General features: G+C 33.4%; 1 protein-coding gene and 1 non-coding gene across 3 annotated transcripts; one reads left to right on the top strand and one right to left on the bottom strand.

The window, feature by feature from the left end:
- Window positions 1-398,061: 398,061 nt before the first annotated feature.
- On the bottom strand, window positions 398,062-398,134 carry TRNAR-CCU (transfer RNA arginine (anticodon CCU)). Its single transcript has one exon. It is a non-coding gene; the product is annotated as a tRNA-Arg (tRNA).
- Window positions 398,135-573,472: 175,338 nt separating this feature from the next.
- On the top strand, window positions 573,473-1,055,625 carry LOC118197433 (glutamate receptor ionotropic, kainate 2-like). 2 transcript variants are annotated; one of them, XM_085810529.1, is made up of 15 exons: window positions 573,473-574,085; window positions 958,929-959,084; window positions 970,527-970,778; window positions 976,225-976,424; window positions 984,025-984,078; window positions 984,170-984,334; window positions 991,279-991,431; window positions 994,435-994,539; window positions 1,011,290-1,011,403; window positions 1,015,785-1,015,985; window positions 1,023,949-1,024,310; window positions 1,032,136-1,032,334; window positions 1,038,319-1,038,544; window positions 1,040,252-1,040,499; window positions 1,052,314-1,055,625. In XM_085810529.1, exons 1-15 carry the CDS (start codon window positions 573,983-573,985, stop codon window positions 1,052,464-1,052,466), a joined length of 2,691 nt encoding a protein of 896 aa, XP_085666655.1. In that variant the 5' UTR covers window positions 573,473-573,982; the 3' UTR covers window positions 1,052,467-1,055,625. The 2 variants fall into 2 exon arrangements, with proteins under 2 accessions (XP_085666655.1, XP_085666656.1); XM_085810530.1 differs by lacking the exons at window positions 573,473-574,085; window positions 958,929-959,084 and adding an exon at window positions 967,893-968,008.
- The last annotated feature ends 97,808 nt before the right edge of the window (window positions 1,055,626-1,153,433 follow it).

Raw genomic sequence — 1,153,433 nt, 5'->3', positions numbered from 1 at the left:
GAAAATCATGAAAACACCCATGCAACCAGCCTGCTCGCCGGGATTCATAAGTTGGAGCGAACTACCAGTGTTCAGCTTTCTTGCGCGGGCTGCGGCCGCTTTATTCATTTATGTATCTAGAAGACACTGCATACACGATAGAGATGTGTAAAATCACAAAAACACCCGTGTAACCTGCCTGCTCGCCGGGATTCGAAAGTTTCACCGAACTACCAGTGTTCAGCGGTTTTTAGCGGGCTGCGCCCTCTTTATTCATGTATGCATCCAGAAGATACTAAATATACTATATATGTGGAAAATCACGAAAGCACACATGCAGCCAGCCCGTTCGCCGGGATTCGAAAGTCGGACCGAACTACCAGTGTTCAGTGACTTTACGGTGCCGCTAATGGGCCGTTGTAGAAAGAGAAATCGCGAAAATTTTCGGGTTTGTTATTCAAACAATAGATTCGTTATTAAAATTCCTTTATTTTTTATAATCTTCAACATAATCACACACAAAATTGTATCAATATATATATTTTAATGCGATTATTAATTCATAATTATTTATAATAAAAAAAGTTCTCATATACCGTCTCCAAGGGTCACATGTTCAATTTAAAACCCAAACGAAAAAAAAAATGTTTAAATTTACAGAATCCGGACAAAGTTTCAACAAAGTTGTTTCACAAGAATATAGTTAAGTTAAATTAAATTTAAATAATTCTTTTGCGTCGTTGCTGCAAGGAAAAGCTCATATTCAATTAAAATTTAATTAAGAAATTTGAATCGTAAAAAAAAGTTAATAATTATTATTGTTGCGAACTAATTTACGATATCATTTAAATTCAAAAAGCATATGTAAATTAAGTAGACGTATCCAAAACCATGAAAAAATATATTATTCAAAAAGATTAAATTTATTATTCCAAAAAAATTACATATTTTAAAAAAATAGCGCTTTCAGATTTTTTAATTAATATCTCAGCTGATTAAAATTGTACAACTTCAAGAACGCCATCATTTAAATTTAATGTAATATAACAACTTTTACTCAATAGTAATAAAAGAATTAACGTGGCAATAACATATCGTGGCAATTATAAAAACCTGAAATTAAAAGAATGTTAGTTTAAAATGCTGACATTAACGAAATATTTTCAATACACCGTGAGGTAACATGAAATCGCGTGTTTTATTAAAACTACAGAATATAACCTTGATTTTTATCTCTAGCGGTTCAAGAAACTGTAGCCACTCGGAAAGATGAGCGGGAAAATTAGCATTTTCACAGTTTTTAATTAATATCTCAGCTGATTAAAGTCGTACGAAGATGAGAATGACATGAATGGATTCCGAGAATTTTTTGCAATCCGGCGATACCTCTCTCGAATTCCAACTCGACCCGGTCCCATAAATATTTGGAAAAAAAAAGAAATTGACACGTGACCTTTCGCCAGCACAAATCTGAAACGGAAGCAATTCCCCCCCCCCCCCCGGCGCTTTGGAAAAAGCAATTTTATCTCAGCTAATTCCGAGACAGTTGCCACTCCGAAAAATGAAATAACGTTGTACCAGTTTTTAATTAATAACTCCGCCGATTATTGTCGTACGAAGATGGGACCGGTATCGATGGATTCGTTGATTTTTTTCGAATACGGGGATATGCGTTTCGAATCGCAACTCGGAGCCGTTCCGCAGATATTCGAGAAAAACGAATTTGGCACGTAGCCAAATCCCTAAAATAGGGGAAACCCGTGAAAGAAAGTGCAAAACGTAGGGAAATGTAGGGAGAAAATCAGTTTTTAATTAATATCTCGGCTAATTAAAGTCGCACGAAGATGCCGATGGTCAATCCGGCGAGCCACGGGCATTCTCAATCCAACGGTACCTTCCGCTAAGCTTTGCACCCAGCCGTTCCCGAGGAGATGATGTTACAAACACACAAACAGACAGAGGCACACAGATTTTAATAGTATAGACTAGCGGGCAAGCCCGCCAGCTGAGCGGGCTGAAGCCAATTACTTCAGGGGATGGATGCCTTCGTGGTATTCGAAAGTTGGACCTAACTACCAGTGTACAGCGATTTTACATTTGCTGCGCCCGCTTTGTTAACGTATGCATGCAGAAGATACTGCATGCGGAAAACCACGAAAACACACATGCAGCCAGCCCGCTCGCCGGGATTAGAAAGTTGGACCGAACTACCAGTATTCAGAGATTTTACCGCTCAGCTGCTTGTACGAAGTGTAATCGCGAAAATTTTCGGGTGTGATATTCCAACAGTATACTCGTTGTTAAAATTCCTTTATTTAAATTCTTTTTGGTAAACTCCAACTGCTGTCTATATATTTTATACTTAACATCTCTTTTGTAATTATGTTTCATAACAGTAAATATATACTGGCATTTAAATGCCTTTAAAATAGTAGAAAACATTTAAAAGCATTATGTTACAATTTTTTCATGCTCGGAAGTAATACTTTTAACTGCGAGCAAACCTTTGATCTTAGTCGTAACTGTAACTGCTTTCGGCGGCGTTTGTTTACATTTTTCAAGCGTGGGTTTTCGAGCTGATCAGTTTTCGTCAGTTATCTTTGTTTACCTTCTAAAAATGTTCTTCGAAGGGTCTTCTAAGACTCTTGATAATGTTTTAGTCGTGAATTTGTTCTATTTTGATTATACTGGTAAATTTTTTTTTTTTACTTATGCTATCATAATGCATACTATTAGCAAGTAGTATCATAAACCCAAAGCATCAGCGGTTCTAAAATAAAACTCGTGCATGTGTGAAGAATATTCATGGCAGATGGTCATTTGTAGATCCTGTTACCGCAGAAAAAATTGCTGACACTTAAAATTTAGCGGATATGACAAATGATAAAAGTCCAGCGTGAAAATCAATTGTGAATACAACTGCGAGTGTAAAGGCAGCTGAGTTGAAAACAACTTTTCAATCTACATCAAATTCTAATCAAAATTTGATTGAAAAGTGTTCCTATATTTTAATGAACAGCGAAATGTTTGTTGCATAATGCTACAACAGTTCTTCAGATGTAATATGAAAGGGAATGTTTGGCTATTGAACTCGTTTGCAAATTGTGTAAGAAGGTGTTAATTTTAAAAAATCAAAAATTGTAAAACCAAAACTTGTACATTATAAAATTGCTGGTAAATAACAGAATGTTAAATAATAATATGTGCAATGCTATGGAAATTCTAAGAACAGATAACAATTATCAAAATATTTTGAATAATTAGGCAACGACCACAGGAAGTGTCATTTTTACTTCCGTGTGTAATGTAGTGGTGTAGCGTATTCAGCTACGGCAAAGCACTCGAGTGCAATCTGCCTAAGGGGAGGGATGCCTTCTTGTCAGCTTTTTAAAGGAAAGTGGCTCGTATACGCATGGCGAAAATAACAAAAACACCCATGCAGCCACACCGTTCACTGGGATTCGAATGTTGGGTGTTTGTAAAAGACGCAACTTTGTGGAACAAACTCATTTGCTCATTACAGTCCTATCCCTCGAGTATATCAAATATCATGTGAATCATGCCCATGTCTTGCATCTGCTGCACACCTTGTTCCATCATTGTGTGGATATAGCTCATATTGTGTCAATAGTGTTTTATGTGTCCAATATCCCCTGTATATACACTTGAAAATATATATGTACATACATATAAACCAAATTAGTTAGTCGCCTGTTTTTATCGCATTCAAAATAAATAAATAACAGAAAATAATTTTTAAAATCTACCGAGTAAGTATTGCAGATGGGTGGGCTGCACCCACTCAATTCTTTGCTGGTGTCTAAAATAGTTTCTGTGTGAAATTTGTGGAAATATTTTGTATTTAAATCAAAAACAGAAAAATAATTTTAAATCTATGATTAAAATTGTTTTTCTCACTTTCATTATTATTAACACGAAACCGAAGGGACTGAAGAATTTTTTCGTGTTAAAGGATATTGGAAAAAAAAAAAAAAAAAAAAAACATATTTTCAACAAAATTAAGTTTATTAGAGTACATTTTATTTGCACAGATATGCATATAGGCATGTATTTAATAAAAAATCAATGAAACAAAATCATCCACAAGAACTGCATTATTCATTTCGTTTTCTTTGTCGGAATCTGCATCAATTATATTTTTTTAGCTTTGAACAAACTCCAAAATATCCTTGTCTCCAATTATTTGGGGCTGTACACACATTATCATCAACTACTGCAACTGTTGTTCTTTGGATAACACAGTAGGGCAGCACACAGAAACTTTTCCAAACGTTTCATAAAATGTCAGTCGTGTGAACCCGTAAAATATTTTACTGTACCTACGTCTATAAAAGACACAACTTTGGGAAAGACATTACAGGCCTATCCCTTGAGTATATTAAATATCATGCAAAACAAAATATTTTATATGAATGAAATCAGTTATTGCGTCAATAGTTCAAAGAAAAACAGAAAATAATTTTTAAAATCTACCGAGTAAGTACGCCAGATGGGCGAGCTACAATCCGTATTTATCTGAAAAGAAATAATAATAATAATAATAATTTCTTAGTTATAAGTTTATATTAAACACAAAAACTTGAACAGAAAAAAAAAATGTAAACAGAAAAAATTGGTGGGCTTTTGACGGCATAAACTGCCTGACACCTGGGGTCTCCTCTGCAACCTCATCGACCAGGGCGTTATTTTTTCTCCCAGGTATCAGCCCCTTCCCTGGTCTGCTGTTACAGAATCATAGACAAAATTGCATCACTATATATAAATATGTATATATATTGATGCAATTGTATATACATATATACACACACGCACAATTAAGATATATATATATTTGTATGTGTTTACAAAAATGCAAGCAATGAATAAGAAAAATTATTTACAAAAATTTACATGTTCTATGTACACCTGAAAAGAAAAACATTTTAATTTGAATGAAATCATTTCTATATACACCTGAAAAAAAGTATTTACAAGTTCTATGTACATCTGAAAAGAAATGTATAAAAACATTTTAATTTGAATCAAATCATTTCTATATACACCTGAAAAAGAAATATTTTTATGTGATTGAAATCACTTCCATACATACCTAAAAAAGAAAAATACATAAAATGTTTTAAAATTAATTAACGCAATTGTATGTAGACCTGAAAAGGAAAATTTATAAAAAATATTTACAACATTGAAAAAATAATACAGCTTCCGATTGCCTAACTACTCCAAAATTCCACTTTGTAACAACAGACATAAAAGCCGACTAATGCATCATTCTCAAACTGTTTCAGCTTCATCTTGACTTGCTTCAATTTATCCCAGTCATCCAAAAACCTCAAATCTTTTTCATTTTTGCTTTGGCTTGATTAACTTCATTTTGTGTTGCAAAAATCTCACTGTTTCAATGTCTCGAGTAACTTTTTTACTGCAGAACCTCCCTGTAAACAATATTTCTTGTGAATACTTTAGAACATGCGGGTATCAAACGGCCTTGCTTCTTGGTGTCTTTCACTAAAACACGAACATTCCTCATAGACGAACATCTTGAAAAAGCTACATAAAGCATTCCGTGACTGAAAACTGGTTGCGGTAAATAAATTCCAACTTTCTTAAGCGTCTGTCCCTGTGACTTATTAATAGTCATACAAAATGCAAGCCTGATGGGAAACTGTCTTCGCTTGAGCTGAAAGGGGAGGTTTGAATCTGATGGTGAAAGTTCAACACGTGGAATGAAAACTCTCGATCCAGCATTCTGTCCAGAGATGACTTCACAATCTAAAACGTTTGGCATAATTCTCTTCACAATGAGCCTTGTTCCGTTGCAGAGTCCAACCGATGGATGTAGATTTCGTAGAAGCATAACTATAACTCCAACTTTCAAATTCAGACGATGAGGTGGCATTCCAGAAGGCGTCAGGCTGTGGATGAAATCCAGCTGATACGTTTCTCTTTCTTCTTCGTCATCGCAAATAACCGAGTCTGCACTGTAGTGCGTGAAAACTTGACCTGGAAACGTGGAAAGAATTTCTTCATTAAGCTTCAGAGCTTCCTCTTTCTTTGGACATAAAATCGCTTTACTGGCCAAGTCTTGTAAGTCGAATTCATTACCGCAGCCAAACATTTCTTCTACTATCGATCTGTTGACCACACACAAAGATGGAATTTCGATAACGTCTTCGTCCAAGCCACTGTCATTTCTAAGACGACCGTCTCCCAACTGCAGAAGCCATTCTGAAAATTCTTGTTCTTCCGGATTCAATCGCATATTGGTGGAAAGCGTGCATTGTTTGAAATGTGGCCACAAAAAGGAATTCCTGAGGCAGCTCTCGATCGCAGAAGTTCGGTTTCCGTGTGGGACAACAGGTAATGTTTGTCTCCAGTCACCTCCTAAAACTAAGGTTTTACCGCCAAAAGGAACATCCAGTCCGGTCAAGTCTCTCAGCAATCTGTCGACAGCTTCCAAAGCGTAATGAGGCGTCATGGTGCATTCATCCCATATGAAAAGTTTCGCAGTCTTCAAGTACCTTCCTTCAGCGCTATCTTGTCTCACACGGCACGAAGAAGTTTCCAGAAGTGGAACGGGAAACTTGAAAGTAGAGTGTACAGTTCTTCCACCGGTCAACAGCACAGCAGCAATACCTGTCCACGCAACGGGAATGGCAACGTGGCCCATTCCTCGAACAGCATGAAGGATCGTCCTAAAAAGGAAAGTTTTTCCAGCTCCGGCAAACGCATTAACACAAAATGTCTTCGGTGTGTTAGGATTCTCATCTCGTACAGCTTCCAAAACCGAGTCGTAAACTAATTTCTGTTCAGGATTCAACATCCCGTTCAACACTTCGGCTTGTTCGTTTTCATATTGGACATCGAACTGCGGGACTTCGAGAGAAACAGCATCAGTCAATGTTGGTTGCGGGAGACCAAGAGAACATAGCGAAACATTGTGCACTTCTAACTGGTCTTCTATACTTCTCAGTGCAAGGCTGAAACTGTCTTCTAAGGAGTAAGATCTCGCAAAATCTTCAGAAAGGGACTCTTTGAATTCATTCCACAAAGCGACGGGTTCCGCAGGGTTGCAGAAAACACAGATGAAGCAAAAAAGCTGTCTTAGCTGCGGTGGCATTTGAAAAGCTGATGCTTCTGCCAGAGTATTTTTCCATTCTTCGTCGTCTTGCAGCAGATGCCTTGCACGGCAGGCTTCCTTGAACGTTGAATACTCCACACCTTCGTAAGTTCTTAAGTCGGCAAAACTCTTCGCTCCTTTAACGTGACACAGCAGCAACCTCAGATGGAAACGCTCAACATCTTTCGGGCTAACAGAATACATTCTTGAAATGATGTAATCTCCAAGTCTAACTCGTGTCTGCCAGGCGTGATTCCTCCAGGTGAAATGTTTAGGAATTTCGGCATACAGGTAACCATTCGCTTCGGGAACTGTCCTGTTCAGTTCAAACCATCCGGTGAGCATGGTATTTTTCTCGGCAGCTCTCTGGAAAGCATTCCTTTCTTCGGATTCGGCAAAATAGACGTTCTCTTTAGTTTCTGCCTGAAACGGTTTCGGAAATCCTTTCGAACATACACCATCACTTATGCAGGGAGAGTTTCTATTCAGTTCACCGCAGGGTCCGTGAATCATCGATGACTTAACAATGTTGTGTAGCTCCGGATGTCGAGTAGCATCTGGAAGTTCAGCACACACCAGCGAATCGATGCACTCTGCATCTCTTATTTTGTCTTCTTCCGCTAAAAACAACAAAAGGTGCATATGAGGCAATCCTCTCTTCTGAAATTCGATGACGTGTATATCTGCAATGGTCGCACCTAAGATGTGATTCTTTGTCAAATCTTGCATCAAAGCCGTTTTCGTCAGGTCAAATACCCTCGAAACGATGGCCGGGCGATCGTGAGCCTTCTGTCCTGGGAATAAGTGTTCTGTTATTTCCGGCCATTTAGGGTTGCACGTGAAAGTCAAAAACAGATCCGGTTTACCAAAGTCGCGCACAATGGCCATCGAGTCCTGATAGTTTTGCTGCATACAGCGAGGGCTTCCTATAAACGTTGACGGAAGTATAACCGGTATTCCAGGGCGGACGCCCGTCTCTTGACCAACTCTGTAAATGTGATCGGCAAGACCCATGTAAGTTTCCACTCTCACATTCGTCTGATGGCTCCGGAGGTACGCAATCCTGTTGCCTTCAACTTTTAGGTATGCATCCACGAGATACTGCTGAAACAATTTCCGGCCATACAAAATCGGGTTGTAGCAATCTCGTCGTACGGACACCCTGTGACTGTAAAACTGTAACTCTGTGTATTGCTGTCCGACTCTGAATCCTTGCTCGCCGTGAGGAAAGAAAAGTACGTACGTCATGGGTTCCAAGTTGGGATTTAAGGTACTCATGTTGATGAGACCGCCACCTCTCGGATGGATCGCGATGTCTCGGTTCGATGGAGGAGCGCCGTCCGTACTCTTGAAGACGACTGCAACTTCATTTTCTTTCGGAGCATTGTAACGTCCCCTGTGCTCGCCTGCAGCAACACTTTCACCCTTGATGTACATGCGGATATCCGCAGCAGTTTCGGCACCTTGCTCTCGTACAGTTTCTTCTTCGAATTCCTTCAGCATCTTGTAGGCTTCCGCATATGGATTAACGTTCCTTAAAACTGTGTCCAACTGTCTCAGGAGTTCGGCGTTCAGGGCAACATTTCCAAATATGTTCATTCTCTGCCTGAGGGCTTGATCCGAATCTAAAATGTACAGCTGAGCTTACTGTTCTTGACCGGGATGAGGCGGATGAAGGTGGCTCGTTCGATGATATATGGCACCGTGAATCCTGAAGCAGTAGGGACCCGAACCCGAAGGCATTTCTATATTGGCACCCAATGAAGCAAAACTGAGCAGGCAGTTGTAAGTACGTATGTTGGCAAAAAACTCTTCAGAAAACGGGTGGTTCCCATTCATTAAATTGTGCCATTCTTCTGGATATCTTCTTTCAGCTTTGACAATTTTCCCATTGTTACAGCAGTGCATGTATCTTCCTCTTGCATTCCTTTCTCCCGTAAAGAACAATCCGTTGCAGAGATCGCAGGAAGCTTCCATTGAACCGGCGCTGTGTTGCTCAACATAAACTTCGAGTCCACATCTTCCTGCATTGTGAAGAGTGCTGCGTGAACGTTGTGCTGCATTCATGCGTAGCCTGTCTTCTCGTACGGACATTGTTTCTTCGGATAGGACTTGTCTGTGGCGTGCAGCGTCTCGCGTTCTTCGTGTAGCAGCGTCCTCTTCCGACTCTTCCGCTCGAACTTGACGATGACGATGAGAGTCCAGTCTGTGCCTCCTACTGGTTTCTTCTTCACTTTCTTGAGCACGCAAATTTTCTTGACATTGGGATTGCCTGCTGAGTCTCCTAATGGTTTCTTGTTCCGTTTCTGCAGCACGTAAATTTTCTTGATGTTGAGCTTTCCTGCCGAGTCTCGTAGCGGTTTCTTCTTCCGTGTCTTGAGCGCGTAGGTTTGCTTGCCGACGCGCTTGCGTGCTCAGTCTCGCAGCAGTTTCTTCTTCATTTTCTGCAGCTCGCCGTAAACTCTGTGCTTCAGCTCTTCGTCTTCTTGATGCATCTCCTGTAATGCCTCTTTTCCGTTTCGGCATTTCAGTACGTTAAAAAAAGCACTACTAAAATATTAACTCGACTCAAAAAATTGACTACGCAGATGAAAGAAAAAAATTGCTCATTAAACCAATACTGCTGGAAAAAAAATTAATGCATTCTATATGTATACAACACAAATTTTAAAATAATCCTAGACTAAATGAAAAATTTTCCACTTAAGAGCAAATTAAGTTTAAAAAATCAAAAATGTAAAACAAAAACTTCCCTGTTAAAAAATTGCTGGCAAATAAGAAATAATATGGGTAATATTATGAAAAATTCCAAGCACAGATAAAAATTATGAAAATATTTCTAATAATTAGGTCAATCTGAGAACAATGCACATAAACAGAAAATGAAAACCTAAACACAAAATAAATAAAAGGTATAAATACAAATATAAATTAGGAACTTCTGAAATCAATTCTGAAATTCAAATAACAAACCTAACAAAATAACAAATCTAATAAAATATAGAACATTCGATCGCCTTAAAACGATAATTGTTATCGCACACAGGAAAATGTCAAAAATATAAAATGTAAATGCAATTTATCGAGCAACAATAACAGAAATATAAAACACGAATGAATAGATCTTTAAAAAAATACAAAATAATACATTAAATATATAAAAAGAGTCACCAAGTTAATGTTCCGAAGAATTCTCAAGTTCTAAACTAACAGGAGCATATAAAAGTCTAAAATACTACTTTAAATTACTAAAACTACAAATATAAATGTAAAAAACAATCAAATATCCTGTAAAAAGAAATAAAGATTAAGTGCAATGAGTAATAATAAGAATATTTACGAAATTTGAAATGCTGGAAAAAATTGCGACGGTCTCCTTCCAAATCCAAAATTCGTAAATAAATTTTTTGTTGCCAAACCAGGAAACTAAACTTTTGATTCTATTTGATCTGTTGCCAGACCGGGAAACAAAACTTTTTATTTTATCTATGACGTCATTTACTCGACTTATCAAGGGCATAAACCAATCTACATTCAACTAACGACAACTAAATGAAGAGAATGTTTCTATTTTTAGTTTTATTTTAGCTTTTCAGTTTATTCCTTTAAGTTATTTTAATTTTTTATTCTTAGTTTGTTAGTGGCGAACGGCCTTGGCGTTCCCATAGCATTTTTATCTCCGACGACTGCCGAGACTGTTGCCACTCGGAAGACTGAGTGCCGAAATTATTGTTTTCGCAGTTTTTAATTAATAACTCCGCGGATTATTGTCGTACGAAGATGGGACCGGTATCGATGGATTTCTTGATTTTTTTCGAATACGGGGATATGCGTTTCGAATCGCAACTCGGAGCCGTTCCGCAGATATTCGAGAAAAACGAATTTGGCACTCGGCCAAATCCCTAAAACAGGGAAAACGGGTGAAAGAAAGTGCAAAACGTAGGGAAACGTAGGGGAAATAGCAGTTTTTAATTAATATCTCGGCTAATTAAAGTCGCACGAAGATGCCGATGGTCAATATGGCGAGCCACGGGAATTCTGAATCCAACGGTACCTTCCGCTAAGCTCTACACCCAGCCGTTCTTGAGAAGATGATGTTACAAACACACAAACAGACAGAGGCACACAGATTTTAATAGTATAGACTAGCGGGCAAGCCCGCCAGCTGAGCGGGCTGAAGCCAATTACTTCAGGGGATGGATGCCTTCGTGGTATTCGAAAGTTGGACCTAACTACCAGTGTACAGCGATTTTACATTTGCTGCGCCCGCTTTGTTAACGTATGCATGCAGAAGATACTGCATGCGGAAAACCACGAAAACACACATGCAGCCAGCCCGCTCGCCGGGATTAGAAAGTTGGACCGAACTACCAGTATTCAGAGATTTTACCGCTCAGCTGCTTGTACGAAGTGTAATCGCGAAAATTTTCGGGTGTGATATTCCAACAGTATACTCGTTGTTAAAATTCCTTTATTTAAATTCTTTTTGGTAAACTCCAACTGCTGTCTATATATTTTATACTTAACATCTCTTTTGTAATTATGTTTCATAACAGTAAATATATACTGGCATTTAAATGCCTTTAAAATAGTAGAAAACATTTAAAAGCATTATGTTACAATTTTTTCATGCTCGGAAGTAATACTTTTAACTGCGAGCAAACCTTTGATCTTAGTCGTAACTGTAACTGCTTTCGGCGGCGTTTGTTTACATTTTTCAAGCGTGGGTTTTCGAGCTGATCAGTTTTCGTCAGTTATCTTTGTTTACCTTCTAAAAATGTTCTTCGAAGGGTCTTCTAAGACTCTTGATAATATTTTAGTCGTGAATTTGTTCTATTTTGATTATACTGGTAAATTTTTTTTTTACTTATGCTATCATAATGCATACTATTAGCAAGTAGTATCATAAACCCAAAGCATCAGCGGTTCTAAAATAAAACTCGTGCATGTGTGAAGAATATTCATGGCAGATGGTCATTTGTAGATCCTGTTACCGCAGAAAAAATTGCTGACACTTAAAATTTAGCGGATATGACAAATGATAAAAGTCCAGCGTGAAAATCAATTGTGAATACAACTGCGAGTGTAAAGGCAGCTGAGTTGAAAACAACTTTTCAATCTACATCAAATTCTAATCAAAATTTGATTGAAAAGTGTTCCTATATTTTAATGAACAGCGAAATGTTTGTTGCATAATGCTACAACAGTTCTTCAGATGTAATATGAAAGGGAATGTTTGGCTATTGAACTCGTTTGCAAATTGTGTAAGAAGGTGTTAATTTTAAAAAATCAAAAATTGTAAAACCAAAACTTGCAGATTATAAAATTGCTGGTAAATAACAGAATGTTAAATAATAATATGTGCAATGCTATGGAAATTCTAAGAACAGATAACAATTATCAAAATATTTTGAATAATTAGGCAACGACCACAGGAAGTGTCATTTTTACTTCCGTGTGTAATGTAGTGGTGTAGCGTATTCAGCTACGGCAAAGCACTCGAGTGCAATCTGCCTAAGGGGAGGGATGCCTTCTTGTCAGCTTTTTAAAGGAAAGTGGCTCGTATACGCATGGCGAAAATAACAAAAACACCCATGCAGCCACACCGTTCACTGGGATTCGAATGTTGGGTGTTTGTAAAAGACGCAACTTTGTGGAACAAACTCATTTGCTCATTACAGTCCTATCCCTCGAGTATATCAAATATCATGTGAATCATGCCCATGTCTTGCATCTGCTGCACACCTTGTTCCATCATTGTGTGGATATAGCTCATATTGTGTCAATAGTGTTTTATGTGTCCAATATCCCCTGTATATACACTTGAAAATATATATGTACATACATATAAACCAAATTAGTTAGTCGCCTGTTTTTATCGCATTCAAAATAAATAAATAACAGAAAATAATTTTTAAAATCTACCGAGTAAGTATTGCAGATGGGTGGGCTGCACCCACTCAATTCTTTGCTGGTGTCTAAAATAGTTTCTGTGTGAAATTTGTGGAAATATTTTGTATTTAAATCAAAAACAGAAAAATAATTTTAAATCTATGATTAAAATTGTTTTTCTCACTTTCATTATTATTAACACGAAACCGAAGGGACTGAAGAATTTTTTCGTGTTAAAGGATATTGGAAAAAAAAAAAAAAACATATTTTCAACAAAATTAAGTTTATTAGAGTACATTTTATTTGCACAGATATGCATATAGGCATGTATTTAATAAAAAATCAATGAAACAAAATCATCCACAAGAACTGCATTATTCATTTCGTTTTCTTTGTCGGAATCTGCATCAATTATATTTTTTTAGCTTTGAACAAACTCCAAAATATCCTTGTCTCCAATTATTTGGGGCTGTACACACATTATCATCAACTACTGCAACTGTTGTTCTTTGGATAACACAGTAGGGCAGCACACAGAAACTTTTCCAAACGTTTCATAAAATGTCAGTCGTGTGAACCCGTAAAATATTTTACTGTACCTACGTCTGTAAAAGACACAACTTTGGGAAAGACATTACAGGCCTATCCCTTGAGTATATTAAATATCATGCAAAACAAAATATTTTATATGAATGAAATCAGTTATTGCGTCAATAGTTCAAAGAAAAACAGAAAATAATTTTTAAAATCTACCGAGTAAGTACGCCAGATGGGCGAGCTACAATCCGTATTTATCTGAAAAGAAATAATAATAATAATAATAATTTCTTAGTTATAAGTTTATATTAAACACAAAAACTTGAACAGAAAAAAAAAAAATGTAAACAGAAAAAATTGGTGGGCTTTTGACGGCATAAACTGCCTGACACCTGGGGTCTCCTCTGCAACCTCATCGACCAGGGCGTTATTTTTTCTCCCAGGTATCAGCCCCTTCCCTGGTCTGCTGTTACAGAATCATAGACAAAATTGCATCACTATATATAAATATGTATATATATTGATGCAATTGTATATACATATATACACACACGCACAATTAAGATATATATATATTTGTATGTGTTTACAAAAATGCAAGCAATGAATAAGAAAAATTATTTACAAAAATTTACATGTTCTATGTACACCTGAAAAGAAAAACATTTTAATTTGAATGAAATCATTTCTATATACACCTGAAAAAAAGTATTTACAAGTTCTATGTACATCTGAAAAGAAATGTATAAAAACATTTTAATTTGAATCAAATCATTTCTATATACACCTGAAAAAGAAATATTTTTATGTGATTGAAATCACTTCCATACATACCTAAAAAAGAAAAATACATAAAATGTTTTAAAATTAATTAACGCAATTGTATGTAGACCTGAAAAGGAAAATTTATAAAAAATATTTACAACATTGAAAAAATAATACAGCTTCCGATTGCCTAACTACTCCAAAATTCCACTTTGTAACAACAGACATAAAAGCCGACTAATGCATCATTCTCAAACTGTTTCAGCTTCATCTTGACTTGCTTCAATTTATCCCAGTCATCCAAAAACCTCAAATCTTTTTCATTTTTGCTTTGGCTTGATTAACTTCATTTTGTGTTGCAAAAATCTCACTGTTTCAATGTCTCGAGTAACTTTTTTACTGCAGAACCTCCCTGTAAACAATATTTCTTGTGAATACTTTAGAACATGCGGGTATCAAACGGCCTTGCTTCTTGGTGTCTTTCACTAAAACACGAACATTCCTCATAGACGAACATCTTGAAAAAGCTACATAAAGCATTCCGTGACTGAAAACTGGTTGCGGTAAATAAATTCCAACTTTCTTAAGCGTCTGTCCCTGTGACTTATTAATAGTCATACAAAATGCAAGCCTGATGGGAAACTGTCTTCGCTTGAGCTGAAAGGGGAGGTTTGAATCTGATGGTGAAAGTTCAACACGTGGAATGAAAACTCTCGATCCAGCATTCTGTCCAGAGATGACTTCACAATCTAAAACGTTTGGCATAATTCTCTTCACAATGAGCCTTGTTCCGTTGCAGAGTCCAACCGATGGATGTAGATTTCGTAGAAGCATAACTATAACTCCAACTTTCAAATTCAGACGATGAGGTGGCATTCCAGAAGGCGTCAGGCTGTGGATGAAATCCAGCTGATACGTTTCTCTTTCTTCTTCGTCATCGCAAATAACCGAGTCTGCACTGTAGTGCGTGAAAACTTGACCTGGAAACGTGGAAAGAATTTCTTCATTAAGCTTCAGAGCTTCCTCTTTCTTTGGACATAAAATCGCTTTACTGGCCAAGTCTTGTAAGTCGAATTCATTACCGCAGCCAAACATTTCTTCTACTATCGATCTGTTGACCACACACAAAGATGGAATTTCGATAACGTCTTCGTCCAAGCCACTGTCATTTCTAAGACGACCGTCTCCCAACTGCAGAAGCCATTCTGAAAATTCTTGTTCTTCCGGATTCAATCGCATATTGGTGGAAAGCGTGCATTGTTTGAAATGTGGCCACAAAAAGGAATTCCTGAGGCAGCTCTCGATCGCAGAAGTTCGGTTTCCGTGTGGGACAACAGGTAATGTTTGTCTCCAGTCACCTCCTAAAACTAAGGTTTTACCGCCAAAAGGAACATCCAGTCCGGTCAAGTCTCTCAGCAATCTGTCGACAGCTTCCAAAGCGTAATGAGGCGTCATGGTGCATTCATCCCATATGAAAAGTTTCGCAGTCTTCAAGTACCTTCCTTCAGCGCTATCTTGTCTCACACGGCACGAAGAAGTTTCCAGAAGTGGAACGGGAAACTTGAAAGTAGAGTGTACAGTTCTTCCACCGGTCAACAGCACAGCAGCAATACCTGTCCACGCAACGGGAATGGCAACGTGGCCCATTCCTCGAACAGCATGAAGGATCGTCCTAAAAAGGAAAGTTTTTCCAGCTCCGGCAAACGCATTAACACAAAATGTCTTCGGTGTGTTAGGATTCTCATCTCGTACAGCTTCCAAAACCGAGTCGTAAACTAATTTCTGTTCAGGATTCAACATCCCGTTCAACACTTCGGCTTGTTCGTTTTCATATTGGACATCGAACTGCGGGACTTCGAGAGAAACAGCATCAGTCAATGTTGGTTGCGGGAGACCAAGAGAACATAGCGAAACATTGTGCACTTCTAACTGGTCTTCTATACTTCTCAGTGCAAGGCTGAAACTGTCTTCTAAGGAGTAAGATCTCGCAAAATCTTCAGAAAGGGACTCTTTGAATTCATTCCACAAAGCGACGGGTTCCGCAGGGTTGCAGAAAACACAGATGAAGCAAAAAAGCTGTCTTAGCTGCGGTGGCATTTGAAAAGCTGATGCTTCTGCCAGAGTATTTTTCCATTCTTCGTCGTCTTGCAGCAGATGCCTTGCACGGCAGGCTTCCTTGAACGTTGAATACTCCACACCTTCGTAAGTTCTTAAGTCGGCAAAACTCTTCGCTCCTTTAACGTGACACAGCAGCAACCTCAGATGGAAACGCTCAACATCTTTCGGGCTAACAGAATACATTCTTGAAATGATGTAATCTCCAAGTCTAACTCGTGTCTGCCAGGCGTGATTCCTCCAGGTGAAATGTTTAGGAATTTCGGCATACAGGTAACCATTCGCTTCGGGAACTGTCCTGTTCAGTTCAAACCATCCGGTGAGCATGGTATTTTTCTCGGCAGCTCTCTGGAAAGCATTCCTTTCTTCGGATTCGGCAAAATAGACGTTCTCTTTAGTTTCTGCCTGAAACGGTTTCGGAAATCCTTTCGAACATACACCATCACTTATGCAGGGAGAGTTTCTATTCAGTTCACCGCAGGGTCCGTGAATCATCGATGACTTAACAATGTTGTGTAGCTCCGGATGTCGAGTAGCATCTGGAAGTTCAGCACACACCAGCGAATCGATGCACTCTGCATCTCTTATTTTGTCTTCTTCCGCTAAAAACAACAAAAGGTGCATATGAGGCAATCCTCTCTTCTGAAATTCGATGACGTGTATATCTGCAATGGTCGCACCTAAGATGTGATTCTTTGTCAAATCTTGCATCAAAGCCGTTTTCGTCAGGTCAAATACCCTCGAAACGATGGCCGGGCGATCGTGAGCCTTCTGTCCTGGGAATAAGTGTTCTGTTATTTCCGGCCATTTAGGGTTGCACGTGAAAGTCAAAAACAGATCCGGTTTACCAAAGTCGCGCACAATGGCCATCGAGTCCTGATAGTTTTGCTGCATACAGCGAGGGCTTCCTATAAACGTTGACGGAAGTATAACCGGTATTCCAGGGCGGACGCCCGTCTCTTGACCAACTCTGTAAATGTGATCGGCAAGACCCATGTAAGTTTCCACTCTCACATTCGTCTGATGGCTCCGGAGGTACGCAATCCTGTTGCCTTCAACTTTTAGGTATGCATCCACGAGATACTGCTGAAACAATTTCCGGCCATACAAAATCGGGTTGTAGCAATCTCGTCGTACGGACACCCTGTGACTGTAAAACTGTAACTCTGTGTATTGCTGTCCGACTCTGAATCCTTGCTCGCCGTGAGGAAAGAAAAGTACGTACGTCATGGGTTCCAAGTTGGGATTTAAGGTACTCATGTTGATGAGACCGCCACCTCTCGGATGGATCGCGATGTCTCGGTTCGATGGAGGAGCGCCGTCCGTACTCTTGAAGACGACTGCAACTTCATTTTCTTTCGGAGCATTGTAACGTCCCCTGTGCTCGCCTGCAGCAACACTTTCACCCTTGATGTACATGCGGATATCCGCAGCAGTTTCGGCACCTTGCTCTCGTACAGTTTCTTCTTCGAATTCCTTCAGCATCTTGTAGGCTTCCGCATATGGATTAACGTTCCTTAAAACTGTGTCCAACTGTCTCAGGAGTTCGGCGTTCAGGGCAACATTTCCAAATATGTTCATTCTCTGCCTGAGGGCTTGATCCGAATCTAAAATGTACAGCTGAGCTTACTGTTCTTGACCGGGATGAGGCGGATGAAGGTGGCTCGTTCGATGATATATGGCACCGTGAATCCTGAAGCAGTAGGGACCCGAACCCGAAGGCATTTCTATATTGGCACCCAATGAAGCAAAACTGAGCAGGCAGTTGTAAGTACGTATGTTGGCAAAAAACTCTTCAGAAAACGGGTGGTTCCCATTCATTAAATTGTGCCATTCTTCTGGATATCTTCTTTCAGCTTTGACAATTTTCCCATTGTTACAGCAGTGCATGTATCTTCCTCTTGCATTCCTTTCTCCCGTAAAGAACAATCCGTTGCAGAGATCGCAGGAAGCTTCCATTGAACCGGCGCTGTGTTGCTCAACATAAACTTCGAGTCCACATCTTCCTGCATTGTGAAGAGTGCTGCGTGAACGTTGTGCTGCATTCATGCGTAGCCTGTCTTCTCGTACGGACATTGTTTCTTCGGATAGGACTTGTCTGTGGCGTGCAGCGTCTCGCGTTCTTCGTGTAGCAGCGTCCTCTTCCGACTCTTCCGCTCGAACTTGACGATGACGATGAGAGTCCAGTCTGTGCCTCCTACTGGTTTCTTCTTCACTTTCTTGAGCACGCAAATTTTCTTGACATTGGGATTGCCTGCTGAGTCTCCTAATGGTTTCTTGTTCCGTTTCTGCAGCACGTAAATTTTCTTGATGTTGAGCTTTCCTGCCGAGTCTCGTAGCGGTTTCTTCTTCCGTGTCTTGAGCGCGTAGGTTTGCTTGCCGACGCGCTTGCGTGCTCAGTCTCGCAGCAGTTTCTTCTTCATTTTCTGCAGCTCGCCGTAAACTCTGTGCTTCAGCTCTTCGTCTTCTTGATGCATCTCCTGTAATGCCTCTTTTCCGTTTCGGCATTTCAGTACGTTAAAAAAAGCACTACTAAAATATTAACTCGACTCAAAAAATTGACTACGCAGATGAAAGAAAAAAATTGCTCATTAAACCAATACTGCTGGAAAAAAAATTAATGCATTCTATATGTATACAACACAAATTTTAAAATAATCCTAGACTAAATGAAAAATTTTCCACTTAAGAGCAAATTAAGTTTAAAAAATCAAAAATGTAAAACAAAAACTTCCCTGTTAAAAAATTGCTGGCAAATAAGAAATAATATGGGTAATATTATGAAAAATTCCAAGCACAGATAAAAATTATGAAAATATTTCTAATAATTAGGTCAATCTGAGAACAATGCACATAAACAGAAAATGAAAACCTAAACACAAAATAAATAAAAGGTATAAATACAAATATAAATTAGGAACTTCTGAAATCAATTCTGAAATTCAAATAACAAACCTAACAAAATAACAAATCTAATAAAATATAGAACATTCGATCGCCTTAAAACGATAATTGTTATCGCACACAGGAAAATGTCAAAAATATAAAATGTAAATGCAATTTATCGAGCAACAATAACAGAAATATAAAACACGAATGAATAGATCTTTAAAAAAATACAAAATAATACATTAAATATATAAAAAGAGTCACCAAGTTAATGTTCCGAAGAATTCTCAAGTTCTAAACTAACAGGAGCATATAAAAGTCTAAAATACTACTTTAAATTACTAAAACTACAAATATAAATGTAAAAAACAATCAAATATCCTGTAAAAAGAAATAAAGATTAAGTGCAATGAGTAATAATAAGAATATTTACGAAATTTGAAATGCTGGAAAAAATTGCGACGGTCTCCTTCCAAATCCAAAATTCGTAAATAAATTTTTTGTTGCCAAACCAGGAAACTAAACTTTTGATTCTATTTGATCTGTTGCCAGACCGGGAAACAAAACTTTTTATTTTATCTATGACGTCATTTACTCGACTTATCAAGGGCATAAACCAATCTACATTCAACTAACGACAACTAAATGAAGAGAATGTTTCTATTTTTAGTTTTATTTTAGCTTTTCAGTTTATTCCTTTAAGTTATTTTAATTTTTTATTCTTAGTTTGTTAGTGGCGAACGGCCTTGGCGTTCCCATAGCATTTTTATCTCCGACGACTGCCGAGACTGTTGCCACTCGGAAGACTGAGTGCCGAAATTATTGTTTTCGCAGTTTTTAATTAATAACTCCGCGGATTATTGTCGTACGAAGATGGGACCGGTATCGATGGATTTCTTGATTTTTTTCGAATACGGGGATATGCGTTTCGAATCGCAACTCGGAGCCGTTCCGCAGATATTCGAGAAAAACGAATTTGGCACTCGGCCAAATCCCTAAAACAGGGAAAACGGGTGAAAGAAAGTGCAAAACGTAGGGAAACGTAGGGGAAATAGCAGTTTTTAATTAATATCTCGGCTAATTAAAGTCGCACGAAGATGCCGATGGTCAATATGGCGAGCCACGGGAATTCTGAATCCAACGGTACCTTCCGCTAAGCTCTACACCCAGCCGTTCTTGAGAAGATGATGTTACAAACACACAAACAGACAGAGGCACACAGATTTTAATAGTATAGACTAGCGGGCAAGCCCGCCAGCTGAGCGGGCTGAAGCCAATTACTTCAGGGGATGGATGCCTTCGTGGTATTCGAAAGTTGGACCTAACTACAATTTTTCAGCGATTTTGCGCGTGCTGTGCCCGCTTTATTCACGTATGCATGCTGAAGATGGTGCATAAAAGATACACATGCGTAAAATCACGAAAACAAACATGGAGCCTGCCTGTTCGCCGGTATTCGAAAGTTGGACCGAATTACCAGTGTTATGTGGCTTTGCGCGGGCTCTGCCCGCTTTATTCACATATACACCCAGAAGATACTCCATACACTATACACATGCGTAAAATCACGAAAACACCCATGGAGCCAGCCAGTTCGTCGGGATTCGAAATTACCGCATTACCAGAACCGCATTACCAGTATTCTGTGCCCGCTTTATTCACGTATGCATCCATGAGATACTTTATAAACGATACACATGCGAACAATCACGAAAACACCCATGCAGCCAGCCCGCTCGCCGAGATTCGAAAGTTTGAGCAAACTACCAGTGTTCAGCGGTTTTACCCGGTATCCGCGCGCTGTATTCACGTATGCATCCAAATTTTATATACAGTACCCCGGAATTCGAAAGTAGGACCGAAATACCAGTGTTCAGCGATTTTGTGGACCGGGCTGCGCCCGCTTTATACACATAAGCATGGAGAGGATACTGCATAAACGATACACATGAGTTAAAGCAAGAAAACACCCGGGGAGCCAGCTCGTTCGCCGACACCGAAAGTTGGATCGAACTACCAGCGTTAAGAGGTTTTGAGCAGGCTGCGCCCATTTTTATCACATATGCATCCAGAAATCACTTTATACACTATACACATGCGAAAAATCAGGAAAACACCCATGCAGCCAGCCCGCTCGCAGAGATTCGAATGTTTGACCGAACTACCAGTGTTCAGCGGTTTTACCCGGTATCCGCGCGCTGTATTCACGTATGCGACCAAATTTTATGTACAGTACTCCGGAATTCCAAAGTTGGACCGAACTACCAGTGTTCTGTAGTTTTGCGCGGGCTGCTCCCGCTTTATTCAAGTATGCATGCAGAAGATACCGCATACACGTTACACATGCGAAAAATCCCGAAAACACACATTGAGCCAACACGGTCGCTTGGATTCGAAAGTTGGACCGAACTACCAGTAATCAGAGGTTTTGAGCGAATTTCGGCCGCTTTATTCACTTATGCATCCAGAAGATGCTGCGTACACGAGGCACATGCGTAAAATCACGCAAACACCCATGGACCCAGCCCGTTCGCCGGGATTCGAAATTAGGACCGAACTACCAGAGTTCAGCTTTATTCATTTATGCATCCAGAAGACACTGCATACACAACAGATATGCGTAAAATCACAAAAAACATGAGTGTAGCCTGCCTGCTCACCGGGATTTGAAAGTTACCGTATACCATCTCAAAGGAGCAAAGAAAAATCTTTAATCTAAAAAAAAAAAAGAAGTGTGAATTTAATTTTTATTGGTGCGAACTTATTTAAAATATCATTTGCATTAAAAGATAATATCTAAATTAAGTGCACGTATCTAATAACATAAAAAAATATATTATTCCAAAAAATCAAATTTATTATTAAAAAAATAACAACATATTTTTAAAAAATAGCTTTTTCAGATTTTTTAATTAATATCCCAGCTGATTAAAGTTGTACAACTTCAAGAACGTCATCATTTAAATTTAATGTAATATAATAACTTTTATTCAATATCAATAAAAGAATTAACGTGACAATCATCCTAACCTGAAATTAAAAAAAAATTGTGAAAAGCAGCTGTTTATTTAAAATGCCTACATTAACGAAATATTTTTAAAATACAGTTAGGTAACATGCAATCGCGTGCTTTATTCAACTTTAGAATATAACCTTGATTTGTATCTGCGGCGATTCAAGAAACTGTTTGCAATCGGAAAAATGAGCCCGAAAATTAGCGTTTTCACAGTTTTTAATTAATATCTCAGCTGATTAACGTCCTACGAAGATGAGAATGGTATCATTGGATTCGTAGAATTTTTTGGAATCCGCAGACACCTGCCTCGAATTCCAACTCAGCGCGGTTCCATAGATATTTGGAAAAAGATGAAATTGACACGTGACCTTTTGCAGCATAAATCTCCAGCGGAAGCAATCCCCTCCCCCGGCGCTTCCGAAAAAGCAATTTTAACTCAGCTAATTCCGAGACAGTTGCCACTCCGAAAAATGAAATAATGCTTTCGCAGTTTTTAATTAATAACTCCGCCGATTATTGTCGCACGAAGATGAGGCCGGTATCGATGGATTTGTTGATTTTTTTCGAATACGGTGATATGCGTTTCGAATTCCAACTCCTCTCCGTTCCTGAGATATTCCAGAAAAACGTATTTGGCACTCAGCCAAATCCCTAAAATAGGGGAAACCCGTGAAAGAAAGTGCAAAACGTAGGGAAATGTAGGGAGAAAATCAGTTTTTAATTAATATCTCGGCTAATTAAAGTCGCACGAAGATGCCGATGGTCAATCCGGCGAGCCACGGGAATTCTGAATCCAACGGTACCTTCCGCCAAGCTCTACACCCAGCCGTTCCCGAGGAGATGATGTTACAAACACACAAACAGACAGAGGCACACAGATTTTAATAGTATAGACTAGCGGGCAAGCCCGCCAGCTGAGCGGGCTGAAGCCCGCTTATCATTGTTCGTTTTTAAAAGATATCCTATGTTAAATTTGGCCGGTATTGAAAAGTTGAACCGAACTACCATTTTTTAGCGGCATTCCGCGGGCTTCCCCCGCTTTTTTCACCTATGCATCCAGAAGTTACCGCATGCACTATACATATGCGGAAAATCACGAAAACACCCATGCTTCCAGCCCTTTCGCGGGTATTCGAAATTTGGACCGAAATACCAGTGTTCAGCGCTTTTGGGCGAGAGCCCGCCCAAAACAGTGTTCACGTGTGCATGCAAAAGATACTGCGTACACCGTACACATGCGTAAAATCACGAAAACACCCCTCCAGCCAGCCCGCTGCCGATTCGAAAGTTGGACCGAAATACAATTTTTCAGCGATTTTGCGCGTCCTGTGCCCGCTTTATTCACGTATGCATGCTGAAGATGGTGCATAAACGATACACATGCGTAAAATCACGAAAACAAACATGGAGCCTGCCTGTTCGCCGGTATTCGAAAGTTGGACCGAATTACCAGTGTTATGTGGCTTTGCGCGGGCTCTGCCCGCTTTATTCACATATACACCCAGAAGATACTCCATACACTATACACATGCGTAAAATCACGAAAACACCCATGGAGCCAGCCAGTTCGTCGGGATTCGAAATTACCGCATTACCAGAACCGCATTACCAGTATTCTGTGCCCGCTTTATTCACGTATGCATCCATGAGATACTTTATAAACGATACACATGCGAACAATCACGAAAACACCCATGCAGCCAGCCCGCTCGCCGAGATTCGAAAGTTTGAGCGAACTACCAGCGTTCAGCGGTTTTACCCGGTATCCGCGCGCTGTATTCACGTATGCATCCAAATTTTATATACAGTACCCCGGAATTCGAAAGTAGGACCGAAATACCAGTGTTCAGCGATTTTGTGGACCGGGCTGCGCCCGCTTTATACACATAAGCATGGAGAGGATACTGCATAAACGATACACATGAGTTAAAGCAAGAAAACACCCGGGGAGCCAGCTGGTTCGCCGACACCGAAAGTTGGATCGAACTACCAGCGTTAAGAGGTTTTGAGCAGGCTGCGCCCACTTTTATCACATATGCATCCAGAAATCACTTTATACACTATACACATGCGGAAAATCAGGAAAACACCCATGCAGCCAGCCCGCTCGCAGAGATTCGAATGTTTGACCGAACTACCAGTGTTCAGCGGTTTTACCCGGTTTCCGCGCGCTGTATTCACGTATGCGACCAAATTTTATGTACAGTACCCCGGAATTCGAAAGTTGGACCGAACTACCAGTGTTCTGTAGTTTTGCGCGGGCTGCTCCCGCCTTATTCAAGTATGCATGCAGAAGATACCGCATACACGTTACACATGCGAAAAATCCCGAAAACACACATTGAGCCAACACGGTCGCTTGGATTCGAAAGTTGGACCGAACTACCAGTAATCAGAGGTTTTGAGCGAATTTCGGCCGCTTTATTCACTTATGCATCCAGAAGATGCTGCGTACACGAGGCACATGCGTAAAATCACGCAAACACCCATGGACCCAGCCCGTTCGCCGGGATTCGAAATTAGGACCGAACTACCAGAGTTCAGCTTTATTCATTTATGCATCCAGAAGACACTGCATACACAACAGATATGCGTAAAATCACAAAAAACATGAGTGTAGCCTGCCTGCTCACCGGGATTCGAAAGTTACCGTATACCATCTCAAAGGAGCAAAGAAAAATCTTTAATCTAAAAAAAAAAAAAAAAAAGTGTGAATTTAATTTTTATTGGTGCGAACTTATTTAAAATATCATTTGCATTAAAAGATAATATCTAAATTAAGTGCACGTATCTAATAACATAAAAAAAATATATTATTCCAAAAAATCAAATTTATTATTAAAAAAATAACAACATATTTTTAAAAAATAGCTTTTTCAGATTTTTTAATTAATATCCCAGCTGATTAAAGTTGTACAACTTCAAGAACGTCATCATTTAAATTTAATGTAATATAATAACTTTTATTCAATATCAATAAAAGAATTAACGTGACAATCATCCTAACCTGAAATTAAAAAAAAATTGTGAAAAGCAGCTGTTTATTTAAAATGCCTACATTAACGAAATATTTTTAAAATACAGTTAGGTAACATGCAATCGCGTGCTTTATTCAACTTTAGAATATAACCTTGATTTGTACCTGCGGCGATTCAAGAAACTGTTGCAATCGGAAAAATGAGCCCGAAAATTAGCGTTTTCACAGTTTTTAATTAATATCTCAGCTGATGAACGTCCTACGAAGATGAGAATGGTATCGTTGGATTCGTAGAATTTTTTGGAATCCGCAGACACCTGCCTCGAATTCCAACTCAGCGCCGTTCCATAGATATTTTAGAAAAAAGAAATTGACACGTGACCTTTCGCCAGCACAAATCTCGAGCGGAAGCAATTGTCATCCCCCCGGCGCTTTCGAAAAAGCAATTTTATCTCAGCTAATTCCGAGACGGTTGCCACTCCGAAAAATGAAATAACGTTTTCGCAGTTTTTAATTAATAACTCCGCCGATTATTGTCGTACGAAGATGGGACCGGTATCGATGGATTCGTTGATTTTTTTTCGAATACGGGGATATGCGTTTCGAATCGCAACTCGGAGCCGTTCCGCAGATATTCGAGAAAAACGAATTTGGCACTCGGCCAAATCCCTAAAATAGGGGAAACCCGTGAAAGAAAGTGCAAAACGTAGGGAAATGTAGGGAGAAAATCAGTTTTTAATTAATATCTCGGCTAATTAAAGTCGCACGAAGATGCCGATGGTCAATCCGGCGAGCCACGGGCATTCTGAATCCAACGGTACCTTCCGCTAAGCTCTACACCCAGCCGTTCCCGAGGAGATGATGTTACAAACACACAAACAGACAGAGGCACACAGATTTTAATAGTATAGATAAAATTTTCGGGTTTCGCGAAAACAATAGATTCGTTATTAAAATTCGTAAAAAAAAATTTTATAAACTTCAACATAATCACACACAAAATTGTATCAATATATATATATTAATGCGATTAATAATTCATAATTCTTTGTAATAAGAAAAGTTTCTGTATACTATCTCCAAGGAACACATATTCAAACAAAAACCCTGAGCGAAAAAAATTTTTAATCAATATTTAAATTAGTATTTTCAACAGTAATTTAATATTCTTGTTTAAATATCTGCATAGAAAAATCTTTAATCCAAAAAAAAAAAAAAAAAAAAAAAAAAAAAAAATCAAAAGTAAATTCTAAATATTGAAAAAAAAAAGTGGCTATTATCATTCATAGCAGTTTAATGCACTTATCAACGGGATAAACCAATCTGCAATCAATTAATTAAAAACAACTAAATGAAGAGAGTGTTTCTATTTATTGTTTTATTTTATTACACACAAAATTCAAAATGTATAAAATGTGAAGGCAATTTTTAACAATAACAGAAATAGATACATCACGAATGAATAGCTGCTTAAGAAAATAGGAAGCAAAACATTAAATATATCGCAATAATCTAAAAATTGATACTTGTTTCAAATCGGTAAGTTAATTAGAAGCAAAGATATTAATTTTTAAATAATTCTCCACGTGGTAATCCTTGAACTTTGACCTTTCCGCCAACAAAACGCTTGAGCGGATGGCAGCTGTTTCTCCCCTCCCCCGTCGATTCCGAAAAGCAATTTTATCTCATCTAATTCCGAGGCAGTTGCCACTCCGAAAAATGAAATAACGTTGTCCCAGTTTTTAATTAATAACTCCGCCGATTATTGTCGTACGAAGATGGGACCGGTATCGATGGATTCGTTGATTTTTTTCGAATACGGGGATATGCGTTTCGAATCGCAACTCGGAGCCGTTCCGCAGATATTCGAGAAAAACGAATTTGGCACTCGGCCAAATCCCTAAAATAGGGGAAACCCGTGAAAGAAAGTGCAAAACGTAGGGAAATGTAGGGAGAAAATCAGTTTTTAATTAATATCTCGGCTAATTAAAGTCGCACGAAGATGCCGATGGTCAATCCGGCGAGCCACGGGCATTCTCAATCCAACGGTACCTTCCGCTAAGCTCTACACCCAGCCGTTCTTGAGAAGATGATGTTACAAACACACAAACAGACAGAGGCACACAGATTTTAATAGTATAGACTAGCGGGCAAGCCCGCCAGCTGAGCGGGCTGAAGCCCGCTTATCATTGTTCGTTTTTAAAAGATATCCTATGTTAAATTTGGCGGGTATTGAAAAGTTGAACCGAACTACCATTTTTTAGCGGCATTCCGCGGGCTTCCCCCGCTTTTTTCACCTATGCATCCAGAAGTTACCGCATACACTATACATATGCGGAAAATCACGAAAACACCCATGCTTCCAGCCCTTTCGCGGGTATTCGAAATTTGGACCGAAATACCAGTGTTCAGCGCTTTTGGGCGGGAGCCCGCCCAAAACAGTGTTCACGTGTGCATGCAAAAGATACTGCGTACACCGTACACATGCGTAAAATCACGAAAACACCCCTCCAGCCAGCCTGCTGCCGATTCGAAAGTTGGACCGAAATACAATTTTTCAGCGATTTTGCGCGTGCTGTGCCCGCTTTATTCACGTATGCATGCTGAAGATGGTGCATAAACGATACACATGCGTAAAATCACGAAAACAAACATGGAGCCTGCCTGTTCGCCGGTATTCGAAAGTTGGACCGAATTACCAGTGTTATGTGGCTTTGCGCGGGCTCTGCCCGCTTTATTCACATATACACCCAGAAGATACTCCATACACTATACACATGCGTAAAATCACGAAAACACCCATGGAGCCAGCCATTTCGTCGGGATTCGAAATTACCGCATTACCAGTATTCTGTGCCCGCTTTATTCACGTATGCATCCATGAGATACTTTATAAACGATACACATGCGAACAATCACGAAAACACCCATGCAGCCAGCCCGCTCGCCGAGATTCGAAAGTTTGAGCGAACTACCAGTGTTCAGCGGTTTCACCCGGTAACCGCGCGCTGTATTCACGTATGCATCCAAATTTTATATACAGTACCCCGGAATTCGAAAGTAGGACCAAAATACCAGTGTTCAGCGATTTTGTGGAGCGGGCTGCGCCCGCTTTATACACATAAGCATGGAGAGGATACTGCATAAACGATACACATGAGTTAAAGCAAGAAAACACCCGGGGAGCCAGCTCGTTCGCTGACACCGAAAGTTGGATCGAACTACCAGCGTTAAGAGGTTTTGAGCAGGCTGCGCCCACTTTTATCACATATGCATCCAGAAATCACTTTATACACTATACACATGCGGAAAATCAGGAAAACACCCATGCAGCCAGCCCGCTCGCAGAGATTCGAATGTTTGACCGAACTACCAGTGTTCAGCGGTTTTACCCGGTATCCGCGCGCTGTATTCACGTATGCGACCAAATTTTATGTACAGTACCCCGGAATTCGAAAGTTGGACCGAACTACCAGTGTTCTGTAGTTTCGCGCGGGCTGCTCCCGCTTTATTCAAGTATGCATGCAGAAGATACCGCATACACGTTACACATGCGAAAAATCCCGAAAACACACATTGAGCCAACACGGTCGCTTGGATTCGAAAGTTGGACCGAACTACCAGTAATCAGAGGTTTTGAGCGAATTTCGGCCGCTTTATTCACTTATGCATCCAGAAGATGCTGCGTACACGAGGCACATGCGTAAAATCACGCAAACACCCATGGACCCAGCCCGTTCGCCGGGATTCGAAATTAGGACCGAACTACCAGAGTTCAGCTTTATTCATTTATGCATCCAGAAGACACTGCATACACAACAGATATGCGTAAAATCACAAAAAACATGAGTGTAGCCTGCCTGCTCACCGGGATTCGAAAGTTACCGTATACCATCTCAAAGGAGCAAAGAAAAATCTTTAATCTAAAAAAAAAAAAAAAAATAGTGTGAATTTAATTTTTATTGGTGCGAACTTATTTAAAATATCATTTGCATTAAAAGATAATATCTAAATTAAGTGCACGTATCTAATAACATAAAAAAATATATTATTCCAAAAAATCAAATTTATTATTAAAAAAATAACAACATATTTTTAAAAAATAGCTTTTTCAGATTTTTTAATTAATATCCCAGCTGATTAAAGTTGTACAACTTCAAGAACGTCATCATTTAAATTTAATGTAATATAATAACTTTTATTCAATATCAATAAAAGAATTAACGTGACAATCATCCTAACCTGAAATTAAAAAAAAATTGTGAAAAGCAGCTGTTTATTTAAAATGCCTACATTAACGAAATATTTTTAAAATACAGTTAGGTAACATGCAATCGCGTGCTTTATTCAACTTTAGAATATAACCTTGATTTGTATCTGCGGCGATTCAAGAAACTGTTGCAATCGGAAAAATGAGCCCGAAAATTAGCGTTTAATTAATATCTCAGCTGATTAACGTCCTACGAAGATGAGAATGGTATCATTGGATTCGTAGAATTTTTTGGAATCCGCAGACACCTGCCTCGAATTCCAACTCAGCGCCGTTCCATAGATATTTAAGAAAAAAGAAATTGACACGTGACCTTTCGCCAGCACAAATCTCGAGCGGAAGCAATTGTCATCCCCCCGGCGCTTTCGAAAACGCAATTTTATCTCAGCTAATTCCGAGACGGTTGCCACTCCGAAAAATGAAATAACGTTTTCGCAGTTTTTAATTAATAACTCCGCCGATTATTGTCGTACGAAGATGGGACCGGTATCGATGGATTCGTTGATTTTTTTCGAATACGGGGATATGCGTTTCGAATCGCAACTCGGAGCCGTTCCGCAGATATTCGAGAAAAACGAATTTGGCACTCGGCCAAATCCCTAAAATAGGGGAAACCCGTGAAAGAAAGTGCAAAACGTAGGGAAATGTAGGGAGAAAATCAGTTTTTAATTAATATCTCGGCTAATTAAAGTCGCACGAAGATGCCGATGGTCAATATGGCGAGCCACGGGCATTCTGAATCCAACGGTACCTTCCGCTAAGCTCTACACCCAGCCGTTCTTGAGAAGATGATGTTACAAACACACAAACAGACAGAGGCACACAGATTTTAATAGTATAGACTAGCGGGCAAGCCCGCCAGCTGAGCGGGCTGAAGCCAATTACTTCAGGGGATGGATGCCTTCGTGGTATTCGAAAGTTGGACCTAACTACCAGTGTACAGCGATTTTACATTTGCTGCGCCCGCTTTGTTAACGTATGCATGCAGAAGATACTGCATGCGGAAAACCACGAAAACACACATGCAGCCAGCCCGCTCGCCGGGATTAGAAAGTTGGACCGAACTACCAGTATTCAGAGATTTTACCGCTCAGCTGCTTGTACGAAGTGTAATCGCGAAAATTTTCGGGTGTGATATTCCAACAGTATACTCGTTGTTAAAATTCCTTTATTTAAATTCTTTTTGGTAAACTCCAACTGCTGTCTATATATTTTATACTTAACATCTCTTTTGTAATTATGTTTCATAACAGTAAATATATACTGGCATTTAAATGCCTTTAAAATAGTAGAAAACATTTAAAAGCATTATGTTACAATTTTTTCATGCTCGGAAGTAATACTTTTAACTGCGAGCAAACCTTTGATCTTAGTCGTAACTGTAACTGCTTTCGGCGGCGTTTGTTTACATTTTTCAAGCGTGGGTTTTCGAGCTGATCAGTTTTCGTCAGTTATCTTTGTTTACCTTCTAAAAATGTTCTTCGAAGGGTCTTCTAAGACTCTTGATAATGTTTTAGTCGTGAATTTGTTCTATTTTGATTATACTGGTAATTTTTTTTTTTTACTTATGCTATCATAATGCATACTATTAGCAAGTAGTATCATAAACCCAAAGCATCAGCGGTTCTAAAATAAAACTCGTGCATGTGTGAAGAATATTCATGGCAGATGGTCATTTGTAGATCCTGTTACCGCAGAAAAAATTGCTGACACTTAAAATTTAGCGGATATGACAAATGATAAAAGTCCAGCGTGAAAATCAATTGTGAATACAACTGCGAGTGTAAAGGCAGCTGAGTTGAAAACAACTTTTCAATCTACATCAAATTCTAATCAAAATTTGATTGAAAAGTGTTCCTATATTTTAATGAACAGCGAAATGTTTGTTGCATAATGCTACAACAGTTCTTCAGATGTAATATGAAAGGGAATGTTTGGCTATTGAACTCGTTTGCAAATTGTGTAAGAAGGTGTTAATTTTAAAAAATCAAAAATTGTAAAACCAAAACTTGTACATTATAAAATTGCTGGTAAATAACAGAATGTTAAATAATAATATGTGCAATGCTATGGAAATTCTAAGAACAGATAACAATTATCAAAATATTTTGAATAATTAGGCAACGACCACAGGAAGTGTCATTTTTACTTCCGTGTGTAATGTAGTGGTGTAGCGTATTCAGCTACGGCAAAGCACTCGAGTGCAATCTGCCTAAGGGGAGGGATGCCTTCTTGTCAGCTTTTTAAAGGAAAGTGGCTCGTATACGCATGGCGAAAATAACAAAAACACCCATGCAGCCACACCGTTCACTGGGATTCGAATGTTGGGTGTTTGTAAAAGACGCAACTTTGTGGAACAAACTCATTTGCTCATTACAGTCCTATCCCTCGAGTATATCAAATATCATGTGAATCATGCCCATGTCTTGCATCTGCTGCACACCTTGTTCCATCATTGTGTGGATATAGCTCATATTGTGTCAATAGTGTTTTATGTGTCCAATATCCCCTGTATATACACTTGAAAATATATATGTACATACATATAAACCAAATTAGTTAGTCGCCTGTTTTTATCGCATTCAAAATAAATAAATAACAGAAAATAATTTTTAAAATCTACCGAGTAAGTATTGCAGATGGGTGGGCTGCACCCACTCAATTCTTTGCTGGTGTCTAAAATAGTTTCTGTGTGAAATTTGTGGAAATATTTTGTATTTAAATCAAAAACAGAAAAATAATTTTAAATCTATGATTAAAATTGTTTTTCTCACTTTCATTATTATTAACACGAAACCGAAGGGACTGAAGAATTTTTTCGTGTTAAAGGATATTGGAAAAAAAAAAAAAAAAAAAAAAAAAACATATTTTCAACAAAATTAAGTTTATTAGAGTACATTTTATTTGCACAGATATGCATATAGGCATGTATTTAATAAAAAATCAATGAAACAAAATCATCCACAAGAACTGCATTATTCATTTCGTTTTCTTTGTCGGAATCTGCATCAATTATATTTTTTTAGCTTTGAACAAACTCCAAAATATCCTTGTCTCCAATTATTTGGGGCTGTACACACATTATCATCAACTACTGCAACTGTTGTTCTTTGGATAACACAGTAGGGCAGCACACAGAAACTTTTCCAAACGTTTCATAAAATGTCAGTCGTGTGAACCCGTAAAATATTTTACTGTACCTACGTCTATAAAAGACACAACTTTGGGAAAGACATTACAGGCCTATCCCTTGAGTATATTAAATATCATGCAAAACAAAATATTTTATATGAATGAAATCAGTTATTGCGTCAATAGTTCAAAGAAAAACAGAAAATAATTTTTAAAATCTACCGAGTAAGTACGCCAGATGGGCGAGCTACAATCCGTATTTATCTGAAAAGAAATAATAATAATAATAATAATTTCTTAGTTATAAGTTTATATTAAACACAAAAACTTGAACAGAAAAAAAAAAAATGTAAACAGAAAAAATTGGTGGGCTTTTGACGGCATAAACTGCCTGACACCTGGGGTCTCCTCTGCAACCTCATCGACCAGGGCGTTATTTTTTCTCCCAGGTATCAGCCCCTTCCCTGGTCTGCTGTTACAGAATCATAGACAAAATTGCATCACTATATATAAATATGTATATATATATATATATATATATATTGATGCAATTGTATATACATATATACACACACGCACAATTAAGATATATATATATTTGTATGTGTTTACAAAAATGCAAGCAATGAATAAGAAAAATTATTTACAAAAATTTACATGTTCTATGTACACCTGAAAAGAAAAACATTTTAATTTTAATGAAATCATTTCTATATACACCTGAAAAAAAGTATTTACAAGTTCTATGTACATCTGAAAAGAAATGTATAAAAACATTTTAATTTGAATCAAATCATTTCTATATACACCTGAAAAAGAAATATTTTTATGTGATTGAAATCACTTCCATACATACCTAAAAAAGAAAAATACATAAAATGTTTTAAAATTAATTAACGCAATTGTATGTAGACCTGAAAAGGAAAATTTATAAAAAATATTTACAACATTGAAAAAATAATACAGCTTCCGATTGCCTAACTACTCCAAAATTCCACTTTGTAACAACAGACATAAAAGCCGACTAATGCATCATTCTCAAACTGTTTCAGCTTCATCTTGACTTGCTTCAATTTATCCCAGTCATCCAAAAACCTCAAATCTTTTTCATTTTTGCTTTGGCTTGATTAACTTCATTTTGTGTTGCAAAAATCTCACTGTTTCAATGTCTCGAGTAACTTTTTTACTGCAGAACCTCCCTGTAAACAATATTTCTTGTGAATACTTTAGAACATGCGGGTATCAAACGGCCTTGCTTCTTGGTGTCTTTCACTAAAACACGAACATTCCTCATAGACGAACATCTTGAAAAAGCTACATAAAGCATTCCGTGACTGAAAACTGGTTGCGGTAAATAAATTCCAACTTTCTTAAGCGTCTGTCCCTGTGACTTATTAATAGTCATACAAAATGCAAGCCTGATGGGAAACTGTCTTCGCTTGAGCTGAAAGGGGAGGTTTGAATCTGATGGTGAAAGTTCAACACGTGGAATGAAAACTCTCGATCCAGCATTCTGTCCAGAGATGACTTCACAATCTAAAGCGTTTGGCATAATTCTCTTCACAATGAGCCTTGTTCCGTTGCAGAGTCCAACCGATGGATGTAGATTTCGTAGAAGCATAACTATAACTCCAACTTTCAAATTCAGACGATGAGGTGGCATTCCAGAAGGCGTCAGGCTGTGGATGAAATCCAGCTGATACGTTTCTCTTTCTTCTTCGTCATCGCAAATAACCGAGTCTGCACTGTAGTGCGTGAAAACTTGACCTGGAAACGTGGAAAGAATTTCTTCATTAAGCTTCAGAGCTTCCTCGTTCTTTGGACATAAAATCGCTTTACTGGCCAAGTCTTGTAAGTCGAATTCATTACCGCAGCCAAACATTTCTTCTACTATCGATCTGTTGACCACACACAAAGATGGAATTTCGATAACGTCTTCGTCCAAGCCACTGTCATTTCTAAGACGACCGTCTCCCAACTGCAGAAGCCATTCTGAAAATTCTTGTTCTTCCGGATTCAATCGCATATTGGTGGAAAGCGTGCATTGTTTGAAATGTGGCCACAAAAAGGAATTCCTGAGGCAGCTCTCGATCGCAGAAGTTCGGTTTCCGTGTGGGACAACAGGTAATGTTTGTCTCCAGTCACCTCCTAAAACTAAGGTTTTACCGCCAAAAGGAACATCCAGTCCGGTCAAGTCTCTCAGCAATCTGTCGACAGCTTCCAAAGCGTAATGAGGCGTCATGGTGCATTCATCCCATATGAAAAGTTTCGCAGTCTTCAAGTACCTTCCTTCAGCGCTATCTTGTCTCACACGGCACGAAGAAGTTTCCAGAAGTGGAACGGGAAACTTGAAAGTAGAGTGTACAGTTCTTCCACCGGTCAACAGCACAGCAGCAATACCTGTCCACGCAACGGGAATGGCAACGTGGCCCATTCCTCGAACAGCATGAAGGATCGTCCTAAAAAGGAAAGTTTTTCCAGCTCCGGCAAACGCATTAACACAAAATGTCTTCGGTGTGTTAGGATTCTCATCTCGTACAGCTTCCAAAACCGAGTCGTAAACTAATTTCTGTTCAGGATTCAACATCCCGTTCAATACTTCGGCTTGTTCGTTTTCATATTGGACATCGAACTGCGGGACTTCGAGAGAAACAGCATCAGTCAATGTTGGTTGCGGGAGACCAAGAGAACATAGCGAAACATTGTGCACTTCTAACTGGTCTTCTATACTTCTCAGTGCAAGGCTGAAACTGTCTTCTAAGGAGTAAGATCTCGCAAAATCTTCAGAAAGGGACTCTTTGAATTCATTCCACAAAGCGACGGGTTCCGCAGGGTTGCAGAAAACACAGATGAAGCAAAAAAGCTGTCTTAGCTGCGGTGGCATTTGAAAAGCTGATGCTTCTGCCAGAGTATTTTTCCATTCTTCGTCGTCTTGCAGCAGATGCCTTGCACGGCAGGCTTCCTTGAACGTTGAATACTCCACACCTTCGTAAGTTCTTAAGTCGGCAAAACTCTTCGCTCCTTTAACGTGACACAGCAGCAACCTCAGATGGAAACGCTCAACATCTTTCGGGCTAACAGAATACATTCTTGAAATGATGTAATCTCCAAGTCTAACTCGTGTCTGCCAGGCGTGATTCCTCCAGGTGAAATGTTTAGGAATTTCGGCATACAGGTAACCATTCGCTTCGGGAACTGTCCTGTTCAGTTCAAACCATCCGGTGAGCATGGTATTTTTCTCGGCAGCTCTCTGGAAAGCATTCCTTTCTTCGGATTCGGCAAAATAGACGTTCTCTTTAGTTTCTGCCTGAAACGGTTTCGGAAATCCTTTCGAACATACACCATCACTCATGCAGGGAGAGTTTCTATTCAGTTCACCGCAGGGTCCGTGAATCATCGATGACTTAACAATGTTGTGTAGCTCCGGATGTCGAGTAGCATCTGGAAGTTCAGCACACACCAGCGAATCGATGCACTCTGCATCTCTTATTTTGTCTTCTTCCGCTAAAAACAACAAAAGGTGCATATGAGGCAATCCTCTCTTCTGAAATTCGATGACGTGTATATCTGCAATGGTCGCACCTAAGATGTGATTCTTTGTCAAATCTTGCATCAAAGCCGTTTTCTTCAGGTCAAATACCCTCGAAACGATGGCCGGGCGATCGTGAGCCTTCTGTCCTGGGAATAAGTGTTCTGTTATTTCCGGCCATTTAGGGTTGCACGTGAAAGTCAAAAACAGATCCGGTTTACCAAAGTCGCGCACAATGGCCATCGAGTCCTGATAGTTTTGCTGCATACAGCGAGGGCTTCCTATAAACGTTGACGGAAGTATAACCGGTATTCCAGGGCGGACGCCCGTCTCTTGACCAACTCTGTAAATGTGATCGGCAAGACCCATGTAAGTTTCCACTCTCACATTCGTCTGATGGCTCCGGAGGTACGCAATCCTGTTGCCTTCAACTTTTAGGTATGCATCCACGAGATACTGCTGAAACAATTTCCGGCCATACAAAATCGGGTTGTAGCAATCTCGTCGTACGGACACCCTGTGACTGTAAAACTGTAACTCTGTGTATTGCTGTCCGACTCTGAATCCTTGCTCGCCGTGAGGAAAGAAAAGTACGTACGTCATGGGTTCCAAGTTGGGATTTAAGGTACTCATGTTGATGAGACCGCCACCTCTCGGATGGATCGCGATGTCTCGGTTCGATGGAGGAGCGCCGTCCGTACTCTTGAAGACGACTGCAACTTCATTTTCTTTCGGAGCATTGTAACGTCCCCTGTGCTCGCCTGCAGCAACACTTTCACCCTTGATGTACATGCGGATATCCGCAGCAGTTTCGGCACCTTGCTCTCGTACAGTTTCTTCTTCGAATTCCTTCAGCATCTTGTAGGCTTCCGCATATGGATTAACGTTCCTTAAAACTGTGTCCAACTGTCTCAGGAGTTCGGCGTTCAGGGCAACATTTCCAAATATGTTCATTCTCTGCCTGAGGGCTTGATCCGAATCTAAAATGTACAGCTGAGCTTACTGTTCTTGACCGGGATGAGGCGGATGAAGGTGGCTCGTTCGATGATATATGGCACCGTGAATCCTGAAGCAGTAGGGACCCGAACCCGAAGGCATTTCTATATTGGCACCCAATGAAGCAAAACTGAGCAGGCAGTTGTAAGTACGTATGTTGGCAAAAAACTCTTCAGAAAACGGGTGGTTCCCATTCATTAAATTGTGCCATTCTTCTGGATATCTTCTTTCAGCTTTGACAATTTTCCCATTGTTACAGCAGTGCATGTATCTTCCTCTTGCATTCCTTTCTCCCGTAAAGAACAATCCGTTGCAGAGATCGCAGGAAGCTTCCATTGAACCGGCGCTGTGTTGCTCAACATAAACTTCGAGTCCACATCTTCCTGCATTGTGAAGAGTGCTGCGTGAACGTTGTGCTGCATTCATGCGTAGCCTGTCTTCTCGTACGGACATTGTTTCTTCGGATAGGACTTGTCTGTGGCGTGCAGCGTCTCGCGTTCTTCGTGTAGCAGCGTCCTCTTCCGACTCTTCCGCTCGAACTTGACGATGACGATGAGAGTCCAGTCTGTGCCTCCTACTGGTTTCTTCTTCACTTTCTTGAGCACGCAAATTTTCTTGACATTGGGATTGCCTGCTGAGTCTCCTAATGGTTTCTTGTTCCGTTTCTGCAGCACGTAAATTTTCTTGATGTTGAGCTTTCCTGCCGAGTCTCGTAGCGGTTTCTTCTTCCGTGTCTTGAGCGCGTAGGTTTGCTTGCCGACGCGCTTGCGTGCTCAGTCTCGCAGCAGTTTCTTCTTCATTTTCTGCAGCTCGCCGTAAACTCTGTGCTTCAGCTCTTCGTCTTCTTGATGCATCTCCTGTAATGCCTCTTTTCCGTTTCGGCATTTCAGTACGTTAAAAAAAGCACTACTAAAATATTAACTCGACTCAAAAAATTGACTACGCAGATGAAAGAAAAAAATTGCTCATTAAACCAATACTGCTGGAAAAAAAATTAATGCATTCTATATGTATACAACACAAATTTTAAAATAATCCTAGACTAAATGAAAAATTTTCCACTTAAGAGCAAATTAAGTTTAAAAAATCAAAAATGTAAAACAAAAACTTCCCTGTTAAAAAATTGCTGGCAAATAAGAAATAATATGGGTAATATTATGAAAAATTCCAAGCACAGATAAAAATTATGAAAATATTTCTAATAATTAGGTCAATCTGAGAACAATGCACATAAACAGAAAATGAAAACCTAAACACAAAATAAATAAAAGGTATAAATACAAATATAAATTAGGAACTTCTGAAATCAATTCTGAAATTCAAATAACAAACCTAACAAAATAACAAATCTAATAAAATATAGAACATTCGATCGCCTTAAAACGATAATTGTTATCGCACACAGGAAAATGTCAAAAATATAAAATGTAAATGCAATTTATCGAGCAACAATAACAGAAATATAAAACACGAATGAATAGATCTTTAAAAAAATACAAAATAATACATTAAATATATAAAAAGAGTCACCAAGTTAATGTTCCGAAGAATTCTCAAGTTCTAAACTAACAGGAGCATATAAAAGTCTAAAATACTACTTTAAATTACTAAAACTACAAATATAAATGTAAAAAACAATCAAATATCCTGTAAAAAGAAATAAAGATTAAGTGCAATGAGTAATAATAAGAATATTTACGAAATTTGAAATGCTGGAAAAAATTGCGACGGTCTCCTTCCAAATCCAAAATTCGTAAATAAATTTTTTGTTGCCAAACCAGGAAACTAAACTTTTGATTCTATTTGATCTGTTGCCAGACCGGGAAACAAAACTTTTTATTTTATCTATGACGTCATTTACTCGACTTATCAAGGGCATAAACCAATCTACATTCAACTAACGACAACTAAATGAAGAGAATGTTTCTATTTTTAGTTTTATTTTAGCTTTTCAGTTTATTCCTTTAAGTTATTTTAATTTTTTATTCTTAGTTTGTTAGTGGCGAACGGCCTTGGCGTTCCCATAGCATTTTTATCTCCGACGACTGCCGAGACTGTTGCCACTCGGAAGACTGAGTGCCGAAATTATTGTTTTCGCAGTTTTTAATTAATAACTCCGCGGATTATTGTCGTACGAAGATGGGACCGGTATCGATGGATTTCTTGATTTTTTTCGAATACGGGGATATGCGTTTCGAATCGCAACTCGGAGCCGTTCCGCAGATATTCGAGAAAAACGAATTTGGCACTCGGCCAAATCCCTAAAACAGGGAAAACGGGTGAAAGAAAGTGCAAAACGTAGGGAAACGTAGGGGAAATAGCAGTTTTTAATTAATATCTCGGCTAATTAAAGTCGCACGAAGATGCCGATGGTCAATATGGCGAGCCACGGGAATTCTGAATCCAACGGTACCTTCCGCTAAGCTCTACACCCAGCCGTTCTTGAGAAGATGATGTTACAAACACACAAACAGACAGAGGCACACAGATTTTAATAGTATATAGATAATTATACAGCGATTGCATGCAAGTTAAATAAAGGCATAAAACCTTAACCGGAAGATAAGAACAACATAACTCGATCATTTTTATTAAGCAAATATGAGCAATTTGCCAACATGTAAGGATAAATTAAAGTGATCTCACGGAGCCAAGTAACAGAATGGGTATAGTATATATATATATACTTTTGGTGCGGTGGATTGCAACAAAAATGGGAAGTGCACAACTACATATTAAATCAGTCGTATATAGAAAACTTCAACGTTCTAAGGCTATTCATTTTTGAGGTATCCGAGATTGCATACATGCATACGTACATGTACGTGTACGTAACGATACTGCGAAAAAAGCTCTTCTGAAAACAGTTTAAATAAATTTTATGATTCGTTTGGGAAAAAAGTGTCCTTTATTCTGTCCTCAAATACAGATATCACGCAAAAACATCGTTAAATTGCATTCGACAGCGGTCAAAATTGATATTTTCTTTGAAATATGATACCCGGAAATTTTCGCAATTACAATACTTCCTTTATTCGTACAAGGAAATAAAAATGAAGTAAGAACTGTATTTAAATATGTAAGATAGAAATGTAGATATATTTTATACTTATTAATGTAGACAGAAGTTTAGATATTTTTATACTTATTAATGTAGACAGAAATGTAAATATATTTTATATTTATTAATGTAGATATATCTTATACGTATTAATGTAGACACAAATGTAGCTATATTTTATACTCAGTCTTTAATCAGAAAATTATCTCTTTCAATTTATATTTACTTTAACATATTATGATATCTGCTTCACCCGAAATAAAATTTCAACGAATCAGCATTTTACTGCATTCGCTTTAAAAAACTAGTTAAATTAAACATTCTGTAAATGCAGCATTTTCCGAAGAATTCACTAATATTTATTAGTTTTTAATTTGAAAATTTACCATCAGCATCTGGGTCATAAAACCGCTAACACCTGATGATTCGACTTCGGTTTACCACGTGCAGTGTAAACAAAAGATGGTTTTCCTTTAAAAGATCCTCCATGAATACTTCATATTTCCTCTAGCAGATAGCTCCCGACTGCTTTGAGGAAAGGAAAATAAGAAATCTATTATCTGGTTCAAAACTACGCGAACCCGGGAGATCAGACATATGCTATGAGTGATGAGTGATCCCATCAGTGATGTCCGTTGGTATTTATATACTTGTGGGATTAAAAATAATTTCATTTCTATTAACAAAACAAATGAACATTTATTTATAACATAATTTAATATTCTAACACAAGTAGTAGAAGATTTTTCTGAATTTTAATAGCGAATAAAACGTTGGATATTTATCGTACAAGAGTTCTTGTAATTTAAAAAATTTTCTCCTTTCAAAAATAATTGAAACACCGCCAGATGTGTGGTACGCGTTAAGGATACTTAGCCTCAACAATGAAACTTTTTTTTTTTTTTTTTTAAATTTGCTCTAAGTAAATTCTCACCGAAAAATTTTTATCTTCCTTTTGAATCAACACATTATGCAAAATAGCTCTTTCAATACAAGTACATAGATGGGAAGTTTTAAGGAACGCCATAGTTGTAGCTATAAAGGCTGGATAAATTTTAAAGCTAAGCTTCAAAATAATTTGGCATGGTCGTTTATTTTAAAGGACCGTGTTAAAAAATATAAATGGAAGAGGCACAACGGTGTTTATTTTAGGAAAGTAACATAACTCAAAAGAATAGTTAACTTGGAATTTTATATTACAACATAGATAAACCAACAATTACTAAAACTGAGCTTCAAGCTAACAATTGAATCTGATTCTTTAGATGCTCGTCACACAACTCTAATTGAAATTCGCGCTTTTAAACGTCTTTTATATTTTTGTGACACAAGTCATCTCACGTAAACGTGGGGATCTGTGGGCAACAGACGGAACTAGCTTAGAAAATTTCCACAAAATTATTCCTACACACGTTTTCTTTTTTTATCAAGATGTTTGCGTTTTGATGACATAGGAACTCGCGTCTTCAAGAAAGCATCAGATAAACTTACTCTTGTAAGAGAGTTTTTTGAAGATTTTGTGAATAACCGCCAGAAATATTACACTCTCGGTGAGTTCATAACAATTGACAAAAATCTTGAAGCTTTCCGAGGAAGATATTGTTTCAGGAAATCTATTTCAAATTAAACTGAATAATAATTCCTGAATAACCTGAATAATAATGTAATGAATTCCTAAAAAATTCTATATTAATATAATACCGCTTTCTATTCCTTTAAAATATCTTATTTCATAAAATATACTGTAGAAATTAAAATTAAAGTTTTAGTTTTTATAATTTGCATATTTTTAAAGTTTGATCATAAAATTTTTGCATAAATGTTATAACGTTGCGCGCCTCCAACTTGCACGCAACCAAGAGGTGACTGTGAAAACTTGTATAAAAGATAGAACCTTGTGAAGGGTTTAAGTCCCTTTTTATTCAACGTAATAAATTACAATTGCGTTCTCTTGACGCTTACAGACTGTGCCAACTTAACAGTCAAAAAAAAAAAAAAAATAATAACCTGAAAAGAAAATAAAGACAAGATTCTAACTACGAAGTTCTCTAAAATAACTAACTCACCGCGTTTTACAATAGCGCTGCTAATTCAGCAGACTTGAAGCTCACTGGAACAATTACCACTACTTCCCGCCAAGCACATAGGCCGCAACGCGGGGTTCTTCAATTCTCGCTAACTACCTCCGCGCTCGCTAAGTAAGAATATCACACACCGAACTCGTTTCCTTGCTATTTAACTCATACTACTTCCGCTGATAATTTGAATCCTTGCGCGTTCTACTCAAAATTTACATATTCTGGCATTGGCAGTTCCAGGGGAAAGTAAGGCTTGACAGGAAAGATAGTTTAAGCTTAAAATAAATGTTAGTTAAAATAAATATAAACCCTACATTTGCCGCTGCCAGAATTTGGAAAACTTGAAAGAGGTCCTACAAACGACCTGTTGTAAGTTTCTCTAATTCTGAACTAACTGGCGAGAACCTCGTTTACACACAAAAAAAAAAAAAAAAAAAAAAATCTTATGTAACAATTATACTAAAATTCTGTTGCTCGTTACAAAGCTTTCTTCTTACAGCAACTTTTCCTGGACTTCATCAATCAATCTTGGTGTTTCCTTCCAGCATCTGGAAGGAATAAGTATCAGTATCTTTCTACATATATTATAATTTACACGTTCTTGACACAATAAATTTTTGTTTTTAAACGATTCGTTTTTCTTAGTTATTGCTTACTTCACATTCATTCAATTTTTCAAGCATTAATTTAACTTTACCCTGGCTCTCCACCGTGTGTGGTGTCAAACGGGAATATTCGTGTTTTAGTCTTACAACACTTCCCCTAACCACCATGATTTGTTAGAATTCAACGACCAAATAGACACACCTTACTCGACATTCTACAACTCAATGAGCTACTTTAATATTCTTAAAAATTCAAATGTAGGTGGAGAACCCTACAAAACACATTCATTCTAACTTCCCCCTCATTCATCTTTAAACATGCAGGCTTTCGCTCTAAAGCATGACTTTACAGTTTAATACTTAAATTTTGACTTCATTGCTTTTAGGCATTCACTTTTAGCATCTACAATTTTATGCTTCTAGACTAAATTCTACTTTTACATAACCTTCAAGTATTTACATACATTTACAAAATTTTAATACATATGCTTTTTACAATTTACCATAAAATGAATAAGAGAAAATAAATTTTTACTTTACTCATTCTTCGCCAAGCTGGCGGCACTGAAAGTAAAATTCTTATTAATACAAGAATACGAAGTTATTTTTATCTCCGGCCAAATTTTGGCTTTAACATAACAGAATTAGTCTTTCGACCAACAGAAAATGCTTGTTTTCAGCTTTTACACTTAAAGAAAATAATACTTTTGCCTTAGCTAAATAAAGTAAAACAAAACTAAGTCTCAACCGAGACATATTGACTTTCGTCAAAACATAGAACTTCGTACTTATGCATAACATTTCGGAACAAAAGAGAAAAATATTTATAGAAGGTTTTAACTTATCTTTGAGTTTTCGATGCTTGAAACTCCGTCATCCGTTTTTGGCAAAATTGATCCCAAGTTAGAGGTTTCATGGATGTCAATCTTCTCCTTATTGATCTCCGAGTGTCGTCCACGTTGCTCTTTCTTTTGCGTCCTCTACATGCTGGCCTCTTGACGGAGTAATCGTCTGGTTGTTGGCCTTTGCGTTTCTGCCTCGGACGGCTGGTCTTGACGTCCTCCGGTCTGGAGTCCTTCTTGAATTTCTTCTGTTCCTCGTATTTTTGTGCCTCCTGCTGGCGTTTCAGTTTCCGGAACGGCGGCCTTGTTGGCACCTGACTCTGTGGCCGTGTGCGCGTTCTCCTTGATGTGTAATTTCTCCTGCTATCCTTTGTAGGTGGTATTTTTCTCTTTACCACGGTTTCTTTACCCGGTTCATCTGTATTTTTGTTTTTCTTAAACGCCGGAGTTTGAAAATCATTTTTTCTTTTTGATACCGACGTCCGGGTTGTAGAAGTGCTAGGTCTCTCTTCAGTTCTCTGTTTCTTGGGTGGTGGAATAGTTGTTGTAGTCTCTGATTCTTCTACTTCGTTTAGACTTGAGTCCTGCAAGAAACTTTTAAGGATTTCAAAATCATTTGGATTATAGTATTTTTTCACCTGGTCGGGATTTGCTTTACAGATTTTCCCTCTGTCGTTCTTAAGATATAATACTACCCCTTTGATTTCCTGAATTACATAGGGGCCTTCAAACTTTGGAGCTAGCTTTGCCATAAAATTGTCTGGGGCACTTGATAAAGAAAATTTCCGCTTCAATACTTTATCCCCAACTTTAAAATCTGCTTCACGGCGTTTTCTATCATAATAAAGTTTCTGCCTATTTCTTGCCGTATCCGAGGTTTTAAGCGCCTGATCAATCAACTTTTGCACATCTTGTTGTTTAAACTCCTGCTCTCTTTGTTGCACAAAGAATAATTTATCTAAAGGCGTAATTAACTTTCTGCCTAAAAATAATTCTGCTGGAGTTTTTCCCGTAGTATCATGATGTGCCGTTCTTAAAGCATAAGCTAATTCATTTATGTAGCCATCCCAGCGCTTGTGATGTGTGCTCACGTAACTGCGAATTATTTTTACTATGTTTTTATTAACTCTTTCTGCTATGTTAGCCTGTGGTCTATACGGAACCATTTTGATATGGCGTATGCCAAGTCCATTGTATATGTTTTCAAATATTTGACTAATGAATTGTTTTCCGTTATCGCTAATGACTTTTATCGGTGCACCGTATTTTAAAATGTATCTGTGTAAGAATGCATCTGCGACTGTTTTGGCTGACGCGCGTTTAAGAGGAACAATTTCTATCCATTTTGAAAAATGATCTACTATTACTAAAAGAAAACGATTTTTATTTAACTCGCTCTGGGGGAAGGGACCAAGGAGATCTATGCCTAAAATTTCATTCGGAAATGTAGCGCGAATGCTATTTAAGTACCCGGCCGGGCTGTAATTAATATCATTTATTAACTGACATTGATTGCAGGACCTGACATACGCCGTTACTATTTTGTATAATTGCGGGAAATATACCGCCTCGCGTACCCTTTTTAAAGTCTTTCTGACCCCTAGGTGGCCCGCTGTTTTTTTTCGTGCAACTCCTTCAAAATGCTTAATCGAAGCGAGGCTGGGAAGACTGGCTTATACTCAAGATTTTCGTTTGTTGTTTTCGTATAGAATAATAAATTATCTATTATTTCATAGTTTTTTGCTCTATTTCTTATCGCATCGATATCTGTATGCTCAAAGCTTTCGGGGTCTTTCAAATAAGCATAGATATTTCCAAATTCAGGATCAGCTTTCAGTTCAGTAATAACCGTATCTCTAGAATCTAAAATTTTTGAAGTCAACACAGCGCATTTAATTTCATTTCCTTCATCGTCCAGTTTTATACGAGAAAGTGCGTCAGCTACATTGTTTTCCTTACCCGGTTTATATTTTATTGTGATATTATATTCTTGGAGTTTTAAAGCCCATCTTATTAACCTGGGCGTTAGGTTTTTTCCCGAGTAAAGTCTACCAACAGCCGCATGATCCGAAAAGACTGTTACTGGCGATTTCCCGAAATAAACTCGAAATTTGTGTACAGCCATTAATACGGCTAATGTTTCTCTTTCTGTAGCTGTATAATTCCTTTGTGTCTGATTCAATGTTTTACTAAAAAATGCCAGCGGATGGTTATTTTGCATAAGAACCGCCCCACCGCATAGTCTGACGCATCTGCTGCAATTTCCAGGTTTTCGTCCCCCTCCGGGAATTTTAAAACAGGGGCATTAATAAGCGCTTCTTTTAATCTTTCAAAAGCTGTGTTAGCTTCCGCTGTCCACGTAAATTTACTCTTTTTTCTTTTGATTACTAAGAGTGGTTCAACAATATTAGCGAAATCTTTTATGAAAGATCGATAGTAAGAACATAATCCAAGGAAAGATGAAAGTTTCTTGGCGGTTTTGGGCGGTGGGAAATTCTTAATAGCTTATATTTTTGAATCTTGCGTTTCTATACCATTTTGCGAAATTTTATAACCGAGATATTTAAGTTCTTTAGTTGCGAACTTGCATTTTGAGGCGTTAATTTTAAGACCGGCCTCTTTTAATAATTTAAAAACTTGTTCGAGGTCATTAATGTGTTGTTCCAACGTACTACTCGTTATAATTATATCATCTAGATAAATTAAAGTTGATTTTCCTAGGACAGGCTTTAGAACAATGTCCATAGCTCTCTGGAATGTTGATGGGGCCCCACACAACCCAAAGGGCATGCGTAAAAATGCATAAGTGCCCGATTTTGTTATAAACGCGGTTTTGTGTATATCTTCGGGTCTCATAGCTATTTGATAGTAGCCAGACGTTAAGTCCAAAGTAGACATATATCTTGTCGATTTGATCTGTCTAATGATCTCGTCTATAACCGGCAAAGGGTAAACTGGAAATTTAGTAATGCTATTTAGTTTTCTGTAATCGATAGCAAACCTCCAAGCCCTTTTATCCGAAGGAGGAAACTCGTTCTTTTTCCTACATAGTACGACTGGACTCGCGTACTCACTATTTATGGGCGTTATTATTTTATTCTTTAACATCTCCTGAATATGTTCTTCGATGATTAGGTCTTTTTGTTTATCATAACGATACGGTTTAGTCCTACAACGTTTTTCGGCATTTAATTGAATCTTGTGAGTCACGATCTGGCAGTTTCCTGGTTTTTCTGAAAACAAATGAGAAAAATTACTCACCACTTGCTGTATTGCTTTACTTTCCTGGTCATTCAGATGGCTAAGGTCCAATTCAGGTGTCTCCACAGGTTCCACCACCCTCTGGTCCATGTCCAACACCACGGAACTATCTTGAAAATTTAATTTGGCCCTCGCGGCCCTTAAAAAGTCCATACCTAAAATAAGAGAGTGTTGTAGGTCTTTCACCACAAAAATTAATACTTTGAGATTTTCCTCTTTTACCTGTAAGTTTAATGATAATTTCCCGTTGCAGTGACATGTTTTTCCTTGCGCCGCTATAATTTCCGTATTTCTGGTTTTAAATAGTCGTATCCTATAAAAATTCTTTTTGAAGAACTTTTTACTCATAAAATTTCCTTCTGCTCCTGTATCGATGAGGGCTTCTACTGGTACATCGCCAACCAGGACTTGTATAATTGGTAGCTGTGAGTTTTTTACGATGACCGTGTTTAAATGTCTATTTGAGGGTTTTTTTAAAACTTCCGGGGTCTGGACCCTCCCTTTCACAGGCCCGTCTAGTCGTTTAAAGCTTTCCTTTCAATCTGTGTCTTCTGGGTACGCGGATGTTTATTTTCAAATTTTCTTTTTGGGCCTTGACCTTCGAGTTTCGATGCGTTAGCTTGATAGTTCTTTCCCCCATACGAGCGATTTCCATTTCTGGTTTCCTCCTTCCTTCGGGTACTTTGAGAATATATTTCCCCTCTCGCTTTTTCCGCTATTCTGCGATTTTGAAACTTCACCGCCAATTCGAAAAGTTCCTGCAATGTGCTTGGGTTTCTAATTTCAAAGTAGTCTTGGACAGTGGGTAACAATCTTGGTAATATTATTTCAATAATCTCAGCGTCGGGTTTCTTCCCATACAGCATATCCATCAGATTAATTTTTCGCAGAATAAAGTCCGTCAACTCTTCTATATCCCGTTGATAGAAACTATATAGTTCGGCTTCTAGCCTTGCTCGATCTTTCACTATGGGGAAGGCCTTTACTAACGAGTTTTTGAAATTTTCAAATATATATGTCGGGCTTCCAAATTCACCTAGTAGAAATTTTCCTATGTTTTTCCACCATAGCGCGGCCTGTCCTCTTAGTGCTGATGTGGCGATGGCAACTTTTTGTCTTTCAGGCACAGGGTAGAGCTGAAAGTGGTTTTCTAGGCATGGTCGTTTATTTTAAAGGACCGTGTTAAAAAATATAAATGGAAGAGGCACAACGGTGTTTATTTTAGGAAAGTAACATAACTCAAAAGAATAGTTAACTTGGAATTTTATATTACAACATAGATAAACCAACAATTACTAAAACTGAGCTTCAAGCTAACAATTGAATCTGTTTCTTTAGATGCTCGTCACACAACTCTAATTGAAATTCGCGCTTTTAAACGTCTTTTATATTTTTGTGACACAAGTCATCTCACGTAAACGTGGGGATCTGTGGGCAACAGACGGAACTAGCTTAGAAATTTTCCACAAAATTATTCCTACACACGTTTTCTTTTTTTATCAAGATGTTTGCGTTTTGATGACATAGGAACTCGCGTCTTCAAGAAAGCATCAGACAAACTTACTCATGTAAGAGAGTTTTTTGAAGATTTTGTGAATAACTGCCAGAAATATTACACTCTCGGTGAGTTCATAACAACTGACAAGAAACTTGAAGCTTTCCGAGGAAGATATTGTTTCAGGAAATCTATTTCAAATTAAACTGAATAATAATTCCTGAATAACCTGAATAATAATGTAATGAATTCCTAAAAAATTCTATATTAATATAATACCGCTTTCTATTCCTTTAAAATATCTTATTTCATAAAATATACTGTAGAAATTAAAATTAAAGTTTTAGTTTTTATAATTTGCATATTTTTAAAGTTTGATCATAAAATTTTTGCATAAATGTTATAACGTTGCGCGCCTCCAACTTGCACGCAACCAAGAGGTGACTGTGAAAACTTGTATAAAAGATAGAACCTTGTGAAGGGTTTAAGTCCCTTTTTATTCAACGTAATAAATTACAATTGCGTTCTCTTAATGCTTACAGACTGTGCCAACTTGGCAGTCAAAAAAAAAAAATAATAACCTGAAAAGAAAATAAAGACAAGATTCTAACTACGAAGTTCTCTAAAATAACTAACTCACCGCGTTTTACAATACCGCTGCTAATTCAGCAGACTTGAAGCTCACTGGAACAATTACCACTACTTCCCGCCAAGCACATAGGCCGCAACGCGATGTTCTTCAATTCTCGCTAACTACCTCCGCGCTCGCTAAGTAAGAATATCACACACCGAACTCGTTTCCTTGCTATTTAACTCGTACTACTTCCGCTGATAATTTGAATCCTTGCGCGTTCTACTCAAAATTTACATATTCTGGCATTGGCAGTTCCAGGGGAAAGTAAGGCTTGACAAGAAAGATAGTTTAAACTTAAAATAAATGTTAGTTAAAATAAATATAAACCCTACAATGTAACAATTTCACCTGAAGTGTAACACTGCTTTTTTCAAAAAACAAAAGCTGGGTGCACCCGTGTAACTCAAAAGAGCACGCGCCCTCTAGGGTTAAGCGTCAGCTACATTAGGTATATGTGCCAAGCTTTGGCTATGTCTATATAGTTTAGCATTTGATTAGTTTTTTTATTTTCTTATCCTGATTTAAAATCCCAAGTGGAGGCTTTCTTGTAAGCTCGAGAAAGGGGCCATCTGTTAAGATTTCTTTGAGTGAATAAAAGGGTATCTTAGTCTTTCTCGAGACTCCGTCGTAACTACTTGAACTCAGGGATAATTGACTACTTAGTTCACTAGCTTCCTCGACATTTATCATAGACAGAGTGCTAAGGAATATTACAGAACTTTTGACATATTTTTAGCTTCAAAGCGAATAAAATTAAGTTAATTCAGAAGTTTATGCAAATAATTTACAGGTAATTAGGTGTTTTATTAGACGCATGAAATGGAAGGTAGATATTAGAAAAATCTGGATATTTCTGGTGAAATCTAACATACTTTAGTTCATTTAAACGGAAGAAAAGTATACCAGTGTAAAATATAAAAACATGAGAATAAGCTTATATTAAGAAACATAATTCTGATGTTTCATCTAATTTCATATACTTTTTTTTTTTTTTTTTTTTTTTTTTTTACGCTAGAGACATTTATTTAAGTTCTTATTCTCGGAATAATACCCTTAGGCTGCAGGCCAGGTATCTACAAAATCCACAAACAGCAAGAAGTTAATTTTATTCAATTTTGCTACTTTACCTAAACAACGCCTGTCTCCGTAAAATATTTATTTTGCTCTCAATTGAGACTTTCTTTTAAAAAAATTGCTTTCCTTAAACATGAAAGGTATTATTAAAAAAGCATTCCATCCTCATTTCCTTACGTCGAGGGAATTAGTGGGTTGTCTACAGTAAGTGATAGTATGGTGACATTTGGAAGAGCAGCAGGAAAGAAATTATCTACTTCATATCAATAAAATGCATTTTATCCTCACTGTAATCTTAGTCTGGTTAGAAAGGAAATTTTGTTTGACAATTTGTTAGTGAAACTCCAGTACTGCGTAATGGTTTTATGTTTTGACATCACTAGGAAAAAACAAAACCTTATTTATGCAAATTAAAATTTGTACATGTATATCAGTTAAAACTTTTGCATAATGTATATCGTTTTGTGGTTTTGGAGCAGTTTTGGATAATGCAAATGAATTGTCAATGTTGAACTGAAATATATGCAGTTTTGCATGATGGGTTTCCTGGACCCAATAAGGAAATACGTTTTACTATCACATCATTTAGTATATTCTTACAAAGAATATTCCAATTGCATAGTTTTATTGACTGAGTTCCTTTGATAATTTTCTGCGTAGCAGGAAAATTTTGTTTTCCATTGGAAATTATAATCCGTATGTTCACGAATATCACTCGCAGGTTCTTTGATAATTTTAATCGCAAAAATCGAGGTGCGCGGTTTACGCTAAACAAAGCAATATAGGCCAGGCAGAAATGATGTTAAATTATGTTAACTGATTTATTCCATCCCATTGAAATGTTACTGGGCGTGTGTTGCTTTGTATTTAGACAGGTCTTGCAAAAGCTGCAGGTGATAGCTCAGATTTCTTTTCCGATAACCGTCGATCGGTATCATATTTCTTTGTTTCTGGATGTTCGTAATATAGAAAAAAGATTTTTCTGTAAATTAAGCTTTCAGTGGGTTTGATGAAAATATGCGCGCCATATTTGCGAACATGTTTTTCTTTTTCTTTTTTGGTGTATCGAAAATTCGGGTGCGCGACTTATTCGCCAGCGCATGGTATTCATGAACGTTCGGTACTTTCAGAGTGATCAGTTGGGCAATAAGCATTAACAGTTATAATTGCAGTTGTTTAACCCTATAAGCGGCAAAACCGTATATATACGGCCTAGAATATTTTTTGTGATATCTGTAAGGATGTATATATACGTGCATATTAAAATATATCAAAGAAATTAAGGCATTATATCTAACGAAAAAAATCCAGGTATGAAATACCAGGAGAGTTTTTACATTAAAATAAAGAAAAATGTTCTAATAGTAGTTTGTGCTTTCTTAGCGAAAACCCTGGCCGCTCAGATAGTTTTAAACTTGTATCGATAATGAAGTGAATGAGACTGATGGAACTATAATGAAAATTTCTTTTCATCCAATGCATAATTCATTTCCTCTTTTATCGACTTACATTTTATGACAATTACTTTTTGTTAAATGCAAGTAGAAAAAAAAATAGGAATATTTGAAATCTAGATAAAATGTTGATAAGCCTCTAAAGTATTTTGATTGGGGGGTGCTGCAATGTGTTCAATTTTAATTTTATTCGTCTTCCTGAAGCTGCAGGCGTATATTTTCTAGAAAATGAGCAAGTTTATTTAAAACTGACAGCGTGGGTTTGAGTTAATAAGTATAGGCAAAATAAAAATAATTTCGACCTTTCTAAAAATTTGTTTTATTTTTTAAATCTCAAATTTTAAATAAGAAAAAAATTTCTTTCAGTAAACTGACGTGGCATTTTAATTATTAGTCTTCAAATAAAAAGCAACAGACTGGATATTAAGCGATACATTTCCGTCAGTACAGTTACATCTAAGGTCTTCGTAGAAGACGCATCAGCTATGTGCAAAAGTTGTATCTCATTATTACTAGGGAAGGAAAGTCGCAGACTGAACGCGGCCTGAGATAACCACTGACCTGACTTTGTTGTAAAAGTCTTACAGTGTTAATAGTCATCTTGGCAGAAGGGATTATTTCTTCCGTATAAAAATATAAATATTGTATGGACATACAAGGCTTGTGTATAAGCATAGATACGTTAATTACAGACATTGTCTTGTACAAGTTATATGTGATAGTTAGATATAAGCATGACAATTATGTGCACATTTGAACATTATCTGAATTCATATTTACGATACATTTACCGAAATAATCAAAGTAAACTTGCAATTCATTTACACATTGGCTGAATTCTCTATGCCATTTTAACTGCTTTACAACAAAATGCATGCATACAAAATGGATAGCAATAAGCTTACATTACAATAGTTGTTGCTCTTACAGCACTGTTACTATTCTACGGAGTGAGCTATTTTTCTAGTGTTGATTTTCAGTTTCTGTAGTACAATATGGCTTAAACGGGGTAGGGAATTAGTTACGTGACTCAATTAGCTGGTACCTTAGCTGAATTGCTTGGAAAAGTTGAAACTGCTATTAAAGTCGTATTCTGGAAAAGATAAAGCAATCAGACTTTCACGCAATGGCTAACATTGTGCATGGCATCTTATTTTCTACAAGACTGGCATGACACGTGCTATATAAGTTCTTTGCTGCAATGCCACTCTACCATAAAAATTTTTGCTTATCTCACCTAATACTGATCATCACGGATAGAGGCCTGATCTGCATTGTTATCAATCTGTTCGCTTAAAATCACATCTTGCCAGCAGAATTTATTTCTGCCTTATTTCCACGCGTTTGCGCCATTGACCAAAGAGACTATTAATCAATAATAGCTTTACTATCCCCTTTTTTGCTTTAGTGTTGCACTGTGTATAAAAAAAAAATATTAAAATTTGAAAGGTTTCAGATTTTAATTATGCCCAAATTGGTGTTTTTTAATGTTTAGTGGGTTACCTTTATTTATTAAATATCATGTTCTTTGCAGTTAAACCATAAAACTCAGTTCAACAGCGATATTGCAGAACAATTGTAAAATGAGCATATCTTTAGAATTGCATACATACAATTCAATGCAGATTCTTCATTATTTGGTTTCTTTAAATATAATACAGGGCAATAATATTTGGTGTCAACAATTTAAAAAATGAATCGCCGTTTACAGTGAATCAACGCAAAATGCCAAAACGAAATTAATAGCCCTTCTATCAAACTGCCCTCTTAAAAAAAAAAAAAAAAAAAAAAAAAAAAAAAAAAAAAAAAAAAACTTTCAGATTTTATATTACGCTTCGAAAAGCAGTTTCTTAACGTCATGTGCCTTACCGCAAAATCTGAAAATAATTTTAAAAGGAACATATCTTTAGAATTTCCACTACACAGTCTCGCGCGCTGGAGAATTTTTTTTTCCCGTACAGTATTGCCATTGCTAGATTTGAAATCTTTAAGTTTGTTAAACAAAAATTCGTGAAAGCCGTTCAAAATATTAAATAGATAATAAAACAATTTCCAAATTCCAAATTTGGGCTTCCAGATGCCCATATTCGGATAGAAACGTATGATATTCAAAATTTGACTGCCCTAGGTACCGTTCTTTTATCACAATGCGAGAAACATTCATACATTTATGCAGATTCTTCATTTTTTAATTTCTTTAAAATACAATATAAGGCTGTAATATTTGGTGGCAACAATTTAAAAAGTGAACTGGCATTTAAAGTTTTCAACGGAAAATGTCAAAACGAAACGAATAGCCCTTCTTTGTTAAAGCCCTTTGGGTTAGGGAAAAAATACATTTGTGCAGAATCTTTATTATTTAATTTCCTTACATATAAAGGGTGCTCTAATATTTGGTAACAACAATTTGAAAACTGAACCGACATTTCAAAGTAAAATGCCAAAACGAAATTAATAGTCCGTCTGGGAAAATTGCCCCTTTGGACTAAAAATATGAACACATGTTTTAAAATAAAATCAACACTTCAAAGATTTCAAAGATTTTCCCTATATCTAATCTTTCTCGAGGCACGTGGTTTCCTCTAGCGATTTCTTTTAAACTACTTTTATGTAAATTTCCTATTTCTGCTTTCTATGTAGTATATTCAGATGTGTAGGTAAATGGTTTCGAACCATAGGTATTCTTTAAAACATAATCCTTGGTTTAGCTTTCTTTGTTTACCGCTCTTCCTTCTCTTCTGCTTCACTGTAGCAACATGCTGCCTTCAAAAAGTATATTTTTGAAGTTTATCCGATGTAAAATGTTCTTTAAGAACAAGACGCTATAACTCCGATTTGAATTTCTGAATTACGTTGGATTAAATAGAAATGTGTTGCCATCTATGAATAAAAAGGAAACAGTTGAATTTGTCCATGTTTGCAAATCTACGCCAAGTTATTACAATGTGCTTTTTTCAAGTTATTACATGTCTAAAATTATGCCTTAAATACCAGTCATTTTAAAATTCTACGTCCTGTGCGTTAGCGTAATTAAGAAGAGTCAATAAATCTTGCCTTAGAAGTAATAATGTTTCAGCAAGATAAAATAACAGGACATTTATATGCAGCCGACATTCTCAATCCACAGTTACATTGTTTCCAGAACCAGAGTTTGACTGTCATATTTCTTGATGATCATATTCCAAACTTTAGAAAATATTAAGAGAGAAATTAAAAATTTCATTGCAATGACATTTCTTTGAAATTTTAATTTTACTGCAACGGTATACCTTCAGTATCAATAATTGCTTTCTACAAACAATTTCTTCAAGTTTTCAAGCTTCAAACAAGCAAGTTCAGTTTCTGCATGTATACTCTTGAGCTCAGCTTAAGTTGCTAAATGTGCTTAATCAATTTCAGTATTTCTCTAAGTGTTAATATTTTTATTTTGGTAAAAAGATGTTGTTTATTAATTACAACAAATTCAATTCAATGAAGTAATTAATTAAAAGTTTTATTAGCGCAAACTTCGCAATGAATGCAATTATTTGTAAATGCATTTGAATATTTCCTTATTATTTCTGATTTCTAAAATAAAAGAATTATTATTTACATTAAAGACATAAACATCAGTAAAGACCAATTACTCACATAAATAATTTTGTTCTTATTTCTAAGAATTTGTTAAGATGGATGTAGTAATTTTTTATGCTTAATGGTATCCTATCAAACAGATATTTAAAAAAAGATTATAAATGAATTTAGTTAAATGCATAATTTGCAATCAGTATTGTTCCAAAAAATCAACTTGTGAAATTTTAGCCTATTCTCTATTCTTAATTTATCAATAATTTATTAATAGGGTATAAAAAATTACAAGGAACCAATAAAGTATGTCTTTGCTTATCATACTTCAAGAAATAGAGGAATAATTTACCAATCTCTGACCCTCGGAACTGAATATTTAAGAATACAACACAAAGAGTTTAAAGCAGTGAAAATCAAAGGGATATCTACTTTAACTACCCGTTTTAGTAGGCAAGCTTTCTTAGCTCCTTTGAATTAAAAAAAGAAACTTTTTCCACTTAGTAGGAACAGTGGTTCCCTGTGTCCTCTGGTTTCTTTTGCTCACTGATGCGTTAGATGGGCTTTAGAAGACTTAGAGCAGATTCTATGACGTGGAATAAACCTGGATCTAAAACTGGTCACTTCTTGGTAATGATGCCCTTATAGAAGATTAGTAAGAACAATACATGGTTAACTGATAGCAACTGTATAATACTTCTACTTTTACTGTTCCCGAATATTCTTAAGGCAAGTAAAATTCTTCAAACATACGCAGAGCTTACTGTAGCACGGCATTACGTACTACTCGATACTTTAATTCTTTGTCTTCAGCTACAAATACAGGGTGACTACTAATTTATGGTACAGACTTTGAGGGTTGGTACAGGACACTGTAACAATCATATTTTGTATAGGAAAGTGTGGTCAAAAGTGAAACGTCGAAGCATAAACACAGGAAAGAACAAATGATAGGGAAAATGTTTATTTTCATAACCTCGTTTACAAGTGGAAATTAATTTACAAATTGTGATTAACTTTAAAAAATTACAAAATTAGTTTAATATAAAAAATAATTAAAATTAATTAAAAATTAAATTAATTAGAATTAATTTACAAAATGTTATTGTTATAGTGTCCTGTACCAGCCCTCAAAGTATATACAATGAATTAGCAGTCACCCTGTATCCGTCCTACATTTTGTCAAGTACCTGAAATATTTACTGTAGAATGAAGTTTAAATATTAAAAATGTATATTAATTTGATCTATAAAGGCCACTAAGCATTTTATTTTGGAACAGATACGTAAAAAATGTACAAAACCCTCGATGGGATTCGTTATCTGGAGTTCCTGATGGTAGCCCGGTGTGCTTTGCAGTTACTCCGAAGATATGCACTACAAAGAGAGAGGATACCTTACATATTTAACATCAAGTAAACCAATGAGAGAATAAAAAGTTACATTTGCTTAGCAGTTAGTGTTCGATTAAAATTTCCATTAATAATGTTTATTTTTTCATTTATTTTCTAAAAAGAATATTATTACGTTTTATATTTCTTTAGTCTCAGTTTTTTTTTTTTAATCGTGACTGTCATTGTAACATGAGCAACTACTCAATCAGCCTTAAATTTTTCTTTAAAGAATTTTGGCATAACATTTTCTGTCTTCAGTTCTGCAAAGCTGTTTTGTAAATCGAATAAAAGAACCTAAAAATGCTTTTTCTTCCAAAGGTTTTCTTGGTGATTGGAATAGCAGCTGTTGCTTGAAATACCCTTTTTCTTCTTAAAAATAAAATGAAATAAAGAACTCTAAAAGGAATTAAATAAAGAAATATTTCGTAGTTTAAAACATTTTTTGTCAATTTGTTACATTTTTTGGAAAACATAGAGTATGACCAACAGAATGTGGAAAAGTACAGGAATGTAAATTTGTCGCAAAACTTCTGATATTTGAAGCTTTTTTGACGGCCTTCGTTATCAATGCTGTTGAAAGTTTTGGAAAATATCTTGAGCAACTTTGTGGTGAGACTAGGAGTGACATAAATTTAAAATTAAAATCACTAATGCTTAAGTATTTCATCTTTAAATATGTGCTACTGAAACTCTGAAAAGAATGGGGAAAAGAAAAAAAAAAGTTTTCCATGAAACTTTTGAAAAATCGTTTTTTTTTTTCGGGGGGGGGGGAGAGCATGAAGTTTGATTCTCATGGTTGGAAACAATTTCCCATCCGTAAAAAATTCTTCGGTTTGTTTCCTTTTAATTTTCAGTCTTGCAGGAGTATAAACTTTATTTTTTAGTTCAATCGTCTAGATAACGAGATTGAAAGAAAAACGTGCATAACTTTATTATCATAAAATGTAAGATTTCGATTAACGATATTTTTATCAATTTGATTATATTGTAGGTTTTCCAGGTTTAAATTAATTTTTCTTATCGGTATTCAAAAGGAAAATACTGCAAAGGCTTTATCTGATGATTGATATAGCAAATCGAGAAGATTTTAAAAAGATAATCCCTTATAAAAGTATATCATTAAAATCATTGAAAAATTAAACAAAAGTGAAAGAAAGGCTATTTCTTCATTATATTAGCTGATTGAAATGCTTATGGAACGCAAATCGGTTCAAATATCTTTCTAGATTTAAAGATAATGCGTAAATGCTGTCACTATATAAGTTACAATCATTCTTTTATAAGAATAATTAATAATAAGAATAAACAAGGTTTTAATAAACCGTGTTTCAGCTACCTAATTTGAAACGAGTAAATGATGCCGATGCATTGACTCAGTATTTTTACGAAAGTTACAGGTACGATAAGAAAGCTTCCCTGCAAAGCAGATTTAGGGTTGCCAGAAAATTGCAAAAGAACGCAGGGTTGCCAGATTTGGCGAGAAATCGCCCATTTGGCGACAAAATTGACGATATGCCATAAACGGATGGAGAACCTTCTGGAAAGAATTCTTACTGGTTTAGTCCAGAATGTTATCGAACACAAACCAAAAGCTATATAAACATTACTGGTATTTACTCTGTGGATAACTGCAAAAAAATACGGACACACATCATTAGGTTTGTAACTGATAAGAACATGAAGTTATGACGTATTGAAGAAAACATATGTTTAAAAACTGGTTAATATATAAGTTCCACTCTCCACAACATAGATCTTATCCATGACAATGTAATTATTAATTGATCGTATATTTATTTTCATACGGATTATTATGTAACAATTATTGTATAGATGACATTGACAATTTAGCATTGTAATATTACTATCATTGATTCAGTGAATGCCGCTGGCGGTGGATGGTAGATTCTTTACCGTCGCGTGGACATATAACTCTGATTGGTGTAGAACCTTAGGTCGGAGGTCCGTGCGACTGCGTTTAAGTCAGTTAGTATCTCGCCTAGCGAGTTGATAGTCAGTCATTGAGCGAGTGTTTCGAAGTCTAGCGCCAAGTTGGTCGTCGAGTGCATAGAGAAAGTCTTTTAGTGTATCGCGAGTTAGTGCATCGTCGATTTTTGTCTTAGAGTGTGCTGAGTCGAGAGCTGTACTCTTGTGTATCGTCGAGTGCATCACGAGTTGTAGCGTAGAGAGTCTCGAGAGTACGTGGAGTTCCGAGAACGACCGGGTAGAGTCGGGAGCTATACTCCGGTGCTTAGCCGTGAAGCTGTCTTCACCGTTATAGCCTGATTGCCTGAAGGCTGTGTCGCTGATTGTTGCAGCGTGTGTATAGTAGTTCTTCGACGACTGTAAACATGATTTTGGTGCTGTCCTGATTAATATTGGCTCAATAAAGTGTGTTTCGATACTTCGTCAAGTGTCGTCGTTATTCACTCCAAATCTACGAACCCCGTACAAACGTGAAGGAAGAAAATAACGTAACAATATGAACTATACACTGTATCATGCTAGAGTCATTATTACCCAGGTCAGCAGCCGTACACTAGAAGCCCACGAAATAAAAATTTACGAAAAATGCAAATGCATTTTTCGTAAATTAGATATCATTATTATGATACTCATTATTGTGAGAAGAATTTGGACAATTTGTAATGATTTTGAGTCCAATTTTACACTATTTTCATTACCACTGGAAAATAACGTGACTATCACTCTAGAAACCCTACAAATGGTGCTAGTTAATTAACACTGATTTAAAATTCTTATTCAAAGATTTTTGAACCTTTTAATTAACCTTTTCCCATACGCGTGGAAACATAAAATGTATCAGATGCGAGTTAGGTTGCCAGTTACGTAATTTTCAACTAGTTCTAATCAGTTACGTAACTGGTTGCAATTTACGTAAACTGGTTTGTGATCAGCTGCGAATACAGTGGTTAGAATAGAAGTGAGAGTTTGCAGTGTCGTCCACTAGCTGAAAAAGAAACCCTACTTATCAAGCGGCGGTCATATTTGTAAATTCGAAACATTGCTTTACGTATTATATATTAAATTAAAAATATATTAATTTGTTCTGAAATGTCTCCCTGTTGTTAATTTTTTGTTTTAAACTAATAAAGTCTACTATGTATGGGAAATTATCAAGAAATATTTCGAAATCTAAATGCATGCATATAACATTAAAGAGTTTAAAAATGCTGTTCCTGCACAGTTCAAGAATTTGTTTAGGTTAGCTACCAGACGGGTATACTTTTCAATTTTTACTTTGAAAAGAGATATATCTAATTTATTCACAATATCATCCTAATTTATTAAAGAATCATTTCCTATACAAATATTTAAGAAATAGGAAAGAAAATTATTTTATTTCAGTATGCTTAATAGTTCAGCTTTAAGTTGTAATACACTCAAATCAAAAATTCACATATTTTACTTATTTTTATTGTTATATTGCCTAGAAATTTATAAGTTTATGCAAACGATTTTTAACAACAGAACAGTTTATCTTTTCAAATGCACAAAATCTATTCAGATCAGTTCACAAAACTTAAAAATAAGTAATAATTAATACATAAGAAAATCATTACTTTATTTAACACCTTTACAATTCATAAAAATAGTAACAAATGTTCTCTTAATTTTCATGGAAATTATAAAGCGAATTACTTAAAATATTCAAATTATATAGTTAAAATCCAGGGTATATCATTGAACATTAAGAAAACAAAGAAAACAAAAATACCAGTTATAAACAGAAAAATTAAAATGTGTTAAACATATTCTGATTATTACTAAGTCCTTTTCTTCACATCTGGAAAGAAAATACATGACATTGTTATATTTTTCAGCATAATTTTCAAATAACATTAAGAAAAATCAGTACTTACTCCTGAAAAGTTATTCCAGGAATCGTTTTAGAAATCTGCTCATACATTCATATGCAACACAAGATCCTCTACTTAAGAAATATATATATATATATATATATATATTCCAGTGACAAGTCTTTCTTGCACGAGTCACAGTGGCCGGGGTAATATGGCCGCTGACGATTTCATCGTTTAAACTGTCTCCCTCTTCCTATTCCAACCTCTTTGGTTGCGAATTACGTTAGCAGTTACATCAGTTACGAATTTTTACAATAAGAATAATTGCTTTGTTTAGGAAAACATTGATATGTGGAAAGTGTTTTTCTTTCGCAGTTTTTAAAGAAAATATTTAAACCGACTGTTAAGCTTCTGCAATTTGTGTAACATTAGTTTCTAATAATTTTTTTAAAGGTTGCAAATTCTATCAAAATCGAAATATCGTGAAATATTGTACCAGAAAATTTCAGTGAGAAATATAGAAGCTCATAACTACTGACATGCAAATTTATATAATTTTTCTGTATATTTCCCAGAAAAATTTAACAAATAAAAAATAGATAATAGGTTGCCATTACATATTCTCGAGTTTTGTTCCGTAGGAAAGTTTGTCGTAATTTCTTTATTTTTAATTTAATTAAATAATTTAGTCATTAACTCAACACATTAGAAATATTTTAAACAAATTTCATTCTTAGAATTTAGCTATGAATAGATAAAAATTACAAAGAGTAAATCAATAAATTTCTTGCAGGTACCATCCTTTTAGAGTTCAGAGAGAAAATATACATAAAATGAAGTTTTTCCTTTTTGCGTCATCAATATTGCTGTTTATGTATATTTCATGTAAATCTGAAATTTAAAGAAAACAAATTCCTCCTATCAGATGCTTGCATATTGTGCATTTGATCGCCATGATATTTGAGTTTGAGACAACGGACCTAGAAAACAAGTGTTTGCTTTAGTAAAAAGGAAATATCATGTATATAATATTTAGCCTGCTTTTTCTATTTCTTTTGATTCTAAATTATCTGAAATATCAGGAGGGTAATAAGTTTTTGAATTAGAAAGGCAGTAATTGGAAAACTTGCATCCCATTAAATTTATGCTTTATTCATGCGTTGCTAAATTTATATAAACAACTTTTAACGACATTTATTTTTTTCTGAAATGCAAGAATATATCTTTATTCTTCAGATGTTTTTTATTTAGTATTTTCTTACACTCTCAGTGACTCCATGTTTAGAACGCAGACCTCAAGTATAATTATAAATTACCTGCTCTGCAAACTTATTAATTGCTCTGGACTGAAACTTTTATGTTCACAATCGATATACATTTGCCTTGACAATAATTAAATTATATGACTAAACAGCACTTTCTGCTATTTTATATGCGTATAATAAATTAAATTATAACATAAAATGCTATTAACGTAATTATAAACAACAAAAAACTCGTTTGTTTGTATTCTAGGTGTTTAGCAATATCTGAATTTATGTTCTATGTTTCTTAATTGAATATTAATGTGTCTGTTCCTAGATTAATACTGTCTTTTATTATTAAAATATTACAGATTCTTATGCAGTCAAAGTGTTCTTAATTTGTACGGGACGCATAGTCTAAGAAACTTCTTTTGCGAGTTAAACTATGGGAAATTTGCAAAATATTTCTTATGCAACTAAAAATAATAGAAAAGACAGATTCCGCATAGTATAGAAAGTAGTACGATATGGTTTTCACAATGCATAGATATGCCTTTTTTTAATAATGAATTTTTGTTGGCAGAATAATCACATTTTATACCGTTAGGTGGCGCTTTGGCTTTTCCAAAGAAACATCAGTTCGCACAGGACTGTGTGATGGTCGCTCACATTCATCATCAAGATATATCCCTAAAAAATCCAGCACACACAGACTCTGAAACCAACCGATTTTGAGAGATGTCATGGATTTGCAAACTGCGCTTTTCAACAGACGTACATTCTTCCGAACTGGCTGTTTCGTAGACTGAAGAGGCGCTGTTTTCGCTTAATGGAGGTGTCAGAAGCACACACCTATCATATCTGAGCGTCAAAGAATCTACAAGTGATTCTAGAAACAGCTTTGGATCAGCGGACGAGTATAGCTCGGAAAGGGTTCACATTGTCTTTCATAATAGGCTTCTTTTATTTGAGGAAAACTGCAGCAATGCATTTCGAAATACTTCTATCACATTCGAGTGTTAGGCATCTCTTTTAAGGAACAATATTATTTCCTTTCAGTAAAGAAAGATAAGTACACAATGAATGCCATCACATTATAGATTTGTAATCTTAGCAGCATCTTAAAGTGGGTTGAATAAATGTACGCATTTCTCTAATTGGTATACTAGCTAGCGATACAGGCTGCCGTATCGGTTGCGTCATGTTCTAGTCACGGAGAAGAAATGAATGTTTGTAATTATAACTTATTCTTGCAGTATGAGAACACTTAAGATAATGGTGAGTCTAAAATCATTGCGTGGGATTTGACTGTAACAGAGCAGAGGTAGTAGACCCTTTGGATCCGTTTCTCTGGGTATTTTTCAATATAACTGGGCGGAGATGCACTGTCAGTGCTGTGGATTGTACCTGTACAATCAATGAAAATTAATTCTGCTGTCCCGCTTGGCTTTTCTCGTATTGTTCTGTTCTGTATTAATTTCTGATGCAAAACTGAAGAATTAATTGTTGATATATAATTCGACTGTTCTGCCAATAAAATGTTCCGTTTCGTAGAAAAAATGCAAAAAAGAATTGAGAACCTTTTTCTGTGCATTTCTGTGGAAATCGCATCATAGTACTATTTAAAATTTTCGAATTTTGGAGAATTTGCTTTTCTTGTTACTTTTGGAACACTTGTAATTAATTAAAAATATTATTCTGTAAGAGTAGCCAAGAAGTATAAAAATGCATTCTTCTAGATTAATGGATGCCAAGTTTCCAGTAATGTAGCATTTTTAAGTGTTAAACACATGTAGCTTAAAACTAGAAGAACTGTGACTCGAAAGCTGTAGAGAACACAATACTCCCTGTCAAAAAATCTAACAATACCTGATGTGCAGCCCGGACTAAAAGGTGGGAGCAGGAAAATCAACAATTGATTTTGGATGAAAGGATATCTTCTCTTTTCCTTGCCTCCTTTTAATTAGTGGAAAATTTGATTGTAGCTTCGTGCTTTGTTTTGTAATCCGTGATTAAATGCAGATTAGGGCCATAGTTGATTACTTATTTTCTCCTTTTAAAGACCTAAAACTCTTTTCAGGTTCTGACCACTTAACGTAATAAAAATATCCCATTCTGAAGCATTATTAACTTTCTCTATTACTAAATTATGCCAAATTCTGTTAATATATATTTTAACTAGAAAGCCCGACGGTCATACGAAATGACCGCTGTTCTAGATATTATAAATTTTATTTAAAATGAATTGTGCAAAAGTGTCTGCTAATTTAAAATGAATTACCCAGGGCAGGCGGCGATGACGCTGCTTTGCTTACTGCCCCACGGGGTTTCCCCTTCTACTTGCTTAATTGTTTAAAGTAGAGTGCAATGAAAGAAACCATTGGCGGTACATTTCTTAAGAACCACATCTAGCTCAATAAATAAAGCTGATTTAAATAATAAAATGTTAATTCAGATGTCAAAGATCTCTTTGTAACAACATTTCTTGTGTAGATCTTTCCATCATTTTTAAGCTCGCCTTGCAGAGGATCATAAATTATTTTTAATTTTACGTCTGTTCTTTCAAGAACGCTTGAACAGGCAACATAAAGTTGATCGTGTCCAAATGCAGGCTGAGGGTAAAAAAATGCCAACACGCTTAAGCGTTTGACCCTGAGACTAATTGATGGTCATAGCAAAAGCAAGTTTTACAGGAAATTGTCTACGTCTCAACTGAAACGGCAACCGTGTGTCGTGGCAACTTCACACCATTGATACTTAAGCCGCATATATATATGGGGTGAAGTAATATCATCTCCTCCAAAACGGCTGGCTGCCGGGCTTAGCGAATCGCACGGTTGGATTCCGCAGGTCCGTGCACGCCATATTGACCATTCGCGTCTTCTTGGGACTTTAATTAGCCGAGATATTAATTAAAAACTCATTTTCCCTACGTTTTCCCTACATTTTCCACTTTCGTTCTTGGGTTTTCCCTATTAGAGGGATTTGGATACGTGCCAAATTCTTTTTTCTCGAACATCTACGGAACGGGGCCGAGTTGAAATTCGAGACGCGTATTCTCGGATTCCAAAAATATTCTGCGAATCTATCGATACCATTTACATCTTCGTATGACTTTAATTAAATTATTATAATTAAATATTAATTTAATTAAATATTAATTAAAAACTGCGGAAACGTTAATTTCAACGCTCATTTTTCTGAGTGGCAACAATAAACTATCGGCGAAACATACTTTAGCCGCTTATATATATATAAAGAAGTCTATATTTATAAGTAAAAGTAATATCATTTCTCTTAATTGAATTTTCAGATCATCTTTCAGAAAATAAGTTACCTCCTAATAATTTAAAATTTATGTTAATTCATTTCTCTACATATATTCCATAGTGCGCATAATAGAGTTTTTTTAATAACTCTTTGTCTGTGCTTACATTAGGCTAGAAATCTTGGGAGGTCTTTGCTTCCTCTTTACTGATATTAATATATATGATATAGTTATATTAAACAGGTATTATTAATTGAATCTCTAAACTTAATTCAATTGATGTCAACATCTCTTTATGTATAGCCTTGCTGAGAAGAATATTTTTATAAAAATTTATTTTGTATAATGTTAATTATTTTGCATATTTATTATTCCAAAAAATTCAAACATAATGATTTCGAAATATTATTCAATATCATATATACATATGCTTTTTATGAAAATTTTCCAAAATAGCGTTTATTTCTGTTAAAAATTATGGAAATGAAAAATTGTTATTTAAAGATTGTAATAAGAATTTAAATAGGGCTTTATCAAAAGGATACGAGAAACTATTTAAGGATATAGAAAACATCAACAAGAGATAACACCGGGTATAAGCAAAAGAGACTGTGTGTATTTTGAACCTGCTTTTTGATATAAAAATTAAGCAGGAAACAAAAATTTATAACAAATAATGTCAAATAAAAATATTAATAAAGCAAAACTTATTGAGTAGTAATTGTCAAGTATAAACACAATACCATTTCCAAATTTTAAAAAAAATGCAGTGGTTAAAACTTTATGCCCTTTTCTCTGTAAATGTAGCTCTTAATAAACAACATAAAAATTTAATGTGATGTTTCGAAAGCAATTCAAGGCTTTGTTGCATTTTAGGTTATTTTATATTCCGATAACAATTCTCTGAGATTACAATAAACAGAGCACGAGACGAGAGAGCACAGAAAATGCCAATTTCCAAAATAGTACACTACAATTCATGTCAAACCTCACAATAGCCATCTTCGAATTTTTCCCTCCTTTCTCATTTACATATTTTTCGCGTTCTTCTGGAGAAAATGTTAAGTGCCACTGAGGACGTGAACGGAAATGTTAGTTAAAATGAAAATTGCTTAAGAAAAGTAAAATTTGTTAATGTGCTTTAAAAACCCTGGTGTCCACATGTTCTCATGTGCTCATTGTTAATGAGAAAGTGAGTAATAACGTTGTCCATAGAATCAAAATATTCTTAAAATGTCCAAAAATATATCTGAATATAAGTGTTCAACACACTTCATATGTACGCCAATATTACCTTTACATGACCTGTTTTCAATATATGAAGTGACGTATTCACAAAAATTAGTTATTAAAATACATTGGAAATCAGAAAAAATATGCTAATCATCACTAGCTCTAATTATAGAAAATATATTTCACTTTATTTTCTCATGCTGAATATTTCAAGTCAAATTGTTAAAATAATTTTCCTCTTTTGTTTAAAGATTCACTTTGGGACTCAAGTTCTAACTGAAATTCTAAAAATATGAACTTCATAATTTTGTAATTTTTCTATACCTGTGTATTTTTAATACCTACGGCAGAATACAAAGAATACAAATCTGATTCAAAAGTCCGATTCAGGCAAAAAGGCTTTTTTAACCTTACACAAAAATATTCTAGGAGTTTAACATACGTGGCGTTCTTTCCTTAATTATTCTTAAGATATCTGAGCAAATTCATAGTTAGTGTCTTGAAACTATTTGAGATATCGGACATTACCTTTCTGAAATTTTTCTTGCCTGTCTTGCCTTGCTTTATAGTTCATAAGAATAAACTAAACAGTGATTCACATAAGTTACTACTTGTAGAGGTCATTGCAGTTAGCATGCAATATATGTGCGATCAAACCATTCTGTACTCCTGCTTATATAAGGTGTCATCAGGCTTTGCTTTCGCGATGGATACGGTCACTATCTTAAACATCGTGATTAAAAGCCGTTGAATAATAGTCACATGAATAGTGTCGCATTAGACATAAATTATTATACTTGTATAAAAGGAAATGTCAGCTATAGAGGGGCGTTAGAATTTGTATTTCATGGAAGATACTATTTGAATTTCATTGGCGATGACAATTTTTTTTTTTTTTACTAGTGCAAAATGACATTCAGTTGGTCTTCAGCTGTACTATACGATGCTGTACGTTTTCCAGTCAAGTTAGGATGAGCCACTTTCGAGCACTGTTTGGCAGTAAAGCTCTGCTTCCATTGTTTCGTTGCACACTACTGTTAAACGTTTCCAACATCAGTCTGAGGAAAGTTCTATGCCATTATAAAAAGGCGTGATGTTTGAACTGCAGTTTCCTGCAAAAGTTATTAAGTAACTTTCAGAAATACAGAAAAACTTCCCATTTTCATTCTTGATCGACGTTTTAATTTATAATGTTTCAGTTACTTAGTTTACTTTTATTAAATTTTGGACTTGAGTCTTACTTATTCTCTACCTTTCATCCTTGATAATTTACTAGTATCTCACTTGGAATCTAAAATTTTGTAAAACACATGAAAACTTTAGTTAAAGTGAAGGCTCAAAAGCTTTAGTTCGTTAATGAAACAAACTTGATCGTAGACATTTAACATAATCTTGGGAAATTCAACAAAACATCTTAGGTGGATCATTCATGGTACAGTTCCTGACTTCCTGACACACTCAATATTCGGCCATTCTGGGATGAACTCCGCTCGGCTATTTGGGGACACTATCACTCCAGAGTATACTCTACTCAGTTTCTCTCTTTCTCTGCTCTACAACCGCCTGAGGACAACATTATCTGTTATTGCATGCCGTCTGGAGGAAAAGCTATTATCTGTACACCATGGCCAAGGCCCGGGAGGATATTACGCGGCATGATGTCCCTTGAAGGAAATACATCGGAGTTTTGTGCTGCTACACGTAAACGATATACTATATGCTTAAAGGTGCACTACATAAACTCCGAAATAAGGCCACTCTGTCGTAGAGTCTGCTAGAATACTTTAGATTGGACCCAAATCGTCGCAAAGATTCACCCTTCCCCGGCACCGCTGCTGGCAGCCTCTCTGCTCTACTTAGTTCGACTCTGCTCGAATCTGAATTGTACTGTCATAGCTGAAATCTCAAGCTTTTGTACAGCTTATAGTTATCGCAAGCTGACTTAAATATGACAACCAAGTGGGAATGACACTTATTAGTCTTCTTAAGCCCACCAATGATTCTATATTCTATCACACGTCGAAAAAGACGTCTCCTATCGGCAGTGAAGTCAGCTACACGGCTAAAATATTCTTTTAGGGATGTTCAGATAAAAGAAGAAAAAATTGGACAATCCTGATGCTATTGTTTAGAGAAATCAGAAGAGAAAATTCAGAGAAATTAGTGGATCGGTCACATTCAGCGTTAAGGATTTTTTCACAATTTTTTGGGGTAGACATATACATTCTTACATGTACATCGTTACGGTACTGTCACAAACACACTGATGCATATCATATGAAAATCGATATATATGTCAAATAATTAATACACATAATAGACCTTCAGCAAGCATTCGTTTCATGTCTTTCATGACATGATTGGAGAGATTTATTTCTCTATAAGGATCATAGTAATAATATGCCGAGTCAATGAAATTTGATTTCCAATGAATTACCTCTTTGTGTCAGAAAAGCCTTAATTTACCATTATCACTGGTTGAAAAATATTTAGTGTTGTTCTTTGGCCATACTGAAAGACAGGAACATGGTACATCAAATTTAAGCTGATATTTGTCAAGGGTTTCATAGCATGATTAATTTCAACTTTCTTAACACGGTATGTATAAAGTTACTTTTGTCACAATTGAGAAATTTTCGCTGAAGTTAATGGAAAAGAATAATTTTAACTGAATTGTCATTAAACAAGGAGTAATTTACGAACACACAAAACTATGCTATTAAAATCATGGAATAGTTTTATGTAAGATATTTATTAATATAATTCATCTAAATACAGCAAACAAACTATGCAGATATCATGTTATTTTGAATCGAGAGACATGAAGAAGGGAAAACATGGAGAAGCGAGGGCAAATATGCATTGCCTTCGCCGGGTCTCGAAAATGAATCTCTAGGAAATGCACCGAGTGTGCTAACCATTACATCATTTAGGCATTATGGAAGGAGGAAGAAAACATGTTATATACTCCTTGACTCTTTTGTAATCTCTCTCGAATGCCGTTGTGTGTTGTCCGTTTAGGCGGCAATCCTAACCTTATATTCTACCTCTTTTAAAGGGCAACTGAGGATTAGGCAACACAGGCGCCAAATTCTGGTGGTGAAGAATCATTATCCACCCCTCTTTTACTTCCTTGTACGAAGTTAAAAGGAAGTATTGTAATCGCGAAAAGTTTCAGGCAGAATATTTCAACGAAAATATCCATTTTGACGGCTATCGAATGAAATTTAACGATGTTTTTACGTGATATCTGTACGTAAGGACAGAATAAAATACTCTTTTCCTCCAAGAAAATTATAAAAATGATTGAATTATGTTGTACTTATCTTCCCGTTAAGGGTTTTAGCCTTTCGTAATTCTGGAAGCAATATTTGTACAATTATCAACAATTTAAAAGCTGTTTAAGTGCAGTTAAGTTTCAAATAACATGGCGGACATATTTGTTTACATTTGAAACAGCAGAATTGTAGATTTGTTGCCAATCTAGAGAGACTAAGCTTCGCAACACAAAAATAACGCCTTCATTTATTATTGCGAATTAAATCATGCTTAAGCCTTTCTGGAATTTTTTCAAGGAAATAAGTGTTTAAGATTTACTTCGTAATTTTTAATACGGATATTTTGAGTTTTTATGTATTTTTGCCTTGTCGCGAAGTGAGAACTGAATTGAATGAGAAATACTAAATCGTCTGCGAAAAACTGTTTCTTTTCTGTTTTGTTTGCTTAATGTCTTTCATACATCGTTCTATCTTTATTATAGTATTTGAATAGAACATGTGGCAACGATAAGATAATTCTTCAAATGATATAAATTTTGTGCATTCAGAGTGTCGTTATAGTAAACAAATATAGTGAATTTTAAAGAATGCATTTATTCTATAATGGTTTATGCGCTGTAGACGAAGCAGATTTAATTCAATCCATTCAATTTAAATGAAATTCAAGAAATAAATGCGTATAATTTAATATTCCGTACAAGGAAGTCATGTGGTGTCCACATCAGATTTTTTTTTTGTTTGTTGAACCATTAGGCTATTTTGAAGCGGGATATGTGAAAAATGAACAAGGCTCTCGCCGAGACGCGAACGTTGACCTCTCGAGTACGCGCGAATATGCTACCGTTACACCACAAAGGTAAGAGGGAAGGAGGCATAAATACCTTATAAAACAATTAATTAGCTAACAAAATCATAAATCATGCCAATAAGTATTGTAGCTTTTATATATTTATTCGTCGTTCAAAAGAAAAATTTAAATTAAAATTAATTAATTATGGCAGTATACTGAAAGTCATATCTTTGAAAGCAAGCAAACGCTTGCTTTCAAATTCCAATGCTTTTAGTTTTCAGGACATTGATGGACTTGAGTGTGACGTGATGTAAATAAAGTAAGAAATATTTTTTCATTATTTTGCCTCGAAACATAGGCATTAGATATCTGCAAAAATCGTACATAAAATACAAACACGATAAACAAGCAACCAAAAATACAACTTTTAAGTAACTAACTTGTTCTTGCTGCCATAAAGATAAAGCGCAGCAAAAAGATTTGTAGATGTGCAAAGCTTCAACCTGAATACATATCGTTTTGATTCCATAAAAATGATTTTCTTCGCTCTCGGATTCAGTCCATCGCATTTTTTGATAAAAACGCGTACGATAACAGAAGCTTCTCTACTATTTATGCACTTCGAAGCTTCTTTTTATTCTCGAAGATGCTTAATGCTGGCAATTTTTTCTCTCCGCCTCTGGCAAAGATCCAATCCAATTTGAACCTCTCTAGCACTTTAAAACAACAAGAATAAGGAAAGGAAATGTCATCAAAAACTGTAGAAACCAAACCTGTCGAATGCTGCTGAAAAACGAGGCCCCGAGGAATTATTCCAATGCATGTTTGGTGTTGTGCAGCATCTGCATCCCAAACAGTTATCGCGATTTGAATAGGTTTCTGCTATCGTTTATTCAGTTCCCAACTATCGGTTGCTGAGTGCTTGCAAAGGAGTTTCTCTTGATGGTATATGTGCACTATTTCCGGGATGGATCTATCAATCATTATTTTAAATAGGCACCTAAATCGTTATAAAGAGAAAACTGATGTTACAACACAGTTTTTGCGCTTAATATCCCGATTTATGGCAAAGAAAGTAAATTATGTGCGAAATTTTCAGAGATCCATTGCTTTATGAAACTACAGATTGCGATTTTTATCGAGTATATTGGATGATGTTATGAAAGAAAAAGATCTCCAAATCACGCATATTTATTATCAGCTTCAAAAATGTGCATTTAAAGGAACACGTGCTGAAAATAATGTGCAGGTATCCAATGTATATTTACATTACAGCATTAGGTTGAAATATAAGTAATGGCCGTTTATGCTGTGTTTAAAATTTACGCGGTAAAAATAAAATGTATTGGTATGATGTCAGAGATGGGATTTGTATATGAAATGAAAGAGGTACATACAAAATGTGGCAACACAGCAGCGTGTATTTAATGCGAGTATGTGTTGAATATTAATGTACTGAGTGTTCAATCCGTTGTTATTCAGTGAACGTCTCATAGGACTGCGTAAGTTTTAATTGTGGTTGCAAGCCTGGTGAAATAACTGCTACCAGCGATAATTGTACTGTAGGTAACTACTCTAGTTATAACCGACAGTTTTCTATGCATAAGAGATGCTAAGTACAGAAACATGATCCTTTTGTCAGATATTAAAAAAATTATCTCAGTGGGTATTAAGTACTATTTTCATCTTAGCAGCTCTCAGACCTTCAAAACGGGGAATACATATATCTAATGTTGTCTACTAGATAGGCTATGCAATGTATTTTTTTTTTTTTTTAATTTTTCATTTTGAGGTAAGAATTAAGGGCGGGTCTTATACACGAATGGCGTCTTATACACTACGTCTTATACACTACGGAGAATACGGTATATTCTGAAAGGATTCCATATTTTGACGAAAGGAATGACAACTTCTGTCGAAACGCATGGTATATCATTTCAGGAGAAACAGCAATGCTCTGACAGCTTGATGCAACGGCACAATAAAAATGGAAGGACTACACATTTTGTACATCAAATTAATATCTCCTAGTAATAATTAGAGAATTTATTAACACTCAATTAATGCGAATACAGAAAATTCTTTTTTAAAAGCACCATAGCGCATCTAACTTCTTTCAGAAATAAAAGATAAAAATTTTCTTTATTTCTCTGAAACTCATTTATGACTGCTGCATGACATTCTTTTTTCGGTATTCCTTCTTTATTATATATGAAGTCAATGATCTAATAACGTCCTTTTCGGCAATCCTTTCTTACCATTTTCAGTGATATCTCACCTAATGAATATACTACGGAGTACCTTGCTCTAGCCGAGATTTTAATTTTCTTCTTATCCTTCTGACATCGGATCCCCATTTAGAAAGGTCATTAGACTAAAAAGGAAATTGCAGTAAGTGGAAGCGATTACACTGATGGCCTTTATTAAACTAATAGGATTAGTAAAGCTCGATATAGATAAATGGCTCCAAAATGCAACAGCTGGCGAGTACTCCATTTTATGTCCTATTACAGATTAAGCATTTGTCGTTAAGATCGATATTTTTGAATAAACGTTCTTTGAAAAGATGAGGAAGAATTCATGTAGATTATTAACCTTTCTGCTCATCATCTTCAATTGCGTAAATTAATTGAGACGAGTTGTAAATTTCTCAAATTCAGATCTGAACCGGAAAATGTTTTCGAAGTCTTCGAATCAGGAATCGCTCGAATTCCTATAAAAAATTAAGAATAGTAAGAATGAGGGGGGAAAATACTTCTGCTTTGCGCTACAGGCAAAATTTAAAATTTTGATTTAATAAAGAACTTTACTTAAGGCAGTTCTTAAAAACACACATATATGTATTAAGATGATACAAATGAAATTTAACAAATAAGCTCATATCTAAATATAATTTGTAAGTACATAGTTCAATAATATTTCAAATTTTTAATTTTAAAGAGACATTTTTAACCAAAGAAAGAAAGTTTCAAGAGTAAATATAGATTAATATGAAACCTGAAAGTCTCTCTAAAATGTTAAGAGTAAGACAATCTGGCTGGGATGGCCTGGTTTATGTGATTACGGAAAACCCTCGAGGTCTATCTGCTTAAGGGGAGGAATGTCTGCATGGAGGACGTTCTAAGGGAAACTTCGTACACATGGGCCGCCCAGACGATAGAGCTTTTTTAGGAGAGACTACTACGATAACAAAAGGCCCAGGATCGCATGCCGCATGAATATAAACTGTCAGTCCCTTCATAGGAGGTAACGATGGCCGCATAATAGGTGCCTCCATAATAAAATGACCACCTCTTCTGGTTTTTATAGTGGTGAAAATCTAAAAATGGCTAGTGCCCGTCGTAAAAATTAAGTTATACATGGGGAAAATCATGAAAAGCCCATCCCTTTCGCTGCGATGGAACCTCGGGCAAAACTACCAGTGTTCAGCGACATTAATCACCTGGCCCCGTCAGGCTGGGAATCAAGTAATATTGGTAATACGTGTACAAAGAAACTGCAGCAATCTTTTTTTTATAACGCTTCTGCGAAATGAAATCAAAAAACGAAGTTTTGAATTAAGATTTATAGCGATTTGTAGGTTAAAATTTAAATGATTTGACAGATTAAAAAATAGCGAAGATTTCTGTTTTTGAACCTATGTTCTTTCTCAGGATTCGTACTATTTGAGGATTCTAATGTCCCATCCTAATATAAACAATGCTTACAAACATCAAATTTAAAGTAAATTAAAACTTCTAAATATGCTATATAAGGAAGGTGAAAAAATATTGTGTTAAAATGTTTAAAACTTGAATGAATAACTGATATTTATATTTTATGTAATATTAAGGACCGTATTCCTTTCGTAAGAATAAAATTAACAGCATTCGTAATTTCTTCCAGTTCTCAAAAAACTTTTTTCTTTTGTTTTGATCCATTTGCAATATTTTTTAAAAGTTTACTAAAATGTCGCACTTAGGAATGGTTCATGTTACAGAAATATTACCCCAGCGTGCAGATTGTTTTACCTGTTTACTCGTTATTTTATATACATAATAGCTTACGTTCACTCTGTACCATAATAATAGTCGCAAGTGACTATTTAAACGGGAATTATTGGCGAAAGCAACTATAAGTTATGTTGTAGAGGAAAATTACGGAAATCCAAATCAATATTGCACGACATCCATTATTTGTTTTAACACATCTTGAAATTTTTAGATTAACCTAATTATTGCTATTTTTCTAATTTCATGCACATGCATCAAAAGAAAAATGAAATGTTTCGAAAAGGCGCAGTTACGTTAGCTGCAAAATAATTTAAGTGCAACAAAATCACCTCATCGAGAATTTCGGAAGAAGTGCTTCCGAAAATAACTGGGAAGGTGAATCTTATGCTAATGTTGATTCTTCGAAAAAAAAAAAAACTTCAGACGTAAATGCAGAGAAATGGTAAATGGAGAAAAACGCGAAATACTTAGACATATTACTTTTAGCAGAAGAGGCACCCTTCAGTAAGCATATATTTTGTAAGCCTTCAGTAAGCTATAAGCATATGTTTTGGTAATATATCTTTCGAATTACTGGACAATATGTTGCTGTCAGTCGAACAACTTATGCTGGTAGTAATGAAGAACGATGGCTCCAATAATTCTAAGCTGGCACATACAGACAAAAAAAAAAAAAAAAAAAAAAAGCTTGTCAGCCAAGGGATCCGACGAATATGTTTAAAATGCAGGGACAAAATTATTGAAAAATCCATAAACTATCTCTCCACCCAAACTAAAATTTAGAAGTACTATTTCTAATTTATTGTTTCATTTAATATAGTTTTTTGATAATAAATGCTGCGTTCTATATTTATTATCATCTTCTGACACAAATTAAATTCATCAACTGTTACCATTATCATGAGACAAAGGCAGTATTTTCTTTAATTACTCATCATAACTTAAATAGATAACAAGTATATACTTATATATTTTTAAGTAAGCATTTGCAATTACGTATCATTAGCGTTCAACATTTATCTAAGCAGATATTGAAAGCAAATATAATATATCTTTAAAATTATCTAAAAGATATTTATTTTTGCATACATTTTGAATGAAACTACATCGACTTCAAAGGCGATCAAATTTAAGTCCTTTTCCTGCAACAGTTTTTTAGTAAAATGCATTTTTAGCAAAAGCAATGATTGGTGCTAAGCGCCATCTATCAAACGAAATAGTGAGGAAATGTCAAAAACTAAAATATTTCAATTATGAAAGTATTAGGAAGCACAGGATTCGAATTATTCTTATTAGCTAAAGAAGACAAATGTTTGTGAATGTGAAAAGCTTCAAGGACATCCATTTTATCAGCTGAATAAGCCACGTGGATAATTTTTGCAGAATTAAAATCAAAAACTTTGATCAAAGAAAAAAATTCTACCAGTAATTATCCAACGAAATTTGTTAATGTTCCTTTTTGGAACATAAGATGCGCGTTTCTTGATACTAAATTTATCTTCTAGTTTTGCAGATGCATGAAATACACATTAACACGATAGGCTGTTAGTTCTCCAGAGCTGAAATCAGATATTGGATTTTTAAAAATCGAACAATGGGTTAAATTAGACTATTCTGAATATGTTAAATCACACTAGAGCAGTGAGAAAAAATGACCTGAAAGTTAACCTTCTAAATAATCCGAGATACTTTATAACTGATAGAAATTTGATATTTTGATAACAGAATTTCTTTCTTCACTGACAAGACGAAAATACGTGGTTAAGGGCTTTATCAACAACTGTCAAAAGAAAATACTCTGTGAATAGGAACTGATCTCAAATAATTGAGTTCACTCAAAAAGATTCGAAAGACAAACTTTGAAAGCTCAGCATACATAAGAGTAAGAAGTATTACTGTTTAGCAGTATGAAATATTTTTGCATGGAGAGACAAACAGACCCGGATGGTTTAGAATAGTGGTTTCAAACTGAAATTTCATGCAGGCCGCTTGCACGATCTCAAAGAAATAAATTTAGTTTAATAAATATTTATCAAATTATGTATGAGATATAATAATAGCAACACAAAGCAAATATTTAAATTTATTTTAATTTTTATCTGACATCTAAAGGATAGTAGAATATAACCTAACTAGTAAACAACCTTTATAAAAATACCTTATGTAATCTTGAATATAGTATATATTATATGAATTAAAATATTATAAAGTACTGTAATGAATTTTGTATGCATGTCAATAATTTTAGTGAAATTATATGTGAAATGTATAATCTAACATTATGTGCTTGAGAATTCGAAGCTCTGCTACTGGGCAAGGTCTATTTTGCTAAACTGTCAAGATATCGCAAAGCTGGCAATGGTTTTGGCAACTGATTCTTGTCAACAAATTTGCCGAGAATCTGACAAATGTCAGCATACTTAGCGAGTATTTGGCGACATTTTGGTCGGATCCCTGAACAACAGGAATTGATGCCTATGTGTAACTGTAACAATATCCGGCCGTTATGTATAAATATAACCGCATATGCCTTCCAGTACTTTCGAGAAATGGAAGGTAGTAGAGATTTCTCGGGCTAGGGAAAGAACTACATAAGACCGAAGTGAGCATCAGCTCTCAGTTTATAGGTTAAAATCGACTTAGCACTATTGAGAAATTTCCATTCCAGCCTCCGTATTTAGATGCTTTTTCCATTGCATTGTGTTTAACGTTCTTAGCAGTTTGATGTGGTAACTACTCATTGTGCTCTGGCCTACTGAAAAGAGCTGTACGAGTATTTTGTGGAAGATTCCAGAACTGTAGAGTGTTTCTTTTGGTCAAATTAATTTTGCCAAGCTATCATCGGTTCTCTATGCATTCAATCCATTACGAACCCATATGAACACAACGATACATTTCTCTGACATACTTGAAAACGAAAATCGAATTTTTGCATTATAGGAAAATACTCGTCAGACAACGTGACAGAAAAATGTTATATATCACCGTTATTCTTATCTAAATCAATAAATATTAATGTCAGTAAAAGGTTTCTAAAAGAGCGTTATTGCACTTTTATATTTGCATATTGAAATATTATTTTTTTAACTAATTATCCTAATAAATAGCATTCTTGTGCTTCGAAAATGTTTAACAAATCAAAAATAAGCTATTGATCAAAGCATGTTTTCTTGCTGGAAGTATCAATTTGCCGCATATGTTCTTCGAGACAAAACTGTTTCACGTGAGCTATCCAGTTATGGAAAAGATTAAAATAATTAAATTAGATTTGTTGTTTACATTATTGTTACTTGGTAAATATTTTGCTAATAAACAAAACTTGTTGAGATGCCTGCAAAACTGGGAAGGTAATCTAATTTATTGATTAGAGAACAAATATTACACCATGAATATTCCCACATTAATTCGACTGTTGAAACTATTTATTAATATTATTTTATTTCTGAAATTCAGTAACCGGTTTATATGTACCGCATAACGACTCTCTCACTTTAAAGCTTGATTCCTTTTCTTCCAAAATACATCCAACTCGAAAGCGAATACATTAATATCTGGCAGAAATTTTCATGTTTAATAAACACGAAAGCCTCCCTTCTGTACAGAATTTTCCGTCTATAACGCTGTCAGGGTTTTAAACTGAATCACAATGTAAAACTAAATTTAACTCTTTCATCTAGCATCATTTTATTCCATCACCACTGAAGATATGTTTTTTTTTCTCTTTTTAACACATACAATGAAATTTGACTTATTTGATTGATTTACTAATTCTCCCGCCGCCCAACCGACATAGTGCTTTGCGTTGCTGTCTACCGTGCCGAAGGTCCCGGGCTCAAATCTCGGCGAAGGCATAGATGTTTGTAAATGCATAGTGTCGGTGCAGCATGGCGGCACTCCAAATATGCTGAGAGCCGAAAGTACTTTCGTATGATTTCGTGAAAGGGAAGAGGGGTGTGAGACCCTCGGAGTTGTAACCCCCCGGAGTGCTGCTCATCAAAATTGTGACCGGAACTAAGCTGAAACCCACTATCACCTGAATGGCGCTTAAAGCTGTTGCCAATGGCAGGCTTAGTCTATCCCTCCTTGTTAAGAGGAGTTTCGTGGGCTTGGGTTTACTAAGTCAGACAAGTGAGCATAAGCAACAAGAATAACTGTTGCTGTCCAAACTGTATAGTGGTTACGAGGGCCTAGTGTGGTAATGAAGTGCTCGGGTTCGAGACCTGGGGAATGCATTGATGTTTGTAAATCTATAGTGTCTTTGCGGCATGGGACACTCTAAATATCGGGCTAGCCGTTCCTCTCAACTGGTCTGGTAGTATGGGAGAAGAAGTGGGAGACACTTGGATCCCCTGGTGTGCGTTCTCGAAAAATTAGGGTGGAAATCCAAACCCCTTGAGATTCTGGCAACCATTCTTCCATGAAAATAATGGACAACCACAACATTAGTGTATTGTGCCCAAAGACAGAAAAATTCTTTCATATGATTCAATAAGGAATGTTTTTCATGAAGGCAAAAGAAAAACTATCTAGTTTTCAGTTGCCTAGTTAGGTAAAGAAAATTTTTCTAATGTTTCATTACAAAGCATGCAGCCTTTTATGCAAGTAAACAAATATTTGCTTTTCTATATGTTCGTTATTTTTATAAATTATTGTGTGTTAAGACATATTATTAAAAGATGAATCAAAATTAGTGATGGGAGGCGATACAAAATTTTTCTCGAACACGAATCATAAAAATTTTTTTAATCTATCGCGTCTTTCGGGTCGTTAATTTCTTGAATACTTCATATAATAATGAGAAGAAGGGAAAGGTATTTTTTCAGTGTTCAGAATTTTAACTGAGATTTGAAACCTGCATTTGATACAAAAGTATTTAAAAAATAATTCTTATTTCTTATAAAGACACAGATGCAATTTAGCAAGTGAAGTACATTAATAAGAGTTCTCAGTCTTCAGGACAAACTTCGGGTACGTATATTCAACGTAATGCTGCCAAAATATTTGATTACATACAGTAAATCTGTAAATCCATATCTGAAGAATTAAGCATACATATTAACGACAACTCTATTATTTTCGACGGTTTTGGAAGCATTTACTTTCAGGCAACCTGCCGCGAGGTACTCCTGAAATACTAGATGCTCTGTGGAATTTTCTCATTTAATTGAAATTAAATTTTAATTGCGCAAGGGAGAAAACAGTATTTAGATCGCTGTTGAGAACAAAAAATTCATCAAAATATATTTCATACAAAAATTTTAAACCTAATAAAATATTTCTCTTGCATCTTATTGCTAAATGAATGTGAAAATATTATTGTAAATTCTTTCCATTTCATAAATTCTATTTTAAAATGTCAAAAGTAAGCCTAAAACAAGAAGCTGAAATAAATGACAAATCAACAAACAACAGTTTCATTTCTTCTCACAATATACAATTCTTTACAAATTTGTCCAAACGTCTATTTTTATTTCTTATATATTCAAATTTTTACTTTATGCTCGAGCACAAAAACGCCCCATGGTCTTGGTTCAGCTTTTCAAAAACTAAATCGTAAATTTGATATCTAAAACTGTGGTGTTTTGAATAAAAATATGTAAATTTCGAAATTTTTTCAAAAAAAATTAAGAAAATAATGTATACGATGTCAGTTACTTCAGTTCTTTTTCCAACCAATTTTGGAATCGGACCCAGGCAGAACCTGTAATGCTCAACGATCTTAACTTCTCAGCCATCACTGGAGCTGTATGAACATGAAGCTGAGCCAATAACTGAAGACTTATATGAAGAAGGTATTGAAACACATATTGTGAAGAAGTGGAAGTATAAATGTATAAAAGGGGATTATGAAATAAAATAGAACTGGTTAGTATTTACTTAATTGTACAATTTTATATCAGTTAACCAGTTATTATGATTTGAACTTTACTTTGATTTCTTCTTTTCGTTATCCTCATTTGAATGCAAATAAATTGTTTTGTATTTAAGTAGAGGGTTTGTATATTTTTAAGGTTAGATCTTCCTGCAACCTCGCCTTTCAGTTACGTATGTAACTGCCAAACTAATTTCAGCATTTTGCATCTTGCTAGTCAATGCTTGAATTACACACTATTAATTACCTTAAGTCGCCACCCAGACAGCACAGTGGTGGCCGACTGCCGTACTAAAGGCTCTGGTTTCGAATAGTATAGAAGATATGGCTGTAATTGTCCATCCCTTCATAGGAGGTAACGGTGGACCATCTATTAGGTTTTCCCACAATAAAGTGCTCACCACTTCTGGCCTTAGTGGTGGCCAGTCCTAAGTCTGCTAAACGCCCGCCAATAGGTAAAGAGTCAGCCAGCTTAAGCAATCTGCTGTTTTCTGTGTTCTCAGGCTACGTTACCAACGTTTTAATTTAGATTTATCTTATGTTAATTTAAATATCCGCATGTAACATGATATTAGGCAGGCTGATCGCTCAGAATATTGATGGAAAGATAGTAAGCTTACTATATGAGAAACGTTTACTGTCTCTCCCTCTTCCACAGACTATGTTTGATGCCCTATTCAGTTTATGGGAAAAGAAATGGAAATTTTTACGGTATTGGATGGATACGATTGGAACAACTTAGTATGCTTTACACACAGTAACACTCCGTTATGATATGTCGAACACTCTACGTATATACCTCTCCCATATTATCTATACTCTTTTGTTTACATTCTCAGAATGTGCAGCATCAGTTACTGCGCATTTAAAAATATATGTAAAATATTTTTTTTTAGTCAATCCATCAAATTGCGCTAAGCATAGCATTCTTTCTTCCTTGTGAATATTTGAATAGCCTATTATGTATTCTATTCTTTCAAATAGATATTACAACGTTGTATAACACATCTTTGAAAATATTTCATGGTGCATGATTATTTGTACACCGCTTCCAAATCTGAACAATATTTTACCACATGAAAAAAAAATCGTGTCATTTCATGTAACCTTTTTACAAGTCACAATTACGGTGGTTCGCAGTTTCTTTTTCTAACAATATACATACCTTATAACAGTTTCTGCGCATTCGATTAAGGAAACACATATATTGATGCAGTTTGCTTTAGACATATATCTAGGATGGGATACAATGACAAGAACATCAAAGTTTAACGATCATAAAGCAATTATTATAAAGATACTGAGGTTTAAAATGTGTTAAAATAATAGCATATTTTAATATTTTAAAGGATATGATCCACAGAATCGCACAGAGTGTTGACAGATAATTAGTGGATTATGAAAAAATTATTTAACCCGTAACAGCTGAGTTGAAAAAGTTGAACATAACAGGGAAAGTGCGGTCTCAGAGACCGCGCATTATAATAAATTTTTAAAAATCGTCTAATTAAAATATCATCATGATATTTCACTTAGATGTTCTTTGAACATTTTACTCTGGAAAGAAAATATGTTTTTACACTTTAAAGTGAAATTAAATTTTCCCCAGAAAATTTCCCCATAGCCTTAAATTTTTCGATGAAAATCATATGCTGCGCTAAATTCTATAAAACTAAAAATAATAATGCATCTATTTTGAATTAACTATTTTATCTATATTATTTAATATTTAAAGCAAATTTTAACCGGAGAAAATTGCATGTAGCACAATACAGAAAAATTTTGACAGAACTTGAAATATCAGTATCTCACTGATTATCTGATAGTAAACAATTTAGTTTTCGTCTTCTTTAGCACATTCATTGCATAACTTTTGCGTGAATTCCAAACAAACAGGGTCTTGGCAAGATAAACATAAATATGCTGTCTTTTTTTTCTTGCTTGGGGGGCTCATACGACATGTTTTCTTTGATTTTAATTTTGCTTCTTTTCTACACTGCTCCACATCCTTAGACTCAGCTTCTTTTCCTAAAATCCACTTTATCGTCAAGCGCAATTCTCGATTTATTCTTGGATTTTTCACTCTCTTGTGTAGTAGTGGTTCGACTAATTCTCTCGCTAATTCTTTCAAAAACACCATTCTGGTCATAACAGGGTTTTGGTTATAACCTTGGTGTAAAATGTATGCGTTTACTCTACTCACATCTACTAACCAGTAGAAAAGAGCCGTAGGCCAACGCGTTGTTCTCCTACTACAGGAATGGACAGAACATTTTTCATCTAAAGCATCAACACCACCTTTGGTTCTGTTATAAAAATCAATTATTTCAGGTTTCTGTGTTTCCGAGTCTTTTTCTATCGAATGATGCAATGATGACATCAAAACCACTGCTCGCGTTTTCTTTGGAACAAATGAAATCAAGGTTATGTTCTTAGTAAATCCATACAATGTTGAATTCCCTTTTCTTGACTTAGTACATGGAAGGAAATCTCTCAGAATTTCTTTTTTATTTTTTTTTAGCAGTTCCAACGTATGTCAGCCCATTTTTCAACAATTCTGTGGTAAGTTCTATGGAAGAAAACCAATTGTCTGGTATTACATTCCAGTTCGTATTAAAAATTGGTTTGCTCAAACGCAGAACAGCTTGACTTGGTTTGCTGAATTTTTCCAACTCTCTTTCCAACTCTAATTTCATCAGAGTCTTTTCCACAATAAAGATAAGCATTGTAAGAATAATTATTCCGGGCATCAGTCAAACACATAACTTTTAATCCATATTTCACAGGCTTTTGGGGCATATACATTTTAAAGCGACACTTTCCTCTGAATCCAACAAGCATTTATCAATGCAGACGCAAGTGCCTAATGTGTACACTTTCTGGGAGTTGTAAATGAATAAATTCATCACTTCAGAAATAAGTGCTGCCGGATCAGATTTCTTTCGTTCATCCCTATCATCTGGGTTATCAAATCGCAAATTTAAAACGTTTCATTGAATTAACTGCACAAAAATTTTTGAGGCCAGTTCCATCCGTGGCAAATAAACATTCAATATCTTCATGATTGGATTTGAAGAATGATGTGTAAATAAGTATACCCAAAAGAGCTCTCAGTTCATCATCACAGGTATAGTCAATTTCACCTTTAATCGGACCACATATATTTTTTATTTTTCTTTCAATTTTTAGATTTGTCCATTTCACAATTATGTTTAAAATTTCGTCAGTAAAATGTAGTCATTTTTTGGATCTGAATTATCAATTTTTCCGTAAGGTCTTAGTCCAGGAAGTCTTACGATATAGTGAGCTGGCCTTCTAACTTTTCGATTTGGTTCAACGGATGACCATTTGAACCGATTTTTTCCATAGTAGTATTTTACGGAATTAGTTGTTTCTAGATCAGAGAAATCATTGCTGTCTGCAGAAAATTCAGAGTCTGTTGATAGGGCACTTTCGAAGAAATTTTCTTCATAGTCATCTTCTTCTCTAAAATCACTTCCAACTTCGTCTAGAATTTTTTTCAGTTCTTCTGCATAACGCGGATCAGAAGGATAAATGAATCTCCGCGATTAGGTTTTGACTTAAGAGGTTTAGGTTTCTAACTTCAGAGCCATGTGTTCACTGCTGCCGAAAATTGTAACACTGAGAGGGAGGTGAGGTCTCACAGACCGCTCTGGAAGAATTTCAACAGATACACTTGCCAAAGCATTACGATAAGAAGGGGTCAGAAAGAAGGTCACGAAACGTGAAGCTAGGGGAAGAATCCATTCAATTGGACAAAGCATGCAATAGGGGTGATGGGAGGAACATGTGGCGCGGTCCGTCAGACCGCACGTCCCCTGTTACGGGTTAAACATTATGTCCACTAACGCTTCAGTGTACCACATGTCATATTTTCACAAAACGTAAATGAAATATCAGTCTTGATACAAGGTTATTTCTAATTCCTTTAAATACAACTACGTAACTGATGCCAAATTTAAATACTCTGAAACAGACAGCACAAAGGGCGTTAGCCCAGAAGGGCTATTAGTTTCGTTTTGGCATTTTGTTGCATTTCACTATAAACGGTGTCTCACTTTTCAAATTGTTGCCACCAAATAAAAAAGCTTTGCGGTGTATTTAAAGAAATTAAATAACGAAGAATCTGCATAAATGCTTATGTCTTTCGCACTGTGATTAAACAATGGTACCTAGAGCCATCAAATGTTGAATAACGTACGTCTCCCCGCGACTATGGGCATTTGGAAGCCCAAACTAGGAATTTGGAATTTGTTTTATTATCTATTTCATATTTTGTAAAATTTCGTATTTTCTATTTCGTATTTTGATTAATAAACTGAGCGATTTCAAAGCGAGCAATGGCAACACTGTAACAAAAGAAGCATTTTTATCTCCAGCGCGCGAGTCTGGGTATCGGAAATTCTAAAGGTATGTTCTTTTTAAATTATTTTGCGATATTGCTGTTAAATTGAATTTTATGGTTTAAGTGCGAAGAATATGACATTTAATAGATTAAATGTAACTCACAAAACGTTAAAAAAGCCACTTTGGGCGTAATACGAAATCTGCGAACTTTCAGATTTGTTTTAATTTATTATTATTATTATATAGTTAATAATGATAATATTAATAATAATAATAGCAATAACAATAATAATAGCAATAATAATAATAATAATAGCAATAATAATAACAATTTTCACATGGTTTACAAACGTTAATTGCCAGCATACGGATTCGTAACTATAAAGTTATACTCGCATTTGCTCTTATTGTAGATATCTGTGCATTTCTGTAGGATATACGTGGTTATACTAGACCATTGGCTGATCTCCAGTTAATTAAAGCTGTACTGATTACTTCTTTCAACAAGACAGGTATCCGCTTCAAAATTGTTTCCGGAATACAACTTAGCCCTTTCTGTCCCAATGGGATATATAAGTGCCAGTAGATGTTTAAAGAAGCCCAGAGGGAATTACATGCATATGGGAGATAACTGTAAACCTTCTCTGAAAATTATCGCGCGCATCTTCTTATATAGGCTCAGGGAATATGTTTATTATAAAGCGAGCACGTGCTACGTCATGTGCTACGCCTTTACATTTAAACAAATAAATTCGGGCTGAAAGGGTTAAGTTTTTCATAAAAGTAAATAGATCGTTCAAAATAAGTAAAAGATGGATTCGTGTGGTTGCCCTCTTACTCTCAGTTTTTACTTCTTATGATTTATTTATGTGGAGGTTTATGTTATTGTCTTAACTAATGTCCAGCACCTTTTGGATCATACCATTCTTCATGTGACTGTGACAAACGGTATAATACTGGCAAGCCTTTGGGCTGTAACGGGATTATTTCAAAGAGTTGGGCCGTCTTTGAAAAAGGCTGGCACTGAAAGCATAATGTGTTTAAATTTTAAATCATTGATTGAACAATATATTCTTATGTTATTGCAGATTAATAAGAATATATAGAAATATGAAAACCGCTGAGTTTTAAGCTTTCGCATTGGAAAAGAAGCTACCATCGGAATTTAAAAGAAAAAGATTTATTTAGAAATTTAAATTTAAAAAAAAATATAAAGTGTACAAAATGAAGTTTTATTCACTGCTTCTTAATAGAGCCTCGAAATGGTATAGAAGTTGCAAAAATTTTATCATGTTAAGTATTTGATGTAAGACATCATATTTATATTTTACTAATTTACTTTCGTTTTTACCTCGAAATTTAGTATGACGATTTTTTTCCCGTGTAACTTTCACACCACAGTTTTTTTAAAGAACAACGTTTTGAAATTTTCAGATTGCGGAGCATCGTTGCTGTATAATTTTCTCTGAATCGTTTTTTTTTTTGTAATAAATAAAATTTTTGAATATGTAAATCTCTAAAGTTATGCTGGCGTGCAAGTTTTCTTGCAATGACATTTTATATAATGCATGGTTTTGAAATTTTAGAATTTTTGTCTTTTCCATCTACATGTACCTGAAAATATGCCTTGCGATATTTTTTCGACAATACAGTTTTTCGCCATTTTTTCAAACGCGGCTTTCCGATTTGAAAACTGAAAGCCCCTCATTAGTAATTTAGTAAGAATTCATTTCAAATATTTACTTTCTGTGAATAAAAAATAATCTCGTCAAACAAATCAATAAAAGTGCAAAAAGCTTTCAGGAAATCGAATATTCTCTTAACTTTTCAAGAGTCTTTTATGAAAAACCGAGAAATTATTTTCATGTGACTCTCTTTTGGTTAAAAAATACAGACTTTTAAGAAACTAGGTTATATATATATATATATAAATGAATCCCTCTTGCTTGTCACACAAGGGTTTCAAAAAGTAATTTTCCACTCAAATGGCAACAGAGAAAAAGTTAAGAAACTATCTAACCATACAATGTACAAACTGAAAACTTCCATCATCAAAGTAATTCAAGTAGATATGTGAGCAAAACCATGTGACACGGTTATTCGTCTTAAAATAAGCTACAAAATATGAAGAACTGTTTTTTGTAACATAAAAAAAATAAAAAAAATGCAAAGAAATTTTTAATACGTCTTGCTGTCACGAAAATTTACAGCCGTTTTCCAACATTACAGTCTTAAAGCCATCTTTACTGTCTCTAATACTGTGAATGATTATAACTAATGCTAATAGTTTTCATAATATAGCAATTTTTTATGTTAATGGATTCAAATGGAATAAAAACTTACTTTTTATGAATGTTTACATTTAAATTCGAGCTTTTAACACGAGCTGAATGAATGAAATATTAAATCAAGTTATAAGTCTCCTTTTTGTTAATTAACCAGTTATTTTGTGTTTTGAATATTTACTGTCATTTCCTCCTTTCGTTTTCTCGCCTGAATGCAGATTAGTTTGCATGCATTTAAGGTTAGGGTTTTGGATTGTAAGACAGGGCGTGTTCTGCCTCTCGATGCTAAGTTACTAGGTTGGTAGATAAAATAAGTTTTACAGTCTTCGGCGTTGCATTATAATTGCCGATAGTGAATATCCACGCTGGTTAAATTTTGAGCCAATTTCGCGTTAATTTATCTGTGGAGGATTTGTTACTTCAAATTTACCGATAACTTGGCTGACGTCTGTCAAGAGTCTAAACACATTGGATGATTGCGAAAAACACCAAATGCTGCACAGTTACAAAACTTAATGAAACGTTTTGGTTATCATGAACGTATTTTAATCAGCTTTATTACATAAAAGAGTATCCTCTAGTATCTAATTTTCACACCCCTGTTCTGCCTTCTATTTATAGGATTAGATACTTACAAATGCTCCAAAATTCATTATTCCACTAAACAAATTGCTTAATGAGATTCAGTAGCTGCTGCTATTAGTATTCATCAGCAGAAACTGGTTCACTCGTATAAATTATCCGAATGAACAAATATAACTTACTGGTAGCCCTTACCATTGTCCACCAGAAACAGACATGATAAATTACATCCTAACAAGATTCAGTATCGCAACTATTTTCATAAACTACGAATGATAAATAGCCGACTAGAAAGGATTAATTAATAATTCATCTGTTTTTTGTTTCATTTATGTTTGTGGCATTTATACTCTTTGTTACTAATTATTCATAGAACGCTAAGTAATATTAAAATGTTTGGAGAGTCTGTTGTCCAGAGAAAAACGAAAGCAGCATGTTAATGGTAGTAGGCAACATAATTCATCAGGAATATTTAAAATGTATTAATAATAGCTATAGAAATAAAAAAAATTAAGTTTGGTGAATGGTGAAAAACAATAAACTAAGTTACCAAAACTTGAAATTGTTTTCTATTAATTATTGTATATTTGAAATGAAAAATATTTTATTTAACATGTAGATGGTAAATATTCTGAGCCTTTAAAATAAAATAATTTTAACTTGTAAAACTATGAAATTTCATTTTTAGAAGATAATAAACTTAATAAGGAAAATTTATAATTCTGAATGAATAGTTTGAAATCGTTTTTGCAGCTTTATGTTTTTATTATGAAGTTAATTCCTGTCTTTTATTTTCTATTTTTCAACACTTATTCAAGAATTAGTGACATACTCAGATTCCTCGATTTCAGTTATTCTTAAATTTAAAGTTGATTTTCGTAGTATTCATAGGTTTCATTTTGCTTTTATAACTAATCATAAATAACTTGTTTAATAAATATATTACATTTTATTTAACATATTACATTTCTTTCTTTTCATAAAAATTCAAAATTGATTTGTGCTTGTCCTATTACCAATTAAGATCCCTTTCACCAATTAAGTTATAGTTCTTCGATTAATAGATGTATTGGTTTAGTCTCTAAAATTTCTCCATTATATTAGGATTTTTAAGAAATGTATAGGAATTATGAGTATTGCCTTTCTAACTGATTTACATGGAATTTATGCTTCTACTTCGCATCTAGTTGGATATTTTGAAGTATTCATCGCTTTACGATTTTTAGCTTTTAAGAAAGATCTGAATATTAGCAAAACAACTTTATCTACACAGCAATCAACTTTATCTACACATTTTTGGCAAAACAACTTTATCTACACAGCAGTTTAACTTTTATGAGGAAAGGGGAAAAAAGAAGTATAGTTTAGAGTATATTTATTCAATGATTGCAAAAATGTTTGACTAGTTATATGGCCTTTTACATTAAGGTATATTTTGCAGAATATTTTGACTGACTATTGATCAACTTGTAAAGTGATTAAGTTTTGTTTTGGGGAAGGGCAGGAGACAAGGTTAATTGCAGTAATCTCGCCAGGACTCGAACCTGGATCTTTCGAACACTTGCCGAATGCACTACCATTACACCACGAAGACATGCAGAAGGGAGGAAGAAAATACTTTATACACTCCCCCTTTTAAAGGGCGACGAGTTGCCAAATCATCTTGCTGAAGAATCATCATCCACCACCTGTATTTAGTTCTTGGGCTACTATAGGGTCATTAGCTTATTTTGAAGCAAGACTAGATGAAAAATGAGCAACGTGTTCTCCGGGACTCGAACCTGGACTTCTCGAATACGCGTCGCATGTTATACCGTTATACTGGTGTCCGCCGATAACATCGCGGCAAAATCATCGCGGATGAAAACGTCGCGGAGAAAATAACGCAAGGCGAAAACGTCGTGCTACAAAACATCGTGGGAGAAAACATCGCAAAGAGAAAACATCGCAGTTCTAAAAAATCGTGGCACAAAACATCGTCGTCGAAAATAAAGCGGTTCAAAAACTTCGCAGTTTAAAAACATCATCGTCGAAAATGTCGTGGTAAAAAATAAAGTATCTACAAATCATCGCATGACGATAACATCGCAGACATGCTTTTTTCAGATTTTAATAATTATAAATGGATATTCCCATAATGATTTGGGAGCGCAAGATGTAAAGAAGGATAATTTTTACCTTCACATTTTTTATTAACTAATAAATTTTTGCTGAAAAAGTAAGAAGGAAACTTAAGCATAGAAAATTAAATGCACTTATAGATTATACTTCTCATGAAACATTACCAGTAAAAACTTTATAAAAAATGATTTGCTAATGGTCTTTGTTAGTTAACTATGTCAGTTTAAAATTCCAGTAAGTGCTATAAGTTGCATTAATTTTCTATGCTTAAGTTTCCTTCTTATTTTCTGAGAAAAAAAAATTTATTAGTTTATAAAAAATATGAAAGTAAAAATGCCATGCTAAAGCCTGAATAAAGCATGTCTGCGATGTTATCGTCATGCGATGATTTGTAGGTACTTTATTTTCTACCACGATATTTTCGGCGAAGATGTTTTTAAACTGCGAAGTTTTTGAACCACTTTATTTTCGACGACGATGATTTGTACCACGATGTTTTAGAACTGCGATGCGTTCTCTTTGCGATGTTTTCTCCCACGATGTTTTGTAGCACGGCGTTTTCGCCTTGCGTTGTTTTCTCCGCGACGTTTTCGCCCGCGATGTTTATGCCGCGATGTTTTTGCCGCGATGTTTTCGGCTGTAACCCGTTATACCACAAAGGCATGCTGGAAGGAGGAAGAAAATACCTTATAAGCTAGGCATCAAAAGTTAGATCAATTACTCATACGAATGGCGAAAATACATTATTAGGTAATTATAGACCTTAAAGCTGATCATTAATGCCATCTTTCCTACATATATTATCCTATTCTTACATCTCACATTATGGTATTTCCAGCCACTAGATGTCTTTGTCATCCAGATTAAATTTTCCAGTTTCTCTCTCTCTCTCTCTCCAGTCTTGATGATTTATGCCGTTTGGCTCATATGTTATTCCATTTGTATGTATATTATACTTTGTTAAGATATTAATTCTTTAGGTATTATTTGAGATTCTAAAAACAGTCTATATATATGATTCAAGAGGTTTCTTTGAATGCCTAGGAACGCTCAAAGATTTCTTTCATGCATTTTAATAATAACTGCTGCTACGCGTTTCGCCAATTTGTTTTGCAAGATGTTTCGAAGAGGTGCTCTACTTTCGCGCATAGAAGAAACTTAAACACAAATCTTGTAGTCCGTGATATTTTACTATTTACAGGTGGGGAAACGTTAGTGCTGCAACCAAAAATATCTTCCTGTTTAAATATTATTTTGGATTATACATCGATTTATATGGTTTGGGAATATACAGAGAGGAAAAGAAGGAGATTTCACATAGGAACGTAGGATGTACACGAACGCATGGTGGTGTAGAGGGCGCTGTGTGTGCACAACTTCCATACATAAGCATAGATGTTTGACGTGTGATGTCAGTCGTCATTCGACTAGGTGACTTTGCAGAAGTAACATGAACCGGTATACGTGGAATGAACTTGCAGATGTGCTTGTAAATGCCAGGCATATTCCAGAATGTCCGGTTGTCCATGCAACGCCGTTGTAAGTTATGCTTTCTAGCACATGGTCAGCAGTTCGAGCACCTCTTGTAAGTCTGTAAAACCGATGCAAAGAAATGTTACATGTAAGATAATTTTTTTTTCCTTACTACTTCTTTCTTATGTGTTCTTTCCATCATTCAACTGGGGTCATTTTGCCCTACTACATGGCACATGCGCCCATGCATTCCTATGTGAAATCAACTTCTTTTCCTATTTCCTACCTCCCCACCAAATGTTGATGATGAATTCTGATTCACCCTGTATTCAGGATATAAAGTTGCTATAATTATATTTATCATAATTTTCCTTTTTTACTTTTACGCAAATAGGAGTATACATGTTTACATATAAAATCATTTATTAGACTCGCAATAACAGTTTATTCTCCCACTTTGTGTCCGAATATTTTATCCTCAGATTACATTTTACTTTTCATAATTTATATATGTGAATGATCATCTAAAAACTAAATTACATCAAAAAGTTAGCTGATCCTTATTCAATGGATTGTCACTACCACCACGGTATTGCTGCTTGCCCTGTTTTATTAATGTGAGATACATTATCCTTCATAGCGAACTAGTTTGATAATTTTATCACAGGAAGTACGTTTACATCGTACTAAAATTCAAAACATATCAAAACTCATTGATCACTAGTTTTAGAAACTAGTGAGAAATTGCCAATATATGATTATATATTGCGAAATGTAATAAAAGAAATACGATACATTTCTTATGCTGCTCAGAGTTTTAGGACATTTAAATGAGGGATATATTGTAAGGAATTTTCGAAAGACATGGAAATGAAAATGGTGTTGAACAAGAAAAATTAACTTAATGTTCACAGAAACTAGGTATATACTATGATATGCTATTTGTTACAGTAGTTCTTCATTTCAGCATTTCGTTTTATGTATCTTTCGTGAAATCATGTATAACTGATGTTTCCTTTCAGTCAGGAATTTTGTATTTAGATTTACTCAAAATCAAGACTAAACTGTAGCTGAAATTCGCCTCAAGTTGCGTAATGCTCAAGAATCCATGAGTAACGTTGAGTTTAAATGGCACCATATTTTGAAGGTGAACGATTAGATAACCATGCTGTGAAAAATCAGAATGAAAGTCTCTGGGTGAGTGAAAATTTTCTTCGTATTATACGTTGTTGCTGTTGACTCAATGGTTGTTGAAGCTGAGTTGTTGGTTGACTCAATTGCTATGTTGTTGGCTCAATGGCGGAGAGGTTGTTGACTCAATGCTCAAGAAACTCTTATATTGTTAGAGCAATCGAGTCGCCAACAAGCTAAGAGGAGTTTGTTGACTCAATGGCTAAGAGGTAAGCTTTTCTAATAAATGCATTTCAGCAATAGTTTCAAGCAATTGCATACAGCAACTATCTGCAAAACGTTTTGATTAAGTACCCCTAAGAGGAAAATAATTATATATTGTACATAATATAACGTAATATATTGTATTGTAATGCAATGTAATATACAAGTAATGTAATATAAAATAGCACCATGTAATATAATGCAATGTAATGTAATATAATGTGCATGCGCTTTTACAATGCGATTATAATGTTGAACTTCTCAGACTCTGATGAAACCATACTCAAAGATAAATGATCATTCGTATGATACACGATCATGCACTTGCAAGTGATCGTGAGTTTAGTTCATTGACGTACCTCCAGGTGTCCTTTAGCATACCTCCATTTTGAAAACCGTTGTCCCAGAGAATCAACACTAGTGAATATCTTATATCTATTAAAACCATTTCTTCGGCTCAAGTTTTCTTTTCAGCTGTTTGAAAGGTAATTATAAAAGAAGCCATCACAGAAGAATTAATGAATAAAACTTCGGCGCTTGATTTTTTTTACAATACATATTTAGCAGTATAAAGATCAAAGCAGAAAAAAAAATTCCAACTGGTAGCACTATATTGATGATAAAGGCACTGACAGCATACATTTTTTAACAGCAAATGGGAGCGTATTTACCATTTGTTTTTTACACGGAAAAGGGGGACCCCTATCATCTCTCCTCTTGACTACAAATTTTATCAAAAGATGTTAGTGTTCCAGAACTCACTTCCCTGTGAAAGCAAAATATATTTTGCTATCTGTCGATATAAAAAACAGCTTTACTAGTTTTCAGACTCTCTCTCTCTCACCACAGATGCTTCTGCCGCAGCAGTTTGTAAAGATTCTCCTTCACTGTCAGTTCGATTTATCTTAAATGCTTACGGTCTCGTCGACTTGAGGGCTTTTTATTTGAACTATCCATCAGCTCCAAACAGTTCATGGATCACAGTTCAATGCTGCTAGGCATTTTTATTTCCTCACTATTGATCTCAAGTTAGAAAAGCAGCGGTATGTGCTGAGAACTTCTCTTTATTAAATGGCTGTTTATGGCCAGCCAATGAGCATATCGAAATAAACGTTCCTTTATTCAGCTAAAAATCAATAGCACGAAACTTACTCTCTTTATTTTATATTTAGCATTTCTTGTAAGCTGAGTGCGCAAAAGTGTTTCAAGTAATTTCACAGAACACGAGGAAACATTTTATTGTTACTGTTGAAAGTGAATACACGTGAAATGATTGAAATATGTAAATAAGAAAAAACGAATAAATTAAAACATAATATTTTATTTGGATTTTAAAAATCAAATAAAGCTGTTGAAAATCTAAAATAATAAAACGATTACGGAAGTAAAGTATTATTAATTAATTCATAATAATAATTGTAATAAAAATAAATATTTAAATTTGTCGAACAAATGAAAGCTTCATTCTAAAACCACGGCCCACCAGCGGCCGAGCGGTAAAGTCGCTGAACACTGGTAGTTCGGTCCGAGGTTTGAATCCCGCGAACGGGCTGGCTGCATGGCCGTTTTCGTGGTTTTCCCGATGTGTAACGTGTATACGAGCCAGTTTCCCTTAGAAAGTCCTCCACTTAGGCAGATAGCCCTAGTGTGCTTTGCCGTTATAAAATAAACCAAACCATTCTAAAACCACTAAGAAAAGATAGATTTTTAATTTAAAATAAAGCTGTTTTCTTTCGATTATTCACTGAAAATTAAGCTACTTAGTATCTTTTACAATCCTCTTTTTTTAATAAATGTTTATATATTAATTAACTATAGAAGGCTTTCAATTCCTTTTTGTAAGCTCTCTAATTTTCTTAAAGGAAGTTATACTATTGCATGATTTTATTAAAACAAGTATAATATTATATACCGTTCATAAAATAAAAAAAAATATATTTCGAGGTTTTCATTAAGATTTCATTAAGTTAATAACCGGTTTTTCTTCCTCTCTTCGTCATACCTTCGTGGTGTACTTCGAATCATATTCGACGCATATTCGAAAGATCCAGTGCTCGTGTCCCGGCGAGGACACTGCACAATTTTCGCGTCTCCTACTTTGAAATAAACTAATGACTCTGAAATGGCCCCTGAACTAAAAGATGGTGGACGATAATTCGTCACCCCCAGGATTTAGCCAATGGGTTCCTTAATCCCCAGTCACCCTTTAAAGGGGGAAGCATGTAAGGTATTTTCTTTCACCTTTCCAGATGCCTTCGTGGTGTAATTGGAAACATACTCGATGCGTATTCGAGATGTCGGCTTCGAGACCGGGCGGCATATTTCACAAGTGTACATCTGTGTAGCCACCGTGGGAGTGGCTCCTAGGATGGACCAATGAGTATCCAGTAAAATTTCTGTCATGTCACATGACCTTTCGCGTGGTTTAATGTGGTTGAAAACATTTTGCTACGCAATTATCTGTACAAAATATTTAAAGCATCGTCAATTTGTTCTGAAAATTTTCATTGCGAAGTTATATCAAATACAAGCAGTTGTGAAAATTTCATTACCTGGTTGAAAGAATTTGAAATAAATGTTGGACACCATGCAAAAATATACATGTGAAGTATTACTTAATAAGTGGTAAATAACACAAAGAAAGAAATATGTGATAAACATCTGAGCCTAAATGCTATCTTTACATATAACTATGCATAGGAGAAAATTATTTGCACCAATTATATATATAAATAGAAGTCAGCCCTTTTTATTGCAGTCTGTAAGAAAAAGATGTTCTATAATAATAGCCAAGGCAGAGTTTTATTCAAAGTAAACTTTACTAATTTGCATTCATATTTAGTGTGTTAAATTTCCCATTTAATAACTGCTCACTCTTAAATGTACTGTCTACACAAGCAATGCTCATCAAACAGAATGAATTTATCTTATTCACAACGTATAAATTCAATTTATTCATATATAACATTTAATGCTAACAACGGATATAATCGTGTTATACACAATGTGTATTCTGCATCTTACACTTTAAAAAACAAAAGAATGCAAGCACTGAAATAAGAAAACACTAGATTCATTGTAACACTTCCAGTCCTTCTCAGCTCAGTTAAAAAGAAACAAAAAGACTATACATATGAATTCTCTTAATCCACAGCTGTTAGTAAAGGTGTCCGCCGATAACATCGCGGCAAAAACATCGCGGAGAAAACAACGCAAGGCGAAAACGTCGTGCTACAAAACATCGTGGGAGAAAACATCGCAGTTTTAAAATATCGTGGTACAAAACATCGTCGTCGAAAATAAAGCGGTTCAAAAACTTCGCAGTTTAAAAACATCGCCGTCGAAAATATCGTGGTAAAAAGTAAAGTATCTACAAATCATCGCATGACGATAACATCGCAGGCATGCTTTTTTCAGGCTTTAATAACTGTAAATGGATATTCCCATAATGATTTGTGAGCGCAAGATGTAAAGAAGGATAATTTTTACTTTCATATTTTTTATTAAATATTAAATTTTTGCTGAGAAAATAAGAAGAAAACTTAAGCATAGAAAATTAATGCAACTTATAGCACTTAATAGAATTTTAAATCGACATAGTTAACTAACAAAGACCATTAATAAATAATTTTTTATAAAGATTTTACAGGTGATTTTTCATAAAAATTATAATCTATTAAGTTGCATTTAATTTTCTATGCTTAAGTTTCCTTCTTACTTTTTCAGCAAAAATTTATTAGTTAATAAAAAAATGTGAAAGTAAAAATTATCCTTCCTTACATCACTTGCGGTCACAAATCATTATGGGAATATCCATTTACAGTTATTAAAGCCTGAAAAAAGCATGTCTGCGATGTTATCGTCATGCGATGACTTGTAGATACTTTATTTTTTACCACGATATTTTCGACGGCGATGTTTTTAAACTGCGAAGTTTTTGAACCGCTTTATTTTCGACGACGATGTTTTGTACCACGATGTTTTAGAACTGCGATGTTTTCTCTTTGCGATGTTTTCTCCCACGATGTTTTGTAGCACGACGTTTTCGCCTTGCGTTGTTTTCTCCGCGACGTTTTCGTCCGCGATGTTTTTGCCGCGATGTTTTCGGCTGTAACCGTTAGTAAATGCATAATATTCTAGTCTAATTTTAGTTTAAGTCATTTTCTCGATGTAAAGACCGATAATATGCCCTGAACATCAATCCAAATATTAATGCCTGATAAAAATCGCGAAAGTGAAATGTCAGCGATTATTTAAAATCATAAAACGAAAAACACTACGGGATTTTCTACCATTACGCTATGCATTTATAACTACGAAATAAATGCAAATAGAGGCGTAAACAGCATACGTTCATATGCACAAAGATTTAGCATCACAAGACCAGTAGAAGCTCATTGGTCCATTTTCGAAACCCGTCCCTCGGTGGCTACGCTGATGTGCACTTGTGAAGTATGCGACCCGGCGAGGGCACTGCACATTGTTCAAGTGCTTCAAAATAACCCAATTAATATTCAAGTTTTTATGAAGGAAGGTCACATTTTTTCATGTTGTTGTTTTTTAGAAAATGATTTATATGAAATATAGCTTAAAATTTAAACAAATTTTTGTTCTGATTTTGATTAAATATTATCTCCTTAAAGTGATTAAATATTATCTCCTTAAAGTGATAATTGAAATTTTAACAATTTAATGCGTGAACTGTTTTGTTTTGGTGCTCGGCAATTATTACTTTTTATAAGAGTAATTCGTAAACAATCGTAGGTGAAAATATTAGCTTATGTTAGGAACAGATCAGAAACATCGCTGAAATAAAAGCGTTCTTTAGAATTAAAAGGAATCTAATGATGGTAATTTTCTTCATTCATGAACATTCATTTGAGACTAAATATGTAATTTGAAAAAAAAAATCATTCATATTTGTTTAATTCTGATTCATTCCGTCAATTACCAAAAATGACCAGTGTTCATTTTTGAAATATGTTTTCAAATAGAGCTTATTAAGCGTAAATATTTTCGGATATTAAATGAATAATTTGAAATGATTCATCCATTTTTCTTTTATTATAGACTCATTTTGTTTTTCACAAATGCTTTCAAAGTAAATTATTGAAATTTAAAGGGAAACAGAATGCGCTAAATATTAAACACTCTCATATGTTTCAAACAAATGCGAAAAGGGTGGGGGGAAAAAAACTAAAATTTCTACAAGTCGCAATCAAAGCATATAAAAATACATTTACTCTTGATAAATAAATTCGAAACATAAGAAAGATAAAGAAAAATGCAAGGAAAAAAAAATGTGAAAATTCAGACTGTAAAACTTTAATTTACGGTTCTAAAAAGTAAAAACAGAAACTGGGATAAATAAATTTACTCACAAAGAAATATAAAATGTTAAAAAAGTAGAAATATAAAAAATGATAAAAATAAATTTTGCGTTATTGAGAAATGAATGAATAAATGAATAAATATAAAAAGGGAATCTGAAATGGCTTTTAAAATAAAAGAAAGTACTTTAGAAGAAAATTGTTAAAACTCCGTTTACTTACAGTTTGTTTACAAACCTGAAAATCTGCGAATCATTTTAATAGATTTGCTTGATGAAAACGATCGAAAGATTTTGAGTAATTGATAAGATCCCATTATCTCTCGGATGCGAAAATTATTGCAATTTGCAGTTTCACTTACCAATGGCAAAAGTGTTACCGTTCCGTTTCCGCTGATACCTTTTCATATCAAAATGGCTGCAAATAAATGGATTAAGTATTTCTATTGCGTGAAATTAATTCAAAATTATTTAAATTTCATTATAATAATGAAAAAAAATCATAATATAAATTCTTATTTAGTCAAATTCACACGAGAGGGTAAACCGAAAGAAATTGTAACAAACGTAACCAATACAAAAATAAAAAGAGAACATGTAAACAAATGGGTAAATTTTGTTTACATTTAAAATTATATATATTTATATAAAATAATAAAAAATTATAAATTAAAAATTTGTTTGCACATGCATTTCCAGAAACACATTTGCATAAAATAACCTTTATTTTTCTCCCTCCTTACCATGAGTTTCGTGGTACAGCAGGAGGCGCGTCCGGTTAGCAGAAGGAGTTCCGGCATTCGAATCCCGGTGACAACGTTGTACATTTTCGCGTTTCTTTGCTTCGAAATATCTAATTATCCTACAAGTGGCTGAAAATAAGATCTAAAATGTGCTGGATGTCAGTTCGTCGCCCCCCTGCAATTGGAGACTGAGTATTGCAGTTGCTCTTGATGTGGAGAAAAATGAAAGGAATGTTTTTGTTACCTAACCTTTACGTTTATGGTGAAATTATAAGCTCTTTAGCTCTTTTGGCTAGTAAACGGATGGTCCAGTGTTCGTATCCTGGTAAGAGAGTAAATCCTTTTACATGTTTACATGTAAACAACACCAAACGACGATGCATCTTATCAACTCTTCAGTAAAGGAACATGAACTTTTGTTCCCATTTTTAATATAAAATGCGGTCGCGAAGTAACATAGCGAAACTGAATTTGACATCATTAGAACGGTGCACGTGATATGGCATCAGTTCCTTCCCGCATAATATATGCATTTCTACTATCGTGATTTAGTTTTCCCAAATTCAGCATCCAATTATCTACAAATTTACTCAACCAAATATTTACAAAACAAAAGATTGCAAATTAAAACAATTAATCGAGTATTAGTCATAAAATATGCACCAAGGAGAGCAGGTAGAATGTAGTACAGCACTTTTGTTGCAACAAAGTTGATTGTGAAATATTTCTGAAATTAGATAACTGCTAAGCTTTGTCCCCTCTTTTGATGGAGAAGATCCTGGGGAGGGTTAACAGAGGTTTTTCCACACCCCATTCCCTGCCAACAACTACTCGAGAGAACTTTCGATCTCGCCGCGTATTTTTAGTGCACAATTGCCGCTCAGACATTATAAGCTTACAAACATATATGTCTCCTCCGAGATTGGGGTCTGGGCATATTGGTATGGCAGACATCAATGTCACAAACCACTGTACCGACCAGGTTGTATTTTTGTGGCCATCTCAATCGACAGTAAAAATGCATATGTGATTTCTGATAGATTTCACGAAGAGCATGATTTTTATCGTTTTGTCATTCCTCAAAACAATACAAGATATATTACGGGATATATGTGATATTTCTTGATTGCTCTCGTGTGTTTGAAGATTTTGCTACAATTATCGGAATCTCTCAGTTTCTCACATGTGCGGAAATGTACTGCATTGCATTTAATAATTGTTATTATCTTCTAATGCATAATTCATCTACTAAAACATTTAGATATGTGAAGTGAATATGGATTTATACAAGAGATATTAAAAAAATAAACCTCCGTAGGCTGCTATACACATTGCCTTATTTAAAAGCAAATAATAAACTACGAGCATGAAAACGGCTTAATTCATTTTTCAGTATAATCACTAAAGATATTAATGCATTTGACACAACAATTAATAATGATTAGAAAGCCGTTGTAAAATTATGTGTTTTGAATACGGATGACTGCTTCTCTTCTAGTGGCACTCTGCCACTTCTAGTTCCACTCGCAGCCTTCTTGATTCGCAGAAAAACATGGCATTTTTGTGTCATTTGAAAATGTACGCCGAATGTACAAGGAGTTCCCATCAAAATTTGACGATATGGTTGACCATTGTCACCATAACATGTCGTCTTGCATTATAATTCAGCAGACGCTCGCTGGATATAAAGGGCCCAGGGTATTAGGCCAGGCGAATAGTAGTCTTCAATCTTACCAGTGTGTGACATTACTACACAGCATTTATTCCATCCTCCAAAATATCTAGCAACAAAATGCTGCAGATGTCGTAGAAAATGTTCAAGAACAACTTGCATACAAAATAAATCGTCTTGAACATTTTCTGACAACTGATAAAATGATAAAGTTTGTTTCCATAGTATTTAGGTGCGGCTATTGACTATGGCGAGATATTGGAAGCCATTTTTCGTTTACCTTCATCTTCCAGAAAAAAATCCCATTTCCTCCGTGATGCTCTGTTCGCTCGCTGGCGTATGGAATTATGAATTCATTGCCGGGAAACCCACTGCGCAGTAGTTTCCGATGTCATTGATCATGAATGATGGCATGAGCTGAAGCATGATCAATTTCGAGTCTTAGTCGAATTCATTGATTGTCATAACGTCTTTCTTTATTAATCATTTATTTCACACACCTGATATTCTTTTCTTCAGTAGCTGTTGTTATGATTATGGAACTCACTATTTCCAGTATATAATGATTTCCTTTGCTAAACCTTCCACCATTTGTTTCGACATAATACCTGTACTATATATTTTCACGAGCGTTTTTTATTTCAGCCACTGACTTGACACATGCCCATTATAACACACACAGCTCTCACTTTATCCACGAGTGTAGAACACGTCTGCTCCATTTCTATCAGCCACAGAATGATTCCGAATGAAAGTGGAATGTTCTAAACAAAGAAGGCAAGTTCTGCTCAGTCATGAACACAAGTGTGCAAAGCCCAAGCAACTTTTCTGATTTCGGTCGTAATTCCGCAAAACCTCATCTGAGAGGACATGAAATTCATACTACAGAAGTAGAATGCAGCACCTAAGGATGAGGAAAGCACAGTAGCAATAACATAGATAGGACACATACAGTTTGGAACGAACATAAGAAAGTTTTATTCACACAATCGTGTTGTTACAAAAAACTGTTTGGTCAAGAGGGGAAAAAAACAGAGATCCTTAGTAACGGATATGACTTCCCATATCTGTAATGGTTCCGTTGCACTGCCTGTGGGTACTCAACACCAGATAATCTAACAATTCTTGTATTAAGAGTTCCCATTTCTCAAGCAGCATATGTTTCGGTTGTCTGGCGTTCTCCGGAGGGTAAGATCTAGCAACCAGAGCGCAAGAAAGCCTGTCGTTGACAGCAGTCTTGAGCATCTTACAGATAACAGTGAGATTTAGCTCAGTTCTGGTCCCAGTTTTGATGGAGAACACTCCGCGGGAACGGGTCCGAAGGTTTTCCACCATTCTTCTCCAACCACCGACTTCTCGAAAGGACTTTTGGCTCGCCGCATATTTAAAGTGCCCACATGAAGCACTTACACTATACTTTTACAATCATTCGTGCCTTATCCGGGATTTGAACCCAGGCGCTTCGGCACGGCAGTCAGCGACGTTAACAACTATACCTGTTGAGCGGCACAATGCAAGTACTATTTATAAATATAATTATGTATAACTTCTAAAAATAAACAATTTATAATTTAGGCTTAGTAAAAACCCTGTACTTTTAAAAATTTCATGGATCCACACGCTTCAAAAAATTCATTCACTATTAAATTTCACGAATTTAGCAAAATATTCAAAATTATGTACACTTGAAATTTGAAAATGCAGCCTGAATTTCAGGTAATAATCTGAGCTTAGTGCCTAAGAGAAATTCGAGCTAAGCAACTATGATAAGGTTTTAAATTTCAAATTACTACTTTAAGATTAATTTTCCATGAACCCCCCCCCCCAAAAAAAAAAAATAAATAAAGTTATATAGACACCTTACGACTTCCTAGTGCGACTTATTGAATTGTACACAATTTTTGTTGGATCTCATTTAAACCGTTTTCCTAAAATATCATCAGAAATATATTTTTCATTCAATTAATTCAGTTCTCATTATTTCTCATTTCGCAGCAAGCAAAAATACATAAAAATTCAAAACACATTCATTAAAAATTGTAAAATACAGAAAAACATAAAACACCAAATACAGTTAAAACATTTTACAATAAAAATTAGAGTTTCTATGCAAAACAAACAATTTGGACAACGGACACAAGGGCATATTTTTCATTGCCCAAAATTAAAGCTTACTTTTGGTCTCAGTCGACAAAAACACTGATGCACAAACTGACTTAATTCAGTATTCTGCTAACAGTTTCAAATGTAAACAAAAGACAGTGTCGTTCGTATTAGTGCCACTTAAACAAGTTTATAATTGTTGATACTTGTATAAGTATTGCATGCAGATTAACTAAAGGCATAACTTTAAAATTTTAAACTTTAACCGGGAAAAATGCGAAAAATGCCCAATTTACAAACATATAAAGAGTTATATATATATAAAAAAAAAAAAAAAAAAAGACTGGGCTTAGCTAGCCGAGTAACAAAGTGGGTATGCATATGTTTCATGCAACCGAAAAGGGAGGCGTACAACTACATGTTATAGTAGCCCTAATATACACAATTTAAACGTTGTTAGGCAAATCGTTTTTGAGTTATGCGAGGTACATACATACGTACTTATGTACGTGTAGATGTAACCAAAAATTTCTCTTGTGTATCCCTTTCAAATCGATTTCAAAATCCGTTTTGAAAAGAAGAGTCCTTTATTCTCTTCGTACGTACAGATGTCAGGCAAAAATATCGTTTGAAAGGATTTGAGAGAAATTAAAATTGATGTTTTCGTAGAAATATGATACGAGAAATTTTTCTCGAATATAAAAACTCCTTTACTTTGCATAAATAAATAAAATTGTAACATAACGTAGTTAAAAGAAACAAGAAAGAGACAATTCTATAGCATTATTTCATGCTTAGTTACTGCAACGAGGAGAATGATGTGATATTTTAATAGAAAAAATATCTTAATTATTCAAGACATTGCTGTGAATTTGTTTTACTGAATTATTTGAGCGCATAGCTTACGATATATATTTTCCTCAAGTGACAATACTTTTTGTTTTGTCTGAAATAAAAAGTATTATTTCATATAGAATTTCAGATTTTATATAACATTCTCGAAAAGAAGGCAATATATAAATATTTTTTATTTGTTCAAAGTAAATTACTCAGTCAATTGAAAGTGAGGAAGGATGGAATTCCTTACAAATTGGACTAAAATTCTGAACATTTAATAATTATGCAAGAAGTGAGAATATCAAATTTTATACAGAACTTGGTCCTTCTGCAGAATTTGGAAAAAAAGATGGGACCTTGAAAGAATAAAATCACTTATTTATTATTTAAAAACTGTGAAATTAGTGCAAAAGTATATAGTGAAATAAATTTTGCTTATATGTGATTGCAACAGACGTTGAAGCTACAGAAAACCCTGAGTTATGTGTTTAAAACTGATTATATTCATTAACTATCAGTCTTATTAGCTAAAACCTTTAGGAATAACAATACCAATTTTATTGTTGGCTGGACGGAAACTGCAATTTTTGTGTTGAAAGTAAAAGATTATTATAGGCTTATTTTCATTACAGTTTTGAAAAAGATAGCAAAAATAGAAACGGCACTTCAAGGAAACCCTTTTAATGTCCCCAGTTCGCTGATTCGCCTTTTCCCTCTAAATAAGTGTCTTTTGTGCGGGACCCTATAAGCTACTCTAGAATCTTTCCCAATCGCAAATCAATGAACAAGTCTGTGTAACAAGATTACTGTCATTGTCTTCTATCGGTCGGAGGAGATCACATAACAGAATCGGGCAACGGGAAAGAAGGAACATTACACCGTATATCGATATCTATTTTAGAAAACATTTTCCATCAGTGACAATAAATCGAGCTCCGTTTTTCTCAACTCTCGCTTTCTCTTTCTTCCTATTCCAAGACACGGCTAACGAATCGATAGACCCCATTCGTATCTCTCAGTCATATGAATGGACTTCGTCTGGAACACTTCATTGAGGCGAGTGTCCATAACTTTTTTCCCCAATAGTACGGATACATTAACTTTTGACAGGTCTCCAATGTATTAGGAATGACGTAACTGCTATAGTTTTACTCTTTCTGGTTTAAACAATCGAAATATGCGACACTTTCAGTCTAGTTCACCTGAGTTTAAAGCTGATTGTTTTCAAAATATATATTTATCCCATAATCCCTTTATAAACATATATTATCTAATTTAATACAAAGAAGGTATAGTATTAGAGAATGCACCTTAACGAAAGCCTTAGCAGTCATTTATTTGCATTTCAATCTAAAACCATTCTGGCAGTTCCTAGAGTTTGATAAAGTTATAAGGTATTTCTCCCGCTTTTCCAGCATGTCTTCGTGGTGTAGTGGTTCTGCACAATGGGCCGGTATTCCACAAGTCCGCGGTTCAATTCCCGGGGAAGGTAATTGCTCATTTTTCATCATACCTGCTTCCGAAAAATACCCGATGTCTCTACAAAATAATTTAATATAATAATTAGTGCCTGCGTTTTGGTTTGATTATGCCTTGGATGAACATCATTTGAATCATTCTGAACAGACCTTCATTTCATTACTTCAAATCGATAAAGGTCACATGCTCCCACTTAAATGTATATTATAAAAATTTAATTTATTTTGTTAACTCAAAAATATGAATTTGATGCGGCAAGTGATTTTCAGAAATTAAACCGAAGAAGAAGATTTAATCAGAGATTTAAGAAAATCTCTGATTAAATTTCAAATCCGAGTAAATTTATTGTATTAAATATTTAAGAACGATATTTCATTAAATCTGCATGAAATTTGCTTCTTGAATTTTTTTTAATTCACTGTATAAAGATACTTTCAGTATTATTTAACCAGTTATTTATGCTAATTTTTTATTGCATTTCTCGCTTCCCGTTTTCCAGGCAAAATGCTAAATTTCTAGTTCGCGGTTATTCAAATGAGGTAGAAGGGTGATAAAATTTAAAGAGATGTTATATAAGGTACAATTAGAGTAGGTTCCGCCTACTGAAGGCCATGTACTGCTCTTGAGAACAGTATTCTTCGGTGGGCCTGCCACACGGACTTTAGTTCAAAGCCAACTTGCTTCTTTTGTGACTGAGTAGCCTTTCTGCTCACTTAGCATAATTTAAAATTGATTGCTTAATTTAAAATGGATTGCTTTTTAAATTAATTGATTGCTTAATTTAAAATTGATTGCTTTTTAAATTAATTGATTGCTTAATTTAAAATTGATTACTTTTTAAATTAATTGATTGCTTAATTTAAAATTGATTGCTTTAAGATAAATGCTGGCTGTTCTGTAAGCACGAGTAGCGCCTTTTTTTAACTTTGATTTGAGTTAAATAAAAGGATCTTTTACACTCTTTCTCAGTGTCTGTGTTACTCTACAAGACATAGTGATAATTCACTTTATGTCTTAGAATTATCGACTATGCCACCAAAGGAGACAAAACTTCATAAATACTTATTTGAATATATCCGAATACATGAAGGATATGTGCTTAAGAGGAGGCATGCCTTCTCGGAAAATTTCTGAGTCAAACTGGATCGTATTCACGGCACTGGCTCAGCCTGGATTACACAATTATCAATTCAACAATCTTAAACCGGCTTGGTCATTTAGTTTCTTGAAGTTATTAAGTATTTTATTATTTTAATTTAATGATTTGAACATTTTACTACAACATGAAATTATGATGTTTTGATGATAATAACTATTAATCCATTACATTTACAAACTTTCCTATTTTCAATAGAATAGCTTTATAAACGGACTCCTTATTGCTTGAATATAATATGTTGAATATTCTTAAATGATCATGTATTACAATGAAAGTTCCTGAAATTTTTCAACGTTATTTTTGAGTATTTTAATGGATATTCTTAAAAGGAAATATGTGGTTGAATAAGTATTGAATACCTAGAGCAGATTTAAACAAACATTATGGCAAAAGATGGCCGTATACTGAAAATTAAATCAATACATTTATAAGGTTTGATTTGTTTATTTAATTATGGCAAAGTATCTGAAGGCTATCTGCCAAGGAAATTAATGCCTTCCTGGAGGACTTTCTAAAGGAAACTGCCTCGTTATCCTCATTATACGTGAGAAAAACTACAAAGACGCCCATACAGCCAACCTGTTCACAGGGAATCCCGGACGGAGCTATCCGTGTTCAACGAATCTACTACTCGGTCACTGGTGGACAACATTTACAAGGATTTACTTCAATTTATGTCAATTATAAAGTTGTAGAGACATTAGGTATTTTTGGAAACAGGCAAGATGTAAAATTAGCCACCGTCTTCGACGCGAATCGAACAACGGATCTCTGGAATACCGGCCGAGCGTGCAGAACCACTACACGACGAAGGCACGCTAGGAAGGCGGGAGAAATACCTTATATATTCCCCCTTCTTAAAGGGCGACTGGGGCTTTTAGGTTACCCAATCGCCAAATCCTGGGTGACGAGAAATCATCATCCACCACCCTTTTAGTTTAAGCACCACTGTAGAGACATTAGGATTTTTTTGGAAGCACAAGAGATGAAAATTATATTATTTAATATTGCGATCTAGTTTAATGGATGTCGCCATATTTTATGATTGAAACTTCTCATTTTATGTAAAATAAGCTTCAATATTAAGAAGGACTATAGTTTGTAAGTTACAGATCCCTGTATGACAAACTAAAGTTGGCATCTAGGAATATAACGACACATTAAAGCAAGTGTTTCAGTTTAAGCGTTAAAGCACGCGAAAGTGAGAGTCAGTTAATCAATTAATAGCATAGTCAAAATAATGAAAACTAAATTGATAAGTAAACTAATTGCATAATTCAGCAATGAGATTCAGGAAAGGGAATCAGATTATAGAACAGGTTGCTTGCTGCAAAGCAAGCGTTCATTATCTATTACCATAAATAGCGACAAATTGCCTCGGTCATTGAATTGTGACGACGATTTCAACGAACTGAAAAAGACTTTTGAAATGGTTCTACGAAACCTACTAAACGCCAGCAATCAGTCTGTTTGTTATGAAGATAGGTAGCATGAGGGATTGTGGTTAAAAAATTCAAAAATGTATTTAATTCAATCAAAATAATTCAAAAATGTATTTAATTCAATCAAAATAATTCAAAAATGTATTTGATTTTATCAATGAATACATCAAGTTTCACAGTCATTTTTCATTTTTGCAAATGGATAATTTTTCTTTAAATTTTGTAACCGCTAATTGAAAAATCACAGCTCATTTCCAATTCCTGACCGGTACAGGTAGAAGTTGACAGAATACCTAACATTCACCATTGGTCCTACAGGTATAATCCTCCTTCACTAACTGTGCAGTTTCGACCAATTTTGAAGCAGTACACCCAAGACAGCGGTTCCAGGTTCTCTCATCCCTCTTCCTTACAACCAACCCAGCGAAAGAATTTTCAGTTTCAAAGTGCCCCCTTGACTCATAGATACTATACGCATACAAACATCAATGCCTTTTCCAGGATTCCAATCAGCCCCCATCAGTACGGCAGTCAGCGACGCTAACCATGATACCGGCTGCACGGCTTCAATTCCTGACAGAATCCCTTTCAGAGTTAGTGAAATAAGAAAGTTAGGGTCAATCCTGTACGTTTGATTACTATGCCTAATCCCCTTTCGAATCCCACTGTGATATCTGGCGACTGTTTGGCGATCAACAGAGCATGCTTGGCGCAGGTAGCTCTTCTTCGAGAAGGGTTAATGTATTTATTAGGAGTTGCATGTTAGCCTCGGAAGAGGAAGGTAGTAGATTGTACTATGCGGTAGGAGCGACGTACTGCTCTGAGTAACTATTATATTATGCTTTGAATTATATATTTAATAAATGTTTAAACATTTATTAAATATATAATTCGTCTTGCTAAATTTCGTCTTGCTAAATGGTGCCTTATTAAACCACGAAGTCATCACAACACGCTCTCTTTCGAGAAAACCAGAGAGGTTAGAAGCTTAGAGCGTTGAAAACGGAAGAGGCGTAAAGTAAAGCCTAACTAACGAAAGAAGTGTTCATTTGCAAAAGAGAGTAAAAACGTGAGAATTATTTAATCGAGAGTTTGAAAGGCTTGATTCTAAAGGAAAATAGAAGAAAATGTTCAAAAACCCAAAGAAAGAGGATTTAGTAACAGTTCTATTGGAAATTGGCGAAGAAGCATCCCCAGATTTGAAGCTGGTAGAACTGAAACACAAACTCCAGAATAGCAAGGAATACATCGAAGATGCTGATTTCGTGAAAGAAATTCTGATTACTACAGTGGAGAATAGAAAAAGAAAAGAAGAAATGGAAAGAATGCAAATGGAAGAAGAAAGAATAAGAACAGAAAGAGAACACGAAATAGAACTAGCGAAGATTCGAGCAACTCAAAATGAAGGAAGTAGAAGTCCAACACCTTTAATCCAAAACACAGAACGAGAAACCGAAATTTCACTGGACAAGCTGATCAAAGGAGTAGAAACACTGACTATACCAGTACCGAAGAGAGCAGAAGAATGGAATATATTTTTCGATTCTATCGAAAGAGCATTTAAGCACAAGAAGGTTCCTGAAGAATACAAATCAGAAATATTATTGAAATTAATTGGAGAAAAAGCTTCAAATGTTCTTGTTTATATAAAGGAGGAAGATCTGCAAAATTACGAAAAAGTGAAAACTCTTGTTCTGAAGGAATATCAACCTACTCCTCAAACCTGTTTAGAAAACTTCAGAAAAACTAAACGTTATTCCGGCGAAACGCATATCCAGTTCGCTTCAAGACTAACAGCTACATGGGACTATTACTGCAAGTCAAGAGAAGTAAAGGATTTCGAAACACTCAAGGAGTTAATTATTTCCGATAAATTATTCCAAGCATTAGATGAAGAAACAGCTGCACACGTCGCAATACGCCAAGGAAATAAATGGCTGAAGCCTCAAGAATTAGCTACAGAATGTGATATTTATTTCACGGCCAAAGGAAAATCTTTCGACGAAGTTCGAAATGGAATTAAGCGATCACCGAGATTCCTGGATACAACATGTGCACACGACAAATATATTCCACCACCCATGAGAAAAGAATATCCAAAACACGAAAGATTTCACGCGAGAAGAAAAGAATGTTATATTTGTGGAAATTATCAACACATCGCGAGAGATTGCCCAGACAAAAGAAGAAAGAACGAAACTGCAGTAAATAAGAAGGGAAAGGATGATTCCAAAACTCAAAAAAATTCAAAAAGAACATCAAAAGAAGAAGCCATCGTAGCTAAAGTAGACTCATCCCATCTACGATCTGAATTCGCAGAACGCATCGTTCAACCACTGCAAAAAGTAGATATTTTTATTAACTCTGAGAAAATCGAAGCTATCGTAGACTCTGGAACGCAGATAACGATCGTACATTCATCGCTCATTCCAAATTTAGAGGAGAGAGAAGGAGGTAAAATATTGCTAACACCTGCTTTCGGACAACCAATTGAAGCAAAAGTTTGCCGTGTACCTATTTACCATAAAGATCATGGAAGCAATACATTTAATTTTGTGGATACATTAATTGCAGTGACTGATAAGCTAAATGTGCCTTGCCTAATAACTCCAGAAATATACGAACTGTTGATTAATCCTGCGGCAGAAGAACCAAACGCAGAAAGAAATAATTACGGAAGCGAAAACTTACAAACTTTTTTCGCCAATGCACAGTCAAACGACAGCGTCGATTCCCCCCCACCGCTAATGCTTATGGAGGAGAAAACGAAGAGGAGGAAGGGAAGAAGGCGAGTGTTTACGTAAACACAGACTTATCGTCTGCTGAACGCCTACGGGAAGAGCAAGTTAACTGTCCCTCGCTGAGAGAAGCATGGAAGCTAGCAATAGAAAAAAAAAGGAAATTATTTATTTATTGATCATCTTTTACATCACCAAGAAAAAATATTAGGACAGAATGTTTTTCAGTTAGTGCTTCCACTTAGTAGAAGAGCACAAGTGTTGGAATTAGCACATAGTTCCATTTTCGGTGCACATCTTGGGATAAGAAAAACAAAGGAGCGAATACGATATTCATTTTATTGGCCTGGATTAGCACAAGATGTTGAAACCTTTTGTAAAACGTGCAAAGATTGTCAGTTGAAAAGTCCAGAAAAGCGATCTGACAAGATTCCCATCACACCGGTCAGAAGGCCAGGATTACCTTTCGAAACAGTTAACATCGACATTATTGGACCTATTGAACCTTCCTCTGCTAGGAAACATAAATATGTGTTATGTCTGGTAGATCAACATTCCCGATGGCCAGAAGCCATTCCACTGAGAAGCTTGACAGCAAAAGCCACTTGCGACGCGCTTTTGGAGATTTTCATGAGAACAGGAATCCCTAATACAATAGCTAGTGACAACGGAAGTAACTTCGTTTCAAAATTAACTAAAGAATTCCAGAAAAGACTAGGTTCTCACCCTAGGTTCTCTACACCTGCTTACAGTGCTTCAAATGGATTAGTAGAAAGATGGAACAAGTCCTTCAAGCAAATGTTACATCATGTCATCAGGACTGATCCTTCGAATTGGGATAAGCACATCCCATACCTGCTCTTTGCATACAGAGAAGTACCAAACTGCACCACGGGTGTCTCACCATTTCAGCTGATGTATGGAAGACAACCAAGAGGTCCTTTAGCAGTACTGAAGTCTTCATGGTCAGGAGAAATACCTATACCACCTAATCTAAGTGAATCGGCAGTGGATTACTTACAACTTTTAAAAATAAGGTTAGAACAAGCAGCCGAACAAGCCAATTTAATTGCAAGTGATAAACAACAAAAATATGCTGAGTACTTTAATCGGAGATCAATACCAAAAAATTTCAAAATCGGAGAACAAGTTTATTTACTCATACCAGATTCAAATAACAAACTCTATGCACGATGGACTGGTCCAGGAGAAATCGTGAATCATTGCCCACCTCATTCCTATAAAGTAAAACTACCTGATGGAAAGATCAAACATGTTCATGCAAATAAAATTAGAAAATTCCAAGCTAGTGTCAATGCAGTTGGAGTGATATTTGAAAATGAAGAAGAATTTGGAGAAATTATAAATTTACCAGGAAAAGATCTCTCGACCCCCCTGGAAGATTTTAAAATAGATGCAAATCTGAATTTAGAAAATTTGAATCCGCAGCAGAGAAGAAAATTGATAGCTCTTATCAACAAACACCGAGCACTATTCACCGGAAAGCTGAAAATAGCTAAAGTTGAAGCTCATAAAATTAGATTAATACCCAATATGGAGAGGAAGAAACCTTACATTTATAGGATTCCTGAAGCATTGAAACCCAAGGTCGATGAAGAAGTAGAAGAATTATTGAAATCGGGACTAATAGAAGAAAGTAATGCAGAAATAGCTCATCCAGTAGTTTGTGTAAGCAAAAAAAATGGAGATATCAGATTGTGCTTAGATTATCGAGCTTTGAATGCAGTGACGAAGCCAGATGACTTTCCTATGCAAAATGCCATTGATTTAATGTACAGTATAGGAAGAGCCAACGTCATAACAACTTTAGATTTGCTGAAAGGATATTGGGCAATTCCCATGGAGGAACAAAGTAAAGAGTACACATCGTTCAAAACTCATCGAGGTCAATATCAGTTTAAAGTGCTACCCTTTGGATTAAGGAACGCAGCAGCAACTTTTCAGAGAGTAATGAATAACGCGCTGAAAGAATTTCAACAATTTTCAAGAGCCTATATTGATGACATAGCTATATTTTCCACGGATTTCGACACTCATCTCCGACATCTGGATAAAGTTTTTACCAAACTAGAGTCACTTGGATTTACTATCAGTTCGAAGAAATGTTCGTTTGCAAAACCTCAAATTAAATATTTAGGACACATCATTGGATCAGGAAAACATCAACCAGATCCCGAGAAAATAGAGGCAATCAAGAAGCTGGAAACGCCGAAAACGAAAAGAGATCTTAAAAGTCTGTTAGGACTATGTAATTATTATCGCGATTATATCCCAGGGTATGCAGAGATCGCCTACCCACTCACAGAAACGAAAAATAAACAACCGGAAATACTCGAATGGAAAGAAATTCATGAGTCAACATTTCAACAACTGAAGGAACGATTAGCGATGTCAACGGAGCTGATCACCCCAACACTGCAGGATCCGTTTGTCATTCATTCTGATGCATCCCAAATCGGAATAGGTGCATGTTTGTCACAGCAAAGGGGAGAGAAGCAATTTCCCATCTGCTACGCGAGCAAGAAATTATCGAAACCTCAACAGAGCTGGCCGACTATAGAGCGTGAAGCTTATGCTATAGTATGGGCATTGAAGAAGTTTGAACCTTGGATATTCGGTTCATCGGTGAAAATTGTGACTGATCATAATCCTCTAGCCTTTATAGTGAGAAATGCTCCGCAATCGTCCAAATTACAACGATGGGCCATAGCTTTGCAGAAATATAATCTCGAAATAGAACATTGCCCTGGAAAAAAACTGTCAAACGCGGATGCATTATCCAGACTTCCCACTTGTGAACTTTGAACATTAATTTACTGTTCATCTTCACGAACATTTTGTATAGTTAATAATTAGATAGTTTCTTTGCTTTTCATAATCATTTTACAATTTTGTGCAAATAAGATGTTTATGTAATTTGAAATAGATAGAGAAATTATTGGATAACAAATATTCGAGGTAAGTGGTAAATTTAGATATTTGTCTCCCAAGGATTTAAATTATGCTGCAGTATCATTAATTAAAAGGAATGCTAAGAATATAATTTTATATATATATAAGAAACCTAATAATTTTACTGTCATCATTGGAATAATACTAGGGTATATTTTAACATGTTTATAAAAGAAAATATCAACTTGGTTTCTTTGAATTAAGAATTGATAAATTGTTACAATAATAATAAGGTTCGGAACAAGTGAAGTTAAAAATGATTTATCTATGTTTATATATAAAAATGTGTTATCTATGTTTATGTAGTAAATTGAGGTATGTCTATAGTAATTGAGATTTGAAAATTAGGATAGAATGTATAAAAGTATATGTAGTTTTTTTTTCTTTTTCACGTTGATCGCAAACAGTTGCTAGATTTTAGTTTCCAGATTGCTGATTGATTTGTAAATAATATCAACAACAATCTTACGACGGGGGTGTGATATCTGGCGACTGTTTGGCGATCAACAGAGCATGCTTGGCGCAGGTAGCTCTTCTTCGAGAAGGGTTAATGTATTTATTAGGAGTTGCATGTTAGCCTCGGAAGAGGAAGGTAGTAGATTGTACTATGCGGTAGGAGCGACGTACTGCTCTGAGTAACTATTATATTATGCTTTGAATTATATATTTAATAAATGTTTGTTTCGTCTTGCTAAATGGTGCCTTATTAAACCACGAAGTCATCACACCCACCTTCTCCGTACCGACTTTAGAAGCATCTAATACGGAATTTCCCGTATTAGATGCTTTTACAGCCTAAAACAGGCATTTAACAAATGGGGTTTTTATCTTCAAACTGGATTTTGCGTTAAAGTTAGCAGGAGTGAGTGCAATAGCAGACTGCGAGTTCAGCGAGAGCATAAAAAGCCTTAACAAACCCTTTCGGGTGACCATTAAAATCTGAAACCTTCCATAATTTTTTCCGTATTTATTTAATTTGATTTTCTGCATTCTGGTGGAATTTAACAAGTGTCTCAGTGGCGTGGAACAACGCAACTTGAAATAGAAAAAAGAAGGCTAAACTGTTCAAAAAATATCTGGTGATTTATTATGATGTTCTGGCGTTCCCCTTACTTTTACTTCTACCTCTACATCATATAGAAGAGCACTTTGCTGTGTCGAACTACATTTGGGAGGAAGAGTATGCTTCCTTGAGCATTGTCATGCATTTGCTATTTAAATTTTTTTAATATTTCGAAATAACCATACTATGAAAAATGAAACATGATAAAATATAGAATTGAAAAATCTACTGATCCTCTTTTGATTGAATATATCTTTGCTACTTGATTAACTTTATCCTTAACATATTTTGTCTGTCCATGGAAAGAATTTTTGAATGAGTTTTCATTGTGCTCTATAAAAACTCTCGAAAGAAGATGTTCAGAGTAATCACATTTTCCTTTTTCGTCTTGATGTATGGTGAGCGTAACTCCAGTTTTTTCGTGTTTCAGAATTGCTTTTAGCATGTATTTTATATTGGCATATTTTATTGGATGCTGTATGTTTAGACGTACTTATTCTTCTTACCAAATTGGAATTTTTCTTCGGTTACTTCGCTGTCTCAAGCGACGTAAAGAATTTTCTGACAGTCACTTGTATTGATAAAAATGTTTCACCCTACAAAGTGTAATGTAATATAACAGTTGTCAAATACGCTGTCTTTATTCTATATTTTAGATCTGTGAAATTATTACGTCAGTACGTAACTCTTAGTTCTAAGCTTGTAAAAATTTCTGCCCCGCAAAATACAATTATACAGCAGTTGGAATTAATTATTTTATTAGACGCAGCACATTTTACAAAATATAAAAATAACTTTAATAGGCAATTACTTTTCATAAACAAAATGTTTTCATCGTTTCACTTGAAACGAGATATACTATTAACTGTTGTTGTTGTCCTAATTACTTGTGCTCATTTGTCTGACGTAGTCAGCCCAAGCCTACGAAATTCCTTGTGGCAAGGAGCGCTAGAGCCTTGAGCACCTTACAGGTGGTATTGCGATTTAGCTCAGTTCCGCCCTCAATGTTGATGGAGAGCACCGCGAGGGTCTCCCACCCCTTCTACCAAACCACACGAAAGAACTTTCGGCTCGCCGTATATTTAGAGTGCCGCCATGAATCCGCACTGACACACACAAACATCTATGCATCCTCCGGTATTCGAACCCAGGCCCTTCGGCACAGCAGTAAGAGACGCTAACCACTATACCGGTTGGGCTAGCATGCTTTTAACTATTCCACGCAAGCAAAACATTGTAAACATAAATGCCTATAAAGCATATGAACATATAATTTAGATACGAAGTACATGTTACACAAACTGTATTTAATCTATTATATTAAGCATTCTATAAAAGCAAAATAATATTTAAAGTATTTTATTATTCATTTTCTGTATGCATTATGTGCAGTCGCTTATATTTTGAGGACAGTGATCCAAAACAATCATAGGAAATTTTAATTAGACTTAGTAGAAAATAATGGTATCGTTTTAATAAACACATTTTTAAAGATGGTTATACATATATTTATTGTTATTGGAAAATAATTATTAAAAGATAGCAGTCACATACAGTTGCATCGACTTATCTCTGCCGAAAATTGTAAAATATTTTACTCCGACTGCAAATCTAAAACATTTACAAAATTTACATAATTCATTTGATGAAGAATTAGAATAATTAAATAAAATGCATTTCTTAAACGTTTATGTAATCTAAGTAATTTTATTGTTAAAACATCATAATTACTACAAAATTTGAGTTTATATTATAACGTATTTCTCCAGCTTTCCTAGCGTGCCTTCGTGGTGTAGTAGTTCTGCCCGCTGGGCCGGTATTCCAGAGGTCTGTGGTTCGATTTCCGGCGAAGGCGATTGCTCATTTTTCAATCTCTCTTGCTTCTAAAAATCCTAATGTCTCTACAATTTATTATATTATTTTAAATACAGTATTTTAAGAATAAATGAACATTATCTTGCTTCGCCTTTTTCCATAGGTTATTTATTTCCAAGACATCAGTAAATTTATAAGTTTCCAAAGGCGATAAAGAACATGGTCTCATTAGATTTAAATTATAGTTAGAGCACAGTTATGCAATATCACAAATGCAAAAGTAAAAGCAGCAAAATGAAATGTAACAAAAAATGTGTATAATTTAATACTGCGTACAAAGGAGTCTTGTATATAGTGTCCTCATCAGATTTCTTTAACAGATAATATCAGCTTCTTCAGTTCTCGATATACCAAATAATTTTCGCTTTCTTTTATCAAAATAGAAAGAATGAAATCTGTTCTCATGATGAGAATATTATGAGCTATTTGATGATGCTTTGCATATGGCGATTTATCTATAACTTTTGTGCCATTTCCAAAACGGGGCTCATTTTAATAAAGAACTATCAAATAAATTTCTTCACGTTCAAAACATTGCAATCATTGTTTTGAAAACTGTATGAACAGGTATTGATTAACTAACTTTTATTCAGATTTAATTAAATTTGAAGCCTATTGCGATTAATCTATATTGGTATTATACGAAAGAAAGTAAAGAATTTTAAATGAGATAATGAGGGGGAAAAATTTATCAAAATACCGTAATAAGGAAAAATGGTAAATTTTTGAGGAAGCTTTTAATCTCTAACATATATATAATTAACTTCTAGGCCTCTGGAGGAAAAAATGATTTAGTGATCTGTTTTCATTTAGATAACTGGCATTTATAAAATGAAAATTGCTTTTCTACACACTTTAATACTCTCACGTAAGGAATAAAATATCTATTGATCTTACTAATAACATTAGTGTCAAAAGAAGGTTGACGGCTAGACAATTTTGAGATACATTGAAGTAGGCGCTCCTCCCTTTTATTATTATATTACTGTATGCCATTTTTCTTGTTAATAATTACTGTTGTAATTTATATAAAAAATAGAACATATGACGATTTTTTAAATCTTATAAGATCAAAATATAACAGGTATATATTTTAATTCTGAAATATAAAATGTTTTAATAGCTTCAAGAAAGTTTTCAAGAGTTATACATGCAGACTAAAGCCAAAATGCTCTTTTCAGTTATAAAGACCACGGCTACAAGCAACAAATATGATGTAACTCAGTCTAATATCGGCAAATTAAGTAATAAGGACGTCAGTTTCATAAAAATTACGGATTAAGTCAAAATTGTTTTACAAAGATGAATCAATAGGAATAAAAACTTTTATAAGTTCGCCATAATCGAATTTCCATTTTGAATAAAAGTATTCGAGGCTACAAACATAAGGAGAAATCATTAATTATTTAATAAAAATGAATTTGCCTTTTCATTGACGTTAACCTTCCAGCACGCGCGCTTGGCAATTTTACATGAGCACGCGCACGTCGTATTTTTTACGACATCCGCTTTTTTACCGTTTTTGGCACGAATAACGACAGAAATGTATAAATATTGATAACAAATTTGTTAAGAAATAAAATATTTATCTTATTATTGCAAAATAGAAAAGATATCACATTTAAATATAAGTAAATTATTTTTTTTAAGTTCTTATGTTAATGAGAAGGAAATGCAATGATGTATTTAATTATAGAACATTTTAAATTTATAATTTAATAATTATATTTTAAAATCGAAGTTAATTTTAATATTAATCAAAGACAAATATAGACAATAAAAATGGAAAACACCTTTTCAGGAAAAAAAGAAAGTTTAGCATCACTCACTTCTGCAAGGAAATTTACTTCTTATTGGTTACAAAAACGCACTTTAAACTAACTTTAATGCTTTTATTTATTTCTGCGAAACAGAAATAAAAGAAAATAAGGAATGGAAATCGCTATTGTTCTCCCATCCAAAGGTTTCCTTGTCTTCTTTTTCTTCATCAGATAATTCTTGAAAAATTCGAGCAAAATCAGCTGGTTGCACATATTTTTTTTACCATGAAAACCGATATAAAATTTACAGAGCCAAATGTATAGAAATTAAAATAATACACGGCAATTAACAACACAAAATTACAAAATATTTGAGAAAAATATTTTCCGAACTTTAAAACACGACCACCGCGCATGTCGTGACTTTTATGAAAAAGCTGCCACGTAGCACAAAAACCCAGTTAAAAAAAAACGTCAAAGGCCTTCCTGTTGGCCCACTTCATGATGTGGGGAAGGGTAGAAAGGAGGAATAGAAATGGACTTCTGACGTCTTAGCTTCGATATACGAAACATGTGCATTAAAAACTGAATTTGTCGTAAATTTTGCTCATACGCGCGTGCTGGAAGGTTAGCGTAGCAGGTCTCCTCATTAGTTTCAGAAATACCAAGTACATTTTCCTTTACGCTAATTTATTTTTTTTAACTAAGCTATGCTATATAGAGTGATTCTAAATTCTTTTTACAAATTAAGAGGGTGATAGTATCCATCCAGAGAAACAATAATTACCTTAGAACGTAGAGTCGCATTCCACGTTAAGAGGCAGAAATGAGGAAATTAGAAATGCATCGAGGAAGAATAAGGAGACGATCTCATAGGGACTATCAAGAATTAACCGTATTTAAATTTGCACTGTGAAGAAGCAGCTTTTTGCTCTTAACTGGTACCGGAAAAAGCCAATCAGAGCAAACGGTGTTCTTGAAAAAACGTCACATCATCATCGCTTCACGTTATTACCTTAGTAACATCGTCCGAAACTTTTCCTGAATGCTATGGCGGAGTACACATATGAATAATTGGCAGATATTCACCTCACGTACGGTGAAGCAAAAGGGAATGGACGCGAAGCACGAAGATTGTAAAAAATTGTAAGAAAAGTTGTTTCCTCTCGTAGGATTCCAAATCATTCAACCTTTTGCAGTGTTGATCGAAGAATGCGAGAAACCGATTCTTTTGCCATTTCAAAAAATAATGCAGGACTTTCGCGAAATGTACGAACAACCAGAAATGGAAGAGCGAGTTGTCGGCATTTTGAGAACTTTAAGTTTTTTCACAAAATAATAAATCTGATTGCGCAACTTTTGGTTTCGTTCATTCAGCCTTCCCAGCACTATTGTAAGTTCAGGTGTGAATTCTAATATTCCTCTTTTCTGCCTCTCAGAGTGGAATGCGATCCTATGTTATATGGTAGTTATTGCTCGTCTGGATGGATACTATCACCCCTCTTAATTTGTAAAAACAATTCAGAATCACCCTGTATTTTGAGATAAGTTTGAGTACTTACATACTATACCATCGACCGTAATAATCCTATCGTATAATGATAGATGTCGCCAGGCATCTATAATTATGGGTGACTTAACTGCACATTCATAACCTGCACGGTTTCGTTTGATGTAAACCTGACGGGTTCTCGATAAATCACCTTTTATCTTTTATAACAGGAATGTAAAATAACTGTTATTGTTTTGTTTTTCTAGCATTTTGAAAAAATATATGTGACCTGTCTTCTACACAGTGTAAATAGTGGATTTTTTTTAACAACGTTATGAAATCCTACCACCCAAAACAATTGTATATTAATGGACAGGTTACGGTGAGCTGAATATGACATACAAAACAGTAATACATTGGAACAATTAAACCTTTACTTTTAACTTCCCAAAATAGAGCAAAACCGGAGACGTTAATAATATAGTAAAAATCAACGAAGGGCTTTTTATAAAGCACAAAAAACGAATCGGATCGAATACTGATTGTTTATTAAATAAAGAGGATCTAGTCCCTTATGATTGGTGCAACTTTCAGGGATCTTCGCCAACTTTCATGGTCAAATAGTAGCCAGCCAAATTTTAAGGTCAACTGGATAATAGGTAAGTGTTTAAATTTCCACTAGTACAGAAAAAATTATTTCCGAGAGTGTTAAAGGAACTATGCCTTCCTTTATATGCCAATGCACAATGGCGAGCCATTAGCATTTTGGAGCAAAATCATGGTATACATAATATTTACATACACAGCAAAACATTGTGTAACTCTATATAGAACTTATAGCGTTTGACTGCACACTTACAAAGGCGAGTACGCCACAAGTCCTTTAAATAAATTTATAAATGATAGTAAAACCCACAGTGTTTAGCGTTCTGCTCGAAATATTTTCTTTACTCCAAAACATTATATTATCTTGCAAGATTATATAAATATCAAAAGAAAATGTACGATGAATCAAATAAAAAGAATAACAAACTTTCTCACGTATAAAAGAACTACATAACAGAATTCTTCTGAGAAATGTGGCTTCAGGTTACTGAAGATGCTATTATTACGTGTAAAATAGTAAAATACGAAGTAAATAATAATACATGATATAATTTATAATATATAAATAAAAATAAATAAATAAAAAATAAATAAATAAAAAAATAAATGTAAGTAAATAATAATCCTTAATATAATTTACAAAACGCATACAACCCATTGCATTTCATACCGTGCATGTTAATCACTGCGAGAAATTAAGGCTACCGGCTAATTTTAATAAGCATAAAATCTGTATACCAGATGGAATCAGTTCTACGAAACGTTTATCTACTTTCACGTTTTTGTAATTCATATTCCGATACCTGGGAGCAACATATATTAAGAAATAATTCTTTCACACATTCTTTAATGCTGCAATTAATGAATAATTAAGCTCGGTACAGATACTTTTATGTAATCTTTCTACCTTTGAATCAGGTATTTATTGCCATTAACGCTCAGTATCAAGGCTCACATCACGTTCAGTATCAAGGATTGGGAAGTTACATATTCAACAGAAACATGAACTCCTTAAACCCCGTATTGCTTGGATCTAAAAATTAGTGGGCTTGGTCAGGGACGCCATTTGCCTGCAAGATAACCTACAATGCCCAACTGATCGGTTTTGCAACATATTGGTTTTCAGTACAGGAAGAAGAAAATGTTAATAGTTATCCCACAGTTTCTTGATAAATCCTATTGAAGATTCTCGCGTTCCATGGCATCTTAAGCCAGATGAATTGTTACCAATGAAACAAACGGATAAATATTTCAGCTGATATATCATGCCAATCGGAGAAGATAATATGTGTCAAATGTTTCAACATTAAGTATCGTAACGATTTTTGTTTTCCTGGACAATATGCCTGACTGTTAAGAGTGAATTATATATTCTGTTTCACTCAACTCTTTCAGAGAATTTACATCATAGGCTATTCATAAACATATTCAAACCATGACAGACACTGAATTGAAATAAGAATAAAACACTTGCTTGGTTAGTTATTTGCTTTACTGTGACTCATAGTTTCATAAAATACAAAAATGAATCAGAATACAAGAAGAAACAAAGTTAACAGCCGTTTCGAAGTATTTATTCTGCCATAAATATTCAAAAGTAATTTGAGAATCAAAAAGATAATTTGAAAGTAACAATGTGCCATTGACACTAAGACACAATTTAAAATTTAAGCAAATATTCATTTTTATTTAAAAACTAACATTCTCAAATGCATATGATATGCAAAGAAAATAATTTAATACTGTCAAAAACAATCACACTTTGTAAAAATCACAAACAAAAATGATTCAACTCTGGGATAATAAACAGGAGAAAATGGCAGTTAATATCTCATTAGACAATTCTATCAGGAATTCATGGACATTAAGGAAAAGTGAGCGAAATAGAAATAGAATGATTTTGATAAATCACATTATTTTTCTTTCTTGACAATGCGAGCTTCATTTCGAGCTTTTGTTATTCAAACATTTAAAATGCGTCTTTAATTGAAAGAAGGAAAACACTTAATCATTCCAAACGTGTACCAAATAAGTATATAAAAGATCTGAGAAATAAGAAGGAAAAAATAGTATTAAACTGAATTTTGATTTTGTTTTAGAATACTGCATTTATCTTTAATTATATTTAGAGACATCAGTTGCACGTGAAAACAAGAAGTAATTTTAAAATGTTTAATGTACTTCTTTCCCCTTCAATGTATTAAGACATTCGATTCTTCTGCAACATAATCTCCTAAAGATAATAAATATTTAAAAATTATGAATTTTACATAAACAAAAGGATCTTGTTTTTTTTCAACTTACTCGTGCATAAGAAGAAAGAGGAAGAAATTTCCGTGAATTTAATTCCAGAATAATTGCTAAAATGTGTATGTTCTTTTGTATTAAGCCTTTGCGGCACCTAAAAATTTCCCTCTGTACGCACAGAAAAACTGAATGAAAAAGGATTTATATATTACTATAGGTTAATCTGAACCTTCTTTATTTACAGTAGATGGCAGCTCAACACAAACTAGTCCATATATTTTAGCCATGTTTAGTTTTTTAAGACCCTCAGTTTTCAAAGAAATCTTCCAGAATTTTTTAGGGTATAAAAGGAATTGTTTGAAAATAAATCTATATGTTATTTTTTGGCTGTATGCTAATCTCCTTATTCTATATTAGTTTTAAGTTTTTTACCTCGAAATCTTGCCTAAAATCAAACGGTGAACCCTAGGTGTGCCCAGACCAGGCTCACCGATAATCTAGGACAACTGATAGTCTGTATTCTTTGTTTCTCCGCATCTCATCGGTCAGTTCATTGACAACACAATGCTCGTTTCAGCACACTTTTGGAAGCTCTATTCAATTAGTGAGCCCACTTTGGGCACACCTACAGAATTAAAACTCTAACTGCTATCTTCACAAAATTTTACTTGTGTACTCCTCTAGGCCTAGTTAGACTGTCTACCGTTTTTTCATCAAAATTCGAACTTTAAAAGGTAGCGTGCCGGAAAGGGTTAAATTTATACAGTACTCGTTAATAGCAGATTAGTTAGATCAATAAGACTTTTTTCTGTATAAATTGTATTGGTTTTCTGTACAAATTGTATTTTCTGTATAAATTGTATTGTATTGGTTCTTTCTGTGGCACGAACAAACGGAAAGTTGAATTCTTCCTTACATTATGTACATGACATTGTAAGGATCTTAAGTTTTACTAACGTTTATTTTGTTTTAAATCTTTACTATCACTTCTTATTTTCTACTTCCGGCCAGAATTATAAGCGTGAAGGAGTTTATGCAAAGTTGTCTGGCGAACGCCAAGTATTTAAGTGTGGCCTTTTTGCCAAGCAGAAGAGAGGAAGCCGTGAGTTCGAAGCAGGCCGCTTACCTTAGAAGTTACGCAGTTGCTACTTTGCCTTCCAGGCCAGAGGTTTTAATCCTCTTGATAAATTAAACGTATTGTAGTGTTCACAACATTATCAATGGTTATGATAATGTTATCAATGGGAAGATTTTTATAGTATAACGGTTCTATACTTTCACTATTTGCTTACATAGTAGGCTTGCCTAAATCTCGCTTTTCCTGTAAATCATTGTTCTGTTATAGACTGAATTCGAAACATTATTTTCCATAGCTGTAGGCTGAAAGAAGAGCGAAAAGTACAATGCTATTATATGCAGTGATATTTATCGAATTTTAGTAATAATTCATAATTTAACAACGCATACTGTAAAATCTTTTAAATGAAAAAAGCGAGAGTGGAAGATAAGCGTTTATCAGCTGGAGATTTTTGCCAATTTCATTTGGAAACTGTCTTCTTTGACTACCACCAGTTACCGTTTTATTTAAGTCAATAGCAAGCTTGTATATTGCCTTCTATTCACTACAGCTAGTCAAGCAATGAAAGTTATTAACTTTCACGTTTTTTTCTTCGATCACGTAACAGTATTAGTATTCTAAACCTGTTTTAAGTTTTCATAATCCTTTTATCAAGATTTTCACATGTTTTAGGGATTTTGCCATTCTTTACGCCATTGAAATTTACTGTAAGTTTGGTTAAAAGTTTTTAGACACAAAATATAATGCACTATCCAGATTTAAAAAAATTCCACGGTTTGTAACCAAATCACCCTCACATATATCCTTCTCTACGCATGACAATCTTTTAGAGCAAATAGGAAGTCTTTTAATGTAACACATCACTGCTTCTTTTGGCTATAAGCATTAAAATATGAGTTATTTACTTAGATCACTTAAAAAGAAATAAAACAGTACTTTCTTAAATGTAAGCTCAAATCAATAGTTTTCTGTGCAGTTGTGATGCTTCGAAACAATGGCGTCTCAATACTTCGGAAGATTTACGTTTATGATGCATTAAATTTGGAATGCTTATGCTTTTAGATGAGTTGGGTGCAGCTGCAGATATTTTTACAGGAGATGGAACGTGATAACTGAACATTACTTGCGAAACGTCCTAGGTGAAATGGGATTTGTCAAAATGTTGGGAATCTCTACCGTATTTGTGACGAGTAAAATGTCAATCTCAATGAGCGATCATTGATAATGCATCGTCACGATACCAACATCCGTAATTTAAAAAAAAAAAAAAAAAAAACGTGTCTATAGTAAACAATATCTGATCTGGAACTAATAAAATCTTATGCATCTTCAGGTACATATATATATGCAACTGAAAGGTTTCAGATTTTAAAGTACATTCAAAAGGTATTTCTTTAACATTTTGTGTGTTACCTTTATTTTTCAAACATTATTTTCTTCGCACGTAAACCATAAAATTCAGTTCAAGAGCAATAACGCAAAATAATTTTAAATTGAGCATATCTTTAGAATTCCCGATACACAGTCTCACGCGCAGGAGATAAAAATGTTTGTTCTGTAGAACGTTGACATTACTCACTTTGAAATCCTTGAGCTTTTTAATCAAAAATTCCTTATAATTTTACAAAGTATGAAATCGATAATAAAACAAATTCCAAACTTCAAATTTGTGATTCCGCATGCCCGTATTATATAGAAGATTACGTGATTCAAATTTTGATGGCTCTAGGTAATATTGTTTTATTACAATGTTAGAAACATACATACACTCATATAGATTCTTCATTATTTAATTACTTTAAATATAATTATTATATATTTGGGGCAACAATTTGAAAGTGAAACAACGCTTATCGTCAAGCGATGCAAAATGCCAAAACGAAATTAATAGTCCTTATGAGCAAATTGCTCCTTTGGACTAAAAAAAATAATAATAATTCTGGAGTTACATCAAGCTATGTATGGAGTACGCCATCTTCCTATATTTCGTGCAATGAAGCCATGAAACGTCACAGTATGACGTCTCTGCTTATCATGGCCGCTGCCATAAGCTAACTTCTGGTTAGTTTTGTGTTTGCATCGCCTAAATGTTAGCTGTTCATAACTTAACTTCTCCTTTCGACTTTTAATACTTAACCTAAATATTTTCTTCTTAGCGTACAGAAAAGTCACAAAAACTGCAAATAGTTCTTTCAAATTTACTAAGATGTAGGTACACCTTGCACAATAAAAAAATGGGAAAGTTCTATATCTCCCGTTCTATTGGGACGATTGCCGAGATTTAACTTGCATTTTCCATGTCTCGAAAGCACGACTTAGGACATATATTAAATGTATATATAGAAATGTTCTAACATAGGTATTTTGACACAAAATCGCACTCTTTCTGAAATAACATACCATTTTTTTTCTATACTTCAATATTAGGACTCAAATTATGCCTAGATATTAAATTTTGTAATTTTTGGTGAGAAATTTACGGAGAAATTAAAAAAAATTATCTTGGTGCATGTTTGTCAGTTTGCGACAAGAATAATGTACTTGGCGAATATCTTAATTTATAGCAACCGATTTTCCTTTCCCTTTTTTTCATTGTGCACAAACTGAAAAAGTCATTGTTCATTATTTCAAATGCTTTTAACAAAGTGCGTAAATCATAATTGGCGTTATCATCGCTTATAACAAATATGCCAAATTTCCAAAAGCGCCAATATGTAAATTCACGTATATTTTACGAAACTTTGAATAAAACACTTTAATCGTTTGCAGGTATCCTCAGAAATACATCTACTTTAGGATGATGGTAAAACTTTTATAGGTTATAATTCAAAATATTTTTCAAAAAATTATAAAAATTATTTCAAAATACAAATTTGAAAAATAAATCATAAAAAATGGGCGAATGTTATTTGGAATGAACTTAAATTTCGAAATATGAGAGGAAGAATAAAGTAAGTGTAATAAAAAATAGATATTAATAAATATATACCAAATTGAATTAATTAATATGGGTAATCTAAAATTTTGAGAACTAATTTTTTAAAAACTACTCGTTCCATTTTTACAAAACTTGGCAGTTTGGCATAATTTGAGCCGTAGAATCGAAATATGGGAAAAACTTGGTGTGTTGCTTCAGAAAAATTTTGTGTCAAAATACACATGTTAGAACAATGCTATATATAAATCTAATATATATCCTATATTAGATTTGCAAATTCGTTTCAATTTGCAAATTGTTGCTACCAAATATTATCGCCTTGTATTATATTTAAAGAAATTTAATAATGAATAATCTACATGAATACATGTATGTTTCTCGCAGTGTGAAAAAACGACGGTATCTAGAGCCATCAAATTTTGAATAACGTAATCCTCCACCCGAAAGGCCGAATTTCGAATTTGTTTTAATACATTTCATATTTTGTAAAATTTTAACGAATTTTTGATTAAGAAAGTCAACGAGTTCAAAGCGAGCAATGGCAACACTGTACGGCAAATAGCATTTTCATCTACAGCGCGGAAATTCTAAAGATATGCGCTGTTTTCAAATATTTTGTTGTAAAGATCGTGACTTGTAAAGAACATGACTTGTAAAGATCGTGATTTAAAGAGAACGTGAAATATAAATAATAGGACAAGAAATTGCATATTACGGTGTGGCAACAAGAAGCAGATTCGGAAGATTTTTATATATTTTGTTTAGAGAGTTTAAGATTTTAATATAATAACAGTTGTAAGAGTTTTAACTGTAGTAGTTAAGAGGTTAAAATTTTGATAGTTAAGAGCTGCAGCATTTATTTTTTTGGTTCTGTTTTAAAATTCAAATAAAAGTATTTTGTTCATACTGAAAATTTAAGCTTTGTTCTTCCTACAAGGTTCAATATCCATTATATTGAAATAAGGAAAGGATTTTTACTGGCGCAGTCAACAGGATCGGGGTTTCCCCGCATATAACTACGAACCAAAATAACTCAGGTGAGATCTCAATTTACCTTGTAAACGTAAAATAATTAATTAAGATTACGAAAAGTTAATTATTGTTTCCGTCATGGAATCTTAGTTTATTTACTTGTCAAAGTAATGAATACGCCAGTATTCAAATGTAATTTCGTTTTACTCGCCAGAGTAGGTGAACAACACATTAAGTATTGATTCCACTGATTGACTTTCGTGCCGAATAAAATTAAATTCATTGTGAATTATATTTAAATAGAAAAAGAAAAAAAAAGAGAAAGGGAAAAAAAATGCTTTTTATAAAACTAAGAGTCTATTGACTGAATAAAATCGAGACATGGGTTTTATGGGACGTGGGAAAAAAGAGGATTTGCTGGTTTTAGCTGCTGAATTAGAAATTCAAGTAGATCCAAGTATGAAAATCGTGGCGATAAAAATTGAAATAATTCAAAGTGATACATATGATGAAGCATTTGCTAAAGAAATGTTTTTAACGATTATTGAAGAGAGGAAAAGAAAAGAAGAGGAACAGCGAAGAAAGGAGAAAGAAGAGATTGAGGAACAGCGAAGGAAAGAAGAGATTGAGGAACAACGAAGGAAAGAAGAATTAGAAGCACAGCAGAAAAGAGAGCAAATGGAGTTTGAATTGAGGAAGCTCGAAATTGAATCTCGTGTTCGACTAACACAAACTCCACCAACAAATGAAAATGGACATCATAATTTTGATTTAATTAAGCTTATTCCCAAATTCAATTTAAGACAGGATGATATTGTGATTTATTTATCTTTATTTGAAAGACAAGCTAAAAGGACAAAGATTGATCCTAAAGATTGGGTTTCATGTTTATTGACTTTAATGCCATCTGAAATCATTCAATTAATTGGTAGGGAATCTGAAGAAAATTTTGAAGATTATGAGTACATTAAGACCATTTTATTGAAGAGATTTAAATTAAATCCTGAAAGCTTTAGAAAAAAAATTGTAATGCACCAAAAGAGCGCTGAAAAATCATGAGAGATTTTTGCTACGAAATTACAAGTTATTTTGAAGAATGGATCAATGGTCTTGAAATCACAAATTTTGCCGCGTTAAAAGACTTGATTATTACTGACCAAATTAAGAAAAGAGTATCCTATGAAGTAAGAGACCATCTTCTTAACGACTGGGCGAAGTTCGTTTCTCCAACCAAATTAGCTGATAAACTTGACGAATATGACTGTGTTCGTAATATCTCAAAACGGACTGGTGGTAATCCATCAACAGACAGAATTAATAAAAAATGGCAACCTCGTTCTCCACTTCCAGAAAGAGCTTTCAGAAATAAATCGCTGTCCGCTGAAAACACGCCAAGAGTGTACCCATTCCATAAGAGTGACGAACCACAAAAGCCTAGTTTCAAACTAACTTGCTATAATTGTGGAAAAGAAGGTCAAACATCTGTTATGTACCAAAAATCGGATACCAAGAAGTGCTTCTGCAACAGCACAAAACAACTTAATACAAACACAAACACCCCTTGTGGAAAACGAAAAACCAGAAGTGCTAACTGCCAAGATTCCTGTCTCAAAATCAGTGGACGTGTCTAGAAACATAGATGAATTAAAACTTGTCAAAGTTAAATGTGGAGATATTATTCTAAATGGAATCGTAGACACGGGAGCACAAATTTCAGTAGTCCGTGAGAAATTGGTTGACAACATACCTTGCGAAGGAGAAAGTAAAATAGAGATATCTTCTGCTTTTGATGAAAACGAAATTACTCCACTAAAGATTTTCCAGATGAAAATTGACGATGATTTTCACGGTAGAGTGTCCATTACGTGTGCTGTTTCAAAAAAGCTAGTTACCGACTTGCTATTGAGTTCTTCAGCTTATGAAACACTCTGTGGAAATATCGAACTGTGGAACTGTGATCGTCATTGGGATACATCCCCCTTAGAGTACAAAGAGACAGATGATAAACCCTCACCAGTTGAAAACAATACTACAAATTTGGCTGTTGTTAATCAGCTTTCCCAAGAAAACATAGAGTCTCTGAAAAGAACGAACAGAGTAAGACAAAATTCAAGACACATCAAGAACAAGACGAAACTCTGAAAAAATGCTTTGAATGGGCAATTCATATACTTTCGATGATGGCATATTACTTCATTCCGAATATATCTGTGGTGAAAACATTAAGCAAGTTGTGTTACCTTTAGAAAAAAAAAAGGAAGTCCTAAAAATGGCACATGGAATCCCTTTTGCCGGCCACCTCGGTGAGAAAAAGACAATTCAACGAATCAAGTACTCATTTTTTTGGCCTAATATTAAGCAAGATGTTAAAAAATTCTGTGAAAGTTGTAAAGAATGCCAATTGAGGAGAACAGTTACATACAAAGATCGAATCCCAATTCAACCTATTGTTAGACCGGAAACACCCTTTGAAGTACGGAGCGTGGATTGTATCGGGCCATTAGAACCTCCATCCAGGATAGGTAATCGGTTTGTGATATGTGCAGTTGACCTATGCACCAGATGGGCAGAAGCCACCCCCGTCAAAGACATAAGTGCGAAAACAGCATGCAACGTTTTGATGAGACTTTTTACTCAAACTGGATTTCCAAAAGTGATTTGTTCCAACCAGGGAACTAATTTCACAGCCAAACTCTTCACAGCCAAACTCACCCGAGCCTTTGAGAACTTACTTGGTGTGTCTCCACGATTCTCCACTCCAGGACACCCCGAGAGTATGGGTGCTGTCGAGCGTTGGAATAGAACCTTAAAAGAGATGATGAACAAAAATATCCAAGAACATGGCAGAAACTGGGATTTGAATCTTCCCTATCTCCTGTTTGCCTACAGAGAAGTGCCACATAGCACCACTGGTTTGTCTCCCTTCCAGATGGTATATGGAAAAATACCACCAGGACCATTATCTTTGCTGAAAGAGATATGGACAGGTGAACGTAGCATTCCAGTTACAGCTGCCCGTTCAATTGAAAATTATCTACAAGACCTTTTAGAAAAATTAAGAAAAGCTCATGACATTGCATTAGCAAATTCCAAAATATCTCAAGAAGAGTACACTTCAAGATACAATTTACGTTCTCAAGAAAAGACTTTCAATGTTGGGGACAAAGTCCTCGTGTTAATGCCATCATCATCACATAAATTGCTCAACACGTGGCAAGGACCAGCTACCGTGATCAAACTTACCAGGCCACACTCTGCCAAAATCGAAATGGAAAAAGGAAGTATTAGAGAACTCCATATAAATAAGTTAAGGCCTTATATTGCTCGTGTAGATCACGTTGGTATCATTTTTGACCAAGATGAAGAGTTTGGAGATATCCACTATGCACCATGTGATGCTTCTTTGGCGAAATGAAGCAACTCCAATGATGGAACACAGCAATAACTTTTATTTAACACTAAAAAAATGGCGACATACAAACAAGAAGAGAAAACATATTCTATCATTTAAAAATAAATTACATTCTTCGTGTGAGAGTCGCACGAGGCACTCGAGTCTGGTTTCAAATATTGCAATTCACAAATACCTTAATGTTCATCTATTTAAATTATTTAAACTACAAGATTTTAATATTATTTAAAGCTGTTACAACCTCTCCCCCAACGGAGAGACTTTTGCCGAAGGGAAAAGTTCTGTAAAATTCGAAAGTTTATAAGCTCGGCTTGCTAAATTGCTTAAAGAGAGAAGATAACTTGTCTCATAAGTTTCCAAATTTTCAGGCCGAAAATTTTAAGTTTTAAACAAGTATTTTTACACCACATTTAAATAGGAAGAAAATGGACCAGTTTTCAAATTAATCCTCCTTTTTTTTCTTGACGGCGCCTAGATCTCTTCCATGGCGGACCAGTTCCTCGGCTGTAATTCTCAGCAAAGCCTTTCCTCAGTTCACCTGTGCTTTTCGGATAATATTCATTTGTCATTTGCTTTCGACAATTGTTTTCTTCGTCTATTAGTAGCGGCTTTGATATTAAATCAAAAGCCGAAAGATGATGATAACACTGCATTGCAAAATGATTCTCAATATTAATTTCTTTATCGTTTTTCAAATTTTCATGAAAATCTTCCACGTTTAATTCCAGTGATTTAACTTCTTCAAAGATATCTCTGGATGCTTTATTTTCTTCTTTCATCGGTTCCAAGATCTTCTCTTCAGCTATTTTTCTTTTCCTTTGAACTCTAGTAGAGACGGCATTAACCTTGTGAGGATGACTATCAGGTTCCTTTCGTTGTTTATTCAACAGTGCAAAAGTTCGATTGCCTAATAAATACCTTCCTTTGTCGAGTTCATTTCTAATAATGGCAGCCTTAGTTATTACTCGCCCAAGATCGCAATTTAGTTCGATCTCGGCCAATGGTAAACAGGTTGGATTTAAGTCTAATGGCTGTTGCACCCACACATTTTCACCTGTCAGCATTTCCGGCATGATGTATTTGCGACAAACTATATCAATACTAGCACCTGAATTCCTTAATATAGAAATTTTATGACCACTTACGTAACCCATACTAGTATAAGGTAATAGAAATTTATCCTCTGGTTTTTCACTAATTCTGTTAAGATTAGCAGGAGATTCAGTACTATTCTTAAGCTTTGGACATTGGGGCCTTAAATGTTGATAGGACCCACACTGATAGCATTGTGGCGTCTTACGTTTTTCATAGTTATCATCTGGACGTGGACTTCTAGGTCTATGAAACCAGCTTTGCGAATTAAATCCTGATGACAATTTTTTTTCAGTTTTATTTTTATTATCTGAACTCAATTTACCTTGAGTTAGTGCATTGTATCTTTCTTTCTGCCGATCCACTACAGGCTTTTTTTGAAAGTTTCCGCAAACGTTTTCATAGGCATCAAGTTTTTCAGCTAATTTTTTAGATGCAATCATCTCTACCCATTCATCAAGAAATTGATCTCGAATTTCAGGAGGAACTCGACGCTTAAGTTGGTCAATCACCATCAAATCTAGCAACTGATCAAAAGTCTTAATTCCTAGACCAGTCACCCATTCTTTGCAATAATTTTCTATTTCATAATTGAAATCCACCCATGTGGATTCGGTACTCTTTTGATGTTTCATAAATTTCTGCCTAAACTTTTCCGGGCTTAATTTAAACCGTCTTAACAATAAATTTTTCACGTGTTCATAGTCTTTAGCTTTATCGCAGGGTTCTCTAACTATTAACTGGGTTACTTCGTAAGAAAGTAGTCCTAGTAAATGAGATACAAATTCTTCTTTATCAATTTTAGCCCATTCTGCTTGCCTTTCAAACAATAGCAAATATAGACTGATATCTCCTTTCTTGTCATCGAATTTCTGCATAAGGTGACGCAGCTCCGTTTTCGGCCGGATCTGTCCGGTATTTTAAGACTTTGTCTCTGCTTCAAGTCTTAATCTCTCTAATTCATATTGTTCGTTCCTTCTCCGCTCTTCTGCTTCTTCCTGTCTCCTACGTTCTTCTCTTTCCCTTTCCTCCCTCTCTTTCCGTTCTTCTATTATTGTGTCTAAGACTCCTTTGACGAAGAATTCATCATAATCTCTACTTTCAACAATTTTTTGTTTTAAATCAACTATTTTAAAATCTGCAGTCACGTGAACTCCCAGTTCAGCCGCGAGATTTTGCAAATCTTCCTTACGAGCTCTTCCTAAGTAAGACGTTTCTGTGTTTAAAATTAACGAACACTGTGTTCCTTATATTTCCTCAAAATAGCTCATATTAATTACTTTAATTAATTAATGCAGTCAGGAGTCACGAAATTAAATGCACTCTGTTAAATACGTATACCTCAAAAATGAAATATTTAAATTATATGAAGTTCATTTTCTCTACCACATTAATGGTGACTAAAATAAGAATAACAACATAGAGCAATATATATATCTACTGTCTGGACAACTAAAATGAATATTAAAAATAATATCCAAAACGGTAATAAAATAAAACAATTCAATATTAACAGGAAGTAATAATCTGGTATCGCTAATATTGCGTTCAGTGATGAACTAATAAAATAAAGCAATTCGATATTAACAGGAAGCAATAATCTGATATCGCTAATATTATGTTCAGTGATGAACTAATAAAATAAAAATACGCACGATTATTCGATCTCTGTCGGTGCCTCCAAAATAATTAAGACTGTGATGCTTCTTTGGCGAAATGAAGCAACTCCAATGATGGAACACAGCAATAACTTTTATTTAACACTCAAAAAATGGCGACATACAAACAAGAAGAGAAAACATATTCTATCATTTAAAAATAAATTACATTCTTCGTGCGAGAGTCGCACGAGGCACTCGAGTCTGGTTTCAAATATTGCCATTCACAAATACCTTAATGTTCATCTATTTAAATTATTTAAACTACAAGATTTTAATATTATTTAAAGCTGTTACAACCAGCAGATCTTATGAATAAATCTGCTGATGATATCTGGACCCATTTACAAAATTTGAAAGGCGACTTAAAATATTACCAACGGGAAGGACTATTTAAAGTACTAAAATCTTATGTAGATGTTTTCAGTAGCAAACCTGGTCAAGCCAATGTTGATGGTCATGACATCAAGGTTACAGAAGAATGTAATCCAAAAATATTGAGGCCCTACCGTGTTGCTATTTCACTTCAAGAGGAAGTCGATCGTCAAGTTAAAGAACTGTTAGAATGGGATCTTATAGAACCCAGTGACAGTGACTGGGCATATCCTATAGTATGTGTTGCAAAAAAGAATGGCGGCGTTAGACTGTGCATAGACTTCAGGCTTTTAAATAGCTTCACAATGTCGGACGCCTATCCGGTGAAGATTGCTAAAGATCTACTATTCGAAATAGGGAAAGCCAAATTCATAACAGTTCTCGATTTAACCAAGGGATATTGGCAAATTCCTATGAAAGAAGAAGCTAAACCCTACACAGCATTTATCACTCATTCCGGCCTTTACCAATGGAAAGTTCTCCCTTTCGGTTTGAAAAATGCTGGAAGTACCTTCCAAAAATCGATGGATAAGGTGCTTGCAAACCATAAGAACTACTGCCGTTCATATATTGATGATGTGGCAATATTTTCTGAAACTTGGGATGGCCACCTCTATCACATCGACCAAGTGTTTCAGACACTTAGAAACGCAGGTCTAACCGCAAATCTAGAAAAGTGTGATTTCGGAAAGCGTCACGTGAAGTTTCTAGGACATGTAATAGGTTCTGGCACTCACTCTCCAGATTCTGAGAAGGTAGAAGTCATCAAAAATCTGTCTAAGCCTACCACTAAAAAAGAAGTCAGAAGTCTTTTAGGGCTAGCAAGCTACTATAGGGATTATATCCCAAATTTTTCTGAGATTGTTTTACCTCTAACAAACCTTACAAAGAAGAGTGTTCCAAATAATATTCCATTGGACTCTGAAAAAGAAGCAGCTTTCAACAAACTTAAAGAAGAGTTGACTAAAATGCCATCTCTGCATACTCCGGACATCAGCAAGCCCTTTCAACTCTATACGGATGCATCTGCTTTCGCAATTGGAGCGTGTTTAGCTCAAAACGACGAACATGGCAAAGAAATGCCCATAGCATTTCTCAGCAAGAAATTAACGCCCTGTCAACAACGATGGTCAACCATCGAACGAGAAGCATTTTGTGTCATCGAAGCCTTGAAAAAAATTTGACACATGGATTTTCGGTGCCAAAGTACAGATTGTGTCTGATCACAATCCCCTCACCTACTTGACCCAAAGCGCCCCTCATGGTGCTAAACTGTCTCGTTGGGCCTTAGCGTTACAACGGTATAACATGACTGTGACATACCGCAAAGGAAGTTCACATGGGAATGCTGATACTTTGTCAAGGTTAGCTGTTAACTCTTTCTCTCTCAATGAACTCTGAGCAGCATTGTCTCTACGGTGACGAATGTGCTTCTTGTGGGGGGACTTGTAAAGATCGTGATAATAACAGTTGTAAGAGTTTTAACTGTAGTAGTTAAGAGTTTAAAATTTTGATAGTTAAGAGCTGCAGCATTTATTTTTTTGGTTATGTTTTAAAATTCAAATAAAAGTATTTATTTTGTTCATACTGAAAATTTAGCTTTGTTCTTCTACAAGGTTCTACAAGGTTCAATATCCATTATATTGAAATAAGGAAAGGATTTTTACTTTTGTGATACTGCTGTTGAATTGAAAGTGTGGTTTACGTGCTAAGAACATGATATTCAATAAATAGACGTAACACACAAAGCGTTAAAAGCGTCCCTTTGAGCGTAACATAAAATCTGAGTGCTTCCAGATTTTATTTATTTATTTTCATTACACTAAGAAAATTTTATGCTCCGAATTTTATGAATTATTAAAATAAATATTCATCTTATGATGCTAATAATTAATGATCTAGGATCAATAAATGAACTTCTTGTAATGTTATAATAATTTTAAAAACCACTGCCTGAAAATGCTCATAAAATTTAAAATATATATTCGATTTTCTTTAATTTTGCTTTATTTGTTTCAAAGCTTCATGTTCTATCATTCTTATTTAATTTTACTTTATTGGTACTCAAAAGTAAATTCATAAATTTTGTGTTTAGAGTTTTTACTGTTTTACCAAAGTAAAGATGTTTAGACAAGAATTACGTGTGAAAAGAATGCCCAAAATGCAGTAAAAAGTGCTTCAAAGAGATATATTAAATCTTATTTGAAAAAACTGTGACTTTCATAATCTCATCACTTATACAATGTATCACATTTAATAATTAAAAACAATTATGTAATTCAAACGCCATAGGTTTCAGTGTTAAAATAAACCAGATCGTCCCTACTCTTTCTCGCAGACATGGGTGTGACGCGCGCCCCGCCCATTGGGTTAGTCTATGTCTTCTAAGGTTCAAGGCTTGACATCACGTTGCTAACATTTCCTTGGTTTCAATTTTGTGAATTTAGGGTTAGTCCATTTATTGTAGCCTCCATGTATAAAACGTACTTTGACACTGCCACATTATGAAACAAGTTTGGAATTATCCTTATGCTTTAGTATCTTGCATATTATAAAAATTAATTTCAATTATTCAATATTCAAATACGGAGAGACTAATGTTTAATAGGGTGAAATATTAAACACACAATAAGAAGAGAATTTAGTGATCGTTTTAATTTATTCAAAGAACAGTTTCAACATATCTCTATCATAAGTGACAAAAAAATTTGATTCATAGAAAGATTTAGAAATCAAACAACAAAAATCAGCGTTATATTTTGAAATTTTCAGAGGACTAGTTTCGATGGTTTTACCGAACCATCATCCTTAGCTGCAAAAGGGCAAATGAACGAGATAAGATATAATGATTAGATAAGATACGAAAGCTTGAGCAGTCGCCATCTGTTGGTGAAACCAGAACTAAAACATAATTTCTTTAAAGTTGGAAGGCAACGATGGATTGGAATTAGGATCGTTAACTAGAACAGAAAGTTTTTTTAATGTGAAATGCCGCTAGAAAATCCAGTTCACCAATGGAAGATGTTTTTTGAATCATTTTGGCAGCAGAAAAATTGAGAGATTTTTGGACCAACAATATTGGGCAATAGAAAACTTCTGTGTTTCTTTTTTTCTAACATATGCCTCATGTTCCTTAACGCGATTTTTTTGTCTTTGAAAATATAACACTGATTTTTGTTTTTTGGCTTCTAAATTAATATTTGTTCGGCGTGTTATTGTATCTTAATTATAGAAGCTACAAACAGGCTTATTTTGTGATTCCTTTTTTTTTTCCACGTGGTTTTCGTTACGTATGTGTTTCGGAGCCGCAAACGGCTTATTTTTCGCTTCCTTTTTTGCACGAGGTCTAACCGCCATTTTGTGATTGCATGAGTTTCTGTTTTGAAAATATAACCCTGATTTTTGTTGTTTGACTTCTACATTAATATTTGTTCGGCGTGTTATTGTACCTTAATCACAGAAAGGTATTTGTGTTAAAAATGGCGAAGAAAAAATTTGGAAACCTAATGAAAAGTCCTGCAGACGAAATGAAGGAAACGGATTGTAATAAGAGAATTGTGTGGCTCATTACTTAAAAAGGATAAATAATTAAAACAAACAACGAATTTGAAGAAATATAGATGCGTGTGACTTAAACCAGAATCACAAATAATACGCATCCGGATTCAGTTTCACACTATGAAATGAAAAGGAATACTTACCGAAACTTAATTACAAGTCTTCCAGTAATTGAATATATGTTTGCAGTCCGTTAGCACATCTGTCGAAGGCATCTGTTATTAAAAGCTGAAACATATTGCACTTCAATAGTCACTAATGCCTCACATTATTATAAAGTATACAATGCATTTCAGCTTTCATATAAAATTAAATGCAAATTTGCTAGAAGTAACTTACATTGCAAATATTTGAGTATAACTGCACTCTCGAGGATAGTATTGTAAAATTACCGCAATACATCACTGTAATAATGAAATAATCTTAAAATTGCTTTTCATTAAGATTAGAGTTATTGCTTTCGAAGGTTAAATCCTTAATTTAGATCCTTAACTGCTCTCAGATTATTAAAGTAATATCTTAGCGCTCTTCATAAATTATTATATTGAATCGATGTTATTCGGAAATGCCAGGAAGCCATTTGCGTAATAAAATTTTCTATAGATTCAAAATGAAATATTTTTGTTTTTCCTAAAATATTCAAAAGGTGCTTATGATATTTCTACATATTTTCTGAAAACATTTCATGCTTTTCTGAAGTAACATAAGTTGCCCATAAGTTACATATGCGATTTTAAAATCAACATTAGGTTATCCACAGCAACAAACCCCAAAACTGATGATAATGATGATTAACGAAAATTAATAATTGAGGATATTATATCAAGTTGGGAATATTTACTTGAAATTCATTTAATGCTGAAATTTCAAAACATCAGTTCTGGGGAATGAGTGAAATGGACGCGAATCTAATATTGTGAATGGCAACAATTTGAGAATTCATCTGTTAGCTCTGATTAAATTTCCGTTAATTATGTTCTAAATGCTTTTAAATTAATACAAATATTAATGGTTTCATTTATTTAATTTATAGAAAAGCACTTGAGGGCTATTTGCCTAAAAGGAGCGGTATCTTCGTGGAGGAATTTTTAAGGAAAATGTGCTTTCATACACGTTACACATGAGGAAAACCACGAAAACGCTCGTGAAGTAACTCTTTCGCAGGCATTCGGAACTCGGACCAAACTATCCGTGTTTAGCGACTTCACCGTTCGACCGATGGTGGCAAACATTAGTGTTTAAAATATTATTAAATAAGTAATCAAAATAATAAATTCTTTATTTGTTATCTAAACTTTATTCATCTAAAAACGCTACTCAGCAGAACCAGTAGACATCTACATTCTATTAGTAACATCATTTACGGGAATTTGATAGCTTTACTTCAAGATTTAGTTTTTGATATTGGCCTAAATTTCAGTAATCATTATCGAATAGTTACTGAAAGGTGGAAAACTTTTTTGCCTCTTTCCGCTATTAAAAGGATTATGTAACAATAACATAAAAAAGAACTTGTATACTAAATAAAACTCTTTCTACTCTTTCTTATATTCTGCTTCAAATACGTTTTTCGTTCGTAGCAGTTTTATTCAAATTTTTTGTTTCTCTTATGCGCCATTTCTAAATGCACAGTGTATGCATATCTAATCATCTAAATAGTTTGAAGTTATTACTTTCAATAAATTACACCTATTTTTAATGTGGGTAGTTGTATTCTGTAAAAGGTTTTGCTGTAGTTCTGCAACGTTTTTCTTGTTGCATTTCGAATAATTTCTACATTACCTGCTTTGTTTGCCGCACTTTGGCTTTGTTCCCGCATTAAAATTAACTGAAATTACACAATTAGACAATTAAAGGCAACATAGAAAATATATTAGGAGCATTATAATTCACTGCTAATAATATTTTTAGTAATATTCATACTGTTGTCAAAAACACATTTCATACAACATATAATACCCGAAATGTTTTATAATTATTGTAACAAGATCAAGGAAAAAACATTCCGAACATTAGCGCTTTTTCCATATCAAGGAAGAAATGTTGTTTTTCCTACTGCATTTTTACCTTTAGCTATTAAGAGCCAAATTGTGAAAATTTAAAAAATATTCGCGTAATTTTGCCCTTCCCTGTTGCATTCAGAGAAAGAACTTCTCTAAGTTATATAATGGATTTGTATCCACAGAGCCTCGCAAACTACTGGCGAAGGTCGCACCGAACCTTTCCCTTCTAACTCGCGAACTTTAGACCAGCATAATACAAGAACCGATCAGTCATAGCGAAACAAACAAAAATTACCATTTAGTTAATGATTTTGCTAAATGAGTTGCACATTCACCTTCTCTAATTATTTATTATTACTTTGGGGCCTAAGGAGTTGAAGAATTAACAATAAGAACGGGCGTGGTTTAAGTTATAAGGAAGTTGGGATGAAAATAACTTATTAGATATTGTAATGTTAATATTAGTATGTATTCTTGTAGGATCATCAGATTCTTTTAAAGAAATAACATTGCGATAATTACTTGTAGTCTATCCATGACTACTTTTTATTTCTTATGTTCTTACTGTGACCGCATCCTTCGAAAGTTAAATTATTCACGTCATTCTTCCCAGTTGGTTTTCCTATAGTAAAAGTAATAAAAAATAGAGTAAAATACTTGAGGAGATAACGGTAATTGTCTCCGTCTAGCATAGGAAATTCCTGATATGTCAAAATGTTTTTTCTATGAAAAAGTAAAATTTGAAAATTTAATATCTGTCTTACGCTTCGTTATTAGGAACGTGCAGATTTTAAGAAACGTTACTACAGAAACTAAAATGTTCAAAAAAATTAAACTCAGAAGATTAAGCCAATGAACTGTTCAGATGTGTAATTTCAAAAACGAATTTAATAATTAGTAGGTACGTTGGTAAATGAATTGAATAAAAATATGATGCAGATCTAATTCAAGGAAATTTTAAGAAACTAACTTTAACTATTTAATTTGTGCTTAATTTTTCAGTAATTTTTAACTCCAGAAACCGTTCTATTTTTCCATTATCATAATTCTTTACGAAAAGGTAAAATTATTGCTTATGAAAACATAAAGATCTTCATTCTGGCACCAATATTGAGATCGTATTTTCTAAAAGTTTCTAAACTTCTGGAAAGAATTGACGCTAGTTTTCTGGGAAAGCTTCTAACAAATAATTAAAAGGACTTGAAAGACATATTTTTATAGTTGTAAAAAAAAAGACATCGTAATGGTTTAAAAGTTGTTCCTATTCTCTCAAGATCTTGTTTTAATCCTTTAATGTTCGCAGGAAAAATTTCTAAACATTCTTTCTGTTCATTTAAAAAAATAACTAACAAAGTATATAACAGCAGAAATTTCTTCCATTGCTATTTTTTCCACTTTACAACTTGAAAAATGTAATTGGGAAAAATAATGGGCGAGTTTCTGAGTGCTGGTCTGTAAGAAGTTCAAAAGAAGTAACAACATTGCAGTTAAAATTCTTAAACTCTTTCTTAAATTTCGTTCAATATAAATTATTTTTATTACGTAATGGTGAAATAAGAAGAAATATTGTATGCCAAAATTACTATATTCCGATATTTATAAATACTGCTTTAAAGATCAACGTTAGTACTAACGATAGTAATAAAGATAACTGAATAAACATTTATATTCTAGTTCCATTAATAGAAATTAGTAAACATTATTTTATAATTTTAAATTCATCAATGATGTATAAGAGAGAACCAGAAACAACAAAAAGCTTTCTAAAAGTGGAATACGCATATGTATATATGAGTTTCTGTCGAATTAATGTACCATAAGAAATAAATAAAGTACTAATACATTCAAAGCATAATTGATTCCAAACTATAATACCAATGAATTAATTTATCTAGAATATGTTATTTCAGGTTTTGTTCAATTATGTATTATAATAAATGGAACATCGCATAATTCTAAAATACCCCACATTTGAATTTGACTTTTTATATTTGGTTAAATAAATAATTTAATTCTGTAATTTCTTGAGATAATACCCTCAGTCTGTAATATAAAAATATATAATCAATTTTTGTAAACGTTCTTGTGAAATTACATATCATTCACAACTACAACCTTAGAGAAGGGTGTAGAGTTTACTCGCTGTTCGTCTTACAACTATAAAAAATCTGATGTGTATACCACATGACTTCCTTGTACGGAATAACAAATTATACGCATTTCTTCCTGCATTTCATTTAAACATATTCGATTGAGTTAAATTTATTTCGTCATTAGCGCATAAACCACAATAGAATAAATGCACTCTTTGAAATTCACTATATTTGTTTACCATAGCGATACTCTGGCGCTAGGTTCAATTAATAGCGTTACATTTCGTTCATATTATAACTCAGAATGCACAAGATTTATGTAATTTGAAGAAATATCTAATCGCTGCCACAAGTTCTATTCAAATACTATAATAAATCTAGAGCAATGTATAAAAGAAATGAAGCAAATAAAACAAAAAAGAAGCAATTTTTCACAGACGATTTAGTATTTCGCATTCAATTAATTCAGTTCTCACTTCGCGACGAGGCAAAAATACATAAAAACGCAAAATACCTGTATTACAAATTATGAAGTAAATCTTAAACACTTATTTCCTCGAAAAAATTCCAGAAAGCATTAAGCGCGATTTAATTTGCAATAATAAATGAAGGTGTTATCTTTGTTGTTCCGAAGCTTAGTCTCTCTAGATTGGCAACAAATCTACTATTCTGCTATTACAAATGTAAACAAATATGTCCGCCATGTTATTTAAAAGTTAGGTTTAAACGCACTTAACAGCTTTTAAATTAATGATAATTGTACAAATATTGTTTGCAGATTTACTAAAGGCACGAACACTTTAACCGGAATATCAGAACAACATAATTCAATCATTTTTAAAGCGAAAAATGCACAATTTACAAACATATAAGAGTAAAGAAATTGAGATCACTGAGACGGGTAACAGAGTGAATATATATATAAAAATATTTATATACGTTTGGCGCGACCGATTGCAACCAAAGTACGAGGTGCGCATCTACATGTTATAGCAGTCCTATATACAAAATTTCAACGTTCTGAGGCTACTCGTTTTTGAGTTATGCGAGATACGTACGTACAGACGCCACGAAAAATTCTCTTCAGAATTCATTCTAAAGCATTTTAAATTTTTTTTGGAGGGGGGGGGGGAAGTGTTTTATTCTGACCTTACGTACAAATGTCACGCAGAAACATCGTTAAATTGCATTCGAAAGCGGTCAAAATGGATATTTTCGTTGAAATGTGAAACTTTTCGCAATTACAATACTTTCTTTTTACTTCGTACAAGGAAGTAAAAAACAATGTCCAGAGAAGGGTTAAAATATCCTTTTATTCCACTTTAAAAATAATACAGATGGCCCCTCTCGGGCTTACGGGAAAGCCTCCACTTGGGCTTAAGATAGAAAATAAGAAACTAACTTAATTGTAACTAATAAAATCTTAGCCTAAACTGTACGGCAGTAAGTAACGCAGTTGGCCCGTAATTATACCTCAACTGCGGTTTTTAACAGACAAGTCAGCCAACGGCCGCACGTATAGGCTTAAAGCAACGACATGGTCAGAAAGCAGAACACGCTTTATTGAGAAATCTGAGCTCTTCTACGCAAGTGACTAAACTTCCCATTAAATATTGGTTCTACCTTATTTACATAAACCGCGATACTGAAAACTCTTTCTAACAGAAAGTCTAACAGAAACAATTTAAAAGCTGTTTAAGTGCGGTTAAGCTTAATATTTAAATAAATGGCGGACATGTTTGTTTACGTTTGAAACAGCAGAATAGCAGATTTGTTGCCTATCTAGACAGACAAATCTTCGCAACAACAAAGATAACGCCTTCATTTATTATTGCGAATTAAATCATGCTTAATCCTTTCCGAAATGTTTTCGAGGAAATAAGTGTTTAGAATTTGCTTTGTAATTTTTAATATAGATATTTTAGATTTTATGTATTTTTGCCTTGTCGCGAAGTGAGAACTGACTTAATGGAATGAGAAATACTGAATCGCCTGTGAAAAACTGTTTCATTTTTGTCTTGTTTGCTTAATTTCTTTTATAGATCGTTCTAGATTTATTATAGTAATTGAATAGAACATGTGGCAACGATTAGATAATTCTTCAAATGATATAGAGTTTATGCATTCTGAGCTCTTATATGAACGAAATATAACCCTGTTAAGTGATCCTAACGCCAGAATGTCGCTATAGTACACAAATATAGTGAATTTTAAAGAGTGCATTTATTCGGTTCTGGTTTATGCGCTATCGACGAAGTATATTTATTTCAATCCAATAAGTTTAAATGAAATGCAAGAAAAAATACGTATAATTTAATATTCTGTACAAGGAACTCATATGGTGCACACATCAGATATTTTTAGTTTACTCTAATTCCATTTTTTCGTGCACAAAATATATAATGATGCTTACACATGTACGTTGCAAGTTGTAGCACTAATTACAATCCATCTTTAACCTCAGCTTTTAAGGACATTTTTTGTATAGTTCCTTTCATTTTTCATCGATAAATGAGGCCAAGAGCTCGATTATTTTGTTCTTCTCATTCTTGTCTCCATATAACATCTTATTATTAACTTCTCCTTCGTCATTTGCAGTTCTGCAGTTGAAGAAGAAGGTTCTATACTTTATCCTTTGAAACTCGTCCTGTAAACGTATGGATATTACGTTGATTTTTGTTGCTTTAATTCCACCAATAATCGTTATATGTCGTGTTATTTTAATTCAAATACGAGCAAGAATTTACAGCTTCCTTTCTCAATGGCTTAAAATTACATTTTTTCAACATTTAGCCCTTTGCGAAGTGCAGGAAGATTTCGAAAATAAATAGTGGCTTGCCTAATTTTTAGCAAATTGTTAGAAATTAGTTGTTAAGTAGTTATTAGTAATTAGTTATTAATTGCCTATTTGTTAGTAAAATTTGAAGTTCTTGCATGCAAACGAATGAACCTTTTATTTTTGTTAGAAAGAATAAAAGTTGTATTAAAAGTATTTCGACACTTAAGGAAATAAAACAACCAGTACAGTTTTCAACAGTCATTTACTTCCGAGAGGTATTTTAGTTTTTCTTTGTAAAGAATTTTCAATACGGTACATAAACATTAAAATCTCTTACGATTTTCTAACGACTGCTTTTTCCTCAGATGTGGAACACATTATAAATATAAATATGTTCTGGTTTTACCATTCATTATGAGTGATGCCTTGCAGTCGAACATATTCTTAAAATAGTAAATTGGTAGTTAATTTTCTGCTCATTGCGAAGAAGAAAAGTTATAATCTATACCAATGAAGCATGGCATTTGAAATGAATAGAGAAAAAAATGAGAAACTGCTTAACAGTTTGCATATTCTTTACTCGCTTTTCTAAACACAAAAATAATAGTTTCGGCTATCATTGTGTCAGGACATGAAAAGTTACTAAACGAGCGAAAAAGAAGAAAGATATATTTCTATTTACCGCAACACGTTTTGTTATTCGGTATATTGTGAAATAATGATTTTTACTCAAAGCATATTAGAACGAAAACTCACAAGAAAGAAAGGTATGGCTCTATTATTTATAAAAATGTCTCGTCTACACACGATTTACGAGTCTGTTGCTTTGTAATGTCAATCAAAAATTTTAGTAATCTTAGACACGAAAATTTTATAACATGTCTTTTATTTTTTTATTTAATTTCATGCTCTCTGATGTAGCATAGTCTCATATCTCTATTCTCATATCTGTTAATCAGAATAGTAATGCGTTACTTTCAGGAAATAAATAACCTATAAATACCTAAAATAAAACTGACCTAAAAATAATAAGATAATACCAAAGAACTTCAGATACGACGAATGCAGAAAAAAAATTATTAAAATAATACTTGATTTGGGATAACACTGCACAGTCAAGTATGCTTTTATTTTTTCTTATTTTAATTTTTTAAAAAAGCACTTACAATTAACTGTACTGTGAAAGTACCTTCCTGTCACGTTCGAGGAAAGCTTCCCTCTTGCAACTTTTAACTAACATTAGATCCTAAGCCGCATGACTTGGCCAGGTAGTATGGTAAGCCAAGGTAATGGAACTTGTACGGTTGCCACATGTTTACAGGCAAATTCATAACTGCCCATTTGGTAAAAATTAAATATTCACAGGGGTGGTCGAAATACATGTGTGTCTTTCTTCTTCATAAAAAAGCAGTACAATTTTCTATCTTTAAAATTACTTGAGATATGATAACTCAAGAAACTTATTACCAATTTATTTTCATATTTATCTGCTTTAGATTGAGAGTGAATTAACCTAAATACGGAAGTTTGTTTCTAGCCAGTTCTGCATACGCACCTTTTATCATTAATAAAGGAAAAATCACAAAAATAATGATTACTCAAAATTTACATGTAGAATTTAATGAAATTGCCTCACAGTACACAACACATTGTAAGCTATAAAATAGCAGGAAAAGAAATTTCCAGACAATTATGGTGCTATAGAAATTTGAATATTTATACATCATGAACAAATTTTGAATGTGTCCGTTTGTCATAGGAAAATTACCTTCGGTATGGAGTATGACCTACCCTAAAAGCAATATAACACGTACAGCGATGTGGGATGCTGTCAGTTATACAGTTTATCAGTTCCGTAAGAACTGATAGACTGCATAACTGAAACGGGTCTTGCAAAGCACTGCTCTTTCAAAGTAGTTACAAGCGTGGTAAGGGTCTGCAGACCAGGATTGAGAGCAGATATTAGTCGTCCTAAAGCATCCTAAACACGCACGACACGATTAGTTCCGGTGATCTATCTGGCCACACCCAGCATTGAATTGTTTACTGCTGAAGATAATCAGCCACGATGGCAGCCCTAGGCGCTCTAGCATTGTTGTCCAGTAGCAGGACATTATCACCTATTGGCCCAACATAAGAGCACACATAAGTGTCAAGGATGGCATTTCTATAGGTCTCAGCATTAAGGTTCCAAGTGGAAAGGCATGGAGGTTTGTACGTCTACACAAGCACATACTGCCCAAATACAGACACTGCCTCTTGCGTATGCATCTCTTTCACGGAAGTTTGGAGGATAACGAGTTCCGGGTTCTTGCCTAATCAAATAAAGCCTACGCATGGAGGTATGTGCGTCCACCCAAAGACAAACCGCCCCAAATTCAGAAATTGTTTGATTAATAATATTAATGACATTATTAATCAATCAGTTAAAAATTTCTCATCTCAACACACCCAAAGACAAACTCTTCCTTTAGGAGATTATAAAAATTCTGTTGTTATTCCTTTCTTTCCAACAGTTAGCTATAAGATTGCCCGTATTTTACAGAAATTTAACTTCCGGGACGTTTATTCCCTTATCTATAAAATTCCGAGTTCAGTAATCAAGTACCCCATTCCGGATATGAATTCCTGGGGGTATTTACAAGATTTCTTGCAAGTGTGGTTTAATTTATATTGGTCAAACTAAGAGAGCCTTAAAATTTCGCATTAAAAAACATGAGGCATATGTTAGGAAATAGGAAACATAGAAATCCTCTGTTGGCCAGCATTGTTCGTTCGAAAATCACACTTTCAATTTTTCTGCAACAAAAGTCATTCAAAAAGAAAATTCTATTGGTGAATTGGATTTCCTAGAAGCATTTAACATTCAAAAAAAGTCTTTCTGTTCTAGTTAATGACCCTAATTCCAATCCATCTTTGCCTTCAGTCTTTAAGGAAATTATGTTTTAGTTCTCATTTCATCAATAGATGGCACCTGTCTAGCCATCCTTACCTTATCACTATATTTTATATTAGTTCACTTATCTAATTACTACATTTTATCTCGTTCATTTGCGCTTTGGCATTTGAGGATGATGGTTCAGTAAAAAGCGTCGAGACTAATCCTGTGAAAATATGCAAATATAACGCTGAAATTTGTTGTTTGACTTCTAAATTAATATTTGGTCAACGTGTTATTTTATCTTAAATAATAATATTCCGATTTTCACTAATAATACAATTATTCTATGCATGTATAAATTAAAAATTTTATCAAATATATAGGGAAACCAAAAACATCTATACAAAAATTAAATCAGATTGCAAAATTATTGAAATAAATAATGTGAATTCGACATAGCGATTAAGAAAACGAAATCCATATTATGTTTTTTTATTTTTGGACATTGTAGTTTCTGTTTGCAAACATAAACATAAAACGCTTAAAAGAAATAGTACAGAGGATTTAATTTTTATATGCATAATTCTGTATAAAGACAGAGGGAGAAAAAGAGAGGTCTGCAAGTCAGTGACAGAAATTTCGTGATGCTTTAAATGCATTAATGTAATCTTTAACATATGCTAATAACTAAACTGATACATAACAAATATGAGACACGTACAGCTGTTGTTACTAGTAGCAGAAGCACTATAAAAATGGATGCGATGAAAGCAGTCTTGGTCAAGGCAAGATTACGGAAAAAATAACCACCATTTACTTGCCAGCTGCAGAGATTATGAGGAAGGCCACTGGATTGCAGAATATTTTTCTCCGATCAATATTGACAAAGGATACAAGCACATGCAGTAAACGATAGAGGAAAGAAAAGTTAAAGAAAGGCGAATAAGAACGTTCCCAGCAATGTCACTGCATTTTAATTCTATATTCTACTGAAATTATAAATGTTATCGTGATTTTATAAAATGTGTTTATAATGAAAAATAAAGTAATAAAAATCATCAAATCAGTTGATTTTACCAAATGGGTAATAAAAATATCAAATCAGTTGATTTTACCAAATGGGTAATAAAAATATCAAATCAGTTGATTTTACCAAATGGGTAATAAAAATATCAAATCAGTTGCTTGGTTTGTAAATGTATGACATTTATTATTGATTATATATATCTAATCATACTCTGAAGTTGCTGAATGTGGCTACGTTTTGTCAAATGTCGCCGGCAGATATATATAGGTTACATTTTCGGTACTGATTGTAAAGTTTATAAATTTCACTTATGATATACAAAAAAATTAATCGATTAAAAATGCAGCAAAGTTATGCACATCTGAAATGCTAGAAATACCCTTACGTGAACCCAAAAATGTATACATAAATTTTTGACAATACAAAACTCAAATAAATTTACGTAATTAATGAATAACAAAAATATAGACAAGTAAAATACACTCATTTCCATAAATTAAGGATAATGCAAAATCAGGCAAAGGAAGAGTTAGAAGGAAAACAAATTTGACTTATTTGTAAAGCTTATTTATTAAACAAAAGGTAAAGAGCAAAAAAAGATGCTATATGTTTGATATTATAAAAAAAAAAAAAAAAAAAAAAAATAGCAATTTTTTCTCCCTGGAGCAAATTACAAAAAAAAAAAATATTTACAAAAAACCAATATTACATGGTTGGTATGATTGTTTTGTATGTCTCCCAGACGATGCAATACAGTCCCTACAACGCCTAGGCAAGCTGAGTATCAAATTATCGATCTGATCACCACTCAAAAAGCAATGCTCTCCGAAGTTCCGCTAGACATGTAGGAGGAGGTTGACGTGCTGCAACTCGTCGGCCAAGTATGTCCCACACGTGCTCTACTGGATTCAAGTCCGGTGAGAATGCTGGCCAGTCCATACGGGTGATATCCTCCGATTGAAGGCATTCGCTTACGATGTTCGCACGGTGAGGACGGGCGTTGTCATTCATAAACACAAATTGTGCGCCCACGGCGCCCTGAAACAAACGTACATGTTGTTCCAGAATGACGTTCCGAGAGATCTGGCTTGTCATGGTACCAATTTGAACATGCAGGTCAGTTCTGGAACCGAGAATAATTCCAACCCAAACGAGCACTCCTGCACCACCGTAACGGTGTCTTCAATGATGTTTTCTTAGTGGTAACGGGTACGTGGAGCTCTCTATATGAAAGTCCGGCGAGAATCAGACTGCAAGCTAAACCTGGACTCGTCGGAAAACATCACACAAGCCCACTGTTCCGGTGTCCACAATGCATGCTCTCTACTGCAGGCTAACCGCAGGCGACAGTGAGTTACAGTAAGTGGAACGCAACTGACAGGTCTACGAGCATATAGACCAATCTGCCCTAAGCGTCTGTACACGGTATGCCTTGAAATTGTCGTACCAGTGGCTGAAGAGAGCTGACGAGACAGGTCTGAGGCTGTGCTCCGCCTATTTCTTTTGGCAGTAACTGCCAAATACCGGTCCTCATTGGGCGTTGTAACTCTGGGACGACCTGTGCTGTAACGTCTACTCACATTAGCATTATCTTGGAATCGTTGCCAAAGCCTGGAGATGACTCTGGGCAATTCCAAGTTCGTCTGATACTTCCAGTTGGGTACGCCCACATTCCAGACGGCCGATACTTCTACCACGTAAAAAATCATCCAAATGCGTCCTTTGTGTCATAACTATTCGGTTATTGCACTGAAATGCTTATAAAGCGCCTGCGAACAATTTTACTTCTTTGCCTCTATTTTTTATATATCACTCTCTTACACTCTCGTCATTGTGACGTACCATAGGTGTCATCTGGTTACTTTCTGAAATATGCATATGATTCTATTCAAAACTACTTAGCAAAATACTTAGCATAATTTAATCGTGATTAAATTATGTTAAGTACTTTTCTAAGTAGCTTATAAGTATTTATAGAATAATTCGATTAATAGATAAAATATTTATATGTATTTACATTTGGAAAATTTCCGCTCCTTTATCTATAATTAAAAAAAAAAAAAAAAAAAAAAAAAAAACTACTAATAAGGATTTTTTATGACTTTGCACGAAGTTATAAATTAGCATGAAAATACATGCTTATAACTGAAAGTACATTTTCTTTAAGAAAGAAAAAGATCTTCTGTAATGGGATGCTGTTAGCAGTTCTCTCTTCGTAAATTATTCATCGAGTTTCATAAACACTGCAGTATATTGTTTATCATTGCAACAAGGTATGTCGTTTGAACGTCATCAAAAAGTATTAATATTCCTAAACTTAAATTCTCTAAATTGTTATACTTTTAAAATAAAATACTTAAAAGAAAGATTTAAATGTTTTGACATTATTAAACGGCAATAATTTTTATTAAGATTTATATTCCTCGTGTCATTAATAGAATACCTCTCTAACACCGCACATATAATAACTAACCTAATATCTACGTAATATTATAATACCTTTCTTTCAAGAGGCCCGCCAGCAGTCGTGCGGTAAAGTCACTGAACACCAGCAGATCGAGCTGGGCTCGATTCTAGGCGGACGAACTGGCTGCATGGGCAATTTTAAAGTTTTTCTCCTGCATTAAGCGGATAAAAGCCAATTTCTCTTAGAAAGATCTCCACAAAGGCATCCGTTTTGTTAGGCAAATAGCCCTCATGTACGTTGCCGTACATGAGGGCTATTTGCCTAACAAAATGAATTGATTACCTAAATTTTTCTCTTCATACATTCCATACATACGAAAAATAATCGCAGTAGATAAAACAGTCACAATACATTAACAATCGTAACAATAAATAGCAGGAATAATAACAGCAAAATAATCATAGTAATAAGAAGTGAAATTTTACCATTTCAAATTAAACCTGAAATATTAATTTTCTCCGTTATAAGTTATTCGTATTTAAGGTAAAGGTAAGATTAAGAGAAGAAGAGAGACGGAGAACAGAAGAGACGAATAATGAATTTTAAGGGGTTATCAGAAACCTCTATACCAGCGGTTCTCAAACTGTTGTCTAACGCATAAACCATCTAAACAAAATTGAAAACCGTTAGTACCACCATCAATCTTGAACAGAGCTCAAATCACATAAATTTACGAGTGTTAGAGAAAAAACTCAATCAAGATGTTGGGGTTTTAATTTTTGAATTTAATAGTAAAAATAGTTTGCTTCTTTGCGTACCACCTATTTTTCTCTTGCGTACCACCGGTTGAGGACCCCTGCCCTATACCAACCATGTTAAATTGGCCCTATTTTTGATGTATCGTTTCTCAAAATCTGCTGTAGATACACGCTTGAAATGTTTTGTGTAATTAAAGTATACCTATCTGATTATACTGAAATGAGCTTTTGAAACCTTTTGAATTTTAGAGTAATTTACAAAATATTTTGTTACACATAGTAAAATTTAGCACTTTACTCACTCAAGCTCATTTCAGTGAATATTAGGAAACCTAATAAATAAGTCATAAAAAGTTTAGATACCTTTGAGTATTAGTTCCTGAGCAAAGGTACATCGAGTATAGAAAAATCACGCTTGGAGAAAAACGCGTTTTTACGTAAAAATCCTCATTCATCAAAGCTCATTATGGCAAATTAAAACAAGATTTTTTAGTGTTCTAATTTTCATAGAGATTAAAGAATGGTATTTTTAGAAAAATAAAAGTATAGAGAATTTGAAAATATAAAAATCCGAAATCACCATTTTTGAAGATTTTTGGGTTCTAACACACCTTAAATAATGAATTTTCTGTTGTATTTAGAAGTTTTAAGCATCAAATATCCGTTATGAAATAACCATTACTTTGCTATGAAACCCAATCTTCACTACATTCTGAAATTCATACACGAATATGTGTAACAGCGGAAGATTAAAAGAAGCATATAAAAAGGCACTTGAACTCTCTACGAAGAAGTACTATAGTTTTCAGCGATTGAAGATTTTTGTGAAATATATTCACCGATCCCGGCTATCATACGAAGCTCGTTTCAAATTAAAATATTTTAAGTTTCAACTAAACGTTTTGCTTCTACACCGAAAACAAACATACATTAATCTTGCTTTGATTTCCCTATAAAATGCTTTGTCGTGATTAATAAATTTAAATTATAATATGCAAAACTCTATTTGTCGTCACTTTGGATGTCATCTTTGTCATCAGTTCATATTTCAGTGGCCTGATTTGACTTTAACAGGAAAAGACATTCAGTTTTGTCATTCAAGTTTTAATATGTGCCTTTAGTAAGGAAGATATTAATCATGGAAGGCGAGCGGAGTTGCGCGTTGGATAAAATTTCAAGTAATTACGGTCATAAATCGTAAAAGACCTATGCCAGAATCTCCAGAAATGCATCGAATAAGTTCTCTGAATTGACTGAAATTTAAGATTTAATTTTGCTTACTTTTAAATGTAAAGAACATTAGACATTTTTGTTATTTTTCAAGTGATTGTCAAATGTTGAATGCTAACACATCGTGGAACGTGATAGTTTAATCTCAGAAACTTGGAAATCTGTGATGGAAATCACATTTTATAACATAGTGGATGAATGTATTCATAATTTCATTTCTACTATTCTTACTTTTTTATTCGATCTTCATTGCATTTAAAAAAACAGCTTTCTTTCTTTAAAACTTTATATAATTCTTTCTGTCGCTCAAACATTTTTGGAACTTTACTGTTTTTTATGATTACTAAAACTGAATAATAAATAGTTGTAATTTTTTTTGATATCAGATGTTTCAGAAGTCATAACTAATGTTTTAACAAAATTAAACAAATTCAATCTATACCGGGGATACGATTTTGAATCAATACGAAGTTTGTGTGTCAATATATTAATATGTCTACATGACAGAAAGACATGACAATATTTGTAAACAGTCATAGTAATAATAATCATAGTAATAAGAAGTGAAATTTTACCATTTCAAATTAAACCTGAAATATTAATTTTCTCCGTTATAAGTTATTCGTATTTAAGGTAAAGGTAAGATTAAGAGAAGAAGAGAGACGGAGAACAGAAGAGACGAATAATGAATTTTAAGGGGTTATCAGAAACCTCTATACCAGCGGTTCTCAAACTGTTGTCTAACGCATAAACCATCTAAACAAAACTGAAAACCGTTAGTATCACCATCAATCTTGAACAGAGCTCAAATCACATAAATTTACGAGTGTTAGAGAAAAAACTCAATCAAGATGTTGGGGTTTTAATTTTTGAATTTAATAGTAAAAATAGTTTGCTTCTTTGCGTACCACCTATTTTTCTCTTGCGTACCACCGGTTGAGGACCCCTGCCCTATACCAACCATGTTAAATTGGCCCTATTTTTGATGTATCGTTTCTCAAAATCTGCTGTAGATACACGCTTGAAATGTTTTGTGTAATTAAAGTATACCTATCTGATTATACTGAAATGAGCTTTTGAAACCTTTTGAATTTTAGAGTAATTTACAAAATATTTTGTTACACATAGTAAAATTTAGCACTTTTCTCACTCAAGCTCATTTCAGTGAATATTAGGAAACCTAATAAATAAGTCATAAAAAGTTTAGATACCTTTGAGTATTAGTTCCTGAGCAAAGGTACATCGAGTATAGAAAAATCACGCTTGGAGAAAAACGCGTTTTTACGTAAAAATCCTCATTCATCAAAGCTCATTATGGCAAATTAAAACAAGATTTTTTACGGTTCTAATTTTCATAGAGATTAAAGAATGGTATTTTTAGAAAAATAAAAGTATAGAGAATTTGAAAATATAAAAATCCGAAATCACCATTTTTGAAGATTTTTGGGTTCTAACACACCTTAAATAATGAATTTTCTGTTGTATTTAGAAGTTTTAAGCATCAAATATCCGTTATGAAATAACCATTACTTTGCTATGAAACCCAATCTTCACTACATTCTGAAATTCATACACGAATATGTGTAACAGCGGAAGATTAAAAGAAGCATATAAAAAGGCACTTGAACTCTCTACGAAGAAGTACTATAGTTTTCAGCGATTGAAGATTAGTACCACAGTAGATACTTATCGCCGTTTTCTAGCTTTAGTTTCGTTTGAATGCGAATAAAGTTTCACATGGTTTTCTTTTACTGCTGTAATTACCCTAGATTAAATTCTGTTAAAAACCGATTACCTAATATTAAACAGTGCTAACTAATCAGTTAAATAAAATATGGTAAACAATAAATTAAAAATTAAATTTTGCAACTTAATTCAGAAGGTCCGTTTTTGCTAACGCTGTGGAGACATTAGGTACTTTTTGGAAGCAGGCAATATGAAAAATAAGCAATTATTTCGCCGGGAATCGAACCACGGACCTTTGAAATACCGGCCCAGTGTGCAGAACCACTACACCACGAAGGCACGCTAGGAAGGCGGGAGAAATACCTTATAACGCAAGGATTCTCAATCATTTTTGCCCCAATCATCCCTTTCACGATTCACAGAATATATTTCTCCCCCTCCTTTTCAAAAATTGAAAAATAAATTTACATATTTATTTGGATTTAGATGATTTTTCAGCCTGTTCTATAAATTAAAGATCAGAAACTGTAGAAAATATTGATAAATACCCTTAACTTGAACAAAACTAATTTGATATTCATGAACTAAATGCTTAGGAAAGGGATGGAAGAATGACCACATTGACCCCGAAACTATGAAATCCAACCCGAAGCAGAATTCCCCATGGTTGAAATCCCTGTTATAACTAATCTGAGCACAACTTCCTGAACTTATTTTTTATTTCTTAAATCAGATATAATTGACTACTGTTTCAATCACTGGACTAAAAACAAAGCGATTATATTATTCAGAACTGTATTATGTTTTCAGATGTTTTTTTTTTTCATATACACAGACTAGGAAAAGACAAAGGAATAATTATTTTTGCAAAACTGTGATTCATCTATTCATAAAAAGACTGCAGCAATATATTGATGATCGATGACTTTGTCACGTGTGACTAGAATGGTCATCTGAAATTCAAGAAGGGTTAGTTAAGACTTTGAATCTTTATTGATGGAATTAAAATCGACTCGAGAACTCTGTGCTTATTTATCTATTCATGTATGACTGCTACAATTCATTGGTGCTCGAAAGCTCTGTCACGCGCTCGAAAGCTCTGTCACTGGAATCTGAAAACTCAAGAAAAGGTATCTACGATTTTAACTTTCGATTAAAGAATTTACAATTGACTCGCGTACTACGTGCTTGATTTATCTATTCATGTACAACTGCAATAATACATTGGCGCACGAAAACTTTGTCACGTGTCTCTAGAATGGGAATCTAGAAACTCCTGAAGAGGTATCTAAGACTTTGAATCTTTGTTGAAGAATTTAAGATTAACTCCAGTACTGCGTGCTTGATTTATCTATTCATGTACAACTACAACAATACATCGTACTCGAAAGCTTCATTACGTATTACTAGAATGGAAATCTGAAACGTCCTGAAGAGATATCGAAGACTTTGAATCTTTGTTGAAGAATTTTCGATTGACTGCGTGCTTGATTTATCTATTCATGTACGAATTGCAATAATATATTGGTGTTCTAAAGCTCTGTCACGTGTCACGTGACCCTAAAATGGGAATCTGAAACTCAAGAAAAGATATCTAAAAAGTTATTTAGATTCCAGTAGAACAAAGAACGCACAAAAGACGAACAAAGACGCAGATTCCAGATTTTGGAAACTGCGTCTTTGCTGATGAATTTTACGTGTGCTTAGAATGAGAATCTGGAAACTCAAGAAGAGATATCTAAGAATCTTTGTTGATGAATCTGAAGTCAACTCTAGCACTGCGTGCTTAAATATAAAACCAATATTATAAAAATTTTTGAACCATCGAGTGGTATACTGCAATCATAAGCTGTACATTTTTGGAGTTTTATTTTTTTTTTTTTTAAATTTTTTTTTAATTTTTTCTGAAATTGAAGACTGCAGTACAACTCTTTCCTGCAGTACAACTTTGAAATTCAAAATGCTCTATACAAGCATTATATATGATAATGAATTATAGTAGATGAAACAATATCATAAGGTACTAATAATTTAAGAAAATGAACTTTTATTAAAATGCATAAAACTAAAAAGGATATGCATGAGAATAATTTCTGCTGCTGTGCATAGTTTGGGGCAATAGTAAATTTCAAAATAAATTTTTGCCTGAAACAGACAACAAATTGTATAATGTAGATTTAAGGTAATGATTACCTAAAAAATTTAGATATATTAAAAATATCGGAATAGTTCTTTAAATTAACTAGCAGAAGAGCTTTAAAAAATAACATGATTCCAAAAAGTTCAGGAACTCATTATCAGAAACTAAGTAAGTAAAAGTTTTTAGTTGTAATTTCTTACAACTTATAGCTGCTTAACTGCGAACAAGAATATAATTCGATACAAAACTCTCTCCTAGCTAAATACTTATCGAAACTTTCATATCTTCTCAAACTTACATCTCACTCAACAGTTTTTGGTTACGTTAGTAATGAACTATGCCACCCATTCCTAAACACTACCAACGCGAGATAACAGCTAATCAGTTACAACAATATTAAAGGGAATAAACGATCATAAAAATTCAATACAGAATTTCTATGTTTTTTCTTTAACTCATATTATGCTGAAATCGGATTCTGAAACGAATGGAAATCTCGCTGTGTAATAAGAGAGCAACACAAAGGAAATAACACCATTTTTTACTGAAATGATTATAATCCACACTAAAAATAGCATCACTGATTTTATTAGGGTTACATTAACTCATTCCTTGAATAAATTCCTTGAATAAACTACATTTTAACACTATGAAAAGGAATTTCGTTTTGGAAATTAAAATCTAACTAGCACACTTAAAGTACAACAGGACTTTAAGACACGTAAGGAAACAGGATTAAGTTCAGATTTGTTTAACTATTTTGTCCTACAATTTTTTCCAATACTTTCTATACTGATACTAGAAATATATTATTCATTATAGTCATAAAATAACACAAATAAACGAAAACTAAGAAAATGTTCATATTTTCCAAAAAATAAAAATGAACTATAAATCAGTCTAAAAGAAGACACGTGGATAACATGGATTGTTTTGATCATTGATTCTTTTACTCTTTTCAGCTTATCACATTAGGTTTGTCACATTAAAAAGATGAATTTATAAAGATAAATTAAGCCATTGTGTCCTACATTCTTTTCAAACTTTTCGTACTTATATCAGTATTATATTATTCATTATAATATTACATTACAATTATATTATAATATTATATAAATATTCTCAAAGCCGTACAACTGAGAAATAGTGATGTCTTTCATAAAAAAAAATTAAATAGAAACCGACCATAAAATAACATAAATAAACGAAAACTAACAACATTTTCGTATTAGCCAAAAAGTAAATTTGAACTACTATAAATGCGTGTAAAAGAAGAAACGCAGATAACATGAAATGTTTTAAATAAAGAGAAACTGATAGTAAATATAAAATATTTATAAATTTTAATATTCTTCATGATGATATTAAAGGATACCAATTTACATTACGTTTCTACCACAGTATTATGCTTCGGAAAATCGTAATTTTCAGTTTTTAAAGACGATTTGTCTGTTATTCCTCAAAAAGATAAAATAATAAATTAGTTTTCTTCTACAACTCTGTTTGCAGTGTTCTAAATAAAGCAAAAATATTCTATTCTACGGCTCTGTGTAAACCGTTCATAGTGTATTTAAAAACATATGCATTATAAAATAATCGACGTGTGGCAAACAGATTTCGCCTCTGGGGATTTTAAGAGTTCGCACTGAGGTTATGAATGGACTATAATGAACGTGTTACTTTTTGAAAAGAAATTACATGTCATAGAATTATTACTAAGACAAAAAGAGGCTTCTTAGGGGAATGCTATTGATGTTGTTCTTTTCTAGTTACAAACAAAGAAAATGCATTTAAATGTAGTTCATTCTTTTTTTTTTTTTTACATAAATTGAATTTAAAGTAAATAAAAGCTTAATTTACTTTAGTCATCAGAGTTTTAGAATATTTTTATTACCTGTTTCCTTCTCTTGTTGCCATTCCTTTTGTTTATAATTCATTTACAGCTTTTTCTATTGAAACCAACTGAATATTCCTTTTATGTATTTTCATAAGGCAAAGCTGTTGTGATTATTCAAGATTAAATTAAAAACTGTGAACATATTTATCGAAAAATGGATTTTGAAAGCATTTGTTCTAAATATGCGAAGTGCACAGGGAAAAATAATCAGTTTCAATTTTTTATACAAATAAATGGATACGTGAGTCGCTATTGTTTATATTTAATTCTGATGTTAATTAAATAATTCCAGTTTTTTAACTTTATTAAAAAGAAGGACAAATGAATTAAAAAAGTGTTATGTTTATGGCAGCTACAAAATTCTTTAATATTCTTTTTCCAAACTGAAGCAAGTTTTTCAGTTAATATGATTAAAAACGAAAATTAATAAAATCTAACCTATTACTAAATCCTTCCCTCATTTAAAAATTTCTTGTATTGTATGAATATTTCTGCATATTTCATGTAAAGAAAAAAAAAAAAAAAAACAGATAAAAGCAACTGAGATGTTTGTTTGACATCTCAGTGAGATGTTTGTTCATCTCAGTTTGTCATCTCAACTGAGATGTTTGTTTGATGAGAACAAAAAGTTTGTTTTATATGAGATTCTGTTATGAATATCGACGGTGATATTTTTTTTGTTATTTCTCCAAAGCTAAATTATAGTAGTAAAAATAATAACTGTACACTAATGAATAATTTCGAAAAGCAGGTGTTTGTGAATAAAAACTAGAAGTTTTAGCAAATTATATGTTGTTTCTTAAAAGACAGAATTCTAATTGAAAAAAAAAATATGAAACGTATTTTAATTGAAATATACTTCCTTGTGTGCAACTAGCGATTTTATAAGAGTTTACTGGAAAAAAATATTCTATATCCTGCGATTCATCCCTTGTGAGTTATGTAGATTTTGCAAAACAATATGAAGTGTCAACACAAAAGGAAAAGAAAGGAAAAACATCGTTGTAATAAATAAATTAATATAGAATACATTGATACAATGTATTAAAACACTAAGGCTTTAAAATGAATGTGAATATTGTTCTTTTAACTTTTGAAATGAGTTATAAAATCTGAGTTATTCCATTTCTAAACAAAATTCCATTGTATACTTATTTTTTCAGAGGGTCTGCTTCGCAAGTTGCAAAGTAATTAAAAATGCTGATATCTGGTAGTTCCATAGACTTTCTTTTCCCTTTCATTTTTAAAACCAAATGGTTAAAGTTATACGAAACTATATGCACCACAGTATATAAAAATTTCGGAGATCCTTCAGTGAAAAAAGGTGTGCGGTTATGGCTTGATAAGGGAAATTTTTTAATCTAATAAACAATCACTATGCAATGTGAACTATTGTAATAAGCAAATATTTTAAATTTAAAGCAGTCTATAACCTACGAACTCCTTTGTCTTTTATGTTCGAAATTCACTTTCTCCTGAATCTTACATTATTTTATTCAATTTGATAACAAATAAGATAACTGTTCTTATAATTTTAGAACAGAAAATCGCCTTTCATTCATTTGACTCTTCTAACACAAATTAAACTTTTTATTCGATTAGCATTCGGAATTTTTATTTTACCGACATTTAGCATTTATAGATTGTTGAGCTTACACTGTATCGAATTTTGTTCATAATTTACACACCTTCGTAAGATCTGAGAATCCATGCGGAGATTATCTCTCAGAATTCTCTTTTGTTCCTTGAATAAAATTGGTGTAATACTTTCCACATTAAAGTACTAAATAATTAAAATCTATCTCGTATGTGCTCTGATTTTCAGTTTGTTACACTCAGTTTGAAAAAATGCCTCTTTTGTAAAACCGTTTCATAGTTTTGTTTCTCCTTTCATGAATATTTTAGTCTTCTTAGTTTAGTCTATTTTAAAAATTTTTAACAATTAGACTGCGTAAAAATATAAAATGATTCTAAGACAATTGTCTCTATAAATAACAACTAATAACTTGAAATGCAGAAACAATTTTTTTTTATGAAAAACATAACATGTTATATTACAAGACAGCATAATAAGTAAGATAACAAAATATTTTGCCGTTGATGTTACTCTTTTTTATATGCATAAGTACAGAAAGTAGCGAGCTATAACTTCGATATATTATATTATAACTAGTCAAGTTATTTTTAAGAGGGCAAAAACAGTTTTGAACTAAAGCAACAGCACACACTCGTAGGTGTTAAATGTGGCCTGAATCGTTACTCCCTAGAGAAGCTCGTCGCTTGAGGTTATCTAAACGCTCAAAACACAGTGAAAATGAAAAGAGGTAACTTAAAGCAGGAGTGATGAAAAATTAGCAAACGCCTTTGCCGGGAATCGAAACATGGACCTCAGGAATATCGGCTCAGCGTGCAGAATCACTACGTTGTGTTATTCTTCAAGCGCCAAACCAATAGATTGCGTAGTGCAGCAACAGTTTGTTTCTTAGTTATTCCTCAGCTATTAATCTAAATGATTTTTTCAACATTCTTGAACCGAGAATGGAGCACGAGGAAATGCAGTTCTTTTCTGCCAAAGAAAAACTAAATACGAAAAAGAATAATCCATTATTTCACACCTACAGTACTCTGTATGCCTTTTGTTCCTAGAACTAATCGAGTGAAGACAGAAGCATTTGCAATAAGAACTTAACGGAACATTACACAGATCTGGAAAAATACTCGACAAATTTATTTCTAACCAGAATGGCTCGCAAGTTAAACGTTTTAATCATCACACGTAATCACACGCAGTACTAATAAGGAAAATCTAACTTAATAGTATATATATAATAAACTGTTCATAATTATAAAAAATAACTACATTTGCCGATTCAGGACTATTTGACGGTTTTACGTATATTCAAAAATTCAGTTATGAAGATGTGAAAAGTCGGTAAATTGATCGATTATTGCAACACAAGTATAAAAAGTCTGGATATGTACACCACATGGCTTCCTTGTATGCAATATTAAATTATAAGCAGTTAATGCTACAGTTCATTTCAACATATTTCCCCGAATTTCAGTAGAGATATAATTCTCATTCAATTAATTCTGTTCTCAGTTCGCGGCAAGGCAAAAACATATAAATCTTCAAAATATCTTCACTAAATATTTACATACCAACATTTACTAACATTAAGAATAAACAATGAGCTCACTGTGCCGAGTAATGGAGTGGGTATATATATGTATATATATATATATGCTTTTGGTAAACCGATTGTAACCAAAAAGGAAGATGCACAACTACATATTACATTCAGTCTTATATGCAAAATTCTATATAAAAGCCCTATATACAAGCCCTATATACCTACTCGCTTTTGAGTTATGCGAGATACATACATATATACATATATACTCACGTACGTACGTACAGACGCCACGAAAAAATTTCTTCTGAATTCATTTTAAATCAGTTTTATAATTCACTTGGGGAAAAAGAGTCCTTTATTCTGTCCTTATGTACACGCAAAAACATCGTTAAATTGCATTCGATAGCGAACAAAATGGATATTTTCGTTGAAATATGATACCCTAAATTTTTCGCGACTACTTTGTACAAGGAAGTACTAATGAACCAAGACATTGCAAGCGAATGATATACAACTTGAGTTAGTGAGACTCAATCACTTAAAACATAAAGTTAAATAGAACAGATGAAAATTTAATCTTTGAAAAAATTAGATTAGAATACAAGAAATTCTGTAAAATAAATTTACCATGGAAAGTGTCTTAAGCTGGAGTTTTTTTAACACAATACATAAGGTAGACATTTTACGCGATTAACTGTGGACTAAATGTATTATAGCAGAGACGAAATGTAATAAAAAATGATCGCAGCATTGACTTTCCACCAGCTGGAATTAGTGAAATAACGAATTAGAAAGTTCAGAAGTCGAGTGATAAAGAATGGTAAAACCACTCACAGCATATAGTCGTATACCGAAGTGTATTTAAATCACGACGAAGGGACTGGCTGCAAAGCAGTTTTCGTACTGTGGCCAAACCCCCAGATGCGGTAAGATAGCTTCCCCAAAGTAGCAGAGAAACGCAGAGTTGCCAGATTTGGCACGAAATCGCACATTTGGTAACAAACCTCTTGCTATGCCATAGGTCAAACAAAAACATTCTAGAATGTATTCTTAACGGTTTTCTTGAGAATATTCTCGAAGGTAAATTAAAGCTACATATATCCTACCTGTACGCGGGGTAAGAGTATATTGAATTTAACAGTGTAGTATGTCTTGTGTTCAGAGATTAGCTTTGAAGTGATAGACCGAGTCGGGAGTTGTACTTTAGTGCTATGCTGTGAAGCTGTCTTCACCGCAGCTGAGCGTTTTGCAACAGTATATTCCTCTTGAGTAAGTGTAATTAACTAAAAAGGACATCTGTATTTTTTAATTTTTCTCTCGTGACAAGACATTTGAAATTCTTTCTCGTAATATTAAAAATTTTGCAAATTTCCACCTGCCTAAATTTATTTTGGACACATTGCAAGCTAAATCTCATTTTTTATACTTGTACTAGGCCATAAGTTTACCCATCTTTTCCTTTAGTACTGTAATATGTATTTACCCATTATTTGTCAAAATATCTGAGAATTCTCTTTATGATGCATGATCTAATTTACTTTCAGCATTGATGAGAATTTTTGCCATTAATTAATTAATATTTTCCCTTGAACTTTCATATTCTTTTAAATTTCAGAAGTCTGAATTTTCTGTTAAATAGCTTCTTATGTAAAATCTGTTGATTTCAAAAGTTCCGATTTATAATTTCGAAAAACAGCGAGGCCACATTTTGTTAGATTTTCTTGAACGCATATTTCAAAGTAAGGGTATGTTTGAAAAATTAAAAGTCTAATTCAATGTCTTTTCAGTTTTGAGACTCCAGCAATCAACTTGACTGCACGATAAAATGAAGTTGTTTTGCAGCTTGCAATGAAATGGAGAAAGAAAAAAAAATATGTACAAAAGAGTGATAATAATTTCCATTAAGAACTTAAAGAATTTATAAGAATATAATTAGCTTAAAGAATAAATTGATTTATTTCACAAAGGTAAGAGTTGGTGCGATAGTTGGTTCCTGATAGAAAATTATCTGAAAAAAATCATATCTTGAAATTAGGCAAATTCAGATCGAAAATGTGCAAGTGGTAACTAAAACATATTGTTTATTAAAATGCCTCAACTTAAAATGGGCGTTTGTGTCATCTACTGGAATTTAGCTGTTAACCATTACTCAACAGCTTCATTTTTGAAGGTGTAGAATTTACTGTGATCTTTTCTCCAAATCCGTTTAAAGATCGCATAATTGTAGATCGCAGTTTCATGAAAAGATGACGAAACATTTTTCTATAAAACATTGAAAATTTTGTAAATGGAGTAGCACATAAATTGCTACATATTGGCGTTTTCTCATATACAGGTACAAAATGTTAACAAATTTAGATGCTAAGGCAATGCGTAAAGGAAATTGAAAATTTACAAATACAAGTATGTTTTGTGATGCAACGTTTGTTGAAGACTTTACAAAATGTAAAAATTTCATTGGAAAGTTCGTAATTTGAGATCAAAAATCCTGTACTAACAGTGCTGTGGAAGAGGGGCTATTCTGTGGAATATTAGCAGCTCCTTCATTTACTATTATATATAACTTAATGAGTAGATTCATACGTACTTTTGATTTAGAAAAAAATGAGAGTTTAAGCTTGAAAGCTCCCTAGGAACTGCCGTGCAAAGGTAAATGCAAAATACAGTATAGCACGTTTTATAGTATTATAGTTCACAGCTTTATTTCGAAGTACAGGAATCTCATGCAACACTAAATTTCATTTGCAACACCAGGTTGAGATTTCGAGCCTAAAATAATAAAACTTCTATTCTCTAGAAGGAAGGGCAAGTGAACGTTCTTAAAATTTAAAAGCAAACATAAGTTTAGCTAACTATTTTAAGAACTAAGCAATAAGAAAAATATACTAGGTTAAAAATAGTGACAATTAGCAGAGTTATATAGAAGTGCCATTATCAAGATGCATATAAACTGTTATTAGTAACTCTGCGAAAAATGAGTACTATAAACAAATAACATGAAAAGGAACATTTCAAGAAAAGAAATATTAACATCGAAAGGAACATTAACATCAAAAGTAACATTTTTACTTTCTTTCTATTCTTTGAGATCTTATAAGTATCTAATCTGCAGGTCTTCGTGTTAAACAAAATGTGCTCTTCTCTTTATTTTACATACAATGTAGCAAATTTTCATCATAAGAATTATATGATTATCAGACTTTTACACGAAAACACTAAATATTCACCTAAATATACCTGTATAGAGGTCACGTGATTAGTTAACAGAACAATGGATAATGTTATAAAAGTGTGACTTTAATATCAATAGCGTAACAGGTACTATCGCAGTATAACACTATATTACAATAGTACATATCAGATACTATGGAACTACTGTTGATTATTATGATTTCAAATGCTACAAATTAGATAATGGTCTGAAGATTATTTTACATGCAGCATATTGTAATCTGAGGCCCGGTGGCGCAGTGGCTAGCGCATCGAGCAGCAGCCCCACAGGTCCGGGGTTTCATTCCCGGGCTAAGCAAGGTCGACTCAGCCTTTCATCCCTTGATTTTCATCACTTGGGTCGATAAAATGAGTACCAAGTTCGCTTCGTGACTAAACACTGGGGGTTCTGCGACAAGCTTACCACTTGTTCAGGGCATATGCTTACGCACCCCGGGGCCCACGGTCAAGAAAGCAGATTTTCGAGCACTGCAGGCCTTGGCCCATTACGGCTGTTATGCCACTGAGTTTAGTTTTACAGGATACTTTATTTAAACGAAGTTGAAAAAGTTTCCTTTTATTTCTGTTTTGCATAAAACAAGTGATGATTTCATTTAAAGATGCGATTTCATCTTTCGTACTATTAAATAATCTCTCGATATCACATTTTATGTTTATCGCAAGCTCTTTTCCTCAGATTTATGAGAATTATTAAGTCCGTCCCCTGCATTCGAAACTGTTAATGTTGCGATAAAACCATAACGGCTATACTACTCTACGCATTTATTTCGATAAAATTATCTGAAATAATTTACAACCCACCAGTTAACAGTCCTGGCAATAAAACACAACTTTAGCGCATAAATTCTGAGAGCGAAGAAAAGTATGGTATTAGCTGAACTTTGTAAAAACTGGAAATGGATTCCAGTGTTCCGAAAAGGGAAAATATGAGAGAAATTTGCTTAAGTAAGAGTTAATTCTTACTTCACTGCGTCGACGGAAATTTAAAACAGCTGTGAAACATATGAAAGACTTTTAAATATTCTGAGATAATGGTTTGGAGTTTGTAGCTAAGTAGAGAGAGGGCATTAACGCTGTTGGGGGGTCAATACACATCTTGCTGGATTGGAAAGAGGCTCTTCTTTTTTATTTCTTCAATCCTTGACTAAGTATCCTGAAAATTACGCAATAAATGCAAAGCGATATTAGTTTTCTTTCTCCTACCTTAGGTATCAGGCATAATGTTTATTTATTCATTCATGCATTTACTTCGTAACTTTGAAAGTAATTAATTTTTTCGTACCTAATCAGCATGTAATAGCTCGAATTACAAGCACTATCGCAAAATAATTACTCTCTATTACAGAATAATAGATTTTTATCATGAGATAAACAATTAACCTAACAAATTTACAGACTGTTGCGGTTGGACTAAATGTCCCATAAAAGCTTTTTAAACCTTCTGGCGTTTAACAAATATTTTATGTATTATTTTGTTAGAATTCAGTTTAATGTTAGAACATTCTTTAAGCTGCTTATTGCTGTAAATAGGTATTTACGCAGCAAATAGTGAGACCATTTATGTGCTCATGTTCTTAATGCTAACCTAGAGAAGTGAGAAATAAAAAAGATCGTGTACATTTCTAACATCAGAAGAGATTTTTGATAAATGAAAGCTATAAATGTAATTAATTTTAGAACTGAATTTGTACAAGTCCCAAAACGATGTTTTATGCCCGCATCTTTAGCGTACTGCGATCAAGATTAATTGGGAAGAAGAAATTCACTGCAGTAAACTGAACTGTTTTTGAAAAAAACTCGAAAACTTCTTGAAAAATTCGAAAGTTTTTTCTTATATCTACTTAAGGCATGGGAGAAACCTTAAACCCTTGTACCATTGAGCTCATTATTATCCTAGAAGTCGTCCGCACTATACGAGTTTGTCTCTAATTAAAAAATGCTGATATATGTTGCTTAAATGTCTCAAAACCACTAGTAATCCAGTTTAGGAGTTTAATATGTAACACAACAAACAGTTGGTAGATGGTACAGTTACATTGTATAGACTGATGCACATTTCATGCATATTAAGCTGAAATAAAAAATCTAGCAGTTCTCTGTAAATGTTAAAGGAAAACCTTATATACACAGCACTTACGTATATGAAAATATATTGTATATCTATGAAACATTTTTCCTTACAGAACAGCTGAAAGAAAGTCAGTAGCTGTCACCAAAGTCTATACATATTAAAAATTAAAATAAATAAATAAATAAATATATGTAATTATTGTACAAGCTTCGGCTCTATTTAGTTTAGAATTTTAAATTCTCTAAAGAGGTTACTAAAACCTTTGTTTATGAAATATTTAAATTCTTATATAGGCGACTGTAATATTTTATACTAATTACACATAGATTTCTGATTCGTTTCCTTGTATGCTCACATTCACTAAATCCCACCAGAATGCAAATTATAGTTACAGTATAAATAAGAGGAGAGTTCTTGAGTTTGAGACAGCGAACTTTAGCAGCTAATGCTAGCCGTTTCTCTGTAGCATTTTCAGCTTGAATTGAATATATTTGTTTTAGCTTCAGCAGTCCGCGAATACTGACACCCCACCTCCTTGGACAAGGCTTAGCGAGTCTCATCTTACTTTGTATTTCCTATTCAATTTGACCAACAGATGCAAACAGATGAGATTGTTGTTGTTGAATTTCTGAATTTTATGCAACCTTCCGCTTGACACGTCAAGAATAGTTTATTTTAAATCTCATTTTGAATTGTGATTAGAGTAATTAGAATATAAGACGGAACTTAATGGTTCCAGTAGTTGACATTTTGGAGTAATATAGAATTGTGCTCAAAAAGTAAAAATAAATCTTTAGTTGGTATACATATTTCTAGGTTTTCTGAAAATCAGTGCCTACCTTTTCATTTTTTAATTATGGTACTACTTCTCAGCAATAAAATGTTTGACAATGTGAAGAAGATAAATGAACAAAATGTCTATAAGGCCGATACTTGCCTTCTGTCTAGCAAACATAGAAGTTGCATTGTTAAGTGAAAAATCTATAGATGTACATACATTTATTATTGACAAACGCAGCTGAAGCAGATTGATTATAAAAATGTTTAATATCTGTGCTATAAGAAAGTTACTAGTTTTTCGAACAACTGGATTTGCTGGATTAGGACAAAATTATCTACCTCTTTCTTCTTAAGGGAAGAGATGCCTTAGTGGAAAATTTATTAGAGAAAATTCCCTTGTATTCACGTTATATAGGGTGTTCATAAATGTTTAACCTGATTACAAATTAGGATTAACTCAAGAATGTGCACGAATAGTAAAACATGTTGTTGTTGTTGTTGTTGCTAATGCTCACTTGTCTGACCTATAGTCAGCCCAAGCACACGAAATTTCTCGTGGCAAGGAGCTCAAATTTATGCCTACCGTAGTCAACAGCCTTGAGCACCTTACATGTGACGGTGATATTAAACTCAGATCTGCCCCTAATTTTGATGGAGAGCACCCCCGGGGGGACGGTTCCGAAAGTCTCAAACCACAAACCTCTCGAGAGGACTTTCGGCTGGCCGCATATTTAGAGTTCCCCCATGCCTCACGGACACTATACATTTACAAATATCCATCAGTTCTCCGTGATTCGAACCCGGGCTCTTCAGCACAGCAGTCAGCGACGCTAACCACTATACCGGTTGGGCGGCATGGCAAAACATGTAATAAACATCAAAAGCAGTAGCTCTTAAAGTTTATAATCATATTAAAAAATAATTAATTAACTTCCACATGGCAGCCCTGGTAGCACGAAAATTATCCAACGAGTACTCAGTCTGTCCCCTACACATCTCCTGACATAAACCAATAGGATGTTTATGTCATATTTATGGATGAGTTCTTTCTTTGTGGGTATGTTAAAGGCATTGTGTGTCACACAACACGTTCTGATATTGTGACATTGCAGCAGCGCGCCACAGACGCCATTTACAATTTGACCCGAGAAAGGTTCAAAAACGTGTGGTATGAAACTGAGTACTCGTTGAATACCTTGCGTGATACTAGGAGTGAACATCTCGAAATTTATTGTTTTCAATTATCAATATAAATTTGAGAATTTATGTAGTTTGCATTTATGCATTGTATGTTTTGTTAGCTCTGCCTAACCATTAGTTATGTTTCGTAAGCAGTTGACAGCAAAACAATTTGACTCATGAAAGAGTTAGTGTCCTTCATCCAATTTTCAGCACTGATACCTTTTACTTCGTAATACCTTCCGGAAGAAGATGAAAACTTAAAGCACCAAATACGAATTCTAGCAAATTCGTTTCACATTTTCATCTACATAAACTCGAAGAATAATAAGTTGAACCATTGTTGTCATTTGTATTTCAAAAATTTAGTTTACGTTTATTTGAATTAGTAGTTTACTAGAACTTTTACACTGAAAATATCGTCTGCGCAAACAGTTCGCGTTGCCGGGTTTCGTTACGTTTTGTCGAATGATTTTTAGCATTTGAAAGAAAGAGACTTGTTTTATAACGCTGTATTGTGATATTTGTAAAAATATATCCTTGTCATTAAGTACAATGTGTCTGAAATGGAACTATCACGCTATCAGATTAGAAATTCCAGTTCTTTTGCAAAACGCCGGCCACAGAATGTCAACAATTCATGTGTACAGCTTTAGGTACAAATATTGTATCATATGACACTGTGAAGGTTTGGTAGCGAAAGTTCAAAAGCAAAGACTACGACTTTCGTGAAGCAAAGCCCTCTAGCCGGCCTACTGACGTTGGTGAAGCTCACCTGTGAGAACCTTTGGACGAAGATCAGTATGCAACCACTCCTGAGCTTTCTAAGGAGTTAGACGTTAGTGCCATGCCCATTAGTCGCTTTATGTAGGGCAGAATCTTGACGTGCAAGTTCAATTGTTGGGCGCCGTGTGAGCTGACTCAAGCTGATGAGGGCCGACGTGTTCGGTCCTTCACTAATCTTCTCGAATATCAAGGCAAGGACAAAACTCTTTTCCAGATCGTCACTAGAGATGAACAGTGGATTTAGTTCAACAACACAGGCATAAACGTGGGTTGGCCTGCACCTGCTGTGCCCGTTGGCAGCGCTGCAAAGCGCAGTTTGATTAACATAAAGATCATGCTTTGTATCTGGTGGGATTGCCATTGTAATATTAACAAAGCATACCTAGAAAAAGGTAAAAGCCTGGGCAGTCAGATGTACAGAACGTACTTGTCCGCGTTGATGCTGCTATCAAGGAAAAACCCCGGACTGAGTTCTGGCGCAAAAGGGTAATACTTCATCAAGATAATGCAAGACCACATGTGCGCATTCACGGTTGGATTCTGTAGGGACTCGATTGGGATCTTTTGCCCAAACCACCCTATGTTCTAAAATGTCCATAAAAAGAGAAGTATATATTCTTCTTCCTTTTCATTTCGAATATGTAATATATCAGACCAATTGAAAAGGATATCCTTAATGTTTAAGAGACGGATGATAAAGAAAGCCAATTCTCCTCCAGTAACATCATTAACACACTTTTGAAGAAACATCCGATGTTTTTTCTATTGAGAAATTCATGAACCTCTGCAACAGACATCTTCAAATAAAAATGATTTTTATTAATTTATAATAGTCATATCGCCGTGCATCTCTAGCACCGATAAAACAGTCATAAATTATCATATATATTAAAAATAAAAAAAATATTGTAATAGCCCCAAAACTGAATTAAGCGTTAGTTAAAATTATCATAAGCGTGCAGAAGTTATCTATTCAAACTGTTTTACCTAATATAGGAAAATTTTCTTGTACTGAAAATCAAACCACCAGATCTATACAATTTTTTATACATGACAAATGCATTTCTCTTTTACCTTTACCAATTACTATATATTAATGCCTTCTTCCCATTCTTAAGTACCAAATGCATAATAAAAGATTTTTCCTAGGCTCAGTCACTTGTCTGAAATAAATTGCCAATGGTTTCAATTTTCCAGACAGACCATAGCAATTTATGTTACTGCATATATCGTTGCATAACTGGGTTGCTTTCTTTCCTTTTCTTCATCATATTATCAATCAGGAAGACACCGAGAAACTACAAATGAACCTAATCATCTCCATCTGACACTAATCGTCGTCATTCTCATTTGTCAGATAATGTAGCATTTATCGTTAAAGTGCCTTACATTGTTGTTTTATTCAATGGACAATGTTTCTTCATAATTGAGTACGAGAAATAATTTAGTATCATTACGTTATCCTGAATTGTCCCAAAAAATAAATTAAGATGCTTATGGGGTTCTGATCATCGCTAATGTCCCTAATCATATTTTTTTTCCAATCAACTTCGGATGTTTTAATAATAAAGTATATTTATTAGTAAACAAATATGCAACCAAATCCTATAGCTGAATGGTTAATAAATCTGCTAGGCATACAAAGCCTTTTTAAAGAATTCATAATCAGAACCTGGCTTGCACTTATGAAAAATGCAATATTGAATTTGCATTTAGCTTTATTTCAAGAGTTTATTTAACCCTTATAAATGTAATTTGTTATTCTCAGTGATACAGCAATTTTAGATACCAAATTTTCAGAAGGTTTGGGTTATCTCATATACGTTTTACGAAAGTCTCTTTAGAGATTCAATTAATGTATCACCTTTCAATTTATCAATTTGAGCCAAAATGTAGTATGTTGTTGTTTCCATTGATATAAAGCCCTGAAATACTAAAACTGAAGAGGTTTGGATTATATTTTAATTAATATATATCTTCATTAAAAACTGTTATAGGAAACCATTAAAACTGTTAGTTGTTATCGTGGACAAATAATCATGATACAGATAGACATCATAGTAAAACTGTGTTGCCGGCCCTAATTCGTGCATATTCACTCAACTCAATTCAGCAGGAGAACTTCTGACCTAAGTTGTCAAACCTCATCCTACGGCAAAAAAATCTACTGTCTACCATCACCACAGTAACGTTGAGGCTAGCACATCAGTTGACATCTATTTTCAAAGATAAAGTTACTTTCATTGTGGTGAGGGTTTTAAAACTATGATATTATGTAAGAGAGCGCTAGATAAGGATTTTAGTGTTCTCGATAAGATTTTAAAATGATCCTAGCCCTAAAGTTGCGAGATGCCTTAAATTATGTCCAATGGTTCAAAGGTACAGACAGCTCCCTGCTCGGTTCGGTCGTTCTAGGAGCTCAGCACACTCTAAGATGAAATTTGACGATGCACTAACTCGACACACCAAGAGACTCTCTCGATGCACTCGACGACCAACACAGCACTAGACTACGAGACACTCGCTCAATAACTCTTAACTGACTCAACTAAGCACTGACTGTACGCGTACCAACAAAATTTATATAGCTTTTGACTTGCGTTCGAGAACATTCAGGGCTAAACCAGTAAGAATTCGTTTCAGAAGGTTCTCCATCCGTCTATGGCATATCGTCGATTTCGTCGCCAAGTGGGCGATTTCACGCCAAATATGGCAACCTTGCTTTCCTTTGTCATTCTCTGGCAACCCTAAACCTGCTTTGCGGGGAAGCTATCTTACCTCGGCTAGACATTTCGTAACAATATAAACAGATAAAATGAATTAAGAACCAAATTAATATGCATATAAATATGAAAAATTGTAATTACCTAGAAGTAAGAACGTAGATAATGCTGCGTAAAATATGGAGGAATACAGTCACATCAAGAAACATATTAATGCTTAAGTATGAGCTAAAAATTGCGAATTTGAAAAGGAGTAATATCGTTTTCTTTATTTTCGTTTCTTTCTTTTAACATTGTTTTAGATACCTTATATTAGCGGCTCATATATTGCCTGGTATAGTTATCTTATTACATTTTGTACATATATATTGTTTGTATTTAGATAAGTAATTTTAGTAGAATTATAATTAAAATTGTTGTATTTCCCCAAGCAATGCAGCTGGGGACAAATTTTAAGAGAAAGCTATGCCATAAAAGTAAGAAAAAGCGGACACGTGCATTTAACATTGAATAAATGGTTATTTCCGTAATTTGTGTATAAATTGAATAAGCGTAATTGGCTGAAACCGTAATTCCACACTTTTTTGCTTTTCAGAACTCTCGAGATTCAGCAGAGCCAACACCAGAGCGCACCAGACGTAGAACGGGAAGGAGGCGAGTAGGCTTGCGGATCCTGCAAGACTTGGGAAGCAGACGGTTTCCTTCGACGGTTCCAGTTCCTTGTAAGCCAAGCTGATGACGATGTTTTATAGCTAGCCATGGATGAGACAAGACGTGCCCTGTCTGGTTTATATCGAAGAAAGTCAAGGGAATTTAAGATTTTCATTTATAGCGTCGTAATTGACAGTTTTGTAAGACTTAATCATTATGTGAACTGTGACTGTTCGTCGGAATCAATTCCATCCATCACCAGCTATGTTAAATTCATCTTTCATCTTATTGATCTTATAACAAAGTTACTTAGTTCTTCTTAACTCGTGCTCTAGTACGTTCTTAATAAGTGGTAACCTTACATATACATATTTAAATTTCGTATTACACACTGAAAAAGTCTTCGCAGGTTTAGAAAATATTTTTCCTTTAAAATATAAAGCCCAGAATAACCTTTTTGCAGAGCATCAGTGAAATATTCAGAATATATTTCTTTCTTGAATAAGTGGAACGATAAAATAAGAAACGACAGTCTCACAAACCTTTTTTATGAATCCACCTTTACATGACGTTTTGCATTTATTTATTCATCTCCTCTCGCACAAGCCTTCGTGTGAACTAAAAAGTCACATCCTCACTAAATTGGCAAAGACATCTCTTCAGTTTGGAATTGCGTGCTAAAGTCTCCAGCTTGATACAGATAGAACTCTAATCCATTCTAGAGAAATCATAAATAATTCTTACATTACTCGCCTGATAAATATTTCTCTCCGTTTGTCAAAACTGTATGCATAGTGCAAGCAAGGACTCAAAACATCTCTTACTGTTTCCAGCATGATCTTTCAGTGCTCCTTTCTTCGAACATGATGGATGAACTTACTACGTAAATCGATGGAAAAATAAATCGGCAAGCCTGTTTTTAGTACACTTGGCCATATAACATCCATCATTGTTACTCTAGGCGGATGAAATACGTCGCGAGTTTTGTGAAACTAGGTGCGCCCTAATAGATCTTTCGCTAATTTTAATTCTATAGTTTTACTGTTAATTTTACTTGCTTAGTTTCATTGTTTACTGAAATATAGTGATCTTGTATTACTCGCTCAATGATTTGAGCTTAAAGCAGACAGACAAATATCTTATGCATGTAAAGAAACATTCAGTCTTAAATTCATCATAAAATTTAGAGTTTAAAATATATAACTAACCTATATTAAAAACTAATTATTCTGGTTTAAGCAATGCAAAAAATTCTAAAACTTCAGCCTATGCAAATAATAAATCTGATGCTAATAAATGTAACAAAGAATCTGGGCATTGACACTACACGAAATGCATTTACACTACTCGCGTTTAGTCCAAAATTTGTAAGTTTAAGAAAATATAAAATAAAAATAACATTGCTACACATTAAACATATTATTATTTTCTAAAGTCATATTCGATCGTTAAAGAAAGCAGCCGATTTCATGTGACATCATTGTATGTCGAAAATGTTTAGTTAATGTCAGCATAACTTTTTTGTTTTAGAGTAGGCTAATTGACACGGTATATTATTCTCACGTTGTTATATTGATATTGAGAAAAAGCTGCTATATTACATTAAATATAATCCATGACCAATACGTATACGTATTAACCTTACGTGTCGAAGATTTTTGTTTCCTGGTTTGGCACTAAAAACAAATTACGAATTGGCTGTTGTTTGGAAAGAATTCATTTATTTCATTCAATTTAAAACGTTTTAATACATTTCTTTCTTTTTTACGCATGATTTATAAATTTTGCTTTGTTCGCAACTCGCTAGTTCTTTATAAAAAAAATTAATCTTTAGGAATCTACTTGAAATGAATTTAGATTTTAATTCTTAAATATAAATCGAGAAGTGTACATTGAAACGCTGTTTTCATTTAAATTACTTAAAATGATTGCTATAAATAAACTACAAACATAATAATTCATAATTAATGTGAAAATAGCTTATCAAAAGCTTAAAGAAATGTTTAGATGAAAAAAACTAATGACTATAAAACATACTTAATATAAAGGTTTTATTATTTTTCACTCTGTTACTTTTCATAAGGTATTCAAAACAACATGGTATGCAATCAATAAAAATGTATGTTATTATTCCAGATATAGATAGCACTGCACATTGAAGTGGTACGATAAATGCAGATAAGTGTTGTCCATTGTGACTCAAAATAATCTGTAAACATCTAAAACACGTAGGTATTTTTTTAAGAATTTTAACAGAACAAGATTTTTCTTGGAGTTCTCCATTTTTCATTTTGAAATATTGCCAACGTTTTCACACACGTTTGAAATGTGTGTGAAAAGAATGAAGAATATTCACTTATATATTTGCTTTTTTATTGTAGCGGTCCCAAACTATATTTGGCGATTTTAGATATGCGCCAAGAACTCAGTTATAATTTCGCCAAGCTCGGGAGGTGCAAATACAAAAATAAACAACAAAATAGTAATAGCAATAATACTAATTTCATTTCCTAAGAATATTTTTAAAAATCCTTACCTTTATTAGTTTCATTTTATCGCATGCAGTTGTTACAGTTAACTTTAGTACTTTCACACATATTAAGCTGTTTGTTACACCATTTCATAGACGCTAGCTCCTCTACCCAATAATACATAAATGTTATAGCAGTGACGAGTGCTAATATGGAAATTTTGAACCAATTTACACACTTAGGCCCTTCTTCTTTTTGCAGTTCTGACAATGCACATCCAAATGGTTTCGTTGTTAACATACAGTTTTAGAATGTGGCCGTTTTCACATAGTCGTTTGCCAGGTAAAAGATCTCTTCCTTTAAAAAGTGATACGACATTCACCTGAATACTTGGCAAATTAAAGATTATTAACGTCATATTCACAAAAAAATTATCGAGTATATTAAAAAAAACAATGCGAATTCGAAAACTTCATAAAAAATTAATAATATAAGAATAATCGGCGAAATACAAAATGTAACCTCGTGCTAATATAAGATTACGTGGCGAGGTACAAGAACACTCAGCCAGGTTTTGCCGAAATATCTTGTTGATTGGCAATACAATCTGGGGAGGGGCGCGCTATAACAAAGGAGTACAGAATGGTTTTTATGGGTGCAAATTACTTAGAATGTAATTTGGCGTCACATAAATGAATCCGAATTATATTTTGTTCGAATTCTATAGGAATGTGTGTGTGTATTTAATTATGACAAAGCTCACGAGGGCTATCTGCCTAAGGGTAGGCATGTCTTCGTGAAGGACTTTCTAAGGGAAACTGACTCGTATACACTTTACACATGGGGAAAACTACGAAAACGCCCATGCAGGCAGCCCGTTCGCGGGATTCGAACCTCGGACCGAACTACCAGCGTTCAGCGACTTTACCGCTCGGCCGCTCTACAGGAATGACTGAATGAATAACTTTATTTATGAACATATCTTTATTCACATCGATTTAACTGGATTTTAGTTTCTGTACAGATTATTTTTTTAAGGCAAATTCTGGCAAGGGCTTGAAGTGATTGATTTTTCATGCGTTCTGCTTGGAAGCTTAATAGCTGCTGACATACCTAGAGATGTCAGAACTATCAAATCTATAACTAAATCCCTAGTCACTTCTTTATGAATCTTGGTAATTTTAATTAGATGGAAAAATTACTTCTTCAGTCAAATAATTATATGAAATACGTAACAAATATTATGCAAAACTCTCAGGAATAATCTTTGAAGGATTGAAACAAGAACTTGAGAAAGGAACTGCATTATTTGAATTGCTAATATTGTTTTAATATATCTATCTAATCTCTCTCTCTCTATATATATATCCATTTTGTTTTTCAAAATTGTGATTCAATATGCATATAATTTCCTGCTTTAAAGCTCATATATATATATTTATATATATGTCTAATAAACACGAGAAAATCTCCTAAACCAATCTTCAAATTGGTGGCAATACTAATAATATAGATTTAACGATTTCAAACCAATATTATATTTGACCTGGTATAAAGAACTGACAATAAATAAATCATTTCACAAAAGCAGTATACCATTTTGAATAATTAATATTGAGGTATGAATACATTGTGTGCAAAATGCAAAATATAGGGTGTTAAAATGAACAACGATTGTTAACGATTGTGAATAACGATTTTACATGTCATGGCATTTCGCCTCTAGCAGGCTGGTGTTTCTCAAGAAGTAAATGGATCAGCTTGTTTTTGAACTGATTATAATTAATTCAAGTTAAAACTTCAATAAATTACAAAATAAAGTAACTTAAATATTTTATTAATATTACAAAATACGAACACTAATACCAAGCAAAAAAATCTAAAAACTTTCGGATTTTATATTACTTCCAAAGGAGTCTTTTTTAAGGTTTTGTGCGTTACCTTTATTTACTGAATATCATGTTCTTCGCGTTTGAATTATATAAAATTTAATTCATATCATGTCCTTCGCGTTTAAATTATATAAAATTTAATTCGAAAGCAGTATCACGAAATATTTAAAAACGGCATATCTTAAGAAATTTCGATAGACTGTCTCGTGCGCTGGAGATAAAAATGTTTTTTCCGTACAGTGTTGTCATTGCTCGCTTTGAAATCATAGAGTTTGTTAATAATTTTTGATTAATTTACAGTTTTACAAAATATGTAACAGATAATGAAACAAATTCGAAATTCAAACTTCGAGCATTCCGGTGCCGATGTTCGAGGGAATGATTACATTATTCCAAATTTGATGGTTATAGGTACCGTCGTTTTTCACAGTGCGAGAAACCTACATACATTCATGCAGATTCTTCATTACTTAATTATTTAAATGTAACACGGGAATATAATATTGGGGGGGAAAGCAATTTCAAAAATGATTCGTCGTTTATAGTGAAAGGCTCAGAATGCGGTATTGAAAACAATAACTCTTCTAATGCTATCGCCCCTTAAGATTAATAATTTGTTTCTTCATCAGTCCAATATCTACAGGCTAGAATAAGTAATTAAAGTTTCCCAAATTCAACCAAACTACACTCTGTCGCGATCAAATGTCAGAAAAGGTATCAACGTCATTCATTTGAATTAAATAAATGTAATACGATACAAATCAAATCAAGCAGAATAATTTTAAAATAAATATTAAATATACATTAAAAATAGTAAAACAGTAAAATGAGCCAATATGTATTTCGTAACAATTCAGTTATTTGTAATAAAACAAGCGTTTAGACCCCTTAAAGACGATCTAATCAAGATTAATAACTGAATCAAGTATTGTTCCAAAAATTGATAAATCGAAGAATTTAAGTAAGGTATCTAAATAAACTAAAGAATCATCAATGAAATCATGCTCATTCCAAAAGCTAGAAAAATCCAACTCTAGCTTTAAATAGAGCTGTAAATAAATAATTATTTAGCCAAAATAGCCTTCTTAATCTCAAATAATCTTTAATAGCGTATGGTAAGTAAACATGATACCTTAAAAAGGAAAAGTGCGCTTACCTCTAGTTTACAAACAGGTTAAAAGTTTTAGAATTAATTCTAGTTCGAAAAACTCGAAAAGCGATTCATGTGATTAGGAAATTTGAAATGGAAGTAGTTTTGAATGCAAAAAATAGTGATTTTTTTGTTTTTTGGTTTTAAAGAATAAAAGGCAAGAAAACGAAATGAACAGTTTTTATAGAAAATTATATGTTTTAAGAAGAGGATTGAATTGAGTTTGAGAAGCTGAAGTTGCTCCAGTTTGTTAACGAAAGTTAAAGAAAAATTATAAAACAATCGGTTCAAAATTATTAGGAATTGTAATACTTTGGACTAGAATTTCTAATTGAACTTTGTACATATATCCAGTATGTAACCCTATAGGTTTAGATGAAAAACAACAGTCTGAATATACAAATGAGATTGGCAGTCCCAATTTAACAAACTGCACTTAAATGAAATCATGCGGAATTTGTTACTTTTTTATATTTTAATTAATAATTTAAATTAATTTGAAAAATCTTAACTTTCACTGCAGATATTGTAAATTCTTTTGGTTTGATTCATAATTAACTATGATTTTCTTGAAAATATGTGACCTTCAATTAATTAGTTTTATGATATTGAACTTAAAAGGTCTTCTTTTGCAACTTTTTTCTTTTGTTAAAGTTATATAATTTGTGGGTATAAAGAGTTTGTCTTAGTATCATTAGTTTTAGTCTCCTTTAATTTTAGTCATTTAGGATAGATGTCTTTTTTTTTCCTATTTTATTGTCATTTTAATGGTAGTTATGTTATATATATATATCTGAAAATAAATTTAGATGTTCAGGTTTTTGATAGCTGTTGATAAAATTTAATTCTTTAACTAAGAGGAAAAGATTATGAAATGGTAAGAGAATAGTTGGTACCCATTGAAAAGCCATTAATTTGTAGACAAATTGTTTTCTGAGTATTTAATACAGTTGTTAAAAAGAATGCATTTTAAATAAGTCTCCTATTATTGGAAAGCAATAAATTCTTTAATTGTTTTCGAAATTATCGTAATGCTTAATAAGAGGATGTTGTTTAGATTTATGTGTTGGTGCTCAATCAAACTACTGTAATGCTATCGATCAGTTGGTGTATCAATTTTCAAAATCATAGCAGGCTAAAATTACAAATTTTATTAATTGGAATCAATATCTAATCTTTTATGTAATTATTAATACCATTAACTCTACACCGTAATTTGATATAATTTTACGAAATTTCAATAGGAACATTATGGAAAATTTGTTGTATTGTGGCCTACTTCCAATTTTAAGTACATTGTGAAAGGCTTTTATTTTAAGAATTAGCATGCTTTCTTAATTATTAGCTATTTTATAAGTAAATATAAAATGCTGTTTAATTCATTGCTAATAATTTCGAAAGAGAATTTTTTTACAGATTATGCTAAAGTTATCGCTAGCTTTGTCTGTAACAGTAATCATAAATTAGAGCTTTAGCTCTTTATAATTCTTATTAAATTTATTTTGGTTATAACTGGTGTTACTGTTATTAAAGTAATGAAATTTTATTAATATTCTTTAGAATGCTACAGTACACATGGTGTTTACCTCTTTGAAAGAAATTGCGTATGAAACGGAGTTTGCAGGTAGCTCTGAAAATAAATTACTTAAGTTTTTAATTGATAGTTCTAAGACATGCTGGGATTGTAATTAATTCTGATTTTAGCTCTGATATCCATGAATTATTTAAGCTGCTTTTTTTTCAGTTTTATTCAAGTCTTCGGTAATAATATGTTTGGGTCGCTGGGGTACTGTTTTGTTATCGGGACCGAATTCAGATATCGTCGAAAGCGGACGATCTGGCGAAAGATTCGAAGCATAAAAAAAATCGGCAACATTTTTATGAAACGGTTTAGTTAAAAAAAATGTGCAAGGAAAAATATAACATATTAAATATTCATACATTTACAAATTAAAAATACTTACTATTCCGTTTTGAGGACCGTAAAAATTTTCCAAACTATTGTTGATCCAGTGCTGCCAAAAATAATTGCGGAAACCCTAACGTAAGAAAGGAACTATAATAGTAAATAACTATCTAAGATTATTCTTTTAATTTAGATGAAAGGTTAATTTCATATAATACTTTTTTATTATTATAACGTATATAAAAAGGGCTAAACATAGCTGAAGGGAAGCATAAGAGTAAATAACTATTTCAAATTATTATAATTTATATTAAAAAAGCTAAACGTAACTGAATGGATGCCTGCATCGCTATTTCGCTATCAAGTTATCGCTAAAGCATAATTTCATCTCGTTGGTTGTTCAAGCATAATCTTCTATAATAGAATGATGCCTTTTTGTTTGAAAACATCCATAGGATCTATTTGGTAAATCCATAGGATATCAAAAAATGATTTAGAGTGGCGTCTTAAGATATATAAAACTATCTAAACTTACGCAATTTGAAATCAGCGCATACGCTAGACTTGGCACGCTATTAAATGGGCACGTTTACTACATATGGCACTTTTTCGCATACATTTTCGCTGCAATTTTTTTACGGTCCTCAAAGCGAAATAGTACCGAATTTTTTAATGTAAATCAAGTAACTTAACAAAGAAATTAGAAAAAAAATCTGTTAGAGAATTTAGTGAAATGAGATTAATGCGAAAACATGAAACTACGGATATGATTTAAAATGTCTGAAAAGATTTGCGTCTTAGAACGCTGCTGCCGCCACAGTTACTCAAATAAGAATCTAATTAGTTACGTTCAGTGCTGCGTTGAAGTCTGCTTTGCAGAGTCCCGCAACGTTTCAGAAGTTTGTGTATGATGACTAGTATCGGTATCGATAAAATTATAGAAACGGAAGAAATGTTCAAATTCGGATCCTCACATCTACATTCAAATGCTTCTTTCGAATTGAATTAAAACCTCATTTTATGGTTTTTCGTGCATTTCCATCCAGTGTGAACGATTCCTCGTTCCTGAAGAAATTATATGGAATTATTTCATCATTAGGTAAGTCCAAAATTTTCAACTCCATGGTAAATATAAGAAAAATAAAAACAAAAATCACCGATACAACTTTAGAATTTGCTTTCTCGTTACCAATTTTGAAATGCATTCGGTTAATCTTCGTATTAGGGTAACTTGGCGATTTTTTGGCGACCAACCCTGCTACAGCAACCTGCTAGTCTTTTCTTTTTCTTTTTCTTTTTTTTTTTTTTGGACGTCATTTTGTTTTCACGAAGTAAAGGCATTTTGTTTTACTCAACCCTTTTCTTCCAACAATCCGCTAGCCGAATTGCGCTTATGCTAGAACTTTTATGGAACAAAAGTGCTTAATCATGACGAAGATTAGGCGCGAAATTGGGAGAGAGTGCAGAATTGAGCACTGCTTGCCGCGTTTTTAAGAATTGCACATACACGGTATCATCCATGTACACGTCGACCTATTTTCACTTAAAAAAACATCTCAGAATTGCACAAAAATGGCATTGCGCACACTCTTGACTTTATCCATGTACACTGCTAAAGTCCTAGCTAGTAACATTTATCGCCTTACCAAAATGTCGCCAAACTACTTGTTACCATATACCAAAGATTAGCCATGCATTCTTTTACTTTTTTTATATATAAATATTTAAATATAAACATTGTAACAATTTTAAAGTTAAACATTGGCGACTTCTCATAAATCTATCTGTTAGCGAGTTTACAGAACAATCGGCGATGACTCCAGATAACAGAACAATACCGTCGATGGTATTTTTCATAACGTGTGTCATAAATAATTGTTAAGGTTAGTAAAAAGACTATTATCTAATTTTTTGTTGTATTTGAAATAAATTAAAATTCAGAATTACTGATTTCCTGTTTTCATTGAAATTTGGCAAATTCAATCACTACGTTTAAAATTGGTATTTCTTATCATGGCGACCCCGAGATTGAACCGCCAATCAACTGAGATCTCGCCAAAATCTTGATGCGTATTCTTATACCTCGCCACGTAATTGAATATTAGCACCGAAATTGCGCTCTCGCTGCGTGTTCTTCTATTATTCATATTTGATAGTTTTTTTTTATTCGCATTGTTTATTTAAAATATATATTCATTGCATTTTTGTGTGAATATAACGCTAGCAAGCTTTAATTTAGCACATCATTGTTTCAAGAAAGAGGTCTTTTAAGCTTTATATGTGTGACTGTGCTGCAGTTGACTGGAACAATTACATGAGATAAAATATTAATAATACGGATAAGGATTCTTAAAAATATCCTTTAGGAAGTGACACGTAAGTATTATTTTTATTATTATACATATTCCACTATTTATTTTTATATTCGCGCTTCACGAGCTTGGCGGAAGCTATAACTGAGATCTTGGAGCAAATATTGTCAAATATTGCCAATCGCCAAATATTGCTGGGACCACTACAACAAAGATGCATCATAAAATCTATTTTTCAAGAGTTTATATTGTAGATTTTAAATTTAGAAGTTATGTATTTAATAAAATCTTTGACAATGTCAATGCATATTTTATAATAGGAGGAGTTGTCAATAAGAAAACTGGGTACTTACGTTTCATCCTGTCGACCTTGAAACTACTTCCAAGTAGTGATATTTAGCTCTAGTTATGGTTACGCGGGGCATCAGAGCATACTCAGTACATCTGCTCTTTCGTTTGATGTAATCCCGATTGATTCTCAAAAAAACATTTTGGGCTTTTACGAACAAAGACAAAAATTAACTGTTACTCTTATAGCTTTTCCTTGATTTCTGTAAAATTGTTTGAAGAATGCAGAATCACATTTGTGACTGCATTCCTGTTCGTTTATATCTAATCGGGAAGATTAATATGTGGTGAAAATAATAGCTGCCCATTCCAGAGAAAAAAAAAAAAAAAAGCAATAGACTGAAACAATCACCCACGGGAAGTTTGTACTCACAGCATTCTAAATAAAATTTTCATTAAAATTTGACGACTTAATGAAATAGTAGAAATCTACAAAAGCGCAAAAACTAAGCTTGAAGCGTGCTAAATTCTTTCGCAGCAATGGCTATTTGGCGGAATATGCAGAAACACTGTTGAATGTTTTATTGTAAGCATTCCAAATAGAAGCTCGGCTCTGAATTCTGCAGGAAAGATCGGCGTGAATTTGGCGAGATATCCTCCAACTTCCTTAGTTCGATGGGAGGCAAATTTTACGGTGACGGATTAGCGCGGAATAGTTAGAAGGTGCTTAAAACTGTAAACCATCTAAAGGTTCGTGTTTAGCAAATTTTTTTAAAAACTTTTTTGGACGAAGTTAATATTATTGAATTCATAAGTAATTGAATAATTTATTAAGTGTACAGGTGTTCAAAGAGATTTAGGACATGTTGTACCTGTTATAATATCCTCTATATGTTCTAATTTTAAAATACTGTAAGTTTTCATAAATGTTCCAATTCCTGGGAAAATTTTGTTGCATGCATATATATATCTATATATAAAATATATATGTAAACCAGCTTTATAATTTAATTTATTAATAGCTTTTTTAACTGCTCATTTTTTAATTTGAGTATTTCGTTTCTCTATTCTAAAAATATCAACATTTCTGGGCTGCGTCATTTTAGATTAATCTGTGCCACAAAGTTTGAGTAACGCTGGTGATGCAGTTAATTGGGAAACTAAGCTTTGAAAAATGAAACCTTTCTAACTTAAACCCAAACCTCTCTCTTAACATACTGCCACATATCCATACTGAAGTGGCAAATGTGGAGGCGGATTAAATTCACATTTGTGGCCACAATACATTTGGCATTGTAATTGTGCCTGTTCAAGAAGAGTTACATTTTTTAATACTTATTGGAATAGGAAGAGATGCGTCCAAGCAGCACACAGATAGAAGCTAAAGTGGATAGTTATCCAATATGGCAGTTAAGATAAATAATTTGGTTTAAGTTGAAAAGGTTTCAGTTCTGAGAGTTTAGGTACCCAATTAACTACGCCATTAACATAACGAAAGCTTTGTGGCACAGATTAAACTGTCATAAAATTCACACAGATTTTCAGTTAAAAGCATGCAAAGTAGCTTCAGTTAGCAATGCAGTGTTGCTTGACAGTATTCTAAAATTTCAGAATTTTAGTATACTTTTTCAGAAAGTTTGCCATTAGCCAAAAAAGTTGATAATTAATTTTTTTCTGAATTGCCTCCAAAGATTTAGCAACTAATTTCGAATTACATCGATCTTTTAATACAGAGTATCAGATAATTATATTCAAAACATTATAGAACTAGTAAATTTCCGTAAATGTATATCTGCAGGCATCAGTTATTTATTTATTTATTAGGTCTTTGCCGATTGCAAAAAATTCGGTATCTACGGAAAATCCCGTCAACCATTTTTGCCTATTAAAGAAAACACGCCGGACTACGCGATTTGTCGCCCAAAATGGAAAAGTCTTCTTCAAAGACGCTGGGTTTGGTGTAACCTTGATTACACTTGGCCGTAATTTTTGAGAAAATGCAGATATCGGTGATTTCGCGAAATTTGGTAAGTGAAAAATTTCTGATTTTTTATTATTATTTAAGGCGAAAAAAAAGTATTTCGCGAGACTTATATTTTCTCGCGAAAATTAAAACCTAGCGAAAGTAATTGCTTTTACAGTATATCTCCTTAATAAAAGTAATGGAAATTTTTAATGAAAAATTAAATATAAATAAATTATAATATATTAAATTTGAAAAGAAAAATAAGAATAGAGAGTTTTTTTCTTGTATTTAGGAAATGGAATATTTTGGTTTGGCGCGACTGGCGCCGTCTCTTGTGGTCGACGGGATTTTCCGTAAATACAGAAAATTCACAAATATAGTTTTTAGCAAGGCTTCGTTTACCAACTTTAGGCTGCATTATTTCTCCACTCAAGTGTTTAGGAACGTAAGAAATTTGCTAAAAATAAGCATATATCACGAAACCATAATTTTACTAGGCAAAGGTTTGTGTGAAGATTTCCTTCTATCTTTGAAATTATAGCTTTAAATGTCGCGATAGAATTGAGGTTAGAAAATGTTCGCAAAGGTTATCGCATAATTATTTTCGGTTGATCTTTACATTATGGTAACTTAACGTTTTTTTGGCGAAAATTTGGCGACCAACTCTCCTACAGCAACCCTCTATTTTTTTTTTTTCCCGCCGCCATTTTGTCTTTACGAAGTAAAGACATGTTTCTTTTCTTTTTATCTACTGAACACTTCTTCCAACAATCTACTAGCCGAATTACACTTATGCTAGAAATTTTATCTAACAAAACTGCTTAATCATGACAAATATTCACTGCAAAATTGGGAAAAATGCACAATACCATACTCCTTAAGCGTTTTTCAAAATAACACATACACATAAACCATGTACACGCCGACTTATTTTTACTTAAAAAAAATCCCAGAATTGCACAAAAATGGCATTGCGCACACTCTTCACTATATCCATGTACACTGCTTTTTTCTAATAAATTAGAAAAATTTCACGAAAATACATGACAATTTTCTCAATCTTTAAACCCGGTAAAAAGAACATATATGAAATTACCTGATCGCGAAAAAGTATTTACCCTTTCCAAATATGAACATTTCCACATATAAAATAAATAAAATATCCAAAAACTTTGTAGGGTTTATATTTATTTTAACTAACATTTATTTTAAGTTTAAACTATCTTTCCTGTCAAGCCTTACTTTCCCCTGGAACTGCCAATGCCAGAATATGTAAATTTTGAGTAGAACGCGCAAGGATTCAAATTATCAGCGGAAGTATTATGATTTAAATAGAAGGAAACAAGTTCGGTGTGTGATATTCTTACTTCACGAGCGCGGAGGTAGTTTGCGAGAAATTGAAGAACCCCGCGTTTCGGCCTATGTGCTTGGCGGGAAGTAGTGTTAATCGTTCAAGTGAGCTTCAAGTCTGTTGAATTAGCAGCGGTATTGTAAAACGCGGTGAGTTAGTTATTTTAGAGAGCCTCGTAGTTAGAGTCTTGTCTTTAGTTTCTTTTCAGGTTATTATTTTTATTTGACTGCCGAGTTGGCACAGTCTGTGAGCGTCAAGAGCATGCAGTTGTAATTTATTACGTTGAATAAAAAGGGACTTAAACCCTTTACAAGACTCTGTGTTTTATCCAGTTTCACAGTCACCTCTTGGTTGCGTGCAAGTTGGAGGCGCGCAACGTTACATTGGCGCCCGAACAATTATCGAACTGAAATGGCCGAAAATTGTATGGAAACCGCTGGACAACACCAAGAAATGACAAGTCAGTTGGAAGGATTTGTATTCCTGGTCCAGACTTTGAGAGCGTCAATCAAGCCAAATGTCCATTTCGACGGAAAAAATTCGGTGGCGGTATTTCTAGAAGGTCTAGAAAACCACTTTCAGCTCTACCCTGTTCCTGAGAGACAAAAAGTTGCTATCGCCACATCAGCACTAAGAGGACAGGCCGCGCTATGGTGGAAAAACATAGGCAAATTTTTATTAGGGGAATTTGGAAGCCAGACGTATACATTTGAAAATTTCAAAAAATCGTTAGTAAAGGCCTTCTCCATAGTGAAAGATCGCGCACGGCTGGAAGCCGAACTATATAGTTTCTATCAACGGGATACAGCAGAATTGACGGACTTTATTCTACGAAAAATTAAGCTAACGGATATGCTGTATGGGAAGAAACCCGATGCGGAGATAATCGAAATAATATTACCAAGATTGTTACCCGCTGTTCAAGACTACTTTGAAATTAGAAACCCAAGCACATTGCAGGAACTCTTCGAATTGGCGGTGAAGTTTCAAAATCGCAGAATAGCGGAAAAAGCGAGAGGGGAAACATATTCTCAAAGTACCCGAAGGAAATCTTCAAAGGAGGAAACCAGAAATGGAAATCGCTCTTATGGGGGAAAGAACTATCAAGCTAACGCATCGAAACTCGAAGGTCAAGGCCCAAAAAGAAAATTTGAAAATAAGCATCCGCGTACCCAGAAGACACAGATTGAAAGGAAAGCGTTAAACGAGTAGAGGGGCCTGTGAAAGGGAGGGTCCAGACCCCGGAAGTTTTAAAAAAACCCTCAAATAGACATTTAAATACGGTCATCGTAAAAAACTCACAGCTACCAATTATACAAGTCCTGGTTGGCGATGTACCAGTAGAAGCCCTCATCGATACAGGAGCAGAAGGAAATTTTATGGGTGAAAATTTCTTCAAAAAGAATTTTTATAGGGTACGACTATTTAAAACCAAAAATACGGAAATTATAGCGGCGCAAGGATAAACATGTCACTGCATCGGGAAATTATCATTAAACTTACAGGTAAAAGAGGAAAGTCTCAAAGTATTAATTTTTGTGGTGAAAGATCTGCAACATTCTCTTATTTTAGGTATGGAGTTTTTAAGGGCCGCGAGGGCCAAATTAAATTTTCAAGATAGTTCCGTGGTGTTGGAGATGGACCAGAGGGTGGTGGAACCTGTGGAGACACCGCAACTGGACCTTAGCCATCTGAATGGCCATGAAAGGAAAGCAATACAGCAAGTGGTGAGTAATTTTTCTCATTTGTTTTCAGAAAAACCAGGAAACTGCCAAATAGTGACGCACAAGATTCAATTAAATGCCGAAAAACCTTGTAGGACTAAGCCATACCGTTATGACAAACAAAAAGACTTAATCATCGAAGAACATATTCAGGAGATGTTAAAGAATAAAATAATAACGCCCATAAACAGTGAGTACGCGAGTCCAGTCGTACTATGTAGGAAAAAGAACGAATTTCCTCCTTCGGATAAAAGGGCTTGGAGGTTTGCTATTGATTACAGAAAACTAAATAGTATTACCAAATTTCCAGTTCACCCTTTGCCGGTTATAGACGAGATCATTAGACAGATCAAATCGACAAGATATATGTCTACTTTGGACTTAATGTCTGGTTACTATCAAATAGCTATGAGACCCGAAGATATACATAAAACCGCGTTTATAACAAAATCGGGCACTTATGCATTTTTACGCATGCCTTTTGGGTTGTGTGGGGCCCCATCAACATTCCAGAGAGCTATGGACATTGTTCTAAAGCCTGTCCTAGGAAAATCAACTTTAATTTATCTAGATGATATAATTATAACGAGTAGTACGTTGGAACAACACATTAATGACCTCGAACAAGTTTTTAAATTATTAAAAGAGGCCGGTCTTAAAATTAACGCCTCAAAATGCAAGTTCGCAACTAAAGAACTTAAATATCTCGGTTATAAAATTTCGCAAAATGGTATAGAAACGCAAGATTCAAAAATATAAGCTATTAAGAATTTCCCACCGCCCAACACCGCCAAGAAACTTTCATCTTTCCTTGGATTATGTTCTTACTATCGATCTTTCATAAAAGATTTCGCTAATATTGTTGAACCACTCTTAGTAATCAAAAGAAAAAAGAGTAAATTTACGTGGACAGCGGAAGCTAACACAGCTTTTGAAAGATTAAAAGAAGCGCTTATTAATGCCCCTGTTTTAAAATTCCCGGAGGGGGACGAAAACCTGGAAATTGCAGCAGATGCGTCAGACTATGCGGTGGGGCGGTTCTTATGCAAAATAACCATCCGCTGGCATTTTTTAGTAAAACGTTGAATCAGACACAAAGGAATTATACAGCTACAGAAAGAGAAACATTAGCCGTATTAATGGCTGTACACAAATTTCGAGTTTATTTCGGCAAATCGCCAGTAACAGTCTTTTCGGATCATGCGGCTGTTGGTAGACTTTACTCGGGAAAAAACCTAACGCCCAGGTTAATAAGATGGGCTTTAAAACTCCAAGAATATAATATCACAATAAAATATAAACCGGGTAAGGAAAAACAATGTAGCTGACGCACTTTCTCGTATAAAACTGGACGATGAAGGAAATGAACTTAAATGCGCTGTGTAGACTTCAAAAATTTTAGATTCTAGAGATACGGTTATTACTGAACTGAAAGCTGATCCTGAATTTGGAAATATCTATGCTTATTTGAAAGACCCCGAAAGCTTTGAGCACACAGATATCGATGCAATAAGAAATAGAGCAAAAAACTATGAAATAATAGATAATTTATTATTTTATACGAAAACAACAAACGAAAATCTTGAGTATAAGCCAGTCTTCCCAGCCTCGCTTCGATTAAGCATTTTGAAGGAGTTGCACAAAGCAAAAACAGCCGGCCACCTAGGGGTCAGAAAGACTTTAAAAAGGGTACGCGAGGCGGTATATTTCCCGCAATTATACAAAATAGTAACGGCGTATGTCAGGTCCTGCAATCAATGTCAGTTAATAAATGATATTAATTACAGCCCGGCCGGGTACTTAAATAGCATTCGCGCTACATTTCCGAATGAAATTTTAGGCATAGATCTCCTTGGTCCCTTCCCCCAGAGCGAGTTAAATAAAAATCGTTTTCTTTTAGTAATAGTAGATCATTTTTCAAAATGGACAGAAATTGTTCCACTTAAACGCGCGTCAGCCAAAACAGTCGCAGATGCATTCTTACACAGATACATTTTAAAATACGGTGCACCGATAAAAGTCATTAGCGATAACGGAAAACAATTCATTAGTCAAATATTTGAAAACATATGCAATGGACTTGGCATACGCCATATCAAAATGGTTCCGTATAGACCACAAGCTAACATAGCAGAAAGAGTTAATAAAAATATAGTAAAAATAATTCGCAGTTACGTGAGCACACATCACAAGCGCTGGGATGGCTACATAAATGAATTAGCTTATGCTTTAAGAACGGCAAATCATGATACTACGGGAAAAACTCCAGCAGAATTATTCTTAGGCCGAAAATTAATTACACCTTTAGATAAATTATTCTTTGTGCAACAAAGAGAGCAGGAGTTTAAACAAAAAGATGTGCAAAAGTTGATTGATCAGGCGCTTAAAACCTCGAATACGGCAAGAAATAGGCAGAAACTATATTACGATAGAAAACGCCGTGAAGCAGATTTTAAAGTTGGGGATAAAGTATTGAAGCGGAAATTTTCTTTATCAAGTGCCCCAGACAATTTTATGGCAAAGCTAGCTCCAAAGTTTGAAGGCCCCTATGTAATTCAGGAAATCAAAGGAGTAGTCTTATATCTTAAGAACGAGAGAGGGAAAATCTGTAAAGCAAGTCCCGACCAGGTGAAAAAATACTATAATCCAAATGATTTTGAAATCCTTAAAAGTTTCTTGCAGGACTCAAGTCTAAACGAAGTAGAAGAATCAGAGACTACAACAACTATTCCACCACCCAAGAAACAGAGAACTGAAGAGAGACCTAGCACTTCTACAACCCGGACGTCGGTATCAAAAAGAAAAAATAATTTTCAAACTCCAGCGTTTAAGAAAAACAAAAATACAGATGCACCGGGTAAAGAAACCGTGGTAAAGAGAAAAACACCACCTACAAAGGATTGCAGGACAAATTATATATCAAGGAGAACGCGCACACGGCTACAGAGTCAGGTGCCAGCAAGGCCGCCGTTCCGGAAACTGAAACGGCAACAGGAGGCACAAAAATACGACGAACAGAAGAAATTCAAGAAGGACTCCAGACCGGAGGACGTCAAGACCAGCCGTCCCAGGGAGAAACGGAAATGCCAACAACCAGACGATTACTCCGCCAAGAGGCCAGCATGTAGAGGACGCAAAAGAAAAAGTCAGGTGGACGACACTCGGAGGGCAGTAAGGAGAAGATTAACATCCATGAAACCTCTAACTTGGGACCAATTCTGCCAAAAACGAATGACGGAGTTTCAAGCATCGAAAACTCAAAGATAAGTTAAAACCTTCTATAATTTTTTTTTTCTCTTTTGTTCCGAAATGTTATGCATAAGTACGAAGTTCTATGTTTTGACGTAAGTCAATATGTCTCGGTTGAGACTTAGTTTTGTTTTACTTTATTTAGCTAAGGCAAAAGTATTATTTTCTTTAAGTGTAAAAGCTAAAAACAAGCATTTTCTGTTGGTCGAAAGACTAATTCTGTTATGTTAAAGCCAAAATTTGGCCGAAGATAAAAATAACTTCGTATTCTTGTACTAATAAGAATTTTAGTTTCAGTGCCGCCAGCTTGGCGAAGAATGAGTAAAGTAAAAATTTATTTTCCCTTATTCATTTTATGGTAAATTGTAAAAATCATATGTATTAAAATTTTGTAAATGTATGTAAATACTTGAATGTTATGTAAAAGTAGAATTTAGTCTAGAAGCATAAAATTGTAGATGCTAAAAGTGAATGCTTAAAAGCAATGAAGTCAAAATTTAAGTATTAAATTGTACATAAAGTCATGCTTTAGAGCGAAAGCCTGCATGTTCAAAGATGAATGAGGGGGAAGTTAGAATGAATGTGTTTTGTAGGGTTCTCCACCTACATTTGAATTCTTAAGAATATTAAAGTAGCTCATGGAGTTGTAGAATGTCGAGTAAGGTGTGTATATTTGGTCGTTGAATTCTAACAAATCATGGTGGTTAGGGGAAGTGACTAAAACACGAATATTCCCGTTTGACACCACACACGGTGGAGAGCCAGGGTAAAGTTAAATTAATGCTTGAAAAATTGAATGAATGTGAAGTGAGCAATAACTAAGAAAAACGAATCGTTTAAAAACAAAAATTTATTGTGTCAAGAAAGTGTAAATTATAATGTATGTAGAAAGATACTGATACTTATTCCTTCCAGATGCTGGAAGGAAAGACCAAGATTGATTGATGAAGTCCAGGTAAAGTTGCTGTAAGAAGAGAGCTTTATAACGATCAACAGAATTTTAGTATACAAATTGTTACATAAGATTTTTTTGTGTAAACGAGGTTCTCGCCAGTTAGTTCAGAATTAGAGAAACTTACAACAGGTCGTTTGTAGGACCTGCTTCCAAGTTGTCCAAATTCTGGCAGCGGCAAATGTAGGGTTTATATTTATTTTAACTAACATTTATTTTAAGTTTAAACTATCTTTCCTGTCAAGCCTTACTTTCCCCTGGAACTGCCAATGCCAGAATATGTAAATTTTGAGTAGAACGCGCAAGGATTCAAATTATCAGCGGAAGTATTATGATTTAAATAGAAGGAAACAAGTTCGGTGTGTGATATTCTTACTTCACGAGCGCGGAGGTAGTTTGCGAGAAATTGAAGAACCCCGCGTTTCGGCCTATGTGCTTGGCGGGAAGTAGTGTTAATCGTTCAAGTGAGCTTCAAGTCTGTTGAATTAGCAGCGGTATTGTAAAACGCGGTGAGTTAGTTATTTTAGAGAGCCTCGTAGTTAGAGTCTTGTCTTTAGTTTCTTTTCAGGTTATTATTTTTATTTGACTGCCGAGTTGGCACAGTCTGTGAGCGTCAAGAGCACGCAGTTGTAATTTATTACGTTGAATAAAAAGGGACTTAAACCCTTTACAAGACTCTGTGTTTTATCCAGTTTCACAGTCACCTCTTGGTTGCGTGCAAGTTGGAGGCGCGCAACGTTACAACTTTTACCTCTAAATCATCTATTACATTATACACGTCACCAACGAATTCATACCGCAAGCATTACAAATACTTAGTATCAAATATTTAAATTATTTCCATGCACGTTTACTTCAACTTAAATGTATACCAAATTCCTACAAACATAAAATTCACAAAATAACTATCATTTAATTAAAATATCACTAAACCATGTACACGCCGACTTATTTTTATTTAAAAAAACATCCCAGAATTGCACAAAAATGGCATTGCGCACACTCTTCACTATATCCATGTACACTGCATTTTTCTCATAAATTAGAAAAATTTCACGAAAATACATGACAATTTTCTCAATCTTTAAACCCGGTAAAAAGAACATATATGAAATTACCTGATCGCGAAAAAGTAATGAACATTTCCACATATAAAATAAATAAAATATCCAAAAACTTTTACCTCTAAATCATCTATTACATTATACACGTCACCAACGAATTCATACCGCAACCATTACAAATACTTAGTGTCAGATATTTAAATTATTTCCATGCACGTTTACTTCAACTAAAACGTATACCAAATTCCTACAAACATAAAATTCACAAAATAACTATCATTTAATTAAAATATAATTAAATTCAAAAACACTTCTTAAAATGTAAATGAGCACATACATTAAATTAATACATACATAAATACCCATTTCGAATTCACTTTAGTTACGGCCATGGGATCCAAAAATTCACGAACACTGTTTTACACAACACAGAATAAAGCCAAATACAAAATTTCCAGATTTTTTCCCGATTAAAGAACCGTAATTCGTTCATTAATATCACATGACATATCCCATGATCTCTCATTTCCCTCACACAAAATAATGCGTAATTGGAACTGAGTACTGCTCACATTATTACCAAAGTGCCAGGTAATAACCTTTATCGCCTCCAATATGTCGCCAAACTACCAGTTACCATATTGTAAAGATCAACCTTATTTTCCGTAATTTAAAATATAGGGCTTGCTTACGAATATGCTTCAGTTAATTAACGGAATTTCCTGGCAGCTGCAATTTTACGGATTTATTTAAGTTTCGTAATGCTCTTCTTTTCACTTTTCAAGATCAGTCAAAAAGATATTACATAATATCGGAATAAGTAGTTTATTCCAAAATTAGCTTCTGATGTTCGAAATATGCGATTTATTCCATTGTGAAACTTTCTTTTATACGATAGCTCAGACCATTTTGAACTTAATTGTTTAGAATTGTGGGTATTTTTCCGTTTTGCCCGCGCAGGCGATAAAGTAGCCAATAATGGTACAACTGATGCCAAACAGAATATCCTCGCTGGTAACCTTTTACGCCTCATTTTCAAAACAAATCGCAGCCATTTCTGTTGTCGCAGATTGATTGTTTCTTTCCAAACTGGCATACAATTACATATGATTTTTACCAGATTGTTCAATTTTATGCCCTAAGGCCATTTGTAGCAATTAAGTCAATTAGGATGCAATCATACCGCTTACCCGAAGGCGAAAATATAGAAAAAGCAAAGGTCAAGGTTTAACTTCATCCATTCTAATGGAATGCACTAGATAAGTAAAGGACTGCGGTTTTACATGATTTCTGAGTAAGCTATTCGTATGAATTGAAATAATTTTTGCATTTAAATTTGTATTCTAAATTAAGATTTAACTTGAAATTAATGTAGATAATTAGATTTTTGTAGCATAGTTTACGTGAGATGAGATCTCTTGGGGCACGTGATACGAACTGACGAATGAGTATGTTGAACCACGAAAAGCATAGTAAATTCTTAAATTAATATCTTTTTACAAATTTTGTGACTTTATTTATTGGCTTTTTACAAAATTTTAAACGATATTAAAATGTTTATGCCTTCAAAATCAAAAAATTCTTAGAACTAACATTTGCTAACATTTTTTATGTGTATACTGTATGCTGTCGCCAAAAAAGTCTGCTTCGCGAGATTTGCGCCGGCGAAACGGAAAAGTACCGAATTGTGTTTTAATTTGTTAATTCAAAAGACACATCGATTTCAATGCTACGTCACTGATGATTAGTTTCGTGACAAAGCTTTCAATATTAAGTTTTTATTGATGATGACGCTAACGAGTGTATAATAGAAACGTGTAAGTTTACTTGCTATAAACGTTACATCAGATTCTATGTTTATGATAGATTTTCTACCATATCGGTGCCCAGTGCAGAAAAATATCGGAAAACTTGAACTTTAATAAAAAAATAATTTCTGATAAAAGACGTCTGCTATTATTATACTCATGTAGCTAATGCTCCAAAGCATAAGAAAACGAATCTTTTGTATCTGTGGCGGCCAATGTGCTGTGGTTGATTTATGGACCGCTGTTGTTCAACGCTTTGGTATTTTAGCGGAAGATTGCTCGTTGCGACATCTATGGATTGAATCTTGCCTTAGGGACAGAACTTGAGTCTGTGTAATGGGAGTTTAATTCTCTGCCGCTAGGGCAAATGGTTGTTGTGTGCTAGATTCAAGAATTCCGACTCTTTGAAGTTTGAAAGCGTTGAAAGGCTCAGCGAACATCGTAGATACTATAACGCGTCCTCCATTTCGATGCCTCTTGAAACGAAACTGATGTAAAATCACTAAATGTTTTCCAACAATGGCATATGATTTGTCAGAAAAAATGAATGTGACCTAAAATCACATACCATTCTCGACTCTTTATTTCATATCATGGTGGTTAGATAACATGAATTTTGTTCCGTTCCTGAAAACATCTCGAGCACTTGAATCCTTACCTACAGTTTCCACGCATCTAAATTGTGCACTGATTTTTTTTTTTTTTTTTCCTGTTACCAGATGCCACGGTCGACTTCCCTAGAGCTGTCAGCATAAAAACTGAAAATAATCGGAATGCAGTCGCAAGTCTTCGGCACTTTGAAATTACGTTTGAATTTTACACTTTGAATCAAAGTGAACGCTTTGAAAATGTCTGGCAAATGAGAATTTAGAAACTCATCTCGACACGCCCAGAGATTCTCCAGCGAAAACGATGAGAACGCCAGGGTTGATTAGTTAGAGGAAGACTGATTCTCTTGTGATTTCAGCTCTATGAAGGGTAAAATCTACTAATTCTGTCAAGAGATATGGTATCTAGCTGTCTGCTACATACTCGTACTTGCAAGCAGCTTGCTCGGAACAGGCAACTGCGGCCAGAAGGAACTTGAAGACTGCTTTCTCAGGAAAATCTCTTAGTCAAAGCTTTCGCAGAATGCTAATTCTCTTGTTTACTCTAAATTCTTTCGATATGATTAATTTGATTATTATCCAAGGATGTGTCAAGCAGAAGTATGTATGAACTAAAAATTTTTCAGTATTTTGTAAACGGTAATAAAATTTTAAAGTAGCTGTTAAAATATGCATTCGTAAGATATTGTTCAGGAAAAATGAGAACAAAGAAGAAAGGACACTTTGTGTTTAATTCCGAGTCATATCGAACACTTCTGTTTGCATCTTGGTAACCCATATTTATAATAGTAATAGAGGAAATTTTAATTTGCTGTGATTTCGTTTCAAATAAACTTTTTATGTAAAGTAATAGGATGTCCTTGAAACTATGTTGTTTATTTTAATACTTATTCAATTTAGAAACAATTACAAAAGCTTGTATATAACAAGAAAACACATTTTAACATTTCAAAGACGGTTTAGTGATAGTAAGAGTACAAAGCAGTTAATTGTTTCATGAAGTCATGTCCCGAAACCTAAATGGATATCCAAAAGAACATGTAAAGAATGAAGATCGCACATTCCCCCATTTTGAAAACGATTTCTCTAGATCAATACGTGTTGAAACATCAGATGATTAAAAATGTATCGTTATTCTATGCAGAAATCACATTATTTTGACTGATGTGAATTTTTAATATCGAGAACTTTTGACAGTAACTTGAGTAATAAACGAGAAAAAGGCACAAAAACTTAAAAAATAAGTCTATTCCTCTTGCAAAACTATGTAATGCTGCTCAGATAACTTAAAGAGTATGTGTGAATACTAGATCTTCAAAAGTAATAAAATAAACCATACATGCTTTCCAAAAAAAGCAAACAATTATCAAAAGATTACCATGGGCTACCGAAGTACAATCTTGAATTATGAGGAGAAAATACTACTGCTTTAGTAATAGATGATAACCATAATCTTAACGGATTGGTTGGTTTACTTAATTATGGCAAAGCACTGGAGAGCTATTTGCCTAAGGGTAGTGATGCCTTCGTGGTGGAAATTCAAAGGAAATTAGTTCGGATACACGTTAAACATGAAATAGCTCATTTTGGGTAGAAAATTTAATTGTTTGTTTTTTTTTTTCAAATTGTTGCCACCAAATACTATCGCCCTGTGTTATATTTAAAAAAAAATTAAATAATGAAGAATCTGCATAAATATGTGTATGTATCTCAATTTGTGATAAAACAACTGTACATTGAACAACCAAATTTTGAATAACGTACGTCTCCACCCGAATATGGGTATCTGGAAACCCGAATATGGAATTTGTTTTATTATCTATTTCATACTAAGCATATGCATATGCTTCATAAACTTCATATGCAAAGCATTTAGTAGTTTTTGATTAAGAAACTCAGTGATTTCAAATAGAAAAACGGCAACATTGTACGAAAAGAAAGCATTTTTATCTCCAGCGCGCGAGACTGTGTATCGGAAATTCTTAAAATATGCTCCTTCTTAAACAATTTTGCGATCTTGTTGTTGAATTGAATTTTATGGCTACGTGCGAAGAACATGATATTTAATAAATAAAGTTAACACTCAGAACGTTAAAAAAATCGCCTCTTTGTGTGTAATATAAATCTGAAAGCTTTTTTTTTTTTTTAATTTTTAATTTTTTTCCTCGGATTGGACATAATTGGCTTTACTCTCGATTTGAAAATTAGCACAGCGAGCTCAGAAATCGCGAAATAAATATTTCTACAGATATCGCGATTACAACGTAAGAAAATATGGTCAAGATGAATGCAACGATGATGTATTCAACTTGCTTTTATTTTGATAACAAAAGAAAACCACCTAAAATGAATATTTCAAAATTTGCTGAAAGAAGCTTTAGATATTTTGAACTTGTATTTCTAGAAAGCCAAGGAACACAGTGACAGTTTTAAAGATTTATTTAGTTTTTCTAAATAGTTATTTTATGTTAAATTCCTTCACTGTTTTCCTCGCTTTGCATTTTCCTGCCAGAATGCTAATTTTTTAGTTTGCTTTTATTGAAGTGAGTTGGAAAGGATATAGTACTTAAAGGATGGTTTTAGAATAGAATCATAGCGTGTTTCGCCTGCTGAAGGCTACGTTAAGAGTTCATTTTTTAGACTGCAATCTGTCTGTGGCGTTGCGTTATTCTCGCGATTAGGCTTATCTCTCCGATTTAGGTCTGATCCGACTTTTATTTATTATTTTGTGTCTGTGTAGCCTTTCGGCTAACTTAAGTTAACTAAGTTATTATTTTCACTTTGTTTTCTTTCGATTTAAGCCGTAAATATTGGCTGTTTCTGTAAGCACAGGCACTACCTTCTATTGAACTTTTAGTTAAATCAAAGGGTCTTTACACAATTCATACATTTCTGTCGTAATTTCAAAGACATAGTGCTGAGTCACTGAGGTCTTTAGAGTTCTCGTTAAACTTATATTACGAAAAAAGACGAAACTCTAAATAATAATAATAGTTATAATAATGAAGAATATTTTATTAATAAAATTAAATTTTTACTAAGTACAAATTTAGTTGATTTTATTTAATAATAAATAAAACGAAAATGGCTTTTCTTCTCAGCTAACTTCTGTTTTGTACTAACTACGTAAAATATTAGTTAATACATGTAGGATGTAGTTGTATTTACGAACTATAGGAACAGTCTTGGTGATGACTGCGGTGGTAACACCATGACATCATAAAAATGGAATAACATCACTTTAACTCAGCGTTCTTCGCTTTTGAAATTCATCGCTGCTCCAGTCTTCCGTCTCTCTCTGAGAAGTGGTCACGTTATCTTGCTGGTGAGCGCGTTGCCATTCCTACTTATAAAAAGAAGCATATCACAACATACATGATTAAATATTTAAAAACTTAATTTAATTAAGTATGTCTTTATGGCTCCTGAAGCCTCTAAGAATCATTGCCGACTTTTAAAGTTCTCTGTGGAGGAATGTATAAAGCTTCATACCATCGCAGAAGAACTTATTCTATCGGCTGCTGTAGACAAGGTGAACATCAGGGTTTGCGAATCTGCTGGGAAGCTGCTTTTTACACGGGTGTCCAAAAATTAAGGACGAGACGGTTTTTTTATTATAACTTTGTACAGAAGCTTTCCAAATCAACACATTTAATACCGTAAGATCCCCAATAAGTAAGGACATGAGTAATGTAAGCAACACTTACTAAAAGAGAAATCAGAGGGATAAAAAGAAGCTTTATTGAAAAAGTAGCATGGAGCGCAATGCGACTGAAGGCCGAAACATCCCTGTGATGAGTGTCCAGCTAGAAACATCCGGTCTTTAATAGGGGATATGATCTCCCTGACTACTAGGCAGGTTTCACAGCGTCTGCCCATGCTGAGATTGAGGGTGTCAATGAGTTGTTGAGGCATTGCTGCCCATTCGTCTTGCAGCGCCAATCGAAGTCCGGAAACGTTACTGGTGGTAAGGTACGAGCTGCCAAGCGTCTGCCTAGAAAATCCCATATATGCTCGATGGGATTGAGATCCGGAGACCGTGCCGGCCAATCCATACGTTCAATATCCTCACTCTCTAAGAGCCGTCCGGCAGCTACTGTGCGATGACATGGTGCATTGTCGTCCATGAAAAGTAACTGCGGACCCATAGTGCCTAAAAAGACGCACATATGGAAGAAGAATCTCGTCACAATAACGGGTCCCGTTGACTGAACCTGCGTCGAAGATGTGAAGGTCTGTACGACTATCAAGCATGATGCCTCCCCAAACGAGACACCGCCATCTTCATTCCTGTCCCTTTCAATGATGTTCGAGGGATGATTGCGGCTTCCCCGCTCTCTCCAGATGAGTATGCGATGAGAATCGCTACTCAGACAGAATCTGCTCTCATCTGTAAAGAGTACTCGTCCCCATTCATTGTCTCTCCAATTCCGGTGTTCCCGGCACCACAGAGAACGCCTTCTCCGATGGGCAGGCGTTAGAAGTACACACCGTACAGGGCGTCGTGCAAACAAACCACCACCGTGCAGTCTTATGGCCACGGTAAAACGCGATATCGGTCGTCCAGTCGCCTGTGTCGTGTGTCTAGCGATTTCTCCCGCTGTCTGCCGCCTGTTTCTTCTGGCCTGTAAGGCAATATACCGGTCATCTGCGGGTGTGGTTCCTCGTGGACGACCACTACTAAACCCCCGGATAGCTGTTCCTGTAGTTTGAAATTGTCTCCAAAGTCGTGAAACGATGCTGTGAGCAATTCCGAACTCTGCAGCCCCACTTGTCACACTGCGACCTTCCTCCAACTTCCCAATGATTTGATCTCGGGTAAAAGCTTCCAGATGTCGTCTAACAGTTTGATTATTCGCCATTTCTCGCTGAGGCAGCAACTCGGTGTGATTTTAACTGCTATACGGCATGCAATCTCTTTGCCAGAAATACTGATCTTACACCGACAACATGCTTTATACTACTCAGACACTCCCCCATTACGTCTACCTGCATATCTGCGCATGTGCTACCGTACATCACCTTACTTAATCTCCTGATTGGTCTTTCTGTCCGCTGTGCCTCTTCGTTCAGCTGATATGCTAATTTTTCGACTTCGTCCTTAATTTTTGCACACCAGTGTAAAGTACCTTTTTCCAGTAACATAAATAGAGAATAAAACGTATGGGGGAGGATATCAAAGATCAATTAATTGAAAGAATTTAAAGGAATGGAATTTTGAATACAGCTAGATAAGGCTACGCATGCTCATTTAATAAGCTACGCACGGTTTATACATGGTAATAATATTAAACAAATCTTCTATTCAGTAAAATAATTAATGTAAGAGCAAAGGCTCAGGACCTGTTCAAGATTCTTGATACATTCATATTTGAAAATAATATACATTGGCCTAAGTGCGCTGGTATTTGTTATGTACAAATGCTACCGTATGCATGCTTTTGCATACACCTTGTAACTTGGTAATGTGTTATCTAGTGTGTAACACTAATTAGCTAACACTGTATTTTTAAGTACCAAATTTGTATATAAGTTTATGTGTTAGTGTATTATCACAATGACTTTTTGTTTATTTAGATAAAAGAGGTTATTTAGATAAAAGAGATAAAACTGTTTGGTTATTTAGATAAAAGAGGACGTGGCGCTCTACCGATTAACCGTAATTAGTAGAGGGGTGATGCCCGCGTTTTCCGTCGCATGTAGACTCATTGCATTATTCTCTCTTTGACGCTCTTGCGTCAAAGCATCTAAGCCCTGCACAGAATCAGGTGTTAGAATGTGCGGTGAATGCGGTAAATTTTATAAAATCCTGTGCAATTCAGAGCAAGGTTTTTATAAAAAAACTGTGCAAGAAAATAAAAACCAAATACTCTTCTTTGTTGTATTATAGCAGTGCAAACTGTTCCTCCCATGGTAATGTTTTATCACGTACCTTTAAATTGCGGCAAGACTTTTTTTTTATTTTCCTTAAAGGAGAAAGAAGGATATAAAGGTGCAGAGGATTTTCTGACGCCGATGTTTTAAGAAAACTGACATATTTATACGACGTTTCTGAAAATTTGAATTATCTTAATCTCTCCTTGCAGGGAAAAATATGAATCTTTTGAAGTTAAAGGGGAAAAAATCAGCTTTCATAAAAAACTCAAACTATGGAGAAGAAAAGTGAATGAAAATCCAGGCGGCTAAGAATTTTTTTTTTAATATTGCAGGAAATCTTAACGTCAAATGAACTTGATTTTTATCAAGATATAAAAACCATGTTTGAAGGGCACGTATCACAGCGAATTATCTGATTTGAGAAATACTTTCAAAATAATCATTTCGCTATGTTTGTATGGATTCAAGATCCATTTAACTCTAGTGCTCCGTCTGAATTTACTTTTGCAGAAGAGAATCTTATCGAGTTATCTTGCGAACTCAGTTTGAAAGCAAACTTTGGCAACGTGGAATCGACAGAATTGTGTATTTCAATAAAGGATGAATATCCCTTTCTAAGTGATAAGCTTCAGTGGATTTCTATTCCATTTGTGACGTCGTACTTGTGCAAATCTTGTTTTCGGCAGTTGATACAATAAAACCAATGTAAAGAGAAAACATTAACGTGGAAGAGGACAAATGAGGGTGGATAAAAATGGGCAGTCATCTGCAGGCCAATCTCTCACATTGGTTATTAATTTAGAAATGCTAAATACTGAATATACAGCAGTTTTTTTAAATCTCTTATTAGTCATACCTTTTCTTGTGGTAGGGCACCCTACAATAATTTTAATTGAAAAAATGCGCCGAGACTCGTTAACGTTTGGGAACCACTGGTATAATCTGTAATAAGAAATTATTTTACAAGTATTTCAAGTAAGTACACGCATATAAACACCTAAGAGTTTTTGCAAAAACTTCTTTCATAAGCTGATGCAAATTAAATGCATTTAGAGATTTCAAAGAGAATTTAATGGAATTTTCCGATTGCACATTTGCAAACAAGTTTAATACTTTAATTGTTAAAATGCTTACAATCGAAATAATTGGCCCGCAACCCAAAAGAATGTTTGCTTTTAATAATCTGAAATTCCGACGAAAACGTTCATTGCGATGTTTTAAAACTGATTTCGAAAATCCGTCTCGGAGATTCTTCTATATATCGATTAAAAGCTGCAGGAAAGTTTGTGTGGAAAGTATTATGAATCTCGATTATCCCATTGTTAAATTTATTCGCCAATAACTCAGGAATGCAGCGGAGTCTTTGAATACGGTAGATTATATCCAGTGGTGCAAATGGATGCTGTCTATAAATCTCTAGCTCATAAAGCAGGGGAAAGATTTATAAATGCTCCCTAATGAGTTCTTCTATGTCTTCGTAATGATGTCTTTAATAGAAAATTGCATCTCTTGCGACGAATAACTGTGCCCGGAATAGCTGTTAAGATTTCTGTTTATTCATTGTCTATACGAAAAATGAAGAAGGTCTCAGGTTCTATGAAATGTATTTATGCAAATTATTATTGCAACTCTGGAACATTTCCTTATTATGTGACAAGGGAAGTAAAAGTGTAAGTTAATTTTACAGTAAATAGAAGGTATACATGGAAATGACACCAGAAGAGAATAACTTCAAAAATATTAAAACATCACTTGATAGAGTGCTTCTGGAATAGCAGCAAACAGAGGTTAATATTTCCCTCAAGTATAATTTTATTACAAAATTTATGTTTTGTTAACTATAATGCTGCTAAACTATTCATGGCTTGCGTTCAACGTTTCAACACTTCCTTCCATCATAAAACAAATCTCGTTTTCACTGCTTTTATCGGAACAATTTTCTATATCATATTGTTATTTTTATAAAACTCGGATGTATAAGTATATAAATGAAACGTTCGACATATATGTGTATCGTGATTTGTGATTAACGTCTGACTTTAACTAACTAACTTATGCAATTTTGTTATGATTTGAATTTTTACTTTAACTATAAGGATTTGTAGTTTTACTAACGTTTATTTTATTTTGAAACTTTACAGTCCTCTCTTATTTTCCTCTTCCGATCAGAATAAACGCGTTAATATGTTTATGCAATTGTACTTTCTAACGCTTAAATATTTAAGCTGTGGCTTTTTTCGCCAAGAACAGAGTTAGGAGAGAGATTGAGCCTTCTTGCCGCTTATTTTCACGCGTGCTTCCAGTCAGTTGCTGTCCGCCTTTAAGGCCAGTGATTTAGTCCTCTTGATATCTAAGACGTGTTGTAGTTTTCAGCAGTTTGCGTCCTCCATACCTAATAATCTGAAAGGCCAACCTTAGTATTAGTCATCTGTGTAAAGTATTAGAAGTTAGCTCTTGTTTAAATTTAATTAGCTAGTAGTTCTTATTTTCTTACGTTCAAACCACAAGTGGTTGGTCTTTGTATCCCGAAGTGCGGGAGCACCTGTAAAGTGTGGAAAATAAAGAGTAAAGTTAACCCTTCTTACCTGTGCTCTCTATTCCACACATACACAAACATAGTTTCAGTAAGCTCCCTGTTCCCATTCAGGACATTAGATGTTTCCCAAGGCAATTCTAAGGAACGCAAGTCCTCATATAACTTCTTCCCTATGTCCTCACCAGAATGCAAATTAGTTGTTGAGTATTTAAGCCAAGAGTTTTCATGTGCTTTAGCGTTAAGAACTTCTTCCAGCCACACATTTCAGTAGCGTACTATCGCCAGCTCTTCCAAACATATTCCGGCTTCAGCCATTGTGCCAGCCGACGTGTAAATACACACCGTTAATTAGTTGAACCAACATAAACAGACCATTTATGTGTAGTCTCCAACTATATTACTTGAATTTAACCTTATTGTCTCTGGTTTAAAATATCTGGAAGTAGCGGAATTTCATTGTTTGTCACAAGTAGTGTCTGCTGTTAATTAAAACTCTATAAAAAATGTAAAATAAGATTTGATTTCTAAATTCAGGCTAAAGCGATAATTCACTTGTCAAGTCTAGTAGGGTCCGGAGGACGTTGAATTAAGCGTCTATACAGGCACTATCCTATAACTTAATTTGAAAGTTATTAATTAGTTTTTAATATTAATATGCAGTTTAAATATTTTTACAAGCTTTCTCTCATTTTATCTTTCCGAAACGCATATCAGGCTACTAGAAATGTAAAAACAGATGATTCTGCTGACTGAATACAGAATTCGTCAGATTGCTAAACCTCTCAAAAGTATATTATCAGAATTTACAAGATCTTCCTAAGATTTTAGCATTTCCTATTTTAATTGGCAATGTTATAGTTCCAAGAGTTTCACCTATATAAATTTTAAAATAAAAAAATAGATGTATAAAGCTTTATTTAAGAACAATAAGACATAAATTATAATCCGAAAACGTCAGATTACAGACGACAAGCCAAACAAAATGTTTCCTATTAAAATTTAAGAAAAAATTGAAATATTGAAAATACATTATAAAATTATTTGTTAAGTATTAAAAATAATAAAAATGTAAAATTAAATACCTGTTTCTGTGCCATTAACGCAACGTATAGCGTTACTAGGGTATTTATTATCTCATCAGAGCTGCAGATATTCATAAAATTATGACTGAGGTATATTGAAAATTAACTTTATCTAAATTCATAGCATTTAGATTAATTGTCAAAAAAGTAAAATAAATATTTCAATTTATTGTGCTGTGATTTTGTTATTTTTAAGTCATTTAGATTTTTTAATCAATAATGATGTAAGGTCTATCCTGAGTTTTTATAGTTATCTTTAGTTAAAGCTACTTTCCTGTCCCTTCTAATTTCAGCTTACAACTTCCTGCCAGAGTGTGTTTTTAGAATCGCGGTTAATACAAATGAAAGAAGAGCGGTACTTCAGTCGAAGTTGCATTGACTTCACTGAGCCAAAGATTTTGACTAGCGTGCGTTTGCCTTTTAGTTATACCCTCTCTAAGCTATTACTACGCTCGGCCGTATTTCAGGCCCTAGATAGCTTCGCCGTTTACTTAACATTTAGGGACCAAGTCCTTTAGAATTTTGATAGCTTCGGCTATATCGTTTTAGTCAAGCATTAGTAAAGTTTCATTTCTTAGTACTCTTGAGTTCAAGCCCAAGTGGAGGCTTTTGTGTACGCTCTGAGACAAGAGCTAACTGTAAATTCTTATTTGAGAAATAAATGGTAATTCCCTCTTCTTGAGTTTACGTTTCTGTTTCCTGAGCCAAAGCGATTACTCGCTTACCAGTTCTCGAGGTCCTACACACATAGCTATAAGAGAAGAGGTTGGAACCTCATAATAGATTAATTATTTAAAAAAAGTATTTTTAATCTGCCAAATAGCTACACTCTCAGAATCAGCTATGCGCGCGTATACGTGGAAGAATAAATTAAGGCCTTTTTTGATTTGAAAAGTTGCATCATTTAGAAAGAATAAATTCTAAATATTTTCCATTATTTTTTCTTAACTTTCCGAGTGATGCTTTTCAAAAAATAATCCTTGGTCTGTTACATGTGAAGATATATTATTAATAAAAAATTTGAAAGCTCTCAGTGTTTATAATACGCACAAAGGATTGTTTTTTAGCGTTAAAAACAACATACCTTAAGAATTTTCGATACACAGTCTCAGATAAATATATATATATATATATATATAATAATGTTAAAAATGCGATAAAATGTTCCATTTTTCCCTTACAGTGTTGCCATGGTTCAGTTTGAAATCACTCAGTTTTTAATAAAATATTTGTTAAATATGATAAAGATATGATATAGATAATAAAACAAATTCCAAATTTGGCTTCCTGATGCTTATATTTGAGTCGATGACTATGTTATTGAGAATTTGATGTTTCTAGGTTTCTTTTCACAATAAGAAAAACATGCGTATATTTATGCAAATTCTTCATTATTTAATTTTTTAACATAATGCAGGGTTTTAATATTTGGCGGCAGCAATTTGAAAAGTAAAACGCCGTTTTATATTGAACTAACGCAAAATGTCAAAACGAAATTAATAGCTCCCTTTGGTTAACGTCCTTTGGGCTAAAAATATTTTTCATTTGTGATTAGAAAACAGAAGTAAAGAAGTAAAGTTTTCCCTTTTTTAACAAAGAATGTTGCATTTGTTAATGAAAACGAAAGACGTCAGATAACTATGCAGAAAATGTCATAAGCGTCTTTCCCTGAATAAATGGTTTTCTCTGCAAGATGTAGGAGAATTTATTTTACATAGAGTATCCACTATTAAAATACTGAAAGGGGACAAATGTTGTGAAACCTTGCTAATGCAACATTGAGAATTTGCAAAAATTCTGCTGATTCAAAATGCATTCAAATTTCAAGCTTCTTTTACGCATGACCCTATATGTCTGAATAACAATTTTACGCCTAAGATTTTTTTTCAGAAGCTGTCGTCCCATGGGTATCAAAAGCATTTCCGTTTTGCGGCTCGGATTCTTTGCTTCAGTATTTCTCTTTTTGTGGCTCTTATATTTCGAGCCATGGCGTTTCTTTTTGATAAATTTTTATTTGCAAAAATTTCTTTCAGCTTTTCATTTTTTGGCGAACACGAGAAGACAAGATGATGGAAAGGACGCATTGTTGCATTAAACCTGTAAGCACATTTTTCTTCAAATGTTCGCATCCTTTTACCGTTTCAGAAATCTTTTCCGTATTTTTGAATTCTTCAGTTTCTCAGTGTACAAAATTTGTAAGGCAATGCAGCAATGCTCGGTTGTTTAGATAAAATACATTTTCATCAATTATTTCAAATTCTTAGTTGATGTTTTTTTTTTTTTTTTTTTTTTTTTCTTTCTTTTTCTATGTATTTGCAAAAGATTCTGAAGAAAAATATATTATGTATTTGCAAAAGATTCTGAAGATAAATATATTATATATATTACATATATATATATATAATATTACTAATAATTACAGTTACCGATAATAACAATTACTGATGGTTACAATTATAATGTTACTGATCCATTACATCGCTGATGTGAGCAGTAGGAATCCCAAAAACATATAAATGTGTTGTATTATGCATGAGTATGTGTTACTCTGTTTAGCGCAGTTTTAATTCAATAATCATAAGTCAAAATATCTAAGAAATCTTTATTTAACAAGTATGAGAATTCTGCTTAACTTAAGTAGAACATTAATTAAACTTCCCAGACATTAAAATGAAGTCTTGAAAGAATAACTTACATAGAATCATCATCACTCCTAAATCATCAGGCTTATCTATTTAGGTAATAAAAAAAGAGAAACAGGATCATACTTCGAAACAGTACCTGAAAGAGAAAGCACTAACTGAATAAGGTCTTTGCGCCAGGTATAAGCAGCTAAGGTGAGAATCGAATGCTTCCGACCTTCGCTTCCTCTCGCCAATATACGAGTATATCTTGGTGCACGTTCACTTTTATGCTTTTGAGTTTCATTATGCAAAAATACCTAAATTTGTGCTAACAAAAAGCACTTGTTTAGATTAATTCTGGCGAAAATTATAATCTAAAAAATAACAAAGGTTTAAACACTTTACAATAGTTTTAAACACTTTACATAAATACTTTTGGATTAATTTAAGTGGTATTTCCTTTTATACTGTTTAATGCATCAGTATTAAAGCTTAGTATCTTCGTAAGTGGAGGCAGCCAGAAATATTCAGGTGCATGGTTATACTATTAATCAGAAAATACTTAAAAAGAACTTAAGAATTTTCTCCATTTCTGATGGAAATAAAAAACACTAAATTATATAAATAAGAATTTTAATTTTTCGAATACACTAAATAAAGTATACATAAATCAAAACGGGACAATATTTTAATTTTTCTGTTTTCTTGGATTGGCAAGCAAGTAATTTCGGTTTGCACAAATACATAGAGCTATGTTCATTTTGCTATTCTTCTGTCAATTTTATTTTTTTTCCCTTTAGAGATTTGGCAGCTGACACTTTAAGGTTAGAAGCAAATTCCGTATATGTTTGCTTAAAACTGTTATTTTACTGTAGTTTTAACATTATCCCACCAAGAGCAGCAAAGAACGATTTCTTCGCCTCGAATCGTCTTCTTTGCCATCTTTCGTTTTTGTCCACACGTTGAAGTAAATGTCTCATCGATATATTCTTCAGATTCAAAATTTTCTACAAAACGTCGTGGCTTAATAAATGAAAATTATTAACTGCTTGATTTGCAATAAAGTTTGAGACGAATTACCGTATTTGATGGCCTATAAGACGCACTGGCATATAAGACGAACCATATTTATACGGCCACACACAAGGGAAAAAAGTTTCAATAGCGTGGTTTCTTTTAGTTCTCACGTTTCATAAAAGCCAAATAAACAATTATTGAATGCAATTACCTTCACGTATAAGACTGTGTCCTTCACGTATAAGACGCATGTAACATTTTTGAGACCAAATTTAGGAAAAAAAGTGCGTCTTATATGCCGTCAAATACGGTTTTACCGGAGTCTGCAGTCAACTTCACCCATCGTTCACCATGCAGCAAGTACTGTGAACGCATGCTAAATGTCCAAGTAAGTCTTCGTATATGCTAAACTATCACTTGTGATTTGAAGAACATATCATTCGCCTCGATTTGTCACTGTATTTTGTGTTGACCTAATTAATTAATCAAGATGTATTAATTTAGAAGTCAAACAACAAAAATCAGCGTTATATTTTCAAATTTTCACAGGACTAGTTCCGATGGTTTTACCGAACCATCATCCTCAACTGCAAATGCGCAAGTGAACGAAGTAAGATATAGTGATTAGATAAGACAAGGGAGACTGGACAGGAGTTAAGCTACTGTTACCATATGTTGATGAAAGGAGAACTAAAACATAATGTCCTTAAAGCCTGAAGGCAAAGATGGATTGGAATCAGTGTCATTAGCTAGAAGTATTTGAGGCGTATTTAAAATTGTTAGCTTCAAATGTTTGACAAAATTGGAGACAATATTATCAAGATGTTCCTTTCCAAAATTTAACAATTCTTTGAAAAATTGTGAAACTAAGATAAACGACATATTTTGGCACTTTTTTCCCCTGCCTGAAAATATGCTTTATTTCTTTCCACCGTCATATTGATCATATACGTTATTTTCTTCTCTAGAGTCAGCATTTAGTGAACGGGGAATGTGTCAGCTGCATGTTCCATTAATGATTATTTCTTGGCGAAAGGGTCAACAACACCCAGCATAAGCATAGTATGTAGGTCAACTGCATTCCCTGCCCTGGGTGTAAACTAGAAAAGCGGTCAAATGTTAACCATTAGGTCATTCTGAAAAAACAGATGAAGAATACGAAGATAAGATCTTCTGTCTGTTAAATATATTTTGCCTTTATTGCTGTTATTTTCATCAAAGTAGTTTCTTTCTGGATTATTATTTAATGGACAATCTTTAACGAAAATGAAGTTTATGAGCTCCCACAATCTTCTCTTGTGATGTTTCCTTTTCAAGAGAATTAATAGCAATGCGAATCGAAAACTAAATACCTTATATAAACGATGAAATAATTAATTAATTATGCAAATAAACTTTTGAAAATAGGCTCATTTTAATTAGCACTTCTTTTTATTCTGTATATATTTGCTCAAGTAGGCTTAAAAATCCAAATCACATTATGCTCTTAAAGTGAATTTAAGTTTAAGTTTTTGCACTGTTTATATGTAACTTTACGTGGAGATATTTAAAAAATCATATATATATATATATATATATATATAATCAGTATTAATAAGGAAAATATTGAAAAACTTGTCCTCTTTGAAGGTTAAATAGCATCGAATTATTGATGAAAGACAATGTATTACAATTCATTAATATATCCAAACGCTGAATAGACTATGAAAGTTATTTCTTCTAGCAAAGAAATTATATTTTTATTTATTATTTGCATGAAAAAATCCGCATTTAAATTTTTTTGTTGGAATTCATGAGGTATCTCTCGTTAAGAACTAACTTATTACTGGATAAAAGAAGCAACTTGGTAGAAGAAAGTAGTCATTAAATTCGTGTTTTCTTTTCATTATTAATACACCTAAAGAATTCAAAATACAGGTAACCCTCGTATTATACGGTAGATAGGTTCCTCGAGAATTCCGTGATGTATGAGACCCAGGGGCCATATAAAAAGGGGAGTTACGTTCCGAAAACTTATTAAAAACAAGTATTTTTTAATTGTACATAAACAACTTAATTTTTATTAAAAATATATATGCATGTATAACACAAAACACAAAGTATTACATATGTACATAGTAAATTTCTTCATTGTCATTGCTTAGCATAATCAACAGAGAACGTGTTTTCGGTGGAATGAAATCGCTTTTACTTTCAGAATTTCTCTCTTCATTTAAAGTTCTCGAATTTTCTTCCCTCTTTAAAAATTCGCAATTTTACTTTCCTTACTAGTTCCAGCCGGGTCATTTTAAATTTCTCGACAGTTTTGCAGCTCCATTTTGAATTTTCGTCCTTTTTCAGCGGAAGACTCTGCACTTAAAATAACTCGAGATTTTCAGCTAAGCGTAGGACTTCTTTTAAATTTTTTAATGTTAAATTATTAACGTCACAATCTTCATCAGTTGTAGTGTCCTCAGAATCGATTTGATTTCAGCTACCGAAGTTTTAGGATTTTCTTTCCAATATACCCCTAAGGTGTTTTTATTTACGCCTTTAAGTGCACGAGGATTTAAAGATCTATAAACTAAGAGGAGTTTTGTCATAAAATCCAAAGTCATACTGCACAAAAATAGCGTTAGACAATTTTTAGACACCTTAAATCAGGATGCAGTTTATTCTTTTTTCAATATAAAGTTTCTAGTGGGCATTTTTGTTCCACCAAAGCCTTTTGTCGCCATCGACAACATGAACTGCTGTGCATCCTTGTTCTTCTATAAAATTTTGAACGTTTTCAGGAAACTTCCTAGCAGCTTCATAATTAGCCGATGCAAATTCTCCTTGAATTCTTATGCTATGCATTGCAAATTGCTTTTTGAAATTTTCGAACAAACCTTTGCTTAAAAGAAAATCTGGGTTGACAGAGGGTTCTTCATGTTCTTTGAGGTGCTTGAAAATTTTGAGTGCTTTTTGTTTAATGATATTTCCATAATACAAAATTCTTTTCTGACAGCTATCATCAATCCAAATGCAGAGTGTCTTTTCCATCTTCTCAATTATTGGCGCCCCCCCCCGGAGGCGAACTGCACGTTTTGCGGATGTCGACGATCCTGCAGCAACTGCAGTTCTTATACCTTTTTCATTTTTCTTAATAGCCCGGATTGTTTCTTCATTCCAATTAAAATTTTTTCCAATGTGAGATGCTTTTTATTCTTTTAAAAGACGGTCCAATATTTGCATCTGTACTTCGAAAGAAATGAATTTCCTTTTAAAGTTTTTTTTTAAAATCTTTATTGGACATGTTTGGGGACTGAAACTTAGTGTTTTAAAGACGAAAGAGTTATTCTTTAATACACTGTGGCTCGACGCAGACTGCCGACCAGCAGCGTAAGACACTTTTGTTTTCAGGCCATAGAGATAAGGATTCGAATTTTGGAAGCCGAACGTGCAGGTTGTGCATTTTAGAGCACTTATTGCAATCTCATGTTGTTCACCTTCTGCGATAGTGAGGTTTCTTCATTGTTATCTGGGAACATATATTCGTAGAGGTCATCCGAGGACATTTTTTCCTACGGCTACTGAATCTTGGAAGACAACTGGCAAAACTTACGAAACAAGGATTCTTATGTGTTAAGGGGACTCATACACCTTAAAACCCATAAGATCTTCGAATAGGTGACTGTTGCAAGAATTGGGATAACTTATTTACTTTAAAAGCAATTACTTCCAACTTTTTACAGCTGACTACATAATATAGCTGTTTTCTGAAATAGTCATCAGAAATTTTGTGTTGCCACAAATATTTTTATAATTTAATCCCTTTGTGACAACATTTTTCGTCATGTTTCCACCTTGTTTGCACAGTTTATAATATTCTGTTGCATAATTTAATTCCATATTTAATATATAGCTTTTATAACATTTGGAAACTACTGTGAACCTAAAATTATAAAAATTTCTTGTTAAATTTTTAATTTATTCGAAGTTGAGGTTATAAATTGTATTTTATTAAAAAAATTTGTAACGTTTTCGTCCATAAAATTTTTCAGTATTAAAATATTTATCATACTTTTGGTTCAGTTAGAAAATAGTGCCCATATAAAGAATTCCATCCGATTTCAAGTATGTACCATTAGCCATTTTTAAAATATCGTGCGCGCAAGGTGGAAACATGGCGAAATATTTTGTCACAAAGAGGATTAAATTACAAAAAATTTGTGGCAACACAAACTTTCTGGTTACTAGTTTAAAAAGCAGCTATATTATGCAGTCAGTTGTAAAAGGTTGGAAGTAAGTGCTTTTAAAATAAATGAAATATCCCAATTCTTGCAACAGTCATATATTTGAAGATCATGAGGGGCTTAAGGTGTATGAGCCCCCTTAAATGACTATATGGGTGCTTTGCACAATATGGAAAAACTTCGTGCGGATTCGTTAAATTTCTTCGGATTGCTTGGGCAATTTTCTTATCGTGTTAGAGCGAAACCGTGATGGGTATCTGGAAGCCGAAATTTGCAATTTGTTTTATTAGCTATTTTCATATTTTGTAAAGAATTGATGAGTTTTTGATTAAGAAACTCAGCAATTTCAAAGCGAGCAATGGCAACACTGTACGAGAAAAAAAAAAACAAATTTGGAATTTGTCCTATTATCTATTTCATATTTTGTAAAACTTTACAGAATTTTTTATTAACAAACTCAACGGTTTCAAAGCGAGCAGTGGCAACACTGTATAGAATAAAAAGGCATTAATGCGCGAAACTGTCTATCGGAATTTTAAGGATATGCTCTTTTAAGTATTTTGTGATATTGCTGTTGAATTGAATTTTATGGCTTAAGTGCGAAGAACGTGATACTTAATAAATAAAGGTTAAAAAACGCCCCTTCGAGCGTAATATAAATTCTGAAAGCATTCAGATTTTTGTTTTAAATTTTTCGTTTTTTACCAGTCATAGCCCAAAAATGAAATATGAGAGCAAAAACCTTAAAATTGATTTTTTTTTTTAGTTAAGTTTTAATTTTATTTAAACCTAAAGACTTAATAGCTAGCTACAGAAAATACTATTCTTAATTTTATATTTGTTTGTTATGAGTTCCGTTACGTCTCGTAAATTTCTGTTATGCACATACCAAGCGTGTGTACTTATTTTTATGCAATCTGCTAAGCCTATGTGTGCATGAATCGATACATGGTTTGTCCCCAGATGGCGTTATAGTTGGTCTCGGTGTGTGTTTGGCGTCTGTTTCAAAAGCCCCAAAACCGTACCAGGTGTATAAAGCAAAAATAGCGTTTATTATTATTATTATTATTATTATTTTTGGTTAAGTTTCAGTTTAATTTCTTGTTTATTCCTTAACAAAGTACAGGATTGTTCACTATGTATTGAACTAGAATATTCTTGCTTTATTATTTCTTAAAAAATTAAAACTGAATTTTTGCTAAAAATTATCTGGTACCGTAAAACTATATTTATAGCTCAGTACTTTTCAGAAAGCCCAACAGTTTATGAATTAATTCTATTCGAAGTTGAGTTTTTAAATATACACTTTTTATATAAATTTTTATTTTTCAAAAGAAGTTTTTATTTTGCTTTACTTACATGTTGCATAAATTTAACGTTTTCATTTTATTTTAATTCAGTAAATTTAACATGTTGTCTAAGAAACCTGATTTCCATTCGCTTTAAATGCTTTTGATGCCTTTCTCTTGGCTGCACATATAGTTCACTAATTTGAGGAAAGCGAACTGCTTGATGTGCAGCGTCTCTTCTTTGAAACAAGTCGCATGTTTTAAATATTTTTAACATGTTCTTGATAATTAAGACACAATAACACGCCGAATAAATACTAATTCAGAAATCAAACAACAAAAATCAGCGTTATATTTACAAAGTTTTCACAGGACTAGTTTCGATTGTTTTACCGAACCACCATCTTCAGCTGCAAAACCTTCAGATGGTGGTTCGGTAAAACCATCGAAACTAGTCCTGTGAAAACTTTGTAAATATAACGCTGATTTTTGTTGTTTGATTTCTGAATTAGTATTTATTCGGCGTGTTATTGTGTCTTAATTATAGAAGCCCCAAACAGGCTTACTTTTTGCTTTCTTTTTTGCACGTGGTGTGGCCGCCATTTTGTGATTGCATGAGTTTCGGTAAGTACTTTTTTGCAATTTTCAAGTTATGTTTATATTTTGTATATTTGGATATTGTGCTTTGCTTGTCTGATTTCATGCATTTTGCTTACAAACGTTTTGTTTTCTATTAATTTCAGTGAGGGATTTTTCTGCTGTTTTGTGTGTGCTTTATTATTGTTTAGTTAATTTAGTTTGATTTTCTGTATTGTTTATCATGCCTTCATCCGTTAATCGTTTCACTAAATTACGCCTGAAACGGCAAAAATTCCTGAATCATCTTGACTTTTTACTTAAATGTAAATGTAGAAAATTGATCCCCAATTTTATTCAAATCAAATCTAATCAAAAACCTTCGAGTCGCGTTTCAAGAATTCTGTTAAATTGCAAGCTTGCCTTACTTAGGTCCGTCATAAGGGATACACGTCAACAATTGTCCAAAATTGAACGTGAACTCTATAAGCTGCATCTGGAACTCGCTAAATCATATCCAAAATTCACTGCCCTTGAACAAAAGTCTTGGTCTAGAACGGAGAATGCAGTTAACCGTCATAAAAACACCCTTGCAGTTAAATTCGAAAAACTTCTTTTACAATCTTCCAGTTCAAGTAGTTCAAAAAATCTTCCCATTGTAAACATCAAGCCAATAGTTAATATTTCTAATGTTAGTCTTTCAGAAGAACAAGAGAGAATTCTAAAATATAATTTTAACTTCTCACAAACCTGTAAACCCTCGATTCCAAAGATTTTAGCTCCTATCGAAAAAGCTTTCAAGTTCAGTAAAGTTTCAGATTCACAGAAAGAAATGATTAGGCATCTTATCGCTCATAATGTGAAATTCAATAATAAACCTTTGAAACCAAATCTAACTGCGAGAGAAAGAGCTACATTGCGTGAAATTCATTCTAACCCGGATATTATTATTTCAAAGGCCGACAAAGGTGGCCAGATAGTCGTCATGGATAGGAACACTTACATCGATGGTGTCACTAAACTCTTAAACGAAGGACCATATAATCCGATCCCTAAAGATCCCCAACCTTCGGATTTGTCAAAAATAAAAACTGCGATCAAATCTTCGCAAATCATTTCAGCCAACTTAAAACATTCACTTATCCCATATGTTGCGAATTGTGCCAGATTATATGCTCTTCCCAAAATTCATAAAAGTGGTATTCCTTTCCGCCCTATTGTATCAAATTTAGGTACTGCCTCGTATCCATTAGCTAAATATTTAGTTTCTAGATTTTCAACTCTATTAGACAATAACATTTACATCATAAAAAATTCAATAGAGTTTGTAAAAAAAGTTTAAAACATTTCTCCTAGTATTTTACTCATGGTTTCTTTTGATGTAAAATCATTATTCACCAATGTCCCAGTGGAGGGTGCATTAAGATGTCTAGAAACCAGACTTCGCGAATTTCATTTCTCTTGCATCGAAATTGATGAGCTAATTTCTCTCACTCAACTCTGTTTGAAACAAACACATTTTGTCTTCCAAAATAAATATTACAAGCAAACTGAGGGATTAGCCATGGGAAGCCCCCTCAGTCCCATCCTGGCTGATATCTACATGCATTATTATGAATCAAAATTGTTTGAAACTTTAAACTTCCCGGCATGGTTCCGCTACGTAGACGATACTTTTACTCTGTTTAAAGGTAATAAAGATGATTTAAATAAAGTTCTTTCAACAATGAATTCTATTGATCCTGCTATTCAGTTCACTTTTGAACTTGAGACTTGCAATTCTCTTCCGTTTCTCGACATTCTGGTCACACGTAACACATCCAAGTTCAGTACTACGGTTTACCGTAAACCTTCATCGGTTTGCCTTCCACCACACTTTAAATCATGTCATCCGACTAAACAAAAGTTAGCTTCATTTTATTCCTATGTTTTCCGTGCTCTTCGAGTTTGCTCCTCCAAACTAGCCCTTGATGAAGAACTAAAGTATTTAAAAGCAATAGCTATTGACAGGGGCTTTCCACCGAACATTATTAATCAAGCAGTTAAAAAATTCTCATCTCAACACACTAAAAGGCACAATCTTGTTTTAGGAGATTATAAAAATTCTGTTGTCATTCCCTTCTTTCCATCAATTAGCTATAAAGTTGCACATATTTTGCAGAAATTTAACTTTCGGGTTGTTTATTCTCCCATCAATAAAATTCCGAGTTCCATACTCAAGGACCCGCTTCCGGATATGAATTCCTGGGGTATTTATAGGATTCCTTGCCAGTGTGGTTTAATTTACATTGGCCAAACTAAGAGAGCCTTAAAATTTCGCGTCAAGGAACATGAGGCATATGTTAGAAAAAAGGAAACACAGAAGTCTTCTGTTGCTCAACATTGTTGGTCCGAAAACCACACTTTCAGTTTTTCTGCTGCCAAAATTATTCAAAAAACATCTTCCATTGGAGAACTGGATTTTCTAGAGGCATTTCACATTCATAAAAATCTTTCTGTTCTAGTTAACGATCCTAATTCCAATCCAAATTTGCCTTCGGCCTTTAAAGAAATTATGTTTTAGTTCTGGTTTTACCAACAGATGGCGCCACTTGCTTATTCTTGTCCAGGCTTTCTTATCTTATCTAATCATTATTTCCTATCTTCTTCATTTGCGGTTTTGCAGCTGAAGATGTTGGTTCGGTAAAACCATCGAAACTAGTCCTGTGAAAACTTTGTAAATATAACGCTGATTTTTGTTGTTTGATTTCTGAATTAGTATGTTCTTGATAGGTTACACGGAGCAAGACGCTTCAAATTTTCTTCAGGCAAAGCTTTTCTGCTGTGATTGTTAGCTGACCCCAAATATAAGACTCGAGTAAGCAACAAATTCCTTTATTCAGGATGATCAACTTTCTCTTTATACAAAAGCATCGCGCCCCTAACGATGGAAATAAAAGCAATAGGATCAAAAGTAGCTTAGCAGCTGACATCATGGTAATTTCCTCAGCGGATAGAACTTATGCTACAAAATCATTACCTAATTTTAGAGTCTGTACATGCTCGAGCTGTGCTAATCCGGCAGTGATATTTGGATAGTTTCTGCTACAACATTCTTTATTTGTTTAATCTTCCAAACAATTCCTCTTTTATTTAAAATTAGTCCACCATCTGAATATTATTTACGTGGAGATACTAGGTGCGCAGAATATTATGTTTTACATATTTTACGTCTCCTTTAATTCCTCTTTTAAAGCAGAAACTAAAAATGCGAAAGATCCTTCTAAACAAGGGATCGCTTTATAATTCCATATCCTAAAGGGAATATGAATGTTGTGGACAAAATCACATTAAAATATGATATATACACGCAAAACAGCTGCTACTCAGTCGGGATATTGCAAGTTTTGTCTTATGAGGTGATTAAAAGATGTGCGTTTTGCAGATTAATCCAGTTAGGTGATAAGGATAATGGGGAATAATATTCTAAATTTATACGTCTTTGAAGCTGGAATATTTTATATGCGATATGTATGTACTCAGTGTGTATTTTGTAGTGATAATAGTAGGTAATATATATATAGAAATGATGTTAGATATGAGAAAAAAAGCATAATATTTCAACAAACCAGAACGCTACGAAGTTGACAATATAAATAAAACCCTTAAATGTATTTAAAAAATGATAAATATCTGGCAGAAAATAAGACCATTGTCAAACTATATGCAACTGTAACGTTACATAGGTTGGGGAGTTAATAGCCATCTTTCATATTCAACCAGCGGGGAGGTAATGACCTTACATCTTGAAACTTCAGATGTCTTTTCGATGTGTTATGCAACACGCGCTCTCATAGTCAACATTACAAGCAAAAGCGTTAGTATTTCAATTGTCCTTTCTCATGTATTGGTGAATTTCCCTATTTATACAGACCCAACGAACTTCGATAATTTGCTTAAGAACTCTGCTTTGTAAACTTCGATATTCTGGGATATATGACTGCAACACATGATGGTAAGGCAAGAATGATTAAGTTATGTTGATTGTGCGGATAAAACTGCGTTTATGCATGACTAAAGATTCGAAAAAAGGCCACTCGTCGAACCTATCACATGTTTATATCATGAAACCAAGCGAATATATCCTCGGAATAAGCATTATTCCGAGGAGTTGCTGTTTCCGGTGGTTACTAGTTTCAACCGGATATTAAAAGGAGCAATTTTTTTATGACAGATTGTTTTAATTCTTGCTTGAGTTCTGTGTAAAAAGGGTATGTGTATCTCTGTGTGTTTTGCACATATGTCACAATTATTTTGTAACTGTATGTAAAACTTGTAAGTATGTCAAAATTCTTCAAAAAATAATAATGTTGAAATAAAGATCGATAATGCAGTTGGACAATACCCAATGGTTAACCGCTCCCAATACCCACTCCCAATGGTTAGACAATGGGTATCCGCTGCCCTACAACATGAACCTGTGTATTTTTCCCAGTTTCCATTTTATAATTCATAATTCCATATCCTGAACGTTTTCCATGCGCTTTAGTAATTTCATTATTTTCATTCGAAGTCCCACCAGTTGCCGAGCTATAAAGTAGCTGAGCACTAGCTATAGTTCTGTTCATTTTCGAATAGGAAGATAGCCCCCGAGTGCTCTGTCATAATCGAATAAGTCAAACCGTTATATTCATCCCTACACTGTGTGGCTAGAGATGTGCTTTGTGCATAGTATGCTTGTATGCGATTTTGATCTGAAGAGATTTGGGAAATTCCCAAAAGCTTAAGAATATTTAACCAAGGAATAAACCTTGATATTTTATTCTGGGAAATTGAGTGGCTTTTGTTTTCATTTTGAAATACCAGTTTTGATTAGAAACATCTTGATTAGGATAGTTTACAAATCACGTTAGTGAAATTAATGAATTTAGACTAAAAATAATATTATGTGATTTCTTCACGTTTCGCTTGCGAAAGTTATGAACTGATTGCTGAATCTGATCCATAGCACAGAGTTTCAGACCTACATAATAACATCTACCTGACATAAAATATGCTTAATACATTTTTAGTTTAACATATTCAGCCCTTACTTTACATTTTCTACAATGCATCGCATAAATTGTCTATTTAATGGTTTGTCATCTGAATGCTGTTATTACTGATTTACTCCAACAAACAAGTTTTCTAGTTGTATCTATTGATTATAATAATATGCTTATATATTCTTGTACCAGATAATTATTCATGTAAGCCGTACGTTGACGTAGTGTACGAAGTTAATTCGTCATTCTACAAACTTGCAGATGATTAATGAATACAAATGCCCTATACTGGTTTTCGACAGTTCATCAGAAACTATAGACATTTAATGCTAACAGATTCTGATGTGATAATCCTAAGCGAAACAATTTCTTGTCTGTGATAATTGTCGCAGAATCTTTAAAACCAACATTATAAGGAAAATTCTAAAATAATGATACCCTGTTTCATGTCATATAATGCGTAATTCGACTTTTTGTACAAAAATGGCTATTCGTTTGTATTGCCATTTTCATAAGGAAAAAATATCTTCGAAATGTGTTTGCAGCTGACATATGCAGATGTCGGAATATACTTAAAAATTTTTTTAAAAAATCTATCTTCATTAAAATTTTCCCCGCATTTCTCTGTTTGTTAAGCGGGTGGGCAGATATGATCATTAAACTGAAACTCTACTTTTGCTTCTTGGGAGTTAACATAAACTACTCTAAATGTTGCAAGTAAACATTTATATCTTATTACACGAAATAATGCATGTTTAGAATGATATCTAAACGATTTGTTTCTAAAATAATTAGAGAAATGGTTAGGTTGGACTCGTAAGTAGTGAACTTAGTGCGATAAAAGGCGTTTCAATCAATTTTTACAATTAAAAACTATATCTCTCAGAATAAAATATATTTGATACCGCTGTCGTTTAAGGGAAGATAGCCGCTTTCTTGGAAAATAATTCCACAGATTTTCCAATAAATATAATTTGGTATTAAGTAGTTTTAGCAGAAATGTTTGCTCTTCAAGAACAAAATAATGTAAGTATGAACATGCCATTTATTGTTCATTGCTGTAATTGAGACACTTGGCAAAAATGTGACTTTGTAAGGATTATGTTAATTTTATCAACAGTTAAACTTTGAGTTAAAGTTCTATTCCTGTCGATTATTAACTTCAACTTACTACTTCCGACCAGAACGTAGTTTTAGAATCACGTCTGAATACATAATGAGAAAGAGCAGTATTTAACCGAGAACTTCTTCGGTTTTAGAGAGAGAGTTACCAGGTATTCTGTCTGCACGCGTCCGTAATTTTTAGGCTACTCTCTTGTAAGCTATTATCACGCTCGACCGTACTCTAGGCCCTTGATAGCTTCGCAGTCTATTAACGTTAAGGGGCCAACTCTGGTAGCATCTTGATAACTTCGGCTATACCTCTTTAGTTTAGATTAGCTTAGTATTATTCTTATTATCTTGAGTTCAAAGCCCAAGTGTCGGCTTTATAGTATACTCCAAGACGGAGTTTTGTTCAACTTTAGTTGGAATAATAAAAGCCTAGTTTACCCTTCTATCTTGTTGTTTCCGGTCACACGAACTCAAGAGATTATTCGCTTATCAGTTCTTAAGATTCTTCACTTACAGCAGTAACTTAGAAATATAGAGGAACTCTACAACTTCTAATTAAGTTACAATTAAGAGAATTAACAATAGATTCCACATTTCCAGTATTGCGTTTTAAAATAAAACAACATAATTACTATTTTCAGATAGGTATAGTTATTTAGTGTTTCTTCACTTATTATTAAGTTTCTTCACTTACAGCTGTAACTTAGAAATATAGAGGAACTCTACAACTTCTAATTAAGTTACAATTAAGAGAATTAACAATAGATTCCACATTCCCAGTATTGCGTTTTAAAATAAAACAACATAATTACTATTTTCAGATAGGTATAGTTATTTAGTGTTTTTAATCTTTAAACAAAATATACTTGGAAATAGTTTGCCAAAAATGCTATACATAAAAATGCATGAATTTTCAATTTTATTTTTAAAGTCAAACAGCATTAGAATTGACATGAAATAAAACAGGAAAAATACTAAAAAAAAACAATTAAGCTGTTTGTTCCAATTTTTGAAAAAGTATTATTAACTTTCACAAATTAATTTTTACAAAAACATATGATAGGCAAATATGCAATAACAATTTTATTTAATAATACATACCTTATAAACTTGATCAAACAATTTTAAAACTTTGAATACATCAAAATAACAACAAACACAAAATCGAAAATTCGCTAACGCAAATGATGTCCACATCTATACACTGTTAGTAGTGCCACCACACTGAAACTTTCAAAATTATATACGTAAACAATAAGTCTTCAGTTGGTTACAGTATGCTTGTAAGAATCCTAAGTTTTACTAACGTTTATTTTATTCTAAAACTGTACTATCACTTCTTATTTTCTACTTTCGGCCAGAATTAAATGCTTTAACTTGTTTATGCAAATTGTCTTGCTAACGCCCAAGTACTTGTGGCTTTTTGCCAAGCGAGAGACAGAAGGAATTTTAGGAAGTAAGCCGCCTGCCACTGTAGTTTTACGAGTTTTCACTCGGTTGCTGGTTGCCTTTAAGGCCAGAGGTTTAGCCATCTTGATATTTTCAAACGCATTGTAGTTTCAGCAGCTCGACGTACTACATACGTACCTTTTTCAAATTAGGCCTAGCACTAAGGCCAGTCTTAGTGCTAGGCATTTGTATACTAATTCAAAGTTAACTTTTAGTTAGAGTTTTAGTTAGTAGTTTTATATTCTTACGTTCACAAGTGGTTGGTCTCTGTATTCCGAAGTTCGGAAGTGCCTGTAAAGTATTGAAAATAAAGGGTTTCGTATAACCTTGCTGCTTGTGTTGTCTACTTCACACCTTCTTGAATATAGCTTGAGTAAACTCCCTGTTCCTATTCAGGATCATTCATGTTTCCATAGCAAATCAAGAGAAACACAAGTCCTGACAAGCTGAACCTGTCTGCGAGTAGTTACCAATTAAAGCAAACAAGTTCACTTTAAAATGAGAAAACACGTAAACAGGGATAATTTAGGTAATCAAATCAAATAGATCAATCATCCTCTTTCAAATCATGCTTATCGTATCTATCCGTGTATCGTAAATTAAACATTAAATAATAATAATAATGTTTGTATCATCCTATTGATTGTATTACTGGAATCTTAAAATTTACGATTCTAAATATATTAAATTAACATCTTACCTGTTTCCAGAAATAAAAGTCTTAAAGTTTAGAATTCCATTTTAAATTCCTTTATAAATCGTTACCATCTATAATTATCCGTATATTATTACTTATAAATGAAACAGAAGAGTAAATTTAGCATATACTACAGGTAACAGTTTTAAAAATAACCGAGATTATTTCGGATTTTTAAGAAACAGCAAGCATGCTATTACTTCTTTGCTATTTAGAAGAAAAGCAAAAAGAGAAAATCTATAATATAAGTACGGATTTTGTGCATAAATAGATGATTTTTTATCCAGTTACGCGAAAAAATTAAAGAGACAAATTATGCTGGAAAAGTAAGATAACAGGAGCAGGTCCATTTATTATTAAGTAAATGGGTATCTCGGTAGTTTGGGGAGATATCGCCTAGCTTACAACACTTTTGGCGATTTATTTTGTTGCCTAATTTAGCGAGAAATTGCGAAAAATCACCAAATTTGGCGACATTTGGTTCCGGTCCCTGTATCAGCATTATAGGTATTGTAATTGAATAAATGTAATTGATTACTTTATTTGCGGTAACCGAAATTCGACCCTCATATTGCTTTTCGGGTAATTTCGAGAAGCAGAAACCACTAGAAATATTTCGGCGGCCGATTGAAAATTATATAAGGCCGGAGAAAGAATATCTGCTCTCAGTTGCTTAGTTATGTTTGTTGCGAGTTGTTAGTTCAGCGTGAACTGAGATATCTCTGGGTTAGCTTTCTCTTTAGATACGTTTTGCATTGTGTTGTGTTTAATTTCCTTAGCAGCTTGAAGCGTAACTACTGATTGTAGGATAAAGTTGCTATCGATGGGCCGTATCCTTCGTTGAACCACCTTCATTATGTTCTAGTTGTGAACAGTAGGCGCTACTTGTGGAATGTTTTGTACACTACATGAAGCTTGAAATTTGCCATCTTGAATTGGAGTTGATCCATGCTCGAGCAACGCTGCTTTACAAGAAGGGAAGATTTTTGTGCTTTTCTTCTAATTTATCAATGCACAAAAAATATAGATATGAATGAGACGTTAGTAGTTGTTTAGGTGTTACCGATAACATTTAAAACAGTGACGATTCAACGTCTACTTTGTTATAATCGAAATCACGGACATATTACATACCGACTGTTAGTTGCCTTCAATAAACCAGCCTGTGTTGCTATAACTGGGCTTTGTGGCCGAACCATAAAAACCATATCCAAGCTAACATTTTGTAACTTTTTCAAGTTGAATAATAAAATGTCACTGTGTCTGATTTAGTAAAAAGCTATCGGGGGTAATTAAATCTATAATTAGATAACGATCTCATTTCTTTATTAAAATCATTATAAGCTATTAAACTAAATTTAATTTAACCTTATGGAAAAGCAGCAACAGGAGGGACGGCAATGAATGGTTTACTTAAAACAGGAGTTTGGTCAGTGAACGGAAATGTATTTCAAGGTCTCATTTTGTTGCAGCAGTGTAAATTGAAATGTGTGATATTCCTGTTGTGGAAGTTCTTGACAAAATCGTAACTAATTCTACTAGTGGACTTTACATGACATGCAGGCTTCAGGGAGTACTTACTTGCAATCATCATTTTGACTTATAAATTGTTTTGAGTATAAAATTATAAAAACAATAAATCAATATATTTAATTACACAAGCTGGAAAATAATCGCCCTTTGGTTGTGAATTATCAAACTGGGAATAAATCACTCTGTTTATAAATGCATTTTTTTGTAGCTGAAAATTTACTTTTCTTCCAATTTTGGCAAGATTTTCTTTAAAATACCTAAGAAATGTAGGTTATATATTGTAAAGGTCATATATTTTAAAGTATGAAAACTAATGTCCTCCATTAAAGAGAAATCTCAGTTCTTGTATTGTGAAATAATGAAATCAACGTAATTGTTACATGGTACACACTATATATAAGCATTCTTCTGAATGACGTAATGGATAAATTCGAGATTCCTGCATTTTGATTTGTTTATAAATTATTAATAATTATTGGAATATTTCATTTAATTAAAGAAAACAGATACATGTTGCTTGTTTTGTATGTAGTTATAAAGGAAGTCCTCACGAATATTGTATATGGTTACTTTGTTCAAACAGTTGGAAATAGTATAAGGAGTGATCAACCACTATTCTGCAGTTTGATTAAGGTCAATAGGCACTTCTTTCCAACGCTGTCATCACTTACTTGCAGAATTGGGAGAAAGAAGCCTCAGAGTAGTTGATTTTGAGTAGATAAGAGTCAGTGACGTCACACAAGCGCAAAATTCGTAGTGCATTAACCTTGGTTTTATCACACGGCCTCAGACGAACGATATGTAATACAAATTTCAGCAAAAGTGAAGCAAGAATTATAATAAAGTCATTTCAATTTAGTGAAATTTTACTGAAATAAGACAACAAGCTCAGGGATGAAATTAAAAAAAAAAAAAAATCAGAAAATTGTTTAAAGAAAGGTGTTGAGCGCATTATTTTATCTTCTAAAAACCACGTTTTCGATATTCGTTCTCTGTCTGGTGTTTTAAAAAACAGATTTGTATGAAATAGAATTGCTGATTTTTAACAGATCTCGATTTATGTTAATTTGAAAAATTATAAAACATGGCAAATTTGAATATTTTCTTATACATTACGCTAGTTTACTTAATAATAGAAGCAGTGAATTACACATTAGATCCAGAACCTGCTAAACATATAAAAAATGTTATATTTATCATTCTTCATAAAGTTATAAATATTATAAATACAAGTCATTTACAAAGAATGAATTTAAAAACTTTAAATGAAATTAACTTTTTCTTAATTATTGGTATTAACTTTATTATCAACTTAAGTAAGTTATAAAAATATAATTATTAGCAGCCTAAAATAGAATTATTAAAATGTATACCTTTAAATAACTGAATTACAGTATCTTATAGGAAGGAAAAATAACAATGTATATAAAGAAATCGAATAAAATTAAGGTGCAGAAAAAGAATCCAAAAGCAAAGCAAATATTTATCTAAAATTCAAGAATCCTTGTTTGAATAAAATTAAATCTGTAGAATAATATAATTTAGAGACATTAGAGTTAATAAAAATCTGAACTAATTTCCTGCTTGTGACATAATTTCGTTGCAGCTACTGAATGCGTAAGCAAGAAGATAACATACTGAAAACATTTGCACGATTATTTGATAAACCAATTTTGATTTTTTATAGCAATAACGGAATGTAATTATATTGAACTTCTCTGCTTAAGAACTTTTTATGTAAGGATATTTTTTAAAACAGTGGTCTTTAAACAAATCACATGAGAAATGTCTTAGTTAACTAACAAATATTTATTTTATCTATATTAAAGTATGTGAATCGAACAACAAGCGCATTAGTTTAATTAAGTGCTATGCAAAAAATTTCACCTTTAATAATTAATCATTTAATATATTCCTTATTTATTACACATGGTATCTGATAAAGATATTAGTTCTGCAGGTAGTCAATTGCACAGAAACGTAGTGATGTATTAGTCTGGTTCCAGTAGAAGAAAATATAACTTAAAATTTGTATATAAACTAAAAAAAAAAAAAAAAAAAAAAAAAAAAAAAATATTATTTAGCATGAATTCAAAAAACACGAGTTGCTATTGTCAAATCTGTATTCGGTAAATAACGTCTTCCTGTGCTATGGTTCTCTAAATTCTACAACCTATCCGTTTCCTGATTTCCTTGTAATGTTAAGAATGATTTTATTTCAGTTAATGACAATGCGCAGTAAATTTTTATCTTATTGCCAGCATTTCGAAATACACCCCTCTAACATAATCTATTCTGACGTGAATATAAACATTTATGCTGTAAAGCATTTACAGTTGAGTTATATTACCGTAAAGAGTATTTCAATAGACTTCTTAAAATAAGTTATAAGCTGTGAAAATTTTTAAATATTTCATATCCAAGTCACACAAAATGCCAGACCATTCATACATCGCAGGTCGTCCGCTCGCCTGAATCATTTTCTACATGGTACTCTTCCCTATCACGTTAGTGCATGGCTCATTGCTTTCTGGAGTTGTTAAATGGCATGCCTTTTTTTTTTTTTTTTTTTTTTTTTTTTTTTTTTTTGAAAACGGATAAAAGCAGTTCAGTTACTTGAATGCTCCTCCCCTCTCCTTCGTTTAGCATCGATGTCTTAAATGAATCCTGTCCTAATTGAAAATTGCATACAGTGGTGAAACGGTACGAGATGTTATTGCTTAATAGATTTCTGTAAGCGCTATAGCATTGTAATTGGTGTGAGGGAAGGTAAATAATTGTAACAAAAACTTAGCTTCTTGTTTACCTTCTTCTAAATATCTTCTTGTATGTCTTCTATATCGCAGAAATTTCCATACTTTAACATAAAACAGAAAAATATTTTACTATATTATCGTGGTGGTGTGTCACTTGTGAAGATGTTAAAAAATACGAATAGTATATTGCTTTCGCTTAACTAAAGTAGGCTACTGGTCTTTGCTGTGTCATGGTGATTCGTCCACTACAGAAAAAAATGTGATGACACCTGGTTACACTTACAAAGACTGCTTTTCATTGGTAAATGCTACACTGAGATCCACAGTGATTATTTTAGGTCTGCCAGTGTGGAATCCTTCTTACTGATCCAGGCACTGAACAACGGTATTCCTGCGCTCTGAATATAGCTTCCACAGCATTCGTAAATAGCAGCCAATATCATCTCCAATACGGTGCGTGGGGACGAAAAGCCAAACCCGCAAATAGTAAACTTCAGAAGAAAAAATATGGGCTGTAGCACTCATCAAAGGGGTGTGAAGAATAACAGTAGCCATACCACAATATCTGCAGGCAAAACCGTCTCTAGTAGTAATGACATAATAACACTCATTTAACTGTGGTGTTGTATTTAATTATGGCAAAGCACACTAGGGCTATCTGCCTAAGGGGAGGGATGCCTTCGTGAAGGACTTTCTAAGGGAAACTGGCTCGTATACACGTTACACATGGGGAAAACCACGAAAACACCCATGCAGTCAGCCCGTTCGCGGGATTCGAACATCGGGCCGAATGTTCAGCGACTTTACCGCTCGGCCGCTGTTGAGCCCATTTAACTGTGAGAGAAGACGAAGAGAAACTACCCACGAAAAGACGGCAAATGCGTAAGGCAGCAAGAACAGTAAACGCAGTAAAACGCCCAGCAAATTCCCGCTATTTAATAAGCTATAGTTAAACCAACATTCAAAGCATATCATTCAATGAAAAAATTCTGTAATGAGAAGAATAATCATTCGTTTCATTTATCAGACAAACTGAACTGAAATGGCTTCTTGTCTGACGAAATTGCTCAGTCATCTTACAACAAACACTCTGGTGAGAAATTTCTGCCAAAAGAACCTCACAGTCTTTTAGCTGTTTCTATAAGTTAGTAATAATTCCATAGATTTAAATTTAATGTGACCTCGCCACATACATCTTCTAAAAGATTTTTATATATCAGAAAATTGAATTGATTTTTAAACTGAATGAAAAATTTCTAAGCGTTAATTACGTTTTTGTGCTATTGTTTTTCAAATAAAAAATAAATGTTAAAGTTAAGAAGCTAATTAAAATAGCTCCTATGGTCTTAATTTTTTTTCAGCTTTCCTTGCTTACTTGGCTGTCTAACAGAATTCTTGTAGGGAACTGTATTACAAAAGCGTCTTCCTTTTCGCCTTAAATATCAGAGTAAATGGTTGAAAGTTAAATTTTATGTGCGTTAAATTTTATTTCTGTGACATTTATCGAATGCACTTTCAAAATAAACAGCAATAAAAATAATACGTAAGGTTATGAGGCAAAAATAATAAATTAAAAAGTAAATGCAATTAATTTATAAACTCTCAAAAGAAGGATTATATGATGATCAAGTACAATCTTTATAGTCAACCATTTTTCATGCATAAAAGCAGATTTTAATACTTAATGATATCCTAAAAGTTACTCTTTATATTAAGAAAATATTTTGCGTAGGTATTTTTTTTATTTTATTTTATTTTATTTTATTTTATTTTATTTTTTTGTGGATTAGAGAAAAGAACTTTTTTCGCATTTAAAAGCAAAGAGTTGTAGGGTACTAGAATATTTTTACTTCGTATCAAATAAAAATCAATAATCATTAGATCAATAATTTTTCCCCTAGGCTTTACATCAATTGCATAAAAACAAAAATGTTTATAGATATTAATTAATGCTTATAAACTCTGGATAATTTTGTGTCGCTGAAATCACTTTTGGACACTGCAAACACTTTTGTATTATTCTTTGGAAGTTTAATTAGAGGAATTTTTATTAACGATAGAATCAATTAAATTTGTGCTCTGGTTGTTTAGATTAATTTTAAAACTTGAGTCCTTTTAGAAGGAAAGTAACGATCAAGGAAAGGAAATTTATTTTTCAATATATTAAACAATTGCTCGTAAACTCATTATTAATAATGTTGTTTTCTATAATGTAAGTAAGATTGTAATGTAAATGTTAATAAGTTTTTCAGGTTATAATTTTTTTCCAATTTCAGCTTTCATAAAGTTTCATCGAGTTGTAAGTCTGTGTTACTTTCACCCACAAGTGGCCGAGGGAAGTCGCTGAGCAATGGTAGTTCCGACCTGGGTTCGAATTCAGGTAAGCGGGCTGGCTGCATGAGCATTTCTTGGTAGCTTTCCTCACGTGTAATGTGTATACTAGAAACTCTTCCTTAGAATGTCCTCCAAGAAGGCATCTCTCCTCTCATGCAGGTAGCCGTAATGTGCTCTGCCGTAATCTCAATAAACCAAATAAAACCAATACCCAACCAAGTCGTTAAACACTCTACTTTGACCGGTGCTCGTGTCTTGGTCAATGGGGACTGGTTACATAACCATTTTCGTAGTTTTCTTTATGTGCAAGGTTCCCTAACCGAGCCAATTTCCCTTAGAAAGGTCATCCAACTTTCCTAAAATCTACTAATATGGAAAATGAATGGATATAATTATAAATAACTACGGAGAAACCTTTTCCATATTATCAATCCCATAGTTTTAACAGTCCTTGGAGGTAAATCCAGTCGTGTACTGATCAGCACTGTCAGCTGCCTTTCGCTTTTTTTCTAAAACGTGTTTACGGCCAAAACCTGTTCGATATTCTGGTAGGTCGGTTTTTTTCCGAGGTTTCGTTTACCATTAAGGAATTATATTCGTCTCCAATGACTACGAAATACATTCCTCCATAAAAACTTGATAAAGCTTAAGAATTTACCAAATTAACCGTTTCTGATGATAGACTTTTGATGTGTTTTCATTTATCCTCTTTCAGAAATTCAGTTTTTTCTTGGTCATCTTTCACAGTTTTCGCCCAAAATTACATTATCTTCAACATCTGCTCTGCCTTCATGGAGAAATACAGAATTCTCACTGGCTCTTTCTGATCACATTTAAGTTTGCGGCAGTTCCAAAACCCAAGGACGATTTTAAGTTATATGAGATGTTCCAGATTTCCCAGATAAACCGTTCTTGCTTTCTCTGTATAGTTAATAAGAATATATTCTTCGTTTATAGGGAGAAAGTTGTTTTTCCTATTGGAGCTGGTAGGTGGAAATGTCTTACTTCTGTTATTCTAAAATAGGATACAGAAAGTTTTCTGTAAGACCAGATTTACTCAGGGATCTTAAATCTACTTTTAGTAGGTCACTGTTTGCATTTGGAAGCGGTTTTAGATTCCATTTTCACCTATAATACTTGGACACTTTTAATCTTCAATAACATACGCCTATCCATTACAATAAGAGTACGACTGGAGTGCTCTGTTGAGGTCTATGATCGACGTAAATCTGGTGTTTGATGCCATCCCTTTCTAAAATTTTTTTCAGTTTATGTCTTAAAGAAATCTTTACTAATATCATTTCGGAGAACGTTTAAGCTGAACCTGAAAAAAATATTTATATGAATAAATTTCAGACTACTCTAAAAAGTGAAATAATTAAAGAAATTTTGCTTTCGTGAATGAACATTTTTTATCAATTCAACTTGTATAAAAGTGTTCATGGTGTTAAATGTTATTATGAAATAAAATGCTTTTTCAAAAGAAAAGAAGTAAACAATAATTTAAATGACAAATTGGCAGTTTCAATTAAACTCAGCTCTCAATTATTGAAGTAAGATTTTTTGTAATACACATATAGAAGATGCAAATGTTTTGCTAAAATTTAAATTAAATTCTTCATTAGTCATATTATCACTTGATTTTTCTTAAAGTTATTTCAAAAATGGTTAATATGATTAATTAGAACCTTGTTCCATTCTCCTTTAGGCCTACCAGTAGCCATTGTTAAAGTCGCTGATTATTGTTAATTTGAACTGGGTTCGATTCCGGACGAATGGGTTGACTGCATGGGCGTTTTCGTTTATAGAATTATTGATACCTACTTGACATATAGGGCGTGATTTTTTCCATGTGAACGTGGATACGAGCCAATTTTCTCTTCGAAAGTCTTCCACGAAAGCATCCCTCCCTTTAGATAGGTAGCTCTCGTCTGCGTTGCCAGAATCAAATAAACCAAACCATTTTCATATATTCGATAACTAGTAAATTAGAGCCAGAATTCTCCATTCTGTGGTTTTTTATGATGTTCCACATTGCGATGTTTTCTATTTCCCAATAAAAGCTATTCAAGAAAGAGCCATTGTAATGAAGATTACACTTATTGATTCAATTTTGCGTAACATATCGTTGATATTGAGCTCAATATATTTAAAACTAATTCCCCCCTTTTCGTTTTTTGTTTTGTGGAAAGAATTTATTTTCTATCCAATAGGAGCTTTTAAACACTTATTTCATTGCTATCATACATATGTATGTCATTATGATTTTCATATGTTAGGATTCTTCGGTTTTTTTCGTTGCGAAAGAAAATAAACTACTTTTTCAATTCCTTCTGAGGATGTGATAATAACTATTTCATGACGTGCACCCCAGTGCAGAATTAAGCTGGATAACTGTAAGTTTTCTTAGCGAAATATACGAATGTACTTGCAGTCATATTAACTGAAAAAATAATACTTTATAAAATGTTACTTTGTTTTAAAAATATTTTGCATTAGATATGTCTTTCTCGAGTAATGTATTCTGACTTTGGAAGAAATACAATTGCAATCGCCTGTAAAGCTGTGGGAAAACAAATTGGAAGAAGCTTAATTACATCGTTTCGGTTTAAAATAAAATGCGAGCTATAAAAGGAAACTTCTTTTTTCTCGAGACTGCATAGACTTTCTTATGTCTATCAAAATATATTAGACATTTTTATTGCTTTCAGCTCCAAACAAACATGAATATTTTAAACTATAAATGTAAAATACGTTTCCCATCTCTCGGACTTCATTCGGAGAGCTGAAAATTTCGTTATATTCTGCGAGAAAACTGCGATGATACAATGCAACATATAAATAATGTAATTTTGTAAAAATATTACTCAACAAAGCATTAAACAGAGCAAATGAGGAATGGAAGATAAAATACCCAAACATGCAACAGAGCCCAATTTATCTAATAACAAGTGATTTTTATTAAAATTGGATTGCTCTACGTTTATAAGCGAATAGCAATGCTTGTAGATGATGTAGAATAATTACATTATTAATTTAGAGATTCTGTAAAAATTTAAAAAATTCGTGAGTTGTCATCCCCAAGTATAAAATATTTTAATATTGCACAGTTATCATGAACTCTGTTGCTTATAACTTAATATTAATTTCGAGCTTTTACTTACCGTTAAGTACTCTAATCACAGTGAATAGGAAGATGGCTTTTTTATATTATATAACAAATATGAATTATTGGCCCAAAGGATAGTTAACCTAGAACGGCTATTAGTCTCAAAACGGAATTTGGCGTTGAATCACTATAAAAGCCTGAATCACTTTTCATATTGTTGCCACCCAAAATTATCGCCGTGTATTATATTTAAAGAAATTAAATATTGAAGAATTTACATGAATGTATACATGTTTTCCCCATTGTGAAAAAACAACGGTGCCTGGAGTCATCACATTCTGAATAACATAGTCCTCCATCCGAATAAGAACACCTGGAAGCCTGAATTTTGAATTCGAATTTGTTTCATTGTGCATTTCATATTTTGTAAATATTTAACGAAAGTTTTATTTACAAACTCGGTGATTCCGAGGCGAACAATGGAAACACTGCACAGAAAAAAAAAGTGTTTTTATCTCCAGTGCGCAAGACTGCCTATCGGAAATTCTAAAGATATGCTGCTTTTAAATATTTTATTGTTAATTTCAAATTTTAAAACTCAATTTTTTATTAACCCACTAAACAGTTTCAAAGGCCGCCCAACCGGTATAGTGGTTAGCAACGCTGCCTTGCCATAGTGCCCGGGTTCGAATCCCGGTGAAGGCATAGTGTTTGTAAATGTATAGTGTCTGTGCGGCAGGGGCACTTTAAATATGCGGCGAGCCGAAATGCTTTTCAAGGGGAAGTGGGGTGAGAGACCCTCGGACCCGTCACTTCTGGGGTGCTCTCCATCAAAACTAGGGGAAGAACTGAGCTAAAATCGCACTTTCACCTCTTAGGTGCTTAAGGCAGTTGCCAAAGACAGGTGTAAACTTGCGCTCCTTGCCAAAAAGAATTGCGTGGGGTTGGGCTTATTATAGCTCAAACAAGTTAGCAACAACAACCATTTCAAAGCCAGGAATGAGAACACCGAATGGAAATACGATTTTTATCTCCAGCACGCGAGACTGTCTGTCAGAAATTCTAAAGACAGGCTGCTTTTAAATATTTTTAGCCCATAGGAACATGAGCCCAAATACTCTCGAAATGTTTATGTGTATGTAAATGAAAAGAGCGCTCCTCTGGGGGTAATATAATATCTGAAAGCTTTCAGATTTTTTTATGGGTCTTTCCGAATTGATTTGCACTCATCTAAAGTTTTATGTTCAAACTACCTGGTAAATACTTTGTTTAAAGCCATCTGTTTATGCTGAGTGCATTTCAGAGTCAATGCTCGTCACTAATTTACATATTGATTAACGGTTGTTCAATCTTTTACTCATTTTGGTTCAAATAAGTTTGTTTAACTTCAGGAAAGCCTTTACACAAATCTACAATTTTTTCCTTTGATACGTAAGAAAGAAAAGCCAAATTAGATTTGTAACTCACTGCATTTAACTGGAGCATCAATCTACTTTCCGCTATCCCGCTAAAAGCTTTCTATTTGGTCCAAATCACCGCTTCCTAGAAATAAAGAAATGTTCTAATTATATCAAAAAATATAGTCTCTTCACGGCTTTTCAACGTGTTATCTTTTTCCTCGTTACGAACAGAATCGCTTTCCTGTACATTATCGCCTAATGAGGTGCCAAGGGTGCAGTTATTAAGCAGAGGGACAAAGAAAATCTCCAAGGAACAGAAACAGCTGCATTAAATTGGGAGGAAAGTTAGTTCTATTCGCGTTACCCCTACAGAAGAAAATATCAGCAACGTTTTATCTCGGGATGTTACACCATAATGCATCCGTGAGAAAAATTTCAGGGTAATTATTGTTCTCCAGAAATTAAGGGGAAAAAACTACAAGCTCAATTACGTGCGCTTAAAGCTGCTTTCAGATTCAATTCCTTGAGGATTTTCGGCAGCCCACAGCGTTTTTAACTAAGATAAATCGTAAAAAATATTTTATGTAAGTCTTGAGAAAGAACCTTTACGATGAATATTTCTTTACCGGAAATTTGGTTTTGAAATTTTTTTGTAATCAGTATATTTCTGAAAAGTTTAACATTTTTCTTTGCTATTCCAAATCGGCTGTTTAGGAATTTTATAATGAAAGCTTTCGGTCTTAATGGAGGAGAGGCATTGCTATTGGGTTGTTCGGAAAATATTTTCATTTTTTCCCAACAGAAGACTTAATTGTATTTTTCTACAGCTAATTTAATACTTAAGCCGCATAATCATATGTTTTGAGAGATGATATGTTTGTGAAAACGTTTCATTGATTCTACGGAGTAGTTTCAGGTTGGTGCCTTTTCAAATATGAAAAGGGAAAAACAGTATTTTCGGCATATGTTACTTTTTTACTATCCAAAGGTTAAAAAGGCTGTTCAAGCAAGAATAAAATTTTCCAATGTATGTAGAGATGATGTATTGACCGAACACTATTGCGCAAACAGGTTTCAAAATTTCAGTCTGATGGAGAGCTTAAGAACATGAGAAACCCATATGTCGAGCTTTGAGATTAAACCTAGCCGTTTCAAATGACCATGACGATTGAATTCCATAAATGTAATCTTTCACAGATCTAACGAGTTATCACTTGCCGCTTTGCATTAATTAATGCCTTAATTGTGTCTTCATCAGCTTTAATTGGTCTTTTAGAACGTGGTGCATCTTGAAGAAAAAAATTCGTGGATCCAAATTTTGCAAACCAGTTTTGACACTAGTTTTGACACTAAATTTTGTTTCTGCTTAAACAGCATTTTTACCTTTTTCAATAGTATAAAAGTAAAATATGCCGAAAATGCTACTTTTCACTTTCCATATTTGAAAGGGCACCGACCAAAAACCAGAGATAAATAGAAAGGGCTAGTTCATTCCTTTGTTCGACTGCTCGCCGACGGGAGCCTAATGGGAGGGGGCTTAACCGGCAGTCATGGACCTTATAAAAAAAATAAGACCTTTCTTATAAAGGTCCATGCCGGCAGTAATCTGACGTCACTGAGATGCACCCATGGACCTTATAAGAAATAGACCAACCCAAATGGGTTTTCTCCCTCGTCTGACGCGTTCCCAGCTGTCACCTTCATCCCATCCGGAGGAGTAGGGACGACTTGCAGAAATTTAACACTGCTTGCTTATTGCGGCGTGTATAAATGTCAAGAAAAAGCTGGTTGTAGCGTCTCATTTCACAAATTAGAATTTCTACATATTTTTATTTTTGAAACTGAGATTGATTTTTAACATTTTAGCATATTTATCAAGCATAATTAGCGTTCCAAATAATTATAAAGCTATTGCATGCTTTCAGGGCTGGATATTTTTTTAACTTTTCCTATGCTGTAAGGAAATTTGTAACTACTTCTTTTAGAAAATAATATTTTAAATCTGAACTAATAGAAAATTTCAAACAAGTAATTTTCTCTTGTAATTTTTATGCTTTTTATTGGTGTAAATAAGTAAAAAATACTAAAATATTTAAAAACGAATATTTGAAAGTTTTGTTTAAAATTCTAAATTGGGCTCCCTTTTTTAAAATTATAGATGAGTATTATAGCATAATTTCTAGAAAGGAATTTTATTTCAATTATATTTCATAATACATCATAGTGATAAACACTTTTGACATCTTAATTTTTATACATTTAATTCTAATATTAAAATTGTATTTAACGGTAATAATTAATTTTGCTTGTATTTCATAGTGATTATTTTTAAATTTATTTTCAGTTCTGCATAAGATTTTTTTATTTACTGTTAATTTAATTTATTAGCTCGAAGCGGCATTTTGCACTGTTTCACTATAAATGTCCGTGTCTCCTTGCAAATTGTTACCAAATATTATCGCCCTGTATTATATTTTAAAAAAATAAATAATGAAGATTCTGTATGAATATTTGCATGTTTCTCGCACTGTGACAAAAACGACAGTATCTAGAGCCATAAAATTTTGAATAATGTAATCCTCCACCCGAACATGTACATCTGGACGGCCGAATTTCGAATTTGTTTTAATCTATTTCATATTTTGTAAAATTTAACGAGTTTTTAATTAATTAACTCAACGAGTTCAAAGCGAGCAGTCGTAACACTGTACGGAAAATAACATTTTTATCTCCAAGGCGGAAATTCTAAAGATATGCTGTTTTCAAATGTATGTGGTTTACAGTCGTAGAACATGATATTCAAAAAATATAAGTAACTCACAAGACGTTAAAAAAAAGTTTCCTTTTGGGCGTAATATAAAATCTGAGTGCTTCTAGATTTTATTTATTTATTTATTTATTTATTTTTTCCCTTCATTACACTCAGAAAATTTTATGCTCCGTATTTTATAAATTACTAAAATAAATAATCCACTTTAATGTTAATAATTTAATGATGATATAATCGAGTAAATAATAGTTTTCTAATATTATTATAGTTTTGAAAACCAGTGCCTGAAAATGAGCATTAATTTTTTTTTAATTATCAGAACTTTTTTAATTTTACCTTATTTATTTCAAAGCATCACGTAATCTTATTTAATTTTACTTTATTTTTACGCAAAATTAAGTTCATAAATGTTGTCCTTAGAGTTTTTACCGTTTTACCAAAGTAAAGATGTTTGTACAAGAATTACGCTTGAAAAAAAAAATGCGCGAAATGCAGTAAAAACTGCTTTAACGAGATATATTAAATCCTATTTGAAAAAAACTGTGACTTTCATAATCTCATCACTATACAACGTATCACATTTAATAATTAAAAACAGTTATATGATACAAACGCCGCCTACTGGGTTAGTCTATCTCTTATAAGGTCCATGAATGCACCTATTCTGTTTTCCCGCGTTTAAAACTGTAGTTTCATTCAGCTGCGAGACGATTTTCTAGAGATTACATAGCCCAAATTAATTTTAATCATAAATATTTGTTTTCTAATAATGTAAATATTTAAAATAATTTATATATATATATATAATTTTAGTCAGTTTTTATTTTAAATTATATATTGTTAAGTATCGTTTATGTAATATGGCTTTTTGCGCTATGAACTTGCTTTTAACGAAAGAATGGATACACAAATGCCAAAGACAAGATTCTATTAATGTAAGGAGCGGCAAAATCTGCAGTGAACATTTTCTGTTCAGTGTTTATAAAGATGATAATGAAAAATCGCTTATTTGGATAGCCACAAAAAGAACTGAAATGGAACTGTGTCGGAAGTAAATTATGATGACAATAATAAATCGAAATTGATGATAACAATGATAAATGAAATGTTAATGATTTTGAAAAAATCAGAAATTAAAATCTCAAATAGCGAAATTTGGGGGGAAGCACAAATAGGAGAATTTGGAAAAACGTCTAAAGCCTATTTTTATAAAAACGCAGATTAATGCATTGCTGAAAAAGAAGGAAAAATCAGGTGGACTAGTGTAGATATTTCACATTGCATTATCATAAGAGCTCTGTCATCTTAAAGCTATGATTTTTGGAAAGAGAAAAATTGGAATTCCTTTACCTAGTATTAGCAAATTAAAAAAAAAAAATGGTGAGCTAAATTTTAGTGTAGTCCAAGAATTCAAAGTCATGTTTACTCTAAAGAAGGAAAGAGGCAAATATTTTAAATTCTGTAGAAAAAATATGAGTTCTCAGTTTGGACGAAATGCATATAGATTTAAAACTCTACTGTGACTCTGGACCAAGTTCTCGGTTCTTTTCAAAATGTGCAGTTTGTTTCAATAATTTCGCGCTCTGCCTCAAATTACTGAGAAACCACCTTTTAGATAAAGGATTTGTTTTAGAAGATGGAACTGTTTTAAATTTTGATATTATTAAAGAAGTTTTAAATGGAGATTCGGAAGAAATCAAATTGTGTCACAAACTAAAACCGAATTATTTAATGATCAAGGGAAACGAGAGACAAAAAGTCGCTCCAGCGAAAACATTATTTTCAAGAACTACCGCAAAAGATATACTTCACCTCACCGGAAATCAAAAAGCATCTGACTTCTATGAGTTAATCGTTAATCGATAATATCTTCGGTATTACGAATAGTACCAATAAGAATAACAAGTACTTAACAAACTAATTTTGTTACGTACTTGTAATTCTTATTGTATCATTTGTAACTAATTATTGATTCGATTTTGTTCTAGATAGATTAAATTAGAACGATTAGCGTTCTAGATAAAATATAATAATATAAAACCTCAAAGTAATTGGCATAAAAAGACCTGCCTCCTTTACTCACACTTTTGAAAAATTTAATAACTGTTTTAGGTACTGTGAGTAAAGCTATTTTGTCAAAATTAAGGTAACAATCTTACATTTATTTAATTGTAATATAGATGTAGATATAAATTACAAAATTATTTAAAAATATCTATTATTATATTTAATCGGAAGAGAAATATGCTAATGTAAAATTTACAATTAGGCAAAAAATAAAACGTAGATTAGCAGACATTTTGCCATATATGTCATATATGTTTAAAACTATGTCAATGTTTTTGAGTAAACTTAAAAGCTGTTATTATAGTTATCTTAGAAGCAGCATAAAAATTCTCTTAGTTAGCGTGCAGATAAAGAAATGATTATAAAAAACGTGCATTAAATAAAAATAATAATAATAAAAAAATACCACGGAACTTGATGTTAAAAGAGTAGCGCATTTTATATATTATTTTAAAATTGAGTAAGTATTATTACATTTTTTAATGGTTCAGTGTAAAATGCATACAGCAGTAACATTGTCTCTTCCAAATTATAGCTAACTTTCCCACACAGCTCATTTTAAACGCTGCTTCAAAAATGCTAATTTCTAAACTGTGAATTGCATTTCCGCGCTCAATGTCATCATGACTACGTCATCACTTCTCACTTTCTGCTTCAAGGGAAAAAGCTCTATGAGCTAGCCCTTCTCTGCTAAGTCCTGCCAAAACCTACCGCGTAGAATCAATCGAACTTTTTCCCAAAAAGCTTTGCTACATCAACTGCCAATATATATAATGGTTATGGAGCTTAAGTGTGATGACGACTGTGAAAAAAATACAATTAAGCCCTCTATTGGGGAAAAAACGAAATTACTTTCCGAAATATACAATTCTATAGATTGTATAAGTTCTGAGAAATGTCTGAACAAAGATAGCCTATCGTTTCCGGAAGCCTTCATGGTGTAACAGGAAACACGCTTGACGTATATTCGGAAGGTAAGGAATTCGAAACCCGGTAAAAGGAGTCTAGAATTCGTAAGTTTTCTGACATCGAAAAATTGATTATAAAAATGTTTTTACATATGGTCCCCGAGCTAAAAGGGGGTCGATGATAATTTGTCACCACCAGGATTTGGCGACCGAGTCCCCTAATCCCCAGTCGCTTTTTAGAAAAAGGAGTATATAGGATATTTTCTCCCTTCTTTCAGCATGCCTTTGGGGTGTAACTGGAAGCAAGCTCGATGCGTAATCAAGATGCTCGTAATTGCAACCCTGGCGAGAGTTCTGCCTATTTTTTCGACATCCTCGCATCGAAAAATCCTAAAGGACTCTATCTGTGGTTCTCGAACTAAAAAAAAGGTGGACAATGATCCATCACTGCTAAGATTTGGCGAATGGCTTCCCCAATCCCGAGCTTTCCCGGTAATTGGGATGAGAACGTACTTTACTGGGTATGGTACCTCATCCCCAGTAAAGTATTTTCTCCTTCTTTCCGTATGTCTTCGTTGCGTTACACGGTATTTCTCCTGCCTTCTTAGCATGCCTTCGTAGTATAGTGGTCAGCACGCTCGGCGCGTATTCGAGAGGTCCGTGGTTCGTGTTTCGGCGAGCGCAATGCTCATTTTTCATCTCTAATGCTTCAAAATAATCCTAATGTCTCTATGGTGGCGCCCGAACGTAAAAAGGAGATGGATGCTGATGTTCCACCACCAGGATTTGGCAATCGGCTACCCTAATTCACATTCGCTCTTTAAAAGGGGGTATAAAAGGTATTGCTCCTGCCTTCTTAGCATGCATTTGTGGTGTAATGGTCAGCCCACTGAAAGCGTATTCGTTAGTTCCGAGGTTCGTGTCCCGGAGAGGGCATTGTTCAATTTTCATCTATCCTGCTTCGAAATAATATCTCTACAGTGTAACTGAAAGCACGCTTGACACGTATTCGGGAAGTGCGGAGATCGAATCCCGTCGAGAAACTGCATATTTTACACATTACCGCATCGCTAAAACTTAATGACTGTAGAAGTTGTTTACCTTCTCTCAGAGATCTGTGATTCTTCTCATGTTAGAATAAAGTTGTACCAATTAATTCGAACCTTGAGTGTTAAATAAAATCTTAATCTATAAAGTGATCTCTTAAGCTCTCTGCTAAATAAAATGCTTAAAATGATCTCTTAAGTGTTAATAAAATGATCTTTTATCTCTCTTAAGAGTGTTAATAAAGTGATCTCTTATTCTCTACCAGTAGCTTGCAATAGTACTTAATGGGAAATGATATTTACTTAGTATTGATTCCTGTGATAATGGATTTAATCGTTACTGCATTATTGGAATATGTATGATTCAGCGGGTGCATACTAAGAGGCTCATATATTTCTTCCGCAAATCTTTCATTAAATATATTGTAATTTATCACCGAATCTGACGGTAAAAATGTATAAAATGCAAATAAAAGTATTCGCATTTTATTTAAATGTACTGTGGGATTTGTATAATATTTCAATTAATAACCATTGTTTTATTACTGTTATTTTAAAAATTTAGGTAAGTAAAGCATTTGGCTTTAATTTTCAATCAACGTAAGTTAATGTGACGCATATGGCAACTAAATATTTGTCAACTTAAATGCGAAACAACGGTGATTCTGTTTTGAGCATGGCCCCCGAGGAGAATTCCTTATTCATTACATGGAGAGCAATCAATTATAAGCTGTCAAGTTTGAAAAGCGGGAGTCCCACACAATGACCATTCTCCGAACTTCTGGAACATTGAGAAGTTTATCGACTCTCTTATACCGTCTAACTCCTGTGAACTTTACGATGTCAATTTATGTGCTCTACACTAGTCTAAATCCTTTATTATAAAGTTATTTTAAATCAGAAAAATGGTTTAGGCTGAATTTTGCTATCACTTAATGAATTTGCTTTTACAACTTAATGTTCCAATAAGAGTTATGAGAAAAAAAATACTATATTTTAATTTATGTTACTTGAAAACTTTTGAGTAAACTTTTTCTTAGCTACATTATTAAAGTTATTTAAGAATTTTAAAAGTAGTAAAGAAACAACCTTGTATTTGGCTTGACAAGAAACTCAGTCGATTTGGAGGGTAAACATGTCTGTCTTTATAAGAAGCAAAGAAATTTGCAAGACTGGAAAGCAGCCGGCGCAACGGTCATATTTATGCCCTACTGCAGTAAAGCGATCTGGAAGGTAGTGCCATCTGTCGGCAAAATTAGTAACGAAAATTTAAAAATCAAGGAATGAAGTGTGATGAAGAGAGACCTTTTTGCCCTCGAAATTAATTAAGTTTTTTGTCTAACTCTACGCCAAATGCATGGTTGCTTCTTTACTAATGCTAAATTTCACTTTTGAGTGTTTCGCTTCTAATTCTGTATAGGGATAGGTTACACATAGAGAATATATATAAACATGTAACGTATGTATAGCCTTATTAACCCCAAGTAACTGATTTGAAAAAGGAAACAATCATCTATCAAGCCCTGGTTTACCATACTCAGTTACTTCTGTTAGTGCTTAATTACTTCCTATTTAAGAAGCATCTTTCTGTCTAAATAAGGTTGCGAGGAAACGAATTAGCCTAAATATTTAGGCTAAAGAAATAAAATCCTCTCTTCAAAAGTTTCACAGAAAAGTTATATTATGCGCACCAAGCACAGTTCATGTCACAGAGCAAACCAAGTTATAATTTTTCACTTGACACTTGACGTCATATTTCGATTTTATGGTATCTGAGAAAAGTAATTCTTTTATCAGAATCTTATCTCTAATATGCCATATTGATTTTATTTTTCAAATTTCCCAATCCATGACGCCACTGTCAGCCTACGACAGATTAATAAAAGTTACATCCTCTCAGTGCTTCCGAAAATGTCAGGAGCCTTAGAGTAAGAGTGTGTATCGATGGATATCACTCCGTAGATAATTATGCAATTTTTTTTTCTTTTTTGCAAATTTAAATTAGAATTTCCCTATAAGCTTCCTATTAAAGTTCTTTAAATATACAAGAGTGTAATGTAAATGATCGAAATTTCTCAGCTTATTGAAATTGGTTACCTAATATTATTCAAGAAGTCATTTCAATGCAGTCTCATGAAGAAATGCATAAATTAGTCATCTGCTAGCCTTTACATTCCATACGTATTCCAGCTTCTGATGAAATTGATGGCCTAGGAAAAAAAGTATCTCCAAACTTGTCGAAGTGTACGAAAAATATCAGACTTTTTATGTCATGAAATGAATCATGTAATAAAATTTTGAGTAAAAATGTGACTTTTTTTTATTCAGTATGAATATAATATAAAAATAAAATTTAAATAACTAAATAAAAGTCTGAAAGGTTTTAGATTTTAATCTACATCCAAAGCGGCGTTTTCTTAACGTTTTGTGTGTTAGCTTTATTTATTAAATATTATGTTCAAATATCATTAAATATCAAATTCAGTTCAACAGCAATGCTGCAAAATAATTTTAAAATGAGCATATCTGATTACGTCATTCAAAATTGGATGGCTCTATGTACCGTTGCCTTATCACAATGCGAGAAACATACATACAATGCAGATTCTTCGTTATTTAATTTCTTCAAATATAATGCAGGGCGATACTATTTGGTGGCATTGATTTGAAAAGTGATATAGCCTTTTAAAGTTTCAACCCAAAATCGTAAAACGGAAACAACAGTCCTTCAGGGACAAAGCCCCTTTGGGCTAATTATCATGACCCTCCCGATAATTGTTAAAATTAAAAAGGAAAAGGCTTCTTACCATTCTTACCAATACCTGCAGCTATTTCAGTAAAGATGGTGTAGAAAATATTTAATAAAAGGGGATATGTAACTGTATTACGAATTGAATCTATAGTTTATCCATGGAATCTTTACATATAGTTAGACAAGATTCCGGTATTGATCTTAGTGACTTTTATTCGCAAACCATGCAGTTGTCTTGTAAAAATTTGAAGTTGAGTGATGTATGAATTAAACAGCTATATATATGAATTGGTATGGTTTATACTATTTCAATTGCTATAATGGCTTAGACTGGCAAGGTCATAATTTTGAAATAATTTGAGGAAAAATCACACGCAATAATTGTTACATATTAATAGTTTTTGTAAAGCTATTATGAAATTTAAAAGATAATAGGAAGATAATAGTTAATAATTATAAATAAATAATAATAAATTATAATTTAATAGTATATATAAGATTTATTATAACACATGTTTTATGAATAATAAATTAAGAAGAGACGTCTTCGACAATATGCATTTCATGGTTCCAACAACATTCAGCTCCATAACGTACAGCAATTTTGCGATTATTATTTCATGTTTGTCTCATTTCTTAACCTTGGCTAGTTGGCTGACCATTTTATATTTGCAGGATTATTTTATATTTGGATACTTGAAAAGATGAAATAATTTACCTCAACATGCAGATAATTTAGAAACTAAAACATGCTTAGTGTCGACATTACGACAATACTATACGTGATGATCTTATAGTTTCTATATGAGGATTCTTTAACTGGTGCAATCAAACATTTATTTTATTGTCTTATATTTATCTTATCTATTAAACAATTATCTACTCATTAATATTTCCTTTAAAGCAGAGTAATATCAAAATGGCAAGCACTATTCCAGATAACTACAAAACAAGTTTTAAAATAGGATCTATATTTATACCTCTAATTGTTGAGAACTTGAACAAGAACTACCGGTTCTTGTGCATGGAGATATTATTTATTGAGCAATTCCAAAGTAATGCATTTAATCATTCATTAATCCTTACAACAAAACAATATTTGTATTACAACGGTGTTCGAAGTTAAAAGCACAACTCATCTAGATCTCCTCGGAGACTCAGAGCTCAGCTGAAGGCAGAAGATGAGAACTAACGAGGTTTTGGTCAATAACACTTCAGTTTGTAAGGTATATTTTATAACAGCTATTTTAATTTCAATGCACTTTTCTATCGAGTCTTGTTTTCACTTACAAACTCCGTACCAGAAAGAGTGTTTAGAATCGCGTTGAATACAAATGAGTTAGAAGTACATTTTAAGGAAGATTCAACTTACTTCGGGAGACAGAGCTAGAAATCCTGATTAGCGCATATTTGCCTTCAGTCTAAAGAGGTTATCACATATGGCTACAGTCCTTGCTAGATGGGACTTTTCTGAGAAACGAGATTCTGGTATCCCTGATTTAAATGGGAAGATTCCTAGAAAAAAGAGCGCCGCTGGAACCTGTCTAGTCCTGCCTAGCTACGGAAATAATGTTGCGGCTACGCGGGATTTTTTCAGACGTCTCGGGTCCCGGGTAGTTACAACCAATCAGACGAAAGTTCTGCTTTTGAAGGATCACGTGATCCAAATTTGAGCGATAATCGATTACTGTTTGGCGTTCAAGTCTTTGTAGTAAGTGAGAATGGTAACCTAGCTATGGGTGTTTTACGAAATTGTGCGGATTCTGAGAATTGTCCCCTTCGACATCAAGTCCCGCGTAGCCGAAACATAATGTGATTGGGACTTAAGTCTCTCTAGAAGCTGCTACGTTCGGCAGTATACTACGGCAGCCCTTTGATATTCGCCGGCTGATTTAAATTCAACTACATTAGATACATCTGTTAGCTTTGGGTAAGTCTCTTAGTTCTTATTCCTTATTCTGAGTTTAAGTCCAAGTGGATGTTTTGTTGTAAGCCCGAGAAAGGGGACAACTGTTCATTTTGTTTCGAGTGAAATAAAGGATAATTAATCCTTCTTGAGTCTACGAATTTTGTTATTTGAACTCAGCGATAAGTCGCTAACAGTTCACTTGTTCCTCAACGTTCATAGTACAAAAAAAGTAAGGAACTCTATAAGTTAGTACATTAAAGGCTAGAATAAACCAATGGGGTAGATTCGTTAGCTGTATATTATCAAAACATTACATTGCTGTACGGCGTTTAGATAGGAATTTGTAAGTGTTGCCAAACAAAATAGTGCGGAATCTCGTGTTAAAAAATGTCTTAAAACAACAATTCATAAAAAAAAAATAAAAAAAAAAAAAAAAAAAAAAAAAAAAAAACCATAATTGTACCTTGAATCTTAACCTGTACCCGGCATTGGATTTCACTAAGAAACATGAAATTTTCCAACACTACCACGAGAAAGACATTTTTTGGTTTTATCGCAAAGAAGACATCGCAAAGAAGACATCACAAAAAAGATGTCACAAAAAAGGTTTCACAAAAAATATTCGAATTAAATGGCCCTCCAAATGTCTGTTGAGATGGATGTTCCTTTTCGCACATGCCTCATGGCGTGTGGCCATATGACCTTATTTTTTTAATCAGTAAACACCAAATGTATAAAAAAAGTAAATATGGTCTATGTTACCTAAGTTATACATCATAGCTGTTACTTTAATCAAGATATCTAATACCTTAGTCTGGCAAAAATTATGAGATGTCTGTTTTCACTTATTCATGATATTACGAACCACGGGACCAACAATTTACAATATTGCTATTTCCTAAACCTGTGAATGCTTTAAAACTGCCTCCTTTTAAAGAACTACAATTTTTCAATTAATATAAGGAAAAAATATTTTTATACACCATTATAAAAATCACTTCGTTGATTGCGGCTTAGAAAATTGACATATTTTTGCTTATACGTTTAAAGCATCCAGATGGATCTTTGAAATATAAGATAATTTGATTTTCAGCTTTCAGCATAATGTACAAACCTTTCTGACATTTTTTAGTCCAAAGGGGTTTTGTCCCTAAAGGACTAATGTTTACGTTTTGCGATTTTGCGTTGGTTCACTCTAAATGTCAGTTTCACTTTTCAAATTGTTGCCACCAAATGTTAGTCCTGCATTATATTTGAGGATATTAAATAATGAAAAATCTGCATAAATGTATGTATATTTCTAGAATTGTGATAAAACAATGGTACATAGAGCCATCGGATTTTGAATGACGTAATCCTCCTTCGAATATGGGCATGTGGAAGACCAAATTTGGAATTTGTTTTATGATCGATTTCATATTTTGTAAAACTTTAACGAATTTTTGATTAACAAACTCAAGGATTTCAAAGCAAGCAATGGCAACGTTGTAGAGAAAAAACATTTTTTATCTCCAGCTCGCGAGTCTCTGTATCGGAAATTCTAAAGGTATGCTTATTTTAAAATTATTTTGCGATATTGCTGTTGAACTTAATTTTATAGTTTAAGTGCAAAGAACGTGATATTTAATAAATAAATGTAATTCACAAAATGTTAAAAAAACGCCCGTTTGGAGGTAATTTAAAATCTGAAATCTTTCATTATTTTTAGTCCAAAGGGGCTTTGTCTCTGAAAGACTACTGTTTTCGTTTGACGATTTTGCGTTGAATCGCTATAAACGGCGAATCACTTTTCAAACTGTTGCCACCAAATGTTAGAGTCCTGTATTATATTTGAAGAAATTAAATACATAAAACTCTGTATAAATGTACGCATATTTATCGCATTGTGATATAACAACGGTACATAGAGCCATCGAATTTTGAATGACCTAATCCTCCTACGAATATTGGTATGTGGAAGCCCGAATTTTAAATTTGGAATTTGTTTTATAATCCATTTTGTATTTTTTAAAACGTTAACGAATTTTTGATTAACAAACTTAAGGATTTCAAAGTGAGCAATGGCAACGTTGTACAGAAAAAGAACAATTTTATTATCTCCAGCGTGCGAGACTGTGTATCGGAAATTCTAATGATATTTTAAAATTATTTTGCGATATTGCTCTTGAAATGAATTTTATGGTTTAAGTGCAAAGAATATGATATTTAATAAATAAAAGTAACACACAAAACGTTAAAAAACCAGCCCCCTTTGGACGTAATTTAAAATCTGAAACCTTTCAGATTTTTTTTTTTTTTTAGAAAGCTACTCCCAAGAAGTAAACAGTTTTCCACTCTGAACTGCGAACCGAAGGGATACAGTTTCTTTTAGGATAATTGGTTTGTAACTATTAAAATAAACAGTTCTTCGAGACTTTAAATTACGTCTTAACAAGCGATTTATTCGCTTGATATCTCTTCCCAGTCCCAAAACTGAATGAAGGAAACTTTCTCAAAACGACTTTTAATTTCCCAATAGATCACGAGTTTTCTCAACCTTTATTTATGCACTGATTCTGGAAATATCGAAGAGACTAAAAAAAACTTGGGAGAGCTGAGGCAGAAATAAAACGGAAATATCCCCGCTGTAAAACAGCTCGTGCTTCGAAGCCGGAAGAACAAATGTTTATAGACTTTTATTTTATTTCAGCTTGGTCAAAAGGAACTGTGCTTAATGAAATAAAACCAAACGAATAAAGCATAAAGTCCAATTTTTTAACAGGATTTTCATACAAAGTTGGATGTGATTTTAAAATCAGGGTGTTTTCTTTTTCTAATAGCTAATGCATTTTCTTGAAGAAAAAATGTATGCAAATATTATGTTAAAACACAATGTATTTTTTTTATTTCTTATCGTGTTTTTGTTTTTCCTATCCGTAGCAGATGTCTTTAACTTGCAGAATGCATAGAACCAGTTACAGACATCTGCCTTAAATCAAAATATTACGCAACATGTATTATGAATTTTAATAACTTTTCTGAGACTATATATGTTGAAACTAACTTCTGTAACTATAAGCTGTTATTCGTAAAATTATCGTAAATATTTCAGTTCTTTCAGATTGTGTATTTCCCTTTTCTCTGTTATTGTAATGTTTTGTATTGTTTCATTCATTTATTTATTTTATTTTTTATTGCTTCAGGTTGATAATTTTGGATTTAATCTTATTTATGGCCACATGTGTTATAATTGTTTATTTGTTACTTAGAATCGTAAATCTTTCAATATTGATTTCAATAACGCTGTAATTATAAAGATAGCTCAGTCAAAACGCGGAGTCAGTTTCATTCCTGATGTGCCTTGGCTACAGTTTGTGTTGCCAAGTTGACAACATTTCATGATTTCTTGTCAACTTGGAGACTTTGCGGAAGATTCATGAAAACGTATTTTCGAAAACCTGTGGCCGATTCTTCTAGAAATCTGCAGAGTCCGTGCTATAGGATACAAAACGGCCAGAAAGTTATGCAATTCAACTGTGTAGTCAACTGTGCTTGTAATTAAGTTGACTTTAGCAATTAGCTTAATTACAAGCTAGAGTTTACCTCGAAAATGATTTAAGGAACCTTGCGATATATTTTGTGTCCTGCAGAGAGAATTGCTAAATATCCCCATTTTCCTGGATCCGTGTCTTCCAGTTTATTATTGCGTTTGCCTGTGCTATTTATTGTGCTTGCCTGTGCTATTTATTGTGCTTGCCTGTGCTATTTATTGTGCTAAATTTCCGAATAATTCTTTCACTTCTCCTGCTTATCAGGACTTATTATTTAAGGAAACCTAAATGATCGTATAGCTCGCAACAGTATTTATAAAGTGCAACTACTTTTAAAAGCCATTTGAGGGTCATTGCTTCTTTATTTTTGCTTTCAGAATTCTGTGTTGCCAATTCTTATTTATAGTGCATATAGAAACTATTTTTAAACAAAGCTCTTTGAGGGAAATGTATATATGTATTCTTAAAGCATACGAAAAACCGTCCATTTTAATAAAAACATTTATTTTATAATTAGCACACGTTTCGGATAACATACTCTGCATTCATTATAGTGTCACATTTTATATTCGGCATGAAATATTTCAAAAGTGTTTTTGTATATCGATTCGAGTAACTAATGCAGTGTCTTCTTGTTTCTCAATTCTTATAGGAACAAGTTTGACATGAAAATCAATGGTTTCATTGAAGATGAGTAATTGATGGAATGGAATATTCTACTATGCAAAATGCAACCCACAGACTCAAGTGATTAGCACTCTTCATAATGCCGTACATATGCGTAAGTTATTAAACCTTATCCAATCTTTTATTATTGGTTTTAACGGGAGCAATATAATAACGCAGTAAGTGTTATTTAGTGGCAAAACTAAAGGTAGGTTAAGGCACATATGTGCAGATATTCATCTCATTTTAGAAAAGGAAATGGCAAACTTTGTTACAATACGGCTAAAATTAAAATGTACATGTTTAAAATGTCTTGCTTTGATTGCACTTAAGACTAGAGTGGATCAAGAAAACGATTACAAGGGTAATAAAAAAGCTATTCACTAACAATAGACAGAACATGTAAGTGGGATTTAAGCGGCATACTTGCCTATCATATTTCCACCATAGTTATCAAATCTCTTTAAGTATTCTTCTAAACGTAGAAGGAATTCTGAACGTCTGTTCAATCTTTTTTGGATATTTATCTGAACGTAGGTTCCAATTTCCTTAACCCTGCTTGGCAGAAATCACGACCCTCTCCACTGATACAGTTCTTGGTAGCTGTTTACACATCACTGTCTGAAGAGAACCTCATCCCAGATAAATGTTCCTTCAATTTTTTGAAAAAAATATAGTCACTGACTGCTAAATCTGGGCTGTATGAGAAGGAGTGACTCCAGACTTCCAACGTAAACATTTGCAACAATTCTTGAGTTTGACGAGCAGTGTGGGGTCGGGCTTTCTCATTCAGAAGAATGACCCCCATCACTCAACATGCCAAAGCACTTGGGTTGAATGGCCTTCAAGTAACCTTGTCAAAGTGACACAATAACAGTCGGGAGTATCGGTATGGCTAACGCTACAAATACTCGATTAGGATAAGAAATTAGGACTCGCACCTCCAAGCGTGAGCACTTTTCTAATCGCTTTGCAATTTCAGTCGCTCTTTACCATACTGCTCTTTACGCATCTGCGAACTTGCTCTGCGTACCTGCACAACCTTTGCCAGACAACTAGGGCCATCTGTCTATACTCTGGGGATAAATTATTCTCTCCGCAATAATTACTTTTACAATGCTTATGCTTGTAACGTGTTTTTGGATCCAACTACGTGTCATGGAATTATTGTTTGTATATTTAGTTGATTATTGCAATGCAAGAGTGTTATCTCAGTGAGAAAGGAAAGTGGTGGAACTTTCTAGAAAAAACTTGCTAATTTAGCATTAAACTTTATAGAAATCCGAAACAACTCCATGTACTAATTCAGAAGTCAAACAACAAAAATCAGCGTTAATTTACAAAACTTTCACAGGACTAGTTTCGATGGTTTTACCGAACCATCATCTTCAGCTGCAAAACCGCAAATGAACAAGATAGGAAATAATGTTTAGATAAGATAAGAAAGCCTGGACAAGAATAAGCAAGTGGCGCCATCTGTTGGCGAAACCAGAACTAAAACATAATTTCTCTAAAAGCCGAAGGCAAATTTGGATTGGAATTAGGATCGTTAACTAGAACAGAAAGATTTTTATGAATGTGAAATGCCTCTAGAAAATCCAGTTCTCCAATGGAAGATGTTTTTTGAATAATTTTGGCAGCAGAAAAATTGAAAGTGTGATTTTCGGACCAACAATGTTGAGCAACAGAAGACTTCTGTGTTTCCTTTTTTCTATCATATGCCTCATGTTCTTTGACGCGAAATTTTAAGGCTCTCTTAGTTTGGCCAATGTAAATTAAACCGCACTGGCAAGGAATCCTATAAATACCCCAGGAATTCATATCCGGAATGGGGTCCTTGAGTATAGAAGTTGGAATTTTATTGATGGGAGAGTAAACAACCCGAAAGTTAAATTTCTGCAAAATATGTGCAACTTTATAGCTAATTGATGGAAAGAAAGGAATGACAACAGAATTTTTATAATCTCCTAAAATAAGAGTGTGGCTTTTAGTGTGTTGAGATGAGAATTTTTTAACTGCTTGATTAATAATGTTGGGTGAAAAGCCCCTGTCAATAGCTATTGCTTTTAAATAATTTAGTTCTTCATCAAGGGCTAGTTTGGAGGAGCAAACTTGAAGAGCACGGAAAACATAGGAATAAAATGAAGCTAACTTTTGTTTAGTCGGATGACATGATTTAAAGTGTGGTGGAAGGCAAACCGATGAAGGTTTACGGTAAACTGTAGTACTGAAGTTGGATGTGTTACGTGTGACCAGAATGTCGAGAAACGGAAGAGAATTGCAAGTCTCAAGTTCAAAAGTGAACTGAATAGCAGGATCAATAGAATTCATTGTTGAAAGAACTCTATTTAAATCATCTTTATTACCTTCAAACAGGGTAAAAGTATCGTCTACGTAGCGGAACCATGCCGGGAAGTTTAAAGTTTCAAACAATTTTGATTCATAATAATGCATGTAGATATCAGCCAGGATGGGACTGAGGGGGCTTCCCATGGCTAATCCCTCAGTTTGCTTGTAATATTTATTTTGGAAAACAAAATGTGTTTGTTTCAAACAGAGTTGGGTGAGAGAAATTAGCTCATCAATTTCGATGCAAGAGAAATGAAATTCGCGAAGTCTGGTTTCTAGACATCTTAATGCAATAATCAAAAGAATGTTTGATGTAAAATCATTATTCACCAATGTCCCAGTGGAGGGTGCATTAAGATGTCTAGAAACCAGACTTAGCGAAATTGATGAGCTAATTTCTCTCACCCAACTCTGTTTGAAACAAACACATTTTGTTTTCCAAAATAAATATTACAAGCAAACTGAGGGATTAGCCATGGGAAGCCCCCTCAGTCCCATCCTGGCTGATATCTACATGCATTATTATGAATCAAAATTGTTTGAAACTTTAAACTTCCCGGCATGGTTCCGCTACGTAGACGATACTTTTACCCTGTTTGAAGGTAATAAAGATGATTTAAATAGAGTTCTTTCAACAATGAACTCTATTGATCCTGCTATTTAGTTCACTTTTGAACTTGAGACTTGCAATTCTCTTCCGTTTCTCGACATTCTGGTCACACGTAACACATCCAACTTCAGTACTACAGTTTACCGTAAACCTTCATCGGTTTGCCTTCCACCACACTTTAAATCATGTCATCCGACTAAACAAAAGTTAGCTTCATTTTATTCCTATGTTTTCCGTGCTCTTCAAGTTTGCTCCTCCAAACTAGCCCTTGATGAAGAACTAAATTATTTAAAAGCAATAGCTATTGACAGGGGCTTTTCACCCAACATTATTAATCAAGCAGTTAAAAAATTCTCATCTCAACACACTAAAAGCCACACTCTTATTTTAGGAGATTATAAAAATTCTGTTGTCATTCCCTTCTTTCCATCAATTAGCTATAAAGTTGCACATATTTTGCAGAAATTTAACTTTCGGGTTGTTTACTCTCCCATCAATAAAATTCCAACTTCTATACTCAAGGACCCCATTCCGGATATGAATTCCTGGGGTATTTATAGGATTCCTTGCCAGTGCGGTTTAATTTACATTGGCCAAACTAAGAGAGCCTTAAAATTTCGCGTCAAAGAACATGAGGCATATGTTAGAAAAAAGGAAACACAGAAGTCTTCTGTTGCTCAACATTGTTGGTCCGAAAATCACACTTTCAATTTTTCTGCTGCCAAAATTATTCAAAAAACATCTTCCATTGGAGAACTGGATTTTCTAGAGGCATTTCACATTCATAAAAATCTTTCTGTTCTAGTTAACGATCCTAATTCCAATCCAAATTTGCCTTCGGCTTTTAGAGAAATTATGTTTTAGTTCTGGTTTCGCCAACAGATGGCGCCACTTGCTTATTCTTGTCCAGGCTTTCTTATCTTATCTAAACATTATTTCCTATCTTGTTCATTTGCGGTTTTGCAGCTGAAGATGATGGTTCGGTAAAACCATCGAAACTAGTCCTGTGAAAGTTTTGTAAATTAACGCTGATTTTTGTTGTTTGACTTCTGAATTAGTATTTATTCGGCGTGTTATTGTGTCTTAACTACATGTAATAAGTCTAGTAACAATGATTCAGACACTCATCTAACTAAGAGTATTCTATAGTCTTAATCCACGAGACCACCGATGAGTGTATTCTTCTTCTGTCTTTGAAAACTTCACACTGATTAACTCTTGCAAAATCCCTTTATTAACAGTGATAAAAGTGCCCTATTTAAAACAAAATGTTTATTAATACAAAGCAAGTGTTCCGTCCTTTTGGAAACATTCCGAAGAAGTTTTGTAACGAATCTCTGTTATATTTATTTCATTTCATAAATTATGAAAGGTCCACCAGCGGCCGAGCGGTAAAGTCGCTGAACACTGGTAGTTCGGTCCGAGGTTCGAATCCGCTGCATGGGTGTTTTCGTGGCTTTCCCCATGTGTAACGTGTATACGAGCCAGTTTCCCTTAGAAAGTCCTCCACGAAGGCATCCCTCCCCTTAGGCAGATAGCCCTCGAGGCTTTGCCATAATTACACCACACACATAAATTATGAAAGCCACTGAGAAGTAAATATAGAAGATATTTTTTGTGTTCGTGGTTTCGTGAGCTCAGCTACTGGGAAAGATTCAATGTTGAATATATATTACAGCTTATAACAACATTATTATTACTAAATGGATATCCTAAGTTTACTTAAATTGTTCCTACTTCCTGTGTTTTTACAATCTACATCAGTTTCAGCTTTCAAAATTGTGTAATTCAACTGGAAGTGAAAAATACACAAGTTGGGATCGCTTGCTTTTAATTTTTGACGCTAGAAATTCGTTTAGAGGCAATTATGGGATGGCATGGACTGCTCAGATAATAAATTATATGTTCTCTTATTATGTAAACTAGAAGACTAAAAGCAACACAGCTAAGATAAGTTCAGAGAAAATGCAACACTAAGTCCTTTAGTGAAGATTATTTATTTATTTATATTGCACCTTCAAACACACACAGCTTTGGCATAATTAATTAAACACATGTCTAACTTTGCATATTACATACCTCGGAAATGGAATTTTCTCACTCGGTAATCATTTGCATGTCGTCTAGGCAATTAAAAATGTAATTTGTCTGTGTCATATTTAGTTTTTTTTTGTTTCCCCATCCCCCATCAGGGAACTATTTTTCTCCTTTTTCGTTCTTCCTTTTTTTCGTACAGTGAGAGGTATGTTAATCATATATTGAATTATGCAGTGACTCACATATGCCAAAATTTGAAATATTTAATTATTTCTTTGTTCCCCCAACTTCTATGCTACTTGATTTCTCCCAATGAAAAATTGAATGGTTCTATAAAAAAGAACTGCGTTTAAAATACGTAATTTTTATGTTTTAAAATATCTCGACAAGTACAAAAGAAAATATACTTATTCTAGAAAACTATACTCTTATTTTCACTTTACAGTGGCAAGTACGTTCTAAGAAGGTCCACAAGAAATAAGAAAAAAATCTACGTAAACATAATAAAGTAGGAAAGAATTTTACCTTCATAATAAAAGAATATTCCAGACAGATTATTCGGAAAACAAGACAGAGAGAACTGACTACCATATATTATAAGTATATAATCCAATTTGGACAGCATTGCAGAAAGTATCAAACTACTTTTTGAGTTTATAGGCAATGTCATAAGCTCACTGTTAATGATGCAGGGTAACTCAGAAAGAAATACCTAATTTCAAATTTTTATATAATTAAAAATGAATGAAATATATGAATGAAAGGGAAGGTACCTAAGTACAAATATATAAATAATAGAGCACGCTAATTTATTGCTTGCAAAAATAGCGTCTACGCAGTTAAAAGAATTGTTTTGTTACAATGTCATTTGTAAGCAATAAGCCGAATGATTTTTTTCTCCAACGACTGGGGTTTCTATTTTTCCAGTTACATATCAAAAATATCTTTCTTTAGGGCTATGTGAAATAACATATATTTGAACCAGCTAAGCCACAAGATTTAAAGAACTTGAAAAACATATTCCTGTTGTTTTAGAAATAACTATCATTTTCACATTGGAATTCACTTGATTTTAATATTGCATTGATATTATGCGTCTAACTAAATCTGTAATGAATATTTATAAACATAGTTAAGATATTTTCCTGTATATTTACGTATTATTAACCATTCTCTTTTCTTAATTTTAAAATTTATAAAAATTTGAATTTGGATTATTTTGTTTTCTGTGTTGCCTATAAATCTAATTATTATCGGTAGAAAAAGAAATTTTCACCTCTCGAATCTTTTAAATGAACAAAATAAATTATAATTCGACACGTTGCCGCTTGCATGTATTACTCTGAATATGTTGAAAATCAGACGGGACAAAATACTATTTATATATAATAGGTAATTAATTTCTGTAACATTTCTTTAAGTAATAAGCAACTGTACAGTTTGAGATACAAGCTTAAAAACAGCACAAAAATTATAATTTCTTTTATAATTTCAAAAATAAATTGCTGCATCTGGAGCAAAAACCTCACCACGTATTTAGTTTAATATTTATTGTGTTAATGAAATTCGATGTACAGATTGCTCAAAGCGAGTGTACAGTTAAATACCTCTTATACAAGCTTTATATAATCTTATATATCTGTTATGAACAGATGTATAAAATATACATCAACTTTTATATAAACAAAAAGTCCTTCTTTATACAATAAATCAAATAATATATTATTCAATCTGTGATATCGGTGGTAACAATATAGCAGCAGTAGATGCTTACATTTTATTCGGAACAAGCAGGAACAAAACCGTCAGCAAAGTAAAGAAAAGAAAGTGCATTTTTTTGCAAGTCATGCAAGATATCTTTAGTTAATATTTTGGAGGATCACACACCAAATATGACATAGCAGACACTGGCAGAAGAATATGTAATTGCCTTATCTACAACAGGGATAAATTACGCACGGATACTTACATTATACTCTCATGTCGTTGCAAATGTCTATAGACATGTTTTCCAGATATGTGAACGAAATTAGCAGATGTGAAAAACTGACAGGGCTCACGTTTCCGAAAATGTGAACGACTGGCAGGGTTTAAGCAGGCTGATAAACACCATCTCCAAGTGAACCAGTTCTTCTCTCGGTGAAGTTAAGTCACTAAATTAGCTACGCATGCTTATTTTTGATAAAAATAAGCAGATTTGTAAAACATGCAATTAAGCCATGATAAAAATATTTCAGAGACAGAATTCCCATTTATAGAGAGATTGAAATTCGGAAATTTTTGGTTGATGAAATTATGTTTTAGTATCAGCCCTAAACTGATGGTTCGTGCATTCTTTTCTTCGGGCAGTATTTGCATTGTCGTTAAGGTACGCAATTTTACACTTTTAGCCCAAAGGAGAATTAGGTCCAATGGGCTATTAGTCTCAAAACAGCATTTTGCGTCGTTTCACTTTCTGCGTTGATTCACTTTTCAAGTTTTGCCGCCAAATATTATCGCCACGTGAAACTAAATAATGAAGAATCTTCATGAATGCATGAATGATTTTTGCAATCTGAAAAAACAACGGGACCTAGAGCCATCAAATTGTGAAAAAAGTATTCCTCCAACCGAGCATGGACACTTGGAAGCCTGAATTTGTAATTTCGAATTTGTCTATTTCAAATTTTATAAAACTTTAACGAATTTCTGATTAACAATCTCAACGATTTTAAAGCGAGCAGTGTCAACACTTTTGGGAAAAAGATATTTTTATCTCCAGCGCGAGAGACTGGGTATCGAAAATTTTAAAGATATGCTGTTTTTAAATCTTTGCGATATTGCTTTTGATTTGAATTTTACGTGGGTTAAAAGCGAAGAACATAATATTTAATAAATAAAGATAACACGCAAAACGTCGAAAAACTCCTTTTCGGGCGTAATATAAAATCTGAAAGCTTTCAAAATTTTTTCTCTTTTTTTTTTTAGTGCCAGTTTATCGAAACGATTATTTCCTCGAGCATCAGTTATAGAGTAATACAATACAATAATACAAAGATAAGTTAATTTGCTAAGTATAATTGTCTTCGTAATGAGAGAAAAAATCAAATCGTGTATTTTTATTCAATTTGGCACGTGAACAAAGTCGTTGCAATTTGAATGGCTGATTTACCTGATTCACTTTTACACTCACCAGTTCAAGAGATGTTTTCTAACTGTTATTTTCAAACAGTCTGTGTAACAGTTTCAAACAGTCATCATTTGTCTGTGCCAAAAGATTGATTAGAAGTTCTTTCGGAATGTGTGAAAATTGCTATAATTAGATTATGCCCAAAGTAAGAAGTTAATAATCTTGTTGTGGCAAAAATGAAACAAACACCTGACTTCATGAATGTGTCATTACTACATGTTATTAGCTGTATAATTTAAAAAAATATTTGCATTAATCATAACTTAAAGCAGATCTAAATAATCACGTATACTGTTTTTTTCAACCATATCATATTAAAATATTTCATTATTCTTATCGATTTTTTTTAAATGTCGATTTAATCAGAACACAGAGAAAAATCTTTCAGCAAAAATTCAGTTGGATCATTTCGCTCTTTGTTCTTTTGTATTTTAGAACTGATTTTAAGGAAATAGTTCACACGAAAATCGTGCGTTTTCTTGCCCCGCCTTTATCATTTGGACTGCAGCTGACATTTCTAACACATTTAACTCTGCTGAGCAAGAAAACTCCATTCGATTTAATGAAATGCTGGGGGAAATAAATTACTCCCAAAGCTTATCTGAATCCAGAGTAATTCCATTAACTGTCCCTGAAATCCAAATAAAAGAATGGCTTTATTCAAAAGAAAAATAAAAAGAATCATCCGGATGTCCTGAAACAATGGTGTAAGACTCAGTGTGAGAAAATTATTAGAAAAATAAATAATGTTGCCTCTTGCAGAAGTTCCTTTTCATTTTAAAATTAACACGCATGCATAATTTTGCATTATTACTGTCTGTAAACGTCAAAGGCGGCAATGTATTCCAGACTGAAATGATGTGACATTTTGGGTCTCGATGTGTTTCATGTTTTGTCTCCTAGTAAGAGTTTTGTTGGGGTATTTAACTTTGACGAGTTTTGTAGTGTGCAGTTGTTTCATCTTTTATGTTTAAAATAATATGTGGCTTTTGAAGTGATGAAACGTTTTGTTATTTGTATATAGATCGTCATTAGTGATATTTTTTAATTTTCATTTGTGGAAATATCAGAAACTTCTGCTCAGATTATGAATATATACGTTACCGGCATGAATAGTCGGTTATGAAAAATTGGTATTTTGTGGAATGCGTAGGCATTTTAGGAAAACTATGAAATATGATAATTATCTTACTACACTGGGTATTTTATATTATGTATTGGCATTCTATAGAATGAAAAATGGTATTTAGGCACGTATTGCCATTTAGGTATATATTGGCATTCTGTAGAATGAAAATAAGGTATTTGGACATATATCGGCAATGAAGTAGGTATTGACTTTCTATAGAATGGAAAACGGTATTTAAGCAGGTATTGACATTCTATAGAGTGGAAAATGGTATTTAAGCAGATATTGGCATTCTGAAGAATGACAAGTGGTATTTAGGTATGTGTTGTAATTTAGGTATGTTTTGGCATTCTGTAGAATGACAAATGGTATTTAGACATGTATTGACATTTAAGTGTATATTTGTATTCTGTAAAATAAAAAATGGTATTTAGCATATATTGAGATTTATGTATGTATTGACATTCTTTAGAATGATAAATGGTATTTATTCATTGTTTGGTATTTAGGTATGTATTGGCATTCTACACAAGGTATTTATGCATATATTGTCATTTAGGTATGTATTGACATTCTATAGCACGATAAATGGTATTTATGAGTATGTTGACATTTAGGTATGCATCGGCAATAGGTAATACCTAGGTATGCATTCTATAGAATTGCAAATGGTATTTATGTATGTATTGGTATTTAGTTATGTATCGGCATTTACAAAATGACAAATGGTATTTATGAATGTGTTGGCATTTAGGTATGTATTGACATTCTGTAGAATGACAAATGGTATTTAAGTAAAATATGAAAAGAGTATCATTATAAGGCTTTTATTTAAAAGACGTGCAATTTGCAGAAACACAGATGTTATATAGGGGAAGTAATAAAATAATACCATTAGAAGATTTTATTCAAAACACATAAGGAAAAATGAAATTTATAGGAAAAAATAAAAGGTTTATGCTTTTCTTATTCAAAACAAAACGAATTAAAATAGGAACCAACTTGTTTTATCAATAAATGAAATAACTTTATTATCGGTTAAACTTAATTTGTATCAATGTATTTCATAATTTGCTTACAATTGCCTAGGCATTCTATGGAATACCAGATTTAAAACTATATCGTATCGTGCTTACATGAATACAAATCAAAATCTCCTGTGTAAAATTCCTCTGTACACAAGAGGCATAGAAGCAACTTTAGTAGTCTAGTTTATTATGCAATTTATAGAATCGAAGAGGACAAATCTGTAAAGAACTGTGTGCCTATATGATATGATGAAAGTACTGAAAGAAACTTTTATCACATTTAAAGGCAGAATTTTATTTAACCGAGGAGATATTAAGTTTCATTCTGTAAATTCAGTATTAATGGCAAAGACATATTTATATGCGAATACATACGTGTGAACTATATAATTTTTTATGTGGATCAGAAAATAATATGGAAAATGTTTACTCTAACGAAAACTTTAATTATAATAATACTATTAAAGTGAATCAGGACTTTTTTTTATACTTGGTTTTTGATGCTAATACGATTGTTATTACAAATGCTTAAAATAATCTTGAATATTTTTTCGAATAACGTAATTTGTGAATATATTGTTCCGTATTTCAATAAGCTTAATCGTCTACTAGCGGCCGAGTAGTAAATTCGTTCAGCACTGAGGTTAGTTCCAGGGTTCGAATCTCGGCGAATGAGCTGAGAACATTGGCATTTTCATATATATATATATGTATATATATATATATATATGAAATATGAAAGGCATCCCTCTCCTTAGGCAGGTAGCTCTCATGTTTTGCCATAATCAAAATAAAACAAACCAATAAATTTATTTCCTTTTCGCATCAGTTCTTCACATTTGACCGTGCGGTTAAGACCGCTGAGTCCTGGTACTTTGCACAGGGTTTGAACCAAGCAAATTGCTGGCTGCATGGTTGGCTTTTGGTAACGTGTACAAGAACCAGTTTCAGTTGGGAAGACCTAAATGAATGCATCCCTTCCATTAGGCAAATATCCCTCGTGTGTTGCGCCGCATTGCAAGTAATTAACCTAGCCTTTCGCGTCAGTTATTAACCTCAAATCGTTTTCAAGCATCTATTTATGTGGCAAATGTAAATTTACTCATGTCATAACAATGAGACCCCGGTCATAACAGCGATCAATCAATAATTCGGCATAATGAAAATTGAATTCGATATTCAATTTAGTAATATTTTACTTTTCTACCATTATGAATTATTTATTAAAGAGCAAAATGTGTATTCATACGCCCAAATATTCCGTTACCTGTAATAATTGCTGTCCTCTCGCTAATTTGAACTTCCTAACTCTTCCCGCCTCGTCTTCCTTACTTACGTTTTGAAGTAAAGATGGTAATTCGAGCGTAGACTTTGAACAAATCCATCAGGACCCATGAAACTAAACAATGCAGGATACCCTGCTTATAAGACTTATAAGTGTTGGTGTTAATTAGGAGAACTTCCAGGAAAGTATGACTCTTGAAACAATCTCCTCGTGAGTGCTTTATCACAAATGTCTGTTTATTCTGCTGTTGTTGAAAACCGAATGCTGTCTGATTGTCTTCAGATTTTCATTAGTGCAATGTCATTTGGATTCGATGCAACTATCACATTTTTTTAAAACAGGATCATGAATATTTGGTTACTTCCAGATCGTCGAAGAATCTAATTTCAAAATTAAGCCTGAAATTACTAGAATCTTGAAATTATGATTATATAAAATCTGTCGGTTTTAGAAAGAAGATATAAAATTTGTCGGTTAATTTTTGAATCTTTCACACAAATCAACGTAAATCGCAAAATAGTTGTTTTTAGACTAAAATTAAAATCCTTTATTTACATATTATAAGGTATTTTCTTCGTCCTTTCTGCATGCCTCCGTGATGTAACGGTAGCATATTCGGCGCGTACTCTAGAGATCCAGGTTCGAGTCCCGGCTAGGACATTGCTCACTTTTCACTTCTCCAGCATTAAAAACATCCTAATGACTCTACAGTAGCGCCCGAACTGAAAAGTGGTGGATGATATTACTTGACTAACAGGATTTGTCGACTGGGTCTCCTAATTCCCAGTAGCCATTTAAAAGAGGGAGTATGTAAGGTATTTTCTCCTCCTTTTTGAATGCCTTCATGGTGTAATGGTAGCATACTCGGCGCGAATTCGCGAGGTCCAGGTTGGAGTCCCGGCTAGGGTATTGCACATATTTCACATCTCCTGGATCAAAACTATTTAATAGTCTACAATATAAAATCAAGTTATAAATTAAGAGTGGTATAGAAAATTAAAGTTTACATTAAACAATTTATGCCAAGTAGAACTGAATTATTTGATATAAATTGGAGATTTCGTAATTTAGTGCTTATTATCTTTCACAGTTTACGGTAACTTTAATCTTACCTGGTTTCACTGTAGTGAAATAATCTGACTTGTATAAATTCTTTACTAAATATAGCCCTAAACGGAAGAGAATTTAATTTATAAATAGCAAAATTAATGCAAAATATTTTCAGTCCTGTACTTGAAACTAAATCTCCAAGTGACACTTTGCTCTGAGGGAATTTTCATTTCTGCTGAATAAGTTATGAAAAATAATTTATTACGTTAAATATAAAGAATTCTCTCGTTGAAACTGAATTATAATTTACTGCTATTAGTTAGGCTCCTCTTTCCTAGACAAATTACGAAAAGTACTGGATATGAATATCTAAAATAAATGTTATTTAAATTTAAAGCAAATATTTTTTTATTAACAATGTAATATTTTTAAATCAGCAGAGAATTCTAAATATTCTTTATCTTTAAACAGACACGCAAATATATTTTTGTTTCGCATGCTTCATTTTGCAGTGTTTCAGTAAGACTCGAGTCATACTGGCGGCATTAAAGCTAATTTGCAATTTGTTTATTAAATTCAGATGTGAAAAAACACCATTTTCTAAACTTATTTTATTTTCTGATATTATGACAAAAAATGTCCCTCCTTCAATTTTTCACTCCTTCATTTTTTCACTCCTTCATTTCCTGTTTCACTCCTTATAATTTTACATAAGAGCTGAACGAACTAAACTTTTACTAGGAATTACGTAATTAATATACGGAGTTGGATGAGAAAATTGCTTGATTGAAAATACGAGTATTTCGTCAAACATGAAATGTTGCTTCATCACAATACGATTTCTGAATCAGATAACTATTGCTGATCCGGTTAAAAAATGTCAATTGAAAAATTCTTACGAAAGACGCCATCATTAGGGTTTGTTGATAAATCTGTAGTTTATACGCGCTCAATATCAACGATTCTTGACCAACTATATGAACAGTTGACCTAAGAATTTCTTTTCATAGGCTGGCAAGGCGAATGGATTTACTAGAACTGCACAGAAACAGATGTCAAATGGCGGAAACATTTTCATCACTGACGCTTAACCTAACTGCAACATCTTTTATGCAAAACCTTTATGGTGTCTCGAAAACCAACTTTTAATTGTTTTAAACATCTTTTAATTGATCTTTCCGTTGATGGAATTTTATTGTATCACCTCTAAACTGTTTTCAGAGATTTTGTTTCCTATAACCAAGGATGCACATTGCTTTTTCAATGCATGACGCCATTTTATCTGTAATAAAAAAAGTTCTCTGTTGTCATTCCCCAAAATTAGAATAAATGAAATTCCTTGAACTAAAGAGAGTATTGATACAACTTATTTCCTGTTATTTTGTAAAATTACGTTTGAGTTTACTTTTGCTACCCGGGGATTAAATTACGGACACAATGTTTTTTTATCAAAAAAACATTCAAATATTAAATTTCCCACCTGTACAAAACATAAATATCTTTATTAACAAGGATCATATTTGTATGAGATAGCGACCACTCAGTCCTATATCTCGAAAAAGCATTTCTTCATCGAAGAGGTCACTGAGGAATTATCATCATTTCTATAATCTTGCTGCTCTGTACAAGATGTCTTCTGGCCCATCGATGACGTGAACATATCTAGAGAAAAAGATCCTCTGTGATAGGTCTCTTGAATATTTGAGGGCTTCTATAGACAATGGAAATTTCTTTCCAAAAATTAAATTCGAAATTTGCCTAAATATTGAAACCAATCTGCAACTTCATTAATTGAATGCATTCATTGATGCATTGATGCACAATTGAATGCATTGATTAAATTTTTACTCTAAAGGGGACCCGAATGGGATATATTAGACTCGAAACGTCCCATTTAAGAATGAAAAATAATGTCCTGCATATTTCCTATAGGGCTTATTATTCAGCACTTCACTTTATTGATAAAATTTGCAATATTTTTTTAGCCCAAAAGGGACCTTAGCCCCGAATGGGATATTAGTCCAGAAACCGAATTTTGCTTAGAAATGCTTAAAAGCATTGTATCTCTTTTCAAACTGTTGCTACCAAATATTATCCCCTTGTGTTATATTTAAAGAAATTTAATAATGAAAATCTGCATGAATGTATGTATACTTCTCGCTTTGGGAAAAACAATACTTACAGCCACCAAAGTTTAAGTAACGTAGTCCTCCAACCGAACATGGGCACCTGGAAGCATTTCGAATTTATTTTATTATCTAATTCACATTTTGTAAAACTTTTGTAGAGAATTTCTGATTAACAAAGTCAACGACTTCAATGGCAACACTGTACGCAGTAAAACACATCTATCTCCAGCGCGCTAGACTGTCTGTCGGAAGTTCTAAAGATATGTATTTTTCAGATATTTTGTCATTGAGCTGTTGAATCGAATTTTATGTTGAATAAGGGGCAAGAACATGGTATTTAATGAATAAAATAAACACATAAAACTTTAGTAATAAAAAGACAAACAATTTTGTAAAGCTATCGAAAACTGAACATTGATATCATAAACTGAGAGAAGACTTAAAAAATATGTATGCCAATACTTAATGCTGCACTGGGAATACTAAGCGTATACTGCTATGCTATTTTAAATATTTTTTATAATTTTTCTGTTGAATTGTGTATGGAGTAAGTGGAAAGAAAATTTTGCTTTATTATAAAGCTTAAAAGACAAAAAAAAAAAAAAAAAAAAAAAAAAAAGGGTTAGAAGGAGCAAGTGTAACAGCAGACTGAACTGGCAACTGCATGCATAAAATAGCAAACAAAACGTTTTGGGTAACCGTTAAAATATGAAACCTTTCAGACTATTTTCATATCGTAGAACTCGAGGAACCAATTATCGTGACAAAAATCATAACATTATTTATTGTTTTAGAAAGTGAAAAATTGAGGCTTTGTCTTGATACTGAGATTTTGTTCTCATTGGAAGCATACTGTTACTAATGTGCCTCTGAAAATCTCAAAAGACGCCTGTAAGATTAATGTGAAACTTGAATGTCAAAATAATTATAATTAAATTAAATTATAAACTATTTTCAAAACTGCGATGAAAGATAAAATAATTAAGTTATTTATTATTCTTCATTTCTTTTGTCACCAAGACGGAAAATCTTTCTTGTTCTCTCATCCGACACCACTGATGAAGAGGTTATTTATTAAGTCAAACTTGACAAGCTAATGGACAATAGTAGGAAAGGAAAATCAGGAAAGGAAACAATGATTTCTTTTCTGTGAGGCTTTTGATGAGGTACTAGATATTCATAAGTATGATGATAATCTATGGGACGATATTATTTCACGGAGACAACACTCTTCGTACAAGGCATTTAATATAGTTATTAACTTGGGCAGAGGATTAGAAGATATATTTATGAGCTTGTAAATGACAATATTAGGTTGCATGTTTATAGTGAATTTGAAACATTCACTCTAAAATAATATAAATGATTATATATAAGAATGCTATTCTAATTTTTGAAATATTCCTCCGAGGTACTCACAATTTTTTGTTTGTTAAGTTGGAAGAGATCATGTAAAGTCCTGAGTTAGCCCAAACTACCATAAAATTTCTAGCAGGCCATTTTATATTTTTCTTCAGTAGCTTACTGTCCTAAACATTCCGTTTAGTAAACAGATATTAATAAAAATATTCTGAAAGATTTGAGATCGTATATTACACCCAAAGGGACTTTTTTTTTCTCATTTACGCAAATAGACGTTTCTAGAGCATTTCTGTCAATGTCCTATTAGGCTAAAATATTTAAAATTTAAAAACACAATACCTTTAGAATTTCTGGGAGACAGTCTCGCGCGCAAGAGATAAAAGCGTTTTTTTTTTTTTTTTTTTTTTTTCCTTACAGTTTTTTTTTCCTTACAAAAATCGTTGAATTTGTTAATCAAATATTCCTTAAATAATTTTTGATACAAAATGCGAAACCAAAGTTATACAAAATACGAAAAAAATGTTACACAAAATGCGAAACAAAAGTTATACAAAATGGCAAGCAGACAATAAAACAAATTCCAAATTCAAAGTTCGGGCTTTCAGGTGCCCGTGTTTGAGGGGAGGGTTATGTTATTCAAAATGTGATGGCTCCAGATTCCGCCAATTTTTTACAATGCGAGAAACATGCATACATTAATGCAGATTATTCATTATTTAATTTCTTTAAATATAATTCAGGACGATAATATTTGGTAGCAACAAATTTAAAACATGATACGCCATTTACAGCGAACGGACGCAAAATACCGTTTTGAGACTAATATCCTTTTCACAGGAAAGGAACCTATAATTAGGGTAATTTGGGTACCCCACATGAAAATTTAAGTTACAAATTTGTCAGTTTATTTTCATATTCCATAGATGGTGAATGCATGATAATATGTTTTTTAGAGGATATCATTCACAAAAAAATGACCGATTATAATGAAGGCAAAGAATGATTAAAAATACAGTAGATATTCTAAAAAGCATCAAGTGAAGATATTGATTTATATGGTGAGAATAAAAGCGATTTTCATTTTATACTTAATTAATAGTTTCCAGAAATCACAATTTACAAGTAATAGTGAACCTGATCTTGAACTCGTAAAACATTGACGCTTACATAAGACAGAATAAAATGAATTGGAACAGCGATAAATTTAATTCAAAAGTAAGTTAAATTTAGGTTGTTCAAATGTGTCAAAGCATTCAAGGACTTTCTGCCTAAAGAAAAATAGGACTACGTGGAGGAAGTTCTTAGAACGATTTCGCGGCCGTTTGATAATTGTTTTTTCGGCACGCTACCTTTTAAATTCGAAGTTTTGATTTAAAAAAAAGTAGGCAGTCTAATTAGGCCTAGAGGAGTACACAAGTAAAATTTTGTGAAGATAGGACTTATTGTTTTAATTCTGTGGGTGTGCCCATAGTGGGCACACTGATTGAATAGAGCTTCGAAAAGTGTGCTGAAACGAGCATTGTGTTGTCAATGAACTGACCGATGAGATGCGGAGAAACAAAGAATACAGACTATCAGTTGTCCTAGATTATCGGTGAGCCTGGTCTGGGCACACCTAGGGTTCACCGTTTGATTTTAGCAAGATTTCTAGGTAAAAATTTAAAACTAATATCGAATAAGGAGATTAGCATACAGCCAAAAGAATAACATAGAGATTTCGTTTCAAACAATTCCTTTTATACCCTAAAAAAAATCTAGTGGATTTCTTTGAAAGATGAGGGTCTTAAAAACCTAAACATGGCTAAAATATATGGACTGTTTTCTGTTAAGCTGCCATCTACTAAAAATAAAGAAGGTTTAGAGTAACCTATAGTAACTTATAAATTCTGTGCGCACAAAAGGAAATTTTAGGTGTGTCCAGACCGGACACACTGTGCCGCAAAGGGTTAAAATGTAAAATGTATTTTACGAAATGCTCCATTTCATAGCTTTTTTTTTCTGGACATGAAGAATGCATCGTGATTTCCATGATAGAAGAGCTTTTTGTAAAATTTTCAGGAGTCTTGATTTCCATTTCTCTTCCATTACCTTCTAAAGCCCATCAGTCGGGCTGGGTTTGCACAAAGGAAGAGATTTTTTTCAACAGACCAAAGGCAAGGTAATTGATAGGTGCAATATTTGTATAAGTCTTCATTTTGTTCAAGGAATAGAATGGTATCTCTTAAAGTATAACTAACTTCTTGCTTTGTCTTGATGATATTGTACTATTTGAAAGTAATTGGGATAAGGAAATTGAATTTGTTCTGTAGACGTCGGACGTAAACGTTTTTCTTGTTAGTAATATGGTTGATTTTACCATTTTCCCCCATTTTCTCATTTTTATAATTTCCCACTGAAACATAATCCTGCGAAAATCATAAATACACTACTGAATTTTTCTCGCATTGGCTGAACCATGTTTTACAGTTTTTTCTCATCGTTTTCGATAATAAACAGATCTTTCTGTTGTTGTATTCATTTTAGTAAACCATGCCTTATCAGGGCTCACAAAAAATTTCAATTCAGGTCCTGATAAATAGTTTTCATATAGGTTTCTACAAATTGTACCACATGCCTCAGCAGGAATTGCAGAACATTACGTTCTTAGCTTTTTTCAAGTTCTTGTCATTTTCTTTATTGCTTCTACAGATATATTTAAAGATTTTGCGATTCATCTCTAGGTCAACGGATTTTAACTTGTTACCAATGTAAGATCAAACTTTAGAAACGTATGATACAGTACGTATCCTTTTCGAGTATTCGTTATTTCAATGTTGATATCAAGTCTTCTTTCCATGTTGAAATAAAGATTATTGGCTTCTTTCCTTCCAGTTAATAATGTTACTTCCAGTAATAATGCACTTAATAATTTTTATAAGCTCAAAAACGTATCCTTCAATCTATAGCTGTCTTACATGTGACACTTCGAAAGAAGAATCGATTTAAAAGAAGGAAACGGTCTGAAGCACCACCAGTGGCTTTTCATTTGGAATAATATACAACAGGTGGTGTCCTAGATATAAAGATTAACGCTTATAGTATCCTCCCTCAGGGGCTGTTATAGAAATACTGTTAGTTTGGATTCAATGGAAACTCTCAATTTGAGAACATTTATTGATTTTAATATTATAAATAATGTTACGAAATGCGCTAATATTTTACTAATCAAATCGAAATGCTAAAAACAAAAATAAAATGGATATAAAATTACAGTTTTTGCTTTATGCCCCCAATTTAAGCTTTATTTTAATGATGTAAGTGTTTTGTCATTTAATAATCCCCAAACTCGTTGCCATTTGCCAGACAACTGCGCGATGAACAGAAAACATCTTGTTAATTAAAAACTTTTGCGAATTTCGAATTGAAGGTAAGGACAAGAAAAACCGTAATTTCACATTTAAATATGAACACTTCATTTGTAAGTGCGGCGTTTTTGGAAAAATGTTCCTGTAATCCAATAAAATAGCTGTTTTTTATTACCATTTATTAACATTTTGTTGATTTAGTTTCTGGTGACGTTGAAAGTATTCGCCTTGTGTAAAACGTGGTTGCCTTACAAAGGAGTATACTTGCTGTATGAGGGACATAAACGTTAATGGGTGATTTCCTTGAGCTTAACAAAACAGACGAGCAAACTACATCTGCCTATGACATATGAAGAGAAGCATATGATGAGGAACAAGTGATTAACCTGAGTGATAAAAACTGCTACATTAGATCAGTGGAGTCTACTTGGTAGTATTCGCCTTGTGTAATACTTGTTGAAAGTATTCGCCTTGTGTAAAACGTGGTTGCCTTACAAAGGAGTATACTTGCTGTATGAGGGACATAAACGTTAATGGGTGATTTCCTTGAGCTTAACAAAACAGACGAGCAAACTACATCTGCCTATGACATATGAAGAGAAGCATATGATGAGGAACAAGTGATTAACCTGAGTGATAAAAACTGCTACATTAGATCAGTGGAGTCTACTTGGCTATTCAGTTAGGTCGGCAGGTACGTAACTGCAACAATTCCATGCGATTATTCATACGAATGCTGTCCGGGACGCTCTGCTAGATTCGTCTTTCCATTCTAGCCATTAACAGATATTTTCCATATCAGGATTCCGTGCATCAAAACTCCGAACTACGCAGGAGAGAATAAGGGCTACTGGCCATGCCGGTAACAAGAAGGACACACAGTCTTTACACGCTTCTTGGCTTCTACCACAGAATTATACAAGTACTGAGATTTTCATCTCTTTTGCACTGCGCGGGCGCAGAGGAGAATGCACAATTTCCCAACATATTGGTAAGACTTGCGTATGCTTGCTGGCATCATATTTTGGCGCATAGCTTAGCAATGGTTTTGCATGTGCAAATATATTTTTTAGGAAAACAGAAAAGTAGAAAAAATATTTCGTTCTTAATCTAAAGCTTTCTCTCTCTCTCTCTCTCTATATATATATATATATATGTGTACGAAAAAGAATATGTAAAAGATTAAAATAGCATCCTAAATTAATTTCCCTTCTCATTCTAAAAATAGTAACCCCTCTCTGCACTGTGTCATTTCCAGAAAAATCCATTCCGTATGACTCTTACACAGTTCTGATGATGTAAACGGAACTAAAACTCTTTAACAGTCAATAATAATTTTACAACAATATTAACCATCTAATCAGGATGCTTTGAGAACCAAAACTAACTCAGTCTGACTTAAGATTTCATTCTGAACATTACGCACTTGCATTCCACGCTTTGGCCTAGCTACACAGCTGTCTGTCTGCCTCTTCGTTTTTGCTACAAAGTTATCGAAAATGTAAGCCTTTTGGAACAGGCACATTTAATGTGCCGAATCTGCATTCGCCTCCAAATTTCCTATTCATTGTGGATCGTCGTTTCTGCATTCTAAGTTTGTTCCTTCTCCTACAACCCCTGCTCCTGGTCATTGCTGAGTTTGAATTTATTACATATATATGTATGTAAAATATAAAAAAATAGGACAGCTTTGCTCTATGCGAACAAGCAACCTTTAATTAACTTTCTGCAATTTCAGGATCTTCCCTCTAAACAAGTACTTTCGAGAACATTCCAGCCTATTACGCAAGTGTTTCTACACTGACTACCAATAAGTATTTGGACACCTATGCAAATGACGATATCTGCGGTCCTAAGGTATGTCACGAACTCCGCCGGTATATATCGTGTAGGAAACAGCATCGGCTTTAGTCGCATGCAAGATGCCTCTCAGTTCGGAGCTTTCTGATTTCTAGAAAGGTATAATTATCGGGTATAACAAATGTGCCCGATCCTTAAGGGACATATCTAGCGATCTGAAGTACCCAAAATCGACAGTGGCCTATGTGATTAAGAAGTGGAAGGTGAGCGGTAATTGTCGGAATGTGCCCCGAGTCGGCAGACCAACGAAACTGGGAGATGGAGACCGACGAGTGCTGTCCAGAGAAATTCGGAAGAACCGCACCCAACCGATGGCCCTTATCCGCGAGGAGTTTCAACAGGCATCCGGGAGTATTGTTTCAATGAATACCATCCGTAAGGAAACACATCTGCTTGGTTTTCATGATCGTGCCTTTGATCACAAAGTCCTACCGCGCTGCTCGGTTAATGTGGTGCAAAGCACATCGAAATTGGACCGTAGATCAATGGAAACGGGTTCTTTGGAGTGACGAATCAAGGTTCACCCTTTACCTTTCAGATGGCAGGGTCTGTTTCTGGCGTCTACCTGGAGAACGTCTCCTGTCAGAATGCATTGTGCCAACAGTCAAGTTCGGCGGAAGTGGAATTATGGTCTGGGGGTGTTCCTCCTGGTATGGGCTGGGACCCTTGGTCCCCATTCATGGTAAGCTCAACTCCGATGCCTACTGTACTATTTTGGATGACAATGTGGTTTCTACGTTTTGGCAGTTTTACAGGTTGGAGCCCTGTTATTTTCAGGACGACAATGCCAGTTGTCATGTTTCGACGTTAACCAAGGCTTAGTATGGTGCCAATGGAGTTTATCGAATGGACTGGCCTGCCCAGAGTCCAGACCTGAACCCTATCGAGAACCTCGGGGACGAGTTGCATCGCCGAATTCAGGGGTGCACTACCCGTGCAAAATCGGTGAAGGAACTTCTATGTCTTCTCCAATCTGAGTGAAAGAAAATACCACTAGCTGTCATACAGAGACTTGTGGAAAGTATGCCTTGGAGGGTCCACGCTGTAATTACCTCTCGTGGAGGCTCTACCAACTATTGATTTTGAATAAAGTTAGTTTTTCTTTTCTATCACAGGTGTCCAAATACTTATTGGTAGTCAGTGTATAAATAGTGAATTCGCACCATTTGGCGTCAGAAGCTCCTATCTCCCTCTGCTGTTAAGTTCTATGCTGCTGCGCTTCTCATCTTTCTTCCCTTTGTTAGAATAGTTATGACGTCAAAAGCCTAGATTTCATCGTATTTAGTTTAAAACACTATTTGATATGTACTTAGGAGAATTTCATTTAAAAGAAAAAATTATCGGCCATTTGAATTGAATAAAGATTTGCAATTAAAAGCAAAATCCTTCTGTGACATCATTCTGCTATATTCCACTCAGCCAAACAACGCCTGGACTCTGATGCCAAGATTCGTCACTCATGTGCCCGAGTGCCAAAGTATAAATCATGTCTACATTATATATACATACAATATACCGTATTTTCCGGCGTATAACATTCGCCGCCATTTATCGCGCTTTTGTAACTTCAAGCTACATATTTTATAAACTTTTAGGTGTATACGCCGTATAACCGTGCACCGAATTCTTCATGAAGACACATGAGAGGTACATGCGTAATGCTCTTTTGAGGTCCTTTTGATGCGACCTTTTGAGGTCGCTTATTCGGAGATTTGTCCTTGCCAATGGTATACCGAATTAACAAGCGACAAGGGAAATAATATTTGCGTGGATTAAATGCTTGAGGGAGTAAATATTTCTGTAAAAAAAGCAAGTTGCATTCAATGCAGGTGTCTGAATGTTGTTGTAGGTTTTTGAGTAAAGGGAAATATAATTTGGAGTAAGAATGCACTTCCAACCTAAATGAATTCGTAGAAAATGGAGTTAGATTTTTTTCTCTTTGTTTTATGCTTTTCTTTTCTAATTTGAAGCCGTAAATTTGAAGTGAAAATCGAAGAATTTAGTAAATCGCATTTGCTTTAGTTAAAATACAGCTGCTCTAGTGTACCTTTCAGCAGTAAATATGGCTCCCGCGAAAAGAAACAAATACAGTGCTGGTTTCAAATGCAAAGACCTTCATTTTGAAATGAAGCAGAATTCGATGAGGCATAACGGAAGACGAAGATCACAAAATTTTCATGTTATCCGAAAATGAAAATTTTTAAGTTCAAAAGTACATAATTTCTTTTAAATACAGATAGAAATCTAAATTTTTTTATGATCATTACTTATTTAAAATTGATCATTCTCGGCTTATAATGCCCACTCGTAAATTTCGACGTTAATTTTTTGTATTGAAAGTGCGCGATCTACGCCGGAATATACGGAAGATATATATATATATATATATGTAAGATAAAAATGTATGAATCAGAATTATAATATAACTATAAACATTAATTCTTCCTCTCTATTCTAAAATCGTAATAACTTATCTGCATTGCGTCATTCAAATTAATCACGCGATCTTACGTAACCGTTAATACCAGATGCCTCTTGACGACCAATCACCGAATTGTAAACCAAAACTTTTCTTTCCGCTTGCTTCCATCTTTCATAACTACGCACTTCAGCTTTTGCTCTCTACTGTGCTAAGATGTAATTTCGCTGGCTTGCTTTCTATCTCAACAATATCAAAAATGTAAATCTTCTGTGGAAAGGCACGACTAGAGTGCCAAGTGATTGTGGCCACAAATATCAGTTGCAAATAAAAATGGAATTAAAACTGCCTCGACTGCCAAGTTCTTTAGATATTACCAAGTTAGCATTACTAGCATACTACGCAATCAAAATCTTCTTCAATATGGGTCTAATCACGAATCTACAGTGTTCCGTCTTTTCCTTTGCTTTTATTATGACAATTATCTTGCATGAAGAGATTATTTCCCCCCTTCAAAAAGAAAAAGGCATAGCGACAGAGAAGCCTTTTTAAAGAGAAAGAGTTAAAACACTAGCTAACGTAAAAAAAAAATAAAAATAAATAAATCATAAAATTTTTGTCCTGTAAAGTATAATTTATAAAGATCAATTTTTTTAAATAAATTTTTAATTTTTAGAGTCCTATTAAATTTTTCAGCATTTCAGTCCAAAAGTGTTTGTGGTTGAGAGTTCACATAATCATAATTCTTCAGGGAAAGTTCTTGTTATCGCAGAATATCACAAAATAAACTTTTGTATAATCATTACTTATAATAAAATGTAATGCACATAAATATTTACGATACTTATTTCCATACTGATAAATTATAATTTAACATCATAAATTATAAGATTAAGATTTTCAGAATTTATGGTTTCACCGTTATCATCTTTCATTTACAATTCCTGATTTTACCAAACTGGAAGCCTCGCAATACTTCTAAACAAACATATCCATCAACAGGGCTGTCCTCTTGAGCTAACCAGTGTGTTCTATGCACTGGTGGCCTAGGGTGCCTAGGCAGTTACTTGAAAAGGCCTCCGTTCCTTGCATTAAGGTAACTGGCCTTTGAGAACTGCACTAATACATTCCATAATAAAAAAATATAATAATAATAATATTAATATAAAAAAATTTACATGCATTCATAAAATGAGAGCCTCCAACATTATCTTACTTGAAGAGGGTGAAGGAAACAAGTGTACAGAGGTAATTACAGGCATCTGTTGAAGGAACCAGTACACCCTCATCATACTATACTTAACACACAGTAACCCATAAATTTTAACATGCATTTACCATAATTTCATATTACGTATCTGTAATAATTTCACTTATTTTTTACACCTACTTCATTTTTAGAATAATTATAAAATTCGTATTCAAAATTCTCACCAAAATTTCAAAAACATAAAAACATATCTTAATATCCTTCCCTATGAATAATTTAAATAGCTTAAAATTCGTTACTTAATTTGCTCACACATAATTATTAAAAATTAGAAAAATTAATGAACAAGAATTTCAGATTTTCTCAAAACAAATTGCAGAAATTTTAACCAATTTTAAAATGAAAACTATAGAATCCGCAGCACATTAAATAATTTAGTTCCTGAGCTAGATTCGCACGAATGGAATAATTTTTAAGCTGTTGAAAAAGCGGAAGTGCAAATAACTTTCTGTCGCACATACTTGCAAACACTAACTCTGATCGACCTTGAACTCGCTGTAATGCTGAATTCCTAAACGGTAATTCACTGATGATTCCCTTTTCACTAGGCTTTCGAACTTCTCAATTTATCGAGAAATTACTTTCAATCTGTAAACACTATGCGTGAATATTTTTTGAAGCACTTGCAAAACACCACAGTAGAAGAATGATCTGTTATTTTTTAAACACTGAAAAAACAAACTTGATAATTCACTTCCTTTACATTATCTTGGATTTATCACAAAACGATGATTTGAAGAGCTGAATTAAATTTTCCATTGAGGTTTCAGGCTGCAGGAAATCCTACCGGCTTAATTGTCATAATAAAAGCAAAGGAAAAGACGGAACACTGTAGATGCGTGATTAGACCCATATTGAAGAAGATTTTGATTGCGTAGTATGCTAGTAATGCTAACTTGGTAATATCTAAAGAACCTGGCAGTCGAGGCAGTTTTAATTCCATTTTTATTTGCAACTGATATTTGTGGACACAATCACTTGGCACTCTAGTCGTGCCTTTCCACAGAAGATTTACATTTTTGATATTGTTGAGATAGAAAGCAAGCCAGCGAAATTACGTCTTAGCACAGTAGAGAGCAAAAGCTGAAGTGCGTAGTTATAAAAGATGGAAGCAAGCGGAAAGAAAAGTTTTGGTTTACAATTCGGTGATTATTCGGGGAATTCGGTCAAGAGGCATCTGGTATTAACGGTTACGTAAGATCGCATGATTAATTTGAATGACGCAATGCAGATAAGTTATTACGATTTTAGAATAGAGAGGAAGAATTAATGTTTATAGTTATATTATAATTCTGATTCATACATTTTTATCTTACATATATATATATATATATAAATTCACTGCTTCTAAAATCACTTATCAAATCCTTTCCTTCCATGTTAACTTTTGAAATAATCAGTATCTTTGCTAAGCAATAAATGGTTTTCTTCGAATTTGCTAAGAGCAAAATAACGCACACACTTTCACATTTTCATTCCATATTTCTTCCCGCAATTTGGAAAATACTCGTTTTTACATCTCGAGCTTATTTACGTATACCCTTCTGTTACCGCGTTTATATTTTCAGTATACGTAAAATGAAAAGTAATCACTAAATTTTTAAAATATTACATTCAGAAAAATAATATAAAATACCATTAAACTGATTACAAAACGTTAAGTATACGGCATTCGGGAACAATTTTTCGCATTGCGTCTTCCAATTATGAAGATTAATTAATTCATTCGTTTACTTTTTCAAAATTTCACCATCCAAATAATTTTCAATTCAAGATATTTTTAAAATTTCTGGAATCATATTATTTTAATTAATTCTTAATTACATGGATTGGCCTTAATTATACGCCTAGGCTTTTACTTCGCAATTTAATTTTGAAGTAAATTTTTCAGACTAATGCCGTAGAATCTTCCATTACAGGCAAAAATATGCCTTTAAGCGCTTTGACAATGTACTAATAATATTTTCTCCATCAAAAATCTAAAAGCATAAATTAAGAATCCCTTTGTCTCTATTTTTAAGTATCCAAATGTATCCCATTAAGTGTATTTAAGTTTTCTAATGGAGTTGATTTGCAAATGAAACACCTGAAAATTTTTTAAATTGCGAGCTAAATTACATTTATTAAAACTGATATTTTCTCTAAAATTCAGAACTTCCTTTTAGTTTTATTTCAGCACTCCAAAGTTTCTTTAATGCGGAAGGAAGACGAATTTTGATATTTATATAAATTTTGTTTTTTTAAAAAAGTTAAAACATTTCAGCTAAAAACCTTAGCTTCTGAAACGCTAATAGCTCTAGATATCTCTGTTAGAAATCTGTTCAAATAAATACGAACGTCCGTTTTGTCGTTTATGCAAATTTACAGTTTTATTCTGATCTTGATCACACCCGGACCACTTGACCTTCAAAACAAGAGAAAGATCACTGTCTGCATGGTATTTCTCATAAACTAACCAACGGGCGCAGCACTCTTTATATATATATATTTAATGTTAATTTACAGAACTTTTAATTGAAATATCAACGTATTAAGAGCTTTGCAAAACGTAAAATAAATAGGTTTCAAATTTAAACAGAAAGCTTAACAATAAAAGAAGTTTGTTGTCACTCAGCCAAATGCAATATATTTGTCTTTCGAGATTAATCAAGACGAATAAAATAAATGGAGTAAGCCTTCTTCGTATGTCCCGTGCAATGAAATTAAAGCCATGACATGTCACGGTATTACGTATATGTCACGGTATTACGTATTATGACGTCACGACTTATTACGGGCGCTACCATAGGCGAATTCCTGCCTGGTTTTGTTTACATTCTAATTGGTGTTGCCTATATGCTATACATCATTGAACGTTTGAAGAACATCGTTGAACGTTTGAACTGAAGTCTGCAGTCATAATTTTAATATTTAACACTGTAAGGTATATTATATAAAATAATAGATATGCAAATTTATTAGCCTTTCCTGTCCCTTCCGATTCCTTTCACCATGTCGTAAATTAGTTGGGGTGAAGGAGAGCGCATTTAAACTCAAGTAGTGCAAATTGTTGTCAGAGCGTGGTTTCGCCATTGAGAACGCACGGTTTTAATTTTACCAGCTATTTGAACTTTGAATCTCGGCTTTGTATTCTTGACGCCGAAACTAATATCTAGCCAGTGTGGGTTTTTGAGTGAACATTACGGGTGTCCAATCGAATGTATAGTCTTGCATTACTGTTTACCTTTGAATTTAGTCTGCTATATTATCTTTTAAGTATCTCACCACAGGTGGTTGGTGACTATGTTCGTGCCGTCTGTAAGCTAGTGTTTTCAACAAAAAGGACTTTTACAGCCTTTCGCTGTTGTATTGAGAAGTCGCAACATAGACTTTTTAAGTACATCTAATTACAGTGTATGTTAGGAACTAAGACTAGATCTTATAACATAATTGATTTCCTACTTAGTATATGGGAAAATCGCAAGGATTGCAAATAACTATTTCCAATCTAGTAAAATCTAGATACGTGAGAATGTGTAAATGGTTACCTATAAGGCCAATCTACACATGTTAAAATCTGGAACACCAATGAAAATTGCAATGGTATCTTTTGCAAATTATGCCTAAAAGGCACTTTTCTGAGCTTTCGGACGTTGGTATTTGCTCTCAAAGTCAGTGTAATTTTATTGAACGATTGCTCCGAAGTCTTATCCCTACGTTGTATGGCAACCATGATAAGTCGTGACGTCATGTTCTTGACATTTTCTTTGCTTCACTTTTGTAACATCATGCTTATTCCATGGATTCTAACCTCCTTGAGTTTAATAAACAATATATCTCAACGATTTAATAGAAATCTGTTGCCACGCCCAAATTAAAATAATTTTAAGTATGTCATCATTCAGCAAAACTTAAGATGTTTAAATTGTCTTTCAAATTTATATTTTAAATAACAAACCAAGCGATTTAAAAGTAATGGACGCAGATTGATTTCTGTTATTGTTAATTAGTACTAGCTGGAAGCGTGTAATAATTCTAGTTGGATTCACTAAAATCAAATATAAAGAGGAGTGTCCATTTGTTTGTTTGTGTGTGTATGAGTCAGATTTCTTTATCAGGAAACTGGATTTTTGTAAGAAACTTGATAATATTTTACACATTTTACCTTCAAAACAAAAGGAAAGTCTACATAAGACATAAAAAGCCATCCTACATGATCCCTATTCAAGATATATATATTAAAACATTGCCCTCACTATACATATCTAAGGTTCACAACACCGCTGTTGCTTTCCCGCTAACAGTGTCATACGTACTAAGCAAGAAATTTATAACTGTTATTTTACAAATAAAAATACTAATATAGCTATACAGCTTAAATTTTGAAATCACGTCAACAATTTTACTTCATCATTGTTGTTGCGTTTCCCTATCAGTTCTTTCTAAAACTGTTAGATGTTTCCGTGTTCGTTTCCTCTTTAAAACAACATAGATTGGTTCGGTTTATTGAGATAACGGCAACGACCATTACGGCTATCTTCCTAAGGGAAGGGATACCTTCGTGGAAAATTTTCTGAGGGAACCTGGCTCTTACACACGTTACGCATGGGGAAAACAACGAAAATGCCCAGGATAATTCATTTGGCGAACTTCTTAATTTATAGCAACTTATTTTCCTTTCCTTTTTCTTCATTGTCCACGAGCGGAAAAAGTCCTCCTTCATACTTTCAAATAATTTTAATAAAGTGCGTAAACCATATATTCGTTATTATCGTTTATAATAAATACGCCAAATTTCAAATCGCGCCAAAATGTAAACTCGCGTATAGCTTAGGAAATTTTCAATAAAAAGTGTAACTTTTTTGCAGGTATGCTTGAAAATACATCTATTTTAAGATGATGGCAAAATTTTATAGGTTATAATTCAAAATTTCTTTCGAAAAATTAAAAAAATTTATTTAAAAATAAAATTTTTTTAAATAAATCGTAAAAAATATAATTGGATCTATTTCAATTCTATTTTGAAAAAGAAATGAAATTTTATTTGGAATCAACCTATACTTTGAAATCTGAAGGGAAAAATCAAGTAAGTTTAATAAAAAAAGAGATTAGAGATGATATATATCAAATTTAACTAACATTGAGGAGGCAAAGTTTTGAGAACAAAATTTTTAAAAAATACTCGTGTAATTTTTACAAAACTTATAGGTTTGGCATACTTTGAGTTCCACAATCGAAATATGGGAAATAAAAATTGGAATGGGATTTTAGGAAAAGCCCGATTTTGTGTCAAAGTACCTGTATTAGAACAATGCTATATATAAATGTAATACATATCCTAAGTCGCGCTCTTTCGAGACATGAAAAGCGCAAGTTGAATTTCGTCAATCGGCCCATTAGAACGGGGGATATAGAACTGTCCCCCCTTTTTTTTCCGGAGTGTAGATAAAACGTTATATCACATTGCATTTTTAATTTCTATAATATGTTACATACATCAATAGCTAATTACATATATTGATAATTATTACCTCCATTATATGTTTATATAGAGTATTAATGTATGTATGTTATAGATGTAATACTATATGCATTATTAATGTATATAATACATTACATTACATTGCATTATTAATGTATATAATACGCTACATTACGTTACTGTATTAATGTATATAATACGTGATGTACATTAATTACATATTTTAATTATTACATCAATTATAAATTACATGCAGTATTAATATATGTAACACATATTTCATGTATATAATACACAATTTTCATGTATGTGATCCCTAATTTCACAGAAAGTACTTAATTCTTTGTCAAATATTAAAACTTCGTTATATTATTTCACATGAAATAAAGTACTTTTCTACGATCTTTACTTTCAAGTGAGGTACGTTTGTTTTAAAATCTCTAGAATATCCTCATCATTTTCAATTTTCAATGCAATGCTGATATATTTAAGGTAGTAATGATTATTAAACTAACATTAAACAATGTTAATAATTTCTTGCTGAGTTCATTTTAATAGTTCTATGCATAAAGAAATAACGCATGAATTAATTCAGAAATGTTCACTGTGCCTTGTTAAATTACCGTACACGTAGTGTCTTTGAAGTGTAAATTAGCTTTTAAAAAGAATGAGAAAATTTCTTTCAAATCAATTATTCGCGACAGATATATATTTGGTGACTCGGATGAAGTTACGTAATTTATCAAACCTGATACATTTTGTACGATAAATGTCTTGCAATCAAATACTCGTAAATATATATTTATGTATTATGTGATAGGTTTATAAACACTGAATTTCCAAAAGTTTTCTTAATCTATTTTTCTTATAATGCTATAGGTTATTAAAGTATTTTCTAACTAAGCAAATTTAATTTTAATGCTAGGCCCACCAGCGGCCGAGCGGTAAAGTCGCTGAACACTGGTAGTTCGGTCCGAGGTTCGAATCCCGCGAACGGGCTGGCTGCATGGGCGTTTTCGTGGTTTTCCCCATGTGTAACTTGTATACGAGCCAGTTTCCCTTAGAAAGTCCTCCACGAAGGCATCCCTCCCCTTAGGCAGATAGCCCTCGAGGCTTTGCCATAATCACACACACACATTTTAATGCTAGACGTTTTGTCAAATAGTATACCTATATTAGCTTTGTTGACAGATAATCTCAAAAGCCTTTGAGTTTTATATCCATAAACTGCGGCAAGCTGTGTTTTTTTCACGATTTTCCATATTGAAACTCTAGTTGTATTATTGATAAAGCTATGATAAAATGATTAAACTCGTCGACAATAGAATCTTAGAATCGACTTAGAATCTGTCATAAAACTTGTCCGTGTAGTTTTGTTAGTGAATGCGTCTAAAATAATATAAGACCCATATGAGTTTTTATTGCTAAACTGCAAATATGTCAAACTGCAGCAATTATGAGTAAGGGCACATTTAATATAGGTTCGCAATACCAATATACACTCGTCCTCAGAGGCACTTACCTTATATTAGAAAAGACGAAGAGGAGAAACAAAAAGGGCGCAGCGTAAACGCACTTTAGCTAATCTTACAGCATCATAAGGAAAAACCTCTTCCCTGCTGTCTTCCCCGACGTGAAAGAGCGGGCAAAATTTTCCCTATTTCCAGGTGATGCGCTTATATCATTAGAGGAAAATGCACATATTAGTATTAAATTCGGCGCAATTTATTATTGCGTTTTAGGCATTATGTTATTGTTTAACAATGTTTTTGCCTGAAACATTGTGCAGTGAAGTTTTTGATAAATTTTATCAGTTTATTTATTTTGTTAACTTTACTGCTCTTAGTTGTGCAAAGTTTGTGCTATGTTGTAAAATAAGACAACAGAACATTTTATCAAATTCCGTTTAATATTATTTGTTTTTTATGCAATATTACTTAATCTTTTTTTTAAATCTTATCGCCAAGTCTGAAAGTGTATGCACAACGCCGAGGTTGGATTTATTCTTTACTTTTTTATTCTCTCATTCTCATTAGAATGAAATTCATACCGTAGGGGACACACGCATTCGCTTATTCGATTCATTAGAGAAGCGGGATTTTATCAGTAAATTTCATAAATAAAAAGAAATTCCGTAAAAAATAAATCTTTTTTCACTTTATGCATTATCAAAATCATGCACTCGATGAAAGAATCTGCTGAAATATTGACATGCTCAGAATTTAATTTCAAAATTATTGGATGTGAAAATTTATCAACCAGTTTCCAATAAATCTTGAGCAAAAATTATCAGAATCACTACTCTGAGCTTAGATGAAGAGAGTGGGGAAGAATTAAACTCACTCTCTAACTTCCGGCACTTTATCACAGATAGCTTACCCAAATGTGCTCTCGAAGTATAAAAGAGTTCTTTGCTTTGTGAATTGAAGTAAACATTAAAAGCTTCTTCAGCCTGAAAAATATTCTCACTTTGAAATGGAAAGCGATGGTGTTAAGTGAGATTTATGCAAAAGAGGTCAGCAGCAAATTCAATTCCGATTCCTGCCAGCTCTTCCGTTGTTAAGCGGCTGGTAGGAAAGGTTTCGCATTATCTTTAGATTTAAAGAAAAATTCATGCATAGTAGTGAACCCGTTAGTGAATTTGCTGCTTGAACTTATCGTATTTCGATTATGTTTGCTAAAATATGTTTAGAGGGAAGCGCTGGAGTTACTGGTGTTTGTTTTGAGGATACTTTATTAAATAAATAGTATTTAGAATATGCATTTTGTTTTACGTTTTCAGGAAAACTATCCATTACCATTTTCATGTGACTAAAGGAATTATGGATACCAAAATATTTTTTGCTTTAAAATAACTTTGGTATTCAGGACAAATATACCGTGCATTACATTTGTTTTCGAACAACTGTGTTTTTCTGTTCATTTACAAATATCATTTATGAATATTAGAGTAAACACTTTGTTTTCCTTTGATATAGACTATTGATGATGTATTTTAAAACCTGTTTGTTATGAAAAACGTTATTCCAAACGTTTTTCGTAATCTTAAAAAAATTCAGGAAGTATGTAGAGACATTAGGTATTTTTTGAAAGCAAGAGACAGGTGGAGGACGGGGACATCTGATGTCTTGAAAAATGAGAATACCTCGCCAGGACTCGAACCTCGGACTACTCGAAAACGCACGGAATTTGTTAACCATTACATCACGAAAGCATGCGAAGAAGGCGGAAGAAATACCTTATATACTCCCCCTTTTAAAGGGCGACTTAGGATTAAGAGACCAGTCGCCAAATCCTGGTGGTGGGAAATCATCATCCATCACATTTTTTAGTTCTGGCCCCACTATACAGTCATTAGGATTTTCTGAAGCAGAAGACATGAAAAATGAGCAATACTCTCTCCAGACTCGAACCTCTCGAAAGGGCGCCGAGTGTGCTGCCCACAACACCACGAATGCATGTTAGGAAGGCGGAAAAAATCCTTATAAGTTTCATAAACGAAGTCGTAATATATTTTCTCCATCCTTTCCGCATGCATTCCTGGTGGTGTAATTGGGAGCATACTCGAAGCGTACTCAAGAGGTCCAGGTTCGAGTCACGGCGAAGCCATTTCACATTTTATGATCTCCTGCTTTAAAATAACCTAGTGACTCTACAGTGGCGCCCTAACTGAAAGGTGGTGAATAATAATTCGTCGACACGAGGATTCGGCGATTGGGTCCCCTTATTCTAAGTCGCCCTTTAACAGGGGGAGCATATGGGATACTTTCTCCCTCCTTTCCTCGTGCCTTCGTGGTATAATTAAAAACATACTCTACGCGTATTCAACAGCTCCAGGTTTCGAGTCTCGTAAAGGTACTGCACAGTTTGTATTTTTCTTATCCCCTGCTTCAAAATAACCCAATGACTGTACAAAGTATTCGTGCTCTGAAAGAACAGTTTACATTTAATAAAAACACGAAAATAAAGGACATTAAATAATTCGTGGAATATCTTTAATTAAAATGGTACATTTCACGCACTTTAGCATGGATTCAACTAGTTTTTCAGGGTAAGAATATTCTTTTTGCTCCAGTCCTACGCAAGAATTTCTAATTATTAGAGTTTTCGAAGAAATATCATGTTTTTTTTTTATTATTTTCTCCAACACACCTTACACATGTTCCGCAGCATTTAAGAGAGAAAAATGAACAAAAGCTCTGATAACTTCAGAACAGTTATATAATAATGGCAAGCGAAAAATTACGGCTGTATGTTTAGAATCATTATTATTTTAGAATTTAAATGCGTTTTGCATTCCAAGTTTTTTTACAGATACGGATGAATACGATCAGAATATTATGTTGAGTGGTTAGAGCATGTCACTAAGTACAACAAGTCAGAGAAAAATGATCAGAAGAAAGTTATAATTTGTTCGGACGATCCTACCACTCACACGTAAAATATCAATACAATTCACCTTGTACACAAGTATGGCATAATATTGCTATCTTTCCAGCTCATACAACCCTCCGTCTTCAACATTTCGAAAGACCATTTTTAAAAATCTCTTAAAACCTTACATAAATAAGCGCTTACTCTTTGATTACGAAGAAATCCAAGCAGTAGGATTAAGCAAACTACCGTTTCGGGACTACTGGGAATTACAAATCATTCATATTGATACTGCTTTTAAGCGAATTCAGATCTACAGCTTTATAGCCATGCAACACGAATTTCAGGAAGAAGTCTTCGCTTCCATGTTAGTTGATTAAACCTCATTCTGCGGAGAGTTATTCCAAGCTGAAACATTATCTGGTAGTGAAAGCTTTCCAGTTAATACAATTCTTCCAAGGTCTATTACTCCAGACGAAGCGATGTCTACTGTCATACCTCTGATCGACACTTTTCACGAGAACCTATCTCATCAATTTCTATTTTGAATCAAAGTAAAATAAGAGGGGACTGAAATGCTTTACATCCTATGAATTAAAAGGTGGCTCATACACCTTAAACCACTTATGATCTTCGAATATGGGACTGTTGCAAGAATTGGGATATTTTATTTATTTTAAAAGCAACTACTTCCAACTTTTTACAGCTGATTACATAATAAAGCTGCTTTGGGAACTAACCAGAAAGTTTGTGTTGCCACAAATATTTTTCTAATTTAATCCGCTTTTTGACAAAATTTTTCGTCATATTTTCACCTTGAGCGCATGATATTTTAAAAATGGCTAATGGTACATATTTGAAATTTGATAGAAATCTTTATATGGCCACTATTTTCTAATTGAACCCAAATTATGATGATTATTTTAATATTAAAAACTTTTATGCATGAAAACATAACAGATTTTTTTAATAAAATACATTTTATAAACTCAACTTCAAATAAAATATAAATTTAACATGGAATTCTTAGAAATTTTGGTTCACAGTAGTTATAAAAGCTATATATTAAATACGGAATCAAATTATGCAACAGAATAATGCTTTAAACTGTGCGCGCAAGGTCGATGCGCCAGGTTGTTAAAAACGTATTAAATTATAAAAATATTTGTGGCAACAGAAACTTTCTGATTACTACTTCAGAAAGCAGCTATATTATGTAGTCAGCTGTGAAAAGTTGGAAGTAACTGCTTTTAAAATAAATAAGTTATCCCTATTCTTGTAAACAGTCACATATTCGAAGATCTTATGGGTTTTCGAGTCTCCTTAAAGATACACGCTAATCTTTAGTGATAATTTCTTTCTTGCATAAACCTGTTCTCGAAATGCAAATAAAAAGATGGCAGAAAAACAAAGAGGAAGAAAATAAGAAAGCGGAAAAAGTGAAGCCTATTGGTTTTGTGCTGTTTTGTGGCGAAGAGCGTGAAGAAAGGATGATTCAATGCCTAAAATGTAAGGCATGGGTGCATTACCTATGGGCTGATACGGACAAAATGACGAAAGCATTTGCATGTAACATCTTCTCTCAAATGATTGAAACAAATGGATAAGGTTTGGAACGTTTCGCTTCAGTTTATACTTTGGTACGATATAAGCGGTGCGTAGTACGACTTATGATAAAAGTACTGATAGCCGTACTTTTTTTCTTTTTTCTATTTTGTTTAAATATATATATAGTTAGATATAGATATGTTTAATATATTATTGTTTATTTCAAAAACATGTATATATATATATATATATATATATATATATATATAATGTTGTATGAACTTAAATCCATTTATTGCTTTCAAATTACTTCAAAACATCTTTCAAAATATAACTTACCAGTATGGATGCACACTTTTAAAATAATTCTACTTTAATTAAACTTAGGAGATAATATAATCAATTAATCAATACTGTTTAGGAAATAAATTATATATATATATATATATACATGTTTTTGAACTTATTTTGAAATAAACAATAATATTTTTACTAAGGTTTTGACGATTGAAAGCTGTTTCGTTTTTTCCTGTTAAATTTCTGATTAATTCTTGATTTTTCTTTAAGAGTACGACTTAAGTAATCTTTCCCTACGCATTAAAAATACTATTTATATAGATGGTGGAAACATGTTACAAACACAAAATTTAGTTCTTGATGTTATGCTATTAACGTATTCACACACAAGGTCTTAAGTACAGGGTAAAAGTGCGGAAAAATAATTACCAGATCTGCGTTCTCTTTTAAGGACTTTAACATAATAGTAGATCATATTTCATAATTGAAAATTTCGAATGATTATTATCAATAACATTGCCTTTTTACTGAGGGCATAAAAATGGATGTAATTTACATTTCATTTGCAATGTGTATAAGCATACCTAATCCACGAATCCCTCAAAAGCCCTTTGTATATTTGAAGCCGATTATGGCGCTATAAGCTTAAATTTTAACTTGAATGTTACTTAACTATTATATTCCACTTTCATTGCATTTTAGAAAGAAAGCAAAATTCAGAATGAGAGAATAGCCAACTGTAAACCTTTTTAGCTCTTCGAATAGACAGTTCTAGAAAAAGATACTTAAATGAGAAAATACTCAACGAGTGATTAATACCGTTTCGCTATCTCCCTTGTCGCCTTGTTAATCTACAACAACATTTCATTTAGAAAAATATCTTTTACGAAGGAAAAAGTTTTCAGAGGATTTGTTTAGTACTAGCGTTCGCACATGGAAAGAGCAATGTTTTCTTTATATTTCAAGCACATACCATTATGTTAACGGAATCGAAAACGAATCACGGAAATGGAAATTATTAGTTAGAATATTAGTACTTGCTTCTTTCATAATATTTATATCTGTTTGTTTTGTTAGATACTGAAATACGTCTTGCTTTCCGTTGCGAAGGAAACAAAGATACATCTGTATGAAAAAATAGTTTTTGCCAAATTACGCTCCTTAACATTTGTCAGTTATTAAAGCAGCGTAATGAGAAGAGCAATTTAAAGAAAATGCATACTTCTTAACATCATTATATCGCATTTTGATCGGAAATGACTATGACATTGGATATTATAATTATCTCCGTTTTATGAAGTATCGCATTGCTATTTTAAATAGAAAGATTATTTTACTAACGTCGACTATTAGCAATAATAAAAATCTTTTAGCTCGTCATATGCGCAATAATATGGTTTAACGCAATAGACGGAATAGTCGTTGTATTTTCGTGATAAATATAAAATCTATGTGAAAGGATGGAAACCTAGGCTTTACTATAATGATCTGGTGAAATTTCACGGTCAGATCTTAAAATGGCATTTTCAAAAATTTGTAAACATGAGTATTACTTATACAAAAAATCCTACGTATACACCACATGACTTCGTTGTACGGAATATTAAATTATTTCATTTAAAGGTATTTTCTTGAAATTCATTAGAGGTATATTTCTCAATCAACTAACTGAGTTCTCACTTCACGGCAAAGTAAAGCTACATAAAACCTCAAAATATATTTGCTAAAAATTGAAAAATATAGAAAAACATAAAACGCCAAATGCAGTTAAAACAAATTTTAAAAATAACAATTTAAATTACAATTTCTACTCAAAAACAAGTAATTCAGCCAGCGGACAAGAAGACAGATTTTCGGTGCACAAAACTAAAAGTTTCCTTTTGGTCCCGCCCACCAGCGGCCGAGCGGTAAAGTCGCTGAACACTGGTAGTTCGGTCCGAGGTTCGAATCCCGCGAACGGGCTGGCTGCATGGGTGTTTTCGTGGTTTTCCCCATGTGTAACGTGTATACGAGCCAGTTTCCCTTAGAAAGTCCTCCACGAAGGCATCCCTCCCCTTAGGCAGATAGCCCTAGTGTGCTTTGCCATAATTAAATACACACACACACATCTTTTGGTCCCACTCGGCAGAAAGACTCTGAAGGTGCAGAAATACTTAATTCATTATTCTCATAAGTTTGAATTGTAAACAAATATGGCTCTTATGGTAAAATGAATTAAGTTTAGCCGCACTTAAACAACTTTTAAATTGCCGAAAGTTCTAAAACTATTGCATGCAGATTAATTAAAGGCATAAAACCCTTAACCGAAAGATAAGAATAACATAATTAAATCATTTTTAAAGCAAAATATGCACAATTTACCAGCATATAAATAAAAACCTCACCTCACAGAGCCGAGTTATATATATATATATATATATAATAATTTATTTCCTAAACAGTATTGATTAATTGATTATATTATCTCCTAAGTTTAATTTATATATATACTTTTGGTTCGGTCGATTGCAACCAAAATACGAGGTGCACAACTACATGTTACAGCAGTCCTAGATACCAAATTTCAATGTTCTGAGGCTACTCGTTTTAGAGTTATGCGTACGCCAAGAAAAAATATTTTATGAGTCCAATTTTATAATTCTTTTGGGGGAAACGAGTCTTTTATCCTGTCCTTACGTACAGATGTCACGATACAACACTGTTAAATTGCATTAGATAGCGGTCAAAAACCGATATTTTCGTTGAAATATAATACCCGGAATTTTTCGTGATTAAAATACTTCCTCTACTTCGTACAAGGAATTAATAACATACTTAATATACATACCTAATATATACCTAACATACCTAATACACAGTGGAATATTACGTTGTAAACCATTAAAATTCAAGCAATATTATTAGCGCCTTTGCATGAAATCAAGATTTCCACGTAAGAGGTCCGATGGGAATTTTGATATGTTTTTATGGGATATATATATCTTGTACATATATATACATACATACATATATACATTAGAGAGAAAGATAGATAGATAGATACTGCTTTTCTTACTTCTCATAGCTGTGGATTTTTTAGAAGTGCGAAACAAATGTCTACAAAATGTTATTTATAGGTGTTTGAATTTTCAATATATTTACAATTTCCTATTTGAGATACAGGAGAACTACGATTTGATGCCAATTGCCTGTATCAGGTCTCAGGGTGAAATTTCATAAAAATATAAACATAGATCATAATATTATTAAGATTTATTGTAAGTGAATTTTTAAAGCAATTTTTATTTTTTATTAAACAAAGTTCTGCTTTTCCATTTTCGCAATGTATTCTGGAATGCCCTCCACAAATTTCCAGTTTACAACGCTATTCGTTCCCATCTTGATGTACTGGCCAGCGTCCAAGTTTTCACATCTTGTGGTGTGTAAAGGAACTACAAAGACTTTCTCCCGTTTTGCTGGAATAGGTAAACTCCTAGGATTGGGAGGAACTATTTGAACTCCTAGGATTGGTAGGAGCGGTCCCTGATCGCTGTCTACGTCATATTGAAAGCATTGAACACAGAAAATGCTACGCTTTCTACGACTGACATAGTTAATTTTAATAAATTCATTCAAAAATATGAACTAATGTGGGTCATAGCATATTACCGAAAACAGTTTCTACCACCGATAAAACAAGTATGAAAGTGGCATGAAAGTTACAACGTCACTAGTAGGTAGGAGAGAATTAATGCACGGTCTATTGTCGTGCAACTTGTTTTTAAAATTAAAAGAGCATTTTTTGCCGGTTTTCAGGAAAGAATTGTAAGCTTCGGGAAAAAAAAAGCATTTCATGTATTTGACAGACTTTTATTTACACGAAACATTCACAGTCCAAATTCACACTTTTCACTTCCTTTACTTCGTACAAGGAAGTATTGTAACCATGAAAAATTCCGGGTACCATATTTCAATGAAAATATCTGTTTTGACCGCTATCGAATACAATTTAACAATGTTTTTACGCACGTCTGTACGTAAGGAAGAATAAAGGACTCATTCTTCCTCAACGAATTATAAAATTGATTAAAAATCGAATCGGAAGAGATTTTTTCGTGGCATTTCATGTACGTACATATATACGTACGTAAGTACGTGTATATCTGTCTCACATGACTCAAAAACGGATATTCTCTGAACATTGAAATTTTACATATGGGACTGGTATAACATGTAGTTGTGCACCTCCCTTTTTGGTTACAATCGACCGCTCCAAAAGTATATAAATACATATATATGTATGTAGCCACTCTGTTATTCACCTCAGTTAGCTCAGTTTTTTTCTTATATTTTGGTAAATTGTGCATTTTTTGCTGTTCTTATCTACAGGTTAAAGTTTTTATGGCTTTAGTTAAGCTGCATGCAATAATTGTAGAATTATCAACAACTTAAAAGTTTTTGAAATGCGGCGAAGCCAATTTTTTACAATAGCAGGCATATTTGTGTACATTTGAAACTTAAGCAGAGTACTGAATTAAGTTTTTCTGCACCTGTCTTTTTGTCGAGTGGGACCAAAAAGGAGCTTTTAATTTTGTGTACCGAAATCTCTGCATTCTTGCCTGCTGGCAGACTTATTTGTGCTTAGAAACTGTAAGTCTTTTTTTAATTCTTTTAACTGTGTTTGATGTTTTATGTTTCTCTATATCTTTCAAATTTTAATGAAAATATTTTGAGTTTTTATGTACTTTTGACTCGGTTCTTATATGTTGGTAAATTGTGTATTTTTTGCTTTAAAAAGGATTTCATTATATTATTCTTACCTTCCAGTTAAGGGTTTTATGCCATTCGTTAATCTCCATGCAATAGTTGTAGGATTATAAGCAATATCAAAGTTGTTGAAGTTCGGCTAAGCCGAATTTTTGTTTACCATAGCAGAAATATTAGTTTACATTTGAAACTTATCAGACTAGTGAATAAAGTCAAATTAAAAAGCTAGAAACTCTAATATTAGAGCTCTAATTCAGTGTACAAACTCTAATTTTAATTGTAAAAATTGCATTTTTAATTGTTTTAAAGGTATTTGGTGTTTTATGTTTTTCTATATTTTTTAGTTTTTAATGAAGATATTTTTAGGTTTTATGCATTTATTTACCATGAAGTGAGACTGAATTAATTGAATGGGAAATCTATCTCTAATAAAATTCGAGAAAGTAAGTTTAAATGAAATTCGGGAAAAAATGCGTATAATTTTATGTTCCGTACAAGGAAGACATGCGGTGTCCGCATCAGATTTTTTTTTTTTTATATTAATCTTAGAACACAGGGTTTCAACTTAAAACTGTCGAATTCGTCTGCTAGAATTGCAGAGACATTAGGTATTTTCGAAGAGGAAAGATGAAAAATGAACAACCGCCTTCGCCGGAAATCTAACTACGGACTTCTGGAATACCGGCTCAGCGTGCAGAACTACTACACCACGAAGGCATGCTAGGAAAGCGGGAGACATACCTTATAGAAGCTGAAATCCTTTAAACTAAACGAAATCAACTACTCTGTACTTGTGAGAGGTATGCTTTGAAGAAATCTCTAACTAACATAGAAAATTAATTTTGTATCATTCCAAAAAATTATCGACAATGTTTCTTTAGAAATGAACAGATTTTGCTTTGCAGGCGACGTGATCAAAGAGTTAGTTCTTGCTTAAATGTGCATCAGCTTATGCCCAACATTTCATTACGTATTTTATAGGCGAATATTTAGTTACAAAATTATGTAGCACAGTTTATGGGCTTCACAACATGCCCTATGCGAAGGTGACTTTTAACAGATAGTGTCAAAGTGTTAATATTTTCCAATCTTTCTGCTAAATGTGGTCAAAATATTCAAAAACGATACGCATTACAAATGGCGTGAACACTGTTCGAAATAAGGTTTTTTTCAGGTCCAGGTAATATAATTCATGCAATATACGTTGTTTGCAGGAAAGTGCTTAGGATCTAAAAAGATGTTTTATGAATAGAAGCACAATGAAATATTTGCTTGCTGATTATTTTAGAATGCGCTAGTTAGAAAACGAAAGATTTACAGCATCAGAACTTTCAACATTAATTTTTCTTGTTGAAACATTTCTTGTTGTTATTGAAATTTCTCTATCTTCTAAATCATTGTTTTTGTCTAATACAAAGCTCCTTAAACGGAACACTGATTTCAAAATATCTTTGTACGATGGTTATTTATGTCCTATATTTTTCAGTAAAACACCAATATCTTTCAACGAACTATATAAGTAAATGCTTAATGTAGAGACATTTGTTTTGAAAGTGAGAAATTATTTGTATAAAAGTATTGGTTAATTTCGAGATTTCTCTTTAGAGGTGCTTATCTTGTTTTGCAACTATTTTTGTAATTATTTAGTCAAGATATTTTCCTTTATTTTCTAATGAATGTTCGAAGGTTTGTTTAACTGCACCTCGCTTACGAAATAATTTTCATAATAATTCGTTTAAAATGTACATTGTTATGTTGCTACACCGCATAAAAATTCCTCTTGTTGTATTTCTTCTGCGACTCAAAAGTTCCCATTTTATGCATTGTTTAAATAGACGGACACTTACAACTTAGTGCATTCAAGGGGAATGGCCATACCCATTTCTCATTTAGCTGACTCACCATGAAGAAGGTTGTCCAAGATGAAAAACAGGGCAGCCAATGTAACACGAAAGTTAAAGTTTCATTCTAGTTTTGATGGGAAATATATCGGAAGACGGACATAAGCATCTTTCACCACTCTTCATCTAACAGCATATTACTCAAGAAGAAGATTTTTGGCTAGCCTGTACTTTATAATCTTCTCTGTGAGGCGGAGATACTATAAATTTGGAAGCATGCAAAACATTTCCGAGATGCGAAACTGGGCCCAACGAATAGAACGCTAATTATTTTACCGAACACGGCGACATGCGACTGTGACAGAGGTTAGGTAAACGCCTTGGACACTCGTCATTTCGTTTTCCTGCTGCAGGGCTTATAATGCCCTGGTACAGACTTTCGGAATTTCCCTCTCGTTGTTCGGACTCGATTGGCGGAGGATCGGCTTCGAGAAGCTCCAAAAGACGAAAAAGTGTGAAGGTCATTAACGCAAGACAGTACACTAGGAGGAAGGAGCACCCAGACCTGAGCTGCTCGAATAGATGCTTTTATGTCTTAGGGTAAACGCCTCAACCCCTAAAGGCTATCCAAGAAGCAATAACACCCGGTCAAACTAGGGGGGACAATTTTTATTTCACTCACTTTAAGTAGATAAGCACAAACACAATGGTGGACTTTAGCGCATTGCCTAAAATCAAAGAATACAGTTAGACGTCGACCGTCCCCTAGTGTTGACTAAAGGAGCCAAACTCCGAAGGATAACCTTTGATATGAAACCATTTAATATCCCCAAAATAAAGCGGCAGACAAGAGAGCACCATATGTGAACCTCCACAGAGCTTCAATCTACCACTGAATAAACGACGGTTATAGTCACTGTGAAGACTTAAATTTTCCCCAGTAGTCTGTCTAGATTTTGACATAGCCAGAACGCCAGGATTACTCCCAGTCGACACCCGAGGGGACTGTGAGAAAATTGGAGGATAGAGTTGGGTGTGAAAAGACGTGTTTTCGCTGCTCTAAAACATGTCGCCATTTCGTTTAGGCGAGTCATTTCCTTCTGCGAAATTTAACGTATTTAATTTTTTGCCTGTGTTTAATAATGAGTCTATAATTAATGGAAAAACACCCGGGGGTTGACTCAGGCGAACGCTTGGGAAGTACTGGTTAAGATCTGTACCTAGGCAGTCTCAACCACGGGGGCATCAAAACAGACTTCACAAAGGCCTGAGGGCTCTTGGGAGAGAGTAAGACTCGGCAGGGACCATACTGGTTACTGCTTTGTCTGCCCTTGCTCTGTGGGGTCGCCACATTGTAGATTGAATTTTGTGTGGGGCGGCACTCAATCTGAAAGACCAAGAAGCCAGGATAGAGTTGCCCTGTCACTACGAGTTGCTACTTGACTTATCCTCAAAATTAACGAATGCTATCCAGAAAATCTTTTATGTCCTATCATCAGGAAGGATACTGCCATCTAGGTAATTTGATAATCAATTAACGTTTTCAGCGTTTATTATTTTGCTTAATTCATCATTATTACTTGTGTACTCAAGTACATTTTAAAATTTTCTTCTCTACTTTTATCGTTAGAAAATCTAAAGGCCAATATTAGGCGTTGTGTATGATTTATGAGATGAAAAATAAGGGCAGAAGGAGTATGATTAAAAAAATGACACATGAAGTATTAATATCATTATTAGTTATTTTCCTTCTTAGTTGAACATTTTACTTTTTTTTCTGCTATGCATCCTAAGAACTATGGAAATACAACAATAAATTTCTTTTTAAGATCTGTCATCTGAATCCCGAAATTCTGCCTGTAAAGACACATGTGAAACGAATTAAACAAAAAAATAATTGTAGACTGCATAATGAATTACATTAGTATCCTGTTGTAAAAACCTGCTAGAAATGGATCTTCTTGAAAACTGAATCTAAAGGAGAAGCTGCCAATGAATATCCACTTGAGTTTCCTTTTTATCACTACGGAAGAGACACATTAAGATTGGAACTGGGATCGGAGTCAGCAGCCTTCAAATACAATAAATACAATCTCAGAATTTTTAGAAATGGGTAACTCTTGTGGAGACGTTCTTTGCCTAATTCAAGTATTAAACTGAAAATATGGGGCATAGTCAAAAGTTCTGAATAATGCCCTAAAAATATAAGTGCCAGAAATACGTTCAAGGAAAGCTAGATAGACCAATATATCGTTTCTTTACATTTCTGTTGCAATCCGAAATTCATTTCTAATAGTTTCTAATTTTTCTGGTGGATTCCTTTTATTTTAGTAGATAGCAATTTTTTTTTTCGCTTCCTGAAATTTCTGGTCAGAAACATGTTTTACCTCCTTATAAATTGCATTCGAAAGGCTTATCAGACACCTGAGTGCATAAATAAATGAATAAATGAAATAATTTGCTTTCTATTACTTCATCATAAAACATTAGCTTCTAAAATCCTTTAACAAACAACACATAATCTGTTTACGTATATGTTTAATACTTCTGGCACGCACGATTTTTGGTCAAAAGCTGTTTTCAAATTTGAGTGATGGAAAAATCTTGAAGTCATTGCCTCTTTATGTGTTACAAAAATATTGACTAACAACAGAAAGGAATGAAGCCCCAAATCGCAGGTTCTCTTCAGAATTTCGATCGGCTTCAGCTGAATGACAAATGTTTTATTTGCACTACCCTCACACGTGCCACGAATGAACAAAGGATTAACGTTCCCATAAATCATGATACATTTTGTTTAACATTTATAAATGGGTAAAATTTATTGTTGTTTCAAAGTTTCCTGAAGCTCATATGTCATATAGAGATATCGAAAATCTGTGGAGGAGATGAGGATTTAGAGAAAACAAGTGTAGTAGTGCGCTGAATGTAAGTTGCCTGCACACACATTGCCATCGATGCAATTTTGTAAGAATTTATCCAGAAAACGAAAAGGCACATTTAAAAGATGGTCTCGCCTGTATGAACTTAGTATGTTGAACGTTTTCTGGCAGAAAGATGATTAGGTAATCTAAATGTTGCGCTTATGATAATAAAATAAATAAAATAATTACGTGTGCTTTCTTGAAACGAAAATTTAAATATAAGTGAACATTTTCTTCTAAAATGTTTTTAATACTAAAGCTGTGCATATAACGGTAATTCAATTTTTAGAAAGGTATTTATAATAACCGTCTTATAATCTAGAAAATGGTTTAATTTTATTTGCCTTTAAAGGAATATCCTCAGCATATGCTAATATTATTCATTGATTAAGTTTTACTTTAAATGTAATATTTAATCAATAAATGCTTATAAGGTATTTCTCCCGCCTTCCTAGCGTGCCTTCGTGGTGTAGCGGTTCTGCACGCTGGAGGTATTCCAGAGCGTCGTGGTTCGATTCCCGGCGAAGGCGGCTATTCATTTTTCATCTTTCCTCTTCCAAAATACCTATATCTGTACAGTGTCGCCCGAACTAAAAAGGCTTTTGGATGATGATTCTCCGCACCCAGGATTTAGCACCCAGGATTTGGCTTCTAAAACACCCTAGTCGCCTTTTAAAAGAGGAAGTATATAAGGTATTTCTTCCCGCCTTCCTAGCGTGCCTTCGTGGTGTAGTGGTTCTGCACGCTGGGCCGGTATGCCAGAGGTCTGTGGTTCGATTCCCGGCGGAGGCGATTGCTCATTTTTCATCTCTCCGGCTTTTCCAATTAACCTAATGTCTCTACATAGATAATACATTATAATTAAAGTTACTCTATTTACACCTACCTATAGCTCGTCCAGGTAGACCCATTTCGTTGAAACTTGGTATATACGTTAATGGACCATGGGGGAAAGAAAACTGCAATAAAAAAAATTACTTAAAATTGCGACCACTATGTATGAAGCGGGCGCATGAACGACAAAAGCACAAACTGGAAACACAAAACTTTATTTTAACATATCATTTGTCCAATGTGTATGCCATTTTTGTAAATCACACTTTCAAGACATCTTTTACACATTGCATGAAAAGCGCTATCAGCAGTCGAATCTTAAGTCTTAGCTTTTATTGCAGATTTCGTTTCCTCGTGTAATGTATATGCCATATTACTTAGAAATCAAGTTGCAAGAAAACAGGTCTACCGGAACAGGCTCTATGTAGGTCTAAATAGGCTAACATTAGTTATAGCCACCCTGTATTTATATGCAAGCCCTCCAGCATCTTATGGAAGATCACATAATAAAATGTCCTATCTCTCAAGAAGTACGTTCATATGGCAACAGGGATTCTCAACAAATTTCATAGTTTCTGGTGAGGGGAATGCAGTCAGCCTTTTGTCTACTGTTTCGTATTCAGTTATAGTTTGTGAATATTAAATTAATAGTTTTTGAATATTAATGAATTATTAGTTGTTCTAGTTTCAGTATTTATCAATATTTGCTATATATATTTTTTGTTTAATTTATGAAACATGTTAAAATAATCTAAACTTAAATAAATATATGTGTATTCCTCGAGTATTACATACTGAAGAGGGAAATGATTGTCCAGCAATGGTGAAAGGACCCGTGATTGAACGATAGGAGAAAAAAAAAAAAAACGTTCAAAACCACTGATTAATCTATTTTTCAGTACTTTTTAAAATTTTCAGTTCAGTCTGTTGACATTTTCCCCATTTTATTTTCCATTTCCTACATTCATACATTTAAAAAGGTCTTATTAACAAACAGACAAAGTTTACATTTTATATTAAAATGCAGTAAAACAATATTTACATGAATGTTGCTTGTTCTCAATATGGTTGTAAATTTCAGCACTAGTATAACTGTCCTACAGGAATATAATCAACTCGCGCAAATGTAGCAGATGCATAACTTTAAAAAAAATATTTTCCTTAAAATAACAAAACCTAAAATCGTATTAAAATTCAGTAAAATTTACAAAATATGTAATTCTGCACTAAGATGAATGGAGATTTCGCTGAAAGGGAAATCATATATTCAGTGTACTCAGGAATTGAAAATTATTCACACAAATATAATTTGTTAGGAAACAGACGAAATCATAGCAAGTTGAACCTTTTAGTACGCTTAAGAACTTAAATCTTCGGTGGACGTAAAGTAAAAGCAAGTGACAAGTTTGTACACATTATAAACATAATGTTTCAAACAAATTAAACTTTAATTCCTGTTTTATTTTTTGGTAATTTTTCATGCTAATTTTCATGCTTCTGTTTTTTCATGCAAGTGGCAAGTTTGTACACTCAAACAAAACATAATATTTCAAGAAAATGAAATTTTAATTCATGTTTTATTTTTTGGTTAATTGTCCATGCTTTTCTCTATAAATTCATTCCATATTGGCAAAAATATCTTGCTCCTTCGAAACCTTTTCCGCCAATGGTGATCATACTGATCATCTCAAGAAATTTTCTTCTTTGTACTCAGCCTATGATCCTCATTGATTTTCACTGTCGTTCAGTGTTTTCTCGCGTTGTGGAACTGTCTGTGGGAAAGTGTTGTTACGACCGCTAGTTTCCAACATCTCAACTGAACTCCTTTTCATTTAATGGTTACAATATCTTCTTAATTTTGACCTCACTTCTTCATCTTAAGCTTTGATTTACACCATTGATTTTGATGTTGCTGCCTACTTGTTTTAACACTCTTGTGTTCTTTCTGGCATTATTGTTTCCTGTGGTCTTCCGTCGTCCTTCTTCTTCAAGATGACTTGGCCTTTTAACTTAACCTCCAACGTCTGAGACGTCAGGTAACATTTTGCTGTTCTCTTTGAAGCTTTGTTAACTTTTTTTAAGGGCTCTTTTATACGTCTACAAATCCCATCTGTAAGTTTCTATTTGGAAGTTATATCCAGCACCGAATATTCCTTCCTTACTTCTCAGAGAACATTTCTTTTGCTGTGCGCGCTTTCGATAGACTTAGATGTAACTATGACGCCCACCGCTGATAATAATTTGTTACTTAACTGTGGATAATTTTAACTATATTCCAATCTACCCATTCTTAAATATTTGAATGTGACAGAGAAGCGATCTTCCTAAAACACTTTATGCTAAGACAAGCGCCCATTTCCTCGACAATTTGGCTTACTATATCAGGTTCAATGTTTCTTCTAACCTTCTTCGGAAACATACAATGATCTGACTAGAACAGAGAGCTTACTAAAGCTATGTTCACTAGTTGTAGTAAGTAGACAGGATACAGACGAAGGGTATACAAAACCCTTTATTTTTCTTCTCTATATACAATGACTTCCGTACTTCGGAATACAATGACCCTCCACTCGGGGTCTAACTTAAAAGATATCAAAATAAAACTAAACTCTAATTTAACTTTAGAATAAGATTGGCCTTATAATAACAGGAAGCGTATGTAGCACAGAGACTGTGAACACTACAATACGTTTAATTTATCAAGAGGATTAAAACCTCTGGCCTGGAAGGCAAAGTAGCAACTGCGTAACTTCTAAGGTAAGCGGCCTGCTTCGAACTCACGGCTTCCTCTCTTCTGCTTGGCAAAAAGGCCACACTTAAATACTTGGCGTTCGCCAGACAACTTTGCATAAACTCCTTCACGCTTATAATTCTGGCCGGAAGTAGAAAATAAGAAGTGATAGTAAAGATTTAAAATAAAATAAACGTTAGTAAAACTTAAGATCCTTACATACTTCCCGCCAGAGTTAATTAGTTTGAAACTGAGGTCTAAAACGACCTTGTTGAAAACTTTTAGCTCTAGAAACTAACGCGAGGCCAACCTTTTACAGTCATAACTTAGCTAGAAACTAGAAAATTTTAAAAGAAAGAAATTTGTTACAATAGCAGCTCCCGGAATATACAACAATCTTTTTTCTTTTTCATCTGTACTGCATCTAAACAGGAGCTTTATTCAATTCTGGTTCCTTCCAGAGATCTGGAAGGAAAACTAGTTTAATGAACTGTTACAGAATGACATTGCAAATAACATATAGAATATACTTTTCTTAACATTCTTATGTCATTCATGACTATTTTAATTATCTCTCCCCGTGCTCTCTGACATGTGTTGTAAAAACACCAAACACGAATGTGTTTCTGTCTATGTGTTCAACACTTCCTCCTACAATCAAAACACTAACGTGTTAAAATTCAACATACGAGACCTCTTAACACACCCTAATTTCAACTCTAGACCCTGACGTACTATTCTGAAAGTGGCTAACTCTAAAGTGTAGCGTCAGAGAGCCTAACTACATCATTCAACCTTTAACACATATTCACCATGATTTAATCTTTACAGTCACACGAATAACAAATTTTTTAACATTACTTTCACTTTTACCATATCACGTTATTTCTAAACATTCAAAATAACAGTTCACATGTATACAAGAATATATCAAGATGCCGTTAATTTTACACATTTGAAAACATACATTAGTAGTACATTGTTAACTTCTATTCTTTTCAAAGCAAGTGCCAATTCTTTCTACATTGAAATAATACTACATTTCAAAAAGTCTTTCAGACTAAAACTTCTTTCTTGTTAGAATGTTTTAAATAAAATTTATACAATAACTTTTTACAATATTTAAGTCTTTATACAACGCTATTATACATCAACTTTAGTTTTACGCGCGAGTAATTGAAAAACATAATAAGAAAATCGGTCACAACTCATTTCTCGCCCTTTTGGCGATAAAGGTAGACCTCGCATGAGGTAAAACTTCTTGAAATCTGCCACTTGCAGTAAGAATGAAAGATTAACTTAAGTTTGTAAAGTAACATAAAATTTTACTTATCTTTGTAATATTCAGACATCCTTTTCTGGGCCCAGTCTTTAAAGGTGCTGCAGACCGTAGCTTGGTTGATCCTCCTTCTTGTACGGGCTCGCCCTTCAGTGCTTTCCTCTGGAAGCTTCCGTTTTTCACCACTACGGCCACCCTTGAACATCTTCCTTCTGTCCTCTGCTTGTGGTCTTGGCGTTTGAAGGCAGCTGGTCTTGGTGGAACCGGGAAACTTCTGTCGTGATCCTGCTTGGACCTCGTTGTTGGCCGTTCAAATTTTTCTTGTACTTTTTCCTCCGCCTCTGATGGCCCTTCCGCAGTTCGGCGACTTTTGCTGCGGAGAGTTCTGTCGGATGAGTCAATCTTCCGTTTCACAGCCGGGTTATACTTGCCGTCCTTTCTCCCGGTCTTTTCCACATACGTCGTCCTTCTCCCTTCTTCATTTTGGGGGTGTTCGTGCACTCTGTTTTTTGGACGGTGGAACGGCTTCTTTTTCTTTGTACCTTCAATTTTTCCGCGGGGCAATTTTCTTTTCACTTGCTTCTGTCTCTCATTGGCTTGCCCTTGTACTTGTCGTTTTCCCACCTCTGGAACTTGTACCTGCGGTATCTGCCGTACCGGATCCTGCAAAAGATCTGAAAAGATTTGCATTTTATTACGGTCATAGAATGGTTTTATCTGGTCAATGTTTGCGGAACAGGTTTCACCATTTCTTGCCTTTAACACTACAACAGCGTGAGTTATTTTTTCTATAACATATGGTCCTTCAAAGCGTGGAAAAAATTTGGCAGTTTTATCTTCTGGTGCTGAAGAAAGTGAATGCTTAATTTTTAGTACTTCATCCCCTACTTTATAAGTTACTCCCCGTCGTTTCAAGTCATAATACAATTTTTGTTTTCTTTGTGCTACTTCCGTATTCTTTTTTGCTTCTTTTATTAGTTTTTCTATATCACCCATTTTAAATTCTGGGGCTCTTTGTTGCACATAAAATAGTTTATCTAACGGTGTTATAACCTTTCTGCCTAGAAATAACTCAGCAGGAGTTTTGCCCGTTGTATCATGTTTTGCGGTCCTAAGGGCGAAAGCAAATTCATTGACATAGTTATCCCAGCTTTTATGAAAATTTTTAACATAACTACGGATAATTTTCACTATATTTCTGTTGACCCGTTCCGCTATATTTGATTGCGGCCGATACGGGACCATTTTTAAATGACGTATGCCCAGTTTTTGGCACATGTCTTCAAATATATTACTTACAAATTGAGGACCATTATCCGATATAACTTTTAGGGGCGCCCCGTATTTTAAAATATATTTATTTAAAATAGAATCGGTAACTAATTTCGCGGAGGCTCGTTTTAAGGGAACAATTTCGGTCCATTTACTAAAATGATCAACTATAACAAGGAGATAGCGACTTTTGTTTAACTGACTTTTTGGGAAAGGGCCCAATAAATCGATGCCGATTATTTCATTTGGAGATTCGGATTTAATACTATTTAGAAACCCGGCCGGGCGGAAATTAATATAATTAACGGTTTGACATGTTGGGCAGGACTGGACATACGCCCTTGTTAACTTTTGCAGTTCAGGAAAGTAGACTGCCTCGCGTACGCGTTGAGTAGTTTTTCGAATACCAGCATGAGAAGCTAAAGGGCTGTCATGGAGCTCTTGCAGGATATTTAATCTAAGACTAGCTGGGATAACAGGTCGAAATTCGTTGTTGGAATTCGTAGTTTTTGTATAAAATAATAGACCATCTATTAGTTCGTAATGGGCCGCCCTATTTCTTATCGCCACAATATCTTGGTGGCTAAAATTTTCAGGATCCTTCAAATACTCATAAATACTTCCAAACTCAGGATCCTTACCCAGTTCGGTTATTACAGTTTCTCGGGAATTTATTGTACACGCTGTCAGCATTGCAACTTTTACGGTATTACCCTGTTCGTCTAATTTAATTCGTGACAGGGCATCTGCTACGATATTTTCCTTTCCGGGGGTATGCTTGATTACCAGATTATATTCTTGCAGCTTGAGTGCCCATCTTATTAACCTTGGGGATAAATTTTTTCCAGAGTACAATCTAGTTACCGCCGCATGATCAGAATATACTGTTATCGGCGCCTTTCCAAAATAGACTCGGAACTTTTGCACTGCTAACAGAACTGCAAGTGCCTTTCTCTCGGTCGCGGAATAGTTTCTTTGTGTTTGATTTAAAGTTCGGCTAAAAAATGCCACGGGCTGCTGATTTTGCGAAAGTACCGCTCCTACCGCATAATCCGAAGCATCCGCTGAAATTTCTAAATTTTCATCCTTTTCAGGAAATTTCAACACAGGGGCTTGCGTTAATGCTTGTTTTAATTTTTCGAAAGCACTATTGGCTTCGGCCGTCCACGAGAATATTGCCTTTTTCCTTTTTAATTTTAACAATGGCTCAGCGATAGCCGCAAAATCTTTTATAAAGGACCTATAATATGAACAAAGTCCTAGAAAAGAAGAGAGCTTCTTTGCCGTGTTTGGAGTCGGATACTTTTGTACAGCGATTATTTTTGATTCATCTGTCTCGATCCCTTTTTGCGATATTTTGTAACCTAAATATTTTAATTCAGGGGCTGCAAATTTGCACTTTTCGACATTAACTTTTAGACCGGCCTCATTTAATAAAGAAAACACCTGTCTTAAATCCTGTACATGTTGGTCTAGATTATCACTAGTAATAATGATATCGTCTAAATAGATAAATGTGGACTTTCCGAGAACAGGTCTTAACACAATGTCCATGCATCGCTGAAATGTTGCTGGGGCGCCTGAAAGGCCAAACGGCATTCGCAAAAATGCATAAGTGCCAGACTTGGTTATAAAAGCAGTCTTAGGCACGTCCTCAGGCCTGATCCCTATTTGAAAATAACCAGTCGTTAAGTCTAAAGTCGTCATAAATTTGGTTGATTTTATGTTCCTTAAAATTTCTTCTATAATCGGTAACGGATATACCGGATATTTCGTTATGGAATTTAATTTACGGTAATCAATAGCGAATCTCCACCTTTTTGGATGCTCCAAAGGATAATCATTATTTTTCTTACATAAAACCACCGGACTAGCATAACTACTTGAGATAGGCGTTACGATCTTTTTACGTAGCATATCGGTAATATGCCATTCTATAATTTTTTCCTTATTCTTATCATACCGGTATGGTTTTTGACGAACCGGCAATGCATCTCCGGTGTCAATACTATGGTTAGTAACCTGGGTAAATCCTGGAATATCACTAAATAAGAAGCAAATTCACTTACCACTTGTCGGATTCTATCTTGCTCGTCATTAGGCAGGTGGTCGAGATTTAATCTTGGCGGTTCAACCTTTTCTACACGCACTGGTTTCATCGTCAGCTTAAGAGACGCTTCATTAAAATCCAGTGTAGCTTGTGCGTCTGAAAGAAAGTCTATTCCTAGTATTAAGTGTGCTTGCAAATTCTTTACTATAAAAAACATCACCTTTACTTGTTCGTCCTTGATACGGATGTACAAAGGTACTTTACCTACGCACTTACATTGTTCTCCTTGCGCCGCTAATACTGTTGTATTATCCGCATTATATATGCGGTATTTGCGAAAATACTTTCTAAAAAAGACTTCTGCCACACAGGAACACTGCGCGCCGGTATCCAGGAGTGCGGTGGCCGGGATATTATTTACCAAGACTTCAATCTTCGGAAGAGTTAAATTTTTCACCATTACTGTATTTAACTTGTAGGAAGAGGGGTTTTCGTGGCCTTCGGATTTCCGCACCCTCTCGTCAGCAGAAATCCGTTTTAGTTTAAATTATTTTTTCTTTCGGTGCTTTCCTTCTTTCTCCACTGGCCTCGAGACTTTTTTCCTGGGTTGCTATTGAACTGTCGACGTTCGCCGGCTGTTTTTGAATGCTCGGGTTTCCTTGCCCACTGATTCGCTTTTTCTCCGTAGCCATGTGCTTGAGTTTCCTGTAGTCTTGGCGTACCAAATTGGTTTCGCTGTTGATATTGGCGTCTTCTTTCGACGTCCGCCGTTCTTCTACTTTCAAACTGGATTGCTAGCTCAAATAATTTTTCCAGTGTAGTCGGATTTCTCAATTCAATAAAGTCTTGCACTTGGGGTAGTAACCTCGGCAAAATCACTTGAATTATTTCAGGATCCGGACGGTTTCCATACAAGAGCTTGAAAACGTGAATTTTTCTTAAAATAAAGCTCGAGATGTTTTCCATTCTTTGTTGATATATACTGAAAAGTTCTGTTTCTAATTTCGCACGATCCCTTACAACAGGGAAGGCTTTTAGTAGGGCAGTCTTGAAATTTTCGTAGGTATAGGTGGGACTTCCTGCTTGACCCAAGAGACTTCTGCCGATACATTTGAACCAGTTAAGCGCTTGGCCCCTCAAAGCGCTGGTAGCTAAGGTAACTTTTTGAAACTCGTGCACGGGGTAGAGCATGAAGTGGTCATCCAATTTTTCCAAAAAACTGGTTACCTGTGAGTTTCCATTAAACGTTGCTTCTGGTTTCATCGAAGCGCGCATGGTCTGGACAATATACCCAAATCCTTCCAGGGCGGCAGCTGGCATTTCTGGATTCTGAGCTGTTTCTGCAGGCAGCACAGGTTCTTCTTGAAACTCGGCCATGGTTATTCTTCGTCGGGCGCCACTATCAGGTTCAATGTTTCTTCTAACCTTCTTCGGAAACATACAATGACCTGACTAGAACAGAGAGCTTACTAAAGCTATGTTCACTAGTTGTAGTAAGTAGACAGGATACAGACGAAGGGTATACAAAACCCTTTATTTTTCTTCTCTATATACAATGACTTCCGTACTTCGGAATACAATGACCCTCCACTCGGGGTCTAACTTAAAAGATATCAAAATAAAACTAAACTCTAATTTAACTTTAGAATAAGATTGGCCTTATAATAACAGGAAGCGTATGTAGCACAGAGACTGTGAACACTACAATACGTTTAATTTATCAAGAGGATTAAAACCTCTGGCCTGGAAGGCAAAGTAGCAACTGCGTAACTTCTAAGGTAAGCGGCCTGCTTCGAACTCACGGCTTCCTCTCTTCTGCTTGGCAAAAAGGCCACACTTAAATACTTGGCGTTCGCCAGACAACTTTGCATAAACTCCTTCACGCTTATAATTCTGGCCGGAAGTAGAAAATAAGAAGTGATAGTAAAGATTTAAAATAAAATAAACGTTAGTAAAACTTAAGATCCTTACAACTAAATGCGGACCGTTATAGAATGTTACTTATATCTGCACTCCGAAATTTAATATGAATTTATTTCGAAAAGAATCTGCAAACATTTTCGCTGTTTCTCACCGGAGAGGTGCTAAGTCTCTACCCACTTTTGAGAAATAACACAGAATCTATGATGTCAGGCTCTCTCTCTCTCTCTTTTTTTTTCAAGCCGAGTTCGTTTTGGACAGTGGTAACGATCTTTCGCTAAAGAGACTATAAATAGATCGAGTTGAAGGCCACTCGCTCAAAGAACGTCTATGTGAAAAAGGAAAGGCTCCGTAATGTAAACCAGACGTAATATAAACCAGTTTGTCTTCTACGCCGCTAGAAAGAAGAGGGAAAATTCGCCAAGTGATTTAGCAACGGAACCTGTTGAGAGAATTTTCCCCTCTGTGATGTACTGGACCTGGCCGAGATTTTCCTCCTCCATCACGTATACAGGAGATTGAGGAACACGGATTAAGATGAATAAGAAAATTAGGTGAAGTTTCACTTTCACTGGCTGTAAAACTTGCATTATTCATATCACAGTTTGATGTCTGATTTTATATCCGTCAATATGGAGAGAAAAATGGAGTCGCACAACTTTATACTCTTGATAAACGTGACCGTCAAACCTGTTCGAACTTCGACATCAGCTTCAAGCTTTGGCGCTTTTTGGCGGGTAATATTTTACGCATGCGCAGCTGTTTCCTTTTTCGTTCGAAGGGAGACACTCCTGCTGCTGCGAAGCTTTCCTTCTTAACAATACATATCCTTTGACTCACTATCTTTTCTCCCTCGCTTCACCTTCAAGAGAATTCTGCGGAAGCGATAATGATGCCTGCAAGACAAGTTGGTATTTTTTTTCCTCCTGCTTCTTCATGAAATATTTCTATCGTGCTTGTGAACGACTATGATAACACGGTTAAAATAGCCATACATTTCTCCTCGGGATCTATGTCTGTAGTTTCCTGCTAACATGCCAGAAAAAAAAACTTAACTGCCGTATCCTGAGGCGTTTCGAGTTATTCTTCCAAGCAAAACTTTTCTACAAGGGCCATGCGGTCAAGTTATGTCGACGGACATGTCCTCGTGCCTGCAAATGACCTTTATCCTTCATAGATGTGAAAGGGACGTAATATTCCTTAAAAATTGATGGACATTTCTCACTCTCATCATGTGCTAATTCTCTTGCTAGCATGACATCGAAAACTTACGAGCGAAATTTGTGATGTTCCAAGATTTGCATTTTTCCTTATGTGGGTAGCTCGTGATGAATTCTCGAAATTGATTCTGATTGAAGTTATGATTCCCTTTAACCAAATATTTGTCAATATTTCTGCTGCAGTTCTAGGTTTGAAAAAACTGGTGTCTCACAGGTGAAATTTGTGTTGAGCATATTTTGGTACTATACATGGGTAAGTCTATTTCATTTTACTAAATTTTAGATCATTAAGGCACACTACAGAATTATCTTCACATTCTAACCTATTTTGGTTAATGCGAACACGTCGTCAGTACTATTTTCTTAGTTTTCTTCCCTTTGGCTTAATACAGGCTGGCTTATTTCTACACAACCGAAGACAAAAATGCTCAAAGAAAACAGGAAACGAACAATGAGTCCAGGACAAAACTGCCCAAGCCCATGAAAAATAGCCGAAATTAAAAGCTTCTGAATTCGATCCGGCAATCAGGTTTTTCTAATGTTTAGTATCTAAATACATTCAGTCGACATAAATGAAAAGCACAACCTATGCATAAATCAATTATTATATATTCCGCGAAAATATATTATAAAATAATCTGATGTTTGCACCACACGACTTTTTTGGACGGCCTATTAAATTATTCGCGATCTTTTCTACTCTAAGTTTTAACTTATTTCTTCTAGTTATTCAAATTTAATTCATCGATTACCCAAGGATTGAAAATACCAACAAAAATTGCATATTTTCAAATGTAAATATACCATTCAATTCTTTTCATACGTATGGCAAACTTCTTGTATATCTATTATTTCACAAAGAGCATCAAATTTTTCGAATGAAAATATAGGCACTGAGAGAATGCATTAAAATTCAGGCATTTAAAGGAGCTTCAGCAAACATTAGTGATCCTTTGCAAGATTTAAATGAAACATTCATTCTACTCTGAATTGATAGAATTGTTAGCTTCATTTTCAAAAGGGAGGAATGCAATGAGACCTGATATCAGTCAATCGAAATGTTTTAAATGAATTAAATTTATTGGATAATGACGCCTATGTTTATAGTTTATTTAATAAACGTACATTTTAAGATAAAAGCAGGACGCGATGTAAGCTAATAACATGCGATGTAAGCTCATGCGATGTAAGCTAATATCATGCCTCATATTCTAGCTTCTAAGAATACTGTTCAAAGGAATTCACCATTAACATGCTCTTGAAAGGATTTATTATAATTTAATGGATCATTTAAATAGATACTTCAGAATTCAATAAAAAGTAAAACCACCGGTGGAATCTTTAATTTTTTTATTTTTTCCAGTTTTGTTATGTTTTTTTAACTTGCGTTGTATTGAGAAATGTTCTAAACTACCACACCAATGCATGTGAAATGTGAAATACTCTAACTATAAAACTGAGTTAAAAAATATTCGTAAATTTTAGTTCCGCGGTTACAGTTTATACTCCAGATTTTTGTGCTTCGGCAATGAAAATTTCAGACTTTAAGCAAAGACATTAAAATATATGTTGTTATTTATTAAACCTAAAAGGCTTCATCGAAGCAAAAGGTTTTTAGTCTAAGCTTTCAATAACTTTTTGTATTGTTAAGGAAGTTTATTTTTTTTCTTAAGAAAGCGAAATAAACTATTGGAAAACGAATTTGATCAATTCATTTCGAATAAAGTTTTATTTTCTTTCTGGAGTGAACTTCTTTCAGAAAGTGATTTATTTTGCTAGTTTAAAGCTTTATAGAGAAGGTGATTACAATTAGAAACTGAATTTAGGTGCTGTGCGTGAGACGTAAAATGGCGATTGCAGTACATCATGCATGGACTGCTGATTAAAATATTTTTTACATTTTTCTTCTTGATACCAACAGCGATTGTGGTCTTACTTCCAACCAACGCATTTTCTTCCAGTGCTTTAACTATCTTGGATTGCAGGCAAGTTGTATGGTTATGTTCATTTATATGACAATTATTTTTATATATTTCTGTGCAAATAAAATATTGCATACCATCTTGAACCTAATGGAAAAAGATATTTTCATGTAGAATAGAACATTATGGATATGTCAATGTCGCCATCTAACAAAAGTAATAAGCGAAAAAACGATGTTGACCTTTTTGACGTGTTTACGGAATTGGCTTTGTATTATCAGGAAAGAAGTATTTCTGACAAAAATTCTACTGTTAATAGAAATGAAGACATTTCTGAGAAAATATTCTGGGTGAAAGATTTGAAAGTTGATAAATGTCAAGAAGTAATTGATATTGATGCAAATGATAACGGAAAAAGCCTTTTAATAAAAGGTAGAGAAACGCTTGAAGAACGATAATCGGAACAACAAATTTCGGATGGAAATAAATCTTGTATCCAATATATGAACACACTCGCGCATGATGAGGGAGGCATGAACATTATTATCAGTCGAAATATTAAGCAACAAGATGGCTAATTTAATAGATTCTCTGGACAGAATATGATGAAAGGTACTGCCCTGAAATCAGGCAAATTGCTCAAATTGACAGGAGTGGGTGTATTGAAGCTAACTTCGTAAAAACGAATAAAGAAGTTATCAGATGTGAAATTTGCATTGTGGTACCGGATTGTGGTGACAGTGTTACCAGTGGTGAAGAATTGGGGAACAATTCATTTTTTGAACCTGGCTATACTGAATCAGAAGTCGCTGATATAGATACTGAAAAAGGTGAGCTACCTAATAACCAATATGAAATACCTATTACCCTTGAGAAAAATGAGAAGGGAATCAACAAAGTTAGTGCGAAAATGGTCAGACAAGATAATAGCAATTTAATCGAACTATTTATAGAATACTTTGAAAAGAATTCCTCTGGCACTTGTCATTTTAAACCAAATAGTGGAAAGGATTCTTTTAAAAGCAATATAGTAATAATGTAAGAAAACGTTACTCACGGAATTTCAGATGTATTGTCGTATTCAGGGGATGATGTCATTAACGGTCAAGAACATGATGATAATTCAAGTGACAAAACTGGCTATACCGGAACAAACAACGAACTGAACGAATCGCAACAAGAATCACATTTAAATGTGGTTTTTAAATATCTACAAAGGAAAGGGAATATGCAGGACGGAAGATGAAAACATCACTTCTATTGGAACTAATTTGTAAAATCACAAGACGCCTGTTCTAGACGCCAGAGACAATCCTCTTGATAACTCTCGCTTAAACACGTTATCGAATGAATACACTGAACGAAATTTAAAAGAGAATGATCTACAAAATAATGTGGCTCATTCTGATGGAGAATCTCTGCAACAACCTGAACTTGACCTACAGAGAACAGAACGTAAGAGAAACCTTTCGGATGATTACCGTGCTTATTACCTCTACTCTATTTTTAGAAAAAAATGCTATTTGTAAAGCAATAGATGGGCATGGACCTCTAGTTCTTGCTGTGTTTATCACTGGCATTTGTGCTAGGTATTGCTTTGGGACCTTGTCTAAGAAATGAAATGAGTTTTATAGTGCTTTTGTAAGGTTTGCAAAATATTGTCATCATTAAACTGAACAAAGCCAAAAAGTGCCTCAAATTTAAAAATTATGTTGAAATTTTTTTTTCTTTGAGTAAAATGACAGTTTTAATATTTAAATGTAGTCTCCTGAAATTTACACAATGTTCGATAAAAACTACTGTCTTAATTATAGTGCTGTATACTTTGTTAACATAGATAGCAAAAGGAATACAAATGCAAAAATGTATTAATTCGTTGTCAGTTGCAATGCCATTGCTAAATGATTATTATTACAAAAATGCTTTCCCCCCATGAAGAATGCGCAAAACTGTTGAATGATAATTTAGACGAATTCTTTGTCAAAATTAGAATGAGATCGAAATAAAATATACATTAAAATAATGTTTTTTATTCATTTGTGTCCCTTGTTCTGTAGAACGTAAGATAACTTTGCACTTAAATATATCTTTTATATAAATAAAAGCTATGTATATGGTTTTCTACTGTTTCTGACCGAATTTACTAATAGTTACTTAAATAAAGAAATATTTTGTCTAATTCTACGCATAAAATTCGCAAAATATATATTTAAAAACGTATTTGTCACGAATTTCGTTTTGTTTAAAATACTAATTTATAATAATAATGTTTAAAATACTAATTTAAAAATAAATATGTATATTTGAAGAACACTAATTTTGAATGCTCTTGAAAAATTTAAATAATATCCTTGTACATTTCTACAGCTAAGGAAGCAAACAAAATTATTATCTACATACATGAAGCTATCGAAATTTCGCTTAACATATATATTTTATAAATTTCGCTTAGCATATAAAAACATATATATTGTTTTATTCTACATAATTGCACCTGGTGAAGAAATATTATATAAAAACTAATTACATTTTTCAGAAGTGTCATTTTTAAAACTTTGAATGTATAAATTTAGTTGTTGGGTCACAATCTGTAAATCAAATTTAAAATTATTTAACCTTACTTAGAATTTTAAGCGAGTTTTCCCTCACTCTGTGAAAGTGTAACACCATCCTTAATTTAAAACAAAGTTTTTATTGAAGCTTGATTTTAACGAATTACTCTACTTGGGAAAGAAAATTTAAAATTCCGCCACTTGCGGGATTTAAACGAAAACGTAGTATTCGGAAAATCGGAAAAATATGATTAATATTTATCAGAATCTTTCTTAAAATGTCCCTTATTTTACTATATATTTTCATATATACAAATATTAAGGGAAATAGTTTATCGGATAAATAAGGAAGTATTTTCTTGAATATGCTACTTTTAATATTTAAAGAAATATCGTATTTTAATTTCCTGCGGGTATTCACTGGATCTGTAATGCCAGTTAGTTCAAAAAACTAACAGACATGAAGCGAATTATCGACATTCGTGAGAAGGTTAAAAATAAGCTTTTCATCTATTGAGTATTTAGAACACAAACGCACTGTCTTTGCTAAAATATAACGACAGCTCGTCGTGAAGCAAATGAATAGAACAGTCAAATTTTAGTTAAACTTGGAACAGTACAAGGACTACACAATTCATTTACATAATTTGCTTTAATGTAAATTTATTGCAGAAATCAATCTACAACAATGTTAGTGGATTTTATTGATTTCAGACCCTTTTAAGGTGAATTATTTCTTCTGAGTTTATGAAATGATCAGTGATTTTGAGCATATACTTCTTTTTTAATGCGTTGGTAAGGACTTAATTGATCAATACCTATTAATGCATTCAGAAAAAGAGCGTTTATGTTCTTTAGGTATCGAGCTGAGCTATAATTAATATCATAAACTACCTGGAAAATGTTATAGCACTTGACATTCCCTGATTCAATTTTTTTTGTAGCTGTCAAAAATAAACAGCTTTCCTTAATCACAGGAATGTTTATTTATACCAGATGACCTGAAATTCCTGCAATCATGCAATTCTGCAAAATATTAAATTATGTTCCCTGGGATAAAAGGTCTTAATTTATTACCTTTATCTGTCTTTCGGAGTTCCCCCCCGGGGGTTGTCTCAAGAGAATTCTTGGGAAGTACGGGTTAGGATCTGTACCTAGGCAGCCTCAACCACGGCGCATAAAACAGACTTCACAGAAGGCCTGAGGGTCCTCGAGTCAGAATAAGGCTCAGCAGGGTCTGTACGGGTACTGCCTGTCTGTCGTTGCTCTGTGGGGTCGTCACATTGTAGACTGATCATGTGGCGGGACGGCACTTAATTCTGATTGGCGCCTACTGTCAGCCTTAGGACATAAATTGTCTCGTTTCTTCTTGCGTTGTCCTTCGGAGTAAACCAAAAAATGTTAATTATTTCCTAAATTGCAGCTCTTTTTCTAATATCCCTATATATTACCGTGTTCAAAGAGATCAGGATATTTCAATTATGTATACATGACTTAAAATCTGGGTCTGCGTTTAGTTCTCCTACAAATGGTTTTCTAGAATCGAAAATTTTCTTTCCCGGAACTACGTTTAAATTGTAAATTATATTCTTGCAATTTGAAGTCCCATCATATGAGTCTGGGTGATACGTTTGTTCAGGAATAGAAGCTGATAACTTCCGCAGGGTCTATGTACACATAAACTAGTGTCGTTCCAAAATATATTCAAAATTTCTGTAACGCAAAAAGGACTTCTAACTTTTCTCTTTCGATAGTGAAATATTTTTTTTGAGTTGGTTTAAGTGTCTTGCTAAATTATGCAACCGTCAGTCCGCCTTGCATAAGCATTGCATGTACAACGAACGCTGAGACATCTCCGGAGATTTCCGCTTCCGGAAATTTCAAGACTGAAGCTCGAATTAAAGCCCCTTTGTATGATGTGAAAGCTGTGTTTGCTTCTGCCAAACAGAATGACCTGGGTTTTTCCTTGAAGTGTAATAGTGATTGTGCTATGTGAGCAAACGCTTTGATATTAGTCCTATAATAGAAGCTCAAGACGAAAAATGAGACTAACTTCTTTGCTGTATTAGACTGTAGATAATTTTTTATCACTAGGATTTTAAAAACTTACGTTTCGATTATCCTTTGAGGTATTTAATTGACTAAATAATGAAGTTTTTTGGACTCAAGTTTACATTTCACATCATTGATATTTAATCCTACTTCATTCAGAGCGAAACACCCTTCGTGTAAATCGCGAATATGTTTATCAGTTTTCTTACTAGTACATAATATATCGTATGAGTAAGTACTCGTATATTTTCCAAAGACAGGTCTTAGAATAATATCCAAAGCTCTTTGAAACAAGCCAAATGGAATTCAAAGAAAAGCATAAACTCGATGTTTCGTAATAATGCTGTTTTTGGCGCATTCTCTAGCTTCGCACATAACTTAAACGTATCCAGAGGTGCCGGCTAGCGTCGACCTGTATTTTGTGGATTTTATTTTTCGAATGACTTCCTCAATTATCGACAATGGGTAAACTAGATATTTTATTATGCTATTTGGACTTATATAGTCAATGAGAAGACATCATGCTTTAAAACTCTGTAGGTAGTAGTTTATGTTTCTTTCGGCATAATACCACAGGGACTACCACACACAGAACCACATGACTTACGGACTACTTTTGGAGATAATAATTTTATTCTTTAGCATTTATGCAATATACTGTTATATTAGTTCTTCCTTGATTTCACAGCGTCAGGAGTTTTCTCGGATGGAGGGGGGGGGATTTCTATCCTCTTTTGCGGGGTTTAAAACTTGAGTACTAGGGCCTCAATAAATAAATCGAAAATTTTCTTACCAAGTGTTCCAGCTTCTCTCTTAAATTCCTTTAAGTCCAGAAGCTGCGGCTGGACTTGTTTGTTCACTATCTCGTTCATGTCAAATTTGTGAGTAGTTCCTGGAAACTAATTTTCTTTTTAATTGCATCACACCGAGTTGTATCTTATATTATAGCATAAGACAGGGCTCTTTTTTATAAATTCTATTTATATAAAATGTTTATTTTTAATTTTCTTACGACTTCATTGTTTCACACATAGCAATAATTCTTTTCAAGTATGCTACGGGTATTTTACTAATTAACAGTTCAAGTAAAACCCTCAACCGACTCCCGAACAAATTGCGGATCATGCAACAAGGCAATGCAACATTTAGTTTGGTTTCCACAACACCGGCAACAGGAAGTCCAATGGAATGCTTCGGGTTTATCGTAGACACTGCACTAGCGTTGAATCGAAGGTAGAATTTCGTCAGTGATATTTTAGGATATATTCAATTTTTTTCCCTTTTTCAGGTTGCGGAAACACATAAGTTCAGAATAACTGCGTTTCAACTGTAGGGCTGTTATGATTTCCAAATTCAGTTCATCATTACCTAGGGGAAAAGAGAAAATTGAATACACAAAGTAACTGAAAATTTTAAAGACAGAGCTGGGGCCATTTCAAGAAATCTTTTCATAAACTCTCGATTTTCCAACCATCCAGAATTTTCCTTACCTAACTGTAGGTTTCCAAAACTTTGACTTCAGAAATATCTGAACCCTAAAGCGTTCAGTATCAAGAAATCATATCTTTCTCACCGTCAAATAGATTCCTGTTGAAGGTAGGCTTCATCTCGCACATTTAGCACACACTTGAGGACATTGATGCATTATCAATTAAAAATGCATCCTTCCATTTACCGTATCATCGCACCTCTGATAGATTTTCATGCAAACAGGTTCTTGCAAAATCATGCCCTTATTCGAATTAATTCTTCGAAAATAATCCTTTTTCGTTTTACGCATATACAGGATATATTTGCATTAATCTAAGATCTTTCCTTTTTTTATCTCCGTAGATATACTCATCATACGTGAACACTCTCTGCGCAGGATGTTTTGTTGGGAAACGTGGGAAAAGATGTCAGCACTAAAGGCTGAAGATTTTGCTTCATTTTAAAGTGAGCCACTTAAATATTATGCTCTAACATTTTCTAAACACTCTCTAAGGACTAGATAACCAATCCGATTATAAATTGATATCATTTGGGGAATGATACATAGCAATATTATTTTAAATACTGGATTGCATATAAGATTCGTATGTTCTCTAAAATAATGGAAATTTATAATGTACGCTCAGGTTATAGAAGAGTTATTTTAAATATAAGCATTTCTTAAATTCACTTTAACTTTTACTTTAATTTTATGTCCGACATACATGAGTGAATATTTATAGCAATCTATCAAACAGAAATATTTTCTGAATTTCGTTATTTAATTTTAATATACGCGCAAATCAGAATTCTTCCGAAACAGACCAATGCTCTAATAGTTCAGTGCTTCTATGAAGCGTTATTGAGTTTTATTAACCAGTGAAAAAGATATATTTATAGCAGGTTGTTTTGATGTAACATGTTAGTATTATATTAACTAAATATGTCTTTCGAGGTTCGAGATATTGATATAATTTATAACTAAATACATTTTGAGTACACTTAAAAAAACTCTTCTGAATAATATCACACTCCCTGACAGAGAAATGACACTCTATGAAAGAATAATTGGAAGGAAACAAAATATTGCCCATAGATAAATAATCAGGCTTTTACCAAATGATTTAATTTTCAAAGACATAGAGTGATAGGAACTCGTAGGTGGCATCTGTAAGGTATTGCCGCCCCATTTTTGAGAAGACAATTCTGAACACGTTATTACATTGAATAAATGAATATTCTATTCACGCTCAATGTTATCATGCCCTGGACCTTGTTGATGTGACCTCAGGGTTATTTAACGTAGCTCAATTATGCCTCACAAACTCTAAATTGGCAAAAGATTAGGGAATATAACTGACGAAAGGAGCATTTGATGACGTCTCAGTGCGTTCCGGGTAAGCGAAATAGTGCGTAATGGTGCTTTATCCGGTAATAGTATGCTTGATACTTTCTTAAAATATGAAAGAATGGTGTTTCAGCACGTTGTTAACATAGTGGTTGCCGTTAATGCATCTTTAATGCGTTCATGTATCTAATTTGGAGACGAACTGCTGTTAACGCAAATTGCATAATAAACCATTAATCCAAGCTGACTAGCTGTGCATCAGTTGGCAATGGTAGAGGCTTTCGCTCTGTGGGCAGGTCGCCCACAGCTTCACACAAATACTAGTTCATTAGCTAGAAACGAAATTCGTGCCTGAAGACTAGTGTTACATTAGGCATTCCACACGATTTTGGTGCAGCACCATTGCAAACGTTCAGGAAAGTGGCTCGCTCTTGATAGAATCCTTTTTAAAATGTAGTTAGGCACGAAGCAACCGAAACACTACTGATTCTGATAATATAGCAGTTGAAAAGATTTGTATAATTCGCAAAATGTCTACGGTTTTGGACCTTGGATCAGATATTTGTGATCACAGATGCGCCAATTAGTACACTTTGACGTTCATCCCTTTGCTCCAGACACTTTACGGGGCTTGCGTCCACTCTCCCTAAATTTTATCTACAGATGTAGCATCTAATTAACTTTCCTTCTCAAAACGGCGAATGTTCAACTAATGGTACGAGGATCAAACATGAACTTCTACAGAACTTGGTCTTTCCCTGATATTGAATACAGGATGTCTTGAAGGCGAAACCTAGTATTCTTTGTTCACCAGATTTGGATATCGCAATTAACTTCGTGCATTATTGCATCACAAAGCCGAGACAGATGGGATACCACTTTGTCTGGACACTTACACATCGCAAGTAATCATCACATTACTTTGTAAATGCAATTGTTTGCATATTTCATATATGCCCACTCCCCCAAAACTACACTACAATATGATTTCTTCTTTATGGTGTGGCATTTTGTCTGTCACGCAGTGTATAAGAACAATTCTCCCGAGGTTAAAGTGTGCATTTTAAATACGGGTAGTTTAAATTTATGTAGTGGGGATTCATTTTTAGCACAGGTATTGTCAAAGAAGTTTTATCCTTCTATCATTTTGCCATTTGAATTCAGACTAAAGCGATACCTCGCTTGTCAGTCTATTACGGTCTGAAGAACATTGAGTTAAACTTATATTCAAGAAGTGCTCTGCTTATAAGTTTCTTAAAAATAAGCATTTTAAACCTAAAAACAGCTATTCAGTATTAACACATTTACAGTCATAATGAAGTACGAGCAAACTAACAAATGATACACCGATGGTGAGAGTTGATTGCAGGGGCGGACACCAGGACGGCTTTATATGACTAAACAGTACCCGCAACTGTCTAGAGCAACACCTTCAGGGTGTCTGGCATGGATTGCATTGGTAGTATATTGCAGTAAAGATAAAGATTGCACATGGACGTGCAAGGGCTAAATCAAAACACATTTTCATTTAGAATAAATACACAAGTACATGCATAAATACATTACGATAATTGAAAACATCTACATATCGATACCTAGCACAGTTGTTGAATGCATTAGTACACAATTACACAACATAATAAAATATCATACACGTATTACTGCACATAGAGTATGCATTTAGGGCGTAAGAGGGCATATCTATTTATACTAAACACACTAATTAATACATTGATGCCCAGCCTTACTTATATATAATACACAGATTACTATAGTAGCTTTAGTACATAGTTTTCTATGGTGGGATGTACATATGAATCATACGCTATTTAAATGCGTTAATACACGATGTATATCAATTTAGTGCAAACTTTCGAAGGTTAATATGTACATATATACACTGGTGTGCAAAAATTAAGGACGAGACGGTTTTTTCAATATAACTTTGTACAAAAGCTTTCCAAATCAACACATTTAATACCGTAAGATCCCCAATACGTAAGGACATGAGTAATGTAAGCAAAACGTACTAAAAGAGAAATCAGAGGGATAAAAGGAAGCATTATTGAAAAAGTAGCATGGAGCGCAATGCGACTGAAGGCCGAAACGTCCCTGTGATGGGTGTCCAGCAAGAAACATCCCTGTGATGGGTGTCCAGCAAGAAACATCCCTGTGATGGGTGTCCAGCAAGAAACATCCGGTCTTTAATAGGGGATATGATCTCCGCTGACTGCTAGGCAGGTTTCACAGCGTCTGCCCATGCTGAGAATAAAGGTGTCAATGAGTTGTTGAGGCACTGCTGCCCATTCGTCTTGAAGCGCCAATCGAAGCTCCGGAATCGTTACTGGTGGTAAGGTACAAGCTGCCAAGCGTCTGCCTAGAAAATCCCATACATGCTCGATGGGATTGAGATCCGGAGATCGTGCCGGCCAATACATACGTTCAATATCCTCACTCTCTAAGAGCTGTTCGGCAGCTACTGTGCGATGACATGGTGCATTGTCGTCCATGAAAAGTAACTGCGGACCCATAGTGCCTAAAAAGACGCACATATGGAAGAAGAATCTCGTCACAATAACGGGTCCCGTTGACTGAACCTGCGTCGAAGATGTGAAGGTCTGTACGACTATCAAGCATGATGCCTCCCCAAACGAGACACCGCCATCTTCATTCCTGTCCCTTTCAATGATGTTCGAGGGATGATTGCGGCTTCCCCGCTCTCTCCAGATGAGTATGCGATGAGAATCGCTACTCAGACTGAATCTGCTCTCATCTGTAAAGAGTACTCGTCCCCATTCATTGTCTCTCCAATTCCGGTGTTCCCGGCACCACAGAGAACGCCTTCTCCGATGGGCAGGCGTTAGAAGTACACACCGTACAGGGAGTTGTGGAAACAGACCACCACCGTGCAGTCTTCTGGCCACGGTAAAACGCGATATCGGTCGTCCAGTCGCCTGTTTCGTGTGTCTAGCGATTTCTCCCGCTGTCTGCCGCCTGTTTCTTCTGGCCTGTAAGGCAATATACCGGTCATCTGAGGAAGTGGTTCCTCGTGGACGACCACTACTAAACCCCCAGATAGCTGTTCCTGTATTTTGAAATTGTCTCCAAAGTCGTGAAACGATGCTGTGAGCAATTCCGAACTCTGCAGCCACACTTGTCACACTGCTGGGCCTTCCTCTAACTTCCCAATGATTCGTCCTCGGGTAAAAGCATCCAGATGTCGTTTACAGATTGATTATTCGCCATTTATTGCTGAGGCAGCAACTCGGTGTGATTTTAACTGCTATACGGTGTGCAATCTCTTTGCCAGAAATACTGATCTTACACCGACAACATGCTTTATACTACTCAGAAACTCCCCCATTACGTCTACCTGCATATCTGCGCATGTGCTACCGTACATCATCTTACTTAATCTCCTGATTGGTCTTTCTGTCCGCTCTGCCTCTTCGTTCAGCTGATATGCTAATTTTTCAACTTCGTCCTTAATTTTTGCACACCAGTGTATTATACATAAATTACACGTAACTGATTCACAAGAACGCATATGTAATACACAGCTAACGAAGATAAGTAATATCCGTATATACTGCACGAATTACACCTAATTAATACACAAGTACTTATATATGATGTGCACAATATGGTAGTAAAATCTTATTTCTGGAATACTTTAGTCAGTACAGGGTGTGGATTGTTATGTACTTGGAAGCTGCACTTGACTGCTCAGCTCCTGGAAAATGGACTGTGGATCAGAAGCTAGTGCTATGCGCTAATTGGAACTGCACAGATTCCCCAGATTCACCAAAGAAAAATTATTCATCTTTCTGAGAATTTGTACATAGTAATTTTATGCAAATGAGAACACTCTTATTGTCTATTTCGGTAAACTAGAAATGTTATCAACACAATCCTGGACTAACAAATGATACGCAGATAATTATCACCTTTTAGGATTCGCAATAATTGAAAACGTAGTGTTGCATAGAATTTAGCTTACATAAGCTGCCCCATATTTGCGCATTGGTTATCTATAATTCTATATAACAGTCATACTGAAAATTAATTTTGAAAGCATATCAGTGACAAAACATTCAAGCAGTTTTACGTCTTTGAAACTTCATATACAAATTCCGAGCGAGAGAAATTCACATCTTTTCATGATTCACATTATGAAGCTGAAGATGCTTTGATTCCCCAGATTCACCAAAGAAAAATTATTCATCTTTCTGAGAATTTGTACATAGTAATTTTATGCAAATGAGAACACTCTTATTGTCTATTTCGGTAAACTAGAAATGTTATCAACACAATATGACCTCGAATAATTTCTTATTAGCCTCAGCTGCTCCTGCTTTAAGAAGACCAATTTACCAACGTTAAATCTCTCTGGAAGTTTCCGAAGCCCTTTCAAAGCTATCACTGGAAAGTATGGCTTTTCTTCATTAGTAACAAAGTCTTCCATGAATTGTTTCTTTTCGAATTCTTTAGAAGCTTTAAGAGTTAGAAGGAGACGTTTAGAAGAAATAAGAGTGAGTTCAGGTTTCTGTTTCGGCTGTGTAAAGAATTTTAAAGTGTTTACCGATAAATGAAGAAGTTGTGAAAGAAATTGTATAGGAAAGGTATTCCAAGTATCTAAAATACATTTAACGGATGTACGAAAAGAACCTATAATATATTAAAGTAATAAATACAGAAAGTAAATAAAATTTTGTTAAAGAAAAAATAATGGCAGAGAACACATTATGTTTTTCCTTATAAATATGTTTCTTCAATAAGATCAGAAATTTATAGAGAGGAATTTTGAATAAATTGTTAACTTCAGAGTTGTCTTATTAAGGAATTAAAAATAAATAATCTGTGTTGATTCTACATTTACTCTGTGGGAATTGCTAGGTCGGGAAAGCAATTCTATTAAATATAAAAGGAATAACTATTTGCTACTTTTCCCTGTATTCAATCGTAGCCATTTTTAGCCTTTTTTTCCCTATAGCCTCCTTATTTTTCAAAATAAATTGACGCTTTTCAATTAGACCAAATTGATTTAACTCTGCTTTTAAGCATAGTATTTCCTGTTCTAAAATAAGAAACGATATCATTATTTTGAAACTCATGCCTTATCCGAGAAACAAAGATTAGCTGAAAAATCAGGTGATTGTAAAATTGCTCAAGCACATTAGAACAAGCATTATTAGAATAAGCATAAAAATCTTTAATGATTCTGATGCAATTTGGATACTTAAGGCCTTCGCAACATTTAGGACAATGCTATGTTTATTCGTATAAATCAATAAGTTTCTTTTGAAATTGTATGTGCTATGTTCTATTACATGATTTAAGAAATGAATTATGAGTTTGATCCTGATAAAATCTTTGTGTTCTGCGATTTCTCCAGCTTTGAAGAAAGTATTTTGGATACTCTTTCTAATGGCGTATTTATTGTTAAAAGTTTTGATAGTCATGCATTTTGCATCTGAAAAAGACGTCAGAAAATTAAATACCTTGTATAATCTCACCTTCTTCAGCATAAAATGGTGAATCCTAGAAAGACCACAGGAGAATAATCCTCTTGTCTTAAACTGCAGACAGACAAAAATCAGAAAAATGGTGTAAATAGCTTCTTCCTTTTAACACAAGAATTAACGATAACCCAATCTGGGTTTACACAAGCTAAGCACTTCTAGCATAACAGAGATACGTAATGTTAAATTAATTCAAATACAGAAGATTAGCCTAACGACTCACAGAATAATTTAATGCGCAGAAAAGGCTGTGGTCTATAGAAAAACCGGAGAGACAAGCCAAATGGCTAGAAGATTCAACTCCACCGTGTCAAATCGCTAATAAATCACGGCACAACGTCGCCTGAATTAGGCAGACACGCTCTAACGCTGACTTCCGAAACTCTTGCTTAAATAGATATTCTTTCTACATCACTCGCTCGAATAAATGCTCATTATCTCATTTAAATTCTGGTATGAAAAGAGAGATAGGGAAGTAATTCAACTTGAAAATTAACCATTAGTTAAAAATAAATAAATAAATCTTACAACCTGTTTAACCATGTTCATGAAGGTATGATATCTAACCTAGATAATAATATTTTATGAATGTATGAAAATATAATGTATGAAATAAAATGTTTGGTGTTTGTGGTAAAAGTTGGATGTTTGAATCTTTTGCATTAAATCTATTTAAAATCTAAAATTCAATATTGGGGTTACACATTTAAATTAATGGGATAGTTATAACTCTGTGTTTAGCATGCTTGGTTTATGTTACTGTAATCATATTACTACTTATAATATACAATTTACATGTTTCTTGCTGTTGGTCGCATTAAAAATAAACTTATGGTTACGTTTCAAAAGCATGAAAATCTCCCAAAACTATGTGTATAAAATTTATATATATGGTTTAAGTCCGTTTAATCGAAAATGAGACTAGGACATTGATTGTTTGTTCATTTGGTAGCACGGAAATAAAATAAAAGCGTGCTGTAAAGGAAAATAATGTAAAAAAAATACAATAAGGTCCATGTATCAAATGATGAACTTTTTTGCCTTTCTATAATTTACTATACACTTTCTTACACGTCATTCTTTTAAAACCTGTTTCTTATTTTTAATATTTCCGTATTTTTAAACTGTTGGAATGATAAATGAAATCTTCATGCAAGATAATTGATTTTTTTGCTGAAACAAAATTATGGTTTTGATTTGTGATTTGTTAATTTATGCAAAATTCTTACATTGTGAAAGAAATATTTCTGTACATATTCTGCAAAACTCGTTTAAGAACACTTTGTTGCAAATAATAATAAATAATTTAAATTAATTTTAAAATATTTATTAGGTGATAAAAGCATAAAACACTTACATCCGAAAAATATCATTGGAATCGCTTCAGAATAGCATTGTCTCTCAATCTAGTTCATTCAACTAAATAGTGGGAGTCCTTTTCACAGAAATAGCAATCATTTCTTGTTTTGCCTTGAATCAGCCGACTGAAGAATGCATGATTTACATGAGTTATTCAGATTAGGAAAATGATTCGTGCCAGAAAGTTCTATCAGGCTAGAAAGGTATGAAATTAGACTGTAAATTAAAAATTAATAATTCCTAATATTTGTTTGTTACCTTCTTTTTTGAAAATATTACGAATTTGGCCTGAATATCAGTGTTAAAAACTCCTAGCTAATAAAAGTCTGCTATTACAACTTAAAAATTATTAATTTATTAAAAATTAATTCGAAGTTTTTGTACATCAAAATCTCAATTTATAATTTGCAAGACCCGCTAGGAAAGTGGGAGAAATACCTTATATAATTCCCTTTTTAAAGGTCGACTGGGGTTTTTAGGGGACCAAATCACAAAATCCTGGGTGTGGAGAATCCTCATCCAACACCCTTTTAGTTCGAGCGCCACTGTAGAGACATTAGGTTAATTGGAAAAGCCGGGGAGATGAAAAATTAGCAACCGCTTTTGCCGGGAATAGAAACACGGAACTCTGGAATACAAGCACAGTGTGCAGAGCCACTACACCACGAATGCACGCTAGGAAAGTGGGAGAAATACCTGACAACTTGCAGAGCTAGATTCGTTCGAGAATGACTGTTATAATTTATTGTTCATATAATTTGAATGAAAAAGCATTGTACTAAAAACCTGGATAGTATTACATTTACTTTTCTTTGTGCAATAGCTTATACAGCAAACAGGAAACTTCAGTAGTGCGGATGAATAACAATTTTTGTGACGCGAACACGTCTAGGTTACAGTAGAAAGGCAGGCAACATAAAACATGAGCGAACGTATATGTCTACTGTACTAATGAATTTATAAGGTACACCTACTTAATTTTGAAATATAAAAGGATTTTGAAAAACTAAACACATATTTATTACATGCAAGCTGAAGGAGTGTGTTTTGTGCATTAAGGATGTATACATAAATTTAAGCTATTGTGATAAGGGGTGCAAAATATTAAAAAAACAATTTTAAATTCTACGAAACTTGCATTACACACAACGCTAGAACTGCTTGTTCCCATTTGCAATTAAAATATTAATTACAGTTCTTTAATAAAAGCAATGTATATAAGAAAATGATAAAAATTATGCCACTAATAAAAAATATTTACATTTTCGAAAGTTACGTGGTTGCAAAGCTCCTTTTATTTTGTGCTTTATTAATAATTAATTAGATACCTTTTGCATTATAAGGAATTTCTCCCGCTTTCCTTCGTGGTGTAGTTGTTCTGGACAATTATTCGAGAGGTTCGTGGTTCGATTCCCGGCGAAGGCTTTGCTAATTTTTTATCTTTACCTACTTCCAAAAAATACCTAATGTCTCTAAAGCATTACTAATAATTAATTAGAAGCCTTTGAGATAACTTCAATAGGTTATCGTAGTATAAGTAGATTGTCATTACTATTTTTTTCTGACTTTGCTAACTTTTGGTAACGATGCGACTCATACTTCAGTCTACATTGAATATATATCCCATATCACAAAATGAAGTTTCGAGTACGACTCAAATCTCATGAGTTACGACTGCATCCGTTACTCTTGTTTTCCTCTTTCGACGCAATGTGGAAGTCACGAGGACTAATGTCGCTGCTATGTCTAGGTGGTGGCGATCGCTATAACAGTAAGGATAGCATATCCAAGTAGGGTTGAGAAAATGAATGTTTTATCTCTATTTTGTCTTGATGAATTTTAGTTGTGCTTTGAGACTATCATTAAGTCATTAAGTAAACAGCCTTCGTTAACCGCGTAAACAACATTTAATGAAACGATCCGGTAAAACATTTTGAATTTTCATGTGGTTTTGTATTTATTCGTATAAATATTTTGAAAATTTGATAATGATTTAATTTGATATAATTTGATATTTGATTTGAAAATTTGATAATAAATTTGATTTTGATATAATTTTGAGAAAGTACTGAGAACAGCCAAGGAACAAAAAATGTTTCGGATCATCATGGAAAATTTGATTGTTGAAAATTATGAAAATATCATACCTGTCCAGAACTTGACTACTGCATACTGTATGACGAAAACGATGGTTTCTACGACTGGCAAAAGAAATTGTTAATCAGCTATCGTTGCGAAGGGGATGAAATCGGTCAACACAAAAAATCAGAGATATTAGAGCAAGTTCAGAAATTTCTTTTAATTTGAATAACATAGAATCAGTGTGCTGGTGATAGCGTATCAGAACCGACAATTTCAAAATTGATACATGCCATTATTTACAGGAAAAAGGGCAGAAACACGGGGAAAAGGTTGAGTGTTTAAAGCCAACAATGGTTGTTTTGGTAATTTTAAAAAGAGGGCTGGCATTCACACTGCTGTGAGACTGGGAGCCAGTGCGGATAAAGATTTCGCCAATGATATTTTTAATAGATGGTAAGCACGTAAAGACGTTTTTCAAGAAAATTTTAATTTTAACGAAACTTGGCTGTTTTGAAGAAGATGCCTGACGAAACCTTATTAAAAAGAAAAGATAGAAGAGAAGGCATTGCCAAGGCACAAACAAGTGAATAACGTTATCTTATTCTGTGGCAATGAATGTGAGGATTGCAAATTGAACCCCCTATTGATCTACTCTTTTTTATAATCCAAAAGCTTTAAAGAAACATAAGATCCGCAAAATTTCATTACCTCTGATCTGGGCAGAGCAATGCTTGATAATAAAAAATATTTCAACGAAAGATTTAATATTGTGTTTCAGTTAAGTTTGAAAAGCTATTTAGAAAAGATAAATTTGCCTCTGAACGTCCTTTTCAGAACTGATAACACTTCAATTCACCCTCCAAGTTTGTAGGATTATGTGTTGCCGGAGGTAAGATTTCATCACTGCAAAACTGCTTCCTCAACTCGCCTCGTCTCATTCAGAGCATGGACTAGCAGGTTATGAGTAATTTCAAAATAATCAATACAAAAGCTTTATTTTAGAAGAGATTTGAAGTAATCTTTGCAAAGACTTAACCTAAGGGAGTTTTTGGAAGACCAGCTTACTATATTCTATTGTTTAACTAGCCAAGGCGTGGCAAGAAGGTTCCGACAAAATATTGGCCTCTGCTTCGAGGAATTCGTGATGAGAAACAGTAACTGGAAGAAACTCCGAGATTCTGCCTATTTCTAAACTCTCAGATTGTGTGTGTGATATGTCCATGGATGTATATGTAAGTGATAAGGATGTAAAGGATTTATCAGAGACACACAAAGGAGAGTTGTCCGTTGAGGATCTTCAGGAAGATGAGAAGTAGAAGCAAAAGACTTCGGTACACCTGCTGTCTAGACAGCACTCTCCTGAGAATCAGGTGAAGAGGAAGCTGATGAAGCCCTTATTTCATTGATAAAAGAAATATTTACCGTATGGATGGATAACAAAATTTGCTGTAAAATACCAAACCAATAAAGCTCAAACAAACCATATTAATGCTGTCTGGAATGACAAAATGTAACATTTCCGAAATATCCTGAGAAATAGGCAGAAGGAAAATTCGTTGAATCGACATTAATAGCGCTCAGATCTGGTGATCGTCGACCATATAAAAGCCTTGACCGAAAAGTAAAACAAAAAAAGAGAGCAAAACTTTCTGTAAATTTTCATTTATATAAAGTAATGTTTTCGCCCATTGCATTTTATTTTAATATTGAACTGTGTTATAATAAATATCAATGAGTTTTTTATGAAAACGCTTCGTTATTTTTCCTTTATTTCTTATTGAAAACATTCGTTTGGTATACATCCAGATTGGCATATATTCAAAAATTTGGAATTAATTAATGACCATATCGAAGTACCAATGTACTTTACGAATTCAGAGAGTGTTTCCATTTAAGTGAGTAATTTTACGGCTATATTTGTAATGTAATTATGATACAATAATAGGTTATTATTTAACTTTTACTTTCCGACTTGTTTGAGGTTAATTAATTTGTTTCTTGATATTTAATATGAACTTCATTTAGAGGAAAAACTAGAAGAAAGTTCTTCCAGATGGCTACACTTTTATAAGTTTCATAACGGATGAAAGCGACTTGTGTTTTCATGAATTTTATTCCTTATTCATACATGTTGGAAATAAGTTTATCATTGGCCATAATGATGAAATTGCACACTTATATCTGCATTCCTTCGCAGCATATACGTGAGTAACATTCAAAAGTTGAGATAAAATAGGATGCTTTCTTTTGTCTGCTCACGTGTAAACTCACAAGGAATAAATTTATTGGACGCTAAACTTAATTTTTTTAGTATATTGTGAAGAATTTCTTCAAATCTCGACTTTTTATCTTATACCACACTACCACACCGAAGCGTATTGAAAATCTAAGCGAAAATAAGAATATTAAATGAAAGCCCAATATATACAAATTGAATATATGTGCGAGTGTACTGAATTTATTTGCATTCACAGATTTATTCCAAAAGCGTGTTCTGTGCATTGCGTTGTATCTCATTGTGGATATCAAAAGAGTAATAGAGTGAAAACATATTTCCGAAAAGTAATTCTGTATTCTAAAGGAACCTAAAATTGTTTTATCGCTTCGTGAATTCCTCCCTAGATTTTACAAACCCATAAATTTAAGGAAATAAAACTCTTTTTTCATGCGATGTTAAAATACACAAGCCTTGGTAACAGAAGCAAATATAGAACTGAATTAAAATAAAGTTATCAGTTTAGGGTACACGTTTCTAAAGTAGTTTAGTATTATATTGTATATAAATAATGAACTTAAAGGTAACCTTATAAGGTATTCTCCCTCTTTCCTAGCGTGCCTTCGTGGTGTAGCGGTTCTGCACGCTGGACCGGTATTCCAGAGGTCCGTGGTTCGATTCCTGGCGAAAGCATTTGCTTATTTTTCATCCTGCCTGCTTCCAAATGACCTAATGTCTCTACGGTGGCGCTCGAACTAAAAGGGTGTTGGATGGGGATTCTCCACACCCAGGATTTGGCGATTGGGTCACCTAAAAACCCCAGTCGCCCTTTTAAAATGTTAGTATATAAGGTATTTCTAACGCTTTCCTAGCTTGCCTTTGTGGTGTAGTGGTTTTGCACGCTGGACCGGTATTCCAGAGGTCCGTGGTTCGATTCTCGGCGAAGGCGTTTGCTAATTTTTCATCCTGCCTGCTTCCAAAAGTACCTAATGTCTCTACAACCTTATATTACTTTTTAAAACATTACGATTTCACTTTTAGATTTTTAACATTCTTATTAGTATTCCACGATAAAGAACTAAGTATTTATCTCATACATTGAATAGTTAGAGTTTTGCCACTCTTAATGATAAAATAAATGTTTTAATGATTATACCTTAATATTATTTGTGTTTGTAATAAGTTTCACTGATCAAATGAATAACACAAAACTGCGGTATAGTTCATGTTAAGTAAAATTATGTTCTTATTAGTTCTTATGTGTTTGCTAACAATAAACATAATAATCCTTTGCATAACATTATCTTAAATTATATGGTATCCTAACGCAGAAATCTTAGGTAAGTTATTAATAAATGTAGAATATTTATGTATGGTGGAAATTTTAGATGTATTTTCTGGCTCATGCAGAGTAAAATAAATTCATGTAAAGTTTTTAGCCTAAAATAAGTCTAAAAAATCTGTATTGTAATGCGTTAATTCTAGAGGCGACGAACTTTGTAGTGCGAGTTAGTGACCACGAATAATTACGAGGGTTAATTATCATGATCTCTGACTGTCAGCCATTTCTTCTGACTACATTTTATCACACTGAATGGTAGATGAATATGTTATCAGAATTGATTAGTTAGTTTTTTGAAGGTTTAAAGCAATTCAAGATTCAAAATTTTCGAAAAACCTTAATTATTCGGATTCTAGAATATAAATCTGGGTTTCATCTCACATGTAACCAGCAGAATTATCAAACGCAGTTTGAACTGCACAAAGCTCTACGGCTTCTCATCCTCTGGGGTTATTTTTGGTCTTAACAGAGCTGGATATATCAATAGCTGAATAAATCAATACTAAATACAGCATTTATTTTATGTTTTCTGCATATGAATCTCACTTCTGTTCACTCTGAAAGCCTAACATGCCTAAATTCTTCTTTCATTTTAAATTTACAACTTTCGAAACAGGTCGGCCCATTTACTTTTATATGATACGTCTAATCTTACTCGAATAATATTATATCTTAATTTTTCTTCTACACCACTTCTGTTTTCTCATATTCTCAAACAATGTAACATTTATTTCTCGTACTAAGGCAAAACGTTTCCGTTCCTAAATTGTGTTACTTGAAATCGAAACTAATAAACCAAGCGACTATGTAAAAAACGACATTTACATAGTCGCTTGGTGCATGTCCGAAATATTTTCCAAATACTCTTATTTCTGACTTACACCGGTGAATGTCGACATTCGCCATATACTAATGGTGAATGTTGAACATATAAGAATATTATATTTCCTTCTCCGTAATTCATTCGCGAAAAAACGCACTTGAGACTCAGAATAAGAATATAAGAACTTAAAACACACAGTGCATTCAAAATGAGAAAGGAAAATAATAGAAGTTATCAACTTACCAAATTATGTGATTCAAATCTTATTTATTGCAACAACTTAAACTATTATGACACTTTGAATTGCACAAGAGGCCCTTGCTTTTACAACTGCATTTATTTGTGGAGCACTTCCTTTTGGAATGGCAGCGTGTACATATACTCCTCTCTTTTCGACCTACACCAGAGCATATCTGTGATTGTCGACATACACCCGTGAGGGTCCGAATGTACAAGAATGTAAAGAAATATTCGATCTTTCACCGACGTATTTGGTGAATGTTGACATTTTCTGGTGAAAATCGACATTCTCCAATTTCGGTCTTTCACGATAACATTTATACTAAAGGTTTGCTTTAGGCTACTTTACATTTTGTGGCAAATAACGTTTGCCGATATTTCATATACTTCCGCTAGCTTAGATTTACTAAATTATTTTATACTTGATCGGCATAACGAATAAATATATTTTTTGTATCTAAGGGTATTATTGCTATTCTTTTTCATGTCTGCCACTATAATATTCAGGACACCGTTTTTTTGGTCTTCCGCAGTTTTAAAATTGTAAATATTCATGAAGCGTTAAGTCTGCCTGTCAGTACAGGTCACATTTAGCATCGTCATCTTCCAGCTGTTTTACTATCTATTAAGTTTTTATAATATCCCAGACTCTCCCAGAGCCATCGCAGTTGCAGCGTTTCGTTTGGAGACTGCACATGATTGTCTCGTTAAATATCTGCACCGCATTGATATATATGATAGTCCTTTGTGCGACCAAAATTTTGAGATGAAGAGAGATCATTTGCTAAAATGTTCGTCGTTGAAGGAAGAAGACCTATACAGTTAATATCGGCGGGCTAGAGAGTTGATGCAGTTGACATCAAGCGACTAATATGTTTGGGGCTTAATGTAATCATATGTCATTCTATTTTCCAGTTTCGATATAGTTACTGATATTGTAATAAATTTAATTATGTTTTGTCTTTTTGTAATTCTACTCGTATTTTTAGTCCAAAGGGGCTTTGTTCCTGAAGGACTATTGTTTTCGTTTTGAAATTTTGCGTTGAATCACTATAAGCATCCGTTTCACTTCTCAAGCTGTCGCCACCAAATGTCGGAGTCCTGCATTATATTTGAAGAAATTAAATAATGAAAAATCTGCATAAATGTATGTCTCTTTCTCGCATTGTAATAAAACAACTGTACATAGAGACATCTAATTTTGAATGATGTAATCGTCCTACGAATATGGTCATGTGGAAGACCAAATTTGGAATTTGGAATTTATTTTATTATCGATTTCATATTTTGTAAAACTTTAACGACTGTTTGAGTAACAAACTCAACGATTACAAAGCGAGTAATGGCAACATTCTACGGGAGAAAAAACCTTTTTATCTCCAGCAATCGAAACTGTATATCGGAAATTCTAAAGATATGCTTATTTTAAAATTATTTTGCGACTTTGCTATTGAACTGAATTTTATGGTTTAAGTGAAAAGAACATGATATTTAATTAAAAAAAATGTACAAAATGTTAAAAAAATTTCCCTTTGGACGTAATTTAAAATCAGAAAACTTTCAGATTTCTTTAAAAACATTTTTTTTTTCTTTTCGTTCTTTTTGTATATTGTTTCTATGCTCCAATCTCATACATCATTGATGCATATGTGCTAATGATGTATATGAAGTGCCTTTGCAACTAAAAATAGTGTCTGATTATATAAATACATGTTATTTAGACAAGGATATTACGTCGTAAATGTTATAAAAATTTAGGAGAGATACTATATGCAAGCGATGAAGATGATTGCAGTTCAGCTCGAGTCATTGGAGCTTTACAAATCATCTTTTCTTTAAAAATAATTTATACCAAAATAAAAAAAGCTGTAAGATGGTGGAAAGGCACATACTCGCTGCTCAATATCTAGGAGTTTCTTTTCAACATGTTTGCAGTATTATAACTGATGATAATAGGAAAGTGCCGAGTGCTAAAAACGTAGAGAGGAAATTATATTACGGTGTTAAGACAAGAAAGAAAGAAATTGCTTAGTTTTACAATAGAGGGTTATAAATTTCGTTACTGTTTGTAATTAATAAAATATTTATAACTCTGAGCATTATTGGCTAAAAAAATTTAACTTTTCATTTTTCATTAAGTAAGTACATGCTTCAGCTGTGTTATACAAAAATATCTGATAGATACTAATTTCAGAAAAACGTACTTCAGAAAATTTCCTTGTAAGTAGTTTAATATATTTAGGCTTGAGAGCAGAGAAACTAATTTTAAAATTAACTATGTAGATATTTACACAGACGAACACTACTATCCTGCTGACAATGCTAAATATTAGTTATTTGATTATCTTGCTGCCTATATATAGTGTTGCTTTCTAGGAGTTCGGGGATTTGGACTAATTGATGATAACACTTGATAAAGAATCAAAGTACAATTTATTCTCCAGTAAGCATTATTACTCAGGACATTCAAAAGACAGTTTGCACTCGTCGAAAAACTATGACAAATACGCTGAAACAATCAGCAACACAGCCTTCAGGCTATAACGGTGAATACAGCTTCACAGCAAAGCACTAATATACAGCTCCCCACTCGGTCAATCGCTCAAGCTAAACTCTGAGCTCAAACACAGTACAATTCCAAGGACAGGCAAGGTTTATATAGCTTTAACCTACCTTCCAGAATATTCTCGAAAAAAACCCCTAAGAATATAGTCTAGAATGTTCTAGCTCCGTCTATGGCATATCGCCATTGTCGTCAAATATCGCGAAATGGGCAATATGCACCGAAACTTTCAACCCTGCCTTTTCCTGCCACTTTCTGGCAACCCTAACCGCTTTGCGGGGAAGTTACCTCCCCATAGATGGATATTTCACTGACTGTTGGGGATTCATTTTGCTCTACAGATATGATCTCAAGATTAATAATATTATTTAACTTTTACTTCAATATGTTTGACTCCTAGTGATAAATGAGGTGAATAATGAAACGAATAATAGTAATATAACAAACCTTATGCTACCGAAACAAGTTAAATATAATTTGTACCGCAAGAGCTCTAAAGATTTATTGATAATAAAAAAAAAAGTTAAAAAAAAGCGTGAAATACAGAATTAAATGTTAAGCAAGGTGTTTGAAAAAACAAAGAACAAATAATGGCTTTTAAAATAATTAAGTTTACTAAATGTGATATCTAATTTAAGTAACTAGAAATATGGACAGAAACGTAATGGGCAAATAAATCGTCTGTTGCATTATGAGGTGTTGAGATCTCCTACAGAGGCAGTGTAGCAGCCTACAACAATGTGAGAAAAAGAGTTTTGATTTGCGTTAGTGTTGGCGTGGGTTTAGTATGTAGTGTGGGGAAGTTGTGTTACTTATATTTACTACATCATGTACTGTAAGGGAAAAAAAAAAAAAAAGGCTTTTCTATATCTCCCGTTCTACTGGGCCGATTGACGAAATTCAACTTGCGTTTTTCATGTCTCGAAAGCGATACTTAGGATATGTATTAGATTTATATACAGCATTGTTCTAATGTAGGCATTTTGACACAAAATCCGACTCTTTATGAAATGATATGCTGGTTTTTTCCATATTTCGATTCTACGACTCAAATTATGCACAAATAGAACGCAAATCAATGTTAACAGTCTTTAGAAACATATAAATCAAAGTGTTAAAAATAAAGAACTTAAAGATTAAGAATTTTAAATAGCTTCAAACCTACCTATTATGCAATAGCTATTATGCAATAATTTTCGGAGTATATTCCATAAAAAAGTGTAACATGCTGAAACGAATGTGGCACAAGTATAATGCAAGTACAAAAATTCTTTTTAAGACTTTCGCATCTGAACATAACTAGAATCCTCTTTCGCTAATACGACGCTTGGCGCTATTTCGTTTTTGACGCTGTCGAGATTCATTATGCAAACGTGACACTAGTTTACTCTAGCAACTTTTCTACGTAATTTATTTTTAATAATTTCCAGTTTAGATTTAAAATGTTTTTTATTTATTGTTTGTCTATTAAAATGTATAAGTATTTTACACCTCGTTATTTCAGTATAAATTCTAGGTATAATTGAAAGGTAAAATACTTCAAAGAAGAATCTCTTGCAAATAAACAGTAAATGTTGCAGGTGAGAAAACTCACTACTGAATTAACAAAATTATACAAATTTATTTATAACGTTTTGCTCTACAAAAGCATATTGTAAATTCCTGAACTTGAACTCTTCAGATGTCTGTTTTATATTGGCATCTATAAACAACATATATTGAATTATTTTCTTGCTGAAAAGCATTTCACTTCAAGCTTGATACTATAGCAGTATATTTATTGAAAACTTTTGATTTCAAAACTTTGGCAATATACTTCAAATACTTCAGTGCTCCTTTTTTATGCTTTCCATCTCCTGGAAAACAAGAGCGGAAAACGAAGAGATATAGAGAAAGCTTATTTTCACAAAATGATTTGAAAGTTTTCTTCCTTCTTGTGAAGAAAGAACAGAAAGGCATTTCATAAAAAGTATTGAAAATGTGGAAAATGATATAGCTATTCTTCAAGTGGCATAGTTTCAGTTAAACAAATTATCAAAATATGGAAAATTTGAATATACAACAGTAAATAAGATCTGTAAATTCCGCTCTTTGATGTTATGGAACACTAAAATATTTAAAGGATATAATGCCCCATTTTTAAATCTTTTATATTCTGTTTTATTGGAAACATATTTGAATTTTAAGGTTATATTCCAGAAATAAATGTATCGTATTTTTATCTTGCTTTTTCCCTTTCATGCTCCTTGTCAAACTATTCTACTATTTCTTACTCCGCCCACATCCTTTGATATTTATTGCAGGATGTTTATATGTATAAATTTTAATTGAAATGGTGTAAGTGTTTGGAACACAATATGCAATTGTTTCAATTATTGAATAGAATATTATCGTAAAGTAATATAAATAACATTTTAAAATGGTTAATTGAAGATAATTTTATATGATCGTTATGTGTAAAATATATTAGTAAATTAGGTCTTTTTTCGGTTTACTTGAATGTTTGGGTAATTTGTATATTATTTTTAATTTTTTTGACTAATTTACTTAAAGTGTATTTCTAAAAGGTCTTGAACGATTGGTCATTTGTAATAGTTTCTTGTGTTTATTTGCGGTATTACTTCGTGAAACCTTTAATTTTAAGTCAGCTTAAGTTAATACTGCAGAGATAAATCAAATAAGACTGGAAAATATGCAGGCAAAAGTGCCTTTATACGGCATTGGCGATAATTTCATCACCTAGTTGGAAACTTCGAGACAAATCTAGACAATTTGGGAGCATTCTGAAAGTTTTTAGAAAATTGCATTTTCGAGCACTTCAGGTGAGTTGTTTAAAGTTTCAGTAATTTCTTTCAAAAACAGTATAAAATAAAAGACCTTAAGTACAACTGCCAGCCAGCGGTTTAGACTTAATCTGTTACAGAAGGTTGTTCTGCAGAATTTACAGCGAATTGTTCTGTGATCTGCCATATTCCTCACCTTAAGATTTTCCGCCTATATTTTTATTCATTCAGAGCAGGAGTTCTCAAACGGTGGTACGCAAGAGAAAAATAGGTGGTACGCAAAGAAGCATATTATTTTTAACTATTAAATTCAAAAATTCAAACCCCAACATCCTGATTGAGGTTTTTTTCTAACACTCGTAAATTTATGCGACCTGAGCTTTGTTCAAGGGTGGTGGTGGTAGTAGTACTTTGTAGTGGTGGTACTAAAGGTTTTCAGTCAGTTTTTGTTTAGTTGGTACGCGTTAGTCAAAAGGCTGAGAACCGCTGATCTAGAGCTATGTGAGTTGTTTAGCTTCCCTGTAAAAATTGGTTACGTTAATTTGATCACAGCAAAGCATACGAAGACTGTCGTTAATATGGTGGAGGTCTTTCTAAGGAAACACATATGCAGCCACCCTTTTTGCCGAGGTTTCGGACATCGATTGAGTTATCGATATTCAACGACTTTGGCGCTTTGCAACTTGTGGGCTCTTGTAAAAGTTGTTGTCCATCTCATGCTATTAAAAAGTCAAGTTTTCCTGTACATTTAACTTAATTGTTTAAGGAGACATGTACGAACATGCAACAATACTTCAGCAAATAATTATAATTTATGAAATTCTTGTGAGTTGATTTTTATCAAAAGGAATAATGTATTTGTTCTTGATTTTCTGGAAATCCTAGCCTTTCCCTTACAAAACTATGTAATGAGAAATGCGCTATGATACTTTAAAAAATCCTTCTTTATTCGGAGTTAACTTAGCATTAGTCCTGCGTTAAAAAGCTTTGTTGTAAAACTAAGCAAGGAAAACGGAATCCGTAAGTCTATAATCAGCTCAGCCTGCCAATAACCAAGGATTTGAAACCTCTAAATGCTGCAGAAATGACCGTATCATGCTTTTTGTTTTGCTTTGTTTTTTTTTTATGGCTTTCGTGATTCCCATGCGCAATTTGAAGTCTTGCTAATTTCTGTTAGGAAGTTCTCTACATGGGCATGTCTTTCTTTAAACAGATAACCTTTGTGTGCAATATAGTATTTAAGGGTGTAAACCAAAAGCGAATGATTTCCATTAAAATCTGTTTTACAGTAGATTTAACGGGGAAAATTTGAAATAAGAAGACATATATTTGTTTTCCTTTCCCAAAAGCCATTTGAGCTTTAACACTTAAAATTTGATTGACGTGCTTTTATAATAAATAAATAAAATAAATTTATATATTATTTATATTCTAAAAGTTTGTCGTTACAGTTAGATAAATTTTGCATAAAAGAAATCAGATTTTTAATTTTGAAAATTTAATTTTCACATATAATATGCTTATCTAGTTACAAAATCGCAAATCGAGAAGCCGAGTTTTTATTACACATACACTTATTCTTTTTAAAGCTCTGTATCGCTGCTCTAGGTATTAAGTTTAAACAACATAAAGAACGTAAAAATCACTGAATTAAGCATGTATGTATAAAAGATATGACCTTGCAAATAATCATAAAATTTATATATATATTATAAGTAAAATTGTAAGGACAATACAAAAAAGACCAATTTTGGTCAAAAATTTTTTGCGCAATGTGCTGCATAATTAAGGAAATGAGAAGATAAATTGTAGTTAGCTCGCCAAAAAGTTACCAAAAGCTATATTTTTGGAAATTTTAACACAGTATTAAAAAGCTAATCAAATTGAATAAGGAAATATATTAGGTTATATGCGAAATAAAAAGTACATAAATTATAAAACACAGTAAAATACTAATCGAAGGAACAAGTTGAAGGCAAAAAAAAATAAAACGCAGTAAAATACTAATCGATGGAACAAGTTAAAGGCAAAAAAATATATTAGAATTGAAAATTAGAAAGCGGAAAATGGTAAATAAGCCTAATTCGAGGTCCATTCTGGCTTTTCAAGGGAAATTTCTGAATGAACATCAACAAATTTCTTAATTAATTAAATAAACTGTCCAAATTTTTTTTATATATGTCGTCATATTTCATAAAACATCATAACATACTAGTTTCAAAATTTCAAAGTGAGGCAAACAGTTCACGTATGTTTGTGTAGGTTAGCTCTGCATCTTTTAATGCTTCTATTTTAATTTGCTGATTAGTTAGTAACTTAACAAAGGGCTATGTGACAAAAGTCAAATTTTACAGGAGCAAAAAAAAGTATCCCATTCCTCGCAAGAATGTTATAATTATGAATATATTCTATTGAAACCACGACACCTTACATAACACTTCATCTTCACTGTTAATAAATAATGAATAATAAGTATGTGTCTATCTATGCCTGCAGGGATATACAGGGTGTTTATAAAGTCCCGGACCAACTTTGATGTTTAATAGCTCATAAAAAATAAAGATAGATTAAAATTAATAACATAAAAGGTTAGATAGACTCAAAAAGTTTCATGACCCTTGTCAATGAACTTCCATGTGTGCCACCTCCGACGCACGGAGAATATCAAGTCGATATTCAATTTCACCCAGGTACCGACATCCACAGAGTCTATTGGGGTTGTAATTCTGGCTTTTAGGTCATCAATGTTCGACACTCTCCTCCTGTCCTGTTTTTATTGTCCTTTACAAATCCCTAAAGGAAAATGTTCAGCAGCGTTATATCAGAACATAACATTGCAATAGTTACCAAAAACAAAAGAGAGAAAAATGCAATTAATAAGCAGACGATATATAGAAAAGTACAGATATTCAAACCTGAAAAGGAAAATATATAAGTTATTCCATCAAATAAATGTCATAAGTTTGTTTATATCTTCATTATTTTATGAGTTATTAAACATCAAAATGGATCCAGAACTTTATAAACACCCTGTATATTTGTTTCTTACACTGGAAAACCGCAGCTCACAGAGCCACCAAATTTGGAGCACACATATTCCTCCATCCGAACATGTACATCTTGAAGCCCGAGTTTTGAACTTCCAGTTTCTATTAATTTGATTTATATAATGTTTTGGGAAATCTTGATGAAATTTGATATACAAACTCACCCATTTAAAAGCTATGATTAATATTTGGAAAAAGTTAGGATAATTATGTTTCAAATTTAATCAGAAATCTCAGCAGTTTAGAACAAATGTGTTGGAAATACTCGAAACAAAATACTTTTAACTTTCACGGGGCACTGTTTGCTATTTAGTAAAGCACAAAATATAAAAATTTTATTTAAAATTTAATCTGTCTCTCGCTGATTTACAGACTATGCTTTTTAAAAATAATAAACGCGTTCTTTCGCTTATATTTTAATCGTTAGCCAAGCCAATGTAACTACGCATTAAAATCATTGTACATTATTTTGGTTTCATAATAACTATTTGACCCGAATGGCCGCTTAAAAAGCTAATAATATTATAATTTTCGGAATGAAAATATAAATTAGCTACTAAGAGTAAATTTAAACCAAAACTTAATAATTCGTAATCTAGATATCGAAGTATATTCTGTGCTATTCTTAACCCAGCTTCCAGATTGCGATTCATGCATTAGCCTTGCCAGCTTGGTGTCGTCAATTTTCTTGTTTCCTTGAGTATTAAAATATGTAAAAAAGCAGAAAACATTGTTAAAGAATGGGCCGTATTTCTTGCACTGGTTTTGTTGAATATGTCAGTATTAAAAATTGTGTTCTTTGCATTATAAATTGTTTCTTTTTGCGTTCTTTCAAATGTAAAAGGACAAATAAAATATTGATACTATTTATTAAAATAAATATTATTAATGTCGTCCAAAACTCTCTAAATCAGTTTATTAAGAACGAGATAAAAATATTCAAAATTAATTTTGACCAAATGTGGTAAGCTATCTCACAGAAAGGCCGAAACTCAAATCAATTTGAAGCAAAACCTTGAAAAGACACCTGATTGAAAAAAAAAAAAAAAAAAAAAAAAAAGAAGAGAGAATTGATGTTTTTGTCAAGGAGCAACTTGAAAGAATCATCAGCAGGGCAATGTTTCTCAATTATATTATGATGAGTTGCAGAAAAAAAATTATCAAACAAATTTCTGTTATAAAATTAAAAGAAATGCAATTAAATACGAATAAATTTACATAAAATTGTAATTATAGATGTAAGAAAATTTCAAGTAATTTTAATAGTATTATTTCAGATGTAAATTGCCTGAACCCGACTCAGAGTATGTACACTGCGGAAAAAAATAGGACAGTTCTATATCTCCTGTTCCATTGAGCCCATTGACAAAATTCAAATTGTGTTTTCAATGTATCGAAAGCGCGATTTAGAATATATATTAGATTTAAATATAGCATTGTTCTAACATAGGTATTTTGACACAATATTGGTTTTTTTCTGAAATAGCGTAACCAATTTTTTTCCATATTTCGATTCTACGACTAAAATTACGCTTAGGTATTAAATTTTGTAAACGTTGGCGCGACATTTACGGAGAAATTAAAATATATATATATCTTGGCACTATTTTTTCAGTTTGCGCCAAGAATAATTCACTTGGCAAACTTCTTAATATACGGCAACCAATTTTACTTTCCCTTCCATTATGCCGGACCGGAAAGAAGGCACCTGGTATCTATCTTTTTACATTGTGCATGAGAGGAGGGAAAGACACATCGTTCTAACTTTCAAAGAATTTTAGCAAAGTGCCTAAACCACATTTCATGTTTTATCGCTTTAAGGTCGTTTGGTGAAAATTTTCGAATTTTTTTTATTTATTCATTTTTATAGGCCATACATTTAGGTTTCCAAAAATGCTTTATTTTTGTTTTTACGATAACTAGAAGCAAAGCTATAGTATAAAAAATAAACCGGAAGTGAATTTTTGGATGCCGGAATTTGGCATGTAAATAGTCGTAAAAATGTGAACAATAAGTTTAAACAACTATTTTCTAATTTTTAAACAATATAAAAGCTGCAAAAGTAACACGTCTTCTTTCACTGTGTGACACTTTGCTGATAAAATGCCTACATGAGAAGACTCAAAACGATAATGAGTGTTTTAATAACCTTTTGAGGACTATTTTATCTAAAGAAACTTTAGTCTAACTGAAAGCATTGCTTTTAGGTGCACATATTGCTGTATTATTATTTACTTCAAGATATTTAGGACTTTTACCTATTTTCAGATACATAGAAATAGAAATTAATCCCATTATGCTTGAAAGCTACATGGGAATAGACAAACAGCGAATTCAGAGATCGAAACACCAACCTCTATAAGCAGCAAAGTTATCCAGAAAAATGCTAAAAGAAAGTCAAAGTTTAAACAAATATGCCAAATTTCAAAACGCGCCAATATATAAATTCATGTATATCTTCGGAAATTTTCAATAAAAAACTGCAATTTTTTGCTGTATGCTTAGAAATATATCTACTTTAAGATGATGATAACATTTTTATAGATTATAATACAAATTCTTTTTTGAAAAATTTATAAAATTATTTAAAAATACAAATTTTAAAAATAAATCATAAAAAATTAGTGAATTTTATTTGGAATGAACCTGAATTTCGAAATGTGAAGGGAAGAATAGAATAAGTTTAATAAAAAAACAGAGATAAATAAATATATACCAAACTCATTTAACATTGACGAGCTAAAATTTTGAGAGCCAATTTTTAAAAAAAAATACTCGTCGATTTTTACAAAACTGGGTAGTTTGGCGTAATTTGAGTCGTAGAATCGAAATATGGAAAAAAAAAAAAAAAAAAAAACATTGGTGTGTTATTTCAGAAAAAGTCCGATTTTGTCTCAAAATACCTATATTATAACAGTGCTATATATAAAAATACATATCCTAAGTCGCCCTTTCGAAACATGAAAAACGCAAGTTGAATTTTGTCAATCGGCCCAGTAGAACGGAAGATATAGGCCCAGTAGCACTGTCCCATTTTTTATTGCGCAGTTTACTATGCTTTCAATAAACGATTTTTCTTCGTGAGAATACCTGCTTAAAAAATGACGTTAAATATTATAAAGGAACTTTATAATTTCAATTATTTTAGATAATTCATAGTTAAATACTGAATAATTACTATAACATATGAGACATTAAACACATTTTTTAGACAATTTTCATTCCTTTAGTTTCATAAACAAATTCTATGAAACATCCACGTCTCACACTCCCATTCCCTGAAATGTTCTCATCGTTCAATGCCCTTACTCGAATATTATTTGGATAAATTTTATCGATTTTGTATCAGTTCAAGTATTTGAATTTTGATTTTTTATTTCGTTATATATTGATAGTTTCCATATATTTTGCTATTGAGAAAAATATTTCATTCGAGAAAAAAGATGCGTGCGAATGTTAATTTAGACAAAACGCCACAGCGACTATTTTGGGAAAAAAGTGATGTCAGGCTCCGTAAGCATGAGCCTTATAAAAAACAAGTATATAGTTAGGCTATATAATCTTTCCGTAACACGGCTCTGTATTTTATAGTATCTTTCTATGTTCTAAAATATTTCATGCTAAACAGAAATTCAGAATATGTTTCAGTTTTCTGCTTTCTGTAATCAATTAACAGGTATACAGGTTTAGTAGTGAGGTGGGAATTTATCTGCTACAATTTTGCACCAATTGCAATAAATTCAAATAAATAATATAAGCAATATTTTACTCTAATATTGTGAATTCCTCACTAACTGGGAAAAATTAAGGACTGTAAATAAGAATTTCTTGCATTTTTAGGCTAAACAATAATTTTATTTCAACTTCCTGGAGTTCTACACACGAAAATGTCTAACAGCGTCAAAATCTACGAACCTGAAATATTCTTATGCAAATGGTGCACGATTCATATCGTGCAGAAGTACCCAGTGTGACTGTGGAAGGCAAACAGATATAGTGAAAACTGGATGCTGATGTGTTGTTGTTGTTACTTATGCTCACTTGTCTGACGTAGTCAGTCCAAGCCAGCGAAATTCCTCGCGGCAAGGAGAACAAGATTACGCCTACCATTGGCAACAGTCTTGAGCACCTTACATGTGACAGTGCGATTTAGCTCAATTCTGCCCCCAATTTTGATGGACAGAACACCGTGGGGGGCGGGTCAAATGGCTCCGCTCGTGAACTTTATAAACTGCAATAAACTAATATATCTGAAATAACCCATGGACACTCACCTCTTTAGCATTATTATTACAATTCATTTTAACATTATGTTGCCAGTACTAATTATAATTATCTCATTATGTTTATCTCCTATTTTTGTTGCACCAAATAAGATGTTAAATTTATCTTGTGAATCTCAAGTTGCATTCCAACTATTTTGTAATCTACTTATGTCCTACATCATTATTTTTAATAAATATTGGATCCGGGGCTTACTGTGGGATTGCACGATGTAGCATAATAGGCAAACTCTAGACCTTTTGGAAAGCTTCAGTCTATGTAAATTCTTATAAAACTTGCAATTCCCCCCTTTCTTTAAGAGTTAGCATGGGAAGGCATTAGCAGTTGACCTATGGCGCATGGCTGGTGTTCCCCATACTTTTACCGCGGAGGCTGATGTTTGCTGTTACTATGAACTAGATAAGACCTCGAGCTGAATCTAGCTCAGTTCTCCCTTGGATACAGCCACGAATATACCATTCATCTGCCTTCTCACTACCCATCATAAGACTGGAAGCAATGGTCTCACCATGACTAGAGACCAACTGAGAAACGTGCTTTTCATGGCTGAATCAAGAGTTAGTTTACAGAGATAAAATCGACACTGTTTGATAAAAACCAGAAACTGAAACACTTTATCATCAGTCACCCGGCACTGAAAGGGAATCTTTTGAAAAGGACAGCGTATTTTTTCAGGACGTCATCCTTTTAGGTGGTGAGCACGCCACCAGATATCTTCCTGTATTTGTAGGGAGAAATATTATTGTTGAAATTCATGACTGCATGTATTTTAAAGTCGGAATATGACTGCTGATATATTAAAATACTGTTGCGTGCGTACGGGTTCGTTTGAATTGAATGCACAAGTCCGATGAAAAATGAACAAATTTATTATTATCACGACAAAAATGTTTAAATTTTCTCAAATATTCGTGCAGTATTGCAATATATCACATCAGTTATCTTTTAACTACTCAAACGTTCAAGAGAACTTAATTCAAAATAGCTAGAGAAAGCTAATCCGCGAATTCGCTACAGTCAACAAGAGCCGTTTTCTAAACAAAATCTTAAAGCAACAACAAACAAACTAAAATCACTCGAACTGAGAGGTTTTCCTCCTTTTATAAGATTTTAAATCGCGCGCGAGAATTTTCTGAAAATTTCTCGAAATCAAAAAGATATATTTATTTATTAAATGTTAAATGTGTTGTAAAGCATTTTATAGCCTCGAAATTTCACAGCAAATTAATAAAAAATAGAGAGCAAAATGATTCTTCTTACCTTGTATCCAGCGCAGCATTAAGCGAGATCATATCTTATTAACTTGTAATCCAAAAAAGGTGTAGACGGAAATTGTAAGATCACAAAACACATTCTTTATTAATACATGAAAATAGATAAAAATTCGTTAGTATTCCAAATACCGTATTTGACGGCATATAAGACGCACTTTGTTTCCTAAATTTGGTCTAAAAAAAGTTACCTGCGTCTTATACGTGAAGGACACAAGTTAACATTCAATACTGAATGCTATTTTTATCCCGGATAAACACACACAACTTTTTCTACATCTACATGTATGTGCCCTTGTAAATAAGGGTGTGTCTTATATGGCAGTGAGTCTTATATGCCGTCAAATACGGTACATATTGAAAAGGAGTTATATTATAGAGAAAGTATTACAGAGAATGTCATATCACTGTACTTTTCTGAAGGAGCGAGAAAAGTAAGTGTAAAGAATAAGCGAGTTACACATTTAACTCTTTTGTAGGGTTTCCAGTTCATACAGTTTATCGCGCTATTGGCGACAGTCCATCACTATATGCATACCAACAAAATGCACTTGCTCTTGTATTTTTAATTTTCCGGCTTAGCTTTCCTTTAATATTCATCACGCGCTGCATTGCGCGGGGAATAAAACAATTTTATTTATAATTCTACTAACCTTAACTAATTAAATATCAAATCCGTAAGTAAATCAACACTGCCCCCTTCCCAAGGACTGCACGTACCGGGCAGTACAATCCCTGGACAGGACGCCAAACTTACAACTAAAAGCACAAATGCAATAATAAGCATTACATTAGAATAACAAAAAAACATGAACAATAAATGCAATCAATCATATCAGATACTAAATACAAATCAAATGCTATCAAATACTAAATACAAATCAAATCAAATAAACATTTAGAAAAAAAAAAGAACCATGGTCTTACACTATTTACAATTATTTACACCACGTACTATGGCCATAGTAATGAGCTAACCTGTCGTAATAGACGCTTTTAGGTTTAGAGTTCGAAGACTTCCGAATCCGGACCACGACGTCATTCAGCCTGTTTAGGACTGTGTACGGGCCCTCCCAAGGTGACTGTAATTTCGGACGAAGTCCTTTCCGTCGAGTCGGATTCCACAACCACACCTTATCTCCTTCGTGGAATTGATGTTCAGTAGCTCTTGTGTCGTAGCGAGTCTTCATCTTCTCCGTCGCCAAGTTGACTCGCTCTCGTGCAAAATTGTGCATCACTTCAAACCGGGCTTGGAGATCTTGAATATATTCCTCAGGCGATGAAGGAGCATACGGAGGGCGACCAAACAATAGATCACAAGGCAGACGAAGGTCACGACCGAAGAGCATCTGTGATGGCGAATAGCCGGTAGTCTCGTGGACAGGTGTGCGGTAAGCCAGTAAAAACAGCGATAATTTCTTGTCCCAGTCCTGTTGGGACAAGAAATTTAATCTAACCAGTCCTGTTGGTTTCTGGAAACCACTAATCAGATGTTTTTATGGAAGGTTCGATTGAACCTCTCTACCATGCCGTCCGACTGGAGATGTAATGGCGTCGTTTGAGTTTTGTCAATGCCGAGTAGTTTGCATAGTTCTTTGATTACTGCCGAGGTAAAATTCCTTCCCTGATCCGAATGTAACTGAAGAGGCACTCCGAACCTGGAAATCCAGTGCTGTATCATCACCTCAGCTACTGTAACAGCCTCTTGATCAGGAATAGGATACGATTCAGGCCACTTGGTGAAGTTATCAATGACGAGTATGTATTTGTTACCATCAGCAGTTCGTGGCAGAGATCCTAAGATGTCAAAAGCGATACGTTTAAAAGGCGCACCTACGTTGTAACGTTGCAGCTTGCCTAGGCTGCGTTTTCTGGGTCCTTTTCGACCTGCACAGGCATCGCAAGATCTGCACCACTTTTGCACGTCATCCTTTGCATTATTCCAGTAAAATTGCTCACGAACTCTCTGTAAGGTCTTCATTATTCCAAAGTGACCTCCTGTAGGGCTGTTATGTAGTTCTTTAAGGACATCAGGAATGCGGGATCTTGGAAGTTTCAGTTGCCATCGAAACGTTTTCCCATCATCCGATTCGAATTTCCGGTATAAGACACCGTTTTGAATGTGATGTGAATCCCAGAGTGCCCAGTATTGTTTTGTTGTAGAATTATAGATAGAAATGTCCTGCCAGCTACGCTTTCTGTTTGATAACTCCATTAAATCAATTATGGGTTTAATGTCGCGGTCTTCCAACTGGTCTTTCCTGACTTCATCATCACTCCACGGTTCTCGATCAGCCGATGTTGATGTAATTTGTCTTGCGACCGGAGTCAGTAGCTCGTATTTCGCTTCCACCCTGGAACAATATCGGCAGCTTTCTTGGCAAGGTCTTCTAGACAGGGCGTCGGCGTTTCCGTGTGATGATCCCTTACGATGACGGATAGTGATGTCATATTCTTGGAGTCTCTGTATCCACCTGGCTATTTGACCCTCAGGATTCTTGAAATTTAAAAGCCGGGCCAATGAGGCATGGTCCTTGCGGAGGAGGAATTTTCTGCCGTATAGATAATGATGGAAATGCTCTACGGCTTTCACTATGGTGAGCAACTCTTTCCTGGTGACACAGTAATTCCTCTCCGGTTTAGACAGACACTTGCTCTAATAAGCTACTACACGTTCTTGGCCGTCTATATCTTGGGACAAAACAGCACCGATACTTTCATTGCTCGCGTCCGTGTCGAGAATAAATGCTCTGTCGAGCTGAGGATACGTCAGGATTGGAGCAGATGTTAACGCTTCCTTGTTAAAGTTGTTAAATGCATCCTCGCATTCTTTTATGTACAAGAACCTTTGCTTCTTCTCCGTCAGCTTGTGAAGGGGTGTTGCGATGGAAGAAGTCCTTCACGAATCTCCTATACTAGATGCAAAGCCCTAGAAAGAATCTAAGCGGATGGACATTTTCGGGACTTTTCCAGGATTTAACGGCTGACACCTTTTCAGAATCCGTGCAGACATTTTCTTCAGAGATGACATGTCCCAGTTAAGTCACTTCCGTTCGGAACAATTTGCATTTACCGGGACTCAGCTTCAGATTGGCTTCTTTCAGTTTCTGAAGCACCTTTCTAAGATTTTCTAGATGCTCTTCAAAACTCTTTCCGACGATGAGGAAATCGTCCAGGTATATCAGACAGGCTTCATAGGAAAAACCTTTCAAAACAGTCTGCATAAGGCTTTCGATTGTTGCCGGCGCATTACACAGTCCAAACGGCATCATCTTGAATTGCCAAAGCCCTTGTCCCGTAGTAAACGCCGTCTTTTCTCGGTCTACAGGATGCATTTCTACCTGCCAATACCAACTCTTTAAATCAAGTGTCTAGAACCACTTGCTTCCAGAAAGAGTGTCTAGAATGTCGTCAATTCTAAGAAGAGGATAACTGTTTTTCTTCGTAACCTCATTCAACCGGCGATAGTCAACGCAAAATCTCGTTAGGCCGTCTTTCTTTCTGACGAGGACGATAGGAGATGCCCATGGACTTGCTGAAGGCTCGATAACATCGCCTTCTTCCATATCCTTTAAAATTGTTCGTACCTCTTCCTGTTTAGCAAACGGTAGACGTCTTGAATATTGCTTGATCGGAGGATGATCACCGATATCGATTCTATGTTGTGTCAAACTGGTTCGACCCACGTCAGAAGACGAGCGCGAGAAAACAACTTGAAGATATTCAATGACGCGATCGGTAGCATTCGTCTCTTCATCGTTTAATTTCGCATGCTGTAATAACTTCGATGTAATACTCTCTGAGGACACGGATTCCGGGATGTTACTCTTTCTTTCAACGCTAATTGCTGAGTACATGCTGCAAACACTTCACCTTTCTTAATAACTCTCGCCCTCTCAGTTACATTGCAACTCTCACCAGGATAACCGTTCTCGATAGGTCGACGATTGTTGAGGCTACTAGTACTCCTTTCGGGCCATTACAGTTATTGGGATATTCTATGATGCCGTAGCGGAAATTTTTGTTTTCGGCTGTGGATCCAAGAAGTTAAATTTCTGTTCTTGCCGGTATTGTGATATTGTCTTGTGCTATGATTTTATGGACAGATTTAAATTCTTCATCATTGACGCCATATAACGCTATGTCCTCCGAGGCAGAATGCAGTTTATTGTTTTTGAAGTCTAAGGAAAAATTATATTCCCTTAAAAAGTCCAGTCCGAGTATGCATGTATCTGTAATATCCGCCACATATGCCGTGTGATGGTAGGCACTTCCAAAGGTAATGTTCACATTTATCTTCCCGTCGATGTCGATCTTCTCACCGGACACAGTCTGTAGGTTAACGCAGGGCGGCGTCCAGATAAGTTTGCTTTCCAGTTGTTGAGCCAAATCTTTTCGGATGATGGTAAGGTTGGCTCCTGTATCTATAGTCATATTGCAGGGAACTCCATTAATATGTCCTATTATAAAAAGTCCATTACTGCCGCCTTTCACTGCAGAAATCTGAACTGGGGCTTTTAATTATCTGGAAACCTCCGCCCCGCGAGATGGACACTAGTTAGTTTCCCTGCTGCTTGCTAGGAGCGGTCTTAACATCCGTGCCCTGGAGTGTTCTGCAGTTTCGTCGTAGGTGTCCTTCAGCACCGCAGTAACATCGATAGATTCAGAAGATATTATCATAGAGCTGTTAAGTCCTTTCTTCAAAAGTATACGTAACATTTTTTTTTTCATCCAAGACACATAAGTCTTTAACACACTCAAATAAAATAAATCCTCTGCTTTTCTTTCGTTGGATTACCGCGAGTGCGTTTAAGTTGTCTTCCAGAAGAATGCAGTGAAGACACTTTTATTTTGCCATTATTATCGTTTGATCCTGGTATAACTAGCGAGAACAACAACAAAAAAAAAAAAAAAAATTAAAAAAAAATGCTTAAAATGAAACTTGAATGTTGCTGAAAATTCTTTTGATTTCTCTCTGCCTCTGTTTCTAAGAAGACAAGGGCCAAGAATACAGTGACATTAGCGATGAAGTTGGTAAGAAGGAAATATTTTCCTCGTAATCCTATACTTTGTGCATTATACTATTTTAAGGTTTAATTTGTATCATTTTTGTTATGTCAAAAGTGTACTTTTTATTGAGTGAATCAAAGAGAAGACTTCAACAATGAAGATGGAGAAGACAACAAAGAGAAGACAAAGAAGAGAAGAACAAAGAGAAGACAACAACATAAAAAATGACTATTTTTCCCGAACAATTCCTTTTATATTCATTGATTGACTTAGACCGTTGTATCGACTATGCAGACTGTTTGCTGCACATGAAAGTACTAAGCATCAGTTGAAAATGTCTTAATTGCTTTTACTTATCATTAATTGAAAATGTCGTATTTACTTTATCTGTAAACAAAATATCACTACAACCGTTTTATTTCCGTTGAACAGGTGCCGTTCATGTGCCTTAGTGCTTTTCACATCTCTGTGCGTGGAATGCAATTTTGGAAAATGGCCTATTAGAAAATCTTAATTTCTTAGAAAATCCAAGCACGCTGCAATATTCTAATACCATAATTAGTCGAGAAATTGCTTAGAAATTTGGCATACCATGGTAGGTGTGTATCATTCCCTGGAATCGTTTGTAATCTGTTAATTCGTATTACGTTGCTGAAAGATAATCGCTACAGACGAAACAGCTTTGGCTCGCATCATGTCAACAGCGCATTGTCGGACTTGATATGAACAATAAATATTGGTGACCGGGTGCCATATGCAGCGGCTTTCTTAAGGGTAACGTCAGACGTAACTGACATGCTACACAATGTGGAAGACAGACATAGTGTAAGTAGCGTTTGGTAGGATAAATTTTACGCGCAAGATTTCTTTCCTCATCGGACCCAAAGGCACTGCTGCGATGCCCAGCAAAATCATAAAATCTCAACCGAATGTAGAGAATGCACTCCAGACCGTGTCATCTGTTCTTTTCATCGTGTCATCTGCGTTTTGTGAAAGCGCTTATCTATGAACTAAGTAATTCTGAATGACAGATAACCAGGCTGCTGATGTACATATGGTATCTTTCACTATTGCCTAATGTAAATGAAAAGCTGTCATCCAAGTTTGTAATCATAGTATTATATTTCATATTTTAAGTTAATGGTACCAAAGTAATATTTCTTCATGTGGAAAAAAGAATCCTTTGTGTAATATCGAATTTCTCTGAATAAAATGAAGTTTACTAGCTAATTTAATCGTACATTTCCAAAATTCTGAAGAGTATATTATGAATTATTTCTGCAGGAAATACTTATGTATTAATAGGTCATAATAACCGTTTATTCGTTAACTTTATATTAATTGTTAACAGAAACAATGCGGTGAACTATTTTGTTATTAGATATTATTTTAAATAATTTTACACCTCTTTTTTACCCTCTCGTCTAAAATTTTTGTTTGAAATAAATGCAAGGTAATTGAAATTTGTGAAACGACATATTGGCGGATGACGATGAAACTAAGCTAATTCTATTTTTCTTGACCTCTTATAGAGGTATTTATAATACCTGTTAATAAATCAGATGAATATCAGGAGTCTGTACACACTAGTAAATCAGAAGAGGCATACGCCAATGTGAAACTTAAAATTAGTAAAGAAACAAACTTGTATTTGACGTAGATTTAGGCAAAAAATTCAATTGATTTAGAAGGCAAGCAGGTTCTTCTTTATCAGGAGAAAAAGAGATCTGCAGGATGTACACATAAGTATTTTCATATATAGCAAAATCAGTTTTATCAAAATTATTAGACAATAGTTTTAAACCCCAGCTGAATGATTTTGAAAATAAAAGAAATAATTTTTCCTACATTACTCCGCTATATATTCATATTTTTTTAAAACTCTCTAACAATCATATTTCCAAAACCTCATTATTTGTGTGTTCATTACTTCACACAAAGTGTGTAAGAAGAGTTCACAAAGTCACAAATGTTCACAAAGTCTGAAAGTCACACAAATTTCATTCTTTGTGTGTTCATTCTTTGTCTGTTCTTTTCATTCTCATTCTGATAACGACTTTATCAGGACACCGTCTCGTTAAGGAAATAAGGAAATGAATGAGAATTAGCAAGCAAATTGATAGCCTAATTGGTAAAGCACTCGAAGACGAAGTGATTTAAATGTTCTTTACTCAATGCTTGCTGAAATAAACTCCTTATTCAATTTATCTCATTTCGGAACGTTAGGGACATTATTCTGCTTGCTAGTGGTGTTCAACAATTATCATAGAAAGTCAAGCGTTTTTATTTGCTCACAAGATGTCAAACATTTCATTTGCTCGCTAACAGAAGCATAAATAATTGATTTCACATATACTGCCTTGTTTTAAAAATATATATGTAAAATAAATTATTTAAAATAACATATTTTTTAAATAAAAAGGGGAGTTTCAAATATTCATTTACAGAACTCTTGTTTCACTGTTGCATTTTTAAACAAACAAATGTTATATTCCAAGACAATCTTTTTTCTTTTAGTATTAGGTACTTTATGGTTACTTTTATTCTTATGGATTATTTTGTGGAATATTTTTGTTCCGGAAAATAAACTCAATGCTAATTTCTTATTTCACGACGCTTAGTATAATCCGTAATAAGAAACTGATTTTGAAATGGAAATGGAAATTGTAAAAAATGGAAATTGTATCGCAAGTATACATTTAGCGATTTGCTTGCTTTACCGCCATTTTTTTACGCAATGTAATATTTCTTAACAGAAAAAGCCGTTTTTTCTTTGAATACTGAGTAACATACGATGAGTTTATTTATAATTACTTATATTATTTTATGTATAATTTTTAATGATTAGATAGATAAGATTTTGACTGCTTAATATAATTAATAATAAGAAATGAATTTTTTCATAAGTTGTAATTTTAACACTTGAAAATAATTAGTTTAAATTTCAGAAACAAACGTTTGCAATAAGGAGGTATAAGTGCCCATAGCATAATTTCATATTCACGAGACTTAAATTGTAAGGAAATTTGAATAATGCGAGAGAAATGTGCACTCGAAAATCAAGACCTTTTGTTACATGAGAGGAAAATGTAATCTGCAGCAAGATACCACACTTCTCTAAATCAACTTAACATACTCAATAGACAATATATCAAAGCTTTTCCCAACATGACTGTGCAGATATGACATCCACTGTATAACCTGGCGTGTGCGTAATGTAAAGCTTATTTTGAACCCTGCCAAGCGAACGGGAACAGCACTTATGGATCAACAAGTTGAAAACGCGGACAAAAGAGAAAGCCTTCATATAATACTTCAAGAGATAAAGCGTCTATTTATATGAACCTTATATGAAGGTTAAATGTTTCAAAACTTTAAGATTTGTTTAATTCTCTTTCATCTGTTATTAAGAAGGAGTTAGTCACAAGAACGAGGTAGATTTGCATGCTTTCCAAAATATGCAGAACAATTAATCATGCATACATAAAGCCAATCGAAAATATGTACTTATCGCATATTTATTAACTTCGTAAATGATAAGAATACTGCTCACAGCTTTCTGTCATTTAGATTTAATATTAAATAGTAACTGAAATATGTTTTCCTGTTTTAGTGGCTATATTTAAACCTAGAAAAAGAGAGCAAGAAGATTAATTTAATTTTCACTTGTATTCATCTGAGAGTATATATTTTTAGAAACATTTCAAGAAATCGTACTCTTTTTATCGTCTTTCCAAAAATTCTGCACGAAAACACAGATTCTTCCTTTGCGAAGATTGGATACTTGCAGTGAGAAACATAATTTTATCAAATTTATTTTTAAGCATTTTATTGTTTTTAAACGGTAGAAGTAAATTTGATCGAGCCTCTTTTATACTTCTTTGATCTTAATCAAAGACATTGTTTAACCGTATTACTTTTTGCTCTATAGTGGGAAAATGTATTCTTGTCATTGCTTTTAAAATATATAGCTATACAATATTTAATCCTCCTGCTTAGCATGCCTTCGTCGTGTAGTGGTCTGCATGCTGGGGGAGTATTCCAGAGGTCCGTGGTTCAATTCCCCGCGAAGGCGTTGGTCATTTTTCATTTCTCTTGCTATTAAAAAAATACCTAATGACTCTACAGTGGCACCCACTAAAAGGTGGTGGATGATTATTCTCTGCACCCAAGATTTGGCGACTGGGTCCCCTAAACCCAATCGCCATTTAAAAGAGGGAGTATCTAAAGTATTTCTCTGCTTTCTTAGAATGCCTTTGTAGTATAGTGGTTTGAGCGCTGGCTCGCATTACAGAGGTCTGTGGTTCGCGAGGCCGTTGCTCATTAGTTAGTTACGCAATCCAAAACATCCGCACACGGCAGTACTTAAAGAGATTCTCTTGACGTTAGGCTCATCCATCCCTTTAAATATCAACTGGATAAAAAGACACTCCGGCTGGAAAGATAAATATCAACTGGATAAAAAGACACTCCGGCGAATGAGCTGATGAACTAAGACAACAGCTCTCAAACCAGAAATTAACAAGGAAGTTCTGCTTTCCGCAGAAGTTCCAAAACAGTTCCTCGAGACAACATTCCAAGAGAAATGGTCATCACGATGGCAGGAAGAAGAGACAGGAAGAACTTACAACATCTTCCCAATACCTACTCTCAAGAGGCTCAAATGCAACCGACTCTTCCTCCAGGCCTGTACCAACCACGTGAAATTCCCAGCGTATTACAGATGATTCCTCAGACGGGACGTCAACTGTTCTTGGAGTCTTCGCGCTGAAGACGCAGACGCACTTCATTACCTGCTCTTCTACACTCTGACAGAGCAAACTTCGGCAGCAGTTCTTTCCTGCCAACTACATCACATATCCTGTGAACAGACTGTTCACGGAATACTACTACAACAAGGGTATCTTAAAGATAATGAAGCAAGTGAATGAAAAGAATTATATCGTGAATAGAATGAATTATAGAACTGAAGATTAATGTAGAAGTGAATGAATTATAGAGCTGAAGATTAATGTAAAATGTAGAAAAGCGGCCTAACCTAGCAACGACTAGGATGACTTCCTAACCCTGTAGTGTCATTAACTTAATTTTGCGGAATAGGTTAAATAAAATGACCATATTACTTCTGCTTTAAAAAAATGCCTAATGTCTCTACATATCATTTGAGGAAAATTGTATAATATTTTCCAAAAGGTAAACAATAAGTACAGACTCATTTTTAATTCTCTATAAGAAGTAAAGCAAGTATTGCAATTGGGAAAAATTTTCAAAATTCATATTTCAAAGAAAATATCAATTTTGACCTGTCTCGAATCCATTTGAACGATGCTTTTTCGTGTCATTTGTACGTACGGATAGAACAAAAAATAAATCGTTCTCCCAAAACGAATTGAAAAATTGATTTAAAATGGATTCAGAAGAATTGTTACAGGATTTCTGTACGTACGCGTGTATGTATCTCGAGTAATTCAAAAACGAGCTTCAGAACGTTGAAATTTGGTATATAGGACCGCCATAACATGTAGCTGTGTATCCCTTTCTTAGTTGCAATCGGCCGCACCAACAAGCTATATATATATATATATAGTATAAATATTTTTATTTAAAAAACATAATTATTCCAAGTATTTCAGTCCAATATGCTTGAAATTTATTCACTTTTATAAAATATGCTTTAATTTCACTTCTTTTGGATCTTTGTGTAAAATTGACTCTAAATTTCTTGCTTTTTCTCTCTCGCTATGGATACACCCACTCTGTTACCCGGCTTGGTGACCTCGGTTTGTTCATTCTTATGTGCTGGTAAATTGAGCACTTTTGGCTTAAAAGTAATTGAATTGTGTTGTTCTTAGTTTCCGGCTAATATTTTTACGCCTTTCGTTAATCTGCATGCAATAGTTGCAGAATTATGAACAAAATTTGTTTAAGTGCTGCTAAGCCTAATGTAGACGCCATTTGTTTTTTACATTTGAAACTCTTTAGTACAATAGTGAATTAAGTCAGTCTGCACATTTGGTATCTTTTTGCCGAGTGGGATAAAAAGTAACTTTCAGTTATGTGACCGAAAAATCTGTCACATTACCCGCTGGCCGATTTCTTATTCTTGCGTAAGAACTGTAATTTTAATTGTCAAAATTGTCTTTTTTAACTGTTTTAACTATATTTGTTTTTATACGTTTTTCTGTATTTTTACAATTTTTAATGACGATGCTTTGAGTTTGATGTATGTCTATCTTTTTGTCTATCTTGCAGCGAATGATTGAACGAGAAATATATCACGAATGAAATTCGAGAAATAAGTATAAATGAAGTGCAGCAAGAAGTGTGTGTAATTCAACAGGCCATACGAGGAAGTCATGTGGCGTCAGCATTAGACTTTTTTTTTTCTTTTTTCATTTTAATGCACAATTTAAATAACTATGTAATATTTCTATAACCAATAGAATGGATTCGAGAACATATTTTGCAAAAAATTGAAGTTTTGTAAAAAATTTAATAAAGGAAGTTCTCTTTACTCAAAACTATTTTTATATATTATGGTATATTTTAATCATATGGAATAATACGCATGATAAATGCGATGCTTGTTGGCCATATGAAAGAAATCACTTGCTAAAGGGAGTCTGATAGATGCATATTGATTTTAAATGCAAATCAGTATGTCAATTGCATGTAGTTCATATGCAGAAAAAGCTAAAAAGCTATTAGAAACACAATACCAAGTGCTGTAACCGTTCTCCAAATGTTGGATAGCTCTAATAATGTTTATTAACAGAGGAATAGTTACAAAGAAACACAGGAATAGTAACAAAGAAAATAATACCCATAACATAATATAAACTAAAACGAAACACCCAACATTTAGAATTAACATTTAAAATTGACGTTAGAATTATACGGTGACATAATAATGGATAACCTATCCTCATCGCATCTGGAGGTCGACTGACTATAAGTCGTTCTTATCGCCACTAGATGTGGTTCGATAAAATAGTTCGGTTCGCAGTTATGTTAAAAAGTATAATTAGAAACAGCTAACTTGAAAATTCGCATCTGACTCATTACTATTTTTTATGCGTGTGTAACCATAATTTTGTAATTTAATTCAGATTTTTTTTCTTTTTTTTTTTTTTTTTCAATTTGTTACACAGTTTCGTATGTACTCTGTATCTGCTGTAAATTTACTCTTATTTACATTTTATGGTAATTTTAATTTTGGGTTGCTTGTGTAATCTTTAATTTGTCATCACTTAATTTATTTGTATACCTATTTAACCATATTTTGGCCCTATTCATTTTTTTAAATCTAATATCGTTCATTTGTCCATTCAACAATGACCACTCCTAAGAAGTGGTGGACATTTTATTGTGGACCTAATAGGCGGGCTCCTATGAAGGGAACCTCAGTTGCAACCATGACTTCTCAGAGATTCGCGCAAGGACCCTTTGGTACCGCAGTAGGCTCCCCAACCACTATACGCCTGGGCGGCTGTGCGGTAATTATATTATTAAGTAAACTGACATTGAACTTGGAAAGACAAATTTTGTTATCAAGAAAGCGACACTCTAACAATTTCTTGCAAAATTAACGGTAAAATAGAAGTTTTGGGTAAGCACATTTTCAATGCTTCAATAATGAATATTTAAGGAGCTTTTGATAATATCAACAACACCTTAAACTTACGGTTCTTAACGGTCTGTACCAATAACAGACCGCTAAGAACCGTAAGTTATTTGAGAGCTGGTCTGCTTAACATACTGACGGTCTTCTCTTAAATGCATTGTTGAGTAGTTTTTAGCCTCTGCTAGGTGAGCGTTTTTTGATTTACGATATTCATCATATTAAAAAAATTCAGCTTTACAGTCACTTTTTCTTAAGGTATTTTAACTGTTTCGTTCAATTAAGAAAATTTTGACAAGCTTGTGATATATAAAAATAGATATTATGAGAAAGAAAACTATAAGAAGTGACAATATGAACTTTATAAATAGAATAAATATATAGCATGTAACACTTGTTAGTAACAATACATGTTTTAGCTGTTGCATTAACGATGACCTATTATTTAAAAAATATATATATAAAATTTCTACGTAAAATGATATTAATACCTATATCAAATAAATCACTTTCAAAGGCTTCTTTGTAGTAATTTGTTAACAAATCTCATACCTGAAAGCAAAATCCATCGTCCACCAAAATTTGTAAGGATCCGATAACCAGGAGTGGACGTTAAGAGTAGAATTTCTTTCTTATTTTGAATACTTATCCAGTTTCTTACCACTCATATACCAACACTCGCATCTGATATTCCGTCAGTGTTTGTTATGCATTTCGCTGTTTATGAAAGAACAGCTGAAAATTTTTGAAACGCTCTAGTCTTCAAACTTAGTTTCGTGTGCAATTTTAAAATTTCCAGAATTTAATCGCTAGCTGCAGATTCAGGCCTTTGAAACATAAGTTCATTAAAGAAGCTGGTATAATATTGGCTACGGATTCTAGAAGCATACAAAATCAACTGTTTTTTTGAATTTGTATGATCCGTCGTTAATGATCAGCGGACTGTAATGTTGACTTGCGATTGTACCTTCAATAGAACTCAAGAAATCTCAGATTCATAATCTTGACCAAATTTCATTATTCGCTTTTCAAATGTCACATTGGATTAGGAACGATGACTCAAAAACACGGGAAACCTCTTGCTTTAAAGGTGCATCTCAAAAGGAATACCTGCGGCCTTGGAACTCCAGCATCTCCCAGCCATCCTGAAGCTCCAAACACTCGTTTAAAAACCCTAATAAATTTGTGTTTGCTTCGCTCATTAGCTCAATCACTATAAATACAATTTGCATAACAACAAACTGAATTATAAGTAAGATAAATTTTTCAGTTATTCTTAAAGTCATCTATTGTTCTAAGTACGATCAGCTCTTACTCCACTTATAACTTAGATATATTATTTACGTTCATATGCATGCCGTAATTTTGCATATTGCGGTAATTATATAACATCCATCTGTACATATAAATTTGTAGATATATAAAATATCTCTATATACACTTTATAGGTGTATAATATAAATAGATGTAATAAAATGAGCTTTGTATTGGATAATTTGGTATTACTACACATATTTTTCGTATTCACAGTTTTCTGGAATATTTGGAACATAAATTTAAAAGCTTCACATCCTGAATTTTCGAGTAATCTTCAGAAACTCTACATATTATTTCGCTTTTAGATGAGCTATCTCAAATATTTCAGCCATGGATGTTTATTAAAAATCTGCATGTTTCTGGTTCAAGATTATTTATTCAAAATTATGTACTGTTCAATAATAGAATGTACTGTTCATCTACATTGCTATTACACAGCGAGCAATATTTGAGTGCAGACAGGGATGGCATGTGATTAAGGGGCGGAGTTTCTTTGAGATTTCATCTTCGGTGTAGTTTCCAATATCATCGAAGAAGTTCTAGTAAGAAGAGGAATTTCTTTATTATCGTGACTTCCCTCCCCCCTTTGGGACTTAGCTTCGACTTCGAATAGGTTCTCAGGTAGACAGCGCAACAGTTTTGCTGTTGTTTGCTCTTACTAATCGTGTAAATGCCTTAATTTGAACAGCAAATCATATACGCAACTGAACAGCTTGTATTTCGTTTCAAGTCAAAGGTTCAGTAATGCTTTTCATAAATAAGTATTAGTTTCGTCTCGTGTATCTATTATATTATTCTTCAAATCAATAAACGTGTTTTAAAGTGATGTTTTCAACTTTCGCTAATTGCACTAAATGGATTTTCAATGCAATTTATTTCAAATGCAATTATTTAAAATTAAAATAATTATGCCTATTTATCGGCTGTTTTCTACTCTTACTATTTTAGAGCAACGAATATCCTTCGTATCACTGACTCTCAATAATAATCATAACTAATTAATTTTATTATTCTGAAGTTACACCAACTATTAATATTCGCCTATGTTTCATCTCTGACTATACAAAACATTACAGTATTAATTTAGAGTTTTACTACTTGATGCATGTTTTTATTTTCGGAAGGTTAAACATGCGAGATCTATTAGTAATTTTGATAATTAACGAATACCATCTGCTTGGATTACCGGTCTTTAGTTTTCCGAAACTCCTTTCACCTATAAATAACATTTGACAGCAGTTTACAATAAATTTGAATCTTGGATAACCTGTAAAATTTCTATGGTGGTCAGTATTATTTTAATCTACAATCAAGGGTTTTAAACTTACAAATTATGCCACACACATTGAATTTCAAACAAAGTAAATTCACTCTTATTATCCATATCTTAACGAGCTATACATTAGTAGCTTAAGTTATCAACAGAAGGAATTAACACAATTCACACTTAATTACTATATATGATGACATGAAACTCAATAATTAAAATTGAGACTGACAGCCCAGCCCTATGAAACGAGGCGTTATCAACAGCTCCAGATGCTGATAGCTTTATTAAAATTCAACTGCGGCACTCAAATAACAGTGACCAGACCATGGCAATTCGCATAGGTCATGCCGATAGGACTGTCCGTACACAAATAGTTCGAGGGAATTTTAAATCTTATTCTCTAAGCATAGTGATGAACATAATTACATAGTTAAAGGAACAGTTTCAGATAAAATGGAGAAGTAAATAGGCATGGGAAACCGTTGCAGAAATTTTGAGGATACTTCCGGTAAGCCTAAATAGAGTTTATAAATCATGGCTCTTTGCCAGAGATCTGGGATCATTATCTACCACATTAAAGATACAGACAAAAAATAAGTACATAATTATGTGTTTGATGAAGAGTTCTTCCTACAATGAACTACTAAAAATAGTCCAGAGGTTCTAAAATGCAAATGTGAGACTGGTCAGGAACTTCATTTAGAAAAAGAAGGGTACAGCAATTACTCAAATTCAGCTATTCGTTTCGCGACAAACATTTCATTTTTGTGTATACAATACAAATCGAAGCCTTAATGCTTGTAACATTTTTTTTTCCTCGCAATGGGGGATGTGAGCTATTATGGGCATTGACATTTACTAATGCCGGAAGCGATGGTCGCGTTATTATGGAGGCGCTGGGCCACTGTTGTCTTCTATGAATTTACAGATAATTTACATTCATGCTTTCTCTGGAATTCGAACACGGCCAATTTTTTACTGCAGTCACAAACCAGTTTCCAGTCTGAGTGGCGATTAACGTATGTTTCTTCTAAACCCCAAAGAACAAGTCCTTCGCGATAACACTTCCTAGAAAAATTCTGGTGTTCCTTAAAGTAGCTTCACTGCAGGCAAAGCTGGGCTACAAACCGCGAAGATAACGGTATACAAGATCTGTTGCTCAATACATATTTTTTTTTGTCAGAAGATATTTTTTTGTTAGAAGATATTTGATGTTTTGATATCACAGTATTACGTATGGAAATACATATTGCATAATTAATACTTATATATAAGGATATTTATATGGTATATATACATATATATGCATATACAGTGCATTAAATCAATACTGCATTTGGTGTATAAATAAATCATATGTGCTACATTTAAATGATGAAAATCAATGTGCAAGAAAGACTTTTTGACTGCAGATACATTAAACACTCTGCCATTAAGTGCAAAGACTAATGACATTAAGCAGCCCTGGTTTCGGTATTTCATATGTTAAGTTGGCATATTTAGAATAAGGGAATGAACACTTGTATTACGAGTATTAGATATCTATATGTAACGATGTATTACACTGCATGAATACAAATATTTGCATAAGTCAGGAAGCTGATGCGATAGAATAAAGATTTTAATATCATTAGGTGTCAGATAACTGTTAAAAAAATTAAATACTTATAGAAGCTGAAACCAAAATTTAGCTGCTTAGGAAATGACTGCGATGAAAACTGTTCCAGATTAGTGCTCTTTTGCAGTTTCTTTCAGCGATATATATAGTGACAGCATGTAGTTTCAATAGGACAATGTAGGCAATATAAGGTTTCGATAGGCAACATTGTTATTTTGAGCATTTTCCCACCACGCTGCGCGAAACATTGGTGCTGGCGTTTTCAGATGGAACTAAGCAACATTCAAAGTGATAATGGTCAAGCAAACATTCAAAGTGATAATGGTCTGGGCTGCCCACTTCCCACAGTCGCAGGTGTCTGTGTTGTAAAGACCAAACCTATGCAGATATGCTTTGCACGGTCCACGTCCTGTTAGGAAATGTAACATACTGTCAGTTTTGCAGTGCAGATCCATGCTTAAACTTGGAAGTATTGCATTTGTACGTCGACTTGTTGTGGTATCATTCCACCGTGCTAGCCACAGTCTTATGTGAAGTCTGTATATGGATTACTTCAGCAGCGAGATTGGAAGGGTTGTGGGACATTCAGGAATTTCCCACGTTCTGATTTCTCTGTTCAAAAGAATGGTAATAACCATTTTTATTTCGCGTTTTTAAAACCTATCGTGCTCTCCGGTTAGAACAAATAAATTATCTTCTTTCTAAGGAGACGTTAACAAACATTTCCTGCGTGAAAAGTCACGCCTTTAAAAGTGTGAAATTTAAGAAGAAGAAGCAAATATTCATTAGAAGCCATTAGAAGAAAATTTTTATAAATTGAAATTGATTGACTATTCCTTTATTTACATTCACTGTTTAGAAAACATATCAGGATACTGAAATTTTAGACATTAATTCGAGAGACATTTACTTATTAGAAAGAAACCTTTTTAAGTAAAAATTTGGGACAAAGAATTAATGCAGTAAAATCGAACAATTGCAAAAGTACTATCAATCCTAAAAACTAAATTTAAATACAGCAGATGAAATTAATTTTATTAAAATGTACATGTGACTGCTGTAACAAAACCATAAGTTCTACAGAAATGTAAATAATAATGAATGAAATAGTATTTAAAAAATTCGAAAGATTGCAAGTTTTACATTGTGTCCAAAATGGATAAGCCTTTTGTTTTTTCCATTTACAGGCACAAACATGTTTCGGAAGCATTTGGGCTAACGCCAAATTGTGCTAAAAATATTTAAAAACAGCATACCTTTAGAATTTCCGATACACATTCTAGTGCGCTAACGATAAAACTGTTTTATTCCTTACAGTAATGGTACTGCTCACTTTAAAATCGTTGAGGTTTTTAATCAAACATTCGTGAAAATTTCAGAAACTATGAAATAGACAAAAAAACTTATTCCAAAGTCCCGATTCGGGTTTCCAGGTTCCCATGTTCCGGGGAAGAACTAACTATGTTATTCAAAATTAGATGATTCTACGTGCCGTCGTTTTTTCACAAGGGAGAAACACACCTACATTCATATAGATTCTTAATTATCCACTTTCTATAAATATAATATAAGGCGATAATATTTGGTGACAACAATTTGAAAAGTGATTCAGACATTTAAAGTTATCGGACGCAAAATGCAGTTTTGAGATTAATAGCCCTTCTAGGACAGCGTCCACTTCTGGTAATGCAAATTCACTATTAATAAACTAATAAGATTTAAATAACAAAATCCACACTTTGTATGTTTATTTATAAATAAATTCAGCGCTCTTTAAAATAAAGTTCTTGATTATTTTTTGGGAAGAAAGAATAAGCTTTTATTAAGTTTAACAATAGAATTATAAAATTATTAAATTAATGATGTCACTCGAAAAAAATAAAATTTCGACAATGTTATGAAGAATATTATTTCTTGGCTTTATTTAATCACCGGGAACATTACTATTATGTTTTAATAAGAATGCATTGAGTTAAAACAGAAAACAACTTCAAGTACTTTAAAATCTTAAAGACAAACTTTTAATTTGCTTAAAGAAAGAAATCAGATCTTTTTAGGCGGTACTGACATTTAAGAATTATGGAAAGGGCCTCAAATCTTCCCATTACATTTCCAGTTTAATTCAAAAAGAACTTACTTGCACAGAGTGGCGAATATTGATTATTACTAGTAGTTCAGGAAGTATTAGTACTAAAATTTAGAAAATTAATAAGTGTCGATATGAAATAATTCAATTTAATAAAAATCTGCATCACAGTCACGAAATAATTAAGCGTTATATAAACAAAGTGGTCGAACATATTTAACATCACCTGGTCTGTGAATCAAGTGTTAATTCATTTGTCATATAGCTGGATGAATTGGCTTCTGGCAGGAACAGCCAAATTGTTTATTAGAACATGATATTTAATAAATAAAGGTAACACACAAAATGTTATAAAAACGCCCCTTTGGACGTAATTTAGAATCTGAAACCTTTCAGTTTTTTTTTCACACAGATTTTTCTTAAAACATATACAAGACGAAAAAAATATTTCCCTATTTCGAAAACATTTGCCAGTAGTGTGATATTCTGGGCACTAACAAGCAGCTTTTTGCCAAAAGTTTTTTAAAAAAGACAAAATATCAAAAGTAACCATGATTACATCAAAACTAACCATGATACTATTTAAGTAGTCGAGTTACTGTGCAATTAGAATCTGTAACTTTGATTCTGAAAATTAAAAATGGTTACAATACAAAAAAATAATAATACATAAATCTAATAAACTACTTTTTTCAAAACTTCTGTTCATATTTAATACAATAGTTATCTTTAAGTTAATTATATATAATTAATTGCATTGTGATTAAGTTGTATGCTGCGTATTATAAAGAAAAATGTGAAAGCGTCGTTGAGGAATCTCTTTTAAGAGAGATCGATACATTTAATAAATAGCATTTAATAAATATGAAGAGTACTTATGCTATTATTATGTGCTAGTTTCATGATATATATAAATTATCATTCATGAAATACTAAATTGAAAGAGCAAGATTTTCAATTAAGTTTTACTTTTTTTGTGTTTTAGACCAGATTATGCATCATGGCAGCGATGTCGTATTTCTAAAGAATTCAAAATATTACTACTCTCCCAACAGAATTTATGTATGCATTCTTCCTATTTAACATAATTTATCATATCTTGTCTTTAGAACAATCAGTTTCTATAACATTTCTGTTATATTTCCCGGATACACGATCTCTAATTGCTTCGTAAAATAAATTCACAGTCGTGAGGAAGAAACTTAGATCTTACTTTCCGTATGATCACATAGTACTGAGTGTAAAAATGGAATATCTTTCAGCAATGACAGTGTTCACCATGAAAGGAAAAGTGAGCGATGAATTCACCAACAACGTAATCTCAGGTAAGGAAACCTCACTTGTGATCAATATATTCCAATATCACCGTCATGAATACTTGATTGTGAGATTTATAATCGAGATGCTCAAACATTTGCATACTGCACTCATACATACATCAATAGTGAAGCCGCATCTTCTGAATAGCTTATTCCAGAATTCACAGATGAAAGCTCTTCTCCTGGCTTTCATGCCTTAGATTTCGTAGAAGATTCTCGTTGCTATATGTACGTATTATACTGTAAAATATGCAAAAGTCGGCTTTTTATGTCATTTTTTAAACTGTATGTTTCTAAGTTTGCTTGAAGATTTATAATTAAGATCTAAATATTTGGCTACTATATAATATCATTTTACTATCTAAAACCATACACTTAATATAATATTTAATTATTACTGTCCAAATATTTAGTTATCATTTTTACTTCTTATGCGATGTGAAGGACGTATGTAATCACGAAATTTTGGGTATTATATTTATTATATTTCAAGAAAATATCCATTTTGACTCTCCCCGAATACATTTGGACATTCTTTTTGCGTAATGTCTGTACATACGAAGAGAATAAAGGACGTTTTTTCCCCAAAACTGATTGTAAAATGGAATTAAAATATATTTAACAGGTATTTTTTCGAGACGTCTATACGTACGTATTTACGTACGTATATATATATATCTGTGTCTCACATAACTCAAAAACGATTAGTCGTAGAACATTGAAATTTTGTATATAGGACTCTTACACCATCTAGTTTCGCACCTCCCTTTATTTATTCTAATTGGCAGCATCAAACGTATATATAATATAAATATATATAAAGTGAGAATATATAAAGTATATATATATAAAATAAGAAATTTAAAACTAATATTTTATAAAGACCAGAAATTGAAATTCATTATTAGTAAATTTCAAATAATGATATAAATGCAACAAAGAATTTAAAAATGTTAAAACCAAACATTTCAAACAAGTAAAACCCCACTTTTTAAATTTATGAAATATATGAAATGTAAAGAAAAATGAACAAAAACAGAAGAGGAATTGAATCAACTTTAATGTCACTGCATCAGGGGGGAGGAACTTTGAAATTATTTGAAATTCCTCTTCTTCAAGAATCCTTGCTTTTCTGAACACAAAATTAGCCGATGAATCATTTCAATATATATATATTATAATTATGATAGTTCACCCCAAAATCCTGGCCCTTCCCCAAAGCAAGGAAAAAAACAAAGTAAATTCTATTTACTACAGTAAAATTAGAATAGACGAGTTAACGAGTAAAGTTAAGTTAAACGAGTTAAGTTAGACGAGTAAAATTAGAATAATCTTAAATAAATAGAATCCTCCCTTTATAAAGAACTGAAAACGAAAGTGAAATAACAAAAGTGAAAAATCAAAATATTTCAGTGAAATATTTTAAAACAAAACGATTACCTTTAACCATATAATCTAATGAATTAAGACCATATAATCTAACGAATTAAGACCATATAATCTAATTAATTAGTTGAAATAGTCCATTTAGAACACACAAAAAGTAATTAAGAACTTCCATCACTCTTATTAGACTTCTTTCTAAACATGAGAGGCGGGACATAAAGGTACGCACAAGTTCACCATCTTGGCTTCATTGGCGAAACTAAAAATGACAAGAACGTAGTCCCTCAAAAGGCTAAAATCGTGTACGTAATAGGTAATTTTTTAACCAAAAGAAAAAATTTTAAATATTTCAAGGAAAATTTATTTTTATTTCTTATTCAATCAAAAAATTGCATATTAAGAAAATGAAATTTAAGTAAAATCTTACTCTTGTAAAACAAAAAAAAGGGAAAAAAAGTATTAAATAGTGTAAAACTTTAATTAAATCTTAAAATGAATTAATCTTTAAAAAACTCAAAAAGTTGCCCTAGAAGGGATCAAATAGTGTTTAATAACTGTTTTGTAGATATAAATAATATATCTATAAAGTAGAATTTTAGTTTTTAAACTTTGTACATTAAAATTACTGAACTGTATTAGTAAAGGCAATATGTTAGAAAATTAAAATGTCTGCACGTCATGGGCTTCTTATGACGACTTTAAAAATATATAATGCCATGTTAGTAACAGAATGGTAATTAAAAAAAATACACTCTTAGATTAAAAAAAAAAAAACCACGCACTTAGAAGGAATTATCCGAATGAGACGAAAATCGGTATAAGTGATGTACATGTACAGAAATACAAATGATTACAGTTTGAGAAAAATTTGATGATTTATTGAAGCGACAGAGCTTCACAAAGTGAAAAGGTCAGTAACGCGTTTGTCCACGTCTGTCTCTTACGCAAGCAGTTATTCGGCTTGGCGTCGATTGATAGAGGTTGCGGATGTCCTCCTGAAGTGCCAAATTCTGTCCAACTGGCGCGTTAGATCGTCAACATCCCGAGCAAGTTGGAGGGCCCTGCCCATAATGCTCCAAACGTGCTCAATAGGAGAGAGATTCGGTGACCTTGCTGGCCAAGGTAATGTTCGGCAAGCACTAAGACAAGCTGTAGAAACATGTGCAGTGTGGGGGCGGGCATCATCTTGTTGAAATGTAAGCCCAGGGTAGCGTGACATGAAGGGCCACACAACGGGCCTTAGACCTTCGTCAACGTACCGCTGTGCTGTAAGGTTGCGACGGAAGACAACCAAAGGGGTCCTACTATGAAATGAAATGGCACCTCAGTACATCACTCCTGGTTATCGGCCTGTCTGCCGGATGGCAGTCAGGTTGGTGTCATACTGCTGTTCGGGGCGTCTCCAGACTCGCCTTCGCTGGTCATTGGGGCTCAATTCAAAGCGGGATTCATCACTGAAGATTATTCTATTCCAGTCAATGACATTCCAGTGCGAATGAGCCCGACACCACTGCAAACGGGCTTCACGTTGTACAGAAGTCAATGGTAGTCGCGATTGCTCGGTCCTCCCGTTCTGTCGTTTCTCTAGGCCTACCGCTTCCTTCTTGACACTGTGTGCGGCCATGGTTCATTCATTCCTGCCAACATCGTCTAATAGTGGCATCGCTCCCGCTCAAATGTCGAGCTATTCGCCGATAAGACCAACCGGCTTATTTCAGCTCAACTACAGGACCTCTCTCAAATTCTGACATCAGCGCATATCGTTCACGCATCTTTATGCAAAGCATAGTTACTGTCTATCAGAATACACGGAATGAAATTCGTGAAGAATTTATGACCTGGAATCATAATTTCTGCTCTTAAATATCCTGCCAGTTGCGCAGATCAGATGCGCTGTAGCGACAACCGTTCATTCATTGGCAGCCAAAATGTAAAATTTTGAATTTTCTGTCGAAACCTGTATGCATATCAATTTTTGTCCAATTTTCAATTTGCTTTATATCTTCTCGGTGTGTCGTGGTGCGTCCTTTTTTTTTTTTTTTTTTTTTTTTTTTTTTGTCTAAGAGTGTACTATATACCCTTTAAAACCCTTACCTTGGAGCTTTCAAATAAAAAATTCATACTTTTAAAACGTATTATAGTGTGTAGACTACTCCAGTTTTCTTTAATATACTATTAATGAATTTTATGATATTTTAAAATATTGATGAGAATTAGATTTTTTTTATTGTTTGTTTTTCTGTTGCAGTGCAAACTTTTTTAATTCTACTAGTTTGGTTAAAATGTTTTTAGTAGAAAAATTAAAATCTTTTCTTTTACCAAAAAGTTTAATTTCAAAAGAATTGTTTTGTAATTATATATATATATATATATATGTGTGTGTGTGTGTGTATGTGTGCGGTTGCGGAGTTGAAGATGATATCCTAGGGTAATAACATGTCTTCCACACTTCAGACATTTAATGAAAATAGCAGAAAAGGTACAGATGGAATCCAATCACAGAGCCGTTATGCCTTCTTGCGCTTGTTGAATATAAATAAAATTCTGCATCACTCTTATATATTTTAAATAGCTGCTTGGCGCCTACTCGCGCTCGCTATCACTTACAGTTCTTGAGTTACCACCTTCGCGTGGAAATCAACATCTTACCACCTTCGCGTGGGATCGACATCTTAGAATTGTCCTCTTACCAACCTTCGCGTGGAAGCGACATCTATCTATCTGTCTATTACTAAGTGACATCCTCCTCCTTCCTCTCGCTGCAGGCGCACAGGTGAGGCCCTCTTGTGGCTGTGTAGAACTAATTATTACCACATATATATGATAATTCGTCTTTATAAGTCAGCTTTTTTCCACAATATTAACAATAATTAAATTCATTCACTTTGTTTTCATCTACTTTGATTGATTTTGATTCGTATATTTTACTTTTTTACCTTAGTATCTTTTTAGTTCTCTAATTATAAACAACCACCAGGATCTTTACATCTAATTTCAATAGTTTAATCTGAAACTTATGAATTGGATTTTTTCGAGATTCAGTTTACAATTTTTTTTGCGTTATCTTTCCCGAGATAATCACAAATAAAAATTATATATATATATACTCACCCTTTATCTGACTTAAAGGGGCTTACCTGGCTTTTGCTTTCGCAATCGTTGGTCGTAGTCATATATTTCCAATTACAGAACTGTTTTAAAATGTTCATGTTTTGGAAATGTAAAATTTAGAAGTTATTAATTTTCGACAAATAACGAAATTAATCTTTTAAGCTTTTACATTTTTTTCAAATTATTAAATAAACCAGTTGACCTCTTTTGGAACAAGAATGACAAAAAATTATTAACTGGGACATTTTTCAGATTTTTAAATATTACATGCTACAATGTGAATCGTAAGGGGAACTACCGGTTCTTCAAATTCAAAGTTATAATATAATTACGGTGAAGTATTTTCTTGTTGCTTTTGTATAGATTTATATAGAATTGATTTCATCAATATCTTTGTTAGCATTACGGCTGCAAAGAATTACTCACAAATTGCTGAAGCTTACTACAGGAGTCTTCTGCTATTTTATAAATCCTACTATTTCCTCTTTTATTTTTATAGACAACATTTTTCGTTTACAATTTATTTCATTTTATGAATCTCAAAAACAACTGAATTGACAAGGGTTTAAATTATTTTGCAATAAATTCTATAGCATTTTAAAAATTTTTCATTCTTTCCATTTTTCATTATACACATTTTTGTCAGTATTTCCTTTTAAAAGTCAGCTTTCTTAATTTTATTGTGGTACGTACAATTATTTTCGTATATAGAACTTTAGAAGTCTAGCATTGCAAAAATGAATTTGTTATAAAGATTTGAATTTTTATTAGTTGCGAAACAAACATTTCAACCACACTTAAAGCCCGAATAAGACAAAAATATCAATTATGCCACTTTCTAGGATTATTTTAACTATCCACGTTTCTCCAAGCTTTTAATTATCAAGCTCATCGTATTAGCAACTACGGTCAAATTTTATTCCGTCCTTTTTGAAACTATTCCCTTATAAACTATCCAGCTCACCATATACACTTACTGTGAATGGCAATAAAATGAGCTGAAGCGATATTTTCAAAATTTGGACTGGTCCTTTTTTTACATTTAATGTTGAAACGAATTCTTCACATATCTTCATTTAATGAAAAAATTAAAGCTCACAGAAATTTACTTTTAGCACCATCGCATAGAGCGAGAAAAACATTTTTAATAAAACTTGTATAAGATTTTAAGGCAGTTTTTTATTTTGGGAAGCATAATCCCAGGATTTGTTCTACCATTTGATGTGACAGACTCGTAAGTTAAATACTGTAGGTAAATAGGGTAGGATAAACAATAGAAAAGGCTTAACACAAGCTTTTTATTAAATCACAACAAAACAATGAGCATAAAATACAAGTCTTGTGCGTAGAAATAAACCATCACTTGTGGTGATGTAACTTAAAGTAACAGTCAAATTCAAATTTAAACTAAGCCTAGCAGTCAAAGACTACAAAATTGATTCAACAGGAAGTTGACTCAAAACTTTTCATCGGCATGACAAATTTAATAACGCAAAGCCAAAGAATTAGAACCTTATCGCTTCTAGCGAAACCTAGTAAAGTGGTCTTGAGAGGAAGAAACACGCTCTGTCATACATTCCGAAAACTCGACTTTAATACTCTCAAAACTGATCTGCATTCTAGTGAGAAAACGGAAAGGAGAAGTCATAGTAAAGCTAACATTACAATTAACTCGTTAATAAAAATAAGAACCTTATAAGATATTTTCTCCCTCTTTCCATCATGCCTTGGTGGTGTAATGGTGGCCCACTCCTCGCGTATTCGAGGGCTCCAGCGTTCGAATCTCGGGCAGGTTATCACGGGTTTATTTGGTTTCTTGATTTCGAAAAAATACGCAACACTCTATAGTGGCTGCCGAACTAAAAGGTGGTGAAAAATATTTATCATCACCAGGATTTGGCAACTGGGTGCCCTAATCCCCAGTCTCCTCTTGGAAGAGAGAGTGTAAAAGGTAGTTTTTATTTTCAACATGCCTTCATGGCGTAACGGTAGCACATTCGGCGGGTTATCGAGAGACCCAGTCTCGAGTTCGGGTGAGGGCATTGCAGATTTATCTGCTGCTTTAAAATAACCTCATATCTCTACAGCCCTATAAAACTCACAGAATACTTAACGTACTGAAAAAAAGTAATGTAGTTTATCATATAGTTCAAAGGAGGATTAAATAATATAATTATCTTTGCAAAATTTACAGACTAATTTATAACATAAATAATAAAATTATGTGCGCCTAAAGAAAGAAATCACTAATCTCGAATTGCATTGTGAAATGAATAATCGATTATCTTTATCAGATTTTCAAGAGGATCCCAAACTTCATAATTCAAACATTTTTTAAATATAAAAATGCACAACTTACCAACATATAAAACTAAAAAAAAAAAAAACAAAAACAAAAACTGAGAGCTACTTCACGGACCTGAACAACTGAGTGGTGGATATATATTTTTGGTGCCGCCGATTTTATTCTTGATATAAATTATAGATAAATTTTGAAGAGAGGCTTATTTACTTTCTTGTTCTGATAAAACCGTATGATAAATTATTTTCCAGTTCACGAATTATTTTTTGAGCTTTAAATAAAGGTTGATATTATAAAAGCTTTTCTTTATATCTTTCTTTTTATTTCCACAGTTTGTCGTTTTTTTTTTTTTTAGCCGTAAGTGTTGTATCATTAAGTTTTTTTTTTAATATATTCCGACTTTGGCTTGGCCACTATAAGGCCAGAATTGATGGTCACTTTATTATGCAGGCATCTAATAGGTGGGCCACATTTTCCTTATATGACAGGATAGACAGTTAGAACATGCTGATGTACGCGTGAGTAACACGTGCATACGAAAATATCCCTAACATTAACTAGGAAAGCCGAAATCTTAGTTAAGATAGACATGTTATAATTAATAATCAAATTTAATAAGGAAAAGTAACAGTTGCCGGGTACATTTAACGGCTTAAGAAATTCAGAGCACAGTACAGATGCGAGTACACAAGTTCACATATCTCGGCGAAGCAGAGACGCACACATTTGTTGAAGTAGTTCCACTCGACTGCCGGGGAAAATTCTTCTCTCCCCGTCAGCCTGTAGGTTTGCCAAACGGGTTTACTGTTTCGCCAATTGGCACTTTTCTGTACAGTTTTTAAGTCCGTATCGCCTGTTTGGCACTGCCGCTGCATACTCCCTCCGCAGTGTCAACGAAATGCGACATACCGAATCGGGGGTCGGATTAATCGTCCAGAACGGGTGATACAAATGTCCGAAGTTTTTTTCACACTCTTGGAAGCAACTTGAGAAGAGTCCATGGTTACAAAAGCGGGTTTCAGTCTATCTATGGAGATCGTTTGCTTAGTTCCTTTTATTTCGAGATCAAACGTTTTATCTTGTCTTTCTAGCACCTTAAATGGTCCATCACAAGGAGTTTGAAGTGGTTTTCTAACTCCGTCGTGTCGAACAAACACATATGTGGACTTGTGAAGGCGTGGATGAATGAAACATGTTCGCTGGCCGTGGCTAGAAGTCGCGGTCGGGCGGACACTGGCAAAGTGAGATTTCAAATCCTCCACAAACTGTTTGGGGGACGCATTCGGAGGTGTCGGATTGAAAAATTCTCCTGGGGGACGGATAGTCTTTCCATACACCAGTTCAGAAGTGGTTGCTCCTATGTCCTCTTTAAGAGCGGCGCGGAAACCCATCAGCAGCGTTGGAAGGGCAGCCACCCAGTCACTGGTATCGTGCGCTTTTAAAGCAGCTTTCAAAGGACGGTGGAATTCCTCGATCAGTCCATTCGCCTGTGGTTGGTACGGAGACGTCCTGATCCTCTTGATTCCCAATAATTGGGAAAGGGCTCGAAATAAGCCGCTTTCAAACTGTCGCCCTTGGTCGGTAGTAATAACAGTCGGACAACCAAATCGAGTAATCCAGTGGTCATAGAAAGCCTGTGCTACTGTGCGTGCTGTTATGTCTGGTATGGGTACTGCTTCGGGCCATCTAGTAAATCTATCTATCATAGTTAGACAGTAATAATTATTTTGAGAAGGAGGTAGGGGACCAACAAGGTCAAGGTGGACGTGATCAAACCTCTGTGATTGGTCTGGAAACTTCATTAACGGGGTTCTAGTATGCCTGCTTACTTTTGCTTTCTGGCACGGAATGCACTGCCGTGCCCATTTCGCGCAATCTTTGCGGATGGAAGACCAAACAAACCGTGAACATTCTAACTTTGTTGATGCGCGAATGCCGGGGTGAGACAAATTGTGCAAGGTGGCAAAAACTTTCTCACGGAATGCCGGAGGAATGTAAGGGCCGGCGCTACCTGTTGACACATCACAATATATGGGTAATCTACAATTTGGTAAGGTAAGTTTTTTGAGATGTAGAACTTTTGACTCTTTAAGCAATGTTTGTAATTCTGGGTCGATTTCTTGCATTTTAGCGAGTTCCTCATAGTCGATAGGGTTAGGCATGCTTATTGCTTCTATACGCGAAAGTACGCCGGCAGCGATATTCTCGGAACCTTTTATATGGCGAATTTCAGTGGTGAATTGTGAGATAAAGTCTAACTGCCTAGCCTGACGAGGTGAACACTTATCCAAACGCTGTCGGAATGCATACGTGAGCGGTTTGTGATCGGTGATTAAAGAAAAGTCCCGTGCTTCCAACATATGCTTAAAATGCCTAATAGCAGCATAAGCTGCCAATAGCTCTCAATCATACGCACTATAGTTCCTTTCCGCCTGCGAGAGCTTTCGTGAGAAAAATGCGAGAGGCTGTAAATTTCTATCAACTATTTGTGATAGCGTTCCACCAATCGCGAAGTCTGACGCATCAACCTGTAAAACCAACTGGGCATCTTTCTTCGGGTGTGCCAAAAGAACAGCATTAGCGATTAGCTGTTTGCACTTTTGAAATTCAGTCCGCGCTTCCTCAGACAAATTCAGGATTGTCTTATCATTTTTCTTAGCCCCTTTTAAATACGAAGTTAAATGTATTTGATTCTGGGCTACGTTGGGTAAAAATCGACGGTAAAAATTTAAAAATCCTAAAAATCTCTGCAAATCTTTTACCGTTTTAGGAAGTGGGTAGTTAAGTATCGGTTCCACTTTGTTCGTCAGAGGCTTGGTACCATCTTTATTGATTATATGGCCTAAAAAAGATATTTCCGGAACGCCGAAAACACATTTCGAAGCGTTAATTGTCAATCCATATGAAGTTAACCTTTCAAAAACAGTACGTAGGTGAGATTTATGCTCATCTTCCGTATCACTAAATATCAAAATATCATCTAAGTAGACGTAGGCGAATTTTAGATCTCCAAGAATTTCGTTCATAAACCTTTGAAAGGTTTGAGCTGCTCCGCACAGTCCGAAATTTAAAAACGGAAATTCGAAAAGACCAAATGGGGTGCAAACTGCAGTTTTCGGTATATGATCTGGATGGACTGGTATATGATGATATGCCCGAACGACATCAATTTTTGAAAAAATTGTCTTTCCGCTAAGCGTATTATTAAAGTCTTGTAAATGCGGGATAGGGTATCTGTCGGGTTCGGTGCACGCGTTTAGTTTTCGGTAGTCTCCTACTGGCCGTATGTCGCCCGAACTTTTAGAAACTACATGAAGAGGTGATGACCATGCTGATTTTGATGGTCTACAAATACCTTGATCTGTCATAAATTGAAATTCTTTTTTTACTGCTTCGTATAACTTAGGGCTTAACCTACGCGGTTTACTGTGCACAGGAGGACCGTTTGTTTCGATGTAATGAACCGTACTATGCTTTACTCTACCCGAATCGGATTTTAACTTCAGTACTTCCGGATAGTCTTTCAAGATTCTGTGATATGGTGAATCACCAGATATTAACTTTACCGAAAAATAATTTTTAGAATCGGAAAGAGAACCAATACGAGTTAATTTCGTAGTATTATCGATACGCCTACCTCGTTTTAAATCGATTAAAAGATCAAAATGCCTTAAAAAGTCGGCTCCTATTATAGGCACTGGTACATCGGCGATTAAAAACTTCCAAGAAAAGTTTCGTCTAAGTCCTAAATTCACAGTTAACAATTTTGTTCCATACGTAGAAATTCTGGAATTATTCGCGGCAAATAATTGAAGGGAATCAGGATGCATTTTCTTAAACTTAGAAGTCGGTGTCACACATGAAACATCCGAGCCCGAATCAATCAAAAAGTTTAAATTTAATCTGTTAACGTAAACATGTAAACGACATGAATGCGCGACTGCCGATGAATTTCGATCGACAGCCGCTACTACTAGTTTTCCTGGGCCGTAGTGTTCTGAGAAAAGGAACAAGGTGCTCGACATTTTCGTGCATTATTACCGAATCGCGAATGAAAATAACAATAATTGTTCACACGCTCTTGGGAATGCCCACGCGAAAAACTACGTGCTGTGTTATGTTGATCCCGGGGGAAATTATTCCTCGTTTTTCCGCGGGAGAGTCGCTCGATTTGTTTACTTAGGGCAGAGATTTCACTCCTTAAGGCCTTAAGCTCCTCGAGAGGGGGCACCAGAATCGTTAGGGTTTCTGGGGGAACTCGCCGAAGCTGCCTGGACCGCGAACACGCTGTTGTTCGTTGGCGTGCGCACTTCAGCTATCTTATCAGCCATTTTTGCTAAATTGTCTAAGGATTCCGAACTTATTGATAAAATGGCATGCACCTCGGAAGGTAACCTTTGCAGCCATAATGATTTTAAAAATTCGTCAGTTATACAGTTTCCACCTAATTCTCTCATTTTTCTCAATAAGTGAGATGGTTTGTCGTCCCCTAAATGCAATTCAGAAATAAGTCTGCGTATTTGCTCGCTTTCCGAATCTGAGAATTCTACTATTAACCTAGCTTTAAGGGCATCATATTTAGCCGTCGCTGGGGGATTAAATAAAATATCTGATACTGCGGAAAGAGTTTCAGGGTCTATCGAAGAAACCACGTGGTTGTATTTTGTACTATCGCTACTAATCTTCGCTAAAGCAAAGTTACTTTCAACTTGAATAAACCAAAGTTTAACATTTTTTTTCCATAAAGGGGGAATTTTAACTGCCACGTGTGAGATTTGTGGCTCCTGAACCGCCATATTCGATTCCTCGTTGGTCTGGCCTTCCGATCCTGGCATGGTTGCCAATTATAAATATCGTAAATCGTAAACTTAATGTTTTGCACTATACCTTATCAAAACAGTATCAATTTAGAATAAAATAATGAAGACATTCAATATCTCAATAAAAGTCTGAGCACAAATATTACCCAAAGATCAATTTTAAACAATCAATAATTAAATTAAAATTATAATTTTAGAGCAAAACATATCACAAAAAATAATTAAGACCAATCACAGATAATTAAAAAAATTTGACCACATACCTGTAAATCCTTCTTAAGTGTGATAAACCACGTGTAATCCGTACGATAAAATGAGGAGGAAATAAATAGGGTGGAGCCTTTATCAGTCATAAGGAAGAGCATTGGCATCAAAATAAGGCATATTTTTAGTTTTTTAACAAAGATTGAGACAGATAGTCATTAGGGATCGAAACAGAAGGAGCGAGGGACAGGGTCACCAATGATGTACGTGTGAGTAACACGTGCATACGAAAATATCCCTAACATTAACTAAGAAAGCCGAAATCTTAGTTAAGATAGACATGTTACAATTAATAATCAAATTTAATAAGGAAAAGTAACAGTTGCCGGGTACATTATAACGGCTTAAGAAATTCAGAGCACAGTACAGATGCGAGTACACAAGTTCACATATCTCGGCGAAGCAGACACACACATTTGTTGAAGTAGTTCCACTCGACTGCCGGGGGAAATTCTTCTCTCCCCGTCAGCCTGTAGGTTTGCCAAACGGGTTTACTGTTTCGCCAATTGGCGCTTTTCTGTACAGTTTTTAAGTCCGTATCGCCTGTTTGGCGCTGCCGCTGCAATGCCTTCTCCATAATTCGAATGCGAGGCTTTTTCTACTATACCGTCTGGGCGGCGTCATTATGAAATACTGCTGCCTTAAGAAAACTACTTCTTGAATTCGTATGATTGGTAATACAGGACATGATTGTACATCTAATTAATTTTTCTTTTGGCCTCATAACCGGGATAGAGGTTAGCGTCGCTGGTTAGTGCCCTTAGGGCACGGGTTCGATTTCCGAGAAAGCATGAATGTTTTTAAATGTGTAGTGGCATGGCAGTCCACTAAATATGCGGCGAGGACAAAGTCCTTTCGTGTGGTTTGGTGGAAGGGGAGAGAGGTGAGAATCCCTCCGGCCCGTTCCTCTTGGGGGGGCGTGCTTTCCATCAAAATTGGGGGCGGAACAGATCTAAATTGCACTGTCGGGCCCGTTCATCTGGGGGGGGTTCCTCTGGGGGTGAGCACCTTATAGGTGACAACCTATAAGGTGTTCAAGGCTGTTGCCAACCGCAGGCGTAATCTTGCGCTTTTTGACCCGAGGTATTCCGTGGCCTTGTTCTGAAGTTGCTATCAGTCAAATGAGATAAGTCACAGTAAATGCTTTTCAGCCAGCTTTTAGACAACAAATGTGTTTGGATTTCATATTTCCAAATGTAAATAAGAATGCAGATTATCTTTAACAATAATTGGCAGCACAAAATATTTTAAAGTTTTTATAGCAACATATAAAATAAATACTGCCAGATAATCAATGAGAATCAATGAGACTGAATAATGTAATATATTAACAGTTAAATTACAGTAAATTATTATACACTAATTGATACATAAAGCAATCATCCTTAATAAATCATGCAGTATTTTAGAGTTAGACATATCTCGCTTTGGTCCTTTGGGAATTTTCACGAAGCAACTAGGTATTGGGAAATTAAGTGACGCTCTATGCTGTTAGTGATAAGGAAGATGAAACTAATTGGGCATCTTCCTTAATACAAGCTGTCACTGTTGGCGTATCGAGTAAACTGGGGACCGCCATGTTTGTCAGCATAGGCGCTGATAAATGCGATTGTTTCAGAAGATTATATGACAACTTCGGATACACAAGTGTGCTGTGATTGGATAATAATCACAGGATGAATTTTAGGAGTTCAAATAGTATTAAAATTAATTATACTAAATACTTATAAATTCATATTCAATTAAAAACAAAAACGCACTTTCGTTAAATGCATTTCCTGAAATGAAATATGTTTAAAAATGAATATAATGTAATCTATTATATAAAGAGTGTTTAGAATAAAAATTTGAAATTAGGTGCTCACGATATTACCCAAAATTTTCATTAATTTTAATTAAAATGCCACTTATTTTCATTAATTTAGATTACTCCATGTTAATTATTTATATGCAAACACATGTGCAATAAGATATACTTATGTACCTATTACAGGTTGCTTTAAAATCTGGCTGTTAATAAAAAAAATCTGAATTTTGAATTTGTTTTAATAAGTTCAAAGGAGGGTAAGGATGAAAAAGAGATTCAAATACGTGTTATGAGAACTTTAATACATTTTAAGATTTCAAAGAAATATCTAATAGATTTTTATTGCTATATAACCTAGACAGAATAGTATGAAATAAACATTTTCATTTTCACTGCTTTCAACGTTAATTGAGTTTAATGTTAAGCAATACCTGTATTTTCAACCCTAATATGGATGTCAAATACGACTTGGTGAATAAATACTACAGAAGAGTAAAAATAATAAACACAGATTTAGAGTTTTTTTTTTTAAACTCTAGGCAGTAAAAGGTGGAGAGGCGAAGATATCCTGAGCAAATCATTCAGATACTTTCATTGAATTACATCCTGAATATAAATAGTATAGCTAATATAAAAACAAAAAAAAAAAGTACTGATGTGTACACCACATGACTTCCAGGCACGGAATATTAAATTATACTCATTTTTGCTGCTTTTCATTTAAATATATTTCCTTGAATTCCATTATAGGTACAGTTCTCATTCAATTAATTTAGTTCTCACTTCGTGGCCAAACAAAAATACATTAAAAACTCAAAATATTTTTATCAACAATTGAAAAATATAGAAAAATATAAAACACCAACTACAGGTAAAACAATTTTTACAATTAAAATTATAGTTTCTACGCAAAAACCAGCAATTTGGCCAGCAGACAAGAAGGCACATATCTTGGTGCACAAAACTAAAAGATTCCTTTTGGTCCTACTGGACAAAAAGATACTGAAGGTGCAGAAAGATTTAATTCACTATTTTGTTAAGTTTCAAATGTAAACAAATATGGGAGCTATGGTAAAAAAATTAGGCTTATATGCACTTAAACAACTTTTAATTTCTTGATAATTCTACAGTTACTGCATGCAGAATAACTAAAGGTATAAATCTTGAACTGGAAATTACAAACAATATAACTCAATCATTTTTAAATAAAAACATGCGCAATTTACCAGCATGTAAGTATTGACTGAGCTCACGGAACCGAGTAACAGAGTGCATGTGTATATATATATATATACTTTTGGTGCCGCCGATTTGAACCCAAAAGGGAGGTGCACATCTTCATGTTATAGCTTTGAAATGGTCGGGTTTGTTAATAAAAAACTCGTTAAAATTTTGCAAAATATGAAATAAATAATGAATGAAATGCAAAATTCTAAATTCGGGTTTCTAGATATCCGTATTCGAATGGAGGACTATATTATTCAAAATTTGATGTGTCTATGTACCGTTGTTTTTTTTTACAATGCGAGAAACATATATACATTCATGCAGATTCTTCATTATTTAATCTCTCTAAATATAATGCAGGGCTCTAATATTTGGCCGCAACAATTTGAAAAGTGAAACGCCATTTTATAGTGAACCAATACAAAATCCTCAAACAAAATTAATAGCCCTTTTGAGCCAACGGTGTTTTGGGCTAAAAATTATCATTTTACTTTTATTTATGCATCGAAGACATGCAAATTCATATACAGTTAATTTTAATTACAAGAGTCAACATGTGGGAGATTAGCACGTCAGTCTCAAGTCTAAAATAATGCATTTCAAAGGACTCATTAGATTCAGACTGATTTCACAGAGCTCGTTCAGAAAATGAGGAAAGAAAAATTCTTTCTTCGAAATACACATTGTTCCATAAAAATCCACTTCAGTGTGATGGATTTTACTTAACACTAAATCTAAATTACCTACAAATCTACATACAATCTGCATTATTATTAATAGGGTAGGAAATAATAATATGCTGTATTATCTACGTTGCAAACAGAAAATGAGACATTTCAGATTATGCATACAATAAGCAAACAGAAAATTTCTGAATTTAATGTGTTAAGGTTTCCCTTAATTGAATCCAAAGAGCGTACACATTAATTGGCTGCTCTGTGTATTTGCTTTAAAACCATCATCCGTCGGTTGCACAACCGAATATTAAAATAACAAGCGTGGAGACATGACAGAAAGATTAATTGACATTTGCTTTTAGCACTGCGTTGATAATTGCATCTTCTACTGCACCAAGTGCTTATAAATTATAATGATTAACCTCTACATTGGCCTATTGACATAAGCAAAAATGTTTGTTTAATCTGGAATGAGAAATTGCCCGCAGCATTTGTATGCACTATTAATCTTATTCATTGTAGACATATCACGGTGACACTAATAAGCATCTGTTTGATTAATGTTTTATTTTATTGTCGTTCTTTCAGTCTGAGACAGAGTTTACTAATATAAGAATGCTAATTTTTACGAAATGTTCAAAAAAGATGACTGCAGACTTATTTTGCTTAAATATTTGTCCTAGACACGAATTTCTAGCTACAAAATTTCTCAAATTTTGGGGCTCAATTAAGGGGCTTTGTGGCAATAACTTCATTATAAGGGCGGAATAGAAGTGGTTGGAAATCGTAAAATTTAACTTTATATTTCATCTCTGAAAAAAAAAAAAATACTCCTCTAGCAAAATGTGCGTCAAGTTTTAGTAAATTAAATAAAAATCGTTTCATACATTTTCACGCAAATTTCGCGTAGGTATTTTTAACTACTAATTTCAAAGCATAACAGTGGTCATAATATTATAACCGACTTCTCTATTGCTTATAATTCTTTCGTAAATGAACTTACGAACGTTTTCGCCTCCCGTACTGCTTGTGTTTGGAATGTAATGGGAAGCACGTGCGGCTGACAGTCGAGAATTCTGGTGGCATATTTTTTCATGTATCTGCTTTGGAAAACTAATAGACTCTATAGTTTCGCCCCCACTTAGTTGTTGCACAATAATTCTGGAGCACCATTATCTGGTGATCAGATCTCCTCCTTCCCAGTGGCCTTTTAAATGTAAGAAAGTCTAAAGTCCTTTTTACACCTTACCGAGTGTCTTCGAGGTGTAATTGGAAGCACATCCGGCCAGCATTTAGAGGTTGAGAGTTCGAATCCCGGTGAGGGCATAGCTAAATTTCTTACTTTTCTAACTCCAAAAAATTTTACAGTTGCTCTACAAATATACTACATGTAAACACAGCTAATATGTTGTTATAATATTTGTGAAAAGGTAAATTCACGAACTCATTGTCAAAGCAGAGGAGTAAAATCAGTTGCATTTTTTCATTTTAATAATAACTTCATGCAAGTAAGCTTTGTACCGAAAAATTAATTTATTATAGCTCTAAGAACAAAGAAGTACAATAAATAAACAATAAACTACTAATCAAAATTATAAATTATCCAATGTTTCATCTCGACGAAGGGTGGAGTTGATACAATATATCGGATTTTTTAAATGTGTACTTTTGAACATAAATATAAGGTTTATTCTTAATTTAAGATTTTAGTAGTTTAGATGTGCAGAGCTGAAGTAGGAACACCTAGGTAGGCAGGCAAAAGTGAGCGGAGCATCAGAAACGTCGCCGTGGATAGCACAGATAGTTCCCAAACCCTCTTTAGAATGCAAGTAGCAACAAAGCTGATAATTACCATCTGAAAAGCACGTTCAGATCACAAGTTTCTTTAAAATGGAATGTGTTCCAATGCAAACAGCTCATTACCAGTAGAGGCACTAAGAACATCGATAATATACTGCATTCCACATTGGTCTCAGTTGCTTATCAAAAAGGCGCGATAACTTGTGGCTATTCTAATGAAGACGCATAAATTCCAATTTTTTTTATTCTTTCCATTTGGCATCGACAACACAACGCGCTCCAGAGGCAATCTCCAAAACAGATGCCAGTAATGGGGCCTGCAGGTGATATCAGTATGCAAAACACTGGCTGCGAATAAATCCCTTTCGAATACCAGAATAGTACTTACTGATAATACATAAAGCCGCAGATGCAGCCAATTTTATTTGTCAGTATCACTAGCACGCATACATCTTTATTTATAACTGAAATGCAGATCGACCTATGAAGAGAAGACTACAGCAACATCACATCAATCTTCGTTGAACAAAATAACGTATAGGCGACACTGTCAACGAAATCAGCCAACAAACTTGAAAGGAGGTTAGAAATAACACCAAGTCGAATATTCAAGACACTCCTCTATCATGTTCATATTTCAAACATCATCTCAATAGCAAAGCTCTTGGCAAGAAAAATGGAACACCTTACAAAAGAAAAAAGAGTACGCCAAGAGATCAGACAAGGAGGCACTTCTTGTGATGATGAACCAGCCAACATTTAAGGAGTAACTGAAAAGATAAAGGTTTCATAATTAAAAGTTAAATCTGAAGTTAGTCCGAAAGCTACACAAAACTTAATGAAGCGCAAGTGAAGCCTATACTGGCGTGACAAGCATTATTAGCAAGAATCACGCAATGCCGAAGACAGACTCCTGTTGAAGAACTGCAACTAGTAACATCATAACCTTCAGCAGGCGGAACATGTACTGATTAAAGAATGTCAATTTAAGACTTCCCTTTCTTTCTACAGCATTTGAATACACGCTAACTAAATTAAGCATTCTGGCAAGAGAACCAGAAAGGAAGGATCTACTTAACATACAATAACTACACTGCTGGCCATTAAAATTGCAACACCATTAAGGAAAGCAAATGAAAAAAAAAAAAAGATATTTATTGTACGTAAAGAGTAAGGCATGAAGAAATTAGGATTCACTTTTTAAGCAGTTTTGGGGTTTACAGAGGTGCGAAATTAGTAGAAATAACTGCCAGGCAGCTAAAACGGCCCTTAACCCGTTAGCCATGGAGTCGATCTGAGATTGGATGGCAGAAACGAGCAACTCCTTCCATGCTGCTCCAAGTCTATGTCACACTTCATCAACGGTATTAGCTGGAGAGGCGTGGGGAGCCAGTCTTGCAGCAACCCATGGTCAGATGTTTTCAATGAGGACAGATCTGTTAACTGTACATGCCAGGCCAGCAGTCGAATACCCTGTGTATCGAGGAAGGCCAGAACACAACGTGCAACATGTGGTCTTGCAATATCTTGGTGGAAGATGGTGTTTGGCAGGCCTCGAAGATAGGGCACAGCCACTGGACGTTAGATGTCAGAAATGCAACGATCTGCGTTCAAATTATTGTCAATCTGAACTAGAGATATGCGTGCCGTGTACCCGATGGCAACCCAAATCATCTTAGCAGGTGCAGGGCAACTGTGCCGATACTGAATGCAAGCAGGTGACGTGTGGTCTCTTCGGAGCCTCCAGACACGTATACGGCCATCAGAATACTGCACGCAGAACCGAGACTCTTCTGTAAAGCCATTATGCCACCCCTGTATTCAGCTTTTTCTCTCGGCCCATCAGTGCTGCCGTCTCTCTTTCTGCTGCATTTTCAAGAGAAATCGAAGTGATAGTCGCTGTGCTGATGGTTCACGTTGCTGCAAACGTCGACGCACCATAGGAGCGGATACTGGGCGTACTGCAAACATGCTCATTTCCTGACTATTTGTCCGTGATGTGGTTGTACGATTTTGCAGAGCTGACCTCGCAACATGTCTTTCCTCTCGAGAGTTAGTCATAAGATCCTGCATGCCATTCAGCACGACCCTCAGCAACCCACTGATTTCATATTCGCATGTCACCAATTGGATGTAATTATCGTTCCACTCTCCAAAGGCAACGATCCTGCCACTATCGAGTTCCGAAAGTTGCTAAAAGTCTTCCTTATTATTCGTGGCATACCACGATATACTGAGCAAACTCTGACCTTACACAGCTCTTTAGGAATAAGAAAATCCAGTACACAACTTTTCTTTTATGCAGTTTTTCAGATGTCGTTTCTCCCTTCTGCATGATGCAGATCTCAAGATTTTTATTTATTTATTTATTTATTTATTTATTTTTTACTTTTAATTCTGATTTAAATAAAAATGCATTTAATCCATGATATATCTAATTGAAAATAGTAAACATTTTTATAGAATTACGCTATAATTTGTTTCACTGCTCAAATGTACAAAAGATAAACACGCTCACATGTTATTTTAAATGTATATTCTTCTAGTTTCCCTTCAAATATTTCGCTATTTCAACCGGGTAATCTCTATTGAAAATCTCTCCTGATAAATCGCATTAAACTTCAAAATAGTTCTTTTAAGACCCGTTAAAATAGGAACACTTTCAGATTTTATTTTTAATTATTTTCTGATTTATTTATGTTTTTCAATAGCATTTACGGCATATTTAATGTTTTTTTTTTATCTATGTGTTTTCATGTTTGTTATTTTTCTGAAGTACGCATAGATAGACAGGTAGATGGATAAGTTTGTGTGTTCAAGTAAATGTATACATGGCCAAATAATTGAAAACTGAAGCAGAGAAATTTCGCTGGATTTGCCTAAAACCACAAGCAAAAATACGAAAGCAACGAACTATATGCACGAAACTGATGTTATTGAGTAAATTCTTGTTTTTTCTTCACTTCCCATTTATGTTTCGAAACTTTTACCCGAAAACAAAAAATTTTCTGCGATTATTGAATAGTGTCTATTGACATGGTTTGCATTCAAGCTTGTTTCATTATTGCTCTCTGAAGAAATAGTTATTTCTCACCTGAAGTATTTCACTGTTTATTCATAAGATTTATGACTTGTCAATCATTGTTTGACACTGTTTGATCAGTTTTAGAAGTAATGTAATGGATGGGTATTAAGGTCTTTTTCTGGACCCAGAAATTTATTAGAAGGAACGTAAATACTATATAAAATACTATATAAAATCACATACCTTTTCTTATTTACATACTTTAAATTTTAAACGTTTTGCAAGGATGATGACTTTATTGCTATTTTCTCTGAAAAATCGGCATATTTTATTTCTGAACAGTTTATCTGTAGTATAATTATGTAATTTATACGTTACCGCTAAAGTGAGGAAAACAGTTATTCTGCAGTTTACCTAGCTAACCTGCAGTATTAACTAGGGTGATCCGTTAAAGTGCAGAAAATTGTTTCATTTCTCAAATTATCCAGGTAATGTGGAAATTACCTAGATAGTTACCAACCAAGCACTCGTTAAAGTAAGACTATGATCTTTTCTGGAATAACAACGTTTCTGCGCGCTTAAAATAGTTGTCACCTACACTTTTAAATTGTTGATCAGGCAGCGTTTCAGAAACTTTTATTGCAAATCTAAATGCACCACAAATGTGCTTATATGCCCTGTACCATGTGGGCCAATAAACTATTTATCTGTTCTGCATCATGTGTTTTTCATTAGTAACATCTCTGTCCTGCATTATGTGCTTTTAAATAGCACCATATCTGTCCAAAGTCATGTGTTTTTATCAGTAGTATATTTGCCCTGCATCATGTCTTGTAATTATATTGTCTTGTATATTTGCTCTGTATCATGTACTCCTATCATGTGTTCGCCTAGGTTCGCGCACTATGAGTTGTCTCACCATAAGTATTATTACTCATATACTACCATCTGTTTCATATGAAACACCAAGAGTTCATTGCTAATATTTATTTACAACTTATGTTATTTTCTCTCTTACAACTGCTCTGCGTCATGAGTTTCAATTAGTATAACATACGCAATGTTACACGCGTGCTTTATACCTGGTATGCATCATGTGTTTTCACTAGTATCACAGCTTTATCTCTGCTCTGCATCCTGTGATCTTATCAGTATTATTAAACGTTTTTATATTTCACATAGTATCACATCTGCCCTGCATCATATGTTTTAACAGCATCATATGAATGCATTATTAGTGCTCTAGTTAGTAGTCTGTGAGTATCTTATGTGCATTTTAAGTGTTTTTATGTGTACTGTATGCCCTAAATGTTATAAGTGTTATGAGTTTCAGGTTATTCAATGTTGCTATGTGCATTATGTCTTATATTGTTATGTGCCCCTATGCCTTTTTTTATTCCCTGTAACCACTATGATCCTAAAACTTTCAAATGTCATAGAGCACTCGTAATGTAAATTATGTCAACCGCCCTTGTATGGCTATGTAACTTTCTCATTAAGATCCAAATAAACTCCCGAGGCAGGCCTTATAAGGCTCCAGGGAGTTGTTACCTCTAGATAGTAGAGCACGCTGGGCATATGCCTGTTTACCTATATTAAACATCAGGCGCCCTCGTCCTCCGTCACCTGTCACCCGTCATCTGTCATCAAATACACTTGCTTTTTCATCAAATACATGTAATTCAAAATTTTACCAATCTTTGAATTGTACTAAAAAAGAGAGCATGATTTTATCATAGGTTTTGCAAATACATTTCCTTAATTGAATTAATATTTTAAATCGATTTAATGTTTGTATTATAGTTTTTAATTGATTGATGATTGAATCTATCAAATAAATTGTTAAGCGTTTGATTGTATTAACTCGATTTTTCAGATAGGGAGAAATAAATAAATAGCATTATGTTACTTTAAGCGTAAAGGAATGTTGCGGTTTCTCCAGCAAAGAGCCTTTTTTCGGTTTAACTAGCGTTTAGTAAGTAATGTGAAAAGTGGAGGGAGAGGGAAAGGAAATGAAAGAAACAAATTTTTGAACTTTAGAAAACAATATGGAAGCATTTAATGTGCACATTACCTAGGTAAAATGCAGAGAAATCTTAATTCCGCACTTTAGGAGCAAATCAGTTAATCTAAAGATTAGCTAGTATGTAACGCGCACTAACGAATTTCGCATTTTAGTGGTAACAAATACATTGAGGGCAGATATCCGTTTTCGGACACGATTGTTTGGAGATATTTCAGGTACCTTTTTTTTATTTCGACTCGTAGCAACATTCCTAATACAGACATTTATATATATATCATATAAATCTTCCAGAAGGTGACCTTTGAGAATATCCTGTTTGTTAGATTAAATTCTCATCTTTCTACACTAGCATCCTCGATCAAACTTCAGGTACATAAAAACATAGTTTATAATGATCCAGGAAAAGTTATATACAGTTGTAATGATAATTAATAAGGATATTCATGAATGAATAATATATGAGTAAGATTCCTTATTCATGAATGAATAATATATGAGTAAGACTCCTTATTTATTAGTCAGATTTTTTCATTATTATCTTTTAGTTTTTGACAAAACTCTTTTCAATACCAAGTATCCACATTAAAGTCGCATTGTTCCATACTAAAATTTTCCACCAAAATTCAGCCGCAACTTGAAAATCCATATCGTGATATAAAGCAGAAATTAGTCATGATCATACTTGACTTATGTGAAATAAAAATTACCCCGAATTCTGCAAGATAAAACAGAAAATGCAAAACAAACGCCGTTTCTAAAATAATTTTAGTATCAAAATATAAAAATATTAGAGACACAAAATTCAATATAAATTCTACTAGGAAACGATAGATAGACATAGAAAAAGAAGATAAATAAAAGAAAATTTATAACTTTTATGTCAAAGCAAAGCAGTTGAATATTATCGGTTAATCATCAGTAAATTCAGTAAAAAAAGATCAGTAAATTGATGAACATTTTTAAAAAAACGGAAAATTTTAACTTGGAATAACTGAATTTTATATGTCAAATAGGATTTTAGTGCAATTCATGTGCACATTTAAAAACGTATTTTTTAATATATGTTCATTTTGAGATTAAATCTTTTAAATAAATTTTAAATTAAATTTAAAAAGTTAAAAAAAATCTGAAAGCTTTCAGGTTTTACAATTGCGCCCAAAGGGGCACCTTTTTCATTTACACATACATACATGTTTCCCAGACATTTGGGTCTTAAGGCAAAAAAATATTCAAAAATAACATATTTAATAACAAAATTTATGACTTCAGGTATCGTTGATTTTTCACAATATGAAAAACATACATACATTTATGCAGATTCTTCATTATTTAGTTTCTTTAAATTATAATACAGAGCAAAAATATTTGAAAGCAACAAGATGAAAAGTGATACAGCCGTTTATAATGATTCGATGACAAATGCCATTTCGAGAATAGATTAAGGGAAATTTGCCCTCCTGGCCTGAAGCCCCTTTGGGGTAAAAATCTGTAATACAACGATTGAGTATGCGCAAAAGTCCCCTTTGTTATCGTGCTCACACTACTTATTAATTATATGAAATTTAAGAACTTTCACAAAATTGCAGAGAAAGCGAGTACCTTTTATTTACATAAGGTGATGTATTAAATAGTAGAATGTATTTCTCACCACTGAAAAATGGCATATTTATTTATATCACCTTGTTTTGTAGTTAAATACTTTTTAAAAATAAAATGGTCTGCCATGTCTACATATTCTATGTTAAGTATCACCAAACCTAATTTGAAAAGTCCGATTATTTTGTAATTTCAAGGACACAGAAGTTTTAAATAACTTAAATGTCACATTGAAGAAACACATAATTTAGATAATTCAGACCGCAGACATGGAAGAAATAAGTATTGTTTTCTTTCATCAGACCTTAACCTTCCAATAAAATCGATAATAATAAAATCCATAAAATCGATAATAAAATATGTGTGAATAAGTAAATAGATGCAGTGCTTTAAAAATATTATGCCAAAATTATGTATAACTGCAAACGAACAAACTAGTTGCGAAACCTTTATGTATTTTTGCGTTTTAAACTTTCGCTATCTTGGCTCTATATACTAAAAAAACAAGGCATGCAAATTATGAGACCAGACATGTTTAAATCTTCTAAAGAGCAAGAATACAGTTTGAAGAAAATGCCACATAAATAAAATGAACATAGTATAGTTCGTTCAGTTACTAAATTACTATTTATTTAAATGAGAGGAACATAATGAACAATGAGAGAACTATAACTCCTAAATCCTTCTGAATTCGGAAAGCTAATTTCGAAAGAGAAGCAATAAAATGTGTTACTCTGGACAAACGCCAGACTTGAACTCTTCTCAGTGGAAATGCCAATGGTCTATTTCGAATGATTTCCTACATATAGCTGCATAATCTAGATTTCTATAAACTGAAGTCAACGAACTCTAAAAGCAGTAATACTCTGATTCTCAGACGCTACTCAATTAGCAGAAATTGCTGTAACCAAAAGAATATTCAATATAAATTCTGGGAAGAACTAGAATTTTTTTAATGACATCCTGTAACGAATTTCTTGTATTCACAAGCTAATACCCGTGTAAATCTTTTTATCCCCAGGCTAGTGAAATTTATTTTCATTAAAAATTTTCCAAAACTAAATTTTAAAAATCAGCCACACAGCTAGGGAAACTTTAAATTGACTGTCTTATTGTCATCTATAATTATCACAAATTCTGCAATATATATATATATATATATACATATATGCATACTATAATAATAACATAATTCAAAAATGGAGAGTAGGATAATTTTTAGAAACCTGCGCCTTTGCGGCGTAGATTTAATTTACACTCACGTTTGTGAAAATTGCAACACCAAGAAGGAATCGTCATAATTGAATGCAATTTAATACACAGTTGAGTGGTAGTGGTACAAATAAATGATTAAATGTTCAAAGCAAACAAACAAGAACAAGAGATCAGAATCAGTATTTTGTGTGGCCACCACGCGCCGCAATAAGTGCTGCTACACGACGTGGCATGGAGTCAAACAAAGTTTCAATGTCTGACTGAGGAAGACCATTCCATATCGTTTGTACGCGTACCCAAAGTTCGTCTGCAGACGCAACAGGACGAGGATCACGAGCAAGACGCCGACCAATGACATACCACACATGTTCAATTGGCGACATATCCGGGGAACACTCAGGCCAAGGAAGAAGCTGTACCTGCTGCGCTTCAAAGAAGGATTTAACAATCCGAGCAGTATGAGGGCGGGCATTGTCCTGTTGAAATACAGCGCCTGGCAAGCTTTGAAGGAAGGGAACAGCTTCGGGCTGTAGAACTTCACGGATATACCGGTTGCTGTTCAGATTGCCCACAATTCGTAGCAATTGAGATCGTCTATGATATGCTATGGCGCCCCAGACCATAACTCCGGGTGTTCGTCCACTGTGGCGTTCGATAATGCACTCCGGAAGGTGGCGTTCACCGGCATAGCGTCTGACACGAATGTGGCCATCATGGTACCACAAATTAAAGCGGGATTCGTCAGAAAACGCGACATGCTGCCAATCAGCACGCCAGCCTCTATGCTGATTGGCCCATTGTAGCCGCAGGCGGCGATGGTCGTGCGTTAGGGGGATCCTGTATAAAGGAGTCCGTGCGCGCAGTCCACACTGCAGCAGACGTCTACGAATTGATGAAGCACACAATGAAACACCTGTAGCTATTGACCACAGTGCTGCCAATTGTCTAGAGGAAGCTGTACGGTCCGTCCGCGCCATGCGGACCAGGTGTCTATCATCGCGAGCTGACGGCACATTTTGGGGTCCACTCCCGGATTTCCGAGTTGTCCGACACTCGTCCGTCCACTGCTTCCAAACGCGCATCACTGTGCTGCTGTTACGCTGCACACGAGAGGCTACTGCACGATACGACAATCCAGCTTCACGAAGGCCGATGATTCTCCCTCGTTCAAACTCTGTAAGTTGTTCAAATCTCGCTCTCTTTCGTCGACGAGGCATAAGTACAGATTGAGTTAACGTTTACCACTAGCAGATAACCACCGATAACCATACACGCCTCGCTACAGCCGTCTATTTATTCGGATCCATCAGCCGTTCAGAGGGCGCTTCTCAGCATATGCATGCGCTACGGATTTGCAATTCTAATCATTTGCATATCATGCGCTACTTTGCATTTCCTGAAAATTTCAGCTCACTCGCGTAAGTCCTTCATGGTGTTGCAATTTTCACAAACGTGAGTGTATAAACAATATAATGAAATTGAAAATACATGTAACCCATATTAAATAGTGCAATTTACCCAAACGCTGCAGAGTCGTCATTTCGGTTATTTTGAAGCAGGAAACATGAAAAATAAGCAATGCCTTCACCGAGACTCGAACCTAGACCACAAGAATACGCTGCGACTGTGCTATCGTTTCAAAACAAAAGCATATTGAGGGGAGGGTAAATACATTATAACGTTAAGAAGTTCAATTTGAAGACAAAAGTCAAATCTGATTAACAATACTATTTAGAGATATGGAAGAAGTGAAGTAAATTTGATAAAGGCAGTCCCCTTCAAACTAGCAAGAACTAGCAGTTAAAGGTGTGGTGTATTTAATTATGACAAAGCACACGAGGGCTATCTGCCTAAAGGGAGGGATGCCTTTCGTGGAGGACTTTCTAAGGGAAACTGGCTCGTATACACGTTACACATGGGGAAAACCACGAAAACGCCCATGCAGCCAGCCCGTTCGCGGGATTCGAACCTCAGACCGAACTACCAGTGTTCAGCGTCTTTACCGCTCGGCCGCTGGTGGGCCTAGCAGTTAAAGTAAATACAGTTTAAAATTACATTCGATATCAGTTAAACGTTTTATTTAATTTTCTCTTTTTAATTTTAGAAAGAGATAGAGAAATTTAGATTATATATCTGTTTGTCTAAATCTATATTTATCTATTATAGACAAAAAGTAAGAAATGTAGAACCTATTTTAAACAAGGACCCCAAAAAAGTGAAACTCATAACCAGTAAATTTCAAAATATCCCATAAATATACAAAATAAGATTTAAAGAAATGTAAAATTAAAACCTAATAATGATAAAAACATGTAAATATAAACCAGAAAAAAATAACGAGGAAGTCTAAATTTGATATAACATTATCAAAAGGAAAATACATAAGAATCAATTACAATGTTCATCAGCTAATTTTGATTACAGAAACGCACGGTTTTTCAAGTGGAAGAGGGATTGATATTGAAATAAAAGGCATCATTGTAGTCAATTACAATGCCCCTTAGTTCATCCGCTAATTTTGAATACACAAATGCAATTTGCAATGTTTTTCTAGTCGAAGAGTGATTGATAGTGAGTCTGATGCATCTTCCTCTCGATAACGTTACATCAGATTTAATTCAATTCCTCTTCTTTGTTTTTTTCTGATTTTAATTTATATTTTCAGGTTTTTATAATTTTTAGGTTTTAATTTCACATTTCTTAAATTCTTATTTTGCATATTTATAGGATATTTTGGAGTTTATTGGTATGGAATTTCATTTTTATGCGGTTTTTAGAAATAGGTTTAAATTTCTTACTTTTTTGGTTATACTGATAAACTTTCAGCAGCATATTGCGCGAAAATATTTTCAATAATTAAGTTTTAAATCATTTTTGTGATACTATAGCTATATATTTAATGTCTATCTGTAGGGATTTATATTTATTTTAACTAACATTTTAAATTTTAAGTTCAGACTTTTCTATAAGCCTTCATTCCCCTAATTGTCAATGCCAGAATAGTTAAATGTTGTAGCGCGCGTGAACGCATGCAAATTTTATATTTTGAAAGAATTAGTTAAAAGCCGAGTTTCGATAGCAGAAAGAGAAAGTTGGACTCTAGCTGCCGTCTCTGTCGTAGGTACGTTTGCTTATTGCTGGTTCACAAGCTTAATTTGCTTTGCTTTGCTGCCACTAGCTTAGAAGGGGATTGAAGTTCGGGACCTCGCTGAAGCCCGTAGGTTAGCTTAGGACTTGTTAAACATTTCAAGAGCCTGCTTTTCAGTTACCGCCCAAGAAGAGGCGAAGTTTGTTTGCGTCGAGTTGACAGTGTAAATTTTAAACAGTTAATTAAAAGGTTTGAACTCTTTTTCTGTGTAGTTTCCTGCTACTCCTATATCCAGACAGAAGTTAACCCACCTGGACCCTACATATCTATTTATCTATCTATCTGTCTATCTCTTTCTGTACCTATCTGTCTATTTCTTTCTGTACCTATCTGTCTATCTATATGTACTTGTTTCCAATTTCCCTGTAATTTTATTAGAGCTATTTGTTCTTAACAAAGTGTAAAAGAACTAATGGTCTGAATATCTGTGTTATGATTTTTAATCACAATCCAAATACAGATTAAGCATATTAGCTCACTAATATGCCTAATACACATATAAGCATATTAAGAATAAACAGATTATTCTGATTTCCGATTAAAATAATGAATTTACCAATTCGCATACAACATTATTAGCATTACAATAAACTAAATGCATATGCGTACTTTTGATGATTATTTCTTACTCAAAGTAGTATACTAAAATAGTTGTGAAACACAAACATCGACAATGATGTTTTCACAAACTGTGCTCTTATTTTTAAAAGCACTTAATATCATCGCTCTAATTTATCTTGCCTACCCGAATCGATTACACAGAACTACTTAAATAGCTTCAAATTGATCAGCGCTAAAGTAGCGGCGTTTTGAGGCTTTTCCCATGACTAACCTAAATGCGAGCTCATAATAAATTGCATATTTTTCTTTGTAGAGTGTAGGCAATCTATTACAACTGGTTGACGTTGACAATAGAAAAATGTAATTCTGTGGGTGTAGTGTTAAGGGTATCGACAAGAATATATTCCGAAAGCAAGGCTACTTCGGTTGTAAATTTAGAAACTTTTGTTTTTCCTTGAAAGAGAAAGAAACTTGTAAATTTAAGCCTAAAATGTTATAACTAATTGCGTTTGTACCTTCTTTTTCCGAACGATTACCATCTTCACATCTAAAAAGCAGACTAAATAATAGCTCATTTCAGTATCCGAAATTAGAGTGATAACACAAATAAGAGGTTTTTTTAGGTCGCTTACTGCTTAAAACCAGGAAGATATATCCCCGGTATTTGTGAGGATTCAAAAGGTCATGCATTTAAATAGTAAAAGACGCAATCTTCGTTTCACCTAAATATTCAGCTGCAATTAATAGGGAATCTAATATTGAGTTCAACCAACGTACACGAAATCTACTCATCGATCCACAGATCCGGTTAGTTGGAATCCTTCTTTCCTCAAGCTAATAAGCGATATTGCATGATTGTCAGTTAATCTTCCCAAATTGAAAATTGGGAAGGTCGCTATTTAATAGGTCGCTATTTAATCACAAATTAATTTACAGTCTGGCGAATGATGATGGAAGGAATAGACGATTGAAAAGAATTAGCATAAAAGTAAATTAACCTTATAAACTTTCTAGAATATAAAAACAGATGTTATAGAAAAAAAGTATGTTAATAGAACTCTGTGCCTTTTCGTGAAAAATGTGATAAAATTATTCTGCGCTAAAAAAGAATACATTAATTGATTTGAAAGATTAAGTTCCAAATGTCTACAACTCAGTAAGAGATTAAGCAAATTACATTCATATAGTAGTTAAAGAGTACGTATCTCATATGATAAGACTTAACATTTTCAATTTATTTTATAACTTTATATCCTACTTCAAAAAATTTAGGAACATCTTACATTTGTAGTTCCCAAAATTTCTATGTCTCTTCATTTTGTGGAATTTTCTTCGCACCTTTTAAATCATTTCCCATCCTTTTATATGGAATTCAACATAAATTTTTAACACATAAAATTAATATTTATAAGCCTTTTTTAAAGAAACATACATTTACTAGTGTTACCGTTCACCAGCTATGGCATAGTCTTTTTTTTTCATTGTTTTTCCTTTTTCCTTTAAACCTGTGCAGTTCTCGCTCGTACGTTTAAAATAAAGTAAAATAAAATAAATCTGATGTGTACACCACGTGACTTCCTTGTACGAACTATTAAATTATATGCATTTTTTCTTGCATTTCATTTAAACTTATTGGGTTGAATTAAATCTACTTCTCCGACAGCACATAAACCGCAAGAGAATAAATGCATTCTTTAAATATCACTCTATTTGTTTACCATAACGACACTCTGGCGCTAGGTTCACTTAACAGTATTATATTTCGTTCATATTATAACTCAGAATGCAGAAAATTTATATCATTTAAAGAATTATCTAATCGCTGCCACATGTTCTATTCAAATACTATAATAAAGCTAGAACGATGTATAAAAGAAATTAAGCAAACAAAACAAAAAAGAAACAGTTTTTCGATACGATTGAGTACTTCTCATTCAATTAATTCAGTTCTCACTTCCCGGCAAGGCAAAAATACATAAAAACTCAAAATATCTCTATTAAAAATTGAGAAGTAAATCTTAAATACTTATTTCCTCGAAAAAATTCCAGAAAGGATTAAGCATGATTTAAATAATAAATGAAGGCGTTATCTTTGTTGTTGCGAAGCTACGTTTCTCTAGATTGGTAACAAATCCACTACTCTGCTGTTTCAAATGTAAACAAGCAATGGCCAGCATCAAAAAAATTATTAAAATTTAGCGGAACTTAAACAACTTTAAAATTGTTGATAATTCTAAAAATATTGCATACAGATTTACTAAATTCATAAAAACCTTACCCGGAAGATAAGAACAACATAATTCAATCATTGTTGAAGTAAAAAATGTACAATTTATACATATAAGCTTAAAGACTGAGACCGATGAGCCGGGTAACAAAGTGGATATAACATAAATATATTTATATACGTTTGGTGCGCCGATTGCAACCAAAGGTGCACGTCTGCATGTTATAGCAGTCCTATATACAAAATTTCAACGTTCTGAGTCTACTCGTTTTTGATTTATGCGAGATACATACGTACGTACTTACGTATAGACACCATGAAAAACTCTCTTCAGAATTCATTTTAAAGCAGTTTTATAATTTTTTTGGAGGATAAGAGTCTTTTTTTATTCTGTCCTTATGTACAGATATCACGAAAAACATCGTTAAATTGCATTCGATAGCGGTCAAAATGGATATTTTCGTTGAAATATGCTGCCTGAAACTTTTCGCGATTACAATACTTCCTTTTTACTTCGTACAAAAGTTAAAAGTTAAAAGTTAAAAGGTTAAAAGGTTAAGAAGTTAAAAGGTTTTTACAAAATAATATTTATTTAGAATGAATATGATAATTAATGCACTAAACGAAGAAAACAATTTATAATATAGTTTAATGGAAACAGTAGACTAAATAATTCTATTTACAACATTCATCTATAATTTTATATAGCGAATAATAAAAGGCGGGGACGCCTATGATAAATTAAAAACGATAATACGTTATACATTCGAAAATGCAATGAAATTAATAAGCGTCTTTATTTAAGCACCCCAAGCTTTTATTATTCGCTATATAAAATTGTATATGAGTTATGCGAATAGAATTATTTATTTTATTATTCTCACTAAAAATGAATGGTAAATTATTTTCTCCTTTTAATTCATCAATTACCATATCCATTTTTAACAAAATCTCATTGTACGAAAAATAACTTATTTTAATTGTATTTTATTTTCTGTTTTTCACTCTCAATAACAAAATCATTGATGAAATTTAGTCATTACTGAACTGGATTTCCGTGCCTAGATTCATCCTGGGTTCCGGGAGTCAAATGAAATTCGAAAAAAAAAGTATTTTCTGTTATTCTTCGTAGCTAAAAAGTAGATTTCTTTATTGTGAGTAAAACCTATAAGATGTAAGGCTATGCTTTCCATTTTTCTCATAAAGTACACTGCATCTCAAAAGTACAAGCAATATTGGTACATTTTTCAATGTTTTCTAAACATTTATTATTTTTTGGGGGGAAACGGTAGCAGTTTAAAATATATATATATCTATACACAATTTTATGAGATCCTTGAGTCGACAATATCTGAGGACCACCTTTATAAAGGAAATCTTTAGCTGATGAGTTTGCTGGAAAAGTCGCCATTTTTATTTTTAGATGGAGAACCTCTGATTTATTTTTGCTCTTCCGTTGACTCTTCCTTAGCTCTATTTAATAGTCACAGAAAATTTTTATCTAACACTGGAATGAATGTAACAGATGGTCTAACACTCACATTTACAATGTGATTTCGGATTTGCTCATTGCTGTTAAACTATCTGAATTCAAATTTTCCATCAAGAGGCAGAAGCTACAATCCTTTAACAGGCTGAAGCTGGTCTTAAATTGCATACATTCCATACACAGATGTCGAGGTGTAGTCCATTCTTGTGGGCATTATTCGTATTTACATAAGCAGTTCCCCAAACCCCATTTGTATTCAGATCTATAGCAGCGGACAGATACATCGTTAAGCGGGAGAGTAAACCTCGCAGGTTGCTATGAGCTACATTGCGGTGCGAAGCCTTCATTTTGAGATGACGGGCAGTAATCAAGCTTCCGGATTTCCTGCTTTATTCAAGTAGAGAAAACTATCTCTACATCATCAGGATACTTAAAATAATGAATACTTGGTTGCGTGATATGTGATGTATTCCGAAAATTAATTAGTTTAATGATCAAATCACTTGAATACTTACCAGTGATGTCGAAAAAAGAAATATTTCAATTTTTCTTCTGACAAGTTTTATATTTTCTTTCATTTTTACTTACTGTGTCGTTGGAAGAAAGAAAACAATGTAGTGATACATATTCCAGAATTTGATTTTATATACCTATATATATATATATATGTATGTAAGTATATATTCATAAGAAACCATAGATGAAAACAATGATTATCAAGAAGCGAAGTTTAATATATGCGAAGTTTAATATATATTGCTTTCAAAACATTTATCAATATTATAATATTAATATATCCTAATTAACAGTAAATATTCTGTAACAATTAAGTAACCATGAGCTCAGGTTAAAACCTCCACCAGGATCTAACTAAAAATGCCTTTAGCAAATTATTTGTACAAAGCTCTAAAACTAATTATATCACTTGTACCGGTATAGCAGCATATTTAAAGTACAAGTGCAGTCTTCCCCTTCTTATTGCTATTGAAATTGAAACCCATTATTATGATCCCTCAGTCATAACAGAAGGGTCATTATAAATAGTTTCCAATACGATAAAAGTAAAATTGATTCGATTCATTCTCATCGTATGCAGTTTTATTACATCAGTCGTTGTTACGGAAAAGTCATTGCAATGTGTGGTCGTTATAGCAAAAGATACTGTATCGTAATGTGTAGAAACATTATGTTATTTCGAAGCAGGAGAGATGAAACAGGAGAAATGCCCTCGTCGGGACTCGAATCACGGACCTCTCGAATAGGCGTCGAGCGTGCTGACCACTGCACCACGAAGGCATGCTAAGAAGGTGGGAGAAATACCTTATAACTGAATTAGCAAAAAAAAAAAAAAAGTCTGAAAGGTTTCAGATTTTATATTACGCCCAAAAGTGGCTTTTTTTTAACGTTTTATGTGTTACCTTCGCTTATTAAATATCATGTTCTTCTCACTTAAACCAGAAACTGCATTTCAATAGCAATATCGCAAAAAATAAAAGAAAAAGGAAACCTCTAGCATAAAATATACGTGCTTGGGGTATATGTACGCGATGTTGTTGTCAACGGAATGCTTTGAAATCATTCAGTTTGTTAATAAAAAATTCTTTAGTTTTACAAAATATGAAATAGATAATCAAACAAATTCCAAATTTGGGCTTCCAGATGCCCATATTCAAATAGAGGTCTACGTTATGCAAATTTTGGTGTCTCTAGGTAGTGTTGTTTTTTTCACAATGCAAGAAACATGCATATATTCTTGCAGATTTTTCACTATATATTTTATTTAAGTACATTGTAGGACACTAATATTTGGTGGCAATAATTTGAAAAGTGATTCAGACTTTTATAGTGAATCAAGAGAAAGTACCAAAGCTAAATTAATAGTCCGTCTGGGCTAAAGTCCAGTTGGAGCTTTAAAAAAAGCGAGAAAGTAAAATGTTGATTCTTCCCTGATCAATGTACGCATTTATTTACGACAAATCACACATTAATGCATTAAAACTGATTATAATTAATGCTGCATTGTCGAAATATTACATCTCTTTGAACAGAAAGATTCTAAGCGATTCTATTGATTCTCCAATGAAAGACGCAGTGGCACACTGACTGGCACGCGAGTTTGTAAGAAAATCTGATTTAGACCATCTGCCCTAGAGTTTAGACCTAGAGTTAGATTTAGACCATGCAATTCGTTTCCGATCGTAGGAGTTTACAAAGTCTAAGACGAAACATTTTAGGACGTGCATTCAGTTAAACATATTTCCTAAAGAACCAAGTAGCTAAGAAAACGTCATTTCTTCTTCTTCAATATTTTTCTGTAGTGAAAAATGATTGCAATTTTTTTGTGTTAAAAATTTTCCCCCAACGTTTTGCAGTGCCCAAAAGAAAAACGAAAGAATAATTTTTAAATGAGTCATCTGCTACTGAAGAAGAAACCTGTTGCGAGGCTTGGAAAAAGTCGAATAGTAGCGATGAGGAATAGTCGAAACTACTCAGAAAGATAATTATAGAGAAAAATACATCTTCATATTCTGATTCAAGTACTGATAAATGCAGTGATAATAAACGTGCTGTAGATACTACCGATAATATTTTACAAGAATTGGTTGCTTAAAAAGAAATAAAAGGTGATACCGAAGAAAGCGCAATTCAAATTAGCGAATGAATTTATCTGTCGGCAACGATCATTTTTGTTTCTTTTTTTCAAAAATGAACAACCATTTTTTCAAATGCCAACTTTACCTCTTAAGTACTCAAAGAATTTTCATCCGAATATGGATGACTGATCAGAATTTTTGCCGGGGTGAATGAATATTGGTGACGCTGCACTTAAAAGGTAAAGGAATGTAATCAGTACACGCGACACTTAAAAATAACCATATAATCTGATAGTAGAAACTAGATTCCTTGTAATCCACTTAACGATAGCTACTTAACGATAGCTTCGACAGTAAACGACGAAAGAGAAAGCCAAGTATGAGCAAAGGAAACACGCCTTAAAAGCACATGAAACCTACCTTTTAGGTAAAAACAATACTATTTTCTATGGGATGTATTTCTAGGGTTCTAACATAGTTTCGTAAGATTTAATTAACTCAAAGATGTAGCTGTTTATTTCATTTTGGCAATTATAATGCAAAAAATTTGCGAATTCTATATGTCGTATATACGTTCATGCAATACTTAATCTCGTGTAATAGAAATTTGAGCAAGGAAGATTTGAAAAAAAAAATTGACTTTGTAGAGTCACACTCTTTTGAAAGCATACACCAAGTCGAAACTCTAGGAAACAGACGAAGATCTTGACGCCTCGTACTAGCTTCGTGCCACCAAAATAAAAATAAAATCTACTACTTTAAAGATGTACTTTAGAGATATTTTGAGCAAGCTTGTAAGTAATTATAGCATTTCATCTCTTTAAATCTGTATAGGTTTTCCTCCATGTATTATTTTCTTCCTTTGACTAGAAAAGTACAAACTTTACTTTCATACAAAATTATTGCATTTTCCAAAAATCATGTATCCTATTTAAGTGTTCTTTGGCTAAAGCATAATCTCTCAACTGTATTTCACTCGATCAATGGCTTCATCTATGCAATCCCGGCATGACATATCATGCTGTCTCATTTCTCCTAAAGCTGTTCTTAAACTCTCAATTTCTGTTTGAATTTGTCATAAATAAGCAGGATTTTTGAGACCGCCATCTTGGTCTGGACTTATAAAGCGTAGATATTTTGTAATCCCTGAGCATTTTTTGAATCGACGAATGTCTCCTGTTAATATTTTCAGCAATTTTTCCATCAGATTTCACGTTTTTCCAAAGATCTACGATGATTTTTCTTTGAGCAACATTGATCTCTGTTCTGTTACCTGAGACGCAATGATCTCACAATAAAAGGTCATTAAACTCTCTCTTTTTTAATCCCTGAGCACACGCACCGTGTTTTTTGACCCGATGTTTTCTCTTGATCTCGGATGTTTTAGGAATTCCTCAAAAACTAGCACTTGTCTCTTCCGGTACATTATTGAGTAGCCTAGTGAAAGTAATTCCTAAGAACAAAAATTATAAAAACAGGTTTTTTTCTGTAGGAGATAGTGTGTCTCGGTTAATTTTACTGAAGTTCGTCAGCCATTTTACATAATGAAACTGAGTGTCAATGAAGGCTGCGAGATCTTCTTGCAGATGTTTTGACACATAGATAAATTGATGGCACACACAATCGATCACTTACACAGTCGTCAAGGAAGAAAGACTAGCCTCAACAAATCGGTTTTGAAAAAAATAATTGATAATTTTCAAAACGTGTATTGCACATGTCAATGTTATACTACTGATGAACTAGAACCCTTTGCGGGTGCTGCCAGTTTTACCAATACGTCGAAAGCAAAGCAGCGAAATATGTATTCAAAATATATTTATACACAACATAAGAATTACACAGCGCAAACGTATAAAAGCTTTTGCACTGTATAATTCTTATACAGTCTGTAAATTCAACAATACACCATTTGTCATTACAAAATTATTTTAAGTATTTCGACAGCGTTATCCATTTAGGCACTTAAATGTGCCTAACTACTTCACAAACTACTTGTAAATATCTACTCACCTTTAGAAACTATTTTTACGGCTTGTCGATGCAATCGCATTTCTTTAATGCTTATTGTGAACACATGACACAACTCAAAATATAAAATTTAACGTAAAATTTTAATCATTATGATTAATTGACTTTAACCTAAAGTAATGCAAAACAAATTCTCTACTTCTTACGGACAGCGACGTGCTGAAACTCTGCAGTACGTTAGCATGTTTTAAGTGAGACATCTCTTTGTGAAGAAGTAGCACTTGTTGTATCTTCTAACACTCACCAACCAATTCACGTTTATTTGGATCAATTGCTCTCTACGGAAGCAGTAGTAATAACTGTATTCAACTCATACAGTTTGCAATATCCTTCTCATATTTCTGAAACCGCATGCTATAAAATTTGCATAAACCTCTGGAATGAGCCCTTACGTGAAGACATAATGGAAAGGATCAACATAAACTTATTCTTAGTAAAATTAAATCAGTGTAATCCATGGCAAAATCAAATGTTTCAATAGTATAAAAAAATGCAACGCATAAGACTGACTAGATTAAATCCTACAAAATATTCTCTTTGATAAAATTTCTTTTCTTGGTTTCAATCTTCCATAGTTGGCAATTTCCGGATTTCATTTTAATTATGTATGATCAAGAATATTTTAATATGTTTAAGACATACTTTTCCAATGTAATGCATTTGCTTATATTCCTTTGATTTAAAGAGTGTTTTTTAAATTTAATTTTAATTTTAAATCCAGTGCACAAAACCTTGGGGCATATATGAACCATACATTTATCGCCCTTTAGCACAACTCAGCATGATGATATGCGCCGTGTGACGATGCTTAAACACACTCTGGAAATGCATACTAGTATTACAAGCATTTAAATACGGCTATTGTACTTCATTACGAAGACTATAGCAATTCACGCTACATCTAATTAAATACTGGTGAATATATGATTCAGGACATTAAAAGACTATAGAGTAATTACTTTTGATTTTCGAAAATTTAATTAATATGTAACTTTTTTGATTTATATGCATATTTTACGCTGTGAAATGTTTTGCTCGTGTGAACCTCCACTCAGAGGATATGAACAGTTCTCTCAAGAAACTGTGAGTATTTTGTTTATCAGCATCAAACCTTTAGCACGTTAAAATTTGTTTACGACAAGAAAGAACATGTAAAAAGCAATAATAATATTTACTTTCGAGCACTTTCAAGTTTTTATTTATCATTTCCGATGTACTTACAAAATGCTTTATGAATAAAAATGTTTTTCTTTGTCAACGATTCGCATAAAACGCAGAAGGAAATAAACTGAAGCGGAAAAAATGTGTTTCCTATTGAAAATTTCTGTTTTGTATAATTTTAGACAGTAATTCACTTTATTTGATGGAAACAGCACTGTCCCGTGAATTAAGGAAATTATTGCATTTCCAACTGACAAGTGTATTTACGTTTCAAACTATAATTTTGAAAACAGAAAAAAATATTTTATTCTAGAAACTGTGTACGAAATACTTTTAAAGTTGATGAAAGAAGCTTATATTTTTTATGCTTTTTACAGATTTGCTTAAAATATGTCAGATGTTATAAGTAATAAAGAAAATTTAAATATAATTTTATATTTGTTTCATCCCATTATTTCATTCCCCATTATTCTTTACCACATTGTTAAGAACGTATCTCTGATGTCTGTGCGAATAAAATCTCAAAATAATATCTTTAGCATTTTGTTTAGTGTTAAAACATAAGAAATATTAATTTACTATATAAAGACCTTAATAGATATATATTTTGTATATATTACAATCTGCAAAACGAATAGTAAAATTAGATAATTTTATATTCACACATGATGGGTTATTTGCACCTGTACTAGTGCTAGGCTATGGATCAGATATGTCAGCATTTCTGCTTTTTTCAGTTGAAAGGTCTTCATCTGTTCCAACAAATGGATTTTTGTCTGAGTCATCAGCGTCACTTGTGTGGGCCAAACATAATTCAGTAGCCTTATCTGCTGTATATCTCTTACGTTTTTGATACATTTCCATAGTTAGTGAAAATGATAATTGAACTAAAACTAATAATTAGAGGTTTCCAGTGGAGGCAAAATGTAAACAAACTGCGAAATATAATTCAAGATTTTACATATACGTTAACGTTTGTGTTTATAAATCACTGAGGTTGTGAATTTTGTGCTTATAATAAAAACGCAAATTGATCAAATGAATGAAGGGTTAATGTAGTAGGAAAAATGGTTTTCTATTGCTGTTTTCTCTGTTTATACCCCACGCTAACTTTTGCTGTCAAAACCACATTATGTTACGCATTCACAAATATTTATCTTGTCTAATTTATGACTTTAAGTACAGTGCTCCCTAACGCTTTTAAAATTCCTAACGCCTTTTGAATTTCCTAACGCCTTCGTAGTGTGGTGGTCTGGACGCTGTGCGCGTATTCCAGAGGTCCGTGGTTTGATTCCCGACGAAGGCGTTGCTCATTTTTCATCTTTCTTTCTTCCAAATAACCTAACGTATCTATAAGTTTTTCACACTAGTATATTTCACCCACTTCATTTTTATTTTAATATTAAACAGTGTTATAATAAAAATAACATGGATTATTAAATAGGAAATAATTAATTATTTTCTCTTTATTTCTCAGTGGAAGCGTTTGTTCGGTATACATACGCTTTGATATACTCCCAACGGTACTGAACGTATTAATGACGTACATAAAAAATTCAATATATGTGTAGAGATGCACGTAATGCAAATATTTGCAATGCCGAATCATTTGTGAACTGTGGCTAAAAGTGGAACGTTCGTACGTGAAGATGATTTTCATCACTTTTCCGAGCAGATTCATATTACCTTCTTCAGCTGCCTCCTTTGTCAGGACAAAGATGTAGGAAAGAAAGTGGCTTTAAAATGCTCCTCATAACATCTTCATTGATGTGAAATTGCTAAAGATTTTATTAAAGCTCTACCAACAGGCGAAGATTATGGTTATGTTTTGCTTTAAGATAAACTTCGGTTCATAGAAGAGGAGTGACGATTTTCAAAGCTGTTACTGTAGACTAACAAAAATAAGACATTATGCTGTACAGACATTAGGTATTTTTTGGAAGCAAGCAAGATGAAAAATTAGCAAACGCCTTCGCTGGGAATCGAAACACGGACCTCTGGAAATACCGGCCCAGTGTGCAGAACCACTACACCAATACCTTATATACTATCCCTTTTAAAGGTTGACTGAATTTTTCTAAGAGAGACTGAACATGAGTTTATTACAATTTTCAGAAATTATTAATGAACAGAAATTTCTTTTTAAGCGAAAATCATGCCACTTGCTGGACTGATACTGGAGCACCAAGACGAAAGTTACAATTCATATACCACTCATTTGAGACCAAGAATTAGCGATCTCCCATTCTCGAAATTTGGCATAATATTTGAAGATGATAATCATCAAACAGATGATTCACCGTAGAACTACTGCTGAAAGTTTTCAGTCAAGCCATTTTCGAAGAATGCCATCAGGACTGTCATAGTTGTGAGTGATTCTCCGATGTTATTTGTCTTGGATCAATTCATTGCAGTGAATTCATAGTTCTCAGTCTAGAGTCTTTGAATTTACCATAAGGTTATAAGGTATTTCTCCCGCCTTCCTAGCATGCCTTCGTCCTGTGGTGATCTGCACTCTGGGCGCGTATTCCAGAGATCCGGTGTTCGATTCTCGGCGAAGGCTTTGCTCATTTTTCAAAAAAATCCTAATGTCTCTAAAAGGTGAGTAATGGAATTTTATTGTGGGCACCTCAATTATATGTCACCAGTAAAGGTAGGTAAGCTATACCTATGCCAATCTGTTCTCTTTCTAATTTCCTTTTGAGTGTTCCACAGCGTGTAAGCCTAGTGTTACGAATTTTTATGCCATTAGAGTCATCATTTAATAATTCTATAATGCTGATTAAATATATGTTATAAGGTATTCCTCCCAGCTTCCTAGCGTCCCTTCGTGGTGTAGTGGTTCTGCACGCTGGGCCAATATTCCAGAGGTCCGTGGTTCGATTCCCGGAGAATGTATTGCTAATTTTTCATCTTGCCTGCCTCCAAAAAATACCTAATGTGTCTACAATGTTACCGCACATATATGTTGATAAAGAACTGCAATTTAGTTTTACAATGAATTAAGGGTGTTATTAGTAGAAATTTTTTAGTAAAATACAATAAGTATGCAAATGTAAATTCCTTTCAATTGGTATATGACCAACTTGATTTGGATGCGAAATATTTTGCTTACCTTTCTTCTGTTGAGTTTTCATCTCCAGATGAAATAATAGTTCTGGACCTTTGCATAAAACCAATGCTATGATTTTCTTGAAAACGGTGTCCTGTTACGAGAAACTTGCTGATGCTCTAACGAAGAGTTCGTGAACTGCATTTATTATTTTGTTTTCATTTCTTTACATTTCAGCATCTCAGATTTTTAGACCCGTACAGAATTAACAAGCTCCAATTTATATTTAGTTCTAAGCGCATAAAATTGACAAACGCTTAATTCATCCTCAACCCGGATGTTCGAAAGCATTTACTGCGAGATTAATAATATACCGTACATTATGAATAGACAAGAGACCTGAGGATCGTGCCGGCTGAGCAGTCAAATGGACATTTTGCACGGAACGCCTGCTGATGCTAATTTGTATGCCGTCGTATATTACTACTCTATCAGAATGCTCTTCCTCATACATCCAAACATCATCAATAGCTAAATTTTGTTTGAATCATCTATAGACGTTCTACAAAGCTTTTCCAAAATTAAGCGTGTGATGCAAATTCTGAGAACTGAAACACGTGCTTCGATTTCACGGACAAAACCCACTCCTGTTACAGATGAAAATATAATATATTATATGATATAAAAATTTTGGATTTGTTTTTCATAAGTACTAGAATATTTAGGCATTGGTTGAAAAGGGCGCCTTTCGAAAGACTTTTGAGCTAACTGCTGAAAGAAAATCTCTGTTAAATTATGCTTTATTTATGGTTATGTTTTGCTTTTATGATAAACTTCGTTTCAAAGAAGAGGAGTGCTGATTTTCAAAGCTAATACTGTAGGCTAACTTAAAATATGACATTATGCTATACAGACATTAGGTATTTTTTGAAGCAGGCAAGATGAAAAATTAGCAAACACCTTCGCCGGGAATCGAACCACGGACCTCTGGAAATACCGGCCCAGCGTGCAGAACCACTACACCACGAAGGCAAGCTAGGAAGGCGGGAGAATTACCTTATAATGTTTAAGATGTCACCATTTTTTTATATTAACAACTCTGTAATTTCTCGTATTTAGAAATGACTTCAAGCAACTGGATCAGTTTTCCCGAGGACATACTCTCCGTCTACAAAATGTTACTAAATTATTAGATAATTAATATATGGCTTTATTAATTTAAGCGTAATCTACGAGTGACTCAGTTGCGATAGACTGCAACTCGGATGTTCCAAAGTTCTTGACTCATATGAGTTATGATTTGAGCTCTGATACACTAAAAAACCAATCAGACTGAAAACAACAAGACTGAAACAAACGAAACAAATCAGACTCATCCTTATTGCCTATGTTTCTCCGTAGGCTGTTTGCAAAGGTTTCTACAATCCTTATTGATTTCTAACTTGTAATTAGCCCAGGACAATCTTTTTTGAATTTGCGCAAATAGTTTTACCAACCAACCAACGGATTGGTTGGTAATGTGTACGGATCTTGTTATATTGATGCTGCTGCGAGTTTTCTATACATTTTCCTTTCTTGGATGAGTCCTATTATAAGTATATTTTTCATCATTTTCTCACTGCCAATGACGAAACTACTGCACCATAATCTCATCTGGTCAATCACATTCTTTTATGATCATTCTGGTAATTTGTTACCACGTGTTCAAAGCCAACGTAACTAATAACATAAGCATGAATACATAGTTCTTACTTGAAATAGATGCAGTTTCAAGCATGCCATACACCATTTTCCTGTCCAATATTCGTTGAAACACACCACTTATTTCGAATATATAATCGTATTCTGGTTCACCTTGTCTTGTTTAAAGTCATGAATATATAAAGAAGATTCCAAATTTCTTAAGAAATCTTAGAGTATTCGAAGCATAACGTTTTCAGCCATGTCGAAATTCCCATTGGGTCAGCACTTTTCGAGTTATTTTTGGTTAGAAATGTAATTTTTTATTCTTTTGCTCATCTTAATTGCATATATATATAATATGTCTTCAAAAACAAATTAGAATATTTAGAATTTTTATTGTTCACTATTCTTGAAATTACACTGATGATATAAAGTTCACTTATATATTCTTTTATTATAGTGTTCTATATTCTTTTCTGACTTTCAAGTATGTTGTGTGCAATCTACATAAAATCATATAAATTTCATGTTACATGGCTTGTTCTACACATTCCATCACTATATAACGTTTGTAACATCAGGCGTTACACAATATAACGTTTGTACGGTTTTAAACCTAGATTCCGAAAATCACTTTCTAACCATTGCTTATGCAACTTAATTTAACAACGCAAAGGAGTATGACACATACAGATCACACAAAGAAAAATTTATAACTCTGAGAAGGAAAAATAAAAGTTACTAATTCATGTATTTTCAGGATTTACATCTCAGTATTTGTTCCTCATAAAACAAATAACCATTACTCATAAAAAGAAATAAATATCATTTATCTTTTAAATAATTAGACCTTCACCATTTATCATTTAAATTATTATTATGCATTGGTAAAGGGCATTTTTTCGTGATAACGCAAATACCTTTACAGAATCCTCCGAAGTAATCTTGATACAAAGGAAAAGATAACATAATTCTTTCTTTGAGAAAAGAGCAATATGGCATCATTCCCCTAAGTGAGGAACATTAGAAGAGAAAATATGATTATCCACCATGATCCGTCATTAGGATGCGTCTGGTACTGACCACTGTGACGTCATCAGGAGGAGAAAGACGAGAGGATCCGAATCGAAGTCGACAGTTAAACCAGAGCCAAGTGATGCTAGACGCCTTTTTCTGGCTTGTTAGGGAAACGATTAGGAAGGTCATTTGTTTCACATTACGTATATATTTATGAAGGAAGTTGATTCATTTTTATGTGTTCTCATGATAACCCATCATATCTTTATCACATGCTGTGATGCGGAATTGCAGAAGTTTCTTTGTTGCTAACTATTCCAAAATATTTTACAGATTAAGTGCATAAAATGTAGGCAAAATGAGCAGTTCTTATTGTTCCTATTATTCCATGGAGCACGTTTTAACTGGTTAAATATCGTTACATAGGAATAGAATGAAAGGATTTATTTTCAGTAAAATAAATGAAAGGATTTATTTCAGTCTATTCATCAATAATTTTTTCCAATAAAAAATTATTTACAGAAACTCTGCAGAAGATTTCAGAAATTCTTTTATCAAAATCCAAATTTTTAATTTAATATTGAACAAGTAAAAATATCGATGCATCACCTGAAAGTTTAAGAAAAGGATTCTTATATCATAGGGGAAAAACTAAACATTGTCAAGGTCATTGCTTCTTTTTATTTAAAAAAATAGTTAAAAGGTCTCTGCATCACTGCGATTTGACAAACCGAGAAACGCAGCGAGTATTTTTATAATAAACTTTGGAGATTCTGTGTTACAAGCCTTTGTGTATATTTAACGTGATTACAGAGACTTTCTGTCAAGAGTATCTTAAATTTGGGAGGCAAAAATACTTGTAGGGAGATAAATATAGACAATGTTGCATTCCTGTACACACATATTTACTTTGAGAAAAACTATATAGTACTGTTAGTGCCCAGTGAGCTAATGGATTGAGATGAAGGAACCAATTGCCTTGTGTTGAATACCCTGACCGAATACCTGATGCATTTTCAGTTTCTCCTTTGGAAGAGATTCATCATTATAGTTCTATTACTATCGTAAAAACACCGCAACATTATTATTATTTTATTATTTTTGAGTTTGAAAATGAGTTTTCGCCTCTTGTTGATGAAGGTAACTTCCGTTCAGTACTTTTCCGCTTACCTGAAAGATCAAAGAAAGAAATGTTTCATCATTCAAAGTAATCCATTTTAAGAAAATGTTATTTCAATGCCAAGTTTCAGGATTATTTTATGAATACTGAACATGACCATGTCTCTAAATATCAGATAAATAACCTTGCACAACGGAAAATATTGTCTTATTTGCACATGTTTTTCACTAAGATTTGACGAAGTTTATTAGGATTAGCATGATATTCAACCGTTGTTACTCTCAGCCAATATCTTCATCACCCTGCAAACATTAACTGAGATTTGCACTAAGTTCCTCCTTATGGACAGAAATTGCGTGTCCAAGTTAAGCTTCACTTTCAATCGTTTTTACATCACTGTAAAATTGGAATATCACCAACGTACCCTGTGCAGAAAAAAAAAAAAAAGAAAAGGGGTAAAAATATGGGACAATTCTATATCTCTCGTTCTACTGGGTCCATTGACGAAATCCAAATTGCGTTTTTCATGTCTCGAAAGCAAGACTTAAGATATGTATTAAATATATATATAGCATAGTTCTAATACAGGTAGTTTGACACAGAATAGAACTTTTTCTGAAATGACATGCAAATTTCTTTCCATATTTTGATTCTACGACTCAAATTATGCCAAACTCTCAAGTTTTGTACAAATAGCTCGAGTAGTGTTTAAAAAATGTGCTCTTAAAATTTTAGCTCCTCAACTTTTCTTATTAAACTTATTTGATTCCTTCTTCGAAATTTCAAAATTTAGGCTTAATATCAATATAATTCGTTAATTTTATTTGATTTATTTTTAAAATTTGTATTTTTTAATATTTTTTATAAATTTTTCAGAAACATTTTGTATTATAAGCTATAAAATTTTTAATATCATCTTAACGTAGATGTGTTTCTAGGCACACCTGCAAAAAATTAGAGTTTTTTCCCTAAGATATACATGAATTTACATGGAGCGTTTTGAAATTTGGCATCTTTTTTTGAGAGATAATAACACCAAACAATAATACTCACTTTGTTAAATTTATTTGAATGTATGAACGATGACTTTTTCCGCTCGTCTACAATGAAAAAAAAAGCAAAGGAAAATAGGTTGCTGTAAATTAAAAAGTTCACGAAGTAAATTATTCTTGGCGCAAACTGAAAAAAATCCGCCAAGATATATTTTTTTTTTAATTTCTCCGTAAATTTTGCACGAAATTTTACAAAATTTAATATTTAGGCATAATTTGAGTCGTAGAATCGAAATATGGGAAAACATTGACATGTCATTTCAGAAAAAGTCCGATTTTGTGTCAAAATACCTATGTTAGGATGGTGCTATATATAAATCTAATATATATCCTAAGTCGAGCGTTAGAGACATGAAAAACGCAATTTTAATTTCGTCAATTGGCCCAGTAGAACGGGAGATACAGATCTGTCGCCTTTTTATTTTCACAGTGTACCTTTGCATTAGATAAACAATTATTTTCATAATACTTTTTTTATTATCAGTTGACTCAATAGCACTCACCAGAATTAAAACAAAATAACAGTCGATCTTGCTACATTCTGCTTACGTAACAACGCTTTCTAGCTATCTAAACAGTATTGTATTTCACATTTTAACTAATGTAACGGGTTGGAATATTGCCAGATTTAGGTGAAGATTGTTCGTTTGAATGACATGCGTGATTTTACCAGAGATATTTTTATAGCGTCCGTTATAAAATTAGTCACATTATTTAAATGTCAGACCCCCTATAAATGAAAAGATAATTTTTAAACGCTCGTGGATTTAATTTACATATAAGTTAATTTTATTTTTCAAGCAACCTTTCTTATCGTTCTTCCTTTCATCTCACGCTTTCTTGCTAGAATGTAAATACGTTAGCGTGCATGTATTCAAATGAGTTAGAAATAGGTTAGTATTTAACAGAAGGTTTCGGAAGAAGAATTTAGAGCGTGTTCTGCCTGCCTGAAGGCCACGTTGCTATATTTGATTTACTAGCGATTCGATTTGTGTGGCTTTTACGCTTCTTGCCATTAGACGTGTTCGCTCCTACTTTTTAAGAATCAAAGACAGCTTGTGAGTTAAGTAAACTATGAAGCCGTTAGCCTTAATTTAGTTCAATTCAATTTCACGTTACCCGTTATCTCTTTAAGCGCAAACAAAGTTTGGCTTTTGTAAGCACGAGTCTGTGTCATCTGTGAACATTAATTTAAGTTAATAAAGTGTTCTTTAGACTATTCTCTGGACTTTGCCGTAATTCCCTACACAGTCTTTTAACGTATAGTTAGTTTTTGCTTCCAAATTATACGAGACGTTATACATTGTCTTCATTTTCCTCACATCTTATATATTTGGTTTAGTTTATATGATTACGACAAAGCATCCAGGAGTATCTGCCTAAAGAGAGCGATGCATTCATGGAGACTTTCTATGTGAAATTGCGCATGTACACGTTACACACGAGGAAAACCACAAAAGCTCCCATGCAGCCTGTCCGCTTGGGAGATTCGAACCTCGGACTGCCGTTGTTCGGCGATATTACTGCTCGATCGCTGGTGGGCCCCATCTTCAGTAAGTTCGAATTTAAAATCAGACAGAAATCCGTGGTTTTAAGAAAAGAAACTTATATCAGATTCTTTTGAAATGCTTACATAATTTTTAATCCTGACAAATATTAACCTCAGATGAAATTTAATTTCATTAAAGACTGTTCTACGTGAGTCCAGAAAATAGTATTTTCTAAAAATATTTCGTCTTAAGCAAATTATTATACACTTTACTAATACAGAAGGTGATATTGATGGCTGTCTGCTAAAAATACAGTATAAAAATGTAGACTATTATTATTTTCAATATATAGATTTTCTATCTTGGCAAAATGTAAGTATTTATCATTTCAGCTGGCAAAAATATTCATTATAAGTCGCATGAGCTAGTGATACAGTGATACAGATGTAGAATTTACGAACACAAGCTATGTCTGTTTGATTATGTAGAAAATTTTCACCATTAATTCTTTAAATTATGCTATAAGTAAATGAAATCTATTATGCTAAAATTCTTTATTTTAGATGTCATCTTATATTAAACTTTCATGGGAATGCCAGCCTTCGTTCGAAATAATCATGCGAAAATAAAAGCCAACGCACATCAAAAGAACAATGAATTTATGAGTTAAATTTTTAAGATAAAAGAAGTAATTGAAACAAGAACTGCATGCGAGAATACCACCTAAAATGAAGAAAGTTTACGAAAGTCTCAAAACGAAAACTCAAGACTTCAGATCGTTAAAGAAATTTATAAAAACAAATATCGGAAATCTATCTTGCACGACATTTCACGTTTCGATCAGGACACAAAGGAGTCCTTCGCGCGATTCACTGTAGCTGCAAAATGCAAGTTTCAGCCGTGGATTAGAACAAAATCGATGACAGGAAAGAATTTTCTTTCGCAACTAGTTTCGTTACATTTTGGAATCTGTAATATCTCTGAAGAGCTTGAAATTAGACAACTATTTTTCTGTTGACGTAAGGAATGTGTTCTGTGCAGCAAGCAAATATTTTATTCTGAAATGAAGGCAAAAGGGTTTTGAAAATATTTTTCGAGTTTAGTGACGCCAGTGTAATTATTAAAGGGCTGAATATAAGGTAAATTCCGGAGTGAGTAAAACAACATTGCAGTGCTATACCTCACTCTTGACAACTGATGTCAAGCAAACATTATCACCTAATAATAAAGGAGATGTCCATTAGGGAGGAGTGAAGAAAAATTGTTTCAGATTTTATTATTTTCTGATCTAGCAAATAATTCTTTTCGATGAAAAAATACATAGCAAAAATTTGCAGCTCAAATCTCTCGTTATCCACATGAGATAAATAAAAAAAAAATCAATGTTAATATTAATAAAAGCATCAAACTATTTTTCACAATATTTTTAATGATTTTCTATAACGTTTTTCACTGCTGATCCAAAATATGGTTGTAATTTGTAAAAACAAAGCGAGTTAAAAATTTCAGCTAAATTATCAGGTTCCACAATAGAACCGAAAAAGTTCATTTGGTGTCGAACCCCGTTTGTTCATTCCTGGACTTGATTCGACTGCGTATGAATCCATCCCTGGCTTCTATGACTACTTGAGATTGTCAAGGGAGCTTTCCTATTTCAAAGCCAAAACCTCATCTAATCAATCTTATGTCTTCGTCGCTGAGATTCTAGGTAGGTGGCGGGTCCAAGGGATTGTCGCAGCGAATTATATAAAAATACACTTCTACTTTGAAATTCAATTTGGGAAGCACAAATTTCTTTATTTTCCCCTTCCAGTCAGTTTTTTTCTTTCTTTCTTTCAGTATTCTTTCTTCTCAGGCCAAGTAGTGAGCAAACTACCAATTCCTCTGAATTACTTCGTAAACGATTGCCTTACAATTTTCCGGCAAGAATGAACTTTTCTTGACCATTCTGTAAACACGACGTCTTCCATGTGTTGCTCTCGGGAATTTCCTGATTTCAAACAAGGATGACACATAAACGTTTACAACATATTCAGCTAGCAATTTCAAGCCTTCTGTTGGCTCCGCGTTTGATACATAAAGGCAAAGAATTCTGTTGCCTTTAGTGAGGCATCTCAATGGGCTATCTTCCCAAGATTTTTGTTTGCTAGGGCTAAAGGGCATTTCTCCGCGGATATTGCTTTAGGAAATATTAAGAAGAAATTTTGGGTCAGCACTGAGGAATTTTGTCCATTTCGGATAGATCAACTGGAATAGGGACATAACCTGTGACGGGAAATATTTCACATATTTTCAGGCATTTTACTGATGTTCTAGAAAAATGCTGTGGCCCAGATATAGTATTTCTATCAATCAACTGGAATGATGACGAAGAGGCAGTTCATTGGCGCGCAGCAAGCATACAAACCAAAACAGTATATGACCAGCAAAAATCTCACGACGTCTAATTACGCCATTTTTCTTCCCAGTGTTGACTCTCGTTCCATCATATGCAACAGCAACCAGTGTCAAAAGTTTAACTCATTTCTATGTAAAAATACTGGTGATCCTTTGCGTTATATCTGCATTGTACCCAGAATCCGGACTTACATGTTCTATATAAACAGAACCTGGTTCTGGCAAGACAGCAATATGCTCCTCCTGAGCTGTAGTCTTGAAGAAATCATTTCCCTTCTTCTCATACGCCATAGTTTTGGCCTTCCTTACATCAAAGTGGATCCCATGTAAAGACTGCATTATTGGTGTAGCGGTTGACTGAAGTAGGGACCGTACCTTACGATGTCCGCTCCGAATCTTAGTCCTGTCAATAACTTTAGCTTGAGTATCTTTAGAAACAAGTTCCAAATCCTGAAGTACAGATGATGCAATGACAGCAGCTGATCTATACGATATATCCGTTATATCACAAGCAACAGTAAATTTTGGCAGAGGTATTCACATTGGGCCTGTCTTGTAGGTTGAAGGAAATTGAAAATTAGTTGGTTTCAGAAGTTTGGCTTCTTGAATTACGTAATCATCGATATCATCTTCAGCGATATCTTCTGAAACAAAAAGTAAAACAGCATTCACTTCTAAGTCTATAATCGACATAGACAAGCACATATTATAGTTATATGCCTTTGCTTTAGATGCCTGATTTTCCTGTCTTTGTTACCTTTCTCTTATGCTGCAATTTTCGACTTTCAAAATCGTTGATCAAACGAATGGCCATTTTTCTTTCATACCGTTGGTCTGTTGAGGAATTTCGCTTTATGCTTGGAACCTTCCCGGAACATTTACATTGTTCGTAATTCAAACATTTGCATGCAGAAATATCAAACGAAATACTCTTTGTATGATCGAAGATATCTTTCTTAATTTTGACAGCCGTTCCGAGATTTTGGTATTTTATTTTACATTTTTATACTTTTCATTATAATTTCCTGTACGACGAATAACTTTTTGCTGTCTTACGTCAGGTATGGAGCTTTCAAATTCTTGGAATGTTAGAGGAAACAATTTCGTTAATGTGCTTGACTGGTAGGTCTTTCTTGTTCCTTTTACACATTAACTCATTTCTAAACTACAGGAAATGCTTCATTATATCAGCATACGTGGAAAAAACTGTCTCTTTAAGTTATACTGGACTTCCAAAAACATTAAAAAAGATGCATTTCTAGTTGACGTCATCTTAGTCTAACATAAACAATGACTGAAAAAACAAGATTGACGAAACACACTGAACAACCAGCTAATTAACAATAAAATCGTATTGGAAGATCATTGTAGCCACGTGAATGCTTACTCCAGTTAAAACAAATAGTCAAATTACAGCCCGTTCTGTTTTCAACTAGCACATTTTAATATTAAATTTGATATTATTGGAATAATTTTTCGTACTAATAATCATTTTTATTCTTAGCATATAAGATTATGAGAATGTCAGAAATTACTGAGTATTTTTAGGATCAGTGAAAAATGAATTTACGTTTGCGTTCTCTATTTCTAACATAATGAATCCTTTCTTCAGTGATTAAAATATGTGTTTCTTCAGTATGTTTCTTAATGTATCAATTAGAAATAATTTCTACTTATTAGTCTATTACATAAAATACTAGGATCATGTCCAATTTGCTACGCCAACATTTATTGTTTCCATGTTTCTGCCATTTTCAGAGCAGAAAAATGTTTGATGTCGTTATATTGTTATAATTTAAGGTTCTGCTCTATTCTAAGCTTGTGTCAAATCCTGCAGATCCCTCTGGATTGAGAGCAAGTTTTCGCTTATTCTGAAACAATTTAGAGTTGCGAGAAGGTTAAAATAACTTTCTTTATTTGATTCGTAAATGAACAGAAACTCACTACAAATGCCCTACTACAAATGTGCTACAAACGAATTTTCTCTTCTTTCGGTTATTTAACCAACATCACCAAAAGTTAAATTTTAAAGCAGTTAACATAGTCTGAGATTACATATAAAATATACTACTCAACATGGCTCAGATATTTAACTATTATTTATGTGCTTATTTTAAAACGTCGGCTAACAAGACGCTAAAGCCGGAATACTACTTAGGCAGAGATGACGATAGCAAGTGAAAAGATGCGTCTAGCTCAAAAGCAAGCATAACAGCTTGATTAACAACAAGGCATGGTTTAACTTACTATGCTCAAAAATTCTCCTTAGCTTTGCATTCTTTTCAGATTCATCACAATCTTACATCTCATATCTCCTTCCAGGAATCTGGAAGGAAAAATAGTTTAGCCAATTTAAATTATATACTATTTATATAAAAGAAATAGCTTCCACTGTACCCGTTATTTCTCTAACTTTTACTCACTGTGTTGGGTGAAACAGTGAGTAAAAGGGCAGTATTTTCAACAACTACCTTCTAACTGAATTCCTACATGGTTATGAGCATGATATACCATTGACCTCAACAACACCCTGTTTCTATTTTATATCTAAAACTCTAAATAAACTCGAAAATTTTGCACGGTCAGTAGTGCTGCTTAGTTTTCTCTCTCAGTAAAGATACAATTTCTTTGAGTTTGATAAGTGTTTTGCTAAATTATGCTACCAGCTGTTCCTTAAGCGCGGCTTCTATTGCGAAATAAGATGTATCTGCAACGATTTCTAATTTAGCCCCGTCAGAAAAATCAAGACGGGGGCATTGGACTTGTGCTGCTGTAAGAGTTTTAAAAGCCGTGCTTGCTTCCGACGAAGGGAAACTGGCTTTTTCCTTTATAAATTTAACCCTTCAGCACACGCGCATCACTGCGCTGCGTTAGTACACGCGCGGGACAAATTTGACCCCAATGTTTGTTTTACGGAGTTCACTCCCCAACGTATAAATAAATGCATTTTCTTTGTTTAAATGAATGCATAAATGACTAATAGCCTTGTGAATTCTGTTAAACCTTTTTTACAGTTTTAATTCCAGATAATCTTACTTTAAGGTATACAAACATTTCCATACTGTTTACCTAAAGTAAGCCATAAAAATCGAAATTTATGCAAAATTACTAACTTATATAAGATACATATATGCTTTCTTATATTAGAAAAATCAGTTTTCATATGTACATATTTTTTAAACATAAATGTTTATTATAAAGAGTGGTTTGATAAAGCAGTAGAGGAATATGAAAAGGTTGCATTCTTACTAGCTTTTTTCCTTAAAACTCAATATAATGTCATACAATTATTCATATCAAAGAATATATTCTAGATATGAATATTAAAAAATATAAGTAACACGTTAACACCCCCTCCTACCTGAGTTTAATTATTCAAATAATCTAGTTTTCAACAATCCTCACATAGTGTGACAACATATTTTTACAAACAATTTCTTAGGGTGAAGGTCTGCTGCATCTTCTATTCCTGCCAACCTTTTTACTCCAGTTTTGAGTTCTTTTGAGAGAGACAGAATTGCAGCCCTTTTTAGGACATGCTCTTTTACAAGCTCTAATGCTAAAACTTTGAGAAAAGCTCTTCGGTTCATATTCACTTGGTCGTTATTTGATCGATGAATAATAAAAGCATTTGTACCTGCAATATTCATTAGTTCGAAAATTACCGTTAGAGGCCAGCGGCGGCATTTTCTTGAAACATACTAAGTTCCACATAACTCATCAACAGTATAAACACCTTTTGTAGAGTTGCAAAAAGTTATCATTTCCAGCTTGAGCTGCTTTTTAGACAATGGATCGATTTGATTATCCTCATGCATGGATGATAGAACAAGAACCGATTTACTCATTTTTGGAACATATGAAGTAAGAGAACTTACGAAGTAAGAGTTCTAATAAGTGCAAGTCTAGCCGTCATCTTTCGCTCTGCTCGTAAATTTATGTCATCAAACCTAATACACCTCAACAGGAAGTAGAATCGATTGATAGACATTGTTATTTGAGAAACAGTTGACTACAAATCTTTGCTTTGCGAAGTGCTAGTTTCAGCACTCCAGCGTAATAAATTAGGAAAACCACGCCTTCAATTCAGCTATGTTTGTTTCTTGTGCATCACGTTCTCTAGAGAATCTTATTGATGAAATGTAAATGTTTGTTGATTTCACCAAATCTTCCATTATTTCATCATCAAAAAGTTTCAATAAACACTCAGTTGGATTTTTCAAATTTCCGCTCAGAATTGGAATCATCAATTAGTCGTTATTGTTCTCGCTCGTACGCACTCATCTCAATGAATGGCTCTCTAGAAGTGAAACGTTAGTACACGCGCGGGGTAGCTACAATCCCATTGCACATTACTTCTCCGAAAACACAAAATTTCTAGGATACGGGAAAAATTGCTCTGGACGACCCCTTCCTAACCTTGATCTTGAAAGGTACATAAAGTACTAGAAAGATCACGTACGATATTACCTTATTTTCTAAGAAAAGACTACACGTGGGGTAGATTTTACCCCAGCGCGTGTGCTGACGGGTTAACAAGGGTTTTGCTATATAAGCAAATTCTTTACTGAATGTTCTATAATAAGTACACATTTTTGGGCAAAAATGATGGCAATTTTTTGGACGTATTGTAGCGGATAATTTTTGATAGCTGCGATTTTGCGAGCTTTCGTTTCCATTCTCCACTGAAATATTTGAAACTCAGGTATAGAAGTTGTTTGGATTGCCAATTAACATTTTGCCGCATTCATTTTTAAAACTGTTTTCTTTAGCTACGAAAAACATTCATTCAAGCCCTGAATGTGTTCTTCAACTGTGTTGCTCATGGCTGTTATGTCATCTAAGTATATGCATGTTGGCTTATCAAATACAGGCCTTAAAATTATGTTCTTATGTAGAGGAAGCAACGGTAATCTAAGGAAGGCATAAATCCCCGATTTGATAATATATGCAGTTCTTGACACATATCCCGGGTCCGCATATATCTGAAAATATCTAGACGGAGGGTTTAGCGTGGTCATGCATTCTGTAGATTCAATCTTCTTAATAATCTTTTCAGTTAATTGTTTAAAAGGTTAATTGAATATAATTTTCCTAAATTGGATTAATCATTCTTTACACTTTTAAATAAAATATTTAATTGTTAGAATATTTTGTTTTAAAACGAATTGTGGTAGACAAAATAAAGATTACAAGGTTTAAAATAAATTTAAAAAAATAACACAAATAATAGAATTTGAATAGTGTGACTCAATATCATTCGAAATACAGTCGATCTAATTTAAGAAATGTTAAATACCAATTTTAAAATGTTTTCTTCTTTATACCGTATTGAGCTATTAATCTCGAAACTCACATGTGCGTATCGCCATTTTTAAATTATTCCCACCAAATGTTATTGGAAATATATTTAAAAATAAATATTGAAAAATCTATGTAAATTTTGAATACACGTAGCGTTCCATCTGAACCCGAATTTTGAATTTTTTCGTTTTTCATTTATTTTATATTTGGTGCAAATTTAGCTAATTTTTGTTTAACAGTCTGAGCGATTCGAAAGCGAGTAGTGGCAAAATTGTTTGAAGCATAAGATTTTTGTCATCAGCATGTTCGGCTGGCTTATGTAAGAATTTGCGAATTAATGTGGCATATTGTTATAATTTACTATTATAATATATTGTTATAATTTAACAATATATTATAATAATATAATATATTATTATATTATTATAATAATATATTATATTATTATATGTGCTGTCACTGAGTAAAAAGTAAGCTATTTAACTTAAATGTTTCTGTTACTGGTTATCAAATCAAGTGACTGAAAAATAATAAACTCTTTCTTAAAGATATTTTTCCTACTTTTTAATCTGACTTTTTACATTAAAATGCATTTAAATAATTAGATTTCTCTTATGTATGCTTTTTTTTTTTTTTTTTTTGTTTTTATGATAACTCCTTTAGACGGCTGATAGCTCAAGCAATTATTTTTCTAAAAATAATACAGCGAATATAAAACGGAAATATACGCCAACCCCTAACACTCAATCGAAAATTTAAAGATATACTATTTTTAAATATTTTCTGATTTACTCCTGAATTTTATGCGATGTAAGTTCGAAGAAAGCAATGTTTAATAATAAAGCTAAAAGGACAAAAAAGGTCCAATGACAAGAGTGAGGCACAGCACAGGCTCTTAATCTGTGATACTCAGGGAGAACACAAAAATTTTGAACAAATCTTCTGCTACGATGTTAAAATCTGAATTCTTTCAGTTTCGTTTTTTATTTTAAAACGTTTTTTCTCTTGACCCTTTCCTTCCGAAAACATTTTCCTTCCCAGTCTCTTTTACTTTTTGAAAGACTTGCCTTTCTGCAATATATTTCCATAGTTCAAAATAAAGTGCTCTTTATTAAACTAATATGACACCATATTTTGAAAAATATTCATATATTTTTATACAGATAATACTTTATTTAAAAAAATTTTCTACATTTAAAGTTATTTTCCTAATGTTTAAATTATAGTTTTAAAGACCAGAAGTACAGTCATAAACTATTTTTTTTAGTTCAAATATTATATAGATATCAAAACCTGAGGTTAAAACGAGTTTTTCGTTCAAAATTACATTCTTCTTCTTTTGGGAACAATTCATAACAATTTGGCGTGTACACCTCCGATAACGCGAGACGATATTTAAGAAGCAAACCACATAGGTCATTACTCTCATGGTGTTCAAAGAGCATAAATCAAATAAAATGACTTTATAGAAATCTCTCTAAATTTATTTTAAGTTTCTTAAATGAGTTCTTTGGATCTATTCTGTGTATTATTTTTGTTTATTTTATTTGAGTCTTTTTTGTCATTTGTTTCGTGCACACTAAATTTCGAAAGTTTTTAACATTACTGGCTAATTAAATTTGAAATCGTTTGCATCCCTTCAAATTCTCTGAAATATATATAGGAAACATGGCTGACTTCCGTATGCAAACAATACGCACGATTTCTTTAATTATTTTTATTTTATTATTTTTATTTACAGTGGCTAAGCAAAATGTTACAGAGAACGAAAATTTTATAAATCTTATAAACAAACTAAAATCTTATAAACAATCTTATAAACAGAACTAAACATAAAAAGGCCAACACACTAATAGAGCGGCTCTCCGCCCTGACTCTTGATCTCCCTTCCATGGTTAATAAGTACCCCAATTACCATAGAAAGTCTGAGGGGACGCCACTCCCCTCGATTAACCCAGTGGGACATAAATCACAACGCTTAAAATAAATCTCAGTTACAGTAGTGGATCATAGTTACGTCAAGAATATCAAGTATGTAGATCTTCCATCATCAAAAGTCTCACAATCTAAAACGTCACAAAGTCACATGGAGACTCCATCTCTCCTCAGACAACCTTAGAACATCAACCATGTAACGCCCCCATAACCAAGAGTCAGACTAGACAGTACCACATGATCCTGGCAAGCCTGAAGCAACCATCGAAAAAACGATGGCTCTAGTCCTGCGAAGACTGTTTAATTACCCCAGAGATCGAGGCTGTCTAGAGACAAGTCTAACCAGTTACCTGGACGATACCGAGTCTCGTCCCATAAGTTTTAGGTTCCGGAAATTCCACCCCGTTAACAGCCAGGGATGGTTGTCCAACACCATCAGTCCAGGCCAGCTACACCGACCTGGTTACCGGCAAAGGCCACGAGGAGGCCGATGTTTGATGGGTGCAGGGAAGGCCATAAGATAGCGCATCACTGCCCCGTTAGCTGCAACCACTCTCAGAAGGTCCAGATTGAATCCCAGGTCTCATCCTGCCAGAGGTCGGTTCTGGAGATCTATTCTTTCCAGTTTCAAAGGAGTAACAACCACCCTCGCCTACCCAGTACAAAAGACCGAAGTCATTGCCTAAGGGGTGTTCTTGCATCCCAGTATCTCGACTCATCTGTAATACTACGAAAAGTCATACATCGATGCAGGTGGTCCCTGTCCATTTTTTCTCCAGAATCACTAAGTGGGCAAATAGGATCGCTACCTATCGAGTGCAGGTGGACGGTAAGATGATCATGCTCTGTAGACAGACAGAACGCGACAATTGCATTGCGCCTTCGACTATCCGGAATAAGAGAAGGGCTTATCATTATCCAACGTTTTAAGGCTGTACGAGTCTGAAGATCTCGTAAGCTAGTAGATGTAAATAAACATTTTAAAAACAGTTTAATTCTACAGTAAGAAATGGCTGTATTATGATACTATAGTAAGCTGCCAAATCTTTCTGCAAGGAAGCCCGCTTGTTCATTGCTCTAAAGGCCACAATTACCAGATACCCACTGGAGAGCGATTTGTTTCCCCTTTAATTTCTTGACATTGCAAAGTTTCAGGTGTTAATAGGTGTTCAAGATAGCTAACTGACTGAATGGCTGCGTGAGCATCAGAAAAAAAAATGACTCTCTTTTCAACCTTAAAATAAATAGCTTTTATTTGATTTAGGGTTATACAGATGGCTATTAGTTCTCCATCAAAGGAGGTACCAATGTGTCCTGCAGAGGCGTAGAAAGAAAAAAGATTCAAAAGCACACCAGCCCCAAATTTAAAATGAGTCAAACTGAGAACCTTCAGTAAAACTGTAGAGCAACTAATTAGGTGGATATCTAGCCGCAATGGTCCCCAAAGCGAGACATTTCAAAACACTTGTCGCAACATCTCTATTTCTATGGATGGTTTCCAATAGGGCTAGCTTTAATTCGATATCAATCTCATACAAAGGTCTTCTTTCTTTAAAAATGTACAATCTTCATTTGCATGTGTAACCGTGTAAGTACATGCACAATAAAGGGCTCTTTTTGCCAAAACGTGTTCTAAAATGGATTCGGACGAAAGTTTCATCGTGACGTCTGTGTGAACGTATAAATGCATCTTGCATAACTCAAAAACGAGTAGTTGTAAGACGCTGAAATTTTGTATATGGAACTGCTATAGCGTCTATTTGAGCATTTTCAATTGCAATCGGTCGCACCAAACCTATATAAATACACATCTATATACATGTATTCCCGCTCTATTACCAGCCTCGGTGAGCTCAGTAAATTGTGCATAAAAATGACTGAATTATTTTGCTCTTTTATCCCGGTTAAGAATATGTCTTTAGTTAATCTGCATGCAATAATTATAGAATTATAAACAATTTAAAAGTCTAAGTGACGCTGGGCCTAACGAGCCGCCATTTGTTTTCATTTGAAACTCTTAGTAGAATAATAAATTTATTTGCCGCACCAAGTTCAGTATCTTTTTGCCCAATGAAAGCGAACATTAACTGTTTTGTACTCTGAAATTTTGGCTTCCTCTCCTCTGTATTTGGTGCTTTAGATGTTTGTGTATTTTACAATTTTTAATAAATACGCTTTGAGTTTTTACGTACTGTGCCTTGCGGCGACGTGAGAAGAGAAACGTATTTATAATGGAATTTGTCGAAATCCGTTTATATTAAATGCAGCAAAAAGTGTGTGTAATTAAATAGCCGAACAAGGAACTCATTTGGTGTCCACATCAGATATTTACTCCTATTGACTTTTTTTTAGCATACTTATGTGTTAGGCTAAAACATTAGGCAACATGCTAAACTCGTTAAACTAAAATACATAAGATAATATTTTATGGATTACGCAAAAAGTAGCATCGTTGTGAAAGATGAAAGAAACAGAAGAGATGAATTTCAAGGCACCTTGATGTAAAAGAGACTGCAGTGAAACAAACAGCAATCCATTCCTGTAACTGGTAAAAAATATTAAGTTAAAAATTTCAGCTGAATAACTTGTCATCTTTAGGTTCCATTAGAGTGCCAAAGAAATCCATCAAATTTCGTAAATTCGTTCTGGGACCAACCCTGGCTTCTGCACGACATGTTGTCAATGACGCTTTTGCCGTCAGTCTAACATGCCTCTCTATTACTTAGGGATGGAAAGAGAGCTTTCCTATTTCAAACTGAGAATCGCCAATAATCAACCTTATGTCTTCGTCGTTGAAGTTTGAGGTAGCCGGCGGTTCTAAATGACTGCCGCAGTTAATCGTCTCAATCGTCTCAAAATACTCCTCTGCTTTGAAATTCAATTGGGAGAGCATAAATTGCGGTATTTTCCTCTTCCAGACAGCTTTTCTTGCTTTCAGTACTTTTTTCAGTTCACGAATATGTACTCGTTCACCGTTCATCTTTCAGCATCGCCAACAGGATGTTATCAGAGTGGGCAAAATAATTTTCTTTAAAACTACGTGGAACCTTATTAAATTTCAAACTTGGTATTCCTTTTTCTAAAGGTACATAAATGATAATTTAGTTGCAAAACATGAAATTTCTGCTTTGTAGGGTTCTTTCTCAAATTAGCTTTTCCTGTAAATAGTTGAATGAGACTAACTTAAAAATTACTCATCAAACCAACTTATTAATTGAAGACAAATACGAATTAAAATAAATTACGATGTGTATGTTGTATTACCTATTTTATTGCTACTTATTTTCTAACAAATATGAGGTATAAAATTTAACAGTGACTATTCAACTAGGGAACGTTTTGAATGGTTGCTCAGATATTTAGCATACCATTTTCTTGTATCTTTACCTATTTGTAACCTGTTCAGAATTTAGGAATTTCTATCAAAGCTATAGAAATAAAATGTGTTTTAGAGAAAAAGCATTTACAATAATGAAAAATGAAAGTTAATTCCATTTTGATCGATAAGGCATTAATTTCCTCATTAACTCTTGCTTTTTAGATAACATTGTTAAAGAAAACCGTTAAAATTTCATTCTCGGTAGTTCTTTTTACTTGAATAAATATTACATTTTTATTAGATTTTTGTCTTGTTCTCAACAGAGGGAAAAAACGCTTTTGCTAAAAAAAATGCTGAACTGAAAAGCATATCAGTGCAACTCTAACATTTTAATCTCTGATGCATGCATCAACAGAATCTTAGGATTACGAGACCATTTTGTGATCCTTTTCTATACAGAAAATTAAGAATTTTTTCACGGCATTAGGTGACAGAATATATATACTGCTACGCAGGTGACTAATGAAAAAAATCCAATTCTAATCCATCGTATTTAAGAATGCAAAGGAAATGCAGACGGCGGAAAGCAGAATTTAAAAGATTACTTCAATTTGGTTACAGTTAATTCCAGAAAGTTTAAAAAACAAACCAAATGTAGCGGAAAACACAAAGAAAAAAGATTAAAATTCCTTTTCATTTCGGTTTCTAAGCGACGGGTACTAATTCCCAAAGTGTTAATTTGAGCAATTTCCAAGAACCTAATCATATACGCTTCAACTTTAATTTAGTGATTATCGCATGGAGTGGAAACATTTAAAAAGAAATCCGTTTATGTTCTTTTACAATGTATTCTTGCAAAGTTCGGAAAAATAAGCAATTAACATTGTTTGAATGGATGTTAGATTTGGAAAAAAGTTCGTTTCGAGGAACATCTGGAAGTAGACATTTGTTCAGCATTTAATTTGTCATTTTCTTCAAAGTGTGCTTAGAACGCAGCAAATCAAACTTTTGAGTAACTTTATTAAGGTATTTCATTTCGAACACTGTATGAGAAATGGTTTCATTTTTATAGCAAAAATAATACATGGCGCATCTTTGAATTTCTATAAAAGATAATGACAAGTTTTTCTTAAAATGTTGACAATTGCAGGAACATACTACTATTGTTAAACTTTTACAGGTGACCTTTTTCTTCTGTGTATGAAGCATTATAATTGTGAACAATTTTGGAGATCGTATTTTAAAAGAAATATCCATTTTGACCTTTCCCGTATCTAATTGCGATTTTTTTTTTCGTGATGTCTTTAGGGACGGACAGAGTAAAGGACTGTTCTTTTCACAAAACGCATTTTAAAATGGATTAAAAATGGATTCAAGATTAAAACAGGGTATTTTCGTGACGTTTGTACGTGCGTATGTATGAACGTATGTATGTCGCATAACTAAATAACAATTCACTGTAGAACGTTGAAATTCTGTATATGGGACTGCAATAACATCTAGTTTTGCTGCTACCCTTTTTATTGCAATCGGAATACCAAATGTGCATGTATATAAGCGATAAGGAACGGAGGACGTGGGCACTGTCCCTTTACCAAAAGGTTAATCGGTATAGCACCACGTCCACCTATATCTAGAGCCTAAAGAGGAATCACAAGACGCGACGCACCGGGCGCCCAAACCCAGAGCCAAATTCAACCCGGGGGCAGTCCAACAGACCAAATGCCCACGAAAGACAATCCCAACAACCGCCCAGGCCCCACATTTATTAAATAAAATAACAAAAGCATACAGGGCCAAACAAGGGCGAGTTTTGAAAATAATGAAAATTTTTTACAAAGGTGTAATACACACAAATATAGAATATACATAAGCTAAAGTACAGTCTGATGTTGGGCAGCCCAATAATATACAATGAGTAAAATATAGACAGTAGAATTAGACTTAATGCCAATATAACATAAAAACAGTTAACATAGTGACATAATGAATGTAAATAATTACAGCAATACACAGAGGATATACCAAAAGAAATAAAATTAAAGAATGCAATAGCCATCAGTGTGTGACTGGAAGTACTGATACATGGGAAATGCGTAAAGCATTCAGAATTCGACTTGATTCAGAAGACTAACAACTGGATCGGGATACACTGCATAGCCAAGTACATATATTTGACAAAGCAACATATTGAAAGTCAGTGTAATAAAATAGATATTCGCTATGACAAAGTCATGTTACAATACCACAGGTAGTGATGTGATACAGAAGAAGTAGGTAGCGTACAATATAATTTGATCTCGGTACTCATTCAATCCCTATAGTACAACAATAGTTAGGAAAAAGGAATATGTTATACAAAATATATTTAGCATGCAACTGTGTTTAAGATATACAAAGGTCGATACATTGGTTACTACCAATTATGGTACAGGACTCGTACCACACTTAGTAACAGAATGCAATAGCGATACAATACAATTGATCACGTGGTATTGTGGGAAAAACATGCAATAAGGCTAATTATACGATTATGAGGAATAAAAATAACATATTTAGCCTGCATAAAAGTTAACGAATATAGGATACCTTACAATACTATACAATATTACAATACAATACAATACAAAAAAAATTAACTTATTTAACCTGTACTATAAGCCAACTGCTATAAGATACTATACAATACTATAAAATACCACAATACAATACGATACAGTAGATACAATACCACAATACAATACGATACAGTAGATGCTATACAATACTATACAATGAAAATACAAAATACATTCAGTGTTGGTGACACAAAAATACATTTAAAATTGTCATGACACTAGTGATGAAAATACAAAATACATTCAGTGTTGGTGACCAAAAATACATTTAAAATTGTCATGACACAGTGATCCTAATGCAGCAAATAAATTCATGCAGTTACCTACATAAAAGATAACTATTATAAGATATCATACAATACAATACAATACAAAAGCTAATTAAACGATTATAATGAATAAAAATTAACATATTTAACCTGTATAAAGCCAACTGATATTAAGATATTATACAATACTAAACAATACCACAATACGATACGATACAGTAGATACTATGCAATACTATACAATGAAAATATAAAATACATTCAGTGTTGGTAACAGAAATACACATTTAAAATTGTCATGACACCTGTGATCCTTATGCAGCAAATAAATTGATACAGACAGTTAAATGTGTTACTATACATTTGCAAATGATGAAATATAGACTTAAGTATGCCACAAATTATGAACATATATTATACCGTATGGATAATGGTTGGATATATTATACAATGAAAATCTCTAGCGACCCCAATACATTCAGTGTTATTATTACACAGAGAATTAAATGTATGATATTACATGGGCAATTGATGAAAAGAAGACAGTAACAGTATAATGTATAGCCAAATATGCAAGTATATGGTATACCGATGTTTAACAGCAACTGGCAAACTATGTATCATTAATATGCACAACTAGATATGCCAAGATATTATATACTATTATATAGTGAAAAACACAAAATACGTTCAATGTAGATATTATCATAGTGCATTATGAGGGAATACAGACAGTTATATGTATGATAATACATGGGCAAAAGATAAAAATAAAGACAATAATATTATTATTCATAGGTAAATATGCGGATTTAATATATTCAGATATTTAACAGCACCTGGTAAAAAATGTACCATAAGTACATTGATAGCTGCTATGGACAGCAAAGAAATTATTAGGACGCGACATATGCAACACATAAATATGCGAATTCAATATATTCAGATATTTAACAGCACCTGGTAATAAATGTACCATAAGTACATTGATAGCTGCTATGGACAGCAAAGAGACTATTAGGACAATACATATGCAACAGATAAATATGCAAATTCAATATATACAGATATTTAACAGCACTTGATAATAAATGTGCATATGCAAAAGATAACATTATTATTCATCGGTAAATAGGCAAATGCAAGATATACAGATACTAAACAGCACCTGGTATTAAATGTACCATAGGTACAGGGACAGCTGTTATAGGCAATATTGCCTGATTGCACTTAGAAAAAGATGCTGAGAGGGAATATACAAATATTTGACTGCTGCTATACACAGCGACTTATAACAGATGGATTACAATAGATTACAATGATTACAAACACTTCAAACCATAGAAGTAGATGGGTTATAATATATACAAGCAGTTGAAGAATTTGAATCATATGTCGATATTATAAGGCACAAAGATCAAGTCCCAGAGTCATCAGTTTGTCAATTAAACGGATTATCTTTTTGATTTGATGCCGTTGCTTAATCAAAAAACGACTAAAGGCAGTCCTATCCGTTGGTGGAAAAGGAATATGGAATTCAGTAAGTGGACAATCGATTAGATAGTGTTCTGGATTGCCCAGTTGTCCACAACTACAGAGTGCTGAGGAAGAGAGTCCATGTCTCTCGAAATATAAGGGAGAAGGCCCGTGGCCCGTAATGTAGAAGATCAGCTGTGGTGGCATGATTAATCGGTCTAAATCTACTTTAGGGACATGGGCAAATGCTCGGCGACCAGTTTCCTCCGAACTCCATGCATTTTGCCACAAGGAAATGGCTGTGAGAAGTAAGTGACGCTTTAGATTAGATACTGGGCGTGAAACCGTCAAGGTCTGTGTTATCTCGTGACTCTGTGCTGCTTCTTTAGCAAGCCTATCGACAGTTTCATTACCGTAGTTCCCCACATGAGCTTTTGTCCATTCTAAACAAATGCGTAGATTTTTATGTCGAGACAAGCTAGTTTGAATGTCCACAATAATGGGGGATGAATGCAGAGGATTTAAAATGGCATACAATGTGGAGAGACTATCGGTAAGAACATAGGAATGTGAATATCGATGAGTAATGATTGTTTGTATGGCTTGTAGAATAGCAATAGCCTCACTCTGGAACACGCTGTTAAAAGAAGACAGATGACATTTCCACTGGTGAAGAGTTGTCTGATCTTGCAGAACGGCTATATATGCACACCCAACCTGATCTTCCAATTTAGAGCCATCAGTATAAAAGACCAGATCTGCATGAGAAACTTAATGACTCGGTTTGAGATTAACTCCGGTTTCATAGAGGGAGGGGTGTTGATCTTCTCTGTTTATTGCTGCTTCGTAATCATTGGAGGAGAGAGAGAGTGATCTCCAAACTGAACTGAACAGCCAAGTTGTTTAATCAACTGATAAGCTGCGTCGTTTTCAACCGCAATAGGTAAAGGCAAGACTCCAGCTGCAACTGCAAGGGCGTTAGTTGGTGATGTGCGGAAGGCACGAGTGATACTTAAGAGAAATGGTCTCTGTATACTATTTAAATGTCGGACTTTGCGTCCTTGCATTGGTGCTGCCCAAATTGCAGCACCATATGAAACAATCTTTTCAGTTACTGTTGCATTAAAACTTTAAGAGGATGCGGATTTAAGCCGCAGTGGATTCCCTTCATAAGTTTAAGGCGTTGAGCAATCACAGCAGTACGCTTCTTGAAATCTAAGACATGGTGAATCCAATTGAGTTTGTCGTTGAAAATAATTCCAAGGTATTTAAGTTCACGTTTAATACGAAGACGCTTGCCATTTATGGTTATTCTCGGCTGACGAGTCATAGAACCACCCTTCTTAGGAATGATCAGAATTTGCGATTTCTCTTCAGAAATTTGCAATTTAAAATCTTCACATCTAGTCTGAAACAAAGAACAGGTCTCCTGTGAGTTTGCTTGAAGTTGATCACGAGTCCTACCTCGCACTATGAATGCGGTATCATCGGCATAAGTAACCACAGTTGTATGTTCAGGCCATGGCTGCTTAAGGATAAGATTGTATGTCACATTCCAGAGAAAGGGGCTCGCACATGAACCCTGCGGGCACCCTCGAGTCTGATATCTATGTACCAGGCCTCCATTATAGGAAATGATCAAATGTCGTTCGGACAGATAATGTGCAAGAGTATTATATAAATTGCGGGGGCAATTGGCATCTCTTAATGCATATAGAACTGCCGGCCACCACAACGTATCGAAGGCGCTCTTTAAATCCACTGAGATAAACGCTGTGTGGTGGCCGGAGAACTTATTGCGCAGGATGGTATCTTGAACTTCCTTTAAAGCGTGCAGTGTTGATCTTTTGGTGCGAAAACCGTATTGAAAAGGACACAGATAATTTGTTGAGTGCAAATGAAATCTCAATCGTCCCATAAGAAGTTTTTCAAAAGTTTTGCCAAAAGCTGACAACAAACAAATAGGACGATAAGAATCGGCACGGGCTGGATCACGGTGTTTCTTTAAAAATAAGATCACCTGGCCAATTTTAAAACATTGAGGAAAAGTGCCACTATTTAATAGCTTATTAAACAGGCTTTGGAAGAGACTGAGATTGGTGCTAATAATCAATTTGACAATACGATAGTCAACACCATCTGGACCCGGGGCGCGCTTATTAGCGAGTTGGCGTAAGACTTGCCGAATTTCTTGAGTAGTAAAAATAACATCGTCTGGTGTTTGAAGACTAGAAGTTTGATTTCGAATAGTCTGATGAAAGGAGGAATCAGTTGAATTATCATCTGTAGAAAAAACCGTGTCAAGGACTTTTGATAGGGTTGATTCAGTCATGTGACTATTAGGAGTAACTGTAGGTAAAAGATGGAAAGTTGCCTTCTTAAACAGCTTGTCGGTCGCAATCTTATGATGAATACCATAAACAGATATTGTCTCAGAACAAAATTGGCGCCAGCTAGTTAATTTGGCACGTACAATCATTTGTTTGTAACATGCTCTTTCCTGTTGGTAAAGAAGCAGAGTATTGGAGCTGATATTATTCGACGCTCTTGCTTTAGCCGATGTCGAAGAGCTCTACATTTTTGTTGTTGACTACGAAGCTGAGCATTCCACCAATTTAATGTACATAACTTCTTAGTGGTACGAATAGGCAAAACACTATCACATACTGTTCGAATGGTAGCCATAAGATCATTAGTAAAATTTTGTAGATCTTCACGAGAATGCAGAGATTGAATACGAGAATTATAAGAGGCCGAATTGGCTTGAATGGCTGCAGTAAACTGTCTGACCTTTCGGCCAGGTAAATTATAACGCCGTATGATGGAGGTGGCTGTAGTTCCCGCGAGTGAAAAACGTATATAGTTATGGTCTGATAGACTTAGACCCTCAATTACTCGCCAATCTTGAAGAAAGGAGGCCATAGGCAAAGTAGACAAAGTCAAATCTGGCCAACCATATGAATGTTGACGATCAAAAGTCGGAGGAGCATCATGTGAATTATGTTTCACGAGATTATAACTGGATATAAAATCTTCCAGAAGTCTACCCTTTACGCCCGTACTAGCATATCCCCACGAAACATTACGAGCATTAAAATCACCAGAAAAGAGCAAATTTGGAATTTGAATTGAGGTCAGTAAATCTTGCATCGCAGAGAGCACAGGTTCGATTTCTGAAGACGGTGAGGAATAAATGGAAACCAGTAGGACTGTCAGATGATGAACTTCTAGAAGAACAACAACAATATCTCGCTGCGCAATGACAAGTAAAGGAGACTAGGAAGGATTACAATTGACAATAATTGCACGGGGTGGAAGTAAAGGATCTTCCTTTTTGATATAGTGTCCAGTGCAGTGGAAAGCCAACCGCCTTACCATTTAGACAAGACGGCTCCTGGATTAAGAGGAAGTCAATATGCTCAGAAGTAGCATATTCTACAGTCTGTGCCGTCGCAGCTCGAGCATGTTGAAGCATTTGTAGACATTCCGTCGGTAAAGTTCGTTGCAGAAGAGTGGTATTAAGATCTTTTTGTATATGATCCAATAAAGAATCAGGTACTAAGTTACCTGATGCTAGACTATAAGGATTGAAGTTAGTAGTCTGTGTTTGCCCTGATGAGCTGGACGCGACGTTGATACTCTGGACAATCGGGGTGGTAGGCGGGATGGGCGAAGTCATATCTGGCACCGTAACGATTATTGGCTTTGCCACAGTTGATACATTCAGGCGTTTGAGCTGTGCAGTCTTTGAGCCCGTGACCTCCTGCACAGTAGGAGCAGTATTTTCGCTTACTCTTGCATTCTGTTTGCACATGCTGACAGGAGTAACATCTTTTAATTCCAATAAATTCAGTGGCTCTGTGAGCTTGCCAGCCGACGAAAATTTTTCGCCGACGCATGACCGCAGCAAAACCTGGAGAGTCACATTCAACAATCCATTTAATGTATCCCTTCCGTCGCTCCCTGAGACGGAATCGCATCGTGAATTTTAGTGAAGGTGTTTTGAGTTTTTATGTATTTTTGTTTTGGAACAAAATGAGAACTGAAATAATTCAATGAGAAATATAACTCTGATGAAATTTGAGGAAATAGGTTTAAATGAAATGGAGTAAATGAATAAATGAAATGGAGCAAATGAAATTGTGCTGCTCGAGGAAGTGATGTCGTGTCCACATGATTTTTATCTCTTTTCTTATTTGCAATACTATAATGATTTCTAAATCTGAAAGTTGAAAATTAATCACTATAAATTCACCTTTTGGGTGATTTCAAACTGTCCATCAACAATTTGTACTGCCAATGGCGCCATTAGCGTCCACTGTTTCCTTTTGAATTGCTGTCCTTTGTTCTTCTGTTATACGAGTAGTGAGTTCAAAAATTAATGTTCTCTGCTCATTTTTAATATATTTTGTAAATTATCACATTTTAATGTTAAAAAATAATGCATATTTTACTTTTGCTTTTATGGTGAGAATTATGTTTTATTCCCATTTGCTTTTGTATATTCTTATTGCATATGAATGGAGGGCTGCAGTGTCGGGGAATAATTCAGGATTTTCGGATGAACTATTATAATTAAATAAATTTAGGTGGTTCATCAGCTAATTTCTGATAAACAGAAACGCAGTGCTTTTTTTTTAAAGAGTGCGTTTATTCTATTGTGGTTTATGCGCTATCGGCGAAGTAGATTTAATTCAATCGAATAAGTTTAAATGAAATGCAAGAAAAAATACGTATAATTTAATATTCCGTACAAGGAAGTCATGTGGTGCACACATCAGGTTTTTTTAAATAATGGTTGAACTTCTGTATTATAATTTGGAAAATTAATGCCATAAAATATTTTCCACAAAATATACCTTTCTTGAAATATTTCAAGACTCCATTTTGAAATTTCATCTGAAAATTCAATTAGACCAAACAAAAAAGTTAAGATCATGCGGTTAAAACTTTTATTTTTAAACGGTCTGAGGAAATTTATGTTAGGTGCACGACATTTAGGCTATGTTAGTTTAACTGATTAAGTGAAAGAAATGTATCAACCTAAGGGAAGGATTACGAGGAGGGCATTTAAAAGCTTGCTTTTACATTATGTAAAAGAAGCCAAGAAGATTCTCACGCAGCCTGCCCGTTTGCAATGATTTGAATCTGGGTTTTACAACAATTTTCCCACAAACTTAGCATTCGAACTCTGGTAAGAACGGAATTTCTTCAAATTTAATCTTTTTCAAACAGCTTCATTTATGGGAGTAGAATATCATCTACTATATTTGGCCTTCTTAAGACTTTCTGCTTTCGTATTATAACGCATCGAAGCTTGAAGCTGCCCTCATTGCGTCAGTTCTAACACGTTCTAAAAGAGACGGTGTATCGCGTTCTTTTTGTTCTCCAACCGAGCATAGAATGAAAGCGCCTGTTTAAATTTCATTTCAAAAGAGAATATATGCTGACTGTTTGTAGTTTCAGTTTGTGAAGGTCATGTCAAAAGGTAAGCAAATCTGAACTGCAGGGAATTGTTTAAATGTTCCGCTATTTGTATTCAAGCAATACACTGACTTCGCCCAACTGTGAGTCTTCGTATTTGGCGGGAGGTGGCTCATCCAGTAGAAATGCACGAGAGGTAAGAAGTATGCCATTCATGAGACCCCTCTCAAGCCTCCCCAAGCTCGAGACGGCAGACTTTAAAAGAATTTCTCTCACGCAACCTCTGAACTAATCTGCCGGAATCACCACTCCCGATGTACAGAGACCACAGTAATAAGGGGTTTGAAAGTCTGGAAGTCTAAAAGTTCGTCAAAATGCTCCTGCCAGTACAACGTGGGATAAGGCCCGTCCACCAAGGTTTAATTGCAAGGCAGAGTACAGAATCATTACCATTCTCCACCAAAGAACATGCATGTAAAGAAAGAAAGCTTTCATAGACGCAATGTAAACTGACGAATGTAGAGAATCATGAGTTATTAGAGTAATCAATTATTTTCAAAAAAGTATTTGAAAATGTTTGAAAATGAAAATGTACGCAAAAATGTTTAAGGTGTTCTGATAATGTCTTATTAAATACAGATTTCATTCAACAGATGTGTCATTTTTTTGTCTATATATTCACCCATCCTAATTTTATTCTCTATAAATATAGCCATGTGATCTTTCGTGGGAAGTTATTAGATCTAACTGCAATTCGTATTTATATAACGCTTGAAATGAATGCTCTAAATTGACCTGAATAATAAAAATTAAACTTTCGGAAGGCATCAAACGTCATCCTAATCTTCTTTGCTTTTTCACTCAATTTCGTATAGAAAATGTTTGTTAAAGTAATGCTTCGAAAAATACTACATCTTCAATTAATTAATGTTTACTTTCTTCAATACAGACAACAGGGAATTTCATTCTTCCATTCCATGGCATGCATAATTTGATAATATTAAATCTGTGCTAACGCAGAGTTTGCGAAAAGGTAGAAAAAAATATCAACATATGAAATATTGGTTGTGTCGTATTTACACTGTACACCAAAGCAATATTAATGCAGTTTAGTTACATATGAACGCTATTCAAAAATCAGTGCCAAAAAACTAAATGCAATGTACGTGGAAAACAAATGTAAAAGAAAAGTAAAAGTCAAAACACACTGATTGGATTAAAATGAATTCTTGAATGGGATGTACTCAAACAGAATCATGCAGACTGGCTCTTTAATAAGTGTATGGAAAGCTTTTAATGTTATGTAAAAATTCATTTAAGTTCTCATAAATTAATAAATAAACCAAATTGCAATTTGTAATTAAATTACATGCTGTTTACAAAAACTTGCGCTTTAGACACAATCAAAGGGAATGCATTTGTTTGTTAAATAACTTTTATCAGCTAGGGCTTCAGGCACAGTTTTATAAATATAATAACAGTTTTTATTAGGTCCTTATTATTTATTGTGCTTGATTTTGTTTCGTCACACAAAAATATACGTCCCGTTTTCGCCCACACATATATTCTCGCTAGTCTCTTCGATAAAACTATGATAGGATAAACGTTATGTCTACCGCTGATAACCTTGGAAAGTTTAACAAAATTAAGTACAAAAATGTAACATAAAAGGACATTTAAATCAAGCCAAACATAAATACTATATGCATAAACCAAGTATTATGCATATAGTACTTAGTTTGGTTTACATGAAAATAAGTGCAAAGCACCTCATCCTGTACCCAGATGATGTTGCAAATATTTAAACCATTTTTGATTTAATTGCTGTTGTTGTGTATTATTGTAGTATTGTGTATTATTTTATTTATTTATTTAGTTATAACTTTTAGAATGATAATATTAACTTTTATGTTTTTAATGTTATAATTTTATGTTTAATTAAATTTATGGGCACATGTTTTAAATTCAAGTTTTTATTTCAGATCGCTCATTTCTGAATCCAACAACTAGCGAATTGTGAAAATAACTGAAAACACGAATTAATGGGCAAATTTGTTCCTGAAAGGCCTTGGCGGTAATCTTTGTGTCAGTTTGGCAGTTTCCAGCCAGCTTGGCGAACTTTTGGATGGTTGGGGAAAACGCGTTTACGAATCCCTATGTTTGATTCCTCCAGAAGCTTCAGCCATCCATCCTACAGTATATAAATACGAGTCCAAAAGCTAAGGAGTTGTGTTGTGTATCACGCAGGATTTAGCCGTTAGGGGCTGAACTAGAATTGAGAGTTTTCTAGGAACGATTTTGAGAATTGATCAAAATCTCTCTTGCGCTAATGTGGAATTGCTAAATATCCGCGTTCTTTCTTGAGCTATTCTCCTTTATTTATTATAGTGCATGTTTGCTATTTATTGCGCTTATTTTTATAATAAACTAGTCGATACCTTTCATGCGCTGCATTGCTACTTAAAGAAGAGAAAGTATTTACGTTTTAATTCTTTTTATCGAAGTGCCTTTCAATGCACAATGTTTTTCGTTTTACATCTGCAAGAATAAATCCGAGCGTTTTCCGACGCGTAAGCAGGCTACATTAATCTGCACATATAAAAAAGCATGAATTTTCCAAATTTAGTCCACAATGTTGTAGCGATTGTCCCTGTGTTTTGTTGATGGTCGTTGCAAATACGAGTAGCACTGGACACTGCATACGTTTAAATTCGAATGGCATATTTGTAATCATTGGAATATGTGATAACAGTGCATCTTCTCTTTTTAAATTTTCCGTTTAAAATCGTAGCTTACATGATATTATTCGTAATCCTTTTCACTGAAAGCCTGATATCATTGCAAAGTCGTGGTGGATTGATGTTTCGGAGAAGAAAGACAGCTGCGACAATTTTCAGTTTTCAAACATGCGATGGCATGCCTAGCAAACAAACATGCATTTATTTATAGAAAGCTTGTAAATATAGATTGTAAATTTATTCTTCATAGTTGGAGTATTCATTTGAAGATATATCAAGAAAACCGTAGTTTGAAACAATATTTAATGCAGGAATTTATAAAAAATCTCCCAATTATGCTACAGATGTTCATGAATTATCAGTTGGATATATTTTTAATTAAATTAATCAAAAATTTTATTACTTAGATATGATATGGAAAAAAATAAAGATTTCATTGAAGTTCAACCAAGTGTTAAGTGATTACAATTATAATTCGGAAGTTACTTGTTAATTAATATATTATGTGCTGTCAAATACTCCATAGAAAAATCAAATGATTTATAATTCCAGTGTTTCCGTGAGTGGCAGAATCGTTAGAGATTCTTAGAAAATGAAAATACTTAAAACTTTCTTCCACGCGTTAACTGAGTATAGTAAAGTTCGTTGTGTATGCAGGGTTTTTTAAACAAGGCAAAATTGTTAATCATTAAAGTTTTGAGTTTATCTAACATGTTTAAGAAGAACTTCACAAGAAAATTCCAACACAGCATCCAGTATTAGCACAAATCTCGTAATTTTAAAATTTTTGAATGTTGCAATTTTACTTCAAAGAGATCTGTACTTTCTGATTTGGAGTTTCTAAATTCGTAGCTAATTCATCGTGAAGGTACTCTGTAAAAAGTATTATTGTTATGAAATGAGATACTAGTTGACGCCTACGCGCCAAAAGAGTTAGGTTTGTAACTCATCGTGAGCGGACGCATATCTTAAAGCGTCGAAAGGGCTAAAATCCTGTAGCCCCACTTTTGAATATGTATATAGTGTAGTGTATTGTGTTTAATCATCGTAATAAATGTTGTGTGTAAACTTCGCTTAATCCTTGAAAAGTTACCGACCACAAACAGCATCCTGAAACTGCGCCTCTGGATACTTGGAGCTTTCATGATCGCTCACCTACACCTATTCTTTGTCAGCAGGTAAGTAACCATATAGGCGTATTACATTTAGCGATACAGAATAAGAAACGTTTACAAAAAAAGCGTTTCTTCCAGCACTAATTTGAGCAAGCGATTTAAAGTTTCGGTATAGGCTTGGAGTTCTTGAGTAATGACCTGACACCAGGTCAGCTAAAAATGGTGATCACGGCCGAGCTCAACGATAAGGTGAACGACTTGGTGAGAAATGACATCTCAAAGGTAAGCGCTTGTGTCTGCAACTCGGACGATGAGCTGAAGGGCAGTGGAGAACTGAACACACACAGCAACAGGAATTAAAGTTCTAGAGATTGTAGAGACATTAAATATTTTTTGGAAGCAGAAAAGATGAAAAATGAGCATCGCCTTCGCCTGGAATCGAACCACGGACCTCTGGACTACGCGCCCAGAGTGCAGACCGGTATACTACGGAGGCGGGAGAAATACCTTATATTTTCCTCCTTTTAAAGGGTGACTGAGGGTTTTAGGGGACCCGATCGTCAAATCCTGCGTGTTTAGAATCATCATCCACCATTCTTTTAGTTCGGGCGCCACTGTAGAGACATTAAGAGGTTTTTTGGAAAGCAGGAGAGATGAAAAAGGAGCAATGCTTTTGCCGCGAATCGAACCACGGACCTCTGGAATACGTTCGCAGCGTGCAGACCACTATACGAAGGTACACTAAGAAGGCGGGAGAAATACCTTATATGGCGGCTACTTGTGAATAAAGACTTCAGTATAGTGTCGTTTCGTACCTTTTCATTTGAACACCCCAAATATATAGTAACTAGCAGATCAGGATTTGTTTCCCTTCAACACAAGTAAAAACTAATGTGCCATTTGTTATTGCAATATTATATGTCACTTGTTAGAAATATAATATTTTTCACTTAAATAATAAATGTTTAAATAGAAACTGTTATTGTATCTCACTTCAATTAAGCTACGCAAATAATCACATCTACATTCCTCTCTCCTCACTGTTGTATTCAGTATTTACAATGTTTCTTATAAAGACACAGGCGGAGAATTCATTTGCAATTGTCCTATACAGTGTCACTTTTTAAAACGATGTCAAATTTTGTCTCATTATTTAATTAGATTTATTTCCTAAAAGTGTCTTTTAAAGGCTTAGGTATATTTTATCAGCCCAAATGAATTGCACTTAATCCGATAATTGTAGGATATTTTGAAAAAACGCAAACAGAATAGAGTTGATTTCTGAATTCATCCTATTATTACTTTTTTTAATGCATTTGAAAAGCTTAAATACTTAATACTACTTTTGAGAGAGCTTGTGCTAATCTCCGATATGCAATTACGTATTTATGGTAAGATTAAGTACTCTTTGTTTACTAAATTTAAAGTGAGACGAAATGCTTATCTTTTGATAACAGTAAAACTACTTTCACACACGTATGCCTGCATTTAACTGCTGAAACGTTTTTTTCGCATGAGCAGAGTCCAAAATCTTTCCGCCTCAAACAACTGAAATGTATGTGCATACGATTTCCTATTGGAGGTACAATGCTACAGTATTAATAATAACCCACTTAAGTGAAGCCATTTCTTTTCTATTTTAGACTTTGTGCGGTTTCACCTACTGCGTGAAATTTACCCTTAGGATAGAATTGCAAATTTGAACATCAGTAGGTAAACGTTGACGCTAAACAAACGAAATTGAAGATGAATTCAAATAAAAGAGCTAGTTTAGTAGCTTCAAAAGAATGACCGGCATGTAACATAACAACTTCCAAAACCAATGAGCAGTGCATTAACGTGATGGGGGAAAGCATCAGGTAGAAAATGAACCCAGGCTTTCAGGCGACATGCCGATGTTTGAATGCACGGGCTATTCATGCGTCTTCGCGGGGGAAGGGTTAAAAAATTCAAAACAAATTTTACAACAGTATATAAAATAATGTACGTCTTTTGGCAAAACACCTGCTGTAATTCTGTATGGAATGTCTTGCTGGCAATTATTTGTGTAGCATTTAAGAAACAAATCGTATTTAACAGCACACAGAGCGCGGAATTTCGTTCAGAAATATTTTCCTATTGTATACAACATCTGCTATATCAGTATAAACATCTGCTGAATGAAGGCCTGCTATATGCATCAGTGGCTATCTACTTTAGAACAGAATGTTTTCATACAAGACATTTTAAAGGAACTGACTCATATTCAGGTTTTACTTGGAATTGCATGATAAAAACCAGCCTGTTAATTAAGAGAACCTAATTTATAGTAGTTAACATTATGTATTAAAATGGTTATTGATTTATTCTTCGTAAATAAAAGATGCACATATTTAAATACATGCATATGATACCAGGGAAGAACATTTAAATATGTTTTGTGCTTACGTATTCATCTTAAAAATTAGATTTCAGTTACAAAATGTCTTAAAATAAAATTCAAAATTCTTGAGTACTATGGGAGAAAAGAATATACAATGAATCAAGATTTCATGTAGTCTGTGTAGAATAAAATTCGTTTAGCAATGCAATCATCAACCAGAAATGCAAAAATTAGTTAAACACAATTTTTACAAACGTTTGCAGGCAATGTACTTTCCATATACTTATTAAGAATTTTTAGGATGCTATCTTCCCTCTGCATCAAGAAAATATGTACACATGTTTTTTTGAGGTAGCTACAAATGTAACTATATACGTTGTCACAATCGAGATTGAACCGTTACATTATAAGAGAAAACAATTTTATTTTTCAGTAATTGCCTCGAAAATCTTTTGGATAACATCATAATAAACATGAAAAATATCACCTATGTTATTATATCACCTATGTTGTTTTATGTTTATGGTTTGACAACAATGAGAAAAGTAACATTATGGGACGGATGTGTGATATCATATTTTATGTTTATGGTTTGACAACAATGATGAAAGTAACATCACGGGAGCTATCTGTGATATCATGTTTCATGTATATGGTTTGACAACAATGAGGAACGTAACATCGCGGGAGGGATCTGTGATATCATGTTTCATGTTTGTGGTTTGACAACAATGAGGAAAGTAACACCACGGGAGGGATCTGTGATGTCATGTTTCATGTTTATTGCATCTTTCAGTTCTGACAAATCTCATAGACCAGAACTAGAAATTCATCCGAATGATGTCGGAGGTTCGCGGTTGCCCCAAAACTGCAAATTTACGGGAGTTGACTCTATCTGAAATGCTGTATGCATAGAATACTTGTAATTCCAATAGAATCGTTTTTCCTTCGCCGCTCCTGTACTGTCATTACAATGCTCTTCTTTGCAAATGTTTTACGCCTGCAATTTTCATCATACGTGTATCGTTCCAACGCAATTTATGATTTTTTTTAATGCTCTGTTCGATTTGCGCATAAAAATAGTCGGTGTTGTTTTTCGAAAATTTAGAAATGTTTTCACGATGACCGTAATCGTGAAAGATCTTTTGTTTGAAATCATCACAAATTTCGAGCGCATACCTTCAAATAGCAACATCTCAAGTTTCATTTCGATTCACTGAGCGGATATGCTATTGGTTCACATTTTTTTTTTTTTTTTTTTTTTTTTTAATATATGATTACTCACTAAGGAATGCCTTGCTTGGTACTGCTAATTTTTTTCCTGCAGATCACATATACTCATTCCCTTGAAATAAGGTAAATTTCTGAAAGGTATTAATTTTAATTCTTAATTAAGCCCTAATTCTTACTAATAAAAATAATAGTAATACTTCCTGAATTTAATATTAAGATTTAAATAATTTTCATACATATCCTAAAACCCAGAGACCAATTCATTTAACAAAATTAATACGCCAGCTAAGAGACGTTGGAATTGAATGAAATTGTATCATTCAAGAATTTTCTAAAATATATTTTCTATAAAGCTCTCAGAAGAGTTACGTTTTGAATTATTTAACACTCAAATTTCATTATTTATTCATTCGAATAAAACGCATTTATATTTTATGTGAATAAGGGGAACATGATGTGATACAAGTAATAGGGATAAATGTTGATTTTGATTCATAAAATGTTAATCAGATTAAAAGTTTTATATTTTATCCGCTGACAGAAACAATACATCGAAAAAACTTCTTTTATGTTGTGTAAGTTGAGTCTGTAAGCAAATTTAAATTCACGTAAATTTTTCATATTTACATCTCATAAATTTCGTACTAAATTAGTTATTATCCTAAATATTCTGCACTAATAGATTTTTTCTCAAGAAACAGATAGAAAAAGGTATTAAGATATATTAGCTTTTCAGAAAACAGAATTGGAGGGAATTTAAAATAGTTAGAATTAATGTTTGTTTTCACTCGTATTTTATATTTCGGCAGTTAACCTTTGGTGTATTTTTTTTAAATATCAAAGTATATATATGCATGATACGTAAATAATGTGTAAATAAATAATATGTCAAGATATATAAATAAATGATGCCGGATGTCAAAAAAAAATCAGAGAATTTCTTTCTCAAATATACAGTATTTCCTTAGAAATGCAAATAGCTAAACTTCTTGTATTCGTACTTCTAGGATCAGTGATAAAAGACTTATGACACTACTCTTTGCAATATTAAATAAATAATGTTTCTAAAATGTCCAATAAGCTACATTCTAGAAGGTGCCAAGGATATAAAATGTAAGTGCTAGATAAAATAATACTTACGGTTATCCATATTTTTGTAAACATGTTTTGTTTCAAATTAGCCGTTTCATTACTGAATAAAAATTCTAATTCATCATCAAAATGTACCAAGAATCACTCCAGAAGCAACATTGCTCAAGAAGACAAAAGTTATCCTATTTGTTACTGAATCACAGAAACACAAAATAGTACTATAAATTCAATAAACACACGTTTTTAAAGTCGTAGGTTCCAGGAAGAGAAATTTCTTATTCTTTCTAGTTAATACTTCCACCATTCAGTGTTTAACGTAAGATACTATACGTATTAACTACAAGTTTATTCAAGTGAATAGGATTATATTGTAGATTATGAACTAAAGCAGTGTTATTTTTTTTTAATTCCCTACATATATGCTTTTTGTAAAAAGCAAAATATTGTTTTTAAGTGAATTAAGTAGCTTTATTCTTTCTGGAAACAAAATTCAGCAACAATGTGAAAATATTCATTATTGTGTTGTTCTACTGTTATGTGGAATCATTATTGTGTTCAACTGTCATGTGTACAGTTTTCTGTTATCCCTGTGGCCATTGTGACATATATTCCCTGTTCATTCATCATTGCTGCTGTCATTTATTGCCTCTAACTACTCTATTTATTACCTATATCTGTTACGTAATAACTGTCATAGGGGAAAAGGAAAGAAAATGTATCAAAAAGGTATCTAACTTCACATACTATATTGTAATCGAGACTAAAAATTTGAAACAAGTTTCACATAGATTTTCTATGATAGAAGCAGGCTCATAATAATATTTACTTTGCTAACGTCACTGTGTATCTACCATTAATTACACACAGAATGTTGTTAAAATCATAATTATTATAAACGCACTCCTGAGAATAAAAACTTCATTTCCATAAGAAGTTTAATTTTATAACATTAGGCAAGGAGTTTAAGGATAAATTATATATTAGTTATGATAACGTTTCGCATATTTTCAAATCATTGTCTTACGATGATGATAAACAGGGCTTTTTGTAAAAATAATATGGCACTTTGATGCATGGCACTTATAAATTCTCTAAATATTTTAGCGTTTCGCAACTTTAAAGAAGAAAAATCCTAACGCAGTATTTTATAGCACAGATTGATACTATTATTGAAGCAAAAGTTTTATAAATATATCTGCTTATTAGATTGCAGTTTCGATTTTTATACATTGTTAAAGTTTTGTTAAGTTCTTGGTTTGTTAGTTTCTGTTAAGTACAGGGTACGGCAGGGAAACTTCCGTATTTGAAACGTGCGCCTTCTAGCGACATTTATTCCGATAAGAGTGTGATGGCCCTTATTGAAAAGAGCGGTGTCTAGCATTTTATGTCATGTAGGTTTAGTATCGATCATGCAGTGGACGACAGAGAAGCACTCGTTCGACACGGAGTGGTACTTTTCAACGTACTGCATTTTCACTCATATAAATTGGCCAGTGGTGCAAAAACTTAGTCTAAGCGATTTTCTTTCACGTAATAATACATTCGATACCATTTGTGACAATACGCCTCATGATGTACTTGTGTTCTTTAGCGATGAGACTCATTTTCCTTTTTCCGGTTGCGAGAATAAGCGCAAAACATGGGCTAGTGGAGTGGCGCGATAGCTTGAGAACTTCATGAGAAGCCCCTCCGTACAGAATGTGTGACTGTTTGGTGTGCATTCTCCAGAATTGGCATCATTGGACCATGGATTTTTGAAGAACATTTCTCTTGACGCCTTATCTCTGTACGGAGCGATCTTCAGTGGCCAGATCGCTCGTCTGATTTAGCAACGTGTGATTTCTTTTTGTGCGGCTATCTGAAATCTCTAACATCCAAGACCCTGGCTCAAATGAAGAACAGTATTCCAACTGCTATCGGCAACATTCTCGTTGATATGCTGGTGAAAGCGGAAAGAAACTTCAAAACTCGACTATCTCAATGCATTGACCAGAACGGAGGCCACCTTAATGATATTATTTTTAAAACATAATAATAATAAAAAAAAACTTTAAGTGACTCTCTATAACTTGGAAAAAAATAAACTGATATCTCTTATACCATACTATTTGTGTTATTCATTTTTAAAATAAGGTAGTTTCCTTGCCGCACCCTGTACTCTCAAGGCAGCCTTTATTGACCTGTAGGAGCCGTTCTACTATGCCTTTACATTGCAGATGATAGGCTGGAGTATGCGAAAGCTTATTGTCGCAGATTCTTGACAGGGTTTGAAATATATCGGATCAAATTTGAGTTTCTCGATCACTAACTAGATGCAAGAGTATTCCAAACATTGCTATGTAATTGCTGTGGAAAGCTTTCGCAACAACTTCTGCCAAGATGATTTGGAGAGGAATAGCTTCCATCCAATTTGTGTATCAGAGAGTAGGTGTTACTATTTGATGATAATGGACAAACAAGATCAACATATACTTCTCGAAATCTTTCTGATGGCTTTTGATATTGTCCGAATATTGATTTCGTATGCCGGGATATTCTAGATTTCTGACTTGGAATACACGATTTTGCCAAATGCTGAACATCTTTCTTGATACTTGACCAATAAATTTTGAAAAGTTTAATTTTATTGTTGATCTAATTCTAGAATGGGATAATCTGTGAAACGGATGAAATATTTTTATATAATAACACTTAGGTGTATAAGGTCTAGTATGCTCTGTTTAAAGTATGACATCATAATTTTTCCTCTAGATGGCTAAGGAAAACTGTTAAAAATGTACATATCAAATTTGTAGATTTATGCAGTGTCCCAAATTCGTTATCTCGCTCTTGTGCTTTGGCAATTTGCTCGTAATTAAATAAGGCGATTTCTTCGATTAAGCGTCCTTGTTTGTCTTGGAGATGTTCCATCAGACTTTTGCAAAACTGCATTGATTAAGGTACTTGTGTTCAGCATATATCGTGAACTTTCGTCTTCCTAATAAACATTTGAAATATTCAATGGAAAGATAAATTGGTAGGCTTTCACAGACATACGCACCGCAATTTTGCGGTGTAACGCTAAGCTTCTTGGAATTAAATTTCGATTGGCTTCCAGATACTTTATTAATCCAAAGGGGTTTTGTCGCTCTGGGATTATTGTTTTCGTTTTGAGATTTTGTGTCGAATCACTCTGAATAAAATGTTTCATTTTCAAACTCTTGCCACCAAATGCTATCGCTCTGTATTATATTTGAAGAAATTTGTTTAAATGTATGCATTTTTCTCGCATTGCGATAAAACAACGGTACATAGAGCTATCCAGTTTTGAATGACGTAATCCTACTAGAATATGGGCAACTGCAAACCCTAATTTGAAATTTTGTTTATTGTCTGTTTCATATTTTGTCAGACATTAAGGAATTTTTTATTAAGAAACTGAACGATTTCAAAGCGAGCATTGGCAACGTGGTACAGAAAAAAACATTTTTGTTTCAAGCTCGTGAGACTATGTGTCGAAAATTCTAAAGATGTAGAGACATTTGATATTTTTGGAAGCAGGCAAGATGCAAACAGAGCAATGCCTTTGCCGGGAATCGAACCGCGGTCCTCTGGAATACCGGCCCAGCGTGCAGAACCACTACACCACGAAGGCTCGCTAGGAAGGAGGGAGAAATATCTTATAATGATATGCTCAATTTAAAATTATTTTGCGATATTGCTCTTGAACTGAATTTTATGGTTTGAGGACGAAGAACATGATAGTTCATAAATAAAGGTAACATAAAAAAATCCCCTTTGGACGTAATTTAAAATCTGAAACCTTTCAGATTTTAAATTTTTTTTTCAAATTTTAAAACTGAACTTGCTGAAAAATCCAAAGCATCTGAGCACAACGTAAAAGTTAATTCTATTTCTGGATGAGACAGTAGAGAAACATATGTTAAGTTGTCTTTACATTTTTCAACAGGTACAGGTAAAAGTATGGGGAACACCAGCGATGTACCATAGGTCCATAAACAGTGGCCTCATCTGCCCACGATATTTTTCAATAATTTCTTTTATCTGAAACAGCATGGGGGTATTATAAATAGCGGCGTTTTTCAAAAAACGACATTATAAGTTATCCATTCGGAGAGAAGTTCATATTTGACGAACAGTGTCAGGCAATTTAGCATTAAGTATAGCTTTAATATTTTGGGGAATAAATTTTGATTCCTCACGTGTAAATAGAAAGCATAAAAGTCCAATTACGTAACCGCAAATTAACCACAATCCGATTACCTCCAAAAACACATTTATAAATATTAAATCTCAATCCATATTTTTGCAATTTATCAAAAACTAATTTTAAGTGTTTTTCGTGTTCATATTAAATATTTGACGCAATTAAAACTTCATCCAAATGTGGGAAAACAAAATTTAGTCCTCTAAATATCTCCTTAATAAATCTCTAATGGGTAGAAGGTGCGTTACGCAACCATTAATTTCAAGACATTAATTTCTCGCAGGTCATAATGGCAGTGTTCGATTTACCATTTTCGTTAATAGGAATCTGAAAATTATGCCAATCAGTTTTAGAAAATATGCGAGTGTTTAGTGTTTTCTAAAATACGTTTGAAATGCTCTAATCTTGGTATGGGTAAGGATATGGTATTGTTTGTGCATTCAAATGGCGATAATCTCTCATGGTCGGAAAGAACCGTCTTTCTTAGGAAACGTCTTGAAGAAGACTGGCCCACTACAATTTAGAGGGACGAATAATATAATTTTCTAATATATACTGAAATTCCTATTTTACCATTTATTGTCGCTTGGAATCCAGTTGTCTAGCTTTTGTATAAGTAGATCGTGCTTTTGTTGTATAATGATACTGAACACCATGCTTAAATGTCGATACTGATAAATTTGGTTTGCTGAAATTTGGGTATTGTTGCAACAGATTAGCATATAGTTGGAACAATGCCGCTTTGGGCTAAAAATGCGTTCCATATTTAGAATGAATTTCCGACAGACAGCTTCGCGTGCTGGAAATAAAAATGTTTTTTATCGTATATTGTCACTATTGCTCACTTTGATCGTTAAATCGTTAAATTTGTTAACCAAAAATTCGTTAAAGTTTACAAAATATGAAATAGATAATAAAGCAAATTCTAAATTCTAAATTTGGGCTTCTAGTTGCCCATATTCGCTTGGAGCACTACCTTATTCAAAATTTTATGGCCCTAGGTAGTGTTGTTTATTCACAGTGCGAGAAATATAAATACATTCATGCTAATTCTTCATTATTTAATTTCTTTAATAATACAGGGCGAAAATATTTGGTGGCAACCTTTTGAATAGTGAAACGGCATTTAGAGTGAACATATGCAAAATGCCGTTTTAAGACTAGTAGAACTGCTAGGCTAACGTTCATTTGGGCTATAAATTGCATACCGTAGAAATTCATTATAAAGAATTTTAAGAATTGATAAATTTATCGCTTGTGCAATGGACTGTTTACACTCTAATAGACCACAGGTTCTCAATTCGAGTAAGGCAAGTCGGGGGACAGTTTTTCGATAATAAGACTTTGAAGGAATTTCAATATTGAAGCCAGGGCTAAAGATGTTCGATTAAATCAGGTGTACTGAAGGTTTTCTAATCGTTCTACGCATAAAAGAGATAATAATATATGATAAGACCAAGTCTAAGTTTCTCTTTTTAGTATATCGCAGCACATCGTTTCAAAGAGCCGATTGCAGAATTCAAGGGAAAAAAAACGAGCACTATATCATCCAATTACGTTTAAAAGAAATAATTCTGAGTTCTAAATATGTTACATATTAAAATTGTTGCTTAACTTAACATAACAATGTGAAGTCAGGCAATATGTATTCAGTCTCTGTTGTATCGAGAGTGATGCACTAAGCGAGCATAGAAAGTTAAAGCATTTCATTTAAGACGAAACATAAGCTCATGTTCCCATCTGTCACCTACGATGTTCACTTGTTACCTGGAATGTGTTATACTTATTTAGTTTCTGGAATGCAGAAAATTCAAGCCCCACAGATGAATTTCTATGCTACGCAGACCTCGCAGATTCAGTCAGTTTATTGACGAGGATTTTCGCCGAATCCTAGTTACGGACTAATATCTGAAAGTATTTGCGCTATCTGAAGAATCTTTTCATTTATTAGCTTGAAATAATGAAAAGAATTTTCTCTACCGAATACTGCATCCGTTAGCCTTTTAATATCTTTAACATTCTGAAATGCGTTAACATAAGTCTCTAATTATATTTATATCTGGATGGAAAATATATATCCGTGAGTCCAGACTAGTATATTTAAAAAATTAGCGGCTTCCCAAATACATATATCATTTCTGTAATAAAGGTGCCCATCAGAGAAATCAGGCAAGTTTCACATGGCCAATAATGTCAATATCTGAAAATTAGGAATAATAATGATTGCTCTGTATGAGTGACAGAAAGGCATTATTCTGAAGGGCATTTATATTATGCACATAGCTAGAAAGGCCGCTACATACGCTTAGGAACTTCGAGAATGCCAACCTTAGGATATACCACTTAATGATGCATTGAAAATGTACTATCTGCCAGCGTCCGAACGGTAAAATCGCTGACCACTGATAGTGGGTCTGAGGTTCTAATCCTGCAAACGAGTTGGCTGCATGGGTGATGTGGTTTTTCCCATGTGTAACAGGTATTTGAGTCAGTTTCGCTCTCCATGAAGGCTTCCCTTGCCTTACGCAGATAGCCCTGGAGTATTTTCCGTAATCAAATATGTCCTGAAAAGCGTTTATTTTAATATCTGGGATGCAGTATCTAAGAGAGTTTAATTATGCATCACTACTTAATTACATTTCCTTTTAAATAATCTAAGCACTTATTTTATATTTTAATAACATAAAATGAAAATTTATATTTATATTTTATGTTATTATACATTTTATGTTATTATACATATTTATGTTTTATATTATAAAACATTTTTACATTTTAATAACATAAAATATAAAATAACAGCGATCAAGGCCTCCAGATGAGCGGGTTGGGGCCAAAGCAAAATTTTTAAGTTCTATGTACACCTGAAAATAAAATGTATAACAGCATTTCAGTATGAATGAAATTAATTCAGTCTTTCCACCAAATTCAACCACCAGTTGTGGAGATGTAACTAAAATAACATTCAAGTTCAAATATAAAACTTAGACTTGTAGTCAAAGACTATATAGTTCTATTTGAATCTAAGCTAGTTCGAAACCCTTAACCGGTGTGTCAAATTCAGATATCGGCAGCAATAACGCGAAGCCGAATAATTACTAACTTATCAGAATAGGCAGCACTAAAGTAACATAGCCACGAGAGGCAGGAAGAGGCTCTATCTCAAAATCCTAAAACCTTGGATTAAATATTGTCACATTCTGGTGAAGCAACGAAAAAGATATGTTATTGTAAATTCTGAAATTACAAACAACTGTTCGATTTAAGTAATAAATCTTGAAAACAATAATAATCCCAATTATTTATACTATGCTTGTGCTTTATTTTAATCTTATGTAGCCATAGTCTAAAATATGTATAGAAAATAAGACTTTACAAAAACCAGTAGTCCGATAGGCCGAATGTACTATATTAGTTTTAGTTGATTCCACAACCAACAAATGTCTATACTTCTTTTGCAGCTTGTTCGCAGTATTTTAAAGTACCAAATTTCTAAAACCGTAAAGACATTCAGAAGACTTGTTCCAGAAATCTCAGATTTAACTTGAAAATTAACACGACAATCTGACGGTTATACAAACCTGTAAATATACTAGGAATATACTGCGGTGCGTGTGGGTAATGCTCAATAAAATTTCAAATCAAATGTTAACGTGATATACAATTAACAGGCGCTTAAATAATTCTTGTTTGGGCCTTAACTATTCTTGAAGTAATGTGGTTTGCCAAAGCTAATGCCAATAAATCAATTCAATCAACAGGTGTAAAGGTAAGAGAGAAAACAGTCAGCAAGGGAATTATGTGATTATACACTTCAACTAATTTGCATTCTGAGAGAGCTGAATAAATTTAAGAAGACGAAATTTATAGTAAAGCCAAAGCATACATATTGTTCAGTATAAATATTTTTTACGTTATTTTCTTCCTTTACGTTCTTACGAGGTTCGTAGATTCGGAGGCAATAACGAGGAACTTGATGAAGTATCGAAACACACTTTATTGGCCAGTATTATACAAAACAGCTCCAATAACACGTTTACACAGTCGTCTAACAACTACAATAAACACGCTGAAACGATCAGTGATACAGTCTTCACACTATCAGGCTATAACAATGAAGACCGCTTCATGGCAAAGCACCATAGTGCAGCTCCCGACTCTGCTTTGTCGCTCTCGGAATTCTACATATTCCCGAGACTCTCCACGCTACAAGTTGCGATGGACTTGACGATACAGAAGAGTACAGCTCTCGACTCAGCACACTCTAAGACAAAAATCGATGATGCACTAACTCGCGATACAGTAAAAGACTCTCTCGATGCACTCGACGACCAACTCGGCGCTAGACTTCGAGACACACGCTCAATGACTCATTATCAACTCGCTAGACGACGCACTAACTGACTCTCCGCGTACCAGCAGGATTTATATAGCTTTGGGCTTGTGTTCGAGAACATTCTGGGCTAAACCAGTAAGAATTCGTTCCAGAACGTTCTCCATCCGTCTATGGGATAACCACGATTTTGTCGCCAAATGGGTGATTTCTCGCCAAATTTTGCAACCCTGACTTCATTGTCATTTTCTGACAACCTTAAACCTGCTTTGCGATGAAGCTATCTTACCCCGCCTGGACAGTTCGTAACAATATATTAAATTAATATTAATCAATTAACATAAACTTTATCAGTTCATGTTTCTATTTCTGGGTGTAGACATTTTTTTTCTAATGTATAAAAAGTATATCGTTATTATGATTTTTATTTAGAATTGTAAAGTCATTTTCTCTGTGTACCGTAAATTATTGTAGAACATTAACTCTTTTCTCATTTGTTATAGTTAATTTAAGACCGAAATATTAATAAAATTCAAGAAATCATCAAAATCCGTATAGATGCGTATTTCGACAAAGTATACAAATTAGCAGCATTTGTCCACCATATTAAACCGAAAACATTTTTAAAATAATATCTTGCATAAAAGTTAAGAATACGTTGATTTAGTACGTACAATTTAAATATATTATATTTGATGAAAATAATTTAAAATTTGTGTATGTGTATAAAAACTTGCTTGTGTGTTTTAGCATAATACATCAAAGTCATTTATCATCATTGCACCAAAATGAATTAGATCGTGCCGACAGCTTACTTTTCTTATCGACTGCGGAAACTGAAGTCAACTTGCTTCTCACGTCAGCAACAATATTTTCTCTTCTTTGCAAAAGCTTCTGCTTCATTTATTTAAAAAAAAAATCCCATTAGGAAAGGAGATATAAATATACAATGACTTTACACAAGATGCGTTTAAAAAAATTTATGTTTGAAATAACTTGCAATAATAATAATCCATAGTAATAAAAATAATAATATTTCATTCAGAAAAAAAATGCATTTTTAAAGTGAAACTTATGTTTGAAATTCTTTGTTTCAGCGAAAGATCTTTAAATTGGAGATCATTTGAAAGAAAATGCGTGAAATGTGCACCTTACTTTATTTAGTGGCATTCGAATAATTGCAATATCGCCTTTCAATATAGAACGATTACCAACATTAATTTATCACATTCACACCACTGCTCGGCAGAAAGCAGATACCACAGGAAATACAATTTTTCTGGCAGGTGAGGAGCTGCTCATACATACCGGAAAGAACCTTATGAATGGTCCGGAACCATTGTTCCAGAACTCAGAAATAAATTCATCTCTTATCTTCAGTTAAGATACTTTACAGAAATGCTTCATCATCACCATTATATGGATGGAGAAGTTCTTAACAAGAATCGGTTCCTCTTTTTTTCACTTCAGTTGTCAATCCTGTGTCTACCCATATATCCGGAATTTCAACTCATCGTAAGCGAAGCCATTGGCTAAGGATAATCCAACATGAATGTCCAAGAGGTCAGCGCCTCAATGCGTTTATTTCACCGTATCATATTCTCCAAGGTTGCAATGGTGTCATTCATGACTGCTCAAATTGAGCTAATGACACCAATCGACTAATGACTCCACTAATGACACCAATCGACGTAGTCATAAAATTATGTATGACTGATATTTTAATGCTGTTCTAATCTACGAAATTCGTATCCGGTGATGAACCTGTTATGTTTAACATTTTACAAAAATGCTAACAAAAATCCACTAATTCTTCAATTTTCTTGGTTGGTGCACTAAGTTATCCAAATGCAATGGCACCATCATGTGAGCCAAGTTATTTTTAATACTTGTAGGTATGTCGCATGCCAGCAAATATAATCTGCTGCTAGGCTTTAAATACGGTTCCATCAGATTTGATAAGAATTTTGAGTTACACTCACTTCTAATGCTAGATTAACTCTTTTTCACCACTGGACAGGTAGGTGGCTGCCATATTGAAAGAATAAAGAAAAAACAAATCTGGAAGTTTTCAGAATTTACATTACACCCAAAGGGGCGTTTATGTAACATTTTACGAGTTACATTTATTTATTACATAACATGTTCTTCGTACTTGAACCATAAAGTTCAGTTCAACAGCTATATCGCAAAACAATTTTAAAATGAGCATATCTTTAAAATTTCCGATACACAGTTTCGCGCGCTGGAAATAAAAATGTTTTTTTTCGTACAGTGTTGCCATTCCTCGCTTTGAAATAGTTCAGTTTCTTAATCAAAAATTCCTTAATGTCTGACAAAATATGAAGCGGACAATAAACAAAATTCCAAATTAGGATTTCCAGTAGCCCATATTCACTAGAGGAGTACGGTATTGCAATCTTAATTTGTGCTAAGGAAATAGTAGTTACAACTGTCTTTGTATTCAGGAATACGTAGATATTTACCTTGATACTCTAGATGCTTCAGTGACTGATGTAAACTTTTCTTGTGCTAATTTGTGTAATACCTTAAAATCAGTTTTTTACAGTAAAACTTGCTTTGGAAAAGAATTATCAATACTGCTACCGCTGGTCATTTAGATAGAACATTTCCTCCTCCTGAGAGGTTAAATAATTTATTATCATCTTTATTCAAGTTCTGGCATGGGCATTACATATTTTTCATATTTCTCGCTGGATAATAACCTAATGTCTCTACAGAAGTGCCGGAACTAAAAGGTGGTGGATGATGATTCTTCATCACCAGGATTTGGCGAAAGGGTCTCCTAATACCCCTTTAAAAGGGGGGTATATATTCTCTCCCTCTTTTCTACACGACTTCGTAGTGTAATGGTTAGCACACTCGACGCGTATTCGAGAAGTCGAGGTTCGAGTTCCGGCGAGGGCATTTTTCACGTCTCCTGTATCAAAATAACCTAATGACTCTACAAGCCGAAGATACGTATTAAAATGTTTTTGATTTTGAAGCAAATTTTAGTTAGATTTAGTAGGAGTCAAAGATGATCCGGACTACTGCTTTTACACCGTATTTTAATTTAGACTTAACTAAAAACAAAGCTGATAACTTGTTCTGATATTTATCATTTAATTATAAGTCAGAAAAACAGCTAAATCGTTTAATTCTTACTTTAAATATTATATTTTTGTGATTTTTTAAAATTAGGTTAATCGTTATTTTGTTCCATTCAGAGGAAACCCGTTTTAAAATCAGAAACAAATCAAATAATATTCTTTACGTATTACAGATTTCAATTGATTTTTCAAAAGACACACATTTTTCATAATAATATTTTTAGTTTACCTCTAAGTAATTTTTAATTTGCTTCTTAACACGAGATAACTTGATTTACTTTTACCTGTGGGAAATACAAAATTCTTTTTTACCTAGTGAAGACTAACGTGTTTTTTTTCAAGCAGAATATGGAACCTAAGACAGATATAGATATATTTATTAGTTTATATTAATAAAAAAGGCGCTACATGTAAAATGTAAAATTATTTTATATTTAGGAAGGTTAGGTTATTTTCTCCCGCAAAAGTTTCACAAGTATCATTAAAACATTAAGTATCATTTCTTCAAGAAACGGAAATAAGAATAAATAATGAGTAAAATATAATCGTATCAAAGGTAAAATGAAAAATTAATAAATCATTATTTTAACATACCAGTATTTTCTAAATGCAACACCATACAACAAAAAAAAAAAAAAAAAACATTAACATATATCAAAAGTAAACATATACCAAAGGATATCCATTTTCCACAATTAACAGGATTAGTGGACATGAACCTTCTTGACATATTTTAACAGATTTGGGGTTTCAAACACTGAAGGTTAAATAAAAGGGCATTTTACATTCTTTGTATTTTTCTGTTTCACCTTAGGCATAGTCATTGGTCTCCTACATGTCTATTTGAGGATTTGCCACCTGTTACACTTTGTAAAAGTCATTTTTCTTTACAAAACATACATATTTTAAATGGACAAATATGAAAATTTATTATTGTAAGTAACCATAAATAATCCAATATGAATTCTTTGGAAAAAAGACTAAATTATGGCTTGTATTTTATTAGGCCAAAAAAGAAAAAAATCTTAAATAACAAATTAGAAAAATAATTCCCAGGACTTTGTTTAGTATTTTCAGTTTCAGTATCTAGTACTTCTTTTGCATTTGAGAAGTAATAATTCACGTATCAAATCTGAACCATAATCAAATTCTACGTGTATTCTTCTCTTTACAGTTTTTGTTTCCTCACCTGTCAAAAAAAAAACAACTTGATATTACAACATCACTGCAATTTATGTTTATGAAATGATCTGCAGTGCATATAGTAAACTACAGAAAACAATTTAAAATAACAGCAAGTTTTATATTCTATTAATATATTTAAATTTAGGGTAATATTTCTTCTTATATATGTGCTAAAAACAGTAAGAAGAATAAACATCAACCAATTTATGCTGAATTTAATCATTCGCATCTTTCCACGCTGGAGCTATTTCGATGGAATTCAGCTAAAATGTCACGACGTAAAGTACATGTAATGGTTTATAGCTAAGTAGCTGTTCGAATTTCCTTTCCCTGCAAAGTAAGAAATATCCTTTTTATGTTTCCTTTTATACTTACTTTTTAGTCTAGAGACAATTTGTCAATAATGGCAAATGGCAGATTCTTGATAAAAGGATAAGAACCTTCTGCAATGTGTGACCAAAAAGAAAGAAAGAACACGGATAGGTGTATATTTTACAAAAGACAGTTGTTTATTATATGGGTTACTGAAGTAAGACAGATACACATAAAAATTTATTTAATTTCCTCAATCAAGCATGTAAATTGTTATATTATTGCTGCACTTACAGGTTTTTGTAATTCACGAGGGTAGAAATTTTTTTTTTTTTTTTTCACATCTGAAGACGACCTGAATAGAGAGTTGTTAGATTAATGATTTTATTTTGCTTTTGATTTATTTTTTATTTCATTTCGACTTGCACTTCGCAGTGGAGATTAAACGGCATTTAAAGTTTTAAAAAATTACTTATTATGATAATCATATTGTTTCAAAATATTTTAAATAAACTTAGATATATGTATTTTTTGTTAATTTGTGAACACAACGAGGCGTTTCGTTGATCAGTTTAAGAAACTAGTGTAGCACTCCCTGTCATTAAAAACTTACGTAATAATTTTCAGGCAAATATGTTGAGTAAAAAGATACTAAAAGACTAGAAAACTTTAAAAGGATGGCGTATATCAATATACGACTAATGTTGAATAACGATGTGTAAATAAAACTATAGAGTCATTAGGTCATCTTAAAGAAAAGACGAGAAAATATGCAATGCCCTCCGCGGGACGCGAAACCTGGACCTTTCAAATACGTATCGAGGATTCTTCCAATTACACTACGAAGGAAAGCGGAAAGGAGGGACAAAATACCTTTTTAAAGGGCGACTGGGGATGAAGGGATCCATTCGCAAATCCTAGTACTGACGGATTTTCGTCCACCGCCTATTTTAGTTCGGGCACCAATTGTAGAGACATTGAACTACTCTATAGATGAGACATGAACAATATGCATTCCCCTCGCAAGGACGCGAAGCTTGGATTTCTCTAATACGGGTCGAAGAATCTTCCGATGACATCACGAAGGCACGCGGAAAGGAGGGAGAAAACACCTTATAAAATACTTTAAATGTTGCAAAAGGACAAAATTGAATATATAATTATAATTAGAGTCTAGATATAACATTAATAAAGAAATTTGTTCGGCTTTTATTCGTTTTTCCTCTTTTCATGTCCGTTGTCTTATTCAAATTTTAATTCTTCGTTGATCACTATTATTGTCATGCAGCACTAACCTTTGGTTCAATACGTTTATATGAGTAACATGACACCTGCATAGGTATAAAGAATCTAGCATCGAAAGCTAGGAGAGAAAAAGAGATGTTTGGTGCTGCTATAGAGGAAATGAAACTACTGTTACAAGATAAGGAGTGTGTAACTTAAGCTCGCTAAGTGGTTTCTGAGAAACTGCAAACCGATTCGTAAATAATATTTTTTGTTGCCAAACCAGGAAACAAAACCTTTTGACACTTTAGGTCAATTAATGCGTATATGTATGACGTCATGATTTAAATGTAAGGTAAAATAACAACTTTTTCTCAATATGAATAAAAGAATTAACATATCGTATCCATTATCCTAACCTGACACAAGGGAGTTGTTTAGTTACGGGTGAATGTTCCTTGGAAAGTACGAACTGATTTCCACTCATACCGAAATTTTTATACGCATGTTCTTTTCAGGTCTATACAGAACTAATGAATTTTGTTTCGGCTGCAGTCCGCTCATCTGGCGAATTTGCCTGCTGGTTATACATGATTTCTATAAATTTTTCTACTATAACAGTTTGGTAGCATTTACTATGATAATTTCATAGGTTAACAATTCTACTATAATGATTTTAATATTAATTTCTCTAACGAAGCAACAATATCTATGGAAATAAATTATCCAGGTATTTATTTAAAATGCTAACATTAACGAAACATTTCGGCATACAATGTCGTTATACGCAATCGCGGGCTTTCTTAAACATCCAAATATGACCTTATTAATATTTTTAATATTTGTCAACGTTATTTGTATTTAAAATTCTGTAAAACGTGCACAGTTTTTATTAATAAACTCTTATATATATTTTTAAATGAGCAGTGGCAACACATTTTTCCAAATTTTTATCTCCAGCGCTCGAAACAGTTGCCACTCGAAAAAAATAGTGCGGAAATTACCATTTTCAGAGTTTTTAATTAATATCTCGGCTAATTAAAGTCGTATGAATATGAGAATGATCGAAATGGGTTCCCAGGAATTTTTGGAATACGGATGTACCTCTCTATTAACTCATCTCCCTGTTCCGGAGGAGATATTATCACAAACAAACAAACAAACACAGACACACACACAGAGTTTAATAGTATACCTTCTAATACAATGCAGTCTGTTTCATTTGTTGTTAAAATAAACACATAAGAGTGAATGTAATGAAATGTTTTACTATATTTAAATAGATAAGAAGAACGAATCCTTGGACAAAATAAAATATTATGCAGAATTTGTATGATAATTTTATTGTAAAATAACAATATAAATAAAAACCTTCAGTATTTCGAAGCCGAATAACCTAAAACTGATTTGAGCATTATCCGGATTGACAATACTAATTTTCCATACGCAAAGCAATTACTAGCAGCCGGTTTTCATTGATTTGTTTTCTTAAGTATTCATGATAATAATAATGACTTCTTCTGAACTCCTTCGGAACTCAAGCTTTCGAATATTTAAAAATAACTCTCAGAGAAGATCCGCGGAATATTATTCACGCAATTACACTATGAGATGCTAATTATGATGTCGCTTGGGGGAAATTATTCGAAGGATTTGGGGATGAACGCGAACTAATGCTCTTTTTAAGAAACTAATTAATCAAAATCTAATATTGGATTTTTAAGAAACTAAAAGTTTGTAGACATGGCTAATGAAAGTATGATGTCACTAACCATTCTTAAGTTGTTAAAACTTTTAAAAAGCATTTAGTTATGCAGTCGTTTCCCTATAGCGTTTATTCAGTATCCGCAGTTTACGAAGGTACTTTTTTTTACAATTAAAAGCAGCTACTTAATACGCGTGGACAGTATTTAATAATACTGTGCCATCGCTTGCATTAATTCAACATTTGCAGATTAATAAGGAAAGATATAAAAATTAAGTAAGCAGTATATTGATAAGTTATAAAATATTCTTTAAACTAAAATGAGTTTCATTACAGTGGCATTCATTTTCTAGAACCAACTTTGTTATTTCGCCTCATGGAAATTTTGTTTTGCATAATTAGTATACAGTTTTATCTTAATCTCAATCAGTTGCATTAAATCGTATAATTCTCATATATTATTTTCCTTAACTTTTAATTTCATTAATGTAAGAGATGACTGAATAGTATAATTTAAAACAATTGACAACACCCTCTAAGGTAGTATCAAAATATTTTATACCACACGCACATATACATCTTAGCAAGCTTTCAAACAAGAGAAGAGCAAATGCATAAAATAAAAAAGTACTAACTAATATTTTTAATGATTTTACAAATATAAAATTCCTGATGTGATCACCACATGACTTCTTTGTACGGTCTATAAACAATTTTGTGCTGCACTTCATTTAAATTTATTTATCGAATTATTCTAACTTAATTAACCGATACGTCAAGGTAAGTTGAAAATCACATAAAAAACTTCAGAAATTAAATATTTCGGACACGTTTCATAGCACGGGAGTCAAAATTCTTATAAATGTATTTTTATAACGAGTATAAAACTTTCACAAATACATGTATAAGCATAAGAGGCGGAGAGACCGCATTTAAAATCCGATTTGATTATTTGTCGACAGTTAATTTTTGTTTTTAATTTGACATTAACAAAATATGAATACTTTTGTCATTTTAAACAATTGACTACGACCAACGATTGCCGAAACCAAGGTCAGCCTAAATACCATTAGGAAACTGTTATAAGAAATATGTAAAAACAATGTTGAGATGATTTTGTACAACATTTATAAGTTTGTATTTTCTATCTGGCTGTGAGAATCAGCAAGATCTACCTGATAACGGAAATTAATTTCAGAAACAATCGTAAGTTTTACATAAATGCCCTTCGTAATATCTTTTTCTTCTCGGCAGGGCTCACAAAAGTGGTTGTACAGTTCAATATCATTACGCGTAACGTTTTTGTATCTGGTTGAAAATTCATTCAACATATTCTGTCTCGACTAAGATGAGTTTTTGTGAAGTAAGGAAGATAACTGTGAAGTAAGGAAGATAACCGTGACGTATTAATGTATAGTAGTGACACTTTTTTTAACAGGGTAAATGAATATACGTTCGTTTTTCACAAACATGACATTCTAGCAATTCAGCAGCCGTGGTTCCTCCTTAGTAGTCATTTTTGCTTTCTACATCATTTATTAACTTCTGGTAAGTAGTTTAGGTTCTTCGAAACAAATCGGAAATATATTTCATACTTTGTCGGCTTGTCATTTGGAACTCTATAGAATGCCTAGGAAATTTGTGAAATATGAATCATTTCATGCATTTCCGGCTAGTTTTAGGCATTATATACAATGCCTAGGCATTTATAAAATGTCGGATTTCAAACTTTTCCAGTAACATATATATATTAATTTCAATAAGTTTTTATTTCTTTTACAGTAACGTGAGAGTGTCGTTGAAGGTTTCTTTTCTAAAGTGAGAATCTCGTTTTGCTACTTTAACTCTGCTCTTAACGAGTGCCTTAAATTAGGAATTTATTACCAAATGTTATTTTAGTTTGGTTTTTATTTCTCACCAGTCTTTTGGCTCAAGCAGACCATTATCTTTCTAATTTTTAAGCATTGTCGTAGCTTAGGATAGCGTTTCTCTAGCAAAATTACTAATTTGATCCTTACATGGAAAAAGTTCGAAACACTCTCGCTTAATTTGGTTATTTTTAATTGACAGTGGATTGGTTTTTTTTCCCTTGACAAGTCAATGAATCTACGGTGAGTAACAATAGATACCTTTTCAGTACTTTTAATTTTAATTTTAATTAATTATTTTAAGTAAATTTTAATTTTTAATTTTACTTTTTAGAATTTTTACAGTTCGAAATAGTATTTCTTTACAGTTTAAAAAAATGACTACAATAGAAATCTAAATAACTTATATTTAAATAAAATTTCTGCTCATTGGAGATGATATGTAAAAAAACATTTTCTAATATATATATGTTTGGTGCAGCCGGACGATTGCAACAAGAAAGAGTGGTGCACAACTAGATATTATAATAGTCCTATATACAAAACTTCAACGCTCTATGACTGCTCGTTTTTGAGTTACACAGGAAATGTTCATACTTGTACGTAGGTACAGATGTCGCGAAAAATTCTCTTCTGAATACGATTTTATTCCATTTTACAATCAGTTTTGGAAAAACCGAGTTCTTTATCCTCTTCGTGCTTCGAGATGTTACACAAAAAATCATTCAGATGGATTCCAGAGCTGTCAAAATGAATATTCTTATTGAAACATTGAAATGAAAATTCTCATCGAAACGTTTTTCGATTGCAATGCTTCCTTTACTTCGTACAGGAATGTAAAATAAGAAAGTTAAAAATGCAATTTTTGCAACTTAGGAGACGAAAAACATAATTTTTAAAGTGGGACTTAAAATTTTAACATAGTGACATTAAAATTAAAGCAAATTAAAAAATCTCACCTGGCCAAGTTAAAAAAAAAATAAGAATTTGGGACTTAGCTATTTGGGATTATGAATTACAATTCAACGATGTACTTCAGAAAATACTGCCATGCAACAAACGGCAAGAAATTATGAATGACGAAGAGTTCCGGCATAATAAGACTCCAATTTTTTCGCATACTTATACAGTCTGAGTCTCATATAAGGTTATGTGTTTCTTACAAACATAGTGTGTTATTGCATACTGTACAGGTATGTTGAAAACGGAGCAATGTAAACAATTTATCATTTTTTACTTCCTTGTACGAAGTAAAAAGGAAGTATTGTAATCGCGAAAAGTTTCTGGCAGCATATTTCAACGAAAATATCCATTTTGACAGCTATCGAATGCAATTTAACGATGTTTTTGCGTGATATCTGTACGTAAAGACAGAATAAAAGACTCGTTTCCTCCAAAAAAATTATAAAACTGCTTTAAAATGATTTCTGAAGAGAATTTTTCGTGGCGTCTGTACGAACGTATGTACGTACGTACGTATCTCGCATAACTCAAAAACGAGTAGCCTCAGAACGTTGAAATTTTGTATATGGGACAGCTTTAACATGTAGATAAGCACCTCGTATTTTGGTTGCAATCGGCCGCACCAAACGTATATAAATATATTTATATATATATATATATCCACTTTGTTAACCGCCTCAGTGATCTCAGTTTCTTTACTCTTATATGTTGGTAAATTGTACATTTTTTGCTTTAAAAATGATTGAATTATGTTGTTTTTATTTCCGGTTAAGGTTTGTATGCCTTTAGTAAATCTGTATGCAATATTTTTAGAATTATTAAGAAATTTAAAGTTCTTTAAGTGCTGCTAATCCTTTTTTTATGGCGGCCATTGATTGTTTGCATTTGAAACAGGAGACTAGTGGATTTATTGCCAATCTAGAGAAATTTAGCTTCGCAACAATAAAGATAACGCCTTCATTTATTATTGCCAATTAAATCATGCTTAACCCTTTCTGGAATTTTTTCGAGGAAATAAGTGTTTAATATTTTTAGTTTTTATGCATTTTTTCCTTCTCGTCTCAATCGTCTGTAAAAAACTGTTTTTTTTTTTTTTTTTTTGTTGTTGTTTTATTTGCTTAATTTCTTTTATACATCATTCTAGCTTTATTATGGTACTTGAATAGAACATGTGGCAACGATTAGATAATTCTGTTCTTTAAATGATATAAATTTTGTGCATTCTGAGTTACAATATGAACGAAATATAATACTGTTAAGTGAATCTAGCGCCAGAGTGTCGCTATGGTAAACAAGTACCAGAGTGAATTTTAAAGAATGCATTTATTCTATTGTGGTTTATGCGCTGTCGGCGAAGTAGATTTAATTCAATCCAATAAGTTTAAATGAAATGCAATAAAAAATGCGTATAATTTAATATTCCGTACAAGGAAGTCATGTGGTGTACACATCAGATTTTCTCCTATTAGACCACTAGACAAGATAATGCTGAGCATGTGACACCGACTGCAGTTGTAACAGAGGAATGCATATCTCACAAAGCGTGCAGTCAAATGGGATATGGGCTTTTAAAATAGCACTGTAGCACGAAATAAAGATTTTTAGAAAAAATTGAACAGTACCAGCGGGCGAATCGTCTATCAGGTGCTGAGCTATCACATTTCTATGAACTCCCGCCTGCGTTATATAAGGATTGGAACTTGGTTGCCTTTCGAATGAGCAAAACTTTCAGAATTTGTTTAGTAGGGCTTCTAAGCATTTGAATTATTAGCCCAAAATGGGCGCTATTCCAGAAATGATATTATTTGCGAAACGGTATTTTGTGTCGAAACACTTTAACTGTTCAAATCACTTTTCAAATTGTTGCCACCCAATATTATCACCCTGTATTATAGTCAAAGAAACTAAATAATAATGAATCTACATGAATGCATATATATTTCTCTCATTGGGAAAAAACTGTGGTACCTAGATTCATCAAATTCTGAATAACATAGACCTGCACGCGAACATGGGCACGTGGAAACCTGAATATGGAATTTGTAATTTGTTTTAGTTACTATTTTGCATTTTGTAAAACTTTAACGAATTTTTTATTAAAAACTCAACAATTGCGAGTCGAGCAGGGACAACTCAGTAAAAAGTAAATCAATTTTACCCCCAGCACGCAAGACTGTTTATTGAAAATTCTAAAGATTTGCTGATTTAGATGTTTCTAGCCGAACGTGGCATTATCTTAAATACTCTTGAAACATGTTTGTGTTACAGTGAAGCACCGAAATCTGGAGAATGTCACTTTCACCGGTGAATGTCAACATTCAAGTATTTGCTTGGTGTATGTCCGAATTTTTTTCCAAATACTGTTATTTCTGACTTACACCCGTAAATGGTAAAATCTATGGTTAATTTTTTTTTTTTACCATGTTACAATGTCGACATTTACCATGTACTAATGGTGAATGTTGAACATATAAGAATATTACATTTTCTTCTCTGTAATTCAGTCGCGAAAAAACGCATTTGGGACTTAAAATAAAACCTTAAGAACATAACTTAAAACACACAGTACTTTCAAAATGAGAAAGGAAAATAATAGGAGTTAAAAACTTACAGTACGTTCTAAATTATACAGTAAGTTCTAAATGAGAAAATAAAATAATAGTAATAAAAATTTTAATAAATTGTGTGATTCAAATCTTATTTATTGCAACAATTTAAACTATTGTAATAACTTAAACTACAACATAAACTTTATGACCTCTCTTTACTACCTACACCGGGGCATATCAGTGATTGTCGACATACACCGGTGAGGGTCCGAATGTACAAGAATGTAATGCAATATTCGATCCTTCACCGACGTATTTGGTGAATGCTGATAATATCCGGCGGTGAAAGTCCACATTCTCCAATTTCGATCTTTCACGGGAATATATGTACCTCTAAATAAGAAAACGCCAATTTGGGCGGTATATAAAATCTCCTAGCTTTCAGATATTTTATAGTCCCCAGCAGCGTTAGCCCAGAAGGGTTATTAGTTTCGAAGCGGTATTTTGCGTCTATTCACTATGAATAGCCGTTTCACTTTTCAAATCGTTTCCACCAAATATTATCGCCTTGTATTATATTTAAAGATTTTAAGTATTCGAAAATCTGCATGAATTTATGTATATTTCTCGCATGAATCCGCTTTAATTTATGTATACATAATTTATACGCTTTAATTTATGTATATATAAATGTGTGTGTGTGTGTAATTTATGTATATACATGTGAATTTTGAACAACTAATATTGGTTCCGAACATAGGCATCTGGTAACCCGAATTTGGAGTTTGGAAATTGTTTTACCGTATATTTCACATTTTAGAAAATTTTAACAAATTTTATTTAACAAAATCTACGATTTCAAAGCGAGAAAGAGGGAAAATTGTCTAAAAAATCACAGTTGTATGGTTCCACACTCTCCTAAATATCAACTAGAAATTTAAGATTTATTAAACAAATTTTTGCCTAATTCCATCTGTTAAATAGAGTCATGCAACCTCAGAAGATAAATTTAAAATTAACAATTTTATTAACTTTTTAGCCTGACAATGACACTATCTATTAACAATAATACAATATTAAATCTCCGCAAATTCTCTCCTATCTGCAAGGAATATTTACTATCGAAATCTCTAATGTAGAAGGCGACCATATTACGTAAGCAATTTAGGGCGGAAAATCACACAATAGAATATCCAGAGGAAATCCATTTTAGCAAACTATTCTAGTACAATCTCGTTTGAAAAGCAAAGTATTCCATTGCCAGAATGCTAAACTTAATATAATGTCCAATAAATGTTTCCGAACTCTACTTAAAATGTATCCAAATCGTGCTTTACTAGAGTTACCATTTCTGAAATAAATATACTACTCTAGTACATCATTCTCATTTTTGCTGCAAGAAGGCGCAGGGAAACATCTGGAGATCATTCTTGCTCCTCTCCACTGACTATTTCAATATGTCCATCATTGGATTAATTCCTGATTTCTATACGATACAGAATTGACGGCTTGTCGTGACGTTAATATATATGCAAGCAGATATCGAAACCTCTTCTCACCGACCATGGCAACAAAGAAAAAAATTCCGAATACGCCCATCGAGGTATGAGGAAAGAACCCAGCAAAGAGATTCTGATATAAGTATGGGAAAGAAATGAAAAACTCGGGGTTGTACGAGAGTGGAATAGACCTCATTCCTCACTGCAGTAATTCTTTTATGCCGCTGCAGATGACCTACTTTATTTCACATAGACAGCTTCACCTGCGGCTCACTTATAAGTGATGAGAGGTATTATCCTTTGATTCCTTTTCGATTTCCCAGGATGAAATGAGACACGAATCTAAAGAAAAAAACGAGAACGAGACTTAATGTTATACAGAAATAAGAATGTTCTCCGCGAACTATGTCCTTTAGTTGATCTCATAATGCAGTTTTAATAGAGATACGAAAACACCATTTTTTCTAAGAATATTGTTTAATTTTCTACAGATTCGGGGATAACACTTTGTTGCTAGCGTTAAGCTGTTAACTGCGCCTGAGATCTTTGTTACATAATAATTTGCAAACAATTTTTTTCATCTTTACCGCATGCTTCCGTCGTGAAATTGTAAAGTACACCCGGTTGACATCAAAAGGTCCTGAGTTCAAATCCCCGTGAGAGCAAAGCTGCTTTTCAAAACTTTCTGGTATGAAACACTTATAAACAGATTCTTCATTGGCCTCCGAACTATAATATGGTTGACAATAATTCGTCAGCACTAAAATTCCGCGATTGACTCCCTCTTTCCTAGTCACCATTTAAGTGAGGAAGAAGGAAGCTTTTTCTCTCTCCTCAGCGTGGTGCTGTTTCGTTTTGTAATTGGAAAGCATATCCAGTTAGCAACCGCAAGATATAAAGTTCTAATCTCAAGGAGAGGTTGATGTATCCCAAGATGAAAGCTTAGGTCAAACGAAAAAAAAAAGTTATGGTTTGTAAGTTTCAGTTAGAAAAATATCTGCGTCAGCAGCGTTGTGTAAACTATGGAAAAGGGAAATATCCGAATTAAAATAGATAATTAAGGCACAATTGCAAATTCACATTTTGACTTGCATTTTTTTAACCTTATACCTATAGGTATGCATTGTATAAATGAAGGGAAAAAAAAAAAAAAAAACATTGTTCGGAACCTAATCTAGTTTCGCGCTGAAAGCAGCAACAAGTGCTAATAATAATGCAAAATAAAAAACCAGAGGCGCATTCGCAAATTTTCATGATAAGAGCAAAACATGCCAAAGTTAAGAATGAAAAGGAAAAAAAATAAATTTACGTCTTTCAATGCATCCTCTATTAAAGGGTTGACACGAGGTCAGAAAGAAATAAATCAACCTGTTCTTGAACCAAAAAGAACAGAACACGAATTAAAATTCAATACTTAAAATCATCTCGAAAATTCAATCAACGTAATCTGGATTTTTATCAGTCCAAGCCGTTCAAGCAAAGTAGTGCAAAAAGTATGAAGTGCAAAAAAAAAGCAAGATTATGTCATCAAAATCATAAACAAATTTTAAAATGTTAAAATTTATTTTCAGCACATAGAGTCTAAACAACTACGCATGTAAATACAATCATGCAAACCCATCACATGCAAAAAAATGTAACAACATACTAAAATTTCAAACGATACACGCCGGAGTAAAATACTTTGAAAATTAAAGCATGCAATATTAAACTCGTGAGACGCCTACTTCACTGGAGTAGAAATCTGCAGTGCGCTACACTCCGTGCATCAAAAAAATGCATGCAACATTTGTCTTTGTTTCGGAGGGCTGCCGGTTCACTTTCTTCATAGTTGATGAATTATGATCTCATCATTTGGCATCTCATTTGATGAGCATATTTATGATGCTAACTTTAATCAATGATAATGGTATTGAAAATGTGTGGATAAACCCTGGCCCTTTTTAACAGGTAGATAGATTGTTTTATTCTTATTTATTAAACCTTTTTCCTCTCTGTGTCCGAGAAAAGATTCTTGTATTATTCTACTGCTATTGTACATCATTGCAACTAACTTGGTGGCATACCCTTCTGTTCAAGTTCAATACATATAACATCATGCGAAATTAACCTAATGATAGCTTAACTTCCTCAGAAAATTCACATTATTAGAAATGCGAGGCAAAGGTCGAAATTTCCTCTACTGGAATTCAGACCTGTCAGAACCTATTATTCCATGAAAAGACGCGCATATCAGTAATACTTTATAAATGAAGAGATTTATGTATAATGTTTACTGTTAATGTACACAACTAGCTAGTAAAATTGTTACACCGTGAAAGCGACATGCAACAAACGTCAAATTTGCATGAATAATACTGCATGCTGGGAAAGGAAAATGATTAGCATTACAGAGCATGTGCAAAAAGCAGGTATGAATAAAACCATCTAAACTGTGTATAAATGAGAAAATGACACAGAGAGTTTCTCACTTGAAAATCGCATTTGAACCTTACTTTGTGCAAAGGTCGCGTTATGCTTCAGGGAAGAAGGATTGTGGAATATCAGAGCTGCGGGTTATCATCCCATGACACTGCTGTCGTGTTGAATCCCACGAATTTCAGGTGAATATGGAATCCATGGGTCCAAGAAGGCGGTAATGGATGTCATCGAAACCCGAATCACCAAGGTCTGAGAGACAGACTGTTTCTCTATTAATCTTGCCTGACCGAACAGGCGTATCACCGAGTGACGAACCTGTCTCGTGTGCACGAGACAAGTATACAAACGGTAGGTGCGGCAACATCTGTTGCACGACGTACTGACAACAGGGTGACTATTCCAGCAGCTTCTCTTGACTCTGCGGCCTGCAGTTATAGGCGAAGACGAGACTGACCACAGTAATGGAGACACATTGTAATTCAGACTACGTTTGTCCGTACAGCATCATGATTTACGTATCCGTTTAGGGAGACACCAAGCAGAATGGATGATGGAAGTCTGAATTTTTCCTGTCATACAGACCCAGCCACTGCCGTTCTAGTACGGTGCGCCATTGTGTACACATCTTAGGCGTGCCTTGTTCGCATAGCTGGTAATCTGGACAGCCACCGTAACATTTATGATATATTTTAATGTCCGTGGCTGTATCCTGTCTTCGCAGCATACGTTACGTCATCATTCAACAAGGTGATACACTAATGCATTTGCTCCTGTTGTTCTGATCTTTCTCGATACGGAGGACGTTTCACTATTGTCCTAAACAGGACGTGCTCCAGGTCTCTAGCCCACTTGAAACATCTCATCATGGGTTTCCAAGAGAATGCCACATCACCTCTCGAAATCCACTTCAATTGATGAACTTTGACATAGTTTGAAGTCGCATGAAATTCGGTTACTCTACCTGTCATCCAAGCTCAGTTAGGCTCGGTGCCCAGTCGGAGTATAGCCGCTGTAGCCAGAAGTGGCAACTCTGAGTATTGAATGTTACACGCTGTGTACCCCAAACCACATTAAAATTTAATCAAGCCTTTATCCAACAATTCTTTACATACAACATACAATAAATTAACTTCTTCTCTTTGTTTTCCTTTGTGTGTAGTAGTTTTAATGGGCACCATCGTATTCACCGTATTTGACGGCGTATAAGGCGCACTTTTTACTTCCTTGTACGAAGTAAAAAGGAAGTATTGTAATCGCGAAAAGTTTCAGGCAGCATATATCAACGAAAATATACATTTTGACCGCTATCAAATGCAATTTAACGATGTTTTTGCGTGATATCTGTACGTAAAGACAGAATAAAATACTCTTTTCCTTCAAAAAATTATAAAACTGCTTTAAAATTAATTCTGAAGAGAATTTTTCGTGGCGTCTGTACGAACGTATGTACGTACGTATCTCGCATAACTCAAAAACGAGTAGCCTCAGGACGTTGAAATTTTGTATATTGGACTGCTATAACATGTAGATGTGCACCTCGTATTTTGGTTGCAATCGGCCGCACCAAACGTATAAAAATATATTTATATATATATCCACTCTGTTACCCGGCTCAGTGATCTCAGTTTCTTTACTCTTATATGTTTGTAAATTGTACATTTTTTGCTTTAAAAATGATTGTATTATGTTGTTTTTATCTTCCGATTAAGGTTTTCATGCCTTTAGTAAATCTGTATGCAATATTTTTAGAATTATCAACAATTTTAAAGTTGTCTAAGTGCCGCTAAGCCTTTTTTTAATGGCGGCCATAGATGTGTTGTGTAGCGAATTTAATTTAATTAAGTGATTCATAAAAATCAAAATTTTAAGTTGTAATTATTCAAAATTTGAGCTACACAAGTTTGGTTATATTCTTTTTGGGCCTATTAATTCTAGTGTAATATATTTTGGCTTTCCGAGTTTACGCGAACTGCGTCTTCAATCTTGTACACTCAAACAATGGATAAGTATTTTTGTTTCTACGTAATAAACTCAGTTTTTCATGTCAAAAATTAATTTGATTTCTTAGTATTTAATATCATTAGTTGCAGAAAAATTAGCTCTTTAATTTGGCATAACTTTCATTTTTCTAACTTTAATTGCATTTCAGTTATGAGCTTTAATGAGTAGATTTTTCTTCGTTTCGCTTGTGATTTAGTTAAAGGGGGATGAAATGCCTTCTTTCCGGTTGAAAAGTCACTTTTTGCGAGTTTTCAGCGTTCTTTCGTTGGGACCCTTGCAGGGTTGTTGAAATTCCTAATTCTCCCCCGGTCGCAGGTGGTGGTTATTTGGCGAGGGTTTGGCGACATAGATTTTCCGTTGAGGTTTCAAAATAGTGGTTTTGGCGAGTTTGATAACATGAGGGTATGCTGTGGTTGCAACTATTTCAACTTTCGGCGAAAAATGGGTTGCGCCAACTTGGCAATCCGGCGCTCTCCCTTTTAACGGGTTGTTTTAGGGGACGAGCTGACTATTTACACTTTTTTTGCACTTTCTACTTAACATCTGACGCTGTCTCGTTGGCAGCAGAATTTCATCTCGGAAAATGCATTTTTCCGCCTTCGGATCTACGGGCCTCTTGCCCTGGAGTTTTGAACGAGGGACTTAGTTGCACGAATTATGCCCTCGACTAAATTATAGGCTCCTCATTGCCGTGCCTTAATATGTAAGTTACTCAAAGATAATTAAAATAGGAAAAAGCGAAGAAGAGTGATGCCTAGTTCTAGTGCCGTTAAGAAGAAATTTCAGTCTTTCCTCCATGAATAGTTTCCATCTGCTTCGACCTACCAAATCTATAAGAATTAATTGCCGCCATCAAGAGTCTTCTGCATCGCTAGTGATGCCTAGTTCTAGTGCCGTTAAGAAGAAATTTCAGTCTCTCCTCCATGAATAGAGTATCATCTACATCGATAATCCAAATCTTTAAGAATTAATTGCCGCCATCAAGAGTCTTCTGCATCGCTAGTGATGCCTAGTTCTAGTGCCGTTAAGAAGAAATTTCAGTCTTTCCTCCATGAATAGCTTCCATCTGTTTCGACCTACCTAATCTTTAAGAATTAATTGCCGCCATCAAGAGTCTTCTGCATCGCTAGCTCCGGTGTCCCACGACAAAAATGCTAACTTCAATATTGGATTGGATTTGACTTTTTTTTTGAAAATTATCCACCCACGAACTCTTCTCATTTTCTACTACGCTCAGCAGCCGTCCTCCTTGGCATCTTGATAATTTTTAAATATGAGGGCATTTCTCCACCTCCTGTTCATCTGCAGCTTGTATTTCATAAGATAAGTTCCTTTTATTTGTTTTCTTTTATTTGTTGGTCGGATATTTAAAAAAAAAAAAAGAAAAAATTTTATAATAGGCAATTCTTATAGTAAAGTTTACTAGACATTCCTAATAAGTAATTCTAACAACTAAAATAGTTAATAGTGATTGAAATAACTTAATTAGTTGAATTAAAAATTTTGTAGTTGAGTAAACTAAGTGATTGAAATAACTTAATTAGTTGAATTAAAAATTTTGTAGTTGAGTAAACTAACCTAATTCTAATGAAATCATTTTGTTGTCCATAAAGTAAATTATTAGATTGGCCAAGGAAATATATCATTATTTAAATTAGTTAATTGAAACTGTGAATGTAAATTAGTCAGATTGGTTAAGGAAATTTATTCTTCATTAAATTATTTAATTGAACTTGTGAATTTCTTTCTTGGTGAAGATTGATTGGTAAAGGTGTCATTAGTTGAGCTTCTTTGCTCCTCTTAGGGATTAAATTGCTTGTAGGATGTAATAGCTGATTTTAATTAACATATTACCCGGTTAAATCATTCTTTTGAAAATAGAAAGTTACTATGTGCAATAACCTGAATTACATTGGTATTGATTATTCTGAGTTAAATTGCTTGTAGGATGTAATAGCTGATTTTAATTAACATATTACCCGGTTAAATCGTTCTTTTGAAAATAGAAAGTTACTATGTGCAATAACCAGAATTACATTGGTATTGATTACTCTGTGTGAAATGTTTTTTTGGAATGTATAACTTGTTAATTATTCCTTTTTTTTTCTCCCCGGGGAGGGTATTGTTAATTTATCCAAAGTTTTATCTAATCATATTTATCTGAATGTAATAGCAATAATAGTTTGATATTATTGAGTCTAAGATAGAAGTAATATTACTCTGTAGAGGTATGCATTTTGTTGAAAGCAATATTTTACAGTTCAGCTTGAATCAGATTTGCTTATTAAGTTAATTCTGCACTGTGTAATAATCAATATGTTAACAGTACTGATTGAATATTAATTGCTTGCAAATGTACTGGGCTTATTGATATTAGTATATTACTGTTAAAAAAAAATTAAGTGTTATGTCAACAGAGTAGGAAACCTTATTGGTACCGTGATTTTTTCTCTATAACACTCCCATCTGATGTGTTTATTGGAAGTTGCATGGAAGACTATATGTTTTCATAACACATGTTAGATAAATAAATTGCTTCCTATTTTCATGTTTCAGTATCACACTTTAAAAAATGCAAAACCAGTCCAATAGTTTTTATTGATAATATTTTTATTGGTAATAATTTTTGACATTGGAAATATATGAAAATATGCCACTCATTTACCTAATTCTATTGAAGGCAATTTTGATTTATAATTAATTTGCAATAATTAATTTACAGAGCTGCAATATAAATTATATTCGCCTAATTCCAAGAATATTATTACTACTAAAAGAATACAGTTAGCTTGCTCTAAATTTAACTAATAAAACTTAGAAGCATAATTTATGAAATTTATTACTTTTTATATTTATAAATTTGAATTTTTTGGATTTTGCTTTTGAATGACAAAAAAGAATTGCAATAACCCTTCTCTAGAAGTGTACTAAGACCGGCATCAAATTGTTTTTGTCTTTTGTAAAAGTGGTCATCTTAGAGAAGTGCTATTTAATTTCGATGTTTATTTATTTTTTCAGTAATACTGATTAATTTTAGAGGGATCACGTTTCGGAGGTGTTGTTCATCGTGACAGGGTTTGTTACATATCTTTTTGAAAATATCAAAAGCATGACTTATATAAATAATATTTCTATTATTTATATTAAATATTACAATAAGTATTATGTTTTCACATAAAAAGAATTAACAAAATACGGATTATTTGAATCTGCAAAGATTGTTCAATTTATATTTGTAATTGGAAGTTTTAAAATGCATAAGAACCATTTCATAAATATTTAGTGCAATTATTCAAGTGCTTTTAAGGTATATTTTTAAGTATTTTTAAAACAGTTATGTACAACATTGTACGAAAGTCTTGTATTTCCGAATTCTCTTGAAATGTTTAAAACTAATTTTTGATTAAAATCATCCTTAAAATTTATTAACGCTCTCTGAATTTTCTCTTACATTATTTTTGCTAAAACTATCGCTGAAATTTGATAAAAACATGTTACTCTAAACTTATTTCTGAAATCTTTTCCTTAAAGTTTTAGTTTTCTAAAGAAGATAATTTTAAATGTTATAAATCTGAATTACTTTTACAACGCTAACTCTTTTCCCAAAGTAAATGTAAATCCAGTTATCTACGGTTGCCTTTTTCTATTTTTCCTTTAAATTGAAATTCTCAAAGTAGAATAAGGTATGTGAAAGTTAAAGAAAGTGTGAAAACAAAATAACATACATGTTTGAAATTCTGCAATAAGATGCAAACGAGGCGAATAGAAGACACCTATTGAAATTTATCTGTTGAGTTCAATATCTAAAAAATGTATTCAAAGTTTCCTTCTTGCATTTTTTATTGGACATACATAGTTTGTTTTGAAATTAAATTAAAATATATAAACTTTTTTATGGAAGTGAATGTATTTCTCTCAGTTAAACTTATTTGTTTAATTTTATTCAAGGAATTCTAACATAATTTTATGTAACACATGTAATCTGTCTGATTCATTTCAGTTGGCTTCAATTGACTATAGTTATATCAATTGTGTTAGTTCTAATTTTGACAGTTTCAAACAGAAATTTTCATGTTTCTGTGAATCATTATATTGAATTTACAGACTAAAGGGACTAGTATTTATCAATTATATCATATCAAGAAAAATGCTTGTGATTCCAAATGATTATTTATTACAGTTTTAGAAATCATTTCATCTGTAAAAACATGCAATTGCGTTATAATTATCAAACAAATATGAATCGTTAGACACACATAAAATCAATTTCTTAGCTCTAAAATATAATACGATTAATTTTTGGTCGCTGTGCGTTTTGTCAGGTGGTATCTATGTCTATGGTTCCTAGTACGTCAAGAGAGCGTTCTTAAATAAAGGATAACGATATTTTCATTCTAGTTCTAAACTTGTTCATCTTCTTGTTGCGTTCTTACGGATTCGCGGATTTGGAGTGATTAACGACAACACTAGATGAAGAATCGAAGCACATTTCGCTAGCCAGTATCACTCAGGACCGCTCCCAAAACATGTTTACACTCGTCGAAAAACTACGACAAACACTCTGAAACAATCAACAACACAGACTTCCGGCTATCAGGCTATAACGGTGAAGACAGCTTCCCGGCAATGAACCAGAGTACAGCTCCCGACTCGGTTCAGTCGTTCTTGGAACTCAACGTATTCTTGAGACTCCCCGCTACAACTTGCGATGCATTCGACGACCAACTCTGCACTAGACTACGAGACACTCGATAGACTCGCGATCGACTGAAGATAGCCTACCAGACACTGTCCACCCCGCGTACCAGTGGGGGTTTATATAGTTTTGGGCCAGCCTTCGATGACATTCTGGGTCAAACCTGTAAAAATTATTTCTAGAATGTAATCCATTCGTCCACGGAAAATTGCCAATTTTGCCGCGAAAAGTCGCCAAATGGGCGATTTCGCGCCAAATGTGGCAACACTGCATTCCTTTGCTATTTTATGGCAACCCTAAAACCGCGTTACGGGGAAGCTATCTTACAGCAGCAGGACATTTTGTAGCACTATAAACAAATTTATTTCACATTTTAGCTGAGCAATTTGTTTTTAGTAAACTTTTATTAAATTTGAAATTTATGCTTCAATAACAATACGATTAGTTGATGTCTTTTGGTAAATATATAAGGTATTTCTCCCGCCTCCTTAGCACGTCTTCGTGGTGTGGTGGTCTGCAAACTGGGCGCGTATTCTTCGGGTCCGGATTTCGATTCCCGGCGAAGGCGTTGCCCATTTTCATCTTGCCTGCTTCCAAAAAAATCCCAATGTCTCTACAAATACACCTGATGTTTTCGCATAAAAAGAATTAACGAAATACAGATTATTTGAATCTGCAAAGATTGTTCGATTTAAAATTGCGACTGGAAGTTTTAAAATGCATAAGAACCATTTAATAAATATTCAGTGCAATTATTTCACTGTAGTGCCCTTCTGCTTCTGTACATTTACCTCATAGTTGCATTATCAGAATAATTCTGCAGATGTAGGCCAAATGTACAAACAATATCTCTAGTCTCAGGTAACGGAACGATGTATTTCACTCTGGCAAAACAAAGGTTATTATTAGCCAAAAAGGGAGAATTAGTCCCGAAATGGGATTTTGCTTTTATTCAATATAAATGCATTTCTCATTGGTTCAGTATCAACTGCCACACATTTTCAGACTGTTGCCATCAAATATGATTGCCCTACATTATTTTTAAAGAAAGTAAAATAAGCAACAATCTGCATGCATATATGTATGTTCATCTCATTGGGATAATACTACGGTATCTAGAGCCATCAAATTTTGAATAACGTATTTCTTCACCTAATATTTGCACTTGGAAGCCCGAAATTTGAATATTTTCATATTCTGTAAGAATTCAATAAATTTTTGCTTATTCAGTGATTTGAAGTGGCAACAATATTCGAATTAAAGTATTTTTATCTATAGCGCATCAAATTGTTGCCATTCGACAAAATGTAAAATATTAAACTTTTAATTTTAATCCACAAATTGGGCTACGTTCTTCGGCAATTATGTAGTGCATCTTGATATATTCGTAACAATAAAATACATGAGGAATTAAATACTGTCCAACATAAAGATATATACTATAACCTAGCCAAGAATTTTCTTGGAAACATTGCTTTAACTAATATTAAACGTATAGCAATTATGATTGTAATGTATATTATGCTCTTAATTTAAAACGTCCTAGATGCTATCTTTAATGTAAATATGATCTAAGGGCAGCAATTATTAGTTTTATTGCTTGATTTTATTACTTACGTCTACTGTTAAAATGTAAAACTTGTGAACTTCTAAACTTTGGGGCTTAAGGATTTACCATGTTGGACATTCTTTAAGTTCACATGAGTCAATAAACCATCTAACTGACCCTTCATCCACAGCCACTCTGGTAACTCCACCATTCCAATCCGAAGTCGATAAAGTGTTAAATTTGGCTACTTGAGAGCAATGTGCTGCCACTGCCCCAAATAAAATACTTATTATCTCCACACATTAGTGTGTAATTCAGCGATGGTTTTGCCGTCCAGTAAAGCTTAAGATATTTAACTTTTAAATTTGATATTTCGTTTATTATAGAAAAGAATTTATTGAAAAGCAATAAATTAGGTTCTTTAAAACACTTTTTTCTACTCTTTAATTTGATTCATTTAAAAAAAATGCATTTAAATCATGAGGTTTGGAAAAAAATTTAAATATTTAGAAATATTAAACTTTTTCATGAATTGACGCAAGTTGGATTCATTAAAATTATTGTAGTCGTTAGCTTATATTTATGCTGTAACCTCCAAAGTGTACAATGTAGTTGTTTACGTACCTCGTATTAGAATCGCGCCGACATGGATGACGCAGTTTCTACTTTAAACATACTTAATAAATTCAGTTACTCACGTCTATTTAAACCAAACTCAATACATTTAATATCAGAACATTCACACGTAAACATTTAGTAATAATTCAGGAGTACAGATAAGCATAAAATAATAATTATAACTGTTACAGGCCAGCTACGCTTTTAGCGACCGAATGCCATGAACGACAAATCTCAAAGCCAACGAAGAGGCAACGAAGAGGTAGAAATTAATTCGACAGGCGTGGAAGTGAACATACTCCCACCCTATCAGGCTTAGTCCTGATACACAGGCAACGGTGAAAGTTTATTAATTCCTCTTTTGAAAACACCAGTTTTAGTTTTGACAGTGGCTACGCGAGCTAAGCCGTCCTTGCCCGGATGGACATCGATGATCTGTCCTATAGGCCAAGCCAGCGGTGGAGATCTATCTTCGATGATAAGAACCACCGTGTCGATTTTTAGATTGGGTCTGTTGTACTGCCACTTGGATCTCTGCTGAAGCGAAGTCAAGTATTCCTTTTTCCATCGCTTTCAGAATCCCAGACGTAGATTCTGTAGAAGTTCCCACCTAGAACTCCTTGTGCGTAAATTCTGATGGGTCTCTGGAAAGGAAGTTAAAGTATCACCTGTAATGAAATGAGAAGGGGTTAAAACATTAATACAGTCAATATCAGTAACGTTCACGTAAGTAAGTGGACGTGAATTCAAAATAGCCTCGATCTGGGTAAGTAGCGTTGACAACTCTTCGTAGGTTAAAAGAGTCTCTTTCAATACTCTTCTCAGATGAAATTTCGCTGAGCGAATGCCGGCTTCCCATATTCCTCCGAAGTGGGGCGAAGCAGGCGGTATAAAATGCCATTCAATAGATGACTTAGTTAATTCTCGGGAAACCGATTCCGTTGCATACAAGGAAGACCGAATCTGATTTAGTTCTTGTAGTTTTCGGCATGCTCCCACAAAATTGGTACCGTTGTCACTGTAAATGTGCCGTGGTGCACCGCGACGTGAAATGAAACGTCTAAGTGCAGCGATAAACGAGTCTGCCGTCAGGTCACTGACTGCTTCTATATGCACAGCTTTAGTCGAGAGCAAATAAACAGAGCTATATAGCCTTTCGTTCTTTTAGGGCCACGACCCTTATTAAATTTCATGGTAATAGAATTAGCGTAATCCACCAGATGCGTAAAAAGGTCGTTCCAAAGTCACACGATGTTCAGGTAAGTCACCCATCAATTGCGGATTTGAAGCAGCTTTAAATCGATGACATATTAAGCAATGGTTGACACAACTGCGTATCAGTTTCTTTCCTCCAATTATCCAGTAAGATTGTCTGATGAGGTGTGATAATAAAGAAGGACCAGCATGAAGGTAAGTAATATGAAATTCTTTCACTAGTAATTCGCTAAATTTATGTCCAGAAGGAAGTATGACAGAATGTTTGATGTTAAATGCTAAAGATGAATTTCGAAGACGTCCTCCCACCCGTAAGAGACCATCTTTATCTACGAATGGATACAAAGAACGTAGTTGGCTCTTCTTGGGTAAAGGTTCCTCTTCTTTAATACATTGTAAATCATCTTTGAAATGATGATTCTTCCAACGAATAATGAAATTTTCTGCTACACGAATCTCTAGAAATGTTAGCGGCATAAGGCAGCTGGAGTTAATGCCACTACGTGAAATGTTCTGAGTAACATGATGCTTCTTGCAATTAGTAATAAATCTTTGGCAGTAAGCTAGAATACGAACAATTTTACAACGCGAAGAATAATGCTCGAACAAATTAGCTAATAAATCATTCGATTCACATATATGAGAAATAAAAATAAGATCAGATCTTTGTTCGGCCTTTACTTCAGCATCATCTTCAGATTTTAATTCATATTCAGGCCATTTTTTCTCTTCCTGACGCAACCATGGTGGACCATTCCACCACAAAGTACAATTTGGTAGGAGTTGAGGTTCAATACCACGAGAAGCAATGTCTGCAGGATTCTGTTTAGAGGGAACATGATTCCAATGTTTAATAGATATCACTTCTATGATTTGAGATGTTCTGTTTGCCACAAAAGTTTTTCACTTACGTGGATGAGCTGATAGACAAGACAGAACTACCTTCGAATCCGTCCACGCAAAGATTTCAAAATCAAACTTCTTTATAATTTTCAATAGAGATCGCATTAATCTGGCCAACAAATACGCAGCACAGAGTTCTAATCGAGGAATGGATACTTGCTTTATAGGCGCGACTTTAGTCTTTGATACCAAAAGATTAACCTTAACCGTACCATCGCACTTTTGGCGACAGTAAATGGCTACTGCATAAGCCTGCGAAGATGCATCAGAAAATCCATGTAGTTGGATAACACTGTCCGTTGTAAGTATGACACATCTCGGAATTTCACAATTATTGATTTGACTGAATGTCTCTTGAAATTTAAATCAATCATCTGAGATATGCTGGGGAACAACCTAATCCCAGTCGCCTTTAATTAACCATAGTTTTTGATAGAATATTTTAATCAATATAGTGCAAGGAGATAAGAGACCTAAAGGATCGAAAATGCGAGCAGATTCGGCTAATATGCGTCATTTTGTTATAGGTGCGTTGATGTGCAGTGTAGCTTTAAAATTGAAGGTATCAGTAGTTGAATTCCAAAAAAGTCCTAAGACTTTTCAACTCGAATTAGGAGATATCTCAAACTCAGAATTCAATGAACAATGTTCCTTAAATTCGGTTAAGAATTCTACAGAATTTGAATTCCACTTCCTCAAATCAAAACCACGTGCATGTAAAATTGAAGATATTTTCTTGCAGACAGATACTGCATCATCAACTGTATTTGCACCCGACAATAAATCGTCCATATATATATCCTCTTGCAATATACGAGATACATCTGATTCCTCTTTAGAATCTAAAGCTACCTGCTTCAGACATCGAGTTGCTAAAAATGAAGCAGAGGAAAGACCATAAGTAACTGTTTTCAACTTGTACGTGCGCATTTTATCACTGGAATTGTATCGCCAAAGTATCAATTGATAATTCTGATCTTCACGGGCATCACCTGGCGATACATGTTCTCCACATCGGCTGTGAAAACAATTTTAGGAAATCGAAAATTAATCAAAATCTCAAAAATATCTCTTTTTAATTTCGGACCTACCCCTAAAAGAGAATTCAATGATATACCATTTTCAGATTTGCAGGATGCATCAAAAACTTAATTTTGTCGTTGTACTAGAAGGTTTAATTACCGCATGATGAGGAAGATAAAACTTTTCTGTATCCAATCTGTTAGATAAATCATCTTTAATCACAGTCATATGTCCTAACTGTTCATATTCACGTATGAAATCTTTATACTGTTTTTCAAATTCCGGATTATCTTTGAATTTTCGTTCCGTGGAACGCAACCTAGAAATTGCTGCCGGTTTTGAGTCAACCAACTTCAAATGCGATTTATAAAATGGAAGTTTTACAACAAATCGCCCATCTGAATTAACAGAATGAGTGTTTTGAAAGTGTGATTCACAAAATTGTTCCTCAGGTGTCAGAAATTCCTTCTTCCCAACATCGACAATATTCTCCATTTCCCAGAAACGTTTAAGTTCGTAATCAATATTTATATTATCTTCTAACTTTATGAAGTGTGCATTTGCTGTTTTTGGGCCTTCCATATTATTTCCGACCTTCCCAGCAATCACCCAACCGAAAATTTTATTTTGAGCTACCGGCTCATTTTTCGAACCATATATTTGGCCAGATCTTAAAACGGAGAAAAAATAATCAGCTCCTAAAATCAAATCAATTTCTTTGGGTTGAGCAAAATTCGGATCCGCTAACGGAATAGATTTAATGTATTCTATATGGTTTACATTAATCACTTGTTCCGGCAATGGCAAAGTTAACCTATCCAAAATGTATGCGTTAACATCAATTACTTGATTATTTAACTTTGACCGAACTTTAAAATCAACAGAACCACGAGTTTTGGAAGCTGGCACTACGCCAATTCCACGCAAAAGTAACCTTTGATTTGTTCTTTTTAATCCTAATTTTCGAACAACTCGTTCAGAAATAAACGAACTTTCCCTTCCGGAATCCAATAATAATTTAATTTCGATAGTTTCGCCACTGGATGAAAATGCGAGGGCGAGAACTGTAGGCAAAATCACCGAGTTGCAATTTTGAATCGTATTACTGACAACTACCTGACCTTGACCCTCGCATGATTCATTCGAAATTCGCTCTGGAGTGCTTTCGTTTTCATTTGGCGCTTTTAAAAGCTGTACGTTGTTAGCTTTAATATCTTCATGCAACAAACTATTATGTGTTTTTGAATTACACAAATTACACTTTAACTCTGAATTACAGTTTTTGATTAGATGTGAATTTAAACATAGAAAACACAATCCTCGTTTCTTCACAAAGTTCTTTCTAGCAGTAACATCCAAATTTTTAAATTTAACGCATTTATATAACGCATGAAGTCCGTTACATTTCGAACATTTAGTATTGCTAAATTTAGAATTCTGTAATGTTTTAGAACTAACATTACTACTTTTATCAACAACTTTAGCTTCCGCTTCTTTATTTATGATAATTTCGAGAGAAGAACACCTTAAATTTAAAAATTCAAAAAATGATTCCAATGTAGGAAAATCATCTTCCGCTGTTTTCTGTGCCCATAAATTTCGAGTTTCTGAATCTACCTTTTGAAGCAACATAAATATTAACCATGGATCCCTAGAAGTTGCTTCATCACCAAGAGTTTTTAAATCTCTGATAACTTCATCGGAAGTATCAGCTAATTGTCGTAAATTAACATTATCAACCTGTGAAATACATTTTTGATCCATAAATGTTTTAATTAACGATTGTACGATTTGTTTCTTTTTATCGTACCTAGCGATCAATTTTGCCTATGCTTCTTCATAAGAATTATTTGATAACGGAATATGTTTAATTATAGAAGCTGGTTCATCAGCAAGTGATCCGATTAAATACTGAAATTTCTGTATATTCGATAAAGAAGTATTATGCACTTTTGCAACAAACAAATCTTTAAAATTCATCCAGTCATTAAAGTTACCCGAAAAAATAGGAATATTCAACTTAGGTAACTTAAAGTTACTAATATTAGAATTTCCTGTAACATTTGGCACATTAGCCGCATTTAATACATCTAATAAATTTTGATACTGAAGTTTCAAACCAAAATACTTCGATTCAAAATCTTCAATTTCTGACTGTTCTTCTGGTAATTAAGCATCAAATTCATCAAAATCTGAATAAATCCTTTCTAAGCGCTCCAGATGCAAAATTACTTCATTTTTAGATAAATCGGAAGAAATAGTATTCTGAAGCCTTGTGAAGGCCGCTTTTGCCCTACCACGCAATCTAATGACAGTAGCTTGATCCATAATAAGTAATCGAAGTATTCAAGTTCAAAACCAAAATCAATACAAAATAGATATAAAACTTCAAGAATCAAATTTAGATGTAAATCGAACTAAAATATCACTTATCTGTACTTGAACTGCTGACGAATTCTTGATCTGATCTCGTCGGCGTGCCTCCAAAATGATGTTTACGTACCTCGTATTAGAATGGCGCCGACATGGATGACGCACTTTCTACTTTAAACATACTTAATAAATTCAGTCACTCACGTCTATTTAAACCAAACTGAATACATTTAATAATAGAACATTCACACGTAAACATTTAGTAATAATTCAGTACAAATAAACATAAATAATAATTATAACTGTTACAGGCCAGCTACGCTTTTAGCGACCGAATCCCATGAACGACAAATCTCAAAAGTGTGTTGCCAACGCAGGGCAACGAAAAGGTAGAAATTAATTCGACAGGCCTGTAAGTGAACAGTAGTCGTTAGCTCATATTTATGCTGTAACCTCCAAAATGTACAATCTAGTAAACAATCTCACTTAGCCGAATCACTGAAGTATAATTCTGGTAAGAAAGGGATATACAAAAGAAGTAACTGGTATTTTTAGAGGTTTAGGTTTATTTTCACGATATTTTACATGACGTTCCGTCCAAAATTAGCGACACTTTTAAAGGTATTTGTAGAATATAACTCGACAGGCTAAGGGTTAACATTGAGTAAATGGGTATGGCGGTAATTTGTATTGGAATTGAATAAATCTAATTGGCCACTAATTACAGATTAATGCTCGTAATTTCACGCTCGTGTTGCTTTCCTGTAATTTCTAGAAGCAGAAAGTACGAGAAATATCTCACGGCCGGGTGAAAACTATTCGACGCAGAGAGAGTTGCTCTCAATTGTTTAGTTAGCTGCTGTTGTTAGTGTTGAGAGTTCAGTGTGAGATCGGATTAGATTTCTCTTTAGATTCGCTTTTAAATGCTTTGTGTTTTAACGTTCTTAGTAGTTTGAAGTGTAAACACTGACTATACTGTGTGATACTGTGAACATTTCTACGAATATTTCTGTGGAAAAGTACGGATTTCTAGCATATTTCTTCTGATAAAAATAAAATTTTATTAACCTATTATCGGACTTGCGCATTCAATCTGTTACGAATCCATACACTCGCAACTGTTTACTCTGGAAACATTTTTTTTTTCGTATATAAGCTGACCTATGCATACCCCGAGAAGTAAGATGGTGTTAATAAACCTGTGTAAAGTCACATTTCAAGTCACCCAGTATATGCAACCATTTATCACCAAAATAATAACTTATAAACTGGTAGTGTAACTGAAAAGCGATTTCATCATTTATTAGTAAATACACTACAAAAGGGGGAGATATTGTTTTTTCGAAAACAATATGTTAATGGCAGAGTAGGAGAGGATTGCTTCCATTCCGCCTTGCTTCTGGAAGAGAAATATTTCTGAAAACTGCTAGAAACATGCGGATCATATTACCACATTGCAAATTTTGATTAACATATATTAAGATCTCAATGATTTAGTATATAGCATCGAATCTCAGCCGGGGGTAAGCCAGAGGAAAATTGGTGGTACGTAAAGAAACAAAATATTTTTAACAATTAAATTCAAAAATTAATACCCCGACCATCCTGTTAACGCTTTTCTCTTAACACTCGTAAATTTATACGATCTCAGCTTGTTCAATTTCTAAAGCTGCTCGTAGACTTTAACAAAATAATCCGTTTTTAATTTCATAAATATGCTCTTAGCCACAGACATAACAAAATTTGTCATAAATGATGTTTTTAAACGGAGTAATAGAAATGGATGTTGCATTTAATAAGAAATAGAAATAAGTTCAATAAGTTCCTATAAAATGACAAAAGTAGCTCATTAATTCTTTTAGAGTTAGTTGATCGATTTGCACACTTTATCTCATCTGTCTACACATGTCTACACATTATCTCGCCGCCATTTTCGGTCACATATTAGAATTACATTTTCAATTAGAACAATTTTATTCAACATTTTCAATTAGGACCATTTATTACGTCGATTTTCTGTCTCTAATAGCAGGTATTTTGTCTTTTTGTGTCTTTGTATTCCTTTTTTTTTTTTTCTACGCGTGTCGTTTGGTTTTGAAGAAGTTGTAATATATCGTGCATTTAAAAATTTGTGAAAAATGATAAAACAAACCTAGATTTTTCAAAATGGAAAAATGGCTGGAATTGACTAGGTGGGAAAGTGATGATTCACAAGTGATGGATCCAGGAAATCTACTAGCACTAAGATTATTAAAAAGAAAATTTGATTATAGAAAATATAATGGAAGTTATTTATCATTTGGGTTTACAAGAAATGGAGATGAAATAGAGCCTCAATCTCACTGTGTTGTTTGAAGTGAACTATCATCCAATCAAAGTATGAAACTGTTGCTTTTTAAAGGACATCTTGATTATCTAAGCCTGCCAGTTTAAAAGACAAATCTGAAGAATATTTTAAGCGAAGATAATTGGAGTTCAAACACAGTAAAGAAGTAATGAAGGGTTTGTTACCTCAAATGCAAAAGTTTTGGAAGCTAGTTACTCAAAAGCCTAAGAATTGCCAAGGCTGGGCAGGCCCACATTATTGGAGAATTATGTGACTAGCAGCTAAAGATATCGCTTTAATATTATTCAACGAAAAAAGGGGTTAATGGACTTAATAATATTCCGTTATCGAATGTGAATCTCTTCATGATAGAACAACTAAAAACAAAATTTTCAAATTGACAATTTTATGTCTGAGAATGATATTCTTTGGAATAAGTGCATTGCAATATATAGCGATTGAGCCCGAGCTTTAACAGGAAAACATTCCGGTGCTATTTCTCAAATAAAGAAAGTCGCAGCTGAAACTAAATGTACTGACTACTCTATTCATTGTGAAGCTTTAGTAGCCAACACAATACCGAAAACCTGAAAATAGTTGTGAACGAAGCTGTGAAAATTTTTAATTTTATTAAAAGCAGAGCTTTGAACTCAAGGATATTTACGATTTTATGGCAAGATATGGGCAGCTAAATTGAAACGCTTTTGTTCTATATAGACGTAGGGACTATCACCTGACTAGAAGCGAAAGAATTATAACTATCTCTCCATTGAGTGTAGTAGTTCTATACTGCGTGTCATCACACCTTATCTCTTCCCTAAAGTAAAAACTATATTTTGAAATAAATAGTTATTCCATATCCTGGGGGGGAAAATGTATAGCGCCGTAGTTTAACAAATCCAAATAATATTAGAAAATGAAATTATAGATAAAATTTTGCTTTAATTTTTTAAAAAGTAAAAGACTCGGCATTTGGATAGACATCTTTCTGAATATTTCCGATTTTAAACACATATATAAATCCCAGTATTATGAGCAATGACAGCTCAAAAGGAATTTAAAAGCCAATTTTAAGGGATTTCAGGTACGCGACAGGGAAAAATATTCGCTTCAGTGCAGGATAAGAGATTTATCAGTAGTTGGGAATTCGTGACCAACATTCAGGTGATCCATTTTTGGATGGAAATTAGAAAGAGCGGAAGAGAAGCTCCAACAATTTGTAATTGTCTTTCGTGACAACGGAACAATTGGAGCTAAGAACAATTCCTTCTGGATCATTTCTCTTTCTTTAACTGATCGCATCGTTAAAGGTTCTGATGTAGTAATTACAAGAATTAAGCTGCTAAATAAGAATTGCTGAGACAAGAAGTGAAGCAACGATAATATTTTGCAAACATGAATGTGAGTGGTTGAGAATTCAATTTTAAATAAAGTTTTTGTAGGGAAACGTGCCGAGATATTAATGGTATTAAACTAAGATAATGTTTTCTAATCCTATATAATCGTTATACAATGTACATCAAATATTTATTCGTTTCAGTCCCGCAATATCGGATGCAATTGGAATGCATTTAACACTGCAATTTCGAATGCAGTTGGAATGCATTTAACACTGTAATTTCAAATGCAATTTCACCTACCAATTGGACTCTTTTTTTTTAATATTAAAATTTGGGTAGTGAATTTCAAACTTCAAACAGAAAAAAAACAATTCCCTAAGTTACTTACTATATTATTTAATGTTCGGATTATATTTCTTGGTTGCTTTCTGACCATGATTTTATCTTTCACTATACTTTTCTAACTCAAAACTAACACTTTATAAACATACCAAAATCGTATATGCACATGTTTTGGGATACTTCTAAAGTGAAAAATGCTGGCTTTATTCTGACAAAGCCCTTTTTGCATACGCATACATTTTCTTTCTTCTTTACTGCCCCGAGAAAAATCTTTTATCTAAATCCGCCTCGTCTTTTCGTTTCTTCAAATCCTGAAGTAGACATATTGGCCACTTTAAAGATTTAAGGTTGTCAGGAGATTTGGTAGTTTGAAGAACTTACCCATACTTTTTCTTATAAAGTCTGCATACTTTTATATATCCTACAAAAGCAGAAAATACAGCAGCCTTATGGTTTGGCATGCTTAAATGCAACGTTTTAGCATTTTATTATCTACCTTCCTCTCATACCTAACTTTAGAGATTTCTCCCCATATCTTATAAAAATGTATATACTATTTTATGAAAGTGTTCAGTTAAAGAAATATAAAAATCAAAATCAGCCTGCTGACTGATTACATCACTGCACTTAGAAGACGTTTATTACTATTTGCTATAATGCAAGATATATCTCATCTGGTATGTCATAATCACAATTTCATTAATTACATAAAAAGCAAAAGCAAATTTCGGAAGATAATCATAAAATGTTTTGCACCTAAAGCTATATTCTAAAGCCTAAGTGAAATATAGATGTTAAAGGAAATTTTAGCTAGAAGGAAATAACTTGTTATATATGGAAGGTATTTCAAAAAGAGAGAGTTTAAGAAATATCAACACAGATTGCCAAAATTTCGAAGAAAATATATTCGCATAAATTTCATTTGGAAACACACTCTAAATAATGTAATATAAAGAGAAATACATGCTACAGAAGCTTCATAGGAAGGAAAAATAACTGTACCATGGAAAGTACAAAATTCATTTCTTATAACAATCGAGTAGAATCTCTTTCATTAAGGAATTCAATTCAGCCGATTCTTTCATTACTTGGAAAGCCTGAATAGAGATTTTCGTAGAACGTCCCTAATAATGCACTCAGCTGAAAAGTTTTAAGAAAGTCTTCTTTTATTTAAACATACAAGCGTTATTTCGCAGCATGTTTCTCAGAAGAATGTAGAAAACTTATACATTATCGAAACACCAGAATGCATCACTGTTCTTTAAATCATTAACTACATTATTTAAGATAATAAAATTTATGCTGCTGGTTGGGAATAAAAAAATCTTGTAGTTTAATGTAAGTTAGCTTAAATCGTATTGTTCTTTAAAATCTAGGAATGTTTACCTTAATAAAATTATCAGTAATTGCCCTAATGTATTTGAAACTCCTTATTGAAATGCAAAGATAACAAAGGGATTTAATTTACTAACAAGTTACATAATGAATAGATGTTTTATCTGAAATCAGCATTAAGTGCTATCGTAACGATAATTCGATTTTCTTTGAAATATTGATTTGAAGTCTAGGCATCACAGACACTTAATATATGTATATAATTTATTTCTTAAACAATATTTATTAATTGATTATATTATCTCCTAAGTTTATATATATATATATATAACACAAGAAATTTAGAGCCAATTTTTTACGAAGACTAAAAATTGAAATTCGTAAGTAATAAATTTCATAAAGTCCAATAAATGTAGAAAAACATAATTAATAAATATTAAAACTCAAATACTTCAAAGAGGTAATACCCTAATTCAAAAAATTAATAAAATTTAAAGAATAAATCTGTCTAAAACTTAATAAGACCAAGAAAAACAAATCATAAATAGTTTATCTTGATCTTAGTATTCATAATTAAATTTTTTGATAAAAGAAAAAAAATTAATGCTTCTACAAATTGGAACTCCAATATATTTAAAAATATTATTGAAAATACTATAATTAACCAAAATAGCAGAATTATTATACATGCTTGCTGAGTATTGCGCTCATATGTGCACCACCGAGGTAATCAACTAGAAGGAGGGAACGGTGCTGCAACTGTTTCGCTCTATACTTACTGTAAAATGAAGACGAAGTTTCAGGATATATTATTGATAAGATATCTCAAAATACTATGCCCAGAAAATTGAAAATTGGAACAATTGCCATCTCTACATTCTAAGCGCGTATCAAATATCTAGTTTGATTTAGTCCAAAACGGGCTATTAGTGTCAAAATGGGATTTTGCTTAGGTTGTGTACAAACGGTGTATAACTTTTCCAGTTGTTACCACCAAATAATATCGCCCTCTATATATTTTTTTCAATAAATGAAATAAAGAAGAAGTTGCAATCTTGGTGTCTTATATAGTAGATGGTATTTATGGATGGAGCATCTATTGCCGAAAGTTGTAATGATGGTGCGGCTGCTCCATTTATGGTCTTCTGTCTTCTGTGTGTGTTCCTCGTACTGTGAGAAAACGACGATACTGGAGCCTCCAAATTTTGAATAATTTAGCCGCCACATGAACATGACCACCTGGAAACCGGAATATTGGATTTTGAATTTTTTAAATTTATTTATGTATTTATTTCATATTTTTGAATATTTTAATTCATATTTGATTAACAAATTCAACGATTTGGGGGGAGCAATGGCAACACAGTGCTGAATAAATAATTGTTATCTCCATCGTACAAGACTGTCTGTCAGAAGTTCTAAGGATATGCCATTTTTAAATACTTTGTGATTTTGCCGTTGAATTGAGTTTTAAGTTGCGTACGTGTGAAAAACGTAATATTTGATAAATTAACGTACAGAAGTTTAATAGTAAAAAAGGAAGAAAGAGAGTATTTGCAAATCATCTTCAAAAAAACCTGAACATTGATAAGATGAACTGAAACAAAGAGAAAATTATATGCCAACACTTAACACCTCTTTGAAAATTTAAAACACATGTTACTTTTAAATTTTTTCTATCTTTTCTCTTGCATATAGCCTAAGTGCGCAGAAAATGATGCTTAGAAATAAAGTTAAGATAAAAGGTTTAGCAGAAATGAGTACAACAGCAGATTGGTAGTCTGGTAGACTCGCAGAGATCAACGAGAGCGTAGAGGAACCTTAAGAAACCTTTTTGGAGGATTGTTAAAATCTGAAACCTTTCGTAATTTTTTGGGTGGGGAGGAGGGGCAAGATAGACGATCGAATAATAGGCGAAGCAGGAACAGATGGGTTTAGAAAATTTGTTTTCGTTTGTGTTATAGAAACGTTTAACTATGTAGAGAATTTTACATAGTTATAGTATATACAGCATATTAAAAACTACTATACGGACTTATAATATGTACAATGTATAAAGACTTATAATCAGAACTATGTTAATGACACTATTATACTGCATATTAGGTACTATACTAAGGAGGAGGCTATTTCATACTAAGTTGTATACTATGGACTATTACGAACTATATTATAAACTATACTGGTAATAATCATAGTATGAACTAACTAAGTGATGTTTGCCACCTAACCGGTATAGTGATAAGCGTCGCTGACTGCCGTGCCGAAGGTCCCCGGTTCGAGTCCCGAAGACATGGATGTTTGTAAATGTAAAGTGTGAAAGCACTCTAAATATGCAGCGAGCCGAAAGACCCCTCGTGTGGTTTCATGGAAGGGGAGAGGGTGGTAGACCCTCGGACCTTTCCCTCCAGGCTGCTCTTCCTCAAAATTGGGGGCGGAACTGAGGTAAATCGCACTGCACCTGAATGGTGCTCAAGGAGAACAGCAGGCGTAATCTAGCTCTCCTTGCCGTAAGGAATTTCGTGGGCTTGGGCTGACTACATCAGATAAGTGAGCATAAGCAACAACAGCTAATGTAAGTTTTTGACCTTTATAATGTTTAAAACATTTTGAATGCGATTGATCCATCTCATCGGGGGAAGGGGGTTTAACTCGAGGTTTGCTTCCCATGAGCCATGCCAGAAATATTTACTTACAACACCGATCTTCATATTTATGAAAACAAAAACTGTAAATTTTGGACAATTCGAGTATATTTTGAACTGTATATATTAGGCAATTTAATATAATTTAAATATATGTGAAATGTAAAGCATTCACATAAAATAAATAATTCTGCTGAGTTGGTCTGAAATCCTGTATGAATAAATTAAGAAACTCTAGGTCAGAAGCAGCATATCAGCAGCTTTCAGTATGTACAACGCAAATTTTCATCTAGAACATACATGTTCTTCGTTATTTTATGACGCTCCATTTATAAATAATTAGCCAAAGGAGCAATTTGCCCAAAAGGGCTATTGATTTCGTTTTGGTATTTTGCGTCGGTTCACTATAAATGTCAGTTTTACTTCCCAAATTGTTGCCACCAAATATTATCGCCCTGTCTTATATTAAAGAAATTAAATAATGAAGAATCTGCATGAATGTAAGCATGTTTCTCGCATTCTGATAAAACAGCGATACCTAGAGGCGTCAAAGTTTGAATAACGTAGTCCTTCATTTGAATATGGGCATCTGAAAGCTCCTAATGTGGAATTTGGAATCTGCTTTATTATCTGTTTCATATTTTGTAAACGTTTAAGGGATTTTTGATTAACAAACGCAACGATTTCCAAGCGAGCAATGACAACACTGTAGGAAAAATAAACAGACTGTGTATCGGGAATTTTAAAGATATGCTCTTTTCAAATATTTTGCGATATTGCTGCTGAATTCAAAATTTAAAAATGACATTTATTAAAGATTATTAACTTGATGAAAGATAACATTTCAGAAGTGATACAATCACGAGAGAAAATTTCCTGAATATTTTATGCAACGCTGGGAATAGTTTTTTCCTCATTTTCAGCAAATATGTATTACTTAACATGGAACTCATGATATAAGCATTCGCAATAAATATTAGATATCCTTTTTATTGGAAACGGTGTGATTTCTAACTATTCTTGAAGGTATCTTAAGAACATTAAGAATTGAATTCTCGATATCCTTTTAAGCATCATAATATATTTCATTATTTTTGTACTACATTCCAACTGAAAGAGATTAATGTAGAATAAATTATCTAAACTGTAGACTAGTATGTTTTATTTAAAATCCTCGTTTCATTAATCCTTACGAAATTCCATACTCTACATAAAAGGCAAAAATCCATGTTCATAATCAGGAAATAATTTTTTACTGTTAGTCCCAGTGAGAATAAATTGATGAATTAAATGAAGACCGAGGTAATTAAATATAAGCTGTTATATGCGCTTGATGAGATTTTAATAATGCTATTGATATGAGTCGGCTTATTTTCTGTGATAAATTGTTAAAGAACAAAATTTGACGTGTTAAGGAATATTGCATCAAACTGAGCTATTATGATGTAATGCGTTTCTATATCTTTGATGAGATCAAACAACAGTTTTTTGAAAACAGTCGATGAAGCATATAATCCGAAAACATGTGCACATGCATATGCGTTCTTACGCTCAAATCCGCTTCTTGTATTACGCTAGTATCTTTGAAGTTACGGATATATGAAGTTCTAATAATTACTCTTATGCGTTTTCTTTCAGAATTACTCAAGCATGTGAGAGCTCTGAACTACAATCAAAATAATTGAGGTAACTTATTTTAAATTTCAAATTTTTCTTATTGGTTCTGCGTTTAATAGGTGATAACATATGTCACTTTAATAAACTGCAACGATTAATTTTTCTAAGTTTTATATGTTCATTTTTATATCTAAAATTTTTGCCCTGTAAATGAAACCGAATTTAAAATGTACAAATTTCACAAAAACGAGATGATGAGTTGTTTTACAGCTTTAATTCTGTTATGCTAATATGAGCGATTTTTACCCATTCTCAAGTTATTCTCAATCTTATCAGCGCTCTGAGTTTATGCCCACTTGCCTCATAGTTAAGCTTCTGACATTTCTTGGATGAAGTTTTATGCAGAATAGCATATATCCTCAATTAGCAGTTATCTTCCGTGTTTTTACTTTTAAGGCTAAAAACTTGTGCATAGTAAGGACAACGAATTTTATAAATTTGAAAGTACAATCTAGTCTAATTTAGAACTGAAACTTGCGCTGTTGTTTGGTAAAAGAGTTAGCTGCTATAACCTTAACCCAGGTTCGAATCTATGGATGCTTGTAAGGCTATGAATGCAGATGTGTATCCATGGATGTATAATCTATGGAAGTGGTAAGGGAGCAATTAAAATACTGTCCAGGGAAAAGTCCTTTCAAGTGTTTGGAGGTAATGAAAGAGGTGTGAGCACCTTCGGATTCGTCCTTGACAGGGATTCTGCGACAAAATTAGCCCAAACTAAGCAGATTCGTGCTGTTACTTTTAACGTCAAGATGCAACTACAGGGGCAACACTTGCCTCCGACCACGATAAAATTAACGTTCCAGGAGAAAACATCGCGGACGAAAACGTCGGGGAGAAAACAACGCAAGACGAAAACATCGCCACACAAAACGCCGTGCGAGAAAAGAAAGCAAGAAGAAAACTTCGCAGTTCTAATACGTCCTGGTATAAAACAACGTCATGGAAAAAAAGCGATTCAAAAACTTCGAAATTTAAAAGCATCGTCTTCGAAAATATCGTAGTAAAAATTAAAGCACATAAAAATCATCACATGACGATAATATCGCCTTTAACAGTTGTAAATGCGTATTCGCATAATGATTTGTCCACGCAAAAAAGGAATGAAAAATATTTTTACTTTTATAATTTTGAATTTATTAATACATTTTTACTAAAAATTTCAGAAGGAAACTTGAGATTCAAAAATTGAAAATGAGTAAAAACTTAATACTACTTATAAGCGGTTAACATACTTTTATAATATGATAATTAATCAGTTTTAATAAAGGTAACCACATGCAAATACTCATCTTCCTTTTTTCTAATCTTTTTTAGACTACATTTTTCATAAAACTTTACCAATAAAACTTTATAAAATAGATGAATTAATTAACATCCTTTATTAATTAACTATAAAAGCTCAAAATTCTAAATTTGCTTCCTATTTTTTCAGGAAAATTTCAGTAGTTAATTCAAAAATATAAAATATGAAAGCAAAACAGTCTTATTCCTTCTTGCAGTCGCAAATATGCGAATTTTTTAAGCGCTTGTATGCCACGTTATCGTTATGAGATGTTTTGTAGGTGTTTTACTTTTTACCAAGATATTTTCGACGACGATGTTTTTAAACTGCTTTTTTTTTTTTTTTTTTTTTTTTCATGACGGTGTTTTGTGCTACGATGTTTTCCCCTTGCTTTCTTTTTTCTTTGTTCGCCTTATGACGTTTTCTCTGCGCTGTTTTTGCCGCGATATTTTCGACGGACACCAAAATTTGCGGACCATTTCTAGCTTTATTTCAGAACAGAAGGATTAAAAACAACACCAGAAGTCAAATGATGGACTCGAGGCTTCATAGAAAGAGGAGTTTCAAATGTATGTTGATGCAATGCTATTGATGTATATAATAAATGTCAAAATCAGATATAAGCATAATTTTGACATCGTAATTTGAAGAACCAGCGGAAAAAGTATTCCGAAATACTCTTCATTTCTTTTGATAATTGTAGTACTGAAATAATTATTATGGTATATTCGCCAGTTGCGGTTGAAATTGTGTTTATAATACTGACTTGATTCTTGTACCTAGCTCGAGACATACTCGTATTTCAGAATAATTGTTTGGTTGATTTGCTTATTCAAGTAAAACCATTTCGGGCTATCTGTCAAGAAAGACATGGTTTTGTGGAAGACGTTCTAAGGAAAACTGGTGTGTACTGTACTTATTACACAGAGGAAAATCTGTAGACTGCAAAGCCGAAATCTGGTCTTGGTGGTAAACCGAGCATAATTCTTTGCCACTCTAGACTAGAATTAATTATTATTTGACTACTAACCACAGGCCTCGGAGAGGGTGCAGACCGGATGGCAATAGTTAATTCTAATGAAGTTATTAAGAAAGATCATAATGTATTCTGAAAAATAAATAATTAAAGGGGGAAATTCGGGTGTTGTGGATATTACCAATAATAGTCACAGTCCAGCGTTGTTTGGTAGTTTTGCAGAATTCACATAGATCTGCGAATAATGAATGGATGTGCACCAGAACGAAATAACCACAGACAGAATGAAAGATAGTTACTACGAAACTCGGCCTTAGAAGTCGAATGCAAAATATTATAGCCCCTACCTTGCACATTATCATACACTTTTAAATAGAAAAATATCGAGTTGTATCAAAGAGTGTAGCTGCGTCCACCAGTTTGTGACAGTATTCTTGATCAAAATTCGAAGACTGTCTCAGATCAGCCCTATTTCCTCCTTCCAAGCTATATACATAGCTAAGAGAGGTAGTGTTTCCAATCAAAAAGTTCGAGAATAAGTTTTCAGGGAATAGGATCTCCACAACATCTTCATTACTTTTACGATGATGGCTATCTATCTGTATGTGTGTCACGATGAGTCTGTATATGTGTAATGATTTTATTATCCACGATAACTCTTACATCAAGCTATCAAATATCACAAACTGGTGGACGCGATATCTGCCAGTTGCAAATTTGTTCGTTTGCTCCCGCTAACTGGAATGTCACCTGAGCTCTCAATGATCAGCCAAAGCTTAATAAAAATATAATTAAAATATAATTAAAACTTTTCAGTTTCAATATCTAAAACTTTTATTTCAATGGTAGCAACATATTAGCGTTTGATTAAAACTGATGAATTGGAAGTGACACTTTATACGAAGCTCTTCATAAACTTTTGTAAATTTATAACGCATTTTCTCCCTCCTTTCTGCTTATCTTCTTGATGTAACGGTAGCACACTCGGCGCGTATTCGAGAGGTTCATGTTCGAGACCCGGCGAGGGCATTGCACATTTTCACGTCTCCAACATTAAAAAAAAACTAATTAATCTACAGTGGCGCCTGAACTGTTAAGGTAACAGTTGATTATTTCCCATCAGTATTTCTCGATTGGATATTCTCATCTCCATTCGCCCTGTAAAAGGAGGTGGTACTTCCTCTCTTCTTTCTGCATGCCTTTGTGATGTAACTTTAGTACACTCAGGGCGTAATCGAGAAATCCAGCTTCGAATCCCGACGAGGGCATTGCACATTTTTACGTCTCCAGCATCAAAAAATGTAATGAAGCTACAGCTTTTTGTAACACTCTTTCATAAAAATAGTATTATGAGATAATCTAAAAGATCTAAGATTTGGTGTTTAAAATAGGTATGTGATTGAGAATAGCGTACTACATTTATAAGCAATAAATGTACTCTTGGAATTAAATGACAGCGAGAACCAGCTCGTTACGAAGAAGAGTTCTCGCTATCAAGCAATTAATATCAATTAAAAGCTTCAAATCTGAATTATGTGTTCATTTCCCTTTTTTTGTCGAATGGTTTTGTTTTAAAAATAAAAAGATGCTTTTATCAAATGTTATCGTCCTTAACATACAGAATATTAAAAAAATGTATGGCAGTAATTAACATTTTACTAGGTATTATTCTAAAAATATGTTACTCTTAAAGGTTTGGTGATTTTGTTGTCCGATTTGTCACTGAATTATTAGTTTGTGGCGCATGTGCGAAAAAAGTGATATTTGATAAAAAGCTAAAATGACAATTGAAATTGCTGGTCATCTTATTAAAGAAACCGAATATTTATACCTTAAACTAACAAAAAGCTGAAAAAATATGGCAACTCTGAACACTCCATCGGGAATTCTAATGGTATACTGTTTTTAAATATTTTACGTCCGTTAGTTCATTAATTTGTAAATACCGAGTACAAAAATACTAAATTACCAGATGTAATACAACGATCAGTGCGATATTTTCAGATCAAAGCATGAGAACGGGTACGTAAATGAACACGTACAGGTATGATTGCTTCTTGTGTGGGAGAATATAATATTAAAAATCTGATATGAAGACCCCACGATTTCCTTAGACAGCCTATTAAATTATGCACATTTTTTGATGAACTGCTATTTCCTCAGCTTAATCTCACTTAACTAACCGATTCCTTAAGAGAAGTTCAAAATGACAGGTGACAGGTGACGGAGGACGGGGACGCCTGGTGTTTAACGGAGGTAAACAGGCATATGTCCCACGCCCTCCCCTATATAGATACAAGAACTCCCTGGGGTCCCACAAGGGCGCACCGGGAGTTACTGAGCCTTCATGAAAACGTTTACATGGCCATACAAGGGCTATTCCAGTTTGACATTGGTTCTGTACAGATTCTTATGTTAATGGTTGACCTGGGTGTTCATAGGCAATAATGCATACATGAAACATAACATTACATACATGATATGACATGACATTATGTATGCAATAATGCATACATGAAACATAACATTACATACATGATATGACATGACATTAAACTTATACATAATACTTGCATGAATTAGTACATACATACTTACACTTCACATGACATTAGACTACACATACATAATGCATGACATTAATCTACACTTATTAGAGTTATAACCTGACTGTATACTACGTTAAGCTAATGGTATTGCGAACTTGCTAAGTTACTTTATAACTGGATTACTTATAGTTTACATTATTGCTATTACTTCTTAAATGACATTATGATATATAACAAGATAGGCACACATACTTTGCCTTATAATCATATATGCGTTACTTAAAATAATACACATGGGGCACGCGCTAATGACTACATTACCGATTACGTTATGTTAAAAGTACACATAGTATGACGTATTACACTCATTGATTAAATTACTTACATTACACTATTACTTACATTACTTACATTACACAGTTACTTATATTACATATTTACAATTTTAGACATAACACCTGCTAAGTTACAATAGAGACATAGAATTATTGCGCTGTGTATGCTATTATTCCTATGTTGGTTGGCAGACATCCTGCCCTAGAGCGCTCAGCTGCTGTATAATTTTACATATATTTCTTATCGCAGGTGCGTATTTGATGATGAACCTCTTGTAAGGTACTATATCCGTAGTGGGATATGGTAGGTGATGGCTCGTCGTGAGGCTACAGTTGAACATGTAGTGGTCGGGGGAGCCAATTTCCCCACACACACACGCTTCTGTCATGGAAATAGCACGCTTATAAAAGAAGGTGGGAAAAGGGCCATGCCCCGTGATATAGTTTACTAAAGGGGGTATGGCCTGTAAGCGTTCTTTATCTACTACAGGGTAGAACTCGAAAGTCCTTCTGCCGGTATTTCCATTCTCCCATTCGTGTTGCCATTGTTTATTCCCTATGTCTCTTAGTTGTCTTTTTAAAAATGACGGCGGGATTAGTGCTGAGACAGCCTGTGCATTATTGTTGATTGCTGCCTCATTGGCCAGTTGATCTGCCATCTCATTGCCTGCGATCCCAGAGTGGCCTCTTACCCATTTTAGCTTGATGTTAGATTGCTGGTTGCTATGCAATGTCTGTTGGATTTGCAGGATTATGGGAGATGTGTGATGATGATTCTTTAATGCCTGCAGCACTGACATGCTGTCTGTGCAGATTTCTGTTCGTGCAAGTTGTATGTCATGTGCGTACTGTATTGCCGCTTCAATTGCTATGGCCTCCGCCTGGAAGATACTATTGTGAGCTGCAAGATGACCTTTCCATTGACTGTGAAGTGTACCATGCTCATAATATGCATAAGCACAACCCACTCCGTTATCATGTTTGGAGCCATCTGTGTAGAATTGCGAGGCGACTGGTACATCCTCTATTCGCGGCGTAGATCTCTTTGCTATTTTGACGTGTATGCCCGAGTTTTTATGTGCTGGGTGCACGTGCTGTGTGCTGCCTGGTGTTTCGTACTGCAGCGTGCTGAAGACTGTGGTGTCGAGTGCAGCATTCTCCTTTAATCTTATTACCCGCTCATATATTGCTTCTAACTTGGCCCTGATGTGAAGGGGTGTGAGCCCGGTAAGCACAAGTGCTGCATTTGTCGCGGTTGTTCTATATGCCTTGCTAATGTTGAGAGCAAAAGGTCTTTGAATTGCTGACAGGGCTTTTATTTTACGGCTGCTCATTGGTAGTGCCCAAATAGCTGAGGCATAGAGTACAATCCTTTCTGCAACCGTCAAGTAGAGCAGTTTTTGAATGTAAGGGTTCTGCCCCCAGTTTTGTCCCCGAAACTGCCTGGCTTTCTTTGCAATGTTAGCTGTTCTGACTTTGACTTCTTGTAGATGTGGTAGCCAGGTCAAGCCTTGGTCCCACGTGACTCCAAGGTATTTCAACGTTTTGGTGATTTTCAAGTTTCTGCCCATTAGCTTAATACAAGGTCGTCTCGTGGGGTTTGTACCTGGACGCGGTATGACCATGGCCGTAGATTTCTGGGCTGAGATAACGAGTTTCAGCTTTTGGCACGTGTCATAGAATTTGGAGCAAGTGGCGGAGCCGTTCCTCTCCAGTTCGTCTCGCGTACGGCCAGTAACTAGTAGTGCCGCGTCATCGGCATACGCCACTACTTTGGTGTGGTCAGGCCAATTGAGTTGCAGTAGCGCATTGAACGTAATTATCCAAAGCAGGGGCCCCGCGCAAGAGCCTTGTGGGCAACCCCTCTCCTGCTTCTTTGTATAGACACCACTATTGTTTGCGAGTATGAGACTTCTTGAGTCCAGATAATCGTTGAAGATGTTATATAGATTCCTGGGGCACTTTGCCTCCCTGAGGACCTGCTTGATTGCAGGCCACCAGAGGCAGTCAAAGGCACTCTGAAGATCTAGTGATATAAATGCCGTGTGCCGGTTATTGGCTCTATTATCGTTAATGTGGCTTCTGATCTTCTCTAGAGCGTGTACTGTAGAGAGGCCAGTTCTGAACCCATATTGGTTATTGCTAAGGAATTTGGTACGGTGAAGGTGGTACTTTAGCCTATTCACCAGAAGTTTCTCGTAAACCTTCCCCAGCGCAGACAATAAACATATCGGTCTGTAGGAGCTGGGGTCTTCTGGTGATTTATTCTTTTTAAGAAAGAATACGACTTGGCCCTTTTTGAAGGCCGATGGAAATATCTGCTGTCTTAGCAATTTATTAAAGAAGGCCTTGAAGTATGTTGGGCAGGCAGTGTATGCGACTCCGATGATTGCATAGTCCAGTCCGTCAGGGCCTGGCGCTTTCTTGAGCGGAAGATATTTGAAGACTTGCTTAATCTCCTCCGTTTCGAAAGGGATATCATCCGGGGTATCTGGGACGTCTTGACAGTCTCTTGTTAGTCTTTGTTGTGGCGTGTCATCCTCTGGGTTATCTTCCCTGAAGGCTGCATTCAGATATGTGGTAGCAGTATCTTCTGCTATGTTGCCGGTGGAGGGTGGATTTGTGGTCTTGGCGTACAGATGATCCGGCTTGAAGACTTTGGAGGTTGCTAGTTTGTGCAGTATTCCATATGGATTTGAGTTCTCCGTACAGAACTTCCGCCAGCTGGCGATCTTCGCCTTTAGGAGGTTAATCTTGTACGCTGCTCTTTCCTTTCTGAATGCTGCGAGGATTGTAATCTTTGCTTCCTCGTCTGTCGTAGAGCGTAGACAGTTCAAAATGACATAAAAAATTCCAAAAAAAAAAAAAAAAGTTCAAAATGACATAAAAATTCCAAATTTTTAAATTAAATATTTTGTCGCATATGAGTCAAATTTCTCATTTTATTATTTTTCATAAAGTGTATAAGGCCCACCAGCGGCCGAGCGGTAAAGTCGCTGAACACTGGTAATTCGGTCCGAGGATCGAATCCCGCGAACGGCCTGGCTGCATGGGTATTTTCGTGGTTTTCCCCATGTGTAACGTGTATACGAACCAGTTTCCCTTAGAAAGTTCTCCACGAAGGCATCCCTCCCCTTAGGCAGATAGCCCTCGAGGCTTCGCCGTAATTAAATAACCTAACCTAACATAAAGTGTATAAACCTTCGCAAAATGTAAGTACAAGAATCTGGGGACCGCGTTAAAGGCTATATTTCATTACTTGCAAAAAATTAATATTTTAAATAAATCTGACATTACCAAAACAAGAATATTTAAGACGTTGAGCGCCATTTCGGCCATCTGTGGCTACTAGAGTGGCTACTTGATACTACTACTCTGTGGCTACTTGATACTAGACTTTCAGTTTAGGCCGCGTTAGCCATCTGTGGCCGACGCTAGACTTTCCGTTTAGGCCGCGTCAGCCATCTGTGGCTGAGACTAGACTTTCCGTTTAGGCCGCGTCAGCCATCTGTGGCTGACACTAGACGTTCCGTTTAGGCCGCGTCGACCGTCGCAGGCTGACAACTTGTAACATGATACTATATAACTATACAATTTACACTGTTTTATGGAATTACAGAAAAAATATTTAAAATTTACTTAATTTTGATTCATTACAGGACTAATGGATTTCATTGAAACACGGTAAGTATAAAAACGGTTCTCCATTACAGCTGTTACAAATTATGACAACTATCTTAATCTTGTTTCTGGCCATTTCTCTACCAGCTTCAGTTGCATTTTTATCATAACATAATTTACAATATTTCCGTACTTCAGTGGATTTTTCCGGTTTTCTTTGGAGTTTATGCTGTCGGTTTTTGGTATTCTTGCATTTCCGTTCTATGGAATATATACTTTTTCACAACATGTAAGGGATAGCGCTAATTCTTTCCGGACTTCAGTAATGCTAATTTTCTGCTTCGTAATATCTTTGCACAGAATGTAACTATTTACGAAACAGACTTGGAGTGTAACGTGTTGAATGAATGCCTATAGGAATCACGTTCCAAACGTAAACTATCTTCTACTGCGATAAGAAATCGCTGTTCCTACAATGCCAGTGCTTTTAAGCGGCGCGCGTGGCCTGAATGGGATTGCCTAAGAAATACGCTTGGCGCTCAACGTGTTAAGCCAAATAAAACATTTATGTAGTTCGAAGTATATGACTACGACCAATGATTGCGAAAATAAAGGCCGGAATGCGAATATGTTTGTGTGTGTATATAAACGCACACATTCACACACACGATTGCTTCTGCTGATTGCAATAAAAAAGGGAGGTGCACAACGAGATGTTATAGCAGTCCCATATACAAAATTTCAACGTTCTACGTCTAATCATTTCTGATTTATGCGAGATACATACATATATACGTACGTACAGACGTCAGGAAAAATCCCTTTTGAATGCACTTTAAATCAATTTTAAAATCCATTTTTGATAAAAGCAGTCCTTACAGCTGATTTACGTTTCTTCCTATATTTTATAGTTGTATGCAAATCTTCTAAATTGCTGTGTTAAAATTTTATTCGAAGTACTCGGAGAAGGATTCTGCAGGATTCGTTGTACAGGTAAACATGAAAGAGGAATTTTAGTATAGAGTAATATATATGATGACTGCTTATCGAATGACTGTTGTGAACCCTGTCATCGAAACCATCAACATGAAAAAGAAAAAAAAGTAAAAATTAATAAGAGATTATTGGAGAAGTCAAACAAAAGAATTAGCGTTATATCTGTAAATTTTGCACTACGGGTTTCGATGTTTAACTAAAGAACCAACTTCCTCAGCTGTGCCAATGAACGAGATAAGGTATGGGCATAAGATAAGAATGGCTCAACAGAACTTAAGGTACTGGCGCCGTCTATTGATGAAACAAACAATTAAAACATAATTTCCTTAAAGGCTGAAGGTAAAGTTGGATTGGAGTAAGGGTAGTTGAATAGAACAGAAAAAAATTTTTGAATGTTAAACGTCTTAAGGAAATGTAATTCACCTTCGCCAATGAAAGATGTTTTTTGAATAATTTTGTCTGCAGAAAAATGGAAAGTGTGATTATCGGCCCAACAGTGCTGGGAAAAGAAGACTTCTGTGTTTCCTTTTTCTAACATATGGTGTCATGGTATTCAACGCGTAATTTTAACACTCTCTTAGTTTGACCAATGTAAATTAAACCACATTGAAAAGGATCCTCTAAACACCCCAGGAATTCATATCCGGAATGGTGTGGCCTCAAGTTTGGGACTAGAAATTTTATTGATAGAACAATATACGACCCGAAAGTTAAATTTATGTAAAATACGCGCAATTTAATTGCTAATCGGTGGAAAGAATGAAATGATAACATAATTCTTATAATCTCCTATAGCACGACACGGCCTTTTTATGTGTTTAGATGAGAATTTTTTAACTGCTTGGTTAATAATGTTGGGTGAAAAGCCCCTGTCAATAGCAATCGTTTTTAAATAACTTAGCTTTTGATTAATTTTGAGCCAGTAATGGTTGTTTGAGCTAATATCAGTATATCTTGAAAAACAAAATAACATTTCAGAAATAATATACATCTAGCTGAGAAGATCTAAAGAAAACAAGTAACTGTATCCGAATTTCATTCCCCGTTTTTAATTATTAAGCAACAAGATGAATTTATGCACTGAAAAATATAATGCTTTAAAACGGTTTCTTCATTTGAGTCCTTTTCAGAGCAGAGTTAAAACTGCTTGTCATACAAAAGAAATTATACAATTAATTTGTAATGTTCATTGTAGTTCAACGTATTATTTATATTTCTTTAAAAAATCTATTAACGCTGAACTGCAGCCATTGACTAAGTTAGAGGCTAAAAAGGCACTGTGTTTAATATAGTATTCAACTTATTAAATATTTTTATTAGATTACACTAACTGGAGCCCTGCAAAATTATTCTAGCTCGACTCATAATAACCATCACACATATTTTTTTTTTCTTTTCTTTTCTGTTTGTACTCTTTTAGGGTTTCTGCACAAGCAATTGGAATAAAAAATATTTTACTACTGTTTTTATGATTCGTAATAAAAGCTTTCTAATCTATCGAAAAATATTCAATAAAGATCTTGCGCTTTTCGACCAAAACGTACATATCTGTGTACAATCTGCAACGATTACTTAAGCTTAACGTAACATTTTGTAATTCCTTTCTAACAATCATATTATTTTTAACGGATTTCTGGTTTATATGAATACATTTTATTTCAGCTCTTATCATAATTCGCTTCTAAGAATATCATGTCAGTCTAAGATTATAGCCATAGTAAGATAAGCCTTCAGATAATAAAATGAAATGATTCATTAGCTCAATATTTCTGTTGCATGGCTTGAAAATTAATTTTCGAGCTTCCACATTCTTCTTTTATGTGAAACTTTTTATTTCAATAACATACTATTTTAAAATAACAGATGCAAAGCACGAGCGAGAGTTTCTAACCCCGTAAATTGGATCGAAAGATTTTCTCGTTTAAATTTCATATTCTTTCATTGTGCTTTAAGCGTATGAAGCAAAAGATAACCTTTAAAGTTTGTTAAACTAAATTTTTCAAATATGAAATTTATCGATCGTGAAACTTTGGAATTACTTTTAGTAATTTAGACTGAAGCTCTGTATAAACGGAACTCTTTTCTCAATTCTTCAATTTTTCTCTAACTTAATAACTTCCACAGATCCCACAAGTTTTATAAATTTAAAACTGATAAATACTGTTATGGAATAAACTTAAATACATGACAAAAAGGTAACAATTCATCAGTTTTTCTTTTACATGTTTTCGCCCGAACAAGTTCATTTACAGGTTCTCGTCAAGTGACTAAGAACACTGAATATTGGGATTCGACCCAGATGCTAATCTCAATATTCGGACCAGCTGGTTTTTGTGGTTTTCCCAAAACCACAAATATAGATACAAATCAATTTCCCTTAGAATATCTTCCATGAAGGCAATCCTTCCCTTAGGTAAATGACCTCGAGTGCTTGGCCATAGTAAAATAACTTAACAGTTCCTCTAAGGGCTCACCAGCTATCGAGCGGTAAGCACTGTTATTTCAATTCCAGGCAAACGGGCTAGCTGCGTGGGTGTTTTTGTGTTCTCTCCATGTGTAAAGTGGATATGAGAAAATTTCTCTTAGAAAATTCTCCTTGAAGGCATCCATTCCTTTAGGCAGATAACCTTTGCCTGTTTTGCCTTCAAATAACAAAAATAAACAAATAAACAAAAATAAACAAATCAAATAAACAAAATCAAACCAGCCTTTCTAAGTAAGAACAAATTATTTCAACTGGTATCATACAAAAAGCTAATACTTGATGTGGAAAACAAAATAGTATAATAACACGATCTTATTTATCCTGGTTTTGATAAATGTATCTTCTGACGTTTGGGCATTTTTATTATTATTTTTAAAATGAATTTTGGAAAGTATGCATACGTGCCTTATTTTTTTGTCATTTTTCGCACATATGTTTGCATTAACAAATTAATATAGCGCAATATTTTATGTTTCTCAAAATTAGCAAATTAATATATCGCAAGATTTTGTTTCTCAAATTTGAATATAGATTTTTTCTTTCATTTAGTTTGAAATGAAAATTTCTCTCATATTTTTAGTTTCCGGTCAAGCTAATGATCACAGAATTTCAATCTTTACATCCTCCGATTGATCAAAAACGGTTTTTCAAAATAAAGGTTTTTTTTTTCACTTCCTAGAGTAATTTATCGAATACTGGCGGTACTCCCGAAAACATACGAATTTCGGTTTTAGTTACAAACGGTCATGGTTATGAAATCAAAAAAATCAATTCTTCTTCAGTAAGAGCTTCTTTATTTTAAGTGATGATGAGATTGGACTTCTGAAAAAAATGATTAAAAAGTAACAATTGAATCAAACTGAATATCTCGTAAAAAATATTGCGCCTCGTGTGATTCGTAACTAGGCTGAAAGAAGAAATAATTCCGATGCTTAGAAGAGACGATTTTCTTTTCTTATTATTCTCCCCTTTATATAGACTAAACTGTATTGAATAAAGTATATAACAGATTTGTGTTGTTCAAAATTTAGTAAAATGCACTAAAAATTGAGAAGTAATTTTAGCTATTACAATATGCTCTGTCAGATGTGAATAAAAATGCCCCTGAGCAAGCCGTATTTCAATGTTATTGTCAAGTAACAATATAAATAATAGCATAAAATATTATAGTACTGTTGCAGTGAACTAACTATATTTTGTTAATATAATTCAGTGCCACACTATTAAAATTAAGTAGTACTGCTGCACTGAATTCATTTCATTCATCATTTGGAATTAAGTCACTTATTGTCAGGTTCAGGTTCAGGTGGAAATGTAGTGGGACACCCAATGTTTAGTATAAGTAATGTGGGTATAGTCCCACTACACTTCGGTTTATTTTTAAAGTTAATATTCAAAAAAAAATACATAGTATAATATAACACATAATATAACAGTATAAATAGTATATCGATATTTTGATTGATATCATATCTATTAGATATAATTATAGATGTTATAAATGGTATAATAATAGTAAGCTAATAGTCATAATTTATAACAGTTCATAATAGTTCCTTGAGATAAAGTTTATTATACGAATCTGTATCTTATAATAAACTTTAAGATATTATAAGATACAGATTCGTATAATAAACTTTATCTCAAGGAACTATTATAGTACTGTTGCAGTGAACTAACTATATTTTGTTAATATAATTCAGTGCCACACTATTAAAATTAAGTAGTACTGCTGCACTGAATTCATTTCATTCATGATTAAGTTACAGAGAATTTCATTGAGCTGATAATAAACAATAACTTAACACTTTATTGTCAGCAAGTCGAAATTTGTTTTTTTAGTCAAATTACAAAAAGGTGTTATAGCTATTTTAGTATTTAGTTTAGTATACATTATAAACTGCCTTACTCAAAGACCTCTGCATATCTTTTGTTTAAAGTTTAATTATTCTTTGTTGAGCAATTTCTGAAAGTTTTGTCTTTTACAGAAGTACAAAATCAGTCTGACCGTTTTTGAAATTATTTACGTATGTGCATCTTAGAATTCTAAATTCTAGCATGGATTATTTTGAAAGAATATCAAGTATTCCCCATTGAGCTGATAATTATTTACTAATATAAATGTAAATTGCTAAAATAAAAGGTAACAAATACGACCAATTATTCTGAAATAGCATTTTTTCTGTTGGAACTTATAACGAAAACTGCTTAGCTTAATTCTTTTAGGTTATCTTGCGCGTCTTAGGATAACGATATGCTTTACTTAAAAATTATAAAACTATTTAAACTGATAACTGTTTAATTATACATCATGAAATATAAAACATAGTGTTGGTATATAATGATAAGATTCGATAATGAATATGTAAATGACATTATCAGGTTCAATGTTCCTTCTAACCTTCTTCGGAAACATACAATGACCTGACTAGGAACAGAGAGCTTACTAAAGCTATGTTCACTAATTGTAGTAAGTAGACAGGATACAGACGAAGGGTATACAAAACCCTTTATTTTTCTTTATATACAATGACTTCCGTACTAAACCTCTGGCCTGGAAGGCAAATAGCAACTGCGTAACTTCTAAAGTAAGCGGCCTGCTTCGAACTCACTGCTTCCTCTCTCTTGCTTGGCAAAAAGCCACAACTTAAGTACTTGGCGTTCGCCAGACAAACTTTGCATTAAATCCTTCAAGCTTATAATTCTGGCCGGAAGTAGAAAATAAGAAGTGATAGTAAAGATTTAAAATAAAATAAACGTTAGTAAAACTTAAGATCCTTACAACATCTTTGGATCATATGAATATTAACAGCAGGATCCTAAACAGAAAAAAAAATTGTCATGAATTACAAAAATCAACGTTAAACCACGCTTTTTTCCTGAAATAATTTGAATTCTATTCAGAAGTTTGAATGCATCAATAAGCCAATTAGAATTCTGTTCAATTCTTTTAGCAGATCTACACGTTTGAAACCTCTGTATACTTGTAATTATTTCAGAGGTTTGAATAACGACTTGCGTTGATTGTAACGGTAGGTTTCTAGTTGTCCCGCGTGAGACTGAACATGAAGTAATTTCTACCAGAATGTGTTTCTAAAGGTGTCTCTGTGAAACAGTCAAACCTTATGCTTTGCCACATTCAAATATAGGCCTTAAGATAATTCTGTAGAGGTTTGAGGAGAAATTGGCTTCAGCTTTGAATATTTTCAAAAAATACTCCACCACCACAATGTGTTCAGGCAAGAAGTCGATTGTTTGCATATTATTTGCCTGATTTCACTGTTCTACAAATTTGCACTTTTTTCATACAGAGCTCAAAATCATTTTATGATACTAAAAGTCACCTTCTCAATTTAAACATTCTGTTTATTATCTATGATTAAATTTGTGTAGAAGTTAATGCGAAATTCTTGTTACATTCTACAGCCCATAGGTGCTATTCTGCTCGTATTTGGAGAATTCATTATATTTGAAGTAATGAAATGAAATAAGTTTTTTTTTTCTTTCTGAATTTCTTCTAATCAAAAAGAAGCATTTTGTTTTTAAGCTATGTTAAAGATTTATAAGACTGATTTCAAGTTTCAATAAAATTTTAAGATCAACATTTTCTTATTGAAACAATTACCTTGTACAGAAAAAAAAATTAGCAGATAATAGCAAAGCACAAACGAATGCTTGGTAAAAATGCCAATGCTAACTGAAAATACCAGCTCTTCGTAGTTTCTTATAAGGTCCCTTGTGTTGCATCATTTCTAATATTCAGACGCAGATGTACCGAAATTGTACTACTCGACTTCCCTTCAAATCTTTTTTCCAATGTCCCTAGCTGTGATGACAGCGTTCTCTACATTAACACATTTTTCCGTAAGTAATTCAAATAAAATTGCTTATATGTAGTTCTTGCGATATTAGGCAACACGTCTTTTCATAGAAGATTACAAGATCCTCAAATCCTTTTTCGTTATTATGTTCTCTTCAGTTTTCCAGAAAACACTGATACCCTTGTTGAAATTCATCCTATGTTGTTTTTCCTCCATATTTATATCTCTTTTAAAACTGAGAATAATATAACTAATCATGTACCGGAGCCCAGCAACTAATAGCATGTGTTAACATACCCAAATTTAGACGTGGAAATTTGTTAGATAAGTAGGCAAATTTCTGTAGTGCTTTTGCAAAATACTTTTTCGACTCTAATTTAATATGAATCGTAGAAAGTGATACTTTCGTTCGATCTACAGCGCCAAGGAGAAACGGGCGGAACACCAGTAATTCACAAATATTTTTACAGCTATAGTATTGCTGAACTACTGTTCTCTAGGGTGAATATATTTTTAAGAGGCTGTAAAGTAATACTTTTTATTGTAAGTTTGAAAGATGTAGGCGATGATCAGACCTTCTTTCTGGAAAGTTAATCGCTGCCACAGCTGTTTCTTTCTTGCAGGATACAAACGGGTTTTGTGTAACGCTTTCGTAAAACTGCATTAATTTCAGAGTTAAAGGAAGTTTATTGTTCAGATCTCTAACATTCCGAACAAAGTTTTTCATGTTCTCATAAACTCCCGTAAGATCAAATGCCTAGGCAGAAGATACTGAAGGAAAAACCTAACCATTATGCAGTAATTTCTTTCAGAACGGATTCGGAAGAGGCGATAAAATGTTTTCAGTCTCATGTGACATCTTCATCAATGCGAAAAGACCCTCGATGCTATGCCACACAGTCAAGCTATTGTTTGAAAAAAATGGAATCAATTTCACCTGTAGGGAGAAGGTGTTATGATGTCAACCATTAAGCTTTACATTTTGCAAATTGCACGATCCTGATTAGATTATTTAATTTGGCCTGTGTTATTATGTGGTTCTTTGGAGCTAATATTTAGAATTTTCAAATCTTGAGAAATTTTAACACTCTTCATCATCTTAATTGCGTGAATCATACCAGAAGCACTCTGGAGGTTTTAGTATTGATAAATTAGCATTTTAGCACCTGCACGTCTGAAAATAAATCCAGGTACATCAAAGTAATTTTCCTGTTTTCATATATCCCTTACACATAGTTGGGACGTTACAGAAAAACTAATCTCTTGAATGAATTTTTTGTTTTCCGCCATGCTATGAATATCTCAAATTTCATATGACAACTTTTCGCATGTTCTTATACGCGGAGGATAGTAAAATAAGTAGCCCAACACGTTTAAGGATCCTACAGTCATGCCAAAATAATTTAAATCCAAATATAAGCAGTAAAATTTCTTTGTTTCAGGATGAATGGTAGGTATTCTAGATTTAAATGTACCTTTCTCGCATATGTTACGAAATTCATTCTGCTCATTATAACATATTATTCACCATCGGACGGTACTTGAATTTTAATAATCCTTCGACCCAAATTTTTAACAGACACGCGACTCCAAAACTCCACCGTATATATATTTTCAGAATGACAAAGTCCTTTACATGTTCTTAAAAACATTCACTTGCATTAAGACTGATTAAATTCTTTTCCTATGTTCGAAGAATAACGCAGTGGAGTACTGTGGAATGTTACCCAGCCAAACAATCACCTGTGTTTTTTTATTGTCTTGGAAGAATGGTTATCGGAGCCTCAAATTACTTTCATTCTGTCGTTTTAAAATTGACGAATACAAGAAAAAAATCTATTTCCATCTTCAAAAAGTTAGCTTAAAATACTTCTAGAACAGTTTTATTCAAATTAGAACAGTAGAACAGTTTTATTCGAATTTAGTAGAACAGTTTTATTCGAATTTAGTAGAACAGTTTTATTCGAATTTAGTAGAACAGTTTTATTCGAATTGGTAAAACTTATTTTTGGAGCAACATATATCTCAATATACGCTCTTGAACTTCTCATATTTCTAAAAGCACTGGTGAAAGGCCTGCTTTAGAATCTGCGTATACCATTCTATGACTTTAAGATAGCTCGCAAAACCTGATGCCATAGAACCGTCTTAATAACCAAACATAGCAGGTTAAGAAGATGAAAGATCTGGAAGTCTAGCTAATAAGGTAATTGAGACATGACAGGAATCTGTTTCTGATAAAATATATCTAAACACCTTTACTCTCAAATGCCCTGCATTCAAAATTTTATATGGCGCCAAATGGTACAAACTTTAATTTCGTTTGCACTATAAGACAATCTAAGCTCATATAACTTAATATATTTATTCCGTTGTTAAAGCATCAATGCCTTTTATTAACTAAATTCAATATTTACAAGGTTTAGACAAGGTACAAGACATTTTCCCGAACCTTCTGAACAGGAATGCGTCATTTTTCGCACTAACAGGTCGCCAGCATAGCGGGCAAGAGGAAATATTAAGCGCTTATTTAACTGAATTTGATTTCGGAAGCAGAACATTTGGTATGAAAAATACTCATACAAAATGAAGTATATGTAAAATTCACCTACGATGAATGAAATTTTATAAATAGCAGTAAAACACCAATAAAACGTAACTTCTGCGAATTAAATTAAAATTTTAGAGTTTCAGATAACTAAAAATTTTCAAACTAAAAAGTTTCAAACTAAAAATGCCCATAAATTAATTAAACACAGATTAAAAATGATAGCATGCTTCATTGAAAAGTCAAGATAAGCACAAGGATGTTATGAAAACTAAAAGATCGCGAAAAAATTTTTTTCCAGATGCATTTTTATTTTTTCAAATAACAATATAATACTCAATAATGAAAATTTGACAGTAGCTTGATGTTTACTCCCATTTATGTTAATGTAAATTCTCCGTAAAAGAAACCTTGTAATAAAAGAAATGACATTCCTTTCAACAAAATAAACAAGACAACAAACAATTTGTATCTTAATGAATAGACATTTGCTGCATGTTTTCTGCGTCGTTTAATAAACAGCAAGTTGAATCGAGCAGAAATGGAACAAATTAATTAAATAATTGAATTCAAAGTGTTATTTACTTTGTAAAATTACAACATGTATGAGTTGAGAATTACAGTTCTTCAGTGTTTATCATTGCAATTAATAACGGACGAAAGCATTTATTAGTGCAGCAAATATTTCATTATTTTAGCTAAACATATGCTAGGCTTATTTAATTTGATTCTATGAGGTAAGAATATTCTTTACGAATTCAAAAGCATACTTCTAAGATAAATATAATTGCATAAAAGTTTTGACCTTTTAAATTTTAAATATAAATGTACTGTTTTAAAATTTCAATTAACAGTTCCTTCTATGTTTACTCGTTCTTCACTAAACGAAAAAGACAGCCAAACAAAAAACTTTGTACTTTTATAGCTTGGAAAATATTAATACTTTATAAATCTAATTAAACCACTTGGTTTTAATTCGTAAAATACATATTTCATAAATTGTTTAACATGTTGTAAGGTGCTGCTTATTTCTGCTAATAGTTATTTTATTTTGTGAGCGTTTCCTGAATTCTCCTGGTTAAGCTCGCTTTTCCTCGCCAGCATGTAAACGGGGTAGGTAAACGAGAGTATTTAAACTGTTGGAATAAAAAGTTAGACAGAGCGTGAATTCTCTATTGTGAACGCAAGTTTAATTAGTTTCTACCATCTCTTAATCTTAACAGCGGCTGCACATTCTTGCCGGTGTAGGTTTTCTGAGTCAATCTGTTAGTTTGAATGGAATTGTGTCATTTCGCACTACTTTTGACTATTAAATTCAGTATTACATTTTCTTTTATGTTCTTAGGGCAGGTGTTCGGTGTTTTGTGTAAGTACATAAGCGCGTGCGATCTGTTAAACAGTTTGTTACAAATAAAAGGGTCATTTACCCCCTTTCCGTGGTTGCGGTTATCTTCAAGCCTGTGCGAGAAGTCGTAAGGCACAAACTAATGTGATCTAGCTACCATTTTTTGATAGCAAAACGTACTAGATACTACGAAGTTAGCAAAATGTGATTTTATTTAAAACTTTAAACAGTTTTACTGTAAAACTTTAAATATCTTAAATACATGAAGCTTTATACAGCTTCATGTATTCTTAAGAGTATTTGTGAAACAAGCAAACAAGACAGTATGCAAGTAAAGCCCCACCAGGCTTTTTTCCTGGGCCCAGAAAGTTGTTTTTTTTTTTTTTTTTTTTTTGTCTGGCAATGATCAGCACAAGTCCACAACAGCCGCATATCTAGAGTGTACGCATGCCGTGCAGACAGTATACATTTACAAATATCCATGCCTTCTTCGAGATTCGAACCCAGGCTCTTCAATACGGCAGTCAAAATCGTTAACCAGTATTTGATCTGCGGCTTGAAAACGTAGAAGTTGCAAACATTCTGCATCTTATAGAAGGAATTTGAGCATTTTGAGCGCATTTGAGCAGCATAACCAACATGTGAAACATTAAGCTCTACCTCTCTTCGCAGTCGTTTTCTAAAATTATTTATAGAACAAAAGAATAGAAAAACAAGTTCAAAACCTAATTTGTAGATAGATAAATTTCAGATATCATTTCAAATGGTTGTATTATAAAGTATTTCTCCCGCTTTCCTAGCGTGCCACCGTAGTGATTTGCAAAACTGAGCCGGTATTCCAGAGGTCCGTGGTTCGATTACCGGCGAAGGCGATTGCTCATTTTTCATCTTGCCTGCTTCCAAAAAATACCTAATGTCTCAATAGTATTAGGTAGACATTATCGCTTTGTGCGGGTTATAGCAACATCGATGTTTATTTCACTTCAAGTTTCAGGCGAAAGTTTGCAAAATTTGCGAATTTTACCATTTGCAAATGCATTAATATCCATTCCTTGGCTAGCAGTTCTAAATTTCTGAGTGAAGTCGAAGGTATCTCTCCTAGACGTAAAATATTTTCAGAAAATTCTCTTGCGTAGCTTTCATTCGTAGTTAAAACATTTTAAAATATCCTTTCCTTCATACTTAAGGAATACTGCCTTCCATCTCACTTTGAGTCTATGCAATGAATCAAAAAATTAAGTGATCGCTGCTAAAGGTACATTACGATTGATAATTGAAAAATGCCTATCGTATTTAAATAATTTTAATGCCTATCATATTTAAGTAATAAAAATGAATAATACTATTTATTGATATTTTTCTTTTATAATGTATGCTTATCTGATAATAATTAGCAAAGCTATAAAAATGAAGGCAAAATTTGCAGTATTTTTTAACTTTACTATTATTATTCAAAAATTATTAGGATTCAGTTCATTTTTGTAGAGATCAACGTCTAACTGCTTCTCACCAGATGTATTTTTTCTAACCTGTATTTATAACAGCGGAAATTATAACAAAGACGAAGTAAGGGTTTAAAAGTCCCTTTTATTAAACTCAGTAATTTAGCAAATGGCACTTCTTGCGCTTACAGAACCAGCCAGCGTTTATGGCGTAACTCAAAAGTAATGAATTCAAAATTTAGCTAAGCTAAGTTATAAATTAGCCAAAAGGTGCAAAAAGAGAGAACACGGGCACTTATGCTCTCAAACCTAATACCGGCGTGAAAGCGTAATGGCGAGAATAATGCAACGCCGCAGGCAAACTGCTATCAAAAGATTCAACTATTAACGTGGCCTTTTGCAGGGGGAACACGCTGCGGTTCAACAACCTAAAACTTTCCTTTAAATACTACGTTTCTCTACGTTATTTGAATCCGCGCGAAGTAAAATTTGATTGTGGAAGGTAAACGGAACAGAGAAAGACAGAAAAGCTATTGGACATAAAATAACTGTTCATTTAAAAATAAATAAATTCTTACAACCTATACGTTACTCTATCAATCATTTTATGTTTAAGAAATAAACAAATGTTGGGAATTTGAAATCATATATGAGGTTTAATTTTATCCAAAGCTAAATAAATTATAGTCCTAATAACATCAATTGACATCAGCAGCTGTTGTATTTAATATTAAGTCACGTTTGAGGATTTAAGCTAAACCTCAGGCTTTTAAAATTGAAAGCAATTAAGAATGATATTATTATTTGAGGTTGAGGTGAATGCTGTTGTTTGGTCTCTCTGTCAAATAAATGTAACCTATCATATCAAACTCAATTATGAGTAGATAAATAGCAAGCATGACAGGATTTCAACATTTTTTTACTCATATTGTTGCGAAATGCTCAGCTGCGGTAAGATAACTTCCTTACTTGTTGCCAGGAAGCAGCAGGGAAAAGCAAGGTTGCCAGATTTGTTGCAAATTTGCCCACTCGGAGAAAAAATTCGCGATATGCCATAGACGGAGCGAGAGCATCCTAGAACGCATACTTAGCGGTTTTCTTCAGGAATGTTCTCGAAAGTAAGTTAAAATGTATATATCTTGCTTGTACGTGGAGCTGTGAAGTAGTTCAGTGTATTAGTGTGTCTTAAGTTCAAAGATTAACTTTAGAGCGATCGACCGAGTCGGGAGCTGTACTTTACTGCCTTACTATGAAGCCGTCTTTACCGTCCGTGTTGCTGATAGTTTCAGCGTGTTTGTTGTAGTTTTTCGACGACTTTAAATATGTTTTTGGCACTCTGCTGACGAATAAATTGTGTTTTAATCCTTCATCAAGTGCTACCGTGAATTGTTTCAAATCCACGAACCCGTAGAACGCAACGATATTAATAGCATCTGTAATGTAGCCGTTCCTCAATAGACACTAATGCCGGCTAGCTTTAAAAGGATTTATTAACAGAGCACACAGGAACGGTTACAAACAAAAGAAATATACATAAAAATGAAACATATACCAAATGGAACATCAAACATTGAGAATAACATAACATAGTAAGCTATCATCAAGGCGGCTGGAGGTCGACTGACGTTTTTTCATATCGCCACGAGATGGCGTTTAAATAAAATAGTTCGGTTACAGTTCATGAGTTCATGGCGTGAATAAAATAGTTCAGTTACACTTAAATAGGTCTGTTACATCCTCCCCCTCTGACTTCGTAGACGTCTCGGCAAGAAGTCAGGAACTGACCTTTGTCTACTTTGTGCAGCGGGAGGAGAATCAAATGAATGGGCTCCAGTTTGACAAGCAGGAAATTTAGCGTCACCAGCACCTTGTGCAGCAGATTCGGGTGGTATTACACGTTTCGGGCGTCCTCTTTTCTGTAAGGGAACCACTTGAGTTACACGAGCTGCGTTTTGAAACTTATTTCGATCTTGATATGGATTCAAGGCTGAAACATACTTGCCGAGAATTTTGTCTGGTTCATGAGTATCGGCAATATCATAAGTGGTTGGAGATCTTGTAGTCACTATCACATAAGGACCATCTCTCTTGGGCATGAAATTAGCAGTTTTCTTCAGTGGACCTTTGCTGATTGGATGGAGGGTGACCCAAACTTTATCTCCAGGAATGAATTTCGGTGTTTCTCTTCGTTTTCTGTCAGCATAACGTTTCTGTTTATCTTGATGCAATTCGACTCTTTCTCGTACCTGTTGTACATTTCTTGAAAAACGTTTCAAATATGGAGTAATTTCGGGAACAAAATTATCGTTCTCAATTACGGCTTTTATATCATGCTTTACATCATCTAAGGTTCGTAACTCTCGTGCAAATTGAAGAAAAGCAGCAGAATGTCCAGTTGAATCACATTTGACTGTATTCAAAGCAAACCTTATTACTGGCAGTTTATCCTTCCATGACTGATGGTCGTTACCAACAAGTATTGCTAAACGTGGTTTCAGATCTCTATTCTTCCTTTCAACTGGGTTAGATTGTGGGTGATAGACAGGAGTAAGACTTTGATCAATGTTCAAGATATAGCATAGTTGTTGCATAACAGCACTAGTAAACTGGGTACCATTATCACTTATTATTTTCCTGGGTAACCCAAATCGAAGGGCAACTTCCTCCAAAAGAATAGTGGCACATTCTCTGGCCGTGGCTTCCTTTAAAGCAAATAGTTCTGTCCACTTCGTAGCACAGTCCTGCACAATAAAAATCCATTTTTCACCAGACGGTGTTTCATGAAGGGGACCGAAAAGATCAATTGACAAGGTCTCAAAAAGTTGAGCATAGACTGGAGTTTGAAGTAAGCCAGATGGCTTTTGATTAGTGGTTTCTCCTCCTACTTTGAAGACAGTGTGATATTTGTTAAGCAATGCATCAGTTGCAAGCCGTTGGGCTGTAGTTAATTGCTGTCCTTCATTTTCTCGTAGTCGGCAGGTGTTTACAACAACTGGGGTTTCTTCCAGTACTTGGGATTGATAAGGTTTCACGAAGCTATATTTTCTTCGAGGTTCATCAGAAAAGTTCCACTTATTTTCAGCAAGATTTAAAACAATTTTAGCTTTTTGAAGAAAGTCAGTTCCTAACAGAGTCGAGTTATTTTTGGCATCAGGCAACACAAGGAGCGGAGTTTTGAACTCTCTGCCTTCGAGAAGAATGATTTGTTTGGTGCGAAGTACCTCTTTTTCAGATACCAAACCATCAGCGAAAGACACCTGTAGTGTTGTCTTTTCAAATACTGCATCTTGTTTTTGCAGAATATGATAGAGGGATTCACTTGCAATTGAGTGACTAGCACCACTGTCGGCGAAAGCTGTACCGGAAACACCACCAATACTAATTGGAAATACAGCAGTCCGAGTGGAAGATAAACAGGATCGGATTTGGATAGTGCCAAAATTTGATGAATTTGAAGTCTTTGGGGGGTTACAGTCTGGACATTTAGACTTGATAAAACCAGTTTTTCCGCACCCATAGCATGTTAAAGGAGGTCGCTTTTCCTCTGTTTGTTGCTGAACACGATTTGAAAAGGTTTTATGAGTTTCCTGTATGTCACTTGTTCGATTTTCTACTTTGTGTTTGGATGGATTAGTCGGTTTGTAAGAATAGTTTCGCCTGCCAGGAAGCTGAGTTTTATAGTTCGTATTTTTAACACGTACAGCTTCATAATCATCCAATTTCTGTACTAATTCAGATGAACTCTTTATTTTTCCCCAAGTATCAATAAAATGCTCCTTAACGTCACTACTGACTCTTCTTTTAAGCTGATCCGTCAGGACCAAGTCTTTCAGTGATTCAAAGTCTGTAACATCGAGACTATGAAGCCACTCTTCGAGATAATTGTTTAATTCGTAAGTAAAATCTTTCCATAAAGACCCAGGGTGTTTTTGGTGTGTAGTAAGTTTAATTCGAAATGATTCAGCATTTAATTTGAATCTTTGTAGCAGAATCTTCTTGATGTAAGAATAATCTTCTAATTTGTCTTTTGGTTCTCTTAAAATAATTTGCGAAATGTCTATAGGCAGAAGAGGTAGGAGATGAGTGATGTAATCTATTTGTTTTATATTAACTTTCTCACATTGTCTTTCAAAAATTTTCAGGTAGGTTGCAATGTCAGAAGTTCCTGTAAATTTAGGGATTAGGTGTTGAATATTTGTTCCAATAGCTGCATTTGGAGCAAAGGCGGCATAGTTAGGGTTTGAGCTAGCAGATGCCAAGTTTAATTTGAAACGTTCCAATTCTAATAAAAGTTCTTGTTCTTTTCTTTGAAGTGTCTCCAGATCGTTGCTTTCACGTTGTTTTTGTTGTCTAGTTTCGATTAAAGTTTCCAGAAGATTCCTGGTAAAAGCCTCATCATAAGTGTCAGAATTGACAATAAGATCTTTAAGATCTATTACTCGCATAGTGTCGTTTACAGTGAAACCCAGTTCTGCAGCGAGAGTTTTTAAATCCTCTTTTCGTGCTTTGGCAAGGTAAGCCATAATTATATGAGAGGTCAGGGGGGAGGGAAAATATGAAGTTGAATTTGTTGTTATTTCGATTTTATTCACAATACAGTATTTTAGAATTAATAATTATACCTTTAAGTAAAATGTATATACCCCTATTAAACAGCATGTATGAATGTAAACAATGTTACTCGTACATTTATATACCACTATTAAACAGTATTTATAAATGTAAACAATAATATTCACAAAGTTTATTATTTCGAAGTCGTAAAAATATCATAAAATGCCCTCATAAATTCAACTTATATCAAGAAAATAACATATAATAAATTGCTCAAAAATTGTTTACTACTTAGCAACATACATAAATGTCTTACCATAAGCTTTTATATTTAAGCTGAATTCTTCGAAATCTTAATCTTAAAAAAATATTAAGCTGATTAAGCAACACACACTTAGTAACTCTTTTACTTTATTTAAATGGTCATTCGATGTTATTCATAATTATTTTCTTTCGCTTCAAGAAATATTTTCAAGACATGCATTCATTAAAGGAAAACAATCGTATTTTCTTAAAGTATTATACTATAATCATTTTCTCAAAATGTTCGTCGAAAGATAAATCAACAAGTACAATATTTTATTTTATGTAGAATAAAACATTTAATAAGGAACAACAGCACTCAAAGGAAATAAAAATAATAAAAGATTTGACGTAAACACATCATAAATCATCGCTAGTCTAAACATTTCCGCGGGGGGAAAACATCTGCTGCTGTAAATCAGAAGCGAAATTCTAATAAATTCCAATGAACAACGTCCATAAATATATTCAAACTTTAACATCAAAACATGTATTCAGTGAAACAATATTATTCACAAATTAATTTACTATGCGCATTAACATTTTAAAATAACAAATTACAATTCAAGAAATAACGTTTGGTTAACAGAAAGCCGTTTGCTTTCGTTTAATACTCTTATGTAGTATCAATAAATGAGATTTCAGTAAAGAATTTACATTTGCTTTAAGAAGCAGCTTATAATAAATAATCAGTTTAAAAGAACTTTAAACTCAGATTAAACAATAATGTAAACGAAACTTATATTTTCCGTTGAAATTGTCCAGTTGATGATTCGATGTGCTAGCAGCACGGTATGACAATTTTAATTCCAGAATTGGTTTCCAGAATATTTGACCAGTAGTCCACACCTGAAAAGAAACTGAGCCGATCTCCAGCAACTAAAAGTTAAATTCGGGAGTAAGAGCTTGTTAAAGCCAAACGGAAATTCTAAACATTTTGTTGCGCCATTTTGGATTCAAATTTAGTTGGGCGCCAATGTAATGTAGCCGTTCCTCAATAGACACTAATGCCGGCTAGCTTTAAAAGGATTTATTAACAGAGCACACAGGAACGGTTACAAACAAAAGAAATATACATAAAAATGAAACATATACCAAATGGAACATCAAACATTGAGAATAACATAACATAGTAAGCTATCATCAAGGCGGCTGGAGGTCGACTGACGTTTTTTCATATCGCCACGAGATGGCGTTTAAATAAAATAGTTCGGTTACAGTTCATGAGTTCATGGCGTGAATAAAATAGTTCAGTTACACTTAAATAGGTCTGTTACACATCTAACTTTTTAAGGTAAGGCGAAATTCTACGACATCTTCGATTTAACAATCCTTAATTAACTAGTAGTCAATTCAGTGCAAGTGCCTGAATAAAATTTATGATGAAATTCTAAATTTCTCAGGGAAAAGCGCTAGTCAAGCATACGTTCCTAATTAATTTAACTGGTTAAAATTTATTTCAAGAATTAAAAAAAAATAACAAATATAAATTACTCTAAGTATTCTGTAGCATTTCTATTCAGCCAGGAACTCCTCTACCGAAGATTTAGCCTATTTCAAATTCTCAGAATTTCTATTCTTATTTTTTTTCTCAAACAAATAAAGAACTTATGTATTTGAAAAAGGTCAATCTGCTTTCAGTCCTTTTTCTGGCTTCTTTCGATGCATTTTTCCTTTCTTTTTTTTTTTTTTTTTAATTTCATCGCAATTTTTATTATTTTAAATTTGCTGCATTTTTCCAGATACACATAGAAAAAGCAATCAAAATCGCATTAATACCTTTAATAGCACTGAGTCAGAAATATTCTCTCATTCATTATACTATCTGTCAAAACCACACCAAGTTGAAAAAAAATATTGATATTGCGTTAAAAGAGCCTAAATAAGGAGATGTTTCTCCTATTATCAGTTATGTTAAAAACTAGTATCAGGATTCCATGAAGAACTAGGAAATTTAGAGGAAATTGAAATAAGGCTGAAATAAATGCTGAAAAACAAAACTTCCTATTGTCTAGGAATCAGTGTTTAAGTGCATTTTAGTGTCCAAATTTAATAAAAATACTGCTTACATTAACCTTTTGAAGACGGGATGGCAATTATAGTAGATGTTGTTGACAACCTCTCTGGCTCTAGCGCGCATGCGTGAATGAATTTCAGGGAACCTGAATTTACGCCTGTAAAGTTGTCAAAAAAGACACATTTTAGACTCAGTTTTTCTCCGTGGCGTTGCTGTGCAGTCGAAGCTTGACTTCTTCTCACTATAGATTCTTTGATAGAGTCCTCTCTTTGAAACGACGGGGTTGTCCACTTTAGTGGCCATGTCTTTTACCCCCATTTTCCAGGCTGAAAAGTGGGGTGAAATGTCAAATTTGACGTCCCTAGGGTTTTAACCCCTTATCTCTTTCAAAGGTCTTCCTTTTGCAACATAGATGCACCCCTCTGAGAATCCATTAAACTACACACAAGAATCTCTGTTGCAAGTAAGAGGTGATTTCTTAAAGGGTAGAAAGCATTCGGTTCAAGATTCCCCGTCCTTTGGAAGCCTTTACTGCTACCAAAGCCCCGACCTCAAAAGGTTAAAATACGCATCATTATATTTCTCCATCAGTATGAGAGTCAAAATTCACGGTTTTATGAAGAAAGGCATTTCATTTTTATTGCGTTTGGGGGTCATGCACGCAACAATATATTACAATTTTTGAAGTTTTTCTTGTTTATTTGTTTTTTGGTTTAACTGAATAGTACAAAGCAAGAGAGATTTTTTTCCTTGAAAATAATATGGATGCTGCTGCGGCGACTTTCTTAGAGAAACTGGTTTGTATTTATGATGTGCAGAAATTTAGAGGGAAGTTGAGATTATTAATTACAAACTTGACTGATTGTAAATTAGTAATTTAAAAAGGATAAGGTATATTATCATTTTAACACACCTAAAACCAAGTTAACACTAGTTAACACACCTAAAGTTTTAGCCTATATAAATTTATTATTTTAAAAATAGTTTGATACCTTTTGCAAAATTATAAATTTAGTATAATTAAGGTTTTTTTTTCGTTTTTCTTTCCCTGCGATTAAATATGAAAGGTAAGAGCAGCTTCATTTAACTATTAATTTGACCTTTTAACTACTATGTTTATTTAAAACTAAGAATTATACATTTCATAATACGTATGAACTTTCAATACGAGTTTTTGATAATCTGTGCATTAATGGATTTTTTTTCGGAAAATTAATTCTTGATATATACCTTTATTGTAAAATCCAAGTTAAAGATTAATTAGAATTCAAGTAGTTTCGCGTCAGTTTTCTAATTGTTAAATTTTTACGGAAGCATTCTTTAGGAAGTTTTAAAAAATGTTAAAACTGTTCGCAGTGATCACATATTAAACTAGATGCTAACATATGCTTGAATATTATCTTAACTCCATCAACATGGCAAATACACTCATGCGCTTAATCCCATCAAAAATGCTCGCGCCAAAATGAATTGTCGAATGGTAATGACACTTGGCATGAAAGTATATGTCAGGCATTATATCATATAGATAGAATATTTTGCTTGTACTTTGCAGAGAGATGCATATTCGTTAAGAATGCCTTTACATCGCCATCAAAGATAATATGATCACAAGTCAGCTTTTGATAGGGAATGAATAATCGAGATTATGGAAGCCTTGTGGTCAGCTCGGCGAGCAGACGACTACCTAGGTGTTCTGATTTTACAGTGAGGAGGGGTATTGTGACTAGTAGAGAAGAGAGAGTTTGCATACTCGGTAGTTAGGTCCAGATCTTCTTGAGCAGACCAATAGATGAAAGGACTGTCACATCACCAAAACCCACAGACAGCGTCTCTGTCATTACTATCCGCCTTCCGGACAGAGGCAACACTTTCAGCACTGGGCTCTAAATCTGTCCGTACCATCTTGAAGTGCTTGGCTGAAGGATATTTGGTATCGCGGTGCCGATTACATGTATTGCTAATAACACCCACACAGCGTCGCCTCCATTTGGAGTGTTGTTGGGCTCGATGGAATTCGACTGCAACGGAATGGAACCAAGTCGACGAATCGAGATTAGGTTTGGGCAATGATGGCAACCATGAAATTTCCGTTGTGAACGCATTAATACTATCTTTGCTTTACAGCGGCATACCGCTCGCATAGCTGGTAGGATGAACCTAAATTCCATTTCATATTAATCTACGATACCATAAAAGCCCAGCTGTATGTTCGTGACATCCTTCAGCCATATGTGTAGCCAGTTATGGCAGCGTTCCTTAGAGGTAAGGATACAAGATAATGAATGGTCTGCAATTCACAGAGCAAGGTATCGCGCGAATATTTTGCCCACATATCAGCCCTTCTGGCTTGCCCTATTCCTAGATTAACCACTTTCGAGCATGTACCTGATCATTTGGAAAGGCAACTTGGAGAATCTAGATGTTTAATCAAGTTAGAGACGTTAGAAATTACAGAAGTGTTGGAATACAGTGAAGCAGAATACTACATGGGATCTGTAAGACTCAATTATCGAATTCATCAGAGGGTGTATTCCCGCTCGATTTAGCATGAAAAGTACTATATCCTCCAGTTATTTTTAGGTTTTCCTGTTACAAATGATCCTTTTGTACTCATTTTGTAATCTCTTTCTTATATGAACATTGCACTCAGGAATATAAAATTCCGTTCCGTTCTGACAGCTATTTCTTGGTTCGTTAATGCTTTGGCGGTGATTGTAAAATTTAGTTTTGCTAATTTTCGCAGCTGCTTCCAAAAAAATATAAATAAAGCATTTAAATTCATACACACTTGTATATAAAAAGTACTCGAAATAGGCTTCTCTTAAATATTCAGCCTGTATATTTTCGTCCAGCTATAGCATAGATAATAGTTTGAAACTTTCTTCAGCACAGGCGTAGGAAGGTTTAATAAGTATAAAGTCTAACTTTTTAATGATTTTGGCAGAATAAAATGATCCATTTATAAAAATACACTAAGGTATTTTATAACTATTATTTTCATGGAACATTAACATGTATATTTAACAAGTAAAAATGCCTTAAAACGCTATTAACATGTAAAATTTGCTAGTTTTTTAGTAATTAGCATGGAATTATTCATTAATAAAGCCGGAAAATTTTGTTTATTGCTTATATTTTAATCTAATCTAAATAGCCTTAGAAATATGCATAGAGTAACAAATTCATTCTCTCCTTTAGTTTTAATAAAAATTTACAGATGAAGGTTTAATAGACTATAAACTTACAAAAATTCTAAAATTTTACAAACAAGTTTTCTACACCCAGCGCTATACTATTTTTCTAAAATTTTGTATTCACTTTTGAGAAACTGTTAATTAGAAAAACTTGTCTATGGAATGTCTAGGGAATTAGAAGTGTATGTATTTAACGGAATGATTCATGAAACTAAGACTAGTAGTTATAAAAATGTGTGTGAAGCAAATTTCCTATTGGAAAAAATATTAATAATTCTTTGGAATTCATTTTGGCATAGTTTCATTTTCCAGAAGCTTTACGAATTTTATAGCATCCTTCCTGTAAGGATAATTCCGTAACAGGTCGAAGAGATTCCACACAATCAGGTAAGAAGTCTCAGTTGCTACTAAGGAGCAAGGTGTCGAATTGTTAAAACCTGTTGCGAAGACATGGAGCTTTCCAACGTCCATTTATGTATATGGTTAATTTTTAAATATTACCCTATATTCAGATAGGTTACCGCTAGAAGACTATATGACAGTCTATTAATGAATCTATCTTTGTTCTTTCAGTTGTTTTATGTCTTACGAAAACATTTGTTGTTCTGTTGATGGATACTACTGCAGTCTGTGTGTATTTCTATTGTTATACGATAGAAAATGGCTACCTAATGTGGATTTTCATATACCATTACTCAACATTTGGCCACTTGGAATGATGGGTAACAGACTTTAAATGTGGCAAGAAATATCTCTCGACATCAAAAACACCTTCAGCACCTTATTCACTTCCTATTTAACCATTTCAGCATTTTCTTACAATGTATAAAAATTTAGTTCCGTCAGAAATTCCCCTAGTAGCCAACTAGCATAATTACAACTGATATCCTGAGAGTGTATTCATAAATTTCTTATCTGTCAACTCATACTATCGTGAATAGAATTTTATTTATTTAGTTTGAAACAGATTCATTATTCAGTCTATAGTTTTGATGATATTTAGAAAGTTACATCAGGATTGTCCAAATTGTCTTTTGTGATACATTTTGGATTTTTTTAAGCTCATGATAGTTTATGTACATAATGCGTATGGAAAATACTTAATGTGATTCAGATGAATAAGATGAAGCTTACCATGGTGAAGGTGAATTTTCCTGAACTTTTTCTGTTACTTCATCGCAACTTTTATCTGAATCTCCTGATTCTTTAATAATGGTGCTCCACGCACTGTTTACCGTACTTTGTACGTCTTTTTCATCTACTATGCGAATTCTTTCTACACAGAGATATTTAAGTTTAAAATTAATTGGGCCAGATAATTTTCTCTTATTATTTTAACAATACATTTAAAACAGCTTTATTTTCTACTAACATTTATCCATGTTATTAATTTTAGGAGACATAATACTTATTTCCCCGATATAAATCTTATAAATCAAAAAATTTATATTCATTAAAATTTTCTTAAATCTGCAGGAAACTAGAGATTTTCTATGTTGGGAAAAGATTTGTTGCCTTCCGGTATTATTTTCATAATTATCTTTCAAGTAAATTAATCGATGAAAGCTAAGACCCTCACTACAGAATTCTAATGATAGCTGTTTTTGTTTTCTTGTTTGAAAATAACACGTTTCCTGTCTGTTAAGCATATATTTCACAGCAATTTTAAGCACCTCATTTTGGCAGCAACCAGACAATTTTATGCTTTGTATTTCTTCAAAACTTAAGCAAGAGTAATTTTGACTTTCAAATGTCTTATAACATTGTAGTACAAATTAGACAAACTAAAATAACACGCCGCTTATTTCTGCAACGGAAAATAAAACTAAAATATTAAGCATTAAATTTTAACAAAAGTGCAATAAAGCTATATAAATGTGTTTTGTCGCTTTCCAGATGTTTGTCTTGTAAATCATTTTCCACTTACAAAACGTCAAACATGCATTTAATTAAAATTACAAATAACAAAACAATATATTTATTTTCCTGATTTTGTATATGAGGTTTGTAGCGTTTGCTGAAAACGTTACAGACATGTAGAGACGTAAATTACAGAGAAGATTACTGTAAATAACAAACAATTAATGTTCTTACCCTGAACACCGAAATTCCAATTATCCGGGATTGTTTCTACTTCTTTCCAGACCATTTTAAAGTGTGCTTGCTATTAATGTATTTAACGCTTAGTTTTTTTAAATATTTTCCAGCTGATTTGAAGGATCTAAGATATAAAACAGTATAATAAAGGCTATAGGATGCTATTAAATGAATGCTGAGAAGTGTATATGAAACGCTTATTAGCTTACAATAAAACAATGCAAAAATATAGGCATGATATCATTTATGCTATATAAATCAGTAACATAACATCACATAACAATAGCACGCCATTACATATAATTTGGTGATAGCTTATATACCCTGACACAAATACAATTACATAATGCATATAATATTGCTTCTGGTTTATTGCACAAATCATTGATTCGAGTTAACAAGTGGTTCTTGTTATCCAGGAATAAGTAATCTTGTAATGCTATGTCAGGGGCGAACATGTCAGCTGCTGGCTACTCCAGAAAAAGATTACCAATTCAGTTTCAGGGCCTGCATATATAAACATTAGTTTCATTATTTTATTTAATTTGATAAAGGAATGAATTTTATTCACAAGCAAATAAAAAACATTTCAGGAGTTTGCTGAAATAAATTCGTTTTGCGTTTAGTGTCACATAAATCAATATATTTTATACTGTACAATCTTTTTTATTACTAAAGTAAACAAAATCTGATGTGTACTACATGACTTCATTGTACGGAATATTAAATTATACGCATTTTTCCCCGCCTTTCATTTAAACATATTTCCTCGAATTTCAATAGAGATATATTTCTCATTCAATTACTCAGTTCTCACTTCGCGACAAGGCAAAACTACACAAAAACTCAAAATATCTACATTGAAAATTCAAAGATGTAAAAAACACCAAATACAGTTAAAACAATAAAAAAAAAATTCACTATTTTAAATTACAATTTCTACTCAAAAACAAGCAATTATGCCAGCTGGCAAGAAGTCAGATTTTCCGGTGCACAAAACTGAAAGTTTACTTTTTGTGTCGCTCGGCAAAAAGACACTGAAAGGCGTAGTATGCTGAGTCAATATATGAGAAAATTTAATAACTTAAATGATAATTCCAGAATGGATTAAGCATAATTTAATCCGCAATAATAAAAGAAAACGTTACTTTGTTGTTGCGAAGCTTAGTTTCTCTAGATTGGCAACAAATCCACTGTTCTGATATGTTTCAAATGTAAACAAATATGGCTGCTCTGGTAAAAAAAAAAATAAATTTAGCCACACTTATAAAAACTTTTAAATTGTTGATAATTCTATTACTATAACATGCAGGTTAACTAAAGGCATGAAATCCTTAACCAGATGATAAGAACAACATTATTCAATCATTTTAAAGCAAAAAATGCGCAATTTACAAATATATAAGAATAAAGAAACTGAGCTCACTGAGCCGAGTAACAGAGTGTGTATATACATTTTTGGGTGCGGGCGATTGCAATCAAAATAGGAAGTGCACATCTACATGTAATAGCAGTACGATATATAAACTTTCAACGTTCTTTGAGGCTACTCGTTTTTGTCTTATGCGAGATACATACATATATACATACGTACAGACGTTACAGAGACCACGAAAAAATTCCTTTTGAATCCATTTTAAATCAGTTTTATAATTCACTTAGGGAAACGTTTTATAATTCACTTAGCTTTATTCTGTCCTTATGTACAGATGTCACGCAGAAACATCGCTAAAGTCCATTTAGAGGTGAAATTGGATATTTTGTTGAAATAAATATGGTACCCGGAATTTTTCGTGCTTACAATACTTCCTTTGATTTGTACAGGAAAGATATTAAAAATGAAAAGATATTAAAAATATTAAAGAAAGATGGTAAATTATATATACTTACTGCCAGCGTTTTCAGATCCAGCGATGTTTGACAAATTTGCTTAATATATCTGCTTAATTAATTTCTAATAACTAACTAAATAAATAAAAAGAATTTAGGTACTTGCAATACACGTGCAATAAAATATGAATGCAATAAAATGTGGAATTTTTGCTACCTTGCGCTACTTTTTGCGAGTTGCGAGTTTAAAATTAAAAAAAAAAAAAGAAAAGTTTTAATTTCTTTAAAAATTTTAAACTCGCAATATTAATATTAAATTATATATTATTATATATTACTCGCAATATTAATTAATTTAAATATTAAATAATATATCTGCTTAATTAATTTATAATAATTTTAAAAAAATAAAAACAATTTAGGTACTTATGTGTTAACGCAATTCGATATACACGATACCCTAAATTTTTCGCGATTGCAATACTTCCTTTTTATTTCGTACAAGGAAGTAATAACAGGGTTAATAACAATTATTGGAGTTCAGCGAAAAGGCTTCAGCGATAATGTTTATAAATTTGCAGTAATTAGTTTCGAAGTTGTTGACAAAAGATCCTTTTTCTTCAACTGCAGAAGTAGAGATATCGTTTCTGTCAAGCCTTCGAAACTTGTTTTGCAAATTTATAATATATATACAGACGATTCCTGTTGTTTCTAATAGAATCTTTCTTTTGTTTATATGGGATGAAAATATAATAATGAAATTTCTTCTGTTGCTTTACAATAAATACGTACTTAGATTAAAAAAGCGACATTTTCACTATCCAGATTTTTCAGTTCTCCCAAGGGAGAATATGTGTTTGATAGTATGATCCGATAAAATATAACAGCTTATAAATTAGAAAATAAGAAGTAGGTTAAAACGGAGACAGCTCAGATCCGCGCTCTTCTCCCAAGTGGCAGCCGCGTCTTCCGGTATCTGGAACGCATTAAAAAGAAAGAAGGTATTTAAATATCCTACAGAGAATAAGAAATGAGAGAATTTCCTTTCAACTTTGTTAGACATGATAATGTTTTCTGGAATTCAAAGGAAATGGTATCTTCTACGTGCCTCTTCTGAAATACTATACTTCCTAAATATCCCCATTAAGTTTGAATATCAAGAAATTCTCATTCAGTTCAATACTAATTCCTTCAAAAATAATGAAACAGTTCCTATATTTGATAGTAAGACGCTAGTTTTCGATTTGTTTACAAAGTTTATCTTGAAACTTTCAGTCATTTCCTTTAAAACTAGGCTTAATATTTTATATGATGGTATATTTCAATATTACCCGACAAAAAAGTTTCCTGAGAAACTACGTGACCAGTTCTTCTTCGTGTATAAATAAACAAATCCTCTTAAAAATTTTGTTTCTGCTCCGCAAAACAGTTAAAATCTTGTTTTTGCATGAATGAAGAATTATGAAGTGAGCCGTATAAGCGCAATGTGAGTGGAATACAGAGCCGATGAAACTATTTACAAAGAAGGAAATTAATAACAGGACAAGATAAAAAAGCATTATTATATCTTGATTTATCATGAATATAAATAAATAGAAATTCGAAACGGAAGATAATTCACATATTTAAAACTGCTATTTTTGTCATGACAAGAGAAAATGAAAATAAACATTTTGTTCAAATATTTCGAAAATAAGGACGGCCTCAAATCAAAATTTCCAAATATGGACAAAGTGTCCCAAGTATGTTCTCACTTTTTGTTTTGCAAGGTAGATAATATCCTTGAGATATTGCATCACATTCTTGTTATGAAACCAAGATGTCTAATATTCCAGAAAGGGCGATCATGTTCTAAGACTTTACATCAAGTTCCGTTTTTGTAAGGAAGCTTTGCTTGTGCAGACTTCGAGGACAGCTTTAAAAAATCTATTTCAGTAGTCTGACGTAAAAATTTCTTAGGTGCAATTAGTTTGCTTATAATTTTTGCTTTATGGAATTTAGGAATAACACAGGAAGTTCTTTAATTGATGGCGCAGTCGCTAGGATTGAAGAAGTCAAGTATAGTTTTTTAATGTCAGGTCCTGGAAGAAACTTGGCCCTCTTAAAATGACAGTTGGCAGCGAGGATTGAAAGGTCACATCCGTAGTGACTTACAGTATAGTTGGGGTAGTTGTATACGCTTTATAGTAGAACAGTGCCCAAATCGTGTTTTTCTATTCTGCACTTTTGCATGTGACTGGATTACCCGAACATGAGGAAAGTTCGTTTGCATTTTAATGACTGTCGTCACAAAAGTCTAAATGATTGCTACTGCTAAGTTTTTGTTTCAAATGGCCGAACACTTGTCACGGAAATCATTCTCCGTGAATCTCCAATAAACATCTGTTTTTTTTCCGGTCTCATCACGAAGACTGTTGCCCCACAGGGAGAACATTTTACACCAGCGCGAACGTAAAAGTTTACCATAACTCTCGAATACTACCAAATCTGTCGAAAGAACTTTCAGGTCGTCAGTACTGTGAGGGCATTCCCGCCTTACAGACATTATATACTTAGAACCGTTCGAAATGTCTTCCGACTTTCGACCCCTAGGCCGACGATGCAACAGAGAGGAAGATTAACTACTATATCGAATGGACCAGGATGGCTGCTTAATAGAAGTACGCAATATTTATATGGTTCAAAACTGAGCAATTAAAATAAATCCTAGCTGTCATGTTATAAGGTATTTCTCCCGCCTTCTTAGCATACCTTACTAGTGTAGTGGTCAGCACGCTCGGCGAGTATTCGATAGACACGTGGTTCCAGTCCTGCGAAGGCGTTTCTCATTTTTCATCTCTCCGGCTTCCAAAAAATACTTAATATCTCTGCAATGAAATCTATGCACATGTTACAGAATACTTTGACTAATTTCGGTATTAAGTTTCAGATTTTGTTGTTTCAATATGGAAGCATAATGCTACGACAATCATTCCAATTCGATACATGAGTAGAGGATAAGATCTGGAACTAAATTTGCATCTACAGACTGTCATGTTTCCGTTAAAATGAAATTCAGTTAATTGCAAGATAAAAAATGTATTCGTAAAAATATAAGTTTGCAGTCGACTGAGGGTAGGGATTTATACATTGAAAGACATCGAAATTTTAGTTATCTAAATTTGCGGATCATGAGAAAGGTAAATTTTTTTATTGATAAAAACAATGTTTCTGTCAATGATGAAACTATAAAATTATGTACCATATTTTAAGAAGTTTTGCTGCTGGAGTTATATATTTAATACTAATATTTATAGCATTGTATCAATACTTAAAATACGAGGTCACGTTTGCTAAACCTTTTGTATATCTACATTTATACGCTGAATTTTTGAAGTAATACTTCACGTGGTAAAGAAGAGTAACAGCTTAACACTTTTGACTGCATGTTATACGGAGTTCTTGATGACGTTGCTTGGCTGTAAGGAAATATTTTTCAGGTGTTTTTCTTTCTTTTTTCCTTTTTTTTTTTAGTTAATGAATTTACGGTGAAACATCTGCCTTCTTACAGATGCATCGTATTGCATTTGCTAAATATCTGCTTACAAAGTACACAATTTTTGCAACCTTACTATTAAAACGTACAAACTAAATTTTAAGTTACATTATTTAACTTGCATGTTTTACATTTCGTTCGATTCTTGTTTTAAAATTTACCATAAAATATCATTCATGCTCCGATCCTTGTTTCCATATAGACCCTACTGAAATTAAATATTAAGTCACAGCTAAAGCGTCCAGATGTGTGATAAATATGAAATGTAAAGCTGCACAAAATGTATATTACTACCTGCATGTGTTAAAAAAGCTAATTTATGGGAGTATTTTTTGTAAAATAATCTTAGGACTCCTACTTACATGTGAAGAAAAGACCAGAATTACAGGGGCTCTCTATCGCTCTTTATCGCTCTCATATACGCTCATTTCCTTTATGAATGATTTTTCTCCAACAGTTCATATAAGAATGGAAATTTTTAAAAATTTTTTCATAAAAATCGTATTCTCTGGGACGGCCTTCTGAAATTTATTGAGCTGAGAAACTTAATTTTCAACGATTGATTTTACGATTTTAATTCGTGGTAATTCGTGGTAAAATTAATTTTTAGGTATAAAACAATTGATTTAATTCATAATTAAAGTAAACGTGTAGATATTCTTAAAATGGATTACCTTTTTCAGAATTTTTGTTTATAGTGTAACTCAGGACTACTGTGTAAAGATGAATAATTTGGTTCCTGAGATTTCTTTGTAAAATTACGAGAACTAAATAATGAAATTAATCTAAACTATTGGTCTTCTGCATCCGAATTGGCAAAACTAACTGAAATGCAACCTTCTGACAATTTTCAGGATTATGAAAATCTTAACCAAATTCTCTTAAAGCACTTCAAATGAAGTGCGGAGAAATTTCGGACTGTTTACTCAACATGGCAAAAATCCAGAAAATACCTTGTGACAATGTTTGAGAAATACACCTTAATTAAACCTCTAGGACAGGCCGTTAAGCAGTTAGAAGTTTTTGCACTGTATTTTGACCGGATTCGCGCAGTTTAAATGATTAGACCTTCATTAAGAACAGATGCTAAAATAAGATAGCTGAACACTGGGACAAACATGGAAAATAAATTCATTACCAATAAATAAAGAAATAATAATAATAATATGCTCGGAAAAATGACAGACTCAGATTTAACATTTACCTTTCTGGGTTTATTCAAAATATTTTTCTCTAGGTTAAGCAAGATACAAAAAATACTCCTGAGATATTAAACATTCGTGGTTAAATTCAATAGAGTATTTAGACTGCCACATAAATAATAAATTCAAGTATACAATTTTCTTTTCCTACACATTTCCTACAACCTACACATGAAAATTTCCACTTCCGCTACGGCCGTACCCCGCCTTCCAGCAATAACCAAATTAAAGACTTACTGTTTATAATAGATATCTAATTAACCTACGGAAAATAAATCTTTTAAATTATTTCAGATAAGTGCTGAAATTAACTTAGCCTGCCGGGAGAAAAATGGAAATACCGTTAAATCCTCAGCTGAAGTAGGCGAAGGAGGATACTCAATTATCGTTACTTCTACCATTACATATAAATTTATCGGATCGATGAATAAAATTCAGTTTATTTTACATACACTGGATTTAATACAGCTTATTACTAATGCATAATACACAATCGGTTCACATTTATAAAATGCCAAGAATTTAATCATGCGTAAGGAATGAAACAAGGGCATGTAGACTATTTCTCACTTTAGATAAGCATTATTTCTACATTTTTGGTTTTATCACGAAAGAGAAAAAATAATTCTAGAATAAATTATGTCACTTCGGAAGTTAAAACGGAAGAATAAGAGGGACATTCCTACAAAAGAAAGAAAAGAAGTGAAAATAAACTTACCTATCTCTTCCATCCATTGGATCCGCTGCCACCGAAACAGTCTCGAGTACCAAAAGTTTTCTTTCATATGAAGGTCGATATCTGGTAATCATCCTAGGAAGTAGAAGAAGACCTATCAGTTTAAATCGTCTAGTCAGTCGCTTTCATTTCAATGGTAAAACAGTCCGCTTCTCCTTTTATATTCGAAGTCCCGTATCTGCTCTCCGTACAGCGTTCTCCTCACTCTGGAAAACAACAAAATTCAAAGATTATTTCTCGAGAGAACATTGGCAGACGACACCCAAGAACAAACTGTAGCACAGTCACTTATAATTTTCCTTCTTTTAGTACATATAGTTTAGAAAGGATTATATAAATATAATATATTGCAAATATATAAAACAGTATATAACAAGAAGAATTAACAGCAGTACAGAGAGATACTAGAATATGCAAGAAGAACCAGTATCAACAATTTGCCCATCCAATCAGACTGCTAGTCGACATTACACGCTATTAGAAACACACAACACGGTTGCCCGATAATAAACAGAATTAAGAAATTATTAAGGAGATGCAAACAACAATGTATTATTTTAACAGAAAGAAAATCGTGAAAACGAATAATCATATGAACTTGCTAAAGTAGCTACACAAGACACAACAACAATAAACAGCGATATTCTCTACTCATTCTATACTTTTGAGCCCACCAGCGGCCGAGCGATAAAGTCGCTGAACACTGGTAGTTCGGTCCGAGGTTCGAATCCCGCGAACGGGCTGGCTGCATGGATGTTACATGTGTAAGGTGTATACAAGCCAGTTTCCCTTAGAAAGTCATCCATGAAGGCATCCCTCCCCTTAGGCAGATAGCCCTAGTGTGCTTTGCCATAATTAAATATACCAATACCAATACCAATACCCGTCTGTTTCATATGTAACACCAAGAATTCATTGCTAATATTTATTTACAATTCATGTTATTATCTGTCTTATAACTACTCTGCATCATGTGTTTTAATTAGTATAACATATGCAATGTTATACACGTGCTTTATATCTGGCATGCACCATGTGTTTTCACTAGTATCACAGCCCTAGTGTGCTTTGCCATAAATAAATACACCATACACCACACATCTGTACTTACCTTGGCCAGAATGATGCCTTGTCATTTCTCTTTCAATCTGCAATAAACAACACTTATAAGACAGAAACAGGAATAAGATGCCATAAAAAAGGGAAAGAAAACTTTCAAAATATATATAAATTGTGATACCAATAGACTTATAGCTACTCCACAAATATATTAGATTTTATTACGCCATTACCTGTTTAGTAGGTATGCTGACACCGAAAGCATTACATCAACTGATACCTGTATCTTCGACAAATTAAATGATGCTGATGCTCCATATTATATATTAAATTGCCGAATAACAAAAGATATCCACATTCATCATTCATCACAAATAAATCCAAAATATATAATCGTCCTTTTGAAAAGTGAAGAACAGAGAAGAATTATGATTAGAATAATGAATATGGTAGCAATTAAAGGCACAGAATTATGCTATCCCTGATGAAGAATTTTTCCCTCAAGAAAACACCATTACATCAACAACTTTTTATCACCCCTTCAAATCTTTTGCATGCATAAAAACCACATTAAGTTACTAGCTCCAGGTAAGAGATCTCGTATAAACTAATTTCTATGCAAACACTCATAATAGCAAGTCTGACATCCTCATACTTGCAGGAACCTCACTCTTACTTTGAATTAGTTCTCACAAATTTGTTCATACATTAGTGCTGGAGAGGGACGGAACATGTACTAAATGTCTAAATTGCAGAATCTTGCAGTCTAACGGTAGCACCTGCTGATTCCGCGTTAAAGCGCTGGTGTCCTAGCCTGCTGTCAGCTATCAAATATGATTTCTGACACTTAACACATAATCTGTGGTATACCTGTTGATAAATTTCGCAGTTTGGAGAAACTAAAAAGTCCTAGTCCATTTACGACTCTAGAGAATTATGCAGTCTGGTGCATTTAAACTTTGATCAAATGATATTTGTTTGCTTTCTGTTGTATATATACCTGTATCGAAGCCCTGTGATATAATCAAAATCTCATTATTTTTGTCACTGGTTTCTTCATCAATTCTAACACTAACCACAAGCTGTTACATTTACTCAGTGTACGTTAACTTTGATTGGGAACAACTATTATTCCTCTCTTCAGAAGATACTTTATTTCAATCATATCTTTGCAGATAACAAACTAGGTTATAGTTGCAAAAATTCAAAACAATTACATTGGTGAAATCTAAAACTGATTTATTTAAGTAAACTTCTATTTTTTATCTCACGCAGCTGAAAGTAAATGTGTTATTAAAAATAAATGACTATGTTTTGTTTGTTATGTTTTGAGGCTGAACAATTTAAAAATTTCGTTACAAGTGTAAATAATAATAATGAACTATTAAAATAAAAAGACCGAATCAACATGGCTAACAGATATTGTTATGGATAGGGAAGCAAATTTAAATAAAACTACATAAGCAGTAAAACTGAAGTACAGCTGCGCAATACCTTAGAACGAATTAGTGCTGTATAGAAGTGAGTGTTGGACAATGAAAAAAAAGCAGATGAGGAAGAGTAATGACATTTGAAAGAAAAATTTTTAAGAATAATGTTTGGAGCAGTAAGAGAAAATGGAGTGTGGAGAATAAGATATCATTTTAAACAGCACATACTTGGAGAACCAAATATAATAAAAGCTATTAAAGCTCCTCAATTAAGATGGATAGTCCATATACACAGATATGACCCACAAATAAAGACGGGGACCCAGTGAAGAAACTGACATTCCAGAAGCCAGAGGGAAAAGATGATGCTACGGACGAGATGGCTAGACAATATGAAAAAGGGGTTAAGGAATGTTGGTGTCAACAGGTGGAGAACCGTGGCATTGGACGGGTCAAGATGGCGGAAGCTGATTGAGACAGCCTTAGCAGGAAATCGGCAGGTGATCTTTGAAAGAAGGAAAAAATTCTGTTCAACTCGAAATATATTTATGACTAAACAAGTTGGATTAAATTTTAAAATAAATGAAATGTGTTTATAAATGTCCTATATATTCTGGTGAAACTGAAGCAATCTAAAGATATGAAACATTTTCATTTCCCTTTAGGGTACATAAACAAGAATTAAACTGTTTCAGGACCTTTTTACTTGCAGTATTAGATTATTCAGCTGAAAAATAATAGAACATTTCATACTATTATTTTTATATAGAGTGGGATGGATAACAAAAATATTTTCTCAATTTAAAATTTCTATAACTCATTTCTTACACTGGCACGAGAAAAAATATTTTTGCCCATCAAAGGTAGAATTTATCTCTCGATAGGAGTATTTCTCTTTCAAAAGTTCGAGAGTGTTATTTTATCGCTTTAGAATTTCGTGTTCCAAATCTTGGCACATTTCCTCTATCTGCTACTTCTCGTTTATGCTTTATTTCGGAATCGAAATATTTTTTGAAGAAACTATTTTGTGCGTCAGAAGAACGTACTGAAGGAACTTTTTTACTTTCTGTGATTTAATATAAATATATATCTGTGATATAATATAAATTGTACTGAACTGAAAATACGTAATACAACAAAGCAAAGCGAAGCATTTACTGAAACTGCTGCATTTCGAAACGGAATGTAAAAGTTGATACTTAATTCAGAGTTCTGCTGTCAACGGTATTCAGTTTCTGCACCAGAGATCGTCTATAGTAATTCCGTTTTCACACGTTTTTATATTACATACTTGTGTAGCATTTTGAAAATATTTTGCGGGCTAGCATTTTTAACATCTTCAAAGAATCGCGATCAAAATGTATGCAAGTGAAGTATAATTCATATGTATGATGTATGTAATAAGCAATGATAGCTTCACACGATGTTTTAGTTTCTTAACCATGTACTAAGCATATTTATTGATAATGTTAAATTTTGATTAATACATGATTTTGCAGATATTAAATTTTCTTTTTTTTTGTGTGTGAGATAATGTCAGATTTAACAAATGTTGAAATATGATACCCATATCTTCGCATTAAATACATTGGATAATTAACAGCAATGTCCCTTTAAAAATGTTCCATAAGTAGGACGTTGTTAAATCCGTGTACATTTTCAATGAGTAACGCTTTACTAATGTAGCAGAATAAACCAACGAACAAATATGTATTTATACATATGAATTATTGTATTCAGTAATTTACGTATAATATATTAATTTGTACGGTACTGTCCTTTCTAAACTTAACATAAACTATCCTAGACTGACAAGCAAGTTATAGATCCATCTGTGAAAATAGTACAAAGTCCTAAGAAAGTTGTAAATAAATTTTTGATATAAATCTTGAGCATGATGTATGAATCATTCTTTGATGACGTATAAATATAAAACTAAATTTCTCTACTTGAGTGTATTTTAGCTAAAAACAAAATTTAGAGACCTCAATGGATTCGCATCAGAAGACAACATCAATTGGCCAGACTAAGCCTTGGCTCAAACTTTAGTGACGCAATTTAAAAGTTCGGTTAGCGAAGTGTCTAATATTGAAATACAAACTTAGCTGGCCGAGGGAAAGTACAAACTGCGAGCTTCACTCATAGAAGTTACATAAAACATTCGAAATCTCGCCTTAAACAATAATCCTTAATTTGAGTGGGGGCTAAGGAAATAAAAGATCACAGTACATAACCAACTCATAATAAAATCGACTAATTAACATAAATGACTTGAAATATTTGTTTAAAGGTTTAGAATTTAAATATTTCTGGGAAGAAAAAAACGTGCGGGATACGTTTGTGAAAATTTTAATTTAATTAAATTGTGCAAGGTCTTATATTAAGACCATATAAAGTTTAAGAATGAGGTACCGTGTTGCGAAAATTCCAGTTATAAATACCGGACTTTCGCTATGGTATGAGATTCCATATGACAAAGCACAGTATAAGGCTTTGAAGGTTTTCATGAAGACTAAAAAAGAAATAGATACTGCATTTAGAGTGAACTGGCGTGGTCCACCTACAGTCATAGGACAAAATTTAATTTTGCAAGGAGGGCCGGGTTGCTTGCTTAGTACAACAGCAAGGTTAAGGACAAGTCTTTATTTCGGGCATACACATTTCCGATGTACCTAATATTTGTGTCAAGGATACATTGCATGCAATCGTCAAAGAAGACAACGGTGGTATGACACGTCAGTTTGGATTCCTTGATTTTGAATATTACGGGACAATGTATTTTCCCCTTCCTTTCTCCACGTCTTCGTGGTGTAATTGGAAGCATACATCGATGCGTGCTCTAGAGGTGCCGGGTTCAAGTACCAGCAAGGGCACAGAACATTTTTTCACGTCTCCTGCTTCAAAATAACCTAATGTCTATACAATATTATTAGTAATTCAGTTATGTTTTAAGCTGTTTGTTTTCTTGATTATCATATTTCACCTTTATACCCACGTATCCTAAGATAGGCATTAAAGTGAATTTCACAGGTTGAAAATAAAAGTCTCAGCCTTATCCTTTCTGTTTTGGAGGGAGAGGGTTGGTTTGGTTTATATGAATATGGCAAAGCGCACGAATGTTATATACTTTTTGAGGGACAGGATATGAGACTCTTTACTAAAGCACTTCTTTCAAAATGTTTATGTTGTGCACCTTGAATAAAAGTATATATGGTCTTGGCTTTGAAATCATAATAACAAAAGTAAAGAATTTTATAATTCGTCTGAGGTTAAATGAATGTTCAATGAATGATTGAATTCACTGAAACGCATGCGCTGGTTTCCAGAAATTAATCCAAAGAAGACCAACCGCCTGATATCCTTATAGTCAGTATTCTACCCTTCCCTGAATGATGTCTATCTAAAAGAAATAGCTTGTCATAATGCCCTAAACTTCCACTTGCCTGTTTTACAAATAACGCAATTTCTTTATGATAATATCATTTCACAGCACAGACTTATTTGTAAAACTCTGGTAAAAATGTATCATTTGAAAAATTTAGACTTTTATGTTTGTTACTTGGATAGAGAAAATAAACAGTTACAGTCTCACACCAACGTTTTGCTGTTATAACTGTTTGACTGGAAAACATAGAAAAAGATATTTATATTAAAAAAATAAAAGCAGTGTTATGAAATTATAATAATAAAATTTGGGTTCGTTATTTCTTTGAAAGTGAAGGAAATTTAGAATAGTAAATCCATTCCACTGACCAATGGTAACCTCTCTCTCTCTCACACACACACACGGATCATACTGATTAATCAAGTAAAACCCACCAGAACCCTCTCCGTTAGGAATGGTGTTTTCATGACGCATGATTTCTGAATGAAACCCGTTTGTATTTGCATTACATGTGGGATAAACATGAAATATCCAGTTTCCAGTGGGAACATAACTCTGGACGAAATCTTAATTTTCTTGGTAATGAATGGCCTCTGTCTAAGTAGAAATAAACGGATACACTCGTAAATATCTTTTGAGCAGCACAAATCTAGGGGTAAAATCGAATTAGGTGTCTTGGAAACGAAACAGAATTTCAGACACTAGGAAGATGCCCCTTAAATACAAATTCTACTCTAGTAATGCGAAATCTGACTTCAGACGTGACTTCACATATTCTCTAAATCTAAGAAACGACTGAAAAATGTCAACTTTTACGTACAATCTGAAACGTGAGCTCAGAGTTGCATTCGACAGGTTTGATAAAAGTTTAGATCGTAAAAAGACGCTGAATTATTATTCTGTAAGAATGAAAGATGATGTTTGAATGTTTTTTTCACAAATAATAAATACTCGGTATGAGTGTAGATGATGTAACAAGCGATAAGTAGTTTGTGACTTCATATAGCTTATTTATAAGATGCAGAGAGAAAGAGAAAAGCAAATGTTTAGAGCTTATATTAGATCTTTCGAGAAAAATGCTTAAAACCTCAAACATACATATACACTTCGTAAAGTAAGCTTTCCATGGAGAACCAAATGCGGATCATTGAAGCTTTCTGTATGAGATATCCATTTACATAAAGCAGTTTTGTTAAGAATGAAAGACATTTTCTGGATGTTTTGTAGCGCATGCCAGAATTTATTCAAAATTTAGTAGCTTTTAATTTATTGGATTCAGTAAATTTTCATGTCATTATACGCTGATCATTGATTCTTAGTGGAAACTACTGCAAAAAGAGAGAAGCATTTCCTTATTTATCTCAATTCCATATACACAAAGACTCCATTTCATATAGACGGAGAATATTGTCAATTCCATATAGAAAAAGACACTCTGATTGGAATACTTTAATAATTTAAAGTATTCCAATCAGACTGCCACGCATATCTTATTCTAAAACTTAAAGCATGATTTCTAAAAACAATTTTTAAATACTCCGTGTTTGGTTAACACTAAATTAGCCGTATTGCTGAATGACTTATAAAAATTTTCAATCAAAGGAATTGCTTATCATGATTTTAAATCATAATGATGGAAAACTAAAATAATTATTTGAAGTTATCCATTACAATGCAAAATAGTGTTCAATTTACATTTTAATATTGAATTCATAATAATATTTTAATTGTGAATACGAAGTCTTGTAATATACTGAAATGGGCAGTATTCTCTAATCCATCAGAAAACATGCCTATCTATTGCCCCAAACTAAATAAATCTGCAATAAATTTCTTGTGTTACTAGAGAATGTGCCTGACATTTGAGAAAATGTAACTATTTAAATATATTTAAGACAAATACACTACTTTGACGAAAAAACGTAAGGCAACTTGAAAGTTCTGTTATTTTCAAAGGGCGAATAAAGGAGAATAAAGGAGAAATAATATGCATTCTTTCATGCGTAATTCACATATCTAATGCTACTATGATGCAAGTGTAAGCATTAAATTATATCTGCTTCTTTTAGAGTTTTTCTTCTTTTATAACATTATATGTACATGAAAAGACAAATCACTTTTCTCTTCGTCTAAGAACGTTTCTCTCTAGTGGAGGTAGTATATAATCAAATATTAGATAGATCTTTATATAAATGTCTTTTACTTTAATTTCTTGAAACAGTAACACCTAATTCACATCAACGTATGTACAAGATCATATCACTTTATAGATGAAGCGTTGTTTTTTTCATTTTATATGAAGAAATGAATGATAGCAAATAAACTTAGCAAAGTGCATTTATTGCTTTTTGTGAGAAATAATTTCAAATGAAAAAAATTTAAAATTAAATTTCAGCGCCGAATTTAGAAGACAGAAAATACTGATTTTGAGAAACTAAATTTCATGAATGAAAACTCATTCTTAATGTATTCTCCGAAAGAAAGTGCTAAACAAATAACAATAAATAATAAGTAATAGCTAAATAATAAAACAATGTTGTCTGAGGTTTATTTTTGGATCATTTCAGTGTTTCGTGAGGCAAGTAAAACAAAAGTTACTTTAAAAGTAAGTTTATTTTTATATTGAATTTCTAAGAAACTCTTGAAAATAATTAAATTCTATCTATTCCCTTCTTCAGCAAATTTCGAAACAAATCATAATTTATTACTAACATTTTTTACTGTACGGGGTTATAAGAATAATTTAACAGGAAAAATATAAAAATGGCTTACAAAGCCTCGCATTCTTCGGTAACATAAAATAACGAGCTCTAGAATGTCTGTCGGGTCTTGACAGTAGAGCGATTGTCGCTCTACTGTCAAGAGCCGAGAAAAAAATCAGAAAAAAGATGACCCGAGGAGGATCAGAAAAAGGATGTAAATGGCCCGTTATTCAATCACAACGATTTCACAAACGACCTCACTTAGGTTTACATAAGCCTACAACTTCCGGCTTACTTAAAAAAGTAATGCTGAACTTAAAATAAACTAGCGTAACGGCTCACAAGATAATTTAATTCCGCAAGAAGGCTCTGACTCGTGGAAGACGGTGGAACATGCCTAATGCCTAGAAGCACTCAACGTCACAATATCAAACCACAATTTAGTCCAAGTAACAACGTGGCATACAAGCGGGCGCAACGTGCTCTAAAATCAACTGCGGAAATCTTCGCTTAAATAGCACTTCTTCCTCCCTTAATCTGAATAGCCGAGCTGATTATTTTACATTCTGGCAGAAAAAAGAGGTGAAAAGGAGAGAGAGAAGAAAGTTGTTTTACTAAAAATTAGCTGTTAGTCAAAATAAATAAATAAATTGTTACAAGCTTTAAATTCGTAAAAATATCTAAATTTTTATAGCTGCCTTAAATTACATTCAAAAACATATTCAATCATCTGATCTGTTTTGATACAAAGAGCAAATGACGAATAAAGTTATTATTATAAAATTTAGTTTCACAGACATTCTTATCAATTGCAGAAGATATAACACAATCCAAATCCATTACGTGTGCTCTGCTGAATGCGTGTAACTCTCGAACGTCTTAAATTCAGGGTATGATTTTAATGTTTATAGAATCAAAAGAGTTTTCCTTGCAGATGAAAGATCATTGGAATGAAACCTTGAGATTAGGAACTATTGGCTATTAAAAAATAAGGCTGAAGGTTAACGTTTGGGCCTGATACTAAGTCTTCGAGAAATTGTGGTTATCTCACTTCAAAATATAATTTTGTTGGAAACACGAAAGTTTTGACAAAAATATGGTTTCATTATTGAAACAAAATTATACTGAATAAAATCTAGAGTAAGACAGGGAGGTTAGCAAAAATAGCATCTTAGATGGAACTGCACTCCACACTGCTTGTGTTGAACGTATTCTGCTCGGCAAGTAGGGATAGGGTCACTGACATGTAGATTTCTTTCAAAGTCTGATATTTATGTCTGGGACAAGACTAAATACTTGTAGGGTTCATTCGACTACTGTAGACTTGGCCTCAGCTGTTTAATCCACTGGACCATTCTCCTCTTTGGTAGAATCTACGATACTCTCTGACATGACCGGACCTGGTATTTAGGAAGGACACAGCCTTTCTGGCGGTTCCAGCAACCTGGGTCCGTGACACTTAGCCGACAACCATTTAGCCGATGAGACATTTAACCGACAAGGACACGTAGCCGACGGGACATTTAGCCGAAAATGACACTTATCTGATACGGACACTTAGCCGACAGGATATTTAGCCGACAGGTCATTTAGCCAACACGGACAGTTGGTCGACAAGCCACTTAATCGACAGGGACACTTAGCCGACACTGACAGTTAGCCAACAGGGACACTTAGCCGGCAGGGCATTTAGTCGATGCAGAGTTAGCCGTCAGGATATTTAGCTACAGGACATTTAACTGTCACAAGACATTTAGTCAACATCACATTAAGCGACAGCTGACACGTACCCAATAATAATTTAATTTTACTATAAATTTCAAAATTTCTCGACTTCTTCATATGTAATTTTTTTCACCTCTCAGTAAAATTCATTTATCTATTCTTAAAGATTCCATATGCGCTTTTAATTCCTGCGTAATTTAGCATAGTTTGATATACGCATAGCATCGGCAAAACGTCCTGTCGGCTATGTGTTCTTGTCGACTAAATATCCTGTCGTTTAAGAGTCTTTGTTGGCTAAATATACTGTTAGCTAACTGCCCTTGTCGGCTAAATGTCCTGTCGCCTAGGTGTCTGTGTCGGTTAAATGCCTTGTCGGCTAACTGGTGTGGGTTAAGTGTCTCGCCGGCAAAGTGGTGTCGGCTAAGTGTATGCGACCGTAGCAGCCCACCTACTCTTATTAAAATGGCTCTGCTCGAATTTGTACTGCGCTATTACAGTTGCAGTATCCGGCGTTTTTGACCGAAAGCTATGCGACATACGTAAATTTATGGGAAATATTTCAAAAATATAGAAAAGGTTTTGAAAGTTTCTAACATCTGGAAACAATTTAGTGATTTTAAAACTAATGGTAGGAGTCAAGAGAAGGTTGTCGAACAAACAATTGTTTCTCAAGGCATCTGCAACTGATGTCAGAACATAAGCTTGACTGTTAGAAAAATGCATATGGGTCTTTCACTTGTCATTGCGATTTCTATATCTTAGCAGACATCATGCATAAGAGCTGATGTGGAAAACTTCTGTATGCTGCCTCCTACAATATGCAAATGGCTTGAGTTTCAGTGACATCACGATAAGTCATATTCCGCCTGAACTGGTGCAGAAAACATTACACCTCGAATTTTCAACAGGGAGTCTTTGTTCTCTTAGTGACGAATAGAAATATAATTTCATATTTAGCCCTACATTAAGTTACAAACTTTAGGGATCCAGAAATATTAATTATCCATTTACTAAAAAATAAGAACATCACGGAAAGGCAGGTGCAACAGACAAATGAATAAAGGTCAATTGATATATTCCTATTAATTGATTAATATATTCCTAATATTGATATATTCGTACTCTCACATGTATGATGCTCACGACTCTTGCCAACGACAAACGCAATCTTGACTTCTTGCCACAATGAATCTGTGGGCTTGTTCTGATACCAGACAAGTGAGATTAGTCACAACAACAACATGTGATTGGCAAAGATGCACATATTTAAATGTAAAAAACTCCGGTAAACATCTCAGCGCGAACAGTACAAGTACATCTACTGATAAAAGTATGGGGAGAAAACCAGCGATGTACCACTTAACTGGAAGTACCAATGGTTAACTGTAAATAACCATAATAAATAAACCTAAGGATATTAGAAGCTTTATAAGATTTTTGAAAGAAAAGGTTGAAGAGATGAACATCTGACGCTTTCCAAAGGACGTAGAAATCCTTCAGATGGTTATGTTACATCGTGCAATCCCATCGCAGACCCTGCATCGAGTATTTACTGAAAATAATGATTTATGGCCTAAACAGATTACAAAATAATTCCGATATAACTAAAAAAATCTGAAAGATTTTAGATTTTACATTACGCCAAAGAGGCGTTTTTTAACATTTTATGAATTACCATTATTTATTAAATATAATTTCCTTCGCACTTAAAGTATAAAATTCAGTTCGACTGCAATATCCCATTAGCCGCTGGTGTTGCGTTGACGCAACGGTCAAAATAAATGCGTATATAAATATAACTACCTAAGATATTTTATACCAGCAGATGATTTTGTGTAGGGAATATTATGAAGATTATTTCTGTAAAAAATATTTGCCTTCAACAATCATTTTGTTTATAATAATTAACCTCATACTTTAAGCAAAATTTAAGCACAATTTTCGACAGGGTATTTTTGCTGAAAATATTTAACGAAAGAATAGCCGTCTTTATGAGTGATCTATTTTTAGTCAAGGTCACTGTTTATCAGAACATTACGTCAGTCAGATGTTTATATTTTTATTGGGAAGCAAGGTAAAACAGGTGTTGCGTTGACGCAACGTCAGCAGGAAACGGGTAGTCAATCTCCCTTTTTCACTCATTCCTTTCGATGTTCTGGTTGTTTAAAAATGCCTAGAACGAGGTATCTTACAATAGAAGAAGCCCTTCAAAGATTTTTTCATGAAGAAACAGATGATGATAATGTTAATAATGACCAGAATGAAACTGATAGTGTTATTGTTCAACCAGAAATTCCAGAAACTAGTGACGAAAAAGAAAGGAATGGCAATGTTTTAAATAATGATAATGATATTTTACCAAATGATACTGCTGGGGAAGTTGAAATTCACGTAAGAAGTAAGTTTCAGCCTTCTAAAAGCAGTTATAGTCATACTAAAAAGTTTAAAAAGCAGAAGACTGAAATCTTGAAGTGGATAAAAAAGGAACTGTTAGTTATGTCTCAGGAAGAACATGAAGAAAGAGATAGAAGAGAAATTATAAAAGACAAAACACAAGGTAAAACTAGTCAACAGATTTTAGATTTTCTTTTTGGTTTAGACATTTACTCTCTTCTCGTTGAAGAGACAAATATATACGCTCAGCACACACACACACACAAAAAAAAAAAAAAAAAAAAAAAAAGAGCCCAGAATTTATTGCATCTGAATCCTATATGAGAAGATTTATTGTAATATTATTGCTTGCTGGATATCATTCTTTACCTCAAGAAAAATGTATTGGTATTTTAATAAGGACATTTCTGTTCCTGTTGCACGAGAATTGATACCACGTTTGCAGTACAGGAATATGAAGCAGAATTTGCATTTGACAATAGTCAAATTGACAATACTGATAAATCATATGAGGTGAGACCGTATCTAAACTTACTAAATATCACACCTTTCTACTACTGGAAATATAAATTCTCTTTTAGATTTCAGACGCGAGAATGCATTATTCCTTTTGCAAACTCCTATTGAGAGTGTAGAATTAGCCAGAAATAAATCAGCAACAGGAAGACCTAGTAAATTCAGCATTCAAAAACCATTGCATGGAGATGGTAGACATTTTATCATAAAATCCGTTGATAACAAATGACTTTGTTGTAAAGATTACCATAGTCAGACTGTTTATAGATGGAAAGTATGTAATGTAGCTTTACATCATGATTATAATCAAACTTTTCATGCTTGAATCTTTCAAATGAAATAATCTGCATTTGTAAAATAAATACAATGTATATTTTAATATTAAATTAATAACAAGTAAAGTGATTTGTAGATTTATAAAACGTTATACAGATAAAAAGTAATTCACTCAAAAGAAACATCGCACGAGTACAATCCTACTCACTAAACATCCGTAGTCTTATTCCGCTGACGTTGCGCGAACGCAACACTCGCTTTTTCCACAGGTAAGAGCATGTTTTTTATTTTCAATGTAAATTTATGTTCTAAATGCTTAATTTAATATTTGTTATTATTTTCATGAGAAAAGAAACAGTTTTGGCGGTTAATGGGATATCGCAAAATAATTTTAAAATGAGCATAGCTTTAGAATTTCCGATGCACAGTCTCGCGCGCTGAAGATGATTTTTTTCGCCTCGTACGGTGTTGCTATTGCTCGCTTTAAAATCTTAGAGTTTCTTAATAAAAAATTCGTTAAATTGTTACGAAATAAGAAATCGTAAATAAAACAAATTCCAAATTCCAAATTTCGAACCTCAAGATAATCATTTTTTCGGGTAGAAACGTACGTTATTTAAAGTTTGATGGCTCTAGGTACCGTCAAGTTATCACAATGCGAGAAACATACATATATTCATGCAGATTCTTTATTATTTAATTTCTTTAAAAATAATATTTGGTGACAATAATTTGAAATGTGAACCGACATTTAAAGTTTCCAACGCAAAGTGTCAAAACGAAATTAATAGCCCTTCTGGGCTAACGCCCTTTGGGCTAATAATTTAAAATTCACAAATTAAATTCAGAAGATTTGATTTTGATGTAACAAAGATAAGAAAAACATAATGCGTAGAAGATTTTTAAGCATAATCAGGTAAATATAGTAAGTACTTGGAACACAATGGTATAATGAACTTTGCTAATAATACTATGTAAATGTCCACCGAGTCAAAATCGTTTGAGAATAATATCAAGAAACATTAAATTAAGCATTGAGTAATAATCTCAAAAATTAGGGATTTAGGGATGCAGAAGACTGGGAATACAGAAAATAATTTTGACAATAAAATGATACAATTTTTTAGAAAAACATTACTTAAACTGATATGTTGTAGCAGGTTATTACAGTTTCTAAAATTCATAAGTCAAATCCTTTTGAACATATTTACAATATGTAAGAGTTTTAAGATGTAAGAGTTTTTTACATTTAAAGAGCATGAGTAATTTATTCTTGAAAAATATCTATGCCGTAGGAAGGGTGTCGTTGCATATTTGTTTTTAATTTAGAATACTGGTGTTTTTATTTTTAATTAAAAGCCTTTGGAATGCCAAGAGATCAGTTTGTGTGACTATTTTGTGATTATCCTCATTTACGGGCCTGAAAAATTGTAATGTCAAGAATTCTCTGTTCCACATATGTCGAACTTTCCCATATCTCTAAAGTAGAGACTGTGGGGAAAGATCCGTGTCCATTTACATAATTATTTAATGAAGGATTCGAACGAAGACGCGAAGCTTACATTGAATTTCAAATTATATGAGCATCTTTCCCGTATAACATTATTATACAAGTCTCGCCAATGCGGGAAGAATGCACTAGCGATTTTTACAACATGAGAAAACCAAGCTTGATTGATTTCATTCGGTAATAAAAACCACACTTAGTACAACTCAGAGACATTTTAATTTAACTATAAAGTAAGCATGACATATCTTTCATATGGTATAAATATAACTTCACATATGATAATATGTGTTAATATCATTATAAATATAACTTCACATATGTTTCACTTTAATTGATTTTTCGTTCCTGTTCACAAACGTATTTTAGAACTGTCTTGAATCTTGGAGCTTATGCTGTTGATGCATTTCTGAAAATACAACCTCCGAAGGTTATCTACTAAATAAAAATATAAGTGTGGACATCTGACGTCTGATTTGAAAGATGTGCAGATTCAATGTGTTGTAGGGGTTATTTTAATTTACAAACATTTATTCATAATTTTAAACAGCTTTCCTAAGTTTATTGTCTCCCGAATACAATTACCTGCAAGAATGTGTTTTCAAAGTCGCGTGTTATATAAATGAGGTAGAACCAATATTTAAGGGGAAGTGTGGGTAACTTTCGTAGGAGAGCTTAGAAGTTCTTAGCAGAGTGTGTTCTGCCTTCTGGCCAAGTCGTTGTTTTAAAGCCAATCCTTCCTACGTTGTTTTTAATCTTCCTACGTTGTAGCCAATCTTCCTATATTCTGCTGCATTATTACATGCCTGCTATTCTTCGCCGGTGAGCTTTATATAAGGCCAACTCTGTTAGTTATTTTTGTGCAGCTTTAGCTAGTTCTTAGCTGGTTAGTCTTATATTAAGTTTCTTATTTTCTTCGCTAAGTTGAAGCCCAAGTGGAGGCTTCTTCCAAGCCCGAAAGGGTTCAACTGTAAATATTCTTGAGTAAAATAAAAGGGTAAATTAACATGTCTTTGAACTTGTTCTTACAGCCTTAGAAGTATTCGATTACACTACTCTCAAGTATTCTAGTTGAGAAAGATAGGCATTTTAGGTAGAATCGTGTAGTGTTTAAATATTTTAAAGGCACTGAAAAACTAGTCTTTCATCCTTACGTTACATCTTTATGAAACTTACAGTTTCCTTTCATAGATGTCAACGTACTAGTCTCTGTTAACAGAATATATGGTTGACTAACGTTTTGATATAAAGGGTACAAAATAAATAAATCTCGATTACTAAATAAATAAATAAACCTCGAGAAATCTCGAGATAGGAGTCCTGTACAGAACTTATGAAAAGTCATTGCAAGTGCAGTTGAGTAAAGAAAGTTTCATACAAAGATCTCAATACATTTAAGACCATATTTATTTTTAATTTGTGTTAATTAAAGTTAGTACGGCGAATCTATACCAATAAGTCCATTAAAGAAATCGTGATTTCTTGCCCATCTTTACCTATACTTGTTAGTAACTTTCTTATAAATCGTATAACAAAGAGAAAAAAACATGAATTAAGATGAAAGCTTAATAAAGTATTTATAAAAGCAGATAATGCTATTAAAATGTCATAATGCTATAATATAAATAATGGTGGTTATATGAAATGTTGCATATTTAATTATTTTCGTTGCTTATTATAATTTTTTTCATATGATTTCGTTTTTTCTCCATACATTTTTGGTGCGCATTCTGGTTTATAATGATTTATTTATCAAAGTTTTAAATTAATTTTCTGATGTTTTGTTCAAAAATTGTAAAATAAGATTGTATAAAAGTAAATCACATCTGCATATAATTTCTTTCATTCGAAAAAGAGAGCCTTGCAAATTGTCGCCGGTACGACGCAGTTTTCAAACAAACCCGGTTATGCTAGTAATAATCTTTTGATAACAATTAATTTATTAAAATATGTCACAAATTCTGACGAATTATTCATGCATCATTTTGGAATAAAACTTATTTCATGGGATGTGCGATCAATCATGCGAACAAAATTAAATATTCCCTTTTTTCCTTTTTTTAAATTTTGTATATTCTGTGTAACTGTTTATAATATAATGATATTAGACAAGCTTCTTTAAGCAGTAATTAATTAGATTCGTGAAAAATTCTAACACCAAAATGCTTACAGTAACGAAAAAATTAGCAGAATGACATTGCCTTATCTGTTAAACGAACAGCAGATGCTAGACTAACGCTTTAGTTTCCAATAATTTATTTATAACATGTAAGTGAAGAAATCTCTGAGGGTAACTTCTCTAAACGATGTGTTTATTACCATTTGTAACTTTTTGTAAATACTATGCATGGCAGGAGATTGCATTACACTATACATAAGTGCAAGCATTTTCTTCATACGCAGGCAAACATTTTCTCTGTTTTCGTGTAAGTGTCAAGCAGAAATAAAATAAATATTTTTATTCTCTATATATTGTTAACGCATCTTTAGGATATGCTATAGAAATCAAAGTGAAGGTAGATTATCATTGCCATCCAAAGCAGTTCTGAAAAAAAAGAAAAAAAAAGATATGTGTGAAAATGAAAAAGAGCGAAAAAATATTCTCTAAAGCGTTTTGATGCTTAAAATTCTGCTTTTACATCTTTGCTTCCTATTTTTAACTGCTATGTATTTAGTTAAGTTAATTTGTTGAGATGAATTACATTAAACACATTAATTTTCTATATAATACTGCAAAGTGTTATATTTATCAACCTCTTTATCTCACTATATTTATATTTACTGTTACTTCTAATACCGTCAGCTCTCACAAGAATGCAAATTAACTGCATATTGAAAGGGCGTTCTTGAATTTAGAGGGAACTTTTGGCAGCAACACTGATCTTCCTGCTATTATTCCAAAAACACTTAGAATTACCTAAATCGACTCTAGCTTTTTCCTAGCTGTGTTGCTCACTTGTTTAGAAGCTTGAGTAAAGTTTATATTAAGGCTTTGTTTTTTGAGTTCTAAAAGTATTTATTTAAGTTCTGTTTTAATACTTATATTAAAGAGTTCACGCATCAGGAATGAGCGGTCATTTTTATAGATTTGTTATGTTATTTCCGAAGGCTTAATTGCAGAAGCATCTTGCTCAGTTGCAGAAGTGAAATTGATAAAAGAGGCGTTGGTGCTAATGCGATACCAAGGAACACAGTAGATTAGAAAATTATAGAAAGTGTCCGTCCAAAATCGAAACGGTGACATCTATGAAATAATTTCTTTAAAATCTGACGGTGAATTCGAATTAGAATTTGCATCATTAACTAGAGCTGAAATATTTTTATGCAGATGAAACTCCTCTAGAAATTGTAATTCGTAAGCGGAAGGACTTTCTTCAATATTCTGGCTGTAGAAAAATGGAAAATGTAATTTTCGACGACAGTGTTGGGCAAGTGTGGACTTGTATCATTCCTTTTCTATTCAACTTATACATATATAATGTTCTTTAGTGAGAAGTTTTAAGCTTATGTTAATTTTACCAATGCATATTAAACCAAATTTGCAAGAAACAGTGTATATATCTCACGAGTTCATACCCGGAAGGGGATTTTTAAGTATGAAATTGAAACTTTTATCGATGCAATTGAACTTTTGTAAAAGAGTGCAATTTTATAGCTATTAGAAGGAAAGAAAGGAATGACTACAGGATTCTTTTGTTGTTGTTGTTCTCTTGTTTAAATATTTCATGGAAGAATGGTTTCCAGAGCGAAAAGGAGGTTGGATGTCTACTTCCATCACAATTTTGAGGGAGAGCATCCCGGGGGCTGATCCAAGGGTCTCTCCACTCTTCCCTATCACCAAACCACACAAGGAGACAGATTTAGAATGCCTCCATGTCGAACAGATACTGCACATTTACAAACATGCATGCCTTTTCCGGGACACGAACTCGGGGTTTTCGTTATTATAGTAGGCTCCCCTATCCACTAACCATCTGGGTGGCTACAGCAGTCTTGTAATTTCCTAGAACGAGAAATTTCTTTTTGTTGTATTGAGGTAATAAATTTTTAACCTCTTGTTCACTAATGTTAGGTGAAAGGTCTTTGTCAATAACAGATTTTACCTAGTTTAAATCTTGATCAAGAGCCAGCTTGGAAGAACCAATGCGTAATGTTCGAAAAACGAAAGAATAAAAGGAAGCTAACCTGTAGCTGTTTAGTCTGATGACAGGATTGTGACGGAAGGAAAACAATCCGATGTTGATATCTCTTTATGGATGATAAGATGGCAAATCACTTCTTCCTGTGTTTCTGAGATCTTACTGAATTTGAAATCTTCGTCAAAGAGACCTAAAATCCTTTCAATCAAATGTTTGGATATTTGCTAGAGGTTAAAATTATATTTGGGAATGTATTTTTGTTCCTCTGATAAAACAACATTACACACTGTAAACACTAACAGTAAATATTAGTGTTTACAATGTGAAGATGTTTTGAAATACATAAATCGGAAGCCTGTGAAAGAAGGATTTAAAATTTACATCTACGTTTCTTTTTATGACGTTAAATAACAGTCTCAGTTCTGAATGGATTCAGTTCTCATTTGCTCTGTGGCACAGAATTTTGGACAATAATTTTCAAATTACGGATTAATCTGATACAGCTCAAATTCAGTTTTTGATAAATGCCGATATAATAAATCTCTTCGTATGGACTGAAGTATCATAGGTTATATACATTGAAAATTATTGCAAACTGGACCAAAGCAAGAACACCTAAATTGCAAAGTAAAACAAAGCAAGGCCAGTTTGCAATTTAGGAGACATTTTTAAATACTATTGAAAGGAATCTGACAAAATTTATTCTGGTAAAACTGGGGATCACTTTTTTAAGTTTACACTTTATTCGAAACAAACAGGTATTTTTCAAAACGAGTATTACTATCAGGCCATTGGAGTAGCCACGTAAATCCATCTCAGTTTTACTTTTACTTACGTATATCTATATGCATTGTTATAAATCTAGTATACTATTTGAAATACGGGCTAACATGAATGATTCATTCATTTTGAAAGGGCTATATTTTCAAAAGTATTACTCGTACATACATGAAAAGAACCACAAAATCAACAAGGTTTTATTTTCTTCATTTCACCAAGTTTCCCGGATAACTGGAACGTTTCTTCATCGCTGAATATCAACTTAGTAGCGAAATCTTCGTCCTTCAGTACTTCCTGCACGTTGACGCAAAAATTTGGCGACGGGCGGAATCCTCGCTATAATTGTTGCAGGAGCTACACATTATACGGTCTGAAATGCAACCGTTGACTCAAAAATTTCCGCACAGTTTTTGTGGTATTCCCTAAATCTGGTCATTTGACCAAACGAACACCTGGACAACAATGCTACAAAATGTATGGAATGAGCTCAATTATCGTCTGGACGTGTGTTGTGTCAGCAAAGGGGCACATTCTGAATATTTGTAGACGGTGTATAAACTTGGTGAGTTTTTGGTTCTTCTCATATATCTTTCCTGTGTGTACGCTTAATACTTTTTAAAATATAGCCTTTTCAAAACTAATGAATCATTTACGCTAACCCTGTATTATACCTTCATTTGTAGTTCTGCTATGTTGATGGTAGTAATAACCTAAAAATAACCTCTACTTTGTTTGATAGCAATAAAGAAGATTTAAATAAAGTTATATCAGCGAAAAATTCCCTTAATCGTTCTAACCATTTCACTTTCGAAGTGAAGACATTAAACTCCCTTCTCTTCGTCGAATTTTGGTCACACGAATAACATGCAATTTCAATATTTCTGGATACCATAAACGCTCATTTGCGTTTATGGTATCCAGAGTTTTTCTAAATCGAAAACAGCGTGCACGATGACTGGAAAGTGAGCAAATAAAGACCCTCACTGGCGAGATATCCGTTACTGATCACGTCAATATATACTTTATATATAATTACATTTATGTAAATACATTATATACCGAAATATAATGTCCGTGTTATTATATATAATGACCATTAAAGGTATCATATACGAGTATAATGACTTTTTAAATCGAGTAAGAAAAATAAAAATTCTCTTTCCTGAGAAATGCAAGTAAGGCGCATTACGCGTCGAGAAAGCTAATAGTATTTCCCCTTCTGTAATAATGTCGTAATGTTACTTTTTAATTAACCAAGAAACCTTATGTTAAGTTTCAAAATAAGTAGAAAATGAAAAATAACAAAACAAAAAAAGAAAGAAAGAAAATTCTAACGAAATAAACAAAAACGCTTGTGCCCCTTTAATTCGCAGGTGCACTTATAAAGAGCCGTGATTTCCAGTTTGATTATTTCAATAAATGGCTCAAAACCAGAAGCTCAAAACAGAAACTAATGCCAGTACATGAAGGTCAAATACCGTATGAAACAACCCATGTGAAAACAGTCACCACTTAGCTCCATTTACTGGCATTTATAAATTTAAATAAATAGTTCCGTTTTAATGTCACGTATACGCGACGCTGGGCTCGTAAGAGCAGAATTGTTGCGTCGCGTATACGGGACGCTGGGCTGGTAGGTGTGGAATTGTCGCGTTGCGTATACGCGACGCTGGTACTGAACGGGTTAAATAAAATTCGCAGTTTCATAATTAAAGACAACACTCCGGATCTAAATTCGTAAATATATAGTGTTTTTAACAGTGCGAGTTAATATACATTGATCTAACTAAAAGAGCTTTAAATCTTCGTACTAATATACATTCATAGACTTTGAATCAGCTTATGATAAAGTATGGAGGCAACGTACTTTTCAGAATTTACAAAACTTGGGAATAAATGGCAGGATGTTTCTATCGATTAAGAATTTCTTACCACAGCGTTTTTCTGCTGTTAGATATGGCTGTAATGTTTTTAGATTTAAACAGACTGAAACTGGCCTCCCACAGGGAACAGTCATCAGCCCAGTTCTTTTAAATATTTTTACCGAAGATTACGATTTTCCGAAGATTAAGGCACCGCGGGTAGATTCTGCCCTTTCTTGCCGACGGTTTGGTTATCTGGAGTAGTGCTTCGAAAAAGAAGTAGGATGGTTTAATTAAACTCTTAATGGTGCTCTGAAAGAGCTAGAATATTGGTGTCAAGAAATGGTATGAGAGTAAATCAGGATAAGAGCCCGTGACAGTTCTTCACTCTAAACAGACAACCTTTTACCCCGAAAGTCACAAACAACGGTGGAGATGTTCCACATAACGATTTGACAAAATATTTGGGTTGCATATACACACAGACTAAAACGCACTCCATGCACTCTTAAATTGGAGGAAACATGCGGAACATTTAAAAAGACGTTCTGTCTTAAAACGTTTGGCTGGCTCAAGGTGGGGCTGCGACAGAGAGACATTGATGACTACTTAATTATGCATTCAACTAATTATTGGTCATTGTAGCTAGATCCTGATCACAGCTCTGGAAAACACATTCCACATTCTCGAACTACCACTAGTCCACATTCTCCCGAACCAAGTATTACGCATAATTACTGGGGCAATAAAATCTACTCCTATTCTTGCAATGCAGCTTTTAACTGGTTTCGAACCTGTTCATGGTTGTATTAAGAGAAAAGCGATCCCATTAAACCAAAAGCTGGTGCCTTTGCCCGACAATCCGTTTTTGAGGGACTATAATAATAAAATTTCTAGTAATCTTAAAACTCAAATTGGTTTTACACGGGCTGCTCAGGGAGAATCTGATGCTTTTGAGATGAGCCGAGATTATCTAATTTTGCCTCCTTCCCATTTTTCCTTGGAATTTTTGAATTTGAATATAAATCTTGATCTTATTTAGAGTTGTTAAAAGCGAAATGAGCGATTCACAATTAAGATCTATTCCGATGGAAAATATTGGGGTTCGCTATCCTCAAAATGTCTGGTTGCATGTCTACATTGACGACTCTTTGTTAGAAAGAAGAGAATGCGCGGTGCTTCAGTAGGTATCCATAGCTTTTACTTACCACTGAGAGCTCTTATTTCAGCGTTTGATGGTGAAATGTAAGCTATTGCTGTGATTATTCAACAACTGTCGATTCGTAACCACTCTTTTGTAAAGGCAGTCATATTGTCAGATTCCAAAAGTGCGCTTCAAGCTCTTCAGAATAGTCAAAATAGTTCCCAAAGAACCATAGAGTCCAAGCCTTTCCTTATGGTAATGACACACAGATTTCTTTCCAATGGATTCCTTCCTGCCCACAGTGGAATTATGAGAAATGAAAATGCTGATACTTTGGCTAAGAAAGGAACTTTCATAATGCGACGTATTAATCGACCGCTTTCATTTCATAGGACTAAATTGTTTGTTAACCTGACTCTGAAGAAAATTCCTAAGCACGATATGATTCAACGTGATATGGATAAACGTTGGAGGATTCTGGGGGAAGAGATAATTTCCATTCCCAGTTTTCCAAGAAAGACAGCGGTAGCTCTATTTAGACGTCTGATCAGACGTGACTATTTGCTAGCCCACCTCTACAGAATTGGAGTGGTGGATTCCCCAAACTGTATTTTTCCTGACTCCAATCAGCCTATAATTTTTGAACATTTAAATAATTGTATTGCACTTTCTCGGTATGAGGACATTGTTAAAATGTACTGGACAGTCCGTGAATTAATGGCTTAAGCGTTAATGTTTGGCATTTGTAAAACAAAAACTAAGGAACACGATGCATATGCTAGGAAAACGAAACACATAAATCGTCTGTCTCACAACATTGTTGCTCAGAAAATCTTATTTTCCCTTTTCTGTAGCGAAAATTGTTCAAATAAAAGAAATTATTGCATTTCAAAATATATTTCATGGTTGTGTTAATTTTTTATCAATAGATGGCGGCATTAGCTTAGTCTACATTTTCTGATGGACCTTTCTCAAAGTTTTCAGACTTCTGCTTTCATTGTTATCCTTTGAGCCCGAGCTTCTCTTTTTTATGCGAACTAAGTTTGGACTTAATAGAACCCAACGCTGAGAAGAGTGTGACCAATTAGATCATATATCTATTCATTTCATTTGTTTTTAATTCTGGTGCTTGGAAAACACAAAGCAATAGGTTTGTATTGGTGGTAACAATCCAGGCCACATTTAACGCAGACGAGTGTGTCTGTTTCTTGACCCATGACAATTTACAGGAAAAAAAAAAGAAATGATTAATTAAGATTGAAAAAAAAAAGAAGTGGTTAATTAACATTATTTTTAATCGCATTCCCAAGCAATTTAAAACTTTTAAAGCGTATACTCTTAGACAAAATTAAGTACTCGTGTTTGAAATTCTTTAAGTTGATTATCATCTAGTATTTTCTAACATCATTATGTAGGATGATTTTGGAAAAAAAAAATCAAGTAGAAATTTCGGGCTATTACCTTGCAGTAAATGTTTTTTTTTTAAATGATAAGGTTCTTTATTAAACTCGAAGATGTGAATGCATTTTGATGCGATGCAATTAAATCACGTAACTAAATTTAAAACTTCTTAAAGTTACAACTTGGTAAATATACGAATTATGTATTAAGAGGGGTAATTTTAGTAGAATTACAATTAAAGTTCTTGTTTTCTCCGTGAAATGCAGCGCGAGACAAATTTTAACAGAAGGCTATGCCGGAAAAGTAAGACTACAAAGGCACGTACATTTAACTTTGAGTAAATAGATATCTCGGTAATTTGCATTGAAACTGAATAAATGTATTTGCTTACTACGTTGGCTGTAACCGTGATTCAATCCTTTTTTTGCTTCCGGGAAATCTCGTAACGCAGAAAGTACTAGAAATTTCTTGCGACTGGTTGAAAACTATAAAAGGCCAGAGAGAGAGAGAGAGAGCATCTTAGCTTAGTTACTGTTGTTGAGAGTTGTTTAGTTCCGCGAGAACTGAGATTATCTTTCTCTTTAGATGCGCTTTGTATTGCGTAGTATTTAACAAATTTAGTAGTGTGAAGTATAATTACTGATTATACTACATGATATTATGAACACTTTTCCGTGAAAATACCAGAGTTCTGAAATATTTCTTTCGATCAAAATAAATGTTATTAACCTATTATCGGACTTGTGCATTCAATCTATTACAAACTCATCCGCACGCAACGATATCTACATCTATATCTATCTATCTATCTATCTATCTATCTATCTATATGTATATATGTAAGATAAAAATGTATGAATCAAAATTATAATATAACTATAAACATTAATTCTTCCTCTCTATTCTAAAATCGTAATAACTTATCTGCATTGCGTCATTCAAATTAATCATGCGATCTTACGTAACCGTTAATACCAGATGCCTCTTGACAACCAATCACTGAATTGTAAACCAAAACTTTTCTCTTCGCGTGCTTCCATCTTTCATAACGACGCACTTCAATTAATAACTGTAATGTTTTCAGCTATTCCAACACATCGTGGGCGAATGGTGAGGCTATTCCAGTACACGTTCTGGCAGATGGTTAACGAGGCTGGGGTGATTGAAACACGGAGTAAAATGACGACTCAGGACTTTTTACTTTTAACAGCAAGCATATCTTTAAGACACAATAACACGCCGAATAAATACTAATTCAGAAAACAAACAACAAAAATCAGCGTTATATTCACAAAATTTTCACAGGACTAGTTTCGATGGTTTTACCGAACCATCATCTTCAGCTGCAAAACCGCAAATGAACAAGATAGGAAACAATGATTAGATAAGATAAGAAAGCCTGGACAAGAATAAGCAAGTGGCGCCATCTGTTGGCGAAACCAGAACTAAAACATAATTTCTCTAAAAGCCGAAGGCAAATTTGGATTGGAATTAGGATCGTTAACTAGAACAGAAAGATTTTTATGAATGTGAAATGCCTCTAGAAAATCCAGTTCTCCAATGGAAGATGTTTTTTGAATAATTTTGGCAGCAGAAAAATTGAAAGTGTGATTTTCGGGCCAACAATGTTGAGCAACAGAAGACTTCTGTGTTTCCTTTTTTCTAACATATGCCTCATGTTCTTTGACGCGAAATTTTAAGGCTCTCTTAGTTTGACCAATGTAAATTAAACCACACTGGCAAGGAATCCTATAAATACCCCAGGAATTCATATCCGGAATGGGGTCCTTGAGTATAGAAGTTGGAATTTTATTGATGGGAGAATAAACAACCCGAAAGTTAAATTTCTGCAAAATATGTGCAACTTTATAGCTAATTGATGGAAAGAAGGGAATGACAACAGAATTTTTATAATCTCCTAAAATAAGAGTGTGGCTTTTAGTGTGTTGAGATGACAATTTTTTAACTGCTTGATTAATAATGTTGGGTGAAAAGCCCCTGTCAATAGCTATTGCTTTTAAATAATTTAGTTCTTCATCAAGGGCTAGTTTGCAGGAGCAAACTTGAAGAGCACGGAAAACATAGGAATAAAATGAAGCTAACTTTTGTTTAGTCGGATGACATGATTTAAAGTACACATCCAACTTCAGTACTACGGTTTACCGTAAACCTTCATCGGTTTGCCTTCCACCACACTTTAAATCATGTCATCCGACTAAACAAAAGTTAGCTCGGAAAACATAGGAATAAAATGAAGCTAACTTTTGTTCACATCCAACTTCAGTACTACGGTTTACCGTAAACCTTCATCGGTTTGCCTTCCACCACACTTTAAATCATGTCATCCGACTAAACAAAAGTTAGCTTCATTTTATTCCTATGTTTTCCGTGCTTTAAATCATGTCATCCGACTAAACAAAAGTTAGCTTCATTTTATTCCTATGTTTTCCGTGCTCTTCAAGTTTGCTCCTCCAAACTAGCCCTTGATGAAGAACTAAATTATTTAAAAGCAATAGCTATTGACAGGGGCTTTTCACCCAACATTATTAATCAAGCAGTTAAAAAATTGTCATCTCAACACACTAAAAGCCACACTCTTATTTTAGGAGATTATAAAAATTCTGTTGTCATTCCCTTCTTTCCATCAATTAGCTATAAAGTTGCACATATTTTGCAGAAATTTAACTTTCGGGTTGTTTATTCTCCCATCAATAAAATTCCAACTTCTATACTCAAGGACCCCATTCCGGATATGAATTCCTGGGGTATTTATAGGATTCCTTGCCAGTGTGGTTTAATTTACATTGGTCAAACTAAGAGAACCTTAAAATTTCGCGTCAAAGAACATGAGGCATATGTTAGAAAAAAGGAAACACAGAAGTCTTCTGTTGCTCAACATTGTTGGTCCGAAAATCACACTTTCAATTTTTCTGCTGCCAAAATTATTCAAAAAACATCGTCCATTGGAGAACTGGATTTTCTAGAGGCATTTCACATTCATAAAAATCTTTCTGTTCTAGTTAACGATCCTAATTCCAATCCAAATTTGCCTTCGGCTTTTAGAGAAATTATGTTTTAGTTCTGGTTTCGCCAACAGATGGCGCCACTTGCTTATTCTTGTCCAGGCTTTCTTATCTTATCTAATCATTATTTCCTATCTTGTTCATTTGCGGTTTTGCAGCTGAAGATGATGGTTCGGTAAAACCATCGAAACTAGTCCTGTGAAAATTTTGTGAATATAACGCTGATTTTTGTTGTTTGACTTCTGAATTAGTAAGCATATCTTTATTTTAATTTATAGCAAATGACTTTTTCCAGATGAAGTTAATCAAATAACTTATTCAGTAATTGAACTATTAGATACGACTGACTTTAAACTTTAATACGTCATAACGTTCTAACAAAGAAAGAGGAGCATAGCGGAAGCGTTAGCAGGACGAAGGCGAGAAGGCATCTGTCTAGGAGAACTTATGACGCAGCATTTATATGAAAGGTTATGTAACAGAGTAGCTTCTAGAAAAATGTAGAAAAACTTATGACGCAGCATTTATGTGAAAGGTTATGTAACAGGCGCGAATGTTCTAGCAGGTACTGGGTTAGGGGACGATCCTGAATTGCAGAAAAGTAATTAAAGGTTGCTGGTTCGCAAAGAGCAAAGCCATCGTATTTTTTTTTTTTTTTTTAAATTTTATTTTACATTTTCCCCTCCCGTCAAAAAGAGAGGCCGGGTGAGAAAAGCATTAGTACAGGAGTGAAGCAAAAGTATGAGAAAAGACATGAAAACATCCAGAACATAGCGTACAAGCTTTAACTATGGTCTATCATAGTTCATGACTTTCTCATATAAAATTTTGACTTTATAGCATATGAAATTTTGAACATTAAAACAATGAGTTATAAATAAATATATAGTATATGACTAATTTTAAGACTATAACATAATAAATATGGAATACTGATAAATAAATAAGTTATAATTACAAAAGTCCTCAATTTTGTTAAAAATGTTCATTTTGTTCTTTGAAAGTCCTTTTCATAAAAGAGTTCGAATAGAATGAAAATATCTGGTAAAATCTCTAAATGCCAGATAGTCCACAAATATCATGCATGTTGATAGTTCACAAATATGATACATTTTTTACTCTCATCGTAAAGATTGACATGTTTTATACTTCAATACAAAATATTATACTTATTCAAAAACAATTCAATATAAATAATGCAATTATACACTAGAAAATGAACACTTTGACTTTAAAACTATGGCATGTCCTCGCCAACAGATCAGCGTGATTACTTGCTGATGGTTGGGGGGTGCTAGGTACAAATATCGAAAAACCTCCGTTGCCTAATAGAAGGTAACTGGTTTTTGGCATTGTACATTACCTCAAAGTGGTTTTAGAAAAATAAAAGATGATATAAAATCAAAATTATAAGACGGATAACTTGTATAATCAAGTTAAAGTCTTTTTTATAATGTTGTAAATTAGAAACAAATATTATTCTACAATAAGAAGAAAATTTTTGCTACAAAATAATTCAAATTATGTGAAAGATATAAAAGGTCATGATCGGGAGAATAATTAGTCATATTCGAGAAAATAACTTGTCATAGTTAGGGTTTAAGTCTAAATCAGGTATTAAAGGTCATAATCAGGAAAATGTTTAAAAGAGAATTTTTTAAAAAATTACTTTTAATTTTGAACAGAGATAGGAATTCTACTATTTCGGACAGTTAACTTAAACTCACTTGCTGGATTAAAAGGTCTTAATCTAGTTGAATGAACAATTTCTGATTTCTTTTTAGTTAAAGGATTAGGTTTATCTATTTCATAAGTAACTTCAGAATATTGTTTTAAAATTTTATAAGGTCCGGAGAATGGAGGAGATAATTTACGTGTATTAGGGTATTGAAATTCTTCATACATTACTAAATCACCAATTTTAAAATTACTAGGTTTAAAATGAATATCATATCTTTCTTTATTTACATTATGATAATCATCAGATCTCTTTTGAGCTATTTTTCTGGCTTCTTCTATTGACGGATACAATTCTTGATTTTGAATTAAGGAATCATAAGGTAATTTTCCATACATTAAATATGATGGAGGGAATTTTGTTACAGAATGAGGGGTATTATTATACTCTTCAGTTACTTGGGGTAATAATTTTGTCCATGCTATATTACCGTGATAAGAATTTAGTTTGCATTTTAATCTAGTTATAATAGTTTGATTAACACGTTCAATTTTCCCATTAGTTTGGGGTCTATTTGCAGTAGTTAGCAATTGTTTTACATTATGATTCCTTAAAAAGTGCTTAAATTTTGAAGATGTAAAAGCAGCCTATCACCTGCAAAAACAGCCAATTCCTATCACTTAAAATCTTTTTAGGGACCTGAATTTGGAAAATTTGTTTTAAGCAATTTATATAAGTATCTGTAGTTACACTTTTGGAAGCAAAAGTCCAGATATATCTAGTTGCATGATCAATAATTATGTGAATATACCTTTTAGTAGAATTATAATAATTTAAACCACCTACAGTATCAATAGATAATATTTCAAAAGGTTCACTAACTGATGGTAAATTTTGCATTAAACCAAATTTCTTTTGTTTACTTTTCTTATTAAACTGACAAACTTCACAATGTTTACAATAATTTCTAACATCTTGAACAATTCCTGGCCAATAATATCATGGAGATAACAAATTTAGCATAGATGATACACCAATATGACCAAATTGTATACGGGCCTTTTCAAGTAATTTCGTACGTAGAGACATGGGTATCACAATTTTGTACAATCCCTGTTTTGTAATAGTTAAGACATCATTCATTTTCCTATACTTAGTATTACAAACATTATCTAAATTTTGATATTCTTTTATTTCTTCTAATGATAATAAATTAACTTGCAATCTTAAATGTTGACACATAGGATTTCTAGAGAGCATGTCAGCTTCAACATTAGTAGATCCTTTTTTATATTTTATATCAAAATCATACATAGATAATTTTAAAGACCGCCTAAATAGACGACCAGTAGGGTGTTTTATATTTTTAAGCCAAACTAAAGCAGCATGATCAGTATGTACAGAAAAATGGTTACCATGTAAATAATAATAAAATTTATCAATTGCATCAATAATAGATAAACATTCCAGCTCAGTAATGGCATAATTTTGTTCATAAGATCTTAATTTTCTAGAATGAAAAGCAATTGGATGTAAACTACCATCAGGATGTTCTTGTTTTAAAACAGCACCAATAGCTTCTTTGGACGCATCAACAAATACATGACAGGGATATTTAGGATTAAACAAAGTTAAAATAGGTCTAGAAATCAATGCATCTTTTAATTTTTGAAAAGCTTTTTGACATTCATCAGTCCAATTATAAGGAGTATCTTTCTTAAGTAAATTTGTTAATGGGGCTCTAATTTTAGCATAATTTTGAATAAATTTATGATAAACATTAATACTTCCTAAAAATCTTTGTAATTCTTTGATATTTTATTTTTATTTTTATTCTTTGATATTATTGCAATTTCTTAATAACCTCTATATTTTCATTACTGGGCTGGTATTTACCTGCTTGAATTTCATATCCTAGAAAATTTATTTTTTCTTTAGCAAAATTACATTTAGACTGTTTTAATTTTATATTCCCTTTCTCACATATATCAAATATTATTTTAAGATGATTTAAATGTTCATCAAAATTTGGAGAGAATACTATAATATCATCAAAATAATTTAAAGCAAATTGAATCTGATATTTGTTTAAAATTTGTCTAAGAGCTCGTTGGAAAACAGCTGGGGAATTTTTCCAACCAAAAGGTAATCTAGTAAACTCATACAGTCCAAAATTTGTAGTGAATGCCAATTTTTCAGTATCCTTTTCATTTAATTTTATATGCCAATAGCCTGATGCCAAATCCAATGTAGAAAAGATTTTTGCATTTGTTAATTGATCTAATACAGCATCAATTCTAGGAATAGGTTCAGAATCACTTTTAGTAATTTGTTTAAGCTTCCTGAAATCAATACACAATCTGCTTCTGGACTGCTCGTCTCGCTTATAAGCTAAAGTTACAGGAGCAGCATAAGGACTATAAGAAGGTTTAATAATTCCAGCTTTTAACAATTCATCTATTTGTTTTTTAATTTCACTATTATCTTTAGGAGATGCTCTATATGGTCTATAGGCTATTGGTAATTCAGAAGTTAATACAACTCTGGGAGGTTCAACCCTTATACAACCAACATCATATTTACTTTTTGCAAATATATGGTTATAATCATTCAACAATTTCTGTAATTTACTATCAGAATTTTTACTATTTTCAAAATAATTACCACAATTTTTAGAACTAAGATCATTTTTACATACAAAATTTTCGCTATTTTCAAAATATTTACTAGATTGTTCAGCACTGATATCGTTTTTACATACATAATTATTTTGGAAAAACTTGTCTACTTTAACATTTTTACTTACCTGTTTTCCAAGCTGATACACTTCATAATTATGAAAATTCAATTGTAATTTAAATAATGAAACACATGGTGATGAAAGCAATAAATAATTCAAACTTGAATCTACTACATAAAATATCACATTATTTTCTATTTTACCTACTTTACACTTTACTTTGATTATTTTCTCTATATGAACTTGACTAGATATTGAAAATATTTTATCATGAGATTTCAATGAAATTTCTCTAAATTTATCACCAATTTTGTTAAAATATTTTAACGGTAAAACGTTAATTTGCGATCCCGTATCAATAATACTGGGAATTTTTTCCTGTCTAATTTGGACATTCACTTTAAAGTAATATCATTTTTTAACTTCTCTTTTAGGAACCGTGTTATAATTAATAGCAGGTAATTGTGGATATCGAATTGGCCGATACGCATACTGTAGAGGTCGGTATTGCACTTGTTGATAATTAAAAGGTCTCACACTACGAAAACTTTGATAAGGAGTGGCTTGCACTGGTCTGGGATAATAGCACTTCGGAACAGTTTGCCTTGGAGAAACAAATTGGTAATTACTATTTTCTAGACCATCTAACGGCATCTTAACTGGAAACAGTTTCCTAGCAAGAGTAATTCAGTCTTTTGGTGTGTCTATTTTTTGCACTGTTAACAGCATTCTTTGAGGCTCAGGAAGTCCTTCCGTAAGTGCTTCCACCACTTGATTGCACTTGATTGCGTAGTATTTAAAGAACTTGTCAGTCGAGGCAGTTTTAATTCCATTTTTATTCCCAATTGATATTTGTGGCCACAATCACTTGGCACTCTAGTCGTGCCTTTCCACAGAAGATTTACATTTTTGATATTGTTGAGATAGAAAGCAAGCCAGCGAAATTACATTTTAGCGCAGCACAGAGCAAAAGCTGAAGTGCGTCGTTATGAAAGATGGAAGCACGCGAAGAGAAAAGTTTTGGTTTACAATTCAGTAATTGGTTGTCAAGAGGCATCTGGTATTAACGGTTACGTAAGATCGCATGATTAATTTGAATGACGCAATGCAGATAAGTTATTACGATTTTAGAATAGAGAGGAAGAATTAATGTTTATAGTTATATTATAATTTTGATTCATACATTTTTATCTTACATATATATATAATAGGATTGCTTTGCTTTACGCGATCAGGCAACCTATAATTAACTTTCCGCAATTTCAGGATCTTTCCCCTAGACAAGTACTTTCGAGAACATTCTAGCATATTACGTAACCGCTCCTATAAATGAAGAATTCGCGCCATCTTGCTGACTGGCTTCTCCTCCTGCTGGCTTCTGCTGGCTAGAGACTGGCTTCTCCTCCTGCCGCTCTTCCCATCTGTCTGCCTTTGTTCGAATAGGAATTTTCGCAGGAAATTTAAAATTAACCTTATTTAGTAAATCACTATTGAATATGTATTTTTATAGAATTTAATCTAAAATAATAATAATCTGCCGTTTGAATCGAATAAAGATATGGAGCTATAAAGTTAAATTCTTCTGTGTCGTCATTGGATTACACTCAGCCACAACAATGTCCGGAATTCTGATGTAACCAGATTACCAAGCTACACTATCATTTTCCCGACTGCCAAAATATTACGTGTGTGTGTGTGTGTGTGTGTGCGTGTATATATGTATGTGTAATTAAATTTTAAGTTACAATAGCGAATAAAATTATTTCCTATTTCAGGAAGTCAAATGAAAATTGGATCGGGCATTTGGAATGTCTGAAAAATTAAATTTGTACTTCAATAAAATATTCTTGTAAGCATTATAAATCTCATAGTTTTGCAAAATAAATTAAATTTAATATCAATAAATTACGTCTGCGTTGCAGTCTTCATATGTTGATAAAATATTTACATATATCAATTGGAATAAAGAAAATATTGCAGAATTATGCCTTTATAGCATTTCTTTTAAATGAATAAATTATATTTATTATATATCTCATTTAGGATAATAATAATTAATTCAATCTGAATTTACTCACAAGCTTCGGCATAAATTTCATTGAAAAGATTTACTTAAAGTTACATTGGATTTTATTCGTTTGAAAATGGCATCTTAGAGAAGACGACTGTCATTAATTATAGAAGCTGTATCATATTCAAAGCACTTGCCATCAATTAAGGAACAAAATTGAAGTAGATGTGGGGTGTACAGTTTTCAATAATAAAATTATGAATTCATTGCTAAGATCAGTAGAACATAATGTAGATCTGAAAAAAAAAATAAAGGACAATACTATGCATTTACTTTCCCGAAATAAAATAAAGGACAATACTATGCATTTACTTTCGCGAAATAAAATAAAGTACAATACTATGCATTTACTTTCGCGAAATAAAATAAAGGACAATACTATGCATTTACTTTCCCGAAATAAAATAAAGGACAATACTATGCATTTACTTTCCCGAAATACTGTACGTGAGCAATATTTTCAAATTCAGAAGAGTGTTCTTATTACCTTATAATTCACATTTTGTTAAATAATTTCGAAAATATTTACTACTAGTTGAAATATGCATTTAATGAAGTCGTGCTTGATTTTATATTTTTGTATGTCGCTTTCCTTTTTAAAATTGTTTTAATTTCCTATAGTGAATTTAAGTTAAAAATATTTTAATCATTTAAATATGTCTTTAAATGTGCACTTGTACAAGTGATACCTTCAGAGAGCTTGGTTCAAATGTAAACAAAAATGATTTAAGTAAGTGTAACGTTAAAAAGTGTAACGTTTTTCTGGTAAAAAAAAAAAAAAAAAAAAAAAAAAAAAAAGTTATTTCTGTTCACATTTCAAAATGTAGGAGTACTTTATTATCATAGAAAGTCACCAGGTGAGATCCGTTATACAGATCATTATATAATTGGCAGCTTTAAATTTGAGTATCCATTTTGTCCAGCTTCAATATTCATGCTATATGCGTAATAGTTTTAACTGAATACAAATTTAATCATAACTTTCTAAATCAATATTTTCATCACTGAAAACAGTGAAGGCTGTCCAAAGAAAGATACTGATTTTTATTCTTAAATTATGCGTTCTTTTCATCAAACGGTATGAACTAAAACTTTTGCCAAATAAATGAAACATACTAAGAAGTGATTTCATGGAATCTGATGCAGCTACTTACATAACGTGAGTTCCCACACGTACTTGTCCCCACGTACACATACAAATCTCAAACGCTGCCCATATAAAAATAATGTATGTTTTGGAAATGTTTCCTTTAATATTTTGAAAGCAAAAATGGATGCAAGTAAACTATGCATTGATGTCAAAAAAGAATTGTGCACTGATTACATATAATAATATTTTAACAGGAAAGAGTAAAGGGGATACGTTTTAATAACAAAACTAGAAAGACAGTTTGTAGTGATTTATATTTATTTTATCTAACACGTTAAGTTTAATTTTAAGCTTTTCGATAAGCCTTCATTCCCATAATTGTCAGTGCCAGAATATTTAAATTTGATAACGCCCGTGCAGAAATGCAAATTCTACTTGAGGAGAAAAGTTTAAATACCAAGGAAAGTTGCAGTTTAGACCAGGGATTCTCAACCGGTGGTACACAAGAGAAAAATAGGTGATACTCAAAGAAGCAAAGTATTTTTAATTATTGAAATCAAAAACGAAAATCCCAACATCCTAATTAAGTTTTTTCTCTAACACTCATAAATTTACGCGATCTGAGCTTTGTTCAAGAGTGGTGGTGACAGTAGTACTTTGTAGTGGTGGTACTAAAGGTTTTCTGTTTTTGTTTAGATGGTGCATATTAGTCAACAGGTTGAGACCCGCTTGTTCAGGCTATTGCCTCCACCTCTGTTCCGTGAGCTTCTTCTTCCGCCAGTTATTTCTGGTTTATGTAGCATATCAGGATTTACTTTGCTGCCACTAGTTTCGAAGAGGTTTTAAGTGACTGAAATTTTTTTAGCACTGTAAAGTGATTTCCACTACTTATTAATATCTTCGAATTTTTATTTTAGTACTAGAGATTTTAGTACTAGAGATTTTCGATTTCGACAATGTTTATGTCAGATGATGTCACTACGCCCGAGTGAGGCGTAGTGCGTTAGCGTCAAGTCTACGCAGTGTGAATTTTTGAGTTTAATAAAGGGTACTTTTAACCATTCTCCTGCGTAGTTCCTACACGCACTTACTACATGTACAGATATCACGTAGAAGATAAGCGAGTAATTCTCACAAGGTAACAAAGAAAGTTTCTTCAGACTGAAAAAAAAAAATGTAAGCTCTTATTTAAAACTAATGAAATAACTAATGAACAAAAAGTAGAAAAATAATTCATCACATATTTTAATAGCAGCAATAAAAAGCTCTCTTTGCAAAATTAATCTGGAATTTTATTATATCATGAATAAATAAAGAAAAAAAACTCGGGGCACTGTTCATAAAGGTATAAATTTAATAACTTCTAGTTTTAGCAATGCCATTTGATTATTAGTTTTATTATTTAGACACCCACTCTTTTATTATTCGTGTTATGAAAGTGTAGATAGATTTTATAAAGGGAATGCTAATCTTTTACTTCCAATAAACTATTTGACAAATTATTTGTCTATTTTTACTTCATAATATTTTCTGAGTTTTACATAAAAGATTATTAGCCCTAAGGGCGTTAGCCCAGAAGGGCTATTAAGTTCGTTTCGGCATATTGCGTAGGTTCATTATAAAAGTTTGAATCACTTTTCCAATTGTTGCCACCAAACATTACAGCCCTGGATTATATTCATGGAAATTAAATAATGAAGAATTTGTATGAATATATGTACATTTCTCGCACTATGGAAAAACAAAGGTACCTAGAGATATCAGATTTTGAATAACGTAGTCCTCTACTCGAAATGGGCATCTGGCAGCCCAAATTTGGAGTCTGGAATTTTTTTTATTATCTAATTCATATTTTGTAAAACTTTAACTTATTTTTAATTGACAACCTCAACGATTTCAAAGCGTTCCATTTACATTAGCATCTTCAAGCACGGATGTTTCTTTACATCTATTACTGGCATTACGTTGGCAGCGTAACAACGCAAAGACGTTACAAAGTATAAAGTATTTTGCGTCGAAAGCGAAATACCGTTAGACATTATAACTTTTTAACGTTAGACATTGTCTGTATCACTTTTCAAATGCCGTTTTGAATCCCCCCGTGAAAGAAAAGCCTATTTTTTGTAGTTATTTTATTATTTTTATTAGCTACTGTATTCATTAATGTTTTATGAAAATTTTTATATATTTTTCTATCTTTTTGGCTCAATAATAACGTTACAAACAAATTATTAAACTGAAAAAAATTCAAGAATGAATAATTAACCTTTTTCTTTCGACAATGTTTATGTCAGATGATCGAAAATATCCAGCGATTTTGCCAAACAATCAGAAATTACGCACTCATACAAACTTTCTTTAGTAAATTTTCTGCTCTATCCGATTATACGAAGGGTGAAATTCTGGGATTTTTTGTTTGCTTGTTATGTGAAGACATGCAGGTTTAATCGTTTTAACATGAATTAAAAAAAGTGTCAAATTTTAAACTTTTCAATTTATGATATTGTATTGTCATCCATAAACAGTTTTATATTATTGTATTTAAAGATCAGTTTTGAAAATCAGTTTACTTTTTTTATCAGATTTTTTTTAAATGTGCAGCCTTTGTGGCTTCTGGAAATGTTTCTTTCACTAAATTTGTAAAGTTCTATTCTTCATAACAGATCCATTTTTGGAGTTAGAATTTTAATTTGATATTAAAGTATATAATAATTAATTACTCAATAAAATTGTAGTATGTCAAATCTTAAAATGAAATTTTGAGAAAAATTTGCATAAATTTATGAAATGGAAGTAATTAAAAAATCTGAAAGGATTCAGATTTTAACGGTCGCCCCCCCCCCCGAAAAAAAGATTGTTAAGGTTTTCAACGCTCTCGCTGAGCACGTCTTTGGTGCTTTTAGCTTTATTAATCATACATTTTTTTGCAGTTTTACTTTATAGCAAAATTACAAACCTCAATAGCAGAATTACAAAAATATTAAAAGAAGAGTAGTGTTTCGGCCACTAGAGTCGTCTGTCGTCTGCCTGTCTGTGAGATATTATATATTCGCAATGCGCAGATCGTATGCGCAGCTTGCATTTTGATTTTGCATTCTTGTAAACGCTAATGGTAACTCTCTCGCTTTACCTTTTGCTGTGTTGTGTTCTAAAGCTGAAATCGCTAAAATAAATGTTAAACTACAGTCCACTCGCAAAGATGTATTCAGTTGTTTATTAATTTAAATTTAAGATACCGCTATGCTACAAATAGCAACATATTAGTATATGTTTAGATTTCCCGATACAGCGTTAAGTGCTGGTATACATTTTTTTTCCAGTCTTTTCTCAGTTCATCATATCAATGTTCAGATTTTTAAGTAAGATGGCTTTTGAAGGTTTTTTTCTTTGTCTTTTTATTATCAACGTTTTGCTATTTACCTTATCGCTTAAATATCAAGTTCTTGAGCATATGCCACCTAAAATTTGATTCAATAGCAAAATCACAAAGCATTTAAAAACAGCATTTCTTTAGAATTTTCGAGTGACAGTCTCGCACACTGGAGGTAAACATATTTTATTCCTTACAGTTCTGCCCCTGCTCGCTTTGTAATGGTTGAGTTTGTTGATCAAAAATTCGTTAACGTTTCACAAAATACGAAATATGTAATAAAACAAATCCGGAACTCAACATCCGAGCTTTCGAACGCTCATGTTCGGATGGAGGAGTACGTTATTCAGAATTGGATGGCCCTAGATACTGCTGTTTCTTTACAATGCAAGATTTGGTGGCATCAATTTGAAAAGTGATACAGCGTTTATTTTTATTCAACGCAAAATGCTGTTTCGATATTAATATCCCATTTGGGACTTAAGTCCGTTTAAGGATAATAAAGGCAGTAGAATTCATTATTGCGCAGTAACATCGTAACATTGGAAATATAAACCTCGGGAATGCCCAAGGAAGACAATCTGTGTCACTATGGAAGCGATAATTCTCTCCGATTATAACATACTTAAACAATGAAGAAGACTGCAAATTAACACTTTTTTATCATTCTTGTTTTAAAAAAAGAGCGAAAAGTTTGCTTTCTAATCTGTGAAAAGCTCAAAATTTTTTAGCCGATGCATTTTTGCGTTGATATTTTAAAATCATAAATGCCGAGCAATAGAAAACTTCGAGCGATTTGTCAGCCAAAAAATCAGAAACGACGCTAAAACTGTTATGCAAAATTTATTTAAACGTTTTATTCGCTCTATCCAGCGATGCAGATAAAAGGAAATATCGGAGCTTTTTAATTTGTTCCTTAAACGAATATAAGTGCAAAAAATCATTTAAAATTACATTTGAAAATACCTAAATAGAGTTTTGAAAACACTAACTTTATCGCATTGCATTGTTATCTACATACACTGTGTGTACAAAATTTGTTCAAGATAGTTAGATTATCAGGAAGTAATTAAAAATTGATTACAAACTTCCAACCATAGCAACGAACACCATGAATGAACTAAATACGAGTAAAAGCTTACAAATAATAAAAAAGTCATATTGCAAGAGAGGGTTGAAACATAAACGTAAGTTCTAGATATTTTCTCTTCAAGCACAAAAAAATAGGCTTTTGACCTCCAGGAATTCGACTTGGCAGAAAACAACAGGTGCAATGTTACGTCAACACCACAGTTACGAGCTGCTCTCTTAGATGCATTTTAGTTGTCAAATATAACAAAAGCGTGATTCTCAACTTGGCTCCGATCCACCCAATCCGTGCCAGCTTCTTACATACCAACAATTCTGAAAGTAAAGAGAGAGAATTTAAAAAAGTAAAAATAAGAATAATAATAAAATAATAATAAATAAATAAAAAATGTGCAAACGCGGGCGGACAAACCGAGGAACGGGAGAACTGATGGAAAAGAAGGGATATTTCGCGCCAATCTTTCGACTCTGCGTCAAAGAAGAACTTCAGATGGGGGTAGCCAGAGAGGAGTAGGATCTCGGCGCGTGCGCTTTGAGTCGTTATTGAGTCTTCGGATGCAAAGTGTGTGATTCCGCGTGAATCTACGGTTACAGACGCCTGCCCGCCGTTGGGACTGCGTCTGCCTCTGAGTTGTGTCCCGCGTTTGAAACTTCTCTTCTTAGGACATGTAAGCGTAAAAAACTCGTGATAAAAAGAAGAAAAAAATTCACAAACTGTGTTTTTTAATTTCCTTTAAAAAGAATTTTTTTTTTTCAATTACCTAGGAATACAGCAGAGGAATATGTGGTAATAGAATATTAAAAAACAAGGAAGTATAACTAAACAAAGAAATATCTGTTTCAGAAATTTTCGTTCAGCATCTGTTTTTAGTTTGTGTGAACAGCCACATTTGTACCGAAGGAAATGTTCTGAACAATGTCGGCAAACAAGTGGTGTGCATAAAAAAGAACAGCTGGAATTGTGTTTCGTTTCTTGTTTGGTAATATGAGGTCTCGACGACGTAGGTTATGGTCATGGGTACTACAGACCGTTTTAGCCTCTCTCTTTATATCAACGGTAACGGCTTTACCAGAAGTTATCAAAATCGGTAAGTTTTAAATTTTAAAAGTTACTATTTATTAGGGGTGTAGGAGCCCCAAAATCTTCAAAAAATTGTGATTTCGGATTTTTGCATTTTCAAATTCTCTACACTTTTATCTTTCTAAAAATACCATTATTTAATCTCTATGAAAATTAGAACTGTAAAAAAATCTAGTTTTAATTTGTCATCTACTGCTTTGATCAATGAGGATTTTTACATAAAAATGCGTTTTTCTCCAAACGTGATTTTTTTATACTCGATGCACCTTTTCTCAGGAACTACTGCTCCCAGGTATATAAACTTTTTTTGGCTTATTTATTAGGTTTTCTAATATTTACTAAAATGAGGTTTTTGTAATAAACTTAGAAAAAAAAGTATTTTTTTTTGTGCTAAAATTTACTATGCCTAACAAAATATTCTGTAATTTAACCTAAAATTCAAAATGTTTGAAAAGCTCATTTCAATGTAATCAGATAGGTATACTTTAATTACAGAAAAATTTCAAGCTTGTACATCGAAAATGGCCAATTTAACATTGTTGGTATATGGGTTTCTGATACGCCTTAAATTTAAAGTTTGTTTTCTAAATGTTATTGCAGTTGACTGAATTATATGTAACAATTTAAAAACGTTTAGTTAAAAAAAATGCAGCATTCACCCCTTAATGTTGCTTATCTCGTAATTTAATATATGTGTATAAAAAGTGTGTGCGCTTAATCGAAAATAGCGTAATGCTACTAAGATTACGAAAAATTGCGTAAAATGTTTTACTTGTAGATAACGAGTATTTTAATATTCAGGAAAATGTCAGATTTATGACAAATAAACTCAAGTCTCAAACATAGTAATATTTTTACTGGAACGCTTGCTTAAATCACATTGGAATTACGATAAACTAAAATTAGTTTTTATTCGCATTAATAAAAGATATACACAATACTGTTTCAATACATACGGAAGCTTGTATGCTTCCGTATGTATTGAAACATTTTTTTAGAAACATTTTTTTTAGAAATTTAGTATATAATTTCTACGAACTATATGAATAATAATTATACAAAGTAATAACAGTACAACATTTTCTAAGTTTATTATCATCTATCAATTCTGCGCATACTTATATCTACCTTTCCCTTTATTCAGCTTTAACTATATTTAATCAAGTTCAGACATGGATATTTTTCTGTACAGATATGTATATAAGGCCTATACAGATATTTTCCTGAGTAAAATTTTAAGAAAGGTAAATATTAATTGAACTTATATTAGATTCAAGGAAAGTAAAATTGCTTTTTATAGATATCTATACAGTATAAATAATAAATTTAAAGTTATAAATTTTATAAACTGGGGGGAAAGCTCGTTTATATCGCAAATTCTGAGCTTTAATTCAAACGTATATAAATGATGGATGAGAATTGATTCATGTATTTATTAAACGAGAAGCTTGAATGCCTGATGTATTTTGTAATATACTATTCTGAATGAAGATAAATATATGATCAGAATTTTAAAATAAAACATTTTAAAAACATTACATAAAAATACAATAACATTCAGTAATCACTTCTGCATTTATTTCACAAATAATGCAATATTTAAATTAACGCACGGGAAAAGTTTTTGTGTTAGGAATACGGGAAAGTGCACGAGATTATAATAACTAAAACACTAAAATAATTACTTCACACTTTAAATATGTTTTCGCAATGAAATATTCGTGTTTAAAATACTAAAGTATTCAAAGGAATTTTATCAGTCACGCTATGTTTTTTTTTATCTTTAACTGTATTATTTAAAATGATATTACAAATAATTTGTTCGATGGATAAATAATTTAACTCTGAATTTCTGTGTTATAATTCTACTACAGATCCGTGTTAGTGACATTCAAATATAGTTATTTATATATGTATGTTTTCCGTTAGCGTCGATAAAAATGCAAAATGGGAAAAAAATATTATCTATGCGATACTTGCGCTGCAAAGACTGTTGATACTTATCCAATCACTTATACATATGCTTTGATTGTGAGGCAAGATTCATTCAAAAAATATCAATTACATTTGCATCTCTTTTACGTAAAAATTTCGCTGTTTTTTCTGAATGTTCTAACTTTAACACTTTACCTTTTTTTCATCGCAATTCATCAAATTGCTGCTTGTTTCAATATATTAAAAATATTAAATCAATTTTGGAATTCAGTTTGAATACTCTGTTAAACGGATCTGCTACCCATTTTCAGTAAGGTTCTTCCTCCTTCCAGCGTGCCTTCGTGGCGTAACGGTAGCACACTTTGCGCATATTGGAAAGGTCTATGTTCGATTCCGGCAGGGCGGTAGTCATTTTTAACCCCTCCAGCATTAAAAAAAAAACCCTAATGACTCTACAGTGGCGTCCGAGCTAAAAGGTGTTGGTTAATAATTCGCCACCACCAGGATATAGTGATTGGGTCCTCTAATCCCTAATCGCCCTTTAAAAGGGGGGAGTATGTAAGGTATTTTCTGACTCCTTTCTGCATGCCTCGTGGTATAATGGTAGCATATATATAATAGTAGTGCGTATTCGAGAGGTCCAAGCTGGAGTCCCGACGAGGGCATTGCACATTTTTCATGTCTCCAGCATTATTTGAAAAAAAAAAATAGTAATAAAAAAATATAAATAAAAAAAAAATTAAAAAAAAAAAGACTCTACAACGTTATCTTTTGAAGCGAAAATTGTGGTGTTATTTTTATTATTTTCTTATTCTATATTTTATTCAATAATCAAATTAACCTATATTCAGGCTCTTTTAAGCACTGGAAACATGAAAAAGCAATTGCGTACTCACTGGGAATCCAGCCATACATCTTCGAAATCACAGAAATGTGGACTACAATAGTTTTTTGAAACATTACCGCTATATTCCTCATACTTCACAAATGATGAAACGTCATCTGTTTCGACTGTTAAGATGCATACTCATAAAATGTTTTCGACAAATATAAATGAAAAGAACCTCATTTCACGAAACAATGATCAATCGTAGTCTGAAAGTCGAGTGTACTTCGCGAGAACTATTATTTGCTTAACACTGAAACGCATCTGGAAACGCATTAAGAAAAAAAAAAAAAAAATATTTCGTTACGAACCGATTCAAAAGAGTAAAAAGGTACGAAATTTAAGACAGTGAAAATATAATAATTTTAAGTTTTTCAAATCTGGCTCCTTAGAGATCCTCTTAGAGCGGGATCGACAGCGATCCAGCATATGTTCAAATAGGTTCGCCTTCTCTTTCGTAGCAGGATAAACATTTCCATACAGGTTCTGTCAGCTAATAAATAATATTTCTGCACTTCCATTGTCAAGTTACAGTATTACTCCCAATATTCTGGCAAAGTTGTAAGGAACTCAATCTCAACTGAAGTCGGCAGAAAGTTTATGATGTTTACATTCATTAATCCCTAAGTTGGCAAACAAATTCTCGCTTTCCGAAATAAATAAATATCAAATCCACGGAAAAAATAAGACATTATTTTTTCTTTTATATTGTAATAAATGCCCAGCTGCGCTAAGATAGTTTCCCCGCACGATACTTTCAATAATTTAGTCTAATCTTACTACAGGATATAAATTCCAGAGAAGTTCAAATGTTCAACTTTCAAAACCCAAATCGATCCTTATTCTACAGTATTCGGTCCAAGACTCGAATCAGCAACGGTGCGAAACTTGGCTAAGTTGAAGCGACTTGCCGGCCAAAACAGTCACGCACAGCTATTCGCAATTCTTCTTTACAGTAACAATGTTTGCCGCTCAATTCTGGATAACACTAAAATGAGCGAGCCTCGTTGCGAAATGAAGCAGAGAGGAAAGATCTAAATTAAATAGCATTTTTCGAAAGTAAAACTTTAAAACGTATTGTAGCGTTATTTTCTTCTTTGATATAGCCTTCAAGTTATCAGGCTATAACGGTGGAGACAGCTCCACTGCAAAGCACCAGAGTACAGCTCCCGACTTTGCTTGGTCGTTCTCGGAACTCCACGTACTCTCGCGACTCTCCACGCTACAACTCGCGATGAACTCGACGATACACAAGAGTGCAGCTCTCGACTTAGCACACTCTAAGACAAAACTCGACAAGGCATTAACTCACGATATACTAAATGACTCTCTCGATGCACTCGACGACCAACTCGGCGCTAGACTTCGAGGCACTCACTCAATGACTGACTATCAACTCGCTAGACTAGACACTAACTAATTAACTCAAGACTACCTATCTCGCACTCTGACTCTCCGCGTACCAGCAGGGTTTATAAAGTTTTTGGCTTGTGTGCGAGACCGTTTTGGGCTAAACCGGCAAGAATTCCTTCCAGAAGGTTCTCCATCCGTCCATGGAATATCGCCAAATGTCGCCAAATGGGAGATTTCTCGCCAAATGTGGCAACCCTAAACATGCTTTGCGGGGAAGTTATCTTACCGTACCTGTACATTTTGTAACAGTATGTAAGAGTAAATTATTTTTATTTTTCAAAATGTGATAGTTTGTAACATTGAAAATTCCACGCTATTTCCCCCTATCTTCTAAATTATTGTATTTGCAATATGGGATCACGCACTCGAAAACAAAAACAACAAAGAACAAAAGTCTGAAAATATTTACATTTTAATGTCGCACCAAGAGGGTTTGTTAAGGTTTTTTTTATGTTCCCGCTGAGCTCGCAGTCACTAAGTCCGCTATCCGACTCAGAGATATACATATATTTTGGAGATGTATATATCCTTGGAGTTATACGTTCCTTATTAATTATTAGCTTAAAATTGGAAAGAATTCACTAAAAGAAAGAAAAAAAGAATGGAAAGTAGTCAGATTTTGACGTCACACGAAAGGACTTTTATTGAGATCTTTTATGCTTTCGCTGAGTATGGTAGGTTACCAACAGATGTTGGACTAGTCGTTCAGCAAATAGGATAACTGAGCATTCACAGTTCAATTCGGATCTGAATTCCAGGTAAAGAAAACAGTGCCTTTTTTCTTTATTTTTATTTTCGGGTGGGAGGGTTCCCAGTTCTAATGTGAATGTGAGTCAGTTTTCTGTAACTGTTCCAGGTTTAATGTGAATACGAGTTTTCTGTAACTACTTTCTGTGACTAACTGTGAATATGAGTTCTGCAATGAAAATATGTCTCTGTTAGGGTGAACGTCTCCTCAGGTGTTTCGCCATAACATATTAAACCAAAATGACCACCTTTTCCGTGATTCGAAGCAGGTATAAATAATAATGCATCCTCTTTTTTAATCACCATACATTTATAAAAGTTGGTGTCGATTTTCTGCATTCTTCAAAACTGCCATATTTTCTCAATGTATTTTAGTTTTTCCAGGTTTGCCGTTTTCAAGAAATAAAATAAAACATCGTACAGGGAATGATTAATTTACATTTTCTAACGAAAGCATATGTATAATATTGTTACGAATTGTCCAGGCGCGGTGAGATAGCTTCCTCGCAAAGCAGTTTGAGGGTTGCCATAAAATGACAAAGGAAAATAGGGTTGCCACATTTCGCGAAAAATCGGCCATTTGGCGACAAAACCGGCGATATGCTACGGACGGATGGAGAACCTTCTGGAACGAATTCTTACCGGTTTAGCCCAGAATGTCCCCGAACACCAGCCAAAAGCTATATAAACCCTGCTGGCACGCGGGGTCGAGTTAGTTACGAGTTAGTGAGTGTGCCTCGTCGAGTGCGAGATAGGTGTCTCATCTAATTAGTCCGTGCTGAGACGATTGTGTTGACAGCCGGCCAGCGAATGCCGAGTGCGTCGTCGAGTGCAACGAAGAGTCTCTTAGTGTATCGCGAATTAGTGCATTGTCGAGAGAGTGTGTTGAGTCCCGGGAACGACTGAACTGAAGAGTCGGAAGCCTGTGCTCTGTGTGTCGTCGAGTGCATCGCGAGTTGTAGCGTTGAGAGTCTCGAGAGTACGTGGAGTTCTGAGAACGACCAAGCAAAGTCGGAAGCTGTACTCTGGTGCTTTGCACTGAAGCTGTCTCCACCGTTATAGCCTCACAGTGTGAAGGCTGTGTCGCTGAACGCGTCAGCGTGTTTATAACAGTTTGACGACTGTAAATTGATTTTGGACCTATCTGATTAATATTAGTAAATAAAGTGTGTTTCGATACTTCATCAAGTGTCGTCGTTATTCACTCCAATCTACGAACCAAGTACGAACTGGTGTCAGAAGAAAAACGTAACAATATGATAACAGTTAAAATAATTTTTAATGCTGAAATGACATCTATTTAAGTAAAAGAAAATAAGAAAAACAAAATCGTAAAATTGCTCAGAGGGTGTCTCCAATGCAGGATATCAGCCAATTTTTTTCTTGAGTTTCAGAAGCATTTCTAATTTGAAAAATAATAAATGTTTGTGAAAACAAACTCTAGTCTCATTAAATTGATATATCAGTGAGAATGTTTCTGGTTATAAGTTGTTGTTGCTTGCGCCCACTTGTCTGACGTAGTCTGCCCAAAACTACGAAAACCCTCGCGAAAGGAGCGCTAGATTACGCCTGCCGTTGGCAACAGCCTTGAGCAACAACCTAACTGTTGGCAGTGCGATTTGGTTCAGTTCCGCCCCCAATTTTAATGGAAAGCACCTCGAGGGGGAGGGGGTCAGAGGGTTTTCCACTCATCTCCCCTTCCACGAAACCACACGTGAGCACTTTCGGCTCGCCGCATATTTAGAGTACCCCATGCCGCACCTACACTATACATTTACAAACATCCATTTCCGGGGTTCAAACCCGGGCCCTTCGGCACGGCAGTCAGCGACGCTAACCACTACACCCGTTCGGCGGCTGGTTTTAAGTAAGAATCTAAAATCATTTTGTTAATCTGCAGTACAAAATCAGGTTTCTTTTAAAATGCTTTGGTTTTAAAGTAGAAAGTTTAATTGTGAGCAACATTAAATCTTCGAAAGTGTACGAACTAGGCATATCTTCATGAAATTTGGTCTCCAAAGTAAGTAGAGAAATAAATTTGTTTTTATTTTTCTAGATGTTTATTTATTTCAAAATTCAGATATTTATTATCCACATTTTATAGTCTAGTTGAAACTTTTGCTGAGTTCTGCTCACAGATTGGAAAACTTTGTTTAGTACAGATATAATGTTTTCAACGTATAAAGTAATTTTTGGAAATGCTACTTGCTTCTGTTTCATCAAATGTTACATAACGCCTTTTGGTAATTTATCAAACACATATAGCGGTTGATCGCTTATGTAAAAGATTAATGTAATTTGAAAATCTCTTTTAAATTACTTACATAGAAAAATGTATGAATTTAATTACTGCGAGATATGAACTAATCAATGATGTACCAGGTAACATAGATCTATGAAATTATTTATGTCAAACATGAACATATTTTGAAAAGCTCTTTCAAGCGAGCAATACAGAAAAATATATAAGTTCACTTATTGTGAGATATGAAGTTATCAATGATATATCAGATAAGACATGTTTAAATAGAAACTCAGACTGAGGAAGGTTTCATTTCAGTTTAAAGCTTTTCTTCTTGTTAGGAAGTATGTCATCACTGGGTTTTCTTTTAGCGTGATTGAAATTTCGTTCGATTTAGGAAAATGTAACATCATATTTATATATCTTTTAAAATTTTCAACGTCTTGCCTAAAACTGATGTTTCATTACTCATATAAAACTATCTTCTATCATTTTTGAAGTGAAATTTGTTGAAGCAATTCGTTATTTTGGCACTGTTTTATTAAACTTAGTTTCCTTATTTGTTCGTCTGCATAAAATCTCGAAATTAATCTTTTATACCGTTTCTCCCTTTTACCAACTTTTTCCTTGCGAAATAATATTTGCCAGAATTTTTTGCGAGCGAAATTCGTTACATTATTTATTGCTTTTAATGCCCGCTTTCATGTTAGAGAAGGTTTACCACTTTTGGATCATATTTTGGATTCTATGTATTTTCTTTCTTGTAAATATATATATATACCTAAGTAGTACATGACGTAGCAAAACATTACCACGACCACTTTGCAACCTCTCGGACCAGTTTGCAACGTCTTTGCAACGTCCTGTGCTACATGGGTATGCATGTAAGATATAAGGAAATTACTAACAAATTGATAATTTAATTTCGCAATACCCTTTAAGTTTGTGATTTTAATTTGGCTATGTCCCCTTGAAGGAATCTGTACTGCTTCCCATACATCATTATTTCATCTAAAATAATCCGCAAAGCTCTTAGCCAACCACAATCCAAAAGTGAAACGTAGTAGCCAAGTTTATAAATATCTCAGCTGCTGAAAAAGCAGTGATTTTCTCCTCTGCTGTCGCTTCGTAAGCATGTAATTAATCGATTTGTTGCTTTCATGTATTGTTTAAAGATGTGATACGCGAATATAAAATTATAGGTCGATTATAGTATCCACAGTGTTGTGTAAATTAAGAACAGATGTCTTAAGATATGATATAAAAAAGTAGTCGTCAAAAAAAAAAAAAAAAAAAAAAAAAAAAAAAGATGTAACTATCAAGCAAATTGTGCTTTCTAAAGTTCCAGTCATCTACTTTGAAATCTGTGTGTCTGCCATGTTTATTACCATTCCGACCATAAATAAAATGTTAACGGATGTCTTCTATCATTCACAGCTAAATCATCATAAAAATGTGTGTGTGTATTTTATATATACATATAAATTTTTAAAAAGTCGTTTGAATAGACGTTGATCGATACATAAAAATTCTTGAAATCATGTAAATGCAATAAGAAGCAGTCGTGGCGAATTTAAGTATACTATTTCTGTAGTCTTGTAAATTTTTTACAAAATTTTCATTCTTCAAGAAGCAACTGTGCCGTCCAGTATGAAAGGATAATTCATAGAATTTTGCATTGCAAATTTTATTGAATATCTGCATCATTTAACGTTATAAAATAGATGGAAAGGGAAAATACCAAATTAAATTTGAATGTTAAAGAAGAGTCGCAATTTAAAATTAGAAGTTTGCTTTACTTACTTTTTATTATGAAAGGGATGAAAATGAAAACCTAAATTTTTTATTATTTATGAGAAGCTAAAGCATATTCCTAAAACAGGTTTATAATAATTCTATAACACATTCTATAGCCTGATAGCATCTGGCTATAGAATTTCATGGAAGAGATACTAAAAGATTAACGTTAAAAAAGTATAGTTTTTCGGAATTCGACAGTCTACATTTTGGGCAGAAATATTCCCCAGCTATTTTTCAAAGATTCTTGAGACCAATTTCAAATAAATATCAAATTCAATTTATCGTAAATTCTTTTGATGACATAACAGTATTCGCCCACAATTTTGAAGAACATTGAGAACACCTTTTAAAGTAAATTTAGGCATATGTGAAAAGAAATATACAAATTAATATTTAAAATATCACTTCGCTAAAAAAGTCCACATTTCTAGGGTACACTTCTCAAGCTGGAAATTATCAAGCCAACAATGCAAATACATATGTTATAAAATGTTACCAGCAACTAAAAATATTAAAGAACTAGAAATAATTTTCTAGAAATATTGTTGATGGTAGCCAGGGGTGTTGGCCTTTGTAAGCACAAGTTGGTGCCGACTGTTAAACTTTACCTGAGTTAAGGCTCCATAAACCTTTCTCCTGACTTTGGAGTTCTTTAAAAGTGTTGGTGATAATTCACTAACTAGGCTTCGACTTCGAGCACATTTTATGATAGCTAAGAATACAAGATGTTACAATCTTATAAAATAAATTATGAAATTATATGATAGAATGTCTTACAATTATGTATGATGAAGATGAATTTTAATACTATTTATAAAGAAGTCATTTTTTTGTATATACTGATGATGATGCTTTACTTTCACATAAAAAATATAAAACATCCGACAGGTGTATTTTGATGGTCTTTGAAATTATGGGTGCATTATTTTCATATTTAACATAAAAAGGATTCTACAAGTTGAAGATGATGTGCACACTGAAGCCTATATCCATGCTTAATTTAAAGGCAAAAAATTATAATATAAAATATATGCACAATATTTCTAAACAATTTGCTTTTAAAGAAAGGCGTCAAAAAGTAAAGGTATTTTTTAACCATAATATTACCTGAGCATATGTGAATAAAGTAAATTCAGGAATACCTGTTTTAGTATTAGATTCAAATATTAACATAATTTAAATAAACAATAGAAACCATAGTGTAAAAGTTACATACAAGTATATTAATATTTAGTTTACATTTTCTTTTAATAATTTTGATTTTAAACCACTATTATTAGTAACCGCACGATTTTATTTACTCACGTATCTTTAAGAACTTTATAAACTCTAAAAAAATTATAATTTTGTTATAACAAAACTACAATTAACAAATTACAAATTTTGTATTTTAATGCATTTGCCCAAAAAAAGTAATTTAAAAACCTTTATATACATTTTTCGATGAATATAGTTTAGTTGCACTAAACTGACGAATGATAAAAATTATCTAATAATTTAATTTGGAAATTAAGTTCAGGAAAATAATTGAATACACTATTTATCATGCATTCTGTTTTTATTTTACTTTCATCGCAGCATAGCATTCTTTAAGTAATACATATACTTTTCATAAATCTAAACTTACTGCGCGAAACATATACTTAGCTTTTAGACGTTGTTTATATTTCGCTTCGCTGAAGCTTTAAAGCGAATATTTAATAAACTAAGCAACTGGCTACGTAAAGTACATCTTTAACAGAAAACATAGCGAATAATAAACGTCGAGGAGTTCGCAAAATTCTTAAATACATAATTATTGAGTAAATAAATATCTGGCAGGTCCATACTGTTAAATGTAAAATCATATTTATCTTTCAGGAATGTTCTAAACTTTAACAATAAATAGGAACTGTCTACTACGAATTACACTTCGTAAAACATGAATAGAGTTTCGAAAAAATTATTGAGCAGTCAAATAACAAGGTTTAAAACACTCTCTTTAATAGAATCATACTTGTTCAAATTAGCAGTTCAAAATTATGAATTTAATGGAGACATAATTTTTATATTCCATTTCCAAAGAGTGAATTATATCTTAAAATAAACATTAAGAATGAATACAATGGAAATAAAACAACATTTCCTTCACTTAAATATTATTTAAAATATTTGTTCTATGATAGTGATAAATTAATTTACTTTTAAAATGAAAACGGAGTTAAAAATTAGAACGAAGTAAGTAGACAAGTTTTCTTTTCTGTGTAGAATTAAAAATGGCAGCTAAAATAATAATCAATCATTTCCATGTTATCATTATAATAACTAGGAATCTTACCAGTAGCCTAGAGGATGCGGACTTGAACAATTCGTTTCGTATCGTTAGAGGCCAAAATCTATTCTAATCTTTCAAGTATCTGAAACGCCCGTGTATATAAATTTCTGTTGGAAAGGATTTCCTTTCCCCATGTTAAGCATATTCCTACAGCTTGAACAATAATCTGCTTGTGTGAAGCAATTCCTTATCTCTTGGGTAAATCTGTGCGGTTTCGTGCCGTTTCATCCATTATGTGCATTTTCGCCTTTTTCGCCTTTAGGACAGGATTGCAGTTGCGAGTATCTATAGCTAAACGTTGACGCTAAACAAAGGAGAGGGTAAGTGGAATTCAAATAAGAGAGCTATTTTTTTGTCGTTTCAGAAGAATGATTGGCATACCATTTAACCCTCTGGCTGATCATCCCGCGATTTCCACGGGCAACTCAAATGTAGCAAAATTTGCTTATCCCGCGATTCGATTTCCGCGGGCATATGTTTTTCTTCCTTTACGGAGGAGCGCATCCCGTTTTTTCCCCGTTTAAGCAGTGAAATAAATTATATACAGTATTAGGCGTTTAGCTTACGTTTTGGTCAACAGATATTGTTAGTTGTCAACTAAATTGCGGCATTTTGAAGGCACGTGGTATTAGCGCTCATAGTCACTTTTTGCCGCTTTTTTCTTACAGAAGGCTGTTAGAAAACGTTCAGAGATTACCTTGATTATTTAATTAAATTATTGAATTTTTAATTAAATTGATTATTAATTAGATTTATTGAATCTGGTGCAAAAACTGTGAGGTTGGACTTTGCCTTGAACCCTGTTTTGAACTCTATCAGACTAAACTGCATTTCTAAAGTATTTTTCCCTCAGCGCTTTATATTTTCTTAAATTTTATACATTTTACTTTTTTATATTATGCAATAAGTAGAAATTAACTGTAATTCGACTGAAATTTATTTAAAAAAATTATTTTTTTGGTGATAACAGCTGAAATTGTTTTTCTGGCAACTTAGTTTCTCATGATAAAAATCTATGTACAAAATATTTTCTGGAAAATAAAAATGCATTTTCAATTCTCCAATATATGTAGATTCAAAATATGGAAGGAAAAAAAAAAAAAAAAAAAAAAAAAAAAACGCAATTTTTGAAGCGGTTTTGGTCCACAAATTTAGCAGTCAGAGGATTAACTCCCGAAACCAATGAACCATAGACTAACTTAATGGGAAAAAGGTACTAGGCAGAAAATGGATGCAGGCGTTCGAGCGACCTGCTTATGTCTGAATGCACGGGCGTCTTGAGCAACTTTGTCATGAAAGGGTTAAGACATGAAATGTCTCTTCGTAACTGGAATAATTAAAATCGTCGAGAGAGCATTGTTCATTTTTTGCTCTGAAATAAAGCTAATGAGACTACAACGTATTCTGCATTGAAACATTACACCTTTGGTTATAGATATGAATGAAATATAATGCCGTGAATCAATTCCACAACGCATTAACTGTTGAAGCCATTACAGTTATATATTCAAGAACAGAAACTTGATGTGCAAGGCTGTTTGTAAAATATCGCACCACCAAATGTCTTTTAAATGTCTGGTTTTAAACTCATAAGCTCCAATTGAAGAAATGAATCAAATAACGTTCATTCTCCGAATAACATATTTTTTTGTCATGTGGAACTTTTGAAATGAATATTGTAGAAATATGAGCTTTTTGTGGGTCAGCGTAAGGAAAAAAGAATGTAGAAAGGGTTCTTCTAAATTTATTAAAATAGTTAAAATTTCTATCTTTATTTAATCAAATATTGCAAGTGAATTACTTTTTGGGGAGATATATAAAATTAAAATAAACTTTAAAATAAAGGCAGCATATATATATATAAGTTTTCGAATGTAAATCCTTGTCCGAGATAAGTACTTATAAAAGTACAGATTTCAAATCCCTGTTAGAAAGAGAGTCCCTGTTTTTTTTCCCTGTTTCAATTTTTTAAAATTAGTTAAGCTTAGCATGTATGCAGCATCAAAAGTCTATTATTCTGCCCCTCCCTTCTTTCGGAAACAAAATGGAATTTTATCATTTTATCCAATTATTGTTTCTCAACTACGCAAAACCTTGTTCCCAGTTAGCAGAATGGACTTTTAAATGACTTTATAAGTATCGGGAAGATTTAATCTTACTGTTGCCGAAACTATCTAAAATACTTTTCGGAGAAAAATGTCTAATAATTCCTAGTATTTTGAAAAATACTCTCTTGAATGGGAGGATCTCAGTTTCCAGTTTCTCTAAATGTGGAAGTTCGAACAGACTAAGCCATTACAGTTTATGCACATCTTGAAGGAGGTACCCTCGTTCATCAATCATCATGACATCCTTAAGCTATTCTTTTTCTTTTCGAGCATTGTTTTGTACAATTCGATAACTGCAATTATTTACTATAACATTTTACCCCGCCTCTTCGTTTTCTTTGGAAAGAATTCGATTTGTGAACTGCGTAAGCACAGCAATAATATATCAGCACTTATTTTCCTTCTTACTTTCGCTTATTTTGTTTGCTTTAATTGGTTACGAATAACTGGTAGCTGAACTTCCTTTTCTACGCCGTTTGATAAGCCTGCTTTTTAAGCAATTTGGTAATTTATATTTTTTACTTATTGACCGAAAATTTCTTTGTAGACCACATTTTGGATGTAAACTGTACGATCGTTCTCTAACTTACCTCATTATTTAGCTAACTCGTTAACTATAAAGTTATATATTTTTTTTAAGTTCTTGCCACCCGGACGTAATCAAATTTGTTTAACCTCTCCTTTAACAAAGGTTATATCTTTTGAATTGCCTCCGTACGAGGCAGAACGGGCGGTTGATGTTAGTAGAATCTTCAAAAAAGGAGATAAAACGAACTCGCTTGCTGCACGTAAGGGGCGTCAATCCCGCATTAGCATAAGTTTCAATGTGTTCTGAACTCTAACCTTCAAGTCCCGACGGTGAAGCTACCACCATCCGGCACAATATAGTTTGCCTTTTCTGGCAGTAAGAACTTACTGGTTAGTGTTACTATATACTGGGTTAGTGTTACTATATACCACATAGCCGACACCATCATGGTAAGAAATAACTCTGGTGACACCCGGGCGTAAGTTTAACTTTAGGCCTTAATGCTGAAGAATATTTAGGATGCATCACATAAAAAGGAAAATAATTTAAAAAGTTAAACTGAAAAGTAATGGTAAGAGTCATAATTTTTTTAAAAAAAAATGTGAGTAACAGAAAGGTTTATAATTTAAAAACAAGTGATCAAAACACTCAAGATTATTCTCAGCGCACTAGTAAATACATGTACCTAAATACAAATACCAATACACTATTAAATACAAATCCAGGCACTACTAAATACATAAAGTGACTGGGCATACTGGCCGTACCGGCTGCTACATTTGAAATCCGCTTACCATATTCTTACTCTCGGGGGTGAGCATTTATTGGCTACTCCTTCAGCAGACCCCACCACCACCTCTTCCTCTGAGCCTCCATCCCTGCAACGTCCTAAACCGATGACCAATGACACATTGTACTTATGAAGACTTATATTATAGACCTGTTACGAAAACAAAGCGATATATTTTTCTTCCAATAACTTAACCTTTTATGCTATGTGTTTTTGTAGTAATTTTAATCTTTTCAATTGATAATGATTCTTTCAAGATTCTAATGTCTCTTTTCCTTATGTCTTTTGTTGTTCCGAAAATAATTTATCAGGTTTATATTATTTAACTCAACTCAAGCTTGATTTAGAACTTCTCTTTCTTTTCCGCTCTCTCATTAGTTCTTTGCAATACGATCTTAAGAACGTCAAATTCGAAAATGAGTCCCATTTTTAAGCTGCAACAAGAAGGTGCGAAAATTTTCAATGATTAGGTTTGTGCAAATTCTGTTGCTGCTGCCATTATCTGCTCGAGTTTGAAGGTGTCCTGCCTTGAAATGATTTTCAAAAGTGCCATTAGAAATAATTTTTAAAGATTTTTTTCATAAGAATTCCTCTAAACCTGGCATTCACTTTGCCTTTGAAACAGAATCGCTCTCTCTTCCCTTCCTTAGTATTCGAATAAAGTAGAATTAATTGGATTCAATATCTAAAGTCTTTTTATAGCTTAATTTTAAAAACGCGAGTTAGGGTTAGTTCACTAGTACAGTTTGTCAGAATCTTTGTTTAAAAACCGAAGTTTAATGCATTAATATAGTTTACTAATGCATTAATATACTAGCTTATCTGAAACTTTATACTTTGCGGCATGTACATTTGATAAATACATGCACATACATATATAAAATATGAAATTTGTGTATGTTACAAATGAGAGCAAGCTGCATCGAGCTGTTTTACACAAAAGTGTGAAGCTGCTACTGTTGTACCTAAGTACGGTCCAGCTTAAAATTAGCTGCTTTAGGAATGTATCGCTCTTTAATGAACGACGGTAAATTAAAAATTTTCGAATTAGCCAAAGTGTAAAAATAAGTTCGAGGCCTTTATCAGAAGCATTGCTTTATACAAGCATAGGCCGATTAGAAGCTGGTCAATGACAGTCTGACTTTGCAAGATAGCTCAATGTGGACCGTTTCGTGGTATGCCTGTTGTGGAACCGATTTCTAACTCTTGATTCAGCCTCTCGAAGACCTACTGAAGGTAGGCTAACAGTTGCCACTTCTGAAAATAGACGGTATTTACGACTTAACGACATCTCAATAAGACTTAAATTTCATCTCAGCTTTAATCTGCTTATAAATCTGCTACATAAAGGAAGTATCAGCTATGACAGTACGCAGAAGACTGCATGAAAGAGGTTTTCTTTGCTTGATGACCAGCCCTGTGGATCCTGCTTACCTTCCGCCACCGAAGGGAGAGTTTGAGTAGAGGACGTAGTCATGTAAATGGAACTGAGCAAAAGTCGTGTTCTGTTCTGTTCACCGATGAGTCATGTTTTGCTTCATAGAGTGATTCTCGGCATGTTTACATATGGAGAGAAGCAAGCACTTGATATCTTCTGTCTAAAATATGGGAAAGTGATACCAATTCAGAAGACATTGTATGGGGAGGAGTATGTTTAGGTGCACGCACAGTACGTGCGGACATATGGGCTGAGACGTACAGAGTTGACATACTGGATCCTACTGTTCGTCCGCATGCTGCCCTAACTGCGAAACGTTCATTCTGCAAGCGGATAATGTCCACCCTTACAGTGCTCGCCCAGTGTACCAATTATATGATCATGAAACTATAGTACAAATGGAATGTCCAGCACTCTCTTGCGACCTTAATAACGTTGAGCGTGTGTGAGATGCTATCGGGAGGCATATTGCTGACCTCCGACCCCCTCCCTAAACCCTATATGTGCTTAGAACTGCTTTATATGATCAATGGGCATTGATGCTCGTGCAGGTCATTGATAATATCAGAAGCAGCACGAAACATAGCTGTCAGGCCTGTTTGGTGTTCAGAGTAATCATATTCACTATTGCAATTTCTTTTTCTTTTAAAATTACTATTCCCGAAATTCGGAAATTTTATATTCCTATTGACATAGTAAAATATTCTATATAACATTTTATTGTATTTTTTATGTACAAGTGGTATTAAAATATTATCACTAAATTTTGTCCAATTTGTTTGGATACTTTTGAGTTCAATTTTCCGTTTGTTGCTCAGCTTCTGGAAACCAGTGTAGTTTGAGCAGGGTTTAAATCTTGGTAAAAGGGCAGCCTGCGTGTAAGTTTCCATGGTTTCACTAACGAACTATTTTTTTGTAGTACATATTCCTTGAAGGCATCATTTCTCATAACCAGAAGGTCTAGTATATAGAGTCAGAGACATGAGAGTATATACATATTTTGGCTATCTTACTGATGTTGAATTTTATTATACTATTATTTTTATTAAATATATATTGAGATATCTATAACATAAAATATGTAAAGCAAAATACTAACACTAAGTTACAATAGCTCCTTACTTTTCCATTTTGACATTTATATTTCCTTTCTCCATCTTTTCCAAAACAACGGCGATGCAGATAATTCGGAACTGAAAGTAAAAATCGTAAACTATGACCCAGGTTTTTTTAGGCGTCAGTACAGGAATACGGCGTGCTTTTTTTTCTACTTCTGTTGATATCTAGATGCTTACGAGCTGCTCTATTCTTATCGCAATGATATAAGGAATATAAAAGTTTCAAGGCAAGCATGTTTATTCTGCTAAGTTATTTATGGATGAAATGTCAACTACAATAAAATGAAAAAATTTACATCTAACTGTGATTGGCTCTTATTCATTCTTCATCTACAATACATTATCATAATATATCATCATAAATATATCTATAGAACAACGCATCACATGTTTTTAACTATTTAGTAACTTAAATTATTAGCCCTATAATTCTCTCTCTTTTAACCCATTAACGCCCAAATTAACAATTCTTGAAATTTTGCCTTGAAATTGATAGACATTGTTAGAAATGCATAAATTAAAAGTATTTCAAAAGCATTTTGAAAAATTTTAACTGCAACCATATTTTTAAGCCGTCCTCATTTGAGGACACTGGGCGTTTGTATATAAAAATGTAAAATTTTTAAAAATCAAAATTTTTTACATAAAATGATTTAGTTTTAATATATAAACAAACTAATAGACAAAATAATGTTAAAAATCAAAATTTATTTTAAGACGTGTAAGAGAACGTTTTTTTTTTACATTTTTAAGATAGATTTTTTTTATGGAAAAGAGGAAAGCATTGAATGCACAATGTTACATTGCATTTCATGCAATATGTTCTTGGCTTTGAGGCACAATTGTCATATTGGCAACGCCTTTGTTTATCTCTTTTACCAATAACATGCTGTATTTTGTCGAATTTTATGTCAGGAAGCACGTTCGATCTGCATGTTATCCTCCTTTGTACTGGTCTTCCTAGGATTGCTTTTGAGTCGGCTCCTTTCTTCAAATAGGCTACTGCAATGTATCTCCTAAAATCTTTGATTGACATTGAACGATGGATCCTTTTATAAATGAGATAGGCATTTACAACAGCCATATCTATCATCCTAGTAATAAGACAAAAATACCATTTCTTTCCTCGTATGGCTATAGAATGTTTCTCAAGAAGCCAATCATGAAGGTCGACACCCCCCATAAATGAGGTATAGGAACTTATAGCATGAGGCTGATTTACTTTCACCTTTTCTTTTTTTTTCTCTACACTCCATCTTTGTACTGAGCCCACCAGTACTGAGCGGTAAAGTCGCTGAACACTGGTAGTTCGGTCCGAGGTTCGAATCCCGCGAACGGGCTGGCTGCATGGGTGTTTTCGTGGTTTTCCCCATGTGTAACGTGTATACGAGCCAGTTTCCCTTAGAAAGTCCTCCACGAAGGCATCCCTCCCCTTAGGCAGATAGCCCTAGTGTGCTTTGCCATAATTAAATACACACACACACACACACACACCATCTTTGTACTGAAGATAGAGGCATTATTGTGTCAAAATTAGTGGCCAATGAAACACACTTATTGTCTTTCCATTTGACAACAAGAATTTCATTTGTTGTGTCAAATTTACTATCGTAAAACCCTCTCTCTTTCTTACTCATTTTCTTGTCATCCATTATTGGGCATTTTTCAGTACGATTTTCTCGAATTGTTCCACTAGCTCTAAACTTCAGTTCTTTCAGTTTTTTAGTAACGCACGCCTGGTAAAAAAATTATCAAAATGAGCACGATGGCTCTTCGGACCTTCTACAATAGATAGTAGATTTAGCACCACTTTTGTACCTAAAGGCAGTTTGTCAGATTCGGAAGTATTTGTTTCCTTTCCACAATACAGTGCAAAGTTATAACAGTATCCATCGTTGCCACACAGAGCCCAGAGTTTATACCCAAATCTAATAGATTTAGATTTTATAAACTGTTTCAGTGTATGATGACCATAATACCGGACGATCATTTCATCAACAGACAAATTTTCATGGAAAATGCCCCATTTTTGAAAATTCTTGGAAAGCATTTCTAACAAGGGACGTATTTTAAATGATTTATCATTCTTGTTATATTGATGTAATTTATTATCTTGGAAATGCAATAATCTTTTGAGCTCTAAGTAGAAATTTCTAGTCATAGCATTCTTCACTATTGTTACTCCTAAATCATCTGCTTCTGCCCAGTAGTCCCGTTCACTGGGTAAAGTATGATAGCCCGAAAGTATCAGAAATCCTATAAATGTTTTTATTTCATCTTTAGTCACATTATAATTCAATTTATTTTTCATTTCGTGAGCATATCGATTAGTTTCCTCTACGATCATATCATAAACACTGTCAGTAAAAAATTCTTCAAACAGCTCAACTGGACTCATATTATTAGTTTGCGCTGTCAATATATCAGAATTTCTCTTGGACAAATTTTCCAAATTCCCAAATGTGTAAGCCGGGCTTTCATTCGTCCATACAATTGACTCTCTTTTACGTTTACGGGAATTGTTTTCCTTTTTCTTATCCGAAATAATAGGGTTATCATTATCATCTGGCATTGTAATTTCTAATGTACCTGCAACATCTGATACAACTGGAGTACCCAAATTATCATCATCGAATTGCTCTTCATCTGTTAGATCATCCACATCTGGAGGCATCGATATAATATCTGCTTCTATTTCTTCAGAAAAAAGATAAGCAGTCGCCTCTTCTAAGCTTTTAAGTATTTTATTTCTACTCATTTTTCAAGATTTATTTATAGTTTTTCTGCAACAAAAGTAACAAACACTTAAAAAATAAATCTGAATACTGCATAAAAACTATACCCAAACGCCCAGTGTCCTCAAACGAGGACGGATATATTTTCCTGTTTATTACGGATATATTTACAACAATAAATATTAACAAACATGCTAATGACACAATATGGGCTATCTAGATTATATTTATAACAAATTGAAAGAATTTACCTCATAAATCCAGTGCCATACAGTGGAACATAAAATAAACAACGCGATTACCAAAAAACGGGTAAATTATACTTATCTTTCCCGCGCAATTTTACTTAGTTCCAAAATAATTGCACATCTCCCATTGTATGGTTATGTCATCTATCGGACCAAATTGTACATATAATTTTTTTTTTTAATTTAATGCAGGGAATAACAATTTTTTACAGCGTCCTCAAATGAGGACACTGGGCGCTAATGGGTTAAATAGCTTACTTCCCCTTTCCGTCCTAAAAATAGTAACTGCTTATAGCAAATCGCTCCAAAGTGCGTCATTTTAAAATTTATTGCCCATGCATCATTCTTACATAGCGCTTATAATGCAGGTACCGTACATCAGGCTTCAACCAATAACAGCCTCAAATAAAGGAAACGGAACTTAAATTTAACCAATCAAAATAATGTTTAAGCAAAGATAAATAATTTTGAGCTGGATTTTAACTTACATACGCCGCATCCTTTATCTCGTTTTTGTGTGCTCTCAATTTATTCCCATCTGCTGGTCAAGTTATCACTAAAATTAAATGTTATAAAAATATCGAAAAGGAACAAATCTGTTTAAACCTGAGGACTCAGACTGAGCCCTTTGCATTGTGTAATGTAATGTGCTCTTAAAAATACAAAATGTGTAAGCTATGTCAATGTGTAAACAATTATGTCCTTTAAGAATAAGAAGTGTTCAATCAGTTTGACTGTTAACAGCCTTAATATCTCAGCTTTGCAGCACATTAAATGATGATCTCTGCTGCGTTGCCTCTGCCATTGATTCTGCTATAATTAATATTAATGCACTATAATTTTACGAATTAAATCATTCTCCCTTCACCATGAAGCGCAAGAACATGAAAAATAATAATATGTCATCAAATTTATATTGGGAAAAAATAATAAAATCTTAATTAAAATTATCGAACAGAAATACAATTTAATGGATGTAAATAACTAAAGTTCAATTAATCCCTACCACCGATGAATGGAAGGAACATCTCACCAAGCAATATTATAATATCTGAGAAAATTGAGGTAGACGATGTAGCAAGAATGTAATTACAGGCAAAAGGTAAAATAAAGAAGATAAAGACATGAAATTAATTAGTTTATCTCATGAGATGTGCAAAAGTATAAAATTATGAATTTTACCGAGACTTCACGCTTCTGACCTCTGTTGCGAATAACATAAAAACTAATAACTGCTAACTGTAATAAATAGGCTCGTTTTTAACTCTGTCAATGTAAACTTTAAGTAAAAATTGGTAAGAATAGTGTACTTATTTTTAACATATTTTTCCTATTTCATTACAAGTAATAGGTTAATGGCGAATAATCACTTACATTGAAAGTACTAAATATTTGAATAAAATGCAATGAAATCAATTTAGATTATTAATAAATAAGAAAATTAGATTCACGAAAACGGGAAATATGTACTGTCCGTGTGTTAGTGCCCCCCAATCGGTATAGTTGTTAGGGAAGCCTACTGCGATTCGAGAGAATTCCGGAAGAAGGTAGGGATGTTTGTAAATGTGTAGATGTAAGAATTATGTTAGTTTCATTAACAGTTAAATTTTGAGTTAAAGTTCCTTTCCTATCGATTCTTAACTAATACTTACGGCCAGAACGTAGTTTTAGAATCACGTCAGAATACATAACGAGGAAGAGCGGTATTTAACCGCGAAGGTCTTCGGCCTTAGGGAGAGAGATACCAGGTATTTTGGCTGCACGCGTCCGCCTTTTTAGGCTACTCTGTCGCACGCTATTATTACGTTCGGCCGTACTTTAAGCCCTTGATTGCTTCACAGTCTATTAACGGGCCAACTCTGTTAGGATCTTGAGAGCTTCGGCTGTCAGGATAATATCTCTTTAGTTAAGATTAGTTTAGTATTATTCTTAGTCTCTTAAGTTCAAGTCGAAGTGTCGGCTTTATTGTACACTCCAAGACGGAGTTTTGTTAAACCTTAGTTGGAATAATAAAGGGTTATATACCCTTCCATCTTGTTGTGTCTTGTCACACGAACTCATCAACTTAGAAATTACAAAGTGAGGAACTCTACAATGTCTTTGCGGCATGGGGACACTCTAAATATATAGCGAGCTGAAAGTCCTCTCGAGATGTTGCTGGTAGGGAAAGACGGGTGGGAGATTCTCGAACCCATCTCCTCGGGGTGCTCTCTATCAAAACTGGGGGCGGAACTGAGCGAAGACGTACTGTCACCTGTACGGGGCTCAAGGCTGTTGCCAATGACAGGCGCATTCTTCCTTCCTTGCCATGGTGAATTTCGTCGAATTGTTTTGATGTTACTGTCAGAAAAGTGAGATAATTTACAACACACACTATAACTTGGCTTTGATGTTGTAGCGTCATTAGGATATTTTAAGTAGGAAACACGAAAAATGACCAATGTCTGCCCCGGTACGTGAACTTGGACCTCTCGAATACATGCCGTGTGTGGTAATCGTTAAACCACGAAGGTATGCAAAATGGATGGAGAAAATACCTGATGGACTCCCCCTTTTAAAGGGCGACTGTTAACCATAAAGGCATATGCAGAAAGGAGGTAGAAAAAATATGAATAGAGACTACAAGAATCTGTGAGTTAGTCTGCGTGGACTGATTTAATACTGTATAAGCAATGATTATCTGACATTTTTCTAACGAAGTTTTTTTTTTTTTTTTTTTTTACTTGCTTCAATTATCGTTTGAAAAGAAAAGTTTCAGCATCACACATAGTTTTTTTTTTTTTTTTTTTTTTTTTTTTTTTTATTGTTGATTGAAATTTATCATCTTCATTTCCAGAAATTAACTTCATTTGAAACTGAAATCATGTTTCATGTTTTTCGCATCATTTTTCTTAATTATTTAAAGAGAAAATTTTAAAGCGCTAGCAAAAATTACGTCAAAAATAGTGGATTGTTCTGTGGCCTTTATTGGTGGTTTAGTGCAAATAAATGCAATTTTGCAGTAGTTTTTCTTCTAAGCAAAGGACAGCTAACTATGTCAAATAAACTCGAGATCATATTTTCTCAACCAGGGAAAAATTTCATAGTTTCCGGGGGGGGAGAGAATTCGGTCAGCCTTTTATTTATCTGATAATTATTTAGTTTATCAATATAAAAAACAACTTTTATTCCAATTTTGGTGTTTGCCAACATTTCGTGTACCTTTTATTGTAGAATTTATAAAACGCATTACAAAATAATCCATATCTAAATAAATGTATATATGTATTCTTCAAGTTTTGAACTTGAAAAGAGGAATGATCTCCTAGCAGTGGCGAAAGGACTGCATTGCAAAAAAAGTTGGAAAGCCAACCTTCTTGCTGTCAACCGTCTTGTTGAGACCCGTGATGGTCATATTTCAGAACTTGTTTATGGCCTTCCTCTGCTCCTCCAATATTCTGTATTTTAAACTCCTGCGCCTATTATCAAGGACAAGACGAAATGCAACAGAAAATATGACTTGAGGTACTTTCTAAAAGTGGTGGATTTTTTCTAAGTATTCGAAAAATCTAGAATTTCTTGTTTTTTTTTTTTTTTTTTTTTTTTTTTTTTTTTTTTTTTTAAATTTTTCTTGCCACTACTGATCTGCTTTTGGCTAAAATATGATATTGGGAATTAAATTATCCAAAGGTCACAATAACTACTTTTCGAAATATATTATATAGGGTGTCCCAAAATTAACGCAAGATTTGGTGTGGTCCCTATTATATAGGGTCCCTATTATATATCTACTATATAGGGTGTCCCAAAATAAAAAAAAAAAGTAAAACCAATATAAAAGAGAATTTTTAGTCTTTAGATATTTATTTTTTAAGTGAATCATAAAGTACATAGGATAGGGTTATTTATGGAATAACGCATCGGGCAAATGACCTCCGCGGCTTTGCTGCCACATACGCACCCTTTCGTCGAAATTTTTCATGATCTTTCTGCCTATTGTGGCTGAATTTCGTTGATGCAGCGTTTAATTTCCTCTTGTAATGCACGTGGGGTTGTGGGATTGTTGACATAGACCTTTGACTTCAAATACCCCATAAGAAGAAATCTAATGGTGTTAAATCACATGATCTAGGGGGCAATTCTGATCACCGAAACGAGAGATTACACGATCAGAAAATGTCTCATACAGTAATTGAATTGTTTTATTGGCTGTATGGCATGTGGCACCGTCTTATTGAAAACACATATTGGCCACATCAATATCATCCAATTTCGGCAGAAAGAACTGTGTTATCATGTCACGATATTGAGCACCATTGACAGTTGCTGCTTGACCAGCCTCATTCTCAAAAACATATGGTCCGATGATGCCTCCTGCCCAAAATCCGTACCAAAGAGTGGCACGTAGTGGGTGCATTTGTCTTTCGCTAATCACACGACAGTTATCCGAACCCCAAACACGTCAATTTTGGCAAATTAACAAAGCCATCGAGGTGAAAATGTGCATCTCCGCTTAGGATTATTTTCCTCGAAAAGCCAGCATCCACTTTTTAATGATTAATAATCCATTCCACGAACTCTCTTCGCTGTTCATGGTCATTAGGCTTCAGTTGTTGTGTTAATTGAATTTTGTAAGCATGAAGACACATCTTTTGTGAGTATACGCTGTAGAGAGCTTCTTGAAATTTGCAATTCTTGTCCACGACACCAAATTGATGTTTCTGTATTTTCACCAACACTCTCACGCACTGCTCCAATACTGACATTTGAACGGCCTGTTTTTGGACGACCGGTGTGTTTAGCGTCTCCAACTGATCCAGTCTCCACGAATTTTTCAATTAATCTTTTTACTACATTTTGCAGCCGCCAAACTTTCATTATTTTAAAATATTGTTCAATAATGAAGACACGTTGTTATATCGCATAACGCTTCATTTTCACTAACCCTAAACTTTCGGCTTTTAAACTATTTTTTTTCAGGGTTGCCAACAACTTAATGCAAAAATGGCGCCAAATTCAAATCTTGCGTTAATTTTGAGACACCCGTTACTTTAAATGTGATCCGTAGACCCTTTCTTTCTTTCTCGCCCTCCCTTCTTTTTTAGTCTAAAACGAATGTTAATTCCGAATGGGATATTAGTCTTCAAATGGCATTTTTCGTTGAAACACTATAAATGGCGTACCACTTTCCAAATTGTTGCTGCCAAATATTATCACGCTATACTATATTTAAAGAAATTAAATAAGGAATCTGCATGAATTTATACATGTTCCTCGCATTGTGAGTAAACAACGGTACCTAAAGCCATCAAACTTTGCATAATGGAGTCATTCGCCCGAGCATGTGCACCTAGAAGCCCAAAATTTTGAATTTCGAATTTTATATTTCATACTTATTAAACGTCAATGAGTTTCTGATTAAAGTGAGAGAAACAACATTGTACGGAATAAAACATTTTTTACTCCACTGTCTATCCAAAATTCTAAAGATATGATGTTTTTAAATATTTTGTGATTTTGCTGTTGAATCGAATTTTATGTGGCGTAAGCTCCAGGAACGTGATATTTAAAAAATAATGTAAACACATAAAACTTTAACACAAGAAAAGAGAAAAAAAAGAAGTTTTGTAAAGCCATCTTACTAAGAAAACTGAACATTACGGTGAACTAGGAAAAGACTAAAGAAAACAAAAACATATAAGCTAAACCTTAACTCCGCATGCGGAATTCTAAACGTACACTGCTACGCTGTTTTTAATGTTTTTGTAATTTTGCTGTTGAATTGTATATGGCGCACGTGCGAAGAAATTTATTCTTAATAATAAAGCTAAAAGACAAAGAAAATGGATTAGTACAGCAGACTAGTAGACTGTAAGTTTAATGAGGGCGTAAAATACCTTAACAAGCCCTTTTAGGCGACCGTTAAAATCTGAAACCTTTCAGATCTTTTAATTATATATATATATATATTTTCTTTCTTCCTGGGCTATTCATAACTGACCAATGAAAGCAAGTCTATGTCAATTAAAGAACGTATTTTCTCATTTTCCTCCAATATTTTCAGGACGTAAGGAAACTCTTACCGCATAACGAAGAGATTACAGATTTGGAGAAAATATTCCATAAACGCCAACAGGAAATATGTAACAGATTTAAGGATAGTTTTGTTTATAAACTGTATGAATGCCGGAATATAGGAAAAAAGCCTCTACCAGTTCATAGTTTCGGCAAATTTTCAACACAATTAACTGCTGTACTTGGAAAGTTAAATGCTCAAAATTTCAAACATTTATTTTACGATATCCCCTTCACTGCTGGCAAAGGAAAGCGGATGATCGTAAAACTCTGCGTTAAAACACGTACAAACATATACCCGTCTTTATTCCATTGGGATTTCCCAAATATTCATTCATTAGCGAAAGTAAATATTTAATCCTTTATATGGTTTAATGAGTCTACAGTTTATTTTATTCCTACAGAAGCAATACAGATAGTTTTACGAAATTAAATTCAGAATAAACCAATCTATAAAGGTTTAGCAAAAATTGAATCATAACTTTAAACAGTTATTTTATTTCATTCTAGCGTTAAATATGAGATAACGAAAAATATTTCATAAATATAAATCGTAAAGAATATTGGCGATGATTTGCTTCTTAAAGCATCTCTCTTTCTTAGTTACGCCCTTTGTTGGAAGTCCTCGTGCAGGATATTTTTATTTTATTTTTGAAATTACAATATCGTAACTGTGTATTTTTCATACCAGAATGAATCAATTAAACAGTTAAAGTACTTCTTTATTAAATTTCCACTAAGTGCATAGTGAAGTGTATCTGAGACTTCGTCTATGGTATCAGAAGGTTTTTACCTCGGTATAAGCAGCCGGTTTAGTTAGGTTTATTTAATTACGGCAAATCACGCGAGGTCTATCTGCGTAAGGGGAACAATACGTTAGTGGCTGATTTTCTAATAAAAACAGGCTCGTTAACACGTTGCACATATGGAAAACCATAAAAACGCCCATGTAGACTGCCTGTTCGCCGGAATTGAAACTCCGAAACGAACTACCAATGTTCTGCGACTTTTTTGCTCAACTGCTTTTCGGCATAGGTAGGCGTAATGTCTGCCTAGAATTTCACCTCATAGAATTTCACCTCATGTGGCTCGTGTTCATCGTATGCATGGAAAAACCGCGAAAACTAACCACGCAGCCGTCCCATTCGCTCGGGTTTGAACCCAAGCCAGGTAAAACTGGCAGTATTCAGCGGTCATAGCCACTCGCGAAAGCTAAATAAATTTTTCTCTTAGCCAATTTAGTTGTAGATGCCTCAACTGAAGAAAAGAAACTTTTCATAGACCTTACAGCAAAAGTGTCTAAATGGAGGGCAAGTTTGGTAATAAATCACTGCTTTAATGTTGGGTTCGATTCGAAGATATATATTAGGCATTAAAAGAAAATTTGGTACATTTGATTATGAAGAAACAGAAAAGGGATACCTGCCTAAAGAGAACGATGCCTTCATGGTGGACTTTCGAAAGGTCTCGTATCTATATTACATATCGACAGTAACATGAAACCGCTGATTGTTCGCCTGAAAACGAACTATGTATATGTTCAGCGATTTTATCGCTCCGCGTTGAAAGCGAATGAACGAAAGAGCTATTCATACACTTTTACATTAAAGACGAAGTATTTTTGCATCTAAAATAAAAAGGGAGTCTCAATTTTTAATCTATGATATATTTTATTATTTCTTCTTAACTTTTAATGAAAATTCATCTAACTCTTTGTTTATATTAGTACATAATTGAAGTTTCCGATATATAATTTCTGAATGCATGTTAAATTAGTTTCCCATTTCAATAGGTATATTTTTATTATTTTCGATTCTTGTTTTCTTTTTTCAAATGTTCTCTTCCTCTTTTCTTGTTATTCCGAGCTCTTTTTTTTTAGCCCAAAAGGGCTATTAGTCTCAAAATCAAGCGAATCAGTTTAAATGTCTAAATCACTTTTCAAATTGTTGCCACCAGATATTATCGTCCAATATTATATTTAAAGAAATTGAATAATGAAGAATCTGCATATGTTTCCCGCACTGTTAAAAAAATTGTACCTATAGTCATCAAATTTTGAATAACATAATTCGCCACCCAAACATGGGCAGATGGAAGGAGAATTTCGTACTTGTTTTATTATCTATTTCATATTTGTGTAGACCTTTAACGAATTTTTGATTAAAACACTCAGCAATTTCGAAGCGAGCACTGGCAGTACTGTAAGGAATAAAATATTTGGAGAAATAAATCACTGTAAGGAATAATCACTGATAATATTTACAGTTACCGCCACTTCTTTCAAATTTTAGAAACAAGTAAGTTTATTTCTATTTCCATTCTGCCATCATTTTGTAATTAAATTTGTGTTTAAATAACTACTTTTTCTTTTGCATATAAATTTAAAACAATGTCTAAATTTGTATTTCACAGCCTAACATTTTATTTTGCGTTTAGATCTAAATGATATTTCAATTTAGTATTCAAATGCCTACGTTTTCATCTTGCGTTTAATTCTAAAAGAATGTATTAATTTGTATATTTCTATTAATTTCAAAAATCTTCTTTTGTAGATATTTCAATTATTTTACATTAATTTGTACAGGTTTCCATAATTGTTTTATTGTTTTTGTAATACTGTGAGAGACTCGGGGAATATATTTTCGAAAATGAGAAAGACGCTTAATTCAGTTTTTAACGAGTACCATGAATTACGAAAAAAATCTTACTATTTTTTTTTTTCGGTTTTGTTTATGGCGAGTATTTTGTCTCAAGCAGTCTACTTATATTTCTCCTTTTTTACATTTGTTCATAGCGTATTTAACTCTAGGAAAATAACTAATTTAATCCTTACTTGGGAAACATTCTCAGGCAATCTGGTTATTATTAATTGATAGTGGATTCGTTTGTCCCCATTGATAACTCAATGGTCTGTGACAGTAGCTACCTTCTAGGTACTTTAAATTTTACTTTTTACTTTTACTATTTAGAATTTTTTTGCTGTTTAAAATAATATTTCTCTACAACTTGTAGAGAAATATTATTTTAAACCATTCATTAGACTATTTGGAAGCAGGAGAGATGAAAAATGAGCAATGCCCTCACCGAGACTCGAACCACGGACATCTTGAACACGCGCCGAGCGTGCTGACCCCTACACCAAGAAGCCATGCTAAGAAGGCGGGCGAAATATTTTATATAGTTCCCCTTTTAAAGTGCTACTGGGGATTAGGAGACCCAGTCGCCAAATCTTGGTGGTGTGGTGGTGGAAAATCATCATCCACCACCTTGTTTTATTCGGGCCCGATGTAGCGACATTAGCATTATTTCAAGCAGGAGACTTGAAAAATGAACAATGCCCTTGCCGGGACTCGAACTACGGACCTCTCGATTGCGCGTCGAGCGTACTAACCACTACACTACGGAGGCGTGCAAGAAGGAGGGAGAAATACCTTATAAACTTTTTTAAATATTTTTACTGCAGAAGAAATCTAAATAACATTTATTACAATAGAAATCTAAATAACTTATTTTTAAACTAAATTTATTCCAATAATTAATTCGAATAATTCATAAGCATTAATTTAATTTATGTTCCTTGGAGATAATGTATGAAAAATTTCTAATAATAAATTATTCATATACATGTATATACACTGTTTATCGTTAGTTAATTTCTATCCCCGTATCTAAAAAAAATTGTTAAATACTCTTACAAAAACGGAATAATTAATCGAATATTTCATATATATTCTCTCATGGATATGGTCATAAAACCGCAGAACACTCCAGTACAGTACTATAGATAAATAATTTCCAATAAATAGCGATTATTGCAGTTGTTTCGAATTTATAAGCTTCCCCAAACTACATTTCATCTCTTTCACACTGTATGGTAACTTTGTTATAATTTATTGTTAAGCAACTATTTACTTTTATTACACATTTAGACTCTATTTGCATGTTTACATCATTACAATGGATTCCCCTGTTTAAATTTCTAAAGTCGAAAAGTCACATAAACTGGAACACCCTTTGTTGCACTGACTTGAATCATGTTCATGGGAGCTTTCCCCTACACATGTAAAGTTCTCACGATAAGCGAGAAATTTCCTTTTTACGCGATAAAATATAGCTTGAGTAATTAATCAGAAGGAAGGGAAGGAAGTCGTATGTATTGATTTTAATTTAAGAGTGCTGCTCGGCAGACATTTTTATCCCACCCCTTCGACAGGGTCCTCCTTATCGTAGGAGGGGAAAGATTCGCGGACCAGTTAATGGTGTTTGAATTCTATTTTAAAAAGGTATGCTTTGAAGAAGTTGCGGTCATTTCATTTTTAATCGGCACGTCAACCGGTAATTTTGAATTCAACAGAGAGATTTTTAATGATTGTGTGTAACTTGTTGCTGCTATTCAAAGCAATACTAAATAGCCTAATGCGGGAAGATAAATGTTATTTTTTGAGCCATCATGGGAGGTTTAATTGATTTTGAGCTGTGCTACGAGTTGTAATCAGTTTATTAATGTCTCAAAATGTAACGATTTATACTATATTTTGGGCGTTTAATAAAATGATGGATAAGAAACGGAGGTATTGTATGTCCGTTTAAATTTTCTTTTGCGTGATATAGGTAAATAGCCCCCCTTTTTCCCTTTCCCCCACTAACAGTAGTTTCACGAACTATGCTTGAAACACGCTATTTGTTTGATTAAATCTATTGTTTGAAAGCGGATATCCTGGTTATTTTATGCTCAGATCATAAAGTATTTTCTCTCTTCGTTTCGCATGCTTTCGTGGTGTAATTGGAAGCATACTCGACACGCTTTCAAGAGGTCCAGGGTTCGAGTCCCGTTGAGGGCATTGCACATATTTTATGTCTCCTTCAAAAGCAACCTAATGACTCTACAAGATATTCTTAGTTGCAAATGTTAGAAAATTAACGTTATATCATTAAAACAAATTTTTAAAGTATTTGGTTGACACTAGCGGCAGACTAGTAAGTGAACACTGAACGAGCATTGTTGTCAATGAACTGACCGTTGAGATGCAGAGAAACAAAGAATGCAGACTCTCAGTTGTTCTAGATTATCGGTGAGCCCGGTCTGGGGTTCGCCGTTTGATTTTAGACAAGATTTCAAGGTAAAACTTTAAAACTAATATAGAATAAGGAGATTAGCATGCTGCCAAAACCATAACATAGAAATTTCTTTTCAAACAATTCCTTTTATACCCTAAAAAAATCTGGAAGATTTCTTTGAAAAATGAGGGTCTTAAAAATCTAAACATGGCTAAAATATATGGACTGGTTTGTGTTGAGCTGCCATCTACTATAAATAAAGAAGGTTCAGAGTAACCTATAGTAAACTATAAATCCTTTTTCATTCAATTTTCCTGTGCGTACAGAAGGAAATTTTTAGGTGTGTCCAGACTGGACACACTTTAACAAATACGGTTAAATGAACATCCCTCGTATTGCTTGCCATAATGAAATAGCTTAACCACAAAATTAATAGGAAATTTATAAGTACTGTGAGAAAAGGTGAACATGTCTTCTAAAATTAGACAAAATTAAAGCTTATATTAATGTTGATTTTGAATAAAAGTACTTATTACAAGAAATGTTTGAGCTCTTATTACATGATTAATTAATCGAATAAGACAAATAACAAAAACCAACTGTTTAAAAAACAACCCTTTAGAGAACTTTCAAAAGAAGTTAGTGATATCCATGTTACAGACAGGTACAAAACATTTACGGGAACTTAAGCGGTTAACGTATTCGCCTGAACTGTTTGTAATAAATTACTCATTGCATTACTGATTTTTCAAGTCTCATGCTTCAAAACAATCTTAATGTAATTATCAAGTGTAATTATCATTTGTTGCACCAACCCAGCAGCGAGGAAAAATAACTAAATTTTGGTGCACTGGAAATTTTATCTTTCCGCTTGTTTCCCGAATTACTTGTTTCACATTATTTAACATTATGTTAAAAATATTGTTTACATTTGAATACAGTATGTTTTTGATTTGACAAAATCCTATGGACCGTAAGAAATAATTATAAAATTGAAAAGTTCGTGAGGGATAAGGACATTAAACAGATGTAAACAGTTTCTGGTGGATGAAATTAAAATTTTCAAAATCTTAAACCGGAAGTTTATAAACACGCGATTCAACTTTATTTAAGAAAAAGTGCGGATTGTAATATAATTTCTTTATTAAGATTTCATTGTCTTATGACACCCCAATTCAGAATAATTTTTCCTTTGCACTTATTTAGTAAAATGTTAGAAAAAATCTTACTTTTGCACTTATTTAGTAGTTGACTACAATTTGACATTTCTAGAAATATTTGTTTAAAATGCATGCATATAAAACTCATATGTTTTAAATACTACGTAGAAAATTAAGGCACATATGAAAGAAATCCTTACCATCACTATTCCTTTAATTTTTTACTGTTTAGTTGATTATAAAGGAATGAAAGTTAATCACTTTATTTTTAAATTCAGCTAAAATAATTAATCAGTTACTTCAATATGGAATTTCTTTAATCTTCATATTCCACGTTAAAAAAGCAAAGTGTCACTTCTCTTATTTTAAAAAAAGAATAGCATAAAAACAATCCGAAGCGAAGCTTCATAAATGTGAAATTTTACTACTTTAAACTAGGTACTTTTTTCATTACGGCGACATAATTAAGCTGAGAGTGAAATAAATAAATCATAAATGATAAGATAAGTCTCTGCAGGTTAAAAAAATTAAATTAGTTTCATTCGCTTATCTAGAGAATGATGAGTTATTTGTAATATATTTGAAGTTTTAAATAAGGGTTTCCCAGCGGGGTTGGTATTAACCTTCTGGCGGGTCGATGAAATCAAATACTTATAAATTATCAACGGATTGATAACCGAATATGCAGTGGCAGGTGATTGGCATAATTAAAATTTGTTTGATTACAAAAACATTTGTAATAAAATTTATAATTAATTGTTGATTAATATAAAGCTATATCATGTAATAAAAAAGATATAATATAAAATAAATATAAGAGGTAATTGCACTACAATTAGTTAATATATTTTTAAAAATGTAGTAACGTATTTTTTATGTAATAAAGGCAATATAAAAATGTAAACACCAGAAGCACGATAAACAGTTATGAAGAATGCAAAACTAAAAAGATAAAAATAAACACGTAATAATTTTTAAATGATGGAATGTCAAACTTAAATTAAGCAATAATATAGAAAATATTTTAAGAAAATTGCATCAGTACATCAAATGCGATCATCACATTCAAAAAACTGAAATTTTGGGTAATTATAATTTGTCATTGTGTTTCTGAAAACAAAATTAAAAATAATAATTATTAAAAAATTATTATTCATAAATCTAATAAACCTTTTTTTCCAAAACTTTTGTTCAGATTCCTAGACTAATTTTTTGTTGTCTTTAAGTTATATATGTGCAGTTATTTGTCTTATGAGTATATTGCATAGATTTAACGTATATTATTATGATTGTGTTGTATAAACAGTTATGCTCATGTTCTATAGATTTATTACGTATTGTAAAGAAAAGTTTAAGGGGGTCGACGAAGAAAATCATGCGTTTCAACTTGACCAATGCAGAAAACAGGGGGAGGGGGGAATCCCTGGTTTAACCTTCCAGCGGTCGCGCGTATGTGTGACATACACTAGATTTTAATTTCGCATTTTTTTCGTAGACCAGAAAGCGCTATGACCGCGTGTTCTTGGCTATTCTCTCCTCTTCGTTCGCCCTTCTTTCAGTCGTCTGCTGGATTTCGAGGGGTTAATGCGAGTCTGCAGATTTACTATTTGTATTCCAGAAATACACGCGATCGTTGAAGTAAGTTTTTGCTATATCTAATTTCCTTTTTTTATTATAGAAAATCTTTATTCTTTTGCATCTAAATCTTATGATTTTGTATAATTTGTGTGCATAATTACTTTTAATGATAAAATAGAAGCACTGTATGCGTCACATACGCGCGACCATGTATGATATTTTTGTTCTTTTCTTTTCAGTTATGGCGAATAAAAGTAAAATACTCGACATGAATGATCCGAAGGATCTTGAGATTATAAAAAATATGCTTTTATGTGACAGTGATGACGATAAGGACATTATTTTAGATGAAAGCATTACAGATGAAGAAGCGCGAATTTCAGAAAAAGGTGATTCAAAATCGGAGATAAGTGCAGAGGGCAATTCTGAAGAGGGAAATAATGATGATAATTCTTCCGAAATGTATATAGTTCATAAAACAGAAAAGTCATCGATTCTTGGACATGGCATAAAAAGAAAACTAAACGAGCGCCTCGTAACATATGTGTTCATGTTTCTGGAGTCATCGGTGAAGCTAAGTATCTAACAGATATTTTGGATATATGGAAATGCTTTTCTTTACTGATAGTTTGATAGAAATCATCGCTGAAGATACGAATAAGTTTATTTCTTCTGTGAAGTCTAATTATTCTCGTATAAGGGATAGCAGAGAAACGAATGGGCAGAAATAAGCTTTTTTGGGCTTACTTTACTTAGCTGGTATTTATCATGGTAACAGAGTTCTGGAATCTTGAGGAACTGTGGAGAATGGAGGAATTTAAAGTAGTAATGAACTTGAAGAGATTTTTGTTTTTACTAAGAGCTTTACGGTTTGATGACATAAACATAAGAGCAGAACGAAGAGAAGTCGACCGCTTGGCTCCAATAAGAAACATTTTTGAAAAGTTTGTCTCTAATTGCCAGAAGTGCTATTCACTTGGAGAGAATGTCACAACCGATGAGAAATTAGAAGGATTTTGAGGAAGATGTGGTGTCATTCAATACATTCCCAAAAAAACCGAACAAATATGGCATAAAAATTTATGCCATGGTAGACGCTCGTATGTTTTACACATACAATATGGACATTTATGCTGGAGCGCAGCCAGATTGTCTTTTTACGTAAGCAACAAACCACAAGATGTAAAAAGGTTGACAGAACCTATTGATAACACTGAAGAAATGTAACCGCAGACAACTGGTTTTCAAGTTTTGAGTTAGTACGAGAAATAGATGAAAAAAATTGTCATTTGTAGGTACTTTGAAAAACAATAAACCTCAAATTCCGGATCAGTTCAAGCTGGCGAAAACTCGGGAACCCAATACGAGTCTTTTTGAATTTAGAAAAAATATGACACTTCTCTCCTATGTACCCAAACGTTATAGAAACGTCATATTGATTTCAAATCTTCATGATGACGTAGCAATAGATGAAAATACTCAAGACCAAAAAAAAAAGCCTGAGATTATCACATTTTACAATCGTACCAAAGGAGGTGTGGACTCTTGTAGTTTTCTTCTCTATGCTGAATATAGCAGCAATCAACAGCTACATAATTCATTCAACGAATAATAGTGAAAAATTACTTAAAAGATAATATCTGCGAAAGCTAGCAAATGCTCTTGTGAAGGAAAACGTTGAAAGAAGAATCCCTAACTCTCTTCAAAGTGAGCTGAAATTTAAATTGTTGAAACGAAAAGCAGAATTAGCTGTTGTTGAAGAAATGACTTCAAGAAAAAAAGATGCAGACCCTGCCAAAATGACAAGCATACTGGAATTACGAGGTTCAGCTGTGAGATTTGTTTAAAATTCATTTGTCTAGAGCACTGTAAACATATTTGTTCAGACTGCACCGATGCAATGAAGTTGTAAGGATCTTAAGTTTTACTAACGTTTATTTTATTTTAAATCTTTACTATCACTTCTTATTTTCTACTTCCGGCCAGAATTATAAGCGTGAAGGTTTTTATGCAAAGTTTGTCTGGCGAACGCCAAGTATTTAAGTGTGGCCTTTTTGCCAAGCGAAGTAGAGGAAGCAGTAAGTCAACGCAGGCCGCTTAATTTAGAAGTTACGCAGTTGCTGTTCGCCTTCCAGGCCAGAGGTTTTAATCCTCTTGATAAATTAAACGTATTGTAGTGTTCACAGTCTCTGTGCTACATACGCTTCCTGTTATTATAAGGCCAATCTTCCACGTGCATTATTCTAAAGTTAAATTAGAGTTTAGTTTTATTTTGATATCTTTTGCGTTAGACCCCGAGTGGAGGGTCATTGTATTCCGAAGTACGGAAGTCATTGTATATAAAGAAAAATAAAGGGGTTTGCATACCCTTCGTCTGTATCCTGTCTACTTACTACAATTAGTTAACATAGCTTTAGTAAGCTCTCTGTTCCTAGTCAGGTCCTTGTATGTTCCCGAAGAAGATTAGAAGAAACATTGAACCTGATAAAGTGACTATGAAATTGATTTGTTATGTAATATTTAATGTGTTTTTTTTTGCTTACTGATTAAAAATATAAAAGTTCAATTGAAATATTGGCAGTTTAATTTTGTTTTAATTTCAAGTTAGTTTGATAAGTCTTTAGTCCATTTTATATTGTTTTTTTTTTTTTTTTTCTTTATTTTATTTTCCTTAATTTAAAGTTAATATTGTTTAACTCAATTGTACTTATTAACATTTAACTATTTACAAGCTAATTTTAATATTTTTGCTCTGGAAAATTTATTTTTTATAATAGCGTATCTAAGAAATACGCGCGACCTTTCTTGTTGGTGCAGAAGGCGCGCCCGCTGGAAGGTTAAATAGAAACACAATCTAGTATGTTATAATATTTGTGAATTTTCTCTATAGTAACATTTACTGGCACTTAGGGATCAAATAAATATACAAAACTTATATTCAAAACAAAAGGCTGTCCAGTTTTATCTAAGTCTGATACTTCTTTAGCGGAAATTTCCTTTTGTTTTACAAGAATTAAATATTAGAGAAAAAAATCTAATTAACCAATGAAAGAAGCTATTTCCCCTAAATCTACGCCAAATACAAGGTTGTTTCTTTACTAATTTTTTGTGTCTTTCTGTTCTGATTTGAGCTAATTAGATACAATATATTTAATTAAAATCATAATTTATGGTTAGAATTATATGGGGAAAGACAGAAACGGGAAGAACATTCTTTGAAACAATACATCCATATTTTTTAAATGATGACTTAACTTTATTGGTGTGTTGGTGTATTAGATTACGGCAAAGCACTCGAGGGCTATCTGCCTTAAGGGAGGGATGCCTTCGTGGAGGACTTTTTAAGGGAAACTGGCTCTATACACGTTACACTTGGGGAAAGCCACGAAAACACCCATGCAGCCAGCCCGTTCGCGGGATTCGAACCTCGGACCGAACTACCAGTGTTCAGCGACGTTACCGCTCGGCCGCTAGTGGGCCCCTTAACTTTATTGATTTCGAAGAATTGAATCCTTCGAACTCGGGACGAACCTTAGGGCAGCCCAGCAGCATTAACCACTATATTTATCTAGTTGACCCCGTTTAGCAATATAAATGTTTGTATGCATTGCTGAGAATTTTAATAAATGATAAAAAGTCCAATTTTATTAGTATGAGAATAGTTGCTGTATTAATATGATTATGAAAACCATTTCTCTTTCTTTCCCTTACAAGGGTTTTAGTTCTTAAATTAGAACCATATAACATGCAAGATATAATATTAAGATAAATTTATAAATTGTTTCAGGAATTCTTATGTTTCTGAAAAGTCTTTCAAAAAGGAATTTCATCTATGTTCCAACGAGAGAAGTCTGTGCGGAATATTCTAAAGTGGTTATAAATTCACGATATACGTTAATTTATTGAAAGTGGATTCATTCAGAGATTAATAGCTTTAACGCCTATGTGAAAAGAAATGGCATGAACACGTTAGAACAATGTGTGCAATATTTATTACGAGACGGAGAAGTATACTTGTAATTGAGATTGAAGCCTTTTCTATGGCAAGAACATGTCCGAAAGTATTTTTGAAGTATTTTTGCCGTTACCTTTAAAATGTCTTAAGAAGAAACGAAACTACAAACTAAACGAAATATACGATTACAAGAAAAATGTGTCAACGCTATACACCTTTTTCTTTTTTTACCTTAAGGTAAAAGGTTTAATGCAGAAAATCTGTTACCTTTAATGAAGCTATGCCTTTTTTTCCCCTTTTCGATACATTTCTCAGTTGTGTTTTCCAAAGGGACGTTTTTATTCATGTTTTATTTTTTATAAATGTTATCCTATACTGTACATGAAAACTATCTAAAGTGAATTCCACTGTTTAAATTCTGAGTTGAAACATTATCATTAAAGAAGAATATAAATTCGTATCTAATCCAAATCAGCAGTGACGGAATGAGACTTTTTTTCGTTTTATGACATTTTATAGCAGGTACATAGAGCCTGAGAAAAGAACTGGAAAAGAACTTGAATTTAAGCTTACTAATAAATTTTCAAGCCCGTTTAACAAGCAATTAATTCCCTTCGCTTCTGGGACAAAGCAGTCAATATTGCAGTTTTGTTTGCCTGTTTGAATGCCCGACAACAGTTAAAAGTTTTTTTCTACTCTGATTTTTAACGGCATCGAGTTAATGATATAGTTAATGGCTACTATTATTATGCTATACGGTCTTTGGAATTAATGAATAAGTGCACTTGAATTTGATTGTATTAAGCGTTACAGGATAGAGCAATATTATTTTCCATTTATTACTTAAGTTAAAAAAAATAAATACATTGTCTTATATATCTAATAGAATCTTACGCTGATATTTAAACGCCGCTAATGTATACAGGTAATAAATCTAAAAGTACTGTAGCATGAGATATTAAATTATTTAATATCGCAGACATTAATTAAAATATTTTATCATTTTAATACTATTAATAAATAAAACTCATATCATATAAGAAACTTGATGCTGAACATAGAACGTTATTATCCATTCAATGACTATTATTTATTTAAATGAAAATAAATCTGTAGCTTATATTTCCTCGTACGAAGTGAAGGTTGTATTGTAATACCGAAACATTTTGGGTATCATATCAACAGGAAAAATGATGAGTGCTAACCCTTTGTTGCATCATGTCCACTCTAGTAGACAAAAGTTTAAATTTGTTTATTCTTCTGTAAATGCCTTAACAGATTCCATTCCTCTGTTTATTCATTCTATATTATTGGAACTTTCAACTGTCGATCATAGATGGCTGTATTGCATCACTAAGTAAAGCACTGCTATTTGGAAAGTGGCTGCTATTTCTGTTTCCAAGTTAATACAATTTCTCATAGTAAACATACTATAATATTGCTTACATTTTCATATACGGCCATTTTTTATTCATAATTAGTAATTTTAGACATTTTATTTTAAATGTCAGTTTGAGAAAATTGTCGAGTGGGTAGATAAAGATCTACCGAAAAGAGTGATTTGAAACCCTAATGGACTGCTTATCAAGCCAAAACACCACTGGAAATGTTTATGTTCGGCAAGGAATTTCTAGAACATTTGATATTTGAATTCAATAAATACAAGTTACAAAATCGTAGTAAAATGAATTCAATCACAATCGACGAAAGGAAGATATTATTGAGGATCTGTATGTACATGTCAGTTGTAGATTTACCATTTAGAAGATGGTAATGGTCACTGCAAACAAGGTAGGAAATGATTTCAAATGCAATGACCGTAAATCATTGGGAAGAGATTTGTATGCATGTACGTAAATGCATGCTGTCCACTGTAGTGAACAAACTGTAGCAATTATTTAAAACGAAATTTGAATCAAAATATTTTATTATTACTAAGGTTATTTTAGGTAGAAAAAAGACAAACATTTTCGTTTACCTTCTCTAGATTATTTGTATGCAACAAAGGGTTAACTAAGGATGTACTTCCGTTCTTCTCTTTGTTATGCAAAGAGAAAATGTTACCCTTTGTTACATTACGTGCCAGTTTTGTACATTATAGAAATTTTATAATTAGAGATACGTACTAATGGAGACTTTTTATTTTGGTCTTAATTATGTTTTATGAGACTTTTCTCTTACAGTGTTTATTTGAGCAACGTAGAAGACTTATATGCTTAATTTTAACTGCATTTATTATTACTCCCATACATCATTCTACATTGCGAAAAAAAGGGGGGGGCTGTTCTATATTTCCCGTTCTACTGGGCCGATTGATAAAATTCATCTTGCGTTTTTCATGTCTTAAAAGCGCAATTTAGGACACTATTAAATTTTATATATAGCATGGTTTTAATATAGGTATTTTGAAACCAAATGGGACTTTTCTGAAATCACATGGGAATTTTTTGCCATATTTCGAGTCTGCGACTTAAACTCTGCCAAACTGCCAAGTTTTGTAAAAATCGTACAAGTAGTTTTTAAAAAAATAGATCTCAAAAGTTTAGCACCTCAATGTTAATTGAATTTGATATACATTTATTAATATCTTTTTTACATAAAACTTACTTGATTCCTTCTTCCAGAATTCGAAATTTAGGTTTCATTATAAATAAAATTAACTGATTTTTTATGATGTATTTTTAAATTATTTTTATATATTTTTCAAAAATAATTTTTAATAATAACCTATACAATTTTTACCATCATGTTAAAGATATATATTAATATATCTTTAAGATTAGATATATTTTTAAGCATATCTACAAAAAAGTGGAGTTGTTTATTCAAAATGTCCTAAGATATACGTCAATTTATATTTTGGAGCGTTTTGAAATTTGCCATATTTGTTGAAAACGATAACAACATTATATGTGTTTTACGCACTCTGTTAAAATTATATCAAAGGAACGATGTGACTTCCCCCCCCCTCATGCACAGTGTGGGAAGGTAAAGGAAAATCATTTGCCATAAATTAAGAAGTTCGCCAATCCTTGGCGCAAACTTAAAAATATACACCAAAATAATTTTTTTTTTTAAATTTCTCTGTAAATTTCTCACCAAATTTTACAAAAATTTATATTTAGGCATAATTTGAGTCGTAGAATTGAAATATGGAAAACAATTGGCGTGTCATTTCAGAAAAAGTCCGATTTTGTGTCAAAATACCTATATTAGGCAACGCACATATAAATGTAATACATTTGCTAAGTCGCACTTTCGAGACATGAAAAACGCAATTTGAATTTCGTCAATCGCCCCAATAGGATGGGATATATAGAACTGGCTCCCTGTTTTTTTTTTTTTTTTTTTTTTTTGATGCGCAGTGTACAACTTCACTTTTTATTAGCTGATCGTTATATGCTCACTTTATTTCTTATATAAGAGAGAGAAATTTTAATAAGAATTTAATGCACATATCCGTAGGAACTAGTTTTTTTTTCTTAATCTCAGTTTGAAATAAACTAGTAGAAAGCGCTACTACGTTTCCCTGGAAATACCTGTTCATCTGTCGAACGATTTTCACAAGACTTAAAGCAAGATATATAGATTTCAATAAAACCGTTCCACATTTCTCAACTTTTTAAATCTATCTTCTCGGGCTGAACTTGTTGAAATCAGATTAAACTCTAGAGAATTTCTTACTTTGGAAATACTTTTACCCTACCGCTTTAAAATCAGAAATTCAAAATAGATTACGACGAAGGAAATTCACTATTATTTAACAGATAGAAATTAGATAACTGCAAAATAAATTACAATACACTTCTTGAAATATGTGAAATTCTAATGTATTGTATTTAATATGTTCTGTAAAATATTTCTATTGAGACGTACAAACTAAGAATTCGTAATTTCATCTTGGCTTAGATTTCGATTTTTAATTCAAAGGTTTACCACAATACATTCTGGGGACATTATGTTTACAAATCAACGTCGATATAGAGAGACAGAGATTTATAGATTTAGATATATAATCGATATATAAATCAAAATCTCGAATGCGGCTGCGCAGTAAGCATATAAGTTATTTCGCCCGCCTTCTTATCATGCCTTCATGGTGTAATGGTCAGCACACTCGGCGCGTGTTGGAGAGGTCCCAGTTTCGAGACCCAGCTAAGGCACTGCATATTTTTCATGTCTCCTGCTTCGAAATAACCTAATGTCTCTACAGTGGCGACCGAACTAAACAAAAGGTGGGGGATGATGATTCTGCACCACCAGGATGTGGCGATTGAGTCCCCTAATCCTCAGTAGCCCTGTTAAAGGGGGAGTATATAAGGTATTTGTCTTCCGCCTTTTTAGGATGCCTTCGAGGTGTAGGAAACGCGGCGCATATTCGGGAGTTCCGTGGTTCGAATACCGTTGAGGGCATAGCTGATTTTTCCTCTCTTCTGCTTCCAAATAACCTAATGACTTTACAAGCTTGGCAACCAAACAGCAGGTAGCATGTGAGAAACTTGGATAGTTGCCAATGCTTACATTGTAGATTTTACATGGGGAAGGTAATGCATCGATTTATTATTAATTTAAAAACAGCACTATCCACTTATCTACCCCATGCATATAGAAATGAATTGTTTTGGGACAGAGTTCGAATTTCAACATTGGAACATAGAATGAAGTGACGTCAATTTAAGCTAAAGTACGTTGAAACATAAGCTACGATAAAAAAATCTACAATCTGTGATTGTAGACTTTAAAAGAAACTTTAAAAGAAACAATTACTTTAAAAGAAAATATGTTGAACACATATTTTAATCTAATACACTTAAGAGTTTGCAATTGAAATTGAAAAAAAAAATAAAATAGAAAAAATTTAAAGATTAAAAATGTAAAATTCTAAGATCAAAAGGAGTTTGCTATATGATACTAGTAAGCAGCTTTCAATTAAATACTGGAAATAATTTTAAACTCAGCAGTTATGATAAGCCAAATAGTTTAAGAATTTGTCCCCGAGAAATCAAAGCTATAGGGCATACAATCTTATAATAAAATGAGCATTCAAAAGAACAATGATAAATGGTTGGCGTAAAAATTGTTCTGATATTATTTCCGTGTAAATAAACTTCATATGCAAATATTGCGTATAATAAGGAAAGGATTTATAAGTTCAAAATGTAGCTGTACATTTATCTCATCGCATCGCGTGCGCATGAAGTAAAAAAAAAAAAATTCTGATGTGTATACCACATGACTTCCTTGTACGAAATATTAAATTATACGCATTTTTTCTTGCATTTCATTTAAACTTATTGGGTTGAATTAAATTTATTTCGTCTTTAGCGCATAAACCACAAGGGTATAAATGAACTGTTTAAAATTCACTATATTTGTTTACCATAGCGACACTCTGGCTCTAAGTTCGCTTAACAGCGTTAAATTTCATTCATTTTTTAACTCAGAATTAACAAAATTTATATCATCTTAAGAATTATCAAATCGTTTCCACATATTCTATTCAAATACTATAATAAATCTAAAACGATGTATAAAAGAAATTAAGCAAACAAAAACAACAAAAACAAAAACAAAAAAAAAAAAAAAAAAAAAAAAAAGAGTTTTTACAGACGATTTAGTATTTCTCATTCAACTTATTCAGTTTCTACTTCACGACAAGGCAAAAATACATAAAAACTCAAAATATCTGTATTAAAAATTACGAAGTAAATCTTAAACGCTTATTTCCTCGAAAAAATTTCAGAAATGATTAAGCATGATTTAATTCGCAATAATAAATGAAGGCGTTATCTTCGTTGTTGCGTAGCTTAGTCTTTCTAGATTGGCAACAAATCTACTGTTCTGTTGTTTCAAATGTAAACAAATATGTCAACAATGTTATTTAAAACTTAAGGCTGAACCGCACTTAACAGCTTTTAAATTGTTGATAATTGTAAAAATTTTGCTTGAAAATATACTAAAGGTATAAAAACCTTAACCGGAAGATAAGAACAACATAATTCAATCATTTTTAAAGCAAAATGTGCCCAATTTACAAACATATAAGAAAAAAGAAACTGAGATTACTGAGCCGGGTAACAGAGTGGATATATATTCATATACTTTTTATGCGGCCGATTGCAACCAAAATACGACGTGCACATCTACATGCTATAGCAATCCTATGTACAAAATTTCAATATTCTGAGGCTAATCGTTTTTGAGATACGTACACACGTACGTACGTACATGTATACAGACGCTGCGAAAATTTCTCTTCAGAATTCATTTTAAATAGGTTTTATAATTTTTTTTGGGGGGGAAGGGTAAATAGTCCTTTATTCTGCTCTTACATAGAGATGTTATGGAAAAATATCGTTAAATTGCATTCGATAGCGGTCAAAATGGATATTTTCGTTGAAATCTGATGCCTGAAGTTTATCGCGATTACAATATTTCCATTTTACTTCGTACAAGGAAGTAAAAAGTTCAGGCTCTGTATTATTTTTCTTCCCATTTTTACCGTTTATGTCGCAGTTTCGTAGCGATGAAAATTTATAATAATTGGACTGAATATAGATTGCAACATAAATCCTTAATTTACCTATTCCGAACCTTGGTTATTTAATTAATTTTTGTACCATCATGTATATATTATTTTTTTGTTTAGAAAACAATTATTTATTTTTAAAGTTTTCTTAAAATGCATTGCATCCCATGGGTGCATCTACATTGCACCCCGTTTTAGAAATGGGGTGCAATGCAGATGTACCTCCTAGCGTTGCACCCTGGTAACTCAAAAATACGGATACGTCATCCGCATGTGTCGCCTTATCCCACCTGCAATGCCACCTTGAACACTTTCAAAGGTTGTCATACAACGCAAAGATGCTCTTATAGCCATTTCTTTCGAATCATGAACGTCTGTTGGTGTTATAAAATGACAGCAGTTCTAAACAACTTAGCTCAACACACTGTGGCTTTTATGGAAAAGATGAGGCAGATCCTTTGGCTAAGAAAGGGGAAAATATTCTCCAAATAACTCACAAGCATATCCCTTTTTATCCGCAAAAGAGTAATCAAAAATTACTGCAGAGACGCTTCTTAGGAGATGTTATTGAAACGAATAGTCATAAATAATGAATTATCGGAATTTTTGGCGTTCCTTTAAGGCCCAAAAAGAAATGTCTTTTTACTAGCCATGGTTGCCTTATAAAACATCTGCATTGAATGAACATTATCCCAACTCCAGTTTGTAAACTGTGCAAACTTCATGAAAAAAATGGATGCCTTGCATCTAAGTCATTGCCTTGCACTTAATGCATGTTCGCTTTGGGAGAGATATTGGGATGTGAGACACATACATTTATAGATAACACTATGGACTCTTTTTTTAATTTTGCTGTTCTCTTTCATCTTTCCTTGTTCTGTCAACAGTTTTCTTTGCAATCTAGCATTAGAAATAAAAACAAAAAGGTTTTTATTAAAATAGGGAACAAAAAGGACTTCAGCTGGACAGCAAACAAAAGGACTTCAGCTGCGGGATGTGTACTATTAATGCTCTTTATTCCTAATCCATGAAGAGCATAAATTAAAGCTTTCTAACCCCGACAAAAAATATGCATTTACAACAGCGCATGGGGAATAATCTGTCTGTGAATTGAAGAGTAAAATAAAAAAAAAAAAAAATTCGAATGTTGAAAATTCTTGGAGAAAAGTGTGTATTATAAAATCAACCACTGTAAAGCTTAAAGAAAGCGTACTAAAAATGCTTTCTTTTAATGTACTGATGTGATATTTTAGTTGCTAGTTAGTTTCACGGAATGTGCGCTTAAAGATTAAATTAGGCATTTTAATTTTAATGTGCTATATTTGCTTGAAATTAAGCGAGGAAATATAAATTCATTGGAATCGAATAAATGTAGTATTGTATCAGTTGGAATGCCCAAATGATTATAGAGTTAATCATTTGTAGAGTTAAATAGTTACGGCGGCTTTTTAATTTAAAAAAATATAAATTTCCTTATATGGCCTTAATATTAAATGGGAAATAGTGTTATTTCAACACTAAAGTTAACTCGATTTTGTCTCAGTACCATATTCAGGATTTATCGGCATCAAGTAGCATTTATCCATTTTAAATTTTTATTTCATATTTTTTCAAGTCTACATTTAGGGTGATTATAAAGCAAACAATGGCACTTCAGAATCTAATTTGTGATAAAAAATAGTCAGTATGCAAATACTCTCGTTTTTAAAGAAAATGGCGTTGTAAAATCTTTCAAATGAGATAAGCATAAATTCATTCATACGGATATGATAGTTAAGTACGAGCGATGTGACGTTAATAGTAGTAACATTTTATTTATGACTGCAACAAAAGAAGTTTGTGAAATCTTTGCGATATTGTCGCCAGCACAAAATATACAATCTCATTACCAGCAGGGTGAAATTTTGTACAACTCTAAGAGTGTCTATTTTCTCATGGCTTGAATGAATTAGTTTATTAACGATAAATTTCTGGTACAATTTCCAAGCAAATACTACGAATTAGCACTTGTATATTAAAAATTAAGGACACAGGACCTTTTATTTTGTGATTTTGAAAATGTAGTAAATCTCACCCTACTTTAGCGATACATAAGCACAAGAATGCACTAAACACCATCGAGCTCTGTACTGCAAAGTGATGGAAGGGTTAAGCACGAAAAAATCGCTGTTTCATTCCTTCAGAGATCACACATTAAGTTTAAAAGATAAATAGTAATATAGCAAATTAATACTTTTTTCCCCTTCGAATACGATATGCCTAAGCATAACGTCATTATACTTATGAAGAATAATATTACTCTTATGTGCAGTTGCATATGAGAATAGTCATACCCTTCAAGCTGCTGGAGTTCTGATAATTTTGTGATTTTGCAAAGAGATGCATAGTGGTATCACATTTTTTCTTAGTATTTAAATTTTTTTTCTTACGATCTGACTCATGATTCATCCAGCCTAATAATATGGGGTACAAAACCGATTTGTTCTTATAGCCTTCTAAGTAAGTTTGATTATATATCCTTTCAAGTGAACAAATTTGTAGTGGCCATTTTTCTCCAACATCTCTACCTTTCATGTCTCTAGAACATCATAGCTACACAAATTTAGGCTGTCAACTCATGCCATAGCTCTTGTTTTCTTGACACGGCACGTGCATTAAGAGAGAGAATATATTTTGGATGAGGTGCATCCAATACTGAGTTGTCGCCCAGACGGTATAGTGGTTAGGGGAGTCTATTCCAGTACGAAGGTTCCGGGTTCGCGTCTCGGGGACGACATGGATATTTGTAAATGAATAGAGTCCGCGCGGCATGGAGGCCCTCTAAATACGTGGCGAGTCAAAAGTCTTCTCGATTGGTTGGACTATTTGGAAGCTTATTTGAAACAATAATTGAAAAAATTGAAAAGAGCAGACTTACTGAAATCTTAACACGACTTTCTGATTCTGTGAGCTATATATTTATAATGTATATAATATATAGATATATATAATATAGATAGATATATATATGTAAGTATATGTACGTATATTGTAATATTGATAGCTAATAGTAGAACAAAATCTTCAATTTTATTTTTAGATTTCACTTCCCTCTCTCTAAAAATTTCTGTGTTTGAACATTCTTTGTTTCCCTCCACATAACTTAGAAAAGATATTTCTCTTGATTCAAAGAAGCTGAATAAAATATGTTCTTCGTAAATAGTGACCAAATGCTATTTTTATACAAGATATGCAGAATAAACATGAAGCATGCTCACTTAGCATATTCATAATTTTTTGTTATCAGGAAACTAAATGTTATATATACATACATATATGTGTACATATATACCTATGAAGAAGCTTTGCTGAATTTTATGTTAGGTATTATTTATAAAATATAGCATCGTATATACATGAAAGGAACAAAATAAATATATTAACAGAATTATTATACTAAGGACACTGCTGCTGTTTTAGTAACTTTTCCAGAAAAATATTTTCAATGAAAACAGCATAATTTATTCCACGTTAAATATGAATTATATTCATAGAATAGAATTGTATGTAACAAAAATAATGTTAGTTTGTGTTGAATGAAAGCGTACGAAGAAGCATTAAATGTAGGTATATACTTAATTTTCCGAAATTATTGGGAGGAGTAGCACGTTGTCTTTAAAAATATATCTGTATTTTGAAACCCAGTTGTAAGGTATGTCATAAAATAATAGTTAAAAATCCACTACTTTACGGTGGAAGTCTGCTAATGGACAACTTTTGATTCACATTTAAGTACGGTTACAGTATATCTTCATACCAGAGTCTGTTTTATAAACACATACTGATATTTTCTATTTTATAGAGGGTAATAATAGAAAAATACTGAGTCATTCCACGTTTTAGATCCTACACGTCCACGCGTTCCTACAAATGGCGTTATAAATCGAATCAGTTTAATACGGACACAAAATATTTTTAAATGATGAAATATTAATAAATATAAACAGGATCAAAGAGATATTTTTCCTTCGCAACATACATTTTTATTTCAGTTATCTGTGTTAATATAAGAGTTTTGTGAATAAACTATATGTGAAATATCTTATTTTATATTCATGTTACGTACTGAAAAATAATTATTAATTATAAATAATTATATATGACGCATTTACGAGAGAGCGTAAAAATTTACATTTTTAATACTTAATATAAATAATTAGGTCTGTTGCAATGATGATATTTTGCTCATTGTTGATGCAACAATCTCATTGTTTACGGCAATGATTAATGACGATGAATGCCGTTTTGGTGAGCCCCGTTTTGAATCCCGAGAGAGCAATAGATTCTAACCGCACATCCCTTGGAATGTTCTCCATCAAAATTGAGGTGGAAATTTAATAGTTCAAGTAGATAACCTATAACTAATCTAAGCTACGGGAATGAATAGACACCATGTTGCTTTAACCTATACCTTAATTGTTCACTGCTATTACAAATAATAAATAAATATACCTTAGAGATCGTAAAGAATGGGTTTCGTATCACCGCTAATCCATGTGAAATCTCATAACACATTTAGAAAATAATGTCTCTTAAATATTACATTTCATACGCAAAATGTTTCATAATTGAATTTTCCAAAGAATGCTTACAAATTAGCATCTCATTGTGACCTGTTATACATACTATAAAAATCTCTGCGCGTCTATTTGTTTGTGGCATCATCTCCTCTAGAACATCGGGGAGTTGAGTATCGAGAGAGGTAACCACGGATTCGAAAAATTCGTGGGAAACCATTTCGACCATTCGCATCTTCGTACGACTTTAATCAGTCTCAGTCGAGATATTAATTTAAAAACTCTGAAAAAGCTAATTTTCGCACTCATTTTTCCGAGTGGCAACAGTCTCGGGCGCTTGAGCTAACAATTTGCTTTATTTCGAAAATTGTCGCTTTCAAATCGTAGAGCTTGTTAATAAAAAAATGTTACGTTTTACAAAATATGAAATTAAAAATTGCATAGAAAACTTTAAATATGTTATTATTATATAAGTTCACATTCTGACATTGAACAAAGCACGAGATTGATTGTGATGTCATTATATGTCGAAATCGTTTCGTTAATGTCAGCATTTCAAATTAAAAAAAATGTCAGCATATTGTTTGCTTCTGGTTGGAATAACCGACCCAGTGTGTTAGTGTCACGTTCATTCTTTTATCGATATTGATAAAAGGTTGTTATATCACAATTAATTTAAATCACGTCATAAGTATACGTCTTAATCTGTAGTGTCAAAAGTTTTTCTTGGTTTGGCAACAAAAAAAATCACGAATTGGCTCTTGCTTGGAAAAAATGAACTGATTTCATTCATATTGAAATGTTTTTATACATTTCCTTTTCAGGTGCATATAGAACATATAAGTTTTGCTTTGCCCGCAGCCCGCTAGTCTATACTATTAAAATATGTGCGCGCTTGTTTGTTTGTTTGTAACATTATCTTTTCCGGAACAATGGGAAACTGAGATTCGAGAGAGGTACCTCGGGGTTCAGAAATAAATGGGAAGCTATTTCGACAAATTTCCTCTTCGTTACGACTTTAATTAGTTGAGATATCAATTGAAAACTCCAGCCTTCGCACTCATTTTTCTAAATGTCAACAGTCGCAGGAGCTGGAGATAAAAATACCTCATTTCGAAAAGTGTTTTCACTGCTTGCTTTCAAATCGCAGAGTGTGTTACACAAGAGTTTGCAGATTTTACAAAATAAAACTAAAATTAACATTGCAAATATTAAACGTATTATTATTATATAAGGTCATATTCTGACATTGAAGAAAGTACGCGACTGTATGTGACGTAATCGTAAGTCGAAAAAGTTTCAAATAATGTCAGCATTTTGGCGTAGCAGCGGTTGTGCTCTAAAGTTCCTGAACACTGGTAGTTCCGTCCAAGGTTTGAATCCGGAGAACGGGCTGGCTGCTTGGGAGTTTTCGTGTTTTTCCCCATGTGTAACTTGTTAATACGAGCCAGTTTCCTTTAAAAGCCCTCCTCAAAGGCATCCATCCCTTCCGTGCAGTGCCTTAGGGCGGAAAGCAAGTAAATAATAATGTCAGCATTTTAAATAGCTGCTTCTGGCAGTTTTTTTTTTTTTTTTTTTTCTGGTTCGGGTTAAGATAAATTGACACGGTATGTTATTGTCCTGTGAATTATTTTATAGATATTGAAACAAAGTTGTTATATTTCATTAAATTTAAACGATGACGTCATACATATACGTATTAACCTGAAGTGTCGAAAGATTTTTGTTTCCTGGTTTGGCAATAAACAATTATTTACGAATTTGTTGTTGCTTGGTAAAAATGAACTGATTTTATTCATATCAAATAATTTGTATGCATATTTTTTTCGGGTGAACATAGAACTTATAATGTTTTTGGTCACAACTCGCTCATCCTGGCTTGCCCGCTATTATTTATTTAAATTAGTTGAAAAACTATACTAAAAATAATCAAACTGGGTCTTAGGCCACAGACGATTACACATTTAATTATCTAGGGATAATAAAAACAAATATTTGTGAAACGCCTCATGGCCAGAACTGCATTAAAGAAATTAAACTGCATACAAATAGTTAATTAAGCAAAACTTCGCTTTCTTTTTCTTTCGTTTTTATTAGATAAATTTGCTATATTGGAGATACGTTGTTTATAAAAAAACGGAGAAGAAATGAATTCCGGGACGAATGGAAATAAGCCTACATTAACTATAGAAACTTAGAGGTAGAAATAAATTAATCATTTGGGTGGTTACGAAAGATGAAGTCGTTAACCTTTTCCCGTTGTCTACAGCTATTTTTTATCTCAATTTATTCTAACTAAAATATTTCTCTTTCTCTCCTTCGGAAAAAGAAAGAAATCCATAGATACCAAGCAAAGAAGCATAATTGCATTCAGAAGCTCCAATTTCCATACATAGAAAAAAGTTCGTCTTTATTAAAAGTAAAATACAAGTAAAACAAAAGTTCCGAAACTGAACAGGATAGAAAAAAAATCGCATTATGAATGTCTGAAAACTCACTTGAGAACAATCATTAAAATAAATAAGTTAAAACAAAATTTAAAAGCATCCGGAATTTCAACTTGGTATAGATTATACTAGTATGAACATTAGAATATTTTATGTGGAAAAAATTGCAGGATTTAACAAACAAAAACAACAAAATAAAAGCATGAATTCTTTCACTTGAATACATATATGATAATTTTTTGTTTCATGGAAAATATTTTGGTATTTAAATTCATTTCTCTGTTATAAATGATGCAATCCGTATGTTAAACTGGAAAAACGTGCGATTTCTAAAATAGTTTATAAATTGTGAATATGTTTTAAGGACAAATCAAATACGTAAGCGAAATTATAGTCAGTCTTCATAATTATCGTACTTCCTCGGGTATTTTTTCCACTATCTTTCTCGGTCTACATTCTAGAAATTTTAAACGTATTCGCATAATTTTCCCCTTCCTCAGTTGTACGTAATTTTTCCCTCTGAGAACTAGCTTAATGGTAAATTGTATGCCCTTTATTATTTCTTATTTAGTCTATTTAAATTGTTAGCATTTATTAATTATAGCATTTCATTCACATAATTTCCCCCTTGCATTCATTTTTTAAATGTACTTTTTGTAGCTTCTTCATTAAGCTACTCAGATGTAGCAGGTGATTTCACATATAAGAAATCTGGAACGTAAATAATAGACATAGATGTGATTTCATCTTACTTCTATTATTTACGTTCCAGCACATTGCAGCCATAACTCTTGCCGATGTGTTCGACTTTATGAAATCTGGGTCTTGCTTTCATGCCTTTTCTCCTTCCCTCCTCCGATTTCTTCCTTGGAAACTGAGACCATGACTCATTTATGGGAGGGAACCCTGGGGTCTTTACAGGTAACTGAGCCGGAGCGAGACGTATCCACCCCAGTTGCCGTCATATATCGCCTGATTAATCATGAGATATTGTAATATCAATATTACTATGTATTCATATTTAACTACATGCAGGGTTCTTTTAAAGAGAACATTCTGATAGTTACCAGTATTTTGTGCATGACATATTTTCATTTGTTATGTTCTTACTGTTGCCGCCTTCTTCGGAAATTAAATTACTCACCTTTAGACTTTCGACGGATAACATTATTTTAAAAAAAGGAGGAAAAGTATCAGAAGAATTTCGGTAACCCTAAAAAATCGAATTTGGTAATCAGGCAGAATTAAATCAATGCAAAATATCCACAAAACATGCTTTGCACACTTGGGGAAAAAATTAATCGAAATCTCTAAAATGATGAGTTCTTGAAGGAAATATACAGGCTATTGAGCATGCTCTCTGCTTCACTCTCGTCTTCGTTTTATGAAAAAAAAAATACACGGAATAATTTTGTGTATTAAATTGCCTTACTTTCCTCTTAAATATATATGCATAAAATAATAATATGTAAGAAATAAATTATATATAGGGGAATGATAAAATATTTCATAATATGCATTTTTTGATGAAAAATATTATTTTGATGTTTCGTTAATCGTACTAAGAAGCTGTTAGGTGTGTGTTTTCATTTAGGAAATATAATTATTTTTCGATCATATTAGGCAACCATCGGAACAAATATTCAGATTTTAGATGGTTGAGTAGACAGTGATATTATGTTTTAGACACTGAATGTACGGAATGTCCATAATAAATATGATGTGAGTTGATATTAATTGCCAAAAATCTATCGAGTATTCGTTAGTAACATCCTCTAATCAGATGCCTTCTGATTGCATGTTGAGAGAAAACTTTTGCCTATCTCTATCACACATTGTATCAAGAATATGCGGGCGGGATGTGGCTCATGGTTTTCTACACTTTCCGTGTTTATTCTGAGACACAAACAGATTCCACATGCTTTAATGCCCTGATTCAAAGACAGCCACAACTATTTTCCATGTATTATTCAGTATTCCAACCCACATCCAAAGATATGATAGCTGATGTCCTCTAGTTTCTCTGTCTTTCAAAACGGAACAGCAGAAGTCAGGCTGTTTAGCATTCATTTGCAAAATATGCTTAATTTTATCATTTAAAACTATGTACCACAGATATTTAATTAACCTCTTAAACTATGACACAATAACACGCCGATTAAATACTAATTCAGAAGACAAACAACAAAAATCAGCGTTAGATTTACAAAATTTCACAGGACTAGTTTCGATGGTTTTACCGAACCACCATCTTCAGCTGCAAAACCGCAAATGAACAAGCTTGTTCATTACTCTTAAACTATGATTTAGATTCGAATATGTTGGGCCGAATTATATACAAGCTCGCGCAGTGTTCGAGACATTTGCACGGCTTGTGTAACACGCTAATCCGGGCAATCGTAAACATGACGAATTATGTAATTTTCGAAGGAAGTATAAGCGAATAATTATTGATGATACATCTGGTGACGATCAACTACCAGCTTTGGAAAAAATTAAGAAATAGTCCAGAAATCTGGGACTATATGATGACTCCTGGCATAAGACAGGAAGCCTTATGTCAATTAGGAAGAAGTAGAGGAGAATTTGATATATTTAACCTAATATTTTATGACATATTTTGGAACAATATTGTAACCAAAACGAATCAGTATGCAGATCAAGTGCGAGAAAATCCACATAGAACACGAGTGTAAAAAGTATAAAGTTCCGTTACATGTACCAGAATGTTTTGAAATATATCATACCGTTACAGATTACTAATTTTGTATTTTGTAGTTTTGTATAAATAAACATTTTATAATACTTGCGTCTATCACAATTATTGCATCAGACTGTAATTGCGTACCAAATATTCTAAGTAATATTCACTTCTGTCCCGATCACCGTACGCGGGATATGCCCGTGAAAGTTAGGTTTGACCCGACCATCGTACGCGGGCTATGCCCGTCATTGTAGCTTAAGGGGTTAACTGTGCCTTGGCAAAATTAAAAAAAAAAAAAAAAAAAAAAAAAAAACTAACTATTTAGGTTACCTTAAGTTTGGTTATTCAAATATGCCAAACCCATAAAGACTAGCTGCGTAACTGGAGCATGTGCCTTAGTTGAACACTTTTTGAGAAAAATGGCTCGTACTCACGTTACACATGGGGAGAAATAAAGTATGCTCCTAGCCCATCGGCCTGGGTTCAGTTGTCTTAGCCACTCCGCCACTGGTATGCTCTACCTAAATATTTATGTCATGAATAACGGAGCGCAAAGATATAACTCAGCATAGACTTATTAGTCCTCTTAATGTTATAAGGTATTTCTCCCGCCTTCTTCGTATGCCTTCGTGGTGTGGTATTCTGCACGCTGGGTGCGTATACCAGAGGTCCGCGGTTCGATTGCCGGCGAAAGCATTGCAAACTTTTTCATTTCTCTTGCTTCCAAAAAATACCTAATGTCTCTACAATGTCTGCCTCGACAGTTTCATTACATACAAGGCTACATTCTATACTTGGAACCTGTGCGATTTTGAAATCATTTTAGTGTTTTATCCCTCCTTTCTGCATGCCTTATGTGTAACTGGAAGCCCACTTGTTGCGTATTCGAGAGATCCGGGTTAAAGTTTCGGTGAGGGCACTGCACATTTTTCACTTTCTTGAAATCAAAAAACTCTAAATGACATTACAGTGACGCCCGAACTAAAAGATGGTGGACCATAATTCATCACCACCAGCATTTGGCGATTGGATCCCCTAATCCCAATCGCCCTTTAAAAGGGCAGGTATACAAGGTACCAGAAACGGGCGCAGCCCGTCCTACCTAACCAAACAAGATGGTCTTATAGTCATAACAGGTCACGCCCAATAAAAATTATCAATCGCATAGTCGGTAGGTTAAGTATATTTTCTGCCTCCTTCCATCATGTTTTAGGGTGTAACAGTAGCACACTCGACGCGTATTTGAGATGTAAAGGTTCGAGACCCGGCGACTGCACTCTGCATTTTTCACATGTCCTGCTTCAAAAGTGAAAAAAGTAACCTAAGGCTCTACAGTACTTTGTGTTCACAATGAGAAAAATTACACGCAGTGAATAGAAAGACAAAAATTAGAACTTTAGATTTATTTATTTACTACTAAAAATTTAAATCACATCTTTAAACGTTCTTGTATAATAAGAGTTCGTTACTGACGTATGTTTCTGTTTGAATTTTGGGGAAGACATATTGCAATTATCACTAATTTTATTACAAAGTGCGCAGATACTTCTGAACTTCGATAATTAGAAGTCGTGTATCTTCATACCTTTTCAGCTATTGTTTCGCTAATCCTTGGAATGGTAATTACTTTGTCATCCAAACCTTCTGCAGCACAAACTTTCCAGATATCATTTGCATGTGTACTGTGAGCTGTTTCTCACACGTAGTCTGAATAGTTTGTTACCAAATAGTTAAACAGGCTCTTTGCTAGATATGTAAATTAAGTGTCTAATGAAGGTTTAGTAAGTAATACAATTCTTAAAGATGTGGACGATACGGTGGTTTCAGGTTTCGTGCAATTCTAATGGAAGAGAAGTTGTTGTTTGTCGGAAGACATTAATTATACTTAACAGGCTGTTGCTTTCTGCATATTTCCGCATTTGTCTTATCCGTGGTCTTGGAACAAATGAGCAGTTTCCTTTCACTTCTGAGACCGCAGAGCGGAATTTGGATAAGTTGCGACTGGAAAGTGTGTGATTAAAACCTAACGGCGCTGTGAAATTCTTTATTATGCAGCAGCGTGATATTAAGTGAAAAATAGTTTCTTATCCTGGTACTAATGGATATAGATATATTCTAGTCATCGTTATTGATTCAGTTACAGGTAACCGATTTTGAAATTGAATGTGCTAGAATTTAAAAACATTCAGCTGGATATGCCTTTGAAAATTATTCCTTATAGTAAAATAGAATATTAATCTTTACAGAATGTATGGAAGCCTAATTTTCAATATCAGTACTAGTCATCCCTAACCACAATTTTGATTATTATTTAAATAAGTAAATCAAATTAAAATAGTATTAAAATAATATTATTAAATAAAGTAATAAACTTATTTAAAATATTATCAAAATTAATCATTAAAATAATATTAATTATTAAACAAAATATTATTAAAATTATTTATAAAATATTATTATGTAAAAACGTTATTAAATGCTTTAGAGATTTAATAATTTTTGCATAGAGTCAAGTATTTATAGGGCAATATTCTTCCAATAGTTTAAGTTAATAAACCTTGTTTTGCATTGTATAATGTAATCGGTAGTTGTATAATTTGATCCGTTAGGTTCCGCTTCTATAGCTTTGTTTTGCATTGCATAATGTAATTTATCATATTATTATAACTTGCACATTTCTAAATTTATTCCTTCTAAGTTTATAATATTTCAGCAAGCCTTCCGTCTAACTCACCTGTTTGTATCTTTGTAAATATAATGTCTTCTCTGTATGAGTAATGCTTTATAAATAGGGTGTTTATAAAGTCATGGACCCATTTTGATGTTTAATAAATCATAAAATAATGAAGATATAAATACGCTTATGGCATTTATTGATGGCATAACTTATACAGTGTCTCAAAAAGGTGATGGGACACTTGTGCTTTACAAAAGGAAACTGCAATAAAATAAATTTTAAAAACATGTAAAATTTTTTGTGGGTGTGTTTCATACTTAAATTTAGTAACAATTATTACATAACATACATTTTCTCAAAATATTAAAATGTTAATTTAATAAAAATACAATTGTTTAGAACGGAGCAGAAAATGGCTCACTTAAGTGATGGGACACTACGTACTATGCAACAAAAATCGTCTGAAGTAAGCAATAAAAATATCTTTTGGGTATTTATTTTTACTCAAAAGCAATTGCCAATAATTTATAAAATCGTCTGAAGTATTTCTCTCCAGTTTGTTTTGGAATTTTTGTGTTTTTTTAGCTCTGTGCAGCCATGAATGCTAAACGAAAAGAAACTTTGCCTGGAATTCGAAAATTAGTTATTAATTTGCATATTGAACGTGGAAAATCTATTAGAGAAACTACTGAAACAGTTAGCCTGAGTCATTCAACAGTTTTCAATATCATTAAACGATATAAAAAGAATCATATAATTCAGGATAAAAGAAGACCTGGCCGACCATCAAAGCTATCCAATGGAATAAAGCGAATTATTGTTCGAAATATTTAAAAAAAATCCAAGAATGAGTGCTCCTAAAATTGCTGCTGATTTACAAGCATTATATGGAGTAATTGTTAATCCTGAGACTATTAGAAAAGTAATTCGATCTGCTGGATATCACGGTAGAGCAGCCAGGAAAAAATTCTTCGTAAGTGAAAAGAAAACTCAGACTGGCTTTCGCAAAATCCAACATAAATAAGAATTCTGATTACTGGAATGAAGTTATATTTGCTGATGAGAGTAAATTTAATATAGTATTTGGTTCTGACGATAGAATCTTGGTGTGGAGAAAACCAGGGAAGAATTTCGCAAACAGAACTTGGTGCCAACAGTAAAACATGGTGGAGGAGGAGTTATGGTATGGGGGTGTATGTCGTCCGCTGGAGTTGGTAATCTTGTTTTTATTGACAGTATAATGGATCAGTACAAGTATATTGACATTTTAAATCAAAATTTGAAATCTTCAGCACGAAAATTGAACTTTCATAACGATTTTAAATTCTACCAGGACAGTGACCCCAAGCACAGTGCTTTGAACGTTAGACTCTGGCTGCTGTATAACTGTCCTGAAATAATAAAAACACTCCCACAATCTCCACAATTAAATCCCATAGAGAATATTTGGCAAAAATTGGAATCAAGAATTCGCAAACACACCAATTCTTCAAAACAACAATTAAAATCGGTGCTTCAAGAAGAATGGGGTAAAATCACTCCAGAAATCACAAAGAAAAAAAAATTAGTCGAATCCATCCCAAGAAAATTAAATCATGTTTTAAAAGTAAAAGGAAATCCAACAAAATATTAAAACCTTTTAAAAAGTAAAATTTTTGGATAAATATTTGATGGAAAAGTAAGTGTCCCATCACTTAAGTGAGCCATTTTCTGCTCCGTTCTAAACAATTGTATTTTTATTAAATTAATATTTTAATATTTTGAGAAAATGTATGTTATGTAATAATTGTTACTAAATTTAAGTATGAAACACACCCACAAAAAATGTTTACATTTTTTAAAATTTATTTTATTACAGTTTCCTTTCGTAAAGCACAAGTGTCCCATCACTTTTTTAAGACACTGTATATTTTTCTTTTTCAGGTTTGAATATCTTTACTTTTGTAAATATCGTCTGCGCGTGTGGTTAATTTCAGATACCTTCATTTTCCAGTCTAAATATCTGTACTTTTCTAAATATCGTCTGCTTATTAATTGCATTTTTCTCTCTTTTGTTTTTGACAACTATTGCAATGTTATGTTTACTTTTGATGCGTTTGTTCTAGTATTTTTTATGTGATGTTTTATTCGACCGAATATTAAGGGGAATGCATACACCACAAGAGAAAGCACAGATTTTATGGTGGTTCATAGAAACGAAATCCATAATGCAAACACAGAGAAATTGCAGAAGAATTTACCAAAAAGATCCTCCATTCAAGAGCAGCATCTTGCGGTGAAAAAAGAATTTTCTAGAAACTGGAAGTATCGCAGATAAGAAACGTTCCGGACGTCCCAGCACAAGTGATTTTGATGTTGAGCGTGTCAGAGAGACATTTTTACTCAATCGTAGAAGATCTGTGAGATCAGCAGCTAGAGAATTGGATATGCCAATTTCGACGGTGTACAAGGTTATTAAGAAAAAAATTAAGACTGTATGCATACAAAGTTCAAATTGTTCAACTTTTGGAACCGGACGATAGACCTAGGAGGATGGCCTTTGCAACAGATATGCTGAGGAGGATAGAAGATGCTGCTGAATTTCTGAAGCGCATAATGTTCTCCGACGAAGCATCCTTTCATCTTTCTGGCATTGTTAATCGCTATGTGCGCATATGGGGATCTGAAAACCCACAAGAATACCGTGATGCACAAAGGGATTCCCCAAAGGTTAATGTTTGGTGTGGACTAATGCACGATCGAGTCATTGGGCCTTTCTTTTTTTACAGAAAAGACGGTCTCATCAGTCGTATACTTAGACATGTGGGAAAACTTCGTATTTCCACAACTAGAAGAGCTTCAGCCACATGTCGTTTTGCAACAAGATGCACCACCACCTCATTGGGGTACCATCGTTCGTAATTCTTTGAATGACCATTTTACAGGAAGATGGATTGGGCGAGGAAGTCCAATTCCTTGGCCACCCAGATCACATGATATAACGTTGCTGGACTTTTTCCTTTGGGGATTTGTAAAGGCCAACGTTTACAGGAGGAGAGTGTCGAACATTGATGACCTAAAAGCCAGGATTACCACCGCATTAGCCTCTGTGGATGGTGACATACTTGCCGGTACCTGGCGTGATATTGAATATCGACTTCAAATTCTCCGTGCGACGAAGGGGGCACACGTGAAAGTTCATTGACAAGGGTCATAAAATTTTTGAGTCTATCTAACCATTTATGTTATTAATTTTAATCTTTATTTATTATTTTATGAGTTATTAAACATCAAAATAGGTCCGGGACTTTATAAACACCCTGTACAGTGTGTACTACCTGCCATGCTAATAAGCATAATAAGTAATACACACTATGATTTACGCGGAATCAAGACAATATCTGTAATTAAGGCACGGAAGTGATTACATTATAATATAATCACTTCCGTGCCTTAGTTACTGAATTCCCCTCTTTTTAATTGCATTTTGTTTAATTACTAGCAGTATGACATAACCTCATGTATCATTTTTTTTGTAACTGCATAGCGGTGCGTAAATATTCATCCGTTTTATGCTACATATTAGTCCAAAGGGGCAATTTGTCCTGAATGACCATTAATTTCGTTTTGACAGTTTGCGTTGGAAACAATATAAACGGCCAATCACTTTTCAAATTGTTGCCACCAAAAATTATCGCAAAGTATTATACTTAAAGAAATTAAATAATGGAGAATATGCATCAGTGTATGTATGCTTCTCGCATTGTGATAAAACAACGATACCTAGATCCATCGAAATTTGAATAACGTAATCTTCCATAGAATATGGGCATCTTTACAAACGTGGGCATGGGGAAGCCCTAATTTGAATTTAAAATTTGTTTTATTATCGATTTCATATTTTGTAACACTTCAATAAATTTTTTATTAGAAAAGCTAAATGATTTCAAAGCGATCAATGGCAACACTGTACGAAAAAAAAAATTATCTCCAGCGCGTGAGACTGTGTATCGGAAATTAAATTCCAAAGATATGCTCATTTTAAAGTTATTTTGCGATACTGCTGTTGAACTGAATTTTATGGTTTGAGTACTTAGAACATGATATTTAATAAGTAAAGGTAACACACAAAACGTTAAACAAACGCCCCTTTGCACGTAAATTAAAATCTGAAACATTTTAAATTTTTTTATTTATTATTATTTGATCTATTTATTTAGTTATTTTTATTCATTCTTCCATTTATTTATTTATTTATTTTATTCATCCCTGGATTAATTTATTTATTTCTGTATTTGCTCGCCCTCCTCCTCGACCATTAAGTTTTAGAAATATACCACAATCTTGTTCAGTTGTTGACAGTTTGACAGTTGCAGTATATATATATATATATATATATATATATATATATATATATAGTATATGTTTTCGGCAAAGACTGTTCTAAGCATGTGCATCCCAGGCGTTCTGTTACAGATATTTACAAAACGTGGAGTTTTTGCCCTATATAACGCTCAGTAGGTTGGCCGCTTTTCTGTTGGCGGAAAAAAGAAAAGTGCTCCTCAGTGGGAAGAACTCAGGATGGTCGTAAAATGGAGAACACCATTGTCGCTTTAGTATTTGAAATGTCTTTGACAAGATGAGAAATAAATCGAGAGAACTGAGCAAAGTTAGAAACAACAACCTGAGAATGATAAACAAAAAAGTAAACCATCGAAATATTTTATTTCAAAGAAAGAATGTTATCAAAATATTTTGTTTCAATTTTGCGGGCTTTCTAGCACTCTGCTGTTGAATGAAACGTTTTCTTTATCACAATAAAATTTTTAGCGTTGCTCTCAAATATTTTGCTATGGCCGACATTGTAAAGAGATCATGTATCTTCCGGGAGTATCATATTTTTCTCACCATTCATATTTCTAATTTATTGCAGGAAAATTGTCTTTACTAAAACTACTTTATTCGGTAAAAAAATCACTTTAAACTATTTTCATTTTTGCGCATTTTCTTGTGTAGAAATTATTTTCATTGGGAATGCAACAGATCGCTTATTATCAGAATATAAATGTGCATTTTAATGTATTCGTTGTAAGAACTACAAATTTAGTAATACCCTGTCACTCTTATTTATGTTTCAAGCTTTGTTGCTGAAGTAACTTGTTTCAAGTTTATGATTTATTTGTAGCCCCCGCCCCGGTGCATTATGGTCTTTCCTCGCTCATAACAGTCAATATACATTTATTCATTTATGCTGCTCAAAACGCAACGAAGCCATCGAAAAGAAAACGTCTGTTATCTGACCCTTCAGTTCCATTTTAGTTTAGTTAACATTTATATGTATGCTTAATCTTCGAAGTTGCTAAAGAATTTTGAACATCTGAAAAAAGTATATTGTTGCGTTTTTCTTTTCTGACACCAGTTGTTACGTTATTTTCTCTGCTTCTTCTTTATGTTACGTTACGGGGTTCGTGCAGATTTCGAGTGAATAACGCCGACACTTGATGGAGTATCAAAACACTCTGTATTATTTACCAATATTAATCAGAACAGCTCCAAAACACTTTTACAGTCGTCAAAGATCTACTATAAACACGCTGGAACAATCGGCGACACAGCCTCCACACTTCAGGCAATAACGGTGGACACAGCTTCACTGCAAAGCACCAGAATACAGCTCCCGACTCTGCTTGGTCGTTCTCGGAACTCCACGTACTCACGAGATTCTCCATGCTATAACTCGCGATGCACTCGTCGACACACAGAACACAGCTGCCGACTCTTCGGTTCAGTCGTTTCGGAAGCTCAACACACTATATCGACGATACACTAACCGCGATACACTAAAAGACTCTCCGATGCACTCGACGACCATCTTGGCGCTAGACTTCGAGACACTCACTCAATGACTGACTATCAGCTCGCTAGACGAGGCGCACACTCTCGCCCTCTTGACTGCGGACCAGCAGGGTATCTATAGCTTTCGGCTTGTGTTCGAGAACATTCTGGGCTAAACCGCTAAGAATTCGTTCCAGAAGATTCTCCAACCGTCCATGGTATATCACCAATTTTGTCGCCAAATGAGCGATTTCTCGCCAAATGTGGCAACCATGCCGTCCCTTGCCATTTAATGGCAACCCTAAAACTGCTTTGCGGGGAAGCTATCCCACCGCGCCTGGATATTTCGTAACAATATTTTTAACAACGTACCATTTATATTGCAAAGTCAGTAAAACGTTTTTGGGAAGTGATAATCTTCTTCTTCTTAGTATTATTATTATTATTATTATTATTATTCATTTTTTCCACCTTTTAGTTCAATTAATTAATATACGTTTCATTCAGAAAGGATATAAAGTATGTTTTAGGTTCAGACATGTGTGGTGGGAGGAATTTTCTAAATTAAATGATCCGTTTGAAAAAGATGTATAGATATGCACCCAAATCATGCCTAATATATATATATATATATATATATATATACAATTGTAGGTACGTTTTGGGTGCATATCTATATATCTATGCATATGCATATCTTTATAATTCAGTGTCCCGAAAATCCTTACCAGGCTTTTGTTTTCACTACCTTTAGTCTTATACAACATGCTTCCACTTACGAAAATGTTTTAAATGACGTAAAACTTCAGGCTTTAGCATTTTTTAATTTAAAGTCATTGTTAATAATTTAATATACTTGAAGCTCTCAGGAGAAAGTAATAAGATAAGAAATATATTGCTTTTAAATACATTTTTGCAACTTCATATAATATCTTGTTTTCTGTGAAGATGCGATGTTTCTAAAATATCGTAAATGTTTTTCTATTTATCTAGAAATTATTTGAAAAATTTTAGTATATATATATAGACATAAAGTAAGAAAATAAGAACCAGTTTTTCACAAGGCCCAAAAATTGAAATTCATAAATAATACATTTCAATCCCTATTTGTTTTTTAAACAAGTCTGAATTTACTTAAATTTCATTTTAATTAGTAAAGTAATATTTTTCTTTTTCAAAATATCTATTTTATATTAAAACTGTAATAAAAGTTTAAAAAAGTTTTTCTTTTGGTTTCAAAATTCTATATTTTGTTCCAGTTTTAGCCTTTCGAGGGATTACATTCTCTCCACTGTATTTTAGTTTCGCCATTGAAGCCAAACTGGCAAACCTAAACTTCACTACTGTAACGATCTTTTTCATAGCTTTGGTTGTGTTATAATTGAAAGTGTTCGAAGTTTTTGATTATTTCGTATGAGTTATTATTTCAGTCTCGTTTAGATTAAATCATTTCATTAAAAGTTTAATAATTTTAATCATTTAGATCATTTTCAATCATTTAGATAATTTTCTCTTTTTTTAAAGGTAAAATTTTGATTTGAATATTTCCCTAAAGTATTTTATTATTTCACTTACGTTTTCAATTCTTTGAATGGAGTTCTTTTTATTTAAAAGTAAAAAAAAAATAATTAGAATTTACTTTGTTTTTTCCTTGCTTTGCTGTGGGACAAGAATTTTCAGGTGAACTAATAAAATTAAAATGCATTGAAATGGCTCATCGGCTAATTTTGGATACAGAAAAGCAAGGATTTTTGTGAGAGATATTTTAATTTATTACGGTGTTCTTCCTCCTAACGAAGTGGTATTGAAACTGATTGAATTTCTCTTCTAATTTGTTCTTTTTCCTTTAAATTGCATTTTTTTTTTTTTTTTTTTTTTTTTTAATTGGGGTTTTGCTTTTTTAAGTGTTTTGGTTTTTACCTTTTTAGTCAAAAAGGAGTTACCCTGAAAGGGCTATAAATTTCGTTTCGGCATTTTGCATTGAGTCACTAAAAACGGCATGTCACTCTTCAAATTGTTACTACCAAATATTATCTCCCTGTATTATATTTAAAGAAATTAAATAATGAAGAATCTGCATAAATGCACGAATGTTTCTCGCATTGTGATGAAGCAGAGGTAAGCAACGGTACATTGAGCCATGAAATTTTGAATACCATAATTCTTTACGGAATATGGGCATCTGGAAGCCCTAATTTGGAATCTGCATTTTGTTTTATTATAGATTTCAAATTTTATAACACTATATAATATATATAATATATATATATATATATATATATATATATATATATATTATATAGTGTTATAAAATTTGTTATATAGTATATAAATAATTTTTGATTAACAAAATGATTTCAAAGAGAGAAAGACAAACGAGAGAAAAAAAAAAAAAAGACATTTTTTATCTCCAGCGCGTTACACCGTGTATCGGAAGTTCTAAAGATATGCTCATTTTAAAATTATATAGAAGTAACACAAAAAACATTAAAAACGCCGCTTTTGGCGTAATGTAAAATCTGGAGGTTTTCAGATTTTTTTACTTAACTTTTTAATGCTTTTTTGCATTTATAGGATTATTTGAAATTTATTACTTATGAATTTCAATTTTTGGTCTTTGTGAAATATTGGTTAAGTTCTTATTTTATGTATTTACTGATAATTTTTCAGCAGCTTAATGTGCGAAAATACTAGGCATGATTATATTACGTTTTTGTTTTTAAAAAGTAATTATATATACATTTGTAGGTATGTTTTGGGTGCATATCTATATATCTATGCATATGCATATCTGTATAATTCATTGCCCCGAAAATCTTTACCAGGCTTTTGTTTTCACTACCTTTAGTCTTATACAACATGTTTCCACTTACGAAAATGTTTTAAATGACGTAAAACTTCAGGCTTTAGCATTTTTTAATTTAAAGTCATTATTTTCAAAAATATTATGAAATATAACTTTTTATACTTTTTTTTGTACTGGTGCTTATATTTAGGAAATTCATGTATTCGTTATAAAAAGTAAAGCATAAAATATTTGACTCCCACAAGATAAATATAATCACTGTGATATTCAATTAGTAAAATTCAAATTGCATTGAGATATTGGTTAGTAAATAAATACGATTAAATCAAAGTTGGCTTTTCCGCTTTAAATGTCATTAAATTATATTGGTTTGTGATTTATTGTCTTAATTTAAAATTTTATGTTTGTAAAATTGTATGTAACGTTGTAAAAGTTTGTAAAATTATGTTAAAAGAATTTTATGAAATTTAGGAAATCGCCGCAGAATTTTCCAGATTATAAGATTTCAGTTCAAAAATGCGTTACTGATAGGGAATAGAACTATTGGACGTGGCCGTCTCCCCGTCGGGGCGTTTCGCTGTCGGACCGTTTTGCCGTCAGGACATTTTGCCGTCAAGACATATTTTTTCTATACACTACTGTATTATATCTTGTCGTCTTATGTTATGTTAATTTAAATTAATAACGTGTGTGTGTGTGTGTGTGCAGTTTTATACAAATACACCATTACACATGGCATATTAATTTTGAGAGATTAAAGTGTTGACAAGGTTCAAATGTTATTCCGTTTTCTATTCAGATTTCATGAAAATGGGAATTTCCTGTTTGTATGAGTGATTTTTCTGAACTAACTGATTAAAATTTCAAGAAATGTTGGCGAACTATGTGAATATTGTACACGCATAATTTTAAAATCAATAATATAAATTATGTTATGTCAGAAGTTTAGCCCGAGTTCTCTTTGATACTGACATATTTCCAACTAACTACGTGTAATTTCTTTACATCTCATAGTTGTAAATTACTATATATATTACAAGCAACCTTTATTAAGTATACAAAAAGTAAACAGAATTACTAAACTAAATAAATTTAATACGAGTATAATACGGCAATATATTGACAGTCATGTAAAGAAAAATATGTCTTGACGGTGAAACGTCCCGACAGCGAAACATCCTGACGGCGAACTGGCCCGACGGCGAAGCGGTCACGGTGAAATAGCGACGGCGAAAAGTCCTAGACCTTTACTAATAGTCTCAACTTTTTTTACTATTTATTATTATTTTATAGTGGTACCAATTTTCATTAAAGTATTTTTATTCTTCTACGTATTGTTCCTTGTGCAGACTGAAGTCTGCCAGTGTTTTTTTCGTATCAGTAACTGTATACGGTCTCTAGTTCCAAAAATAATGTATTGGTCAATATTTTTCACAATAATCTGCATAAAAGTACTTGTCACGTAATGTATTAAACACTAGAAACCATTTTATAAACGATATTCTAGTTACGCGAAAATTCAAACATTCCGCTCTTCAGTTTGTGTACGACCCTTGAAGCACTAATTTTAATTATAATAAAAACTACATCGTTCTGCTGATTATAAAAATAAAACTTCTGCAAGAAGATGTGATAAGTTAAAATGTTTCGGCCATGAAATATATGCGTGCTTCACATAAAGATGAAAAAACATTTTCTGCTGAGTTCCCAAATCACAGGACTATTATAACCACAGGACAGGATTATAACCACAGGACTTATTTAAGACTATTAAAACAGTGAAAAAAACAGCATGCAATATTATACACAAATGATGTCGCTATGATAAGTTGCAAATTTTATATTGAAACTGAATCTCTGAAATTCCTATAGACAAGCTTTATACTGACCTTCAGACTTTATACTGAAACTGAATTTTATACTGAAACTGAAGTTCTATTAACGGAACCTTAATGGATATTGATGGAAAAGAAGAGTCTCCTTTAAATTCCTTGTCAGCAAGTGATTGATGAATGCAAGTTTCCACCGATGCTTATATTTTGAGTAATTTATGCATGATATTATCACTGATGTGATTAATGTGTTAAATAATTATATAATAGAAGATGGAATACATGTTAAGGATGCGGAATAACGTTCATGAGAATTATGCTTATTGCTAATAGTAAACATAATCAAACTAAATCCTATGGCTCAACAGTCCAAGCCAAAGTGCCAGTACTTCATACCTTCACATTAATTCCATTAATTTAATACATTAATTCCAGTCACACTAATGCAATTTCTAAAGCTGTAATATTATCTTAAATTATAATACAATTGATTCCAACAGTATTTGAGAGAACTATCAATGTATCACCTGTATGTATTATGAATGTATCACCTAAATGCTACAATAAATTACGTACAGCAAGGAAGTCAGCGACACAATTCAACCAGATAAAATAGAAGCCACAGTTATATAAATTTGATGATTTAACACCAATATGAAGGAGTTTTAGCTCAAAAATAAATTTACATCCGAATATATGCGGACCTTACCATCTCAAAGCAATGAAACAAATGGGCGTTAGGGCGTTCTGAGGATTGGCAGTCCCTAAGAACTTAATGCATTCTTAACTGAAACTGACTATATGAAGTCATGTCTAGTAGAAAGGCAACATACGTATTATTTTATTAATTGTAAAAATAACGCCTTTTTCTTTTCTGTCATTGTTTTTGCTAAGATATGGTGAGGGAGCCAAAAAAGAGGGTATACTATTCGCGTAGCATGCATGATGATCGTCAGATAGATTTCTAAGACAATGACGATATCGATGATGATGATCAACTTGATTTAAACTTAGGTGATAATAGTTATGGATGGTGATGATTATTATAATGATAATATCAATGGTGATGATTAAAATGTTAAGGAAAAGCGATAAGAAAAGAAAAAAAAAGCAGAATCTTTCGGAGTAAGGATCATAACGATAGGCCAAGAACACAGAAAGTAATAAAATATTTTAGCTCAAATGGGCGTTATCCTAGAAGGCCTATTATTCTTGAAAGGCGTTTTCCATCAAATCACTTTTAAAATTGTTACCAGCAATTATTATCCCTCTATATTATTTTCAAAGAAACTAAATAATTAAGAATCTACATCAGTATGTATGTTTTTCGCATTGTGAAAAAGCAACAGGACCTAGAGTTATCCAATTTTAAATAACATAGTCCTTCATCCGAACAAGGGCACCTGGAAGCCCGAATTTTAAATTTCGGATTTGTTTTCTTGTCTATTTTATATTTTGGGCGAGTTTAATGAAAATTTCAAGACTTTCAATGCCAGCAATGATAACACTGTAAGTAATAAAACATTTTTGTCTCCAGCGCGTGAGCCTGTCTATCGGAAATTCTAAAGGTATGATCCTTTGAAATATTTTTAGCCCAATGTTGTGTTAGCCCAAATGTTCTTGCGTGTGTACCTGTAAATAAAAAAAAAAAAATAAAAAAAAAATAAATAAAAAAAAAACGCTCTTATAGGCATAATATAAAATTTGAAATCTTTCAGATTTTCCTTAAATAATTTCTGCCAGTTGACGACAATATTGTATCAGGAATGCCGATCATGAACACGACAATGAAAAAAAATCAGAATCTAAATGTGAAAAAATATATATTTTAAGATATCTAGCCGCAGATAAGAGAATAATAAAATATTTAATTAATTTTCTGCCAATAAATGGCAATTTTGTACGTATTTAAATGAAGCCTTTTTCGAAATTAGCAACGAGAGGAGTGTAGAATTTAAAAGATATAACAGTGCAGTTTGCATATATTTTCTGCATGTTGGTGCAAAAAAGGTATTCTTATTAATTTATAAAACATGATTTGGTTTGGTAACATAATTTCTAACTCCTAATAGGCGTTAAGTAAATTATAGCTGTGTCTGGACAGAACTATAAAGTCTTACGAAGGTTCGAAATCGCAACTCTGAACATAAATGCCTGAGTCCTACTTATAATCTCCGTAAGCAACTTAAAATAACAATCATATCAAATTTTAAATTAAATAAGCCAGTATTCCAAGACTACGCAATTTAAATTATCGCAAAGTTGGCTCAGAATCTCTTACCAAGGTAAAAATTTAAATATTGGTAATTATAGCATAACACAGCCAAATATTACAGTCTTATCTGAGCTAACTAACCCAGTGTAAATTAAAGTCTAAACTTCCTTTAAATATTAACTCTTTCTTCCTCATTTATACTCTGGTAGGGAAACAGAAACCACAAGTAACAGTAAAGACGCAAAACGTAAATTAGTAGTTATTGAAATTGATAGTAATAACCTTATACATTTAAATGTATATTTCTAGTATCAAAGTTTTTGAGTGACTTTAATTCTTTAATTGACGTATTAGTTTTTTTTTGTATGAAAATATTTAGTTGATTGAAATAAACGTCACACCTATACACATACACACATCAAGACGTGCTATAATAAAGGTCTTCAGCTGAAAATTGGAATATTTGTATGACATGCTTAATGATAAATCATGTCAGGGGTTTCATCACAAAACGTAATCATGCATCAATTGAATTTATTTATACCGATTTACCAAAAAAGGAGTCTATCTAACTTTTATTCTATTAAATTATGGATCAAACTTTCATATTTTGATTTCACGATATTCCAGAAGCAAATGTATTTAGGATTGTATGCAGAATACTATTTCCAGAGCGTACACTGGTTATCATAAATTAAGAAAAATCACAAAAATCACGATTACTGAAAAAGTTACATGTAGAAGTTAATTAAACTTGCCCGCAATATACAACACATAGTAAGGTATCAAACAACATAAAAAGAAATTACCAGACAATTATGGTAGTATAGAATTCAGCACATGTGTAAAATAAACAAATCGAAGATGTCAGTTTGCTATAGTAAAAGTACCTTCAATATGGAATATAATCGTCTCTAGAAGCAATACAGCACATTCAGCGATGTGTTATGCTTTCAATTATGAGGTCTATCAGTTCCATAGGAAGCGAGAGCCATTGCTCTTGCAAAACAGTTGCAAGGCGGCAAAGATCTAAAGGGCGGATCATCTCTATAAACGTGAGCATTCACGGTTTCCCTTGAAAAAACATGTAGGTCTGTACGTGCACCCAAAGAAATGCCACCCCAAACACAGACACTGCCTTTTCCGTAAGCATCTCTTTCATGGATGTTTGACGGATGATAACGGGTTCCAGGTTCTCTCCATATCAAATAACGCCTACTATCGCGTTCTAGACTAAACCTGGACTCATCCGTAAAGAGAGAAGCCCTCCATTGCTCGGGCGTCCAGTGGACATGTAGTCGTGTCCACTGCAAACGGTCCCTTCTATGGCATGACTTGGGCAGCACGCAAATGGTTGTTTGCCTCGCATACAGACCATCTTTGTGAAGCCTTCTACGCACAGTTGACATTGAACCAACCTTCCGGTGGCTGCAGCAAGGGCGGATCTAAGAAGTGTCGGAGTAGCGGTTCTATTCTTGAGTGCAGATAATGTCAAATATCGGTCATCGGCGCTTGTCGTAGCAGTTGGCCGCCCTTGGCTGAACCTCCCAGGTGCCAAATCTGTGATTCGAAATTGCCTCCAAAGTCTATGAACCACATAAGGACTCACATTTAGCCATCTGGCCACTTCTGTTTGATTTTGTCCTGCATCTAGTCTCCCAATGGTTTTTCTGTCGTAGTTCTGCAGGAAAATGATGCCTGGAAATGATTGTTACGAATTGGCTATCTCAGATTTCTGATGTCACTATCACAACGAAATATGTGGGCTTGCTCTCAAACTTAGACTTTTATGCTCCTCGTAGATGACGTATTCCTCGGAGATGACGAATACAGCGCCACTAATTTGCATATTGGAGTTTTACTCAGCTACTCTTACTTGGCAACATATTCAAATTTTACACGGTTTGGCTTATTTTTGAGGGAGTTATCGCTATTTTTGTGTTTTTCCTTAATTTATGATAAACAGTGTAGTTTAAATAAATTATTTAAAATCTTTAAACACAGCTAAACCTGTCACATTTTTATATCTTAATTTTAGCAGTCTCATGAGTCAATTCATTAACACTTGCATTCCGATAAGACTGCTGAATAACATATTAAATCTTCAATAGATATTGATTTGAATAATGAACGGAAAATTTGTAACATATACTCTTCATTACTATTTAAATGACTGAGATTAATATATCTGAATCATACTTGAAATTATCATTGATTTCTCAGTAACTAACTTGTTTAACATATCTGAGGGACAGCGTGAGGATCAGTTTATCTGTGTCAGCGAAATGGTGACTGATAGTAAAAGTTCATTGCAGGTGGTAGTCAAAGGTTATCATCCGTTTACAGTGGAGCAGAAAAGATCCAGAATAATAACTGTGGCACAACGTTTGTATTGCACACATCAATATTATTCCGGTACTTCTTGACAATTTAAGCTGTCATGAGAATTGCCTGTTGTTTAGAAGATGGAGACTCGATTTTATAATACTACTACTCGATACTGCTCGTACTTAAACTTAATGCTATGTATATTGCAAGCTTTTCTGAAATAACGGTTCAATTTCTCACCAAAATTAAATATGAATTGATTTAAAAATTAAATCAGAATATTTATATCGAAAAAGATAACTTTAACATTGTTACGAATGTAAAATTATAGTATTTTTTTTTAGTCCAAAGGGGCTTTGTCCTTGAAAAAACTATTGTTTTCGATTTGCGATTTTTTGTTGAATCACTATAAATGTCCGTTTCAATTTTCAAACTGTTGCCACCAAATGTTCGAGTCTTGCATTATATTTGAAGTAATTAAATAATGAAAAAATCTGCATAAATGTATATATATTTCTAGCATTGTGATAAAACAACGATACATACAGCAATCGAATTTTGAATGACGTAACTCTCCTACGAATATGGGCATGTGGAAGACCAAATTTGAGATTTGGAATTCCTTTTACTATCGATATCATATTTTATAAAACTTCAACGAATTTTTGACTAACAAACTCAGCGATACAAAACCGAGCAATGGCAACACTCTATGGGGAAAAAAACCTTTAATCTCTAAATAAATTAAAAACCTTTTATCCGGAACTCTGTATCCGAAATTCTAAAGATATACTCATTTTAAAACTATTTTACGATATTGCTATTGAACTGAATTTTCTGGTTTAAGTGCAAAGAAGAAAGATATTTAATAAATAAAGGTTACACACAAAAGTTCTAAATCCGAAACCTTTTAGATTTTCTTATGTATATATATACATAATGTAACATGAAAATCTAAAAAACCAATGCTTTGTCAGAAACGTAAAATACAGTAGCAAGTATATTTAACATTGAGTAAATGGCTTTCTCGCTAAATTGGCAAAATATCGCCTAGAAGACGATGGCTTTGGCGACTAATTTTTCTCTCCAAATTTGGCGAGAAATCTGAAAGTGATGCGAAGTGAACCTTTTGGTAAAATAAATTTTATTAAGTTCTCATCAGTTCTGTGTGCATTCAGTCTATTACGAAACACAAAAGTCCGCAATAATATTAAAAGGAAAAACAGAAATAATACTTTATTATTTATTTTCCGTGTGTAAGTGAGAAGAAATATTATTGAAAATTATGAGTAAAATATTATTGAAAATTATGAGTAAAATATTATTGAAAATTATGAGTAAAATTCAGTTAGGCAATCGAGACTTATACTTTCTTCCCTTAAGAGATATTGATAAATGCCGCTTTTGTACTTTAGCAGACTTCCTACTAGAAGCTAGTTACTTACTGGATGCTCTAGCTCGACTAGAATGCATTGTCTTTCAGAGAATACGAAAGGTCTAGAGTTCAAATCTCAGTCAAGCGATATGTTTTTCACAACAGCATCATATTAAATTTTCTGCAGCTAATATCATTTATTTCAAAAGATTCGTAATAAACAAAAATATCGTATCCTTATAATTTGTGAATCTGCTCTCAGCATTGATACAAGATATTTGGCATTAGGCATATGCATATGATAATGGCATATTTACCTTTTTTTTTTTTACTTTCACCATGTTACTTATAAGCACACACATAGTAACTTTTCTTTATAGGTAAAACGGCTTAATATTAAGTCATTATGACTTTTTTGTGTGACATTTGATTTTATGACAGTTGATAGAGAGAGAGATTTTACGGAATTTATGGTGAAAACTTTATGGACTCAATGAATTGTGTATTTTACGAACTTTGTTTTTATTGGCATTGTATTTTATTTAAATTTTAGTTTTTTTATTTCCTTTCCATGTATATATGCTTCAAAATGTATGTATTTAAATTATATACTGAAGTATGAATAATGTAAATACTATTGTTATTGTAATTAAAAATATAAATCTAATTAACAATGCATGTTGATGTTGTTGTTTTGTCCATGTAGCTCATAGAAGAATGGTTGCGAGAGATTCTAAGAGGTTGCACTTCTATTTCCACCCCAATTTTGAGAGACAGCAACCCGGGGTTGGTCTGAGGACCTCTCAACCTTTCCCCTTTACACCAAACTACACGAGAGGACTTCGGAATGTCCTCCATGCCGCAAAGACACTATACATTTACAAGCATCTATGCCTTCTCCAGGATTCAAACCCAGGCCCTTCGGTACCGCAGTAGGCTCCTCTAACCACTATACGTCTGGGCTCCATAATACCTGTTAATCACTGGTAAAGACCAAATGATCCCTTTCACCATCAATTGAATTGAACTTTAGTATTCAAAGAAATATTCTTGGAGGTAAAGCTATTTTCTTCCTTGTTGCATCATGCCTTCATGTTGTAACGGCAACACACTTCGGCGAGTCCGGCGAGGACATTGCGCAATTCTTTAGATTATGAGTATAAAAATCGAGCACTATTTTATTTTACTTTTATAAGCTAATGGTTAGTAATATAACTAAGGCTTTCGGCGCTTGGTGTCTGCCGTGATGAGGCGGAAAACACGCCCAAAGCCGTGACCGTGGGTTTTTGGTCTTCTTTCATGCGTTTTTTGGTGTTTCTTCGCACTCTCGGCGCGTATTTGAGAGGTGCGCAGCTCGAGTCCCGGCAAGGGCATTGCTCATTTGTTCAATCTCCAAGTTAAAAAAATCCAAATGTCTCTACAGTGGCGCCGAGCTCGAATCCCGGAGTAGGCATGGATGTAATTTGTCTGTCTCTGCATGAATGCTCATCAACGTTGGCCCGCTTGTTGAGATGCCTTCATAATAAAGTGATCCCCGTTTCCGGCCTTAGTTGTGACCAACGGATATAATGGCCAGTGATCGCCATTGGAAAGACAGAAAAATCACTTTTATATATTTTTTTTATATTTGATGTACATAAATTATTACTCTTTCCCCATTTTGAGCAATACATGATATTTATATAAACGTTTTCGTGTCCTATGGCAGATATACATAAAATATATTTTTTTTAAAAACCACTAAAAATCACTTTCTTTGTGTGCCGGGAAATTCTCCAATAATAATTTAAAAAATACACTTAGCACACATATTTACGCTGCAAGCATAGAGCAAAATATATAGAATTAGTATCTTCATACACTCATTTGGTTTTCTTCACTTACCTTCAGATATGTTTGGTATATTTGTAAAAGATGTTTCGGATAATTGTTATTTATAGCCCCTTAATGCGTATATTCTTATGTTAATCAATTACTTACTATGATTTTGATTTTTACATTAATTTCTACTCTTCGTGTTCCTCACTAGAATACGAAATGTCGTTTAATGCATTTAAAATGAAGGTTTTGGATCTGGGGCAGCGAGCTTCTCGCACTCGCGTAGCTCTGTTAGACACTTGCGAGCTCTGTCTAAAAGGTATTATCCTGGCTGTTGCAATCTCTTGCAGACGATTGCTTTAAATTTATGAGCCGATAAAGTTAACTCAACCAGATGATAGTTTAGTTTATTGCTTATGCAGTCTTCAACTATTTTTATCAACGTTTATGTTTGATGTGGCTGTATAATCGCCACAAGTTACATCGCCGCTAGTTGTGGTTCATTTTTAAAGATTCAGTTTAATAAAACGGTTTGTTAAATCTTCTCAAATCTTTGTTGCACAATTGCAGACATAGTGATAACTCGCTACGTGTCTTGATAGCTTATATGACTTAAGTATCAGCTCAAATACAAGCTTATATGACTTAAATGACTTAAATATCAGCTCAATTACAAGCTCAAATACGCAAATAAAAGTTCAAACAATGCCGGTCTTTCCTCCAATTATTTCATTCTTTATTTTAGCTGAAACACTTTTAACTTCTGCCTTTAACTTAAAATATTCTTTTGCACTCGTATCTGGAAAAAAGATAAAAATTCTTGAACGTATTTACTCGGACGAGAGAAAAACACTTGTTTCGATGCATCCGAGTTAACTCGGTTGAAAGCATCAAGAGGATAAATTTCGCTGTCTGATGATTTAATACATTCTCAGTGTTCTATCAATTAATATCTTATCAAACAGCTCTCGTGTGCTTTGCCATGATCAAAAGAACAAACAAATCAATCAGTGCAGAGGAGATTTCTAAAGTGCAAGAATGACCTCACTACATTGCCGTGTTGCATACTGTGGTGTTGTAAGTAGAGAGGTTCCACACTTGTAACCATCTTGTCTCGGTTTTAGGAGTTCTTATTCAAAATTTTGAAAATAATTATGCATTTGTACCTAAGTTTAGTCCGTGTTAATGATAAATTTCATTTAATAAATTAATACTTCTCTGATCGTTTTTAGTAAGCTCACAACTTGTTATATTTCTGTTCAAGCAATTAGATGCATATTATACTTACAAAGAAAAATAAGATACTTTTCTAGAACTGTTTTTGCATCTTTAAAATCTGAAACCAATCCGTACAGAAGTCATGATTCTACCATTTATAATGGTCTTTAATAAAAGATCACCTGGAAATGTAATTAACCAATATACTGCTGTACCACATTTGTAATATAATAAAAGAAATATATATTATTAGCCACGTTAGTTAAAAGGTTAATTATTACCCAAGTTAATTAAATGTTAATTATTATCCAGGTTATTAAAGCTTTTTTTTTCTTAAATTAACTAAATTATCTAGCTTTTTTTAAAACTATTTATTCTTTAAATTAATGGTGTAATTGATTTAATACAAAAATATATAATCCGAACAAAGACAACTTTTATAAATTCCAGTGTAACTTTTATCCATACAAGCAAATTTCTATAGCTTTGATCCTGAGAAGGAATTCATAAAAAATAAATTTGCTGAAAATAAATACCTAATTCATCGTTCTCGAAGATACCAACTGTTTTCTACGCATAGCTTACACATCTTTAGAAATTTATGGTTCGTGAGACGCAATCCATTATCCCGCTTCCTTTAATGCTCTGATCTTACAGTTTAACCAGAGAAAAGGAATAAAATGCACGAGAATAGGAATATGAAAGTGCTTAAAGTTCCGCGAAGTGATTCAGTTTTGGCTCAAGGACTATTAAAATTTCACTTGGAAAGAGAACATTTTCGAGACCCCCAAAGGCTTGTACGGAGGTGCTTGCCAGAGTGAGTTTGGCAGCTCGGCAAATTAGGTTTACCCTTTCTCTGTCTCTTATCATTCCAGAATTCCAGACTAGTCGGAGACGAGACACAGGGTCAAATTCATGTTTATAATGGTACTAATAACTAGTTTTGATATTAATAAGAGTTATAAACTCCTGGATAATAATATATCTCTCTTTTATTATCCGTAATAGAACGAAACTATTCCGATAGACAAATATTTTTAAATAAAATTTTCGTAACAAATTCTAATTTCATTGAATTCGGTGAATGAATTAATAAAATATTGCTTAATAAAATTAAAAATTTAGTTTCAGTTTATATAATTAGACATTAGCTAATACTAAATGTAATTTAGCGTATATTTTATATTAATTAAAGTTTTCTAAACCGAAGGGAAATGGCGAAAGAGAGATACGCAAAGTAAAACTGAGTGTAAGAAAACACAATGTTGTTATCTGTCATGCATTTTATTTTATCAGAAGCTCTTTCAGCGATTCAGCAGTATCGCTTTCTTCAAGCGAGAACTGCCGTTATTGTTAAAAAAGACGATTGAGTTGATTGGCTGAAACAGCATTTGCGAAAAAAAAATCTACGTCCATTACCATTGTGTTTTTTAGTTAATTTGAAATGAATGGTTTATTTCAAATTTAAATCATTTAAACAAATTACAAGTAAAAAGATAATTTCTATCTACAGTAGTACTCATTTCTAAAATGGTATCAATAATAATATATACAAAAACCAAAGGTTTAGAAACACAGTTTAGAAAGTCTGTTGTGTGTAGAGAACAGATATTTTAATTATAATACGAATATGGAATACGGAAGAATAATTGCGCTAAATATTTCATGGTTCATTTATTCTTAGATTTGATATCAGTGTTAAGCCTATGCTAATTAGAATTAGGATAGATTAGTCTTTTCTGATGTATAAATGTGTGGAATAGATCTAATAAAACAATGATATATTTACATTTAATAAATTGAACGTTAATACATATTATAGTGCTTTTCTCTATTTTACTGAATACAAAATGTATGTTTGTTTTCTTATCTTTTGCCCTTAGTTGCAGCTGTTGTTTTATCTGCTCTTCTCATCATATATATAGTATATATATGACAATTAGGTATATCCGATTTAGTATACAAATACTTTATATTTTGCTGTATAATCATACATTTAGCAACATGCAATCATACATTTTGCAATAAATAGTGGCATTTATACAAACTTATACAAAGCATATTTTGTCAATGCAACTACCTATGCAAAGAAATTAACATCAAAATGAGTAAAGGAATTTAAATCGCATAGCAGGTACGTCTGAAGGAACAATACCTGAATAATATTATTTAAAAAGTCATCCTATCACTGTTGTTTTAGATTATATAAATTTGGTTTAGATTATTTAAGTTTGGCAAAGCACACGAGAATTTTCTCGCTCTAAGCTCTCTTTTGACCGAGAAATTCTAGAAAACTGGTTCTAGGGTCTCTTTCCTCTACGACTTCTCTGTAAGGAAAGAAGGTGTTCGAATCGATAAATATGAAGCGAGGCAATAGCACGACACTGGAGTTATGAGGGATTCTTTCATGCTCTAATATGTTTTCTTATGATATTGTTTGGCTTAGATGAGAACGGTAAAGAGCACCACAGCTATCTGCCTAAAAGTAAGGATGACGTCGTGGAGGACTTTTTAAGGGAAACTGCTCTCATATGTGTTACACATGGTGAAAACCCCAAGAACCCTCATGCAGCTAGCCCATTCGTCTGGAATCGAACCCAAGTCGTAACTACCAGTGTTCAGCGATTTTACCGCTTGAATGCTGGTGAGCTTCACGTTATATAAGTGGTAGTGCGTTTAGCTAACAGTTGGAAGGCCCACGGTTTGAATCCCGATAGAAATATAGTCAAACTTGCATGTTCCCTGCTCCCAAAAAATGTCTCTGTTTCGTGCACCCTCGTGTGCATGATTATTCTTCATCACCTGAATTGATAACTGTCTCATTTTTTTCTCTGTCGCCTTCTATGTGGTAACAATATAAGGATTTATAGCATGCTTTGAATGATCCTTCATGGTATAAATCAATGATCTCACACTGGAGACCCTCGTGGCCCTCTAGTGTATATCCCGTGAATTAATTAGCTCTATTGTGACAAGTATTTCACGAAAAATGAAACTTTTTAATAGATTGGAATTAAGTTTTTACATTATTTTTGTACCAAAAACGAACATGGGTAACTTTGGAAAATCTAGAATTGGAGCTACTGTAATATTAAAATCTTATCCAAAGATTTGAAGATACAAATTTGATTAACTTTCATTTGTACTTGCCAAAAGGTAAATATTCTCAGTTACAAATAATATGTAATAAGAATAATCACTTTGTTTAGGAGTATGTTTACATGCGAAGATTTCTTTTTTCGCAGTTGGAAATTAATAAGTGTGCGAAAAAAAGAGATTTCCGAACAGTATTTACAATATATGAGGAAGATGCTATGTAGTAATTTTCCTACAAGAATACAAATTTTATGAAAATCGAAATGCTACGAGGTGTTGTAGCTGAAAGGTGTAGTAGGACACAAAGAAATCTGGAATTTTGTTTTTCCCACAGAGGTACGCTCTAGCTGTTTATAGGCGTTGACCGCTACTGAAGATGGAAGCTCTTTATTATAGAGGCACCTAATAGGTGGACCACCATTGCCTCCTATAAAAGGCCGGACAAATTGCATCCAGTCCTTCTCCTGGAGTCGAACACAAGCCTGTCATCGCGGCAGTCAGAGACACTAACCGCTTTCCCTTTTCGGCGGCAAACGAAAATAATTATTTACACATATATACTACTTTTTGGTAAACGTCAAAGAAAAATCTAACAAATAAAACAAAGAGAATTGGTTTTGTTACTTATCATCAGCTTTCCTTCTATTGGGAAGTTTCCGTATATTTCTTTTACGTATTAAATTAAAGGTAATTGGCGGTTGCTTCAATATAATATATTTATTTGAAATAATGCCGATCTGAACATTTTAATATTTAGCTGTCAACGCGGTTAAATTACAAATTGTCATCAACAAAATGTTCTTGCAGATACCAGTTTTTAGATTTCTGACAGAAAAAATAAGTATACATTTTAACATATTTTGCGTTGCTTTTATATGTATGTTTTGAGTAAAAAAGTTTTTTAATTGGTTATTTTCTTTTTTTTTTTTTTTAATTGTTGCCCCTCAGCTAATTTCAGGTCTTGCATTTGGCTGGCCTGCAATTTTTATTTGAGACCAATGGTATAAGTGATAGCACCCTCCACTGGCAGTTCGAAGAATTGTGTTTTGGATATCCTAATGACAACAGGATCTATACTATTAAAATCCGTGAACGTTTTCTGTTTTTTTTTTATTAGGGGAATCATCGCTTCCGGAATGGTGAAAGGTTGAGTTTCGAGAATTCCAAAAATTCGTGAGAAGCCATTTCTACAAACTTGTCTTCGTACGACTTTAATCAGCCCAGATATTAAATAAAAACTTTGAAAGCGAAAATTTTCGCCCTCGTTTTCCCGAGTGGCAACAATCTCGCACACTAGAGGTCAAATTCTGCTGAGAAAAGTATTGCCACTGCTCAATTTCAAATCGTACAGTTTATTAATGAAAAATTTATAAGTTTTACAAAATCTGAAATTGTTTTACAAAATACAAAATATGAGCTTTGCCAAACATTAAATATATTATTTTTGTATAAGGTCATATTCGGACGTTAAAGAAAGCACGCGATTGCATTTGACGTCATTGTATTTCGAAAATGTTTCGTTGATGGCAGCAGTTTATTTAAATACCTGCTGTTGACATCTTTATGGTTTCAGACGTGGGTAATTGACACCATACGTTATTACCACATTAACTCTTTTATTCAGTAAGAATGTTGACCATATTGACCATATGTTATTGTCACATTAATTCTTTATTAAATATTTATTTTCTTATTGATATTGAGAAAAAGTTGTTATGTTACATTAAATTTAAAACACGACATCATACGCATACCTGAAGTGTCAAAAGATTTTGTGTCCTGGTTTGGCAAGAAAAAACTTACTTACGAATGGTTGTTGCTTGGAAAGAATGAACGGATTTCATTCATACTGAAATGTTTTTATACATTTTCCTTTCATGCATACATGTACTGTATAAATTTTGCTTTGGCCACAGCTCGCGCATCTGGCGAGCTTGCCCGCTAGTATTTTTTATATTTTCTGCTCCTCAAAATAACTACAGTCAAAAACGTCCGTATTTTACTTCGTACTAGAACCGAAAGCAATTACATTGGAATTAATACTAATCCTGCAAATCAGTTTCCATTAACCATCACATCGTTTAGGGTGGCCAATTAGTATCGTGCATATATCATGTAATTGATCTTAATTGATAATTAATAGCATTTTTACGGATTGAAATACATTTTCAAAGTTCAGCTATTTCGTAGTGCGCTCATTACATCTTGTTTCATATGAAACTTATTTAAAAATTTCGCACCTATGCGGTAAATTTAGAATTCAACTCCATAGTTCAACAAAACTTTTTTTTTAAATTTTAACCCAGTTAGAGCTTAAATATTATATTATATTAACATGTAAATTGTTCACGATTAACTTTATAGGTTTCGAATATTTTCTTTTGATGTACTGCTTCTTCTCTCACGTGCAAAATCAGCTTACACTTGCCTACAGCTTGCTTGTAACTGCATGTTTACTTTCTCCCATAAAAAAAGTGATAAACGCGCCACTTGTTATACTTCGAGATTCTTTACTCCATTAATCCCCAAGAAATGCTCCTTCGCATTCTTTATATTCCTTGAGAAAACATAAAAAAAAATAAGCAATGGAACGCTCTCTGTAGTTTGCTTGACTTGAAATCAATAACGTTCTCTCCTGGATGGAATTTAAAATATTACCGAGCAATATTTCGAACTTCAAGAGTTCAAGTAAAAAACGAAAAACTATTCTGGCATTAAAAAATGATCAACCGACAGTTCGTATGGAGGAGAAGAAAAAGTTCGTATGCTTAATCAATCCTCAGTAACGTCTTATATATAATTTTATGAGAAATAAGCGTTCATATTCGTTTTATCATTCATCATACTTACCATAGATCATTTTTATGATACGTATTAATCGAGTCTGTACTTTTAGCGCCATTGTTATTCCTTGTAGCCTATGAAAATGTGAAATACTTAGGTGTTATTTAACAGTTTTGTTTCAGAGTTGAAGCGAAATACGTTTCAAATATATTTTAATGTAAATGCATCAATCCTGAATTTTAAAGAAACTTGTAAAAGAATATATTTAACCTGTAGGATTCGTCACTTTTATCTTGCTAAATGTGATGTCGAGGAACCTAGTGAACTATTAAACGAATAATCGCTTAAGTCCAAGAAGAGACACCTAAACTCAAGAAGGATTACCCTTTATTTGCTAAAAATAAAGATTTCAGACTTGGATCCTTTCTCGGGGCGTACAGAAAAGCCTCCACATGTGCTTAAACACAAAATGTAAGAAATAACTAAAGAGATTTAGCCGAAGCTAACACATTTCTAAACTAGTTGTCCCGTACTATTAACTTAGCCAGTAAAGTTTTCAAAACGCACGTAATACGGCCGAGCGTAGTAACAGTTAGAGAAACGTAGCCAAAAGGCAAATGCGCGCTATTCAGGAATCCTAACACTGTCTCTCAAAGCCAGTGTAATTTTGACTTGAATACATTCTACTTCTCATCTGCATTTAATGCGATTCTAAAAACTCATTCTGGTAAGGAATTTTAAGTGTTGAATCTAGAAGAGATAGGAAAGTGGTATAAACTTAAAATAGCTGTTATAAAATTAAAATATATATTACAAACCTTTAAGAAACATTACATGTCAGTATCTCTTAAAACAATTTTCAGAACTTCAGTGTTTTATGCATACATAATCGACAGTTAATATTAAATATGCCCGTCTTAATTAAGGCTTTATTTCACGCGGTAGTTCGATGAGTATAGGGCCTGATATACTCCTACGAAAATCCAATGTGATATCTTCCAATAATTCTGAAAAGTTTTGCGACATTAAACGATAACGCACATAAGAGTATTTTGGGAATCAATTTTGTAATTAATTTTGAGATAACAAGGCGTAACGCTAAGGTACGTTTATTAGTTAAATTTTCTTAAAAGAATACTATTGTTAATTTACATAAATTGAGTTAGAAAATTTACGTCTTTAAATATTATTTAAATTTTGCATCACGTTGTTGCAAATGAAGCGGCCTATTTTAAGGATCACTTAAATTGCTAAGTGTTATGGTCAAATGTTTAAAAAACATACTCAAGCGATTTAAAGTGGCGCCAACAAGTAATAATAACAATGGAGAGGCTGTAATGAATAGATTGGCAGAAGACGTATGGTGACGCGGAAAGAAACTAAGCAGCAAATGGCGATAAAGAAAAAAGATGCATCAATTAAATGCACCCGTATGCAGCCAAACAGTCCAATCCAGTCCAGAAGATGGGTCTGCTAGGAAGATGAAAGAAGCCAAGAGCCATTCCACAACAGCTCTAGTCAGCCTTCAGGAAAGGTTTGCCTTATTTTACTATACCAAATCATGCAAGGGCAATCTGTCTAAGGTTAGAGATATCTTCTTTGAGTAGTACTTTTAAGGAAAACTGGCTCATATCCACTTATACAGAGACGAAACCACGACATCGCCCATGCAGCCAGCACGTTCAAAGACAAGTCGATCTCTGATTATTCGGTGACTTTACCGCTGGACATATTTCGAAGGAAAGTATGGAGACTGACAGGTGATTCTGAATTCCAATGAAATTCTAAAAAGCCGTTCACACGGGGTTTTATCTGCGCTAATGAAGGAAGTTCCATGTGTGGACTAGCTCCGCTATACATTCAGATTTTTCAACTCGCTCTGCTATGAAGAAACACTACTTTTGGAGCTGGATGATTATGTCAAATATCTCCTCAGATAAACACCTGCATGAACGGTTCTTAAGATACTCTATCAGTAAGATGTAAGCAGTGAAACACCTCAAGACGATAAACGCAGCCAGACGAGTTGACGAGTTGTGTTAAACCCTTTGCGCTTCATGAAAACAATTGAATTTAGCAAAGCTACAATTGATTTTTTTTTTTTTTGTTCAAATGAAATTAATTTCTATTTAAACTTGCAATTTGCGTACTATAAGCTGCTAGTCTCTTTGCTTTACCTCAAACGAGAATTTTCGAATTTTAAATAGTAACTAAAATAATGAAATTGTCAAAGCATTAAAATAACAAAATTTGGCATAGATTTTACTCAAAACTCTACCGATTTTGAAAGAAAACAAGTTCCCTCTTCATAAGAAGCAAAGGAATCTTAATAACAGTTTGAGTTCAACTCAAACTCAGTTATCGCGAGGTGCGAAACATTAAAAGTAAATAATGTTAATACTAATGAAATCATTACTGCTAGTAAGAATCATGATCTAAATACATTTAATACGCACATCAAGATTTGTTTTGAGCTACGTTTCATATTCTGCAATCGAAAATCATAATATATATATTTTAATTCAGAATTCAATATTGATGGTCAACGTGCTCTTTTGTCACGGAAGCACATAATCTTCTTTTGCATTCAAAGCATTTACCACCATTTTAATTGAATTATTCATTTAACTGTTGAATTGTTTTTAGTGGTCGGGGGTATTTAATAAGCATTAGCCTTGCGTCACTGCAAGGGCCATTTCATTATTACAACCATGCCTTCTCTGGGATTCGAACCCAAGCCCATCTTTAAGGCAGTCAGGGTCACTAACCACTCTACCAGCTGGGCCGCCCCTAACTTGAACTGGCCATAAAGTAACAACTATACACTTCAATGGTAGCATAAATAATAAAATAACTCGTGGTTAAAAAACGTTACCGATGGTACCACATTTACACACAATTAATTAATTAATTTACACACAAGTTTTCATTATGTTAAGCGGATCCTTATAACAAAATGTATTTATTAATAAGACGGAGAATGTAGTATAGTATCGCGTACGAAATACATAAAAAACTTCTTAGAAAATAATAAGAAATATTTTTAGTTTGTTGGAACAAGCAATGGTTCATACAGTATACAGAAGTAAAAAAAGCTCAAGAAAAAAGTGTCGCAAATTCTCCTTAAAACGGTGGGGATATTGCAGATCAGCAAAATAACTCACAGGAAAACATCTGAAATCAAATAACATTTGGGCGCTACAATATAAATTATATCGCTAAGTTTACTGAAGCAACTGACTATCTGCTCCATATGCAGCTACATTCCACTTCTTAAAAATCTCGCTCCTAGGGTTTTGAAAACGATTTTCTGCAAACTTCCAGAATATCGCCATGTTAGTAAGAAATTGCTAAATGTTGCCAAACGGCTGACAAAAATACTGCAAAGAGCTTTCCGGGAGATTAAGGTCGATCGATTCGGAATTAGGGAAGCTACAGCCTCACAAGTGAACCAGAGATTTATACGCACAATAACGCAATACAAATCTAATTCAACAAAAATACACAGTAAAATTACTACATAAAGCGTACTAAATAACTAAATAAAAATTATACATAATACTATGGAATTATACAAAAAAAAAAAAAAAAAAAAAAAAAAAAAAGAATACATCGTATAAACACGAATATTTACTACAATATCTTACAATGAAATTCAGAAGTAGTGAGAAATATTTTTTCATTACCCATGCATGCAGTAGGAAGAAAAATGCAGATATATTATCTCAGGATGTGTTACATAGTTTTATTTCTGGCATAAATATCAAATTAAATTATTTTTGTGTACATTACTTTAAATCATTTTTTTATCCTCAGATCACGTTGAAATACACGAGAGAGTGGGAATAAGAATTGGTGTTTAAATTGCGTGCATAGTGAGCATAAAATCAGTTTTTTTTTTATTCTGCCTGGATTTGTAAAGAATTCTGTTGTTAGGCTGAGGAAACGATATTTTATGTGGTAATGTACAAGAAATGATGAAGCAAAACCTGACTTTTAAAAAAGTATTTAATACATTATTTAAAATTTGATTTGCTTAAAAGTTCTTAGAGTAAATTTCACAATTTTATTGAAATTTATTATGCCTTTATGCGCAATGTTCTTGAAAGTTTTTTTATAAATATTACATTAATTTGTTTAACATAAAATAAGGAATTGGATGCAAATTCTTCAAAGAATTTCTCCAGTTTCCTTGAGGCGTTTTTGAAATGCGTTTAAAGAAACTAGAAGCAAAAATTATCATTTACAAGTTTTATGCATTTACTATTCTGTTCATTTTTTATAGTTAATTTTTAATGTTAAAAGAGTACTTTAGCTGAAATGAGATTAATTCTATTAAACAAAGTTAAAACATCAAAGAGTTTTTTCATGTGGAGCAGAAGGAAAGCAATGTTTTAAATTAATTTCTCAAATAGGGAAGACATTTGTTATGTTTCTATGATCAAGGTAAATTATTTGCAATTTGTTTATAACAAAGTGGTTGATTATTCTATTAATATTTCAGAAATGGAACTTTAGTCATTCGGTTTTAATTGAATTGGTAAAAAATCAAATTTTTAAATTAAATCTTGTTTTCAGATTTTTTTCTTCCTTTCTATATTTATCATATTTATTTCATTATATGTGTGTAGTTTTCTCTCTGTAGCAGAAGTTAAAATAATCCAAAATATTATGTAAGTTTTGCATAGGAAACAGAAAACTAATATACACTTTTATCATAACTACTAGCAGAATGTATGTTTCTTTGCAGATTGCCGTCTTCAACAGTTTATTTCAATCTCACTTAAATCACTACTTTCGTTTAAATACCCAATGAATAAAGCTAAGGAACAAAATTTAGAAAGCTACAGTTTCAAATGTCACTGTTAATTTTTTTCCTCTATTATTTTGAATTATTAGTCATTCCAGAAAAATGTTCTTTAACATTAGCTTAAAATAATCCTACTTATGAAAGATACCTGCAATTCATGGGCAGATTGGAACAGAAAAATATAAATTGATCCTCGTGGTGAAGGGTTTAAATAGAATTAACTTATTTCTTTTATTCAGTGGATCTTACATAATTATAATGTCAACAGCTAATGAAAGCATTTCGTTCAATTTTCAATGTGAGCTGAGACTGGAAGATTAATGTTACTCGCGTAAGCGTCATAAATTGTTTATCTACATACAGTAGCTACCTCTATTGCAGTTTACCAGGTATTGGGTGTTGCAAGAAATAACTAATACGTTATTTAAAACTGGAAAAATGCATTATTTCAAACATTACATACTAGTAACTCGAATAAACTACAAATTTATAACATAAGTACCACAAAGAACAATAAAACCAGAGGAAAAACATTGGTAATGGTCTTTTGTTTGCCAGACGATTGATGTTTTCTGCCAGCGAGATTCCGCAGTTTCTGCAAAAGTAGGACCCCCGTTGTTGAAGTCTCCACGCATTTAAACGATATCTCCAGCAATTTTATGTCCTTTAGCGCGGTAATTTAGACCCCGCATTCTGCAATCACTATTTCATTTTCATTACCTTTTGTATCTCTGTCGCTCAGTGCCACATTAATGATTCCTTAGTCTGCCCTTTCATATTTTTCAGCTTGATAAAGCCATTCAATCAAATTCTCCACTGTTGCTTCCAGACTATTCTTTTAGCAAAGACAACATGCCTTCACAATTAGCCTTCTTAGGTTCAGCACTCTCTGGATATTCTTCTCCCTTCATTTCACAAAACTTTCCTAGATTTTCCAACTATAGTTCAGCTGACACTTTCCAACGATTAAGTTACGTAACAGGCAATGTCTTTTAAGTTGAAACTTCTTAAATACTCGAAACGAAAGAAACGAAGCTTCTCTCACTTTTTCGTTCTCTCATTCTCCTCTTTAAAGCCATTACACAGAACCACAGAACAGTGCGCTTAAAATTCGGGAAAGAAACAAATGCTGTACTGTAAATTGAACGTTATTACAGGAACAGTGAAGAACAAAACGTCAAATCATCGGCTTCCCTTGGATAGGAGCCAGTTTCTCTTAACATGCCCTCCACGAAGGTATCCTTTCCCTTAGGCAGATAACATTTCGTTGCTTTGTCGTAATCAAATAAGCCAAAACTAATTTCTTTGTATCTGTTTTGTTGTTAAGCCTTTTGTGCACAATATACAGAATGTAAATACATTCATAATCATTTCAGGAACACCACAGGCCCATTTTTAGAGAGTTATTTCGTTCTCCGTACCTTGCGTGCTGTCTTGGTGTTAGTAGTACGCAAACAGAAAATCCGTGGTTCGAATCCTGGCGAAGGCACTATCGATTTTTTATGTTTCAATCTTTAAAAACCTCAACACACTAGGTTTTCTTTCTATTACCTTTCTCAGGAAAACCCGATATCTGCTTAAAATAAACGTGTTCTGTATTTCCCAATTAAATTTGATTGAATTCCAATATATATGACCGATATATATCCCGAATACTTTAGTAACGGTTTAAAGAAGTTACCATCACAGTTATTACTTGGAACTTATATGACAATGCTTCTAACAGATATTGTATATCTATTCAATAAATTGTATAAGTATATTATTATTAATTTGTAATATTCTTATAATATACAATACATGTTATAACAATAATAATCGTCTAAGATAAATGGGGCTTTCTGTTTCGCAAACAAATTTCAATGAATTCGAATATTAAGTGGCCGATATATGCTAGGAAATGCTGTACTATTTTTTTTAAGAAGTTACCATCGCAATAACTGTTTGTAACTTATATGATAATGCTTATATATATGTTGTAAATTAATACAAATTATATATTCACAAGCAAGAAAATTTAGAAAGTTTACAAAAGATTCCTACAGTGTTACAGCTTTCAATTCGTTTTCTATTTTTCAAATAATATTTGCTTATTTTAGAAAAAAACACAGTCTGTAATCTTAAGTCTGTAAACTTAACCCTTATTTGCTTATTTTACAGAAATCACAGTTTATAAGTTAAGTGAACTAACCATTTTAATTCGACACGTCTTGTTTTGCGCTAATAATTGGTTTATTTTCTGGTATTGCTATAATGTATTTTATATCTCATTCCAGCATGCTTTCGTGATGTAACGGTAGCTCACACCGCGTGTATTCGCGATGTCCAGGTCGGAGTTCCGACGAGGACATTGCAAATTTTCGACGTCTCCTGCTTCAAAATAACTTAATGACTCTACATTATAACAAGCATCAAATGTATATTATTTACTAAGTCGAAAATGTTACAGCGTTTGACTTTATTTGCTAGTGTAAACTAGTATCCAAACTCCTATAGGCTCGCCTGCGGCCGAGCGGTAAAATCACTGAACAATGGTAGTTCGTAACGGGGATCGAATTCCGGGGAACAGACTGGCTGCATGTTCGTTTTCGTGATTTTCCCCACATGTAAAGTATCTACGATTCAGTTTCCTTTAAAATTCCTCCATGATGGCATCCTCTCCATTTCAGATAGCGCTCGAGTGATCTGCCATAATCAGATAAGCCAGGAAAAAAAATAAAAATTCCTAGCAGACTTACAAAGAATTATTATTTGTCTGAAATTAATTACAGAGATCTGAGAAGAGTAAAATAAACTTTTCAATAAATCAGAAATTGAACAATTAAGTTCAAAATTTAAACGAAGCCTAGGAGTCAAGGATTCAACAATTTAATTTAAACAAAGTTAGTTTAGAACTTCCCTCCAACGTATCAATATAAATGGTTACAGATATAACGCAAACCGAATAATTTCAATCTCTCCGAACTGGCGAAGCCTAATAATGTGTCCTCCAGAGGCAGACACACGTTTTGTTTTACAATTCAAAACATCAGCTTTCATTTGCATTCTGGTGAGGAAACGGAAAGGAGAAGTTATAATAAAGAAATTTTAAGTAATTGGTTAATGGACATTGTAACAGTACACTGTTTCAAATGTTGTCACGTATTTTCAACCACAAAGTTATAAAGAACAGATATATATCTCATATATATTAATTATCATAAATTAAATAGCTTTTCATCTCAGAACTCAGCTGTGCCTAAAATATCTCTCGACTGCACTTTCTTTTTCTGCAGAAAGTTCTGACATGTGGTTGTCTCTGAATTCCGATCAGTGGTTTCCGGTGGTTTCTCCTTTTTATTGGCCCGAAAAAATCTATTTGAATTTTTGTTAACATGGTACTCGTAAGGAATTTGATTAAAGATCACTTTACTCTACATCAAGCTTGTCACGGGAGGAATAATTACTTCCCTTTCTTTCTTTTAAATTTGTGAGAGTGCATATGAATATTCATGGATGATTAATTATTCAAACATTACCGCTGCGGGTTAGTTGCGAAGTGAATCTTCAGACCTTTCCTCAAAAGTAAGTTCAAAGGAAATTACTGATTTTCTTTCAAGCTCAATAGTATTAGAGAAAAAATTTATCTGTAAATTTAGAAAAGTAAATTACATTTATTCTCGAACTCAGAAGTCTGTTTCGTAAATAAATCCTTTCTTCAATAATTATTTTTTTTAAATCAAATCAAATTTATTTCTATGTAAATACACAGTTCGTAGGAAGCCTAAATCACACCGTTTCTAATTCAGTTGAGAAGCTGATGATGACAACAGCTGATTGTTTTTCTTTAATTCATACTTGTCATGATGCAGAAAATATCTTTTTTAGTAAATCTCTCTTGTATTAGTGAGGATAATAAATTTTAATATTTACATTCATTTAAATTCAATTCAAAAAGTTTTAATATTTTTGTACTGTAGAAAAAAACATTAATCTCTGTTTTGCATGAAGCATGAGAATATTTTTTTCATAATCCTTGTTAGAATAATATGGGTAATACAAGTGTACAGTTTTCTTTGAAATCATGTATTCCATGATTAAGTTTTTTTTTTGGATAATATAATTTAGTAAGCGTTATATTTTCTAAAAGAAATTTATTTTTGGAATAGTACAAACAAGTTTGCAGTTTCCTTTGAATTCATATGTTTCCTGAAATAGAAGAGTATCTTTTAGGCACTATATCTTAGTTTAGTTAGGAAAATACAATTGTCATATTTTGCGCATAATTAAACTCAAGTCAGTAAGTTTTGACATTTTTGTATTGTAGAAGATAACGTGAATCTGCATTTTTCATGACACACGAGAATATATTGTTTTAAAACTCTTCTTCCAATAATACGGGTAATAAATGCTTACAGTTATCTGAAAATTAAAATCTTTCGTAAGAATATCGTTTTTAGTTAATCTCTCTTAAATTAGTAATGATTAGTAAGCCTCCGATTCTGTGACAAATCGAAAAGGGTTTAAATTAAAATGACCGAAGAATGTATCTGTATTCTTTTCCCTATACAAAGTTCAACGTTTGTTTTTAATCGGTAATGATCTGTCTCGAATAATGTTTTTGGTTTACATCAATAATTTTGATGTGTTACTATTCATGTTAACCCATAGAGCGCACAGAGAGAGCTAAAGTTTTTGATGCTGTTGTTATAGTTGATGTCCGTGCGTTCGACCCAAATTATCAGCAAACAATATTGATAGTAATTCGTCGAGCGCACGGAGAGAGAACTGAAATGATTTGATTGCTTAGTGATCTCATTACCCTTCTAAAACTCTTTTGATTACTCTCATTTTTGAAATCATTACTTGTGAACTTAAATATTGATTAGCTAGTGCGTCAAAGTCATTCGCCTTCATCTTTGCTGTCCATGTTTTTGTCTTCGCCTTTCTCAATCATATTAACTATGATCATGTCACTCTTAACCCTGGAAATAATAACTAAAGTAGCAATAAAGAAAATTAAAATAGCAATAATGAATGTAGGGAACTCATGCCTTAAAGCTTGTAGAGACATTACGATTTTTGAAAGCAGGAAAGATGAAAAATGAGCAATGCCCTCGCCAGGAATCGAACCACGGACCTCTGGAATAGGCGCCCAGCATGCAGGATACTAAATCACGGAAGCACACTAAGAAGGAGGGAGAAATACCTTATAAGCTCTTTCACGTCATAATAATTGAACACTAATATTAAAACAATTCCAAATTGCATATTATAAATTTGGATCATAATAATAAGGTACATAGCATTCTCCTGATGATATTACTGGAACCCTAAAGTTCACAATTTTAAATATATAAAAATAGCATCTTATATTTATTTTTTCCAAAATAAAGTTTTAAAACTTAGGGTTCCGTTATAAATTGCTACCAAAAATCGTTGCCAACCACAAACAAAAAATAATTAAATTAAATACATGATGTTTTCCGAATACTGAGTCTTATTGTCTATTAGCAGCTCGTAAAAACTTTGCCAACAAGGAAGAGCAAAAATATTAAGCAAAACATTGGCACCTTTTTTACTAAACCCAAACAGTAATAATTTTCACAGGTGAAGATAATAGCAGCTATTTCCGATATCTTTCTCATCCTTATACGTACTTTCATCAATTGCCATCAATTTTGCCATTAACAACAATTGCCATTAAATTTTTGAAAAGGGGATTTTTCGAACAGTTCAATGAAAAGCCAGCTCTGTAGAAAGGCGATTCATGTACAAATTTCAATGCCATGACGTCAGTTGGTACGTCAGGCATGCAAAAGGCAAAGCAAATTAAAAAAGAAGAAAGGTAGATATATTTCCTAGCGTTCATCTGCAAATGAAAGTAAGACTGTACTTGCAGTATGGGTAGAAGAAATCATAAAGACGCCTTTACATGTGGAAGAACGATTGGCAAGCTTGAGGTGCAGTGTAGTTTGTCGTCTATCGCCTAAGAGTTTAGAATTAATAAAAGTGTTGTTTTATGAGCTTGGAAAGCCTTCCAAACGACACAAATAGCTTTAAGAAAGTTTGGTGGTGGTCAGCCAAGATACAAAACAGTCACTGATGACCGCTACATGCGAACAGAGATTGAAATTAGAGAGCAGGCAACATTGTAAGTTAATGTATGCAGTAGCAGGTAAGAGTAAGGATGCAGTAGCAGCTGCAGTTTCCCCAAATGCATTGCATCAGCTTATTGCAGACAACTTGTCCTAAACGTCTAATGAAAGCTTCTTTGTTAGGAAGTAGAAAGGATTTCATTTGGAATCTTCACACCTCTCTGTACGTTAATGCACGGGAGAGAAGGAAACGAATGGGACGTGTGATGGACAGATATGGACCTTTCGGTATTTTAAACAATCAGTTTTGCGAATGCTTCGTTTTCTAAGCGTTATGCTTTTTTCGGAAAAAGTTTTTCTGTCATAAAAGATATAAGCCAAGCTTCGTTGCTAGGACCAGATCTTACTACGTTAAAAAAACTGGCTTAAGCATTTTGTTAAATGGTCTAATTTTTCGACTTAATGTGAGCTTCATATAAAAACCAACTAATCATAGCGAAGGAAACACGAACTTACATTCGGTTGTCGGTTTCGCTGAATCATCTGCATATGTAGGCATCTGGAACATTACCTTCTGTGACTGGCTACATCTTAAACTGTGTTACATAGGTGCGAAAAGTATGATTCAAGGCAGTAACAATAAACATTAGTAATAAGCATTTATGTCCTGTAATTTATGCATTAAACTAGCAAACATTATTCACTTATTGCGATGCACGCAATTTTTCGACAGGACACATCACGATAAGTAAGAAAATATGTTAATAAACCCGTCTGTGGGTGGTATAAATACTCCTACATATAATCAAGCTGACAAAAATGCCATTCATAATGACTCTAATATATCTGAACTTAGAGACCGATAACATTGCACTGTCACAAAAAGTAAACTGGATGTTATTACAGAAATTGTGACTAATGAATTGTGGCTTACCTGACGAGCTTAATGAAAATCGTCCTTTTTAGCAACTGTAATATGTTTAAAAACTATAACCTTAATTCAAAAATTGATTCGTTTAATATATCAAGAAAACAAATTCTGATATTGTTGTTTTTATCAGAATCAGAAGAAAAAACTTTTATTTCCATCAATCACTAAAAGAAAAACTGGTAGAGCAGGATTATCGTTATGTATAATTCAAGAGACTAGGATAACCTTCTTCTTGTCTTACATTACACAGGCGGCGGGATGTAGTGCTTTGGAGGAAAACCCATGTGGAGATTATTCCATGAATCATTAAAGTTACGATCGATCTCAGATCATAAATCTTACTGATAGGGACAAATTTTTAACTAAATATAAAATCTTTCTTATTGTTTAGACAGTTATGCATGTAATCAGATAGTTCCCCTTCATTTTTCTAAAGTTTGAAGGGGCGGAGTATTCTAAAGCGATAATAAATGATGGATAATGATATTTTCGCTGTATAATAGTAGAACAATATTGTTTTTAGCGAAATTTTAGTTACTTCAGACATTTTTTATTTATTTATCTAAATGGCATTTTAAGATTTATTATGCAGGCATAAATTTTTCACCGTAGAGCAAATATTAATTTCTCCACAGAAGGCTCATTTGATGCCGCTGTCAACAAATTCATGAAAAGAAAAGCATTTGTCTCGGAGATACTTACATGGTAGATAATCTTAAATGTTAGAACCGGCTTCTAAACAAGCAGAAGCAGCTAACACGCTTGAGATATGAATTTTGTAAATATATCTGTAATATTACAAAAGAGGCTTGAAAACTCATAAGTGTCTTTATATTTCTATCTTTAATAAGCAGTTCATTTTATATTAATCTCAGACGCAGGAAGGTTTACAACTGGTAATAGATTAGAAATAATCTATAACAGCGTTCTCAACCTTTTGACTAACGCGTACCATTTAAACAAAAAATGAAAATCTTTAGTTCTACCACTACATTTTACAAATATTATTTTTCAATTTTCAATAGAAATATTAAAAAATATATAGATTTTGCTATTTGCACCATATATTGGCTTTTTGTATGAAATATGCAATATAAAATGTATTAAATTAAAAAAAATCTGAAATGTTTCAGATTTTAAATTACGTCCAAAGGAGCTTTTTTTTTAAATTTTGTGTGCTACATTTATTTATTAAATATCACGTTATTCGCACTTAAACCATGAAATTTAGCTCAACAGCAATATCTCAGCTTTTAAAATGAGCATACCTTTAGAATTTCCGATACGCGCTGGAGATAAAAATGTGTTTTCTGTACAACGTTGCCATTACTCGCTTTGAAATCCTTGAGTTTGTTAATCGAAAATTCGTACAGTTTTATAAAATAGGAAATCGATAATAAAAATAAATATAAGGTATTTCTACCGCCTTTCTAACGTGCCTTCGTGGTGTAGTGGTTCTGCACGCTGGGCTGGTATTCCAGAGGTCCGTGATTCTATTCCCAGCGAAGGAGGCAGCTATTTTTCATATTTCCTGCTTCCAAAAATATACCTAATGTCTCTACAGAAATTTCAAATTTGGTCTTCCACATGCCCATATTCGTAGGAGGTTTATGTCATTCAAAATCCGATAGCTCTAGGTACCGTTGTTTTATCATAATGCGAGAAATATACATACACTTATACAGATTTTTTCATTACTTAATTTCTTTAAATATAACACAGGACGATAATACTTTATGGCAACAGTTTGAAAAGTTTAGTGAATCGATGCAAAATCGCAAAACGAAAACAATAGTTCCTCAGGGACAAAGCCCCTTTGGACTAAAAATTGGTTATCATTTTGATTATCAAAATTTAAGTTACAATACTTTAATTCTAAAATTTAGTATGAAATGCGGGCCTGTTTAACAGTGATAAATTTCTTTGTTGCCTTATGTCTGTTTTTACTTCACTTAGCTTTAACCGTAAATTAGGATCCAATTATAATTTTAGTCTGTATTAATTTTTTAAATATAACATAGAAGAAAATCCTTGTTTACACAAATTGGTTGCGCAAAAAGGCAATAAAAATGTAATAGCTGTATTTGAAATAGCTTTGAATTCTTTTTTTTTTTTCGCTTCAGCTAAAATTTAGCAAGTGCGTTATTTTTTAAATCTTCATTTATAGTTCGATCACAGGAAATTTCTATTAGTTGTTCATTTTCTTCATGAGATTTTTGAGTTTTATAGTTCAAGATAATTTGTTTTCTTATGTACCACCTACTTTTCTCTTGCGCACCACCGGTTGAGAACCATCTGTCTGTTTGTTTGTCACATCATCTTCTCCGAAACTGCAGGGAGTTAAGTTTCGGGAGAAGTACCCCCCGGATTTTAGAAATTCGTGCAAAGCCGTTTCGACCATTCTCATCTACGTATTACTTTAATCAGCCGAGATATTAATTAAAAACTCTGAAAACGCTAATTTTCGCACTCCTTTTTCCGAGTGGCTACAAGTTCGGGCGCTGGAGATAAAAATCTGGTTTATTTCGAAAACGTGTTGCCACTGCTCGCTTTCAAATCATAGGGTTAATAAAAAAATTCGTAAGTTTTACGAAATATGAAATGAAAACAGGATTTTCAAACATTAAGTATATTATTATTATTATTATTATTATTATTATATAAGGTCATATTCTTATGTTGAAGAAAGCGATTGCATGTGATGTCATCGTTTGTCGAAAGTTATTCTTTAATCAGCATTTTAAATAAATATCTAATTGACACGGTATGTTATTGACCCATTAATTCTTTTATTGAAATTAAATAATTTTGTTATATCACATTAAATTTAAACCATGACATCATTTTTATATATAATGAAGTTATATTAATGAAGTGTGAAAAGATTTTATGTCCTGGTTTGGCAACAAAAACATTTTTTACGGATTAGTTGTTGACAGGTGACAGGTGACGGAGGACGGGGACGCCTGACGTATAACATAGGTAAACAGGCATATGTCCCACGTCCTCCACTATCTCGAAGAAGCAACTCGCTGGAGCCCCGTGAGGCTGCACCAAGAGTTTACATGGCCATACAGGGGCTAGATGTCGGGTAGTTTTTACATAGGACGTTGTTAATAACACAAAGTAACTTAGAAAGAATATAAAGGATAGCATTAAAACACTAAAACACTCATATAAGCTGAAACACATAGATATACAAAATTAAACGTAAAAGCATAAAAACACACTCGTAATTACGTAACATAAAGACATAGAAACACACACGAAAATACATATCATGACACATAGAATACATATGGAAACACGTAGAGCACATAAATGCAAATATTACACTCAGAGGAAACATATAAGACATAGTAAGGTGTGCGTAAAGCAGTAGTGCTGTGCGGAAATATGCTCAGTTCCCATAATACATAATGTATATACTTTCATTAGGGGCTTCTGTTGCATGAATTACATATTTCGTTGCATAAACTACATTCGTGCATTGTACGGATATTATATATTTCGATTTACGATAACACATCATTCCATTGGGTGCCCAGTGCTTTACACTGATAAACATGTCAGTAACATTATATCTGCAAGTTGGTGGCTATTGAAAGCAGATGTTAACACGAGGCTCGAAATTGAATGTGGAATGTGTATTACAGAATGTGTACATACTGCGAATATCTAATAGTTGAGTACATTGTCTGCAGTACCATGCTACTGTGGCTCGCAAATGTCTTGCCCTAGGGCGTTGATTTGCTGTACAACTGCGCAGATGCTCCTTATAGCTGGCGGGTGTTTGATTATGAAACGATAGTAAAGTGTTCTATCATTCGTTGGATGTGGTAAGTGGTGGTTTGTTGTTAGACTGCAGTCAAATAGATAGTGCTCGGGAGAACCTAGCATGCCACAGACACAATTGTCAGATGCTGAGATGCCATGACGCATAAAATAAGATGGAAATGGGCCATGACCCGTTATGTACTGTGTCAGTGGGGCTATTGTTATAAGACGTTCCGTGTCTACCTTTGGTAGGAAGTTATACGTCCTTCTCCCTGTGTCGCCACTATTCCATTCTTCTTGCCACTTTTCTTTACAGATGTTACGCACAGTTTTCTTGAGGTGTGAGACGGGGCTAAGGGCACTTATAGTTTGAGCGTGGATGTTGTTGGCAGCCTCATTAGCCAGTCGGTCTGCGACGTCATTCCCTTCGTTGTCGGAGTGTCCTTTCACCCATACCATGTTAAAGCGGGCTTGATGATTATTGCGTAAAAGTTGCTGTATATCTATGATGATGGGTGAAGTGTGGTGATGATCCCTGAGTGCGTGTAGCACTGACATGCTATCTGTGTAAAAAGTCGCATTGGTAAGGGAAAGGTTGAGGGCATGTCGTAGGGCATTCAATATTGCCAGTGCCTCTGCTTGGAAAATACTATTGCTGTTAGTGAGATGTCCTTTCCATTCCTTTACTAGTGTGCCATGTTCGTAGTGAGCAAACGCGCAGCCCACTCCCTGATCATGTTTTGATCCATGAGTGAACAGTTGTGTAATCGCACAGGAAGTGCGTTGTCTGGAGTGCGATGGCTGATGTTGGATTTTGACATGGATCCCTCTACCTTTGATGGCAGGGTGGATGTGTTGCACACTGCCAGGGAGTTCATAGTCTGTTGTTCTGAACGTAATTCCTGCATATGTGGCTCCTTGTCTGTGATGAGTGATTCGTACATAGGTAGCCTCTGCCTCTGCCTTTATGTGTAATGGCAGCAGGCCTGCAAGTATCGTGGCGGCGCTGGACGCTGTTGTGCGATAACCTCCGCAGATGTTTAATGCAAACGGCCGTTGAATTGTGGTCAGTAGCTTGGTCTTTCGGCTGCTCATTGGTTGTGCCCATATGACTGCTGCGTAGAGAATTATTCTCTCTGCCACTGTCAGATATAATAGTTTCCTGATATGGGGGTTTTGTCCCCAATTTCTCCCTTGAAATTGCCTGGCTTTCCTTGCGATGGTCGATGTTTTTGTACGTATTTCTTGGAGGTGCGGTAACCAGGTGAGTCTTTGATCCCAAGTGACTCCTAGATATTTAATCGTCTTCGTTATTTTTAAGTTCTTGCCCAGTAGCTTTATACATGGACGTCTTGTGGGATTTGTGCCAGGACGTGGAATTACGATGGCTGCGGACTTTTGCCGAGAGATGGTTAACTTAAGTTTATTGCATAGGTCCGTGAATATCGAGCAGGTTTCTGTGGCATTCCGTTCCAGTTCATCTCTTGTGCAGCCAGACACCAGAAGGGCTACATCGTCGGCGTATGCTATAATATATGTGTGCAAAGGCCATTCATGTTGTAGTATGGAGTTAAAGGTGATTATCCAGAGCAACGGACCGGCGCAAAAGCCTTGTGGGCACCCTCTTTCCTGCCGCTTGATAGTGAGGCCATTGTTGTTGGCTACTATGAGGCTACGTGCATGTAGATAGTCCGTGATGATGTTAAAGATGTTTTTTGGACATTGTGCCTCTTTAAGTGCTTGCTTTATAGCAGGCCACCAGAGGGTGTCAAAGGCGCTTTGCAGGTCCAGGGATATGAATGCCGTGTGAAGATTTCTGCCTCTATTTTGTTCTATGCTATCTTTAAGATGACTCAGGGCATGCGTGGTTGACAAGCCAGTTCGGAACCCGTATTGCCGTGGGCTGAGGAAGTTGGTCTGCTCGAGATGGAATTTAAGTCTGTTTACCAGTAATTTTTCATAAATTTTTCCCAGAGACGAAAGTAGGCAAATTGGCCGAAACGAGCTTGGGTCATCTGGGGATCTCTGCTTCTTCAGAAACAGGACCACTTCTCCTTTTTTGAAAGCAGTTGGGAAGATCTGGTATTTTAAGAGCTTGCTGAAATATTTCTCGAAGAAGGTAGGGCGGGATGTGTAAGCCACCTTTATTATAGCATAGTCTAGACCGTCTGGTCCCGGAGCCTATTTTATGGGAAGAAAACGGAAGATTTGCTGTATTTCAGCTGAGTCGAAGGGAATGTCGTCTGGTGTGTTAGGAATGGAATGGTTCTCCCGTATCTTCTGTTGTTCTGTTGAATCATCATCCGGGTTATCTGCTGGGAAAACTGCATTAAGGATAGCAGATGCTGTGGTTTCTGCAAGATTGGTGGTGTCTGAGTTATTGGCTGCTTGGGCATAAAGCTGGTCAGGCTTGTAAACTTTATTTGTAGCTAGTTTATGCAGTATTCTATAGACGTTGGTATTAGCTGTGCAAAATTTCCGCCAGCTATTGACTTTGGCTCGTAGTATGCATTTTTATAATGCGCCCTTTCCCTGCGGAATGTGGTCAGCAATGCCATTTTGGTGGCTTCGTCCATTACACCTCGGAGACGCCGTCTTAGGGGTCTGCACTTTTGCCGTAATTGGCGTAGTTCTTTAGTCCACCAGCATATGCCTTGTATGCGTTTAGCAGTGCGAGTCTTCAGGAGCTTGTCGCAAATACATCGCAATGTATTGAGGAGATGATCTGTATAAGTGTCTAATTCCTCTAGGCTATTTATTTGGTCTATTACTTCTTCTTCACTCTGTAGGGTATCCGAGAAAGCCTTTGTTAATGCACGCAGTTTATTGCCTGGGATCTTGTAGCGCTTAAGGATAGTGATGCTTGTGTCGGTATTAATTGCAAAGTGGATATATTTATGATCAGAGCAACTCTCGTCGTCTATGACCCTCCAATCTGTTATATTGTTGGCTATGTTACTTATAGCTATTGTTAAATCAGGCCATCCTTTGTTGTATGAGTTGTCGAACGTCGGTGGGGCATTCTGAGTATTTATTAACTGTAGATTGGCTGTCATTATAAATTCTTCTAACGCTGTTCCTTTCGGTGAGGTATTTGGGTATCCCCAAATGACGTTGTGCGCATTTAGGTCTCCACTTATTACGTGAGGAATGGTAGTATGTTTTCTGTGTATTTCTGCTATACTATCTACTGCATTGCTGATGTCTTCTGGTGGAGAGCTGTAGACGGATGATAGGATAATCTGGGAGTTATTATAATTCAGAAGAATTGCAACATGATCTCGTGCCTGCTTGATAATGAGTGGGGACCATTGTGGATTACAACAAATGATCGCCGCTCTCGGGGGTAGTTCGTTAAGTTGCGCTTTCCGCTGGAAGATCTTCCATGAGAGTGGTAGGCAGGCTATTGCGCCGTTTCTGCAGTAAGGCTCTTGGAGAAGGATGATATCTATCTCATGATCGAGGACATGCTGCACTAGTTGCGTATTAGCTGCTTCTGCCCGTTGGAGGTTAATTTGCGTGCATTTTATGGAGCCTGCTGAGGAATGAGTTAGAATCAGGTTGGCTGGGTTGTCGATATTTGTCGGTAGGATCTCTTGTGAGATAGTGTTGCTATCTTCAGACGCATTAGGTAGTAACATAGCATTGGTAGGCTGCTGAGATGTTATAGCTTCAGTATTGTGTGTTGCAGCGTGTGTTGTAGACGGCTCTCTGGTACATCGGGCATTCCGGGTGGTATGCCTGATGTTCAAAGTAGTAAGAGGTGCCGTTGCGGTAGTTACAGTCCCCGCAATTGATACAGGCTGGTGACTCTGCTTGACAGACTTTGGTGTTGTGCGACCCAGCGCAGAAGGCACAGAACTGTTTCTTGCTGCGGCTGAGATCCTGGGAGTGCCCGAATTGCTGGCATCTATAACATCTACGGATTCCCAAGAACTCCGTGATAGTATGAGCCTGCCATGCTGTGAACAGACGTCTGATGTTGATGGCGATTCCAAAGCTCTCCGTGGTACACTCGAGAACCCATTTGACTCTGTTTGCTTGGCGCTCTTGAAGTCGGAACAGGGGTTTGTATACTCTTGCTGATAGACCTGCTGTTGCGCTGAGCTCTGCGATGAGCTGTTCTGGTTTACATGTCCTGGAACATTATGGATGGCTATTCTCGGCTGCCTCTTTTGCCTGAGACGAACCTCTGCCTGGACCTCAGCTTTTTTGATGTGCTCCTGTAACTTGAGTACCTCCTCGTTTGTATTATAAAAAACTTCTAGTCCGCCTTTTGGAGCCGGTTTGATAGCGTTGACGACAACTGAGATCTCACTAAGTGGAACCTTTTCCTGTAACTGTGTTCTTAGATCACGTGGATGGATACTCCCTAAAGGGTTGATGATCAGACTGTGTTTACTGAACTGTTTAAGCACTGCCGCAAAGGTTGGTTTCTGGGGCACAATCGCTGATGGTGTTGTCGCTGACTTCAAGTGGCTATGCCTTTCCCCGGTGTTCCTGGGAGCCTGCGTAGTTGCTGTTACTGGCAGGGAGTCCGTGTTTGTACTTGAAGTAACCACCTCAGGGTAAGGGGTGTTAGTGCTAGTGGTACAGCGCGAGATTACAGATGTGTTCACGTCTTTGTTGACTACCTCTGTTCCACGTAATGCGATGTCCCGAAAGATCTCTAGAGTGGCTATGAGGCGTGGTAATATATTTTTATTACCTCGAACTGTATTGGCTATTTGTACGCTTTCGTCGAAGACCGCTTTTATTTTTTCTCTATATGAGAAGTCAGTTGAAACTAAGTGATTTGGCAAATCTAGATCACTGCAGTGTGTGGAGGTACGCATTTCAGACATACTGCATTGAGTCTATTGTATGAAATCACTAATGATAAAAAAAAATAAAAATAAAAAAAATAAATAAATAAATAAATAAATAAAATAAAATAAAAAAAAATATTCTGCTATTCCGCAGATTCACTAATTGCTATTGGAATCTTTAAAATTATGCACTAAGTCTCTAATTTCACTGTGTAGACTATCTCACTGAATGCTGTAGAAATCTCTATATTATGGCAATTAGAGGCACTATACTGAGCACTAAATTGTGGCACTATAGCAAGGAACTATCTTAAGGCACTGTAATCTCTATATTAAAGCACTGCTGTTGAAGTCTTATATTAGGAAGCTGTTGAGATCTCTATATTAAGGCACTGAGTCTCTAATTCACTGAATACACTAAATTGCAAAGCCACTGCGTAACTGTAGTTCACTTGAGCAGTGCTTAAAATTGAGCCCGCAGGAAGAATTACAATGTAAAGTGCACACAAATTATCACTTGCGCAGAACTTGAAACTGAGCACGTAGTGAGAGTTACAGTACACAACACAGCAACTGTGTGATGGAAATAATTAATTATTAATGCACAAAAGTTTCAGTAAGCACAATAAATAGCAGTACACATGATATTTTGTAAGTATACACATATATTTAAGTGACAAACACGTAAACCGAGAGGTTGTAGTGGTATGCCAGAGGCCCGAAGAATGTTAATAAGTCAAAGATAGCAAAGAGAAGAGATGAGTGATGAAAAATGGGGGAGAATGTAAGGGATAGCTGAAACGTGAACAGAAGGAGAATTGCAAGTGCAGAAAGAGTAGTAATAGGAGAGCCTGGACCTTAAAGAGGTTTACAACAGGAAGAATGTGGAGGTGTTTCCACTAGAGGAAACTGTAAAAAAAAAAAAAAAAAAAAAAAAAAAAATCTAAAAATACAACAAGTGTATAGTTGCAAAAATTGCTCGAAAGAAAAAAAAAAGGATTAATTAAAATAAAAAAAAAATGTGAGGAGGGGTGGAGTGGAAAGAAAGAGGGGGTCAGCAAAAGGAAAAAAAAAAAAAAGAAGGTAAAGTGTCAAGAGGGGAAAATGAAAAGAGGGCGCTATCTAATGTAGTTAAGGAGAAAACTTAGAAATTAAAAGGGAATAACAGGATAACAAGGGGATGAAAGGAAGAGTTTGAGGCCGCTAAGTTACATAGAAGCGAAGTTATCAGAGAAATAAAAAGAAGGGGAAGTCAGTTAAAGGGAGAAAGGAGAGGGGTAAAGGCTTGAAGACAGCTTAACTAGAAAGTCATAGAGGAAATAAAATTAATGTTGGATTGAGAACTTATACTATCTGTAACTTAACCCACAAAATACAGACATTTTAGTAGGAGAGAGAGAGAGGAGAAAAAAAAAAAGTTAGAAAGTACAAACACAAAATTATTATATTTATATCAATAGTCAGTAATTTGTACATAATACAATCAGTAAATTTCATTAATCAATAAATTTACATCTATAAAGTATAAAAAGATTGTAACATAAACATGAATGGGCGAATAAATGACAAAGTTGAAGTTCGAAACATAAACAAAGCCGCGCGGTAAAAAGTTCTAAGGTCACAGGTGTCAACAGGTTCTGTGCCAAGCGCGCATGCGCTTTGTAGGTGGAGGGGAAAGGTCGTTGTTAATATGCTAACCCTGAGGGGCTTCTTGAGAAAACAACAACCTTGCAACCCCTGCGTCGAAAAATTCGACTTGGAAGAAGTTAGTAGGGGGGAACACGAGTTACGGATTATAAAAATAACACAAAAGTGTACATAGCAGATGAACTAATAAACATAAATTCAAAGCAAGGGTACCGAAATAAAGAGTACAAGAAGACCTACTTTGCCGAGGATAAATGATGATGATATTCCAAATAGAAGCCAAGATATCCTAGACGAAATCCGCAAAAATGACACTTTATGGACTCTAATTAAAATAATTATAACTCTGCTTAAACACACACCACAAACACAATTCTTGCACCGTTAGAAAGCGGAATGCGCCAGCTTCGTTTTGTTTTTAGGTGTGCATAGCTTATCAATTTTACTTTGGCAGCAGCCTGTTTATCTGGCGGGCTTGCCCACTAGTATGTGTATTATTTATAATTCACAGAGATTAAACTTTGACGCAAATTTTTCGTTGACGAGAAGCTTTACCGTGATTTGGTTATAAAATGTGCAGTAATTCTTGCTTTATGAGCAATAAAATATTTTATTCACTACTCATTATTGTTTGAAACAATTTTAAAGAGTACACAGTTTGACAATTTTAAAATAAGAGTAATTTCATGATACGAAAGATAACATTACTGTCTTTCAGAAGAGGATATAAAACATAATTTCTTACTGAAAATTTGTGGTCTCCAAACTGGGGTGCGCGTAGTCCAGTGGGTACACAAAATGATACTTGGATGTACGCCAAAAAATAGATTCACGATTACTTCCGAGTGTGTCAGATGTGTGCGAGGTTCTTTAATTGGAACGCTGTGTTTGGTTTCACTAGCGTCTGTGGCGCTCAGTACCACAATTGCACCGGCTTTAAGACGCATGCGAACGTATTTTAATACGTGTTACATGGAGTACAACTTAACAATTATTTCGCCTTAGATGTACTCTGGAGATCATTGTTTTAGGTTATTAAAGGAATCAAATAAACTTTTCGATTGGTGGCACTGAAAGAAGCTTAGATATTCTTAAAAAATCTCGTTGCCAGCAACGCATGACGATCCCAGACGAACTTAAATCAAAACGACAAAGAGCGGAATATTGTTAGAATTACTTGCCACTTTCTTGTTGAAAGGTTTCGGTAAAACATTTTAAAACTTTAAAACGTTTGAAGTTTTTTAAAGTCCTTTCAAGATCACAGGTCTATTTCTTCCTTGAAATTCTAGCAGAAAGCTATCTGCGTGGAAAGCTTGTGCAAAGTACCTACTTTTTTCAACGTGGCTTAGGATGGGTTTGCAACATAAATAAATGGTATGTCATCCAGCAGAGATATTTTTATAATTTTAATATTCAAGAGCAGTATACTTTATGTCTTATTCTACATAGTAAATCTGAGAGTCGCTTATGTTCATGCTCTGGTGAGATAACAAATGATTAGGTAGAAAAATTTCTATGGGAAATGAAGAGAAATGTTTTGATTTTCCTTGCTCAATAAGTTGATAGTTCTTTAATATTTAGCTATATTTGTGTCAATTATAGAAAAGGTTAGATAATAAAATTCTGATGTTATATATTATGTCGGTAGTAAAGAAATTCAGACTTATTTATTCAGGGTGTCTACCAAGCTTGTCCTCGAGAACTGCACTTTCCTTTTATTTCATTACCGATCTTATAATATCAAATAAAATTTTGTAAAATGATTATATGCTTTAAAAGTAAATAAATATGTTAATGGAAATAAAAAACTAAAACAACGCTAATATTTAACTATGATAGCAAAAGAATTGGACATACACAAATTTCGTGTGCTGTGAATATAGTGTTAGTTTTACAATTTTTCTGGAGTTTCCGGAATATTTATGTCAGAAAATACAGAAATTTAATACAGATAATACAGACACGTAACAAAGAAACCACAGACCCAAGAATTTTAAGGATATTACGGTTAGTTTCTTCCTCAGAATGCCGAAAGGAGAGAGCAAATACCTTATATACTTCTCCTTTTAAAGAGTGACTGAGGATTAGGAGACCTAATTGCCAAAACTTGGTGGGGACGAATTACCATCCACCACATTTTAGTTCGGGCGCCACTGTAGAGACATTAGCTTCTTTTAAAAAGCAAGGTATGTGTAAAATGTGCAAATCCATCGCCAGGAATCGAAACTGGACCTAAACCCATATTGCACAGCTTATCAAATTACTAAGCATGAAGTATTAACATCTTCTTCATACATTATAACTCTAATTGAAGTAAATCATTTGTAATTATCCACGCAATTCTAAGTTGTATAAAAAATTTTGAATATAATTTTAACTGCATCATAAGTGCTAATAATTTAGCAGGAGAAAGTTATTTTCTTTTAAACAATCATTATGTACAACATTATATTAGTTCCTCATTTTGTGTTTTAATCAATTCTGGAAACTTTATGAATATAACAGTGTATATCTGAACCGCACTGAAAGAAAGGATTCCAACTTTGCTCAGACACTATCTATTATTTGAAGTATTTTTAATATGTTGCCTGATTTATGCTGATGGAATTTCTATTTTAATTAACGTATTTAAGAAAATTAATTACACAACTGAAATTAAAAGAAGAGCTTTTTGAGGAGAAAAGAAAAGGAATTTTGACGAATTATCATAAATTAAGCTTTCTTGCACTACTGAAAACAAACACGTTATTTTTGTTAATTTAATTGCAGAATATGCAGCACGCTAGAGCTGAATAATAAGCGATGCTTCGTTAATTGGCATAAATTAATTTAAAGCTAGAAATAAATGCTCTTTTTACACTAAATGTTAAGCTTTCGAGCAGCTAAGAGATGAAGAGTTGAGAGTGAAATGCTGATTACCTTTCACTCCTCCTGTTAATGATGGTCTTTCTAAATATCATATTCATGCTATTGTTAGAAAATTTGAAGTGATATATGCTAACTACTTAAAAGGGAAAGAATAATGTATGATGCCTGATGGGTAACTCAAAGAGGAAGTTTAATGGTTTTGACTTTTACTAAGTTAAAATAAATTATTATGTTTCTTTAAATTATGGAAATGAGATCAGAAAGCTTATTTCTTTAGAGTGAAACAACGGAAAGTCTCAGAGTGGCAGTATTTGGCACGCATATTTTGTAATACGGAATATCCGTGCATCTTGATCTCACAAGCGGCCGGTGTATAAGACCTGTAAAATTTTATAACAGTTATTTTAATTTCAATGTGCTTTCCTATCGATTCTTACTTCCACTTAAAACTCTTTACCAGAATTAGATTTTATAATCGCGTTGAACGCAAATTAGTTGAAAGTAGTATTTAGGGAAGGTTCAACATACTTCGTGAGCGAGAGCTAGGAATCCTGAGTAGCCGTGATTGCCTTCGGGCTAAATCTCTCTTGAATGATGCCGTATGTTACGTGCCTTTTGATATTCGTCGGCTAATTTAAATTAAGGACCAACTAAGCTACATACTTGTGTTAGCTTCGGATAAGTTTCTTTTAGTTAATTGTAGTTTAGTTTTTATTTATTGAGTTCAATCCCGAGTGGAGGCTTTGATGTGAGCCTGAGAAAAAGGGCTAAGAATTCATCCTATTTTGAGTGAAATAAAGCGTAGTTAACACCTTCTTGAGCCTACGACGTTTGTTATTTGAACGCAGCGATAAGTCGCTTAACAGCTCACTAAGTTCCTCAACGTTCATTTAGTAGAATAAAAATAAAGAACCCTACAGACCATTCATTAGACTCTACTACTACAACCCTTCAAATTCTGGCAAATGGTATTGTTGAATGAGTCTTCTGTGGTTTTACTTATATGAAACATTAATACGAGTTTAATTTTTCTTAAAAAGGGAAATTCCTCTCCTACAGAAATAACCCTCAAGTGCATTCCTGTAATCCAAGTAATGCAATTCAATCCACACGTATCTCAAAGCGATTTCGAAATTCGACATATAATTTTATTCATAAGTTCATTTTTTGGGTCAAAATCGAGTAAATTGCCTCACGGTTTCAGTTTCTTCACCTGCAATTATATCATAAAAGTATCTACAAAATAAAACTGTCATGAATCTGTCTCTTAATTTACTTGTTTTGTGCAATTATTCAAGATTTGGTTAACCTTTTGTGTTTGTTATGTAGCCTTCATTTTGACCTCTGCATTTGTACAATATATTATGTTTTGAAACTTCCTCAGAGTACAAGTACGATTCATTTTAAAGTGTTTAAGATTCTAACCCGTTATCTTCTGTTAATTTCCTTTTCTTCGTTAGTAATTACCTGTCAGAATGTAAATTTCTACCTTTCACGATATTCAAATTAGGTAAAGAGAATAAAAATATTTAAAGAAGTGTTTTGGATGGTGAAATGAGTGTTCTGCCTGCTTGAGGACCACGTTGTTAACTTTTATTATCTAGCTATTAGTATATTGCGGGCATTGAATTATTCTTGATACTATGGTTGTACACCCGGACTTCGTTCAGATCCAGTTTGTGCGCTATTTATACTCTAAAGCCCTTAGGTTATACTTAAGACAGAAGAGAAACACGCCTCAAATAAATCATAAAAGTGAAGCAATAACCTGTGTTAGTCGTAGATGTTTAGCATAGAAACTCATCTATGCTAAATATCTACTATTTCTATGCTAAAAATCTACGCCTAACACATGTTATTGCTTCACTTTTAGGTTATACTTCATTTCATTAGTTTTAGTTCATCCATTGCCTGAGTTGATTCCGTCTGTTATACTTTATTTGAGTTAATAAAAGAGTCCTCTACACCTTTTCCTTATCTCTGTGGGTACCTACAAGACATAGTGGGAATTCGCTACTTGTCTTTTAGAGTTTTGGTCTAAATTTTATGCTATCTAAAAAGGACAGATCCTATAACCTTAAACCATTTTAATTAAAAAATAATAATAGTAGATAAAAATAGCAGTTAAGAGAGTTTGTCTTATTTATTTATGAATTTTTCAATCGGGGAATTTTACTTCATTAAGATGCAATGGGTCTTTTTCCCCCTCTCATTATTATTACTTTTTTTCCCTTTTACGGCTGACTTTTCTTATAATTTCTGTGCTTTTATTAAATGAATTTATCTGTTTGAATAGTTCTTCTAAGCTAAGAGATTTTTTTTCTTCCTATACAATAAATATTTCAGCAGAGTGAGAACTGTTAGTGTTTCCGTATATTTTTATAACCTTTTAGTGTGCTAGTACATTTACCATCAAATGTGGAAATTTCTTGCTTCTGATAATAACATAAAAATAATATGCAACAAAGAAACATGCATCATTTATAGCTCACCTCGAATGCAAGAAAAGATAGTTTTTGATAAGCCAAATTAGTTTAAAGAGCACTAAAAAGTCTCTTAATAAAGGCTCCGATTCTCTTCTTAATACCTCCCTTACTAATATAATGAGTTTAAATTAAGATTATTAGTTTTGTAAAATATCGCTTTCATCTCCTCGCCAATAAAAAATCAAATGAAAATGCTCGTGAAAAAAACTATGAAACTTTAAATCGCTAAATTAACCCCATCCAAAAAGATTAATAGAATGCACACAGTTCAATTTTCAGAAAAAGAAAATTGTACAGCTAAGAGCCAAAAGTGGAAAATCTTCCGAAATAAATTTGGATGAGAGTTAAATTCCAGAGTCATTTGAAAAATAGTATTCCATTTATAACGAGTTCTTAACTAATTTTTCAAATGAATAAATTCCGGAGCCTGTAGCTAGTCTAAACTCTGAAATAATATAAGTTTGGTTGGATTTGCATTGGAGTGCACCTTGCTTTGGATTTTCCAAATCTAATTAAAATTTCACGGGTAACGGGTAGTTTAACAGCTGAAGCTAACTGCGAAGTACTTTACTCCTTTCTCTTCCTTTTCTTTCAAAATCCGTTTTGCAACAACGACGAGTACATTTAGAGAACAGCGCGCAGGCTGCTTTCCGCACTAATGACTCCGCCTTCAAACACACGCAAAAAACAGTTTGAAAGCTTTCAGATTTTATATTACGCACAAAGGGGAGTGTATAAACGTCTTGTGTGTAACCTTTTTTTTTTTTATTAAATATCATATGTTTCACACTTAAATGATAAAATTCAATTCAACAGCAGCATCACAAAATAATTTGAAAAGAACATAACTTCAGAATTTCAGATACACAGTCTCCCTCGCAGAATTTTTTTTTGTTGTTGTTGTTCGTACAATGAAGCTATTGCTCGCTTTGAAATCGTTGAGTTTGCTAATTTAAAATTCGTTAAAGCTTTACAAAATATGAAATCGATAATAAAACAAATTCTAAATTCTAAATTTGAGCTTCAAGATGCCCATATTCGAGTGGAGGAAATTTGATGTTTCTAGGTACCATTGTTTTTTTCACAGTACTAGAAACATACATACACGTAGATTACTCATTATTTTAATTCTTTAAATAAAACGCAAGTAAATAATACTAATATTTGGTTGCAAAAAATTTAAAAGTGAAACGCCATTTATAGTGAACCAACGCAAAATGCTGAAACGAAATGAACAACCCTTCTGGACAAATTGCTCTTTTGAGCTAAAAAATATTGTTTTGCAAACCTAATATGGTATACGTGTTAAACTACGTTACACAATTGATTGAATGTTGCAGAAGCATTAAACCACTCTTTCAATCTCAAAATGTTCGTGAGCATCTGTATTCAGGGCTATTTACCTACAACTTATTCGGCAAATCTGGAGATTGAAGATGCGGTAGAAGGTGATATTGCAGTTGAGCAGTGGGTAATGTATACATCAAAGAGGTTCATCAAGCAAACCGACATATTCCTGATGAAATAGATGGCAACCTGTAAGATCTGTCTCTGTTTTTCCACATAAACTAAATTAAATCCTACAATGAACCTGGCGAATTTTCGCACAGAATCACACATACTCTCGTGGATAAATTACCAGCACAGAAGAAGGGTGAAAATAACCCTTTATTTAAGTCAAATAATTAACAGAAAAGCACGATCTTCGTGCTTCAATGGCACCGTCAACATGCGGTGAAAGTAAAAGGTAGAATATAATTCAAGTCAAATCTAAAATAAAACTGGAACTAACGTGCTGGATTATCACATTGAATTACGCCTAACAGGTTGACTCAACAAAAACCTAACTGGCGTGATGATAATCCGAAATGGCCAAGATGTTTACTAGAGTAACAGCAAGATAGCAACGAAACGTGCGCAGGCTAGCGAAAACACGCTCTGAATAAACTCAGAGATTCACCTGTTCAAATATTCACTTCACTTCAGTTTAAATTTACATCCTGGGGAGAAAATGTGAGGGAAAGTTGAGGAGTTCAGGAAAGGTACCAAACTTAAAATAAATGTGTTACGCAAAATAAGGAGAACCCTAAAAATCTATCCACGAGTGCCTTCCTAAAGGTTCTTTAATCAACACTCAACATGTTTCCTAGTTGGGTTCACCGGGTTGTAAATAAATTTCAATTTTTAAGCCCGGAAACATGAGAAATCCCCAACGCCATTGTTAATGATATGATATAGTTTGCAGCCTTTTCTGCACTTAAATTATGCACTGGCAAATGAAACTGATTCATTTCTAGTTAATTTAAGTTGTTAGCAGCTTAGTGTCCTCATTATAAATCAGGAATCCATGCTTAATAAAAATTCACTCCGAATTCTCTAGCATCTATGCGATTGTGTTCATATAATTTTAGCAGCGTATGCTAAAGCATTGAACTTCGAAATTCTTGAATTTTCATTCGAGTTCCTTTAATGGTTAGAGGCCATTGATTATGATTTCGGATACTTGCGTAATCTTCTAGATCGGAAAGGCTACTTGAATTTATTGTCATCCGCATGTTTTCAGTGAAGAGACTATGCCATTCAATTAAATTTAGTTTTTCTACATTTTGAAATGTCATTTGAAGAAATACTGAATTTTTCATAAAATTTCCATACAGTTTTCGAAATGATTTCCTAACATTTTCCTTTGCAGAATCTTCAAGGAGATTTGTTATTGTTTGAAAAACACATATTTTCATTGTGGAGTCGTGCCAAAGATTTGGTTGATAAGTCAAAATGGAAAAAAAAAGGTTTGTCGAGTGTCCAAGATTTCTGTTTATAACAAATGATAAAGGACTGTTTTTCTGCATGTGCTTCAAAAGTTTCATACCACATACTAGTAAATATTTTTTCTCTATCTGCAGTCAAACTTCATCTCTTGATAACTTTTTCATCCTATGCCTTTGGATCATTAATAAAAACCTCTTAACAGATATTTACGTCATCACCTTCATTTTTTTCATTAATTTAATATTCACTAAGAACATTTAGATACATAATTTCATTATCATACTCTCCTAGGAAATCAAGATTTAGTCTTTGATATATGTTATTATTTCATTAAATTCTTACATGCATTACCATGTTGAAAACAAAATTTTGGCAACTATTTTTATAGAAAATATTTTCATAATCGCCATAATTCATTTAACAAGCAACGAAGCGCATTTTATCGTCTTAAAGCGATAATCTTTATCAATAATAAAAAAATGTGAATCATATTTACACCAATGTCATAATCTTTCAGCAATATGCGTGGGTCAAACGTATAAAATAATTCCCAAAACAATTTTAAAACAGAGAAAGGCAATTAATATTAATCATAAAAGCCGTTAAGGACAATTTAAAAGGAGTTTTCTTTGCCTTTTTTGCTGTACAGTAAAGCGTAAAAAACCTTAATGTTTAATTAAAAACTTCGGCGCCATATTTTGCGGAAATAAAAAACGCAGTAAAGCGTAAAAATAGGGAATGAGAATTTTATTGGTTCCAAATAAATTTATCTTGTAAATTAAGACGTATTTTTAATAAACATCAAGTAATTTATTAGTGTGATTATTTATCAAGGGCTAAGTAAATATTAAAGAAGAAACGGATAAGAGAAACGGATAAGTAATTGAACATATACTTAATCAATCATTTATATTTACTTTGGTTTGATCAATAGATTTCTAAATAAATTACTGTTAATAGTTCAGAAAGTATTATAATAATTATTATTATCTACACTATTAAACTCTGTGCGCGTCTGTCTGTTTGTTTGTTTGTAGCATCATCTCTTCCGGAACGGAGGGGAGTTGAGTTTCCAAAGAGGTATCCCCGGAATCTAAAAATGGATGGGAAGCCATTTTAATCATTTTCATCTTCGTTGCAACTTTAATCAGCTGATTTACCAATTAAAACACTAAAAACGCTAATTTTCGAACTCATTTTTTAGAGTGGCAACAGTCTTGCGCGCCTGAGATAAAAACCTGCTTCATTTCGAAAAGTGTTGCCGCTGCTCGATTTCAAATCGCAGAATTTGTTAATAAAAAAATTGCAAGTTTTACAAAATGTGAAATAAAAATAACATTGCCAAACTTTAAATATATCATTATTATATAAGATCATATTCTGACGTTGGAGAAATTACACTCACGTTTGTGAAAATTGCAACACCAAGAAGGAATCGTCATAATTGAATGCAATTTAATACACAGTTGAGTGGTAGTGGTACAAATAAATGATTAAATGTTCAAAGCAAACAAACAAGAACAAGAGATCAGAATCAGTATTTTGTGTGGCCACCACGCGCCGCAATAAGTGCTGCTACACGACGTGGCATGGAGTCAAACAAAGTTTGAATGTCTGACTGAGGAAGAGCATTCCATATCGTTTGTACGCGTACCCAAAGTTCGTCTGCAGACGCAACAGGACGAGGATCACGAGCAAGACGCCGACCAATGACATCCCACACATGTTCAATTGGCGACATATCCGGGGAACACGCAGGCCAAGGAAGAAGCTGTACCTGCTGCGCTGCAAAGAAGGATTTAACAATCCGAGCAGTATGAGGGCGGGCATTGTCCTGTTGAAATACAGCGCCTGGCAAGCTTTGAAGGAAGGGAACAGCTTCGGGCTGTAGAACTTCACGGATATACCGGTTGCTGTTCAGATTGCCCACAATTCGTAGCAATTGAGATCGTCTATGATATGCTATGGCGCCCCAGACCATAACTCCGGGTGTTCGTTCACTGTGGCGTTCGATAATGCACTCCGGAAGGTGACGTTCACCGGCATAGCGTCTGACACGAATGCGGCCATCATGGTACCACAAATTAAAGCGGGATTCGTCAGAAAACACGACATGCTGCCAATCAGCACGCCAGTCTCTATGCTGATTGGCCCATTGTAGCCGCAGGCGGCGATGGTCGTGCGTTAGGGGGATCCTGTATAAAGGAGTCTGTGCGCGCAGTCCACACTGCAGCAGACGTCTACGAATTGATGAAGCACACAATGAAACACCTGTAGCTATTGACCACAGTGCTGCCAATTGTCTAGAGGAAGCTGTACGGTCCGTCCGCGCCATGCGGACCAGGTGTCTATCATCGCGAGCTGACGTCACATTTCGGGGTCCACTCCCGGATTTCCGAGTTGTCCGACACTCGTCCGTCCACTGCTTCCAAACGCGCATCACTGTGCTGCTGTTACGCTGCACACGAGAGGCTACTGCACGATACGACAATCCAGCTTCACGAAGGCCGATGATTCTCCCTCGTTCAAACTCTGTAAGTTGTTCAAATCTCGCTCTCTTTCGTCGACGAGGCATAAGTACAGATTGAGTTAACGTTTACCACTAGCAGATAACCACCGATAACCATACACGCCTCGCTACAGCCGTCTATTTATTCGGATCCATCAGCCGTTCAGAGGGCGCTGCTCAGCATACGCATGCGCTACGGATTTGCAATTCTAATCATTTGCATATCATGCGCTACTTTGCATTTCCTGAAAATTTCAGCTCACTCGCGTAAGTCCTTCATGGTGTTGCAATTTTCACAAACGTGAGTGTATATATGAATTTCATATTGCTTGGAAAGAATGAACTGATTTCATTTATATTGAAATATTTTTATACACTTTCTTTTCAGGTGCAGGTAGAATATATAAGCTTTGCTTTGGCAACAGCCCGCTAGTTATTATTATTATTATTTTACTTACTTCTACCATAGCCTTAATATTTTATTGCAAGTTTAGGTCTTTGAACTCTCTAAATACCTTCAAGATCTTTCCTGCAGATTAGATTCTGTAATAAGCAATCTCTGTAATAAGCAATAATAAGAATTTGTAATCTGTAATAAGCAATAACATGTCGGCAAACAAATGTGGAGAAAGTTTCAGAATTTTCGATTAATGAGAGATTTATATATGTGTTTCGCCTTTGACCTTTCAAGGGCACTAAATAAAATCTGTCATTGAAAGGACATATATTAACACTGGATCAAGAATTTTCTGAATTCCAAAGAGTTGTAATGTAAATTTAAATTTCTGCTTATAGTAGAAATTTAGATTTAGTACATCTTTCTCTATGTTCATCTGCCGTCAAATAACTCAAAATCAATAATACTCGAAATTAAAGGAAAATATATCTTTAATTCGCCGATTTATATAAGGCCTAAAAGTGCTTGTTATATCTGCATCATTTGGCTGAAACTAATTTGGTCTAAGTTCGATGCAGTACAAGGTTTTGATTTTTCTAAGGAAACATATTTCAAAATGCTGGCTTGAGAAGAAACCTGGTGCTGAAGCAGAATTTATCTTTCTAAAGTGGATTTTTGCTTGTTAGAGATATGAAAAACTATTTGCATCGTTGTGATAACACAAATTATATCCTTTTTATTTTACCTATAGAAGTCTCGATTACCAAGCTTTAAATTCAGATATATGGAAATGCTAATGTCATTTTTTGAATTAATTTACCAAATCAAGTATATAAGAAACAACCAGTGGGAGTAGTGAATTAAAATAAGGCCGATTTGCATTTTGAAATACCTTATTTTTCTCAAAAACATCTGGGTAAAAGAAAAGAAAAAAAAGCGATTTTGTTTTTCAAAAACTAAGAATTACTGAATTACACATTACTGAAATAAGGAATAAGGCATTTCAGCCGGTATCCGTGCCCAGATATACGTCAATTGATGGGAAAAGGTTTACGAAAAACAGAAGTATTTCCTTTCTAGAAAACCTCCCAAATTAAAAAATCGTTTACTGGCGTTTCAAAAATTTGGAACAAGCCTTCTTTCGCATTCTTAACTTGAATGAAAATGGAGGATGCTGATATGGATCATTCTGAGATGATATAGTTTTATCTGAATGTGGATGCATAACACATAAAATTGCCTTGAACAGAGGCTGCCGATAATTCTTATATTATTCAACAGAACGTTTAACACACGAAAAGACACCCTGATATATTGCATCAGCGCTCCATATGTCATTGTTATCTACGTCTTCGGGGAAACATCGCCAAAGAATGATGAACCTTATTATTTGACAGCAAGATTGTCTAAGATGTCTTTACTCTATAAAGATCATTCATTATGTAGCCTATCTCATATTCTATTGTCAGGATTAATAATGTCATGCAAATATTCCCACAAAATACAGTAATTGTCCATGCATTTTCCATAGACTGACCACTAAGATATCTGATTTCAGGTTTGTAAAATTTGCATGGAGAGATACCTAAAATATCTAAAATTAAGGCCATGACTTAGGGATTCTAACCCCATCGTTGGTTTCCAAGCCGAAGTGTTCTTACCTTTGAGTGTTAAATAAGGTTCTGATCTTCCCCAAAACTTTGTGTGAATAATAAAATCCAAACACAATAAATAACACTAAACTTTTACAAAACGTTGCTTTAAATGCTGTTGAATAAATAATTAATGGATAAATGTTCGCATGTCATGCTAAAATGAACAGTAATCGCATTTGTAACGCAACGGGCAGAGCTGAATTAGTAACCAATAATTTTGAAACTTCTAAACTCTTGCTTATATATATATAAGTCATTTTAATGTGACCATCGGTAAAAATCTAGAACAAATTCCCGTTAATGAGTAGAGCAGACATCAGGTAGACGGGATGCAAGGAGCAATCTCTATAAAGTGTTCACAAGGATACGGAATTATACTTAATGTCGTGCAGTTGAAAGCTAAAGGAGGAGGTGGGGCTGAAGCAAAAAACCTGATCAAGATGTCCAGATGTTCACAGAAATTCTGGACTGGAATTACGTCTCAAGAATTTGGGGGCAAGAGAAGGAAGTCAGTGCTTATCGTGCTCTTCCAACTATTCGTAAGTACACCTAATTGTATGACACATTTTCATTGTCATGTCGGAAGATATCATAACTCACAGAGAAAACCTTCTACACGTATACAGCTGTGTGTGTATATATAAAGTCCTCTGTAATGTGTGCAACGAAATGAATGAACCATAGGTCAGGAGTGTGTTCTCTGATGTCTCTCTACATAGTCGCAAATGTTCACCTGTCCTGTAAAGCAAAAAAACATATTTCGTCAGAGAAAGAAAGCTTTTCCGAATGAGTGAGAGCTTACTGTTGTAATGCTGTTCAAATTACATCTCTTTCGCCAAAGAACAGTCGTTAGCATGGGTGCTGTCCTAATCTGTGCGTTATGGACCCCCATATGTAACAAGGTTTGCTGAATTTTCATTTAGCAGACAGCTGCTCTGGCGCCACATTTCCTTTAGGCATCAGCTCTAACGAACCACTGCAGCCGATGTCAAGTTCTTTCATATACCGCCTATGGTGCTTGGCAGCTTTCACGTTCTCTTATTTTATTATGTGTCATTCTTTTGCTAACATACAGTATGCGTTACTGATTACTTAGCGTTGATATCAAGCATAAGGGTAGTGGCATTAATATGACTCGACCCTGTATAATGAAATAAAAGATTGTATACATTCTTCATCCTTTTGGAACAGTAAAAAAAATGTTAATGATAAAAAATGAAAGCAGAAATGAATTCTGCAGAGTAAAAACCAAAAACAAAACGATGTGTTACATTTCTCGTGACTCCTTATCAGGAGTCTGACACTATAAGAGAGGCAACAGACAACCATTTTTCAGAGCTATCAAATGAAAGGTTTAATACCAAAACCCGAAACCTGTAAAACCTGAAATAAATAAAACTTGGAGTTAAAAACGTTTAAATATAATATAGACTTAAGGAATCTAAAGTTAAAAGTAAACTGAAGTCAAAGCAAGGCAATTCCTCAACAATATTAATAATTGTAATGGTGCATTATTAATATTGTTGAGGAATTTGCTTTACATATTGTGGTTTAACACAATATCTAAAGCAAATTAAAATCAAAATAAGAATTAATAATAGTACAAACTAAAAATAAAAATGAAAATGCAAAAAGTAAAAAAAAAATATACAAGATAATATAAATATAAAAATATAAATTATTCTTATTTTACTGAAACTCCAAAATTCAGAACTCATCAGGGAAAAATGAAATAAAGCTTAACAAAAATCGACTAATATGTTTGGAAAACGTGTTTCATTCTCCCGGTTCATTTGAGACCAAAATCCGAAAAAAGAATCTACGAAATTTGCATTTAAGACATTAAAATTTATATAAAACTGAAAAATCGAATCTCGAATATAAATTGAGAAATCAAATGAAAATTGATTACTCAAATCTCAAATGTAAATTAAGTAATCAAATGAAAATTGATTACTCAAATCTCAAATGGAAATTGCAATTACTAATATTGTTAAGGAATTGCCTTGCTTTGTCTCTAATTAGTTTTAACTTTAGATTATTTAAGACTATTTTACTTCAATCCTACAACCATAGCGCAGGCCGGTATAAAATTTTGCTTTTAATTTTTAGCCTCCTTTTTTGTTTTCATTATGTATTTATACACACACACACACACACACATACACACACACACACACACATATATATATATATATATATATATACAGAAAGAGAGAGAGAATATTTTCATTTGAATTTCACGTAAACTTGATTTTAGATAAATATCCATGCACAATGATTCATTATGCTAGATGATGTCTATCGATTGCAGAGAGGTGATCCGCTCCGGAACCGATTCACTAAAGGGAACGAATGGTCAGCGCTCTGGCGAAAACGGAACGGGAGTTATTTAATCGTTCACCGAGAGCTGTTGTTGGGAAGCCTGCCGAAACATTTTATTTCTTCTTAGGGGATGGTGGACTTTAAAATAGCTAAAAATCAACCAAAATATTGAATTTGTTTTTCTCTTTCGTAATATTCCATATACGTAACTATATCGTATGCAAAAAACCGAGTTCAAATATTCTCGTTTTTAAAGAAGGTACAAGCATTTAAAATGTGTGAACAACGTAAACTTTACCCTTTAAATTTTGGAGAAAATGTAAAAAAAAAAAAAAAAAAAAAAAAAATGTATTTAAGCAGTTATTTACTGATATTATAATTTATATATTTCAACAAAAGGAGTGTTTATTTTTTTTTAAAAAAAAGGCTAGAAATTTCAGTATTGACAGCTATTAATGAATTCAACTTTGGTTATGTAAATGCTATAGGCGTAGAACAGGAAGAAACAAACTCGGTTTCCCTACTCGTTGCAAAAAAAGCGTGATCAACGTCGCTTGAACAAAAGCAGAAAGAGAAGTTTACGTGCTAGGAAAAAAAAACAGAAATAGTAAAGCATATTGGAAAGCAATAAAAGATAATGTAAATGCAACAAATGAAGGTAAAACATATGATGCGGGTGAATTTTAAAAGCTTCATTGGATATAATGAAGAAATTTTTTCTACCTATAACTTCGAATCACATACCAATTTACGATATGTTTATTTTTCTTATATTTTATATTATGGGATTAAAAATAATTAAATGATACGAAAATTTTATCTAGTCTTTACGTATTCATATTTAAAGTTCATTTGCTGTTTCTCATGACCATGTATTAAAAGAAAGTTTGAAGAAAAACTTTAAATTCAGTTTTTTCAAAACACATTTTTTTTTTTTTTTTCAGTGTGTATGTCTTGAAAATGCTCCATGCGTCTCATTGTTATCTAAAAATGGATGATATTTGGAAGAAACTATCTTATATATTACAGTAGATCAAGAAGTTTAAACTTGTAATAATGTTTAACAAAAGGTAACATTTTCCCAAAAAACTGGGTTTAAGTTCACAAAAAAAACGTCCACGTTGTAGAGACATTGGGTATTTTTTTGAAGCAGGCAAGATGAAAAATTAGCAACCGCCTTCGCCGGGAATCGAACCACGGACCTCTGTAATACCGGCCAGCCGTGCAGAACCACTATACCACGAAGGCACGCTAGGAAAGCGAGAGACATACATTACATACTCCCCCTTTTAAAGGGCGACTGAGGTTTTCAGAGGACCCAATCGCAAAATCCTGGGTGTGGAGAAACCTCATCCAACACATTTTAGTTCGGGCGTCACTGTAGGTATATTTTTGAAGGTATTAGGTATATTTTTGAAGCAGTCAACATAAAAAAATTAGCCTATTCCCGTAACTGTATATGTTGATTTGACATAGTAGGAGAAATTGGTAAAAATGTTTAATTACTTTGATATATTAAGCTAAATTGTAATTTTAGTATTTACAAAAACATTTACAAAAAAATTATAATAATTATAATTTTATATGAGTAAAGGCCTCATTTTCCATGACTTCTGGCCAAGCTTCTAATTATTTTACCAGCATACTATGGCACATCATTTTCAACTCCTTGATTCTATTTAAAATTATGTTACATTTTACCTAACTGTCTTTTAACTGACTTCTTCACCATAATCGAATGCCTAATTTAAGTTTATTAAAATTCCATTTAAATTGTTTCTGCATTAAAGTTTCATTTAAATAGTTCGATAATTAGAGAATATTGGAAAATCGCGGAGAAGTGTCTATTAAATGGCCTGTTATTTACTTAATTGTCTTCGCTTAAAAGAAACTTTCTAAAACTACGAACTCATAGCCAACCATATGAAGCAGAAGCTGCGTTCAAATAACCTTTGGGAAGTGTTTGCTGCAAGATGCATTTTGAACGTCTGAAATTAATTAATCTTGTCGGTAAAATTAATTAAATGCTTGCCGAGAAAACACTGAACATCGATGATGCAGTACTGTTGCATTATAAAGCAATTATGAACGTAGGTTTTGAAAGGTAAAACTACAGTAGGAAAGCGTTTGTATGACTTCTGAAATATGTTAACAGAGGTACCGTTTTCAAATTACTAAAAATATGAATTACTCTGCATAATATTACAAAATGCCTCAACCTTTTCAAAATGTATAACAGCTATGGTTATATTTTATATCTCAGAATTTTCATCTCGACATTTACCATATTTATGCGCGTATCCACGTTTTTCCTACTCATTTTACTGTTTGCAAACTAGGAGCGAAAAATACGGTATACTAGTATTTCTAGAGATATTAGTATTTTTAAACAGACGACTTAGGTGATAAACACTGCAGTTTAAGAAGCACCATATAACAACACAATAATATCATCATATTATGTAATACTGAAAATATTATAATAAAGGACTTCTCAATATTATAATAAAGGACTTCTAATATTATAATAAAGGACTTCTCAATTCCAATAATATTCTTCTTGCTTACGCAAAATAATTTACTACTTGTGTAGACATTTTCCATTGTTACCATAAATGCAGAGTTTCTAAAGAGGATGCTAAAAGCACTGGGGGGGATATGCATAGAGTTGAGCGAAAAAGCAGTGTTTTGAAATTCGTATTGCCTGAGACATTATATGGTTCTAAATGGGCGAGAACTTTTTGTGTTCAAATTTCAGCTCAAAATATTAACATCTTGAGTTTCCACATCACAAGTAAATATTTGTACTGAACTTTTAAAATGATTTTATGCTTATTTCATTAATTGCTTTGTCAAAGACGCCATTGTAACACGATAAATTGATTCCCACACCAAATATCAAACATAATGCTAAAAAATGCTACTAGATGGCAGTTCAAGCAGTTATTCAAAGGAACTTTTATTTTGCTCACTCTGAAAACATTCTGTTAGTGATGCTGGAAGTTGATCGATTACATTTTAGAAAACTTGGCTTGAGAAGAATACTGAACACGAGAAAAGCTGACGGACAGGAGAAAATACGACAATTTTAGCTTCCCATACTGAATTTTAAAGCAGAGGAGTATTTTGAGATCATTCTATGAGAAAATTCCATGGAACAACCGACTACTGCGAACCTCAGCGACAAAGACAAAAGACTGATTAGCGGCGGTTCTTAGGTTGAAATAAGGGGAGCTCCCTTGCTATTCTCAAGTAGCAGAGAGGCATGTGACTGGTGAAGGACGTCACTGGCAACAGGTGATGAAGGGATGGATTCCATCCAGGGATCCAGGAACGGATTCATACGTAGGGATATATTCCATCCAGGGACGGATTCATACGCAGTCGAATCAAGTCCCAGAACGAACATTCGAAGTTCGACACCAAGATAAATTTCTTCCGTTCTCTTGTGGGAACCTGAAGATGATGAGTGATTAAGCTGAAATGTTTTTACTGGCTCCCTTTTTTCTACTAATTACAACCATATATTGAGTCAGAAAACAAAGTTATTGTAAAAATAATTCATTATAAATAATGTTAAAAATAGTCTGATGTTTTCATTGACCTTATTACTGATTTTTTATTTATCTTCGGAGGAACCTAAAAATGACTAGCGATTGAGCTGTAGTTTTATACTGTGTTTCTTTTCAATTGAGCAAAAACATTTGTTGGCTCAGGAAATAATAAAATCTGTTTTTGTTTTCCTTCTTCACTCTACCCTAATGTAATACCGTAAATAAATACAGTATTGGTTTTTATAGTAAAAATCTGGTTAAAGTAATAATCTGAATTAAAAAAAAATATAAACATAGTAAACGTTCTGCATAAAGTCTGTGTACTTGCGAATAAGTACTATTCCCAAAATATTTTGCATATTTATTGTCATTGTTTTGGCACTAAATATTATCATATTTATTTAGTGTCATTGTTTTAGTACTACATATTTTCTTACTTATCTATTTAATATCATTGTTTTTAAATAGGTAAAAAACGTGGAAATGTCTTCTAACAAATAACTACATTTTCATATTATTAATTACACTTTTAGTATCAGGTTTTGGAATGTTTTTGGCATGAGTACTTTTTATAATATTAAATGAATACACATATGGGTTTGATTTATAATATTCAATGAATGCATTTAAAGCAGCACCAGATTACGACAGTGAAGTTTCAAAGGATAAGAAGCCGTGTTAAATGGGTTACATTATTTATTTACTTCTCGTAAAATTAATCAGAAGTCATTAAGTTTGTACATTTTCCTGAAAATTAGGCGTGACAGTGGCCGAGTCCCTGAACACTGGTAATTCGGTCCGGTGTTTGAATCCTGCCGAACGGGCTGGCTTCATAAGCGTTTTTGATACTTTGTTCTGAAAAAAAAATATTTTCAAAGATTAATATCTAGTATAATTCAGATGAAAGTGCATTAAATGTTGCATGAAACTCTTACCAGTGTTTAAAGTTGTGTCTGTCTGTTTCAGAATTGGAGCATTTTATACGCTTTAAAAAGTGGTTTTATAAGTTAGAAAACATATTTATTGATCAGTTCTTTTTCTTTAGTTTCATACTTGCGTTCATAATCTGGAAAAGTTCAAAACTTCGGAAAATTTACTTAAGTTAAACGATTAAAATTAGCTCTAATATATATATAAAAATCTCAGTGCTCTTTTCTAAATAAAAAATTAAATTATCTTTAAATGTATGTCACTTTCTGAACTTTAACTCATACATGATATGAAGTGCAGTGTTATTATTATATCTAACTGAAATAAGTGTTAGAAAATAATGCAGATCTTAATAAGCAATACTGAAACACTCAAACATCCATGAGTTAAACGGCATAATCATTATCGTCGATTAAATCTCCAGAATCATGCACATAATTTAATTATTACATCACACGATTGTAGTAATTGTTAGGGAACAATCCAGTTTTAATGACACCACAAATACACTCTGTTTTCCAATACCAACTCCTGCCTTTCAGGATGCCCTTCCTCTCAGCCCCTATTGATTGAAACATGGAACTACATTGTAGTTCATCAGAGCAGAATTTCCTGTTCAGAATGCGTTCGATAGAGTCAAATGGCCATAAGGTACAAGAGCTCATAGTCTCTGACATAAATCATTGCTTGCTCCAAGATATATTACGTGTTCCACTGACAAAGCTCATGGAATGTCAATACATCAACAGCTTAGCTTTCTCAATTAGAATAGAATTCTCCATCTGCAGTCATCCCTATCATAGGTGTTTAATTCGATATACTGTAATTTAAATCTTCTCCCATCGCAACGTTCATCAATAAAATATAGGTTAGTTATTTCCGATAAATGCCTGCTATGGTTATCATCATCAGTATTGATAACAAGAGCTAAAATTTAATCTGGAATAATAGGATTAAATACTTTGCTTGCAATTATTTATTCTTCACAAACTGCTGGAAGCCACATCGAGCCGTCTGCATCGAATTACAAATGGAGGGCATCGTTGACACATGCTAGTATCGATACCACATTTAACAAGCTGATAGTTAAATACCTGGGTGCATTATTCAGATTTACAAGCTGATTTTAATATATTAAAAGACATCTTTCAAAATTAAGACCTTTACTGTACCATTTATATTTTTCATTTATTAGCCTAAACATTAAACACACTACTTCATCTTTTAGGACCGTAAGCGTTTTGTCTTAACACGCTCAGTCATTTTTAGTTCTGTAGTGTGATTAAAAAAAAAAAAAAAAAAAAAAAGGTTTGGTTGATTGGTTTATCGAATTTTACTAAGGAATAACAAAAAATGAATTATTTTAGGTGTTAAATATAACTTTATGTGAGAGTGTTTATCGATGTCACTTAAAACTGCTTCAATTTTTTTTAACTATGAAATAACATTTGGTTTATTTTAATTGAAACAAACGCATTTTCACTTAGAAACGGCTAAAAAATTCAGTATAGTAATTAATAATTAGTTGTAATTATTAATGTAAATATTAATGTGTTAGAATAACGTGATAGTTTGAGAAGTCAAAATTTAGGAAGCAGTCTCAATTCTTGCACAGTATTTATAATGCATTGTTTTATATAAATAAACATGTCATTCTTAAATAAAGAATGTAAATTAATAGCAGTTGATATTATTTTGGTAACCTCGTGGCAAAAAATATGAATACCATATTCGCATGTGTGTTACTACCAGTTTTTTACTAATTTTACCGTGTGAGAAAAAAAAAATTACGCAAATAATTTACTTTCCGAAAGACTCAGTTATCGTGAGAGCATAACGATTTAAAAGCGTTCATTAATACACTACAAGTAACTATGACAATATTATTTATTGAAACGATGTTTATATAAGAATAAGAATACATAGCAATCCTAATATTATAATATATCTACATTTCCACTACCCCTGTATCTTAAAACCTCGCCTTGTCTTATTGTTGTTGTTGTTGTGACTTATCTCGCATGTCTGACGTATGTAGAACTATCTCGCATGTAGAACAAGCTCACGAAATTCATCGTGGCTAGGAGTGCAAGATTGCATCGGTCGTTGGCAACAGCCTTGAGCACCATAAAGGTGATTGTACGACTTTGCTGATTTCCACCCCCAATTTTAATGGAGAGCATACCGGGGGGAGGGGACCGAGGGTCTTTCTCCATCCTTCCCTTCAGCCAACCTCTCGAGAGGCTAGCTGGATACTTAGAGTACACCCATGCACCACAGACAGGATACATTTACAACCATCCATGCCTTCTGCGGGATTCGAATCCAGGCCCTCCTGTGCGGCAGTCAGCGTAGCTAGCAGGTTAGATGGCTCGACTATTGTAGTCCAGTGTTACTGCCTAGGTCTCAAATTATTAATTTTTGCTCGAACTGCTGACTGTATCATCTGTTATAACTTGGTTGTGTGGTGGGATTCTTTATTTTGTAGTGAACTTAAAGGCAACCCAAACAAGGTCATAAGGTCTACTTTTATACCACGTGGGTCGGGTAGTGTTCCTGATTTGTCCCGTTGCCTATAGCTGTTCGCCATTAGTGCTTCATCATTCAAACCTCGTGTATTCAAAATCCGCGAACAAATCATTTGGATAGTCTCTGGAGTTTTCCGGTTCTAGTAAAATTTGGCTGGACCTACTGATATCACTCGTCAGAAAACTTTTGGGGAGAGAGTCTTTGAACAGTGTATTTGCTGATACGTCCGATGTTTGTAGAAGTAATGCAAGTTCTCCTGAAAGATGACAGGAATAATGCTTATTCTGAACAATCCAACATTGTGGTCTGTTAGTTTAAAATAGAAACTTCAGACTTATTTCCCGCCTCTCGATTTGACTGGTGACAATGGGAACAATAAGCTGTGGAAAAAAGGTTCACTCATTTAATTCCCTTCTCCCAACTTCATTTATCTTTCGGCTCTTGAAGAGCATGCGAATGGGCGACTTAAATTGAGTTTGGAGTTTCTACTGTCTAAATTGCCGTATAAATGTTTTGCAGTGGTGATGACGCAATTTGCATCCGCAAAAGGAGAGATGGCAATGGCTTTGAGATACCTAGTCTCCGCCCCCAATGCTAGGCAATAGCCATTATTAGGCGTTGACCCAGACTAAACCTCAAGCGATGGTCCCTTTATTATGGAAGAACCTAATAGGTGGGTCACCGTTGCCTCCTATGACAGTACAAACAATTTTCTTTGGGTACAACAGTCAAAGTCATTCACCACATTCCCAGCAGCAGCAGGTGCTTATTTTAAAGTAACTGTTCTTTAGCAGGAACTTCTTATGTAGTAGAATACCTGGCTGACAACTCTACACAATTTCAGTTCGCTCTTTTGCTAAGTTGGACAACATTCAGGCTTTTAACAGGTTATAAACTTGTTAGTGAGTGGAAGATTCAACGTATCCTTCGCAGATAGTTTGCTAAGATCAGACCTTTTTAGCAAGACGAAAACAACCAAACATGGACGAATTCATTTTAAAATTCAGCTGGAGATCGCTTTCTGAATTCTTGAAGGAAGGGGAAAAACAACGTAAATATTTAAAAACTTTTTAGAACCTTACCTAAATTATAGTGGGGGGGGAATACAGAAAGTTTTTTACATTTTTAGAACAATTTCAATAAATAATTTTAAAAAAATGCTTTGGAGCACGCATTTCTGGCAACAGCTTACTATATAAACATGAAATATCGTTTGCAACGAAGTCATATAATGTCCGCATTAGATTTTTTTTAATTATCTCTCGAGTTCCTTATTTGTATATATGTAAAGGGAAAAAATATAATATACTACTCCCATAAAATACATGGTTCTATTACGAGAAGTAACATATGTGAAGGAAAATAAAATATTGATATCTTGTTAGTTGATAGTCATAAGAGAAAATATTTTTCATTTCTCTTATGGGAAAGCATTTCTTCCACACATTTGAATTCTTATTTTGAATGTGAAACAAAATTCATAAAAAATTCATGCATTCATTCATGCGGGAGTAAAATGGATAGAGAATAAAATATGCTTTAATGTAGAAGAGTGAAGTACTTGTTCTTGAGAAAAGTAAGATTCAGAATGCAAGTATGATACATACTACTTTATCTACTATGTTTTTTACTACATTAATATCGCTCGTTTTCGAAAGAAGATATAGAATAAATTGTATAAAATATTGCAGATTTGGGAATTCGTTTAAAATTTAAGTGTCTTATTTTAGGTTTAAAACTATCTCATGGAATATAAGTTTATTTTAAAATAAAATGACAGATACATGACTCCTTGTTCTTGTCCCGATAAATGGAATTACACATTTTTGTAAAGAAAGGATGCGTTTAAAAATGAATTAAAAAAAAAAAAAAAAAAAAAAAAAACTTTCCTTCAGCAGTATGGAGTACTTTTGTTTTTAAACAATATACTTTTTAATATTATATTAATTTATTATCTGATTTAAACAGCGACTATTGTTACTTAACCATGGTATAAAGAGGAAGTTATACATTTCTGACTTTATATACGTTCAAATTTAAATAATAAGGGTTCCCAACAGGGATAGTGGTTAGCCATGCTGATTATTGTACCGACGTGCCCGAGTTCGAATATCGGAGAACCCATGGATGTTTGTAAATGTATGATGTTTGTGCGGAATGGGGGCATTCTAAGTATGTGGCGAGCGGAACGTCTTCTAGAGGGACAGGTAGTGAGGAAGGGGGTGGAAGATCCTCGGACCCATCCCTCCGGGGTTCTCTCTATCGAAACTGGGAGTGGGACTGAGCAAAGTCATACTGTGACCTGTATGGTACTCAACGACAGGCGCAATCTTGCACTCTTTGCCACGACGAATTTCGTGGGCTTGTTCTGATGTTAGGGTCAGACAAGTGAGATAAGTCACAACACACAAAATTAAAATAAACCGAGATAATTGGAACTTATGATTGTCCATTCTAATGAAAGTCTGTATAAATTCAGAAAATGAAATAAAGAATATTGAGAATCAGGAAACTTCATTCTGAAATATTTTATGATACGAACAACCACTTATTGCTTTCTTTTGGTTCATACATTTTCTTGGTCTATCCTTAGCAACTTCATTACTATTCTCGTCATCGGATCTGCCTGTAATTTCTACATCCTTAAAGATTTGGCAGCGCGCCACATTCCTCTCTTTCAATTAAAACACTTTGACCGGCAAGGCCGTATGTATACTGGCTAAAATATTTTTTGTGTTATATGAATTTAACAAACATTCTCTATTCGTAAAAAGTTAATTAAATTTTAATTGAAATTGAATTACAAATAAATGAATTATTATTGCAGCGAACTAATCTACAATATCATTTAAATCCTAAGTGCATACGTAAATCAAGTGCAAGTATCAAAAACTATGAATATATAATGAATGTATAATATATAATTCCAATAAATGTTTTAATCCTAAAAATTTATAAAAATGCATAAGTGAATAATTGTTGAGTAGGCAGGAGACAGACTTATCAAGGGGAAGTTGCATCCAAACCTAATCTTCAATTATTCAATTCGTGTTTCGTCATCCATGTAGGCAAGGATAAAAGGAAAATTCGAAACCATAAACCAATTCCTAAAGAGAAATTTAAACAAATGGAATGTAGAGAAATTAGCAAGTGTAGACTAGAATAATTAAAATTTTTTAGAAAACCAATTTTTTAGAAAAACAAAGCAATTTAGAAACTCTTGTCTACAAAAAACTTCCCCGACACGAATTTTACAAATAAATCAAATAGATACTGTTTATAAAAAATACATAAATAACACTAAAATAATATTACAAAAGCAAGTAAAAATTAAGTTTCAAATTAACTTACCAACTATATTTGTATTTGGAGAGTGAAGCAGCACGCCAAACTAAGTGATGTTAAATAGTGTGTTTCTTCTAACTTTATAAATAGAGAGCGCTAATATAAGGTAAAGTTGAGTGTTAAGCTGTTCTCTGTTAGATCTATTTTAGAAACCTATTCTGTAAACTTTTAGTAATGTAAAATGTGTGTAATGTTGCAAAAATTGTTTTGTTAACTGTGAAGTATTGTAAAAATGCTAATTGTAACGTAATGTGAAAAAATGGTTGCAAATTATTAAGGATTGTAAAAAATCGAAAATGTTTTGAAAATAAATTAATTATAATTTTGAAAAATTAATTTAAAAAATATATTTTAATTAAAGTAAGAAACTAATAATTTTATTATTTAACAACTGAAAAGTTAATTTTGGAGGCAACTTCCCCTTGTTAAGTCTGTCTGAGCCTTCTCAACAATTATTTACTTATGCATTTTTATAAATATTTAGGATTAAAAAATTTATTGGAATTATATATTATACAGTTATTATATATTCATAGTTTTTATAGGTGCACTTGATTTACATATGCTCCCAGAATTTAAATGATATTGTAGATTAGTTCGCAGCAATAATTAATCATTTATTTGTAATTCAATTTCATTTAAAATTTAGTTAACTTTAAATTTGCTTTTTACGAATTGAGAATGTTTGTTAAATTCAAATTTCATTCCTTGCAGCAATGGCGCAAGAGAATTAATTAAATTTAATTTAACTGTACTATAGTCTTTTGAAACAATTTTGTGTTATATGTATATATATATACGTATATATATACGCAAATATACGCGCAGCGTGAAATATGTCGCATAATAATAAATAAATTAAGGTAATATATTAAAAGTACATAAATCCAGGCATAAAGTACCAGGGGCATTGTTGGATTAAAATCAAGAAAACACCTCTTATTCATGGCTGTTTTGGAAATATGGGCTTTTTTAGTGAAATTCCAGGAAAAGACTTTATGCCTGAATATTATGGCACAACTTAGATATATTTATTTACTCACCGCAAGTTGAAAATAATGCTTCTCATGCTCAACTGTTTTAGGATCATGTATGAGGATTTTTTCCAGGAACTGTTTAAAGTTGAAGGTTCTCACAGGTACATGATTAAAAATCAATGATTTACGGTTACGCGTTTCATAATGATGTAATAGGCATCGGACTGTACACTAATGGGTATTATTTGTATTATTTCTTGTTATAAAATAAACTTAATGGATTCACGAGTTCTGGCCACTTTTGAGTGCTTGCATTGTTCAGTTTGTCCAATTGCTGGCAGAAAACACGGCTGAATTAATCGTTTGATTCCTTAGTAAGAGCTCGAAATGCACGGCACCTTTGAAATCCCACCATACTGACAGCATGACCTTTTTCTGGTGAATGTTCCTTTGGACGTGGATTGAGGTGGTTCATCGCACTGTTTCCAAGACTGCTTGCGTGCAACACTATTGTACACAATCCATTTCTTGTCACCAGTGAAAATACACTTCAGAAACGTTTTCTTCACGTTTAAGAAAGGAATGGCAGATGCTCAAATGCTTCACCAAATGGATTTACTTCACCTCATGAAGAACCCAAACTTCAAGCTTGCTCACAAATCCGAGCTTCTTTAAATAGTCATGAACGGTTGATTGAGCAATGTGTAGCGCCTCTGCAATCTCTTGTGTCATGTATCGCGGGTTAGACTTAACCATTGCCTTTATTTCGTCATCATCAGCCTCCAATGGCCTTCCTGACCGAGGCGTATCATTCATATTAAAATAGCATAACGATATGATTTTTTTCATTCTTAAATCAGATAATTTTTTTGGACTGAGAAGGAAAGAAAGGAAATTAATGAAAGCAAAACCAATCCTTAAATTATGCATATTACTGTAATCTTAGTGAGGCACATACATCAGCTGCAAAAGTTAAATGTTGTCCGACTCAATGATTATACTTTCTGCATTGGTGAACATCTTTTCACCGGTTCGAACAGTTTTAATCAGTTTTACAGTCCGTTATACATAGCTGACATACTATGTAAAGATATACTGAAAGTACTGATTCATGCAGTAACATTTCTTTTGATTAATCGCGTATACTTCATCCCAGTGAATGTTCAACATCTAAGCTGGAAGTCTTTTTTAATGTTTTAAAAACATTACAAGTTTCAATTTGCAGATAATGATGGCAGTGCAATCCCAAATTAATGTCAAGTCTAGAGCTTGCAAAAAAATTAATTGTCCTTGTGTACATTTTAATAAAATCTTGCAATTCTTATTTAAATGAATGTAATTGAATTGCAAATATATGTATATTTATTTAAAACTCTGTAAAATTTCACAATTATTATTATAATTTTAAGAATAAACGATTTAGCTAATAAAATACATGAAAGACAAAAAATTATTTTATTAGTGTGTGAGTCATTGATAATTTACGTAATAAACAAAAAACAAAACACATAATAATTACATAATTACGTAATTATAATTACAATTTTTATTTCCACTGCCTCCAGTCAGCTCATTTTAAAGCACAAAATTAATTTACTAGAAATCTTCTGATAAATTGTTTGATTTAGTGTAGACAATACTATGCTGTCTTTCGTAATCGCAAAAGCCATTTTGGGAGAGCGACAAATTTATTAAAATATTATATTCCTTAAAAATACAAGCGAATCTTTTGCTTTAGAGACTTGAAATATTTAATAAATAATTCGTTAAAAAGTTAATAGATAAGCATACATATACATATTCTTAATGGAATGAGATCACATTACTTCCATTCCATAGAACTGGACTTATAAGTAGTTCCCGTTATGAATGTATAAGTCTTAAGCTTGAAGCAAATTGAATTCGGTCTCTAAATATATCACATTTGGAGCAAAGTACCATCAACAAATATAATAGGAAAATGAGAAAGTTCGTGTTTTTATTACATTTTTTCTCTCAGCTTGTTTGTCAGAGCAGATTCCTGGCGCAAAATTAAGATCTTACGTTTGAGAGCTTTCTCTCATTTAGTTTTAAAAGGGAAGCTTTTGTGGAAAGTAAAACTTAATTAAATTTTTCATCTGAATTGCATAAAGTGTCTGATTACTCTTGCGCACAGGAAAAAAAAATATGTAGAAATTTTTCGACTTGCTTCGGTAACTATGCGTGATAACTGTTGTTTACACTTGAAGGGAAATACATTAGCAGGGCAGTTTTAATTAACACAAATGGATCCAGAATCCTTAAACAGTAACTTAAGATCGAAATCTGTAAGCGCATTTTTCTGCAAGTGATTGTTTTGGTTTCAAACATTTAATAATTGCATTACGGAAATGAAATAAGAAGATATACGGAGTGAAAGAATTAGCATCGCAAATGAGATTTCATGATTTTCTTTTAAATAATTACTTTTTTATCAATTCAAAGTATATTATTATTTAGAATTTAGAATTTGAAGGCAAAGGAATTCCGAAATAAAGACTCAAGACTATAAGAAGTTTAGGATAAAATACATATTACATTTGATTTCTAAAATATTGCGAATCTTAAGAAAAGTTCCGAAATTCGAAAACTCAAATGTTGATGCTTTTACATCATTAGAAGTTTTTTAATCCTAACCTAAAAACCCATTAAATACTTTAACTGAAATCTTTAAAGACTTTTCTTCCGTCTGCAAGAAGCCGTAGTTAGAAAAGAAGATAAAATGTGAGGAACATTTTAAATTGCATTTAAAGGTTTTTTTTAATATTGTTTCTACAAGTGCTTTAACGAACTCTTAATATAAACATCTTTTTAAAAATAGTTTCTTTAATTTTCTTCAATTTATGACTTTCCGTATATATTGCCAAATATGCTTGTCGAATTATACTCAGAAAACGAATCTTATTCTAAGTTTTTATTGTACACTTCTTTTGCTAGATTTCATTAGCATCTTCTCGCTTATCTTCACTTCCATCTTGTACTTATAAATAATTGTATTATTTTAATATTTTATTATTGCATTTTGAATTCTTGTATTAATAAATCTGCTTTTTCAGTAAATAGAGATTCAAAATTTTGTAAAAGCTGTTTTTCTTTCTTATTATTATTATATTAAGAATTCGATACATTCGATAACGTTATGGGATTTAGATTGGGATTCGAATTTGAATTAGAGAAAATTCAGCATTTATCTCATTTATTTAGCATATATTTTGTGAAATCAGAATATCCGACACAGCCATAAAAAGATTCACGCAAAAGACATACATAAAAATAAACTGAAATATTTAAAAATCTTATAAATGATTGGAAAGCAAATGATTAAAAGTTACAAGCTAACGAAGTTTCAAGCATTGTTTTTATAAATGTTTTAATAAAGCAGTACAGTGATATTAACATACACTCTATATTTTGCAAAAAGGTATTGCAGTATTAATGGAATATAATATGATAATATCATCCATTAATGGAATATAACATGATAATATCTTCCATTAATGGAATATAATATGATAGTATCGAATCTTAAGAAATCAGTAATTTCTCTTGCGCTATCTTGTAGAGACATTAGATTATTTCGAAGCAGGAGTCGTGAAAAGTAAACAATGCCCCCGCCAGGACTCGAACCACGGATCTCTCGAATACGCGCCGAGCGTGCTGACGAGTACACCAAGAAGGCATCCTAAAAAGGCGAGAGAGAAACATTATTTTCTATAGCGTATTCTTAAAAAAATTCGAAACGATAAATGTAAGAAGAAAAAAATACGTGTTTACGTTTCAAAATAGAAAGTTAAACAATGCTTTGCAAGACATGTAGTGCAAAATTGAAATCTCAATCCCAGGAAATAGGCTTTAGCACCCCTAGGAACGTGCGCTGTTTTGGGGACCATGTAATAAACAAATATACTAATTAAAATACCACCTTTGTTTTTCAAAAATTTAAAATTAATTAAAAAACCCTTTAAAACCTTATTCAACTATGTTTGGCTTTCAAAGGAACTGCATTGTGGTTTGGCGTAAGCTAAGTCTATTAAACTGCATCAGCCCTTTTATGAGTGCTACGTGAAACACGCTTTTATGAAGACATGGTATGTGTTCCTTCGGACTAAAATTCGGAAAGGCATTCAATACAGGAATGCTGTCATCTTAAATCCATTCTGCAGTAACTCTTGGGTTATACTTTGAATCGCTATAACCTTTTCATATAAAGTCTCATCTTGATCTTTTGCACGAATCAGTATATGATTCGTGAAAAGCAGCCGGTATTCGCACAGTAATCTATCCAGTATCATTAGAAATGAGATACATCATTTCTGGTTCGAAATTCAGGAATATTTCTGGATAACATTATGATGCTTCCTTCTTCAAGTTTCAGCGCTGTCTTTAGACTGCAAACTGTTGGCATTTCGAACTGCTGACACTATTACAGTTTCATGTTTATCTTACAGTGTGTGGGGGAATGTGTGTTTCTAATTGGTAGCGTAACGTGCCGATAATTACTAGAAATTTATATCAAGTTTCCATCCGCTTCCTTAATTCCAATAATTTAGGGGGGAAACTTGTTTTTAGACTAAATGCAGCTCAATTTCGAATTCTAATTCCTTCCGGTAATGATTTAGCTCCAACCATTTGACATAAAGATTTCAGATATACCAAATTGTTTTTGTCTCGGTCAGACGTACGATATCGAAAGTGGTATTATAAGCCCACAGATGACACCGTTTCATCTGCACTCACTTTTCCTATTTTAAACTGTAGCGTCATCAGCTTTATTTCCAAGCAGCAAACATGAAAAATTAACAATGCTTTATCGGATTCCGAACTTAAGACTCGCCGAATACTAGCCGGGCGAGCTTTGAATTACACAACGAAAGCAATCCGTGCAGAATAAAAAAAAATAATAAAAAAATCTTACAAAGTGTATTCCGTGATATTCAATAAATGATGACTAAAATCATTCTTCATTAACTTTAAAATAGTTTAAATGTTTACAACTTACTGAACTTTCTATTTTAAAATACATTAAGTCGTCATTGAAGTAAAATACCGTAGCTTTACATTCAACGAAATATCCTATTGCGTCGAAAAACGTTTACCGGTTAGTTATCCAGATTTATAATGGTGCTTAACGGGAAAATAAAATACCATAGCCGGATTTGAAGAATTAGTTTTTTTTACAACTAAGTTTCTTTAAATTTCTGCCTGTTTCACGTGGAGTAAGAGTAGAAAAATATATTTAAATAAGTATTGAAATATTAGTTAAACAAATATGAAGTCTGAAATAATTTGCAGATGGTTCTATACCCTCTCAGCGTTACGGACGGAAAATTCCGTAAAAAACGGTGGCTTTCGTATTCATTACGTATAAAAATTTCTCCCATCGTTAAATGTGGTCGATTTTGGATTGGATGTATATTGCAAGAAAATTAATCAAGGTATAAATTGAAGGAGTCGTTTCATTCATGACATTTTGAGGAACTTTGGAATTTCAGGACTAAACATGTAACACTCGGAGAGTTAATCTGTCTGTTTGGGTTGACGTATCTCACTTGTCTGACGATAACATCAGAAAAATACGACAAAATTCATCAGATCAAGAAGTGCAGAATTGCACCTGTCGTTGCCTAAAAGGAGCCTAAGGCTCCGTTCAGACGGCGGCGTAAAGGGCATAGAGACATAGTCATAAAGGCATAAAATACGGGAGTTCCATTCACACTTGCAAGAACGGCGTGTAAGCCGTGAAGCTAAATTTGCGTATACGTGGATGTGTCTGCAAATTTCTCGCGCTGTTGTCCTGCTCGATTGATTTCCCGCGTTCGCTCTGCTTGTTTTGTGGCAGCGAAATCTTCTGCAGAACGCCGCTTCGTTTTAGCTTCGCTATGATAGGTCGACGCTTATCCCAAACGCGGCGTAAGTTGAAAGCTTTGAATCCTATGCCACGAGCCCTAAACCAGATTTGATTACCCTAAACCAGATTGTGACGTAGCACAAACTGGTTGCCTTGGCAACGGAGCTCTGCTTTAATCACTTATGCCCTCTACGCCCGAGTCTGAACGCAGCTTTAAGCACCAAACAGGTGACAGTAAGACTATGCTCAGTTCCGCCAATTTTGATGTAGTCCACCCTGAGGTTATCAGGTTCAATGTTTCTTCTAACCTTCTTCGGAAACATACAAGGACCTGACTAAGAACAGAGAGCTTACTAAAGCTATGTTCACTAATTGTAGTAAGTAGACAGGATACAGACGAAGGGTATACAAAACCCTTTATTTTTCTTTATATACAATGACTTCCGTATTTCGGAATACAATGACCCTCCACTCGGGGTCTAACGTAAAAGATATCAAAATAAAACTAAACTCTAATTTAACTTTAGAATAATACACGTGGAAGATTGGCCTTATAATAACAGGAAGCGTATGTAGCACAGAGACTGTGAACCCTACAATACGTTTAATTTATCAAGAGGATTAAAACCTCTGGCCTGGAAGGCAAATAGCAACTGCGTAACTTCTAAGGTAAGCGGCCTGCTTCGAACTCACTGCTTCCTCTCCCTTGCTTGGCAAAAAGCCACAACTTAAGTACTTGGCGTTCGCCAGACAAACTTTGCATAAAATCCTTCACGCTTATAATTCTGGCCGGAAGTAGAAAATAAGAAGTGATAGTAAAGATTTAAAATAAAATAAACGTTAGTAAAACTTAAGATCCTTACATACTTCCCGCCAGAGTTAATTAGTTTGAAACTGAGGTCTAAAACGACCTTGTTGAAAACTTTTAGCTCTAGAATCTAACGCGAGGCCAATCTTTTACAATCATAACTTCGTTAGAAACTAGAAAATTTAAAAGAAAGAAATTTGTTACAATAGCAGCTCCCAGGATATACAACAATCTTTTTTTCCTCTGTACTGCATCTAAACAGGAGCTTTATTCAATTCTGTTCCTTCCAGAGATCTGGAAGGAAAACTAGATTAATGAAATGTTACACAATGACATTGCAAATAACATATTGAATATACTTCTCTTAACATTCTTATTTCATTCGTGACTATTTTAATTATCTCTCCCCGTGCTCTCTGACATGTGTTGTAAAAGAACACCAAACACGAATGTGTTTCTGTCTACGTGTGCCACACTTCCTCCTACAATCAAAACACTGACGTGTTAAAATTCAACATAACGAGACCTCTTAACACACCCTAATTTCAACTCTAAACCCTGAGGTACTATTCTAAAAGTGGCTAACTCTAAAGTGTAGTGTCAGAGAGCCTAACTACATCATTCAACCTTTACCACATATTCGTCATGATTTAATCTTTACAGTCACACGAATAACAAATTTTTAACATTACTTTCACTTTTACCATATCACGGTATTTCTTAACATTTAAAATAACAGTTCACATGTATATAAGAACATATCAACATGGCGTTAATTTTACACATTTGAAAACATACATTAGTAGTACATTGTTAATTTCTATTCTTTTCAAAGCAAGTGCCAATTCTTTCTACATTGAAATAATACTACATTTCAAAAAGTCTTTCAGACTAAAACTTCTTTCTTGCTAGAATGTTTTAAATAAAATTTATACAATAACTTTTTACAATATTTAAGTCTTTACACAACGCTATTATACATCAACTTTAGTTTTACGCGCGAGTAATTGAAAAACATAATAAGAAAATCGGTCATAACTCATTTCTTGCCCTTTTGGCGATAAAGGTAGACCTCGCATGAGGTAAAACTTCTTGAAATCTGCCACTTGCAGTAAGAATGAAAGATTAACTTAAGTTTGCAAAGTAACATAAAATTTTATTTATCTTTGTAATATTCGGACATCCTTTTCTGGGCCCAGTCTTTAAAGGTACTGCAGATATTAGCCTGGTTTATCCTCCTTCTTGTACGGGCTCGCCCTTCAGTGCTTTCCTCTGGAAGCTTCCGTTTTTCACCAGTACGGCCACCCTTGAACACCTTTCTTTTCTCCTCTGCTTGTGATCTTGGCCGTTTGAAGGCAGCTGGTCTTGGCGGAACCGGGAAACTTCTGTCGTGATCCTGCTTGGACCTCGTTGTTGGCCGTTCAAATTTTTCTTGTACTTTTTCCTCCGCCGCTGATGGCCGTTCCGCAGTTCGGCGACTTTTGCTGCGGAGAGTTCTGTCGGATGAGTCGATCTTCCGTTTTAAAGCCGGGTTATAGTTGCCGTCCTTTCTCCTGGTCCTCTTCACATACGTCGTCCTTCTCCCTTCTTCATTCTGGGGGTGTTCGTGAACTCTGTTTTCTGAACGGTGAAACGGCTTCTTTTTCTTTTTACCTTCAATTTTTCCGCGGGGCAATTTTCTTTTCACTTGCTTCTGTCTCTCATTGGCTTGCCCTTGTACTTGTCGTTTTCCCACCTCTGGAACTTGTACCTGCGGTGTCTGCCGTGCCGGATCCTGCAAAAGATCTGAAAAGATTTGCATTTTATTACGATCGAAGTAGGGCTTAATTTGATCAATATTTGCGGAACAGGTTTCACCATTTCTGGCCTTTAACACTACAACAGCGTGAGTTATTTTTTCTATAACATATGGTCCTTCAAATCGTGGAAAAAATTTGGCAGATTTATCTTCTGGTGCTGAAGAAAGTGAATGCTTAATTTTTAAAACTTCATCCCCTACTTTATAAGTTACTCCCCGTCGTTTCAAGTCATAATATAATTTCTGTTTTCTTTGTGCTACTTCCGTATTCTTTTTTGCTTCTTTTATTTGTTTTTCTATATGACCCATTTTAAATTCTGGGGCTCTTTGTTGCACATAAAATAGTTTATCTAACGGTGTTATAATCTTTCTGCCTAGAAATAACTCAGCAGAAGTTTTTACCGTTTTTTTTTTTTTTTTTTTTTTTTTTTTTATTGAAAATTTTAAATCCTTGTGCACCACATAGTATTACACAAGGCTTACAGAGGTAAGTAAAAAAAAAAAACAAATACAACAACACAACACAAAATAAAATAAACTTACAAATTCACAGATGATACGTAAGAGATAAATTTACAGAAAAAAGAGAAAGCCATTTTATGTTGAACAAAAACATGAAGAGGGGGAGGAAATGAAATATTCACAGAGTTTAACTTAGAAATGAGTTCCTTTCGTCCTTCCTTGAGCTTTGAACAATAGAACAACAAATGCTCGACATTTTGCACTCCCCCGAAACTGCATGAACACAAGTCTGTAGTAGATAATCTAAATCTCTTCAGATATGAGTTGAATTTACCATGTCCAGTTAGAAATTGAGTAACTTCAAAATTGCAGAAAAAGTGTTTATTATTCAGTCTGTGAGGAATGAAAGGAAAATATAGTTTAGTCAAAGAGGCAGTAGTAGAATTCCTGTATAGTTCATTCCACTCGAGTATTGTATCATCCCTACTTTTGTTCTTGTAAAATGACTTAGGAAGTATCATTGGAGTAATTACTTGAAGATGTGTAGCTTGTTTTGCCAACCAATCAGCCCGTTCATTTCCTAGATTTCCAGTGTGGCCACGTACATGAGAAAAGATAACATCAACACCTTTATTATTAAGGTCTTTAAGAAGAGCATGGGAAGTCACAATTAATTTATTATAATTTGAAGTCAGAATTAATTTATTAGTTTTTCCCGTTGTATCATGTTTTGCGGTCCTAAGGGCGAAAGCAAATTCATTGACATAGTTATCCCAGCTTTTATGAAAATTTTTAACATAACTACGGATAATTTTCACTATATTTCTGTTGACCCGTTCCGCTATATTTGATTGCGGCCGATACGGGACCATTTTTAAATGACGTATGCCCAGTTTTTGGCACATGTCTTCAAATATATTACTTACAAATTGAGGACCATTATCTGATATAACTTTTAGGGGCGCCCCGTATTTTAAAATATATTTATTTAAAATAGAATCAGTAACTAATTTCGCGGAGGCTCGTTTTAAGGGAACAATTTCGGTCCATTTACTAAAATGATCAACCATAACAAGGAGATAGCGACTTTTATTTAACTGACTTTTTGGAAAAGGGCCCAATAAATCGATGCCAATTATTTCATTTGGAAATTCGGATTTAATACTGTTTAGAAACCCGGCCGGGCGGAAATTAATATAATTAACGGCTTGACATGTTGGGCAGGACTGGACATACGCCCTTGTTAACTTTTGCAGTTCAGGAAAGTAGACTGCCTCGCGTACGCGTTGGATAGTTTTCCGAATACCAGCATGAGAAGCTAAAGGGCTGTCATGGATACTCTTGCAGGATATTTAATCTAAGACTAGCTGGGATAACAGGTCGAAATTCGTTGTTGGAATTCGTAGTTTTTGTATAAAATAATAGACCATCTATTAGTTCGTAATGGGCCGCCCTATTTCTTATCGCCACAATATCTTGGTGGCTAAAATTTTCAGGATCCTTCAAATACTCATAAATACTTCCAAACTCAGGATCCTTACCCAGTTCGGTTATTACAGTTTCTCGGAAATTTATTGTACACGCTGTAAGCATTGCAACTTTTACGGTATTACCCTGTTCGTCTAATTTAATTCGTGATAGGGCATCTGCTACGATATTTTCCTTTCCGGGGGTATGCTTGATTACCAGATTATATTCTTGTAGCTTGAGTGCCCATCTTATTAACCTTGGGGATAAATTTTTTCCTGAGTGCAATCTAGTTACCGCCGCATGATCAGAATATACTGTTATCGGCGCCTTTCCAAAATAGACTCGGAACTTTTGCACTGCTAACAGAACTGCAAGTGCCTCTCTCTCGGTCGCGGAATAGTTTCTTTGTGTTTGATTTAAAGTTCGGCTAAAAAATGCCACGGGCTGCTGATTTTGGGAAAGTACCGCTCCTACCGCATAATCCGAAGCATCCGCTGAAATTTCTAAATTTTCATCTTTTTCAGGAAATTTCAACACAGGGGCTTGCGTTAATGCTTGTTTTAATTTTTCGAAAGCACTATTGGCTTCGGCCGTCCACGAGAATCTTGCCTTTTTCCTTTTTAATTTTAACAATTGCTCAGCGATAGCCGCAAAATCTTTTATAAAGGACCTATAATATGAACAAAGAACACGGCAAAGAAGAGAGCTTCTTTGCCGTGTTTGGAGTCGGATACTTTTGTACAGCGATTATTTTTGATTCATCTGTCTCGATCCCTTTTTGCGATATTTTGTAACCTAAATATTTTAATTCATGGGCTATAAATTTGCACTTTTCGACATTAACTTTTAGACCGGCCTCATTTAATAAAGAAAACACCTGTCTTAAATCCTGTATATGTTGGTCGAGATTATCACTAGTAATAATGATATCATCTAAATAGATAAATGTGGACTTTCCAAGAACAGGTCTTAACACAATGTCCATGCATCGCTGAAATGTTGCTGGGGCCCCAGAAAGGCCAAACGGCATACGCAAAAATGCATAAGTGCCAGACTTGGTTATAAAAGCAGTCTTAGGCACGTCCTCAGGCCTGACCCCTATTTGAAAATAACCATTCGTTAAGTCTAAAGTCGTCATAAATTTGGTTGATTTTATGTTCCTTAAAATTTCTTCTATGATCGGTAACGGATATACCGGATATTTCGTTATGGAATTTAATTTACGGTAATCAATAGCGAATCTCCACCTTTTTGGATGCTCCAAAGGATAATCATTATTTTTCTTACATAAAACCACCGGGCTAGTATAACTACTTGAGATGGGCGTTATGATCTTTTTACGTAGCATATCGGTAATATGCCATTCTATAATTTCTTCCTTATTCTTATCATACCGGTATGGTTTTTGACGAACCGGCAATGCATCTCCGGTGTCAATACTATGGTTAGTAACCTGAGTAAATCCTGGAATATCACTAAATAAGGAAGCAAATTCACTTACCACTTGTCGGATTCTATCTTGCTCGTCATTAGGCAGGTGGTCAAGATTTAACCTTGGCGGTTCAACCTTTTCTACACGCACTGGTTTCATTGTCAGCCTAAGGGACGCTTCATTAAAATCCAGTGTAGCTTGTGCGTCTGAAAGAAAGTCTATTCCTAGGATTAAATGTGCTTGCAAATTCTTTACTATAAAAAACATCACCTTTACTTGTTCGTCCTTGATACGGATATATAAAGGTACTTTACCTACGCACTTACATTCGTTTCCTTGCGCCACTAATACTGTCGTATTATCCGCATTATATATGCGGTATTTGCGAAAATACTTTCTAAAAAAGACTTCTGCCACACAGGAACACTGCGCGCCGGTATCCAGGAGTGCGGTGGCCGGGATATTATTTACCAAGACTTCAATCTTCGGAAGAGTCAAATTTTTCACCATTACTGTATTTATCTTGTAGGAAGAGGGGTTTTCGTGGCCTTCGGATTTCCGCACCCTCTCGTCAGCAGAAATCCGTTTTAGTTTAAATTATTTTTCCTTTCCGTGCTTTCCTTCTTTTTCCCCTGGCCTTGAGACATTTTTCCTGGGTTGCTATTGAACTGTCGACGTTCGCCGGCTGTTTTTGAATGCTCGGGTTTCCTTGCCCACTGATTCGCTTTTTCTCCGTAGCCGTATGCTTGAGTTTGCTGTAGTCTTCGCGTACCAAATTGGTTTCGCTGTTGATATTGGCGTCTTCTTTCGACGTCCGCCGTTCTTCTACTTTCAAACTGGATTGCTAGCTCAAATAACTTTTCCAGTGTATTCGGATTTCTTAATTCAATAAAGTCTTGCGCTTGGGGTAGTAACCTCGGCAAAATCACTTGAATTATTTCAGGATCCGGACGGTTTCCATTCAAGAGCTTGAAAACGTGAATTTTTCTTAAAATAAAGCTCGAGAGGTTTTCGATTCTTTGTTGATATATACTAAAAAGTTCCGTTTCTAATTTCGCACGATCCCTTACAACAGGGAAGGCTTTTAGTAGGGCAGTCTTGAAATTTTCATAAGTATAGGTGGGACTTCCTGCTTGACCCAAGAGACTTCTGCCGATACATTTGAACCAGTTAAGCGCTTGGCCCCTCAAAGCGCTGGTAGCTAAGGTAACTTTTTGAAACTCGTGCACGGGGTAGAGCATGAAGTGGTCATCCAATTTTTCCAAAAAACTGGTTACCGGTGAGTTTCCATTAAATGTTGCTTCTGGTTTCATCGAAGCGCGCATGGTCTGGACGATGTACCCAAATCCTTCCAGGGCGGCAGCTGGCATTTCTGGATTCTGAGCCGTTTCTGCAGGCAGCACAGGTTCTTCTTGAAACTCGGCCATGGTTATTCTTCTACGTTGGGCGCCACTATCAGGTTCCGTGTTTCTTCTAACCTTCTTCGGAAACATACAAGGACCTGACTAAGAACAGAGAGCTTACTAAAGCTATGTTCACTAATTGTAGTAAGTAGACAGGATACAGACGAAGGGTATACAAAACCCTTTATTTTTCTTTATATACAATGACTTCCGTATTTCGGAATACAATGACCCTCCACTCGGGGTCTAACGTAAAAGATATCAAAATAAAACTAAACTCTAATTTAACTTTAGAATAATACACGTGGAAGATTGGCCTTATAATAACAGGAAGCGTATGTAGCACAGAGACTGTGAACCCTACAATACGTTTAATTTATCAAGAGGATTAAAACCTCTGGCCTGGAAGGCAAATAGCAACTGCGTAACTTCTAAGGTAAGCGGCCTGCTTCGAACTCACTGCTTCCTCTCCCTTGCTTGGCAAAAAGCCACAACTTAAGTACTTGGCGTTCGCCAGACAAACTTTGCATAAAATCCTTCACGCTTATAATTCTGGCCGGAAGTAGAAAATAAGAAGTGATAGTAAAGATTTAAAATAAAATAAACGTTAGTAAAACTTAAGATCCTTACATACTTCCCGCCAGAGTTAATTAGTTTGAAACTGAGGTCTAAAACGACCTTGTTGAAAACTTTTAGCTCTAGAATCTAACGCGAGGCCAATCTTTTACAATCATAACTTCATTAGAAACTAGAAAATTTAAAAGAAAGAAATTTGTTACAATAGCAGCTCCCAGGATATACAACAATCTTTTTTTCCTCTGTACTGCATCTAAACAAGAGCTTTATTCAATTCTGGTTCCTTCCAGAGATCTGGAAGGAAAACTAGATTAATGAAATGTTACACAATGACATTGCAAATAACATATAGAATATACTTCTCTTAACATTCTTATTTCATTCGTGACTATTTTAATTATCTCTCCCCGTGCTCTCTGACATGTGTTGTAAAAGAACACCAAACACGAATGTGTTTCTGTCTACGTGTGCCACACTTCCTCCTACAATCAAAACACTAACGTGTTAAAATTCAACATAACGAGACCTCTTAACACACCCTAATTTCAACTCTAAACCCTGACGTACTATTCTAAAAGTGGCTAACTCTAAAGTGTAGAGTCAGAGAGCCTAACTACATCATTCAACCTTTACCACATATTCGTCATGATTTAATCTTTACAGTCACACGAATAACAAATTTTTAACATTACTTTCACTTTTACCATATCACGGTATTTCTTAACATTTAAAATAACAGTTCACATGTATATAAGAACATATCAACATGGCGTTAATTTTACACATTTGAAAACATACATTAGTAGTACATTGTTAACTTCTATTCTTTTCAAAGCAAGTGCCAATTCTTTCTACATTGAAATAATACTACATTTCAAAAAGTCTTTCAGACTAAAACTTCTTTCTTGCTAGAATGTTTTAAATAAAATTTATACAATAACTTTTTACAATATTTAAGTCTTTACACAACGCTATTATACATCAACTTTAGTTTTACGCGCGAGTAATTGAAAAACATAATAAGAAAATCGGTCATAACTCATTTCTCGCCCTTTTGGCGATAAAGGTAGACCTCGCATGAGGTAAAACTTCTTGAAATCTGCCACTTGCAGTAAGAATGAAAGATTAACTTAAGTTTGCAAAGTAACATAGAATTTTACTTATCTTTGTAATATTCGGACATCCTTTTCTTGGCCCAGTCATTAAAGGTACTGCAGATATTAGCCTGGTTTATCCTCCTTCTCGTACGGGCTCGCCCTTCAGTGCTTTCCTCTGGAAGCTTCCGTTTTTCACCAGTACGGCCACCCTTGAACACCTTCGTTTTCTCCTCTGCTTCTGATCTTGGCCGTTTGAAGGCAGCTGGTCTTGGCGGAACCGGGAAACTTCTGTCGTGATCCTGCTTGGACCTCGTTGTTGGCCGTTCAAATTTTTCTTGTACTTTTTCCTCCGCCGCTGATGGCCCTTCCGCAGTTCGGCGACTTTTGCTGCGGAGAGTTCTGTCGGATGAGTCGATCTTCCGTTTTAAAGCCGGGTTATAGTTGCCGTCCTTTCTCCTGGTCCTCTTCACATACGTCGTCCTTCTCCCTTCTTCATTCTGGGGGTGTTCGTGAACTCTGTTTTCTGGACGGTGAAACGGCTTCTTTTTCTTTTTACCTTCAATTTTTCCGCGGGGCAATTTTCTTTTCACTTGCTTCTGTCTCTCATTGGCTTGTCCTTGTACTTGTCGTTTTCCCACCTCTGGAACTTGTACCTGCGGTGTCTGCCGTGCCGGATCCTGCAAAAGATCTGAAAAGATTTGCATTTTATTACGATCGAAGTAGGGCTTAATTTGATCAATATTTGCGGAACAGGTTTCACCATTTCTGGCCTTTAACACTACAACAGCGTGAGTTATTTTTTCTATAACATATGGTCCTTCAAATCGTGGAAAAAATTTGGCAGATTTATCTTCTGGTGCTGAAGAAAGTGAATGCTTAATTTTTAAAACTTCATCCCCTACTTTATAAGTTACTCCCCGTCGTTTCAAGTCATAATATAATTTCTGTTTTCTTTGTGCTACTTCCGTATTCTTTTTTGCTTCTTTTATTAGTTTTTCTATATCACCCATTTTAAATTCTGGGGCTCTTTGTTGCACATAAAATAGTTTATCTAACGGTGTTATAATCTTTCTGCCTAGAAATAACTCAGCAGGAGTTTTTACCGTTTTTTTTTTTTTTTTTTTTATTTTATTGAAAATTTTAAATCCTTGTGCACCACATAGTATTACACAAGGCTTACAGATTTAAGTAAAAAAAAAAAAACAAATACAACAACACAACACAAAATAAAATAAACTTACAAATTCACAGATGATACGTAAGAGATAAATTTACAGAAAAAAGAGAAAACCATTTTATGTTGAACAAAAACATGAAGAGGGGGAGGAAATGAAATATTCACAGAGTTTAACTTAGAAATGAGTTCCTTTCGTCCTTCCTTGAGCTTTGAACAATAGAACAACAAATGCTCGACATTTTGCACTCCCCCGAAACTGCATGAACACAAGTCTGTAGTAGATAATCTAAATCTCTTCAGATATGAGTTGAATTTACCATGTCCAGTTAGAAATTGAGTAACTTCAAAATTGCAGAAAAAGTGTTTATTATTCAGTCTGTGAGGAATGAAAGGAAAATATAGTTTAGTCAAAGAGGCAGTAGTAGAATTCCTGTATAGTTCATTCCACTCGAGTATTGTATCATCCCTACTTTTGTTCTTGTAAAATGACTTAGGAAGTATCATTGGAGTAATTACTTGAAGATGTGTAGCTTGTTTTGCCAACCAATCAGCCCGTTCATTTCCTAGATTTCCAGTGTGGCCACGTACATGAGAAAAGATAACATCAACACCTTTATTATTAAGGTCTTTAAGAAGAGCATGGGAAGTCACAATTAATTTATTATAATTTGAAGTCAGAATTAATTTATTAGTTTTTCCCGTTGTATCATGTTTTGCGGTCCTAAGGGCGAAAGCAAATTCATTGACATAGTTATCCCAGCTTTTATGAAAATTTTTAACATAACTACGGATAATTTTCACTATATTTCTGTTGACCCGTTCCGCTATATTTGATTGCGGCCGATACGGGACCATTTTTAAATGACGTATGCCCAGTTTTTGGCACATGTCTTCAAATATATTACTTACAAATTGAGGACCATTATCTGATATAACTTTTAGGGGCGCCCCGTATTTTAAAATATATTTATTTAAAATAGAATCAGTAACTAATTTCGCGGAGGCTCGTTTTAAGGGAACAATTTCGGTCCATTTACTAAAATGATCAACCATAACAAGGAGATAGCGACTTTTATTTAACTGACTTTTTGGGAAAGGGCCCAATAAATCGATGCCAATTATTTCATTTGGAAATTCGGATTTAATACTGTTTAGAAACCCGGTCGGGCGGAAATTAATATAATTAACGGCTTGACATGTTGGCAAGGACTGGACATACGCCCTTCTTAACTTTTGCAGTTCAGGAAAGTAGACTGCCTCGCGTACGCGTTGGATAGTTTTTCGAATACCAGCATGAGAAGCTAAAGGGCTGTCATGGAGCTCTTGCAGGATATTTAATCTAAGACTAGCTGGGATAACAGGTCGAAATTCGTTGTTGGAATTCGTAGTTTTTGTATAAAATAATAGACCATCTATTAGTTCGTAATGGGCCGCCCTATTTCTTATCGCCACAATATCTTGGTGGCTAAAATTTTCAGGATCCTTCAAATACTCATAAATACTTCCAAACTCAGGATCCTTACCCAGTTCGGTTATTACAGTTTCTCGGGAATTTATTGTACACGCTGTAAGCATTGCAACTTTTACGGTATTACCCTGTTCGTCTAATTTAATTCGTGATAGGGCATCTGCTACGATATTTTCCTTTCCGGGGGTATGCTTGATTACCAGATTATATTCTTGCAGCTTGAGTGCCCATCTTATTAACCTTGGGGATAAATTTTTTCCTGAGTGCAATCTAGTTACCGCCGCATGATCAGAATAAACTGTTATCGGCGCCTTTCCAAAATAGACTCGGAACTTTTGCACTGCTAACAGAACTGCAAGTGCCTCTCTCTCGGTCGCGGAATAGTTTCTTTGTGTTTGATTTAAAGTTCGGCTAAAAAATGCCACGGGCTGCTGATTTTGCGAAAGTACCGCTCCTACCGCATAATCCGAAGCATCCGCTGAAATTTCTAAATTTTCATCTTTTTCAGGAAATTTCAACACAGGGGCTTGCGTTAATGCTTGTTTTAATTTTTCGAAAGCACTATTGGCTTCGGCCGTCCACGAGAATCTTGCCTTTTTCCTTTTTAATTTTAACAATTGCTCAGCGATAGCCGCAAAATCTTTTATAAAGGACCTATAATATGAACAAAGAACACAGCAAAGAAGAGAGCTTCTTTGCCGTGTTTGGAGTCGGATACTTTTGTACAGCGATTATTTTTGATTCATCTGTCTCGATCCCTTTTTGCGATATTTTGTAACCTAAATATTTTAATTCATGGGCTGCAAATTTGCACTTTTCGACATTAACTTTTAGACCGGCCTCATTTAATAAAGAAAACACCTGTCTTATATCCTGTATATGTTGGTCGAGATTATGACTAGTAATAATGATATCATCTAAATAGATAAATGTGGACTTTCCAAGAACAGGTCTTAACACAATGTCCATGCATCGCTGAAATGTTGCTGGGGCCCCAGAAAGGCCAAACGGCATACGCAAAAATGCATAAGTGCCAGACTTGGTTATAAAAGCAGTCTTAGGCACGTCCTCAGGCCTGACCCCTATTTGAAAATAACCATTCGTTAAGTCTAAAGTCGTCATAAATTTGGTTGATTTTATGTTCCTTAAAATTTCTTCTATGATCGGTAACGGATATACCGGATATTTCGTTATGGAATTTAATTTACGGTAATCAATAGCGAATCTCCACCTTTTTGGATGCTCCAAAGGATAATCATTATTTTTCTTACATAAAACCACCGGGCTAGTATAACTACTTTAGATGGGCGTTATGATCTTTTTACGTAGCATATCGGTAATATGCCATTCTATAATTTTTTCCTTATTCTTATCATACCGGTATGGTTTTTGACGAACCGGCAATGCATCTCCGGTGTCAATACTATGGTTAGTAACCTGAGTAAATCCTGGAATATCACTAAATAAGGAAGCAAATTCACTTACCACTTGTCGGATTCTATCTTGCTCGTCATTAGGCAGGTGGTCAAGATTTAACCTTGGCGGTTCAACCTTTTCTACACGCACTGGTTTCATTGTCAGCCTAAGGGACGCTTCATTAAAATCCAGTGTAGCTTGTGCGTCTGAAAGAAAGTCTATTCCTAGGATTAAATGTGCTTGTTAAAAATTCTTTACTATAAAAAGCATCACCTTTACTTGTTCGTCCTTGATACGGATATATAAAGGTACTTTACCTACGCACTTACATTCTTTTCCTTGCGCGACTAATACTGTCGTATTATCCGCATTATATATGCGGTATTTGCGAAAATACTTTCTAAAAAAGACTTCTGCCACACAGGAACACTGCGCGCCGGTATCCAGGAGTGCGGTGGCCGGGATATTATTTACCAAGACTTCAATCTTCGGAAGAGTCAAATTTTTCACCATTACTGTATTTATCTTGTAGGAAGAGGGGTTTTCGTGGCCTTCGGATTTCCGCACCCTCTCGTCAGCAGAAATCCGTTTTAGTTTAAATTATTTCTCCTTTCCGTGCTTTCCTTCTTTTTCCCCTGGCCTTGAGACTTTTTTCCTGGGTTGCTATTGAACTGTCGACGTTCGCCGGCTGTTATTGAATGCTCGGGTTTCCTTGCCCACTGATTCGCTTTTTCTCCGTAGCCGTATGCTTGAGTTTGCTGTAGTCTTGGCGTACCAAATTGGTTTCGCTGTTGATATTGGCGTCTTCTTTCGACGTCCGCCGTTCTTCTACTTTCAAACTGGATTGCTAGCTCAAATAACTTTTCCAGTGTGTTCGGATTTCTTAATTCAATATAGTCTTGCACTTGGGGTAGTAACCTCGGCAAAATCACTTGAATTATTTCAGGATCCGGACGGTTTCCATACAAGAGCTTGAAAACGTGAATTTTTCTTAAAATAAAGCTCGAGAGGTTTTCGATTCTTTGTTGATATATACTAAAAAGTTCCGTTTCTAATTTCGCACGATCCCTTACAACAGGGAAGGCTTTTAGTAGGGCAGTCTTGAAATTTTCATAAGTATAGGTGGGACTTCCTGCTTGACCCAAGAGACTTCTGCCGATACATTTGAACCAGTTAAGCGCTTGGCCCCTCAAAGCGCTGGTAGCTAAGGTAACTTTTTGAAACTCGTGCACGGGGTAGAGCATGAAGTGGTCATCCAATTTTTCCAAAAAACTGGTTACCGGTGAGTTTCCATTAAATGTTGCTTCTGGTTTCATCGAAGCGCGCATGGTCTGGACGATGTACCCAAATCCTTCCAGGGCGGCAGCTGGCATTTCTGGATTCTGAGCCGTTTCTGCAGGCAGCACAGGTTCTTCTTGAAACTCGGCCATGGTTATTCTTCTACGTTGGGCGCCACTATCAGGTTCTGTGTTTCTTCTAACCTTCTTCGGAAACATACAAGGACCTGACTAAGAACAGAGAGCTTACTAAAGCTATGTTCACTAATTGTAGTAAGTAGACAGGATACAGACGAAGGGTATACAAAACCCTTTATTTTTCTTTATATACAATGACTTCCGTATTTCGGAATACAATGACCCTCCACTCGGGGTCTAACGTAAAAGATATCAAAATAAAACTAAACTCTAATTTAACTTTAGAATAATACACGTGGAAGATTGGCCTTATAATAATAGGAAGCGTATGTAGCACAGAGACTGTGAAAACTACAATACGTTTAATTTATCAAGAGGATTAAAACCTCTGACCTGGAAGGCAAATAGCAACTGCGTAACTTCTAAGGTAAGCGGCCTGCTTCGAACTCACTGCTTCCTCTCCCTTGCTTGGCAAAAAGCCACAACTTAAGTACTTGGCGTTCGCCAGACAAACTTTGCATAAAATCCTTCACGCTTATAATTCTGGCCGGAAGTAGAAAATAAGAAGTGATAGTAAAGATTTAAAATAAAATAAACGTTAGTAAAACTTAAGATCCTTACATACTTCCCGCCAGAGTTAATTAGTTTGAAACTGAGGTCTAAAACGACCTTGTTGAAAACTTTTAGCTCTAGAATCTAACGCGAGGCCAATCTTTTACAATCATAACTTCGTTAGAAACTAGAAAATTTAAAAGAAAGAAATTTGTTACAATAGCAGCTCCCAGGATATACAACAATCTTTTTTTCCTCTGTACTGCATCTAAACAAGAGCTTTATTCAATTCTGGTTCCTTCCAGAGATCTGGAAGGAAAACTAGATTAATGAAATGTTACACAATGACATTGCAAATAACATATAGAATATACTTCTCTTAACATTCTTATTTCATTCGTGACTATTTTAATTATCTCTCCCCGTGCTCTCTGACATGTGTTGTAAAAGAACACCAAACACGAATGTGTTTCTGTCTACGTGTGCCACACTTCCTCCTACAATCAAAACACTAACGTGTTAAAATTCAACATAACGAGACCTCTTAACACACCCTAATTTCAACTCTAAACCCTGAGGTACTATTCTAAGAGTGGCTAACTCTAAAGTGTAGAGTCAGAGAGCCTAACTACATCATTCAACCTTTACCACATATTCGTCATGATTTAATCTTTACAGTCACACGAATAACAAATTTTTAACATTACTTTCACTTTTACCATATCACGGTATTTCTTAACATTTAAAATAACAGTTCACATGTATATAAGAACATATCAACATGGCGTTAATTTTACACATTTGAAAACATACATTAGTAGTACATTGTTAACTTCTATTCTTTTAAAATAAGAAGTGATAGTAAAGATTTAAAATAAAATAAACGTTAGTAAAACTTAAGATCCTTACAAGGTAACGGGTGCGAAGATCTCCCCTACTATATAGCTCTCGACAGGACTTTTGATTTGCTGCATATTTAATTGACCCCTGTCGCCCAGACATTATAAATTTATAAACATCCATCCCTTCTCTGGCATTTGAACTCGGCTCTTCGGTACGCAGAGAGCTTTGCTAACCACTATGCGGGTTGAGCGGCGTGTAATAGTTCTTAAATTTATTTATGCATTAAGTTTATTTACTTTTTAATTTTTAATTATTTATTTTCCTCTGGGAAATTTATGAAGTGTTAATGGATCTCGTTTATATTTTTAATGCATCGAGAATATTAGGTATCTGGATTAAATGTTATATGCCATTGTCACCATACGGGACAAAATTTTTTGTTGCAGTTGTCTTTAGAGATAAAAAGAGCTTGTGTTTCCAGAAATTCTTTCTTGAATTATCATTTCTAAGATTTTAAAATACTATAAAACAAACTTCTTTTAAATTAAAAAATAAAAATTCCAATTTTTTAAATCGGAAAAGAAGTTATTTTCTGTAAATCCTCTAATACTTGTAGAAAGATTACTATCACTGGTATCTATCTAAAAATGAAAGAGAAGAAGTTTTCCACGACTGGAGCGAAAAAAAAAATTCTTTCAAGATTTCTTTTAAAATGAACTTATTATCCAAAGTCATTCGTCATAGTATTGACATTTTTATTATTGCTTTAAAGTGCAAGAAGACGTTTTGTGAAGTATTTTTAGCGTTAGGATTTTTTTTTAGCGTTTTCGCCCCAATTATGGGAAAGGTTTGGATAATGTAATCTTTGACATACTTAATAAGAAACATGACTGTTAAAATACCATATATTTCTTAAAGACATTTCTCTATTTAAACTGTAAATCCACAAATAAAACTACATTAATTGTGTAAAGATAAAGACAGTGTGGATTCAGAATTGCAAATAACATTATCTTAGATACATGTTTAATGGAAACGACGCAAATCTACAGCTTCAAGACAAAGCATATATTTCGTATTTTAAGAATGAATAACTGTGGTTAAAAATAAACAGTGATTAAGGGAACGAACTACCCGTTTGTAAGCATCGATGTATTCTTAGAGTATTTGTTTAATTTCTTTTCTTTCAGAATGACAAAGCGTAATTGAGGTTGGCAGAAGACTGTTCATCCTGCACTGATTTGAAGTGTCTCAATCGGAAAGCTTGCGAACCACAATGCAAATATTATAATCTCTTAAACCGGCAGAGGAAACAGTCTGTATTTGAATATTTTAACAAATTATATTTGCTAAATGGGAAGAAATTTATCAAGCAAGTGTACTAGGAAATGATGATAAAAGGGGAACTTTAAACATTAATTGCCTGAAATATTCTAAAAGTTCAAGAAGAAAAAGGAAATAATTTTAAGCAATATAACTTGGAATGCTAGTGTTTCAATGTAAATTTCTGAAAGTATCGAGTTAAATTCAATCACAAAATAAAATAAACTTGAAGTGCATGCGAAACAATTTAGATTTGCATCTGCTACCAAAACTAAGTCAATCTAGATGCTATTTCATCCCCTAAAACAATATTTAGGGTTCTATTGTGTTGTAATGTTCCGATCTAGAATTTACAGTTAAATGTGTGGAACTTTGAGAACTGTAAGCGAGTAATCGATTTATTCAGAGAACAGATACTCAAGAAGGGTTAATTACCCTTTATTGCTCAAAATAAAGTTCACAGTTGGTTTTCTCTCAGGGCGTACAGAAAAGCCTCTACTTGGGCTTGAACTCTAGAATACTAAGGAACAAAACTTAACTAAAAAGATATATCCGAAGCTATCAAAATTCTACAGGAGTTGGCCCCTTAACGCTAACTAAAAGGCGAAGCTATCAAGAGCCTGAAATAAGGCCGAGCATAGAAATAGCTTAGAGAGAGTGTAGCCAAAAGACGAACGCGCGCTCGTCGGAAACTCTGGCACTCTTAACGAAGTCAGTGGAACTTCAAATTTAAATAATTGCTCTTCCTTCACTTGCATTTAACCGAAATTATAAAAAACATGAAATTTGTAAGCCGAAATTAGAAGCGACAGGAAAGTGGCTTTAACTAAAAATTAACTATTAAAAACTTCGAATAAATATTACAGGTTAGTACCAACTTCTTTTCAGATCCCATTAGAGTACCTGAAGCAAACTATCGCTCTGTCTGATATCATAGGGCTACGTTCTACTTGAAATTTAAATACTCATTTTAATAACTCATAAAGCGAAGTAGAAGACACCACTTTGTGATAACAAACAAAATTCTGCCACCTGGTAAAATAACGATGTTGAGATTTAAAATTAAATTATCATATCGGAGACAACACCAAATGGTCTACTTAATTTAGCACAGCGGCGCGTTTTAAAGCCGGCTAGCAGGATGGCTATCATTTACTGGTGGAACTGTGTGATAGAATGTAAACTGCAGGTATAGCTGCCGACAGCCCTTCATTTAAAATTTTCAGAACCGTGGACTTAAATACCTTTTAAACTAATATGCATCCTAATGAGTGGTATGGTAAGGAGAAGTTAAAATAGAGTTTTATATTACAGTTGCAAAATATATTAAACGAATGTTTCAGTCATTTAAACGTCTTAGCTATTCTATTGAAATTACAGTTAGTAAATTATGTTTTACTATGTACATGAGCAATTAAAAAGTTTATTTCGTAAATCTTTACTAAAAAATTTATGACTATAAATGCTTCATTTTTATTGACGGATAGGTATTTCTTGAAATAATTAAAAATTACGGTGTATGGCATATCATTAATCGTTCTGCTAATGAGAACATTTTAAGTGAAATAAAATGATGGGAAAGTTCCCAAGAATTACGAAAATACTTCTTGATTTTTCAATGACCCCGTGTGACTAAATAACTATGTTTCTTTCATGGATCTTAAAAAAGGTTTTAATAACAACATAGAACAACAGCGGTATGATATCCAGAATTAAGGATGTATTGGAATTAATATTTTTGTTTTTATTTTATATATTTATTTGTTTAGAATTACCTTATGAATTTATAGACATTCAAAATATTGTTCTTTCAAATCCATTAGTTACATCAACTCATATTCAACCTAAGTGATATTTTTAGATAGTAGAGCAAACGGGTTTTAGTAAATTTGATATGTATGATATTAGTTAAAAGTTTTGAAAATTTTTCAAAATGTACTTAATCAAAGACTGACTCTGTGACTATTGATTGCAAGCAGTTTGTCCCTGCTATTGTTGAGTTTCTAAATCTCCACTGCAAATAAGGTAGATTTTGCATTTCTTTCTATTGTTTTTCTGATTTTACGAGAAACAGTATGTATAGTTAGAAAACAAATATTGTTAAAAACGGAGACAGTCTCTGAATCTCGGAAATTAACGACAGATTGTATTCTGATGGTCAAATGCTGCGCCAAAATTAAATTACTGAATTTAAAGATCTTATGGTTATAAATATCGTAATCATAATGTAATGTTATGGTCTTATGGTTATAAGTAGTCCCTCTCAAATGAAGTTTGTTGGACATTTAATTTGCCATTGTTCTGCGAGTAAACGTTTCTACGTCTAAAGAACATATATTATATTTGAAATCATTTTTACTTTCATCCTAAGCCTTGAAAAAATGAAAAAGAAATGTATGTCGCAATAGTTAACATATTTCGTTCAACGCAATAAATTTTTATTAGAGTTAATACTGAATTTTCTGTTCAAATTTTCTTAAATTCGCTTTAAAGTTTATAACGTTGCGCGCCTCCAACTTGCACGCAACCAAGAGGGGACTGTGAAAGCTGTATAAAACACAGAGTCTTGTAAAGGGTTTAAGTCCCATTTTATTCAACGTAATAAATTACAATTGCGTCCTCTTGACGCTTACAGACGGTGCCAACTCGGCAGTCAAATAAAAATAATAACCTGAAAAGAAACTAAAGACAAGATTCTAACTACGAGGCTCTCTAAAATAACTAACTCACCGCGTTTTACAATACCGCTGCTAATTCAGCAGACTTGAAGCTCACTGGAACGATTAACACTACTTCCCGCCAAGCACATAGGCCGAAACGCGGGGTCCTTCAAATTCTCGCTAACTACCTCCGCGCTCGTTAAGTAAGAATATCACACACCGAACTTGTTTCCTTCCTATTTAAATCATAATACTTCCGCTGATATTTTGAATCCTTGCGCGCTCTACTCAAATTTACATATTCTGGCATTGGCAGTTCCAGGGGAAAGTAAGGCTTGACAGGAAAGATAGTTTAAACTTAAAATAAATGTTAGTTAAAATAAATATAAACCCTACATTTGCCGCTGCCAGAATTTGGAAAACTTGGAAGCAGGTCCTACAAACGACCTGTTGTAAGTTTCTCTAATTCTGAACTAACTGGCGAGAACCTCGTTTACACAAAAAAAATCTTATGTAACAAATTGTATTCTGTTGCTCGTTTTAACTCTCTCTTCTTACAGCAAATTTTCCTGGACTTCATCAATCAATCTTGGTCTTTCCTTCCAGCATCTGGAAGGAATAAGTATCAGTATCTTTCTAAATACATTATAATTTACAATTTCTTGACACAATAAATTTTTGTTTTTAAACGATTCGTTTTTCTTAGTTATTGCTTACTTCACATTCATTCAATTTTTCAAGCATTAATTTAACTTTACCCTGGCTCTCCACCGTGTGTGGTGTCAAACGGGAATATTCGTTTTTTAGTCTTACAACACTTCCCCTAACCACCATGATTTGTTAGAATTCAACGACCAAATAGACACACCTTACTCGACATTCTACCACTCAATGAGCTACTTTAATAGTCTTAAAATTTCAAATGTAGGTGGAGAACCCTACAAAACACATTCATTCTAACTTCCCCCTCATTCATCTTTAAACCTGCAGGCTTTCGCTCTAAAGCATGACTTTACAGTTTAATACTTAAATTTTGACTTCATTGCTTTTAAGCATTCACTTTTAGCATCTACAATTTTATGCTTCTAGACTAAATTCTACTTTTACATAACATTCAAGTATTTATATACATTTACAAAATTTTAATACATAAGCTTTTTACAATTTACCATAAAATGAATAAGAGAAAATAAATTTTTACTTTACTCATTCTTCGCCAAGCTGGCGGCACTGAAAGTAAAATTCTTATTAATACAAGAATACGAAGTTATTTTTATCTTCGGCCAAATTTTGGCTTTAACATAACAGAATTAGTCTTTCGACCAACAGAAAATGCTTGTTTTTAGCTTTTACACTTAAAGAAAATAATACTTTTGCCTTAGCTAAATAAAGTAAAACAAAACTAAGTCTCAACCCTGACATATTGACTTTCGTCAAAACATAGAACTTCGTACTTATGCAGAACATTTCGGAACAAAAGAGAAAAAAAAATTATAGAAGGTTTTAACTTATCTTTGAGTTTTCGATGCTTGAAACTCCGTCATTCGTTTTTGGCAGAATTGGTCCCAAGTTAGAGGTTTCATGGATGTTAATCTTCTCCTTACTGCCCTCCGAGTGTCGTCCACCTGACTTTTTCTTTTGCGTCCTCTACATGCTGGCCTCTTGACGGAGTAATCGTCTGGTTGTTGGCCTTTCCGTTTCTCCCTGGGACGGCTGGTCTTGACGTCCTCCGGTCTGGAGTCCTTCTTGAATTTCTTCTGTTCCTCGTATTTTTGTGCCTCCTGTTGGCGTTTCAGTTTCCGGAACGGCGGCCTTGCTGGCACCTGACTCTGTGGCCGTGTGCGCGTTCTCCTTGATGTGTAATTTCTCCTGCTATCCTTTGTAGGTGGTGTTTTTCTCTTTACCACGGTTTCTTTACCCGGTGCATCTGTATTTTTGTTTTTCTTAAACGCCGGAGTTTGAAAATTATTTTTTTCTTTTTGATACCGACGTCCGGGTTGTAGAAGGGCTAGGACTCTCTTCAGTTTTCTGTTTCTTGGGTGGTGGAATAGTTGTTGTAGTCTTTGGACCTTCTACTTCGTTTAGACTTGAGTCCTGCAAGAAACTTTTAAGGATTTCAAAATCATTTGGATTATAGTATCTTTTCACCTGGTCGGGACTTGCTTTACAGATTTCCCCTCTCTCTCGTTCTTAAGATATAAGACTACTCCTTTGATTTCCTGAATTACATAGGGGCCTTCAAACTTTGGAGCTAGCTTTGCCATAAAATTGTCTGGGGCACTTGATAAAGAAAATTTCCGCTTCAATACTTTATCCCCAACTTTAAAATCTGCTTCACGGCGCTTTCTATCGTAATATAGTTTCTGCCTATTTCTTGCCGTTTCCGAGGTTTTAAGCGCGTGATCAATCAACTTTTGCACATCTTTTTGTTTAAACTCCTGCTCTCTTTGTTGCACAAAGAATAATTTATCTAAAGGCGTAATTAACTTTCTGCCTAAAAATAATTCTGTTGGAGTTTTTCCCGTAGTATCATGATGTGCCGTTCTTAAAGCATAAGCTAATTCATTTATGTAGCCATCTCAGCGCTTGTGATGTGTGTTCACGTAACTGCGAATTATTTTTACTATGTTTTTATTAACTCTTTCTGCTATGTTAGCCTGTGGTCTATACGGAACCATTTTGATATGGCGTATGCCAAGTCCATTGCATATGTTTTCAAATATTTGACTAATGAATTGTTTTCCGTTATCGCTAATGACTTTTATCGGTGCACCGTATTTTAAAATGTATCTGTGTAAGAATGCATCTGCGACTGTTTTGGCTGACGCGCGTTTAAGTGGAACAATTTCTATCCATTTTGAAAGATGATCTACTATTACTAAAAGAAAACGATTTTTATTTAACTCGCTCTGGGGGAAGGGACCAAGAAGATCTATGCCTAAAATTTCATTCGGAAATGTAGCGCGAATGCTATTTAAGTACCCGGCCGGGCTGTAATTAATATCATTTATTAACTGACATTGATTGCAGGACCTGACATACGCCGTTACTATTTTGTATAATTGCGGGAAATATACCGCCTCGCGTACCCTTTTTATAGTCTTTCTGACCCCGAGGTGGCCCGCTGTTTTTTCTTCGTGCAACTCCTTCAAAATGCTTAATCGAAGCGAGGCTGGGATGACTGGCTTATACTCAAGGTTTTCGTTTGTTGTTTTCGTATAGAATAATAAATTATCTATTATTTCATAGTTTTTTGCTCTATTTCTTATCGCATCGATATCTGTGTGCTCGAAGCTTTCGGGGTCTTTCAAATAAGCATAGATATTTCCAAATTCAGGATCAGCTTTCAGTTCAGTAATAACCGTATCTCTAGAATCTAAAATTTTTGAAGTCAACACAGCGCATTTAAGTTCATTTCCTTCATCGTCCAGTTTTATACGAGAAAGTGCGTCAGCTACATTGTTTTCCTTACCCGGTTTATATTTTATTGTGATATTATATTCTTGGAGTTTTAAAGCCCATCTTATTAACCTGGGCGTTAGGTTTTTTCCCGAGTAAAGTCTACCAACAGCCGCATGATCCGAAAAGACTGTTACTGGCGATTTGCCGAAATAAACTCGAAATTTGTGTACAGCCATTAATACGGCTAATGTTTCTCTTTCTGTAGCTGTATAATTCCTTTGTGTCTGATTCAATGTTTTACTAAAAAATGCCAGCGGATGGTTATTTTGCATAAGAACCGCACCCACCGCATAGTCTGACGCATCTGCCGCAATTTCCAAGTTTTCGTCCCCCTCCGGGAATTTTAAAACAGGGGCATTAATAAGCGCTTCTTTTAATCTTTCAAAAGCTGTGTTAGCTTCCGCTGTCCACGTAAACTTACCCTTTTTTCTTTTGATTACTAAGAGTGGTTCAACAATATTAGCGATATCTTTTATGAATGATCGATAGTAAGAACATAACCCAAGGAAGGAAGAAAGTTTCTTGGCGGTGTTGGGCGGTGGGAAATTCTTAATAGCTTTTATTTTTGAATCTTGCGTTTCTATACCCTTTTGCGAAATTTTATAACCGAGATATTTAAGTTCTTTAGTTGCGAACTTGCATTTTGAAGAGTTAATTGTAAGACCGGCCTCTTTTAATAATTTAAAAACTTGTTCTAGATCATTAATGTGTTGTTCCAACGTACTACTCGTTATAATTATATCATCTAGATAAATTAAAGTTGATTTTCCTAGGACAGGCTTTAGAACAATGTCCATAGCTCTCTGGAATGTTGACGGGGTTCCACACAACCCAAAGAGCATGCGTAAAAATGCATAAGTGCCCGATTTTGTTATAAACGCGGTTTTATGTATGTGTTCGGGTCTCATAGCTATTTGATAGTAGCCAGACGTTAAGTCCAAAGTAGACATGTATATTGTCGACTTGATCTGTCTAATAATTTCCTCTATAACCGGCAAAGGGTAAACTGGAAATTTAGTAATACTATTTAGTTTTCTGTAATCGATAGCAAACCTCCAAGCCCTTTTATCCGAAGGAGGAAACTCGTTCTTTTTCCTACATAGCACGACTGGACTCGCGTACTCACTATGTATGGGCGTTATTATTTTATTCTTTAATATCTCCTGAATATGTTCTTCGATGATTAAGTCTTTTTGTTTGTCATAACGGTATGGCTTAGTCCTACAAGGTTTTTCGGCATTTAATTGAATCTTGTGCGTCACGATTTGGCAGTTTCCTGGTTTTTCTGAAAAGAAATGAGAAAAATTACTCACCACTTGCTGTATTGCTTTACTTTCATGGTCATTCAGATGGCTAAGGTCCACTTCAGGTGTCTCCACAGGTTCCACCACCCTCTGGTCCATCTCCAACACCACGGAACTATCTTGAAAATTTAATTTGGCCCTCGCGGCCCTTAGAAAGTCCATACCTAAAATAAGAGAGTGTTGCAGATCTTTCACGACAAATATTAATACTTTGAGACTTTCCTCTTTTACCTGTAAGTTTAATGATAATTTCCCGATGCAGTGACATGTTTTTCCTTGCGCCGTTATAATTTCCGTATTTCTGGTTTTAAATAATCGTATCCTATAAAAATTCTTTTTGAAGAAATTTTCACTCATAAAATTTCCTTCTGCTTCTGTATCGATGAGGGCTTCTACTGGTACATCGCCAACCAGGACTTGTATAATTGGTAGCTGTGAGTTTTTTACGATGACCGTGTTTAAATGTCTATTTGAGGGTTTTTTAAAACTTCCGGGGTCTGGACCCTCCCTTTCACAGGCCCCTCTACTCGTTTAAAGCTTTCTTTTCAATCTGTGTCTTCTGGGTACGCGGATGTTTATTTTCATATTTTCTTTTTGGGCCTTGACCTTCGAGTTTCGATGCGTTAGCTTGATAGTTCTTTCCCCCATAAGAGCGATTTCCATTTCTGGTTTCCTCCTTCCTTCGGGTACTTTGAGAATATGTTTCCCCTCTCGCTTTTTCCGCTATTCTGCGATTTTGAAACTTCACCGCCAATTCGAAAAGTTCCTGCAATTTGCTTGGGTTTCTAATTTCAAAGTAGTCTTGGACAGCGGGTAACAATCTTGGTAATATTATTTCAATTATCTCCGCATCGGGTTTCTTTCCATACAGCATATCCGTTAGCTTGATTTTTCGTAAAATAAAGTCCGTCAATTGTGCTGTATCCCGTTGATAGAAACTATATAGTTCGGCTTCCAGCCGTGCGCGATCTTTCACTATGGGGAAGGCCTTTACTAACGATTTTTTGAAATTTTCAAATGTATATGTCTGGCTTCCAAATTCACCTAGTAAAAATTTGCCTATGTTTTTCCACCATAGCGCGGCCTGTCCTCTTAGTGCTGATGTGGCGATGGCAACTTTTTGTCTTTCAGGCACAAGGTAGAGCTGAAAGTGGTTTTCTAGACCTTCGAGAAATACCGCCACCGAATTTTTTCCGTCGAAATAGACGTTTGGCTTGATTGATGCTCTCAAAGTCTGGACCAGGTATCCAAATCCTTCTAACTGAGTTGTCATTTCTTGGTGTTGTTCAGCGGCTTCCATCCAATTTTCGGCCATTTCAGTTCGATAATTGTTCGGGCGCCAATATAACGTTGCGTGCCTCCAACTTGCACGCAACCAAGAGGTGACTGTGAAAGCTGTATAAAACACAGAGTCTTGTAAAGGGTTTAAGTCCCTTTTTATTCAACGTAATAAATTACAATTGCGTCCTCTTGACGCTTACAGACGGTGCCAACTCGGCAGTCAAATAAAAATAATAACCTGAAAAGAAACTAAAGACAAGATTCTAACTGTGAGGCTCTCTAAAATAACTAACTCACCGCGTTTTACAATACCGCTGCTAATTCAGCAGACTTGAAGCTCACTGGAACGATTTACACTACTTCCCGCCAAGCACATAGGCCGAAACGCGGGGTCTTTCAAATTCTCGCTAACTACCTCCGCGCTCGCTAAGTAAGAATATCACACACCGAACTTGTTTCCTTCCTATTTAAATCATAATACTTCCGCTGATAATTTGAATCCTTGCGCGTTCTACTCAAATTTACATATTCTGGCATTGGCAGTTCCAGGGGAAGGTAAGGCTTGACAGGAAAGATAGTTTAAACTTAAAATAAATGTTAGTTAAAATAAATATAAACCCTACAAGTTCTCCAAAGGAATATTTATTTTCTTCTTTTCTCATATGAATGAAGCTATTCACAGCTTCAAATTGTTTGCGAAAATATTTTTGATGTTTTAGCAAGAATTCTACGCAACTTTGTTTTTTTAAATTATAATTCCTTGAATGAATACATGATACACTGAAATCTTATCTCAAATGTCCCTAGTTTATAAATAGTCTGCCCTCTCAAATGAAGACTCCCCAAATGACTTATGATATTACACTTAAAAGTCCTATAGATATTAGACTCCCCAAATGAAATTAAACTTAAATATTAATAATTTAAATTAACCTTTAAGAACTAATAATTGACACTCAAGATTTCAACAATTACCGTTAACAGACAACACAAACGAAAATTCAATCGCAGTTACCATAAAAAAAATTTAGTTTTAAATTCTCAGTCCTTGGAATATCACCCGACTTACGTATTATATTTCATTAACATACTATTTAATAAAAACTATAGTATGATTTTTAATATAGAAAACTTAACATTCTGGGAATGTTTAAATTTTAATCAAATAATAATTTTAATCAAATAAATTTTAATCATACTATAGCAAATAATTTATTCAGATAAAACTGATTAAATATTTTATAGGGAGGTAGTCTAGCAGAAAAATTTCCATAAGGTAAATGAGATATTATCCTTTCTTGTCGGATATTTTTGTTTGTGAGCCAACGTATCTGCTTTTCGCTCTTTTTCTTCTCATCTGCTCTTCCATTTTATCTCTCTTCAGCTTTTATTTGTGTTGTTTTTTGCAAAGTCATTCTTGATCTGTTTCCTGTTTGGCTACCTACGCTTCCTGATTTTGTTTCCTTGTTGATGCGATAATTTAACCATTTTTCTAAAGTAACAACTAGAAAAGACCCTAGATCTCTTCTTACGTTTGGGATATTATTTTTGTATGAGATCTGAATTACAGTTTGAAAGCAAAGCTAATTATTTTAATAATATGATAGAAAAAGTATTTTGTAGCAATTAGTAGATCCTTATTATTTATTTAATCGTACGTATCTGTCTTCCGACATTCGTTTTTTCGACAGTTTATTTTTGCTTTTATATTATGATACATGGCTCTTATTATATATGTTCTTCTTATATTGTCATCTACAATAAATCATCTACAATAAAAATTAAGTTTATTTATATTTCTGAAATTCTTTCGTTCAATAACATCATTTCTCTTTACTTAATTTCAACGGTCTTTTACGGCAGTTTCGTTGTTTCTGGTATATGCGTTATCTGAGCACAAGATTAAGCTTTCCTCCACATGTCATAAAAATATTTTATCTGTAAGTCGAATTCGTACAATTAATGAATAAAACGAATTTAAATAATGTAACCTCTTCATATTATTTTATTTCAGTATCGTGTTAGTAACATACTGTACTAATCAAAGAATTTTAATACACAATGCTCTATAATCAGCACTCATTTCTCCTTTCTATGTGGGTTCCCAACATATTGTTGAGTTTTTCTTTCTTCTGACACCAGTTGTTACGTTATTTTCTTTTCCTTCACGTTTGTACGGGGTTCGTATGGATTTGGAGTGAATAATGACGACATTACTTGATGAAGTATCGAAACACACTTTATTAGCCAGTATTGTTAATCAGGACAGCTCCAATAACACTTTTTTACAGCCGTCGAATATAAACACGCTGGAACAATCAGCGACACAGCCTTCACACTGTCAGGCAATAACTGTGGAGAAAACTTCCTGCAAAGCACCAGAGTACAGCTCCCGACTCTGCTTGGTCGTTCTCGGAACTCCACGTACTCTCGAGACACTCCACGCTACAACTCGCGATGCACTCGACAACACACGAGCACAGCTCCCGACTCTTCGGTTCAGTCGTTCCCGGAGGTCAACACGCTCTCTCAACGATGCACTAACCGCGATACACTAACAGACTCCTTCGGTGCACTCAACGACCCACTGGGCACTCGCTGCCCGGCTGTCAACTCGATCGAGTCTGCACGAACTGATTCGCTAGACGAGACACACTCTGACTGCGGACCAGCAGAGTTTATATAGCTTTCGGTTTGTGTTCGAGATCATTCTGCACTAAACGGGTAAGAATTCTTTCCAGAAGATTCTCCATTCGTCCATGGTATATCGCCAATTTTGTCGCCCAATATCGCCAAATGGGCGAATTCTCGCCAAATGTGGCAACTATGCCTTCCCTTGCTATTTTATGGCAACTCTAAAACTGCTTTGCGGGGAAGCCAACTTACCGCGCCTGGACATTTCGTAACAACATTAATGATAGAAGTATCGGGGGCACTTGCCAAAGATAATTACCTATCGTCTTGGCATTACTAAATGTTTAGCGTTAGTAATGTCGGGGCACCCCACTGGACATCAGATATCTCGTCTAGCTCCAGGTTATCCAATTTCAGCTTTCTGTTAAAATATATTTTTAATTTATTCATTTATTTGATTTAATAGAAAATAAATGCTATTCTTTTAAAATTTGGATTTGAATAATAACAGGTAAAACTTCCCTGAGGTCCCCCATTTACTGTTTCGATGCTTTGTGAAAGGGAAGGCTCCTCTTCCGCAGAGCCCTTTAAAATCTTAAACGGCTGTTGAAGACTGTTGAAGATGATATTTAATCAAATTCTCAGAAATGCTGATCAGTTTCAAATGTGGTTGTTTTGAGGCATATGTGTCATGACACGTTTGACTGTGCGACGAAAGCACACTAACATAAACCTTAAAACTAGGGTGATTTCAATTTTAGATTTGCATTCATTATAGTAAAATACAGCGTAACACGCTGATTTTCACAAATTGCAATTTCTTTTAAAAACAAAACCATTAGGCATTCCTCTACTTATGCATTCTTCCATTTACCGTTACTGACAATGTCAACAAATAACGCAATTTATTTCCAATAATGGATAAAGCGTGACGTGAAAACACAATTTTAGTGAATACTTTGTAAAATGCTGAATTTGACAGATTTTAATTAATTTTAAAAAATAAAACACTAGCCTTGAGATACTTACGCATTTTGCTATACACCGTTTCCGACGATATCGCCAAATAGTGCAATTTGTTGTCAATAATGGTAGATTCGTAACGTCAGAACACGCTCACAAAAACTAAAACATCTATAAGACATAAAACATTTTTAAGCTTATAAGCTTTTAAACTGCAGAAATATGCTAAATTTTCACATCTTTACAGTTTATACATATATTTACCATATAATTTCCCTGAAGATTCATAACACGGAGTTCACAGTGCAGTGCAAGCCGGTTCGTACCGGTTAATAACGGGCTTAAAAATATAAAAGCAGGATTAGCTACATAGTTTAATGTCGTAAACATCTTTTGCGAAACAGAAAAGTGAAATTTTAGTTTTTTGAAATTTCAAACTATATTTTTAATTAAAAAACAATTAATTTTTATTCTAGGTAAGCATTATATAACAGTACAGTTTCTGAATATTAACTTAGTTAACGTTTTATTAGCGTAAGCGAGAGGCGGGATCAGAGGAAAGGTCACAAAAAGAGGGGTCGGATAAGATAAATTTTAATATAATAAAAGTGAAGAGGAGCTGCTTATCTTCAGCTTAAAAATAGCTGGTGATCAGCTCTAATTATGTATTTATTTATCATAACATCCGAAAGCTTAAGGTCATAGATTAAGGCTTTACTTGGAAAATTCGCAATTTTTATCTGTTGATTATCTAATTAATTGGAAATCTATCTGCTATTAATATTTTATTAAATAGATAACAATCTGTTGCTTCAAATTATACCAAAATCTTTGGAGCAGTCTTAGAAAGAACTTCGCGAAATTTCAAGGCCGACTGGAAAACGTATGAGCACCGGCATAAATTTCTTTAACAAACCTTAAACACAAATTTCCTTCATTTTTAAATCAATGGAGTGAGCTTTATATTTATTAATAGTCAATATAATCAAAAATTTATGCTAAAACCAGCTTGAAAATTCCAAGCTGTAACGTGAAAAAGCTAGGATAATAAAGACATTTTCTTGAACTTTACGCGCTACCTTTTTTACCAGTTTTTTTAGTCCAAAGGGGCTTTGTCCGTGAAGGACTATTGTTTCCGTTTTGCGATTTTGCTTTGAAAATTTTAAAAGGCTGTATCACTTTTCAAACCGTTGCCACCAAATACTATCGCCTTGTATTGTATTTGAAGAAATTAAATAATGAAGAGTCTGCATAAACGTATGTATGTTTCACTCATTATGATAAAACAACGGTACCTAGAGCCATCCAATTTTGAATAATGTAATCCTACTGCGAATATGGGCAACGGGAAGCCCGGATTTGAAATTTGGAATTTGTTTTAGTATCGATTTCATATTTTGTAAACCTTTAATGAATCTTTGATTGACTCATTGGTTTAAAAGCGAGCATTGGCAACACTTTACGGGGAAAAAATATTTCCAGCGCGCGGAACTGTCTATCAGAAATTCTAAAGATATGCTCATTTTAAAATTATTTACGGCAATTCTACAACAAGTAGAATTGAATTTTATGGTTTAAGTGCGAAGAACATAATATTTAATAAATAAAGGTAACACACAAAACATTAAAAAACCGCTTCTTTGGACGTAATTTAAAGTCTGAAACCTTTAAAAAAATTTTTATCCTAAAGATAGGCTCATTATAAAATTATTTTGCGGCACTGCTGTTGAACTGAATTTTATGGTTTAAGTGCAAAGAACGTGATATTTAATAAATAAAGGTGACACACAAAACCTTAAAACAACGCTCCCTTGGACGTAATTTAAAATCTGAAACTTTTCAGATTTTTTTATCCTTTTATTTTTTTTATCCTTTTATTTTTTTTTAAATCGAACATTTACTTACTTGTTTCATGAAAGTATACGGTAAAAGGTTACAGAGTCATTAGGTTTTGTGAAGCGGGATATGTGGAAAATGCGCAATGACCTCTCCGGGATTCAATCCTGGACCACTCGAATACGCATCGAATATGTTTTCAATCACATCAGGAAAGCATGCGGAAAGGAGGGAAAAAATATCTTATAAAGTCACATAGGGAGAACCTAGAATTCTGAGAATTACCATCTATTAACATTCAAATTCCCGTTCGTTTAATCATTTGCTGAAAATCCGGTTAATACTAACTAAATTGGGAACGTAAGGAAATTCCACAATAAAGTCATTAATCCGATAAAATGATATTTGTTACTACTATAATATAAAATGTAACACATTGCTTCTGCTTTGTGATATCGGAAAAAGAGCAAATGCAGTATTATGTATAACCATTATGTGTATAACCATTATGTGTCCTCTTCTTTTCCTTCTATTACGATCATAGAATGACTTCCCTAAGGTCTTCTGCTCGCTGAAAGGCTTAAGGAATGCTTATTAGAGATCAGTTAGCCTAAGAACTGGCAACATTCCAGTCGTAGTGCCTGCTGCACAATATCTGCTATGGCCATATGGCTTAACCAAAACTGTCTTTCCGTATCCATAATGTTTCATCTACCAAAATACTTTTATGCTATAAACCATGTGCTGGATAATGTGGTGAGTATAAAATATGAAAGCTTTCAGATTTTGATTGTTTTTTATTTTATCATTTGAACCGAAACGAAATAGTTAAAATATTACAGAACAAAACAACTACGTGAAAATCCATAGTAAAAAAGATATGTTTTAGAATATAACTGTCGCTCATAAGAAATTTATTTATATAAGAACTAAGTTCAGTATTTTCATTTTATTTATCTTTCCTTTTTGGCTAAGAGTATAAGATTTCGCCAAGATGGTAAATAATTCTTATTGCAAATGAGAAAATGAAATTTCAAATAAATGCACCATTTTTCTGAAATTTAGTTTAATGGTATGAAGAAAGAAAAATGCCTTCAAGTATAGGAAAATAAAAAAAAAAATAATATTTATAGAAATTAATCCATGACAATCAAGTATTTTATTTTTTTCTAAACTCATGTTCTACATTTGGTAAAATAACATTTTCTGGTCATTTAGATGATATGAAATTTATATCAAATTGTATTTTATGAATCATTTTCGTTGAACTTTCATTTATACACGAATAACTGAAATAGTCATAAGAAAATTTATTTCGAAGTAAAGGCGAAAAGTAAGAGAAAAAATATTTCGTAGAAAAAAAAAATAAAATAAAAGGGATATGTTATTTGATGCTTTAAGAAAATGTAAAACACAAAGTTAATTCAACATCCAAACAGAAATATTATTTTTTTTACTAAAAATGTGCTTGGAAATCTCTTGTGTTTCCTTTTCTTGTATAATTAGAATTTAATCAAAAGTACACAGCCTTAACGACTTCTTGGAATTTAAATTCGTCTGGAATCCATTTGCGGGGTCGACATTCTATCCCATGGAATTACCTTCGAAAGGATACAGTACGCAAAAGTGAATTTTAAATTGCAAACAATTATGCATGCTAAAAAATACGAAAGAATCCACTTAAAACCATAATTGCCAGAGTCAGTCGCTGAAGCTTTTAGTTTTTATAGCTACTACTCCGTTTACGATTAAGTGGAATAAAGCATCGAACCTAATTGGGATTGAATGTATAAGTAACTTAAACTCTCTATCGTTTAAAAGCGTTTTGACAACAGTGTGTGGAGGATATTCTGATATTTCCCAATTAAACGTACTTAAAACTTCGGATCTAATATGTACTTTTGATGTAATTACTAGGAATCTGAAACAATTGATTCCAAAAATTTTGACTTCTCATTTAACAGTCCAATTTAGAAAATTTATTTGGAACTAAATAAAATTAATATGATAAGAAATTAATTTGGAATAATCTCGTTTGCATATTAATAACCGGTTAGGAATAAAATGGCATTGACCTATGCACTAGATAAAAATGGCACTTATATATGTGCTAGGCATTCTGAAAGTGTGACTTCGTATACTTTATTGATCTGAAATATTTATTTCTTAACACGCACCATTTTTAAAATGCAGTGAAGAATTTTGTGAAAATAATTTCAATGGTGTAATCATAAATTCTTCAGTAAATAAAAAAAAAAAAAAAGCTTTGAAAATTAAAATAAGTGTAAAATATTCAAAAATACAGAAATGGATTTTTGGAACAGAAATGGAAATACAGAAATAACAAATCGTTGTCTGATATCCTCGGAAATTTTACGTTTCCAAGGCACTCTGCAGCTTATTCTCACAAATGTTATAACTGAGAATATATGTCTTTGAGAATATATGCTACGAACACGCCTAAATATATAAAGATTAAGTTAATTAAGAGCTTTCAATTGAGTAATTTAAATTATAGACTGTGTTTCAGTTTCTTGTTTCATAAATCTCTGTTTAATATTTAATGTAAGTGTATGCCCTGTTTTTGAAATCAAAGAACATATAAATTCACTTCAAATAAATATAAATTTCACATATAATATATAAATTTCACTTCATACTAACATATATATTTCACTTCACTTTCAGTCTCTTGTTTCATAAATCTCTGAGTAATATTTAATGTAAATGTATGGTCTGTTTTTGAAATCAAAGAACATAGAAATTTCACTTCAAATGATAAAGTTATAAAATTTACATATTGAAACAGTCATTTATACATATATTTCAACATCTCTAAATATCATAAGAATTCCAGCTTGATTTTTAGTTTACTTCAAGCTAACAAACTAAACGCTCTTCGTATAGAGATATTAGGTTATTTCGAAACAGGAAGAAGTGAAATATGAACAGTGCCCTCGCCGGGACTCGAACCACAGACCTCTTGAATACGCGTCAAGCATGCTGACCACTACACCACGAAAGCATACTTAGAAGGCGGGAGAAATACCTATTAAAAGAAGAGAAAACTATTTTTGGAAAACCCAATAAATAATATGGAATCTGCTAAAAGTTTGTTAAATTTAATAATACAAAATTAATAGATAGCTGCTGTTAAAGGAGAAGGTTGCCTACAAACATATCCAAAACAGAAAGATGATACTTCCAGAAAGCAGAAGATAACACTTTTTTTTGCAAAGAGAACTGGAAAGCTATTGGTTTCTCTCTTGCTTAAATTAGATGGCCAAAGAACAACCTGCTACGAATAACAAAAAAAGCAATAGTAGAAGACTTTTGCAAAAAAGGTTCATGCACGATTTGGGCATAAGTAAAGAATGAGTGAAAGTTATTTACCCATATCAGTATTTACCAAAAATGACCAATAAGTCATTTTGTAAGGTATTTTCTCTATCTTTTCAGCATGCGTCTGTGGAGTAATGGTTAGTACCTTCGGCGCGTGAGGACATTGCTCATTTTTCATGTCTCCTATATATATATATATATATATAGAGAGAGAGAGAGATATACATATATATATATTTGGATATTTTTGGATATATTACAGGATTTGGCGACTGAGTCCGCTAATCCCCAGTCGCCCTTTAAAAGGGGGTGTATGTAAGGTATTTTCTCCCTCCTTCCAGCATGCCTCCATGGTGTAACGGTTAGCACACTCGGTGTGTACTCGGGATGTCTAGGTTCGGTCCCGGCGAAGAACTGCTCATTTTACACATTTCCTCCTTTACAAAATCCTAATGACTCTATTTGATTCTCTATGCGTAATATTTCCAGTCAATCCATGATGTAGTAATCACAACGCCGTGAACCCGCTTATTACCAAGTTATTATGAAATCTTAGAGTACTCGTCAAATTCCTGCTTTGCAGCATAGATTATATTTTGCTTATTTTTCGTCAAAAGAGTAGGAAGTGTATTTTCTCCGCATGATGTATCACAACGGCTCATTAAAACTGAGCTCTGGGGAGCACGTATTCTGCTCCATTCAAGAGATATCCTCACTCCTCAGGAAATTTATAACTACTCTGAATTCTCGGGGTGTATCACTCCTATTAAGGAGTATTTGTCACCACAGAATGTCACATAGTGTCACCACAGAACAAGTGTGCATGGAGTTAAACAATCTTAAAATAGCATTCTTCCTTGATTTTACCATCACTCAGAAACTACAGCCCATAACATCTATGTGTGTTATTAGTCTGTCTGACATGATGGTTTCATATGCAAATTTTGTAACAGTTTTCATTTTAGATAAACTTACGTCTGCAATCTTATTGTACCTGAATCACATATTTTCAGAGAACAAGTGTTTTGAATACTGCTTCATCGTCCAGTATCAGTGTAAGATCATTGTGTGTGTATATATTGCATGTCATGTTTAGTTTTATGGTATACGCAAATGTGTTATATTTTGTAATTTTGTGAGCAAACTAAAGATGCCACTCTGTACCACATGTACCATTTTAACCAATATAAAAATCATTAGTTGTGCAAAACGTATGCTCAAAATACGTAAACTACCGAAGTAGCGCTTTTTGTGCCCCTGAGCAGTGTTGCTCTGGATAGGAGAGGGCGTGATACATACACCTGTTTACCTATGTTAGGCATCAGGTGTTCCCGCTTTCCGTCACCAGTTACCAGTATCAGTGCATCTGATACTACAGCAGAAGCTTGCAATCGTGCTTTCTGAATAGCGGTAAGGAGACAGTGTACATACTTGGGCGGTTTTCAAACTTATAGTCTTTCTTAATTCAAATATCAGTGCATAATTTGAACGGATAACATGGATCCTATACTGAAACAGAAGCGGTTTGCAGATTACCAAGTTGTTGTGCCCGGGTAAGCAAATACATTTAGGCGCGAGCCAAAACCGACTTCGTGCAGGTAAAGCCGTGTCGCGTTTTGCGACGACTATATTGTTTGCAGGCTGCTATGGAGAAAGGAAAACAACCTCCCAGGTAGAAACTTTAAAAATTTAACAAATTCGTCAAAATCGGGATCAGTTCCTATTGATCATCATCAATTTGACATGATAATGTTTCATATCCACATAAATATTTAAAGGTAAAATATTTTTCAACTCCATTTTGTGATGAGTCTTTTTATCGCACAAATATTCGTGCACTATTGTTTAATCTCTAAGTTAAACCTATTGGAGCTGAAAGGACGAGACAGCTCCGCGAATGTGCACACGCTTCTTTAGTATATCTAGTGTACTCAGCTGAAGTTAATGACTAGTATAGTCATGCATACACTGTAACAATCATGCTGCTGATTTGGGTAGTTTACATTCAAAACTGGGTAAGGAAAAGATGAAAGCGTCTTTGCACAGGAATTTATAATGGCCGGGTTAAGTAAATAAAACGGCAACATTATGCCGACTGGCCGGCTTTTGCTGATCCTGGTGTTGCTGCACTATTAAGTTTATCACTAACCCTTAACACTAAGCCTTTTTATACAATCGTAGAGTAGAATTCCTAGCATCCTTTCTACAGTCCATCACGAATGCGTTCATGTTGCTTGATACACTGAGAAAATTTCATTCTAAACTCTACAGGCACAAATGTCTTGCACGCCTTTCAATTGCAAAATCATCGAGATGATGTCTCTGCATCCTGATGAAAATTTCACGTTGTAGATTTATCCTTTCATCTTCAGAAGGGTAGGGCAAATCCATTTGATCGGTGGTGCCAATTTCTTTTCACATGCTTTCGCATTATCAGATGATTTCTAAAATGTGAAATTAAAAAATCTGACTATTCACAGGCATTCTACACAGCATAATTTATATACGTTATAGATGGCCAGTGTGTAAATTGTAAAAATTTTACATGAAAAACACAAATAATTTTAGTTGCTGAAATCTGCTGCAATAATTTGTCATACTGATGTCCCGAATTAAATTGAGCATAGAAAAAAAAAACTTACCTAACTCTGCGAAATTACCAAAAAAAGTATATGATATAATGCCGGAAGTTTTCTGAAGGCAATTATGTGATCTACAAATAGACGAAATGTTCCCATGACGTATTAGGCGAACGAAGAAGAAGGCCACATTAAGTCCCCAATATGTCTTTATTTTTAGAAAATGGAAAATATTTTATATACTTACATCAGGTAAATGTTCCGAATAAAAACTAATATCTGACACATCTCCTACATGATCTGCTCTGCAGCACCACACTCTCTCGAAGAAAGTCATAAGACTTTTTCACATATCTGACTATCGAAGCGGATAATGACACATTCAGTTTCCTCTTTAAGTCATTTTGTTGTTTCTCTTAAAGTCTGGAATTCTAAGACTTCCGATAACATTGTCACGTAGAATAGCAATGTTCTCAACATATGGACTGGCTGGAAAGGCAGGTGGTTAAATGTCTGCTATCTAAAATGTGTCCTCAAATTTCTTTATCAGTCTGTGAGCTTCTGTTTCATTAGGTGCATCTTCACATCCAAAATTTCCGCAACGCTTCCTAACAGTCTGTGTATTACGTTCATTATTTAGATATCCATGTTGACTAAGCTGCAAGGAAGTAGCGAAAATAACTGACAGTGATAAAATTCCAAAGTTGCCAGGTCAAATCAAACTCGGTATTTTTAAATCGGAATAATTGTCGATTTAAAATTAAAGTTAAAATTATCGATTATAATTTATTAGATTGTTATTTATTACTATAATCGATTTATAATTATAAAGATTTAAAATCGGTAAGAATGCAAACAAATTTTGTATTTTCTAAAAAAAAAGTACATTTAAAGGCATATCATACACAACATTTATGTTGGGACATCCTATATTTTTTTTAACGTCGGACATTAGTCATTTTTAGGATTTCGCCTCCACTTCTAAGGTCGGAATTGGTGATCATTTTATAACAGGACCACTTAATAAACAGCCACTGTTAATTGCTATGAGGGAACAGACAGTTTGCATCCATGCCTTCTCAGGGATTCGAACCCGGGCCCTCAGGTATCGCAGGCGCCTTCCCTTACTAATATACCGTCTGGGCAACGGGACGCCCTGACACATTATAGAAGATCAAATAATATAATTTTTTAAAATTTATATTCCAACGGAAAGGCGACGAAGATTCGGTTTTGCAATTTGCAGTTACATAATATATATGTTCTGTTGTTAAAACCTACTGGACAGATAATGATGAAAAAATCCGTAATGTATCAGAAATTAGTTATTTTCTTCATACCAAAGAATAGTTTCCGATATCTGTATAGTATAAAAACTGAAGTTCGATCGAAGTTTCGTCATTAACAATAAATAAACACATTAAAAAACTCGTGAAAAATGCATTAAATAAACGAAATTAAATCGGATTTTGAAAAAAAAACCTGCTTTTAAGTGCTCTGTGTCTGAAGAAGCTGTAAGATCAATTTTGTAATTCTAAGCTTCTCTGTTTCAGAGTTGTCAGATACAAAGACACCCACATAAATACAAGCTACTTTTTATTACTAATATTTATCACCATATAGAGAAGATTCCAGTGTATTTACTTAATAGAGCATTAGAGTTACAACTTAAAATTTATCTGGCCCCTGAATATATCCAAAGCAGTCGTTATGATCGTTTGTTATTCTTTTTCACCTAGGGAAAAATATATTTTCTTCTTAAATTAATTAAAGAAGAAAACTTATTTTTTGACTTTTGAATATTTTCGTTAGTTAAAATAATATAAGGTAATATATAAAAAGCATATTTTCTTAGAGAAGCATTAATTTCATAAAATAGTTTAGAAATGCTTGTATGATATTTTAAATAGACTAAAATGCTTCCGAAAAATAGATTGAAAAGCAGTTAGTTATATATTGCGTATATAACTGTTGCTCTTTTTTTATTCCTTAGTCATAAAAAAAAAATTCTTCGTGTAAAATCTATCTAAACAAACTTTCGTTTACTGCGTTTCCCTTTACACGCATTGAAATTTTCAACTAAAGAATATTCAGAAAATTGCAATTATTTATATTCTGTGTGTATGGGAATGAACAAAATCTCAGCTAATACGAATATTTAGACTTCCGCAGTATAATACTGTTGCGTGCATACGGGTTCAAAATACACGGAATATACACAGAACTGATAATGGTTTTGATTAAAATCTATGCAACCAAACGGAACACTTCACAGCTCTGGAACTTTCCACAAAAGTACTCGTACAACTCTTCACATCATCACAGAATATAATAGGTAATTAACTTGAAAATATTAAAAACGTTAAACACATCGCAATGCAAATGCCATCTAAAGAGCAAACACAGAGATATCTCAATATTCTGAACTCACGCTGAACTAAACAACAACCACTCAGAAATTGAGCTGTGCCCGATCTTAGATAGTTTCTCTCGGCCGCTGAGAACCTTTACCTTATACTTCCCGAAATTACTGGAAAACATATGAGGGCCCTGATACGGTTCTTGCTACATATAGCATCAATTACCGATATTGATTAACAATAACCATTACAGTTATTCTGAGACCGAACCCAAAGTTCTTCTAATGTTCTCCAGGTTTGGCGACTTTTAACGATATCTTGCCAAATTTGGCGAAAACATTTAGTCGCCAAAACCGTCATCAGTTTGGATAAATCTCGCCAATTTAGCGAAACATCCATCTACTCAATGTTCAATAGACTTGTACCTATATCATTAGTTTTCCGGCAAAGCTTCGCCTGTATAAATTTTCATGTTACATGATGCCAAAAAAAATGGTTACAATTTCACATTTAATTTCACTAAAATTATTTATATTTGTATAAAATTCGTAACGATATTTTATGTGCGCAGCCGTAGATCAAGACAGCGTGACAAAATGCTGTATATTACAGCTGCACGTTTTCTTTCTTTTTCCCTGTATAAATCTACATGATTTCGTAAAGAGTTAGAATAAATATGACTGGACGGCGGAAAGAGTATAAACACACTTTAGTTTTATAATTTTGTAAAGCAGTTCAAAAAATGTTTATCTCGAAACTCAGACTTCTAATCTGAAATCTAACTGCGGTAATGTGATATTTTTTTTTAACTACAAGCCCGTAAATCCGTTGACTTATATACTATATATGTTTGTGTGTGAGTGTAGTGGTAGTCTGGAAAATGTTGAAGTCATGATGTTGAAATAAACTTAGAAGAAAAATTGGAAGTAATAAGAGCGCCTGTTACAGAACCTATAAATTTTTTAAGTTGTTAGCGGAAGAAAAAGCAGAAAACAACTGCAATGTGCTTCAGGCCAAATCTTAATTCAGAGTGATTTAGTTTATATTTTGTTGCCTTTTGAATGCCTAGTTAATATCTCTCTAAAATTATCATTTGCTATTTGAGTTTTAGTCCTAAAAACCATCTGCGTCCCAAGAGTTATGTAAAAGTCATTTGATGGCTTATAAAGTCTGACGCGCATGTGACTTAATAACGCTGGTGACGCAGATTGGCTGGCGATTGCTATAATTGGATTGATATTAATAATATGTTTCGATTCAGATCGAGATTTTATTCACTGTAGAGTTTATGTAAGTGCCTGCATTAGTAGCGTTATGTAAGATCATATCACGTGGATTAATTTGGAAGTGGCGCATTCTAGAGAGCTTCTTTATAAGCAATTATTATTCTCGGTACAGAGAGGGGAAATACCCAAATTAAAATAAAAAATGAAGGGACTGTTCCAAATTAAAGCTAGAATTTTGATTTACAATTTTTTTATCTTCCATGTACATGTCTTACCAGCAATGTATAGCATGCCTACCGCCTAGAAAATATGTAGAAAGCCGAAAATTGTACCAAACTGGTGAAAGCATAAAATTATTAACCACATTTCCTAGGCATTTATGAGACCATAATTTGCCGAGCGGTAAAGTCGCTGAACACTGGTAGTTCGTTACGAGTTTCGAATGCCACAAACGGGCTGGCTGCATAAGCGTTTTTGTGGTTTTCCACACGTATACGAGCCAGTTTTCCTTTGACAGTCCTCGACGAAGGCATCCCTGCCCTTAGGCAGATAGACCTCGAGGCTTTGCCGTAATCATATAAACCAAATCAAACCTAGGCATTATTAGTTCAGAGTTCTTTGCTGAATAACAAACCGGTTAATTAGAAAATATTCATGCTAATGAGGTTTCTAATGTCACGTGGACGTGGAAAGGCGCGTGACGTTTGATGCTTGCTTCTAACGGGGAATTCTCTATTTGTCTTTCACTCTTTGTTCGAAAGCGATGAAATAAAGTATTTTAAGATTGTCCGGCAAAAGGCCTAAGCCTGTATGAAAAATTTAAAAGCAAGATGTAATGTCTGGGAAGAAATTGTGGCAGGCTGACGTGCAACAGTGATTTTTTTATGGAATATTTAAAATGCAAGCCAACGCTGTGGGAGGGCACCCTCTTTTTCTCACCGACTATTACTTAACCAAAAATTAGGAAAAAAAAAGGCTAAGACGTGTACTAAGAAAAAACCACTGGTCTACTGATTGCTGAATCGCTATGATATGACGTTCGAGGATGACAAAAAGTAAACTGATTTATCTTATTAAAGAAGACATCAGTGCTATCAAGTTCAACACCACGACTTTTCAATAAAATCCTTTTCATAACTCTCTTGTGTTACTTTGCTTAAAAAGCATTTTCCATTCTATATAACGCCTAAATATTTATGCAGTGCCTAGGGAAAATTTGCAAAAGATTGCGATATTTCATACTTTATCATGAAATTCCAGGCATTCTATATAGTGATTAGACATTTTAGAGAATGCTCGTTTTTCATAAATTGTCCATCACTTGTATATCTCGTACATAATTAGTTATGGTTGTTACATCCATTTCGATTTATTCATGTGCTTCCTGATATTCTGAAGCATGCAAATATTTATGTCGGCGACATGAGGAATAGTGTATTTTTACCCACTTCAGCAAACATAATTTTCTAATCAGCAAGCTAACCTAAATGAAAAAAAAAAAAAAAAAAAAAATCAGATTGTTTTATTCTACAGCAGTTTCTTCTACAAAATTGTTAGATAATCTGCAAATGCTTCGTTTACGGCAGCAAGAAAGGACACTAAATTTTAGAATACTATTTAGCAGCAATTTGAGATTTTAATACTATTATCATCACACAGAAATAAATATCGGACCTACAAAATTCGTCACCTAAGGTAAGAAGAAAAATGCCCATTACTATATATATTAAGAACAGAATATTCAAATATTAAAAAACTAAATTCTTCATTTATGTTATGCTTTTAAGTTGCCGCTTGAAACACAAATCCCACTCGCTTTATTCTTCTCCTGCAATTAATACTGTAATTCGACAATTCTACCAGCCACAAGTACCACCAAATACCACCACCAGAAAATGTCTTTGATTATAACTAAAAACAATTTTTAAAAAAATTGAAAGCTTTCGAATTATATATTACACACAAAGAGGCTTTTTTAACGTTTTCAAAAAACAAATTCGAAATTAAAAATTCGGGTTTCCAGTTGCAAATGTTCGGGTTGAGAATTCAAAATTCGATGACTCAAGGTGCAATTGTTTTTTTCACAATGCGAGAAGCATACATACTACATTCATAGAGATGTTTTATTATTTAATTCCTTCAAATATAATACAGGGTGATAATATTTGGTGGCAACAATTTAAAAGGTTATAGGCCGTTTAAAGTGAACCGATGCAAAAGGCCGTTTTGAGAAGAATAGCCCTTCTGGCCTAATGTTCCTTTGGGATAATAATCGAAATGCACTCCTGAAATTAAGCTGCATATGTATATATTTAAATAATCGACTTTATTTATAAAAAAGTAATATTATTTTTTAACATTTCAGTAATATTGAAAAATCTGCTATTCTAAAACTTCATCGATAAGAGCTTACTTCATTTTTGGAAATATTTATATGTGGAGATAGGGAAATAAATGGTGCACCTTCGATTTGAAGAACTGCACTGGAAAATTCACCGTTTCAAAAACGGAATCCTTGCTTATGTAACAGATTACGTTTTCATCAACATACATGAAACCAATTTAATGCATTTCATATCCCTCGGAAAATGTATGAATACCGGTAAAATTTCTAGCAATGTGTGTATTAAGAGAATTATCACCTTCTTGTTTGCATTTTGATAGAAGCATGCGGTATCTGGCAGCTAAGCTAAAATTCATCATTTCACCTTAATAATTTCAGAAACAAGCTGCCTTGCAGGGAGAACTAATTCCATTAATACCGACTCGGTTGTTCCACACTCAAGTAGTTATGTTATCGACGCAGTTGGTCACGAGACGGAGGATTGGAAGATTGCCAGGAAGTGGTAGGTAGTTCCCAATCCATTGTGGTTAGAATTTCGCGATGAAAGGAAGCCTCTTTATGTGGCTTCAGTACTATATATGGAAGCAATTAACAGCTGACATTTTTTTAAGTATGTTCGATATCGGGTAAAGCGTAAATTGCTTTGATCGATTTGTATGAATGTAACAATTAATAGCAGAAAATATTATTCGAAGGTAAACCAAAGGATAGAACTTTATGTTTTTAAAGCATTCTACTGTCAAAGTAACAAACCCTTGTCAAATACTTTCTTAACAAGTTTTAATCATTGCCACTATCTACTTCAGTTATATTTTACTAATAATTGTTTATCTGATATTAATGCTGTTCGTGTTTTTTTTTTTTTTTTTTTTTTTTTGTAAACTAGCACATAATGCAAAAAAAAAAAAAAAAAAAAAAAATGCAAAAGCTATTTCAGTTGTCAAATTTTAAGAAATTAATCAAAGAGATGTTTTTAGAAATAAAGTATATAATGTTGGTATTCATATGGAAATTTAGGTTAAGAACGGCAGTCCTACTAGAGAGATTAGCGAATTTATTGCTACGTCTGAAAATCTTACAAAGTACTGAGAAAGATTTGAACTAACAACCTTCATATATAACCTAATTTTTAACCATAAAAGGCACAATTTGTGCTATAGACAAACCAACACTCGTGACGATGTGAACTAGGCAGTAATAGTCAAATGAATTTAAGTTCTTACAATTTTTAACTGCTAAATTATCCATCTTACTCATTTTAAGAATTGGCGATCATTTAAGTTGTTGACTGGTTTTCATTTTGCCGTTGTTCAGCATTCTAACATGATGTCTTCAAACATCCGGGTCACCAGTTTGGGAGGTCGGCGTAAGTATTCAAAATTCTGACTCCATTTGTATTTAAATATTTATTTATTTATTTACCAGTTAAAAATATCTAAGTATAGGAAAGGAACATATTACGATGATACAAACTTGAAGATCAAATAGATAATACTTGTTGTTCCAAGCTTATCGTTCCTATGGCAACTCGTTACTTTGCGATGAATTTAATTGCTGTCACAAAATGCTGATAAAGTAGTTTAAGACTACAAATTCGAACAGATTAAGCTATCAACTGGCTCAGTAACATTTACGGGCACATAGGTTTAAAGTATCAGTTGTCAGAGATTGCAAAAAACGGAATAATCATTTTTAAATACAGTTAACGAAAGTTTAAAAGCGAGAGAAGACAACCAGAAACTCTCTTTCTCTAAAATTTAGAATCCTCAAGTTATATACTCGCAAACCTAATCTGCATTCTGGTACGGAGTACGAAAAGGACAAGTTACAGTACAAATCAAAATAATAACTGATTAATTAACATCAGAATTTTAGAAGTGTTATCACGGCAGGTGAATGGCTTTAAATCAAATGCAGTGATAACATAGAATCGCATACATATTTTCTATCGTTTCAGCATTTCATGATGTAGTATGGTTGTGAAACATCATTTCTTAATAAATGATGCATATGTCATAAATATATTGCATGTGTGTGATATCTGAGAGACATCATTTCGTAATATCTAATGCATATGACCTATACTGCAAATAATACATATTTTTTCCAAATTTTATGAGTGCACACATTTTATCCTAAATACGATTCTGTTAGTTTTTGGTATGACGGTAATATTTCTGCATACATACAAATGCTGAGCATAAAATTTGAAAATTCAAAACTTATATGTGATCGAATACTGATGTAAAAAATATGAGAAATCTAAAGCTCATAGCAAAATAAAATCTGACAAGTTACCAGATATTTCGAAAGGATATGATGATTCAGCGAAATATTATGTGACATTTCATGCAATATTCAAACAGAGGAAAACAAGCAGGGCATGAAATAGACGTTTATGAAAATACTTCTGTAAAGCGTAAGTAATATTTGATGAATTCTTTTGTGTGAGTAAAAAAAAAAAAAAAAAAAAAAAAAAAAAAGCTTTTTTATATTTGATATTTTTTTCCAAAAAAAAAAAAAAAACAAAAATTAAATTAACGGCACTGCGATTACTTCGTTCATACTTCTATATATTTAACATACATACTATTAATACATTATTTATTTTTTCAATGAAATATTAACCCGCGAGCACGCGCGCCAAAATTACGAACACGAGAAGGCGCGCTGGGTATGTCATACACGAAAGCAATTATCACGTTTTAAATTACATTAATAATATAAATATGAGTAGAAATGTGGATTAGCATGAAGAACAATGAACTTTAGAATATTTTCAAGAATATAATAAATGAAGTACTTAACATACAATTATTTTGCACATCTCGGGCACACTGAACACATATGCTGTATACAAATACTGATATTACATTTCTCGCACAGAAACCGTGTCTTTCTGTCCTTATTTTTAGGGCACTAAGCGTGTCTTCTGTAAACGTTTTTCATCTTTTTAGATGGTGTTTCCATGTTGCAATCTCCTGCAATTACCTTTTCTTTTAGTTTCAAAAGGAGCATGATTTGCTGCCGCCAATGATTTGAGTAATCTTCCACTTTCGAATAACTAGTATTTCCTACAATTTTAAAGCTAATGCTTTCAGAACTAGTCCCAACATTAGTTCGGAATCTGTTTTCCTTCCATACCAAGCCAATTTTACCAACATAATTTTGATCATTTCACTGATTTTCTAATTCACTATCTAATTCAGTGTTTGTATCACTGTCTATTGATGAATTATAATGTTGTTATGTTCTTCCTCTATTAATTATTCCTCTTCTTCTCTAAACGTTTCATCATCTGTTGAAATGGTTTCTAGCATATTCCTGAACCTTTTCCATTTCTTTATCATAACTCAGATGCCGCGCCATGCTGACTAACTAAGAAAGTGAGGGTGAAAATCTGAGAGACGCGAGAAGGCGCGCGGGTGTCACATACCCAAACGGTACAATTCCTAGAAACGTATTCGAAGAATCACTCCACGGATTTCCTAGCTTCATGAATGTGATCTTGAATTCAGCTACAAAAGGTTTCGTCCATTTTCAGGAAAGGAGTTTTGAGATAAGGGACGTAGAATATGCCCCCGGGTATGGGATACCCGGCGCGCGTGCATGCGTGTTAATAATTTATCCAGAGATTAATATTTTAAATATATTACCTTCTTTATTTGTTTTTACGTCCTTATATTTTAAAAGTAAGGGAAAAAATATCTGATGAGAACATAACATGACGTCTTTATACGGCCGATTATATTATACAAGCTTTTAGCTGCATTTCACTTAAAATTATTTCCTCGAATTTCAATAAAGATATATTTTTTATTCAATTAATTCAGTTCTCATTTCGCTGCAAGGCAAAAATATATAAAAATTCAAAGCGCCTTCATTAAAAAATTTCAAAATGTAGAAAAACCTAAAACACCAAATACAGTTAAAACAATTAATTAAAATTTTTCTACGCAAAACAAGCAGTTCGACCGGCAGGCAGGAAGACAGATTTTTTGGCACACAAAATTGCATTTTGTCCCTCTCAGGAGAAAAGGCCACCACAGCAGGTGCACAAACTGACGTAATTCACTGTTCTACCAAGACTTTCAAAATCTAAACCAATGGCGGCCTTGTTAAGCCTGGCACCACTTAAACCTTTTAATTGCTGATAATTTTACAACTATTGCATGAAGATTAACTAAGTTCATGAACCCTTTACCGGAACATAAAAACAGCATAATTCAAACATTTTTCAAGTAAACAATGCAAAATTTATCAACATATAAGAGTAAAAAAACGGATTTCACCAACCCGGATAACAGAGTGAGTGTATATATAGGCATATATACGCGTAGTGCCGCTGATTGCGACCAAGCAAGGAAGATCCCATATACAAAATTTGAACGTTCTAAGTCTACTCGTTTTTGCGTTACACTAGATGCGTACAGGAGACACGAAAGAAAATCTCATCCGTATCCATTTCATAATCTGTTTTGGAAAAAAGAGTTCTTTATTCTGTCCGTAGGTAGAGATGTCAGGCATAAACATCCTTCAAATGGATTTGAGATCGCTCTAAATAGATATTTTCTTTGAAATAATGTACACAAAATATTTCATTGTAACATTACTTACATTTTATACAAAGAAGTAAAAATTAATGGATTAATTAAGAATTTTTATTTACTTTGGGTACTTTAATGGTTTTATACTGCACTTGCAATTGAATAATATCATTCTTGAAGTTAGGATGAAATAGCACTTATACTGAAATTTTTTTTTAATTAAATACTTTAATTGAAAATAGGAAAACCTGTTTTCTTATTCTGAACTTTTTTTTAGTCCAAATGGGTTCCCTGAAGGACTATTTTTTTTTTTTTTTTTTTTTTTTTTCGATTTTGCGTTGAATCATTATAAATATACGTTTCACTTTTGAAACTGTTGCCCCCAAATGTTAGAGTCCTGCATTATATTTGAAGAAATAAAATAATGAAAAATCTGCATAAATGTATGTATATTTCTCGCACTGGGATAAAACAACGGTACATAGAGCCATCGAATTTTGAATGACGTAATCTAACTGCGAATATGGACATGTGAAAGCCCATATTTGAAATTTTGAATTTGTTTTACAATCGATTTCATATTTTGTAAAACTTTAACGAATTTTTGAGTAACACACTCAACGATTTCAAAGCGAGCAGTGGCAACAATCTATGGGGGAAAAAGAAACCTTTTTATCTCCAGCGCGCGGAATTGTGTATCGGAAATTCTAAAGATAGGCTCATTTTAATATTATTTTGCGACATTGCTATTAAACTGAAATTTATAATTAAGTGCGAAGAACATGATATTTAATAAATAAAGGTAACACAAAAAGCGTTGAGGAAAACGCCCCTTTGGACGTAATTTAAAATATGAAAGCTTTCATTTTTTTTTTAATTATGAAATATTTTGCGGCTAATTAAAGTTTGCTGCTGGAATGTTTTCAGGTTTGAAATGTAATCATGTATATTCTATTTAAATTAATATCTGAAGTATATTCACGTTCCATTTTAATATTTTTTAATATTTACAGCCTATAAAATTAGCTTACAAAACACTTAAATGAGTATCTAATTGTTACTTATTATAAATATCTTAATAACATTTTGTTAAAGTTCCCAATTTGAATAGCTTTATAAACGCCACTACACAGAAACGTATAATACATTTGAATAATCTTATTAATTAAGATCTAGAATACAAATTTATATTTTATACCTAGCGTAATTATCTTTACTTTTATTTGCAACGTAATTTCCCAAACAAATTAAGCTAAAATAATAGAAATAATCTTTGCGACACGTGAAGCAAATAAGTAATACTTGATAAAAGTTAGCATTATGAATTATGAAAACGAAATTATAACATCCGCGTAATACTTCCGTGTATTTTGCATTTATTATTAGCATGTAAAATAATTTCGTTATCTAATTCTAAATTATAAAGATTTTTACCGATATCAAGCGTTTAGTACTAAAATATGTTGCATTAAGTTAGTTATTTATAACACATTTATACTGCTTTCATAACGTTGTTTCGCGACGTTTACCTTATTTTAATATTTTAAATTGTATAAGATAAATCTGCCTTAAAAACTCAAAAGAGAAACGTTATGAAACGGAAGAAACGATTCTAAATGATATTATTTCATTTTTTTTAGTCCTTGTATAGTTCATTCATGGTGTTTGTCACTATGGTAAAAAACCTGATGTGGACAGCACATGATTTCCTTCTACGACCTATTAAATTATGCGCATTTTTTGCTGCATTTCATGTAAATTTATTTCCCCGAATTTCATTAGGTGTATATTTCTCATTCAATCAATTCAGCTCTCAGTTCGCGGCAAGGAAAAAATACATAAAAACACAAAGCAACTTCATTAAAAATTGTAAAAAACAGAAAAATCTAAAACACCAAATAGAGTTAAAAACCGTTCAAAAAACAATTTTTACATTTGCAGTTAAAATTAGAGTTTAAATTAATTAAAATTAGGCAGCAAGGCAGATTTTTCGTTGCACAAAAGCTTTTAGTCTCAATCGGCAAAATGAGACTGAAGTTGGTGCAGGTACAAACTTAATTCACTATATGCTACTAAGTTTCAATTGCAAACAAATGCCGATGTCGGTAAACGTAGCGGAACTTTAAACAACTTACTATAGTTCTATTCTACAAGTATTGCATGCAGAAAGGCATAAAACTTAACCGGATCATAAGAACAATATAATTTAGTCAATTTTAAAGCAAAAAATGCACAATTTATATGGGACGAAAACTAGCTGAATAAGCCGGGTAACAGAGTTGGTACATATATACATATATTTGTATACTTTTGGTGCGGTCGATTGTAACGAAAAAGGGAGGTCCACATCTAGATGCTATTGCAATCCCATATACAAAATTTCAACGTTCTGAGGTTACTCGTTTTTGAGTTATGGGAAAAAATCTCTTCTGAATCCGTTAAATCCATTTCGCAATCCGTTTTGGGAAAAAGAGTCATTTTAACGCCAAAACATGTTTAAATGGAATTGAGTGCCGTCAAAACGGATATTTTCGTTGAAATAACGATACCCGAAATGATTCGCAATCACAGTAGTCATCGATTTTTATATAAGTTCGAGAGCTCGTGATAAGGGATTGAGTTCAAAATTTTATACACGCTGTTTGTGCGCGACAATACAACGCGGTAAGCGTATTTTCCTATTTGTTTCGTTTTTAAGTTTATGTAAACGATTTTTCGCGCATATCTGTATTCAAAGAATAAGTGTCAGAATACTACGATTTGTACCATCGGATAAATGAAATCTGTATGGAATTTGTAACTTGATTTCCGATTTTTTTTCCGAATGTTTAAATTTGTTTAATATCCTTCAACTGTTTGTCGACCTTTGGTTTAAAATTTCTACATCTAAAGAGATTTCGGATATAAGGTTTTGAAATTTCCACAGGTAATAAAGTCAAAGACTTCGTTCTCTTTTAAAACAAGAATAATTAAAAGATACTGAAATGCCCATTTTTTACATTTAAAGGAAAACGTATGTTCCAGTCTGAAGCAGAAGTGATAAAAAATCGTTTTTCGGCCATTCTTTACAAACATAATCCTTTCAAGAGTATAAAGGTAATTCGACGCACGACTTTTATTGCTTCTATACAGATTTCTTTGCATTCATTATTCATTTCTATTTATTAATCTCAAAAACATCTGAATTGAAGAACTGTTTAGCGTATAAAATTATTACGAATGAAATCTACCCTGTAATTTTTTACTTTCTCCGTTTCAAAAGTTTATATACATTTTTCCCAGTATTTCATTTTAAGAGTTGGTTTTATTAGTATATTTTGATAGTTAAGATTTAATTCAAAGATTCAAGAAAGTGTCCGTTATAAAGATTTTAAATTTTAATCATTATAAAACAAATTCTTTGCACTCTTTTAAAAAGATAAATGATTAAAAAAATAATATACGTTCTTATAATTTTTAGCCCCGTTTTAAAAGCTTTTTTCTAACATGCTTACTATGTTTTTCGCTACGTTCAAAACTCTGTCATTTTTTAATTTTTTGAGAAACTATTCAGCTCAAATTTTTCGTATACATCCATTGTTGACTGCATTGCAAGGTTTTTCAACATTCGATTAAGAGTTTGAAAAGTAATATTCGAAAACTTTTAACGTATATTTTACGTATTTTAAAGATAAAATATATTTTAACTCTCGGAATTTTACTGTTTCCAAAGCGGGACAGAGTTGGAAAAAAATCTTCTAAATCACGTTTGTATGAAGAACTTAATGTAATTTTCGATTTCTTAGTGAATTTTCTAAAATCGCTTAATTTTTCTTTTCAACCTGTTAATGTTAACCTGTTAAGAGTAACAAAATATGAAATTGATAATGAAACAAATTTCAGATTCCAAATTAGGGCTTCCAAATACCCATATTCGGGTGTAGATGTATGTTAAGCAAAACTGGATGGCTCTAGTTACCGTTGTTTTATCACATTGCGAGAAACATACATACATTTATGGAGATTCTCATTATTTAACTTCTTTAAATATAACAGAGAGCTGTAATATTTGGTGGCAACAGTTTGAAAAGTGAACTGACATTCATAGTGAACAACCGCAAAATGCCAAAACGAAATTAATAGCCCTTCTGGGTTAACGCCCTTTGGGCTAAAATTATCATATAGTTTCGTGGAAACAAGAGATTAAATAAATCTCTTTACAAAACTCATCTATAATTTTACATCGAGAATAATAAAAGTGTAACCCAAATAATAAAATCTATTAATCAAATTGAATTGTCAATAGTCATAATGTATGCAAATAAAAGTGTAACCCAAATAATAAAATCTATTAATCAAATTGAATTGTCAATAGTCATAATGTATGCAAATTTATCTAGGGCGTTGTATGTTTTTGTCATTCGTGATACAAAATTGTATATGAATTTTGTAAAGAGAATTATTTGTCCTCTTTTTCCAATGAAACTGTATGATAAATTATTTTCTTCCTTAAATTCTTTGATTATTTTATGAATTATAAATAAAATCTTCTAGAGTCTCATTCTTTTAGGTAGCATCAACTAAGCCAAGACTTTTGAAAGACGTAAGGGAATTATTGCTGTATCTAGTTAATGGCACAGAAACGTAAGAAGGGTGTAAAAGATTCTTTCATTCAGAACTGAAGAAACTGAATAGAAGGCACTTTTTCTGCGTACAAACCAGCCAGCATATATGCCATAATTAAAAAAAATTAATTCAAATTTAGACTAAATCTAAGTCGTAAATTAGCCAAAGGCTACAAGGTTACAATTAGCGCGTCAGTCAAGATTACACCCGCGTGATAAGCGGGTGTCATGAATAAAAGCAACTCCGAAGACAGAATGCTATAGCAGAATTTCAACTAGTATCGTGGCTTTCAGCAGGCAGAACAAACTAAATAATATAAAACATCAGTTTAAGTATTGTATCTACCTTATTTAAATGCATGGGAGCTAAAATTTACATTCCGGCAGGAAAACGGAAAAAGGGAATTGACAGTAAAAATACGTAACAAAAAATAAGCGGTTATTTTTAATAAATACCCTACAAGCTGATTTTGCAATTTATTTTAACTTAATGTATTATGTTAATGAAATCATTATTTATCTTTGTGAATTTTTTTTTTTTCAGTAGCTCTCTGTTTGCTCTTACTTACCCTGAATGTGAAGTGGAATTCACAAATGAATGTGAAGTGGAATTCACAAATGAATGTGAAGTGGAATTCACAAATGAATGTGAAGTGGAATTCACAAATGAATGTGAAGTGGAATTCACAAATGAATGTGAAGTGGAATTCACAAATGAATGTGAAGTGGAATTCACAAATGAATGTGAAGTGGAATTCACAAATGAATGGAAGTGAAATTCACATTTAAATGTTTTTTGGATACGCATATCTTTTGAAAAGAAATCTTTAGAAATGTTGCTATAATATGTATGAGAATAATATTGATCTTATAGTGCGACCATGAGCGCAAACAAGCATGTGGCATTTGGACCGCTTTATTCTGAAAAAAAGGGTGGATGTAGTCAGGGTGGAATCACGTCGTAGGGATTTTTTCGTTTCTTTCTTTTTCTTTCTTTTTTCCCCTGTTTATTTACACGGAGTTCAAAGGGCACAGACATAATAAGACAAAATTACTTTTAAGTAACCTATGAGGGTATGCTGGAAACCTATCGACCGGTTTCCTTTTTTTTTTTTACTACAAAGGAATGCTTCCGCTAAAGAATATAGATCCATGACTTTAGTGACGTTTATCTTTGAAAGTAAGCAATGAAATACGGATTGTTCATATAAAATTCATAAATCATAAAAACAACAACATTGTTGTTTTCTGGGATGTAAAACAATGCGGATCTTAGCCTTTATTTCTGTAAATGTTATAAAAAAAACGATGCGAAAGACAATTGATGAAAGCATCCGCCGATGACATAGGCACTTTGAATTCCTGGGTCATATATTCCTTCTTTTCGGCAAAGAGAGACAATTCACGTGACCTTTTACTTCGCGGCACATAACTAACGTCCCCTTTAGACGATTTTATGTGTTTTGGCAGAACGCCAAGCAAGGTTGCATTTAAGACGTTCGAACTATAGCATTAGTTTTCCAATTACATCTTAATCATAATTTTCCAATCATTCTTATTCTTCTCACATTGTAATTCAAAATGCGACAGTTAGTCACAAATTACCATTTCAAAGAAAAGCGTGAGCGATGCAGTCTTTGGAATTAAGAGACCAATTTTGTAACTCTTTATTAAGTTTTTAATAGCAATTTTCTATCCTCGGTAATTGGCTCTGAGTGCAAGAAGAGTTAGATACGAATTACGTCAACTCCTGCATTCTGTGTGCACAATACGAACAAAGCAACAAATAACAGTTCATAATTATTTCATTTAAATGATATAAATTGCTTAAGAATATCCACTGTAAATAATCCTTTTTGAAGTCATTCCATAATGATTCCATTCCTAAGCTGATAGCAAACTGAGCAAACGGTTAAAGCAAGCCTTATTAATTGATTCATACTTTAAGCACAAATTAAAAAATACGTATTTATGATGTTTTAAAATGCATTCATAACGCTATGTTTGCGCACAATTTTGCGTTGTTCCATATATGTTCTCATAAATCTTCGTGACATTTTGATAATTTTAGCATAAATAAATACTCTTACAATTTCGAAATATATTCCTATCGTTATTCCCGATATTTCTGCGTAGATGTTTCCTAAATAAATGATGCTGTTTCCTAAATAAACACCATCTCATGCTTCAAAGTTAGTATTACTTCTTTATTGTAACAAGCTGTTTTCCAGACCATTGGAGCACTGCACTTCTATTCCGGAGAAAAGCGCTTCTAAGCAATTTCTCGCCCTCTCGGTGGAGCTATTTGAATAAAATGATTTGTCAAATATGAGAAATGTTGAAGAGACGTAAGTAATAAAGAGCTGAGAGAATTACTCATGTGATGGATCGTATTTGGCTTGAAACGATGTGGCAAATGTCAGTGAGACTGCAAAAGATCATTCTCACATTTATGGCTAGACGCAATTTAATATGAAATGGCGGTACGTAGTTTTCTAACGTATTTTGTCCGTTTTTCGTGTTCAAAAGGTATATATATAATTAAAGAAAAGAGAACAAAAGAGAGTAAAAAGAGAATAAAAAAGACCTTTGTGGTCAAAAACGTTGCGCATTGAGCTGCAAAATTTAGAAAACAAGTTAAAAGAAAATTCCTAGTACGTACGCCAAAAAGTTGCTTAGATACTGTGGTTCCGTTGACAATATTAACATAAGTAAAATAAAGTGCAATGAAAGATGTAAATATAAAAAATTAAGTAAACAATATAAATACTTGAATATTTACAAGTAAAATTCAATACTAATTGTAAATAATATGCTGATCAAAGTAAGGCATATTTTAAACATTAGAATTAAAGTGTGACAAAAGACTTGAGCAAAATTACAAAAACAAAAAAGCGGTAAATGGTAGATTAACCCAATTCGGATCTCATTAAGGACTCTTCAGGACAATTTTTTTTATTATTTTCGAATCCAGCTAACTCCATATTGCATTTCGCCGAAACAGACAATTAAAACTGTATACGAAACTCCTTTTCATAAAGTTTAGTCTCAAATATGTATATATGCAGTACCCTTTTTTTATTTGTAAACATATATAGACAAAGTAAGAAATTTACAACCACGTTTGAACAAAGACCCAAAAGAAGTGAAATTCAATACAAGTAAATTTCAAAATATCCAATAAATATGCGAAATAAGAATTAAATAAATGTAAATGTAAAAACTAAAACTTATAAAAACCTGAAAAGTATATCAAAACCAGAAAAATCTGTTAGAAGAGAAGTTCAGTCAAATAGGATATAACATTATCAAGAGGAGGATGCATCAGACTCATTTGTAATCCACCTTTCCGCTTAAAAACGTTTCTGTATCCAAAATTAGCTGATTAACTAATCTAAAATATTTAATCATAACAGTTTTATATATATGTAATATATTCAGGCTCAGGAACAAACTTAGAAGTAATGACAAGCAGAATTTGGAGGCAAAGGCAGATTAAATCTTCAGTTTTATTTTCATTAACATCTTACGACACACAAGTCGACACATTAAATGTGCCTTTAGACAGACTGTAGTCTAGCTAGGCCAAAGCGTGGAAAGCAAGTGCGTTATTTTGAGGGTAAAATCTTATTAGTTAGTTTTGGTTCTCAATACATTTTGATTGGACAGTTAATATTGCTGTAAAATTACTATTGGCTGGTTGAGTTTTAGTTCCATTTACATCATCATAATTACGTAAGAATCATATGACATAGAATAGTCTCGAAATGACGCAATGCAGAGAGGGGTTACTATTTTTAGGATAGAGAAGGGAAATTAATTTACGCTGCTGATTTAATCTTTTACATATTCTTTATTTTTTTACACACATATATACATGTAGGTGTGTGTGTAAAAAAAGCAAATTTCAGGGAAGTATTGATGTGACGTAGTAACATTGAGACGTAGAAACGTATAAATGTTGATTGCGAAGATGCTTGATACTTAGAACATCGAATTCGTAAAGACTACGAAATATGGCAATCGAGGCCGTTTTAATTCCATTTTGAATTCCAATTGACGTTTGTGGCCGCAATCACTTGGCACGCTAGTCGTGCCTATTTACAGAAAGAACATTTACATTTTTGATAATGTTGCGATAGGAAGCGAGCACAGCGAAAGTACCTCCAAGCGGCAGAGAGAGAAGCTAAAGTACGTAGTTATCCAGTATGGAAGCTCACGAAGCGGGAAGTTTTGGTTTGAATTAGAAAAGTGTCAGTTCTTAGCTTTGTGGCATAGATTAATCTACAGAAAACGCCGTCCGGAAATAGATTATTTTTTTAGAATAAAGGCGGGAGTTAAAGGGCTACTATTAATTTATTATTTGGAAGATAGATATTTTATATTTTGCATGCATGTGTGTTTTGTAATTTAGAAACATTTGTTACTGTAGGCGTATAAAGAAAGACTTGTAATCACCGCCGAATCTCATATTTCTTATTATTTCGTTTGACAAACATTTTTATAAGCAAACACAAATAAACTGGCGTAACAAGGGCCTATTCTTGAAGAACTACAATGGTACGGATACAGTTTTAAAATGTAATTTTGAAAACAGACAAAGCAGCTGGCTATTTAGTAAGTCAAGCATAAAGCAAAATGCGTTTTGTTCTCAGACGGAAGCTAGTTTCAAAATAATTTTTGTTTGGGTTCCTAATATTTGTTTCGGGTTGTTTTATCTGGATTGGATAATAATTAACCTTTAAAATTTACAATAGACTGAAGATTCATGTAACAGATTCATGCATCAGAGGGTTAAGTGAGAATCATATGATTGCTATTAATTTTGAAATGACGTAGTTAAAGAGGTTTATTATAAGCAAATTTTATTTATAGAAAAGGAAAGGGAATTACCCAAATTAAAATGAAGAGTTAAAGCACTATAGCAAATTAATTTGCTATTTTGATTTACATATTGTTTTATATATGCATATATATAGTAGTACGCATATTTAGTAATTTTTTTTAATTGAAAGTATATTTTATTCATTGTTATATTTTTCATGTAATTTACCTCTTTTTTTCTCCTTTTCAGGTAAGTTCTTCATATTTTTCAATTTACCCTCCTTACATGGTGAGTTTTGATTTTTTTATGAAGCTTTGCTATCTATTATCCTTTTATTATTAAGCTAAAGCTATCTTCTCTTTATTATTACATAGAAGACTCATGCCCTTAAATGAACTTACATAGTGTATTAGTTATTTGAACTTTTCTGTTTTCTCTACTGAACAGACTAGTATTGGTTTAAATTACTTTATCCCTTCCTATTTGACTGATTTTGTAGAGAAACTTCTGTTCAAGTAAAGCTACTCAAAAGCCATCTGCATTTCAAATGTTTATACTTTATCTCCGCAAAAATGAACCTTTACATATTTTAAAATATGTCTAAACGCTGGGGTGTAAAGGAAAAAGTGACTACTAAATAAATACTATACCTATATTTATAGATGAACTAGTGTAGCTGAGAAAGTTGTGGCAAATTGGCTTGGGCCTGGGAATTTGGCTTCCCCAGCGGCAGCATAATTTGTATTATTCTTGTCTTCTTGAAAATTCTCTCACGATGAAATATTTAAGGCTGAGATATTAAGCTGAATCTGCAAACTTGTTCATAGTTTCTAAATATTATTATTAGGTAATAAATTCTTATCATGAATTTTAGTTTTCTGAAATGACAAACAAAAATGCATTGCTGCGTTACTAATAAATTCTATGCAAAGTATACGTCCTAGAAAGTGAAGAAAGGGAAGACGACAAATCAATTAATGAAACATTTAAACATGTTTTGAAGGATTTTCAACATTATATCAAACGTTAACATGATTGATTTTACATTTTCACTATTAAAATGTATATTTTTAAGCGAAATTATTTTTGCTTTCATTTCAAAAATCACAATTAAAACCGAGTGTGATGTGATTTCCATTAATATTATGTTCAGTGGAATAATGGGTATAATGCCGTTATTGGGACTGTATGAAACCGCAACGAAAATAAATAAGAAAATTATATCGATAATAGTTATCGATATACATTAGATAGTGATGATTGCAGTGAGTTATCAGTACTTAGTAGGGTACCCTTTATTTTTGATACAGCTTCACATCGACGTTTCATTGAGCTGACAAGAGTTTTAAGCTCTTCTTTCGTTATTACATGATGCGAGGAAATAATTATAGCCTCAATTAGTTCAATTTTATTTGATGGGCGCCTCATTCGGACAAGAGTTTTCAAACGCTGGCACAAATTTTCGATAGGATTGAGGTCAGGACTGTTTCCTGGCCATGACAACAATTTAATGCTCTTTGTACGAAACCACTCTTTCGATATTTTGGCCGTGTGGCAAGGAGCAGAATCCTGCTGAAAAATAAACGAAGCATTGTTGGAAAAGAGATCTCTGATGGAAGGAAGAAGTTTTGGTTCTAGAATAATGTCAATGTATTTTCTGGCATTCAGTGTCCCATTGATGACATCAAGGCGCCCAATACCATCTGCTGACATGCATGACCAAATAATAACACTAACTGGGTTCTTCAAAGGTGCTTGAATGCAGTCAGGATGTAGCTCTTCTCCTATTCTTCGTCTTACATATTTTCGCCCATCACTACCGAATAACGATATCATAGTTTCATCACTCCATATAACTTGAAACCACTGATCATCTATCCAATTAATGTGTTCCTTTGCCCACTGTAGTCTTTTGTTCCGTTGCTGAAAATTAAGATAAGGCTTTTTTTCGTGGAATTCTACCTCTCAGTCCAACATCTGTTAATCTTCTCCTGATTGTTCTTGAACTGACAGAAACACCATTATTCAGATCACTTCTGATGGCTGCTGATGACATTTTTCTATCTTGGAGGCATAGTCTTTTTATTCTTCTGTCATCAATAGATGTGGTGCACCTTTTTCGGCCTTTTCTTTCTTTGTTTTTTTTATTGAATTTGTCTCCTGATATCGTAAACAAAACTTTCGGACTCCAGATGTAGTCACTGAACCACCCACCTGTCAAGCAATTTCAGCATAGGAAAGACCATTCTCTCGTAACACAATAATATTACATCTCTTTCAAGGTCTCCAATCTACTCTTTTATTTGATTCCATTGCTTCTTGACTAAATGTAAAAAATTTTTACAAAAGTTCCTACTTGTAATTGCAGTGTTTAAGAAACAGGTCCTCCTTCTACAGAACAAAGCAAAATGATGAATTGTTTCAACTGTAAACATGATGTCAGCTCCTACTGGCAGTTACTAACATTTGATTGGTTCTCAGAACAAGAACAGTGATTGGCCAGGAAAGCTATACATTACAAACCACTTCATAACTGTGTTTTTATTTATATTAAAGTACATATACATTTTTTTTTGTATTGCAAATAATTGAATTTTGTGTTTTGTATTGAATTCAGTAATAAATTCTCTTTAAAATGATATATACAAGTTTGCATTTTGCGAAACGTAACATTTTCTATAAGCATACAAAGTTCAAAAACATAAAAATTTTCAAAAGTGTCCACAATTTTGGCCACCACTCTAAGTGCTTCAATTTTAACTGTTTAAAACTGTTTAAAATGGCTTTAAATGACACAAATGTTCATAATCAGTACTTTTAAATTTTAGAGTAGCAAATAGTTTAAAAAAATAAGGAAATCTAACATTGTGCGTTTCTCGGATTTCTTTGCTTGACACTTACATATTAACGCAACAACGTTTGCGCAATTTGGCGATTTTTTACAGATTAAACTTTAAAGCTACTTAACGAGTGGAAGTCGGTGGTTTTCGCGTCTTTTCTTAGAAAAATTCCCAGACTATCAATATTTTTTGTAAGTCGGTAAACTTTATCAGTATGCAAGTATGAAAGGAAAATAGACTTTAACATTTTAAAATACAAATTTTAATTATTTAATAAGGTTACGTAATACATTAAAAAAGAACTGAATTTCTTCTTCAAATTTTTCTGTAATTTATTTATTTATTTATTTATTTATTTATTTATTTTTTTTTTTTTTTTGCGTTATTCTTTTCCCGAAGTAGACAATGATCTGTTTTTCCTTAAAAAAAAAAAAAAAAAAATCAGAGAGTTGTGGAAAGTCGCCCTCGTTGTTTTATTTAAAAGAGTTTCTTCCATTGTTGACAGATTCCACAAGCTGATAATTTAAAATTAAGTTTAAGGCAAGAAAAGTCACGGTTTCTTTAGGAAAATTTGGAATTTCGAATATAACAAAAAAGAACGCATTCGAAAATAGCGACCTTGCTTGACGGAAGAATTGTCATATTGTCATGAGCATAAATGCCGGAGTTTGGCATTTGCTGAAAATGTGGCGACTTCTCCTAAGGTGGTTGCGTTAATATGTAAGTACCCTTTACTTATATTTAGGAAAGTTTTATTTGTAATACAAAATATAAAATAATAAACGGGTTACTCTCGTACGCCAAACAGTGACCGAGATATTTCATTTTTTAAAAAATGGGGATCATATTGAGAAACTGAACACAAATTGAAAATCGAAGTAGTTGCATTTGTTTTTAACTAAAAATAAAAGAGCAGTCTAGTAAAAGATTTCAGATATTAACAAAATATCTAATTATTTTTGTGCAGTATCATGGGAAGTAATGATAAACTACATTTTGTTTTTTTCAAAAAGGAGAACATATTCACTAAACTTTACAGATTTCGTTCTTAATAAAACACTGGCAATCTTGAGTATCGGAATATAGCCAACTGTTTTTTGAGTTAATTAATTAATAATATTTGACTTAATTCAGAACAAAAGGTATTTCTTATTTAATGACTAGTATTACAATTATCAGTTCATCATTATAAAATAATAAAACTCCATGCGAATATTAATTTCGTTCGCGGCGCAAATTTCGCCAAGCAGACTTTATTGGCGACAATATACAGTATACACATAAAAAATGTTAACAAATGTTAGCTCTAAGATTTTTTTTATTTAGGGCTTAAACCTTTTAATATCGCTTAAAATTTCGTAAAAAACCAGTAAATAAAGGCAATAAATTTGTAAAAAGGCATTAATTTAAGAATTTACTATGCTTTCCTGGCTCAACATCCTAATTCGCCAGTTCATATCACGTGATCCCAAGTGATCTCATCTCACGTAAACTACGCTACAAAAATCTAATTCTTTCAGTATCTTTCAGTAATTATCTACGTTAATTTCAAGTTGAATCTTAATTTGGAATACAAGTTTAAATGCAAGAATTATTTCAATTCGTACGAATAGCTTACTCCGAAATTATGTAAAACCGCAGTGCTTTACTTCGTTAGTGCATTCTCGTTAGAATTGATGAATTGACATTTCCTTTTCTATATTTTCGCCTTCGGCTAAACATTGTGATTGCATCCTAATTGACTTGATTACCGCGAATGACCTTAGGGCATAAAATTGAACTATCTGGTAAAATTTCTATGCCAGTATTGAAAGAAACAATCAATCTGATAAGAAATGGCTGCGACTTGTTTTGAAAATGGGGCGTAAAAGGTTAACAGCGATAATATTTTGTTTGGCATCAGTTGTACCATTATTGGCGACTCGATCGCCTGCGCCGGCAAAACGGAAAAGTACCGAAAGTTCTTTCGGTATTTTAACTGCAAGAAAATTATGAATAAGGGAATAGTTTACGTTACTTAATTTGCAAAAGAATGACATTGATTTGGATTTAATTGATAGTTTCTATAAAATTAAAATATAACACTTAACAAATTTTGTAAAGAGAAATGTATCTCAAGAATCTCGAGAGCGAATTTTCTAGGATAATACCTTTCAGTTTCTATTTTCGACGTAAATCATGTTCCTTTCTTTTTTCTTGCCAATGTTGAAGTTTTGGCAGTTCGATTTGATTGAGAAATTTCGTTAAACTTTGTGACATTTCGTTTACTTTGCAAACATACAGCGTACGAAATGTCGTAAACATTATTAGTGAATTATCACTATATCTTGCAAGCACCATAGACACAGAAAAAGGTGTCAAATTACCCTTTTAGTTGACTCAAGTTAACAGACGGAACCACTCATGCTTCCAAGAAGCCAACAGTTATGGCTTAAATCAAAGATAGTGGATTAATTAAATATAAGAAAAGTAAGTTAGCCTAACGGCTGCACAATTAGAGCTACGCGCAAGCTGGCTCTGACCTAACAACGCAGCGCTGCAGAATATTAGCAAGAGAATCAAATTAGCAGCGTGGCCTTCAACAGACCGAAAACGCTCTGTTTCTACCCTCAAAAACCTTTATTTAAATATTCTCTTCTTTCTACCTTATTTGAATATCGCGCAACCTACAATGAAGAAGATAGGAAAGTGGTTTAACATAAAATATATGCATAGAAACAAAAAGAATGCTCTGCAACATCTTCTAAAAATAAAATGGCGTATATTTACGAATACTGCTTAGATGTGTTTTCTTGGTGCAATGAAAAGATACTATAAAATATAAAGAAGCTTGATTCAACTTATTAAAAGAAAAGATAACTGTAGAGTAAGCTTTGTATTTAATAACTGTAAAGATTGCCTGACTCGTAGTAACTGGTACTTTCAATTTTTTATCTGAAGAATATATTTAATAATATTTTTTACTTCTAACAATTCTATCGCTCTGTCGATCTTCGATACCATAAATGGCTAATTTTTCAGTCCAAGTTCGAGAGAAATATCTATATCACCTTTCCAATTTGAATCCATTTACTATAATGCTGCACTTTATCGGATCTTTATGGAATTTCGGTAGGGTATAAAAAGAATGAATTATTTTATGGAGAGAAATGCAGTGACTTTCAAGATTTTATAAACAGCCGCAAGTTTTTTATCACTTGAATAGCAATTGTTTTGCGAGGACTTTCATAATGAATTCAAGTTTTATTTTATTTGTGAAATGATTTTTCAGATGACGCTATCATTATTAATGGCATTTGGAATAACTGAAATAACTAGATTGTTTTAGTTCATTTTTGTTTTGTACCTTTTTTTGTGAAATGAAAAGCCACTTTTTTTCCATATTTCGATTCTAGGACGCAAATTATGCCTAAATAATAAGTTTTGTAAAATTTGGTGCGAAATTTACGCGGAAATTAAATAATTTATTTTCACTTATTTTTCTCATTGAACTCCAAGAATAATTTACTTGGCGAACTTCCTAATTTATAGCAACCCATTTTCCTTTCCTTGTCTTCATTGTAAACGAGTGGTAAAAAAGAATATCCTTCATACTTTTAAATAATTTTAACAAAGTGCGTATTATCATTTGGCGTTATTATCGCTCATAAAATAAAGATGCGAAATGTCTAAACGCTCCAATATGTAAATTCATGTATTTCTTAGTTTTGAATAGAAAACGCTGCTAAACATTTTGTACGTTATAATACTTTTTTTTTTTCGAAAAAAGATATGAAAAGTATTTAAAAAAACAAATTTTAATAATAAATAATTAATAATGTGCGAATTATATTTGGATTGAGCGTAAATTTCAAATTATTGAAGAATAAATCGAGTAAGTTTAATAGAAAAAGAGATATTAATGTCGTATAATATTTATGTAAAGTTAATGACATGTAGTGGCAAAGTTTACAATGAAGGCTTTAACGAACAGTATTGAAAAGTATTCAGACCAAAACGTTTAATGAACTGATGGTAAATTAGCGAAGTTTTTCCACTTCCGCAGACAAATAATATATTGTTACGTTTTATTTTCTTCCTTCACGTTCGTACGGGGTTCGTAGATTTGGAGTGAATAACTAGGACACTTGATGAAGTATCGAAATTCACTTTATTTAGCCAATATTAATCAGGACAGCTCGAAATTTACATTTTACAGTCGTCGAAGATCTACTTTAAACACTCTGGAACAATCAGTGACACAGCCTTCAGGCTATCAGGCTATCACGGTTGAGACAGCTTCACTGCAAAGCACCAGAGCACAGCTCCTGACTCTGCCCGGTCTCTCTCGGAACTCCACGTAGTCTCGAAACTCTGCACGCTACAACTCGCGATGCACTCGACGATACGCAAGAGTATCGACTCGACTCAGTCGAGTTGTCGACTCGGTTCAGTCGTTCCCAGAGCTCAGCACACTCTAAGACAAAACTCGATGATGCACTAACTCGCGATACACTAAAGATTCTCTCGATGCACTTGACGACCAACTCGGCGCTAGACTTCGAAACACTCGCTCAGTGACTGACTATCAGCTTGGTAGATGACGCACTAACCAGCAGGGTTTATATATCTTTCGGCTTGTGTTCGAAGACATTAAACCTTAAGAATTCGTTCCAGAAGGTTCTCCATCCGTCCATGGCAGGTCGCGAATTTTGTCGCGAAATGAGCGATTTCTCTCCAAATGTTTCAACCCTGCCTTCCATTTTATGAAAATCCTAAACCTTTTTTGCGGGGAAGCTAACTCACCGCGCCTGCGCCAGTTTATATATGTGTCTCTTAAGCTTATAATGCTATTGCATAAATAAAGAACCGTATCAATCGGTCATAACCGCATCTTTCGAGAGAGCATCTACCTATCATATTTGCCATCTTTAACAATTCACGACACTCTGCTACAGACATTTTTTTTTATAAAATATCCAAAATATCTATTATTTGTTTAGCCTTACGTCGTTTTACATTTTTATATCTGTGCCTGCGATAAGTTATTGGGTCTGTGTTTAAAATAGAAAAAGAACAAAAGCATGATAGAAAAACAGAATTTATCTTTCATTCAAGTTAAAAAGGCACCATACAGCGTTTTAATAATGAACTACTACGTACTTGAATGATATCCTCAGTAAGTGTGAAAGCATTACTTTTACATATGCAGCGTACGGATGCAGCATTAAACATGCGCATTACTTTTACATATGCAGCATGAAAGCATGACTTTTACAAACTACAGAAAGAAAGAATTTCTCTTTCATTCAAGATAGAAAGGCACCAGCGTTTTAATAATGAACTACGTATTTGAATCATATCCCCAGTAAGTGGGAAAGCACTGCATTTACATGTGCAGGGAACAGGTTTGTTGAAACTGAGAGCAACTAATTAAATAGTACAAAGATACTTTCTTAAGCTGAGTTCATAAATACTTTCTAAGCTTATGTAATTATTATTTGCACGCAAACGAAATTCTTCTAAAGAATATCTTCGTTGTCAATAAAATAACCTCCTGGACATACACCTGTGATGCGAAAATTCCACATATCAATTCTGCGCATATTTTCAATTCCAGAGAAAGCTTTTGCAATTTTTTTCATTCTTTATTTTTCACCATTTTTTTTACGCACGGAGATAATAATTCAAATATGATTTACCATTCCTAAGCTGGTTTTGATTATTTGATTCTGAGGCATTCCGATTCAGAAGGAAATGAAAATCTCGTAAGCCACTGCACCGTATTTTAAGAGAAGCGGAGGAATTATTTTAGTTCCTAAAAACAAGAAAAAGTAAATAAATAAGGAAACTAATACCTAAATTTATAGTATGGAAAAAAGAACTAAAATACGTTTTGAAAATTACCGAATTTGCTTGAAACCATGTTACTATACCATGCCAAACAGTGAAAATATCATCTTACAATATGGTCTATTATTTATACATAATGAACTTTCTAGATAGTATAAAATAGCGCCAGTTGCTCTGTTTCTGTTTCTATCTTAAATTTTTTCGCCAGTTGCTCTGTTTCTGTTTCTATCTTAAATTTTTTCGTAGAGTTATTCAGAAAATTGTAAAATGAGTTAATCAAAAATTGAGTGGCATTCCACTAAGTAATGGACAATATTGTTTTTGATTAAGATTTATCAACGCATCAATGCTGCGAGTATCGCACCATAAAATACAAAAACATTAATTTAACATATGTTTTGAAATGTTTATCAATAAATACGAAATATTTAATTGAATTTTCATTTTCTTTGCATCCTATTCTTTATGTGAAAATCAGTCAACATTTTCAGTTTATTTTGTCGTATTTGCAGATACTCATTCACACCTTTGAGCTAAGAATCTATATAAATGAAGAGCTAATTATTTTATTCTTGTAGTTGTTACTTATATCCTAACTATTTAGTCATTAGGCTAGACTAGCTACATGAATCCAAGAGACGTCAATAAATCCAAAATGAAAGCAGGTCTTTTCAATAGGTCCTCTTTAACAAGCCTCAAACGGGTGAGATGTTCAGGAGCGAAATGATCAGTATTACATTTTTTACACATTGAGTGGATCTTATGTCCCTCATAAAATTTAAGGCATTTCAGGTGCTCACTTAGGGAGCCGCGTCAAATTTTTCTGCTGAGTTCAATTCCCCCCAAAAGCAATGGCACCTTCCGGCGTCCTGCCAAAGTACCAGTCATGTATCGAAAGATAATGCCAGGAAGAAGCAACAGTACATTTTTACAGCAGATCTTCAAAAAGGTCAGGGTGCCAGTGATCAGATTCATTAAAGTACCTTCCTTAGCAAGGGCATCAGCGATTTCATTACCACTGAGGCCAATATTTGAAGGGATCCATTGCAGATGTACATTTTGATGGGAAGAAAGATGCTAAAGCAAAGCCAAAATAGGATAATTATTGTTGTTCCTAATCTCACTTTTCTTACCTAAGTAGAATAAGGCCACGAATGTTTTTTGTACAAGAAGTGCTTTTGACGTGGGCTTGAGCCTTGAGCGCCATATCGGTCACAATATGACATTTCGACCGAATTTTATAAAAGATCACCTCGAGTAAGGGGTCCCACGGTCTTCCATCACTCTTTCGGTGCAACGTATATTTTTAGCGCTACCATAGCACATACATTATATATTTACAAACATCCATTCATAATCTAGGTTATGAGCCAAAGCCCTTTAGTTATGATAATCAGCGTCACCAATCACTTATTCCGTTTGGGCCTGAAGAAAAGACAATTAACTCGATTGATTGACTGAGTACACATTTGACCTAAATATAAAAGTTTCAATGTAACCTAACAACAAAGAGATCTATCTTTGTCTTTTTGCTGATGGTAGTGATCTGTGAGAAATTTTTTTATCTGGTTAAAAGACGGCTAAAATTCTAAGAAACTGTACATCTGATATAAAATGGAAACAGTAATAAGGTTAGGGTACAGAATAGCCATCGCCTGAATTTTTAGCTACATTTCTGTTTCTGGTAAATATATAGTTACTAGAAAATGTATATTGCGTTGTTAATCTTACATTGCGATATTTGTTTTAATTTTTAGGTTTTAGAACCAAAGCTAAGGTAAAAATGCAATTTTTTGTCTTGGCCTTTTTATGTTTTTATATTTCATGTATGCTCGTTTTTATAGTTCTATGCCCGTCTACCTTCACTTGTTGTCAGTCAAGTCTCCAGCTGTTTACCATAACCTTTAATTTGAACTAACTGTTTATATTTTAATTTGCATTTCCACAAGCTAACATTATTCGCATCGCAAATTCGTGTCCTTATATTCAAAAATCTATTTAAATAAGAAGTTTGCTGTAAAATCTTCGAAAATTCTGCCGTTCTATCTGAGACAGAACGATAACTCGTTACATGTCTGTTAGGCTCCCTTCAGACAGAGGTATAAATGTCATAGAGGCTTAGTTATAAGGCTTAAAATGCGAGAGTTCCGTTCCATTAACACCTACGTGACCGGGTCTAAACAGTAGCCAATTGGAGAAGCTAAATTTGAGCATGCGTGGATGTGTCTATAGATTTCCCTTTTTTTGTTTTTTCGCTCAATAGGTTTTGTTCGTCCACCGTGATTGTCGACTCTTGTATTAAGACAACATAAAATTGGAAACTTTGAACTTTTTGCCGAAACCCCTAAACCAGTTTTCGTGGCATAGCAAGTTCTGATTACTTAGCAACGAAGCTCGGCTTAAACCAGTTATGACATTCGTAATACCGTCTGAACACATCCATAGGATTGTAGGCCTGTAACATTATTAGACCAAGTATAACCTTATAAGTAATAAACGTAGCTGCGTTAGTCTAAATTTGAAAATGTTTAAGAAGAAATTATTTTCTTTAAATATTTTTGCGCATGCTTTATTTTTTGTTATTTATAGTATCTTCACAGCCTTGCTATTTCTGCTTTCGTGCATGGCATTTTTATATGGGAGATAACAATTAATGATTAAATATTTTATTATAATTTTACAACATTTGTACTAGATCACCTTGGTTAGTATTTATGATGTTTGGTGTATCTGTAATACATACTTTTGACATTAGAAAGGTGTTCATAGAAACCTATCAAAAATCTGTTACATTACGCACTTTTCTGTTACATTACGCTACCACGTACCTGCTATTCTTGCAGGTACGTGATACGCTAGCAGGTGCGTTACGCTATGATGTACTTGCTATCCTTGCTATACCTGCTTTCATATATGAACAAGATCTTTCATCCTGTCGCTCATTTTTACTTTATAAAAATAGATTGGTAAATAGATATGGGTAGTTGAACATCAATGATGACAACATACTGTTAAAAACTTTTCATTCAATGAAGTGAGAAACACTGGAAATGGATAATGCAAATAAAATAGTCATAAAATATATGCACCGACCAACCAGATAGTGATTCGCTAGCTGATTGCTGTATCGAAGGGCTCGGTTTCGAATCCCAGAGAATTCATGGATATTTGCAAATGCATTGTGCCTGGCCAGTAAAGGAGACACTTGATATATTCGGCGAGCCGAAAGTCTTGTCGAGAGGTTGGTGTAGGGAAAGAGCGGTGGGAAGCCCTCAAACAGTCCTTCCGGAGTGCTCTCCATCAAAATTGGTGGGGGGCGGAACTGAGCAAAGTGTCAAAGTTACTTGTACGGCAACAACGACAGGCGCAATCTTGCACGCCTTGCCATGATTAAATTGTTGTTCTTGTCTTGATGTTGCTGTCAGACAAGTAAGATAAGTCACAACAACAACAAATATTTTATGTTGAAATGAAATAGAATTAAATAACGAGACATGGATAGTCAGCAAAAATAAACACAACAAGAATCGATATTCGCTAGAGAAAATTATAAACGGAGATATTAGCTTAAATCTACGTCTTTCGTTAAGGAAGGAATATTATTAAACATATTTAAAATCACATATTTAATTTGATTTCTAGTAATGGATATAATTTTAATGACAATAGTTGCAGTGGCTCTACACAGTATTAGTGTGTTCTGAAATAATTACGTAATACTGAAATAAACGGATAAAAAGCACCTCAGTGAGCATGAAATGATACGTAAATTGTAAATTAATTTGTGGTATAAAACCAAGTATAAACTGCATGACCTTGCATTTAATTTTATTACATTACCAAAGCGATGTATTTAGTAATTGCTAAAATGTTCCACTTGCCTTAGTGTAACACACGCACACACACACACACACACACACACACATACACACACACAAAAAAAAATAAAAATAAAATATTAGGTCTAGTATCACACATTCATTTATTTCAGACGAACAACTATCTCAAACACTTTTCCTACCTGCTTTACCAATGAAAGAAATCCGCACGATTCTTTTTATTACTATCGCAAAAAAAATTTAAGTTGTTCGTTTTCAGCAACCAATTAGGTATTGGCATCGAATCCCCCGTCCTAACCCTCATTTGTTACGGAGACCTAGTTTTCTATTTAAATGGTTCCCCCAAAATGATCTACGGTTACTGGTTGTTTTATAACATGTGACAAAGCAGAAATTTATTCTAAAGAGTTGTTCTTCCGAAACTTTTTGACCCTGTCATGCGACCTTTTATTTCTGATATTGTATTGACAGGTTTTGTGCCAAATTACAATAATCCAATCCAATCCAATTCTGATATTGTTTATTCATTTATAATAAGTTTTATCACTTCAATAAATTGCATTAATTGTTTTCTTCAATTTATTAAAACTGCCAGCATTAATGACTTAACCCTAATCACGGCAGTTGCAATAGAACTGTTTTATATACTGTACAAGAGTGCTATATATGGGTATTTATGTCTTGGCATAGCATTTACGGTAACTTTTATAAGATGCTGTTAACGCTCCCTTACAATAAACTGGAACATTAATTTCTGCCGCCTCTTCCTAAGGAAAAAGTAAATATTTATGGATAAAATACTGTACATAAAGACTATGGTTGGCAAGAGCTTCGTGAGGAAAGCGAACAACAACTACAAATGTTTTCTGATATAATTTATTCATACCGTGGAAGTTAACAGCCGTTAGTCGGAGGGTGCTAATATCGTTAATGCGGTAGATGCAATTTGCGTTTGCTTTTTCCGACATTCACTTCTTGCAGGAGGAAATGAGAATCTGTTTACAGAATGTTAACCTTTATTAAGCATGTCGGTCTTTTTGTTGGTGCAGTATTTAGTATCAATTTACTTCCAGATTTTTATCTCTTGAGCTTATCTTCTTCTTATGTGAGTTGTTTTCGCGTAATAGAACAAATTCTTATTTGTTTTGAAATCATGCGCGAAACAATAACTAAGCCTTAATCATATTCTTATTTTCTTTACTAGTTCTTGTGTTTGTGTGCTATTCCTTTTGAGATAATTTTAGGACTTTGTTTTAAATATGAAACTCCAGGTTTCATTAGAACTGGAAAAAATCCTATTTTTTAATTCAGATATTCGAAGATGTTCATATCTTCCATGTCTTGCAAATCTCGAATTTTTGAAACCTTCATGAAAGATTAGAAGAAGACGAGAACATGAAACAAACTTGCACTTACTAATAAATTTTATTAACTGAAACAAAATCTAAAAAATCTGCGTTATATATATATATATATATATATGTATGTATGTATCAAATCTTGTATGATCTTAAATTTTCTTAGTGCGAAATTGAGTTATTCTACTACTTGCGTAATAGCTGCAAAGTAAGTTTATAATAATTTATTTACTAAAGAAATATTGATTATATTATCTCCTAAGATAAATTTTAGTAGAATTATCTAAAAAGAGTGAATCCAGTTAGTAAGTTTAATTCCGAAAATTCTTTTAAAGTAAATTGAATGTAAATTGTTTAAAATGTTTAACGGGGACTTGAATTAAATCATGAATAACAAAATTTCAATTGTAAAAAGAATTAAAAGTAAGTAATTTAATTAAAAGCAAGTAATCATTGTTATTGATCGGAAATTAGTTTATTTTTCAAGGGGAACAAACCAACTCCCGTTCAATGAACAATAATTAAGAAAATGCGAAGGTGTTTCGTCCTTTACTCAAGTAATAAGGCGATGCCAAATTGGCAATTTAAGTTAGGTCAAATATTTCCGTGAATTGAAGGGATCAACTTTGCTAAAATTGCTGAAGGATGAATTTTTTGCGCTCGTGTACAGTGAAAAAAAGCAAAGGAAAATAGGTTGATAAAAATTAAGAAGGTTCCCAAGTGAATTATTCTGGGTGCAAACTGAAGAAAATGAGCCAAGTTAATTTTTTTAATTTCTCCATAAATTTCCCACCAAAAATTACAAACTTTTATATCTAGTCATAATTGAAGCCGTAGAAACGAAATATGAAAATAATAGTATGTTATTTCAGAGAAAGTCTGATTTTTGTGTCAATATACATATATGTTAGATTACCGTTTTATATGAATGTAATACATGTCCTAATTCGCGCTTCGCGCTTTCGAGACATGGAAAAGGCAAGTTAGATTTCGACAAATGGTCCAGTAGAATGGGAGATATAGAACTGTCTCCCCTTTTTTTCCGCATGGTATACATATGCATGTAAATAGGTAAGCAAACCTTAATTTACATCATCAGTAAAAGTCACAAACATTTGTTATTTGTTAAAATTTCATAAATAATAGAAACTAAAACTCCAGTTGGCGCCTTGCGACAATTTTGCAATACATGAAATGCCTTTCAAATAACAATTTAAATGTGTTCTTCTGCAGAGAACAGTTGCACATAACTTTGAATTGCTTTCGAGTTGTCACTGTATGGTGCTATTGCCGCAAACGTTTAACGAATGGCAATTGATGTAGTTTATTTCTATCCGATAGTTGTAACGAAACTTTCCTTTTTAGTTCAATTAAATAATTTCAACAAATTTTCAAAAAAATTAATCCTTTCATTAGACTGTAAACATGCTACAGTAGCATTGGAAACATATAGATACAAATTCTAAGATAAAATAATTTAAGCGTTTTGGAAGAAAGCCTTTAGCGAACTTTAAAAATGATGACTTCGCTATTTCTTTCATAAGTTTTCACAAATAGTTTAAATTCTTGGAAGTATATTTAGAACTTTTGTTTGGAGACACTTTTATGTCAGGCACGTTTTCGCCAAAGGGAAGCAAAAGCAAGAAATCTGTCTAGAACTTTTAGCTTTGAGGTTTAGCATGTTTTTTATAAGTGTCTGGTGCATTTTTTATTGTTTAAGAGCAGCGCCTAACATGAGTTATGAAAAATGTGCAAATTACTTTTTTCTCTTAACGTTAAGTAAGAAAACATTTCAACAACAACTACCAACAAAATGTTACCTTCATGGCTTCAAATAATAATAATTTAATGATAATAATAATAATCTCTAAATTCCAGCAATTGCAATTGTACATTTATAACCAACTGTTATAAAAAAAAAAGGCCGGATAAGCACAAAGGGAAATATTAGGGTCGCGAAAATTTCATTCAGATACATAAGTTAAAGAAATATTTGTTTCAGTCCTTTCATTATCTTTAATGAAATATATTACATTGTTTGTACAGCGTAGTTATAAAATCACATTACGGCCAAGTTGAGCTGCAAGTTATGCTTAAACACGCAAACGTTGGAAATCACCACAAACTGCGTTGTAAATAGTAATGTCGCATTGCAATTTTTACATTTAATGTATTGCGGAATCAAAATATGCTACAAGCAAACAGTAAGTAACATCCTGCAACACACAGGCTTGCCGAGTTGTCGCCGCTGAGACAAGTATAGTAATCATACTTTTCCATTGCAATCAGTTGCTTTTACATTTCATCTCAAAAAGTGTGTAAGTCGCAAGAAAAATACATTATTATATCCTGGTGTTTATTTAAATAATTATTAACGGAGATTCTATTTTATTTATTTTTTAGAATAAAAAAACAGATTTCACGCAAAAAAAAATGGTTGAAATTGAGTAACAAATGTAATGACACAGATGGCAATGTTACCACAAAAAAACCGAAATTTGAAAAACGCCAGCATTCATCACCAAGTGGTTTGGTTATGTCCGAAATATTTGCTAAGTATCCGTATTTTTCACTTACACTGGCGAATGTCAACATTCACCATGCACTGATGGCGAATGATGAATAAAAACATTGTTGCGTTTACATTCGTCGAACTGTTATAAACACGCAGACACTTTCAGCGACACAGCCTTCACGCTGTCAGGCAATAACGGTGGAAACAGCTTCACTTCAAAGCACGCGAGTACAGCTCCCAACTCTGCTTGGTCCTTCTCGGAACTCCACGTACTCTCAAGACTCTCCACGCGATGCACTCGACGATACACAAGAGTATAGCTCTCGACTCAGCAAAGTCGAAAGACAAAACTCTACGATGCACTAATTAGCGATGCACTAAAAGACTCTCTGGATGCACTCGACGACCACCTCGGCGCTAGACTTCGAGACACTCGCTCAATGACTGACTATCAGCTCGGTAGACGAGGCTAACACACTAACTGACTGCGGACCAGCAGGATTTATATAGCTTTCGGCTTGTGTTCGAGAACATTCTGGGCTAAACCGCTAAGAATTCGTTCCAAAAGGTTCTCCATTCGTCCATGGTATATCGCCAATTGTTTCGCCAAACGGGCGATTTCTCGCCAAATGTGGCAATCCTGCTTTCCTTTGCCATTTTATGGCAACCCTAAAACTGATTTGATGAGAAGCTATTTTACCGCGCCTGTACATTTCGTAACAATATTTTTCTTACGTTTTTAAATCATACTATGCAAACAAATTGTTGAATGTAAAACGAATAGCACATTCTGAATGAGAACATAAAATAACACCAATAATAATGTTACTAAATTATGTGATTGACGTTAGATAGTTTTTTTTTTTTTTTTTTTTTTTTTTTTTTTTTCCAACGACAACCGGTGCTGTTCCGAATGTATAAGAATATAATCAAACATTCGGTCTTCCACCAACGTATTTGCAGAACGTAACATTCTCCGCTGAATATCGACATTCTCCAATTTCTGTCTTTCACGGTAACATCAATGTTACAAATCCTCTACAATTAGTATCTAGTAGTCAGAAAATAGCATCTAAGATGCGAAAAAGAAACCATGATGAAACACTGCTCCAATTTATCTTTAGTTTGAAAAACTGGTGATGAATGCAAACAACCTCTTTTGTTTAATTTGTAATAACGTTTTCGCTAAGAAATCATCAAAACTAAAAGCATCTTGAACTCAAGCAATCTCCGTTTGCTAATAAACGAAAAGAACATTTCGAACGACTGTAAAATCTTCAAATAAAAAAATAAGAAAATATTGTGAGAAATTTACAACTGTTAATGTTCTCGCTTCATACGACGTTTCATATCAAATTGCTAAAAATATAAGGCCATACGTCATTGGAGAAGATGTTGTATTACCTCTTGCTGGTTAAAATGGTAAAAACACTTCACGAAAGTAAATATGTCGATGGAACACGGACAATCTTTTGTAAGTGGCCAGTAGAATTTCTGACATTAGCAATGGCCATTTCGAGCAAATTATTACAAGATTTAATTTGAAATTTGCCTAAAATTTGCAATTCAGTTATACGAAACACTGGATAATACCAAAATAGCCCAGCTCTTATTCTATATCAGTTATAGTTATAAAAAAATATCGATGAAGAATTGTTATTTTGTTTCCCTTTCGATGAATACATAAGTGGGGAAGACATGTATAGCACAATTGATGAATTTTTTTAAACTGAAGATTTAGAATGGAAAAATTGCACTGGAGAGTACAACAGCGACGACGGAGAAAATCTATTTGCTTAAACTACAGGTAATAATCATGTGACTTTTGCACATATCCTGTCTCACGGAGAGAATCTTGCAGCAAAACAATTAGCAACCGAACTGAACGATATGCTTCAAGATGCTGTCAAAATTTTAAAATTTATTAAAATGCGCACTTTTAAAGTGTCTATCTTCAGATTTCTGTAAAAACATGGAATCAGAATATAACAATTTATTATTCGACGCAGAAATAAAACGGATATAAAGGGGGCGAAGTTAAAGAAGGTTATTTTACCGAAAGAATATTATACTTTTAGCGTTAAGCAAACTAAAATCTGATCTTTCTTCTCTTTTTGAAATGAATTATGACTATAAAAGCTATGCAAGTTGTTGTCAGATGATTTTCAGAAACTGAATGATTTTCATGGGAAAAATTTATTTCGAATGATAAAAATTTAAGGTTTTATTAAAAAGGTAAACATTTGAAAGAATACACTGGAAAATCTTTCATTGGAAATGTTTTTAAATATCGATAAGTTTATAATTGAAAACAATAACTGTAAAACTTTAATTGCAAAATTTATTATGCATTAATATAGATTTTGTAGATATGTGATCAGTTTGAGAGAAATAATATGGGAAATTGTAGTATTTTTTGTATAATGTAACGTGAATGTTTCAAAAACATGCTATGGCAGAAAAATAGGGTTACACTAGCAAGTCTATTTAACATTGAGGTAAATGGCTCTCTCGCTTAATTATCGAGATATCGTTAAAGAAACGATGGTTTTGCCGATTAATTTTTATCATTAAAACACTAATTAGATTTGGCGAAAAGTTTAGATTAAAATTAGATTTGGCCAAAAGTGGCCAAACTTGGCGACCATTTGGAGAATTTTAGTCTGATTCTTGTGTAGCTGTAATTGAATAACAGTTATTAAACCCTACATATAACTGTAACCGTATCTGGCCCTTAAATTAACTTTAAACGTATACTTTTCTAGCAATTTCAAAAAGTGGAAGGTACTAGAGTTTTCTTGTCCCGTCGGGAAAAGCTGTAGAAAAGCGGATAGAGCATCAATTTCTCAATTCAAAATTGACTTCGTAGTATTGAGATCTCGGTCCCAACTTTGCATGGTTGGTCACAACTTGTTTAGATTCGTTTTGCATGGCTTTCTGTTTAAGTATTGTTGTTGTGACTTATCTCATTTGTCTAATAGTAACCTCAGAACAAGCCCACGAAATTCATCATGGAAAGGAGTACAAGATTGCGAATATCGTTGGTAAGAGCCTTGAGCACCATACAGATGGCAGTACGACGTCACTCAGTTAAGCTCCCAGTTCTGATGGAGCGCACCGCGAGGGTGACGGGTCCAAGGGTCTTCCACTCCCTCTTCCGCTGCACAAGTCTCTCGGGGGAAATTTTCGGCCTGCCGCATACTTAGTGCCCCCAGGCCGTACAGACACTACGCATTTACAAATATTCATGCCTTCCATGGGAGTCGAACGCAGGCCCTTCGGTACGGCAGTCAGAGTGGCCAACCATTCTCCCGGTTAAGAGCCTGTGTTTAAGTGTAACTACTAATTGTGCTCAATCATATTGAGTAGAGCTGTACGATTACATCTGTGGAATATTCTAGAATTTGTAAAGTGCTTCTTTCGTGAAAATTAATTTTGTCAAGTCATCGTTATTTCTGTGTGCATTTATTCCATTATGAACCCATTTGCACGCAACAATGTCATTTAAAATCTCTAAAACCACATTTTGCGAATACTTTACATCGAGTTTTGATTTCAAAATGTTATCTGGTAGCCAAAAACCATTTCTGATTTGCACGAATGAAATTATCACCTGCAATATAAAGAGATATTTATTCAACTATCAAAAGAATGAAAAATACCTAAAAATTGTGTTTCTACAAAAATTCTCGACTGAATTCTAGATCGATGCTAGAACTGAATTTTCCACAATTTCGGAAATGATATTTAATGTTCTACCATCCAGCACTGTATATATACGTGAAATAACTTTTTTAAACTTTAATCTTTATAAAATTCAAATATCGTTGGATGCTGAAAAGCTTTGAAGACACTTGCAGTGTCGAATACTGCACCAAGATTTAATTTATTATGCCAAAAATAAGCGCATCCGTCTCATTAACTGCGATTACATTTTATTAATTTTTGCATACATGAAACAAATTCTAGAACTGCTGCTTTTCATATGTGTGCTGTTTACTAAACACATAAATTATCTATGGGAAAATGTTTTTCTTATATCTTTATTTTATAGCTTGGATTGGCAAAAAAAATCTATACGAGAAGAGGTCATAAATGAAAAATGTTTTAGAAGCGCTGATCTAAAACTGTAATTAATGGAACTGTTTTCCTCTTTTTAAAATTATAATAAATTCGACTGGTCCAAACTCTACTAAACTACAAAACTACAAAATCAGTTATATTGTCATCCATTTTCGATTCTGAAAGGCTAATATTAAGCAAGTGATTTTTTTTCTGCTGAGTTTTGCTTCATTTATTTGGAAATCACTTATCGAAAAGAGTTATTCAAAAGAGTTACATTGCATCACACTCTACCTTCAGACCAGCCAATATGTATACGACAATATCTGGCTCTAAAACAAATGTGCATACTTACCTGTTTCCTCTTATTCTTCAGAGTCTCCTTGCGAGCTGTTTCAAGTATCAAAAGAAACAGTCTCTCAAAGAAATATTTTTCCCTTGACATTGAAGAGATTCAAAGAAATCTAACAATTCTTTCTAAATCCTTATCGTAAATAAACTTCTGCAAGTCTCTTCTTTTGTTATCTGATGAAGCCACTGCTTGCAATAATACATAACATTTTGAGTAAAGTTTTAAGAATTAACATTACAATTTACAGAATTTTTTAATACGGTTTCGTTGCCAGTTGCCGCACAGTGTGTGTTCAGTATTTTTCAATATATTATATAATTTTTTATGTATTGTGTAAAATTTTTTTAATACTTTATGTTTAAATTTTGACACATGTTAAACAAGTATCTAATCATGTCCTATAAAGTATTAAAAGTTGCATCTTCTGAATTATTCTGCAGAGCTTTTAGGCTTGTTTCGAAGCAAGAAATAAGAAAAATAAGCAATGTCTTTGCTGTAATTTGAACTTTAGACCTCCATTGCTAGGAAGACGGACTTGCAATTACATCACGAAGGCACACAGTAAGGAAGGAGAAAATTTATTCTTATTGTTTATGTTACCAATTTCATTTGCCTGACTAAGGTCAGCACAAGCCCACAGCATTCATCGTGGCAAGAAGTGATATGCTTCTGTAGTTCGCAAGAGGCTTGAGCAGCATAAAGGTGACAGCCCGGCTTTCGCTAGTTTTGAAACATAACACCCCAGGAGAACGGGTCTGATTATCTCCACCTCCTCTTCTTCTATTAGTATTGTTTAAATGGCTATTTTTAACAATACTGATTTAAACCAAATCTTTACTGGCCACCGGAGATTTCCCTATTATTTTAAGAGATTGAACTTACAAAATAATGAACTTTGTACTTCTTGTAATACAATTGGATACGCGAAACATTTTGTGGAGGACTCTCCTATTTTCGCCGATTAAAAGGAAGCTTTACAAAATTGATAATGCTATATATAATGATAATTTTGATATCAAGGCTTTTATATCTTTTGCACAAGATGTCCTAATATTTATTAATGCAAATCGACGTGCAATTAGAATTCTGATCTGATGTTGTCCTTTGTGTTAATTTTTGATTGTATGTTCGTGAGTGCTTGTTATATGTTTTTCCCTATTTTTATTTTAGATTTGAGTATTATTTGTATCTTATTTATATTTTGTATTATGTATTATTTATTTTGTATCTGATGTTTTTGGGGTTACTCTTTTTTTTTTTTTTTTGACCATGAGGCCACTTCGTGGCCAAGTGGGTTTGAGTGTACCCCCAATGTATTACAATGTATTACCTCCTCTTCTCCTACCAACAACCTCTCAAGGGACGTTTGATTCTCCCCATATTTATAGTGCGTACACACTATACTTGTAAACATTGCCGTGTTCTCTCCTGATTCGAGCCTGAGCCCTTCGGTACGTCATTCAGAGTCACTAAGCACTATTCCGGTTGGGCAGCCTAAAGTATTTCTTAAATTTAAAGCGTGACTGAGACTCAGTTGCCAAATCCAAGTAAATGGTGGTTCAGCTTTCACCACCTGAAGATGTGCTTTTTTTGGCAGGCATAAAAACATGAGAAAATAAACTATGACCTTGCGGGGATTCGAACATCGTACCATTCACTTTCCAGCCAGATGTACTTCCATTATACCACGAACACACGCGGTTACGAAGCAAAAAATTCCTTATAATCTTTATTCGATAACTGATAACTTATCTGAAATATGTATTGCCTTCGAAACATTCTTAATGTAATTTTTAATAAAGAGATCCTTTTAGGATCTCCTGCAATAAATTGTTTTGACAAAAGTAACAAACATGTCACAAACTGATAGAAAAGTTGAAAAGGGCTGCATTGATTTGCTGACATATTTCTCGTTACTTCTCATTTTTACCTATCATGTTTATTAAATATACTCTTATTTTTCAACTATGCAAATTATTTTCATGATTTTAATTTTGTGAAATTCGGTTCTTTACCTGAGTTTACCTGCGAGTTTGTTAAACTCTTAATGTGTTAAAGTCTTAATGTCTTTTAATGTGTGTCATTCCATATAAGCAGGAAGAAACAGATAATATATCATAAAAGTCAACAATGCGCAATTTCAACAAATAACTGTAAACAGCTTACAAAGAACGCGGATATTAAGCAATTTCTCCTTGGGACAAGAAAAACTATCGTTAATTCTCAAAATCATTCGCAGAATAAATTCTAACGCCCAATTCAGCTGGCTCTCTTAAAACTGCTAACTCTCACATCTGATCTGACTAACGTCTTCTGGAGCTGAATTTATGCTGTGTTACAGAGGCTTGTGGAAATTTGGTAAAAGTAAATCATAAAGCTTCCAAAATGTGTTTTCTAGAATCTCCCAGAAAGTTGCCAAGTTGGTGGCAAATCGCAAATTATCGCCAAGCCCCATCAGGAGCATATTTATCTATATATCATGTTGCATTTAAGCTGTTTTCATAAGTTAAATGTTGTTCAACATAGAATTGAAGACGCTGCAATTGTATATACAAAATAATAATTTATACACAAAGCACGTGGCTTCAAATTCAATTATACGCAGAATAAACCTAAAGTTCTCAACAGGAAAGTAACAAATAAATGAATGATTAAATAAAATAATGCTCAATGTGACACCAATACACAAAAACAATGACACAATCAAACAAGTTTAAATATTTGAAGAAGTTTGCAATAATATAGTCCTAATATATAACTGAAAAATTCGGGTTTATTTTTATTAGTCTCATAAAAGGTTTATAAAAAATTACAGAATAACTAACTATTGAATATTATTTTGGTATAATGCGTTCTTTCTTACAATATTCCTTCGTAGTAACATGGTCTGTATGGTCACTGGTAACATGAATTTTCAAATTAAAGATAAATAAACTTTTTTTGGAATAGCATACCTCATTCTATGCGTATAAGCATAATTATACATTTAAAACAAAAACATTTTGCACAAATGTTTATAACTAATGAGTAATTAAGATTATGAACTAAATCCTTTTGGTTCTTCATCAGATTTATCCCGATATGTTACTCTGAATAATGGATATGAAACCTGATGTTTATAATACGTAACATATAATGTATAATTAATATAATATTTTGAAACTGAAAAGCATAGAAGAATATAACACCCTTAGATATAGCAAGGCAAGAATTGGGTCATTTGGGCTCCTTTAAGTGAAATTTGACGGCTTTTTTTTCCACTTATTTTAGATAATCCAAAGCTGTTATGCGTAATACTTTTACTCTGAAATGATAACAAAATTCTTTAGTTTTTCTGAGTATAGTATAAATAAGGGTATTTGTGGATTTAAATAGATCTCGAGTATAATATTTCTATAACTAAAGAGCATAGTTATAGAAATAGTTGGCATACTTATAGAAATAATAATTTAAGAGATTTTAAGAAAAATGTAAAAGGATTTAATTTAATTCAAAATATTAATTTTAGTAGATCAGATAGATATTTGTTTATCTTTCACTTTAAAAATATATTTGTATTTTATAATATTCCAGGTTTGCAAACACTGAACAAAAATTTTATCACATAAATCCGTCATATTCCTCCTTAGGTTATATTCTACTAAATACCACAAGAGAAATCTTAAATAAGAATAAATGGAGTGTCTGCTAATGCGTGCTCGAAACTGTCTGTTAAGGCGCATTTTCAAGAAATAATGTAGTGCACATCATAATGGATGTACGATTGATTTCATCGCAAGAGTAAGCGTAAGAGATATATTGCACTAGGCCACGCGAACTCTGAGGTGCAGTCATTACGTTTTGATGTTCCAATCTTCGATCGATTTACACTGCATGCTTAAAGGACTGTTGGAAGCAGTGGAAAAATAAACATTTTTAAACGGACTTTCAAATAATACTGAGGTATGACAGACACGTGTTTTTGAAGAAAAGCTGTAGAGGTATTATAAGATTTAACAACTAGTGTTAATTAATATAAGATTAATTGATGATGTTCTTTCGCACTATTGTATAACATTTTATCCAAAGCTTTGAATAAGACAGAACCAAAAGAAGCTTACAGGTATTCGGATCAATTCACAATTGCAACTTAGACTAAATGCGTTCCTCCAAAGTGTTATTAGGAACCTTCAGAAATATAGCAGTTTATTGGAAGATCTCAAGTACAACCCACTGCATGAACATAGCGAATTTTTCAAATTTCCACGCATGTTCAGCATTCTTTGTCAGCAAATAGTGGTTGTTCTAGTCGTCGCTAGAAATAATCTTTTAGCGGTCAGGTCAGTCAACTACGCACATCTAAAAGAGGACGAGGAGTTAATATAACTATCTTACGCTATTCGAGCTGATGTCACCATTTTTCGTGCAATTTCCTCATTAGACAGTTCGACTTCTGATGGTTTCTAATAGTCTAGAGCTATTATCACTAACGATGTAAGACGATGGCATCACTCCGATCTACTTGAAAATCACGATGACGGTACACACTGCGGTTGAATAGCATTCGGTCTATTTTAATCCAATGATGCTTCCGCTCAGATAATTTTCTCTTTAGCCGTATACAATACAAGCTGATCTCAATGAAGTAATTTATATTTTATGATTTAAATTTGTGACTGCAAGCAAATATTATTTTTTATCACCATATTCGATCAAACACTTCTTCAGGAACTTCTGCAAAGTCTGTCATACTATAGGCTGATAAATTTTAATCGTTGTTATAAAGCTAGTATGAGACCTTTTACTGTAACGGAATTATTTTCTCATTGCAATTCTTTTTACTTCCTTGTACGAAGTAAAAAGGAAGTATTGTAATCGCTAAAAGTTCGAGGCAGCATATTTCAACGAAAATATCCATTTTGACCGCTATCGAATGCAATTTAACGATGTTTTTGCGTCATATCTGTACGTAAGGACAGAATAAAATACTCTTTTCCTTCAAAAAATTATAAAATTGCTTTAAAATAAATTCTGAAGAGGATTTTTCGTGGCGTCTGTACGAACGTACGTATCTCGCATAACTCAAAAACGAGTAGCCTCAGGACGTTGAAATTTTCTATATAGGACTGCTATAACATGTAGATGTGCACCTCGTATTTTGGTTGCAATCGGCCGCACCAAACGTATATAAATATATTTATATATATATCCACTCTGTTACCCGGCTCAGTGATCTCAGTTTCTTTACTCTTATATGTTTGTAAATTGTACATTTTTTGCTTTAAAAATGATTGTATTATGTTGTTTTTATCTTCCGGTTAAGGTTTTTATGCCTTTAGTAAATCTGTATGCAATAGTTTTAGAATTATCAACAATTTTAAAGTTGTCTAAGTGCCGCTAAGCCTTTTTTTAATGGAGGCCATTGATGTTTACATTTGAAATAAGAGACTAGTGGATTTGTTGCCAATCTAGAGAAAATTAGCTTCGCAACAACAAAGATAACGCATTCATTCCTTTTTGCCAATTAAATCATGCTTAATTCTTTCTGGAATGTTTTCGAGGAAATAAGTGTTTAAGATTTACTTCGTAATTTTTAATACAGATATTTTGAGTTTTTATGTATTTTTGCCTTCTCGCGAAGAATTATTAAATGAGAAATACTCAATCGTCTGTGAAAAACTGTTTCTTTTTTTGTTTTGTTTGCTTAATTTCTTTTATACATCATTCTAGCTTTATTATAGTATTTGAATAGAACATGTGGCAACGATTAGATAATTCTATTCTTTAAATGATATAAATTTTGTGCATTATGAGTTATAATATGAACGAAATATATAAGTTAACTGTTATATAATTATTGGATTATATAACAGTTAACTTAGTTTCCGTTATATAATTATTATATAAGTTAACTGTTATATAATTATTAATACTGTTAAGTGAATCTAGCGCCAGAGTGTCGCTATGGTAAACAAATACTAGAGTGAATTTTCAAGAATGCATTTATTCTATTGTGGTTTATGAGCTTTCGGCGAAGTAGATTTAATTCAATCCAATAAGATTAAATGAAATGCAAGAAAAAATGCGTATAATTTAATATTCCAATTTAATATTCTAATACAAGGAAGTCATGTGGTGTACACATCAGATTTTTTTTCTTTTGACTGAAGCGTTTATAAAAAGCGAAGGCATTCCTTAAAGCATATTTCAGTTACCGAAAAAGGAACTCAGTGAAAATCATACGTAACAGTTTGTAGAAGTTTTCGCGTTTAATGGAATCCTTGCTGTAGACATATTTTGAAATGTTGCTTAGAGTCAGTATTCGGTTCCTGACGGTGCATCATAATGCATTGGAAATCAATATGAATTCTTTCTGGAAAATTTAATTCTTAACACATGACAGAATCTTCCACAGACAAAGTAACTGGAAAATGAAAGCAGTAATCTGAGTTAAGTCATTAATGACAGAAACCTTGAACAAACGATTAATGAACCGTCCAACCGCAAGCTCTTATCTAACCATTAAATGCTGCATGGAGATATTTCCTTGGTGTTCTTAAACACTAAGAAGAACTTTCTTGAAGCTTGTAAAAATGCAAATAAATTACCAGAATTGATGTTAGTGTTATTAGTTGCAGAATAATGAAGAACAAGCAGAGAGAATAGAGGATAATGTCTTAATCAAGTTGTAGAGAATTTATGATAACCATTTAATATACAATGAAATAGATCGCATTTTTTAGATCGGTGTCTGCCACTTCAGATGGCTAGCGGAGGCTAGCAGCAATAGCACAAGTTTAAACCGTGATTAAGGTAAGCCCTGATTAAGGTATGTGATATTTGTACTTTTGAGGAAAGGGACACTTTAATCCTTCATTTTGGAAGCGCCTTCAAGTTATTTCTTGTAAGCAACGTTACAAAATTCCCTGATTCCACATCTCTTAGTAAACGTTGAATCAGATCTGCAATAGTATTGAGTGTTTTGATGGTATCTGTGTTGCATGGAAACGCGAGGGAAGTTACTTCTCACGAACATTCATAAAATCTCTCATAAATTGCTCATCAGATTTAAACGAACATCCAGGGAACAGAGCCGATGATCTTCTATCCTTCTCCTCCCGAGAGAACTTTCAGCTCGTCAGCATTTTATAAGACTATTTGTGCGAAGCCACAAACACTCTTCACTTACGAATATTCAAGCCTTCTATGGTACTTGAACCCAGCCTCTACAGTCCTGATTCCACACCTTAGAAGCCATTAGACTGTCCACTATACCGCTCAGTTTGGCACATTTCTTGGTAATGAAACAACTATTTAATTGCAGAAAACCGTAAAAAGAAACAAATCGTTATAGACACGAGACATTGTTCTAGATTCTTTCTCTCTCTCGAAAGAAAAATTGAAAATAATGATTGTCTGAAGCTGATTTGCCTTCGGTGTATAGCACCCAATTGAGCACATTTCAGGACACTGGCTCCATAACAATATTACGTTAAGCATTACAGTAAAAGGAAGTACTTTTAAGTTTGCTCAAATGCGTTTGACTGGTAAACTGGAATCTCAATAACGATAGAAAGAGATGTGTACTTAATTAGCATTTTGCTAGCAATTTATTTCATTTTTGAATGATTCTCTTGCACTTTTGCTCTCTGGTACGTCATTTAACAAGATTCGAAAACACACCTAAATTAAAAAAAAAATAATAAATAAATAAAAAAATATAAAAAAACTAATTAGCACACAGTTTAAAGAATTCATGAAAGCGTAATATTTATTTTAATGTCAAGACTTAATTACCTTTAAGTAATTTTAGATAAAAAATATCTTCACGTTACTGTATGCGTTTTGTAATTTAATAATATTTTTGCTTTAGGTGAATTTGTTTCATTGCATCTGCTTGCTAGGTCATCTGGTCCATTGCTATAATATTCACATAAGAGTGTACGGGTTTCAGTTGTATAAATATGCGATTTTATATGACTGTAAGAGCGTGAGATAATTATAATACACCTTGGGTTAATTATTTTCAATGGATAACATAACTCTGGAGAATTAGTAACATTTTCATAAATCATGTTCCTCTCTCATATGAAACAGTTCTTAAGGAAATTATTTCTTTTGAAATAATCTGACTAGAAAGTATTTAAGACCATAAGGAACATATATTCGATTGAAATGTAACATCTGCTCTTCTGTAAAATGTAGCATCTGGTTTTCTGTACGTCCTTATTTTAAACACGAACCTAATTTTTAAAAAAAAATTCGAGCTAATTTGTTATAAATTCATTACATTTTCCATTAATAGAAAAATATTTGCTTTCCTTGTAGAGCTATTAGGTTATTTGGAAGCAACGGACTTTCAAAATTAGCAACGTCTTCGCCGGGAATCGAACCACGGACATCTGGAATACGTGCCCAGCATGGAGACCACTATACTCCCCCTTTTAAAGGGCGAATGGTGTTTTTAGGGGACACAATCGCCAAATCCTGGTGACGGAGAATCATCCACAAACTTTTTTAGTTACCACTAACTTTTTTAGGCACTACTGTAGAGACATTAGGTATTTTTTAAAGCAGAAAAGATGAGTGAGTGAGTGAGTGAGTGCACCGCTATGATGGCTTCCGACCACGGACATGAACCAAACGGAATTATATACCATCACGGCGGGAAAGACTCCAGAGTAACAAGGTTGAATATTATAAACTAATAATAGTTTTTACATATTGTTAACTGCAAGGCACTAAGCGTTATTCTGGTTATCTGCTTTAAGTTCTGAACTTTTGAAACATTATAATATTATCCACGGTTGTTTCTGCTTAGGCAGTGTTCTGAGATTTTCTCTATTTTATCAAGGGCTATTCTGTTTGAGTGTGTTAGTCGTCCACATTGCCCAGGCACAGTCCGCTGGTTTCTTCAAGTGCCAGGTTCTTGTATGTACACAATGGAAGTAATAATGGTCCGTGTCGCCTTCCTCTCCGCATTCGCAGAAAGGAGTATCCCTAAGTCTGAATTTGTTCAGGTATACTGGGAATGGTCCATGACCTGTCAAGAACTGTGTTAGGCTAGCACAGTGGGTCTTTATTTCCATGTTAACTTTTGGCAGTAAGCGAAATGTCCTTCGTCCTACCTCTGCCTCTGTCCATCTACTTTGCCAATTTTGTAGAAGACTTGTCAAAGTTGTTCGCTTAATATGAGACCAAGGAAGTTTAGTTGGTCTTTCTAATATATCCGTACAGTTGGCTGTCTGCTTGGCCAGTAGGTCAGCGGATTCTTTGCCTTGAATCCCTGTGTGAGCGGGAACCCATTTTAAAGTGGGTCTTTGCGAAATAGGCATTGTCAGAAGCTGTTTCTGAATTCAGTATACCAATGGACTCCGGCTGTTTTGACTTTCGATAGCCGTCAGACTTGATGCCGAATCACTGAGTATGGAGAATTTCTCCTGTTGACATGTGTTCGCATATCTAATTGCAGCACTGATAGCTAGAAGCTCTGCTTGGTATACCGAGTTATTCAAGCCTAATTTCCTTTTCCACTCGAATGTTACAACTCCATTTTCTAGTCTACAGAAGGCGCTGCCCGTGCCGTTCTCAGTTTTGGAGCCATCTGTGAAAAGGTTATTACTGTACCTCTGAATTGGTTGGTCGTTTATACTGATACCGTCAGAGAGATTAAAAGCTGCTGGATGAGTTATTGCAGTTGTTTTGCTCCTCGTAGTCCGAGTGGTGATAACTATGACCCCAGAGTGTTGAAGTTTGACCCAGCCTGGTAACCCTTACGATAGCTGCCTCCCTTTCTACTATCAAATCTAAGGGAGAAATTCCTGCTAGTTGTTGTAGGGCTAGTGTTGACGTGGTACGGTAGGCCCTGCATACTTGAAGTAGCTGCTGTCTCTGAATAGAGAGCAGGGATCTTTTCATATGAGAGGTAAGTTCACCACCCCAGATTGCTGCTCCATAAGTTATTACTCTTTCTGTAATGGTTCTATGCCACATTTTTAGTAGCTTAGATGAGATACCCCATTTATGTGAAGTCATGCGTCTCATGTTGTTGCTTAGGATGCTAATTCGAGTCTTAAGATTCCTGACATGTGGCATCCAAGAAAGTCTGTTGTCGAGTAATAGCCCAAGATATTTCAATTGGGGGAAAAATTTTACCGGTATCCCATGGAGTTTAATGCTTGGGTTGCGTCTTAGCTGCCTGCTGCGTCCTATGAGCAAAGCTTTAGTTTTCTCTGCCGAAATCTGAAGCTTATGTGCTCTGGCCCATTGGGAGAACAGATCAAGACAGTATTGAGATCTCATTTCGAGGTTACTCCTTCCTGCCACAACTAGCATAAAATCGTCCGCGTAGGCTATGATTCGAGCGTATTCTACGCTCTCAAACTGACGAAATGCCGAGTTTGCTACTATATTCCACAGTGTTGGTCCAAGGCATGACCCCTGTGGGCATCCTCTAAAGACATTTTTGACATAAATGCCGCTGTCTGATGTTACTTGTACACTTCGATCTTGAAGGTACGAGCGAAGGATGGTAATAATGGCTGTTGGGCACGCCATGTTGTGCAGCAAATTTATTACGTCTGGCCACCAAAGGGAGTCAAAGGCTCCCTTGATGTCAATGGCTATTGCCAGTGTGTGCAAATTGTTATCCTTGTTCTGTTTGATAGTGGCCATTAAGTCTTTTATGGCATGTTCAGTTGAGTTGCCCATTCGGAATCCATATTGGTTGGGATGCAGGGCGTTGTTCCTTTGCAGGAAGAAGTCCAATCTGTAAAGAATTACTCTTTCCAATACCTTACAGAGCGCTGGCAGTAGACAGACTGGCCTGTAAGATGTAGGTTCTGCCGGAGTTTTGCCTGATTTTAGGAATAACGCCACTTCTGCCAACTTCATATTTTTAGGTAAGTACTGATGTTTCCAGCAAGCTGAAATGACCGCAAGGAATAGTTTTGGGAATTCCCGGTGTATCTCTCTAATGATGATATTATCAATTCCATCCGGACCTGGAGCTTTTTTGGGTGCCAAAGTACGTATGATGTTATCCACTTCCATTTGCGTAGGAGGGAGTTCGTCTCTTCTGGTAACTTGGCGAAATTTCATACTGTTGGTTTTTGTCGCTTCCTCTTGCTCCTCTAAGAAATCCTCTTCATCATCATCAGGAAAAACTGCATTTATGATCTCACTGATTACTTCGATGTTGGATGAGGCAGTGCTATTCACCATAGGCGAAAGGGTCGTAGGACGAAACACCTTGTTATATGTTATCTTTTGAGTAGGTCCAAAGGCTTTAGTGACATTACTACAGTAAGTTGTCCATGAGATTAACTTGGCCTCTTTAATTTTTCTTTTATATAAAGCTCTGGCTTTATTGTATGTTATCATTTTGAGTTGCCGTAGATATGGATCTACCGTGGATTGTGCTTTTCTGCGAAGTGCTCGAACTCTGCTCCTCTCTGTGTTAAGCTCTGGTGACCACCAGGATATCGAGTGTTTTGCCTTTACAGATTTCAAACGATATGCTTTGTGGGCGGCTTGCACTATTTTTGTAACTAGTAAGTCGTAGAGATTATCTAAGGAGTTTCTGTCCTGGCAGTTGTTGGAATCTTTGATAAATTTCTCTACGTGCGCTCGAATGTGTTCCCGTAAAACAGAATGTCCTCCAAATGCCGTTTTGAATCTTTTCTTTATTATGTAGTCTATAGGAGTATCCAGCCTGTAAGTAATAATTTTGTGATCACTGAGTGACGGCAGGTCACTCACTGTCCAATCTTGTATGTACGGAGTTGTATTGGGAGTTGATATTGTTAGATCTGGCCATCCTCGAGCTCTAGATGTTTCAAAGGTAGGCGGTGAGTGATGAGCGTTGATGACAATGAAATGCTTACTGTCCAAGAATTCGAGTACCGCAATTCCCCTTCGGTTCTCCGAGTCAGCACCCCATAGTTGACTGGTGGCGTTAAAGTCTCCTGCTATGATACAGTGTGATGCCCCAGTTAGAAGGTTAGAATTAAGTTCCTCTAATAGAGAGGTAATATCTTCGCTCGGGGGTAGATACACAGCAATAATATCAATGCTGCAATTACTAGTGTCTAGTCTGATGGAGACTGTATGCTCTGTGATTTTCATTAGGAGAGGGGAGAGAGGGCACTGTAAATAATCGCAGCTAGCTGATTCTTTGAGAGAAACGTTCTGCTGTGTGTTGGAACACCAGGAATCACTCCGTTGTGAACGTATGGCTCTTGGAAGATTCCGACATTGGCAGCAGTATGTGTCATTACTTGCAGCGTATTTATGGTTGCTGCATAGCACTTCTGCAAGTTACACTGTAAAAATCGAAGACCTGCTATATGTTTGTTTAGTGTCATCTTGGTTTAGTTCTTTGCAGTGGTCCTTCTCAGACTCTCGAAATGGGCTCCATACACTGGGCAGGAACTTGAAGTAGCTGGGTGATCTGTGCTGAAAGAGGTCCCCTTTTCAGAATTACTACTGCAGCAATTAGTGCAACTCACTTTTTCCGAGCTACACTCCTGCGTCGGGTGGCTGTTACCACACTTCGCGCAAACTGGAGCGTATTTACAGTTCCTGCTATAGTGACCAAACTCCTGGCAGTTGTAACAGCGTATGATCCTAATGTACGGACGGAGAGGACAAGACTCAAAACCCACTAAAAGACAGCCTAGCTTAACTAGGTGTTCTGCTGACTTAGGGTCTATGTCTATCACCCAGTTTTTCCTTCCGCTTTGCCCGGAACGGCTTGCTCGTATTTGAAAAGCACTGGGATTGAAATTGGGCAGTTGGTCTACAAGTGCTGCTGTTAGATCTTCTTTTCCTAGATTCTCAGGTACTCCAAAAATAATTACACTTTCCCTTCTTGGCTTGGGCTCCCGAAATTCAAGTGTCTCTAGTAGGGCTGGCCTGTCCTCGATTGCCTGTTTCAGGCGTAGCAGGTGAGCTTTTTCTCGACACCGGATGAGAAGCTCTCTGGACCTTGTCGGCCGAATCTGCACTAAAGTGATCCCTAGCTGGGAGGGTTTCAAATCTGCCGAAAGTTGAGCTTTAATCCCTTCGGGTGTCCGTGTGGAGTTCTTTGACCTTAATAATAGAACGTGCTCCGATAGAACTGGAGAAGATCTTGAAGGTGGAGAAGTTTTCCGCTTCTTTCGTGTCACCTCAGCGAAGGAATATTCTTTTGTGGACTGTTCTTCTGGGGCTGAGGATTCCACTGCTTGATAAGACTCGGAATGTTGAGGATTCTCGTGAGATGGCTGTAAACTGTATGCGAGTTGCTGTTGTTGCAGAGCCAAGACTTGTCCCTGTAGCTGGGCGAGATAAACCTCTTGTTCCGTTAACGTTATGCGAACGGTGTTCACAAAAGATGTAAATTGCTTTCTTTCAGAAGCGTTTAGTCTGCGAGATTCCTTTGCTTGTAAGATGAATAACTGGAGTTGGTTACAGATGTGGTTAATTGCTTCCAACCTGGAGTTAGGTGTCGATGTGCTAGTAGCCCCTTTAACAGCAGGGGGAGAATGTTGAATATTATGCTCCGTGCCGGCTAGTGATGAGGGAGTATCCGAAGGCATAGTAAGTAAGAGAACACAATGAAGATGCTTTCAGAGCATAAAAAACGAATGATGAGATGAATGATCGATACACGTGCACCTGCAATATTCCAGGAATACTCAGTTTACGCGATAGCACTGTAAGGAAAGGTAGCGGAACACAATGAACACACTTCACGACGCTAAACTTGAATGAGAAGATGCACGATCAGATCGCATGCACTTGGGCTAGAGTACTAAGCATGTACCGTAGCAATAATAGATTAGATAGTTGCGAGAACACAATGTGTGCACTTTCACGGCACTAAAGAGGATGAGGTGATGTATAATGAAGCCTCAGAAGCTAATAGACTTTCTTGTATATTGAGTATGGGCTGTAGCACTAAAAGAGGAAAATATATATATATATATATATATATATATTTGTTTTATATAAAATGTGACGCACACACTTTAACCTTATATACTAAACAGTTCTAAGTAAGCACAGACTGATAATCACGCACACTATTACACAGCACTGAATAATAACAAAATGACTATTAGAACACGATGCACTCACTTTCTAGGACTAAACTCGAAGGAGAAGATGCGCATTCAAATCACATAAACTGACAGTAAAGTATGCACTATAGCACTATAAGATGAGATAACTGCAAAAACACTATACTTTCACAGCACTGAAAATTTGATTAGGAGATGAATGAAGATATCTCACAAATAAATTATCTTGCATAAATATTGAGTTTGCGCTGTAGCACTATGAAAGAAAAGATTAAAAAAAAAGAAAAAGAAAGAGCAATAGCGTATGCACACACTCACGGTAAGCACTGAATAAAAATTACGCGCTTGATGAAGAAAATATGAATACTTGAGCACAATACACGCACTTTTCACTGCACTAAGTACTGAATAATATTCACGCGCACTATATTAAAGCACTGAATAATATGATTAATACTGGAGCTCTTCGTAGCATTAAACTTGAATGAGGAGATGTACAATCAAATCGCATACACTGCCGATAAAGTATGTACCGTACTGCGAGAACACGATGCACAAACTTCCGGTATTAATAATGAATAAGGAGATGTTTGGTGAAATTTCAAAAATCTTCTTTACATATATTGAGTATGTGCTATATCACTAGTTCGGACTGGGGTATGTAAGAGGTAAATACTTCGTAAGCGTTAAAATCTCTTTCAAAATAAGCAATGCACACACTTTCACAGATATGAACTTGGATGAGAAATTGCATTAAGCAATGCACACACTTTCACAGATATGAACTTGATGAGGAATTTCACTGTAGTACTAATAGAGGAAAATACTGCTTGAGCTGAATGCAAATACGCACTTGGCACGAATGATGTGTAGTACTAATAAAAAAAAAAAATCAAATACACTGACAGTCGTAAGATGATTACTACTCTTATGTGGCCAAAGATGGCAGTTGACAATCTTCTCCTTCTTGTCTGGAAGGGGTGGATTTACAGTAGTATTCGATTACAAGCGCACCCCTGCGCTGCCTGTGTCCGAGACTGAGAGGAGGGGAGAATGCTAAAGTTCCTTTTTCTTATCAGTAGAAGGAAGGAGGGTCGGGTAACCGCGTTACTGTGTTAAAGTAACAACGGTCAGGAACACAAGCCGGAACAGTAATACTTAGAAAATTAATTAAATAATCACTGAATAATGATGAAACTTACACTACTGAAGTCCTAGTGCTTTGCTGTAACTGCAGGTACAAAAAAATCTCTTGTAAGGCTGAATATTCCGTTCACCGTGAAGCAAAATGTGGGAGCAAAATACATACGACCTCTTATCTCTGCGTATAGACGCGCTAGTTTATCGCAGGAAAGATGAAAAATGACCAACGCCGTCGCAGGGAATCGAACCACGGATCTTTCGAATACGCGTCGAGCGGGCTGATCACTACACAACGAAGGTACGCTAAGAAGGCGGAAGAAATACTTTATAACCTTAAACATTAAAGTATGTTTTTGGCATATAGACAATATATTTATATTTATTATGTAGCTTTCCAGTTTATCAACAACAAACATATGGCCCACCAGTGGCTGAGAGGTCAATGCCGCTGAACTCTCGGAGTTCGGTCCACCGTTCGAGTCCCGGATAACGGGCTGACTGCATGGGCAGTTTCGTGGTTTTTCCCATGTGTAACGCGGATACGAGCCAGTTTCCCTTAAAAAGACCTCCACAGGGCATCCCTCCCTTTCCGTATCGTGCGTAAGGGCGTAACATATACAATTTGTATATGTTTTGTATATCGTGCACGTAATAAGTAAAAAAAGTGCCAAACATATACAAACGTTATTTTCAAAAAAAATTACAAGCTCACATTTCCTGAAATATTCCTCTCAGGAATATAACTCCATTTGTAAAGTTTTTCAAAAACATTTTCAGTATTTTGGGTTAGCATGTCTAAAAGAACATAAAATCTAATTTTTTACCGTAGAAATGATAACCGAAGTGATTACCATTGTAACCGTAGAAGAAAGATTACAGTTAATAAAATGTTTATACCTCATTAATAACCATCTCCCCGCCCCAAGGTCATGCGCAGAATTCTTAGAAATGTTTGAAAATAAACATATTTACTTCACTTCTCAATTCGTTTATTGAAAAAATTTTAGACTTTTTGTGCAAATTCAGGAAGCAGCTACTAATTAAAAGTTCATTTGGAGGATTATAACGTTTTTTCTGGACTGGTTATAACACTTGTTACAATTTTACTTGACATCATTAATATATTAATTGCGCATTTTTCTATCAATTTTACTAACAAAAAACGAAACTTTTTATTAAGCTTACTATATTTTGACAAGCATTTAGCTGACTTAAAGATTTGATTCACTTGACCATATAAAAATTAATTATTTATTTAATAAACTTTTCGATAGATCGTATTCCTACTGTTTCAGAAAGCTCTGTATATTATTTTGAGAAGTTTTGGGACTAGATTTACATGGAATAATAGAATTAATGGAACTATATTAGCTAAACTGAAAGTTATAGCCATTTTTAGACCCTTGTATAAGTGTATCTTTTACATGCCATTATTTTTTTTTCTTTTTCCGTTTTAAAATATTTTTAACCTTTAAAATATGCATTGTGTGCTTACCTATGAGGTCATCTTTAATAAATCAACATGGACTCGGATTTCAGGATTACGGCAGAGAATTGGAGAGATAATCTAACAGGAGCGATGAATTCTTGGAGGATGTTTTAAGGAAGACTGACTCGCATTCATATTACATAGGATAACCATGAAAGCTCCCATGCATCCAGCCCGTTCACCGTGATTTGAACCCGTATTGAACTATCAATGTTTATCGGTTTTGGGGCTGGTGGGCTAAGTGATTGCGTATATGTCCGCGTATTGTATGTTTTTGCATGAGTATACAGAAATACTTATAAATTAGTGATCACATATGTGAATGCAAGTCCTCATATTTTCACACCGAAATTACAGTTAACTGTGTGGCAACAAATGACGGTTATAAATAACAGGTTTTCCTAATTGTCCGCGCTCTTTGGCTGAAGAAGTCTCTTGGATGAAGGCAGGCGAGTAGTGGGTGACGACATCTTCCTCGTCGGTTCTGCATATTATTTCAGAAGCACATTTTTTGTGCCTTTTCATGAAATTATTCTTATGCTTGATAAATATACTTCATTAACATTTTTCAACATGTAGACAGTATTCGCCGTTTCGGACACCTTGCCAGAATTAAAAGACAGAAGACAGACTTTATTCAGGAGGACGCTAGAAGCACGCTCTTTGCGCCATTTTGTTAATCATCACTTAGAGACATAACTCGAATAAGAAGAAATAACTCGAATGCGCAGTGTAATTCGACGAAATATTAATTAGACACATTTTGTCCTTGCAAAATCATAGTTCATTTTCAACGTGTATCATCTATAATATAATGAAGGTCTTCCCCGATACTTTCAAGAGAACTATTTTTTTCTTGCATCATTTTCTGCAACAACGAGCTCGCGACGATCATCTATATAATTTATATTTGCCATGGTTTCTGTTTTAATAATTAAGTAATTAACTCCTGTTGCTGAGATTAAGATTTTGAATACATCTTAATTAAATTGTAAATGCTATTACATTATTAGTACTATTCAATAAAGTAAATAAAAAATTTCTATTTCCAGTCTTGGCTTATTTGTTAACAGCGCAAACACGCCAAAATAATAATTATTTGCCGGCGTCCAGATATCTAACAACACGAACATTTGCAAGCAAGTTTATGAATCCCTCTAATTAATACTATTTCTATTATCTTCTCCTTACTCTTATTATTTGAAATTACCTTTTTAATGAATCTCACAATAATACAATAATTAAGACTACTAAAAATTTTGCTTTTAGTGCATAATTTATAAATCCAAACAAATTTGACATAAATACTAGTACAAATGTTGACTCCCACCTTGTTTCTATGCATTCCCTTACTACATTAATAACGTAAACGCGGCTGAGAGAGCATTTCAGTTAAACGAAATTAAGTATCATTGTAATAAAAGCTATTTATAAGCGTTTATTGGAGGAATTAAAGCAAGAAAAATCAGCGCAATATACATAAATTTGTAGGACTTGCTTCGTTTCGAAAGTTCAAATTGAGAACATTCTTCTTTAGTTGTAGAAGTGCAAATGGCAAAAGAGAAGCCTATGCTCAGGTGATAACAACGACAGGAAAGAAAGTAAGCTTCTGGCGCCATCTATTGAAGAACCAGTCAAAAATTAAAACAGCAATGAAAGAATTTTCCTAAAAGTTGAGGGTAAACAAGGATTGGAAATGGAATCGTAAGCAAAAAGCGATAAATTTTTAATGAGCCTAAATGTTATATCATTATCACACCAGGCTACGATTTATTGATTATGAAATAAACTCTCTAAAATTACGTTAACCATTCACATTGGAGATAATGTTGCTCCTACGAGAAAAATAATCTTATATTTATCATCGTTATTTGAAATGTGTTTCTCCAATAGCAAAAATTATTGTAGATCTAGGGAATTATTCAAAAAACTGTTATCTTCACCATTCACTGAACAGACAAGTCTGCTTCATTTCAAGATGAAGAGAAATTTCTGAATGTTAATCAACTGTTTTCAGTGTGTTGAGTTTTAACCTCTCTGACTAAGAATAAAACACGTGAATTAAGTTAGCATTTAAGTAAGAAGGACTTTCTCCTTTTTTAGTTCTCTAAGTACTTCTAAATACCAGATGCACTTATTCCACATCGATCTTCAAGGGATTTGTTCATTTCGTCACGATCTCTTCTTTACTTCCTTTTCGCGAACATTAGTAAAATAATTCAGAATTCAAATTGCTTAGGCATCTTGGCAACAAGCCACGGAAAACAAAGTTGGCAAGTAAACCAGGATTAATGAGTTGCGATAATTTACACAACAAATATTTGTGCAAAGATATTAAATTGACCCAAATAAGATATTAAAATGCAGCAAGAAAGATTTTCAAGTTAGGATTCTGTTCTCTAGAAGATTCAAATTAAGATTCTGCCGAAGCTTTTAAATTTTTTGGTAAGCTAATGAAAACGCATCTTTCGTTTCGCCGTGTGCTCTTTGAAATACTGATGAGCAGCTTAGACCTGTTATTACTTCAACAATATCATTTAAGTAAAGTCTCATTTAAAATAGTTTGGCGGGACAGCTCATTTAAAATGCATGTCAGACTTAATAGGTAATAAATATTTTGAGCTAATGGATGAGGGTGAAGGATGTTAATTCAGGCTTAGGATTCTGATTCGTATTTTAATTAAGTCAGAAATAAGAATGATGCGCATTAACTTGCACTTTTGACGTCTAGCTTTCATATTTCTTGTAATATACGCACTATTACAACAATGTTTTATAAATTGGTATGAAGTCTATTACGTTGTGAAGTTACTGAAAGCAGCTACAGATATTTCTCAGATATGAAACCAGCATTCGCAATTATTAGCAGAAGATGATAGAAATAGAACTAAAAACTTGTAAACGTCTCTTTCGTTTAAATAATGGAATCTGAGATTAGAAATGCTTGTCTGCCAAAGGCTGCAAGCTGGTTATTTACAAAAATATCAGTAATATAAAATTTGAACAATGAGTTCTGTAATAGTTGCTTAAGTTCCGTTCGCAAGATAAAGGACAAATTTCAGTTTGGAAAAGTGGTAAAGTGGAACATTTATCTGTGGCTAAAATTTGTCTACTGTACTATTAATGGAAAATTAAAGATAGGTGTATCAGTTAAAAAGTCTGCTCTTCTCTCTGCAGTTTTGTTTCATTATTTTATGGCGTTATGCATGAGTAACCATGCATTTTTGAATTGTAAGCAAAGCCTAATGGTTTAAAATAATTCAATATTTATTGTTTTTAAAGTCTACGTCCTTTAAATATTTTATTTTGGATTCACGGAAATAAGTGTTTTTAAGTCACATTACTTTCCGCCCAGCCGGGATAGTTGTAAGCAACGCTAACTGCAGTTCTGAAGGGCCTGGGTTTCTCAGAGAAGGCATGGATGCGTGTAAATGTATAGTGTCTGTGCAGCATGGGGCTTTCTAAACATGAGGCGAATCGAAAGTCCTCTCGAGAGGTTGATGGTAGGGAAAGAGGGGTGGGGTACCCTTAGACACCTTCCCCGGGGTGCTGTCTTTCAAAATTGGGGGCAGACTGAGCAAAGTCGTTGTGACACCTGTATGGTGCTCAAGGCTTTTGCCCAACGACCGGCACAATATTGCTCTCCTTGTCGTGAAGAATTTCGTGGGCTTGTTCTGATGTTACTGACAGGCATATAAGATAATTCACACTGCATTCTGTAGAACTTAATGATTTAAATTTCCTTCTTATATTCTGCTTTGAACAAATTCGTACTTCTTACAAGAGATGAACAAAAGATAACTCTTTAAAATATTAGCTTATAACAGCAAGTTAGCGGCGGCTATTTACTTGCTTTTTAAAATTAGCTGTTCACTATTAATTTTAGAGTGGAATAAAAGATTAAATAACGCTTCTGCTTGATTATTTCAGAAGTGTAGGCTTGGAACTGAAAGAATTAAAGTATATTATTTTCTTAGATATGCATTAAGGTAGTACAACCCAATGGCCTCAAAACCTGGAATTGTATGCAGGTCGAATGCACAATCTAAAATCAGCTGAATGGATGACCATTTTTGTTTCTTGAATAAAAAAATTTTATGAACAAAATTAAAAAAAAAATTAATAAATTTAAAAATATGTTTACTAAACATTTATTAAAACTTACATAAAAATAATAACAGTAATATCTCGAAGAAAAAAGTTTAAATTGTTGTTGTTTTATTGTGACTTATCTTGCTTGTTTAATGGTAATATCACGGCCACGGCATTTTTCGTGGCAAGAAAAGCAAGATTGCGCCTATCGTTGGCAACAGCCTTGAGCACTATATAGGTTACAGTACGACTTCGCTCAGTTCCCCCGTCCCCAATCTTGATGGAGAACACTCCCGCGGCAGGTCGGATTGTCTCCCACCCCTCTTCCCGTACAATCAAACTATCGAGAGAACTTTCGATTCGCCATATATTTAGAGTGCCCCCATACCACAAAGACACTATACATTTCCATACATCCATGGCTTCTCCTGGATTCGAACCTTGGTCCTTCGGCACCGCAGTAGGCTCCCCTAACCACTGTGCCGCCTGGGCGGCAAATTCAAATTTATTTTTTCGCTGTCTTAAATCTAAAGTTTGTTACCTATAAAACATTTGTGCTAGTTACACTTTATTATTCAAATATATTAATAGCTAAATTTTCAGATGGAATGTATATTTTAAATAGTTCTAACTTGTTTAATTAATCATCAAATAGCTTACTTTAATTTAAACTAAAAACAAACAAATTATGAAAATTTTTTAAAAAATCTGATAAAATGTTCTACTCGGAACAGATTTTGAGAGGAAAAAAAATTATAACTTAGTCCTTATCTAATTGACTAAATCTTTCTTCTACGCATACATACGTTTTTATGTAAATAATTACAAACTTCTTTAACTTCTTTATTTCCTACTACAGCTTGACGCTTGATGCTGTTGTGATTCTGTTAAAGTTTGTAGCTTTGTAAGAAAATAAAGAAGAAAAAAAATATCTACATCACTGACTGTAGATGCTCATAGATCACCCGGATTCTTTTTCTTTAACATTTCAGCTATGAAGAAAAGTTGTTCACGTATAAATGTATTTCCAAACAAAACAATTGTTGTTAGTGAAAAAAATCGTAAAAGTTAATTTAATTTTTGACAAGTAGGAAAAAAATTAATAAAATCATTATCTTTAAATAAGATTTATATCACACTGTAAATTAATTAACCCCATTTATATATTTTCTGGTGCATTATTCCTGTACGCTCTTAATGATAATGGAAATATTGTAAACTCTAACTTGAAATAACTAAAAATCTTAAATTCTTTGCTGCAACGCATTTGTAACAAGTACATATTTGAAATGCCTTCGCTGGCGAATAAAATTACATCGGGAGCCACATGCAGTCTGTGGGCCGCCAATTTGAAATAAGTGACATATGATACTTAAAATTTAAAAATATAAGAATGTGTATTCATAACCTGTAGAAGTATTGTTAATACTTCGTTAAAACTTCTAAGTTCTTCTAACTGTAGAAGTATTGTTGATACTTCTACAATTAAATCACAGTTACGTTTTATTACTTTATAGTAGTTCACCCAGTAAATCATAACACAAATTCAAACATTGTATTTCATTTTGTATTATTGCAATATTTTTCAAGTTGCGTAAGTTTATTTTAACTTGGGAGATCGGTGTGAATGTCTCAGTTTAGTGTATTTACATTTTGATAATATTTGTACCTATTGTACATGAAAATTGAATAAAGTTCTTTGAAAATGATTCACATCGAAACGTTAGCAAACTAATGGACGAGTATACTAACGAAAGAAATTTGAAATTATGAATTAAAGTTTTACAAATTAGTATTACTAAACTACATTTTAAATTTGAATTGTAAATTTTCATTTGCATTTCCTCCCTGAAACTCACGGGGATTTCCGAAATTTTGCTGTTTTTAAAAAGAAAGGTTATATGTAACATGAGGTATTGCAAGATAAAATAAAAGGATTTGAATTCTTGAATGACTAGAGGTTTCATTATGCACTTCTGAATAAATCATTGTTATCCTATTTAGAGATACATATTTAATTTAACATTTTGGCATTATATTGTGCTAATTTGTATAATTTTCGCATTTTCAGGATCTCGAGTTTATTCTTGAGTATGATCCACTATTTCCATTTACATTCTTTACACTTCAGTATATATGAAAGATAATTTCAAAAACTAAGAGAAATGCAAAATAAAAGTGCTGCTTAACTGCGAAAAAAAATATTCTTAAAACTGTAAAATGGTAAAATTTAAAGAGTTCATCTTTAAATAAATTAAAATTAAAATTAAATTAAAAGATCTATTCCAAATGGTTCTTTTTGTTATTAAATGAAGACAGTTTATCAAAATACTTTTTTTTCTGCGCTGCATTTTTAAAGAACATCTAAAAATGTATATGGATACAAACAGAAGCAATAATATGTATTTTTTACATATTTGTTACCATAAAGTTAAAGGTTTATGATAATTAATGTGCTTTTGATTCAGAATGTACCGTGCATTTGAATGTATTGAAGGCTGTATATTAATATAATCTCATTAAATTTTCTTTAATTATATATTAATTCGAAAAAAATCACTCTGTTTTGAAATATATTCCCCAATTTCAAAATTTTAATCACTTGATAATATATTAATTAATATAATAATTCAGGTAATAATAATATCTGATACAAAATTTTAACATTTATTTTGTTCCTCTTTCTATAAGTATTGTAAATTTTTAAATGATTTCAGCTTTCATTTTTTTTATCCTTTTTCTTTGGCATTTATAGCCTCTTCTAAACGTTTCAGCATCATGCAATTCCCGGGTAGGTGCTATCATTCGAAAACAATTTTACCTTGGGATAACAGCATTCCTCTAAAGATCAGTAAACGTAAAACGAGGCTTTACCGGTTGCGCACTATAAATATTTTTTCCTTTCAGCTATTTCGATCCAGGCACCCTTTCATCAAGCACGTTTACGATGCAGCTTTGGATTTTACCACCTTCCATGAAACCTGGAATCCGTTGATGAAATAAATGAAAGCTCTTGAAAAAGACAGAAAACAGTGAAAAAAGACTGAAACATATGATAATACCCATGCTGAGCGATTTTCCCACCCAGTGATTTGACCACGCAATTACTGCCGTCTCTGACATGCAATAAAAATCTAGTAGCTGTATTTGAGTAATGTTTTTGTATTGCTTCATGGGAGATTATTTAATAGAATCTAAAGCAATGCGATAAGAGATGTTAAATTATTTTATGACGCAGAAAATGTCCACTTTCAATGGCAAAATTTACACATTTGTATTGCGTAGAAAAATACGTCTGGAAGTTAAAAATGTTACGTCAATTAAATTAGAAACACATCGTAAAACGGAATATAAACGTGCAAGAACGCAGGAAAGAAAACACCATTTGGTCTGTGAGCATTTATATTAAATGCTTTTCGTAAGTAATACGATATGTAACGGTATGTAGAGTATTTAAGAGAAACTAAAGCGGCGCGATAAGGAATGTTGACATATTTTATGATGCAGAGAATTTCCAAATTCCATGGCAAATTTTACATATTTGAATTGCGTAGAAACTTACATCTAAAAGTTATAAATGCTGCGTCAATTAAATTAGAAATGTTTACGTCGTAAAATGGAACATAAATGTACAAGAGCTCACGAAAGAAAAAAAAATATTTTGTCTATCAGCACTTGTACTAAATTCCTATCGTAGATAATACGATATCTAACATCATGGAGATTATTTAACAGAATGTAAAACGACGAGTTATGGGATGTTAATGTATTTCATAACGCAGAAAATTTCTACTTTCCATGGCAAAATTTATACATTTGTACTGCGTAGGAAAATACGTCCAGAAGTTAGAAATGTTACATCAATTAAATTAGAAATGTTTACGACGTAAAATTGAGCATAAACGTACAAGAACTCAGGAAAGAAAAATCACTTTGTTCAATGAGCACTTGTATTAAATGCTTTTCGCAAATAATACAATATCTAAGAGCATAAATCCTAGTATTGCAGTAAGAAAAGTCTTATTTTGATTTCGTACTCCTCCGATATCAGTTTTATAAAAAACTATAGTACCACCACCATAGTTTTAATATAATTATTTTTCAGTTCCTGAATAGCAATATTAAAAAAGAGTATTTTGCCATTTGCACAACTTATTGGCTATTTGTATTAAATATGCACACATAAAAAATATCAGATTAAAAATTGGATACTATTTTAATTATTAAAATTGAAGTTGTAATACTTTAATTCTAAAATTTGATGTAAAATCTGTGCCTGTCTAAGAGAGATCAGTTTGTTTATGTCTGGTCCTATTTCACTTAGCTTTAACCATAAATTAGGATCCACCTTTAATTTTATTCTGTATTTATTTTTCAAATATAACATGGAAGAAAATCCTTGTTCACACAAATAGTTTGTGCAAAATTGCAATAAAAATTCAATAGCTTTATTTGAAATGCCTTTAATATTTTTTTTTCTCTTCAGCGGAAAGTCCAGAACTGTTTTATTTTTGAAATCTTCAGTTAGAGTTCGATCACAGGAAATGTGTATCAAATCTTCGGTTTATTTACGAGATTTTTTGAATTTAATAATTAAAAATACTTTGTTTCTTTGCGTACCACCTATTTTTCTCTTGCGTGCCACCAGTGGTACGCGAAACACCCGTTGATAATCGTTGGAGTAGACTGTTAAAACAAATAGATTTGGTACAAATTGTGAGCAAATATAACGTGTAGAGATATTAGGTATATTTTTGGAAGCAGGAAATATGAAAAATAGCAAACGCCTTCGCCGGGAATCGAACCACGGACCTCTGGAATACCGAACCAGTGTGCAGAAACACTACACCACGAAGGCACGCTAGGAAGGCGGAAGAAATACCTTATATACTGCCCCTTTTAAAGGGCGACTGGGGTTTTTAGGGGACCCAATTGCCAAATCCTCGATGAGAAGCATCATCCAACACTCTTTTAGTCCGGGCGCCACTGTAGAGACGTGATGCAATTTGGAAAAGCCGGAGAGATGAAAAATTAACAACGCCTTCGCCGGGAATCGAACCACGGACCTCTGGAATATCGGTTCAGCGTGCAGAACCATTACACCACGAAGGCACGCAAGGCAGGCGTGAGAAATACCTTATAAACGTATCATACTTTTTAAAGTTCAGACCGACGTGCTTAGTATTAAAAATAATAAAATACTTAAAATAAATTTCGTCCTGAAAAAAATATAACTAAACCAAATCCTGATTCCTTTTAACTCCATTGAAATGGATTGGAAAGGACGTCCTCTGTTCACAGTCAGTAGCCTTTCAAATGTCCTGATAAAATCTCAAATACCGTGCTACCGTTTGAAAAATGAATAGGCACAGCTATTATTAGGATGGGAGGAATTCAAAAAAAGAGAACAATCGGAACAAACAACTGAATTAAGTTTTAAAGCGCAAAAGAGAATAAAAGCTGCGCACTGAATAACCAAGTCGATTTCAACAAATCCCCTCTGAGCAAGAAGGTTAAAACTAAGATGGAAACATTTCAAGAAAATCATTTACTAGACCGATTTCCATCAGGACAGATGGACATTACAAACCAGATCCAAATCCGAACACCCAGATATTTTGCTGTAAATCTTATCGGAATCGGCAAAGAAGAGACTATTCTTGGGCTGAAACAAATAAAATTTACTGCGGTTTTGCCCAAGGGTCACATTCGCCAGTGGGTGTCTAAGGCTACCGATAAAGCATAAGTGCAATGCCATCCCTGCGGCATATGGAACATTTATCTTAAAGTGCTATATGTTTTTTTTATTATTTTTTATGGAAACGTTCCTTTTTCCTGGCTGTAGTACAAAAGTGTTTCAGGAACTTTTTTTTTTCTTTGAAAGGATTCAAATTTCTTCAGAAATGTTCTCTTTCTACATCGTAGGACAAATCTATATCCCTCGTAAATTGTAACAGAGAGACAAAAGGAGGAGATTCCTTAAGTCCTTTTAAGAACAGTGACAAAGTTCATCACAGCCTATTAAAATGCAGAAAAAGCGTAGATAAATCGATGAGTGGGCACTTGTATAAACAACACATTTTAAAACAGTAATACTCATTCAGATGGTGGCGATCATTGTATATTTTTCTGGAATTTCTTAAAATGCATTTAATGCGAATACTAGAATCTATTACAAAAGTTAGGCGATGTTCTCGAAAACTGTATTTTGAATATATATTTATATTCTCGATATCACCCAAATATTTCTTTAATAATACTTTTATAACACTTTGCTTAAAAAATAAAAATTAGCTTGCATGCTGTATTTAGTTTTATATCTCCAACTGTCTGTTAATAAACTGAGTACTCAAATTTGAAAGTTTGTACTTTTTTGGACTTTTAACTATCTAAAAAAATATTCGGTTTCCGGAATTTCACGCCCAGGAATATTTAACATGCCATGAACTATACCTAATAATATGCATAATAGAAATTGCCTATGATTTTATTTTCTTTCTTTTCCATTTTTCATCTCGTAATTTTGTTTTTATTTTTATTAGCCAAAACGTGCGTTATCCCAAATGGGCAGTTAATCTTGAAACGCGATTTTGTCATCCACTGTAAATAGCTTCTTCACTTTTCAAAGTATTGCCACCAAATATTACCGCCCTGATCACCACCAAATATGACTTTTAAAGAAATATTGCATATATGTATGTTCCCAGCATTGTGAAAAGCGACGTCATCTAGGGCTATCAAATTTTAAATAACGTAGTCCTCCACCCGAAAGCTTGCACCTGGAAACCCGAAATTTAAATTCCGAGCTTTATATTTCATAGTTTGTAATGAATGTTTAATTAACAAACTCAACGATTTGAAAGCATATATTTGCAACATTGTACGATATGAAACATTTTTGTTTCCAGCGCGGGAATCTTTATTGGAAATTCTTAAATGATGCTATGTTTAAATGTTTTGTGATTTTGCTGTTAAACTTAAATTTATGTGGCATCAGTGTGGCATAACATGATATTTAATTAATAAATTTAACACAGAAAACGTTAATAAGAAAACTAAATTTTTTTTTTTTTTTTTTTTTTTTTTTTTTTTTTTTTTTTTTTGCAAGTCATCTTTCTAAGAAAACTTGAACTAATAGGAGGAACTGAGAAAATACTGAACAGAAAAAAGTAAAAAACTGTTTTTGTACCAACTTTTGACTCTGTATTAGAAATTCTAAATATAATGCCGCTTTTTTAAGTTTTGTAATTTTGCTGTTAAATTTTATATGCCGTCAATGCGAAGAAACACATGCTAAAGAATGTATTTCTTCGCACTGACGACATAATAAAGTGAAAGAGACAAAACGAAATCTGTTAGTATTAGTGAGTGCAGCAATACACTGGTAGACTGTGAACTCAGCGGAAGCGTAGAAAAACCTTAAGAGACAGTACATTTAATTTAAAAAACAGACTGCTTCATTTAATTAAATTTAAATTATGGCAAAAGTATGTAATACATTATTTGCCTCTTTAGAATATTAAAACAAGTTATAGCGTTTATTAATAAAAATCAAAAATTTTAATAATCAATTCCATGTATATATACAAAGAATGTATTTTTTTCTATGAAAAGAGCCTTGTAGTTTCTGTAAAAGTTTAGAGATTAGAATGAATACTGTAGCTTCATGTTATAAATTCAGTTCAAGGACACAGAAATTTCAACCTCCTTTTGCATAAATTTAAAATCTATAGTGTTAGTAATTGTCTTACGTTGACTAAATAAGAACAGTGTAATTCTAACCTTTATATGAATACATTTTTAGTTCAAAGTGGCTTTGTCCGTGAAGGACTATAGTTTTCGTTTTGTGATTTTGCGTTGGTTTACTATAAATCTCCGTTTCACTTTTCAAACTGTTGCCGCCCAATGTTAGAGTCCTGCATTATATTTGAAGAAATTAAATAATGAAAAATCTGCATAAATGTATGTATATTTCTTGCACTGTGATAAAACAACTGTACAAAGAGCCATCGAATTTTGAATGACATACTCCTACTGCGAATATGGGCATGTGGAAGCCCAACTTTGAAATTTGGAATTTGTTTTATTATCGACTTCATATTTTGTAAAACATTTAATCAAAACAACGATTTTTTGAATAACAAACTCAAGTATTTCAAAGCGAGAAATGGCAACGTTGTAAAAAAAAAAAAAAAAAAAAAAAAATATTTTTTTTATTTCCAGCGCGTGAGACTCTGTATCGGAAATTCTAAAGATATACTCAATCTGAAACAATTTGGCGATATTGCTTTTGAACTGAATTTTATGGTTTAAGTGCAAAGAACATTATATTTAATAAATATAGGTAACAGACAAAATGTTAAAAAAACGCACCTTTGGACGTAATTTAAAATCTGAAACATTTCAGATTTTTATTTATTTATTTTGATAAAATTGTTCTGCAGAATAAAATTATGTGGAGTTTTTAAATTTAATGTTTAATGTTCCCTTTAGGCATTTTCCCCATACATTTGAAAGCCATCAAAGGCTGGCAGCGTAGCTTCTAATAATATATATTCATACCCAGAACACAAATTGCATAAAAAATATTAGGATAAGATATGTTCCCACTCCAAGGCAATGAGAGTATGAAATGTATAGAATTATGCAGAACTAAATATATATAGAAAGCCTAGGCACCAAGAACTTTGGACAAAAACCAGCATTACTCAGAAAAATTGAAACTGTTTGCGTATGTCACAGTCAAGGCGAAAATGTGGTATATCGTTATGTGGAAGGGTGTCACTAATGTTTATTACTGACACCCTTGAATTCAGTTAAATTCTGGTTAAATCATCTCGGGGATTTTTCTATAAAGTAGCAGTTTTCCAGCTGCGCGGTTTTTCTTCCGAAGTAACGAATGAGAAGCTGTGTAAGTACTGTTAAATAATATAGCGATTTGGGTCGAGGTGTGCAACTTCATCACTACAGACTATTCTCTTTAAATGCAGAAACGATTCATATACGATATGAATGGACCCGTGAAGAATGATTCTTTTACTTAATCCAGCCTGAATTTTATCTTTCCTACCGCTATTCTAGAAACGAATAGAATTTGTATTTCTTTACACAGATTGCGGTAATGGTATCTGTAAAGTGCAGGGTTAAGAAGTGAAATTTCCTTTGCCAGTTTATCTGCCGCTTCATTAGCGACGATCTCAGTTATATGATAAAGTTCCACAACGCAGTGGTGTCTATCGAGGCGTAGAAAGTAGGAGTCTTTATTTGCAACTATTATTACAATGTAAGATATTTTCTCCCTCCTTCCGGAAAGCTATCGCGGTGTAACGGTAGCACACTCGGCGCGTATTCCAGAGATCCAAATTTGAGTCCCGGGAAGGTCATTGCACATTTTCCAAGTCTACAGCATCAAAAATCCTATTGACTCTATAATAGTCCTCGAACTAAAAGATGGTGGACAATAATTCGTCAGCACAGTATCTGGAGATTCGTCAGCACAGTATCGAGTTCCCTAATTCCCAGCCGTCCTTTAAGAGCTAGTGTATATAAGGTATTTTTTCTCTCTTTCCAGCATACCTTAGTGATGTAACGTTAGCACACTCGGCGCGTAGTCGAGAAGTCCAGATTTGAGCCCCGACGAGGGCATCGCACATTTTTCTCATATCTTGCCTCAAAATAATCAAAATGGTTCTACAACATTTCCAAATTCATAACTTGCTGTCAGACTTATGTAGTCGGGGGATATTGGGATAACAATCGGAAGCATCTGGCAGAAATTATGGCTTATTTTACGGCCTGCAGTTCCACCTGATATGTAGTGTTTTTTATAATTTCCGAGTTCCATCTTTCAATTTTACTGTAAGCTGTATAAGTAGTAGTTTCAGTTGTCTGTAAGCTGCATCTGTCAGCTATAGAAACACAGAAACCAGAGCCTGTTCCTGTACAGTTTTCTGAAATATTTGTAAAACGTATCTGACTGAGTTAATATAAGAAACTCACGAAGGGTTGATTAATATGTGTGAAAGATCTAAGTTGCAAAATATGTAGGTTAGATTACTGCAGGATCGACGTGCATGTTTCGAAATTCCCAGACAAATTGCTTCTATGTTTTCGAAAATGCGTTTATCTGTGAACCATATGCAGCTGCTTAAGCATTATGCGGCTATATACTTCGCTGTGAGACATTATTTATTTCAATAATCTACGCTTCTCATCCTATTCATCGTACGTAGTCATTAAGAGATTTCCACAAACCCGTTGTTCTCAACAGTATTTGATTTCTTCAATATATTCAGTTTTGCTATGTTTAATCTTCTTCATGTTTTCATTCGGAAGAGTTCGCAGTTGTTATTACTATTAATTTATTACTCGACACGTTACATGACATCATGTTTCACTCTAATGTTTTCTTCCTGTTTCATCTGATTCAAGTACCAATGACACCTTCTATAGTTTTCAAAGCTTCATATTTATACAAATACGTCATTTCTGTTTCGATTAGAATTGCTTAGGACATTTAGTCAAAACTTCAAAGTGGCTTCGGCATTATTTCTCGGGTTTTGCGTTTTTATAAAAGCAGTTTACTATAAAGATTCTTATTCTTTTCATTCTTTACCGAATGCTTTATCTCACTTATTCTGAGACTTACAGTCATGCCTTTTCTGTCTCAGTGTCCTGGTATTTTGTTTACAATTTCCATTGTCATTCTATTCTCACTGTTGTACCGTATGAAAATATTTGAATAAATACTTTAGGTTTCTATCTCTATCGTACTGTCTCCTTAAACGAATTCGAATGTTTGGTAAAGGATATAAACTCTGTTACCCGATAATATAAACCAATGATAATTCTTATTTACCTTAACAAATAAGATTTGTATTTATTAACAAGATTTTTAAAGTGTTTTCCTGTCACATGAAAGGTTATATTTAAAAAAATCTCACAAGTTCAATTTTTTAAGCATCGCTTAAAAGGCCTCTTTATCTCACAAGTTCAATTTTTTAAACATTGCTTAAAAGGCCTCTTTTGAAATTTAATTTGGTTTATCAGTAGAGATTATTCAATAGACAAACCCAAGTGGAGTAGCGAAACATTTTGTGGGATACTAGGTAAATATACAATATTAAGTCTAACATATTAACTTTATAGATCGTCTGTATATTTTAAAAGGGCAAAACTATTTAACATAATTTTATAAAAAATACTTAACGTGTTTAGTTAGATATATACTGAATTTATCAATTTTTATTAATTATCGATTAAAAGGGAAAAAAAGAATTTTATTAAGAACTGCATCTGCTACTTTTAAATAGCTTAGCTTGTTAATCAATAACAGAGAGATTGAATTTCGAATGTCTTACGTTTTCTCGAATGGCAACAGAATGAAAAGTGAAATAATACTTTTAAGAAATTAAAAAATTAAAAGAATAGCCATCGCATTAATTAAAATCGAATTTTTAACAGTGTGAAATTTTTGCTGAATCCTTGCTTATATTTGTAAAATTAAAACTAATAGTAAAACAAAAGGTAAATATACTATAGATCTTCCATATTTTTCTTTTCTTTTTCAAAAAAATTTGTTTGTGTTCTTAGTTTTACTGTTATTTTTGCTTTATATTTAAGCACAATTATTTATATTAAAAGTACGTTAAATTCTGTATATTTACAAACAAAATGTAACGGTATCGATGAAGGAAACATTTTCTTTAATATTACCGATGATATTAAAATGTAGGAAGTCCCAGCTTTAAAAGATAGAAACTCGGAAGTCACTGAGCTGGGAAAGAATGTTCTGACTGTTGTCATGTTTATCATAAAGCCTATTCAAATAGTGATATGGGCGAAGATGACAGCCCTGGCAATCTGCAAAATGTTATAATCATTGAGATTAGATCTCTAAAGGCCAAATTTCTAGTTTATCATTAAACCGGAACCAAATTTATATCAATACAGCAAAAGATGGCCAATGTGTGCAGTTGTCAATTATGTATCCGGGCATTTATCACTGTTTCTTTAGGCTTTCATATCTTCTTGTCAATTTTCATTTCTCTGTGATGGCTAGTTTTATGTCTGGCAATGATTTTAGTTATAAAATGATCTCCATTGATGTTCCAAGTTCTAATTAATTGCCTAAAAAGGTAAGATGTGACTTTGTTAACCTTAAAAGAATTTTCTAACGAATTTGAAAACAAAAATGTACTTAAAACAGTGGAATCGTATACTGTATCAGTGCCGAGCAAAGGAGCAGCCGTCAAGGCAACTAAAATGTCTTAAAGATACAGAAAAAGAATAATCATTGGCCAGGGTTATTTAATCATCTTATACAGAATCTTTCTAACGCAGACATTTTCCGTGTCTGTAAGCATTTTCTCTACTGTTCTGATATGGAGACATATCTCAGAATCTATTCAATTCTAGTAATGACTTCTGTCTGGGCCATATATTGGAAAGCAGAGCGGTATTGGTCAACTACTAGGCTCTGCATTTTTACATAATGCCATGTTTGCATTTTCTTCCTTTTTATGTATTTGATATTTTTTATCTTATATACGTATTTTCTCTTTTATATTCTTTATCTTGCCTACCACTGAGAGAAATATTCATAAATTTAAAGAAACTGACGTATGCATATTCCTGCCTATGAGCAGCATTATCTCTCCTCTGTTTGTAAAAATATTTATGAACTTAAATCTGTTGCAAATAGAAAATCTGTTTATATCATTATGACTATCATTTATGCATAAAGAGTTTACGTCTATTATTTACGAAGTTCACCAGCGACCAAGCGGTGAAGGAAATGAACAATGCTAGTTTGTCCTGTGAACAAATTTTGAGAAAAAGATGCTTCAGTGGCGATTTAATAATTTTCCTCGTATTTAACGTGGATATGAACGAGTTCCCTTTAAAGCATCATTCACGAAAGCATCCATTCCTTACTTAGATAAACTTCTTGTGTTTGGTTAAAATTCAATACAGTTAATTAATCTATCTTATATTAGCTACTTATATATTCATGATTATTTCTGACCTTGTAAACATACAGATTGACAGATAAAATTTGCCTTTTCCTTGTAAATCTTATCCGAATTCTCATGCTTTTGGATGAGGTATTGCTTTGAAAAAGTGCATCGATGTGCCTTTAATTTCATGTTCTAAATATAATCTCACGAATAAAAAAATATTTCGTTTGATGTAACGAAAGAAGAACGCCTATAACTAAGATTGATATGCTTATTTACGGCAAAGCACACGATAGCTATCCAACATAGGGTCTTGTGCACATCTTCGCCTCTGATCGAGCTTTTTCGATTTAGTGTTCCAAAGACTTTTAGGAACCATCTAATGCTTCAGAGGTAATATGTAACATAAAATGTGCATACCTTTCTGGAGATCTAGTTCCCGAGTTTAACAATTGCGGTAAAACAGCTCAAAAGTTTGAGGACGCTATAAGTCAGAATTCTTTAAACTCCATATCAGGGGTTTTCAACAAAGGGGGGTGTTGTGTAATTTGAAGAAAAAGGCTAGAGGGCGCTGTTGCTCGCTTAGTTGTGAGAGAATAAAGTTTGTTCATGTTGAAGGCGGCGGCCTAAGAATACGCTCTGTATATAGTAATTAAAATATTGTTAAAACGTAAAAGTGTTCAAATTAGTAAACCCACTGAACCACCATCATCTGATTTGGAGATGCACAAAATTATTAGATGGTGCATCGGCGTAAGGAATTAAGGCTTTGTGAAGATTTTAGGTGTTCGATCCAAGTGTTTCGATTTCAATGGATATTTCATATTCAAGGGCCAATGGAATTCCAAATAAAGGTAGGGAAATCTTAAATTAATTATTTAGTGATTATTTGTTACATTAGTAAGTATTTATTATTGCTGTCGTGGGTGTATTTAAATTAAATAAAATGGAAGAGAAGTTAGATAGATTGAAACGTAAACGTTCCACATTGAGATCGTCTGTTACTAGGTTAATTAAAGTGATAGAAGATAAATTAAAAATTGAAGGGGAGGAAAATTTGATTAAAGAATTACGAGAATTGTTTGAATTATTAACCGAAAAGAAAAATAATTTGAGAACGCTTGATGATGAAATACAAGAGTTAATTGATGTTAACTTAATTGAAGAAGATCGTAGTGTAAGCGAAGAATACAATGACAAATGTATAATTGCTTGTAGTCAAATAAAGCAGTTTCTAGGTACGGTTACCGCAGTACCGCCAGCGAGGAATCCCCAAAGTTCTGATTTAAACCAGTCTAGTGGTAATGGAATTTTGCATGTAAGTTCCAGTTCTAGTGGGAGTAGTACGCTGAAATTACCAAAATTAATTATTGATAAATTTTGGGGAGACCTCAAACAATGGAATGAATTTTGGAATAGTTTCGAAAATTCGATACATAAAAACGAAACGCTTTCAAAATTACAAAAATTTGTGTACTTAAAAACATTCTTAACGGGACAAGCTTCGAAGGCTGTGTCAGGCTTTGAGTTAACAGAAAGTAATTATGATAGTTGTGTAGCATCACTAAAGGACAGATATGGTCGAAAAGACCTGATCATTAATTCGTTCATGAATAAAATTCTCAATTTAGAAGCCGTTAAAAATTCTGCTAACGTAAAGGCTTTACGTAAATTATATGACGAATTAGAAGTTTCGATTCGTAATTTGGAAACTTTAGAAGTAACTTCTGGCTCATATGGACATTTATTAATTCCAATATTATTAAAATTAATTCCGGACGATTTAGTTTTGGAATTTAATCGGCAAAGAGGATCGAAAGATAAAGTTGAAGTTTCGGAATTAACACAATTTATTAAAACGGAAATAGAATGCAGGGAAGTTTCAAATCTAGTATTAAGCGAAAGGAAAAATCCTGTGCCTCCGCGAGTCGATCAATCAAAATATGAAACTAGAAAATATGTAAAAAATACACCCACGGCTGCATTTCATACTGCAGTTAACCGAAAATGCATCTTTTGTGATAATTTGCACGAGTCATTTAAATGCGAAGTGAATGTTTCTGATGAATTAAAGAAACTAAGATCCGAAAACCGCTGCTTTTCTTGTTTTAAAAAATTCCATACTTCAAAAAGGTGCAGAAATAAAACTAAATGTAATAAATGTGGCGGTATGTATCACAATGAATCGATTTGTACTAATAAACCCCTTGTAAACAAAAAGTTGGAACAAGGTTATTCCAAAAATGAAACTGAATCTCTGACTTTGAATTCTGAGGAAAGAAATAAAGTTCAAAACTTAAAATTGATTGCTTCTGTTCCTCAAGGTGATAATAATAATGACTGTAATGCCAGGGAAATATTATTACAAACTTGTACAGTTTATGCTTGTTCTAAGTATAAATCAAAATTAACTAGATTAATTCTTGATCAAGGCAGTCACAGATCCTTTATAACGAAAAAATTGGCCGACCATTTAAAACTTACTCCAATCCGTTATGAAAGACTTTCTGTTTATTCATTTGGTGCGACGAAGGCAATGAATCATTCCTATCCGGTCGTTGAAATCGAAATTCAGAATTGGAAACAAAATAATAAAATAAAAATTGAATGTTTGATCTCGGATGTTATTTCCTCGGCGTCCATCAGTGTGCCTAGTAAACAAATTGCAGACTTCATGGAGCATATGGGGTTGCAGATCGCCGATTGCGCAAGAAAAAATAACATAGATGTTGAGATATTAATTGGCGGGGATGAATTCTGGAATGTAGTTTATTCTGAAAGAATTAAAATATCTGAAGGGTTGTACGCAGTCAGTTCTGTGTTTGGTTGGGTTGCCGCAGGAATCGAGAAAAATAAAACAAACAAAAATTGTTCTGAAAATTTAGCGGTAATGACAAACACTGTTGTGTTGAAAGATTTAAGAAGTTTTTGGGAATTAGAACATATGGGAATTAATTATTCTGATGATTATTCCGATATTGACTGCGAAATAGTAGACCAGTTTGAAAGAAATTTGCAGTTTAAAAACGGAAGATATGAAGCAAATTTAATCTGGAAATACAGTCCGAATAATCTAGGAAATAATTTTGAGGTAGCTAAGAAACGATTCGCAAACCTTCACAATAAACTAAGTAAAACTCCGGAGATTTTTCAGGAATATAAAAATATAATTGAGAACCAGATATTAGAAAAAAATTGTGGAGGAATGTCCAAATAATGATACAAATTTGGGATATTTTATGCCGCACCGAGCAGTGATACGACCTAGTGAAACTACTAAGGTAAGAATTGTGTACGATGCTAGCTCAAGGACAGAGGACACGAATTCGTTAAATGACTGCCTTGAATCGGGATCTAATCTAAATCCAAATATACTAGACATTATGTTAAATTTTCATAAGTTTAAGATAGCGTTTTGTGGAGACGTTGAAAAGGCCTTTTTGATGATAGGAATTGCTGAAGGTGATAGAAAATTTCTAAAATTTCTTTGGTTTAATGAAAATAATGACTCCTTTAAGATTATGCAAATGTGTCGCGTAGCTTTCGGTTTGACTATATCTCCTTTCATTTTGGCCGCCACTATAAAATATCACATTCGAAAATATAAAGATAAAATGCCGGACAGTTTCCAAATGTTAAATTCTTCTGTCTTAGTCGATGACCTATATTTTGAAGCAGGAACGGTTGAAGATGCATATCGGTTATCTGTAGATGCGGTTAATATATTTAAGGATGCTGGGATGAATTTCAGAAAATTAAGAACTAATTCTAAAGCATTAAACGATTTATGGGTCTCAAATGGGATTAAGGAATCAGAAAACAAATTAACTAGTGAATCGAATTTTTTAGGCATGATTTGGAATTCCATTGAAGACGATATAAAGTTAAATTTAAAAAATTTAATTGACTTTTCTACTGGAAACGATTTTGCTACAAAAAGGAAACTTTTGCAAAGCATCGCCCAAATATACGATCCATTTGGATTTATTGCACCCTATGTTATTCGGGCAAAAATTATTATGCAAGAAATCTGGTGTTCCGGTTCTGACTGGGATGAGGTCCTTCCTGCAGAGATTAAGGACAAATTCAACATTTGGCGGGAGGAACTTAATGATTTAACTGAAATATGGATACAGAGAAATTTCTTTGATGACGATCCAATGAATATAAGCCTTCACCTATTTTCGGACGCTAGTCCTAAAGCATATGGGGCCATCGCATATTTCAGATATTGTACGAGTGATTCTAAAATTAAAACTTCCTTTATCATGTCGAAATGCAGAGTTGCACCTTTAAGATCAATCACGCTTCCTCGTTTAGAGTTAATGGGAGCACTCATGGCTGCTCGAATGTATAAATATTTGAAAAAATTGTTTGGTGATTTAATTGAGGATGTTTATTTTTGGAGTGATTCCGAAATCGCCATTACTTGGATTAAAGGTTCGCCAAATAATTGGAAACCATTTATCGCCAATCGTGTTACAGAAATACAGAGTATATGCAACAAAAAATTGTGGAACCATTGCGAAGGGAAACAAAATCCTTCCGATTTACTAACTCGAGGAATTAGTGCTCAGTCACTAGTTAAGAATGATCTGTGGTGGCATGGGCCACACTGGTTACGTTTTCCTACTGAAAGTTTTCCAAAACAAAAGAAATTAAAACCCAATTCAGAATCGTTGGAGTTAAGAAAAAGTATTATTTTGACTGCACCTGTAATTAACAATGAATCCCCAATTTTGCATATAGAAAAATTCAGTTCTTTAGGAAAATTACTTCGAATTACTGCCTACGTATTTAGATTTATTGGGAGGCTTCGGAAAAGGTCTACAGGGAATGGACCTTTAAGTGCTTTTGAGATTAATGCAGCTGAACATTATTGGGTAAAAATTAAGCAACGAGAATCGTATCAAGCGGAAATAATTAAGTTATCAAATAAAAAATCAATTCTCGATTCTTCCATCCACTCCCTTAATCCAAGGCTTGATGAGGAGGGAATTCTTCGGTTGAAAGGTCGCATTCAATTTGCAGACTGTCACGAGAATTTAAAACATCCTATTCTATTACCCTCAAAATGCAAGTTTACCGAGTTGATCATCATGGACTCGCATGAAAGGGTATTCCATGCTGGAGTTAATTCGACACTACTCAGATCAGAGACAAATATTGGATCATTAAGGGAAGACAGCGTGTTAAGACTATCATCAGAAAATGTGTGATATGCAAACGATATAGTGCTCGTCCTGGGATACAGGATATCGCTCCACTTCCTCCTGACAGAATCCAAGAGTCGCCTCCATTTGCTGTGACCGGGTTGGACTTCGCCGGTCCATTTTTTACGAAAGACAGGCAAGGTAAAGTTTACATGCTGTTGTTAACGTGTGCGGTCACTCGTGCCTTACATATAGAGATAGTAATTGATCTCAGCACTGAAAGTTTTTTGCTAGCTTTCCGAAGATTTTTAGCTCGCCGAGGACTGTGTACCACCGTGTACTCCGATAATGCCAAGACTTTTAAAAGAGCTGATAAAGAACTAAAATATATTTTTAAAACTTTGAGTGACTCATCTGTGAAAGAATTATTTTCTGCTAGAGGCATAAATTGGAAATTTATTATTGAGAGGGGTCCATGGTGGGGAGGGTTTTGGGAGCGTATGGTACGAACCATAAAATCCAGCTTGCGAAAAATTATTGGTCGATCATCCCTTACTGTGAAAGAGCTTGAAACAGTGCTCATTGAAATCGAGGCAATGATTAATTGTAGACCAATTACCTACGTGTTTACCGATCCCAATGAACCTTCTCCACTAACACCCTCTCATTTTTTGGTTGGTAGACGATTGCTATCTCTGCCTGCTAATAAAATAACATCATATAATTTGATTGGGTCAAGAAATTCAATTATTAAACGATATAAATATCATCAAGATATTTTAAATCATTTTTGGAAGCGTTGGAGATCAGAGTATCTTTTTAATCTGAGATCTGCCAATATTTGTCCTCCACACTCTAATGCATCTCAGTTTAAAATCAACGATATTGTCTTGATTCATGACGACAAACATCCCAGAAATCTTTGGACAATAGGTAAAATTTTGGAATTAATGCCAGGCAGAGATGGTAAAATAAGATATTGCATAATTAAAACACCTACTGGTACCTTAAAAAGGCCTATACAATTGTTATATAATATGGAACTTAACTAATGTTTGTATTTTGTATTTTTAGGTTTGATTCTCCTGACCTTGCTGATAGGTATCATTTAATGTTTTGTAAAATTTTATGTGCTTATAATTATGTATGCATGTTTGTTATATTTAACCATTTCTCCAGGATTTATTGTCGAAATATTAATTGAATATTCTAGAATATATTATTGAAAGATGAACTCTCCACCGAGTTCAGGTGGGGAGTGTTGTGTAATTTGAAGAAAAAGGCTAGAGGGCGCTGTTGCTCGCTTAGTTGTGAGAGAATAAAGTTTGTTCATGTTGAAGGCGGCGGCCTAAGAATACGCTCTGTATATAGTAATTAAATATTGTTAAAAACGTAAAAGTGTTCAAATTAGTAAACCCACTGAACCACCATCATCTGATTTGGAGATGCACAAAATTATTAGAGGGGGAATTATTGGGAGAAATTTCATACTTTCAGGAGTAGAATGCGGTCATCATTTGATTCAGATGTAAGATTTTTAGATTTAGTTTATGAATATAAAAAACTTCTGTTATTCAATGCATCTTTGACAGATCTTTCCTGCAGATCATATTCTTTCCAATTACAGGTTTGGAACTAGCATAGCAATATTTATTTCTTTCTAAAGAGGATGTTTTGGTAGTGCCTTTCACAAACAGACGTGAATTACAATTTTACGTAGTAACTATTTAAGATCTGCGATAATAATTAATTGACCACTCCGTCTTCGAAGAAAGGAAAATAAATCCTTTTCGATATGTTTATTATCTGAGTTTCTGACAAAGTTAAATATGTTGCTATTTGAGGGGAAAATCTCGTGTGCAAGCACTCAAGCGAAATAAATGTGTACGTGCATCTTGAATAATTCAATCTTTTCTTAATTCAATAAGTTCAACAGATTCCACGGGATGTTCATTTACGACAATATAATGTTATAGTGAATTCTTTCTATTAGGTAATTTTGGAATTTTTGACAGCTGATTTTAAAATACACCCCTTCATGGTCTGTACTCTTATTTTTAGGGATTTTGAGATATTAAACATAAATTAAATGAAACTAGCAAACATGTCAGAATTGCTTCATTTAAAAATATTTAAGATGTTAAACTGAAATCTCAAAACAATAGCAGGCTGCAACTTTATTATTATAAATTTTATATTTAAAAAAATATTTTAGTATTTTTAACAGATTAAAATTTTATGATACATTTCTGTGCTTTTAGATATCTATAGGAAGTTTCCATCATCATTTGAAGCTTAGAAACTGGGATTTTGTTTTCTGTACAAACTTGCTGTTCATTCACAAAATCAGGCATGGACTTCAGAGAAGGAATCAACATACGCCACTTTTTAATAAATTTTTAGTTTTTTAAAAGTTTCTTTGCTATCCATTGCATCTCTGACTTCTAGAAATCAATTATTAAAACGATTTTGAGCATTTTATCCTTTCCACGGACTGGAATTTTAGTATGACTTCTAATATACCTTTCGGGGAACTTTTATAATGACATTAGGGAAAGTTTTATAATTTCGGGAAAATATTATAATGACAGGGAAGTTTTGAAAATTTCGAGAAACTTTTACTATAACATTAAGGAAAAATTTATAATTTTCACGCTGTTAGAATAAAAAGCAATGAACCTACGAATTTTTTTATGTTTAATAAAGTTCTTTGAATTCAACTAATATGATATTTGGGTAATTCTGTACATCTGCTTTACATTCTTCCGCAATATCTGAAATTAAAATTCATGAATGCATGTTATTAGTTTAGTAAAATATATAAAAATTTAAAACTTTTCTAAAATACGTCATATTTTATCACACTAACAACAACAAACAGTAGAATTCAACATTGATAAACTCTGCATCAATTTTTAACAAAAAGAACACATTTATTTTTCAACGCCTACTGTGGCATGCGTCCAAAACCAATACAGTTAACAATGAAATCTGTAGAAGAAAGGAAATAAAAGAAGTAAATTCAATTCATCCTTCATTATCTAATGGAACAATAAACCACATTTTTATAAAACTGTAAAGAAATCGGGACTTAATAGGTTCCCAGATTTACAGAGACTTAGATAAAATACATTTACTATTGTTACAGAAAATGGTGTACAGTTTCGCATTTGAAAAAAAAATTAATATAGAATATAAAAAATCTGATGTGCACATCGCATGACTGCCTTGTACGATTTACTAAATTATACACATTTTTTGCTGCCCTTTTCTTAAACTTATTACTTCCAATTTCATTAGAGATACAGTCCTCATTTAATCAATTTAGTTCTCATGTTGCGGCAAGGAACAAATACTTAAAAACTCAAAACATATTCCCTAAAAATTATAAAATAGAGAAAACCTAAAACACAAAATAGAAAGAAAAACATAGTTTTTGACAATTAAAATTAGAATTTGTAAGCAAAAACAAACAAACTGAAAATTTTTAGTTCACAAAAGTGAAAGTTACTTTTTTGTCCCACTGGACGAAAAGACACTGAATTTGGTGCACCAGCTGATTTAATTCACTATTCTACCAAGAATTTCCAATATAAACAAATGACGCTATTATTAGACGAAGCACCACATAGCATTATAATTTATTGAAAATTCTACAGCTATTGTATGCAGATCTAATAAAGCCATAAAATCTAGAACATAAGAACAACATAATCTTTGCTCTTTAGAATTAATTCACCATTATTAGCATATTTTTTTTAAATTTGATTTCCCTTTTAGCATTAGTTCACCTTTTGGATAGTTCAACTACGATATATATATATATATTCTTTATATGTATATATATATGTTTATATGTATATGTATATGTGTGTGTGTGTGTGTATATATATATATATTCTTTATATATATATATATATATACACACACACACACACACACATATATATATACATATATATATATACACATACAGTCTGACAAAAAGATTTTATTTAAGAACATAATTATTGAAAGTATTTTTGCGCAATATACTGCTGAAAAATAATCCCTATAGTGAAATAGTAAGAAATTTTGAACCTGCTTTACAGAAAGCTAAAAAAGTGAAATTAAATAACAATAAGTTTCAAATATCCTATGAGAAGTGAGGGTGGGTGAAAATTCTTAAAGCTTCTATTTAATTTAACTTACTATATCAAGTAACATTTCTTTGGTTAGCTACTAAAGTTTCATATATCCCAATTTCTAGTTAAAATTTACTATGACGATTGTAGGGTTTACAAATCATTACAACGTACAACAAATAAATATAACTGAAAACTCGCTTTTATGTTTACTACGTAATCTATATCTTTATATTTAAGAACAATGTATAGTTTTCCATATTTTTCCATCGCACTCGGGCGAAAGCATTCCTCCCTTTTAACAGACAGATTCTCAAGTATTTTGTCGTAATCAAATAAACCAAACCCTTGCACTCAGTGATTTTTTGTTTTAGAGATATATCAGAAAATTTAAAAATAACTACATTTCATCATGCATGCGATTTTAAAAATAAACTTAGAAATTTCAGAACATAAATAATCACGTTGGATTGCCAGTTTATCCCAGTTGCATTGGTCTTCCATTCAGTGATTGCCACGTCAGTTCGATTATAAGAAACCGAACATGAAAACAAACAAACATTAATCATTATTTTGATGATAGTTCTAATACAAGAGACAACTGTTTATCACGAAGGTAAAACAAAAGAGTGTATATGATTCAATACAACATTTTGGTAGAACGTTTCAACGCAAGGATGGGCTATTGGGACCAATGTTTTATGTATTAGGTTCATTTAGTGAGCTATATTTACAGGTAGGAGTAGAAAAACAAATCAGCTGTGTCTTACACTTAATTCATTTTAAAGACTAAATTTTAAATCTCCAAAATTTAGTGAATTTTCTTCAGACTCATCTAAAGCGGTGAATGTGCGGGGCATATATGTCATACAACTTTGCAAAAGGTGAATAATTTAGTAAATTATAATATCTATCAATCACATATTGCAATATTTATCCTAATATAGTTAACGGTAACTGGGGCATTGCAAGATTATTAGTAGGTTGAAAACTGTTTGAAACCTTTCTTATTTCCCATCTTAAATTTAATGCCTTATTAAAGCACCTTTTGTGCCACAGAAGAACAACGAAAGACACGAATTTTCGTGAGAGTACAAAGGAAGAGGCGATCGATTTCAAGAAGTGGGAAGTTTGGTTAAAGGACTTGGTGGTAAAATTAACGAACTGAAAACGAAGCACGTTCTCTTTTCTCTGGTAAATATTTTATTTCAACATTGTAACTAAAACCTTCATGCATAAACAACTCCATATGGTAATTTAGAAGTATTGTTCCTGTCAAAAGAAACTAAATTAGATCTATTACATCTGAGAAATCAGGCGGGTTACTTAAAGTTAACGATCTGTCTTATTTAATCCAAAATACTTCTGAAACTTTCTGATTACTTCAAACATTCAAATCAGTATCGTATAAAAATCGGTTCTAAGAAACTTCTTTTTAATATTTGAATTTAAAAATTATCTCGATATAACGCTGCCATTATGAAACGCTTAATTTTGTGGTGCATTATTTAAAACGCATTTTTTATCGCTGCTACTTTTTGAACATTCATTTTTAGTGTTTTGAAATGTTTATGATGCAAAATTGTAATACCGTTGTTAATCATTTGAATTAATATTGGTTTCTTTAGAGCTAAATTGACTGGGAAATTTGCACGAATCTTTTGCATTTTTTAAAATTTTTATTATAAACATTAAACGCAGTATACATTAATGAATGAAAGTTCTAATAAAAGAGGACATCTTATACGTGTCGTATAGGCTAACTGAGAAGACAAAACGTAAACAGAACTCATATTAAAATGAAAAATTCAATTGGAAACAAAATTCAAATCTTAGATATTCAAATTACAACTGCTCGCATTTGTCACAAAGAATTGCTTCGAATTTTGTACATAGTTATATGATGGTAACGAAATGATATGCGAAATTGTTTTGTTTTTCTGTGTAATGTAACATAAGAAAAATCTGAAAGAGATAAGCTATGCCGGAAAAATAACAATACAGGGGCAAGTACATTTTATGTAGTGTAAAAAAAATCTAAGAATTTAAAAAAATATCGGAAAAAGGGGGAAAAAATAAAATCCCGCATTCTCCAAAATCGCCAAAAGTCGACCAAAGTCGAGAGTCGCCAAAATTCAAGAAATCGCCAAAAGTCGCCATTTTGGTCCGGTCCCTGTATCACCGTAATAGATATTGTATTTGAATAAATTTATTGACCCCTATATTAACTGTAACCGTAAATCCACCGTATATTGCTTTCTAGTAATTTCGAGAAGCAGAAAGTACTAGAAATACCTCGGCAGCTGGTTGAAAACTATATATTGCCGGAGTGAGCATCTGTTCTCATTTAGTTGTTATTGTTGTTGCGAGTTGTCATTTCAGCGTGAATTGAGGTATCTCCGGATTAGCTCTCTCTTTAAATGCACTTTGCATTGCGTCGTGTTTAACGTTCTTAGTGTTTTGAAGCGTAACTACTGATTGTACACCGTGACACTGCGAACGACATGTACGAGTATTTCTGCAGAAAATTCCTGAACTTTGAAGTGTTTCTGTTGATAAAATAAATTTTATTAACCTATCATCGGAACTGTGTACATTCAAACTATTACGAAATCGTAAGCATGACACTATATATTTGTTGCTTGGAAATGTGAGAAAATGAACCAGATTTTGTTCTTCTAAAGAAATATACAATTTATTCTACTCTATAATTTCAGCATTTTCATTCTTTTCTATTTCATGTCTTATGTCTAATCACAATATTTTTCTATTTTATAATTCAATCTTTTCCGTCTCTTTTTTTTTCCTGTCTCTGTTTTATCAGTTTATACATAAAAGCAGAAACAGCACTGTAAACTTTCGATTTACTCAAATTTCAGAGAATACTTTTATTCCAAACTTCTCAGCAAATAAATTATTTACAATATTCGCTTTTGTTGCTGAAACTACTATTTGCTGAATAAGTTGCTTATCAGCACTTAAACATGCATAAAATATTATTTCTGGAGGTATATGATTTGAAATTTGTAAGCTGAAGTCAAAAGATAAATTTAATTTACACCATGATAATCTATTTTTATTTTACTATGAATAAAAGAAGTAAATGTGGATGTATAACCTTAGATGTATCTAAAAATACTGAATGTTACTTTATGAACCCGATAACAGCAAGTACGAGTACTATTTTCTACATACTTAATTGGAGCAGGTGTTTCTTACTGCAACAAGCAAAGGATTCTGTGCTAGAAGCCTTTTTCACATTGTTTTTCGGTAATTTACTTTTGTTGATACAGTTAAGTGGAATTCCTTCAACTGTTAAAGAAATGCAGCTGCGATCTCAGAAGAAAAATAAATTATTTCAATACTACTCCTTTTCTATCTTCATCAACTCTTTATTGAAATTAAGGTATTCGGCATTATCGTTCATTTTTGCTTTACAGGGAGACACTTTGAACCTTATTCATTAAATATTATTGGATATATCTTTATTGGTTAAATATGTGAGCCGGATTACGAAATACATACATCAAGTAGTATACATATGATTTTATTAATATTAATAAGGACTAGCGATTAAAATTCTCGACTAATTGGATCAAAACTTTCAATCAATATAGCAAATGGTGCTAACGAAAATGAATAAGCTGTAAATAATTCATATTTGATATGCCAAAATGCAATATCTATCTATATATATACCGAAAACTTAAATTAATAATTTATTACAAGTACATTAAATCATACTAGGAGCATTCTAAAATTGTATTAAAATAACCTATTACGTTTTAAAAACTTAAAGCAAAAGTTGAGACAATCCCATAGTATATTTCAAAGGTTGTTTTTTTATTTATTTAAAGTGAACTTAGCAGTAACATTAAAATTTTATAAAAGATTTTAGATTAACCATATTTTCATGCGCCAGACCGACTTCTGAAGGGGTAACACATTGAAAGATTAAAACCTTAAACAATCCAAGAAACCTGAATCCCGTTTCGTTGCGCATGACCTTTTGCGCAATTAAAGAAGAAAAAAGACAATTTGAAACCTTTTGGATTTTATACTGCGCCCAAAAGGCCGTTTTTTTAACGTTTTGTATGTTACCTTTATTTATTAAATACCATGATCTTCTCACTTAAAACACATAAAATTCAATTCAACAGCAATATCACAAAATATTTAAAAGAACAAAAAAACAACATATCTTCAGAATTTCCGAAATTCAGTCTCGGCGCTGGAGATAATTTCCTCTCCCCCCCCCATTCAATTTTGCCATCGCTCGCTTTGAAATCGTTGAGTTTGTTATTAAAAAAGTTCGTTAAAGTTTTACAAAATTTGAAATAGATAATAAAAGGAGTTCGAAATTGCAAATTCGGGCTTCCAAGTGCCCATGTTCGTCATTATTTAGTTTCTTTAAATGTAATACATGGATATAATATTTGATGGCAACAGTTTGAAACGTGAAACACCGTAGAAAGTGAAACGAAGCAAAACGTCGTTTTGGACACTAATAGCCCTTTGAGCTAAAAATAAAAGGGAAATTGGAAATATTATTTACATGCTTTACACTATTTATATCAGAAGCTCAAAACGTTCGCCATTACGCCGACGCTAAATATATACATAATTTTTAAAAATAAAAATGCACAAATAAATAAATAAATACATATTTTTTAAATAAAAATTACCGTAAAAATTTAAACTGCAACAGGAAAGAAAATCGAATTTAACACGTGCAATAACATTTAAAATACAACGGCCTTTAACCGTAGAATTTAAACATACTAAACAATTTATACGTAACTAATTTCCAAGTCCAATTACATATGAACAATTTTTGTAGAAAAATATGAAACACATTCGAATTAATTTTTAACGACTTAAAAGGGAAAAGTAAAAAAAAAATAAAGGAAACTTACTAGAAACTCTGTAGAAAACTTGCAAACAATAAAAATGGCGCTGTTCCACAACTGTTGCTGTGAATGCATGATATCTAAGTGCAAGGTTCCCATTTCCTGTAAAAGTCATCTAAACATCATAATGGTCAAACTTGATTTTGCAATTTGCATAAAACCTTGACAAACTGGACTAAAAAAGGATGTTTAGTATTTAATTAGTTGAATAAATTCTGGAAAATTACGCTAGTTTAAGAAGAAAGGCTTCACCAATAGGATTATTTTATTGTTCCATTGTATTGTCTGTAATTTTTAAAGGTATAATTTTTCATTGCCTATTTAACTTTACATTTTTTATGAATTTATGAGCTGTAATTTTTTTTTAATTTCACTTTTGATGCATTTAATTCCTGATTTTAATTTAAATAAAATCTTCATCAAAGTCTCTGTTCTGCGTCACTTATCAGCAATCATACGAATGCGAAAGCTCTTGCCCAGTCGTTGTTTAGGATTCAAAGAGTTTCAAAGCCATAAATTCCCCAGCTGCTTTATATGCTTGAAATGTTATTTAATTGCTTATATTCCTATTCATGAAGATTTCTACCCATGCTATCAACGAATATGATGACTGTACAAATTGGGGCTTATCATCTGAGACTCCTGCTTCAAGCTCCACGTACTTCCGTCGTGTCCGGATTTTACGATTCTATTTGTAATCGCCTTAGGGAAAAGAGATATATAGAAGGAAAGGTCACACAGCGAAAGATTTCTTTCAGATTACGATCTATGATATACTCTCTCCTTCTATTTTTCTTCCGCCTGAATAACCGACAGCTCTTCGCTTAGCTGTATCATATAATATTTAAAATGCAAGAAGTGTCTATAAAACTGTGAGTCGCTTTTAGCTTCCCCAGTAAGGTATTAAAGGAACTAGCTCGTGTTTAAGAAACGATCTGTAAATATTTGCTGTATATGTAATAACACACACATACACACGCATATATAAAGTGTTACGAAATGTATATCCGCGGTAAGATGGCGTCCCCGCAAAGCAGTTTTAGGGTTGCCATATTTGGCAAGAAATCGCCCATTTGGCGACAAAATTGACGATATTACATGGACGGATGGAGAAGCTTCTGAAACGAATTCTTACCAGTTTATCCCAGAATGTTTTCGAACACTAGCCAAAAGCTATATAAACCCTGCTGGTGCACAGTTAGTAGTATCGTGTGTGTGTACCTCGTCTAGAGTGCGAGTTAGTTAGTATCCAGTTTGTGTCTCGTCTAGCGAGTCAATCCCTGCGGAGTTGATCGAGTTGACAGCCGGCCAGCGAGTGCCAAGTGAGTCGTCGAGTGCACCGAAGGAGTCTGTTAGAGTATCGAGGTTAGTTCATCGTCGAGAGAGCGTGTTGAGCTCCGGGAACGACTGAGCTGAAGAGTCGGAAGCTGTGCTCGTGTGTCGTTGAGCGTGGAGAGCGTGGAGAGTCTCGAGAGTATGTGGAGTTCCGAGAACGACCAAGCAGAGTCGGGAGCTGTACTCCGGAAAGCAGAGTCGGAAGCTGTACTCTGGTGCTTTACAATGAAGCTGTCTCCACCGTGATAGCCTGATAACCTGGAGACTGTGTCGCTGATCGTAGTAGTTCATCGACGACTCTAAACGTGTTTTGGAGCTGTCCTGACAATACTGACCAATAAAGCGTGTTTTGATACTTCATCAAGTAGTGTTGTCGTTATTCACTCCAAATCCACACGAACCCCGTACGAACGTAAAGGAAGAATATAACGTAACAACTGATGTAGAAAAGAAAAACGCAACAATATGTAATAAACCTGGTCTATTCGATAAATAACATTGCGCTACATATTGAAATAAGACTGCATTATTAGATGAAATAAGATAACTTAGTGAGAGCTGCAATGGATTGGCGTTGAACAGGACTGCATCAGAACTTGAAGACTGCTGCGTAGTTAGCAAGATGACACTTGAAGAACACACATAACGGTAAATTCTACACATCATTTTATTTCTCGATAATACACATTATCACTGTGGGTGCTCTATGCACCCCCACAATTTTCTGCACCTCACATTTTAAACAATGGATGAATTTAGAAAAGTAAACTTTTCATAGCTAGCGGAACAAAAGAAAGCAGCACAAGAGACGAGCGAAAAGAAAAAGAGCGAGTTGTGATGTAATTACACTTTTTATACCGATCTTCATTTCAGATCACGTGACACTTTAATGTATAGTTGAGATTTCATAGGTAAGTGCTCATCAGAACTGCAGGGAGAAAAATTTAATGCTGTTATTTTTAGAATGAAACGGATGTTAAAAGGCTATTAATTTATAATTTGAAAGCTAAATTTTATATTTTACATATTTAATATTTTACATTTTACATATATATATATATATAATAATTTTTACTGTATATGTAATAACGCACGCACACGCTCACGGATATACATAGATATGTATGTGTTTAAGATGAAAAATACGTGAAACAAAATTCTAATCTTAATTTGTAGCAGCCTTTTATGTCTCCTTTTAATTTGGTCGTTCCCCCTTTCCGTCCTAAATAGAGTATCATACGCAGTTATAATAAATTGTTATAAATTAGACCATTTCAGAATGAACCCTTGTTACACAATTCTTGTAAATCAAATGACGCTGATACTTACATAACGCATTAACCGAAAGTAATACTAAAATTTGCAAACTGAAAACTGAATCAACCACTAAAGGTAAGTTTAAAAATATACTGAAATTCTAAGTGAGGCTTTAAAAGTGGTATCTTCTCATTTCCTTTCAACCTCTCTGGCTTTAATGCTTAATGTCCATTGCTGCCTTTTCTTTCTTCAAATGCACTGGCACTTTTTACGTTTTGTATATACAAAACGTAAAAAGTGCCAGTGTAACTAGTTATTCAAAAGTAAGCGCATTTTTGCATCAATTTCGCTGTGTCAACAATATTTGTCAATAATAAAAAATATGTCAAATTAGCTATGATTGCAATTATCTCCTTATTAATGGTCTTTCATTTTTAATTTCTTCTTCACAGTTGTTAATGATTGCATAACATAGTATATATTTAAATAGAAAAATTCTATGTTACTCCTTACCCGCCATTTATAATATTTGCAATCGTTGGCGGGAAATATCTACTTTCGCTGCAAAAATATATTAAATGACACACTTTAATACCTTTAAATGTAAATGCCTGTTTTATGAAATTCACGAAATATTAACTTTTCATACAGAATCTTACTCCCTATAACTACATTTAGTAAAGTTTATAGTCATGGTAAAAGTTAAGACACAAAATATTTCCCCCTATATGGTAGGAACTGAGTGAGATATTTAATTTCAAACTTTGGGATGTTTGATATCTTTTTCAACTTTTTTGAGGAGTCGGCTAAAAATAAATTAGAATAATTTGAGGTTGATTTTTTTTTCTTTTGGTAGTATCCAATGACATTCTTTTGCGATTTGCAGATGTCTAACATTTTTTCTATAATTTTGTTACATATAGTATACTGAAATAAATTTTATATTCATAATTCATACGATTTCAAATGCTAAAAATATCTTATAAAAATATCTTATTTAAAATCGCAAGCATGTTCCTTACTTTAGAATCATACAAAAAAATACCTTAAACTACAAATATTTTTCATTTTATTTAACACAAACAGAGTCTCAAGTCGACTGGAATTTCCAGGCTGATATGGAAGATTACAAAATTTTCTATAGCACGAATTATGTAAGATTCTGTGAATAACATCTCCTTTTCGAAAGCAATTACAGTATTGATCAATACTTTTAACGACACATAACAAAGATCATTTCTTAATCTGTTAAAATCAGAAGCCTTTCCCTAAACTGATATATAATTTTTAATTGCGTACAAATATAAATGTTTGCTGTTTTAGTTCTGATATCTTCTGAACATAATCTCAAATTTAAAAAATAAATACCGTAGTCAATTTTTGTATTATTGGATCAAACCATTTTGCTTTTTATTTTTAGAATGATTTGCAGTTAAATTATTTTATAAACATAAATACAGGTGCCTTTTTTTTTTTTTTTTTTTTTGAAGCATAAACACAAATTAAGTTATTTTTATTCTTACATTAGCAAGAATTGTATACACAAAGACATATTACTGAATGTTCTAACTTTTAAAGGAGGCTTTATTTAAAAATCATTAAAATCAATTCCTATTATTTTAGCATCATTTAAAAAATATTTTATGTTTTACGAAAAGGAATTTTTTGCATAAGTAACTACAACTGCTGTATGTTGTATTTACAGTCTTGCATATTTAAAAAAATTTGTTAAATGTTTTGGAACATAAACTGTAAAGAAAAATTTCATACATAAATCTAATCAAGATATCAGAATGCTACAGGAATTATTCAAGATAAATTCACTTTTATGTAGTATTAATAGCTACCTGAATGACAACATATTGTTGATTTCAACTTTATAGTAGAAGTGTTAGTACATTTCCCAAATGTGTACAAGTGTCTTAAAATATTCTGGTATCTACCTTTAAGTAAATACTTTATTATTTTCTTAACGTCTTTCAAAACTGATTCATTGTTTGTATATTATGAGCATATTTCTGCAAGGTAAAGGACTTTCATTTACCGAATAAATATTCGATACATCTTTCAGACGGACATTCAAGTATAAGGTGATTTGCCTTGTTTATTTTAAAGTGAACCTAAGTTTAAATATGCAGTTTCTGTTATCAGAAAATATTTTTCATATTCCTTGAAAAGGCGTTGGCGCGACATAGGCTTACATTTTAAACTGATATGGCTTTAATTCAGATTTCTATGAATAAATAACTAGTTTTCCGAATAGAAAATTATGTCATTCTTGATAAAAAAAAATATTATGTCTATACAGAATTAATATTTAAAGCTTCAGCTTTGCACTTGAAAATGTTTTCTTTCATTTTGATTTCTTTAAAACATGAATTCGAAAATTGTGCAATATTTGTCTATTGTCATAAGCCCTTTTTCCTTTGGCATTATACAAATAAAAATCAGAAAATATAGACTATTTTTCGTTTTAAGAGTTTAATAATAAATCTCTCTTGACAGGCTTTATATCGATTATTAGTTCGGAATTTCTAAATTTTATGCTCCTGTTAAAATTTTATGGAATAAATTTTATGCTCCTGTTTAAATTTTATGCATTAAATTTTATGCATTTCATTTTGCAAGCATTTTAGGTTATTTTCATCATTATTAAGACATCGGAACATCTTTATTAAAAACGGTGAAGTGCAGCAAAAATACAGTTAAAACAGTTATTTATTAATTTTTTTTTTTTTTTTTTACAATTAAATTTAGAGTTTCTGTGCAAGAAAAACAAGCAATTCGGCCAGCAGGAAAGAAGGCATACTTTTCAGTGCACAAGACCGAAAGTTTGCTTTTGATCTCACTCGGCAAAATGACACTGAAGGTGCAGGAACTGTCTTAATTCACTATTCCACTAAAAGAATTAAAATGTAAACAAATGGTGTTTATATGTTAGGCTTAAACACTTAAATATCTTAATCAAAGCATATATATATATATATATATATATATATATATATACTTTCTCTGTTGCCCGGCGCATTTTGTTTTAAATTGATTGACTTATGTTGTTCTTATGCTCTGATTAAAATATTTATATAATATATATATATATATATATTATTATATAATATATATAAATTTTGCAGCTCAATGCGCGAAATTCTTAACTTCACAGGTCCTTTTTTTATTGGAAACAAAATTAAAAAGTAATTCTTAAAGCCTACGAGTAAAGTGACACTTCGTTCCTTTGCAAAAAAGTATAAACACATAGTAAAGATCTAATTGTAATACAAAATGTAAAAACACAGAATGTAGGAACAACTAAAAAAGAAAAAGCTAAAGACGAATGCTTAACTGGATTGGAATTAAAAAATTAATATATATATATATATATATATATATATATAATTTTGGTGCGACCGATTGCAACTAAAACGACAGGTGCACAAAAATGTGTTATAGCAATCCCATGTACAAAATTGCAACGTGCTGAGGCTACATGTCACGAAACTATCTCTTCTGAATTCATTTTAAATCAATTTTGCAATCCATTTTGGGAAAAAGAGTCCTTTATTTTGTCCCTACGTACAGATGTCACGCGAAGCTATCGCTAAAATGGATTGAAGAACAGTTGAAATGGATATTTTTGTTCAAACGCGATATCTGAAATTTTTCGCAATTACAATACTTCATTTACTTCGAATAAGGAAGTAAAAAAAGGCACGATATTTTATTTGCCGAGATTTAAGGACTTACATTTAAACTTAATGATGACAGAATATTTGAGAAATTAAACATAATAATTAATAAAAATCGATATTGAAACAAATTTAACTAAATTATATGGTTTCTTTCTCAGTTACGTCTATTTTACCATCTTGTTCCTCGTCGTAGCTCGGTTTCAAATCTTAATTGCAGTTAAGAACAGCTTATATTTGCTTTCAATTTGGCTCGAACTAAGTTTCGTTTTGACGTTAGGAAATCTCATAGTGGATTAGCTTAAATTTTGGAGCTTTTACATTTTTTTTTCTTTCTTACTCTAACAGAATATTAATTATCGAAGTGTTTGATAAATTCTTAGCTTTCCAATAATTATAGACTATTTAACTTAAATTGCACTCGGCCATGAAAATAGCCGATTCACAGATTGATGCCACTTGACTTGGCGTAAGATCTCTTAACTTATTTTTTCAAGCCTGAACAGCTGTTTGCGTAATAAAGTGGGAGAATTAAAAGTAATAAATGTGTGTCAAAATTATTTGTATTTATATTTTATTTTAATAATACATTTAAATGGTATAATTTACCATATATCTAAGTAATAATTATATGAATATTTGCATGACTGCTGTAAATAATGAGATAGTTCTAAGTTCACATATTTCATATTTCATACTAAAAACACGGGATTTCTTTCAGAGGTAGATTTTATTTTATTAATTTTGCTTCTGAGAGTTATGTATGAAACATTAAATCTTTTTGCCAGTGATAGTTTCAAGCATACTCCGCAGCGAGAATCCTCTATTATAAATAAAGAGCGAGTTGATGGAATTGAGGCAATTTGTTAATGCAAAACACGGTGGTAATATTTATATAACTAAAAATAACACATCTTTTAGTTATATAAATAGTTTAATATTATATATATATATATATATATAACTATATAAATTTAAAAATTTAATTTTATTTAATTTATTATTAATTAAAATTAATTTACTAATATATAACTATAAAAATTTCTTGGTTTTATATAAATTTAGGTATATAAATCAAACATATATAACTAAAAATAGCACATATTTGTAAGTGGCAAAACATTTAAAACAATGTATATACATAAATCATCATGATTTCCTCGTTCTTGATTTAGAAGCAGAGTCACTCTGGGCAGTGTATTGGTTAAGGAAGGAACTACGGAAGCCAAGAAACAGAGTTCGATCCCGTACAAGACCTGCCTAGATGAGTGCTGTTTCCTACCCTGCCTTGGGACAACGAACGGTCGAGCGGTAAAATTGCAGAACAGTGGCAATTACGACCTGGATTCGATTACAGGTGAACGGGCTGGCTGCACGGTCGTTTCGAAGTTTTCCCATGTATACGCATACTAAGCCAGTTTTCTTTAGAATGTCCTCCACGAATTCATCCCTCCGTTAATCAGATAACCCTAGTGTGGTTTAGCATAATCAACTGGACCAAATAATCCTTCCCTTCCTTAGGCAAAGAGGTAAATCTTGAAAAAAAAATAATGTCATTCATCGCATTTGGAGGGCTTTAAGTATTCATGGCCATACTCGCACCTCTCAGAGGGTTAATTACTTCTGAAACAAAATGAAATGTCCGTTTCAGTTCGCATGGTATATGTTTGTCCAACAACAAAGACGATAAGATAAATTTCAAATCGATGGCTGATGTGGATAGATAGCAGAAGGAATTTCTATAATATTTAACTCGAACGAGTACAGCGCTGTTATATACTGTATTTTATAGCACACCAATTTTGAACATAATTCGTGTTTTTATTAAAAATTAAAGTTTATGCATAAATAATATTGTTGCGTGTGTACGGGTTCGTAACGGACGGAATGTACACGGAACCGATGATAGTTTTAGAAAGTTTATTTTCCCCAAAGAAATCCTTACAGTTCTGGACGTTTACAGCTCTTTTCAGTATCACAGAACACAAACAGTATTAAACTTAAATCTACTAAGAACATTAAACACAACGCAATGCAAAGCGCATCTGAAAGGGGAAGCACTCGCGAATATCTCACTAATCCCAAGTCAGCTCTCAACTAACGAATGAGAATTAATGCTCTCCAGGCTTTGCGTGCCGAGAAATCTGTAGTACCTTTCCATTCTCGAAATTACTGGTAGGCATATACGGTTAAAGTTACATATAACGGCCGGATATGGTCAGAGTTACACATAGAGATCAATTACAGTTATTTAATCACAGAACCAGTTATAGTTATACTGGAACGGGACCAAAATATCGCAAGTTTCGTGACTTTTGGTGATTTCACGAAATTAGACGAAAAATTTACTCGCCAAAACTATTGCCACTTTGACGAAATCTCGCCAATTTAGCAAGAAAGCCATTTACTCAATGTTAAATAGACTTGCCTCTGTAATGTTATTTTTTCGGCAAAGCTTTGCTTTTTCAGACATCTCTTGTTACATTATACAAAATTCATAACAACATTCGTAGTTGTACACTTCAAGGAATTCATTCTTTATTCGCGTGGTTAAAAACAAAGAACCTTTTAATTTATTGTAAAATTTGCATTCAAAGAAATATTTTGTTTAGTAGGTAGTTTATTATGTATAGGAAAAGAATCAATCCCTTATCTAGCCCTGCTCTGTCTGACTGTTATTTATTTATTTTTTAAAGAATTATACTTAGTGAAAACCCTGTTTTAATTTTCTTAAGGAATGTGATGTCGTTTACAGCAATATTGTATAAAAAATGCTTCTGTTTACGAAAGAAAGAATTTTGTCACCGATAGACAAAGCCCTGCATTTTTATAGAGAGGAAAAAAGAAACAAATTCGGCTGGAGAGGGAAGGGGAAATAACCGAGAGATCCAAATGGATCAAAATAGATGTCAACCATCTTGGCACAGAAAATGCAACAAGAAAAATATCGAAGTGGTTGTGAATAATAATAGGGAAAAGGAAGAAAATCTAAACCTTTGGGAAAGGGCCAATTAGGTCAACTGAAATTCTGTGCGATTACCCAAACCGACTATGATCTTTTCGACGACGTTTCCGCCTAGTGTTGTCATCACAGTTCGAATAGTCCTCAGTGTTTTTTTTTCTCTTGGAAAGATATAACAGCTTTTGAGGAAATTGTACGGGCTTCAAATATTCTCGCTCTTTATTTAATCATTAATTATGTTAATAAAATAAGAATTTAATTATGTTCAAACAGAAAATTCTTTTCAGATGGCTTAAATGTAGAAAATATTTTTCTAAATCACTTCAGTAAAATTTAATGTCTACCCTAGCATAAAACCATTGAATAAACATATAGAAAGATATTTGAATATACATGTGTAAATCATACAATCAACCCATAAAATGGTAGAAGCCGGAAAAGAAAAAGTATAGTAATAAAACTTTTTTAAAGAGTTTATTATTATAGGTGTCTCTAAATCCTAACTTTCTTTTAATAAAAATTACATGCCTAAGGATTACACAAAAAAACAACCTTTAATAAGCAACCAGAATCGGTGTAGCGTGAATAATTTTGCAGTGAAGCGAGTGAATGATTTTTTCATATTTCATTTTTCATTTATATATATACATATATATAAATTATATATATATATGTAAGATAAAAATGTATGAATCAGAATTATAATATAACTATAAACATTAATTCTTCCTTTAATAACTTATCTGCATTGCGTCATTCAAATTAATCATGCGATTTTACGTAACCGTTAATACCAGATGCCTCTTGACGACTAATCACCGAATTGTAAACCAAAACTTTTCTCTTCGCGTGCTTCCATCTTTCATAACTACGCGCTTCAGCTTCTGTCTGTGCTGTGCTTGGACGCAATTTCGCTACGCTGCTTCCTATTGCAATAATATCAATAATGTAATGGTACGAACAGGCACGATTAGGGTGCCAAGTGATCTGTGGCCACATAATGTCAATAGGAAATAAAAATGGAATTAAAATCGCCTCGACTGCCAAGTTTTATTTACGAAGTCATCACATTAGCTTACGACGCAATCGGAATGCTTCCTCTTGAATATAGCATAACTACGCATCAACAGTGCTCCGTCTTTTCCTTTGCTTTTATTATGACAATATGACATATATATATATATAATTTATTTACTAAATAATATTGATTATATTATCTCCTGAGATTAATTTTAGTAGAATTATCTTAAAAGAGTGAATCCATACTTAGTAAGTGCTATTTCGAAATATGTTTTGAAGTAACTCGAATGTAAATTGTTAAAAATGTTTAACGGGGACTTGAATTAAATCATGAATAACAAAATTTCAATTGCAAAAAGAAATAAATTAAAAGCAAGTAGTTAAATGCAAGTAATCATTGTCATTGATCGGAAGTTAGTTGACTTGTCAAGAGGAACAAACCAACTCCCGTTCAATGAACAGTAATTAAGAAATAAATACGAAGGTGTTTCGTCCCTTACTCGAGCAATAAGGCGATGCCAAACCGGCAATTCAAGCTAGGCCAAACATTTCCGTGAACAGAAGGGATTAAGAACCAATGCAGAGAACCAAAGAACTCATTCCGATAAAGTATAGCTAATTCTATTTTGAGTGAAAAGCAATTTCTGCAGTAAAATTGATATCGCTCGAGTAACTGGTCCCCGACACCCTCGTGTTTGTTTTAACCTCGTGTCCCCCGACACCCTCGTGTAATTTAAGATCATACAACATTATACATACATATATATATATATGCCTTCTAGTATGGAATAATAAGAGGAAAATAGCTATCACAAATTAGCACGTAAGTTCCGTGATATATAGGCATGGTACATATAGGCATGTTAATGCTGCTTCTGTTAATGTGTATTGCATATATGAAAACACTATTGCTATGAATTGCTAGCTGGTTGGCTAACCTGAAAGCATAGAAAAATAAGTACGAGATGAGAAAATATGTAAATAAAGTTCTATATAAGTGCCTAAATTTTAGAACGCAGCAGGAAATGTAACCACAGAACTACAGCGGAAATTATATCATAGCTCTGAATTATTGGGAACTGAAATGTTGGTGCATTCCTTAATACGCTTAGTGGCATATAGATTATTAAAAATATTTTTAGCCGAAGCGTAGCAGGGTTCGTTAGCTGGTTTTCGAAGGTAAAATCTAGCTGTTTCCGGGCAACCGAAGATGTAATGATTTAAGTACCTAACGGCTACGCAAATGCATTGATCACTGTACCGATGTCCGAATTGGTTGAAATAGCTCATTTAAGGGCCACGACCAGTGAGGAATTGTGCTAACTCCGCTGTTCCCTGAGTTTCACGTTAACTCTAGCGATGTATGTGAACAATCTCCTTCCTGTGGAGCCCTCATCCCAGTTATTATTCTACTGTTCCATGAGCTAACAATTCTTAGCGGCTTTCATATGCGAGGTTGTTGCTTGCATGGAGAATTCTAGTCTTTGTATTCATAGCTGCCTGTTTTGTTATTTCTTCGGTTGTATCATTACCAAAAACCTCAGTATGTGCACGAACCAATTTGAGTTTCGGTTTCTAAGTCTTTGAATCTCTTTCACTATTTGGATTTTGCATCGCTGATCCTGGATGGCCTAGAGACTGGAGGATGAATTGTTATATTCTGTTAAGGGCTGTTCCGTTTGGACATTATACGACGTTGGGCTGTTGGGACGTTGGTCTGTTCGGTCTAGAAGTCACTACAAACGTGACTGTTTGGATTCGGTAAATTTTCAATTCCCCCAATGGCAGTTCATCCATCCATAGATAACTTTGATAGTCCCGATCGGCTTTTTCTACGGAACGTTTTAAGAAAGCTTCTTCAGTGTCAACCACGAAAACAATTTTAGCTTTTCTGAAATTTTACAGGTAGTGTCAAAATGTCAGGATACAGATTTGGTCCCTTAAAAAGACTATCAAACAAAGACAAGCTGCTTAGATCTTTGACCGAAGCATCGTATACTGTTCTTAATTTTGTAGTTTTAGTATCGTTTTTAATGTCAGGATGACGAGGCATATAATACGTTTCGTTTTGAAATATTTCTATGTCAAGATTTATTTCCTCTATAATACCGTTACGAATTTTATAGTTATATAGCTAATGTTTGTAGTATTATAATTAAAATTGTGTTATTTCCCCCTGCATTGCAGCACGAGACATATTTTAAGAGAATGCTACTCCGGAAAAGTAAAAATACAGGAGAACGTGCATTTAACATTTAATAAATATATCTTTCGTAACTTATATTTAAATTGAATAAATGTAATTGACTACTAAGTACTAGCCGTAACCGCAATTCTACTTTTTTGCTTTCCAACAATCTCTAAAAGCAAAGAAATTACTAGAACTCTCTCACGACCGACTGAAAGCTTTAAAAAGCCGGAGAGGAACATCTCAGCTCAATTGTCGTTATTTTTTGCAAATTCCTAGTGAGATTTTATTGGCTTTTTTTTTTTTTTTTTTTTTTTTTTTTTTGCATTGCGTTGTATTTTAACGTTTTGGGTAGTTTAAAGTATAGCTACTGATTATATTGCGTGACATTGTGATACTGTACGAATATCTTTCAGGAAAATTACAGTGTTTTGTTATATTTCTTGCGATAAGAATAAATTTAATTAACCGTTTATGGGACTTGTGCATTAAATCTATTACGAACCCGTACGCAATACCTTCAAGTAACTACTTATTTATAACCTTTTATGTTCTTCATAAGGAGATAAGTTTTTTAATGTTCTTTGAACTGACTACTCTTTGCTGAGTAATAGCAATATATCGTATAACTGTGGTTACGCTTTAAATGGTAATCTTGTAAGGATCTTAAGTTTTACTAACGTTTATTTTATTTTAAATCTTTACTATCACTTCTTATTTTCTTCTTCCGGCCAGAATTATAAGCGTGAAGGATTTTATGCAAAGTTTGTCTGGCGAACGCCAAGTACTTAAGTTGTGGCTTTTTGCCAAGCAAGAGAGAGAGGAAGCAGTGAGTTCGAAGCAGGCCGCTTACCTTAGAAGTTACGCAGTTGTTATTTGCCTTCCAGGCCAGAGGTTTTAATCCTCTTGATAAATTAAACGTATTGTAGTGTTCACAGTCTCTGTGCTACATACGCTTCCTGTTATTATAAGGCCAATCTTCCACGTGTATTATTCTAAAGTTAAATTAGAGTTTAGTTTTATTTTTATACTTTTACGTTAGACCCCGAGTGGCGGGTCATTGTATTCCGAAGTACGGAAGTCATTGTATATAGAGAAAAATAAAGGGTTTTGTACACCCTTCGTCTGTATCCTGTCTACTTACTACAATTAGTGAACATAGCTTTAGTAAGCTCTCTGTTCCTAGTCAGGTCCTTGTATGTTCCCGAAGAAGGTTAGAAGGAACATTGAACCTGATAATCTAACTTCACATCTTTTACTATTAAATATTATTTCTGTTTCAAATGGTTTCATAGTTCGAAATGAGATTCAGCACCCAATCCATCAATTAGACAAAACCTCTTTATTTCTATATTTATTTGACAGTCAACGAACTCTTGTAATTAACACTTTGTTGTTTATATTCGTAGCCGTGTTCTAAAACTGTCGGTGCCAAATGCTCCGCAAACATTTTCGAGTATTTCACTAGAATGACTGACTATACATGACCTAGATTTCAAGCAAAGTCTTAACAGCAGTTCGAAGTTTTGCTGTACGTTTTTTGCATCCATTTGAAATTATTTCCCAGAAGTATTCTGCACCTAGCAAAATTTCGTGTGGTTTCCCTCTATTATCAAAATATAGTTCGGACTCATCGCAGCGGCATTTTAAAATTCCTGATCTGTCCGGGTGGAGAACATACGCATTTGTAATTTTCACTGTCATTAATACTTCATGAGGGTCATTCCACTTTTGTGCTTAGATTCTTGTTACTAATAGATTTTGCTCTGGATCGCGATTTCCAAACGTTTGAGTAATTAAATCTTCTTCTCTTGTAATTGGAAAGGTTAACTAATTCGTTAATGATTTCACGATAAAGGAACGCATTGTAGTGTCATCAAATAGTACCCTTATTTATTATTATTATTACTATTATGTAGTTGTTATTTGACTAATACGCTTAAACTGTTTTTATATATTTCATCCTTAGTTACTAGCAAAAAATCCCATTTTTAGATTTCTACCTATCGTGCAATAAGCTTGAAGCTTCACAATATTTTGTTTCAATTTTTAAAAATTCATCTAATTCCAAAACATCAAATTCTGTTTTTGATTGCCTTTTCCTATTGCATTCTAAAGTCTCTTTCGCATCGAAGTCGCCCCAAACCCCCGAGCATTCAGACATCGGCTGGACGCCCGAAACGCCTGAATAATTTCCTACCCAGTGCTTTCCCCCATTACGTTACTGCATTACTCATTGCTTTCAGGTGTTGTTAAATCACATGTCAATCATTCGTTTGAAGCTACTAAAAGTAGCTTCCTTGTTTCCTTTGTTCCTTCCTTTCCTTTGTTTACTGTCAGTGTTTAGCTTTTGATGCCCGAAGTTGCAATTCCGTCCGAAGGGTGAACTTCACACAGTGTCAAAGCGTCGAAGAAAAAGTTCTCGCTTTACTTAAGTAAGGCTATTGTTGGCGCTGTAGTATTCAACTTGTCATGGGAAAAGGAAAAGCATTCTAGGAGAAATTCTTAGATACGGGTGTTTTCGATGTTTTGGAAATTGAGATTTTGCCCTCTCTCGATGCGAAAGAGTTAACTCTTCTGGAATCAATTAATTGTAATCCAACACAATAAGTGCCTGTAACTCTGTAACTTCATTAAAAATTTTCACGAATCAAATACCAGTTTCTGCATCATCGTATAATTTCGAGGAGCTACGATATCATACGCCCTTTTCACTGAATTTAGGCTTAGTAACTATAATCATATACTATTATTTCCGCATTTTTTTCCGAAATGCTTTTTTAGCAAAGTGATAGTTTTATTGCAATTTTCGCTCTTTATATCAAACCTTTTAATTGCATTCAGCGCACACTTTAAAATATGAACAAACTCTCAGACTCCTAACAGACTCTTCAAGTATAAAAATTTTTCAACGTCAGATAAACTTTCGTTCCTGTGAACGGAATTTTTAAAACTGATTTCGAATATTAAGCCACATGCTTAACATCGCCATAATACTTTGACAACGTCATGACACTTTTCAATTTTGGGAGCTTCATTAGTTTTGATTGGGAAATTACATTAGCTCGTATTTACGCTTTCATTTGATTTAGTTTTTTCTTTCAAATACCTAGAATCTTTCGATTTCCATTTAATTTTTTCCCACATACTCTTCGCAATCTGTTAATTGAATTTCAAGTTCTTTTTGATTAATCAAATACTATATGCTAATATTTAATTTGCTTAATTTAGTAGCTTTATCGGAGAATTGTTCATTTAATTTATCAGCTTTTGTCTTCTATTCCTAACAGTTTGTTTCGATTAATAATTTTATTTTTGTTATAACTTCAAACTAGTAGAAAGTAGAAAGACTTTAAACTGTTGCTGATTTTTTCCATAACATTACAAGTCCCATAATCAAAAAAACTAATTTTCACTTACTTTCAGAACGAAAGCTTTTTACAGGCTCCACGTTGTGGATGAAGAAAATGTAGAATTCTTATCAGATCTTCTTGGAGTTGGTTCTAGCATACTATTAATCCGCAGATTTCGTGAATAAGTAAACAATGACTATAGTTTAAACCTTGATTCAATTACAAAAGTAAAAAAAAATTATTTTAAAAGGTGCAGTCGGGGCCTTTGTCACCGCAGGTCAGAGCTTCCCTCCACACTGATCAAAATATTAATTCAACATTCTCTGCGCATAGCGCACTCTGTACATAAAATGTTATACAATATATTAGATAAATTCAATTTACATATAGAAGACATCGGTGATGTTTTCTATCATTTATCTATTTTATTTAATTTCAGTTTTTCAAAATAAATAAATAAATAATGGAAATTATCATCTTCAACATACTGCTTCATTCAGAAAATATCTGTGCTTCTTCGAAACAGAATTTTTCAGTTACATTGTGACGTGAATTGCGAGAAATTTTCTGGTCTTGTATTCCCTAAACGCTATGTTCTTTTCTTGTTAAATGAGACTTTATTTTCCTTTTTAAAGAAGCGGTTCTCTGCCAGACCAGACTTAAAATGAAATCCCGCTTTGTCTGTTCTTTTCAAAATGGGAATGCTGGATTTTTCTCCGTTTCTCCTTTCGATCTGAGGCGTGTACGGAGAAAGTTGTGAAGTGAAAATTGCGTTTCCTTACTTGTTCAATTTCAGTTTTTTCACATTTAAACTCACCTTACTAACTCAAAGACCCAGAGGTAAGATTCAGAGCAAATTAAAATTTCGTGTTTGGCAAGAGCTTTATTATTGATTATGGGCATTTTTTTCATCAATGATCATGGTGATTTTTTTTTAACTCTTAGTGTGTTTACAATTAATAAAGCTGTAAAAATGATAAATTTATAAAGCATGAATAATATATTATTTGTTATCCTTAAAAGTTTTTTCATAATTTTCTTTTTTGCCAACTCTTTTTTTTTTCTTTCTTCATGTCTTGTGGTGAAACATTAAATAATTACGAACGTTAGACATTTAAAAAATAAACTGTATTACTCACATATGGTAGTAACTAAATTGATTTTCTAAAAAAAAATAATAATAATAATTAAAAATTAATAATATTAAAAATATGTATTAAAATTACTGTTAAATATACTCATATAATATTAAAATATTATTAATAATTTAATTTTAAAAATATTAGTTAATATTGTTGTTATTGTCTTGCCCATATAACATGGAACAATGGTTGCTAAAGATACTCCAAAGAGTGGTTGGACTTCTATTTTACATCCCAGATTTCACGGAGACCCAATTTTCAGGGATTCCACCCCAATTTTAAATACCTCGAATCCCGGATGCTCTCTTTCAAACTCCATCCCTCTTCCCTTCCACCAATCCACACGAGAGAAATTTCGGCTCGCCGCTTATTTAGAGTGCCCCCATGCCGCACTGGCACTGTACATTTACAAACATTCATGTCTTCTCTGGGATTCGAACCCGGGCCCTACGGTACCCTAGTAGGCTCCCCTAACCACTATACCGTCTGGGCGACAATTAACTAATATTAAAAATATTAATTAAAATATTTACTATAAAAGACCTTTGACTAATCAAAATAATTTTTATTCACTTCATGTTCACGTAAACAAAAGTTAGGGAAGTTAAGCAGTATTTTATATAAGCGTTCATTTATTTTTTTTTTGTCATTCTAAAGACTTCATTCGGACTACCATTACATGTAACTTTAGCCTATTAATAAACAGGAATACGTCTTAAACTGATGCTTTTGTCCCACCAGGTGTCCAAGAGGTTAAGATGGCTGATGATAAAAGGTGTTTCGACCTGGTTTGGGTTAGATCCCAATCCCACAAGCTGGCTGCGTGTTTAGTTTTCGTAGCCCCCCCGCCATGTGCAAAAGAAATACGAGCCAGTTTTCCTCAGATGGTCCTCCACAAAGGCATCCGTCCTCAAAAATAGACGCCTTCATGGATTAGCGGAAATCAAATAACATAACCTATTCTAACACTCTTTATCTTTGCAAATAGTTTAAAGTTTAAGGCATATTTATTTTTTTAACTGTAAATAGAATTAATTTAAAATTTATTTAAGATTCTTTATCTTTACAAATAGTTTAAAATTTGAGAAATTTTTAATTTCTTATCTGTAAGTAGATTTCATCTAAAATTTATGTAGAGTTGTAGTCAAAAGCAGAAGTTCGTTTGCATTTTTAAGCTAAGTGGATTTAAAGGGGATATTTTAAATGTAAGATGAAAATTAATGCAGATATTCAAGTAGAATTCAGCAGTGAACCGTAGTACAGACCCAAATCTAAAATGTAGCTTCCCCTGTGTTTATTTAATAATTACTAACAACTTTGAATTACAACTTATAAATGAGATCATAAAACTCATGATTTGCTTAAACTTATTAATAGAGTAGAGATATTTTAAATGAGACTGAAATTCCTCTTTTATCAAATAAAACACGTCCGGTATGCATATAAATTATACATAAAATGAAAGAAAAACATCACCTGTTTTTGGAAGAAAGGGAGATTTTAGAAAACGTGCCTCTTTAAAAATTCAGGTATATAAATATTCAGAGCCTATTACCAAAAGAAAATATGTGAAAATCACCGAATTTTATTACTCTTTATTAGCGTTTAACTCAGCTACATTAGAAGCTACATTAGAGCCTTGATTTTACGAACTCATTAAAAGAACTTGTCTAGATGTCAATAAATATTTCAGGATACGACTGTAAATAAGATAGAGTTACGGGTGCAAGAATGTTTTATCTCATTATCCGTACTGATATATTTTTTTTTAAACTGTAGATCGACGTGACACCTCGTAATCACTGTTCATGCATTCTCCAGCAAAACTGTGCTTTTTATTCCAAAACTTTCATTCGCAGACTGGGTTTAAAATAGGAAGAGCGTTTTTCTAGTATTATATTTTTCTAATTGTTACATCTAAATGTAAATAAATGCACATAACAATAATTATAAACTGTGAAATCGCAGGTGAGTTAAATGGAGATTAAATGATGGGGAGGGGGAATTAAGAGTTGTTGATATTAAAACCATTTTGACGAAGAAACATAATTTGATATTGCAATAAAATTACTAATGCTTTAAAATAAACTTATATGTAGTTAAATGCGCATTAAGGAAGAAATACAGGGTGCGTCAGAAAAATGTATACACACTTCGAACTGACATACAAAATTTAATTTCCGATCTACAATTTTAAATTTCTAGAAAAGGCAAGGCAATAGTCCAATTTGAAAAATAAGTGTACTCTCTTGTCAAATAGAATGTCCCAAATGGTGTTTAAAATAAATGTTCAAAATGGTGGCCTTCATTTAAACCAGGGTTTCTTAAACGTTTTTCAGTCGCGACACCTTTTTATCACTCAGATTATTTCGCGGCTCCCAGGACCCCATAATATTTACAAAAAAATTGTGGAGCCCCATAAGCATTGCGCAAATCTGACACACGCGTGAGTGAAACTGTCAATTTTCACTCACGCGCTTTTCACTTGTGCTGTAGGCCCACCAGCGGCCCAGCGGTAAAGTCGCTGAACACTGGTAGTTCGGTCCGAGGTTCGAATCCCGTGAACGGGCTGGCTGCATGGGCGTTTTCGTGGTTTTCCCCATGTGTAACGTGTATACGAGCCAGTTTCCCTTAGAAAGTCCTCCACGAAGGCATCCCTCCCCTTAGACAGATAGCCCTCGTGTGCTTTGCCATAATTAAGATACACAAATACACTTGTGCTGTAATATATTATTATTGCAGTTTTAGACGATTAATTTTAGTTTCTAATTTTAAGACATAGAACAGTGTGAAAATTTTAAGTAAGTAACAGAAGAAATGACAGTATCACGTGAAAAGAAAGGAATATGAACGTTTATATAATAAAACGAATGCGTCGAAACGTTTTCGTTTTTTTCTTTGTCTGTATTGTATTATATCTATCTATTTTAAGATACATTATGTAAAAATATTTGGTAATTGTAAAATTATTATAATAAGTTAAAGAAATGTCAAAACTGCTAAAATTTTTGCCAACCCCCTGCTGCAGGTCCTGCGACCCCTTGGGAGTCGCGACCCACAGTTTAAGAAACCCTCATCTAGACATTTCTGAGTACAAATCACGACTGATTCCGTATCTCGCATCAAAAATGAGATTTGTACGCACACCGCTTCAATCTGATCCCAAAACGTGTGAAGGTGACCTTGAAGATTTTTGTAGTGACCATTGAAACAGTTCCAGCTATAAAACGGGGATTGATCAGATGTAACCGCGCGAGGTTTCTCTGATCGGCCTTTCTGTACATCGCACACTGTTCCATTAACCTCGAATTTTTCTCGTAGACGTGAAATTGTTAACCTTGAACGCGGATCAGTTCTATACTCAACATCTCCACTGCTTCAGAACAGTAAAAACATTCTAAAACTTTCAGTACTTATTGGTAACCTTCTTCCGCTCTTGGAAGTTGAAACATACATCCGGTATGTTATATGTTATTCTCTTGGCATTAACTGCGTTGTGCAGCTAGACCGACGATTCTGCTGCCATATGTTGAGGAAACCTAACATTACCTGTTTTCATAAATTTAACATTGTAGGTATGATAGTAAATATTATATGACAGTTCAAAGTGTGTATACATTTTTCTGACGCGCCCTGTAGGTTGACCAGTTGTCTTCTTAAAGAGGAAATCGATTTCGATTTCAGACTTGTTGTGTCCAACTCAGTTTAGATTATCTATGTAGAAGTATATATTGCTGCGAAAGGCCCAACTGAGGTAAGATAGCTTCCCCGCAAAACAGGTTTAGTCCTGCCAGAGAGTGGCAGAGAAAGGTGGGATTGCCAGATTTGGCGCGAAATCGTCCATTTGGTGACAAAAATTGGAGATATGCCATTGACGGCGCAAGAACATTCTGGAACGCATGCCTAGCGGGTTTCCTCGGGAATGTTCTCGAAGGTCCAGTCTGTACGCGAAAAAAGCAGTATTTTGAATTCAGTAGTAAAGTAGAGTACTGGTATGTTGTGTTCAGTGGTAGGGTCTTAATTTCAGACATTAGCTTGAGTACGATCCACCGAGTCGGAAGCTGTACTTAAAGTGCTTTCAAGTGAAAGTGTCTTCACTGTTATAGTCTGATAGCCTGGAGGTTGAGTTGCTTATTGTTTCAGTGTGTTTGTCGTAGCTTTTCGATGACTGTAACGTGTCTTTGGGACTCTTGTGTGTAATACTGACGAGTAAATTGTATTTTAATACGTCATCAAGTGTTGTCATCATGCACGAAACCGTAGAACGCAACAATATATTATGGATATAGAAGAATACTGCTGATCATCAGAATAAATGAATTGCTTCAATTTGTTGCAGAAGATACACAATTAGATTGTGCTTGTTTATGATGTGCGTATATTAATAATAGTGATCTTCAACAGATAATGTCCAAATAAAAATCTTTATCAAGACTGTGTCTCGTTTCTAATATAAAGTACAGTAGGCTGTAGTGGCTCATGTAAAAACTCAGCGGGATTTTGTGTTCAAAAAATATCACAGACGCTTTTGGATGATTACTGAAACACAGTTTATTGGTTCGTGTTTGAATACATCACTTGCCCACCAGCGGCTGAGCGGTAAAATCGCTGAACACTGGTAGTTCCGATCTGGCCTCCATCGAGGCAAACGGTCTGGGTGGTGGTTTTATGGTTTTCAGATTTGTAACATGTACGCGAACCAATTTCCATTAGAAAGTTCTCCAGGAAAGCATTCCTTCCATTAGGCAAATATTCCTAGTGTGCTTTGCCGCAATCAACTAAACCAAACCAATGAATACGTCTCCCAGAGCAACCGCCAAGCACGCCAAAGTTCCCCATAATTTACGTTACAAAAGCACTTCTCAGTATCATACACATAATTGGAATTCCAGAAGTTAAAACTGAATTTCCAAGCGCTCGCGCAAATTCTAGAACATTGTTCTGCATCCGTGCCTAAAGATTTATGCAGTGTTTATGCTGAAATAACGCTGAAAAGAATCCTTAATGACGCCTAATTCTGTTTCAACATATTATGCATATAATCAAGATTATGTATGCATATTTCGGACTTTAAATATTGAATTTGCTGTAATAACATCAGAAGTCAACATCATTTCAGAAGTGGCTTTATTGGTTTCTAGGACAAAGACAAAACCAATTCAACCATGAAGTTCTTTTTGGAACATTCGTCCTTCTTCCAAATAGCATTTTAGTCTCAGGAAAAAACACTCTTGATAGGTTCTGACAGTTATTTTTCTGACAGAAAATCAATAAATTGGTTTTGTCATCGTCATTAGTTAGAAGAAAGGAAAAGAATTTCCTACGTTTCCCTCAGTATTGAACTTTTTTTTTTAATCTCAGTATTCCATTATCTCTGATATGAAGTACTTCAGTTTTCTTAGTTTGAGTAGAATATATTTGACACTTCCATGGCCAACAATATAAGAAATTCCATCAACCTTTAGAAAACATTTGCTTTGAAAAAAGGCCTAATATAGAACAGGATATATAAATTGATTTGCAGTTCTAAATAACTTTTGACTTAAGAAAATCTATTGAAATCATTAAGCAACAAGCACAAGAGAATATCAGTCCCATTCCGTTTTCCCATTAGGAACATCGTAACATTGCATTCTTCCATTATGCTTCTTTATTTGTAACGATGACAATATCCATCGTTTGTGCTCTAATGATGTTCTAACGTGCATGCCGCTTTTCTTAACGACTGTAAAATTTTCTTTATTTTAAAATGTATATTATACGGAGAAGATTCGGAGCTAGTTACGTGATTTCCTTTCGTCATTTTAAAGTTGATCTGCAGTTTATGGCCGTCGGAAGAGAAATAAATGATAGCGGAAAGAAACGATAAAAGGTGTCAAAATGAAGTAGGGACGAGAAAGAAAGAGACGGAAATAACGAAAAAATAAATAAAAGCGTGTCTGGGACTGATTTTGGCACCAGAGTGTCTCCGCGGAACAGACTTCTAAATCAAAATTCCTCTCTTTGGAAAGGGTGTTTGTCGTGCTTGGAATCCTGATGAATATACAGCACCGCATGCAGCCGTATATGTTATCTTTCGTTTCTATTAGTCGATACTTTAGTCGATACTATACGATTCCTATTAGATTTACTAAATTAAATCTACTTCGTCGACAGCGCATAAACCACAATAGAACAAATGCACGCTTTAAAATTCACTATATTTGTTTACTATAACAACATTCTGAATGCACAAAATTTATATCATTTGAAGAATTATTGTTACCACATGTTCTATTCAAATACTATAATAAAGCTAAAACGATGTATGAAAAAAAATTAAGCAAACAAAACAGAAAAGAAACAGTTTTTCACAGACGATTCAGTATTTCTCAATCAATTAATTCAGTTCTCTTTTTGCGACAAGGCAAAAATACATAAAAATTCAAAATATCCGCATTAAAAATTATGAAGTAAATCTTAAACTTTTATTTCCTCGAAAAAATTCCAGAAAGGATTAAACATGATTTAATTCGCAATAATAAATGAAGGCGTTACTTTTGTGTTGCGAAACTTAGTCTCTCTAGATTGGCAACAAATCTAGAATTCTGCTGTTTCAAATGAAAACAAATGTGTTCGCCATGTTATTTAAAACTTAACCGCACTTAAACAACTTTTAAATTGTTGCTAATTGTACAAATATTGCTTCCAGAATTACGAAAGGTATAAAAACCTTAACCGGAAGATAAAAACAACATAATTCAATCATTTTTAAAGCAAACAATGTACAGTTTACAAACATATAAGCGTAAAGAACCTGAGATCACTGAGACGGGTAACAGAGTATATATATATATATATATATATATATATATATATATTTATATACGTTTTGTGCGGCCGATTGCCACCAAAATACGAGGTGCACATATACATGTTATAGCAATCCCTATATACAAAATTTCAACGTTCTGAGGCTACTCGTTTTTGAGTTATGCAAGATACGTACGTACATACGTTCGTACAGATACCACGAAAATTTCTCTTCAGAATTAATTTTAAAGCAGTTCTATACTTTTTTTGGGGGGAAAAGAGTCTTTTATTCTGTCGTTACGTACAGATATCACGCAAAAACATCGTTAAATTGCATGCGATAGCGCTCAAAATGGATATTTTCTTTGAAATATGTTGCCTGAAACTTTTTGCGATTACAATACTTTTTGCTTCGTATAAGGAAGTAAAAAGAGTACAGCCTCATCTTTAAGAGACAATGTTCAATATTTTCTTCATGCAAATAAAAATATTCTTTCTTTTATTGTGTTAATATTATAAAATTATAGCACCTTCAATAATATGAAATAATTCAATTGAATTATTGAAAAATATGAAATAATTCAAAACAGAAAGTACTGATACTCGTACTCAAACACAGGAATTTTAAACAACATGACTTGTTACGGCATACAAGCGTATGGAAAAAAGACATTAATTCTGCACTTTTATAAGGAATGCGTTAAAATATGTAAAAAAGAAGTAATCAACATATGAAAAAATAAACTAAATTTAAGAAAACTGGATCTAAAAAATAAAATAAAAAAATAGAGGATCTAGATCTTGAAATCAAACACAAGAGCAATAAAAGAGCTACAAAGTTTAAAACTAAAAACATATATATATATATATATATATATATATATATATATATATTCGCTTGCATAGCAGCAAAGCCAAAATTTGTAAAACCAAAAGCCAAAATGAATGAATTTACATAAATAACAAATTCAATAAAAATAATTACCAATTCTTCTATAGTAGTATAAAATATGCAGCAGTAAATGTAAATAATCTGGAAAAGGAAAATATTCCAACTACCTGGATTAGGAATCCCAAAAGCCGCTAATTTGTTTTAAAGTGACGTATGAATTCATTTCATTTCAACGAATAGAAGAATTTGTAGTGTTAAATAGCAAAATAGTTACAATATTGTTTAATTTGAAGTGCATAGTGAAAAAATAAGAGGAAGAGAGAAAAATCTAAAATCTGGATCTTTCAGATTTTCAACATTTTGTTACTTCTATTTATTAAATATCTTAAACCATAAAATTCAGTTCAACAGCAAAATAATTTTTAAATAAACATATCTTTATAATTTTCGATACACAGTCTCACGCGTTGGAGATAAAAATGGCCCCCGGTACATACAGTGTTGCCATTTCTCGCTTTGAAATCGTTGAATTTGTAAATCAAAAATTCGTTAAAGGTGTTACAAAATATTAATTCGATAATAAGCAAAATTCCGAATTAGAGCTCCCACATGCCCATATTCGGTGGAGGATTACGTATTCAGAATTTGACGGCTCTAGGTACCGTTATTTTATCACAATGCGAGAAACTTGCATTGCTTAATTATTTAATTACTTTAAAACGCAGGGCTGTAATATTTGGTGGCAACAATTTGAAATTTGATTCGCCATTTAGTTGTAGTGAAAAAAAAACGCAAAATGGCAAAACGAAATTGTACGCAGTATTAGTAGCATATTACTGTGGGTTAAAGAAAATGGTAATATGCCAAACATAACGAGTGCTTATCGAGAAATTTTGCTAGGTTTTAATCTTATAATTTACAAAATTGTTTGTCCATTGCATGTTAAAGCCGTAACAAATTTTGTTTTCATCTCTTTCGTATAACTTGCATTCGTTCGAACTTGCATTAGAAAAATACCTACCGCTTCTGTAGTATTCCAGAAGAATAATTCATTCTTTAAGAAGAATAAAATGAGTTACTTATGCTACCTTTTTTTGCTGCCCCGGGAATACTGTATTAGTTTTCTTTTTATTGCATAAGCCGAACTTTTATTCTTGAGCTATGCATCAGGTGCTATGATTTTTTTCGCCTTATCGCTTAATATTTTGTGTTGAATATTTTTCTGGGGTTTAGTCTGATGTATTATTTTGTGAGGTAGCAAAAGCACACTTCATCTGAGGGACAGAAGTTCTTAATATTTTTGTATCTCAGAAGCATCAGAATCTCTATTCCTTTCAGAAGTCTACTTTTTTATATTATATATTTTCCTTTCTCTTTCTTTTTTCTGTTATATTCGGCAAGATCCTGCCGAATATAACAGAGATTCGCCAATATTCTTGCCTCTCTATTCATTTATATTGCTGACCAATATGAGTGAAATATTACTGTTTAAAAATAATATTATTAAGTAATACCACGTAATGGATTACAACTATTGTTGCGTTCTATGGGTTTGTGGATTCGGAGTAACTGACGATAACACTTGATGAAAAATTAAACCACAATTTATTCGCTCGTGTTATACAGAACAGCTCAGAGGGCACGGTTACAACCGTGAAAAAACTACGATAAACACACTGAAACAATCAGCAATACAGCCTCAGACGAGAACGCAGAATAAAGCTTCACAGCAAAGCACTAAAGCACAGCTGCCGACTCGGTTCGGACGCTCTGAAGCTAACCCTTAAACTCAGATACTCTCTTTTACGGAGCTCAATATTTCCTAATGAATTCAAGATCCTACACATTCGCGTGCAGGCAGAGTATATATAGCTATTGACCTACCTTCGAACACATTCTCGAGGAAACAGATAAGAATTCATTCCAGAATGTTCTCGCTCCGTCTATGGCATATCGGTAATTTTATCTCCAAATGGGACATTTCACGCCAAATCTGGCAACCTTGCCTTTCTCGGCCACTGTCTGGCAACTCTAATTCCGCTTTTCGGAGAAGCTATCTTACCGCAGCAGGGCATTTCGTAACAACATTATTTCAAACTTACGCTTAGGTCGCGATGCTTTATCGTTTACTAGTATCTATTTAAACAGAAATCATTAGAGAAAACTAAAAGATTTATTAGTTTAATAGCATATTGCCAACAGTTTTTATAAAATTTTTACGACAAGAAAACATTTAGCTTAGTAAGAAGTAAGTCTTTAAAAAGTAACTGCTCCTTTTTCGAGCTTGAAGTGGTGTATTTAATTATGGCAAAGCACACTAGGGCTATCTGCCTAAGGGGAGGGATGCCTTCGTGGAGGACTTTCTAAGGGAAACTGGCTCGTATACACCTAACACATTTTCGAGCTTGAAGAATGTTGCTTTTTATTTTTTTAACAATCTCATAACTTAAATGTAAACTTAGTTTAAATTAGGTTTTCAATAATAGGCGATACGTATTTTCGAAATATTTGGCCCAATGCTTGCATTCAAAAATAATTTCATTTATATCAGATGAATATTATTTCTCGCAAGATTATGGTGACAAAACATATTTACCCAGATTCTAAATATTACGAGAAACGAAAAATACGTGTGCTTTCGAATAAAGTAGCTTCGGCTAGCTACTTTGACTCCTAGGGACATAAAATTGAAATTTTAATGCTTCAGTATGTTTTAAATTAATAAAAACTCTAATAACTATTTATAAATGATTACAGGCCAAGATACATAAAAATAGAACACGCAACAACATAACATATAGAGTTATGCAAATAAACACTCTAGAATACCGTAGATATTGTTACGAAATGTACAAGCGCGGTGAGATAGCTTCCCCGCAAAGCAGGTTTAGGGTTGCCATAAATGGCAAGGAAAGGCAGGGTTGCTACATTTGGTGAGAAATCGCCCATTTGGCAAAAAAATTGGATATATGGTATGGACTGAGGGAAAACCTTCTGGAATGAATTCTTACCGGTTTAGCCCAAGTCAACCCGTGCGGAGTCGATTGAGTTGACAGACGTGCAGCGAGTGCCGAGTGGGTCGTCGAGTGCATCGAGTGTCTTCGAATATCGCGGTTAGTGCATCGTCGAGATAGCGTGTTGAGCTCTGGGAACGACTGAACCGAAGAGTCGGGAGCTGTGCTCTGTGCGTCATCCAGTGCATCGCGAGTTATAGCCTGGAGAGTCTCGAGAGTAGGTGGATTTCCGAGAACGACCAAGCAGAGTTGGGAGCTGTACTCTGGTGCTTTGCAGTGAAGCTGTCTCCACCGTTATTGCCTGAGAGTGTGAAGGCTGTGCCGCTGATTGCTCCAGCGTGTTTATAACAGTTCGACGACTGTAAAAGTGATTTTGGAGCTGTCCTGATTAATATTGGTAAATAAAGTGTGTTTCGATACTTCAAGTAGTGTTATCATTATTCACTCCAAATCCTCACGAACCCTATAACGAACGTCCCAAAGGAAGAAAATAATGCAACAACTGGTGTCAGAAGAAAATAACGTAACAATATTACAGAAACCCTACCAATTGTAAATGCAACGATTTAAAGAACAAAATAGTTTTATTTTTGTTTTTTATTGGTAGAACTGATTTTTGCTTGAAGAATAGCAGAGTTTTGTAAAAGTATCTCTTAACATCGACCGCAATTTATCCGAACTCTAACGTTTGTTATTTTATTTAATTTTATATATTAAACTTTATTTTATTGAAGAATGGTTAAATATCTAAAAACGTTCAAAATGTCGATGTATTTTTCCTGAAAGCAATATCAGTATTTAACTCTGCAATTTGCTTAACCCAGGTTTTAAAATTTCCCCCCTTTTTTAATTATTGACTTTCACTGAGTTGTAAATTTATATCTCTACATTTAAATTTAATTCTGTCATCTATGTGGCAAGGTAAAATAGAGTGAACCAATATTTTGCATGTAAATGATACTGATATTAGTTATAGATCATGTTATTTATAAATGGATTCTGAAAATCTCTGTTAAGAGTTTCAGTTTTGAAGTGAAAGTTAAGAAATACGTTTGCAATAAAAATATGTTGGCATGACTCGTATAATAACTTGCATTTAAAAAAAATGCATATGGTAGAGTAAAATATACTGGTAAAAATCGAAATTTACCCGGTACTGATTTCGAATGCAAATCATACCCATGCAATTAATTTCCATGCGTATTAAACATATTCATTTACATAAACTTTCGTTTTAACTATTTGAACAGCAAATGATTTTGGTAGATACTGGTTGTTCTCTTAATACAACTGATATTTAGCTGCATATATTGAATAAAAAATAGAAGATTTAAAGCTCATCATCATCGCCTTCATTTGTAATTGAGCTGTAATTAATCAAACAGGATCTGAAATATCTAACACAAAAGAGAAAAACTGCAGAATTCAAATTCTTGAAGACATATGAAATTTCAGGAAAATTAAATAATATCTGCAACATCAAGTAAGCTCGCCATCATAAATTTTGATTCAAATGTATATCGAGTACAACGACTTATTTTCCTTTTCAACAATAAAAGGCATTAATTATTTCTTACGTATTATATTGTTAATAATATTCTTGTAATTTTAAATTGATTTACATGCAGAGCATCTGTGAAATTAAAAGTTATCAAAACTAAAATCATCCAGACTTTTCACTGCTTTTTCGAGAGAGTATAAAATGCTGAAAGATATTGAAATATAATCAGTATGTCGTTTTCATGTCTTGAACACTTCCAAAATGCATGACTTTTGAAAGAAAGTAAACCTTTCTGAAACAGCTACAAACACGTCTTAGCATATGAGAAAAAATCCATGCTATTACCATCTGACAAGAAAATTAATCCGTTGACCAAATATTGTTGTAGAAGTCTAAAAACAAAAAAAAAAAATGTGTCGGTACCACGCGTTGGAAGATAGATCAGAAGAACAAAAAAGCCTGTATGTTCCTGAAATCTAAATGAGAGTCCAGTTTGTGCTCCGAACCCTCCAGTTTTATGTCTCTTTTGAAAATGATGTAAAACAGAACTTTCATTTGAACCTCTCAACAAATGCTTGTGTTAATTCAAATGCATTATGATTTCTTTGACATACATATGCAACTTGAAAGCGACAATAAAAGCAAATATACTTACTTTAAACAGTATACTTATTTCGTTTTGTACTAAAAATATGTACTAAAAATAATCGCACCTTGCAGCCTGGAAAGTCTGGCTTCTTAAATTCTTTAGTATACTATACACAGCTTGACGAAGATATGAAAAAAATGTATAATATTAATTATCAACACGTATCAGATAGAATCATTACATTTTGTAAAACTAAAGTTGAATTTTCCCCCTTCGAGAGATTTTTTTTTAATTACAAAACAGTTACAAAACACCTCGTGTTTCACGAAGTATACCACGAGGCTTACAGATTGTAAGTAAATAACTCACAAACAAGGAATTCAACAATAAAAACAAAATGTAGGAGAAAGCAAAGAATCAAAATATAAAATGAAAATGCTGTTATAATAAAAGTACTAAAATACACCATGAATAATTAAACTATGTTATTACTAATATCAAAGAAAATAAACAAACTTAAAATAATACAATAAAAAAATCTGAAAGGTTTCAGATTTTAAATTACGTCCAAAGGGGCGTTTTTTTAACGCTTCGCGTGTTACCTTTAACTATCATGTTCTTTGCAATTAAACCATAAAATTCAGTTCAGTAGCAATGTCGCAAAATAATTTTAAAATGAGCCTATCTTTAGAATTTCCGATACACATTTCCGCGCCCACTGAAGATAAAAAGAATTTTTCCCCTACGTAGAGTGCTCCCATTGCTCGCTTCTAAATCTTTGAGTTTGCTACTCAAAAATTCATTAAAGTTTTACAAAATATGAAATCGATAATAAAAGAAATTCCAAATTTCAAATTTGCGCTTCCACTTGCCCATATTTGTAGGAGGATTACGTCATTCAAATTCGATGGCTCTATGTACCGTTGTGTTACCACAATGCAAGAAATAGACATACATTTATGCAGATTTTTCAGTACTTAATTACTTCAAATATAATGCAGGACTCTAACATTGGGTGGCAACAGTTTGAAAGGTGAAACGGACATTTACAGTGATTCAACGCAAAATCGCGAAACGAAAACTATAGTCCTTCAGGGACAATGCCCCTTTGAAGTAATAAAAGTACTAAAATGCACCATGAATAATTTAAATATGCTATTACTTCTATCAAATAAAATAATACAATAATAATAAAAATGAAATAATACTTAAAAATAATACTGATACAAAGAAAAATAATACATCAACAATACAAATTATCAATACATAACGAATCTTACATAAAAAATACGCAAAATAATACAATGACACATGAAAGATAAAAAATCCAATCATATAAAATAATAATAATACTAAACGTTCAAAGGAGAAATAAAGTTGCGCATGACTGAATAGCTTGAAACTACTAACAAAATCATAGAAAACAGGAGGCTAGGAAATAAAAAGCTGCCCTAAACTCAATTTAAATGAATATCTGGCAACCTGCAATGCATAAAATGTGTTCCACACCTTCCACAGCATTGCCGCAAGCATAGAGCTGCTAGTAACAGTATTGAAACCGAGTAAGTTCCAAGATTCCCTTGGCCGGTCAAAATCTGAGTAAGTTTATAACTCGGTTGAAAATTCCTATAATTAAATCGTTGAAGAACACTTGAGAAAAATTGTTGAAACGAGATATTCAGCATTCCTAGTCAATCACAGTTTTCTACTAAGCCACATGCTTACAATAAAACTTAAGAGCACACAACATTAAATCAGTATCACGGTAAGTCCCTTGCTTAGGCAAATGGTCTGTCCTCTCATTACCGAGAATACCACTGTGGTCGCGAACGCAGGCAAAATGAATATCTTCAGTTTGTCCAATCGCGTATAACATGATATAATATTCGAAAGATTTAGATATATATTTTTTAATCGCGGGCGCTAACCATTTTAAGCTTTCGCCGCTACTAAGGCCAGAAGCAGTGGTCATTTTATTATGGAGGCACCTAATACGTGGCCACCGTTACTTTTTATCGTATCGCAGTCGGCTCTCCTAACCACTACTGGGTGGCAGATTTAGATATTGTTACGTACGGATTCAAATGAATCGAATGCACACAGAATTGATGCCAGTTTGATAAAATTTATTTTCGCAAAGAAAACATTTTAAAGTTCTGAATCTTTTCACAAAAGCACTCTGCAGAAGAAAGAGCACAATCAATAGTTACCATTTCAATGTACTAAGAATGTAAAACATAAGTCACACAAACAACAATATAAAAGTCTCAAAAGCATAAGCTTGCCCAGTGATCTCTTATTTGTCTGAATACTGTAAGTACTATGTACTAAATAAAATTAACTCTGTCTGTGGTCTGATACAGTTTTCCACCTTAATCAAAGAACTTTCCAGTATATTTGATTTCTTGAAATTGTTGGAGGGCATACACAGCTACTACAGGCCAGGTATAGTTATATTTACACAGGAATGCGACCAATTGCAGTTACATAGGTATAGGGTAAAATGGTCACCATTTTCGGCGACTTTTGGTGATTTCTCACCAAATTTGTCAATACCCAAATCACCAAATTTTCACCAATTAGTCGCCAAAACCACTGCCAGCTTGGTGTTAACTTGTCCATTTGGACAGAGAGCCATTTGCCTCATTGTCAAATAGATCTATTGCTGCATCCTTGTAAGAGATACTACACTTTACATATAATTTCATTAAAATTATTTACACATGTATAAAACTCGTAACAATATTTTTCTGCTTTTTTTTTCTTTTTTTTTCTGTCAGTTCCATTTATGTAAGATTAGAGAGACAAATACGCGCTTTCGTAGCTGGTATCTGTAACCAGCTTTATTTAGTTTTGACAGAATATTCAACATCTAAGTTAATACTGTTTACAGTTGGCTGTGAGAGAGCTAATCGGCACTTACAGTCGCTTTACGAATTCAGAAAAGAGTAATCGTTCTTCGCCGAATACAGTTTACTGATTTGCTGTTTTATTTATACTTCTGTTTGGAGAAAATTCTCCGTCGTCATATAGTTTGAAGAATTCAGTTATCCGGATCATATTTCTTACATATAAACCATGATGAGTGTATAAATATCTAAGTGAAGTGACAATTCATAGAAAAATGTGTAATGTATTAGTGAATAAGGAATTCAGGCGAATATATGTAACTGACAAATAAATACACAGAAAAGTAACAAGAAGAAAGAATTTGATATTGTGTTTACTTAAAGCGATTTCCTTTCCATGTTTCTGATACTTATATACTGTCTCAGTCAGATCCATATGTCATCTCATATTTGTCCGTTGATTTATTCTCAGATTGAGTCGGAACAGGAATTTTTTTCATGGAGATATAAGTTTGAATGGAAGAAATCCCTAGGTAGGTTGTATTTATCTTGCTCCTGTTCATTCTCATATAAAATTTATTATAAACCTCGAGCATTATAGTTATATTAATAAAGATAATTCTGAAGGCAAAAGCATACTTCAAGATTAATATAAAAATATCTTACAAATAATATTCGGTCAAAGCTATATATAAAATGAGTTAAAGTGTTTCTAAAATACTTTTATCGTGTTTAAGTTGTTGTAAATCATCAAATTGTTATTTCAGTTCTTTTTTATATTTTACCTGGTCGCATTAATTCTAAAAAAAATAATGTTTTTTATTGGTGCAGAGTAGCAAGAGGTTTATTGCGAAAAAAATAATTTTAAGTCTAGTATTTGGTTAGACTTTGTGGAAGTGCATTATGCAAAAATATTGCATCTTAAAATACTTTATGTTCATATGTTTTTTTTAATCTATCTTATTTTACTTAACGAAAAATATGATAACGTGGAAAGTGTCTAAAATATTGTGATTTACTTTGCGAATTCAAATAGTTTTGTTTTCATAGTTTTCAAGAATTTCCTTAATCCAGTGCTTATCTGATTTTAAATTTAATTCCTTAATTTCTTATTTTCTTACTTCAGACCATATTATGAAAGTGCCACTTGCTTTTTTATAACTTCTAATGGAAGTATTATCTATGAATACTTAAGTTCACGAATCAAACGCTATCTTAGAACTGAAGAAGTAATATAGTGGCTCAGAGCAGCATTTTATCCTGTTTCAGCAATTGTGGAATCACTAAATAAAATTTAATTACATTTAATATAGATCTAGTTAAACATAAATAATTATGCTTTTAAAACTCTTCGATGTCTTACTAAAGCAACGGAATATAGCACAAAATGAAAATAAATTTTAAATTTATTTGATCATAGTCAAAATTAGCGTGAAAGAAAACACTCCTAAATAGCTAATGAAACTAAACTAAAACACATATGTATGTAAGATCCATATATACGGCCATAAATAGTATAAATCTTCCTCTTGTGTGAAGTAATAACTTTAAAAGCTTTGAAGGAGAGACTTTGACGCATTCTCGTTTCATTCTGCCTTGCCAAGCTTTTCAGATTTGCTGCGCTCAGACTAAAACCAAGCTACGATGTATCTCCCATTTATGGAGATAGATATGTCTTGTCTCTTATTGAGCGGATTGTTTGCAAAGCGACATGTAAGCTGACTGAAAAGCTGCTAAAGTTTCAAGGCTTTGAAATCTAAAAATATTTGCATCGAACGAAAGCTGTTTAACCGTCATAACACTCTTGAATATTTATAAACATATATAGCTCAAACCCTGCAGCTGAATTGCTGGATTTTGGGAGTAAAAGCGAGGAAGTGGAAAGGATTACATATGGAGGGAAAGGAAAATACTTTTAAAGTATAAGATCTCCGTCGTGATAACTTACAGTTTTAGTGGTATGAAACCTTGCTTGATTTCTTGGAAGTATTTTCTTTTTGTAGGACCAATCTCTGATTCCTAGACACAGTTTTAGAAGGAATAAAATGCTCTATTAGCGCAGTGACGCGGATTGCTGGGTTCTCTTTGTGGATATCCTTAAATTAAATTTTGAGAAGAATTAAAAATGATCTCTGCAAAGCAAAAAGGAAAAAGTTTAAATCTGAATAAATTTTTTATATGTTTCAGATTCGAAGGAGCTGCTATCTACATCTGTTAGGAAAGGAAGTGCAGCATTTTGTTTCAGATCGTGAATTTCGGTTAAATGCGGTTCGGTATTTATGTAATTCATATAAATCTGTAACTGTGCGTTAAAACAGCACCTTAAAATATATTTTTAGCCCAGAGGGGCAGTTTGGCCAGATGGTTTATTATATTCGTTTTGGCATTTTGCGTCGTCCACTGCAAAGCGGCAATTCACTTTGTAAATTGTTGCAACCAAATAATGTAGCCCTGCATTATATTTAAAGAAATTAAATAATGAAAAATATGCATGAATGTATGTATGTTTCTCGCATTGTGGCAAAACAACGGTACCTAGAATATCAAATTTTGAATAACGTAGTTTTCCACACGAATATGGGCATCTGGATACCCGGATTTTTAATTTGTTTTATTACCTGTTTCCTACTTTGTAAATTTTAACGTATTTTGATTAAGAAACTCATCGATTTAAAATCGAGCAATAGCAACATCGTACGGAAAATATATATATATATAACCCGCGCGCTGGAGATATATATATATATATCCAGCGCGCGGGTCTGTGTATCGCAAATTCTAAAGATATGCTCAATTTAAAATTATTTTGCGATATTGCAGTTGAATTTAATTTTATGGTTTAATTGCGAAGAACATAAATAAACAAATATATAAACTATTAATAAATAAAGGTAACACACAAAACGTTTAAAAGACGCCCATTTCGGCGTAATATAAAATCTGATATTAGAAATTAATATTAGAAAATTTTATGCACGAAAACATTACAGATTGTTTAATGAAATATATTTTATAAGCTCAGCTCCAAATAAAATAAAAATTTAACATGAAATTCTTAGGATTTTTGGTTCACAGTAGTTTTCAAATGTTATAAAACCTATATATTAAATATGGAATTAAATTATGCAACAGAATGTTTTAGACCGTGCGCACAACGTGGAAACATGAAGTGAACGCATAAACAATTTTGTCACAAAGCAGATTAAATTGTAAAAATATTTGTGGCAGCACAAATATTAATATCAATAATAAATCACTATAAATACGTCGCTGAATCACTATAAATACGTCGTTTAAATTTCATTCGAGTCTGTTACCATGCCAAAATGTAAGATATTTATCTATCAAATTGGTTGGGGATTCACAAACTGAGCAGTTTGAAAGCAATACATGCAATTTAGAAAAATATTATTTTTTTAATCGGATTGAATTAAATAATAAAAATGCATTTAATTCATGGTCTAACTAATTAAAAATATTATTTTCATAGAATGACGTTATATATTTTTTCTTATTTATTTCTTATTTTGTAAAATTTGAATGATTTTTTTTATTTACAAATTCAACGATTTGAAAGTGAGAAGTGGAAAAACTGTACGGAATAAAACCATTTTATTTCCATTATTATTTCATTTTATTTATGTTTTATTATTTATTATAGACTATCTATCAAAAATTCTGAATATGGTCTGTTTTTAAATATTTTGTGATTTTGATGTTGAACTGAATTTTATGTTGCGTAAGGCGTGATATTTAATAAGAAAAATTCTAACACACTGTATATTAGTAATAAAAAGACAAAAAAAAAATCCTCTTGTAAGTGATCTTACCAAGAAGACTGAACATTGGTAAGAACTGAATAAAGATTGAAAAAACAGAAAAGAAATATATGCCAGCACTTAACATTACATCAGGAATTCTAAACATATGCTGCAATGCTGTTTTTAAAAATTTTGTGATTTTGATGTTGAAAGTGCAAAGAAAATGACTCATAATAATAAAGCTGAAATGACAAGGAAAAAAGGATTAGCGGGAGTGAGTACAACAGCAGACTTGTAGATTGGGAACTCGGTGAGAGTTAAAGAAATCTTAACAAGCTTTTTGGGGTGAGCGTTAAAATCTCAAACCTTTCAGAATTCTTCTTTATTCTCTTCGGCACTTATAAAAGATCTTACATTAGAAAATTTAAAATTTACCAAATGCTGAAAGGTCTAGAAAAACATCACACTTACTTCCGATTACGAAGATATCTGTTTTCTCTGCCAAGAACTAACTACCCTAACGGTTGTTAACTCGGAAAGATTTGAATAATGTGGTTACTGTCAACAGTGACTGATATTCTCAGTTCAAAGCATAATTTGGTAACAGAATAATGGAGGCAGAAAGTAACACCATCTTTATATATATAAGCGGCTAAAGTGTGTGTCGCCGATAGTTTATTGTTGCCACTCGGAAAAATGAGCGTGGAAATTAACGTTTCTACAGTTTGTAATTAATATCTCGGCTGATTAAAGTCATAGGAAGATGAGAACGGTATCGATATATTCGGAGAATTTTTTTGAATCCGACGATACGCGTCTCGAATTTCAACTCGGCGCCGTTCCGCATATATTCGAGAAAAAAGAATTTGGCACGTAGCCAAATCCCTCTAATAGGGAAAACCCAAGAAAGTAAGTAGGAAATGTAGGGAAAACGTAAGGGAAATTAGTTTTTAATTAATATCTCGGCTAATTAAAGTCCTAAGAAGACGCGAATAGTCAAAATGGCGTGCCACGGACCTGCGGAATCCTATTCCTATTTTGTGCTTCGCTAAGCCCGGGAGCCAGCCGTTTCGGAGGAGATTATGTTACTTCACCCCATATATATATGCGGCTTAAATGTCTGTCGCCGATTGTTTATTGGTTGCTTGCGTAACTGTACTAGCCAATGGGCTGAAGTTGCCACGGCACAGGGTTGCCGTTTCAATTGAGGCGTGGACAATTTCCTGTAAAATTCGCCTTTGCTATGACCATCCGTAGGTCTCAAGGCCAAACGCTTAAGCATGTTGGCATATTTTTACTTGAACCTGCATTTGAACACGGTCAACTTTATGTTGCCTGTTCAAGAGTTCGTGAAAGAACGGATATAAAATTAAAAATAATGGATGGTCCTCTGCTAGGCGAGCTTAAAAATGATAGAAAGATCTAGACAAGAAACCTTGTATACAAAGAGATCTTTGACATGTGAATTAACATTTTATCATTTAAATCGCCTTTATTGATTGAGCTAGTGGTGGCTCTTAAGAAACGTACCGCCAGTGGTTTCCTTCATTGCACTCTACTTTAAGCAATTAAACAAATAGAAGGGGATACCCTGTGGGGCAGTAAGCAAAGGGGCGTCCTCTCCGCCTGTCCTGGGTAATTCAGTTTAAATTAGCAGACACCTTTGCACAAATCATTTCAATTACAATTTATAATATCTAGAACAGCGGTCATTTCGTATGAACGCCGGGTTTTCTAGTTATAATGTAATAAGCTATTTGGCTGAAACTGAAATTTAACATAATCAGCTATTTTGATCGGAAAATGAACACTAAGTGAATCTAAAAATGTATAAATTGGAAATTAATAAATGATGCCTTCCTGCACATTAGAATAACAAAGTTTCGCAATAAATAAAATATTTGATGATTCGAAGAAAAGAATGTCAATACGAAAATTTAATAATCAAATTTGATCTTAACATAAATTTTACCATGAGTTTTTATTAAGAGATTTTTGCTGTATTATTTTCGGTGATGAAATGGAAGCTGAAAGAATTTCAAATACCTTCCAAAAATGCAAAAGTGATTAACATACATTCCTATTTTGTGTAGAGATAATACTTAAAAGCGCTTTATTTTCTTGAAATTTCAATTTTCTGAATTTTTATTTAGTATCTACTTCAAATATTTATTCTGTACTTTATAATTATGTTTATCTTTTCCTATAAAAGGTATTTCAACGTTTGAATATTTTCCTTATTCCATTCGGGAGTTCCTGTATTTCTTTAAAAGCCATATCTCCAGTCTTATATATTTGTAAATATTACTGTAGATTTGAAACTCCGGCCTATGTTAGAAAACCTTTTCGTTTCAGGTTTTAAACTAAATAATAACAATAATAAAAATGAAAACGATATTATGAACCCTTATTTTTTTAATATAAGTAACTGGAATATTTATTTATAAAGAAATGAAATTTTTGTTGAAAGCGAATATACGATACTGAGTTCTCGTAGGGAGTATAGATATTAAACCCGTAAGTAATATATTTTTGTAAATATTTGCAAACTTTATACTCTAAAAAACATTCGAATGGTGGAAAAATCTATAAACCAAATTGTTTCCTTTTAAAGAAAGATTCCTTTCATATCTTTACTTTATGAAAGTATTTCTTACAAAAGCTTAAAAAAAATAAAATAAATAAAAATGAGAGAACTCGTGCATCATAAGAAATCAATTGATAGAAACTAGATGTATGTATGATCAGAGTTCTAAAATTGCTCACGATTTCTTCCCGTCAGAATCGACTTTTATTTATAAAATCAAACTTCGACATCCAAATAGTATCGATCTTGGTATTCTAAGATCAATAAGAATTTTCTTGGGCAATCTTCTTGAGAATCATTATTCATGGAATCCAGGCGCAATATTGCATGAAATGGGATTCAGACGTGTATTGTATTCGATATCACTTAAAAAGCATTACTCGCAGAAATAAAATCTTCCTGTTTCTCTGCCTATCGTAGAATATTTAGATGATTTTCAGTACTAAAATAGCCTTGGATTGAGTTTTTTATGGAGATCTCAACAATCGCATTACCAAACTCTTTTAATAATTTGTATTTATTTAATTTTTTATTGAAGCTATCATATTCGGCTCTTAAAAGATCGCAACTTCTAACACAGTTATTTATTTATCGACTTGAATCGCCGATGTCGACTCTCAAAACCTCATTGAACTTCCCAGAGTTCAAAACTTGGGATTCCACCCCTACGCCGGAAGAAAATGTCTTAGAGAGATGTAAACTGCAATTTGATTGAAATCTGGCTTATAGTATTGATAGCTTAGCCCTCATATATGTAACTTTTATCTAATTCTTACAAATAACTTATTTGGACCCTCCACATTGTATTTACTATCATGTCACATATTTTATTGATAATTACAAAAATGAGCTATGTAGCAATAATTTGTAATAATTATACACGATATCCATAAAGCCCTTTCGGAAAGCATAAATTTTTGGAAGTTTCATATACGACTCTTCATGGAAAGTTGATGCTCAGATAACACACGAAAAGGCTGACATCATAGTAAAAATGCTATAAACGTGCTTGTGAGAACCCTAATCCACACTTCTTCACTGAAAACTCACTATCGAATTTTCGAACCGAAAACATTATTTCCCTTACTCCGCATAAAGATTGGTGACTGGTAAAAATATCAAGTCTCTCTAGTCAAAATTTAACAAGTTGTCCAGGCCAAAATTTCGCAGAACTCCTCAAACTGCTCTAAATCACGTCGTGCGTATATCAAAACTTGAAGGCTGACTTTTTTTGAAAACTTACACTAACTGTTTCGCTAGATTTAAACTGGACAAGAAATTAACGGATTTACTAAAGAAAAATAAGTAAATAAATAAAGAATTAGGTATAAGCCTGTGCTTCATGAAAACAGTATTTCATCTTGCCTTCCATGCGTTCGGTCAGTGACTAAACCTTGACTCCTCTATCATTCTGAAACTGCTGATTGCACAATCCTTTATCTGATAACATATTCTATAATAAAATAACAGACTTTATCCCCGCATATTTCTAACAGCAAAACTTATCACAAATATGTATGCACAAACATGCACATATATTAAATCCAATATAAGGTGATTGCATGTAGTATATATTCACGAAGAACTAATTTGTCAACATGCAATATGTAACCAGATAAAAACTACCTGCTTCTAAATTATAATATGATGTTGGCCCTCGCAGACTGTGTTTCTAATTTACATAATCATTCACAGCCCCTAACAGCCTGACAGTATAACAGTCTTACCGTATGCAGATTGTAGAAACCATCGGATGAGTTGGCACCCGAAATTCCATTCGGCTAATAATGCTATGCGCGGAGGTTCATTCGTTCGGTCGACAACTCGTAGTGCCTGATAGCTCTACCCCGGCTATTGACCTTTCAGATTAGCGCCGCCCCACACAAAATTCAACCTAAAAAGTGGCGACCCCACAGAGCAAGGGCAGACAAGGCAGTACCAGTACGGTCCCTGCCGAGCCTTACCCTGTCCCGAGTGCCCTCAGGCCTTCTGTGAAGTCTGTTATTATGCCCCCGTGGTTGAGAATACCTAGGTACAGATCCTAACCAGTACTTCCCAGGCGTTCGCCTGAGTCAACCCCCGGGAAGGTCGTTCGGTCTACAGTAGACTAACTTTCTAAAATTACATAAACTCATGGCAAAATGACTAACTTCATTCTAATTCACAAAGAATTGTGTATGGTAATGCGTCTTCAAAACGTTCTTGACGATCATAATGATATATTTGACATATTCAGGAGTTTGTAACGTCTAGTGCATTTTGCAATCATCTAAAGAGTTCAGACTCTTGGTAGACACTAAGCTAATTACAGCTAAGTCTAACGATATAGCTGAAACTTGAGACGGGTGTAAAAGACCATTTATTTAAAACTAAATAGGAACAGAAGGCACACTTTGTGCTTACAGTTCGGCCAATCACTTAGGGCGAGGTACCTTAAGAGTAAGAGTAAAATCAGATGAAAAATTTAAACTCAAATAAACTAGTAGCCAAAGGCTACACAGATCACTTAAAGCGCAGTTGCCTCAAAACCTTTCTGGCGTGGATATCAGCTATCGGCAAAGTTGAAGACAGTGTATCTTATCTAGCAACTAGTAACGTGGCTTCAAGAGGCAGAACACGCTCTGTCTTACAATCTAAAAGCCTCACTATAAATTTTCCCGAAATAATTTATTACAAATATAAAATAACTGCTTAATTAACATAAGGGAATGCTGATGCACGATTTGGCAAACAAAAAATCCATTCTTTCATTCTCGCAAACGGTGCACATTAATGTGCAAAGAAAATTTCAGTATTTCTACTCTCAAAACTACTAATTCCCAAAAGAATGATTAAAATTTTGGCACTCTCAGTGTTTATCAATACATGTGATAGAGAATAAGAGTCATTAAGTATATGCTATTTTTAGCCAGGAGTTTCACATTATGATAAGCGGTATAAATTCAGAGCAGTTCAATTAAATTTTATTTTGAATATGATCTAAGCAATTACAGCATTCTGCAATATCTTTAGACATTTTGAATACGTTGCCAAATTTTCTCAACTAATTTCTAAGCCACTTCCACATTTCGTAAACAATAAATGCTTGAACATTGGCAATATTCCATTTCATCCATCTTACATTTTAATATCTTTTAAAAAAATAGCATCTAATATTGCTATCGTGAAAATTTATATAAGGATTTGCATTTTCTTTACATTGAAATTTTGATTCATGTAACTTACAATGAACAGTATCTCCATTTAAAGGAGAATATTTGCATTTATATCTCTCTCGAATGAGATTTCCTTACTCAACAATTTTCGCGATTTGCAGGAATTATTCTGTGTACACAGGATTAATATTTATTTGGCTACAGAGTCATTTGCAGTCCCTTACATCCTCATATTTGTTACCTATCGATGCGATTGTTTCTGTAAAGGAAGTGGGAGCGATTTTCATTGTTAAAAATATCACTGCCTTCCTGCTCTCATAATATAAATACTATCAAGGGCCATGAGACCTTTAAAATTGTCGTGCACTTCCCACAAATTAGTGACACCATAATTTTGCTGTTTATAAGTCTTCACATTTACTCGGTTTTTGGAAACGGAAGCATTTTCTGATGACGGACAATGCACTTCAGATTCTTCTAGGTGGTGACCTTCAGTGGCATGTTCAAAGAAAGCTAAAATGTCGGCTCTTTTATTTCTTCAAGCTTGATAACGTCTATGCATATAAGAAAAAAGAATTTTAAAGAATTTTAATATTTATGCACTTGAGAGAATAAATAATCTAAAGGATTTTGTGCTAATATTTCCATATTCGGTAAACAATTTGGTCATAATTTAATACAGAGCAGTTCAGCCTGTAAAATAGTGTTCGGCCTCAATCCGAATAGCCTCAATCCGAATACGATATTTATCAAGCTAGTGTCAAAGAATATTTATGTTAAGAAAAAAAGATCGGGCAAATAGCCCTCGAGTGCTTTGCCATAATTAAATTAACCAAACCAAACCAACACTTATGAGCGAAAGCTTCGGCAAAGCAGGGGTAGCTACATCAGACCACTGAGGAAACATATACTCGAAGTTTGCATTACAGAGACTAATCGTCTAGCCTTCATACGTTTCTGCGAGTAAGCGAAATAGCTGCTGATTCGGTGTCGAAGCAATTCTAGCCTTAATACCTTCTTGCGCATGTGCGAAATAACTGTCGAGCAGGTATAGAAAGTATAATGTTACGTTTGTCTGGCAGTTCTAACTTCTGCTATATTACTTTCTCCTCACCGTATCGACGCAAATAAAACAAGTGTTCCTTGCAAGTTGGTTAGTTAATGAATTACTTATTCTGAGTAACAAAATATACGAAAATCCGAGTTTAAATTATCACGAAACGTTTTGTCAAATAACATAAAAGTTCTTTGACTTTGTACAGTTTCCATCAATTTCCTGTACACCTCGCCATTTTGGTGACGATCATTTGTCCTTCCGCTATGTAGCGGCGCAGTATTCAAACTGGTTTGCATTACATTTATGAAAGCTTTCTTTCTTTACACACACGTTCGTTGGTAATGTTTCACCTCATCTTTGAAACTGGCAGATGGGATGCTAGTCTTATTCATTCGTAAAACACGCTTTATGGAATCACATTTCAGTGTACTCATAAGTAATTGCATTTCTTAGTTTAAAAAAGCCTACATGTTGGAAGTTTCAAGGAGCTAACTTGGAGTCTCAACAAACACTCATCTAAAACTGAGATACGAACTTCATTCTCATATTGGCTCCCAAATCAGTAGAATAGATTTAATTTATGAAGCAACTATTATTCAACAATTTAATGCTCTGTATGCTCTAATTATACGCAGAAGAATTTTCTTTTTTAACTTCTTCAATTCATGTGGATCAATTTTACTTCTCAACCATGAACTGAGACACGAGATCTGTAAAAACAAACTTTTGTAAAGTAATATGTATCATCACAAATGTTATATTTATTAACCAGAACATTATTATTATTCCAGAACAAGTAAACATATTTATATAATAAGAGCGAAATGATAGTAAAATTAATATATGAATCAAACTCAAAAGCCTATTATTGTAAGAGATATGTTTTATATAAGAAGTTTTGAATGTTTACATAACTCTGAAACTTGCTAAATATGTAAAATATTTGAAACAAAAAAAATAAAGTTTTTGAATAAATTATGGAACTTTTCTCACAATTTCTTCACATTATCTGAAGTATGCAAGTAGGAGATATATCTATAATATGCAGTTACCATTAAATCAGCTTAACTGGAATCTATAGAACGATAAGTAATAAATAAGAGATCGCTTTTGCTTTGTATACTTTATTAAGCACTTCACTGTCCTACAAAACTTAAATATTCCATAAATTCATTTATCTTCAAAGGTAAACATTTTGCCCCTGGAACTGGCCTCAGTTTACGATAGAAATGTTTGTTCCCCTTTTCACCAGCTGTCAAGTCTTAGGGAAAAACAAAAATTATTTCGTGTTGCCTAGTCTCATATTAGAAAATTAATAAAGACGATCCCCAAAAAGCACGCTTTCATTTCCCATTGCAATTCCAGCTGAAAGTGGTTGAAAGTGCATTCCTATTTCTCAATTTTTTAAGTGAATTTTGCTTTGTATGCTGCTGATAAAACCTCGCTCTAGACAGAGCGTAAACAATTAGGCCATAAATCTCCTCTTTTCATTTTAACCGCATTCTTAGGGTCGGAATATACAAAAGGACGAGTCACTCGGGGGTAACGATCCAGACCACATTTAACCCAGACGAGTCTGACTCGTTGTTGATGTCTGACGACGAGTCTGACTCGTTATTGACGTCTGACGACGAGTCTGACTCTTCTGTTTGACGAGTCTGTTCAAGGGAAGCATTGAAGTGGTTAAAACGTGTCATACTTGCGGTTAAACCATCATCACTAGGATTGCTGAACAGTAGTGACTTTCATAGCTTTTAGGTAATTTTCATTTAAAGAATTAGGTTTTTCAAAGAGTTACTCTTTACTTGAACAAAAGCTTTGCGTCTGAAAGAAATTTAGGTTTTATTTAAATTATGTTTGTAACACAATAAATATTTATGTAATAAAACAACGTATTTGTTCTGTCTTTTTTCAATGTTCGGCAGACACTAGCATTAGCATCAGGAAACACTGCTATAAAATATTGAGATTTGATCAATTATATATCTTTCTACTTCTAGGGATGAGCTTCCCAGATGGTAAAGTATATAGTGATCTTTAATTCCGTACCAAAGGGTCCGGGTCCAAGTCCCGGAGAAGGTATGGATGTAAATTCTCTGTCTCTTCGTAGGGCATAAACGATAAATGAAATTAACAATGGCCAAAGCCTAAAATGGCTGGAGCCGACCATTAAAAAGGAATTCTATGGAGCCCTGCCTATAACAAAAGCTTATATGCATATACCAATTTAATGAACTAAAATTTAATAACCAAACCAGAAAGAATTGGCTAGAATTCTAATATGTCTATAAATAGTTTTTTTCACTCTTAAAGCAATACAGAAACATATATCGCATATTCGAATTGAATTATTTTAATAGAAAGTTTATATGTAAAATAAACCAATTTGAGGGTCGTAAGATAAGTTTTGAAATGTAATGGGAAAATAAATATTTCTAAGAAACTGTAGACAAATTGCCTGAAATACTTCAAAGCGAAGATATTTGCAAAGAAAAACGATTAATTCAAATTTGAGTCGTTAGTCGAAAATGTAACGCAGGGTTGCAATTTTCTTTTCCCTCTACAGCTGTTTCATAACGTGATCCTAAGTTAAGAAAGGGAATATTTCCAAAGAAAGTTTTATTTTGGGGGTTGATCAGATAAAAGTAATTAGCATAAATACATGTTAATTTTTTTAATCTTGTCCAAGAAATTCAAGCTGAATCAGTTGAACATTTTCTCTTACTGTATCATTTTTTTTGTCAGGAAAAAGAGTAAGTCATTTTACAGTAATGTTATCGAATGCTTTTTTGCATTGTATCACGTGGACATGAATAAGCCTAAAGACTGCATAGTTTGAGAAAATGTTTCGATAGATACACCTTATGTATTTCTTTATTTAACTGAAACCTTAAAGTGCACTTCAATATTAAACTTCTTGCAACACACCGTCTGTTTTTTCCAGGGGCGGGGGTAGAGCACAAAGAAACATTCTGACGTAAAAACGTTCTTGAGAAATGCATCACATATTTTTCTTCCTTCTTTAAAATTTAAAATTCAAGAAAAAAATAAGTTTATCCTTAAGAGCTGCTTCGAAAATGCCTGTAAAATTACGAGTACACACATATCGGTGTTTAAAAAGCATTGCCTTAGAATATTATTTTTATCATAGTAATTAAAATATTTTTATAAAATGGTATTCTACGATGACTAAAGCATTATAATGCAAATTTCCAGGCGGAAAAGGCCCGGTTCTCTACAAAAAAATATAAACTGCAAACTTTAAAGCTCAAACGTTTACGACTCTATACAGTTGAAAAAAAAAGTACTTGAACAATATAAATTTATGCAATAATTTTGTTGCAAAGTGTATAAATTAAATTAATGTCTTGCATAAAAGCTAGTTCAAGTAACTTGTGTTAAAAATTTAAAAAATGAGTGCTTATGATCACCCGTAGCATATAGATATCAAGATATGCAAATATTCCAGCAAAAAATTATTTTAACTATATAATTATAATTTAAAGAAATTAGTACTAAAATTAAAATTTAATATTTCGTATGCAGTGTTGTCTATAACAGCTTGTAGTTTTTTTGGCAACCTTACTCATTTAAGAAATTAGTTAATCGAAAACTAATGCGCAAATAATATGACCGAATTGATTAAAAGTTATATAGAATAATTAAAAAATATAAATAATTAAAATTATTATTCTTAATTAGAATAAAATTTAAAAAACCAGTGAATAATTACCTAGAGTAGGAGTTCTCAATTTTTTCAAATTTTGTGCAACGTAAATATGAAAGAAAAATATTGTTGCGTGCGTACGAATTCGTTTGAATTGAATGCACAAGTCCGATGAAAAATGAACAAACATTATTATGATCACAACAAATAAATCAAAATTCTTAAATTTCCTCAGATATTCGTAAAATATTACAATATCTCACAGTATATATCTTTTAACTACTCAAAGGTTCAACAGAACTTAATTTATAACAGCTAAACAAAGCTAATCCGCGAATTCGCTACAGTCAACAAGTTTTCTAAACAAACTCTTAAAGCAACAACAACTAAATAACTAACAACTAACTGAATTGAGAAGCTTTCCTCCTTTTTATAAGATTTTAAATAGAATGTTCTGGAATTTTCTCGAAAATTATATTTATTTATTAAATTTTAAATGCACGTGCTCTTGTATTTTGAATTTTCCAGCTTAGATTTCGTTTAATATTCGTCACGCGCTGCACTGCACGGGGAATAAAACAATTAATTTATAATTCAACTAACATTAGCTATTTAAATACGAAATCCGTAACACTGCCTACTTCCCAAGGACTGCACGTCCCGGGCAACACAATCCCTGGACATGAAGCCAAACTTACAAGTAAGGCATAAATGCAATAATAAACGTCACATTACAATAACAAACAACATGAACAATAAATGCAATAACTAACTTAAACAAATCAAGTACTAAATACAAATCAAATCAAATACACATTTAGAAACAAAAAGGACCATGGTCTTACACTATTTACAATTATTTACATTACGTACTATGGCCACAGTAATGAGCTAATCTGTCGAAATGAACGACTTTAGGTTTAGAGTTCGATGACTTACGAATCCGAACTATGACGTCATTCCGCCTGTTTAGGACTGTGTACGGACCATCCCAAGGTGACTGTAATTCCGTTGAGTCGGATTCTACAACCACACCCTGTCTTCTTCGTTGAATGGATGTCCAGCAACTCTCGTGTCGCATCGTGTCTTGACCCTTTCCCTCTCCAAGTTGACTCTCTCTTGCATCACTTCAAACCGGGCCTGGAGATTTTGGATGTCTTCCTCAAGCTATGGAGGCGCAACTGGAGGGCGACTAAACAAAGGATCACATGGAAGATGAGGGTCACGACCGGTGAGAATCTGAGATGGAGAACAGCTGGTAGGTTGCGTTTCTTTTCGACCCTAGTATGATTTCGGCAGCTTTCCGATTGGTAGGCGGCACTTCCAAACTAACAAATAACTGTATTGAGATGTTTTCCTCCTTTTTATAAGATTTTGAATCGCGCGCGAGAATTTTCTCGAAAGAGATATTTATTTATTAAATGTTAAATGCACGTGCTCTTGTATTTTTAATTTTCCGGCTTAGCTTTCCTTTAATATTCGTCACGCGCTGCACTGCACGGGGAATTAAACAATTTAATTTATAATTCAACTAACATCAGCTATTTAAAGACGAAATCCGTAACAATATATATATATATATATATATACCACCATAAAAGCATTTCGCCATTAAAATCAATGCATCATAAATGAAGTGTATATAATCAAAGAATAAAATACTTTATGTTATTTAATTATATTCTTAAATGTAACATTTACATTAGAATAAAATAGAAATACGTATACTACGAGTATATATACTATATAGTATATAAGCATTGTTGTAAATAGTGAGTTAATAATACATATATTAAGCAAGTAATATACAAGTAGTTTGTACAAAGCAAAGAAGACACTTGAGTCACAGGGCCAGCATTGACAAGATACGTTTAGAAATATATATACATTCTGTCTTTTTGACATTTTATATATTATAAGGTTTAAATAAAATGGTGAATGTTGTAAACCACGTTTAGCTAGCGAAGGGATAGGAAGGAGAAAAACAAAACTGGAGTGCCGCTACGATTCTTTGAAATCGCAACGTCGAGAAATTGTTCGAAGCTCTTGGAATAGTCGTCATTTCAGCATTGAAGATAGAGTCGTAAAAGTCAAAAACTTAAAAAAATATGTGTGTTGATGAATAATAAAAAGCAAAACAAAATATTAAAAGGGGTGACATTTTACATTCATTTTGAATATTCATTTAATTTTTTTCTGTAAAACGTGTACCACTAAAATTATTGTAATGTACCATCAGTGGAACATGTATCACAGATTGTGAACCGGTGACCTAGAGATATTATTAAATATCAGAATTCCAATTTGAAATGCCAGTAATACATATAGAAATGTTTTAGACAATTATTCATTAAAAATGTTCTAAAATGTCTCTGTATCTTCCGTTATTTTATAGCCAACGAATATTAAATCACGAAATCTTCGTTTAGAATCCCTGATGTGAATCAGGAGGATCCACTTATGGTACGTTGGACAATACACAGAAATATGCATATTTCGCCATTCGCTTTCTACCCTAATAGGGTTTGTGGCATCAGACTTTGGTGATCCTTTTATCACGTGTTAAAGGTCTTGAAATTTATAATTCTCAAAATGATTATCCACATATCGCTATTTGTACTCCACGAGCCATACATTGTCGGTTGAAATCCCTTCTGCGTCACCAGCAGACGCACTTATCGTTAAAGAATCAGTGCAAATGATCCAACGAAGAGAACCATAAATAATACCTAACTGCTGTCTAGCCATAATGTGATGCGAATTTTGCTCGAGACGAAAACCATGCTTGCAATCCGCAGTACATGCCCAAAGTGGTGTATATTTGCACGTAGGCACATAAAGGAGCTGCTAAATTAAAAAACCTCAAAATGTATAATATTTCTTTAAATTTGATGTCCCTTTCACCCAATTTTGCTATTATTTTTAGTCCAAAGGGGCAATTTGCCCAGAAAGACTATTAATTTCGTTTTGGCATTTTGCGTTGATTCACTATAAACGGCGAATCACTTTTTAAATTGTTGCCGCCAAATATTATCGGCCTGTATTACATTTAAAGAAATTAAATAATGAAGAATCTGCATAAATGTAGGTATGTTTCTCGCACTGCGATAAACCAACGGTACCTAGAGCCATCAAATCTTGAATAACGTAATCCTCCTGAGATTATGGACATCTGGAAGCCAAAATTTGAAAATATTGAAAATTTGGTTTATTATCGATTTCATATTTTGTAACACTTTAACGTATTTTTTACTAAAAAACTCAAGGATCTCAAAGCGAGCAATGGCAACGTTGTACAGAAAAAAACATTTTTGTCTCTAGCACGTGGGACTGTGCATGGGAAATTCTAAAGATATGCTCATTTTAAAATTATTTTGCGATATTGTTCTTAAATTGAATTTTATGGTTTAAGTGCCAAAAACATGACATTTAATAAATAAAGGTAACACACAAAATGTTGAAAAAACGTTCCTTTGGACGTAATTTAAAATCTGAAACCTTTCAGATTTATTTTTGTATTATAATTGTTTTAATTGTAATGAAAACTTTGATTTATACTGCGTGCAGAGATGAAGATCGGCTATAGACTGTATACAGAGTGCATATAGTCTATAGCCGATTTTAAAAATTCCCATTTAACTAAGATGACCGCGATGATATTGAACAATTTACGAAATCATGTGTTCAGACTTAAACTATTATTTTGGTCATTTCTAGTTACAGTCAGCATATCATTTAGTACCACTAAAAAGCCAACGCCAAAGTACGTTAAAAGGATACTTAGATTAGCGTTCTCTTTCTTAGCGTATATATATATATATTTAATATGATATATTGTGAACATTCATTCGCCAGCTGTAAGAGTTGTCCAAGCTCAAGTTAGGCTCTAAGATTATACTAAAAGATATTTTATACGATTATACTAAAAGATATTTTCTCCCTCCTTTCTACATGCCTTCGTGCTGCAACAATAGCACACTCAGTGCGTAATCAAGATATCAGGGTTCGAGTTCTGGGGAGAACATTGCTCTTTTTCCATGTCTCCTGCTTCAAAAATCCTAATAACTATACAGTGGCGCCCGAATGAAAAGGCTCTAGAAGATGATTATTCACTACCAGGATTTGGAGATTGGGTCCCATTATCCCAGTCGTCTTAGGGTGTGTATATAACTCGTTTTCTCCCGCCATTCTGCATGCCTTCGTTGTGTAACTAGCCCAACTGAAGTGTGTTCGAGGGGTACAGGTTAGAGTCTCGGCGAGGGCATTGCTTAATTTTCACGTGCGCTCTACTTCACAAATACTAAGGATACTATAATATTATAGTATCCTTAGTATTTGTGAAGTAGATCTGTGAAATGTGTATCTGAATTTCCATAAAGCCTAGAACAAAAAACGTATTTCACACATTTCGAGAGCATTTGCGCTAATGACCCTTTGGACTAGTATTATTTAAAAACAGCATATCTTTAGAATTTCCGATAGACAGTCTCGCGCGCTAGAAATCTCTCTATTTGTGTGTGAGTGTGTGTCTTTCGTTCAGGCTGCGCGTAAGCTAATAGACGCAGGGCTACAAATTTAAGTACATTGGACTGCATCTAAACAAGAGCCAGTGCACTTTGAAGCGATTTTTTCAAAATTCGAATTAGATTTTTTTTTAAATTTTTTTAAAATTTTATGTTTTTTTGATGAAAGCATATCAAATCGTTAATTCAAAAACAATATCACTGTTGCCATTATTGCTGATATATTCCTGTTGCCATGTTGCCATTCGGGAAAATGAGGGCGATAAATCTGTGCAGATTTTGAAGTTAATGTTTCTTTTGGATACTGGACGTTTGTCGAGAGAAGGCAACGGGAGGTTGGTTAATTTATTTATTAATATAATTAATATTTTTATTACGGCCTACTGCTTATTTCATTGAAATCATTTTATATATAATGCAATTTTATTGAATTTTTTTTTCAAAGTAAAACTGTGCAGTTTTGAAATGTAATGTTTGGTGTTCCCTTTAGGCATTTTTCCGGTACATTTAAAAGCTAGACGAAGGCTGGCTGCGTAGCGGCTAATAGACAATAAAATATGTTCGAAATTTCAAATTCGGTTTCCAGTTCTCCATGTTCGGGTAGAGGACTATGTTATTCAGAAGTTGATGGCTCTAGGTACCGTTGTCTTTTCATAATGCGAGAAACTTACATACATTCATGCAGATTCTTAATTATTTAATTTCTTTAAATATAATACAGGACGATAATATTTGGTCTCAACAATTTGAAAAGAGATACAAAGCTTGATTCCACACATAATGCCGTTTCGACACTAAAAGCCTTTATGGGCTAACGCTACTTTGGGCAAAAATTGTTATTTTTAAATGGTTCTATTTAAGAAAATGTTTCTAACAAGCTTAATGTAAATCAGTAAAACTTCAAAATTATATGAAACGAACGCAAACTGTTTTTCATTTTCCAAACTTACCGCATTTCTTTGCGTATTTTCCCTCCTTTGTTTATTAAATTTATCGCCAATTAATCCGCAGGTGAAAATTATGCGAATAATTGAATATCCGAAAAATCCGTTTACCATAAGAAGGTACTAAATGGAAAGCATTCATGGATAAACTACATATACCTGACACAGTATTATTTCTTTAAAAGAAATAGTCCACTGCCAATACATAGTAATATTAATACTGCAGTATCCAATATGAAATCTACTTTTTAGTTCCGTGTAATTTGAAGATCGCCTGTTTTTACTGTCGTGACCGCTACTCGTTAGGCCTCAAAATCATCTCTAAATAATTAGAAAAGGTGATTGTTCAGGTAACTCAGCGAAATCAGACTAAATATTGTTTGTCTTTGCTTTCCTGTGATTGATTATAGTTCAGGTATTCAAATAACAAAGGTGTAATCGGTAGAAGGGAAATGTTTGGCGTGACCATCGCAGGTATTTTGGGAAGTTTCGGCTTTTTTATTAAAACGAAAACAATAACTTCAAAAAAGGCATAACATCCCTATTTATATGCGATTTAGAAGAAGAAGAACAGGAAAATTTCATAACAGTAAAGAGACAAAAAAATAAAGAAGAAGTTTAAAAAAAAATTCCTAACAATCTGTTGTACTCCCATTTAAAGCAAAAGAGACCAATCTTTCTCCTAACTACCTGGTAATAGTAATATTATATGCTCGAAGAATGACACAATTTTAATAATCTTTTAACCAATTATAATAATCTAACATAATTTGTTTAATATTAATGAAATTATGTGAAACAAAATGCTTAAATGTATGCAGCTGCATTCAAAACCACCGTGCTGTTTCTTATGCCACCAATGTTCGTATGTCTGTGTCCGTTGAGAAAGTTTGTGCGTCATGGGGATGATGCTACACCGAGAATGGGAATAATTGGATAACCGTGTAAATGTCTGTCGAGTGAGCAGGAGTGCAGATATTCAAGGACTGTGATTAATGCATCAAAACCTTGGATAGTTGCCGTTGCTTATTTTGTAATGTTTGCCCACATAAAGTAATACATTGATTTACTACAAATTTTTACACCCGCACCATTCATTTATAAACAAACTTTATAAAGAACGCCAAAATGAATAAGCATATATCATTCTGATATATTGTTGATTACCAGTGTCGCTACCATGGTTAAATCTGAACTTACAACCATGTACCTATAAGAGATAGCCTAACCCGGTGGGCGGGGCGCGCGTCACCGACATGCCCGAGAGAAAGAGTAGGGACGATCTGGTTTACTTTAACATTGAAACCTATGGCGTTTGTATCACATAACTGTTTTTAATTATTAAATGTGATATTTTGTATAGTGATGAGATTATGAAAGTCACAGTTTTTTTTTTTTCAAATAGGATTTAATATATCCCATGAAAGCACTTTTTACTGCATTTCGCGCATTTTTTTCACGCTTACTTCTTGTATAAACATCTTTACTTTGGTAAAACGGTAAAAACTCTAAGCACACAATTTATGAACTTAATTTTGAGTAAAAATAAAGTAAAATTAAGTAAGATTGATAGCACGTGATGCTTTGAAATAAATAAGGTAAAATTAAGCAAGATCTGATATTTTTTTTAAAATTTAATGAGCACTTTCAGACAGTGAAGGAACCTTTTTTTTAACGTTTTGTGTGTTGCCTATACTTATTGAATATGATGTTCTTCTCCCGTAAACCACATTTGAAACATCGCCCGTAAAGTTTGAAAACAGCATATCTTTAGAATTTCCGCACTGGGGATAAAAATGTTATTTTCCGTACAGCGTTACCATTGCTCGCTTTGAACTCGTTGAGTTTATTAATAAAAAATTCGTTAAAGTCTTACAAAACATGAAATAGATTAAAACAAATTCGAAATGCGGCCGTTCAGATGCCCATGTTCGGGTGGAGGATTACATTAGTCATTACAAAATTTGATGGCTCTAGATACCGTCGTATTTGTCACAGTGCGAGAAACATACATGTGTTCATGCAGATTCTTCATTATTTAATTTCTTTAAATATAATACAGGGCGATAATATTTGCAAGGAGACACGGACATTTATAGTTAAACAGCGCAAAATGCCACTTCGAACTAATAATTTAACAGTAAATAAAAAAAAATTCTTACGCAGAATTAAAAATAAATTTAAAAAATAATCACTATAAAATACAAGCAAAATTCATTATTACGGTTAAATAAAATTTTAATATTAGAATAAAATGTATAAAAATTAAGGAGTCAAAAATGTTTATCACTATGATGCATTATGAAATTTCATCTATAATTTTAAAAAAGCAGCACAATTTAGAATTTTAAACAAAACTTTCAAAAATTCTTTTTTAAATATTTTAGTATTTTTTACTTATTTACACCAATATAAAGCATAAAAATTGAAAGAGAAAATTGCATGTTTGAAATTTTCTATTAGTTCAGATTTAAAATATTATTTTCTAAAAGTAGTAGTTACAAATTTCCTTACAGCATAGGAAAAGCGAAAAAATTATCCAGCCTTGAAAGCATGCAATAGCTTTATAATTATTTGGAACGCTAATTATGCCTGATAAATATGCTAGATTTTTAAAAATCAATCTCAGTTTCTAAAATATAAATACGGAAAATTTCTAATTTGTGAAATGAGGCGCTACAACCAGCTTTCTCTTGACAATTATACAAGCTGTAATAGGCAACCACTGTTAAATTTCTGCAAGCCGTCCCTACTCCTCCGGATGTGATCAAGGTGACAACCGAGAACGCATCAGACAAGGGAGAAAACCCATTTGGGTTAGTCTATGTCTTATAAGGTCCATGCTTACAACCAAGTAAAAATCTTATTTTAACACTTACTTTAAATTTCAAATTATTTCATTCATCAAGAAGTACTGTTTATCTACTTAAAAAAAAAAAAAAAAAAAAAAAAAAAACGTGACTTGTACGAGTATAAATAAATCTGGAATTTTTGCATTCAAAGGAAAAAAAAAAAGTAAAATATTGGTCACATGTTATTATATTTCTCACTCTGTTATTTTTACAACTCTTGACGCAGTCAACTTTAAAATAAAACTAGGCCACGATTCAGTTAATTCATGAACTCATCTACGTGTTTACAAACATTGAGTCACTGTCTCCTCTTGAAATGTTTCACAACATCTTCAACTTGCAGCCTTCGGTTAAATTCGGGAGAAATACCAGAAGCTTTTGGGAATGATGATGAGCAATTTATTTTTAGCCGTTTTGCTCTGGATAAAAAAAAGAAAACAGTAGAAGAATAGTATATTGCAGGATAGTTTTCTGTCTGCCAAACTTTTTTCCTTTTCTTTTCTTAAGCTTGTTTTACTTGCGTTTTTTCTCTTTTGCTTTTACAAAACCTTCCTCTCAGTCAGAAAGATTGGTCTTAACGAAGGAGACGAAGAAAAAGAAGGGGCAGATGAAGAACAAAGTTTAGATTTAGGTTCCAGAAGCTATTTAAGTTCTTCGATGAAATCTTCCTTTTAATAGGGTAGTCAACAAAATGCTTCCATTCTTTTTGCCTTCTCCAGTTAAAATTTTTCATTAAACCTTTCTCCTGTTACCTTATATGTTGCTACACGTTTCTCAACGCAAAACGAATAGAGTGTCATGTATGTCAAAGCACCAGCTAGTGTTAATACTTTTACATGAAAATAAGACATTCGGAGTACAGTACCTTAAAAGCATACCTTACAAACAGGCCCACGGAATTCAATATTTAAATAAAAGTAACATTTACTTAGATTAGTATTGTAAAATGTTCATATAATATAATTTACGACTGCTTTTCAAATTTAAGTGTATGTACCAGTCATAAACTGCTTGTATTCAAGGTAATTTGCTTTAAATATCTGTCTTTTGAAATGTGGAACGAAAGTATAAAATAGCGCGTAATTTTCATATTTAGCTGATAGTTTTTTACTGATCATACTGTATTTTGAGAATACTATGCATTTTAATATTAATACATTTCTAAGTTGTATATAGAAATTTAATACATTTTATTCGGCCAGGTTTTAACTTTAATTCTCTTTTTGCTATTTACAAATTACGGATTGGCAATCATTATTTTAATAAATTATACTCTAATTCGTCCTTTTTATTTGATGATGTATACATGTTTTTTTCTAGAAAAGTAATTTGATTCATACTTTACTATCATTTGAACAAAGAATGTGTTTTGGCACTCCATTACAGGTCACATGTCAAAAAATTATCAGATTTATTTTAAGATGCAATCAAGGAATGCCTATATTTATTTTAAAGACATATATTATCTTGTAAAACGTTAGAAATATCAGGAAAGTGATTATCAGTTTTGCTCGATAATTCTCCGTGTACCCATAAATTCCTGTTTACACGAGATGTATCTCCGAAGAAGTCTCCCTTGCAGATGTTTCTGACTGCATTTCATCTGCATAGAGAAATTTTGATTTTTATCTAAGTGCCTCCGAGCTACTAAGCAAGTTAGGGTAGTCAAAGCAGTGGTGTTTTGTATCCAATAGGAGACGTCCATCGACCTCATAACTAACATAAGTCTCACAATTTTCAGTATCTTTATGTCTCAGGGCTTACGTTTTATAACTGGTTATAATAATCATAACAGTAATAATAAACACAAGGCTTAATGACAGGCAGAAAGTAACAGTGATAAAAAATGGCAATAAAAATGCAAAAAATGCACAATACGAATAATAGATAAAAACTGGAAATTAAAATAAATATAATCATAATTAATGAAGTGGAAGTGGGAAAGCAGAACAGAACAATTAATTATAAAATGTAATACATATATAACCATTTAGAAAAGAAGAAAATAAATCGATTTCTTCATATGTAGCATAAAATATAGCAAACATTGCTGAAAAGAAGGTTCATAATAAAGCATTTTTAAGTAGATTAAAGAGGAAAAACGAATTTCATAGCTTTATAAATAACGTAAAAATCTAATAATTATATTTATATAATTAATAATAAAATAATTATTTAAATAATAAAAAAATCTGAAAAGCTTCAGATTTTAAATTACGTCAAAAGGGGCTTTTTTTAACGTTTTGTGTGTCACCTTTATTTAATAAATATCATGTTCTTTGCACTTAAACCATAAAATTCAGTTCAATAGCAATGTCGGAAAATAATTTTAAAACAAGCACATCTTTAGAATCTCCCGTACGTAGTTCCGCGAGCTGAGGTAAAAAGATTTTTCTCCCCCCGCATAGAGTGTTGCCATTGCTCGCTTTGAAATCCTTGAGTTTGTTAATCAAAAATTCGTTAATGTTTTACAAAATATGAAATAGATAATAAAACAAATTCCAAATTTCGAATTTGGTCTTCAACATGCCCATTATTCGTAGGAGGATTACGTCATTCAAAATTCTATGGCTCTACGTAGCCTATGTACCTTTATTTTATCACAATGCGAGAAATAGACATACATTTATGCAGATTTTTCATTATTTAATTTCTTCAAATATAATGCAGGACTCTAACATTGGGTGGCAACAGTTTGAAAAGTGAAACGGACATTTATAGTGATTCAACGCAAAATTGCAAAACAGAAACAATAGTCCTTCAGGGATAAAGCCCCTTTGGACTAATAATTAATTGATGTAAAATTTTATGTAAAATAATAAAATAACGTAAAATTATTATATATCACATGTAAAACTTTAAATTTAAATTTTAGTAATTTTTACATTAACATAACACTGTTAATTACAGAATTACAGAAACATTAAACATTTTATTTTCAGTGAAAAAACATCGGAAAGTAGCTCATATGTATTCTATCTCACAATATTCTTGTGCTCGGAAAATTGAAAGTCTTCGGTAAATGCGCCAAGCGTTCGATCTAGTTGGACTTACTTCAAAACTTGAAAAATCATTAAATCGGAAAAATCAAATACAAAACTTCGACAAATTAATTAGTTTTTCCTTGTCAGACTTCTAGGAATATAATAATATAGTGTTCCCCTTAAAGAGAAAAAATATCCTATCAGATTTAGTTAATGCTAATAAATGACGTAAAAAATATACATTACTCTATAACCTACAACATTCACTTGCATCAAGGTGGGAAAATTTTCTGTTTTCAAAGAAATCAATAGGAAATTCTGATCGAAAAAAAATAAATATAAATTATTTAAATTTTTTATAATAATAATAAAAACGCTAAACCATTCGTACCATGTTACTCAGTAAGCTAAACCTTGAGTGCTTCTGCTATTCTTTTTCCTTTTATAGACGGACTGGCCCAGGCACCGCAGATTTGTAGAGGTACTTGTTCGAAGATATGTATTTTCGTGTAGAGCGGGTCCTTGACACACAATGACGTCTGGTGCCATTGTAGACTTTGACGTCTCCGAGACGTCAAGAACAGTTTTTGCGCAGTATATTATTATTATTATATAGCAATGAAAATTTGAAAATAAAACGTTCTTTCTCTAAGCTTGCACATGAGTGCTCATATTAAATGGTATTCTTTACACGTGTGTTTTACTTGTATATCAAGGGATTAATCTTTGTTAAAAATATTTTATATACATGACACTTGGAAAGATTTATTTATTTATTTGCGTTCGACATTGGGACATATGGCACTGCCACCGGCAGTATGTTAAATTTTTTATCTTAGAAATGAAATTAAAAGAGTTTTTCCAAAACTTTTGCTTTTAGACTGGGTTACCATATACATACATCTTTTATTTGCCTTAGCAAAGTTGTCAGTGCGCCCCCTTTTTCATTGTGCATAGCTAGTTCTCAGAGCGCTTCATTTACCAAATCTTAAGATATTTAACTCTTTGAAGACCATAACGGCCCAGACGGCCTTTCATTCAAACAACCACAACCGCCCGAAACGGCCGAAATTCCGATGTTGTTTCCTTCCCTTCCCTTAAGTGTGCAGTAGGAGGTGCAGTTTTCCCAAATGCATTGTATCAGTATATTGCAGACAGCTTGCCCTAAAAGGATCGTATTTGTGGTTTCTCATCTTTATTTGTTAAAAGTAGAAAGGATGTTATTTGGAATCGTCACTCTCCTTTGTGTGTTAATGGATGGGGATACGGGAGGAAATTGCTGTAACTCTCGAAAACCATTTCATGCAGTTCGGTGTTTAAACATACAGGTTAGCGAAGGATTCGATTTTCAAAGCGTTAAATTTTTCCTTGAAATTAATCAGTATGTAACTGCTTAACAAACTGAGTGATTTAAAAGCAACAAATGCTCTTTTTGAAATAATTCAAATTTCCATTTGCTAACTGATAAAAATTCAAATACATATATTGCTATATTAGATGATAAAGGCTGTTTTTAAAGCTAGATTTCATACACCTAGGAAATAATAATTTAAATTTGTAAATATTGTTAATTATTTTTCCGTTCCACTTGTTGAAATTTATGCGACACTTTGTTTATCTACTGCATTATTGCCTATTACTTTAAAATAGGAGCTTCAAGGCCGTTGCCATCCCCTTCTACTTGCGGTTATAACTCGGGTCATCATAACCGCACAGTATTTATTTTTTCCATATCATTTGGCACTGTACTTCAAATCAGCCTTCACTCGCGTGCTTTCATGATTGGAAACAAGCTAAATGGAAATGAAGTGAGGGCAAATGTTAAGCGATACGACCTTTTTTCCGCAGGCGTTGTTCCCATGACAATCTAGGAGGCAAAGAATAACCTTGCAGTTTTTGTTTTAATATCACAAAAAATAGTAAAGGCGATCTGAGAAAGATGCTTGACGTACTTATGTTTGACCGTGTTAATTCGTTTCTAAATTCATTATTTTCATTAAAACATTTCGTAAGATAATAAGAAGTAATCATCTGATTTATCTGCTAGAAAGCACAAAACATTTATACAGATACTTGGGCATGTATTAGATGTTTTGCTAACAAATGTGAAAATTTTCTATGGTAAAATCAGCTGCTGTCAATAGATTGAGAATTCAAAATCAACTATTAAGTTACTTCCATAGTTCTTATTTGACTTTTGTACAAAGTGCATGGAATAGAAGAGAAAACTGATAAAAATCTGACTTAGAAAATATAACGCCTCTGTTGCATTTATTAGATCTCCAGAAGGAAAAGGTACCGCATTTTATTCGATGTTAGATTGTGTTATTTATTTATAAATGAAATTCTATTCGAGCTATATAGTAGTGAGTTATAACCGAACTTTCAGCGAGAAAATTGAAAAAAATATATTTGCAACTTCTTTTTCCACATTCTAAGCTACTAAGCTTAGAAACTTGCATTTTTTTCTTTCTCGTATTTATCAAAAGAAAATGTTATGAACGTTTTTATTCGCCATATATTTTTCCACTGTCGTAATACCGAGAACTTCAACAGTTATATTTTGGGCATATAAGCATTTGTTTCTGAGTTCTTTTGGTAACCCTGAGAGAAAATTTTACGTTTTGAAACAAAGTAGAAAGAATGCATGTTGCGAAATGCTATGAATGTAGCTGAACTCCAGTTTGACACAGCGTTCCAAAGATATGGACACTTCAAAAATACGCTGAAAGCGTAAAAGGAATCAAGATACAAAATTAGAGAGTCATTTTTTAATTATAATAAAGAAAATACAATTTATTCAAATCATTTTAGAAACTTAAAAATTTCAGAGCTAAACCCGCAACGCTCGAAACATATTCTGTGCAGATATGGGCTTCCTATATAAAAGACAATTTTACTGTTAATTTAAAATTCAGTTAGATTGTGATGGAGAATGAACCGTCTTCTAGAAATCATCTAATATAAATTTAATAGCGTATTCCCCTCCCCCCCCATATTTTTACCTCTTTTAATTTCTTGTTTGAAGTAAAGGAAGTATTGTAATCACGAAAATTCCGGGTAATATATTTCATCGAAAACATCCATTTTGTACCGCTATGGGCGACATCTGTCCCATGGACGAGTCCGAGGGTTTCCCATTCCTCTTCCACCAAAACACACGAGAGGACTTTCGGCTCGCCGCATATTTAGAGTGCCGCCATGCCGCACCGACACTATACATTTACAAACATCCATGCCTGCTCCGGGATTCGAACCCGGACCCTTTGGCACGGGAGTCAGCGTCGCTAACCACTGTACCGGTTGGGCGGCAAAAACCCCTACTTTCGAAGATCGACTACATCAGCAGTAACTAAGGCTGCAGAGAGATTGAATATAAATACAGATGTAAAGTGAAATTGTAGGTTTGGAATGTTTCATAAACCTGAAAACACCTGCTACGTAACGGTAGCTTAACGACGATTTGCAGAAATCCGTTTGAACGAGTAAATGCAAGTAAGAATAAAATGGATGAAATGCTAATAAAAATGCAAATAAAACTTAAATACACTGTACAAAACTAAAAATAATGAAGGTAATATAGTTTACCAGCAAATTAGCCCTGAGAAGGATGTACAGTGAAGGAAAGGGTTTGGTTTATTTAATTATGGCAAAGCACTAGACGGCTATCTAACTAAAGTGTGAGACAGGCTTTCGTGGAGGACTTACTAAGGGAAACTGTCCGCCCAAGCAGCCTGCCTGTTCGCTGGCATTCGAACCCCGGACCACACTACCAGTACTCAGCGACTTTACTGCTCGGCCGCTGGTGGGCCTGTAGAGGACAGGGGAAAATATACGAATACGTTTTATTATTCCAGAATCTGGCTCTAAAAAACTAGGGTAAAACGCGAGAGGAAATATTATAACGTTAATGCGTCGTTGTTTGCAAAAATTCTTACTTTACGTAATACGGAAGTTCATTAGTTTGCTGTTTACCTTTGTTAAATTGCTATTCTGCTTGAATAGTTCGTATTTCTTTACAATATTAAAATCAAAGATCTCATTCATAATTATGTAAAACAGTCGCATCCAGTTTTTCAGTTAATTAGAAGCTATATTTTGTTGCTGTCTATCAAAAAGCTTAGATTTCTGTCTATCAAAATTAAAATTCATTATATATTTGCTGTAAAGAATATATACGTTTAGTTACATAAAATAAATTATGTTTACTCATTAAAATTTAAATTAAAATGAATCCACTTTCTTGATATTTTATTCTAATATTAAATTAACTTCTTTACGTTATTATTTTATAATTATGCATATAGATTTGCATCATACATGAAGTTAATTATTTTATTATTGCATTGCCTTGCATAGCGAATCATTTATTAATGAGAAAAAACTGTTCCATTTAAGAGAGAACAAATGAAGAAATTCAACGCAACAATTAACACGAATAAATAAAAATATGAACTAACTGTAATTTCGTTGCAGCTTTATTAAAATGAAGTTCTTTGGGTAGCACCTGGAGTAAAAATTGCGGTAGTTGATATTTTCTTTAAAACAAGGAACGTGGGGTTTGGAACAGATTTTTCATGACTACGACAAGAAGAGTGAAAGTTCCGTAATTCAAAAGAATGCTGTGCAGAAAAATTTCGAAAATTTCTAAAAAATTTAAAATTGCTGGATGGATTAGTGCAAACATAAATATTAAATTCTAAAAATTTGAATTTGTTTCAGTTAATTTATTTTTTCAACAACAGGTAAAAATTGAAGCTGCTGAAAAAAGTGTTATTTGTTCAAATTTCTTTATTATTTTATAAAGATAAAAAATTCATATGGACAACACATGATATCCTAGTGCGGCCTATTAAATTACGCAAACGTTTTGCTGCATTTATGCGTGTCATTTAAACTTATTTTCGCGAATTTCATTAGAGATGTATTTCTCATTCAATTAATTCACTTCTCACTTCGCGGCGGCGCAAAAATACGTAAAATCTCAAAATATATTCATTAAAAACTTTAAAAACAAAAATCCTAAAACACCAAATGTCGTTAAAAACAGTTGAAAAAGTTTTTAAAATTAAAATTAGAGTTTCTACCCCCAAAACAAGCAATTCAGCCAACGGGAGGAAGACAAAATTTTCGTTGCACAAAACTGAAAGCGAACTTCTGGTCCCAACGGCCAAAAAAACTCTGTTGTTTACAAACTAAATGACTTATTTCACTATTCTACTATGAGTTTCAAACGCAAACAAATAGCGGCCATTAGGACTAGCGACACTTAAACTTTTAAATTGTTGATAATCCTACAACTATTGCACACAGATTAAGTAAAGGGGCAAAAACCTTAACTGGAACATAAGAACAACATAATTCAAGCATATACATACATACAACTTCAACAAGAAGAGGAGCATGATTAATTAGATATTATATCGCAAAATTTCAACGTTCTATGGCTAATCATTTTTTAATTATGCAAGATATATCCATACCTACTTTCGTACAGATGTTGTAGAGACATTAGGTTATTTCAAAGCAGAAGAGATGAAAAATGATCAATGCCCTCGCCGGGAATCGAACCATGGACCTCTCGAATACGTGTCGAGTGTGCTACCACTACAACACGAAGGCATGCCCATCATTTTAAATGGCGACTGGGGATTAGGGGACCCAATCGCCAAATCCTGGTGGTGAAAAATCATCATTTACCACCTTTTATTTCGGGCGCCACTGTAGAGACATTAGATATTTTTTAAGCATGAAAGATAAGAAATGAGCAATGCCCTAGTCGGGACTCGAACCACGGATTTCTCGAATTCGCGTCGAGCGTTCTGACCACCACATCGCAAAGGCATGCCAAGAAGGCGGGAGAAATGCATTGTAATATCACGAAAAAATACCTTCTGAATGCAATTTAAATACATTTTGCAATGCGTTATGGAAAAAATAGTCTTTAATTCTGTCCTTACTTAAAGATAGATGGGATGCAAAAAAATCGTCTAAATTGATATTTTCGTTGCCATGTGGCACCCAAAAGTTTTAAAGATTATATTACTTTTTCTACTTCGTACAAGGAAGTAAAGATGTATAAAAAGGAAAAAATGCGATTTGTGTTAAATTTCTTCATTTGTTTACAATTATCGAGTTGTTTCACGTGTGTCACGCCATTTAACCATATTTATTTTCTGAGTCATGCACATGCACATGCACAGTTTTCTATATTAATTTAATTTCTCCAAATAAAATATTTCTTCTGCAGCATACTTACCAATCACTTGGTAGTTTTTCTCTACTGGTCGGTTTTACAGTGTTAATAAAGTATTTAATCATAGAATCTAAAAGCACGTACTATATAACTTTTATTTTCTCTACAATTTCGCAATATTCTTCTGGAAATGAATTACTCTCCGTGATTAATAAAAAGCTTTACTGCATTTTTATTAACGAAACATAAATGAAGTCATTTTTCAAGCGAAATAACATGTCTGCTCGTACATATCGCTTAAACATGAAAGATGATCGGAACATTGTAATGTTCCACTTATATTCAATTTTATTTTGAAATATGTATCTTCTACTTTTATATTGTTTGTTTTGACTGGTTTGGGTTTATGAATTATTCATAATAAGTTGTAAAACACTTTTAGAACATACTATATGGAATTCTTTATTAGGCCATTTGTTTCCAAGCCTATAAATTTGTATGCATTATTTCTATATCATAAATTTTATTTAGTATTTAATACAAAGCAGGGTAAATGATGGTACAGATTTGTCGCATCATTTTTTGTAGCAAACTTTTAATAATAGCAAATACCTAAAAAAATATACTAGTCCTCAATAAAAGTCCACTGATTTTATTGAGAAATGAAAACGCTTTTGCATAATGAAGCTTGATTTTTCTCAACTATTCAAAATGCCAGATTTGATATTTGAATTAAATCTTCTTTAGTTTCTCAAATTTTCATAAACATCGGGAATTTGCTACAGTATGAGAATGTTAAACACCATCTTAAGTAATGTGACCTCTTTAAAAGCTCATAAGGAATAAGTAATGCATCGCGGTTTTCCCGTTGTAACGCACTTCTCGTCAGAATTAAAGAATATTGAGAGAAATGTAGCTTAATCGTTAGTTTTTGAAAAATGATCAAAAACGAATCGCATAAAGGCAGCATTTAACATAAATGCTAACATAACATAAACATAAATTATTATTTTATGCAGCATTTATTTAAAATTTAGCATAAAATTTAACATAATTTACCACGCTTGTCAATATATTATAATCAAATATTTTATTTATAACAATTTTATGGATATTTTAAAACGGTGGCAAATAATTTCCTTTGTTTTTTGAAAAACATCTTTCTTTACAATTGTGTATAGGCGAATTTAACAGATATACAAACCTCACATCTTCGTTTCAAGAATTTACCAATTGTATTGAATATTGAAGTCACTTTCCTGAAAAAGAGTTTTCAGATTCTGGAGTATCAAAGAGCCATATTTGGTCAGACTTGTAGAATTGCATGCCATTCTGAAAGTGCACGTTTCATGCCCTGGAGTGTCTGAAGAGTTATTTGATGCAGGACTTCGTCAGCCTAAGACATCTGTTAAATGCTCATTGAACATTACATTCCTAAGTATGGTCTACATCAGTTTCAAATTTATCAGAAAAACTGACCATTATATTTAAATGATATACGCTGTTTCTAAGAATTCAGATACCACAGAAACTCGATGCGTATGAGCACTGTCATCCATTAGAAAATAGGGCCAACAGCAATCTGACACCAGTCATAGAGCTTCTCTCGAAGATATGCAGTACGTTGCCACAATTTTTGATAATTTTATTTCAAATCATAAAAATTCTATCTTGTTAATGGCATCTTTAATGTATTTGGAAGGAAAGCTGCTTGACCTTTTCTACTCCAGGCGGAGAATTTTGACATCATATATATAGTTTTAAAGAAAAAATTATGTCTTAAACTGAAATGTCAATAACCACGTTTTACATGTCTTGTATCTGTGTAAAAGTGTAGTGGTAAGTGTGCAGTATATGTGTATGAAAGTATGTAAGTGTTCAGTATGTGTGTAGTAGTAAGTGTGTAAAACGTTCTGTAGTATATATCAGTAGCAGTTTAGTAAATTCAACGTTAAAACTTTCTACTATACGCTGCTTTCTTATGAAATTTTCCAATCGTAGATTTAACTGTTGCGTTTCCTACTACGACTGGTAGCAAAACCTTTCCTGTGTCATACGAAGTTTATAAAATCAAATTTAAAGTTGATTGTTTAACCATAATTAATCGTGCTTATTATTATTTAAACTAAACTCAGTGGCACTGTGGCCCTAGTGGGCCACGGCCTGCAGTGCCGTTTTTTGCTTTCTTGATCTCCGGGCCCTAGAGTGCATCAGCATATGCCTTGGGCAGCTTGTCGCACGACCCCCTCCCCGGTGATTAGTCTCCAAACAAACTTGGTAATCATTTTATCGACCCACTTAAGGAATGAAAGGCTGAATCAACATTGCCCAGCCCGGAGATCGAACCTTGGACATATTAAAATGTAGGATTAGATTTGTAGCTTTAACTATTCGTATTATTTTAAACAATACATATTATCTTTACAGAATTAAAAGGAATTCTTGACATACCAAAATATGTATTGCACATATTAACTTCAATTGGTTTCAAATTATTCAATACATTTTTTACTAATATGGGAATATATGTATTTAGCACACTGCATATATTTTTCTAAGGCGAAAAAGATTAAAAAAAAAAAAAAAGGGGGGGGGAAAGAAAAGAGAGAAAATTTGAAACTTTTCAGATATTAAATGGTTGCCGAAAAGGATTTGTTAAGATTTTCCTCGCTCTCGTACAGCTAGTAGTCTACCATTCTGCTGTTCCACTCATTGCTACTAAACCATTTTTTTTTTTTTTTGTCTTTTTTACTTTATTACTGAGCATCATTTTCTTCCCATTTACAGTTCAAGATCAAAATTGTAAAAGTTCTAAAAGCAGCATATCAGTATATGTTTAGAATTTCCGATTCAGCGTTAATTGTCGGCATACATTTTTCTGTTTCCTTCAATCGTTTCTCAGTTTATCATATCAATGTTCCGTTTCCTTGGTAAAACGGCTTCACAAAACTTTGTTTTTACATTTTATTATTAACGTTTTGTATTTTTACATTATTTATTGAATATCAGTATATGTTTAGAATTTCCGATGCAGCGTTAATTGTCGGCATACACTTTTCTGTTTCCTTCAATCGTTTCTCAGTTTATCATATCAATGTTCCGTTTCCTTGGTAAAACGGCTTTAAAAAACTTTGTTTTTACATTTTATTATTAACGTTTTGTATTTTTACATTATTTATTGAATATTAGTATATGTTTAGAATTTCCGATGCAGCGTTAATTGTCGGCATACATTTTTCTGTTTCCTTCAATCGTTTCTCAGTTTATCATATCAATGTTCCGTTTCCTTGGTAAAACGGCTTTACAAAACTTTGTTTTTACATTTTATTATTAACGTTTTGTATTTTTACATTATTTATTGAATATCACATTCTTGGCGCTTACGCTACATAAAATTCGATTCAACAGCAAAAACACGAAATATTTAGCAGCAGCATATCTTTAGTATTTCTAACATACAGTCTCGTGCGCTGGAGCTAAAAATGTTTTATTCCGTACAGTGTTGCCACAGCCCGCTTTGAAATCATTGAGTGTGTAAACCGAAAATTCTTTAAAGTTTTACAAAATATGGAACAGGTAATAAAACTATTTCGAAATTTAAAATTCGTCTTTCCAGGTACTCATGTTTCGGAGGAGGAGTACGTTATTCAAAATTCGATGGCTCTAGGAACCGTTGTTTTTTCACAATGCCGGAAACATGCATTCCTGTAGATTTTTCATTATGTTATTTCTTAAAATGTAGTACAGGGCGATAAAATTTGAGGGCAACAGTTTGAAGAGTGGCATGCCGTTTTTAGTGATTCGAAGCAAAATGCCGTTTCAAGACTAATATCCCATTCTATACTAAAGTCCTTTTTGTGTTAAAAATAGAATAATGAATTGTATTTTGATGTTTAATTTGCAAAAGCTATCTAGAAATTAAATTTAAGATCTCCTACTCGATAGGGACTTTTACATTCTTTCAATTAATGCGGAGGTAATTGATTAATTTTTTTAAACCTGAATTTTTTACGCAAGCATTTCTCTACTGAATCTGCATCTGAATATCGTAATCGGACATGTATGGCAGCAAATCAAAATTTTGGTTTTATACGATATGTTTGTTGTGCTTTTTATTTTTCGAAGAAATATTATTTACAAACTTAGCGCAGTTCTTTGTAAAAATGATTTATATAGCAGAATTTGTGGCATAGTCTGAAAATCTGGCTTTATTCCATTAACATTTTTGTTCATGCTTTCATCGCTGTGTGGTAAATAATAGCTCTTCCAAAAGTGCTTTGATGCGTATGCATTTTAGCTTAAACCAAGAGCATAATGATAGCAATTCATCAGTTTTAGGCTGCCAAACTTCGGGGAAGAGTCGGGCATTTTTTATGAGTAGAATGCTCGTGTATTTTCGTAATCTCCTGCGGTGTTACGTTTTGTTATTAATTCCTAGGCTTGTTATGGTTTGAAATCTTAGTAAGAAAGGCATATATTTCTATCTGCCATTTTTCGTAAGTGAAAAACTTTCATAAATTTGATCGTCTATTTTTCTATTAAACGTATTTAGTTGAATAAGGCTGTTCGCATATATTTTAGACTATTTTGCTTTGCCATAAACAGTACTCTGCTTGAATTTTTTCTTAACTGCAACTTTATATTTGAAAGTATAAATTATCGCCTGATACTTAACAGTTTTCTTTTCACGCAAAACGGCGCTTTTAACGAAACAATAGATGGAAGACTGTGTTTGTGATCTTTCTGAAAAAAATTATCGGTATTTAATAATAAAAAAAAAACGCTGTAAAAGGCATGGGTTTTCGATACCTAAAGCTATGATAGGTAATATTGTCAAAAATAAAAAGGGGTGAAAAGTCAAATTTTGATTTCAAATGGAAACATTGTTCCAAATACATACCAAAGAAAAACCGGGATGTTTCGAATGCTTCAGCGGTAAAATTTTAATGTTAAAAGAAATCACGCCAATTCAAAGGATAGTTACAAAACTTTAAAATACTTAGAGTCAAGTTTAAACATAGTAATTAATGCTGATTTGAATGATAAATGCCGAAAAAATATAATGTGCATCGTCTCTCTCAACGGCATATCAACGAACGCAGAACTCGCTGCAGAATTCTATATGAGAAATATTTATCCGGATAAAAATGTGAAAATGTTGTCACACTAGATGAATCTTGGGTGTATTTAAATGGATTTAATAAAATTAGATCCATTCATTTGCATCCAAGAGAAGAAAAAAATCTTAAAACATGATTAAAAGAATCTGAAGAAAGTTTTTCAAAGGCATTTATGATAGTTGCTCGTTTTTCATGTAACTGCATATTAAAAATAAGGACACGGGAGGAAAATGTTCAGATCAATTCCATATATTATCAGGAATGTATTTTATGGCCTGTTTTCAGATATGAAATAAATTGTCTATATCCACAGTGCCATTAATCAGTAGAACTGCATCAAAAAAAGCAAGTAGACACATTTTACATTGGTTCAAACAAAACGAACCTTAAAATTTCGTGTTAAAGAACATGAGGCATATGTTAGCAAACATGAAAAACAAAATTCCGCTGTTGCTCAGCATTGTTGGAATGAAAATCACACTTTCCATTTTTCTGCAGCCAAATTATTCAGAAAACACCCTTCATTGGTGAAGTAGATTTTTTAGAAACGTTTCTGTTCTAGTTAATGACCCCAATTGCAATCCATCTTTATCTTCAGCTTTTAAAGACATTTTGTTTTGTTCTACTTGTTTCATCAATAGATGGCGCCAATAGCTTAACTTCTATCCAACTTTTCTTATCTTTATACTTATCTTATCTTTTTTCACTCTTTTCTTTGGTTTATTTGCACTTAGCAGCTGAAGAACGTAGTTAAAAACTATCAAAATTAGTACTGCAAAATTTTTGCAAAACCACTGCAATTTTTTTTTTTTAATATACGCTGATTCTTACTGTTAGACTTGACGCAGGTCAAAATCCACTGTTAAATTTCTGGAAAAAATGGAACAAGAAACGAGAATGAAGGCCATACCCTTCAGGTATATCCCTACTAAATCTCCTGATGTATAATCCATGCCCGTTTGCGCTTTTGGACTTTTAAAAAGCGGATTTTCCAAAAAACGTCGACCTACAACCCTCCTTGGACTTTGGAAAGCTTTACAAGAGCGATGGGATAAAATACTTCTTCCGATACTACAAAAACTTTATTGTGTTTGAGATTACGGTGTGGAAAAAGAGTACAGAGTAAATGTTATCAAACAGAACATTTAAAACAGAAACATTTTACTTAAAATATTTTTTCCAGCCGTTTCTCCCACGATTCTAGGTATTTGCGAGAAATTTTCAAGTTTCTCTATAAGTGCAATTATTTAATATATATACAGGATGAGAGAGACAGATATATAAAGAAATTTCATAAGAGGCAAAAATAAAAAGCACATTTTTTTAAACCCGTTCTGCGCTAGGAATCGCCTTGCTTTGACTTCAATTTGCTTTTAACTTTTGATGCTTTAAATTTACACACACACACACATATATATATATATATATGATATTTGCAGTAGATCGGCATTGGAAATGATGAAGCTTGGCACCAAATTCCGGACATGGCTGAGTGTTTACAGCACAAAATGATGACACCAAAAGATTTAATTTTTTTAAAACTCCATATATTTATTCACTTAAAATGGCAGATTATTATTCTTTTAGCTTCTCCAAGATGGCATATGCAATAGTAATTTAGACTAAATACGATTAACATTTACTTGCGTCATACTTTTCAAACAAAGAAAGATAGACGGGCAGAGCGGCATCTACAGGCAGAGAACTGCAATCTTGATAAAAAAAAAATGGCGCGAACTCTACATTTATAGCAGCGATTACCTAACATGCTTGAATGTTCTCGAAAGTACTGGTCTAGGGGGAAGATCTTGAAATTGCGGAAAGTTAAATAGAGGTTGCCTGTTCGCGTAGAGCAAAGCCATCGTATTTTTTTACATTTTACATCTTTGTAAGAAAAAGAAATAATATGTAAACGATTAAATACAGCAACGTAAATTTCCCTTCTTAATTCTAAAATTAGTAACCTCTATTTGCACTTCGTCGTTTCAAGAAAAATCTTATTCTGATGATGTAAATGAAACTGAAACCCAAAATTTAACCAATCACAGATTAGATGTATTTTGTGCACCTATTTTGTATAAATAGCTAATAACTGCGTAGTCTGCCTCTTTTTCGCCTCTCCGCCTGCGTGCTGACAGCTTGTGGCTCAGCCTCTGCTAGCTATTCGTCATTATTCAAAATGTAATTGCATAGTTAAAGTTATGGGCGCGTTTAACACCCCCTAATCTTCTACAGTTATATATTAAGAAATTAGTCATTCAAAAATAAATGATATTTAACTATCAAGCTGGTCGTGTGTATAAAATTTTATCCGATCATCAAAACGCCATAATGTCCAACCATCTACGCAGTAGCATTTCCGGCCATAACCAAAAGTTAATTGTTTTCATCTTCAGCCAAAAGTACAATTATTACATATATATATATATATATATATATATATATATATATATATGTATGTGTGTGTGTGTGTGTGTGTGTAAATATTGTCGTCCCTGCGGATGTGGATTTATCGGATCCTTTTTCTTCATGGATATACGTGGTTCCGTTATTCAAACTGTCAGTGTGGCGGGTGCGAGGTGCGCCGATATGTTTCAGAATCGCATCATCCCTAGTCTGATTGCTAAACACCTGCTCTAAGGGATGACTGATACGCGGGATGGCGCTCCATTCCATATCCACGGGTGAAAGGTCTCTAGCACATATCGTTTGGTGAAGATTTCGTCCTGATCCGCCACTTCCGTCATGCTTGGCTTCTCAGATCCCCATCTCTCCATCCCTGTGATTATTGGTTGTGGGGTTACCTGAAATCGCAAGTCTGTAGAAACCGTCCGATCTCATTAGTGATGCTAAAAGACGACATCCGACGGCAATTTCTCACCAAACTTGCAGATATGCTGTACAATGCTGTTTAAAAAATTGTTCCTCGACGTATTGTATTGATATTATATTATATTGATAAATGACGACCGACATGTTGAGCATTTGTTATATCGAACGTAATCTTTACAAAAAATCAATTGTTATGTTATTACTTTTGTTATCATACGGGGTGCCATGAGATGGCCGTTTTATGCATTTTTTTTCAATAAAAACCCATGACATTTCAAGAACATCCAGAAACATCGCCTGGAAAAACATCTCAACAAACTTCGAGTATCCGTATCATCATATTAATTACTAATTGACACTTTTGTAATACATTATTTTACTGCAAAGAATATCTTGATGATACTTAATTTCTAATAAGGAAGTCTTGAAATCGAGGGAAAATTCTTTGGAATCCATTTTTAATGCTTAGTACGAGATCTACTTGTATGAAGTTCAAAAATAAAAATACCCGAAAACAAATGTAAGTTCGTACTAAACGTTAGAGGCTTTATCTATAAGGAAATCTGAAGTTTTTTAAGTTGCTTTAGAAGAAAATAAATAATATGTTTTCATATAAGAAGACGTAATAAATGTACAAGCTTCAAGTGAAGTTGGCTCAAACCTCTTCCAGCGTGATAAGTATATAAACTGTTATCGTAGAATTTCAACTAGTGATAAGCCTTCAGCAGGCAAAACACGCTCTGTCTGAACAATTGAATAATCTTAAACGTCCCTTTAAATACTATTGCTTTCTACTTCATTGAATACACGCAAACTGAAATTAGCATTCTGGCAGGAAAACGGAAAGGAAGAATTACAGTAAAGGTACTTAACACACAATAACTGGTTAGATGTAATAAATAAATACCTTACAACACAACAATCTCAAAAAAAAAATAAATAAACACCTTACAACAAAAATCTGAAATATTTGGAAACTATAAAATTTTTAAAAAAATGCATATTTATACTATACACATTGCATGCAAAAGCGTACAGATAATCTTTGAAAAAATTCCTCAGATGTAGTCTTCTTATTGTCGAAAATTAAATTTTAAATAAAATATGTAGTACAATTCATTTTGATACAGTTTACTATTCGCGAATAATTTAAGCACAAAATGTATTATGTATTTTCATTCATAATTACTCTGCATATTTTCAGACATAACATTTTTAGACAATCCCAATTTTTTTGAATAAACTGAATATGATAAAAAGAATGTTTCTTTGGTTTAATTATTTCTAAAAAATCTTCTTAACCGAATTGTAAGACTTTGGCGTGAAATCGGTAGCCAGACGCGCGCATCCTAATTCTTTATCATGCTTAGATATTAGAATATGATATCATAATACAGATGAAGAAGATGATTAAATAAGAGGGTAAGTTTTGCAATTCATGCAAACGTCTGTATATTATCTCCATAACCATTTATTATTATCTTCGTAACCATTAGAGATAAATCGAGTTGCTTCAACGTTTTCTCCTTCTTATCATGGCCACAGATAAACCCCCTTACCATGCCACTTATCAAATGCCCACGATTTTGTTCCAACTTTTGTTCGTAGCAAAGAAACAAGATGAAAATATATCCACATTATTATCATCCCTTAAAATCACACCGCAAAATCACTTTCAGCTAATACCACAAAATACGATATCGACTGTATAGACCATATGTTATAGGCAGGATATCAGCATCAAAATGTACCTGATAAGGACAAGCCGTTATAGAAATGCGAATTTTACCAACCCTTCTATAATCTAGCAAAGAAAACTTTCTTTCGTCTTGGTGACTATTGCGCATTAATGCTACTGATTCCACAAAAGTGACTTTCTTGTGAACGCTTTTACAATGTCTTTTTTTTCTCCCAAAGTAAGGTTTTTCCCATTTCCCGCGCTATTTCAATTCTGAAAACCCTTTCTTGGATAACAAAAAAAAAATCTATTTCTGTTCCATTAGATAGATGGGTTCTAAATCAATTTGAAAGAAGAACTATATATATTTTAAACTTTCCGAAAGATATGCTATGAAAAATAATAATTTAAAATATATGATGTTAATTTTTCTTTTTGTCATGGAATATTTATATGTAATTTTTTAATAAGTTTTTAATATGTATTTATAACATATTAAAAAAGAAAACTTACATTTTAATATGTAACTTTCTTTCCATATTAATCTTTCATAGAACGTGCAATATAATTGGAATCGCTGGGCATTTAATCCAAACATAATGTGATAAAATACCTCGCTAAAGAACATGCAAACGATTTCAAATTTCGGGAATCCGCATTGCGATTTTTGTAGCTTATTTAACATGTTGATAATTGAAATATACCATTAAAATTGCAACACCATGAAGAAAAGCAAACAACAACAAAAAAAAAAAAAAAAAAAAAAAAAAAAAAAAACATTTTTTGCATGTAAATAGTATGGTATGAAAACAAAATGATTAAATTTGGAAGCATTTAGGAGGTTTGCAGAGGTGCAAAATTAGTAGAAACAGCTGCCACCCCTGGGAGCTAAAACAGCCCTTACAGCATTAGGCATGGAGTCAAACTTTGCTTGGATGACATAAATGCGCAACTCATTCCATGCTGCTTCAAGTCTATGCCACACTTGATCAACCGTATTAACTGGAAAGGGTTGGTGGTCCAGTCTCTCAACAACCCGTGATCAGATGTTTTCAGTGGGTGACAGATCTGGAGACTGTGCAGGCCAGGGCAACAATCAAATACCCTGTGTATCGAAGAAAGTCAGAGCACAACATGCATCATGTGGTCTTGCATTATCTTGTTGGTACATGTCTTTTGGGGGCCTCCAAGGTAGAGCACAACCACTGGACATAAGATGTCAGAGATGTACTCATCTGCATTCAAATAGCTGTCAATCCGAACTATAGATGTGCGTGTTATGTACCCAATAGCTGCTGAAACATCACGTCAGGTGCAGGGCCCTATGCGAATATCGAATGCAAGCAGGCAATGTGCGGTCTCCTTGGGCTCTCCAGACACTTATACGGCCATCAGAATACTGCACGTAGAACTGGAACTTATTTCAAAAGGCAACATTGTGCCACTCCTGTACCCAGCTTTGTCATTTTGGTGCACCAGAGTCGCCGTCTCTCTCTGTGCTGCATTGTCAAGGGAGGCTGAAGTAATGGTCACCTTGCTGATAGCCTACACTGCTGCAAATGTTGACGCATCTTACGAGCTGATACTGGGCGTGTTGCAAATATGCCCATTTTCTGACTAATAATTGCAAAATGGTTTGTGTTGTGGTCGTACGGTTTTGCAAGGCTAACCTCAAAATATGTCTGTCCTCTCAGACATTAGTCATGGGAAGGCATTGAGATCCTGAATGCTGTTCATTATGACACTCAATCTATTGATTCCATGTTTGCATGGCAGTGATTGGATGTCGAGCAGTGCAATCGGCGATATCGCAAAACCGTAGTCTACACTTTCGATAGGCAACGATCCTGCCTTTATTGAATTTCGAAACTTGCTAGTAAGTATTTCCTCTTCTTATTCGAGGCATAACATGACATTATCAGCAAACTTGAACCTTACAAAAACTTTATGAATGAAAAATTCGCAACAAACTTTTCTTTTATGCAGTGCTTCAGATGTCGTTTCTCCCTCCTGCATCATTTAAATGCGCTGAAATACTAATCATTTGCATATCCCAACTTCTTCCTTTCATGTGATTTTGATGTTCGTCAGGTCAGTCCTTCCTGGTGTTGCAGTTTTAATGGCCAACAGTGTATGTATATAAGGTAGTAGTTTTTTCCAGTTTAAACCAGCCTCATCGGCATTAAAATTTTTGTCTGATTGGAAATTGAGTTACAAATTGATGAGCAATTTTGTTTTTAATTGACGAGCAAATTTGTTTGGCAATTCTGTTATAAATTGATGAGCCGCCTCTACATTCACAGAAGCGCTTTCTCCTTGGAGCCTGATATTGTGTAGGGAATACGCTTTAAACCCTTCTTTCCAGCCTTTACGTACACAAAATGATTGTGAATGTTTTTTGTGACTGTTTACTGGCCTTCTTGTAAATACTTATACTACAGTACAAAGTCTTTAATCCGGACATCGATAATCCACAATGATCTATAATCCAGACCTATGCGTTTACGCATACGCATGCACCTTTACCCATGCGCATAATATGTTTAGGCACGCGCATTTAATGTATAACGGACAGTATAAGCTAGACTAAAATGATCTAATTATCTATTTCAGTTAATGTTGCAGATTGTGTTGTTCCTTAATCTTCTAAGTGGATCCGACTTATTATTTTTTGCAGACTGTTAGAGCGATTTTATAAAACGTAAGTTTGAACTTTCGATTATGTCAAAAAGTGTTTCCGATTCTGGAGCTGCCAAAGGATCTACAAAGCGAAAGCATGTTTCGATGTCCATCATGTTTTTAATTGGACTAAATATGAACTATAATTTCATTCAAAAATTTGTTTTAATCTGGTGTTATTTAATATTTTCATTTCAAATTTAGATGCATAATGTATCATCATGGGATATTTTTTATACTCTTTCGAAGATTAAACAAAGCATTTAACTCTACAACGGTTCGTAATTTGCATCCGATTTAAACACACACCGCTCAATGAATTAGAAACCCAAAGTCAATAGTTTACTAGACCCCTTTTTGAACGGATAACTGCTCTGATTCGTTTAGGCATCGGGTCTACATGCTTCGGATTGCATTTACGTCCAGAGAATACCATACATTGGCTATGCAGCTTTTTAGATCTTGTAATTTAGATGGAAGAGGAGAGTGCTGTCGGATACGTCTTTCCACCAAATCCCACACATTTTCTGTGGGGTTACGATTGGGGCTATGCAATGCCCAGGGAAGGGGTTGGAATTCAGACTTATATTCAGCGAACTAATTTTTAACACTCTGGTACGATGTATAGTTGAATTATCGTCCTTGAAGTATCCGTCGCCATCAAGGGTGAAAATGCAACATTGTAGGATGCAGTTGATCTGCCAATATATCTAGATACCTCATAACTGTTTTCTTACCCTCGAAGAACACCAGGGCACCACTTCCATGCCCGCAGAACATGCTCCATATCATGAAACGTCCACTATACCCTTGCACAGTGCGTGTAAATAGGTTATCACACATGCCTACAGTCCTAGTTAGACGGGACGTTTTCTGAAAAACGAGATTCTGGTTGCACTGGTTTAAACGGGAGGATTCCTAGAAAAAAAGAGCCCCGCCTTAAGCGAAGTTTCGCCTTAAGCCAAATTCGACGTCTTCTCCTCAGTGCAAAGTACGATGATTCATCAGACCACATTACCCCTTTCCAATCCGCAGATGTCCAGTGTATTCTTTCACATCACTGAAAACGAATTCTTGCATGTCGGGCAGAAATGAGTGGTTTTCTCACAGGCACCCGGCTATGCTTTCCTATCCTCTGGAATTTTCTGCGCATGCTTCAAACTGAAATCTGTTAGGAAGAGCCTTGGTTGACGATCTGTATCAAATGAAGCATAGTAGAGTTTCTGTTTAGCCGTACAGTTCATGAGAAACGAGGCAGATCACTCTGCTGGAAAACTATGCTCGAACCGCAATTACGTCTTCTAGAGAAGGACTGTGGGTTCTCATTCCAACTTTTGAAAACCTTCGATATGCCTGCTTAAAAAAACCAGTGACATTTGCTGTCTTCGAAATCGAGGCCCTTGCTAAACTGGAACCGACAAACTTGCTAACTGCTAACTGCAAACTTGCTAAACTGGCCCTTTTCAAAAAGTGAAAGATCTGTCGTTTTTCCCATTTTACTTTTTAGGATAACTTATATACTTTTCGGGTACTATACTTCGGTACCTAAAATCGCCTACTTTCGGTTGCTAAAAACAAAACTATATTTTTTTTCTTGATAGCCTGACTCATGTACAGTGCAGGGATAAGTGAATTATAACATTTTCAAGGATCAAGCTCGAGTCTAAAAAGTGTGGCAAATCTTGTTGCTTGGGATATTCAGACAGAAATTGGAAACACTTTTACATACCAAACGATGGGTAACTTTGTAAACTTCTAATACTCAATTACTTAAATATTTCGATACAGAGCACGATGAACAAGGAACACTCATTTTATAGCTGAAGCACGAGGATTCAACTCGGAAACAGCACTTCTCATTATGGTTGAAGTGCCATAAATTTGTTAAGAAACTATAGTTCCTTTAAAACTATTGTTTAATTTTATTTTAAGTTTTATTATTACATTGAAAAAAACTATAGATGTGGAGAATATTGTTGATTATAACAGCGTGTGTTGGCATAAGATTTTCTCATATGGGCAGCTGCGTATATGCGAGTATTTTACTAATATATGACACTTAAGTAACATCAGGGTGCGTTAAGAAAATATTCATTTATATTTACAAATTAAACAAAAATTAATAGTTGAACGAGAAAAATTTGCAGCTCAGTCGCAGCAAATCAAATGAATTGAAGCATTGAATTTAAACCTACAAAATGCATTCAATGAACGAAACAATTCCGATTTTGTTCAAGAACCGGGGATTCCTCATTAAGCTTTTTAAAGTTTTTTTATCTTGTGCAATATAATATATTAAAAGCCCTAAATTTTTGTGAAGAGTTGCAAAGATATCCTTCTACCTTTCCAAGAATTCAGCAACGAGGTCCGAAACGTTTTAATAATATTTTCCCTAGTTTCTCAAAAAGACGCTTCTCACAAACAAATATTACTGCAAATGTGGTTTTTGCTGTATAGGAAAACTAAGTAGGAAGCCAACCCCTGAACAAATTACGACCAATTATTTTTTTTTTTTTTTTTTTTGAGATATAAAGCATTCATTTGTGGGTAGAAAGACCAGGTTATGGAGCTGTCGAATGGCTAACCATTTTTCTGCTCCTTGTATCATAACCTGGTTTAAGAGATTAGATGATGAATATTTAAAACCTTTCATTAAAAAAAATCAGATTTTATAATTATTTTGATGACAATTCTTTAAAACATCATATGCTTTAATATTCATGTTACTTAAATGACCAGGCATCGTATGCTATAAAGGATTTATTAGATTAGGATTATATAATTTATTAGAGTATAATATATATAAGTATTATGATTTAGGGCAGATGGCTTGAGGATTCGAAAAACAGTTGTGTGGTTACTTAAAATGAGAGAACGAGAAACAAATGTTTTCAAATGTGGCCACTGATTTAAACACATAAATTTATTTTCATATAGTACAAGCACTTATACGCATAAATAGATTTACAAGCATCAGTTATGGCAGCGCCATGCACCCCACATTTTCTTACAGCTTACATCTTAGACAATGAACGAAGCTGAAAAAAATTATGTATGTATCATGTGGCTAAGAAGGAGTATGTAGTGGTCAGGTTAAGAAGAAGGAAAAGAAGTTAAACCAGAAGCAGAGTGCAAAGTGTTGTGGTGGCATGTTTCAAAAGCGCGCATGAATTGCAGAAATGCAGAGCAGTAGGTCTGGAGGACAGAGTAGCAGTTGAGGATGTTGTGTGACCATTGTTACGTGTGTGCAGTTCGGATTATCATACTTGATCATGAATCGTCCAGGCAGTGCACAGCAAAGAGCTTTTGCACTAGATTACATTCCGAATCACATAACATATTAATGTCCGGGTGCTGGGTTGAGATTTCATCGATAAATGTGCAAGAGAGATTAGATCTCCTAGCAGACAGATTTTCCTACAGAATTACTGGAAGTAAGGATTATATTAGAAAAGTTACTGATTTGTTACTTTTAGAATGAAAAGTGGTGCCAAAGAGGGGTTAAACGACTATTGTTAATTTATTATTGGAAAAATGTGCATTTTATATTTTACAAATATGTATAATTATTTACAAAATTAAAGTCTTACATATATGGCGGGTGAAAAAACGAATATGTCGGAACTTTTTTGTCCTTACCTTGGTGACGAAATACGCCTTTCATAACGCCGACTGTTATCCAGTAATTGTAGTTTAATTCTTGCAACGGCTAACTCCAAAAAAATAGCTATGTATTGCCTTTCAATCTAAACTTAAAATTTTTCTTTTTCTTTAATATTAGTAAAGCAAATTGTTCCAACATTTGAAATTAAAATTACACGTTTGTTCTTTTCGTATGTTGCTTGTGCCTGTATGATTAAAATCACTCCAATTTATTAAATACAATAAACTAACGACAATTTGATATATTGCACAGAATAAAATTATACGAAAATACTCAAGGCATGAGAGGCGTAACGTAAACGATGAATTCTATTTTGGCATTGGTTTAGCTATTAGAATATTTCCCAGGTCTCCTTTTATCACAGAGTTCTGGGGAATACGGAGTTATTCATTGAGTTCATTTAAATGCGCTTAATTATGAGCTAATACGCAAATATTTTAATCTAGCAAAATCCCTAGTATTTTCCCAATCGTTCGAAATGCAAGCCATAGATTACGTCTTAAAACAGTGAAACCAACTTTTCTTGGTTGATTTTAGAATTAACAAAAAATTCCCTACTTTGCTTGTTTTTAATACAGATTTTGATTTCTGTATTATTGTTAATAAACTACCATGAAAATAATCTTCGATGTACATTAGTACAATTGTGTTAGGATTTTATTATTATAATTTTATTTTTATTCATAATTATCCATTAGTAGTAGTAGTGATAGTAATAGTAGTAGTAGTAGTAGCAATAGCATTAGTAGTTGTAGCAGTAGTAGTAGTAGCAGTAGTAGTAGTAGCAGTAGTAGTAGTAGTAGTAGTAGTAGAAGTAGTAGTAGTTTAAAGTAGTAATAATAATAGTAGTAGTATAAGTAGTGTATGTTTACAGCGTTTAAATCTAAAATGGCAATATTGCTTCATATACAAATTTTCCTTCCCCAGAGAAATTCGCATATGTCTATCAAATCATTTTTCTCATTCTATATTAGCTCTCAACATTTGCAATTTTTCTCAAGAGACATACTAAAAGAAGGAAATACGTGCTATGTTCCCAAAATGACGTATTATTCTTTCATTACATTTCATGAATCTAGCTCTTTTGTCTCATGTATCCCATGAATCTTTCAAGTTTTGGTTATACGGAAAAGTTTTAGGTTTTCATTGTGGTAAATTTTTCATTTATAGAAAGGTTTTAACTGTATTCATTAGTTTGTATTTGGGCAGGAAGAGATTGGAAAGAGCTCTAATTAGTAAGAATACTGTGCATTATTTCTAAGTGAACAGCGAGGTAGAATATCTACAGCTGTCTTTTGGATGCTCCAGCAAAGGTGAGAGACAGATCGAAAAAGAAACAGTCCAAAAACACCTCAGAAATTAAATGCAATGATCCGTTGGGAAATGGCGAGTGTAAAGACAAGGTTAATATAGCATAACTGGTGACGAGGTTTGGGGCCAAATGATTTTAGAGAAACAGAGTTACTCTTTGGGACTTCCAGAAAGCGATGACTTATTAATTACAGCAAAACACTAGGGAGCTATCTACATTTAGGATTTGCCTTCATCGAGGAATCTGTAGAGGAACTGGCTTATATAATACTTGGCGAAACCACAGAAACGCTCATGCAGCCAGCCCATTCGCCGGAACTCGAAACTAGGACAGAACTTTCAGTGTTCAGCGACTTTACAGTACGGTCACTGGTTGGCTCAGAAAAACGATGACATAATTTCGAAAAGCGACGGCATGCGAATGTGGCGCATTTGAAAACTACCTGTAAAAATGCATTGGGAGATTTAATCAAATGATGAATAATGATGAAAATGGTATATTCCATTTATTATTGTTTTATTATTACGCAATATCAGATGATGCTGTAGACCTGAAAATTCTCAAAAAATCACTGAAAAATCAGAATTACATCTATAATTTCTGGTGCATTTATTGCATCATATCCTCCTCATATATTGTTGTAGCAAAAATTTTAAAAATATTTTGGTAAAGTGATTTTTTTATCCGGTTTGGTAACAGAAAAAAATTAATAGCTTCGAGTAAGACAAATTATAGATTGATCTAGATTTGTATTTCGCCCAATATTATATTTTAACTTTAAGTAATTGAGCTGATCCTTTTTAAGTTGATTTTTAATACGATTTCGTAACAGTGTTTGCTTATGTTTTAATTTCACACATGTAGTTTAATTATTTGTGAGACGGTACTCATCTAGCAATATTAACTGGTTCAGAAATGCTTCATTTCTTAACACAAATTTTATGACAAATATCCTCGTGCTTTTTCGTACTTGTATCATCATACAGATTTTACAAAGCAGTGATACTTGCAAACTCCATATTATTCTCTAAAAAATAATTTATTTAAAGAGGAAACCGCAGGGCTTAGCTTATAAGCATTTTATTGTAATTTCCGTGTACAATTGATAAATCATTTCATGGCAGTTTCACTTTACGGAACCACATGCTTAATGATCTAATAATTTCAAAGCAATAACACATCACAAACATAAAAAGAACTGGTGGATTCTTAAGGCTTCGTTGTCCATTATCGCAAATGTATAAAGATCTAATTCTTTCATACCCCATAGATAGAATTCCGTGACAGAATTTCTATTTTTAGTTGGTATTAGTAGTAAGGATTGCAGGGAAATCTTATCCCTAAGTCTTTCATGAAGTTCTTCCACACCATTCCATTTTCATAAAGTTCTTACATACCTTTCATGATATAAGGAATGCAGGGCAGTCGTATCCCTAAGTCTTTCATGAAGTTCTTCCATACATTTCATGAAGTAAGGATTGCAGGGCAATCGTATCCCCAAGTCCTTCATGAAGTTCTTCCATACCAATGAAATATTAGTATCTTGAATTTTCAAGGTCCTCTTATTGTGTACGCTTTCCAGTACTATGATTTTTAACATCATTATTTTTAAACGATGTTGGTTTTTGCTCAAACTTAGGAGTAAACTATTTTTCATATGCTTTAAAATTGGCTATGTATGAGTCTGCATATTTTGCATTCATTGAAGGTAGTACAGTTTCGCATTAATTGGACACTTGTCTATTAGAAAATAACTGCTGAACCACTTATGAATTTACTCAGCTTATGCGTTACACAGGTACAATTTTGCATCATTTGGAATTCGACACTTTTCTATTAGATGCTAATTGTTGAACCACTTAAGAATTTACACAATTTACTTTTTGAACACAGATTAGAGCAGTGGGTATCAACCTTTACAACTTCAAGGACCACTACATATGTAATTTTATATTTTGCGGACCACTAATATGAATTTTAAAAAAGGTAAATACATTTATAAAATAATAATCAGCAAACTACACGTATTACACTCACATTGAAAAATTACATGAAAATTACAAAAATCTTACATTCTTGTACAGAAAGCTTCACATCATCCATATCACTGAAAAGCAAGAACAAACCGGCAAACGCAAAGCAATATTGATAAAGTGGCAGTGTTATGCCGCCAATTTTTAATTATTGCAAACATAATAATCATCGCTTACTCAGAAATGCCGCCATCGATCAACAGTTAGATAAAACAAAAACGGAAGCTTCCAATGATGCAATTATAAACAAGAATGCAGATGGTTCTCATAAAAATCCATCAAGATGCCTATTGACATGGAGAAAACTGTGTTATTAACGGCCACAATAGCATATGTTTGTAATTCAAAAGTAATTCCAGTTCGCGCTATTATTGATAACAGCAGCATATGCATGGATGCCGATTCTCACTTTCAAATGCCGCTAGAGACACCTGCAAAAGTAGCTAGCTACCAGGAATTTCGCTAAAAGTAGTAGCTAAAATTTTTAAAAAAGTATAATCCATATTCCATAATAGGTTTTGTTACTCGTCATTGTTTAACCCGAATCTTCATAAATATATAAATAATGTCCCAATTTTTTTGCGGACCATCAAAAAGTTTTCAAGGACCACTGGTGCGATCGCTGTTTTAGAGTATTGTTATGTTAGAAAAAATAATTTAATTAGAGTATGTCAACAAATTTTAAAACCTTTGTGGAGTAAATTTAATGGAGACTGCAGCTTAATAGAGATGCTAATAATCACTATCTTATTTACTTGAAAAACTTTACAGAATTTTGTAATTTAATCTACTGTGAGAGATTTAACAGAATGGATCACACACGTTTTTCAATCTATCATTCTGGATTATCAAAGTTAGAGATACATAGAATTTACATTTGTGCATTGCCTACATATATATTTCTTCACTCTATCCTTCCTTAAAAAATAAAGAAAAATTTTCTTTTCTTGAGATTTCAGTTATTTCAAAATGTATAACATATTTTATACAGATTTTCATTTTTATTTTGTAGTGTAAATTACGCGTTCAAGAAATCGAATTATGTTTCAACACGAGAATTATGAAGAGCATTAAGTAAAAGCCGCTTTAAAAAAGTATTTCTAAAATACACACTATATCTTCTATGACTTAAAATGGGAAATGGCCGATATAAATCAGTACTTAGGAAAAAAAAAATTGTAATTCAAGCTTATGTTGTATTTTTTAACATTTATCCGAATAAAAAACCAAAATGTGTTTCCCGTCGTAAAATCTCAAATTATCATTTCTTCTCTTTTTTCTTGCTTTTATTTCTTATTTATTTACTTTTTTAAAGTATGGTGACAATTTTTATACCTTTTCTCTGAAAGTGTATCGGATTCAGTTTTTACGTTTATCCACAACTTTTTCCCCTTACCATTTTTATTTCTGAGAGAATTTTTACGTTTGAAGAAATATTTTAGTGCGTATTTTAAGAGTTTATCGATATTTGTAATGTGATGCTCAAGTTTTTACATTCTTTTTATATTGGAATCTCTATAGTATTTAGCAATGCTACTGGAAAACACGATGCATATAAAATAAATAATGTGGATAATATTAGAGTTTTTATCTATTCTCTTACATAAATATAATTAAGTAAAAAAATTAATGATTAATATCTAATGCCTTAAACTTGTATGTGTATATTTTAATACGTTCCTAGCCTCCAAAATAAGCACACCAGATTATGACACATAAAAACCTTCAGTAAAATTCAAAGCGAAGATATTCCATAAATATAGAACTCAAAAGAACAAAAATATCAAATGTGTTATACGTTTACTTCCGAAAGCGGGCATAGAACGAGCCTGGCTGGAAGGTTAAATGTGGTAACCGTGGCAATGTTAAAAAATCAGGATGTGGAAAATGCAAGAGGCTTGGGTGAAAGTAGGAATCATAATTTCTACCAAATTCCCAGTAGACAGACAAGGTCACTAAAAATTAGGATGTGAAAAATGCAAGGTTAACTTTCTTTTTCAATGCGAGCAGAAGTACTGTTAGCACCGGTTGGCGCGGACTCGAAGATCCAACCAAAGAATATTAATTCCAATTAAAATTCTTTGTCCAACCTCCATCTAAACCAACTGATTATTACAAAATATTGCATGGTCCAAATGTTGGTGATGATAAGGTGTTGCTTCAGAATTAAACGAAATATAAGCACCTTGTCCCGGGCATAAAATTTAATCAGGTAGTGATAATCTGATGACATAAGTTTACTGCTATAAGTTCTTTAAGTTCACCTAGTTACACAAGCAAGTGGAACAGTTTTAAACAACATTCATAATACATTAAAGCTGAAGCAATAAAATTTTTTACAAAATTTGTACGGTGCGAGAAACATAATATTGACAGGTAATGAATTTTATTTACAAATTCTTATTTAAAATAGCCACTGGCCACATGACGTAGTTACGAGAATTCCGATCATAATTACAGATAGGAATGATCTTAGTCCTTGACATAATAAGATTTACTCTGTGCCAGGCGACGGAAGTAGGCACGAAATATTGCGCTATGACTACGCTTGCCAGACGTCCCGATATGACCGGGACAGTCCAGGTTTTCCGACAAAATCCCGGTGTCCCGGCCGGTTTACTTCACATCGCGGTAAATAGTAATTTGGTTTTATAGATGATAAAAAAGTCTAAAAATAATTAACTGTGAAGCAATAAAATTTAGGATAATTACTTTGTCATTTATTTTTGTACTGTATGAAAAGTGAAAACTATAGTGATGGTATGCTAATAAATAATATTGTCATAGTAACATCTTGTTTCGCTAATCGTGACTATGCGCGATGCGAGAGATTCTCACGGCAGAGCACTAACAGATGTAGCTTTACCAAAGAGAAGAAGAGACTTCGCTACACACTACACCCTCTCGAGTGTAATAACATTGGACTTGCCCACCTCGGTGCTAGCGGCTTGCTATACAGATCAGTAGGTCAGTTGTCCGGTGTCCCGGTTGAACATTTCAGAAATCTGGTAAGCCTAGCTATGACCAATTCTTCATGGATTACATTATTCCTTACAAACCGCAGGTAGCTGGTCTAAGGGTGCAATTCTTCGCAGTCTGAAGTTGCTTCTGATTGGTTTTGCAACAGTGTGCCCGAAAAGGGCAGGCGTAACTGAGAATGGGACTCAACATAATATTTCAAATGTATAATTTGTTGTCTAGAGATAAAACGATATCTCGGGCAATACCAGGGAAATAGATGGGTTCCACTCCTAACCCAATGTTTGGTTTGTTTAATTATAGCAGAGCACACGAGGGATATCAGTCTAAGCGGAAGTATGCCTTCGAGGAGGATTTTCTAGTGGAAACTGACTCGTATAACCCTAGCCCAAGGAAGGGAGGAATGATACAGTTTTACGTTTCTATCAATCTTCCTTTTCCTTGTGTATTGCCTATAAGGGAAGCGAGACACAAAATAGATTTATAGATTATACTGTGGACTATTTTTTAGACTCTAAACCGATTCAATTTTCTTACCACCAGCTCATCTATTTTTGTTATTATTCACCAATAGCACTACAAAATATTAAAAAGTGTCTATAATCTACAAAATTCCCATTCTTGGAACTTAAAAATATCCTAAAATTGCCGAGAAATCGCAAAATATCATAATCTTAGAGACAAAACAATTTGTGTCTATGGATTTCATGGTACTATCCCATTAGAGCGGCATCAGTTAAATATGCGCCATCTTTTTTGGTCCACTAACTGTTGCTAAGTATAAAATTATGAAATAGTAATAGAGTTCAAAAGGCTAATATTACATCTGTGGAGATATTTTTTTTTTTTTTTTTTTTTAATTTCATAAGTCTTTAAGAAAGTCATTTTTTTCTTTTTAACTTTTGCATCAAGAGTATTCTACACATAAATTAAGAAAAAAAAAAAAAAAAAAAAAAAAACTAAATTTAATCTAAACAGGTGGCATAAAGAGTATTCTAGAAGTAAATAAAAAAATATAAAGCAAAAGGAAATTCAGTCTAAACAGGTGGCATAAAATTACCAATATCATTCAAAATTATAGAAACTTTCAATTTTTGAATATAACCGACATCACCTAAATTTTATCAAATATGACTCTGAATGGTGGCGAGCAGTGCCTCGCTGAAATTTATTCCACCATTTAGCACTGCCCCACACTCGTTTCACAGCATGGGTATGGCATCCGGTTTCGGGGTCTACAAAATTATAAATGTGATTCATAGTGAAAGGTTCATTATTTCTTATATCCTTTCCAGCAGTCTGATAATATTATGCTGCCATCCGCGATGTTTTCCTGAATAGCAGTTATCAACGTTGTAGCACAACGATGGGGAACGGCGACCAGAAAATATCCTTTGTTTTCCTGGCATAAAGCCCCGAAAACCCACTGCTCCCGAAGAACATATCCAATGTTGTTTTTACTTTTTGTAAAAGGACTTCCGTCTATTTCTACGATTTTGTTGGCTTCACCAATTTTATTTCTTTTAAGAGACATCAAGCTATTTGCACATCGCTTACTCAAGTAGCTATTCCAATCTACTGTAGCATTATGGCTGATTTCTAACTGAAGTTGGCAAAATTCAATCGACGTCAATTTCTGACAGTACAGATAAGTAAAAAGAACGGCACCGAGAAAAGAAAGACACAAGCCTTCAAATCATGTTTTGGTTCTCAATCCTTTTTTTTTCCACAGCAATAACCGTACGTAAAAGCGCCATACAGAAGCTTGAGTCAAAATGTAACTTCATCGAATGATTTTAAGAATCAATTGCTAGAAATTATTCCTTTACCCTGAAAAAAACTTTATGACAACCTCTTCGTCATTAGGTAATTTCCAAATTGTGTAGTCCATTAAACAAAAACAAACGGCGAAATATGGCAAAAAAAAATTATGTGTGACGATATTTCAAACGAAACTTAGGAATCTGGTGCCACGATAACTTTGTGTGTTGTTGTAGCATCGTTTTCTTCTCATATTTTCTTCATTTTTAACTTTAGCCACTCTAATGGAATAGTACCGATTTCATTAAGACACTTTCTCCATTCCAGCGCTGATTTATCCAAAATTACAAATTCTACAAACAATAAGAGCAAATGAACACACACAAATAATATATTATGTAGTTATAAATTAAAAATTGCCTAAAAGGCACTGGAAGAAATTGCAAATTTACAATAAAATAAGGTATGAAATACAAATATGTATATTAATTAATTGGAATAACCTTAAAAGCAGCATACGAAACATGCAAATTAACAAATTCAAATAGATTCATCCTAGGCTATATTATCTACAGAGTTATTCAAAAATATCTGGAAAAATGTGAAACACGTGTAGAGAATTATATATTATAAGAAACGCATTTTGTGCAGATATGGCGTTCAGGTGAAGAAAGACTCTGTTAAGCGGTTGGTTTAAGCGTTCTTCTCGACAAAATCGTCATTCTCCTAAAATACATAATGTTCCCATTTGCATTGATCGAATTCGCCACCGTGCGCTTTCTTTCAATTTCTTCAGTTGTTACCACCAGTTTGTAAATAAGATAAATGACATTTAAAACTCTTCGTATTAGAAAGAAAATTAAATCCGGAGAATGATAAAATAGCGCACTCTTTTTTATTATTCACTGAATTTTATTTTCTGTTCACTTTGAAATTGCTTTGTCACCTTGAATCAAGTGTAAGATTAAACAAGATTTCTCTAAAGATCTTCTTAAGCACATATTACTTAAGCTTCATAAATTTACTTATGATTTTCTCTCATAAAAAGAAATTTTTAATCAGAGGTATTACGTTTGTCAGTTACAACAGTAAAAAAAAAAAAAAAAAAAAAAAAAAAAATATACGAAAGCTTTCAAATATTACATTACGCCCAAAGTTGCGTTGTTTTAAAGTTTTGTGTGTTAACTTTATTTATTAAATATGATGATATGATGTTCTTCGCACTCCATAAAAAATTCAATTCAACAGCAATATCGCAAAATAATTTTAAAATGAACGTATCTTTAGAATTTCCAATGCACAGTCCCGCGCGCTGGAGATTTTTTTTTTTTTTTTTTTTCGTACAGTGTTTTCATTGCTCGCTTTGAAATCGTTGACATTGTTAATCAAAAGTTCGTTAATGTCTGATAAAATATGAAGTAGATAATAAAACAAATTCCAAATTAGGGCTTCCAGATGCCTATATTAGGTGGAGGATTACGTTATTCAAAATTTCATGGCTCCATATACCATTGTTTTATCACAATGCCAGGAACATTATTACATTTATGCAGATTCTTCATTATTTAATTTCTTTAAATATAATACAGGGCTGTAATATTTGGTGGCAACAGTTTGAAAAGTGAATCAACGCAGAAAGTGAATCAACGCAAAGTGTCAAAACGAAATTAATAGCCCTTCTGGGCTAACTCTCTTTGGGTTAAACAAATGTCTGAAAGCTTTGAAATTTTATATTACGCACAAAGAGATGCTTTTTAACGGTTTGTGTCGTACCTGTATTTATTAAATATCATGCTCTTCGCACTTAAACCTCGTAAAATTCATTTCAACCGCAGTAACACGAAATATTTGAAAACATCATCTCTTTAGAATTTCCGATAGACAGTCTCGATAGAGATTTTTTTTTTAATACAGTTTTGCTATTGCTCGCTTTGAAATAGTTGAGCCTGTTAATCGAAAATTCGTTAAAGTTTCACAAAATATAAAACAGATAATAAAACAATTCGAATTTCAATATCCGGCTTGCAGCTCCCATCTTCTGGTGGAGGATTATGTCATTGAAAGTTTGATGGCTCTTGATATTGTTCTTCTTTCACAATGTGAAAAACAGACATACATTCATGCAGATTTTTCATTACTTAATTCCATTAAATATAATGAAGGGCGATAATATTTGGTGCCAGCAATTTAAAAAAGGATACGCTGTTTATAGTGAAAGTACGCAAAATGTTGTTGTGAGACTAATAGCCTTTATGGGCTACCGCTCCTTCGGGCTAAAAATGCGAAACTTTGTTGAAACATGCATAGAAGAATTTTGTTTAAACCAGTATTACTTACGTTTTTTTAAATATGTATCTATATGTTTGTATGCAGGTCTTTTTCTTTAATATTTAATGCTGGTTATTGATTAGCATGCAGGTGTCATCTATATATCTGTACTGTTTTATGCAGACCTATTGAACAGTTGTTAGCAGTATTTTAACAAGGCAGATTTAGGACAAGTTACACTGTTTGTGTCTTTGGTATGTTTGTATGATTGAATTGCGTGAGGCGATATTTTGTCATCATTACACTCTCGAAGAAGAGGACATTTGGTGATTTCGTGGGATAAGAACTTTATTTATTTTGACAAAAGTGAAATGGGAAAATTATTATTTATAAAAATGTTTTCGCAATTCTACTACTTCTATTATGACAAAATATTCAGAAGAAATCCAAACTATCTTTTATAGAAAAAATTTTACTTATAAATAAAATCATCAAAAATTTATTTATAAATAAATAAAATCAGTTCTAGCTTCATGAAAGGAAGTCGTTAACATCACGCATTTTAATTTCCATTTTGAACTCTTATTTCTTTAAAATGAAGAGTAATTAATCATAATTAGTAAAAGTTAGAAATAAGTTCTTCCTAAGTGTTTCTAAGAACGGCAAGACTTCCTTTCTCCTTTCTTAAAAATTACAAGTGTTCACCCTTTCCTTGAAAAAACAAATGTACTGTAAAAGTTACGGCAAAAGGGCATCAGGATACATTTCACTTGCTTTCATTCTGTGGCATGTCATGTATTCCTTATAAAAGTCCTCGAAAAACATTATGCTTCAAATCCTAGAAGGATTACTTTTCAAACTGTCATTAATAAGCTAAGGGAAACAATTATCAGTTCTGCACGTTAGATTAGGAACAAAATAGTTCAAACGTTTACCTCATTTTTAATTACGGAATTTTGTGATTTTGGTAGAGAACATAAATATTAACATCATCACTTTTTTATTGGGAATCGAAATGCGATGTAATTTTTTTGTCTAGATTTATTACTCAAACAGAGCGTTAAGTATATATCTTATACATATGCGGCTTAAATGTTTGTCGCCGATAGTTTATTGGTTGCTTACGTAACTGCAGATTGTTTTACTTCCCGTGCAGTGCAGCGCGTGACGAATGTTATCAGGAAACTAAGCCGGGAAAATTAAAAATACAAGATCACGTGCATTTAAAATTTAATAAATGAATTTAACATCTGTTTGTCGCCGATAGTTTATTGGTTGCTTGCGTAACTGTAAATTGTTTAATTCTCCGTGTAGTACAGCGTTTGACGAATATTATGAGAAAGCTGAGACGGAAAAGTTATAAATACAAGAGCATGTTCATTTAAGATTTAATAACTAAATTTAACATCTATATGTAATAGAATTCGGAAATACAATGAAACCGGCAACAATGAAAAAACAAATCAAATGAAATAAATAAATATATTTATTATATGCGGCTTAAGTGTCTGTTTGTCGCCGATAGTTCATGGGTTGCTTGCATAACTGTACTAGCCAATCGCGTAACATATATATATATATATATATATATATATACTATATATGTACTATACAATACAAAAACAAAGAAAACTTCAAACACAATATCCAGTGCAATATCAGGTGGCAATTTTAATAACTTACAACGAAAATTTTAAATTTAGTAAATATTCAACTTGGGATAAAGAATTGGTAAAAAGTAAATTATTCTGCAAATAAATAAAGCATTGTAAAAAGGTAATGCAAAATCCAAAATTAGTGCAGCAAGTTGGAGAAAATATTTCTAATTTAAAATGAACTAAAGGCCAATATGCGTAGAAATTACATTTCCCGGTACATCTTCAATATCATTTCACATACAGGTTAATCCAGTTATATCTGTTGATAACCAAAACCTGAAGAAGGTATACTGGGACATGTAAGTTCACATATTTTTCTTTTATTGCATTTGAAATTTATTTTTAGTTTTCACAGTATTATTTTTGTATTTTGCACTTTTGAATTTCAACTTATTCTTTTACAATGTTTTATTGCTTTTACAAAATATTTATTTATTACCAAATATTTATTCGAAGTCGGATTCGTACTGAGTTTAACATTTTCATTATAATAATTCATATATCTATATACTTCTGTATATTTTGCAGTAATACGCGATGTGTTTCAAAATTTTATTTGCCGTTAATCTTAAAATTCAGTAAAATCTAAATCTATACTTTTTCAGACGTAAGAAAAGAAAAGAAAAAAAAAAAAAAAACGCATGAGTATTCTATATTTTTAAGGTTTTAAATTTCACCGACAAACATGTGAAGGCATAGAATTATAGTTTTCCTTTATTTTTCTTAGTTCTGTTATTATATTTGCTGCTAAAAATATCATAAATTTTAAAGCCCTGCAATTGGAGATAAAAAAGGGTGATTTCGAAATAATCTTGATTAATGATGCTTAAAAATAAGGAAGACCCTGAAGTAATCCAAGTGAAAATTTCAGTTTTTGTTGTTATTTCGTTATTTTTTTTCATCGGAAGTGGTTGATACCAATTTTTACTATCATTCGTTATCGTGCAGGAAATGTAACGTATCAGTTATGCTGACGCATTATATAGTTAATCAATCATTTCCTCTCCCAAAACTTGGTTAAAGATTATTTCAGCCCCATTACATTTGTGTACGTATTTTCCGTCATAGTAGCAGAAGCAGAAGTAAGGAAAAAAAAATTAAAGTGATTTATTTGTCATTGTTAAACATAGTAAAGGACAAAATTTAAGGTGATGAATATTCAAATTAAATGAGGCATCCTTGTGACCTATTTTTATTTTTTGTCAGTAATATTATGATGTTAAAAATAAATGGCGATGTAGGAATCAAGTATCCCTCCCCGTAGATGATTTACAGGAGTTGGCAAAAATATGGAAACACCTTTAAAAAAACATGTTTCTTTGCTTAATATGGTGTAGGAAACCCGTTGGCATCCAAAACAGCTTGCAGTCTTCTCGGAATGGATAAATACAGTTCCTGTATGTTTGCCAAGGGAATATTATACCATTCTTCCTGCAAAACGGTGGCAAGTTCAGATAACGACGTTGGCGGTGGATAACGAGAACGCACTTTCCGTTCCAATGTAGACCACAAAGGTTCGATAATATTCAGGTCTGGTGACTGTGGTGGCCAGGGGAGATGGGACAACTCATCCTCGTGCTCAGAAAACCAGTCCTGGACAATGTGAGCTGTGTGAACAGGGGCTTTGTCGTCTTGGAAGACACCATCACCATCGGGGAAAAAATTTTGTACCATGAGATGAACTTGATCGGCCAAAATGTTCACATAAGTCTTGGCAGTCATGTGCCCTGACACAGTTATCATGGGGCTAGCAGAGAACCACGATATGGCTGCCCAAACCATAACAGAACAACCGCCATGTTTCACTCTTGGCAACAAGCAGTCTGTATTATAGGCTTGAGAAGGCGTTCTCCAGACGTAAACTCGGCCAGAAGTGGTAAACAATGTGAAAGAAGACTCGTCAGACCATATTACTCGCTTCCACTGCTCTATAGTCCAGGCTTTATGACTTAAACACCACCTTTTCCTGTTACGGGCATTAGCATCACTGATGAGTGGCTTCTCAATTGCAGCACGGCCAACAATTCCCCGTTTATGAAGCTCCCTTCTAATTGTTTTGGTACTCACAGGGTTCGGTAACACAACATTCATTTCAGCAGTAACTTTTGCAGCTGTGGTCTTCTTATTTTTCGTCACAATTGCCCTTAATGATCGTCTGTCACGATCACTCAATACACACTTTCGTCGGCGCTGTGATTTAGCAGATGATGTTTTTCCGCTTTTCAAATATGCGGAATAAATCTTCGATACAGTACCTCTTGAAACACTAAACACCTCGGCTACCTTGCTTACGGAAGCACCTACCATACGTGCTCCAACAATTTGCCCACTTTCGAAGTCTGTTAACTCTGATATAATGCAATGGCAACCTCACATAACATTACTCCGACAACAACTGAACTTTTTAGCACATTTACAAAGTTGTATAGGTGGCGTTAGTAGTCAAAAACGCCAGCGCCACCTCCATATTTCATTAAAATCAATCTTTCTTTTCAAATATGCATTTCACAAAGTGTTTCCATATTTTTGTCCATCCACTGTATATGTGTAATACAAAAGTGATTTTACACAGCTATCTTTTTTATACCTGGTCTAGGCCTATTGCTGATGTTGTAAAAAATTATCCGGTTGTTTGTTCCAAAGCGGACACCTCAGTCAGACGCTGAAATCAGAATATTAATCACCAAAATTTGGAAAATTAACTGGCTGATTTTTAACGTAATAATATGTTTAGATTAACTAGAACTTGTTTAGTGAATATGTTGTTACGAATTTTTTACATAGATAATTTTAGTGCAATTATAAGTGAAATTGTATTTTTCTGTGTAATGAATGGAAAAATCTAAAGACGGAAGCTATGCTGAAAACGTAAGAATACAGGGGCAAGTCCACTTAACATTGAGTAAATGGGTATCTTGGTAATTTGGGAAGATATCGCCATGGCGACTATTTGGTAACATTTTAGTGCGGTCTCTGTATTATCGTAGTAGGTATTGCAATGAAGTAAATGCAATTGATCATTGTAACAGTAATGCGACCCTCATATTACTTTCCAGTAATTTCGAGAAGCAGAAAGTACTAGAAATATCTCGGCGGCCAGTAGAAATCTATATAAGGCTGAAGAGAGAGCATCTGCTCTCAGTTAGTTATTTTTATTGCGAGTTGTTAGTTTAGCCTGAACTGAGATACCTCCGCTTTCGCGATATAGCTTTCTCTTTAGGTGCGCGTCGTGTTTAACGTTATTAGTTTAAAGTGTAACTACTAATTGTGCTCTATAATACTGTGAACTCCTGTACGAGTATTCGTGCTGAAAGTTTTGAAGTGTTTTTATTTGATAAAAATATTTTTATTAACCTATCATCGGAGCTGTGTGCATTCAATACTTTACGAACCTATACGACCGCTGTTCGACGAGATAGCTTCCCAACATAGCGAATCGAAAAGGAAACGTATAAAGAAGAAGTGCCAGCTTCAGTCAACGGTGGGGTTAGGGCTACCAGAAAAGGGCAGGGATGCTAGATTTGGTGCGAAATCGCCCATTTGGCGATATTTGTAGACAAAATTGGTGATATGGCGGGGCAAGAACATTCCAGAACGCATTTTTAGAGGTTTTCTCGAAACTCGAAGGTAAATTAAGCTATATATATATATATATATATATATATATATATATATAATCAGCAGTAGTTTCTTTGCTAGTTTATTATTTCTTGTCCTTTGCTATTTATTTTTCTTCTAAAATATGAAAGTCATTGCTTGCTGAACATCTCGGTCAAAGTAAGCTGTTTGACTGTCTTCACCCGTTTTCGGGCAGCCAAGTCGCTCATCCGCTTGACAATGAAAAGTTGCATGGGGCCACACTCTTAATTTTTTTCTTAAATTCTGAAAGCGATTCGTATAGTCAGAATTCGGATGATTGTATTTGCAGATGCTAGTGAAAACTGCAGGCGAAAAATGTCCCTTTGTTCTGCTAATTTGTTTTGGGGGTTCCTTTTCGTACAATTTCACACTTGATATACATTATGGCTGAAGAAGTAGCCAAGGAGATGATCCAATAGACAGGTATGGGTGAAAATCAGAACCTACCAATATTTGAGAGATAGATCAGCACTTCCGGAATCTAGGTTCAGATAAATAAATGCCACCGCTCACATTTATTGCGGTTTTCATTTTTTAATGGCGTTCACATTGTTTTTCTAGTTTTAACCAAATTAATCTTAATTTTTGTCAAAGCACTTTTGATGGGCGTTTCAACAAGGGAGCACCAAAAAATATTATGACGCAGGCCTTCGGAGTAGTTTGTTAATCATGTGATACATTTCAGTAAAATAAAACAAGGTAAATGATTTTAAGGCTCCCGTAATATAAAAAAAAATTAAAATATCTGCCCGTAAGAAGTATACTTGCCATATTAGACTTAGTTACACTGTTGGCCATTAAAATTGCAACACCAGGAAAGAATGATCTGACGAACGTCAAAATCGTGTGAAAGGAAAAAGTAGGGATATGCAAATGATTAGTATTTCAGCGAATTTAGACGGTGCAGGAGGGAGAAAAGACATCTGAAGCATTGCATAAAAGAAAAGTTGTATATTGGATTGATTCGGAAAGTGCTTTGCAAGGTTCGAGTTTGCTCAGAATATCGCGTTATGCCTTAAACTCGATAGAGGCAGGATCGTTCCCTATCAAAAGTATACATTATCGTTCCGTGATATCTCCTGTCGCACTGGTCGACATCCAAACACGTCATGCGAATATGGAATCAATAGCTGAGGGACATATTGAACGGCATGTAGGATCTCAACGATCTCCCGTGACTTGCGTGAAAGAGTACAGACATATTGTGAGGTCAACCCTACGACCACATCACGGACCATTAGTCAACAAATGGGCATATTTAGAGCACACCCTGTAGATCAGATCGTAAGATGTGTCGCGTTTGCAGTAGAGTGGACTATTAGGAGAGTGACCATTACTTCGGCTTAATTGACAATGCAGCAGAGAGAGAGGGCAATTCTGATGCGCCAAACGACAAAGCTGGGTACAGGAGTGGCACAATGCCGCCTTTTCAAACCAATCCCGTTTCTATGTGCAGTATTTTGATGCCTGTGTACGCATCACCATTAGGCCCTGCACTTAGTATGATGTTTTGGGCAGCTATTGGGTAAATGACACGCACATCTCTAATTCGAATAGACGGTAATTTCAACGAGATGGATATATTTCTCACATGTTACGTCCAGTGGTTGTGCCCTGTTTTAGAGGCCCCACAAACATCATGTTCCAACAAGATAATGCAAGAGCACACGTTCCACTTCGTTGTCTGACTTTCTTCGATACACAGGTTACTCAACTGCTCGCCTGGCCTGCACGGTCTCCAGATGTGTCATCCACTGAAATGGTTTTCTAAGAGACTGGCCCGCCACCAGACCTCTCCAGCTAGTATGGTTAATGAATCGTGGCATAGACTTGAAACAGCATGGAATGAGTTACCCATTTCTCTCATCCAAGCCCAGTTTGACTCCATGCCTAATGGAGTAAGGGCCGTTTTAGCTGCCAGGGTGGCAACGGTTTGTACTAATTTCGCACCCCTGTAAACGTCCAAAATGCTTACAAATTTAATCATTTTGTCTTCATACTATACAGTTTACATGCAATAAATATCTTTTTCGTATTTGCTTTCCTTAATGGTGATGCAAGTTTAATGGCCAGCAGTGTGCATAGAGGTGACTAAATAAAGAAAAAAATTCCATTCCTCACATAAAAAAAAATCCAGAACATCGTTAATTCAAGTCTTTGGAAGATTATTATGTTTTGATAGAAACATAATAATGTTGTCATTAAAATATTCTGATTATAAATCTAAAAGAACGCATCTTTTTAATAATTAAAAGCATCCAAACATGTTAAATTTCCTCATGCATATTCATGAAAGATATCTGATGAGTTGAAAAAACATTAAACTTTGTTTATAGTTATAACAATCCATAGGAGCTCGGTAACGCAAAACTCCGTATTTAACGATATTCATTCTTGAGGAAAATATTTAACGTTATTCGCAGATCGTTTTATATAGAAGTTACTTTTGATGAAAATTTCCATTTTGTTTTGAACGGTTTGTAGCTGGATTAGTTTCTAGTATAAAAATTAAGTGACATACCGCAAAATCGATTTCGTTCTCCCTTAACGGTCTTTAACAGGACGAGAAACAATTTACAGTAAAAAAAAGTGCTTTAATAAGCAATTTGATCAAATTTTAATTTCCTACTTTTTTACCTAAAATATGTAATAAGATTAAAAATTAGTTTTCATAGGTTGGAGACCCATGTTATTTGATTCAGCTCTTAAACTGGAAATATGATATTGCTACCAGCCATGTAAAGGATATTCAATAATACATTTTAAAAATATTCTGCATCTCTCTATGTATTTATTTATCTACATAGCTCTATCTCTCTCTCCCTGTGTATATCTTATTAACGTTATCAGTGAATTCTTTGTACATGTAAATTATGTAATTAAATTGATATTATACTTATCATTTATATATGTATCTATGCGAAGTGTTTGGAAAGATGGCTATATGATTTAACTTCCTCAATATAGATCCTAGGAATTGTATTTCAAATTACTATTTTGATGACATTTTTGGAATAGCAGCAAAAATATGTATTGCGAGTTCTGGAACATAATGCTATTTTAGGGCAAAAATATGCATAAACTGTTACTTTAAATTTAGATCTTTACTATATCTTCTCCTTTCCATTTCTTTACCAGATTGCAAATTTATTTTGAGAGTATTTAACTTATACGATTGTTATAGGATTTTAAGACAAACAAAAAGTAGGCTTTACCTATGCATTATAAAGTCTATTCTATCTGCAGCTTGGGCATCAGGTTCAAAGGCAGACTTCCGCGAACTTCAGGTAGTATAAAATAGATTCTGAGAAGATGCATAATTGAACATTACGTGCGCATAAGCAACAGATTGATCCATGACGACTTGAAAATAGATCCGTTAGTGGACCACATTACTGAATTACTGACCACATTTTTTTCAAAATTGCTGTGATGGTGAAAAGGTTTTCAGAGGTTCTTAGTTACCAAATCATTTCAGAAGATAATTTGATCAGATCATTTTGTACTCACATGCTTAGAGATAACAAATTTATAGCCTAACTTAACAACGTTTACATGTTTTCTTGCGGCGACTTTTATCTCTCGTCGCTTTCCATTAGATTGGCACACATGTGATTAAGGAGACAGTGGTTTCCTCACTTTTACCTCACTTTCTGGTCCATTCCTGGATTTTCACATGCTAGCTCATCTAAGGCATGTGCTAATTGTATTTATCTAGCTATTAAGGCTCCTTCTGGGCTACATCCGCAACTTCATAATGAGTATCAGCTGTAAGGCAGAGCGGGTTTCTGCCTCTTGAAGACACGTTACAAAGTATAGCTAGCTCTGGTAAGATTTTAATTCTTCGGCTTTGAACCAGTGCTACCGATATTTAATTGTTACGCCGGTGAGAGGGTTTTGAGCCAACTTCGCATTAAATAAACTGTGTAGTCTTCGGTACTAAAAGGCAACGTATATGTATTTAACTATATGTGATACAAAATTGAATAATTATAAATTTATGTCATAAAACTATTTTTATATTTTTAAATATTTTATACGTTCCTGTTGGTTTTGTTACCGTTTTCAAACTACATTATTGTTGTAGATGTAGTTAAGATTTGAATAAAAATAAAATATGTGGAATTGTTTTGCAAGAATTTAAATGAATATTAATTTAAAGCAAGTGAATTATGAAATGCTTTGTGCTGTTTTTCATTTAATTTAGAGAAGAATTAAAAAAATAGATCTCTGATGCATGTGACTAATCCTGATTCCGTGGATTATAAAAGACTGTAACTTAATATAATTAAATTAAATAAGTAGTAAAATGCGTGTAGGTTTTGCAATTAATTCAGTCTGCCTATGTGCAGCATTCAATAAAATATGCAATTCTAAATCCAATAATAAGATCACAAAGAACAGCCGAAAACCCAGATTGGAAAATTAAGGCTAAGCATAAAAGAAATCCGCTCTAAATAGAAAACCAATAATTAAACAGTTGACTGTTGAATATTTGGAAGTCAGTAACGAAGTACTTAAAATATCTTCGCACTGCATGCATTACAACATAGATTGTTTAATGTAAATTGCAGCTCATCAGTAAACATTCCTTTCCATTATGCTTAAGACAAGAACTATTTTTTCTTCTTGGTTCATATTGAAAACAAAAGTAATACGATCTGCCGGAAGTTCATAAAACCAAAAGATGCGTATGTAAAATCAAATGAAATTTCATAGGCACATTTAAATAGATTTAGTTAATAATTCTTCGATGATCAAAATAAAGAATGGCCTAACAACAGGCAAGCGGTAAAGTCCGTGAACACTGATATTTCGGTTCGGGGTTCGAATCCCCACGAAAACCTAAAAAAAAACCTGCAAAAGGAAGCTTTAAATTTCAAAATTATAATACCGCAATAAAATGCTATGAAATCTTTGCATTCCAGCTCGACACTTAAAATACTTTAAAGTTAAAGGAATTCAGAATATAGAACATAAAATCATACATTTAAAATGAATTATTTAAAACCCCAATGTCAAATAGCAAGAAACGTCTTGATGCTTTCAATATTATTTCCTTTTATTATAACTACTTGAAGACTTTTTTTGCGTTTAAAGAAAGATATTTATTTATTCTAGATGTGGCATAGTGTTTTCATTAAATCGTTTCTTCACGATATTCTTATATCAGCAAATATTTCTTCACACGACAATACTTTCTGGTTTGCCAGACAAAAATTCCGAGAACTCAAATCTGTTAAACCTCGAAGAGGAGTTTAAGAATATCCATCAAGCAGCTTACATATTATATTTTTCATTTGGTTAAAGCTATTAAAGATGATAGAACTTTAAACTATTGAAACTAATACTACCTTAAAGCTGTTAAAGATGATAGCGCCAGCTTTTATCGGTGTAGTGGTTAGAAAAGTTAGTTATACTGCACCCTGAGTTATGAGGTACCGAATAGCTCTTCTAAACTAGAAAGTTCAACGCCGATTATCAGCAATTTTGCAAAGTGGAAAGTTGGAAGAATGGTTCAGGCGCGTAGTAGATCAGTAGGAAAATCAGCAAGGAAAACGCTGTAAGCTTTTCCCAGCAAGCAATAATAAATGTTGAAAAAGAAGGAAAATACAGCTTTCGGCAGAATTATTTTTTGGAACAAAGAACTCAGATTTTGACTATTCTCGATATTTATACAAAATGGGCCACATACAAGTTGTTTTAATAACGATTGCATAGCTAAACATCTCTTGAATTATGGCTAGTAGACCTATGTTCAATTTGTTTTAAGCAAAACGGATTTTATTATATCCATAATATTTGTGCCCTGTCCGATGTTGGAATTTCAACACTGTGAGGGAAATATCATAAATATTTGAAATTAATAAGAGGTAAACATATGTTAATCATATGATAATAGTTAGAATTTTCAAAATATTCAAATGTTTTAGATTCATTCAGTTTGAAATGCCTGCTGCTACAAGTATTACTTACACGCCTTGGTACGATATTTAGGCATCTGGACATGTTATCAATGTGATCATTAATCATTGTCAGAAGATTTTTTTTCCATGCTGCATGGATTTAGGAGCATGAAACGATAAGATTGTACCAAGTGCTTCCTTTTGTCCCAATCTAACAATGGAATTCGGATTGTGCTGGAACAGAGACAAATCTGCAAATGTGACAGACCACAGTAGCACATAAATATCATCCAAGCTATATTACGATAAACACGCACAAAGCGTTATCATTTTAAACAATGTCTTCTGGGACAACTTGCAGAAATGATCAAACAAAACCTTCCACAGCCAAATTAAGATAACGCTGAGCTGTACATTTACAAAAAGGATAGCTCCGCTTACCATCCAATTATACTGTCTCATACAATTCCCTATTACAGTAGCAGTATAGCCATTCTGTAAAAAATCAGTATGATTCTCCAGACACTCATTGCTTCACAGATAGAAACAAGATTTACGATTGCAGATTATAAATTTCAGTTGTAGCTTCACTTGCCGCCAGGGAGTCCAAAATGCTGCTTTCTGAGAACACGTCTTGAAGTCAATGGGCTCGTGGCCAATATTATGCAACGCTTCCTGAATGATGGCTTTACTGAGTGATGTGTACTGATGGCTTTACTGAGTTCAATACATGAACGACCAAGTTCATAAAGAGGATGGATTATTTAGTGCTATTTTGCTAATTCGACAATCCATTCACACAGAAATTTAACTCACCACTCTTTGCCTTTGTACTTCCAATCCCTGTTATATACATAATTCAAAAGTTTTAACGTAGTGGCCTAAACGCATAGTTATCTGCCAGGGTTTATAAAACATATTTAATTTCAAGAATATTTTTTCCCTTATTTGCAATAGATAAAAATAATGGTGATGTCTACTATCCCGAAGCTTCACGATCTTAGATAAAAAAAAAAAAAAAAAAAAAAAATCCAATACCTCAAAATTTATATAGTGGGAATAAATACTGCGATCGTTCTATAAAGCACCTCCCTATTCACTGGTTAAAACTGGAAGCTTAAAAATTTAATTATTTGTAGGCATTTGCCTGTCATCATGCACTTACAATCACACAAAAGTTGCATGACTTTACAGAGTTCCTTCTTGGTGTTGCAATTTCTGTGTTGAAGAGTGTTTAAGTAATTAATAAAAATTCACACTATTGTATAATTTTATACATTAAGGCTGATGTAATTTACAAGAATTTAAAGCAAAGAAAAATCGGAAATTAGCATAATGTAAGGGAAAATAGGAAAATACGAACAAAGGTTAAATTTTACACTTCGAAGGAAGTTGCTTTCGCATCATGTATGGCAATTTGTTGTCCACAGTCTCCTCTTCGCAAATTGATATCCGTAGACACGATCGTTCTTCAGAAACTGCCACACGAGGGGCACTGGAACGGAAAGAATTTAGAAACATTCTTTGCCCAATGAACAAAATAATCATCCAAGTTCTCTCACCAGTAGTAGATTTTCAAGACTATTATTATTTTCTGTAAAGCGTAGAATCTGTCGCACTTAATCAGTGTAACTCATAGACTAAGTTACAGGTTAATAAAAAGAGTGAGGTTGATGTATAGAACTGCTACTTTCGAAAAGATTTTTAAATATATTTGCGCATTCTTTCCACATAGCCGATTCGTAGAGTACTGACTTTAGACAAATCGTAAAATCGTTGATCTGTCTATTGGTAACTTTAATTAACTATTCTTCTAGTTGTTTTTTTAGTAGTGCATATGTATGATATCAAATGAATCACATTTAGTTTGTAATACTTCCCAAATGATAAATTTTATGAACTTTCTCGTCTTTATTGTAATTAAATATTACGAATCCAAAATGCGAATTGCGACTAAGCGAAACAATATATCTTAACTCATCTTCTACGCGCACTCTCACATAACCGAATCTAGGCGTGTTGCAACTGATAAAGGGTAATTTTTTTTTTTAATTTTATCTTCTAAATTTAGTCAATTTGTTACTAATAAAGCATTGAGTCATTTAAAAGTGTTGTTCTTAATAATTTAAACTATACTTTATTCTTTAAAAATATATCTATCTAAATAAAAATACATTTAGTCAGTATATCCAAGATTTCAAGTATCAACTGACAATTTTTACGAGCATTTATTATTTTCTGAAAGTAATAAAAGATGTTTTTGCCTATATATATTGGATAACGAGCACAGAATAATTTATGCTTTTGTTTATAAAGTATCTTCTCCTTTCTTTCCGTATGCTTTCGTGGTGTAACGGTAACACTCTCGACTCGAATTCGAGAGGTCCATATTCCAGTTCCGGCGAAGGCAACAAACATAAAACATATACAGATGGTGCCCAAAATGAACATTTATTCATCACCTCAAGGATTTGGCGAGTAGGTCCCCTAATTTGTAGCCCTCTAAGAGGGGGAGTACAGAAGATCATTTCTCCCTCCTTCCAAGCATTCCTTCGTTGTAAGGGTAGCACACTCGGCGAGCATTTGGGAGATCCATGTTCGAGTGCCAGCGATCATTCTACAATATACCTTTGTATTCACTGGTTAGGACTAGCCGCTTAAAAATTTAATTATTTGTACACATTTATATGTTATCATACAGTTACAATCACACAAAAGTTGCATAACTTTACAGAGTTTCTTCTTGATGCTGCAATTTCAATGTTGGAGAGTATTTAAGTAATTAATAAAAATTCACAGAATTGTATAAATAAATTTATACATTAAGGCTGATGTAATTTATGAGAATTTTTAAATAAGTGTCAATAAAGTTTTTAAAGCAATGAAAGATCAGAAATTAGCAGAATGTATTAGTCATTTTTCACGTCTCCCGCAATCCAAGATTCTATTGTCTCTAAGTTATACATTTCATCTGACCTAGCCATTATTTTAAATTTCAGCTGATAATTTTATGAACATTTATTGTTTTCTGTAATCAATGAAAGCTTTTTTTGTCTCCATATATTAGTATAGAATCATTTATATTTTAGCTATGCATTTAATATGATATAACCAGGATTTGAAATATCAGCTGATAATTCTATGAACATTTATTGTTTTCTATAATCAATGAAAGCTGTTTTTGTCACTATATATTGGAAAACTAGTACAGAATTATCCATTTAATATGGTATATATACAATTTGAAATATCAACTGATAATATTTTTGAAAGTTTATTATTTCCTGTACTTAATAAAGAATGCTTTTTTCGCCATATATTGAACTAGTACAGAATCATTTATATTTTTTTTTCTTATTACCTTTCACACATTTTAATGTTTTTAGTATTTTAAAAAAAGTACTTTAAACGTAAACATTTCCTTAGATTATTAGATTAGTATCTGAAAAATCTCAGGGCAAGCTTTCGGTTTTTTTTTTTTTTTTTTTTTTTTTTTTTTTTTTTTTTTTACTACATACTTTTTTTTATATATTCAATGAGAAATGTAAATATTAATATGTGAGCAAAATACCGATCAACCTTATAATACCTAAATAATAGTAAAATTAGTTTTACCCCCCAAAAAACTATATTCCTTCTAATTAGTCCTTAAATTTGCTTTGCACATAAATATTACGTTTTGAGTGAAATTACATTAAATGTGTGTATTCTAATTTTTCTGTATCATGGCAAAATTATTTTAACGAATTTTAAAGCAACATAAAAAAATAATGACGCTGTTTTTTTAAATGAATTTCTTAGCCTTTGGCGCGTATCCGTTTCTCTTCCATTAAAAAAAAATAATCAAATAACCATTTAAAGTTGTATTAAAACTCGTAACATATATGTATTTATTTCTTTCTGGATATATTTTCTATGATTACATTTGATAAAGTTTTTCTCCTCCTCAACAAGCACCTCACAAATAAAAACAGTACTTCTCCTCAAACAAAAAAAAAAAAAAAAAAAAAAAAGAGAGAGAGCCAGTACAGAAAGAAAAAATATAAAGTCTTTAGCACAATTAACAGGGTTGCTCTTAAAAGTAACAGAATGAATTGAACAAAAAACATATGTATGACATTAGCTCTTTTAATTATAGTTTATGTGTGAAACATATACCTTTTTTTCCCTCGTAAATTCATAAACCGATTGGTGGGACCCCTAAAACTAATACAGTTCGAATAACTACATCATATAAAAAAAGGAAAAAAAGAGGCATGTTCTCGGGGGCAGGATGTGTGTGTTGTTGCATGACAAGTAAACGTTCCCCAGCACTTTACGTACGATTTCTTAGCAAATAAAACTTGTATTCCGAAATAATATGAAATGAAAAAAAAAAAAAAAAGTATACCCGCATTTTGAAAAATGATGTTTCACTGAAATACAGATATTAAAATGTACGCCCGGTTTTAATGACTGCTTTATGCCATTTTGGAATAAAAATTTTCGCGAGGAAAAAAAAAAACATATGTAGTGATAAATATGAAGGCGGGGAGAAAGCGAATGTGTTTACACAATACATCGCATTCCATGACACTTCACTTGAAAATAACAAGAAAAGTGTATGCTTTTTTGCACCGAAATAAAAGCGGAATTTCATGAAAACTGCTGGACTATTTTTCTATTTGTATTTTAGAAATTTCTGTTTATGTTTTCATCATACGTATATAAGTATACAACGATCTTAAAATTAAATTTATTTAATTAATTTTTGTGATAATTTTAGGACCGAATAAACACACATTATCAGGAAATATATAAAACGGCTGCTTTTGGTTGAATTTCTATTTCGATTTCGCACTTTTCACCGTCAGATTTGTCAACTCTGATTGTATGACAGGAGATGTATTTGCGATGAATTTCTATTTCGATTTCGCATTTTTCACGCGTCAGATTTATCAACTCTAATTGTAAGACAGGAGATGTAATTGCGATGAATTTCTATTTCGATTTCGCATTTTTCACGCGTCAGATTTGTCAACTCTGATTGTATGACAGGAGATGTAATTGCGAAATAGATGGGCTAACGATGCAATGTTACTGGTGGGTTTTGCAGGTGTATTAACTTAACGTGCAACTTATGTGTTACCATATGAAACCAGTAGTCATATGTTTCAAATTATGATTCCAATATTATAGTTCCTCGTCTCAACGTACAGTTCCTATCTTTGCGATTATAGGCGAATAACCATCCGACCAGAGTCCAGCTGTTGTTTACACTTATGAATTGAAAATGAAGCCAGCCATACTTGTTCGGATCGGATCGAATCGGTATAGTGGTTAGCGTCGCTGACTGCTGTGCCGAAGAGACCGGGTTTTAACAAGGCCATCTTGAAGGCCATCATCTCCTCAAAATGGCCTTACTTTTAACCCCGGAGAAGGCATGAATGTTTATAAATGTATAGTGCCGAAAGTCCTCTCGTGTGATTTGGTGGATGAGAAGAGGGTAGGAGACCCTCGGACCCGTCCCCCTGGGGACCCCCCTCTTCATCAAAATTGGGGGCGGAACTGAGAATTATCGCACTGTCACCTGAATGGTCCTCAAGGCTGTTGCCAACGGCAGCTGTATTCTAGCGCTTCTTGCCATGAGGTATTTCGTGGGCTTGGGCTGACTACGTCAGACAAGTGAGCACAAGCAACAACAACAATATACATTAAATTCGTAGAAGTTTAGAGAATGGAGCTTATACCGCAACATCATCGTTAAACGTTTGTGCAACATTCAGCATTAATTAATTACAAATACCCTGAAGCCATAAAAACAGAAGTGAGAATTATCTCTGTCGTTGTGGTTACCAATCTCACTTGTATGGCAGTAAAATACAGGAGTGCAAGATAGCGTCTGTCGTTAGCAACGGAGGATGGGAATTTCTAAGCGAAGAGAAATTCTTCTTGTTTTGTCTTCGTGGACGATTTTCTAAGGGAAACATGCTCATATCCGATAGCAACAGTGCTAGCATATTGATGTTACAATATTTAGGAATCGTTTTTATCCTCAGTTGTATATTATTCTGAAAAAATCGTAAAAATGTCCGTGCACTGAGTCCTTTCGAACTAGAATCTGTATTGAATTAAAAGTCTTTACCCTTTTTGGTGCGCCAACTTTAACCATTTCCAAAATTATTAGAGACATTTTTCATATTTTTTAATAGTTCTTAGTGACCAAATGTATGGATTTCTGGAAATAAGCAGAGCTAGAATTTGGCTACATAATTCTCCTCAGTATCGAATTACGAAATAAATTGCAATTTTGAATATTTTTTGCAAATTTTGCATATCTCGAAACTTAAATGAAATAATAATATTCAGTGTCCGTATTACATTTCAGTAAAAGTAAAAACGCTGCTATAATTATATTAAAACTAATTTCTGCTTTCTACATTTTGCCACTTTTATACGATATTTTCTTCATGTAATTGATATAAAATATAGAAATATGAGCCAATTTTATGTGTAAAATCCATTTTTAGCTTCATTTTTATTTTTATAGTGATATTTTTACTTGTACAAAGTTGGCGCTTTTGTCTGGTACCAGAATTGCACATGTGGAAGTTTGTTAAAAGTTTTCTGTATGATTATAAACTTTGAAAGTTATGCATTTCAACTTCAGTGCATGTTATGTGTGCCCAATCATGAGGTATCATGTTTTGTAACCAGAATAAAAATCACCCTATTCTGTACGGTTCACCAGAAAGTTTTATACTTGCTGTGATGTATGAAATAAACTGGAATCCATTCGGTTTTTAGTACACCTTTCGTGACAGTATAGTATCGATAAGTTGAATTCATGATTATATAAATGATAAGTGGGTATTTAGGTGAAATTCGATTTTTTTTCCCGTTTATCTAAAGTAGAGTGAGTAAATAAATCCTTCTGAAACGAACTATATATTTTGACTTACCTTAAAATCTGTTAGTAAGTACCACATTATACACATCTCAAGACTTCGTGGAATAAATCCCATCCATTAGTAAAATTATGTGAAAATCTTTTACATTTCTTATTTGTCAGGCCCTAAGAACACGTTTGTAAAGCACTTTTTGTGCGTTGTAAATTTAAAAAAAAAGTGCTGTTGATATAGTATATTGCCATTCTTTTCGACATATCTTCAAGATTATTAAATAAACTAATTGCTTAAGTAATTTGCACTTAAACTGCACTAGCCATTTTTAAACTCAAAAAGTCATCAAACAGCTCTATTTTGATAACAATATGTTCACATTTCTTTTGGAAATATATGATTCTTTCTTTCCTCTTTGAAGCTATTTTTACACCAAGCGGTTCAACTGACAGTTGGCTTACATCGTTGTTCTCTAAGTTTCATTATACAATTATTATGTTATATATTTGGTCCAGAAAATTATCTGAATTAGCTTTACATTTTTCGAACAGATTTTTAGAACGTCTTAGCAGATTTGATTCTGTGATAAATGAATCAAGCAAAACGTTTCTCCAATTGAATTTAAATAATAACTAGAGAAATATTTTCATTCTTGTTTATTTCCGTTTGTTCCACAAAATGTCTTATTCCTTAATGCATTTAGATTATAACTTCTTCTGACTGCATGAATCCGTTGCCCGATTACATCTGTTAAAATATTACCCGGGGGCACTGATACATAAGAGGAAGATTAATGGAATGATAAGATACATCTGAGTTGATATTAAATTTTGGATGCGTTTGCAGGATTTAAAGGGTCCTACCAAGGATATTTAGTAAAAATTGAACAAAAAATTCGATGACGTTGGGATGAGTAAGTTTATACTTTGCTTTCGTATTTGGCAAAAATCCCAGTAAATGGAGATAAATGCATATGAAGTAATAATAAAAAGGGTGGTAGATATTTGAATCTGGAAGCTGAATTGCTATCATGTAAATTTTTCATGATATTTCTGGATTAGAACTTTCCGGTAAAAAATGTCTTAAATCATGCTAAATAAATTTCTGATAAGAAGGGAATATATTACAGTACTTTTATGGTAATACTTGAAAGAATCCTGAATGATTTCTTCTTAGAAACAATCGCGTGTACGAAATGTACATATAAATCGCTAATTAGTTGTTTACAGCTTTACCTCAAAGCATAGCTTAGAAAACAGCAAAATTTAAAAACGTGCAGTTGGAAAATTTCAAATAACAATCTTATCGTCTTGAAATGATATAAAATCATGCTAAAATTTTGCCTCTGGTTTTAAATAGAAAATATTCTATCTACTGCTGCCAAATTTTAAAAACGTGCAGTTGAAAAACTTCATATTGTATTCTAATGTCTTAAAATATGGTAAAAACATGCTAATACTTTGCTTTTAAATACAATCCTATCTACTGCCGCCAGCTCATAAAACTAATTTTTCATGTTGTATATGCTGAATATTAATTCAAAAGAATTTTGATTTTGGTAATTCAATTTGTTTCAGTATATTTTGTTTTTGAAATAAAATTTTACGAAAAAAAAAAATACTTTCAAAATCTTAAAAAAATTGCATTAATATTGTGTCAGAATAAAAAATCGAAGTACTCTTACTTACGGTCTTACACGCTCGCAGTCTTCATGCTACTGTAAAATGGTTTAATTTTCAATCATATTTTTCAAAAATATCAAATCGTTTAGTAATAATAGCACTGAGGCCGAGCATTAAAGTCGCTAAACACTGATAGTTCCGCTCTGAGTTCGATTTTAGGCGAGCGGGCTGGCTGTATGCGCGTTTCCGTGGTTTTTTCCATGTGTAACGTGTATATGGGCCAGTTTTTCTTGGAACGTACACCATGAAAGCATCCCTCCCTTTACCAACCATTAAGGTGCTAGATACTTATTTTGCTTATGACATTCATGCTATAAAACAACCCAATTTGACAATATTCTTAAGAATGCCAATTAAAGTGAGCTCTAAAGATTAGCATTTATTGCACTAAGAAGCGCATTTTTACGGCATTAAGGGTTTTCGAAAGTTAAAAAAAAAAAAAAAAAAAAAAAAAATACATATTTATTGAACCCATAAATTTATCTCAAAGTGAAAACAATATTAATAGGAAAGACATTTCTTCGAGGTATTCAATAAAACAATTGTATATAGTAAAATATGATTAGTACAAAAAAAAGAGTCTAAGGAAGGTTAGTGGTTGTGAATGTGGAAGATTAGTTCAACAACTATTAATCCAAAATGCCATTGATCGTAGGTTATGCTAATAATAAAAGTCACAGTAGAATCCAAAACAATTTGCTCAGCATTCCAACACCCCCGCCACCCCCCTCAAAAAAGACTGTTGATGTGTCCGTCAGTTGCAGAATCTGGTCAATGGTCGCTTTCAATAACATAACCTGCATAATTTTTATATTTTCGATGCGACCTTCGTCTCTAGATCTCTTCCAATCGATCTTCAAGCAAATCGTACTGCGTTATATTTTTTTAATTCCATTATTAACATTTTTATATATTTTTTTAAAAAGTGTTTATCGCATTTTGTATTATGAATTAACGTTTCTTTAAATTAAGTTTTACATTATGTTGTGTTGTGTTGTGTTGGTGTGACTTATATCACTTGTCTGACAGTAACATTAGAACAAGCCTACGAAATTCATCATGGCAAGGACAGCAAGATTGCTCACTGTCGTTGGCAACAGTCTTGAGAACCGCACATGTGACAGTAGGACTTCGCTAAGTTCTGCTCCCCAGTTCTAATAGAGTGCATCCCGGGTAGGACGGGTCGAAGGGTCTCCTACCCATCTTTCCCTACCACCAACCTTTCAAGAGGACTTTCGGCTCGCCATATATTTAGAGTGCCCCCATGCCGCAAAGACACTATACTTTTACTAACATCCATGCCTTCTCCGATATTCGAACCCGATAGGCTCCTCTAACCTCTATACCGTCTGTGCGGCATACAGAAAACTTGGTAATTAGAAATGAGTAGTGTGATTTAATAAGTTGTTTTTTTTTAGCTGATTCGGGTATACGTATAAATTTATGTCTATTGAGATAACCCAATAGACCCATGAATTCCTCATGCCAGCAGAAAGTGTATATGTGATGGTTCTATTAATGCATGGGAATGTGCTTAGTTGCATCAATGATATTCCTGTTATAAGAATTATCTTTGACTAGTAATCACTCTTTGTGCGTTATTTCAGTTCAGGTATTTCCGGTACTCTGGTTTCCTATAGAAGTACTTAATCGAAGTATCCTATTACGTACAATATAAATTTATTTGGAAATGAATTCCAGAATAGTAAATATAAACAATGTCCAAAATATAATCATATCTTAATAATATATCAAATTTGGGACTAAAACAAGTAAATCATTTAACTGCTTAAATAATGTTAAAATTTATCTCTCTTAAATTTATCTCTCTGCTTAAAGATGTAATATTTTTTCATTAAGCTGAAACTTTAATTTATGGAAATAAAGATTAGTTACATACTGCTGTTAATTCTTTTCTAAAATGCCTGGGAATTCGGCTTAAGTTACACGAAACATATTAAATCGGTAATGAAAATGGTTAAGATAAAAAATAATGCTTCATATTAAAGTTAGTGTTTACAAGAAAAACAATTTTATTTGCAATGCACCTTATCAAAAACAACTTCTGCCAAAAATACATTTTAATTAGTATTAATTATCTCAAATTTTTCTTGAATTATAGTTTTCTAATTAATCTTAGACAGCATTTTTAATCTTTTCGCTTCTTAACCGAGAAACATATGTACGGAACTAGATGAAACATAAGATGAAGAAAAAAGAAATTACACTTAAACAAAAAGAAAATTACACTTAAACATATCTTTCTATCCAGATTAGTAATTTAAATAAAGAGAAATAAGTAATGAAATTTTTTCTTTATATTTACATGCTTTTCACGTCAAGCAATTTTATAAAATGATCATCGTAACATTTTAGTTTAAAGAACTAAAAACGCTTAGCTCAATATTTTAGAAAAGAGGATATTTAATCAGCTTAGCTCAATATTTTAAAAAAGAGGATATTCTGTATGAAAAAGAAATAAATATAATTTTTAAACGTTATTTGCTAAATTTATATGCGAACGAGAGAATAAGAGAATTCAGGCTCAGGATTTGACTCATAGCTTGCCAAATCCTTTTAGGTAAATTAAAGGAATATAATGATAATAACGTAATTAGACACTCAAAGCTGACTTTCTTAAGCGGCGTCTTGCCATGAACAGAGACGGAAAAAACGGAGCCAGCTTACACGTGTAAATAATTAAGGTATTTGCGAAATTCGGAAACATGACATGCTTTAGAGGTTTTATTATTACGCTGTAGAGTCATTATGTTTTTTTTGATGCTGGTGACATGAAAAATGTACAATGCCCTTTCCGGGACTCGAACCCTGGATCTCTCGAATACGCGTCGAGTATATTTCCAGTTACACCAGGAAGGTATGCCGAAAGGAAGGAGAAAATACCTTTTAAATTATATATTATGTATATAAGGTATTCTTATATACTCCCCTTTTAAATGGCGACTGCGATTAGGGGACTCAATCGCCAAATCGTGGTGTTGACGAATTGTCATCCACGTCCATTTAGTTCGGGCGCCACTCGAAAAGTCATGACTTTTTCGTAGCAGCAGATGTGAAAAATGTGCAGTGTCCTCGCCGAAACTCGAACCCTGAACCTCTTGAATAAACGTCGAGTGTGCTTTCATTCACAACTATTCCTGGGGGGGGGGCAAGATGAAATTATGCCACAGCATGTAGGCCGTCAAATTTAAGAGCAGCGAACTGATTATCAAGCATATTATACTTCTGTAAGAAAGGACGGCCAATTTTAACTTGTTTTAGTTTAGGATCAGTACTGCTTCCAATTAAACTGCAAAGACACGTGAAGAGGGGGGGGGAAGAAAATACCTTACAACAAGCTTTATTTGAAGTAATCATTTTAAATATCATAATCGATTATGGAAACCCATTCATAATTCTCTTAATTCGAGTAACTGAGACCCTAATGTATGCCAAAATGAAGGAAATCAACAATTTTACGTTCAGTTCAACAAGCAGGTAAATTACGAACAAAGCTTCTTGCTAGCTACGAGATTATTGACTACAAACATACAAGTAAAAAGTATGTTTAACTAAGTACTTCAACCAATGTACTCCAAATGCCATTTGCCTTAACCCTTTCACTGGCGCATGGTCAAAATACTATTTTCTATGATAACGTACATTATAAAAATGTTCTCAACCCTCTTAGCCCAACAGCGGCCGAGCGGTAAAGTTGCTGAACACTGGTAGTTCGGTCTGAGGTTCCAATCCCGCGAACGGGGGCTGGCTGCATGAGTGTTTTCGTGGTTTTTCCCATGTGTAACGTGTATACGAGCCAGTTTCCCTTAGAAAGCCCTCCACGAAGGCATCCCTTCCCTTAGGCAGATAGCCCTAGTGTGCTTTACCATAATTAAATACACCACCACCACCTCAACCCTCTTAAACATGATTTGGCCGTACATAATTTTTCGGATGAGGGGCCTTTTGTCTAGAGAGTGGCTAGAGCTTATAGCCACTGCGTACTTAAAACATTTAGCTTAGCTGTTACGACAAAATTAATCCAACTTATTAGGAGAAATTTTATGAAAAATTAATATTTATGAAAATAACAGTTTTAATAATAATTAAATACAAAATGTTTGGGGAATAAATAATAATAAAAAATATAAAGTAATAATAATAAAGTAATAATATAAAGTAATAATAATACAGTAATAATACTAAAGTAATTGTGCAATATCCTTGTTGTATTTATTAAAAGATTTATAAGAAAAAAGTTTGAAATATAGTTAATAAAAATTTAGAGCAGAAATTATGGTATGTGGTATAAATTTCATTAACTATTTAGTATGAAATTTTATAACTATTTAGCTGAAAACTAAATACTTCAGCCAATGCACTCCAAATGCCAGTTGCCTTAAATGCTACTGATCCACATTCTTGCATACAAAACCAAACAACGTTTTCAAGCTGTAAGAAGTAAGTGTGACTGTTCTTAATCCTGCCAACTGGGCAGTGCCCTTAAAGTCAGTGATCCTGCGTCCTTGCCTTTTCTGAATCCGGAGAGTTCTTTGCAGTGATATGTTTGAGTGGGGTCCGGATGCTCACTCCCAACTGGACGTAAGCCAGAGTTTACTTTCGAGAAAGCGGAAAGAAAGGACAGAGAATAAAAGACGACGCAAAGAGGGCTGAGCTTAAAATTACACCCAAGTTTGAATCGAAGCCAAAAAAAGCATTTTTGCATCACATCCGTCTATCGTGGTCGTTAAAAGAAGCAAGCACGATTTTCCTCTCCATGTCATATGCTTCCACAATATATAATTCCTATGATTCTGAGCGAACCCCTTAAGAAATAGATCTTTAAAGCGTACGGAAATGCAATTTGCTTTTCATGCTATGTATTACGGCTAGTGATTTTATGTTTTATGAAATTATGCACCACAATATTTCCGTTCATTGTGAACTGGTATTTTAGATAACTTTAAAAACCTCAAATTCATTACGGAATTTTTACATGCCGTATTTTCCGAAATAAATATTTTTCCGAATAATAATTTTCCGAAAGAAAATACACATTTAACTGAGTATGTTTTTATTCGTAATAAAACAAAGGAACTGTGCACTTCTTTAAAACATTCAGTATTATTGAAACGAAATGCACCTTGATGTTAAAGAATTTTATGTTTTGCGTTTATCGAAGTTCTTTAATATTTGTAAAATTTTCCTGAATGACAGCTCATTATGTATACAGTATTCTAATGCAAGCAAAATAATTTAGAAAATATTATGCATCCATGACAGGCCACAAAATAAAATTTTAGTAGCATCATAAATTCGATTTTTGAAACCTTATGTTTTGCACTTATCGAAATTCTTTAGCAATTATAAAATATTCCTAAATGGCAGTTCATGATATGAATAATGTTGTAATACAAACAGAATTTAGAGAAATATAGTGTTTCATGCTACTAAAATCTTATTTTGTTAGCATGAAAATTCGATCACTGAAGCCTAATTTTACAGCAATATTGCTACGATTTTAAATCAATACCTATAACTATTTGCCGGTATTATTATTTTTTAACTTATATTCTTCAATTACGATTTCTTAATTTCAGTTACGAATGTTGTAAACGTAATCAAACGGAAAAATAGACGGATTTTAAAAATGATTTCGTTAAGACTAAAAATCGTTTTTCAGCCACTTATTGCAATCTGTATTTACATAATTATCGTTCATGATAGAAATGGTAATATAGCACTTTTTAAGGCATGTTGAAGGATTTTATAGCATGAACAAATGATAAATGTAATTTTTTGTGTGTTTTTAGCGAATTTCAACTGCAAAGATTTCTTCCAAATATAAATTTATTATCAGTAAATAACATGCCATTATTAAGTCTTTTATATTTTTGCGGAGTCACAAATTATTGCATAGACTCAACTATAACGTACTAATTAGTCATTTTTAAGTCTATATTTTGGCTTTTGCATATTTTGCATCTTGCTACATACTTTGTTATTCTTCTACTAGATCATATATTATCCATGTCGACTATCGAGTGCTGCCATGTTATAAAGTATAATATGTTTTAATTAATGATTCACGTGGCCTACAAATGGCCATTTATCACAGATCTTACGACTCCTGTGGTTAGATGTCACGCAGATTTATATTATAATTGCAATATATTAAAATCATCTTTCATCTGTGGGGTATATATTACCTTATTAATTGTGAAATAACCACTCAGCATTTTATTACATCTGTAGAGAAAGTATAATGTTTTCTAATTTTAAACGCATTGACTGGAACTTTAAAAGCACATTCCTAAATATATATATAAACATAGATAAAATATATATTTTATTTATAAAGTTTATAACACATATATATGTATATAAAATAAATATATATAAATGTAAAATAAAACCTAGAACTATTCAGTTGGTTTACTTAAAACCTTATGTGGCCAGAAATATTGCTAAAAATCATACCATGCAAGTATAATTTTCCTTTACCTGTTTTTGTTTTCTAAAACATGTTCAAAATAATTTTAATACATGAATTTATTATATTGTACTTTCTAAAATATTTAGAATCAAAACATTTACAATCAATATTAATAATATTACTTCGATTTTTCAAACAGAAAGTTTGAAATTTGAACAGACGTAAAACATTTTATTTAAAACCATTCTGCCACATATGAGATTTCTTCTCTTCTTTCAGCTCTTTGTTCTGGTTAAGTTCCAATTTAAATTAATTTAGGTGTATTTCGATTAATTAAAGATTTTAAAGTTTGTTCCAGCACGATTTTCAATAATACTATAGTCAGAACTTGATCTCTTTCGTTACGCCACCTCTTTCTGCTGGTTTCTTATCACAAATAATTTCTATTTTCGAAGAAGCTTCTTAAACTTGACTGATAATGCACGTAGAAATATTTGCAGAACTGAGTATATGCATATATATGTATAGAAACAAGTTAGTTTTAAAGTGAAAAAAAATCTTTTTTTTTTCGAACTTAACTTAGTAATTAAATAAATTAGTTTATACATATAAACAGCTTGCTGATAGTTGCTGTTATATTTAATTACATTCCTCTTCTTTTACATTGGTTTTTAATAAATTACTAAAACAATTAAGAAGTAAAAAAATAAACACTGATGGCGTGTGGCATTTAAAGGGCTGCCAAAATTTCAAAGCCGTTTTATACCATTTATTATCGTCAGATCATTTCAAAACTTCTTTTCAATGTAGTAGGGATTTTTAAGGTGGTATTCTTAAAGTAAAATATTGAAAAGTCGGTAATTTTATCAGTTTGGGGGGTACCATGTTCCCTTAATTAAATAGATCTATACGCAGATAAACTTGCAAATGCAATAACTTACTAGCGATTCAACCTGGGAAACGTGCATGGTTAAAACAGTGCAGAAGAAGCAAACACACACGCTAAACCTGACAACATCCGTGAAAGCTCTTCGAAACAAAGATTGGGGAATCATGGCCTGCCGGTTCATTTTGAATAATTCTTGTCCACAGTGATAAAGAAATGAAAATATTTGACCATAGATTAGATTATTAAGTGAATTATGTTTGGCACAACTGAAAACGTTCTCCAAGATAAATTATTTCCCCAAATTTTACAAAATATAATATTTAGGCGTAATTTGAGTCGAAATAATAACTATGGAAAAATATTAGTATATCATTCCAGAATAAGTCGGATTTTGTGTCAAAAAATTGATGTTAGAACAATGTTGTATGTATATCTAATATATGTCCCAAGTCGCGCTTTTGAGACATCAAAAACGCAAATTAAATTTCGTCAGTGGGCCCTATAGAACGGGAGATGTAGAACTGTCTCCTTTTTTATTTGTTTCCCATCCAGTACATATACAGGAAACTGCAAATTAACAGTACGTATCTAAGGCTCATATGAAAATCGCAACTTCGTACTTATGCAACATATATCAATCAGCAGTTTTGACACTTTGGACTGCGTATGCAATAGTGTTGTTTGAAGTATGAAATGAGAATTCTCCAAAAGATCTGAATTGACAACGCTCGAACCAACTGAGTGACTTCTAGTGTTCGAAGCGATGCTCGAAAATAAGAATTCTGACAGCGATTCCAACCTACCATCAGTTACTGGCATGTGAGCACTAACTAGTCTAGCATGTAAATATCAAAACAAAGAGTTCAGCTTGTATTGCTTACCTTAGTTCAATTAACATATTATTAAAATGTTTTTTGTCTTTCCAGAACTCCTCAACTTTCCCTCGCAATTCCTCGCCAGGATCTAAATGTAAAGTTAGTATTTAAACGGGTGAATCCTGGAGTTTATTCAGAGCGCCTTTTGGCTAGTCGGCGCAGTTTTCGTTTTTGCCCTTGCTGTTACGCAGAGTTGCCGACACGCTCTTTTAAACATCTGAACAATTAACACGCCGGGCAGGCCAGGTCATATGAATGTATTGTAAAGTCACTAGGTTTTTTTTTTCATGTGGGAGATGTGAAAAATAAGAAATGTTACACCCCAAAGGCATGCTGGAAGGAGGAGAAAAATACTTTTTAATGAAATATAAACTAAACAAAATTAAAATGAATTTATTATAGTTAGTATTCTAAGTATATTTTATTATAAGATCCTATTTCATTTACGAATGAGGAATATAATAATAAAGAATCTGAGCAATAGGTTTTTTTTTTTTTTTTTTTTTTTTTTTTTTTATAGTTGAGTGCTCTTTCAGGGATTTTATTTAAATATTAGTTAATTAATACATTGGAAATTTAGGTTTCGTATTTGAATGGAATAACTCATCTTTTTATTCTTTATTCAACTATAACATTGAAACAAGAATTTCATTTAATTTACTGATGATTATAATATTAAAAATACAATATTTTGTTTTCCATTTTTCTTTAAAGCTTGACAGATATTAAGACTAGAAAAAATTAAATTTACTTTTTTATCTTTAATTAATCTACTACGAAAACTTCAGAAAAGACAATTAAAAAATCTCTTTGCTAAACTATTGAAACGAGACATAGCGAATAAGGTACGAAAATAACAATTTCCAAGCTTACGTTGTGTTATCTTCCGAGAAGCAAACTGTTGTAACTTTGAATGCTAGTTTTTAGAATTAAATAATAAAAAAAATAAATAAATAAATAAATAAATAAATAAAAAATAAAAAAATAAAAAAAAAAAATACGATATGCTTCTCAACTTCAAAGAAAAAGGAGTCTGGTGCTTTCTGCATTCAAACCCTTTTATCGAATGTCGTAAAGATTTACTATTTTTCATCTGAGCAAATGTTAAATATTTTAGAATTGGCACACCATTTTGAAATAAAAAATAAAGCAGGTCGTACTAATCTTATTTCCTTTATAAATATCTCAAATAGAAAACCTTTTAAGAAAGTCCATAAGGAATATTATTTTTAATACGAATTTCAACAGAAAATACATGTATTCGCTTTAAACTACACATTTATGAACACAAAGTGGACCAGAAAATCCGTTTACTCACTTTACATTTATTCGCAATACACATTTCTTTAATGCAAAGGGATATGTAGTATAAAGCGAATAAACTGATTTTCTGTTTTGATGTCAGAGTATAATAGAATTAATACCCAGACATGACATCATCATAGTCAAAATTATATTCTGTTATGAAATTTCGCTGCGTGTAATTTTACAGCGTGAATTGATAGCAGAGTGACGCAATGATAAAGCGGTTTGTAACGCATAATTTTTAATTACTCGTGTTTCCTATGCCAAGAGTTGGCGATTTCATGCGCTGATCGAAGATGATTCAGAAATACTGAACCAAGGAACTTAAACGTTTTCTGTACTAACCATGAGAGATGAGAAATTATGGCAATGAACATGCAGTCGCGAAGAACAGTTATTTGAACATTTTGAAGAACTGCAGTCGCAAAGAGCTGTTCCTTGGTTAAATAATGAACCAAAAACTTAAACATTTTCCGCACTAGCCATGAGAGACATGAGAAATTATGGCAATGAACATGCAGTCGCGAAGAACTTTTCACGCATTATAATACCCGTATAACTATTCAGAATTTACTCATTGCTTTCATTAATGTTGGCCGAGGACTGACGTGATGCAAAATGCCCAAAACTTATACTCTATATCAGTGAAAATGATATTATTGTCAGATAACTCGATGCTCGCCACCGACCAGTCATATGATAGTGTCTAGATGTTACAAATTATAAAGGGTTTCGGGTTCATTACGTATTGCCCAAGCGTACTATTGTTGTCAGCTTATGGGTTTTGGCAACGTTCACCCAGTAACATTACCAATGCATTTTAACGGCTAATGCTTATATATTCATGCAGCTAACGCATTCATGTAATGTCATCCAGACCCCTGCTTGTTCATGCGACTTCACAGAGAAGCAAATTCATTCGCGAGGCAGGCCTCCTGAGACTCAAAGGAGCTGCTGGTGCTAGACAGCGGAGGGTGTGGGACATATACCTGCTTACCTTTGTTAGACACCAGGCGTCTCCGTTCTCCATCACCTGTTACCTGTCAGCCTATGAGAAAGGTCACCTTCGAAGGAAATATTTCTAAGGTAAACAAAATCATTATTCACGTTTCATCTCGACAAAACTGCGAAACATCTCATGCCCAGCCATCCATTTGCCAGGATTTAAGCCCAGGACAAATTATAACGGCTCTTGGTCTTATTCACTCGTCCTCTTGTGATTAATAACAAAGAACGGTACTTTTTAGATTCTGCCCTCCGAACCAATGATGATTGAGGTGGCTTGCTGGCCATATTCAGGGACTAAATCTATTTAATTTGACCTGCTTTTTAAGCTTTCCTCCTAGATCACACTAAAGAGCTGATTTCATACTTCAGCCATTTTTTTTTTCATTATTTTTAACAAGTAGCTACGTGACCAGTTTTTGTCTGGCTATTAAATGTACCGGAAAAATGCCTGAAGGGAACACCAAACGTTAAATTGAAAAACTGCGCAGAATTTTACTCTGCAGAACAACTTCATAAAAAAAAAAAAAAAACTTCGAGGTGCCCTGGCTCATGTCTAGATCTACCTATGTACCAAAGTTCGTACCCTGGGTCTATTAGCTTACGCGCAAGCACGAACGAAAGACACACAACTCTTTCTTTTATTATACATAGAAATTAGTTCGTCTTCTGATGGGATTTCTTTTAACCCAACCAAAAGCAATATGATGCTCAGTTGAGGCTGGAGTTAAAGTTGAACCTTCCAGTATATGGATGCAATAAAAAACAGAAAAGTGTACATATACAATGTATGTTACACATGTTGTTGAGAATCATAAACTTTCAGATAATCCTTCCTTTAGGTACAATAGAAATCAGCATTAAAATGATGTAAGAATACTTCAACCATACTAAAATCTGGATATAGTTAAAAGACCTATATTACTAAAAACTGGATATACTTAAAAGAATGTTTTCTATTCAATTCAGTACATTTGATAATATAATAAATTTTTAGTTGCATTGCATTTTAGCCTAGCAGGAACTTTTTGTGAGTATTTACTAGTGACATTTCTGCAATAATGTAGCATTTTACCGATAAGCACATTTTAACTCAAGAGCCAAATTTTTATTAAATTAAAACATTTAAAATTTAAAAGCGTTGTGCTTTTTCCCCATCATTGCTCTTTTTCTGAAAGCGCACAAAATTAATCGTAATTTCAGATTTCCATACCGCTACATAATATAAAAGATTTCAAAATTTAAATTGTTGTGTTCTTTTTATTAGGGGAATTTTAGTTACCATACAATGTATAAAAATTTGCATCGTATAAAATGTGCTTGAAATTTAAAGTTGAGGATCCTTTTGCCATTTCCTTTTTCCGTTATATTAATATCTAAGGCAATTTTTTTTTTTTGCTTGAAACTGCAACAGTAAATAACACTTCATTTGTACTTAAAAAAAAATTTATTTTTTAGGTGGCCTGTTTGAGACAAATGACGAGCAATTAGAGCTTGCTTTCATTAAAGCCATTGAAATGATTAATACAGATGAAGCTAGGCTGCCAGGCAGGAAGTTGCAAGCCAGAGTTAAACATATAGCTCCTCAAGACAGCTTTCGTGCTCTTAAAACAGGTACCGTATAACTTTATTTTATAATTTATCACACATTACTTTTCGAAATAAGCTAAGTGTGGAATTTAGTTTTCATTTGCGGCCGCTCAGTGGGAAAGTGGTTAGTGACTCTGACTGCCGTACCGAAGAGTTCCAGTTCCAATGCCGGAGAAGCCATGGATGTAAATAGTTTGTCCCTTCATAAAAGTTAACGTTGACCGCCTATTAGGTGACTCCGTAATTAAAATGACCGACATTTCTGGCCTTAGTGGCAAAAGTATAAAATGGATAGTGTCCGCCTTTAGAAAATAAAGCTTTTTATTGCATCGCTGTAAGCATAATACGGAGGAAGACGAGAAATAAATTACATTACCTTTCTTCATAAAGGGTTTATAGACCAAACAAACATACGTAAAATCAAATTATATGCCTATTTTACAACAAAAGAATAAATTTTGGAAAAATTCCTTTCTCAGTTTCAATGCACAATTTTCATCAAAGTGCTCTAACTATAGATTCACCCACAGATTTTGACTGTATTTTTTCATCATTCGAAACTTTAAGACAGTTAAACAAATAAAAATCTAGACTGTTTCAGATTATAACGTTTGCCCACAAGGGCGTTTTTTTAAAGTTTATATGGTTTATAGCTAGGCTTGCCATACGTCCCGGTTTCACCGGGACAGTCCAGACAAAATCCCGGTGTCCCAGCCGGTGTACTTCTCGTCCCGGTAAAAATTAAATTTGATTTTATAGATGATAAAAAAGTCTAAAAATAATTAACTGTGAAATATTATTTAGGATAATTACTTTGTCAGTTATCTCTATACTGTATGAAAGGTGAAAACTATAGAAGAGTGATGATCTGACAATAAATAATATTGTCATCGTATCGTCTTGTCTCGCCAATCGTGACCATGCGCGATTCGAGAGGCTTTCCGGGCAAGTCCAATATTCAGAGTCCAATTTTACAGTAAAATTAATATCGGATTAGCTTGTGAAGATTTTTACACGAAGATTAAAACCCAAAAAGTCTCTAAAAATAGTCCTAGAAAATGAAATGTTCATGTAAATATTAATCAATTTTTTTATTTCTCATTTGAAGTGTTTCTTCTTACTTCAGTAAATTATATTAGCATGTAAGAAATAAAATGTTTAAATTTATATGCATGTGTCATTAAGTAACCATTTATTCATAACATTAAGAATAAACGACCCTCTAAAACACTCTAAAAAACCGCCAAGGGTTGAAGAATGTGTACCCTTCAATACCCGCGTTTGCTGGGGGGCAATCCGGTGTCCCGGTTCAACATTTCTCAAATCTGGCAAACTTATTTATAGCATAGGTTATCAACAGAGATAGCTCAAGTGGAACACGAAGCATTTCATAAGGTACTATATGGATGTACATTTTTACAGGACTCCAGATTTCTGATGAAAGATTTATAAGCGGAAAGGTCGTCATTTCAAGTCGAATGAAGTTTGCAGTTATCTTCTTTGAGAACATTGAAGTCTGTGGGCATTCATGTTAAGTTGGACCTCCTTGCGTGCAGAAGGTCAGTATCCCTGAGGAAATTTTCCTCAACAGATGAATTGAGAATGTGTAGCGGCTTTGATGAAGAAGGATTCCTGAACTTCTTTTACGTTCGTTTCGGCTTATAATATAGAGACGAAACCTCATTGGAATCTTTTCCTGCCTTGAGTTGATTTTTTTGTTTTTGTATATTTTTCTATATCACTGTGTGTTCTCAAAATTACTGTACTTAACTGATTTAAGTATTTGTGAAAAGGACTATTACGTTAAATTTATTGTCGGTCACTTAAAATACACGATTTTAAATATTTATATATGTAATGTGAAATAAGCGATTATAGTGAAGTTTTAGTGCAGAAAGATAAATTGTTCAATATTTCAAATGTGAACTATTAATTAATGATTTGTATTATTCATATACGTAATGAAGAGCAAACGATCATACTAAATTTTCCTTTTAGTTCAGAAAGACAAATGTGAATTATTAATTAATGGTTTGTGTTTTTTATATACGTAATGAGGAATAAGCGATCGGACTGAAGTTTTCTTTTAGTGCAAAAATACAAATTGTTCATTATTCCCAAACGTGAATTATTAATTAATGATTTGTATTATCCATATACGTAATGACAGATAAGCTATTATATTGAAGTTCCCTTTTAATTCAAAATTTAAATTGTTCATTATTCCAAATATGAATTATTTATTAATGCATATGCATATACCCACTCTGTTAACCGGCTCGATGAGCTCGAAATTTTTATTCTTATTATGTTAGTAAATTGAGGATTTTTTGCTTTAAAAGTGATTGAACTATTTTGTTCTTATGTCTAGGTCCTTTAGTTAATCTGCATGCAATACGTGTAGAAGCATCAACAGTTTAAAAGTTTTTTATGTTCAACTAAGCCTAACGACGCCGCCATTTGCTTACATCCGAAACTTCCAGCATAGTGAATTAGCTCAGATTCTGCACCAACTTCAGTGTCTTTTTACCAAGTGAATTCAAAAGTTTGCTCCCCGAAAAATGTGTCTTTCTGCTTGATTTTAACTAATTTATATTCTAATTTAAATTTTAAAAATTGTTTTATTAACGGATTTCAAATCTATTTTGTGCTTTATGCTTTTGTGTATTTTACAGTTTTTGATAAAGACGTGTTGAGTTTTTATGTACTTTTGCCTTGCCGCGAAGTTAAACTGAACCGATTGAATGAGAAATATATCTCTAATGCAATACGAAGAAATATGTTTAAATGAGATGCAGCAAAAAATGTGCATTATTAAGTAGGCCGTGCAAGGAAGTCATGCGGTGGCCACATCATATTTTTTTCTAAAAGCAGAGATTCTCTTCAGATTACTATCACTTTTCGTAAAACTAAAAATATACAAAGAAGGGGAGGGAACTACTTGTGCATGTATTTAATGCATCCTGAACTCAAAGCATGTCAATGGAACAGACAGATTCTTACTAGTTGCACTATTAAAACGACTTTCATATTTTTTCAGTTTCCTTTCATAAATCGTATGACAGCCTCTTTTTTTAGCCCAAAGGACGTTAGCCCAGAAGGGCTATTTATTAATTTCGTTTTGGCATTTTGTGGCGTTTCACTTTTCAAATTGTTTCCACCAAATATAATCGCCTTGTATTACATTTAAAGAAATTAAATAACAAAGAATCTACATAAATGTATGTATGTTTCTTGTATTATTGTAAAATAACGGTACCTAGAGCCATCAAAGTTTGAATAACGTACGTCTCCTCCTGAATATAGGCTTCCGGAAGCCCAAATTTTGAATTTGTTTTATTATCTATTTCACATCATGAGTTTTTGATTAAGAAACTCAAAGATTTCAAAGCGAGCAATGGCATCATTGCACGAAAAAAAAAAAAAAAATATCTCCACGCAAGAGACTGCGTATCGGAAATACTAAAGATATGCTCTTTTTAAATTAGTTTGCGATATTGCTCTTGAATTGAATTTTATGGTTAAGTCCGAAGAACATGATATTTAATAAAAAAAAAAAAGGTAACGCACAAAAGTAAAAAAAAAGCTCTTTTCTGCATAATTATACAATCTGAATTTTTTTTTAATGCTTCGTTTTTAAATACATTACTAATCTCAACTGAATGCGAATCTATGCTAATTGAAATTCAGTTTCCATTATGCAGAGAAGTATTAAACACTAATCTTCATATACAGAAATAAACAGAATCGTTTATACTCATCAGTTACGTAACGAGAAAGAGGCTGTGAAACAACCTTCAATGAAATGCAAAGCAATCGCTACTAAAGAAAGTTCTTCAAAAGTGCAGAAAATTTTGGCACAGAAGCAAAGTTTTATTCTGGTCCTTTCTTTCGAATTGTCAAAGAAAAGCACGGGATGGCTTGTTTCTTTTGCTCTTAAAGAGAAGGGAAACTGACGTCTATTTATCATCTGAATCCTGCAAATGGTTCCACCAGATCTAATTGTGGCCACATGCCTTTTGACTCTAAAATAGTATCGCGCATTTCTTTCTCAGCATTCGATGAAATCATTTATATAACTTTTTTGTCTTACGAGTTACATTTTTCTTTGTGGTTTTCATCTCTTACCGTTTACTGTAAGCAATAAATATTCTTGACAATGAAAGAGTATATTTGACGAACATGTATTTTTAGTCCAAAGGCATTTATGTCACGACTATTGCTTTCGTTTTGTCACTATAAATGTCGTTTCCCTTTTCCAACTGTTGCCACCAAATGTTAGAGTTCTGCATAATATTTGAAGAAATTAAATAATGAAAAATCTGCATAAAAATATGTATATTTCTCGCATTGCGATAAAACAACGGTATCTAGAGCCATCGAATTTTGAACGACGTAATCCTACTACGAATATGGGCATCTGAAATCGCAAATTTGAAATTTAGAATTTGTTTTATTATCGATCTCATATTTTGTAAAACTTTAACGATGTTTTTAGTAACAAATTCAACGATTTAAAAGCGAGCAATAATAGCACTCTACAAGGGAAATAACTTTTTCATCTCCAGCGCGTCGAACTGTGTATCGGAAATTCTAAAGATAGGCTCATTTTAAAATTATTTTGTGACGTTGCTATTGAACTAAATTTTATGGTTTAAATGCAAAGAAAATTATATTTAATAAATAAAGGTAACACACAAAACGTTAAGAAAACGCCCCTTTGGACTTAATTTAAAATCTGAAACATTTCAGATTTTTTTTTTTCTTTTTTTCTTTTCTTTATTTTTCTGTTTTGAGGCGTTGTACTTTGCTGAGACCTAATGTATATATTGTGTTTAGTGATTATCTAGATGAGCTATTCTTTAGGCTCTTTAAAACAAATTTTAAAAACATTAATACCAAGCTTTATAACAAACCAATTGCAAGTGTATAGCAAATACTCCTATAAATGACTAATGAATACATATAAAAAATTATCGTGGTTTCACCAGGAATTGAAAAAGTAATTTTCGTATTACTAGCTTGACTACGTCTTTAGAACATATAAAAGAAATGCGAGATGCCTTAAATAAATTACATCATTCTGCTTAAAAGGAAATGTGGGAAGGAGGCAAGACCCACTCGATTAGATCAGGGACCAGTTTCTACTACATTTCAGTTTGGACTAAACTAGATATGGTTTGGTTTCTTAGATTATATTAAAGCACACTAGGGCTATCTGCCTAAGGAAAGGGATGCCTTCCTGGAAGACTTATGCGGGTAACTGACTCGTATATAGTATTGTTACGGTTTTCTTTTCTTCTGACACCAGGTGTTACCTTATTTTCTTCCTTCACGTTCGTACGGGGTTCGTAAGGATTTGGAGTGACTAACGAAGACACTTGATGAAGTATCGAAACACACTTTATTTACCAATATTAATCAGATAGCTTCAAAATCACTTTTACAGTCGTCGAACTGTTATAAACACGCTGACACGTTCAGCGACACTGTCAGGCAATAACGGTGGAGACAACTTCACTGCAAAGCACTCGAGTACAGCTCCCAACTCTGCTTTTTCGTTCTCGGAACTCCACGTACTTTGGAGACTCTCCACGCGATGCACTCAAAGATACACAAGATTATAGCACTCGACTCACCACAGTCTAAGACAAAACTCGACGATGCACTAGTTCGCAATGCACTAAAAGACTCTCTCGATGCACTCGACGACTAACTCGGCACTAGACTTCCAGACACTCGCTCAATGACTATCAGCTCGCTAGACGAGGTACACACACTAACTGACTGGGGACCAGCAGGATTTATATAGCTTTCGGGTTGTGTTCGAGAACATTCTGGGCTAAACCGGTAAGAATTCGATTCAGAAGGTTCTCCATCCGTCCATGGCATATCGCCAGTTTTGTCGCCAAATGGGCGACTGTGCCAACCCTGCCTTCCCTTACCATTTTATGGCAACCCTAAAACTGCTTTGCGGGGAAACTATATTACCGTTCCTGTACATTTCGTAAGAGTATGTTACACATGGAGAAAACCACGAAAACGCCCATGCAGCTACCCCTTCCCAGGAATCGAACCCAGGTCAGAACTACAAGTGTACAGCGATTTTACCGTTAGGCCGCTGGTGGGCCAGAGTAGAAAACATAATTTTTGTAAATAATATTAGAAAATTCTTAAACCCCAGCCGCTGCTCAGCCGAAAGTAGAACCCGAGACCTTTAAACAGGAAGCTGGATGTGTAGATAAATTTATCATAAGTACACATGGTGGATTAATTTTATATCTTAACAGTATTGCAGCTACGTGATTTACATATGATGTTTCGCAATTGGGTGGAATTAAAATTCCTACGTGTAATCAACTTTATTTTAAATTAATTATTTTTAGAGCATAAAATGTTTACATGTTTCATCTGCTACGCAAATAAATAAGCAACAGTAAGATAAATAATAAATAAGAAACAGCGCAGATAAATAAGCAACAGTAAGTTAAATAATAAATAAGAAACAGCGCAAATGAATAAGCAGCAGTAAGATAAATAATAAATAAGAAACAGCGCAAATGAATAAGCAGCAGTAAGATAAATAATAAATAAGAAACAGCGCAAATGAACGAGCAAAATTATGAAATTGAAATCTGTTATTCACATGTATAAATGCTGGGAAGACCAATCAAGGATTTCAGAACCTTTTAAGGGAACAGATCGTTCGTTCACTAAAAGACGAAGAGCTGTTCCCTTAAAGATTGAATTTCAAGGAATCCGTTTTAAAGCCCTGATTTTCCTAAAAATGGGGAAAATGATGGGGCAAAATGGAGATCTTCTAACAGTAGAAAAGTCAACTCAACTGGAGTTTTGTTAAATCACTGTGTAATATTAATGTAAATTAGCATACCTTAAAAGCTATATGACAGGTGTGGTGTGGTGTATTTAATTACGGCAAAGCACACTAGGGCTATCTGCCTAAGGGGTGGGATGTCTTCGTGGAGGACTTTCTAAGGGAAACTGGATCGTATACACGTTACACATGGGGAAAACCACGAAAACACCCATGCAGCCAGCCCGTTCGCAGGATTCGAACCTCGGACCGAACTACCAGTGTTCAGCGACTTTACCGCTCGGCCGCTCTATATGACAGGAAACCATTGACTTCCTTCACCTTGGAAATGAGCGTTAGATAAAACTCATCTTGATGCAAGAGAACTTACATGATCGTATCGATCTTTAGTGTCTGTCTGGGGAATAACGCAAGAAGTTGGCAGTCAATGAGTCAACCACATTATCATTGCAACTCGCGGCCGAATATATCTAGTATAGAATTAAAGTATCATTGCAACTCGCGGCCGAATATACATAGTACAGAATTAAACTATCATTGAAACTCGCGGCGGAATATACCTAGTATAGAATTATACTATCATTGCAACTCGCGCCGAATATACCTAGTACAGAATTAAACTATCATTGCAACTCGCGCCCGAATATACCTAGTATAGAATTAAACTATCATTGCAACTCGCGGTCGAATATACCTAGTACAGAATTAAACTATCATTGCAACTCGCGGCGGAATATACCTAGTATAGAATTATACTATCATTGCAACTCGCGGCCGAATATACCTAGTACGGAATTAAACTATCATTGCAACTCGCGGCCGAATATACCTAGTAGAGAATTATACTATCATTGCAACTCGCGGCCGAATATACCTAGTACAGAATTAAACTATCATTGCAACTCGCGACCGAATATATCTAGTACTTCTTAAGCCTATAGCAAAAAGACAAAAATAAAAATTACAATCGATATTTTTAACTCCGAACAGTTTTTAAAGGACATGTCAGTGAACACTCAAAATACGCGAAAAATTTGGTTTGAGATTCACTTTCCTTTCTCAATGTGTTAATTTAGTGAAGACAAAATAAATTGTTTCGACGTATAAAAGTGTTTTTATGTGGATTATTATTATCTAATGATTTTTTTCCTATTTTACTTACTTTCGAAGAAAATAAAAATACGTTAATGCCGTTCTTCCTCCCCTTTCTCTTACTATTTTACTAATTTTATCATTCGAAAATCCAGTGAAGAATAGCTTAATATGTACAAGACGCTTTTACGTTAAGAACATAACAATTAAAAAATAACCATGGATAAACAAACTACCGGTAACTGTCATAACATTGTTCTTTAAAAGTAACCTACATTCCAGTAAGAATACATAGTAATATTAACATTGCAATATATATAATAATAAATCTTCCTTTCTACCTCCCTCTAACTTGAATCTTGCAAATTCTTATTGTTGTCCCTGTTAGTCCTTAGACCGCTGGTCATCTTAATAGTTAGAGAAGCCGAATATGCAGTTTTGACGTTCGATTGAATATTGACTCAGCGATTATATATTGACTCAGCCAAATAGTTGATTGAATGTCAGTTTATGTGGGCTTGGCTGTGACCGGTCGGTTCTTGTGTCAGACTGGTATAAAGCTCAAAAGTTAAAAGGGGAAGGTTAGGCATGACGTTTGTAGGTAATTAGCGTGGGTTTGTTTCTGTTAATAAAACGAAAACAATCACTATTTCCCGAATCCGTCAAAAATTTAAGGGAGGTCGTTTTTTAAACTTGTAGGGTTTATATTTATTTTAACTAACATTTATTTTAAGTTTAAACTATCTTTCCTGTCAAGCCTTACTTTCCCCTGGAACTGCCAATGCCAGAATATGTAAATTTGAGTAGAACGCGCAAGCATTCAAATTATCAGCGGAAGTAGTATGATTTAAGTAGAAGGAAACTAGTTCGGTGAGAGAGTTATTCTTACTTAGCGAGCGCGGAGGTAGAAATCGAGAATAGAAGAACCCCGCGTTGCGGCCTATGTGCTTGGCGGGAAGTAGTTGCAATTGTTCCAGTGAGCTTCAAGTCTGCTGAATTAGCAGCCGTATTGTAAAACGCGGTGAGTTAGTTATTTGAGAGAGCCTCGTAGTTAGAATATTGTCTTTACTTTCTTTTCAGGTTCTTATTTTTATTTTGACTGCCGAGTTGGCACCGCTTGTAAGCGTCAAGAGAACGCAATTGTAATTCATTACGTTGAATAAAAAGGGACTTAAACCCTTTACAAGACTCTGTGGTTTATACAAGCTTTCACAGTCACCCTTGGTTGCGTGCAAGTTGTAGGCGCGCAACGTTATAAACTCACTGAGAATAGAAAAATTTACGCGAATTTTTTCAAAATTTTCTGAGCCTGGCGTTAAAAGGCTAGAGCGGAAAATAACCGAGAGATGGAATATGCAAGTAAATATGGTTCTTGCTGTTATAAAGTATAAGTATTCCATTTTTAAATTTTAAAACACTTAACATTTTATACAACTGAATTTAACTTTCGCATAATTAATAATTAGTCAAATTTTCTGATTAAAAGATAAAACTCGGGAAATAAAGCTATTAAAATCTGACATGCATAATATTTAAAGATTAATAATTTACGTTCAATTTTATCTTTTAATCACAGTATAACTAACAACTTGATGAACCACTACCACCGGGCAAGCAATGATTTTGATACCGAGTGAGAAAGGTTTTTCTTTACGTTTTTATGTGTTCTTACCAATAGATAAACACCTAGATGTTTTTGCCATTCTGGTTTTAGAATGATCTCTCTTATTATTACTAGATATAAATGTTTCTTAAGTCTGTTGTAGTATACTCAATTTTAAAATATATAGGTTCACTTATATATAAATATACAGGTACTGATATGATATGACACTTTAAAATATACAGGGGCATGTTTTCTGTTTCTGCGTGAGAGTTTTTTTCGTGAGATTCGTAGCGCAACAACCTTATGTGTCGCATAGATTTTAGTCAAGACGCTATCGATATCGAGAGCAAACAAGTACAGGTTCCTATTCATCAGAAGTACAGAATCCTGCAACGAAAGAAAACCCAGGTTGTATTCATACCCAAAAGGAGTAAAGCGAACGAGAAGGTAGCGCCATCTGTCAGCTTAAATAGTATTGAAAATTGAAAAAATTAATATAATAGAATTTTATAAGTATTAGGAAAGACTGGATTGGAATTAAAGCCATTAACTAAACAAGAACGTGAAAAGCTTCAAGAAAATCCAGTTCACCCGTGAAAAAATATTTTGGGATAATTTTTGCAGACCCGAAAGTCAAAACTGTGAATAAATATACAACTATGAATAGCTATTGAAGACTTGTCAATTTCGTCTTTTCGGATACAGTAAGATTCGTGTTCTTTGATGCCAAACTTCAATGCTGCTTTAGTAATTAAGACACAGTAACACGCCGAACAAATACTAATTCAGACGTCAAACAACAAAAATCAGCGTTATATTTTCAAAATTTCACAGGACTAGTTTCGATGGTTTTACCGAACCACCATCGTCAACTGCAAAAGTTCATTAGCTGCTTTAGTAGTTAGGCCCACATGTCTCAGACCAGATTTACAAGATGTGGCATAAATTTGCGTCGAGTCACTCTGAATGTCCGTTTCACTTTTCAAACTGTTGCTACCAAATATTATCGCACTGTATTATATTTGAAGAAATTAAATAATGAAGAATCTGCATAAATGTATGCATGTTTCTCGAACTATGATAAAACAACGGTACCTAGAGCATCTAATTTTGAATGGCGTAATCCTTCTGCGAATACGGGCATCTGGAAGCACACATTTGAATATTGTTTTATTATCGATTTTATATTTTGTAAATTTTGATTAAGAAACTAATTAAACAAATTTTTGATTAACAAACACAAGGATTTCAAAGCGAGCAATGGTAACGTTGTATAGGAAAAACATTTTTATCTCCAGCGCGTGAGACTGTGTATTGGAAATTCTAAAGATTGCTCAGTTTAAAATTACTTTGCGATATTGCTCTTGAACTGAATTTTATGTTTCAGTTTAATAAATAAAGGTAACATACGCAATGTTAAGAAAACGCTCCTTGGGACGAAATTTAAAATCTGAAAACTTTCAGGTTTTCGTTGTATATTATATATTATTGGTATTGTTTATTTATTTATTTTGTAAAGTAAGGAGTGATCACCCTTATTAACTACAATGTGTTTTTGAATCGTCCTTTATTGACGCCATTTGGAATATGACCGCCATCTGTTAATCACTGTTACAATCATATCACATAAAATTACTTTTATTAGTTCTTTCTTAACCTCAAATCGCATTTCTATAGACAGATTTCTTTGGCTGTTTGACATTCGTAAAATGAGAACGATCATTATCTGAAACTTTCTTCACTATGTGAAAGGAAGTAAAGGTCGCTAATATTTTGCGTTGTTAATTGAATATCTGTTTAATATCGACTGATATATTTTCCATCTTTTTTGCATACGCTTTGACACAGTTATTTCTTTTAACATGGTGCTTAATTTTGTCATTATGTTTGCATATACGTATAGTAATAATAATAATAATAATTCGTGTTTCAGCATGCAGCTTTCTGGGGGAAGGCATGGTCGCCATCGTGGGTCCGAAATCTCCGTCCAATATGGGGGTGTTGCAGTCCACTTGCGACGCCTTCGAAATGCCCCTCTTGCTGACACACTGGGCCCTCAGGACACAGGCTCGAAGGTATACCATAAACCTCTTCCCTGAGAGTCGAATCTTAGCAGGTGCCCTCACAGAATCTTTGGTACATCAGAACTGGAAGACTTTCACGCTCATATTTGAGGATAACGAAGGTAAGACTAAAGTTTTAACTGTCAATAAAACTGTAACAAAACTCAGAGAAGTTTAAGTGCTTTAAACTTTATATTTGCATTTTCAATGTTTTTCCTTTAATAAGCCTTGCAAAATCGTGCATGCTCAATGTAATATATGCATATTTTAAGAGAATAAAATTGGCTTTAGTCTGCAATTAAACCCTGAATGATTATTTCGTTTAGAAATCAAAAGTTAAATTTTCAAAATATCTATAATCTGCATATTAGCACATGGTAGATCTTTCATGAGCTGATCTAAAATCTGAAATTTAGGCAAACTGACCATATTTTGTACCTCGAACACTATTTACTTTTGAGAGCATCTGTCGCTTGCGACTATAAACAAGTAATTTTCAATTGGAATTTCATAAGCTTTTATAAAGAAATTTCTTCTGAATCACTCAGAGTTCTGAATCTTAGTTCTTAATCACTTCCCCAAAATTAAGTAGTTTGGTGAAATATGCAACGCTTAAGAATTTCTGTTACACACAGAAACGCTGTACTATATTCAGGATAAATGTAGACACTTTGAACTGCAACACAAAACCATAACAATATTTTTTTAAACTCTCTTTAAAAATAAGAAATGAAATCGGCACTTATATACCAAGGTAAAACTTGGACACCCCCCAAGAGGAAATGCAGAATGTAGTCGTAAATAGAACGACTTTAAACAAATTTCTTGGGAAATCAAAACAACTTTAGGGTAAAATACCCATAATGGGCCTCTAATTCTCTAAGTTATAAAATAAACTTTAATTTTATTCGTAAAGGTAACAGAATTATAGCTGCCTGATCGATACACATTTATTTTCCTATAGGATATAATCTAAACAGACCGTTAGTTTTTGAGTTCGAATCATGTTTTCCAGAAATGTTCCGTTCATTCTTTTTCCTGTAACAGTAAATCATAAGTTAATGCATTTTGTTTCTCTCAATGAGTACATCATTTTACATTAAATTATCGTATTACTAAACTCCGCTTTAATATTTACATATCGTTTTTCAAAATCACAAATAATAAATTAGGTTACTTTTGAAGGAAGGACCATTTTTGGATCATTAATTTTCAGATTGCCAACTTAGACCGATTTGTAATTTATATTATTCTTATATTTACTTTTATGTTTCTTACATTATCACGCTTACTCATAATTACGTTTATGGCTTATGGTCAAACATCTATAGAATCGAATCTATAGAAAATATTCTGATACCAGAAGGGGAACAGGACTAAATTTATCTACAGCCAAGCAAATAAAATCATAAAAGGCATAAACAGCTGGTCTGTAGGGCAGTGGTGCCCAACCTTTAAATCTTATGTGATACATGTGAAATATTAATTTCGGCAAATGGATTTGAGATGAATAATAATATTGGTTGAACTTTATGGAAATCAGAGAAGCGGACTGACAAAATTATTTTTCAGAACATTTAGGTTTTCTGAGTATTTCTCTGTTTCAATTACCTTGTGGTTATTAATATGGCTTGACAAATTCTGAAAATGCGTTAATTTTTTTTTCATCTGATTTATCCAAAAATTTTATCTGAAAAGCAGTTACAGTCCCAGTTAATTGGAAAAAGAATTTTTTTCTTTTCCCTGGAGATCTTTGTTCAGTTTGTTCAGTTTAGCTCACCAATCAGATATCCCGAAAGCGAAAATTCCCGGAAATGTTGATTTCGATGACCATCATGAGTAGCTTTCATATCTATATTGTAGTTCCAAAAATGACCAAAAGATGGCAATATGATGCTACATCCCTGAAGAATGAAGCAGAGTGAGAGATCAAACCGTGATGCAGTCTTTGAGAAGTGAAGTTCAATTCATCACAAGATAAAAGCTTGGTACGGTGATTCATATATCTCCTTGTAATAAGTGTGCGATTGGTATAGGAAGTTGAGAGATTTCTGTAGTGGACCTCAACTTTATTGGCAGCAAAGGTCAGTTTAATGTCTTCTGGTGTGTAAATGGAATAATTTCTGAGCATCACGGGGAAAAGCGAGTAACAGTGACAAGTTTGTCTAATTTAAGTTGCATCTTCAATATACTTCGCTTTGCAATCAAGTCTAAAAGACAGATGATCATAATAATCCAGGATATGAAATAAGAAATTCTCATATATCTACTTTATTTACCATATGTCAACTCCAGTGTTTTGAAGGCTGAAAGAAATGATGGGAGGCAAGCGTATCCAAAGAAATGGAGATAATGTAAAGCCTCGCGGCTTTACACTCACTTCATATAATTTTCGTTCTAATATCTGCATGCAAATACTTCAGTCCATTAAATTTTCGACTCTGAATATGCAAGCTATAATTCGATTCTTAATATAACAATTCAGAATTAAACAGCTTTATAGATTTCAGACACTGCTGAGTTTTCCAAACCAATTCCGATATTCCATTGCTGAATTCGTTGTCAAAATGCCGTGTAATAATTGCAAAAATTCCATTATATCATCATAGTGTATAGTGTTGTATAATTTACAGTATATTTAGAGTTAAATATATTAGAATTAAAATACATTCAAAGCAGTGATTATCAACATTTTATTCGTCACGGTACACTTTTTTTTATTTAAAAATTTGGCCGAACACTAATAATAAGATAAATTTAAGACGATACCATTTTGTTAACTGATTGATGTATCTATAATATATTTTGTAAGAAGGGAATACGATGTTGATTTTCAATAAAATGTGAAATAAAATTGCATTACAAAGTAAACAAAGTGTTTATTTATTGATAAATTACAAATTACTGCATTTAATGCGAAATTTGAAGTTTGAGATTGGCGTTCTTTGATAATATTATTTATATTTTTGCGTAAAAATTATAATGCTAATTTAATTTTATAATCCAGATTTACAAATCTGGATTTTTTATTTTGGTTTGTTTGTTGTTCAAAGCCGCAAATAGGTATTCGCACAAATAAAATGTGGAAAATTGGAATAACATACTTAAAGCATTTCATGATATTGTCGGATGATGGTATCTAAGATTAATCCAAATTGAACCAATTGATTCTGCTGAATGTTTTGCGTTGGTACTGCGATTCTGCCAGTTCACTTTAGTAAGTTAGAATTGATATACCTACTTGTCTGACTCCACTTATGCATGAGTATTTGCACTGACGTCCCGTGACCTTAAGATGTAGAAAATTCAAACTGTCACCGTATAAGAATTATACTGCATGAACACATTCGAACTACATATAAGTACGTACTAAATAATTCTAATTGTCCTTTAACTAATTTAAATATTTTACTATTATTACCGAGCTTGCATAGGCGTTTTCGTGGTTTTACCCATGCGTAACGTATATAGGAGCCAATTTCTCTTAGAAAGCCCTCCATGAAGGCATTCCTTCCCTGAGGCACATAGCGCTCGATCCCTTCCCTTAGGCAGATAGCCCTCGATCGCTTCCCTTGGGCATATAACCCTTGAGAGCTTTGCCGTAACGAAACAAACAAAACCAAACCTTACGATTGTTATGGCGATTATATTTAAGAAAGAAAATGGAAGAATATTCAGAAATCAGTGAGAAAATCTACTTGATTTTGAAGATTCATTTGTAAAGAGAATTTTAACAAAATACATATAAACTAAAATATTGAGCAAGCAAAATTAAAAAAAAAAAAAAAAATGACGCATAATAATCAGACACTTATAGTTCATATAATTCAGTCTTAAGTTGCACTGGTATAATTTGAAATAATGTTTTCTTAATATTAAGTTTGAAATGACAAGCTCTTCAAAAGGATTGCAACTTTGAAGTATAAATATATTAAGACGTATTAGACCTTTTAACTTGAAAAGTATTGTAACTTAATTGTGCTGCGAAAAAACCCTTGAAATTGTGACCTTAATTTTCAGACAATAATGCTATTAAGTAAGGTATTATTTATTATCTGTACTTAAATGATTTAAATTTCTTAGTTACACTTAATGTATTAAATAAACTGATTATAAAGTTTTAAGATACATTTTTGATTTTAAAACTAACCAAATTTTGAAAGCGCCTCATATATACAGTATTTTATGCTGCGATTCTAATGTTTACATGTAGTGTAACATGAATGTCCGCCTGGAAGTTTTAACCGAAATGTTTCTATTGCTCTCTGTTACTCGGCTTGAATATCTTCTAACGAAGTCAATATGTTTCAAGTCATACTAATATATTGGACTCATAGCTACAACGCTAAGATGAAACAACGAACTTAAAATGAAGTACTCCGACATTTTCGGAAGCATAAAAAAGAAGAAAACTAGGGATATAAGAGGAACTATGTTGATAAGTTTTTCAAAGGAAAGGGGAATGTTCATCAAATAATTTTTTCTACAGTCTAAGGCATTTGTTGTGATATTCTAAGATGTTTGAGAAATGATATTTTCCCCTAAAAGATCTCCTATCTTCAGGAATGGAAGTTTATTTTATAAGTTTATTTTTCCCACTTTCTTAGCATGCCTTCGTAGTGTAGTGGTCAGCACCCTCGGCGCGTATTCGAGAGGTACGTTTTTCGATATCTGGCGAAGGCGTTGCTCATTTTTCATCTCTCCTGCTTCGAAATAACCTAATGTCTTTCCACTGGCGCCCGAACTAAAGAGGGTGGCGAATAATTATACTTCACACCCAGGATTTGGCGATTTTGTCCCCTAAACAACTCCAGTCGCCCTTTAAAAGGGAAAGTATATAAGGTATTTCTCCAGCCTTCTTAGCATGTCTTCTTAGTATAGCGGTCAGCACGCTCGGCGCGTATTCCAGAAGTCCGTGGTTCGATTTCTGACGAAGGCGTTGCTCATTTTTCATCTCTCTTGCTTTGAAATAACCTAACGTCTCTACAATTTCTTTATACTTTAAATAGAAAAAGCTACATTTTTTTAAGTTGCAACAGTTTTGGGCATAAATAAAAACTAGGTGTGTGTCTCTTGCAATCTTATTCTCCAGACTTTATAACCGGAGCCTCTTTTTTCCCCAAAAGGCCCAAAATTTAAGGGAAAATTTCTTATCTTACCTCCCCAGAGAGCATTCAAGGCACATCACAAAGTGTCGAAGCCAAAAGTCGCGTCAGGTCAAAGTACCCGGATGCTTGAACAGTTCAAGCATGTGGAAAATATAAAGACATGGATAGAGGTGGGTAGGGGTACAGACGTGTTGAAGCTTTGAATAGAGTGGAGACCAGATTTAATTCTGATAAAGTTTCATAATTTACTCAGCCATAATTAATGTAATATGCATCCTTTATACTTTTTTTATAACACATTAGGAAATTCAAATTAAAGGGAGTTGAAAGTTATTTCTAAATGACAAAATAAAATACATATGTAATTTGGAATAAATATGAAGTAATAACATTGTAAAATTGTGCTGAAAGTTTTTTTTTCACTATATAGTTTTATTTATTTATATATTTATTATTATAGCCTTAATTCGCCTTCAGGAGATTTTACAATTGCCTACAAAAACTGAAGCCGAAGTTCAACAGCACCACATGAAAGTTATGCTACGCCATATTAAGCCAGACCAAGACTTTAAGAAACTCATGAAAGATCTCTCTAACTCGAGAGAAAATAATTTTGTTGTAGATCTACCACTGAGTCGAGTACACCAATTATTCCATGATGTAAGTATTAATTTTTAATGTAAAAATTTTTAGCTTATTATGATTACTTTTCTTTTCAAAGCAGCACTCACAATCAGACGATTGTTTGTTTTTTTTTACTCAGATAATAAAGCAAATAATGTCGCCCATAATAAAGAAGGTACAGCATTAACCCTAAATGTATAGAACAGCTTTCAATTATTAGATCAAAAAAATATTTGTAAAATCTAGCCAAAATCATGAGAGCAAGAAATAGAAAGCTTCGCTAAAATCTATTATTTATTGTTTTAGAGTTCTGCTTAATTAAATCCATTTTGATTATTAAATATTGTTATTTTAATATGCAAAGTGAAAATAATTTAAGCAAGAATTATTTCACCTTTTTGCTTTATTTGCAATATTTGAAATAAAATACCTTGCACATGCCAGCAAATAATAGGATCTCCTTGCAAAATTCAAAAAGCGAGTAAAAAGGATGCCACACAACTTAATTATAAATACTGAAGGAGAAGAATGTCTGTTTTTAAAGATTATTTAACTAAACCTATTTTCTGATCAATTTACCAAAGCGTTTTTTAATCTTCGTAAGATTATAGACTAAACTGTTGGTTAGTGTACAGATATGAACTGATAATATAGTGCGCATAATTTAAAACTGATTTTATTCCGAAAAAATTGAACTATTTAATGTGTTTTAAAAGAATCATATAAGTGAGATAATTTAATTAGATTATAAGAAGTTGCATAATTTAGTTAGAATTGAAATATAATTTAATTAAAATAACAAAAGATTTAAACTGATTCTTAGTCTTCGATCTAAAAATTTTTATTAGGTGCTTTTCTGGATGAATCACAATAGCATTCCTTCAAAGAATTTAGAAGAATATTTCCCAATGTTATAACATCTTTAAACTCAAGCTCAGTTTAACCGTCGATAACTACTTTAATAATGTATGTACATTCTAAAAACCGTGCCCTCCATGTATACAGGGTGTTTTTCTTTAGAAAACTGGCATTACCCCGAGCCATCTGTAGAACGATTTATCGACTGGAACACCACACAGTTTGGTAAGTGGATTAATGACCGCATAGTTAAAAAAAAAAGAAATAGTTCCGAAACTCGCCGATAAGGAAAATTTGTCGCTCTTCTTGTTTACACAGCTGAAAATTTGTATAAAACACAGGTAAAATTTGTAAATTTAAATGCACGGTTAAGCAAACAATAGCAGCATAAGGAAGGGACACCGAAGAAAATTTTCTGGGTTCAACATGCGTATTACATTACTTCAACGCGCGCTTTGTGAAGTTGATTTTCTTTCTCAATCCAATTCCTTCCAAATCTTTCTCAATTTAGTGTAAGTAAATATTTGTACTTTAAACTTTTGTTGATGATTCAGTGATTTCAAGAATGAGTTACATGGTTCCACAACATATGACTTCGTTAAGATCTGAATTTCTCTTATAAGCGTAAGTGATGATCTCTGTATTAAATCGTATCAACTATTTCTTTCACATTATTCGTTAGCACATGTTTAGTCAAAGTTAAATGGCAATCCAAGGGCATAATCCGTAAAGCCTTTTTTACCTGGCAAAAGCCGTAAAGCGTAAATAAAAATTTAACATTCTGAAATTATGAAAAGCGTCAAGATTAAGAATTTTTAAAGGTTTAAATCATGTCTTAGCGGGATTAGAGACTGATTACATTTCATTAGTCTACATAAATTCCACTGTTAAAACATTTTAATTTCTCTAGTTCTTAAATTAAACTACATATTTTGTAACATAATTTGTGGCGCATGAATTCATCGAAATGTTTTATTATACAAAATTTGAAGTATAGAACTTCCATATTGTAGTATTTTTTTTCTGTATTGTATTTTATATATTGTATTAGTATTTTTATATATTGTATATATCTATATTGTATTAGTATTTTTTTCTGTATTTTTGCATTTAACAACTGCATACATGCTTACTTCTGTTTTCACTTTTCCTTTCATTATCTAAGAACACACATAGCCCTCAACTATGGAAGCATTAACTGATTGCGGTAATAGGTATGAAATATATTTCCGACACATGCCGCACTTTCCTTTAGCTATCTGTTGTGTTTAATTTCTGTTCAGTTCGTATCAAATAGTACTATGGAAGATTGAGGTTTCAGAACCGAACATTTGTTTATATTTCAGAAACACGCGTTCATAGGTCTACGCTAAAAGGAAAGAAAAAAACACGGGAAAATGCATATACTAGTTCTTAAAAGGATAAAAAAAAATACGAAAAAAATTGCATCAGTCCCCTCGGGAAAGAATCCCATTTGATATTCAAAACGGAGGTACTCCTACTTCTAATGCAAATACACATTTACCGTCTTTCAAAGTAACATTTTTATGATGCCTATTTGCGGTCTTTTGCTAGAATGGGTACTGGTTGGAGAGATACAGGGACATAATAATTCAAAGTATTAGGCCGTAGGAAACATTCAAACATTCAGTGATACATATCACCAATTATTACGAAATTAAATATTGTTTATTATTTTCTGTGTCTTCGTGCCATCAAAAATGCTGAATACATATAAATGAAACTAATAAATAAATAAAGTGTTTTAAACATACTGATACGAAGTATGAAATTTAATTAAAAAACACATTGATAACAAGTAGGATATAAAGATAATTCCAGCATATTTCTCTTTGAAATATCTTTAAGATGGAATTGAAGTGGTATAAGGTGAGTTTAAAGTTGGAAAGCAACTTTCTTGTTATGTGTCCAAAACAATTCTGCGATTATTTTTAAGATGAGGAAACATAGATTTTTCTTCGGAATTGTAGACAATATAAGAAACAGACAATTTAACTTCTGAATATAAACAAGTCTACTATTCATAATTTAATTTCACAAGTTTTTTTTTTTTTTTTTTTTTTTTTGAAAGCAAACCACGAAGTCGGGATTTCAAGGCGTTCCATTCAGTGCGAAGGAAGGCGGACCATGAGAGATATTTGCGGTCCTAAAAGTCCGTAACTCAAATTAACTGTCAAAGCTCAACGAATTTTAGCGTGTCAACTAAAAGAATAACTGTCAGAAATATTTTAATGAATATAAATTTGATGGTTGAAAACAGGGAAAAGATCTCGGTAAACTGAATCCGGGGGGGGGGGTATGAATATCAAGGTCAAATTAGGAAGCCTCAAGATTTTTGTAATTCGTTTGTATTTGTAAGTGAATCTAAATTTTTTCTGATAGTGATAGATAGGTATTACATTATTAAATCTATAGATTAGGTATTACATCTATAGTATTACATTATTACATCTATAGTTGGGCCTAATATGCACTAATAGTAAACAGGTATCATTTCTCCATACTATTCCTCTAATACAAAACTTACTAATTGATGGGTTACATGTTATTGCAATGCATACTGTTGCTTTCTTACTATTCGTTATGTTTATACAATTTCAAATCTGGAAATGAGATATGACTTTCGAAACTGGAATTAGGTAAGTGGAGTACTGTTCATTTGATGTGCCTTTTACTTGCGCAAATTTTCCCTATCACAGCAACATTTGCAATCATTATTACATCTATTATTCATTTACGAATTAGCTATCGTGATACTAAATATTATATTAAATACGCTCTTAGAAATGCCTCATAGTTTTGAAGATAGAGGATCTGTTTGAATGATGTCTATGGATACCGTAGTACCGTAACAGTGAAGAAGAGTCGTTATGTCGATTATCTGCTCTTCATCTACTTGGTTTTTACTGCATATTTCTTGAAAGTCTGTCTCTGAGAGTTTGCTGTAGTGTGCAGCTCTTAACGGGTCTTCTTTTTCTCCGCAAATGCCGTTGTCTTTGAGAGAGAAATTCCTTTTGTAAAAATACTTCGAGAATAGATAGTGCACAGTCAAGTACTGATTTAGGAAGAAATTGGTATCCTTCCTGTCGTATTTTGCTTATGACCAAAATTCATTGACTCTTCTGCCGTGAAGAACATTATACAAATCATTTTGCTATTGTTTGTTCTCTATATTTTTCATCCAGTTGGTGAGATATGACCTTGGCCATTTTATGTCTAGGTCATGGCAGTTAAACTCTGGTTCGCTGAGAATGATGGAAAACAAATAGTATTGCCGAACTCCAACACTGGAGAACAAGGTAGAGATAGTCGGACATCTGGGGATGTATGAGTCGCGGCGTTAAAAATCTACATTATACTCATAGCAAAATGGATAAAATTATCTGTTTAAATAGTTTTAAACAAACAGGAAAACGAACTGCTCAAAAATTAGTATAATGAAGTATGATAACTTTATTAGGAGAATGATCGCAAGCATAATTATCATATTTACAAAATGTGCACTTTGTGTAATTGTTTATCAGTAATAAAACGCATTGAGGGAGTCCAGATCTTAATATTATTGAGCACATTTAGGATAATTTGTATTTAATAATTTAAAGTTTATAATAGAAATTAACTTAGAAGCATTTATTGTTAAAAGTAATAAAAGGGGATGAAAATCTTCCTGAAAAGTCTTCTGAAATCTATTTTACAAGACTCAGTCAAGTTAAAAAAGGAAATTGAGGCACAACATATTCTTACAATATTTTAGAGAATATGTTTTTAATATGCTTGCGTGCATCAATACGTTTATGGCACTGCGTTCTCATTTATGCACAAGAAACGTGTACTTTAATATTTATTTAAAATTATAGTTAAATATTATTTGGGATTGCTTTAGCAATACGTTATGACATGAAAGAAAAGTACATTTTAAAGTTAAATATTCAATTAACCTTTTGAAACGTATTTGAAAGTTTGTTGTTCTCCATCTGTTTTCGACATCTTCTGCCTTCTGCGTGTTAACCGTCCACATAATGCTAGAATATAAAAATGAACAGGGACACCATATTAAAGAAATAAATTTAGCGTTTCTCAAACTGTGCTCCATGGACCACCAGTGCTCTTTCTAGATTTCCAAAAAAGCCAACAAGTAAAATTCAAATTAATTGCATATACCTCATTATAGCCGCTAATCTCAAGAGTCTAGAAATCTTATATCACAATTGTGTAACTTTTCTCTTTCAAGGCCGGTATTTTAGAAAACGTATTACCGATTACTCTGTATATGGATTCGCCACTTTCTTGGAATAGCAACAAAATATGGGTTTAAAGCATTATGATTGTAATACGAGCATACATCCAAATAGCTTTGCAATAATAGGCAGGCTTCTCCATCTCATTTATGCGAGTACAAATATATATTTAGTTTTTAGTTACTAAGGTTAAAGATTATCCAAACTCTAATAGCCTTGAATTATTAAAAACCTTGAATAGCCTTGAATTATTAAAAGTAAATTTTCTTCTTTCCATTTTCCTTACTTAATATACATTCTTTAATAAATTAAATGACATTTATTTAATGGCATTTCAAAAATATAAGTATACAGATAGCAAAAGATGCTAAAAAATTGCTATCGAAAGGGGGAAAGAAAATTATCCTGCAAAATTTTCTAATCTATAAAGTGGTCCTGACGTGAGAAAAGTTCGAAAAATGTAGTATTATTTGCATCGGTAAAATACAAAATGAATCAGAAATATGGTTATACATTTTACCATATCTTATGATGATAATATTTTCCAATGACGGTACCTCTGGAAATTACCATTACTAGTTCAGGACTTCGGTCTGAAGAACAGGCGAATCAGATTCATATTATTGCTTCAAACTCTTCTCCATTTGTAACGCTTCCAATTTATCCGTTGTTCTCTGCATTAATGTTGCTGAGTAGGATAATCTGAAGATCATCCTTTCTTAATGACACAGGTATAACCAGAGGTTTTCTCGAATTTATTATAATCGATCGAAAAACTGCTTCGTAAAATCGTATATCTCTTGTTTCATGTTCTTGCGATCATTCTGAAAAATGATCAGATGGAACATGGCCGATTGCAAATGCAGTTCTTACCTGCGAAATTATGCTCAAAACTATTCTAACTACTTACATATGCTCGAACATGTGACTCTTATTTGAAATTAAAAAGACAAAACGCAAATTTGTTATAACATTTACCATTTTTCTCTATCCCATGCACACTTTCCGCAAAATTATTTTTGTGGCCTTTTCGTTTGTGGCTTTCTTTAGTCGTACTCACATACTTCTGGTTACAAAAATTTTTAAAGTGAGGCAAATAGTAAGGTCATTCGGATATTTCTGAGATACACCTAAGTTTTTAAAGTTATACCTGTGAGATTTTAGGAGCTTTCAACGTAGTCTCCTCCAGCATCAGTACACTTCTGTTTCTAATTTACCAAAGCTTGAATGCCTAAAGGCATGATTTCTTGGAATGGCTGAAAAAAATACATTTATAGCCTCATCAATCTAATCTTCGAGATTTAAACATCGTAAAAAGGAGTTCTTTGTTAGATTATGACATAACCGAAAGATTTATTATAATCTATCACAGAATATCCACCTATTCACACATAGATCGTGTAAATAGGTGGATATTCCGCGAGTTTGATGAGTTTTTATGCAATAAACTCACTTGCTGAATGCGAAAATGCATTGTCATGGTGGATCATGAGTCCTCGAACATGCTCTTCTTGAAGAATTTCTGGAAGACACTTAGTGGCGTACCATTAGCTGTGTCTGACTTCTGTCCTTCCAGCTTAATGACTTTGACCAGTCCCTGTACTTCTGAAGAAAGCAGCATATATTACTTATTGCATGGCACGTTAAGTTTTCACTATTGTGGCCGTGAGATCACTTTCAAAGACCCATACTTTACTTTGCTGACGTGTTGGAACGTCATAACATAGTACGAATGCTTCATTACCAGTTGTCATTTTAGAAATAATGCAGTTGCCACCATGTTCAAGTAATTTAAGGGTTTCTTTATTCATTCTGGTACGTTCCTCATTTTGGTGCTCAATTAAATTATGAAGAAACCAACGACAAACTAGTTTATTCATACGCAATTCCTTATGAATAATTTCATGTATGGCGGTTGATCCAATGTTAAGTTCCTTCTGTATCATTTAGTAACTGCAGCGATTATCATCGATTAACATTTTCCGTATGGCAGACACATTATGCGGATTACGACTGACTACGGCCTTTCTGTGTGTTCTTCATCTTGAAAAGAGTTGCGAGCCCTGTGAACTTCTGTAAACCATCTGAATACAGTAGCACGAGAAGGAGCTTTATTTCCAAATGTTAACTGTAGACGTTGCAAGCATTCTTCTTGATTTAATACCGCTTTAAAGTCATAGAAAATCATAGAGTGACAATATTCTTGGGTCAACTCCATTTTCGCTTCTGCCTTAAATTTATTTTACGGTAAACTACTTGCAATTGGCCATCAAAAATTCGTTTGCTAGGTTAAACTATTTCGTACTTTCAAATTTAACCGTTTAATTTTTTTCTGCCACTTATTGTCTGCTCAGAAATTTCTGAGTGACCTATTTATGTATTGGTATTTTTTAAATAAGAATGAATTTTAATAACTAATTGGTTTAAAGTAATTTTGTAAAGATTTAAATATATATATATATATATATATATATATATAATATTTAAATATATGTAATTTCTTATATATTTCGAGACAGGCCAGCCAGGTTCAGATGATGACAGAATATCAAAATTATTTCTTAACATCTCTGGTGAGTTTTGTAACATTATCATATAACACTATCATTCTATTTTTGGTATATTAATCTTCCTCTCTTAATAAATTCTTTTTTTGTTCTTTAGGACGCTCACACAGTTGATTGGAATACCACAATCATTGGTAGGACCAACATCACTGCTTTTCGGTTGATCAATCCAGAAAACGAACATTTTAAGAAATTCTTAAGGGAATGGATATTTTCGGAACAGACCATAGGGAAAGATGTACCCAGTAAACAGCCAATAACGGTAAGTTTCAGTCATTCAGTTTGAAGTTTATGAATCTGTTGAATACTTATGAAACTTAAATGAATAGCTTAAAAATATAGTTATTTCGGTACTCTTCTGTTATCGGGACCGGATTCAGAAATGTATGCGTGTGTTTGCATGTAGGTATGGATGTACGGGTTCATGTTTATGCATGTATACATGTACGTACGTATGCAAATGTGCGCATATACAAACAAATATATGCACATATACACACGTCATACATGTTCCGATAACATAAGAGTTTCATTATTTTTTATAGCGAACTACAAATGTGTTTTAGGTAAAGTACCTCATTAAAGGTAAATAGAAAATTTAAATAGAACAAAATGAGATATAAGTAGCAGAAGGGGTGACTAATTTCGCATTGCTCCGGCGGGGTCATCTAAGATAGATTGTATTCGTCTTGTAAGACAGCCAGTGCTTAGGTGCTCAAAAGGAGGAATTTTATGCAATTTAAGAAAACGAGACTGCTATTTAACATCTATTTTTTAAAACAGAAATATTGTTTGCGAACTCGTTGTATAATTTTCCTTAGTGGGATTTACGTCTAGAGAATCGGATGGTCGTGTCACGAAGAACACTTCAATAATGGTCAATAAACTACTGCTTGACCATTTTGCTTGAGTTCCCTTGAAATATAAACTACTGCAGTCATCTTTATGACAGTTAACGTACATCATATGTAAGGCCTTCTTCTGGCGTTCCCTCGTATGGCGAATGGAAAGCATGTCCAGTTAGCATTCGGAAGTTCCGGAGCGTTAGTTCCGGCGAGTTGTAATGCACATTTTTTAAGTCTTCGGCTGTAAAATAAAATTCCCTATGATCTCTATAAGTGGCATCCTAACTAGGAAAGTGTGCTGAATGATATATCATTGCCATCGCGGTTGGTGAGTGTGTCCTGGCCTTTCTAGTCGTCCTGTAAGAGTAGGAGAATGTAGGGTTTCTCTTTCTTCTACCTGCTTGCCTTCTTGGCCACCGGCTAGTATCGGAAGGTTTGGAGTTGGACTCCCGGCAATGGCACTGCACATTCTTCACGTCGTTTGTTCCAAACTGAAATGCTTAATGGTTTCTATACATTCGCAGCCTCTTTCAGTGATACCAGTTTGTCCTGCAATGGGGAATCATGCAATACAAGATATTTGGCAGTAGAGTACTGCGGCCTTATAAGCTGGTTTACTGACAAAGAAGAATTTAACAATAATTATTGACAAAGTCAGATTACTCTGCAGATTTTTTTGTAATTTTTGGCAAATTCAGATATTTGTCTATAACAGTGTCTTGTTACTACGTCTGACGATTTAAAAGTTCTTCTGGCTCACGTCTAACATTTTACTGCACATTTTTTACTTTCGTTGTGAATATTTTGATATCATTTGGTAGCTCATATTTTCGATATCATTGCAAAAGCCTGTCTATAAAGCAATGTTTTGACAATAAAACGGCAAAAAAAAATGTTTTGTTGCCGAATCGTTTGCAGTAAGTGCTCGCGTTCGGAGCAACATGATAATTCTGTCTTTGATAATTCTGTCTGAAAATTTCAAAATTATTTTGGATGCGAATAAAGTATTAGATAACCAGAAAAGATTTCAAGAAATTATAATTAAATGAAGATAATAAAATGAACAGGGATAAGTAAAATCGCTAAAGGAAAACTAATGCGATGATTGCAAAAACATTAACAAAATTATAAATTGCAATTTTTAGATTAAAAACATGCTGGAAACGGAGAAAAGAAACCGATCTTATGATATTATTTCTCATTTCAGTCTTTAGCGTTACAGCAGCATTATATTCTTATAAAGCGTTAAAAGGTTCTTTGATTTTTTTATTACTATTCAGTGTAATTAACAGTGTCATCTTACTTAATTTTTTTAAATTTCTGTTTTAAGGATATGAAACATAATTACTTTGATTAATTTGAGTCCAGTGAGAATAAACACAAGTTGATAGTTTTCTTTTTAAAGTCTACATAAGTAAACTTAATTGCGTCTTTTAATTTAATAGAAAAAAATAAGTTATATTGTTAGATTAAGAAAGGTGTGGCAATTAAAAAGTAATTTCATTTTTTAAACTGTCAAGAAAATGTTTTAACGCGCTTAAATTTGTTTTAAAAGTTTAAAAATTATATTTAAGCGGATAAGCTTTCTGAAATAAAGTACGATAACTGAAACAAATAAGTAAATAAAATTTCCTCACTTTTGGGTGTAAGTTAAAAAAAAGATTAAGTAATAATCTAACTCAACTGTTGTCTTAGATAATTCTATTATATGGATCCTAGGGGTAAAGTAATTAATTTTGCAGTGTATGTCCTAAAAGAAACGATATTAGTGACGGGTCACTAAAAAGGTCAGGGGTGAGTCCGTGCAGCAGGGCAGCTAATGAGAAATGCAAGCTTACATTTATGGAATTTCATGCGAATCGTGTCGAGCAGTTTGAAACTCATCTTGCACGACTTAACAGCTTTCGAATCGCTAAGCAAAAAGGAAATGTGTTTCAGTACCACGGTTACAACATGGTGCGTGACAAAAGTCTACGTCAAGTTACGTAAATTCGCTACCGTCATAATTAAAATACCTGCGAGGATGAGATTTTATCGAAAGAATAATTGTACCCGTGGTATATGGCATTTAAATAAGAGACATATCGTGGATAACGAGCAACGTTTTGAGTACTAGTAGCGTACGGAAGTTCAGAAAATAAGGAAAATATAACGTTTGTGGTGAATTATAACTGGCATTTTAGAGATGATATAATATGGAAGCCTGCCGACATCTGATTTGCATTACCGTGAGATCACAGACACATATTTTCTCCAAAATGCTAAAGCTAATTAAGCATTGCTACCAAATGAAAATATTTTTTGGCCCGAAGAAATGATCAGTCGCACAGTTCGAGCTCGACATCGAGCATTTTGTTGCGTTTCCGAAGCTCACATTAGGCCGTAAATTGCATAGTTTTGGAATAATAGCGCGCAAGTAGCTGTGAGAGATTTTCTCTAAGGCAGCGTTTCTGATCCACCCGGGTGGCGGTCTGCACACGCTAATTCGTCGGTCCTTTCCAAAATCACAGGTATTTCAACAATACATGTTCCGTCGTTTACAACAGAAAAATATTAAAATCTGACAATTGTGTATGCCATCATGCATATTGCGCAATGCATTAGCTCAAGCTTTTTCAGCATGTCCGTTGCTATCTGTTTAATCTATGTTTATTAGTATCAGGGTATCTATCGTGGGGCCACGAACGTGTATTTGCGGGTAATTAAATAATACACATTAGGTTTTTTTTTTTTTTTTTTTTTTTTTTTTTAAGCGTTATTATTTTTTTAAGTTCGTTGTATCATGGCAATTATATTTTTAGTCTAATAAATAGGACGAACTTCTTTAAATGTTTTTTAACAAGAAAACAGATGTTAAGCAAATAACAACGATGATTTTACCTAAATTCAAATATGTTTATGAATTCCGATTATTTCAGCTTTTGATACATGAACAAAGGAAAAGCTACGAGAAAAGACTGATAGGCGGCACTTCTAGTATGATAGGTCAGGAATTTTGAATTTACTTGACCAGCGGGCGGTCGCTGGTCAGCTGTTTTTATATGCGATGATTTATAAGTTTTTTTTTGGGGGGGGGAACCACCGGTCCGCGGCCGAAAACGGTTGAGAAGCACTGTTATAAGGCTTTTCAAAAACTGTTCTTATGAATACAGTGCTGAAGTCATTGTATCCAAGCTTTAGGACCCTGCTTTGAATACAACACGTATTTTAACTTATTGGTGCTGAAATAATTTTTCAGAGTTTGCATCCTTTTTTCTTGAGCGTGTATGCTCAGTTTGAATATATGAGCAGAAACATAAGCACTGTACGCTTCCAAAATTATTTTCCTCAAAACTGGATAATGAATTAATTTTTACACATCAGGTATTAGTGCTGAATTAACAAGTGGTGCGTACTATTACAGGGTAAATCAGAACAAGCTGGCGAAACTTTAGGAAGTGATAGAAGGCAGCTATACAAGCAATATTTGACATAGAATATATGGTCTGAACGCAAGCGGTGAGAAGGTCAGTTTTCCACTGTCACACTTAAAGAACTAACGCAAGTATGAGAGGAGATACTTTAGAAAACATTTCTTAATGTAATTGATGTACATTCTCGAAGAAATTGTTCAAAAGACCTTCCAGCTCATCACACCTGCGTGATAGGGACTAACGCACATTTGCGAAGACAGTAGGAATTTCCCGAGTATCGCTGGTAACAACAGCGATTCTAGCGACTAGATCCATATTGGTTTCATATGGCCTCACAGGAAAAAGTCCAAACATGAGAGATCCCGTGATGTTCGTGGTCAAGCTATGGAACCAATTCGACCAATCCATCGCCCTGGAAATTTTGTGGTTCGTATAAATAGCCATCCTCTCTGTTATCCATGGTAGAAAATGCCGTTTGGGTCCAAGAACTGATCCTTTTTATACTACTTACAATGTCACCTAGCGGCTCGCTGTTTTGCGTTCCAACTATACATTCTATGACGAATATTTCTCATATAGCTGCCTTCTATCAACCCCTAAAGTTTTGCCCAGTTTAGAGACTCACCCTGTATACAAATAATCGCCTACAGCTGTGTTCTGTACGGGGCGCCAAATGCGATAAAAATTAAACACAAGATATCACTCAGTACCGACCTGAGTCGCCTTTGATGTTTTCTGCGAAATATATGAAAATGTTTTCACCCATTTATAATTATATCCAGTCTTCGGTTTTACTGCGGAATGCGAATGGTATTTATATTTCGTAAAATATGAAATACACTTTGATTTGAAACATTAAGTGTATTTTCATTTTATGATGAAATAAGGATAACTCACGCCCATTAATAAATGTAGATCAGCGAAATGGTTATGTTTCGCAGGCCTCCAATTAGCCGTTACGGCTGTAAATTAAGCACATGCTCAAACTGGTAGAGATTTCCGTGAGTGCTGCTGATTCTTCCTTATTGCAAGTGTGCTGTCTTTATATTCTATGAGCGTATTGTTGCGAAATGCCCAGCTGCGGTAAGATAGTTTACCAGCAAAACGGGGTTAGTGTTTCCAGGAAGTGATAGGGAAAAACAGGGATGCGCGATTGGGCGCAAAGTCCCTCATTTGTCGACGAGCGATAACGCATTCTTAGCAGTTTTATTCGGGAATGTTATTGAAAGTAGCTTTACCTATATATATACTCTGCTTGTATGCGGAGAGAGGAGTATCTTGAGTTCAGTTAGAATAGTAGAGTTTTGAGTTCGGAGATTAGCTTGACAGCGATCGACCGAGTTGAGAGCTGAACTTTGGTGCTTTGCCGTGTCACCGTTATAGCCTGAAGGTTCTGTTGCTGATTGTTTCAGAGTGTTTATCGTAGCTTTTCGACGACTGTGAACGTGCCTTTGGAACTGTCGTCTGTAATTTGGCGAATATTGTGTTTTGATTCTTCGTTAAGAGTTGGAGTGTCAATCACTCCAAATCCACGAGCCCGTAGAACACAACAGAATGTTGCGTTCTATAAGCGAGTGCCACTTTATTATACTGTCCATGGCCACTGGAACAAGTATCGTTGAAATGCCCTTTATCTCCAACCAAAATTTGACGATCGCGACTGAACATTTCGGGCTGTATCGGACAAATGACATGGAATCTCTCAGCTTCTCTGAACAGCTTGTATTATGGCTAGATCCGCTGTGGTATACATATCTTGTACTATACCAATTAGCCAATTTAAGCATCGTTGCATGATCATCTAAGCATACTTTAATGTACCTGAAATCTGCTAATACACAAATTCCCTAGCTCTGAGCAGTCCGTCACTTTTGTTTTCGGTGGGCTACCCCTTTACGTTTGTCTTTTAATTCTTTTTATATTTGCATACAGAATATTCAAATGACCATTGATTGTTATGTAATGAATGCTTACTTCAGAGAGCGCAATTGTTTTCTTTTCGCTTGATGTACGTTTGGTTCCTTAGAAATGAAATTTATATTCATGAATGTACCTGAAAACCGCATGTTTAAATTTATGTGATTTGTTTGCTACAATGATTTTCGAGGTACAGAAATCGCCTTCAGGGAATCATTTTAGATTTCTCTTTTATAATATGAGCACAAGTAAAAACACATTTTTCTTCCAAAAAGCAGATACCTAGTATGGCCTTAGTTGTAAGATAAAACATACAACTAAGGATCAAGTAAAATTTAAGCAAATACATATGTGAATGTTAATAGCTTCGATCTGATCACTCCAATATGCAACCCGACTTAGACATATCAAAGGAAGATTCAGGTTTGAATTCTCGTTTTATTTAAAATCTTAAAATAAAACAAAAGAATGGAATTTGTAAGCTATCGACACTACAGAGTCGATCTATCGAGACTATAGAGTCGAGCTATCGAGACTATACTTAATAGCGTGTCCAACCGGCATGTCCAAATTAGTTTTGTGTGTAGTTTGAGAATATGTTTTGAAGATTTCTGAAATAAGCAAGTTTGGAGTTGTTTATTAGCATTCCGCATCTATTTAATTTTTTAAATTTTTGTCTTTGTTGGCCACTGCAATCAACGGTTGAGATGCTAAAGATAGCTAAAGAGCGGTAATTCAATCTGGGTTCAAATCTTGATAAAAATGCTGGTTGTACGAAACCTTTCGAAATGTTTTCCGGTCGTAATATGAATAGGACTTAATTTCTTCCCTTAGAAAGTGCTCTACAGGGACATTTCCTAGAATATTACGAGAATTGATTAACTGAAATAATAAAATTCCTAAAATTTATTTAGATTGATGTGTATAATCTCGCAATTTTTTATTACATTTTCGTTTTTCATTAACTAAGATACTAACTCAAAATGTGTTTAATAAAATTTTAATATCCTATTTATGATTCGTTTATTTAGACAGAAGCCGCCCTTGTGTACGATGCTGTAACAATGTTGGCAAAATCTCTACGTGAGCTGGAGAGGACGCGACAGCTTGATTTGAGATCTATGTATTGTGATGAATCTGCAGTTTCAAGTCACGGAAATGCTACTATTTATCACATGCAAATGGTAACTAAACTCCTAGAAAACGTTCATGGTATATTTTTAAAACTATCTTTATATTTTGTTTGTCTGTTATACGAATAAAATAAAAATGAAATTTATTCCGGAAACCAAAGATTTTAAAATAGAAATTACAAAATTTCGGCGAAACTGAAAGCATTATTTTGTAATCAATGATCTAGTTATTTTATAATAGTAATAAGGGAACAAAATTAGCTATAATGATATAATTTTAATTTTGTGTGTAATTGGTCTGTCATTCTTAGCTGTAAAACTAAAATAATTACGATCTGTTGCTTTATAAGAAACATAAATCTTTATATAGATTTCCAGTTATTGCAAGTATGCAGTATGTATGAGAATGTCCATGTTATTCAGTTTGAAAGAAAAAAAAAAATTCATTTAAAAGCACATTTTTCTCAAATCAGGTCGAAGTTATGAAATCATTTATAACATAAAAGATTATATTATTAAATTTATTTTTTTATTTCAATATAACTTTATAAATATGAACGCAATTATATGTTCTAATTATTTTCGATTTTACTGTAGAAACATAAAGAAATACTTCATATGAAAACTCTTCGTTTTCATTCTAAGATTAAAATTTAATGGAATACCATTGCATTTTTTGAAGTGAAATAATAGTTTTATTTATTTTTATTTCCTTTGTTAAAATATAATAACTTTCTTTTTATTCCCCTTTTGCATTTTCATTAGACGAAGTGGAGATTTTCTACGTTTAAAATTTTAAACAAATATACAATGCCTGATTGTTATAAGCAATTTAGAAAAAAAGCATTTATTTTGTAATAGGCTATTGTAAAAACATAATGTCCATAATCAGACAAAGAGATGACAATTAAAATTTTGAAAAGTCATTCGTTCTTAAATGCATGAAAAATATCATTAAGCTATTATTAAAAGGATGAATAATAACATTAAAGTATTACCATAAAAATTGATTCTCATCATGTATAAAAACTCATTGCTATCAGGAAAATTACTTAGCTATCCTACATACATTATTCGAACTTTTATTTCGTTATTGCCATTTCCCTGGAAGAAGTAATTATCTATTTTGTTGAAGGTTATTCTTAAACAGAAAAAATAAATAAATGCATTCTTAAGCATGTAATGATTTTTAAAATATTACCAAAGAAAATATTCATTATTTTCATTATGATCATTAAAAAAGTAAAATACAATGCTGTGTTCTATTTTAATTTTTCAATCCTTCTTTTCTTATGCAAAATGCAATTGGATGCAATTTGAACTGATAGTAATTTACCTATGTTAATTATTGAATGTAATTGAAACATTCAGTAATTAATTTTTTTTTCCGATCATCACGATCTCTCACACATTCATAAAGTTCTTAAATATATTATACCTGAATATATATTATAAGTTATTTTCTCCTTCGTGGCCTTCATGCCTTCGTCACACTCGGCACGTATTCGAGAGGTCTTTGTTCGAGTCCCAGCAACGGCATTCTCAATTTTCATGTCTCCTGCCTCTAAATAGCCTAATGAACGACAGTGGCGCCCGAATTAAAAAGCGGTGAAGGATAATTCTCCACGATCAGGATTTGGAGATTGGGTCCCCTAAATACCCAGTTGCTCTTTAAAGGGAGGAGTATGTAAGGTGCTTTCTCCCTCCTTTCTGCATGCTTTCGTGGTATAACGGTAGCACACTCGGCGCATATTTGAGGTGTCCAGTTTCGATTCCCGGCAAGGGCGTTGCTCACTTTTTATGTCTTTCGCTTCAAATAAAACTAATGTCGTTATAAATAGTTGGAAACAGCAATGGGTTTATATTCGAGAATTAGGAAAATGGTTTTTAAATTTGTTTTCGATATAAAAATCTTTATGTGTAATTCTTAAGCGGCCCAAAAAAATTCAGAAGTGAAGAGTTCATGAAATTAGAATCTCACTGGGGGTGAAGGTAGTTATTAAGTTAATGGTTAGAAGTTCATTGACTGTGATAATTATTGTAACTAATCTTGCTTCTCTGGCAGCAGAGCAAACACACAGGATTCATCGTAACAAGGGTGCAAGATTGCAGCCAAGAGCCTTGTGCGCCAGAAAACGGACATTGGAACTTTGCTCAGTTTTGTTCGTAGTTTTTGAAGGAAAGTCTCCTCGGGGGAACTGGTCCTAGGGTCTTGCATTCCTCTTTCCCTATCACGAACTGCTCAAGAGGACTTTGGGCTCGCCGCATGTTTAAAGTGCCCTCGATCAAATAATTCAAGTATATCCTAGAAGGATGATAGTTTACAATTTACACTGCCCATAAACCTTTGATGTTTGCTTTTGGTCTGGAAAACGAGAAGGCCTGACCTAGGCAGGTGTATCATTTACAATATATCTCAAGGTTTTCAAAAGCTGTACGTCACACTGGCAGAATAGACAATATCGTTGGAGATTCGTTATCCAGCTTCGTGATGTAACAGCTCTTTTTACGCATAATATTATCTTTTTTGTTGCGGAGTTTAGTTTTTCTAGATTGTCAAGAAGAAGAATGTGAATTTGCTTTAATGGTGTAACCCTAGCGTCCTCTTTTATTACGTGAATTAAAATATGTTTAATCCATTCTGTAATTGTCATTTAAGTTATTAAATTATCCCATGCATTGATTAAGCATAGAGTCTACAATAGTGCTTCCATACCCCACACACATTATACATTTACAAATAACGATGCCCTCTCCGGGATTCGAAGCCGGGGCCTTCGATACGCAGTCAAAGTCACTAACCACTATCCCGGTTGGGAGACATCCATAAATATCGGAATTAAGTAATTCAAATTAAACTAGAAAATGGTTTTGTCTTTAAAGAATTTCTTTTTTTAAAGATAATAACGGATACATGATAGGTGAGTTTAATATAAAACCCCACATGTGTATAATAATATGAGCCGAAGCTATAAGCAAAGTCTCTTTTAATATGCAATTAATCTTCGGTACCTCATTTGAATGCTTGATTTTGTTACTTTTTCACATTAATAGCATCCTTTCGAAGGTGCCAGTGGCTATATCAAAATCGATAAGCAAGGACGACGAACAGCCTTCTCAATTGATATGGTGAAAATAACTAATAAAGGTATAATGAAGGTAAGTGTAGTTAATTATATTTGATCATACATACCATTTGTAACATTGTTTTACGTAGCAAAATAAATTTAAAATACGAAATGAATGTGAAAACATTCTGTTGTTATTTCAATATTTTCACTCTATTTTTTGTATCCTGTTTTTCTAAATGTCAAATTATTTTTATATAGTATGGTGTTTTAAATGTATACTTTATTTATGTTTAAATGCACATTACTTAAAATTTAGCTGCTTTAATTTTTATTACTATTTAACGTAGGTATATTTTACAGTTTATTTTTGTTCCTGCACAAATTAGGTTCCAGAAAAATATCATTGTAGTTTTTTTAATTTACGGTTAATATGTGTTCTTTGGACCTAAATGATGTAGAGTTCTATATCATTGTCGAATATTGGCGTGCTTCAGTATCATAATAGTGCACATAGGTAGTTGATTTTAGAGCAATTAAATGTAAAATCGTCGTATTTCGCTGCGTAATGTAACATGAAATATCTAAAGAGAAAATCTATCCCGGTAAAGTAAGAATACAGGGGCAAATCCATTTAACATTGAGTAAATGGGTACCTCGGTAATTTGTCGAGATAATTTCGGTAATTTGAAAGCAGTTTTGGCGACTTATTTTGTTACCACATTCGGCGGCCATTTGAAGGCATTTTGCATCCCTGTATCTCCGTAATAGGTATTGTAATTGAGTGAATGTAATTGATCACTGTATTAGCTGAAACCGTAATTCGATGCTCATATTGCTTTCCAGTAATTTCGAGAAGCAGAAAGTACTAAAAATATCTCGGTGGCCGGAGGGAAACGATTTAAGATCGGAGAGAGAGCTCCTCTCAGTAGTAGTTGAAGTATTGTTCTTGTGAGATTAGTTTAGCGTGAACTGACATTATCTCCGTTCTCTTTAAATTCGCTTTATATTGCGTTGTGTTTGACGTCCTTAGTAGTTTGAAGTGTAACTACTGATTGTACTCTGCAATCCTGTGAAAACCTTCTGTGGAAAATTCCAGAACTTTGAAATTTTATTAATCTGTCATCGGAACTGTGTACATTCAATCTATTACGAACCCGTAAACACGCAACAATCACTTTCTCTGAAATATCTCAAAATTTGTAACACCTAAACAAGAAATAACATTCATCACTTTTTTAAAGAAATAACTGGCTTATAAAATGTATCATTCTAACTGTTTTCCTCTGAAATGTTTCATCAAACGGTTGCTATTCTTTCGTGAATTATTTAAAAAATTATGTAGACAAACATTGCATAACTGCAAAGTTACAAACAATTTTAACACTTCCAGAAATGGATTTTCAAACAGAAACTTTTATCAAAGTGGTTGAGTATTGCTAAAAGAAAGTTTTTACAGCAATTCATGCAAAAAGATAGGCTTGAACAAAAGGATGGTCCCCTTCAAACAACTTCAAGAGAGAAAAGAATGCGTTAGAAATCAAGAAAGAAATCATTTTTGTTCGCCAGAGTGCTTCAAAGAGAAACTGTTCTTAATGTAGTGACAGAGCAATTTGACACGCACTGATGAACGAAAAGTTGTTTTTTCTATGTCCAAGGCACGTTTCGTTTTTAAGAAAATGCATACTGGAGGAAAAAAAAAAAAAAAAAGGCTAAGAAACAGTTTATTCACCGAACTCAAGGCCATACATGTGAACAAAAATAAACAAGAAACATTGTTTAAGGTGGAGGTAACAATCGTATGTTTTGTTTTTGGTGATATGGCATGATCCCAGATTTTCGTAGAGATAGTATCATGATTAAGGAGATATATGTGAATATCTTAAGGAACACACTGTTACCAAGGGCGGAATTTCTCATTTCACGAGCATGTAGTTACAGCTACAAACAAAGCAAAGGCGGCCTACATGGCATTATATCCTTTATTAGGACGAAAATCCAAATTGAATTTGAAGATAAAACACAGCCTGTATGTTACACTTATTCGTCAGATCTTACTTTACGCAATCTCGGCATGGGCCACTGCTACAAAAACTGACAGACATAAAATGAACGTATTACAGAATAAGATACTTCGAACTATCACAGATGCACCGTGGTTTATTCGAAATTCTCAGCTATATCAAGATCTCAAGATTCTCCCAGTTCGGGAACAAATTCTTACTACGGCTCATAATTTCTTTACGAATACGCAAAACTCACCTTATACTACAATAAAAAATTTAAAAACTTACGATCCCGCTGAGGAGAATGTGGTAAAATGCTCACGTTCGATCCACCATAACCCACGGTGGTGATGATGGGCATATTGTAAATATTTATTTAACTTCATATATAACCAAGATTTTCATTCAATATTTAACAAAGTTTTATGTAAATGTATAAATTGTGTGTATAAATTGTAAAGCCACGGACTTAGTTTCTCATTTATGGACTTGATTTGGCAAAGCCTTTTGAACTTTGTGAAAAAAATTACTTATTTCAAGTGTAAAGTGTAAAAATTTAATGTGGTGTTTACCATACTCATTAAACGTTCCGCTAACCTAAAATGCAACTTAAAATGCAGTCCATTGGCTAATAGAAGACACGTGACCTCACACCAACTTTCATGCAAAAATAAATTTATAAGTTCAAATACTCGACTAAAAATGCTAAAGTTATATTAATACATTTACAGAAAAAAAAAAGGCAAAGAAAGTTTATAAATTGCTAATATAGCTTAAAACGTCATTTATTCAAATAATAAGGAATTTAGTGCAAATTGGTGTTTTTTAAAGTAATGTTCTCCTTGCAACGGCAAGGGCCAATAAGAATGAGACTTCACGTCATGTAGCATTTCGACTCTCACGTAGCTAGCTTTTAAAACTGTCAGCAGATATGCCATGCACCTACTCAAATAAGATTGCATCTTAACTGATCTCCAATGCATGATCTACAATGATTCTGAAATGATTCTCCTGTCTTGCCATCTTGTAAAAAACATTTTTTTCGTCCCCAGGACGTGGTGCTAATGCACCTTTTATCTAATTAAACAATTATATGATTGTCAACGGGCTGAAGAGCTACTGGTTTATACTCTCAGAAGAAATCACCAGAATCAAAACTTACTATTTCAGATTTTACCAAGGGCAGAAGCGTTAAAACCACTAGAATAACGATAACAAAAATATGATTTGAAATGCTCAGATTCGAAGTTGTTGAAAAGCTATGCTACTTCAACCTCTGACGAAATGGTTCTAGCAGCAACGCTGAGAAAGAGCTGGTTCGAAAATGACTGTTGTTTCACAATAGCACCCTTGATCAGCGGACATAAGACCATTATTAATTGATGGAATGAAATAAAGGATAACATAAAGAGCAAATCACCTTTCATATTAGGTGCATTTGGTAGAATTGTGTACCGCAAGCATATTATTCTATACTTGTTGAATAAAATCAAACATTCGGCGACTTCATGCCCAACAGAAATAGTAATGCAATTTTTGAAAACAATGCTTTTGTAACTTAATAAAGAAGTCTAATTTTGCAAAATAAATAAATAAATAAATAAATAAATAAATAAAATCTCAAAGCTTTCAGATTTTACATTATGCCTAAAAGAGCGTTTTTAACGTTTTGTGTGTTACCATTATTTATTAAATATCATGTTCTTCGCAATTAAAACATAAAATTTAATTCAACAGTAATATCGCAAAATAATTTTAAAATGAGCATATCTTTAGATTTCCCGATACACAGTCTTGCACGTTGAAGATTAAAATGCTTCTTTTTCCGTACAGTGTCGTCATTGCTCGGTTTGAAATCGTTGAGTTTGTTAATCAAAAACTCGTATTACAAAATACGAAATCGATAATAAAAGAAATTCCAAATTAAGTCTTCTTGAAGCCCACATTCGGGTGGAGACGTTTATGGCTCTAGATACCGTTGTTTTATCACAATGCGAGAAACATACATACATATATACAGGTTTTTCATTATTCAATTTCTTTAAATATAATAATATACATATATAAGGGCGATAATATTTAGTGGCAGCAATTTGAAAAGTGGTACTCTATTTATAGTCATTCAATGAAAAATGTTATTTCGAAACTAATACCCAACTGTGACTAACGTCGCTTTTCGGCTAATAAATAAAGCCTTTTGCTCTGAATAACTAGGTACTTGTATTTTTAGCCCAAAGGAGTGGTAGCCCGGAAGGACTATTAGTGTCCGAACAGCCTTTTTGCTGTTTCACTTTTCAAATTGTTGCCACCAAATATTATCGCGTTATATTAAATTTAAAGAAATTAAATAAAAAATGACAGTACGTAGAGCCATCGTATTTTGAATAACGTAATTCTCCACCCGAACATCGGAACCTGGAAGCCCGAATTTTGAATTTGTTTTATTAGCTATTTCTTATTTTGTAAAACTTTAACGAATTTTTGATTAACATGCTCGACGATTTCAAAGCGAGTAATGGCAACATTTAACCAAAAAAATTATCTCAGCGCGCGAGATTGTCTAGCAGAAATTCTAAAGATATGATGTTTTTAAATATGTGATATTGCTGTTGAATTGAATTTTATGTGGTTTAAATGCGAAGAACATGGTATTTAATAAATACAAATAACACACAAAACGTTAAAAACTCCCCTTTGTGCGTAATTTAAAATCTGAAATCTTTCAGGTATTTTTATTTTCTGTTTTTTCCACTGTATTTTTAAGATAGTTTGGAGGAAAAATGTGACACGGAAACATCGTAATAATCGGTGTCGGTGATGATGCTTTCAGAATCAATAAACTTTACCATTGGTGTCCAAATAATTGACTTTAACCACGAGTTAAAGACGTTAAGCAGACTAACTCTAAAGTATGCAAAAAATAAAAGGTGTTTCTATTTCTTTGGCCATAACAGTATAACAATAATACGAATTTCAGATATCCTGTAATTTATATATATCTGTTAATAAACGTTTATAAAATGGTTCGAGATTAGGTTTGGACTTGGATACTGTGCTTTTCTTACAAAGAAAATAAAAATGTAAAAGAAGATAAATTATGCTTTTTTTCTGTTTCTGCTGTGAAATTTCTTTATTAATTCATTATACTTCTTTTAATGATATAAATTGCTTCCTTATTCATGTTGGTTCTACAATGCAAGCCTGTCCATTGCTACTAATTTCATATTATTAATTATATATATTTTTAAGTCTTAAATCATGTTTTAGGCGTGAGACATATCAAAGGATCATGCGTAAACTTTCTTGTTAAAGCTTTTGATATATATGCTACAGACGAAAATTTCAGTGGATGAAAGGGTGTTTCAGTTCCCGAAATCGATATGCATTCTTTCAGAGCACTTTCCCTGATAAAATAGGAAATTTTATTTTTTCTTTCATTTCGTTATAGAAGGTATTTGTATAGTTGCTTCGAAATAAAATATGTGATATGTTGCTGTAAGTGTAAAATATAATTGTAGAATATTAATGTTAAATTTATAGATAAGGTTATGTAGTAGCTAACAATTTAAAGCTGTATTTTTTAACAAAATGGTGGTTTAATATTTATTATTTTAAGTTTACTTTTGGCATGGCAAGAAAGCAAGTGACAGCCTGCCTTGAATAATCGTAGTTTCCTGTATCTACAGCTTCAAGAAGACTGTCTAAATGTTCACATAATTCACATCAATGGAGCTATCTAAATTTGCAGTAATTAGGCTTAACTGATTGTAATCCAAATATATGTGTTAGCAGATAAGTTTTTTAGATAAAGTTTTGCTTGACGATTTAACAGTTTTGAAAATGAATTTCAGAAGCCGCCCAGACTGTATAGTGGTTAGGGAAGCCTGAATGCATACCGAAAAGCATGGGTTCGAATCCCGGAGAAGGCATGATTGTAAGTGTCCGTCCCTTCATAGGAGGCAATGGTGGTCCATCTATTAGGTGTCTCCATAATAAAGAAGCCACCACATCTGGCCTTAGTATAGTTTAATGTACTCTGTTACTAAACTATATTTGCTCACAATCTGCCATTAGAAAAAAAAATAATAATTACTTTCACAATACTCTACACACCTTTGTAATTCTTTCATGTGAATATATCGAATGTGTTATAAATGAATTCTGTGGTGAAAAATGAGACTTAAAGACTCCTAAATTTAACTCCCGTGCGATAAAATTTGAACGGGATGTTTAATTCCAAAATCTGATATTTTTTTATGTAATTTTCAACTTAACTTGAGGGATCGGTTAACTAACTAACTAAGATAATAATGTTCTTGAATTACAAAACTGTTAAGCTGGAAGAACGTTTTGTCGATTTGGTATTTTTGTTTTCTAATTTAAGTTAGAATAACTCAAGAAATAAATTTAAATGAAGTGCAGCAAAAAAGGTATAATTTAATAGGCTGTACAAGGCAGATATTCGGTGTCCGTATTTTTACTTCTACCAAATCGTAGCCGATCAGACAGTATAGTGGTTAAGGAGCCGACTGAGATACCGAAGGGTACCGAAGAAGGCATAGATGTAAATACTCTGTCCCCTCATAGGAGCTAACAGTGGCTGCTTGTTAGGAACCTCCGTAATAAAATGACCACCACTTCTGGCCTTAGTAGTGGCGGAACACATACTCAACCTCACGGGCTATCAGGGCTGGGGTCCCACAAGGGAGCCTCCTTGGGCCCATCTACTATAATATATACACGAACGACATCCCACAAACACCACACACCACCCTGGCTATGTATGCTGACGACACGGCAATACTCTCAAAAAATGCATCTCCTGGTCCAGTTATACAAGCACTCCAATCTCACATCCACACACTCGAGTCCTGGCTTACTGCCTGGAAATTCAAAATCAACGTAGACAAGTCGGAGGCGATCTAGTTTACGAAAAAAGTACACATCGACTTGGAGGACTCTATCCTCATGTATAACACCCCTGTACAGTGGACTAGGCAAGCCAGATACCTAGGCATCACTTTAGATAGGCGACTCACATGGACCCCACACATTACACAACTTATAGCCAAGTTCCGTGCTCGTAAACGAACACTTACCCCCTTAATTAGCCGGAACTCCGTTCTCTCTATTGATAATAAGTTGCTCATTTACAAGACCCTTTTGCGTCCCATACTTTCTTATGCCTGCCCTGTTTGGGGATATACCAGCAATACTAATATTAACAAACTGCAAGTCTTGCAGAATGTTACTCTTAGACAACTTTCCAGAAGCCGATGGTTTATTAGAAATAAAGCAATTCATGAGGAGTTGGAAATACCAACTATCCCAAATTATTTTGCACTCCTCGCAGAAACATTTTACGAAAATATTCCCAATGTTAATAATAACTCAATTACTGTGCCTCATTATGACTATTCACTTGATGTTAAGCGCCCGCTTGCGATCCTAAGACATCTAAATTAACTCTGTTTTTCTTATAACCAAATTATGTAAACACCTTTCCTTACTTGAGCTTTGTTTTGTTTTGATTTATGATCTTATGACTTGATCTGTACTGCTGCCTGACTTATATTTTTGTATATAGTGTACATAATTCCTACTTTATCTTTTATATATGTTTTCCCTATTATGTATTATTTAAGTATCTCTGGAATATTATGTATTTATGTGTACCCAACTGTGTTATTATGAGTGGCCACATGGACGCTTGTTCAGACTAGCAATAGGAAATTTCTTCTTTACATGTCATTGCACACTTACCTCCGTCTAAAGGCTTATCAATTCACTGGTGTTTCTTCTGGATTCTATCATCGGTTCGTGTATGAACTCTTATAGTGATCGAATTTTCAAGTCAATTGCTCGATGCTCAACGAATCGAAAATCGCACACATCTTATCCCGGGATAGCGTTGTCACGCGGGCACCCACTTTGCGAAAACTCATCGAGTTTGCCTGAGCCGAAGCCTAGAAATGGTTAGTGACCGACATAAAGGAAAACAAAAAGGCTCTAGTGTAGAATTGGGTGCCCTTTTGATTGGCGAGAAATTTTGTTCAGTTTTGCTGTTGAAACCCCATTTCTGGTTACGAAGATAGTTTTACCTTGGTTTTAGATTCTTGATTTTTTTAAGCGAAAATAGATCGATGTGTAAATGCACAAAGTTAAGGCAGTGCGCAATGCCGAGTGTGTGTAATTCTCTGATTTTAACTGAAAATAGATCGATGTGTACATGGTCACCGAATTTTGGCAATTATTTGTCTTCTTAATTTGGTTTTGTGTAGCGACCATCTTGAAATTGTGCCTTACTGGCGTCAAAAGAGAATCTTCAAAAAAAAAACAAGGGTTGCTCAATTGTAAACGTTTTTCATGTCACGAAAGCGCGACTTAGGATATGTATTAAATTTGTATTATTATTATTATTATATTATTATTATAAGGGCACAGCCTCGATTCTCCTAGCCGTCACAGGCCGGCCGTATGATCAAAAAACGGAGCTGGCCAGACAAAAACAAATATAAGGGAGGAAAACCATATAAATTTCCAAAAGTATAATTTAAATTTATATGTAGCATTGTTCTTATTTAGGTTTTATTTAGGTTTTTAGGTCTTATTAGGTTCTTATTTAGGTAAAATCGGACTTTTTCTGAAATGACATACCAATTTTTTCAATATTTGGATTCTTCGACTCAAATTATGCCTAAATATTAAATTTTGTAAAATGTGTTGCGAAATTTACGGAGAAACTTAAAAATTTATCTTGCCGCATTTTTTTCAGTTTGCGCCAAGAATTATTCACTTGGCGAACTTCTTAATATATAACAACCTATTTTCTTTTCTCTTTTTACATTGTGCATGAGCGGAAAAAAATTCACACCGTTTATACTTTTAAATAACTTTAACAAAGTGCCTAAACCACATTTGATGTTATTACCGCTTTCAGCAAATATACCAAATTTCAAAACGCGCCATTATATAAATTTACGTATATATTCGAAAATGTTGAATAAAAAAATCTAATTTTTTGCAGGTATGCTTAGAAATACATCTACTTTAAGATGATTTAAAAAAAATTATTGATTATAATATAAGTTTTTTTTTTCGAAAAAGTTATAAAAATATTTTAAAATGCAAATTTTAAAAGTTAATCACAAAAAATGTGCGAATATAAAGCCTAAATTTTAAACTCTGGAAGAAGGAATCATCTAAGCTTAATAAAAAAGAGGTATTAATAAATATGTATCAAATTCAGTTAATATTGAAGAGCTAAAATTTTGAGAGGTAGTTTTTTAGAAACTACTGGTGCGATTTTTACAAAACTTGACAGTTTGGCATAATTTGAGTCGTAGAATCAAAATATGGAAAACAATTGACAAGTCCGACTTTGTGTGAAAATACCTATATTAGAGCAATGCTAGATAAAAATCTAATACATATCCTAAGTAGTGTTTTCGAGACATGAAAAACGCAAGTTGAATTTCATCAATGGGCCCAGTAGATCGGGAGATATATATTGGATTATTAAATTATGGCAAAGCACACGAGGGCTATCTGCCTAAAAGGAAAGATGCCTTCGTGGAGGATTTTCTAAGGGGAACTGGCTCGTATACACGTTACACATAGGGTAAACCACGGACACGCCTATGCAGCCAGCCCGTTCGCGGGATTCGAATCTCTGACCAAACTACCAGTGTTCAGCGTCTTTTACCGCTCGGCCGCTGGTGGGCCTCGGGAGATAAAGAACAATGTCCCTTTTTTTTCTGCGCAGTGTACATTTTTAAAAGTGTTTTTCCTTCCTCTGGAACAAATATCTCGTGTAAAGTTAGAGCTGGAAATGTTATCAAAATTAAAATGCTATTTTAAGTATTTTGAAATGATGACTTTATGAAACTTCTATAAGAAATTTCAATGATGACTATAACGAATAAATGAGCTATATGAGTGTTTTATGCAATACATATACGAGAAGAAATATTCATTTTTCTCACCATGGCATACAAAAAAAATTAAACTTTCTTATGATTATGTCAGGACATTTTTATTTCACGGTTTATTTAATTTATCATTGGCGACTTACTATGCTATAAAAGGGCTTCTCTTGTCACATAAAGCTTTCATTAAAATTTTCTTCGTTTCTGAGTTTTTTTCACCCTTTCTCTGACGTTTTAATTTCCTTTGTTCTGCAATTTGTGAAATAAATGGATTTCTTTATTCATGGAAAGAACCCTGCAATGTTTGAAGTTTGTAAAATTAAGATCAATATTGAAATTCCGTGATAAAACCAATTATATAATAATTTCAATATTGACGCAATAAAATCTCTCCAGTCTAACAAATATATATTTGATGACTTTTACCATTTAACAATTTCCTTCGTTTAAATGATTTATCACGATAAAATAAATATTTTAGGAGAATTTTACATATTAACCCTAAAATCAAAATAGTTTCAATTTCTAACATTTTAATGGCTATTATGCCTTTTTTAAAAGTGAAATATCTGTATACATATGAGCCCTATTCAAATGAGAATAGGAATCATCCTTATTTCAAATAATGGATTTAAAGAATTTCTTTTCTGTAACGAAATTCTACAAGTGATTTTCGATTTACACATATAGGAATAATTTGATTGTTTAAAATAAAATACAGAAGACACTACTAGTCAGATGATAATTACTTTAAATGAAAATACGGAATAAGATTTGTAACTGTAAACGAAAACTAAGATTATGATCTGTAATAATAAACGAAATTTCAAACTACTATTTATTATACTTAATCTTTATAGGTTTGGTATTAGGAATTTTGTCTCGACTTCATGTAGGGAAATTATAGGAAGCATTATCAATAATTCTCTTAGAATAGAAAAAATTCAATACAAAATGCTATCGAATGCGATCAACCCATTATTATAGGGAATTGAGAAGATATTATTAATGGAAGGGAAGAAATTTCATCCACCTTTACTAGATTCCCTATTTGTATAGATCCACTTTGATTCATCGAATTACAAAGCAGAACAATATATTTGTTGTTGTTGTTTTGTTGTGACTCATTTCATTTGGCTGACAGTGACATCAGAATAAACCCACGAAATTCATCCTGTCAAGGAGAGTAAGATAGCGTCTGTCGTTTGCAAAGCCTTGGGCACCATACTTGACAGTACGACTTCCCTTATTTCTGCCTTCCAATTTTGAAGGAGAGCACTCCGGGGGGGGGGCTACGGTTCCGAGTGTTTCCCACCCCTCTTGCCCTACTAACAACCTCTCCAGAAGACCTACGCCTTGTCGCATATTTAGAGTGCCCCCATGGCGCACAGACACTATACAGTTACAAGCACCCATGCCTTCTCCGGGATTCGAACCGGGACCCTTCAGTAAAGCAGTAAGCTCCTCTAACCACTATACCGCCTGGCCGATACAGTAGATTTAACAATGATAATGTAATTTAAATATTCCAAATTATTTCTGCCCATATCTCTTTCTGGACTAATGAAGCACAAATGAGGTTTTAGATTTTTGAAATCTTTACAAAAATTATAACAAATATAAAAGTAAAATCTTTGAAACCAGCTCATAATTCAGAACAACATTTCTTCATGAAATATTAATTTAATCTGAAAAATATGATCCTAAAAATTTTATTTCTGTCCAGCTCAATCTTAAATTAGACGTAATTTTTTTAAAAAGCAGTATTTTACTCAACTTACAATTAACGGTTAGAGATGCATGCAGTTAATTGCTTTATACCGACCAGATGTTGTTTGTATCTTAGAATCTTGAATTTAGGCATCTACTATTGATCCATCGCTGTAAAAATTTATCATTATGCTCCCCTTTAATAAAACAATAGTACACCTAACATATAAAAAGCGCAAATATTGAGTTTTCGGAAATCCGTATAATTGGACTTCCATCTTATATTATTTCTCTTTTGCTCCTAAATTCGAAGAGATATTAAGAAATAAGTTCTTACTTTCTAGAACTCCGGATCTTGTTCTGAGTTTTCTAATATTGGACTACCTGAGGTCATATATTCTACAAGAGAGTCATCCAGTGTTCTAGGCAATATGTCGAAATAATCTAAGTGATGATATATCATAAATTCCTAAAAGAATGTACCTCCGCTTCTAATATACTAGCCAGAATTGTGGAAAACTTCTAGATAATGTGCGGTCTTAGGTTTGATTTCTGCTAACTCGATTATTTTAAGAAACTACCATAAACGTGCATACCAACTACACTGTGATTTTATGATAATTATTAATTAGTGATAATTAATATATAGAATAGTGATAATTAATATATAATAATAGATATAATTTTATAATAGTTATTATCTTTTTAGATATTAACGAAGAATTACCAATGAAATATCTTTACGAGATATTAATGAAGAATTATCGAAAAGTTATCTTTATTTGATAAAATATGATAGCTAAATAATGACAGGAAAAAGAAATAGTTGTCTTATATTAAAGAGATTTGATCATTCTGAGATCCAGTCACGTTTTTCCCCCGAAACTGATCCAGTAACGCGTAAGTTCATGACTTCTACTGTAAGAATTGGAAAATGTCTCATCTGGTTGTTTTATTTCCAGTACTTGTTTAGGCTGAGAAATGAAATAAGACTTGGAATTACTTCGAAACAAGTGTAAATAAATTACTTTGTGTATAAAGTAATGTTTATGATGAAACTGTATGATAATTTGGTTGGAACGATAAACAAAAGAGGAATTCCTACACTATGAGGTACATATTAACAGACTGTGTCAATTGAAAATCAAACTGATAAAGAAAGAAAAAGTTTCGCAATATCTATGTGTGTATTAGGAGATCTGTTGGAAATGTGTTATGATATGTTAGAAGAATTCAAAATATTTAAATACCGAAAGGAAATCGTCTGAGATGATTAAAATGGTTTAATTGGATGTGATGAACTACGGTAGTAATGGTAAATGCCAAAAATATATGATGCGAACTTGGGAGTTTTTTTAAAACGCAGGGATTTCAGATTAAAAAATATTTTATTCCTCAGACCAAGATAGAAAGACTGGAATAACTAAAAATCATATTCTTTGGTTAGAAGATTAAAGGTTAAAAGAAAAGTGCACTGAAACCAAAATATCCATATTTGACAGTGATGAAAGGAAATATATTAGAAGAATATATGCAGAATATGTTCTGTCCGAATACTCCATACCTACTTTGAAGCATCAGTTAGTTTTATGCTTTCTGGCGGTATGATAACGAAAGAGCTGGAAAGAATTAACGCCATCGATAACCCTTTTAACGGCAGAAACTGCATAACCGCTGATGCTGACGTGTTAATTTTGTCATATTTTGTACTCAAAATTAATATGGTAGCACATTCCGCGATAATGAGGCTTTCATATTTTAGTACAACTCTGCTGCTTTACATGTTTTTGTTTAATCTAGAACCTCATTTCACGAAAATGGTATTACATATCTAGATCGGCCAAACAGTAACCGTAATTTAAACTGAATTTAAAGCATTTCGAGCCGATTGTGGGAGCCTTCTAGTTAAAAAAGTAATATACAACTAACTGAAGAAAACACAACCTCGTGTTATAACGCCTGAGGAAATAAAAATCTTTGATTTACTCCCTGAGACTTATTATCAAGCTAGAATTCCAGTTCAAATAAGTAATCATTGAAACAACTAACAAGAACGTAATTTACATTCTCATATTTCAACAGAATTGGCTTTCCTGAAATTCTCAGATTTATACATAAAATGTATTCTATTAAGATCAAAATGAAATTGCCATTGTAATGATTTTAATTCTTGAATTATATTCAGTTATACTGGCGCTATATACTGTTATACATTCAAAATTGCATATTTCAAAATGCTTCTACACTTCTGGTGTCAGATTGATGCTCGACTTTAAGAAGTACCCAATATCGATAGCTGCCACATTCAGTGAATCTTGTTGCGTACGTAGGGGTTCGTGACAGACGGAAAGCACAAGTCCGCTAATAGATTAATGAAAATTTATTTTTATCAAAAGAAATATTTTAGAACTGGAATTTTCCGCAGAAATGTTCGTACAAGTGTTCACCGTATCACACAGTATAATCAATATTTTCACTACGAAGTACTAAAAACGTTAATCACAGCGCATCTAAAGAGAAAGCTAATTCAGTCTCTCAGGTCACACGAAGCTAAACAACTCGCAACGACAATAACTAAGCAATTAAGAGCACATCTTCGGCCTAAAATAGTTTTCAACCGACGCGAGATATTTCAAGTACTTTTTGCTTCTCGAGATTTCCCGAAAACAAAGAGAGTGTGGAATTACGGTTACAGCTAACACAGTGGTCAATTACATTTATTCAATTTAAATACAATTTACCGAGATATTTATTTACTCAACTTTAAGTGCCCTTGCCCTTGTATTTTTACTGTTCCGGCATAGCTTTCACTTAAAATTTGTTTCGCGCTGCATTGCACGAGGAAATACAACAATTTTAATTATAATTATACTAAAATTACTTGCCAAAATGCGAAATTCATAACAATATTATGAACTATTCTGCATTTTATCGTGGATGAAATACATTTATGGGACATAATTGTAATGAACTTTTTTTCAGAAGGGAAATGCAATGTTTACAAAACCTTGATTTTACATATTTGTCTATTTTATGTATTACACGTTAGCAGGGTTTTTTTTAAGTTATTACAATATTAAGCATTTTGTTCATAAAACAAATTTTATATATTCTCTTTATTGAGATTTTTAATATTTCAATATCTTTCTTGACAAAATCTAGTGCATTGGTCAATCGTACAGTTATGTGCATATATTTCAAGCAGTTTTTATATATATTATCGTACAGTTATATGTACACTACGCAAAAAATGGGGGAGGGGGGACAGTTCTTTATCTCCCGTTCAACTGGCCCCATTGATGAAATTCCAATTGCATTTTTCATGCCTCGAAAGCGTGACTTAGGATACGTATTATATTTATATATAGCATCGTTCTAATATAGGTATTTTGACACAAAATAAGACTTTTTCTGAAATTACGTACCAATTTTTTTCCATATTTCAATTCTAGGATTCAAATTACACCAAACTACCAAGTTTTGTAAAAATCGCGAGTAGTTTTTAAAAAATAAGCTCTCAAAATTTTAGCTCCTTAATGTTGAGTTTGGTATATATTTATAAATCTCTCTTTTTTTTTATTAAACTTATTTGATTCTTCCTTCCACATTTCGAAAATTAGGATCATTAGGATCATTCCAAATAAAATTCACCCATTTTAATGAATTATTTTTAAAATATGTATTTTATATAATTTTATAAATTTTTCAAAAAAATCTATAAAAATTTACCATCATCTTAAAGTAGACGTAATTCTAAGCACACCTGCAAAAAATCACATTTTTTTATTCAAAATTTCCGAAGATATTTATATATTGGCGCGTTTTGAAATTTGATATATTTTTTGAAAGCGACAAAACATCAAATGCGGTTTAGACACTTTGCTAAAATTATTTGGAAGTTGTAATGATGTGGCCTTTTTTTCCGCTCATACACAATGTAAAAATGTAGGAACGAGGTGCCCTTTTTTTCCAATCCGGCATAATGGAAGGGAAAGGAAAATTGGTTGCCACATGTTAAGAAGTTCACCAAGTGAATTATTCTTGGCCGAAATTGAAAAAAGTAAAAATGCAATGTAAAAATGTAGGAACAATGTACACAATGTAAAAATGTAGGAACGAGGTGCCCTTTTTTTCCAATCCGGCATAATGGAAGGGAAAGGAAAATTGGTTGCCACATGTTAAGAAGTTCACCAAGTGAATTATTCTTGGCCGAAATTGAAAAAAGTTTGCCAAGATAATATTTTGAATTTCTCCGTAAATTTCACACCAAATTTTACAAAATTTAATATTTAGGCATAATTTAAATCGTAGAATAGAAATATGGACAAAAATGGGAATGTTATTCAAGAAAAAGTCCTATTTTGTGTCAAAATACCTATGTTAGAACAATTTAATATATACCCTACGTCGCGCTTTCGAGACATGAAAAACGCAATTTGAATTTTGACAATGGGCCTAGTAGAGCGGGAACTATACATCTATTTTTTTCCCGCTTTTTTTGTTCGCAATGTGCATCTTGATGCGTAAAAACATCAAACAGTTATGTTTCCACTACACCACTACATCAGCAAAAAATTAAAAATCATCAGAATGTATTAATATTTGACTTAAAAATGATTCATTTCGTTTGCTTCGAAAGTAATTAAAATAAAGCTTTCATTTGACTTGGCGTCAATTATAAAATGAAATCTGGCAATTGTACGAAAATGCAACTAATATATTTGTATTTTCTTTACTGCTTATAAGCTATTAATTATTGAATACATAATTTATGACGATTTTAACACCATGAGAGCTCTTTAGCTTATACTTTTTTTAAATGTGTCACATGCCGCATCATATACGTTTGTAATTTATGCTAATGGAAATAATAAAAACATGCAAGAAAATTAGCTGGTATAATTTTATTTAAGCTGAAAGCAAGAAGTTCCATTTTAGGTCGTCTGAGAAAAGAATAAACACTAACTATTTCCGAAATAGTAGCGTTGTATTAATTACAGAGTTACAATTATTTTATAAATTTTTTGGATGCGACAATAGATTTCTACATATTAATCATAAAAACTAATATATTTACCAATAGTAGACTCTTTTTTGTATTTCAGTTACAAGAAATTCCATAAAGGTAAAAGAAAACTTTAAAAAAAAAGTAAAATTCACTTTAAAATATTTGTCTTCCATTCCCATTTCTTTACAGATTGGTTCTTGGGACACTGATAAGCATTTTCAGGTTAAAAAAGAAGACAAAGACCAGTATGCTGAAGTGAAAGATTTACTACGGAATGCTACGCTTAAAGTAACAACAATACTGGTAAGTACTTCTTATATTTGAAATTTCTCATTTAATGTTATAGAATACATATATATTGGAAATTGAATGGCCCATACGTCGAGTGCCTCCTATTTGTCCGAGATTGAAGCTGTCTAAATCAGAATATGTACCCATACTGGTAATTGAAATAATTGATTAACAACAACCATAGTACTAGTTGTATGTACATTTACGACAATTTCCTAAAGTGAGCTCAGATGCCGCGCAGCGCTATAAAATTTACATAGCCGTATCTATCCCTAATTCAGTGGCACTTTAGTGTCTAATTAAATTTACCCTACAGTAAAACGATCACACCCATGTTGTTTCGGTGTGATCAAAGACAGATAGGGTTCAGTGACATAAAAAAGGAAGAGACGAAAAACTTTTGAAATAAAACGTACTATTCTGGAAGACATTAGCACAATATATAATATATAATATGAGGAATACAATAGAAACCTTGAAACTGAGAAACTCATGAAAGAACTGCAGCAAAATGAAAGGAATTTTGCAACAGGACTTAGACAACATTCTGGTTGAAGTGTTACAAATAACAAAAGAAAAACTTCACGATAACGAAATAATATATAGACTGTTTAAAATAAAGAGAAATTACAAAAGAAAGAAATTCATTAGAGAAAATTCTCCAATCAAAATTTATGGAATAAGTTATGTTAATAATGTGAATACAATTATTGTATAAACTATATTTGTAAATCAGCCACAATATATGGCAATGTAAAAATTTTAGAATTATTAATAAATACTAGACCAGGGCGAACGTGGGCAGAACCGATTAACCGTAATGGTAGAGGGATGGCGCCCACGTCCTCCATTACTACTACTACTACTACTACTACTACTACTACAGTAAGAAGAAAGAAAAAGAAAACATTTGGTTTTACAATTTATGTGTATGTGTGTGTGTGTGTTAGCACTTCTGTGCTAAACTTTGGTCAGAGCGGCGTGACTGGTAAAGAAAATAGAAAAACCCAAGTCAGTCTCATGACCATAGTTGAATCTTGTAACAAAAATAAGAAACATTTTTTAGGGTGTGTTAAGTGTATACCTAGGAGGACAGCGGGCGTGTGCATACTTCCTAAAGAAAAGTTATAGGAAGTAATACACATAGTGTGAAACCAAGTGCCGAAAAAAATGTAGATGAAACATTCATCTTCAAATGAAAAATCTGAATACATGGATTCAATACATCTGTATTGAATCCAGATTTTTCAAAATGCAGTGGTAGAGTTTTTCCTCTCCTCATTTTCTGGGCTACGGGGGACGTATACTACACATTTTGGACCTAAAACGCTCTCGGAAGAAGGAAAGGCAGGATAGGAAAGGAGCCAGACTGAGAAAGGTCAAAATCGGGGAAAATAATTTGTCATAGTTAGGGTTTAAACTCTAAATCACGTTTAAAATAAAAATACGTAGATTAAAAAAAAATGTATTTTTCCAAAAGGTGAGACTTTCAACATTTATCATGAAAACATTAAAGAATTACCTATAAATAAAATTTTTTAAAAAATAATTTCCTACTTAAAATATATAGCAAAAATTCAACAATATAAATTCAAAGAAATTTAAACAATAATACAAAAATATTACTCGTATTAGGAACCTAACCTAATTATATATATATATACTGAAGCAGACTTAGATGTAATAATATTGTGAAAATATTGATAGCGTAGATACTTATCTATAACGAAAGCGACAGCCGCAGTACATGAAATAATCTTATAATCTTTTCATTTCAATTGACATTTGTTGGCACAATTCAGTTGGCACTCTAATTGTGCCTCATTCACAACATTTTACATTTTTGATATTGTTGCTATAGGAAGAAAGCAGCGGAGCTGAGTCGAGAACAGAGATGGGGGCAAAGTGCACAGTCATCCAATATGGCTGTTTATTAATCGAAAGGTTTCGGTTTAAATTCCGAACTCGATACGTGTTCATCCTTATTTAAAAGTCATATGATGATATGATTAATCTATAAATGACGCAATGCTGAAAAATAATAACAAGAAAAATAATTTTGAATAATTAACCTCCATCCGAATATGGGCAACTAGAAGTCCTAGTTTAGAATTTCCAATTTGTTTTATTGTCCGCTTCATATTTTGTAAAATTTTACCGAATTTTTGATTAAGAAACTCAACGATTTCGAAACGAGCAGTGGCGACACATAAAACATTTTTAACCCCAGCGGGCGACACTCTCTATCTGAAATGTATAAATAAAATGTGTGTGTACGTGTATGTATAAATAAAAAAACTCACCTTTGGGCGTACTATAAAATCTGAAAGCTTTTAGATTTTTATTTATTAGTCTAAAGGGGCTTTGTCCCTGACGAGCTATTGTTTTCGTTTTGCGATTTTGCGTTGGTTCACTATAAATGCCCGATTCACTTTTCAAACTGTTGCCACCAAATGTTAGAGTCCTGCATTGTATTTGAAGAAATTAAATAATGAAACATCTGCATAAATGTATGTCTTTTTCTCGTATTGTGATAAAACAACGGTACATAGAGCCATTGAATTTTAATGACGTAATCCTACTGCGAATATGGGCATTTGGAAGTCCAGATTTGAAATTTGTAATTTGTTTTATTATCGGTTTCATATTTTGTAAAACTTTAACGAATTTTTGATTAACAAACTCAAGGATTTCAAAGCGAGCCATGGCAACGTTGTACAGAAAAAACATTTTTATCTCGAGCGCGCACTCTTTTTGGAAATGTACTCAGATAATTTTATGGAAACGAGAAGCAAATACGTTCAATGTTATAAACAATAACTCCTAAATTGTTGCTCCTCACTACACATTTTATTATCAGACTATTAAAATATGGACACAGAAAACTCTGTGCAAGAAGTAAATAAGTATAGTCTTTTAATAGCCCAATGGAGCGGTCGATTAAGCGGTGAAACTGCTAAAAGCATACTTCGACCTGACAACGTATCCCGGAGAACAGATTGGCTGCATGAAAATTTTGGTGGTTTTTTCCCCGATGTGTAACATGAATGCAAGCCAGTTTCTCTTACAAATTGCTCCACGAAGTCCTCTGCCTTCCTTTAGGCAGATAGTTTTGTTGTGTTTTGTCGTAATTTAAATATATATGTATTTATGAAGTCAGAGACAATCCGGAATTGCAAAACTAATACTATTAATATTTAAAGTCCAGCAGTAGTTGTGAAATCAATTAAATAATCAAGAGGGGATTAAAATAAATAATAGTAGTTAAAATTCAGAATTGAAGCAAAAACAAAACATAATAATATAACAAGCAGCTAAAAATTACTTGGTCTTTTTTTCACGGAGCAGCGCAAATATTTTCAACAGAACCACTTTCCTGAATTATATATGGATAATTATCAAAATTATATCAAACACTGAAAAGTAATTGCTTTAAATATAATATTATCTGAAATAAATATTATATGAAGATAAATATTATCTGAAGAACTTAAACGAATATTGCGAGGTTATTCAAAATGCTAATAAAAAGGAATTATACCTAGATGATTATTACTAATTATCCAAATTGCTTTTAGAGTTTCTAATTTTAAATAATGCTTAACATTTAGTCCTATTTTTATATTGCATACATTTTATGTCGTATAATTTAATTAGGGTAACGTCGGGGCAAATTGCATCTTGATGATTCATTCAAGAGAACCTTTTTCTTTTTAATATAAATCCTAATGGCGTCTTTAATCTTAATTCCTATTTGTATTTTATATTAATATATTAATGACATTGCAACATTATTTCATTTTAAGCTATTTTTAATTTTGTCTTAACTCATTTTGAACTTTTTTATTTATTTCATGAATTTATTATGATAATCTTCCAAACATAATTCAGAAGCTTGGCTCTGTTGAAAAATGTTTGGCTGCTCCTTGAAAAAGACCAAAAAATTTTTAACTATTTCTTATTTTATTATGTTTTTTTTATTATGCTGCTTTGATATTTTATAACGTTACTTTATTACCTTGTTTTGTTATGTTATTTCATTATGTTGTTTAAATAATTTTCTTGTCAGTCGATTTGTCACTTACATTGATGGAATTATTTTATTTATCACTTCATTATATAATTCCTGTCATTAGTAAGAGAAATATGCACTTTTATGTAATAGGAAATTTTTAAAAAATTTTGAAGTACTTTAGGTTTCTAATAACACCCGAGCGAGTTGTTATCCAAGGGATTACAGAAATTATTTCATTCGATTAGAAATGAGCAGGAAGATTAAAAAACAAACTAGACTGCAAATTTCTTAATCAATGGAAAAGAAATTAATGTAAGGTACATTTAAAAAAATTCTACGTTTTAATATTGTTCATATAATATACTCGTGTTCTTTCAGACAAAGCCATACTTGTGGCAGAAAGCTACAGCGGAGGAGTTCAAGGGCAATGATCAATTTCAGGGATTTTGCAAAGATTTGTTGGATAAATTATCTGAACAGTTTGGTTTCAAATACATCATCACTCCTGTAAAGGATAAACAATATGGTTCTGTAATTAATGGAAATTGGAATGGCATGATTGGAGAACTCTTGAGAAAGGTAATAATAAACTGTATTTAATAAATTTATTCCTTCTTAATGAGAGAGTATAATCCACATTTAATTTGTAAAGTTATAGATACATTAGATTTTTTTTAAGCATGAATCGTGAAAAATGACCAATGCCCTCTCGGGGATTCGAACCACGGACCTCTCGGATACGCGCCGAATGTGCTGTGCGCTCCACCACGGAGGCATGCTAAGATGACGGGAAAAATATTTTATTATACCTTCTTTTAAAGGCACACTAGTGCTTAGGAGACCCAATCGCCAGATCCTGCTAGTGGAGGAGCATCATTCATCACATTTTGTTAGTTCGGGTGCCACTGCAGAGACATTAGATTTTTTTTTATGCTAGAGAAGTGAAAAATGAGCAATGCCCTCGCCGCGATTCGAACCTTGGACCTCTAGAGTATGCGCCAAGTGTCCTGACCACTACATCACGAAGTCATTCTAAGAAGGCGGGAGAAATACTTTATCAAGTGATGTAATTTCATGAAGTTTCCTGACAGACCTCATGGCTAATATTTATTTATGCTTAAAATAGAAATTCCCTCTATAATAAGAATTTTTGACTATGAGACATCAAACGATGCTCCCAGTTTTTTTCTGTTTCCCTCAAAACAGCTGCATGGATAGAAATCGTTAAATTCTGGAGAATAATAATAAATATATTATCAGTCCAAAATAAAGGAATATACAATGGCTCCTAAAAATATTTTTACAGTTACGAGTTTCAGTGAAATATTGCTTTATTCATTGATAAAAATTTATATTTTACAATGAAAATTTTTAATAATATCAGTCAATTTCTCTTAACAAAGATACGTTAATTATTATATGGACAAAGCAAAACTTTTTTTTGGGAAACTCAATAATAAAAAAGTAGCAGAAACGTTACCTCACAGAAGTCTTCGTAAGCTTTAAAGAAATCTGCATAGTAAACACTGTAATACTGCTATCAGTTAGTATTTTGTAGGATATCCTGCAGCATTCATGAGAGCTTTCAAAGGTCTGGGCTTAGAATTCACCTGATTTTTTGTAATATCTGCATCAATGTTCTTCCGTTCTTTCATCATTTCTGTTTTTTAGCTTTAATGCTGTACCTTGGTGCGCTAACAAGTAAATCTTTTCACATGTGTTTCGTTGGTTTAAATCTGTTGACTGATGTAGTGTTTTCAGAACGTGAACAATTATAGACACACCAAAGGCAAACGTTTAGGGCACTGAGTTTGGGATCGGTACCCTGATAAAAAATAAAGTTATTTCCAATACACAAATTTTAGATGGATAATTTTAAATTATCTTTAAAAATATTTAAATAAAGATAATGGTTCATTTTGCCATCAATAAGCAATAAATTATTTAAGCCTGATGCTGACATGCATCTCACGCAAGGATACCTCCACTACCATGCTTTACTGTTCCAACCAAGGTCTTGGAATTAAGTTCCTCATTTTTGTCTTCTATGCGCTCATAGGAGCCAAAAATTTTATTTATTTATTTTTTTTTTCATTTTCAAACAAGACATGATACCAATTGATTTTTCGAAAAGAAACCTAAGCTTTCTCTTTTTTTTTTCACTTGCAGAGATACCTTTCTTCGAGCAGAGCGCCCATGTAATCCTCTTGATCTGAGTATTGAACGATTTCAAGTGAAATTGAAGTATTAAATGTTTCAGTAAATTCTGTAGAATACTTAAGGGGTGTTGGAACCCCAAAATCTTCAAAAAAATTTATTTCGGATGTTTGCATTTTCAAATTCTCTACACTTTTATCTTTCTAAAAATAACATTCTTTAATCTCTTTGAAAATTAGAACTGTAAAAAAATCTTGTTTTAATTTGTCATCTACTGCTTTGATCAATGAGAATTTTTACATAAAAACGCGTTTTTCTCCAAACGTGATTTTTTTTATACTCGATGTACCTTTTCTCAGGAACTACTGCTCACCAGGTATCTAAACTTTTTATGGGTTATTTATTAGGTTCCCTAATATTTACCGAAATGAGCTTTTTGTAATAAGCTTAGAAAAAAAAAATGTGTGAGAAAAGGGCTAAATTTTACTATGCCTAACAAAATATTCTGTAATTTACTCTAAAACTCAAAATGTTTCAAAAGCTCATTTCAGTATAATCAGATAGGTGTACTTTAATTACACGAAAAAGTTCAAGCTTGTATCTACAGCAGATTTTGAGAAAAGGTACATCGAAAATGGCCAATTTAACATTGTCAGTATAGGGGTTTCTGATACCCCTTAAGAACACTCAAACCTGGATTTTTCGCAAATTTTTTAACGATAAATCTCTGATAACGTTCAGTCACGTCGAGTCCTCATTTTCGGACAACCACTTCTTACTTTAGTTTGGATCCAATTTTCTTCTTTAAAGCATTTCATCACATACTGTACCGTAGAATAGGATAAATTTACTAGTTTAGCGATATCCCAAATCAAAGTTCCCTATGAATGCTAAACGATGTTTCCTTACGACTATGAACCATTTTAAACATTAAATAAAATACAGAGAAGCAAGCAAACGAAATATACAGCTAAATAATTTCTTAAAGGACACCAAAATGAAAAAAATAATTAAAAAGGACTTGTAGACGATAATTTTATTTATAAAATTTTGCGAAAATACATTTTTAGTTTTAGAAAAATAAATAAGTCAGTATTTAAAATTAAAAAGTTTGGTTTTATTCAAAATCTCATGGACACAACATGGAAAAATCTGATTTGAACAGGACATGACATCCTGGTACGGCCTATTAAGTTATGCACATTTTTGCTGCATTTCATTTAAACATACCTCCTCGAATTTCATTACAGATGTATATCTCATGCAATTAATTCAGTTCTCAATTCGGCGCAAAGTAAACTTCATAACAAATAAAAAATTTTCATTAAACATTGTAAAACACAGAAAAACATAAAACACCAAATACAGTATAAAAAAAGGAATTTCTGCACTTAAAAATTAGAGTTTCTACGCAAAAACAATCAATTGGGCCAGCGGGCAAGAAGGCAAACATTTTGGTGCGCAAACCTGAAAGTTTACTTTTGGTATCAAACGGCAAAAAAGGCATTAAAAGTTACAGAAACTGACATAATTCACTATTCAACTGAGTTTCAAATTAAAACAAATTGCGGTTCGTTAGGCTTAACTCGCCACTTTTAAATGTTCATAATTCTACAACTATAGCATGCAGATTAACTAAAGAAAAAAAAAACCCTAACCGGAACATAAAAACTACAAAATTCATAATTCAATCACTTTTAGAGCAAAACGTGTACAATTTACCAACATATAAGAATAAAAAATCTAAACTGGCTGAGCCAGGCAACAGCAAGGGGAATATATATATATATATATAATATATCAAGCAAGGTAAAACATCTTGCGCAATATGCTGAAGCAAGGTAGTAATTACAATTTTGAAAAACTAATTTTGGTTTAGAAAACATCTTGCGCAATATGCTGCAAAATAAGTAAAATATAAAATATATATATATATGATATATATGATAGGTTCAGCCGATTGCAACGAAAAAGGGAGGTGCACAACTGCATGCTATTGCAGCGCCATATACAAAATTTCAAAGCTCTACGGCTATTCGTTCTTGAATTATACGAGATACATACGTACACGTACGTACGTACAGATGTCCAGAAAAAAACTCTCTGCTAAATCCATTTTAAACCAAGTTTACAATCCTTTTTGGCATCCTTTATTTTGTCCGTACATAAAGGTATTATACAAAAACATGGTGCAAATCGTTTGGAGAGTGGTTGAAATGGATATTTTCTTTGAAATATTATACTCGAAATTTTTCGCGATTGCAATAATTCTTTTACTTCGTACAAGGAAGTAAAAATATTGGGATTTATATTAGAATTTAATTCCTCATTACAATGCTTTTTCTACAAATTCTTAAAGCTTACGAACACTTTTAGAAGCCATTTTATGTATTGCGTGAAAATATTCTGCAGAAGTTATTTCCTTGATATAAATACCAAGTATGTGATTGTTATAGCATAAATTGTTTCAAATCATTCATCTTTTAAAAAGCTCAACAGCGAAAAAGTAATGTGAATTGAAATATAATATTAAATTTAATAGATGGATATATGAAATAACTAACAAAAATATTCTCTGAAATTAATCCGTGTTTTTAAAATACCGTCTCTGTTTGCAACTCATAGTGTTTTATAAAGTATAATTTATCTCCGAGTAGCTGATTTTCTTCCATACAAAATAAATAAATTTATAGAATTAAATATAGATTTTAGATTTTATGTACTTTCGTAGTGTTATGTATTGTTTTATATATTTATTAGTATATTTTTGTAATTTTACCAATTATTTGTTAAACAGAATTCTTGGCGATCTGTTTTGTTCATATTTGCCTATTTCTTATATTACATTGCAGATTAAGTCTTTCTTAATCGTTTGACTTCTGATTTATAGAGCTAGCTCAAATAGAACCAGGCATATGAGCAGAAAATCTTTTATTCTAAAATTCAATTAAAATTCTTCTCCAGTTAATTTATTGTTATGTGTAGTTTATCTTGCCAACATTTAGGATCATAATATAAAAAATTGTGTGAAAATAGTTAATTATTTCCCATCATACGCACTGTGGTTTGAAGATATAAAAAATAGTGATAGCGATAAGGATAAATTCGATACATCCATTGTACGGCTGCATGATTACATTTGGATTTCTTAACGGAGTTTACACATATTTTATTATTCAGTTTTGCACATTTAGAAGCTCTTTTAGTTTTTAATAGTATGAATGTTAAAAATTGTTCCTTATAATGACTAAAAGAAGCACTAATATTGCCTACTAACACGAGTTTATGTTTCGTAGCAGCTAGAATAAATATGTTATTAGTTCACTGACGGCGAAATTTAATTAAAGGAGCATCTCATTTTATAGTTTCACGTTACTGCTTGTATCAATTTATGGTTAATTAAATGCAGTTTTTAAGTCGATAATTAAAAAAGTCAATTACTGTCATTTTTAAACCGGGAAATAAAGTAATAAAAACTCACTACATATCTTTTAATTCACGTAGTTCAAGATTTGTTTTTAAATCACTAAAATTAATGCTGTTATAAAATTTCGAAACCTGTACTTCATTAATATAAATTCAAACTAGTTTTAATGAATATATGTGCAGATCAATATTCTACTTAAGCAGAATTCGGGATTTAAGTGATTTTTAACATGATATAAGATTTTACCCTTAAAAAATCAATTTCGCTTCTCTTTTATTTTATGCATATTAGTAATGATAAGCTTAAAAATTTTAATTTGATTTAATTTGTTTCGAGAGTTAACGTTTTCCGAAAATTATAGAAGCGTACTTCTTTTTATTATAATTTTCATCTTGTAACGTAATGTTTAATTTGAAATCCTGAAATTTTCATATAATTGTTCAAAAAATATGATTTTTCATTATATTTTTGTTTAAAGTGAACAAAATTTCAGATTTCCCTCCAGTAAAAGTAAATTAAAAAACACAAACGTAAAATATGAATATTAACAAAATTATCAGTAATAAAGGTAATTGTTTCAAATCACTCATCTTTTACAAAGCTCAACAGAGAAAAAGTAATGTGAATTGAAATATAATATTAAGTTTAAAAAAGTTTATCAAGTTTAAAAATCATCCTTTTTCACAAATTTCACTCTGAAAATTAAATGATGAAGTGATAAAGATTTTGTATAAAATATGAATAAGATACTAACTTTGAAAATATTATTGAAACGGAAATTTATTGATAAATCAGAATTACTGTATAATCAGATGGTAATGAAGTACTGCCTGTATAAGCAATATGCAAAGAAATGCATTTCCCGCGAATGCAGCAGAAATGGTAAATGCTTTATGGGTTATTGCATTATGGGTTATTATAGGGCAGCAGAAATGGTAAATGCATTATGGGTTAAACTGTATATTGTTTGAATACAGAACGAAAATATTTAAATGGTTATAAAAATACGATGGGCTACGGGAAGTAAAAATGCGAGAAATAAATTAGAAATTTTCAAATCATAATAAATACTTTAAGTGCTTAAAATAAAAGTAATCTAATATTGATTTGTTACTTACAACTTAAATTAAATACATGAAAGCATAGCATTAGACAAAACAACAAGCTTGAATTTGGCGTAGAGTGCAACTGAAATTTCGATCGGCGCGAAACATTGTTTCTCTGAAGTTTATTTTTTTCTCTAATAATTTTAAGCTTAACTTTGACACGTATCTCTTGATAATAAAATATATTCATTAAATTTCAAATAATCAATGTAAACAAAATAAAAGTTTCAAATCGCATTAGCTTGAAACGAAGTACTACAAACAAATTGTAGCTATGGGTAGGTATGTATGCACATATTTCAATGTAGCAGGTAGAATAAATATGCCGAAAACATCACTGCAAAAACATTGCGGACGAAAACGTCGCGAAGAAAACAACCCAAGGCTAAAACGTCGTGGTACAAAACATCCTGGTAGAAAATAAAGCAAAGAGAAAACATCGCAGTTCTAAAATATCGTGGTACAAAATATCGTCGTCGAAAATAAAGCGGTTCAAAAACTTCATAGTTTAAAAGCAACGTCGTCAAAAATAAAGCGCCTACAAAGCATCGCATGACGATAACATCGCAAACATGAGTTTTTCAGGCTTTAATAATTGTAAATGGCTATTCGCATAACGATTTGTGAGCGCAAGATGAAAAGAAGGATAATTTTTACTTTAATATTTTTATTAACTAATAAATTTAAAAAAAAAACAGAAAAAGAGATTTAAACAAAACAAGAAATAATTTTCATTATATTTATTTGCATTGTAGATTTATTTGAATGTAGGATTTTGGAGCCCTTTCGTAACAAAACCGAAGTTTGCTTCCTGTGTTTTGTTTAGATGGGCATGTTATTATATTTTGAAGAAAAGTTAGGAGTTCAAAGGTGAAAGACGTTCGTAGAATGTTCAGTTGCAAGGTGTGCAAACTTGAAATATTTCAAATAGCACAGTAATTAGAAAACCAATGAAATTCAACCGATTTCTCGATAGAGTTGGATATAGATTTTGTTTAGTTAACAATTCTAAATGTATATATATATATGTATGTATAGGAATGGTAAAAAAGTAAGATTTATTTCAAACAACATTCTAAATCGAAATATAGTTTTAACTGAGTCATTTTGCCTTCGAATGGAATGATAATGTTACATATCCCATGAGTAGTCTTAATGAATATTCAGGTGTCTTTCAGCACTTTTAGTTATTACTTAGAAATTTAAAAATGGTACCTGGGATATATGCGTGACATTTTATAGAGGTGCTGTCGGCAGTAAATTTCTTTTAATGGATGTTAATGCATTACGTCATCGAGCGATACGCATTTCAGAAATGCAGCTTACATTTAAGAGAAACGCTTCCTGCCAGACATCTTTGAGCTTTGAAAAATGCGCGAAATACCACATTACGTATTCTTGTATATTTGGCAGAAATGTGGACAACTAACGCCATCTGCTAGCCCACATGTAAATAAACAGTTAAACATCACAGAAAAGCCGAAAGGAAACCTTGAACGGGGAAAGAGCGGGTTGCACAGTTAAATAGGACGGCAAAAATTCATCCCCGGAGAAATCGTGGGTTGCGCAAATTTTGCTACTTCTACGTTGCCCGTGGAAATCGCGGGATGCTCAGCGAGAGGGTTAAGAATATCAGCATGTCTTGTATACAGGTTTTATCTACTACAGGTAGATGTACAAATTATGTTGGATATGATATTGATTAAAATATTCCATGAAATATGATACTCTGTAATAATGCTATTTGCCTTCGAAAGATAGTTAAATGTTAACCTTATTTAAATATTTCACTTTTTAATGTGAACTTATATATTTATATTCATTATTAGAGTATTTCATGTTTATCTGACAGGAAGCCGACATAGCTATTGGTGATCTGACTATCACGTATGATCGTCAGGCTGCTGTTGAGTTCACAATGCCTTTCATGAATCTTGGAATCAGCATTCTCTTTAAGAAGCCCGAAAAGCAGGCTCCACCCATGTTCTCCTTCTTGAAGCCCCTGTCTTTAGAAGTTTGGTTTTATATGGGAACAGCATATCTTGGCGTCAGTCTCTTCCTTTTTATTTTAGCTAGACTCAGCCCTTATGAATGGATTAATCCTCATCCATGTGACAGTGATAATGATGTGGTCGAAAACCAGTTCACTCTTCTCAATAGCCTGTGGTTCACCATTGGATCCATCATGCAACAGGGCTCTGATATACTTCCGAGGTTAGTTATAATGTTCTATGAATTAATATATACTTGTTAAGTGTTAATACTTTTAGTATTTTAATAGCATTTTTAGCACAGGTAACGCGTATTTTATGTACATTATTTCTCATACCTAATCATTCTGAAACGTGACTAAGTGTTGATTCTCCATTAACAAAGTTACTTATAATTAATAAGAGATTTATTCTGATATTTTCAAAAATGTCTGTCAAATACTGTCAAAATAAAATTGGAAAGCCGTTTCGTTTAAGTTTATAATCTTTTAAAATCAGCTGCATGATATAAATATTTTCCAAGTTATATCTCAATTTTATTTCACATAGCGCACGAAAGATTTTATTTGCAATTTTGATTTGGTTATCATTTAATAATATGTAATCTGCCCTATTATTTCCTTTATTACAATTAAATATCTTAATTAAATACTAAGCAAATACTAGGCTAATTAAGAAAGAAAATTTTGAATCTTTAAAGTCGTTTTCTGTTTACAGTCGATACTAAAAGTACTTATAAATGGTTATAAAAATGCTATTGAAATTTCTCAGATTTATAGTAATTTCCGGTTTAAAAACTATTTGAAAATTACAAATATATATATAATTTGTGTAATAGTGTTATACTAGATTGTTAATATTTTTTATAAATACTGTTATATATTGAAAAACAAATTATGTGGTTTCCAGTTTTTCATTTCTAATAAATATTAGATAATACATTTTCAAAATGCCGATTACTTTTGCTTTCTGATCCATAATACTCGAGTTAATGATTTGAGCCAGTCGCTTTATTAAAAAGCCTAGTTTTAATTCTGAGTGAGTTCGAAACAAACACAAATTAAACAAGAAGCAGAAAAATGTATTTGTAAAAAGAGACATTCAGAAACGGAATCCTATAAGAGTGAGTAAAACTTTAGTATCGTTAATTATCTGTTATAACTTAGTGCTTTTGATCACATCTCAAAATATATGTGAAGAATAAATCTTTCGCAAAACATTTGTCCTTTATCACATGATGAGAAACGGCAAACATAGCGGAATAAAAAGATTAAAAAGGAAAACAAATGGTGCATAATTATTGTGGATATGAAATTTTGATTCTGATAGCTGAATCGTTGAAAGAGTAATGACCTGCAATGTTTTGTGGAACGTAAAGAAACTGAATGTTTTTCTTTCAATATGTATTAGGAAATTGTCAGAAATATTTCGTTTATGGGGAATGGGGGGGGGGCGCTTTCATTAAGACGTTCTCTATGCTTTTGTTTTTTATTCCTACTCCTTCTCAAGAGTTTTGTCCTGTTCCTTTCTAATCCTTTCACGACATTTCTTATTAAGCTGCCTCATTAAAATCTGTAGATATGATTGTTAAAAGCCTATAAGAATAAATTTTATAGGAATTAAGAAAGGAGGAAATTGTAGCGTTATCTGTGCCAAAAGTATATTGTTGTAACTAGTGGCTGTTTTTAACTATTGTGTATTTTCACGCCATTTACATTTTCATTTTTTTAAGTATTTGATTCTATATTTTGCAATTATTATTATTATAATTTCTTGTTTTACATATTATTCACTCATAAGCACACCACAATCATATCAAGGGTGCATTCATGGTTTTTAATTCACTGTAGTTGTAGAGTCATTAGGTTATTCTTTTTAAACAGAACGCTTAGAAAGTGAGCAATACTCTCACCAGGACACGAATCTGGACCTCTCGAATACGTGTTGAGTGTGCAACCGTTACACCACGAAGACATGCATGAAGAAGAGAGAAAATACCCCCTTTTAAAGGGCGACTTGGGATTAGAGGACCCAAACGCCAAATTCTGATGATGACAAATTATTTCCCACCACCTTGTTTTTGGTTCGGGCGTCACTGTAAAGTCCTTAGATTATTTTTTAAGCAGAGTCTTGAAAAATAAGCAATTCCCTCTTCGCGACTCGAACCTCTACCTCTTGAAGACGCGCCGACTACATATACACGCTACCTTGAATACACTCTACCTTGAATACACACTACCTTTACAACACAAAGGCATGCTGGAAGGAGGGAGAAAATACCTTACGTAGTTGCCAGATTTATTCAGTAAAATCGCAGAAATACCCTACCTAGAGACAATAATTAATTTACTGAAAAGATATTTCAGCCAAAGAAGCTTTCAGATAACTTCAGATAAGACCGCAGTAGGACAATTAAATGGGACGTTAAAATCAAAAATATAAACATTCTGAATTTCCTTAAAATGGAAGGTTGGTGGCGCATATTGAAGCTAAAGGATGTTAGGAAAGGAATTTCTCTGAAGGCAAATCACCTTCTATATTAATTTAAATCTTGGAGACCTTTCTTTTTACTGAACAAGTAAGCACACCTTTTAACGAGAATATTATTGGGTTTCACTTCTCTGCGAATAGAAGATCATTGATTTCAGCTGTGGGAATGGTTCAGCTTATCTGTCACTCTCCTATGAAGAAATTTCCTCTGCAACGTCCTTTTGCTGCTGTTATTTGTTGAGGTTTGGAAGCTGTTCCATTGTCAGCTCAGTTCTGTGATTGCTCACTAACTCTTTGCCATCCTCCTTGCTGATCATCAAACCTATGATTTTCCCCAAAGATATGATGTCAGAAATAACCGATAATCCTCAAGGCTTTCAAAGCCCCTTGCGAAAATTCTTTCTAGCCAGAGAATTTTCCAGGCAGAGTTCTTTGTTATCAAAGGCGCTTTTTCCATGCCTTATCTGTGCTTCTTGGACGATTGAGAATATCGTATTGATCTTCTAGAGCTGCCCGAAGAGTAATTCTATTGCGTTTGTAATTTCATAACATCTGTTCTACATAGCCTTGGTGTACACTATTTGACGTTCAAGGTCACTTGCCTATCCATGGGCTGAATAAGAAAAGCTCTAAATATTCTATTTTTATGAAGCATTATTCGCCCACCAACTCATGTTATAAGACTGAATGATGTACAGCTGCATTGTTCCTGACAAGATGAGCCTTCATCGGGAGACTATTCTTATCACCATATGACTTTACTGAAGCAGCAAATTCGTCGTTTGCCCATTCTGTGAAAAGCTGACTAAATAACTCTTGTTGCCACTTCGTTCTCCACATAACAATAGGTTTGCATTTAGTGATGCTGTTGCTGTGTGTGTGTTACTTGATTATTCTGTGAATGGTACACGAGGTGAGGCCTTTATCTTCTAAAAAGAAATATTTAAACATAGATGCTTCAGATATTTTTTATCTAATGAATTTTCTGTTACAAATTTAAAATATGAGCATTATGTTTTCAATTTAAATAAAAAATAGAAATAAAATGATAGACTAAAATTACACCATAATAAATCTTCTTTTCTTGAGAAGCTTCTTTCCTTGAGGCAAAGTTATTATCTCTTAAATTCAAATCGTGACATAGCAGCATTTAAATGTCTCTGAAAGTCACTCTTTTATAAGTGTTAATGCATCGGACAATCAGATTCTTTATCCTGAAATAAACAGACACCATTAAATGAGAACACCTAAGCTTGATACATCGTCCTAAGAAACTGTCTCGTAATAATGTTATATCTCTAAGAAATGTAATAACTTATTGCACTAATCCTCTATACGGAAGATATTGTTTGTTTCCCATTATAACATAAGAGATGTATTTTCTCTATGACTGAATGTGTCAGTTTATTTTTTCTTTCGCTGAAAATATGCCAAAAAGTGGCAATGAGATTATTTAAGTCATACAACTCATACACACAAATCAATCAATAAATAAAAAGTGAAGAACAAAATGCAGACCAATTGGTAATATTATGGCTTGCCGATAATTTAAGAGATAATATAATGGATGTATATATGGGATGTTTTAGTAAAGGTAGACGGACAACAGTCTTTCAAGAAGATTAGGGTGAAGAATGTCACCTTTTATATAAAAATAAAAATATACTGGATCTATATCTAGAACCAGATTATAATAATTACAATAGCTTATATATTCTTTTAGATGAAAGCAAACATAAAATGAAGTTTAATAAAGTCCAAAATTTTAAAATGAACTTCATTCTTAGAAACAATTGACGGCATTTATATGAGAACAGTGTGATTTTTAAAAGCATAAAGGTATGATTTCATATTTCGTAATTTTAAAAGTTTATTCACCATTTTTCAATTCTATAACGTTATGAAGCTTGTTAATATGTAACTGGCAGTGTAAATATATAGTTTGCTGTTACGGAAGTGAGTTTTGAAAAATAAACCGAGCAGATGATTTTATTTAATATATATGTTACCGGCAAAGTATGAAACGCAGACATTCTATAAAATGTCGGACGTTTGTAGGCTAAGTATGAAATATGAGAATTATTACTTTCGCTAGACATTGTATATAATACCTAGGTATTCTATAGAATGACAAATGCTTAAGTATTTAGGTTAAGTATGAAAAAGTTCCTAATAAGGATATTATATAAATGACGCGATTTCCTCAAAAATAAAAATGTTATTCTCAAAAAATAATGAGAGTGTCATTAAAAAATTTATTCAAAATACGTAAAAAAATGAAAATTGTACAAAACAAACTTATGCCTTTCTTATTAATGGTAAAAAAAAAAAATTCATATATAAAGAAAGAAATTAAAATTAACCTACTTGTTACAACATGATAGCCTTGAATGTCATTTTGAACTATATTTAATTATATTTTTCATGCAAAGACATTTCATAATTTTGGCACTTGGTTTTACACATACTATAAAGTATTTCTCCCACTTCCCTCGCGTGCCTTCGTGGTGTAACGGTAGCATACTGGGCCAGTATTCCAGAGGTCCGTGGTTCGATTCCCGGCGAAGGCGGTTGCATATTTTTCATCTTTTCTGCTTCCAATTAATCCAATGACTCTACAATACATTTGACGAATCCTTGGCCGCTTCCACTGGACCGAGCGACTAACCGAAGAGGGATTTCGTGGTCAGGGAATAACTTCAATTCTAAGCAAGTTCTTAGGGTATAATGTGAATTACCGAGAGCGCATATATTTGTTTTAAAATTCCTTCAAAAATTCCAAGTCGGTAGAAACCATCCTCTGTCACCACTACCAATATATTGCGCGAATCACCTCGTCCCTTGTCAACGTCAGGAATAGGAACCAACACAATAGTTCCCAAAGAAGCAGTGGGAATTTTTTTTTTTTCGGAATTCATTTTCATTTGTTTTGTTTGTATTTCCAGATTGATTTTAGACTTTATTTTATCTTCAACAGATTTTCAGTTTCGAAGCAAAGGACGAACAAAATATCCATTTCATCATCTTTATTAGCAAGGCCACAGAACGTATGGATTTTTTATGACACTTTTCGCATGCAAGTGCATCACATGTTTCCTTTAAACGCACACAAATATCAGAAACAGAAATCCCTTCGGTAAGCATGTCTCCATCGTATTGGTTTAATCCACTATGGACCATAATCTCATCCATGTTTTTGGAAACAGGCTATTTTTCTTGCATGATCTGATTAGTGTCACCTTTTCCATTGTTTTTACTCTTTCTATTTCTTTTCCAGCTGCTGCTCTATATTTATATACGAATCAGAGATTTTTTTCATACTTTGTCGGTTTCTCATTTGGCATTCTGTAAAATGGCTAGGAAAGTGGGAAATATGAATCATTTTATACATTTCCGGCTAGTTTTAGGCATTGTATGCAATGCCTAGGCCTTCCATTGAATACCAGATTTAAGACTTCGCTGTAACATGTAGAAGTCTAAAAAACTTTATAAACTTTTGATCATGTTATGTTGTCGTATTTCCTCGTCTCATTTTCTCCTTTTCTTCTCTAAATTTACCTTTTGAAAGTCTAAAACAGAAAGCTTCCCAAATATGCTACTTCTAAGGGGAGTATAAAGGAACAATGTACACAATAAAAATGCTTATATGCCTAAATGTGCCAATATTCCTGCTGTTATTATTTTCATATTCTACACTGCTACTTACACTGCATTCAGTGTGAAAGCAACATTTCTTGTTAAGCTACGGAATTGAAACCTGGGAATGTGATTATTAAAAGCCTATACGGATAAATTTAATAGGAAATAAAGAAAGGAGAAAATTATAGAGTTATCGATGCATAAAGGTACCGTGTTGTAATTAGCGGCTGAGTTTAATTATTTTACAATTCTTCTTATTATTATTTATTGTTTTATGTATATATACACAGGTATGAACATTGTAATCATATCAATGGTGCATTTATGGTTCATTTGATTCACTGTTGTCACTAGATATATTCAGTAGACAAGCAAACACAAGTTACCCAGGGGAATAATTGATTTACTGAAAAGCCATCTCAGCTCACTGGAGTTTTCTTCATTAATTTGAAGCCATTTCTTAACTTCCGGAAGTTTAGTTTCGAAATTATTTGTTTCATTTAACGAGAATACATTATTGAAAAGAGAATTTTATGTGAAGATGTCTAGCATCATTAGGATTTTTTGAAGCAGGAAACGAAAATTTGAGAAATGTGCTCGCCGGGACTCGAATCTGGACCTCTCGAACACGCGCCGATTGTGCTAATCGTTACACCAGGGAGGCATGCAGAAATGGCGGAGAAAATACCTTATATACTTGTGAACTTAGATGCGACCCAAACAAGATCATAAGGTCTATTTTTAGACCAAGTGAATCGGGTCATATTACTCTCATTAGTATCATTTGTAACTTATGGACTCCTTCTTTTAAAGGTCGACTGGGGATTAGGGAATCCAGTTGCCAAATCCTGGTGGTGAAGAATCATCATCCACCTTCATTTTTTTAGTTCGGGCGCTACTGTAGTGAAATTGGGATTTTTTTTTTTTTTTTTTTTTTTTTTTTTGTTGTTGTTGTCGCTGTTGTAGAAAATACGAAAAATGAGCGGTGCCTTCGCTGGAACTCAAGCGTGAACCTCTCGAATATACGCCCAGAGTGCCTATTATTACACCACGAAGGCATGCTGGAAAGAGAGAAAAAATACCTCATAGATGCTTTATTTTTATTATCCGAGCTCACTGAAAATTATAAATTGCTGTTAATCGTAAAATGTAATATGCATCGTGATGTAGTGTAGCATAATTAGAGACTGTTAACCATGCAGTTTTGTAAAAGTTTGCCATGCACCGTCTGTCCGAAAAGTTCCAAAACTGGATATGAAAACAAAAGAAAACTTAAAATGAATATTTTAATGTTTCAGGTATTCTATATAGTTTCACACCGCTTGAGTACAAAGCAAGGAACATTCTTACAAAATGTCCCCGTTTGGGATTTTATTTAACTTGCCCGTCGCCATAGCGTTGATCCTTCATGTGAAGTTTGATTTTCGGATAAAAATTAATAAAATAAATAAATTAAATTTAAAAAAATTCACTCGGCGAAAAATCGAGTGGTTGAGAACTGCCCATGTTTTTCTTTAGAAATTGCAGCACAACTCCAGCGGTTGTCTTGTACCAAGAAGAAATCCCTTTTCTTTCATCGTTCCAGAAGAACCCGCTGAAACCTCTTTCAAAATGCATCCATAAACCTGTTAATACAGCACTGAAGTCGCTTATGTGTGAGCAAGGAAATCTATCTCGGATAGGCGATGTATAGTTGAAAATTTGTTTTCAGTTTCAGGTATTCATAATTACCACAGACATTTCCTATCATCATGATCACTAATGGCAAAAACTGAATTAAAAACCTGTGGTAACTTATCTTTTTAGTGAACATTCTTTAATATAAATGCAATTACTCATAGTTAACACTGAATCATTTTCGGGTAGATTTTGATCTATTATTAAGAAAATTTCATGTATTCATTTCTTTTGTTATTTAGGGCAGTTTCAACAAGGATTGTTGCCAGCAGTTGGTGGTTCTTTACACTTATCATGATTTCATCATACACAGCTAACTTGGCTGCTTTCCTAACCGCTCAAAGAATGAGCTCTCCCATTGAAAGTGCAGCTGATCTTGCCAAGCAAACAACTATTCAGTACGGATGCATGAATGGGGGATCTACTCAGAAATTTTTCAAAGTGAGTCATAATTTTGAGGATGTTGAAGTAAGTCATACCGGTTCGGCGTCTGAGGAAAGTGGAGTCCCGAATTTTTAAATTCTTCAGTCTCCGAATGGATAAAAATTACTTTAAAAGCAATTATTTTACCGCATAATGTAACCAAGTAAAATGTAAAAATAATACTTTTTCGTATTGTTATTCAGCTAATATGATTAAAAAATTCATTAAAATAAAAGAACATTCATTGTTCGAAGAATATAATTTCATGCTGTGTTTCATAATACTACATTTCCTGAATAATTGCATGAAAGAAATTTTCCCTGCTCTCAAATAAACTCTACGTATGTTTTTAGGTGTAACAATCCTAGAATAGTTCCAGTTTCTTAGTGAGGACGAACCTCATTAATCCTGACTGACAACGCCTATTTTTTCTTCATAATGAGAGGTATTAAGAAAGCTTCTAAATTAGCATCCGGAATAAATTAATTTTCGTATTGCATAAAATTATATTCAGAAACCCCTGTATTAAATTAATAAACCAGTTGTTATATGAAAAAAAATACCTTTATATCCGCATGCTCAGTATGTAACCGTAAAAGCGCATACGTTAACGTAGTATAAACCTCGTAAATTGAGCGTTCATGTAACGGGAAGTTTATACTTATTCTGAAGATCTACAAATTTATAATGTCCTTAACCGTTTCAACAAATATTTAAAAAAATACGAATATTCATTTATATTATTTGTTTATTTTGTTCACCTATAAAAATTTTTCAAATCACTATATAATTTCCTCCCATATATTAAACACCATTGAAAAATATTAGCCTCATGTTTTTTTTTTTTTCTTTTATATATATATATATATATATATATATAAATTATTAAAGTAATTGGTATTTAGATAAAATATCAGAATTAAACTTCCAATTTCGCAGAATTGTTATTAAAATAATTAGTGTATGGTATTAAAATTCTATTGAAAAACACTTTTTTATGCATACTCTTCCTTTTTCTAGTTTAGCGAGGAGGGGGGAATCGTAAAAGGAAGAAGAAAAAAAAAAGTATTTTTTTTGCAAACAATTATTCATATATATGCGCAGGAGTCTTGCCCATCTTTTATTTCTGCAAACGTTTGATCGTAAATATATACATACAACTAAGCAATTGTTTAGAATGACATAAATACCATGATTCGGCGTTTTTCAATTTAGAAAATTAATTTTGCAAAATATAAGAATAAATACCAATTACTTTAATCATTTTTATACGTCCCATGGTATTTATACTTGAACTTCGGAAATATTATACACATTAGAAAGCATAAAATACCAAATATTTCATTTCCATTGCCAAAATGTTACCAATATATCCATTTCTAAACATTTTTTACAGAGAAAGAAAATCGTATTTTTTTACCTTTCTTGAGGACTCTATTATAAAAACCTTACGATAAATCGTGTTTTTTTTTTTCTATTTAAGATCATTCAGTGATATTCCTTTGTAAATTCAGTTTATAATATTAAAAAAAAAACTTTGTTAGGTTTTTTTAGAAGATACTCTTTCACTGAAAGATTTATCAATAATGTAGGTTTCTCAAAACACTTTGGAACAAATAGGGATATGGGGTCCTAGTGGAATGGCCGCCATGATCACTTGACATAAACCTATTTTATTGTTTTCTTCTGGATATTCTGAAATCCAAATATGTATAAATTGAATTAATAAGTGGTATATACCTTCTCAATCGAATCTTAACCATGACTGCATGTGTAAAATCAATCATATTAAGATAGTTCAAGATCATTTTATTTTATGGTCCCAGTTATGTGTAGCAACTGAAAGAAGCCATTTCATGCAACTGTTGCACAGAAATCATTAATTTAGTGAAAGTGTTTTTCTAATGATGGTATTGTGATGTCACGCTTATCCATTAGTGATCGTAATCACATTATATGTCGGCACCTGTTTGTTTGTAGAGATGGGAGATTTCGCGGTAAACAGACTCGATGCCTGTCAGGAATTTTTGAAATTTCTTTATATTTCTCGGCTTTATTAACTCTTCAGCGAGCCAGTTCCAAGGATAAATTCTTAGAGGAATACCGTGGATGTGGACTGGGTAGGGGCGTAATCAATATTTTCTGGAAGAAAATAGTGTAACTGTAGAGACGTAGGATTTCTGATTTGTCATATTCATATAGAGCCGACACATTTAGCAGACATCACGTTTAACAAAAATACGTGAAAGTGTTTCTGTAAACTGTCTCCATATTTATCCGAAAACTATTTAACTTTTCTATTAATTACAATGTTTTGTCCCAAGGGGCTTTGTCCCTGAAAGACCTTTGTTTTCGTTTTGCGATTTTGCGTTGAATCACTATAAATGTCTGTTTAACTTTTCAAACTATTACCACTAAATGTTAGAGTCTTGCATTATATTTGAAGAAATTAAATAATGAAAAATCTGCATAAAGGCATGTCTATTTCTAGCATTGTGATAAAACAACGGTACATAGAGCCATCGAATTTTGAATGACGTAAGCGTATATGGAATACCAAATTTGGAATTTGTTTTATTATCGCTTTCTTATTTTGTAAAACTTTAACAATTGTTGAGTAACAAACTCAACGATTTAAAAAAGAGCAATGGCAACATTCTACGGCGGAGGCAAAAACCTTTTTATCTCCAGCGGGCGCGGAATTGTGTATCAGAAATTCTAAAGATATGCTCATTTTAAAATTATTTTTCGAAATTGCTACGGAACTCAATTTTATGATTTAAGTGCAAAGAATGTGATATTTAATAAATAAAGGTAACGCACAAAACGTTAAAAAACGCCCCTTTGGACGTAATTTAAAATCTGAAACCTTTCAGATTTTTTTGAGGGGATGGGTTGTATAGAACTTTTTTTTTTTTTTTTTGAGTCTGCGTAAGTTAACTTTGCCACCTATAAATAATAAGCTTTTTCTGTTTTTAAAGATCCCATCTCGGATATTAATACTTGTAGAATTTTAGCATATCATGTCAGTGTGATACGACATATATCGGCCAAATTTGAAGAGCGTTGGAATTTCTTGTCAGGAAACATGAATAGCATGTTCCAAAGTTAGAATTAAACAGATTTTTGACAGTTAAGCATAGTTAGATACTAAACCATAATTTTGACTTTAGATCAGGAATCATTATTATCTCATTGATCAGGAATCATAATTAAGTTTCTTCATTCAGTAAATTGTATTTCTTTGAACCCGTTCGTGGTAATAAAAATTTTTCTTCTTTAGTTAATTTTCCAATATACTTTTCCACGCTTTCAAAATTTTAATGGCTCTGCTTTTCGCCATTTCGTCAACATATCACGCTACATTCGCTTTCTCTTTGCTTCATTGTTTTCCATAAGAAATTAGTTTGCTTCTGATAATTATGATAATTATTTAAAAAGGCCAAGAGGCGTATCAGTGTAACAGCAAGGTCAGAAACGAAACGTGCGCTGGCTAGCGAAAACGCGCTGTGCATAAACTCCAAGATTGACCCGTTTAAATACTTACTTCACTTAATTTTAAATTTTTATCCTGGAGAGAAAATGCGAGAGGAAGTTGAAGAGTTCAGGAAAGTTAGCAAAAATTTGACTAATACGTTATTTGTGAACTAAAGGAAACCTTACAACACTGTAACCCGTGTCACTTTATTAAACATGATGTAAAATTATTGAGGCTGTAAAATCGTTGACGATAAAATCACATGAATACGTAGATCAAAATATTCCTTTTTATATCCATATTTAATATTTCTTTCTTTTCGTTCATATTAAACATGCATATGTCAATATCATTAGTTTTTTTTAGAAAAATATAAGATTTTAATAAAAGGCACCCCAGAGATGATCCTGAATTTTGCACAAATACAGATATGCCGATCTCTAGTATGATATCGAACTCCTACAATTCGTAATACTCATAAGCATTTATCTTGGCCTAGTCAGGATTTAAATGAGAATTCAACCGTAAAGATGATACATTCATCACTACACTCTAAGAGAAGTTGAAAAATATTTGCATGAGAAAATTTAAGGGTTCCAGGAAAATTGTAAAAAAAAAAAAAAAAAAAAAAACAAGCCTATGAAATAACCCCCTTTGCGCTCCATTTGGAGCAAAAATACAAACTCAAATTGTTATGTGTTCCTTAACGCACTGTTTTCTAATAGAAATAGACATGTCCTCCTCATTGTGCTAAAAATGTGTTCTAAAGAGCCCTTCTTTAGCATATGTCACTCTTATCACCGCATATCGTAAAAATCCGAAGCTGAGCAGTACAGACTGGAATTTGCACATTCACGTCATTTTCTTCCTTCACTGATTAAATAACATTCTCGAACAGAGTTTCTGTTAATCAAACACTCAAGAGGTAGACACATAGACATATCATAGAAGCTCGGCATACCTTGGACAGGAACACAACTCTCGGATAAGGGCACAATATCAAAAATAGAGTTTGCATATCTCCTGCGGCCGGGAATCAACACACTCATTTCCTTTTCCTTTATCATACACTGAATATCAGTTTCAAAATTAATCCAAGTACCTATTTGATTCAGTTGATTTTTTCCATGTTACTATAGTTATCAGTCTCTTCTTAGACATCAGTGTCAAAAACGAAATCTCACTATTCAGTCGATCCTCTGCATCTTGCAAATAACTCAGGTCATAATAGCATCAGTCTACTACATGTGTTCTATTCCTTCTTTTTCCGTCGTTTCTTCTTCATTTACTTTTTTCAGCCTTTTCATTTTTCTCCTATGTAAAACTTGACCTAATTATTAATTAAACTGACTTCTCACATGACTGCGCCTTACATCTTCTTACACCAATCACAGTCACCCTATTAGTTTTTTAAACCAGTTTCAAGCACACAGCTATTAAAATTATGCAACACATATTCCTTTGTTATCCCGAAAAAAGTGGCAAACGCATTTTAGTTTGTTCTCTTTCATACAGCGTGGACCGTAGTGCCCGACGAAATATCACTTAAAAAACATTAGGCCTCGTAGACAGTCTGTCTGCATTTTGTTTGCCTAGTAGTCAGAGGGCCATTTATGCAAAAAATTTCGTCTTTTTAAATAAAAGGATGTTTTAAAATAAATTATCTTATAAGGTATTTCTCCCGCCTTTCTAGCGTGCCTTCGTAGTGTAGTTGTTCTGCACGCTACGCCCGGTATTCCAGGGGCCCGTGGTTCGATTCCCGGCGAAGACGGTTCGTATTTTTTCCTCTCGCCGGCTTTTCCAATTAACCTAATGTCTTTACAATCACGCTTCTAATAATCTTTACAATCACGTAACTAATTTGTTTAATATGCAATTTAACTTCTTCTACTGTTTGTTTTTTAGGCTTTTTTGATAACTACGCACAAAAAGAAACCTTTTCTTTTAAAGAAGTGTCCTTTCATCTTAGCGAGCTGCCCGATGGCATTGAAACAGCTTGGCACATTAAAGCAACAGGCATCATTTCTCTGTGATATGGGCACAGAAGACGAAATAATCCTTCTTTACAATGCTTTCGTTTATTTATCATTTCCGACGCCTTTAACATCAAAATTACTTTCGATCCCTTTCTTGACACCCACACAGCTAGTATTCCCTGAAGTCATAATAAAACTAAAGTCTGAGTAAGGACTTTTGTGGTCTCTGTGTGCATATATTTACATGTCTACAAATATTTCAGTCAAACATTATTTTGAATCTTAGACATTCATTCCAGACTGCTGTTATTAAAATGTGAATGTGATATATTTTCCAGATGAACGAATTTCTTTCATTATGCATGTGAATATTTTAATAATTTTTAGGCAATGTTTAATATGCTGGGCGCTCAAATATATTTCAGAAAGGAATTATTTGAAGACTATATTCGCGGGGCATAAACTAATTATATCTTAGTTTTAATGCATTTGCTAATCAGAATTTAATGTTCGTATTCATACTATTTATCAATTTTTTACTTCTTTAGGAATCTAACTATCCTATCTATAAACGAATGTGGTCTTTTATGGAGTCACAAAGACCTTCCGTTTTTGTCGACAGCAATGACAAAGGAATAGAAAGAGTCAGAATGGGCAACTACGCTTTCTTAATGGAATCTACTAGCATCCAATACGAAACAGAACGAAGCTGTGATCTTACACAAGTTGGGGGAGAACTAGATTCAAAAGGGTATGGAATTGCAACACGACCTGGTAAGAATATATGTTATTTAATTAAATATCGTTTAAATCCTTGCGCAATAAATGTCATAATTATTTTTACTAACATTAAAAATACAGCTGTTGTTTTAAAATTTCGTAAATTTTTCGAGAATTATTTTTCCTTAATATAACTAATTAATTTTTATTAGATTATGTATGTTTAAAACAACCGTTCCTAAAGCCAGAAGAATTCCGATTATGGCCTAACACTTTGAAGTAATCATTTATAAATTTCAAATGTAAAATATTTGCTAAGCAAAAGCCATGTAACACATAAGTTAAAAAAAAGAATCTGAATTTAGTATGCAGATTGCAGTTAATTACATTAAACAGATTTAAACTTCAGTAACGTAGGACTCTTAACTTTAATAATTAATCCAACAGAAGTTAAATCATGTCCAGAGCTTTATAAGGCTTGAAACATTAAGTTTTATACTCGGTGCGAAGTGTAGAGACAGATATTATTTTATTGCAAATTGATTATTATTATTTTATTGCAAATTGATTATTATTATTTTATTGCAAATTGAGCCCTTAGTTATGTGCTTAATAGCCATATTCAAATTGGTCTACCAGTAATGGGGCATTTCACTAGTCTGCAGTTTGAGACGCAATTCCCTGATTCAATTTACCGATTAAGTGCAGGAAGGCAGACAATGAACTGAGATACTGAGCAGTTCGACAGGGGTTGATGCTGTGTTCTTACACTACAGGTAATCTGAATGACGCAAACTCGCAAACTCTTCGCGTGGTGATGGAATCTATCAGTGGGTTTCCAGCTCGGTCCATACAAACCGATTTTAATTTTAAAATAAAATTTAAGTCGAATATATTTTATGTGTAAAATTTAAATTACTGTGATTCATTTTTAAATGAATATTATTTTCTTTGATCGCATCCCGGAATATTTTACAGTTTCTGTTAGTTTTAAAGGGAAGACTTAGCAATACTTCGCAGAATGCATTTTCGTCTTACCACTGCACTTGTTAACTGTGAAAATATCATACTGACTTATTCTGCTATAATAAGGAAATTTACTGTAAAAATTGCAATTTTCATGACTTTTACGAAGAATGAAATGGAAGTATAAAAATTGTGGAAAAAGTCATGCGTGATATATTAGTCAATACACAACTTGTGTGTCTGAACTAAACATCTTTTATTATTTTGCTCCAGCCTAGTCTACAGTAAAATGGTTATAATAGATTTACGGATGGATATTCTATTATTAAGATGACTGAGGATTTAGGTTATAATTTTGCAACATTAGCGAAATTTTCCTCCCATAATAATGACCTTTAAAACATTTACTTTAGGAACAAAGTATAAAACTAAAAACATGATTATTGATGGAGTGGATTATAAATCCTTACGCCATGACGGATCCAGAGTCACTTTTAATTTTTATTTACCGCCAACGGCAGAAGATTCCAAGTTCAAAACGTACTGGGAGGATAGAAAAGTCCCATGACCAGTCAAAGTAAAGGAAAACGTTAGGTTTTGTTAGTTTGTATAAGATTGATAGACTTTTCTGCAGGAGGTTTTCAGCAAGTATTATCACTGCGAGAATTTTGGTATTGCTGGTATTCAGTGTTTATACAGACAGTATTTACAAACCAACATATTTTTAGTCATCCTCTATTCTTATTATGCAAAAAATTGAGTAGTAATAGTAAGTGAAGAAAGTTGTTTTTGCAGGTTCTCCTTACAGAAGCCTTCTATCCAGTGGCATACTATGGCTTCAAGAAACTCAACAGCTACAGATAATGAGAGATAAATGGTGGAAAACCTCTACTCACTGTGCTGATGATGCTATATCTACTTCAGCAGAAATGGGCATACGTAATGTAGGAGGCGTGTTTATGGTGCTTGGTATTGGTTCCTGCCTCGGAGTTTTCATTGTTGTTATGGAATTTGCATGGAGAGCAAATAAAATGTTAGACAGAGTAAGAATCAGTTTTCTTATTTTTATGAACTGTGATATTCTTTACTGTTGATATATAAGAAACCAAAGGGAAAAATAACAGAGAGAGAAAATCCAATAATGTATTCCATAAGATGTTTGGAAAATTAAACCAATTTGGTCATTGTGAGGGAAATGGTGTTATACCTGTCTTAAGTTATTAACTCAGTTCTTTATAACGATTATTTTGCAACAGCTGTGACTTAAAATATAAAATTTGTTTCGACATAAGCCACCATATAGTATTTTGCATGATCGGCAATTTATTTTTTTACAGTGCCAACATGACGATTGAGATATTTGCCTAAAGATGTGAGCCACTTTCACTCTGTATCTAGAACAATTTAATGACTTGAACATACAGCACGTGCTACACTGACATCCTTGTGAATACTACGTGCTGGACTGATATTCATGGCACTTAATAATAATACTAATTGAATAAATTAATGCCAAACGTGGAATAAAATGCGCATCTAGTAAAATAACGCTTTTATGTCCAAGTAAATTTTATTAAAATAAAAAAAAATATGGTATTAATTTTACAACATTCTTGATATTTTCTTCTAGCAATAGTCGAGCAAGTAAAACCGTTGAATACTGATAGTTCGATGGGGTTAACGTCCCGGCAAACTGCTGCCTAATTGAAGCATTTCGTTGCTTTTCCTATGTATGATGTGAATGCGAACCATTTTTCTTCAGAAGTTCCTCAAAGAAGATATCCCTGCCATTCCGTGCATAGCCTTCATAGGCTTTGCTTTAAACTAGCAAACATCAGATAAATAATTTCTTAGTCCTTTAGTTGTCTATTCGGTAATTAAAGCAATTATTTCCCATCGGCTTTGATTTAAAATGGATCTGCCTCATGGTAAATGACTTGTGATTTGAATCGTAATAATTATTATTTTACTACTACTACTACTATTACTGTTATTTTTCAGTAACTTTAGTAAATATAATTCTTTTTTTCTAGTTAATTTCTGTAGTAATAGCAAAATTTCGCGGTATAAATGAGTCTTTACAATTTCATGGTGTGTCGGAGAAAACAAAATGGTAGATGAATAAATGGTGAGTAATCGAAAATGTTCTCTCAGTATATGTAGGCTAGGGCAGAATAAGTATACCTAAATGCAAAAGAAAAGTAAGTTGAGTTTCGTTTGTAGGTAAAGTAGAGAAATTAAATAAAATACATTATTGAAGCGCAGATTTATTCAAAATACAAAAGTGATAAAGGTGCATTTCGGAAATCGTATTCTTAATCTGACAGTTTAAGAAACGTCTTTTCTTACAGCAAGTTATTGTGCAAATCAGTAGTTAATGCTATAATAATGAAAGGAGAATACGTGTTGGAAGACAAAAAATGTTTCATATTTTATGGAGGGCATTAAATGAAAATTTGTAATTTAGCTTTTAAATTGATGAAAGGAATAGCTTAGTGATCCAGAATGTAAATTCTGAACTATAACGAAACACTGTTATTATCTCTTTAGTATGAAGCGGGATGAATTATTTTAATAGAAAATGTTTAAAAATAAGTATGTCAGATATTGTAATATAGGATTTCTGATAAATGGTCTCTACCCGATTGAGCTAAACACTGATCTGTGGAAGCATGTGTCGTGGGTTTTATGTTTAGTTATGATATAGATTTTCCCAGTGAACTTTCGTATATTTTAAATATAAATGAAATTTCGCAGTTTTTTAAACACTTTTTTCTCTTTTACAGTACTGAGGTCGTGTATGCGATGTTAAGTGTGATCCAATGTTATAATGACCGTGATTTAAAGAAAATAGTGATCAAATAAATATTTTTTGATAGAGCTAAGGTTGTGTATATCAAAGTCAATAGACAAGCAAGATTAGGCCCTTCCCAACACTGACATTATTTGCTTCCATAAATAAAAGAAACTTAAACATAAAGGAGTCATTGTTTTTGAGCAGTCTGAAAGTCAGTGACGTCACACAGAGCTAAGTGACCTTGATGCGTCTGACGTCTATCGCATCTTAATAAACCGATTTACGCTTAATAATCTAAGACGTTTGTGTGATCAGAGTGTTTCTCTTTTGATAATGCTGACATTTTGTATAACATCAAGGGTAAACAGAAGCAAAAACTGTTATCTTTGGTCTACAACAGGGTATTCTGCACTGCGGAAATTATACCTGTAAACTGTGAAGCACATACTAATAGCATCCCTGCTATCAAGTGAGCTCGGTGAGATATGTTACGAACTCCCTTCGCCAACAGATCAAATGATTTAATGCGTAATTTAACGCATGACAAGATCCGGTATGTGAATAATTTAGAATGATTTAATCGGCACTTTCTAATATGAATACTGAGATTTATGCAGAAGAAGTAGGTATTAAATGTAAATCCTATAATCGAGTTCTCTTAGCAGGATTTTGTTTTCTCATTTTTTATTCTCGGAATAACTCTTTGATTGAATATTGATATCTGAAAATGATGCCATTGAGGCAAAAGACATTTGACGCTTCAACAGCTGCCTTAAACACACGTCTTTTTGCACATGGCGCTAAGTGCATATCTTATAAATCTGAATTAATAAATATTTTTATTATAAATGGAAGAAAATTATTCCAAATTACGTTCCAAATGGTTTTGTATACGACGAACAGGGTTCAGGTCGGAATAACGTAAGGTCTTAGAAATAATATAATGACACAAATTTAAACAGAAAACTTGCGTTCGTTTCAGCACAAATTTTTGTTCCGATTTGTTTAGCATTGCTTGAATTTTGCTTCATAGGTATCCTTACTTATAAATTGCTTGTAATTCTCGCATAAAATGCGTTTGTAAGGAGTAATTTGGAATCTATTAAGGTATTTCTCCTACCTTTTTGGCGAGACTTCGTGCTGCGGTGGTCTGCATACTGGGCCGGTATTCCAGAGGTCCGTGGCTCGATTCCCGGCCAAGGCGTTGCATATTTTTCATTTTCCTGCTATCTAAAAAATTACCTAATGTCTTTACAAAGAAACCTGACTCTTTTCGCACTGGTCACTCCAAGTTTTGAAATTATTCGTATTTAATACTTACGTTTTATATACGATTGGCGTTTGGTTAATGATAATTATGTTTGTTGGTAAGTTAGAGTCAAGCATTTGTTGGTAAAGAATGGTATTATCTGACTGACATAGTGAACCACTCAAATAACTGAAAATTAATTAGCTATGCGTCCAGTTAAAGAAAACACGCAGCACATTTCCAGTAGAGTTCATATATACTCCTTGGGTTTACGAATATAACAATCCCTGCACGGAAAACGAAAATCCGTTCCGAATGCAGTAAATAGAACAACTGTACATCTAGGCTTAGATACTTCGTCGCCTCTTGTATTTACATATTCTTTAGTATAATTTAAATGCACAAAACAGTGTGCACTGTATTTTAATTGTTTATGAAATGTATTAACATTACTACCATTTACGCTTTCATACGGTACAAATGTTAAGATCTTTAATTGTGAAGAAGACATAATGAAGTCTCGTTTTTTAGTTCCTACTATTAGCTCACATTCTTCCTATATCTTATTCAAATATTCAATCGTTAATAAAATACTTTTTATTCATTCCACTCAAGTTCAAATACATTTTTTTTAACTTGTAGAGATAACTCTTGATGTTAATACAGTTTTTTCACATACTAAATTCAATTCCTACTTAATGATTCCGGTTTATCGGAACTAAAGACATGATGTTTTTTAAATATGTTATAAGACTTAGAAATAATGACCGTTTCCATGAACAGGATGTAATATCCCATTAACGTAGCAAAAATTCTCCCTATATTTCTATGTTAACGCGATAATAATATATGTTTAAAATATAAACCTTTAAAATGTCTTCACAAACGGCGAATGTGAAAAGGAAGCGAAAAGAAACTTAAAGAAGCAGGTCAAGCATATGTCGCCTTGAGTCGTGTGAAATCATAGATGGAAGATTAACTGAAGAACTGGACTGCTCGAAACTCACTGAAGAGGCTCCTTGCAATAATGAAGCATTACAAGAGATGGATAGAATGAGAAATTATACACTACCATCAGTTTAATAAATTAGAAACGAAAAAATGTTGATAATGTTGTAGAGTTACTCACTTTGTAATTCTAAGTTACTGTTGGAAGTGAAGAATCTTAAGAAATGATAAGCGAATAATCGCTTGAGTTCGTGTAACAGGAGACAACAAGATGGAAGGGTAAACTAATCCTTTATTATTCCAACCAAAGTTTAACAAAACTCCGTCTTGGAGTGTACAAAAAAGCCGACACGTCGGCTTAAGATACTAAGAATTAACCTAAACTAATCTAAAATAAAGAGCTATAGACGAAGCTATCAAAATTCTAACCTAGTTGGCCCCTTGACGTTAATAGACTGCGAAGCTATCAAGAGCCTAAAGTACTGCTGAACGTGATAACAGTTTACGAGACATTAGCCTAAATAGGCGGACGCGTCCAGCCAGAGTACCTGGTATCTCTCTCTCTAAGACCGAAGAACTTCGCGGTTAAATACCGCTGTTCCTCGTTATGTATTCAAACGTCATTCTAAAACTACGTTCTGGCCGGAAGTAGTAAGTTGAAGTTAAGAATTTGACAGGAAAAGAACCTTAACTCAAAATTTAACTGTTAATAAAATTAACATAATTCTTACAATGTTAATAAAAAGTAACTAAAGTAAAATTTTTCTTTGTTGACCTGAGTAGGAATTGACTTTTTTTTTTTATATTACTTGTTTAAATACACTGTAGTAGTTTACCAAGTGTAGATGCAGAAAGAGAGAACGCATTTTTTAATTACAACTAACTTTTTATTAGTCAATTTTACATAAGCATAATTAAAAAAAAATATGCAGTTCATTTCTGCTTATCTTTAATTAGCAAATTGAATGCAGCGGTGCCATTGTAGCTGAATTCCATGTTAAAATATTTCAAAGAGATTCAGCTGATTACGACCGCTGATTCTGCCGCAGCTTTGACATTAACATAACGTTTTAAGAGATTTGGGCTAACCCCCCCCCTTTTTTTTTTTTTTTTAATTTATTGCATAGACAAAAATCTGTGTACATAAAGGCACCCGTTCCGATATAAAGAGAAAGAAGCGTGTTCGTAATGTAGGTTTTCTTTTTAAGAATACACGTTGGCAGCCCAAATGATTGCTCTTTCTCTCTGTCCGTTTGTTTATCTTTTAACTGAGTTGCTGTCCATTTCCATCTCTTTATCAGCCCAACGGGACTTAGCACAGAAGGGTTATTAATTTTGTTTTGGCATTTTGCGTTGAAATCTTTAAAATGCTGTATCACTTTTCAAATTGTTGCCAACAGATATTATCGCTTTGTATTATATTTAAAGAAAATAAATAATGAAGAATCTGCATGATGAATGTATGTATGTTTCTCGCACTGTGAAAAACCAACGGTACTTCGAGACATCAAATTTTGAATAACGTAGTCCTCCATTCGAATATGCGCATTTGAAAGCCCAAATTTGAAATTTGTTTCATTATCTATTTCATACTTATTATCTATTTCATACTATTTCATACATACAAACACTAAACAAATCTTGATTAACAAACTCAACAATTTCAAAGCAAGCAGTGGCAGCCCTGTACGAATAAATAAATAAAAAAAAAAAAATATTATCTCCAGCTAGCGAGACTGTGTATCAGAAATTCTAAAGATTATGCTCTTTCAAAATTATTTTGTGATATTGTTGTTGAATTGAATTTTATGGTTTAATTGCGACGAACATGACATTTAATAAAGGTAGGAAGTAAGACCCTGTTTTACAAAGCAGTTTCCAAAATGTTTAAATTATTATTATGAAAACTGTAATTTTAATATGCTAAATCTAATACTTTTGGAAGAGAATAAAATAAAACAAATATTTACTACATTAATTTACATCTCTACTAAAATTTTATCTATAATAGTTCGAAATAAATATGCTAAATAAACAGAAATTAATCAAAATAAACATATGATTTAAAGCAGCTCTAAATTAACAAACGATGAAACAGTTTCATAATAAAAGTAGTTTTTAGTAATAGTTAGTACATTAAGAAAATTTTATATCTGAAATTATATTAAAATATAAAGAGAAGAAAAGATTAAAATATATCTTTTGAATATAATTCTAAGGGTAAGACTATATTAGCGAAATTTAGCCGTTTTCTTATGTTCCCTCGCAGGAATCAAACATGGGAATTGTAATTTAGTATATTATTTCGAGCAATATTTTAAAGATATATTTCAGTAATAAGATCACATAGCGAGCGTAGGCTGTTTATTGCACGATAATAATAAATGATCGCAGTCATGTAACCATAAAGAAAACCTGAATGTTTCGAATTTGAAGAAAGGAGCAGAGGATATAAATTTTAATTTTGTGAAAATTACACACAGATTATTCTTTTACTAAAGAAAAAGAGAATCTTAAGATATACGTCTGGAATGGAATAACATACAAATGGATTTCGAAAACAACAGCTCCTAAAATATTCAGAATTTATTATGGATGGCTAACTAATATGAATAATCCTTTTATTCAAGCAAGGAACAAAACGTACAAGGCTGTCCATACATCTTTTTGATACCTGTATCTCTCAAAAAGATTTAAAGAATGAATTTTAAAGGATGAAATGGAGAATAAAGATTAAAAGGATGAGGTTTAAAGGATGAAATGAAGAATAAAGATGAAAAGGATTTATGAAAAGAAATTATGAAAGAAAATGTCTTTATGAAACTTTTCACTTATGAACAGAAATTATGAAGTATTTTAAGCAACTTTACATTAAGTATAATAGAAATATTCATGTTTTAAGAATATTTGGTCTGTTGAAAATCAAGATACAAAGTGGTGTAGAATCATTTAGAACATTTTTGAAACCAGGGAAAAGGAAAAATCGACGATGCCATCGCCGGGACTGGAACTGGGGACCTTGTGATTGCTAGCGGGACATGCTTTCCATTTACAACCACCAAGGTACAGGGTGAGAAGAGAGAAAATTCCTTGCGGTGGCTTAGAATAAAATATTCAGGTTCAGAGAATAATGCTGCTTTTCATTGCTACGGTGTTTCCAAATCGTCAAAAGCAACAATCCCCAAACCTTTTTTTTTTTTTTTTTTTTTCAAATACAGGCCTTAAAAGCCATTAATGCAAGGATTTTACATTTGCTGTCATACAGTTGACAATTATTTATACACGTTATATGAATGCTAATTTAAAGTAAAACATTTTGATAAACAAGAGAAAAATATGCAAAACATCAGAATTCTTAGAAATTACCATTTTAACGGGAAATTCGTGAAATTCGTATGATCATATGCAAAATCTAAGATTCCTAGATCTAGCAGCATAAAAGTTTTGATTTGAAACATAAACCTAGTCTTTTGTGCGAATTTGCCTTCATCTTCAACTATATGGATCATATGCTGTTCAGTTGTAAAATGTCGAATTCTGAAATGTTGTGAGCTACAAATATTAAACTTTTATACAGGTGTATGTCATTGTATATTTAAAAAAAAATCTAATATGAACACCACTTGACTTCCTTGTAAGGCCTATTAAATTATATATATTTCTGCTATATTTCCTCGAATTTCATTGTAAATATATATATTTCCCATTAATGCATATATTTTCATTATATATATATTTCTCATTCAAAAATTCAATTCTCACTTCGCCGCAATACATAAAACCTCAAAATATCTTCATTAAAAATTGCAAACATATAGACCAACATAAAACACAAAATACAGTTAAAATAATTTTTTAAAAATTATAATTAAAGTTACAGTTTCTACGCAAAAACACGCAATTCGGCCAGCGTGTGGGAAGACAGATTGTTCTGCGCACAAAACTAAAAGTTTACTTAAAAGTTTACACTCGGCGAAAAGACACTGAAGGTGGCGGTACTGGCTTAATTCATACCGTAATGCATAGCCGCACTTTAAAATTTAAACAACTTTTAAATTATTGATAATTCTATAACTATTACAAGCAGATTACCTAAAGTCATAAAAACCTTAACAGGAACATAAGAACACGTAACTCAATCATTTTTAAAGCAAAAATGCACAATTTACTAACATATAAGAATATAAAAATTTAAAAAATAATAAAAAAAAAACTGATGTTACCGAGCCGAGTAACTGAGTGGAAATATATATATATATATATTTATATACTTTTGGTGCGACCGATTCCATCGAAAAGGGAAGTGCACAACTACGTGTTATAGAAGTTCTAATATTTCAGCTATCCTTGAGCTATTCAAGATACATACATACGTACGTACGTACAGATGTCCCGGAAAAAATATTTTTTGAATTCATTTTAAATCCATTTTACAGTCCGTTTTCAGAAGAAAGTCTTTTATCGTGTGCTTACGTACAGATGCATGCAAAAACATCCCTAAAGTGCTTTCGAAAGTGGTCAAAATGCATATTTTCGTTGAAATATGATACCCGCAATTTTTCGCGACTACAGTACTTCTTTTACCTCGTACAAAGAAGTAAAAATAAGATAAAATAAAACATCAATATCACAAAATAATTTTAAAATGAGCATATCTTTAGAATTTCCGATACAGAGTCTCGCGCGTTGAAGATATTTTTTTTTTTTCTGTAAAGTGTTGCCATAGCTCGATTTGAAATCGTTTAGTTTTTTTAATCGAAAGCTCGTTGAACTGTTACAAAATAGGAAATCAATAATAAATCAAATTTCAAATTCAAATTAAGGCATCCACATTCGCATATTCTATGGAAGATTACGTTGTTCAAATTTTGATGGCTCTATGTACCGTTGTTTTATCACAGTGCGAGAGACTTACACATATTCATGCAGATTCTTCATTATTTAATTTCTTTAAATATAATATAGGGCGATAATATTTGGTTGCAACAATTTGAAAAGTGATTCGATGTTTAAAGTTTTCAACGCAAAATACCAAAACGAAATTAATAGACCTTCAGGGCAAATTGCCCCTTTGGACTAATAATATTCACAAAGAAGATGCAATTTGTATTTTTGAAGCATATAAATTCTCAATAATGTATGTAATATATGTTCTAATTTACATCTATTTCTGCCTCTTTTGAACTCAAGGTAACGCTCCACAAAAGTATAGAATTTAAACACCGAGAAAATAAATAGATAAATGTGTAAGAAGATAAATTTAGCTTTACCCTTCCCAGCATTACGGTTTAACCTTGGAATTTCAAAGGTCCCCTAAATGTCCTGAATAATTGATATTTTCTGGAATATAAGTACAAAAAATTACTTTCCGCTTTGTATCTTGATTCCTTTTCTTCCAATATAGTACATCCAGCCCGAAATTGAATAAGTTTAAATCTTGCGGATATTTTCATGTGTAATGAATAAGAAAACCATCCTTCTATACGGAATTTGACGTTCATAACGCTGAGTGAGATAATTTTCAAGTTTATTTCAAATTGGTTCAGTTGTCGTCGTACCAGGGTAGTTTACATACGGTACCCTGGTTGCTTGTTTGTATTCCACAACAATGCATAATTGAAAAGTAATTGCATTACAGATTAGGATGATATTGCTAAAATATGTGGTAATAAATAAAAGACTTAATCTGGACGTTTTAATTTAGGCGTCTGGTTCATTAGAAGTTGGAAGTAGATTATTATAGAAAACTCAGTTGCAGTATAACTAAAAGTTCAATTTTTATTTTATGGTAAAACTTGTTTGTCTGCTGGAGCAGGTTATAAGGTTTGTACGTCAAAACCGCTACGGACCTCCACAGAGCTTCCTCTGGCCTCGTCCGCAAGTTATAAGTTATTTGTTTCCCACTTCCAGCATGCCTTCGTGGTGTAACGGTAGCATACTCGACTTATTCAAGAGGTCCAAATCATTGCACACGTTTCCAATCCCCTCCTCCCCCCCCAAACTAAGTAAGAACTCTACAAGTGGCCTCCTAACTAAAAGGTGATGGACAATAATTCGTCGCCACCACGATTTCGCGACTGGGTCTCCTAATCTACAGTCGCCCTCTAAAAGGGAGTCTATAAGATATTTTCTCCCTCCTTCCAGCATGCCTTCATGATGTAATGGTAGCATACTCGACGCGTACTCGAGAGGTCTGAGCCTCGGCGAGCGTACTGCACATTTTTCACATCTCCTGTTTCAAAGTAACATTATGACTCTCCAAGATTTAATCTTAACGTCAATTTATGCCAGAAATTATACATAAATAAAAGTTTTTTGTTTCTGCTTTTATTCGAAATGATTTGCTTTAATTCTGATTCTTAACTCATAAACGGATATAACTGGCTTGCAATTTTTCCTTGTTCCCATTCGTGATTAAGTGCAAGCTTTAGCAGGTTCTCTTAAAGCATAGTGAGTTTCCCTTTACCTCTTGCGTACTTTCGTGATATCGATAGCACGTCTCGCTGGTAGTCGGCAGATCCGTGTTTCGAAACCTGGCAAAGCCAAATTGATTCCTCCCATTTTTCAACTTTAAAAAACTAAGTGTTTTTACAGTAGGGCACGAACTAAAACATCAGACGTCAACAAAGGAAGGGAAAACGACGTAACGTGCATTTGGTTCATTAGGTTGACTGAGCTCTGCCCAGTTCCCGTTTAAATGGGAGAAAATATAAATAGTTATTTTGTTCCTCCTTGCATGCTCTGTTAGTGTAAATGGTGGCACACGTTCCGTAAACATGTGGCAGATCCGTATTGTAAATCGGCGAAGATTTTTGTATCCACATTAGCTAAGTTTTAGTTTACTTAGCTTAAATCACGTAAAGGCAATAATAAGCCGATTTTAAAAATCATGAGCTACAAGATATAGCCATTTGCTTTGAGCTTAATCATTATGAAATCAATTAATTGCATCAGTTTTAACTAAAATGGAAATCAGTACGTGATTCATATATTAGCTTATGCCTTTTTGTGATTTCTTTTAAGATCAGTAGAAACCTTAAATTTAGGTAGTCCTTGATATAAGATTTGTCTTTCTTTAAAAAATATTTCTTTTCGATCAGTAATTAATACATAATAAAGTGTGGATTGTAGAGTCATTAAGTTTTTTTGTTCTTTTTTTTTATGCTGGAGAAGTGAAAAATAAGTAATGCCCTCGCCGGGACTCGAATCCTTGAGCTCTTGAATACGCACCGAATATGCTGAACACTACACCACGAAGTCATGTTAAGAAGGCGGGAGAAATACCTTATATACTCCCCCTTTAAAGGGCGATTAGTGTTTAGGGGACCCAGTCGCCACATCCTGGTGGTGGCGAATCAACATCCACCACATTTCTGAGTTCGGGAGCTACTGTACGGTTTTTTTTTTTTTTTTTTTTTTTTTTTTTTTTTTAATGCTGCAGAAGTTAAAAATGAGCAATGCTCTCGCCGGGGCTCGAACCTCGGACCTCTCGAATACGCGCCGCATGTGTTGACCACTACACCACGAAGGCATGTTAAGAAGGAGGGAGGAATACCTTATAGCATAAAAAAAGACTGTGTTAATTTTTGAAACGTTTTTGAGTAAAACCTTCAAACAGACAACGCAAGGCAAATCAAGTATAAATTGCAGTAATTCTTAACGAAGTGATTAATTTGAGCTTGGAAAATCTATTATAAATTTCATCCATTCTGTGTAATGGAAATGGAAAATACTAACGTTAGACATGCCGGGTGGAAAGAGAATTGTTTTTTTCAACTTGTTATTTAGTAGTTTATGCCTATATCCTTTTCTGTTTCATAAAATGTTTGATGTTACATATTTAATTAAATATTTCCTTTTCAGGAGCCTGTATGTATTATGCTTTGGCATGAACTGCGTGCAACATTGTCATGTAGAGGTTCTACTCGACCAGCGCCAAAAGAACCAGATGAGCCATCGGTAGAAAAAATGCCAATGGTGTCGATGAGCAAAATGGATGACATGAAGTTTTCATGACCGTTATTTTACAATATTTTTGCTGAAATTGTAATTCAATGGTCTATTTCCGCTTTTTATACTTTCTTCGGAATTAAGTTTGAAGGTTTAATTCAGAACCAAGTGGTTCAAGAAGTTATAGTAAATTGGAATAATATTCATTTCCTCGGTTAATTTAATTAGCTTAATGAATAGTTTAGGTGTTATTTAGGTTATGTTGTTATTGCATTTCTAAATAGAATTCTTGAAAAGCAAGCAAACATTATGACACTATTTTATCAAAGTTGTTAAATTTAAAAGTTAAACTACTGCACATTTTCAATCGATTGAAATTAACCAAGTTCTTATTAAAAAAATAAATAATTCTTAAAATTATATAACTGTAAGTGTCGTTATTTTGTTTTTATTTTTTGATTTTTCAGTGTTTATTATATATACATATATATATAATTTTAAATTAAAATTCAGTAATGGTATTTTATTTTCATTTAACATTAAGTCAAAGTAGGAGTACTTTAGACTTCATCAGTAGTATAACTGATTGTACATTATTTGCTTAAAACATTTTAACAAATTATCGATTTTAAGGATTTTGATTAGACATGTTAAATTTATTTCAGCAATCGTATTCACAGCTAATCGGTCTGAATATTTCATCCGCAAAATAATTTTACTAATCGCGTCATAAAAATTATTAAATGAATTTTTAACTATTTACTACCTGACTGCCCTAAGTAGGTACATGTTAAATTATTTTAAAATACTAGCAGTGTTCACATTTTAAATAGTAATTCACTCATAAAGGCGAATTAATTTTTTTTCCTTCAGAAAAGAAATTACACACACACACACACACACACACACACACATATATATATATATATATATATATTAAGGAATCCAAAAGTAATAGAATATGTAAAATCTCAATAAGTCGAAAGATATACATAATAGTACAACGCTGTTTTCATGTAAATGCACAGCATGACATGGAATTTTTTAATAACAGTATATTTTATATCCATAACAGTTTTTACAAACAGTTGGCACATTATCTGTACTGAGGAATTGCCATTTTGTAGGTGATTATGTGACGATTAAAAAATATCTTTTTCCTAAATATTCTTCGCATACAAATCCAAAGCATACAGGAACTGAAACTAGGATTTGAACTTTGAATGGTTAATAAAGGCTTTCGTGTTAGAACTAGTAGAATATATATTAAAAAGTCGACTACGTACTTAATGCTCAAATATTTGAAGTATAATTACGAATTAAAATAAAACTAACAAAATTCATTAGAATTACGTAAATCTCCATTCAGTTTCTATGTGTTAAACATCTACTTAAACATGAAAGAAATCTCTGCCAGTATATTAAAATGCATAAATGATAAGATACTCAGGTCATTTACTAGCAAGAAATATCCGGCATGCTACCAACAATAGTAATTATGATGGAAGCATTGCATAATATAATAAAATGAAATTCAAGATGGTAAACTAAATGTCCAACAAAAGATACAACACCGTGAAATGTAGAATAAATCCTTTCAAAATTTTGTAAACTAACTTAATTTGCAACTATTAAATTATGAAAGAATTTATAGAAGAGAAACGATTCCTTTGTGATGCATAAAGATATTAATAAAACTTATACAATTACCACAAGATGAAAACACATTGAAAGAATTTAAAAGTAAGTTTTGTGTTGAGTAAATATTTCTTATTACCTTATGCTTTAATGAATAAAAAGAAGTTTGAATAAAATTATGGTAAAAGAGTTTTTTTTTGTCTTAAGCATTTTTGAACCTAATAGGTAATTTTATAAGCTTAGTATAAAGATTATTATTGAAAAAAATTGAAGTTAACTTTTATTTTTAAAATACAGTAAATTTTAGTGTTATCTATTATTCATACAATCTAAAGGTAAAATAAATATAGAAATAAAAATAGAAGTAAATTCTAGGACATTATTTTAATCTGCTTATAACAAACTTTATCTTCTAATTCAAGAGTTTGAGAAAATACAGAGTACACAGTGCATTTTCTTTTAATGGAGTCAAGCTATAATAAACAATTTAACGCTTTAGTAATTGCGTGCTTAATTATTTTGTTTAAAAGAAGATATAATCTCTAAGATTAATTAATATTTTCAAGGCGCTAAACTTTTTTATAAGTATTAAAATAGTAGGAAATTTAAAAAGAAGTCGTCTAATGTATCTATTACTTGACAAAAAAAATTTACAGTATCGACAACCGAGAAATTTATAAAAGTATTTATTTGTTCTGTATCATTCAACAACTTAGGAAAAAAATCCAATAAAGGATAAGAAGTTCTAAATTAAGCTTTTAAATCATTTTATCTTTTTTTATTAATTTAACATTGCTTCAGCGTTCAGCGGAGAAAAGCAAATTTTAGCATGCTTTAATTAAGTAAAAATTCCGTATTTAAAATTATAAAAATGTACATTTTCAGTTACGTTACATAAATTGCTGCTGTAATGAAAACATTTCTTTTTACTTGATCAAAGGGAATCTCTGATACTATGCCAGCTGTTCTAATGTGCAAATAAAGTACAATGTAAGATATTAACTATGCATCAACATTTACAAAAGCGTTATTATTTATTTTCAAAGTATTTGCCATAATAATAAAACAATTTGTAATTAATTTTATTTGAGTAATTTTATAATTATTTATAATTCTTATTAACAGATAAAAGTTATACAAATATTTTATAAAATACTTTTAGTTTAGAATTTTATGAAAACTAGATAATTATTTTTATTTTGACAACATCTATTAAATAGACCTTAAAATTAATAGAGAGGAGGTGAACTTTCATGTGTATAAGTCCTTAATAATTACTAATTAGTGCTCAGAGTCTTTCGAATTGGATTATTTTATCAAAAAGCGGAAATAGATCTACGTTTTCCATATTTCCAATGATTTATAATGTGCCTATTGTTGTTGAGATATTCTCCGCAACTAATTTTGTATCCTGTAAGCCAATAATCTGATCCTCTTCCTGGTGTTGTAACTTGTTGTACTATAAAATCACTCAAGAGAGCTTTATCCTCACCGATGTCATAAGAAATGTAGGAATCTATATTTTGTTACAAAACAATTCTGGACAAAACTGTAGAATTTCTATGTCATAAATATATATTTGTTCGACTTTCTGTGTATTTTACTTAATCATATTTTTGACATACATCTGACATTTTAAGGTATTTTAATGAGGAACTATTACGTATTTGATAAGAAGAAACGCACTTTTTTTTTAAACGATTTTCATTGCACCGCGTTTACATAAGCGTCATCTTAAGCTTCGTTCTCACGGTGTTTTTAAAATCATAAGTGGTGTAAGTCGAGCTTCGTTGCTAGGTAACCAGACCTTGCTAAGTCAGAAAAATTCGTTTAGGGATTTTGGCTAAATGTTCTAACATTACAAATTTATGCAACCTGGTACAAAAGCCGACCAATCACAGCGAAGCAAAGATTAGCGGAACAAAGATTTTGCTGAATCAACTAAACACGCATGGGCAACTTTCCCTTCCCTGTGGCTTAAACTCTACTAAACAAGTATAAATGAACTTCAAATGAATTTTACGCCTTGAATCACAAAGCTTTATGACGACAAAACCGTCATCTATAAGGAGCTTAATGCTCCGTTCAGACGGTGATATAAATGCCATAACTGCTGTAAGCCCAACTTCGTTATTAGGCTACCAGACCTTGCTACGTCAGAAAAACTGGTTTAAGAGTTTGGGCATAAAATACCTTATGCCAATCTGGTATATCAGTCGACCAATCAGAGCGAACGCGCGAAACCTATGGAGCGGAAAAGCTGTAGACATATCCAGGCATGCGCCAATTCAGCTTTTCTAATTGGCTAAGGCGTATATCCTCTCTCGCAGGTGTGAACGGAACTCCTGCATGTTATGCCTTATAATGTCTCTATGACATTTATACCACCGTCTGAACCGAGCTTTGCAACACAAAATGGAACATTTAAGTGAATTGACATATGATTTTGTAAATCTTGAGTCTATTCTTATAACTATAAGAATTTTGATTTTGAAGATAACTATTCTATTAGTGCAATGAGCTAAATTTTGAGAGACGGCAAAGTAAGTTCTGAGATCATATTTTCTGTTTTTCATATTTGTAATTCCTATTCATATGATTTAGTAGAGGAGTTGCTTACGCACGAGATACAAAATGAAGAAGTAAATCAGTTATAGTAACAACATGAATATTTCGTAGCTATACATTAGTCAATAGCTGAAATACCTGTTCTATGCCGAATGGCGAGCTTATTTTCAAAAATATTCAAAGGCTTATTCTCACCTCAAGAAGCGCAACATAACGATAGAAAATGACATGGCATACTGGCGTTTCCATTTGCCCCCATCACATACTTACTCACCCAGTTACCAAAATTTATTCGCTGCTTCTTTAGCGCGCCCACCAGGAAATTTACCCTTTCAGTTACTCTTTTCCGTCTCTTCCCCTCCCTAACAAGCTAAACAGATGACTCTTTGTGAGCTATTATAAGGCTTCCAAATATGTTTTTTGTGTCTTTTTTAAGTTTCAATTTGTAATTTGATTTCTTTTGGCAGATAGTTTGCATCAGAAGGCATTACTAGTTGATCTATGGTACATAGCTGATGTACCCTATTGTTGTACTTGTACTTACTACTTGCTACTCAGGAGGAATAGCGGTTAATGATGCTGACTGCCGTAACGACCGGCCCGGGTGCAAATTCCAGACAAGTCATGAATGCTTGTAAGCGTATAGCATCTGTGCGGTAAAGAGGCACTCAAAATTCATGGTCATCCAATATGCTGTCAAGAAGCTGATGGTGAGGAGAGAAATGGAAGGACCTTGGACCACCCTTCCGGTGTTATATCTTTCAGAATGAAAATTGGGAGCGGAAGCTGAACTTGTTAGCTAGGTACAGCAATAACTCAATCATGTATGGTACAACAGAGATGTTAACTTAGTTTTTATTAGTACCTACTGCGTTACATTATATAAAAACGTAATAGATATATGCCAAATGAATGTATATATACGAGTGTATAAATATTCATTCCGCTTTGTGTAACAGAGAGGGAAAAATATAGATTTCCTGGTTTATTTATTTATTTCTAGTTGTGAGTGACCATTATTCTTATTATCAATTTTATTGTCTGTCGCGTTGTCTTGAACATTTAATATACGTATATAAAGAATCTCGAAATATGTGAGGCAAATATTTCCGTGCTGCTTTTCTTTATGCAACTGATGCAAAAATACGTTTATTAGTAGAGTAAGGTTTTGCAAAGAGTAACCTTTACAGCAGTGCTTCGTAAGCTGCGGTGCGTGTAAAGCTGATGGTTCGAGAGGTTTCTAAATTTTTAATGGGAACTACCATCCGACCAATTGTGAGAAACTACCGAAGTCACGCTGAGATTTAGTACAAATTTCATAATAAATTTAAGACTTACATGGTATGGAGTGTGGGATTTTTTTCTAATCTTTTTACATAAATTTAATCTTTTCCACTTTGTGCTTTATATTACGTTTGAGCTGCTTTAGTCAAGCGAAATTCATATTTATTATTTGTTAATATTTTATTCTAATTTAAGGGTACTGAAACCATGTTTGGGGAGGAATAATATAATATACTGAAGTGCATTCAATAATATAATAGCCATATTTGAAATCATATTTCATTATCCATAATGGATTCTAACAACTGCTTAGATAAGGATAGCTTCAAATTTTAAAAATTATAATTTTTGTATTATAGATTTTAGCAGCTTTTTCTACTTAAAAAATGGAATGTGAAATGGTGATTTTGTTCCTTATGTGTTTATTTGTACAACAGAAAGAGATGGCACGGCAATCATGATCGTTGCAAAATGCTTTTAAACTCCCAAATTTTCTAAAGTATTTTAGAAATCAGTGTAGTGGGAAATCTGCAGGATATAGTCTTATTATCTTGAAGATTTTAAAGGTACGATTTAACACTATCTGCATCATTACAAAATTTAACGTTGTGGCAATTCAAAATCTATTGTTAGAAGCCTCTTAAAGTTCCATATCTGCACACTAAGAGAAAAATGCGTAGTACAATAACTGAAGAACTAGTAAAACTTCGTGCACTTGGAAATTGCAAAATTTTTATTTGGTTCTGAAGCAAAAATATATTTGATCATGCATTCAAGTTCTCAATACTAATATTTTACTGTAAGTAGCATAAAATGATTCCGCATGCGTACATCATATATTTGCAAATTTTGAATTTCTTCTTATCAAAGCCAGTTTTCTTAAAGTGAGTATTCAATGCAGGAGTCAACAATGTTGGTAATTTCAGTCACTCATTAGTATTTGTGCGATATATTAGGAAAGGACTTTTGGAAGATTTTTTTAGCCCAAAGGGTCAATTCGCCAGAAGGGCTATTTATTTCATTTGGCATTTTGCGTCGGTTACTATAAATGTCGGCTCATTTTCCAAATTGTTGCCGCCAAATATTAGGGCCCTGCATTGCATTTAAAGAAAATAAATAATGAAGAATCTGCATGAATGTATGCATATTTCACTCACTGTCAAAAAACAACGGTACCTAGAGACAACAAATTTTTAATAACGTGGTTCTCCATTCAAATATAGTCATCTGGAAGCCCAAATTTGGAATTTATTTTATTATCTATTTCATATTTTGTAAAACTTTAACGAATTTTTAAATAGCAAACTCAGCGTGCATCTTCAAGCACGGATTTTTTATGCGAGTGGTTCTTTACATTTCTTACTGGTATTATGTTAGTAATGTAGCAATGCAAAGACGTTACAATGTCCAATTTTATTTTGAATGACTTTGGATGTCTGTATCACTTTTCAAAATCCGTTTTGAATCCCCCGTGAAACAAACGTCTCTTTGGGCGTAATATAAAAATCTGAAAACTTTCAGTTTTTTTTTCTTCATTTTAAACTTTTTTATTTATTTATTTTGTATTTGTAAATATGGGCAATATCACATTCTTCTTGAATGCTCTTTAAGCCGCCTTTAAAATGATTCATATAAGTCATTAGAGACTGCATGTGTTAAGTCCTAATACAACGTAAAAATTCTGATCAGAAAGTAAAACTTATACTTGATAAAAATAGGTGTTTATTTGCACAAGACATCTTGCTGAAAATAAACAGAAGGAGAAACGATCATTAAAAAATTCTGCTTGTCAAGACATATAAAAATATACCTAGAAAACTCCCCTTTATACATAAAGATTTTTTCTCTCTGGCCTTTTTTTCTTAAACTTCATAGCAACTCTAGCTGACAACATAAATTTGTATTTTCATTTATATTAAAAGCATTTTTATGTACCAAATATGCAAAATCCATTGATGTTTGCATTTATGGTACTGTTCACTGTCTGGCAAAATTTGTGGACTACATTTATACATCAAGACAGAAATACTGTTATGGTGCAATATACATTACATGATGCATCAACATGCACTTAATTGAATTCTTTGCCAGATAATTTAAAACAGCATTTACCTAGAATATTAAATATGGTAACGTACATCAAGCACTAAATCAGCTTATCTTTCTTACTAACTATATCTCGCCCGGAGGTTGTTTACGGTACTGGCAGAGATTTACTCTCTGACAGTACCGTAAACCAGGAGTACAAAATACATAAGCTCGGTTCCTTACATATGTTGTCCCACAGGCTTCAATTATCCGAGTGGTTAGCGTTACGATTTGTCATCTGTTAACCGGGTTTATAGGCTTTGGATCCCGCGCGGTGCTTTCCGAGATAAATTCTAGTACTCAGAGAGTGGTCTGGTTATAAATTCATTAGAAATTTTATCTTTCTTTTTGAGAAGGGGTTCACGGGATGATACGGTGTAGGTTAGTTTGCACAGTTATCCCTCAACAGGGAGTTTGATGTAATAGAGATTGAGTTTTCTATAAACTACATCGCTAATTAGGACCTTCGGCTTAATAGTTAAAATATTAATAGTGTTATTGAAAACTTTAAATTTAACTAAGCTCCTGGTGTTAAAATAAATTGCAGTTACAAAATGTTTAAATACAAAAAAAAAAAATGAAATTATAACAACAAAACAGACAAAAAAAGTGAATGTATAACTCAAATCAAATTTGAATGTTAAAAATATAGATTAAAGTTTAAACAATTCCAAAACATTTTGACAAAAGCACAAAAGTTATTAAAGACACAAGCAAAATTACAAAGAAGCGGAAAATGGTAAATTAGCCTAATTCGAATCTCATTACGGACTCGTCAAAGGGAAAGGCACAATGAGCTTCGAATCCAACTAATTTCATATCGCGTTTCATCTAAACGGAAGAATTGAGACTGAACACGAAAAAAACCTTTTGACTATTAAACCGACAAAATAATCTATTAAAACTTAAGTCTCAATTTCTCTGCTTCATTTCCCTACGCGTCCGCTGGTTAAAAGTAAACGAGAAACACATTAATGGCGCATGGAAAAATTATACAGACTAGCCTGGTTAGGCAAATGTACAGAACGAAATATATTATAAGTTAAATTATAAGAAATTATATATTATGTAAAATTACGAAGGCATGTCAGTTTCACAAACCTGAAAATGTGTTCTGACAATATTTTACACGTAAATGTGAATGAAATTAAATCTCTGGCCTTATTCTTGATTCTAAGTTTTGCTGGAAAACTCATATCATATATTTATCCAAAAAATGTGAATATGCACTTAGTGGACTTAATCGTGTATCTTGCAATACATTTGGTTTAAATTCTAATGTTACTGTAATGGTTTGTAAACAGGCTATAAGTCCCCTTTGTCTGCTATGCCAGTAGAGTTAGAAACAGCTTTAGAAAGAAGATTAATTCCTGCATTCGTCCCAGAATTCAAAGACACATTTTACAAATTTGTGCTCAGCTACAGAATAGTTACCTATGAAGACCGTTTCGCAACTGTGATGTTCTCAACGATTGATCTTCATGTTTTACGTGGCAAAGAATTCAAAGTTAACATTAGCAAACTTATGTTCAGTAACAAGGCGTTCTTTGAAGATATTCCATATCTACTAATATTTTGCCAGTTCAAGCTATTATTTACGGCAATTCCTTTGAAAATAATTTCTCAGTTGCGGGTTATGTAGATGGTAGTAACGATAATAATCGCGTTGGACTAGCTTATGTCGTTTTTCCTCATAGTTCGGAACTAGAATACAAATTCCTTAGAATTCCCAATGAATACAGTGTCTTCTAGGCCTAAGTATTCTGCATTAGTAAATCAGTTAAATGGATATGTAATAATTATTACTTAAGTTATAACTTCCTTATTTGCACTGATTTTCTCTCATCCTTATAAATGAATGATAAATACTTTCTCCTGTTTTATGAGTATATTCGCTTATAATAAATTAATTGTCTCTGCTTGTGAGATTCTTAAAGATGTCAATAATAAAAGTGTTGATGTTATCTTATCTCATGTACCAATTCTCGTAGCCACGCATGCACAAAACTTGCGCCAATTACAGTCACAGAATTCACATCCACACTGGCGTACTTCTATTATTTTTGTGGTTTTCTCGAGACCACAGTGGCAATGTAGTAAATGGAAGGGCTGATTAGTCGACAAAATAATCTTCAATTAAACACCATAACTTGATTTTCAAGACCTTCATAAGGCATTCAATGTAACACCATACTGGCACGGCCTAAGTCATTTTTTAAGAAAGTTGGAATACAGCAATTCTCAAGTGAAAGGAATTATACAGAATTTTTGTTTACTTCCGTTCTGAACAAATTACTTTTTCCGTCTATTCCTCTCTTACTCAAGAATAAATTTTTTTCTTCAATTTTGAAATTAATAAATATCTGATTGGGCGTGGTATCTTGTGGGTTCCTCTCCTTTGTCTAACAGCTAAGTGTGTAGGAACCTCGTGAATTAGGTAAGCGAATATTTGCTTTACTTCAGAAGCAGATACATAAAACTCAAGAAGTGTTAATTACCCTTTATTTCTCCAAATAAGAATTGAACTGTCGGTCCCTTTCTCAGAGAGTACAGCAAAGCCTCCACTTGGGTCTTACCTTAAAGTAAGAAGAAAAAAAAAACTTAACTAATGCTTTACTAAAAAGATACAGCCAAAGCTATCAAAATTCTAAGTAGTTAGCCCCTAAATATCGATGAAGATGGCGAAGCTATCAAGGGCCTGAGATACGGCCGAGCGTAATAATAGCTTAGAGAAAGTGTAGCCAAAAGATGAACACGTGCTATGCAGAATCTCTGGCTCTCTAACGAAGTTCCGTTGCGTTTGCCGTTGCCGCAACGTCTAGCTTGCGAAGCTGCGAGCTGTATACCGACTACCTTCTTTTGGCTGCTTCATGTAGCGATGCAAGAACAGAAATGCTTAAGTGAGTCCTGGAGACAAGATAAAACACATAAAAAATACAAATTTTTCTCATGAACTGGAAGACTGTATACACAATATTTACAACCATTAGTTTTTCATTAAATGAGTGATGAGGAGGGAGTCAAAATCACGCTATAAACACATATTCAGCAGAGATTATAGACACAGCACAGATGCGGAATGCACAAGTTTTATGTAGGAAAATTTTGGTTATCACTAAGCATGAAAGCCGCAAAAGGGCGAAGATGGCGTTCCTTAAGAAGAATTTCGTAGCTGAAAATTTCAAAGTGTTTCATTATATTACATTTTTGTGCGTTCATTGAGTTTTCTGAGAAACTTCGCCAACGGTTTGATCTTAAGGTCATCGTGAAGGCATTTATTACGCACAAAGAGGTGGGCATTTGTAACAATGCGAAGATATCTCCTTTGTACAACTCCTTTGTACAAGGTTCTTAAGTTCCTTATCGGAGATAGTTGTCCATGCCGACAAAGTCCATCTGGCCTGATAACGGAGAGGTAAATAAGTCTCTTCTTGTCCAGGTCCAGTGAAGAGTATTTCCCAATAATTGGGTATAAGCATTTAATGATTTTAAGTGCTCTGCCACGCACATTATTATCATGATGTGTCTAAGTAAGGCGGTCGTTAAATAAAACACCAAGATATTTGGCCTAGGAAACCACTGGAACAATTTCGTTGAATAAAGAAAGTTGTTTTTTGATCGGAGCTTTCCTTTTGCGTTTGATCAAGATCTGTGACTTTGAGGCATTAATTTGAATTTTCTATTGTGCACATCACTGTTCAATAGAAGAAATAAGATCTTGAAGTATTTTGACTGCGTGATTTATATTTCCATATTTTACAGCTGACGCCGTGTCATCTGCATTTCAAGCCAAAATATAGTTTTTCTGTGGTATTTCCGGAAAATCTGCAGCATAAAATAAATACAAAATTGGTCCTAGGACCGAACCTTGACGAATACCACTACGAATATTCTTTTTGCAGGAGTCAGCACCATTTACACAAACATAAATGTCCTGTTCGTGATGAACGAATGTATCGTAAGTAATAGTTATCTATCAGAGCAACAGGAAATAAATTTAGAGATAAGTCCTTCATGCCAGACGGGCTCGAAAGCTTTCGCCATGTCTAGCATGGGGAGATCAACTCACTGTTTATTATGGAGCGCTGAGCCAGCAAACTCCGTAATCCGAACTAGTTGCTTTGTCGTCGAAAACTTGGCTCGAAAACCAAATTGTTCAGGCGGTAGTAAATTAAGGTAAGGTTACTCAGTCAGTGGAATTTCGACTTAAATACCCCTCGTACTAATTTGCATTAACCTCTATTCTAAAATCACATTATGGTAGGAAATAGAAAGCGGATATTAAAAAGGATAAGACAGCACCTTTAACTTAAAATAATTGTGAAAATCTTACAACCTTCAACTGATATCTGAAGACATTTGAGCTTTTTTATTCAGACCTGTGTTCCTGTAGCTTCGGTAGGAGTACGAAATGTAGAACATTTGCTGTTTTACTGTCCAAAGCTTACGGAAAGAAGAAAAGAACTCATTTTTGTGTTCAGTTGTTTAATCGTTAAGATTCCTGCCCCTCTTCAAGTTTTTTTTTTTTTTTTTTTTTTTTTTTTTTTTTTTTTTAAGATAAAAATGGCATACTTTGTTTTAAACATATTTATTTCTTACGCTTCATCTGTGAAATTGTTACTTCCATCTTGTGCTGTGTTTCTCTTTTCTTACCTCTGTACGCCTTGTGTAGCATTCTTTAGTGCACACGGAGTTAATATGTTCTTAAAGTTAAAAAAAAAAAAAAAAAAGGGGGGGGGAGCTTGCCAGTTAACTCCGGGTGAATGTCCTCAGTTGTATTCATTTGTAGGAAGTACTTATCAAACTTGATTGATTACTTCCTATATGAATGGGATTTTCACAAACTTTGCACATAAAAGCGCCCATGATATACTTAAGGGAAATATGATATACTTAATGGAAGTACGATATACTTAATGGAACTCAAATGGAAGTAATGACTTAATTCTTTCAGGAAACGAGTCATATTTTAAAAGTAATATTATGAATGAACGACCACAATTATATCCTCTAAAATTTAATATATGATCTTGTATGTATATGTAAATTTACATACAAATTTAAATATGTTTATGCATTTATTTTACAATGATTAAATTATTTTAAATTATACATAATTTTATAAATAATACACATATTTTCAAGAGGATTTTATCTTCAGATATCAGGAAATACCACTCACCCAACACGTTAAAAACCACTGCTTTAGAAGAACGTTTACTTGCTCGGATTTCACAGTGCATAAAATGTGAAAACTGCTAATATGTTGGAATCGAGACAAAAAGAGTTTGTATAAAATCAAAGCTTAATGAGGAACCGAAATTAAATCTCTTAATAATACTAAAAAATAAAACTTCAGGAACTGTGGTTTTGGGCAATTTTGATTGCAATGTGATGAAAAGGAAAATTATTGAATTTTATGCAACTAAAAAAAAAGTAACAATATCACTTTAAGCAACGCTAAGAAATATTCTGTGAATTCGTAATTAATTTCTAAATATCCAAAACAAAAGTCTCGTTTCAATGGAAAGGCCTGGTACAGTTTTCATTCACATGATATATAAAACAGCGTAAGGAAGAGAAAATATCAACTGTGTATTTAAATGAAACATAGGAACACTGCATTTTAATTTTTCGAAAATATTGTTGAGTTTTACAAAAGAGAAATGTCGACAGTGCGTAGCTTGAGTGAAGTTATAGAAATCTCATTCGCATCTACTTTAATCCTCTGCAAAGCTGATTACCTAAGTGGAGATTACTAGACAATAAAATAGAATTCATAAATTTTTCACAGAACTTTGGAAATCCAGATTATCATAAAGACTTGCCTTTTGTTATGGATAAGACTGCATTTCAATAAATACGAATACAAAGTTTTCGTGTCCTATATATTACAAATGTGCGGTAAGCAAAGTATTATAAATTCGATACTGCGGTCAGATAACCAAATGTTCACAGTATCACTATCTGAACTTTATTATTGTGTTACTGATGCAATTATAAATTTATCTGAACTGATTAAAATAACTTTATTGAAATAATTTAATGTATTAAAATGTTTTAAAATAAATACTTAATTATTTGATTTTTTATATTTCTAAACTCATAATAAATGGGATAACTGTATTCACTTATACATGATAAATCCTGATTAATTAGTAATTAATATTATAATGGGTATTAAATTTGACTAAATGTTTTTAGCATTTTTAGAGCTTTTGTTATAATTTTAAAATTGCATCCTTAATTTCAATGATGTTTAATTTTCAAAACAAGGGAATTTAAAGTAAAATATACAAAGTTTCTAAAAAATGACCATTTTCTTTTATTTAGAGGATAATATATAAAAAAAAACACTAATATATCTGGCTGCAAGAAATATTTTAAAAAGATTTCACTGCAAGAAGCAATAAAAGATACAAGGCAATGTATTAAAACTAACTATAAAAATTAAATAATAAACATTATATCACTATATTTCCAAAATTGTGTAATATATTATGTATTTACAATATATAAGACAATTTTTGTAATTTAACACACTTTCCTTTCTAGAGCCAATAATTCTGTAAATTATGCAAATCCTAACAAATTCGAAGCCTAATAATGACATCACAAAGAAGCAAAGAACTTGAATAAAAAGTTAGTGTTAAACATAATAACGTTCCCTCTAAATAGAAATTCAATAATTAGTTAGTTAAAAGCTGAATATTTAGGAGTCAGCAAGCAAGAACTTGAAATATCTGAAAGACCTTTATGTCTGTTAATAAATAGATTAATTTGAATAAATTAGAGATCATAAGGAAAGCAGTTTTTTTCAACACATATCCGGAAAATTTGCTTCTTTGCTTTATTTCGTAAACAAAAAATAATATCATTTACCAATAGTTCTTGAAAACACTTGAAATGTATGTAAACATAATAAAACAAAACGCACATAAGCATAAAAGAAAAAAAAGTGAAAAACAAGTAAGTAAAGAAAACATTATTTAAAAATAATTCTAAGCTATTTCATAACATTTTAGAAAGTAAATGTTTCAGATTTCCTAGGTTAAATTGGCTAAATGTAAGAGAATTAATCTAAATAAAAATATAAATTCTGAAAACTTTCAGATTTCACATTATGCCCAAAGGGGCGTTTTTTTAACGTTTTCTGTGTTACCTTTATGTATATGAAATATCATATTCTTCGCACTTAAACCATAAATTTCAGTTCAACAGCGATATCGCGAAATAATTTAAAAATGAGCATATCTTTAGAATTTCCGATACACAGTCTCGCGCGCTAAAGATAAAAATGATTTTTATTTTCTTACGGTGTCGCCATTGCTCACTTTGAAATCGTTGAGTTTGTTAATCAAAAATTCATTGAAGTTTTACAAAATATGAAATAGATAATAAAACAAATTCCCGATTCCAAATTTCGGCTACCAGATGCCCATATTCGGGTCGTTCAAAATTTGATGGCTCTAGGTACCGTTGTTTTACACAATATATATATTTATGAAAATATATATATTTATTAAGAAACATATATATATTTATGGACATTCTTCATTATTTATTTTCTTTAAATATAATGCGGGCTCTAATATTTGGTGGCAGCAGTTTGAAAAGTGAACCGACATTTTTCGTCAACCAACGCAAAGTGCCAAAACGAAATTAATATCCTTCTGGGCAAATTGCCCCTTTTGACGAATAAATTATTTATTATTTTTAATATCTTCATCTAATCCAGAATTTCCAACGAGGTCCATGAAATTTTAAAGGGGTTAATGATTATGCAGGTCTGACAGGGGGTCGAAAGCCAATTTTGCTCTCATCTGCATTCACTTATACATGATAAAAAGTAATCACTTCTTTCCTATATTTTCATCTTTTCTACTGAGGCCCAGCCTAACGGTAAAGTCTACCTAACGGTAAAGTCGTTAATTGTTTTTTAAATGAACTTATTATAGCTTTACATTTTGTGGTCTTACATATTGTAGTCAGAGCATTTTCAGTCAGCCTACCTTTCAGTAAATGTTTTCAGAAGGAAGATACAACTTATCAATGCAATGTACTAAACAAATTGTCGCTGTTCTGAGTGAAGTGATGATGCAGAAACGCAAAATGCTGCTAGGAAGTTTCATGGGCCTTCACCCAAATGCTACCTACTCTCAAATGAACTCTGAACAGCCCAAATAGATGCTACATTTAGAACAAAAGTACCAAGAGGATGCCACTTGCAGTCAATGCGTAGCACTGGGTGATATTGTACTGTGATTACAAACAAGTAGTTAATTTGGGAAAATCACGAAATCTCCTATGGAAGTTCCCCATATTTGTCATATTGCATGCCAACAACAAAAAAAAAAAAAAAAAAAAAAAAAAACTCTAACAATCGTAGTAAACCTTGCTATGTCTATATGTCTACTATTTCGAATGAAAGAACTTTTACTTCTCTTCGATTACTAAAGTCCTTCTTGAGAAATAGAATAAGCCAATAACGAATTTTTAATATATACAGCATCTGCTGTTTTATATATACAGGGTGTCTCGAAAGATCGTTGCCAAACTTAACATGCTGGTCTGTCATACCATGGCAAACAAGATTTACATGGGAATGTGTATGCGAAAATGCGAAAGGCGACCTCTAGAAGGCAATATTCGCAGGCGTAGAGGAGCAGAAAGAAAGGATGTCGGAGGAGGCGTTAAAGAACATGGTTAAGGTGATCAAAATTCCCTCCATTCGCCACAAAGCATATTCTCCCACGTCGACGCATGGATTCACGGACCTTTCAAAATGAGCAGGTGTGCCACGGACAAGGGCCGCCGCTTCCATGATCCTGGCGACTAGATCTATGTCCGATATTGAGGTTGTCTCGTACACCATGGACTTCATGTCCATGGTGTACAGAAAGAAATCCAGCGGAGCTAGATCAGGGGTCTCGGTTTTAATGGGACTGGTTCATCGCTGCCAAGCCAGTGACCAAGATATGTCCCATCGAGATATTCCCACACAGTGCTGTTAAAATGTGCAGGTGGTCTACTGCTGAAAGCAGATGTTTCGGCTTATAGCTGCTGAAATGTCAACATTCTTTCTACAAAATGTCAACAACCGGCAACATTCTTTCGACAAAATGTCTTTAAAAATTGATTTGGTAAATTGTTTCACCCTTCTCCGCAAAGTCCTCTCCTAAAATGATCACGCTTCCCACTCCCATAAGTCTGCGAACATTGCCCCTTAGCGGTCGCCGTTCGCATTTTTGGATAAAAGTTCCTATGTAAATCCTTTTTGTGATGGTATTATAGACCAGTATGTTAAGTTTGGCAAAGATCTTTTGAGACTTCCAGTTACCTGGTGATATATCTGTTGATGCCGATAATATTTTGATTCATCTTAGTAAGAAAAAATACGCTTGGCAATTATTATTCAATACTACAAATAATATAAAATCATATAAAATCAATATTCGAATTCCAGTTCTCCATATTAAATACTCTTTTCACTTTGAAATTAAACAATGAAACTTGAAATTAATTTTGAGATATGAGTTGAAGTGGCAGAAAGTGCTTCCCGTAAAACATTTCTCACTATGCCGCTGAATCTTTGAATGAACGTCCTTTATCACAGTTATATGCCCACAGAAAAGGAAATTGCATCAATTTGCTTTTTACCATGGGAGTACCCTGGCTAAATAAAAGTAACTGTTTGCAGTGTCTTATAGTCATTTTTAAAAATGTAATACGCCGCCCAGATGGTATAGTGGCTGTAACGGTACCGAAGGGCCCGGCTTTTATTCGAAGCCGGAGAAGAAATGGATGTTTGTAAATGTATAGTGTCGGTAGAGCATGGCGGGACTCTGGACAAAAATCGAGCCGAAAGTCCTCTCCTGCGGATTGGTGGAAGGGGAGGGGGCTGTGAGACCCTTAGATACCCCTCTCTCCCTCAAAATTGGGATAGAAAACAGAAGTCCAACCTCTCTTCAAAGTGCGCGCTGGCAACCATTGTTCCATGTAATATGGACAAGACAATTACAATGACAATAACGTAATACATTTTTTTGCAGTTGGCAACATTATGACGACTCAGTTAAAAACAACAGTATATTCTACTAGGCTTATATATATCTATTGTTCAAAGCCACGCAAAAGAAACTTGCAATGGAACAACATCTGTCAGATGTTAAACTCTTCTCTGTATTCAACTCTATTCTTTCACTCTGCATTTATATGAGTATCAATGTATCTTCTTGATGTGTTTTCTCCGTCATTTGAATAATTATAAATTTAGTTTTCCGAAATTAAATCTATTTTTTAAAAAATTTAGTTTAGAAAGTTATGGCACATTAACTTTATTTCTCGATTAAAACGAATTTGATGAAAAAGTTGCATTTGTAATATATCATATTCAGTTTCCTACAACATATTTTAAAACTGCATGAAAAATATTATTGCCTTTCTAAAATTCATTTCGTTTCCCTCTGTATGTGTCATTATTTTCTCCATATTTCTCTTCCCACAAAAATATGTCAATGGTCATTAATGTAAGAGTTGTATTAAAACTCGTAAAATGTACTTTTAAAATTATTTTTTCTTTATTTTCTCTACTTTTATGATTAAATTTAGCATTGCGAAATGAGGTCGTCCCTTCCCATCTCAGCATTATTTTTTTTTCCTTCCTGCAAGTGTATTAAAACATAAAAGTAAAATAATGTATTCAATACGAATAACAGTTTTATTCTCGAAATAAAAAAAGATAACATTAGTTCTTTTAATTATAGTTCATACATCTTCCTCATAAATCCATAAACTGGTTGATGTGAGTGGTGAAACTAATATAGTTCGATTAAGTAGATGACAGAAAATGTTAAAAAACAAATAGGTTCTTGGGAGAAAGGTGTTGTTGCGTGATAAGTAAGCGTTTCCTTGCACGATACATATGCTTCCTAAGCAAATAAATCTTTTATTCCGAGATAATATAAAATGTGAACGAAAAAAATATCATTTTAATAGGATCTCACTGAAATGCAGAAATTAAAAAGTATGCAGTGTTTTAACGATTGTTTCATCCCCTTCTGTAGTAAAAAATTCTGGAAGTAAAGAAATGTAACTGCTAATAAGTACTGAGCATTGGAAGTAGATGTGGGTACACATAATACATCGCATTTTATGACAAAGACCGAAAAGAAAATATGTTATTCGGAAAAATGGTAACATAGAATGAAAAAAGGTAAAATTGTCTTTTTTAAGAATTCCTAATTATACATATATTTATAAACCTTAAGATCAATTTATTTACAAAATATGCCAAGATATGCAAAGGAAATCACCAACCAGGCAAAAACTATAATTTGTCTTTTTTTTTTTTTTTTTTGGTTCTGCTTTGTTTTGCTTGTTTTTAATCTAGTTTAATTTAATTTTAATATTATATTTTTTTTATATAAGGCCATGATTAACAGTTTTTAATATATTTTAGGAAAGATGACTTTGTAGAGTTAATTAGGTTATTTCGAAGCAAGACAGATGAAAGGTGAACATCATAAATTCATTTTCATCTAAGTTATTTCTATATTATCAACAAACCTAAATTCATTTTGTAGTATCTAAATATTTTAGAAAACATTTCTTTTGATAGCAGATTAAAAATTTGAAAACATTTCTTTAATGTACATTATTAGCAACGTGGATGCGATTTTATAAATTGCTTCATTTATTACTTTCAAGTACTAATTACTTTAAATACCTTTTAAAACGAAAAAAAAAGAAAACTCAGAAAATTATGTTTCAAGTATTCATTTTGGCCCACGAGCGGCCTACCCTCGTCGGGACTCGAACCACGGACCTCTCAAATACGCGTCCAGCGTGCTGACCGCTACACCACGAAGGCAAGCTAAGAAGTCGGGAGAAATACCTTATATATTCCCCCTTTTAAAGGGCGACTGGGTATTAGGGCACCCAATTGCCAAATCCTGGTGGTGGACATCATCACCACCCCTTTTTAGTTCGAGAGCCACTGCAGAGACATAAGTTTATTTCGAAGCAGAAGACATAAAAAATGAGCAATGCCTTAGTAGGGACTCGAAACACAGGCCTCTCGAACACGCGTCGAGCGTGCAGACCACTACACTACGAAGGCATGCTAAGAATGCGGGAGAAATACCTGATAACTTTGTTGGTTCTTAGTTGTGAGAATGTAATAACATGCACATAAATGCTTACTACCTTAATGATATTTTATTAAACTACAAATAATTCTATCATATTAACGCCAAATCTTTTATCTTTCAACTCTAGTAGTAAAACTAAATCTTCTCTTTAAAAAGCACACACACACAAAGGGGATTCTAAAAGAAGTCCAGTGAGAAAACTGTTGCCAGGAAAAGATAATACAATAATATGCGAGGTGAACATTTATAATTCTTAAAATATTTGCGAGTTACTTTTAAACTAATTATTCACATTTTATGCCGTTACGTTTACACATGTTATGCCGTTATAATTTAATTAACTTATTTTCAATATACATTGACTAGAAATGCAGATTAACTAATAAGAATTGAAAACTGCGCAGCTTCCAGCGTATAAATTGTATGTTTTATATTGCCTCAAGAGGTCAAGTGTCACGTGTCCCGCTTAGAAGCCCGATATAAGAAAGGATATCTTTTGGAAGGATTTTGTTATATACAGGAGAAGCGACGGAAATCTCATATATCACTTCGGAATCTACGGTTTTATTTGCTTCATGTTCGTTAAGGCAAAGCTCTCGAAGGCTAACTGGCTAAACGGAGGAATGCCTTCGTGGAGCACCTTCTAAAGGATACTAGATCATATGCATATCTACCTTCCTGAAGCGATGGAAACCCCATGAAATCACTCTGTTCCATGGAAGCCGAACCTGGCTCTAGTAATAAATTTTTATTCTTTTGTTTACTGTCCGAGATATGAAAGTATATGAAATAGTTAGAATAGACTTTAGGAAGTCATCTTAAGATTTTCTTTAAATGAAATGAATCATTATAAACAAAAAGGCTTACTCATCAATTTAGCTAAGCAGCACAAAAGAGTAAATCATTGAGTTTCTGGTAAAGTCGTAAAAAGTTACCTGTTTCGAAATTTAAGACAAAATTTTGTTCATATATTAATATCTCTGTTCTAACCATTTTACATCGATGTGTTAATTTAAACACATGTAAGAAATATTTTAGTGTCATCAACGTATTAGGGAATTCTAAAATGAATACTTTTTTTTTTTTTTTATTTATTATGTGCTCCGCCCTTAGGCACTACAGGGAAAGTCAGAGATGCTCCGTGGAGGCCTTTTTAGGGGAAACTAGCTCTTATCCAGTTTACTCATGGAGAAAACCACGAAAACGCATATACAGCGAGCCTATTTGCTGGGCACTCGAACCCCGGACCGAACTACCAGCGTTCAGCGTTTCTTATCGCTAGGCCGCAGGTGGGCCAAAATGAATGCTTGAAACATAATTTTCAGAGTTTTCTCTTTTTCGTTATAAAAGCTATTTAAAGCAATTAGTACTCGAAAGTAATAAATGAAACAATTTATAAAATCGCATCCACGTTGCTAATAATGTACATTAAAGAAATGTTTTCAAATTTTTAATCTGTTATCAAAAGAAATTTTTTCTAAAATATTTTGATTCTGAAATACTACAAAATACATAAAGGAAGCAATGCAGACTGATTAACAACAAATTTAAAATGTAAAATAGGATTAAGATATAGGTGCGTTTTCTAATTTATTATTTATTATTTAAAATAAAATACTAAACAAATGATTTACACAAAAACAAATTACTTAAATTTAAAAAAATAATGTACTTGAGAACTGAAAGATAATTTTCATTAGTTCCTGATTTCTTCAAGCCGACGCGAAATTTTAGGTAATTAGTCAACTAGTTAAAACATTATTTTGACCAATTTCTTTGGAACGAAGAGGTATATTTATTACATATTTGGGTGCAGGTATCACATCAAGCTGCGGAATTCACAAATGAAACTCATCTTTACGCTTCAGGTTCTATTATATAGTTATTGTGTTACATAGTTGTATCACAGACTGGTTGGACACTCAAATGGCACAGTGATTAGGGGAGCCTACTGCGGTACCGAAGGGCCAGGGTTCGAATCCCGGAGAAGTCATGGATGTCTGTAAATGTATAGTGTCTTTGCCGCATTCGGCGCTCTCTAAATATATGTCGAGCCGAAATTCCTCTTGTATGGTTTGGTGCTAGGGGAGAGGGGGTAGGAGGCCCCTGGATCACCTCCCGCAAAACTGGGGTGGAAAGTAACATGCCAACCTTCCTGAGGCTCTGGCAACCGTTCTTTGATGAAATTACTTTAACATGACAACCATAATAATAGCTGAATTAGGGATGAGAAATTCAAATTTCATAAATATTAATTTCATAAATATTATTAACTTAATATTAAGTTTTGGAATCTTCATGTTTATTCATCATTCAAAATTTCGAATCTTGATTTAAAAAAATAAAATAGTTAACCACATCGAATATAACCATTTTAAAGTTTAAAATTTATTTAGAATGAATAGTTTTATCGATGTCAAACAGAAGCATATAATAGGAGTTTTGCAATTTCAGTCTACTTCATGCATCAGTATCAACTCATTGTGGGTCTGAGTACTACAATCTTAATTTAATATACAGGATGGTCCAAAATTATTGAGCCCATTTCACACTTGAATTGCGTGCTACAAATATACCTCGTGCGAAAGTTATTTAATATTTAAAAATTTGTTGTGTAAAACTGTTTTAAATTTTCTTTCCAAGAAAACAATAAATATGTACGCACTTCATTTTTTCCCCAAACATGAAATGCGCTCAATAATTTTAGACCGCCCTTTATTGTATATCGGATTTTAGTAGCCTTTATTACAGCGAATTTACATTTATTTGTTTTGTGTTTAACAAATAAACAAAGAGGATTATGAGGTTAATCTCTCTTTTTTGTACCTACTTTGAGTTGAAAACATTAAAAAAAAAAAAAAAAAAAAAAAAAAAAAGAATGATGTGGCTTCCATGACACATGCTTCCATGTTTTAAATAGCAACGGGCTTTAAGTAGAACAACATCGCCTGCTGATGTTTTGTAAATAAAATGTAATATGTTGTTCCAATACGTAGAAAGGTCCGTAATGTGAAATTTTGAATCGTATTTAATTATTTTTTTGGCCGTGGTGCAAGAACTTTTGTTATGATCTATACCATTATAACCATAGGTTAACCTCTTTGTTTTTATTAATTTTTTATTGAGTAGTTGAATAGCATAATCTAGATATCTTTTAGTTAAAGAAAATTAAGTGTTACAATATATTTAAAATAAATACTTTGAATTGAACATCATAAATTCATTTTCATCTAAGTTATTTCTATATTATCTATTATATTATCAACAAACCTATTATATTATCAAAAATATCTACTATCTATTATCTATTATCTATTATATTATCAAAAATTAATTAAAGAAAATTAAGTGTTACAATATATTTAAAATAAATATTTTGAAGTGAACATCATAAAATCATTTTCATCAAGTTATTTCTATATTATCTATTATATTATCAACAAACCTAAATTCATTTTGAGTTGCACGTATAATATCTCAGCGATATTTAGGCATCAGTAAACAATGCTTTTCAACTGAAACAGTAAGTTATGTTCATAGCTGCAAATTATTTGCGGGCTTCAAGTAAAGTACCACTTCCTGTTGCCTTTAAGAACTATTATGTTCTTCAAGTACTACTTACGCTTATCCAGTTTAACCTAAAATCGAATCAAATATTTATACGAATGCAGAAGCTTTAATACGGAAAATATAAATTTTAAAAGTTTTATATAAGAGTTATTGAGGATGAAAAAATTGTCTAAAGCATAGACACAAACTGACATCATTGTAAAAATTGCAAAAATGCGTGCGAAATCTCGAATGTCTGCTTGTTCACTATCGAATTTTCGGACCGAAATAGTTACCTATGTATATAGATAAAGAGTTTGAAACAACTTCAAGAAACAGATCCTAAGATTCAAGGACTTTAATTTTATTCTTCATGTAATAAATTATATTTTTTATATTCTTAATACACTGCTGGTCACCTTAAATGCAACACTCTGAAGAAAGCATGCAAATAACATGAAATTTACAACATGCATTAGCGGAGGTGAGTTATGCAAATGATTAGAATTTAAGCGCAGACGCTCATCACGCGCGCCTGTGGCGCCACTTCAAAGTGCTATTTAAGGCTTGGAATTTTCGACGATTACAATTTTTTCTTGTGGTTTATTAAAAAAAAAAAAAAAAAAAAAAAAAAAAAAAAAAACGATCAGTTATGCATCATAGTAAACAGCGATCATGGTTTGATCAAGTATCCGAGTTCGACAGAGGAAGGACAGTGGTCTACCGAGAGTGTGAAGGAGTTCTTTTAGGGAAATCGGTAGTCGTGTTGGACGAAACCAAACAACTGTAATGCGGATATGTGACCGTTGGATGCAGGAAGGTACGACGGACCGACGTGTTCGATCGCATCCACCTCAGTGCACCACTTCACGTGATGGCAGACACATTGTGAGCATGGCAGTGACGGATCGCTCAGTCACATCATGAACCATAACACAGCACATTCAGTCTGCAACGCATCATCCAGTGTCTGCGCCTACCATTCAACGCCGTTTACAGCAGAGTGGTCTGCTCGCAAGACGTCCATTGATTCGTCTACCCTTTAAGCAGACCCACAGACATCTCCGCCGCCAATGGTGCGATGAAAGAAGGATGTGGACGGCAGAATGGAATGAAATTGCCTTTACTGGCGAGTCACGCTTCTGTCTGCAACACCACGATGGTCGGATTCGAGTCTGGAGACACCGTGGAGAGAGGATGCTGAACAGCTGTGTTATGCGTCGCCCCACTGGTACTGCACCGCGTGTTACGGTACGGGGTGGTATTGGATATCACTCTCGCACTCCTCTAGTACGCATTACCGGTACTTTAACTTTCCAGCACGCGCGCTTGGCAATTTTACATGAGCAGGCGCGCGTTGTATTTTTACGACATTCGTTATTTTACCGCTTTTGGCACGATAAACGACAGAAATGAGTGAAATTGATAATAATGTTTTTTAAGAAATAAAATATTAATCTTATTTTTGCCAAATACAAATGATATCACATTCAAATATAATTAAATTATTTTTAAGTTCTTATGTTAGTGAGATGGAAATGCAATGATGTATTTCATTATAGAAAATTTTAAATTTATTATTTAATAATTATATTTTAGAATCGAAGATAATTTTAATATTCATCAAAGACAAGTATAGACAATAAAAAAGGAAAACACCTTGGTAGGAAAAAAAGTAAGTTTAGCATTACTTACTTCTGCAAGGAAATTTATTTCTTACTGGTTACAAAAACTCACTTTAAACTAAATTTAATGTTTTTATTTATTTCTAAAAAATATAAATAAAAGAAAATAAGGAATGGAAATCGCAATTGTTCTCCCATTCAAAGGTTTCTTTGTCTTCCTTTTCTTCATCAGATAATTCTTAAGGAATCCGAACAAAATCAGCTGTTTGCACATATATTTTTGCCATGAAAACCGATATTAAATTTACAGAGCCAAATGTATTCAAATTAAAATAATACAGGGAATAAATAACACAAAATTATAAAATATTGCAGAAAAAATATATTTTCCGAATTTTAAAACATGACCACGCGCGTGTCGTAACTTTTACGAAAACGCTGCCACGTAGAACAAAAGCCTAGTTAAAAAAAAGTCAAATGACTTCCTGTTGGCACATTACATGATGTGGGGGATGGGTCGAAAGGAGAAATAGAAATGACCTTCAGACGTCTCAGCTTCGATATGCGAAAAATGTACATTAAAAACTGAATTTGTCGTAAGTTTTGCGCATACGCGCGTGCTGGAATGTTAAACAGCCAGCGCTACACCTCCGAGGTATTGGAGCCAGTCGTCTTTCCTTATATTTCAACAGGATAATGCGCGACCACATGTGGCACGCATTGTCCAAGGGTTCTTCGTCAATCGCCAGATTGAATTACTTCCCTGGCCGGCTTGCTCTCCAGATCTTCCGCCGATAGAACACATGTGGTCCATGGTTGCTGAACGATTGACCCAGATTACATCCCAAGCTGCCACACCAGATCTACTTTGGAAGCTTCTTAGTCTGCTGCACCCCAAGAACACATTCTCAAGTCTCTTTGAATCAATGCCGAGGCGTGTGGAAGCGGTGATCAACAATGGGGGAGGGCGGCTACTCTGGCTACTGATTCTGGAAGGAACCACACATCACAGAAGTCTATAAATTTAATCATTTGATACTTGGTCAACATGTTATCTACTAAATAAATTTTGTTGTGATATCTATTGTCTTTCTTGGTGTTGCAATTTGGGTGGCCATCAGTGTAAATAACATAGGACGTTTTTTCAATTTCTTTTTAATTAAACGCTAATTTCAAAATAGACTTTAATTAAATTTTTATTCATAGTAAACTTTTTTTTACATTATTTCAATATTAACGTATGAAAGATTCGAGAGATTTAAGATTCGGAGAATTCGATATATTTCAGAGCTCTTAAATATTCGCCTCCTCTTAAGTTTGAGTTAATTTTAAAAAACCTTTAATGAAGGTTATTTCGTGATAAAGGAATTAGGCAAAATGTTATTTATTTTGATCGAATTTCCATAAACATCCAGAGAAGGTTTTTATTATTTGTTTCAATATTATCGTTTATTCACCCAAATAACCTATTATTGAATAATCTATACTATTAAAATCTGTGCGCGTCTGTTTGTTTGTGGCATTATCTCCTCCGGAACGGCGGCGAGTTTTGAGAGAGATACCCCCCAGATTCCAAAAATTCGTGAAAAGCCATTTCGACCATTGCCATCTTCGTATGACTTCAGTCAGCCGAGATATTTTAATCGAAAACTCTGAAAGTGGCAACCGAAAGTATCCGAGTGGCAACAGTCTCGCGGGTTAAAAATATGCTCTGTTTTTAGAAAACTGTTGAGACTGTTCGTTTTCAAATCGTAGAGCTGGTTAATCGAAAATTTGCAAGTTTTACAAAATATGAAATAAACATAGCATTTCCAAAGATTAAATATAGCATTATTATTATATAAGAACATATTCTGACGTTTAATAAAGCACGCAATTGCGTGTGACGTTTACAGTATGCCGAAATGTTTTCGTTAATGTTAGCATGTTCAATAAATTGCTACTGTTGGCAACTTTTTTGTTTTAGGTTAGGATAATTGGCACGATATGTTATTGCCACGTTAATTCTTTTATTGATATTGAAAAAATGTTGTTACATTGCATTAAATTTAAATCATGATGTCATACGTATTCATATTAAACTGAAGTGTCAAAAGATTTTGTTTCCTGATTTGGCAAATAAAAAATTATTTACGAATTGTTTGTTGCTTGGAAAGAAGGATATGATTTCATTCATATTGAAATGTTCTTATAAATTTTCCTTTGGCCTCAACCCACGCATCTGGGCTTGCCCGCTAGTTTAACATGAAAATTTATTCTGAATTCTTGAAGCCGATACTCAATTCAGACTGTTAAACATTATTGGAAAACTCTGATATAAGGAAAATAATAGGCCACCGAGAAACATAACTTTATTCCCAGATACATATATTAAATACTGAATGCTTTCGAGGATTTTGAAGTGTCTAGAAAATGCGAAGAAATAGTATAAACCGAAAAAAAAAAAAAAAAAAAAAAAAAAAGGAAAAAAACAGACGCGTAAAAACATCGTGGAAATGAAAAATTGATGTTATGTTTTTGCTTTAGTATTTGGCAAAAATCCCAGTAGATAAGATAAATGCAAATGAGGTAATAGTTAAGAAGACAGATATTTAAATCTAGATATTGAATAGCCATTGTGTAAAAGTTTTAAAATATTTTTCTAATAATGTTTTTTTCTTTTACAAAAAAATGTCTTAAATCAATTTAAGACATTGATATAAAAAAAACAAGAAATACATTTCATTTACAAGAATTTTATGATAATGTGTAGAAAAGAAAACAAATTAAATTATAAAAATGCTTATCTGAACAACTGCAGCCCGTGAATCATGCACAAATCAACTGTTTTTCAGTTGCTTTCAAATGCGATTGGTCTGCAGTTTCATAAATATTTTCAAAAAATAAATTAAATATTTATAACAATAAAACACGATTGTGTAACAAGAATGAGATTTTGAAGAAAAAGAATTACGATAACATTATTGGGCTTCTGTGGAATGTTAATTCAACATTTTAATTGAACATTTGACCATTTCACTGACAGAAAGTATTATAAAAATCTCTTTATTCAAAACAGGATAGAAAGTACTACTTCAAGTATTATTTATTACCTCTGTGATCATTATATTTTCGATGAAGTAAGCCTCTCCGTATATTTGTATATTCCGTAAAATTTCAGACTCAAAGTTTAGAGTTTCTGATCTGAACGTCTCACGTTTGTTGCACGACAACGAGAATTCCAGCAAAACTTTAAATTTACGGTATCAGGGTAGTAGTAATAAAGATCTGTCTAAAAACCAGAAACGTTTCTATCAAAGAACAATCGTAATAAGGATCTGTCTAAAAACCGCACACATTTCTATCAAGAATCATTTTAAAGGCTCTAAAATTACTCCACTTAGCATTGTAATTGAATACCAGTGGCTCAACTTCGGCTCAACATCAGTAATTGAATACCAGTAGCTCAACATCGGCGTTAAGAAATTGAATAAATAACCTTGTCTGCTCAAGCTTTAGGATGCTGCAGACAACTGAAGTATTCACAAACAGTAAGAAGTGATGGTACTACATGTCAATAGCAGACGCTACAAGTGTACAGAGCACAGTGCCATTAGAGTGATATGGGATTTGTGTACCGGGGCATTGAACAATGTTCTGTTACGTCTACGTCCCTGAGAGCTGATTTCTACACGCTTTCGGTAATATATTTTGGGTATAGTCCCTTCTATATATATATATCCCAAAATTATATATATACAAATTATATATATATATATATATATATATATATAATTTGTTTAACCAAAAATGAAATACTTAACAATTCTGGAACTTTCTACAAAAGTACTCGTGCTATTCTTTTCAGTATCACAGAGCACAATCAAAAGTTATGATTCAAATTATTAAGAGCGTTAAACACAAAGCAATGCAAAGCACATCTAAAGAGAAAATCGCACACGCAGACATTTCAACCCACCGAAGTCGATTCTGAACTAAAAAAAATCTGATATCTGATCCTCTCTGCCTTGCATATAATTTTCCATCGGCCGCTGAGAAATCTCTAGTATCTTCAATTTCTCGAAATTACTGGAAAGGATATACAGTCAAAGTTACATATAAAGAGTTATACTTACATATAGGGATTAATTACAGTTAGTCATTTGCAGTACTAATTAGAGTTATACAAAGAGTGGACCCAAATGTCGCCAAATGTTCGCCAAGTTTTGCGACATTTAACGAACTATTGCAAATTTTTCAACAAAAACAAATCACTGATACCATCAGCAGGTTCGCGATATTTCGCCAGTTTACCGAGACTGCCATTTATTTCAATGTAAAAAAAAAAAGCTTTTTATTTCGGTAGAGCTCCCGCTCTTCAGGTTTCCACGCTACATTGTAAAAAAAAGTATTAAAATTTTAAACATAACTTCCCTAAAGTTATTTAAATATGTACAAAATTTCGTAACAATATAGTTGTGTGCTTAAGGGTTCGTAATAGATTGAATGCACAAAAGTCCGCTGGTAGGGTAATCAAATTTATTTTATCAACAGAAACACTTCAAAGTTTTGGAATTTTCCTCAGAAATACTCGTACATGAGTTCACCAGTATCACAAAGTACAATCAGTAGTTCAGATACCTCAGTTCTCGCGGAACTTACAAATCCAACAAGAATAAGAAAGCAACTGACAGCAGATTCTCTCCGTTCAGCCTCAAATAGTTTTTAAACCAGCTGCCGAGATATTTCTAGTACTTTCTGCTTCTCGGCATTAATGGAAAGCAGTACAAGGTTACAGCTAACATAGTGGTCAATTACATTCATTCAAATTTAGTACATATTACTGTGATATAGAGACTGGACTAAAATGTCGCCAAATGGTCAATAAAACCGTTTTTAGCTTGGCGGTATCTCGCCAAATTCTCGATATACGCATTTACTTAATATTAAATGCATTTCCCCATATATTCTTTCTGGCATAGCTTCTCTTTAGATTTTGCATGTTACAAAAGAAATGCAACAATTTTACTTATAATTCTCTAAAATTAACTATCTAAGTACAAAATTCATAACATTATTTATAATTTGCAAAGAAATACGAGGAGAAACACTTAGAGGATTTAAAAATTTATTTAAAAGGGCTTAAAAAGTAAAAATCTGCACTGTCGCTGCTCTCATTCTCTCTATATATACACGCATATATGTATAGTATGGTCGAAAGAACGTGTTTACCGCATATTTGAACCAAGATTTAGATTTGCGTAAGCTGGCTGCATGTTATCATTAACCACTTAGACCAATATAACATATGTATCCAATGTACCTATACTAACCAATGTACCTATGTATGAAACTTTTTATTATTTGTATACTGAAGCAAATATACATACGCCCTTGTTTGGCCACGTCAGAGCCTCAAATTCTCCATTAATATATTCCGCATGCAGCCCTCGCAGGAGGCCGCGAGGGTTGTGTTGTTCTAGATAGGTGCGGGTACAGGACGATACCCGATTTGTCATATAAAGCCGTCCGGGCCCTGCATTGGCCTGTCACCTGGCTTCATGTTGTGTGCCGCGTTTGCTCACTTTTGACGAAAACGTGTCCGAATTAACATTTGCACCATTCTGTTGTTGCAATAAATCGGAGTGTTTTCGAATATTAATCACTGTAGAAATCTGGATTCATCATTACAGCCCAGAAACAAAAACACCGTCAAAACAGTGGACTGCAAAGGGAGAATCGGCTTCAAAAATGGCAAAAACTGTTCTCTCTGCTGGGAAAGTGATAGTTTTCTAGGACAGCCATCAGACTGCATCAATAGATTATCTTGAATAGGGAAAATCATTAACGGAGCATACTATACTGCGTTACTTGATAAGCTGAAGGCAGAAATTACGGAAAAACGTACACATTTAGAAAAGAAAAAAAAAAATTGTTTCACCAAGTTTCACCAAGACAGTGCTCCATCTCACAGCTCAGGGTTGCAATCGCGAAAATCCATGAATTACGATTTGAACTGCTTGAACAGCCACACTATTCGTCAGACCCGGCTTCAAGTGACATTTTTTTGTTCCCTAAACTAAGAGAAGCACACGGAGGACAAATATTTTCGACAAATTTTCTAGATCAATCTACACATATGACTTTATAATAATACCAATGCAATAACGCTACAAACCTAACTAACACGGAACCTAAACCGAAACTGTGATATAGCTAATTTCGAGCTTGAATTAAAAATTTTGAGAGCTAAAACTTTTCTCCTAAGCTTCCATATTGGATACTTAATGCGCTTTTGCTTCTTCTCTTACTATCGTTAGGACGCTTCTTTGCTCTATCGCAACAGATTCAAATGAATAGACACCATTAGAGTGCCAAGTAAATTATGGCTGCAAATGTCGATTGAAACAAATATTTAATCTACCTCGACTGCCAAGTTTGCTGTTTGTTCATTATGGATTCAGCATTCTACATTTTGTACCATTAACATTGTTACGTCTTTTTCATTACACACATATACACACACACACACATATATATATATAGATATAAGCATGTATGTATGTACATATGTAAGGGAAAAGTATGTAAAAGCCAATCTCTAATTTTAATTCACAATAGTCCTCTTATTCTTTATTTTACATTGGGTAGTTTCAAATTAAATTTCCACTTCCTGTCGCAAAATTTACTACTTATAATTTTTATATGTACTATTATATATTATTTACTATTATATATACTATTTACCATTTATATATATTATTATATACTATATAATATTTATACATACTATTATATACTATTTATTATTATATATACTATTTACTAATTATATATACTATTATATACTATATTCATTATTTTGTATATACTAATTACTATTTATAACTATTTATAATATATTTATCTAAACTGTATCATTCCAAAATTAATCCGCATCATTCGACCATACCTAAACTCTGAATTGAAGCTGTGTTATATCCAATGACCTTTCTGAGAACCAATACCTTTTGACTCTTCTCTCCCACATTTTTGTCTGAATGTGTCAATTTTAGCTATCGGTTTCGCTGTTGGCAACTTGGCGCTATCTGCGGCCTTCAGAAATATGTTTCACAAATTTATTAGTGTTTCGAAAACAAAACGCAATGGCACCCATTTTATTAATGTTGGATTAGGGAAAAATATGCGTCCGAATCCGCATAACGAATTCCAGGGTATCACAGATTTGATTCGCTATATCCCGTAATTCACTACAGCCTATCTGATTAGAAATAAAATGTATCATTTCAAAAATAATATAAAAAGTATTGATGAATCACACAGAAATTGTGATTACCATTGTTATATCTCCCCAAAGATATTAATAGTAATTTTAATTAAAAAATATATAAGAAATTAATGAACAGGTATTATTACGGGGATTATTAATTTCTTTCGTTGTTTTAGTTTTATGAAATTATGCAAGAAATTAATTAGCATAAAAGTCATGGTTTAGACCCGCCCTCCATTTGCGTATCTATCTAAATTACTCATTTACTATTACGAATAAGCATCAAGGTTGCGTGCTCTCTGATAACTCTATGAAAGACCTCGAATGGAATCAAATAACCGATTAAATCGAGGTTCAGACTTGGTACGTGAAGGTGCAGTTGCCCCTCGCTCCCTATTTTTGACTTCGCTAATTTTTTTTTTTTTTTTTTTTGGGTGTTTTAGTCTATGTGTTATATGTTTGATCAGATAACCTGACACAGTAAAAGTAGGCGGCCAATGTAATTCTAATTCGAAATCCGGTTACGACCACTTGTAGTGATGATAACGACCACGTGTTTCCGACACTCCTTTGCCCATAGCTGTATTTTTCTTCTTTTTTCCCTTTTCTAGCAATTTTGTTCTCCTGATGAGGAGGGACCTTCAGCTGCCCTCGAAATCGATTGGGTGTTTTAATATATGTACGCTAAATACAAGGTTGTTATTGCGATTTCTATTAAATAACCGATTCATTTTCTCAATCGATCAAGTGTTCTTTGACTCAATGCGTTACACAGAGCTTCTAAGATATATTTAATGTGTGTCCTGGTTTTTCAAGAATTCAATGTTAAACCTGACTTTTCTAACCTTTTGTTCAGAACAGAGAGAAAGAAGGGACTGAAAAATAAAAGAATAGTAACTTAAAGGTGCTTTTTGTCCTTTTAATAACTTAAACAGAAATTAGTAATTTTTTAAGTAAAAACTGCAGAAATTCTGCAAAACTGCTTACAAATAAAATACAAAATATTTTTCACATTCCCAAATTTTGGCACTTATAATTTTTATACATTTAGAAGTTAGCTATAGCCATAATATAAAATAATACCAAACCTATAGAGAATTAGACGGGACCAGAAAGGTCGTTCGTTATATTCGGGGAGTTCGTTATAAGCGGTTTCATCATAGCGAGGTTTGATTGTGCATAGCTATATATATTTTGAATCTCTGTCTCTTTAAAATATATGTATGTATGTGTGCATATTTATAGAGATAGATAGAGAAAGAAGAAAAACTCGTCAAAGTAAAACTTAAAAGTAGGCAAAAAAGCAACCTTGTGTTTGGCATATTAAAATCTATGACAAATAAAAATATGATGCATTGAATCTATTTCTCTCTTTATATGTATAAACCTTCAATTCTTCATTCTTAACTATTAGAAACTAAAACTTAATCCAAATTGTCATACACTTTTTCCTTTTCAAACTTACCACGTGAAACAAAAATATTTTTATTCAGTTCTGTAGTTAAGGTTTTAGAGTCATTAGAATTTTTTTTTTTTATACGGGAGACATGAAAAATGAGCGACGCCCGCTTCGGGATTTGAACCTCGACCTTTCGAATAAGCGTCGAGTGTGTTAACCATTATACCACAAAGGCCTGCAGAAAGGATGGAAAAATACCTTATATACTCCACCTTTTAAATTGCAACTGTGGATTAGAGGACCAAACGCCAAATCCTGGCGGTGAAGAATCATCATCCACTACATTTTAATTCGAGCGCCACTGTACAGTCTTTAGGTATTTTTGACATGGGAGTACATGAAATATGAGCAATGTCTTTGTCCGGATTCGAACCTGGACCTCTGGACTATGCGCCGAGTGTGATAACCGTTGCACCACAAAGGCATGCAGAGAGGAGGAAAGGTAAACTTACTATTTTGCATTTCATTTTTTGTGTATTTTTCTCATACTTTTCATTGTTCTACCGGATTTATCATTGGTGAATTAATGCAAAATGTCTCTAGGAAAAAGTTTAGTACTGGTATAACTAACATGATAAGGCTTTATTGTAAACTTGCTGCTCTTCTTAAAAATTAGAAGCGTTAAAATGATTGATAAGAAGAAATACTATCAACTTAACATTTATCAGAAACGTATGCTTATTTAATGAAATGCGAGATCAAAGTTAAAACATATCATCTTATTTTGATGAGTTAGCACGAAAACAAATTTCAGAAGTCATCTGTATCTACGTTGAAAGAGAAGAATATTTGCATTAACAATTAAATTAAACTCTCGTCCTTTTGCTGGCTAAGACAATTTGCATAAAATAATTGGAAAATTCGTCAAAAGTCTATCTCGTTTGCGTGAAAAGATTTGGTTCGTTCTCTACTTGCATACGTTTACATACATATGCATGAGACACAACTGCTAGTGTGTAACTCTTCTGTATTGTTTACCACACGATAAATTAGAAGAATAACTAGGAAAAATTTTAACCATTATTTATAAGATAGCCTGAATCAGCATGCTAGATCATTGTGAATTGAACGTAGTCGTTTGAAGACACTAATGATATTAATTTTATGCTGATATATAAAACGACATGCATGAATTTCTTCCATGCTTGAAGGCAAATGCATGCCGGAGCAAATAAAAGCAACAAAAGTAATGCATCCACAGATGAAAGATCTGTCATAGTTAACATGTGATTTCATTTGATACCCGATTTCTTACCAAGCATTTTTACGCAAATATTTCACATATTTGAATGACATTGTCGGAAATAAAATAATAGATAACTTTAACTCTGAAACACATCATAACGACAACAGTATTGCTCTTGAGGATTTTAATAATATTTTTTTGAATAATTTTTGTTTTCCGATATCTTGACTAAGCGGCTTTTGAACGAATGGGAAAATCTATTTAAGTGTCCCGTCAGTGGAAAAAAGTCCTATCCTACACAGACAATAGATTTTATGGAGTGAGGAATGGGATAAATCAACTATACCCTCTTTGGCAGTCCAACCAAGTGCTACCATGTGACACCACGAGAGTACGCATGTCGGAATACATATATACTTACCTACTTAACACGCGGCATGGTAGAGGATATGAATCAATCGACAGAAACCGATCAATTACCATCCACTTTATTTTAGTTCGACAGCGGCTGTTAATATGGTAGTGTTACTTGTATCTGGAAACATAAGAAATCAACACAGGATCTGAAACAAAGATCAACCAATTACCTGGGTGTGTTGTCAGTTACATCACAAAAGCACATATAGCTTAGAATAGAAGTCATAATGATATAGATTATTAAATATTACATAAAGCAGGCATTAAAGGGGAAGACATACATCTAAATACATAGCAATTATTACTGCTAAATTCTAACTACATTCCAAGCCATTGATACTTGATTTAGTGTAATAAAATAACTACAGTATAATTTAAAAGTGATGTCACTGTTGAGGAATTGATATTTTGCATTACAACTGCAGTAATAAAACATGATAGTCATAATTTATATACCTATTAAAATTAAATTTCCACACATAATTATAAGATCTAAAGTGTTTCCCTACTGTAAAATGTGACTAACATTTTTGATAAACATTAAGTGGCTTATCTTAAGTCTAAAATGCAACAACACAATCTTGTAAAAGGTATCAAAGAATCTTTTGCTTTAACGCTAACAGACGAACAAAAGGCACATGTGGTGCTTACAAAATCCACCAGCACTTATGGTGAGAAACTCAAAACATAAATTCAAATGCAAATCTAAATATAAATAAGTAATAGCCAAAGGCCACAAAGAGTAATTTATTGTTAGGATGGCTCGGAACTTCACCGGCGTGAATTTGACTATCGGCAAATAATGCAACACCAAAGACAGCAATTCTTATCTTGAATATTAAAACTAGAAACGTAGCCTTCAAGTGGCAAAACACTCTCTCAGTTAGCAATTTCAAACCCCACATAAATACAGGCGAACTAATTTGCACTGTGGAAGAGAAAGAAGAGAGAAGTGACGATAAAGATTCGAAACGTAAAATAATTGATTGTTTAAATTAAATAACCCTCATACAATAACAGTATGCTAATAATTACAATTACAACTATTATAGCTCTTAAAATGTTGCTGTATGTTGCAATGAGATTATAAATGCGCTACTCGAATACTATACTGAGTAACATAACATGTAATTACAAATGCGAGGACAAAATAATTAATATCATACAACTAAATATTTAGTGAAACTCGAAATATGTAGTACAGAAGTGTAGACATGACATACAAAATACCTAATGAATTCGTAATGTTGCGCGCTTCCAACCTGCACGCAACAATAGTGGTGACTGCTAAGAACTGGAAAGTAGACAAAGTCTTGAGAAGGGTTTAAATCCCTTTTTATTTAACTTTATAAATTACAAATGCGTGCTCTTGACGCTCACAAATTACGCCGACCCGGCGGTAAAATAAAAATAAGAAACTAAGAAAAGAATAGTAACAAGTGACTAACTACGAGGCTCTCTAACGTAACTAACCTCACCGCGTTCTAAAATACTTAATAATTCAGCAAACTTCTGAATATTACGTTGAAAGATTAACAATTTGCCGAGGCAAGCACACAGGCCGAAACGCGTGGTTCTTCAATTTCTAACTAGCCACCTCCACGCTCGTGAAGCGAGAAAGCACACTTTCGAACTCGTTTCCCTTCTATTTAACTCAGATTACTTCCGCTGACAATTTGAATCCTTGCGCGTTCTACTAAAATTTACATACTCTGGCATTGGCAATTCCAGGGGAAAGTAAGGCTTGACAGGAAAGATATTTTAAACTTAAAATAAATGTTAGTTAAAATAAATATAAACCCTACAAATTATTTACATAAAGAAGTTTTCCATGTCGATTCAGACATCTAAATCATGATTAAATATTGAGGAAAATTTAGCTATCAACTCCTCATTTTATTTAAGTTGCTCAGAAATATTAAGAAGCTAGAAAATTAATGGCTAATTTAGAGCGCAATACCTGGTATTTACTATAATAAATCTGAAACAGACACAGTTCAGTTTAAACAGAGACTCGAAAATTATTTATATTTGTATCGCAAGAAAACTCTATAATTGAGCCAATAGCTCAAAAGAATAGAACTCAGAATCGAGTTTGATATCGCTTGGTAATTCCAAGCAAGCTAAAAGTTCAGTGACGTCACATCAGTCAGTCCTTGTAGTACATTACACAAGTACCTCGAATCTTAAATCTTTTATTGCACGTTCAGTGAATGAAAGCCTGCGTATTCATACTGTAAATCAGCTGACGGGCAGTGGAATAATGATATGCCTAACGGCTGACGCTGTTAATTGAGAAACAGAATTAATGAAAGTCGAAATATTTGCGACATAAAGTGAAAAATAAATTTGAAGATTGTATAAAAACTAAATATATGTTAAAATGCATTGTTTAGTGATTTATTTCGTTCAGAAATAAATAGAATTAATTTGTAATTGATAAACAAATACATATCGTAAAACAAATATAGTTTTTTAATTATATGATAATGTTACAAACAAAGAACTACTTCTTACACTCAGAATAAGCACATGATCTTCTATTGGCCTTGAAAGAAATTGCACAAAATACTATCAAATGAATTATGTTATTTTTCATTAAAATGTAGAGAAGCAGATCCGAACATTTTTTAACCGGAAACCACATTCCGTATCTAAGTTTTAAAAACATCTCCTTTAAAAGAATGGCCTTGAATAACAATTTACCGGTCACAACGTTTTTGCTACCGCTGGAATCCAGCCTCAAAACCATTTTACGTGAGCAAATCTATAACATTTCGTGATTCGCCTTGATCAATGCAACAAAAGAAATTGCGGCCGTTCAGCTACATGTAAGTCTTTACACATTTTCCATCTTACATATATGTTACATATATCCCATATGTTTTTCATTATTTATTTAGTGTGATGAGCTAAAACAACAAAATAAAATGTTATTCATAAATTAACTAGAATAACTCTAGAAATGAATTTCTCAAATAACTATTCAGTCAGAAAAACACTTAGGCGGATTGGCGCGTGGAACGTTTCATAACCCAGCTGCAACAAACTACCGATAAATCTTTTTCTGAAACACTACTGAACGCAGCACAGAATTTCAGTTTCTAAATTAGGAGGATTCCATATTTTTGTAGGGGTGGGGGTGTAACACATGCCAGGCATCCACGTTCAGTCTGCCATTGTTGAACGCCGGTAATTCGGTCCAGAGTTCGAGTCTCAGCTGCTCGGACGCTTTTGTGGTTTTCTACACGTGTGAGGTGGAGTGTCCCCCGATAACATCGCAGCAAAAACATCGCGGACGAAAACTTCGAATAGAAAACAACGCAAGGCAAAAACGTCGTGCTACAAAACATCGTGGAAGAAAACATCGCAAAGAGAAAACATCGCAGTTCTAAAACATCGTGGCACAAAACATCGTCGTCGAAAATAAAGCGGTTCAAAAACTTCGCAGTTTAAAAGCATCGCCGTCGAAAATATAGCGGTAAAAAACAAAATATCTACAAATAATCGCATGACGATAACATCGCAGACATGCTTTTTTCAGGTTTTAATAATTGTAAATGGTTATTCCCATAATGACTTGTGAGCGCAAGATGTAAAGAAGGATAATTTTTACTTTCAGATTTTTTTATTAACTAATAAAGTTTTGCTGAAAAAGTAAGAAGGAAACTTAAGTATAGAAAATTAAATGCAACTTATAGATTACACTTTTCATGAAACATTACCAGTAAAAACTTTATAAAAAACTATTTATTAATGGCCTTTGTTAGCTAACTATGTCGGTTTAAAATTTTATTAAGTGATATAAGTTGCACTAAATTTCTAAAATAAGTTTCCTTCTTATTTTCTCAGCAAAAATGTATTAGTTAATAAAAAATCTGAAAGTAAAAATTATCCTTCTTTTCATCTTGAGCTCACAAATCATTATGGGAATATCCATTTACTATTATTAAAACCTGAAAAAAATCATATCTGCGATGTTATCGTCATGCGATGATTTGCAGATATTTTATTTTTTACCGCGATATTTTCGACGGCTATGCTTTTAAATTGCGAAGTTTTTGAACCGCTTTATTTTCGACGACGATGTTTTGTACCACGATGTTTTAGAACTGCGATGTTTTCTCTTTGCGATGTTTTTTCCACGATGTTTTGTAGCACGACGTTTTCGCCTTGCGCTGTTTTCTCCACGACGTTTTCAGCTGTAATAGTAAGGTGGATACGAGCTAATTTTTATTAGAAAGTCCTCCACGGAGCAACCTTTCTTTTCCGTCTAATGCCTAATGAAGAGGCAGGAAAAAAACAATTAATAATTTATAGCTCAGTTTCACGATATTTTCATTACTGTTCAAAACAATTGTGAGTCAAGCTTCGGAAAATCTACAAATGGAACTAAGTAATTAACACTGTACTATAAACCTTATTCAAAGATTTGAGTAACTTGTTTTTGTATTTCTCCAAAGGTAAATAAATGTCTTTTATTACGAATTTTGTAATAAAAGACATTTATTTACCTTTGGAGAAATACAAAATTTTTGCAATAAGAACAATGACTTTGTTTAGGAGTACATTTATGTGCATTTATTTGGTAAAAAGCCAGCTGCTGAAAATTAACAAGTCTAAAATAAGGAAGCTTGATCGATGAGCATCTACAATTCGTGATGAAATTAGTTTCTAGTTTTTTGTTTCCTCTTCCAAGGTAATATATTTTAGCAAAATCGAAACACCCTGAGGTGTTGTATATAAAAACTGTAGTAAGAACTAGAGAAGTTCTTAATTATTTGCATGCAAATACTATGTATTTTTTCAGTATGCATCAAAGAAATATTTAGGAAAGACAAGAATAAGAAGAAGTTGTCATTATTTTATCCTCAAGTTTTGTATGATGTAGCAGATTTCTATAATTTGTTTTCGTTCAAGTTACAAATAAGTAATAACTTATTTAGTGGTTAATTAAATATATTAGAATTGTTGGGGAATAAATGCCAGTCTGGAAAATTTAATATTTAGGTGTCAATCAATACGTTTGAATTACAAATTGGAACCAACAGAAATTTCTCACAGATACCAATTTTAAGATTTTGGCAAGAAAATAGATATAAATATGCTTTTCCTCTTTATGTCATTATACTTACTATCCATGTATGTCTTGATAAACATTTGGTAAAAAAATATTAAATTTAGTTGAAACGTTTCCTTTAAAAAAATGAAAGTTTTTCAGATTTTATTTATATTACAGCCCAAAAGTCGTTTTTTTAACGTTTTGTGTGCTAGCTCAGTTTATTAAATAGCATATCCCACTCACTTAAATTCAATTCAAGAGCAATATCACAAAATATTTAAAAGACAGAATATCTTTAGAATTTGGGATACACAGTCTCGCGCGCTAGAGATAAAAAAAAGATTTTTCTTTTTTTTTTCCCGCACAGTGCTGTCATTGCTCGCTTTGAAATAGTTGAGTTTGTTTATCAAAAATTCGTTAAAGTTTTACAAAATATGAAGTAGATAATAAAACAAATTCCAGATTCCAAATCGGGGCTTCCAGATGCCCAAATTTGGAAGTGGAAAACTACATTATTCAAAATTTGATGTTTCTAGTTACCGTTGTTTTTTCACAGTGTGAGCAAAGTACATACATGCAGATTCTTCATTATTTAATTTCTTTAATGCAGGGTTCTAATATTTGGTGGGAACAATTTGAAAAGTGAAACGCCTTTTTATATTGGCCAACGCAAAATGATAAAGCGAAATTAATAGCCCTTATGGGCAAATTGCTCCTTTGGGCTATTAAAAAAATTGTATTTTGTTATAAAATGAAAATTTGCCCGTCAGGAACTTTCAGGAATCATGGGACGAATGCATCATCTGAAAGTTATTGACGGGCAAGTTTTAGATGATGTATTCGTCCCACATGCAATTTGAGTTTGAGATTACTGTCCTATATCATGCTTATGCATTATTCTACTGTCTGTTTCCTCTTCATCTGGGTTGTGTTTTCTTTAAACAACTGAAACGTCTACGTTGCAGCCTCATCAGAATACATCGGTTTTCCGGTTCTAGCCTGAAGGCAAGCAGCTTGCGTGTTGGTCCTTTGCTTTATTCTTAGAAGCTACGCGTTCGATCATTTCCTAGAATCTACAGAAGACAGGGAAAATCTATCCTCCTTTCTACTTGGAAAGAAATAAAATTGCTGGTGCTGATGTTTGATGGATTTTCTACAAAAGTCTTCATTTGTTTAAGAATATACGTCAAAGTTAACTACGAAGCATGAATTTCACTTACGGATTTTCGGTAAATGTATACGCGTTTACTAGTCATATCTTACAGTTGTCTTTATTATTTCTGACGTGCTTCTTTGAAAATCACGTTTTTGGGCAAGTCAATGCAAATAAATTAATGTATTTTGGTAACGAGATATGTGTATTGTTCTAGATAAAAAATATTTTCTTTTAAATTTATTTATATACCAAAGTGGCGTTAGACCCAAAAGTGCTATTAGTTTCAAAACGGCATTTTGCGTCGGTTCATTTTCTGCGTTGGTTCACTTTTCAAACTGTTGCCGCCAAATATTATATTTAAATAATGAAGAATCTGCATGAATGCATGAATCTTTATAGCATTGTGAAAAAATGACGGTACTTAGAGCCATCAAAATTTGAGTAACATAACCCTCCAACCGAACATGGGCACTTGGAAGCCCGAATTTTGAATTTCGAATTCGTTTTATTATGTATTTCAAATTTTGTAAGCCTTTAACGAATGCTTGATTAACAACTCAACGATTTCACAACAAGCAACTACACACTGTTAAAACAAAATGGTTTTTATCTTCAACGTGTGAAACTGTGTATCAAAAATTCTAAAGATAATGCTGTTTTTAAATACTTTGTGAAATTGCTCTTGAATTGAATTTCATATGGTATAAGTGCGAAGAATATGATATTTAATAAATAAAGGTAACATACAAAACGTTAAAAAACGCCCTTTGAGAAGGAATATAAAATATAAAAGCTTTCAGATTTTTTTACTTTTTATTTTTAGTCCAAAGGGGCTTTGTCCCTGAGGGACAATTGTTTCCGTTTTGGCATTTTGCGTTGAAAACCTTAAAAAGGTGTATCACTTTTCATACTGTTGCCACTAAATATTTTCGCCTGTATTATGTTTGAAGAAATTAAGTAATGAAGAATCTGCATAAATGTATATATGTTTCTCTCATCGTGATAAAACAACGGTACCTAGAGCCAACCAATTTCCAATGATGTAATCTTACTGCGAATATGGGCATCTGGAAGTCCAAATTTGACATTTGGAATTTGTTTTATTATCGATTTCATATTTTGTAAAACTTTAACGAATTTCTGATTAATATACTCAAGGATTTCAAAGCGAGCGATGGCAACGTCGTACCGAAAAATTATTTTTACCTCCAGCGCGTGAGACTGTGCATCGGAAATTCTAAAGATATGCTCAATCTAAAATTATTTTGCGATATTGCTCTTTAACTGAATTTTATGGTTTAAGTGCGAAAAACATAATATTTAAAAAATAAAGGTAACACACAAAGTGTTGGGAGAACGCCTCTTTGGACGCAATTTAAAATCTGAAACCTTTCAGATTTTCTTTTTTTTTTTTTTTTAATTTTTATTTTTACTGCAATTTTTCAGGGGAAAACTTTTGAAGAAAATTTAAGACTTCATATCGTTTATCTCTGTTTTCTTATGACGTTTTTAATTCTAAGGTTTAAAATTTAAATTATATGTATATTATTAATATACATATCCAGTATTCTAGGTATTAGCACCGCAATCTCGGATATGGAGGATTATCACTAAACATATTAAAAGGGCTTCAAATCCTGGACAGTAGATGAAAGCTTGTGATTATTACACTTTGTGCGGAATAAAGACACTTAAAATCCATCGAAATGAATTCTCTGTCAAGGATTTAGAATAGGTAAGGGATTAATTACGAATTTAATGATTTAGGTCATGAGATCCCTGGTTCTGTTTCCAGGTTAGTCTCAGTCACAGGAGACAGAGTGGTGTAAATAGCGTGCTGTGCTCCGTCTAATTAAATGATACATTTTAGCTAAAATAAAATCTGATTTACCCTTCATTTTTAATTTTACAAACGAATAGGTTAGTAGAACAAAATTTTTTAATATCAGTACTGATGTAAAAGAGTTTTCTAACACAGCTTACAATTACATAATTCTTCTCTGTTTCTTTTTGTTGTGTAACTAAAATACTAAAAGGAAACGTTAATATTTAATAATCTTTCAGAATTAAAAATATACGTATATTTTAAATAGCTTAAAATCTTCGAAAAATATTTCACTTAATACCGTATATATCGCAAACCATACATTTTTGAGGACACGATTTCTAACTGTTCACAAATTACTGTATTCTTTATAATTTTTTGGGGGGTGTTCCTTACTTGATACCCTTTCTAATAAGAACATTGCACGGACACTTATCTGCCAAAGAGTCATTTATTAGCACTACAAAAAAATGTAATGGCTCTGTTTGAGAGGAAGATTTATATTTTATATAGATTTTGTTTCAGAATTCTTAGTGTATAACACAAACTTGTGAATTATTTAGTATGCAAAGCGTTGTGTTGAAAGTAATGCCTAAGATATATAGATATTCAGATATTCCAAATTGAAATTAGAATAGTTTTGGAAGAATATCATAAGCTTTCAGGTATGCTTCATTTTAGTAAAATTAGCCGATCTATGCTTCAAAAGAATACATGCATTGTTAAATATCAGGAAATTAAATTAAATATATGTAGGTATGTTTCTCTCATTGTGATAAAACAACGGTACCTAGAGCCAACCAATTTCCAATGATGTAATCTTACTGCGAATATGGGCATCTGGAAGCCCAAATTTGACATTTGGAATTTGTTTTATTATCGATTTCATATTTTGTAAAACTTTAACGAATTTCTGATTAATATACTCAAGGATTTCAAAGCGAGCGATGGCAACGTCGTTCCGAAAAAACATTTTTATCTCCAGCGCGTGAGACTGTGCATCGGAAATTCTAAAGATATGCTCAATCTAAAATTATTTTGCGATATTGCTCTTTAACTGAATTTTATGGTTTACGAGCGAAAAACATAATATTTAAAAAATAAAGGTAACACACAAAGTGTTGGGAGAACGCCTCTTTGGACGCAATTTAAAATCTAAAACCTTTCAGATTTTCTTTTTTTTTAAATTTGGTTTATTATTTTACAACTATATATATCCATCTTAGAGTTTGATTTTGTATGACTAAATCAATACTGAATCTTTCTGCGCCGATAGACAACATTCAGTTTTTCCACAGCAAAAACGGAAAACTAAAACTTTTTGCCCAACATAGTCTCTGTTTCTTGCCAGATTAAAAATATTATCTTTTCTTTTAATTCTGCTTTTTTGTGAACTAAACTGCTAGGGAGTTCAAGTTAGTTTCTGTGCAACTGTCTTACGCAAAGAGAAACTCGCCAGGGATTTGCCATTGTTGCCGGGAGAAAGCTTCAGTATAAATTTTACAGTAAGTTTATTTGGAATTTTTGTTTGAAATGTGCGAACTATATATATATATATATATATGTATAGCGAGAGAGAGAGAGAGATAGTAAGAAATTGGTACCTGTTCCAGATTATATCGAATAAGTTGATGCATTATCACGTAATTTTACGTCATTTTACTTCATAATAATTCTACATATATTTTATTAACGAAGACATGGATTGATATTCCATGTTTTAACACTTTTTCTTCACTTATATTAGATTGGAGCATGATAAAAAGTGAGTAAATTTTACACTGCGATAGTTATATATTGATTTACATAAATTCTGCGATAATTTTTAAAGAGCGAAAATAATCATAATCGGAATAAAAATAATAAACTAATTTTAAAAGAGCGATCGTCATCTCCAAAAACAAGAAATCTTTTCGCATATTATGATTTCATCAGATAATTTGATTACTTAGCTTGATAAGACATGCTCGTGTTGTGTCACTGACAGCAGCTCTGTTTTAGCGCTTATGTTGCAAAAGATTTATTTTGTAAAGAAATACTGTAAAAAACTTTATGTAATCCTGTTATACGTGCAAAACAAAGACTAGGAAATTCTCTCAATTAACAGTGTTGAATTAGACTTTGAAGAAAGACAGGAATTTATTTTAAAGTGATATGATTTAACGGGAATGTTGAAGGTAGCATATAACATTTGTACATATTTTTAAAGTGACGTGTATAAATGCGTACGAAAATAATTACTGTCATTATCATCAAAAATATAATTGCTAATTATCATAAATATAATTAATAATCTTAATTAAAATAATTAATAATAATAATCAAAATAATTAGTAATATTCATGAAAATAATTAATAACAATCATCATCAATAATAATTAATGCTGGATACAAGGCTAAAACTTGTAAAAAAAATAAAACTAGTTGGCACGAACTAAGAAGAAATTAATTTTTTGCGTTTCAGTGGAATACATTTAAATAAACCATAGCTGATGGCTTTAGTGCAGTTTTTTAGATATTAATCCACGAATGTTTTCAGTTTCTCAAAAGAAAAATACTGCAAGATATATTCCTGTTAAGAAAATATAAAAACTTATTTTGACGTGTCTTTTAGTTTCAGAATAATGATTAATGTTTGATACACTTCAGTGCATTTAATCTCTCTGTAAAAAGAGAATATAACAGCCAAATGATATACAAATGCGTCTGCGAAATGTTGATGCGATTTGTAAGCATTTTGCAATATACGGCGATCATATTCTCAAATAAACTTCTCAAATGAATCTATTGGGGAGATGGAAAAGTTCTTTCATTTTTTAATAACTAAATCATTACTGTAGATCTGGATATTGCATTTCTCTAATTAGATACATTTATTCAGCTTTTTATACTAAAGGCAAAAATGTGTATTAGTTTTATATCATTCCAAAAGGAGAGCTTTTAACTCGTTAAATACATCATTTATTTAAGGAAAATCAATTTGGATGTTTCGTAAAGTTTTTGCAGATAGTGAAAGTAAAGTATCTTTCTAACCTATTTACTTGCATTTCGAAGGATTACTACTTAGTGCTTCTTGGTGATCATTTTAAATTTTTTTCTTATTATTGCTTAAATTTATGCTCATTATTACTGCAGAAATAAATGAGTTATTGGAATTACGCGCTGTTACTCCTATTTTATCGCTTCAATATTACGATTTTCAATGAGAAGTTTTAACATAAATGGAGCAATAACACTTAAGTTAAACTTAGTGTAATAGTGGTATTATTTTTAAAACTGTGAAAAAGCATTTTGAAAATATTATCTAAATAATGAAAGACTATAATCCTGTTAAAAGTAATATTCAAAAATTAGTTATTAGCCCAGAGGAACATTAGCTCAGAAGGGTTATGTGTTCTGAAGCAGGATTTTGCCTTGGTTTGGTTTTGCTTTTATTAGATTACGACAAAGCACTCCAGGGCTATCTGCCTTAAGGGAGGAATGCCTTCGTGGAGGATACACGTTACATATGTGGAACACCACGAATACGCCCATGCAGCCAGCCCGTTCGTGGGATTCAAACCTCGGACCGAACTACCACTGTTCAGCGACATTACCGCTTGGCCGCTGGTAGGCGATTTTGCCTTGAATCACTGTAAAAGGCTGCATTACTTTTCAAATTGTTGTCACCAAATATTTTCGTCCTGCATTATTTTTAAATATATTAAATAAAGTGGAATATGCATGAATGTAGGTATATTTCTCTCACTGTGAAAAAGACGGTACCTACAGCCATCAAATTTTGAATAACGTAAACCTCCACACGAACATGGGCGTTTGGAAAAACGAATGTTGAATTTCAAATTTGTTTTATTATCTATTTCTCATTTGGCAAACCTTTAACAAATTTTTGATTAACAAACTCAATATTTCAAAGGGAGCAATGGCAACACCACGGGAAAAAAATCATTTTTATCGCTAGCGCGCGAGACTGCCTATTGGAAATTCTAAAGGTATGATGTTTCAAAATACTTGCGGATATTGTTGTTAAATTTTATGTGGTTTAAATGCAAAGAACTTGATATTTAATAAATACAGGTAACACACGAAATGTTAAAATACGTCCCTATGAGCATAACATAAAATCTGAAAGCTTTCGGATTTTTTTTAAAATTTAATATGTTGTTTCAGAAAAAAAATTAAATTAGATTGCAGTGTAGTATTTTGTAAAGGTATTGTGACTACTGTCTCTGAAAATAGACTATTAATAACAAAAGCAGAAAATCATGATAAATTAAATTTTCCATATTACGATTATCTTCGAATTACATAATCCAATTTTAAAATTATAATAAATTAACGTAATTAAATAAAATAAAAAAAGACTGTTATAAGTATGTAATTTATGATGTTATAAGCATCTTTCTTTAATTTCACCAATTCTGCAAATTTCATATGCGATTATCAATAATTCTGCAAATTATCGCCTGGGTATATTAATAAATTAAATATGCTTAAATGGTAGCAATTAGATATATTCCAAAAAAGAATACTTCAATTAGTGAGAAATACATTTATTGCTCTTAAATGGATCAGCTTGTTGAGCAACTATAATTTGAAACAGGGCTGAAGGTATTTTACATGTTAGCCAATTGCAGCACTTATTGGAGTGCTTGTATAATAATTGATTTTGAGAAATCTCATAATACATCTGAAAATATTTTTAAAAAATTAAAAGAAAATAATAAATTTGCTTCTAACGCAATATATATCTTACCGATATCAGTTATTTATTCATTTGAAGGTTAAATTAAATAGTACTTTAAAAGGTATTCAATCGTTATTAGCATTAAACCATTTCTTAGTGTAATTAAATCTTAAAAATTACTATTTGAGGAATGTATTCGAATGAACAAATACGCAGATTAAACATTATTATAATTACAGGGCGTGAACTTATAGAAAACTACTAACAGACTGACTGAAAATTACTGACAGAAGTTCTCAACATATTTCTTTGAATAATTAAATTCTCATGTGAACAAATTTCGATATCATTAGCATTATAAATAGTTCTTTAATGCATACTGATAATGTTACCTGATCTATATAATTTCCAAAATGAATTCTAGAATTAATTTCTTCTTAGCAAATATTCTTTTAAGCTCAACACTACTTTCCCTCAAATTTTGCAATTTCGTATAACCTCTTTACAGATATTCGTCATTTCTATCGATGAATATATTTCCATATCAATATCATTTTAGTAAAGAAGTTTTGCTCTATTATGCAATTGAGTTGGGAATATTTAAACCCTTATCGTAGAATGGTGCAATCATCCCTGACTTTGATTCGTGGATCTACCTTCTTCGAAAAATTTTTAATTTCAAATATATCAGTTCGAACTTATCTAGTAATTCGAAAGGGGTTACATAAATTCTGAAGAATGTAGAAATAATTAACAGTATCTATATTTCCAGAAATTAACTGTGGCCGTCGAACTGATGACATGAAAGTAAATAACATGGTGTTGAAAGGCAATAACGAAAATACAGGACAACGCAATATAGCTTACAATACACAAAAATAGAATAAGATTATAAACAGACTAAGATAAGCTACCAGTGTACCATCAACATCATCAATCAGGTTCAGATCGAAAATACAAAACATAAACAAAAAATAGAAAATAAATAAGTAAACCTTAGTTTGCATTTGCACATGTTAAATGTCAATAAAAAGTTCCTTCAGAATGTAAAATAAAACAAAGATTTGTGCTTACAGATGTTGAGGCGACACGAAAACCACAAAAGTTGCAGAGATCCGGTTTGAGAGTTATATTCTGCTCCATTTTTCTGTTTTTACATTTTTAAAGCTATACTGAGAGACAGAAAGAAAGTTTTATTACATCCATAGTGTCGGTGGTTTTGAATCAATTTTCCTCGTTGCTTGGACAGCCATTAATATGCAGAGGACCACATGAGAAAATTGTGTTTGCGGTCCACGCAAGTCACTGCTTTCAATCTTTTAAGACGTATCACAGGACATGGTCTGACATCGCAGACGAAATAATTCGTTCCAGTTGACAATACAGAGACAAAAACTTCACAACCAGTGTCAAGAAATTTTGGCGTTCTACACTGTGTCCGTCATCAAAGCCTCTCGATTTCAGAAAAGTTGACAAACAAATGATCTTGATTATCCTCTGATATCGTTCCAGAAATAACAAAACATGGGATATAAAATCCAACTGAAAAATTAAGGAGGCCTGGCTAATTCAGTCTGCAGATTGTTTCCATCGGAACTACACATCAGAATGATACTCGTAGCAGGTTTTTAACGTCACGAAGACTATACTTCACTTTCTGTAACTGTTCTATGTTATCCATGAATTATATATAAATGTAAAGAGCTTCTCGTAACCGTAATAAATATGTTTTTAATTCAGTAATGCAATAAGTGTTACGCAACCTCACAAATGTATTAATTATTATACGGAGTCAGAAGCGCTATCTGCCGCAATCAACTACAAGAGGCCTTTTCAGGTTTGCATACTTTTGCTTGAGTACATAACACCGCTATGTCTTGCAACTCCAGTTTCATTAACAACCTTTTAATTTTAATAAGGTTTTCTTGTCGTGCTGTTTGGTTTTTTAGGACATACCAGATAAATGGCTGCATGACCTGCGCCACAGTTGCAACAGGAGAGTTTTTTATCATTTTTTCTCACAGCCCGACTTTTATACGGTAAAGAACATTTAACATAACTCGAAAGACTGAAATTTTGCCACACCACCTTAAACGCTTAAACATGAATATCAAAACACATAAATTGCAGATATCTTAAATGTGCTCTGTTCCAGACACGTTAGCTAAATGTATCTGACATTTACTTTTGTATTATCTGGGAAATATACATATATATATTAAAAATGCTCTAAATGGTACTAAAATCTAGTTTTTATTTAAAAATCAAGTGCGATATAAAGCTGTTTAAGATTTAATCTTATAAAAATAGGAAAACGTTTGTACTATCCTAGAATTAAAAAAAAAAAAAAAAAAAACCCTTAATTTTAAAATTAAATTTAATTAAATTTAGAGAAAAAATAGATAAACTTATATTATATTTTCGAACAAATATTAAACAATTAAAAAAGATTAAGGTGTTAGCTTTGTTTTTTGCATAAAATAAGTATGAAGTTCTATGTAATTGCGAAAGTTTAGTTTAATGTACATGTACGATTAAGCGATGTATTTAAATGAATTCAAAAATCTAAGTGTACTTAAAATTTCTACGAAAATTAGGGAAAAAACAAAATATTGAAAAGTGTAATAAATTTTAATTTTTAAATTAATGATACACCTTGGTAATATGATTAGAGTGTTGGCTATTTAAACCCGTTTAAAAGTTTACACCTTTATTTTTAACTTGTATTAGTCAGCTTTAATTTTTGATTTCATCTTCAAATTTTATTATATTATCATATAACTTTATCGCTAAAATATTACGCAATTTTCTTTTTATATCTATTTAATAATTTAGAACAGATGACTGAGTCAGTTGTCACCCATCTACTATTTCATTATTTTTGCTGACATTTTCTCTGTTGTTTATTGTTTTTTAATGGCAACAAATTTAAAGCTGCACAGAAAGCGCGCCCTGCTTGACGCATTTTTTTGTTTTCGCTAGATTTTATGGCAGTGCAGTGAGAAAGTGATACAGTGAAATGCAGTGAGAATCATGAAAGAAAATGAATGCGACAGGGTCAAGATAAAGTCCCCGTTCAGAGTAATTTTGATTTGGTTCAGATGTATTGCTTAATAATAAGTCTCTAATATTAATACTCCCCAAATTCTTATGAATCCTTCTCATTAGTTTTAATTGATCAAATTTGAAATGAGACAGTTTACTAATACTTATTGTAAGCAGTTAATATTTTTAGGGCAGGAAGGGGAACATCCAAATTAAATTTAGAATTTTGGTTCCCATATGTGTTATCTTACATGTATGTATCTATGTGACATACACATGTGACGAAAAGGATATAACAGTGTTGATAGTGTAGAACGTAGATCCATACTGAAGTACCTGGCAGCCATTTAAGATTAAACATTCAGCTTCATTTCAATTGGCATTGGCAGCCACAGTTTACTTGGCGCTCTAATCATGCCTATTCAAAAAAATTTACATTTTTGATATTGTTGTGATAGGTAGAAAGCAGGGCGGTAACATAATATTGGTAACAAAGGTAGAAGTTAAAGTGCGCAGTTATCAAATATGAAGAGTAACTAAGAGAAGTTTTTGATTTAGGTTACATATTAAGATAAATGTTTCAGTTCTCGAAATTTTGAGTTCAGGTTCCGAATAAGCTACGCGATCAGCGTTATGCAAGCCATGTGACATAGACTTATCTGTAAATGACGCCGTCCAGGGAAATTATTACTAGTTTTAGAACAGAGATAGGAAATACCGAATTGAAAATGAGGAATTAAGAGAGTAAAAACTAAATAAAATAATAAAGCCGATTTAAATATGTTTATCCTACATATATGCAAGAATAAAAATTGAATTTTTACTCCTTATATCTAGTTAAATAACTACGAAAATAAGCAGAAAAAAAAAGAAAAGAAAAGAGAAAAAGAAAGATTAAGATTGGTTTAAACAAAGAAATTATCTGTTTAAATCAGTGGTATATAAGGGGATGCGTAAGGTATAAACATAAGAAACTTAATTTCCATACTTCTATCGCGTTTTATTGCGAGAAGCAAACTACTGTATCTAGGAATATTTTTTTTTTTTGTAAAACTGAGCAGTGGAATGCAGAGTAGTCGGCTTCGAAATTCTGAAGAAAAAGAAGTACCAGTGCTCCCAAATTTCGAATTTTTTATCGAATGTCGTAAAGATTTGGGCTATTCCAAAATGTTACACTTTCCTCCCTTACTGGGGATGAATTGCAATGGTATAAAAATACTGGAAGGAAGCCAAGACAAACGGAATGAGTAATTGACACTGTTAACAGTTAGGGAAAATATTTAAATTCCCTCCAAATATAAACAGTCGTCAGACGGAACCCATATCGAGGAAGCATATAAAAATTATTGAATATGTAAAGAAGAGTTAAAAAGGGACCTGTATTTTTCATTTCTACTTCTATCCAGAAATTTCTACTCAAATAAGAATGAAGGAATATACTAGGTATTTCAATTGTTTTGTCTTTTGAGGATGATTCAAATAAAGCTTAATGACGACTATTGGTGGCGCCAGAGACGAAATTTCGAAGTCAGCGAGAAAACCTTTTTTCAACGTATGCAAATTTCTTATTGAAGTCTAAAACGGGTAAAAAGACTTTATGTGCTCAGTTGGAGAATTTACATGAGAAACGGGTGGCTTAGAATGAATTTTACAGAGCGCGAAGAATTATAGTTAAAATAAACATGTACATTGCAGTAATTTCTTACAAATTAATATATCTGTTACAAAAAAAACTTCAGCTGAATGTCATAGTTATGAATTTTTTTATGCAATAATTTTAGTGAAATTATATATGAAACTGAAATTATACGAGGGCTATCCAGAAAGTAGATTACGTTTTGGAATAAAAAAATAAACAAAGTATAGGAAACAAATTTTATTATATACAGATGAAAGCCACACTCAAATACTACTTTTCTACATAGTCACCATACAAATTAAGGCATTTATCGTAGCGATGTATGAGCTTGGAAATTCCTTCGTCGAAAAATTCGGCCGCCTGCGCCTTCAACCACTTCGTTACCTCTTCTTGCAGCTGTGCGTCGTCATCAAAACGCTGCATAGCCAGCCACTTCTTCATTGCTGGGAATAGGTGGAAGTCGCTCGGTGCCAGGTCGGGACTGTACGGCGGATGAGGAAACAACTCCCACTTAAAAGATTCAAGAACTTTACGAGTGACATTTGCCGTGTGGGGCCGGGCGTTGTCGTGAATCAACAAGATCTTAGAGCTCAACATTCCTCTGCGCTTGTTTTGAATTGCTCTTCTGAGTTTTTGGAGAGTTTGGCAATACCTTTGAGAGTTTATTGTAGTGCCTCTTTCCAGGAAGTCCACCAAAATTACACCTTTTCTGTCCCAAAAAACAGTCGCCATCATCTTCCTTGCCGACATTGTTTGCATGCATTTCTTGGGTTTTTGGGGAGAACTTGTGTGCCCCCACTGCATTGATTGCAATTTCGTTTCACAGTTCACATGTTTCACCCATGTTTCGTCACCAGTAACGATGCGATCGAGTAAAGAGTCACCATCCTTATGGTAAGCGTCCAAAAAGTTCAACGCTGCAGCCATTCGCTGATTTTTGTGGTCCTCTGTCAAGATTTTTGGAATCCATCTTGCACAAAACTTGTGGTAACCAAGCTTTTCGCTGATGATTTCGTGCAACAAACTTCGCGAAATTTGTGGAAAACTCAAAGAAAGTTCCGTTATTGTGAAATTTCGATTTTCACGGACTTTAGCATCGACTTTTTCGAGAAGTTCGGCAGTCACTATGCTGGGTCTCCCACTTCGATCTTCGTCGTGAACATTGGTTCGGCCATTTTGAAATCTTATGACCCACTGACGCACTCCACCTTCAGTGATAATGTTGTCCCCATACACTTCACGAAGCTGCCGATAGATTTCTATCGGTTTACAGTTTTTTGTAGTCAGAAACCTTATTACTGAGCGCACCTCGCAGCTCGCGGGATTTTCAATTAACGCAGACATTTCAAACCGTCACAGTATCTGAACGGAGCACAGCACGAACCTCTCACTAGCACGGCTAGATGCAGACTGAGCTGCGCAACGCTCTGACCCCAAGATGGCCGCGCTAGCCCCGCCCCTAGCGGACACAGACGGAAACGTAATCTACTTCCTGGATATATACTGTCTTTGTATAATGTAGTATGAAAATTTAAAAAAACGAAACTTTGCCGTAAAAATAAGAACAAAGGGGGAAGTCTGCTTATCAATGAATCTGTTTATCATTGGTTACCTCGTTAAATTAGCAAGATATCGCCAAGCTGGCGGAGGTTTGTGTGACTAATTTTTCTCACACAATTTGGCTATAAATCGCTAAAAGTCGCTGAACTTGGCGACCTTTTGGCGACATTTTGGTCTTGTCTCTGTATAACTATAATAGACATTATAATTGAATTAAAAATAATTGATCCAATTATGCAACTGTAACCGTACCCCACAGTTAGATGTAACTTAGATGTAACTATATATGCCTTCCAGTAATTTCGAGAAATGGAATTTATTAGAGATTTCTCGGCAGCCGGGGGAAGGCTATATAAGAACGAAGAAAGCATTTGTTCTCAGTTGTTCTTCAGTTCAGCGTCAGTTCGGAGTATCGAGATATCTTAGCTCTTTCGATGTGCTTTGCGTTGCGTTTTGTTTAACGTTCTCAGTATTTTGAAATGCAACTACTGGTTGAACTGCGTGATACTGTGAAGAGCTGTACGATATTTTTTGTGCAGAGTCTCAGGATTGTAATGTGCTCCTTTTGATAAAATGAATTTTATCAATTTATCATCATTTCTGTGTGCATTCAATCGGTTACGAACCCGTTCGCACGCAACAATACATGTATATCACCGTGCAAAATATTCATCATCTAAGTATACATTAATGCTTTTAGTTTCAGTTCTACATAAAAGTACACCAATCATGTCGCATATATCTCTTAATCTTCATACACATGTCAGACATATTTTTACGTATGCATAATGAATAATTTATTGACTATAAATATGAAGCCAAGTTAAATGTGATGCCAAAATATCGCCAAGGTTGGCGTTTTGTCGACAAATTAGAGAGATAGCGATTTATTCAATGTTAAACAGACTTCCCCCTGTGCTCTTATTTTTCCGACAGAACATCATTTCTATCAGCTTTCATGTTACAATACAGAAAAATATAGCAGTTTAACTTATAATTTCACTGAAATTATCTATCTATGCACAAAATTCGTAACAGTATGCACTGAACAGTTTGATGATTTTGCATCAGTGGAAATCATATTGTAAACTGATCATTAAATGTCCACCCTCAACGAGTTAAATAAGTGTAGTTACGTGTGGCGAAGAAAAAGAACAGTATCTTTCAGATATTATCTAAATCACTGCCATCTAGATCTCGACTTGCCGGCAAAACTCCCCCTGCTATCACTCTGCACATCATCAATTATACTTTTCGTATTCGGATGGTAGCGGGAAAAAATGAACTTTCGCAATTCGCCCTGATTTTAATTTTTGATTATTTGATTTTTGATTTTTGATTTTTGATTGCCCTGATTTTGCGTTAAATAGCCCTTCGTTTGTTCGATTTTTGGTGTTTTCACCTTCGATAAATCCCTAATCGCTCTACATCTCAAGGTGAACAGTATTAATTATTTCTTTAGACCTGCACCGTATCTTGAAGCAATCGATTTAATATGATATCTAATATTCAGTTGTTTTACATTCTAGTCTTGAGCGTACTGTTCGAGCTTTTACCAGTCACTACGTGTCTATAGTATTATAATTTTTGTTTTTAAATATGCTTTCAAAAATATAATATAGTATTTTATAAATTTCAGCTATATTAAAACGATTTAAATTCAAAATGTTGGACTTTTTTATAAGGCTTTTGTTCCAAAATTGCACAAATTGTTTCGTGATCTACAATACTTATTGCGCAACTAATTTAAAAGAAATAGTTCCAAAGTAGAGTCTTCTACTTTAAAACAGAAATTTACGTGTTATTTTCCATTTACTGGTTTTTCTCACAGCCACGGGAAAGACAGACGCAGCAGACTATTGAAGTCACCTGATTTTTTACTTCACTTAATTTCCGTTAACGTTCCATTTCCATTTCTATTAACGTGTTTCTTTTCATGCAAAGCGCGTAAATGAAGGCTCGTTTTAACTACAGTCTCAAATGAGGTGGAGAAAATAGGTGGTGTGCCGTGATGACCACACACACATTACTATCGCAGATGGGGAGACATGGCAACGACCTTGAAGTGTCTATTTTAAGAAACAAAACTATAATCATTTGTAAATAATTATGTTTATTTACTTGTCCCATCTTTTTAAGTGAACTTCCTTGGTATGATCCTGGTGTTATAATTTAGAATGAATTAAGTATATTATAATATTAATATGCAGGAAGTATATCCCGTTACAGGAAGTGACGAGTATACCCTATAATAAGAAAATGAAATTATTTAAGTGTATCGTAAAGTAGATTGCACAAGCAGTAACTGTTTTCACATAGAAGCAGGCATGTTTATAGAAATATAACATAAAAAGAATAAAGAATAGAATTGAGGATTTTATGAACAGAAAAATATAACATTACTATTAATTTAAAGAAAAAAATTAATAATAAATAAGTTTTGACTAATTATAAGAAAACAAGAGGAATGCAAATTAGAATTTTAGTTTCACATTATTTAAGTTATTTTCTAAACACAATAAAAAACAAACGAATAAAGCAATCAGAACAATCATGCTGAATACCTTCAATAGAATTAACTCAGAGTTGTTCACGACTTAATGTTTCATGTTTTGATAGATTTGCGTAGCTATTCGCTACCGTTTTAAAATGTCTAAATATTTAGTTTTATCTTTTATACATTTATATGAAACATTAAGAGAATTTGCCCACCATGTCGAATTTCTGAAAAATAATGGGACAGATTTTTAATGAAATTTAGTGTAAATGAATGTTTATAATTGAGACAGAGATGTACAATTCAAAAAGACATTTCATGTAGGCATGATTATCAGTGAAGCTCACAGTGCAGGGATCTCCAAAATCCTCGTTATGATAGTGAGTCTAATACGGGGTATGGTCCCTTCCCACAGTCAGACAAATCGCGCAGAGTGACGACATACTGAACAGGGGGCAGGTGAAATGTCCCTGTGGCAGTCGATCCAAATCCTTCAGCAAGGCAGTTTTAAAGAATCTCTTAGGCGGATGCAAGATGCAATTTCCATCTTAAGAACACATCAGATATTATATTTAAAGTCGGAATATCCGGCTGGCCAATCCATGCGACAAATATCTTCACTTTCTCTTGACCTGCAGAGGCCTATGTGGACGAGAGATACCCTCCATTAGCAGGAACCAGTTCAAACTGCGCTCCTGAGAAGTCAAGCATAAAGCTTCAAGATCTTTTCTGTGTGCCTTAAAACATTCAGGAAGCCCTTACAAACATATGCAGTATGTGCTGCCTTCCAATATAATACCTGTCCAAATCATCACACCTCCACTACGGTAATGATCCTTGTCTCTGATGAGAGACGTATTGGTATCATGTTCCAGGTTCTCTTCAGGCACAGGTACGCAAGAATCAGTGTCCAGACTAAATCTTGAATAATATGTAAAACGCGCGGTGTTTCACTTAATTCTGGTCAAAGGCAAGTGTGCAACGTGTTAAACACGCTCTTTTAATCAGCTGCAGATAGCGGGATGCAAATACAGAGTCTTCTGGCACACACCTCTATCTCATGAAGCCTTCTAGCAATGCAGACCGTGAAACTCGAAGTTCAATGACAGCATACGGCTCACGTAGGACTTGTACTATTCCCGTGTTGTTGCTCTGAAAGTACCAAATAACGATCCTCGTCCAGGTCATCTCGATACTTATCCAATGTCCTGAAACTTTTTCCACAAATTTGAGATGATAAAATTGAGCTCTATGGCTGCCAGCGTTTATGACTGGCCTGCCTCCAATCTACCGACAATTCTGTATTTCATTCCGTCATCCATATGTTCATGAGTACTTATTTTATTTGATACCTAATAAAGTTCACCTAATTCTTGCAAGAAACACGGTGAACGTCTTGAAGGAAAATAAGCATACAAATCGCCGAAAACGCTCGTGCTCTTGTATCCCCTGTACAATCATTGCTTCGTAGACATGCACGTGCACGCTTACGGATTCGAATAGGAATATTTGCATAATTCGTCGGAGGTATCCGTAGTACCTTTGGTTGAATACCTTTCTTAAATACAGGTATGATTTTCTAATTCTTCCAGTTCTGCTCATAAGTGTATGAGTATATCCTTACCTTAAATACACACTTACCTACCATTAAAAAGGAAATCAAGTCTGTTCACAGAGAAATTACAGATTTCCTGTCTCAGTTCTGAGTTGAACGTCAAGATGTCAAAATAGTACACTGAATTTTAAACTTTTATTAAAGGGCACTCGAAAAGCCTCTTAGTAGTTAACAAGTAAATATGTATTATGACCCTGTATCATGGCATGTTACCTCTCATGTTTTTAGCTTTTAATTTCCTCTGTTTTCCCCTTTCATTATAGATGAATTCTATAGAATGTTAAGAAAAGACGTTAAGTATAAAATGAAAAAGAATTATATTATCAAACAGGCAAATTGTGAAGCCAGGAAAAGGCAAAATAAAAATTATAGCTATTAAGTATTTAAAAATAATGAGTAAGTGCAAATATAATAACACAATCATGAAGAGAGTATTTAGGTGAAGCGAATTATTTTCAGAGTAAGATAAATACATAACAGTAATCTGATTCAAGGAGCAAATGGGTGAAAAAGTTTGATCCTTAAAATAAAAGCTATTACAATAGAGAAAAGTACAAGAATCAACAGGCAGAAAAGAAACCTCAATGACGAACCAGTATAATTTGAGAAGACACACCTCATTTCCTCTCCTACTTAACTTGAAAGGGAAATAAAAAGAGTGCATAAATCTCAGGAAACTAGCGAGCGAAAGAAATAATTCTAGGGAAGATAAATATTAAACATTAGGAAAGGTTGTAATTTGAACAAAAGATTAGGAAATGCCAGTGTCTCTATATACGAATAATATTTAATACAAGCATTAAAGAATATTAGTATGTAATTCTTAAGAGTTCTATGCAGAAAAATTATTGTAATCATTATGGTCATCTATGTGAAGGGGATTTGCATTTATATCGTAGGGTGAGCAAAAAAAAAAAAAAAAAAAAAAGTCCCGGATTTTGAAAGGATAGAAGTCTAAAAACTCAAGGTTTCTTCTGAAGTTCTGCAATAGTCACATAAATTCAAGCCCTTTCAGGTTATATTGATTAAAATCACAAACACAAACGTCATCTTTTACGATGTTACCAACCACACAGCCAGAAGATTCTCCGGTGTGACACAGTTGACAGTTGCACTGTGGGCCAGCTTGATTTGTATAAGTGAATTTAGTGATGCTTGTTGCCGTACCAATAGATCCAGGTATTCAAACCTAGAGGAGGCATGGATATATATATAAATGTAAAATGTGTAGTGTATAGGCTGTATAGAGGCGCTCGAAATATTGGAGTAGTGGAAATATGGAGGCGCTCGAAATATCGTCGAGTCGTTTCGTGGTAGGAGAAGAGAGGTTGAAGATACTCGAATCGTCCCCCATGAATCGTCCACTCGAATCGTCCATCAACATGGCAGAAGCAAAACAGTTATTGTGGTTAGTCTATATTTGTACGGCCAGTGTTGAAATTCTGGTATCCCACTCTGTACTTGCACGAATACGGTCTTGAATATCACTCAGAGTTCTGGGCAGTGGAGGTATATAGACCTTGCCCTTTACAAACCCCCAAAGGCGAGAGTCACACATAGTTAAGACCAGTGATCATGGGACAGATGAATCCAAAAGCTTATCATTAGACTAAGCTCGTATTATCCATTGGTTTGCCAGGTTATCGTTCAGAAAGCTGCGTACGAAACAAAATACTGCCTGTTTTGACACGTTTTACTGTGCTCTAGTTTCTTTGCTGCAGGATAAACACCATTTTCAATGTCACTAACCTTTAGCTGCAAAAGTCAGAACCAGAAATTCTGAAAAGAAATATATGAAAGTATTGTTAAGTTATTTTCTTCCTGAAACTGCTTTGCAGGGAAGCCATCTTACCGCGCCTGTACATTTCGTAACACTTCCCCGCAAAGCAGTTTTAGGAAGAAAATAACGTAACAGTATGTATTTTGAGTTAATTGAGTTTTGAACAAAATTTCATCATAATATTCCAATAACAATTAATTAAGTGATATCTTGAAATTAGGGTTTGTCTTTTGTGCTTACCCTGCATTACAGATAAAGTGATAGAAACAATACTTTATATATACAGTCGAACTTTTCATATATATTTATGTTTCTTACTTCATGTTCTGTATGTTGATCAGTTTTCAATTTCGTCTTGTGCTGCCGATTTCCATACGATTATTATTGAAAACTCTTCTGTAAATTAGGAGCAAGTCATATTTTTTTAATAAAAGTACTATTTTAAGAACCAGTCTTTTGATTATATATATGTATATATACATATGTTGTATAAAATACTACTTTTAAGTTGCAGTAGTCTCTTAATTTTTCTTTTTAATTCAGTTATTTTCATTTACCATCCTAAAAATGTAGTAGCTGCTTTGTATGTAGTAGCTGCTTTAAATCGTTCTGGATTACGTAATTTCAAAATTGTCCACTTTCACGTGGTTGTTCCATTACGTGAATAACGAAGCATTTACTAACGCTTCGGCAAAAAGTTTATTTTAGATTTTGAGGATTAAAACAACCAATCAAAAGGAAACAAAACTATCAACTATAAATCTTCATATGAAGAATACGCGTTTGTACACTGCGACAAAGCCTAACACCACCAAATTGTTTATATTCTAAACTTAGTGAATTATGTCAGTTTCTGCATTTTCAGCGCTTTTTTGCCAAGTGAGACCAAAAATAATCATTCAATTTTGTGCACCAAAACGTCTGTCTCCTTACCCGTTCTCCTTACCCGTTGTACGTGTTTACGAGTAGAAACTCTAATTTTAATTGCCAAAATTGTCTTTTTTTAGCAGTTTTGACTGCACTTCGTGTTTTGTATTTTTATATTTTTTTAAAATTTTTAATGAAGACGTTTTGAATTGTTATGTATTTTTGCCTTGCCGCGAAGTAAGAACTGAACTAATTGAATGAAAAATATGTCTGTAATGAAATTCGAGGAAATAAATTTAAATGAACAAGAGGAAATGGAAAAATAATTTAACATGTCGTATACGTCATCTGGTGTCCAAGTTAGATTTTATTTTTGTCATTTCGTTATTAATACAGCTTTCTGCATCTAAATTTGCATTTTATTACATGTTTAAAAATTAATTTATTTCTTTATTAATTTCTGAAATCGATGAGGATTGGCTGTGGTTATTAAAGATGGCTTTGATGAGATTCTATTAAGGAAGGTTCGACAAGAACTGCCATTTTTTTCATTAGAGAATATCCATTGAGCAACAGATACATGTTATAATACAAATTCTATTGTTGGGTAACATATATGTTTTATAATAATACGAGGCATGTTATAATAATACGAGGCAGTTTTTCAACATCGTGTTCAAAAATCTTGATATTTGGTTACGCTGGATTGGATTGGATTGGATTATTTAATAATGGCAAAGCACACGAGGGCTATCTGCATAAAGGGAGAGATGCCTTCGTGGAGGACGTTCTAAGGGAAACTGGCTCCTATACACGTTACACATGGGGAAAACCACGAAAACGCCCATGCAGCCAGCCCGTTCGCGGGATTTGAACCTCGGACCGAACTACCAGTGTTCAGCGTCTTTACCGCTCGGCCGCTGGTGGGCTGATATTTGGTTAGATATATGAATATCATCACTTATTTAAAATTGAGGTGGAATTTCCCTTACTTTTTAAGGCGACTCGTTTAGAACTAATAGTAATCATTAGAAGGCATGAGTAGAAAATGCTTAAAAAAATATTCATTTAATGACTAAATCGCTATCCATATTTCATATCTGAAAAGTGAATCATAAAAGTTTTCCCCGATTATTACAATTTTGAACATATTACAATATTTTACAAAATAAATACGAAATTTCAATTTTTATTCTGACGTCACAGAAAAGATACGTTAAACTGAAAATTATTTATCCTTAACCGTATTCCTCCTGTCTTCTTTCAGAAAAATCGATCCTCACACGATCAAAATTACCCGAGCTGTTTCCTAAAAAATTCGGAGAACCTTGTATAAATGTTAGTATAACTAATTCCCTGTACTGCGTTTTAAAAATTATTCTAATATCTAATTAGGTTTGGTTTGGTTGATTACGGCGAAGCATTGAAAGTCTATCTACCTAAAGGGATGATACCTTCGTGGCGGACTTTCTAAGGGAAACTAACTCGTTTACACTTTACATATAGAAAAAAAAAAAAAAACGAGAAACCCTCATGCACCCAGCCCTTCTGCGGGATTCGAACCTCGGGCGAAACTACCAGTGTTCAGAATATTTACCGCTCGGCCTTTGGTGGGTCTCTATCAAAAAATTAATGTAGAAACATCAGTTACATATATATATATATATATATATATATATGTAACAAAAATGAAGAATATGTAAAAGATTATATTAGCAACGTAAATTTCTCTTCTCAATTCTAAAAATTCTTCTCTCTGCACAGCGTCATTTCTAGATTAATCCATATCATATTACTCTTACATAATTCTGATGATGTAAAAATGGAACTAAAACTCAAGCAGCCAATAGTAATTTTATAGAAATATTAACTATCCAATCAAAATACATTTAAAACTAAAACTAACTCATTCTGGATTAAGATTTCACCCTGAAAATAACGCACTTGCTTTCTCCGCTTTGGCCTAGCTGGACTGTTGTCTGTCTACTCCTTCTATCTTACTACAAATTTATTTAAAATGTAAGCTTTTGGGAATAGGCAAATTCATGTGCCAACGTAATTGTGGCTGCAACATATTTGATGAAATAAAAATGAATATTTAATCTGCCTTCGCTTACAATATCCTGTTTATTATGGATCAACACTTCTACGCCATTAAAATTTCTGCTAGTCTTCACTTCTGATTTTGTTTTCACCACATATATATATATATATTATGTTTGTAGAAAAGTTACAATTTGAAATTTCTTACTTTTCGAAAGAAAGTAATTTAGTTCAATGATGCTCGACAACTTTAGACACAGTTTGGTCGGTGCACAGTAAAAGAAAGAACAATTGCACTAAAACCATACTTTTTTTAAGCAAAAGAAATGTACAGAATTCTTTTTCTAGTTTTGAGTAAAGCCTATTATAGTGTTTTGAGATGACGTATATGCGTTTGAATGTTATAATAACAGAGTAGTAAATGTAAGTAATCAAAACCATGATGAAAATTCGGTGTTGAGACTTTGTTTACATTACTCCTATTCTGTATCTCAATATTTTGATCTTGGATTTGAAGCTACAAATCTTCAAGTAAATATTCCAATGATACTGCCTAAGTGATTTTTCAAGACACAAAATAGGGATGATACAATACTCAAGTGGAATGAATTATACAGGAATTTTAGTACTGCCTCCTTTACTAAATTATATTTTCCTTCCATTCCTCACAGACTGAATAATAAACACCTTTCCTGCAATTTTGAAATTACTCGACATGGTAATTTCAACTCATATCTGAAGAAATTTAGATTATCTAGTACAGACTTGTTTATGCAGTTTCGGGAGGATAGCAAAATGTCGAACATTTGTTGTTCTATAGTTCAAAGGTCACGGAAGGACGAAAAAAACTCATTTCTAAGTTAAAACTCAGTGAATATTGCATTTCCTCCCCCTCTTCACGTATTTGTCCAAGATAAAATGGCTTCCTCTTTCTTCTGAAAATTTATCTCTTGCTTGTCATTTGTGAATTTTATATAAAGTTTATTTTATATTGTGTTGTGTTGTTGTATTCGTTTGTTTTTTTACTTACCTCTGTAAGGCTTGTGCAATACTATGTGGTGCACAAGATTTTAAAATTTTCAATTAAAAAATATTTTAGTGCTTTTTTATAGTAACGTTTTATTGAAATTTATTGAAATTTGTGGCGGTTTACTACCTCGTGATGGTAAAATTTCTGTTGACTGTATCTGCATTTATTGTAAAGTCAGAGACTTTTAAAGTCTTTTACACACATGTGACGAATTAGGCTTAAAGTTTCCATGTTGTTCCAGCAAAAACCACTTGACGAAAGTTCAGAAATGCTCCCATAGGAAATGTCCTGTACTTACCCTGGAATTCAGAGATGAATCAACAGTTCTAGCGGAATATCACGAGTTCAGGAAGTGAGCATCCCATTGTACTACGAGCATAAAAGTAAAATGCACAGACTAGGTAAGACCTTTTTTCGTTTCTTAGGAAAGCCAGTTCCTGGAAGCTGGAACTCCTAATCTAAAAGAGAAAATCGGATAATGTGAGAATTAGGATTCATTGATAAATATTTGTAAATAGTTTTCGTATGTATCTAAAACTAAACATTTCCATACCTTTAATTTTGAACACTTGGTTTTGATTTTGCAGCCCTGTCTGCGATATTACAATATAATATACCATCCATAACCGCATAAGAGTAAGTTATGCATTTCTCCGTTACAGCATTTTTGCGAATGCATCTGAGAATTAATTTTGTGTAAGATATTTACTGTATTCTATTTTTGAATCAAATGAGAGTTATCTCACCGGAAAAATAAAAAAGAAAGGAACTTTCTATAGACAAATAGAGGGAGGGTGTCTTTAAAAAAAAAAAAAAAAAAAAAAAAAAAAAAAAAAAAAAAAAAAAAACTGACTTTAATTTGGGACTATTTCTCAATGGTTTATCTCAGAACATATTTTAAATGATCTAACTATTCGAACTTCTGCAGAAAATTGTCCCTACAGAGTCTTCAACAATGTGGAGAAGACTTTTAATCTTTCTCTTGGAAGATAATTTTTTTAAACTTCTAAACTGATCGAATTCGAATTGTTATGGTTGTCACACCAGGAGTTCGTGAAAAATAATCTTATTTTTCTATCAGCTCGCTCCTGCAAGTTGTTAGAAAAGGGTTTTACAAAAGGCTTCTTTGAATATTTCTGAATTTTTAGAATTTCTGTAACATTACTTCTTTATTACAGTGCAGATAAAGTTGTTGTTTATTACAGTGCAGAAAAGGTTTCTTGTCATTTTAGACTTTATAAATTGCGCGAAGATATGAAAATATACTACACTTCAAAAGTATTTTTTATGAGAGAAGTTTTAAAGGAAACAGTATAGAAATATGAAAACTGCAAACGTACAGAGAATGCAATTATTTTTTAAATGCTACAAAAGTCTTATATTTTTGAAAAATAATCTATAACATGATTATCTAACAACCAGAATAACGAGATAGGAACTAATTGTTTAAGTAAATAAAAAGACTTGTTTTAATATTTAATATAAGCTTACGTAGCTTGAAGCCAAGCCTTTTGCTTCTTATTCCAATTATTGATTAAATTGTCATATACTTCGATCGTATGTGTGCATTGAGAATATGGCAAAGCTCACTAGGGCTATCTATCTAAGGGCAGGAATGCCTTCGTGGAGGACTTTCTGAGGGAAACTGGCTCGTATACACGTTACACATGGGGAAAACCACGAAAACGTCCATGCAGCCAGCCCGTTCGCGGGATTCAAACCTGGGACCGAACTACCAGTGTTCAGCGACATTACCGCTTGGCCGCTGGTGGGTATATACTTCGATTGAGAGAAACGACTACACCTGTCGCAATCTAATTTTAGTTAATTTAGTGCTGCTGAAGAGAGAAAACTTTCTTCTGATTGGTTTTTCAGGAGCTGAATTGAATTCAGATACAGAGGGTGTTTAAAGATTTTTCAAAAGGTTTTAATAAGGAATTTAAAAAATGCTTTCTAGTAAACATATCAGGTAACAGCTTATAATTTGAAATGAAAAATATCATCTGATACTTTTAAATTTATTTTTCTTTTAAAATGTCGCATTTAAAATTGTTGTAGATTGAAGGATAAGTTTTTGCTCTTTCCGAAGTCAATTATTCCTATTCCGTATTTCAGAAACGTGTGAAATGCATTGTATTAAAATTTCTACGTGAAAAATAAGCAACAATATTAATCGAAAACGTTAATTGTTACTTGTACATGGAAACAAATCTTTAAACGAATACCCGAAAAAGGTACGTACTGTTTCTAGTGTTTCAAAAATAAATCTTTGGTGACAAGAGAAAGTACGCCGACGGAGAAATCAATTATAAAGTCTTTATATTTGTATTAATTTGTATTTTATATTTGTCTTTATATTTATATTTGTATACTTAAAAGAGCTAAAAAGCAAAATGTTCAACTGCTTTTGTCGAGATACGTGGCTTAAAGCAGATCAATTTTTATGAAACTTATATCACCTGTATGAAAACTATTTACAGGAGAAAAATGGAAATATATTTTGTCCTGTGATGAAGCACCGGTTTACCTAAATAAATGCAATACAAACAGAGGTATATTTTTTATAGGAAACGAAGTGGAAAAATGTACAAATTTGGTTCCGTCAATGCAAATAGTGTTACAGTAAGAGGTTTAGGATCATCGCAGGATTCTCTTCCAATGGAAAATTAAAAATAAGAACATTGCGAAAAACTGGTAAAAGCAAAATAGAAAGTGAAAATTTTACCTCCAGTATTTACAAAAGAAATTGCATTTTTTTTATCCCAGTGGCTTTAGAGTGAAATATTATGAAGGCAATGTCATATTTCAAAAGAGAACACTGCATTCCTTGAAAAAATGAAGACTAATACAGTTATTGCATATGCACTTTTCAAATCGTTTCTGCAAAGTCTCTTGATCGTTCACGTGTTGTGAGCTAGTGTAAGCTTGATCTTTTGAAAAGATCTCTTTCTAAACGCAAAATCTACACGTTTGATGGACTGTGCAAAGTAGAGGAAAAAGAATGGGAAAGCGCTTCTACGATGAAAATTATAATGTCGACTTAAGAGTAGAAAATATTAGGATGAATGTTCTTTATATTTTAAAGTTTAACTGAAAGGCTTTGAAATTATTTCTAAAATTGTGTAAATACCCTCTATATGTTGATTACGATGGTCAATCGATTTGTGAATAGCTTGCTTGAGGAGGCGTTTATCGCATACATATGTCATGTGATTGTTCATATTATTGTCTATTAAAGGGAAAAAAGTAAGATTATGATTTAACATAATAATCATCGCTATACGTCTGAACTGCGACAAATCTCGCGAACACGATGTGAAATTCAATAGAGACACATTCCAAATGAGATTCATTCCAAGTGACACACTGCCGATATAGTAAATGAACAGTTCATCAATGTTCGACTGGATATATCGTGTTTACAAGATTTCTAGGTTCTACATTTCATTTGTCACGCTGCAGAAGACTTTAAATTTACTTATAAATAATCTTACAACAGTAAACTTATTTACATATGGTTTTCTTTCATTAAATACATTTGTGTTTATTTGTATTGGCCCACTAATAGTTCTTCCTGAAAAATAATATTACAACTCTTTGATCCTTGAAACTTGAGGTATTCAATGCATATCTCAATTTAGAGTTGTTCTAGAAAAAAATTAATAAGATGACTCTCTTTAAATAAAATCAAATCTTGCGCGTTGCTTTTATATTCACAGGGATTTTTAAATGAGCCTAAAGATGCAATAATATGAACATAGTTTGCGAACGGAAATCTGTGAGGCAAAATAAGCTGCGATATTACATTAACGAAAAATTAACTTATTTATATGGTAAAATTATTTTTACAAGAAATGAAAAATACTGTTTACAGAGAACAATATGCTTATGAATATAAATCACATACTAAAATTATTTATCTTTAAAAAGAAGTTTGCTTTAGTAAAGAACAACCGGGAAAAAATTACTTTCACAAGCAATCAGCGTAAAATAAAATAGTCTACGAAAAGGAAAAGAACATGTGAGGTATCATAGAAGATAATGTCCTGGGTACCTGGAGATTCTTTTCGTCAACAATATTTCGGAATTCCTGGCCAAATAATACATATAAATATTGTGAAAACATAAATATATAAATAATATATAAATTTTGTATAATAATAATGTAATAAATGTTGTATAATAATAATAATAAATATTGTATAATAATAATGTTGTGCAAATTAAACGAATGAAAATGCTCTGACTTTTTTACACGAGTTTAAACGCAGTGAGTTCGTACAAATTCTCACGTAAGTATTCTTCTTTTAATGACATTTGTAACTGAGTTTCCTTACTCCCAATAATGTTTATTCTTTCGTTATATTCAAAGAGTGAATTTTCTTTTATTTGTTTCTAACGTTTATTTAATTTACGAAATTAAAAAAAATCTCTTCTGAAAATAAAACTGCTTAAGAGGCCCATTAAAATTAGTAGTAATTTTCTGTTTATCGTAATAGGAGTTATTCTTCTATTTTGTGCCTTTTTAACGGCCCTCGAATTAACCATAATTCCGAGTTAATTACCTATATCGTCTCAAGTTGCCAACTATTCCAGTAAATAAGAGGTTGACTGTAATATTTTTCATCTTCTGCTTAATTTATTAACGATTAAATATTTTTTTTTTTTTTTTTTTTTGTAAAATGTTAAGAATTTTAATTATTTTAATTTTACCTTACATTGATAATGATGTTAATGGATTTTATGTCAGGAATAAAATTCTGAAGAGGTTATATATGTAAACTAAATTACGAATCAACTGAAATGTTGAAATAAACCTATACATAATAAACTTGGAAAAGCATAGTGTCTTCAGACAAAAAAAAAAAAAAAAAAAAAAAAAAAAAAGGCATTTTATGAAACAAATAACATGCAATCGCTTCTAAAAATTATAGTCGCATTTTACAGCTTGCTTTTTAAGCACGCTGTAAACTTAAAAAACACCCCATCCACTGTTTGACTGAATAAAAATAGAAATGAAATGAAAAGTAAGTTGCTAGCCGTTCCTAGGAACACTTTGATGTTAACTGGCGGCAGCTGTAAAAATAGAAGAGAACAAAACACGGAAAAGAAAAGCATAAGCGAGAAGTAAGCATAAAAGAAGTTCTCGGCAGCTTATATGTCGAGTATTAAAAGAAGTCTTTCAGCACTTCCTTGCAGAACTTGGGAATATCATCGTTTACCTAAGTTTGGTCACGTGACAATAATGTCCAGCATGACGTCACGCTCGTGACATTTTTCTGGCTGAGCGTCCGCTGATAAGGTCCCGAGAGTAAAGATGCAGTGGACAAATCACCTCGTTAGCCTCTGACCATTTTCCAGTGAAATCATTTGCGGCAGCCATTTTGTTGACAAACGACGCCATCTGTTGCCTACCGGGAAAAACTCTTTTCCTGTATCTCTCTTTGTTCTCTTTTTGAATGAGGTGAGTTTATGGTAAGCCGTTGAATGTATTTAGAGTTGAGAAACTTGAAGATGGCTCTTTCGGAATCATGCTATCCCATTTTTTATAACCCTATTTTACAAAACCTGTTTGTATCAGATACTGAAATTTTCAAACAGTTGAACAAATATGCGGAGGAGGAAAACAAATTCCCCAGCTACTATTCGCTATTCGTAAAATTCAGTTATTAACTGTAGATGACGCAGAAAAATTTACTGGATGTGCAAAATACATTTTAATTGTTGGTGATTTCGAAAGCATGGTATTGACGAAAATTTTGTAAATAGAGATTGGACCAGATATCAGCATCTATAATATGCTAATACCATTGCTCAAGTTTCGCTATACCTGCTTCGTATCTAAGCGTAGCGAAATTAGTATGTGTGCAAAATGTATAATAATTCAATGGAATGCGTAAATTAACCCCCCAAAAAATCATGTTGAATTTCGTCCTTGAAGTCCGTGTTAAGCATAGCATGCTTGACCACTTCTATAATATCGCTTGGAGAAGTACTTTTTAATAAAATGTTTCAGCTGCTGTTATAATTTTGACCCTGTCTGGGCTACTGTCGCTCTTGTGTGTATTTCGTTCTTTCTTCTGAAGTGAGGAAATTTTTGTTTTGAAGTCATTTGATCTCTTAAATGCCGCATAAATGCCTAGAAACAATACATATAAGTTAACGAATATGCTGACTTGTTGTGATACCATCATCCTGCATTGAAGTTTCTCGAATCCAAGTGGCCGAGAAATTGAAAGCGCTGAATTCTGAGAATTTGATCTGGTTTCTATCCCAGGAGAAAAAGAGAGCTTCAGCTTTAATTTCTCTAATTATAACGCGAATACAAACCGGTTTTTCTTATAAAATCTTCCACGTATATTTCTCACCCCTTGTATAGATAGCCTTTACGTGCTTCTCAACATTCGAATAACCTATCCCAAGCTAATATGAAATCATCATTTCATTTACATTGTCATCTATTCAACCAGTTGTTATTCAGAAATTAGCAGTGGATTCATATAAATTCACATAAAATCTGAAGTACTTGACCTTCTTTTCCAAAGGCCATTCTAAATTGACAACTGAAAGGTTAATTGATGTTTGCATGATCAGGTAACACTTTCTTCAGTGAATGCGGAAGACACAGTATGCAACATATTCGAGGCCTTTGCATCTTGAATTATTCATCATGTGAGTTATAGCCCTCTTATTTGAATAAATTATCTAAATTCATAATATCGTTGAAAAGATTTATCCTTTTTAATGCTAAATTATTACACAGTCATGAATTGAACTTTTCAATGCTCGTGGTTTCAAAATTTGTGAAATATTTAATTTAATCTTCGGTCAGAATTTTGACAAAATGTGATTTACTAAAGCTCATATATATCTCTAACGTATTAGTTTCCTTTCAGGCCGATGGAAAACAGGAAATATGTTGCCATTTGTCTTATATTGTACATCATTTTCATGACAGCCAATTTATCTTTAATTTCTGCAATGTTCTAATTTAATCTAAAGTTATTGTAAATAATGCAGAGATTAAATTTGCATGTTTTTAATACTCAAATAAGTATCTGCAGTTTAAAATGGCAATTTAAATAACAGTTCCATCTTATTAATTTTCAGAATAATTGCTTAAAATTCTTAACTGATCATTCTTATGTAAATCAAAGAAAAGAAGTACATGTTTCACTTTGCTGCATGAAACATACAATGTATAATCCCCCCCAACATTGAGATGAAACAGTTATGCTGACCGCAGTTTTACAAAGATATCAATCTTTCCCACCCAGAGTTGCTACTGATACGATTTTCATAAGTCACTCATGTTTTAATGTTTCCCACTTTAACTAAATATTTTCAAGAATTCCAAAAATTTCTGGCCTTAAGCTCAGAAACAAAATTTATCTAATGGAATAAAAAGTTGTAAATTAATACTCAATCAGAGTGAATCTGGTTACATTTTTCGGATTTATCTTATTTTGATACAGTAAAATAAGATACGAGATTTTTAGTATTTTTATTAATTTCTTCGCTACTTAAAACACCTATAGTTGGAATTAGTAAAATTCTCTTGAACTAAACTTGCTACAGCGTTTAATATTTTTAACAATACTTTGGATTCAATCACCTAACTTTTTGTTAAAAACTTATTTTTTGCAAAGATGCACCTGAGACCGGGAGCGATTATGGCATCGCTATGACAAATTGTATAAAATGTATTTACATATGACAAGTATTACAATGAATTTAACAAATTAAAATATTTAGGCGGGGTATAGCGAGAGTCCAGCCGCTCCTGATTTTGGCCGCTCGCGTACGTTTACCCGCTGCACTCGCCCTTCCTTTCAAAAACTCGAAAAACACACATATATACATTTATTTAGATTTAGCTTATTTTTTAATCTGCTTTATAAACTACACAACAAAAAGTATAAAAAATTTTGATAAATACCAAAATTTGAATATATATATATATATATATTTTTTTAACATTTATAAACTAAAATTGAATACTTAAGAACTAAATAAAAATCTGACTGCATTATTCCCTTTTGAAGCTATGAAGTCCCTCCCTCCACAGGGAATTTTCCTTTAGTTCACAACTCCCGTTTAAGAGAATCTTATAGTTTAACTCCGAAAATTTGCTATTTATAGTTAGTTTTATTTACTGAACAAAAATGTATAAAATCAGGATATGCTACTTTTATTACATCTAAATTAGTTTTCCTGATGAAAGTTTTAATCTAAATAGGAATGTAAACATGGAAGAAATTATCGCGAACTATATCTTATTATTGAATTTACAGTGTTACGAATTTGGTATTTAAAAAAAAAAGCTAATGTTAGTTCAATTATAAATTAATTGGTTTTATTTCCCGCGCAGTGCAGCGCGTGACGAATATTAAAAGAAGGAAGCTAAGCTGGAAAATTAAAAATACAAAATAAATAAATAACTCTTTTTTCATTTCGAGAAAGTACTGGAAAATTCTAGCGCGTGATTTTAAAATGTTATAAAAGGAGGAAAACATCTCAGTTTGTTAGTAGTTGCTTAGTTTGTTGTTGTTTAGAAAACTACTGTTGTTGATTGTAGCGAATTCGCGGATTAGCGTTCTTTAGCTGTTTTGAATTACGTTCTATTGGACATTTGAGTAGTTAAAAGAAACCTACTGTGAGATATTGTAATACTGCATGATAATTTGAGAAAATTTAAGCATTTTTGTTGTGATAATAATAAATTTTTGTTCATTTTTCATCGGACTTGTGCATTCATTTCATAACGAACCCGTACGCACGCAACAACAGCTTAACTTTAGCACATTCAAATACGCAAACGGAACTTAAATAATGCTGCATGTCTTTAAATGTTAAGTTAATGTTTAAATTTTTTAATGTTTTAAAATTTATAGAAAAATATTTAAATTTTTTTTTCAGAAATATATAGGGTTCTTTCCGCTGTAATTGGAACCTAGAGTTAATATTCTGAAGACTCTGCTGTAATGAATAGCCAGTTTTTGAATACGTTTTAAACATCTCATAAAAGAATGCTAAAATTATCTCTTTTGTCTTAAAGTGAGCAAAACAGGCAAAACTTGTGCTACAGATGAAACGCATGCATTGATATAACTAAATTTAAACTTATTAAGTTTAAGTATATACTTGCATGCATTTAAATTAACATAACAGAAAGTTAAATTCAAACATAGAAAAGTAAAATACTGCCGGAAGCTCTAGGCTAAACATTCAAAATCTCCAGATCAAATCTATATCTAAATATACAAAACCCTTTGTGTATTTAAACACAAAAACCTAATTTGCACTCTGGTGAAGAATGCGGAAAGAAGAATTGATAGTAAAGGCTTGAGTCACAATAAATGGTTAGTTAAAATAAAAATTGCTTAAAAATATTAGATATATATTAAGTAGGCGGAAAAGGATTTCTAAGATTAATAAAAAGTTTTGCAACGTTATATCCTGCTAAAATGAAATGCCAGAAAGGTTTTCGTAAAAGCTTATATATATTTATATAACAAAATGGTTTAAGCGAAGATATATTTTACTATTTCAGGATAAGCAAAGCAAATTACTGTTAATTTCTTACGTATTTCTAGCTGAGTGGCTTTTTCTGAGATTTTTAAATTGCTACAACTCATACTTTTGGCTTTTAGGGTTATGAGAGAATTTCCTAAATTGTTGCAAATCTCCAATCCACTATGCTAATAAAAATGTGCCCTTAATTTCGAAACAAAAACCAGCATGCTAATTTATAACTTTAACTCTGTACTTCAAACCCGTAAACCCATGTTGAATCAGTCTCCATACTTCTTTGTTGGATCTCGTTTATTTTCTGTATTTGCACAGACTGTGAATTTAACACTTATCGTTTGGTTAAATGGAAGAATTCCCTCCAGGTTTTTAATAAGGTTTAGAAAATATTTTGAGCCTTTTCATGTACGCAATATATTAAATTTTTCTTAAATAAATTCGCCGCTTTCAGATACATGATTAAACCCCGATCTGAATATGCCTTTTTGTTCCTTCGAATGCAATTTACATTTTTAATACACAGGCATTTCTCACATTTTTAGATAATTTTGATAAAAAAAAACGATATTCTGCTTGGAATTCTTTTAACTGCAACTATGTTTTTGAAAGTATAAATTATCGTATATAGTTTTGTTTTCACGTAAAATATCACTTTCAAAGAAGCTACAGATGAAAGACTACGTTTCATCTATCTTCTTTCCGAAGAACATTATTCGTATTTAATTATTTAAAACAATGTCAAAACCTACGATAGATAATGTTTCTCAACAACAAAGGATAAAATTCAAACTTTAGCTTGCTGATTTGAATCAGCATTTTATTTGAAAGGCGAAAACACATAATATATCTCTCCTTTCTACATATGACATATCGAAGGCAGAACGCGCTGCAGAAAAACATTTATCCGGATAACAAAGTAAAAATAAAGCGAGTGAAGAAAATGTTAAGCTCAACTCCACATATTAAAAACATATTTTATACCCAGTATTCAATTATGAGATACCTTCTGTTTACACACAATGTAATCAATCGGTAGAACTGCACCAAGATAAAGCCAACAGCGACACGTCAAAATCTACTATTAATTTTCTGGAAAAAATGGAACAAGAAACAGTTATTAAGTCCATACCCTTTACTCAGGTCCCTGCTAAACCTTCGGACTTACCATCAATGTATTTTTGCGCTTTTAGACTTTTTAAAATGCGGGTAGTATAAACGTCGATCTGCTAAATCCTTGGACTTTAGAAAGCTGTTCTAGAGCAATGGGATAACATACCTCTTTCAATACTATAAAAGACTTTACTGTCTTAGAAATCACGGTGTGTAAAGATAGTGAAGAATAAGGGTTATGCAATAGAATATATTAAAAATAAAAATTCTAGATAAAATGTTTCTATAATTGCAATGAATATCGTCTAAAAAATGTGCGAGCAGTATGTGCTAGTGTGTATATTACATACTATTATATTTAAATTTCGATCTTCATTGAAGAAGTAAACACAATAATTATATTAAGCAGTTACATAAGAAGAAAAAAAAGGATGTGTATCAAACTTCATTGTAATGCATAGCAGTGGCTACTAAAGAAAATCAGCTCTGCAAAAGCGCAGAAGATTTTGGCATGGAGACAAAGGTTTATTCTGGTCCCCTCCTTCGACTTGTGAAAGAAAGGCACAGAATAGCTTATTTCTTTTGCTCTTAAAGAGAAGAGAAACCGACGTCGAGTATTTATCATCTGAATCCTGCAGATGCAACTGTTCTTCCAGATCTAATTGTGGTCGCATGCCTTCTGACTCCAAAATAGTATTGTGGATTTTATTCTCAGAATTCGATAAAGTCGTTGATACAGGTATATTTTTATATGGCTTGACAAGCAGAATTTTTTAACCATCGTTTCTTCTTCTGTTTATTTTCAGCAAGATGTCTTTTGCAAATAAACACCTATTTTTATCAAGTATAATTTTTACTTCCTTATCTGAATTTTTACGTTGTATTATGACTTAACGCATACAGTCTCTAATGACTTGTATGAATCATTTGAAAAAAAGGTGGCTTAAAGAGCATTCAAGAAGAATATGATATTGCCCATATTTACAAATATAAAATAAATAAAAAAAAAGTTTAAAATAGTAGCAAAAAAAAAAAAAAAAAAAAAAAAAAAAAAAAAAAAAAAACAGAGAGCTCTCAGGTTTTATATTACGCCCAAAGAGAGGTTTTTTTCACGGGGGATTCAGAACGGATTTTGAAATGTGATACAGACATTCAACTCAAAATAACATTGGAAATTGTAACGTCTTTGCATTGCTACATTACCAACATAATACCAGTAAGAAATGTAAAGAACCACTCGCATAAAATATCCGTGCTTGAAGATGCACGTGAGTTTGCTATTTAAAAATTCGTTAAAGTTTTACAAAATATGCAGTAGACAATAAAAGAAATTCCAAATGTGGGCTTCCAGATGCATATATTCCAATGGAGGACTGCTTTATTCAGAATTTCATGTCTCTAAGTACCGTTGTTTTTTTCACACTTCGAGAAACATACATACATTTATGTAGATTCTTTATCATTTAATTTCTTTAAACATGATGCAGGGCTCTAATATTTGATGGCAACAATCTGAAAAGCGATTCTGAGTTTCATAGTGAACCAACACAAAATGGCAAATTACAATGAATAACCCTTTCGAGAAAATTTTTACTTTGGGTTAAAAAACATTTATTCCATTTTTTTATTAAAGTTTCTTTTTTTAATAAGCACTCTTAAAATGTCCAGCAAGATTAGACTGAGCAAGGTACAGGAAATAATTCCTTTTAATTTCTTTATATACCTCTTCAGTTGAAAAGTTAATGTGAACAGAAGTTAAGATCCAATCAGCCAAATTTTCCGGAATTTCTGAAGATCAGCCCTTACGTGGTCGAATCTACCAGCACTTACTGTCTGAGATCTACTTATCTATAATATGGATATACTTCAAGCAATAGGTTTATTTAATGCAGGAGATTTGAAAAATGAGCAATGCCCTCGCCGGGACTGGACCTCTCGATTCCGCACTGAATATGCTACCGTTACACCACGAAGGCATGCTGGAAACATGGAGAAAATACCTTTTATTCCCCCCTTTCAAAAGGCAACTGGGAATTAGGGCACCGAATCGCCAAATTCCTGTGATGACAAATTATCATCCACCACTCATTTAGTTGGGGTGCCTCTGTAGAGACATTAGGCTATGTTGAAGCATGAAACATGAAAAATGCCCTCGCCGGGTCTCGAACCTGGACCTCTCGAACATGAGCCGAATATGCTTCCGTTACACAACGAAGGCATGCTGAAATGAGGGTGAAAATACATTATAATACCATTGGCAGTACAAAGGTGTATGAATGAGATGGTTTAATTTGTTTTAAAAATACAGTGGCAAATTGCTTTTAATTTGGATGTTTCTCGAAAGTTGAGAAAATAAAATCATTTTATGATTTATAAGCAGCTGACAATGTTACTAAGTTACTAACAATGTTATTCAAAACTTAAGTCTTATTAAAATTTATAATATTCACGTGATTTAACCACTATACAGAATCCAAGACTAAATGATCCAAATAAAGTTTTAATGTTTTGACATTATTTCACTCACAGTGTTTAAATATATATTTAAGAACTCTAAACATGACGCTATTAAAGTTCTGAAAGTAAAATATGTTGTAATACGTATAATTAACTGAGAGTCTAGCCACAAATTACCCAACATTTTTAGGAGAAAAACTATTTGCCACTTAATAATTTAATTTCAAGCAGATTACTTAAAATTAAACGATTAAATTAGAATTTAGAATAAGGAAAAAATAATAGATGACAAGCGAAATGCACTGTTATGAATGATAAAAAATATAACATTAATAAACTCGGTTTGCTGAAACAGCGTAAATTTGAAATCTGGTAATTCAGTTCATTTGCCACAAACTAAGATCACGATGAGATTTGTCGATCGCAGGCAACCAGAACTTGTTTCTTTTCATCATCGTCTGCACAGGCCTTCTACCGGCTGTGATACAAAAAAAAGGGAAGTAATTTTATGTGATAAAATAGTGAAAATATCATTTCTTACAGATAGGTAGCAGTAAATGGGAAAAGAGTTTGCCTTGCTGCTTTCGTTTGAAAGAATTCTAAATGCGTACACCAGAATTATTCTAAGTCCGCCTTTCCAAATTTGATTTGAATACATGAATTGACAGTAAAATCGTCTTTTTTTTAATCGTTATCGTTTATCGAATATGGGTCTAACTGAAATGGACCTATTATTTATCTATGAATTTTATTAATGTGTCCCATAGAAAAGTTTCCTGAAATAATTCATTTAATTCTTAGAGGTTGTAATGCAGTTTCAAGTATATTTTTATTTTCTTACTTTCCTAATGACTGTATCAAGCAAAGAAAACTGTGCAAAATTCCCACTTTCATCTCGACGTCAAGGTTTTGAATTTTTTTTTTTAATAAATAAAGACAATTTGTTTAATAAAATGAGACAAGCTGTTTTTGTGTTCTTGTCAAGTCCTTGAATTGGTGGGTTCGACACATTCAGTCCTTAAATTGATGTGTTCAATACATTAAATATATATCTGCTAATTTGTCTAGACGAATCATTGCTTTTGTTTTTTGCAAAATCTTTAACTATATCACAATTTCGCTTTGCAGTACTTCAGTGATATACAGAACCTCAAGCACTCGTGCCGTGATTATAACTTTAATTAAAAATTAAAATACTCTTTTTAATTTTTTAGTAAAGCTTTGTATTCAAATGCACGCCGGTGAACATGAAATGCGTTATTGAACCTTGCGGCATTTCTATCCTATCTATATGAAAAGAAATCCAGAGTTTTTACTCAGACTGCAGGGATATCAGCTGTGCAAGTTGAAGCTAATATATTCATAGATACTTAAAATCTCAAAAGCAGTTTTATTAGGATTGGAAACATCAGTTCTTTTCTCCATCAGCTCCAGTGGTTCACAAAATAAAATTTCTTTCAATATTTAGTTTTCGTAACCCTTTGAAGGCCAAACCGCCCGAGGCAGTCTTTCTTTCAAACAAACACAACCGCCCGAAACGGCCGAGATTGAGATGTTTTTTTTTCCTCCTAAGCTACGCAGTACCAGACGCAGGTACCCAAATGCATTGTTTCAGTTTATTACAGAAAACTTGTCATAAAATGCTAATAGAATCTTCTTTGGGAGATAATAGAAAGGATGTCATTTAAAATCTTCACATGTCTTTGTTCTTTTAACAAATAGATGTGAAGATTTCAAATGGGACGGGAAGGGGAAGAAACAGACGGGGAAAGTAATGGACAGGCGTTTCGGAGTTTTAAGCACACAAGCTACTGAAGGCCCCGGTTTTCTTAGGGTTAAAGTATTGCTTAAATACTGTTATGTATTAATCATTTTATTTGTTTAAGCTTAAGCTGTTTTGCTTATTTCAGTTTTGATTTGTAATTGAAGTTCTAATTTTTTTTCCCTCTTTAAAGTTGGTTGTAAGTTTAAATTGTAACTTTTGGTAAACTTTAAATTTTCGTTTGGTTGCTTTAAAAGTTTTTTGAGTTGAAGTTGTTTAATTTTAATTTGAGTTTAGGGACTTCAGATTTTTGGTTTTTGTATCTAGTTGTTTTGACCCTTAAGGTTGTTTAATATTTAACTTTAATTTTTTTAAGCCTTGTTGCTGCACTTTTGGTGTGTTAATTTTTTTTTCTTAACCTTAAGTAATTTAATGTGTATCCCTCTTTCTTTTAAAGTTAAACGAATACATACTTTCTGACTGGCGGTAGAAGAAAAAAAAATTGATTGTATTTGTATTTCATTTTGGATAATATGTGTTAGACTTAAATTGTGGCTGAGGAAACAATTATTACAGTGCTGACATTTTTATTATGAATTATAATGTTGTGTAATTAGCAGCTTCATTTTTTAATTTCCCAAAGTCATTTTGTATTAACTTGGTTCAGAGATTTTTCACCCCTTGCCCTCGGCTTGGATTTCTTTCAGCGGAAACTCTTATCAGCGGTTGTACTGCACCCCAAAATTCCTTCTACCGAGCGTTCCACCATATGTGGGGGGCGAAGTGCTGGATGGATATGCCATATGTTTTTCACGAAAAGAGGACCCTGTTTTGCTGGACCAGGCAAGCATGGAGATGTTCTACAGCATACATATGGTGGGGAAAAGTATTCGTTGAGATAGAAGATCTGCACTATCGACTGGGACCCTGGAGCGAGGCTGTTTCCGTCTGCAGTTTTGATGACACATTGGTATGGCCTTGGAAGTTGAACGATGGAATATCGAGAAACGGCTCCTCTGGTAGTGGGGAAACCTCTTCCCGTGAAGATTCCTAGCGTTGGGTTGCTGGTTTTGGCTTCCTGCTGATCAACATCTATGCCAAGTTTTCAAAAAACGCGCCAGCTACTAAAGCGGCTGAGCAGTGTTTTTCAGGGGAGACGGAAAAAAGAAATTTCAGGAGAACCTTCGAAGCACCAGAAAAAAAAAAAAGATGGCCTCTTTACCGTGCAGCTTGGGGGGACCGCATCGTAGACGTAGCAACGTAAAATAACCAGCACCGAAGAGAGGCTTCAACATCTATAATTCTTGCATAATTACGCTTTCATTGATGGCCTGTAGAGGGAAGACCTGTGTCCTACTGGGTGGAAGCAGCCATAGGAGGGAAGCCTGGCCTCCGAAACAATTGTTTGTTATCAACAATTCTTTAACAATTCTTTGTTAAATTTTATCAACTTAATTTTTTTTCTACTTCCAGATCATTTTCCAAGGTTTTCACGAGACCAAAATGTTCGCCGTCGCCGTTCGCCTGTATCAAGAAACCTAACAAAAAATTGTATGATGGATACCAAATCCGGAACTGTGAAAAGTATATATTTGTATATGTTAAAGAAGGGTATGTCATACTTTTCTGTTGTTTCCTCAGTTAATTTTAAATGACCGGTCACCACCAAATTAAAATGTAACTGTACTCTTACTAAATATCTCCATAAAATAAACGTTAGTTTGATTTTATTTAACCTGTTTGTAATTATTGTAATTAACTCTTTACACGGGACCTTAAACTGAAATGGGTTTTGTCACAACAAAACGCAATTTTTGAAATTTAGTATTGTTTGCATATTTTGTTTTTAGGTTACCCTATGATAACAACTCGTATACAGTTTGGTGAATGATACAATATTGATTAAAATTTTCTGTTATGTTACATATAACACACGGTTACCTACCTCATAATCTAGTATTAACTTTAACAATAGTTAATTCACAGAAATGATGTTCAGTAGTAATTATTAAGTATGAATTTCTATAATGTTTTTATATAACAATACTGACAAAACCATATAAATACCACACACATTCAATTATGAATATGACTTGATTCGTCTAGCTGAATGCTCACGTTTAAAGGATTAGTTCTGATATATTATACTACTAGTAGTAAAATATCCACAATGCGATCTTAATGAAGCGAATCATCTGATAATAGAATCTGCTGAATTTTCTTTTGTGCTGCAAAAGCCAATGCAATTTTTGAAATTTAACTGCATGTGGTTTTTCTAGTGCTTCAGTTATTGTACAATGTTTTCTTTTCTTGAAAGTTAGGTATGTGGCTTCATAAGAAGCTCACGGAAAACGCTTTTTCTTTTTGCATTGCTACAATATCAGATTTTGTGATAACACCGCTAAGGTATGAAATCCTGCCTTGTTAGATTGCCACATGGTAAGACTACTTTTGCTGATTCACTGCCACTCTGATTGTTGAAAGACATAGTAGGTGAGCAGAGAAAGTGGTAACAGACTTCTCAGCGTAAGGCCCTCTCTTGAGCTGAACGACGTACAAATACAGCACATAACGCTATTATGGCTATTATTGTGACGTTTCAGAAGCTAGGAAAGCCTGAGGTCTAATCTTGTGATGTTAAACTCAGCAGTGAGAAATCTTTCGATGTCCACGACAGTGGCGCAAAATAGCTAAGTGGGTGCAAATGCATAAACACAGTTGTTTCAGGCTGGAGTAAAAAAAGGTTCGTGAGCACTCGAGAACAGCAACAGTAGATAGCATTTCGAAGACAGCGCTGTGGGGTTCTTCTGGGCAAGTAAGTTGAGCTGTTCTGAAGAACAACGCTAGGATACTCTGAGCGAAAGGAGGTCGAGGGCGTGGTTACTGGAAGGCTGGTTACAAGGAGTGAATGGAATAGCTGATAAGAAAGGTAGAATTTCGAGCAAATTAAAGCTCTGGTTGAGCGGCGAACCATACTAATTTTGATAATTTCCGAAAAATATTGTGGTTAAATCAATTTAAGAGAAGTATAGGAATTAAAGTAAATTATTAGAAAATAAGCAGAAATTATGCGACTAAAACTGGGAATGCAATGAGGAAGATAAGGTAGAACGATTGAAGAGGGGTGAAGTAAATTTGAAATTTGTAAGTTATTGAACTACTCGGAACTATAATTGTCAATTTTGCTAGCTATTTCGATAAATATGCATATTTTATTCTGTCAGTGGCTTTACTTTATGCATGTCAGTTTCATGTACTTCATTGCTGGCTGTGATTCAGAGCATAATTTATAGTAATTCTGAAATTTGATTTTTTTCCTCTGAGATTAAGAGTATTTTTTCAGGATCAATTTTTTTAATATTAAGATTATCATTATCCGATGCATCGTTTATCTAAATACTGGATGAGGCAGAAGTTTATTTGAAACGTTTCGACTGACTTAGGTATCAGATTTATCACTTGCTTCTCGGCAATTTTTGTATATGAAGTGCCCGATTTAATATCATTTCTGATGGAATTAGGTTTGTTCTTGGGAAATTTAGAGTATCCGTGATAGAGAGCAACGTCAGAGCCTAGGCAGTTACTGCACTTACGCTCTTCAATTCTGTCTTTTTGAAGAGTCTGTCGTTTTGTAATCTAATGGACATTTCACACAGAGTGGGCAGAACAATTCTCGGAGGAATAGCGCCACCTCTTGCAATTATGACATTGTGACATGCTGATTTCTGAAATAATTTAACAATTTTGATGTTTTAAGACTAGAGTTTGAAAATAATTCATAGCGAGAAATGCATCACTGTTTTCGTTTTACACTTTCATTTCCGCTGTACATGTAAATCCAAAAGCAACAGAACCATCTTTCAACTGACGGCAAAGCGAGAGTTATTATCGTCAGTAAAATAATAATAATTTTTTTTCCTAAATTTGAATAATACTTGTAAATCATCAACTGTTAGAATACGGTATGGGCATTAAACTCATCACTTCAAGAAACAAAATTTAAATATAATTTCAGTTCTTCTAAACTATAAAGATTTAAAAAGGAATAATGATAAATTTCGCTTAGGGAATAAAGAGAATTTTAACATCTGATCGGGATATAAAGCGCAAAGAAAAATATTAAATTTCTCCGAACAAGTTAAGATAAAGTATCGCGGACCAACAATATACGTATATAAAATGCTCTGCACCATTCGTAGCTCTCATGTTATTCAAATACCATAGGACTGCAAAAACAAGCATCAGAAAAAACAGAAAAAAATTCTAAGAAAATGTGACATACCTCAGCGGTTTTCGTCATTGAAAGAGACAGGAGGAAACCAAAGCATGCATAAGCTCTGCTTTAAAGAAGGACATAGAAACTGGAATACATTATTTGCTATCCAAGCCTATTTCATACGATTTAGATTTAGAGTGACACATTTTGTGTTTCCCTTTTTCTGCATATTTTTTCCTATCATTTATTAAAATATTTACGTATCTTACCATTGCCACCTTTAGACACGATGTGAATCACATTCCGAAAAATGTTTGCTTTCCAACTTTTTTATGATCTCTGTGCATAGCGTTTGTTAGTTTGTGACAGGCGGTAGTTTTTATTGAAAATTTAGAAATTTCCCTCTCACCCATTGGTGTGCATGCTCTCTATTGCTCTGCAGAAGCGTGATAATATGCGCTTATACAGTATAATAAGTAGACAGTCCTTGTAAAAATGCAAGATGATAATAATGCGGAAACACAGAGGGAGAGATAAGCACCAGAACGTCTGAGAAAAGCTGCAAATGATCGCTACAACGAAAAAGCATTTTTAAAGATATTGACGGCCCACCAACGGCCGAGCGGTAAGAGTTCGTTCCGGGGTTCGAGTCCCGGCGAACGGGCTGGCTGCATGGGCGTTTTCGTGGTTTTCCCCATGTGTAACGTGGATACGAGCCAGTTTCCCTTAAAAAGAGCTCCACGGGGCATCCCTCCCTTTCCGTGTAGTGCCCAAAGGGCGGAACACGTAATTTAAAAAAAAAAAAAATAAATAAAAAAAAATAAAAAAAACATATTGAAGGACCGAAACACAAGTACAATAAAAGTCAATGTATGCTCCTTTTAAATCACAAGCCACTAAAATGGTGGATATTAAAATTCCTTTTAGAGCAAACTACACACGATGGATATGAAAATTTTAAGGAGAAACAGACCGTTCCGTGGTATGCTAAACTGATCTGAAAAATATAAAAACAAACTACTCAAATCACGTCTATTCAAAGGCGTTTTTACGAAGTTACATGTAATTAGCTCATTCATATTATTATTTTGATTTTATTATCAGTTTTTGTCATTTCATACTACAGTGCAAATTAGTTGAATTGTATAAGAGTAGATTTTTGAATCTGAGCAAAAGCTTCTGGCTTTATTAAAAGTACCTTCTATTGCGTTTCCCTGCTCTATAGGTTTCCCTATAGGTTACCGTATAGGTAGGTATTGCATAGGTTACCGTACTCTAGATTTGACAAGCCGCATTTGCTTCGCGAATACTTAGATCCTGATCCAAGGAGAGTGCTACATAAAAGAGATAAAGGATAATGTTACATGTAACATGAATATTTCATATTCAGTGTTACCAGAATATTTTATCCTAGATTTATATTCCATATTTATTGTAACTATTAGGTTGACGTAAAGTAGCTGATATGTCATTTAACCGCTAAGCAATAATAAATAAGTTTCTCTTAAACCTTCATTTTCTAATCTGCGATCATATGTTTGTTAGGGTTAGTCGCTTTTGCCGTATGTGGAAAATTAACCGCTGGAGGGAAGCGACACTACAGTAGGCAAATGAAACCCAACTTCTTTAACGTTATCTTAGTACATATCTGCAATTGTTTTTAATTATTTATCTGCGAGCAGGCAGCTATAATGCTACAGATTTCATATTTACATTGAATGGTTCTGAGATTATTTACGAATTAATAATATAGAAGTGGATTTAAGTAATATGCAACAAGATACATAAAAACTATAGAATTCACAGTGAGATCATTATAGTCAGAAGGGAAGACAAAACCATAAATTATCTCATTGTACAGTTTTAATTTGTACAGTTTTAACAGTTTAGCGTTTTAAAAAAGAAGAGGAAAGACATCTTTTAAACGTCATATTCATTTAAAACTGAATTTCATTAGGTACAAACTTTTGAATTTTAGCGTTTCTAAAACTTTCGTTTGAAAATTTAGTTTGCAAATGAATGTTTTTCAAATTTAAGAAGTATTTTTAAGCGATGTTTTATCAGAAAGCGTAACATTTATAGCTATTTATTATACTATTTCTGTAAGTCTCTCATAACTTTAAATCATTTTACTATTGTCTTACGGGAAACCGGTACCTTTTTTTAGCTTAAAGAGACGTTAGCCAGAAAGGGCTATTAATCTGGAAACGGCATTTTGCGCTGAACCATTCAAATGCGATGTGTCACTTTTCAAATTGTTTCCACCAAATGTTATCGTCCTGTATTATATTTAAAGAAATTAAACAATGCAGAACTTGCATGAATGTATATGTTTCTCGCATTGTGAAAAAACAACGGTATTTACAGCCATCAAATTTGGAATAACGTAGCCCTCCATCCGAATATGAGCAGTTGGGAGTCCGAATTTGGAATTTGTTTCATTGTCTATTTCCTATTTTATAAAACTTTCACGAGTTTTTGATTAAGAAACTCAGCAATTTCAAAGCGAACAGTGGCAATACTGTAGGGAATAAAATATTTTTTATCTACAGCGCGCGAGATTTTCTATCGTAAATTCTAAAGATATGATGTTTTTAAATATTTTTGCACAAACTGGCGTTAGCACAAATGCTCTCAACGATCTGTAAATGAAGGGAACGCCTGTTTGTGTGTAATATAAAATCTGAAACCATTCAAATTTTATTTATTTGCTTATTTTACTTATTGGGGGATAAAATAAGCATTTCGCACAGCTGACTTTTACTTCTGTGCAACCCTTTTATAAATTTAGATTTCTTGTACTTCAGTTAAAGATACCACGTGGTTAGAATTGCTACAGACAGCTTATTTTATTCATTTCGTACCTAGAGCCAAGGTATGCGAAAAGCTATTTAAAGGGTATTTATTCATGCATTTGTTTGGAATGAACACAAAAAGCCTTTCCTGTAATATATTCTAAACGCATTCTATTGATAAACGCCTTTCTCTGCAGCGAAACAAGTTTTACAATTCTTCTAACATGTACCATAATGTTCTCTTTCATCTTTAATATTCCATTCACGGCATCTCCAGAAATATTCACTCTTTACCTAACGCAAGAGAGAGTTACTGAACCTTGCGACAGCTCGGAATAGGGATAAAATAATTATTGTCTCTTCTCCTGGAAGTTCTAACTTCGCTAATTTCGTTTCACTGACATTCCGTGATAGACCGGAAGTACGCACATTTGTCGTTGCCAGTGTTCCTTAGTTACGTTAATTTCTTGTCTCGTCTCTTTTTGACTCGTAGTGATTACCTTTTAATCTTCTGCAGTCCTCTTGATTAGGAGAAAGGTATTTGAAATTGTAAGTCCTTGCTGGGATTTATGTTAAAGCATTGCTCCGAGATGTGTGTTGTCAGATATTTGCTTTCCTTGGACGCTGTTATTTATTGAATGTAATAAAAGAAGTATTTTTATAGGTAGGATCAGGATTAAATTGCAGCAATTCCCTCTGACGCGGACGCAAGTTCGCTCCCCTAGGAAGAATCATCTGACATTGTCGGAGGAGTGTGTGATCCATCATTTGGGATCGGAATTTGTCAGGCACATCCTTTGCTGATTAGAAATCCGCAATTTTTCTGTACAAAGCAGCAGCCTCTGAAGAATACCTCCCAGACATATAGAAAAACAGGCTAAAATAAAGTTGAAAACACGAGTACCTCATTCGTATGCTTATATTGATGAATGTTTTCATATAAGAACTATTCTGCTGAATTTTCGCTTTACTGAGTTGTTCTGCAATATCTAGGCAATAATAGAATGTTCATTCTTTTTTAGTAGTAAGCATATTATACATAGATGCTATACATGTAAGTGTCAGGTAGAACTGGTACAAGAGACAAAAAATAGTAGATTTGTTATTTTATGCCAATTTTAACTTTAGAATTTAATTCTAGAAACATTCCTTGTCTTACAAACCGGTAAAAAATTCACATATTGTAGTAGTTGCGATATGCTCCAATTTATTTTCGGGAAAGCTCTAAACAATGTAAACATAACAAAATGTTTATATTAATGTTTCGCAATAATAACACACCAGAGAAGAATAAACAAATTGGATACAAATTCGGCAGATAGCTAAAATCAAACCAAGAAATAACTTTTTATTCAACTATTTTATAATGTCTCTATTTCTAAGCCGCAAGTTACCAAAGTTATTAATGAGCTAACCCCCCTCCCCGGTAGTTTCTATCGTTAAAAAGACTGTGAAATTGCAAGCCAGCCCCCACAAAAAGTTAAAGAAAGAAATACAACACTTCGAGTACAAAAAGTTGCCATTAGTTAAGTTGCATAATTCTTTTTACGGCAAAACTATACAAACTGCCCAACCTAAAGTCAAGGATCACTTCATGGAAAACGTTTTAAGGAAATTGAATCGTAGTTACATAGCACATGAGGAAAAACACAAAAACTCGCAGGCTTTTGGCCTGTTCGCCGAGATTTGAAAAAGTATCGTTCTCCCAGAATCAGAATTAAACAATATACTCGAATGTTTGGCCGCACTCACGAAAGTTTTTAATAAACCAGGTTATTTACTCGCGATATATGTGGCAAGTAGCCCATACTAAAGCCCATGTTTCGCGGCATCCATTTCATTCGGATCATACATGAAGATCGAGCGAAATGTAGAAATCTTCTACTTACTGCGTACTACTCACTGGTTTTATTATTGAGGTTTCAATCATCACTCGTTAGTGGTACGTTCCACGGCATCTCAGCTGAAAAAAAAAATGCTCATTTAAAACGGAGTGGTGGTAGCTAACGAAAATGATAAGCATGGAGCCAGCACTCTTCAAAGAAATAAATAAAAGCTTCGCATTTCAAAACCTGCACATATTATGAAACACATTGTTTAAGTTATCTCAATGTGTTAAATATCTATTTTTCCTATTTAATTACACTAAATATTTTTTTCATAATTAAAATCTTGCTACATTTTTACTGGTATACCTCATTACAATATGCTTTAATCAAAACCTAGTTTATGGTTACATAACGATTTAACATATTCGCAATATTGTGCTATTTAATAGATTCGTAAACTAATTAAATAGCTTAACCATTCATTTTTAGTTTGGGGGCCATAGGTAACAAATACAAAATTCAAAAAGAAACTTAAAAATATATAATAAGCTGTTAAAATAAAATTTAATTCTATTTCAGGCTATAAAATAAGCCAAAGCTTATAACCATTACAGGCTACGGTATTGAAAGCATATCAATCAAAACTCGGGAAAAGCAATTATTAATCCAAAGGGGCTTTGTCCCTGAGGGTCTATTACTTCCGTTTTGCGATTTTACGTCGAATCACTCTGAATGTCCGTTTCACATTTCAAACTGTTGCCACCAAATGTTATTGCTTTGTATTAAATAAAAGAATTATGAAGAAATTAAATAATGAAGAATCTGCATAAATGTATGTATGTTTCTCGCATTGTGATGAAACAACGGTACATAGAGCCATCAACATTTGAATAACGTAATCTCACTGCGAATATGGACATCTGGAAGCCCAAATTTTTAATTTGTTTTATTATCGATTTCATATTTTGTAAAACTTTAACAAATTTTTGATTAACAAACTCGAGGATTTCAAAGCGAGCAATGGCAACGTTGTACAGAAAAAAACATTTTTATCTCCAGCGCGTGAGACTGTGTATCAGAATTTCCAAAGATATGTTCAATTTAAAATTATTTTGCGACATTGCTGTTGAACTGAATTTTATGGTTTAAGTGCGAAGAACATAATATTTAATAAATAAAGGTAACATACAAAATGTTAAAAAAATGCCTCTTTGGATGTAATTTAAAATCTGAAACCTTTCAAATTTTCTTTTTTTCCTTTTAATTCCTTAATATTTTTTGATAGCTAAATTTTTTGTTGATGTTTCTAAGATAAATATTAAAAATTTTAAACAGTTCTAAACTTCCTTCTCTTAGTTCTTTCATTGAAACTCAGTTTCTTTTTTCACCCCTATGTAAGAATAAATGAAAAGATTAAACGCATTGACAGATTCTTAAACGATCATATTTCCACAGTTTCACTTTGCTTACACTTCCCGTAATTAACTGCGAAAACGTGATAAAGGTTTCAATAGAGGAAATATGAAGATTAAATTACTGAATGATTTAAGATTTTACTAAAACTTTGCAGCCTGTGAAATTCCTAATCTCTAATGGCTGAAGGAGCGAATTTCTAGGCAGAAACCGATGTTAAATATTGCAAATCGATACAATGTAGAATTGATATGTTCTAAAGCTCTTACACAATCTGAAGTATTTTCAAGGTCCATTCGACTATCTGGAGTATTCTCACGTCTGAATAGCTCATCTCTCTGGGAGTATTTAACATTTTCAAGGGGCAATTCATTTAGAATCCAGGAGATACCTGCTCTAAAATGTTGCTTGTGGAAGCGACAATTATACAAATATTGAGAACCCTAAGCAGGATCCTGTGCGTATCTGTGGGAGCCGTTGATCAAGCTGTGCCGTTGATTGTTTCTATTGAGTTACTTCTGTAAAATTTTGTTTGAAGGTATTAACATTTCTACAGTTCTTTAAAGCTGTATATAATATCATGAAAAAAAGAATGAAATTTAAACTTATTGTGGGCCATTATTTTGGTGGTTCCAAAATATGAGAATTCATCGTAATTTTGCTATTTAATTAATAATAGTTTCAAGATTAGGCATCCACAGATTATCATATTTAGGCAAATTTCAGCTCTCCGGCAGAAGCTGTTAAAATGAAAGCCTATGAGAATATCCTGTCGTATTTTTAAAAAATTCTTATTCTATTTTTTTATTCACTCTGCAAACGGACACGGAGCATAATTTCAGTTTCTGTCTTCTGAGGTGAAGATCTTTTGTGTTTTCACTAACTAAAAATTTCAGTTTATTAAACCGAAAATTAGCAAGAGAAATTTGAGTTTATTAAATTCTTCCATAACTTAGTTTCGCTACATAATTCATCCCAGTAAATTTCAATGGATTAAATTAATCTGCAGAGTTAAGTGTTTCTAGGCATTAGGCTTGTTTTCCACCAATTCCAACAAGTCACAGCCTATGTGCGGGTTAAATTAATTTCTGTGAGAATTTAGGCTAGATTTACTGTATTTTAACTTAAGTTCATCGTTACCTGTTTGGTTTAAGCCAGAAATGTTGGCTTTCTGTAAACTCAAGTGAGGCCATCTATTAAATTGTATTGAGTGAATAAAGGATTTTTTACAGCTTTTGTTTGACTTTTCTGTTGTACTTAAAGACTTAATGATAAATTCTCATAGAGTCTTTTACAGATCGTTAGTTTAAGCTCCCAAACAGAGCAAGACTTTAAAAAGCAATACATTTATCCACAGTACAAAGAAAAATCTAAAACATTTTTTTTTTTAAATTTGCTTCTTCTAAATAAATTTCAATATAAATAATAACTTCTACATTATTATTGTTATTTAGATTATGACATGATAAATACTTGAGAATTGTTCTCTTTCAGAGAAGGATTACCTCCGTGGAAATTGTTTTAATGGAAAGAAGCTCATATTCATACTAGGCATGTAAAACCCATATGAAAACTTGCATACAACTATGCATACAACTACGGCATACTTTGTCGAGGTGTGAACTTGGGCCAATTAATTTTTTTGAAAAAAAATATTTTCTTCATTTTAATGGTTTTCTACTAACATCTTCAGTCAGTAATACCCTTCATCGCCAAAGCGTTAGCTTAAGTTTTGTGTTTTGAGCGTAGGAACTAAAAATTTATGTCACATGGTGCAAAGGATGGACTATGAATTTCCCATTTTTACTCATATTTTTTAGTTTTTTAGCTATGTCTTCCCTTACTCGTAGCACATTGTTACCTACGAGGATGATACGAAATATTTTCCTGAGACTCAAATGCAACTATGAACCACTTTTCGCTTTCACGACAGAAGCAAACTCACTCAACACTCCAAATCTACTCGAAAGAGAATTTTCTCACATAGCTAGTTCTCTCTCCCTCTCTCTGTTTTTCAGATAACCCCCTATTATCTTTTCAGCGATTCACAATAAACCTAGCTATATTATTAAAGTTAAATTTGAAAGAAATACGCTGTTATGGGCATTTTATTTGATATGTTTTTATATTTGAATAATATTAAAATATGTAATAATATAAAATTTTATTTAACCAGGATAACAAATTACAAGACAATATTTCAGCAGACATTCTTTCGCCTCTGCATTGAGCTTAGAAACACATTCATACATCATCATCAGGTATTTGATTTCATAAGATGTAATATGAATTTTAATTCTGGTAATGGAAATTCACTACAAGAAACATAAAAGCTAAAATTAACGTTACATAAACTGAGAATATTTCAAAAGAAGTTTACGAAAACGATATCATACAGCAATAGTTATCAAAATGCCTTTCCGCTTAAAAGAAAGTCTTCTGTATGGAGCATGGAAAATGGAATTCTACATCAAAAATACTAAAATGTAAATATCGTAGACCTGAACGCTACAACTCATTAAAATTTTAAACCAAATGCAAATATTTCTTAGATATATTAACATTTATGATTAATTTACTCCACAATTGATGAAACGATACCCTTTTTATCAATGTGTAGAGTCATTAGGTTATTTTGAAGAAGTAAATGAAAAATGAGCAATGTCTTTGCCAGGGCTCGAACCTGGACATCTCGAATAAGCGCTAATTGTGATACCGTTACACCACAAAAACAAGCAGAAAGGAAGGAGAAAACATAAGTTTACAAAAACCGATACTCTTAGCAGCAGGAATCTTATTTACTAATGCTACCCTACAAATCAGTCATATTTCCCAAATTTAGAGTTTGTCTTAATTTTTAGCCTATTCGCCTTGCCATGTCAATTTATACCTGTTCCCGTGTTGGTTAATATGAAAAAATATAAAACACACAAACGGTATTTACCTTTGTGTTATGTATATTCGTGGATGATTATTAAGAGAAAGTGGTTGAAGATGTCGTCGGAGAAAGTATCATTAATTTCTAAATAATGTCATTTACAACACAGCGATTCAAAGAAGGCACTACTTTTAAGGAGACTTTAATTTAAATCAGCATAAGATTTAGAGTTTTTACTAGGGAAATATCTTATTCTTAATTCTTCCTCAACTTAAATATGACAAAACTTATATTCTGCGAAAATACAGGTTTCCTTTAAACCTCTAATTTTGTTCGAAGTTTGAAACATTCTACAAATCGAAATGGTCAAAGCAATTGAAATAATATCTCAAATCGGGAGACGAAAAGAACCGAATATTAATTTTCCAACATTCCGAGTTAATTAAAGCAAATTTTTGCCGCATTAAATAACACATCAAGAAAATTAAGAAACAAACTGAATATTCTGAATGAATGTGAAATTCTGAGAATTAAACTAATTAAGTTTGATTTCAGTGCTGTGCAGTTTATGGCAATGCAATAAATTCAACTTATGTATGCAAATAAAACTTTTAAACAGGAAACTAATCAGAAATACTTTTTTATTTACTGCACACAATAACCGGGTATCTTTAATTTCGTTTATTAAAATAAATAATTTTTGTCCAGTTATTTTTTAATTTATTCCGAAAAACTGATTAATTATTAACAGGAAATTTAATTTCCATCTAAGAGGCTCTATGAAAATTGAAAATATCATTTAAGTTATCAGCAGCTTTTTGGAAGCCTTTAATTTAATTATGAAAGCAAAAGAAGAAAAATAGTAAGTAAAATATTATTATGCTACTAACATAAGTCCTTAAATTAGGAATTTCCTAATTTTCAAGTTATTCTTGAAAAACTTCCTTTGCCTAAAACACGAGTTTAAGCCATATTATAATCCACGAAAGAGATCATCTAATTATTATTTTTGTTTAGCAGAAGTAGTTTTTTTTTTAAGTTATGACCCAATACAAAATGATAAGTGTCCAGTTATAAACTTTCATTGCAGTATATGATACATGTAATAAGTAAGAGCTTTGAAAGCACGAATTTAAAATAACTATAATGCTAGGGAAACATACTAAGATTGTTATTACGCAGCAGTAGCAGTATTATTTCTGAACGCAGTTTATGTTCATTGGAAACTACAAAGCACGTCAAAAAATAGTACTCGTTAAGTAATATTAAAAAGAAACGGCAGAAGTTTTTTAAACAATAGCATTCTATTTGAAATGTTATACCTTCGGCTGTTATTCTATATGCACATCTATTGAATTAAAGCAATTATCCTGTTGTAAAACGTTCTTTTTATATTTTATTTCCGGATATTTCTTCAGCTAATCCATTAAGATTTGCTATTACTATTTTCTAGAAGACATTATTATCAGGAAAACAATTTTCATCAAAATACTGATCATCCATTAAGAGAACATATAGCTGTATGTCGCCTCAACCACACAGCAGCTGCTTTTGTGGTCATGCGGATTCGGATTACGTAAGAGATCTGCGAGCAAATGGTCTACAGCCCTAAACTCTTTCCAAGCTATTACCATAGTTTCACAAAAATTAAAGAACACTTTGCGTGAAAAGCATATAGATGGATTATGTTTTTCGTGTAGCAGGAAATTGAAAAAATCCGCAATACCCTCGCCGGGACTCGAACCTAGAACTCTCGAGTACGAGCTGAGTGTGCTATCGTAACACCAGGAGGGCATGCTGGAAGAACGGAGAAATACTTTACATAGCTCTCCTTTTAAAGGGCTAGTGGGAATGATGGGATCCAAGCGTCAAATCTTGGTAGTGACGAATTATCGTCCACCACCTTTTGGATTCTGACGCCAGTGTAGATACATTAGGTTTTTTTGAAGCGAGAAACGTGAAAAATGAGCACAGCGCTCACTGAAACAAGAACCTGGACATCTCGAATACTGTTATATAGAATAAAACATATTTTTAACTTCTTTTAAAACTTTAACTTTGATTCATGATGCCTGACAAAAATTAACAAAAAAAATAAATAAATAAATAAATAAATAAATAAAATATGAAATAATTCACATTCAAAATCTAATTCATAATATCCATATATCATTTCGACATTCTTATTAACATTCATATATCAAATCTATCAATCAATCGTATATCATATCTATCAATCAATCGTATATCATATCTATCAATCAATCGTATAGTGGTATAGTACAATTTAACTTTAGGTTTGCGTTGTGAGTAACCTATGCAAAAGAAAATAATCAATAACCCCAAATTCAGTTAAACTTCATGTTTCTTAAAAGCCTTCCGGCTCAAACAAATGGAGGGACATTGACAGACCACAGTAAATTATACGCTACATAAATACACAAATGCATTTAAATTTTAAACACACATTTATTAAATTCTTGAATTATATAATATTATATAATTAAATAATGGATAACTGATTAGTAATCCTACCACATATTTTTCTAAGCTAAAATAACACATAATACTACACCAAATTACAGCTTACATTAATTAAGATTAACATTATTTTTTTTAAAATTAAGTAGGTGCAACAAAATGTAATCCTCCTAAAACTGGCATTCACTTGAAATTATAAATAGCTTCCCAATTTTTTCTAACTTTAATATTTAATTTATATAAGCAATAACAATATACAGGTCGATAAATCGTTATTAATTGTTCTGCATTCGGGAAAACTAAGAGAGAGAGACAGAGAAAATATACTTAAAATTTCACTCACAGATGGAAAACAGTTTTTCCTGATTAGCAGGAACCTTAGTGTCCAATCCACATGGAAATGAGCCAAGCCCATTTTTCTTTCTGTGACAACCCTTTCTGAAGCGTCTAAAAATCATTAGGAATCAGGAGTGGAAATTACAGTCTAATAATTCTTCAAACAGCCAGGAATCGCTTTACTTGTCCATTAGGTGGGAACCAATAGTCCCATTTAAAAGGATCTTTTATCTGTCCATTAGGTGGAAACCAATAGTCCAATTCAGAAGGATCTTTTTCAATTCAATAACAGGCAGCTGAATATACACCAGTTTTTTAGCACAATCACGTGCATCATCGAAGCGGCGAGGCAACATTCTATGCTGAATGTTTCGGAAAAAGGCTTTTGGAGATTAACCGGCGATTCATGGTGAAGAGAGAAAATCTGTGCTAAATTTTCTTGGTAGATTGTTCTCTATACATCTCGAACTAAAGGAGTAATCAGCTCTTGGTAAAAATGCTCTTTGTAGCTCGCGCACATTTCTCCATACATCACACAGGAAAATGTTCCTTGCATCTCGCACAAAACTTTTAAACATCCCGCAGAAAAATAATGCATTTTCTAGAGCCAAGGAAAAATAGTACCCAGTCCCTCTTGCTCAGGAAACCCACAGCAGAGCAAAGCGCCCCACGATCTTTCTTTCTCTTTCACATCGCAGCTGCCCAAAATTCACTCAAATCAGGCTCCGCTACAACCATCACCGCATCCCGCTTGTACAAGTCGCTCGCCCCGCAAAACTTTCTGCTTCTCCTTTTCCTTTTCGCTCTAAAATCTGAATCAGAATGATCTCTAGCCTGGTGCAAGCACACAGGAAATCTCGGTTTCTCCGCTTCTGTGAGTTCTGAGGCTTTCAAAAAAATCATAAAATTAAATCTTACCAATCCCGGAATTTTATGTTATCTAAATTGAGGAAATGACACACCCATGACGAATCAAACACCAGAAAATCTGACAATGCAATCCGAAAAACATCTGTACTCACAAAGTGAGAAAAAAAAAATAGACCCTCCAACTAACAAGCGAAACTAGCTTTTACGAGCATCCAATTATCTAACCCCCACTGTCTTGAAGTACGCAAAACTGCAAACTTTACAAAACGACAGGAAGACAATTTCCGTTTCACACGCCATGAGGCTATAATCAATAAACCAGATGTGTTTCCTTGCAACCGTCTCTCGCCTTTTTATAATTCCTACTCAAGAATAATGAGTTAAATAAAACCTTAAGAGCTTAAGAATACTTTTTCCCAGATTAAAATACACATGAATACAAATAAAAATATTAGAATAATAATGACTTGAAACACATATTAGTAATTAAAATTCGCGCCATCTCGAATAAACGCCAAGTGTGCTACCGTCACACCACGATGGCTTGCTGGAAGGAGGGAGAAAATACTTTATAAACACATTGCTGTAAAGAGCGCTATATTATCAAGAAACTATCTTACATTAAATAAATTAACATAATTTACGTCAAAGCTCAGGTGCATGTCACCGCATTCACACAAAAGCTGGTTTAGAGGTCATAATTTTATGTAAAGTCCGTCATCGTGCCGTTTAATTGGTTTAGTACATACTGTTAAAACTCCATTATTTCAGATTTCAAAATATTTGCTGATGCTGTTTTCAGATCCTTATATCATCGAAGCCTTGGAGAAAGAAAACATTCACTAATGTTCAAATGAAAGGGTAATATGTAAATACATGCCCAAAGATACATCTGGTTGAATTAATACTTATTTAAATTTGCAATAAATTTTGCATGATAGTTAAAATAGTAAGAGGTTTGATATTATAAGGATGAAGGACATCTCCTTGGCGATTAATGAGGGCTAGTTACTTAAATGTAAGTCAAAATTTAAGCAATAGAAACCTGCATTAACTGTTTAGTTATATTACTGCGGAGTAGTCTCTTAATATCCCGCTGTACACTTAACAAAATCGTTTTGGAATGCAGCCCTTGGTTTAACTTCAATGATACAGTTATGTAGCTTAGTGCACAGTCCTTTAATGATTAGCATTATAATAAAATAACTATTTCTTCTTTCTTTACGATTTTTTCCAGAAATCATTTACTTCTTAAACAAGCAAGCAAAGAAAAACAAACACTCTTTACTATTGCTTCGCAGAATGTTGGATTAATCGAACTTCCTGATGAGCTGTAAATTTCATTTTTGTGTGTTATTCTATGGAATAAGTTTATTAATATCCCCTCGTCTGTAAAAAAGTTGGAGAGGTTCATGTATTATCCAGGATATCATTAACAAGCACAGATGGATGTCAAGATCGTGATTGATCTGCACAGTGTCATTCTCCGACTTGGAATATCTGAAGCCAATAGCAACATGTCTTATCGCCCCTTGCTTCCTCTCCATATACTTGAAAGATCATATGGCAAGCTGGGACTATAGTAATGTCTTTATCAGACTCACACTTAAATTATTATTTCCCGTTTTCCATACGATTTTTCCTTTTAAACCGTTAAATACGCGTACTAGATAACTTAAAAGTCCTTCGAAACATGATATATACACTTGATATACACTGTATTTGCTCATTTTATTGAATGCAGAATACTTCAGTAACACATCTTCGATGTAAGCCATGCGATCAACATTTGAATCTATAAAACGGGTAAAACTCTTGCAGACACCCAAAAAGAGTTTATCTCAGGAATGCTTAAATTTACTGCATACAGTTAATGTCTCCTTGTAAAATAAACCAGAAAATGTATTTAAAAAGTAAAAGGATTCCTTAGATTAAATACATCTAAAAGTGAACGGGTGTTTCATCTGAGTTTGAAACTTATTCATAATTAACTAGTAGAAATGTAGAGGTGATTTGGAGCTAAACAAAACTGAATTAAAATAGCAAGCCGAATGAGTATTATTAGAGATGCTGAGGTTCTTTCGTCATTTGCATTTTTGCAACTGAAGACGAAATTTTATACTTAAACTTTCAAATCTTGTCCTTCGAAAATATGAATACGAGATTCTTTCTTATTGCTTTATATAATTAAACAGAAAGCCCTGTTTAATTAAGTAAAGCATATTATGTTTCTGTTTATTTAATTAAGCAGAAGAAGAACATAAATTTAGTCTCGGGAAGCTTGCATTGTACCGCATAACTACTTATCGGTGCGAAATATCTGCTCAAGCTCGAAAACTAAAGAAGTAATTCAGAACCCTAAAAACTGTTGTATACTAAAAACAATTGCAGTCGAAAGGAAATATCCGTTGATCTCCACGTTAAAATGCTGGTATCCTTGCCGGCTTGTCAGATGTCAATGGCTTGTTTATACCGTTTTTCATAGTATTTTTTTCAATTCACACACTGATATATGTGTAAATATGTCTGATATAACTAACTCTGCAGAGAAGGTTTCGCTTCTCTTATTGGATTTCTTCAGGCTAAGAGTCAAAATGAGGCTGAAATCATTGCACATCATATAAAGTATGTTAAAAAATGGAGGAGAAATAATGATGATGAAGGATGAGAAAATTTGGAGTAGAGCATTTTGGCTGTTGATAAATTCATCGAAAACTATGTGTCAAATTCGCTCAGTGACAGTGCATCAAATATAACATAAAGGGTGACAGGAACCGCTGACCTGTGTTTTAATGGTCAATTGGTTATAACAAAAAACGTGAAAACTAATTAGATTGAATGGATACCATCATGAATTATTTTCTAAGGAATTCCAGCTCGTAGTCACAGAACGAAATCTCGAAACTTCCTTGTAGTCAAACTGTTAGCCAGGAAATGGACCCGAAATGAACTATCTGTATGCAGCAGTCTTTTTCAGTTAGTCAGTTGTGAATTTAATGTTTTAAACCGAAAGGAGGTTTCATGAAAAAGAGCATTGGCATGTAGGTGAATTATGTACGTGTTAAATTTTTTAATTCCCATTTTTATTTTAAGAGTCTTTAGAATGTCTATTCACAAGTCGCCATTTTGACAAAGATATTTATGAAAAAATGGTGAATAATGTATTGAATATAATGCTTTAAAATGTCATATAATGTTTATAAAAAAAGAATTAGTTAATAAGTTAAAAGTTAAAAATGATATTACACATTCTCATGCAAATCATTTTCTATTTACATTATTTTAAATAAAATATTTTTACTTAATGAAAGGAATTGGAAATTTTCTGTTGAAAGATGTTATTGAATTTGCAAAACACTAAACATATTTCTGTTGTGGGATTTTAGAGAGCATCAGCAAAGCGAGTTACAATTAATTATACAACATAAATTTAATCATCATACTGCAATGCTTATTACATCTCTGGGATAGAAAACATTGTTAAAAGTAGTATGAAACATAGAGCGTATGTTAAAATTTTACTGTTTATTAAAACCTTGTTATTAAAGAAAATGACTTTTAGGAATTATCAAAGTTATTATTAGGAAAATGAAGTTAACAAAGCACTTTTTTCCTTTAAATGTTTCAAATCTTCTTTTTAGCGTTTCTCCTTCACCCCTCACTTTTGAAATCGTTAACAAAAGCTGATGATTTTTGCACGTAAAGAATTTTTATTAGAACAATTATTACTGATTCAATTATTTTCCTGTTTTAATGCTGCTTAGGATGCTTAATTTTGCCATTAGGAGGTATTTAAGTGCATGTTCTTTTAAAGATTAAAATCCGTAAAATATTACACTGATGAATCTCAGGTTCAGATGATTAATAATTAGATGAATATTACGATTAAATAATTCTGGTCTGTTATAACCAGATACAGTTATTTAAATAATGAAATTATCTCATCTGAATCTGATGAAATCTCTGAAATTTAAGAGAATTTAGATTACAACGTATGCTATTGTCACTCTAAATCTAACTAAAACTGTGCAGAACTGCAGATATTTTTTCTATTGAATAAGAATGAAATAGGTACTAAATAAGTCTAACCTTTACTAAATATCACCATCCATGTAGTGAAATATACTGGCTTCCAAAAGTTAAGCACACTACGGTAAAATCAACAAACATGGAAAGGTAAAAAGCACCAAATTACAATTGAAGGTAGCAAATATGGTAACGCATGAAATACACCAAGCGTTACATACTAAAAGGAGAAGTATATTTAATTTTCATAAAATGTATCAGAGAAATATATTTTCAGAGTTAGTGCAGTATCTAGGTATTAGAATTCGACATTATACATTTGTATATGAATAGCTTATAAATGTAAACGGTATTATTTGGAAAGCCGCCTTTTTAAAATCAGTGAAACATTTCTTGTCCGCTACTTCTCAGTGCTACGAATAAAGGTTCTTACATATACCGAATAAAAGCGCAGCACGATTTCTTACAATATCCACCAAAGCAGGGTATTTAGTTTTTTTCTTCTTTTTTTAGAAGCCAAGAAGTTTGAAACGATGCCAAATTGTCTGCCATTTCTTTTGCTCTGGGACTTGACTACTATATATGATGATTGCCTATACAAGTTACGCAGTTCTCTGAGAATGACACTCATGTATATACAGAAAGGTTCACTCATCTGTTAGAGCATTTTCAGCAAGGGTTACTTACAAAGGCGAATTTTTATGCAGAATTTTTCCTTGAGTTCGTATTTTCACGATGCTTCCTCTGGAAATTTTAAATACACATTTTTATAGAATTATTTAATAAAAGTGAAGATATTATAAGGATGGAATGTAAGAAACATGAAAGAACACTTTATTTTTAAATACACTTACATCAGTGTGGAACAAAGAGAAGTCAAACTTCGTCGATCCTAAAATTTTTCAGAAATAAAAATACACACATATGTCTTATTTATTTATTTATTTATTTAGATTTCACTTTAGAGATATTCCAAAATTATCATTATACATAATCATGGCAGATTCGGTTTACTAATTTATGGAAAAACACGTGAGGGCGACCCGTTGTCGGGATTCGAAACTAAGACCGAACTGTTGTTGTTGCTAATGCTCACTTGTTTGAGCTATAGTCAGCCCAAACCTACGAAATTCCTTCGGGCAAGGAGCGCCAGTTTACGCCTGCCCTTGGCAACAGCCTCGAGCACCTTACAGGTGGCCGTGCCATTTAGCTCAGCTCCCCCCCCCCGAATTTTGATGGGGATCCCTCAGGGGGAACGGGTCCGACGGTCTCGCACCCCTCTTTCTCTACGAACAACCTCTCGAGAGG

The sequence above is a fragment of the Stegodyphus dumicola genome, chromosome 2, assembly GCF_044657685.1.
Source record: "Stegodyphus dumicola isolate Sdum_Otavi_A_Nest chromosome 2, ASM4465768v1".
In the NCBI taxonomy this organism is placed as follows: domain Eukaryota; kingdom Metazoa; phylum Arthropoda; class Arachnida; order Araneae; family Eresidae; genus Stegodyphus; species Stegodyphus dumicola.
The sequence above is the reverse complement of the archived record's forward strand: the minus strand, read 5'-3'. Positions and strand labels throughout refer to the sequence as shown.

Excerpts from the sequence above, each read along its gene's own strand:
- LOC118197433 (XM_085810529.1), top strand. The coding sequence starts at position 573,983 with ATGAGGTCTCGACGACGTAGGTTATGGTCATGGGTACTACAGACCGTT. Across the intron at positions 1,024,311-1,032,135 it reads GGCTCTGATATACTTCCGAG|GGCAGTTTCAACAAGGATTG; the intron begins GTTAGTTATAAT and ends TTTGTTATTTAG. Across the intron at positions 1,032,335-1,038,318 it reads CTACTCAGAAATTTTTCAAA|GAATCTAACTATCCTATCTA; the intron begins GTGAGTCATAAT and ends TTACTTCTTTAG.